General features: G+C 33.8%; 31 protein-coding genes and 1 long non-coding RNA gene across 43 annotated transcripts; 15 read left to right on the forward strand and 17 right to left on the reverse strand.

Annotated features, from left to right (window-relative positions):
- The first annotated feature begins 21,743 nt into the window (after positions 1–21,743).
- Positions 21,744–38,490, forward strand: LOC137932137 (3-hydroxyisobutyrate dehydrogenase, mitochondrial). The gene is made up of 6 exons (XM_068775717.1): positions 21,744–21,936; positions 30,000–30,182; positions 31,124–31,241; positions 34,441–34,651; positions 36,575–36,731; positions 38,321–38,490. Exons 1-6 carry the CDS (start codon positions 21,799–21,801, stop codon positions 38,480–38,482), a joined length of 969 nt encoding a protein of 322 aa, XP_068631818.1. The 5' UTR covers positions 21,744–21,798; the 3' UTR covers positions 38,483–38,490.
- A 16,359-nt stretch (positions 38,491–54,849) lies between these two features.
- tty (tweety) lies at positions 54,850–162,126 on the reverse strand. The gene is given in 15 exon segments (XM_068775997.1): positions 54,850–55,319; positions 57,299–57,537; positions 58,303–58,467; positions 59,395–59,492; positions 60,393–60,538; positions 61,650–61,794; positions 62,569–62,706; positions 63,709–63,837; positions 65,065–65,277; positions 66,334–66,477; positions 70,733–70,861; positions 76,504–76,659; positions 78,849–78,923; positions 122,557–122,581; positions 162,007–162,126. Coding segments are annotated over 11 exon segments (1,641 nt in total). The 5' UTR covers positions 76,639–76,659; positions 78,849–78,923; positions 122,557–122,581; positions 162,007–162,126; the 3' UTR covers positions 54,850–55,319; positions 57,299–57,338.
- A 37,558-nt stretch (positions 162,127–199,684) lies between these two features.
- Nubp2 (NUBP iron-sulfur cluster assembly factor 2) lies at positions 199,685–203,148 on the forward strand. Its single transcript, XM_068775808.1, has 4 exons — positions 199,685–199,839; positions 201,925–202,195; positions 202,319–202,490; positions 202,694–203,148. Exons 1-4 carry the CDS (start codon positions 199,729–199,731, stop codon positions 202,926–202,928), a joined length of 789 nt encoding a protein of 262 aa, XP_068631909.1. The 5' UTR covers positions 199,685–199,728; the 3' UTR covers positions 202,929–203,148.
- Positions 203,149–205,742: 2,594 nt separating this feature from the next.
- cry (cryptochrome) lies at positions 205,743–247,942 on the reverse strand. 4 transcript variants are annotated; one of them, XM_068776151.1, is made up of 14 exons: positions 247,762–247,923; positions 247,169–247,673; positions 216,057–216,203; positions 215,033–215,179; positions 214,226–214,413; positions 213,055–213,171; positions 212,435–212,568; positions 211,978–212,073; positions 211,202–211,275; positions 210,946–211,072; positions 209,724–209,906; positions 207,328–207,495; positions 206,442–206,565; positions 205,743–205,931 (listed from the first exon to the last, which is right to left on the reverse strand). In XM_068776151.1, exons 2-14 carry the CDS (start codon positions 247,305–247,307, stop codon positions 205,815–205,817), a joined length of 1,761 nt encoding a protein of 586 aa, XP_068632252.1. In that variant the 5' UTR covers positions 247,308–247,673; positions 247,762–247,923; the 3' UTR covers positions 205,743–205,814. The 4 variants fall into 4 exon arrangements, with proteins under 4 accessions (XP_068632252.1, XP_068632249.1, XP_068632250.1 ...); XM_068776148.1 differs by lacking the exons at positions 205,743–205,931; positions 206,442–206,565; positions 207,328–207,495; ... (7 more) ...; positions 215,033–215,179; positions 216,057–216,203 and adding exons at positions 240,814–242,493; positions 243,071–243,246; positions 244,389–244,593; positions 244,790–246,225 and having other exon boundaries at positions 247,762–247,942; XM_068776149.1 differs by lacking the exons at positions 205,743–205,931; positions 206,442–206,565; positions 207,328–207,495; ... (7 more) ...; positions 215,033–215,179; positions 216,057–216,203 and adding exons at positions 240,814–242,493; positions 243,071–243,246; positions 244,389–244,593; positions 246,140–246,225 and having other exon boundaries at positions 247,762–247,940.
- On the forward strand, positions 236,286–237,888 carry mRpL12 (mitochondrial ribosomal protein L12). Its single transcript, XM_068775942.1, has 3 exons — positions 236,286–236,453; positions 236,628–236,904; positions 237,637–237,888. The coding sequence occupies exons 1-3, from the start codon at positions 236,392–236,394 to the stop codon at positions 237,838–237,840; spliced, it is 543 nt and encodes a 180-aa protein (XP_068632043.1). The 5' UTR covers positions 236,286–236,391; the 3' UTR covers positions 237,841–237,888.
- Positions 247,943–251,416: 3,474 nt separating the features above from the next.
- Positions 251,417–259,908, reverse strand: LOC137932096 (uncharacterized). The gene is made up of 5 exons (XM_068775664.1): positions 259,707–259,908; positions 255,011–256,443; positions 253,905–254,109; positions 253,184–253,359; positions 251,417–252,378 (listed from the first exon to the last, which is right to left on the reverse strand). Exons 1-5 carry the CDS (start codon positions 259,828–259,830, stop codon positions 251,491–251,493), a joined length of 2,826 nt encoding a protein of 941 aa, XP_068631765.1. The 5' UTR covers positions 259,831–259,908; the 3' UTR covers positions 251,417–251,490.
- A 431-nt stretch (positions 259,909–260,339) lies between these two features.
- Positions 260,340–311,212, forward strand: LOC137932196 (BAG domain-containing protein Samui-like). Of its 3 annotated transcripts, none has more exons than XM_068775795.1 (3): positions 260,340–260,484; positions 308,642–308,786; positions 309,041–311,212. In XM_068775795.1, the coding sequence occupies exons 1-3, from the start codon at positions 260,461–260,463 to the stop codon at positions 310,918–310,920; spliced, it is 2,049 nt and encodes a 682-aa protein (XP_068631896.1). In that variant the 5' UTR covers positions 260,340–260,460; the 3' UTR covers positions 310,921–311,212. The 3 variants fall into 3 exon arrangements, with proteins under 3 accessions (XP_068631896.1, XP_068631897.1, XP_068631895.1); XM_068775796.1 differs by lacking the exon at positions 260,340–260,484 and adding an exon at positions 284,322–284,427; XM_068775794.1 differs by lacking the exon at positions 260,340–260,484 and adding an exon at positions 295,552–295,735.
- Positions 311,213–313,198: 1,986 nt separating this feature from the next.
- Positions 313,199–327,973, reverse strand: dor (vacuolar protein sorting-associated protein 18 dor). The gene is made up of 9 exons (XM_068775609.1): positions 327,567–327,973; positions 325,070–325,401; positions 323,492–323,803; positions 320,940–322,180; positions 320,146–320,315; positions 319,460–319,611; positions 318,890–318,955; positions 317,072–317,237; positions 313,199–313,701 (listed from the first exon to the last, which is right to left on the reverse strand). Exons 1-9 carry the CDS (start codon positions 327,823–327,825, stop codon positions 313,466–313,468), a joined length of 2,934 nt encoding a protein of 977 aa, XP_068631710.1. The 5' UTR covers positions 327,826–327,973; the 3' UTR covers positions 313,199–313,465.
- A 421-nt stretch (positions 327,974–328,394) lies between these two features.
- On the forward strand, positions 328,395–344,659 carry LOC137932142 (short-chain specific acyl-CoA dehydrogenase, mitochondrial-like). 2 transcript variants are annotated; one of them, XM_068775722.1, is made up of 9 exons: positions 328,395–328,716; positions 330,129–330,298; positions 336,274–336,532; positions 338,271–338,432; positions 339,355–339,421; positions 339,948–340,099; positions 340,995–341,086; positions 342,107–342,306; positions 343,444–344,659. In XM_068775722.1, exons 1-9 carry the CDS (start codon positions 328,677–328,679, stop codon positions 343,535–343,537), a joined length of 1,236 nt encoding a protein of 411 aa, XP_068631823.1. In that variant the 5' UTR covers positions 328,395–328,676; the 3' UTR covers positions 343,538–344,659. The 2 variants fall into 2 exon arrangements, with proteins under 2 accessions (XP_068631823.1, XP_068631824.1); XM_068775723.1 differs by having other exon boundaries at positions 339,960–340,099; positions 343,444–344,658.
- Positions 344,660–347,784: 3,125 nt separating this feature from the next.
- On the forward strand, positions 347,785–360,779 carry LOC137932193 (carboxypeptidase N subunit 2-like). Its single transcript, XM_068775792.1, has 7 exons — positions 347,785–348,114; positions 353,281–353,739; positions 353,975–354,242; positions 354,320–354,700; positions 357,359–357,540; positions 358,247–358,361; positions 359,161–360,779. Exons 1-7 carry the CDS (start codon positions 347,819–347,821, stop codon positions 359,398–359,400), a joined length of 1,941 nt encoding a protein of 646 aa, XP_068631893.1. The 5' UTR covers positions 347,785–347,818; the 3' UTR covers positions 359,401–360,779.
- On the reverse strand, positions 360,540–384,650 carry Sqor (Sulfide quinone oxidoreductase). Its single transcript, XM_068775871.1, has 14 exons — positions 384,404–384,650; positions 384,103–384,208; positions 378,226–378,450; positions 377,136–377,336; positions 374,975–375,169; positions 373,725–373,926; positions 372,241–372,418; positions 367,489–367,594; positions 366,710–366,934; positions 365,416–365,616; positions 363,885–364,067; positions 362,850–363,051; positions 362,145–362,317; positions 360,540–360,569 (listed from the first exon to the last, which is right to left on the reverse strand). Exons 1-14 carry the CDS (start codon positions 384,496–384,498, stop codon positions 360,540–360,542), a joined length of 2,322 nt encoding a protein of 773 aa, XP_068631972.1. The 5' UTR covers positions 384,499–384,650.
- A 414-nt stretch (positions 384,651–385,064) lies between these two features.
- LOC137932190 (histone H2A deubiquitinase MYSM1-like) lies at positions 385,065–391,939 on the forward strand. The gene is made up of 10 exons (XM_068775788.1): positions 385,065–385,141; positions 385,347–385,445; positions 385,591–385,705; positions 385,989–386,672; positions 387,293–387,505; positions 387,891–388,031; positions 388,931–389,123; positions 389,976–390,186; positions 390,546–390,765; positions 391,594–391,939. Exons 1-10 carry the CDS (start codon positions 385,065–385,067, stop codon positions 391,693–391,695), a joined length of 2,055 nt encoding a protein of 684 aa, XP_068631889.1. The 3' UTR covers positions 391,696–391,939.
- Positions 391,940–394,394: 2,455 nt separating this feature from the next.
- Positions 394,395–414,463, reverse strand: Axn (protein axin). Its single transcript, XM_068775726.1, has 16 exons — positions 414,397–414,463; positions 412,363–412,444; positions 410,945–411,050; positions 409,828–409,942; positions 409,067–409,215; positions 408,291–408,405; positions 406,739–406,867; positions 405,954–406,078; positions 404,358–404,495; positions 401,969–402,077; positions 400,586–400,729; positions 400,249–400,354; positions 399,730–399,955; positions 397,445–397,666; positions 396,451–396,603; positions 394,395–395,685 (listed from the first exon to the last, which is right to left on the reverse strand). The coding sequence occupies exons 2-16, from the start codon at positions 412,394–412,396 to the stop codon at positions 395,559–395,561; spliced, it is 1,998 nt and encodes a 665-aa protein (XP_068631827.1). The 5' UTR covers positions 412,397–412,444; positions 414,397–414,463; the 3' UTR covers positions 394,395–395,558.
- Positions 414,464–442,287: 27,824 nt separating this feature from the next.
- Positions 442,288–510,604, reverse strand: LOC137932467 (uncharacterized). Of its 2 annotated transcripts, none has more exons than XR_011109086.1 (3): positions 510,392–510,604; positions 450,995–451,039; positions 442,288–442,444 (listed from the first exon to the last, which is right to left on the reverse strand). It is a non-coding gene; the product is annotated as an uncharacterized lncRNA (long non-coding RNA). The 2 variants fall into 2 exon arrangements; XR_011109087.1 differs by lacking the exon at positions 510,392–510,604 and adding an exon at positions 461,369–461,547.
- A 2,161-nt stretch (positions 510,605–512,765) lies between these two features.
- Hel89B (histone acetyltransferase 1) lies at positions 512,766–564,464 on the reverse strand. Its single transcript, XM_068775616.1, has 35 exons — positions 564,277–564,464; positions 554,052–554,104; positions 551,109–551,286; positions 545,707–545,770; positions 539,227–539,367; positions 538,070–538,221; positions 536,470–536,677; positions 535,697–535,905; positions 535,118–535,213; positions 534,572–534,748; positions 533,830–534,092; positions 532,870–533,194; positions 532,151–532,294; positions 531,379–531,538; positions 530,346–530,431; positions 529,364–529,507; positions 528,621–528,748; positions 527,547–527,643; positions 527,041–527,183; positions 526,180–526,398; positions 524,874–524,989; positions 524,350–524,483; positions 523,712–523,859; positions 522,830–523,065; positions 522,023–522,155; positions 520,804–521,039; positions 520,328–520,508; positions 519,311–519,485; positions 518,461–518,581; positions 517,671–517,844; positions 516,942–517,115; positions 516,178–516,326; positions 515,374–515,632; positions 514,467–514,642; positions 512,766–514,063 (listed from the first exon to the last, which is right to left on the reverse strand). Exons 2-35 carry the CDS (start codon positions 554,060–554,062, stop codon positions 513,805–513,807), a joined length of 5,616 nt encoding a protein of 1,871 aa, XP_068631717.1. The 5' UTR covers positions 554,063–554,104; positions 564,277–564,464; the 3' UTR covers positions 512,766–513,804.
- Positions 564,465–565,003: 539 nt separating this feature from the next.
- vito (nucleolar protein viriato) lies at positions 565,004–566,352 on the forward strand. Its single transcript, XM_068775623.1, has 3 exons — positions 565,004–565,122; positions 565,190–565,295; positions 565,749–566,352. The coding sequence occupies exons 1-3, from the start codon at positions 565,052–565,054 to the stop codon at positions 566,259–566,261; spliced, it is 690 nt and encodes a 229-aa protein (XP_068631724.1). The 5' UTR covers positions 565,004–565,051; the 3' UTR covers positions 566,262–566,352.
- A 71-nt stretch (positions 566,353–566,423) lies between these two features.
- Nthl1 (Nth-like DNA glycosylase 1) lies at positions 566,424–571,668 on the reverse strand. 2 transcript variants are annotated; one of them, XM_068775620.1, is made up of 5 exons: positions 571,353–571,668; positions 570,824–570,958; positions 570,165–570,335; positions 567,386–567,545; positions 566,425–567,236 (listed from the first exon to the last, which is right to left on the reverse strand). In XM_068775620.1, exons 1-5 carry the CDS (start codon positions 571,584–571,586, stop codon positions 566,686–566,688), a joined length of 1,251 nt encoding a protein of 416 aa, XP_068631721.1. In that variant the 5' UTR covers positions 571,587–571,668; the 3' UTR covers positions 566,425–566,685. The 2 variants fall into 2 exon arrangements, with proteins under 2 accessions (XP_068631723.1, XP_068631721.1); XM_068775622.1 differs by lacking the exon at positions 570,824–570,958 and having other exon boundaries at positions 566,424–567,236.
- A 447-nt stretch (positions 571,669–572,115) lies between these two features.
- Positions 572,116–575,265, forward strand: EMC3 (ER membrane protein complex subunit 3). The gene is made up of 5 exons (XM_068775789.1): positions 572,116–572,386; positions 572,568–572,706; positions 573,573–573,690; positions 574,309–574,470; positions 574,960–575,265. The coding sequence occupies exons 1-5, from the start codon at positions 572,238–572,240 to the stop codon at positions 575,133–575,135; spliced, it is 744 nt and encodes a 247-aa protein (XP_068631890.1). The 5' UTR covers positions 572,116–572,237; the 3' UTR covers positions 575,136–575,265.
- A 223-nt stretch (positions 575,266–575,488) lies between these two features.
- Positions 575,489–582,540, reverse strand: LOC137932038 (developmentally-regulated GTP-binding protein 2). Its single transcript, XM_068775595.1, has 9 exons — positions 582,314–582,540; positions 581,660–581,820; positions 580,863–581,033; positions 580,074–580,217; positions 579,528–579,635; positions 579,065–579,222; positions 578,416–578,542; positions 577,574–577,742; positions 575,489–576,779 (listed from the first exon to the last, which is right to left on the reverse strand). The coding sequence occupies exons 1-8, from the start codon at positions 582,375–582,377 to the stop codon at positions 577,581–577,583; spliced, it is 1,095 nt and encodes a 364-aa protein (XP_068631696.1). The 5' UTR covers positions 582,378–582,540; the 3' UTR covers positions 575,489–576,779; positions 577,574–577,580.
- Positions 582,541–588,873: 6,333 nt separating this feature from the next.
- Positions 588,874–600,980, forward strand: LOC137932183 (probable RNA-binding protein 46). 3 transcript variants are annotated; one of them, XM_068775779.1, is made up of 7 exons: positions 588,874–589,047; positions 590,605–590,723; positions 590,806–590,897; positions 591,079–591,374; positions 591,735–591,901; positions 592,423–592,674; positions 598,744–598,826. In XM_068775779.1, the coding sequence occupies exons 1-7, from the start codon at positions 588,874–588,876 to the stop codon at positions 598,745–598,747; spliced, it is 1,104 nt and encodes a 367-aa protein (XP_068631880.1). In that variant the 3' UTR covers positions 598,748–598,826. The 3 variants fall into 3 exon arrangements, with proteins under 3 accessions (XP_068631880.1, XP_068631879.1, XP_068631877.1); XM_068775778.1 differs by lacking the exons at positions 588,874–589,047; positions 590,605–590,723; positions 590,806–590,897; positions 591,079–591,374; positions 591,735–591,901 and adding exons at positions 599,701–599,820; positions 599,939–600,980 and having other exon boundaries at positions 592,593–592,674; positions 598,744–598,900; XM_068775776.1 differs by lacking the exons at positions 588,874–589,047; positions 590,605–590,723; positions 590,806–590,897; ... (1 more) ...; positions 591,735–591,901; positions 592,423–592,674 and adding exons at positions 594,015–594,274; positions 599,701–599,820; positions 599,939–600,980 and having other exon boundaries at positions 598,744–598,900.
- Positions 600,981–607,962: 6,982 nt separating this feature from the next.
- On the reverse strand, positions 607,963–721,196 carry Myo10A (Myosin 10A). Its single transcript, XM_068776071.1, has 32 exons — positions 721,023–721,196; positions 686,095–686,245; positions 679,173–679,423; positions 676,096–677,201; positions 675,217–675,380; positions 674,068–674,297; positions 672,915–673,133; positions 672,404–672,492; positions 669,849–669,987; positions 668,993–669,205; positions 667,980–668,109; positions 667,124–667,287; positions 666,327–666,417; positions 665,623–665,786; positions 664,979–665,166; positions 664,196–664,330; positions 663,043–663,224; positions 662,184–662,704; positions 659,311–661,520; positions 659,064–659,215; positions 658,070–658,313; positions 655,907–656,082; positions 625,413–625,780; positions 614,143–614,401; positions 613,376–613,530; positions 612,679–612,817; positions 612,344–612,472; positions 612,043–612,267; positions 611,086–611,364; positions 610,794–610,973; positions 610,099–610,252; positions 607,963–609,147 (listed from the first exon to the last, which is right to left on the reverse strand). The coding sequence occupies exons 2-32, from the start codon at positions 686,242–686,244 to the stop codon at positions 609,134–609,136; spliced, it is 8,820 nt and encodes a 2,939-aa protein (XP_068632172.1). The 5' UTR covers position 686,245; positions 721,023–721,196; the 3' UTR covers positions 607,963–609,133.
- On the reverse strand, positions 687,581–688,426 carry LOC137932271 (uncharacterized). Its single transcript, XM_068775873.1, has one exon. It carries the CDS (start codon positions 688,424–688,426, stop codon positions 687,581–687,583), a length of 846 nt encoding a protein of 281 aa, XP_068631974.1.
- Positions 721,197–724,751: 3,555 nt separating the features above from the next.
- l(1)10Bb (BUD31-like protein) lies at positions 724,752–726,470 on the forward strand. The gene is made up of 3 exons (XM_068775654.1): positions 724,752–724,854; positions 724,938–725,036; positions 725,507–726,470. Exons 2-3 carry the CDS (start codon positions 724,943–724,945, stop codon positions 725,845–725,847), a joined length of 435 nt encoding a protein of 144 aa, XP_068631755.1. The 5' UTR covers positions 724,752–724,854; positions 724,938–724,942; the 3' UTR covers positions 725,848–726,470.
- On the reverse strand, positions 726,444–729,329 carry LOC137932086 (innexin inx2-like). 2 transcript variants are annotated; one of them, XM_068775653.1, is made up of 5 exons: positions 729,202–729,329; positions 728,868–728,953; positions 728,085–728,276; positions 727,796–727,935; positions 726,444–727,276 (listed from the first exon to the last, which is right to left on the reverse strand). In XM_068775653.1, exons 3-5 carry the CDS (start codon positions 728,257–728,259, stop codon positions 726,746–726,748), a joined length of 846 nt encoding a protein of 281 aa, XP_068631754.1. In that variant the 5' UTR covers positions 728,260–728,276; positions 728,868–728,953; positions 729,202–729,329; the 3' UTR covers positions 726,444–726,745. The 2 variants fall into 2 exon arrangements, with proteins under 2 accessions (XP_068631754.1, XP_068631753.1); XM_068775652.1 differs by lacking the exon at positions 729,202–729,329 and having other exon boundaries at positions 728,868–729,178.
- A 4,589-nt stretch (positions 729,330–733,918) lies between these two features.
- Positions 733,919–761,785, reverse strand: Agps (alkyldihydroxyacetonephosphate synthase). Its single transcript, XM_068775725.1, has 11 exons — positions 761,596–761,785; positions 754,525–754,611; positions 750,024–750,315; positions 749,591–749,776; positions 745,272–745,445; positions 744,357–744,473; positions 743,218–743,364; positions 741,901–742,167; positions 738,341–738,498; positions 736,354–736,475; positions 733,919–734,557 (listed from the first exon to the last, which is right to left on the reverse strand). The coding sequence occupies exons 1-11, from the start codon at positions 761,775–761,777 to the stop codon at positions 734,370–734,372; spliced, it is 1,920 nt and encodes a 639-aa protein (XP_068631826.1). The 5' UTR covers positions 761,778–761,785; the 3' UTR covers positions 733,919–734,369.
- A 1,619-nt stretch (positions 761,786–763,404) lies between these two features.
- Positions 763,405–764,374, reverse strand: LOC137932427 (uncharacterized). The gene is made up of 2 exons (XM_068776040.1): positions 764,337–764,374; positions 763,405–764,230 (listed from the first exon to the last, which is right to left on the reverse strand). The coding sequence occupies exons 1-2, from the start codon at positions 764,352–764,354 to the stop codon at positions 763,562–763,564; spliced, it is 687 nt and encodes a 228-aa protein (XP_068632141.1). The 5' UTR covers positions 764,355–764,374; the 3' UTR covers positions 763,405–763,561.
- A 28,100-nt stretch (positions 764,375–792,474) lies between these two features.
- LOC137932396 (uncharacterized) lies at positions 792,475–853,750 on the forward strand. The gene is made up of 2 exons (XM_068776001.1): positions 792,475–792,628; positions 852,944–853,750. Exons 1-2 carry the CDS (start codon positions 792,612–792,614, stop codon positions 853,536–853,538), a joined length of 612 nt encoding a protein of 203 aa, XP_068632102.1. The 5' UTR covers positions 792,475–792,611; the 3' UTR covers positions 853,539–853,750.
- Positions 853,751–857,330: 3,580 nt separating this feature from the next.
- Sce (E3 ubiquitin-protein ligase Sce) lies at positions 857,331–861,360 on the forward strand. The gene is made up of 4 exons (XM_068775698.1): positions 857,331–858,151; positions 858,816–858,988; positions 859,247–859,419; positions 860,028–861,360. Exons 1-4 carry the CDS (start codon positions 857,409–857,411, stop codon positions 860,070–860,072), a joined length of 1,134 nt encoding a protein of 377 aa, XP_068631799.1. The 5' UTR covers positions 857,331–857,408; the 3' UTR covers positions 860,073–861,360.
- Positions 861,361–864,323: 2,963 nt separating this feature from the next.
- Positions 864,324–865,839, forward strand: LOC137932049 (large ribosomal subunit protein eL22-like). The gene is made up of 3 exons (XM_068775607.1): positions 864,324–864,428; positions 864,510–864,798; positions 865,645–865,839. Exons 2-3 carry the CDS (start codon positions 864,519–864,521, stop codon positions 865,806–865,808), a joined length of 444 nt encoding a protein of 147 aa, XP_068631708.1. The 5' UTR covers positions 864,324–864,428; positions 864,510–864,518; the 3' UTR covers positions 865,809–865,839.
- Positions 865,840–868,068: 2,229 nt separating this feature from the next.
- On the reverse strand, positions 868,069–884,559 carry LOC137932009 (probable aconitate hydratase, mitochondrial). The gene is made up of 16 exons (XM_068775549.1): positions 884,344–884,559; positions 883,970–884,050; positions 883,689–883,832; positions 882,480–882,671; positions 881,941–882,127; positions 881,329–881,415; positions 875,247–875,425; positions 873,939–874,061; positions 873,067–873,264; positions 872,360–872,479; positions 871,723–871,903; positions 871,291–871,440; positions 870,640–870,841; positions 869,901–870,119; positions 868,879–869,008; positions 868,069–868,631 (listed from the first exon to the last, which is right to left on the reverse strand). The coding sequence occupies exons 1-16, from the start codon at positions 884,374–884,376 to the stop codon at positions 868,491–868,493; spliced, it is 2,367 nt and encodes a 788-aa protein (XP_068631650.1). The 5' UTR covers positions 884,377–884,559; the 3' UTR covers positions 868,069–868,490.
- A 788-nt stretch (positions 884,560–885,347) lies between these two features.
- Sec15 (exocyst complex component Sec15) lies at positions 885,348–897,945 on the forward strand. Its single transcript, XM_068775638.1, has 16 exons — positions 885,348–885,499; positions 885,799–885,948; positions 886,272–886,377; positions 887,029–887,167; positions 888,503–888,683; positions 889,562–889,637; positions 889,709–889,847; positions 890,451–890,744; positions 891,602–891,737; positions 892,891–892,976; positions 893,616–893,826; positions 894,621–894,713; positions 895,273–895,387; positions 895,565–895,661; positions 897,076–897,276; positions 897,650–897,945. Exons 1-16 carry the CDS (start codon positions 885,479–885,481, stop codon positions 897,888–897,890), a joined length of 2,286 nt encoding a protein of 761 aa, XP_068631739.1. The 5' UTR covers positions 885,348–885,478; the 3' UTR covers positions 897,891–897,945.
- A 37,124-nt stretch (positions 897,946–935,069) lies between these two features.
- On the reverse strand, positions 935,070–947,287 carry LOC137932459 (fatty acid-binding protein-like). Its single transcript, XM_068776079.1, has 4 exons — positions 947,202–947,287; positions 946,839–947,008; positions 942,303–942,416; positions 935,070–935,219 (listed from the first exon to the last, which is right to left on the reverse strand). Exons 1-4 carry the CDS (start codon positions 947,272–947,274, stop codon positions 935,160–935,162), a joined length of 417 nt encoding a protein of 138 aa, XP_068632180.1. The 5' UTR covers positions 947,275–947,287; the 3' UTR covers positions 935,070–935,159.
- Between the last annotated feature and the right edge of the window lie 10,918 nt (positions 947,288–958,205).

The following is a 958,205-nucleotide window of genomic DNA, read 5'->3' on the forward strand; positions in this document are numbered from 1 at the left end:
ATTACAGCCCTTTTAAGTTTTGACATATATCCGATCATTCTGTATATATGCTCATTTATTTATTTATATTTTTTTTCAAACCATTTATAATGTGTACATAAACAGTGTTTACGTTATGTGAATAAATCCACAAGAACCTAATTTGAATTAAACATGATATATATATATATATATATATATATATATATATATGTGTGTGTGTGTGTGTGTGTATATATATATATATGCCAAACATGCCTTGGTCTAAAAAGAGCCTACAATATATCACACAAGACCATATTCTTAACATAGTAATTATACTTTATTAACATATAAATAATTCTTCACTGTCTTTGGATTTTTTACGAATTTCTATATAATAAACGACATGATAATTTATGTAACGATACATGTGAGTCTACTTTTAATTTTCAATTTTATTTATTAAAATTTTCACAAACCAAAAAAGTGCATAGTCATATTATGATTTCATAACAAAAGCACCAAACATCGGTTTCCCTATTCAAATTACCGAACATAGCAAATACTTTTCAAGTTTTTCTTTAAAACGAATAAACAGATATAATTTAGTTCACTTGAATTATAGAAATCGATACAAGTTGTTCTAGTACCAACAACAAACACGTCTTTCTAACTATGTCCAGTACAGAGAACTTAGTTTTTGCAACGGAAACAAGTGTTTTAGTACAACATTTGGAACATGTACAAAACTTTTCCAGTTTACCTCCTTTGTCGAACTGCAGACAAACAATTTTGACATCAATTTAAACTGGCTTAGCTCGGTCTTATATATATCAAAGAGAAAATAGATATCACAGCGTAAACAGAATTTTTTTTTTCATGAAATAGGACACTAGATCTTTGAAATGTGATATCTAACATAATGTCATGAAGGCAGAAAACTTCAATATAGCTGTCACGCACAAAATGTTCAGAAAAGGTTCAAGAAGTTGGTATGAGAAAATCCATTAGAACGAGTATCCAAATTATAGTTTTGTAACTACTACAGAGGTTTTGTATTACAGCTGGCTTGCAAGAAAATTGACATTGTCATAGAAACTTTGAAAAATCTAATCTAATATATAAAATTCTCGTGTCACGGTGTTCGAACTTGAACTCCTCTAAAACGGCTTGACCGATTTTACCAAATTTTATATGCGTATTTAGTAGGTCTGAGAATCGGCTACTATCTATTTTTCTTACCCCTAAGTGATAAGGGTTGTTCACCCTTAAAATTTTTTTTTATGTTTTTGACGAAATTTTTTGTTTTTTTTTATGATACTACATACAAAAATACATACAACCCTAAATTTTCACCCCTCTACGATCAACCCTAATTTTTAAATTGAAAGTTAAAAATATTTTTTTTTGCAAAACAACGTTTGCGGGATCAGCTAGTAATTTTATACTAAAATGTTTGTTGACGACTATAGAAGCAGATACCAGGGGTATTCTAGGACAGTCTACATCCTGAAAAACAAGAAGACTTAATAGTGAGAGCCGTAGAGAAAGTGCAGCTATGAGCATAATTGCTGCCGGTTTCGTTGCCCGAACTCTAGAACATTAAAAGGCGTTTTTGATGAATCTTCGTTTCCCTATCCAAAACCCAATTTTTTACAAATAATGTCCACTAGTATCCAGCGGATTAGCAAGTTTAAGTGATAGTGTGCAGAGTCTGTAAGTTCTGAAGTGGAAACCATAGACCCGCAAGCGCAGAGCAGAACGTTCACCCACGAAGTGAACAGCCAACCTTGTTAAGATCGTAGGAACCTAGGCTAGATGCAGACCACTATCAACCAATCCTCTTGGAAATCTACGGAGAAGATAAGTCACCTAGGCATTGGCGTCAGACAACGAATGTACAACGGTTGAAATGGAGATTATACCACGTTACCACTTGTAATTTAACGCCGACAACCAATTTTATAAAATAAAATTAAATTATATTATTAATATAAAATTAGTAACATAAATATATTAAAAGTCTTTTTGAAAACATTAGTGTTCTGATTATCAATTCTTGGTGTGAAAAGGCAGCCATATGAGACTTTGTATTGCGTTTTTTAATAAAAAGATACTGTAACAAAGCATCGACCACGCCTCGCGATTCCGCCAACCACGAGAGGAGACAGAATTCCCGTCACAAGAACCAATAATTGGCATCACTTGAACCAGATACGCTTTTACAAAATGGCGAAGAAGAAACTATAACTTATCAACAAACAATATAATTTCTAACAGTAACCCGTAATGTCCTTTAGTAATTTCATTCCAGTTCCCTTATTACGCACCTCCCTAACGCTGAACAAGCAGTAAATCAAATTGTACTTTGCAATAATCTCCAAGATAAATCAACCGCTTCCAGACCCGTCTGAGATGAAAGGTTACAAACGTAATTGAATGTTTGTCTGAGACACGTGCGTATGACTTTATTGTTCACTCAAATACTGATAATTGAAAAATTCAATAAGTTAAAAAGATAATAAATTACTACTGTGGCGGTTACATGAGAACGCTCCATTTTATCAGGCGAATACGGCCACAACAACTTAGTTGTAAATTATTTATGCAGATTTGAATTCAGACACCATCAATGTTACACTGGCGGACATCGTATTCATCGTTATTAATAATATACACAACATCGATCACAACTTACACGGAGCAAGATGTGTGAATAGAAAGCAAATTTATGCTTAATTCTCAATTTCAGTACTAATATATAAAAAATACCTTTCATAGTTATATAGCGAATCGTGCGTGATTTCGCTAATATATATACAGCTCGTTAGAAGCTAGCGGCAATCGAATATCATGTGTCGATTGTTTTTTTTATTTTCCCTTATTTTGTTATGACATTCAGTATTATTTTTTATATTCTTTTCTATTTAAATTTGTCGAAAAGGTTTTATTGCAAACCGTGTAGACCAGGTTTGAGCAACATTTTTTATCAACGGGCCAATACAAATACCAATTTTGTGTCGTTCCGCATATAACCTGACACTGATTAACAATTTACAAAACTTTATTTATAATAAACATAATATAAAATTTTAAAAGCGAAACTTTCAATGTACGAATGACAAATTATTTCCGTTTAGTATGTACTATCATTTTATTAGAATTAATTTTATAACAATATATTGATCCAAAAAAGTCAATAAAATAAAGTTGATTGGTTACTTGGTGGGCCGCACAACTATGTTTAACGGATCGCTTGTTGCTCATCCCTGGTGTTAGACTGTTTGGGTTAAAACCACGAAATGTTTAAATAATGATTACTCTTTAGGATGGAGATTTTCCTTTATATCTTCAATCTTTCTTCTCTATATCAATAACTGTATGACTTTTTCATATGGAATGCTTGTATTGATACAAAATTTAATTACATTATAATGGATTTATTTTTACTTATGCCTTAATCAGTTTATTTTTTTCTTCTTTTTCTTTCAGCAGATGGACGCCCTACTGACGCCACATGGTTGCACGAGCAATATGCCACGCAGCAGATGAGCAATTCTTCGAGCTATGTCAGTGATCTTGGTCTTTCTGCTGATTTGGTCGTTTCTGATTCGATCTCGCGGAGGAACTTTTAACGTAACCCTCTTCAGAGCCTTTTTATCAGGCTTGTCGTAAATAACCACGTCTCGGATCTTTGCGTCATCACTAGCAAAACATATTGGTCAAGACCTTCATCTACAAACATTCTGGTACTTTAGTCGAAAAGAGGTTTCTGAACTTTCTGAACGCTGCCCATCCGAGTTGAATTCGGCGAGTGATCTCTTTCTCGTAGTTGGACTTAAGATACCGGACGGTTTATGCCTGGTATATATAGTCGTCTACAACTTCGGGCGTAGTACCTCTGACAACTACTTGAGTTACTTTGTTAAAGAGATATAGTTATAAGAAATTATATTGTTTTTGTGCCTGATATCCTTCTTTACATTTCTGTTTAATATTTGGCCTGTGGTCCTATTACGTATCTTTGGATTAAACATTACAATACGCTCTTAATTACCTTGCCATTACTTTTAAAGCGCATCAAAAGATCACTTTAATGTAAATAATATATATAAGTACCGCTAAATGTACATCAAGAAGCAACTTGGTTTTCATTTATTTACAAGAGCCTTAATGAGTTCAAACGCAGAGCGTTTCTACTTTGAAGTTAATCATAGATAATGTGCCCGGTTAAGGCACGCCGCCATTATTTCTCTTGCTCCTTGTTTTCTTTTATTTCGAAAAGAGCATTCATACAAATCATTTTTTGATGATTGGTTATAGGTGTAATAAATGAAATGAATTTAAGAAGTTAGTTAACACAAATAAACTTATAAAAATTATATTACAGTATGAAGGTTTTTTTACTGATAATAAAACTTGGTAATGAATTCATTTACTATTTTAATAATGATATTCTAAAAGTGGTAAAAAAAAAAGCCGCCTGAGTTTGTTGTGGACTTTTCTCGGATCGAAACGTGCTTGGAACATGAGTGGTCACTATTAATCATAATATGATAATTGATTGAGCAGTGGTAGCTTAAACGTAAAGAACTGAGAATTGGGTTCCTAGGTAACGGGTTTGATTCTCGGAATACAATGTAATATTTTATGTTTGTTGTTTGATGTTTGTTTATTGTATATTAATAAGGTCAACGTCTGTCATATCATACCTTTAAATTTAATTGTTTTTTGTTTACAGGAAATTATTTCACACTTTGTGCAATAATTATAAATAATTGCCAATTTTCACAGATAAATTTTCAGAAAATAGGCAGTAGTGTCCTCTGCGTACCATAATTCCACACTGCGATCGCTAACCCGCCTGGTAAGCGTGGCGATTGAGGTATATCCCCTAAAGATATCTTTGGGAAGGCGGGGTATGGCCGGGGCGTCTATGAGCTCAAACGAAGAGACAATAATTTGAATAAATGCTTAACACGTTCACTGCGGGCCCAATTTTGAAGAACTTTCAGCTGGTGCGGCTGAGGTCGAATCAGCCTCAAGCTGAACTTCCTAGTAGTGCGGTTGAGTCCTTTTCTGGCTCATGTTCATCAATATTTTTTACAGTATTGAGTCAATGCTTCGCAGACATAAAGAAAGCTATATTTGTCTTTGTCATACCTCATACGGTTGAGTGTAAACAGCCGTCGCACTAGAGAGAAAACACGAGTTTTACGCGCCGCACCAGTGCAAAGTTTACCATGAGGCTGAATCGACCTCAAGCCGCAGTGAACGTGTTAAATAAATGTGTCTTCACAGAATAACCCCTATACATTATAGCCTATGCTATTTGAAAATTTACAAAAGCCACTTTCCGTCACTTACTGCTTTAAAAAAAACTTGTAAGTTTCTTGAGACCTCAGGCAATTCCTACCGTGTTCTGACACTTACGCCTACTCCCTTGCCCTCATTGGCCCTCCTCCCACCGTCTGCGTTGTAAATCAAAACTGGCTTTGTAATAATCTTAACGATAAATCACACGAACCCCTGCCGCTCGGATACACGCGCCCCGAGTTGGCAACTTAGTGGAACCGGATACATTTCTTCTTAACTTTTGCATGACCTGTTTTAATTTTTACTTTGCATCGTACAGTAACTTTAGAATCTACAATTTTTATATCGGAATATATTATTCTTGTATTGCTTAATTATCTATGTCCTCGTTGAAGAGAAGATCCTTAGACAAACGAAAGAAAACCGACACAGACAAGCAGATTGGCAACTAGGAGTTTCAGAGGACAGGTCATATAACGCGACAACAATTTCGCCAACAACAATAGATGGCTGAATGTGCGTTAAGACCTGAAAAGGACAGCTTTGGACGGACCTCAAGGTGGGCAAACGACAATTTTAAAGTGGTCAGAAAGAACATCTGTTCTGCGCTATGTAGCTTGCCCACTGCGACTTCAACTTTGCAATTCGCTGGGCTTTGTATGTTCATTTCAGTTCGTCAACGGAACTCACTAGCATTATGAGCTTACGAATGATTGAAATTAGCCACGCTAGACCTTTATCTTTGAGCACAAGATTATTCAACTAAAATTCAAAACGATATTAGCAAATACTAGATAATAAAAACAAGCGGTTTAAATATGGCGTGAACGATTCATTTATGTCTATTATTGAATTGACTTTTTTTTTACTATTTATGATTATTCTTGTTGTCTTTGTTCAGTGCCCCACTGCGGATTATACCAGGTTCATGTATTGTCTTGAGATTGTGATGAAATTATTAATTTATATATAGTTAACTAACAACATAATATATAACGAAAGAAAAGTTTTATTTTATACATTTTTTTTTAATCTGGGATGAATCCTTACGTATATAGTTACTTTTTCTTTTGTATTTATATAGACTGCATAATTGAGAAAAACTCAACATTTTCCTCAGGGGCGGCTCTAGCTCGTGTAGCGCCCGTGTGCAATGAAACCCTGACGCCTCCTAGGCCTGACCACCCCCCCCCCCCCCGTTTTTCCGCTTCTAAACTTCAAATACGTAAATTAAGGTTTATTTCGAGTTAATAGGGCGCTCGCGTTTGATAACTGCCGCCATCGCGCTGGCTGGACGCTTCTGTCATATCATTGTTGTACCAAGTCCAAGACCTTAGCTGTCTCACGGAGCCCCGCAGCGCCTCTTATTGCTGGCTACTACAGCCACAATATTTTGTTTTAAATAATTCCTGTGCGTTCGAATACAAATTCGAGCGAGGATTTAAATTCAGACGCCGCTAGCAATGTTACTGTCGTCTTTGTATTTGGGCTGGTTTTTAAGCGCATACACACGATAGACCCTCAAACCACCAGCTAAACGAGTACATATTTATACTATTTTAACCAATTATGTCACCACGAGAAATTCGCTATATTATAAACAGCGCTATTCTTGGTCCTTCCGTTCTCATTGGCGTCATATCAACGTAAGACGATCATTTCAACTACAATGGTTTCAAATAAATGTCGCCACAAACTCGTAGGAAGAAAAAAAAATTTTGCGCTAATCACTTTGCGTTGAGTATATTCTGTGTGAATAGTAAAAATTAAAAAAAGTTATATCAGATCGTTTATCTTATTTCAAATGAACTGCGAATTCGTGACTAAAATAATGCAGCGTCCAACTTTCGCCGAAAGCTTTGTTAAGTTTAAAAATAAACTCCAACAGTGTTTCTACATTTAAAATGTTTTAATTAAGTATTCTAGTTAAACTGCATTTTAGTTTTTAACACTGAAAGTAAATGTTATCTGTGATCGAAATAACTATTGAAAATTTCTATTATAATAATTTCTCGCAATGAAAACGTCTGCAAGCAATATTATTTTTAATTACTTTTTAAAATAAATTTAAAACTGCAAACGAAATCATGTTAATAATATATATATCATATATCAATATCATCTTTTCAGTGATAGGTGTTTCACAGCTGGGCACGAGCCTTCTTAACGAATTTCCAATAGGTTCGGCCAGTGGTCTCCGCTCCCGAACCTTAAGGTAATTTCGTTAAGAAATCACAAAAATAGACTTCTCCGTGAATAGTTAAGTAACGCTGAACCTACTAAAAATATATACATAGTAAAGAAGATCAAAAGCAACAAATTCATTTCATGCACTATTGCTATTTCTTTTTAACAGGCGCTAACCTATATTTAACGAGGTCAATTACACTACTATACTTATAATATACATTTTCAAGAGAAAACCATTCGTACTCTATAGTTATATTTCAATGACACAATTTTAAAACTAGCACTTATCGTTTCTAATTCTTACTTATTTACTATCAGTAATTATAAATTTTTAAAGACAAAAAACCTAATGTCTATAGCATCTTATTTAATGTTGATAGCGATGAAAATTAAAGAATTAAATTATGTATTTTGTTGCGCCGTAAAAAAATAACATTATATGAAGGTTAACAAAACAGAAAAAGATATTAATACTATTTAAACTTACGCTTGTCGTTGCAAAGTTCATATTTCATAATTTATTTTTAACATTACTTCTTGCTACCGTTTCCCCCGGGATCGGCAGTGAACTGTGTCCATACTTAACCTTGCGGCTTCTATATAAAAAGAAAGTTGTAACAGTAAGAAGTACAAACTCCCCGCGGTTTTGGTCGTCTTAAGTTTTACAAAAGTATATTACCGCACAAAAGAGGGTGAAATACTTCTCGTGCCTCCATAGCTAGTAGGAAATACAAATGTTTTTAAACTACAATTTTGTGCGACAGAAAGAGTTCTAAAATTTTACAGTAGCAATTATAATGCAAATAATGATTATAATTAAATTTCACATTTACGAACAGTAAATCTCTGCTTTTTTATCTTAATTTTCACTCTAGCCTCATTGGCCTTCACTTGAAAACAGAGGGGACCTCAGTTCAGGCTGTTATACCACATGTTCACCAGCTTGGAAGGCCATCGAGCTTTTAGATATCTTAGGCGGGCGTTCCATGGAGTGACCTGTCGTAGAGGCGATCTCGACCTGGGCTGTCACTGAATAAGTGTGAAGCATTCTGACCTTAGAACGCCAGAGAGGATTATTCGACTGGCATCACTTCGAAAAGCATTAACGCTACGATAATTGATGAAGGAATGTATGGACACTTGGAAAATTTGGTAATAAAAACAAATAAAATAAAACAAAGGTTGTCTGGAGGTACAAAAAGATTATATGCAAGCGTCTTTGCAATCTAAATATTCGAAGATTATTCGGTATAAAATTAGCTTTCGAACTATTCTAATATTATAATTTTAAGTGTAGAAATTTTTATGATATTATCAAAATTTAGTTTTTCGATTCTCCTGATAATTTGCCTTTTTCGGAATTATCATTTTATTCGACGCGGGCGAAAATATTATCAATAGTGTTTGAAACATTACTTGACAGCAAATGAGTACATGTACATTCATTTCTTTAAACCATTTATATATGTAACCAATCACCCTGTATTCTCCCAGCGCCAAAAATTAATTTTTTGCAATCATATATTTACAAAATTTATGTTATATACAATAATACATTTTTTTACATTTACGCCATTTTACAACGAAATTATTTTATGTTAAACCTTAAGTGTTTCTTTACTGGAAAAAATTAATATTTGTAAGAGTAAAAACACGAAAAAGTTTAAAATTAATTAAAACTCTAGCTGAAAATAAACACAGTGAAACTAAAGCGTCTATTTAGTTACATGAAACAAAAATTTAATTGAAACTCAACCAGCCACTTTTGATTTAGTGAAAAGAAAAAAGAAATTCTCTTTGAGCTCAGAACAGAGGAACGTTTATATAGAACTGAAGAAACTTATTCGCGATGATATTTAAGTTATATTTAGCGTACAAATTAAGATTCTATTTACCGTTGACTTTTTTAATGAAGAGCCTGTTCCATTAATACATACACAGGGGGCTTGGAAAATTTGCCATAAAGCTAAACAAATTGTGAAAAGTTGTAATAAGTAAAAAAAAAATTCCATAGCCTTTTTATAATTATTTGGATTGTTTAAAAAGATCAAAGCTATAAAATTTAACATTATTTTCATAATAATATTTTTAAGCAGTAATAAAATATTTACCTTATTTTTCTTGGAAACGCGTCGACATGTATTGGAAATTAGGCACAAGAAATTAAAGACCCACAAAATTTCGAGAATTAGCGTACCATGCATACACACACTCACACATACGTACGCAAGTTTTAACCAAAGATATCTATGCCGGGATATAGCAGAGTTGAAACTTTTAGCTTTAATATAAAAAATAATGTACGTTACATAGGGTAATATAAAAATTTTAGAAAGGCAAAGGAGGGGTATGGCACAAAAAAAGGAAAATACTGGTTTAGAACCAGACAAGAAAAAGAAAGAAAAAAATGATAAGCTATCAATGACCTAGAACATCTAGTAAACACTCTCACTTGAATTTTTCCACCTTCCAGCTATCTCGCACATTTTTAGTGAAAACGCAGCTTTAAACATATTCACGAATTATTGGCATAATGTGAAAGTGGGGAAGTACAGAACAATACTGTATATATATATATACTACAGTATACATGTAATACTGTATATAACGTACATTTTTTATTTATTTAAATGAACATTACATTGTACAATTCTTTAAGCAAAATTGTAATTCGTGTTTTATTTAAGGATTTACTGGTTCGTAATTAACGCTTTAATCGAGTGAGACTGAACTTTGGATGGTACTGTCCACTTTCGCCTTATACTTTAATCTCTTATAGACCTACGTGAAAACAACTCTACAGTATTTTTTCAGTTCCCTTAGGACGTATTTACAGAACTTGAAAATTCTTCGCTATGTAGTTTCAACACGTATGATAATATTTAACTTGAACTGGCCGTAATTGTTTTTTTCCAATAATTTTTTGAAGATTTTTATTTGCCTCGTTTCTTATCTGTATAAAACGTATTTAAATATATATTCTACATATATTAACTAAAAAAGTTCGATAAATTATAAATTATTACAATGACTTCGCAGACTGCAATTCTGCACCGAAGAGTCCATTCTACGGAATCTGAAAATCAAAACCATGCTTTCTTTCATCTGCCTGCGCCGAGTATTGAATTCTTTTGGTCAAATACAAAGAAAAAACAGACGTAACCTCGAACAGGTGACAATGACTGGAAGGGTCGATAGCAAACTTCCGAGTGGTCGTTGTACCATCAAATACCCAGACTAAATCCACTCGAAACTTGACCTAACTTCAAGATGCGTTCAATAATGGCAAAGATAAGAACAGGTGTTGATATAATAAAGCAAGAAAAAGGTGATGAAATCAACTACTGAGATATAATGTAATAGCTTCGATGACCCAGAATGACCAAAGGCTGTTGTTGCGGATGAAGTTAGCTGTTGGCCTTATGACCAGCTTCGTTGGAATTAAGCTTAAAATATGCTAAATTTTATATGTGCAATTAGACTTTGTCTATTCTTGAGAATAGGTGGAAAAACCGGTGACGGCCTTCCCTGGACTCCATAGGATGTGATGTGTATATGAGTCTTGTCTTTTAAGTTCACAGACCCTTCCGCTCCTTAAACTCAGTTCCGATGAAGCTGTAAAAGCCCCCGGGCTAAGAAACCAAGCACATGTCTTTGGAGCAGTGTACTCGAGGTAATGAAGCTGGAAGACCAGAGACAAACCCGAAAAAAAAATTTACACCTTCCATTCAGTGTCATCATCATCGGAAATATTTCTTATTTTAAATTTATGACGTTCATGATACAAATTTAAAATACAATACAATTAATTATATCGCGATAACGCTTTCAATACAAAAGTATAACTCGAAATGAAATTATAATATTATTTATCTAACTCGAACCTTATCCATTTACAAAGAAACCTTAATCGAACAAAAGAAGTTCTGAAACAATACGTGTAATTATAAATTCAGGGGGAGCTAATTAGGTGGGCCGGTGTGGAGCGCACCTAATGCTTAACCATCTATAATGGTTAACTTAAAACCGACCGCGGTTCATTGTTAAAACACAATGCAGCCCACATAAATTAAGATAAACCTACACAAAAGTGCTTTTGGGAGTTACGGGATCATCATTAGGTATTCCGCGACTGCCGCCTGAATGGAAACTCGCCATCTTTGTTTTTGGACTGGGTATAAACTGAAAATACTGGTAATTTGATTACAAAGACCTTTAATGCGGACTATAATCCTTTTAACTGATGGACTTGATGAGGAGAGACTTATATTTGTGTAAAGCAGTGATTCCTAAAGTGGCCTATATCGACCCCTAGGAGTCTATGACAACCTGCAAAGGATCTACGTCAGCGAAAAAAAATTTGGGGGTCCATGAAATGAAAATGAAATGAAAATTTGGTGATAGTAAATTATGAAGCTTAAAGGTTATGGAGAAGAATCTACTCAAGGTTAAAACAGACAACAGAGCGAAACTCGCAGCGTAATATGTCTACCCACAAGGTGGAGACGACTTTTTTAAGGTTGTCGAAAGTCGCTAGACGCAAGCTGCCTCCAGCCGGTCTTTCACGAAATCTATGGGGGAGGCTTTTATCCTATATCCTATATAGACGTTTTTCAACTTAACTCATGATAATTAATAAATGAAAGGGCCAATTTAGAAAATTCTATTTCAAATTGTCAATTAATGTTTTCGTATGCTCGCTTGTTCCAAAATATTAATACGATTTGTATATTCCAAAAAAAATGTTAATAGCGTATGGAATAGGGAAACTTTTTACCTTCTAATTTGTTATGGAAGCTTTGCACTGCTTGTTTTTATTTCAAAGCTTCTATAAATCCGTGACTTAAATAACGTGAACGCAACTTCGGCCGCGCATTTCCGAGTTTAAAAAGTTCCCGGGAAGATCAATTGAAAAAGTTTCTATTTCGCGGAAAACAGCTAGGCTCTGGATTAGCGTGTTGTTTAAGAATTAAATTATGGTTCAAAAAATTCATATTTATCAGATGTTATACATGACTGTTATAGGCGTAAAATCTTTAACCCTTAATAGCCTAGAGTTTCAATTTTGATACCAATCTTTTAAACCGAATGTTCACATTACTATCAATTTTTTTATAGGTTGGCTGTACGAGTTTTATTGTTGTATAATATTCTTTCCAATAAATCTATTTTTCCCTTCATCTAGACCCTCAAGCAAACAGTAATATTAAAAAATATCACTTTCGTAAATCAGGCTATTAAGGGTTAAAGAGATGAATTTATTATCTTTTATTGTCAAAATAATATCTAAAAATCTATATTTTCAATAATCATAATTTAATAAAATAATAAATTACTAAAAAATCATTTACAAAATACAGATTACCGAATATTGAAATTAAATATTGTTTACTATTTGTTCTTGCAGTATTTGTACTGCCAGAAGTTACTGGCTTTATGCTTTTTAATTTAAAAAAAAATGAATGTAACATATTTCATCAACATGTTCATATATATAATAGGTTAAAACCTATTTGCTGTCAAGTGACCTAAACATTCACACTTTTAAATCACACATAACCAAACACCTATATAAATAAAGTTTTATACACGTTAACCACCCATTATTTATACTTCTGCCTTTACCATACTATGGGAAGAGATCGCGTTGTGTGATAAGACCGCCCATTGTACAATTACACATTACAGTACATTGTATAAATTTCTAACTCCTTTTTTTAAAGATCAATGTTATGTATCTAAAATTCATTAATACTTTTTAATTTATTATTTTCAATTCCCTTGCTTTACTCTAAGGAAGCCGACCAACAGCACCACGTGATTTTATAATTTTTTATTACTAAAAGATTTGAATAAGTATCCGTCTATCGTGCTATGTTCGTCATACATTTTTAGGTTAGTGAATGACAGATCCAAGTTACTTAATACATTCTTGATAGTCTGTAGTTATTTACAAAGGTTATTACTTGAATAATTGTGCCTGTGTTCCAAACAGTTTTATCACGTCTGTACTTTTTAGATACTTCTCTTGTTATTTATAAATTTGTACAAGTCATCGCCTGAGGTATATAAGTCGTGGGGCATGATTGACAATACGCACACGAGATATTTGATAATAGACGGTTTGACATTTACCAACCTCCTTCATTATGTCGCTCACCTTTTTACACCCACTTTATACAGTAGAAAACTTTTAATTACATTTTGTTATGTTTATATTAAATATTTACTTCTTTATATGTATTCTTCTTAATTGTATACAATATACAATTATTTTGTATATATGCAATATAATTCATTAAGTTTTCTTTATTTGTTTACTGTAGAACCGGTTTAACATTTTTCAGACTGATAGTTTGTCTATCTATTGTTTATGAAGATGTTAATGCTGTTATCCCTAAGGCTTTTACGGCTTCATCGGTACTGAGTTCACGGAGCGGAAGGGTCCGTGAACTAGATTTAAACTAGAAACTAAAAGCTGGGAAGGCGCCTACCAGTTGCACGAGGACGCTCGGACGTTTTTAAAGCTCTTCGCGGTAGAGCTTTGACAGGGTGTGTTGCTGGAGTGTGCTTGCGGGTTAGGACGGCAGCGAGGACCACAGGCGATCCGGATCCAACCACGGTTCGCCCACGCTGTTCGCGATTAGGGAGCTGGCGGCCGCTCACTAAAAACGGGATAGTTTGTCTGTTAGATAAACCTCACAACCAATAAAAAAAGAGGTTGTCATAATTGTTATGGTTAACAATAAATGTAATATAATAAATAATAATAAAATAAATTAACATAAATGAAGTATTGTTTAGTACTGTCTTTCCAAATTTATGACAGCAATTTTTGAAGAGAGACCATAGTTAAACATAAAAGATTCAAACCCACGTAGAATTTCTTCAGTATGGTTGTTTCGTCTTTGTGAACCATAAAATTATACGAAAGTTTCGTATCATTTGTCTTATTTCAAAGGGACCGTGAATCCGTGACTGAAATAACAGACGTCGTTTACCGCTACACCGAATTCCAATTTCGAAAAAAGAATAAGTTTTTTTTTCCATCCATTATTGCTATAATATAGGCAAAGGAATAAAGTTGACGTTTCGAGACAGGAAATTACTTCTTCATTCAAGTTATTTTTCAAGAAATACCCGTGTTATAAAAATTAAACTACGAACGTTGAATAGACGTATAGATTATATAACTGTTATTGTATATATCAACTATGTTCAGCAGTGGGCGTTTTACGGCTGGAAAGATGACGATGTTGATAATAAATACGTAACCAACTTCTTCAATTGATGTTTACGTTCCAAATTACAATATTTACTATTAAACTTAATAGATATTGTTACTGTATCGTAGACATATTGTGAATGCTTAATTTCAGTTATATTTAGTAAATTCAAACATATTTATTTTTAAAATAAGTTTAGATAAATTAAACCAGAAGCTGTTATTTGCATTTTACGGTAAATATATTTATCTTTGAGGTAAATTTCTAAAAAACATACATTATAAGAAAATAACATTCATCACCTTTCATTATCATTATCTGAATAGGAAGCGTCTTCCAACAAACAAACTTGCCAGTTCATCTATCCCCATTGTGGGCAAGCGTCGTACGCAGTTATTAGTCCGTGGTCCACTTCTAAACAAAAATAAGCATGTCCACTTTCACTTCAACTGATAAGTAAATATTAATAATAGTACATTGTTTTAATTAAAAACAAAATCTTAGACGTCACTAATACTAGGTTATTTCCGTGCACAGGTTGGTTGGTATATATCAGTGATTCCCAAAGTGGTCTATATCGACCCCTAGGGGTCTATGACAACCTGCAAGGGTCTACGTCAGCGAAAAAAAATTTGGGGGTCCATGAAATGAAAATGGGGGTCCACGATAGTAGATCTCAACACACACACTGATAGTACCTATTTACTTACATCATACTATCTTATAATATCAAAACGTTTACATTTTTTATAAAAGTACCTATGAAATAAAAAAAATTATTATATATGTTTATAAAATTGTGTAAGTTGTAGGATGTTGGTATTCGCTTTATGGTCGCAATACATTTTGAACATACACTAAACTTCACTACAGTTAGAAATTAACAGGAAATCAATATCAGGTAAGTAGGAACACAAAAAAACATACTACCCAACACGGAAAAACATGGCTAGGGGTCTACAACACAACAAAGTTTGGGGAACTCTGGTATATAATTATCTGTGTGTTTATACGCACACCCACAGCACTTTGTCTCTTCTGTTTCATATATTATACATACTTTTTATTGGTAAACATCACGCCAACGTTTTATATTTCATAGGTGCATTGTACCAAATAACTGCATTATAGAAATGAATTACATGTTTTATTTTATTAGTTTATAATTTATGGGGATAAAAGTTTCTACAAAAATATCTTTGATATTTTTTCTTTATATAATCTTCCAACTAAGCCTTGATTAATTTGTTGATTGTTTAAAATTTTTCGTAAAAATACTCGACACAATTTTTAACATTATGCATCCGAACCAATATATAATTGTTTTTATATTAATTAATAAAACTTTAATAGTGTAAGTATATAAATTTAAATTCTGTAATAATCAATTAATATAAAAATTAATCTCCTAATACTTTGTAGGAGGTTATTATGTGAAAAAATCAGAATATAATGACTATTGCACGTTTGACAGTTCGCTTTGAACTTCGCGCGTTTGACAATTCACGCGCTGCAAATTTATTTTATCGTTTTTTTGCTGCATCGGCCAGTATCTATGAAAAAAATACTTCACTTTTCAATGTTCATTTTTAAATAAGTTACGTTCATTTATTTTTATCAATTTAAATTCGACAAGGAAAATTCTGGCAGTACGAAGCAAAAGATAGTAGTAATTAAATAATACCACAAGCTTTTTTTGACCGGGGCTACACTGCACTGTGACCCAGTATTTTTACCGAACAGTTTTATCAGTAGTACCGGGAGTTTCCATCAATAGACTTATACATAGCAAGAATTCACTGGTATTACATTTTAGGATATTAACTTTTTAACCAAGCTAGTACCCGATTTTTTGGGAGAACTCAAAGATTTTATATATATCTTGGGTACAGATGCCGTATCAATTCATTTGTTTGTTACATTCAAACTTTATATCTATCTCGTTCTGGGCATAATCAAGCGGCATATTGGTAAATGTGATATCGTTTTAAGTTTAGTTTTTAGCTTTTACGATATAAGACTATTCGATAAAATTACTGGGGATCTATTTGCAGATACCGCGGGTGCGTGGGAGCAGGGTGCAGAGGACTCTTACACTAAAACCTCTTTTGTGGTAGCGAAGCCTGAGTGACAGGACCGCTACATACTACAGTTTTCTTCGTGATTAATAAACATATGATTTTCGAACTGGTAGATGACAGATGAGTATATATTTATTTTAAATGTACATAAAGTAACACGAATCTTATTAAGTCATTCCACGCGCGTGTTCTAAGCTTTTTCAATAAAAAAAATTAATTAAAAACTATTCGTTTCACAACGTAGAAAATCAGAGAAGTTTAATCTTTAAGGTTAGCATTTAAAATCACAAATGTACGTGTCACGGCATACCGAGACAAAGGAAATGTATACGTGATCAGAATGGTGGCTTGCGAATCTAATAAGGATTTCCACTCTTTACTGCGGGATAGCGGTGTACTTTAATTATAACGGACCACTTGGATCTTCGACCTAAAATGTTGTTTCATTTTTATATTCTCTGCTTACCCTAGATTAACGTTTAGAAGCGGCCAGGCAGTGCAATGACGGCAGCTTTTAAACGCAAGCGTGTTTTTTTAACATTTTGTTTCATCTGAAAAAATACCTTATTTCACTATATTAACATTAAGAAGCGGCCAGGCAGTGCAATGACGGCAGTTATTAAACGCGAGCGCTATATTGGCGCGTTTTTTAAACATTTTGTTTCATCTGGAAAAATACCTTATTTCACTAGATTAACGTTCAGAAGCGGCCAGGCAGTGCAATGACGGCAGTTATTAAACGCGAGCGCTATATTGGCGCGTTTTTTAAACTTTTTGTTTCATCTGGAAAAATACCTTATTTCACTAGATTAATGTTTAGAAGCGGCCAGGCAGTGCAATGTCGGCAGTTATTAAACGCGAGCGCTATATTGGCGCGTTTTTTAAACATTTTGTCTCATCTGGAAAAATACCTTATTTCACTAGATTAACGTTTAGAAGCGGCCAGGCAGTGCAATGAAGGCAGTTATTAAACGCGAGCGCTATATTGGCGCGTTTTTTTAACATTTTGTTTCATCTGGAAAAATACCTTATTTCACTAGATTAACGTTTAGAAGCGGCCAGGCAGTGCAATAACGGCAGTTATTAAACGCGAGCGCTATTTTGCGCGTTTTTTAAACATTTTGTTTCATCTGGAAAAATAGTTTGCTTGCTTACTTAAATTGTCGTTAACCATCTTATTTTCGTACGTGACTAGGATAAATCACAAGATTAAGTTACTCACATTATTTAAATCCCACAAATACCTCAAAAGTAAATTAAAGAACCTAAGGAGATGAGAAACCTGAATTATTATAGAAAGGAGCATTGCTGGAGTTTCTTCTGTTACCTTTTCTTCCAGCAATTGAATCCCTCAGGGCGCGTTCAAATCAGAATGCTTAACGTGTTCTGAGCGACAACCCATGACGAGGTAGACTTGTTTTGTGATCTTGCTCCATGTTCCTATGGAGGGTCTACCCAAACGATCTAAGAGGTTGAAGACATTCGATAATTAAAATAATTGATGTTAGAATCTTTTGCAAGGTATTTTAATAAGTACTGTAATTGTTTTAAGATATCCAATTTTTATTTTTAATTTTTTTTTTGTAGCATTACTTATGAAATTGTAAACACTATAACACATTTTTAACGCCATAGAATATTGAAAGGAGATAAAAATGATTTATTATTCCCGAAAGTTCTGTCTAAATAAATTAACGAATCAGTATCGTACAAATCTATATATTGAAAACCGCGTCTACGGTATTTACTGAATATTATGTAAGGACTAAGTATATCAATTGAGCATACTGAACGAATCTTCGCAATAAAATAAACCTAATCCAAAATCCAAATGACAAAGCTACTCTTTTCTTTGTATTAAATTACAAAGAAACATTAAAATTAAAATACTTTTGAAAATAACAATAAGTAAGTATTAAACCACATCATCGCCATTTCAGCCATGTGGCTGACAGCAGGTGGTGAACGTGAGCCTCTCTCATACATTTTCAATAGGACGTGATGAAAGCTTACACCCAGCATCTTCTATCAACACGAGCGAGGCTTAGCGAGGTCATCTGACCACCTTATAGGTGAAGATCCAGAAGCTCCAGATAATTTCAATTTCGATCTCGTAGATAAATTTCTAGAATTCAGCATCTTTGATTTTTCAAAAAAGACTTAAAGAGAGAGACCACGCTAATATGCCGTAAGTCATCACTGGCAACACACATCACATGACATCATTAATATTTGAATTAATTCCGTCTGAACAATATTTTCAGTGTTTACGCGCCAATTGATTTTAACGTGGTGTAAATAATTAATAATAACTTCATTGTCAAATAAACATTTGCTATGTGCACTTTTTTTAATAATTTCAAGATTATATCGGTTTAGTTTTCGTGTATAAAGATTGTTGTATGTATATACATATATGTGTGTATGTGTATATATTATATGTAATAATGGTCAATTCAAATTTAAAAAAAATCTTTATACAACCTTCGATTGTTTACATCTTTTGTTCACTCTCTCTCTCTCTCTTTTCAGCTGATGGACGCCTTCGGCAAAGCATAGGCCTCTCCCAAAGATTAGCAACTTCCCGTAACACTAACTAAAACGCCAGTCCATCTACGGCTAGTGGTCACCACTAGAGAATCTTTTTGTTGACTACAAGTGGGATATACCACTTGTTCGGATGAAATGTCTCATACCGGAAAAAGATGGGGTAAATAAAGTCAGCGGGACTGTACATTTATTAAAATAATATTATATTATAACTACGTAATAAACAATGAAATGGCCTAGAGACGAGCCATCGTTCCCAAAGTTTGCTATCTTCTATGAAGACATTTAACCTTCGCACACTAACGTTCTTTAACGTTCGTTTTTTTTTTAAATCTAGCTATGAATATCCTATTGTAAAATCTTATACATAGCCCTTAAAAAGATTTGCTAGCTTGATGATGCCATATCTAAAGTATACATAATTTTATAAATGACATATACAATAAAAATACGAGAATTTTTACTGTATACATCATTTCTCTCTGAGAAACACGGTATTTTTATGGTCATACAACTACAAAATATTATCATACACGCAGTGAATATTTTATATCAGTTATATGTTTAACTTTGTTTTTCGAAAATAATAAGATATACTTTTTGAACATTTTGTGAAACGAATCAACGTAATTCTAAATCAAACACAGTTTCAGTAATTTTAAATATAGACGCCTTCCTCGTCTACACAAGCATTTACCTTGAAACTCCAAAATCTATGTTTAAACAGTCATTCTATTAAAACTATGAATTAATATTACTGTAGAATTGTTTGTACAAAAATAACTCTTATGTATATATGATAGGGTTGATTATTTAATAATTTGTTTAGAAATAAAAAAATAAGCTTCCGTATCAAATTGCGTATCACTGTGTAACGTTCGGAAATGATCATAAGATTATAAGAAAAATATATTTTTTTAAATTTTATGTTTAAAAATAAAATGTGGTAATATCCTGTTCCGAAGATTGATCGACATCCGAGACGAAGACCCTCAAATAATCTGGCCCAATTACGATCTGTCAATGGCAGACATGCCTTTAAATTGTATTCCCTCTTCGGAGGAAATCGGCGATGTCTTTTTTAATACTCATTTCCTTTTTTATGCACAGAATAGGTAAACACCGCGTTCGTTGCTTATAAAAATTTCAAAATTTAAGTTTTATACAGATAATATACAATAGATAAATTATTGTACTTCTTTTTCATCGACTTTTGAATTATTCTTATCTACATTACCTTTGTCAAGACATCATTAACGTACATAATTTACGATAGCAATGCAAAAATGTTAGTAGCTAATATCTTTGAATATAAATTTTACTAACCAATAGATTATATAAAGAATTACCTCAACTCACATTATACTAAAATATGTAATCGCTTTTAAATTTAGAATACATTTACATGCTTCTGGAAAAAAATAGAATAGGAAAAGATAATAAAACTAAATACTAAATTTAAATAAAGTAATATAATATGTCATTATAGTTTAAATAGTGTGAAGTAATGTTAAGGAAAAAAATAACAAATAAGTTATATTATAGTAATACGCAAGGTATATTTACGTGAAATGGGTAGCAATAATTGTGAAAATAAGTTAAGACATCTTGGATAACTAACTTTTATTGGATATCTGTTTCTTGTATTGACATATATAAAAATGTTAAGTAGATCGAAGCAGTACGTTTATGTAATATAAACTTTAAGTACAAGATATATTATCCATTTATGTAAATATTTACATTATTATTCACAAAGGATTATGACACTTGTGTACGTTATAAGAAGAATGCCAGGAGAGCCAAGTTTGATAGAAACTAGACTGAACTCGTCTATAAGGTATATTTCAACTTAAGGCTACAAGGGTTTCATACGCACTGTGTTTTAAAAAGAGTCCTCAACAAACTCAGACAGGTTTAAAGAGCAATTCATTCCAAACTCTAGTATCACTCAAAAATTCCTTCAAACTATAAAAGGTTTTTGTAAAGTCATTGTTTTATGAACTTCTTATATTTATTACAAAATAATTAAGACATTACATGGGAATATACTGTAAATAGTTTCTAATTTTATGAAGACCTAAGAAAGGCTAAACTAGCTTTTCTTTATTTCTGGTACTAACCTAATGTACTCCACTATTTTTATTAAAGTTTTTATTTTATTTATGTAGATAAACCAGATTGTCATATATATTTCGGCTATGTACTATCATAATATTGTTTTCACGAAATTTTAGACATAAATATATTTATTATTTTACATAACTACGCGCAAACATATTGCAACAGTGATCTCAATATTAAAATAAAAACACGAAAAAAATCTACTATTTTTTTTTACTTTTTTTGACGTTTTAAAACGTTATCATTGGAGCGAAAGAATCGAACGTATCTTGTTTACTTCCTTTGACTTCGTCAGTCAGTCGGTCAGCGCGCGCGCTTGTGTCGTACGTGTTTCAAAATAGTTATCCAAAATGGCGGCTGGCGCAGTTACCGCCCGGTGTTTGTTAACAGTATCGAAAAGAGGTTTCAGTTCAAAAGCTGACAAAAATGTCGCGTTCCTGGGCCTCGGAAATATGGGTGGATTTATGGCTGCCAATCTAGTCAAGAAGGTATATTTTACACGATTGATTTAACTTATATTTTCTCGTAAATTCTGAATATCAATGAATGCTTAATGTATGTAAAACTGGCGTGGCCGCATACATAATCTGCGGTAAAAAATGCCAAACCTGTTACCGAAAGTAATAAATAACTACGTGAAGTAATGATTAAGAAAACATTGTTCGCGATTTTTTAGTGATTTTTATAGACTTATTTATTAGAATGATAGTTAATTTTGTTTATTTAAATTATTAACATCCTTAAATAAATTTTAAATTCTTTGACATTTTCAAAAGCGTACATCTAATTATGAATTAAAAATAATTTACATTATAAATATTTTTACTCTAATATCGTGTTTTTATTTATAATATTATTTTATTATTCGACCTTCACATAAAAACAGTTTAACTATTCTATAATGAGATAAATATTAATTGGTTAACTTTATCAACACCAGTCGTGTGACATTGAACGATTAATTTACACTTGTCTCTTTCGATCCGTACTTTATAGAAAGAGAAAGTATGCGATAAAGCGAGATGTAATAAATAGCGACGATTATTAAACAGATTAAATAGTATCATCACAGATTATAATATAAACATCTCATTTTTAACCCAGAATTTTTTTTATAAGTTATATACGTTTATTATATATATGAGCACTTATTATTTTTAATTTTGTTAGCAATACTTATAAAGGTTCCTTAGTTAATGTATATCTGTGTATAGTAATCACTATGGCACATGCTATATTATTTATTTACTATTGTAAAACAACAGAATAACTTCAGACAATATAAAGTCTAGGAACAGATAGTAAATAATAATTTAATTATAATTTGTAGTAATCTGAACATTGCAATTTTTTTTGTTTCTATATTATCATTATATTATTTATTATTCCGGAAACCATTTATTTTTATATAACGGATTATACGGTTATATAAAATTCAAATCTGCAAATAGTTTTTTTTTTAAATGGGTAAAGGGTAACATGACTTAGCATAAACAAAACGTTTAAAGTAAGACTGCTATCATATACTTAGGTACTCCGCAAGGAGGTCAAGGTAAACAAAGTAGGGTCACAGGGCGGACAGATATTGCTTATTCTATTAAATACATAAAAAACTATGACAGTACAGGTTGTCTGCCTGCATATTTATGTTTTAAAATACGATTATTTTAAAAAGTAATAAGCGATGCGGGGAGAGGGTAGTGCTGTTGGAATCACTGACCATGCTGATTTCTCAGTCACATTGTTGCTGTAGTCGAATGAGCATCGCGCGTCCGTCATTGTGGCATTTTTTTTTTTTTGAAAATAATGATGCTTACGTAACTGGACGTCAACAATTTTGTATACACCTTGTGTATTCGACGGATAAACGATGGACCTATATAAATTGAATTTGTTCCTGACCGCAGAGATTACGCACAACTACTTGGGTTAAGAACACTCCAAGGCCATAAACCTGTCGTTCTTCAAAAACTCGCAAATATTGAACAGGTTGAAAGCAATTTACGTGAAAATCCACAACATTCAATATGGAAAAGAGCATTCTCAGTGTGACTTGCAAAACTGGTTATTCATAGAATTTAAAAAAAAAACCTATGAAGTTCCGTCCTTTTAAAATTCAAATTGTTCTAGAACTAAAAGGAAGCAACTATATTTCACGCAAAAAAAATTGTCAATGTTGGAACGTTTGGGCATTTTTTAGAGCCTCGTCGGGTTCGTATGCACTCAAACGGCCACGTCAAGTAACTAAACAGCCCTTACTGATCTCCGAAAACCCGCAAACCTCAACTGAAACATCATAAACCATTACATTACATTACTTTAGGGTAACTATGCCATGGGCCATTACTTTCTGAAATACACCAATCCCTCACTTTGCGTCGTGATGACGTTCCAAAAAAACACGACGCAAATTGAAACGCCGCAAAGTGAAAATTTAAAAAGAAAATTGAACAAAGTAAGCATTTAAAAAGCAAAAATAATATAACTCCGCCAATAAATAAATTGGAATAATATTTACCTTTTTTGTAACCAGAAACAACACAAAAAAATTGATATAAATTTTTTATTCTCTTTTAAAAAAAAGCTATGTTGTGCTTTTTTTAACAACTACATGCTACATTACAACACACTAAGTAATTGAAACTGAACTCTAAAATTAGCAAAACAAAGTGAAAATAAAACTATTAAAATTGCGTTGATTTTTAGTCAGAAAGGGAATCTCCGAGTTTTAATGGCATGGCGCAATTAGAAACTAAAGTGTTGCCATTTTTTATAAAACAAAAGAAAATTAAAAAAAAACGCAAAACGAAACGACGCAAAGCTAGGTATTGGTATACTCGAGGCATAACACATCTTTTTGAGATTTATAATAATAAACGATAATAAAATAACCGACACAAAATACAACTAAAATGAATATAAATATTTTAAAAAAATATTAAAAATAAAACTAAGAATTGTTACAATATTTTGGAGAGAAGGCGAAGGAAGAGAGGCGATATATGATAGGTAAAATGGTATGGAAAGGAATGGAAGAGATGTGAAGGGTAACAGATGAATAAATCAATGATCTTAAGAAAAAAAAGAGGCTTGGAAATAACAAAACAGTTGTGAAAAACTTATAGCGTAATATATTAAAAGGTCCCGAAAATGGGACCAAATACACACGCACACAAATATATATATTTATATACATGTTTGTTTATAAGGAAAATTGTTAGTCTATTGTTGAAATTTGACCTTCCGCTTAGATAAAAACCACACAACTAACGTAAACAAACACTACGATTATGTCAAGGAAATATTTGGAAATAAATTTGTGCTGAATTTGATTGCGGTAGAAGCAGGAGCGAGAGGTATAACAGTGATATCTCTCTATAACATTTTGAAGGGCTTAGACCTGCAAAGAACAATCGACTCATTTGTGGAACATTACATCAACTGTAAACTGTGGGTCTTCTAAAACAGCATCAGGAGAATTATTTAAAATGTGCTATTAAAAAAAATGTGCTTTATATATGGTAGAGAGAAAAGTGTTGGTGAAACTGAACGCCAATACATTGCAAGATCTTAAATATTTAATGGAATCAGGCGTTACCTTGCCGAAGTCCATCCTAAGTAAGAAAAGGACCAATATTTAGCCACTTCCGCACATGCAGTGCCAAACACAGAGTCACAAAGTTTACTCTGTGTTTGGCACTAATCGGTGTAACATCACTCCTGAAGATGCCCCGTGGAGGGGTGAAACACGTGTTGAGTGATTTAACGGTAGCAGTTGTGTAATTCGCATTGTTTGCCGCATACGCATTTATCAGCGGGCTGGCGGACGGTGTACTTTGTTGCACGACTACGACTGCATGTGCAGAAGTGGCTAAATATTCGTCCTTTTCTTAACTGCAAGACACCTATTCTGCGGATCGTCACTAGAGCACCTAACAGAAAGTAATCTATGTATTTCAAAATTAATAAATAAATAAAGATCTCCATGCTAGCGCCTTGGATTTAATAATTCCGCTGCCAACATGACAAAAGAGGAAGAAAAATTATAAGGTCTAGGATAATTTTTTAAATAAAATAAGTCGGTTACATATCGGTACATATTGAACATAATGAACGTGTGTCAGGAAGAAGCGACATCTAAGTATAACAAATTAATATTTCAAATATAAAATATAAATATTCAAATTATTCCGAAGTAAACTCAAAATTTAATATAAAGGATCTATATCTAATGTTTCTGACGAGATTAATGCTGTTAGCCTTGAGGCTTCCACAACTTCATCTGACATGAGTTCACCGAACAGAAGGATCCGTGAATAAAAGATCTCTGCCTTTTCCAAAAAAAAAAATCTACGCTTATATCGTAATATATATTTAGTTCCACTATAACGATATCATTGGACGTAAGACAATGTCCTACAAATTGTTGACAGATAAAAAATACCCAAACTTTTTTTATTATTCCTGATAGCTTGATTTTTTCAGACAGTTACACGACTTTTCAAGTGCACATTAATATTAAGAGTTGCCTGGTATCACTGCTTACTTTGAGAGGCTTTAAATGTCGTGCTATCTCTTATCACTAGGTGACGTGTTTAACTATATTTATTCAAACATTATATACATACATATAAAGTCGAAATTGAAGCAATAAACATTATCTATGAAACAACCTTGTGCGATGCAGAGATAGATAATCATAGGCAAATGTTTACGTTTCATTTATTTAAATGCAAGAATAATTTAGAAGTGATAATGTTATGTCACTGGTAAAAAAATAAATGAAAAAGAACAAAGATTTTCTCCACTACATCAACCTATATTAAGATTTATTTTAACGTAAGTTTTTAGTTCAACACCTTATATATTTTTATGGCCCAATTTCTAGGGCTTCTCGTACCCTCCCTATTTTATGTGGACAACAACTATTTTTACAATAATAATCTTTCACATATATCTTTTATCTTATTGCTCAACTTTTATCCTTATTAATGTCTACCATTTTTTCTTCTGTTGTTCTTGTTATTATCTTTCATTCTTTTCCATACATCGCTTCACTTCGTCATACCTCCAGAACCCTACAGGTGTTACATTTGAACTATTAGTTCTTAAGCATTTTGTATTGAAATTAGGTAGTTTTTGACAAGATTTACGCTATTTATATCCACCAACGCTGTGTAATAATACATTATTTATTTATTTTTATTTAATATTCTTTATTGTACGCGTTAAGATACATTTAATAAGTTTTACAATAATATACAAAAAAGTACAATGGGCTGTCTTATCACACAAGGCAATCTCTTACAGACAACCATAGCATGGAAAAGGTAAAAGTACTAATAAAGGGTAGTTTACGTGTATAAAAATACATATTCGTAAACGAATGAACATAATCATACATAGACATACATACTTAAACATACATACATAAGTATATACCATATATACTTATAATAAATAAGGTTTAATACATGTTATAAATATAATGCAATATCTAATATATAAAATTCTCGTGTCACGGTGTTCGAACTTGAACTCCTCCGAAACGGCTTGACCGATATTTACCAAATTTTACATGCGTATTCAGTATGTCTGAGAATCGGCTACTATCTATTTTCCATACCCCTAAGTGATAAGGGTGGTCCACCCCTAAATTTAATTTTTAATTTTTTAGACAATTTTTTTGGTTTTTATTTTATTATGATACAGGATGCAAAAATACATACAAACCTAAATTTTCACTCCTCTACGATCAACCCTTATCTTACATTTGTTAATTAAAAACTTAACTTTTTTTTGCAAAACAACGTTTGCGGGATCAGCTAGTTATAATATATAATACAATTATTTAAACAATTCTAAGTATCGGAATAATTGCTAGTTTTAAGTGGCAGTGGAGGGGAACACATCGCTCGTGCAATCGAAGGTTTTTGGGTCTGAAAGGTTCTCAATTGGCGACCACGAGCCGGTAGACGCGGAGACAGTAACCCCTCCACTAGGTGGACTGACAGTATATTTAAGGTTGCGAAGTCGCTGAATGCCGGCAACGCAGGACCCTTCATCTTAACTGTGTTGCGGTTCCATCAGTTTACATGATACACAAACAATAAATATTTTTTTTTAAATACAACCTGTTATATTAAATCAAAGCTTTTTATACAAAAGTACATTCAATATAGTATATACACTAATGGTGTACATATATTTATTTGTCGCGTACTTTAAGCAGGCTAAATATTAATAACAACCTTCAGATCGTTTATTCAGAACTTGATCGCCCCTGTTTAAAATTTCAGTATAAATACCCTTCCGTAAAGGGTTTCCTAAATTGGTTATTAAATATTAATAAAAAAAATTAGGTCAAAACGCCATTAAGGGGTCGCTTCGACCGAAAATTTTAATTTGAAATCTTTTCAATTTATGCAGATGGCATGTTAAATTGTGCAGATGGGTCAGGCGCGAAAGGTCGGCTTCCACCACGGTACGCAGTCGAATAGCATGAAATTTTACTTATTTAAGCCGCTTGGTTATATACATACAAGACTGCGTGTATTTGCGATTTATGACCATTTTTACAGAAAAGCTTATCATATCTTAAAAATAGAGAAGCTTTCTTCTGAAGTAGCAGTTGGTGGGTCATATGGCTCGTACAGGCGATGGCCACTAAAGCAAAAGTTTTTCGAGTAGCGACCACCCGCCAGTTGACGCAGCGTGAGTAGGCACCTCACTAAGCAAACACATACATACATAAGTAAGAAAAGGACCAATATTTAGCCACTTTCGCACATGCAGTGGTAGTCGTGCAATGAAATGCACCGCCCGCCAGCCCGCTGATAAATGCGTATGCGGCAAACAATGCGAATCACACAACCGCCACCGCCAAATTACTCAACACGTGTTTCACCCCTCCACGGGGCATCAGGAGTTATGTTACACCGATTAGTGCCAAACACAGAGTCAAACACGTGGGAAGTGGCTAAATATTGGTACTTTTCCTACTTAGGATGGACTTCCGCGAGGTAACGCCTGATTCCATTACATACGTACATAGTTAAGGCTGGAAATTGCTAGATGCAGGCATCGCAGCGATCATTGGAGGCATATGCCATGCTCTAAGCATCTAAAATCTGATATAATGATGATGAGAATAAAGTTTCCCCTGTCCTAAATGAAATATCACACTGTTGTGTGAAGTTAACCAGAAACTGTTGGAATTAAATCAAGTCTTCTCTCTTATTGCAAAGTTTACGATGATTTGGCAAAAATTTAATCCAAAAAATTCGCTTAAACATCTTTTATATTGTTGCATCAGTAATCACTTGGAGTATATGCTATTTACGACTATACTGGCCAATTTTGACTTAACTCCGTGACTCTATAATAGCCTCCTAAAATAAAATGCTTGTATAGACAAAGTTGAGTGGTTGATTTATGACAATTAGTCAAGTAATATTTTTTTTATAATAAGTACCCATTTTTGAAACCTCTTCTGGGGTACACAAAGAACAATTTTAGCTTAATAATTTATCAACGTTATATTTTATTTCTAAGAAAGTGCCAGTGCCAAAGACCGAGTCTGGTCGGTGTAACATTACTCTGAGGATGCCCCGTGGAGGGCTAAAATACATGTTGAGTGAATTAATGGTGGTAGTTGTGTTTCGCATTGTTTCCCGCATGCGCATTTATCAGCGGGCTGGCGGGCGGTGCACTTCATTGCACGACTACTGCTGCATAGCGGAAGTAGCTATATATTAGTTCCTTTTTTACTTAGAATCTACTTCCGCAAAGTAACGCCTTAATCTATTAGATTTTTTATTTGCCCAATATTATATCCATCCTAACATCTTCCTCTTATTCTATTTTTCCTCACAATATCTTTTATTACTTACATTAATTCATTTACCTTTCATACATCGCCTCTCTTCCTTCACCATTACTTCCAGACTGCTACTTTTAAATATTTATGTTTTTAATCCTGTGATAGTTTATAAGCAAATTTTAAGGGCTTCTTAACAGAATCACAGCGAATAAACATTTGTTAGTTTGTATGGATGTCAATACACGTGCGTTAGCTATATGATGATTATATATGTAGCTTCTATTGTGACTGCATATCCAATATGACTATAAAAAGGCTTAATTATTTACCAATTCAAGAGTTTAAAGGCTTGAAATATATTTTATAATCAATCTTTTGATATTTGTTATGATGATTTTGTTTTTAATAAATAAATCAATTCAGCTTATCATATCAGCTAATAGACGCATACTGCAAGGCATAAGGCCTCTCTGATGATCGATCTTTAATTTTCTTTTACCGTAAAATAATACTATGTTTAAGCTTTACAGTGTTTAAGATAGAAAAGTTATAAAGGCGCCTAGATAATTACCTTACTCATCTATTTTTTAATAACAAATATATTTATTATAAATAAGGCAAAACTATACCTTTTAATAATGTAGTTGACAGGTGATTACTATAATAAAGTCATTCTTGCAAGCGATCATTCGGTTTTTGGAATTTAATGTTAAAAATCATTTCATTTAGGGCTTTAATGTCCGAGGCTATGATCCGTCGAAGGAGGCTCTAACAGCGGCTTCCAAGAACGGGATCTCCGGAGCCAATTCCATCGCGGCGGCAGTGGACGGAGTTGACGTGGTGGTGTCCATCCTGCCCAGCAACAAAGTTGTACTCGAAGCCTACTTGGGTAAAGATGGAGTTGTCAAACATGTAAGTACAATTTTTTTACTTACTACATAAATGTATCTTCTAAAATAAGTTATTACTCACCATCTGTTCTTGAAGACTTTATACTCGCAAAAGTAATTGGCCTGTTACATTCCGATAGAAAAAAATAATTAATGTAACGTATTTCAGCATAATTATATTTTACGTGGTAATTGAAAATAGATGTAAAAACTTTGAAGCTGTCTGCTGGTAAAAGCTGTACATTCACCCCTTAAAACCATTACACCTGTAGTTTATCACCCTGTATTTTTTAATATTATATGTAACTGATATCCGCGCATAAACCTGAAACTTCTTTAGATATGTATTATAAAATATTCAATTGATACAGGGTCGATTATTCGAGACCAATAGACGAATGAAAGTAACGTACATAGTCTAAATAATTGTCAAGTAGAATAGTAAGTGAAAAATCCACATAGCGAGCAGAACAGATAACCACTTGACCCATAAGGTTCTGGAGTAGAAGTCAAGCAGTTTCCCACTGGTCTTATTGGAAATATAGAGGTTTCTAACAGTGGTCGTCTTACGACTAAAATTATGAATACTAATGATTCTTTAATGTACCTTCACATTTTACTCTTAAGGACGTTAACACAAAAATACTACTAAGATATATAAACATATATGTTCAGTATTAAGTAATATAAAACAACTTATTAATATATTGCAACATAGAAAAGGCAGCGTGGCTAGGTTCCCCACTAAGTGGAGCGACGTCATAATTAAGATTCGTGGAATTCGCTGGATGCAGGCTGCGCAGGAGCAGCTATCCTGGCGATCTTTGCGGGAGACCTATGCCTTGCAATGGACGTCCATCGGCTAAAAAGAAATTTCTAGAATAATTGCATGTAAAAAATGTTATTACCACGTAACTGGTCGTTGAATTATTTGTAGAAACTGAATAAAAAAAAAACTTTCAGGCAACAAAGGGCGCACTCCTGATTGACTCCAGCACAGTGGACCCTAACGTGCCGAAACAAATATTCCCCGTCGCGACAGATGGTGGAGTAAACTTCATAGATGCACCAGTTTCGGGAGGTACTTACATGGAAACTATACAGACTAATGACACTTAACATATAGGACAAAATAAACTGTTACCGGTTTTAAAATAATGACAACAACAACACAAAACAGCAACATCGGACCAGCACGCCCAGCGTTGGACATCCGCTCTCAGGTTTCCACTCGGAAGGCGCTAGATACAGACCTCTTCCAACCGGTCTTATAGGAAATCTTTGGAGAGGCCTATATCCAGCTGTTAAAGATCTTTGGCTGAAACGATAATGATGGTGTAGCTAAATATTATAAACCTTTAGAAACAATACAACAACTATTAAGTTAAGATCACTTCAATTTTGAAGCCATATACGTAAAAGAAAATTAAATGAAATTCATTGGTCACAGGTGTAAAAATAAAGCTCACTTGCTATTAATTAAAGTACAATACCCGGCGATAAATATTGCACATCGACCTAAATGAAAAAAAGATCTAATTTCGGCTTCGTAGAGCATTATCTCTGTCGCACGACTGACAAAACGTCACATAGGTAGTGTGGGACAGAGATAATGCTCTACTAAATTAGCCGATTGTCTCTTTCCAAAGGTCGATGTGCAATATTTATTGCCGGGTGCTGTATAATATACTATATCTAAAAAACAATAAATTCAAATATAAATAACGGAATTATAATATAGTAAGAAAAATATATTTCAAAACTCGGATTGCTACATATTAAAATTAATTATTGTTTACTATCTGTCATTCATCACAAAAAACATTATTGTAACATTTCAGAGTGATACAGGATTATTACAAATATATGTAAAAGCATTAAATAAATTTTCATACAAATAATATTAAAACATTTCGTCAAAACTGAAAATAACAATTATTTCAAAGCTCAATTCTATACAAAAAGATAAGAAAAATAAAAGAAAGCAACGTTCATACAAATACGAAGCCATTTTGACATCATTCAGAGATACGACCTATTTGCCGACACAAAAGCGTTCTTGTATTGCCACACGCGTTAACAAGATAACGTGTTATCGTTACACCCAATGACAAGGGCATAAGGAGCATAATGACATGGCAACAATAATTAAATCATTAACAGATAACAAGCGTAATTTCAATGCAAACAAAACATATGATTATACTGAAATTAAAAACATAAATTAATTTATTAGTCATCACTTGATATTAAAAAAGTAATTACGTTTCTAATGATATAATTTTTTTTTAAATGGCCCTCGCTATTGGAGGCCTCTCGTACCTCTAATTTGTTGGGATCGGGGTCTTTGTTTATAAATAAGTTTTTCAAATTTTTATGTTTATTCTTCACTCACTTTCATTCTTCTCAATTTCTTTTGTTCTTAGCTTTTTTCCTTCACAATATCTTTCATTTTGTTCTTTCATTCCCTCTTGCTTTCATCGCCTTCCTTCTTATATATACCTTAAAATATATATATCTTGCAGATAAGTACTCTACAATGCAGGGAAAAAAGAAAAAAAAATATTTATAAGAATTCTTATACTTATTTATTAAGAAACCTTATGTTGCAGATGTACAATACTATGCTTTTACTGTACTCTATTGTATTCATAGTGGTATGTTAAAGTTTTTCATCATCATGCATTTAAGGGTTAAGCGCGATTGTTACAACATATCTAGTAACATAAAAACGTACAGTAACAATATGCATAGTTTGTTGTCCAGAAATAAATACGTGGTAGACAGGTGTAACATATTTATAAAAGTGAATGTTAATCTCATTTTCTGTCGATTAATGTAATACTTTGATCATAAAGTAATGCGAATTTGTTTGTAAAATGATTTTCATCCATTTCAAAGTAACCCCTGTCCAATAAAACACACTTTTGGCAACACTTTTCTCCAGTCCTTAGAATAGTCTTTCTCCGGTATAGCCTTCGAGACCTTTGTTTCGGTTTTTATCTCCTCAATCGTGTTTTAAAAACACTCTATTCTTCAATTATTTGTGATACTTAACACTATGCGTGCAATTCTTTGATTCAAACTTTTAAAAAATCTACAAATATCAAGTAATCTTTCATATTACTAAGCCCTTCTCATAAATCGGACAGAATATATAAATATATATATATATAATAATAGTAATTTAATTTATGAACATTGCTCGTGCAACCAATGGCTGTCGAGTCGAAAGTTTATAAGTGGCCAACACGAGCCGGTGGACGCCGCGTGGAAGTCCGCCCACTAGATGGACCCACGACATGGTTAAGATTGCGAAAAGTCGCTGTATGTGGGCAGGGCAGGACACGTCATCGTGGCGATTTTTGGTTGAGGCCTTGCAGTGGACGTCCATCGACTGCAAAGAAGTTATGTAAATACAAACGCACAAAAACCAGAAAAACTACACTTAAAATGAATAAACACTCATAAAAATACTTTTTTTTAAAATTGTTCCGATCGAAACGATATCCCTGAATGTGTAGATTTGTGTGTGTGCGTGTTGCAACTTCAATCATTCTTCATTTTCTAACCAAAGCGTCTTATACGTTCAGAAAGAAAACTCGTGACATACTCCAGAGTCATGAGTACCTGATAGGGTCGAACCTTGTCTGAATGTTTGAAAGTGACTGATAATACAGACTTCCGTTTGTCAACATATAGTAGAACTATTCAGTGGACGTAACTAATATTGTTTCAAATTTATACCGTATTTACTTCAACTAATCACTCCAATACAGTACTTAGTACTCACTGCTTTGGCCATTACAATGTTTCACGTGTTTTTACAAAACATACTATGTAACACAATATCGTTATAGTTTGTAACACTATCTCTACCTACAGCGGTGTTCATATGTTGCTTTGAATTTTAGACTCTTACAATCAATCGTCATCGTTCCACACAGGCACAGGAATCCCCCGAAGATATCTATGTAGGGATATATACTATAATTGCCACGCTTGGCAGACGGGTTGGTGATTGAACTATGGCATTATGGTATGTGAATGACGCTGCTGTTCATCCTCTGGAAACTTATTTTAAAGCAGTGGAAATCCTTTATGATTGTATCGCGGGAATCGTACCCGCTCCTTACAATTACAAATCATTCCTCTACCGCCGAACAGCCACTGCTCATGAAGCCATAGCAAGACTGATAGTGACATTTGATGGCCAATAAGTCTAGAAACTTCTTTTAAATTTTATAATTATAGTATATAGATCTAAAATTATTTAACAGGTGTAATGGGAGCACAGAATGCAACCCTTGCCTTCATGGCCGGTGGTCGAAAAGAGGACTTCACCAGATCTCTACCGCTTCTCGAAGCGATGGGAGCGAAGCAGTTCCATTGTGGACAAATCGGCTCCGGACAAGTGGCGAAGCTCACCAACAACATGCTCATGGGCATCACCGGGATGGCCACTGCTGAATGCATGAATATGGGCATCAAGTAAGTTATTATTTATTTATACTTTTTTGTACACCGTAGATAATAAAAAAGTTGTTTATATAGATATACAAGAGACGTTCTTATCGCTCGAAGCGATCTCTACCAGACAACCTTTGGATGGATATGAGAGACATGAAGGAGAAGGCGGTTTAGGGTATACGTGATACATATATATACAAACATACTATGTACATATATATAAACGAATAAATACAAAATGCTACGTAATATCATATTTTAGAGGAAACTGCTCTTTTACCAAGTTAATAAATCAGATTTATTTTACAATTTTTTCATGGCATATGATCGCTTCATTTTGATCTTTAACATGCTTTATTGATCAAACATGCTTTCACATAAGCTTTGAATTTATTCAACGTTGAATTAAAATTGTTCGTAATACAAATTTAGTGTTTAGCCACGGCGTTGGTAGAACCTCCCCCCCCCCCTCCCCCGCTAGGTAGACCGACGAAATAATTAAGGCCCAGAGAAGTCGCAGGATACAACAGGTCATCGCAGCTATCTTTACGGGGAGGCCTCGCAGAAGGCTTCCATCAACTGAAAAGAAGAAGATATTAAAAACATTATTATTCAACCAGATTATATAATTTCTGAATTTAATTAATCAATACGAAGAACTGAAGAAATCCTGTACTCCATTTCAAGTTTTTCACCCAACCGCGTGATTGTAGCGTAAAAAAAAGTCATAATAAATCTTCAAAGATCCCGCCATTTGCATATAAATATGATTGGAGAGAATCAAGTCGATTGATACTTGGACTCGATGGTATAAAATGGGAATTGGCAATTCCGCAGCGGGTTTTTCCTGCGTTTTACGTCCAAACGTTAGGGAACTCTGAGAATAAATTCTATATGAGATTTACGCGGTGTTATTAATACGCGAAATTTCCAACGCTCTTTTATATGAATTCCGTTATCTTAAACAAAGAGTTTGATTTTACCCGAGTATTCCTTAAATGAGAGCTTTGCGCCTTATTAAGTCGGTACAAATTTAATTACGTCTTAAATTATTAGTAATTGAAGATTAACGGTTGCGTCATAACTTGAAAACGACCAAATCTATTTCAATTATCCTTTTTAAAAATTCTAATTACTTTGGCGAAGGTTCTTATGGAAAAGAAAAATAGAAAATTGTGCAGAAATTTGAAAAATATGCTGCTAACTATACTTGTTTGTATAATATTCGTGTACTTTGAGCAGTGGTAGCCCGGCGGTAGACGACCGTTGCGATCATTGTTCGCGATATATAATCATATAGAGAATTGCTATTTCTCACAAACAAGTTTCCAGAAGATGGGCTGCAGCGTGCTCTGCGTACCAAAATTCACACTGCAATCGCCAACTCGCCTGCCAGACATAGTGATTATAGTATATCCCCCAAATATATCTTTTGAGGAGGCCCATACCATGGGCTGAAAATACAATACTTGTATATGAAATTTCGCGTGTAACAGATTTATACGCTGCAAATTTATCACAGTTGCATTGGTTTTAATGTATGACATAATTTATATATATTTGTTACATTTATTCAATAAGATCGCTCGGAAAATGTACATTTTTTTCCTATCGGAAACTAAAGGAACAAGACAACAGTTGACGGAATTTCGTGTTAATTTTGATGAACTTTTTAACAAAATACACGAACGAGAATGGAGGTCTGCGATCGCAACGACCGCTTAAATAAGTGAACTGAAGTTCCTCCGAGTGTAGCCTAACTCTTAAAACCGTTGCTCGAACATCAGATCTGTATAATAGAAAATATTTTTCTTTTCGGAACGTTCGTTAGAAAAATCATCCTGTGAACATCTGATACAATAGCATTACTACATATATTTTTTGAGTTCATGAACCCTAATGTTAGGATATTTATAATTTAATTTTTAAATTAATTACTTTCAGAATGGGTCTAGATCCCCAAGTGTTATTGGAAGTACTAAACAATTCATCAGCGCGGTCCTGGTCTACGGAGGTATACTGCCCGGTCCCCGGTCTGGTCCCGACTGCGCCATCCAGCAGGAACTATGACGGTGGTTTCAAAAACGAACTTATGGTCAAGGTAAATATTTAATACTATACATAGAAATAAAGGATATTACATACCGGTTGACATAGAAAAATTTCAAAAGCAATATTGTGTTCTAAGCTTAATGGCGTACTGCAAAGGGCATGTAACCAGAATAAATCAACATCTAGCTTAGATTCGTACTCAGTGATACCAGCCGTATAAAATTTAAGAAACTAAAGGAACGCAATTAAAAAAATTCAGATTTCGAAATTCAAAAAATTAACAATGTAATTTCTAATTAAAATCATATTCCTACTAAACTAAATTCGAAATTTAAACGTTAGTTGTTAGTGAGGGTAAAAAAATATTGTTTTTTTACTATTTTCCTCTACATTTTTACAGTTTTGCTTCATGAAAACCTTTCACGTGACTTAACAAAAATAAAAGAAAAAAGTGAATTGTAGAACCGTTTTTAAGTATGTAAATAAGAGAAACAAAATATTGTTCAAATTATTATCAAATCATCAATTTATTCGAAATGGTGGAGTTGATTTAAAATACAAGCTCTCGTGTACCGCACACAACGTTCACGTCTGTATCGGCCGACGCTTTAATTAGAGAAGCTTTGAGAGACACCAAAATTGTATCGAGGTTCAACGCTCGCTTTGTGAACCAAATGTCATACTTCCATATACACGATAAGCCAGTGATGAGTGCTTTCTGTCTGATGAAATGGCTCGCCATTATTTTGGGAAATCCACTGACTCCAATATATTTATTTAAGGTTCCGTTGTTTTTAAGAATTAAGACACAAGGTCATTAGGTTTCCAATATCTTAGGTAGTAAAAACTTGTCATCTTATTCTCTATTCATCTCCTGCAATATAGTCTTTTACACTTCTAATCTGGTCTAGGTCGTCGATCCATCTAAAATGAGCGCGCATTAAACTCCTTGGTTGCCTCTTCTACCATAACTTAAAGAAAACATGTCAATTAAGCTAAACTTCAGACTAGGACAAACCATTCAATTAATGTCATTAGGAGGATCATTATCATTTTATTTATTTAATGTGATTAATGATAAATTTTATATGATTTCGTTTCATAATACTTACTTTCTTCGCGTTCGTAACTATTGATGACTGTACTAAAATTTTTTGTGTAAATAAAAACCTTTTTCACTTTTTCGTCAATTTACCATCCTATCGTTGATATTTAATTACTATTATTGAACTGGTTAATTTTGGAATTTTTTCTTTTTAATTTTTTAAAATTCCACCAAAGCAGACTTTATAATTGTAACTAAAGAAGTCATTGACAACAATGACAGATGTCAAAACTATTGACGTCTGTCAAAAACGTTTAATAGCTTCGGAGGCCAAAGACTTGACTTCGTTCAGTCATCAAATATTTTTATAGGCAGAGTATAGGTTTGACAATAGGATTTCAGAAAATTTTAAAAAAGATTCCAATGCTAGGCTTTAAAAAACACTTTAATTATTAAAAAAAAAGATAGATAGCACAGCTTGAAAATGGTGTATTCGTCTCCAGGCAGTTATAATGTACATTAAATATCTAATTTTACATTATATAAATAACGATCAACTTTTCTAAACTTATACTTTAAAAAAATATTTTAAGGACTTGGAGTTAGCAAGCGGCATGGCGCTAGGCATCCGGTCACCCATCCCACTGGGCGCAGTGGCCACTCAGCTGTACCGTATAGTGCAGTCACGTGGCTACGGACAAAAAGACTTCTCTTTTGTGTTCCAGCTGTTGAAAGACGAGTCCGAAAAAAAGTAAAATAAAGATTTTTTAAACCTACATTCGTTTTATTTTTTTAGTCTTTATTTCCTTAAAAAAAATTACATTTACCATAAACAGCAAGACGCAAAAACTTCTTTCATTTTTTTTAACACAACACGGAGTAAGCAGAGCCTTCTGTAACTGAAAACATTTGCAGAATTAATGCAAAATATTTAAAACGGCCGCCATCCGTTTGGAAGAATGTTCTCGAAAATCTGGAACTCTTTGACGTCATAATGTTAATAAAAATTACATTCATTCTTTTTTTAAATATAAAAACATTTTTGTTAAAGCACGTTTGTTATTTTTTTATATTATTTTCCAAAATTAACTTTATAATGGACTCGCGTTTTTAAAACCAAAAAATTTGATTTAAGTTTGGCGCTACCATCGCTTGCTGCGAGATACAACAATGTATAATACATACAGTAAGCGCCTTCTGGAATCAAACCCACAATCAACAAACGTAAGTCACATTCCTTAACCACAACACTAGCACTGCACAAACTGTTAAAATGAAAAGCACAAAACGTGTTCCATATTGAAATTTTGATAGACGGAAAGTCGAGAGGACAATGAGGGGTCCGGTCTGTGCCGTTTAGTTCTTTTTTACTGAAACGTTCGTTCATTTTTGTAACTGAATAATAAATCACAAACGTTGAGTTTCGAGATAGCTTTATTTTCAGAAAGTTTTAGAATTTTCAAATGGTTATTACGTATCTTAGTGAAGCTTACAGTGCGATTGCATCATTTCCATTATTACTTATTTAATAATTTATTATCATTGCAAATAACGCTTAAAATGATACAAGATAAAGTGCAATTTTATAGATATACAGAGAATTCAAACAATGAAGTAAAATCCTGAAGTAAAGTCTGATAAAAAATAAAACTTAAACAAAAATATTTTCGAAAACAAAATTAAACATTTTTTTAAAGTAATAAAGGTGCAAATGTACCATAAAGCATTATATGCATTAAAATCCATTTTTATGAAAAAAAAAATGTTTCTATTACCAGGCTAAAAAAATATGTAACAAATTCTTCTTCTATTCAACTGATGGACGCCCACTGCAAGGGATAGGCTTCCAGCAAAGATCGTCACGATGACCGATTCTCCGCTGACCGCATCCAAGGACATTCCGCCACCTTAACTATGTGGTCAGTCTACCTAGTGGGGGGCTTACCAGAGCCGCGTCTACCTGGTCGTGGTCGCCACTAACGCACGAGCCATGTACCCCGCTCGCTGCCACTTCAGACAAGTAATTCTTTGAACTACGTCGGTGATCTTGGTTCTTCTGCGGTTCTCCTCATTTTTGATTCGATCTCGAAGCAAAACTCCGAACATAGCCTTCGCCATTCCCCACCGGGTGACCTTGAATCTTAAGAGGAGCGCCGTAAGTGACCACATATCGGAACTGTATGTCATCACCGGCTGTCATATTGGTAAAAGACGATCGTCTCCAAACGAGGTATTTTGGAGAAGAGGTTTCGTAATTTTCCGAACGTTACACGTGCACTTATATTTAAATTAAATTTAAAAGTGCAGATAAACAACATGAATATATATTTTAAATACAAATTATTACATTTAACACAATTCTTTTCGCTTTATATCAAAAGCAAGCTTTAGGGCAGACAGGTTTATCAGTAAAAGATTCACACGCTGCGTTATAGTCCGAAGAGGGCGTATTTGTTGCAGAATAGAAAATGTTTTTTTAAAATTAGTACAGATGTACATGATGACATATCTGTGGGGTAAAAATCTGAAAAACGAGAGGGTAGTTCTATCCCGGAAACATGAAATACCGAGGCCAGAGTTCAAGAGTGTGATTAATGTGATATTCAGCATTTAGACGACATAATTTTTGAAAATAAAATCGTTAATAAAAAAAAACTTGAGTTAAATTTAAAATCCGAATTGTGCTACCACACATGTACACTTACTAATAGGACTATACTTTGAATAGATTAAATACCTATAGAACATATTTATATTCTTAAAACTTTCGGTGCTTCTCAAGTAGTGTTGCAAGCGAAACAATCACTTATTATCAGATGGACGCCTTTTTAATGTTCAGTACTGAACATAGGCCTCCACTATATATTTACACTAGGATTGGACTAGACGTGGCTTGCATCTAGCATCTTCCAATGCCTTTAACAAAGTCATCTGTTAACCTTTTAGGTGGACAAATGCACGTGGTGTTCAAAATCTAGCCCCATTGGCCATCTATTCTACCTAGGAATAAAAAGTATAAGTTACAATTCATTCATTTTGCAGCGAATACACTTTATTAACATTTCAATGATCAATTCCAATTCTATCTCCGATAATTCACTCTTAGATTACTAGCCGTAAAGTTCAGAGAGGTCGATGCTAAATGTTAGACCTTTCTTTAATAAAACGGGCTCCGTGCCTTTAAATTTGCATATAAATTTGATTGGGTTAAATCATCCAGAACGATACTGGGACTGTCCGGAATAAAATATAAATTGCGTGTTACCTTCAATACATTTATCCGGAAATTTTTATATATAATATTGAATTAGGAACAATTATTGATAGTTCAACTCATCTTGGCGCGCGGTGCTATTTGTCAAGGTACAATTGGAATTCTTTTGCATTTTTATTTCTAAATGAGCTTCACGTTTACTTCTTGAAATGTTTTATCTATATTCGAACAACCTGTGTATATGTGATAATAAAATATTGTATAATTAATGAAGTGAGTGTTAGATAATTTTAAGGAACATTAAACATTTTAGGATAAATTTTATTCCAGAGCCATTGTTATAATAGTTTGTGTCCATATCGTGCGTGTTATTGAAACCCCATCAAAGAGGGACGGAAAATTAATTTTGAATTCGCTCGAACAGATATTAATGTAGGCACGCCCGAATATTCTGTTCGGAAATTGTTTTCATATGGATCGTGCGTTCAATAGTTTTGTAATGTTTTCAAATTCTTGATATATTCATAATACATTGTAATAATTTTGCATGTTACAAAGCAATCGTGCCACGAGTCATGGTTTTCAAAACTTAAACCATTTTCACCGTTTTGAAAAAGTATTGATGTTACTTTATACAAAGAAAAAGCGTGACGGATACCTTGAACTAACGATTTTCAATACTATATTAATATATAATACAAAATCAATAACCTACACATATATTTTTATCTATTAATCATTCTTTAAAAAAAATTATTTATTAATAATTTCTTAATTAAAAATGAACCAAAAAATCACTCAACCAGTCGATCGTATCTTCGCTTAATAATAATGTGCAGATAAAAACTACAAAATGTTTTAATAAGATCTTGACTTTCATTATCCAAATTGTCAACTGACTGCAAATGCTTTTCTTACCAATGTTTAAGACATATCTAGAACAACAAGAATGTAGACACAGAACAGGATACAGAATCGAGCGGTGGACAAACCATACTGCGGCGTCGTGGTTTTTAAATGGTTTTATTCAGTTCGACCCGTACGGAATTTATTTGGATCAAAATTAGAAATTGAAGTTTAAGCACCTTCCCGTTGTCAGATTGATCTGAAATTTGGTACACATATTTAATTTAGAAGACAATACAATATAATAAAATCAATAACATTATAAATCTAAGATGGCCGCCGATATAAAATGGCGGATTACGTATTTTTCCTTAACCCCCTCAATATGGGTATCAAATGAAAGGGCTACACTAGTAAAACACGATGATTATGTCAAAATTTAAAATTCAAGATGGACGCCGTTCCAATATGGCGGACTAGGTACATATTTTTCCACAACCACCACAATATGGGTATCAAAAAACCGTTTAACTTAAAAGTTTTTTAAATGTATTTATTTCATCTACGGATCTTTCTATATGCTCTTAGCATTTAGTAAATAACAATCGAAATATATTTTTCACTGTCTCAAAAAATAAGATTAACTTTCTCTTGTCGCAATATACGTAGCTGCAGTAAACTAATTCTAAAACGTATCTTAAAATACCCTTGCCGTTTTGAAAGAGAATTTATAACAGAGATGGATTGGTTAAACAATTACTCTCTTTGTTGCTATAGTCGGTAATTTTGCAGAAATTACAGATTTTCTATTGAATTGTGACTAACTTTATTGGACATTGATACGCGTGATAATGTGTTTCACGACATTATTCGTGAAGAGACGCATTCTGTCTCTGCATAAACTATAGAATTCTATAATTTCAGGAAATCGTCATCGAGTTCGATTTTAAATCTTAATTACTTAATGCCGTTAATTAGCTTCACTAAACTATTAACAATTTAAAATATTAACGTATTACCAACTAAATACATTAGAAACTTAAAACTGATATTTTCTTAAGCAAACTCAAAGTAAACTAGTACACGTCGAAGAAAGATTATAATTTCCCAACATTCGCAAAGCCAAAGTAACCAGCTATGGAAGTTTCACCGAAGTTGGTATAGCTGGGACCAATTATTGTTATATACTGAGTTAGCGCCAACTTACGACAGCCACTTAAAACTATGACGTGAATTGAAGACGAAGTATTTACGAATAGAAGCTTTAGTGATTAGCGCTCGTTTTCACTTAAAAATAACTTAAACTTTGAACAGCTGCCACCGACCGATCGGCGAACTTGGTCAATGCTTTGGCTCCGGTATTTTTAAGGCTGCCAAAAGCACGACTCCACTTCAGTGGGCATTTTGTCTGTAAAGTTTCTTTGCCTAAATAGATTGTAGAAGATTTTAGACGTCTAAAATATTCTGTAACAATTTTCTGTTTTTTATTAAATAAACAAGAGAATACATTTTCATTAATATGACCGAATCAATCATAGTCAATCATATTCTTGTTAGAATCATAATTATAGCTTCCATTACGCGGAAAGTTCTTATGAGAGGAAAATGTGAAGCAAATTTACTAATTTCCAATAAATTTTTTACCACCATTACTTACCACAGAGTTAATTAAAATATTAATTTTCAGAGGTTTCAATTATGGACATTTTCATTGTTTAATTTCCTTTTCAATACTAAAATGAGTGTTGTGTGCATCACTGGTATGTCTTTCTTGCGCCTTGTAATTTACTGTGTACTATAAACACAGCACACAACTTTTATAGATTAATGCTCGAGTTAAGCAAGGGAAGACATGTCCTTTTTAGACTTTTCTTTGACGAGTAAACTGTCTTGAAAATTAAGTAAACATCCGACGTTCTTCCCAAGAGAAACAACTGAACGCGACGAACAACAGATGGTCCAAGATTTAATTTTTATATAGGCTCCCGGGTCACCGCTACTCACCAGATTTCTAGCTTAGACTCATAGAGTCCAAAAAACGACTCGCAGGAAATCTCTCTCCGTTAAAAATAGAGTCCCAAAATGGACTTTTAATAAGTTAAACACATATATTATAAAATAAAAACAGTGTTTAAAACAGTTTTTTTTTTTAAATTAGTCTCCGCTAATTAAACTTGACTATCTGTTATGTATAAATAATAATATCTAAATGTTTTGCTAAAAGCAAACTCTAAACTCTTAATAAAATTGAAAATGGTGAGACTGGACAGTTGTCAAATACATGACGTCATAGCTTAAAAGAAAGTCAATTACATTTGATAGCAATTATTAAAACTATATAATTAAGTGATGGAATTCCTATAAGTAATTGTATTAGGACCTTGAATAAGTTCTCGCTGTTTTTTGAAAGATGGCGTTGCGGCACTCTGTGCCTGGAATTTCGTACGGTAACAAATCACCAAAGTAGTGCTATATGTAACCTCAAATTATAGTAGAATAGAGTTTACCACAGTGTCAACTACATATTTATTTGCCTTTTTTGAAAATGTGTACCTTTGTGCCAAATAAAGTGTTTTTGCGGGAAATATTATTGCACTGCTTTATTCAGAAAAAATCTGCAGCAGAAGCACACAGAATTCTCGTTGAGGAACGTTCTCGTTGAACTCTCGTATGAGGTAAAAGATTTCAGTGTGTTCACCGAGTCTATACGGGTATGGGGGATGGAATGAAAGTTTTTGGAAACAATTTAAATTATATTTAATTAATAGGCGAATATATTACACAAGTACACGCCACGGGCGACACATTGCGTCCGTCGCTAAGTATGCTGGCTCCATAAAATGTATGTCCCAAGAGTCCCAACATTAGAAATCTAGAATAGGAAAAAGTAGTAATAGGTACTTCGCAGATAAAAAAGGCGTTAGTGTCGGTAAGACCTAGTTTTAGTATTAATCGTCGAGCTGAGTGATATGTAAAAGGTTTGACGTATGTAACATAATATGTTAAAAAGATGAATTTCTATGTTTGGATTTGTTACCAAAAAGAGGAAAACCTAGGCGTTATTCAGAAACAAAGATGGATCCGTTATACGCTTTATCACGTCCTTTTTCTTCTGCAAAATACAAAGACATGATGGACTTGTTTAATAATATTTATACCGCCAATATACGTCTGTTATTTTAAAAATTTGAAACAAAACATGATTTCCGAGAACTTAATCACTCCTATTGATGCCGAAAACTAAATTGAGCTGATATATTTTCATATAAATAACTTATACTTACGTAATATGTTTCTAAATGAACTAATTATATTTGTGTTTTATGAATATTAAAATAAACAATACTTAAATCAAACCTTTATATTAAATATGTTGATGGTAGTAATAATTATTATATATGTAATTTATTCAACAATTTTAGTAAATCACTGCCCTTTCAAAACATCACTTAAGTAAAATACGTCAGAGAAAATAATATTATACAGTCATTTTTCTAAACTATTTATTTTGAAAGTGGCTAAAGTCACTTTACCGTAATGAAAAGTGGTGATTTTTTAATGTTTATACGAAACTATTTATACCGAGCAAAATATCATTATCATGAGATAACAAATACAAGTACATCTCGAAAGTTAGCATCCATATTTTTAAACGTGTTAAAATACAAACACTTAAATATCTCGACTTAAAAACAAAGTGACTTATGTATATTTTTGAGTTTGATCTAATAAGTAATGATGCCAAGTTGTTTTTTATAGTTTGTACATTGACATTGAATACTGTGATCAAAGAATTATATGAAATAATTTGCGTAATTTCGAAGTTATTTCCTTGGACAATTTCGTGTCTCGTCGCCGCGTTCAATCCGCCGTCAGCCCCCACGTGCTAAATGATAGATGGTGCAACAACGGGCCTTCATTAGCGCGCGGGAGACGAGATCATTAATCGTCCGTCACGCCGCCTCCCTCTCCTATTAAATACTGTTTTTCAGCAGCACTATTTTATATTAATATTGTTAACGCCAATAACTACGTAATTCGCACACCGAGTCTGTAATAAGTTGAAAAATTAAATTGTACTTAACTGTCAATACCGAAATACGCTTAATACTGAAAGTTTGTTGGACTTGAAAAAGGAAATTTGCAAATATTTATTGGTACTTGTAGACCTAGATATGAAATTAGCGAAAGTATGTTTAGACGACGCAGTAGAAGAGTCGTCAGAAGTAATACGTCTTAGTCGTTATAGTAGAAGAGTCGCCAGACGTAACATATCTTAGCCATCATGCCAGAAGTTACACGTCTTAGTCGTCATGACAGAAGGGTCGCCAGAGGTAGTGCATCTTAGCTGACATAGTAGGAGAGTCGCTAACGTAGTACGTCTTAGTCGTTATAGTAGAAGAGTCGCCAGACGTAACATATCTTAATTATCATGCTAGAAGTCGCACGTCTTAGTCGTCATAACAGAAGGGTCGCCAGTAGTGCATCTTAGCTGACATAGTAGAAGAGTTGTTAGAAGTTGTACGTCTTAGTTGCCATAACAGAAGAGTCGTCGGAGGTAGTACATCTTTGTCAACGGTACCAAAGTTAAAACTTTACGATTGCCAACTGGCCTGCTAAGCATGGCGATTATGCTAAATCCACTTTCAGATATGCTTTGTAGTTGGCTTCTATAGACTGATATTAAAACGACGAAATTGCTCTTAAAATATGGATTCAAACATCATGTGGCATATTTTTTAACATGTGATTTATGTTTAAAAAAGTGTAAAACTAACCGTTTACCAAAACCGCATACAAAGGATTATTTTTGACACAGCAATCATCGATTACATATCGAACTAACAGATCGCCGCGGCCCCGCTGCAACACGGCCGAAACGAAGTTAAATTAAAAAACGGAACGGATATTGCCTCTTAAAATTGGAATATTGCATCGAGATGGAAGAGAATTGGAACGTATTTAATCGCCGCCGGTATCCGCAGATCTGGATATTAAGATCAAATAATAGTTATAGACTTATCTTAAATATATTTATAGTTTACCATGAAAGAAATCATACGAATCTTCAGTAATTTTATGTAATTTTAACAGTCAAATAGCATTTGCCAAAAACAAATTATAGCCGATGTGGAGATGAAGTGAGAGAGCGCAGAAGGCTTGGAGTTAACATCCCGGCGTAAGTCCTTTTTGATATTTCCTAATGTCGTTAAAATAAGTCCACCTGCTTCAGACCTTTTACACCAGTCCGAGGTTCGTTTTTAGATCCTTAAGTTTCCAGCGGAAATTCATGTAATATTTCCCAATGCTTCTTAAACTAGCCTATTCGCTGAACTATCTCGTTCCTTTGGGTAAATTTCGGATAGAGATCCGGTAAGAGTTATTATCTCGCTTGGGTGAATGATCCGCGTCAAGGCGCAAGGACCCATGATAAAGGATCCCGGCTTCGGTTTTCACGCTTGGCATATATACAAGAGTGTCCGAAGTTACCGAACCTCGACTTGGAAAGCCCTTCGGAAAGCTTTAGTGTAGGGAGAAAAGTGCTTAAAAGTACCGAAACTAGTTTTGTTTTTTGCTGTTTTTGAGGTAAAGTGGTTCTTGCGGTAACTTGTTTTCGGCTTCACATGAAATTAAATCCCCTATGTTATCGTAAATCACAGTAATAAATCTACTTCACGTATAGGATATAAGTTTAGTAGAAAATATTTTTATTCTTATCTATGTTAAACAGGCCATTCGGCTACAAACATGTCCAAGTGTGACATCCATTTGATCTGCGGCTTAGGCAACATGGCCGCCGCTGTACCCGCCGTCGCCTGACCTAATCGATTGCTCACGAACCAATGAAGCGGACCTGCTCACCCGGTTCACACTCAGCCGGTTTTCAGGCATGAATTAACGTCACGAGCAATCTCATAACATTGTGGCGGGCGGCTCTGAATGCTTAACTTAGTACACTATGCCTATACCGGTTTCGAACTTGCGATAACTTGATTTAAAACCTGTTTACATTACATTGTTGCGACAAACAGTGTGATATGTATAAAATAAATAACCGTCCTTAGTTTGTTATGCTCTCTTCTTATCAGCACTCATTTTAAACGTGATAACTTTAATTTTTTTTTATTAAAGACTCCCGCTATTGGGGGCCTCTCGTACCCCTATTTGTGGTGGGATAGGGACTTTATAAGCATTTAATTTTGATGACTTTAAATTAAAGAATGCAGGTATGGTAGGAGAAAAGCATAGACTTCCTATTCTGCCCATAAGGTAAAAAGACGACCTTGTTGAGATCGGAAGACGCTTGGAAATCTCTGAGGGAGGCCTATGTTCGCTGAAATGATGATAAGATAAAAATAGGAGAACTAAATCTGAATCATATTTACAGTAAATTGGGTTCTGTATTTCTTCTCGTGACGTTTACTAGTGGAATAATAATATGAATGTTTATACGCCGTATTTTTATACATTTATTGATATCTCTCGATATCTTTGCCTCTGACATTTCATATGTCATTTTCATATTTTATAGTGATAAAAATTTAATAATTTGTTTTAATTTTCACATTATTTTTATTCATAATTGTAATGTTTTAAACATTTAAATGCGATAAGATTTTTGTATGATATATTTTTTAGGTTCCTACAAGGTGTGATCAAAACTACGATGAATAATTTTATTTCGAGCAAAGTTTAAGTAAATTTAAATTAATGTCCTTCAAAGTTATTTTCTTTGGCTAGCGACGCATTTATCCCAAGAATGTTTCCACAATCGGAAGCACTTTTGAAATCTTTCTTTCGCTGTCCATCATCAGCTCTGTCGTAGCTATATTAATGTCGGGAATTGCGTCAAAAAGGTTTCGTTTCAGCACGAGTTTTATTTTTGGGAAGAGCCAGAAGTCGTATGCTGCTAAATCCAGAGAGTAAAGTGGGTGTGATTAGATTTATTATCAAGAACTCGCTAATCAGTAGCGATATATGGTACGGGTCATTGTCGTGATGGAGGAGGAATCCGTTGACTCGTTTTCCTTTAGTTATATGTTTAGTTCCTCGTAAAGATCTCGAATTATATTATTATTCTTTGCACGTTTACGTTGGCTTGTGAGGTCGAAGGTCGATTATTGGGGGTTGCTTTTGTCTGTGTCCTCAACCCACTCCGCCGACAAGACAGCTTGGCTTTGATTGGCTCAGAATTGTAATTGATTTATAAACTGTCTTGTAATCGACTGGTGTGTGTGATTGTCGAATTCGCCCCGCCCTGAATACGACGTTTGAATATCCAAGGAGATATTGTTTTGTAAGAGGCGGCGGTACAAGTAACGATCTTGGATGGACAGAGTAATAGGAATTATTTGTAAAATTACATATATTAAATAAACTATTAGGATCAATAAATTGTCATCTAACATTTCGATTTAGGTATAGGAGTGTACGATGTCTCTTATAAGAAGGCTGTAAGTATGAAAAGGGCTATGTTTGAAGCTTTATTGCGAGATCAAATCAGAAAAGATTCTCGGAAGAACCATGGTCATCCACGTAGCTTAATTCGGAGCTTGAAAATTCTCGAATGGCTATGGCTATCTGGTACACGTGGCTTGTGTAATCCCCCTTAGCAGGACATAAAACACAGTGAAGATCGCGGGGAGTCCCTGGATACGGGTAGCGCTAGACCTGTTACCGTAACGATCTTTGGACCATCCATTGCGAAGCCTATGACTTAATTACCTACATTGATATGTGAAATCAGTCAAACTTTTTATTTCTTCAGTATTGCAAGTAGATCGATTTTCGTAGATTGCTTGCGAATTGTAAACCACCATTTTGTTCTCACGCCGTCGTAAACCCAAGTAGTTACCCGTGAAAGATTTAAGAGGAATTTTCGTTAAAGGATTTTTCAGGTGATACTGAAGCTTGATTATTAACTGATATATTATTGTCTTAAAGATATAGAGTAGTCTCGATGAGCCTGTCCGAGTCTATCGCGAGCTTCTCTCAAATCGATGCATTTGGAACGGTTTTAGCTTTAATGATGCCATCACTGGGAAGCTCAATGTGATTCTAGTTACAATCAAATTGGACTGTTCTTGCATTGTACACAAGTCTTTCTTGTAAATTATCTTAAGTGGACATGCTGAGTTTATTTATTTACTTTTTAAACACCCTTTTATACAGCATAGACAATAAATAGAGAAAAAAAGAAAACAATTCACATGGCACAAGAGGCAGTCTTATCACTGAAGGCGATCTCTACCTAACAACCTTTGGATGGAGATGAGAGACATGAAGGAGATGCAGTTTATAGTGTACGTACATACAATAATATATATATATATATATATATATATATATATATATATATATATATATACATATAAATATTTACGTAGTAAAGTTATGATATAAATACGAATAATTATATAATGCTACACAATATCCTATTTTAGAAGCAAAGGAAGTGCTCTTTTACCCTTTTTTATTCCTGACAGCGACTTAGCGCATTTAATTGGTTCTGGTAGCTCATTCCATAACCTGACAGCGACAACAGTGAAAGATTTTTCCATAAAAATAGTAGAATGTTTGATAGAATGAAACTTACATATGAGTCACGTGAGAAACGTTTAAACCAATCTAGGGAATGGTCAGGGTCAGAAAATAAAACAGTTTCGTTTATTTTAATCCATTTAATATTTTCACCGTAAACTCATACTTGATCTATTCATCAACCGTTTATAATTTATGCACGATCTTAAATCACGAAAGACGCTTACACTAATCCCCCTTCGCACGTCGTGAGGTGTTCACAACGAACGACACGAGGCCGTCACGTGATATAAATAGAACAATCCAAATGATTCAAACAATTCGATGCAAACACCACACGACGACGAGAAACAAGCCACGTTTTAGGATAACATACTCGACCGCACCATAATTGACTTGAAGAAGCGAAAGAAAGTAAGCAAATTAAATAACAAATAATAAACTAATCAATGCGACAAAAAAATAAATTTAATTCCGGAAAATTTTCAAAATAAAATATGGCACTTTTTCCAAACATTTCAACATCATTTATTATAAATAAATGCTTTTTAAAACCGTGTTGCTTGTTTCAACTAATCTCCTTCTCTCTCTAACATGAGCCCACACTGTTTGAAAGAAAAAGATAGCGTATGTTCACGAGGATTACTTATCTTCTTTACACATGAAAAACCTGCTAAATTATCGGCTATCATCCTGTTATTTAATGTGGTAACTATATTTAAGAGTACAATAAAATTAAACATACGTATGATTTACATAAACATATGCGAATAGCTAATTTCACTTGGAACCTAATGCCGGCGCAAATAAAGTTACAAATCTTTCAACTCCTATAATATAACATCTGCCTAATTAATTTATAATACGATTATAAATATTGTGCAATAATTACATGAAAATTCCGTGTAAATCACTATATATGTATAAATCGGTACATAAATTTGTTATTATTGACATTCACAAATTCTTTTTTTTTTTTTACTTATTTAAAGCAATCAGTCAAAAACAACATCCTTAAATATGAAACGTACAAATAAAAAACAAATCAGGAACTATTGTCACAGGCCATATATACTCGTTTACAAAAATAAATAAAAAAAATGTAATCAACTTTTTTAAAAATTAATAAAGCTATGACAGTCGAATTATAGGCATAAAAATCATATCAAAATAAAAATCAATTTGAAAGTAATGTACTTTTTTTAAATCGATTTACTGTAATAATAAATCAAAATTGATTATATATGTTATTTGAGAAGAAATAATTTTATTTCGTTAGCCGTACTATTCATAAGGGCTTCGAGTAAAGTCAGTCCATCCACTTACAAATGTTTATCTGTCTGTTAATCGCATGCATGCCTTTACAAACAGAAAAGCCAACAAAAAAACCAATCCAATTAAATCTATTGACTATCGTCATACAGACAGAGTGCAATGAAGTGATTGTTAAATATTTACAAGATTAATCTCTCATATACTGCACTGTTATTTAATTTTATACCTTATCGTCAGCGTTTAAGGTACAGTTTCGTTTAGCTCCATTGCACAAAGTCTGCAACAGTTTTCAGAGACGAAATCCGTCAGTCAATGAGACGACGCGAGCCTAAGATAAACCCTAAACCTAACTATGCATTACTTAAGTTAAATTATGCATTATCTTTGGCGAATAAACTGCTCACGGTACCGACAGATTTTTTTCGAGATAACTAAACAGTACATCATAAAAAACGTATCAAGTCGTTGTAAAGTCTCACAAAATTCACTATTTTTAATACTGAATATAAACTGGTACCATTCCGCTTAAATCTACGACTATTTTAATATTAAAAAGATTCATTCACTGGAGAAATAATCGTGAAGACCACAATACAGTTTTTATTATTCCATACAGTGTTTTCATAGATCATATTAATGTTGTATCATATCGTCAGACAAAAGTAGACTTAAAGTCTTTACAATTAAGTAGTTTTTTCTCTAGCAAAATATAACCTTCACGATTATTCCACTTTATATTATTATCAAATACATTTGTGGTGTTACAGCGCGAGCGGTACATTGTCTTTTAATTATTACAGCACTAAGATCGTTTAAATGTTTTTCACGTAGAATGGCAGTATCAATTTACACCTTATTACAAAGTGATAAAATCGTTTTTTAAAAAGTTCACCTTAACACCAATTCCACTTTACACCCCATGGAATGCTTAATCTTATATTAACCTTTACATTTACCATACAAATCAATATTAAATATATACCTACTAAAAAAAAAATCTGCAATCGAAAGGAGACTAAATTTATTATATACAATAAAGTACGCTCTAATTCAAGTCGTTTTGAGCAGTAAATATATGATACAATAAGGTAATTTTTCCCAAAGCACTAATTCGATAGGAGATTCCGATTAAAAGAAACATTCCTGTTCAATCATTGGGACGTCTACGTCCGTATTTATTATCTATACAATTTTAAATACACTTAATTATACATCAAAACCGAAATCGGTTTAAATAAATATATTGATAACGATGTTAAGTCTATATACATGATGTATATACCAGATAAATGTAGTCGATCCTACACGAGAGTGTCAACTGCAGCGATATCTCAACTACCCTACGCTAAAGTACGCATCGCATCGCTAATGAACCAACTTCCTACTTTGGCATTCTCAGTTCGCTTAAGAAAGCGCTATTTATAACCTTACATTCCACCATTAACTGCCATTTCATACGCTTTCTTAATCCTACATTGAGCTAAAATATATAAAGAGAAATCGCAGACACCCGTGTCGACACGTTCAAAGTTTTAACAATACAAATAATTGCGTCACGTTATTGGTCATATATGATGCTTACACAGCCATTAGTATGGACATTATAGAAAAAATTGGAATAAAAAATCGCTTATTTTCTATATACGATACCATTGCAAGGAAGGATGTTAATCGATTTTACTAATATAATTAAAATACAACTCCATCTAGACTTCCGATTGTATTTTAATCGAGATATCGATTTTTCAAATAATCGATATCGATCCGCTTCCACTATTTTAAAAATGCCGAATTTCATAAAAACACGTCCAAAAACATTAATAGGCCTTCAATTTCAAAGTAAAAAATATTTTTATAAATGAAATGAGTATAGTAATAAATTAGACCACCTTAAAACACTTGAGCAATTATTTATACAATTCGTACAAAATTTTAAAATAATATCCATTTTTTGAATTACCTTATTTTCGTATTAAAACGTAAAAAGATCTAAATTTGATGTTAGGACAAGTACTTTTATAATTATGGCAACATTGATAGATCCAGAAGAATAAAAAGTGGTTCATTTTTTTTCGGATTCCGTTCTAAAAATTTAATATTTAAAACAATAACTTATTAGAGAATGTCTTTATCCAGGTAATTATTATTATAAATCCTTTAACTAATGATAATTTTTTTAATCAAAAGTTTATTGAATTCGAAAATACAAATCGTATAGTTTTGATTAATGAGTTAAACTGTGATTAGCGACATATAACTGTGATTCTCTGTATCAATTTTAAAATACCTTTTTTATAAGTTATCACACACTGAAAAAAGTTAATATTTTATTTAACTTGTGTGTTCTTAACTGTTTTTGAATAACTCTGAGTTCAATCAGCTATAATTTTAAAGACAACGAATGTCAGATTCATCTGAATAATATAAAGAAAATCGGCAAATTTATCGCAAATATCATTTGTACTTCGTATGTTAACGTACTTTAGTGTTATCAGTAATAATAATTTCAGTCACATTTACAAGCGCATCGACTATATTTTTTCGCTATCATTGCATTACATGTCGTATTGTCTAAGTAATAGAGTTCACATTTCAAGTAATGTGTTCAAAGTGATTTTTACTAGGAGTATATTTTTCTATCGAAGTTTCGAGTAAGTTCATAATATTAGGCGTCGTTCATTAAATACCACTTCGCATTGAATATTATAAAGGCGAGTGATTACCATAAAATCTATTCGAAATTCGAAATAACTGAATGTACTTTCTATATTAAGTGACACGTCAGGAAGTGTTCCCGGTATAGAAATTGTTGACAAAGAACAATTTATAAAAAAAATACGCAAAGTTCGTTACGTCAATAGGTCTGACTAAATTTTAAAACACAGCAACGGTTTTTGTTAAAAATGCCTGCTAATAGGTAATAGTCAAAATGTAGCTCCTATAGCTTCATTTTTACTGCAAATTGTCAATAATTGATTCCGATTTATTTAATTCAAAGGATGTTTGAATATCGTGATTAAAGTTTTTATATTATCGTGGTCAATCAAATATCACTTTGAAACCGTTAGTCTCAAAGTTTACATTTCAATACTTTTACTGATAATACATATTGAAGAAAATTAAATTTGAAAACCATATGGGCGACAATACGTACAATTAAAAGTAACTTTTAAGATGTAAGTTTAAAAGTTTATAATTCGGCGACAGCATAAAAATGCACATTGACACGAATTGTCAATATTTGGTTCAAATTATTTTTGTTTAATTTAGCTGTGATAAAGAATACAGAAAGGTTTACGTGTCGTTGTCGGATTCGATCAAAATTAACTTTTGAAATGTTGTCATTAAGGTTTACAATTCAGTGACGGCGTAGAGGTCGCGCTGGTCGTGGTGTTGTCGATCCGGACGCCTTCGGTGCTGGGTGTTGGTGTTCTGTTGCTGGCGGCGTGGGCGCTGTAGACTCCTGTACTCGAGAGCGGCAGCTGACAGCGGCTGCGGTTCGGTGCGACGCGCAGGTCGGACTGTTGCGTACTTGTCGGGACCGTGGGTAGCGGAGCTGTGGGTAGCAGAGCTATGGGGGGCGGGTGCCGGCTGCGGGGAGGAGAAGGTGGCGAGGGGCGGCGCTGGGGCGGCGGGGCGCGGACGCGGCGCGCGCGGTCCGAACGACGCGTACTTCGGGTCGAAGCGGTTCAAGCTCACTGCGCGCCCGGATTGACCTGCGTGAATAGTTAATACAAAAATTAAAAAAAAAAATTCGTGCAAAATAGAGACTCTTAGAGGAAAGTTTCATAAAAAATACATAAGGACGGTAGATATTCGTCGCCATACTCATTCCAGCCTGTAGGCGCTCACAGCAAGGCTTCTCTTAAGGCCTCTCTTAAAGATATCAATAGGGGATATACCATAATCGCTACGCTTAGTAGACGAGTTGGCAATCGCGATTTGGTATTTGGTACGCAGAGGACGCTGCTGTCGATCCTTTGAAAAGTTGTTTCTGAGCATTATTGATAATCCTATATTATTAATGCAAAAAGTATGAATTTGTAAGATTGTATCCTGGCAATCGAACTCGCGAATCGCAAGTCTCAGTCCTAATCGCCATATGGTCGCATAGCGCTTTACATAGTCAATATTGATAAATTTAAGACCTATAGCACCAGATATAAAGAAAAATTTATTACACATTTTTCTAGATTTCTTAAAATTTGTAACTTTTTTTTGTGACACTATGGACGGTTTTATAATACACTTCTATATGTCTCTAAATTATGCTATAATAAATTCAAGAAGTTTGTATAACAAAAAAACGGAAAAAATATAGTGCGAAGAATTTTAAGTGAATTAAGTGAAGGAATAGAACTTCGGAATGAATCTTAACCCTCAATAGCCTAGAGTTTCAATTTTGATACCAATCTTTTAAACCGAATGTTCACATTACTATTAGTTTTTTTATAGGTTGGCTGTACGAATTTTACTGTTGTATAATATTCTTTCTAACGAAATTAAAAAAGATCTATTTTTCCCTTCATGTAGACCCTCAACCAAACACAGTAATATTAAAAAAATCACTTTCGTAAATCAGGCTATTAAGAGTTAACTTCTATTTTAAGAATAGTTCTTTTAATTAATAGATAAATAAATAAATAAAAATGTAACTCATACAATATGTTATATTTCCAGCGAAATTATACATCAAATTTCATGAACTGGGCATATGATGTTATTATGTGTAAAAAGCGAATGTACAGCTCATTTGTCAGCAAATAACTTCAAAGCTTTTACAACTATTCTAATCACACTGTATATAGTTATTACTTAGAAATATGTAACATTATTTTTTTTATATACACGACTACCTAATTTCTGGCAGTACAACGTCTACAGAGACACAGTAAATAATAATTAATTTTAAAATGTAGTAATCCGAATTTTACAAACATTTTTTCTTAGCATATTATCATCACGTTATTTATTATTACTGAAACAATTTACTTTTGGAGACAGACAACTATATCATACAATAATTGCAAATGAGCTATACATTCGCTGCCTCAAAACTTTTACAATAACTTCTTTTTTAATATTGAAATTTGAAAATATTATATGGCCCCTGGCAAAGTAGACCCTTGAAGAGTCCTCGTGTGGACTTCAAAGGGTCTACTTGGACCAGTTTGGGACATATACAATGCGATTAAAATAAGGATAGGACCGGCCTAGCGCCATGTTGTGACGTCACAACGGGAACTTGGTATAGTGTGCAAAAAAAGCAATGTTGAAAAATAATACCAGTGGCTAGTCACTCGCTCGGTTACCTTCGAAGCAGTTTCCAAATGCTTAATGAAACTTCCAAATACATTACGCGATATATGAATATTGCCATCTGGCCCTGGTACAATTCTTGCTTGTTTTAACTGGTCCAACAACATAATGGTACGTTTTTTCTCTTCCTCGAAGTACTTATCAACATTGCTGATAATCTCTCGAGCTCGCCGATGTAAAACACTACCTCTTTTGCTCATTGTAGAACAAATTAAACAATCAACAAAAACAATTATTATTATTTTTTTATTTTATATATTTAATGCTGACCGTACTTATATGAGTGAAGTTAGCCGAGAGCCCGTCCTATTCTTATTTTAATCGCATTGTAGCTATGAATAAAATGTTGAATAATGTGAATGAATGTTGGACTGACCGGCGCCGGGCTCGGAGGTCGCGCCGCCGCCAGGCCGTTCTCAGTAGAAGTCACTGCTCTCGAGCGTCTTGCACTGCTTGCTGAGCGTCGCGTACTTGCCGTTGTGCGGCGCGCGGCCCAGCGTGTGCGACCCGCCCGCGGCGCCCAGCGCGCCCAGCCCGCCGCCCAACGCGCCCAGCGCGCCCATGCCGCCGCTCGCGCGCCCCAGCGTCGCGCTGCCCGAGATGCGCGATCGCCGCGCGCACGTGCCCTCCGCACTGTTGAGAATCAATTATGATATAGTAATATTCAATACAATTGAAACCTAAGCTCACAGTAGACCGTTATAGCCACAATACGACAAAAATGGCTGTTTGGAGGCCTATCAGTTTATACCTAGGGGTTGTTACGGAAAAAAACAAACAAACAGAGGACATTTTCTTATCTTTTTCATTATTATGTTTATTCTAACCTATCAATAAGTAACAATTATGAAAAAGGTTTCAAGTTTAGGCTTTTAAAGACATAATAGTGGACACACACACGCACATACATACGTGCACACGTGATTGAGTGACTACTGTGATGACCACTATTATGTTATAAAGAAATCGATGTACCCCAGGACCAAAAGACTTATGTACTATTAAGTTTCATCATATCAGGATGCCTTTGTGCCTCCTCCATAGATTTCCAATAGCACTAGTTGGAAGCGGTATAAACTCTCTATGTATATAACTATACAATAGCAAGATTAATATTTGTTTTATTATGTAAGAAAAGGACCAATATTTAGCCACTTCCGCACATGCAGTGGTAGTCGTGCAACAAAGTGCACCGCCCGCCAGCCCACTGATAAATGCGTATGCGGCAAACAATGCGAATCACACAATCGCCACCGCCAATTGTTTTATTATGTTTGTTATAAACCAAAATTCGCACTAATCACGATGGCCTTGTATAACCATGTACAATACCACTTACAAGTTTTCTACGTCATGATAGAGGTAACATAAAGGTTGATGCTTTACCTTGGGCGCTCCCTATCGGCGAGGTCCATAAGCTGCACGGCGGCGCTGTAAGAAGGCGGTTTGCCGTTGGGGTAGGGCGCGGGGCGTGGCAGAGATCGCGTAGCAGCGCTGCTACCACTGGACAGGAATGGAGCCTGTTCCTCACCACTGCCGCTACGTCTGTCAAGCAAATGCTATTATTAGAATCATCGATCATTTATATATCATCATCATCGTATTGATCGACCGTCGGCCACTTCAAGACATAGGGCTCTCCCAAAGATCTTCACATAAGCGACCTTTGTCATTGTCATCTGTCCACCTAGTGCCGCCTAATTCCACCTAGCGCCTATCCATACCGGTTTTACCGACTTGTTATAGCGACTCGAGAATCTTTCTAGGACTTTTTCGGATATACAGTTTCACTGCTTATATGTGTAGTATCCATAAAGGAACGAATTTATAGCTAATTTGTTGGCTTTAGAGATTTTACATACATTTCCCATCACCCGGTATGGAGTGATGCCAATAACTTCTGGAAGCACAAAGGTTGCGTGTAAAGAGTAAGTAGGCTTTCTTATCAGACTTTGCAGAGATAAAGTTATCCTATCGTTACTTTAATATTTGTGATATGTATGTCTGTTAGCAAAGAGCTCTTCAAATCTTTTATATTTCTTTCCTCTATTACATTTTACCTATTCTTTATTTCAGTTGGTGGATGGTATAAGTCTAATTCCAATTTTTATATTGAGCAACGTGTCCAATCAAAGCAATTCAAAATTCAATATTACATTGAGCAATAATTCGCTCACGGCTCAAAATTATATTCCGTAGGACAATTCAAGCCATTCGTTGCGGACCATACGATATTTTTATGTATACCATCGATGATCAAAGATTATTTCTTACAAGTTGTGCCCACGACTTTGTTCGCGTGGAAAATAACTAAAAAAAATTGTTCATAAAAGTTTCGTTTAAGAATTTTTCTAAAATAAATGTAGTCTAGGGTACTCCTTATTACAACAGCTACCGGCTTATATAAATTAAAGTTATCAAAATTATCTTTTGATTAATTTCATTAATACGTTTAAATTATGAAACACAAACTTGGTATTTATGTAGATCCACGCGTGGGAGTCCACCAGCACAATGGCCGTGAAAAGGAACCCAGCTGCGATCGCTGCCAGCAGTTGCAATGACAAGGCCTGGAATAAAAATTCGCAACTGGATAATATAAACATATATACTATGATAAAGTGAAGAATTTTATATTACAATAAAACATTACGTATGTTGCAAAATTGACCACAAAAAGCTCCGTCTGAGTTTCTTGTGGGCACTTGTGAGATCAATGTGTGTTTGAAATCAAAATCAAAATATTTTTTATACGTATAGGCTGTTACAAGCACTTTCGAACAATCAACATAATGTATATATTTTGAGCCCTACACTATGCTACTAACGGATCCGAATAATAATAGCTTGAAGTTGTAAAATGCCATTATAACGGAACAATCTGATTATGGTTCCTTTCAAATTGGGACTTTCTAGCATTCTTCTCATGGCATGTACAAGTTTTCATATCTCATGCTTCTAAAAATGTGTCATCTGTAAAAAGAACCAAATTATGTTTGCCTTTCTGCTAGTCAACGGCTCTGAAATAAAAAAATTGTGAAAGAAAGTTCGTTTACTAAGGGTTAGCACATTGTAAATGACTTCATAGAAGACGGGATTTCCAAGGTAGCACACTTTCCCGTGTTCACCTCCAAGATATTTTAATGTTTATTTTAAATTATTTATAAAAATATATATGTAAAATACACAGCCCCGTTGAGTTTCTCTCAATTGTTCTTTTTATATCTAAGGCTTTTCATCCGAACTAATAGACTCAACTTAAAGTCAACAAAATAAATATCATCATATGTCAAATAAAGAATTTTCGAGTCTAAATAATGACCTGTACTTCAGGAACCGTGTCACGTTTCTTTGTTTTAAGCATATAAACCCAAAACAAAATTTCGGATTTTTTAAATATAAATATCAGAAGACAGGTATATAGACAAGAATATTACGAAGATAAAATATGAATAAAAAAGAGTACGCACTTGCAGTCCGCCATCACAGGCAGCGCGCGCCGCGGCAACAAAGTAGGCACGCGCAGTGCGGCACTCCAAGGCTCCACTTAGCGACACCAGCGCGCGCTCCGCCTCGCCCGTGCCCGCGCCCAGAGCACCCAGTGCTGGCTGCAGTCCTGCCAAAAATTTCATTATCATTTTAAATCCTTGTTGTATTACATTTACTGCTGGACATATACCTCCTCCAGAGACTTCCAATAGGACCGTTTGGAAACTGCCTACATCTAGCGTCTTCCAACGACCCTAACAAAGTCACATTGGCAAATTTTCTGGGTTTAATTTGCCAAAAAATGTTGTTTTGTATAGTTTTGCGAGTTGAGGGCGCTAGTGGCATGTTGAACAGCAACCAGGTTGTTTGCCCATCGCTGCGATTGCCGGTCCGTGATCTTTACCCTAGAATCTTAAAGCCCCAGCGGGCATACATTCTGTGCATGTTGTCTGCCCACTGCCACTTTAACTTGCTAATCCACTTGGCCATGTCGATTACTTTCGTTCCCACGCATAGCCCACTCCATGGCTTGACGCAATATGATATTCTCTCTGTAAGTAATTTTTCCCTAAGATGGAATTAGTCCATTCTCGCATAAATTTTAAAACATTTGTAAATACAAAATTACTTGCTAATAACTTCTGGCAGTACAAAATCTGCAAGGACAGCTAGTAAATATTAATTTATTTTAACATGTTGTCATCGGAATTTTAGCAACGCACTTTCTTACGTTATTTATTGTTTCTGAAACAATTCATTTTTTGATACGGCGCACCGAATATTAGTTGACAGATATTGAACTATAAATTCACCCTTTTAACCTTTTACACTTATTTTTAAATACAACTACTTTGTTTGTCACTTTATGTCAGCCAATAGACGCCCACTGTAAGGCATAGGCCTTTCTCCAACGATCGCCATGATGAGTCTTGCACTGTTCGTCTGCAGTGACTTCCTGCAGCGCCTGCAGCGACCTCAACTATGTCTTCGGTTCACGTAGTGAGGGGTCTAACCTCTTAACGGCCGTTATTTGCACGAGCGATGTACCCCACTCATTTCTATTTCAAAGGGGGAATTTTTAGAGCTATATCGGTGACTTTGGTTCTTGCGACGAAGCTCCGAACATGGTTTTCTAGATGACCTTGAGCATTCTTATAAAATAAATTACTATCAAATCATATGTTCCCTATGACATAAAGTTGGTCCTTTGAGCCAAATCAATGTTTACAGAACTTTACCTGGGTCAGTGAACATTTGCGGCGCGCCACGGGACAGTACGGCCAGCGCCTGTCTCACCGCGACTACCGCTCTCTGGGCGTTCCTAAGCTCAGCCGTGAGCACGTTCTCACGAGACACCTTGCACGACAGATAATAGTACACCATCTGGAATAGATATAATTGACTTTGATTTATATTTTCATTGAGAATATTAAAACCTTTTAATATTCCGCCTGTCCGTACCAACATAGGTCTAGATTCTCCCTTAGAATCCCATAAAAAAACTGCAGTATGTCCATTGATCTTAACGCGAATCTCGAGGCGCTTTATCTCGACATCCCAAGATATCCAAAGTCCAAAAATATTGACCTTTGCTAGATAAAACTTGTATAATTATTTTTTGTTACATAATGTGGTATTTTTATATATAAATATATACATACACAGTGTTACGGACGACAGTAGTGGCATTTCGATTGTCAATGGCATGGAATAGCAACCTCGACGTTCGAGAAATTTCGATGTATACCATTTGCTGATTGATCCAGTCAAAAAAGAGTACAATCTTTCTAGAACTTGATTGAATAGAAAATCTCAGCGTCTGGCGCGGACGGTTAGATACAATTGAAACATGATATGAAGCGATACGAACAGAACATTTTGGAAGCGAGGTTCAACCATCAATAAGAATGGACTTCTGCGAATATTTGTAAATATTAAATAAACAGTTTGAGTACTCTAAAAGCGTCTTTTATCCAGCATCCTATACAGTACATTATGATGTTTCCAGCTGCCAATCTACATACGTTACAATACATACGTGTGTGTGTGTCTGTATTTATATATAAAGGCATACAACCTGAATACTTCTTCATAGTAAATAGTTGGTCTGGAATAGTCTAGAATAAAACTGGATTTTAAAAATAGAATGTAACTGACATCGACAGGCAGACGATGGGGCGCGTAGTGGGCGATGGCACGAGCTGGCTCCTGGCAGGCGTCGGCTGCAGCCACAGCGCCTGCAGTCAGCACCGCGCCCGCTGCCCAGCACGCTACTAGCGCCCCCAACGCACATACCTACAAAAACAACAAATACACAGTAGTTTTTATTTATATATTTAACCTTATAACAATTGATGTAATGACGGACTTAATGCTTTATAAGCATTCTCTACCAGGCAGATATATAAATGAAGTTTTTAGGCTTAAAGAAAAAATAACTTTGTATCAAAAGTATATTTGCGTTTTCAAATGCGGCGGCCCTGAATGCACAATCGGAGACGATTTACTTGCACACAAGTGTAGATAAGTTAATTAATTATATGAACATATATTACATGTTATATATACATGATAAATACTATACTTACTATAAATAATTACCTATAAACATATACTTAAATGAATAGATAAATTACACACATATGCTATAAGTTAGTTATGACGATTCTTCCGCCAATAGATCTCGAACCTTCATGAACATAGTATGGTCCAAAAGTATGGTGAAATTGTCATTTAAAACTCACGGCTGTTAGTAAGGCAGGTCATTTTTTCTAGGTTGTTAGGACTGTCTATATCATTTGTAAAGCGTCTCCATTTCAAAGGTCTTAATATCATTTGGCTCGACCAAAAAAATTTTGAAGAATATTTAATGTCTTAAACGCGTCAAGTCTCTATTGGTGCCAAAATCGCTCAATTTTTTTGAAAACTAAAGGCGGCAAAAACTCAACTCATTCTGCAACTACAGTATTCGCATGATTTTAATCCGTGCGACTTCTCGCTATTCAGAAAACTCAAAAAGCCAATATAATTTTTACACGATTGTGGGGATGAAGACCGAATTTAAAAGATCTATAAAACCCGTAATTTATTTATTTTAAATTATTAATATAATAATATCACAATTTATCCACAAATATTCATAAACTAAAGAGAGTATACTATGTAAAATTTACTTTCTTAATTTAGAAAAATGTTGAATATTGGCGATCAAAGGTCGGTATCAAGAAAAAAAACCGTGAAACAGGTAAGAAAGAGATGAGAATGGTGATGGAGATAAATATGGTGGTATATACTCACGCATAGCAAGAGAAGCGCGCGTCGAGATCGACGTGCAGCCGCGGCCAGGAGTGCCACGCACACGGCACCGCCGCAGCACCAACCCGCCATGCCGCCCGCCCAGCGCGCCGCCTCCCACACCCACGCACGCTGTACGCATACAAAACAACCTTAATTAACATTATACATTAATGACCCTTGCTTTTACAATAGAATTTATCATCACCGTCAAATTGTCGTAGCATCAAGTCTTGTCATAGGATCATGTCCTAGTTTCATTTAGTCGTATCGATAAAGTTTCTTAGCATCATAATATTAGGACATCTAATAGTTATAGCATAAAATTGTTGTAAGGTCATAACATCATAGTGTAATATCTTTATAACTTCACATTGTTGTAGAGACGTATAAGCGTACATAGACGTATTGGAGTTATGGCGCAATGTCGTAGCGACGTATAAGTTTAGCGACATGATAGCGCAATGTCGTAGCGTGTTGTTATCGAAGCACATTACCACATTACCGTACCATCGTAGCAGTGCATTGTAATATCGTAGCAGCGCATTGTAATATCGTAGCAGCGCATTGTAATATCGTAGCAGCGCATTGTAATATCGTAGCAGCGCATTGTAATATCGTAGCAGCGCATTGTAATATCGTAGCAGCGCATTGTAATATCGTAGCAGCGCATTGTAATATCGTAGCAGCGCATTGTAATATCGTAGCAGCGCATTGTAATATCGTAGCAGCGCATTGTAATATCGTAGCAGCGCATTGTAATATCGTAGCAGCGCATTGTAATATCGTAGGTGCGCATTGTTATATCGTAGCAGCGCATTGTAATATCGTAGCAGCGCATTGTAATATCGTAGGTGCGCATTGTTATATCGTAGGTGCGCATTGTTATATCGTAGCAGCGCATTGTTATATCGTAGCAGCGCATTGTAATATCGTAGCAGCGCATTGTAATATCGTAGCAGCACATTGTAATATCGTAGGTGCGCATTGTAATATCGTAGGTGCGCATTGTTATATCGTAGCAGCGCATTGTTATATCGTAGCAGCGCATTGTAATATCGTAGCAGCGCATTGTAATATCGTAGCAGCGCATTGTAATATCGTAGCAGCACATTGTAATATCGTAGGTGCGCATTGTAATATCGTAGCAGCGCATTGTTATATCGTAGCAGCGCATTGTAATATCGTAGCAGCGCATTGTAATATCGTAGCAGCACATTGTAATATCGTAGGTGCGCATTGTTATATCGTAGCAGCGCATTGTAATATCGTAGCAGCGCATTGTAATATCTTAGCGTCATTTTATCGTAGCGGCGTAATGTCGTAGCAACATTTCTCATGTCATGTTTAATGTCGTACCTTCATAACCGCGTCAAGGTTAAGGGCAGCGAGCGGGCGGCGCAGGTTGTCGGCGGCGGAGGCCGCGGCGCTAGCGTTGTTGCGCAGGGCCGAGAGCGCGCGCAGCAGTGTGCCCAGCGCGGTCTGGTTGGCGATGGGCGCGTCCAGCGCGTCCGCCAGGCGCGCCAATGGTGCCCTGGCACGGGAACCCATCGCTTCTTCTAGGATACTCGACTGAAAGTGGAAAGAGAGATGTTTATGTAAAGGTTTCCAAAAAAAAGTTATGGTTCCAACTAATAGCCAAATGCTTTCTATAAATTTAAAACGATTTATTCAAAATTGTTTTTTTAATCTTCTCAGCAGTCCCTTTATTTCTTAAGGTTGTGTTCGCTTTGAAAAGCCTTGACGGAATCGATTACCAACTCTTTCCATACTTTGGTATACTACGTTTTTCTCGGGGCAGTAGTAAGTTCAGTTACTAATTTGAATCGATCAAACCAGCGAATATGTGATCATCCATGTGGCCCTTTGCCTACTTTCCTTACGACCAGTAATTTGTTGAAGTTAACTGGTTACTGGCTGGGCTAAAATAACTTAGGACTCGTTAGCCTATTGTCGAGAACACAAGGTTTACCGCATGCGCATTTATCAGCGGGCTGGCGGGCGGTGCACTTTGTTGCACGGCTACCACTGTATGTGCGGAAGTGGCTAAATTTTGGTCCTTTTCTTACTTAGGATGGACTTCCGCAAAATAACATCTGATTCCATTAAATATGTACTTGATTTTTTATTTATTTAGACTGATTAGCTTTATAACTTATTCAACTTATATCCTTACCATAAAATAATCATTATATAATAACTTTAGTACACATAAATAATTTATTTCTTAAGATTAATTCCTAGTACTTGATTTTGTTTTAAGATCGAAAATCTTAGAAATAGGTAACGGGCCGTGAATTATTTTATTCTATGTACCTCGTACATTTAGTTATAGAACAGTATTTTACAACCTTTTTCACAAATTCTTACGCTCCCCTATATAACATACATATTTTATATATTAAGGCGAAAGGATTTACCTCTCCCCCTCCTAAACAATCAAATTGCCCTCCCCCGGGAGGCGTGGGCCCCGCGTTGGGAACATTGTTCTGGAATTTATCTTATTTTTTCAAGGTGTTTATCTCTACAGTCACAGCCGCTAGTCCGCTGTCTACTATTGAAAGTCTTTTGCAAATACGATAGCATATTGTTGATGATAATGGGCAACTAGCCACTATTATCTCATACCTGATTTTTAACAGTGTTGACGAGGCCGGCGAGCTGGTTTCCGGCTTGGATGCTCTGCAGCATCGCGTTGTGGAGGTCGTCGTTGCCGAACAAACCGACGCCGATGGCGCCGCAGCACAGCACCGACAGGATCATCAAAGTTATCTGAAAACAAACTCGAAACTTTTAATTTTGCATATCGTGTAAATAACTTTTTCAATTGAATTAGCAGTAGATTTCTGGACATAGCGGTCCCTCATCCATTAACTTTAACAAGGTCATCAGTCCCCCCTGTGGAAGATCCTCCTACGAAGCCAGTCCGTGGCCTCCACTCTAAAACCTTAAGGCGTCAGCTGCTGTCAATTCTGCGAAAAATGTGACATGCCCACTGCTACACAGAACTTATATGTCCGCTAAACTATTTCAGTTACTTCCTTTTGATCTCGTAGAGTAATCAGATCACAACCCTCTCCATGGGTTATTGAACAATTATGATCTTTCCAATGAGGGCCAGAGTGACATAACACATTTCAGTAAGCCATGACTGACACTTGGGTCGCAGACTTTCGTTAGAACAATTAGCGTCCTGTTTTATCGGTTATAATTACAGTTTTACCAGCAACTTTGAAATAACAAAGTTCACAGGCCCTTCTCAGGTCCACTGTACGAGACGTTCCGACTAATGTGGATCCATGGAGGATTGAGCTGTAACTTCATACATTTTTAGTAATTTTTAACCCAATCACTTGCTATTATTGGATTAAAAGTGAAAGTGAAAGAAATAGACAAGGCTACGAAAACCTTGTAGGAGAACTATCAAAGAGAACGAATGTAAGAAAAAAAAAGAAAAATTTCTGTAAAAATTTCTTTAATAAATGTTACCATACAAAAAATCATGTGGTTTCATAATTAATAAATAACGTAATGATAATACTGTAAGAAAGTGCGTTATCAAATTTCTAAATATCACATAATAAAATTAATTATTGGTTACAATCTGTCTGTGTAGACGTTCCATAAAAAATAATATAATTATTTTTTTTACTTTAATAAGTATGTTATATTTCAGAGTGATCAATTTTATATCTATAACCAATCGACCTGTATGTCAGCATGCGAGTGAAAACAAGGGCAACGATTGTACCTAGACGTCCTAGTTACACCGGAGACACATCAATAATACTCTACTTGGAAAACCGAGTACATGGTTTTTAATGAATCCGTGTATCGCGCAGTTACCGTGTTATACATTGTAACAAACGCCCGTGCAATCGATGTAGGTCAGTTGCAGTAAATCGTTTGAAGTGATTTATGCAGGGAGAGGAGGCAATCTATAACACATAGTAACACTGATTAATGTATTTGGGACAATTGTGAAGGGTCAAGTGGCGCTGTACACTCGTGAACGATTCGACCTTACCTCCTTTTGATGATCGAATAGGAGAAACATGAAACGTTCGAACATAAAAACACTAAAAAAAACTCTACCAAGACCATTATTATTATAAGCGCCCACTGCAAGGCATAGGTCTCCAACAAAGATCGCTACCATGATCAGTATTGCACTGCCTGCATCCTGCGACTTCCTGCGACTTCCCGCGACTTCCTGCGACTTCCCGCAACGTTAATTACGTCGTCGGTCTACCTAGTGTTGATCCTTCTATTGTGCATATGTGACCCAGCGGTGGACCAGACCGTAGCGCACGTCATCTGCTGTCCCTTATTCAATACTATCGAACAGGTATAGATATTGGCAGCAGCGCCTCCCTGATAGGTGAAACAGGAAGCCACCACCTATTCTTACAATACTGCAAGATCATAAAAAAGGTCAGTTAATCATCACTACGAACAAAACCTAATATCGGGTAACAGTGATACAAAGCTATGAAATAGTATTAAAAAAAGAAGTTTTAACAACTGAGACAAATGTAATAACAAAAATAAAATAAAAAATTGTTAATGAAAAAATAATATTGTGAGAAATGTGGCGATGTGGTAAAGTAAAAGAAATTATGAAGGAAAGAAAAAAGAGAGAATGCGAGATTTTGGGAAGCATGAACGAAGAACAAAATACTGAAAAAAATATATAATAAGCCAATCTCCTATCATAGATTAAGATGGGGGAACGAGAGAAAAAAACTAGAAGGCCTAACCTGTGTCTTCTAAACATCAGTAGCCACTTAAACTCCAATATAAGGTGATTGAAAATAGATATAAAAGCGTTAAAGGAGTAAATGTATGTTACACCTCATTTGCTGTCAATAAATGTATGGCACACCCTATGTAAAAATCAATTGTTTCGGAAATGATAATGACAATATCGCTATAAAAAGCGTGTAAAAATTCGGAATAGTAGATATTAAAATTAATTATATTTACTATATGTCTCTGCAGATTTTTTACAGCTAGAAGTTACTGGCATGTCGCATTACAATAGAAAAATAAATAAATGTAACAATTTTCAGAGTGACGACTATATGCAGGTGATTTGAAATAGATGCAAAAGAGTGAATGTACAGATCATTTGAGCTAAACATTCGCCTCTTTAAAGTTTTTATTACCTATTTCCAATCATTCGTATAACAAATTACGTTTTTTTTTTATCAGAGCAGTCTAATGCGTCATACAAAACAAAAGGTCACCGACGTGCAATAGCAGGGTCACTGACACGGCCTGTACCACATATTAAAAACAAAATATGTAGCGATACATCGGCGCCGCGCTGCAAATGTTCGTCACTAGAGGCACCATCATTCACGCGATATACAAGGACAGTCTCTCCTAGATAAAAGTTTTGTAAACAAAATATTATGACGTGTCTAGTCGATAAATGACTACGAAAATATAAGAAAAATATCAATGTTCGATTAGCACTAAAAACACTGATAAGTTTGGTATACCTTTCTCTAGGTAGCTTCCTCTTTTATGGGCAACTGAGTACGTTATTACAATACACTTCGATTCTCTAAATAATCCTGTGATAAATTTAAGAAGTTCAAAAAAACAAAAACGTGTAAAAAGACTCAAACTTTGACTGTTATGGACATTTAAGTGCCGTGTGAGCCTGACATATAATAAACCGACCCTATGTCCTGCCGTACGAGATAAATGAGGGTCCGTTTTCAGATATGACTACTTGACAAAGGTTGCGGAAAGTTGCTTGATTCGGACAGCGCAAGACAGTTTATCGTGGCGATTTTTAGAGAAGGTATATGCCTATAGAGATATATATGAGATCAGAGGGAATTGTGAAGTGTACAGCCTTTATGATTAAGACGGCCTTGCAGGACTAAACGATTACTGAAGTTCCACTAGGTTTAGTTTGGAATCCGTACTTCAACTAAAAATTAATACAGGAATGTAAGATCTATTCAACATTGTCGTAAAATATTTTTAAAGAGTCCAACTAAATCCAAAAATCATAGTCTCACTAGTTCCAACACGTGTCTATTACATCATTCGTCGAGCCGTGAGAAATGATTTGATTGTATTCACAGTTTTAAATAGGCGAACTGAGTGTAACTCCAATATTGCTCTCGGCACCAACAAACTATTATACGTATGGATGCAATTAAATTGTTTATTGATTTATTGTTATAATAATAAATAAATTAAAGCCAGAGATCTGTTGAGCATATTCTTCTTTTCAGCCAATGTACGCCCACTGCGAGGCATGAGCCTGCTCCAAGGATTACCACGAGGACCGGTCCTGCACTGCCCGCAACCAGCTACTTTAAGTGTCCTTTACAAGGTCATCACTCCAACTAGTGGGGATCCTACTAACGCCGCGTCTACCGGCTCATTGTCGCTATTCGAGAACCTTGCGACCCCAACGTCATGCCCACTGCCACTTGAGACGTGCAATTCTTCGAGCTACGTCAGTGGTCTTTGCTCTTCTGCGGATTACCTTATGTCTGATTCTCTGAAAGTCCGAGTATAGCTCTCTCCATTACTCTCTGGGTGACTCTCCGGGTGACCTTGAGAATTCTAACGAGGCCCGTCATGTCTCAGATCGTTAGTTACGGTAGCCAAGTCTCTGCCGAGGATTCATAGCACCAAGCTGCTATTGCCCGAGCCGCTACCGTAGCCAAGCGAGCATATTAATACCTATTATTTTCGTTTATTTCATATTAGAAGACGCTTCCAACCGGTGCTATAGAAAATGTATGGGATATCGTCTATGTTCAGCAGTCGTCTTATAGCTGAAATGATAATCATGACAATAACAATATCGTTAGACGTAGAAATAACACAAAAATACGTTCCACCCTTGTAAAGCAACGACTCGAAATTTTATGTATTTCCTTTCTAATTGTGAGATATTAAGAGGCTATAAAAATATTATCGATTCTTTATCGTCATAATATTAGCATCCAATCCGGAAACAGAAATATATAAAGTACAGCAAAAGGTCGTTTACCTTGAGTGCTATAATACTTCTGGGAGGCCGCTGCTTCCTGTCGCAGCATCTCGTCAGCAGGTATATGAGCAGGACCGTGAGCGTCAGGATGAGCCAGGCACCGGGTATGGAGCCGAGGATGCCCAAACTCTGTAAAAATGTCACAACACAATGTTTACAATTTGATTATAGTTTCAAAAACATATTAACATCGTTACCAAAATTGTTGAATTTTTACTAATTTTTTATTCAGTAAATCGTTGCAAGTATGTAAACTTTAAGAAAAAAAATAGTTAAATAGTAAAATAACAAAAGAATCATAAATAAATAGAAAGAGTCGGTGATAAAAAAAATTATGTGATAATGTAAAAAACTGTGATCTAGTAATGTTGACGAAGAAAGGAAGGAGATGCAAGAAAGGAGATCTGCAAGCGACGAATGACAGATCGTGTAAAGCGTAAAAGTTATGGATAAAAGATATTGTGAAAGTCGAAAGAGAATGTATCTTAAACAATTAAATTTTAACAAAAAGCCTTATATTGGTTATACGCATTGGAGGCACAGAAATAACTGTCACTTTGAACACCGGAGGGTCCTGATCTCTGAAGACGTTATTAGTCTGTTAGTCGAATATAAAAAGAATGTCTTGGGAGTGGAGTCTGCAAAGCTGACATTAATGGTGCAACGCGTAATTCCATAACGCGAAATTATTGTAGTTTTATTTTTGGAAAAATTTCAACTAGTTGCTCAGTATTTAAATAAAACACTACAATCAATTAAAATTTTATACATAAAACCAAATACGTACTATCTTTTAATGTCAATAATCAATACTGGACCCATTTTCAAATTTTCATTTATTTTTTGACTTTTTTACACATAATTTAATGTCGATCATAGTGCCATATAGGTACCTTATGCCTTTTTTGCGGGAGCAACGAAAGGGTTATGCCGGACTCCTACCGAATAAAACCCCACGGAATTCTTCAACGCTTTTTGTTGAAACAACAGGAACGTTTTCGCATACTACCGTAAGGTACCTTGTACCAAGCCAAGCAAATGCTATATAATAATAATATCTTCTTTATATATTGCCTAAATTTTAATTCCTGCATTTATTTACAATCACATTGTATCGCTTAAATTTTTCCAAACAATTTCAAATTCCTTTAACGAAAACAAAACAGGATCATAGCGAAAGAGTACTACAAGTTCCTCTTGTACAATCAAGTGCTTATTCTGCAAACCCAAGTGCAGGCCCTCGCTTTGTCGACACTTCCTAAGCTTCAATTAAGTGCCGTCAATAGATCCTGTTATTTCAAATATTAAACATTATTGTATAAATATTTCATTGACATATGAAGTCTGACTAATATAAGATAAATCAATGTAATAGTTTCACCGGAAGTGCATCGACTTCTGATATCTAATTGTCCGTAATTTATTACGATTTTTATTTTTAAATATTAAAAAATATTTTACAGTATGAATTATGTTATCTACCTATAATTTATTATAATAATTAAAAATAAAAATTAATAAAGTACTCCTGATACGACTACAGTGTAATAATATCCCGAGCTGAGGTCCCTGAAGGAACCATCTACCTCGAAAAATATAAATAGTTTTATGCTAGGAAACGTGACAAACAAAACAACCCCTCCCGGGAAATTTACACATCGTTCTGCCTTGAGACAGAAAGATTTTTAACTGTTTAAACGAAGCGACGAAAATGATACAAGCGAAAATTCGCCAAACCAATTACCGGCTACGGCAGTAAACTAAAAGAAGAAATCCTCCAATCATAGAAGAGTTGCCGGAGTTTCTTTCAACATTTCTCTTTGCTGCGCAATAGTAACCAACTGAGCCGTAGTTCAGCTGTCTTGGTCACTATTAAGAAAGCTGTTCCGAAATTCCCTCTTGGAGGTCTTTGCGCTATGTCGTTCCATTGAATATATGCCCGACAGCATTAATTAAAGTCGTGTACAGCGTCCCAGGGCGAGATCTCCGAGGGATCCTTGAACTGGTAAACATTCCAGTAATAGAACATCTACGGCATGGATGCACAGACCGCGGCCCGCCGGTCGAATACTGGTGGCCCGCCGACAGCAAAAATAATACTCTCGTACATTCGAAAAATATTGAATTCATTTCCAGAATAAAACCAAAAAAAATTAATTACCTATACTTCTGTCGGCCGGTCCGCCATCAGTTCATGTTTTGCCCGAGTGGCCCCTAGTCTTAATAGGTTTGTGCAACCATGATCTACGGCCACTCATTTCTGATTTGATCGCATAGAGAAAGCCCCGAGTATTGCCCTCTCCATAGCTCGATGACAATGCGAACTTGCTACAGGAAATGAAAGACCGCGCTTCTGTTCTGCAAGTCATCACCGGTAACCCATTGCTCTTTATCTAAGATACTGGATATTAGCCGAGATGATGATTCGATTAACACGATAGTTAACAACTATTAACTATATAACTCAGTTTTATATTCCCTACGAGCAATGTCCTTTTTACGTAATTATTTACAAAATATTTTTAAAAACGTCCATTTCTAAATAACGTGATCACTCTTATATATGTAACATTAATTTATTTTTTCTATTGGCATGAGATAGTTCAATAACTTCTCTCAGTAAAGTCTACAAGGACACATAGTAAACAAAATTTAATTTTAATCTGTAGTAATCTCAATTTTGAAAACGTAATATAACTAAATTATTTATCATTTCTAAAACCGATGATTTTAAATATATATATCCATTCACCCCTTTATAACATTTACATCTATTTTCAATCACTCTGTATAACTTTTAATGCAATAAATACGAATGATAGTATGCAAACTAGTTCACAGCTGACCTGTTAAATGACGATAATATCGAATCGAGACACGAATACGAAATTTGTAAACAATCCAGCGTCCATATCGCGGCGGCCTGGGGACGTGTGCCAAGTCGGGTGGCACGTCATTCTGATTTTGTTTATCTGTATTTATATTACCTGACTCTATTGACGTTAGCTCTTGGGCTACAAAAATATTTTTTTACTTTAGAAATACTATGAAGTTATTCTTATAAATAAAAATGAATTCGTAAATGTGTTGCTAAGCGTTAAACTCAAAACTGCACGAGCTATTCGAGAATTTTTGTATTTCTTTTAAGGCACGACGACATAAGTATTAAAAATAACATTTCTCCAACCTTGCGATAAAAATAGTCAACTAGAAACAGAAATATCAATCCTAATACAAATAACATAGTATATTACAACACCTGTCCCGAGATCTCAAACGTGTGACGTAAAAATTTTACAAGCATTACTAGGAGCATTTAATCACATGACTCAAATCGACGTTTTGCCGTAACAAATATTGCTTTGCAACTATTTGTTGTTTATATATAAGACATTTAATAGAATAATCACTTTGACATAGTCATTAAAAACGATTGGTTAGAAACGACGAATAACATAGCCCAGGCCTAGGTGACCTTGTGAGGCATCTTGAGCCCCGTCACTTCATAGAGAGTCCGTCGAAGTGATTTAAGAGATCAGCGGTCGGCCAAGGAGCCTTCGCGCTGCGCTACCTTGCAAGAGGTGTTAGGCTAGGTACTATCTGCATATATAGTAGAAAATTGATCGTCCTTGCGATCGTAAGTCGCGGATTCGATTACTGGGATAAAATCTTCATAATTGTGTATTAACTATTTATGATTGCCACTGCTTTCAAACAAGTTTGCATGAGATGGACCGCAGCGTCCTCTACGTATTTTAATACCACTCTAACCCCCATAGATATCTTTGGGGAGATCTATGACTTGCAATAGGCGTCTACAGGCTGAAACAACCCTCCGCGCATTACCCTCTCGACCGGAAACGAAATTTGCAAATCTCACTTGATCAGAAAGGTAAATCACGTCAAAAAATAGTTCAGAAACAAAAAAATACGAAATATTGCTATCGGTAAACGATAAGACTCGCAGCAATGAGTGTATCATGTAGTCATTTATTAAAACAGTGTCAGCAGAAAGCGACAGTTTTAATAAAGTTCATGTTCAATTTAATTGGACCGCAGCCGGCGGAACCAATCCAAACTTAAATTAGTTTTGTTATTTCTCGTTTGCGTCACTACGCGAGTGCCGTTGCTCACAAACAACGCCAACATTTGTGCACATAACCTTCATTATATATTACATAAGTTTGTTATTATATATCTCATAACACTTGCTTACGTATAGGCATATATAATAAAAGTTCCCGCAAAAATCATGTTCAAAAACCACGTGGACTATACACGTGCTCTTCAGAACATACTGCTTTTTAAATAATATAATTCGAAACAATATATGCACAACATGTTAAAATGATATCATACATCTTGAGGTATATCGGCAAGTTGATGGAAGGTGTGTCTTTTTACATAGTAAACAATAGTGACACAAAAATAATACTGCAAAAATAAGGTATAAAATCTAAGAGTACACTTATCATTTTAGCATTATCGTTTTTAACATATCATCCAATAGACGGGGACTCCACGACATAGTTTGTTGTGGACATTCCCAGAATACGAACAAAGGGCTTTGCTCCGTTGTGTGTTTTGTACAATAAAGGAATGGAATGATTAATACGAGGTGTTGGAAATTTTACAATTAATTATTTTACTTGTACTTCAACTTCAATTTTCTGTTTAAAAGGGGTAAAGGATCTTCTTTTATTTAATGGAATCAGGCGTTACCTTGCGGAAGTTCATCGTAAGTAAGAAAAGGATCAATATTTAGCCACTTACGCACATGCAGTGGTAGTCGTGCAACAAAGTGCACCGCCCGCCAGCCCGCTGATAAATGCGTATGCGGCAAACGATGCGAGTTACACAAGTGCCACCGTTAAACCACTCAACACGTGTTTCACCCTTCCACGGGGCATCTTCAGGAGTTATGTTACACCGATTAGTGCCAGTTTGACTCTGGGTTTGGCATTAATCGGTGTAAGATAACATAAGTGGCTAAATATTGGTCCTTTTCTTACTTAGGATCTTCTTTTTCATCTTTTCAGCCGTTGGACGCCTACTGCAAGATATACGCCTCCCGTAAACATCTCCACAATGACCGGTCTTGCGTTACCCGCGTGCAGCGACTACCTTTGACTATAACAATGTCGTCGGTCCATCTAGTGTGGGGGCATTTGATGTCTTTGAAGTTAGCTGCTAACCGATTTAGGCTTTATATACTACTTCTACTACTCCGCTAGCTCAGTGACCCAAAGTGGGTCTTGGCCTCCGAAGCGAGAGACTTCCACTTTCCTCTATCTTGCGCCATCGTCTGCCATTGGTTGACATTCAATTCGCGCAAGTCTGCCTCAACGCGATTGATCCAGCGATACCTGGGTCTACCCACAGGTCTTCGACCACTCGGTTTTTCCAGGTACGCTACCTTCACGCTCCGATCCGATCCCATTCGCTCCAAGTGACCAAGCCAGCGGATTCGTATAGCTTTGTCGAAATTGAGTCCGCGGATACAGGAGGTCCGTGGACTAAAAATTTACACTGAGTGATCATACTCTAGTTACATCGAAGTCGTACGCACGAAGAGGGACTATACCGGTGTAGATATATAGTGTAGTGAATGATGTGTAGTGTAAGTTATGCGAGGCGAGGACTACTCGGCGGTCGGGAGCGACACGGGCCTCTCCTGAACGCCCTCGCTTGAACGCTAGTAGTAGTGGGCACAATAAATACAATTATATTGATACAAAAGTACCAGGGCGACATAAATGATGAGCACTTACCTCTAGGTATATGGGCGAGTTGGGCGCGAATGTGTCGTTGACGCGGTGCAGCGTCACGTTGATGTGCGGCAGCGAGTGCAGCAGCCGCGACAGCCGCGGCGGCGAGTACTCGTCCGACACGCCCGGCGCGCCCATCGCCACACTTCACTGGACCACCTGACGACAACTACACCTTTTATACTCCTGTAAACTCTTACATGCCATCAAGAGACCAGAAATATAATAATCAAGACGAATAAATAGCCATATGATACAATTAATCTTTAAAGCCCGTTTTAGGTTGGCGGCGGAATTTAAAAACAAAAACATCTCTAGAACTAAATTGGTCTTGTACTTATGATTACTCTTCATTTCCATATTTCAAAGTTATTAATAATTAGCTTTTGACCCTTTAAATCTTTTACACCTAAAACCAATCATACTGTATATTTAATTAAAATAGGCTTAATTTTATTCTTGCTATGTTCGTCATTGCAAGTACATATGATACTCTGTTAAAACATCTGTTACAATAATGTTTGCAATATTTATTCATGCAATTCAAATGTACCATCGATCAGCTCGGAGCCACCTCGCCGAGTATCACAGAGCGACATATGCTGCATAGAGTAAACACATATTGTGTGCAAATGTCACACTCGAGCCAGAATCAGATGCTAATGACGTTATAGAACGCGATAACATACAATAAGTCGCAGTTTTATTGAACTACACACACACATTGAAATGTAAATACTCAAAACTGCTTTTGTGCGGTCATTTTCTTGTGCGATGTATTTTGTTCGATATATGAATATTTCAATCACAGAATTTATCAATACAAATATATCAATACACATTGAAATATAAATACTGAAAACTGTTTTTACAGGCTTTTTCTCAGCGATTTTTTATGCGATTTTAGTAATAAAAAAAAAGAAAGAAGACAGGATCTTGTTTATTCCGCTACCAAAGAATATACAAATGTGTAACATTGCTCCAAAAACTGATTACTTGGTACATAGTTACAGAAGATACGAGGTAGTATGTCGAAGGCGATTTTGAACCAATTTAACACAAGAAATTTAACGTATTGTCACACCACCAAGGTTAATGTTTATATGATTTAGCAATTTTTGTTTATTTCATAATTATAAATAATATATTTTAGTTACTTTCTTCGTGAGACTTTATTCATGAGGTCCCTATCAGCGCATCATAAATACTTGTTAATTGTTTTGCGAAAATTATTTTGTATCTTTTCTACGTCGCAATTTCTTCAATGAGATCCATGTCTTCTTTAACACGCAAAAACAATTTTAATTTAATTACGGATATCGCTTACCAATACCATTAAGTTGGAAATAATATAGTATCGTTTAATATTCTCAAAAATGCATAAAAATAGGTAATATTTAAAATTGAAGATAATGCATTTCTATGTTCCGTTTGTGATGGACAATTGATAATTATAATTATAATTAATATGAACAATAAGTAATAGGTAAATAAAATTAATAAAAACATTTTAATTATTATTTAACGTATTAACTGTAGTCACAGAGTCCTCAACAAATCATGAGTGGAGTTTGTTTCTGCTTCTTCTCCACGACATTAAAGCCTTGCGTAGCATGGTAGTCAAACATTAAAATATATTAAAAATATACATAAATAATAAGTTTCGATCAATAAAAGTTCGATTAAAAGTTCCAATGTTCAATAACTGAATATTATCTTTATCAATAAAAGTGTTTAAACATCAAAAACATATTATTTTTCTTAAAGAAAATGCACCGTGACAGGTGCTACGCAGTAAATAAATATCGACTTATTAACCTGGCCTCTGATCTTGTTTATCTGTACTTATTCTACCACTTATAGACGATAACTCGTGGGCTAAAAAATATTTTGAGTTTAAAAATACTATGAAATATTATTTTGGGAATAAAAATGAATCTGTAAATGTATTGCTTATCGCTGAATTCAAAAAATGCTCGTACAATTCGAGATAAATATCTAAGATTTTTATATTTTCCTTGAGACACGAGGAAGGTTCTTATTTAAACAAAAAAGTTATGTATTTATTCAAAATTAGAATACAGAGTGTATAATTTATGATTGTCTGCTGTCTATTCTTTACATAAGACTTGGGTGTTGTTCATAACGTGGATTTTTTTAAAGACATGCCATTTATTATAAACATATTAATATTTGAGTGCAAAGATCTTATTGCAATTACAAAGGGTACAGGAGGACATTGGGTTTGTAATGATGCTCATAAAAGTCATCACTTCGTTCAACTGTGAACAGTGTCAGATGTAACAGTAACCGCATGTAAGTAAAATAGATAGTAAACAAGCACTTACCGCAAGTAACAAGGATGACGGCGCCTACGACGCCATGACCCGCGCGACTAATGGGTCATATTACCGGGAACACATCTGCGGGGGAAAAAAGTGTGATATTCATTATTCATTGAAACATCGCGGTCGAAGCTGAATCACGGCGGCTAGATCTAACGCCGAGTGACGTGTCGACGGCCAGTATTGAATAATTTAACAGCAATACGTCACATTGTAATGCGCATCAACATTCCTTTATAGGGCATTGGAAGCTAAGTAGTAATCCGTAACTTGTAATAATAATAACTATCTGTCAGGATAAACGTTGTACTGTCGTTCGTTGCAATTCAATGGAAAAATAAATATATGAAACGTTTTTATAGGCCACAGAAATTCATCAAGATAGCGACCAATGACAAGAGATATTTAAAGCAGTCTGAAGTCTAGAGCAGAGTTCCCCAAACTTTTTGTGACCCCTTGCCATGTTTTTCCGTGTTGGGTAGACCCCCTACTTACCTGATATTGATTTCCTGTAAATTTCTAACTGTAGTGAAGTTAATTAGTTAACTGTAGTTGTACAAAATAACACTGACTCACTATAATTTGTGTGATATACTATCTGTTTATATTTTTTAAAATATTTTCTTAGCACTTTCCTTTTCAAGATTCAGGAAACGAATAAACGTATTTGTCCCACATTCGTATTTATAGAGTGACGAATTGATCAAGTCAGTGCAAGGTAGCGAAGCTCTGAGACTGCGACTCTCAGGTTTTTACGAGTTCCCACAACTTACACAATTTTATAAACATATATAATATTTTTTTACTTCATAGGTACTTTTATAAATAATGTAAATGTTTTGATATTATAAGATAGTATGATGTAAGTAAATAGGTACTACTAGTGAATGTGTTGAGATCCACTATCGTGGACCCCCATTTTCATTTCATGGAGCCTCAAATTTTTTTCGCTGACGTAGACCCCTTGCGGGTTGTCATACACCCCTAGGGGTCGATATAGACCACTTTGGGAATCACTGGTATAGAGGGCCAGTGCTAGTGGATTGCAAATACAAATGCACTTATTATTAATGAAAGAATTATTATTAGTTAAATTGTAATATAAAGTATAATATTAACAATAATGCACAATTGTTCCATGCAAGTTAAATCCATGCATTACTTGAGCGCATGCATACAGACGGAGGTAAAACCAGTAAATTTGGGCCAAAGAACTTACACATGTAAGAGTGTACATTTTATTTATTAATTTAATTTCTTAATAATAAACAACGCTAAAAGATATACATTGCAAGAGTTTAGCCATTTGATAATTTTCTTTATAATTATAGTACAGAATACTCTTTTTGTGCTATTTAATACTAACATACTTTTGGTTAACAGCTAACTGTGCTGTTTGAGTATGTGAAAAATTATTAATGTTTTCTCGCAATCTCTCATTATTTATTTATTTTTTTCATTGACCGTTCCCGTACTATAATAGAAATATAAAATATGAATTGCTGAATTGGTTAAGCCATTATCGAGTTTTACCCTTAGCTACTTATTTGTCAATAATTTTTTATTTATATTGATTTTGTTAAAATTGATACATTAAAATTATTACATTGATCACTCTAACACGTGTTTCATTGCACAGGCTAATAAGTTTTCACAGTGCGAAGTAGACAGCTATTCTAAAATATAACGCAAAGTGCTTGAAATATATATAACAATATATAATAGCCTGTTATTAATACGTACAGCGTAAAATGCTTTGAAATAAATTCACAAAAGAACATCGACCGTTAGCATACGGCCAGGTCGAAAGTTCCACAAAGTAACGAGTGCACGGTTCAGAAACTCGATCCGGGTGTAACGAACCAGAGAAATGATACACACGAAACACAATTAACTACTCATGAACAATATACAAATCTATGTCATTGTCATAAAATTAAAAAATGAATAATCCAATATTGGGATGTCCACGGCTGGACATAAAACTGGTGTCTTCTGGTATTGTTCTCACGACGTACACAAGTGATATATGATCACTGGTGTTTGTCAAATAACATTTAATGGAATCAGGCGTTACCTCGCGGAAGTCCATCCCAAGTAAGAAAAGAAAAGGACCAATATTTAGCCACTTCCGCACATGCAGTGGTAGTCGTGCAATAAAGTGCACCGCCCGCCAGCCCGCTGATAAATGCGTATGCGGCAAACAATGCGAATCACAAAACCGCTACCGCCAAATTACTCAACACGTGTTTCACCCCTCCACGGGGCATCTTCAGGAGTTATGTTACACCGATTAGTGCCAAACACTGAGTCAAATAACATCTTAAATAAATATCTTAATGCTTAATACCCACGAATTAAAAAAGAAGTTTCAGTTGATTCTCACTGCAAGTCAAATGATATGCCAATGATATCTCCGCAAGTTTGTTGACGATCGCAGTGTGGTATTATGGTACGCGGAGGACACTGCTGCCCATCCTCTGGAAACCTGTTTATGAGCGGTGGCAATCGTACATAAAGAATCGAGTCCGCGACTTGCGATCGCATTTCTCAGTCCTCTACTACTGGATTACCACTGCTTAAATGTGCGTCCATAATTTTGAGCAATGATTAAAACGAGGAAATGTAATCATGGATAATAGTTTAGGTTACAAAGGAGCATATTAGTAAATTAATAGTCTAAGAGCAAGTGACCATCAGACTTTTTATAAAACACTCGATTTTTTATATAAAAAAGAACATTTTATAAAAACTGAAAGTTACTTAGCAAATGCTCATGACATAGAAATATGATCAACTATTAAGTCTGACTCATCGCAGCTTTGGCAGAACCCGGGTACCAAAGGTTCATACAACAACAACCTACTTTTGTCAAATTCTAAAGTGTAGTTCTATTTTATTTGGTCTAATATCAAAGATCACGTCATCCCGTACCAAACATCTATAACTTTAACGAATTGTTACTTTACTTATGTCGACGTGCAATATTTAAATTTTATAATGGAACTTAGATAACAATTACCAGATTTCTCAGTAACTCTCATGACATATCTGGCAGTTCCGATCACAAGGTCTTGTCAGCGGGTACTATATATTAGAAGGCTGTACTGAAAGATATACCTATATGCGAAGCATACGCTAGGTAATATTAATTTTTCATAAAATAAAAAAGGTCTGACGCACACGGGCTCTTGGACTATAATTGCCGATTTTTAAAAATGAAAAAGAGTCCAAATTTAAAAATTATTATTTGTAATTGTCTATGGCTACTCTGGATGCTGGCCGCTTCTAACCGGTATTATTTTAAAATTAATTAATTACATGCACGCTTATTTGAATTTGGAATTTCCTAATTGCTCATACATTATCCCCATTAGATTATCACATAGGCCTTTGTCAACACGCAAGTGTAGCGAGAAATATTTGCCCCAATTACTGCACTTGTAAGATAGCTACCGTTATAATCACGTTATCGGTTGTGAATAGTTAATACTAATGGTTAATTGATTATAATTAGTAACTGCCGTAATGTTCCCATAACTACGATATATTCCTTAGATAAAAAATAAGATGTTTAGATTACCCGGCGTGATGGATCTTTATATTCTTATTCGCCAGGCAACAACAACTACTATAACACTGTACATATAACTGTGAACATATAACTGTTCTCATTTGTCATTAGTTACTTTTGTTAGAGATATATAGGCGGCGCCCACTAGGAGAACCGAAATAAGATTAAGATAGCAGGAAGTCGCTTTATGCCTAGCTCTCTATCAACCGATTCGATGATGACGATAATGATGAAATATGTAAAGTTAATGTTAAAATATGTTCTATGTTTCACGTAAGTCAATAAAATTAATTGCTCGAGTTTGGGGGGCAATTGTCAGGCATTATATATATAAGGTAACAAATATTTAGAGTGCAGTATAAAAAATCGGTCATACTTTTTTCATGTTTAAGTTAACACAAGCATAATCATGAAAACAGTCAACATGTTTGGTGTTTTTTGCAAAAAGCCGTAAAGAATTTCCGCTACACCTGGTGCTTCTTGCAAAGATCTGTCACCGGATCATAATACATAGAAAATACGTCCTAAGTATGTCCTTACCGATCCCATGGTCAGCGTTTCCACAACCCATTAACCAAACCACACCCTTCTCGGTTACTCAGAACACACTCTCCTAGAACACTGCTAACGCAGGTCGTAAGAACAACCACTCCTCCACCATTCAAGTCACACACAAACACGCGTACAATGCAAAAGAATCAGGCACTACACCTCACATAATCAGTTCCGATTTATTATGTCGTACAGCGAGGTCGTCCGAGATAGGACCCGTACCCTATCTTCAATCGCCAAGTACTCCTTGCTACCGTGCCAAGTCGCACAGTAACACTCACTACACTTCTGGCTTATTGACAGCTACTTTAGCAATCGCAAGGTGTCTATATACTACGAGAGGGTGGAGTGAGTCAGATAGACCACCAAGGGATCCGTGCAGGGATCCGTAGGCGGCCCAATGTTCTGGACCATGCTTATCAACTCTCTCTTGAAGAAGGTGGACACACTGTCGAAAGTTCGCAGACGAGGCAGTAAAACCCAGGATATTTCAAATAGGGCCTATGTGGTCCTCGACAATGTTCATGAAACCGGTGTCAGAAACTTATTAATGGGTTAAAAATAAACACGCGTTGTTTTCTAATTTTAAAAACTATTAATTTATTAGAAACTTTATTGCTATTATTATGTTATAAATGATTTGTTAACTTTTATATTTATTGTATCATTTGTTTGTTCACAACGATAAAATAAAAAGTAAATAATTCATTTCGTGTGACAGTTTATTGTACAGCAAACAAATAAATAAAAATTTAAATGCACTCGATAAACATTTATGAAATCCGAAGTGAAACCGAAGCAGAGTTTATACTAGATATCGTATAGAGCAACCGAATATGGTAAGCAATGCGTCAAACCCGAGGACCAGTTCCTAAACCCGTTTCAGCCAACTAGACCCGGAGGAAAGTTGACGTTTTTACTTAGGCCCGGTTAACATCGCCCTCTGCTATTGCACGTATCAACAGAGCACCGAACGGGGTCACTTGGAAGTAAGTCGGGTAAAGGGAAATGAAAGTGTTCGCAGATGGAGAAACTCTAACATGGGTAATAAGCGTAAACAAGTAAGTACGATCGTTCAATGAACACGGGGTATTTTTTTGCCATTGTCGCTTGCTATAAAAACTTATGACATGATCTGAGAGCTTCAATTCTCCCTTAACAATTTACTGGACTACTAAGATGTACATCTATTGTCTCAATAAATACATTAAAATTTTTTTTAAGTTAAATGGTTTTTTGATACCCATATTGTGGTAGTTGTGGAAAAATATGTACCTAGTCCGCCATATTGGAACGGCGTTTCATTTGATACCCATATTTAGGGGGTTAAGGAAAATATATAATTCGCCATTTTGTATCGGCGGCCATCTTAGATTTATAATGTTATTGATTTTATTATATTCTATTGTTATCAATAATTTCAGATCAATCTGACAACGGGAAGGTGCTTAAATTTCAATTTCTAATTTTGTTCGGTCAAATAAACAAATAATTCCGTACGGGTCGAACTAAATAAAACCGTTTAAAAATAAGTGTCCCTCATTGTGACATTCGAATCCTTATATTCCTTGGTGAAGCTAATCTCATATCGCAACACTTTTATCAAATTCTGTGTCTCAGATCACTGTCATCACTTACCATCGTAGCTAATAAACGACCACTACATGGCATAGGTGGGACTGCCGTAAAAGATCAGGAGAGGGAGTGAGAGAGACAGATATCTTGGACAACTAAGATATTCTTCCCGGATGTGATTACCGACTAACCCATAGAGAGCATATAAAGCACCCTATAATAGAGCATAAAGTATTAAACACGTTGATATGAAAATATTTTTCGTCTAACGTTTAAATTTTTTTCAATGATAAGCCGCCGCTATCACGTATATCGCTCTTATCTTGTATTTAGTTTCTCAGCTGTATTTGAACACCCCATGAATGCCTCTCTATGAATAACAGACAACCACTTACACTCGTACGAAATACGACCTTATAACCTTCTTTAAAATGACATGTATAATTATCAAGACAATTTGTATGAAATATACGTTTCGACCACTTATTTTTTTTTTTTGGTTTTTACATATTTAATATTTACTATATCTCTGAATTATCACGTAATCATTTTTTTTTAAGTTCACTAATCAAAAATATGAAAATAATCTTATTATAGTGTGAAGGATTATTTAATTGCAAATTTTTTTTATTTTTATTCAGTTTTGTGTTTTTTGTTTGGAACATCGAGATTTATATTAAAGGGTGCACTTAAAAAATAAGTCAAATTGGTCTCTTCTGTCATTCATTGTAAGGCATAAGTAGTCAGTATAATTGAGCCTATCGGATAAAAAACTCTACGATAAAAAAAATCTATATCAATCAATACGGCACTAAATTTTGTCATTAACCCTTAAATGCATGACTTATTTATATTTTCAAGAAATATATATCTCGCAGATAAGTACACTACAATGCAGAGAAAAATAGAAAACAATATGTATGTAATGTTTTTTATGTTTATTTATTTAAAAAAAAAAACCTTATGTTGCAGATATAAAACACTGTGCATATACTGTTCACTATTGTATTCAAAGTGGTAGTGGCAGTTTTTCATCATTATGCATTTAAGGGTTAACATTGTAGTGTTTATAAGAAAAATAAGACTTAAAATAAATGTACTAAAAATGTATCCTTGATAAATAAAGAATGTCAGTATTGACTCCTTACACCGAACGAACTCGACTCCACAATCAATCATATCGGCGGGCCATTCACGCGCCATTGTTTACACGTCATAAAGCTTGCCACACAGTAACGTAACATTATGATTGCGACACACAGTGGCTTATTACATAATTCTGCGCTCCGGGCACATTGACATAAACTCTTTTGTTTAGTCTTCACAGCAGAATATTTTTTATGATAATTTTGCAAACAGACGAAATATTTTCTGTCTTCTAATACTAGATAATCACAATACGTGATTTTTAAAGTCTACATTTTAAATTATATATCAAAATTAATTCAAATTATGTTACTGTATGATTTATTTCGTATTAAAAATATTAACCATACCTATTCCTATTTTGTTTTATTTTATTTTACAAGAACAAGAAGCTATTCAAAACAATTTTCAAACACATACACACACACACACGTGTAAATCATTACAATCAAAAACAGCAATCGATATATTCTTAATTCAAAATAAAAAAGAACACAAAGTATGTCAACGATTATATAACGGGTCAATGTTCTTCGCCGAATAAACTTTACAGTGTACGACGTGCCTACAAAAAAGTCTATCCAGAGAGCTCTCGAGCCTTTCTATACGGAGCCTCGTAAACCGATTCCTAGCCTATACTTACTATCGAGCATTATAACGCCCACGGACACGCTGTCCACGACATTACAGCATCTATTCTTAAGGAATAGAATACATAATCACGTGGCAAGATATATCAAGCGTGCGGTACTAAGTTGCCAATAAATCTCCGATTACATCGCCTGTCTAAATTACACGCCGACTCCGTATTTACTCGTTGGCAATACGGTGATCTTTAACGGTAATAAGGTAATACACCACACTAGCTCATTAACGCGGGTTTGCCTGCACGAAATCTAAGGAATTCGCACGACCACTTGTAGTGTTTTGCCGGCAGAGATAAATAGCTTTATATTCCTGGTAGTTTCGGCAATAAAATGAATGATTATAAAAATAGTTAACATGTATTTCAATTAGTATATCTCAAAAAATAACATATGATGTACATACATAAACATAGAAAGTTTAAACTACAAAAAATGCGATAACATCTTCATTTCAGCCCTATAACGTCCATTACTTGACATAGGCTTCACCTATAGACTTTCAGTAGTAAGCGACATGCTATACATCCAGCTTCTTCATACGCCCTAAAAAGTGGCACCTTTTCGGATGATATCCTACACTGCGCGATCCGGTTCGTGGTCTCAACTTTAGAACCTTAAGGGTAGCTATGTAACCTGCCATTTTGCCAACCCGTTGAGCTATGTCGGTACCATCGTTGCGCCTTCTTATATTTACATTTTATCATTTACTAGTCTACCTTTGATCACCAACTTGTCTGTTAGAAAGCGACGGTGTAGTCGAAGATGTAGATTCAGTATATATGTTCACTCTGACACTGAAGGGACCCTGGTTATATTTCTCAGGGAATAAGGTAACCGGCAGATTGTTCCATACACGGACCTTTATATATAATTTTGTATATAAAGAGGGTTGTATGAAAGATAAGCGATTGGAGATAGTATCTCTCTACATATGACGTCGATATAATGCGGTGCATTTGTCGCAAGCGGCAATGACGACATACCCTACGAAGTCAATGCACATACAGATAGCGGAGCATACAAATCTATGTTATTATTTCAAAAACCACAGCTTAGAGAATTGTTAAAAAAATGAACAGGTAAGTTATGAAGCTATGATGTACAATTAAACCTGTTGTATGACAATACGGGAACTTTCTTGTGGTATACTGGTTCAAAATAGCTTTCATGACATGAAGATACTTCGTAGTTTAAAGTTGATTTTTTTTCTGTTAGCATACAGTCGGTGATCAGTTTTTATGACGACTTGTTTCACTAGACATTATTTTTATCTGACTCACTCTGCTACCCAAATGACATTTGCAGATCCCGCGGGTCCGAAAGGGCGAGGCGCTGAGGACGCTCAGCCTAACACCTCTTTTAAGGTAGCAAAGCTCGAAGGCTCCCTAGGAAGCCTCTGCACGAGCCGCTACATACTACAATTTCAATGGATCGGGTCACTAGACGCTTGTACGTGTTTCGTTAGATAAGATATAAAAGATCCTATCTAATATATTTCTATTTATAACTTCCTCAACAATGTTCGAATTTGAATGAATTTTCATATACCATAAAAAGAGACCGCACGAAAGCAGGTTTCTGTATAATTTAAATATATATTCATAATTATTTTAGACAGTCTATTTTAAACTGTATTTTCGTTCACAATTTTTAAATAAATTATTAAAATATACATTTATCTATTTAAAAATTTATTTTTACTCACATTAATTTCATGTTGTGGAATTTGGATGTCATTGATCTTTAATTAGAATACATTAAAATCTGTTCATTTTTTATTGAAATTAATAAAAAACAATTTGCAGTGTTAAACAAGAAACCTAAACTTAATAAATTTTTGTGTATATCTCCATTCGTCGCCGATTATCTGTTTTACTTTCATAGGTTACTAGCAAATGGTTAAAGTTAGAATTATTGTTAATATTAAAATCTTACCCTCGACCCGTTACATTAACTTAAAAGAAAAATTATTTATGGGTAAGACACAATTTGACTTTTAAAACCTATAAATCTATAAATTACTTGATGAAACTTAAAAAAAATTAAAATAACAACATCTCCTGGCCACACCACGCGAGCAATTGATGTATTTATTTTTAAATCGCCTACACGCGTCAAAACATACGATTTAAAAACTACATCCAGAACTTTCAAAGTTTTAAATATTAATCTTTCACCAAAAAGTACATATATGTCTTCATTGTTTTGCTTTAAATAATCAAAGAACGTCATTAAAAAAAGGAATCAAAGTGTTCATACAAAGGCATCAGCTTGTATGTACGAAGTGATATTAGCTTATGTACGGTAGGCGACACAAAAAGGCACAATAAACTTGAGGCAACAATAGGCGCGGGAATGCGGCGACAATTGCCCGCCTGTAACCGTTTAGCGGCACGCATTGCTCATGAGTGAGCGCTCTTTGTTATGTATCCCTGGTATTCACAGCAGCTCTGCGAAATTCGAAGCAGTCGCGTGGACAATCAATCAGGTTCAAGCAGACATATTTACATATTTTCCACACACCAGTAACTTTCACGATGTCATAACAAATAAAAACACTTCGTGATAGCTTTTACTTATCAAATAAATTTAAAAAGAGATAATTTATGCAAAAAAGATGGTAGTATACAAAACTACAAACATTATGAGCTAAAACATAAGTGCCTATGTAATTAAAATAAACATAAAATAGAACCTTTATATACGAACAGTTTCGAGAAATGAGGTTTTAACTGAGAGCCTTCTGCGCTTTATCATCTCAGCGGAATTTGTATATGCCATTAAGGTAAAAGCTTTGATTCAATCAATACATATGTCTGGAATCGATCGAGAAGAATCGACGACCTGACATAACCTTAAGAGTTTAAATGTATGGTTCATTTATCCGCAAAAACCTTTAAGGCTTCTACACCTATTTCCAATCACCTGTATAAAGTGATCAATCTGTAAAATGTTACATTAATTAATTTATTCCATTGGAATGCAACGGGTCAGTTACTTCTGGTAGAACAAAGTGTACAGGGACAGATAGTAAACGATAATTAATTTTAACATGTACTAATTAAATTTTTAGAAGTGTTTTTTTTACTATATTATAATTGAGTTATTTATTATTTCTAATCCATCGATTAGATTATTAGATTGAGTGCCCCATATATAAATTAACAGCAAATTAACTATATATATATATTTTTTTTGTCCCTTGCTAACAAATTGTGAAACCCCATTATTGTGTCACGCCATAGTAGATTCCTGACAAGTCTCCCGTAGACCTCAAGAAGTGTACTTGGACCACTTTGAAATATATTGGTGTAAATAAAACAGTGAATAATGTGAATGAATTTTGAACTGACCGGCGTCGGGTTCGGTTGTCGCGCCGCGGCCAGGCCGTTTCCAGCAGTAAGTTGCCGCTCTCGGGTGTCTTGCGGTCTGTCTGTCTGTTTTTATGCTATTATATATCCTTATTATTTCACAAGATTCACCAAAACCTACGGGTGTAGTGTAGTTACAATTATACTCCTTGATCGGACGAACTTATTGTCATATTAACTGATCACGATAATTGGCAAGCCTTGTTGTGTATATATATATATATAATTAGCTGCAATCTGCTATATAAAACCTGAAGGATACGAAATTAATAAGGGTATTGTTATACAAGAATTTGTATAATAAAAACTTCGGTGACGTTGTTTAAACAAAGATCAATGAAATGAAAAAACTTGATTTCAACGAAGCACTGATCTATTTACACTCATTACTTGTAATAATAACACTTCAAAGTCAAGATCTAACGATAATGCATATTGCCCATAGCACTTTGCTATTATGAGATAAATGGAACTACATACGTAATTGCGCGACCAATTCCTTTTGTCATTTTATTAGTCATTGGGTAATCCTATGACATAAAAACTTTTCTAAATTATTCATGTAACGCCAACGAATCGTAAGGCAAGCTAACAGCTGGACGCCTCTGACCACCTGCTGTCTTCACCAGAAGACATGTATCAATTGAACATATTGTGACCAAATAAACAAAGGACATAATTTCTTAGTAACGTCGAAACTTAATGGCCTTTATTAATTATAGTAATATTATTGCCAAAACATACCTAACATACGTTATTTACAAGTTATTTGGCCAAGAAAAGTGTTCACCTGAATAAATAATAATTTACATTTACATAAAATGAATTACAATAATTATTACTGGTTTATAAAACTAAGCCAAGCCTGTTTCGTTAAGTGAATAAGGTTAAAATTCGTTTTGGACTTAATTGCCATGTATTGAAGGAAGATGAGATGAAAAAGATCTAGGCACAGATTATTAACCCTTATCGGTCGCAAGTCACCCCTGACGTGACCACGGTAGTTCCTCAGCGGTCGTATGGCACGTGTGAGGTGACAAGTTGGATCATGTTAAAACTCGCTGCCTATCGAATGCACATACGACTGTCTCTTCGGTTTATCATTACCAACAAAGCATTTACCTTATGCAGCATATCAATAATTTTTTTAATGTTTGAACTTTTATTGATAAAAAAATAAAATTTATTAATTTTAATAGTATCTTCAACCTCAGTAATGAGGGGAGATTGGATGGGAAACTACAAATCTTGCAGCCTGATGGTACAGGAAAACATAACAACTACTTAGTATGTTCTAATCGTATATAGCCTGAAGGAAGGAAAACAACACTATACTGTTGTGAAACGTGCAAAAGAAAACCATTCCTTCATGTTGGAGATTGTTTCAAAAATACTATACTTTAAACATATAAATAAATGTATTACTTCTTCAGAAAATAAATATTTTTTTAAGAAAATTGTTAAATTGAAATGAATAATAAAAAAAATCTTTTTCTTTCATATTTATTTAAAATAACTACAATCTGGTAAGAATTAACCATACGAAACGTGGCGTATGATAAGAGTTAAAATGAATGTAAACAAAATTTTCATAAAAAATCCACGGCTACGATATTACTTAATGCTTTCCATAAGCGCCAACTGCAAGGCAAAAGTCTGCCAAAGATATCTATGGGGGATTTACCATAATCGCCACGCGTGACAGGAAGATTGTCGATTGTGTTGTGATATTATGATACACAGAGGACGCTGCTGCCTATCTTCTGGAAACTTGTTTTTGAGTAGTGGTAGTCCTATAAAATTAATCCACAATGTGTGAATTATACAAGACTATTCCGGGGATCGAAATCAAGACCTACTTAACTTATCTTCTAATTTTTTATTAAATTTATTATATTCATAAATGAGCTATATATTTAAGCTTCATTTACAGGCTGAAACATACGATACTCTGCAGAGTCGGACTGGTATACACGACCACCATCATAATTTTAGCCGTCATCCGCTGAACATGGGCTTTTCCCAGAAATTTTCTTTAGTTTCTACTCTAGAACCTTGAGGCAAATATACGCTCGGCCTACATATTCCAAAGCTATAAAATAGTCGAAAGTTATAAAATAGTCCAAAGCTAGAAAATAGTCCAAAGCTATAAAATAGTCCAAAGCTATAAAATAGTCCAAAGCTATGAAATATTCCAAAGCTATGATATATTCCAAAGCTATAAAATAGTCCAAAGCTATAAAATAGTCCAAAGCTATAAAATAGTCCAAAGCTATAAAATAGTCTAAAGCTATAAAATAGTTCAAAGCTATAAAATAATCCAAATATATAAAACAGTCCAAAGTTATAAAATAGGCCAAAGCTATAAAATAGTCCAAAGCTATAAAATAGTCCAAAAGCTATAAAATAGTCCAAAAGCTATAAAATAGTCCAAAGCTATAAAATAGTCCAAAGCTATAAAATAGTCCAAAGCTATAAAATAGTCCAAAGCTATAAAATAGTCCAAAGCTATAAAATAGTCCAAAGCTATAAAATAGTCCAAAGCTATAAAATAGTCCAAAGCTATAAAATAGTTTAAAGCTATAATATTTTGTTATACAGCGGTCATAGAAACAAAAGCTTTATAGATATGAATACATAGCCATAATTTAATGTATGGTACGCCCTATCCATTATTCAATATCTTCATTTCAATTCAATTTCAGAAATAAATTACGCAATGATAATACAGTAATAAAAAAGGTTTTCAATATTCGGATTACTATATATTAAAATTAACTATTATATACTTATTATCTTACTGTGTCTCTGCAAACTTTGTACTGCTAGATATTATTAGCCTGTCGCATTTTAATAGAATAAACAAGTAAATGAAACATATTTTTAATGATTGTAAATAGTACGTGTTAAGCTTTTTTTTTTCTACATATGAACTATACATTCATCCCTGTAAAGCTTTTACATCTATAATCACTCATATAGAATATAAATGTAATATATTGGCTTTTAAAATATAACCAAATTATAAACATAAATAAATCAATGTATATTTTGTTTGTATTTAAGAAATATCGATATATATACACATGTGCAATGAAAATCTAACTTTAATACTAATGGAGTAATGTTTAAAATGAATCTATAGTTAAATTCGTTTAGGGGACAGCGGGTATTCTAGAATAATTGGATATCTAGTATGTAGATCATTCAATTAGGCGCCGCTCCACAGTCTTGACCGCACTCTTGATTGGTTACATCCTTGCCTCGGTATGCACAAATTGCTTTCTGCCCGGCTCACCTGCAAACTGCAGACGGAATCACATGCAAGCTATTCTAGTCCTGATTCGAAACTGCATCGATGTTGCTGTCATTACCATACTTTCGACATAAGATTACTGCCTCTTATTAAACAGTTCAAAGTTAATTAAAAAAAAAAAAACAAAGTATATACATTACGATTGCTTATATGCAGACGTAAAAACTTTAAAGATGTGAAATGTATAACACATTTGTAATCAATTAATGTATAGTACACTCTACCCAGGAATCAATGGTTCCAAAAATAATAAACAACGTAATCATAATATAGTAAGAAAAACCGTTTTCTAAATTCGAATTTATTAGCTGTCCCTAAAACTGTAATGCCAGATATTATTAACCTGTGACATTCCAAGAAAAAAAAATTGACATACTTCAGAGAGATCACTTTATATAAGGTTATTGCAAGGAGGTGTATAAGCTATAAAACTTTTTACTGGTATATGAGCAATTAATTTACACCTATAAGCAATCATCTTGCACACAATCCAATCACCTATAATTAAAAACAGACAATAATGTTTCCTCTTTAATGAAAAACTCACAATATTACTACTAATTTGTTTCGAAATCTTAAAAGTAACCCCAAATTATGTTATAAGTCTATTTAAAATAAAATGTTATATATAGATTCATAAATAACTTAATTCAGCGTAAGTAAAACACTAAACAATAGCTTCTCCTTTATCCTATAAGACTGATTAGAAGCGACCTGTATCTAACGTTTTCGGACCTTAGCAAAGTCATTCTTCCATATTGTGGGTGAACATTCTGTACTGCACCGGACAACGGTCTCTAGTCTAAAGACTAAAGGCCACAGAAGTCTAACTTTATTACCCTAATACAAGGACTAATAAAAATATACCGAAATTTTTTTAATAGTCTTCGTTACTGCCAATAGACGCCCACTGCAAGGCTTAAGCCTCCCCCAGTTTTCAAGGGGGGATATACCATAATCGCCACGCTTGGTTAGCGTGGTGGCGATCGAAGTATGATATCACGGTATACATAGAACGCTGCTGCCTATCCTCTGGAAACTTGTATGTGAGTAGTGGCAATCCTCCGTAATTAATCCACAATGTGTGAATTATATAAAGCTGTATCAAGTAAATCGAACTAGCGACCTACGATCGTAACTCTCATTCCTATACCACTATTCATGACCATTAAAAATTTTTCTTTGTATTTATTTAAAAAAAAGTAACTTAACAAGCGTTTAAATTATTTTTAATGATCAGGAAAATATGACAAATAAAAAAACAGAGATATAAGTAATTAAAAAGGGCGCCGTTACGAAAGAGATTGAAACTCAACCGCTTGAAGTTGTAAAATAAAATATTCATTATCATATTGATTATTCTAGACACGGCGGGATATGGTACGCAGGTACGTGGTACGCCAGTCACGACACCAATTAATTTTATGGTACCATCGCGGCAGAATTGGTATAAACAATTTCATTGTACTTTATTACAACAGATGCACTTGCGATGAAGTTTCAATAATCTCGATACGGGCTCAAAATTGATTCTCAAACCACCGCAACATACCGTATAGCGGTACTAAATAATATGCGGTTATGAAGTAAACCAAAGGCATTGATTGCTTGCAACAACGCATTTCTTATTCGCTTTCTATTTTAAAGAATAAAACGCCCTGTACATGATTATACAGAGAAATAACAATAATAACTGTATAAAATTAAAGCTTTGGGTGAATTTATTTAGACTCGCCATATATATTGTTACATAGAAAAACAACATCAATACAGGCCTTAAAACATTAAGGTTAGTTATCAATAAAAGCACGCACCTACGAGAAAATTCTTCCCTGACAATCGTTTGATTTTTTTTTTCTTTAGGGACTAAAAACTATCATACTTACTGCTTTATTCTCTAAAACTGACCATAAATCATAATCCAGTGGATTAAGATCAAGACCAGATGACGACCAGTCTTCAGCTCTGATGAAGTTCGGAATATCTAATCAAGATTGGGTAAATTGAGCTTTATCACCATGAGCCGAGTCGTGCTGGCAGAATCATTTTTGGTTATTGAACATAGTTTTTTAAAGGGGTTTCACTACCCTTAAAAAATAGTATCTTGACACATTTGTGCCGATGTTTTGATACCTTTTCCACCAAAATTTTGTTCCGTCACTCCTTCATAGATAACACTCAACCAAATCAATACTGAAGTAGAATAATGCCCACGTTGTACTCCGTCGACTAATTAGAAAGCTGTTTATTTATATATTGGTCAATAATAAAAATATATATTAGCGAAAAAATAAGAACGCAATGAATAGTCATACAAAAATGACAGATTCCAAAATAAAAAGTAACATTTTGTTTATTTTTAATTGTAAAAGCATTTATGGGCAGCAAAGTATATGTCATGAGGTGTCAATTAATGTATGGTATTCCTTATCCAAATGTTTAATAACGACATAAAATTATCATACATGCACCCATTTGAAATTTTTACGTGTTTTCATTCACGCTGTATAAAATATCTAATAAAGAAATTATTTGATATGTCTGTCTATGTTCACCGTTTTAGCGGTAGGACGTTCACTGTTGTAGAAAAGCCTCCCCAGTTAATTTTTAAGACCGGCAATAAGTTGCCTGCGTCCAGTGTTGTTCAACGATATAAAATTAACAGTCAAAATAAACTTTTCAAATTAGCTTAATTTCACACTCGACTCAAACATCATTACCGTATCCAACACACCGTTGCTCCATTGTAAGCACAAATCAAACCGAAAAAAAGGGAAAGCCCTTAATTGAAATACAAAGCCGTATTTCACTGCGGCAGTTAGCATTAATACGTCCGGCTGAAGCCCGGTTTTTCCCGGGATGACGCATGCGTACTCGACGTACGAGTTTTCTCTACCCTCATATTTACATTTTTGCTTAGTTATTAACCGCGACTTCGTCTCCAAAATACGAAATAAAAATCATACGATATATAAAAATCTGTTTCTTTCTGAGGCAAGTGCGATCGAACCAATACTGATCGAAGTCAGTTAGATGTTTTTATTTGTTATTGTATTAAATTTATAATATGTATTAAACATTATTTATTATTAGTATATATGTTATATACGTATGTATGTATGTTTAAGTATGTACGTCTATGTATATTTATGTTCGTTAGTTTGTAAATATGTATTTTTTCTACACGTAAACTACCCACTGTACTAATAATGGGTAGTTTTACCTTTTCCATACTATGGTTGTCTGTAAGAGATTGCCTTGTGTGATAAGACCGCCCATTGTACTTTTTGTATATTATTGTAAAACTTATTAAATGTATCTTAACGTGTACAATTAGGAATATTAAGTGAAAAAAAATAAAACCTAGAAATGTTTGTTGAGACATTCGAACCTGTGTCATATGGAATATTTGAAATAGATTATTATCTCATAGTCATATTGACATTATAAGACGCTAGGATGCAGGCCGCTTCCAACCAGTGCCGTTGCAGTTTGATGTAAAAAAATAATATTTCGGGAATGTCACAAAGGATTGAAGGCGATGTGTAAATCTTATATTATGTAAATCCAAGCCGTGAGAGTAATTGATAAAGATAAACTTCGTTTATTCAACATTGAAACTTTTAAAAGAATTCTTATCGATTTCAACTTATTGTCTATTTATTTTTAATCTATTTTATTTTTGATTCTACTCTGCTTTACAAGGTGTTATAGTTGTAGGAAAAGAAGCAAGCATTGCATAGGATTCTGGTCATTTAAATACTATTGAATAAATAATCCTTTTCTGACAATTTACCTTCAATGTTCATAATGTGAAGGATAGGAAAAGAGAGAATATACGAAATTGTGATAGATGAGAAATAGAGAACGTTATTAAAATTATTAATGAAAAAAATATTTAAAAAGAAAATATCCCTGTCGGGCCAAAAGAAACAGGTGTTCCAAATCTACGGGGAAGTTGTCCAGCAGTGAATGTCCTGTGGTTAAAATTATGATGATGATGAACCTCCGTTGTGATTATGGGACAATAATTATCTTAATTGTTATTTTAATTAAACATGTTTTACTGATGTACCAAATCTTATCAGATATTCCAATCCACAAACAGTAGACACCTCCGTTCGTTTGATAAAAGTTATTTTTTACTAAATAAGTTTAAACTTAAAAAACTTAATTAAAACTTATTTTATACTTTTGTTAGTGAATTGAAATGCAAAGGTATTGGATACGTCGGTAATTGATAATAACATACAACGCTAATAAGTGGAATGAGGAAGCTTTCAAAAGAGCCGTGCATTTACCACTCTAAAGTTTTAACATCTATTTTTAATTTCACTGTGTAAAAGATATTTAGTTTCTAATCCTAAAGACTCGCATGTTATAGTTACTACAAGTTAAGTTTCTTCCGTTTAACTCGCGTACCGATAACTCGGTTCAACGAGCCACTCTAATACGGACGGTAAATACGAGATACTTCAGTTAGTTAATCTAGTTTAAACCCCGATTGAAGGTTCACTTTGACTCAAATCTTTTTAAATCATTCTAAATACTGTACCCACATTAGAGGTCTTACGACAACTTTTTATTATAAATAAAAATAATAAAAGATTTTCAATTAAAATCAATTAACTTTTCATATTGAGAAGAATGAAGTTTGACAATGAAAAACTTCCATCAGTTACGACATAAGTGTGTGTATTTTGTTATTAAAATCATTAGTAATAGCCCTGTAAAATTATTCAATCAATGGTGTTATATGCGCTTTAGGTAGGCGCCTGATTTCAGTAGCATTATAACAAATTAATTTTGTTAATATATACCAGGGGTGACCAAGCTCTTTGATAGTGCGAGCCATTTTTAAAAATTTGAAATTATTTTCGAGTCGCAATTTCATTCGCTAAAACAACAAACGAAATTTTTTACAAATATTATATTTTTAAAAATTATTTAAACAAAAGTATAAAATATGTCTATTGAAGTTAGATGTAATGGCACATATATATGACAAAACTTAATAATACTTAAGATACCGGTTTATTAATTATGATCGATATTTGCATTTAGCTAATTTTATGGTGGAATTATAATAATAACTATTCACACCTGTAATTTGTTTCGATTTCCTTGGAGCTGACATAGGTAATATAAATTTAAATATTGAAATAATTCAACAATCAGTCAGAGCGAAAAATAATCGTATAAAGAACCGCAGCTTGGCCACCCCTGATATATACGATTGGGGCGATTTGATCTCACAATTCTGATGTGTAGACCAAAGATTCGCACGCACAACGTAGGATACAAGTCTTTTTAGAGATTTATATAGGAGGACTATTACCAGCTTTGGACGTCTTTTTTAAATGAAATGATGATAATACAATCGAAAAAATCGTTTTGTAAGACATTCATAGGTTGTGGGAAAACGACATTCGAAGTCAAATTGTAATAGCTGGAAAAATAAATTAATATGAAAACTATAATAGACGGCAGACGAAGCGTATCAATAATCGATGCATACGGCGTACTATTCCTTACTACAGCTTATTTTATCAGTACTATGTCGCACGTGGTTGTACGTTGAATGGAACACGTGGCGGGCGCGGCCGCTCGATATCACGGAGGCTGCGCTCTGAGCTCCCGTCCGGAGCCCACGCTGACAAACTCAACAAGACCTCCCCCAAAAGCATCTCAACCATACTTTGATACAAACACCAAAGAGAAGCTAGAGCTCATGTTTAAATGGTCAAACGTGAGCGACATCCGACACGCGGTGAGACGATTTCGCAACAGTCGTCTATTGGTTGGATCGCGAATAAATTTACATCGAACGTATAAGGTTTCAATGGTTCAACTTCAGCTGTTTTTACTTTATTAAATTAAACTGCACATTTATTTGATTTAAGTTAATTATTGTGACTTAATTAACTCTACAAAGTTCCAAGTTTCAGTTTCATAAAACCTTTTGCATTTGAAATTTACAAACAATAATTATGAACAAAGTGGACTTGTAATATACTTTGTCCAATGCTACATAGGAAAAGAATATACGACTTTACTTTAAAATAATAAACTGAATATATTTCTGGTAATGAAAATTTCATCAATATTAATTCAACAAGACGTCCGCTACATATATCGTCTCTTCCGACGATTCTAATCGTGTCGTCTATTCTTGTGGGTAAACGTTCCATGCTTGTCTTGCCGGCCCGTTGTCACCACTCCAGAACCTCAAGGTCCCAGCGCTATATTACCTGCTACTACTTCAACTTACTAATCCGCTGGGCTGTTAGTTACTTTCGTTCGTCTATGAATATTCTCATTCCTGATTAGGTGGAATTTTACGAAAGGGCGGTATTTAAAGCTTGCGCGGGTTTAAGGTACATCACCTACCAATATGCTTTTTTTAATGGTCCATGTTTTAGGGGACCTCTCGTCCTCTCTGCCATTTGTCGGAATGCCTTCCTTTTGTATAATACTTCAAATGTTCTATATTTATAAATGTATATATATATATATATATATATATATGTAATGTATATATTTATATATATAAATGTTGATTAATGCTAAAGGCGGAAACTTGGAATGACCCTTCGATGTATAAATCGCCTGTTAAAATGTAACTAGTTTTTATTTTCATTACTTAAAAATTCATTATTTTTAATTATTTTTATCAACAGTTTTGTTTTTTTTTCTGTGAGGTCTTATCGACCCTTTGTATTCTCAAATTAAACGTAAAAGACAATATATGCATATTATGATATGCATAATGATATGCATATTTCATCAAATGATACGCGGCTTTTAGGTCAATGACCCTGCTCTTCATTGTATTGAGTTAAAATAAACTATATGTCATTTATTTAACTGTAACAAAGGTTCGTAATACAAATATACGTAATACCTTAATCAACTAGACATTTGCACTTTTAATTAACAAAGAAATAACCAGAGATCAACAACCAGCGGTACACCACTATATTTTGCCAAAAAAATTAACTAAATTCTATTTTGTCTAAAACATAGTGTTTTGAGAAATTAGATTAAATTAATTAATTTTATCATATTAAAAAAAAAAACAATTAAAAGTTACCAATATTTTTTACAATTTATTTACGTCCCCCACAAAAAAAACCTATATGCTTGTTTATATATATATATACATATATATATATATATATATATATATAAACAATAGCCATATATATATATATATATATATGGCAAGCTTTCTTTTGCTTCCTCAAATGCTTCATGACTCGCCACACTTTAGTAAATTTCCCATAATCAAAATGTCTCTGCGTAATAATTACAGACACTAATTTTATTTTAAACATATATTCGTGAGCACTGATTTTAAATAGAGGGTAGGTGTAGAACTGGACGAGAGCGCGCGAATTAATTACAAGGTACGCATTTAAAAGTAGCGGTCGCAGCAGCGGAGTCATTGCGCGATTAAAATGCAATTTTAATTTGGCCAAATTAACATTTAACTACGATTTTTAGTTGACTTTTTAATTTAATACAACCATTAACCTATTTAGACCTCGGCTTCATTAAATGTGTAACTTGAATAGTGGAAGTCATTCACAGAACACCACCAATTAACAGTAACAGTTTAATACTGGTGAAAACGGTTTATTTTTAAAATTAATCTCAATGGAAAACTTATTCAACGGTATAAACCAAGCAGGGAAAGCGGCTTGTATGAGATACTCCTCAGCATAACTGTCTGATTTAATCTGCCACTTTAAACAGGTTGATTGGTTATAAAAGCAAAAGCTTTAAAGAACGTGAATGTATAACTCATTGCCTTTCAATCAATGTATAGGACACTATATCCAAAAATCGATGGTTTCAGAAATATTAAATTTAATAACGATAATATAGTAAGAAATAGGGTTTAAAATTATGCTATATATCAAAATTAACTCTTGTTTACTATCCGCTACTGCAGACGTTGTACTGCCAGAAGTTATTAGCCAACGACTCTGTGTTTGGCACTAATCGGTGTAACATAACTCCTGAAGATGCCCCGTGGATGGGTGAAACACGTGTTGAGTGATTTAACGGTGGTAGTTGTGTGATTCGCATTGTTTGCCGCATGCGCAATTATCAGCGGGTTGGCGGGCGGTGAACTTTGTTGCACGACTACCACTGCATGTGCGGAAGTGGCTAAATATTGGTCCTTTTCCTACTTAGGATGAACTTCCGCAAAGTAACGCCTGACTCCATTAAATAGTTATTAGCCAGTCACATTCCAATAGAGATTTAAAGTGATCACTTTATACATGGTGACTGGAAATAGATGTAAAAGTCCTAAATTTTATAATGACAAGAAGGCTTTTTTATTAGTTCTAATTTGTATCGCTGGTGTTTTTTGTACAATTTTTTTTTTCGCTTTTACTATACGCAGAAAGTTGGGAAAGGGTTGCAGCTATTTGATACGGATCTTTCATCTCCCAACTGCGAGGCACGACAGCGTTTTATAAATTTTTACAATTTTTCTTACGAAATTTTCTCTTATGGGTAAATACAGCTAAAATTTATACATATTAACAATACAATTTCTAATTGACAAGTAGGCTATACGAGAGGCTCTGAAGTTGCAACCACGAGCCGGTAGACGCGACGTGGACAGGCCCTCCATTATGTGGACCGATGACATAAGTAAGGGTCCCGGTAAGTAGCTGGATACGGGCAACGTAACACCAATCATCGTGGCTATCTCTAGAGGTGGTCTATGCCTAGCAGTGGGCGTCCATCGGCTATAAAAAGAAGAAAATGCATCCCCCCACTTTCCTCACTTCGCCCCTATAAAGCAGAAAATTGTAGTTTAAATGTAAGTAAAATAATTAATTGTGAAATTTAATTACAATAGCTAGAGATAATTCACTCTGTGTTTGGCACTAATCAGTGTAACATAACTCCTGAAGATGCTCAGTGGAGGGGTGAAACACGTGTTGAGTGATTTGGTGGTGGCAGTTGTGTGATTCGCATTGTTTGCCGCATACGCATTTATCAGCGGGTTGGCGGGCGGTGCACTTTGTTGCACGACTACCACTGCATGTGCGGAAGTGGGTAAATATTGGTCCTTTTCTTACTTAGAATGGACTTCCGCAAGGTAACGTCTGATTCCATTAACTAATTATTCCAGTCCTTTATGTCCAGGAATGTAGACAAAGTTACCGCAATTCGATATTGAATATAAATTTTAATAGAGTTTAGTTAAATCCCGTATTCAAAGGGTGAAGAAGTACTTCTAAGAAAAGAACTAACGTGCCGAACCTTAGCGGTTATTTTGTTTGACCATTATCGCTTCACATCCGTCCGCGTGTTCTACGAAACACGTAGTTACTTCGAAATGGCACCAAAGCATTCAACTGTTCATTATCGACTATTACTTGATATAACAGATAGTGCACTATACCAAATTCCTTGTTAGACAACACCTTATAACAATTATGTAAATCATATACATTTTGAATAAATATTCATAATTACGAGTAACATATTTTAATGGTGTGTGGATACATGTGTGAAAGCTTTAAAGGGGGTGAAGCATAACTCATTTGCCAACAAAAAGCTTAAAAACTTTTACATCGATTTCCGATCACTCTGTATATGATTGTAAAAGATTTAATAAAATTAAATAGAACTGGTCGCTTAAAAAGAAGATTTTATTCATTTATTTATACATATTCTAATCCATGGAAGAGATAGAATCGTCTGTCGTGAGAAAAAGCCAGAGGTGACAACGCCATGCTACTTTTTAAAACTAACAGAGTTTCAAATCACGCTTTATTTATTTACACTTTACTATACACCAAACCTCTAAATGAACGAGGAAATGTAACATAATACAAGGATAAGAATTAAAATAAATATGGTATATAAATAAGGTCTTATCGCGGGGCAATCACAACCATATAACTTTTGGATGGAGATGAGACATGTAGGAGGCGGCAGTTTAGGGAGTTAATAATAAAAAATAAATTAAAATACACTACATATTTCAGAGTATAGTACACTCGTACATATATCTGCACATATGTGTATACATACAATATTAGTAACGCATATATACATACAAATATATGCATTACTATACACACATACATATACGAACATTCTTATATAAATATATACACATTGCTTTCATCTGAGAAGTCCTGGTTTATTTGTGTATACTTTTATTTTTATTTTTGTTACTTAATACACAGGTAGAGCAATTCATTCCAAAACTTCATTATCACTCAGAAGTCCTTTACATAGTAAGAAGCACTTTATGTATATAACTTTTTAAATATATAATTCAGAAGCATTACACTGGATTCTTTTGTAAGAGCGAACACAATTGCCTGCAAAGAAGGTACAACTTCTATGAAGCATAGGAAAATGTACAACAGCGTAATATTTATTTATAATATTTACTTTATATATTAAAATATCTTTCTTATATTTATTAATATTCTTATGCATATATATATATATATATAAATGTATATGTGTGTATTCATAGGCTAGAATGATAGATACATGATAACACACAAAAAAAGACACTATAATGTGTAAAGAAATGTAAAAACCCATCGTAAAGTCTGCCACTTATTTCTTAACTATTTAATTTTACAACAGCCTATATAAATATCTTGAGTAATTACAGTAAATTCACAGCCGGTACGTAATTGTAAAAATCAACGTAAACGAGTTTCCGATCTCGGTCTCTGCTCCATTGTTGTTTTGGTCGCATTCATGCGACGGCTCGCGGACAGATGCAATGTTTCTACGAAATATACTTGCTTTGTATTGACCAACCAAATGACTTTGTTTCATGCAACGAAATTGTCGTTTTACGGGACATCCCCTTTACAAATATTACGTGGTAACAGGGAAAATAAATTTATCGTCTACACAATAGGCCATTTACAAATGTCAAATAAATTGCTTTATCAAATATCGATTGCTGTCGAATTTCAATAGTTTCCGAGTTCATTTTACAAGATGATTAAAAATACGCGTTCGTCAGCAAAAAGGTTTAAAGCTTTTTGCTGAAAACGATCTAAACTTTCCCCCATTTAAGGCTTTTAAATTTATAATCCATAACCCATAGACTACCTTGGTAATAGAGATATAGTGTCAGTACAAGCGTATGAATCAATAGTAAAGGAGTAAAAAATTGCCGTCATATATGAACAGGCATATCCATGTTAAGATATCATTTGTAATAATGTTATAGGCGATCTATGTACGATTGTGAGCGTATCACTGTGCAAATGCGTGGCCAATATCAAAACATGAATCGCGCTGGCTTTACTGCGTCATAGAGTTACAATGTATCTTTGAAGTAGACTTTCCCCTTTTATTCAAACATTGTTTTGCATTATTTCTCTGTAAATGTATCACCTCATTAATGAGTAGTTTTATAAACGAGAGAAAGTAAGGCATCCCATTATATTGCCAAGTTATAGTGAAACCGCTGGAAGCATAAGGTTTAGAAATACCCATCCCTACAAAGTAGACCAGTGTTTCCCAAAGTGCGGCCCATGCCCCATAGGACGGCAATTCGAAAGTGGACTCGACACGAGGTTAACCCCTTCGTTTCAATATAAAAAATATGTTACATAGGGCGGCGTAAGAATTTCAGAAAGGCTTAGTTGGAGCATCGCACATAAAAGGTTTAAAAATACTGAAGTGGACTCAAGCCGCTTGTTATCGATCAAATTAAATCTATAGAGGAGTTTTATATCCAACAATGGACATTCTAAAGCCTTATTATTATTAAAATATTAGAACCAAATTAAAAACACATTAAAATATTATACGAATGCAATATTTATCCTACTCAAGTTCAAGTCGTTAAATTTTCGTTGCAACTTTGTTCAAATTAAGAGCTTCAGCTAAGGAAACTACATATTCTCTGCAATATATGTTTATACAAAGTTCTAGCTTTCAATGACCCAAATAATTTGATTATTAAATGTATTTTTACGCTAAGAACGTTCGAGAAATTTTATGGATCGGGGCAAAAGTTCTTCACGTTTTATACGAAAATTGGAGACACATTTATTGAAGTCTTTTTAAATTTAAATATTCTCACCGTATTCTCTATTATTGGCAGCAGAGATCCAAATCGACAGTTATGCCTAGCGGTAATAGCTCCTAATACTATAGTAGTAAAGGATAAATATAAAAATTGTAAAATTAAGTTTTTTGAAGAGAAGGCGAAGAAAGAGAGGCGATATATAATGGGTAATAAGGTATGGAAAGGAATCGAAGGGAGTGAGAAGGACAACAAAGGAATGAATAAAAGATCTTAAGAAGGACAAAAGAGGAGAGTGGGAATAACAAAAAAACATATTATATACTTTTTTAAATGATGTCCTAACTTACACATGGCGGGGGGAGCACGAAAGGTCCCAAAAAAGAACCTTAGAAAAAGCTTTTTATAAACGCTCTTCAAATACCACCATATACATATAGTATCACCTAATTGCGTGTTAACTCGGGTTTGCCACAATCTGCGAAGCCTCTCCGAACTTTAAAATCAATCTTCTACTAAGTTAAAGCTTATCAATCACAAACACAGTTAAATATGATATCGTGTTCAAAAACCCTGCTGGCATCACATTGTAACAACCAAGGCGTATTGTTTAAATCAGAGGTGTTAAACTAAAAAGCTAATTTAGGACAAATAAACTATAATTAACTTTGGACGGCCCGCAAAACAATCATTGATCAAAGAAATTAATAAACATTTATAGAAATTAATAATTAATAATATATGCGTGTTTCGTTTTGAAAATATTGATCGAATTTGGCACCCCTGGCTTAGATAAATCAACTTACGCGAAGTCATGATTGGTATAAAAAGGATGAACCTCTAAACGGCACCACACCCGAGTTGTTGCAACAAAAAATAATGAAGTAGATTTTTATCAGCGCGCGTGTAACGCAATAATTCTTTACGTCCTCGACTTAAAGATCGACATGACTCATCGATTGAGTCTACAAGGGAACGGTGTGGCATTTAAAAACAACTGACCCCGAAGTAATGTCACAGTTTTATTTATATTTAATATAAAAAGTGAAAGTGTAAGTTTGAGAAGCTGTTTTGTACTTGGCGTTAAGACTCCAATACTCCGTTGTGATATCAAAATGTAGATGACCAGGTTTTATCATTACTCAAAAGAAACCAACCAACTTGAAGCAATATCAAATATAATATTAATACGCCATTTTCGTTTTTTGACAGTGACAGTTCGTACAATAAAAGAAAGTTAATTTTTTTTTCTTTATTAGAGAACTTCAGAGAGAGTCAGATGAATGCTTTTAAAATATATAAGGAATTAAAATCCGTTCACAACTTTTACGCTTAACATTACATTCAGCAATACATTTTTATTTACACAGATAACCAAATTTTCGGTCAATTTTTTTTTTATTTAAACTATTTAAATTTATAAAATGATTATTTTTATTATATTTTATTTATATAAAAATATATATTTTTTTATTATATAAAAATACAGCTCACAAAAAAGTTACTACTAAGCATAGAGAAACATATAAAAGCTCATTTTTGTTTATAATCCTGGCCTGTGTGTGGTTTTCTTTCTTATATCCAATATTACTATGCACATAGATAAGATCACTATATATTAGGGGAGACAGGAAAATAATGTCGCTTTCTTAAGGTAAATTCACACGACTATACTTTAAACAAGTATTTATTTCCAATCATTTGTTAACAACCTTTTGCCATCTAGTACACAAATTTTCAATGCCAGATTGGTAAAAATCAATCGATTTTTCTGTAAATTATGTCGACAGAGACATTACTTTCCGGTCTACCTAATATATGTCGTCTATATATTCTACACTCTGCGGGCAAGCCACATAATATTATCAATTTAAACAAACCCAAAAGGTCGTTAAAGTAGGTTATCTAGCGCCCGTATAATCAAATATTTTCACTTACAGCAATGGCGTTATATTGAAAATACTTTTGACTAAAAATGTCGTCAAATATTTCGTCTGATACCAGTAATGATGGTGTGGTCTATTGGTAAAGGATAGCTGGTGATAGATAGGTCGCAGGGTCGCTTGCCTTATTAATTACATAACATTCCAACTAAACATGCTGTGACATTAAATCGTGATCAAACTAACATGTATTAAGACCAAAAATTCAAAAGAACGCATGTTTGTGCAAAGCATAAACGAAAGACAACGTTTCATAATTTCGTTAATTACTTTAAATTAAAATATCAGGGAATAAAATATGTTATAATGGATTTAAATATTTAAGAAGAGAAAAATTTTGTTCCTTTTTTATTATCAGACAGTAAAACTATTATTTTGTGAGTAGAAAATATAAAAAAACAACTAATAATAAAAACAGGTCAAAAATTTCCCTGAATAGATTTAAATTAAACATATACGATTTACATTTTATAATTGAACGAAATGAGGCTGACACGTCTTTAACAAGGATAAAACACCAAACTAAAAAATATAAATTAAAAAGTGAAAATAATTAATACTACCATCGAAGTAAATACAGCAAACCGAATTTTAATAAAATAAAAGAAAAGTAAAAAAAAGTGATATATATACAAAAAAAAAATAAACTCGTAAGGCATAAAATTCGTAATAAAGTTCCACAAGATATCGCAGACCTTCCGTTTTTCTTAGTTTTAAATATAAAATTAAAAGTTTATTATTAAATAAGTCTTATCATAGCACTCAAGACTTTTTATTTGATCGAATGGTGTAGAACTTCGTATGTTGACTCATTCACATAACTGATATCATAATGTATCGACATTGCTAAATTTTGTTAAAAAGAGCAACTTTTGAGTTCCCGGCCGGCTTTTCTCAACAGATCAGCATTTCGAGCTGGTGGAAGCTTGTTAAATAATGTTAAAAGAATCGATTCAAAAATGCACGTCAATGTCTAACGAAATAAAGATATTTTGAATTTGAGCTCTTCAATTCAAATGAGTTTAGAATATATTAAGCGCAACGCCAACGCTTTTACTGTCAGTTTAGGTTGTAAGCTTAAGCTGCGAGTTGTAAGTGTGCGTCCACACTGAAAGCGCGGTGACTGGAGCCTAGGCGGGCGCGGCGAGCGGTGGCGTGCGGTGGCCACAGTAAAGGCGCGAGCTCTTGTAGCGGTTTGTCGTACATCAGGTGTTGTAAACTATTATGGACGAGGATTTGCTATTTTTACTAGACAGTCCGATTCTGAGATGGGAGGTGTTGAACACTAGAGATGGTGTGCACGAAATAAATAAAAAAAGAGCAATAACTGGTGAATTTGTTAACTTATATGAAGAATTGAGATTATACCCTACAAAATTCTTTCAGTATACTCGAATGCCCATGTCAACCTTTGACTACATACTAAGTAAAATATGGATGTTTGCTTTGCCAAATCGGTGGTTTAGATTGAATTGCACATATAAAAGATTCAGTATCTATCGCCATTTTACGACAAACAAAACAAACAGACGCGCATACGCCGAGCGACAAGACTGAATTGGTTTGTTACCCCCGCCACCCGCGCTTTGGGTCGCTCGCTGACTAGGCCCGTAGTGGGGCCAAAACGCGCGGACAGAAGGGTTTGAAACTTAGGCGCGCTGTCTCGCCCAGTCCCGTCGCACTAGGCTTCCGCCTTAGTCACTACAATATGGACGCAAAGGCGCGTTTCATATGTTTGATACTTCGCGCCCGTCGTCGCAACCGCGCTAGGCTCGTACTATGGACGCACACTAAGAGTGCTGGGCGGCGTGCGTTTTGCGTAGCCCGCCTAACGAACCACTAGAGATAACGAATTCAGCGGCGCGGCTCAAGTCATGTAAACGAGTAATGCACCTGTTTATGTTCCATTGACAGTCATTTTTAAAAGATTAACGTTTACAAACATGACCTGACCAATGACGAACATTCGGTTCTTAGTTGTTAAACCATTATTTCACAATGAAATGTTCCAGTAAAGCTTTTTCAACATACATATCAAGTACGTTAATAGTAGTAGACTAGATCTTATTTACAATACTTTGATAAAGGATTCATTCCAATACGGCTAAAATATCCCCTGCCTGAGGAAGAGGCCACTAAAACAACGTTACGTTCTCGGGTATTGAGAATCGGGGTCTTCCTATCAAAGAGATCCCTAGAAGAGCAGCAATGCAATGTGGACTCGTGATGCCCCGGTCCCATAAAGGTACGAAGAACGAACATCGAGAAAGTGTTAATGTGTAAGAATTCCACACAACCTTGTGAAAAGGATATCTTGTGTCTATACAGAAGATCCCTTCCTTCCTCCCCTAAAATAAAAAAAGAAAATACATCGTGCACAGAAAATTAAACCAAAAAATATTTTATGTCTGCCTCAGCAAATGTTATTATAAAAATGTGCACAGAGGATCATAGTATATTATATAAAAATATAAATCTCTTTGTGAATAGCACGTAGCCTGGTTACCCCAGGCAAATTCGATTATCCAGAGGCTTATGGCCAAAAATACGACATGCGCCGGTCGTATGAACTCTATCGGAGTTAATAATGAAACGAGAATCTGTTATTTATATTTCCATTTCGTAAAGTCTTGTCTAAAAAGTTATAAATTTTAAAATACATCGTTTGTGTTATTAAATAGTGTGTACTATATACAGGATGATTGAATAGAGGTTAAAACCTTCAAAGTGATGAACGTATAAAACGTATGTATAAAGTGATCACTGTAAAATAGGTTCCATTAATTTATTTTTTCGAAAGAATTTTTGAAAACATTACCATTACTCTATCTATTATATCTGAAACGATTGTTATTTGACAGCGTGTGCCCTTCATAAATTGACAGCAAATATGCTATACATACACCCCCTCAAAGCTTTTCGTTTCTTACTAATCATACGGTATATGATAATTTGTTTTTCCAATATAAGATTAATTAGTAATTATTCATGCTGTCGTTGAATTAAATTTAAATTTTTTGTGTTGGCAGATGCAGTAGTATTAGGTTGAAAACATTTGCATTACAAAAAAAATCCCGTAAAACGAACGCAAAAATCTACCTTTGTACAGATAGATATTTCAAAAATAATTCTTTTTATTATTTTTCTATTAAATAGTTAATAAAGTCGCCTCTATATTTTTATAGCCGATTGAACTTTTTTTTATGGCCCCCGCTGTTGGGGATCTCTCCGCCTATTTAATTCGAAACAGGGTTTTGTATATCCTAATAATTTTTTCACTTGAATTTTCATTTTCCTTCTCGTCTTCCATAGTACACAAAATCTTTTTTTCCTTCTTCTATCATTCTACAATTCCATCTTTCTTTCTCAATCATTCCATTCCTTTCGTACATCCTCAAATACTTTAGTTATCCATTTCTAGTACAGTATCACAGTTTTAATTGGTTTAATTATTTTCTCGTGTACATCAATTTTATCACGGATTTATTTAATTTTTTTTTAATATCAATGAATCTTTTTTAATAACTACAATGTTTTATCCACCTATGTTTTGTTACTGTCTAGATTGAACATTTTCGGTTAAATAAGGATGCAGACATGGGATTTCAGATTATTACTGCAGATTAACAGCTGATTGACGAACAGTAAGGTGCGTCAGCTTAATGTGTTAGAAATTGTTCGACAGGACTTCGCCGCTGATCGCGTGCGCCCGTGACAGGTGACAGGTGACAAATAGCGCTGTCAGTTCGAGCTCTTTGTTTCGTTCGGTTATAGACGGGTCGGCTGAAAAAGGTCATTGTACTAAGTCCATTTAACGAGATCGTACATGTGGACGTTTATACATGATATATGTAGAATTTCTATATTGCACATTTATTATATAATAGCTTATATTGTAATATCAAATTATGATTGAAATATTTAATACGTTAAACAACTCGATACGGTTTATAATAGGTATTTTATTAAGTAAGTAAAGGACCAATATTCAGCCACTTCCGCACATGCAGTAGTAGTCGTGCAACAATGTGCACCGCCCGCCAGCCCGATGATAAATGCGTATGCGGCAAACAATGCGAATCACACAACTGCCACCGCCAAATCACTCAACACGTGTTTCACCCCTCCACGGGGCATCTTCAGGAGTTATGTTACACCGATTAGTGCCAAACACAGAGTGACACACTGAGTTCACTCTGTGTTTGGCACTAATATTGGTCCTTTTCTTACTTAGGATGGACTTCCGCAAGGTAACGCCTGATTATATTAAATAGGTATTTTATTATAGTCCATACTGTCCTATCAGCCATATATCGCGTGAAAGGTTATTAGGTAGTCGCAGTCCAATAGAAAAAAAAAATAATTTGATGTAAATAATGAATAGTAATGAACAAATATTACCTACAAAATATCGTCGTCGTATCCGTCCATAGACGACCATTGCAAGGCATAGAGGCTTCATAATTAATGCACAAAGTGTGAATTACATTTTGTATCTCGCGACTTACTTTCGAAAGTATGAGTTTTCACCGCTGCGATACCTCAGTTCAGAATATAAAAAATATCACCCAGTCTCAGTCCAATATTCCTTAAAAATAACTTTTTTATAACCTATATAATGGTTTCGGTTGCCGTAAGTGTTTTAAAGTGATCAGATGTTTTAATTTTAACGAGTTTAATGAGAAAAGCGTTTCCACCATTTTCTAGCATTCCATAAGAGCCTTCTTCGTGCTTTAACGAAAACATGAAAAACAAACCATAGTTTATGAAGTCATATTTTAATTTCGCACTTGGCAACACTTAAATTTATTTCTTATTTACACGGATTCATACCAACATACTTCTTCCCTTTTGACCTTAATGTTCTTTAAGCGGATGCAACACTCTTTTTAGGAAACACTAACGATACTTAAAGTAGGATTTTTTTCCTCTGCACTACCGCATAAGTGCTGCAAAGGATTTTCATAACAAAATCCTGTTTCATAAGCATTATTCAGCAGGACTATGTCCACCACTTCTGGACGTCTGGATGATCACGCTTGGTAGTCTGATTGGCGATCGTAGTGTGGTATTATGGTACGCTGCTGTTCATCCTCTGGAAACTTGTTTACAAAAATTCATCACACGTGAATTATATAAGGCTGTATCACGAAATCGAACCTGCAACCTACGATCGCATTCTCAGTCCTTTACCACTGCACATGACCATTAAAATTTTGCTTTGTATACATTAAAAAAATAACAAAAATTTAATATTTAGAGATGCCTATACAGTCACCTTAATCAAATTGTAAAAAGCATAACAATATGTCTAATACATTCATTTACAATTATGTCACTTACATTAAAAACTGAAGCAGGGAGTAAAAATTAATAGTAATTACTATTAATTATTCCTACTCCTTACATCGTAGCCCTCACTACTGCGGATCTAGATCCTTTTTTGAAAATTTTAATTCAAACATTCTATATGGTGTTTACAGAAAAACACTCGAGGGAAATTCCTCTTCCCAAACTCTCCCTTATAATAATTAATTAATAACATCCTCTTATTAATCTTAAAACACTGAGAAGAATGGAGTGACTATGCAATTTAATGTAAAAAAGAAAAATGAACTTTGACATTTCGACAGAAATTATAAATTACTTTTACTATTGCTATAATTACGATAATAAAATCAAAAAGTTTCGAAACGTTAATATAATAAAAAAATATAACCGTAAGTAAGTACCGTACAAAATATTAAATAAATTCAAGAGAGCCTTAAATATAAAATTCAATTATACGCAAGACCTTTCATAATACGGCTGCTTTAGGAACACGGTCACATTTTAATTTAAAATTAAATTTCGAATTAATCCAATAAACGAAGGTTTCGTTATCGCGTTAAAGAAACTTGACCTTTCGTATCAAGCTGCCTAAAGCAACAATCGAACAAAACATCGCGGGATATATCACACATACGTTCATTTAATGTTATGTTACAGTAATTTTAAAAATTTTGGTAAAATTAAAAATATCTAAATTTAAACTTATAAAAGTTTTAAGGTTACGATGAACGTTAGGTGTGAATATTGTGAGGCGTTATTTCTGTAGCAAGACGTTGGCCGACATCATTAGCGGAACAGGCCAAAGAAGCGAAATCTCTTCAAGCGGTGGCGGCGTCAGCTGGAAACTTTTCACAAACGAGGTTAAGTGCGAACATGAGCCCGTCGCCAGTATATCAAATAAATACGCCTCAGTGTAAACTTAATACGAAAATGACTCGCAACTTTAAATTGACTAAAAAACGCTTTAAAAGTGAGGATATTCTTTTAACGAACTGCTTGTCTGTATTGTTTACAGATTTTACGAATTTGAGATTTTTGAGATGGCAGGGAGCTAAAAGCATCTCCTGGACTTTGTAATTAGTAACTAAGCTATTACCAAACTTAACCCTTAATAACCTAGAGTTTCAATTTTGATGAGTTTCAATTTTTAAACCGAATGTTCACATTACTATTAGTTTTTTTTATAATTTGGCTGTACGTATTTTACTGTTGTATAATATTCTTTCCAACGAAACTCAAAAAAAAATTTTTTTCCCTTCATCTAGACCCTCAAGCAAACACAGTAATATTAAAAAAAATCACTTTCGTAAATCAGGCTACTAAAGGTTAAGACAGCCTAGGTTCAGACCGCAGAACTCTTATCACTTGAGTAACACTCCATGGAGTGATCTAGCTCATTCATTGCAGAAAAACGAAACTAGAAACCTACGCGTATCATTCTATGAAAGATTGGAAAAACCATCAACATGACTGAAAATTTTGAAAAAAGCGAAGAAGAAGGATTTTACACGTCATTTAGTCACATTCTTCTTCAAGTGTACAACTCTTGTAGGTCCAGTCTTTCTATACAACCTTCGTCAAGTTGCTACGAATCATAGGTGCACGATTCGTTAACAATCCGTTGACAAAAACTACCTTCAACTTTTTCCAAAGGTCTTAGATTACTTATGTACTTGTCTATAAACACAGTGTCCTTTATTCTGTCTTATTACTTTAAGATTAAGTTTAAAGTAAGTCTAATTTTACATAGTGAATATATCAATAAATAATTTAAAGGATAAAAAAGTCATTTAAAGATTTCAATTTTGTTTATACCTGGTTCACGTAAATCTAATTTTAAATGTCAACATAATTCTCACAGAAACCATTTCCGTGGAAAATTCGTGGGCGGATGAGTTCGCGTGGGCGATAATTTGTGTGTATTAAGGCATTCCCGGTGTATCCCACTTCGAGCGTTCCCTGTAATTAATCTAAGGAAGCTCAGAACGTTCAGAAATTTTTAACCGTCCTATTTAAAGCATCCAACTATTTTTGGTTAGGTGAGAGAGAGAGAAAGAGAGGTAGGAAGAGAGAGAGAGAGAGAGAGAAAGAGAGAAAGAGAGAGATAGAGATAGAGACGACGGTTGAACGACGAAGTGTGCGGAGTTTTGATTAGGATTCCTTCTTTAAATAAATAAGAAAAGGACCAATATTTAGCCACTTCCGCACATGCAGTAGTAGTCGTGCAATAAAGTGCACCGCCTGCCAGCCCGCTGATAAATGCGTATGCGGCAAACAATGCGAATCACACAACCGCCACCGCCAAATTACTCAACACGTGCTTCACCCCTCCACGGGGCATCTTCAGGAGGGAGTAATGTTACACCGATTAGTGCCAAACACAGAGTCTGGCGTTGGCACTGATCCTTTCTTACTTAGGATGGACTTCCGCGAGGTAACGCCTGATTGAAATGAAAAAGACAAAATTTAATCACAAGATAGCTCTACGAGATTGAATCAAGATTGAGAATATCCGGAGCAAGTATCCAAAATAGGGCAACGTATTTGCAAGTTGAAATGTCAATGGGCAATCCACATAACTTGTAGAACAGATGGCCGCTGGTGCCTTAAGGTTTTAAAGTTAAAACCACGGACCATCAAGCGTAGCGAACCTTGTTAAGTTCGTTAGAAAAAGGTAGATGCAATACACTTCTATCCATTGTTATTGAAAATGTATTGGAGAGGAAATTGGACGTTCACTACTGATGACCATTCTACGGCTAAAATAATGATAATGAATGATGAGTTTAAAAGCAATAAAGTGATCACGTGATTTGTAATTGTTTTCTTACCAAGTACTTTGGAACATTATCAATTGTATGATCAGAAATTTAAACGCTTGCAGTCTAAAAAACCAATGCTTATTTTTTGGTAAAATATTAAAAAAACAACTTAGTCATTCAGAAAATAAATTTTTATTTATATGTATACGACATAAAAATTACTTTTTTCTTTTTTATACATGTTACATGTTAACCAGTATATCAATAGCTTAAATAGCGTGGCGCACATCACACCCGACTTGCAATTGATCGCTGTTGCACTCGCATGCTCGAGTCATTGCGTTTCGAGGCAGTTTTAAATTCGCAGCGTCTCGATACTTGAACGTCTCATTTCTGACTATACTCTAAGCCTCTAAGCCAAAAACTCTGTTTAAATGAAGGCTTTAATTTTTTTACTAAAACACAGATAACAGATGTGCACATGCACACGGATACTACTCTATTTATAATTAGCGTAGTTAATTTTTGTGTGCAATATTTTTATATATATGTTGCAGGATCACTCAATTGCGGATATATATACGACAATTTTTATACATTGTCTATTTTGCTTGGTTAAGCATTTTTTGTGACGGATGATCTTCATTGCCCTATTATTCCATTTGCAGATTTGGCAGGATAAAGGAGAACAGGCACAGGTGGTTGCACAGGGTTCCCTGAGAAGCCTTGGCTCGTGTCGTAAAATGTTATAATATTACCAAATTAGCCAATTTGACGTAAATCGCGAAACGATTTTATTTAAATATTTCACATTAAAATAATTTTAATTGGACTTTGTTGAATATTTAATTTAAATTGGACGTTTTATCATATTTAATACAGAATAAGATCAATTCAGATTCATTAATAATTAAAATTAGTAAATTAAGTTATAACATTCTAGTTAATATTCAATAAAAATATTCATTTCAAATTATTTTTACATACATATTCAATTCTTTGATTCGACGGACAAATTTTGATTTACAGTTTATAATAAAGATCGTTCTCCGTGAGGGCGACCATATCACATATTTTTTAACACGATACGTGATGAACACGAATAAGGTCATTTTAAAAGTAACAAAGACTGGCCCTATACGATTCCGAAACATGGAAAGTAAAAGATAAAAAACGCATGCGCATTGACAGCCGTTCGAAAATCAACCGACCTAGAGCGACGGACTCGGATCAGTTCGTATATAGGCACAGCACTCCTGATCATTCTAAATAGAACCTTCGCTGGAATTCTTTCCAGAGCTTAACTCTTTCCGCAGTAATAGTAATATTAGCTTTGTAATTCCAACCTAACAAGGTTCGGCCACCTCGGTCGTGTTTGAGTCGGAAAAAAAGTCCTAAACGGGTATTATCAACAAGTGACTGCCAAAGCAGAGAATTTCTCGAGAGGTTCTAAAACCTAGTCACTCCGAAGCACATACGCCTTAATGATCACAGAGCCAGCCGGCCTCTCATTCCGATAAAATTGTAATATACTTCTGCCCAACCTAAAACACCGTCAGAATGCCCTCTCACTTCGCTATCTTAAAAGAAATTTTAAGCTAAGAGTCATCAGCATTCTCTGCCTCGTTACCGCAGTATCTGCAAAACTTGGACAGCAAGTCCAAAAAAATACTTTTGGGTTTCACAGTTATATATTTAGACATAGTCGTACAGTAACGTTAGCTCCAGAGTCTAGACCATCTATGATCTTCCAGCCTAACAACAATGCAGTTGGAATTCTACGCTATGGAAGAAAAGGCCATGTATTACAATGCGCATCTATCAGTTGAAGTGGTGATGATGATGAAATGACCACGTGTACAATACTTTGTAAGAAGATTGCTGACAGGTATTACTTAACCCTTTCGTTACCAGCGCCGGAGTTATCCGGCGTCTACTGGACGACCCGTATGTATCAGCGCCGGAGTTATCCGGCATCCACCTTGTAATGTGAGCTTATATAGATCCCTGTTTTAAGATTTATTACAGCCAAATAAACTACTAACAATTATCCTAACTTCCATTTTTGATTAATATATCAGTAAAATCTTTAAATACATAAACGAGAAAATTCCAACATCAGTTTAGCGCCATACAATGCGCACACTTTGCGGCGCACATGCCCGGTTCAGTAGCGTCAATTCGGCAGATCGGACTGCGGTAAGGAAAGGGTAAAGGACTGTCGACCTTCTTACCGTCAACGCAAGACGTTGGATGCATACGGCTTCCAATCGTTTTCTCATTGGAAATAAAGATTTCAAGAGAGAATATTGTGATGTGTTTATGATGATGATTACTATAGTAATTTATTAAAAATAAACTATTTAATAAAAATAATCTTAATCGAAAAAATCAAACAAAATTCTTTTAAAAATTAAAACAATATTCCTCTCAGGACAGAGTTTTACAACTGTGATCAGAACAAGGCGTCGACTTTATAAAGTTTATTCGCTTCGACGGACAGCTTAAGATATTACAGTTCCACCGATCCCGTGCTCTCGGAGCCGCGTGGGCGTGCGACGGCTTTAGATAGAAATCACTTCCGCTGCAAACTTTTATCTTTTACATTAAATACTTTATATTATCTAATACTCTTTATTACTCTCGTAACAAAAAGAAAAACAAGAGTTGTAATAATATAAAAAGTACAACAGACAATTTTATCACTCGAGACAACCTTTCTTTAGACAACCAGAAACAAAAGAGGCACCAAGTAGCTGTATATTCTATGTAATATATAAAGTAAGACAAATATTAGTATGGCGAAATATACTAATATTTGTTTTTTTGTATGTAATAGTTGTTGATACGTCATTGTCGGATTTATTATCTTTACTTGCTTCTTGTTTCATGGAAGCCCACTGCATGGCATAGGCCTGCCCCGAAGATCGCAACGATGACCGGTTTTACGCTGATGATGATATGACATGGGTCGACCTAGTAAGGGGCGTACCCACGTCGCATTTACCAGCCCGTGGTCACCACTCGCATGAGCGAAGTGCACTGCCAACTACCACTATAGACAAGTAATTCATATTTACTTGCTTATTCCTTAGCTGAACACAATTATTTGATGAATTTTTTCTTTACCTTTTCTATTAACATTTCTACGGAGCAAAGAAAACGCTTCTGCTATTTTTATATTAATCTTATTCTTATGTTGTCACATGTCATTACGATTATAACGATAATTAAAGACCAATAATAAAATATAGAAAATAAAGCCGGATATACACGATAGGGAAGCAATGGTTTCGTCAGTCTTGCTCTAGTACATGGTTGCACATACTTATTAAGACTAGGGGCCACTCGGGCAAATCGTGAACTGATGGCGGGCCGGCCGCCAGAAGTTTAGGTAATTGAAGACAATAAAGAATTGATGATAATTTATTAAAATTGAAAAAGAATTTATTAATTTGAAGCGTGGCACTGCATAGTGCTTACAATCTTTTTTATATTTGGCTAATTTTTTTTGGTATTATTCTGGAATAGAATTTAATATTTTTCGAATGTACGAGAGTATTATTTTTGCTGTCGGAGGGCCACCAGTATTCGACCGGGCGCGGTCTGTGCATCCATGCTCTAGTACAGAGTTACCCAAACTTTTTTGTTTTGGGTAGACCCCTACTTATCTGATATTGATTTCCTGTAAATTTCTAACTGTCGTGAAGTTTAGTGTTAAAAACTTAAAGTAAAAACACATGTTAATTTATACATTTATTACTTGAATTTAAATTAAAACTACCTTAAATAAAATTTTGTATCTGTTATATAAAATATACGTAACTTTAAATAAAGATAATTTTTTACTTCATACGTACTTTTATAAATAATGTAAATATTTTGATATTATAAGATAGTATGATATAAGTAAATAGGTACTATCAGTGTATGTGTTGAGATCCAATATCGTGGACCCCCATGTTCATTTCCCCTTGCAGGTTGTTATAGACCCCTAGGGGTCGATATAGACCACTTTGGGAATCACTGCTCTAATATGACGTTAGTAATCTGGTAAGAATTGACGCGTATCAGCTGTGCGCATGTGGTGGGTCAACGACCGGCCGGTGTTGCACCGCGCCGCGACCTTGGGCCGCATTTGGGAGAAATCAAAATTGCCAAACTTCTACTAATTGAACTTCGCCGTGGGATAGGACTTTGGTACTATTGACTTTTGTCTTTTGACCACTAAATTTTAATATCGATATCAGTATTTTTTTTATTTCAAACCACGATTACCAAAGACAAAACTTTCGTACTGACACATTTACAATTTATAAATATAGGGCGAACTGTTATAACTGTTCAAACTTTAAATGGATGTATGTATAGTTCCTTTCTGTCGATAAATGTAAGGTACAGGATGTATCAAAATCTGTATGGATTCATAAACAATAAATAACGTAATTACATTGTCATAAGAAATAGCGTTCTCAAAATCCGAAAAATTAGATATTAAATTATAATTGTTGTTTACTATCCGTATCCCTGTAGGCTTTGTAAAGTCAGTTGTTGACTTAATATAACATAATTCATAGTTATCACTGTATGTATGTTGATTAGAAATATGTGCAAAAACTACTACTTTGAAACAACTTTATCTATAATTATTCATCCTGTATACTGCAGTAATGCCACCATCCTTGACAACTATGTTGATAAATGATACGTTTGACATCCGAATACATAACTACAGCTCACAACGTGAAGAGGAAACGGAAGCGCATCGTTTGGAAGGAAGTGCCTTTAAAAGCATTATATATTATCCTAGCAGCAATTTGTATAATATATTATTCACGCTAATTAACAACGCTGAGACGTTAAAAGAAATTACTTCGGAAGCAATTTGTGTTACCGCTTTCATATAAATATATTTTCCCTTCAGACGATCAGACGAGATTAAATCAAAACTCTTTGCCAGTAAACTGTTTTATCTGCAATATCATAGTACTCATATTTTAAACAAAATTTCTACTTAACATAAACTTGGTTATTCGTATTCATCATATTATAGATGATGATATACTATAGGAATGCTTAAGCATGTGAAAAGTAATTTATGAAATATCAGTAAGTTAAAGTTTGGTTACGTAGGAGAGTCTAATCGAATAAGGTGATGAAAACATGCTGCGCGGGTCATCACCTCCGAGCACCGGACTCGGTTCCTCTCAACAACGCTACGGACCCGGCACCTACACGATAAACCCGTGGGATGCTAAGAATATATGTCTATGTGTACTAAATTGTATTAAATATTCAATCACCTACTTCTACTTCGCTTCTCAGATATAACTTAGGTCGATGTTTTTTTGCGCCTAGCCTGCGACCTCTATTTTTTTTTTTAATGACCCTCGCTATTGGGGGCCTCTCGTACCCCTATCTGATTTTGGGACAGGGACCTTTTGTACAATATATTTTTTCACATTAACTTTTATTTTTATACTCTTCTCTTATTCTTCTTATTATCTTCCATTCTTTTCTATCTATCATGCTACATTTCTATTCTTTCGTACTCTTATGCTCTATTTTCCTCATTCTTTCGCCCTCTTATATTTTTTACAATTCTTAGTTTCTAGGTACATTTATCACATTTTATTTTTCTTTACAATTAATTATTTATTTTACATCACTTTTGTTTTATTTTCTTTTGTTTTATACCTAGCTTTTATTTCTGTTTACTGTTTGGTTTATGACTGTCTTACAATAATCGAGGAACTCATCTCTTGTTTGTTTTCCGCCTATCAGGGAGGCTATTGACTCCTCCCTGATTTGAACCCCAGACCGGCACTCGAAATCGTACCGGAGTCCCCCGAATGCGGGACACCGGGCCCCAAGGTGGATCACGGTCTGGTCCACGCCCGGTTCACAGAAGCACGAGGGGTCCTCCTTGAGCTTAAACCTATGAAGGTATTCAGAGAACCCCCCGTGCCCCGTGAAGAGCTGGGCCGAGACCGCGTCCACCTCGATGCTGCGGAGCACGCGGTAAGCTGAGGCGGCGTCCGGGAAAAACATCCTCGTTACGGAAGCCGTCATACCTTCCACATACCTCCTGTTCCATTCGTCGAGCGACTCCAGTCTCAGTTGTCGCTTGACGAATGAAACGGGGCGTCTCTCGTACTCAGGTCGTCTCTTACTCTTCAGGGCCGCCTCCTTGGCCAGCTGGTCCGCCCTCTCGTTCCCCTCCATCCCCGCGTGCGCTTTCACCCAATATAACCTAACATCCTTCCCTTTTTCTCTCACTTTCATCACATTCTCTCCTTCACTCTTAACGCTAAGGGATGGAGGGTGTCCGATCTTGCGACAGTTTCGAGGGCGGAACGCGAGTCGCTCAGAATGGCGCTGACTTGCGCTGACTCGCCGGCCGCGTACCCTGTTGCCTCAGCTAGAGCCAGCAGCTCTGCCTGGTATACGGTGCAGAAGTTGCCCACCTTGAGTTTCTTTGTGTATAACTCTGCGGCGTTCCGCATGACGCAGAACGCCGCACTCACCTTATCCTCTATGCGGCTGCCGTCGGTATAAATTACCAGATCGACAGCCGCGGTGGCAAGTCGGACTTCCTCCGCACTTTCCCCCAGACAGGAGAACTCCACACCAACTTGACCAGACGGGTGTGGTAGTCTCAGGTAGCTGACCGGTACCTCCAGGTCTCGGTCCCCTACCACCTGCCAGGAATGACCCTTTCTTATCTCAAATAAGTGGGCTGCTTCTTGGACCCGAAGGTCCAGAGGAAGCAACCCGGCAACTATAAGGGCCGAGTGCAGGGACGCGGTCCTGTGGGTCCTCGCGATCTTCTGTGCGAAGCCCCGCTGGACCTCTATTAGCTAGGTACCGAAGCCTGAGGACTTCCGAGAGAGCCTCAGCTCAGGTCGCTACATATTTATGTGATAATCGGGATGCAGGGATTGAACTTCAAAGTCTTTCGTCAGGTCACAAACATTTATTTAAAGAAAGAATCCTAATCAAAACTCCGCACACTCCTTCGTCGTTCAACCGTCGTCTCTCTCTCTCTCTTTCTCTCTCTCCCCCTCTCTATCTCTCTTCCTCTCTCTCTCCCTTTCTCTCTCTCTCTATTTCCCTCTCTCTCACCTACCGCTCGCACAATCTGACGTTCCTCTTCACGCATGCTCTTACGTTACATTCCAAACTTATTTATTTATTAACACTTTTTTGTACACCTTGGACAAGAAATAGAGGAAAAAAAGAAACAATTTATATACAGATACAAGAGGCCTTATCGCACGAGGCGACCTCTACCAGTCAACCTTTAGATGGAGATGAGAGACACGAAGGAGTAGGCACACATATATACTACTATTTTACCGGATTAGATGTCAGTGTACATTTAACATCAATGTATGATCAATCCGAGTCATAGCTTTATAACAAGTAATAAATATTTTATTGACACTTACCACAAAACGGGCACAGCGCATGACCCTGTAACAAAGAAACAATATGTGTTATTATTATTTATTTACTTTATAATCATACATATATTAAAATCTGATTAACTGTATACTAGATGACTGATGGCATTTAAGTTTTCTCTTATAACACTTTTACTTTATTTTTTTAATATTCTTAATTGTACACTCTACGAAATATTCAAATAGTTTCATAATAATAAACAAAAAAGTACAATAGGCGGTCTTATCACACGAGGCAATCTCTTACAGGCAACCATAGATTGAAAAATGTAGAAGTATAAATAATAGTTAATGTGTACAAAACATACATATATATATATATAAACATACATACATGCATACATATGTATATAATATATAATACTTATAACTTATAATAAATAAGGTATAATACATATAACGGTTTCATAAGAAAAGATGCAGAAATTGATTTCAACGAAATATAATTACAAATTACGAGTAGATTATCTCTGTAAATGCAATGACGGCGTGAAACAAAATGATTTGCTTGAGGCATTTATACATAAATATCTTTGCTAATACTTCAGTACAATCAATTTTATTAGAAGTAAATTTTAATACATATCCGCGGCGAATAGCAAGCGAAAACAGATGATATTTACATCTAGGCAGAGATTGCTAAGGCGTTGTCGTGATGCAAGAGGACTCTAACAGCGTGGATGTTCTTAATGTAATTTTTCCAAAACAAAAGGCAAACAGAGCGCAATAAAAAGATATAATACACGTGAAAAGATAATAAGTTCTGTTTTCAAATTTTGATTTTTGTTTTTAATAATACTAAAAGTATCTGGCCAGTCCTAAGTTCTTTCCAGGTTAAAAAGATATCTATAAATATAATTATACAATCAAAAGTAAAGATGTTCATAATGTATTTACAATAATAAATTAATTCAAATGTGCAGCTGTTAAAAAAAAAAACAACCAAAGAACAAAATATTTTCGTCCATCTTGTGCGAATCAAATCAAACAGCGACGGTCCTCAAATTGTGTCTGATCTCGTTACGACTTTGACGTCGTAAAATCTTGTAACACCGACGCCAATTACGACATGTGTAATTGACGGTATCGGTATATCAATAACATATTTTCTCTCATATTAATAAACTCATTTAAATATTCGTTTATTGTAATATAATAATAAACCTTTTCCGTCAATTTACTTTTAATTTTCGTTTTGAATTTTGTAGACGTAAGTCCAATAATGTTTTGCGGAATTTTATTAAATTTTTAATACTAAGCATTTAGCTATCCTCAATTTTCTTTCAATACGTCCGCTCTTATAATAAAACACAAAAGAAAATGTCCCATTTTATATTGAATGCCAACAGAATAATAAGATTCTCTGAACACAGCCAAAGCAGCAGAACGTTTACATAAATATTTTTTTTAATTATTCTGCATTTCGTTCGTATTGAAGTTTAAATAAAATATTTATATTTTTGCTGAAAAAATATCTTTTCTTTAGGATATAATCAGACTTTAGAATCAGTACTTGTACTTATAGAAAGAAAGGGCAAATTAATATTATTGGGAGATACTCCGAGAGATTTCGTAGGATCACTAAGAAAAATTGCTACTTTAATAACTAAGAGAACCAGAAGACGTGGATTTCAATTGCTATCTTGTTCTTTATTTAAAATTTAACATATCACCACAGATAACATACATAAAGGAGAAGTGATCAAATCTCTGAAAGAAATTTGACAACTATCATATTTAGACGTGTGAATTATCAATAGCATATACATAAGGTAATCTTTAATTACGATAATTATTACCGGGCCTGCAATTAAGACTATTCGGTCTAATCTAGACCTTTCTACCCAGTCGCGATCAATATGAAGAAAAATACATTTTTGAAAATCTAGATAAAACTGCTGATGACAAAAGATATATAATGGATAACTCAATATTAATTAAATACATAGTTTTATATTATTCTAAAATAATACGGCTACGTTTGTTTCGCCTGTTCTTCTCGAGTCTGAGATATTTATTTTCAAAACGGGTAGTCAATATTTGCAGGTTGTGAATCTATTTTACGAGGGACGAAGAATTTTTTTAAACCAATTTGAATTATCAATATATGCCCGCAAAAATAGTGTAGAGCCGAATCTCGAGTGTGTGGACACGTTGAATGTAATAAACACTCAAATAATAAGACGCAGCACAGAGTGGCGCATGCATTTTTTATTCAACTGCAGCGCTGACGACGATTTGATATCGATTTGCTTTTCCACGTGTGTGGCCTGTGCGGTTACAATCTGCAACCGACACCTGGCTTATTGACGTCGTTTCATAAACATTGGCTTGCAAATAGATTATTTATTTCAGATAAAATAATACAACACAAACAAACTTCATAAAGACAATTAGGTGATTATAACCCAGGCTATTACTTCACAAAAATTTTAAATATAAAAATCGTAACTACATTAATTTGGTGCAGAAAAAAAATTCCAGGAACTCCAGATAAAACAACGCACTTCAATCAGGATAAGCAGAAGTTAAACGACGAATTAAAAACAGCAAAAAAGGAATGTAATGGCGAAGAATTAAAAAGATGAATAGAACTGGAAAAAGCTCATACCAATTGCGGATTTCCAAAGTTTTATAATTTTTTTATATATATGTTCGAACTATTACACGTGCAAGTGTTTTTAACATAAGATTAAATAGTTATTGGGCTAGTGTTTAAAGTGTTAACATCAACATAACGTCAGTTCCGATCGATGGAGTGGTGTATTAAATAATGATTATAAAAAATCAAAAACGCGTTGTAAATCTTCACGTCCGGCCGCGGCGAGTGGTGCTGTTGAAATGACGCGTAATCGAGCGCGCGGTTAACGCCTTTGAAGTGTTACAACGCTTTGATCTCCTCACACCATTTGATAATTGACGACGTGGGGATTACGGTTTACTAATAGTTTTCGGAATGACGTCATATGACGTGCTTTCACACTATCTTTGTTCGAGTACCAAATTTTAATGGATATTTGGTATCTCTTTGTTGACTAATCATACCAGCCACACTCATAATCAATCATCATCGTCATTTTAACTGATAGACGATAACTGCAGAGCATAGGTCACCCTCAAAGGTCACCATGAAAAGTCTTGTACTGCCCACATCCAACGATTTCTCGTAGCTTATACTAAAACGACGATCCTCCTGATAATCAATCAAGACGTTTTTAAATAAAATAGATCAAGTTCACAGTGACCACTTGAAAATATAAATATGATAGGGCACAGCCATGGCTTTCAAAAAAAAAACCACTAAATTTTATCGCGAACGACCTGTAGATATCTTTCTACCCGGCGTGATAGTATTCACAATTCTCAAAAATTGGAACCTCCTTTAAGAGATAGAGATTGATTCGTAATTCATATAGATCCAGTATGGGTTGTAAAATGTTACATACCTTTTGAATATATTCTACCCTTACCGTTTGTAGTAAACACGTATCAACTCCACCGACAAACTAAACCGAAAAACGCACATCGTTTTGTGTTTAGTTATGAAGAAGACCTTACTAATACAACTAATAATATAGTGTACTATAAAAATTTCAACTTAAAATTAAAGTTCAATATCAACCATACAAACACGACGAGGCATTTAGAAAGTTAAAAACAAATCAGAATTAAAAATATAGTATGTAAAGTTAACCAAACTCCTTTGATCTATTAAATCGTAATGAATTATAAGACTTTGTTCACATTCACTAGTAAAGCGACATTTATCATTTTTAAAAATAGACGTAACATCAATCCAAAAAATACAATTTTCAATTTGTATGTTGTGTAAGCCATGGAATTTCCTCCCGCAGATTCTTAATACAACCGATTCATAGCGGCTTGCATCCAGCGTCTTTCGACAATTTTAGAGTCTTTTGTCCAACTTGTGGGTGTAAGTCATACAATGTACCTGGTCCGTGATCACACCATAAGGACTCTGCCTTAACACCCCGCTGCCCCTTTAATTTGCTATCGCAAACATACTGTAGTAATTTTCTTGTAATTATTTAAAAAGATAACTACCTTTATTTGTGTCATCAACCTATGAGTAACGAACAGGTGAGAGTGCAAAAGCCGGAAAGAATAAAAAAACTCTTTACGTGAAGGCATTATCCAATTAACGGGATCACAAGCTCAACGCAGCTTTCAGGCGTTGCTTTAAAACGTTCCTCCAACGCGTCTATACAAGCGCACAAGTGCCTCCACGGAGTGATACCCATGAAATCAAGAATAAAAGAATCCATTTCTTTTCATGAAACTGGGTTATGCGCTTTTTACTGCTCGCGCCGTCATTACTGGTGGGTCGAGGGATCACGAGCCGCTTTGTGAATCGATACTCCCCGCCCGGCGAGCGTGCGACAGTTAACTGTTATATTAACTGTTTAACGTTACTTTGATAACTTTATCTAGGATTAAAAATGGTTACTGCTCCGAATTATCAGGTAACTGCACCGAGTTTTTAATTGCCATATATTTCGAAGTACACATCAAACAACTTTATACCCTCCATATAATCCACGCGGAATTATTGTATAAATATGAAATGATAAAAACATGGAAAAGAAACAAGTGATTTTTTTTGACAATAACTATATATATACATATATGTGTGAAATTGTCAAACAATAAAGGCGGCTATCACGAACACAAGTCTTTATTTTATTCTTAACAGCGTAACAATCTTTTCACACTATACTTCTCGTGACATTCTAACGACAAAGTGACAAATAAGGTACGTTTATGAAGTTATAAGTAAATAAAGTAATATTTGAAAACGTTTAACGTTCTGCGAGACGCTTTTGCTTAAATATAAAACTAAGTGAATGTGTGAATGAATTAAAATGTATGTCGCAATTCACACTACAAGCAACGCAAAATTTAATGACGCTGTCGTTAACATTTAAAATTACACCAAATCCATTTTCAAAGTGCGCAAAAAGGCTACTTGAATCCTTAATATTTTTTGTTATAATTCTTATTAAAATTGATATTTTTTTTGACAAAGAAAACTGTGTAACCTGTTCTTTATTGTTATTAAATACTAAATCAATGTATTGATAATGAATCAACTTGAACTCATAAAGGCGTTTATTATATAAATTCTACAAACCAATTTAAAATTTGCCATTAGACAAATTTAAAATCAATATTAAAAACGTTTTTTTTTTAAAGTCTTTTACTCTTACAAAGAACACTATACTTTTTTACTTTTATACGATTTTATAGTGCGGAATTAAATGTTATTAAAGCTCAGGAAGCTAATTATTGTCATGGACACTGTAAAACTATACTGTCGAGTTTCTCGCCGATTGTTCTCAACAGAATTGCCTTACGAACCTGTGGTAGGACTAACAAAACTGAAATTATTTTGTTTCACGATTCCAGTGTTCTTTTGTATTAAAAATACTAGAGCCAATAATACATTCACAGTACATCTGTACTGCTATATATAAATACTAGCTCTCCTACCTCAAATAAGTGTGATCCGCGTTGCCTATTGTGGGAGTAATTTTATAATATGCAAAAAAACACTGGCCAACTTTTATACCCATAGGAGCTATTGTAATGCATTTTGGAGCGCCCTAAACCCACTCACGTATTGAACTTTTTAAAATGTTTTTAGACCTCCACTCGGCTTAAATTATATTCCTATGAAATTTTAAGCCTTTCTCTAAGCTTTATGGTTCCAGTAATACGTTAAGTTACGTAGTACGTTAAGTACACGTTGAGTTACGTAGTTGTAAATCACGTACACAACATATATGATTTTAATAAAAACCAAAACATTCACATTACATCTATAAAGTTAAATTTAAAAATTATATCTATCTCGCCATTCGAAAAATTATTTTAATATATTTAATTATTTATTTCAATTTAAAATACTGTAATATAAAAGCCTTCATACAATTGACCTACAAAGGTTTTGTTCGCCGACATTACACAATGACTCCGCACAATGTGGCTTCGTTTTTTGATACTATAATTACGGTAAAACGGAACTGGTTCGATGATTTCACGGAATGCGGTGAGTTCATCGATTTTCATAGAATTTCAAACGTCATATAATTGAAAATAGTCACCAGCTTAATAAGGTTTTTCATTTGGATGAGGCAGATCTTTGGATTTCGTTTAACTTTCTCTTATACTTAGAAAGTCTCCCAGAAGGAAACAGGCTGTGCCTAGTGTTAGGTTATGCAGTAAGTTCTAATGTAGTTTTGATGTGATGGAAGCAAACTTTAATATAATCTCTGCAGGAATCTAGACAATCAATTCATATCACTTTCCATGTATCACTTTTAATTATAAAAGTTTACTGTATCTAATTACAGGATGATTTGAAATAGATGCAAAGGCTTTAAAGGATTGAATATTTAACTCATTAATTAATAAAAACTTAAATTTTTGCACCTATTTCTAATCAACCTGTATAAAGTGATCACTCTGACATAAGTTAAATTTTTTTTTAAATGGAACACAACATGCCAATAACTTACAGCAGTATAAACTCCCCAGAGACAGATAATAAAGAATAATTATTTTGAATATTTTATTATCTGAATTCTGAAAACACCTTTTTACTATATTATCATTATGTTGTTTGTTCTTTCTAAAACCATTGATTTTTGGATAGCGTGTCGACGTTGTTTCAGGCCGTAGACGCCTACTTCAAGGCATGCTCCCTTAGATATCTATAGGGTATATACCGTAATCGACTACCATTGGCAGGCAGATAGGCGATCTAAGTGTGGTATTATAGTACTCAGAGATTGCTACTGCTCATTTCCTGTAAACTTGTTCATGGGCAGAAGCTATAATATCTAATATATATGACTGTATTCCGGGAATCAAACCCACGAACAACGACCACAAGCCGTAGTCCTCTAGTGTTTTGATAGGGTATACCGTACATTAATTGACAGTTAGATATACATTAAACTAATTGGCCCCCGCTATTGGGGACCTCTCGTTCCACCCCCTTTAATTTTTCTTTATTAAATTATTCACTTTCTTTATATTATTTACTTTCTCTTCTTCCATTCCTCACAATGTCTATCTTGCTTCTCTTTCGTTATACAATTCGTTCTCTATTGCTCTTCCACTCCAATCACCTTTCAACCATCCTCAATCACTGCAGTTTGGTTTATTTATACAATTTATGATATATCACAGATTTTTAAACTAATTCAACGTCCTACCTATTTGTAATCATGCTATATAAACCGATTATTACAATTCGAATTGTTTTGCAACCAGAAACATTGTGCGGGAGCGTAGTTTAAAGTACAAAGGTTAATAACAACTGCCACGACGACGGCAGCGCCTCGTAACCTTTTGTTTAATGTTATACGCATTACTTAATAATCATTTAAGAGCTGCGACAGCGCCGCCGGCGGCCCGTGTGATCAATTAGGAGCTGTGCCGCGGAATAATTAACGACCAGAGAGATTATATAAACTAGTGTAATACGCATCATTTTATTTATTTAACCTTCATTGTCACATGAAAATAAATCATATTCGGATAAAAATAAAAAAACAAAAGACTATCTTGTAATGTCCATTTTTTAAAAATACAATCCTTGCGACCACTTCGTCATCCCTACTCCATATTACCAACCTGAATCTTCTCCGTTCAAAAAACTGTATATTACGCATTTTTTTGCATTATAAACTGTTTAATTAATATAAATTTGATTAAATTAATTAAATCATCGCTTTCAGACGTCAGCTGACTAACCCACGCGCTCGTGCTCACGCTCTGCGTGCTCACCCGTGCCGGGGGATTCCCGCGTCGGACATTCACATTTAATGCTCTTATGTCGTCACGAATCTACGAAACATCCCTTGAGATTCTCCCACCGATATATCTTAACAAAACTTTTTATCTATAAATATAACACATGTATTGCTTTTAAAGTCAGTAGGAACTCTCTTGAAATAAGCAGTACCTATTAAAAATACTGAACGATAGTAATTGTCGCATTCTTATCAGATGTGACTTTTAATTTTTAACTTCATCTGTTATAATAAACAATGCCATAATAGCATTCGCTTCAACCATACGACGTCTACGTCTGGGCCGTATATGGCAGAAGGAATAAATAGTACATTCGTATAAATTGTCAAAAGTACCAGTGGCCTGCACCTAGTGTCTTCGGACCACTTTAACTGGGTTGTCTTTCCATTTTATTTGCGGGGGTCATTCGCCTCGCTTTCAGCTTCGTGATCCTGAACCGTAAAGCCTCTGCGGCAAGTTGTTCTGAAATCCCCTGGACAATGTCGCTTACTTTTGTTCGTCTACGGATCTTTCCTAGCAAAGCCTTCTCGATTGCTCGTTCCGCGAACTTACTAATAATGTTCGGTACATATAATCAAAGAGACACCTTGTACACATACCTGATGTTTTCGCCGAGATATTCCATACTCAAAGCAGAGGAAGTCATTAGCAACCGAACCGGCGATTTCAAACGGCTTTAACCAGGGAGTATCGCATCCAAACTAATGCCCGTTATCATTACCAACAGACGGACGATTCACAACCACTTCAAAATTATTACACGCAATTTCCTATACAGCTATAATAACTATAAAATCTAACAGACGCTTCTTTGTACTGAAACAAAGGTCTGTTCAGAAACAATTATTTGTATGAAAGTACCGTTGTAAATTTAACTTGTTTGTAACCGTAACAAACGCGCGGCCAGTTTATATTGACCCCTGCGATTGTTTCAGGGGCATTGTTAACTAATGCTACTACTCCACAGCGCTTGTGGAAGCTTGCAACAAAAGCATTGATGAACTCGAAGTTGAAATATGTTTATACGTAACATTCTGGTTGTGTTAACAAACTTATAGAATTGAACTCGTGTCGTTCAGCTTCGGTGTCATCATCACGCTGGACGTCCACTAGTGCATAGCCCTCTCGCATAAATTTCCAATAGGACTAGTTGAAAGCGGCCTGCATAAAATCTTCAATAATTCCACGACAAATCTAACAAAAATTTTTAAACGTAATTTTGTAAATGATTCTTTATATGTTTGAATAGTCTTTCGCTGCTTTCTAGCACCAATTCATGATGGTTGACTATGGTGGTAGTAGTCAAGACGTGGGTCAAGCATTCGAAAGCTTAATTTTATTTTAAAAATATACATAACGAAGTCCGTGTGGCTCGAGGTAAAGTCCAATCAAGCTGTTCAAAGTTGGCCACTAGTAATAGCTACGAGAGAATCTAATCATAAGTTACATCGTCATTTCTAAAGGCATCGTTACGTTGACATTACATAAGTGAACTTAATTGAGCCAATAACCACAATACTGGAACTGGATTTTGCTAAGGGTCTTCAGAGAAGAGGTTCACGTCTACCTTTGACAACTTAAAAGTTTTTAATCAGTGAATACAATACATCCGGTGTCATATGTGATGTAGTTTTATTTATTTTATCACTCGTGGATTTCAGATCCGCCAGCCCTGAGTTCGTAGAAGCTATTAAATCCAGAAAGACTAACAACACCCAACAACAATCGAATAAAACAGTCAATTGAAACAGTGTTTACATATCTACTACGTAAAATACCAAACGAACAACCCAATAAAAGGTATTACAAGAAAGGACAATTCCCGATTTACTATTCCTTGTAGTGAAATAAGAAATTTATCCAGCGATATAGCGCTGAGAATTGTAGAGATCCAAGTCCCATACACTTGACGTGAAGGCACGCAAGAGATACTGTAAAAAACATTACGTCAAATACTTAACGTCGGTAGGAGCCCTCGTATGGGTCCGTGACAAAAGATCTCAAAAGTACACGTCAGCTTGCGGAGTCGCATTTGCCTACCTCTTGTGTAAATTTTTACAAAGAATTCCCGTTGACACGTGAAAAGAAACCTACGGTTTCAAACCAGTAGGTCGAATTTCATTTGCAAGAGCAAAATTTTGCCCGGCCAAAAAATGGACGCGTCGCAGTCAAAGTTCAAATTCGAGGGCGGCTTGACGTGTTGTCAGATTTTTAGAGAGAAAACTTTTCTATTCATAGTGAATAGAGTACAAATTCGGTTGTAGAAATTTGGGGTTCATTTCAATGTGGGTATTGTTGTCGGTTCGTTTATAGGTGACGGGGTTTTGTTGGCCACTCTACTTTTGCCTTTTACTTGACATACTGGATAAGGCACATGTGCTAGCCAGACGCGGGCATGATTGCTTCATGTAAGTCGATCTGAGCTTTGTTTTACAACAAATCGTCCTGTGCTATCTTCTACATTTAAACTGTATGTTGATTTATAACAGAGAATAAATGAACGTTAAAGAAACTTGAATGAAATATTTAACTTTACAATCTGAAAAAAAAACTACCATACTTATGTACATCATGATAAGAATGGCTAAAGTGCGAATTTGAGAGAATCTAGATTTAAATTGAACAACGTATAACACTTTGTGACGACATATAAAACAATATTGTCAAATATTAAGGAAACTGAAGAGTATTGTCGCATGCTTAAGCTAAATTCACACGACAACATTTTTCAAAAGTTTTACATCTAATCAACAATATAATCACCTTCATTATTAACAACCTTTTGCCATCTAGTATACAAATCAATGCCGGAGCGGTAACAAATCAACCAGTTTTTTTGTAAAATATGTCGACAGAAACGACATTACTTTTCGATCTCCCTAATACTTTGAATCACACATTGAACAAGACCATTTTTTTTACTTAAGTAAGAAAACGACCAATTTTTAGCCACTTCCGCACATGCAATAGTAGTCGTGCAACAAAGTTTCAACAAACTTCAAACACAGAGTGTGTTTGGCACTAATTGGTGTAACATAACTCCTGAAGATGCCCCGTGGAGGGGTGAAACGCGTGTTGAGTGATTTGACGGTGACAGTTGTGTAATTCGCATTGTTTGCCGCATACGCATTTATCAGCGGGCTGGCGGGCGGTGCACTTTGTTGCACGACTACCACTGCATGTGCGGAAGTGGCTAAATATTGGTCCTTTTCTTACTTGGGATGGACTTCCGCAAGGTAACGCCTGATTCCATTAAAATTTTTTTTACTTGTTGGTAAATGGAGGGCTGGTAGGTTAGTCAGGTATAACACAATATCTTAAACCCCCGCGATCATCGGTCTTGCGCTCTGCTCGCATCAAACGACTTCCCGCGAAATTAATTGTGCCGTTGGTCCGCCTAGTCAATAGCCGAAAGCCTACAAAGTCCATGCCTTGCAATGGACATCTATCGGCTGATATGAATATGATTATCTCGAGATATCAGATCAAACTAGCCTAATAATTACGAACTGAGTTATATTGCAAAATACGCAATGTTTTTGCTAACTTGACATCTAACTTCACTAACTATATTAGCTTACTAACTGTGCTTGCAACTTCGTCCACGTGGAACTCAACAAAAAAAAATATTCAATTTTTTTTCGTTAAAGAAATTTTCTAATACTATATAATAAACATCAGCTACCTGCCAGTATAAGTGCCGTCAAGATCGGTCCAGCCATTTCATAGATTAGCCCGAACAAAGAAACAAACAAAAATTTTAAAAAATGTGTTTTAGCTATATGTATAATATACATATGCATGTAGTAGAAAGCGGATATTTTAATGTTACAAACATACACTCCATTATTACTTATATTTAAGTATTAGATCAAGTTAAATTATAACTTAAGAAATGGTTAGTGACATAGTGTTCTTTTGTATTTGGACAACTTTTTTTTGTTTTCTCTGTTGAAAGTTACAAATATATTAAAAGAAAAACATTGACCAACATTTTATTTAAGAATAATAAGGAAAACTTACTAAGTTATCATAACATCAAGAACAATGAATTTAAGTTATTAATAGACAAACAGAACATCAAACTCTACACGCGAGCATTTCTTAAAAAAATATGTAAGTTAAGAAAATAGATGAAAAATCTTGAAACTAGAAACAACGTCGGCTGAAGTAGTGAGGCGGGCACTAATAGCAATGACACAGTTTTCAGACATAGGCTCTATGCTTGTAAAACGTTAAATTATGCTTCAATATCGCACATGGCTTAAAAGCAACGTGCTTTTTTAAATAAGTTATATTTGGACAGATCTACATGGTCATAAGTTAAAAGTATAAAGGCTTTAAAGAGGTGATTGTATATCTGTTTATAAGTTAAAAGATTTTTTTGAACGATTGCATCCTGCATAAAATTATCACTCTGAAATATGATACTAATTATTTTTTTTCTATTAAAATACACGTCAATAACTTCTGGACAGATAATAAACAATAAATAATTTTAAGGTCTAATCATCCGAGCTTATAAAACGCATTTTATTACTTTATTTTGCTTTTATTTATTATTTCTGAAACCTACGATTTTTGGATAGGGTATCCTATACAATTATTAGCAGCAAATGCGCTATACAGCCAATCTTTTGAAACTATTCACCTATAACCAATCATCTTGTGTAATAAGCGATTTATGCTTATTCATAATACAATAACCCGTCAGATGTGTTATAAAGTACAAAACTCGGAACCAGCTTGACCATTGTGGCAATTTTTTTCAAACTTTCACACAAACATAGATAACTGTAAAAACCGACGCACATACCAAAAAAGAAATTTTTATATATACTCGTCATTATCATCTAACGGTTAGAAATTAAAAATACTATACATAAGCATGTGGTTTGTCAATCGAAGCAGTCTTAAACGTTAAAATTCTAGTTTACATGATTAAGATAGTTACGAATTTAATTCGAAAACTGAATTAGAATCAAACTAAATAAAGGGTTGTGTATAATTTATATTCCAGAAAATTAGATTGAAAAACTTAATGTCGTTATAATTAATTAGAACATGACGTCAGAGACGATGCCGTAACGCAGACGTAGTCGGGTTTCTACACTCCTACATTTGTAATGTATCCTTCGAGGTGGGCACTAACACTACACTATAAACAAATATGAATAAAACGTAACAATTCTTCATCACCATTATTAAAGCCGTAAGAGATCTATTGCTGGTTGAAAGCGACACCCAGCGTCTTCCGATGACCTAAATGCTTCTACCCATCCACCTCGTAGATGGAAGTCCTACTCGGATTCTGATCCGTGGTCTCCACTCTGGAACCATAAACCACCAGTGGCCATCATGTTTGCAGTATGCGACCTGGTCACTGCCATTTTGACTCGACACAAACTATCTTCATACAAATATAAATTACACAAGCAAGTTTCCACCAAAAAGCAATTTATATTCTATAGAGTGAACTTCCGGCACGTCCAGGCGCATTATGAAATTAAAAAAAGAACCGGTCAAGTCCAGGACGTAGTAAAAAAAAACAATTTACCGTTCAAAGTTCAGCCGACTCTCTGCTTCTCTCGCGACAAAGCCGACGATGCTCTCCAATTTGCAAATGAAAGCTCAGGCCTCGCGCCATGTTTAAATATTAAAAGCTCCAGCCGCGGTTCAGCCGGGTTGCTTATATGCATAATGAATTATGTTTACTAACTATTCTACAATAGCTTTGAGCAATAAAACGACGGAGGACGTTGAAATGACGGGATAAACACTTCTCAAACTTTAAGAATAATTAAAAAACGGGCTCCGGTTGTCGCCGGGTGACATTTATCTCCTTGGAGGATTGTCTGCTGAAATTGATTTTAACAATTATTTTCTATTGGGAGAAAAGTTAGTCTTTTCTCCCAATAGAAGTTTCCAGACTCAAAATAAGCGCAGCATAAAGTTGGTTACAGAAACAAGCTAACTGCGACAAGACAAAAAACAGAATGTTCTTTTAAAGAATTCAATTCAACTATAATAACTGTTTTTTTTCTCTGCAAAACATTTTTACGACACTTAGGTTACCAATAGTAGAAACTTATCTCTAGAATCTACAGTCAGTAATAATGTTTTCATTATAACAATTTAAATTTATAATTATAAATGTTTATTTAAACAACAACAAAGTAATTATTATATGGTATTTTAATTAATACTTGTTTGTGAAATTTCGACATTTTATTACGGAATAACCCGACGTCGAAATAGGGACAAAATTCGCCTCGCTAACCGTAATCCCGAACAAATTAACCCAGCACAAAGCATTAAGCACTCTACACAACTCTAATTTAAAGTAGTTGTATAACTTCACAAATGGGTTATTCTAGAGCGCTATTACAAAAATTAAATAGCACTACTCGTATAAGCGAAACATCATACATAATGTTACAAAGCACGAGCTACAAAACCCTCTAAACAATAAACACCGAAACCAAGGATCAAGAAGTGCCGTGAACACGCGTGACCTTGAAGTTATTTATAGATTTTTTTGTACGGTTCTCGGAAATTCTAACCGAGTACTATCTCGAACTTACTAGAACCTTCTCCGTAGCATAAATAGGTATACTCCCCATATCGACAGTTCCGTGTTGTTTTTCGAGTTATAAGATGACGATCTACGATTAGTGATACAAAGTGACTATATGGTAAGTTATTTGTCATTCTTAACGGTATGTAGTTGAGATAAAATCGGCCATGTATTCACCTCTGGTCTTTAATACTTATATATAATCATCTTGTATTAAAAGGACAAATTAAAATAACAGAATTATAACATGACTAGCTGTGTACGCGGCTTCGTCCGCGTGAAATTTAACATAAACATTATTTAGTATTTTATCATTTCAGAATTATTCTAAAATAAAAGTAACCAAGTTATTCCTTATTACTTCAGCTACCTGCTAGTGTAAGTCCTGTCAAAATCGGTTCAGTCTTTCCAGAGATTAGCCGGAACAAATAGACAGACAGACAAAAGATTTAAATATCTAACAGATTCAGAGGTTACTTTGCGGAAGTCCATCCTAAGTAAGAAAAGGACTAATATATAGCTTCTTCCGCTATGTAGCAGTAGTCGTGCAATAAAGTGCACCGCCCGCCAGCCCGCTGATCACCGACTCGGTGTTTGGCACTAATCGGTGTAACATCACTCCTGAGGATGCCCCGTGGAGGGGTGAAACACGTGTTGAGTGATTTAACGGTGGTAGTTGTGAAATTCGCATTGTTTGCCGTACGCTCATTTATCAGCAGGCTGGCGGGCGGTGTACTTTATTGCACGCCTACTGCTCCATAGCGGAAGTAGCTAAAAAATTAAAAATGTGATTTTGGTATATGTACTATATATATTAATATAAAACGGTTATTTTAATATTACAAATGAAGTTTCCAATTTTTTACTTATAAAGATTTTATAAAACCATTTCAAACGCGAACTCTTTTAAAAGCTTTAGATCTCGTAACAAATTATCACTCTTATATTTTATAAATAACAATTTGTATAGGAAATGTGTTGATTTCGGATCATGATGCGATGAAAAAGATGAAAGTAGAACAGCCGGTTGAGTCATCCAAATCAAATCTGTAATACGGAAATGCATTACGAAGCTTAATCTATTAACAATCTAAAACTGCTCCAAACTTTTGATAATTTCTCATGAGTATTATTTATCATTGATGAATCACTAATATTAAAACTCTGGTAATGTTAAAAGTTAATTTAAAATATCTAAGAAGTATCCTCTAGCCTCCTTGGCTTGAAATAATGCGTCTGAATTATTGTAACATACGCCCCATCTAAAGCTTCACAAGTAATATATAAATATAACATAATATACATATAACATATATATATATACATAAAATACATATAACATTATGATATATTTCAAAATTTATATTGTTACATATTCAAATTTATTATTATTTAATGTCTGTTCCATGCAAATTTTGTACTGTCAAAAGTTATTGTCACATTCCAAGAAAAAAATTGAAATAAAAAGAGAGCTCACTCTGTATTTAGCACTAATCGGTGTAACATAACTCCTGAAGATACCCCGTGGAGGTGTGAAACACGTGTTGAGTAATTTGGCGGTGGCGGTTGTGTGATTCGCATTGTTTGTCGTATACGCATTTATCAGCGGGCTGGCAGGCGGTGCACTTTGTTGCACGACGGCCACTGCATTTGCGGAAGTAGCTAAATATTGGTCCTTTTCTTGCTTGAAATAAAAATCTTTTTCTTACTAATGAGCAATACATTCGCCTCTTTAAGCCTTTTGCTTCTTTTTCACCCTATATATTGTATACACATCTTAATATTTAGTTTTAAAAGCGCCTAACTAGAATAATGTTCACACGTCACACCACCTTTCTTCAGAGTACTATATTTCCTTCGCCGGAGAGTTAATAAAACGCTTTTACATCGTACTTTTGTAAGCAAGTGAATGGTACGGATTATTAAGAGGCGCAAAACTTGTAAAGAAATTTAAAAGTCCTTTACATGCGGCAACTTTTTTTGTATGGTATTTTAGTAACAATATACATCTTCTTTTTAAGTTCCCACCTGGAGGACGGTGGGACAGAGAGCGCCCACAATGCGTCGCCATTGCGGTCGGTTTTGTGTATTTTAACACGGTTGTCAGAGTAAAAATATAATTACTCTAAAAACACGACAATCTCACCATGCAAACTAAATATATATAAATGCATCGTTACCAATGGACTTTGCTATCTCAGTGCAATGAAATGTTGCAAATTCAAAATAAGGGAATAAAAGAATAATTAGAACAATGATATATTTATTTTAAGTATATTAAAAGCGTTAAAAAACGGGAATTTACGAAAGAACGGGTTATTATGAAAGTTTAAAAACTGTTATTCATCATGATCAAATCAATCGATACACGCTCACTGCAAGCCAAAGTATGTAATGCGATTAAAGTTACTTGCTTGCCGAAGGCGTTGTGAAGCTTCATCTAAATTGATTTCGCCAAAACAGCGATCTGCGAACTAAAAAATAATCCCTACGCATTCCTATTCCAGTTACAACGACGACGTTTGCACATATAATATAGTGAATGAATTTGCAAGGTATAGGCTTCGCCCAAATATCGCTAGTTTGACCGACTTCGGATCGGACATTCGCATCCAGCGAATTAGTAATTTATGATTCACATTTAAAAAAAAATATTACATTAGTTACAATGAATATCAAACTGTGCAAATTGCCACTAAATTTCCCAATTGACCTTACTGCACAGAGATAATGTTTAATTACCAATTTTCAATATGATTTTTTTTTACATTTTCTTGATCCTCCTACGAATACGTCATAATATATCTAATTTTCCTTTCAAGCTATCATAAATTTTCCTTTTCGTACTGTAGCTAAAAATGAAATAATAATAATATTTATTAAAAACCTTTAAAACTTATACGTAAGTTAATTAAATACGTAACGAGCAAATGTTAAGGCGGAACATCTGCCGCTCTGTCGCCGGGCGACCTTAATTTTAAGGGCATGACATGCCTCGAGTAAGTTCCGCGGAACTGGTTTGAGCCTTTTGAGTAATCACAATTCACTCGAGTGCAGACGGTTGCGAAATCGCATCCGCAAAATATCAAATGGCATTACAAAAGCCCGGTACCCCGAAACACAAATCTTTTATGATAATTATTCTGCAAGTTAAATAAGGAAAAATATGAAATAAATTGAATCGTAAAAATATAAAGAAATAATTTAATATGCAAATTTTAGAACAGTAATTTTGTACAAGCCACTGCATTTAATTTTTATTTATTTAAGAATATCGGTATCCACTATGCTATCACAGGTAGCAGATAGTGTAAAATTATAATATGTAATACTTGCTCTGTGTTTGGAGGACTCCACCTTGATTTCGAAGTTAAGATAGGCAAGAAGGTAAAAGAGGAAAGTGTCACCTTCTTCATGGGCGACGACAAATTTCGTCGTTCTGCAGAGAAGTGGTGCAACAGACCATGTGGAACAATAGGTCGAATAAATAAGAAAAGTAAAGACAATTATCCGTGTCATTAAATAAAATAAATAAATAAAAGAAAACATAGAAATATATACTGCGAAATAAGAATCAATGTAATTAGAAATGTAGACGAGTAAAGAAACGCGACGTGTAAAAGAAGATCATAACGTGAAGAATGAAAGTGAAAGATGTGAGGAAAAGAGAGAAAGAATTTGTGAGGTAAGAAAGGAAAAAGAGTAATAAAAATAAAAAATGAGAAATTATTTACACTCGACATTACTTCTCAAAAGCGAGCTGTGGTAGCTCAGCGGTAGAAAACAGAGTTGCGATCGTACCTAGGTCGAATTATATTGTCGGGATGCAATCTTATATAATTCACAATTTGTGCATTAGTTATACAAGACATCCACTACCTACAAACAAGTTTCGAGATGGGCAGCAGCGTCCTTTGCATACCATAATACTACAATGCGAAATTCTTGTATATCCCCTATTAACATCTTTGGCGTCTACAAGCTGATAAGACGTCTCAAAAACTAAAAAATCGGAGCGGGCCAAAGAATCTGAACACGTTTTTTCAACCGAAGGACTGTTAACGCTGTATCCAGGTCTCCCCTATTAATTTTCAAAAAACTTGGTTGAAAGCTGACTACATCTAGCGTCGATAATATGATAGATACATTCACATTTATATAGATAATATTTCATATAGATAATAAGCTAAATACATTCACATTTATCCATTTTCAGATTTTACAATTATAACCAATCACTCTGTATACAAAATTGTATTCAATTACGGCTTTTTTTAATGTACCCGTGTAAAAATCAAGCTGAATATCTTTCCAACCAACGTATTTAAATATTCATTACAATTATACCTATCGACGTATCTGCATCAGTTCACACCGGAGGTCGAAGATGTTCGACATAAATCGTCCGGTCCGACCCTACATCTTTTATCTAATCTAGACAAATAACGCCGTTGAATTGGCATATCGGAAATTCGCATCCCTATGCAGTATGCGCTAGGGAAATTTAAACCCTATCACGTTTGCATTAGATACTAGACTACGTCAGCTAGAAGATAAAATACCATTGGGTAAGGAGTATGCTTTATTGCTAAGACAATAAGGTTGATATTTTTTGATGCGGCGGATCGATTAGATCCCAAGGCGCGAAGTAGATGAGGATTGTTGATGTAAGAGTCGGGCGTTCGAGATAAGGGAGGTCGTTGAACCCCCGGGCTGGATATTTTTTATGCCGATTTCATTTTGATTCAATAAACTTTTATTGTTCAGGGACGATTTTAGTACAGGCCTCGTAATTGTTCGGGGAGACGAAGATTTTATACGCAACCAGTTTATTTGTCTGTGGCGACGTCGTGAATAAATTAAACCAGATTTGATTTGAATCTATATTATCTTAAACAAAATACATAATAATATTGAGACGGATTATAATTTCAATTACTCTGTATAAAGTGATCACTCTGAAACATTATACATTAAATTATTTTTCCTATTGAAATGCAACAAGCCAGTAACTTCTGGTAGTACAGTCTACAGAGACAGATACTAAACAATAATTAATTTAATACGTAGTAATCCGCATTTCAAACATGCCTTTTTTACAATATTATTATTACGTAATTTATTATTTGTAAACGTGGTCACAGGGTGTCGCTGCATGTGTGGCGTTGCAAGACCATTCTAGGCTAACCTATACGAGTACATTCATCCTTATAAAACTTTTACATCTATAACCAATCACCCTGTGTAATAATATTACAGGGTGATTCAAAATGTACATGGTAATCTAAGTGTCAATTTTCAATAAATCTTAATAAAACTCCTGTCATGAGCAACAATAACTAACACCACCTTTAAGGTTCTATAGTTAAATCTATGTAGCTCTACGGACGTCCAAGATATTTACAATTCATTCATCTTTTCATGCGTGAACTATATTTAAGTATAGCGTTTCCACGAAATTTTGTGTTTATTTTAATTTTATAATATACAAGTAGACAGCTTTGTGACTACACTAGGTTACTAAAGGAAGTCTTTTGGATTATTTTTTAATTTTAATTAGCCAAACAATTATGAATTAGTTTCTTATAATTTTTTATTGTAAATATTTACCATAGACCCGCCGGAATCGGTTTACCACGCGGTACAAACTACTACGCCGTACAACAGTCATGTTGATTTATAATTTGTTATATGGCTGTTAACAATATTAAAAATGAGTCCCGTCACCTATTAACTACAGATAATCATGATAACAGATCATTGCGTTTCTTTCTATTACCTTACTTCCTATATATGGGGCCCATTATGCAGAAGTCTGGCCTAAAAACCTCACTACGCTATATATAAGTGACTCAAAACATCTATTACAAAAACTGGTTAAAAAAGTATTAGGGGAACCAGAAAGTAATGTCGCTTTCTTAAGTTAAATTCACGACTATATTTTTAACAAGTTTATATTTCTAATCAACATTATATTAACTTACGTAAGCAACAACCTTTTGCCATCTAGTATACAAATTCTCAATGCCGGAGCAGTAAAAAATCAAACGGTTTTTCTGTAAAATATGTGAACAGAAACGATATACATACATGTATGTTCATTTTAAATTGTGATTAAAATGTAAAAGAAAAATATCTTTATACGAGTATGTATTTACTGCACTTTTAAATAGTCAATTATTTTAACATTATAGTTAACTACTACCATCTCGGAATGTTGATCTGAAAATAAGCGTGTATGTTTTATAATAACAACCCATGTAAACGTATCAATAAACCAAATCCCACATTTTTGGATCAACGTGAAGACGCCTCTAAACTTGACATACGAACAATTCCATTCAAGTATACAGGATGATATAAAACAACATTGTATCGAAACATAAAAGTGATCGGTCTATTTAACGATAAGATTTCTAGACGCAACGCCCACCCTCCTCTCGTTTAAATCACTTCCCATCTCACGGCGGCGACCTATAAATAGAGCAGGACGCCAGACGTTCCACGCTTCCCTATACCGCATGGCTCAGTGACTACTCGCGCATCAGTGTGGTAGATTGGTAGAGTTCAAATCTATTAATAACACTCTTTATTGTAATTAACTAAGCTTTACCAATTAAATAATTTTTTACATTTATTTTCATAATATATACTTACATTATCTACTTTAGATCTCCTATGTACGTCATGGGATATGTCAAAACAGCCCTATTTGATAGATAATGATATCTAAAATTATATATCAATACCAGATTGGTGTTATTATATGGATATACACACACGCATGCACGCACACACACACTTATATAAGAGGAAGCAAAATTTCTATATTATGAATGCCATTAATCAATCATACACACAAATTATTAATAAAGGTGTACGTTAGATTAACTTAACATTAAGTAGTCGACGTGTCTTCGTTTCAGCCCGTAGATGCCCACAGCAGGGCATAGGCCTCCCCCAAACATCTATTAGGAGGGGATACCATAATCGCCACGCCTGGCAGGCGGATTGGCGATCGAAGTGTGGTATTATGTTACGCAGAAGACACTGCTGAACATCATCTGGAAACTTGTTTGTGACCAGTGGCAATATATAATTAAATCACGTGTAATAAGTGTGAAGATTTTATATCCTAGTCCTCTACCGCTGGACTATCCCTGCTAATATTAGGAATCGGTTAACAAATATTCCATTATACAAGTCGCCACTTTGAAATAGATACATATTACCTATTGGTGCTTCTAAAAATATTTAAACTTACATTTGTACACTATACCGTGTGCCCTTGACATTACACTCTGACATTCAACTGTTTTGTTCTTTTCAAAACTTTCTGCTTTTCGAAGCTTGACAAAAATATTTCCCATTGTTTACACATACTGAAATATCTACGGCAAAAGGATTATTTCTACACCTCTTTTTTTTCAGCCTATAGATGCACACTACAAGTCGTAGCCCTTAAGTTATTTATGAGTGGATGTACCATAATCGCCACGCTTGGAAGGCGAGTTGGCGATCAAAGTTTCATATTAAAATACAAAGAGGGCGCTGCTGCATTCTCTGGCATATATCAATATCTAGAAAGTGGCAATTACTTGTATAATAATATGCATCTTAATTGCTAAAATATTACAAATACCAGATAATAATAGGCCTGTACTTATGAATAACTTTTCTGACTACGTACAGACAGAAATTATCGACTTGCCATATGTGAAATAGATAAAAAATATGTAACATATTTCAGAATAATTGCTCTATTTATTAATTAAATGTGGATGTGTAATTAAAGCTTATATTTTAATAATCACCGACGCCACTATTAAACTGCAAAATAAACCTACAGCGCGTTAACTGGCAAACGTGCGAAGTTCACAACGTACTGTCAAATGCACATTTTCAAATGTCATTATAATTTTTAAAATTTTTGTAATGACTGCATAGTTTTCTATCTTCTTCCATAGAAACGATTTCCTTCCTTGAAAGAAGCATAAAAGAAAACTGTGTTACAAAAGATATTTTTCAGAATGTTCACTGTAAAGACATAGGAAAAAAATTGTCAAAAATATTTTAAAAAATATGACAAACCCCACTAAGTTTCTTATTAGTTCATGCCAATACGTGACGCGTTACGAACCAACGTAAACTTAATTTTAAGCTGAAGCTACTTTGACTTCATCAAGTGAATAGAACAAGGCTTCATTTTTATACATAAACAATATTAAGTTATACATTTACCTTTCCGCCCTAAAACAGTCAGTTACAAAAACAATGAGCATCATCCACCAAAAAAAACCTAACATGTCTCTCGGTCTAAGAAGATTGCATTTCTTTAATACAGCATTGTCGTGAAGGGGAGCCAAGAGATTTGTTTAAAAATTAAAATACGGAACGAAGACACGAAAATGGAAGAAACTAAGGAATACGAAGACAAATATAAAAACATCATTTGCAAGTAGCAAGTACGTAATGAAGGCGCGCTATTAAACTTCGGCCGGTTATTGTTCTCGACCGTTTGGTATTGTTGTGCGGAAAGGCTTTTTGATGTTGACGAGGGCTGCCACTCTCATACGAGAACGTTTTATGAAAGCGAACTTGGTGACTTCAATTATATCTAAGTACATTATCTATCTATTATACAAATGCAGGTATTTCAGGACCTGTTCGATTGCCTTCATCCATCGCCTTCCGAAAACCATAACAATATCCTATGTCTTTAATGGAATCAGGCGTTACCTCGCAGAAGTCCATCCTAAGTAAGAAAAGGACCAATATTTAGCCACTTCCACCGATGCTACACCGATTAGTGCCAAACACAGAGTCTCTGTGTTTGGCACTAATCGATGTAACATAACTCCTGAAGATGCCCCGTGGAGGGGTGAAACACGTGTTGAGTTATTTGGTGGTGGCGGTTGTGTGATTCGCATTGTTTGCCGCATACGCATTTATCAGCGGGCTGGCGGGCGGTGCATTTCATTGCACGACTACCACTGCATGTGCGGAAGTGGCTAAATATTGGTCCTTTTCTTACTTAATATCCTATGTCCTCCCTTCTTGGCGGAAGTTTGTGGTCTCCAAAAACTCAAGACCCCAGAAGTCATCTGCTCTGCGTGCTTGACCTACCCCTGCCGTATATTCCTAATCCTTTGAACTATGTCGGTTATTCCACCTCTCATTCTCCTGATTCCTGATTCGATCACCTAGCGACATTCTGAGCATATCTCTCGACTTTATAATTTTAAGAGAACTCTTATTAATCGTCAATAATTTTTTAAATTTATTTTATTTTTGACTCTACTCTGCTTTGCAAGGTGTTGTCGTTGCTCGTTGAACGACTGTGAGTTTCGCAAGGGGGCCCATAGTGAAAAAATACGTTTCGGTGCTGTACGTCATAGTATGGTTGTATATTCTTCCACAAAAACTGATCAATAATGATATATATATATATATATATATGTAATCTACATACTTTAAAAAACATTTGTTCAAAGTACGGTTGTATAATGATCGCTATTTAAACATCACAAGCGAGACAAACGACTATACAATTTGTAACAACTTCAGAATAGTGCGGAGAGCTTCCATACTCACAATAAATTAAACCTTCGAGCACAAGGGTCGAAACATAACATTAACAATTCATTAAAAAATTCAGGAACAATCCTTTACAGTTAATTAAAATAGAAACTTCCATAAATATTAAATAATCAATAAAGGTAGTATACATACTTAAAATTTATATGATATAATTCTAATATTAACTTTTAATACCTAGATGAAAGTTTATTATGACTAAAACGCTTTCACGATATTCTAAATTCTATATTTATAATAAATATATACTAAAGTCATTTAGCTTTCCATTGTTTCAAAAAGCGTAGGAATGATGATAAATATGCATGTCACAACGTCATAAAGAATTTATTTACCAAATATAGGGTCTTCTTTTGATTAATAATCACGTCATAAATTTTAAATACTTTATAGATTCGATTTAATAAATAAAAATACCTGCATAAAAAATTATCTAGTTGTATTAAATGACTTATTAGGACGCTCAATTAACAAATGAATTTCTAGAACATTCTCGATTAGGAAAGTTAAAAGATTTAATGTTTCAGTAAGAGGCAACGTCCTTAAGGAATCACGTGTGACATCGGTTGGATAAAAAAAGTTCTTTCAAAACCCTATATGTTATTCTATAACTTAATTGTGCAACGAGTTGATAAAATATATCTTCTATTATATAAGATACGATTAGAAGTAACACTGAAACAGGAAATATAAACGCGTATTAACTACGACAGCCTTAGCAACCCTACGTGACCAGTTCGACAAGAGCCCCGGCTGCCGGTAGTGTACTCGAGAGGGGGGGTGCGGGAGAGTGGAGGTGAGGGGAGCGGGGAGGTCGCGCTGCCCTGGTCCAAGAGAGTGCTCCGGGCGAGCTCAGGGCGCAGCCTCCGCAGTATCGAACGGCCACGCCCGCAACCACGTGCTTCATTCACCGTACAATCACGTGAGATTGTGTAAATACTTTTGCGAACATAATCACAGCTTTTTAAATTTATTCTCCGGATATTTTTATCACATATGCAATAACGTACTACGATATTTTTATATAAACATACAGTTACAAAATAGATATGTTTAGACAAAAATACACTGACTTACTTATTAAAGCTACTATATACTTAAAGAGCGTATATTTTATGCGACACTTAGCTAAGTAGTTGCCATAAAACAAGGTTTGTATAAATAAAGTGGGGTAGACAGCGAAACACTTTTGACATTCTGTTATATAAAACAGATACAATAAAACGTTTTCTCAATTTCTATGTCTATCATACCTATTATCGTAAACTATTTAAATTTGTATCCTTATTCAAACTATTATTTACGCTTTACATTTTAAATTCTCCTAATAAAAATCATCTTAACCAAAGTGGAACCAACACCACTGCCTAAAATTTTTAAAAAAAAATTTTAGCGAATATTTACACCGCAATTGCTTTATAATTATGAGTAAGTAGTAATTATTATGTATACAGAATTGCAATTAAAACAGAACTATAAGCTCTTTACATTATGAAATTTTAATAGTTAACGGGACATTATGTACGCAGTTATAAAATAACTTTTATAAATATATTTGAATATATATACATACATACACACCCATATTTGCATGTGTATATGTATATATATATATATATAACGCACATGCCTCGGAAAGAATAAAGAAACAGAGAAAGAAACATCTTAACCATTTCCTTAAAAATACTTAGGTATAACATAAATAATCCTGTATATATACTTCTATAATATTTTCCTGGCTTTATCGAAGGGGGAGTCCCCGTACTACACAAGTCTACGAAACCTTACCATAAACAAACGTGATACCATATGTTACCAGTGAAACTGTATTTTCATATCAAAAGCATCCATCGTATTAAACCGGTTTCTTGGCATCGCAACCGAACCGCACCGGATAAAAATTGGCACACACTGCGACCGAGGCATTAGCCTAGTTATACTATAGCACGCAATCCCACTGAGATAGCAACACACATTCATAAAAAAAAGTTCATACAAACGACAAATCCACACATACACTACATGTCCTACATTTTTCTCATTACATCATCTGATATAAATGCCATGAGGAATTTATTACATTCTGATGTATTTAACCCTTAGTAGCCTGATTTACGAAAGTGTTTTTTTTAATATTACTATGTTTGCTCGAGGGTCTCGATGAAGGGAAAAATAGATTTTTTTTTAATTTCGTTGGAAAGAAATACAACAGTAAAATACGTACAGCCAACCTATAACAAAAAACTAATAGTAATGTGAACATTCGGTTTAAAAGATTGGTATCAAAATTTAAACTAGGCTATTAAGGGTTAAATGTTTATATACTATGTGATTCTTATGAATGAATGAATAAATAAATATATATTATTTCAGAATCTAGTGAATCCATATAATATATAATATAAATAGTAAGTTAGTAACAAAATTTACTTAAAGGCTATATTAGTTATGGATTAGTATGTCATACAATTTTACACAACACTAATTTTAAGTCGCTTATTATAAAAACTTACTTAAGATATCTTTTTAATAGTAATGGTTAATTTCTTATTACATAAAACAGTGGTTACTAAAAAAATACATAAAACTTATTTAATAAAACAGTAGTAGCTCAGTGGTACCTTGCGATAGTATATCACGGGTTCGATCTCCGAGATACAGTCTTATATATTGAAAATTTTTGCATTAACTATATAGGATTGCATCTGCTCATAATTTTCCAGAGTATGGGCAGCAGCGTCCACTACGTACCATGTACCACACCGCTATCGCAAATCCACCTACCAAGCGTTGCGATAATGGTATACATATCCCCCTATAAATATCTTTTTAAGCCTTGGAGTAGGCTTCTACGAGTCTGAAACAGTGATGAAATAAGAATATGTTACTGCGCTATAAAAAAATCATTTATCATATTATAGTTGATGTCACCTAAATTACAGACCATTGAACATACGATATCCAAAGATAGAACGTGAGCAATGGATGTACAGGATGATTAGTTATAGGTGTAGAAACTTTGAAACTTTTTAATAATGACTTATATATTCACTTCTTTGAAACCTTTACACGTATAACCAATTTAAAGCCTTTAAGTAAACCTGCGACCAACACAGTAAACTATCATGCTATCACTGTAATATAAATCTTACGCAATTAATTTGAAAATATATAAGCGGTATATCTCTAGGCTTACTGGAAAAATAATAAATTTATTTACACCTTCAAACTGTAAGCGGATTCAATTTTGTTAGCATAGTGCTCAAACGTTTAACAGTCTATCTTCTCATTTACTTATTTTCTACATATAAAAAAATTTAGACTGTTGAATATCTTTAAAACAATAAACTTTAGGTTTTGTCGTAACTTTTCACAGATAAATTTACTAATTGATTTTCTAATTATTTATCAATACGGCTAGAGTATTTCCATTTTTTTTTTTAATTTCATGTAATATAATTTCATAACCTTAATTTTGTACTTTCATATTAATCAGTTGAAGCTTGTACGAAATAGTTTCATTTTATAAGTCCATAAGATTTAATTGAATATAAAATATTAATCTCCATTCCTTACTTATGTCTAACACTTCCCCACAAATCTGACTTTGTTCATTCTTCCTTTCTTATCTAAAGCGTACTGTTTTGGAAGGGACTTCCCCTCAGCATTAGCTCATCTTATATATGTATATATATATATATATATATATATATATATATATATATATATATATATACATATATAAATATATATATTCACCTGGTTAGGTATATATTTGTAAGTAACTATTTATGTAATTATTATAAGTATAGTGTTTATCTAAATACCATATGTTTGTATGACCAATTAACTTTTTTACATTTGGTCACCTGCCCGTTAATTGTCTCTGTATCACCTTGGATTGACTGGTAGAGAAAGCCTATAGGCATTAGGTCCGTCTTAACAAAATTTGAAGAAAGGTAAAATTAATTAGATTAGTGAACAGGTATCTTCTAGGTAAAACATCGCTTAGCATCAGGCGAAGCAGAGGTCAAACGCTTTGCCTATAAGCAACAAAATAATAAACGAGAAGGTCGTTCACCCGATGACCAGACGCAGACATAACAATACGATTGTACACTGGAATAGCAAAACACAATCCTCGGCAACGCTGCATTTAGAATCGACCTTGAGATGTAAAACGTTTAGAACTTATTATATACACCGGAGCTCGAAAAACAACCAAAATTTTATTTTTCTTATGGGAATATACAACCGCAGTAGAAATTTACTATCAATAACATTACATTCCACTACATTCTTTATCTTCCTGTTTGTTATTACAGTAGGAACAGTAATAAATAATAGTAGCCATAGGGATAGACTAATTACTATGTTACACTTTATTGTACACCATACACAAGAACTAAACAAAAACTAGAGGTACAAGATGCGGTCTTGTCGGCCGAGGCGTTCTTTACCAGATAACCTTTGGATGGAGATGAGAGATATGAAGGAGAGGGTAATTTAAGGTGTACACACATACAAATACATACATATACAATAATAATTATAGTAGAAGAAATAATTAGTGATATTAGTACATTAAATAGTAGTTTTGGTACTAGAATATATAACCATAGGCAATCCGTTAATGATCATGTCTCGCCGATTTTGAATCCCACAACAGACGGTCAGTGTTTTTGTAAGAAAACCGACATTGCTGTGCTCTTAAAATTGAATAATATGAAATTAATCAACTTCTTGCAGTAGTGTCCTAGCGTTAGAGGATTTGAGACTAGTGATAGTAGGTCGCGGGTTCGATTTACGTGATACAATCTTATGTAATTCGAATTGTTGCATTAATTATATCAGATTGCCAATGCCTTTCAAACAAGTTTCCAGAGGATGAGCAACAGCGTTCTATGCGTATCATAATACCACACAGCGATAGCCAACCTGCCTGCCAAGCGTGGTGTTTATGGTACATCACTCATGGATATCTCTATGGGAGGCCTATCCCTTGCAGCAGGCGTTTATAGGCTGAAAAGAATGGACGATATCTGAGATAGTAACGTCATTCAGTGAAAACAATGTAATAATAAACGCACCTATATTAATTATCACTATTATAAATTTTAAACCTTTTTATTCATTCAACTGATACTGTCGTCATCGTATCAGTCGATAGACGCCCTCTTCAAGGAATAGGCTTACCCCAATGATCAGTCTAGCGCTCCATCCAGCGAATTCCAGCGACTACTACCCTATAACTAATCCTATCGAACTCTTAAAAATCAAGTTCTTAAACACAATCGAAAACTGACAACTACATATATTCTTCATAAAATTGTAACAATGTCGATACACCGACGTAACTGTAATATCATAAATCTGACTTCCGAATCCGGACAATGAATGGCGGCGGAAACAATGTACATCCGAGCCGCGGCGCTGTCAATCGCGCGGCGTGCGCCACCTGCAGCCGCCGGGGGAGAGGCCGCGGGGGGGGGTCAGTAACACATATCACATATACATTGTTATATGTTTAACAATAAAAATCTAAACTCCATTTAGTAACAATTAACCCTTAAATGCACGACTTTTATTAATACTCTAAAAAAAATTCTTGCAGTTACAGATGTACGCTACGATGCAGGGAAAAAGATATATATATATTTATTTAAAACATTTCTTATACTCATTAATTAAAAAAAACTTATGTTGCAGACATACAACCAAGACATACACCTTAACTGTAGTACTCATTTTACGTTTAAGTGGTATGTTGCAGTTTTACATCATTATGCATTTAAGGGTTAAACGTATTCCAGAGTGTTTTGTATCAAATAAATATACATTTATTGCTTTTCTAATAAATTTCAATCATATATATATGTTCTTTTATTAAATTATTGGAATAACGTAACCTTTTTTTTTCACTTTTTCGATTGGTCACGATAAAGGTTTTATGGAGAAAAAAATAAAAATTCTAAGAAAAATATATTAAATACCACACACGTTTTTCCACATAGAGTAAATTAAAACATTTAAAAAACGTGTAACAAGAATAAATGAAATAGAAAACCAATTTCTGTAATTAATCATTGTTTTTATAAGATCAATAAAAAAATAATGATTTAAGTTTCATTTATTTTAACGCTGCACTGCGACATGTCAATCACTTTTGATAATACGAGCTCTATCGGCGAAGCCAGTTCACGATATAAATAAAATAAATCAAATCCGTCACTTGTTTTTACTTTTTATCTTAAATGAATGTTATCTTAGACACTGGTATTCGTAAGACATTGACATTTAATTTTTTTTATGATAAATCTGGTTATAAACAACAAGTATTGAAGATTATTCACTTACAACCTATATTCTCTTTTACGACACTTATACATATAAAGACAGACATGTGACAATAAGAGACATCATACATCTACCCTAAAACTACACTCTTAACCATGGATGCACAGACCGCGGCCCGCCGGTCGAATACTGGTGGTGGCCCGCCGACAGCAAAAATAATACTCTCGTACATTCGAAAAATATTGAATTCTATTCAAGAATAAGACCAAAAAAATGTAATTACCTATACTTCTGGCGGCCGGCCCGCCATCAGTTCATGATTTGCCCGAGTGGCCCCTAGTCTTAATAAGTCTGTGCAACCATTGCCTAAACGATCGACCGATAGGCCGTGCTTTCGCAGTCCCTATGGGTACTTAACATCTGTATCAAGCCAGCTTTTGCTCTTTTGCTCCACGCGAGGTTTCTGTCCTCGCTGAGCTGGCCTTAGGACACCTGGGTTATTCTTAGATGTACCGCCCCAGGCAAACTCCTCGCCTAGCAGTGTCTTCGAACCGGAACACGCATGAGTTATACGGCGACGGGTGTGGCCGCCACGCCGCCTTTATATTTTATACTACCTCATTTACAATTATTTTTCTATCTCAATTTCTTACTTTCTTTATCAAATTACTTAACTCTAACTTTTATCATACTTTAATATGAATCTTAATTTTAATGTCATAATTACGCATGCTAAAAGCCATTTTAAATAAATGGCTTGTAGCATGTTGGTATAGCTCAGGGTTGGCCAAGCTACGGCTCGCGAGTCATATGCAGCTCTGAACGATTATTTTTGGCCTCGATTGATTGTGGATTTATTTCAATATTTAAATTTATATTACCTACGTCAGCTCCTGGGAATGGCAAATTACTGGTATGAATAATAATAATTATTATTATTACACCATAAAATTAGCGAAATCCAAATACCGATCATAATTAACTAACCGACATCTAACTTCAATACACATATTTTGTACTTTTGTCATATAATTTCAATACACATAATTTTTGTAAAAAAAATATTCGATTGCGTATTTTAATTGCGTTTTAAATTGCGGCACGCGAAAAATTTTAAATTTCGAACAATGGCTCAAACTATCAAAGGAGCTTAACCACCACTGGTACAGCTTGTTTGGTTTTTTTTCACTTATCTGTACCTAATTAATTTACTTCTAATATAACTTAGTGGTTAAGTACTTTGCTACGAGAGCAAATAATAGAATAGATTGGTATAACATCGTCAGGAACTGTAAAAGGAAAACATTGCAATGAAATTGTCGTTCAGTAAAGTATGATTTTTGTATAGGTCATACCTTGCCTCGGATCGAAACTTAAAGCCCTTATAACGAAAACATTATATAAATAAACACAGTACTTTAGTAGGCGTGGCAAGGTTGACAAACGTCAAGCTGTCTGTTCTTAGTATCACATGTGCGTCTTGCCTATCGCGCTCTTACTCGTCTCATTGCACAAATACCTCATACGATTACTAGGGCTTTTACAATAACTATATTTGTGAAGATGAATCCAAAACTAATAATATAGTTAGGCACATTTAAGACGCATAAACAGATCGTTAGATGTTGGCATTAAAATTACAGTTAAAATTAGATTAAAGTAAACGACTGCGAGTACTTAAAGGATTGCGTACATGTCTTTCCGGGTTTAACACTTCCATTGAATTGGGAACTTTGGAATCCGACAGATTAAACCTGCGTACTAATGTATTACACAACGAAATATGGATCACGTACAGGCCACCATATATCAGACGGTGTCATAAGGGTTAAAAGTCGTTTAAAAACAAATTGGAGCATATTAATCAGCGTTTAAAACGGATATATCGACTTTTACTGGATACATTTAACACGGTACCGTGTGCAGGTTAATCAGTGACGTCACATATATACTTCTTATTTTGAACATGATTTTAATTCTGCAGAATAAAGGTGTTAGTGATGTTTATTATTTAAAATAAAATAAAATACATTAAAATATTCACTATTGCTTTTTAATACGTGTATCAAAACTTATCGTATGTCCACAAATATACGTCCAAAAACAAAATATATATACCTAAGACTTGTCTAATTAGTGAATCTTTGTATGAGCTATCTAAACAATTTTACAATAGAATCCTAGAAAGGATCCAATCCACAACCACGTAATGTTCCTTACTCTCTTAATAAGTTACCTGACATGTCTCTACTTATATATCAATAACAAGAAAGTAAAGTCGTAAGGTTTACAATAACTCTTAAACACCAAAAGAAAGTCAGAACAAGTTGTTTTATTTCAAATGCTTATACTCGTCGAATAAATACACATAGCAGCTTCTTGTAAAAAAAGAGAGAAGTAAACTTTGCCGTCATCTATACAAACAAATAAATAAAATTGTAGTATCTGTTGTTAATATTTAAATAATCGTTTTTTACTGCATGCATATTAATTTATATAATTTTTGCTTCCGTCTGTTTGTCCCAACTAATCTCGGAAATGGTTAGATCGATTTTAACGAAACTTATACTGCTGGTAGCTGATGTAATAAGGAGTAACTAAGCTTAAGTTTTATTTTAGAAAAAAATCTTTATTTTTTATAATCTAAATATTTTTTCTTAAATTCCACGCAAAGTCTACGTTGAAGTATATGTAGAAATAACGTCAAATGGTCCGCCACGAATGATCTGCACTGGCCGACGGATTGATTCATTTTGAATAATATTAACTATAAGTTAAGACTACTTTTATTTTATATAAATCTTTAACGAAAAAATAACTCAAGTGGCTGATTATTTTTATTAATTTACACACGGACAAAGTCGCGGGCATAGCAGGTTATTAATATAATTGGTCATTACAATAGACTTTTTAATACAACACTGTACCGAAAAATAACTTGATATATTGAACACTGATGGCGAAGCGATAATTCATTTTTTCATAGGTACTTCATTAATTATGCCTACTACAATAACACTAAGAGATATTCATCGACCCTCAATTTTTATTCTTTAACAATCAAGAGTTTACAAAATGTGTCAACTCTAGAATAATTAATTTTCAAAAATTAACTGATACGTTGTACGTGAGCAATGGTAGTCCTCCGGAGAGTCGTACAGTTGTATATACTGAGTCTAGATTAGTTTTTTTATTATTAAATTGAGCAGTGGTATTCCAACAGGCCGCAGGTTCGACTCCCGAGATACAATTCTGTATATATCAAACTTGTGAAATAATTACATAGGATTGTCACTGTTCACAAAATGTTTCCAGAAGATGGATAACAGCGTCCTCTGCGTACCATTATACCTGCAACCGCCAACCTGCCTGCCAAGCATTTATGGTATATCTCTCCATAGACATCTTGGGGTAAGGTTTATGCCTTATAGTGAGTATCTATAGACTGCGATCATTTCGACATAGTTATAATATTAATAATAATTATATTCATACTTTCAGAAAAGCGCAAGATTTACATAAGATTAGAAAAACTAAGAAAAAAAGTATCAGCACTAAAACAAAACTTTAGTGAGAAACTATTCAAGTCAATTTGTTCGGCGGCAGAATATGAAAGAATGCTGGCCAAAACAAAACACATCGGAAGCTAAAGGGTCGTAGTTTTCTACAACAAAACTTTACCCAAACAACTGCGCCCTGAAAAACAACTGTATACATCATGTTTCAATTATGTTCACCCACTATCTACTCGCTGACCGAAAGTTATCCCTTATTTGTGCGCTCCCAAAAGTTATAACAACTTTTATCAAAACTTTTTTACATACGTATTTTAATAAACTAAAACACACAAAAAACTCGATGTCTAAAATAAGCCAAATGTTTCCTCTTACGAACGAACAGCCACTTTTATGTTTAATCTTTTCTCAATTTTTATTTTTTAATTTTGATGTGGTCTGATCTTACTACAATGTTGTGTATAGTAAATTTTTAATGTCGTATCACCTATAAAGGAACAAATAGCAGAAACAATGTTTATACTGTAAATTTTAATGTATTTTTAATTCATGTGTACAGCTGCTGTACCTAAAAAATACACTATAGACTACCCATCCGACCTATTTTTTTGTCTCGTTATGAAATTTTCTAGAAATGTCCTTTCTTTGCCGTGGTAACGAAAGAGTTGTGCCGGACTCGTATCGGCCTAAATCGCGAGGCCAGAACAGATCTCAGAGGATTCGTCGCCAAGATTTTGTTAAGTGGGTTGTAGGAAGGCTTAGTCACCATCTCATATGTTCACGTGACAGATAACCAGTTATTACATTCTCACTCTCTCCGTTTCCACATCCTTCTAGAACATTAACCTTTCATCAACTTAAGAAGATCTTCAGTTGCTTAAATGGTAACGCTATATTTAGTCTATTATTTTTTGAATCACAAGACATGTACGATCTAAAAATACCAATGAATAAATATTTTATATGACCACAAATTTTTGTGCTTGAAAAATCTAAAATTGTAGATCATCAACCTCCTATAAACATCACCGGTGATGAGTCACTTCTCACCACGGCGTATGCATTTGCTATCGAACTGTTGAGGTACTGGATTACTATGTTTCGCTTTATGGACGCAGTAGACAAGAAAATGGTCTTATCAGCCGATTGACTCTCTCTGGAAGACATGGGCCTCCAGCCAACGAAATAACTGACATAAACGTGTAACATTACAATGTTAGCCACTACCCTAATCTCCATACCATTAGGTGGTCACCCTACTCACTTTGTACTTTTCAACAGTGCATCAAAAAACTATGAAACTTTAAATGGGGAAACATTAACGCAAACTGCTGTATGCTAGCCGAGCAATTTAACTTCGTTCAAGATATCAAAAGATACCTACTTGTTATCAAGTTGTTGTCAAAAACTTTCGAGTTCGAATATCATGAAAGTTCAAGTGCAAAGCTCGCTTCTTACCTAACCAGCATTTCATGAAAGCTACAATATTCTTGAATTTCTACGACCGTTGAGTTGACATCTACAACTAGTTTTTTTTGTTACTGTCTTTAGAATATCTTTTTATTATCTCGAGTTCTACCCCCATGTTATTCCTGCGGAATTATCTTTAGCGTGTTCTTTTATCGTTTCCAGAATATGAAGCTCTGGTTCTGTTCTTCTATACCTCTCACGATATCTAACCGTCTTTTTCAGAATTATAATTGTCACTTCGTCTACTTTCTTAAGCTTTCCGATATTGTTCAGTTTATCATCATATATTACACACAGCATACACGATACAATAGTAACATTATGTATTAAATAATAAATATTAGAAATGTAATTATACTGCGAATCGATCTTCGTATGAAATCGAATTCTAAATTAACTTATATTTACCTAAAATTGTTGAATAGAGGTAAAACTCTATATAGAACATGTTTTTTAACGTAACAATTAACGGCTTATGCATTAACAAGTAACCGTCGCCTGAAAATGTTACTGGCAACTAATATTTCTAAAGCCAGTTATCATCATATTTTTTTGGATTAACTTAACATGGGATGACTATGATATTAGACATGTAAATTAAATGCTATATATAAGAAATTGTTCAAGAAATGTATGAAAGCTATAGAATAAAGAAATAAAAATAAATGTAAAATTGTAGAATCACGGAGGGAATGCGAAGTGAGGCTATGAATGGAATGAAAATATGGAAAGAAATGAGAGATAATTTAAAGGAGATTAGAGGAGAGAATGAAAAACTAGTTGAGATAGGTAAGTGTGGAAAAAAAAATATGTGAAAGAATTATTACGTAAACAAAGACGCTGTCCACCCATGATAGGCGTTGAACAAAAAAAAAACTTAAAACATAGGATGGCCTTTAACATTTTACATTGCATATTAGACGAGTTCTTTATGACGGAGCCCTGACATTATTTATACAATAATCTATATATCATTCAATGTGCGTGTCACGAGAAAAATTCCAGAAGAGTTCAATTTTGAATTAGATTGAACAACCCTTCAATAGTATCTTTCACCTTAAGAGAGGAGAAGAGCTCGCAACAAACTCAGACAGTTTCTTTCGTTGTCAATTCTAATCCTTAAAGTAGACAGTCCGAAAAGTAACGTCGCTTTCTAAAGTTAAATTCACACGACTGCATTACTGACAAGTCTTTATTTCTGACAATATGTTCACCATCGTTAGTACAACCTTTTGCCATCTAGTATACATATTTTCAATGTTGGTGCGATAAAAATCAATCGGTTTTTTTGTAAAATATGTCGACACTAACGGCTTTACTTTCCGGTACCCTACAATATTAAAACAATTTATTCCTAAGCTTTTAGAATTTTTAAACTTTTTGTTTAATGACCTAAAATTTCTTACAAGATAATTACGTTGTAACACCGCACACAGTTACCCCGCAGAAGTTATGAAAACCAAGATAATATTTCCGATTTTGACAATTTCCACCGACGGAATTTCTAGAATTTTCCAATAATCCCGAACACGCATTTCAGTTGAAAAGTTTCGCGTACCGTGGCATATTTATAGTCGGCGTCCGTAGAAAGAATTCGATGCATTTGAAATGTATATATGAATGATTTATGTTGCGCTCGACTCTCCGAAATTGTCTTCTACATTGGAATTTTATTAGGTGAAGTTTTCAACAATTCCTAGGATTTTCCTTTTCCGGAAATAGTGCAAAATGGCATGAATTAAAGAAAAATCTCAAACAATAAGCTAAAACATAACTTGAGAAAAACCTAACGAACAAATACAGTTACTTTAAAAATTTAAATACTAACCTCTGTTGATATTTAAGAGTGAATTTTTAAAGAAACAATTTTACCGTTCCACTTGTTACAATTATGGGTCATAGTAATAAAAATATAGCTTTTACAAAAAAACGCATACTTGTTATGAAATGTAGGACGAGAGTTATAAAAAACAATGTTAATAATCCCCGGACCTTTTTTGATAAATAAACAGGCCACATATAATAAAAATTTATGATTTAAAAAATGCGAGTAACGTTTTAATTATTTCAACCAGAACTAAGCAGGACGAAAGCGTTACATGTTCCAACTGGAAGGCAGTCGCTAATGAACAAACTTACCAGGCTAATAAATTACGTCTTAATTTACGAATTGTTACGCGGAACGGGGTAAAAAGATTTTTTTTTGAAATTTTTTGAAATTTTTTTTGAAATTTGAAAAAAAAATATTTTATTTAAAAACACGTATTGTTGAATGATATGGCGATGGCTGATATTAATTTCGTAATAGATAGACTGCATTGAACTGAACTGCGGACTGGATGAATACTAACTTAGGGTTTTTAAATTGACACCTTTGTAACATTTGCAGAATTCGCGCCTTCCACCATCGCTATGGGCTGACAACCACATGACTCTTGACACCAGTTTTCCTAGCCTCTTTGGCGTCTGGTGATTTACTCAATGATTAATGATACTCATATTTCGCATTAGGTGAAGAAGTTGCTGCTACAGTACATTTCTCGTCGGAGAGAACAGATTTATTTTCTCCCATGCATACATTCTGCGTGATAGATCATTTGGTGTTGGAAAATGGAAAAGAAAGGGAAGGAAAGGGTCTTAAGTTTTGAATGCGAAAGCATTTAAAGAATAACGCGAAAGCATTGTTGGCAAAGCCTTTTGAGACAAGGGCTGGCGAATTTTGCTATAGCAATTTATGACCATTTAGGAGATATGCGACTATCACATATATTCACGGTCGCAGGATATCGCTGGATCAAGGCAGCGCGACTGGTGGTCATCGTGGCAAAATTTGGGGGAGGCATATTCCTTGCAGTGGACGATTATCTGCTGATATGATGATGGTGATGAGATGAACAGATGACCTCGGTGAGATCGTCGGAAACCGCCGGGTGCAGGTTGCTACCACCCGATACAATTTTAAATATCTTGGGGAGGCGTTCAACCCCATCTTAGAAGGTACATGTTTTTTTTTAAAAAAATATTTTTTTGATATCTATTTATTTTTTCTAATTTACTTTACTTTTAATTCAGTCATATATTCCTCTATTTTTCTTCACAATATCTCACATTACTCTGCCTTACTAGTCTTCTTCTTTACGTTAACTTTCTTGCTTCTCCTTGGCTCCCAAAATATCACAATAGGTTTCCTATTATATCACAGTATAATTTAATTATTGTCTTTGGTTATATACCTCTCTGTTTGTCTATTTAATTACATTCTTATATGACTTATCTAATGGATTCAGGCGTTATTTTGTCAATCCTAAGTAAGAAAAAGACCAATATACAGCTACTTCCGCCATGCAGCAGTAGTCGTGCAATAAAGTGCACCGCCCGCCAGCCCGCTGATAAATGCGCGTGCAACAATTTCAACCCTCCACGGAGCATCCTCAGGAATAATGTTACGCCGATTAGTGCCAAACACAGAGTCTGACTCTGATGACTCTGCTCTGCTCTCTTATTATTGCACGACTACTGCTGCATGGCGGAAGTAGATATATATTGGTCCTTTTCTTATTCTTGTATGATTTAATTTTTTTTTTATAATTCTAGTGGTTCAATTATATTTAAAACCAGAAATAAAAAAGCCGGCGCATTGGCAATGATTTAGTATGATAGTGCATAAAGCCGCGCGCAGTCCGCAATGAATCACTGCGAGAGGGCATGGTTCAATTAGCTCAATTCGGGCGGCTCGGCGGATCGTTTGGCGCGCGCTGATAAAAACGCAACGCACGCCGCGCGATCTCTTCACAATTGAAAGCTTCGCAACTGTACGAATGCTTACATCACCAACAAAACTATATTGATTTATTTATCGAACTGACCATATACTCACAATTATGAATCGTTGAGATATGTTATTGCATCACCACTTGTTGTAGCAATTACATCAACTATTTGTGTTGTTCAACATAGTCACAGTCATTGGACGTCCACGGCTGGACATAGGTCTCCACCATAGATTTCTACCAGGACCTTAAAAAACGTCATTTGTCCACCTTCTGAGTGGACAATCTACGTTACGCTTGCCATTAGTTCCAACTCCGGAACCTTAAAGCTCCCGTCATATGCTCTTACTTATTGTGCATTACTTACTTTTATCTCCCTGTCCGGTAATATTGCATGTGATGTAACTCCCCGAGCCGAGGTTCCTCGAGGAGCCCTCGAGGTAAATTACGTAAACGAGGACGTAAATTTCCGGACTCTGCCCACTCAAACTTGTGGAATCTGTAAGTGAAGACAGAAAATAAATATTTTTATTAAAAAAAATACGTAATTATTATTACAAAAGATGTTTCTAAATGGCATCATGTAGGCTTTTGAAAACAAAAGATTGCGAATATATTTACAAATAACCTTTCTCAGTAGTTTGAAACATTGCAGATAATTCCTTAGAAACACGATGTTAAAAACAGAGTCCGTAATAGCATTTTAATTTACTTTTACTATATGTATTAAAATAATTATTATTTTATCACAATTGTAACAATTTTTGTTCATTCGTATCATCATTATATCATCCCGATGGATACCCATGGGCTCCCAAAAAGATCATCACGATGATGGGTCTTGAGAAGCCCACATCCTGCGACTTTCTGCGATCGTAACTATGACATCGTTCCACGGGTTCGTGATCACAACTCGAGAATCGGTTGCGGTCATATGTATACATAGTATGTATGTAAGTGTATAAATTGGCAATTTTCATATACACACATACATACTCCTACAGCTTTTCGCTGACAAGTGAGCTATACATTCTACCCTTTGTACACATGCATTTATGTATATAAAAATGAAGTCATGAAAGAAATCGTTTTTGAGTAATTACTTTCAAATACTTTGCAATTATTCTTTTTTTCTATAGAATTGCGACAAGCCAATAACTTTTAGCAATACTTATTTTGTTGAGACAGCTAGTTATTATATAAATATAAGGAAGTGACCCTTGACTTCTCAAAGACAGAGAGGGTATGCCGAACAGTATACCAATTTCTTTACGTCATACGTTCGCAAACATTGGTAATAATTTTTAACTCATTTAAAATCACATAATCGTTTCGTATTAAATTTTCCTTTAAATATATAGTTACGTATTTTATGACATTGACTTGTTTATTACAACGGATAATGAACAGGAAATATATTCGATTTGACCAATTTACAAATTTACTTGTGTATTTTTTTCTAACAATATTCAAAGGGTCTACTCCATTGCCTTCTAAACTACGTCATCAGCCACCAACTAAAGGTAAAACGGCAATGGATATCATTACTCACTGTTGCGGTCGCTTTTTCGCTTTGTCATACATTTTTATCTCGCCACAAGGCTCCGAAGCTTATTCACCCAATAAAACGGACGATATTTTTGTTATTTATTATACATTTAGTCAATGTCCAACAGACAAATTTAACAAAAGTTGGTGTTAAAGGAATGTGCACAAACAGAATAGCATAGGTATATAAATCTTATATATATAAAAACTAATGTGTGTTTGTCTGTAATCCATAAATTAAAAAATCATACATCCTTACGCCGTTACATATAAACATGGCTACATTTTTAACTTATGCACATTCTAATTGCACACTGTACTTCAAATTTATAGTAAACAAATGCAAAAACTTCCAAAACATTTTTTATTGTCAAGAATAGTATCAATAAATATTTCTGACACAATGGTAACTATTCATGGTGATCTTTCTCTGCCGAACACAGCTGGACATATGCCTTCTCCGTAGATTTCTAAGGATTTCTTCTTCTTTTTAGGACCGACTGGAAGGGGCCTGCATCCAGGGTCTACAGACGAACTTAACAAGCTCGTTTGTCCTCTTATAGATTTTTCTTACGTCGCCCCGTTTTTGGGGCCTCTCGTTCAACCCCTACCGTGAGTGGACAGGGTCTATTTTTACATAGTAATCTTTTTTATTTCCATACTTATCTCTTGTCCTTCTCAATGTCTTTCATTGTTTCCTTTAACTTCCTTCAAAACATCTTTCATCCCTTTCCATACTTTCCTTCCATACATCACCTTACTTCTTTTGCCTACCCCTCCAGGGTTCTACAATTTTACATTTATTTTTTTATTTCTTTATTCTTTAACCTTCATATATTTGTTTAGCAATTTATTTATTTTACATTTCTAATATCACAGCTATTTTCTCACTCGTACAGTTTCGTGATCTCTACTTCAAAACGTTAAGGCTCGAGCGCCCATCTGTTCTGTTCACTGCCACTTCAATTTGCCAACCCTCTGGGCTAAATCTGTTACTTTCGTTTATACTTTTCACGATACGATCTCTTAATAAAATCTCAAGTATAAAGCCTCTTTCCAAGGCTCCTTAAGTCAACGTAAACTTGTAAATAAGGCCTATAATGAGAAACAACGTTTTAATTACGTGTTTTAACTGGTAATACACACAGGTCGTAGACTTTCGTATTTAGACACTGAGTTATATTGGATGGTAAGATGTGTCATAAGTACAGATCCGATTAGTGCCAAACAGTGTTTGATGTAACATAGCTCCTGAAGGTGCCCCGTGGAGGGGTGAAACACGTGTTGAGTGATTTGGCGGTGGCGGTTGTGTGATTCGCATTGTTTGCCGCATACGCATTTATCAGCGGGCTGGCGGGCGGTGCATTTTATTGCACGATTACCACTGCATGTGCGGAAGTGGCTAAATATTGGTCCTTTTCTTACTTAGGATGGACTTCCGCGAGGTAACGCCTGATTCCATTAAAGATGTGTCATAGTTTCTATATCTATATCTATAACCCCGCCGTCAAGATAGATGATATACAATTTTAAAATTCCAAAAAATCTAAATAAGATAAAATTAACAATGTTATTCAAACGACCTAGATTTTTTAATAAACCTAAAAATACCTTTATACACCTAAAACATGTACACATTCGCCACTTGTCCGCCAAATGCTGAAAAACTTATTTTAGTTTTTCACAAACGTCGTGCCCATATTTTTACAACAAAACACTGCGGCACTGCAATCATTCTTCCAGTTTTAAAAAACCGAGGAAATTGTGCCGCATATAACGAAGTGGGGCACACTCTTGCATCTCGACGCAATAAACACTTTGTCATACATAGCGTATGTAAACGGCCACTGTCTGTTATGTCATATTATTTAATTAAATGCTATGGAAGTGAAAACACTCGAAAAAAAGTCGATGGGCTCTCGGAGCGTTCGAATTCGCACGTGTAATGAGCGCATAGTGCTCGAAATTATTTCATAATTGAGGCATTTACTATTGCACCGTTGAACGTATACGTACTAATTGTCCATTCAGAGCAATTACTTCATTTTTTTATTTTAAACTCGTCTATTTTAATCAAGTCTAGACAGTATATTTTATTACGTTTATGACATCATATAACTGTCGAACAATTTAGAATATACAATTTTTACTTTCTATAAACGCCACAAAGTAGATTTACAGCCAGTTTCTCACAGATTAGGATCACGACACCCATTATTCAATGCCAGCATATTTGCCATGTTGATTTCATAGTCATAGTTCCCTGCTCTTTCAGAGGTTTTTATTTTTATTTTGGTAGTATTTCTTCGAACTCATCGCCATAAAGCTTGACGAAAACTTCCATAATCTCATTACCAACTGCAAATTTGATGATAAGAAAACAAGGGAACGTACTTCTCCGCCTGCTAAGCATGGCGATTAAGGTATATCCTCCCATAGATAACATTAAAAAGAGGCCTAGGCCTCGCAGTCGGCGTCTATTGGCTAAAACGACTGAGAAACTTCGTACTATCTAATATGTTCTAAACTATATTCAAAAAGAAACAGATACTTTTTGGTTAGTAACGTGTAATATCAAGCCCAAAATACAACACAACATACATGCAGCGACAACCCAAACGGAAGCATCCATCGTCTTGGTATGTGCAATTAACAAAATATACAATTCCTATTCTTACACGTTTACCATACTAAACATGTTACAATAAGGTGTCCATAAAGTCTAATAACCTGGGATAAATATTAGGGGGGGACCGGAAAGTAATGTCGCTTTCTTAGAATAAATTTGCAGGACCACATTTTTAACAAGTTTTAATTTTCTTTTACCATCTAGTACACATATTTTCAATGCTGGTGCGATAAAAATCAATCAGTTTTTCTGTAAAATATGTCGACAGAAACGACATTACTTTCCGGTCCCCCTAATAATTCGATATTAAAATGTCACTGTAATACCTTCTTTGTCAATTGAAACGTTAAATTATAAAATAATTAATTTCAACAATTTTGTCCATTCACGAGTTTTTATTTCAAATGTTTATAGATCATTCCTTCTACTCGATATATTATTATGAAACACAAATACAAAACAAGCACATTTATATTTCTCAAATAATAGTATTGTGATTTCAAATAAAAAAAATTGTGTGTCAAATTTCAGAAAATTTCGCTGCATGGTTCATATAGGTTTTTTTTTTTGGCTTTTGCAGTTTCATCGAAAATGAGTTCGTGGAATTGTCAACTTATAGAATATAGAGGATTTAATGACTAATTAATAGCCTTAAAATTTTACAGTCCGTGTTTTTTTTTTTTTACAACACTTGTATGATAATTACGTAGTATAAAATCGACAAGGGTCATAGTGACACAGTTTGTATAGTATATATTGGAAAATTTATAAGATCTAGATATATATCTAAAATTAATCTTGTTTCCATTTAGTTAAATACCAAATGCAATGAAGTATAAAATTTTATATGTAGGAATTTAAATTGGGAAAGTGAGAGACACGATATGGTCACCATAGGGTGCTGGTACGACACGTGTCGACGTATTAGGCTAAGTACGAATACGGAAATGCCGCGATACAATGCGACCGGCGTGCGAGTTATATTAGGCTGTTGCTAGAAGTATTGTCTATGATTCGGCAGCGCTCGCCTTCCCGTACAGTTATGGCGCGACGAAGCAGCCAACGGCACAAGACGGCGCAGCGACTGACTTTAATCGCCGGAAGTTTTCGACACTAGCAATACATTGTACAGTTTTATTACTTCGACTTAAAGTTCTTCGTAAAACATTTATAATTAGAATTGTTAGTATTGCTCTCTTGTTACGATTGAGCTGACGCTCTGAAGGACCTCGGTTTGGGTTGTCTTTGAAAACTGACTTTGAAATAATATCTGCATTCCATTTTCAAATTATTAGATCAGTAATTTATAAATCCTTCCATTTATAAATCGAATGTTTTTTTTTATTTAACCCTTTGGAGCACGCTGGTATTAAAATGTCCCACCTTTTTGATGCGTTCTTACGCATGGTGGGACATTTCTCGACCCTCTTGGAAATATTGGAATAGTAAATAGTATTATTTAAAGTAATTGGCAACACCATTAGCAATTGTTAAAAATATACTCGATTGCGCTGGATATATATGACAGGTTCATCAAGTGTTGAAACCGATAATTTTTAGTAGTTAGTAACAGAATTATTTTTTTTATATCATTGTATATCCTTATTAATAATAACACACCAATTTTGTTAAATTTTGAACGAAATGAAATTTCTGTGCAACATGGGTATTTTTATTTTCTAAAATTCCGTGCCACAAAGGGTTAAAAGCAGTAACATTTCCTAATTTAATTACCTTTTAATACAATGTTTTGTTACGTTCTATTTAAGTCGTATGTTATCGACCCGAATAGATATCTTTGTATTGACATAAAAATGAGTACATGCTTTCTCACAGCAACTAATTAAAAAAAACCGGACGTCGAATAACTGTCGCAGGAACCAAAACAAAACTGTGAAGCTATTATCTATCGCTACTAGTTCGTTCACGTATCCTTTTCCTGTTCCGATAATAAACAAATGTTAAGATGATATTATTTGTTAGTAGTGGTAGTTTAGTGGTTATTGCCTGCAACTTCTGATCGGAAGTCGCGAGATCGATTCCCACCACAGTTGCACAATTATGTAAATTATGCTAAATTTTTAGGCTCACTTCAGTATCATTATCTTTCGCTGCGGCATCATATGACTTTCGGCAACCTTTACTCTGTCGTCAGTCCACCTAGTGGGACCTACGCTGCCTCTACCAGCACGTGACCGCCACTTGAGAAACTTTTAATCCCAAGACTCACCTACGGTGAAGAAACCACGTACCAGGAAGCCGCTACCTTAAATCCAAAATCTGTATGAAACAATACTAGGTCTACTACTACTAATACTATGTCTCTCAGGTGTCGCCCCACAGGTGGGAATATAATCTTATATATAAAATTCTCGTGTCGCGGTGTTCGAACTTGAACTCCTCCGAAACGGCTTGACCGATTTTTACCAAATTTTACATGCGTATTTAGTATGTCTGAGAATCGGCTACTATCTATTTTCCATACCCCTAAGCGATAAGGGTGGTCCACCCCTAAATTTTATTTTTAATTTTTTAGACAATTTTTTTGGTTTTTATTTTATTATGATACAGCATACAAAAATACATACAAACCTAAATTTTCACCCCTCTACGATCAACCCTTATCTTACATTTGTTAATTAAAAACTTTTTTTTTTTTTGCAAAACAACGTTTGCGGGATCAGCTAGTTATAGTATAAAATAGTATGAATATTATGACTTTACTATTCATGTTTTATTTATTAAATATCTATATAACTATGTATTTAAAACCAGTTTAGTTTTTCTATATATCATAGATCACTACGGATACAACCTCATAGTTACTTCATCAACGAAGTTGAGTTTACTTCCGTAAATACATTTTTACTTTGTTTTATATTGTTCACATTAAGGTAATAAAGTCAAATGTAAATTTTATTTGCCAAGACGTTATAAAACGTTACTTAGTTGTTTATTGTTTCACCACGTGACATGTTTTAAGATAAAAATTAACTCCAAAAGCGACAACAGTCCATTAGTGTGAAGAAAAGAACTACAACGTTTGAAAATATTTCCTCCTATTTTTTCATATTTCTCTTATTTTAAATCTATGACAAGACCTATTATTTTAAATAATTTTTAGTACATTTTTAATTTTCGTTCTCTTATGTCATCTTTTATAAGTTCTTTTACTACTCTATATCTTCATTCATTCTTTACCTTTTATTGTATACTCTTTTCTATCATTCACAATCCTTTTGTGCTATCCTTCGTATGCCTTTGTTGAACTTGTCACTGGATACGTTTTTGTTGGTTTCGATCTACACTGTTCCGCGGATTTTATTGAGCAGAACGCGGAAGGTGCTTAACCTAAAAGTAAAGTTAAGTAATTGACTCGAAGTATCATTCCGAAACTTCAGCTCAGGCCGTTAAATTACTCCGAATAAAAACTCCGAGGTCTTAAGTCGGGCGCTCCATGGAGTGACCTGGCGCAAGAACTATTACTCCATACGCCGTTGGAATGATAGGACAGAACCTTGACTCAGTCGGTTAATATTGTCTTGCTGATATTACTGCCACTTGGGAAAACTTTGGCGCTGGAACAAGAAAAGGCAAAAGTAACTTCTTCAAATTAGGTTCATTGGAAGTCACAGTGACATTAGAGTTTTTTATTTACATACGATTAGATCAAGACAGGCGACATAGTTAAGCTCGCGCGAAGTTGCTGGATGCGAGCAGCGCGCGACCGGTCGTCGTGACTGCAAGCTATTCAACAACATCATCATTTCAGACGTAAGACATCCGCTTTCCCCAAAATACATTTACAAAATAGGCACCCGTCCACAGATTTCCAATACGACCGGTTGGAATTGGCATACAACGTCTTCTGACCTTAACAAGATTTTTTTTTATGGCCCCCGCTATTGGGGACCTCTCCTTCTACCCCCTATTTTATTGGGAACAGGGTTTTCTATTTCTTAATAATTTTTTTTTCACTATAATTTTTATTTTCGTTCTCGTCTTCCATAGTACACAATATCTTTTTTCCTTCTTCTATCATTCTACAATTCCATCTTCCTATCTCTGTCTGTCCAGTTTGTAGTTAGCTGTTCTACGCCGGGCTTTCCGGTACATGGTCTCCACTCCAGAACATTAAGGCTTCTGCGGCCATCTGATGCGCATGTTATATAGCCAGGCCATTGCCACTTCAAGTTCTCTCTTTATTTATAATTCGACCTCATAAAGAAATCCCAAGCTTCTGGACTGTATTTTACCAAAAATTGTTGTTAAATGATGCAATACACTACACCACTTGATATATGAAAACCGATCTCATGCGGAACAGCTCCTTTAACGTACATTGCGGATTAAGATGCTCAACGTATAAAATGTCTCAAATGAACGCCGCAATGCACGTCAATTTGTAACGATATTCATTCATCGCGCCGACAAACAGAGAATGTATTATACCGAAGATTCGCACTCGCAAGATTTAACGAAGTAACATAACGCCTCGTAATTCGCGACGTAATGCGATCAGGACAATTAATCGCTTGAGGAACTTCGCGTCTTCATTGCGGCGAGGGCCTCGCTAACGAGATGTTTTTGATGAATTGTCGAGACAATCTCGCAGATTGATGGCACAGAAATAGGCTCACGCGCAAAATATTTAGCGGGTAAGGTACGTTCTTGATAATTCAATTATAAAATAAAACGACGAGACAATCGAAAATAACTCAAATGTTAACCTAATAATTTTATAAAATAAATCCTTCCGCATTCATTTTACTAAATACGGTAAACCTGTCAACGCAAACCAAGCATGGCATATTCTTCGCTCCAATAATATCTATAAAGACTGTCTCTTACTTGAAATATAATTTTAAACCAAAGATGAATTTTATGATTGATGATTTGCACAAGAGATAAGTGAAAAAATTGCCAAAAAAATTAATCAAAACAACACTGCTTGCACCCTTAAAAACCAGTTGCTTAAATATACCTCTATATTTCATATTTAAAGAATAACTTTGATAAATATAATTACTAAAGTCTTACTTAGTATACGAAATGTAAGACTTGATTTTGTAATCGTTGGTTGCACTATGAAATACGTTTTTTTTTGTTACACTGCTAAGTGGCCAGCAAGTTTTGTCTGTACGGAGTTTGGTCAAGGCAACATTAAAATCATTAGTTACATTTTCGTTTTGCTATAACATATTCGACGAACACGACTTCACAAGCTATAAATTAGGTACTTTTACGCGCTTTATGCTAATCATTGTAGTGATCTTTGATCCTAGGGCCTATATCTTGAGCCGAACCTATTTTTAATGGTCACCTATTTAGGGGCCACTCGGGCAAATCATGAACTGATGGCGAGACGGCCGCCAGAAGTACAGGTAATTAAAGATAATAAAGAATTGATAATAATTTATTGAAATTGAAAAAGAATAGAATTCAATATTTTTCGAATGTACGAGAGTATTATTTTTGCTGTCGGCGGGCCACCAGTATTCGACCGGCGGGCCGCGGTCTGTGCATCCATGATCTATAACAAGGAATATTTCAGTATTTTGTTCTTCATTTTTCTTCCATTCTTCACACAATCTAGCATTCTCTCTTCTTCCTTCTTTCACAATATCTTTCGGTCTAATAACTTCTATTTACATTCTATTACGGACTTTATCTTGCAGTGGATGTCTATAGGCAAACATGATATTACCCTTAATGCAGGTCGTTTCTAATCGGTCTTAATATAAACCTATGGACGAAGGCTATGTCCAGCAGTGAACATCCCGTGACTATATTTGGAATACAAAAACCATTTTTTTAACAACATAACTAATATATCACGGAAAAACGTTCACTAAAAGTGGCATATTAATAAAAAAAATAGTTTTACATATGAAAGCACTTACAGAACACATTCATGTTATTTATTGCTAAGAAATTTAAATTTCACACTGAATTAATTAACGGTGTCGCTTTTAGAACACTGACAATGTTCTTGCAAAGAACTAAGTCATACGTGAATCAGAAAAAATGGACAAAAAACATTTTTACTTTTGTTTTAAAAAAGTTTAAAAATTAATTACTATACACTATAAAAAGGTCTAGGAGTTAGCACCAATAAGTACAAGTAAACATATTATCTATGTTTTGAGGCCAATTCGTTGTAGGGGCGTCTGTCGGGTTATATAATCATGATGCTCCTAATGCTTAATGCTCACTTGCACATTCACTTGTAAAAAGCGCTTTCCATAGTAAGCTAACACTTAAACTTTAGGTATCTAGTTGTAAATCTCCTTTTTCTCGGCACACGTAATTACATTACATTAATTGTCAGCTCCTGAGCCTCATTAATCTTGTCCTGATGATTACAAGGATCACAAGTGCGACGCAGCATTGATGGTTACTTAAATAAGTTCATCTTAGCATCATAACTTAATACATTAAGTTACAATGTTGTTCAATACTTACCGAAATATATTATCGTGACTGCACATGTTATACCACATGTGAACTTTTAAACGTTACATTATTTAATATATATACACGTACATACAAAGATATTTATACATACATGCATATATAGATATATATTTATATATACATAGATATTTTGGGCTGGACATTCAAATACGGTTAATATGAGGCCAAAACTAGCTCACGGAGAGGACTGACATAAAAAAGAATACAAAAGATCATGTGTGTGATTATTACACACATGATCTTTTGTATCCTTTTTTATGTCAGTCCTCACCGTGAGCTAGTTTAGTTTTGGTCTCATATTAACCGCATTTGAATGTCCAGCCCAAAATATCTATGTATATATGTCCTGCGACTAATCGTACTAATATTTAAAAAAGCTTGCAACTTTAATAAAATTCATTATTAACCCTTTCGTTACTAGCGCCGGAGTTAGCCGGCGTCCACTGGACGACCCGTATGTACCAGCGCCGGAGTTAGACGGCATCCACCTTGTAATGTGAGCTTATGTGTAGATCCGTGTTTTAAGATTTATTACAGCCAAATGAATTACTAACAATTATCCTAACTTCTATTTTTAATTAATATACCAGTAAAATCTTTAAATATGTAACACAAATGATAAAATTTGAACATCAGCTTACCGCTATACAATGTGCGCACTTCGCGTTGCACATGCCCCGGTTCAGTAGCGTCTATTTGGCGGAACGGACTGCCGTAAGGAAAGGGTTAAAACGTCCTTCTATATTTAATTCTTGTTTGACCTTTTCCTATTATTAATTCAGTCTATGTCTCCTTCAACTCTCCCCACGTTTCTATCTTCTGTCTCCATCAGTATAGATACAGTTGCATTCCTAAAACTTCATGTTGACATCCGTCCATCATATTTGTGAGCTTGCACGTGACTTTTTCAAGACACGTGGACCGAACATCTGGAATATTGTTTTATGTCAATTTGCGCAGTCCTACTGCAAATCTAGCCATTCGAAAGCCGATATTTAAGACTATACATTCATTTCTGACCAACTTATTTGTTTTTCGGTTCCTCAACACACGTTACGGTAACCATGAACTTTCATTTTTAGGATTAAAAAGTCAAGTCAAAAAAAGGAATTAAAAAGCAGTACATTCAATAAGTCTTTTACATTGTAGCCTTCGAAATTAGTTGCTTTAACTACTCAATTATGGAGTTTTTAAAAGAATTCACAAAAAAAATTACTGATTCCGTGGAACTGTTGAAAACTTGTTTGGAACCATTTGAAAGTTAAGGCTGTCATTATAAAGGACACCAATGTAATACTAGCTTCCATCAAATTGGATTTTTCTGGCATGCTTACATTTACATACATATTTTAATAAATGAAATAATGCAGGAATAACCATTTCGATTTTTTTTGTTAAAACTACCAGTATCAAGCACAGAATCAACAAATAGGAAAAAAATACGATGGCTCTTATGTTCATTATAAATAGGGATTAGTTGCATTAGCAACAACGAACGATTTATTATTCATATAAACCGACAAAAAGGTTCACGGCATTTAAAAAAGAGTCAAATACGACGGAAGAGTCAAGCGTTCCTGTTTTTCGTTTAAAAGGACGAAATTTTTGAGGTCCGAGAGGTGTTACACGATGATATATAACAAGACAAATCAACCGTGTTATTCATATGGTCAAGAATAAAATTAAAAAGAAAAAATTAGTTACAAGGCAGCGATCGATATGCCGGCCAGTACGAATCGGCATATCGACAATCACCTTGACACGTACTCACGGCTGCCTTTAGAGGCTACCTAACAATGAAACATTCTCTTTAGGCAATAGATCATAATTTACGTGCGAAAAACTGACGCATCATTGACACTTCTATCATATTCGGAGCTTAACATCTAAATCCTTAAGTTTTGTTTATAAAACTGGCTTCATAAAATTGTCTTATTTATAAACAATGTTGTTTACAAAAAATTATTTTAAATTATTGCAAAACGCGTCTCATTCAGAAAAAAAACCACAACGAAGTCAATTTATTTTTAAACGGCTGACAGTTTCCCCGCGCCCTTAGAGGGTGCTATTGAGCCTAGTCCATGAAGCTTTGTCAGCAGAGATCTAAGAGCTCCCAATCCTGTGAAATTTAAGCATATCACTATATAACCCTATATCTATATATATATATATATATATATATATATATATATATATATATATACGAGGGTCAAACTGAAAGTTCTTAGAAAATCAAAAACTAAGCATTCTAGCAAGTTATTAGTTTTATTATAACTTTTCAAAATAGCGTCCATTTACATCAATACATCGCTGCATTCGATGGAACCATTGAGAAAAGCACCTTGCCCACTCGGCCTTAGGGGTCTCTTCGACGGCGTTTTGAAACGCAGCCACTGCTTCTTCGGCGTCCATAAAATGTTTTCCTCGAAGTTTTTCTTTTAATTTCGGGAATAAATAAACATCGCAGGGTGCGAGGTCGAGGCTATACGGCGGGTGACCCAGTAATTCCACGTCTGAGGTCGCCAAATAGTCGATCGTTTGCCTGGCGGTGTGCGACGAGGCATTGTCGTGATGAAGGAGGATCCTGCTGCGAGGTCGTTTCTCTCGAACTTTTTCCAAGACAAGTGGCAAACAATTGTTAGTGTACCACTCTGCATTAACCGTTTTCTGATCCTCTAAGACAACTGTCGCGTAATGACCTGTCTTTCCGAAGAACGAGGCCACCATCTTTTTTCCAACACTTCGACCTCTCTTCACTTTAGTTGGCAACTCTTCGGAAGGAAACACCCACTGAGCAGACTGTCTTTTGGTTTCCGGATCATAACAGTAAATCCAGCTTTCGTCACCCGTTAGTATGTCGAACACAGCATTTGAGTCACCTCCGTTAAATTTTTGGATCATTTCTCGGCACCAATCAACACGGCGGAGTTTTTGAGCCTCGGTCAAATTATGCGGTATCCAGCGGGCACAAAGCTTCCTGACCGCTAAATGTTCATGGAGGATTTTGTGCACTTGACTCATACCTATGCCTAGACTTGTCCGAATCTGCTGATAGGTCACTCTTTTGTCAGTCTCTATCATACGCCGCACAACACTGATATTGTCTTCAGTCGTCGCTGTAGAAGGCCGTCCCTCACGCAAATCATCGGTGAGATTAGTTCGACCACGTTTGAATTCATTAAACCAGTTGTAAACTGTGGCACGAGATGGGGCTTCATCGTGAAAAGCCAATCGAAGTCTATCATAACTTTCTTGTTGACTTATATGACATCGAAAGTCATAAAAAATCTTTGCGCGAAAATTTTCTCGGCTTAAATTCATTCTGACGTGCACAGACAATTTTCAATTTGCCGCCAAATCGTAAAACAAATGATAAATTAATGAAATGTATACTCAATATTATTGGTAAAGAGTTCTATTTTCAAAATTTAAACTTATTTTTTTAATATGATGCTTTTAAGTTGCCAGTTCTAAAAACTTTCAGTTTGGCCCTCGTATATATAGATATAAATATATATATATATATCATCGTATATATTACTATACACATCGTGTATATCACTATATACCTGAAGAATCTCAGCCTGTGAGCTTCGCTACCTTAAAAGAGGTTTAAGACTAAGCGGCGCCATCGGCCTACCCTATTGAACCCGCTGAATCTGCAAATGCCACTTTGACAGCAGTGTAAACCACTCAAAAATCCTTTGCATTGTAATTGAACGATTTACTAATTTTTATTTCATAAACTTATTCATTTCATTAAACAATAATTTTAAGGCATTACATTGAAATATATTAAAGCGTACACACTTAAGTATGAGTTACTTATTTTATGCCTTGAGAAAGGTACAACAAGCTTGTCTACCTGACCTTGTGTCCATTGGCATTTTTCTTACATTTATTATTATTGTTAGAAAAAGAGTTTTAATATATTTCTATCGACGAGTGTGTATGTCATAAACAATTCAATAAACAGCCTTTTCGACCAATGTGTGTTGACACTCCCGTGGAATGTCTTGTGTGGAATTATCATGTAAAACTTAAATTTATTAACAAATATCCTATCATGGTGTAACGGATTTTCAAAGTGATAATCTAGATTGGCCATAAAAACTCATCTGATTTGTTCTGTGGTCTTACGACGTACACGAGTGTTCACTGTTAATGACCCATATATAATAATAGAAATGTATGCCGATATTTAGACGAGGTATTTTAATAAATAAGAAAATAATTGTACGAGTGATGGCTGTCAGGGATAAAAGAAAAATACCCAGAATGAACGAGCAAAGGGCGCACGCAACCGCCGTATCCCGGACATGCGCCGCCTACGCGACTGCATTGATAACGAACGATAAGGAACGGCCCGGAGGGCATAGTTTCGGTTCACGGGGACACAGAACAAGTAACCGCTCGGAATACTAAAATTCGGAGTAATTAGGTAATCATGTAGGATTGCCATTGTTCACAAACTGGCTTCCAGAGGTTGGACAGCAGCGAACTTAACGTGCCATGATACCACACTGCGATCGCCAACCCGCCTGCCAAGCTTGCCTATAATGGTATATCACCTCGTAGATATCTTTGGTGGAGGTCTATGCCTTGCAGTGGGAGTCTATCGGCAGACATGAATGAATGAATAAGTCAATTCATCGTCATTATCGCAACTCTTCACAATACTGGCCAGTACGGTCATCTATACTTTTATTTGTTTAAATATCGCTCATTTGAATTAAAATTCGAACGCCGATTTGAATTAGAACGCCGACTTACTTGAAACACGATGTCAGCTAATAGCTGTCATTGTGTTTCAAGTAAGAAAAGGACCAATATTTAGCTATTTCCGTACATGTAGTGGTAGTCGTGCAACAAAGTGCACCGCCCGCCAGCCCGTTGATAAATGCGTATGCGGCAAACAATGAGAATTACACAACTGCCACCGTCAAATCACTCAACATGTGTTTAACCCCTCCACGGGGCATCTTCAGGAGTTATGTTACACCGATTAGTGCCAAACACAGAGACTCTGTGTTAAATATTGGTCCTTTTCTTACTTAGGATGGACTTCGGCAAGGTAACGCCTGATTCCATTAAATAGGTATTTTAGTAGTCGAGTGACGGTAAGTCGCTTGATGCAGGCAGCGTGAAACATATGCCCTACAGTGGGCGTCTATCAGCTGATATGAAGAAGACGAAGATCATTCTCGGTGACTTAAAATAAAAGGTTTTGACTGTGCAACTTTTAAAGGTTAATCAGATAACTATATTTCATTATGACGAATAAAGCCTTGAGCTGGTAATATGTTCGCCACCTCGATATAAGATGATGCGTCTCTTAGTACTGTACTTTTTTTTATTAATTACGCGACCTTATGTAAAGACTGCGACAAGGTTATATATATCTATAAGAAAATCATTGTAAATATTCATAATGATTAAAAAAACTGAAGTGATGTATTTGATAACTTTTTAACTCTAAGTGAATGTCGTTAGTAAACTTCTTATGGTGCTATCGCGGTTGGGTCCGAAAGTTTCTCGACCACTAACCGGTGAACGCGGCGTGGGCAAGCTTCCCACTAGGTGGACCGACGTTATAGTTAAAATCGTGGGAAGTCGCGTGGATACGGACGTCACAAAACAGGTCATCGTGGCGATCTTTGAGGAGGCACGAGGAAGAAAACTATCGCCTGTGTAGCTTCCACCGCATCTTGTACATATGACTCGTAACAACTACTACTACTCCGCTAGCTCAGTGACCCAAAGTGGGTCTTGGCCTCCGAAGCGAGAGACTTCCACTTTCCTCTATCTTGCGCCATCGTCTGCCATTGGCTGACATTCAATTCGCGCAAGTCTGCAAGTCTGACTCGTAACAAAGTTGCAAAAGATTTAAACTCAACATTGCAGATTCCATAACTGGCTCTAATTTTGATAATCTACTACCAAATACACTACTACTAAATCAGTTTCCACATCAACTTTAATTTCGCATGTTCACGTATCAACGTTATATAGTTTCGAACAAGTAAGGACTGGCAATGTTATGTATCAAAAAGCATTACAATAAAATCTTCTTCTTTTCAGCCTATGGACGCCCACTGCAAGGCACAGGCTTCCCTCAAAGATCGCCACCATGACCGGACCTGCTCTGCACGAGACCAGTGACTCTCCGCAATCTTGAATATATCGTCGGTTCACGGTGGTGGGTCTACCGATGTGTTCACCAATCGAGAACCTTTCAGCCCCAACGGCCATCGGTTGCACGAGCAATGTACCTCGCCGCCTGCCACTTCAGACAGATAATTCTTTGAGCTACGTCAGTGATCTTGATTCTTCTTCTTCTTCTTCTTCGAGTATAGAAAAGAAACTTCTAGCATAACCCTCTCAATTGCTCTCTATATGACTGAGCGTTCTTATGGAGCGCGTCGAAAATCGTACAATAAATACCAAATTGTAAATATATATTTTTAAAATTTCTATTAATTATTCGCAGCAAATACATGACAACGTATATTAGATCATTTATAACTGTCCCGCATTTAATAACAGAACATCGTATTTGTACATTAAATTAATATTAATGCATAATTTTCAATTATAAACTGGTTTTTTCTATTTATTTTGACGTTCTGCGTTTCATTTTCGCTTTTAATTAAATAAATGAAGACGTCGCCGTGGATTACTATACTAAAGCCGAACGATCCCAAAGCGGGCGCACTCGCCAAGATGAGGGGAGCTTGATTGGATTTCCACCCTCTCTGTTTTAACGCATAAATAAACATGAGATGTCAAGGCCACGGAGGGCATCCTTCCCTAAAATACACAGCGAAAATATTTACATTATTATTCTTTGCTTTGCAAAGGTAACGTTATTAATTTTTAATGCAACTATATTATTATTCATGGAAATACTTGTAGTTTTATTTTATATTTTATTACTCGTTCGCACCTAGTGTCATGAATTAAAAAAAAATACCGTTCCTGTTTTCATTTTCTTTCTCTCCTTAAATTCCTTACAATTTCTTTCACTCGTCATCTATCTTTCTTCACAATATCTTACACGCTCCTGGCTTCTACCTTCCTTCTCTTTCACTCCTAAAATATTATAAACTACAATAAATTACTTCTTTATATCATAGTACAGTGTTACTAATTATATTTTTTTTCTCTGTTTTATTAATCTTATCCGTTCTGTTTATATACTTATTAGTTTTTAATTATTTTTCATTACTTTCTAGTCAAACCTTCTAAAATACAAATACAAAACAAATTTTTACAGTCCTACCCGACCCTTTCTAATTTGTTTTATTTTTATATAAGACTTTTTTAATTACTTCACTGCTTGTCTTTAAGAACAGATGGAGACTCTTTTTGTCGTCCAACCAGGAGTCGATATATCCAGCCTCCATCTCCTTTCCTACCTTCATTTCTAGTTTCTTTCTTTGCCATGAAAATGCGTTCTTTTATTTTTTATATTCTTTTTCCTGGTAGTAAAATACATCGCTTTGTAAATTTGATTAACCTACCAGGCAAACTTACAAAGATTGTTCAAAACTTTCCTCTCCTAGTTCGAGTGCCTCTTTAGTCTAGAAGTTGGGCAGCTACCTCTCTAAACATTTCTCTGTTCTTAACGAGTTTAAACAGCTGCTTTTGAATTCTGAACACTTCGACAATTATATTATAAATGCACTCGAAATAAACTTACATTGATGCGGTTTTACTTTGCAACTTGAATGACAAACATATTTGTCACGTATAGAGAATTCCACAACACTCAACTACGTTGCGGTAACGCTTGACCACAGATAAAAAAACCACAGTTAATCAAAGACGTTGTTACTCATATAAATGTGTTAGTAATATATAATAATGTGATTACTTATTACCATCATCATCATCCTACCAGCCGATAGACGCCCGCTGCAAGATTCCCTTTCCTCCGAAGATTATCAACATGGCCAGTCTTGCACCACCCGCATCCAACCACTTCCCACAATTCCATATCGTTGGTTCATCTAGTGAAGGGTCTGTTGTCCACACCGCGTATATTGGCTAATGGTCTCCTCTCCGGTAAATGGCCATCTGTTGTATTAGAGATACGTCGGTAATCTTGTTTCTTTTACGAATGTCATCATTTCGTATTCCGTCTCGTAGCAAATCTCTGAGCATATATCTGTCCATTTCTCTACGGGTAACGTAACTTGAAGCCTTATTATTAAGTCCATCGTAATCGACCACGTTTAAAATCCGTATGTCTTCATTGGCAACACGTGTTTACTATGTAAATAAGAAAAGGACCAATATATAGCTACTTCCGCCAAAAAGTGCACCGTCCGCCAGCCCGCTGATAAATGCGCATGCGGCAAACAATGCGAATTACACAACTACCACCGTTAAATCACTCAACACGTGTTTCACCCCTCCACAGGGCATCAGTAATGTTACACCGATTAGTGCCAAACACAGAATCTGAGAGTTAACTCTGTGGAAATAGCTATATATTGGTCCTTTTCTTACTTAGGATGAACTTCCGCAAAATAACGCCTGAATCCATTAGATACTATGTAAATTTCAAATTGTAAGAAAGAATTGGTTTAAGTGTCGAGTACGAGGTGTTTTTGTATCTGGCACTGGAATGCCATTGCAACCCGACCTGCATACCATGAATCGCAACATTTCGCCTAGTTAGTTTTTATTATGAAACCTCTAAATATACACAATTTCTTTACTTTGTCGTCTGTGCAGTTTTATCTATTAAACTCAATGGTGACAGCCAGTCCCGGTTCATGTTTAAGAACGCTAGGGCAGTGTAATCCCATGAAAATTATAAATATGTCTATATTTCTTTATGATACATACTATCTTTACATTACATTTTTTCTATCATACTATGCCTATACAATAGTGTTTTATTACCTATACATATGATATACTTGACTTTGACTAGTTAAGCGCCAATTGCACTGCTGTGAAATGAAGTTCAGTACGATTTCTAGTACTGAATTCAATAAGTGCGAAAGAGAGATATCGACACAAGCCGCCGAGTGAAACAGAGGATTTTGCATGAGAAATTAGCTTAATCCTGCACGCCACAGGCAGGCCATTGTATCGACAGAAAGATATCGGCATTATCAGTTATTTCACAGTTTACTTTGTCAAAACTTTTACGCAAAACACTATGGCACAAGACTCCTCAATGTATTATCTATTATTCTTATATTAAAACGCTTAATATTTACATATCTATTATGTTATCTGATCATCTATTATACCAAAAAGACCGACGAATGTATTTCCTGTACAAATAAAATATGTATCAGATATATTTTTTTAACAGCCTACGTGTAAAATGCTGCGAGCCACCTTTGATGTCATATAAAAAATATAATTTTCAATTATAACAAATATTTTTTGTATATCAATCTTTATAGACTGCATTTAAACTACGTATTTGCGCTATCTATAAAAAAATTTACGGGTCAGATAAGACCTTATCATATATCGACGCCGTTGCCGGCACTCCCCCTTATGAGTCATCGAAACTTCTCAAAGCGCATTCCCTTTTATTATAGTTCTTATACATAATGATTGGTTACAAGTGTCAACTAAGATATGTTACGTTCGTTTTTGTTTCTGTACGAATGCAACAGACTGATAACTTCTGGCAATAGACAGTAAACAATATTTAAATTTAATATGTATTAATTCGAATTTTGAAATCGCGCTTTCTTACTATTGTATCAATACATTATTAATTATTTCTGAAACCTTTGATATTTTAGCTAAACATTTACCTTTTAAAGGTTTTACATCTACAACCCAATCAACCTGTATATAATGTACCGAAGTCACGTCGCATTAGCTTACTGCATCCAACAGAATAAGCATGCAAGACGAAGGGGAGAGAGAATGCTTCCTCAGCTACTGCAGGAAGGTGGTAATAAATGCAACAGGTAAAAATTAAACAAACACTAAAATATAGAAATAAAAGGAATATAGTAGTAGCTAAAATAGTGTAATAAATAGTATAATATAAGATGATAATTACAAAGAAAATACGTGTTAAATATTTGAACAATAAATAATGTTGCAAAATAAAATATTAAGGAAACCTAGAATGTAGTGGTTGAGGATGGATGTATGGCTAATGGAATGAAAGAGAAAGACTGGGAAAATTGTAGAATGAAAGAAACAGTACGACAGAGATAAGATGATACATGAAAGAGAAGAATGATAATAATAAAAAATATGAATAAATTACTAGAATTAAAAAGTCCCTGTCCCACACGAGATAGAGGAACGAGAGGTCCCGAACAGCGGGAACTATTGTTAAAAAAAAAAAACAGAATAAGCTATCCCTACGACGAAGAGGTCGATAAAATGCAATCGACTCAGAAACAAAATTTTGGCAAATGTTACACCAAATTCGTTAGAAAGCTTGGCACTCTGAACCGCAATCGATATTGATGTAATTATAGGGGCTGCAAGTAATCGCACAGGGACGGCGGCAGGGTACTAGCGTTAAATGCATTTATACGCTGACTCTGTTATAGTAAACCCACTCGGAGGATTATAAAATGAAATTACGTGAAGATCAGCCCTGTATTTGCTGCATGCCCTGTATTCATATACAGTAACACGTAATACACGCTTTGCACACTAAACATATGTACAAACAGAATTAAATAAACTTAAATTATTTTAGTAATAAGATATTTCTATTTAAATGTTGTCATCGTTGCAGCCGTAGGGCGTTCACAGTACATACATCTCCCTTCCCATAGATTTCCAATACAAGTTGGAAGCGATCCACGTCCCAATTTTATAGCTCATTTTTCAGCAATGGGCTGAAAAGCTTTTACATCTATTTATCACCTGTATATCACCTATATAAAGTTGTCACTCTGAAAAAAAAATCTATAAATTCAGAGGGAATTAAGATTTTTTTTTTCAAAATCTGAAGTAACAAGACTTCAAGGACGCATAGTAAATAATAACTAATTCTATATTATCATTACGTTATATACTATTTCTAAAACGTTTGATTTTCGGATAGAGTGTACCATATAATAATCGATAGCTAAAAAGCTATGCACACATCTATTTATATCTTTTGAACAAATATCCATACAACCCGTTATACTTAAATGTTTCGTTTCTTCTCACACAATAAAGAATTTTTTACAGGATATACTTTTCGAACTGATTGAGCCATCTGTAGTCCTTTATCGTACTACTATGCGCAGGCAAAAGTTTCATCCATACATTGTTGACATGTCCAAAAGTTGAACTAAAAGGTTTGACAGCTGGTTTTTGGTGAGAGTCGCCAATATTTGGAACGACCTAAAAGTAGAGTGAACAGATTTCTTCTGGATGGGTCGTGTACCATCTTCGTCTTCATCTACACTTTCCATCAGGTGAGATGGAAGACAACAACACAAAACACCTATTCGTCACATCAAAACTAATATTAATTACATTTACCGACGTTACAAATCATTTATTGGCACGGCACCAAGATGCGCTTCCAGCTTGCATGCACTAGGTAGGTGTATATTTGTATTTCAAGGTATATATTTTCATAACACACAATACAAATGACATTAATGCAACCAGAAATACAGTGAAATTACTACCGTATATCATAGAATATAAGTCTTGCATCTGTATATATTTTTGTGCGTCTTATATTGCTAAAATTTGATGGAGGGAATGACGGCTGCTAGATGAGACCTAATGCTAAATAATATACGTAAACAAAAAATATAAATCAAAAAGTCAATTTGTTCATTTTTGGTTTGACAGAAATGACAGCAAATAAATTACATTCGCCTCCTTAAAGCTTTAGCATTTATAACCGATCATTTTGTATAGAAGAGTATACAGAACAATAGTATTTATAAATAGATATATTTTCCGACGTGCCAAATCATATTCCGGGTACTATAATACGGTATTGAAGTCGGTTCGTGAAGTGACAGTATATCTCTGCGGGATTCGGTATCTCCGCGCCCTTCGCGCGACTGAATGGCTGCATTAACCCAATTTAGAGCTCGTTAGTTAGTCATTAGTGTCGGAGACTGCGCGGCGCTATCTCGACTGTGTGGGAACACGATGAATGCCTTCCCAACCCCTTACCGAAGCCTCGCGTACCCTATACTATAAAAGAGGGCATACCAACAAGACTCGTGTTTTAAAACTTATGTGACTTAACTTACATAAGATGGTTTAAACCACAAGTTTCCAAACCTTTTAAAAATACATACATAGCATTCTTCCAGTGACTTAGACCGTAGTCCGTGGTCTACTTTTATGATAACTGATCGTCTAAATGTTTTCTATTAGAAACAGTTAGACAAACAGTTACCCATTATGGAAGGTTCACTCTGATATATGTTACATTGATTTATCTTTTCTATTGAAATGTCAAAGGTCTGCCAATGCCAATAACTTCTAGAAGTAAAGTCTGTATGCCCACTGCCTTGTGCATTTAAGTACATATAGCATTGATACATTCTCATGTAAATGGGTTGTGTGCAAAAAAAAAACATTTTCTCTCCGACGCTACTGAGGCAACGAATGAAATGACAGAAAAACATGTATAAGAAAACCTTAACATTTATTCTTTCATATTTAATGAGGCGTTACCTTGCGGAAGTCCAACCTAAGTAAGAAAAGGACCAACATTTAGCCACCTCCGCATATGCAGTGGTAGTCGTGCAACAAAGTGCACCGCCCGCCAGCCCGCTGACAAATGCGTATGCGGCAAACAATGCAAATCACACAACCGCCACCGCCATTACTCAACACGTGTTTCACCCCTCCACGGGGCATCTTCAGGAGTTATGTTACACCGATTAGTGCCAGACACAGAGTCCCTGTGACTCTGCACTTTGTTGCACGACTACCACTGCATGTGCGGAGGTGGCTAAATTTTGTTCTTTTTCTTATATATTCTTTCAATGGAAGAAAACTGACAATGCCAAAAAAAACACAAAAAAACTATTATACACCCAACCTTCACTTTATTTTACATTTTATCTTACATATAATGCGTTAGAAATCCTAACATTACGAAAAATGTAAAAATCTCATATTAATTCCAGTATATATCTGGAACGAGCATAAACTAAAAATTGTAATAATCAAATCAAAACATCGACATAAAAACAAATTGTATATAATAGTGTCTTCCGAATTATGGAAGCTGTTTTAGGCGAGACAAAAAAAAACTTCTAGCAGTACAAAGTCTGCATAGATAAATAGTAAACAATAATTAGTTTTAATATTTCCTACTATTTTTATTTTTTAATTGTTATGTTATTAATTATTTCTGAAACATTGACTTTTGCAAAGGGTATACCATACATTAAAGGAATAAAATTAACTAAACATTCACTCCTCTAAAGATTATTTCCTATTTCTAATCATCCTGTGTAATTATTATCTTTAATAAATGATGTCAATCGAAATCGCAATACTCGATATCACTGGCAGGTGAATAGCATCCGCTTCGGATTACAAAAACGAGCCGCACCGAGAGTTCCATCAACCGGAAAATTCAGAAACAAGAAAAAAAAAATGAATAAGGAACTCACAGCTGGAAGTGGGCAATAATGGCGGACACCCAAGTCGTGGGGGAAAAGATTTATGTGCTAGATATTTGTTAACCCTCCGCGCTGACGAGGGGCTTGATGCCAGAGCGTGCCAGGTCACTATCGTGACCCTATCGCTTACCGTAGTAGAGGGTAGGTGTACAATATTTATTATGACTACTCTCTACATTTATTATTCAGTAAATTACAGAGATCGTTAACTAAAAAAAAAACTTTTCCGTCACTAGAATAGTATATGTCGATGAGTTTGCCACAGTTCCTCCAATTTTCACTCCACACTCCACACAAACAACAGCACAGACTCGACCAGGAAAGTCACTTCTTTACTGCCTCAACCTTTATCAGTGTCAAAAATAGGTTCGTAACCCGAATGCTTTAGTTTTTAGCATAGTTTACGGACCCTTCCGTTTCGTGAACTCATTTCCAACTAAGCTGTTAAAGCCTTTAGGAAGCAAAAACATCACAGTAACAGTACAACACAATATTTACCACAGTGGTCTTAAGGTATTCGGCAAGGTATTAAGGCCGCGTCGGACGTCGGCTCATTAGGTAGACAGACGACTTTATCAGTCGTCGGTAGACTAAATGAAAGCCTTTTTAATCGGTTCTTTTGAAAATCTATAGGAGAGGAGTCAAGCAGTGAGCGTTTTACCGTATAAATAATTATGGTAAATAATATCTATCTGGTTTTCCTCACTAATCACAAAAACCACCGAAACACAAATTTAAATTACAAAATCCAATAAAATGCAAATCTTTATTTCACAAACTGCTTACTAGCTAACTGCATGTGTAGTAATTTTTTATTTTACATTAAATTCTGTAGTTTTCCAAATAAATAAAAATAAAAATAATTTTCATGAATTACTTCTGTTTGGTTTCGTTGAAAGAAATCTGTATCCATAGCTGCAACAGCTTGGTATTTTATCCTTTCTTTCTACTATCAGTATGACCTGTTCTACAATATATAATGCCTTCGAAATCCATCAACATAGTATATTAGTTAATTATATGTTAAGAAGTGCTGTCTGCATACTAGCAATTATTTAAAAAAGATATGATAACATAAACGCTACTACTGAAGCAATCGTATAATAAAATCTATAATCAAATCAATACTCAACATTATCTATGAAATATCGACTGTAGACTCAACAGCATACACTTAAATAAATCTCTGGCGCCTGGGCTTAGACATATTGCATACATTTAAATATGATTACGAAAATTTAAATTTAATTTAAATTTTCATGCATAATTTAAGTAATTTTAATGACACTATAAATTTTGTTAAAATCGAACATTGCTTCGCAGCTTTTGGTATAGCCAAATATTTACGAGCTGCTGTAACATATAGGATGGCCAATGCACATAGACAAGTTTCCAGAAGGTGGGCAGCTGTGTTCTCTGTACCATAATACCACACTGCGATCGCCAACCGGCCTGCCAAGAGTGGCGATTATGATATATCCCCCAAATATATCTTTGCCAGAGACCTATGCCTTACAGTAGGCATCTAGGAGTTGAAACGACAATGACGACCATATATATACAGAAAATAATCTCATTTAATTAAATTTAATTTAAATTAATATTAAAGGTAAAGAAGGACATTGAAGTGTTGGCTATTATAGAAAGCACTATTGAAAAGCGTTTATGGAATCATAATATTGTATATATTAGTAGATAATTTTGATTATCTATACCTAGACCTTTATCTTTAACTAATCTTCTAACAATATTGTTCTAACGAGGTGTAGCGTTCACTTGAGAACGTTCATTATTACTGGCCACTATAGTCACAATACTTTTCATATTTAAACTATTATTGAATGTTCAAATTGAAATTCGAACGCCGATTTGAATTTCGTAGCCATCAGTGAGATAGACGCTGCCGCTGCTTTTGGATCAAAATTGTAAATAGTACCCAATTGTGAATAATCTCTTTCAAAATGTAAATACACCACCTCAAACACACATGGCTTTGATTTTTCTCACCATCAAGAAGAAAGAAAAACGTGCATTGGTTTTCACTGCCACCAGCATAGCGCATATAACAGCCTACTAGTCCAAAACATTCATCCTAATTCATTCAATGATACCCAGTGCAGTATTTTGTTAAGCAGTAAGGAGTTAAAAAAGTACGGAATTAAAAATAAAACTATGATTGTTGTCATTCGTATGAAAAATTACATCTACTTGTGCCTGAGTGAGCCTTGAAAAATAATCACTTTATTGAATTTATATGTGAAGCAGCCTTTATAATTTCTTAACAAAAATAACTTTTTTTTCTTTTTTGGCCACCGCTATTTGGCCCGCTATCTAGTTGGGGACAGGGATTTTTAGGGACAAAAATTTTTTCAGTTATCTTTTTACTAAGTCTCTTTTATCTTTTTCAATTATTTAATATTTGCACTATTACATTATATTCATTTGTCTCTATTCCTTTTTCCATTACCTTTCATTCTACTCTCAGTTTCTACAGTCTATTTTATTATTTACAATGCATTACAAATTTTTACAGCTTATTTTATTACATAATATACATTTTTATCTTCGATTCCTCTTGTTTAAGTGTTTTGTTTACATTTTGTTTTATTCTCTTATTTTGTTAATTTATTCATATTTAATTATAAACCTAAGTTTTATTCCTACCTGTAACGTCTTTAATCTCAAAAAAATAACTTTACACAGATACACATAAATTTCACGAGCATATTATGCAAAAACATAAATAAAAGAGTAATACTCGCATATATCATGGATAGCGGATAGCAATATAATTCAATCGCTATCTATATAGGAATCGCAATTTGAATACGCCGCGCTCTATCGCCGTACGAGAGACGTGTGCGACGTGGGAGCGTGAGGGGAATGCATTGAGGACTTCCATTGCGCGTTTGTAATGCAGGGGCACAGGTTCGTGCTTTAGTAAAATATCGACGTAACCGCAAATGTACCACTACTGCGATTATCGTTAACATCTTAATTCAGCTCTTAAAAATATCTTCTTTATAACGTACTTATAGGTTCCGTGTAAAGCAGAGCAGTATTGGAAACTATAATCGTTGTATAGGTCGTCCTAATTACCCGCTTTCTATCTCACCAAGGAACTTTGCACGTTCACACATTCAAAGGTGATCGATCCTGTGTGAGCATTTTTTAAACACGACGTCAAGAACACTTTGACAAATCGATTTCCAAATTTGACAGAGAACAATTGTTAAGAGGTTCTAATGAATAAACAGAGTATACTGATGAAGTGCCTCATTAGTGACAAACCTTTGTAAAAATTGAAAAAAGTAAATATTTAAAAAACAAAAATAATACAACTCTGCCAATACATAAATTGGAAAAATATATAACTTTTTCGTAACCAGAAACAATACGGTTAAAATTAATATAAATTTATTATTCTCTTTTAAAATAAAGCATAACACTTTACATTACAACACACTACGTAATTGAAACTGAACTACAAAATTAGCAAAACAAAGTGAAAATAAATCTGTATTAAAGTTGCATTGATTTTTAGTTATAAAGGGAATCCCCGACTTTTGATAGCATTGCGCAATTAGTAACAAAAGTGTTGCCATCTTTTGGATAAAAAAGAAAATTTAAAAAAAAATAAACACTCAAACCCAAAACAACGCAACCTCTAAGATCTAACGACGCACAGTGAAAATCGGTACTAATTAAGCAGAGACGCAACTTCGAAAAAAACGCAAAACGAAACGACGCAAAGCGAGGTATTGGTGTATATAAATTTCTTTATTTCTATTACTACGCACACAAGATAAGTTTCTCCTAAGCATATATATATATATTGACTACGTAGTATACTGCTTCAAATAAAAATACATATACACATTATATTTCCAATTAGACTATAGATGTAACTTAGAAACGCCATACCGGTCACATATTGAGTACACAAGGGGTGTTTTGACTCGCGGCCCGAACATTTTTTCGGCTAAGTCAAAATATCCATATAGGAATTCTCTCCCGAAATAGAACAGATAGTAGAGAAAAGATGTCAAGTATCATGCACTAGTCAAAATCATTGAATTTTTTGCGTAAAGTTGAGGATTGCGTATTTGGTCCAAGTAAGTCTTAAGTTTGACACCCCTGTATTGCCACAATCAAATACATATTCAAGTATAATTCACATCTCTTTGAGTGATTGACGGTGTTTACGCCTGGAAGAGATAAACTTATTTTGAAGTACCACCGATAACCTTTTAAATGCGTATAAATTTAAGAGCACATAGAATAGTTTACGATAAGACCATGCCAAATTTGTACAAACTTCATCATTGCTGAACTCACTTAAAATTATTTTTTTGGACTGAACTTTTATTGCTGCCCAAATGGTATTTGCAAATTAAGCGGGTTTAAGATGGCAGGGCACGGAAGATACCAAGTCTAAGACCTCTTTCAAACTACAGGCCTTTCGTTATAGACTTCTAAGAGGGCCTATTAATTGCGGCCAGCGTTTTCCGATCTTTAAAAAATGGCAGGATGTTGGTGCACGTCCTGCCCTGCGCTTACTGGCCCTTGACCTCCACTACGGAACCTGCTTTCATTTTTAAGTTACTGATAAATATTGAACCATGTTATATGTTTATAACTCTTCATAAGTACATACAAAATCACGTTATAATGTAACAACAACGTACATGTACGTCCATTATAGAAATAATCAAACTGACCCGTCGTATGCTCACGAAATAGCTGTTTTATTAATAAAAAATAGTTAAAAGCCGCTCCCGTAACCCAATTAGCATCGTATAAAAAGTCGCAAAATAATTCAACATTATTTCACTGCTAGTGTAGTACTACCAAACGAACTGGTTCACAGAGACATTATAATTGACTTCGGTTTAAATGTTGCGTTTGCACTTGATGATATCCGAAACCATCATCTCTATTTCCCACTGTTGGATACGAGCTACCCATTTTCATATCCAATAGAACCCGTAGGAAGCTGGGTGCATCCAGCGTCTTCTGATGTAGGTGGTCTGTCCTCGTTGTGTATATATATATATCGAAGCTATAAGGCTTCATCGACCATCTGTTCTTTGCGCTATGTGACCAATCTGTTGGGCTGTCTGTCATTTCGTTCGTCTACGAATCTCCTAATTTCTGGTTTAATTTCATACATAAATACTGAGCATAGCTCTTTCCATAGCAGGTCGAGAGAAAGACTCTCTTTCTCCAAATCATGCAATACAGACATATATGTATATGTGTGTGTATTACATGCGATATATTTACAGCAGACATTGTGTTTTTTATTACAATGTATGGCATTATGAAATCGTCCTGCCATTATAACAGTCACCTTAGTAGTTATATTTAACTAACGACAACATGTTAATTAATTCACCTAAAATTGACAAAAATATATTTGCTTATGCATTTTTCAATGTATTTATTATACTATTAAGGAATTGCTGTCCTACAAGACCATGCGGCGAATTTACCAAGTTAAAAGTAGGATATAATCTCCCATAAAAGTTCTCCATTTTAGTTTTACGCATGTTTGCGTAACTCCAGTTTCACACATCGGCATTAGTAAAATAGTTTTCATATTGAATAACTCGATAAATTGTTACTTTTATTTCACATACGTAATTAAGTTTATTGCCTAATTATTTTCGTCCTGATTTCTACACACATGTTTATGGGTATCCTACAATAAATGTCCCGGAGCGCTTTTTTTCCGCTGAGCTACATATGCAGTTTATTATTGCGCAGTCCGGCTTTAAAATTTACTCAACTCTGTTTGTTATTACACTGCATAAAGATAATGGCGTACGGGTCAATACGGTCTAACAAGTGTTATTAAATTTTTTTTGCATATTGGCACATTTATTTAAACTGGCCGATAACACCAAACCTTTTAAATAAAAAAAGGTTATATTTATACCAAGAGAAGCAATATTACACATTAGCAGAAATATGTTATTGCCTACTGCCACTTGCTTTTGGGTGGACTTCCTGCGCTTCCCTTGCCTATCCTTGGTCTTAACTCTAGCTCTTTAAGACCCCAGTGGACATCCGTTCTGTGCGCTATGAATCTTGCCCACTGCCACTTACTTTTAGGTGAACTTCCTGTGCTGCCCTTGCCGATTCGTAGTCTTCACTCAAACTCTTAAAGACTCCAGCAGTCATGTGACATCTCTATACGCAGAATAACATAAATCATATAAATTACACATTTTTTCTTTCGAAATTGATAAAAAATTTAAAAGAAATTGCAATTGTTTTTATTATGTTTACGGCATTCTTCCAAACAACTAATTTGGTAAATTGATGATTTAGAACCAACTTCGAGAAAATGCCTGTCAATATAATAAAACGGATCTCTCGGGGCTTTGATTTACAGACGAGTTCAATTTCGATCCCATTGTATAAAAAAGTTCTTTTATACTTTGGAAAATCTGAAGGATTCCAATTTATTACGGATTGTGTAGAAAGTTTCATTGCCATCGAAATTTCGACAAAATAATCCCAGAAAATCCTAATCTTTTTTTCTTTATTTAGTTCATTCGTACGTTTTTCTATCCATGCTATTTATTAAACAAAATAAAAATAAATGAATTTAGGTTAACATAAAGGAAAAAAATTCCTTGTTTTATGTTGCACAGACAGGTATTTGATATTTGATTTGGCACAGAAGAACGAACTTTCACAAATATTATTCTTTTATAAATAGCTGATTTCAAGTACTTTATAAAAGTTTATAGAGTTACGTCATTTCAATTTTTATAGTATAAACATTGAAATATATACAAAAGTGATAATATTTAATACGCATTTCATACTAGAACTATACCAGAACATGGGTAGTATGTTACTAATATAAGGTTATATTTTAACTGATCATAATAGACAGAAGCTAGGATCTTGCAGAAGTTTCTTTCGTCGCTTCTTTTATCAGCGCTAATGCTTTCTTTTCTTAGATTCTCACATTTGCAATAATAAAATGCCAATAGTATTCTTCGTAATGTGCCACGAAAAGGCGGCCGGTCAACCGTCATTAACATTCATCCTAAATAAGAAGCCACTGCAACATAATAAAATTCTTCCATTTCCACTTCCATAATTTAAACCAAAATTTAGTTAAAAATGTTTCATAAGCGTACAACAAGTAACAAGCTATCAAATAATTTGTTTCTAACATAATTTACTTTTGAATAAAGAAGACGAAACCCCAACAATTACCTATATCTAACAATATATAATTCATAAAACATAGCTACCTCAATGTGTTCATAAAAACGTTATAAGGTCATAACGTCTGTGCTGTGTGCATTATATATGTAGAGCATGATGCTTTTATACAAATTAAAAACAACACGAACATCGACTCTAGAAATTTATTAACCTAATTACTTCTATGAGTCAAAGAACGCCGGCTACATGTTTTAGCCATACAAAGCTTCGGTTTTTCTACATATAAAAATAAATTTGCAGAAATTTTGTATCATATATAACAAATAATCTTCGTCAATAGATCCACAAGAACAAATTGAACACCTTTGTTGCCTGAACATCCATTTTCTTATGATTATACGTAATTCTTTTATTTATGTATCAACTACGTCGTAAGAATTAATCAAAGAATGGCATCCTACTACAAACTATTACAGGTTTCAAACACGCCCTGCTAAGAGAAGAGCCGACAACTGTCTTTAATACAATAGTAAAGTAATTCATCTTCAAGCTTTATTATTACTTAAAACAATTTATAATGACGTCATTAACACACTAGCACTGTACAATCAACCACTGTAAGGTATAGACCTCCTTCAGAGATCGCCACGAATGTTGCTGTCTTGCTTTGCCCGCATCCCGTGACTTCCGGTGACCTTGACTATATCGTTGTCATTTTTTTATTTACACTGAAATACAATTTTTTATGTCTTTTTCTTCGAACTAATTAGAGATATTAGACAGTACTTTATTGTGATATTTTACACAGTCACATATGAAAGAGTTATTTTACGGAGCCTGTACTTTTTCGTCGAATTACTTTCGTGCCCACACATTTCTAATTTCAATTCTTTTAGACGCATTCTCAAAGCAAACTACCCATTCGACGCCTACGTTCATTGTTAAGTGTCGATTATGTTACATATATCACGTGGGTGGGATCGGTACAATCTAAAGATGGTCTTCTTTATATTATACCACCAGAAAAATTAACTGATACCATTTTTAGAACAGTCTCTAAGTAATAGACATAAGGCTCCACCCACTAACTTCCAATAGGACCAGACCCTATCTTTTCCTATGCCTAATTTGTTGATTACAATGTCTCCAAAGTTTCCAACGGTTAGATTACACTATATATCACAGCATACCAGACCTCATATATTGCGGTGGATTTTGTCTCCACCGTCTCTGACAATATGACTCTTTTAGGTGAGTTCATCGTGCTCAAACGCACTACACGACTCTCCAAGCTGATGAATTTGTAATGGATTTGTCAAGGTCACAAATTTCCTCTACGTTACCGAGAATGCACTAACGATACCATCCTCCTTTCCAATAGGACCAGTGGGAAGCGGACTGCAATCGATCCCGTAAAAAATCTCGAGCATAGCCTTCTTCATATACTGCATTAGAACGACTCCTCTCACTGGTTTGTCATAATAAGGTAAGGATGCGTTTACAATGTGATTTTTAGCTCTTGTCTTTATTGTCCCTGTTTACCCTAGGGTGTAACTTGTGAGTACAATGTCAATGTGAATAAGACGAAAAAATAGTTTAAATAAAAAAACATCACGAAAATTTCTACCTAACAGACTCAGAAGAGCATATACTTGGTAATCTTGACAGGTAGACACTCGTCAGGTGTTGTGTTATTGGCATTTACCGATTTCACGGGCTTGAGACAGAACGAAGAAACCGCTTATCATATACCTCATTTACGTAGGTTACCTCGTGGCACCCTCTATACCTTGACTCGGACCGTTATATCAATATTTGTTTGGTTTACTGGTAACAAAGCCTCTTCGATTATGTACCTCGGCGATGTTTAAATCTGACTAGTAATAGGTAAGATTATATTTCCTCTATTTATATAATTTTAATCATATTGTACCAACATCACTTCTCGATGTTACAAACAATTATTTACCAAACTTCTGATAATATTTAGGGGAAAAATATTTACGCATTTAGGTAAAGGATATATTAAAATAAACTGTAAAACAACAAAACGAATGCATGCGTTTATCGCGAAGTTATCTTCGTGAGAGAGAAAAGGACGGATATTGGAGAGTTGATACAAATATCAAATTCAATATTTTATTCTTATTATATACACATTTCTTATTGTTTATACATCGCAATAGAAATGGGTGTAACGATTTTTGACAGTAAATCTTAATTTTAGTATGACCTTTTTAATCCATTATTCTTAATTTAACTACAAAAAAAACAGTTTTCATATTACGCGAATTCATAAACCTCGTATAAGAACTGTTTATTAAAACGCGGGTATTTCCCAAGTTACATGTGTGAAATTTTTTGCACATTTCATATGCATTTGCGTAGAAATTTACAGATTGTGTTTATATAAAATTTATCGCTTTTTAAACTAATGTATGTAAATTAATAATATATAATTAAATGATAATTTTCTTAAAGGATAAAGATTGCCTAACTACTTTTTTAATTAGATTAGGGTATATAGATACATATTTTTTAAATTCTTTTTAATTGTTATTTTTTTTTTGGTAAACTAACGCATGTTCTGATTATCTGTCATTAAAATTACAATTAATACTCTATTGTTTTAATTGCTAATTTTTTTTTATATTATTCGATTTAAACGCATTTAAATGAGAGAAATTAAACATGAATCATTTGAACATATCGCGGAACGAATATACTGCGTTATAAGGGGGCCTACAGTACATTTGACGCCATTTTTAAAATCGCTCCATCTATTCCGATTACTGGTAAGATAAGATATTTTATGAACTCACACATATGGCACACAGTCCATATTAAAGCATTTAAATCGCTTTATTTTCGAGTTATATAAAACAACAAAAGTGAACCATATGTGTGACGTACACGTATGTAATGACTCCATTACACATGTGTTCAATGATATTATAATAAAATGTATTATGCGATTTTAATTATAATTACATAGATTTAGGTGGACAAACAACCTATTGGAAATTTCTGGGGTAGGCCTATGTGCAGCAGTGGACTTCCCACGGCTGATGTGATCATAAAGATGACGATACCAAAACGAAGTAGTAATTGAAATATGAAATGGACAGATAAAAAAAATCGATACAACTAAGAGTCTGCAGAACGTCAACTAGACGATCATAACTGTATAAGGAAGACATTTACACAAGACATGTAGTTGAATGGAGGGTAGTCTAATTAGACTGCGGAATTCCCCTCGATAACCAATCTACTTGGGCATAGAGTATATTTTTTCGTGTATTTTACTTTTTTATTTTTCTTCTGTAATGGGGTTACTCTGTTTGTTGTGTTCACATATTAAGGCGACTGAGTAGGAAGATGAAGTATGCCTCCTGCCAGAGATATTCATTCATGTTATTGTAACAACCTATAGTTAAACCAGCGTATCGTACTGAAATCTGTATGTTGTAATTCTTTATATAAAATTACTAAATTTGACATTTGCCGAAAAACAAATGGTCGCTGGGGTCTAAGATTCTGAAGTTGAGACCGCGGACGGGAAAGCGCAGCTTGGGACGTCCAGAAGAGTGCACAAAATAGTTTTTATTAAATTGCAAACAACATTTCAAATGAAAATATGTTTAAAATTAAAACACATATAGTATTTTAATTTATCATCATGTTCTTGTATTCAAGGAAACTAGGCCGAAAAATGTCACGTATTAGTCTTTTATATATATATATATATATATATATATATATATATATATATGTGTATTTGAAAAAAAACATATTTGACCACCCTAACTAAACATACGGCTTCTTTGCGATATTCTACAAACATTGTTTACCAAGAAATCCATTCCCCTTTTCCTTCCTGCGGAAATTACTTCCCTTCTCCAATAAAATTATTATTAATACTTTAGTTATAGAATACATATTGGTAGAAAAAAGAAACCGGAAATTAGCCGTGAAGACGGCTACCAATTTGTTTACTTTTTATGGGAGATCAGTGATAATGTCAAGTGCTGTCGAAATATAGGCGTTTTATCGTGTCGAAACAGAGCCAGAGCGGCACCGACCTCTGACTTACCGCTTCGGGCCAGCTCTTTGCCCCAGGCTGGGTATGTCAGTTCTTCTTAAGTTTATCGTAAGTGACCAAGCCACGGTTACTGCTCGAAGGAGTGAGATACATGTTAAAATCACACTGAATAAGTGGAGTACAGAACTCAAAACTTCTTCTACGAGTCCGGATCATGAATGAGGATATACGGAGATGAAATATAGTAAGAGGTATCGCCCAGCGGATTGGCAAGTGGCTGTGGGCAGAACGCAACGACAAATAGCCTCTGGGGCCTTAAGGTTTTGGAGTAGAGAACATAAACCGGCAAGTGCTGCATGCATGCTGTTTCCTACCAGTCTCAATAGAAATCTATGAGAGGACACCTATATCCAGCAGTGGAGGCTAAAATGATGTTATAAAAAACCTTCAGTAACATATAAATTATACATTACAAATAACTTGGAGAAATGTTTATCTGCCGGAGCTATCTGCAAGAATGTTACGACCTGTTATTATAGGATCTTCAAGACTATCACCATTTTTTTCATCAAAAGGTGCTAAACTGTACAAACAATTTAAATATCGCAGTAAAGAAATATAACGCTTAAAAATATCGCGTTATAAGGGGATGTGAAGCTGTGATATTGACTAACCATACCACATTGGATTAGATTAGATTAATGAAATTATATTAAAATAATTCTTTAGTGAAATTAGTATTTCTTTTATGTATATTGGTAATTTCTGTATAAAAAATATGGACTAAAATTATAAAAACATCAAAATAAGATCCTTATACAGAACAATTTGTGAATATCATATGTTTCAGTTTGCTCATAGCATATGTTAATATATGTTATTAATTATTTTATCTACCAAGCCTCTTTGGCCTTGTTGAAGGATAAGGGTTCCAATATTAATATTAAAAATATTATGATTATGACTGAAAACTATATCATAAAGTCTAAGGTTGTTAGCATTTTGTGTTAAAAGTTCACTGAACATCGGACATATTGTCAAAAATTAAAACACAATCCTAATATAAAACTTAAAATAAAGGGATGGATTTCTCTCATTTATTGTTTGTTATTGCTTAGGAAATAAATACATCAATTACAAACTTCTTTTTTTTTATTATATTGTAAACATTTCATTAAGTGGGTCACTGAAAGGAACCATTTCTACATGTTACTATTTGTTAAAGTATATACTTATTAGTAAAATCCTTCTCAAATAACATTTTTGTGAACTTTTAAAATGCTACATAAATATTATTCTTTACTTACTAATACATTCTATTCAATAAGAATTAAGTGTTCTGTAAGAAAATTAATTTCTTTAATACTAATCAAACAACATTACTATTTATTAGAAATAATTTAAAATATAGCATATAATGTTACTATTTTTACTCCCTTCGTAATATGGTACAATACAAGAATTTTGAAATAGATTAAAGTGGTTTTATAATAGTAGAATTGTATTGATGTTCTAAATGAAAAAAGTAAATGTAGTAATCCGAAAGGGCGATACTAAAGTTTCTTACAGAAAAATAACAAGACAATCTAACGACGTTACTAAATATTTATGGTAACAACAAAAATTAAATTTGCAGTGAAAATGGCAAATTTTAGATGGAATAGATTAAATAATACAAAATTAATGAAAAGAAAACTAGGTAATCTGCTTAACCATCTCCCCTTCGCTAATGTGTAGGGTGGTTCAATGCGCGATCGCGTGAACTATCCTGCCCGCATATGTCTAGTTATGAATCAATTCCAAAAGCCGGTTAAAAGCATAATCTTGAATTAAAATAGTAATATATGTTTATGAATTTAATTAATAAACTTCAAAAGAAAAGCACCAACCTCGGTGTCACCGTTAACCGCGGATAAACCAAAGAAACAGCTTAGGCCGGGGATAAATCCTTGCACAACCACTAAACTCAAATTCTATAAGAAGAAACTACACAAACACGGATAGTACACTAGTCAAAATGTAAAAAATTACAAAGAAATACTATCACGAATAGACGATGTTAAAATATAGGTTAAAATCAGTCATAAAATAGAAAAATTGTAACATTTCTCTATCTAAGTATCCGCACACAGCTGACACGACCTCCACTTGAAAAATCTTTATGAAACTAAAAAACATGTTAGAAGGCGCCACAAGCGAAATTGAATTTTGCGCAAGCGCTGTCAAAAAATGATTTCATTTATGAACATCAAATCTAACAAAGTTAGAAACATCGATTTTAATAATAAATTACATTGATTAATAAGTTTCATTAAAAAAATAATTATTTGATATAAACATCTTTCATCTTTTATTAATTTCCACTACATATTTAGTAAATAAAATGAAAACTAATAATAACTTCGTAAGTAATATCTTAGTTACAAGTAAACTCAGAGCAGATATTATAAAAATGTAATAAAAGAAGATATAATTTGGCAAGATATTAAATGTTTTATCTGTCATATCTTCGGTATAATCTATGTGTATTTTGACATTACTTTGATAAATTTTGAAACTTTTTAAGTATAATAAGTATTAAAAGTATTATTTTAAAATATGTTAGAATTAGCAAAATCTATTATTTTGGTGTTATCGGGGAAAGGAGGTGTCGGAAAGTCAACTGTTAGCACGCAGTTGGCGCTAACGCTTAAAGAAAAGGGTTTTAAAGTAAGATTTTAGATAACAATTACTTATTGCAATAAGTCCTGTATTCTATTTAAAGGACATGATTTATTTGGTTTTTTACATACGGTATAAAAATGTTTTCGTTAGAATTATATTTGAATTTATTTTTAATATCCTTGTATACAACCCGCCATTTGGTTTGGCTGAGTGGTATACATACATTTTTATTGGTTATCGGTGTAAAAGCTTTAAAGGGTATGTTCATCTCATTTGTCAACAAAAATTTTGTTACCTATGTTTGTTAATGGGTGTTAAACATTTAAATCCCTGGAATATATTATGTTTTTTTTTATTAATTCTAATTTGTGTCGCTAGTGTTTTTTAACAATATTTTTTTTTCGCTTAAACTAAACGCAGACAGTTGGGAGAGGATTGCCGCTATTTGATACGATCTTTCTTTTCCCAGCTGCGAGGCACAACAGCGTTTTATATTTTTTTTGTTTTTAGCACAATTTTCTCTTATGGGTAAATACAGCTAAAATTTATACATATTAACAAAACAATTTGGAATACTCAATTATATATTAGTTGCTACATTATTTTATTTAACCCAAGCGCTACAGACCATTAAATGCCTTGAGATTTATAACAATATGCCGGGCCAACTTATCAAATGATTCTACTTTAGATTTTTTCTTAAGAAGGTTCTGTAAGTTGAACGGAGGTATATTAAGTTTTTCACATAAGGTCACATGGTTACGTCTTTTGGATGCAAATTGGGAGCAGTGTCTGAGTAAGTGATCAAAAGTCTGTACTGTGGAGTTGTCACATGGGTAATATATAATATAATCGATTATTTTAAAACAGTGCAGCTACTGCTTGCAATACCCATGCCTGCTTAGTAGTTGTGTGAGATGGAAAGATGTCTGATGAGTTTTCGCAGTTTGTTTATGTCCGTGAGTTTCGAAAGGAATCCTATGGTATGTCAACCCTAAGCCGAGCTCTCATACCTAGCCTGCCTAATGCGGCTGTGTTCAGTGCGGATTGCGCTCATCATGAAACTCATTGGGAAGTAGACATAAGCCGGTGTAGAATGCATTGCGGCAGCACTCTTTGCTGCCAAGTTGCCTTCCTCGTTACCAACGACGCCTGTGTGGCTTTTGACCCAGGTAAAGTGTAATGTAGCTGACGTGCATGTCTGTATCAGAGTGTGAATTTGTGTGAAGATGGGGTGGGTGTTGCTTCTATTCTGCATTGCGGTGATGGCCGATTGTGAGTCCGTGTGAATAATTGTGTATGGGTTCGGGTATGTTGAACTGGCCCACAAGCAGGCTTTCATAATGGCAAGAAGCTCGGTTTGAGCGACCGAGCAAAGCAAGTGAAGTCTGTATTTTTTGGAAGATTTGGCAGCCTTCAAGGAAAGCAACGAATGCTGCTCCCGTGGAGGAGTCCTCCAGCTTGCTCCCATCAGTGTATATATTCAAAGCATGGAGATAGGGTGGAGTGTAATTACGATCTCTAGAGGGGGAAAGGACAGGAATGGATACTCTGGTAGCGGGGTGCAATAATTTGTGTGGTGGTGTAGGGCATTCTAGAGTTATATCACGAGGTAAAAGATGAGAGACGCCAGTAAGTTTTGTGAGTTCCAGTGCCTGCACCTCCTGAACTTTGAGGTCGAGTGGGGTAAGTTCTGCAAGTGCTAGAGCGGCTGTGGTGGATATGGTCTTGAACGCCCGTGTGATCCTGATGGCAAAGCCTAGTTGCATACTTAACAATCGCCTTATTATTCTTTTTTTAAGAGCTGCTTGCCCCCAGAATATGTTATGTTAAAGTAAATTTTGAAGCTAATTAATTGATAGGAAAGGAGCTGTGTTACACCTTTTCAAACTTTTACCTCTATAACTAATGACTGTGTATTGGCAATACAAAAAAAATAAGGATATTTAAAGTAAAATCCCAATTAACTCATTAAATCTCTCATCATTTTTAAAGATAAATTAGGAAATGTGAAGATTAAGGCGAATAGGTGAAATACAATACAGATTTACATGATTTGCTTTTTTTTAGTTCTTTACCAGTTTATTACAAGTTGGTCAAGTTATAGATTAGTTTTATAATTTTTTTCAGGTTGGTTTACTTGATGTAGATCTCTGCGGACCCAGTGTGCCACATATATTAAACATTGAATCAGAGAGTATCCATCAAGGTGCAGAGGGCTGGGTACCCGTTTACTTAGATAAAGAACAAAAACTCGGTGTTATGTCAATTGGATTTCTTTTGAAATCTCGCAATGATGCTGTAGTTTGGAGGGGACCTAAGAAAACAGCAATGATCAAACAGTTCCTTGAAGATGTCTGTTGGCAGGATTTAGATTTCTTAGTAATTGATACTCCTCCAGGTTTGGGATTCCGTTACATAATTTATATCATTGTATCTCAACTCATAATAATGGAAATTAATTTTTATATACACATTTGAACTTTTAATATCTCATTAAAGTTTTTTATTGTTAATATTTCAGGTACATCAGATGAGCATATAACAGTAATGGAAAATCTACGCACAGTGTCACACTGCTCAGCCATACTGGTCACCACACCCCAGGAAGTTTCCATTGAGGATGTCCGGAAAGAGATAACATTCTGTAACAAAACTGGGATACCTATTCTTGGGATAATTGAGAATATGAGTGGGTAAGTTTATTTCTACATTAAATACTTGGAGATATAGTGAAGGGTTTCATACTGTCAATCATCATCATCATATCTGCCATTGCTTACTTTTAATTGTCTAATAATTCTGTGTGCATGGCTATTTAGGGACTTACCATCTCTTTAACAGGGGACTTGGATCCCAATAGTGGAAACAACAAATCTTATTATATAATCTCTTACAGGTTTCAATGTCCAACATGCAATGAATGCACTAACATATTTTCAAGTGGCGGTGGTAAGTCACTAGCAGAAATAGCTAAAGTCAAGTTCCTAGGATGCATACCAATTGACCCTCGGGTGGGTAAACTCGCCGGTCAAGGTCTGGCAGCAGTAAATGAACTCCCAGACTCAGACACCAGCAAAGTTTTTAATCATCTTGTTACAGTTTTGGCTGAATTAATACAAAATGGCTCTTGAAACTTTGATATTAATAATGTATAGGTGTTGACTAGTAGGTGGATGTATAACATAGCATAATGTTAGTATTTTAAGTGTTGCAATATTGTATAAGAAAAGGTAGTTCATGAGCAAATGTTTAAAATCACAAAATGTTTATAATTTACAGTAAATCTTTTCCTTTGTTTTAAATTGTATTTAATTTTAGAATGGACTGATAACAATCATGATATTTTTAATAAATCGAGATGTTTTACCATATAATGTTGCCATTATTTAGTCCAAAAAAAACTTTTTCCATAGATAGAAATAGTCTCACATTTTGGTTAGTCATTTCCAAACATTTCCCAAAGTTAAAAGTACATAAAGTTTTAGGATATGCATTAAATCATCCAATGAATGTTTGATTGAATTTTTTTTAACATTGTTATTAACAATCCTATATTTGGAAGTATATACCATACCATTTTGCTGTGTGATTTTAATGGAAGGCAATTTTGTATGATAAAATTCCTTCCGAGACCTTCTGCAAATGAAGAGATCTTAAATATAAAGTTTGTTTTTTTAATTTATATGTTTGTACTTCATTGAAGCCATTTCCATATATTTTACATTAAATAATATACATGCATCGGTTGTTGAATTCGGATTTTATGCTGTTAAACCTGAAAATTATAAAGGGCATAAAATCTGTGTAATACAAGTGAACAATGCTGATTGGCATAATTGCATTGTAAAATCATAAATTATTGACAGTTGGTAATTGTAGTGTATATAATTTTTTCCTAAATATGTCATTGTTAAAAAGTAAATATTAAGATTGCATAAATATGTGTTTATAAATAAAGACACATTGATAGCAAAAATAAGAACAAAGGTTCAAGCCAAGAGAGAGCTGTCGCAAGCTTTCTTGATTAAAAATTATGGGTATAATATATTTATAAAGAAAAATCGACCAAGATCTGATGTATGAATTTAATTATACATAGAGCAAATGTTACTAATAAATCACAATTGTTGCATTCAAAGTTTAGTTGAAAATAAATTTATTAGGTCACAATATCGGATAAAATAGGAAATATCTAGGAATGAAAAAACTTTTTCACATAGAACATTTATTTTACTTATGGTATACTAAAATATGCACTTAAAACTCGAAACATCGATATAAATTTGGTAAATGTCTTTGATACAGAAAAATATTTATTTAAAATTTTCATTTATATCAATAATTAAAGTACGATTTACATATAAATTGTCTTTTATGAAAAAGTTTTCTTATACAAAAAGGTATGGACTATTTATCAATGACTTTTTTTTTTAATACACAGTTCTAAAAATATAGTTATGAAAAACATTAATTGGCTTTAAACTTGCAATCTATTATAAATACATTAACTACAACATTTCATATAGATGAGACAATTCCTTGAAAACTTCTTTCTTGGTTTTACATTATATTTTAAAAAAATAATTATAACTGCCAGAGATAATAATCAAATTGAGATTCACATTAAGCCAATTCATAATTGTAATATTTAAAAGTTTAATTTATTTAATAAATACATAATAATATCATCATATTCTTAGATTACTATTCAGGCTCGGAGCCCTGAGCCGGCCAGAAACCGCACTGTCACGCTTTTGATAATATAGTTAAAAAAATTTCATGTATACATTATAATATCAATCATGTAAATGACTCAACAAAGCAAGTTCCACACATTTTGATTAACTAAAAACTCTTGTTTATAACTTTATTTCAACAATCAAAATAAAATATAAGAATAAACCTCTACACAATTCCTATGAAAACGATAAAAATGCTTTTATTATTAGAACAGTTCGAGAAATGATGAACAGTTATCATTTTTCAATATATTATAATAATTTCGTTCAACTGTTTTTTTTAAACAGTCTATGGAATAATTCTTATCAATGGAATCTGAAAGTGTACTTTACCATCTGATAAGTTTACATATACAGTGGTACCTCGACATACGAGTGCCCCAACATACGAGTTTTTCGAGATGCGAGCCGACGAGTAAGTGATTTTTTGCTTTGAGTTACGAGCGAAATTCGAGATACGAGTTCGGTTCGGTAGTAACACGCAGTCGCTCCATCACGATTAGTTAGCAGCGTACTTATGCTGTGATAGGTTGTGTAGTTGTGTTATGAACAATTGGAACCCGGTGTTTCAGTAGAGGAGGAGATTGTATCTCTGGGGAAATCGATGGGTCTAGAGGTGGAAGAGAGAGAGACGTGAACGAGCTCATCGAGGAGCACACCCAGGAACTGACGACTGAGGAGATACAAGAGTTACAGTCATAGCAGCATACTGAGGTTATGCAAGAAATTGGTTTCGAGGAGTCAGAGGAGGAAGTTATTTCTACAAGTGAGATAAAGGAGACCTTAGGAATGTGGGAGAGAGTTTCACAGTTCGTGGAAAAAATACATCCAGATAAAGTTGCAACAGGTCGTGCATCTGACCTTTTTAATGACACTTGCCTAACTCATTTCCGGAACATTCTGAGAGGGAGGAAGAAACAAACCTCCTTGGACATGTTTTTTTCTAAACTGACTTGATATTTAATTTGTTTTTTTACATTGTCTTTTTTGTTTTTGTGCAATAAATATTTGATATTTATAAATATGTTTTTATTATTCAAAACCACGTAACAAAAATAACTGGGGTGACATTTTGGAGGTTGGAACGAATTAATGGTAGTTCAATTGTTTTGTATGGGGAAATTTGTTTCGAGATACGAGTAATTCAAGATACGAGCAAGGTTGCGGAACGAATTAAACTCGTATGTCGAGGTACCACTGTAATTGTTTTTATCTAAGTAGTTTATCGTGTTACGTTATTTTCAACCCTCTCATCGTGTAGATAGGGTCTTGTTTGGTTTAATTAGTGCTTATGTCGGACTGCGCATCCTCGTTAAGCCACATGAACTGCCTGATCTCCTCTTCGGATGACGGGCAGCAGTGCGGTGGAGCTTTCTCGAGTATTCTGCGTAATTCCTGAAGAAACATACGATAATATTAGGCGAAGGACTAAAATCTTTCAAATAAGACGTTAAAGAGGTTATCATGTGGTAGTAATAAGCATCAACTATAATATACACTATGATACATACGGCCGTTCTCCCGCTAATAAAACTGCCCCAATGTTATACACTATCATCACTTTCTTACTCATACTCATTCATTCATTAATACTCTCACTAGGTCACTTTCTCATAACTCACTCTCTCGCATCAGAAAGTGAGAGAGTGAGTATGAGAAAAAAAGAGACAGATCTCCCATTCACTCACTCTCAACTATCTATTTTTTCACTCTCTCGCCTTCTCTTACCGACGCCATTGTCTCACATTCATCAACTCACTTTCTCACTCACATTCACACTTTTGCTCACTCTCTCACTCTCAATGTAACTGGTAGCTTGATGCCAGTTTTAAGGAAAGTATTTAAGTTATAATAAAAGTACTAAAATTTCAAAATATTCAAATGGGTTGAATATATCATCGTCACCTTCATAGCATTGCCGTTCTTCTGCGCGGCCTCCAGGTGGTTCACCACAGGAGCGGGGTAATCTTTGCCGATGATACAGTTTGCGCGCTCCTGTACGTCAATGGGCGCTTTCCACGGCTCGTAACTAAAACGAATTTATTTTATATGTATAGCTACAAATTTTTTATGCGATTTGAAATTACATCTAAATAAAATTAAAATTCATTTATTCAACATAGGAACTTTTAATAGAACTATTATTTATCGTAAACATTTTTTTATCTGTTTTATTTTTGACTCTACTCTGCTTCGTAACGTGTTTTAGTTGTGGAGAAGAAGCAGGAAGAAACTCCACAACAAGACATCGTTATATAAAGTTTAAGAATACAGATTTAGACATATACACTCTGTTAGATATTGTCCAAATTACAACAAAATAACAAATAACAAACAAAATAATCAAGAAACATCACTGCCAAAGATTCTAATAATTCTTATATATACATCTCTTATACATACATATATATATATATATATATATACATACATATATATATACAAAATGACGTGAGACGTCGCAAGACGTCCGATTCTAGACATACGCCTTTTCCAGAGTACAGGTTAGATGCGGCCTATACTAACACTTGTGTGTGTATAAAAGGCAGAGATTTTTTTGGTGAAATAGGAAATTCTTCTTTTGTACTTAAGTTAGACTACCCTCTTGAAGAAAAGACAGAGTTATGTTAGATTCCGACTCCTATCCTCGTCCGATTAAAATGACACAAGTCAATGCAATGGTTTTATTTGAAGGCTTCTAAGATTCCTATTGAACGTATCGATGACAGGAAATCTGAAACTCATCGAGCCAACACGCCTACACTTGATGCACGTATATATGAACACTTACATATATTCTCCGGGCATGCGCGCCAGCTCAGGTACGTAGCGGCGAACATACTCGCCGCTGGGCTCGAGACGGCGTCCCAAACGCACCGGACAAGCGCACTCGCTAGAATCCAACAGCGCTTCGAAAGCACTCGACGACACCCACATCCAGTTGCCGGCGCACACCGACCTGCGAGACCCTTGTTATTTCCTGCGTTTCTTTTTTTATTTAAATTGTTGCATATTTTATCTGTATTTGATAATTCGTTATAGACTTAAAAGCTTTAAAGAGAAGAATATATAGCTCATTATTCATGCAAAAAGATTTTACCCCTAAATTAAATCAACGTATATAAGTAAATGATCATTCTGAAATATGTTATTATAATAGTAAACAAAGCATTAATTTTAATATGTAGCAATCCGAATTTTTAAAACGCTTTTTCAAACTATGTTATTATAACGTTATTTATTATTTATGAAACCGTTGTTTTTTGAATAAGTTGCCATATATTAATTGACAGAAAAAGTGAGATATTCACTCTTTTAAACATCCTATATGAGATTTCCACTTAAGTACTGACTCATTACGATATCTCTGGAACAATAATACTTAGGGACTTGTAATTTTGTAGGAATTTTTCTTTAATCAAGTAGAGGTCAGCTAAGAACGCATATTACGAAATTCCGTTAGAAAGGAAAAGGCGTCTATTAAAAATGCATTTTTTAAAATTATAGCACTTTCAGAGACAAAGCTTTGCCCAATTATTATTTTTTGCCACGTTGAAATTTACTTAGGATGTGTTTTATAAAAATACACCTATTAACCCTTAATTAGGCGCATGGGGTCAGGGCCACTTGAAATTCAAAAAATATTGGCTTACAGTCTTCAGAGCGTACTAACGCTCTTTCTAGCTTCCTCACCCCCCTCGAGGTACGCAAATTAGTCGCATCTAGAACATTAACTCTTGCACACACATCGCTGTCCTATAGAGAGCTGACCCCATGCGCCCAGTTACGTTCCATTTTTTGGCGAAGGTAAGTTTTTACTTTTGTGATTTTTTTGTGTTCATATTAGTATATTGTTTACTATTTATCTTTGTATGTGTGTATTTTGATACGGTATGATTTCTTTATGTATTTTTGAGTTTTTTTCTATGCTTTTTCTTTTTTTTGAATTGAAATGCCTAACGACAAACAAGTATTGCAATGACTGGATGAAGTGCTTGATGAAGAGCAAGATATCGCTGGTTCAGATTCGCAAGACGAAACTTTAAACGATGCTGTCATTGATAGTGCTCATAATTCATAAAGCGAAATTGAGGAGTCTGAACATATCCAAGACATCCCTATATCAACGGAAGATAATTATTTTTTATCTCGACATACTCAGAGAAATGACCAGAAAGTGAAATGGTGTAAAGAACCACCATCGAACGCAGTAAGGACCCGAGCACAAAATATTATTTTACATTTACCTGGAGTATAAACATATCAGGCATCAACGCATTTGTCATACAAAAAGCGAATACTGGGAAGACTATGACATATACACGGATTTTCTTGAAGAAAATAGCTGCGGCACTTGTGGAAGATCACCAAAAACGCCGTATACAACTACGTGCTGTACCAGCGACAACAAAAAAACGGCTCCATGAAGTTTATAATGTGAACAAGGCGGTTTATCAATCGACAGCTAAGCGTGGACGCTGTTCATCGTGTCCTAGAAAGGACGACAAAAAAGTGCCAACAAAATGTTTCAAGTGTCGTAAATTTATTTGTCAGCAACACTCAAGGATTTACTGCATCGGATGCAGAACAGAAGATTCCGCTGATGAGGCTGAATAAACTTTATTTTTTAAGTTGATCTCGGCTATGCCAAAAAAATTAGTTTAAAGAGAGGTTTACTGTTTGTGTTTTTTTTTTAATATTTTTAATGTCATAGTAAGTATTTGTTTCTTAAAGTTAAGTATATTAAAGAACTTTATTAATTACTATAGAAATCCATTAAGTTTTATTCCTTTTTGATACTCTTTTCCCAATGTTTTTTTGGGGTCATTTAAGACCCCATGCGCCTAATTGTGTGATTTTCTTAATGCGCCTAATTAAGGGTTAAGAGCGAATCGGGCTGGAGTTACGAAGCTAATTTTTTATTTTAGGATATATTCAAAAAAGACATCAGTAGACACGAAAATAAACGAATTTTTCACAGCATGTTTTCAAGTTAAAGTGGCAATAGGCAGACCAGGGACGAAAGGTTTTTGAATGACGAGCACGATGCGGTAGACGCTAGGTGAATAGACCCCTGATGACATATTAAAAGTCTTGGGAAGTCGCTGACGTCAGGTTGGCCATGTTTGGGCGAGACTTGTGTATTGCAGTGGGTGTCTATCAGCTAAGATGATGAAATAAAGTTACCAGTCAGCGTCAAGAAGATACTTGAGGAAGTGGTTGAGGCCGTGTTCCCATGACAACCAGAGTGTACCGCGCGTGAGGAAAGAGGCCACGGTATTACGGAGTGCGTGATGCAGCCAGCCCTCAGTCCTGAGCTGCCTCATGGCCGCGTCTATAAACGGAAAGCCCGTACGGCCTTCCATCCATCTGAAAAAATATAGATCAAGAACATCTGTAGATGGCCTTGTGGAAACACACATTTAACAATATAAGCAAGTATAAAAACAGTTAAAAGAAAGCATAGAAATAAAATATATATGAACTACATATTTTGTACTTGCTCCGTATATGTGTGTATATATATATATATATATATATATATATATATATATATATATATATATATTAAATTAGAAATACGCTTTCACCTTGTCTAGTTAAAGTGTAACCTTCAGAAAGAACGGACATACTTCTTTTTATTTAATGGAATCAGGCGTTACCTCGCCGGAAGTCCATCCTTAGTAAGAAAAGGACCAATATTTAGCCACTTCCGCATGTTTTTCTTTTTTAAAGTTAATTGAATTGTTATTTTCAAGTTCCAATTTAAACTTAATTTTTGGATGAAATGTATTTAAATTACTTACAAAAATGTCATCATGTCACATACCTATAATAGTAAAGGATGTTACTATTACCCACAATATACCTATTCTCATAGTTGTCCATGAAGATCTCCGCCATCAAAGGAGATAACGGAGATCCCATAGCCAATCCCTCCCTTTGTCTATAATAACTACCGTTGAACCTAAAATAATTTTGTTCCATTGCGAACATAACATGTGCGGAAGTGGCTAAATATTGGTCCTTTTCATACTTCTTTTTGTTTTAAACCGATAGTCGCCCACTGTAAACGTTCCCGCGCTGCCAGCATTCAGCGACTTCCGGCAACCTTAACTGTCTTATCGGTCCACCTTGGGTCCACCGGTGGGGCGCATGACCACGCGGCGTCCATCGACTCGTGGTCGCCGCTCGAGAAACTTCGTGAACACTATTATGATCTAATGTTATAAACTTGTGAATGATAAATCACAATTTCCTTCTCGCGATATTTGACTAAACGGCTTGCCACGTTTCAAACGTATCAATTATTTAATTTTACAATCTCATATAATTATTTTGATATCTATATATACATTTAGAAAGTAACTACGAATATAATGACGACAAAATTGCATTACATAATTACCTTGTTAATTCATCTCCTTCTGGATTTTTCCACGGTATGTCGAGACAGATTGGGTTCTCATTCATCTGTCCGTAATTTGGATTGTTGACGCTCATAGTGTAGAAATATTCGCGCCATATCAGCTGCCCTGCACGAAAACATACAAACAATTTTTTATAAAGCCAGAGGTTGATATTGCCCTGGTCATACAAATGTATTCTATATATTCAAAGTGTAGTGCTGTAAATGTTGAATATTATAAAGACAAAAGACATACCTGTTATAAATTGGGTACCAGAGAGTCGACCTTGATGCACTTGCTGAAACAAGTCTTGAAGGGCCCAGTAGAACCTGAGAATGTTAGAAAACAAATCCTAGGAATAAAATCATTGTTTTATATCGGGCTCTTGCAGAACAAACAAAAACTAGATTTGCCAAAATAACACAGACGACACGAGTAGGCTTCCCACTAACTGTGCAAGGCAAGACCCGTCATCATATTGATCTTTGGGTTGGTGATATATCATTAGATAGTTGAGTTGTTTTTTTGCCAATGATATATGCCGACTTGTCTCATATTTGTTTTGTTTGATCTAACCAATAGGTAGAAGTGTACTTAAAGGGAGCAGAGTTTTTTTATGCCTATCTACTCATCGCGAGTGAATTTCGTAATATTTTTAATTTTCTACGTGAAACCTTCTTATTGCGGGAATTAGAAAATACTTTGTAATTGTTTTTCGAAAATTATTTTTAACAACTACAGGTGAAGTAGTTTTGCGTTTTTTATGCGTTCACAAAAACAGGTTTGAGTGCAATACAAATATGCATTGTGAAGATTTTTTAATTTACTTTTCATTCGTTCAAAACAAGAAGAGTAATCTTGAAACTACTGTAATAAGAGGAAAAATATTAAATATTTATTTTTATGTCACGTCGTACTGTACACGTATCATTAGAGTTGTTGATACCCTAACGTCTAGATAATTTAAAAAAAATGTATTATTTTTTTTATGTTTATGAATAAGTTTAAGATGTATAACGCGTTGAACTTACTTGCGAACAGATAGACACCCGAAGCGCAGCGCTGGGCTCAAAGAAATCGGCGGTCCCAGAAGATCGGGGCTGCCGTGCGTGGGCAGGTAAGAGCCCCTGTAAATTTTACAAATTTATATTAGGTGCCAAAAATATGGTCATATGATAAATATCATAGGTGACTGACATGAAAATTTTCTATCAAAGAAAATCAGTGTAAAGCAATAAGTAAAAAAAATTACTTATTTTTATTCCATCTTTACATCACTAGATCTTTTAACTGATTTTTATTAAAATAAAAACTATGTTTAGGTGAATTGGATATATAACATATTTCAGTACCAGACTATGACTATCACATCGCTGTTATGATCACTTAACGGCGATGTGATGGTTATGTTGGCGATGCTTGATGACGATGTGTGTGATGGTCATTGATTGTAGATAGATGTAGAAATAAATGTAGGGGACTACTGACCTACAGAAGGTCTCGTATTCCACGTTGAGACGCTGCTGCATCTGCTTGAGGGCCGCGGTCTCGCCGCCCACCCAGCGGATCATACGGATGTCTTCGTTCTCCAGGAACACGCCCAGATCCTCGGGCTTCGGCACCTGAAATCAAAGTCAACTTGTTCGACCCGATATGTGATCTTTACATCCCATAAAACTACCTTGATAAAGACATGATTATTGATGAAGGTATAGCTCATTTGCTGTCAATGTTTGGTGCACCCTATCCAAGAATTAAAGGCTTCAGAAATAACAAGTAACGTATGTACAGTACGACAAAGCGTCATTAAAATTCAAATTGTTACATTTGAAAATGAGTTATTGTTTACTATTTGTCTTTGTAGAAATTATACTCTCAGAAATTACTGGCCTGTTATATTTCAAAACAAAATAAATAAATTATTATGACATATTTTGTTGTGATCACTTTATGCAAAGTCATTGGAAATAGGTATAAAATCTTTAATTTTTTTTTAGATAAGTGATTAAAATAACTATTTTAACTAATTATTTCACTAAGTTATAAAATGAAAGACTAGTTACAGAGGTTAAGGAATAGTCTAGAATATGATAATATTTGGATCTCACTTTATCGAAGACGGTAAACTCTTGGTAGAAGCTCTCCGGCAGCACGCCGAAGTTGACGTCGGTCAGGTCGAGATCCGGTACCGGCCGAGGTGGGTCTCCAATAGTGGACACGGTATGCTATTCGAAACACATAAAAGATCACAATAATGATAATGGATAAAATATGTAATATCCCATCACATCACAACCTGTGATTTTTTTGATGCTATGTAGCTTCCCCGAGTAGTCATTTAAATCATCAAAGAGCGTAACTATTTAGTTTCTCACGTGAAAAATATCTATATACGCTCGTTCTTTTGTAAAGACTAATTATAAAGGATTAGCAAGTACTAAAATCATTATGATATTTCGTTGTTATACAACAGGGACATGTCCTAATCCTTCGCTGATATCTATTCGTTTTGTGGGATTATTCCTAGGATCGAAATGTCAAGAAGGTAGTAAAAACAAAAAGTCCAAAGTAGAAATGGGTAGATTCATTTGAGCTTCGCTTGTATTTATGTGGAATGGAACGTAAGAGCATGCGTGAAGTGGAACGTCAGATTGTGCGAGCGAGAGGTGTGTGAGAGGGAGGGAGACAGACGACGGTTGAACGACGGAGTGTGCGAAGTTTTGAGGATTTTTTGTTTAAATAAATATTTGTGACTCGACGAAAGACTAAATGCAATCCCTGCATCCCGATTACCACATTTATACAGACGTAAATGAACAATTTAATTTCTGTGGAATTCCCCTTTTCGAAGCTCCCCTGACGACTACGTAATGTTGCTCCTATAATTATATTCATATTATTATATGATATATCATTGGATCATTTATAGTGACCCCTTGTGAATGTCGTGAGAAGAATGCCAGAAGAGCCCAATTTGATTGAAAATAAAATCAGATTGAACTCCTTTATAATAGCATGCAAGTTACAGGGGTTCCTAACGACCACTGATCTTAAAAGATCCCACGACAAACTCCGACAAGTTTTTTGTGGTCATTTTTACAATATCCTTAATACAGGAAAAGAGTAATTCATTACGAATGGTCTATAATCATTAAAAAAATTCACATTTAAACTTATAACAAGTTTATTTAGATACATTTCACAGACATCCTTACACAGTTGCCCAAATAATAATACTAATTTGGTCTTCGAGATAAATTATAGACGTGAATTACTAACCAAAAACATTTGATATGTAAGCGGGGGAATCCCCCCGTTGACCCTGATTACGGTGTCAGGCTCCCAAAGCGTATGCGAGACGTGTTCCTGGCACACGACGCCGATGTCCCGGCAGGCCACCTTCACGGTGTCGTCACGGAGTCGCCACACCGGCTCGCAGTCCTGCTCGAAGCACAGCTTACGAATACCTGGTAAATAATACCGGGTTATGGACTACTACGTTCATATACCCTCACTGCAAGGCATAGCCCCCCCTTCCCTCCAAAGATCGATATGATGACAGGTCCTGCGCTGCTCGCATTCAGCAATTTCACGCGTCGTTTACTACGTCGTCGGTCCCACTAGGTAGAGGATGGCCTATCCACGTCGCGTCTACCGGCCCGTGCGTTATGACCTGCCTATTGCCACATAACTTGCTAATCCGCTAGGCCAGTGTTTTTTATGCCATGCCCCACTTTACGCCTTTTTAAATTTCTTACGCCCCCCCCCCTCCCCCCCCCGTGTAACATATATCATTTTTATATTAAAGTGAAATGCTTAAGAATCAAATTGCCCCACTGTAGGCATGGGCCTTATGTTGGGAAACACTGCTACTAGGCTACTAGGCTTTTTCGGATAATTTGTTCGTCTACTTATATCCTCATTCTTGAATTCATCTTTTAGTGAAATCCCGAGCTTAGCACTCTCGGTGGATCTTTGAGCAACTTTCCACAGACCACCTTCAGATACAAGTCAATATACGTATAAATATTGATGATTTTTACAAATTATCTCATATAAAGAATTTATAATGAAAAAGACTCTCACCAAACTCTTCCCATAAGCGCCTGAAGATAACATGCGGAGTCCCCTTCAACATGATAAGGCGGCCACCGTACTTCTTGAACTGGTTGTCAAGATCTTCCAGAGCTTCCAGGAGGTACCGCATTCGGTTATAACCGACCAGCTTAGTTCCTAAGTAATTAATTATTATTTATTACGCTGATAACCTTTTAGAGTCCATACGAATACAGTTGCAAATATTCCCGCATAATTTTAAATAATATAAAATAAATGTAAACACAATCGGCAACATCTCTATTTACGTATATACCAGAAACATATGCCATTTGACAAGCCGTTTTGTTTTATCGTGATCGGACTGTACTTAGTTGATTATATTTCATGATCTAAGTTGACGACCTTCAGGTTCGTTGATCCGTAACAACCCTAACCCATCTAGGGGTACTACTCCAGGGCTCGATCGGAACCCTCGTATCTTTAAGTTGAAGGATGTCATCATCTGATGATAGTTTCTATCACATTTTGGCATTCTTGTCATGACGTACGCAAGTGGTCACTCCAGATTTTATGTGATGATAATGATTCGGAGAAATTAAAATTTTGGATTTGTGTGCAGTGTTAAACAATAACAAATAAGATTAGGTAAGATAAAGATTTAGGTACAGACCATTGAAATCAAAGCAATAATAAGGTCCAAAAGAAAAAGAAGAATAGATAAACATTAGAGTGAAAATCAAAATTAAATTATAAATAATATACACAATTTTTAAACGTCTGCGATAATAAAGCTATATTATTATTATAGCTATATTGTTACTGCTATTTTATTAATGCTTATTATTATAGCTATGTTATTATAGCTATATTATTAATGCTATATTATTATAACAGCTATATTATTATAGCTATATTATCGCAGTCGTTTGACGCTCTAATGAAATTCTCAGCGTGTTATTAAGACTAATTTATCGTTTCTTTTTTGATGATTTTTTACATTTTAAATAACTTAGATTGACTTAATAGTAATATGTGAGCATATATGCCATACCTGCGGTTTCTCCATCAAAGATGAAAATAGGGAAGAACGGCAGGGACTTGTCTTCCAACGCGCTGTGTAAAGATGGATTGTCATGAAGCCGAAGGCCGTGTCGAAACCACAAAGCACTGCCTCCCAACATAATTCTTTCTTCGTTATCTGAAAAGTTTTATCTTTAATTAAATTCTTATCCAAAATATGTTTATTCAAGTAGGCACGAACTTTTAAATATTAAATCATTTTAACATTATAAGCAGTAAGCCACCACTGGCTAGGAATGTCGATCTGCTGAGAAGAACCAACCAGGAACTGAACAGTTGCTCTTCTTAAATAAAAAATTAACAATGTTCGATATATATACGTTATAAAAACAATCATGTAAATGAGTCAACGAATCGAGTTTTCAGATTCCGATTTAACTAAAAACCTTGAATGCTATAATAAGATTTAAAATAACATAATTTTAATTTATTAATTTATAACTAAGAAAATGACGGTCAAAGATATCTTGAAGAACTTCATTATGTATGCGCGCACTCAGACCCATGAAGGATTTGTTAAATTTTTGAAGGCGAAACTTAGACGTTACGAGTTTATTCTTATTTATAGTAGTTATTACGTGTCTGTCTTAGAATTTATTTTGTTAAAACCGCCTCATAACATTGTTTTATTGGACACTTTATTTAACTATTACAGTTGAACACTTTATCATCTAAAATTTAGTAATAAACAAAACAAACTAAATGGTATTTACCTGTATTCCTTTCAGATAAATCACTTTTAAAATTTGAAGAATTTATACGTAATTGTTATATATAAATGTCATGGCAGGAAATATCAAAAAAAATCAAGGTGTTCCTCTAACAATAAACGAACAGAACAAGAAGTAAGTCCAATGCGTTTCATGTTTTTCTATTGCATAACGCCGTCCCTCCTTGTCGTACATCAAGACGCAGTTATTGCAGCGTTCATGCATATATGCGCAAAGTATACATGTTGGTGTATATATCGGTAAGTCAGCTTATCGGCCGCATATTGCAATTTATAGGTCGAAGTACCTAAGCAAAATCAATTCCTGTCGCATAGCAAACGCTATGATGTAATACGTTCACATAACGAATAGCGATATCAAAGGTTACATTAAACAATGTATGTTATTGAAAACGATCATTTTACGTAATGTTAAGCGAATGTCGAATCCAATTTAGGTTAAGTAAGTTATTTTTTTTCGTTGAAAAATCCTATCCGGGAAACCATATCGCTGCGAGGGCAAATAATGTGTTAAACCAGACTCTTATCAGCTTAAAATAGTCTTTTGACTACAAAAACAAACGGAACACTTTTTTTTTAATTAACGAAGATGGCATAACATAGTTCGCGAGCGTCGGCATCGCCTACCTGATGAAAGTCGCAAGATACCGATACGTTTTCTTCCAATATGCAAAAATTATAATAATGGAGGTTACGAAAAATAAGTTCGGTTAAATAAACAGGTGAAGAAAAATCACTGTGATATAAAAATAAGATATAATAAAAAAAGAATTGTAAATAAATACTATAAAAATAATCAGATTTTCATAAGAAAATATACAGAAGACAATAAAATAAAATGCATATAATGTGTAATATTGTAACAAATGAAGCGAAGGATGGAAGGTATCTAAATGAAAGCAATAAGAATGAAAGAAAATGGAAAGGAAACGCGTAGTAATGTGATGGAAAGAAATAGAAAATATATATAAATCAAGACTGAAAAAGTTATAAAAATCAAAGGCGCTGTCTCAAAAAATGACAAGGGAACTAATTAAGAAAATGTTTCGCGAAAAACTTTCCAAAAAAAGTGATCATTATAAGTAGTGCAGGTTACAATGCAAGGAGGAGAGTCACATAAACACACTTTTGGTGCTACAACCCTATTTTCTGACATAATTCGGAAGGTATACCAGCAGTCCCATAAATCAGAGTTAGATCGAAATTTAATCTATGTCACATATGGGTACAATGCTCGATGGTCTCAGTGGAGTTTCCAGACAAGTAGGGCTTAAATGTATATAGATAAAACGAAGTTGATGTTGGTCAAAAGTCGTGCCTACTTTAGTAGTTGTCAAAGGTGCTACGTTCGAAGTCGTAGTTGAATATGGCCTAAACACTAACATTTTCATTTAATGATTTTTATATATTCACAAACCAAATTACATTTATCTTCGAAGTTACGATGAGAAAATAAAACACTCACATTTAGACAAAAATCAATCAATTTTAATCTTTCTTTTCGTATTAGTACAAACGATAAGCATAAATGTATTTTTTTGAAAATTAAAATCTTTGTCTATAATGAATTATAATAATGCTATCATCACTACACTACTCCCACGGAACAACAATTACACATTGAAAATTGCTTGTTAATATAAGTGACACGTGATTTCAACGCAATGGTATCACATATTCAACTTATACCGAAACAATAAATTAATTGCAAAATAAATTTCCTAATTGTTAATATAATTTAACAAAATCCCGCTCTGAATTGGCTACCTTCGATCACTCGATTTCTTTTTTATTATTTTTTTTTTCAAACTATTAAAATAATAAACATAAAAGTTTACAGTATACTGAGTCTATAAATGAATGTGTGAAGATTAGTATTTTTTTTGCCAAACTTATGTATGTTTTAAATTATCATTTGTTTGTTTGTTTATTTTTTACAGTAAAGTAAAGAAATAATATAAATTCATTGCTTACTTTCGGAGTGTACAGATTCTATTCGTCAAGCGCTCTAACCTATTACTTATCTTTTTAACTGTTCTTAACCTACTCCGACATATTTGTAAATTAAATATCTAATATATAAAATTCTCGTGTCACGGTTTTCGAACTTGAACTCCTCTGAAACGGCTTGACCGATTTTTACCAAATTTTATATGCGTATTTAGTAGGTCTGAGAATCGGCTACTATCTATTTTTCATACCCCTAAGTGATTAGGGTTGTTCACCCTTGAAATTTTTTTTATTTTTTTGACGAAATTTTTTGTTTTTATTTTTTTATGATACAGCATACAAGAATACATACAACCATAAATTTTCACCCCTCTACGATCATCCCTTATATTTAAATTGAATATTAAAAATATTTTTTTTGCAAAACAACGTTTGCGGGATCAGCTAGTATATATATAGAAATTTCCAAAGTATGAAACATGTTATGTTCGCACGCACGTGTTCACACAATACACAGACGCACGTCGGAGGGTCGCAAATTGGATGGGTCACGTGTTGCGGAAAGTCATGACATCTAAATCTGCGCCTAGATATAGCTGTTTATTAATCCCAGATCTATTACCCATGTGTAGAATATAGGCCGTGAAATGATACGTTTAAACATACATCAACTTATCGTATCGCTTTAAGATCAATAGCTAAATAATGCTGTTTTATACATATATTATAATAAAAAATATATATTTTCTTACATTCACATTTTAGAACATTTGACTAAAAATCATTTACCCAAGTACATGTTTTCAGTCATACTAATGATGCCATGCATGTCAGCCTATATACGACCAGTGCAAGGCATAGGGCTCGATCAACGATTTTCATTGCGACATAGCCATAGGTGCCTACTATTTTTATTTTCGTACCTTTGGGTACTAAAAGCAAACTTTTTCTTTGAATCGAAGTAGTTCAAAGCTATCAATTAAGGCGAATTAAATCGTTGGAGACATTATAACAGTTTTAAACCACAATCTAGATAGATAACGTTTATACGGATTAAAAAACGGTTTATACGGTTAGAAAGCTTGATGTGGATCATAATTGTAAGAAAAATTCTAATTTAATTTAAAATTTCAAATAATTTGTAAAAAAATTCAGTTACCGAAATTATTAATAGAAATTGAAGAGTTTTGAGAAAATTTTAAATTAAATTTCAACTTAAATCAAACCCCGAATGAAGAGTCAAACAACAAAGCTTCATAAGAACAAATAAAAATTAGCTAAATACATTAACGAAACTGAGATATGGTTGTTTTCATAATAAAACTTTAAAATTTTATCATTTCAGTCCATATCTATGTCTATGTGGGAATATACCATAATCGCCACGATTAGCAGACGGTTTGACGATCGCAGTGTGGCATTAAAATACACAGAGGACGCTGCTTTCAAACGTCTGGAACCCTATTTTAAAAGGAGGTGCAATTCTATATAATTAATGCATAAAATGTGAATTAAATAAGACTGTATTCTAGGAATTGAACCCGTGACCGACGGTCGCGACTTTCAGTCCAATACCACTAGACTACCACTGATCTACCAAGAATTAAACAATATTTATAATGTATGTTATAATTACAGAGATATTGCCAAAACATCTTTTAACGACTGTACTGTAATATTATAATTGTTAGTGCGTTTTTGGTGATGTACGGGAAGTGAGCGTGCTTTACAACTCTATCATCTGCTTGGAGAGTCAGGTAGTGCATTCGCGCACCGAGCACGCACCTTACAGAGTACTATAAATAGCTACCTGTTCTCGTGTAGGTTGGCTATTTTGAGGAAAGTATAATCAAATAAATACATTTAAAAAACTTTTAAGTTAAACGGTTTTTTGATACCCATATTGTGGTGGTTGTTAAAAAATATGTACCTAGTCCGCCATATTGGAACGGCGACCATCTTGAATTTTAAATTTTGACATAATCATCGTGTTTTACTAGTGTAGCCCTTTCATTTGATACCCATATTGAGGGGGTTAAGGAAAAATATGTAATCCGCCATTTTGTACCGGCGGCCATCTTAGATTTATAATGTTATTGATTTTGTTATATTATATTGTCATCTAAATTAATTGTGTGTAGCAAATTTCGGATCAATCTGACAACGGGAAGGTGCTTAAATTTCAATTTCTAATATTGACCCAAATAAACAAATTCCGTACGGGTCGAACTAAATAAAACCGTTTAAAAATTAGGAATAGGTTAAAGAAGATATGTCCTAAAGTATCACTATACATAATCGAAACGTTTATATAGTAACAGACTTATATGATTATGGACACTCAGTTACAATTTAAATATACAGAATTTCAATGGCTGTCAAATGCAACACTGTGGAGCTGGCTGCGATATTACGTAAACAGTGAAAATGGATCCCGTTTTAATAAAGGCATGTTGAACATTGCTTACACAAGCACTGCCTGAACTGACAAGGCAATCTCTTAAAGTTTAAATTTTTATTATTTTCTATCTAACTTGAAAACTGTCACAAAACCGAAATCATTGGTTGTTATGGATTAAAACTTATCGGTTCTTTTATTTATTTTTACGGACTGTAATATAACCCTGAAACTTGGTGGCTGTTTCTAATTGGAAGTATTATTTACGATTTGTTTTGTTTTTATTTATTAATTATAATTTGAATCTCTAGATTGTTTTGCATACAATGTTTTTTTTTTTCACGTTTACGATGTGCTAGGAGATTTTCGCTATTTGAAATAGATTTTCTCCCGGCTGCTAGTCATGCAACAGTATTTTATTGTATACTATTTTTCTCAAGAATAACAATAAGTACATATAGTATAAATCTAGAAAAATATCTAACTTATGACTATCACTAAATACGTTCATTTCCAATGTAGAATTGAATGTATAATATCTTATATTTTATTTGAAGTCGCTGCCCAAGCGCTATAGACAATGTGCCGGGCCAGCTAATCAAAAGATTCTGCAGCAGATTCTTTGTCAAGAAAGTCCGATTAGTTGATCCTTGGTATGTCACGGTTCTCGAAAATGGTCAAAATAAATTGTGGGTTGGGTGTATAACACTTTTTATTTATATTTTTTTGGTCTGGCCATTTCTCTTCCATTGGCACAACGTAAAAAATAAAACTAAATATATTTTCAGCTGTTTAATTCATTAGGCTAACGAAATTCATTATTTTCATCATAAACGTGATAAGAACAGAGGCGTTTTCTTTTGAATAACAAATTTTAAATCTAAATTCAAATCTTCATGTACAATGCAAATAAATAAATATAAAATAATAAATTGTGTTTGCGTGTTGCATGATGATATTAAAATTATAATTTTATTTACATTTTTATATTCGGATTTATGATTAAATTATTGTAAAGCAGTATCCACACACAATGATGGTGCTAGAAGTCTTTGGTTTTGTCATTTTTTGCGTTTAATTTAAATATTTTTATAACTGTCACTAGAAGATCTAATTAAATAGTTAACCGTGTTTTAATATTCGTTCTTTGTTGCTCATTATTATACTTATCTCTAAAGAGGATGATTGATTATGTGTAAAATTATTAAAGGAGTGAATATATAGCTTTTTAGTCAGTAAGGTTTTACATCTATGAAATATGTTACATTATTTTATTTTTTCTTTAGGAATACGATAGGCCAGTAACTTCTGGCTGTACAGTCTGTAAGTCTAAAAGAACAGATTTTAAGTTCACGGATCCTTCCGCTCCGTGAACTCAGTTCCGACGAAACTGCAAAATCTCCAGGGCTTACAGCAACAACTTCAACCGAGAATAAGTAAGGTATACCTATATCTTACTTATTCTCGGTTGAATTTTTTTTTAATTAATTATTGTTTACTACCTAGTAAACAATAATTAATTTTAACAAATAGTAAACAAAATTTTATTATAAATCATTAGTCAGTAAAAAGCTTTAAATTTTTTACTCATCTATAATCACTAACAGAAACAGAATAAAATCTGCAGAAACAGATAGTAAAAAAAAAATATTTTTAAAATATAGTAATCCGCATTATGAAAATCCTTTTTATACTATATCATTATTACCTATATTTATTCCTATGAAATGTACATGGATTAATTGAAAGTGTTCTATGCATTATTGACAGCAAATGAACTATACATTCGCCGCGTTAAACTTTTACACAACTTTAAAGTATAACCATATAATAACTCTGATATTTTACTCATCTTGGGATTTTTTTATTTAAGTCCTTTATTTATTTTTTTTTTACAATATGAACGACAGATAAGGTCTTAAAACCGAATAGGTTTATTAAGAAGTACTAAGATAGAATAAAATGTTTGATAAATATTTGACGTGGAAGAAATTATGAGAATTTTCGTTCTCTTAAGTTCATCCTAGAAAATTTTTTGATTACTATCTAATTCGTAGGCACTATGGTTTTATTGTCCAAAAAGTACATAAATAAATACAACAATATTCATTAAATTATTAAAAACAAACGGAAACAATACAATCATTTTCCAAATTTACTTTGCATTAAAGGATGTAAAAAAACCGCATGGTATAATGTAAATAATACACGGTCAAGTCCGAGTTTAGAAAATGTATAAATACGACAATAACTAAAAAGAAATATATTGTAATAAAATAAAAAAATAACTTACTTCAACTGGATTGGTACAAGAATTTACCTAAACGAAAAGCTCGCTTAACAAGTCACCACGGCTCGACCACTGAAAGCGGACTGAACCTGAAAATCCCTCAGCGCTCCCGCCGTCCGTCCCGTTCCTCGACCGCCGCCGTGGAAACTTCTAGAACATCGTTCAAGTAAGACGCACAACGGGCAGCCTTTGAAATTTATGCTGGCGGCCAGTTGACCGAGAATTTGTTTTCAACCCAAAAATTACATAGCAATTTTGTTACTAAGTAAACTAAAACCTATAAACTTGCGAGACCAATCGATAGTTAGTTCTAAAACAAGCCGGATGATATCGGAAATATATTATTTTACGGCATATATACACGAGAAAATTAAATGATAAATTTTACAACAATATTTACCGAAGGAGTTCCTAAATGGACGATTTCGAACAGGCATATTCTTTTTTAAGAATTCTAAAATTAAAAAAAAAACGAAATCACATCTAATACAAATTAAATTCTAGTTTATTTTAAATAGTATTTCCGCCTGATTTGAAATCTGACAAAAGATAAAAACATTTAAAAATGGTTTTATTTAAACAATAACCGTTCGACGTAAAGAAATATCACGATCTATACCAAATAAAATAATGTCAAAATTTATCTTACTGACCCTCAAGTTCCGAGTCCCAGTTTCAGAAACGGTAGTCTAATTGATTCTGTCCGAGTTTAACAGTAAAAAGTGGGGAGCTCAAGTTCTTCCAAAAGCCTTTACCGCTAGTTTGCGTAAGCGTTCTCGTAATTTTGACATAAATGACATGTTAGAATACCCTGGGATTTTATCCTCTAAAGAGTTCAGTGTAAATAATATGTTGCAATTTCTTACAAATAGTTTCCTCTGTTGAATTTTCCACTAAAAAAGGAGCTGTACTTTTTTGCCAAATATAAACTATAAATAAAACAACTAATAACAATAATAAAAATTTAATTAACGAATGATCGAAGCTCGCTTTTTTATATTAGTTTTCATTTATATATGTATACTATATACTATGTACTGTTGTATTCTTTATATAATATAACAATGTGATCAAACAGTAAGGTAAATTTATAAGATGTAAATTCTTTATTTATGCTCCCAAATCAATTTCAACCCCGTCCTATAAAACACACTTTTTCCAGCCAAAACATTTTCCTGTTTTCGAAACAATCGGAATAGTCTTTTTCCGTTATAATATCCATGACCTTCTTCGATTCTAAAAAAAATCTACGTCAGATGCGTCACCTGACGTATTATATTGGCTAATTGTTACCTAGTCGGTTTTCGGAGGTAGGTGTAATACTTTCCTCCGAAGACATTTTATCGGCGTTCCCGCATTGGCCTGTTGAATAGCCAAAGTCATATGGAGCCAAATCAGACGAATACAGTAGTTGCGGAACGATATGAGTTGATTTTTTGATGATTTTTTTTTAATCTAATCGAATTTGGCACCAATTGAAGCATTTGAGACACCAAATGACATTTGAACTTTTGACATACAGACGCTTGGCAAATGTTATAGGCAGTTCTACCAACCTATTTAAAAAATACCTGCCTTCTTAATGACCATTAGTTTTAAATGACAATTTAACCATATTTTTGATCACAGTAAATAACTATTCTGTAATTATTATTCACATACATTCAAAAAACTGTAATAATACCCTATTCTTTGTTTATTTTTTTTCCTTTATACTTACTTAAGTAATTTTATTTAAATTGATAATATGTACTTCGTAGTTGAAGTGGCATATCTATTAATGTTTATATTCTGTTATGTGTGAATAGTCAGCAGTGGAGAACCTCCGAATAAAAAAATAAATTTAATACGTGATAAATAAAGTCATAACGGTGCATACTAGACATCTGCGGGCGTCATTCTGAGTCATTAGCCAGTACATACCATTAAACTAGTAATTTTACAAGCCATCGTTTAATACCGTAGTCAATAAAGATTACTGGTATTTCAGCGACGGATATAACCGCAGTGTTGCCAACCTAACGAGCTAGCAACATCAAAGTAAAAGTTTCGTCGAGTTAAAAGTAAAAACTTTCTGTAATCCCTAGCAAGAAGCCTGTAAAGAGTTTTCAAACGAAATTCTGAGTAATTAATTATTTTTAACCTGTTAGTTTTTGTGTATATACTTATAAATATTGTGTTAATATACATGTATATCTAGATGCCCCTACAGAATTATATTAAAAATTATTGACCTGTCGCAGGCCAGTGTAATCACTTTATTTATTGATTTAATGTCTTAATAATAAACAAAAGATTATTAAAAAAAAAACATTTTCTATGAGACTTTAGTAATAGTAATGTCCTTTTTTGGTTTTTATAAACGTCAATGTTTGACAGCTAGTGACAGATGTTTTTTTTTTTAATAAATTTACACTGTGGTTAATCTCCATATCTGTCGTTTTTACTAATTTACTTTTAATTTTTTTAAATATGGAGAAAAATATTTATTCGATCACTTCCGTGGTCGTGCTGTTGTCAAGCATTAGCTCTTAACAAAACGTTTGTGGATGCATGTTTCTATATAAATACACAATAATTATTCACTACACACCATGACACACTTGAAAATATAAAAAAAAACCGCAAAATTATCAAAATAACATAGACAGATACTTTATTTAGCAATATGAATTGGTATGTATGCACTTTTATTACATTGAACTACATTTACAAAATCCATAGAGCATTGTACTTACTAAATAAAAAATATATAAGCCATTAAACGTATTTAGGCATATCAATATCTTTAACGAAATAATTTTTTATATACCCATGAAACCGACGGTTGTTGGGGCTTAAAGGTTTTGCGGTGCTGAGCAGAGCCTTCCATAGGTGGACAAATGACGTAGTCAAGATCGCAGGCACAGTAATACCTATTGACGTCTATCGTCTGACATGATGACAATTGTTTCAGAGAAAGACTTTCATCACTTCTGTTCATAGATATTGCGACATAATTATAGCGTTATTGCTATAGTACACAAGGATTGGAATCTCCATTGCATTTTATACTAAATAAATTGCATACGGTAATAGTTCGCAATTGTAAAAACAGGAAATCGACCTAAATAACATTGAAGCATATAAAGAATATTATTACGTACTGTCAGCATATATCAATGCATTACTACATCGGTTATATTGGGTTACGACAAATAATAATTTAAAGTTATTATATTTGTGTAATAAATTGCACGGTTGTTATTTCAGCTAAAAACCCTAATAACAAATTATCCAGTAATAAAAAACATTTTTTGTGACGCTTACTTGCTTTTGGTTTTATGGTTTGAAATGGTAGAGCGCTGATGCCGTTAAACCTAAATCTCTTTGCTACAAAATTGTAAAATAGAGAAATAAGAAGGCGATGTATGAATGAGAATTAGAACAAAAGAGAAAGATAGAATGAATTGTGAAAGGAAAGAATGTAACGATAGATTATGTAAAGAATGATAGTAAAGAATAAAAATGAAAAAGACAGTGAAAAAAAATATTAAGACAAAAAACAACCCTGTCCTTACCAAAAATAGGGGAACGAGAATAAAAAAAACCTCTTTGCTGTAAAGCTCAAAGGTTCCCACCAAGGTTCTGATTAGGGGAGAAAGGTTCATGATTCATGGGCGCATGGGTCTCCGAGAGGATACCTTTGCTTTGGCTGTCACTACATCAGTTTTTTTTAATTATTATCTTTTAGAGCATGGTTGCACAGATACATTAAGACTAGAGGCCATTCGGGCAAATCATGAACTGATGGCGGGCCGGCCGCCGGAAGTATAGGTAATTAAATTTTTTTGGTTTTATTTTGGAATAGAATTCAATATTTTTCGAATATACGACAGTATTATTTTTGCTGTTGACGGGCAACCAGTATTCGAGCGGCGGGCCGCGGTCTGTGCATCCATGATTTAGAATTTCATGATTTTGGCCGTAGGACCTTTACAGATTTTCAACGGGACCATTTTGAAGCCTGCATTTAGGCCTGCATTTAGCGTGTGTCGACTACATTCACAGGGTCGACCAAATAATTTTAAGTTTCGTGTTAATTTCTCTCTATGACTATAAATCTGTTTCTTTTTTTTTTGGTCATTATCTGATCGTCATTATATGCCTTGACTTTAATCCTTTCGCTGCGAACAGCGCCTTTTAGCGCCCGCCTATAGACGCTTTCTCACAGCGAACAGCGTACATTTGTACATTGTCGTGTCTATAATTGCATGATCATGTTCATTAATTTGTTGGTTACCAACGCGACAGCTGCAGACGCATTTTTTGAGGATATTTTGTCATATAACCGTGTCGTTCGTGCAGACAATCTACTGTCGGGCCGGCTGCCGAGAGAGTAATTCATTTTTAGGCGCTCCGCAGCGAAAGGGGTAAGTTACGAGACATTCCACATAAGCGGTTATGCACAATACTATACTCTTACAAAGATATATTTTACGTAAGACAATATGACATATGTAACAATATGGAGACATAATATTCATCGTCATCGTTTCAGACCATTGACATCCACTGCATAGGCCTCCCGTAGAGAAATTAATGGGGGAGGAGAGGATACACCATAATCGTCACGCTTGGGGGGAAATTAGCGACCGCAGTGTGGTATCATGGAACGCAGAAGACGTTGCTGCCCATCCTTTGGAAGCTTATTTGTAAGCAGTGGCAGTCCTAAATAATTGATGTACAAAGTGTGAATCACTTGTAAGACTGTATCACAGGGATCGAGCTCGCGACCTTTGATTTCAAGTCTCAATCCTCTACCGCTTGGCTACCGCTCATTATACAATTATATTCCTTATGGTGTCGCATGAGACAATATAAATAACAAATTCATAAAATTCATAAAATTAGTCTACTTAAGGGGGTCTTGACGAAGTTTTAATTTTATTTTATAAATGTAAAGAATACAGAGCACCATAAAACTATCTAACATTTGATAAGTAATAAATACCGTTATGTTAATAATAAATTTTATTGAGAAGCATTGTATATAGCAGTCAATATTAACAAATTAAATTAAAATATTGCAATGCAATTTAAGGGTCGCTACTATTAAATAATTTATTTAATTTGATACATAGAAATAACTATCTAAACTACAGAAATACAAAATACATAATTTATTACAAGCTGTACCCACGATTTCTAAGTCCCGTCAAAGTCGCTCCATTTGTATTTATATATATATACAGAGTGTCCGGTAATGAATGGATAACCTTGAAATGTCTTATAGTACAACTTATGTCCGTTTTGAAAAAAATACGAAACATAATATATCACAAGTAGTACCTTTGATATATTTTTTTAAAGAAAAGTCGATTTTTTTCTATCTTATTTTACTGTCTTGAACACTATGACCAAAAATGAATGATTTGTATTGGTTTTTTGTTATTTTATTATTATACACTAAACATACACTAAACAATATGTTAAATATTATCATACTGTTTACTTTGAATAGCTAGAAAATGTATGAAATAGCTAGAAATGTATGTATAGCTTTTGCAGTTTTTATTTAAAATACTATATAAAAAATTTATTTAACACTAACACTAACTTGTGTGTGTAAATAAAGACTACAAGAATAACAGATAAAACCTACATGTAGTATACATAAAATAATCAGATATTTTCGTTCGTAGTTCCGTAATAACTTAACAGTAAGAGTTTTATACGATATGAAACTTTGAATAAGAAATGTTTTCCTTAGCAAATAATAGCCCGAAAATAACAAAGAGTCATTAATTACTACAATATTTTACGGTTTCGTTCCTATTTCAACTTAAAAACACCTTTACGATATCGATGTTTATATTTATACAGAATACATTGAAGTACATGCATAGTTAATTTAGTTATTACATTCATCGTTCCTTTTAGTGAGTTTTACTACATCAGGGCGCAGACGACGATTTACATAAAACTTCTTTTAAGGTGGCAAAGCTAGAGAGGTTCACATGAAGCTCCAGCTTGGGCCGCTACATACTATAACTTCACCAGATTGGGAGGCCGCCGAGTTAGATAGCTTAAGCGGTCTCTTCATAGAGGGACTAGGCTCGGTTAGTATTTACACTCTAGGGCACCCGAAAAGCTAACACAAAGCTAACACTACACTTGCACTTTGCGATAGCGCTGTGAGAATAAATTCCAGCAACGGTTCTATCTAGAACATGGATGCACAGACCGCGGCCCGCCGGTCGAATACTAGTGGCCCGTCGACAGCAAAAATAATACTCTCGTAACTGATATCCCAGCTCTACGCTCATGTATCAACCTTTCAATGCAAGCTGACACTTTCGAGATCACAATTAAATTCTTGAAATTACAATCCGTTTCCGAAGTATAAGAAAATGGCTAAAAATTCAACGAAACTGCTATTAATTTCAGTTATGTAGAAAACCTTCATATTTTGATTCAATCTTTTCAAGACAGATTGTCGGAGTTTAAAAAAGTGAAACCTCTTTTGGACATATTCAGCAATCCTTTTACGATTTCAGTTGAAAATGCGCCGGAGTCAATGCAGTTAGAAATTATCGACATTCAAAACGACCAAGATTTACACAACAAATTCAACGAAGGAGACTTGCTGAACTTTTACCGCTGCATTGATTAAAAAATACACGAAGAGTTGCGCATAAACGCTCTGAAATATGCCAGCTTATTTGGTTCTACCTATATATCTGAACAAACTTTTTAAATACTTAATAATAATAAAACAAAAAATCGAAACCGCCTTGCAAATGAAAGTTTGGAGGCAGTTTTACGTGTTGCTACAAATATATTTGAGCCAAATATAAAAAAGATTGTAAGCACTATGCAGTGCCACGCTTCAAATTAATAAATTCTTTTTCAATTTTAATAAATTATTATCAATTCTTTATTGTCTTTAATTACCTATACTGGCGGCCGGCCCGCCATCAGTTCATGATTTGCCCGAGTGGCCCCTAGTCTTAATAAGTCTGTGCAACCATGATCTAGAACGATCGAGGGTTGACAAGCCGCGTGATACACGAGTCGACCTCGGTTTCGAAATAGCCGAACACATTACTAAACCTTCTAGAATATTTTCATTCAATTTTTTACAAATTTTTACTAACCTAAAATAAAAAAAAAGATTTTTTAATTTTTATTGGGACACACTGATGAATCAGGGCTGTGAAAATGCTATAGAGACAAAGTTTTAAAACATATGGCAGAGTACGACCACAGCCACCTGCGTGGTTCGTTGAGAGACTGTGTTTGCCAATGAAGCCTATAGTGAGAGAAGTTTGTCAAAAATGACATTAACACAGGATATTGGACGAAAAAATGTTTAGTTATTTCACAAACACTGCCTATTTGATATTAGTAATGTTACTTGGTCAGTTATCTCTGCCATAAAATTCGGGGGACCGGAAAGTAATGACGCTTTCTTAAGTTAAATTCACACGATTACATCTGTTACAAGTTTTCATTTTTAATCAACAATATATTCACCTTCAACAACCTTTTGCCGTCTAGTATATAAATTTTCGATGCCGGAACGGCGAAAATCAATCGGTTTTTCTGTAATATATGTCGACAGAAATGACATTACTTTCCGGTTCCCATAATATGTTACTAGACGACGTAATTCACGGAAGTGACTTCTTGTAAAGCCTAATTAGTATCGCAAAAAAGGTCATATCATTTGTTCTAGTGAAAGCCTCTCTACTAACACTAAATCCTCTCAATACTTTCACCATCATTGCTGATAGATGCCCACTACTGGGCTTAGATTTCCCTTAAAGATCGCTGCAATGACATTCCTTGCGCTGCCTGTATCCAGCGACTCCCCACAACCTTCACCGTATCGTCAGTCCACCAGGAGGTCCAACCACGATTTTACCGTCTCGTGGCCGAGAACCTTTCGCCTATATTAGTCACTTACAATAACGATGGGCAATACATAAAATAAATTGGAGTTTATTCGAAACAAATTATTTTCGTTTACAGATTTCTCAACGTTGATTTCAATTAGCAGTAAGCCCGTAAAAGTGTAAATCAATATACTCATAAATATAGTTACTAATTCTGTACAATAAATCAATTAACAAATAATACTTTGATTGCTTCAGTTCATATTCCTTTGAAACAAACTGAAATCAACTTTGGTAATGAAATTTCTTGTGTTGTTTAAGTTTTATACGTATTCAGTCTTCCTATACCGATGTATAAAACCAATCAAGAGCTTATTTTTAGTATCAATACATACAAATGTGTAACTTAGTGAATATCCGGTAACACCGTGTGATTTTACAACTGCGTTACGAACAACTTTGTATTTCGCTGAGGTATCGCAGTTTAAATATGGTAATACAGATGAACATAAGGTATACATCGCTAATATAGTCCAGTCTTATGTAACTTAGTATTAATTGCTGGTGGCAATACAATAAAGTAAACTGAACTATAAGCTACAAGCAAACTTACTCAAGTTAAACTCTTAAGTGTAGATCATTAAAATGGCTTGTTGAGGTTTGGCAAACGTGTACACGGGGTTTTATCGAATTACTGTAATATGTTGTTACAAAACAAGTGTAATTTTAATATTACAGACATTCCAATTTTATTTATTTGTTTAGATTATTGCCAACCTGTCTAAAGCTGGGATTATTTCCCGGTCTGTCTTTTGCAGCATTACGTCTTCATCAGCCGCGCATTGAAAAAGGGAATTCCACATAAATATAATTATATACATCGGGGGAAAAAAGCGCTCCACATTACTTCTCCCACATGTGATTGGCCGATATTTATTAGTTCAACGTTGTTTTCATAGTTTTAAACCCGTATAAATATGGGCTAAGCTTTTTGGACGTTATTAGCTTGCAGAGAAGCTATTAAAGCCGGAAAGGCTAACATCATTCACCACCAATTGAAGATAGCCTAACCATAGCAACTAGGATACACACTTCTACTTCGGACTTAGTGCTTTTACCTCCTAGACTTGTCGGCCATAGAAAGAATCACACAAGCATAACAATCGATTTATATGCTTACATAATTGTTAACAGAACAAATTCTGTTATTTGCAATTGGGCTATTATAAGTTTAGGTTCTAACTAAAAATAAACAAGGTCCAAAGTTAAACTTGATATATTATGAGGTAATAAGCATTGTATTTTTTAATTAAATTAAAACACACGAGATATAGTTTGTTAGTGAGAGGCAGGGTTTTTATCTTGAGTCACGTTTCTTCTATATATTAAAATGTTTGTCAATAACTTCTGTTAGGAAATTAAGGGTTCTGTTGTCGGCGAGGAACAAGACGTCAAAGTATTGATCCGGCATATACCTAGCTCAGGATCACTGGTTGACAAATAAAAATGGTCTGGCATAAAAAAATTATGAAAAAAAGCAATCAGATAAACTAGTTGAACGAGAAAATTGAACAAACTTGATGAAAAAAAATAAAAAATAAAAATAAAAAATAAAAAGAGACGGAAATTCTTCATCACGGCGTCTGATAAGTCGTCGAAACATAAAAAAATTGTCGAACTAAATTTTATTATCGTGCTACTTCATTTTGTCACTTATTTTTCTCCCTTGAATTTGAGAAAGATTTGTGATACCTGGCAATTTACGTAGTTAATTTATAATAATTCAGGGTTTGCCAAGTTCATTCAAGTTCGGGTTTTTCAAAATTTGTAATATCTGTCGAGCCGCAATCGAATACTAAATTGAATATGTAAAGGTTATACACAACAACGCTTTTTTTTTCAGAAATTACATTTGTTGATATAATACAAATAAAAGTAGAAAATATTTGCATTGGATTTAAATATTAAACACATTTATTTTACTTCTTTTAAAAAAATTAAAGAAAAATTATACATTTTCAATATAATTTAAAGGACATTTGAAAGGCATACATAATGATATCTCTTTTTTAAACACAGGATGGGACAGAAAATTGAGAATTATAATAAAGGTGCCAACAAACAACAATGATGCAGCATTGAGTTTTGGTTTATTCATGAAGAAATGTCTAACATAATATTATATTATTTGGTAGGCACAATATCAATGTGTCAGACAAATGCAAAAAATTTTCATGTTTATTTTTAAAGAACTCTAACATAGTTACACTTATTGATTATGACAGGGGTTGCCAAACTACTAGATAGTCTGAACTATTTTCAAAATTTTAAAATTTCTGCGTGCTACAACATATTTAAAAGGTATGAATAAAATAAATTTTGTTTTTACACAATTTATATATGTAAAAAGTTCAAAATACATGTATTAAATTTTCAACATTGTACATAGCCTTTCATATTTGTATTTAATAATTCAACAGAGATTTGGAAACACATGGAAACCATATTAATTTCTTTTAAATATAACAACATGAAACACAAATATTTAAATGAAATTGGAGAAGAATAAGAAAATATGCTGCCAATAGTCATAGTTTGATTTTTGTTGTATGTATATTGATTGTTATTAAAATGACTTACAAAAATTTCAGTTTTTAAACTTAATTTTAAAACATATCACTGTAACATTACCACAAAGTTATAAATACTTTAATAGGTAGATTTAACAATGGTAACACTAAATTTATTTATCTATTTATCAATATGAATGAACAATTTTTCAAATATTACAGTAGTATATTTGTTCAATAAGTCATAGTTTTACTTATTGCAAATAGCACTGGTGTGACACTGAAAAATGTAAAATTATAACTTAAGTACAAATGCGATTAAAAATATGTTCATTAAATTAGTTCAGGATGGTTTATTTAAGGCCTTAGTTTATATGAATTTATGAATTAAAAATGCCTTAACATATTCTTCTCCAACCATCAGAATACAGAGTAACACTTAATATTTTTTATACTTCTCAAACCATAGCTATTGAAATATTAACAAAACCATTACAGGAAGATAGTGAACAACTAATATAAAATAGAGTTACATATTTGGCTTAGCTAATTAGCTAGTTTAACTTTGTTTAAAATCAAAATAATTACCTTTCTTGAATATCATATTCATAGTAATAAAAGCACTCCTCCCCATACTATAAATAATTACCTTTTAGTTTTGCACTGTTGACAGGAATGTGTTGTGGTTTTAGGATATAACCTTCCATAGACAAATTATGTTTTGAGGCATAGTCAAAAACCAGAACTGCCACTAGTGGCTAATAAAAGGATATGTGAGAACCCCACTCCTTGGTTCTTATGCCTTTAGAGGATGGACAGAAACTTATTACGCATGAATGATTATTACGCATTAAATAAAGATGCTTAATTCTAACACTTCACAAGATAAGTAGCATTGATGTTTTTCAAGGTGAAGAAGTGGAGCTTTATCTCCGCCAGAGAAAGAATGCATGGATAGTTATAACTGGTAAAACTAAGCATGGTGAGCACTTGTAAACATTTTTTATACTTTAAAGTACTATTTTCTGAGCGAGACATACATCAAATGGGTAGTAATTGGGTTTAGTCGGTGGGTAGTGTCTGTGTGCAATAATACAAAGTTTTGGTAATGAAGTACTCAACTCATCAGAATACTGTGACCCTGAATAATTTTTAATTCGCAACCTAATGTGATTGTACAATAAAATCATTTACCATAAGATGATTTAGAATCTCCTTATTTCAAAATAATTCTTGTGGAAAGAACCCCGGCTTAGACTTCCAAACCTGGAATGTTTGAGACGCTCTTAGCTTTTCAATTCGGGGATGACCAAGAACATCAAAACCAAAACTTAGTTGGTTTGTAACAACATATTAAATGATACTGTATTAAGAAAGTCGCACTTACCTTTTGACGATAATTGTTAAGCTTGTTGTAAGTCTCTTAACGAAAATACTATAAAAACATTTATAAATAATAAATGTATGAATTACTGCACTTTTACTAAGCATATAGGTGATGTTGTATGTACGCTAAAGTATAAAAAGTCCTTAAACTAAATATATAGTCTTTTTAAAACAACTTTTTATTGACAAACACAACACCCAATATGACGACATTGACATAACAAAAAACAGATGATCTGACTTATATAAATGTATGTAATTACTACTGACTTAACGACTTGGAGCCATTCATTTCATTTCGCAGAAAATGAAAAAAAAACATGGTTCCCTTATCAAAACCATCTCTGAAAAGAATATTCAATGCAAATAACGACATTATCTTTAGGAAAGAAGGTTTACGTTTATATTATTTGGTTTCTGTAAAATGAAACATTAACATTTTTCTACTCTAAGGGCTGGCTTACTAATCATATTCTTAGTTCTTGGAGTACTTAACTTAACTAGATAAACAATTCAATTACAAACTTACAATACTATAAAAATGAATCGTAAACAATTTTGAATACCGTCTTACTATACAATAGGTCAGAGTCTGATAATATAACAAGTAATAAAAACTGAAAGCAATAATTATTACATTTTATTGAAAAGAATCTGAAGTCTTGATATTTAAAATCCTTAATAAATTCTTTCTGTTTGTAATTTTACTATAATTTCCAGAAAGCTGGTTGATCTAAAAATTGATTTAAAAATCGTAGAAGAAAATAAAAATTTTAACATAATTACATATGGATTTTCACTAGAAAATATTTTTATAAGCTAAAGTTTTATTACAATTAAGATTTGGCAAATGAAAGGCGATTATATTTTTATTAACAACAACTTATAATGTTTTATTTATGCTCACGAATTTCTTTGGATTCTATAAGCTTTAATTTGATATTGTCGTTGTTTATCTAAGGAATTTTAAATTTTAGTCTACAGCTATAGCCGCAACTGTTATAGCCTGTGGTTGATAAAATAACCTCAATACCTGTAAATCGAAGTTTGTAAATTTGATACGAAATTTATATAGACATAACTTAAACGCCCAGTTTACATAATGAATACAGTTAGATTAATAAAAAAAATCTCTTTCCGCCAATGGCGCTCATTTTCTCGATGGTAATTACAATATTTAAATAATTTATTTTTTTAGGTTATGTAAAGTATTAAATCTATTAATATTCCATCTTAAACAAGATGATAAACATTCTAGTCATAACAAGAACATTATAATCATTTAAATAAAAATTAGTGGCACAAAAAACATTTATCATATAATTTATGTATTTTTAGTTCAACATTGCAACAAGAAGTAGCCGAAGTAATAAGCCCTCTTACGGTTCCGCCTCCAGAAGGTGTTGACAAGCCTGTGTCCCCAAAAATAGAGAAGATAGTTGCAGATATAACGAATCTAAACTTACTAGAAGTATCTGAGCTTAGTCAGGTTTTGAAAAAGAGGCTAAATCTACCTGATGCTCCTGCAATGCCTATGGGCGGATTTGCTATGGCTGCCCCCGCATCACAAGAAGAGGAAGAAGTTGCTCCCAAAGCTGTTAAATCTAGCTTCACTGTATGTATTGTTATAAATGACATTTAAAATCAATATTATTATGTGAGGTAGCTAATGCACTAAGGATGATATAATAAGTAAAATTCAAAGTATAAAATAACTGAAACAGCATGTACCATTGAATGATGGCAATCATAATTTTTACTACTACATTCACAGTTATAACTGGCCACTATGGTCATATTAATTTTTCGAGTTAAAATATAATCTAATTCAAAAATGCCTGACACCTTTTTAAATTTGGATGTCAATGCAAGATAGTTGCATGTATTGTATATTTTCAAACACAATAATGCCTTACCATACATTATTATATATAAAAACAGATCATTATTAAGGTTTTTTTTTTTAAAACAGACAATATCTATTATCATTTTTGCCATAAAACATCCACTGACGGGCATAGGTCTCCTTTATAGATTTCTTATAGAATAGCTTAGACCTGCATTCAGTGTCTTCCGAAGACCTTAACCATGTCTATTGTAAATCAATTTTTAAGTCCATTGTAAATGTATTATAATTATTTGATTACAATACAAAATATGTATTGTCTGGATTATGTGGTCACACTAATTGGTATATTGTTACTCACTAATTTAAATGTGATTACAATTATGTTGCTTCAGAACAATAGCCTTCATTTACATTTCTTTATTTGTTGTCATTTTATATTCAGTTAATATTACATATGTATATATATGTCAAAAATATAATGTAATTGTTAAATTTCAGGTTAAAATGATTAAGTTTGATGACAAACAAAAGGTTGCACTGATTAAAGAAGTGAAGAGTCTTCTTGAAGGCTTCAACTTAGTTCAGGCCAAAAAGTTTGTAGAAAGTGTGCCTACAGTTGTTAAGGCAGACATTTCTAAGGATGAAGCAGAGAAGTTAAAAGAAGCACTATCCAAAGTTGGAGCAGTCATAGAAATTGAATAAATGTATATAATAATTTAGTTTTAGTTTGTTTAATATATGTTAATGGTAATTAATGGAGTTTTATTATAAATATTTTATTGGCAATCGGCTTTAACTGCTATTGGTTGTCTAGGTATGTGTTTTAATTCCTTTATCTGCTAAACAACTTGCACTCAGAGTTGATTATTTTGACAGATGCCATGAACTTCATGATGTTTTTTTTAGATATTAATTTTGACAGGGGTTTTTATTGGTAATAGACATGGTAACCCAATATAAATATAAACATCTTTTTGCTGGAATATCAAGGTAAGCTCCTGGTAGACCATAACCACAACATATTAGTCAATGATCAGCTTTGCTGCTACTGTTGTTTTATAAGATTAATTAGGAGCAAGTCATACAACATCCCACAATTTTTTTTCATTGATCAATTGTTCTAACTTGATCAAAATTATATATATATATATATAATGTCATAAATAATCACTTAAATAAAATTAGCACTAAAAAAAACTACACAAAATCTGTCTACTAGTCTTGTTATATAATAGTATTGATGTAAGGAGGAAGAACAGGGCTTAACAGCCCTGCAGTTCTTCCCCCTCCTTTACAACATCAGGGCACAGTCACTCCATGCAGGGTCTGAATAAGCAACCTCAGAAGTCAAGCCTCTCAATACAGTGAAATAAGTTATGACTGAGCCAAGATTCCTAAGGAAGGATTACTTTAATAGGATATTTTGAAGAGACTTATCCATAAAAGCAAGTCTTACTTTTGTGATTGTGAATTTGAATGAGTAGGACAACTAATATATGCTTATCCTCTCACACATTCTTATTGTTTAACTTCTAGTAAAGTTGTTTTGTTTTTTTTATTCAATTTCAACTCTGATATCGCTAATATAAAGACACGGGTTTCCTGTGCTATATACTATCAAAAAGAGAAAGTAATTATTAACATTGTTAGTTACTAGTACAAATTCATTACGTGTACAGTTTCCTTAAAAGAATAACGCTACAACAGTTCGTGCCTCAAACCACTCATTGAATGGTGTTTCTTAGAAATTAACATCTCCGTTTGATTCCTGAATGACTGGAGAATCCATACACCATAGGTGTATAAGCCAAGAATTAAAGTGGGTGGCATTCTTGCGCGCCTTAACTTGGAAGGGGAAAGGGATAATTTTCTTCCCTTATACTATGTGCTTGTCATTATAGCTACGTGGTCAGTAGTTGCTGATGAAGCGAAAATGTGTGAAGGCGTTCGCGTGGCCCTGCCGTATATTAAGGGGGGGGGGGGGGGTTAGCCGTTACTTAGGTATTTTTGTCGTATATACTTACTCTCACGAGTGTGCAAGGTATTTTCACTAAGTAAAACGAATTAAACAACAACTTGGAAATTCTACCATAGTGTGAAAATTTTTTAAATGATGGGATGGGATTGGGAATGAATCACTCTACTGCATAAAGGATAATGCAAATAGATTGTAAACAATGAAATAAACCTAGACTGTAGTGATTGAGGATAGGATGTAAGGTGATGAATAAAAGGAATAAAAGTAAATGAATAATGTAATAGAGTTAATGTTAAAGAGTAAAGGAAATTGTAAAATAAAAAGGGGACTGAAAAAATTATTGCCCCAACAAACCCCTGTTTCCAACTTAATACGAGGTGAAAAGAGAGGTCCCCAATAGGGGGGACCAAAAAAAGATATAATACATCAAGGATACTGTAATTTGACCAAAAAAACACTTCAGAGTTTCTTGTGGGATCTTCGCAGGTCAGGATGCGCTAGGAATCTTCGTAGATTTAGTTTGAATGTTGCCAATAGGGAGACCAGGTTTCAATCAAATTGGCCTATTCTGAAATTCTTATGATGTAAATAAATGGTCACTTTAACCTTCTAACTGCCAAGTTGTTTTGGCCATGACTTCCCTAGGTGTCAAATGGAAATATTAAGTGTAGGCTTTCCTTATGTGAAAATTTGGGATCTTTACATTCTATGAATGAATATAACACATTATGTATATCTATACGTACTGAGAGCGCCGGCGACCTTCATGGCACTTAAAGGCAACAGAGTACTCGGTGTGCCATGAGTTCGCTGCTGCAAATTGTATACCATCCCGTGATCCAGTTGCTAGGTGCCTAATGAAGCTAATAATTAGCGGAGGGTCGGAATAAAATAATATTCCTTAGATGTACAGATGAAAAATTGTGAGGTAGCCGGCGGCCCTCACGTCACCTATTGTTGGGTATCGTGAGGTAGCCGGCGGTCCTCATGGCACTTAAAAGGTTAAATGATCATATGTAAGTATGAATAAATAAATGAAAAGCTCAAACACTTGAAGCTACAAATGTTATGATCCAATTGCTAACCCGCGAGTTTCGACCGATGACATTTCGAAGAATCGTCATGTTGACTAACAACGGACTTCCAGTAACGTTTTAAATTTAGAACATGGATTGACAAATGTCGCTACGCACCACTCATACGCTGCGCGACTCTGGAAACCCTTCATGATATTCTCGCAGGTGTATAAATAGATATGTAACTTTGTTTACTACATACAGTTCACGGACCCTTCCGCTCCGTGAACTCATATCCGACGAAGCTGTAAAAGCGTTAGAGCTAGCAGCAATAACGTCATCAAAACAATAGAATAGTTTACAAGCAGGGGCGGCTCTACCTTGTGAAGCGCCCGTGTGCAATGAAACCCTAGCGCCCCTTAGGCCTGACCCCACCCTGCGGCTATAACTATTAACTTTGCCGTCTCAGGGGGCGTTAGACACTCCTGCACTATAGGTTAAGCCGCCCCTGTTTCCAACCATTCCTTAATAGCGTTCCATATAAAACAGACATGCAGTTTACTTGACACAACAGTTTCTTATTCAATTTAGGATAGGGAACTCTCTGTGTATAAAGTTCTCCAGCTCATTGTTCAATTTGCAACGGATAAGGAATTATTTAAAAAAGTATGGATTATTTATTGTATACATAGAGGAACTATACTAGCGTATTATATATAAATATCACACATTGTAACGTTGCATGTTAACGTTCCTAATGTCTAAATTAATATTTTAACAAAAAATATAAAAACAAGATATGTCACATAAATTGCAATACAGAAAAAAATATTTGCACACTTGGCGGGACACGGTATTTTCAGTGGCGTAGGATCTAGGAAGCGTGCCATCGGCTCAGCGGACCTTTGTTTTAATAATAAACATTCCAATGCGCCCGCGCACCAGCCACAGCAGTTTACATCCATTGCCCGGGAGAAGGACCCTGGCCTCGGTCGCGTTCACTAGCTGGGTGATGTCTCACGCACCGGCGCACACTCTTTGTGTCGGTTGCGTTCACCAGCTATGTGACGTATCACGCGCCGGGGCTAATTCGAATTTATATTATAAATTCTCGTCTCGGTTCTTCAACTTCATTCTCGGAGCATCTTTAAATTCACTCCACAACCTTTATCGCCTCCGATTTTTATTATTAAAATAATCTTTGGTCTTGAAGTTGAATCTATTCATACCTCGCACCGGCACGAACACATCCTATCAACTACCGGCGCTCCCCGTTTCGACCTGCTGCCGCCTGACCAGTCCTGGGAGATCGTGCGGCTGCTTACCACCACCAACAGGGAAGTACCGACCTGCGGTGTAAAATGAGACCAGGCATTGTGCCCACTGCCCTTTTATTATAAATATATTTTTCTTCTGTTGCCGAGTTCGCTTTCTTTTTTTATCTTTCACACCTTGGGCAGGTCATAGACAAAGAACACGTACAACATATCAGTAATAATGTTGTATTTGATTCTGCAGATTGCCGTTGTCTATTTCTTCTATGATGTCATCTAAACTTATGACGTCACAATCCCATTTCTTTTTATTTTCAATAATTGCTTCGTAGTTAGTTGATTTTAATTTCTCCAAAAAATGATATGGTTGTATCAGATCTTTGTATTGTATTTCTGTTTCTATTTCTATTGCCCCTTTCGGTTGGTCTAAACTCTTATCTAGAATATCCGTTACAAGATCAATTTGTTTCGTGTTTATTATTTCGTCTATAATCATGTCACGAATGTCATTACATGTATCATGAGGCGTGGCCATTTCTTTGTCCGTTTCTAATTCATCCTCTAAGTCCATTTCTATACAAGATATGGCTGCTGTGAGTGTTGTTGTGGGAGATTGTACTGCACTAAACTTGTAATGATCTAACATGATTCTTAGATCTGTTACAATCTTTAGAGCTTCTTCCATCACCCCAACATCACGTTCTTCATCTAAACATTTATCTAATACATTCAAGCATCCAATAGAAGACAGTTCATTCATCATAGTGTTTAATTGTTTTTTTATTTCCTCCTCATTGAAAACAATAATTTTTCTTTTCTCTTTGGAAAACGTCACCGAGGGAAATTTCCCGTCAATCATGCCGCGATCAAGGCATTGCTGTTTTATCGCATGTCGCCAGAAGTTCAATGCAGCGACTTGTACCTCCCAGTTGGGATCGTCTAAAGCCACCCCAGCCATGACCGTAAACATACGTCTGCTGAATTCACACGTCACATTTTGATTTAAATAAATTTCAGTTAATAATTTAACCGCTTCCTTTCGTATTGTTTCCTCTTCGTGTTTTTTCGCCATATGCATTAGTTGTACCTGTAACGAAAATCAATTTAATTTTAACAATAATTACTTCCAAAAATCATGGTCGTATATTTGACAGCTAATTTTCTTCATCTTTCATTTCACCCTTAGGACTTCTACTGTTGGATATAGGCCTTCTTCATAGATTTAAGATCGGTTGGAAGTTGCCTGCATATAGCGTTTTCAGACGACGTTAATAAGGATCGTCTGTCCACTTTGTGGGCAGATTCTACCTCTTATAACATGTATCAATTAGTTAACAAATTTAAATTAAAACGAACTAATTTGAAAACTACTTTTATAGTCCTAGTACTGTTGCTTTGAATAAGGTTTTAGATATTAAAATTAAAATAAACTTCTGTACAAAATATTTTTTTTTCGATACAGTAACAACCAACATATTTTTAAACTTATTAAATTTGTTATTACATCATCATCATAATTATATCAGCCGATAGACGCTCACTGATCACAGGCCTTTCTTAAAGATCGTCACCATGACCGATCTTGCAATGGTTCTTCTGCGGAACACTTGATTCTCCTCCGAATAATAAGCTACCATAAATTAAAGGTTTATTTTAATGCATACGTGTAAATCACTGTGAACTTTCGTAACGTTTCGCCAAATTTTATCGATTCTTGTCGCCGCGGCCAGACACCGGAGCGCTGTCGCTTGGACGTAAGCCTCTGGGTCGCACAGCGCGTACTTCGCCGCCAACGTCATTAAATTGTCTCTAAATATTACTTTTTGCAGAGGCATATATTCTAAAATTTAATTAAAAATTATCAAAACATATTACATTTCTAGTTCAAATATAACTTAATCTGAAAACAGACGTTTTGTTTAATAAAAAGCGGGAACGTTAAGTATTTTGGCTTCATTTTGAATATACATGATTATAACATTTAAAGCTAGATTACATTTAGGTAAACTTGACGGTTTTTAATTATCTAAAGAAATGAACCTAGACAGTTTTTTGCAATTAGATAACAAATCAGGTATCAATAATGTACCAACGTACGATAATGATTTTTATTAAATGCACCTATCAGTTTTATTTAAAAAAATGTAGACATTATAGTTTATTAGTTTTTGTTTTTCTTCTTCTTTTTATGTTTGTATATATACACGCTAGGTGCACCGAGGATATATTTAAGGTCGAAGGAAGTCGCTGGATGCTATTAATTATATCGTCCGTCTAGTGGGGCCCTAGCCAGCTCGTGGTCGCCACTTGAAAACCTTACAGCTGCAACAGCCATCGGTTGCATGACCGATGTATCCCACCACTGCAGAGCCAGACGAGCAATTCTTCCAGTTACGTCTGTGAACTTGGTGATTCTACAAATCTTCTCATTTTTAATTTGACCTCGCAGTAAAATTCAGAGTATAGCGCATTCATTGTTATCCTTAGGACTATTATTAGATCCACTTAAAGGGAACTTGTCTCGAATCCATAAATCATCACCGGCAACAGACACTTGTAGAAGACCTCTTCGGGTATTGTTGTATTTTGCGCAAGAAAACGTTTTTGGGGCTTTTCGAACACTGCCCTACTTATTTTCATTAACACTTAATAATTATACGGTTTATCCGCAAATAATAGTATTTGTTGTGATATTTTAAATTTAATTATACTATCTACAAATTACTAATAAAAAGTCATAAGGTTCGGGCGAGGAGACAAAGCACCGGCCAGTGCAACGTAGGATTTTGTTAAATTGGTTGAAAGACGCTTAAGGATGGACAATAGTTGTTAAAGTCGTTTCCTATTGGTTTTATAGTAAATCTATGGGGGAGATCTACGTCTTTTGATTTAAATGGTGATGATAACTACTAACTTTTAGCAAAAAGATTTAAAAATACGGATAACACCTTATGAAAATATCGCGATATAAAATTCACCTACTGACAAATGAAATGTCCGTACAGGTCAATAGTAAACTGAGAGCAGACTCCCGGACCTCCCAGTCTTCATGCTGCACGTATTCTTTGGTCATGGTGCCGATTTCAGTCAGCGAACTCCCACTTTTGCTTTCCACCAACAACGTCATGTCGGGCGATATAAATTTATTTACACTGAGATTTATTAAGTCTATCGTTTGCACCAGTTCCTGTGAATCACAAATTAACAAATGGAATGTCGAAATAGCTATTCATTTATTTAATACTCTTTATTGTACATGGGAGCTATGCTCAGAGCTTCGCTGTGAGATGGAATCATAAATAAGAAAATCCTGACAAGAAACAAGTTTAGGGACTCAAAAAGTTGCTGCTAGCTGTTGTTTATACTTAAACGCAAAAACTAACCTTAGTTGACATGAATTTTTGTTTTAAAAGATTCAATAGAGTCACTTGCAGGCATATAATCTCCACGTTTTCATACCAGTTTATAGTATGTTCTTTTAAAAGCATTTTTATTGCATCAAGCACCAGAGATAACAGTTTACAGTCATCTGGTGACTTCACTGGATTCTCACTTAAAATTAAATGACTTCCCACGTCATCCATTATTACAAACGTTTGCAAAACGTAATACAATCCCTGGTACAGTATTCCAGCTGTTGCTTTATTTAGTTGTTCTCTAAAATGAAACAGATTCTTAACTGTATATATCGTTATCTTTTTAATGTCGGCACTATGTTTTTCTACGACGGTACAAAAGAATTCGGCAGACCGTGCTATGTGCTCCGCGGTTATATTCATTAGCTTGAATGAATAATTATCTATTTCGTCTAACTTAACTTCGCTGGCGCAATTCTGAACGTAATATGTCCACAATGGTACAACTAAATGTAATATAAACTGGTTTTGAAATTCGAATCTTTTTCCATCTATCTCGAATTCTAACGGTTTAGCTGCACCTAGTTTTGATAAAAACAGATTACATTTTACAGCAAAATCGGCAACGGCCTCTGTCATTTGCTTTACGATCAGCTTTTGAACAATATTGTTGTATATTAAAGTGATCTCATTTAAAACCTCATTAACTGTTTTCTTATATTTGAAATACACCTCTCTAACTGCGGCTATGTATATTTTGAACAATAATTCGGAGAGTATTTTCGCAAAGCGGGGATCTCTAGTTAAGTCCAATAGAACTTGTAGTTGCAATTCCAAATTAAACTGTTGTGTGAGCAGTACTATTATTTTGTTTATTGTTTTCGTTTGTTCCTTTGTATCGTTTAGGACTTCCAGTAGTGCGTTCAAATACGTCATCATCGGAGCGTAAGCGCTTTCCTCCTCACCTTCATTTATTACTTTCATTCTGTGATATTCATTATGTGTAATTGGCTTTATTATAAAATCTAAAATTTCTAGTAATAAAACTTCCTCTTCGTATTCATTTAATTTCCACAATAATAGCGTGATAAACTTGTAAGCCGCACGAGAAACATGTACCGGACGGGTATGTATGCAGGAACACAAAATAATTCGCCATATTTTATGCTCCACGAGCCATTTCACACCAGAATAATGTCCTATTGGCGCAGTAAGCACGTTTATAGACTCCAAAAGTAAATTTGAATCCTGCGCACAGCGATCGCGTGTACACATATAAATTGAACAACGATTCAAACCAATGACATCTTTCAATTTACTGAAGTCTAATTCTTGTCTGTAAATTTGAGTTAGGATTTTAGCAATAAATATCTTTACCGAGTTTCTCCTCGTTCCGTATTCTTTGTAAGTCATTAAGATAATATCAGAGAGTAATGACGATTCCAGCAGAGTTTTTTCAATACCTAGAAGTGAAAACTATATTTTATAAGACTGCATATTAATTAGTTTTTATTCTATGCTCATTTTTTGATACCGGATGGTATGTATGATGATAAGTTTTAGTAAAATCTTTAAAAGGGTGAATGTATTGCTTATTTGACAGTAAAAAGTTTTTACACCCTTTTCAATTCACTCTTTAAAGAGATTACTCTAATATGTGACATTAATATTTTTTTTATAATGCGTTAAGGTTCTTACTTTTGGCTGTACAAAGTTTGCAGCGACACGTAGTAAACCAAATTATATTTTAATATGTAGTAACTCGAATTTTCAAAGCGCTTTTTCTAACTCTGCTACCATTACGTTAATAATTTCGTCTGAAATCATTGATTTTTGACTACACTTTCCCCCTTCAAAAGCCTTTAAATTTTAAACCAGTCGGCTTGTATAACGCCTAATAATTCTACAACGTGTAACGATCTTGTAATGAATGTAATATTTATATAATATTTACTTCTTCTCAGCAGTAAAATTTCTCATAATAATTTTCCGGTGCCTTGGTATTATAATTAGTTTATAGGAAATTAATTTAAGAGGAACATATCTGATTTTGAACATATTAAAGGGACAGGAAAATAATGTCGTTTATGTCAACATATTTTACAAAAAAAAAACGATTGGTTTTTACCGCTCCAACATTGATTTTGTATACCAGATTGCAATAGGCTGTTGATAGTCGTGTGAATTTAACTTAAGAAAGCGACGCTACTTTCCGGTCCCTGTATATTATTATCAACATTTAATGGCAAATCAAAAGTTATATAATAATAATTTAAGGTTATGAACATTTGATTTAACATCCCAGTTTAATATGTAAAGAAGGAATATATTATATTAATAAATTGAATAATAAGTACAATGGTTTCGGTATTTGTAAGGCCATGATAAAGTAAACAAACGACTTACCGCAAATAGGCGCCGTCTGCAAATATTTTAAAATTCTATCCGAGTGATAACTGTTCAGTTCATAGTCGTCATCAAAGATCTTGGAAAACAATAGCCTCAGTTTCCTGGTCCATTTACTGATCGACATTTTTTCGTCCATAACTTATGTCTTGCAATTATTACATTATTTAGTATCGCAATTATTGCACGCCTCTTATCACAGTAGGATTATTATTGCTATCATTTCGAATTTCAACCAATAACTAATAAGTATAAAACTTATCATATGTTTAACATGTTAATTTTGTCAACATTTTTAATGAGAAATCTTTGTTAAAATTAATTCCATCGATAACTGTGCATAACTTGAACAATTTTTTTTCACGACACTATAAAAACATGTATATTCGTAATGCGTTATTCACTTCAGTCTTCCTTGATCCGAACTGTAAACGCCACGAACAATTACTTACTGCCACTAAAGTAAAAAAAAGTACCACTAAAGTAAAGTTTCACTCACTTTAAGCTGAAAAACACAAGTTCGTAAACATATATAGAACATATGAAAAACACAGGTAAAAATTAGAATCAACAACGATTTTATTATTTTATACCAGAACATTCGCCATCGCGACAATATAATTTGCTGTGAATTTCCAGTGTCAATACGGACAATGTAAACTAATGAAGACTTAGATAATTCGATGCACACATCACTTATTCTCTGTACTGTTGATAAACAAACTGAGATTTTTAGCTGTCAGAACGTAATTTATCGAATTTTATCGCTGGGGACGTTACATCAAGGTTAATAGAATATTGTTGACGTTAAAATTTCTTGACACTTTAAAGAAGGATTTTAATGGTACACCAATCTAAAATTATATCAAGTTGCATGTTAAGTTTCTCAACTGCATTATTATCACGATCAATATCAGAATTGTCGTAAATTTGCAAGTCATCTGTTTAAGCAGGTACCACTACAGAAAGCAAATATAGTTGATAAATATGGAATTCTTGAGAAGCCTAATTGAATAAAATAAATATAATGAAAATAAATATAAGAATGAAAAAAATGAACGGCACGGAAATAAGAATCATTCCTAGTATTAAACAGTTAAAAATTATAGAGAAAGAGTTAATATACCGCTATTTCGACCGTAATTTGGAAAAAAATAATATTAACAGGTAATTCTAGCAGTCGCATAAAAATTGTACACAAATATAAGGATGTGCTTACACATGCTTCTTTTTTTTAATGGTACGCAAATCAAACTGTATTTTTATAAGGATAAATTGGGGAAATTGTCTTTAAAAAATTTTAAAAGCAATTTTTTTAAGCGATGAAACAGTTTCTTTTCTCGACAGATTAAGACAGGTATAAAAGCATATGTCCTCTGTCCTAATATAGCGAGACTCTTCAACGCAAGAATAAGGTCCCTCGTTCACGGCTGTTTTTTGTAGCGATGCAGTAGCGATGTCGCGCGTCTTTATCAATAAAGTCACGAAGCTCTAGCCTTCGCCCACGTTTCAATCGCGATGTAAAAGCGATACTACTGCGATTCAGTAACTGATGGACTCCGTAGAAGCAGTTGTTAGTCACGTATTCTTCGGTGCTGCTTTTGTGTGAGTAGTCGAAGCGTGAGCAACGAAGGCAGCGTGAATATAGGATGAACCCATTTAAGAGATCACTTAGTGGACATCTTGTAAAAACGATTAAAATACTAAGAAGTTGCACTGATGTTAAGTTCTCAACTCACACGTCACTTTTTCTCGGTTCTCTTCCCGTTGCGATCAAGCAGCGCGTTACAAATGTGACTAACACGCATCGCTACAATAAGTCATGAGCCAGGGGCCTAAAAAGAATAGTCAAACGATATACAATCCACTGTTGATTCACACTGAACCATGTACAAATAAATTAAGGTGTAATTTAAAATGTAATTTATTTAATGACACGGAAGACCTTGGCAGAGAAACGACAAGAAAAATCGTACGCGGGATTAGGTTGTAAACTAACACCCGATGGAACAACGACGTCACGCAATTTTACTTTATCTAACGACCTGTTCTAGAGTGTTCTACGCGAGTTACTATATCGCTTATTTATTCCTTGGTAATTGATATATAATTACTTTGAATACTTCATTGAACTAAAACGAGACTTCCCGACTGTTTTAAACCTTTGAAATAAGATCGAGATTTATCTTCCAGCTTCACTTAAACAATCTGTTGACTATAATAAACACTTTCAAAGTTTATAGTTATGACTTCCTTAAAATCTTTTTTTAACTTGGGCATTTTTGAACAGACTCCTGAGGGAGTTTATATATCCTATGGAGAAACAATTAAATTAACAACAATTAAATTGAACAATTTAATTAAACAGTTAAATTACTCCTTTATTGTTTCTTACGAACATAGTGTACATATTTTTACATGTCACTTTAGCATCTCTAGCAATCGGTTGAATACATCTGTGTCGATATACTGAATGTATTCACTTTTATCATCGTCATCATTTTAGTCGTAGGACGTATAAATTATTTAATAAAAATATGTAACTCACAGTCCACTATAAAAACCAACGCAGAAATTCAAAACAGAATTCCAGAAATTTGAAGTTATCGATAACACGTGATCGCTATTGTAGTTCATGTGTCGATTGTCATTCGCTAAAAAATTGTTATAAATCCGCTGAGGGAAGTCTTTTTTTACACCTGTCAAAGTTTTTAAAATGGCGGAAAAGTAATATAACCACAATGGCGCAATAAATATTGACAAAAACAATAATTTATTTCACGTTCACTCACTAATTTTAATAATTGATCACTTAAATAATTATTATTTATAGAAATAATTCATTTTTTAGAGCAAAAAATTAAAAAAAAAAAACTAATTTCATGTTTTCTGTGCCCGTACCACATTCGCATGATGTAAGACGACAAAAAAAACAAAACATCGCAACGACTCGCGTAATGATTTAATAAGCGGCCGCTGGCTGACCCGGTCGTGATTGAAGGACATCCGCTTTATGTATATATATCGTAAATAGATATTAACCCTTCCAATGCTAATTGGTAATAAGATATCACGAGCAAGTACCTTTGCAGATCTTGTTCTGTTAGTGTGCTATTCAATTAGGGTTATGTTTACACTATTACGTTTTGTGGGTTTACTCACATTATTATCTACTTCGGAACTTTAACAATGGCTACATGTACACGTAAAAAAAGTAATGAGTAAAGAGTAAAGTAAAAGTATACTAGATCAAAATTTGATCGAAATAAGAATCAGATTGTTTTCTTATAACGGAATCCATAAATTTAAAGCTTCGTAGCTTTAAATTCACCTGAAAACCGCCTACAACAAAATCGACAGGTTTTTTGTGATCACAATACTAACTGCAATAAAGCAATTCATGGGCAATTTAAAAATTGTTTACACTACAAAAGATTTTTTTTTAGTTTCTGATTAATAAACTTTATGAATTTTTTTAAATGATAATTGACGATGAGAAGTGGTTGTTCAGGACGAGCCGCATAGACTCAAGGTCAACCAGAAAGCAATGGAGAAGGCTTAGCATAAAACCTCTTTTAAGGTAGCGAAGCTAGAAAGCTGTCGGGGGAATTTAGAATCGGGGTGCTATATACTATTTTATCAGATTTGGAGGCCGCAGAGTTCTTAGATCGCCTCGACACGCTGGAGTGATTAGTCAAAGGTCCCCACAGGGGGATTTCGACTTTGACTGTCATTCGTCGATAGTACCCGCCAAGCATTCCGGCATAAGGCTGCCCGAGAGGACCGAACCTGCGTTTAGTTGGTTGCTATTGCCTGGCTAATATCGTTAGGGAGTTTTTTTTCAATCTCCATCTGATACCTCGAGTCTTTTTATATTGCGCAATAATTTTTCAAATTTTTTTTTCTTAGATATATTCATTTTCGGTCATAATCCATAAATTAGTTTCACAAATTATTATTTTAATGTTGTTCTCGCTCACAATTTCTTATACTGCCTATACTTATATGGGAAGCCTTATTTACTTTACTTCTATTCTCTATTCGGAGAGTATTAGGGCTGGGAGAAGTGGCGAAAAAGAATTCAGCAACTCTTCAAGTAGCTTAACCGGGGGTCGGCGTCCCATGTGATGGGTAACGTGTGCTTATTACCGTGTGGAGTGTACATGGCTTGTCTTCTTGTCGTCGCGCCACCTTCGGCCTCCGCGAACCTCCATAAATTAGAGTTCAATAAAAACACATGAACAACTTGTAATATTTAATATTTTGTTAATCTTAACAATAAATGTTGTATAATATACATGGTATATACAAATAATGTAATCTCAATAACAATCCAGTGAATTGATGTCTTCATTGAGCTCGTATATTCCTAGAACATCGTCCAGAAGGGACGATAAGCTTTTGATGCCTTCTCTCCACGTTTTCTTTTGTGCAATGACTGATTTAAAATCTTTGCTTTTAAGGTAATTAACGAATAGGTATGGGGATGCAAACTTTAGCAGCTTCGGTCTCTCCTGTTGGTTGTTTGTCTGCATTTCATTCTGCAGTCTCATCTGCCGTTCATACATATTTGCCAGGAGGTTCATATCATCAACATTCAGTATACCTTCTATAACGTTATCCACTTTAGTTTCATCAGATTCAGGTGATACATCTGTATCGTTGTTGCTGTAATCTCTAAGCCTTATTTTACAGTTTAATTCGTCTACACTTCTTGTATCACCTTCACTTGGCTTTAGTGTATCTGGTACTTTGTATCGATTTAATATATCATTAAGCTCTGTCGATATTGAAAGAGCAGATTCCATTATGTCGACTTCAGATTCATCCTGTAACAGTTTAACTAAGACAGTTAGACAGCCGATTGCAGCGAGTTCTTCTAGAGTTTTCTGTAGCCTCTTTTGTATTTCTGCTTCATTTAACGTAACGATCTTGCGGGATTCCTTCGAGAATGTTACCGGAGGGAAGGTCCCGTCCAACATGCCTTGAGCATTCAATAATTGTTGGATTACGATCTTCCAAAATTTGAGAGCGCTCAACTGCACCTCCCAGTGGAAATCATTAAGAGCGGTGTACACCATACACTCGTGAAGCATTTGTTTGAAGGTTGAAGTTATTTTTACGTTTTGATATATATCGCAGAGCACATTGCACGCTTCCTTTCTGACAATGCCTTCAGGATTATCGACTATTATTGACAGGATCACATTCTGGAAGTATAAAATGTTGTAATATTTAATACTTTTTATTTTCACACATGTTAAAACAATTTTAATGACTTATTTATTTTATGAAGTCTGCTAACAGCCATTACAATTTTACAAATATGGTTAGTAAAATATATACTGGTTAAGTATAAATTGGACAGCCAATTAGGAGATATATAAAATGAAAACAGTTCAAATACAATTAAAAACAATAACTAAGATTTAAAACGAACAATACAAGTTGTCCAGACTCTCATGTTGAAATTCTTAATGTCAATGCAATAAGAATTAAATTCATACTTTAACATAATAAATATGAATGTTTTTTATGGAATGTTAGAAATATTTGAAGATTAGGTGCAATCATAGAAAACACAACAGAAATATGTAAAGATTGGTATAGAATTAAAAGCTTCTAATATTATTCTAAACTGGCTACTTTTACCATCATAGTTATTTCTTCTATCGGGATATAGAGATGGAAGAGTAATTAAACAAATTTAATATAACAGTTTTAATTAGAAATTTAGGCAAATGCGATAATTAGGTGTGTAGAAATATACCTATTCTTGCATATGTAAGAGGTTAGGATGATTTTTTTTATTTACAAGAAAAATTAGCATCCTTTTTTAAATACCACAGAATTTTCCCTCCAATTAGAATTTAATTGTTAAATATATAATATATCAATAGTTTTGTCAATCTAAATGGCAACACAAACATACAATTTCATTGTCTGATTTCTTTATTACCTAATTATTATCAAATTTTCTTGTCAGAATATTATGGTAGTGTTTTTGCCTGTTACCTGTATGTTTGGGTGTTCTGCTTGCAGTTGCTCCCATATGTTGGTAACTTTGGAGGCTGCCCCGAGGCACTTCAGAGCGGATGCACGCACATAGAACTCGTGGTCGTTCTGCGCGATAGTTGCTGCCACGATGATCAGCTTGTTTGACATTATTTGATTTTGAAACGGTGGGAACTCTGGCAGAATAAAAAAAATCGTAGAAATATTATTTATACAGTACCCGGTGATAAATATTGCATATCGACTTTTGGAAAGAGACAATCAGCTGATTTCGGCTTCGTAGAGCATTATCTCTATCCCACACTAGTTATGTGACGTTTCGTCAATCGTTGTATTACGTGCAACAGAAATAACATTCTACGGAGCCGAAATTAGCCGATTCCCTCTTTCCAAAGGTCGATGTGCAATATTTATCGCCGGGTACTGTAATTATAAACAAATTATTGGTTTATCAATATTGATGTAAATTGTATCTGTACCATATATTATTATTACCATCATGTATTATGTATCATATACAGAGATTGGATATCCGTGATGCTAAAATTTATGAAAACATTTTTAATGACTTACTTATAGATAAATATTTTTTTTAAATGTTCTTTTTTTGAAAATGTTGACGTGGAATCTATGGTGTAGATGGGTTAGTTAGCTTGAAATGTCAAGGTTGTCTGTACACGTTGTGGTTGGCTCATGGAGACTGTGGTAAAAAAAAACTTACTTATGAAAGATATCTCGGTGACCACCAACAGCAGCTCGAGAGCGGAGTCCCGGATCTCCCAGTTGTAGTCATGCAGCTTCATGTATATCAGCTTGCCCAGCCCGTGCATCGCGGAGCCCGGCTTCGACTCCAGCAGCAGCGACAAATTGGGCGGAAGGAACTTCTTGATTGTAATCGCAATTACGTTCAAAGCGGTGACTACGAACTACAACAAATTTGTACGAAAGAATATTTACTAATGTAGACATAAACATTTATTACGGGTTGGCTTAGTGCTGCAGCTTATGCTGTTAGGAAGATAAAACATTGCTCTGATATTAATACTACTAGGATAGTATACTTTAGTTATTTCCAGAGCAATATATCCTATGGATTTATGCTTTGGGGTATAGGTGTGGATATTAAAATGTTTTTTTTTAAACGCAATATTTGGCGGTGTTTCCCGAGACGCACTTTAGAGATGGCACTGCTATACCAATGTAATCTATATCTCCTCGTTTTAAGGTTTATTTTATATTTCAATGTTACAATCGTAAGAGCTGCTTGTAATGTCTTTGTGTGACTTGACACATACAGGATGATTGGTTAGATGTAAAAACTTTAAAGGTCTGAATGTATAGTATGTAGCTCATTTACTGTTAATCAATATATAGTACATCCTTTAGCTACCAATGGTTTCAGAAATAATAAATAACGGAATGATAATACAGTAAGAAGAGTTTTTAAAATTTGAATTGCTATATATATCTACCTTGCAGACTTTATACTGCCAGAAGATATTGACCTATCACATTACAATAGAAAAAATAAATTAGTGTAACGTATTTGGTGATCGCTTAGCTAGCTTTAATGCTTCATGCTAAAAGGTGACTTTTTAATAAAAGTTTTAAAGTAGTGGATGTGTAAAAACACCCATACCCAAATCACCTTGTATAAGAGCGTGAAATGTTATATAAAATATGTATGTGAATGGTTAAAAACCATTTAAAAAGAGCTCCGTTTTACATACGAGCCCAAGGTTGCCAATAAATAATTTATCTTAAAAAATAGCTCTGGTCGCTCTCTCTGAGAGGAGGTGTGTGACTTGATGGTTAATATTTACTCACCTTACATGTCAAGTTCGGTCTTTTCAAAATATGATACACGAGATTGTACAAACAAAGCACCTCGAAGCTCTCGTGCCAGGATATATTGTACATTTTCACCAACGTCAGCAACGTATCCAGCACATACGTCATCACTAGAATCTTATCCTGACTGTCTTCATACGTGGCCTCGCTTGTCATTTCACCGTCTTCATTTATTGGATCGTACTGCTTCAATACGAAGAAAAGCGCTTGGAATACTAAATTAGCTTGTTCATTGCTGAATCTCTTTTTCATGCAGCTCAATCTCTTTATGCTTTGTAACGTTATAGAATGCGTGTCCAGTTGTAAGGTTAGATCTCTCATGGCGTAGGCTGCTCGTGCTGTGTGTTCGCACGTGCAGTCCATCAGTTTTTTTACATATTCGTCAACACTCTCATCCGAAAGCATCGCCATTGACTTACCCAAAGTAGCGTACGCTAATGACGGTACTAAAATAATTGCAACGATCTGATTATCTAATTCCACCTTCTTACCGTCTGCAACCCATAGTGCTGGAGACCTCCCCTGCCACGCGGAGCTCCATATAGCACCACAAGAGTTGCAGAAATCAAAAACTAAAGTCGGACAACGCCTATGTATAAGAAACTGAATAATATTCAAATACGAAACTCCCAATTCCACGTAAATATCTCTGTCGTACGTGTCGTTAACAAGCATGGACTGTGAGCTCACAACTCTCGCTACTGCGACGGAGAAAATTATTTTAACAATTAACAATATTAAATCTTCCCTCCGTAACTTATCTAGTAAAATGTGACAGTGATGTGATATATTTGATTGTTTTATTATGTAGTCGGTTAGTAAGTTGTTCTCTTTCCTCACTTCCTCCATATTGCTGATAATGGACAGCAATATTTGGAGCATCGGTTCAAGGGTTTTACTTATTTCATCTTCGTTTTCGCTCGTCATGGAGTCAATTGATATATAATCAGTTTCTAAAACAGGTTTCATTATGTACTCCAGGACTGTTCTGATTTTATTTGCATCACCAAATTTGTTTAGCTCCCACGCGAAGATTGAAGCAAATTTATAAGTTTTTCTAAGAACGAAGACCGTTCTTTTCTCGTTGCATAGCAAAAGGATCTGCTTCCAGGCGTCACTATCATATAACCAACTAACTCCAGAGTCATGATTTACTAGAGACAGCGCTACATCCATATACGCAACCCTTAGACTGGAGTTAATTGATGAACTGTTGATTTGATTGAACGCTTGTGCTAACACTTCGCTTTTTTTAGAAAATATCTTAGCGAAATTCACTTCCCTGTCGCAGACGACGGCGAGCAATCTTATTAGAAATACTTTGACTGTGTTGTCGTATGCATCGAACCGGTCGAGAGCATTGACTATAAGATCAGGTAGAAACGGCAGTGTTTTGAAGTATGTAGCCTCTGAAATAAAAAAAAAGATCTATATATATTACAATCTACTACATGCATAACAATATCAATCAATATAAGAAAAATAGCGATGTACAAAAAAGTTTTTTTTCAAGGCCTCCCTTTCAACCACTAAAGTGTAGGCAGGGACTTTATTAACTTTTTCAGATACTCTTTTATCTTCTTTTCCCTCTTTTCCGTACTTTATTTAACTTTCATACATCTTCTATACCTCATCACCATTCCTAAAGTTTGTTTTAACTGCCTGACTTAGGCGCTTATTTGAATTCCTAACATTGCGTTATATACAGTAACTTTTAATTATCTTACTTACATATATTTTTGTTCATAAAAACAAAAAATTGTAAAAAATCCAATTTATAGCTTAAACTCAAATAAATCGCTCAACAATCAACAACGGACTTATGGACATTCAGTGCCCGCGACTTCGTTCACATCGAATTTAACAATAAAGTAGTTTATTTAATTTTTTTACAAAACTAATTCTAAAATTAAAGTAAAACTAGTGCCTTCTTATTACATTAGCTACCTGCCATTATCTGCTCCGTCAAAGTCATCATTCCAGACATAAAAAAATTTAAAAACAAATGTTTTGGTACATGTACCATATGTATGTATTCACATGCACACTCCAATTTTATTTATTTGTATAAATAAAAGTTGAGTATTGTTCTTATATGGCCTTTCCAACAAACTAGCTTTTATATTAACAAAAACCCGTTGAATTAAATTAAACAAATTTCAACTTTAATAACCACAAATGCGCTACTAACTTAATATAAAGTCAAAAATATAGTTTTTACACACGAACCTTGAAATGTTCGATAAGTAATTTAGCAATGACCATCCGCGTCACATGTTTTTTCTAACAAGTGGCAATGATTTAGGTGTTTTTCAAGTAGGCCAACTCTTGTGTACAGTACAATTTTTAACTACGTATGTAGGATGATTGATTATAAGTGTATAGCTCATTTGGTAGGCCCTACCAGAAACTCAATGGTTTCCGAAATAATAAATAACACAATGATAATATAGCATGAAAAAGCATATTTGAGATTCGAATTATTACACATTAAAATTAATTATTGTGTATTATCTTATTCACATAATCTTACTTCACATAGTACTGTCATAAGTTATGGACGTCTCATATTTAACAATAAACATATTTCAAAGTTAACACTTTAAACCTTTTTGCTTACAAATAAGCAAAAACCAAAGGCCCTGTACACGTGTGTACACATATATTATAAATGTGTGTGTGGATATGTAATACATGTGTTTACATTTATATGTGTCTATACATATACAGTCCCCTCCATGAATATCAAAAATATTTTATACTCATCAAATATTAAAAAAATATAATAGAAATACTGCTACTTATATCTAAAATATCATACATTATATATCATTACTCTATTAACATAAACAAATTGTTATCATATTCTGACTGATAACATGATAACAAAGATTAAAAAACACTTCACCCAATTACTGTTGATATAGATTTATTTCATAATTCCGGATGATCAAAGTATGTTCCCTAGAATTTCATAATCACTATTTCTTCTAGCTTTGCCTATTAGGTTTTCGACATATACTAACTTATTCACACATTCAATTTGACTTGAAATGTCACTATAAATTGAAATTTCTGCATTAAAAAGACAGTGCCTTGTATTCCATAACATTGCATATCTTAAAAATATTTATAACAAAAGTTTGCTGTTGAACATACCAATTTTATTAAACAACCTATAAATTTTGTCACATTTTCAAATATCACCGCTGACAAACACTATCTAGGTGATTATAATAAAAAATATATAGTGTTTGGCAATAATACATACACAGATAATTATAGATTTGTAATGATGCAACTACATACATAGTTTAAAAGTATTGGCAGTGGTAGCCCAGCAGTAGAGCACTTAGACTTGCAATTGTTGGTTGCGGGTTTAATTCTCAGGATGCCATATTATATAATTTACACTTTGTGCATTAATTACAAAGGATTGCCACTGCCTATAAACAAGTTTCTAGAGGATACACCACTATCAGAAACCTCCCTGCTTAGCATGGCGATTAAGTTATATCGCCTGGTAGATATTTTTGGGGAAGGGTTATGTCTTGCAGTGGGGGCTTTTTAGTTGTGTGTATCAGTATTTTTATGTTTAAATGATGCAAATCCTATTCAAAAATTACTATTAGTTCCAGTAGACAAGATTAACTGGGATGATCGCTAGAAAATTGGATGTAACCGCAAATGAGAAAATAAGGCCAAAACAGATTATCAGTAATCGTTAAATTTAGAAATAATATATTTAAATAATTATGTCACACACAAAAAATAAAGTATTTGCCTCTCTTTCTGCCTTCTTATTTATTACATAAAAAATTGTATCTATCTAAAGTTGCAACTCATCAATGATTGCAACAATTTTTGTAAGCATGAATCTCATTGCACAGGACATTATGAGCAAACAAATTTGTTTTAGAATATGCCATATCATATTACATATTTGATAAGTATGCATGTATTTTCTTTGACTAATAGATACAAGAAGTTTTAAGTCACATTATCCAAAAAATTGCCGGAAAACTTGATCATGTTTAGATATTTATTGTACAAGAAAATAACTTAAGGATACATAAAATTTAAAAAAAAATCATGACATTATAACTTTGAACGCCTTTGTATGCAAAATTAAAAAAATGTAATCATTAAAACATTTTATAATTAATATATACCATAACGCAAAATATTATGAGTGTAGTATTCTAGTAGACAACTATTTTTCTAAATATTCCCATAGTAGGATCCCATAAACTTGAAAATTTATAAGTTAGGTTGAGAAACATGTAAATAAATTTACTAAACAAAATTAATGCGTATTGATAGAAGATAATACTCGGAACACAAAACTGCCCATTTCACGTATAACTACAATATTACACAATAATAAGAGGCGAACACGTGCCTAACTTATCACTTAACTTGTACACACACATTTTCGATAGTAAAAAACCAATGATAAACGTATAATTAATAGAAAATATCTTATATAATAATAAACATTACACATTCCTAAATGAAATTTTCAAATTTAATAATTAAAATAAAAAAAATTAAAAGTAAGTTTTGCAAATCATATTTTGATATAATAAATTAGAAACTAATTATAATAATTGTTTTATATGAGTTAAACCATACAGCTTTTTGAAATATTATGATTTATCCAAATACTTACCATTATCACTGCCGTTTATTTTTATAAATAAATTATCCGCGTAATAATTATCCATGACATAATTCGGTTTGAGAACTTTATCAAACAATAATTTGACTTTACTTTGTATAACAGCATTTTCCATTTTTATTATATTAATATAAATAATATCTATACAATGAAAAACGAAACTAAATGAATTGCATATCACAACAACATCGCATGTTTGCTTTTTCGTATTAAAGATCCAGAGTTTAAATTCGACAAACAATCTATAGTGTTGTTCGTGTTTAGTGTGGAGTCTACTCAATCGATACAATATCGGTTTATCTCATGAAATTGATTTTTTTTTATTATTTGGTGTACTATCGTTAATAGTCACAAAAAAATCTTTAAGATATATCTTTTAAATTTATCAATGAAATGCCATAACTGTATCGGTGTAGTAAAATGGAATTTATGATTGCTTTTATTACTCTTATAACCAACTTTTTTGAACTACTAATGCATAACTGTTTAAACAATTTATTAATTTAACAAATCTATTGCAATTTTTTAATATGCGATAATTGAAAACAGTTTAAGTAAATTTGCGTAAGACGAAATAACATTATGATTGTTCTAGAATAGTGAACTATTCTGTCAATCTCCTAATCGGCTGAGTACAGTACGTAGGAATTTGTTTGAAAATTGTGCTAGTGTAGTGACGAGTGAATTTTTCTATTTATATAATAAATAGTGTATAAACTGTGTGTATTTTGTGCGCGTGAGTGAGATGCCCCTTAGAGGAAGAAGTTTCGTAAGTATTTTGCAATTGTTAATTAGTATTCATTACGATTTTCCGCTGTTTGATTTTTTAATTTTATATATTGTTAATTACTAACTAGATGTTAACTTTATGTCCGTTGTTGGTCGGTGTGAGGCAGATTTATTTACCTACTGCGCTTTTTTGTTCAGTCCACTAACGTGATACTGCATAAATGATTTTCAATTTAGCATGCTTTAGTTGCAGTACATTTTTGGCCCATTTCCAAGTGTAGTATCCTTGACTGTGTTAACCCGAGGCGATTAATTATTATATACTAATCTGGAAGATTTGTTGGTATCGTCATGTGGTCTGATTTGGTGGTCTTCCACAGGATAGTTGATGCCTGCCTGATTTAACACGCGTCGAGTGCCCTCTAATAGCCTGCCTAGTGAGGTTAGTTTAAATCACGATGTTATAATACATAACCAGGAATTAAAATAAATTGAATTAAACTATGTTCAAATACAAGAGAGCAAATATCTTTAAAGAAAAAAAAATCGTGGTGATTAAACTCAAAACAGACATTTAGCGTTTAAAAATTAATATGTTAGCAAATTTAATAAATTTTTAAATCCTGGGTATTTTTAATGTATTGCATTGAATTATTGCTAAATTACTATATTAATAGACAATCAGAAATCAATGATTTATAAAAAATGGTCTGTGGATTAATTATGTAAATCTAATATTTTTAAACTAAAGATATAATTTAAGTAATGGGTCTATAAGATGGTATATACATACAACCATTACATTATTTTATTGTATTAACATGTGGAACATGTTTGAGGTTAATTATTAACAGTCAGATATACTTTCTAATTTAATGTTACCAGATAAAGCATGTGCAAATTAAATTGTTATTAATCTTCATTGTTTAAAGACCACAAAAACTAGAGAGTTTTGAAATGTGAAGAAAAAAAATCTGAAATTCTGTGGATGTATTGTCATAGCTTCTTCTATACTATTGGGTAGACCTTGGTAAACTGGTCTAGCTGTCTAGCAGCTACACAAAAGTTTTAAATAATAAAAATATAGATGAATGCCATCTAAATTCTGGTTTGAGGTCAACTGCAACTACTGAATTTGTTGGGCTGATGAAACATTATAATATAATGTGTAAGTTAAAATCTAGTGAGCTGCAAAACATTTCAGAAGGTGCCATTTGTTTGCCATCACAAGAGATCAGATAATTTGATGCATTTTTGCCTAATAAGTTACATTTACTTCAGAAATTGTTAATATGGCTTCCTCAATGAGAAATTAAAAAATCAAGTGATTTACAACCAATGTAATAGCATGGCATAAAATTTATATTCAAAACATTATATTTAACAATCACATAATCAGTGGATTTTTTAAATTTAATAGTGCTTTGTAGAATAAACCAACACTTCAGCAAAAAAATTGTATCAGGGTATCCTAAAGCTTAACGAATGGACATGGCTTTGTGAAAAAAGGAAGTGACTGTGCTCAAAGTCTATCCTGATGTATGTTCTTTTGGTCATATTGTTACCCACTTAAGATCTTTGAATAAGTATAATAAAACCCTAAATATCCAAAGATCCATTGTGGGCATATATTGCAGTAATATTTGCTCGGATAAAGTATACTGCCAAGTTATTGTCCTTTCATTAGAGAAATTTATATAAAGAACATTGTTCTCAGGCAGTAAGTAGTTTTGTGTTGATCTTAGAGGGAGACCTAGGCCTTGCAGTGGGCTACTATCAACATACATGATGATGATGAAAAGATCAAGTTGTTCAAGTGTTCTCTTTATTGATTAATTTAACTTTGAGATAATTAGTAACAATTACATGTAAGACAAGTTTTCTGTCCATATACTCCATGTTCATAGTTTAATGGTGATTATATTTACTTTTTAATGCATAATGTTTTTGGTTTGATTACATCTTGACATATCTTTTTTTTTTTAGTTTTTTTTTTATTTAGTTACAGATGTTTTAATTTATTCTGTGGTTTTCATAGATTTTTTTGTATTATGTTTGCATAATCTCTTTGTAGAAACCTTCTTTGTCTAATGAAGGTATAAAATAAAAGTTGCCAATTTTTTTTCAGAGAATTTTCTAGTTAGTGCGCATAGCAACATGTTTAGCTATCAATTTTTATTTATGAAGAAATGTTAATTTTATTAGATTTCAACAAATCGCCCCGTTGTTTATTAAAAGATGTCAATAGGCATATTACCATTATCTTATAGTGGATTATCTAAAAGTGCCATAATTTTAGCCGTAATTACCATTTTAGGTAACACAAAACTATCAATCTTTGCAATGTGACATAGTCTTTATAAAACAAAGCTAATGTCACCTCATTTTGAAGTTTTGTTATTTATCGCTCATCTGTCCTTGGTTGGTGTTTTTCTAAGAATAATTGCCGCTGAGGTGATTGTGTCACTCGGATTCCGAAGTCTCATTGTTTGCCGACGGATAATACACTTGGCGGTATGCGTTCGTGACTGTGCAACTGTAGCAAATGATGTTTCCTTATAATTAAATGAAATATTATTTTTTAGGTGGAACATTATTATTTCTCAATTCACGTTATCGGCTGGTGAACGTAAGAATTATCTGATTCTAATTTTTATTATACATAAGAATTGGAACAGATAAAATAACGCAACACTTTTTAATATTCGAATTAAATAATTGTTTTTTTTTACGTAAACGTCAACTTCTTAATAATAGTTTTTAAAAAAAGGGCGTGTGCACAGTATATATATAGAACATTTGCGTTAATAATACGGCGACGTATATGAATGTTTTACTAAACTTAACGCGACAGAACTATAGGTGTTTTCTATGTATGATACATAACGACAAGTGTAATCTTTTTTCGATGTATATTAGCTGTACCGGCGTATTTATTTCCGCTTAATGAATAGATCACGTATTTTTAAATTTACACTAAAGTTTATTTAATATTATATTTTAATAACTTTTATCTTATTTCTTAAAACAAAAATCTTAAGAATTGCTCAAGCAGTTTCAAGTTATAAATGGCGTAACTATCACGTTTTAGTTTTATGTCATACAGATTAGACATTTTTAATGGTGAGATACAAAAGAATTACGATTTTAGAACGTCGTTATGCGTTGTTTTGTAATATGTGAAAATTACTGTAATATTAATTTATGAAAATAGCAAAATATTTCTTATAAATTAATTAAATCTAACGTCCTGTTGATTTCTTGCTTGAAGAGTTAGACATCGGAACCAAGTTCGATGAGTTGATGTAAAGTCTGATGTCACAACAAATTTAACAAAGAAAATATATTGAACGCGCTAGGAAATTTATGAGAAGCTTGGTGTTGCCCTGTCAAGAGTTTTAATAGTTCCGCAGGATATCTTAAACCTTCCTTTTCTTCGTTTTAAATTTAAAATTTGAATTAAAAAAATGTTATTATTGCATTTTAAATGTGTGGAACTTGATTTGTTGACTCATGGTTGATATTATAATGTTTGCATCAAACATTGATAAATTTCATTTGAAAAAAGATACTTGAATTTTTACCGGTTCTTCACAGCATATCAGCTTTCCGCACACATGGGCATATTACTTCTAATGTTAGAATTATTTTGATTTAAAATATATTTTGAATTTATTTTAGACGTTCTGAAAATTTTATGTTTTTAAATATGTATGGTGGTAAGTTTTGAATACCTAATGGATTCAGGCGTTATTTTGCGGAAGTCCATCCTAAGTAAGAAAAGGACGAATATATGGCGGAAGTAGCTATATATTCGTCCTTTTCTCACGTAACAGTCTTGGTTCGATAAAGATGTAAGCTTAGTGTATTATCAAGAAAGTTTTAATATATGAAAACGCTATAGCAGCGCTATTTTACTCTGTAAACGAACTTTATAGGTTACAGAGCTAGGTCCATTAATGATGATAATTAGTTACGATTATTGCTAGTTACCGCGTTGGCTCAAAGGTTGGCAAGTTTTTAATAGAACTACTCGCGTTAGTGGAACTAGGTATCGCTTGAGTATTAAAATACAGAAATTTTTTAAATCTGTTCATATTGACGTGTACCAGTTTTGGATCACGCTTGGATGTTCCATCGGATGGCTTGTTCCACTGTAAGCTGACACTTGAATGTCCTTGGCTCACACTTGAGTGTTATTTGGCATTGTGTAAAACCACTGATTCACACTTAACCCTTAATAGCATGATTTACGAAAGTGATTTTTTTTTAATATTACTGTGTTTGCTTGAGGGTCTAGATGAAGGGAATTTTTTTTTTAATTTCGTTGGAAAGAATATTATACAACAGTAAAATTCGTACAGCCAACCTATAAAAAAAACTAATAGTAATGTGAACATTCGGTTTAAAAGATTGGTATCAAAATTGAAACTCTAGACTATTAAGGGTTAAATGACCTTTCTTTCGGAAGTGTATGACGTATAGTTCATACTTGAATAGCCAATAGAAATTAATAATATGAAAATTGTTTCGATTATGGCAGCGTTGAATTTTTCTTATCGGCAATATGAAGCGCTTTCCCAATTTCTGATATATTAACTGTTTATTTAGTAATAGACCTGTGTTTGATCATTTTTTATATTGAATGCATATTGTCAGACATATAGACCTGCAACTCAATTTTTATATCTACTTGAAAAATTTCGTTTTAAAAAATTTATGTACCGTTATAAATTTAGTACTCGATGTATAGCGTTTGACAATACATGCTTAAAATAATGCTGTATAAATATATTTATTTCTTTCTATATCTATTTTTGCCGTAAAACCGCAATACGCTTCTTAAATTACAGCGCTAATGAGATGTACTATTTTATGCCTCAAGATGGCGCAAAAGGCGGAACGCCCTAACAACGTGGAAAAACATAACAAAGCGTAACGACGCTGTTATTTCCAGAATCCGAGTACAAGCTTGCCTAAGCCGAAAGTTTCTTGATCATTTGTTTAAAATTAAAAAAAATATATTGATTTTTTCAATATCATCTATTATCTGTGGCTATTAACACATTCCATGTCATGGGGGGCGTATACGACCACTGCACTTTCCGTTGAGATCATTTACAGTTCTCTTTAAAAACAAAGGATTCTTAAAAAACGAATTGTAGGGTCGATAGATAACTTCACATCACGTACGTTCGTACGTAATGCATATTAAAATTTATAACTTTTCCCTCTAAGTATAGCTTTGCAATATCAAAAAAGCGTAAAGCGTGCGTCTTAAACGACTTTTTTTTTAAAGTGTGTGTCGTATACGCCCCACGCAGCCTAAATGAAAAATCTTCAAAAATTGCCGCGGCACGGAAGAGTGTTAAACGTACATTTGAATATGGATATCCAGGATGTTATATAAAAAAATTTGGAATTATACGTAATTGGCAACAGTTTACGTTTGAGGGTCAATGAACGCTTCTCTTTATGTGGTGTAAATATGTAATACATACTCCTGTATTTATAAAAAAAAAGATTATTCTGTCGCTTTCTATGTGTAATTACATTTTAGTTTTTTTTTGTTAAAACCAGAGTTATGCGCATCCTAATATGGAAGTAATATGAAATTCATTTAGTATATATTTATATTTAATATCGTTAAGGAGTTTTGTGTTTACATTTTTGTATCGAGGCAATCCTGGTATTGTATGAATATTTTCAGAATTTTGATTTACCGAATTAAATGCAATGAATGTATGTAACTTTAAATTATGTTTACGTGTTCGTCACTGTGGAATGTAATTCTTATTTCAAATACAAATCTATGAAAACGTTTTCTTACTTATCCGATTAAAAGTAAATACTTCAATTTTTCGAAATTGGAATTAACAAGTGTATTTATAAAGCGCTTGTTTTTTTGTCGCACTTTTGTCGGTCAATTTACAGATGAAAGCCTTACCATTAAAGTATGTAGTAAAAAAATAATAAAATATATTAAAATATATCTCCATGTCGATTTTAAAGAATGTCAAAGTCATTCATATTTACTTTTATTATAAAAATATATTATTAAAGTTAGGATTTAGGCTATCGTACATCCGAGTATCTGCCCTCTTATATCCGTTATAACAGGAAAAAACGTTTTCTATTCAAGTGGTATCAAATATGTGTGTGAGAAAAATTATACTTTTCTGTAATCAGTTTGCAATCATATCCGTGACAAAATTCACCAATACATCTTCAATTTTAAATCCTAAGCACAAAGAGGTGTGTTTCTAAGAAGGTTTTATATTTTAACGTGGGCTAACGTTATAAACATGTTTTAGCCTCGCTGCCCGTCACTTTTAATTAAAAAAGATATATTTTTTATATTGGTTATGCTAATTATGTCATTCATTTTAAATATCTAATGATGTTTCTAAGTTTGGTTAATTTGATAGCTTTATAGGTTTCCAATTCAATAAAATAACAATCTAATGGCGCTGTTTAAATATTCTGAACCACTTTTTTTATTCAAGTCATGCTGAAAAGTTATCTATTTGTCTTTATATATGCATAGTTTTGTAAATGTATAATGCTATCTATATGCAGAGTATTGTAAATATATGATCAAGCCTACCGCTTGGGTTGAATACAAATGCATTATCATTTCAGCTATAGGACGTTCTCTACCACACATAGGCCTTCCCCATGGATTTTCAATAGAACCTGTTAGAAGCGGTCTGCATTCAGTATCTTTCGACGACCTAATAAGATCGTCTGTTTTTACAGCGGTCATCTGTTGTGTGCAGCAAGCAGATTGGTGGATTTTAAATGTTATTCGCAGTTTTGATAAATTGGTATGAATTTTTTTTCACCGTGGGCTTTAGTGAAAAGTTTCAAAATTTGCATTGATTTTGTTTCTACTGGGATTTGATTCTCGAACTACATTGTAATATTTAGTACCAATAAGGCTTATGTATGTGTGTGTGTGCGTGCGTGCGTGCGCGCGTGTGTGTGTAATGTTGTGTAATGTGATTTGAAAACAAAATTCTTAGAAAATCTCATTTAAATATTAATTAAATAACCATTCTGAGACACAAACACATGTTATAATGTTCTTAGACTCTTTTACACTTATTGTCATCTTTAATTAAAAGTTACCATAATAAAAAATGTGTTTAATTAGAATAAATCTAAACCGTAATAGATCGTTTTAGCCCCTGGATGGTCCACTGTAAGGCGTAGGCTTTCTCCACAGATTTTTTGCAAGTGTTTGGTATATATATATATATATATATATATATATATTTTTTTTTTTAAATGGATATATATATATATATATCCATTTCAAAAATTACAAAGATTCATTTAATAACATAACATTGACAAACGGCAGTGCAGGCCTCGCAAACCAGGCGGGTTCAACTAGTATCAATGCATAAGTTCCTGATTGGTATGTCTGTTCGTTGCATGTCCATCAGTCATTAGACATTGATCGCTAGTTGATAAAGTTTATTAATTATCGGTTATAAGGTACGTGACTCGGTTGACAATGGTCGGTATAGACTGTAGACGTTTGGCTTTAATATTCAATAAACGTAGGTGTAGTACCCTTGTAATAGTTGTACTATTTGTAACGCTATTCGAAACAACGTTGCGTACGGCACGTAGGTAGTTACATATGTAGCGTATATACTTTAGCTTAACGTAGAGCAGGCAAGGTATAACGTAAGGTCGTAGCACGTTGAATTCTACGAGCTACGTTGCTGACCTTTAGATGACATCACTTCACATGAGCAACTGCTCGTATAATGTGGTAGTGGGGTCGTGCAATCGATTGCCGTTGAAGCCGAAAGGTTCTCGAGTGGCGATCACGAGCTGGTAGACGCGATGCGGCTAGTCCAGTGATTCCCAAAGTGGTCTATATCGACCCCAAGGGGTCTATGACAACCTGCAAGGGGTCTACATCAGCGAAAAAAAATTTGGGGGTCTATGAAATGAAAATGGGGGTCAACAGACTGGACATCATTAGCCGAGGAGATTTAAGATTAACCCTTATAAAAGCCAAATGTTGATAATTTATTATTAAAGCATCAGGTTCATCCTTCTCACTAAAAACATTGGCTTATTGCTTATGTTATTTTATTGATAGTTTATTTTAAGTTTATTTAATGTTACGTATTTTTAACATAACAGATACAAAATTTTATTTTGAGTAGTTTTAATTTAAATTCAATTATTAAATGTATAAATTAACATGTGTTTGTACTTTAAATTTTGAACACTAAACTTTACTACAGTTAGAAATTTACAGGAAATCAATATCAGGTAAGTAGGGGGTCTACCCAACACGGAAAAACATGACAATAAAGTTTGGGGACCTCTGGGCTAGACCAATAGGAAGACCGTCGACACATAGTTAAAGTCGTGGGAAGATGCGCTGGAAGCGAACAGTGTAAAACCGATCATCATGGTGATTTTCATGCGAGGCCTATCCCTTGCAATGGGCGTCTATTGGCTTATATGATGTTTGAACTATTGAGAAAATTAAACTATACTTGGTTACTAGAATTACCATAAGAATATCGGAATTCCTTTCGCGATTAACAAATAATAAATCTTTAGATATCTTACTATGAGTGTAATTATCTATAAAACCAATGCTAAGGCTTTTTAAATAAAATTATTCCAGTGATAAGAACCAATATAGATTACTTTTAGTCGAAAATATATTCAAAATGTCCGCCTCCATTTTTGACACATTCCTTTAGTCTGTGCGGTTTCTCATCGATCTTTTCACTATATTCATGCCTATATAGGTCACTGTTTTTCTCAAGGATTACTTCAGGCTCTCTAGAAATTTCAAAGGTCTAGCACACACTGAAGTCTCCAACGCCATATTTAATTTAAAGGATCTGAACTAGAGGACGGCCAACTTTCATGTCTGATGACGTCAATATTTTGTCACATAGACTTAAATTTATTTTGGTCACTAAAAAGCCAAGCTTTTCGAATATTTTCGATGTATTATCATAGTAGAAGTAAATACACTGTTTTATTGTATTTTTTTTATATTCGCCGTGCATCTCTGAAACGACCTTGTACTACCTCATTAATTTTTTTGTTTAGCTCGTATAATTGCTTTATGTGAATCTTAATTTTAATGGCATAATAATGCATGCATGTCATCTATTACTCTGATAGATGGCAATTGGCATGATGGTAAAGCTATATATATATTAAAGGGACCTGAATGCAATGTCGCTTTCTTAAGTTAAATTCACACGGCTACATTTTTAACGAGTTTTCATCCTAAGCAATATTCACCTTTGTTTCAACAACCTTTTGCCATCTAGTATACAAATTTTCAATGCCGGAGCCGGGTAACAAATCAATCGGTTTTTCTGTAAAATATGCCGCCAGAAACGACATTGCTTCCCGTCCATATTACGGGGAACGGTATAATATTTAATAAGTTTGCTTGTAATTTATTTAGGCCTTATTTTTTTAATAAAGTTATCATTTAATCTTAATGCAATGAAATAAAAATTAAATCATAGTTATATTATTATTTATATCTTTCCTAATGTCATACCGTTATAGACGGCTACGTGGGACAGGCCGATACATATTGCATATATGTATTTCATAACACATCGTACCGCAACGTTCTAGCAAAGGCCTAAACCAAAAACGGTTATGGGTCCCCGATGTATTGGAATTAACGACCATACCATTTTGTTGTGTGATTGATTGCGATCGGAATAACCCACATAGCCTCAGCGCTAATTAGTAACGACCTATAAAAGCGGTAGTGTTGAATAATTTAATAATAATTTGATCGCATATAAAGTTATAACGTATTCAATCCTGCTATTCAACGCTTAGGGAATGGAATTTCATTATTGCAGTCCTGCTGGTTGTTTAGAAGATGGAATTTTTTTTCTCTATAGCTTTATAAAGCTTGTTATTGAGTCTAAAGATGTATAGCTAGCTGAAGCATCTCCGTATCTTTTTGCGCAGTTTCAGCATGGAATGATACAAAATATAATAGCATATTTTAGACGAGAGAGCTCTAAATTATTTGACTCTGTGTTTAGCACTAATCGGTGTAACATAACTCCCGAAGATGCCCCGTGGAGGGGCGAAACACGTGTTGAGTGATTTGACGGTGGCGGTTGTGTGATTCGCATTGTTTGCCGCATACGCATTTATCAGCGGGCTGGCGGGCGGTGCACTTTGTTGCACGACTACCACTGCATGTGCGGAAGTGGCTAAATATTGGTCATTTTCTTACTCTAAATTATTGTAAGTGACGGTACCTAAACATACCGGAGTGGATACATGCGCTATACATCTATTATAACCTAAGTATTAAAAAAAAATAATGCCAGTATATTATACATTTCGTTACATCACATATCGCCATAATCGCCACGCTTGGCCGGCTGGTCGGCGATCGCATTGTGACATTACTGTACGCAGGGAACGCTGCTGTCTATCCTCTGGAAATATTGTTGTAGTGATAATCCTATATACATGCACAAAGTGTGAATTATACAAGATTGTATCCCGGGAATCGAAATCGCGACCTATGATTGGAAGTCCTCTACTGCTGTGCTACCGTTGCTTGATTATATTGATGGAACTAAGTTTGTTGTCTTATTTGCAGAGTTAATATTTTAAGGTATACTTAAAACATTTGAATTTCTTGTCGAATGATCTCAGCAGTTGATTGTAGTTTATTCATACGCTGACAGTATTTTTTTATAATGTCAAAAATAATTTCTGATTCAAGTGCGCCGTAGCACTTTCGAGTAAAGGTATTTTGAATTTTTTTTACTACTAACATTGATATGCAATTTTGTCGAAGAAAAATTTTGCCAATATTTTGTACTAGCGTTTCTTGAGTTTTGTCGCGGTGAGTACTGATGTAAAATTGGACTTGAATATGTGCAGTCTTACTCACATGTTTACTGCATCGCGTCGTTTCATTGATATTCGCTCGACGGACGTAAGAAAATGTTTCGCGTATCTTTTTAAAAACGTTTTAGGCTAATGTACATACGTACTTTTTAATGACACGCCTGTGAGAAACTGTCTTTTATTTCACGTCGTTGGAAAACTTCCAGGGAAGAAATAAAATAAAAATTATGTTTCGCGACGGTTACACAGACGATCTAGTTGGGGTAAATTCAATAAATTAATTTACAGCAAATAGCGTTTTATTATTGATAATATTTTGCCGTTAATAAACGGTCTTTAATTTACAATGACCTCTCCTGTACGTAAAAAGAAAAATGCAAATAAGGCCAATTTTATTGAAAATAGACCCAGATTAAACCTATCTATAAAGGTATGTTCTAACTTAAGGCTTAAATTCCAAACGCAGCCTGATTTGAGAAGAGCAAGCACAACTAACTCAGATGTTTTTTTTTTGTGGTCATTTTACAATATACTTGATACAGTAGTGAGGCTATTAAATGCTCTATTATCATATAAATCCTTCATGCTGTAATAGTATTTTTACAGGTTTTGTTTGATGAGCTTTTTAATTTTTTTACGGTGTTATTTAGACATTATACGGGAATATAACACCGTACACAGTTGCCTACAAAAGAGTTTTTAATTTTATCGAGCCTAGAGAAAGGTATAACAGGATTATCTATATTTCCAGTGCTAACCATATAAATATAAAATACAGCTATGATAATCGCCCGTTATTAAACATTTGCAATCTACGAATCAATTTTTCCATAAATTTCTGGCTAAAAATGGCGGAGATGGCAGTTACCTTTTTTTTCTCTAAAAAAAAAAGAAAGAAGATATAAGTAAAAGACCTAAAAGTAGGTAGCTACCACTGGTTCGTATCGCTGATCTGTTGAGACGAGGCCGGCCAGGAACTCATAAGTTGCTTTTATAAATTTGACATTTTTCTTCCATATGTACATTAAAATATCAACTTAGTCAATGAGTCAACAAACCGAGTTCCACACATTTCTATCAATTTAAACTCTTAAATGCTATCATAAAATTAATTTAATTATATACTTCAAATTTTAGATTTAAAAATAAGAGTAGAGGTCTAAGATATCTTGTGTAACTTTATATATACATACACTCGCTAAAGTAAATATTAACTAAAATAATAATATCAAAATGACTATTACTTTGAATATTTCTTTTTGTATCCTACGGTTTTCGCAACCAAGTGGCATTGCGCTCATTTTACGACAAAAAATAGTGATTATTATATTTATTAAGACATTGCAATTCATAACAAATGCACCACACATTGGTACGTTGAAAACGTGACGTTTTAAAATATTAGTCGTATTAAAATTTATGTGCATGTTTTCCAAGGCGACGAATTCATTTAAAAGGTGGTATTGCGCATCAATAACTATTTTTACATCACTATTACTCATTTTTGTTTTCCGCAATTGTTTTTTTTTCAATATACAACGTATGCTTCGTGCGATAATCGCATCTATATTTATAAGTTTACGATCTATTATTGATTATGCTTTCCAGGGACGCTAGCAACGCATCTATACAACGATTAGCCGCGCGTGCGTGAAGTGACGCGCCGAGTGCATTATCTGTAACGATTTGCATATTATGTAAGGAACGCTTTTGTATACGCTTGGAAGCTACGCAGACATGTAAATAAGAGCGTGTTTATCTAACGTAGAAAATGTCTTGATGCCATTTAACTATCATTAATACCGGGGATTCCCAAGGGGTCGGTTATCCAAGGGTCGACACGAACGAAAATTGATTTTAGGGGTCGTCGATGTTATAAAATCGACCCCTGTTAGCGCAAGTTCTTATTTGATACTCTAAGATACTGTATAAGTTGTGTAACGTGTGCTTTCTTTTTATAAGGCTCACTGTTTTATTTTTAGAAGGTAGTTTTTTTGTAGTACTCTTAAAAATCTGTGGTCTTTTCAAATAATGATACCAGATTTATGTATTTTTGGATTAATATCAAAATAAAATATAGATAATAATGCAGTTCATTTTGTAAATGGGGTGTTTTGGACAAAATTGTTTGGGAATCCCTGATTTGGACTCGTTCATTCATTTACATATGTTATTATCTGAAGCTAAATATTAACGTAATAGTAATTAGATTTAGAAGATTAAGAAAAAATAAAGCATTAAATGAATAAAATTAGCTACTAATTTAACCGATAGATATATCATCATCATCACCATGCCAGCTGATAGACGGGCACTGCACGGCAAAAAGCCTCCCCAAAGTTTGCCACAATGTCACTATCCTGTCATAGCTATGTACAAACAATTCAAATATAAATTACTTAAAAAAAAAAACGTTTCAGTGTTTTGTCTAGCGGCAGAAACTATGTTAAACTTGATCTGACTACAATTTCATAATGGTCTATTAACCATTTATTTCTAAAACTTTACATGAAACAAATTATATATGCCAATGGTACATTAACTTGTCGAATGCCTATGGACATAGCTGTCTCAACTGCCAGGGTACGCACGGGCCAGATCTGTCCGAAATAAAGTAGGCTACATTACATCGTATCACGTTAAAAATACAGTTTAAAATCGCTTGCTCTGAATGTAGTACAGACCACAGGATCATAAACAATAATATTTAATTAATCATTTAAAAAAATAGTTTCTGACACTCACAGGCGCCATGTTGCGGCACACGAAGGGATAAAGATAAATGAGTTCAAAATTATTACCAGGTCCAATAATTATAATTTTCTTTAGAATAAGTGACATTTGTGAAATAGGCTCAGAGGCATATACGATTATCGGTATATCACTGTCAAGCCGAAACATAAAAATCGTTTTCGAAAATCATTCCTTATATATTTAGAAATATTTGGTCATTATTATCATATCGGAATCTATTTAAGGAAACTGCGAATTGAATTGAACAGTAATAATTCTATAACTATGTTCATTAAAATGTATTTTTATGTAAAGGTAAGAAACTCAAATCATTTGTAGCAAAGTTACGAGAGGTAATGCCTTTTATTTATATTTATTAGAATCGCTAAATGGTGACATATTATCTATAAACTCTGGGCTCTAATAAATAGTGTAGTCTCAACACACACTGTCTATAAACTATATATATTACTTCCTTAACATAATAGCTCTAGTACTAGACGCCTCGGCACACTCTACTCTCAACTTTATGTTATATATCATTTTCAATATATTTATAGAAAAAAATTGACTAAAAATTCACTTTTTATTTGACGGTTTTTAATAGTTGTATGTAAAGCTGTGGCGGTACTTCCCCGAATACATATATATATATATATATATATATATATATAATATAAATTAACATTTTAATCAAATAAGGCTAGCGGCGGCAAGGTTACGGGGCATACAAGGACGCAGTAATTACAATTAGACGAAGCCGTGCCGAATGCCGAGCAAATCGATACGCTACGGGTCATGCGACCGGGTTATGTGTATTTACTAACCGAGCGCCGAAGTTGTAATATTTTATATATAGTCTACACTCAACCAAAAGTAAAGAAGTAATTACATAATTATTAAAATTAAACACAGCATTCACTAATTATACTCACATTGTGTACTTAAGGCAAGGAAGTTCAAAAGAGACAGAAGAAATAGTAATAATAGTAGTAATAATAAATAATAAAATATGTTCTAGAGTATCCACGGATTAAAGGATACCAGCACTTTGGTCGCTTAGTATAAGCTGATTATATAGTAACCAAGCTCAAAAGCTTCCTTAAAGAACACAGCTCTTTGGTCGCTTGGGAGAGTGATCCATTGAGTGACAATGCGCAATATACCCGAGTGGATGCCTCCTCTTGAACTGTCATTCAATATGCGTTTAACATACTGTTATGATTCTCCATAAGAAGCCTTTCTATAAAAGATTTCAATAAACAAATTAATTGGTAAAGGCAACCGCTTTGTGCGGAAACTGGATGAAGACTGTCTCGGCGGAGTGATTGTGTTTACGGAACGCAAGGAAAATCAGAGTGAAAGAGAGTGAGAAAGTTAAGTGGATGGGGTTCAGACTGGATGTAACTACAACAAGAAGTCCGAATCTTCTCTTGGCTCGATCAGGTGCTATTGTCGAGTTATTTGACGTTATAAGTAAATAAAAGTTAAAAATTACATTGGTTGGGAAACATCGTTCGTGTAACCAATTAGCCGAAAGGATATCGAGTGGCGACCATGAGCAGGTAGACGCAGCGTGTATAGGTCCCCCCACTAGATACAACGACGATATATGCGGGCAGTGCAAGACCGGTCATCTTCGTGATCTCATTTTTAAGAATATATACAAACTACACTGAAGACGTGTTAAACGTAAGTAATGTACTAAGTGGCAGTGGACGGGCCATCTACCTTGTGCAACCGATTGCCGTTGGGGCCGAAAGATCTCAAGTGGCGCCGAGCCACGATCCGTGGTCGAGACGTAGACCAGGCGTAGGTAGGCTAGAAGTCGCTGCATGCAGGCAACACAGGACCGTTCATCGTGCCGATCTTTGAGGGAGGATTACGCGTTGCAGTGGGCGTCCATCGGCTGAAAAAAAGAAGAAGAGTCAAAAAGTATTTCCTCTGTAATTAGTACCTGAGTTGACAATAATAGGGATATAAAAAGAAACAACCTAAAGTTAACTGTCAATAAAGCTATTTTGTCAACGTATTAGCTAGTCATCAGCCGGAAATTATATGAGACGGCGGTAACAGCTCTCTTTGTGTGCGATGACCAAGCTAAAAAGAGTATTATTCTTAGATAATACATCACGGACACAAAGCGTATTCATATTTTAAGTTGACAGCTGACATTATTTACTAGAACATTCGACCGATTCAAGTCAAGTACATCGGCGTTTGTTTACTGCATGCGATAATTATTTTTGCTCGTTACTTATTACGTTACAACCTAGTTTTTGTGACAAACGACAGTTGGCTGTAAATTCGCATTATATAGTCTCGACCGCATTCGTTGTGCGACGTTTATTTATCAAGACAGCACTGTGGCGGCGACGTTTCGAAACCATTCAATGTAAAGACATTACAAAGTTTTTTTTTATTTTAAGTAAAAAAAAAAATTGATTGTCCATGCCAAAATTCTTCATAGATATGACCTGAAATAACAGCCAGCATTGATATAATAAAAAATGTGTCGTTAATTTTTATGCGGCGTGTAGCAGGCAACACATGTCCGTAGTAAATTATCGTCGACAGCTCTGCAGAGATTTGACAAATTGTGTGAAACGGAGCGCGGAAGCGCTTGCAAATATTAGCAAATATATTCAAGGTTAACTTTAACTTGCATTTTACAGGACATGTAGTAAAACTTTATTATCTGTTTTAGAATAGTTTTATCGTTTTCGCTTCTGAGATGTATAAGTTGAATAGTAAGCCCGTGATTGACTCGTTGCTTGTCAGTGACTTACGTTTCCACAAGAGTCGAATCAGTTAAATCAGTTTGCATTATGTGATTGAATAGAAACTGATCATTGCACACTAGTCTAGCTGTAGATGTCGTACGAAATAATAATGATAAAGCATAGAACCCGACGATCGCTACAATGACCGATCTTGCCCTACTACCCGTATGCATAGACTTAGGTCGTCGTTTCTTTCATTTCAAATATAAGCATTATTAACACGTTCCGTGCCACGGCAATTTTTGAAGATTTTCTATTTAGGCTGCGTGGATCGTACACGATTAACAATTTAAAAATTTTAAAAAGTCGTTTAAGACGTATGCTTTGCGTTTTCAATACTGCAAAGCTATATTTAGTGGGAAAAAGTTATAAATTTTAATACGCATTATGTATGGTCATACGTGATGTGAAGTTATCTATATTCGACCCTACAATTAATTTGTTTAAGAATTAAGAACTGCAAATGACCTGAACGGAAAGTGTAGCTGGGGTCGTATACGCCCCACATGGCATGGAATGTGTTAAAGAATGTAAATATTAACGTTTCATAAATATAATTATTGAGCAACGATTTAAAATATGCACAGGTATGTTAGAAGTAACACAATAATACCCAGCTGTCGTTCTCGTATGACATCATGTCGCGTACACATCATAAAAAAAAAAAACTGCTGCGTACTGTGTTATTAATGTTTATATAAACTCTGAAAGCATGCTATTGGCATGTTATTACAGAAATCAGCTGTCTTTTCGTTACTAAATGTTTTATTTCTCTTTTATTATTCAATGTAATCGTCGACGTGCATATTAAGAGAGACAAGTCTGACATAAATTAATTTAGTAAGTTTCTAGATTTAGTCTAATTCAGTATCATTTGACTAAACAAAAATAAACATTATACGATTGTTTATAAAAGTAGTATTTACTTTACTATGATAAATTACACTGAAGAATTGTATTTGTAATGGAGAAGCTAAAGTAGAACGGTTTATGATTAACCGAATTTCTACACTAATGATGTTATAATAACGTCTTAATTAACATGTGTTTTGATGTGAACCATTAATCATGCTTTTTCAACAGTTTAAAACAAATAAACGTTTTTTAATAACACTAAGGCGGCGCTCACGTTAGGCTATATTCGATTGTTGGTACAGCTTCATCGGACTCAAGGCTCGCGAAACCGAAATCAGCGACTTTTTGTGTAATGATAGGTAGCGTCGCGAAGTACTTACTGAATGTGACATTGTTATTTCCGGTATTTATCAGGCTCTGATATAAGGTATCAGTAGAACATAATTTTCGATCTATTACCTTGTAATATGTTGCTTCCGAAATAGCTTAATCGCCTTAGGAAAGGGCAGAGAGGTAGCGGTTGGCAAAAAATGGGCGCCACTGCTGCCAGTGTTGAAACAGATTTTATTTTTAATATAGACAATTAAGGGATGACTGATGATCCTTACGATGGAAACATTTAAAAATTATTGACTTGTAATATCGATAATAAAATGTTAATGCATCGATTTATATATACATAATAATACGAAGTACCAGCTCGCGTTAGATTACCTCCGCATAGTGCATATCAGGTAACCGTTCCGACCGAATGCGATCATCAAATGAATTGACTTCCTGAATAATATGACCGCTTCATGTTACTCGTGAAACGAGTTTTTATCTAACGCAGGGCCGCACTCGGCTAATATCGATAATGTGAGATATTTTCATTGTTTAATTCGCTTTGTTGTGTACCGGAGTAGGTATAGTCGCACACGATTATTGTTTATGACGAAACAACATCGGCACGTCCGCATCCGACGTAGACTAGTTTTTTGCTGCCAAAGATCAACTGCTTAGTTGTTCACTGATACAAATCTAGCTTCGACATCCCGGTTTAAAATTGTTGATTTAAAAAAAAATAAGGCTATAAATAATAATTCCAAAGAAAAAATACACATGTCGTAAATATAAACTTCTATTTTATTAGGTAAACGGCAAAAATTACCCACTGCGCTTTACTATCATTATCAAAACTTATTTGTGATTTTTTTGTATTATATTGATACGTAAAAATTACTATGAGAGCGTATAACTAGTAAAGATACGCTATTACTGATAACATTCAAACTCATGTCGCTAGTACTGTCAAGTTTCTAAATGTGTAGATTTTTTAGACCTGGCTTGCACTGCTGCCTGGTGTAAAAACCTACACATGTGCCAGTGTCATTAGCAGATTCCGCTGGTGCGAGAGGTTAGGTCGCTGGTGTTTAGACTAAACCTATTTTACCCCTATCGAAGTTCGGGGATTCCCTGGGCAGCTTCGGCACGGGCTTTTACATACTATAGTTTCACCGAAGTACCTAGGCTTCGGCTGTCACTCTTCTATAATAACCGCTTAACATTTCGACACAAGTGCGTTCGAAAAGACCGAACGACGACTTGGTCGGTTGCTATTACCTGGGTAATGTTATACTACCAATTTTAAAATCTTTAACGCTGGGAGAAGAAGTGTATAGGAAGAACCACCAGCAACGCTTCTATCATTTAAGAGTATATATATGATATGATCCGTATTTAAGTAAGAAAAGTACCAATATTTAGCCACTTCCGCACATGCAGTGGTAGTCGTGCAATAAAGTGCACCGCCCGCCAGCCCACTGATAAATGCGTATGCGAATCACACAACCGCCAAATTACTCAACACGTATTTCACCCCTCCACGGGGCATCCTCAGGAGTTATGTTACACCGATTAGTGCCAAACACAGAGTCAAAGAGATTGATTCGCATTGTTTGCCGTATACGCATTTATCAGGGGGTTGGCGGGCGGTGCACTTTATTGCACGACTACCACTGCATGTACGGAAGTGGCTAAATATTGGTCCTTTTCTTACTTAGGATGGACTTCCGCGAGGTAACGCCTGATTCCATTAAAAATGATCCGTATTGTTATGGCCAGACCGCTACTACTAATCAGGTGATAGTCGCGTATCTTTTTTTTGTATCAGTAACAAATAATTCGTAGAATCTATTATCGTAAAAGAAACACTTGTCGTTTGCGGTGCATATATGAAAAAAAAAAATGTCAAAAACTAATCCATTATATTTCGCGTCGTTAGTCGTTGTCAATAGATGGAGTCACCCATGGTTGATAATGAATTTAATAACAATAAAGCAATGGATAGCCAAATGTTTATGGACCTATAATAATAGTCGTATGCAGCAAGTTCAACATTATAATTGCACACGCATTATATGATTTATATTACTACAGTTCAAAACTCTACACGGTAAAAAAATTAGCAAATTCTACGACTAAAAAATTCTTAAGATGTTAGAATAAATATTTTGAAGACATTAATATGATGTGTAACAAGTCTCATAGGATTCGCGAAATGGATTATATAGACTACCTTCTTCGAGTAGTCGAAACATCATGTTAATGCAATAAAGGTACATCTTACCCGGTACTAAGTTCAACATATATTGCCGTGCCGCCAATTATTTAGTTATCGTAACAGGGCAGGTGTATGACGTCACGGTGCTCCTTGTGCTCTCCTTAATACTCTTGTCTAACCTCCATAACACAACGTTAGCGATATATTAAAGGTGATCTGTCGCACTTATATCAAGGCCCTGCGTTGCGCGTAAAGTTTTTAATAAAATTATTTCTATAAAAAACTTATTCTTAGATTATTTAGTTGTACCTGTACAAAGACGGTTAATTGTTTTGTATGAACTTGAAAATAATGTTTTTCACTTGTAATTACGCAAGCACTTCACTATACTGGACATATGAAAATATAATTGTATACAAGAAAAGGCTGCCGCGTGATTATGTTGGTGAAAGAAATACCCGCATCATTCATTCATGTCAGTCTATAAACGCTCGCTGAAAGGCCTAAGTCTTTCCCAAAGATAGCCTCAACCGATCTTGCCCAACCTGGTGGAGGGTCAACGCTATTGCAATTCAAAAGCAATACATTCTAGAGACATAAATTTGAGTAAAAAATTGGTATATCTCGTTGGTTGTTCTCATAACAGGAGGTACATGTATAATTAGCCGACGAGGAAAAAAAAAAGATTTGTTACGGCAACCCTGAAACGGACTACGCTGCAATTGTGCAGTAATTACGTATCTGTCAATAGGTTAGTTGCGATTTGCCGCGGCGGCTTCGCGTGGGCGCTAATGATTCAGCGTACACTGGTGGGCTGACCAAGGACTTACCTTTTACTGCGCGAGCGGACGAAGAAATGGACACGTGTCTCCTCGTGTGATCATAGTCTCACTCGGTCTAGTACCGTATAAGGAACTTGGTTTAAAATTATAGAGTTTATAAATTTTACATAAATGCAATGGTTATGGATGCATGAAGCATATTTATTATACCAGCTGATAGGCGCTCACTGCAAGGCATAGGCCGCGATGATCAGTCTTGCGCTGTCAGCAACTTCCGGCGATCTTTACTAAACCGTTGGTTCATCTAGTCGGTCTACCCACGCCTCGTTTACCGACTCTTAGTCGCATTCCGAGTACATTTTGTTGTTTGCACCTGAGGTATATTTCTGTACACAGACACGAGAACCACCTCATAACATCTCAGGAAGCTAGAATAGTCTGACAACTGGCTCTATTCATAACTACCGTCCCAACCAAGACAAGTAGGACCTACTTTTGTCTTTGTTATACCTCGAATAGAAGAATCTGTTATTATTCGTCGTCGTTTCCGCCTATTGATGTCCAATGTAAGGCATGTCCCCATACACATCTATGAGGGAATATAACGTAATCACTACGTTTGGCAGGCGGTTTGACGGCCGCAGTGTGATATTATGGTAACGCAGAGGATGCTGCTTCCCATCCTCTGGAAACTTATTTGTACGCAGCGATAAGCCTATATAATTAACGCGTACAGCGTGAATTATATAAGCTTGTTTCTCGATTATCGAACCTGCGACTTATGATTACAAGTCAGTCGTCTACCGTTGGGCTACCATTGCTATTGTTGTTATTATTAGTGTAAGGTAGTAAATGGAAAAGGTTTTATTATTCTTATTTCATGCTAAATCGTTTAAGTAATTTCTTTATTTCTTATGCTTCTTATATTTGCTTAAGATTTAGTAGATAAGGAGTCCTACCTGCAATAAATTAATGAAGTTGATATAATTAACAAAAATTATGACTGGTAAATACCACGAGGTTGTTTATAGTCGCTGCAAGCAGTGATATGCGAGCATTACAATATATTTATTATTTTTATTTATTAATAATTTTATTTTAATTTCACGGACCCTTCCGCTCCGTGAACACAGCGCCGATGAAGTTGTAAAAGCCTTCGGACTAACAGCACTAACATCAACAGAGAATAAGTAACAAAGATTTATGGGCAATGTAGGTAGTGCAATAGACAAATCTAACGCGACCATCTATCTTGTGCAAGTGTGTGTGTCCTGTTTGCGCGTGTGTGTAATTTACAATTGTGTAGCAATATATTTGTTATGTACAGATCCTCATTACTACCTACTAGCTTAATGTTCTAGTATAGAATAAACACCTTTAAATGTTAAAAATATTTCTTCAGTAAATTTCGGAATGAAATTGATAGAATCAAAATAATGAAAGTTGACATGTCATAAAGCTTTTTATAGTTATGACCATAAAAATTTTATCATCGTTTTTGTAAACTAGGTGACAGCATTTACCAATCCACGAATTTGTAACGTCAAGTACTGTTATGGTGTAATAAGTTCGATTGATGTTGAAATTTCTGGCTTAATATAATCCCGTTGCCTTGGAAACCGACTTGAAACGTAACGGACAGCCGCCCAATAACTCACTGTCGAATTTGTTAAACCATATTGAAGTTTTATTATCATATTTGCATCACAAAACGATTCCATTTACGGCGCGCTTCGACTGCCGCCCGGCTGTGTTCACGAGCTGAAATTATCCAAACTGGATTTTAATTTGTTTCCTTTACAAAATAAAACCCTTTTTTGTATGCTATTGCTTTATACAGGTCATACGCTCTCTTGTGTACAACTTTATTAAGATATGAAACTTGTTGATTTCGTTTCCTACTGCTCGCATGTCATCACATGCGTCGTGACGTCATGACGCGTTTGGAATCTTCGTGGAAGCTTCTTCTTTTCAGTCGATAGGCGTTCACAGCAAGGTATAGGCTGTCACTAAAGATCGTCACGATGACTGGTCTTGCACTGCTCGCATCCACTGACTTCCCGCGATCTTAACTAACCGGACGGTTTTTCTAGTGGATATACTCTCCGGAACCGGATACCGGAACAATATGACATTGCCACTTCAGACAAACAATTCTTCGAGTAACGACGGTGACCTTGGTTCTTCTACGGTTCACCTCATAGCTTACGAATTTTTAATAATTATTAATTACACTTGATGTCAGGTCTATTTATTTTGTTAAATTTTTAAGAGAATGTGTCTAGTTTCTGCACTTGACCAACTGCCAAGTTTTTTTTTTAAATTTTGTATCAAAGGAAAGATAGATTTTTAAAGTGTGTACGTCTAGATAGATTTAAGGTACTCGTATCAGTTCTTTTGCAAAAAGGAAGATAGTAATCCCTAATTAGAATCATTTAAAATGACATAAAATAAATTCATAAACTGGTTTCAAAAATAGAATTATGCAAGTAGCACCGAGATATATAAGTGATGATGGGTTTCTTTTGCTCTGCGGTTTCTCTTGCCTACTACGCCTTATAAATTGGAATAGGGCTATGTTTACATGCAACTGCTTGGCTGTAGGAATAAATAAAACTTACCCAGTAGAAGTACCCACCAAAAACGTATTCGCTAAGGAGACCATTAAATACTTCGAGTTTATAGCAATAACTAACCAGTTCTATCTGTTACTAATAATTAATATCCTGCCTAGATAATAATTTATGATTTATAAACACGGTCCGGCGCCGATTCTTGTGTTTTCCGCTATTAATGAAACGTTATGGTCTACTATTATAATATTTGCAATTGCTTTCGTAGTGAAGTTAAATTTTATATCAAAAATATTTTATTTAATATGGTTTGGTTTTATCACAGAAGCTCCAATTATGAACAGTTTGGAGTACATTAAAGATCTGCATTTTTTATGATCATGTTATATACAAAAATATGGTAGTTATGAAATTTTAAATTTGGAACTCTTCGTAATGTGTAAGTAAATGTACATGGCTCTTTGTTTTAAGAAATCACGGATGGTCAAGAATATTTTACTTGTCTTAATCTACGCTTAGTGATAAGATAAAGAAAAAAGTAGATAAATTCGGTAGCTATGTAGGAGCATGCATTCCCCGGTATTGATCTTAGCCCCGTCAACGGTGACGCAAGAAATATAATTTGTGTAGAGATTCCAAAAGTTCTATTTCTGTGATACGTCTCACCCACTCACCGTACGTGCGAAAGTACGCGGGGAGCCGTGCTAGTGAGCGCTGGAGTCAAACGACTCGACAAATTCAGTGTCTAAATAACTGCAATACGTACTCGCGTTACAAAGGATCGAAGTGCTACAATGACAGTTTGAAATGAAGAGAAATGTAAGTACAATCCGGACAATGTATCGAACCCGTTACTAATGCACGCTGAAGAAACCCTCCATGCTTTGTTTATCACTAAAAATATTTGATAAAGATATAATAACAAGGATATATATATTTAACATTCTGACATGAAATGCAGCTCGTAGGATATCGTTCGTGAGAGGTTTGTGTTCATTGCACAATACGGGTGCAAGGCGGTGTTGGAAACGGTCGCTTTGCCACCTACGTGTAGTCGGCGCGCCCCAGTTAGTGTGTTTATAGTTTAGCTATTAACCCTGATGTATTTTCAGTTTTGTTTGTGTACGAGGCTACCTTCCTTTCATTTTAATGCAGGCTCAAACGACAATTAGAATGGCGTAACTATTTATCTGCTTTGATATTGTTTGACACTTTTACATAGGGTGGTCGGTTATATGTGTAAACGCTTTAAAGGGGTGAGTGTGGATCTCATTTTTCAGCATCTTTACACCTATCTCAAATCACTCCGTATAGTGTGATATCTGTGAAATAAGTTACATGATTTTTTTTCAATGGGAATACGACAAGCTAATAACTTCAGTACAAAATCTGCAGGGACAGATAGTAAATAATGATTAAATTTAATATGCTGTAATTTTAATTTAAACGCATTATCTTTATTAAGTTATATGCGATTGCCATACACAAATTGACATCAAATGAATAAAAACAAATTCACCCCCGCTTTTACACCTATTTCCAATCACACTGTATATTTATTTGTTTACGTAATCCTTAGTTAATATCGTTGTATAATAAACCTAACAAAGGAAACCATAGCGTTTTTATCTTATTTTATGTTTGTGACATCAGAAGATATGCCCCGATATAACTTTCATAATCGTTTCTTATAATTCCATTCAAATTAGCGAAATTTGGCAAACGGCACCAAAACAAATCGCGAGACCGGCGACGTTACTCGACAGCGTTCGAAGTAGCAATGTTTGAAAATTAAAAACTACGCTGTTACTAGAATTGAAAAAGTATAAAGTGCACATATCTTCGTAAGTAACTAACTTATTGTCGACCACATAATAATGAGAACAATGATTTTAGTAAAAAAAAATTTTTGTTAAAAAAAGTTACTACTTATATCCAATCATCCTGTATAAAGTGATCCTTCGCTATATGTTACATTAATTTATTTCTTCTATTGAACTGCGAGAGGCCAATATCTTTTGGCAGTACAGTCTGCGGGGAAAGATAATAAACAATCATAATTTTGAGACAATTTTACGTATAATATATCATCTCTGAAATTATTGATTTTTGGATATGATGTCCTATACATTATTGACAGCATATGAACTATACTTTCACTTTTCACATTTCTTTACAGCTTTTACACCTATTTATAATCAATTTTTATATTGTATAGATTTGTATACGTTTAAAAAATGACACTATAACTTTGCGTTAGGAATAAATAAGGCTTCTATTAGAGGGAAGGTTCGAGGACGTAATATAACCTTTAAGGTCTTTAAGTAAATCGGTGTTCTTAACAAATTGCCATGTTACGTAGCTAAGTAAAGGCCTGCTGCATATGGAACTCCAGAGTATGGATCATTTAAACACCAGGCTGTGTTGACCACTCTCTTGTGCGGCCATTTTTGTTACGCTTTTGCAGTAATTATACATACATGCATGTTCAACTGCAGAATAGTGCTGCCATGCTGCTTGAGGCGATAATTAGTAATAATTCGATTTCTTCGATGGTATTCCTAGAATATTACTATATAATGAAAGAAATCGACATGTCTTTTAATATCGAAAATCAACTTATATTCATATATTTATGTGACGGAAGAACATAATATTAACGCAGTGCTAATCGTCAGTGAAGTTTCTCTGTAGGTGTATTGAAAATCATAAATCTGTTTAAAATTTACTAAATTGTTTTTTTTGCTTACATGCTTTCATCTTTTACTCAAATTATACTTAGTTATAACAAAAGTCAATTTGAGCCATTATTTATCAAGGATGGTTTTTTCAATAGATTCCCTTGAATGGTAATTGTTATTTTTCTTTCAAAGTTCTTAAATTTTTCAAAAACCAACTTGATATGGGAAACGCTGTAGGGTCACGGGGGTCACTTAATATGAGATTTGGTTTGACAGCACTGCCCAACGGCCCGTAAGAACGAAACGAAAACCCTAATAAAAACTGACCGACACGGCCTAGACAGGAAACTGCTTTTTTATGGGCATAGATCGTGTTAGTAAGATGATTTTTGATACAGGTCAACAAATATAAAATAAAAAATGTTAATGTATTTAGTGAAATTATTCTCAAAATGTGTTTTTTTTTTAATATAAAAAATATGTATTATAGTGTTTGAAAGTGTTATCACTGTCTAAAGTATGTGAGCAGTGAATCGGACGAGGGCGTATTTGCCACAACGCACACTAGATATTACAATAAATAAATCTTGGGACAAAATAATTTAACATTACTTAATAGGTAAATTAAAAATATATATTTCATTATCATCGCTAATAACAGTGTAACACAGTATAAATAACATATTTAATTTATTGGTCGATCTATTTTAGGATATCCATCTCATGTGCGTTTAAAACAAACCAGGAACAACTGTATCGTGTAACGTCGACGGCAGTATGATATAGTTTACTATTTATGTAACTCCGCAGTCATCTTACTACAGACAAGATCACTAGCACTGAACTCTATAACTCACTATTCTTTGGTCCGAATTTTGTTTTTTTTTTTTTTAAATATTGCTATATTTTTTTTAACAAAAAAGTATGTACATATATAAGCCGCTCAGAAGCCAATGCTGTGAAGTCCATTTTTTTATGTCTTCTAATTTTTGAAATTTTTTATGAAATAAATAATGATCTTCTTAGTTACTTTTTTCAGGTTAGACAGACCTTTTTTAAAATCTTTTGAATATATTGTATTATTATAATAATAATTTCAGAAGCCATTATGAATAAGTCCACCTTTTATCAATATTTTTTGACATAAATTACTTATTTTTTCACCTGCCAAAAGGAATGTCCTAAAATTTTTAAAGATGCTTTCATTATTTCAATAAATACTTTCGTTTTTATTTTCACATCCTGTACATATCTTGTTTTTCTGTAGAGTTTATACCTCGAAAAAAGACTTAACACACTTTTCTAATTAAATTAATAAACCAAGAATTTTAAAAACTAACATTTATTTTGTCATTTTTTGTGTTTTGGACTTAACCGCATTGGTTTAAAATCATAACTTTGGTAATAAAAGGATACTATGACTATGCCTCATTGTCATTCTATGCGTGTTCTACAGCCGTTGCGAGCAGTATGGGTCATGTACCTTTATATTATCAATTGTTACCTAATTTGAATTATGAGTCATGAGTTACCCGTTATTTAATAAATCATTCTCGTGTATTATTTTTTTTTTTTAATTATCTTACTGCTACTTTAGTAGTAGGCGTCTTTTTTATAAGGCCGTCTTAGTGACAGGAACCTTAAATATTTACCTTTGTTCATTATTACAGAACTAGTTGTTGAAACTGTTTGCACGTTAAATACACAGTAACATGACAATATAACTATTATTATTCAACACCAAGCTCTTAAGTTCGATTTATCTTTAAAATTTAAAGTTTTCGGGAGCTGCACAAACACAAATTGACCGATGCGAATAAAAATGACAATATTTGGACTAATAGCGATGTTACTTGCCTAAAAAACTTTTTGGGTTGCCAGAATTAAATCTATAATCTACCAAAATGCACAAAATACAGTTCGTGTAACAAAAAATGGTTTTAAGCTAATATTTGTGACCGCGGTCGTCGTAGGTCAAGTTGCCCATAGAAAATAAAGTTGCCACAGTTGACGGTATAGAATCGAAAAAGATCACTAAAGATATACGTAAGAAGTTTGGGTAAAAAAAACGCAAGTCAATTTTTAATATTAACTTGCGCGTTTATCCACTTATTATATATAAATTTATTTTAATTGACTCCTCAATCGTCTATTCATTTCTGAAGGCTGCGTTTGTCTTGAAAGGCCTTGACGGAATCGATGACGAGCTCCTTCCATACTATACTATGTACTACTCTATTGGTAGTACGTATCGTAATAGGAATAGTTTTATTGTTTTGATGTGCGTTAATATTTATTATTTATTGAAAAAAATTCTGATGGTTTAAATGATACAACCGAATAAAATAACACAGCAATACAATGTTCAAATGTCGGTGTTACAAACATATAGCTGTAATTTACATATACTTCAAATAATAAATAGCATTGATTTCAATCAACAGAAAAAAATATTCCATGTATTAGGTAATAACGAATGTACAGTTTTAGCCGTCGAGTGAATTTGACAAATCAAATGACATAGTCGATCCGTGTATAATGTTTTATCGTTTTTAAGAATATACACAAAATTCACTGAAGACGTGTTAAACGTAAGTAATGTACTAAGTGGCAGTAGACGGGGCACTTACCTTGTGCAACCCATTGCCGTTGGGGCCGAAAGATCTTAAGTAGCGCCGAGCCTCGATCCGTAGTCGAGACGTAGACGAGGCATAGGTAGGCTAGAAGAAGGATGCAGGCAACGTAGGACCGGTCATCGTCTCTATATTTGAGGGAGGATTACGACCTGCAGTGGGCCTTCCGTCGGCTGAAAAGAAGAAAAATGTTTGCGATATAGCCCAGCCAAACTGGTAATTGAACGCAGACCTGTACTTAGGTACATGTCTGCCTTTCTTGACGACGCTTAAACACCCGTTGTTCGAGAACTATTAGTTCAGTTAGACCAGAGTTCCCCAAACTTTTTTGTGTCGTAGACCCCTTGCCATGTTTTTCCGTGTTGGGTAGACCCCATACTTACCTAATATTGATTTCCTGTAAATTTCTAACTGTAGTAAAGTTTAATGTTCAAAACTTCTAAGTATAAACACATGTTAATTTATACATTTATTAATTGAATTTAAATTAAAACTACTCAAAATAAAATTTTGTATCTGTTATGTAAAATATACGTAACATTAAATAAACAAATCTTTTACTTCATAGGTACTTTTATAAATAATGTAAATGTTTTGATATTATAAGATAGTATGATGTAAGTAAATAGGTACTATCAGTGTACGTGTTGAGATCCACTAGCGTGGACCCCCATTTTCATTTCATGGACCCCCAAATTTTTTTTCGCTGACGTAGACTCCTTGCAGGTTGTCATAGACCCCTAGGGGTCGATATAGACCACTTTGGGAATCACTGGTCTAGACAATGGAATGCCTATAACAAACAGTAGTTAAAATAAATGTAGTAGTAGAACTATTAATTATTCAAGCTTTCTCTATTAAAAGTAAAAGTAAGTTTAAAGTAGAAATAATCGTTTTAGAGCGGTGAAAATTGTATCAAATTATATTTGTTAGTTTTGCCGATAATGCGTTTCGTGGGAAAATAAAAATTGTTGAAACACGCAACAAAATATTGTTTGTTTTTTTAATTAGGCGTAAGATATACAGATAAAATTCAACATTGAATCTTTTATCAGGAATGTTACCGATCGTCAAATTTTATTTTAACCTACTCTGCTTCGTAAGGTGTTATAGTTGTGAAGAAGCAGGAAGAAACTCCGCAACAACACGTCTTTTAAAAAAGTTTCACAATACAGGTTTGTGGGTGTACACATGTATCACAAATGAAAATAACTATCAAGCGTCATTATTGCCAAGGATTGTCATTTGAAGATTCGTTTATTGAATAATGAAAGCCTTTTCCATCAATTTCCTTTTAATATGCGTTTTGAAGTTTTAAGTTCTGTAATATTTTTCGGAATTAAAAATCCGATTCCGTTTATTACAAATTAATTAGAGATTTTTAGCAATTGAAACTTTGGTGCAACCAATATTTTTTTTGTATTCATAATAATTTTTGTAAACTGATAGACTGAGTAATTTCTTTAAATTTTTTTCTCAAGGAGATCGCGGCCATAAGCTGTACAATGATCGAAACATATATATTTAATTGCGTTTAAAGCAAATGTTGTGGTACTTCACTGTTTCAGTGGTTGATTTTTCATTACGAAATTCTCTTGACTTGTCACAAAGCTTTACAAAATTAATATGTACAATCATGTTCAAAAGGGTTTGAGATAGTTAATAAGAGCTTTAAAGAATTAATTTTTTTTTTTCACTATAAATAGTGTTTTATTTGATTGTAAGAACATGTCACTTAGCAGTACGTTCTATTAGTAATCTAGTATTTAATTTTTGCTATAACTATTAAGTTGGAAACCAAATAAGTTTTACGGATTAGCATCGTTATAAAGGATTAAGTATTGATTTAAGTTATATTATAGAGAACTCAGTGGGGCAGTGATTTTGTATAGATCAGAGTTCCCCAAACTTTTTTGTGTCGTGGACCCCTTGCCATGTATTTCCGTGTTGGGTAGACCCCCAACTTGCCTGATATTAATTTCCTGTAAATTTCTAACTGTAGTGAAGTTTAGTGTTAAAAACTTAAAGTAAAAACACATGTTAATTTATACATTTATTAATTGAATTTAAATTAAAACTACTCAAAATAAAATTTTGTACCTGTTATGTAAAATATACGTAACATTAAATAAACATAAAATAAACTATAAATAAAATAACATAAGCAATAAGTCAATATTTTTAGTGAGAAGGATGAACTTGATGCTTTAATAATAAATTACTAAGAAATAAATAGCACTATCGTGGACCCCCATTTTCACTTCATGGACCCTCAAATTTTTTTTCGCTGACGTAGACCCCTTCCAGGTTGTCATAGACCCCTAGGGGTCGATATAGACCACTTTGGGAATCACTGGTATAGATAATAAATATAGTTTAATGTTATTATAAATATATGTTACATAACGCATACGAAGTGTAGATCGTCTCCTGGTAATCTAATCACCGACGATCTCGCGTATTGTAACCACTAGGTCACCGCTGCTCACGTTTTGGTTTACAATTTATCAAAGCCGTCGATGCGATTGCGCATGTGAAGTGCAAGGCGGAGGTGAAGTGGCGCCTACCCGACGCGCCGCTCGCGCCGCCGGCCGAACTTAAATACTTTACGCTCCTTTAAATATAACGAGCTATGTTATTATTTACACACGAAACTGTTATTGTTTGCAGCTTTGTCCTTTCCATACGTTAAATTATAAATGTCATGTATTTAAATTAGTCACATTTCACTTTATAACTACCTCTTTTTTTATACACAAGGTCTTTAGTATGTTTTAATCCACGGATTTCAGGTATTTTGGAATGCATTCCGTAATACAAAGATATACAGCAATATTAAGCGATTTCATTACATTGCTGTTCATAGCGAACAAAATCGTAATAGCCAAATAAAATTTTAGAAACAAGACAAGTACCTCACGATAGTTTCAGATGATTATATAAAAAAATCGAATGTTTTATTTGTCGTGTAAATATGTAATATTATATATGGAAAGGTTTAATTGCATAAAGTAATAGAATACCGGTACCTAAAATAACTTTCACATTTTAAGCAATTTTATCTACTCTTAAAATGAAAAAAATACGATGAGTTGTACCAGGGCGTGTAAACGGTAAAACAAACGGCAGAGAATTCGATTGTAAATAATTAAATATTCGATGGAAGCGGTGATATAGTCGTTATTGGGAAAAATCTACAAAAACTTAAACCAACGAAGCGTATAAAACGTGTGAATATATAGATAATGGTTAAATTCTAGTTATACGAAGCAGTAAAAATTCCCCATTAAAAATATATTTATTCGAGTAGGTTTACTCACTTTTGAGTCGTCAATTATTTTAACATTATAAGTTAACTGGCAAGCTAAAAGCGGCTTGGCTTGCTGATCTGCCGAGAAAGCCTCCTAAACTCAACAGTTGTTCTTTTTAAATGAAATTTTACTATGTTTGATGTATATATCATAATATCAATCATGCAAATAAGCCGCCAACAAACCAAATTCCACAGATTTCGATCAACGAAAAACTCTTCAATTTTATTAAAAGATTTATTTAATAATATACTTTTGATTTAAGATTTAAAACTAAGAAAGCGAAAGTCTGAGATATCTTTTGGAACTTTATTATATATTCCTATACTTGGACCTTTGAAGAAATTGTTAACTTTTTGATGGCGAAATTAAGGCGTTACGAGTGTTTTTATTTATTATTTTTCTTATGTCTTTTATGTCGATAATGGTTAAATAAAAATACAAGTTGTGCAAAGCGGTAAAAACATGTGGAATCAACGACGCATGCGCGAAAACGTACCGAAGCAACTACTCGGTGGTCAGTAATAAGCAATTCCATTATAATGATTGATATAAGTTGAGAGCTTTGCTCTCATAAACGAAGGCAGATGTCTGCGTCTGGATATTGCTCCTCCGTGCCGCGCTCTTTGTGTTTGATTTGTTGCAAACTTGCAGATGTTTCATGATAAAGCGTAATCATACACTTGTTAGTTCTGCTCCAAATACTCGAAGAGAAGGGTAACTCATTTGAATATATTTATGTAAATGGGTAAATTAAGTTAAACAGTAGGTTATTTTAACCCTTTGAGAGTTCCACTAAAATTATATATTTATCATTTCACAGAGATAACTTAAGTTAAAAGAAAAATGTTTCTTGGTTTTTTATCTTTATTGCTGAAGGTAACCTTCCCGGAAAGCCTCGGTCGAGTTGCCTCCACAGGTCTCTTTGACTTGCCTTTCTGAGCACTTCCCTCACTGCGTGGCCTGCCTCATCAGACAATCTGTCCATCGCGTTGGAGATCGCCCTATTCATTTCTTTTTCTCTAAAATACGAGAAGAACTTAATTTGATACAAATTAAAACCTTAAAATGATTTCCTAGTTTAAAAAAAAACCTTTTGGGATTATTCGTTCTCTGGTCTTTGATCTTTCTCTGATCATAGAGTTATCTGGTCCGTGTCCAAAGTTAACATTGTCATATAAAAAGAATTTATGTCACACACAGAATGAGATATCTAACTAGTTTTGTCATTTTACAAATTCATGTAATATTGCATAAGTTATAAATGTACTACAGTTACATGAGTTCTACAGTTTAATGAAAACTTCAAAGTAATTTAAAAAATATACTTTTTGTATGATTTAACCCCTAATAACCTAGAGTTTCAATTTTGATACCAATCTTTTAAACCGAATGTTCACATTACTATTAGTTTTTTTTATAGGTTGACTGTATGAATTTTACTGTTATATAATATTCTTTCCAACGAAATTGAAAAAAAAACTATTTTTCTCTTCATCTAGACCCTCAAGCAAACACAGTAATATTAAAAAAAAATCATTTTCGTAAATCAGGCTACGTTAGTTAGCAATAAAAAACTGCCATCGATGGTAAGATGTGATTTTACTTGTATTCTTAAACGTACAATTTAGTTTACGACAGCTGCGGTGTGGTATCTATTTTGCAGATGAATTGTGAACTGTATTTATAGTTTCATGACATTATGAAATTTGTTTTTTTTTTTAACATTAATCCGATTGCAGCTCTAGTGATTATTGTCCCAAAGCGCAGGATACCGTGGTGAGCATTGTGTTAGGTATGCAATAGCAACTGTTCAAAAATTCAGTTCTCTCAAGCTTATTAAATGCATTCTGACTGGCAACTTAAGCTGAGGTCATTCAACGGACCGACTGTCAAAGCCAGTGTTTCCCAAAGTGTGGTCCAATATGATTGTTGAGAGAAAGTGGACTCGACACGAGTTTAAATCTTTTCGCATTTATATAAAAATTATATATGTTATATAGGAGAGCGTAAGAACTAAGGTGGGGCATAGCACAAAAAAGGTTGGCAAACACTATCGATTTAAGAGCTCAACAGCTTCCCATCGAGCATATTGCATGATGTAACGATCCAAGCAGGAGTTCCCGAAGTAGGTAATAAGCTGCAACGTAAGCGAAGTTTAGTCTAAGCATTTCGTAAACGCCAACAAGCCAAATGTTTTGATGATCCAGACTTAAAAAAAGTGAAGTGAGTAATTAGAAGCATTTATTATGTTAATACGTAGAACTTACCAATCTCAACCGCGCGACGCCAGCTTACTGCTCTCTCTGAAAAATGTTTAATCCCAACAATGGGAACTTTACAAGGTAAATGCGTACTTCATTTACTTTCTGTCCCTTCGTGGTATTAAAGTGAAGGTTTTCTACCATTGTATGTACCAACGTGATTATCAACATTAATTTAAATGTAACTGCCAGTAACAACTATTCCGGGCAATTTATTCCGATGTTTTTTTTATTTTATGTCAGTCGCTCCCGCACGTAAATTGCTTAATTTCGTGGACACAATGGAAGTATAAATAACATTTACAATTTCTTTGCACTAATAAAAGGGTATGTTTATGATAATGTAAACATGTATAAATGTTACCTTTAACATTGTTTATTTGATGGTTTCTTCCCTATTTATTCGAGACGATGCCTTGAATTATGAAAACTTCGATCTCGCAGCATCGATTATTAGGTTTGTGGTAATTTTTATAAATTAAAGAAATGTGTTAATACCTGAATACTATACAATGGCTTTGTCTTGTCAACAGAGTGAAATGATTCACGCTCGAAGTTCGAAATATTATAATTAGTTTACAGCAAAATTGTTGATGTAATCGATTATTGCTCAGCACTGAACAGCAAAAAATTTACACGAGCGTGGCATTTTTACAAAAACACTTCCGAACGGGTTTTATCAGCGCGCCTTGAATAATAAATAGGCTTTCTTTTTTTACAAACAAATTTATTAATATTAAACTCCATCCCACATGGTCTGTTGAGGGCTGTACCGTTTAGTTTTTTACCTCGAGAATTCTCTCGAAGCTTCGATAAACCTTGTTGCACATGCGCAGTAGTCGAGCGGCGTTTTATTTCGCTTGTTAATTGTCGTACGTTTAAACATTTTTATATGTTTCTAATTAGGAAACCGTCAATGAGTGTATATAATTCGAAACGATCGTTTTTTTTTATATGTAGGTGGTACGTGACGTAGTCGTAGCGCTCTGGAACCGTCCCGATCCTTCTCGAACATTCTCAACGCGCGTATAAATACGGACGCCGTGCCGCGGCCGCGTCAGTATTATTCGAATCAAGCAACAGATCGTGCTATTATTCGTCGATTTTTTTGCGAATACGTCGCATCGAAGTGAAGTGTAATTGTGATAGATTTTTGTGTTAAATATTGAAATATGGAATCGCCGGTCGTTGTGGATAAGCCACCTGAATATCATGGAAGGGCTGCCAAAAATAATCAGGTATGATTTATAAGCAAGTTTATTTATAATAGTGACAGATGTTTACTGACGAATAAATTTTGTTTTCACGCTTCATGTTTATTTTAAAAAAAGTGATCAAATATTATATTATACTCCTTGAAAATGTAAACGTGTTGAGTATAGTTAAATCTTACACTATAATTTAGGTTCATTGGCCTCGGGTAGCGAAAATAATTTGTGAAGGCACATGTACAATATCTCTCTAGGTTGTATTAAAATAACACAAAATCGGTATTATTAACAGAAGAAAAATTCCACGATAAATACGTACCGTATTACGCATACCAAAGTATTGCAGTTTTTGACCTGGAGAGAAATTGCATCGAAACCAGTTACTTTCGCAAGTCAACGTGAACAAACAGTTTTAATGTATTTTTTTTCTCGAGAAGAAATTTTTTATGATGAACAAGGCAAACTTACGGTTTTGCTAATTAATCTGCGTCGTTGAACAATTCCAGTGTCTAGCATGGGAATAACACAAGACGCAAATGAATATTAAAAATAATTATTCTAGTTTCAATAACATGACAACACTTTATGAATCCATCTATATTTAATTTTTTTTGCAATAATGAAGGACATATTGTAAAGATTCACATTTTGAATTATTGTTCGCTACAGTGTTCATTGTTAAACAATAATTCAACTGTATTTTATATAAATAAAGGTAGAACTGTTATAATACTCTTCGGTATCTCACGAATAAAAAACAATTCATAGGAATTTCTCGTAATTAACAAAAGACTGTTGTCAATGCGTCACGCGATTCAGTTGTAGTCGGTGAAATTATTAATCAAATATCCATTTATAGCCGTGCTCTTTAACTTAGTCTGGCAGCGCGACGCCCGGCGCGCGTGGGATGCGTTCGATTTCGAAATAAGAATTAAAAATGTTTGCTTCATTGTTCTCTTATAGACTTAAAACAAAGGATTTTAACTAGTGATAGGTTTGTTTGACAACAGGCTGTTTAAGTTATCTTTTTTGTTGCGAAACGGTACGCGTGTTACTGTAATTTAGTTCGAACGGTGCCCTAGCTTGTAAAATATGTAAGGTCCGTTGGAAAAGCGTTGTATGTGGGTAATTTCAGAAGCTGTCGGAAGCTTGAGCGTCCCTTTGATAAGTGTTTAGAGACAGTAATGAATACCTTTGGTGCGTCGGTACTGAGGCCTCACTTAGAGGAAAGATCACCAACAGACTTAGTAGAAATCTTAAAAAATATTCTCTTGTTTTTAGAGTACGAGAGTGTTTTTGTGCCGGAGTTCACTATTTGCTATAGTGTAATTTACAGTTTGAAGAGGATAGGGCGATAAGGTGAACGTAGCCCTTGTTTTCCCGAGGGGCGGCTGTCTCTGTCCCTCTCTCCGCTCTAAGCGAGGAATATAGGATCCTTACCCCTCCTTAGACTTCCGTGTAGATATCATTTATATGAACATTCACTGTCTCTATTCTTTTATATATACATCACCTTAATCAGTTACAATAGTTTAGTTCACGTCTTAAATCAACGGATATGTATACTGCCCGGTTTGTTATAGTAGTACAGCGGACTCTGGTTCCGCGAGCTTATTTCAAATGAAGCTATAAGAATCATAAGCTGCAACTTGCACGGACAATGTCCGATGTTCAAGCCATGCTTCACGGAATCCGGTAAAAATGTCTACTTCAGAGTGCAAAGTACCTATTGCAGAGAAAATTTCCTCTCTGAGATTAAGGTGTTTTTTACAGTACCCGGCGATAAATATTATACATGGACCTTTAGACAGAGACAATCTTCTATTTTCGGCTTCGTAGAGCACTATCTCTGTCCCCCACTACCTATGTGACATTTTGTCAGTCGTATTTCGTGCAACAGAGATAACGCTCTACGAAGTCGAAATTAGTCGATTGTCTCTTTCCAAAGGTCGATGTGCAATGTTTATCGCCGGGTACTGAAATTTTAATGTACAAAACGTATGTTTTGTTAGTGAATTTTTTTTGATTTGCCTCTCGAAGTTTATTTAATTTTCGTAAAAATTATGTTGCAAGTTGCCATTTCTATATTAGAATCCATAAAGGTGAAATACGCTCCTCAAAGCAATATATCACGGACGGTATCGGAATCCAAAGCCGTACGTTATCGAAGACATCCGCATGCCTGCGTGTAAGCAAACGTTTATAGAGTCTTGCGGGAGATAATGCGCCCGCGTCTGCGTTGTTTTACCGCTGGAGTGGCCGAGTGGCCGCCGGTCTAAATGCGCTGCGCTAATAGCCCGTGCTTGCGTTGCGCAACCGCCGGAGCCACGCGGAACTAACTCCGCTTCAAATAATCTCATACGAACAAATTTGTCTTGGGATTCCTTTATATATAACTTATATGTTCCAAATTATTGATTTTGTTTTTATATTAGGACCATATTTTTTATTCTAAAATTCTTTGCTTGATATGTCCATTTTTCTAACCGCAAAGAGAATTATTTAGGTCGCGGGAAGTCGCCGAGGCGATCTTTATAGGTTCGTTAATGAAGAGTTTGCAATAATTAAAGACAAATACTTGTACAACTAGTTTTTGATTATGGTTATAATTTTTTTTTTAAAGTTTAGATGGTTGCAAATGATTGAAAGCTAGGTAGAGATAGTTTTACTTAATTGTGTGGTTTGTAAGAAAAAAAATATTTTTATTTTTTTACTGTGTTTACTATCATATCTTTACAAAAAGCGATGCATACATAAATATTAAAATACGCTGTACTTATTTGACACATATGAATAACACATAAAGCAGACATTTAGAATACAACATGTACAGTGTACATTCAGTGATAAGGAGATAATAAACGGAATGTATTACAGCGACAAATTGTGAAGTTTACTTGCCTTTAAAAATATTTGAATTTTTTCTAATAAATTTTGATTTCTCAAACCAAGAACATGAAATTCGATTAGTGGAAATTTTCTCTGAGGTACACGTGGTGGCTAGATTCCTTCGACGGCAAAACTTTTCAGTAGAATTTAGACCCTCACGGATATAAAACCTGTACAAGGAGTCCGTATGAAGGTGCGATACTTAATCGTATATCTCCGGATAAACCTCCTTTTTCATCCGAGGTTAGGACTTGCAATGGCGTAGTTAGAAAAACCTTGATATATAATTTCGTATTCGTACATTTCGTTCGTCCTCAGTTTAACCAGAAACATCTATCTATTGTTTAAATTATTTCAAGGTCAACATGTTCATAATATCCTTCCTTTTGACCTTCGCTATATAAAAACATTACTTTTGTTTTCCTCCATTGTTCTGTTTCAGTGCGATCGCTATCAAAGCACTAATCTAGTCAGCTGTATGTTTTTTTCGCAACGGTTCAACGTACATCGCAGCCGACCCGACCGCGTTGCCCGTATCCGTGTTTTCGTAACAAATGTCGCGGATGTTAAAGAAATCCGTAAACTTTCTTTTTAATAGACTTGATTAAATTGTATTATGCATGGCCTTTCACTTATACTAACGGTGATATAATATTTTAGTTAAAGCACTTTCTCAACTCAATTCAGGATTGTATGACATCCTTTTAATTTGATTATGACATAAGACCAAATATAATTGGTACCTCGAAGTTATGGAGCGGAGAACACAGACCGGCAAGCAGCGCAGAACGTCCACCACAAGGTGCAGAGATGATGAGCCCTCTATGACCGGCGGATACTGATCGCTTCCGACTTGTCTTATTGGAAATCTATGGGAGAGCCCCATGTCCAGCAGTGGGAAGTCCTATTGGTGAAATGATAATGATGATGAAGACAAAGTTAAGAGGTTATTGATGATCGTAAAATCTATTTTGGAACCGACACAGCTTATTGAAGTTATATAATTAAAAGCTACTAATATTGAAAATGAAGTAAAAAATTGTGATAAACCGGTACATCTTAGAACTAAAAGTAGAATTGATATTTGATCCACCATCACATAGGTTTGGATATTTATTTATATATTTATCCACATAGAATCATATAGTGACCACTTTTGTACTTTATGATAAGAATATAAGAAGAATCAACTTGATAGTAACCAGCATCAGATTTAATTCCTTTATAAAGGCATCCTTAAAAATACTACGCAAGTTACAAATGCGCCCTGATCTGAGAACACATAACAATGTAAGGCTGTTTTGTTTTTTAGAAGTAAGTAAGTAGTAGTAGTAATTAATTTAGTAGTAGTAAATTTATAGACACATGAAAGTTTATTGTAACACCGTACACATTTCATTGGATTACGACTTCTACTCTCTCATTTAAAAGACTTCAATATCAACAGTGCAAATATCTTAACTAAGTTATCGATTTGTTCGACACGTATAAGTTCATGGATTTGTAAAATCCAAACGGCATCGCCTCTAGAGATCGTCGATACAGTAAATATGCAAGCGAGCGGTGATGTCATCGCTGCCGAGGTTTAGACGGCGACGTAAATGGATACAAAAGCGGTCCCAACCCGCTTCCTTGGATGAGTGCGTCACAACATTCCACCCACGTACAAGGCGCCGATATGATAAAATTTTAAAAAATAGAATAATTAATTTGAAAAAAATAAATTAAATTTTTAGTCTGTAGACGCCCATTGCCAGGCACAGGCCTCTCAAAGATATTTATGGGGGGGATATACGATAATCGCCACGCTTAGAAGGGGGGTTGGCGATCGTAGTGTCGTTTTATGATAAGTAGAAAACGGTGCTGGCCATTCTCTAAAAAACTTTTTGTGATAATAATATACATTAGTACATAAAGTGTGTTAAGACTGTATCTGGGGAATCAAACCCGCGACCTATGTTCGCTTAATACGCAAAATATAAGAAAATTGAAAAATTCTAAATCCAAGTACTTGTTATATAGGGTGGGCCATAAATTTTTGCACTTTTGAAACATGTGTAGAAATAAAAGTACAAATGCTATTTTGTTTATGATTTATTTACCGTAATTATCATTTATTAAAATTTATTTTTTAAAAATTACATCGTCGAGATGTGCTCCGTCTCGCCGTTGGCACTCCTGTAATCGACTATTGTTTGTGTGTCGTGTTGCTATTTGCAAAAATTTTTGGCCCACCCTATATCTTCGCGCGTTCGATGGTTCACGATTTGAATAGTGATTGTTAAGAATAAAAGCGTGTCGGACGATTTAATTAAACAGTATTGAATGAAATACATATATAACATTAATTAGCAAAAAGCGGAGAGAACCAATTTGTTCGATACTAATACTCTATTTGTCAATCGGTAATGACCGGAAGATCGTATTCCATGTACGGATAAACTTATTTCTAGCGCTGAATCACTAGTTATGTGGGTCATTGGTGCAATGCAACGGTACGAGTTTACTTGATTTCTCGCGTCGATCCTGCAGCCTTGTCGGGAGGGCGATAAGATGTTACATCTCATCCCGCAATAACAGTTTTTTTTAGAGCTGATCTCATGTGTTTATCGCGTATCAAATTAACTTCTTTAGTTTAAAGTAAACAGTCCCGGATTATCATTCGTTTTTTTTATTTCAAATAATATTTAGCGGCCAGTATTGTTATTGGCCTTGCAATATTGCTGGGAAACGAATCTGCATTCAAAGACCAACGGCGCATTCTCAAAACAAACACGTAAGCTCAATCCAGATTGAATTCATCTCGGGGATATTTGTTTAAGAACAATATTATGGCTTTCTCTAATTTTATTTTTATTGATATATTTATGTCTAGCATAAGCCATAACTTTCAACGACATTAATGATTTCGTTGACAAGTTCTCTATTCTAATGATTAGTTAAAGATTCTTATGAAAAACATATTTAGAAAATTGGGCAGACTCGATTAATCATGCGTACAAAATCAAATATGGTTATTTAAATTTTGCGCATTTGACAGTTCGTTTTTAATTTGGCGCCTTTGAGAGTTCGTATTAAATTCGGCGCCTTTGAGAGTTCGTTTTTAATTTTGCGCATTTGACAGTTCGTTTTAAATTTTGCTCATATGACAGTTCAGGCTATGCAAATTTGTTTTCATTTAACAGCTGTATCGGTCACTGTTTATCGAGTGCAACATTTAATTCACATTTAATCAATAAAAAAACTAAACAATCTGAAATACAAATTGATCTGAATCTAATTGTTTTTTTTTTTTCAAATGGTATGTGACGGGCCAATAACGGAACAGCTAGTATGATTATTTAAAACGCTAACAGCAGAATACGTTTACATTAGTTTCGTATAACATAGAAAAAAAATGTTTGATTATTGAAGACGTACACAGTCCTAGCTATACTTATGCTAGCTTATATCTAAATTTTAATAAATGAAACATTATATGAAATATCTCTTTAAAAATTAAACAAAAAAACCAGGACAGGCGCATTTTTACTTTTGATTTTAGACAGTATTCTATACTTTCATTACAGTGTGAATATTCATATTGAGTGTATATACATTACAAATATCCGTACGATCTAAATATACTGTTACTCTTAATATAGCGCAGTTGATGCGCAACTCTGGGAATGTAATATTTTACGGATAGAAGATGTGTCTTTAAGGTGTTTAATTTAGATATAATAATATCAAGAATGATGGAACTATATTATTCTCTAAGTAGGAGAGAGTCACAGACGACTGTCTATGGGCGATGCTACAGTTGTCTCTGCCGAGTCACAAACTGTCTCTACAGCACAAATAGCTAACACAACAGCTTATTGTAAGTACGGCAGATTAAACAAGACCGGCAAATAAATCGTATTAATTTAAAAAAAAAACATTTCAGATACGTAACTTACTGTAAAAGTTTTAGGGTGTATATTTTAGGGGGGTGCCCAATACTTTTGGGCAAGGCTGTATTTTAACCATTAATGAACGTCTATTATAAGCCTATTTTAAAAGGTTTTGCAATTAAGCCGTTATTTTCTACAAACATTGTCACCTTATCTATTCGGTTTGTCCGTATTCGGTCAAGTTTTGCGGTCAATGACTTCGTATATCTGTTGTTGGTGATGTTCCGAAACCGCATTGTAACCTATAATTATTGATGAATCAAACCTTTAGCATAAATAAATCATTTTAAATGTTTTAATTGTGATGTTTAAGGCGATGTTATAGAGTTTATTTACGTAACCAATGAGTGGCGTCTAATTGTTGTTGATTTTGTTTCAACACTTTAAGGCTGTGAATGTAAATGAGAATTGCATATAGCGGACTGGGTTTGTTGATCCGTGATATTGAAGTTCGTTACGGATCACCAACTTTATACAGTTTGGCACAAAATTTAAAAAGGGTGAATTCAATATATAATGGTTTCTGAAATAATAAATAAAGTAACAATAATAGAGTAAGAAATTAAAAAAATTCAAAACTGGAGAAATTGTATTCTAAAATTAATTATTGTATTACTATCTATCCTCGCAGACTATTAACTGAATGAAGTTGTAGGCCTGTTATAATACATGATAATAGGAAAAAATAATTAATGTAACTAATTTTAAAGTGATCACTTTATGACTCTAATCTCTTCACTAATCATATCACACCCTGTAGGATTAGACATAGTGTAAAAGTGAATTTTTTTAACGCCTATATCTTGTCTTAGCTTTTTGCTGATATTTGAGCTAAACCAAATTCGATACCCTCTTTAAAGGTTTTGTAACTTATAAACCCTGTATAATATTTTTTTTTGTCACAGGCCTCTTACGATAAAATTCATATTTTTTATTTTATTTTTAAATTATACTCAATCTGTTAATGAAAATTGAGAGTTTTTTGAAATACGCTTTGGCGTCCTTCATAACGTTGGCGGAAAGTAAATTTTCACACCTGAATCTTTTCTTTTCGTCAATTTATATTTTAACGATTTTTTTCTTTATATGTTAAATTACTTTACTTGTAATGTCGTTTTCTTAAGTAAAATTCACACGACTTAACAAGTTTTTATTTCTAATCAACAATGTATTCACGTTTGGTATCAACAACCTTTTGCCATATAGTATACAAATTTTCAATGCCGAAGCGGTAAATATCAATCGGTTTTTCTGTAAAATATGTCGACAGAAACGACATTACTTTCCGATCCCCCTAATATTTAATTCATACTTTTTATAAGAACGAAATACTCTGAATGAATATTATCTTAATTAAATGATTTCATATAAAAGTCACGTATTATGTCTAAGTGTTAAGGTTAAACTGTAAAACATAAATATAAATAATTTTTCATTATCACATACACATTAGTAATTCTGAAGTTTTACATAATTCTGCGGAATATAACTTCAAGTATCGAAAAACATGTTATTTTGCAAAAAAAATTAATGAACAAAAACCTTACTTGGGATATCAGTGTCAATATATTATTTTTATTCTCGACAATCATTTGGATTATAAATCAGTACGATGATGTCACCGGCGTGTGGGCTGAGGTGAGGACAAACAGAGTACAGCCTTGCGTCATGTTGCAAAGAAAACGTGAACAACAAATAATAATACAAAAAAAGCACATGGATCTCAACGTGTGTAGTCACTATGTAATATAAATTCAATAAAAATACATCGCAATCGTCTGTTCGCTCTACAGAGGCGGTCAACCTTTTTCGATGCAAGTGAGAAATAAAAATTGTATACAGCGTGGTAGAGGAACGATCAATATAATTTAATAAAATCTGTATGTATAATAATAATAATAATAAAATGGCTATAGTCACTGTAATACAGTGCTTAGTAGATGATAATATAAAAAGAATTTATTAGTATTTTTTTAAAATGACGTTGGGCTTTCCTATTGGTGTTTGTACTACCTGATAGTAAGTAAGCTTGCGAAAAAAAAAGCTCCATTAGTTAATCCGATCACTTCCGATCCACGCTCGATGTTTCAGTAGCCGAAGCAATAATGAAGATCGGCAAAAATTACGTGACATAGTACGCGAAAAATTTTCCCTACAAACGGTCGCGATCTATAGTGAGGGGTACAACAGAAGGATGAATAGCACTTGATCGAGTTGAGGCCCATCCCTCTCGGATATTCTTGAATCCCAGGCCAGAGTTTTAAAGGGCCCATGAAATCTTATTGGCATTTCAATCGGCCTGAACCAATATTCTTGGGGGAGTTCTGGGGCTTTGTTATTGCAAAGAAGCCGCTACTACGCTTTTCCAATACTGCTTACTTATTATAACATTAAAAAAATTTACTTAAGGGTTATATTTCTTTTAAAGAGAGCAAATGCTGCGTGTCTGGCTGAATCTTGAGACTTTGGTAATCTATTTGTAATGTTAAATAATCGACGATTCAAAAGTGTTCGTAAACCCCTACTTAAATAAAGATACTTAGAATTTAAATATCAAATTCGCAGTTTGTAAAAAAAAACAGCGATTGTCTAAAAAGTTAGTGAACAAGGACGATCACTCTAGTGATTTGGCCTGAATATATTATGCTTCGCGAATTTGTGACAATGTTCTACGGATCGTCAATACTGCGTTAATCACCTTGAAACTTGAGATAGGTTTTATTAACTTGTACCTTCCATTAGTTACGGCGCCTACGAACCGGAACGCAGATGTGATTACTTTGTCACTAATGAGTCTTGTGTAAATGTAAATGTTTCAAGTAATAATTATATTAGCTGAACCTTGACTGTTCAATTTTATTGACGACTTACTGATCCGACAGACGGCCCTTATTACTTATGATTAATTCCTGTTAAAAAGTGAAAAAAATAGTTTTTTTTTCATACACGTTGTATTGTAATGATTTTATATTTATATAAACACAGTGAGTTTTATCTTATGGTGATGTTGTTGTTGTTGAATGTTGATATCTTTTCTAAAACTGAAACAAGCGACGTTCAATTGGTCATATGAATCACTTTGATTTTCAAGATTTGTACCACAAACACACAATGTCAACTCAATTCAAGCGGCACTGCAAGTTGTATTGTTTTTCCATAAAAAGACTTTTACGAAGTAATAGAACAGTCATAAAAATGATTAATGGAGTCGATTTCAAATTAAACGTTTCTAAAATAAAAAAAATGATAAGATTAAGTATGAATTTTGGATTGAGACTTAATTTAGATCGGTGCTGTATATTAAAAACAAATGGTTTAAATGAATAATTTGCATTTTTGGAACTCTGCACCAATCGTAATTAAGTTTAATAATATACTCGAGCCCGTGAGCGTCATTAGCCAATTAATTTTAATCGTCATGTCATCATCTTCGATATGAATCCGTGAACGTACAAGCCCGCTCCTTATTAATTACAGTTGTAATTATATTATTAAAAGTAATACCAAGCTATTAAACATGATTTATGCAATTCAGCTTTCAAGAAAGGCGTGTGTTCATTTAAAACAATATATAGTTTCAAGAGGGTGATAAAAGAGTTAATTAATTTTTTCGAGGAATGTCCTTTTTTAAAATTACAACTGGCCCTGATATTTTATCCGATTTTGAAATTTTATCGATTATTTTATTTCACCAACTTACTCAACTTACAAGATCTGTTATTTCATCTGTTGATTCCTGTTTTTCATCATCAGGTCAGCCGATAGACACCCTCGACATTGGTCTCCTCCAAAGATCGCTATGATGACCCGTCTTGAGCGGCTTCCCACGACCTTGACGTCTATCCACGTAGTGGGGGAGCCTGTCTAAGATTCATTTGTTTCTGACAATGATGAACCTGTATATAAGTTTTTACCATTGTTTTAATGGAAAAGTTTTTGACTTATAGCAAATAAAAGTGTTCGTGCTTGGTTATATTTGATAGTTAAGCTTATTAATGTCGTTTGACTGAATGTTCTGCATCATTTACGTTTAATATTTAGTTAGCAGTGTAACACAATAGCTACGCACTTCTGATTCATGACAAAGGTATGCAACGCCGCCCTGCCCGTCGGCATTTGAATGCAATTAGAGCATGCGATTTGTCTGCAATTTGCCATGCGGAAAACTCGTACCATCTGGCGGAGGAAATTGGTACGCCGCATTGAACGCCCCTGCCTCACCACGTGTTCAATTATAACAATGACGTCCATGTCATGCAGTGTCTTGAATGCATTCGCTTTATTGAGAGCAGGTGTTTTCTTAATCAGACACTTTGAGTTAGATCATAGTTATATCATGGATAAATTATTTATTTGCAGCTGTCCATTGCTGTTTTAAATTAGCAAATATAAACTGCGGTCAGTCTGATATATTTTGTAAACATAAATACAATTATAATAATTTTATTAGCAAATATATATATGCTAGGTTGAAATAATGAATAATATTAATGTTTTTGCAATATTTTGTTTACTGTGATTTGCGTATAATATTAAGACGAAATAATGACGATGTTAGAAAAATATTTGCATGCGCCTGTAAACAATCATGGTATATAAAACAGATGTCTTATATGAACTAAGGTTTTATAGAGACCAATGTTTTACAGTTAAATATAAAAATATTGCCATATGTACATTTTAATTTAATGCGTTTTACCGAAAACCTTAAAAAGAAATACTTATAGTTGAAGTTATTAGCAACAAGTATTTTTTTTAAATAGAAACACGATAATGTAACATGAAGATGTCGGCGCCCGTCGGGGTCCTTTCACATTTCATTGTATTAGGAACGTTGCCAATGTACAATGACGACGCTTTATTACGATGGCGGGACAATTGACAGTTTTATGTTCGTAAAGACTCTCGAAAAATCATTACAAACACTAAGAGTGTCATCATGACTTTATCTGAGAAAGTTTGTCTTAGCAACATCCGGTTTGTTCACGTACTTGTTAATAGATATCTCATTTGTCGAGTACATGTAAATGTTTAATAATATATCTTGTTAATGCGAATTGAGAAATACATGTGGCGCGGTATAAAAACATCTGTAAATTGCGTCTCCGAAATGACTTGGAAACACTGTGATCAGTCACAGGGGCCTTGTGCCGTATTGATGTCTGATCATAATACAATTCTCAAGCACCTTATCTCTTAAAATACGAAAGCTCGTATTAAAGGTCATTACACGACCGTCCTTGCCGTATACGGTCAGATCTTCGTGTCGCAAACACGACTCTAGCACGACACAATACGTGCACGTGCTAGGTCTACACGCGAATATACTCTTTATACACACTCTCGATAAGACTTATAACTAGGTGTACTTCGTCTACGCGCAGCTTTAATTCAGTTTTTATGCCAATACTTTAGAACCCTTCCGGGACATTAATGACATTTATTTTTAATTAATCATTAAACTTTTCTCGGTAGGGGAAATTACTGACGGTAATTGGTATACTGATTTCTTCAGAAGTGCCAACTTTATGAGTCTTTAAGTCTTGAATAATTAAGTTTTCAATACCGTATTGGCTAGGTGTTGATTATCAACTTCGCGGAATTTTAAACTGTCAAATGATTTTTTGCTTTGTATTGAAAGTTTGCTCCGGAGCGTTGCGGGATCGAATCGTAAATGAGGAAATACGCAGCGAAGGTCACCGACGTTGTTTCAAAAATTGCTCACCTAAGTGGCAATGGTCAGGACACATCGCTCGCGCAACCAATTGTAGTAAGGACCAAAATGTCCTCAAGGGTAGATAGGCCCCCACAAGGTGGACTTAAAACATATTCATGTTGGCCGAAAGTACAATTACCTATTGGTCACCATTCCCTGAGGTTTCAGACTAAAGCAAGAGGGTGAATCTCCTCAAGAAAAGATATAAACCAGTCATTGTCGAGAAAACAAATTAAACTTAAACTTTTCGTCGTCATATAAACAGACAGAATGCCAACTGCAGTGCATAGGGCTTACTCCAAAAGATCGCCCCAATGATGCGGGCAGTGCACAACCGGCAAGACGATGCGGCAATACTTGTGATTGATTGTAATTTGAGTTTTGTTTGCGCAGCGCGGCTTTCCGTTTGATGAGGAGGAGGGTTCAGGCGCGTGGAGCGAGCTTGCGGCGCGGCACCCGGACATAGCGGCGCGACTGCGACAGCGCCCTGCCACCTGGGCCAGAAAGCGACGTCCCTCCAGCCAGGACGCCACTGACGGTATCTAATTGATAATTATATTAATTGTCACTTTCTCTCTAACATGGTAAACATTTTTTGTGTCGAATTCGTAGTTTACAGTTTTATAGTAACTTGTTGCATCACAATCAAAGTTGTGCCTTCGCTATATAAATGTCTTTTATAATCGATGCGCAGGGTTGCATTAAAATGAATTACTCTCTTCTTGTATTATACTTTGTAACTAAACTGTAAGGTGGAAAGTATGAATTATAACATTTTTTTTAAAATTTCAGATTTCGACGACAACTTCGGCGGCTTCGACAGATTCCCGTTCGACGATATTCCCACAGAGTTCCGAGAGCATTTCCCGTCACATTGGAACCGCAGGTTCGGTAACCGGGAGGAACCGCATCAGCAACAACCGTCTTCACCACAACCACAGTCTCCCCAACAACAAACTACCGCTACACAGACTGAACAGCCACCAGGGCCGTCGCAGGAGGATCAACATAATAATTTACCGCAGTACGGTCTCAGAAACACAGTAGATCTAGGACAAAAAAGCCCAGCAGACCCCAGTCTAGTTGATGAAGAGGACAGAAACCAAAGGTGTATGTCAGCTCCTCCCGATAATCGCACATCGGGTGGTCTAAATAACGCAAACAAAATGAGTGGACATAACCACCAAGAACAGTCTCACCATCCTCAACAGGAACAGCAATCTTCCAATGTTCGACATATACCCATTTTCGTGGAAGGCAGGGATGAACCAGTGATTAATAAATCCGTAGACCATGGAACGCACTTTGGGGACACTAAGCCTACGTATGTACCTCCACCTCAACCACATATCGATAGGGACCAGTACTTTGCTGATGAGGGCCCGGTCAACTTCCATCACCCCCCTAACTTTTCAAGGGCTTTTGGAACTCCCTTCAACAAAGGATTTAGACAAGGACCACAACCATTTGTACAACAAAAAGCATATCCTCAAGCAGCGTTTGCTCGTGGCGCGTCTCCACAGAGATCTCATTCTCCAAAACCTCAAATGCCCCCAGAAGAGCATTTCGTAAAAGTGCCCGTCCACCATGAACATCCCCAGACTTCGCCGAGAGCTGAGACTCCGTCCAAACCGCAGCAAAAGCAGCCTCCACGCCAGTCTACTCCTCCACGGCAGCCCACTCCTCCACAACAGCCGCCACCACAGCAGCAAGCGCCACCACAGCAGCAAGCGCCACCGCAACCCAAACCCCAGCCGCAAACGAATGATCCAATCACACAAATTCTCAATATACAAACTGATGTTTTGAATCTAATGTCTGAAGTTGAAAACTTTACTGGTTCAAAGAAAGACAAAAAATACCTTTTCTTAGATGAGATGCTTACTAGAAATCTAATAAAATTAGACAACATTGAAACTGATGGTAAAGAAAACATAAGGCAAGCCAGAAAGGAAGCTATTCGATGTATTCAAAAATGCATAGCTGTGTTGGAAGCGAAAGCTGAGAAAGGCAGTAGCGCACTTCAACCACAAGATGTGGAAATGGAAAATCATGAAAGTAACGAAAAGTCGGTAGAAAATGGAGAAGTTGAAATGAAAGATGTTAGCAAGGAACAACCTAATGTTGAAATCCCAACACAACAGGCAAACACAGAAAATCAAAAAGAAGAAATTAAAGAACAGCAGCCACAAGAGGAAAACCTCGAAAAAGTGCCTGTTCCAGAAAACACAGAAGTAGCACAGACACAGGTTGCAGACACGCGACCAGACGTCCGAGTAAAAGAAAAAACTCCGGAGCTGAAGCCAGAAGATAAGAAACAAAACGAAAATACGGAAAAGGAGCAAAAAAGTCCCAAAAAGGGAACTAAAAACGTAAAGAAACGGGATAAAAGTAAGGATAAAAAAGATGCAACTAATGATAGTATTAAGGAAGAACATGTTGAAAAAAAAGATGGAAAATCTGAAGAAAAAAAGGAAAAAGTAGATGAAAAAGAACAAAAGGAGGCAAAAGAAGAGAAAAAAGACGAAACTGCTGAGCAAAAAAAAGATATTGACAACAAAGATGTAGACTCGGAAGGTAAGAAAGACGAAAAAATAGAAGCAATGCAGATCGATGGTAAAGGTGAAAAGATGGAAGCACAGATGGAGGTAGATAGTGCTGCTAGTCAATAAATGTAGTTTGCATTAGTAAATTGTTTTTGTAGATACACGAGCACGGAGCGCGCACAGGGCCTACGATCTCTGCCTTTTCCTTCTTCGCGTTAATTCTTTGTCTAATAACAAGGTGTTGCCATGTATTGCTGTTTATGTTTGTAAATTTAGGGTTATAACACCAAATTTCTTGTACAGGACACTGTCCTTAGGATTTCGAAATGGTCACCTCTATTTAAATCCTAATGTTTAATAATTTATTGTTTATCAATACTTGATAACATGTTTCTCTAAATAAACTATACCAATTCAATGAGGTCTTTTATTATACAAAAATAAACGTCGATTTTCCTCCAAACATTTTTATTCAAGTTATAAAGCACTTTCTTACATAAGATCACAGGATGCACGCTTATTATAGGAACATAATAAAATAATGGTTATTATATATTATTATGGTTAAAAGAGTAATCTATAAGATATTGCATAATTTAAAATAACACTACATCTTAAAACATTATTAAAAATATTCTTAAAGGAAACAAAAGATAAACAAAATTTCTAAATAATGCCATCTTGTATCGAAAGATATAATTCGGCAATAACAAAAAATTACATCGGGTAAAGGACATGGTGGTGATTTCTTAGAGCGATGTGCCCAAGAATTAGGACTGATTTAGTTACAGATCTAATCTTACAATTGCTTGAATTTAATAAACGCATATTTTGAAACATATTTCGACTTATAGGTTTTCAGTAATTAAAAATAAAACTATCTATTTCATGGATTTTAAGCCTATCTGTATGTTTGTTAATCGAACGAACATATATAATATATAACGAATATAACATAATCGCAGAAACACTAATGTTCCTCTGAACAAGCATCATAGTCATTTTGTACAAACTACAGCTCTTGTTAAAGAGACAATCAGTATAAAGCAATGAAAATGTATATGTTCACGGCAGTCCGAAGGAAAATCGATGCTTCGGAAGCTGTAAAGTGGACTACTAGGAGAACCAACAGATCTATCAGTCAGTCTAACTCTTTTTTAACCCTTAAATGCACATTGTTGTTTTTAAACAACATACTAAAAACCACAGATAAAATTGATCTTCTTTTAATTTTTTGTTAATTTTGACAACTAGTTCTTATTTCTGAACTAATTTTGTACATTTTATAATGTTAGCACTATCCAATGTTTATAAGCATTGAAAATAAGTTAATGTCAAATGTCATTTTGAAGAAAACTTTTCTAGTGGCGCGAAACTAAGTTTTGTAGCTGTGTTTGGACTTTGATAAAATATATATTACATGTTCACGTTGTAAAACATTGAAAATCACTTGATGCTACAGTCGAATAGAGCGAAATCTGGTATGTTGTAGGAAAACTACAATGCGCATTGCCTGCTAAATAAATGCATGTTTGGTGAAGGATTTTTCTTTTGGTTTTTACCATGCCACGATTACTAGAAAGCGAAATTACAGAGTATTTAGAAACTCTTGAAAATTCAGAAGATGGCTTAGGCGGGTCAGACTCCGAAGTAGAGGATGAAGGTCACTATTATCAAATCGCTCGAGATGTTCTTCGAGACCTTAAAAATAGTGATGACGGTGTGAATGCCCAGCCTGAAGTGGATGCTGATCCTCTTGTAATCGACAACGATGAAAATATGTCAGACCCTCCTATTTTGGAAGCCGAAAAGCAGCACCCCTGAGTACATCACAAGGGATTCCTAGACGACCTCTGGTTTTGCGAAAACGAAACTCCACGAGGTGGAAGGAAGCGGTTGTCGTGGCTTTCCGGAAGCCCGACAAAAAGGAATACACGCACCCGAAGTCTTATAGGCCAATCGGTCTTATGCCCGTTATGGGGAATGTGCAAAAGGATCATGGTCAAAAGAATCTGGTGGTACACACACACCGAAACAAAAAAAAAAAGGGGGATGCGGCCTTAAGAAGCAAGAAGAGACCGGAGTATGAGCCATGTCCCCACCTCCCGTCTGGCAACGTTGCGGCGGCTGAGAACTGGGGCTTGGGAGATAGGGGTGGTGTCCATCTACCTGGAGCCAAATCGCCAGTCGGACAATACGGATCGGCATAGCTGAGGAGGGCTCGAAGACTGCCAGAGTGGTGCTGAGTGGGGACGTGAACGCATGGAACACCGAGTGGGGCTGCAAAACCGTGGACCGGAAGGAAATATGAAGTTTATTTAAATTCAATTATTATCTTGTGCATATTGTAAAGCAATAAATATAGTAAAATAAATATAATAAATAAATAAAATACAGAAACCGCCCATGTCCTGCTTTGTTTATGTTCAATTTGCAATTTGTAAAATTTTTAATTTAATCCAAAACTAAGTTTTGCATAATCCCCGGCATTTGATTTGGCACGTCGGACATTTTAATCTTATAAACGCATCGATAAAGAAAATGAACACTAGATAAAGGGAATGCTTAATAAAATCCAACTCAGGTGATTTTTGCCTAAAGTCTAAGTGAATGGCCTAGTGTGCCACACCAAATGCCAAGTACATTATAAATGTGATAAATTAAAGCTTAACTATTCCCACTCCTTCATGACTCTATCCCAGTCCTCATCGGCTATGAATGGTTTGTCGATGCAAGCGATCATGTACTCGCCGCAGAATATGCACTCGCTCGCGACGATGTCGTCTATTTCATTCTTCAACACCTCCCGGAGCGGTAGACCGTTGGAGGTGACCACGGACAGCTCGATGTTGGACAGAACCGACAGCTGACGCTGCAGATCGCTTAGCTTGTTTCGACGAGCTGGACCTGCGATTACCGAGGAGCTTAACATTCTAACTCAACAGAAACGGAAGTAATTCATGGTTCATTCAACTTCAATATTGCAAAGTCATCGATTATTGTATATATATGGTGGGCCATAAATTTTTGCACTTTTGAAACATGTGTAGAAATAAAAGTACAAATGCTATTTTGTTTATGATTTATTTACCGTAATTATCATTTATTAAAATTTATTTTTTAAAAATTACATCGTCGAGATGTGCTCCGTCTCGCCGTTGGCCCCTTACTCTCACGGTTTTGGAGAAATCAAGTGTTGCTATTTGCAAAAATTTTTGGCCCACCCTATAGATTAAAAAAACTGCTATTTGCGTGTATTTTCTATTACGGTGCGGTTCTAAATATCTTTTTTTCTGTTAACTTAATTCGTCTATTATTTTAAGATTACATTTAGTAAGTTGACTCCTACTCGGTATGCTGATTTGTTGAGAAGAGACGGACAGAAACTCTTTTAAATGAAATATAACAATGTTTTATGTATACATTATAATATTAAATGTTGAGACAAAATTACCGCACTGCCGTTTGGTTACGGAATTAATAAAATTAATATCTATATACATATATATGTGGAATGGAACGTAAGAGCATGCGTGAATAGAACTGTCAGATGGTACAAGCGAGAGGCGTGTAAGAGGAAGGGAGACAGACGACGTTTGAACGACGAAGGAAGCGTCTGCAGTTTAGGTTAGGAGTTTTTTTTTTTAAATAAATATTTGTGCCCCACGAAGGACTTTAAATTCAAGCCCTGCATCCCGATTACCACATATATATATATATATATATATATATACTTAGTCTTGCCATAAATATTGTTATAAAGAAAAGCACGATTTTTTTTTTATACGTAACATTTATTCCTTTCATAGTGAGTTAGTTTAATACATCAATATATAACTATTAAAAATATACAATGTTTATTCGAAGTGGTCTCCATTGGCTGCAATACAGTCTTTTAAACGTTGAGGCCAGTTATCAATAGCAGCACGAACTCTTTCTAGAGGAAAATTCTTCACTGCCAACCGAATGGATCGTTTTAGGGACTCCAAATTATCATGGCGTTTAGAGCAAGCCTTACTCTCTAAAACTGACCATAAATCATAATCCAATGGATTTAGGTCAGGACTTGACGACGGCCAGTTTTCAGTGCTGATAAAGTCCGGAACGTTAGTTTTCAACCAAGATTGGGTGGATCGAGCTCTATGACCCGGTGCCGAGTCTTGTTGAAAGCACCATTCTTTGTTATTGAACATGGTGTTAGTTAAAGGCTTAACTACCGTCTCAAGAATGGTATTTTGATAAACTTGTGCCGACGTTTTAATACCTTTTTCACAAAAATATGGCTCAGTCACCCCTTCATAGCTAACACCCCACCAAACCATCACTGAAGTGGGATAATGCCCACGTTGTACTCTGTTTACTAATTGCGAAGCTTCTTTAGAGCTTCCAGCATAAATACGGTCATTTTGTTTATTAAAATACTGCTCAATTGTAAAAATTTTCTCATCCGTAAACAAAATTTTTTTGTGACCTCCCTTTGCGTACCGCTTAAGTAGTTGTTTGGATTTTACCACCCTATTCTTCTTTAAATTATCAGTTAAGAAGTGACCAGTACGTCTCTTATAGGCTGCAAGTCCTAAGTCATCTTTTAATATACGCGACATGGTTCTAGGAGCTATCTTCATCTCCCGAGATAAAATCTTTTGCTTACGGACAGGATTTCTTCGAATTCTTTCCCTAACTGCTTTAATCACCTTTTTCACACGAACGGTACGTGGACGGCCAGATCTTTTTCTGTCACAAACAGAGGAGGTATCATTGTACCTATCAATAGCCCGGTAAACAAACATTTGACTGATACCAAGCGGGTGGAGGGTTTTAAAAATTGCACTTTTCTCCATACCTACTTTATGTAAGGCAATCACAGCGATTCGGTTCTCTTTATCACCCCACTCCATTTTAATATAACAAAATATTTAACAATATAATGGCGCGAAAATAAGAAAACACATCAAGCAATCATATAAAAATGACAGATTCCAAATTCAAACGTAATATTTTCTTTTTTTGAATAGTAACAGTATTTATGGCCAGACTAAGTATATATATATATATATATATACATACATACATATACACATATATAAGTAGAAAGTTACCGGCTTGAAATGAATGAAATTGAACATTTATGTATACATTATAATATAAACCATGCAGTAGAGTCAACAAACCAAGTTTCACATTTTTTGATCAACCAAAAACTCTTGAATGCTATATAAATAAGATGTACTTAATATTATTACTATTAATTTATTATTTAAAACTAAAATATTTTTTTCGACTTTGTCGACGAAATTTAGGCGTTACGAGTTTATTTATTTATTATGTTTATTATATGCTTGTCAGTATTGTTTATACAATATTCTAAATTATGGCGCATCGATATGTTATTAAAATGTACTGCGAAGTAAGTACTTATTAGAATATAAATTTCTTTAAAAGCATCTACCAAGGAATATCTAGCTTATAAGTAATAAGTATTCTGTAAAGCTTTTTTCTGTAAAAAAAGAAATTATTATTAAGATTTATTCAATATCTTCAATTTAATTATATATTTAAAACCAAGAAATGGAAGGTCTAAAATTTTGAAGAACTTTATTATATACGATAACATATAGAGACATGCCATGACCCAAGGTTGCTTAGCGTCGTTCTTTGCGAAGTAACTTAAGTCAATGACGACATAAAATAATACATTTCTACAGGTGGCCAGTGGAGCCTTAACCCTTAATAGCCTAGAGTTTCAATTTTGATACCAATCTTTTAAACCGAATGTTCACATTACTATTAGTTTTTTTTATAGGTTGGCTGTACGAATTTTACTATTGTATAATATTCTTTCCAACGAAATTAAAAAAAAATCTATTTTTCCCTTCATCTAGACCCACAAGCAAACACAGTAATATGTAAAAAAAATCGCTTTCGTAAATCAGGCTATTAAGGGTTAAATTTCTAGAATAAAGATCACAAACGGGCAAACGTACTCTGTTCACTTAGGCCGCTTCCAACCAGTTTTAAAGAAAATCTTTGAGTGAAATCTGTATCCAGCGGTGAACATCGTTCGAGTCAAATAATGATGACGAAAGGCTCTGGCATCCAACATTATATATTTTACACTAAGGTTTTGAACAAATTCAATCTCTACCTTCTCATTAGATACTGGGGCACCATTAGTACTTTGCTCCTTCTAACCGATAAAGTTTTAAATGTCAATAACATACGTTATAAAAATAAATACAAAAAATCTACTGATGTACAATAATATTTTTTTTATTACCGAGCGTAGGCTGTATCTCGGTGAGCAAGCAGTCCGAGTGGAAGCGGTGCGCGCAGGGGAACAGATAGAAGGGTCGCAGAAGTAACGCGATGTCGCACAGGCAGCACGCGTCCGACACCGACACGACCACGCTTCGGTTGCGGAACGACTGGATCTCTGCGCGGACCTGTTTTTACATTCCCTGGTATATTCTCGAATCGAACATTTAAAATGCACCTTAACCTTTTAACTGCCAAGCTGTTTTGGCCATGACTTCCCCAGGAGCCAAATGGAAATATCAAGTGTAGGCTTTCCTTATGTGAAAATTTGGGATCTTTACATTCTATGAACGAATATAACACATTATGTATATCATTATGTACTGAAACCGCTGGCGACCTTCATGGAACTTAAAGGCAACAGAGTACTCGGTGTGCCATGAGGTCGCCGGCGGGTCACGTTTTTGTAACACAGAAAACACGATAAGTTTTCAAAGCCAGCTTTAAAATATGAATAAATTGTGAATTTAATACAAAGAAATGTTTCTATATACATATTCTAATGTAAATTTTATATAACAAGTGAGGCCGCCCGCGGTCTCATTGGCACCCATGGTAACCGCTTCCAAAACATGCTGCAAATCGTATACCATCCCGTGATCAAGTTGCTAGGTGCCTAATGAAGCTAATAATTACCGGAGAGTCGGAAAAAATAATATTCCTTAGATGTACAGATGAAAAATTGTGAGGTAGCCGGCGGCCCTCACGGCATCTATTGTTGGGTATCGTGAGGTAGCCGGCGGTCCTCGTGGCACTTAAAAGGTTAAACACCACGCAAAGGTTTCTTTCCAGGGATCATAAGAGCCCAGTTCCTCAATGGAGTATTTTAACCCCTTTATTTTATGCCTTCTAATCTAATAGAATAAGTTATGTAATTTCTTAGTCAAACATTCGAGATAGTTACTACAAAGAAATGTGTTTTTATTAAATTATTTATATCATTTTTGACATTAAATCAATTACTGATTGTGTAAATCATGAGAAAATGGAGGAGCCCAATTTGATACAAACTAGAATCAAATTGAGCTTCCTGATCTAAAAAGAGCCCACGACTACTCTGACAGTTTTTTTTTTCTGGACACTTTTACAATATTGACAGTAAAGAAAATCATCTTATTGCTTTATCATTTAAAATACTTCACACTATATATATCATAATATAGGATTTTTAAAACGTTTTTATTTAATGAACTTCGTTTTTTTACTGTAAGATAATTAAGAGACATTAAATGGAAGTATACAACTACAGTTGGGCACAAAAGTGTTACTAATTTTATGAAGATTACATAAAAGGCTTTCTTATTACTAGTTTATTTACCCAACTATTTTTACTATATTTATTTATAATCTTATATAAACTGTCATATATACAGGGTAATTGGTTATAACCTGTATATCGACTATGCTGTCATAACATTTTTTTTTTCACTAAAATTTTCTCTGAAGAAGTGAATTTTCAGCGTCTTCAGCGCTCTGCCACCACAAAGATAGGACGTTTATATGAGCAGTGGTAGCCCAGGAGTAGTGGACTGAGACTTGAGATCGTAGATCGCGGGTTCGATTCAAACTTTGTGAATTAGAAATATGTAATAGCCCTCAAATAAGTTTCCAGAGTGTAGGCAGCAGCGCCCTCTGTGTACCATAATACCCATCGATTGCCAACCCGTCTGCCAAGCATGGCAATCATGGTATATCCCCCTATAGATATCTTCTGAGGATGACTAAACCTTGCAGTGCGTGTATATCGTTTGAAACGACAAAATTATATATAGCAACTCACGCATTCCGCTGACTTCGTGGCGTCCTCCATCTCGGCTTTTAGTTCTTCGATTTGTGTATTGTACTCCTGCAGTACAAAAAGTTCAATCAGGTTAGTGTATTTGTAGTAGTTAGAAAAGAAACCATCATTTTTGCTGAGTAACAAACTTCGTAGATATAAAATGTTCAGAACGACAACGAATTTTGGATCGAATGAATGAAGAAATATAGATGAATGAATGAATTGAATGGAATTGAATCATCGTCTATGCGTATTTATTTAATTGATAAAAAAATCTTGTATGTTTTACTCTCCATAGGCGTTATGCAATAGACAAGGCTCAAATTGGGAAATATTTTAATAACAAACTAAAACATGTAAGTGTAACATTCTAAAGTTATAAAAAATTCTAAGGAAATAGACCAAGAAGATGATCACCAACCCGATGAAGAGATTCTGTGCTGGTGGCGATGGGACTCACAATAACAGAAACACTCAAAAAGTAGGTCAAAGAAACCTGTGAAGACAACTCATAGATCAAGGCTTTCCAGGAAGGTCGCGGTCCAGCAATAAAGATAAAATATATCATACCTGCAACGACTGACAGATGGGCTCTCTGAAATGATCAATGGTGACCACGTCGCTGAAGAACGGCAGGATGTCTTCGATTTTGATGAGTGGACATTCTTCTAGCAGGCTCATTGCCTCCTTTAAGTCTTGATTTTTAGTGATAACGTGTTCAGCTAAGGGAAAATATAAAATATATATATATACTTAATTTACCATAGCATAGTGAACCCATTATAACATACTCTTGTAATGTTTTTTTGCAAATACAACGGGTATTTCACGTAATATATTGCAGTACCGTGAAGTTTATAATAATTTGTACAGTTTATAATTAGTTTCATAGTCAAAGACGGGGGAAGTCGTTGAATACGGGCAGCACAAAACCAATCATGGTGGTGATCTTTGGGGAAGGCCTATGCATCGATAATGATAATTCATTTCAACGTTGCACATCTTGTATTTTTGCATGTATACTTAAAGTATATACATTTAGATTTTTAAATTGATAATTTTTAAGAGACATTTTTACATTTATACTATTTTCTAATTTGTGCTATTTTTTTATTCTCTTATTTATAACATAATTCACATAGCATCATTTAAAGTAACCACTTGTGTACTTCATGAAAAGAATCTCAGTAGAGTCTAAATTTATGTATAAGGCATCCTTTAATTGAAGCTGGGCCTGATGAAGAATGTACACGTACCGATGGTCAACCAGAGTCGCTGCTGCATTTCAGATTCCTCGGGCAAACTGGCCACGCTCTTCGCCAGGGCTACGTCCACATCCAGCGCCAGCTCCACCGCCGCCTCCCACAGTCCCAGGAGGGCTGACAGCTTCACGCACGCTTCTGATAGACCTTTCTCACGACACAATCTGAAATTCAATAACCACGAATACACTAGATCACAAGTCCAATAATGTAACAGTATTACAGTTCAAGAAAATGAAATGTTAAAATTGTTTATTTTGTAAACATCATAAACAAAATAAAGATTTAAATAAAATATTAATTGTATTAAAATGTACTGTACATATGTCCACGAAAACATTACCGATTGTTCTAGGACGTGTCAAATACATAATGTAAATGCCAGAAAAAAAAAACATATTATGAGTACCTATGACTTTACCGAGCTCACAAATCTTTCTATAGACATGTATATGTTTACACAATATGATCCCATATCATGTTCAAAAAGCTTTCATTGCTAGATTTTTTTTAAAAAAATGTTAAAAACATTCATGTGCTAAAAGTAAACGTAACATGAAAACTGTAAATGAATTTCTATAAGTTATTAATGTTACATAAACATGTAATTTTGCTTAATTAAAAAAAAATGGAGTTTGTTTCGTCTGCTCTCCCTATGTCTGAAACATTTATCATCACAACGGGCGGTAGACTAAATTAGGCGACAATAAGAGATGTAATTTATAATAGGTTGAATAAAAAGTTTTTAAATTTAAATAAAGAATCTTTGAGACTAAATTTAATATTACCTTAACGCGTAATGGACATCAAAGTTCACCATAAGTAAATCCTGGCCCTGTCTAGACAAGTATCTCATTAATGCTGGTTCATCTTTCTCCGCGTATAATGTCAACAGATAATTATGTATCGCATTATCTTTCACGTTAAAATTCTGCAACATGAATTCCAAATATCTTATTATCTCCGAAACATGTTCCATGTCATTCTCACAAGCCAGAAACGCTGGTAATAACTTCGAAGGAATCAATCTCGGTCCTTGTGATATCAGAGCGTTGACTGTATGCTTTGGTGTCTCTTCCATCAGTATTGGCGCGAATTGGTAAAACAAATCCGGCCTCTGTAGACCTTGCAATATCTTTAACGCTTCCAAATAAGATTTCTTAAGTATATTCTGTTCTATAACATTCTCGTAATCTTCATTAATAATGGTCAATTTAATAAGATTCTGCTTATCGCCGTGAGAAGACAAAAGATCATATATAACTGATTTAACGTGTTGCATGCATTTAACTACCTTGGTTTGCAATAAAAACAATTCAAAATCACTCTGTATTTGATGAAATTCTTCGGTATCATCTTTACCAGTACGCCTTAGCATACCTAGCTGGGAAACATACAGTTCGGTCATCCAAATAACTATCATGGAAATTAAAGTCTTATCATCTTCACTTAAAGCGTCTAATCGTCTGGACAAGTAAACTTTTAATGCATTTATTTGATCCACTTCCAAAAACTTCAGACATACAGTTTCGAAACTGCTTTGCGTGTCTGCAAAAATTTGAGCACTTTTCTCGTATTCGCCTTTGGTGAATAGCAATTCGGCTTGTTTAACATTGATAATGTCTATGAAAGCTGGATTATTGTAGCAATATTCTTTCGCTAAATCAAATTCCTCTTTGTCACAGTAAATTCTCCAAACATTTCTTTCCTCACGAATGACTTTGTATCTAAAGACAGCTTTATCAGTAACAGCCCATATTGTCCTCCGAGCTGGATCCTTGACAATATTTTTCAGTTTCCCGTGAGCTTCAGAATAAGTGTCCTGATATACCAGTTCTTGGTTCAGAAGTGAAACTGCTTTGACTTTATCAGAAAACATAAGTATAGCATGGAACTCGGTTAAAACGAATGCCAGAGGCGTTCTTTCTGCAGTCTCAGCCTTTTCAGGATCTATTCTTTCAGGTGGATAACTTATCAGCTCACCTTGAGTAAAGAGAGAGTTAGAATTCTGCTGCGATGTTGGATCAAGCTGTGAAGAAAATTTATACTATTTTTGTCAACCAAATTTAGATAGTATAGTATAGTACCACCGAAATCGCTGTACCACTACGCATTTTAGATATGCACGTAGTTAGACGGAGGAGTATCGGGTGCTCTATTTTCTTTATCTCCCACCTTTCCGCACTTTTCTAAGGCGTGGTATAGTGGTTTCGGTACCACTATAACAAACTTTTATTTATTTACATATAAGCTAAGGAGCCTTTAATAAAATACGTTGACTTAGATGGTCAGTGGGGGGGTCTCTTAGTGTGATAATATGTAACAGGGAGAGGATGGTCTAAAACACCTGTCAATTACAGTTGTAATACTTCAATGCCGATAATAAATTTTTCAGAATATAGAAACGCTTAGAAATCTGCAAAATAAATAAATAATTTATCAGGACCTAGATTTTGTGACGTCATATTTTTAGGGGGGTCGCAAAGTGTATGTGTGCGTCCATAGTGCGAGCCTAGCGCGGTTGCGACGACGGGCGCGAAGTATCATACATATGAAACGCGCCTTTGCGTCTATATTGTAGTGACTAAGGCGGAAGCCTAGTGCGACGGGACTGGGCGAGACAGCGCGCCTAAGTTTCAAACCCTTCTGTCCGCGCGTTTTGGCCCCACTACGGGCCTAGTCAGCGAGCGACCCAAAGAGCGGGTGGCGGGGGTAACAAACCAATTCAGTCTTGTCGCTCGGCGTATGCGCGTCTGTTTGTTTTGTTTGTCGTAAAATGGCGATAGATACTGAATCTTTTATATGTGCAATTCAATCTAAACCACCGACTTGGCATAGCAAACATCCATATTTTACTTAGTATGTAGTCAAAAGTTGACACGGGCATTCGATTATACTGAAAGAATTTTGTAGGGTATATTCTCAATTCTTCATATAAGTTAAGAAATTCACCAGTTATTGCTCTTTTTTATTTATTTCGTGCACACCATCTCTAGTGTTCAACACCTCCCATCTCAGAATCGGACTGTCTAGTAAAAATAGCAAATCCTCGTCCATAATAGTTTACAACACCTGATGTACGTCAAACCGCTACAAGAGCTCGCGCCTTTACTGTGGCCACCGCACGCCCCCGCTCGCCGCGCCCGCCTAGGCTCCAGTCACCGCGCTTTCAGTGTGGACGCACACTAACATACTGTATCAACGAAGGTAGCAGCGGATTAGAAAAGTGAAATTTTAGTTTTCGTATTTTATTAACGGTCCCTAATTATATTAAATATGTTATTAATTCTTTGATTTTAAATTTAAAACTAAATAAAATTCATATTAACAGAACACTAACCTGACCATAAAATATTCCAGGTTCCGTCAACCATGCAAATGTTTTTGGTGTGTTATTTCTATCAAAGTAAAACTGGAGTCTAGAGTACTTTAAACTTGATGGGATTTCTTGAAACCCTGTCTCTGTGTTAGTCAGGTAAGAATAGAAGATCGTCTGCAGCGAAGGTTTATTATCAGTAAAGACTGCATTTCCTATAAACTGGTAAAGCCTAGTTGGTGTGGTGACGAATATAAAATACTTCGTTGTATTGCTGACTCGATGAAACTGGATACCGGTGATCGGTGTATCCGATCCTTTACCAATGTCGAAGATCTGACAAAAAAAGAAATCTTGTCATTGAAAGGAAAAGTACTAAGTCGTTAACTAGGGTGCAAAAATCCTAAATTATGATATCTTTCATGTATTTAAAGAAGATAACATAACTACAAACTAACAGCATTTATACAGGATGATTGTTTATAAATGTAAAATTTTTATATGTGTATAGCTCATTTGTCTAATTATATTTTAAACAGGTTGATAGGAAAAAGGTGAAGAAGCCTTATAGTTTTTATATACTATAACCAAAGTAGAAAAGATGTAGATTAGATAATTCAAAAAATTATATCGCAGGTATAAAAAATGTAATTGAAATAAATTACAAGCAATTAAATGTAAAAATAATATAAATGTAAAATGATAATAAGAAACTGGAAAGAAAAATTACCAATCCATCAACTTCTTTGCCCCCATAAAGAGGCAAGTAATTAGGCAGCTTGAATAAAGAAAGACATACATTTCAATAAATTAAACCTCATTAGATTAAAGTAACATAAATAAAAAATATAAACACTAAGAAATAATAGATTAAAAATGTTTAGAGAAACCACATATTCATTTGTTTTATTTAACTATAGACTTTTCTATATAATTATTCATACACTTAGAATCACTAATAACCTCATAAATATAATGACATATTTTTTAAAATTTAGTGATTGTTTTACCCATTCATTATAACTCATTAAGGAAAATTGATCAATGGAAATTAAGGTAACTAATGCTTGTATAGGGGACCGGAAAGTAAAGTCTTTTCTTGAGTTCTGTTTTCTTGAGTTAAATTCACACAACTACATTTTTGACAAGTTTTTATTTCTAATCAACAATATATCTAATAAACAAAATCAATGCCGGAGGCGTAAAAATCACTTGGTTTTTCTTTAAAATACGTCGAAAGAAACAACATTACTTTCCAGTCTCCCTAATATTATGATAGTGATCAATAGTGCTAACAGGAATGATACATTAATCATCTACAGGATGTTAATCGCTGGACATAGGCTCCTTGATAAATTTACAATAGGACCAGAGGAAATAACAACTTGCGTATCATTATTACTTATATTTTTTACAGTCATTTATAATGAATGGTATGTTAAGGCCAGTACAATTAGGTTGAAGGTTTATGACCTGCTCACCCAAACTCGGTTTCTTGATAGAAGTCGACCACCTCATTTATGATGAATTACTTACATAATCATATCTGAGGCTATTGTTAAAATGAAGTATGTTTAATAATATTTTAAGCATATTATCTACCTGTCTCCAATACTGCTGGCTCCCTGAGAACATTTTTTCATTATCAGCTTCCAATTCAGTTTCCAGCAGATGCCCCTGAGTAGTGCCTAACAGTATGGGTCCAGTAGTTGAACTAGATTTATTTTCATAATTCCACCCCACCTCTGTGACTTCATAATTCTTAGATTTATTAACAGACTTCAGCTTGCTACGACTTCGGTGTAAATACATTAGCTCAGGATTCCCATCCTTGTTCCTTGCAGCAAATGCCAAAAGCAAATGGTATCCAAGAGGGTCCAAAAATATGTTTGAAAGCTTTGTGTTCGGTTGTACGAATTTTGCATAGTGAATTTCTAAAATTTATGTAAAAATTACATTATCACCAAAACATTATCAAAAAATTATATATTACTGTTACCATATGTGTCTAATTAAAAATAGTTAAAAAAAATGATATTTATATATATATATATATAATCTTAATTTATTACTTTAAAAAATGATTAGGTAATTTAAATATTTTCTTATGTTGTTTGTTATTTTCTAATTATTCTTATTATTTTTATTATGGATGCACGCTCTTTTCAGCTGACCTTATTGGAAAGCTATGGAGTAGGCCAATATTCAGCAGTGGATATTCTACAGCAAAATATATGAATTGAAGTGTACAAATAGGATTTTGTAAGGAAATATACTTATAATATTACAGAGAGTACAATATGTAAAAATTGAAATATGCAAATGTAGAACTAAATTTTCTTTCACATATAATATTGATAAGAATAATTGTTGTGTGGATAATGTTAACACACATGTACAATTATAGTTGATAAGTAATCTATACTGTTCAACCATTACAAATGTAATTACTAAAATTATAAAAAAAACCTCTGCTGCTCTTAGTGACGGGCATTATGTTATTACCATGCTGTATATTTAAATCATCATCATATTATATAATTCAGCTGCAGGAAGTCCACTGATGGGCTTAGGCCACCCCCAGTAAATCCAATAAGATCACATGGAAACGGCATCTAACGAGGACTGGAAGGCAACCTTATCAAGGTTATCACTTTGTAGGAGGACATCCTATGCTGTAGTGGACCAAGAGGCAATTAAAATGGTCTATCTTATTTTGATTATAATGCACATAAATTCTGACTTTTATCAATGTTATATTCTAGGTAAGGCAAAGTAAAGTGAACAATCAATCATTGGTTAACACATTGACTGCCACAACAATTTTCAGAAATCTGACTTAAAATGACAATTTGATTTAATAACATTATATTATTAAAAACTCTAATTCTAGTGTATAGTTATCATCAAAAAGCATAAAAATGTGTTTTTAATAAGATTTTATTTTATTTTATGATAATGAACTAATTTTTACATTTTTTCTGTTTGTGCAAGTCATCCATCTATTGATATTAGCACTGATATATTTCGAGTATAATCATAGCTGCACAAAAATGGCAAATCAACAAAGGATGAGATAACTCATAGTTCTTCCTAGAAAAGGACGCAATTTATGAGGTATGTCATAGTTCGTAGTCAATGTGTTAAATAGTCTTGTCTTACAAGTCAGCTCTAACTGTGGTCAAAGTTTTTTTTTTTTCAAAACAGATTGCTTGATATAGAAAAGTATTATATACATAAATGATTCAAGTTTTTAATTGAAAAATAAACTAAACTTTTCTACTTATTCTTACATTTCTTGAGAAATACTTCAGAATTTTCATTTGATAACAGATCTAATTTTTATGTTACTTATTGAAAAGATCTGAATAGAGGAGGTGATTTAAGGGCAGTTTCAACCACTAACCAAACCCCCATGACAATCCAAGGGGTCATAAAACCTGTTCACTCTGAAGAGAATGAGGAGGGTCACTTAGTGTGACAATTGGCAATACAAGGAATAGGAGGTCCCAGAAATCATGAAAATTGTCATATATTTATTAATTTTGTTATTATTACACATTTTAAGTGTTCGTAAGATTGTCTATTATTTTCAAGGAAACCACAAAAAACAACATAGTGTGTGAAGAGGAGAAGGGTTTATTATAGTGAAAATTCAGGTAAAACATTTTTAGGAATGGCCACCAATAAACAACGATCAATGGGTCTCCATGGCTCATCCTGTAAAAATACTTGATCACCTTACAATAAATATTATTGGGAGCAAAAGAAGATCAAAGTAGGTTCTTGGTTTGAACAAAAAGATGCTTATTTATTATAATGGCCCAATGATGAAGCACTGTGGCTATATAAGATAGTAGGTTTGTTTCTCTGGTATATTGTTTGTAATCAGTGAAATCACCAGAGCTTGCTAACAACAAAGAAAACCACAAGGTGATAACTAGTATATCCTAGAATTACAAATATCGATAATATGCCTCCACTACCAGTCTGTAACCATTGAAAGCCAAGGATAGTTAAGTATGCCTGTAATATTTAAACTTACTGTAACTTTTAGAAATAGTATGATGATAATATTACGTAAAAAAAAGTCAGGTACCTTCATGTTGATCAGGCATTTTTAAGTCTAATCTAAAAAGTTTTCCGTTAGCCATAGCTAAAACTAAATAATCGCTGGCAACCGCCACATGTGTTATAAGGTCTGATGGATTAAAATTCATCTTCTGCTTGGAGAACATGGGCGTGTTATCGTCCATTTGCATGTTTATGTATCCAGAAGATGTCATGGGCTCAGAAACGGGAGCAGCTCGTTGAGAAATTTGGGATGCTTGCTCGAATTGATCAAAAATAGACGTCATTTTGTTCTTCGAGAATAAATAATCTATTTATTTTAATTACAAATCGTTACTTTTAAAACGTTTATTAGATTTCTTGTTTAATATCTTTAGTCATGATAGCCACGGAACACTAACAAACAAACGATTAACATTTATTATTAAAAGTTGAAAACACGATATCACTATTTACTTTTTTGACATTTATACGGAACGAAAATAGTGTACCATTGTACTGTACGTCAATAATGATTGTTGTCGATATTGACATACACCCATTATTCAATACAACTTCAACATTTTTTCATAGAATAGTAAAAAAATTAAAAAATATGATTTGTATTGGAAAATGATGTGACAATACCAATTGTTTAACAAAACGAAATCTTTCAAATGTTAATACTAAACAATACGATTTAACTAATGTACAATTTTTTTAATTATACATAAAATGTTTAATATACATAAAATTTACTAGTTTTCGTAATTCCGTAATTGCTGTATGACTTTGTATGCTTTTGTGTGTTGATCTGGCGTTTAGAAAAAGTTAACTTCTGCATTAAATGACGTTCATAAAAATACGTTGACTTCGGCAAGTTTCGACTTCGGCTACTTAAGTTTTGTTTATGTTTTGCAAAAACTTTTAAATGTTCTAATTGAGCAAAAAAGTAATTGTGTTTTAACTATTAGAAAAAAGTGAAATTATCAGATATTTCATAAAAAGTTCCTAAATATTTTTTTTGGAGAAATAAACAAGCTACCGAAATTGTATAATCCCCTTTAACCTTGAAATTGTTTATCATTCGTATTCATTTATAAAATATTATTTAATACAAGTCACCCGTCACTCTTGGGTTAACGTATCTGGCATTATCATGGCAACGGGGGCGCTCCTGAAAACTGCTAAATATTCTTGTAAGTTTTGAAAATAATTAGTATATTTTAGGTGTAAGTAAAAATTTAAATCTAGCTAAAATCTGCATATGTCATTAAAAACGTGCAGCGTTTACGCCCCGAATTATTGTCCCCTACGGTCACATTACTTTTATGTAAAATTATTCTTGGGTGTTCGAATTCAAATTCGATACAGCCTATACTAATAAAATTAGTACGGTAACTAATAAAATCAGTTGTAATTTGTTTATTGAATGCAGAATATCATTTTGCATTCATCATTTAACATACATAATATAATTTTTTAGATTACTCAAAGTATCTATTGGTATTTTTTTACAAATTGTGTGATGGTTGGCTAAATGTCTTATAGGTACTCTGTCTGTCAACCACAACACATATTAACAAACTTTTACTGTGTAGATTTGTCAAGAAAATTATTTACCATATAAGCATATTTAATTTAGATTTTTGTCACAAAAATAAAATACCATGTTATGCAAGAGTTACTATCAAGTGATAAAAATAGAACATTGGATTTTATCAAAACCATTAATACCACAAATGCTAAGACATTTTATCCTTGACTGACCTTATTAATTTAAAACTTAAGTTGAAATATATTGTGAATGTTGGTAGTTAACAAATGAATTTAAAATTTTTGGCTTGAAAGCAAGGTGTGTTATTTACTCTTTTTTTTACACTTCCATGGATATACAGGTTGATCTATAAATTAATATCTAGTTGTAATTAAGTGATAGGGCAACTGGGTACCCTATGATGTTCTTTCTATTCCTGGATACTAATGTTAACTTGCAAATTTTATTAACTTTTATGTTGCTCTGAGTCAGCTTTCTGTAAATGGCATGGAGGCACTGGGAATCAAAATTCATACTGCAAGGGCTTAATTTTTAAAGATAATAGTACTTTTTTCAAGTGCATTTAAACTATATATCTTACATCCCATAATAATTTTTATAGTCACTTGCTCTATCTCTTGATTTAGCTTAGCATTTATTAATAAGACAACTTGTTTGGTTTTTTATTCAAACCAAAGGTAATAAGTAAAATACAATGCATTTTGAAATAGCTCATCGGAAGTGATAGTGGGAAGGGCACATAGCTATTGCAACTGATAGCCTTTGGGGTCGAAATGTTTTGAGTAGCAATTACGAGCCGGCAGACGTTAGTGTGGGTAGCCCTCCACTAGCAGGACTGGCATTGTTAAGGTTGCGGGAAGTTGCTGTACGTTCGTAGTGAAAGATTCGTCAACATGTTGATCTTCAGGGGAGGCCTGTGCCGTTTTTGCCAGCATTTATCATTATATATTAACTAAAATAATAATCACTCTTTTTCTTCTATTAAGTGTTCCGATAAAATTAATTGTAAATCAAAAAATGTCTTCTTTTGTAAAATTTATCTATTATTTACAGTGTCAACATTACAATGTGCAAAGGCTACTGTGACCAAAATAAGGACATTTACGACCATACTGAATGAACAGCAACAAGAAATTAGAGAACTAGCCAAGAACTTTGCTGATGAGAATCTTAAGCCAAATGCTTCCAAACTTGACTTGGAAGGAAGATTTCCATTTGACCAGGTAAGTGAAATAATCATAAAATACTCTTGGTCTGAATGTGAGTTACATATAATATTTGGCTAGTTTTTTAATAATTAAAATGTCCTGGAAAAGTCTTAAGAAATGTAAATGTAAGATGTATACACAAATATATTTTTGTAACTTAATATTTTATATGTATATACAGTAATGATAAATTATTCAATAGACCTTTATAAAAACACATTGCCTAAAAATATCCATTTCATCTAAACTATTTTCTAAAAGATATTAAGTCTGTAAACAATTTTCTATTTCTTAAAACAAACTTAAAAGAGGTTATAGGTCTGTTTAAGAAATACATAGTCTTCAATTAACAATTCAAGGTAATTAATTTAGCATTGAGAACAATGAGGAAAATAACTGTGTTTTTTATCAAGTATTACTAAAGATTTGCATTGAGTAAAAGCTATTTTACATAATTATTTAATTTTAATAACTATTAAAAAACTAGTTATGTTTAAATTAATATTAACTTTTCTTTACAATTATTAAATATTCAAATAGGATTATTTGAAGTATTGGCACATTATTTATTTATTTTATTTATTATTTTTTTTTTTTAAACAAAGCAATTAAAAATACAGGACTAATTTTAATATTAATACACCACAAATTGTGTTAGGTTAGTGAAAACTTAAAACAAAAATGAGGTCAACAACTTTAGACCTATATGCCATAATCTAAATTTAACCATTATTAGATAATTATTATTCTTTAATTAATTCTTTAATCTATTTATTTACCATCTTTTTTGTTTATAATTATTAAAAAAGTTATCTAAATATTATAAAACATTTTATTTGACTGAAACTACCATTGTTTAAACATAGATCTGTACGGTATTCACCTAACAGATTAAATAAAGCGTTTTTCAATTGCAATTTTGTAAGCAAGTGTAAGAGACAGAAGGAAGTAGTGGATGTCAAAAACTGCAGAAAAATTTAAAGATGCATTTACATGTGGGTACTTTTCAAAAATAATTACAGATTATTGTTACTGTAATTATTTATTTCGTCTCGGTCAAAAAAATGTTGACTCAATCTTTATAGTTTTCCAATACACTTTGAGTAAAAAAAACAACATAAGAGAATTAGAGACTGTGTTAACAATAAATTTGTCAAGACCCATCTCTAGCCAATGAGATAAATTGTGAATTTTCTTACAATATTGATTTAATATTGGATAAATATTTAATATATTATTGTTGCTCTTTGCACATCTGGAAGTCCATACTGCTGTTAAGTAAAAAGTAAATATATAATATTTCATTGCACATCTAAATATAAGTATTTATATTTTGGTGATGTTTATATATCATAATTTTCCCAGTTTCCTTGAATATTATTGGATCTACAATTGGAGCAGAAAAAAACTTTTAAATATTAAATGCTAAATGTAAATATATTCAGTTGTATTCACATCAAATCACATAAAATTATCTAAAGTTTATATTACAATTACAAATGCGGTCAGACTTCATTATTTTATTTTTTTAATTGTGATGTAGTCAATACATTTTTTACGTTATTGTTGTCATCTGAAATAGCCATAGAGTGAAACAAAATTGAAAGTGATTTTTTTTTGTAACGACTTTAATGAAATGAATGGTGTTATTGGCACATTCGAGCTTGTCTTCGTCGGTTATGCTCTTAATTAATGATTATTGTTAAACAAAACTTCTATTATATATAAAATATTAGGGGGAGCGGAAATTAGTGTCATTTCTGTCGACATATTTTACATAAAAACCCATTGATTTTTACCGCTCCGTCATTGAAAATTTGTGTACTAGATGGCAAAAGGTTGTTGATAACGAAGGTGAATATATTGTTGATTAGAGATAAAAACTCGTTAAATATGTAGTCGTGTGAATTTAACTTAAGAAAGCGATATTGCATGTTGCACTTTTTAGGTAAATTTATGAATTATTCTTCTAGCCTGCTCATCTGAGCCAGGCATTAAAGAACTCCGCGGGCTTGAGGAGTCAGAGTGCATGAGGGTTAACTTTTGAGAATAGACTCGTCGTTCTCGGTATTATTTTAGTTACCGGCTTGGCCGCCTTGGACGGACGCTCCTAGAAGTGACCTAGCCACCAGAAAGGGACTTTGGGACTGTACTGCCACTCAGTATTGGCTTAGCATTTCGAGTCAACGATTCCAGAATGTCGCGAATATTGACTGCGGAAGAAACTTCAGTAATGTTTCTATTTATGATAATTAGGTGTTGTCACCACAATAAATTAACATTGATATTTAGTTGAGTAACGGACGGCACTGATGCTCGCGGGTTAACTGTACTAATATATCTAATTTAAATAACATATTTCATTCTAATGATAGTGGTTATAAAAAAAAACATAACTCATTAGTTTTTTTTGTTGTTGTTGTGCATTCTTCTCAGATCTGAACGCACTTATAAATTATGCATTTTTATTTTAAGTTTATGAATGATTATTCCAGTTTGTATAAACTTAAACTTTTCTGGCATATTCCTCATGAGTTACCAAAATGATTGCAGTAAATGATGAAATAATATAAGTGGACAATAATGTGAATAATTTCATAAAATTGATGTTATCACATAACTGCTAACCTTACTGGAGGATTTTGAAGGTTATTGCTGGTGATAAATTTAATTGAAATTATTTATTCTTGTTTTTAATGTTTAAATTGGCACTGCACCAACTTTTGACATAGACTGCTAGATATAGGCCTCCCTTATTGATTCTTTCCATTAGGACCTGATGAGCACATCTATAGTTTTCTTATTTAACAAAGTTATCTGTATCTGTGCGTGTCAGTCCGTGGTCATCAATCCATAAAGTGAAGAACCCATTGGTCATATGTTCTGCGGACTATGTGGCCTGTCCAGCGGCATTTCAAATTATTTGAATATATCTTATTTTACTTCAGTTTCTGTAATTGTCAAGTAGTTTTAAATTTTAATCTTATTTATTATTATTAGGAGATTAAGTATAACGTGTGTTGTAATTGTTGGGAGAGTTAACAAAAAAAAACAAATAAATAAATACAATAGAATGAGATGTAAATACATGCATACAGTTGAATACAACGGTGATAAGACATATAAAACCTTCTATATATTTCTTACCTTGGCCCGGTTTGAGAGTGCCGTATATAGTCAATTTACCAGCTTCGTGTGAAAGAAGGCACAATACTTGTCACGGGTATTGCATCACAAAACCTTGGATAACACACTGTTCGCATGTTTTTTATCGCCCCGGGATAATTAAAATTTGGCGCCATTTCTTTAATAAAAAAAAAACAAATTACAAAATAAAGAAGCGTTTAAAAAATTATTTATTTTAAAAATAATACAATAGTTATTAACAGATGATACAACATGTGGGTGTCAAATATTTAATTTTTATATCGGCGCTCAAATTTAGACGCCTTGGGTAGTCGCGGGCATACCTCGCGCCCTATATACATCGATGGTTGTCATAATCAAAAACCTCTCACCAGCTTACGATATAATTGAAGGTAGTTTTAGTGTAGGGTAAGGTATATAAAATAAATTAAACAATAGAGCAACGCTCGCAATGTTTTTATCATGTCTTTATCAGCGGCGTATCATCGCGCTAAGCTTAGATAGCTTTAACAGTTTGAGATGTCAAAAACAGAGAAAGATATAATAAATCATATCTACTGCTATGGGAGTCGGTTGGCAGAACAATAAAGGCGCTTAGCCTAAAACAATTTTCAGTATTCATAGTATTAATTAGTCAGACGTAGATTTATATTTTACTGCCGATGTAAACGCATTCTTATGTTGGTCAGACGAATACACATGGTTCAGAGCCTTGGTTTAAGAATAAAAAAGTTTATACCTATAGCCTTTGACTATATTTACTTACCATTATATATCCCTAAATACAATCAAGTTATGGGACAATTTTTCTACATTTTTTCTGGTATGTATACAATACTAGCTGTGCTCGCGACCTCGCGTGGAATTCGATTAAAAAATTATACAGTTTATTTAGATTATTTTTGATTAGCAATTTCTCTAAAATAAAAGTAAGCTAAGAGTTACTCCTTATAACGTCAGCAAACTGCTATTAAAAATACGGTCTAGTAAATCGGTCCAACTATTTCAGAGATCAGCCGAAACAGACAGAAAAAAAATTGTAATTTGAATATATATATGTACCGTATATGTACAGTAATACTCCGCTTTATGAGAGGGATACGTTTCAAAAAAAAATCGCGTTAACTGAAATTCGCGTATAACGAGGTTTATGATTAAACATAGTCAAAAATTATTACAAAAAAATACAAATCATTTTAATCAATCACTTTAATTCTAGGAACACTTTATGCAATACATACTCTTATTTTTTACGGAAAAATATATCTATTGTCTTTTGGGTAACATTTTGTTTACGTTCTTGTAAAATACGTTCATAACACCCAACACTGTTTTTAATTGTTTGACAGGTGGTCAAGACACCATAAAGAAATTGATGACTACATTATATTTATTCGCATTCTTTCGCGTAATTCGAGGCATTTGAGCGCGAAATTTGCAATTCGCGTTATAGTGAAACCGCGTATAACGGGGTCGCGTAAAGCGGGGTATTACTGTATTCATTTGCATAAAGTAAAACGCTGTTATTGGAATGCTAAAACAGTTTTTTTTTACTTTAAAAAAGTCTTGAATTATCGCGCCTTCAATGATGGCATCATAAACGTTGACATAATTCTTTATATCGCTAACTCGCTCGCACAGTTCACGTTACCTTATCAATGAGAAGCATATCTTAAGTGGACAATGGATAAAGCCATGTTTATGCAACAGATAACAACGTTCACGTTTTATCTAATAAATTTACAACTTACTGTTTTTCCATTCGTAATTTCGGATAATGGGTTTTTTTGTTATGGTCAGGTTGTAAAATATGTATGGCTACATGTGGTGAAGCGGTTATTCAACTTTACTTCAATATATAAGAGAAAGAAGCATTAAAAGATACCAGTATATAATTGTATAAAAAGCAAAATTCCCAACTCATTAAAGATCGTCACAGTGACCGATCTTGCGCTGCCCGTGTCCAGGACTTTCCACGACCTTATTATCTGGTCACTCTACCTAGTGGGGGCATACCCACGCCGCTTTCTCCAAGGTGCTCGAGTGCCGACCACGAGCGTCCATGACAAGCAATTCTTCGAGCTACGTCTGTGACTTTGGTTCTTCTGAAGATTTCATCTCTGATTCCATCTCTCTGCGAAATTCTGAGCATCGCACTTTGCTCTCTAGTTGACTTTGCAAGCTGTAAACTCATTATAAAAAATAAATGGAATGTTTCGGAATCTCCATTTTCGCACAAACTTTTTAGATTTGTAACTTATAGTAGTAGGTAAATATGGAATACACTAGGTAAATATGGAATCGTATATCTAATTCTTGTTTATCAATCTTTTATCATAAGATATTTATTTATTCCATTTTTGTACGGGTAACGCTATGATGGCATACTGTCATTTGAAATAGTTTCATGTATGGAATACAATAGAAATATTTTAATTCAGAAACCTTAAAGAGTACTTCTCTGGCTCAGGCCGGTATGTAAAAGTGACTATAGATCTACTGCTGTATAATAAAATATTCAAAACAATCGATAAAATAAGATTTAGAATAGCGGTATCTGTTACTTTAATAAATATGAGTTTTGAAAATTCATTTTTTGAACTTTCGATACTAAGGTTTGTTCATTGTTGTTTAAAGTTGACACCAATTTTAGTAAATAAATGCCAGTAGTACTATTTGCAAATCAAAAAAATGTATTTTATTTTTAAAATGGTATATACCTGCAGCTGTAATATTCAGCTGAGGACAAGTAAAATAAAGTAAACTTTACCGTTGTTGTTTACAAGAAATCCTTACCGCACACCATTGTTTAATTTCTTATATATTATGGCATTTTTCTTCAGGTCAAACGCCTCACAGATCTGGGCCTGATGGGAGTCACAGTTGACGAAGAGTACGGAGGTCGAGGACTCGACTACCTGTCCCTCGCGGTTGCCGTCGAGGAGCTGTCTCGGGGATGCGCCAGCACCGGCATGATCATGTGTCTGCATAACTTCCTCTACGCCAACCTCGTCAACGAGAAAGGAACACCTGAGCAAAAGGAAATTTTTCTTCGCGAATTCACCAAAGGAGCCATTGGATGCTTCGCATTAAGTGAACCGGGTATGATCTTATTTTGTCTTTTTATTATCATACTTTTAAAAAAGCATGGCCTACTTACAATCCCGCCAGGGTTTTTTGTGATCTAGACCAGAGCGTTAACAATTCACGTATTTATAAGTCGTAGGATATAATTCAAGGTAAGCTCGATCTTTTTCTAGTTTCTATCATATCGGACTCTTCTACCATTATTCTTGCTTCTAATAGAATAATAAAGTAAATAATATGTGTACTAGTTGTACTTTAATAAAGATAAAACAAAAGAAATGGTTTCGCTTTTACTTAGTGAGCCGAAACACTTTGTATTTTAGCAATATATATCAAAAGGTTTGATGAATTTTACGAAAACTATCTCTTTGTCATCAATATAAAAGTCTGAGTCTATTTGACAATGTAAACAAGCAAAAATTGTAACTTTGATGTTTGTTGTTTGCCGACCTGCCCGTTTTGTGCAGAGTTTATTGCGACGTGGTCAATGTTCCGTCTAGTATTCTGTTCACGTAGACCAGACAAGCGTTATCCAGCGACGACCTTGCGTGACGCTCGACGTATTTTTATCGCAAACATTTATTTGCCGATGCCTATTTGATAGTACAACATATAACGTTACCACCCAATTAACATTTACATAATACATTTGCGGTAAACGAACTTGTGTTTCGTGATATATATTCTTATATTGGAATTTCGTTGAAATATAAATAATTCATTTGTATTACGAATTTGTTTTTGATACGACTTAACTTTCTTTATTGGATTAAATTACACAAATGGTCATAAAATACAGGGTGATTGTTTATATGTTTAATAGCTTTGAAGGTGAATGTATATTCTCTATTTACTAATCAATGAATGATAATATAGAAAGAAAAAGCGTTTTCAAAATTTAGGTCTCCTTCATCTTTTCAGCTGACAGACGCTCAAGGCATATATATGCCTTCCGCAAAGATCGTCACGATGTCTGGACTTGCGTTGCCAGCGACTTCCCGCGAATTTCTGAACTATGTCGTCAGTCCACTTAGTGGGGGTGGGGGTATACCCACGTTACATCTACTAGCTCGTGGCCGCCACTCGAGAACCTTTCGGTCTAAGCTCGGATCGTTACATATTAAAATTATTTTTTATTCACTATCTGTCCCTGCAGACTGTAATGTCAGAAATTATTAAACTATTGCATTGCTATAGAGAAACATTGATATTTTAGAGTGATCATTTCATATACAGGGTGATTGAAAGTAAGAAAAGGATCAATATTTAGCCACTTCCGCACATGCAGTGGCAGTCTTGCAATAAAATGCACTGCCCGCCAGCCCGCTGATAAATGCGTATGCGGCAAACAATGCGAATCACACAACCGCCACTGCCAAATTACTCAACACGTGTATCGCCCCTCCACGGGGCATCTTCAGGCGTTATGTTACACCGATTAGTGCCAAACACAGAGTGTTCTCATCATCTCTGACTACCATCACGACTACCACTGCATGCGCGGAAGTGGCTAAATATTGGTCCTTTTCTTACTTAGGATGGACTTCCGCGAGGTAACGCCTGATTCCATTAAATAGGGTGATTGAAGATTAATAAAATAAAAGTTTTGAAGTTGACAAATGACTTTTAGGCCTGTAACAAATCCTGTATATAAAAAAAACTCCTCAAAGGAGTTTAAGACATATCTGGAATACAGACAAATAGAAACATAAAAATGTTCGTAGTATGTCATGTATTACGGTACTGTTTATAGATGCGGGCAGTGATGTAGCTAACATAAAAACAACGGCCACCCTCGACGGTGACCACTGGGTGCTGAACGGTAAGAAGAGCTGGCTTTCGTCTGCCATCGAAGGATCAGCGGTTGCTGTGTTCGCTACCTTCGATCCGGAGTTACGTCACAAAGGACTCGCGTGTGAGTGCATAAACTTTTAAAGCTCCTACAAAGAGATGCCTACTCTTCTTTGTTTTAATGTTTTCCAAAGTGGTCCAGGTATCTGGAGTTGCTAGGGGTCTACTTTGGCGTGCCACTGAACAGAGGGTCCAAATTCGTAAACGGGAGGTTCACGAAAATTTATATGATTTTAACAGCGAAGGACTAAAACGTTATCTTGTCCCTATCAATATAGACAGATAATATTTTAAGAAGCTCACCGACTGTTAATTGTAAAACTATTTCTAGCATATTTCGTATTCAGTACAATATATTGAGTTTTCCGGAGTTAGCTAAATTTTGAAACAGTTTTAAGGGAGAAAAAGTTTAGAACCTCTATTCTAAAGGTATTGAGGTAGTTCTGCTGTTTGTTATAATTTATATTGTCGATTCAATAGTTTAACATCGCCATTGTCGTAAAATTTATTATTTATTTATGAATAATTACAGCTACTCGGTGTTCCAAGCTCGATTCGCGCGCGGTCTTTTATGGGTTTTAATTTGTTAAAATTCATACTTCGTATTTTTAACATGTCCAAAAGTTAACACGTATAACTAAAATTATTCTAGCCAAGTTCAACACCTATAAGAGCTAAAGTTCGTCAACTCTCTGAAAACCAAAAACCGTTGAATTTCGTAAAATCTATTTGTAGCTTACCACTTCTTGGCAAGAAATATTCTACACAAACTATTATATTATTATAATTATATATATATATATATATATATATATATATATATATATATATATATATATATATCTAAACAAACACGTGTGTGTGCCGAAACAACCGTCATCCAAACTTGGAATTTCATAAAATTAATTATAGAAAAAAGTAAATACAATATTTTATTACATGATCACAATAATTAGTTAAAATAATACATAATTTCGTGTTTTTAGGTTTCCTGGTACCAATGGATGCAGAAGGTTTGTTCAGGGGAAAGAAGGAACCTCTGATGGGTGTTAGGTATGAATTCTGACATTACTTTAAACTTATTTATTTTTACTTGAACTTACTTATGGGTATTTTTTACTTGAATATCTGTGATAAGTCAAAATAAGGGTCTGTAAAATTTCACCAGCAATTTTAATTAAAATAATCTTTCTGAAGCTATGACAGTTTTTATCTCAAATGTCTAAATGTAACCTTTTTAGTCACTTATAAGTATAATTTATCAATTTATTTCGCTGTTCCTCAATTTGTTTTTGGTTTTATGTTATTTATGTTGTTACCTTTTTTTAAAGAGGACCTCTTGGTAAACATCTAGACATCTCATTATTATTTTAATTAAAAGGAATAAATTTCATTTCTATATAACGTAATTGTATTAAATTTTAAACCAAAATTCAACTATTATTTTAAAATAAGACAACATACACTTACTTCCATCGGGCAAATGTGGTCTCAAAGAACATTTTGATCATTCGATTCCTTCATCCAAGGCATACACTCCAATAATTAAATAAAGAGAGCCTATAAAGCAGAAGTAAAGAGCTTGTGCCAGGGCTGTGACGGCGTGCGACATGACGCTGGAGGAAGTGAGGATACCGCGCTCCTACATGCTTGGCCAGCAGGGAGATGGGTTCAAGATAGCGATGGAGCAGTTGGACCAGGCGAGGATTGGTGTCGCTGCTCATGCTGTTGGTGAGTTATATATACTACAATTTTTAAATATTAAAGGCAGACGTGACGAGATAAAATGGACGTGATAATTTTAACCTGATACAATTAACAAGATGTAAAAAACTCACCTGAGCTCGTCTGAGATTGGAGCTTCAAATTAAAAAATCTTATTCTAGTTCCAGTCAAGTTGGGCTCTTCGGGCATTATTCTCACGTCGAACACAAGTGTTCACTTTATGATACTATCCGGATAAGAATCTAATTCAATTAACACCTTGAAAGTAATTAATTTTTATGTCGCCTAAACTAGCAGATAATTTTTTAAAAAATTCTTCTTCGTTTATGGCTAAATCTTCTACTAGTACTTGAGTAGCAGTCCTGTTCTTTTCTAAGCACGCTCTGCACAAAGGACTGTCCGTAACGCCTGACATAAATAGACGTTTGTTAAAAATACCATGACTAGTTAAGCCTTCTGCCACCAAGCGCAGACGGGGTCGCGACAGCTGGAGCAGGGAGTTAGAGAGCCGGCAGATTATGGTCGGCATTGCCTCTTTTGCTTGTCCATTGCTGTGTTGACTCTTAGTAGGCCCCGCTACCAGAGATCTGGCCTTACCGATTGGTAGTGGGATAAGAGGCTCTGGGTCGTAAAGGGCCGTGATGGAGCCTCTACGGGCCAGCTCCTCTGCAGTATCGTCGCCTCTGGAGCCACTATGATCTTTTACCCACTGTAGTGTTACAAGGTTCGCTGATGTATTGTCGTATTGACCTTATTTTTTTTTTTAATTTTCAATTGTTTAGTCAAATTACTACTCGCATTATTTACAATGACCACTTGTGGATGCCAAGAGAAAACTCACGGAATCTGACACTGAACGATGTTTTGGAATAAAAATGAAGTGGTTTTATTAATGTTTCAGGCATCGCGCAAGCTGCCTTGGACACGGCGATGAACTATGCAAAACAAAGAGAGGCTTTCGGCAAGAGTTTGACAAGACTGGCTTCTGTCAAGGTGAGATCGCCGGTCGCAGGAAAATTACACATCCTTAATATATCAGTCATATAACAAAGCTTCATAAATTATGTTATGAATTTTACGATTGCATTGTGTTTTTTTACCACAACTGCAATAAATTACAAGATTGCTATTTACTAAAATTATAAAAATAACTCATAAAATAAATGTTCACATCAAGTCGCTCACGTTTCTTGCTAAACCAGTCTGTATATTTAGCAATATATTTACTATAAACCACTATACGAGTATGGTTATTTTTCTTGATTTGAATTAGGATTTTATTATTTGTTACAATTAATAAGAACAATATTGGGGGGGGGGGGGGTGAAGTTTCTGTAAAGTTGCATGTTAGCGTTCCATGTTTAAATTAAAATCTTAACAAAAAAATGTGTAAACTCGAGAAATGTCAGATAAATTGCAATACAGTAAAAATATTTGAACACTGTTACGGAAGTTAGTTGAAACTCAATTTTAAATAAAGATTTATTGGGATACACTGAAGTTAATATATAGATAGTGTTCCTTAAATATTTGATTGATTGCTGAATAGCGTTGGTTGATAGATCTAGGGATAGAGTTGATATACTTGAGAAGGCTGATTAAAAGGCCTTTAAAACTCTATTAAATATATTTCGTTGCCAACATCATTCTATTCTAAATATTTTAATTTTAAATTAATTCTTTATCTTCTATTCTAAATATTTTTTTTCTATTTAGTTCTATTTTCTTAAAAGGAATAAAACACCTTTATAATCGTTCTTAAATGCACCATAGTTATAGATAAAGAATAGACTGTTTTTTTAATTTAATTACACCTTAACCCGTGATCATGTTTTTTTTTATAATGATCATGCGATTTAAGGGTTAAATATAATAAAATGGCTGATGAAGCACGTCGGCGTGGAATGTAAAATAATTTTGCAGATTTACAGACATATTAGCTTATAACAGTTGAAAGTGATATGTAAAATTAGTATAACTTATTAGCTATATTAAAATAATTTGTATTTACAGGACCGTTTGACGGACATGAGCATAATGATCGATTCTGCGCGACTGCTGACATACCGCGCGGCGACGGACGTCAGCACCAAGAACAGCTCCATGGCGAAGTACGTGGCCAGCCGCAACGCAGCCGCCGTGGCCGACCACTGCGTGCAGATACTGGGCGGCCGAGGTCTCTCCACCAACTACGACGCTGAGCGGCATTACAGGTGACCCAAAGCTATTACTTAAAAAAAAGCTATTACTTAAATGCTTTCAAAGCTATTACTTAAACTACAGGATGGGTCATTAAGTTGACCAATTTTAGATAATTACTAACTGACCCCACAAACGATGCTTTGCAAAAAAAAAATAGTTTTTAATTAACAAATAAAAAATTAAAGTTGATCGTAGAGGGGTGAAAATTTATCGTTGTATGTATTTTTGTATGCTGTATCATAAAAAAATAAAAACAAAAAATTTTGTATAAAAAATAAAATAAAAAAAATAGGGGTGGACCACCCTTATCACTTAGGGGTATAGAAATTAGATAGTAGCCGATTCTCAAACCTACTGAATACGCATATAAAATTTGGTAAAAATCGGTCAAGCCGTTTCGGAGGTGTACGGTAACTAACATTGTGACATGGAAATTTGATATATCAGGTATAAAAAAAGTAAACTTAAGGAAGCCCATTTGTTAACTAGATTACAAAATTTTTGTTTATAACTGAATGTGAATGACGTATGAACGAGAAATGTCAGAATGTCTGTATGTGAGTGATGTGTATGAAACGGCGATTGTGTAGCCATAGGCTGGTTTAAAAAAAAAACCTGAAAAAAAATCTTCGAAATTTAAGAAAGAAAATTTGTGTTTATAGTATAGTAAACAGATGGACATTTAATTTTTTAAAATAACATTGCTGAGGTGTGTCCTACTGTGCTCTTGACTACAAATTTGTAAAAACTCGCTGGCACTTGCTCGTGGGAAGCTGAAATTTCTTTGCAAATTTTGTTAAGTTAATTGTCGTTAGTCTGTTAACATAAACACGATTCTTGAAGAGCCCCGCTAAAATATTCATACGTGAGGTCTGGGTTCCGGTTGTTCACGGAATGTCCCCCCGAAGTCCTAACTTTTCCACTAGATATATTAAAACTGTTAAAAACTCTTTAGAATGTCGCGCCATCTTATTGAAACCAGATCCTGCTGTTGTATGCTTCAAAATTAGCGATAACAATTTAAAATTTGTACTTTCTAACCCACCCTCTATTATAGTTACTCATGTAAATATTTGTGTGTTTTTATAGAAAATCAAATATAATTAAATCAAAAATAATAGTATAATATAAATACATTTATGGCGCAGGGATGCGAGGGGAACACAGATATACGGCGGCGTGACGGACATCCAGAAACGGCTCATCGGTCATTTCCTCCTCAAGGAGCACGACGCCCTCTGACGTGCTGACAGCAACTTTCTTTAAAAGAAAATAATTCACTTCGAAACGTTCAGAGGCCAAAATGTTTTAAAACCTATCAACCTTCTATTCTTAATACGTATTCTTAAGAAAAAATATATCTTGTATATATATAATATAAACAATAATTTTTTGACTTATAAGACACGAAATTAACTGAATTTAAAATTAGATTATTTTAAGAATAAATATTTCTACGTTATTTTCGAATCATAGTTTTAAAACATAATCTTATAACTGAGAGTTAATTACAGCAAGCAAACACAAATGCACAACTTATCTATTTAATTAATCATAACTAAAGATGTGTTTATATGATTGAAATATGTCAGTATATATCTGTCGTCTGCACGATGCGGATATGTCATATTAATTGTTCCTGTTTGGTTTGATACATATTATAAAAGCCTAAAACAAATGACACGCTTGCAATTTTATTATTAATGTAAGAAACTCTGCATTGAAAATTTTATATTATTTTTCTATATAAAAATAGCGTCTTATAATAATAAAAAATGTATGTAATCATAATAAATCTAATATAACGTATATTGAATTTACTTATTTTGTCATATGAAATCATTGTTAATTTGATAATGAATTGGTAAATTTAAATCTTTGTCTAAATAAATAATTGCAGTGAATATATTATAAATTATAATCTTATTTTCACCAGTTTCTTTCTAAAAATGTTAGTTGAATAGTAAGGTGTAAGCATACCTTTTCAGTTGATAATATATTCACAACATTTAAAAAAGGTGTATATATGTAAGCGTAATTAATAATCGACTGTAATTTGGTATAACCTTTTATGTCGGTAGTTTGATTTTTATCGATTGTGATGAGTCTTATAAAGGCTGATTAGCATTTAAAAAAAACAGCTTGTACTTAAAATATCATTCCATTGTCTTCCCAGATATAAACTTAGTTTTGTTACCAGTTTTGGTGCTTTTAAAATGTTTATTTTTTGGTGCATATTATAAACTGTTGTATAGCGTAACGGAATGTTTTTTTCTGTTCTACGTCACAAGATTGAGTGGCGCATAAATATGATATAAAATATACGTAATATCGTCTACAGTTTTTGTTTCTATAAAAATGTACAATGATCATGAATATTAAAAAAATTGTACATTTCATGGCTAATTGTTCTTCAATATATACAATAAATATTTTAATATTTTGTTATGTCATATACAAATAAAATATCTTTCCACAGAAAGTTTTTTTTTTTAATAATAAACAGTACAAAGGTGTAGATTTATATCCGATATGTTATCTGTACCCTATATAAATTATGGTATGTGTAATAAGATTTTCGGATGACAGAGAATGATTTGGCCTGTTGAAGAGCAACCGGATGAATAATTCGGTGAAGAAAATATAGGTTTTGCCTTATCTTTTAGTTGTAACTGGACTATAATATATGGTCTATCAATATTCTACTACGGATAACAAATACTGCGACAGATAATATTATAACGGATATATCTTTAAGTATTTGACGTATTCTGATTTTTCAAAAAAATAAGGAGTGTGATTATAACCTCCGTTGTATTTTTTAATGATATGTCCACTCCTGACCATCCTATATAGAAGCGTTGATGAAGATCTTTTTGCCACTCCTAGCGTTTTTCGAAGTGGTAATAGCCACGCAAAAGGAATCGACAAAGACGTTCGGTTCTCTTATGTTCTTGAGACGGGACATTTGATCCTTTTAAAAATTCTCATCACCTATTTTTTATCACGGCGTAAACCCGCTTCGAATCTCTCGTTAAATCTTGGGGGTTCTGTATTAATGATAATTATTGTCCAGTAAAAACATATTGTGATGCAACAAGCGTATTTATGTTTTACCTATTGTGGTATCGTATAACTGCACCATACAGTAATTAACGAATGCCGGAGCGATAAGATATGTGTGTGAAGTGAAATCGGCGGTCGAGTAGCTGCAGTTTATTTAGGTGGGTAGAATTATCTATTTTATTGGCGCCCGCATCGATAAAAACCCTTTCATAATATTATTGATTAATGATAAAAATAATATTTTGTGAATGTACTCTCTAAAATGCCCTTAGAAATAATTTAAAGTCTATCAAAATTTGCTATATATATGCTTTTGTATCAATGATTTTATGGTCCTATACCTGTTCTTCTCATTGATGGAATTTTTACAATAAATATTAAATAATAAATATAAAATATTATCACTTCTTTGATTTTGTTAGCATCCATACTTTTATAATTGTTTTTGTAAAGGCTTTCTCTCAATGCAGTTTTGTGTATGTTATAAATTTATAAAAATTTTGACCTATATGTGTATATCTAATATAGAGTGTATGGTATATATAATCTGTAGATTATGATGTTTTTTATAATTGACACTAAGTCAAAAATTATTGATAAAGCGCGCGAAATTAAAAGCGAATTGTCAAACGCACGGAGGTTATAACAATCTTCCAAATGCGCAGTTTTATATTTATTATATTAAAATTAAATTTTCAACTTTCTGCACAATCTTTTTTATATGGAAACAACGAAGTATTAGAATCTTAAAAAGGAGATTAAAAATATCTGTTATGTTAGGTTATGCCGTGACAAATATATATAAGAAATAGTGTTTCATTCTTAAATAAATAGATTGAAAATTAAAATTTACAATAGATATACGAAACAAGGTATTGCTTAACTTCTATCAAAGGCATCATTTATCTCACCTATCAGACACGTTAATGAAGATGCTACTTAAGCGTCTTTTTAAATGATTAGTAATGTTACAATTTCGTGTTAAATATGTAAGAACTTGTTATTATACATACACTCATATACGAGTATATACATATATTTTATTATGTTAACTTTTACTTTGTAATTTTTATTTCCTTTTTTATTTATCGTTGTAGTTCTTAATTATTCTTATTACTTATTCCTAAGCAATTTACAACAATGTTTTTGTCACTTTTAATTGCGGCACAGTTACCTTAACTGTTGCAGTCAATAACTATGTAAAGTAGCTATTCTCGTGTTTATTTTGTACCTAATTATTTTTTTATTATAGAGACTAGACTACACAGCGGGTATGCTTCCTAGCTGGATGGTCGACATAGTCAAGTTCGCAGGAAGTAGCTATATGGAGGTAGCGTAAGACCTGACATCACGGCGGTTTTTGGGTGGAGTCTATGCCTTGCAATAGGCGTCTAATTAAACAAGAATATTACGAAATTTATTACAAAACTTTAATAGTAGAACAAGAAATGTCACTTTAACCGTCACTGTGAATTATCTAACCTTTTAAACTATTATATGACTTGAAACTACGTATGATTCGGACAATTGCCTAAACGAGCGTTACTAAAGAGCGCGTTCATCGTCCAAAATCGTTTTTGCGACGCCTACGACATATTTTTTTAATAAAACACGAACCGCTAATGCGTGTTGGGTGTTACCGTGACCAGATCTTAGTCATAAGGAACCGAATCTTATGAACGTTTAAAAACATCTCTAATTCAAGAATACGATTTATTTTTAAATAATAATCCTGTCTCTGTAATTCTGTTTACTTATGTATTACATGATTTTGTGTAATATATGTTAAGTGCAAAAAATGTGAACGTATGAAGTGTAGTTTCAAATCTTTACGTACATATACTCGTCTGAAAGAGAATCAGCAAATGCATTACATTGGTCAGTAAGGAGTTACAAGTACATTTAGAGGCCAATATCAATATACATTTATCAAGTAAAAAATACTGCTGATGTTTTATCCGTCAGAAATAAAAAAAAGTATTATTATATAAGAAACTAAAAATTTCTAGCTTGTGAATCTTTAAAAAAAGTAGCTATATGTACGCATCTTTATATTTACAAAAACGTCGTTGAAATTTCGTTCAAAAATATTTCTTTCGAATATAATAGTCTAATGATACGTAACAGGTAAATGACTATTGTCATTGCCAACGTTCATTATAAATCTGATAAAGTTTTCTTTAATGTATAAATCAGATAAATGTTCTTTATGTACACCACTAAAGTGTAACACTAATTCTCTAGTAATGAGTTTATTAATTTAACCATTTTATTGATTGATAATAACACCTGAAAGAAGTTTACAGTTTAATCCGCCACTATCTTCATTCTGCGTCACTTTCAGCAATGTAAACACACATCATCAATGCCGCGATAATACGGTGATAACGTATTTTATCATTCCTTCGCGATTATACGACGAATGTAGTTGTGTCGAGTTGCGCGTACATTTCAAAAATGCGCGCCATAACAGTTTTGACGTTTTACTTTTTAATATTTAATGTTGACGGACAAGACGTAAAGGTGGACGGAGTAACAGAGGAAATGCAAAAGTTGATAAAATTGTGTTCGTTTTGTACGTGCAGTGAAATACCGGATATTGATGGTACTCATTTAGTTTTAAATATACTGTGTTCAGAATTGGATAAGATACAAAATGTCGCCGATTTGGATAAGATTCAATGGCCCGAAAATCCAAATGGATTGAAGATTGCCGCTGCGTTTGAAGGTTTGGGACTCACCACCCTTGGCAAGTAAGTTTCTCATTTAATAACGTTTTGCTTAGTTTTTAATCAAATAATTTTTACATCATAAAATATATTTATGAATAAATGACTTACATAAACATTTTTTATATAATAAGTAATGATTCAGTCTTTGGGTTGGTACTTCATTGTCAATATAGATTAACTAGGAGACCTTGACGTGTTATCAACGTTTATACAAAACCTTAAAACTTCTTAAGCCTTAATTAAAGAGAAAATATCGTCACAGTTATTAATTTTTGAACTGGCACTTTTAAATTGGACTTTATAAATTTTACAAAAATTTAAAAAAAATAGCCCTTCATAAATAAATTTATATACAAGTTTTGTATTTTCCCGTATTGAGAGTTTTCTTGAGAAAAAGCAAAGTCATTCAAATTCAAAATTACTTTATTGAAATAAGCATTTTCATGTCCTTTACATCGTCGATTATTTTAAGAGTACAAGTACAAATCTACCACCGGTTCAGAAAACTGATCTGACATTTTATTTCATGTATACCTTATAACATCAATTATGTAAATGAGTTAACAAATCAAGATGTACACATTTCGAGCAACTAAAAATTCTTGAATGTTATAAATATCAATAAAGATATTGTATTTGAATTTCACGTATATCATATTATATTTTCCTTTTTTTGTTTTTGAGGTTAAATTAAAAATATTATGAGGCATGAACAAAATATAATTTATTATGAAATTTGTAATAAAGTGACGGAATGAGCGGCAAACACACACATTGACGCATTTAAACAAATACTAATATTACCTATATTCACCTGTATAGCTAACTTTAGGTACCTGTTATAATCTGTATATTCTTTAGGTAGTCATTTAATCTGTACAGCAGTCATCTTAGAAAGTTAGGAATAGGCAGATGCTATTTTTTTTCCTTTCTCTATATCTTATTTCTTAGACTAATCGACAACTTTTATTTGCCCCTTCCCTAACATAAAAATATATTTTAGACTTTATTCAATACAATATAAAACTAAAATGTTAGCAAAGTAAGTCGTTACTGTGAAAATGTGAGCAACATTTTTCCTGTAAGCGCTGTTCCAAGTAAATATGATTCAAGTCTACAATCATATCACAGCCCATGCATGCACTTCGATCCAAGATATCACACGTATCAAACAGTTCACGGGAACTTTTATCACTAACAATCAACCGATCCTTTGTTTGTTTACTCCAAAGCAAATATACATGACATTGGAACAATGTATTTTTTTTTAACAAAATGTATAAATTTGTTAAATAAAATGTATAAATTAGACAGGAATAATCACAATTCGCGTTATTAAAATTAAACACAAGTTTTTAACGATCTTTTACACCAATTTGTATATTTCTGCGTTACATAGAGGGATAGCGTATTTGATAAATTGTAAGTAGAATATAAAGCTGATATAAAAACCCGCGTAAAATAATCTGCAAACTAAATATGTGATCAAATCTTCTACGTTAGATTTAATGAACCAGAAATCAACAAAACCTAGTAAGGTTGGCAAGGATTTAGTAATAAAAAAATGCGTAGATTTTTCATCTAATAAAACCAATTTGACGCGACCTACACTCTGCGTCTTCCAAAGATGTCAGATCGTATGTCCATCTTGTAAGAGTCTACTTACCGTGGGATCTCTATCCCACGGTGTGCTTGCCAGTCCCTGGTCCCCATTCTAAAACCTTGAAGCCCCAGCAGCTATCAGCCTACTTTCTGAGCTTTGTTGGTAACTATTATTCCATTGACTTAGAAACACCTGATTAATATAAGTTAATCAATTAGGTTACAGTAAAATCATTCTGCGTAGATCGAATTAACAAAAATAATTAACAAGTTAGAAGGTATTTCTCAATTCTCAGCCCTACCTGTGATCATCGGTTAAGACGTAACTTCTTAGCATTTCATGGTTTCACTGGATGCCGATTCCATCGCGTTGTAAGGAGAAGGGTCCAATGTCCATGCTAGGAGCTGTCGACCCATTAATCTGGTTTATAGAGGCCTTTTTGCAATAAACATTCACTGCCAGATTTATATCCCTATACTACTGAAAATTCTACTAACGCTGGCTTATAAAAACTTTTCAAAAATTAGTTGAAATGTTCTCTATATAGGCCTGTATCTTTCAGCAGAGGATTGACTTTGATGTTATACCTCTCGCTTCTATTTTCACTAAATACATATTTAATATGAATTCACTCGGTAACTTCGTTTGCCATGGTATATTTGTTTCTAAGGAAACATTAAGTAAGTACCTTAATTTAAATAATTAATGAACGTACTTAATGAAAAATCAGACTAAATTAAAAAATCAATGACAATGGTTGAGATCGTCATTTTAACTCGTGTAAGGTGTAAACTTTGTTAGTATACTGGTAACACGGTCATCATGTTTGTGATTTTTCGAACAAGCTCAATTCTTCATCATATAAAAACATCAAGAATAGTTTAAATAAACTAGTTTTTTGTACAGTATTATCTCCTACGGGTTAATTTTAAAGATTAATTCTGCTGAAACTATATCGATACTCCTCGATACCTCGGGACGCTATTCGTGCAATCTTTATTATCCGTAAGAGAAAAGTTTGGTCAATATTGTGGAACTAGAGATAAAAACTAGGTTATTCATAGCATCAAGCCTATATTGTCGTTGCCTTCTTTTATAAGAATAGTACAACAAACTCTACAGGACTTTTTCATGTTGACACTTTTTTATTTTGTAATTCATTCTCCGCCTTTGTTATTACTTACATGTTATGTTTTTACATGTTATGTACAAACTATTTTTTTTATTTATTTATTTAACACTTTATACAATTAATGTACAATGGAGAACTTGATGCTGAAGGCATTTCCTACCAGTTAACCGTTGGGTAGTGCAGACACATTAATGAAGGTCGTTGAAATAAGATAATATCATAAAAAGCCATAACAAAAGTAAAATCAAATTGGAAGGAAAATAATCACTGAAATAAAAACATCTACAAATATAATAATGGCTACTACTTGTTATAATTATACATAAATATACTATAACATATATTTAAATATGTACATATACTATTTATATATATATATAATAAATATAATGAACAATAAAATACAATTATGGTGATGATTCCGTCAGCTTGTAAAGCACCAGCTCTCGAACCTTCGCGTTAAATGCGCAACGATTCCTGATCATCCTAATATAGAGCAGCAGCATGTTCCAGAAAAAAATAGATTGTATTGCGAAGGAGTAAGTAAAATCGGTGCTATAAGAGGGTACATCTAAGTAGACGATTTCTCGAGAAGGGAAGTGTTTTTTTCATATGTACCGGCTACGAACTGAAGTAGAGTTGTTAATTAAGCAGGTTGTCTACTGAAAATTTTTATTTATAGGATATTTTTGAGACATTACACGGAACCCTGATCACATACCGAGGCAAGCCCTAAAATGGAAGCCTCAAGGAAAGCGAAGACGTGGCCGCCCAAAGCAAACCTGGCAGCGGACGATCTCTGCAGAAGTGAAGGCAGTTGGAATGACGTGGAGCGAAGTAAAGCGCGAGGCTTGAGACCTTGGGGACATAGGAATAAATGATATATATATATACGAGTATATATACGTATGCAACAAATATATAATAGCGTACACAGTTGCCTCACAAAAGAAAAAGGGGTATTAGTTACCCTTTTAGAGCATTTAGACCTATAACTAAAGACCCTGTAAATTTTGTACAACAGCTTTTCTTCTAAAAAAAACTTATCGTGTGTAATCTTATCGCTTGCTCTCTGTCTCTAATTGCACTGAAGGTCGATGCCCGTGTTATCACGGTGGCCCGGTCCTGCCATCAATCAAAGCCGCGAACTGTGCCACAGGTGTTTGTGTTGCAAATCCCGACCGCACAGGAAGTGATCTTCTTATCGATCGCAACGTGATGATAACAGCATAATCGTTGTGTTAAAAAAATCTTCACAATAGTCTATTTATCGTCGTCGTTTCAGTCATAGGACGTCCACTGTTGAACGTAGACTTCTCGCAGAGATTCCATAGATATAACGTGACCTGGAGTCGGACTGCATTGCCTTAAGGTCGCCTTGTGGATGAGCGTCTTAAGCTTGAAGATCCGTGGTCTCCTATCCAAAACCTTGATCCCTCAGTAGCCGTGCGTCCTGCCCGCTATGTGATCTGCCTTCCGCCACGTCAATTTGTCAAGTTGCTATTTCGATTATTTTCGTTAGTCCACAGATAATCTATAAACAATAAGAAAATAATGAGTAGTCATCGTTTGAGCATTAAGAAAGCAATGTTCACATTGACCAATTAAATTGAATCCTTTACAAACGTTGCGTCTTAACGCAAAAAGACCTGTCACAATATTGTCACCGCATACGGGACAGAATTTTAATTAAATGATATGAGATTTTTTAATTTTTATATTTTGAAAATATACATTCACCTAAAAAAATAAACATGTTTACAGTAATAGTCACATTTGTCTCATATTAATGTAGAAAATTATAAAATGTTATGCTTGAATTTTGTTAATTACAGGGCGTCTTAAAAAGTAATCAAATGCAATATGTTTACATGCAATGCATTAATTTGCTGTGAATATTTTTCCAAAGACACTAATATTATAATGTACTATACTTTATTATCCTTTAAATTTAATTTAAGTGTTAATTTATTTATAAACAAATATATTTATTAAGCGTTTTACAAGTAGCAATATTTAACAATGCAAACAATAATTTAAGTAATATACCATTAAAACTTATTTTATGATCTATTATTTTGTGTAATTTTTATTGAATTATGATACGAATTTAACTAATTCTAAATAAAAAGATGTACGTGTTTAAAGGCTTTTTTTACAATTAATCTATTTTATCGGTTATAGATCATGGTTGTGATGTTCTATAATAAAGTTATTTTAACTTTGTTTTTAATTATTGTAATACACAATTAAAGTCAAAATAATAAAGAAAATTTTATAAAGTATATAAAAATAAATAATAACAAGCATAATAAAACATTAACTTGAAAATTTTATTAGCATCTAAAGGATATACCAAGATAGTAGCAATGTGTCTTTCTAGAACTTTTCGTTCTAACATAAGGTGAAAATAAATAATGTATAGTAAGAAAGCCTTTCTCGTATCTTTCAGATTGCCACCAAATTCGCAAATCGAAACGCTACGGTTCAGCAATAACGCGATCAAGACTTATTGGCCCGACCCATTCAACGACGTCCCCAATCTAAAGAGGCTGTCCTTTGCACAAAACGAGCTGATTGAAATAACACCGGATTTATTCACGAATATCGACGGTTTGGAGGAACTGGATCTCTCTTATAATAAACTTGCTAATTTAAACGTATTAGATTTTAAGTTTTTGCGTAGCTTGAAGAGGTTGAATTTGCAAAGCAATCTCTTGAAGAAGGTACCGATTGAAGCGTTGAGCCCGATGATGGAGTTAGAGGACTTGGATCTAAGCAAAAATGGAATCTTCGATCTGCTACTGCAGAAGTATGAGAGCGAACCTTTTAAAGTCGTTAAAAGGTTGAGTCTGAGCGGTAATAGAATAAGATCCGTGACAAAGGAGTCTTTTCCTGTTGACAATAGTATGTAAGTGTTCGTTGGTTTTATTATTCCTATTTGCCTTCTTTTTATTTACTCTTTTTAATTGTAATAGTTATTATACAGCTAAATTAAAATTTAAGACATTTGAAGATGATAAAAGTTTCTGTTTAAATTATTATAAAAGAAATTGTTTTGCTATTTCTTTTGCAGATCTATTTTATTACATAAAATAAATGCACATATTTTCAATTAGGATATAATAACATTTGCTCTTCCGCAGCGAACTTCTAGATCTTTCGAACAATGTGATAGAGATCGTAGAAGAGAATTCCTTTTTATCATGTACCAACTTAAGGGAATTAAACCTTGCCCAGAACAACATAACGTTCACTTTTGCACTGCCGCCGACGCTCCAGATTGCCATATTGAGAATAAACACTTTGTATCACTGGCCTACATTCCCTAGTGGCATCACCTACATAGATTTATCATACAACCGACTATCGGATATGTATAAAGAAAATCAAGTTGATTTTGACAATTTAGAGGTAAGTAAACAAATAATATTAATCAATAAATAAAACATTATTTTTATTTCATTTTACACAATTTTACATTATTACAGATTCTTAACGTTGGTGGCAATCAAATAAAAGAAATAAACATGGAAAAAAAACTACCGAAGTTATTTAGTTTAGACATATCGTACAACTTTATAAAAGACGTACCGAAGTGCTTGAACAGTCAAATATTACCAAAGCTGGAGGATTTGAGATTAGATGGCAACCCTGTGGAAGACGTTTACTTTAAAAATATTCTGTCGTTAAAGAATTTATATTTGAACGATATGCACAAGCTGGTCACTGTAAAGGATAAGGCTTTTAGTAATGTTATTGGAAGAAGTGATGATACGAGTGATAAGAACTGTTTTTACTTGTACATGTCCAACTGTGCTTCGTTGAGTGCAATAGAAGACAGCGCTTTCGATGCTACATCTTTATGTATGGTAAGAGTTCTATTATATATAAAAAAATGAAACAAATATTTATATTTTCGTACTCTTACAATTCTACTGAATTTGCTAACCACTTTCTAAAAATCAACACATTGATTTAACGTGCATTTAAATATATATTCCAAACTTCCTTCTATATACGGCCTTCGGTTTGGAATGTTGATTCTGTTGAGAAGAACCTGCGATAGTTACTCTGTAACGCTGATTTTATAATTTTTAATGCATGCAATAACAGTAGCTGATCGGGACCAACAAGTACTGCACTTGCGACACTCCATACAGGACAAGACGCTACACAAGACACCACAATATCCATTTTTTTAAGTGCACGGATCCTTCCACTTCGTGAATTCAGCTCCGATGATGCTGTAAAAGCCCTCGGGCTAACAGCAACAACATCAACAGAGAATAAGTAATATCCATTCTTAGGGGGCGGACGCCTGCTTCCTTACCACGAACAGCGCGGGAGAACCGGTTTTAGATTCAGATTACACCTTGGTTCATCAGTGGTCCACACTGTCCCCGACACTACTCATCTGTTCTCCGGTAGAGCATCTAGTTACGTGCGAACGACATTTTTGAACCGGAAAGCGTCTGTCCAAGTCTTTTAAGTTCACGGACTGTAAAAGCCCCCGGGCTAATAGCAGGAACAATAACTTAGAGTCAATCAAAACTGATCGGCTCTTGGTGATGAAAAACCGTTGCTTACAAGCCAAATGTTAAGTAAGAAAAGGACCAATATTTAGCCACTTCCACACATGCAGTCTTAGTCGTGTATCAAAGTGCATCGCCCGCTAGCCCGCTGATAAATGCGCTTATATACTTTGTTGTACGACTTTGACTGTGGAAGTGGCTAAATATTGGTCCTTTTCTTACTTAGGATGACTTCCGCAAAATAACGCCTGATTCCATTAAATATTAAAGACAAATGTTACTTGGCCAAATATTTATTAATGTTACATTATTTTGGTAACCACAACCCTCTATGATTATAGATAAATGCTGTAGACTTTTCTGCTACTTCTTTACGACTTTGAAATGGTAATGATATTGGCCAGGCAATAGCAACAGACAAAGTCGAGATTCGACTCTTTTGGGTCGTCCTCGGAATACTAAACTCCTATAGAGAAACATCTCAAGCCGAGGTTACTTCATCCGTGGTTGTTACATCGTCACTTCACAAAGCATTCGCTTAAACAATCTGAATGTAATTCACAGCTTATATAGTGAATTATCTAAACTAGTCTCACTGTAAAATAACTTGGCTAAACGTTTCGAACGCTCCGTCACCTCAAACCGAACATTTGTTAATGACAACAAAAAAACAGTTTAAAAGCTAAAGTGAACAGTGAAATTAATCATGGTTCCATTTTGCTGAATACGACCTCAGTCCACCGCTTCCGTGTCTACTGCACAACAGTGGTGTGTGTTCTGTGTTCCGGATTGAGACGCTTGTAAATTTATTGGAAGAAAAAACTTATTATATATTGCTCGATTCGCTAAGGATAAGTAAATTCGCCCAGTTTGATCTAAATTGACGTATATATGCCAACTTAAATCAACTTCGGCGAGTATAAATTACAAATAATTACTCAAAAGGCAACAGTTTAGCTATTATAGTAAGAGGTAAAATGTACGCGCGGCAGACAGTTCCCAATCCGTCAAATCATCATCGTCAAAAATCGTTTTATTAGTCGGCGATATATAAAAAAAGTTCACGACTAGAAGGTCACTCCAAAGAGCGTTTGTCGAAGCTATCTAAGAGATCGGCGGCCTCGAAATTCGGTGAAAATGTAATATATCGAGCTCGTAATTTTAAAAAAAATGTTTAGACTATGCGCTGTCAGTACCAGGCTTCCTCGCACCCACGAAATTTGCAAATGCCACTTAGGCAGCAGAGCAAACCAAGTCCAAAAAAAAGCGAAACAAAAATACATCGATGTTCAACTTTATCGAACAAATGTGTCAATGCTTCTTTTCGGGCTCTGCATAAAACTTACAACGCTTTTGATATGAATCACATGCGGTGAAAATTCCGGCGTAAACGCAATCTGTAATGACCAATTAAAATGGGCTTGTGTCCTCTTCTTAACCAGACGCCTATCAATAACTACTATAATTAAATTACTATAGAACAATAAAATTTTGTTTGTTGTTTGATTCTTCCTAGGACTGGTAAATCTTGAACCTAATAACTACACGAAGTCCGAAGTAGGAGTGTGTATGGCTATGGCTATATTCGAATGTTGATGTGCGCTGTTAGCCATTTTGTGTATATTGATTAAACTTACCCAAATTTATATCAATTTTTTTTACTTTGAAAACAACATTCAAAATTCTCTCTCTCTCTCCTTGACATTTATTATTCCCATCTGATGGTGGGGTGTGCCTTCTTCGTTTCCCGCTTTTACGTCGCTCTATCCGACATTTCCTTTTTGGAAATATTGCAGGACGGCATTTCTTTTTGACCACATCCATCCATCTAGTTTTCGGTCGCCCTCTGGTTCTGGAACCTGGTATGTTGAAATTGGATGCGACATTGCCTACGTACTCTGGGGGTCTCCTCTTTACGCATCCAAACCAACGTAGTTTGCTTAAAAACATAAAATTGTCAAAATGTTAAAATGCTTTTCATATATACTTTTACAGATTGACATAAGTAAGAATAATTTATCCCATCTGTCGAAGAATCTCCTCGATTGGACAGAACTAAGCGAAGGTGCGAATCTGCAGTATAACCCATGGGAGTGCTCGTGCCAGCTGCAGTGGGTTCTAGATGATCTATTACCACTTCTTTACAAGACAAACTCCAGGCTGTTATCTGAACTGCGGTGAGGTATCTTTATGCTTCATTATGAGATCGATTAATTCTTTCAAATAATGATATAAGATGTTTTGATATAATGTAGGCTTTCATAAATAGAAAAAAAATATTGTCAAGCAATATTATAAATAACCTAACTAGCGAATCGGTAAGTCGAAGTGGCCTTGGGCGGGTCAAACAGTTCGCTGAACAGACTGACTGATTGCCATGATTGTTGGAACCTTAAGGTTCTGGACTAGATCATGATAGTACCATGCAATCGCAGCGCAGAACGTCCATCTATAAGGCTGGCAGAACACCTAGACAAGGTCTTCGGAAATCGCTGGACACAGGCTGCTTTCCACCAGTCCTGTTAGAAATGGGCGTGGATTTACTACAGCAGAGAAGATTATAATGGATATTACAACGTAACTTGGGAAATCTTATATGCAGTGCATGATTGCTGTCATAATAGATCTAGTTATTGATTTCATTCCATCTCTTACAATCGACTAGTCTTTATACAAAAAATATAAAGTAAAACAGTGTTACAGCTGACCAATTGAGCCTAGAGGATTACCAAGTTGAAGTGGTGGGCAGACCATAAAGAACACAACAGGTGCCTGGATCTTCAAGTTCTGGCAAAACTTAATTTAGGTCGACGAAATCGGAGGCCAATGATAAATGCCCAGGACGAGCTGCGAGAAATGACAATCATGGTGATATTTTTGCAGATGCGGATCACCGCGAGCTTACGAGGGCTTGCGTTTGGTACACTGGTACAACTGGACTGAGCAGGCCATGTGCAGCGAGATGATGAAGCGCTCCGACTCCCGAGGGACTTACCAAGTAAGCAAAGAGCATTTCAATGACAAATTACGAACGTACTAAGTTACAACGTACTAAGTTGATATTAAAAAAAGTATAGTCTGTCTAATAAACTTTATAAGGGTGAATATATAGCTTTTATTGTTAGCTTAAAAGCTTATAAACTTATTTACAATCGGTAAGAAGTAATCACTCTGAAATATGTGACGTTAATTATTATTTTCTATTGGGATGTGACAGGACAATAAGCTCTGGCAATATAAAGCCTGCAGAGGACACAGTCAACAATTTATTTCATTTTAATATGTAATAATTTAATATTTAATCCGAATTTTGAAAACGATGTTTGTTACTTTATTAAAATTATATTGTTTGTTATTTCTGAAACACAGAATATAAGGTCAATGAAGCTTATCACTCAATATGTAGTAATCATTCTGACATAGACATTAATTTTTAAAATAATAGACATAAATTTTTCCTGTCGTAATGTTACCTCTGGCAGTACAAATATTGCAGGAACAGATAGTAAACAATATTTAATATTTTAATATGTAGTAATCAGAATTTTGAATACGTTTTTCCTCGTTTTATTATCATTAATTTTTTTAATATTGATTTTTATATATGGTGTACCATTGACAGCAAATGAGCCATACATTTAATACTTTAAAGCTTTTACATCTATTTCCGATCAACCTGTATAATGTAACTACTTAACAAATGTTTTCACATTTATAATTTCCTCGTACTCATAATCTATTCCTTTTTCTATGTGATGTATTTTATGTTCGAAATACAAAAAAGTTTTTTTTTTCAGCTGGAGCCTTCAACAGATGCGGATTCGGCTTCCAAGTTTAGCTCTCTCACCCTGATCCTGGCCGGATGCATAATCGTTGCGTTGATCATTGCTATTGCCCTGTCGGTCTACCTTGTAAGGAATAGAAGGAGACATAGAATACGACAAGCAGCGCTGAAACGGAAACGTCAAAGTGCTTCAGATTTCAAAAATAGTAATGGACTCCAGAAAGAACATTTCACATCTTTGAACAAAGTTTAGATTCCGATAAGATAGTCACTAGGTATTTTTCAAAGTCCACACAACCAAAGTAAATATTCACTGATTAATTTTGAAATGTTTTTTTTAATATGCAGTACGATTGTTTAGTATTTAGAGATTTAAGTTTACGTAGAAATTAATAACTAGAATGTATATATATTAAGATATCATCCTGTTTTATATGTGAATAGTAAAAATAGACAGATTAAATAAACACAAAGTATGTAACAGAGGTGGCCAAACTCTTTAAAAGTGCGGGCCATTTTTCGAAATTTGAAATTTTTGCGAGGCGCAATTGCATACTCATTTAAAACACGCAAAAGAATGTTTTTTTTTTTCAATAATCATATGAAATTATATAAACAAAAGTACAAAATATGTGCATTGAAGTTAGATATAATGGCATACGTATATGACAGCACTTTTAATAATACTTCTAATTATGATTTGTGTTTTTACTTCGCTTATTTTATGGTGGAATAATAATAACAATTATTCACACCTGTGATTTCTGTCGATTTCGCAGGGGTTGACATAGGTTATATAAATTTAAATATTTAATTAATTCGACAATCAATCGGAGCCAAAATTAACCGTTCAAAGAGCCGCATATGACTCGCGAGCCGCGGTTTGGCCACCCCTGGTATATAATATATTTTATAGTCGTGTAAAAGTCAATTTTTAATTATAGTTAATTACAACCATCTACACTCATGAAATATTAAATATTTTTATTGTAAAATAAAATTATATTTTCATAAATGCAGGTGCAAAAATAATATTATTAGACATTTTAAAATCATGTTAAACATATTTGAAAGTTTATATTTATAAGTAGTTATTACTTGGTAATTAGTTACGGTGATTATTATTTTATGGCTGGCCTTATAAGAAGGCTCATGTTTACCAAGAGTTCCGGTGCAAAATGGAATCTGATAAGAGGAAATTTATAGTAAAACCAAAGTCACCGACGTAGCTCGAAGTATTGATCGTCTGAAATGGCAGTAGGCGGGGCCCATCGCTCGAGCAAACGTTGGGGACGAAAGGTTCTCAAATGGCGACCACGAGCTGGTGGCCAGGTGGACCGACGACATAGTTAAGATCACGGGATGTCGCTGCTGGTCGCGCGAGACCGATCATCATGGCGACCTTTGGTGGAGACCTAACAGCTAAAAAAAAAATATTACTTAGTAAAAATTGTTTATAGCAATTATTATTAACATATACGAATACGGCAGCTCAATCAATATAATATCGGTTTTAACGGAGAATCTGCTGATGAATCGAACGAATGTACGAAAAATGAATGACGAAATATGATAAATGTTCCAACATTATTTTTAGGTTATGAATATTTTTCTACCGACTATTATTATAATAGCTGCATATCGTTTAGCTTATGTTTTTTGCTAAATAGCGTAATTTGTTTATAAATATATCAACCTTTTGAATAACATTTAATATTTATTTGATATATTTATATCTACGTTACATGTTACGTAAAATGTTAATAATGTGTAAAGTTAATAAATACATTTCTCGACCGACTCAAAATAATGTTAGTGTTAAGATTTAGAGATTGATTATTATTTTGCCTTACCAATAACTATTAAACCAATTATGGAAATGTTGAAACTTTATAATTTTAAAATAGATAAAACTGAACTAAATAAAAAGTGTAAATAATGTACTTTCATAAACTTAAACATTAATTGCTTTATATATAAAAATCGTAATTCTCGCAAAGTATTTTTTTAACATCAATAAAACAGTTTCATGTTATAAGATTGTTTATTTTTTCAAAGGGTTGAAGAGTTTATGGATTTTTCGCGGGCCCATCCATCTTCCTTTTAGTAATTTGTTCCAATACAAATAAGGGAAGTAGTTTTTGGACAAATAGCCCATCAGCTTTTGCTCTTTACACTGCAATTGAAAACTTTTATACTTTTGACATCTACATAAATTAAAAAAAAATTAAAATAAGTCGAATTATTTCTCCGCTAATTTAAATATGTTTCTTATTTAAGGCTGTCAAATTAAATGTTGCGTATGAGGAATAACGAAGGCAGGAAAAAAATTGTCCGGTGAACGATTAAGTATCGATTGTAAATGAAATAAATGTAATTTAACTTAAAACACAATTGAAATTAAAATCAATTATGAGATATTTTATACGCTAATATAACGAATGTTTCTCCAAAATACAAAATAAAACAGTGATAAAAAAGTGAAAGGTAGACTCCGCTAATAGTTTATTATTGAATAGATAATTATCTGTTGTTCAACTTGTTAATAAAATAAAGTCTTCTCCGTGAAAAAACATACTAACGTATAGGTTGACCAGGTGAACGGTAAAGATAACAGTAACAAAAGTGAACTGTAACAGCGCCATCTAGTGGTAGGTTGCAACAACGAAATAGCATATAACTATTCTCCGTGAAAAAATACAGATACATTCTCCTTTTCATGGTGATCGCGGTAAAATGATTGATGATGAAGTGAAACGATTTCATATACATAATGATTGGCTATCAATGTATGTATAGCATTTGATGACAATTAAGTTATATTACACCCTATTCAAAAATCAATTGTTTCAGAAATAATAATGTAATTATAATAAAGAAAGAAAAAGTGTTTTCAAAAGTTTGTAGCATTCAAAAATAATTTGTGTAACATATTTAAGCGTAATCACAGATTAAAATTTTCACACCTTTAAACAGATATAAGTAAAAGTTCGAGACCTGATCAAAAGGAAATGTATTGAAGGGCTTCTTATCATACACAGACTCGGCGAGTATGGCTTTCCTGTATGACGTCATCACGGGACAAGCACCATAGCCTTCGTATCTGGTGACCGGTGTTTTGCCCTCCATACTGCATATTAGATTTCGTTGAACAATATAGCTCTGTCGACCTATAGCAATAAATATTAATGTTGTATTCTGTGGACTTGTTACGTATTTTATACTAAGTTTTTTGTTGACATAGTTTTATATATGTGAGTATGGCACGGGGCAAAACCGCAAGGGGCCTCTGTGGAGAGTGTACTCATCATCACGATTTAAGCCGTAAGACAATCACTCCTAGATAAAGGCTTCGCTAACAGGTTTTGCTATATGATGGGTCGCAAGCGCCTTGAATCTAGCCTCTTTCGATGACCTTGGAGAGTCGTGTTCTCTTTGTGGGTGGACTTCCAATACATCGTTTTCCGGTTCGTACCTGACACTACCCTAGAACCTCAAGGCTCCGGAAACTATGCTCTGCCGAATTTCTTAATTTAAATTTCTGTTACTGAGAAAATTAAATAAGAGAATATTAGTTTTTATGTCATAAAAAGGTTAGACAAAAATGATGGTTTCCAAAAAAGTTTTATATTCATGTTATTTGTAATAGGTTATTTTATAAATTTTAATAAGTTAAAGATATGTTTCTCTGTACATTCTTACCAACAGCAGCGGCGGTCTTGCTGTTCGGCGTACTAGTACAGTCTCCAATTCCGTAAATATTAGGAAACGCACTGTGTTGCAGGGTGTATTTGTCTACGTCCAGAAACCCGTCTTGGTTAACCAGTTCTTTGCATTTCTTGAGACAAGCCGGCGGTGACATTGGCGGGGTCACGTGGAGGAAGTTGTAGGGAATGTTTATAATCTACAAATTAAATATAAGTTTTTATTTTTCATACTATTTTCGTCAGGATTTAATGAGAATTTAATTTGAAATCCCAGAATATACTATATACGAATACATTATGAAGTAAAATAAGACAGAATTTAATTATTATATATGTGTCATATTATTTTGTATTGCAAGGTTCCACAGCGGAACAAAAACCTCCTCTACGATGGACTGTCATCACACCTTTCTATTTCATGAATATTTGGTCCAAAAACTGTTGATCGCTATGACCGCATAAACCATGCCTTTGTGAGAAGACAAGGCTTTGTGGTGCTACACTTAACCCCCTCGGTAATAGCCTTTACCGAGATGTGAAGAGCTCCAGAAACTCTCATGGGTATTTCTTTTGCTACAATCCGTCCTAACCTATCCGTCGTTCGCCTCAGAGTTACTTAAGATAGAGGGAATTTAGGGCCCCCACTCTCAACACCCGCGACTCTGAAGTATCTACCAGAAAGGGTTATTCTGCGGAGGGCCGTCACCAAAGAGAATCTTTAGAGTGACTTACTTCAACTTATACAGAGACTGCTTTTTTATTAACTTTAATCTTATTGGTCAAATAGGCTCAGCTGAGTGATACAAATAATAGAGAGACTACCATTACGTTAATCAAGCTGCCAATGTATTTTCTAGACTGCCACTACTCTATAATATGTTCACTTAAGTAATTCCATATAGTACATAAGAAGTTTAAGTTAAAAAAACCGTAAATAGGGTAGAACAAAGTCTGTGCCGTTTTGGAATATATAATCATATATATCAACTTTTATGAACTTTTACGAATACTGTTTCATAAAATCGTTTACTTTTCCATCTTCTGTAATGAAACTTGCTCCTTTTGAATTCAGCTCGACTAAATCCAAACAGCAGTTCACCGTTATGTCTCTATTCGCGATAACATTGTCTAGAGCGACTGAATACTTCTTCACTCCGAAGAGAACACTTCCACCTGTTAGGAAGGTTATGTTGGCGAGCTCGCGCAACTTTTGCTACAACAATAAAAATAAATGTAGCGTCTGATTGAATTACAAGAGTATAGCAACACAGGAAAACAATTAAAAATTTAAGGAAATTACGTATATCATGAATATTTAATTGAATCAGGCGATATTTTGCGGAAGTCCATCTTAAGTAAGAAAGGGCCAATATTTAGCCACTTCCGGATATGCAGTCGTAGCCGTGCAACAAAGTGCACCGCCCGTCAGCCCGCTGATAAATGCGCATGGGGCAAACAATGCGAATTACTCAACTACCACCGCTAAATCACTCAACACGTGTTTCACCCCTCCACGGGGCATCTTCAGGAGTTATGTTACACCGATTAGTGCAAACACAGAGTCATGAATGAGTCATGAATTATGGAAAAAATGGTCGTCTGAAATGGCAGTGGGCGGAGGCACATCGGAGACGATGAACCGATAGACGCGGCGTGGATAAACCGCCCTATAGGTGCGACCGACGACAGTCAAGGACGCAATAAGACTCTAGATGCGGGCAGCGCAACACTGGTCAAAGTGGCGATATTTGTGGAAGGCCTTGCAGTGGGGATCTATCATGATAGTAATCATAAAAACTATCTAAATCTAATGGTTTTGATACGTGAATGTAGATCGAGTACAGTACGGGTCTTCCCCCGTCTGATCTTGCAAGCGTTATTTATAGAAGTAATCAATATATATCCTTATAAAATTAAAAATATACAAGGTAATTAGTTATAAGTGTACAAGGTTTAAATGACCGTGAAACTTATTTTCTGTAAATTAATGTGTGGTACGCTCTATCCAAAATTAAATAATTGAAATAACAAATATTGTAATGATAATATAGTAAGAGAAAGCTTTCCCAAAATTCTGATTATTGTATATAAAATTTTTATTATAATTTTATATCTGTTCCTACAGATTCTACTGCCAGAAAATTATTGCCCGATGCATTCTAAGTAAGAAAAGGACCAATATTTAGCCACTTCCGCACATGCAGTGGTAGTCGTGCAACAAAGTGCACCGCCCGCCAGCCCGCTGATAAATGCGTATGCAGCAAAACAATGCGAATTACACAACCGCCACCGTCAAATCACTTAACACGTGTTTCACCCCTCCTCGGGGCATCTTCAGGAGTTATGTTGCATCGATTAGTGCCAAACACAGAGACATGCATGATGCATTCTAATAGAAAAAACAAAATTTTGTATAATATTTAAGAGTGTTTCACTTTATATGGGGTGAATGGAAATAGATGTAAAAGCTTTAAAGCTTTTACCAATCACATTGTATTTTATTCATTGTATATACGAGTATATAACATTGATAGGAATTGATATCGGTAATTAAACCTCACTTCTCGCCAATAGTCATCAGCTAGGAGCATGATCTTGAGCGCTGCTCCCGAACACTTGCCAACTTGGCGCGGCGACGTGAACACCGCGTGTCCACCTCTGAATCTCTGCAAGCAGCACCACGTCTTCTCACAATACTGCGGCGCATAAGACGTCGTTACACGGCTGTGTGGATCATCCAATGCGTTTAGAAGTCCTGGTATCTGTTTAGATTTTTAAGGGAACATTAATATGGTATATTTTAAACAGGAGTACATTCTACTAGTACAATACACCACGTATTTGAGTAATAGGACCAGTCAAATATGTCTTACGTCCTACAAATTCGTATATGTAATTACAAGAAATTTAACAGTGAACCGCCCTGAAAATGGGTTTTTATCTTGTTACTGACTGCATCCAGCTACTTCTCGCGGCCTTGATTATTTCATCGGTACACCTGCCCACGACGCTACCAGCTCGAGGCCAATAAAATTACAAGGCTTTTAACCTGCGGGAATAATATGACGGGTTCACATAGTCGCGCGACGTATGTACGACTCGATAATATGTATTATGACCAGCTTACGTTACAGCTTATAAATTGCAATAGCAGATGAGATTATACAGGATTATTGATTATAAGTGTAGAGGATTTTGAAGGGTAGAATATAAAGCAGATTTGTCACAAAAAAGCTTTAAAGATATCTCTTTTAACCCTGTATATATATATATATATATATATATATATATATATATATATTTGTATTGGAATGCGACAGGCCTATAGCGAAGTAATCACTGTTGTCTAAATGCTTTCGCTTATTTGTCAATTCATCGATCTACGCATGCGCACAATGTAAGGACGCGTGGCGTATGATTTGTAGGCGGTTGTCAAAACCGCGTCTCGCGCCAAAAATATTATGAAATATAATAATGGCGAACGGCTTCAAGTGACATATGTGTTGTTGTTAGTGAATTTGTATTAAATCTTTAGTGCTTGATGGAATATTGAATTAAAGACTATCTTATATTAATTTTGAATCAATGTTTAATATGTACAAATAAGTGGTGAAAGTTATATGTAAAAATGATTTCATTCGCGTGACAAATAATTTATTACGGCGCTGGTGTATCTAAAGTTGTAGGCGGATGACTTTAAAAATAAACTGTGTCTATATTTCATCTAAGCGTTTTAATTTTTGTGCTCCAGCTCGTTAGGTGTTGTCTCTAACATTGCCTACCTAACCTGTTAAACTCCACCACAGACCCATTACTTCTAGTCGTACAGAGTTTACAGATAGCTAAAAAGCGAACCTTATCATAATCGTTGTTGAGGCCTATCGCTACCACCATAAAGTCATAGTGAATTTTATGCATGCATTGTGTGTACACGACGTCATTGCACGGATCAAACTCGTCGGCGCGGTCCGCGAGCCACACCACACCACGCGGCAGCAGCGACTTGAAGGGCCTCTGGCACTGATGAAATGGCTTTATTCCTGCTGCTACCAGTGAAAACATTGGCTGGCTATAGTGTACCTTGGCATAAGTAAATGAAAATTTTATTATATCATCTTAGGCACATCAACAACGTCAATACAAACGCCCGCGGAATCCGCAAATGTTTTGGGCAGCAGATAAAGACTGGTCAACTATAAACTACTGCATATGTTAATAAGAGATGTACACAACAACGTCATTTAAATTAGGAACGATTGAATATATAACGTTAAGCCAAAAAAATAATAATGAAGGAGATCCGTTCAAAAAAGATAAAGGTTACAAAGGAATAATTTTGGTAACTTTTCGATTAATTTTTCATAAATGCAGATTATTAACTAATACATTTTTATAAAATAAAAAGCAGAACTATAAATTTCAATTATAAAATTTCAGATAATTTTTAATTTTTATTACTTTCATAAACTATGGCGCCATTGCAAATACGACATTTTTCTTTACTACTGCTCAGCTCACCTCAGTTACTAATTTTACTTAACGTGTTTGGAAATTCTTAGATTTTACGAAAAACCAACTGAATTCATCATAACGCATTACTACATCTACAAAATACAAAGAAAAAAAATACTTACTTCTGATGGCTCCAGTATAATGATATTTTTGCCTTTCATTACTTTGGACAATCTCCATGCTAAACTGCAACCTCCTGCGCCCCCTCCAACGATTAAAACTTTACATCTGCAATAAAAACAGTAGTAGCTGTCATAGTTTAAAAAAGAAAATCATGTTCTTTATTATTATAAGAATAATTTTAGGTTATAAATACACATTAGGAACTTAATGTGTTCACGCTCCGCAATGCTGGCCACTGCGGCCATAATGTTTTAACTTTTTAAATTATTCTTGCGCGTACGGATTCGAAATCCGATTTGAATAAGGAACCCATCAGTGATGTGCACGCTGCCGTTGCGTTAGCGTCGTGTAAATTGAAAATCTTATTTGTACATTTGTAAATACACCTTCTTCGATCACTGCTGGCTTTCATCTTCCTCGCACACGTGCTCGGATGGTAAATTACTTCTTACTGCAGATATATCCTAATGCGTATATTTCATTGAATGAGAATCAGAGAAATGCTCGGGAGTTCACTCCCCTTCGCGCGCTAATCGCGTATAAACTTTATTGTAGCAAAAGAAAATATAGTCATAACTGACGATATTTTCTTTACGTTATCTTTTGAGTCATATTATTTTTCTGTTAAATCAAATTCTAGTTTTTTTGCTAGCTTTTTCTAGTTTCTCTTCTACGAAATCTTGCTTGCTTTTTTGAGACTATTAATAATAATATTTGTGCCATCTTTAATTTTTTGGCATATTAATCTTAAATTACATAGCACAGATAAATTAAGTTTTATGCGATATATAGTACTAAACTATTTTTATTGCCTATTCACGTAAGTTATCATGTATGTTCATTATTCTTGTAAATGACTACATTAACATCAAAAACAAACGTCAGGAAGCGTATTTATAATGCATTGAAACAACTTAAGTTATTGCGAGGATCATTTTACAAGTTTTTGTTTAAACATCATCGTATCGGCTGATAGATACCGACTGTTAGGTCTTCTCGAAAGATCGACATAATGACCGGTCTTGCGTTGCCGGCAATCAGCGAATTTTTGTGATCTCGACCATGTGGTCGATCCAGGGGACCATATACGCCGCGTCTATCGGATCATGGTCGCTATTAGAGAACGTTGCGGTCCCAACGTCGCTCCGCCATTTTGTTTAATGAACTTCATAAATTTATTGCAACATAATTTAGAGGCAACACATGGGCATGACATTTATGTTTATTTTATCTTAATACCACACTTGCTCAGTTTTATTTTATAAAGCCTAGAGAAAGGTATAACAAGCTTATGTTTCTATCCATGCTATTTTTTTTTAATGGCCCTCGCTATTGGGGGCCTCTCGTACCCCCTATCTTTTGTGGGACAGGGACTTTACGGGCAAATTTAATTATTCACATAATTTTTTATTATTTACTTTCTCTTCTTTCATACTTCACATTGTCTTTCGGTCTATTCTTTCATGCCACAATTCTGCTGTCTTTCCCTTTTGCTCTGTATCACCTTTCATTCATTCCTCTTTTCTTTTTACATTTTTATTTTATATCACATTTTTATTACTTAAATTCTATAATTATTTTATATCACAGTACTGTATATTATTTTGCTCCTATTTTGTCTTCATTATCTATTTATTTGCAATATTTACGTTTTATTTCTTCCTATAGCATTTTTTACGATTTTTCTGCAGAGGGTGATGAATGAATGTTTGGTGTTCTTTTCACTTATCAGGGAGGCTATTGACTCCTCCCCAATTTTAACCATGCTATTTACTCTTATACACATAGACCAGATTGTCATATATATATATATCGACTATGTACCGTCATAATATTATCCTTTCGAAACATTTCTCTAAAAGTCTCAACTCTCATATAATAGTATAAACAACTCTTTTTTAAAACTTTTTTTAAACAACATGAAAATTGTATTGATATGAGCAGCAATATCCTGTACACGTAACCCAGAGTAAATAACACTGTGAAAATAAATAAAATATACTGATCTGAGATAGATATCACTGGTAAGACATAAAACATTACCTGTATTCCTGTACGCTGCTTTTTCTTTGTATTGCCGTTTTCTGGACATCCATGAGATCCAATTTACTTTCAGTACAAAATCATAATCAAATTTATTTTAATAATTTTTAATTTAAAATATTAAACATGTATTTTAATATTTTTAATGGATTTATTAATATTTACATGTCGAATTTGTAACATAAACTCTAAACCATCGGGATTTAAAAAAGATATCTCGCTTAAACACGGGAGGTCAAGCTCTTTGATACGCGGAGGCATTTTATGAATTTTTAAAAATTCCTCGTGCCGAGATTAGAAACGTATTTTAATGTATGCAAAAAAAGTATTTAAATTATTATATTTTGATAACAGATAAATAAAAGTGTAATATAATATATATGTACAGAAAATTAAACTCGTTCATTTTAGTATACATGATACTTTTTTTAATTTTGATGAATAAATATTTATTATTAGTAATTTAAAATGTAACACAAAAATGGAAAGTAAACTCTGTTACATTTAACGAGCGCGTTAAAGTCCGCCACACTGTACATAGACTATAATCACTTATTATATCAGTGATTTGATATTCGAATGCCTATTTATATCTAATCTTGATGTGTTGGCTTATTATAAAGTGATTTGAAATTCGAATGCATATTTATATCTTATGTCGATGTGTTGGCTTATTATAAAGAAATTTTTGTGTCAAAAAATATCGGGATAAAAAGCGGCGAGTAAACAACCGCTTCTTTTTTGACGATAGGTCGCTGTTGTATAAGATTGTTGAGCTTGGATATTGGTTCATATAATTTATACATACGAGTACACGCGTACCGCTGGGGCCATTAAGTTCGAGAGTGGAGCACACAGACTAGCAAGCATAGCGTATGACGTCGTAGCTGTTTGATTTTCGAATGGTTGGGAATTATTTTTTCTTTATTTATAGTCTCAGTCGTCGCGTCGTCCAGAGGCTCAAGTACATATCTCAATGTCAGGACGCACATCGTTTACAGGTACAGGCTGAAACTGTTTTGTAGATGACAGTACCTACAATCAAATAATTTGGGTGATTAGCGGCGGAGTCGGACAAATCACCTTGTCATCCACCAGTAAACGTTATATGGTAGAAATAATGATGATAAAGATTGCCTATATTAAATTGAAAATCATTAAATTATTCTCTTTTTCAAATCATTTGTGAATTCGTCTTTATCTAGCTTACTCGGAGCGGTCACTATAGGTCGGCCTCATAGGTCCCTGTTAGCTTTACCGTGGATAACCAGTGTAGTTTAGTGGTACCTACAGTGAATTCAAGGCTCTTGAGCCGCCCAGCCATAATAAGACTGGAACTAGTTTGAAGTGGCCCTTGATCCTAACCTCCAGCAAGACCACAGATAAGATGAAAACAGCAAATAAAACAAAGAGTGTATTTTATGTAGTCCCAGGTTACGTATCATACTAATTATTAATTAGTTATAAAACGTTAACAACAATTAAACAGGGATGGGCTTCTTAATTAAAAAAATAAAGAATTGTTAACACATAAATCCCTACAAACAATAATGTCGTAAATATACTTAAAAATACAATTCACTACAGACTATAAAACAAAGGTAAAATTTCAATTGTATTGCAAATTATTTACAAGTCACTGAAATGTATTGTCACAAAAATAATACATACAAAAACATCGTCTAAATATTTTACACTGTTACGGGCTTCGGACATTTAAAAAAAAATATTTAAAATACAGTACCCGGCGATAAATATTGCACATCAATCTTTGGAAAGGGAAGATTCGGCTAATTTCGGCTTCGTAGAGTCTTTGTTGCACGAAATACAACGACCGTCAAAGCGTCACATAAGTAGTGTGGGAAAGAGACAGTGCTCTACGAAGCCGAAAATAGCCGATTGTCTCTTTCCAAAGGTCGTTACAGCCAACGTTTGTATTTATTTATAGTTATTTGATATCAATATTAGAAAGAATTTATAACAATAATGTCTTTTTTTAAACATCTAAAATATAACTACAGACAACAAATAATTACATAAATAATTTACTTTTATTTTTAATCTGTAGACAAAAGTCGTGTAAATAGATATGCTTTAATAACAAAATAGAATTATTCTTATAATAAAAGAGTTATATAAAAGTTTATCAGCAAGTTTTTCTTGTGATTAGTCCGCGAAGGGATTGATAATTCTTCTCAGAAACTCCGGCCCGTTGTAGTTCCCCTTCAGCATGAAGTTCCAGTACAAAAACGGGAATAAATCTCTTTTCATGTAATACGCCATTCTGCTCTCTCGCGCCTAGGGATAGAAATTGTTTACAACGTAAATATAATCAATAAAGTCTAAAGCTATTCGAAATGAAAAAAGTGTACCCACAGAAAATCAATTATTTCAGATATAATACATAACGTATTGGCGAAATAGTAATAAATGTTTCCAAAATTTTTGATTAATACATGTTAAAACTAATTATTGTGACAACAATAACTAGTTTTAACATGTATTAGCGTCCACCGGTTAGTGGTAACCACTAGAGAACCTTTCATGTCCAACAGTCGTTGATAGCACGAGCGTTCTGCCTAGCTCATTGCACCTTCAGTAAGTTTGTGATTTTACTTGTACAACTTTTTTATATTACAACCCAAAACGTTTTGATTGCACTCATATGTACCTACAAGATAAAACAGCACAAGATACACAGTACAAACCGTACCTGGTTGATTGGCAGCGTTTCCCTGGGTACCCCGTCGTAGATGAACTCCGCAATGATACAAGTTGAGTAGGAAGTGACTAGGGGACACGCACCGTACCCGTTGTACTTCTCCGAGGGGTTGTCTCTCTTCATCGTTCGCAGGAGGTTCTGTTCCAGTACATAGCCTTGTTTCGCTGTAACAGTGTGCCATGGTTACAGAGTTTGTTATGATAACTTTAAAACAGGTGATCATTAGCCACGTCTAGTTTGTTATTTGTAGAAATAAAGTCAGAATAGATAGGCGTGTCTATGTGAAATGGAGACGAGTGAGAAAGAAAAGATTTAGAATTAGAAATAGAGTTAGAAATACAAATATATACAAATTAGTATTACTAACAGTGAAGAAAAGAGTAATGTTTTCTTACAGATTAATAAAATATTCTAATGACGAAGTGAAGGAATTAAGTTATACAAATAAGTGATTTAATGTAAACTGTAACATACTATCGTAAATAAGCAAAGTGAAATTATCATTTAAAACTCTTGGGTATTATGAAGGCAGGTAATTTTTTTTCTAAGGTTGGTAGGATTGTCAAGCGTCTGTCAAAAGTTGGAATACCATTTGCTAAGCCCAAAACCATTTTGAAGGACGTTTTGTATTTTAATCGCGTCAAATGTTCGATAGGTTCCAAAATCGTACAACTTTTTGAAAAACAAAAAACGTTAAAAACGGGATTCAAATCGATCCGCAAACATCCTATTCGCCTGATTTGGCTCCGTGCAACTTCTGGCTATTCAGCAAACTTAAGCGGAGGCACCGTTTGGACACTTTTGGGAAGATAAAAACTGAATCGGAAGTCTTGAAGGTTATACCGAAAAAAAAACTATTTAGACTATTTCGAGGACTGGAAAATGCGTTTTATTGGAAGGAGTTTACTTTAAAGGGGATCAAATTTATTTAGAAGAATAAATAAATAATTTACATTTTATCAGCAAATTTACCTTGCTTTTTGAAGAGCGTGTTATATATGTTAAATGCCTAAGGAGATAAACTGTTAAGAGATCATTAAAATCTTAAAAATTAGATAATTTTAAAAAATGATATGTTCCCTCGAGTTTGTGAGTTTTGAAAAAATCATCATTTCATATCTATTTTACGATTATATACAAACAAAATCAGTCACCGTTGGCTATTTAGTTTATTTCATCGTTCATTATTTTTGTAGCAGCATCTTATTCTCTAGATTCGCGGTGAGGATTTGCTAAAAATGCCACAATATTTACTACCGATATAATGCTACAGAGATATTAATTTATATATATTAAGATATTTACTTTACTATATAAAAATAACTACTAAACTAATTATATGAAATCTAAATCTCACAAAGAAATCTTTGACAATAAATTACAAAGTAGAATATATTCTTAATAATCAATACTGTCAACTGACAGGTATTAAGTCGAAATAAAAAATTAGAATGCAGTATTAGTACTTACCGATGGCGGCAGCAGTCTTGCTGTTAGGTGTGTTGGTACAGTCACCCAGCCCATACATATTGGGGTACTTTGTGTGCTGCAGAGTGTACTTATCGACTGTGAGGTAGCCCGCATCGTCTGTTATATTCGAGCTTTCGTTGAGAAAGTCCGGCGTACGCATCGGCGGGGTCACGTGAAGCATGCTGTAAGGCATCGTAAGCTCCTGTCCAAAGGAAATAGACATATTGAATGTGAAAAATGTGCATATTAATATCAAGTATTGATGTATTTATAGTAAGTAGGTGGCGAGTACAATGCTACGAAGTATGGTCATGGCGAAGGGTCGCTATAAACATTGACCATCTGAACGTGTCGCCTTCATGTCGTCATGTATGGGTCATAAATTTAAATACCAGTAAGTGCTAGGTTATAAACCGGAATTTGTACGTATTAGTGTGTTCCATATTAAGGACACTAGCTACTGAAATTTTAGATCCAGTAACCAGACGTATGTTCTATATTCAAGAATATAATAACAGCCGTTGAAGCCGTTATCCTTCCGTCTAGGCCAATTTTGGAATAATAGCCAGGGCCAATATTATATTATGTAATAAGCATGTCACGTAGTTTATAATATGAACACCTTCCCATTTACTTTTGTTAAATAAAAGTTTTTGTCAATATCGGTTTAAAATTGTAAATTTATAAGTTTTCACAGTACTATAATTTGTATTTAAATGTATTGTTTTTGTATCTCAGCGAAAACTCAGATTATTGCAATATTTTTGTGATTAATTTCAAAATATTCTTGGTACAGTAGTAGAGCAATTCGTTTCAAAACTTTCCCGGTAAAAATTCTTACAGAATATAATAGATTTTTTTGAGAAACGTATAATTAACACCTTATATTTATTACAAAATTACTGTAGAAAGTTGCCCGCAAACGTTACTAATTTTATGAATCCTAGAAAGATTTAATAAGCCTTACCTTTACTTGTAATGTATATGTGCAATTCATATTATTTATACTCATCGGCCAGATTGTTATATATAGATATATATGTATATACATAGGTATACATGGACTATGTACAGTCGTAGAACCTCTAATTGTAATATTATAGTTTGCAAGAAAAGATCTCTTATATAGCACAAAAATCTTATTAATAACAACAGCATTACTCCAAACAAAAACCCGTAGCACATAAGGCTATGATATCATCGTCAATTGTCGGGTTTACGAATCAAAAACTCAATTGAAGCTTTCTTACCTGACTGGAGTCCGCAGTGCAGTAAAATACGGCCTCCTTCTTGTTCAGATCAAGCTGCTTGAGAACAGTTTTGTAGTTGACTTGGATATTCTTCCTGGCAGCCACTTTGAGCAGTGCATCGGCGTATTTCTTTACCCCGAATATCACAGGCAGACAAGTGTTGTACACAATGTTAGCCTTCGGACGCACGTTCGTCTAGAAAATACTTCCTCTATAAATACCATTATTATTATTTTAGTTGTGAGACGTCCACATCTGGACATTGGTCTTCTCTAAATACCTTCACAAGATCGTCTATACATGTCAAATTTTAAAAGAGTATTATCAACCTAAATCTAAGTTTTTAAACAGATATAAATATAAAAAAAATTCATCGGAAACCAAATTTCTAATATACATAATTGTAGAAAATTCTAAAAAATAAATTTACAGAGTTGAACAACGAGAAAAAAGTGCAATAGGCTGTTGTATCACCTCAAGGCAATTACTTACTGACAACTACGGAATGACAACGAAAAAAGCGGGAAGTTAATGTGTAAAATAAATGTGTACACATTTAATAACATATACTAACAACATGCATTAAAATACGTAAATATTAATAGATATACGATTATATTTAGATTAGGAAAACAAAGCCTGTTTGAAAAAAAACCTATATGCATGTAGGTACTACGAAACATCGCATAAGTTTGTATTGGTAGTGTTATTCAATAATCTTTATACGTTTATGCAAACGAAACGTCTCTCAAAGATTTATGTCATAACAGCGGTAACAAACAAAATACGACACCGTACTCTATTATTCTCGAAAGAAAAATAATTTCTTTTCACAGCCGGAATGTTTTCTTTTCCATGATCTCATCTTGTATGCCTTTTCACAGTGCAATTATCATGAAGTGTTTTATAAACATATCTCGCTGTTATAGTCCAGTAAATTTTAACTTAAAACACAGCTTCACATACGTTGCATACTTCACGATTTATTATTTACAGATGTGGTATGCTTATAGAATATGTTTAAATAAACAATCTATTTAAACATCATTTAGAAGCGTTAAGAGACGTATTAAGTGCGAAATTATCTAAAAACCATATGAAATGAAACGTAATGAAGACAGGACAGTGCTCTGTTCAAAAAAAAAACGTGACTTTATTCATTACGTGACAGTAGTCACGGCTACCTAAATGGCATTTGCAGATTCCGCCCCTAGTCTTAGACCTCTTTTAAAGTAGCAAAGCTCACCAGGGAGAACCTCGGCTCGGGCCGCTACACACTACAATTTCACCGAATTTGGAAGCCGCCGAGCTTTTACATCACCCCTGTGGGCACACCATGAGGTGATGGCTTTGGATGGAATTCATCGATAACACCCGCTTAGTACAAAGGCGCCGAAAAGGACAATCATGGATCGCTCATAAAATACCATAAAGGAGGCAAGGGAGGATCGCTTGATTGAAAAGGTAACACCGGGGGGTGGAGGTCCAAAAACACACACACATTAATAGAACAGTTAAAATACTTGAACTTATAAAATATTGAGAATCTGATCCTTCCATCGAAAAACAGGTATGAAAGCATTCGTGTTAAAATAGAATTTAAATAACTAAAGAATCTTACATGATAAACATTAATTTAGCAATTTTTTAGCTTGAAAAACGTGCAAAAAATAAATAGACCATTATAAAAATAAAATTATACTTATTAGGACTTGATTGCAATTTTTGTTTTTCGAAACATGACAAAATCACGAAAGTCCATAGAAAGAGATATGATAGAATATTCAGTGATATCAGCAGTTCTAAATTAAGTTAATCCTAAAAAAGTCCGACTTAGTCAAGCTAAGTTTTATTCGTGTTTTTATCAGAATTAATAAATAACGTTATGATAATAATCACTACACATTAGAATTATTTATTTTTAACTATCTGTCCCTGCAGACTGTATTGCCAGAAGTAACTGACCTATCGCGGTCCAATAAAAAAAAATAACACATTTCACAGTGGTTACTTTAGGTTTATTGCAAATAGATAATAAAAGATTTTAAATTGTTTGCTGATAAATGTGCTATACATTTGTCTCTTTTACACCGATAACAATTCACCCTAAATAGCAGTGAGAGTATTAAAAAGAGAGTGTGAGTTAGATAGGAAGGTTTACCTTAGTGAAATATGAATCTGCGAGATAGGCAATCTTCTGCGGCGCGCCTGGACACTTGATGGGCGAGTTGGGGTACGTGAAGATGGCGTTGCCGCCTTTGAACCGCTGCATGTCACGCCATGTTTTCTCGCAGTATGCGGGGTCGAATATCGTAGAGACACCGCTCTTCTCGTCGTTTAGCGCTTCTGTTAGTCCGGGAACCTAAAAATACAACTTAAATTGTTTAAAGATTTTTTAAAGAAATTTTTTTTTTTAAAAATTCATTCAATTCAATCCATCAACAAATTGACCAGACCATGTAATTATATTCATAACTATATTTACATCGATATCTAACACTAAATCTTTGATTAAAAAAAATATTTTTCAGAGCGGCATAGAATATGTCATAGTAGTGTGATGAATTTAATCGTAATGGAAAAACAATATTTTATTTAAAAATATATAGAATTATATCATGTATATGGCTTTTAAATGATTGAGTTAATCATTAAAAAAAGATTAATATTTTATGCAAAACAATTTTTTTTGTATGTTACTAATCTTCAACTCCAACATTTTTTTGTTTTGATGCTATTTTCGCCTATAATTATGGTAAAATTTAAATTATTATTAAGTTAAAAAATAATAGCAAATTTTAATGTATAGGCTGTCCGATGACAGAATTCGAATTTCAAATTGAATGAAAAAACATTTGTTTTAATAAAAATAATTATGTATGTGTTCAACATGAATATTTTTACTTTAAAAACGATTTATATTAATTTCCATATTATATTTAAATGTTTACATATGACCCGCATAATTTTAATCTCTTTATTTATTAGTGAAAGCGGTACGGCTTTTTGACCGGGCTTTAACGGTATGATATCCTGCGGAAGAAGAACGCACAAAATTCGGGACATTTGAAAAAATATTATGGAGAAAACCCAAGTTGTAACACTAGTACAACGACTAGTAGATAATACCTATGGCCTCAGTCGCCCTAGCGACCATATTCGATAGCGCATTCTTAATATCAGATAGTGCTTTACCAATGCGTCAACAGCTGGCTATATTGTTTACATATCACTCGGCCTCAGGTTCTTACCTTGCTGTAGTCGTTTTTCAAGCCCACGGCGATAACTATGTACTCGTAGTTGATGACGTCACCGCGTGAGGTGGTCACGCGACATTTTTCCGCGTCGATGGACTTGGCGGAGTCCTGGATCCAGGTAGCGGCAGATGGCAACACGCTCCGCTCTGACCGACATGTGACCGACACAGGCTTCACTCCGGCGCCGACCAACGTGAACAGCGGTTGGTAGTAGTGTTTCTAAAATATATACCACCGTTTAAAAATTTAAAAATTATCACGTTTCGGCACATTTCTAAAAAGGGTCAATTTATTTGCAAACGTGGCGTTGGCTTCTACACAAACAATAAAAAGAAAAGAGAACTTCTTTTTGAAATGATTGTAATTGCATATATATATATAACCGAAAATAAAATTAAAATATAGTATATACATGTATACATAGTATTATCGGGAAGTCCCTGGATGCAGACAGCGCAAGGTCGATCATTGTGATGATCTTTTGGCAGGCTTAGGTCTATCGGCTAATATAAATAAATATATACATACATATATCAAATATATATACATACATACCTCAACCGTAGTCACGTCAGCCCAAACAGTGTAATGAAAGTATAAAAAGGAAGGTACAGCATATTGATCATGTTTTAAAAGATATAAGCATTCTATATTAAAACTAGTAATGTAAAATAAGAGGTACCATCTAAGCACAACATCTCCTTTCATGAAGCATCATTCAGAGTAAAAATCATCATTATTATTGTCAACTTTCAAAGCACTCAAATTAATAATTAAATGTATAACATATACTGTACATGCAGATAAATAAATATTACATTTAATTAATTTTATTCTCCTTATTGTACACGGAACAAAATACGTTTACAGTTGCATAATAGTAAATAAAAAAGCAAAAAGCGGACTCATCACACATTTAGTGATACTGTAGGTATTGATATTAAGAATGTTACAATATTTATAAATACGAAATGCGCTAAAGTGCTGAGTCATCGTCTGACGTATGCGTACGTTGGTGGACAAGGCGCGGTCGACAAGACGCACACGAGATATTTGACACAAACGTGTCCTTAAAAGCGTTCAAAGCATAGAAGCGATTGCAATACGCTTGACTTTAAGTATTCATAAATCCTATAATGATAGGATGATAATATAATGGATAAAAATATAATGAAATGATACTTTTTAATGAAAAAGTAAAACAACATATCATTATCATTAAGTTATACCAATTGACATAAATAACTTTAGCGTTAATTTTTAAACGCAAACAAAAACACAGCTCTTTTTCACACAACGAATTAAATCCCTGGTAAATATATCACAGTTAGGGGTACGGAAATTTCGTATTTACGAAATAGATGCGAATAAATGCGAAAATTACACATAAATGCGAATAAATGCGAAATATATGGTAGTGTTCGTATGATGGATTATTAAATTATTATCGTATCGCCAGAGTCGCGACTAGCGTCAATTGAACTTGAGTAAAGTTCGTTTCGGACAAAACGGTCGACGCACTTTTTGGACACGAACTGACTCGACAGAACGAAAGCTTTCGAGTCTCACTTGTTCGTTGCCTATCGCTAGAGTCGGAAACGTTGCATGCGAGCACTCGAGCAGTGTTCATTAGTAACGCTTTAGGCACGCAAGTGTTTTACAAAAAATTTTTGTTATCGTGCTCTTAAAATGGGACGTCCTAAAAAATATTTGGCAGATAGAATATTAGAATTTAAGAAAGATGGTCTGTATGTATCCGACACAAATTTTGTGATGTGCCAATATTTTAACATTCGTTTGGATGGTGACAAAAAAGATACATTGAATTCTGAGTTCTGCCCCAAAACAATGAAATTGATTGATGAGTTAGAAGGGACAAGTTATCCAATTGCACACCTGTTGTGGAATAAATGAGAGGATTTAAAATCATCGCTTAAACGGCAACGTCAAGGTTATTTTGATGAAAAGACGTCACTAACTTAAGACATAAGGACTATGAAGGAATTGATGAGACAATGAAAACTATGTTGAAATCAGCAAGCGACAAAAGTTTCAGTAAGCTTTCTCTTCACATGAAATTAAATAAGACGAACGAGGCTTCCTTTCACATTGGCCAATTGTTTTCCCCATCTGTGGCTGCACGTTCAACCACATTAAATATAAACGTATTGCAGGAAAGCTTTTCGAAAATTCCTTTTTTCCAAGGATTTTCTCAAAATGAGCTAATTGATGGGTATGCGCACTTTCATAGGTAAATTCTTCGGTCTATTAATTTAAATGAAAGCCTCAATGTAAGGGACATATTGTTGGCTGTCAAATGCAACTTTCCGTCCTTTGCAGAAACAGCATTACAGAGTATTTGGCGTCCAACCAACAGCGTGGACGCTGAACGCTTCTTCAGCATATACAATGTCGTCGTAACGGACCGAAGAACGACGCTTAAGGAGTCAAATGTTGAAATTGTTTAATTTGTTATCTTTTAATTTAATAAAATTGTTTAATGTTGAGACTTGTACTTTGAAATTTTGTATTTTGTTAAACTTTACTTTCATATTTAGTAGTATTTTTGTTAGTATTTTTGTTAATTAAATTCCTAATTTACTCAAATTTTATAATTTCAAAAATATAAATGCGAAATTTATGCGAAATTTTTAAATTTAGAAAAATATAAATGCGAAATTGGTGATTTTTTAATGCGAAATTTCCGTACCTCTAATCACAGTCATATATTACGCTCATATGACAATTAAAAATGTGCCTGTGTGTGAGTACGTAATAATAAAGCGTTTACTTATCCTGACCGCAAACGCTACTGAAGACGATCGGCCAGATGGATGTGCTCTAAAGCAGGAGTGAGAAACCTTTTTAATAGACGATCCTATTTAAATTTTATTATCGTTTGCCGGCCGCACATAAAGTAACACTTATAAATAATCTACAAAACTTCATTTATACTAAACCTTAAAATTAAAATGTATAAAAAAAAGTTTTCTTATACATATTTAAAACAAAAAAAATCACTTCACACAGAGGCTCACAAATAAGGACGGACTTAGGACTTTTTTGAATCGATAAACTAAACTAATCGATACACCTAGTAAAGCTTAATCGGAGTTGTTCCATGTAATTTTTTCGTAAACTTGGTAGTTAAGGCAAAAAAAATTTTTAGAAGAGTAAATTACTTCAAGTTAAGATCGAACCTTTGAAGCCTTATATACGTCACTGGGTTTATATTTTCTATTTATATTATTCTATATATATATATATATATATATAACTTGTAGCGTTTGCTCAGTACACTAAAGTGTGTCATCATATAAACATAAATACTCACAGTAGCATCTTGATAATTAACCTTGGCTCTAAGGAGGGAACAATAAGTAAACAGTATTGTTTTCAGAGCTTCACAGTTATTTTTAACACGTTAAACAAAAACACAATAACTATGGCATCACTGCATAGGTAATATTTTAATTTTTTTAAATTACATACAATTAAATATCTACAATCCGTTTGCATTAAGAATCACTGTGAACATCAGGTCACTGTGAACTTTACTTTCTAACGGGACGTGGCTAAGCCGGCGGACATCAATGATTAACAGCATTTTCAAGGCCAACGAGCTGGATATTACGCCTAATCTAATGTGACGAGTCAAGTCGTTAATGCCAATATTTAATGACTCTTTTACAATACACAAAGGAACCAAACCATCAGCGTGAAGATTATAGTAGGTCTGTCTCTTAAAATATATTTTATGTTTAATGTGCATCATAAATAAATACTGTGCCGTTTAAAACCACTACAGAGTGATATTAAACAGCTCGGGAAAGTACCGCGTTATCATCTATAAATTATTCTATTAATGGCAGTTAGCTTACATCAAAATTGTAATAAAAGATTAACTTACAACTAATGACATTACTTTAATCTTAATTTCTAAAAAAAATTAAGTATTGTCAACCTAATAGTTATCAGGATTGTCACCTAAAATAGAAGAAATAGCTTACAAGGTCAAAATCATCAATGGTGCAAACCTGACCCAATGAGAACAATAAGAGAATCTTATTATTATAGATGCTTTAAGAAAGCAAAGTTAATGATAACAATATTATAATCAAGGTCCGAGGAAGTCACTGGATATGGGCAGCGCTGTGTGACATTCACTTGGTCAATCGCCAAATCTCTTATTGGAATTCTATGGGGAGGACTATGGCCAGCGTCTGAAATAATGATGATGATGAATTTCTTCACTTTGTTTAAAACAGCTCTTAGTCAATAGAACATCAAGCAACACCAAAATCAGAAGACTAAAACATGTAATATGTTATACATGTATATAAATGTGTGTGTGTGTATATATATATATATATATACATAACTATTACACTTAAAACCTGTTTTTTGTAAAAATATGTTTTTACTAGTGAGAATTAGTTTTCACCAAAGGCCTTTGTTATAAAACCTATACTCTAGAGTTGAAGATACTTTTGCTTCAATCAAACCTGCTGCAACCAGTTACATGCTGTTTTTGCATAATCTATCCTATCTGCTAAGTTTATTTTATTTAACACATTTTCAAGGTCATGTTCATCTCATATTTCCTCAATCTTGAGACAAAGTTAAAATCATAAACCCTACTTGCAGTTCTAAAACATTCTTTGGTATGGTGCCTGTTTAATACTGGGAAAAAACCCCTGATTTTTCATAAACTACAATACCATTTGTAATATTCTTATTAAGATTTACTTGCTTCAGTAAAAACATTTTTTTAGTAAGAACTACTTTTAACTGATACCTAATTTGAGTTTATTCTAGATTTAACAAAGGCATTAATTAGTTCTAACTGGAGAAAATTGGTTTTAATGAAAAATTAATCATAATTGCAATATATATAACAAAAAACAAAGGTAAGTCCTAGGAATCCAACGTCCACAGTTTATTGATATTCCTAAAGTCACTGCAGCTACATGTTATGCAACTAACAGTATAAGGTACAATAAGTTTTTAAGAGAATTTTTTATTTTTATTTTTGATCTATATTCTATAGACATTAGTATCCTTTCCTTTGTTTTTACAATTATATTAAAACGATTAATACTCCTGTATTTTATTTGTTCGTATTTCTGCAAGTCAGTATTAACTAAGCTAAGTTAATATAGTCTCTTAAACCATTTCCTTACTTAAATCTTAAACTATTTTGGAGTAAAGTATTTTTTTTAAATTAATGGTAGTACCATTAATGGGAGACATGATGCAGAGGCACTTAGCGCACTAGAAAAGCATATAGAACATGCTTTTTAATTTATTACTTGTAGTTACTAAGCAATATCAGTGGGAAAATGAGACAAACTAGAATGCTGCTACTGGCTTTTTATCTGCAATCTTTCTGGAAAAACTAACTAGTGTAATTTTTGAACTGCTGAGACATCATTATAGGCTTGGTTTTATTGAAAACATTCTTGACAATATGCTAAAAAATAGATAATTTTACTCCCATAGAAAATTGTACTCCCCAATAAACAAATTTGGAATAAAAAATACAAAGACAGTTTTTTTTACCACTCAAATATACATTTTATTTTGAATTAAGAGTAAAAATGTACATGAATATGTAGTCAGACATGATATAGCAAATTTCAAAGATTTTGAACAATTTTAATATGTTAAAACTTATGCTCAAAGTAAAATCATTCTTATTTTCTATGTTATTTTTCCAGATTTTAACATATTAAAATTGTTCAAAATCTGGAAAAATAACATAGAAAATAAGAATGATTTTACTTTGAGCACAAGTTTTTATATAAAATATATGCTTACAACTACATGTTTTTTAGAATATATGTTCAAAATATATTAAGGGACACTTACCGAACTAGGTTCTAGAACTATTACAGAGTCCTTTGCAAGTCTTTTGGTTAATTTAGCGGCTACTGTGCAGCCGCCTGACCCACCACCGACTACCAATAGTTTACATCTTTGAAATAAAAGAAAAATAGCGTTTTTATCAAATCTTAAAAAATGAATAGTTTAATAAAAAAATGTGTACTTTAATAATATTGTTTTTTATTTTTAAAGTTTAATATTTAATTTTCTTTAATTTAATTTATTATTAAAGTACAGTTGAATTATGTGTAGACTGATGCTTGTATAAAGAAAAAAAGTCACTTACGAATAATCTTTATTAAGAGTTCCCGATAAACACAAGGTCCTAAACGACGTCGCCGTGATTCTAAAATTGTTTAGACTCAAAAGAAAATTATTCATGGTGAAAAATTGTTTGTATGAACAAATGAATTAATTACAACATCGAGAACACACTTCACTGATTTAAGGGTGCTTAAATAATGTTACGCAAGTGAATAGTTTAGAAGACGCGAAAAGACTGTCTTCTGTGATATTAGGCGAAGATCGGTACCAATGTTTTGTTGATATTAATCTGTCATTGTCAATTTGACTTTGACGTAATATATGTTTGACCAAATATATAAAGAATTAATAATTTTTGGTTCAATGAAACATAATAAAACATATTATTATATTAAATGTGAAAAATTCATTTTAACTTTTGAAAGTGAACTATAAAAAATACCTACTTGTTATACAATAAACAAGAGCTGGTTTCGTCGCGTTAAAAATAATTTTGAATTAACAACGGTATTGAAATATACCGCCATCCTCGTTATTTATGTTTATTATTAAATTATATATTGAATTCGAATCTATACAGAGTAGTGTATTATATCGAATTAATATTTCATTTAAAAGAAATAAGTTGTTAACACTAAAAATCTGTTGTCTGTGCTAAAGGACGATAATAATAAACATTAAATATGGCTGATGACGATGAAATTGACATTCTAGGAGATTTCTCATTTAATTCTTGTTTAGCTCAAAACAGTCAAGGAATGTAAGCATTATTTATTGGTTTTTATACTTGTAACTTAATAAATAAATAATTTTTATCATATTTACCTTAAATAATCATTTATTCTCCATTGAATTTGATTGCATTGATTGATCGTATTTAAATTAAAATGCATTATTTGTCAACATACTTGTAACATTCTAAAATACCTAAAGGAACTCTACATTTTAACATAAATTTGTTTCAGTCCTTCATGCTCAGACAGAGAAGATACTGTACATCCACAGTGGCTGCTAGATTCCACGGCAACGAATTGGTATGATACGCAGAAAAAAAATAGTAATTGGTAAGTCATTTATATAAATGATTACCTCCTGGGCTACTATTATGTAAAGATTTATTTCTAATGTTTATAAAGAAGTCTTACTCCAAATATTTTAGGCTTTTAAGGAATTGGGGTTTCAAATACAAGAATTAAAAGAATTTTTCAGGTCCAAGGATGGTCCTTCAAGGAAGCTATCCGGAAATAACATTACAAAACATCAAAGCACAGAGATCCAAACCATGTGGACTCCAGAAGAAAGAGACCTTCTCAATAAAGAAATGGTATGATTTTTTTTAAGATTTTGATTTTTTTTGCATATCTTTTAGTTTTTACAATTTAAAGTGATAGGGGGCTCTTAATTTTAAATCTTCTATTGCATTTAGTCCATACTTTCCAATCAAGGCATAAAATAGCTTGTTTTGTTAATCCTGTAATTAGCTGTTTCCTTGTGAAATTTCTTTTTAAATCTATTAAAATTAAACTCTTTTAACCACTATTAAAATGTTGCTTGTTATAGATATTTTTTATTTACTTTAGTGTTAATATAAAAATAATTCTCGGTAGGAAAAACATGGCCGAAATGTCAATAAAATTTCACAAACACTGAAAACTAAAACAACTTCCGAAATACAGGCCTTAATTGAAGCGGAGCATGGAGTTAATTTAGATATACCAATCCTTGGAATGTTTAAAAATGAGGAATATGACAGTATACCTGTAGTTGTTCAAGAAGAAGTTGTTATGGATGAGTTAATGACCATTAGGGACACTTTGAACATGGTAACAACAGCTCATCCAACAATACCTGTAGTGAAGAATCCTTTCAAAAAGAAACACTACAATATTAAATCAAATAAAAGTCTATTAAAGCCGAATGTCTTAGATACTAAAGAGACAACATTAGTTGCTATAAATCCTACTGAATTATTCTATGAAGATGATCTCATTATTGGTTCAACTGAATCAATTGGTGCTGAAATGGAAGTTGGTGATGCAATGTTAAAAAATTTAGCTAAACAACACAAGGAGAAAGTTAAAAGTGGAAAGAAAATTGGTAATCATAGGAGAAAAGTGTCCAGAAACTATGACAAGAGTAATATTAAGAGTAGAAATAAGGAATTTATAAAGTCACCGCAGCAAAGACAAAGAAATGATTCAGGCGTATCTGATGACAGTGGGAAGAGCCCGAAAATGCAGATTGTTCTTGGGTCTGGTCAAGCCTTGCCTTTATCGGAAGGAGAACAAGTAGTAAGTCATTAATTGTTCTACTTAGTATTTTTAATCTTTATTTTTATATCAGGTGATACAGTTTTAATAGAGACATAACATGGACCAACATGGCTTTTATTGCGAGGGTATGCAGTTACCCTGAAAGAAATTTTGAAAACAATGAGTTTAAAAAATATTTATGAATTTAAAAATAAAATCTGATCACTTTTACAGAGATGTTATTGATTTTTTTATAATTTGTCAAAATAATTTAATTTAATTTGTTCTCAAAGTGCATTACATTTTTGAACAATGAAGGAATGATTTGCAATGTTCAAAAATTAACTTGCTCCCCCAAAAAATGTATACAATCTCTATAATAGCTTTCAAATTTATTACCATTAACACTGATTTTGAGATTCCAATTCTCCCCCTCTCAAAAACAGTGTGATGTAATTGAACATTTTGACTTATTGATGATAACTGCTGGAATACATGGCTTTCTTATTACTTTCAATATTGTCATTCTCTTCTAACAAAATAGGGATTTTAAAATCATACGCCTTGATACCTGTCCAGGAAATTCCAGACATTAAATCTTCAGAAATCCTAAGATTGTTTTTACTATTTCCACCCATGATTAATTTGTTGGTTTACAGATCAAAATTGAAAAGAAAAAAGACTCAGAGCCTGAGAGTGATATTGAAATAGACATTGATAGTGATAAAGAAGAAAATAGCAATAAGAAGCCTTCAGAAACATTGTGTGCAACCAATTTAAAAGCAATTAATACAGAAAAAGATGAAGCTTTACCAGCGGTATCAATAAGGAAGTTTGAACCAATGCCGAAAAGAAGGAAAAAAATCAATTTGGTTAGTAATTTATTCTTACATACTATAAAGTACCATATTTACCAGACTAAGTTGATACATTGCAGTTTAAACTGCACTTTTGTGTTTGAGTACAAGGGACAGATGATAACAATGAATGTAAAGATGATTTTACACTACTTATTGAAATAGTGCACAAGTAACTATTTAATTCTTTTAGAATCAAAAATTCATTATCTGAAATGCTGTCTGTTCCTGGGTTATCGGATCTCCGGATCTCCTATTCATCACATCATCACATCTATCTTACAGAGAAATCCTGAGCACATAGCCCTCTTCATTGCTTGTTGAGCAACTGTGAGTGGGTCAATGAGGCCAGAGTATTGATGTAGGATTGTAAAATATATGATAAACTATTGTCTTGCAGGATGGTGGCGGTGGTTGCACCATAATGCACACACCGGCAGGAGATTTATATGAAGTGGCGGCAGAACCGAGACGCGAGAGAGCCCCAAAGAAGGCACCCATTCATTTATTGCAATGCCGAGTGTACAATGTTGATAAACCTGTGAGTATAAGCAAGACTTAATGTGGTACCCTCTCCTGTTTATTAGACTTATGGTAAATACAAACCAAGAACCGAAACTCTACATTGTATTTAATATGCAATTAAATTTTTCAAATTTCGACTTTTCGACTTTTTTCCAATTAGTGCTATTTGTAATCTATGACCGAAGCCAGCTGTGGACATCTTAATATATAAAATGATTATGATGATAGTTTTAAATTATTGTTTTTAATAGGGCTATGAGTTAGTATTATTTAAAGGTTTTTATTACAGAGTGGACAAATATCCCAAAACAGCAAATTAATACAGCTTGAAGTAAAATTGTTTTTAATCAGATGATTTAAATCAGGAGCAAGCAACCTTTTTAATCAATGGCCCAATTTATTTATTTTTTTTTAGCGAGCTGCTCGTAGTAATTTATAAAACATTAAAATTAAAATATATAAAATTTAAGAATAAAGATTTAATTTTCATGCAAATTTAATTAAAAAATTTAATAAGAGTTTGTGAGGAATCCATGAGGAAGCTACACCTACGCAGCTTTCTGATCGCGCATCACTCATTCTTGATTGGTGTTCATTTTTGATTAATTTGTGGTTAAAAATAAATTTTGGCAAACATCCATACTCCTGAACAGAGACGTCATTTGCTTTGCATTTTTCCTCAAAAGCGACAATTTCTGAAGGCCGACAAAGATTCATAAAAATATTTGATGTTTTCTGAGAATAATATTTTTTCAATCGGTATTATCCTGCATGTCAATCAGTTTCATATGAAAGTTTTTGGGAGCTAATTAATTTTAGAACTATATTTTGATGGGAGAAAGTCGATAAAACAAATCCAATTTTAGAAATGCATGGCAAGCCTGCTCATCTTCAATTTAAATAAATGTGTTGCAGGCGCCGTGCGAAGTATCGCTGAAGGTATCGGCGCTGGTAGCGATGGACGCGCACGCGCACACGTCGCGCGGCGAGGTGATGGGGCTGCTGGGGGGCGAAGTATCGGACGCAGCACCAGCACCCCGCCTGCTGGTGGCCGCGTACTGCCGTGCAGCAGCTGCCAACGCGCGCACACACTGCGATATGGACCCCGGTAAACACTATATTTATGTTTTCGAAACGCTTTTACTTTTGATGGCTTCGATAGATGGCGCTAGTACTACATTACATAGCGCTTTCGTTTGACGTCGGGTAGTTCCAGACTCGACACAAATTAATAAAAATTGACCAAATATTAAGTGACATTTGCTTTTTTTATTATATTTTATGACAGCAATAAGAGGTTGTCATTTAAGTAGTGAACAGATGAAGGCGACTTTTTTGTTAATAAGTTAGTGACTTTGGAATTTTAGTGGAAGTTTTTGGAAAGTTAGTGGAATTTGAAAACGCAAGAGTCTGCAGGAACAGTCAGTAAATATAATATTAATATGTAATGATTTTTTAATCATCTGTTCTTAGTATATAATTATTGTTATTTGTGATATCTGGAGACTAATTTTAATTTTTTGGAGTTTAACCTTTTAAAATTTTACACCTTTGACAAATGATTCTATCAGAGATTTTGACCTCTGCACTGACTCTCAACAATATATCTTGATCTGTAAGACTTAGAGATTTAAAATCAGGCAGGAATATTTGTTGCGGTGTGTCAGCAAAGGATTTTAAGTAAGTTTAACTGCAAGCGTTATTGAGAGGGCATTTATTATGTTCATGAAGCCAGTGGTGGACAGCTAACTCCTTTGTAGACATGCATACATCCACCTACATAAACCTATGATATCATGGTATCCATTCCAATACCTAAAAGCCTATATAATTATTAGTTAATTATATATAAAATGTAACTCTTGAGCCTCAAAAACTGTTTATTTTGATAACTCCATGGTCTCATTCTTGAACTGGTCTTAACCCTCAATAAGATTAAGCAAATCGATTATTTGTGTAGTGTCTCAAGCACGGGCAGCGGAGGCGCTGCAAGGTCGCGACCTGACCGTGTGCGGTTGGCACCACTCGCACCCGGCGTTCCCGGCAGCGCCGTCGGGCGTGGACCTGCGCTCGCAGCGCGCTCTTCAAGCAGCGCTGGAGCGAGGCGCGCCCTTCCTCGCGTTCATCACCTCACAGCATTGGCCCCCCGGCCGACACGCTTCGCATTACCGGTACCAAACCACCACATCATCTCATATGCTTAAGAGAAACAGACCAAAAATAATATGTAATAAATCTAAAAATATGAAAAATAATTATTAAAATTATGACTTATGATTATATTCTCTTGTTATTCTCATCGATAACCAACTAAGATTAAGTTGGCTGGACTGACTTAATTCGAGAATCATAGTGATAGTTGAAAATATTTGTATGAAAACTTTTATTTTTTATACCAAACCTGCCAGAGACTTTTTCATCGATATGTATAATGTATAAGATATATAGACAAAGAGATATTTAAAAAGAATCAACTTTACCTCTATCCAGCAAATATATTACAATGTACTTTATTTACGCCTCTCCACAGATGCATCCATGTAGAAGAAGATGCCAGTAACAAGGATGTAGACACACCAGTTGGCTACCAGTTGAGTGTTAAATTGATACCAGACCTAACCGAAGATAATTTGGAAGAGTTTCTGCCGGAACTACACGGCATCCTGCTTGAAGATGCCGACAGAAACGAATTAAGTGTTGACATGTCCCAAGATGTATGTCCACAAGCTGGTATCACATACTTAGAAAAGGCAAGTTAAAATAATAAATGTAAAGCTATCATCATTATCGTTTTAAGTCGTAATACTTCAAATGTTGGAGGTAGGCTTCCCCCACATTAGGACTGGTTGTAAGTGGCCTATATTCAGCGTCTTCCAATGACCATAACAAGCTTCTCTGACCACTTTGTGGGTGGACATCCTAAGCTGTAAAGTAATAGAAGACCATAATTATGTAACATGTTTGAATATAACACCAATATGCACCACAGATAATAGATAGATATATTACCATAAGATATTATGGCAACAGACGACTAGTGGACTATGCTTTTACTGCTGATATGAATTTAGAATTTACTTACTATTAATAATAATTTTAATTCAATTAATTGCATTTATTATGTATATTGTCAATGTATTATTGTAGTTATTTACTACTCATTTAAAATGTTAAATATTTGTCGACTAAATGTCTATCTTTGAAATGTCACATTATCTTTATTAAAGTAATTATGTAAAGATAATATTTGTTATAGCCATTTTTTCATATTCTTTATTATTAATCAACTATTGTTTACACTTTAACTATTGTTTGTGTCATATCATTAATCAACTATTGTTTGTACGCTCTTCTCATCAACCGACTTCCATTTGATTATATAAGCTAGCAGCACCTTGAACCTATATGTTCTGTACGAGAATTAATACACTCAAGATTTACAATAATCTATTTTGAATGAATTTTGGTCGTTAAAATAGGTGGAACCTATAAATCTATTTTGGTGAAAGTTATTGGTAACTGTTAGATTATACATGACTTTTAAACATCAAAAACTCATTGGTGATACTTTGTTTCAGCTATTGTCTAGTATATGCCATCATATGCGGTCGGCGGGCTACGAGGAGCGCCACCCGGTGACGATGCGACTTCTGCGCGGCATCCGGGAAGTGTTCAGATAGCGCACTTTGTACACTGGCTACGGGACTGGATTATCTGTGATGATATAAGCTAAGAACGACAAAGATAATTTGATATAGTTATGCATGGCATTGAAATTGCGTGAATTAAAAATTATATACAATTAAAAACTTTTTCAGTGAGTTTGCTTATAATCCAAATTGTCAGCAGCTGTACCTGCTTATTGTACAGCCTTATGTATTGTTCTAATGATTACCTAGTGTATTTCGTAAGATCAGTATTTCTTTCAGTCAATATAAATAATTTAATTGAATGTTTATTTTATTTAGTATTCCCAATTTGTTTAATATGACCCTTTCACTAATGAACCTAATAGATGTTTCTGTCGTAGTTGTAAAAACGTCGAAAAAAGATTACTTTGCTAAGGGAATAGTTATACATGGAAGGTTTGCATATTACTTTGTTGTTAAACTTCATTTTTAACAAATAAAACAGAGTTGAATAGGCTAACATTTTTTTTCGTACAAACTAGTTTTTAAATGATACTATTAATTTTTTAGAGTTAAACAAGGAATGTAAAAAAATATTTTTTTTTCTTGTAATCTATTTACTCAATATTAAAAATATATATATTTTTACGACAAAACATCGTAAAATATTGTTTAGCAATTTTTTTTTTATTCCATTTTAAATATCTAACTTAAATCATGACGACAATCTTTTATAAAATTGTTGATTACTATTAATAAAAGGTGCGTTGTTTTAATATGGTTTTATCCAAAAAGAAGTCATTAAAAACATTACATATTTGCTCATAAGGTGAATAATACACAAGAATGTATGGCACAGTTCCAGTTTATTTTTTTTAATGTTACATGTGCTAGATAAAAAAATAATACAGTCCGATTAGTGAAACTCTTTTACTATAGGACAGGGAACGCATCGAATGACGTGCGACACGTTTTTAGGAAATAAACATTTTGATGCTTAATAGCACGGATAAATATTACAGTAATAGAAGTGAGTTTACTTTATAGATTGTATATAACAAAAGAATACGCATGCGATCGTACAATATTCGAGCCGCAACCTGTCCCGTCGATGGTCACACGGCGTCCAAACGCTGCGCCCGTTCGACATTAGCTGAAGGTAATACTAGTTATTACTTACAACAAATCGATTACTTTTTGCCCACGTACACATTCTAATTTTGTAAAACATTTTACACATTTATTTATTCATTTTCGTTATTTTAACAAGCAATTTCAACTTTGACATATTATTGAGCCCTCTGGGACCTTCTTATTATCGAGATAAGGTACTTTGAGACGCTACTGTGTACTGAAAGTGCCTTATGGTATAATTTAAAAACGATATAGTTCATCTATTTATACACGGCGACACTTGCACTGTCGTTATAACTGGACAAATCGGCACGGCTTAGGCGACGCAATCACACGCGTAATATTTAATTTTGTAACAAAAAAAATCTACCTTACATTTGATTTAAATATTCTGATATGAATACTTTACAGGAATAGTGTCGGGAGTTGACAATATACAAGAGCGCGAGACGCGCGCCTGAGCCGTGCGTACAATTAGGTAATAAATAAAACGTAGAATTAAATAATTAGAATATTAAGAGTTCGAATCGTGGTAGCGTTAAAACTATATTTACACGAGTTACCTTACAACTAGTTAGAAGCATCAACTATGAAATCTTTATTAACATTGAAGGCACATGATTACGCACCCTATTCTCAATATTGTGCATTCGTTGGTGCACTCGTCTCGCTGGCGACATACCTACACTTTACGCTTCGCTGTGGACCGGACACGACAAGCTAATTTAACTCTTACGTTACACGAAATAAGTACTATTATGGACAAATCGCTCTGCGCGTGGCATCAGCGAAACACTTAGTAGATGACATTGTGAGAGGCGAGCTGTTTCGCTGACACCGAGCGTAAGTCGAAATCGGACTAGTCATCATAGCTGAAAGTTGTTTGGGGAACTCAGTCTGACGGTTATATTCTCAATTTGTACGCGTTCCAACGTATTCCACTGCGACACATTGCGACGGGTTGTGACGGCGCCGTCGTGGGTCGTGAATGTAAATGAAATAGAGTAACATCTAACGTACGCCACAGCGTGACGCAGTAAAACAGCTGAAAGCGATCCGACTGAACTATAAAGGTAAAAATTTAACCACAATCTTCTTATCACGCTAAGTAGACCTATTCACAGCTGCAGAACGGAAATTATATTTACTGTCCACTTATAAATACACATTTCATTAGACTATAGCTTTATTGATAGTAATATTTGTTGAGATCCCATCATGCATTGGAAGGCTTACTTATACAATTTTGGGTCAATATATCGGCCATGGAAGATGCTACCGGCTGGGAGGAAATTGTAATTTTGGCACAGAGTCAATAGAGGCTGCCGTGGAAACTTGCAGTAAGAAGGTGTAAACACCGAGTACTTGTCGACATTTTTTATCTTATCAAAGTCAATAATATTCAAAAGCGCGACAATACGAAATAGATATTTACAATTTTTTGAGTTTGATCTTGGTGAAATGAGTGCAAGAGGAATATCAGAGTAAATGTGATGATATTTATATAAAACTATATTGAGTATCTCTAATATCATTCTGAACTCATTTCACAAAGTTTTATCCGGATTATTTCCGGATGGTGTATTATTAGTAAAAAAGATAATTATTAAAAGAGTTGAAATAAAAAGGTAAAAAAGTAAAAGAAATAGCCCCCATCTTCCACATCCGACGCAAGTTCATAAAGGAAAACATCGATTAATATCCAATTCCCGTACTCAACGAAGACGATCATTTGATTCGAACGTAAACACTTTGTTAACACTTAATTTAAAGATGAAACATACAAACTAAGCAGTCATTCATATAACACTAGGAATATTTAAACGAAAGTTGCGTACGAATTCAAAAAAAATATCGTACGGAATAAGCGTACTGAAGTAGCTTCGAATGACAAAAATATTAAAAATCATAAAGGCTAGACCAGACGCCGAGGAACCGATTGTATATTACAATATCCGTTATTTATTATCTATGACAATTAATGCTATCGCAGTTATTCTTTATAATAAATAATTTACAAAATGTCTAGTAACGCCCTGTCTGTGTCTGTGTGCACACTGGCCGACGGGAACCCACCGTCGCTGTTGTATTCAAAATAATTCAAGATCCCGAAGTCAATGTCGTCTAAATCCAATGTTAAATATATAAATTTTATTTATGTATAAAAATACTGCATAAACATTTACTATAATGTCAACACTCGAATAGTCAAAACATCAATAAATAGTAATAAAAAACATAGCTACGGGGAGTCCCGTAAAAAAATATATATACACGTATAAAGTCAAAGATATTTGTTCATTGACATCAATAGAAACAATGAAATAACCACACCGGAAATTGGCAAGATTCAAAACATGATGTAAATAAATATATAAACAATCCATTACGAACGAAGACTGAAAATCACTGGAATTAGTAACACGCAAATTTTAGTAAACCAACTCAGCATCAATTTCAAACCGCCTTACTACTACTCAACAGACAGGGCGACTACGCGAACGCATGCGAACACCGCACATTATTCACTGAACTCCTTCTCCCGTACAAGTGTTTACTTGTAAGGAATGACAGCTGCGGCACTGTTTATAAATTGTCACATAGCATTATACACCTACGATACAGGAAGTTCGCCCTAAACTTTAATATATTATTCACCAACAAGGACGTTTTTTGAATGAACATAACTGGTTCATGAAGCATTCGGTTCGTGCACGCCAAACCCACTGACACGTCATTACGTTGCTTGGCAATAGAGATGGTTTTCGTTTGCGCGGCTCTCACTCGATGTTTTTGACCCGGGCCATCACTTTCCCCTCGTACATGGGCAGCGTGTCGCCGTCGTTGCTGACCTCCTCTTGTATCACGGTGTTGTCCAAGTCCGCGCACTCCGTTTTGAAGAAATATCTGAAACAATTTAGTTTTTACTTGTTTTCATCGCTTTTTTCATACTATAGGTATTTAAGGGGCACTTTTACTAATTTTTTACAATTCATAAATACAATATAAGATCACACTAACAAGTCATCACAAATCAGCAAATATATATATATGATGTGTGTGTATACATTTGTATAAATGTTATATCATATAATTGTTGCACGTACAATAATTAAGCAAGTGCATTAAAATTTTTAATCGTTCCATGTTAATTTACTTGCTTTTGGTATGCTTTTAAAATTAAATCATTAAAACATAGTTATTAGTCGCTAGTTTTTTATATTAGCAATTGACATTTGAAAAAAAGCTTTTTTAATAAAGAAATGTTAATATGCTGAATTACATAACATTATGCAAGTCCTGCGTTTCAATCTAGGCATGAACTAACCATTAAGTTGATAATCATGCAGATGTTTATGTGAGGTCTTAATTTATTTGTGAGCTTAATAGTTACTTAAAGTACGTCTGCTCTGTGTGATCTATGTTGCAACTCAGAGCCTAATGGGCTCTCTCTTCTCGCATTCTTCTCATTAGGTACACTGGAGTCACTGTAAATGGTCCTATGTAGATATTAAAAAGAATAAATGAACTGAAATTGATTGATTACTAAACTCTTGCTTCGTGGCATATATAAATACAGCACTGGTTGCGGGGAATGTGTGCAACTCAAACAGTAATTATTCAATTGTCAATTGAAATCTACCCGCAGAAAATGTGTGAAATTATTCATACCTGTAGTTTCCTTTCCTGGGCAGATACTCTTTGAAGGTCTTAAGCGTGAGAGGCACGGACGGCACCTTGAAGCGGTAAGGTACGTTCTCGTCCAGGAAGTTCACCACCACCACGGTGTGCTCGCCCACCGCGCCGACCGACTTGCCACCGGCACTGTAATTAACACAAACTGGAATTAAATACTCTCCTTGCTTTGAAGGCATAACGGCATAACATTTTGTAATTGACATGGGATGACCACAATAGTCAAATTGCTATTACACATACTGCAATGCGATTCACAATTCAGAACATACAATAATTTGCAGAAATGTTATGTTCCTTGTTTTGAATCATGGATTGGTTTCATCATGGATTGATTGATGGTCTTATATTCTACCCATAGACGCCAGGCATTGGGCCTCCCCCAAAGATGCCTATGGGGGATACGCCATATTCGCCTCTCTTTGTAGGCGGGATGAAGATCGCACTGTGATATTATAGTACGCAAAAGATGAGTTACAATCCTAAATATTTAAAGCAAAAATTGTGAATTATTTAAGGTTGTATACCGGGAATCGAAACTGCGACCTACAATCGCAAGTGTCATTCCTCTACCGCTAAAATAACATAGGCGCCACGAGACCACCAAGACGGCTCATACCAATGAAACCTAGTTTTTATAACAATAACACTCTACCAGTCAAATTTCACAGTTCCTTGCTGTCCGAAAGAAGAGAGATAGGCCTTCGCCATAGATTAATAGACCGGTTGAAAGTTGCCTGCGTCTGGCGTTTGTATCCAACATGTGTTTGTACGTCCTTGACTGTATGGCAATCAAATTGATCTATATATTTAAGTAAAGTTTTTACACCTACAAACAATCATCCTGTATAAAAAAGTAATAGTGTAGTTAAATAGTGCACTTGTCAATGTCTTGTAGTGCAAATTATATAGTTGTATAATGTAACATTTATGTATGTGGAAGTGTGCGTGTAAGAACGGTGAGGTGTACCGTGGGCGTTGGGGGGCGCGGTCCCGGCGGCGCGGCTCGTCGCGCTCGGCGCTGGAGGCGCGCGAGGACAGGTCGCGGTGGCGGCGCTCTAGTCGCTCCAGCCGCTCCGAGCCCTCCGCGATCCACAGCAGGATGCGGGGCTCCACGCCGCTCGCCGTGCCCTCGCTCACCACCGACACGCCGCTGTCCGTCAGCTCCGTCGCCGTCTTCTTGCAAAACGATCTGCACCAACACACCACAAGTCAAAACAAACAACAAATACAACTACACTAATTACAATACAAAACTACACTTTACACCGACACTTTGTAACTTTTTAATTTAATATTTATTCGCACCTAATGTTTGTATTTAGAAGCCAGTTACAAAAGCTAACGTTGAAAACCAAAACTGACTAAAGGAAGAGCGACTCGCAAAGTATTTCTAAAATATACAGATCAAAATGCAACCTAACATAAAATCATTGTAAAAATTTACATAATACGCAAGAAAATTATCTATAAAATAAACAATTTTTTTTTGTAATTCGTGTATGATGTAATTAATAATATGATAGAATTTAATGTGGAATTTTATTTTAAAGCAATTTTTAATACGTAATTTTTTAATATATTACGAAAGTAAAGAAAATTTTAATAATAAAATTTCTGGATAAACCTTTCGAATTTATTTCTTTAAAAGCAAGAATACGGATAAATTAATTTATTTCTAGGTTTGCAGGGGTATGATTAAACTTACGCACAGTTATTACTTTTTCTCATATTCATGAAACAAAATTAATTTTTAACAGATTTTTGTGAAACTAATGTGTTGAATATCATATCTTCCATCCGAGATCACTTCTAACTTTATTATCGTTATTGGTCTTGTAGCTCTAGAAGTCTTGTAGCTTTATTCTTTGTTGGAATTTAAGTTTTTTTTTATTTCAACGGTCCCCTGCGAATATTTATTTTATTAATGTCATGATTTGAAAAAATTGTCGCGAAATGATTCGTTAAAAATTAGTTTGTTTATTCATATTAGTAAATAAATTATTATCATACTGATACTTTGCCAAAGATACTTTGCCAAAGCAAGTTTTCAGTTAATCCAAATACTGTTACAATACTTTGCCAAAGATACTTTGCCAAAGCAAGTTTTCAGTTAATCCAAATACTGTTATAGATAAATATTATTTAGACTAGGATTTTTAGAATTTATGATAAACTTTTCATAAAAAATGTATACGCTTTTAAATATTTTTAATGGATATAAATCCTTTTTGAATTGTATGAACAATGTTAAGAGATGCCATTATATGACATTTTCTAAAAACTTGGCGGCATTTAGTCAACAGCAGCTGTCATAAATCCTGATCGATCACAACACAAACACATAAAGAGACACACACAAATCTACACACAAGACAATGGGCATGCGCGAAGCGATCAACGAAATCAAAACAAACGCATCGCTCTAAGTTAACTCCTCAACGTCATTAAGCTGGAACAAGTTTAAATCTGTACTGCAAATAAACGACGGCGTTTGCGACACTTTGGCGTTTGGTTCACCTATTGGTTACGTTGAAGAACGGCTTAGAGCAGCGTTAGTACATCGTTGCGGTTATAGGCGGCGCATACGACGCTCTACTAATTGAGTGCGCTGGAAAAAAGAACGGAATGCGAACTTTACACGTACGCTCTACACCCCCCATGCAGGCCCGGCCGCTCTGGACCAGACCTCATGTCACGCGGATGATCAAAGCTTTGACATAATCATCTACTGACTCGTACGTACTTTGTTAGAGCGGTTAACACCCAAGCGGTTATTGTTAAAATATCGTAAAATAACATATTGTTAGTAAATGATTAAAGCGCTAAAAGTGAAAAATATTAATTGGCTTTCGGTGTAATATGTAAATATGTACCATTATTTACATCAAAGTGTATAAGTAATAGGTGTTGAAAATTATTTTCAGATAGCGGGCAACCACTGAAGCTTCAGCGCTGTGAGCGACGGGTCACGTGACCACAGCGCCGCCAATACGGTGACATTGTCAAAGATAGAAAAGAAAAGAGACGCCCCTGTTGCTTGCTTAGATTTTATTTTCATTTATTTTCGTAATAATATTTTTTTATTAAGTTCTAGTGTGATCGATGATTGAATCGCATCTGATTGCCAGGGATATGCTGCTTTAGCCCTACCGGCCCAAATTTAACAATATCAACATCTTGTCAAAGGACAACGTTTGAATGTATGTTTGTTTTGTAACACTTAGTTATAACAATCCCAGGATGTTTTCATACCTGCGTGTGAGTGAGTGTGGGTGATGAAGTCCCTCGGGCGCGTCGTAGTGTCCCGAGTCTGCGGAGAGCGCGGAGGCGGCGCGGCGGGCGGGGTGCGTCGCGTGGCCGACGTGTGTCGCGTGCGCGCCGTGCGCCGCGTGCGCAGCGTGGCGGCCGCGTGTCCGTCGCCCGCCTGGTGGCGACGCCCCCGGCGTGCGCTCCGACCAAACGCGCGAAACGTGCTGATCTGTAACACATTATCACACAAATGTTTACCATTTCAGTCTTGTTGTACAGATAGTAGGTTTTACAAGTCAATACTTTAATTTTTTAAGGTTTTACACCTGTAACCGATCATCCTGCATTTGGAAATAAAACTTACTGATGGTTTTTGTGGTTATTATAGGCTATAATGTTCCTGTTACGATAACGTTGCAATAGACTTTAAGAGATGTTGAATCATTGAAAATATCGTAAGGATAACATGTGAATAATGTTTTTGAATAATGTGTTGTAATCATGTGCAGAGAGTGTACTGACCGAGTATATCCTGGTCGTTATCGTCATCCAGTTGGAGCTTCTCGCGGATGGCTGCCGCCACCAGCTGCGGGGGAAGCGCCTGCGTCGACGCGTCTTCTCCGTCACCCTATACACAGTTTTGTTTAAAAATTCGCTTTATTTATTTATTAATTAACAGTTTATTTTAAGTGCTTTTTTTAAATGTCAGTAATAAGTCGAGCTTCTTTATAATGACATCCCTATACTTTAAGACGTGATTATTTCAAATGCCATGTGAGAAGTCGTACATCTTTTAGTAGTTATGCAACAATTTTTTTTTATATTTCAATCAATTCATAATATCTCGGGTGCTAATTACCTCAGCCAGCCTTCGCTCGAGTCGCTCCTTGGCGTCCAGGTCCCGGCGCACGCGCTCCAGCTTCTCGGTGAGCAACGCCGCGAACTCCTGCGGCGGCAGCGCGCGCAACTGCTCCGTCTGCACGCGCTGCGTCCGCGGAATCATCTGCAAAAACACACAAACATTTTTTTTAATCCTGTAAGATACCCAGACGAGCAATCATCATTATTAATGCTGATAGACGCCCATGCAAGACATAGGCCTTCTAAGGATCGCCAAGATGACCGCGAACTTAACTATATCATCTGTTCGCCTAGTGAGGGTCTATCCACGCCATGACTGCCGCCTTTTGGTCACCATACGAATACTTTCAGCTCCCAAGGCCATCGCAAGCACGCAACATAAGTTTGTGATAAAAAAGCACGAATGTCATTGACGAGGTTTCACACTTGAGGCGATACATTCAATTATACTAGTATTGAAACAATTAGATCTTACAAATTGGTACACTATATGCATACATACCATTGTTTATTTATAGATATAAACAAAAGAAACCTATTTGATATAAAATCTACTGAAATCATTTTAGACAATCTTTGTCATGTAATTAAATAAGAATGGAACATGAATAGAAAATAACATGTAATAAAATATGAATTGATACAAAGATAAATTATCCATTGGTTAATTATGGCTTCAACAGGTTTGAGCTACTTGATGAAGGCGTTTAGATCAGACCTCTCTTTGCAACTAAGGTCACACTTGCTCTAGAAGCTTCTGCTATTACATTATTTATTTCACAGGGATAGGAGGTCCCCGATTTTTTATGTCACTTGAGAGTACGCTGCATGAAGTGGTTGGGTGAATCGGCCCGCGGGATCTCACCGTAGTAATAATTGAATTTAAGACTACAATTAAACAAATTTGCGATTTTAATTAAACATTAATATTTTTTTTGAATAATAATTTGGGGTCTGGTCTATTAAACTGTATAGTGTTCGGTATGGTGCTTGGGGCAGGCCACCCATATACCAGGTTCAGAGAGATCGATCATTGCACAAGACTTCTCTTGCCTAACCAAATTTTATACGACATTTTATGCGAGTTTAGACGACATTTTCAGAAATAGGCTGATATTTGATCTTCTAAATCCTTTAACACATTATATAAATATTTCGATATTGTACCTCTCTCTCTTACCTCCAATATCTAAATTGACTAAGAATTTCTTCCTCGTAATTTCGTTGACTAAGTCAGAATACTTCATCACTTTCGCTGTACGGTAAAAGAGGTGCATTTGTTTACCAGGGAATAATATCAGAGTTGAGGTTTCGTACTACCGTCTACATAAATATTATATTTTCAGGTGAGAGAAGGGAGGAGATAGGAAAGACAGTTTACCATGGCCGTATCCTGCTCCTTGTTGATAACAGCGTGCCGATCGAGGCCATGCAAGCGCGGCCGATGACGTGACTCCCGTGGCTCACGGGCACGCCCCGACATGCCGTCGCTGCAAACGTCAAACACTCATATGCAATACACCTTATCCACTCATTATCAATAGTTTTATACAATACTACTCTACAGTTTTTGTTAGTCTTTGTTTTATAATACGTATGTCATGTAAAGTTAAAACCGAAATAAATTTATATTAATTTTAATACATAGTGACAGGGTGATCTGTATCTTAAAATCAATGGTTTTAGGAATAATACATAAAGTAATGACAATATAACACACATTTTGAAAGCTTTTATACCTATTGCTTTTTTATAAATGCGTAAGGCTAACGTAGGCCAACTATAAGGACAGATAATAAAGAATAATTAAAATGTTGTAATTCGAATTTTAAAAACGCTCTTTTTTATTATATTATCATTACGTAATTCATAACATTTGAAACCATTGATTGCAAATAAACTAAAAATTGATTGAAGTTTTTACACCTAGAACCTACTCCCTGTATAGGTTATACAGTTGAAATAATATTAGGGGGACCGGAAGTCATTTTCGTCGACATATTTTACAGAAAAACCGATTGATTTTTTACCGCTCCGGCATTGAAAATTTGTATTCTAGATGGTAAAAGGTTGTTGATAACAAAAGTGAATATATTATTGATTAGAAATAAAAACTTGCTAAAAATGTAGTCGTGTGAATTTAACTAAAGAAAGTGACATTACTTTCCGGTCCAGCCATTTCTTTTGTAATTTTTTAAATTATCAAATGTTCAATTGTTCAATCATATGTATGTTGAAGAATTTTTTTAAATTATCAAATGTTCAATTGTTCAATCAAATGTATGTTGAAATCTTGTTCTAATGTAATAAACTTTATTAAAAGATGTGTTCTTGTGGAATTTCTTCCTGCTTCTCCTTCACAACTATAACACCTTGCGAAGCAGAGCAGAATTAAAAATAAAATAATATAACGATCAAGAGTTCTGTCAAAAGTTCCAATGAATAAACGAATTTATTTTAATGACTATCTTAATGACATGTTACTCAAAATAAGTTTTATAACTTGGATATGTATAAAGGTGTTATGTGATAATGAATTGAACGCAGAAAGCTGTGCGCACAACGGAGTCTAAATGCAACTTAGTGGGATAAAAAAAAAACAAAAATTAACTATGTAAGCTCATTTCTAATATCACGTAAGGTACTCACCACAGTTCTGCTTCGTAGAAATTATCTAATAGGCGAATATAAATAAAAACTCACCTGTTCACATTTGTTGTATTTATATATATTTCCGTTCAAAAATACTGATTAAATGTTCTCAGTCCGCTAAGCCAGATACCATGACCTCATCGTAGTAAATTAGAAAGCCGTGTACACATTGACCAGTTTAAGGAAACCGACATATTTTTAACGTTTCAACAATGAGTCACTATTTATTTTTTAATTCATATAAACTGAATCGATGGAGCACTTAGACAGTAAACACTATTAAGTGTATATGTATTTTTGTAGATTATAATTTTTAAATGGTGAAACTGTGACCATGATATATGAAGCCGTAGATATAGTGTTATATATAGAATATCCTTCTTTAAACCTTATTTGGACTCGTCATCTTATGAATTGAGTTGGAAGATCATATCGGCCCAGTAATGACATCAGCTGCGGCGCCATTACATCTGAAAACGGAAATGTACGCGCAACTGGAGTCTCGATCGATGTTAATGCCCTAGTGTAGTGAAACCTAAACTGCTGTACCGCGCCGTAAGTATGCGCGCCTCGTGACGGGGGGGGGGGGGAGTAGTATCGGCTGCTCCGCCTCTGCTCTTTGTTGTTCACCACCTCGCTCCGCTTTTCTATGGCGCGGTACACCTAAGTGTCGAAAACCGCAATCTATTTTAATACTATATTACTTTTTAATATTTTATAACATTATTATGTTAACTCATCTCTCTCTCTCTCTCTCCGTTAGAGGAGGGTTCCCCATCAACAGTGAGACCCTTAAAAGGCGTAAGAGTATGGCACTGTTCGTTTCTAATATGCATTAAATAATCATTGACAGCTTGCTAATCAGCCGTTGAATTCGAAAGTATGCCTATTTTAACTGGTCACTGTGACTATGGCTTTCTAATTAGTAACAATTTGAATGCTGGCAGGTATGGCTTTTCTGCCTTTACTTTTTTTATTCACTGCATGCTTAATTCGGACTGGTGACGCGTGAGAACCATATGCAATAACTTACTATTAGCTTGAAGTGCACTGATGATGGTGACTACAGTCACGTTCAGGATGTTGCAGGAGGGGCCTGCAAAAGGCGATGTACTTACACACTGCTGCCGGAGAGAGAGACGGCGTCGCTGTCAGTTCGACCGCTGCTCAGGCTGGCACGCTCCGAGTCCTGCCGCGAGGCGGGACAGTACCCGGCGTATGTCACGTGCGCGCTGTACACCGACCGCTTGCGGTGCCTGCTCTTACCACCGGGACGAGGCGAAGGAGTAATGGATTTGACGGTTTGTGTAGGTACAGTAGAGAAGGACATATGTATAAAGTGTCCATGTTTGGTAAGGATTTTCAAGGGATACATTTTAGGTGGTAAAAACAGTGTAGCGTGGTTACAATTTGCGTCGAGTGCAGCGAACATGCAGGCGCAGGGACACAAACATGGGGGCAAAACAATACACGGAAACATCAGTGAAGCCGCTAGGGGTCAAAATATTAAAACAAAAGAAAATATAAGGCATTACACGCGGGGACGTCGCTCATGCATTGCGGGGTCACGCATTAATTATAAACATGTAAATTAATATCAGGGCAGCAATGAAACGTGATATAGCTAATCAATAATTTAAAAAAAAAGTAGTAAAAGAGACGAAAACATTCATAGATCAAAACAATTCGATCGTGTAATGGTTTCGTCTTCGAAATGATTTCTATGATAAAACTAAATTATAAAAAAGCGAACACCAAAATGTGTATGAACATACTGGAAATTATACTAAAGTATATTTCAATTCAAATCTAACAAAAACAGAACTATGCTCAATGCCTTGTCCGCATTGTATGAAGAAATTTAGAAGAAGTGTTTTTAACATTGTTTTCTTTGCAGATGATAATGAGTTGAAAGAAGAAATTTATGTGAAGCGGTAGTTGAAATAAATATCATATACCCGCCGCATATGTGCACAAGTGCTTTTTAACTCGCAAATAAATAATTAATTAATAAATATTGCGCATCATAATAAAAAATACTACTCACTTTTTAAATAAGAATAAGGTAGGTAGGTTAATAGATTTACAAGTGATTTGATATTTTTTTACAGCATGTTGTAGGTGTTTGTCGTTGAAATTGCAATTTCTGTATTTTCTTAATAAATTAACATTTGCATGTAACGTAATTTTTGTTAGCAAAATAAAACAAAAGTGTGCCCATTCACATATATACGAATGCAATCTCATTTGTCCGCGGGCGTGTGCGCATGTGTATTTTTGTACCTGTCTTATCTTCTGCAAAAAAAATACAGGAGGCCTCCGAAAAAAAGAAAAGAGAGAGAATAAAGTAGCTTCTCGTCTACAACAGGAGCACATCAACAGTTGTAGTTTTTTAATGAAATTTAACAATTTTTGATGTATACATTGTAACATCAGCCTAAATGAGTAAAGTGTGCGACTAAGCCATTGTTGATATGTGTGCGTGCGTAGTTGAGCGTGTGTGTGTGTGTACTCGCGGCATCACGGTTGAGTGCCGGCGGTGAGCTGCGTGGGGTGTGCGTGTGAGTGCGTATGTCGAAAGCGAGCGCAATGTTGATGTGTGTGCGTGTATGTTTGTGTGTAATCACAGCGCGACGTCTGAATGCCGGCGGCGAGCTGCGTAGTGCGTGCGTTAGTGTGCGCGCGTGTGTGCGTGTACGTTTGTGTGTACTCACGGCGCGACGTCTGAGTGCAGGCGGCGTGTCTGCGTTGCGAGCAGAGCGTCGTGCGTGAGCCGCGCCGGTGCTCCCGCGCTCAACTCCTGCCCCTCGTGCAGCGTCGCTAGCCCGCTACTCAATGACTGATCACACACACACAAATATTGTTAATAATCCTTATACAAACAAATATCAAACTAATACATGTTGCACAAAAAAAGAAAAACTCCTAAGATATAGCATTACACATAAATCTTTGAAACAGTAGAAATAAATAGCCTTTGTCATATATATACTAATCTAATATATAAAATTCTCGTGTCACGGTGTTCGAACTTGAACTCCTCCGAAACGGCTTGACCGATTTTTACCAAATTATACAAGCGTATTAATTAGGTCTGAGAATCGGCTACTATCTATTTTTCATACCCCTAAGTGATAAGGGTGGTCCACCCCTAAATTTATTTTTAATTTTTTTAGACATTTTTTTTTAGTTTTAATTTTATTATGATACAGCATACAAAAATACATACAACCCTAATTTCACCCCCCTACGATCAACCCTTATTTTTTATTTGTTAATTAAAAACCTTTCTTTTTTTTTGCAAAGTAACGTTTGCGGGATCAGCTAGTTATTATATAAAACAAGTCGTATCGTAGTTTTTGAATCCGATACCTGAATAACTAAGTCAAAATCCTGATGTAAATTAAACTATTTAACTACTTATTATTAAAACATGAGAAATAGAGGCTTAACCAAACAAAATGAAATGTGTGTGTGTGTGCGAGCGAGAGGGACTCACGGAGAGGTCGCGGTGGTGCGGCTCGGCGTCGGGCGAGGACAGCGGCTGCGTGGCCGCTCCCACGTACGACACGTACGCCTCGGAGCGCAGGAACGCCTGGTACGTCGTCTCCGTGATGGCTAGCGTCACCTCAACGGACAATGGTATCGTCAGTTACATTCATTTAATACATTTCACTGCAATAAACATATATATAGCATATAATTTATATACATGCGTTTGAAACACCTGTCGTTTGTAGTAGTGATATTAACCAGGCAATAGCGAACGACCACGTCGACATTTAGCCTTTCCGGTCGTCCATGTCACAATCCAAGTCGAGATCACCTCGTGGGGGCCCTTGAGCCCAGTCAATCGGCAGCCTTCCAATATGAATAATATTATAGCAGTAGTACAACAGCAGTAGCGTATAGCGGCCTGAGTGAAGGCTCGAGCTTCACTACCTTAAAAGAGGTCTTAGCTTAGGCGGCTTCTACACCCACGGAAATAAAACCATCGATCGCTTATTAACTAGCTGCTATAGTTTTCTTTATTAACAAAATCTATCTAATGGCGGTCTGGAAGAAAACGTTTTTTGGAATAAGACCGCCCATCGCTTTATTTCTCAGGGCCTATAACATGTGATTTCTTTTCATGTTTATGATATAGGCTAGAATTAGTATTCTTTAAATGTTTTTTAAAAATCCTTAGTTTTTAAATATAATTTATTTTAAAGTCTGACACCGTATGTTTTTAAGTAAACTGGTCATAACATTTTTATTTCAATAACCTGGTCAAGTATTAAGTTACGTGAGAAATATCAGCTAATTTTTAGATCGAACTTCCAAAGCAACATTGGGACAGTCTTTTAAAATTTTGTTAAGTATGGAGAGGAGTCTGGTCGGTGAAGGTGAACGAACGTCAAATCATTGCAAGGAGCCCTCCTTAACCCTTAATAGCCTAGAGTTTCAATTTTGATACCAATCTTTTCGCCGAATGTTCACATTACTATTAGTTTTTTATAGGTTGGCTGTACGTATTTTACTGTTGTATAATATTCTTTCCAACGAAATTAAAAAATATATATTTTTCCCTTCATCTAGACCCTCAAGCAAACACTAAAAATCAGCAAATATTAAAAAAAATCACTTTCGTAAATCAGGCTATTAAGGGTTAAACCTGATACCGTCAGACCTGAGCACGATACCGGTCGCCTCTCCCTATAACATAGTCCCGGCACCCACACGGAGAATCCATAAAATCAAAAACTATATCTTTAAGATTATGTCCATGATTTTTGACAAGACGTGAGGAATAAGCAGTTTTTGTTGCATTTCTAATAGACCCAAAATTTTGCTTTCAAGTTTTATTGACTCGTAGTTACTAAAGTAAAAATTAGAAATGTATCAAATCTGGTATCATCTTGTGAAATCGTGTAGAAACCATACGTTATTTTGAGATTGATTCGTAACAATCTGTTCAATGCACAAAAATATTTGAGGTATCCTTAATGTATGAAATTGTAATAAATTCCCGGCAGTGTGAACTCACGGAACCTGGTAAAAGTCCTCACCTCCTGCTCCATGTGATCGAAGATGGTCTTCTCGATGTTGGAGCCATCCTTGAGGCTCTGTTTCACTCGCTGCTTGAGCTCCTCCGGCATCGCTAGCTGCGACTTCCGCAGGAATCTGGTAAAACATCTCGTGCTATTATTTCCAAGCGGCATATTGGTATTAGAATATTGTAAAGGATCTAAATAAATTGGACGTCACTGCCAAGAGTTTTGGAAGTTGCGAGCGTAGAAAGTGGATATAGGGTCTGTAGACTTATTAGGAATTGTTATTTAAGTGGCTAAGAATTCTGCAAAATACTTCACAAAATAATATCTTTAATGAATTTCATTCTGCCTAAAACCATCGTTTTTAAGTTTTATTAAAGAGCATTGCGAGGACCTATCATGCCTCAAGACAATTCAATAGAAATCTGTTTCTTATAGAACGGTTAAAAACAATGACAAATTATTTTATGTAAATATCTAAATCATCATATATTCCTGGACTTTTATGTAATAATCTAGGGGCAAATAACAATCCAAAAAATTTTGAAATGCATAAGATTTAGGGTACAGGGAACATCGTCAAACAGAAATTCGTCTTGACCTTATGGTTTTAAGATTTTTTAGACCTGGTTTACACTGCCCAAGTCGCATTTGCAGCCTAATACCTCTTTTAAGGTAGAGAAACTGACGGTCCCTGGGGGAGGCTCGGCTGAAACTGCTATATACAACAGTTTTACCAGACTGAAGGACACGAAACAATTTAAAAAGTAAGTGAAATGCGAAGTACTAACTTGTATATAGCGGAGACGACCTGGCGTATCTTGGCGGACTCGGCCTCCTGGCGCAGGCCCTGCACGGCGAAGTAGAAGTTGAGCCGGTCCACGTGCAGTCCGCCCGCGCCCGACACGAACTTGCGGAACAGCCGCACGCCCTCCGCGTCCTGCGCACACGACACAGACTTGTCAAACCTCAGTACATTAATCTTTAAACTAAGACGCGACCACCAGACATAGAAAACCTATACTATACAACGCTGTCGTTCCTCGCAGCTGAAAGAAGAAAGATCCGTATCAAATAGCGGCAATCCTCTCCCAACTGTCTGCGTTGAGTTTAAGCGAAAAATAAATATTGTAAAAAAAAAACACTAGCGATACAAATTAGAATTAAAAAAAAAAACCTATACTATACGCATGTAACAATGTAACGCATAGGTTGTATTAAAAAGTTTTTAAAATAAAAATTATTTAAATGTAAGTCGAGCGCATATGTTACCTAACGTAAACTCCTCGATATTAGCTACTGGTTACAATTTTTAAATCTGCAATCGATTCAATTAACCCTATAATAGCTTCTATACGGGTAACGTTAAAAAATAACACAGTAGCGTAAATTTATACGATCGCGAAGGCCGGATGCCAACTGAAATAATAAATTAGTTCGGTGATCATGTAGCAAGCACTCTGGCTCTTGTTGGAACAACAAGACAATGATTTCTATATTTTTTTAAAAAACTATAATATCTTATGCCCCCAGGTATAAAAAGCCAAGGCACCTCGAGGAGCTCGTGCAGGCTTCTGGCCCAGCGCATGTAGGGCGGCGAGGCGGGCGAGCGCGGCGAACTGCCCGACGAGCCCTCCGTCTCCTCGCGCCACGCCGCCGCTCCCATCCTGACGAACATACACATACATGTAGCCTGTCCACTTATAGTAATACCATGACCACAGTAGGACCAAGTCAAGATCGTTTAAAAGCACAATATACAGTCCACTAAAACAGAATCGATGTATGCAACACATTACAACAGATTTATTGTATTGAAATGTATGAGACATCGCAACGTAGCTGATCTAAGACTAAAAATTGTCTTCTACATTTTTTGCCGCTCCGTGAAGACAAAAACTGATACCTTTTAATGCGGTCATGGTACCGTACGTTGCAGTGGGCAGACCCAAAACTTGTATATTTGAGTTGTAGTTTAGTGAGAAAGAGCTATAACTTGGAATTATAATTTGCGTTATAGATTTCTGTCCGAATGCATATTTATTTTAAATTATTACTAGAAAATTAAATTAAAATAAACAATATTTGCAATAAACACTCTCCGATCAAGTATACACTATACTTTACAATTAGTTATGAAACAACAGAATCTCTAATCATAACCTCATGGAACCGTGTTTCATCCCAAACATTCAACCTAACACACAAACACAATAATCTTCATACTAACACAAACATAAAAACACACAATTCTTTGCACAACTTTTCTCAGATTATGTGACAATTCACCTCATCAACTCATCTTTGCAATTTGTATTATTTAAAGTACCTCAAGACATTATAACACAAATTAGTTCCTACAATGGACACAGGGCAATTATTAAATAAAATAATTATTAGTCATATAATAAGGTCCACAGTTAATGTGGTCTCTGCCATAAGTTTATTTGAATTTTGAGTCATAAAAATAAATTCATCATTATTAACACATGCACTCATCACCTTAAGACAGGAATGGTTCATTTAGCAAGCCATTTAATAACATAATAAACCACAACCATCTACAACTAACATTATTTTTAAAATTATTAAAACAATATATTCCCCAAATAATGCATCATAAGTTGATATGTTCTTGAAAACGTCATCATCAGAAGCTTAAAGCTTACTTAGACAGGTGTGGGTGTGTGAACACATGTTTGGATTGAGATTTGTTCTTCTCCTCCCCTGAAGCTGGCGGCAGCGACGACCTGTCTGCAAGCTTGTGCTCCCAACCTGCACAGTACAATTACATAGCATAGCCTAACTTACAAAACAAAATTACAATTACAATATATTTATTTTGTGTATTCATTAACAACTTACATAGGTTCACATAGTGTCCACCTATACATGTGTAAGCTATACGAAGAATGCCACAACAAATGTCAAGCTTTTTGCCATCTCTTTTAAGTTATCATTAATACAGTAATCAAGAGTAATGTATCCCAAGCTCTAATATCACTTAAAAATCCTTCACAATATTATAAGATTTTTTTTTAAATAAATTCTTGTTTAATGAATTTATTAAATTTATTACAAGATATTTTACAGACACTTGTTGTGTATTGTAATACCTCACAATTGCCCTCAAAGGTGTTATTAATTTTATGAACCTCAGAGAAGAGTATAAGAAGCTTTTCTTTATTGCTGGTGCTAACCTTATCACTATTTTCATTAAATTTATTAATATCTTTATGTATATAGTTAAAAGTGTGGCCATGTATGTCATATAGTTTAGACTACTTTAACATTGTAGATCACAGAGCCACAATAGCATAAGTATTTTATACCATAGTTTTAGACATAATCCTAAAAAAAAACAATAAAAATCAGGTACATATTAATAAAATTAAAAAAAAATATGCAAAAATTCTTTTCTGGCAACCTTTATTTCACCCTAAGCCGTCCCTATTTTATTGTGTACATTATGTAATTACATGTTTATTGAAATACATTGAATAAGTAAATAAAATTGATAAATACTTGTATAAATCAGTCTAAGGTTATCACACCATTATTAAAATCAGACTTTTTATAACAATTGAAAGTTTGATAAACTAAAGATTGATTAGGCATAAATGGGTCCACAACACCACATAAAACATAAAACATGATTTGTTAGATATAGAAGTGGCAAAGATGTGATTGCATGGTTCTTTTCCCAACAAAAAACTTCAAAGCTTTGCACCTATTTCCAATCACCTCTATAAAGTGATTAGATTACTTTGAAATATGTTATATTAATATTTTTTATATTGAAATGCCACATATTATGGCAGTACAAAGGCTGCAGGAACAGATAATAAATGATAAAAATAATTAATTTTAATGCATAGTAATTCTAATTTTGAGTATGTTTTTCTTTCTACTATGATAATATTAGTATGTAATTATTATTTCTGAAACCATTATTTTCAGATAGTCTATTCTGTCTATTAATTGACATCAAAAGAGCATAATCAATCTTTTCACAAATCTCTTCAAAGGGATGGAAATTTTGTACCAGTCAATTAAAAATTGTATTTTTTGTTAGTCTTTATTTTACCTTGCGGGTGGCCGCCTATAGGAGTGTGGCTCATGGCGCACAGGCCCTGCTCCCACCCGCGCGCTGCATGGCGAGACACCAACTGTAGTAAAAAAAAAGAACTAAAACATCACCTGATCCATTGACTAGACTTCATTAACTGCTAAAAGTAAACCTCAAAATCACTATAAATCACATACATGCCACTGCACTGTATGAAAATCACAAAAAATATTTCATTAAAACAAATCATATTAAATTAATGTAGGCAAACCCTTTTACTTTCATACCATTCTTATAATATCCATTTTAGATAGTTTTTCTTTACATATTATCGAACAGTACTTGCACATTTTGAAAAAAATCAACACCGAATGTATGGGACAAGCGTACCAAGTATTAGAAAAAATCAATAAAGCAAACAAAAAGAGCAAAATACTATCCGTTCATTTTGCACAAGTTGGAAAGAGATAGCATAGAAAAATGAGGCAGCGGTCCAAAGTCAAGAGTCTCCGTCATCGATCGGCATCCAAAACCAAACATCACATTTGAAATCATAATGGAGAATATTGTATAAACCCTATAACAAAACCATTTTAGCAAAAAATCCACTTACACATGGATCATATTACATAAAGTTAAAGCCTAAAATTTAGAAAATAATCGGACAAAATTTTTATTTTCTTTCACTGCGATATCCAAATAACATTACATAAAAAAAGGACAGCCCCTATTAAGAGCATGTCAAAACACATCAAATCATAACTTTACAGTTCAATAAACCATTTATGAAAAAGGGCAAAGTTTTTTTTTATAAAAGACCTTACCATATTCATTGTACTCGAACAAACAAAACTGCAGAAGAATTTTATGAATAAAAAAATCTGTGGTATAATATCACGGGTTATTAATATTTTACTGAATGAAGAAGTTAAATTGAGAAAGCACGACTGCGCAATGCAATGCCAGTGATTCGAGTGAAGGATCCGAGGCTGGAAGTTGAATGTGTAATACAAAGGATTCCGATCGAATGTTGCTCGAGCCCTCGCACATTGTGTGGTGGTTGTGCTTATGATAGGGTTTATTATTACTGCAAAATCAATATTCCACACAAATCTAATGGCTTTAGAGTGGTGTATAACTATATCATGCAAATATTAAGTTTTGTGAGTAATATCTTACATAAAAAGGATATACCCTATAAAGACATTATTAATTTTTTGTGTATTATTATTGTTAAATATAATTTTTCTGGCTATACAAATTATACATATACACAGTTACTTATATTTAATAGGTAATTTTGAAAGTTTTCTGTTTTGTTTCCAATGTAAAATACTTAACATTAAATACTATTACTTAATATGGTCTGCACAGAGTAGGTGGGATGACTAAAAATATTTGTGGGCTATGAAAGTAATGACGGGAAACAAGTTGTAAACAAAGACCGATAGTCGTAAAAAGTTCCCGCTAAATAACGGACAGAAGTAACAAAACCTGAGCGAATGCTGTGTAAATCGAAGCCTCCCAAATGTTCACGAGAGCCTTGCATGCTGAGTATATCTCACAGTTATAAACACAGATTTTTTTACTCGGAAACCCGGAAGAATCGTATTTAGAGCCCATTAATGAGTGAAACAGTGCACAAAAATTGGGAGACTTACTCACTGCAGCAGAACGACGCTCTCTTTCGCAAATGAGGCGAGGACATAAAAACGAAAAGTTTCTTGGAAATAAATAATAGATTAGCTTGGCTCGGTTTGGTTTTGTATACAACAGCGACACGAGTTTGACACTTGTCATTCTTGATGGATTAAGACATGACAGTAGAATTAGTACCGAAACTAGCGCCACCTAGTCCTCCGGCGAGTAACGACAAGTTGATAGCTGCCAAGATAATTTGCATAATGTTAGAATGTGTCACTAGATGTCAGTAGGCGAAATTCCATTCTATGTTTTTCTTGGCGGGAAATAAATCAAAGAAAATTCGACATCATATTATTATGAAAACTTATAAAATTAGTTAATTTAAAAAAGTATTCTTATAATAAATACCTGTGTGGCAGCTTACTGCCGCTGCATTTTCGTTTGTCGATTTACTTTTTCTATTGAAAACGTATCTGAAACAATACAAAAGAAATTACATGAAATTTAAAATAAGTTGATTGCATGTTCTTAAATTAAATTTAACGTATTTTTAACTAAATTAAACTATGTTTATTAGAAAATTCGATTGAAAATACGCATTTTTTTCACTTTGAAGATCACTCACAAAACAACAATTAAAATCAGGAGTCACACACGTTTGGAGATATTTCGTACCAGTTAACCTACTATGATACTATGGCTATGTAGGGGTGATTGAATGAAATACGTACATATGAATTATTATTTACGTGGGAATTATATTACATATAGGACTTTTACATTAAACGAACGTTAATATGCAATAAATGAGACGCTCAGTGGTAGAGAAGCAAATTAGATTGATTCCCTTCCGATTGACAAATGAATGGAATTTATATCAAAGGGCCCGGAGGACTGCGGCATCGGTGTTTGGGTTTTGGCGAAGATCACAGACGGAGGTACGCAATAATGTTAAGCAGATGAAAACAATTAGAACTGATATATGTATTATTGCAAATACGATAACAAAACTGTAATGAAATATCTTTTAAATGATGTAGTATTTAGTAAACAGATTTCTTTAATGATCGACTAGATACTTATTATTTATTGCTATACGTTATATGCGAGTTTTAAATTACAGTTCGTAGCCAGTACATACAAGAAAAACACTTCGTTCTTTGAGAAGCTTTCATGTTAAAAGTCCTTCTCACAGTACTGACTTTATCCACTTCTTCGCAAGGAAATCTATTTTCTCAGGACAGTGTTCTACCCGATGTCAGGACAATCAATTGTTGCGCATTGGAAGCGAGGGTTCGAAAGCAGTTGACAGTTGACAGGCTGGCAGAATCATGACAATAGTGCAATTTATTATACTTGTACATGATAATCTATAGGCCACCCACTAAGTGCACTGACATCATAGTCGTGATAACTCACTTGACGGTAGACTTATGCTTGCGGTGGTTGGCATGATGATGATAGATTATATATATTACAGATTATATATAGATGATAATATATTACATTGAAGTTAATTGTTTATTTATTTTGGTCGTAAAGTTTAATGTGAGATATTTTCGTGAATATATTACTATTTTTTTACAAAACTAAATTATGCGGTGACATATATAAAAACTAATTTACAGTGTGTTTGTAATGGACTCTTTGTTTTCTTAATTAATGAAACAATATGAACAAGAAATAAAAATAAAAATTAGTAAAAAGTAGCCCTTTAATTAAGTTTTAGCTAGCTCTTAACCCTGCGTTGCATGATTTTTTTGTAAAATAAATCAGGCTGGCGTAATTGATGCTCTATGTAAGGGAAAAATGATCTAAAAAATCCTAGTGTAAATAAATAATATGAAAATAGTACAGAACAATATAATGGAAATTTCCATCATCATGCAAAGAAGGGTTAAGATATACGGCAATGAATATAAAAGTATGAAGCGTGTACTCATAAACAGACAAATTATCACGTGTACGTCATGGGACAGGGGATGAAGCGTCTGTTAACAGAATCATCACGTCGTTCGTACAGTTGATTAGCATCGGGACACGAATGACGCTTCGCAGGATGCTATCAACACCGACAAAGAAAGGCATAAAACCTACAGACCTGTCTATCGGCTGGTGTCAATTATTATTTAGTCATGTGTCAGTGAATTAAATTATAAAGCCTATTGCATCATTGATAGATCACATCGTCCTCGCCGACGAATATCTTCATAAAATAATCTTTTGAAATGTGATTATCTTTGATTTCCATAAAAAGGGCATATAAACACAACTCTCTTCAATTAAAAACTTAAAATTGATGCGACGATATCATTATCATCATCACTTCACTTCACCCCATAGATAATATAATCATAATATCAATGCACGATAACGATAGACGAAACAGATTATGTAAGAGAGATTACTTTTTATTTTTAATTGTCATAAGGTAAGACAACAAAAGTTTTTATAAACATTGTAATATATTGTCATAGGTTAAAAAAATATATACTAAAAGTTGACACACAAGAAACAGTCATTCTTTAATGTGCTTTAAAATTTTGGCTACATATGGCTAATTTTATAAAATAAGTTCTAAGTTTAATAACTACACGTCAATTGCAAGCTTTCACTTACATAATATTTTAAATTCAATTTGTTATACATTCATTTTTGGCAATAGGGCTGGCAGTGAATGTAAAATGATAATATTTTTTGTGTAAAAATAAAACAACACTATTGCTGGCTATATTCGATTGGCTCTGGACGCTGACAGCCGTTTTGACTTTTATAGCTTCGTCGGACTAAGAGCTCGCGGATCCGAAATCGGCGAGCTAATAATTTAAAATAAAGGTTATTACCTAATGCTACGGTTTAATTCATTGAATAAAAGCAGAAGCTTTTGTTAAGTAGCTATTGGGCCGAAGCTGTGAGGATCGTGTGAAAGGCTGCTATGGCCTATTGACGTCTGTTTGTGGAGACGATAAATTTAACACGGCTACGAAATTCCACAATTTTTCATTATTTGATGACCAGACGAACGTGTGATTCATTTAATATTTAGTGATGATCCTGAGTCTTTTGCAATATAGTTCTTACCTAGGGATACGAAGTCACTAGGTCCTACTACGGTTGCTCCTTAAGTTTAGTTAATGTAAATTGTGTTATGTTTTCTTCATTCTTATTTTGACGGAACCCGCGATGCATTTAATTTATATATCCTATCGTTATTATATGATATTATTCATATTAATAATACTTCTTATTATCTCTATAATAATATCATTTTTAATTTGTTTTAATGAAGGTTGACATTTACATTTAAGACGAACATATATATAACACGATGTCTGATATTAATATATATCGTAATTCATAAATTAAAGATTCAGAAGAAATAGATATTCTAATAATAAAATAAGCGTTTTCAAACTTTGCAAAAAATTAAATTAATTATTGTTTACTATCTGTCTCTGCAGATTTTTTACTCCCAAAAGTTGGCTTATTGTATATAAATAGAAAAAAATGTAACATATTTTTCGTGCAGCTGATATCCGTTGGGGCCAAAAGGTTTTCGAGTAGGGACCACGAGCGAGACACGGCGTGGGTAGGGCTCCCTAAGTAAACCAACGAAATCAAGGTCTCAGGAAGTCACTGAATCGGTCATGGTGACGATTTTTGGGAGTGGCCAATGTGTTACGGTGGGCGTCTTGGCTGACATGAATTTCAGAGTGATCTGAAAAACAGATGTCAAAAAGCTGAAAGATTAAAAGCATTTACATCTATAACCAATCGGGCTGTATAAATTGGGAGTTGCAAAAAGCGTGACAGTGTTGTGGCATTGGCGCGGGTCGATAGATCGGGTCGCGTCACGCCGGTGTCATTAGCCGGGAGCACGCACTAAGCGACTCTTTGATGTGCGCAAACTTTCCCGTTTTCCTTTGATTGCTATAATGGAACTGTGCTGTTATTACACTAATTGAATTTTCGCAAAGCCCGCGCCGCGTCACAGGCTACGTCGGCCGCTACACCTGCCGCTACTACGGAAACTCGTTCATTCCGCGAACGCAGCGGAACTTTCATTTCGTTTCTGCACTACAAAGTAAAATCGTAATCTTTTGCATCGAACAATTTAATCGATAATAACCGATTAAATAATATTCTCGTTCGTCATTTGCATTACACCACTAGTATCTAGTAATATCCAGACAAATTAAGTGCATATGTACCTAATAAAATCCGACGTTTATCTTTCCTTCATACGTATTATTATCCACATTAAAACATTTACAGTGGCACTTGTGTACGTTATTATAACAATGTCAGAAAAGCCCAATTAGATATGAACTATAATCTGATTGTATTCTCTTATAATGACATCTACTCACAAGGTGAAAAGAAGACCTGTTTAAAATCGGAAGAAGCTGAATGAATCGGTCTTATATCTAGCGGTAGACATCTAAGACTAAAACAATGATGACGATGACGGTGTTAAAATAGGTCCACTTAGTACAAGATATACTGGAATGTTCTGATCTAGGAAGAGTCCACAACAATCACAGCAGCGATTTTTTAGAAGTCAAGTTATTTCCAAGCTATATTGTTATACATTAGATCAGCCGTAACACGTTCATGGCTGGATATATACCTCCTCAATAAAACTGGTAGGACGTGGCCGATATCCTGCGTTTTCCGACAATCTTAACCAGTTTAACTGTCCCCCTTTACACTGTAATTAAGAGATGCATTACATAGCTCACCTCAAATAAACAATTACAGCAACTTTGACGAATTTTGATATGTTTTAAATTCTTCCTAAATATAGATAATAAATAAATACGTCACTATGTATATAATGTGATCTGTAAGCAGTGCCAATCAGCAGCGGAGCAGGGCGGGCGGCCGTGTGGACGCTTTGTGCGCCTCATAATGAAAGGATGCCTGAGCCGTCTCCGACAAACGCCGCCATTATAAGCAGATTAAACTAGGACATCACAAAAATTAGAGTTTAACATGTATCAGTTTCTCCACATAAGGGTTTTGGCTGTAGTGACCTCCGTAAATGAATCTAAGCATCACTTTCTAGCGTTTTATTTAATAACATTAATATTATTACCACGTATACGTTATATTAAGACTGCTAGAAAAGTGAAATTTCATAAAAACGAGATCAGATTATAGATTTATATCCTTATTACAATACTAGTGAATACAATACGAGTAATACCAAAATCGAACTGATCTAAGAAGCGCACAAGAATAACTCTTTTTTTGTGAACACTTTCACAAACATCCTTAATTCAGTAGTTAGAGCATTTAAAACATCGTCATTATTTCAGCCAGAGGACGTAGAGTTGGACCTATCTTCTATATTTCAAATAAGACGTGTTGGAAGCTTGTTGCATCCTGATGTGCAACACTGCGCTTTCCAGTTAGTGGTCCACCTTAAGGTCCAACAGACATCTATTCTGCGCCATACATGACCTGTATACTGCCACTTCTACTAGTCAATTAGTTGGAAATGTCAGTAAATTTCGTTCATCTACAGATCTCTACATTTCTGATTGAATTATTGAAACTCCATGACCCGTTAACCCGTTCATTCTCTTCTACATAAAGTGCTGGTCGGCGACCATTAGAACTATCTTAATCTTTGACATCGCGACTCTGAAGATCGAACGAATACTTTTTCCAAACCACCGGTGTAAATTTTTCAGCCACGAGTTTCGTTTTCTTTGAACAATCCGCTTTCCGTCAACCTTACTCTGTACGACAAGTTATAGTTGCTCTCATCATGTTGCATTCTTGTTTTTATTGTACATAGCAAAAATAATTTTTTCTTCATGCTATTTAACACTGTTTTATTATTAACTTTGTCTTTCCAGCGAAATCAACATTCTCCTGTATAATCATATTTCGAAGGCTTCAACCTTCTTCCACATCGATTATGTACGAGTACACTCTTCAACTCAGTTCAGGAAAACAGAACAGGCAATTCATACCAAAGCCTACATATCAATTAAAAAATCCTTTAGTGAGAGAGGTTTCTTATATTTTTTTTATTTGTGTGATAATTGAGTAATTACATGGCATAGTATATTATAAAACTGTCCACAATCGCCCACAAAAGAGAGTTATTAATTTTATTTACTTTCAAATTCGTGATAAATTCATCATGTACAATGGGCAATGGAAACATTACCAGCTAAATAGAAACAAAACTGCGATAGAAATAATTATAGAATAAGTAATAATGTGTAAAAATAAATGTAAAATAAAAATATAAATCAAAAAATGTAAAAAGAAAAAGGGAAGAATGATAGACGAACAGAGCAAAAGGGTAAGAAAGAAGAAATGTGGTATAAAAGAATGGAATAAAAGATCATATGAATGGAAGCAGAGAACGGAAATAAATAAAAAAAAAACTAAGTGAAAAAAATAAAATGCCCAAAAAAGACCCTGTCCCACCACAAGATAGGGGTACGAGAGGCCCCCAATAGCAGGGGTCAAAAAAAAAAACATTACCAGCTCTAAGCGAAAGTATATCTCTGTAACAAATCGCCTTAAGTGATAAGACAACATATATTTTTGATTATTATGCATCCATGCATATCATCTGACGTGTTCAATAAAGAATATTGAATTAACGAGAGCCAACACGAACATAAGGATCATTAACGCAAATACTCGCAGCACGTGCGGGCGGTGCGGAGATGTGCGCGTTATTGGATACAACTTCCCTCGTCTCCGCCTAGTGATTTAATTAACTATTACAAAGCTTTGTGTCTCACCTGTATTTTGTTAGCACCTCGATACGACAAAGACATTATAAAACTATATTATTCTAGGACTACATTCTTAAATACTTTTATAGAGTAACATGACTTTATATATCTTGACTCCTTTCAGTATTAAACATTTCTTTATTAATTATTTTACATCTACGAATATAAATGAAACTAAGATTTTTTCTTAATAATCTTTTGTAAACAAATGTTACACTTGAACACTTGTAAATTCAATTCAATTTTTTTTATTTTACATAAATAAACTTCTTTATTTTATTATTAAGATCTACCAATGAAAAAAATAAATAAGTGTTGTTATATGAACAAAGAAATGAGGTATGATGTTATTTCAAAGGTTTGTTTCCTTTACAACATTTGTCTGTCTGTGTAAATAACATCGCAGTGCATTATGTTCCATATGCTTCGAAATTAAAATCTTTTTTCGATATATCATATATTTGTCATTCATCATCACTTATATGGTGATGATGAGTATCTAAGTAACAATAATAATATAACAAATAAATGTAATAATGTTGTTACTTATATAATAGACCTGGTTGGAAATACATCTAGTGTTAATTGAAACGCATTATCGCTAACAATATGTCGCTCAAGCCCTGCTGCCCAAGTGGCATCTGCAGATTCCGCAGGTGCAAGGGGTCGCTGAGGGCATTTAGCTTTTAACCTCTTTTGTGGTGGCAAATCTCGAAGGCTTTCTCGAATCGCTACATACTGCAACTTTACCGAATTAGACGACTTCGTGTTAATAAATCTTTCTATGGGAATTGTAAGCCCTTACAATAGTATACCAGGTAATGTTTCGAAACCTTCTATTACTTCATTTTAAAAAATAGTCAAAGAACTTCATAAAAGATAGCACACCTTGGGAATGTTGTATTCACCTCCAGGCTATTGCAATGATAATTAAATGTGTAATTTGAGTTTTTTTTTTAAAATACATAGTCCTGACGAGTTGCTTTCGTCCCTTCTTCGCAAGTCTGATGCCTTTATCATCCGAACTGATGGTAGTGTCACCTTAGCTTCAGTCGGAGATGTAATCTATCTGATGTTAAAAAAGGTTTTTTGAAATGTAATAAAACAATTATCGACTGAAATTACAGTACAACTTTTCCCTTTACGACAGATGAAATTAAAAAATATTTTAAAACAGCGCATTCACAATTTATCTATCATATTAAATTCTAATATACACAGAGGTTATATATAATGCTTTTATAACTTTTATTAAAATTCTAGAAATTCATTTATATTGATTACAAATCTGACAGGTAAAAATAATTTAAAATAAAACTACTTCGGAGATGTATTCCTTTAATAAGTCATATGCGTGAGAATCCAGTGAAATAGAATAGTGAAAAATTATTTTTGGACTGTCTAAAAGGCATCGTACATTACTAGACGATATAAGCGTAGAATCTTAAATTAAAAGCAGCAAAATACTGGCCAGAGGATATCTATTACGCCAAATCCATTGATACATTATAATCATATCGTGGCTGACCGGGGAGGCAGCAATAATTCCAGTAATTCAATATATATACTTTAGCAACAGTTACAGAGGTAATTTAAATTATAAGAATTCTCCAATATTTTTGACAAAATTGTAATATTAATGACGCGAAAAGTTGCGGGATCTCCGTCAGCAACAAGCGTGCGTGCCGCTCGAACAGGAGATCAAAACGATAAGGGTTGTTCAGTTTCACAGATTCGTCGTCAAAAGGAGGAGACTACTTTGATCGGACCGATTCCACGAAAATACCTACGCAGCGTACTAATCAATCGTACGAGGGTATATCGGAAAAGACATTAAAGGCAATAGTTTCAGCTTGCGGTGAACTGTTTGCGAGAGCCGAAGAGGCGGAGGGGGCGTGAGGTAAGCGGCGGGGCGGCCCGAGGGGGGGGACACGTTCTCGGCGCACATCAAAGGCGAGCCGAGACAAAGCCAGAGGAGCCTTTTAACTTTATTTAGCGGAGTGGTAAGTTTAGCCGGTCGCGAATCGCACAGGTTAAAGAGTAACACACTCACTTTGAGCGGCACGCAGGGGGCAGGGCTGCCCCGTGCACTGCGCTCCCGACTCATTCTTCCACCGTGAATTATCGACGAAATATATTACGTAATAACATATAATACATAAGTTAAATATCACACAAACCTACTTTCCAAAGAAAATATATGTATATAATTATGTATAGACAGACGTCGTGGTAAACCACAGCAACTCATGTGTGTAAATCAAACTGGTATACTCGCATGTTTGTCAGTTTTGATTTGTTGTTTTGTAATTTAAATGAATTTATTGTCAATAAATAAAACATCTATAAGGAAGATGTTATATAGTATTGATAAGCCAATTTTATTTTTAATGTTGATTTTGTTGTTAATGTGGACTTTAGACAATTAGTAAGTTTGCGATGTGTAGTTCGGTTTTGCAAAAAATTTTTTAAAAATAGAAAATAAGTAGAGTGGCAGCCCTAGGTAGGGGGTGGAGGTATCAAACCGGGCCGCTAATGCCGGCCGCGCGGCGAGGCTTTGTCGGCGTCCTTTGACGCGCGGACACCGCCTGCGCTTTGGACAATAAACCGTCGCGATTGTCGCACCACCTCGCTACCCGCCCGCGCCTGCCTTCCACCCCCGCCGTCCCGGTCAGGGCTACCCCCTGACATTACTGATATAAAATTAAAACTAAATTATATCCTTAGACTTTTATAAAATAAACACGACTTTGTTATGGACTCTTCCCAGATCAGGTCGCGTTTGGAACTCGTAGATTTCTTGGGGTTAAGCGAGTAATTATCGAATATCTTGCCAGCTTTTTATCCATAAAATCAACATTCCGAATCTGGCAGTAGTCTATGTGTGAATATATATTTAAATGTAAACGTACGTTATAGCAATTAAGTTGATGGATCCTATAACGGTGGAGCGCGAATTGGTCTCTTCCTGCATTATTGTCATGGTGTCATCATCATTATTATTACAGCCCCAGGATGTCCATTGCTGGATATAGGCCTCTCCCGTTAATTTCCAAATGAAACCATATGTATGTACCAATTCTTAACATCTTTTGTAGGCGGTTATGGAATATAGGTTTTATAATACGACGATATATATATAATATGATATATATTAAATTAAAAAATATTAATTATAAACGGAATTAAAATCGTATTTGTTCGTATTTAATCACCGAATTATTCAACTAGTTGCTGAACTAAATTGAGTACACGTGTGCATCGCCTCGCGCAATGCAATAACATAAATGAACGAACAGTTCGTAGAATTATGTGAAACATGCTATTAACCAACTCAATTTTGTAGGAGGAGCTAGTGTCACTTTCGATGGGAAATCAGCCGTGGGTCTGTCCAAGCCGAAATTCAGCCTTCTCGGAATAGTCAGTCTGATCTAAGTGACCTCGTGGATCTATGGGCGATCTAAGAGCTTGGCGGCCTCCCAATCCAGTGAAATAGTATGTAGCGGTACAAGCCGAGTATCTGAAGTCCTTGAGCTTAACGGTAAAAGATACCTTAGAAGAGTAGGCTAAACGCCATGCTCACTGTTGCTATGAACGTGCGGAATATGCAAATGCCACATAGCCAGCAGTAAAAGTCTGGTCTAAAAAAAAATCTTAATGTGTTTGCTTGCTGGTCTAAAGTAAACCAATCCATTCCCATGTTTCAGTCACTTCTATGCAGCAGTGGCGTGTAACAAAACCTGCGATAGAGCTGGTACGGGCGGCGACCCGAGCCATCCATTAATCGATGACTTCGCAACAGCCGTCACGGGCGGAGGGCGAAATGTAAATTATCACACAATTCTCCGAGCCGTTTGTCCATTTCGTTATTGACTTTGTGTACGCTCTGTCGCGACACAGCAAGCGCCGACAGAGTTTATCTTGTGGAGTCTGTAATCTTTTTGCTCAATCTCTTTATTACTACACAGTTCATGTAAATCTTAAACCTTTTTAAAAAGGATCATTGATTATTATTTTTAAAGCTTTGCAGAGGTGAATGTAGCTCGATTCCTGTCAATGCATTTTACACGCTATTCAAAAATCAACGATTTATGAAATAACAAATAACGTAATGATAACATATTTACATAAAACCTTAAAAACATATTTACATAAAAAATCGAATTATTACAAATTAAAATTAATTATTATTAAACATATGTTCATGCAGACTTCATACTGCGCGAAGTTATTAAGCCTGTTGTATTCCAATAGAAAATATATTTAATGTAATATATTTCAGAGTGATCACACTTTATACTGATTGTAAAAAGGCGTAAGTGTTTTAAAACTTTTCGCTAAGAAATGAGCTAAACTCACCCCTTGAAAACTTTTACACCTACAACTAAACACTGTATATATAACATAATGTACTATTCGGATACTTTTGAGTTTGCATAATTTCTGCAATTATCTGGACTTGTTAACTAACCAAATCCTTCTTACAGATGATATTGATATTTTTTCTTACCTACAATTATTGAAATTTTAATAAATAAAACTTGAATATTGTCCAAAAAGGTTTCACAAAATATGAAAGTAGACAATCATTCTTTCAAACGCCGGATGAAGCTGGATGCAAGCCGCTTCCGATGCTAGTGGAAATCTATGTCCGGCGGTGGATGTTCGAAGAATATACCGTAGATGGCAAACTAAGTTAACGTTGTCATAAATCTTATAGGTTATGTAAAACAGATAACAAAAGACAAATAATAAATAAGCTTTAATTATCATACATTCTCTTTTCAAATTATTTCTTGTAAAAACATAATTCAGTCACGAATTTCGGCCACAAAATAATAATATAATGCGCCATTACTATCTACATTTACAGCGCATAAAATAGGCAATATTTAATTATAAAAACATTACTTATTGCATAAAAAGGGAGATATAAATCACTAGATATCCAAATACAGAAAATAAAAGAGATCAAACCCATCCGATAGAATCAATAACTACTTACACTGATTACTCTGAATTCATAGCGGCGTTTGGGCTGTGACAACCAAAATAAATAGTCATATTGAGATTGAAAGCACATAAATAAACCTATGTACTGCGCAATAAACATCGATAACCCGCGCCGTAGCGCGCCTTTCACGGCAAAACCTTTCATTGCGAATTCTAATAAATAACTGTTACGATTGTCATTAAATGTTAAACTTATATATTTTATTAACATACTCTTAACAAGCACATACAATGTATGTTTAAGTGAGTATGTCGCTTCATTACGAAGTCAAACCATGACGATGGTGTTTTATTACCATCGGCAGTTATTATATAAATTTATATTTGGACAAATTAAAATATAAAAAAAAATATAACCATTTCTCAGTCACCATCATCATTTCTATAGTAGAACATTTATTATTGGAAATAGGTTTCCCTTATATTCCCTTCAAGACCAGTTTAAAGCCTCTTCCTTACGATTCCCTAGCATTGGTGAAGTTTCAGTAATGGCAACAATATAATATAGTAATACATTTACTAATTTAACAGGCGTACATTTGTTTTCAATGTGATTTATGAGTAAAAAATGTTATTATACAAAGTGACATGAAACCAATAAGTTTTCACTGCAGTTCTAATATAGGTGATGGGTCAAAACCACCAACTCAATGTTTCTCGGGCCAAAATAATTCAAACAGTGTCGGGTCGTGAAAAAAGAAACGATAATATGCTTGAAAGTTTTTCCTTTTATTGCCGAGTAAAGTAAATAATTTTTTGAAGCGCTTATTAACAAGGTATGTATGCTTGTACTAAAAAAAGTTCAATGACTTGGGAGTGATCGGATCAAAGCGATCTATAGATCCTAGATTAGGATTAAACATAATCGCAAGTCATTTAAGTGAGTCGAGCGAGCTGTATGAGGATCGTTTAGTTTGTGACAAAATTACCTTAGAGACTCATAGTTGTTAAATCTCATCATTAAATTGAAAGCGCCCGCCCGCCCGCGCTGATTACCATAAGCCGGCACAAAGGGCCGCGTTGCCTTTGACGAATTAGCCCCACTAACATTACCTATCTCTGACGTGGATAAAACGCGCTCCCGTTTGCCGCCACTTGTTCGGGAGTCTTTGCTCATTGGCGATTTCAGCCACGGGGCACAAAGAGATCCTCGCCGTTTGAACCGGGGCAATTAACTGCGTATTTAGTTTAATGCGCGGCTGCATCCCACATAAAAAAAGCATCCGGAAGCCCCGAGCGACGAGGTCCCGCGCGCGCGGTGCCTAATCGCCAGATTAAACATATTTAGCATTAAACAAAACCCAAGTCCGCGGCCCCGCGAACGAGATTCCACTCCGCGTCCGCTGAATGACTTCATTTGCTCATTCAAACTACCTTTGTGAACTTATGCTGCAATTTTTTACTTAAACTTACTCATGACTCCGCCAACGGTCGAGTTAAAACAAAGCAAATACATTTGTTTTTGAACTGAAACGTTCTTTGTCTTCTGAATATAAATTTATTTATTCATTTATTCGTATTGTACGCCGTATTCACTATTTAGTATCAGCACTATTTAGTATCATTTATAATGACAATCATATTGTGCTCATCTAAAATTGTTCTACACGAAAAAAATTAAAAATGATCTCGTAGTTCAATAAACTTAAGTGTTTTTTCATTTTCACCATATCCTATTCATATTATTGTAGCAGAGCAATTCATTTCCAAGCTCTATTATCACGTATTCCTTCACACTGTAATAAGTTTCAGTTAAATGAATTTTCCAAATTAATTCTTGGTAATTCATAGATATTATCTGGAAATTATTGTAATAAGACACATAGTTTCCAGTAAAAGAGTATACAAGAATAATACACGCATATCTTCATTTCTAGTGCTAACATCGTATGTTTCCTACAACACTAGTTTTCTTACATTTGATGATATTTTTGTTTGATGCGCATAGAGCAGATTCTCACATATTTATATATATGTATATGATGTACGGTCACATAACGATTTTTTGATGAAATTTCTCTATTAAAATTTTTAGCCTTCTTTTGTTATATTATTTTTATGTGTATATGTAAGTGTGTTATATAAAAAAAATTGGTATTTATTTTTTCGAATCTTTAAACTGGTTTATGTAGATGACATTTTCTACACGAACGTCAGTTGTGTGAGCTGTAATTTTAATTAACTTAGTGACTTAATTCGAACTATAAATCAATTACAAAACAAACTAACGGTGAATAATTACACAGTCGATTTAAAAAGGATCAAAAGAAGCAAATTCTAAAATTGTCCAACAGAAAACTCGACAATATATTTTGGGCAAGGGCCGCGACAACGTTTAACGCGTACGTAACTTTTATTAAAGACATAGAGACAAGCGAAAGCTAATCAACGGATAAAGTGTTTATTTTCTTTTAATATATTATTATTTCCTAATGACAAAAAGCAAAATAAATATGAGAAAACTTTTTTAATTAATTCAACAGGATAATTTAACTTTGTCAGCTTGTAAACCGTGATTCTCTGCCGTATCTGTATTTTTGTTAAAATTTGAAACATCAATAAAAATAGCCAGACTATCAACAAAAAAAATTGTATGTATGTAATGTTGATTCGATTTTTAAAAATCATTTCAATACTTCAAAACGGTCTAAAAGAGTAAATTAGTAGTATTATTTATTAAAAATGTCAGAGAACATTTATTAGAAGATATCCTCAGCAGTGATCTTTTCCAGGCTATTTTTATGTTTATTTAATTTGTATTACTATATTCTTTCATGCGTTGGTATCAGGTCTGAAGCGTCTATTATCTGAACTGGAAGAGTAAACATCAATAAGGCATGTAACCCATCGTACGTTGTTGAATAAAAAATCTTTGAATTCGACTTAAAGAATGGCCGCCAGCCCTAGCGAATCGAGACATGAATGAGTCGAAAAATTCTAAGAGTCGAGCAATTAAAACGACGACTCCGTAAGTAACCGCTTCCCGAGCAGACGAAACAAAACTATTAGCATGCCGCATCCGAGTGAGTAATTGGTGAATGGTCAATAGTGATTGGTTTGCGGGGCTCATTCATTCATCAAAGTCAAACGGGACGTCAAATGCGCACGAATTTTAAGGAATGCAGATAGCTGTGAAAACGCGTACGTACGATCTGTTACGCGCTTGTCATTCGGCGCACGGCGGGCGGGCCGGCGGCCGTGCTCCGCGCCTGCTAATTCGCCTCATCTTTAATCGATTACTTAAATAATGGATTACTACTGATTAGAATCTCGTCGACTCCGTGAAAATGTGTGAGTGGGAATTCAATTCATTCATTCATGTCTTTTCTATTCTTACGCGTTCTTCTCCTTGGCAACGATTGTTTTGTTGTGCGTTTTGTAAAAACATAACTAAACTTGTTATTTTTCCGAACGCATATTTGTATACATCTAAAAAAAATCTTTCTTGCTACTCGAGATTTTTTTACAATCGCAATATTTTATAAGCCCTCTTTCAGCCAGATAGTACATTTTTATTTTTATTATTTTATTTCTTCGAAGCTTTAATTCTCTTTTTAGATTTTCACAAAATGCTACCTCCCGTAATGTTTGCGTGACATCGATTTTTCAGTGTACATCTATCGAATCTTGCAACCTATATTGTTGTAATAAATCTTAGTAAATATTTCATATACTAGACTATGATATATCAAAAATATTATTTATTTATTTTAGAATAGATGTACCAAAATATTTTTTTTTCATAAATTTGATTTTCAAGAGTGTAATAATAATCAAATAGTCCTGAAATTTCCTTTACGCATAATGGTGACAACACTAGGGTGTAATATTATTATGAATACAGGTAAACAAACGATGCATCGACATTTTGCGTGACACGCTAGCGGTACATAAAGGTAATTAGCTTCGTTCACCGGCACTAACCCTATTATCGTATCGTTCCGTGAATATATAAATGTTGAATACAAAACGGGTGCAATATTGTGAAACGGGCTGACGTCGCTGGGAAGGCATTAGACAGCAATATATGTCATTAAGAGTTTCATGGTTTGGTACGAACTTTTTTTTGTATTAATACGTTCCGTGCCGCGGCAATTTTTGAAGATTTACCATTAAGGCCGCGTGGGCGTATACGACCCACACTTTAAAAATTAACAAAAGTCGTTTAAGACGCACGCTTCACATTTTCAACATTGAAAAGCTATAATTAGCGGGAAAAAATTATAAATTTTAATATGCAATACGTACGCGCATACGAGATGTGAAGTTATCTATATTCGACCCCAAAATCCATTTTTAAGTATTTTTCTTTTTCAATGAGAACTGCAATCGGCCTGAACAGAAAGTGCAGGTCGTATACGCCACACATGGCATGGAATGTGTTAAAAAAAGCTATAATATATAAGATGTATCTATAGCTCATTTACTTTGAACTAATGTATGGTACGTCTTATTAAAAACAAATATTTTCTGAAAAAAAAAAACTCAATCATAATTTGGTAAAACGAGCGTTTTTAAAATTCTGATTACTACATATAAAAATAAATAAATAAATTGTTTTTATTTCAGGAAGCTTCCTGTATTTGTGGTACAATTGAGATGCATATTAATATTTAAATTATTATCAGAAATTATAATTGTAATTAAAATAAAAATAAATCTAGGTCTAGTTGAAACTAAATACAAAATTTTGCCACATCATTAAATAAATGAATAACAAATACATTGTATTAAAATGAAAATAATCACAATAAGGTTATTAGCATTTTTCCCATTGAATATAAGTAACAAATAAAATGATATGCATCTATATTCCGTTACGCTAACCGTAAGTAAATCGTTAACCGTTAAATCATTATTAACGCAAACAATAGACCGCCGTGAACACTTCACTTACGAACACCAAACAACACTCTAGGATCCCTTGTTGCCTTCATAGCGTCGTTATTGTATCGCATGAAGTAACAGTTGCATAAGAGTCTTTAGCTTTAGTTTTGTTTTATTTAATGTGACAAGTACATATATATATTTTTATTTAAAAGTCTTTATCTACACTAAAAAGTGTTACAAGGGGCACTATCTACCAATTAACCTAATGACTGTAGAAGCTAAAACAAAAAAAATATATACGCACAGATTAGCAGATATAAGTTTTAAAAAAAAAATAAAAATCGTTCTATATTTAAAACAGTGAGCCATGTATACTCCGAAACAATTTAATACGAAGCGTGAAATGCCCGGCATTCGGCGTTCGGGGTGCATTAGAGCGTTCACGCGGGATTTTTGCTTGCGAGCATCTTGACCGAGGAGTGCGGTCCGCGGAGTTCTATTCCTGGGGAATGTTCTGCATAGCTGACAACTGGGAATTTTTCATGGAAGCCCTGAATTTCATAATCGGAAAATGTTACTCATCTCCTGCAACGGAACTAACATATCGGCGGAAACGGATTAGACATAACATAACATTTTTCGTTGTGACATTCTTTCATTCTTTATTATCAACCACAGCTAAATTATTTAGGAATATATAAATTTTAATAATAAATATGTAAACCTAGGAATTGTGTATCTAATATATTTACAATATACATTTTAAAGAATTTAATTTATTTCAAATCAAAAAGTTTCGTTGAAAACATGATTTGTTATGAAAAGACTTCTTCAACGTATCTAAGTTAAAACGGTACTAATAATTTTCTTTTTAGTAAGCAGCTTTCTAATTTAATAAACAATGTACATAAAAAGTTACATAAGCGTATTTAACTATTACACCTTTTCACAGTTAAAAAAGTGTACATATGTCGGCGTAACCGCCTTGTTAAATCTGGTAAATATTTAATGGAATCAGGCGTTATCTTGCGGAAGTCCATCCTAAGTAAGAAAAGGACCAATATTTAGCCACTTCTGCACATGCAGTGATAGTTGTGCAATAAAGTGCACCGCCCGCCAGCCCGCTGGCAAATGCGTATGCGGCAAACAATGCCAATTTCACAATTACCACCGTTAAATCACTCAACACGTGTTTCACTCCTCCACGGGGCGTCTTCAGGAGTCATGCTACACCGATTAGTGCCAAAACACAGAGTATAGAACGCAGAATATTGAAAAATTTATAATTGTAGAATGGACAGATAATTTGTAAATACTTGATTGTTACAAAGTAATTATGGAGTATGGACATATTTGTTTTGTTGGTTGGTAAATAACAACGCACTGATCGAGTTGAGAACAGGAAGAGCGAGTTGACGCTTGAACCGTCGATGTGTTCGGAAATCCCAAAACGTTGTTATTCTTTTAGTTAGTCAAATATTTAGATTTTCTGATAACTGTTTTTTATTGAAAGCGTGTTGTGTTCACCGAAGTTACATTAATGATGTCGGTGCACCACGATTAAAATATCTACTAAGTCAATTTGTCCGATATGGTGATTGGTTATAGATGTAAAAGGTACAGCTCATTTGCTGCCAATCAATGTACGGTAATGTATGAGAGGATGTACCTCTCAAAAATCAAATGCTTCAGAAATAATAACGAACCCAATGTTAATATAGTACGGAAAATACATTTGGAAAACTATTAGAGGGACCTGAAAGTAACGTCGTTTCTGTCGACATATTTTACAGAAAAACCGATTGATTTTTACCGCTCCGGCATTGGAAATTTGTACACTAGATGGCAGGGGCGGCTTTATCGTGTAGCGCCCGTGTGCAATGAAACCCTGGTGCCCCCTAGGCTCGAAACCCCGCGCGGCTATAACTATTAACATTGCAGTAGTAACAAGAAAGTTTTTTCATATTCCAACAAGCTACTTTAAAAGTAGATATAGCTTAAAGTGTGGTATTAGTTACGGCTTTTCTTCTCATGACGGCAGAATACTCGTAACACTCATTGTTTTTATGCCTGTAGCATATCTCTGTTGCAAAATTAAGCGGCGAATCGCGATAGTTCATTTTTCGTCTTGTATTTTAAGTTTTATGGACAGCGAAATGTATCGAATTTCCGTTTCGCTGTCCATAGAACTTACAACACAAGGCGTAACGGAAGAAGAAAATAAAACATGTGATAAATTTTAATAATTAGATCTTTTTATTAAAGTCTTATTTATTTTATATACAATACATTACAAAACCCTGTTATATGCTGATAGTTATATAAACTGTTATTTATATTATCTACATTACAGTACCACCCTATGTACCTGCGTAAGTATATAAATTACAAACAAATTATTAAAGAAATAATCACTTTTCGTGCTTTTGCATGAGCGAAACCTTTAATGATGTCATCGATCTCTATTTCTACGTCATATTCAATACTTATTAATGACAAATTTGTTAACCTGCTTTGCGCCAATGTTGTTCTAAGGTAGTTTTTATTTATTTTAAGTTTAGAAAAGGATCTTTCACTTTAAGCGACAGTAACTGGTAATGTAAGGTAAATCCTAAGTGTCATGTACAGATTCGGGAACACTGAAGTTAAATTATTCTTAAACAAATAGTTTAAAATATCCAATGGCGAAGTTGAATCAGTATCAAACATCGGTAATAATTCTATTTCAATGAAAAGCTCTATCTTATCTATATCGGAAGAGCCAGCATGGTGCAGTTCTTGTTCCAAATTAGTACAAAGTGCATTTTTAGAATCTAAGTCCGAATCCTTCCAATATTGTAACTAGCGAAGAAATGAAAAACTTTCGTTTTATTGGTTTAAAAGTTCAAAACTTTGATTGGTTTTTATTAATTGCGATGTCTAATGATAAATAATATAAATTTACTTTAAAATGTATTTTTGGGCCTTTTATCTGTTCATCTTTTGACCCATAATCAAAAAACCTCCTACGTGCGCGTGGACGCCCAGGTCTGGCAAATTCGACTACTGCCTCCAATTCTTCTGCTAAGTAAGTTTTGGCTTTGTTAATTAACTCTTCAAAAGCGGAAACGTTACGATTGTCAGTTAAACTTATTTGTACTTGATATCCGATTTTTTAATAACCTTGCTAACAATACTAATTCTGCTTAAAATTTCAAACCACATAATCAGAGAGCAGATGAATTTGAAGTTTTTAATTTTTGTCAGTAATGAATTTGCCACATTCCTTGGCTCTGCATCTTTGCTCCTATCGGAATATATCGATAATAAGGCATACACTTTTCCCAGATTAAAAAGTAGAGCTTTTACTGCTTCTACCCTGCTCTCCCATCCTGTATTTGTGAGTGATTTTAGACTTAATGTTGGCACTTCTTTAGCAAGTATTCACCAGCACGATATTGTCGCAGAAAAGAAAACATAAATTTCTCGACAATTGAAAAGAAATTGACAATTTCTAAAGAACTTTCAGCAGCGTCATTTACTACTTCATTTAGGCTGTGTGCTGCACAAGGTACAAAATTTATATATGTATTCGTTTTTGTAAACCTATATGTTTTCTTCCATAATCATAACCTTGGCCACACATGTCTTGTATTTCAATTTCGTTTGTGTCTAAAAATCTTGATTAAAATTAAAAAAATATTAATGAAGTAGTGTAAGGCCTTAGGCCTTTTACCAATAAAAATAGCTGATGTTATTGAAACATTTACACAATTAATATTGGTATCCCCTTTGTCTAAATTCAGATTTTTAAAATACCTAGGTATAACCATAAAATTAAATAATGCCTATGTACTAAGCACTTTGACTTGACGTTTTTTATTTCGTTCTGCAGAATCAACTGATAAAAAATACGTAGTAGCGTAGGTTACGTAGCGTAAATATCTTCAATATCACAACTGTTGGGTATTTTCAAAATAGTTAACTCTTTTTTATGGGATCTTGACTGGGTGAAAGTCGCAGTTATTGTGATAGCTGAAGTTTTGTTGTATTGCTTCTGAAGATGTTAAAGCTGTTGTATCCCTAAGGCTTTAACAGCTTCATCGGTACTGAGTTCACGGAGCGGAAGGGTCCATGAACCAGATTTAAAACTATAAACTAAAAGCTGGGGAGGCGCCTACCAGTTGCACGGGGACGCTCGCACGTTGTTAAGGCTCTTCGCGGTAGAGCTTTGACGGGGTGTGTTGCTGGAGTGTGCTTGCGGGTTAGGACGACAGCGTGGACCACAGGCGAGACGAAGAGGGATCCGGATCCAACCACGGTTCGCCCACGCTGTTCGAGGTTAGGGAGCGGGCGACCGCTCACTAAAAACGGGTGTTGTGGGATAGCTGAAGCTAATCACCTAATCCTTTTATATCAATTGGACCAGAAGAAAAGTCGACTTACAAAATATTATTTTGAAAATTTGCCACATGTGTCAATTGCAATTGCAATTTTTAACATTATTGTCTTTTAATAAAGCCGAATTCGCAATGATTGTTGGTTTGTTGATCAAACGCGTGCCGGCGGGCGTCGGCACGTGCTTTTGATAGCAATGCCGCCTTACGCAAGTATAAACATTAATCACGTGAAATAAGGTTAATTTTAAGTTGAACAAAATGGTCGAAAAAGGAGCCGCTTGCGTTTAACACCGCCGCACTACCGGCGCCACGCTGTCTGACCGCTTCTAAACTTTAAACACTTGAAATAAGGTTTATTTCAAGTTGAAGCAAAATGTTCGAAAAAGATGCTGCCCATAGGGCGCTCGCGTTTGGTAACTGCCGCAACCGCGCTGGCTGGACGCTTCTGTCATATCATTGTTTTACTATGATGGTTCAAGACTATGCTCTTAGATGTCTCACGGCGGCGTCCGTGTGCATTGCACACCCTGCACTATAGTCTATGCCGCCCCTGCTAGATGGCAAAAGATTGTTAACGAAGATAAATATATTGTTGATAAGAAATAAAATCTCGTTAAAAATTAGTCGCGTGAATTTAACTTAAGATAGCGATACTACATAGGTCCTTTTAATATAATTACAACAAATAAAAATTAATTATTTTTCACTATCGTCCTTGCAACCTTCGCACTGGCAGAAGTTATTAACACGTATCATTCCAATAGTTTCAAAGTGATCACTATGCATATATTTGGTTTAATGAGCTAAATATTCACCATTTTAAAGCTTTTACACCAATAACTAATCACCATGTATATAAAATAAAAATATCGAACGCATCCTTTGATAATAATGAACGAACGGGCACGGTAACAGGCAAACAACGTAAAAATAGTTAAAATTATTATAAATATCATCTAACACATTGTTTTAATTTTTTAAAGTATATCTTCTTAACACCGTATTGTCAATTATTGTTCTGAAAGAAAATAAGGAATCAATTAGGATCGTGTCCCAGGAGATTGAATTCGATGGTTACCCGAGCGTTAAAGAGATCGCGTGTGCCGTTTTCAGAGTTGAATGGGATGAGACGCACGGTTGCGTTTTCGAAAGGACCAATTGTCGTCGCCATTGAATGTTAAATACTTTGGCACTCGCGAGACAACCCGTTCACGACACGTTAGTAAAAATATACGTTTCTTCTTTGTTGAAAAGTTCCAAATCATCTTCCATACAAAATGGCTCCGAAAAGCATTTCTATTTATAACAATAATTATAATAATAAAAAAAACTTAAAAAATATTTTTGTATTAACAAACTGCATATCGTCGTTAAAACTAAGGCCATCTTTGTTGGATTTTCGGGAATGTGACAAATTTTTCATAATTTTTTTTATCACAAATTGTTAAAATAATACTGAAGAATTTTAATAAAAAGTCTCTGAATTACATAATATTTTTTGCACACAGTAAACATTATTGGCCTGACGACGAAGATACACAAACTAATAATTTCACTAATATTATGACCTAAGCACTGAATGAACCTAAGAAAGGTTTAAATCGAATAATATTCATTGAAATAAAATATCGTCGTCATCGTTACAGCATATTGACGCCCAGTGCAAGGCAAAAGCCTCATTCAAAGATATCTATATGGGATATACCATAATCACCACGTTTGGCAGGTGCTGTGTTATTGTACGCAGAGAATGCTGCTGTCCATCCTCTGGTTATTGCACAAATTATGAATTAGACAACATTGTATCCTGGGAATCGAACTCGCGACTTACTGCTCGATATATAAAATATACAAATAAAAAACAACAAATTATGAATCAAATAAAGTATGTTATTAACAAATTACTCGTATATTACGGTTTATATTATTTCCATGTTCCTGATGTTAGGAGTGCTTTGCAATATCTGTTGTCATACAGTGGAGAGAGGTCCTGGTAGCCCATATGCAAATATAGAAGATATATAGGAATAACCGTGACATCAAACATCTTTTTTTATAAAGGCACAATAAGCTCAGAATTTCGAAGTACACCGGAAACGGGCATGCATCATTATAATACTCCGAAGGATAATGTAAACAGTGCATATACTATACATTGGCTGTTAAAAAAAGGAAATCATTTTTATTTAAAGAATTCAAAACAAAAAAGCTAAGGCGGGCAGTCATCAGCCGTCACCAAGCGAAGTGGTTCAAAGCAAACAACCGGCGGGCACGCGGGCCGCCAATCCGCGTCACCGGGCCATTGTTTTTTTTCATTTCAGGGCTGATTAAACGTCGCAGCTCACGTACAGGTAGACGGGAACGAATCCAAAGCAAATCAGGCGTAGAATAGGATCTGGCGAGCGGGCCCGGGGTGCCCTGAATAATGGATCCCCGCCTTAATCTTGGGGAACAATAAACCCGTCTGCTCGCGACGTTTTGCATACAATGACCCGCCGCGAATGAGCCGGAAAGGGGAAAATGCGAATTCGCTCCGACGGGAAAGCCTTTTGAATATACTCCGCGGGCGCACTGACGTACCATCCGCATGGAATTAAAATAAACGAATTGCGGACACTACGGCATTACGTAAGCATTTCAATTACTTGTAAATCATCATTATCATTCTAGCCATAAGACGTCCATTTCTTCAACATGGCCTGCCCCATAGAGTTCCAAGATTATTTGGTAAAATCACCATACCTAAAACTACCAATTTAATGTTCCTTAAGAAATATATTACCTTACGCAGTACACTCATAGTAGCTTAGCACTGTTCCCCATTCATCGTTATGCGCAACAGTGACACAACGAAGATTGTTTCTCAGTAAAAGCACTTTTGTCTATCGTAATATATTAACCATTTACTTTAAGTAATATATAATTACCCGTAATAAATTTAAGCCCACGTACATATTATTAGAATTTCATTATAAGAAATAGGTTTAATTCAAAATAAAATGTGAACAGCAACAGTAAACGGTCTAAATGACCATGAACCATTTTAAAAAAATAACTACACTCACACCTCATATAGTTCAAATAAGTGGCAGACTGAGATTTTTTAAATGTAACCATTATGTATGGGCGTCTGGAATAATGAAGCGCGAAAGATTTATTTATTTGTTCATTAGTAAAGCGCATTTTGACCTAATGACAACTGGATTATTAAGCTTCTCCTTTAAGCATATACTAATTATAAGCAATCATTTTGAAGCCATTGGAAATTAAATAACATTTAACTCAAATAAGGCTATTTCTATCTTTACGGGTACAAGAGTATTCGAATAGAGAACTAGATAGGTTAACCACGAGACGTCGATCAAATATCGCAATATGTTGCGGTAAAAACTGATTTAGTTTTCGGAGCACAAAAACGTCCCATCGACAGGTTCGACGTGTGGCCACCGCACGGGACAGCAGTCTGCGCCGCCCGACCGAACCACTCGCAGTCGGATATTAAAAAAACTGATTGCTTTTTTGACACCACACTTTGAGAGATGGGTTTTATAATCGTAAGTACGTATATTACTGCCACTATGTCCGCTGATCAAATTAAAAATAAATCAAGAATGTGAACAAAAACGTACTCGTGAATTATCCCAATTCAACTTGAGAAGCAGTGGCAGACAATACAAGTACACAGTTCTAGACAGTTCTAGAATTAAACATTATCTTAGCAGCTTTAAACGTAAATTTAATAATTTTACGTTAAATTAAAGCCTTGGTTTTGATTGATAAACATAATCTCGAATTACTAACAAAACTCAACTCTTCTGTTTTACCTTTCATCTATCATAAACAAAGAAAATTTCATCAAGAAAGTTTCCCAAGACACGTACTTATCACTAGCATGCGATTTCAACAGGATGTTGCCACATGTCACACAGCAATTATTCTATAGCAAACAAAATTCTAGATCTGTTTCCTTAAGCTTTTCTTAAAATTCAAATTACAACAAGCCTCCTCGATCAAACTATACAATACCAGAAATTTTTTGGAGCCCGTGGTACAGGTAGTCTGTACTGGACCAATCGACTAACTTGCTCTTATTGTAACTAAAAAAATAGATCCTCGATACGCGATTCAAAATGTCCGACAACTATCTGATATGATTTTTCATAATGACCAGTGTCTTTTCAATAATGGTTATATTCCGACCGGAACAGCTGAACCGCGCGTCAGGTATGCGCCTTTTCCTAACGCCTTGTACATCGGGTTCCAGTGTAGTAACTCCGAGGTATGTCGAAGCGATCTAAGAGCACGGCGGCTAGATCTATAGATCTGATAAAATAGTATGTAGCCGCTAGAGCTGAGGTCCTCATGGCAGCTCTTGAATTTCGCTAACTTAAAGAGGTCTTCGGCTAGGTAACCACTACAGGCTGCCACCTCACACCTGCGGAATCTCCTAATGCCACTAGGGCTGCAGTGGAAGCCATAATCTTATTATTCCTCCTTATAACATGATTTTTGACAATGCGTATTAAGCGATTGCATGCCACTCGAATGGCAAGTATTTTCTCCCTTTTAACGCGGGGATTTCCCACGTCTCATTGAATGCAGATACGGACAAGTTCATAAACGCGATGGAGGGATGTTATCATGACGATTGCGAGCAACTAAACCTTCACTGACCTAAACAGGAAGCCAAAAAAATGTAGTAATGAAGGCAGCTTACACTAAGCTTTATAGCCCAGAAAGGCGGTAAAAACAGAGCCTGTTCGTTCATAGTTTTATCTTAATTAAAACATGTATTTCGTTCATATAATATTATTAATACTTTTGAGATAGTTAAACTTGAATCATATGTACATAACACGTTGTATGGCGACATAGGATTGCCAATATTTTGTTTTTCTATATCGCGAAACTAATCGATCATGTTATAGAAGGAATCAATATATTATGACCTAAAAAGTTTTTATAATGAAAAAACTAAATTATTGATGTTTTAACCAGCACGAACTCGTCAGTATTGCTGGGCAGATTATTATTGACGTTATGCAAAGCATTCGACCGTAGTGGCGTAATTGGGTGTTTGTTTATTCTGGGAAATAAGTCCGCGTCGGTTTTGGTTGTTTGATCGAGTTTATCAACGTTCCATCATCGTGGATGTTGACAGTATATCGCGCTGTCATCGCCTGCTGCTCGCACCTCGGCCGCTTACAAAGGCCCGCGGCTCCAATTAATTTATTTACGTCATTACGGATGAAGGTAATTATTTAAGTAAACGCAACTGCGCATTATAAAACCATAAACAGATATTTTTAAATATTCAGAAACAAACACTTTAGATTGCAGATGAATTCGCGGGCCCTGTAACTAACCAAGCTGTAACAGCCTTTTAACCTAAACCACGTAATCATTATCGGCGAGTGACAGCCCGAGGACCCTTCGAAGGGCCCTTATAAAGCGTCAGCCGAAACGATCCAAGAGCTTGGCGGTCACAAAGTACGGTGAAATAGTAGTTATATACCGGCCAGAGCCGAGGCTCCTGCGATAGCCCTCAAAAGTATTCTCCGGGCAGAGGTGAAAATCCAGTCCAAAATAATAAAACATAAAAAACAGCGATGCTTACTTGAACAAAAGGAAAGTTAATACCAAAATGCACAACTTACCTCATTGGTGTGTGGTAATGAGTTAAGGATTCGTTTACATGCATCTTTCGTTAGTGTGGCTTTTCCTTTTTAACGAGATGATAGCAAAAAATACAGAGACATAAATTAGAAAAATAATTAAAGTCGTCTTTTCAGCCAGTACTCTGCAAAGTACCAAAGATATCTACGGGGGATATACCACGCTAATCGCCACGCTAGTAGGAGATCGTAGTGTGGTATTATGGTACGCGGAGGACGCGACTGCCCATCTTCTAGAAACTTGTTTGTGAGTAGTGGCAATCTTATAAAATTAATGCTCAAAGTGTCAATTATGTATACCGTTGGATTACCACTGCTCTTTAAAAAGTTAATAGGCAGCTTAGTTTCTAAATTAAACAGGTGTAAATAAATAGAGTTCACAATTTAATATTTAATGGAATCAGGCTTTACCTCGCGGAAGTCCATCCTAAGTAAGAAAAGGACCAATATTTAGCCAACACAGAGTCAAGTTTGGCACTAATCGGTGTAACATAACTCCTGAAGATGCCCCGTAGAGGGGTGAAACACGTGTTGAGTAATTTGGTGGTGGCGGTTGTGTGATTCGCATTGTTTGCCGCATACGCATTTATCAGCGGGCTGGCGGGCGGTGCATTTCATTGCACGTCTACCACTGCATGTGCGGAAGTGGCTAAATATTGGTCCTTTTTTTACTCACAATTTAATAAACACGCTAAAAAAAATTGTAAATTATCATACACTTAATTAGATGCACCGCCCAAGAAATATTTCTAAGTGGAATTTGGCTGCTCAATATATTTTTTCCGTAGCGTTATTTAAAAAAAGTTAATGTAATACGAATATGCGTATGAATTAACATAATTTGTTTCATCATTCCGCCGGTAAGCGCGATAAAGATCCACTTATAATAGAGTTACTTTTTAGTCCAAAAATATTAAGCATAAAAAATATTACTAAATAGAGAATGTAAGAAATATGAATTTCCAATAGAATGTTAAAAAATGATTAACTTGAAATGTATATGTTTAAGACTTTTATCGTGATAGTAAAAAAAATAAATAAACACGCTTAGCAATATTTTCAAAGAATTGGTTAACAAAAACAGAAGGTATTTACTTTCTTCTACCGTAATACGTTCATAGAGTCATTTTAGATATTAGTACAAAGCAATGCACCTTTGAGAAGTGCGTACTCTATTTAACAGATATATGGTAAATAAAAGAAGCCCTGTTTAGTGAGCAAGCCTCGAACTATCACTTTATTGGTAACTAAAATAAAACCCTCAGTTAAAAACTTCTTAGTGATAGAGATTGACATGAAGAAAAATGACAACGAATTGCCTTTTTTGGGATTGTAGAACAGTGTCGAGTCAAAGTGGTAATAGACCATAGGCGTCTGTCATTTTTAATGTTTAAGAGAGATGATTTCACGTTTCTTTTAACGCTTGTTTATTTTTAAGAAATGTCTCTACTATTGATATTATCGCTTCTGAAATCTCAGCGTTAAAAATGACTGAATATTAATCTGCAAAATAAAAGTAACAATATCTGTCGCGACGACATTGTCGCAAATTTGGAGACAGTCCGTCCGGCGTTGCGGAAGCGTCCCGTCAATTCCAAATGAAATGGAAACAACACTGGTTAACTAAGCCAATAATTTGCGGTCTAATTGTAATTTCACGTCACTCAGTCTCGCTCGAGACGAGAGACTGCGAGTAAGAGGGACGGAGTACAAATTGGTGCGTCCTGCAGGTTCGGTTCGAGTTACCACTCAGGCGCCTTTCGACGACCACCCGCGGCACGGATGATTGGATCTATGAATAAAAGATACAATTCAATTTGTGTAACGTAAGGCGTGCGGACAATTATGCGATATTCAATTATTTTCGCAGCGGAGCCGATTTGGCTGTTTTAATAATAAAACAAGTATTAGACATTCAAATAACGAGGTACGCCAACATTTCCATAGCTCGCGATCTGAGGTTGCACGTAACACAACAAAATTATGTATTTTATTTACCACGAACCAAAAGTTAATTTTATTGTTTTCGAAAGCTACTTTTATCTTTAAACAAGAATAATGGAATATGAAAAAACTTAAAAATTTAAGTGTCAATAAAAATAAATGAACCTTTGGATGAATTGCAAAGCGCTATACTAGGAGATACATTGTACGCGCTATACTGCCTTGATCAATTTTTAGTTCAACATTTTCTTTAACATACAAGGAAGTTACTTATAGCAAAAATTAAAACAATTACAGGGCAAAGAATAAAAACCTGTTTATTTACAAGACTTGTCCTAGGTAGTTAAATTTTTGATGTCAATGAAGTTCCAAAAAAGATATTTTGGGATGAAAATAAACCAAAAATATCATTTACATTCAAATACCAATGGATTTTAGACTCTATTACTACTGTTCTGAGGAAAGCTGAGGATAGGATGGCATGAAAACAGTTCTTCGTAGATACCCTCAGGGTTTTTGGAGACGTACTCGACCCTCAGTGATATAGAAAACAATTATGAAATGTGCTTTTTATAGGGAAGATGTGAATCCAAGCAGGCGATTCGTGTGATTTTTTATCAAAAAAATATTTACTAGTGACTGAAAAAAAATCAAATATGGCAGAAAAATTATACAACTATTTATACCTAAAACTAGCCAAAGTAGCGTTCATTGCAAGATATGTTGCTTACTAAAATCAAAAGAATATTATACAGAGTGATTTATTATAGGTAATAACGCTTTAAACTGTTTAATGTATAGCTCATTTGGAGTCATTGGATGTATGGTACACCATAAATAAAAATCAATGGTTTCAGATATAAAAACAAGATTTTCGTTTTCTTAATTTGGATTAATATGAATTAAAATTTATTTACCATCTGTCCTGTCTGACTTTGTACTACCAGAAATTATTGGCCTATATTCTGAGTTTCACAGTGATCGTCTTATACAGGTTGGAAACGCATACAGATATAAATTATGAGGAACTTGCGTAGAAAATAAACACAAACAAAACTTCAAACTCCATTTAGCTCTATGTATAAACCAGACGGTTAAGTTTTAAAGAATTTAATGCCGGCAAATGAAATAATGTCCATAATAAAGAGTTGCGCTCGTAGCGGGCGGCCGGGGCCCCGCTGCGACCCGCCAGACACGCTTCTGCATTTGACATGAACGACGGCCATTGCCGAGGAATGAATATTTATTGTAATAGACAAATGAGGGGCTTCCCCTGTCAACAGCAACCCCTTCACGTAATGAGTAATAAATGTCGAATAAAATGAGATTATTATAAAAAAATATACCTTTGTTCTACGATGGAAACAATGGTTGTGTTATTTTAATATCTTTTCCTATAATACGTTTAGCTTAGATTCTCACTTATTCAATTATTATTTCAATTCGCGTTCAATTTGAAAACCTGTTTTCCCTAATTTAAAAAAGTATTTCAGTCCGATCGAGTTGAACAAAGTATTCCTTTTACAATTTTTTCCCTGTAATGCCAATCTTGAGGCAGCTGCGTTTTCTATTAAAGACAATTCCTTTTGCAAAATTTCTCAATTTCTTTTGAAAAATTTACATTCAAACGTTTATATATAGTATAAAATAGAACACTATATATTAACTAATAAAAAACGGCTCCAATAATTAAAAATATTTGAAATTGTAATACCATAAAAACTACTGTATACAAATTGGTCACAGATGTAAAAGTGTATATTATATAAATTTTAACATTTGCGACAAATATTAATAATAGGTATAATATAGGTCGAAATAGTTCAGAAATCGGATTACTTCTGCAAACTTTGTATTGCCAGAGTACAGTACATTTACTTGTCCTATTCCAATCAAAAATAATGAATTAATATAACATATTTCAGGGTGATAACTTTATATCGGGTTATTAGAAGCAGATGTGAAAGCTTTAAAGACTTTCGCCGACGCATATACATAAGTGCAGCCGACATCCGATGGGGTCGAAAGGTTTTCGTGTTGCGATCAAGAGACGTAGGCACCCTGAGTGGACCAATGACATCAAGGTCGCAGAAAGTTTCTATCGCGGCGATTTTTGGGAGAGACCTGTCCTACGGTGAGCGTCTATTGGTTGACATGAACGAATGAATGATGAATTACAGAGTGAACTGAAAATAGGTGTTAGAAAGCTGAAAGCTTTAAAATTTTTAATCCTATAACTTGTCATCCTGTATATTGTAACATTGTATATGTATTAATAAAAAAGGTGTTAAAAATTAAAAACACTTCAATTTGTTTTAACATAAAGACTACAGTGTATATGCATGATAGCGATGTTGGTTATCTAATATCATACAAATTAGATGGCAATGTATATTTTGCCTTGGTGATAAAAAATGAAACGGCACTACAATCGTTGCTCCTCGTGTAAAATGAATGCATACAATTAGCCGGTGCATTGATGCGAAGCATTTAAATAACCTAATCAGCATACGCTTTGCACACTTAGCCGCGCATTGGGATTCCCTGCGCCGCGGCCGCCGTTATCATTGCAAATCCCTTGCACGAAAACCTTAACTGATGACAAATTCTATTAGATCAGCTTATCGCGTGAGTAACGCTTGCAATTGACGATCGTACCTTGCAATATTTATTTACATTCGACGTCTGATTGGTGTGGTGATTGCTTTGTGAATGGACGGAAAAACCGACAATCACTTTTAATACGGTCTTAAAATATGATCTTGTACCATAAATCGACAACTAGGCTTCTACTAGATGATAAATATTCGTCGAGCCGGTAAACGCAGCGTGGGTAAATTCCCACAAGGTAGACTGATGACAAAGTCAAAGGCGCGGGAAGTCCATAGATACAGGCAACACCAGATCGTGATCCGTGGCTTCTGTATCTTTGGAAAGGCCCACGTCTTGCAGTAACGCATATCGGCCTGACATGATGATGAACATATACGCTAACCCCGTCCATTACAACGCTGCAACCATTTTTTTTAAATTAAATTTCATGAAGCATGGCTTATGCTGCAAATTATATAATTATCCGGACGCTATCAAAGTATATTCAATAATTAATAAATGTCAATAGTTTAATATTAAAACAATTACCTGCCTTCGGATATTGGACATAGTTATAACTTGGCCAGAGAAGTGTGTTTTGAAAGTTTACTGTTTTTAGATGGTTATGTCTTACTGAAATAAGTCTGTAAGATTTGAAATTGACGTATAAGGGCATGGTCAAGGGCTTAATACTTTAAAATTGATGTGGTCAATAAATTTATGGTGGATAGCTAATAGTGACATTATTTACAGACGGTTATTGTTTACCTTAATAGCATTTACAGATTTCCGCAGGATGGAGGTGACAAGAGACTAAAGGCGTCTAGCTTAAAGCCATTATGTTGATCGGGAGGCCACCGTATCTTTGTCTGGTTGGGCGGACGCTGCATAGAGTAACAAGGCGGACAAGGCCAGGGCTACTAAAAGGATCGAAATAATGAGTTTCTCTAGCTAGGCTACCAAGTAGAAACGCGTTGGCGCTGTTAGAAAACGTGGCGCAATTCGTCTGACGTTTCTCTCTATCGTTGGGGACAACCTGTCTGGTACATGGTAGTATTCCTTGTGAAATGCGTGAATAGTTTTAACTGTTGTAGTACTAGCATTTTAATAATTAATGGCTAATAAACCTCAGGTAACAGGTAGTAACTACAAGTTTACGTGTTATTATAAGACTGGTGTGATTTCATTATATTGTTTTATATTTTTTAATAATTTGAGATTCAACAGTTTCCTTCTTCCAATATTGGTCTGGTTATTCGCCACCGCCATAATCGTTGTAAAGTTTCGTTGTTATGCAATTATTTCGGCCCCCAATAAAAAATCACAACTGCTGATCTCGTAATCCCATTAGTTCTACGCGTTTACTCTTAAAAGAGGCAACAGTATAACGTTATTCACGTGACGGGGAAAAAACGAGCGAATTTTTATATTAAACCAGCTCTTGTAGGCTGCATTCACCTGAGGAGGCCCTAGACGGTAAATTAAGTGACATTAGAGGCATAATGCCGGTCGAGGGAGACGTGAAAGCCGAGTGCCGTGGAGCACGGCGCGCGCGGATATATTAAATCCGGCGGCGAGGCGCGCGGGAATTCAATCCTTTTCACGGGAATGAATAGGGCACATAATGGCGGTTGCAGCACGAGGCGCACGTGTGCACGCGACGCAACGCTAGTCGCAGTAGTGGCGCAACAGACGCCCAGCAGCCGCTGCCGATTAAACGCCGCGGAACACTGCAGCCGGTGCGGAGCCAGTCAAAAGCGCTTTGTTGGTGATGAGTGTCGTTTGCAAATACAAATAAAAACATTTTCTCTTTACCTTCCTACGGCTCCCGCTTGTTTTGAATAAGGCGCCGTACTCTTCTTCAGTTTCACGATGAATGGATTCCGCTGACATTTGCGTTCGTTTAGTTCCTAAGGAACGCGTTCAAATGATTTTTACCAGCTCCTACACTTTCATTTTAGCCCTGTTAAAAATTTAATTGCAAATAGTGTTGTACAAAAATATTACTTTAATTTCATATCTTTCTAAAAAAAATACCGTATCTATGAATAAATTAACTGAAGATTGTATAACTTTAAAACGTCATCATCCATATAATACTCTACCGGCGCGCTAATATCATAACTGAAACAGAGATTACCATGATAGGAAGCAATTACATATACCTCATATTGTTTCTTACTAAGAGAAATTTTGCAGTATGTTAATTTAACAACCTCATTATTTCATTTATTCCTATTATTTCATTTATTCCCCAACATGGGGCCGAGGGCGTCCACAGTACGTCGCCATCCCGATCGGTTTTGATGAGCCTCGCGCTTTACTTCGCTCCACGTCATTCCAACTGCCTTCACTTCTGCAATGATCGCCAGCCGCCAGGTTTGCTTTGGGCGGCCACATCTTCGCTTTCCTTGAGGATTCCGTTCTAGAGCTTGCCTCGGTATGTGATCAGGGTCCTTAGTAACATAAATACGATAAAACCACTTCAGCAAACCGAACTTCATTGATAACAGATTGATTTGAAAATGTCCATCACAATTTAAGCAACTACTTTTTAAAGTATAAATTACAAACCTATCATTAGATTTTGAACAACATTGCAAAGTTGATAAGTAATAAGAGTGTTCGCTATAAGCATTTAAAAAAAACGGTAAAAGACTCCAGAAACTTCCTCGGCCTCTAAAATAAAGGATATTGTATGGTATTAATTATTTATTCGTATTTATCTAATACATTATATATATGTATATAGTAATGTATGTACGTAAGATTACGTAAACTGCCCTCTCTTTCACGTGCATCCAAAAATTGTGTGGTAGAGATCGCCTCGAGCGATAAGTCCGCCTCTTGTACCACATGAATAGTTTCTTTTTTATAATTATTGTCTATGGTGTACAAAAAAGTGTGAATAAATAAATAAGAGTTCCATGACACATAACATATGATATTAAAAGAACCCCGTAGTACAGCAGATCTAATTTGTTACGCAGCATTCGAAGAGACGTCTCGTATAATCATATTGTGGATGAGTGAGATATGGGAGTGCATATTTCTTTCGCTAACTAGATAGGTTCTCTATCTGCGGCGCTCATTTCGCTCCCGCAGTCTCTCTTACTTTATGCTTCGTAAGTTGCAATAACTCGCATATCACATCCTACTTTACTGTGTGTAGTGTTCTATTCCATTAAATTTTCTTTGTAGAGAGTACCTATCGTCGCTGAAAAGCTATTTATTATCTGATCATAAAAGTCCTGCGTCCACTCTGCGACGACACAATACCTTAATCTCTCGTACTGTTATTGGACTAGGGTCTCGCGGTGCATTGTAAGCTTTTTCTTTACCTTTATACCTGGTTATAATTAATGCGATTACAAAAGGCGACTCCTTTAAGCATATTCGTTTTATTTAAATAAAAAGTTTATAGATACTTATGATCTCGATATTTATTTTATGCAATGAATTGGGAAGTAACAATCGCTAATACAGCCTCTTAATATCGGCTTTGCAGTAATCCTATCTTTTATATCTAAACAATAAGGTAAGGTTCACCCGTAGATATGCACTGCTGAACATAGGCCTCTCCTATAGATTGATAATATGAGTGGTTGGTAACGCAAGCGGCTTTTTCCGCATCTATATTAATTTGTGAGCCTGGTAGATGAAAGTCCTAAGCTGCGCTTGCCGATCCGCAATTTCCACTCAAAAATCTTAGGAGCCTAAAAGACGCCTGTTCTGCGTGGTATATGCCCTACCTATTGCTTTTGCCTATCTGCTCGATATTGGCTTCATATATAAACATTTATATAGAACCTGTTATAAGCGGAATGCACCCAACGTCTTTTGATGTCTTTTTACAATTAGACAATTACCGGTAAATTATTGAAGCAGAATCCTTAGTGATCTTACATCTGCATCTTTGTCACCTGAGAACCGGATTCTGAGATGCAGATATCTCTAGACGTATTACCGTACGTGAATATTTGACAATTTGTATACAGTATGATTAAAGACTTCTTAAAGCGGACCTAACTCATGAGTGACTTGTTGCATTTGTCAACTAGTTACCCCTTTTCAATTATTAATTACATCATGTTTGCAATCATTGTCATCCAAGTAGGGTTTTCTTGGAAGTAAATTTAAACGTATGTATTATCTTACCACAACTCGTTTCATTTTTAGATTAAACAATTTTTATATATAGTAACACCGACTATTACTAAGACTTCGACCCTTAAGGTGGAAAGGCTTTTTATTAAAATCGTTGGATGACGCGGGATACAGGACGCTACCACTTAGTCTTATTACAAATATATGCCAGAGGCCTGTATCCAGCAGGACGTCTATCCTACCTCTGAAATTATACTTAATATTCCTCCATTTGTATACATAATAATTAAAATAACAAAAATTCTCTTTTAGTTATTTCTTTAAAAGCGACTACACGCTGTGAATTCGATATATGTTGTATTCCGTAAACATTATGACAATCTTTATACTAAACCAACTAATAAATTTGTAGAGAAAAGGTACAGTTATAAAAACACGATAACAAATAGTTACAAACGGACTTAAGTACAAATTAATCCGCAGCCCCTCGCTGAGCCAGCACCGGAAACGACCAGGAAAACGGAATCACCCGGTCGTTATTACGGGGTTGACGGAAAACTCGCCCACGACCACGCAGCTCGCCGACGACTCAACAGTTCGGAATTCTGCGTTTAATTTGGACAAAAAAAAAACGCTGACGTGTAAAGATATTTACGGACGGACTTGCGGAAAGCGTAAACGTGCGTCACTCATTGTTACGATGGCAAATGGATTGTATTGTTGACGGCTTTATTACGCGGAGACTTTCGTGGCGAACTATTTCGAACATCATCGTAATATTAGGATATATCGTATATATAAACGAATTAAATATCGAATTATCTATCTTTTTTTATCTGGCTCTTATTGCTGTTCAAGAGGCGCTTAACCTTAAAACTCTTTACAAAAAACACGAGGGTTCCATGGGGAACCTGGGTTCAAAATAACTTCACAGAGTTTGTTAGACCACCGAGCAGTGATAGCCCAGCGGTAGAGGACTGTGACTTGCGATCTTAGATTGTGGGTTCGATTCCCGGGATATAGTTTTACATAATTCACATTTTGTGCATTAATTATATAGGATTTCCCCCATTGCTCACGAACAACTTTAAAGAGAACGCTACTGTACCGTAAAACCTAGCTGCGATGGCCAACACGCCAGCTAAGCGTGGCGATTATGGTATATCCCCCATAGATATCTTTGAGGGATGCTTTACAGTGGATAAAGGAAGACCGTCAATCTCTTAAATCGCTTAGGCGGACGGACGCCCCATGGAGGGCCTTGGCTCTGGCTTTGGCTGTCACTCGTCGATGACATCATCAGCATGCCCCGAAAGGGCGGAACCTCCACTTGATCAGTTATTATTGCATTGCTAATACCGCTTAGAAAAGAGTTAACGCTGGGAGAAAAAGTAACTGAAGAAATATCAGTAACGCTACTATCGGGGTTTGGCGACTCGTATCTCTCTATTCTAATTTACAGGGTGTTTGGTTATAAGTGTTAAATCTTTTAAAAGGTGAATGTGAATATTAGACACCTATAAACAATTACCCTGTGTAACGCGAAGCTTATTCCTATTTTTACTGCTCACGACTGCATTTAATGTTACATCGTAATTTTAATAATAAACCAAATTAACAAAACAACAGCGAAGACACGTCGCGGCCCACCATAAGCCCACTTCTTACTGGTAGTACTTATTTGTTATAAATAACTTACGTAGAGAGTCAGCTAAACGGTGCCGTATATGAGGATATTGACATCCTGAAACAAAACAAAAAACAAATATTAAAAACAGTTTTTGTAATTTCGAAGCAAGTGTCTAGTCTTAATTGATATTTTATAAATATTGTGGTTTCTTAAACAATAATTTTAAGAGAATGCTTAGAATACCTCAAATTCTACAAATTCACGTGGTTTGATATATAACACTATATCAGTTTTTACAAGGTCCCACGCTTATGAAACCCATCATTTAAATTAATGTTAAATTGTCTAAGACTGTCTACGTGCGTGGTGCTTTCTTCCCATCCCATTCGACAGCGTCGTCCGGAAACATAATTTTCACTTCAACACTTCATCATCTCGGTTGCAGAGAGTAACTTGTAAGTCAGAGGAGAACAACATGCCTTCATCTTATTTACGTAACATGGTTTTGGTGGCGGACTCGAAGCTGAATTGCCTCATTTATTTTAAGACTGGATAACTGTCTTAAATCAAGACACAAGACCAGCACTGTTGGAATGTTCTAGAGCATCCACGCAGGTCTGACAGAAGTCGCCAAAAAATCCCGTGTCGAATATAACCTATGTTGTCCCGGCTCTGAATGACTGCCTATGTCACATAAGATTATGTCACTCTGTGTTTAGCACTAATCGGTATAACATAACTCCTGAAGATGCCTCGTGGAGGGATGAAACACATGTTGAGTGATTTGGCGGTGGCAGTTGTGTGATTCACATTGTTTGCCGCATACACATTTATCAGCGGGCTGGCGGGCGGTGCACTTTGGTGCACGAATACTACTGCATGTGAAGTGGCTAAATATTGGTCCTTTTCTTATTTAGGATGGACTTCCGCAAGGTGACGCCTGATTCCATTAAATACATAAGATTTCTTAAAGGATGTATGTATACACATGGTACAGGATATTGTAAATAATATAGCGAGCTCACCCTGATCAACAAAGATGAAGAATTTTAGCGAAATATTTTTAGTGAGCACGATTCCTATGTAACGCATTTTCTTACTTAAAGCGGTAAATAGCGGGATACCTATGTTTGGAATGAGAATCTTTAGCAAAGTTTCCGACGGTCGGTGGACCGATAACCGTAATCCATTCGTGTTATAGCTGGAGCGGCGTGCGCCGCGCGCAATCCAGCTGCAATAAACAAACAGCGCGTCGCGGCCGCAATAAGCTAATGGCGTCAGATAACGGCGCCGTATTTGCGGAGCCCTCTGCCCTCTGCCTTCGCCCGCGCCTCTCAGCGACAACAGGTTTGTTTTGAGACGGAGATTATACGGACGTTTGCTTTGATAGCAACGATCTAATCAGGACCTACCCGGTTACTTTATCTTAATTACTTTTAAGTTTTATAATATCCCGCGAGAGTGAAGTACTCTCTGGAACATCACCGTCATAATGAATTAAAAATATTATACAAAGAATTGTCAAGAGGTCTAGTTGTATTTAGGCTTAAGGAAGAAAGGTAAGCAATCATCATAATTTCAGCCACGGGACAGCTGGACATGGGCTTATCCCATAAATTTTCAATAGGACCGGTTGGAAGCGGTTTGCATCTAGGGTCTTCCAACGTTCAGGTACTTCCTACTTGCCGGTCTGTGGTTTCCACTCTAGAACCTTAAGGTCCCAGCGACCATATGCTCTGCGCACTATATTAAGAATTTTAAAAGAAATTATAAAAGCCCAAAATATGTAAAATATTTCGGTTTAAAATCTAGTCACAACCATCATTAGTCACGAGGTTAACAATTAATATTTCATTATTAGTTATTGATTATGTTCTTCAAATATCTCTTTCCTTTCATCTCTTTTCTCTTTTTTTAACTTTACGGTAAAATTTTACGTATTTAAAGTATTCAGTATTTAATAAATGGACATTATATTCGTTAAGTTTTTATGTAAAAAACTAAATTTATATTATTTTATCATATATAGTATCTAAACTAGGCCTAACCTGTGGTTTAGACTTGCTATCTATACACGACAGATGATAGTTGCAACAAAAAAGAAAGAATAGTGATGAAGAAGATATAATATGTAATAATATATTTTCATACAATATAGTAACTTCAAATCACAAGAGTGTTAAAAAGCACATGTTGATAGTGGGCTGCAGTTTTATAAATCAATGGTTGTGAAACTAAAATAGTAATACAACAATAATGTAAGTGTAACAAAGTTCAATGTTTGACCGTGCTGCGGACGAGATAAACAAGTTCGTAAGCTACCTGCTCGCGTAGCTTGAGCCACGATAAACCGAAACGGAAGCTCGGCAACTGTTACGCATTAAACTCTCAGAGATAAAACGCATCGCGGAGCACTCGGCCGCCGGTGTCGAAGCACGCAAGGCTGCGTCTAAACTATGAAATTACATCAAATATTTGCGAGTTGTCCTTTATCGGGGCATCGGGCACAGAGGCGGGAAGCGCTGGCGCCGACGGGCCGAGCGCCCGCGCCGGCCGCGTGGGCCGACCAGCGCCAAACAGCGGCCGGAGCAAAAAGCCGCTCGCACTGCGGCATTCCTCCACGAAACCGGTTCCCGCTCAATGGAAGCCGATGCCTCGCTCCAACCAACACATCTTCGACGCAAAATAAACTTTAACCATTTACAATTACAGTATAAATTTACTGGGCACGCGACAACTGCAAGGCAGATGCGAGAAAATTATAATCATATTATGAGAGTAATACAGGACAAAAAGTTGAATGATGGCAACGAAGCGGAATATCAAATGGTAGGAGCGCGACGACCAAACGGCCGAGATATGATTGATGGATTGTTAATGAAAGTGAAACGGCCGGCCACGGCACTGCGCCGCCACATGCACTGTGTTTTTATACTACGCAAAAAACTGGAGGTTACATAGAAAGCGAATAGTGTTTGTTCCATTCCAATACTTTATTACACATATTTTTCAATCTATAAAGCGCTTTTAGAAATAGTCCTACGCTTATTTTTCGAGTGAATCTGATATTAATTTCCACCTATACCATACATTCTAAAAATTTCGAAACCTATTTGACCGGATTTTATAAATCAATCAAGTTTTTATCAGTTAGATTTTCTTTAAAGCACGCATTATCATTTGAGAATATTCTGGACACACATGCATTGTTTTATTAATGCTGTAAGGTAATCTTTGTGGGAATACTGGAGGAGGCGTTCCTTCATCAGATTTATAAACTACTAATTTTAAATAGCGCAAATCCATATAGTCAAGGACGAAAGATTATTCTAGCGCAATCTCAAATTAAATAAAAATCTTATTCTACGTTTTATCTCTTATTAAAGATTTTCGCGACGGTTTTTATACTTCCAGCTAAATGACGCTAGTACCTTCAAGACAATAGTGAATATGTTATTACTAGGGTAAACCGATTTACAATCAAGCCTACTTACTTAACATTATGTGAGATCGCTGTACAATGAACATTGGATATAAAATATTAATATAATTTAAGTCAACTATCTTTTCTTATTAACAATTCTAAGAATGTTAAACATTTATTTATATTTTATTCATATAGGATCATTTATAATATCCACTTGTATAAGTCATGGTTATGGTTGCTTTCTTGACTAATTTCAACAGGACATTTACCTAAGAAAAACGAAAATATATGTATCACTTATAAGCAAACATTTTACTATTTCATATTTAAACATTGCAAGCAGCGAAATCATTATTATTTACACCATACCATTAACATATATTTGATGCCATCGAACCTTATAATTTTTATTATATAGACTAGTTTCGTTTAAACAAATTATTACTCGAAAGAAACGAATGCATCTCGCGTTAGAGAATTCACACTGACATTCCTGTCGGCCGGCTTGTGACGTCACGGAAGGACACCCGCGTAGGTAGGCCGCACCGCCATCCCTTCCAGGAATAAGGGGCTCGTAAACTCTCGGTACAATGGCAAGCCGCCTCGCTTCGAACGCCGTCCGATAGCGGGACCCATCAGATTCCACGAGCTGGCGTTTTTTGGTTAGCACGCTCGCTCAGATCGCGGCAATCGATATTCAAAAATGGTTTTAATATTCACAGGTAATATTACAACTTTAAATTAACAATCACAAGTACAATAATATTACTATTATATTATTATTAGATAATATATTTGTAAAAATACATACAAGTTTTATAAATTCAAATTCCAAAAAAACTACTTATATCAAAACCCATGCCTATAGATGTATTTGCTTATTCATGTACAAAATATCTAAATAAATTTTATAAGTTTTAAATAATTACTTGTAATATTACTCAATTTAAAAAAACACCTCATACAAGTTTTTATAAATAATTATTAAAACTACTTTTCTGTTTTTTTTTTTAATGAATCGTTTACGTTCTATGTTTTCAAAATATAAAGTATATATATAGTTTGTATCTCTTGCTCTGCGTCTGAGAGACATAAGGATTGTATCTAATGCAACTATTTCACTGGTCATCCTTGTAAATTTCGGGGTGCATTGGGTTTTGTTACGCAGCGTACAGGAATACCATCTAATCTTTTAATACAACGCATAAAAAGAAAAATAAGCTCCCGCACCATGGATACTGTTTGAAACTGACACGTCATTTGATATTCAATTCAGGGCTATTGACGTATAAATTAAATACAAAACTTAGGGATGGCAATTGTTTGTTGTAGCGTTTGAAAGAGCGAATGCTAGCCGGGACAGTCGTTAGAGGCGCGCGGTGCAGTCGCGCACAATGGCCTCTCCGCAGCCTTCGCGACGATAGCTTACAGCATTAAATAGTAATACACGTGTTTCGTTAAATATTCAGACGTGAAAATGCGTGCTCCCGGAGAGCCGAGCGTGTTCTCTCGCTTCTATTCATACGTTGGATTTAGTTGAGAAAAATCGCTGTAATTTTTTTGAAACGGATATAAAAACGTATAATCTCATCTATGTATAGTTATGGTTAGTTCTTTACTTATTTCTTCATTAATATTTATTTCTATGACTCTGTGTTTGGCACTAGACGGTGTAACATAACTCATGAAGATGCCCCGTGGAGGGGTGAAACACGTGTTGAGTAATTTTTTGGTGGCGGTTGTGTGATTCGCATTGTTTGCCGCATACGCATTTATCAGCGGGCTGGCGGGCGGTGCATTTCATTGCACGACTACCACTGCATGTGCAGAAGTGGCTAAATATTGGTCCTTTTCTTACTTAGGATGGACTTCCGCGAGGTAACGCCTGATTCCATTAAGTATTTATGTCTATTACACTATTATTTTATTTTTATATTTTCCACTAGGCGGGCTGACGATATAGTTAAGGTTGCTATAAATCGCTGAATGCAGGCAGCGCTATACTGGTCACTGTGATTACTTGCTTACCGTTTAATTCCTTATAAGTTGTGTTAAATTTTCTTATATAGATATAAAAAATTTATTGCAAAATGTGTTGCAAAGCTCAAAAGTCGAGAACGGTTCAGAAGTTTCTCACCCGTAAAATATTAAAAAAAAACTTTCCCATACAATAAGTAAATTTAGGCAAAAAAATAAACTCAAATAAAATTATCGTGCAACATAAACTACAATGAAAATTTTATCCACAATATTACCTATTTTCGCAGTGTAAGAAATATTAAGACTTCAATTCAATGAATAAAGTTATTACTCTGAAATGTCTTCCATTTATTTTTTTATGTCGGATTGCGACGAACTTTTGAAAGTACGAAGTCTGTTGCAGCTGCTAGTTACTTATAAAGATGAAGTGGGCACACGACTCGCAGGAAATTATTTTGTTACAGTTTGCACCTGCAGCGAGATATTTATCTTTAATAATAAAACATTATTAAGCCTATTTATTATATGACATGGACCTCCGCCCATAAGGTACGCAGATGTCCTATGAGGAAACTGGATGCGGGTCAAAACCAATTGGTCTTATTGGTAATCTATGGGGCAACCATATCCAGCAGTAAACAATAACGTTGTTCTTAAAACACTTTTTTAAGCGTAAAAATATGAATAAATTATGTATGTAGTATATATTAATGGTATTTAATACCATTAGAATAAAGTACGTTTTTAATTTAGATATCAAAATGAAAGAGATTTAAATGGGGTGGGTAAGCCTACATCAGAAACAAATTATTATTGTTATTGTGATTTTCATGTAATTTTTCACGGGTACTGATATTCGCCCCTTCCTATTTACAGCTTTACGGGGCTTGAGGTGCCATAGCGATAAAGCTGCTTAGTCTAAACTTATTTACAATAATTTTGATTCAGGGCTTCCTTAGGAACCTTTGCTTGCGCCGTTACATTATTTATTTATTGGGAGACCCTCTTAAGTTGTCTAGGTAGACGATCTATGGAGAGACTGGAAGCAACAGCCCGAAGAGTGTTCCGCGATGGCTGTCACTCGAATCGCGTTAAGTATTCCTTTTCAAGGATGCCCGAGAGAGCCGGTGCTACTCTCTACCGGGTGCTAAAATTTGATTATTGAAAAACGTTACAGTGTATTTGTTTACACATCTTTGGGTCAAGTCGGGTATAGGAGTAGTCGACAGTTAAATTGCTTGTACTGAAAGTCGTAGGTCAGTTTCGTGTATAATTTATGTGGTTCGACAAATCCGGTGATTTGTGATTGTTGAAGATGTAAATTCGGAAGTCCGCCGACGTACGTAATTAAGGAGCGGGAGGGCGAGGCATGGGATTAAAGTTTCTTTGCAGCGGAGCCGTGTGAGCGCCGCGAGTTGGGACAGGGCATTCCGTATTAATTAACTAAATAACTCCGGCAAGGCGCGCTCCCGTAGCACGGAGCGGCGACTTGCGAGTTGTCAGTCGCGTGTCAATAAGACAGCGCGGCGCGGCGGGCGCGCGGAGGTGGTAGGGGGCGCCACCCCGGTGTGTGGTTTCCTTTTGATGTCATCTTCGCGCAAACTTTGCTACGGATCGGCTTTGAGATAGAGAGACGGAGAGTGACTAATTTGGCCCAGCATTTGATCTCGACGACTGCGATGTAGGCGTCCCACTCGCACCGCCTGCCGGGCCGCCGCCGCCGGGAAGCTCTTTGCGAAATTTCGCTTTGATCGTAAAGTTAAATTATATGGGAATTGAGCATAAAATGGATACACATGCGAGCCGCGGCGCTCGGACCGAGCGGCGAGCATTGTCAAAAACAAATCCCGTGGCGCCGCTTGCCGATTCCGTCGTCTTGCATAAATGATGAGCGCCGAGCGAGTTCGCGGCCGCCATTAACTCCGCCTAATTTGCCGCGAGTACGCAGCACCTTTGTGAGCCCGTTTTTACTACTCGTAGTTTACGAAACAGATATTTGCGCCCGCCTTCCCCTTTGATACGGCACTTTGTGAAGCATTTTACACGAGTTTCTTTTGAGGCCATTCAGACGGTGAGCAACGAAAGGCTGTCTTTGATAAACACGTGCGAGGAGTCTTCAGTACTTATTAGAGGGGGCTCTCTTTGAAAGTGCTTCTTGTGAAATCTATTCGAAGCGTTCAACTCAAAGAGAGGCCGATGAAAGCCGCGCTAATTAAACTGTCACTAATACAATTATGTAAAAAATTAAATCAGTGTACCGTGTTCGCCTGGGCGGGCGTGGAGGCTTAAGTGCGAACAAATTACTCCGGGAGAAAGAATATCGAGCACGTGCCCGATATTAAAATCGAGTACGCAAGTACGCGATCGATACGCAGGCCCGATGTGCCCGCACGTCGGCAACGAGGAGAGCTATTAGTAGGTTATTAATGTTAGGTTACACACTCCCGAGACACAAAGTCAAAGACGACTCCGCAAAGTGGCGCCTTTGTGAACGCCGCCGCGACAAACTCTTTGTCTCGCGACGCCTTCACAATGCGCCGCAAATAAAGTACCGCACGGCGGCCTCCGAACCCAAATTAATACTCGTATAGCCTTACCCGCCTCGCCACATTATGAAGGAGCAATACTCTACCGACTCCGACGCTTTGATACGCGAAATGTGAAACAATAAACTTATTACAAACAAAAACATAATTTGTAGCAAATTGGTTCGACGACGTCTCTCGGTACAATATTGCGAACCGGCCAATTGGTTTACATTGATGTTTTACTCGAGATCAAAGGACACGTCGCTTTGATGTTTTAAAGTATAAAGAGGAGGACCGTGTCTTTGTGGCGCGGGTGCGCTTTGGAGGCGAGCCGCGGCCGCCTCTTAACACTGCGAAACTTGGGACAAAGGGGCCGCCCCGACCTCACAAACAACTGTTGAAAAACTAAAGGACGAAACACTTGCATAATCAACTTGCTCATTACAGAGCGAGCTACACGACACGACAGACCTGCATACATAGTACACCGTGCCGCTTGTCCTAATTACGTTAATAACGATACTTTAAGAATTTCTTCATTTTTATTCTATAAAAAAAAAAAAGTTTTAATACGGTCGATCACGAAATGAACTACATCCAAAGACAGATCAAAACGGCACAATAATACAGTTACGCGTCGAAGAAAATAAAATGAAAGAGGGGCCTAATTTGTAAATTGCAATTACACCGGCAGCAGGCGGACTTTAAGTGAAGGTGGATAAAAAAATACGAAACGGACAGATTACGAACACTAAATTTAATTACAAAGCGAACTCGAATATAACAAATTGAAGAGGATAAACGCGACAAAGTAAAAGAGAAAACACACCCAAAAGGAAACTCGCAGCATTGATATAAACGAAATTTAAATTAAGTACAAAGGGAAAGAAGATGAAAAAAATCCTTTCATTGAAAGCTCTCATCCCCGGAGTCAGAGTGCCGGGCGGCTACATCAAAGACACCTCCCGACTCTATCCTTATCTGTGCGAAACCGAGTTTGGAAATTAGCACAGCGGATCCTTTTTCTCAAAGACACCGCGTGCGCACCCTTTCAGCAGCTTTCACCTTCCAAATTACGCTCCCCACTCAGCGTGTCCCGCGGACAGGCGACGTACTTAACGAACATGTATGCAGCTTTAAAGCGCTTTGCGCGTGGGTCTGTAACGGAGCTAATGTGACGGTATAAATCAACGCACGCTTATGAATTTTCGGATTACTTAATCATGCGAAGGTTTCCGTGGTGGACCGTATTTTTTTTTAACAACCGTTTCCCTTTACAAACTGTTTTGACAGTTTATTTAAACATTCGACGATGCCCAATGACTTGCGATCATGTAATTCAAATTAATGATATACATCAGTTAATAATAAGTTAAACTTAGAGCTTTGAAAATATGGCGTGACTTGATCCACTGAAGTTTCAAGTTTTGTTTAATAAAGTCGATAAGATGAAGAACGACGTGGTGACGAATCCTTTAATTTCAAACGTATAAAATTTCATATTTCGCTTCTTTTGTATGATTTCTATATTTTTAGTGTTTTGATATGCAATAAAGAATATATAATAAATATTATATACTATGCAACGGTTCCATACAGCAAAAAAATTTGTATAAATTTTGTATTATGTATTATTTGTAAAGTATATATAATTACTATGTAAATTAATTAGTAAATGAAATGAAGTGCGTTGTAGAATACATTGTTTTTAATATTTCAAATCGTCTAGTTAAACTTATACTCTTCTCGGTACCTACGTTTTAAATACCATATTTATTTTATTTCTTTAATATCAATATCGTAAAATTGTACTTAAATTATTAAATATTCACCCTTTTTAAAACGTTACGTAAAGCGCACATAATAGTTAATTATTTTTTTGTTTATTGTTGCCAAAATTTTTTAATAATCTGTGTTTTATTCCTTAAACATGACATTAAAAAACTTCATTAACAAACGGTTTACATACGAAAACTTTACGCGCGCGTTGAAGTCTTTTCTTTTACCATACAAAATTTTCTTGTTGAAAGTTTTCAAACATTAATATTTATTTGCCCACTCTAAGAACTTTTAACATAAGCAACTACAATAAATACTTAAACAACAATATAACTTATTAATGTAAAATAAAAATAATATGAAAGCCATTGAATAACAAACACGTACAAAGCTCTAGAAATCGCTAATGTCACAAGGGCTGCACTTCTAAAAGACCGGCGACGAAATCAAACAATCTCGAAGCGGTAAACAAAAACAACAAAAGCTTCGTAAAATAACAGAAACAATATATCCTTACACAGAAATTTAACTAGCAAACTAACACGAGAACAATGGGGAATAAGTGTACGGGCCAAAACAATAGGGGGCTTTCTAATAAACATTAGAGGCAAGGACTCTAAGAGTCCGTCTAGACAATGCGTACCGTCAGGGATGTCACCACTGTCGTCGAATTAACTTTTATCGCTAAAGCCGACCCGAGGAAAAAGTTGTTCAAAGTTCAAACTCTACCTGAATGATTGTCAATGCAATCCGAATCAAATCACAATCCATTAATCACCAATAATTCACTTGAACTTTATTACAACGACCGCACCAACACAAACAAAATTTTAATATCGAAGTTTTTATTCACAATATCGATAGAATTACGTAAATTTGCGACCAAGCGCGCCAGAGCCCCATCTGCCGCGAAGGTTGACGAGAGACTGTCAGATTTTAGAGTTCCGCGTGCGCGCGACGCACGTGGCCGTGAAGATGGGCGGGGCGATGCGGAACCACGGGTCGCGATTGGTCGGCGGGAGGCTTTGATCGGGCGCCGACAAGTAACAACATCGCCGTGCGCCTTAATCTCGGTAGTAACGTCCTTTTAAAACAGGTAATTTTATTACAAAAATGCGGATACAGTTTCTGGTCAGGCGGGCGCACTTGGGCCGGGGGATGATATTTTCCACGTGTGCGACGCGCCGAATGCAATCCCGATCGCGCCGCGGTCAAAGGATAAAGGGGCCGGAGCTTTTTTGAAGCCGAATTAAAACCTTTTTTAACAAACCTCTGTTATGCGGACGTCAAAAGCAGCTAAATATGGATGGCGCGGTTCAACTGAAAAACGGAAATTAACAAACCGATCAAAGCCGCTCCTCATTTGTTCACTTTTACTTCAATGCCCGTAGATTATTAACTCATCTCATGTCTTCTATACAGGATGATTGGTTATAGGTGTAAGCGATTTACAGGGTTGAGCGTATAAGCTCATTTTCTATCAATCAGTGTATGGTACAGACTATCTAAAAAACAATGCTTTCAGGAATGATAAGAAACTGCGTTTACAAGTCTGTTTTAAAATATACTAGTATTAATTATTATTTGTCTCTGTAGACGTTGGAATGCTAGAAATTATTGGCTAATAGCATTTGACAAATCACTTTATACAGGTGTTTGGAAATACGTTTAAAAACATAAACTAATTACACCTGTAACTAATCATCCTGTATAACTTTTAAATTGCCCATTATACTACTACTATACATTACTACAGTGCTGCCTAGGATTTTAATATTAAATTAAAGGCTGCCTTGTGGTTACCGCAAACAACTCAGAGTAAATCACCTGTTAGTTCATTAACAACATACGTCACTTTTGACCAGAATTATATTTACATTTTTACGAAGGAAGAAAAGAGAAATAACATTTTTTTGCGAAAAAAGATAGATGTTAGATCATGTTAGAAGATAGAAAAAAAAATGCCATGACGTTGATAATTTTTAGAAGGCGTAAAGAGTTTGCAATAACGTGAGATTTTTATATTTTTTAACCAAAGGTACAACAATATATTGCCTGACGATGGGATTCTTTTTAACTAAAACGCCTGAAAACGCTTGTCACTTTGAATCAGAGGATTCTACTATAATGCTGCTGAAACCTCTTAAAAAAGAGCACATGCAACGCCGCTGCGAGCGTTGACGGCGGACTGACGGAACGGAGCGGCCAATACTTCCCCCTGTGTCACCGCACGCATACCCAAGGCGCAGTACAGCAGTTTCGGTAGCTCATTAATACTCTTAGTTTTCTCGGAAATTATAGTACCTACAATTCGGTCAAATTGAAACGCAATGATGCTTACATAATACTATTTGGGAGCATATATTTGAGACTTGTGACCATAAGGGACTTTTTATTTATGAGCGACAGACGATAGACGCCTATTGCACGACTTAGGCCTTTCGTAAAGATTGTGACGAAGACCGATCTTGCTGCTCTAAATGAAACACACCATAACAATGAGAAGTCGAAATTAAATTAGAACTATGATATGAATAGCATGAATTGTTTTGAAAGAAAAAAAAGAAGAGCCCATCGGAATATAAAAATACGCTTTATTGCAAGTCATATCCGTGCATCTCGTAAACAATATTGCAGCAATAAAGAGACGTCGATATGTATTGCGCGCTCGCAAACAGCGTGCATTGCAGACATGGAGATGAGCGCGAGTTGATATTTGCTGGATGCTCATTGCGGCCGACATCTCGACCCGTGTCGACATTAATAAGACGGCGCCGACTCGGCTCGCGATATTGCGGGCCGCACACACGCGCGCCACGCCAAAGGGTGAGCCCGCCGCCTCACAAAGCGTAAGTGCAACCACTAAAAGCCAATCCTAAGTTTTTATTGATACACATTGTATTGCGACAAAGTCCCGGGCGGGCCGCCCACCCCACGCGCCGCACAAAGACAATATCGCGACGTCAAAGGAGCGCAGCGACCGAGCGCCCGCCGCCCGCCGCCCCGGAGGAAATGAAAAATTAAATTGTCAACACATTTAATATCAGCGAAAACGTGCACGGCGTCGCCTTTGAACGCGCCTCCTTTGCGGTCTCTCCGCGGCGAAGGCTTTGCGTATTAAAATTTTCAGTCGTAAAATTGAAATTCTGTTTAAGTTTAATTAGACGTCGCCGGCCGAGTTCGAAGTTGCATTAGATCGGCGGCGCTAATGAGGCCCGCGGTGAGCACACGTCACAGGTGGCGCGGCGGGGGCGTGGGGGCGCCGGCGGAGGGCGGGGGAGCGAGCGGCGCGTTTGATCGGCGCCGCCGCTTTGACAATTATTAAAATTCGCCTCGTACCGGGTCTCATCTTTTTCCGTCGCCTCGATTACGCTACGGGTTTGTCTCATTAGGGCTTTTGTATATCGCGAGCTCCCCTTTGATGTGGAGGGGAGCGGGGTGGGGGCTGGGTGGGCGCGGTCCACCTGCACTTTTATTGTTCCCGCTCGGCCTCGAATTTGCACGCTTCACTTTGACTCGTCTCTTTGAGATTAGTGTCCGCCCGTCCGCGCTCTTCGCTCTCTGACCATCCAGACGTTAACGCGACCGTTGGGAAATAAAAATCCTCTCTGTCGTCGGCCGGAGGACGATTGCGGGCTTCGTGCAAGTGGTTCAAACTTTGGCAAAATATGATATTCGCAAGTAGTGCGGCGGGGCGACGGGGCGGCGGGGCAGCGGGGCGGAGCGGGGCGGGCGCGTCGCGAGCACTCGACACCCCTTTATTACTTTTGTGCCCTTTGTGCGCGCCATCATCATCAAGCACGCGACTCGAATTAAAACTTCATACGGGCGGCTACGATTTGCCGCTTCATACGTTTTATTGGCGCGCAGAGCGGCCCGGAGCGGCGCGCGATCAAATGATCGCGTGACGTAACTTTAGCGCCGCGTAACAAAAACTGTTTTGTTTTAAAAACAATTAGCGCCCGCGCGACCGCTTTACCTTTCGCATCAAATTAATTGGACAGACAGTTTTCCGCACGTGACACTAGGTCCTTTGAAACGGTTTGTTTTCATACTGTTCTATCATACATATATGCCTCTACCCTGTATATACATTCGTCCATAATAAAGGATAGAAATTATTGATAAAGCTAAAGCCTGTACGTATTAAAAATGTCCTCAAAAAGCATCACTACACAACTGTTCACTGTAGACTTGCCTTTCCAATAGGGAAAAGTTTACTGGTTAGGAGGCAAAATAATTTACTGCATCCCTTACGAGGACTGTAAATTTTTTTGTGCGACGTGGACGATTTCAGTATAATATCTATGAAATATGGAATGATGCTTACTCCTGCCAATAACCAGATACAACATATTTCTTATTATTTTTTTAGTATAACTATTGTTGGGACTCGTCCCAATAGTGAGCCCATAGAGATAATACGAGCAAGAGTTATGCAACGTAAAAGGCATACCTTGTACGGGTTGATAAAAATGATATGTAGGGGCCTTAGCTCAGGCCGTTATATAAACTTTTCAGAACTTGAGCCAGGACACTCCTTGGACTGACCAAGCGCAAGAGCTCCTGATGGGAAAACTAGCCTCGACTGTCAATCATTATGCGTTTAGCATTCATTAAGAGATCCTTAAGGTTTTGGAGAGGAGACATAAGACGTTCACCCATAAGGTTAACAGTCGATCTTTTGAGGTCGTCGGAAGACGGTTGATGCAGCCTGCTTAAAACCAGTCTTAAAGCAAAGATACCCAAGAGAGTCTAGACATGATTGGTTGTTTTTGTCGAGTTACCATTACTAGTTAGAGATATATCAAGGTAAAGATAAAAGTGTTTTATGACGAATTATACCCGTGACTGTTATAAGATGACAGTTAACTTTTTACTTCTACTTAAGCGATTACTAATTTTAATTGGCATAAAGTTCGTGACAATAGATCTTTGTACACATAATCGTAAATCATTGTCCTTTCCATCAAAGAAACAAAACCTGTAATTAAAACTTTTTAGCGATTTACTTTCGCGTTGCGTTTGCGTTACTCACGTTAAACTTTAATACAATCAAGTCCTTAAACAATACAACCTCACGTGCCTCACAAAGGACTGCAGAGAAATATACTTGTTACAGTTTCCTGCAATAAGAAGTCTTCGTTTTTCCAAGAAGCTTAACGTAAGCATCCAGCTAAAGCTTACTTTCTGGTGCAATAAACTTTGCAGGGTGATTTAAATTTATTGGTGGATATTTATTATAGCTTTATTATACAAGTCTACTGATATATTTGTTCGTTGTTGTGCATTGAAAAGGTGTACTCTCATCTTTAACAGACCACATCATCATGCCGATAACGCAGCGTTTCCCAATGTAGAGCCGACCCCTCACAAAGAGTGATTTGGTTGTTCCCTTTGATATAAAATATATATATGTTACAAGGGGTGCCCCCCCCCCTCCGTAGGAGTTTTATAAAGGTTAAGGTGGGGCATGGAACATAAAAGGTTGAAAAACACTGCGATGGACCGATCACCACAATGTCCGACCTTACGCTACCTGCATCTAGCGACTTTCCGCAACCTTGACGGTGTTCGGTCTACCTAATGAGGGCCCTCTTCCTACGCCGCGTCTACTTACTCGTGGTCTTCACTCGAAAACCTTCCAGCTCAAACAACTGTTGACCGCACGAGCGACGTGCCTCGCCTATTACCACTTCAGACTAGTAATTTAATTGAGCTACGTTGGTGACCTTTGTTCTTTGCGGACTCTCACAATTCTGAATAGATATAGCAGCGAAGCTCCAAGCATAACCATCTCTATTGCTCTCTAAGTGACATAGAGCGTTGTTGTCGTAAACGACCACGTCTCAGATGTCATCCTCGGCAAAACACACTAATCAAAGACCAGCAGACCAAATACAATTATTTAAAAAAAATAAGTTAGTGTCGTTTTAATAACACCGTTGCCACTTTGAAGTGGCACAAAATGATGTACAGCCTGAATTTCACTATATAGAATCGCCGGGTGCTATTTATACTTAGATTTCAAAATTTGTAACATTCTCTGAAGCATAACTTAATATGTGTCTTTGACACCGATACCTCTAGAGTGGTGCACATATTAACTTAAATAACCTACAAGGCTTCGGTGACAAAGAGGCTACTTATTTAACTTTCTTGTACAAAAAAAGTTTTAAGTACAAAAATAATTTTGAGCATATAGGGTGATCGAGGTGTAAAAGCTGAGCATAGCTTACACATAGCTCATTTGCTGTCAATTAAAGCATGGTATACACTATCTAAAAATCAATGGATGCAGAAATATTAAATAACGCCATTAAAATACAGTTAGAAAGTGTTTTCGAAATTCGAACTACTATAACATACACTTAAATTTATTTATTATTTACTACCCCTGTCTGTAAGCTTTGTATTGCCAGAACTTATTGTGCTATCGCATTCCAAGAGAAAAAAATTAATGAATGTAACAAATTCAAAGTGATCTCTCTCTATACAGGTGATTGAAAATTGGTATAAAAGCTTAAAGGTTTTTGCTTATAAATGAGCTATACATTCGCCCCTTTAAAACTTTTACTAATCTTTCTGCATATTGATTTATCTTCTAAATAATTTAGTATTAAGTTTGAATTGAGCCCGTAAAGTTACTTTACTAACGTGGACTTAGACTGTAATTACATATAGATAGAGTTGTAACAACATCCAGTCCGCCCATGGAAGCTGCAGTTAGCTTCGCCCCTGACGTCGAAGCCGTCTTCCCCGGCAGTCCACCGGGAGCTGTTATTTATTCAGGGCGCGCAACGGGTCGAACAAGTCGGCTGACTCCATTAAATTTTATTTATATATTTACACATATAGTTCTAAATCACTATCTGCCCCCGCTTGATTCGCTTGGTCTGCACTACCTTTTGTTGGTATATTTTCATAAAATCATCCAGGTATTTTCTAACATTTCACAAAAAATATTCAGACCATGTTTTAAATACCAGCTAGAAGAAAGTTACTTTGTAAATATCAATGATGGATGATATTTCACAAAATACTATCGAAAGGAATATTTCCACCAAATTTCAAGTCTAAGCCTCAAGGTTCCAGAGATATCGTGATGAGCCCATAAATAGATGGAATTCTCTTATATACAGGTTAGTAGCAGATCTCTCGCCAATTAAAGAACCACGAACTAGACAAAATAGAACGCAAATAAATCCAACAAAGCCGAAGAATAAAGCCACAATATGTTTGACCAAGTGGATGATGCACCAAAAGAAACGTACAGTAGGAAAATACAAAGAAGCGATGAATTGTATGGAGGAAGGCCTGAGAAAGATTTAAAGTGGAAACTTACAGCATGAATTGTAGGCACATTTCTGAAGGTAAGAAGACACCTAAATAATAACAACACGAAAGATCTTAATGAATAATATGTTAAAGTCGGAATGCCATCTCCTCAATTTTCACCTTCTTCAACTACAAACGTCGGACATCTACTGCTACACAGGCCTCCTCCATAATAAGAATCGTCTTCTGAACGAGTCTTTAACGAGATTTTTATCATATTGTTGGAACACAGACCTTACATATTCAGATTTTTAAGAAGCAATGGAGACTAACAATAATTTTAAATATATTAACAATTACATGAATATTTTTATATGCATTAACTACTCAATGGATTCTTGTTATTTTATTAAACGAAAGGAGCTTTCTTAAGACACAATTAACGCCAGCAATAAGAACAGAGTTTTAAAAGGAAATTTTTAAAAAAAATTTGCTTATTAAAAATTCAACAGATTAATTAAATGGATTGCATTAAACAATGTCTGGGCATTACAATAAGTGGCAGGTGAATTTTTAAAATCTTATGATTTCCCATCTCTCGTCGTAATAAAACATTAGTTAGTGTTATACCGGAGCGACTGGTCGGCGGACCGATCTAGCGATCTATCCTTATGTTTTATCCTTTAAAACATTTAGTCTTGCATTTCCCTCCCTCGGGTTTTGAGCCGCGATTCTTCTCCACTACGAGTGAACCATTCATATCCAAGAATGTAGATTTTTTTATGTCGGCGGAAATGAGAGGCAATGAATGGGAGTAAGTGTTCGCGGAGTTGTACGGCGCGAGTGAAGCGAGGAGGTTTTTTAAGTTGTATTGTGCGGCTCCCAAGTTCAGAGTTACTCTAGGAGGTGTAGCTCATCCTATCAAAGGGTGCAATGAGTATTTACTACAGCCGGCTTTCGCTCTGTTGTTCCTACATCAAAGACTAAAATGGGGTTGTAAGTGAAGAAATCTGACATTGCTTTATTGACAATCTAATGTTACGCAGTGAACTGGTCATGGGACGGGGCGGCTCTGAGCCATCAACATCTGTATATGTCGTCTTCAAGTCTTCAAGTATGAGTCATAATGAAATGTACAAATCATTATATCAACCTATAGATACTTTCTACAAGACAGGCCTCTCCCAAAATTCGTAACCGCCGACGTCCCGCTACCTCTCTAATCAAAAACCTCTTGACCCCAACAGTCGTCAGTTACAAAGGCTATGTGCGCCGCACACTTCCTCTACAGCAATTATTATTCTTACAAATATGACTTACCGTTATTTTAAAAGTCCATAATGTATGGTAAGTGAATAGCGATATACTTAAGAAAACTGTGCACGTTGTGAGCGGTCCCGAAGGTAACCCTTGACCGTGGCCGGTGAGGGCTCGACACGAGGGGCGTCAGGAGACAGCTTTGTAGTGCCGGCGAGGGCCTTTCATCTCGCCGCGCGCCCTTACAACACGCCAGGGGTGAAGCGTCGCGAGAAATTCATAAAACGGAGCTATTTTTACGAACCATGTGATTTGCACCCGCGCCTCATTGGTCATATTTATAGAGACTTGAGCAGGTGAGGGCGCACGTGGGCGTGTCTGCCTCTTCGAGCAAAGTATTGTTCGCTTCTGAGATTCGTCTTCGACTTAAAGATCAATTGTTTGACGCAGACAGTACGTTGAGACGCAAATACTGAGGTCGCAGACGAAGGCAACAAACAAAAATAGATATTCATAAGAATTTTTGACATTTATCTGAATGTGTATACCTCAAACCAACTTCAAATAAAATCAACACCAATTCTTATTCAGCAAACTACATCTCCTTTTTCAAGAATACTTGGAACTTAGCTTTATAGAAATATAATTCTACGAATTTTGATACATTGATATCAAGAAATCAATTTGTATTTCGTCTGATGTAGAAATTGAACAAGCGAAGACCTCTGTAAAGTATCGTCAATTCCAAAAGAATACAGAACGAGGTATGTACAACGTGCCCATAATAAATCGTTAATTATCATTATATTAAAGCAGTGTTTCTAATTAATAATACTGCAAACCTCCCCCAGTGATTTCCAATAGGTCTGATTGAAAAAAAAACTAAGTCTTCCAACGATCTTAAGAAAGTCTACCTACAAGATGGACAGAGACTTTGTAGGTAGACGTTCCAGGCTTCAGGCTCCAGCGGCCATCTATGGGGGAGGTCTATATCCGGTAGTGCATGTCCAATATGAATGATGATGAAAATACTTTTGTACTGGCTGCTTTCCCGTGCTAAAGTTAGTTTAATGTTTTCACACGCGATGAAATTAGAATAAAAATGTTTTTTAAATTTTGTTATCGCTTTTTATATACATTAGAAAAGATAACGATTAAAAAGGTTTTTTCCTATATAAATTACAGTCCCTTGTAGCTAGCTTAACAAAAGTTTCGGAATAAAGGGAACAAAAAAAACCGAAAAAATTCTCTCGAGACAACCCTACTCCACTGCATTGGCTTTGATGTTAAGCGTCGTGCAGACACAAGGCACTTTTCTTTTTGCCAAAAAGTTCCATACAACTCGACTATTCATGTGATTTTACATTTACATGCCCCAGCCGGCGCGAGGTGCTGTGGCGCGTGACGGATTAACTTAAAAGCAAATCGGTAAGAGAACCAAAAATTTCCGCGAACACAAGCCGCTCGCTGTAAGACTACGCCGAATGAACGAAACGCGCAGCCTACTCGGAAAATCAACTTCAACGTAACTCTAGATGTTTCATTATTGTTTTATATTGTACACCGTGCGACAATAGCACAGATGACATAGAGGTTATATGACATTAAGTTATATAATGTAAAAATATACAGGGTCATTTGGTTATACTTGTGGAATTAAAAGAGGAAAATGTATAGCACATTTGCTGTCAATTAATGTACCACATCTCTACTCAAAATCAACAGTTTCGGAAATAATATGTACGTCATGTTAATAAAGAAAAAAGCATTTTCAAAATTGGAATCACTAAGTTTAAAAAAATATTTTTGGTTACTATCTATACCTGCAGTCTTTATTCTGCCAGAAAGCTTGTCGTATTCCAATAAAAAAAAGGAAACATTTGAGAGTGATCACATTATGTAGGTTTGTAAATAGGTTTAAAAGCTTTAAAGCTTTTAGCTGTCAAATGAGCTATACATACACTTCTTCAAATTAGAGACTTCTGTACTATAAGTAGTATAAACTATTATTCCAGACTTTACCCAAATATAAGGTCAAAATATTGCCCTGTTTCTATACCAGGCAGTGATGAATCGAGTCAAGTGTTTATCTGATACGGTGATGAACAAATTAAAACTAATATAACAACGCTACTATTAAGAATAACATAGAAGCAGTCACACAAGAAGCTACATACCTATAGCACAACTGTTAACCCTCGGGCACGCTTTGAGCGAAGTTGACTCCCTTTGAACGGCCGTCTTGTTTGACACGCGACTCGCCTTCAACAACGCCGCCGCAACGGACCACGCGCTTCGAGAAACGCCGCCGCAACTGACACCGCGCTTTGACGAACGTCGCCACAACAAACGGCGTGCCATTTGATACGCCGCGGGACTATCAGAACCATTTATTATGTTATAAGCGGGGTTATTTAAGTAGTCTTGTAGTTTTGTCAATACTAACTTTCCGTAATAAATAAATGAAAGTAATCCGTACAAGAACCGTATCCGAAATAGCCTAGCGGATTGGCAATTTAAAATGGCTAACACCAACGAACTAAGGCAAAAAATAAGGCACATAATACGTAAAACAGATGACTACTGCGACCTTATGATTCCGGTGTTTAGCCTTCGAACCAGTTCGCGCCCCATAACGTCGTTTATCTCAAACACTACAGTATTCTATTCATTTAGAATTAAGAACATATCTACTCTCAAAATATGTGACATTAGCACTATTGTGTTGTATACAATGTCATTTGCGTAATGGTAAGTTTTAATGCCTGTAGTACAGTACGGCAGAAATGGTAGAAGACGTATAAGTTATTGAGCAGTAGGACTACGAACAATAGATTTATTTGACATCTAGACTTCTGGAGCACTCTTAAATCGGAAAGCGAGAAGATGTCCCATCTCAAGACCTATATACTAAGACAACATAGAGTGTTTGTCTAAGCGAGCTTTTTGCTGACTGGGCATCTTTTTCTGCTTAAAAATAATTAAATAGTCCGAGCTGGGACTACTAAAGAAACATCTTACTTAGTTTCTGTAAACAGATAATCACGATGAAGCTGGCAATTACAGTAACATAAGAAAAAAAAATTGGTTCTAAAATTCAAACACGGGCGGCCTAGAGAATACCGATAAACTCCCTCTTTTAAAAAAACACTTTTTCTTACTATATTATTATTACGTTATTTATTACTTCTAAAACCTTTTAATTTTTATTTAGCTCTTTTAAGCTTATGCACCTATAACTAATCACCCTGTTTATTAAGCGCCTTCAATGTTCTGCCGCTTCAAGCCAAATGATTCTCTAAATACCAAATAGAAAACAGCATTTGTAAATGACACCAAATGAAGCATGTGAAAAAGTGTGTTTCATCGCGCTCCAAATGAGTATATATGTTTAATAATTAATAAATACATATATTATATATATAGCTTTTCATCCACGTTACAGAACTGTACTTGTGTCGATGTATGAAAATAAATATCAATGGCACGTGCTGTTTTCACTCAATAAATTTCACGACAGGCGTTATGTTAATGCACGAATTTCCTCCCATGCTAACAAGAGCCCTTACCTGGTTTTCCACTAGGTAATTCAATATTAAAAAGTTCATTTATTTTGCTTTCATTCAACTTAATTACCTTGTTGAACATAAATGAATAGATACATATTTCAAAAAATTCATTCATTTTACGTCATGTAGACTGTAATTAGCTGTTACTGTCGGTAAAAATCATATTTAAATATTAATTTAAATTTTCAATAATATTTACTGTTATTTGCATGTACATCAAACCGTCATTTATTTTGACGAATTGACTGCAACTTACAAATTACATTTAACGTCATGGATCCATAACGTCTCGTGAAAATCTAGCCTATGTCATAGATACCAGAAAGTTCCTATGTATTACATGGAAACGATATTCACTTGAATTATCTATATGATATATAAGCATGCAAATTATAGGTTTTTATTCAGTTAATATTTGAGAACTTTCAAGATAGTCATAGGATTTATTTATTATACACTAAATATACCATAAAGGGTCAAAATGACCCATTTGAGTTCATCTTATTGATTTTGCAAATTTTTATATCATGACTTTTTGTTACTAATCAATCTACAGCTATTTACACTTATTAAATTTAATTTTTATTTCCTTCCTAAGAAACTTATTTCATACATTCAAGCAGGGAACAAAGTCGGGTCATTTGACCTATTATGGTAGGAATAAGTACTTACACCCAAATAAAAAAAACCGTCAGTTTAACAAGAACAACGTGTTATAAATTAATAGTAAAGTTTATTTGTAATGTCATATTTTGTAAGGAAAGTAAATAATTGCGAACAAGTACTTGTAATACAGTCTAAATGGAATCGCGAAGCAATAGTGATTTGGGCGGGCGGCAAGACGCTAAGCAAATTCTGTTCGGGCGGGGATGGAGCCGGGAAAATATTTTCCCTCCGTTATATCATATGTTTATTCGCGGCACACAATAATATTTTTATTCGCATTGGGATACATTGGCAAGATTGTTTCCTGGTAAACTAGTTCAGATTTTCTTTAAAATGTTTTTTAATATGCATATTATTTATTTAGTGACTTTCAACAGAGGGTACCGCAACATGCAATGTAACATACAATATACACAGTAACGTGTTCTTCACTCATAGGAAACTTCATAAAGAAAATTAAATTAAATTACAAAAAAAAATGTTTCTTTGTAATATTATATTTACGGAGGCGCAGCGTAGGATGTTCACAAGGTTCTATTTGGGGCAAGCTTATATCCAGCTTTGAAGGTCCAACAGCTTAAATGATAATGACAATAATTATTTATACTTTTTTATGAAATACAGTAGATTTAGTACATATATCAAACTAAACAGAATATCATAGTCATGTGCGGTAGATTTCATTATATTTTTATATAAATATTATCGTAGTTAATGAAGAACGACGAAATATATGAGTACCAAACAGTAAACATAACAGCGGCAGAAGATATCGAGCGTTATTAGCAACAACATATCAAACGTTTCTATCATCGCCCCAATCAGCTTCCTTTTATATTGCTTAACAACGTCAACTTTAAAACATTGTTCTTGTTCGATTAAAACTCACGTCTACCTAATCCATCTGATTATAGCTTTGCAATTGATTGCAGATGTCATGAATAAAATTATTAATGTACCTCATAGTAATGGCTACATAACGACTCCCAAATTATGTCATTAATATATTTCATATTTGCACTTGGAAGTAGTGAATATTAATTTAACAATTTGTGTGAATATATGTTCTTGTTTATGTTCTTCTTTTAAAATCTGCAAAGTGTTTCTTCATATTTGCGAAAATTTATTTGAATAATTTCATGTTTTCTAAACAAGGGTTATAAATTAAAGGAGACATTTATAAAATATTAATATTTATTTCAATACGAACTTACTAATAGGTAATTTGAGCGTATATTATATTTGTGTTTTTCCAAATGTATAAATCACTCCGTGTAATTTTTTTATTTCGTATTGTCAAATGGATTTACTGAAAGAAAACTCAGAGTTAAGCTTGCTCATGCACGGTAATTTTACTGTCTGCATCTTTTCAGCCGATAGATGCCACTGCAAGGCATACTTTGGCCTTCGCCAAAGATCACTACGATGATGATGTATAACACTGCCTGCATCCTGCCTTAACTAAGCGGTCAGTCCACCTAGTGGACTTAGGCGTGGTGGTATCACCCACGCCGTGTGGGAACCTAGTGTCTCGAGGTAAGTCAGTTCATCTTAACTGATCTAAATTGGCTACAGTAGGATACTAGCGTCACCATTATTAAGTTGGTATTTAATGGGTTAATATATATGACCCATGCCTTAACCAAGAACAATAGCAGAACAGAGACTTCCAAGTCATGATAGTTTAATTTCTAGTGGTCGTCGCTCTAGAACCTTTTGGCCCCAATGGCAGTAGGTTTCACGAGCGATATGTCCCGTCTGACATCTCAGACAAGTAATTCTTAGACAATCATCGGTGACCTTGGTTCTTCTGCTTCTGTTTATGAGTCCGTAAACTATAAAGGAGAAAGAATCAAACAGAAGATTGTTGAGACTTGCAAAAAGTCGTAGATGGTATGGTGCCAAATGTAGTTAGGTTTCTGGTCTTTTTATCACGTCTTGTTAAACTAAAAAATCACGATAGGTCAATGAAATCTTACATTTTTAAAAGTTCCAGTCTCATCGCTATTTATAAACATTACAGATGATAACAATCAACACATAGACATTTACATATTATAATGAATTGCTACAATCTCACCACTTTATCCAACATTGAATTATTTAACCTCGGCCGAATTGTGACTATGACTCACTGAAATCATTTTTCTTTCCGTCCAAACAGAATAATAAAATTAGCGATAATATTATAACATATGATTATTGCCGCGAAATGATTCAGACATATAATTTTTTATCATTCATCATCTCACTGGCCGCAATGACATCAGCTAGAGTTTAAAAAAATTATTAAAAATAAACCGAGCGTTATTGGCAATGGGTTGGTTGGCGCGAGGCAGATGTCTCTCGCGGATTGAATTCTGAATGCGATAAATTCGGTTTGGATGGGGCCTACAATCTACATAATGCATCGGCCGACTCAGGTTGCGCCTCGCGAATTGCATTGTCGTGTTACATTTTGCTATTTTCTCTGATTTAAAAGGAAAGAGCTGGAATAGGTAGGGAAGAGATTGCCGCTTGCGGATAGGTAATCCGATAAGATTTCCCCCATTTAACTTTAAAGCAAACGTAAATCTTATCAACTTTTATAATACAAGCAATCAGCCTAACCGTTATTGCATTATATTGATTTTTTTACAATATATTTCTTTGAGTACATTCCCAGTGTGACAAAAGCTCACCGCATTGGAGCTTTTTCGGGGAAGTTTCGACTTTTTGAAACACTCCTATTTTCGAAAGATGTTTTGTAAGTAGTTGTAATATATCTAATAAAAGTTAGTCGGATTCGAATGTACGTTTTCATTATTTTTATGGTGAGTTAAAATATTACGAAGCGAAGGTTACACAGAAAAAATTAAACATCACATACACAATAAAATATATTTTCCGTATTAAAAAGCATTGTTCGTCATTACGGAGGTTAAACCGCTTGAGCACAAACTTCACAGCTTTAAAAAATAAATAAAAAAAATACCGTGTTCGCGCCATTTTTCTGGCGAGCTTCCAAATATTGATTTACCTAAACCGAACCCAATATTGTAAGCGTTGAGTTGTATAAAGTTCGTTTTTAAAATCGACGGATATAATCGTCTATCATGTTAATGTGTAAATGTAAATTTAATTAAACTGTGAATTCATTTTCAAAACCGATGTTGAACCGTTAGTTGGAAGGTTGAAATGACAATGACATAAATTACGTACATACATATGTCGAGGAAATAGTATCAGTAGTGTTCTTAAAAATAGTCATGTCAGCGATTTCGACATGTATAACATAATTTTGTTGTCTACAAGACTCTTCCAATACAACACTATTTTGTAGAATCTCCTTGACTAACAGAGTAACAGCGCATGCGATCCGAACATTCCAGCGGTTCAACCGACCACTTATTACTAATACTTTTTAACAATTAGATGTTAACAAAATGTATATCTTTAACATTAACGAGGCTTTGCAATACAAGGTAATTAGTTATACTCGTAGGTGTAAAGAGTTTAAAAGGGTAAATGACTCGCTGGCTTGCAATTGATATTAGTTACACAACATCCAAAAATAGTTTCAGAATTAATAAACAATAGTTAATATCGTAAAAAAAGCGTTTTCAAAATTCAGATTGGTATATATTAAAATTAATTATTGTTAACCACCAGTCCCTGCTGACGAAGTACTACTAGAAGTTACTGTCCTTCAGGGTTTCCTAGGGGATCTAATCTCGGCTAGTTCGGTTGCTATGATCGAATTGTCTTCAAAATTTATGGGCCTAAAATTACAACACTTAAAAAATGCTGAAAACTGATTCGTTAATTTTCTTTCGAAAATGAATACGGTTGAATTAAATTCGTACGTCGTTCAGCGGCGAAGGCAGTTAGTAAACACGAATGCAAAAAGAAGCAGTCATTGAAGCCGTCGAAGGCATAGATCAGCGGTTTGTTTTTGATTCGGCGACGAGTTCGTGAGTTCACTTTTTTCCACATTTAGTCGGTCGTGATCAGCGCGCGGGTGTAAGTGCTCTCCGCGAATTCAAAGGTAACACAATATGCAGGTAATTTGCTGATACCGGGAGTCATATGGAGCGGAAGCCGACACCGCCTCACACCGCCGTCACTTCATAGCGGAGCGAGTCAAAAGGCTCACTTAGCCTTAGCGAAACTCAATAACTTTCACTTTAAATAATAAATTTTCCTTTGAAACACGCCGAACACAACTGCTGTAGGGTTGCCAATTACTAGTTTATTACGAATTTTTTTTCGCAAAATTAATTTCTGTTTGTTGTGTTCTATTTATAGGTGTAGTATTAACATATTTAATGGGACCAGGCGTTACCTTGCGTAAGTTCGTCCTAAGTAAGAAAAAGACCAATATTTAGCCTGCCAGCCCGCTGATAAATGCGTATGCGGCAAACAATGCGAATTACACAACTGCCACCGTCAAATCACTCAACACGTGTTTCACCCCTCCACGGAGCATCTTCAGGAGTTATGTTACATCGATTAATACCAATAATGAATAATGGCACTCTGTGTTTGGCGGTGCACTTTGTTGCACGACTACCACTGCATGTACGGAAGTGACTAAATATTGGTCCTTTTCTTACTTAGTATTAACAAACAAATAAACATTCATAGCCACCTTAAATAGCCCAATATATATTTCAGCAGTTTTCTTAATACCTGTCTCAAAACTCGGATAAAATATTCACAAAGGATTCGTTGTATACCTTCCTTGGATTGCTTTTTGTGTCATTGCAACATAATATGAACATAATTTGAAGTTTAAAAAGATAATTTAAGTATTACATGACTATATATTTATTTGTATCGAGTTATATGTTATTGAAATTCAGTATGTGAATGAAAAAATTATTATATTACACCTGAACAATAATATATACAGAGAGATCGTCAGTCAATTCTTTTTATTAATTCAGGAATGCGTATCTTTTACTTAATATATCAGATTATATAATGTTAGTGAATAATTTGTCGATATTTTTCAGGAGCACCTACTAGCAGGAAAAGATACTTAAGATGTCAGGCAACCCTACCCGTGCGAAAATTGGCACGATCGAAGTGGGCGGCGGAATTCGCGCAATATAAAGAACTGATTGAGAAGAAATGGCGAAAGTACCATCGAGCCTTTATTAATTCTGTCTACTCCATGATATTAAGCTGAGAGCAAAGTTTTGTACTCGAAAAGCTTTACAGATAAAAAAATCACAAACACAAATAACCCCTCCTCCTTACCTCCCTCACAAGTTTTCAATCAATTCGATTGATACCTTTCAATTCTTATAATCGTCTTCGTTACTAAATCTTATAAGAAACCTAATTCTAAGAGTAATAAATTCAAAGCAGAAAGTGAAATCCAGTATTTTTTCTCTGTAAGAAAATTTTACCCATTTCTAAGCTCTTTTTGGCATTTGCCTCCTCGAAAAATATTTTAGCGGATGTAAATAACAGACGTATGCAGTTAATATAATAAAGCTTGTTTTCACTACCACCTCATATTTATACATTTTACATTATATCGAGTTCTAGCATTTCACCGCTTCCAATTCGTAGCTCGGAACAATGCCTTAGCTAGAGTCGCCGCGGTGTCGATTGGTATATGATCCGAGCAATACCCTAACCCTTTCGCTGCGGAGCGCCTGAAAACAAATACTCTCTCAGCCATTTATCCATGATATGGAAAAAATTGATGATTATTTATATTTGGTTGTGACAATGTATGCAGCTATCGCGCTGGTAACAAACAAATTCATGACCATGATCATGCAACTATTGACACAATAATGTAAAACAAATGTGCGTTGTTCGCTGAGAAAGTGTGTATAGTCGAGCGCCAAAAGGCGCTGTTCGCAGCGAAAGGGTTAAAGAGGACCGCCGTGCTATTTGTGCGTTTATGTTACAATATCTATGGAGAGAATTGAAATAACTGCCACGCTTAACAGGCGGGTTGGCGATCGCTGTTTGACGATTTTTGTGAAGCGTACTGCTATAGTGTTATTTGTATTACAAAGTATATTGAGTGTATATTCAGTTAATCTAATAATTAAGTGTCGTGTCAGCAATGAGCGTTCGGTTCATAAATACGTAACACAGGTTAGAAGCCGGACGGGCCGCGCTCTAACTGACGCAAAGCAAATTAAACAACGGGCATTAGCAGGGCCGATCGGGCTCGGGGCGCATCGGCGGACGTGGCCCGGCAAAGTTTAGAAGCGCAGTTAAACGCGGCGGATGGAGTGGAGCGGTTAATTCGCGTCGCAGGCCGCCTCGGTTTGCACGTAATTGGTTTAATGCACGGCACTCGGGCGGCCGCGACGCTCGCCATTGAATTAACTAAAATTGCATTGTCAGCGGGCAGAGTGCGGCCCCACTGGATACTCACAACTCACCGCGACCAACTATCGCAGATTAATAAGTTAAAACAACTAGCATCTCAACGTACATCTAGATTTTTATTGATTAATTAGCGATGCTTCAGTTCAAAAATGCTGTTTGTATATTAACATGTACAGCGTCAACAAGTACAAGTCAGCGTCGGGTTTGTATTACTTTCGTAATAAAGTATAAAAATGTTATAAGATCACAAAATAATCTGATATTTTCAAAAGTCGTCGTCACATTAAAGCGAGACTCTTTTTCAATCCATTTCGAAAGTCCATGTTAGAATTACATATCGTGAAAAAAATTAATGAAAATAGTATAACTTTTTTGATCGACCACTGTTAACTATACTATGCTTGTGGTTGCGTAGACTAAGAAAAATTTAAAACTAATTTATGCGTAATTAGTTAAAATATCAAAATTTTGAGCACATAAAAATATCAACATAATTTAAATACTAAATACTGGTATGTGAAAGGTTTTAACGGATAGGTATGTATGTCCGTTAGTGCACAACGTATTGAATTTTTCGCAGCGGATTTCACATATCTCATTGAATTATTTCTCCAAAGATGTACTGGCCGGTCAGATTTATTGAGATATATTTTGTTATTGTTTACAATTAACGATGATGTAATTTTTGACATACATTTATAAAAACAGGCTTCCTATGAATCAGTTACGTTACAAATCTAAAACAGTAGCACTATACTTTAAAGATCAAAAAGTATGTAGCATTAATTTGATATTTCGATGGAACAGCCTCCTCTAGATAATGATACTATACTTTCTGTTCACTCGTTTACACATAAGTTTTATAATTTGAAGGTATGTTATTTTCGGATTTATTTGGGTCAGATAGTCAGGTGTCACTAATGTGGTTAGCAGTAAGATACCATCTTACCGCCCATTACGGATCAGTAAAATTCAAAGACGAGCTTTTCATAGTCAGATTACAACCACAGTACCTAAATACATTCTCTACTATATTTAATCTATTATATTTTATGTAGGAAAGACACCTATTTGTATTACACGAATATTAACAATCTATGAAATCAAAACTAGTTGCCACCAAATGCATGTGTTACGTCCTTAAACATTTTTGGCATCTTTACTTGAAATAATATAAAATAACTGCTCTAATTTACAGCGTGCTTGGTCATAAGTGAAAAAGTCTTAATAGATTGAACGTATAGCAAAATTGATGTCAATAATGTATGGTGTAATTGATATCTATCCAAAAATTAATGATTTTAGATAAATATCGTAATGAATTTGGTTGAATGGTAGAGAATACCTAAAGGCATTAAAGTCTGCCTTTACGAAAATTGTAAAAAGAGTTATTAATTAAATGAATAATATAGGAAGAAAATTTGTTTTTAAAATTCCGACTTCTACTTATTAAAATAATTATTATTTACTATCTATCCCTGTAGACTTTGTTTTGCTAGGAGTTATTAGACTGTCGCATTCCAATAGAAAAAAATAATTAATGTATCATGTTTCAGAGTGATTACTTTAAACATGGAATAGTGTGTGTTTAAGTGTGTGTTAAACCAAACCAAAGTTTGTAAATCTTTCTGATCGCAAATGAGCTATACATTCACTAATTTAAATCCTGTATACGATTCGTTCAAAAATCATAAAATTCACTCGGCATAGCAGTGTATCGCTTAAACGTGTTACGTAATCAATTTAAAATGAACCTCAAAGTTTTTAACGTATCCGACTCCCCCTGTAGAGCGGCAAGTGAGACAAAATAAAAATGGCCCGTATTCCTTTACAAGAAAGTATAAGAGAATCGATTTGAACAGCCGCAAATGGAAGGCGCGCGTTGGTTCAGGGCCGGAGTCTCATTCTGATCTTCTGGCAAACAAAGCTCCGGCGTCAAAGGCTCTGTGTAAAAAGGAATCCAGTGATAGAGGCAGTCAACAATGGGCCAGATAAGATGTCTGGTCTAAACGAAAGTGACAAGAGGTACGGCCTGCGGTAAAAGTGTAACGATGTCGTATTTATTTTTAAAATTGAATCTTTCTAATATAACTATATAAAGTATGTTTTGATAGTTCACCTTTTTTGTAAACGATACATTATTATATCACCGTGTTTATGGAGGCTTTAAACTACAGCGCTACCGAAACCGCTGTACCGCGCCTTTGGTTCGTAGGCAGTTGAATACGTCGATATTCATGCTCCTTCTATCTCGGCCCCGCCTCACTGCAGTTTCATTAAGCAGGGTACAGCGTTTTCAATAGTTCTTTAGTAAATTAATCAAGGTTATGAGATGTATCTTTTTTCATATCAAAGTGATGTAAGTTGACACATTTTACGCTGGATATTGTATTTTAAAATCATAGATAAATCCGCAATTGCCTCCAGTCTCCGCGAGATCAAGCAACAACTCTCGGCATTCATTCACTCTCAAATATTAAAGTACTGAACCGTTACACGGATGAGACGATGCTATGGGAACACTTGTTGTAAAGGGTGATTCATTCAAGAGTTGGACCAGTTTTGTGATGGATCAAGTAAAAGTCCCGACGGAATCGCTCCTAAATCTGTGCAATTATGTAATTAATAACAGCAAATGATAGCATTATTATTGCTGTGGCAAGTACAGACTGTTAAGATGAAGAAGAAAATAAAGGAAATGCTTGCGCTCACGCTTCCGCTTATGAGTTGAGCCGTGGCGGGCGGCGGTGCGGCGGGCGAGGTGCGCTTCCGGAGTCGCTTTGTGCCGCATCGATACAGAGCTGCCGATAAATATTGTGGCGAGCTTTGACTGCCGATATTATTGCACTACTGCCAACACCCTACCCTACTCGCCCTCCTGCTCTAACGACAACGCCACACTTGAACACGCGTCGCTCGGCTTCTTGCCACTGAATGGGCACGCCTAAAGGAATGTAGCTGGTTAACACGGTTTCTGATTAAACGAAACTTTTAATCGTTAACGTTCTAAATTAGATACGAATATAACTACATAATTAATTTAATGTATCTCTATCTTGCTTTATATTAGTCCATCGTATAACACGCTTGTTTAAATTTCTCCTTGTCACGCGATCGTGGTTCAATGTACTCACTAGCAAATGGGGTAAATATACTGCAACTGAATTATCCATATCACGAAAACCCTCTTAATTTGAACACAAAAGTATTCTCAAATTCCAATATATATCTATTGCAGACAATATTCTACCTTTTTACTAATTAACGTATTTACATTCAGAAATTACTTCTTTTTTATATAAAATAGTTAACTAAAATTTTGAATAACACGTTCGCGATTAAAAATCCTTAAGGACAGATTAATCACGTAAAGCTAGATTCAAATTCATAATATCTGTATTCAAGTGAGCATTTACATACGCTTTTGAATTGTCGATTATTTTAACTTCAAAAGTACTAAGCTACCACCGACTCGGAATGATGACTTGTTGAAGAAAGCTAAACAGAAACTAAAATGTTGCTCTATTAAATGAAACTTAACAATTTTCATGAGTCATCAAACCAAATTTCACACATTTCAATCACCTAAAAACTCCCTAAGAATATACTCTAAATTTTAGATTTTAAAACTAAGAAAACGAAGCCTAGCGATCTTATCCAACTGTATTATTTATACATACGCACACAGACCCATGAAAGATTCGTTAACTTTTTAAACTACTAGACTAAATTTAGGCGATACGAGTTTAATTATATTTATTATGTCTATCATATTATGTCTCTCAATCTTATCTATAAAGGATTTTAAATTATGGCACGTAAATAATATGTGATTAGAAATGTAACACAAACCAACTGTCGGAATAGCATTTATTTAAAAACATCTCTAAGGGAATCTAGGTTTTAGGTTATAAATATAGCCCGTAAACCTGTTGCTGTAAAAATTAAAAATTAAATTAAAATCATAATAAAAGGACATAAATATGAGGCCATTAAAATGTTTTCACAAATATATAAAATAAACAATGTTCCCCTATCGCTATTATAAATGTATAAGTCTGTTTTTTTATTATTTATTTAGCAAACGCACTAGAAACAGATGAATTAAATTGTTAAAATAAAGTTTTATAACAGTATCACAACAATGTAACCATAATCAAATTAAAAAAGAGATTAAAGAGTAAAATATTTCAACATGTTATTTGATTCGGTGTATATTAATCTTCTGAAGGTTGTCAGGGCTTACGCCTTAGCCTGCAGTTAGTTTACAGATACCATATAAACATCGGAGTGACAGGAAGTGAAGCTAAAACTGCTCCAACACGGCAAACAGGTGCGCGCGGCACAAACAGCGCCCGCCGGAGTGAGAGGCTTCCCGGGTAAGTCAAACATCATAAGTCGCGCCCGCAAGCACCCTTCGGACCGATGTTTGCCTTGTAAGGCTTTCCTTGTTCCTATTTTGTTTAATTTCGTGTGTTTAAAGTAAAAACACAGACACACACACACACACACACACAGTCAGATTATAATATTAAGTCAATCACGTGTGTTAAACACAGTGCGTCAACTTTTAACAGTCTATTACGCAATTGAAGCGATTGGACCTTGAAGAAAATTTGGAGTATTCACACGAATTTATTTATAAATACAATCAATAGAAAAAAGAAATGGTCGTTATTTCAGCCATAGGTCATTTACAACTGGACATAAAACTCTCTTATAGATTTCCAAAGGGAACGTTTGTAAGCTTTGCTTCCAGGGTCTGATGACTTTAACAAAATCCTCTGCCCACTATTTCAGAACCTGAAGACTTTGCGCCACGTATCCTACGCAGTCACTTTACCTTGTCAATTTGTTGAGAAATATAAAAAAAAATTACTGCTAAAAATATATATGGAGCGTGTCGCGTGTATCGGCGCGGCGTGTGCATACAGAGCCAGCGGGATCGAATATATGCGACTCACTTTCTGGCCGCAAATCCAAAGCACAGGGTTGTCCAAACGTAAAAACAATTTTTAATTATTACTAATATATGGAGCTCCGTAGATCAGGGCTATGAATTCAAATTTCGGTGACATTTTTAAAATCTGTGCAAGGACCACGTGGTGATGGTGCAACTCTTACTTTCTCTTTGTATTATTTATTTATATTAACTATATATTATTATTTATGTAACTATTGTAACAATCTAGTCATATACTTATATAAACTTAGTAGCTTTATGTTAACTGTTAAAAGGCTCAGGTATTCTATATGATTATCATATTCTGCATCTCTATGCAGGTCCAGAGCAAAGTCGAAGGAGAGAGTGGAATTTTTTTCTTCATTTATAAGCATTTAAAAAACTATATTATTCTCACAAAATATGCGCGTTTTGAATTGTGTTAACTTTGAACTATATACTATAATAAATTGCATTTGTTATAAAAAAACATACACAAAATAAATAATTGAAAATAAATCAAAAAATAAAACTAATATAAGGCTGGAACACGAAACGAAAAACATTTCTATATTCTATATTATATTCTAGGAAAAGTATTGTCACACAAAGGTAAAATATACTCCTTTCCTTTATGTAGTTTAGGGTATAACGTATGGAACATGCAGTGTTTTAGTTAATGTATTTTAAGAATACAGTTAGCAAGGATTCGAAATTAATATTTTTAACCCTTAATAGCCTGATTTACGAAAGTGATTTTTTTTTAATATTACTGTGTTTGCTTGAGGGTCTAGATGAAAAGAAAAATAGATTTTTTTTTAATTTCCTTGAAAAGAATATTATACAACAGTAAAATTCGTACAGCCAACCTATAAAAAAAACTAATAGTAATGTGAACATTCGGTTTAAAAGATTGGTATCAAAATTGAAACTCTAGGCTATTAAGGGTTAATCGAATTTAGATACAAATTAAAAACATAGTGTGCCTTTGCGAACACAAAATTCATACGATTACTGTATAACTAACTTTATTATAAAAATATTTACTGTGTAAGTTACTGTAGTAAAATTAAAGTTATAAAAGGTGAAAGGTGGCAGCCCTAGGCGGGCGCCGGCGGGTCTCGTTTGATCTCCGCGCGCTCTCACGCCCCGCCGGCGGCGCGATTGATTTCACACCGATAGTTCATTACTGCTCTAAACAAACAATCATCTTGTTGCGCTAAACTTATTACATTCCCATCACTTTGATCTCCATTCAAAAGAAATAGCAAAGAGATTGCTTACCGCATTATCATTCGTATCGAGTCCTTTGCATTCACGTCGCTAAATTATTTCTTCGTTTGATGTCATAAGCTCATCGCATTTTCAAAGAAACCTTTCGGATGTTTACTATTCTACTATTAGCTTAATAAGAAAATTTAAATGTATTTTCGTCGCTCTGCATCATTGAACGAGATGTTCTCTTTGGTAAAATTATTTATACTACAAATAACTTTTGCGATTCTTTCTAGTACAATATTAAACTATAATTTAATAATACTATTCCATTATTATATTGCTTTCTATTATTATTATACTGCCGATCCTAACAAAATTTGATATTTTTAGCAATACAGTGCTGTCAATTTGGTTTGAGAGATAAATACTATCACACGTACTATATTCGGCAGCGGCAGTGGTAGCTCGGCGGTATAGACTAATAACCGTAGGTCGCGGGTTCGATTCTTGTGATACAACCTTACACAATTCGCACTTTGTGCATTAATTGTACTAGATTACTACTGCTCGCAAACATGTTTCCAGAGAATAGGCGACTGCAATTTCTGTGAACCATAATATCTCACTATGATAGCCAACCCGCTTTCCAAACGTGGCGATTATAGTGTATCCCCCATAGGTGTTTAGGAAGATTTATAGCACACAATGGGAGTCTATGGTTATCCGTATTAATTAACATGATGAACCCTAGCTACTTGCACAGGCCAGGTTATTCGTTGTACATTTCAAGTTATTATGTATCTATGTATATCTTTTCTGACATGTACAATATACAGTATACCATCATGGGCGTCGATAAATGTCGCCCTGTGTTCCCAAAGTTCTGTAGAAAGGTGGTACAGCGCACGATAAACATAAATAAGACTCAGCTATAAAACAAAAGCATCGGATAAGATACACGGTAAGCAATAGCTGCAACCAAAAACAGGTACATAAATAAAGTCAATAAGATTAGATATAAAAATTGGTTATACCGGAAAGAAAATTGTTATTAGAAATAAAAAATTTAATACATTATGTAGTTAAGTTAGTTGAAAGAAAATGATGTGTTAAAGAAGATATGAAAGAGAAAGATATAAAATAGATTTTAAAGAACAGAAGGAAAGTATATAACAAATTGAGAATAATGAAAATATAAAGGAAATAATAAATAAAATTAATATAATGTAAATTCCCTGTCCCACACACGGTAGGAGGAACGAGAGGCCTGCAAAGCGAGGGCCTTTAAAACAATATAAATTAACACAATTAACACTAGCTATTTGTAAGGGAAAAGTACGCCGCGTACCCATAGGCGACGAACAGGACGAGTATCTTAAACCCAGAACACTATTCGCTTGCAGGACAGTTGGCAGGCCTGTGCCTCTCCTTAGAGTAGACCATGGATGCACAGACCGCGGCCTGCGGGTCGTATACTGGTGGCTGGCCGACAGCAAAAATAATACTCGCGTACATTCGAAAAATATTTAATTCTATTATTTTTCAATTTTAATAAATTATTATCAATTCTTTAATGTCTTTTATTACCTATACTTCTGGCGGCCGGCCCGCCATCAGTTCATGATTTGCCCGAGTGGCCCCTAGTCCTCATAAGTCTTGCAACCATGGAGTAGGCGACCTGGTAGTCAACCATACCCATCGACATCAGTATCGCGACTCTAATTCGACTTGACTCTGGTTCAACATCGCCTGACCTTCGTGGTTCTGAACTTACGACCCGAGCCGGGCCGATGAAAACGTTAAATACTTAGAGCTTGCGAATTCTACATGCCGTTTGATGATGCTATGTTAAGACTTATTGTCAAGGGTAGAGTAAATATCTTGAAATCCAAAATTTGTCTAGATTTGCAATTAACGAATCGAGTAAGGGTTCCTACGTAATGCCCCCAATACAAGGCGTGAAAGTTGACGGATACTAACATTACGAATATGAATGAACAACATGAAAGTATTGTCATAAAATTATATAATGCCGTAAAATATAAGTATTAGAAAACATTTCAATTAATTATTTCATTCGACAAATGTGTTGCTAGGCGCAAAACTACTACATTTATGCTACAGGAAAAGTAATGAAGAGAAAAAAATTTTTTTTTTAAGTAAAATAATAAAAACACCACACAGCTATCTCCATACAAACCATTGGGTAAATTAAAACACCCGTCTATAGCTGTCAAGCATTTAACTTAAATCAAAGCCAAACAGTGTTAACATATAATAAAAAATATAATCAAATAAAAGTCTGGCATTTTACGAAACAGAAAGCTAAGTTTTGTAAGAAAATTTTGTTTATTATTAAGTATATGTTACATTTATTTATTTTCTATTGGAATTCGCCTTGACGTCTCAACGGGACGTGTCGTACACAATAACTAATTTTATTAAGTTCTTTTTGTTTCCTATTGAAATGTAACAGGCATATATCTTTTGACAGTAAGTCTGTAGGGGTTGCAAAGTAAAAATTGTCCATCGTAAATCGGATTTCATTTAAAAAAAAAAACTCCTCAGTAATTGGTATCAATATAACTTGACAAAGAAAACATCTGGTTGAAGAGACATGGGGCACTAATGCGAGAAACATGCGAAGGCGATTGTTACGGCAGATGGCAGACGCTCCTGCGCATGCGCATATCAAACTCTGGCGTTGCGTTAATAATAAATCATTATTATTGTACGGCCGCTGATCGACCACGCCGGCGGCTAATGCGTTCATTATTTATGAACACAATCCAAAATAGCAATTGTTAAGGAGTATAGTCGAATCAATTCTAATTTTTAAACGATCTTCCAATGATTTTTTTTATCCTGATAGTCCAGGAAATAGCTTTAAATTATACTACATTTCCTGATTAGACAACTCAGTTAAGCTACATATTTATTACATGCTTAAATGAGGGTATTCTTGAAGTGGTTATTTGAAATTGAGGATATTCTAAGTAGTGGTGTGGATATCGCTTATAAAAGCGCTCGTTTGATGTCGCAGAGACAGTTTTAATATTAGTTGGTGAGACCTACACTACAATAGAGTAACATGTGAAAGGTTTCACGTATATAACGCTGTATTGTCGTTTTACTACATAGATGACAACTGTAAGGCATAGGTCACAACCAAAAATATCTATAAAGTATAGATATACCATAAGGGTCATGCTAGGCGGGTTGGCGATCACAGTATGGTATTATGGTATTCAGAGGACGCTGCTGCCTATCTTCTGGAAACTTGTTTGTGATCAGTAGCAATCCCAGATAATTAATGCACAAAGTGTGAATTATATAAGATTATATTCCAGGAATCTAACATGTAGCCTGCAACCGCTAGTCTTAGTTATCTACCGCCGGACCAATGACGTTGTCGATATGAAAAAAACATGACCAATTAAATTAACGGAGTATTTTCATACGTTTATTTAACATTTTTTGTAATACATACAGCGAACTTTATGCCAAAGAGGTTTGCTACCAGCTTGAGAGGTGGGGAGATAATCGTAAAGTAATGACGCCAGTTGTAATAAATGAGCACAAATAATGTTTTAAAAGAAAAATGGTATCCGCAAAAAAAACATCATAAAAATTCTGATGATTTAAAAAATAATGTTTGTGATTTAAATTTAACACAAACAAAAAAATATGGGGATAAACTAAATGTAAAAAAAAATATCGGCACACATTTTCTTTTATTAAAATTACACCCATGTACGCAAGCCATGCCAATAAATAAAATGGAAGTATACAAAGTGCTTGGTTATAAGTGTAAAAGGTTTAAAGCTTTGAATACATGTGCTAAATTGCCGTTAAATAATGCTGTAATGTATACTAGACCTTATTAAAACAAATTGTTTGAGAAGCTATAGAAAACGTAATGATAATACAATAAGAAAAATCGTTTTCATAAAGGTTCCTTGTTCTATTCAATAATCAAAAGTTTAAGAAGTAGTAAACAGTGTATTGAATATAAAGAAAAAATAAACGTTTCCAAAATTCGTATTACTATATATTAAAATTAATTATAGTTGTCTGTTTGTTCCTACATGCTTTGTACTACCAGATATCTGTAACATTCCAATAGAAAAAAAAATTAAAAATTTGCATTGATCTTTTTTCAGAGTATTGTATTGGGAAATATGTGAAGCTTCTAATCCTTTTGCTTTAACATCTATAACCAATTACAATGTATGGTATTAGGAGCAAAAGCGTAAATTTAATTAAAATTTTAATTAAAACGTATAGTTCCACGCAGTGATTTAAGTCCGAAGTCCAGACGCTAGCCGCGCGGGGTTTGACTGACATCGCGTAACTTAGCTAACCGTGAAATCGTACAAATAAATAGCGGTAAAGATAACAAATTACAGGGAAATTGCTAATGATGAGCGAGCGCCCCGCGGGCGGTGCATTAAGCCGCCGGCAAACATCAAAGGGCCCTTTGACCGCGCCGCCACGCCCACACCCTCCCGCGCCGACCCGCGAGCTACTAATACACCGATGTTTGATAATAACGGTGAATAAACGCTATTAGCGCCCATTGTTAGCCCGCTATACGCTAATTGTGTTAATTTACAACAATAACGTAATAAGCTGCCGTTCACACTCCGACCGCTTAATTAAATTTTGAATAAAGAATGAGAAACGAGTTGTGCAATCTACAACAAAACCCGTTAATAAAGAAAACGCGAGGCAAAAAATATATTTTCACATTAATATTTATTAACGGGACTGCCTACCTAAGTTATTAAACATTAATTATAAATCACGTGCTTCCGTGCTTTTGCTCAAAAATACATTAATTAGATATTTATTAGCCAATTAATTTTATTTAATTCATGCAATACGGTAGTTAATAGCTGGTTGTACAATAATTATGTTTTATAACAGTTGAATAGCACTATTATACCCAAATCTATTTCGTCTTTATAAAGGCAGATTGGTTAAAAAAGCTTGAAAAAGAAGAAACTATAAACGGGTGTATGGCTCATTGGTCAGCAAACAGCTTATACACCTATTTCAAATCTCCCTGTATAAAGTATCACTCCGATACATGCTACACTAATTATATTTTTCTTTTGGAATGTGACAGATTAATAACTTCTGGCAGTACAAAGTCTGCAGGACACAGATAAACAATAATTCGAATTTTCGGAACACTTTTTCTTTTATTATCATAAACTTTATTTATTATCTCTGTAACCACTGCTTTTTGGATAGAGTGTCACATACATTAATTGACAACAACTGAGGTATACATTCATCTATTTCAAGCTTTTACATCTAAAACAATCTCCCTACTTGTACAATTTTTTTTTGGTTATTTAGAATTCGAAATATCAAAATGTAAGGTATTACTACGGTACTATTTATTTCTTTGTTTGTTACACCATACTGCACAATTAATTTAAATTTTCGTTCGAAAGAGGTTATATACTTTTAAAAGAAAGGTTATCAAAAAGTTTTATTTTTAATAAGGCGATAACACATCGCTACACTCAGCCAGTGACGGCAATTAATCAACGGGCACCGATTTCTGGCGCGCGTCGCCTTCCGGTCTTGCTCTTTGTGGTTGTTTTTTTTTGTCATGTCAAGTGATTTAGTGAGTTAATAATAAAGTCAACCGGCTAACGCGGTCGGTAAACAAATGTCCCGTATTTTATCTGCATCGGTTTGTTTGAGAGTACTGCTTGTTGATCTTGTGGGCATATCTTCACTGATAGCAGTCAAACAACTTAGGTTACTAAATTGTAATGCACTTATTATTGTGAAAAGAAGATATTAATGCCTCACAATACAAACAAAGTAACAAACGGATTATATAAAATCAAGTAAAAGTTTTAAGTTGACACCCTTTAAAAGGATATTCACGAATATATTATTTGAGATTGCTCGAAAGAAACTATATATCTTCAAAATTTTCACACTGTTAATCACCCGATAATCAACTAATCGTTTTAGCTCTTAACATTAAGAATTTGTTGGTTTTTTTCAAAGCTTACAATGTCCAGTTTAAATGTGAAATATTTAAAAATTTCATAAACATGATACATAAATAATATATATACATATATATAACATGCGATATGCAAATTGTCCCATAACTAAATGCAATAATCGGTTGATAGAGCAGTTATTGACAACTCAATTATAAAAAACCATTACTTACAATTTTGTATACTATTTTCACTTTTATGTGATCGTAAGTGACAAATAAAATTTAAAACGCGGCCTGATTTTATAAAAAATTAGCATTTTAAGCCATTTACTTAAAATTACTTTACTTAACTTAACTTACATATGACTTTACTCGAGCTGTATAATTGTAATATTTTAAATATGTTTTCGGGGTTAAGTTGACTTACGTCACAGTCTGTGTGTATGACAATTTTATTACTAACAATAAATATATTTATTAACTTAATCTGTTATTCACACAATCGAATAAAACTACGAGAAGATTTTTCAAACAAAAATTGCGTAAGATTAAATATGATGCGAAAAGGAGCGTCCATTTTGATTCGTAGCTCCGCGTAGCACGTAGCGGTTGAAAGCCGAAATGTGCACGAAAATTCGGCGCGAGCATTGCGTCCTCTCCGCGGAGTTTCAATAGCAACCGTTCCCGCCTGACTATATATCAAATTTTTATACAACGTAACGGCACAAATTGAATTTTATTTATTGGACGTTCTACGAACGATTCTTTTATCTTCACATATAAAATTATATACCTCTATACTTATTAAAGACTATGTAATATAAACATTTTAATTATAATATAAAAAATTAACAACACCGTAATGCTGGGGTTACAAGTTTTAAATGTTACTTGACTAATTCCTCCTTATTGAGACAAAGGTTTATTTGTTCACTATAATTTTCGTAGTCTTTGCGATATATCTCATTTAATCGCAATAATCTAAACTTTAATCTAAATTATCTTGACTTAACCGTTATACGATATCTCTAGAGTTCATTTTTAATGTTAGAAATTAGTTAACGATTTCCGATTGATTGTTTTAATATTTTGTACCGCAATTAATCTTTTTATACCTCTAACTCTTTATTATTTCTTAACTCCGGTCCGTTCTATAATGCTTTAAGTTTTTGTCCTGTAATAATTTCGAGCCGGTAGAGGCATGGGCAGGCTTCGAACTAGGTGGACCGACAACATACTTAAAGGAAGTAGCTGGATTCCGGACACGCAAGACGGATGACCTGTCGGCATCTTTGGGTGAGGCCTAGGCCTTGCAGACGGCGTCTATCAACTGAAAAGAAGAATATGAATAATATTTTCTAAACTTAATGCTGAACCATAATGCAAAGTATATGTACAGCTAATTGCCCATGATTCATAATTGTCGTTATATCTTAATGTTTGTAACCACTACTGTTGGTAATAAAATTAAATGTAGCAAAATTATGATGTTGTGCTTACCATATGCACTTGCTGCAGTGCTTTACTATAAAGAAAACGTCTACCTCGTCTTTTACCTTATTTTATTTATTTAATATTTTTTATTGCACACGATAAGATACATTTAATAAGTTTTCCAATTATATACAAAAAAGTACAATGGGTGGGCTTATCACACAAGGCAATCTCTTATAGACAACCGTAGTATGGAAAAAGTAAAAGAACTAATAATTAATAGTTGACGTGTACAAAAAATACATGTTTACAAACAAATGAACATAAACATACATAGACATACATACTTAGACCTTGAAGTTTCCTTAGACAGAACTCTTTCAAGATGACTCGAAAAGAAATCAATCACAAGTTATTTGGATTTTAATGAATAACAAGCAATATACGTAATTGGTTATAGACGTGAAAGTTTTAAATGGATGAATATACAGCTCATTCGCTGTCAAATAATGGTTTCAGAAACACTAAATAACGTAAACATAATATAGTAAGTAAAAGCATTTTCAAAATTCGAATTAGTATAAAAAGTTTACAGGCTTTGTTCCGCTTGAGTGATTGAAAATTGTGAAAGCTTTTTGCTGACAAATGAGCTGTACATTCATCACTTTAAAGCTTTTACACCTATAACCAATCGCCCCGTTAACATTGTTGTAATAAATACCTTATACATACATACAAAAAATAATTCGGTGTATACCTAAAAAGTTGTGATTAAGTTTAGCTAGCGTAATCTAATAAAAGTAATTAATATTTACGACATATGTAAACAGGAACGAATATATCAGAGGTTCGTTTAAGGTAGCTCCGATCCTCAGCAAATTACAGGAAAGAAGATTACGATGGTATGGCCACATTCAACGAAAACCAGATGACCACGTGGTAAAAACTGCCTTAAGCCTCCCAAAATTTCCAAGAGGGAGAGGGCGTCCAAAAGCTACGTGGTGGTCTAATATCAGAAAGGAAGTGGAAACCCTTCAACTTGATGCAGGGACAACCCAGGATAGAGTGGCCTGGCGCAAATTGATAAGGAGACCCGACCCCAAATAAAGGGAAAAGGGAAGGAAGAAGAAGAAGATATGTAAACAGGTATAAATTTTAAAAATGTTTATTACGTAGATAAATGTTAAAGTTAATAAAGTGATTAAATAGATATTAAGAGAATAAAAGTAATAGGTGCGGGCTTCCTTCCGCGTGTCGTTATACGTCGCCGATACGTACGTTCACGTGAGCGGGGTCGCGACGCCCGGCCGGCACTCGACGGTGTCGTTACGTGGTGTCGGAGAGGCCGCTGGAGGGCCCGATAACGAGCCACTCCAGCCGGCGCCACCGCAACGCCTGTCGCGGGTGTCAGCCGCTGCGGCTATTCAAGCCGAGCACATCTAAAATACTATTTTTAACCAATCCATCGATTTTCGCTGTATCTTAAAATTTTCACTTTGTAATATTATTCTATTTCCGCTTTTTCAAGACCATATTTACTTATTTATTTAAGAGCCTGGAAGGCTTAATTATACATAAATATCCACAATTGCACACTGTTTAAATCTTATATACGACAATCACGCATAAATACACTTTCATTACAAGAATCAGTATAACATAATATATGAAAGAAACTAACAGAGAAATCACAGAAAAGGACCAAATTCAAAAACCCAGGAAAAGCAATCTTTTACCACTTTCGGAATGATTTTGAAGATCGTTGAACTAAAAAGTGCATCGTGACGCAAATCGATGATCTGCATGAGAAGTACCGAACGAATAATGACGACGACTTCACAATGAAATTACGCAAATACGCTTAGTGTGAAGACAGAATTAGCAGGACTGGTTATAAAAGAAATATAATGTAAAAGCACGGATGAACATTAATAATATTATTTTAAAAATTCTTGGTTCAGATGTAAAATTTTTGTTTAATAATAATTTTATTACATATACAAGTTACTTCGAATCATTATTTAACTTAATTAGAATACGTTATTTATATTTAAATTAAAAAAAAAATAATGTAAGAACGAACGAAACCGCTTCAGCGTATGCCCATTCGCCGCGCCGTAACCTATTGAGATCAGACAAAACACGTCGGACTCCTCAAAGTCTGCCGGAGCTCCGCAGAGATTAATTAATATTCATTATGTGGATAAAAAATGTAGAAAGACATAAAAATCTTTTGATGACACGGTCTACATGTATTGAAAACTTTTTCAATAACGCTGTTATCAACTCTTCACGTACTGACAGCGAGAAGGGAGGGAGCGGAGTTAGATGCCCTATGTATACAACTATACCAAAGAGAAACTTTTTACTTTAATGTTCTAATGATCCATCCTTTCACTGATATTTTTTTATAATTAAGATTTCCGTAACGTATTATACTTGAACAATTTAATTACCTTTATATGCAAACTATTCTACTCTATATATAATACTTTTTTAATCGTATAAACACGAAGAAAACACGTAGAAATTTTTAATAAAAAATATTATAGCGATTGTTATGGAATGATGCATTAGCCGTGATGGAATAACTGTTTGCAAATATATATAAGTATAAACGACCTTATTACAGTCGACGGAAGACGTTGGATGCAGGTTGCTGACAATAGGTCCTATTGGAAGTCTGGGAGAGGTATGTATATTGCTACAACAGTCTTACGGCTGAAATGATGAACATTATGATGACATCCATACGCCTAAATACTTTTATTTAAAGAGTTACTAATAGTAATAGGTCTGGTTTATCGATCTCTAGGCATTTTACATGCGAAAAGTTTTTTTCCAAAAAGCAACACTAACTTATGGTAAATATACTTGAACAGCAGGTGGAAGTGAATTACCACACGTGTATGTATTTGTTCCTCAAAATCAACTCAAATACAATGTCAGCGGTCACATCACTGTCAAAGTACGAATTCAAATCGGCGAAAGAATGATTTAAAAAAAAAGTATTGTTGCCGTAATGGCCAGTAATTGAAAGCTTTCGTACGTGAACGCTACATTTATTTTTTTATTCCGTACTTATCTACAATCAAACTGTAAACGTATTAGTCCTTTTCCTTTATCACGTTTAAGAAGCATCTCAGTAAGTGATACCTCATCTTTCGCCATCTGTCACTAAGTTTTACGTATATCATGGCGTTTCAGTCCTTTAGTGTATCTGATAGCTACTTGTGCGGTAACATCTTAGTTACCGTAGGGTGATTTTCTGTCGCTGTATATATTTATTGCCTGGTACTTTTAACTCCTTTACGGTTTTATCTTCAGTGCTTCGAGGATCTCTGTAATGAACGCTACATATGCATCCAAATATATGATCCTTATGTCTTGTATTATTATCGATAAGAGGCCACGCTACAGGCCGCCTGACCTGCATAGCGAGTGCGGTGTAAAATTATTAAGATATGTCGGTTCCGTCATGATATTCCAATCAATAATGATTGAAGGTTTTATGGAATTTATGACAGTTAGTCATACGAATAATAATGGTGCTAAACGACTGCAATTTTTTCCAAAAGACATTGGTTGGTTTTCACAAATTGAATCATGGAAAATAAATATATCACAGAGGTAACAGTACCTTATCAGGAAATTCCGTGTTGTATCTTGGAAATAAATATTATTTTAAAAAATTTTTGGAACAACAAATTCATATTTTCTAAAAAAAAATTTTACTACTATTTGCAAGTTTTACTACTATACACAGTCATATTCCGGACCCTATTAACATTCATAAGAGGACAATTGATTCTATAATAAACATTACAGCGGTTTTAGATATATAATCGATAGTGAATCGATTTAATAATAATAAATACAAATATTGTAGTACGTATAGGTAATATTTATTATTGGTAATATAAACGCGTATCAAACGTAAAATCAAATCCTTTCTGCTTACAGGCAAGATACATTTTTTCATTGTTTTAAACTGTTGTTAGTAGAGGATTTCAAAAATTACATTTGACCCTATACCTGCTTTGTGTTTAGCTATCACGGCAATCCGGTTCTCCTTACAACCCCTCTCAATTTTAATATCACAAGAATATTTAACAAAGATTGGCGCGAAAATGAGAAAACGCAATGAATATTCATGTAAGAATGACAAATTCCAAATTCAAATGTAATATAGTCTTTCTTCGCCGTTAACAGTAATTTTGGTCAAATGTACAATTTTTTTAAATGTCAACTAAAGGTTAATAGACATTTTAAAAAAGGCCAAAGACCTAAATCAAGTAACGAATTTCTTTTACAGTACTTTAAGTTCGTAATGAGTAACTTTTAATTTTTATGATATTTATTTGTGAAAATGTTTTTTTATTTTGTAGTATCTTTTATTCCAGAATTTATATCACAATTTTAGGTCATGGAAAACTCAAAATTAGCTTAGATTTTGCGGTAGGTGTTTGTGTACTGGGTAATTGGTTAAAGATGGAAATGCTTTTAAAAAGAACACCCTCTGCTGAAAATAGGCTTCCTACATAGATTTTTTATAACATGTGATGGAAGATGCTTGTATTCAGCGTCTTCCTATGACCTTAATAAGCCGTATCTACATAATTATGTCAACTGAATCCGCAGTAAGAAAAGGACCAATATTTAGCCACTTCCGCACATGCAGGGGTAGTCGTGCAACAAAGTGCACCGTCAAATCACTCAACACGTGTTTTACCCCTCCACGGGGCATCTTCAAGAGTTATGTTACACCGATTAGTGCCAAACACAGAGACTCTGTGGCAGTTGTGTAATTCGCATTTTGCCGCATACGCATTTATCAGCAGGCTGACGGGCGGTGCACTTTGTTGCACGACTACCACTGCATGTACGGAAGTGGCTAAATATTGGCCCTTTTCTTACTTAGGACGGACTTCCGCAAGGTAACCCCTGATTTCATTGAACTGAATCCTCTACAAGACACAGGCCTCTCACAACGGTCGCCACGATGACGCGGTCGTACGCCCGCATGCAACGACTTTCCGCGACCTTGACTATGTCGACGGTCCACCTAGTGGCCGGCTTACCCACGCGAGTGTCAGATATACAGACATTGTTTTTACTTCTAAAATAAACTCGATGAGCACCCCTACTATGAAAGTCGTGAATAATAAATTGCCTGTCGTTACATAAAATCCGTTTGAGCGCGCCGCGTGCACAGCACTAACTAGAGAAATCGTAACGACAAATAAACTAAACGACAGAGTCCTCAAAGTGAAATCTTTCAGACGCCACTCACCCTTTGTAAGTCGCAACAACTCCTCGAGTTTCCCGCCGAAATGTGAATTAGGGTGCAGTGCACCGAAAGGGGGTCAGAGCGTGGCGCGAGCGCTGCATTTGGGCGGCGAGCGGGCAGGAGCAACAAAACGGCCGGAAGCCCGTGTCAAGATGCGGCACGATCGCAATCTACTTTTTGTCGCGGCTCGTCGGAAGCGTCTCAATAGAGGCCCGGCCGTCATGCGATTACGGCAGCTTTGTGGACAAAAACGCGTAAAGGGCCACGGGCGCAATGCGAACTTTCAGCTGACAATTTTTCAAGGCCACTTTTATTTGCACTACTGACGTTTAAAACCATCCAGTTGACACAAACTAAGAAATTTAATTACTTGAACTCTTCTACCTGATTTCACAAAGGTTTAATCTTCAATAACTTAAGACTAACAAAAGGTGTGCCTCATGCCCTAAAACCTACGTAATTCATGATGAACACCGGAGCGTTCAGAGCTGCAGTGTCCAAGATCAAGGTAGTAAAAATGGTTTTTTTTGTTCTGTCATAAACACCACTAAGAAAATTAAAATAACTGTTCCTATTTGTCACACATTCAATGTCAAGAAAGTCTCTATGCGGAAGTATAAAACTATTTAATTTAATTTTTTCTTTTCATTACAAGAAACAAAAATATGTTTTGTAAAAAAATTACTCTAAATTACGTTATAATATATTAACTTTTATATAAAAAACAGGTACTTCTAATATTATTATTATAAAGGAACAGCATTTCCTTCAATTATTAATAAATTTCCAATACCACAACGTATAGAATTTAGGTAAACAGAAGCGAATTAAACTATGGGCAATCGACAATAATGGCGGACGACAGCGCAAGAGCAATTTGGTGCGGGCCCTGAGCGGGACAAGACAAGATGTTAGTGCAGAAACAGCTGGTTACGGTGTAATGGATGGGACAGAACTAATTGGCGCAGACGGACTTCAAGACGCGCAGGGCTGCCATCTCTATAAGCGATTTATTTGTTTAAAGTACAGACAATGCGATCATTAGTTATTATTTGTAGTGCTTTCACTACAAAGCTCCCTTTATATATACTGTATATGTATTCAGTTACCACTTATCAAATTAAAAATTAAAAAAAAAAACTAACGAAAGAGGACATATATTACCGATATAAATAATTAGATTAGTTTATCAAATAACCTGTTTAACAGTTAATATAAAAGCTCAATGTGAATAAATTAAATAACAGAGTTAGGCTCAGCCCTGCGGTAGTGGCGCACAAGGTAACAGGACGCTGCAATATTAAGACAGAGGCCGTACAGACGGACAAACATCCGAAGCATCGCTCGCCACCAATACACACGACGACAGCGCTCGGAGCATCAGATCGCGCTCTACCGGGTCGCAGCCCCACGCCTCGAGTGACACTAGACGTACGGCTCAAAGGCGAGTGTTTGCCCCTTTGTCTTGCCGGGCAATTAGTGCGGTCCGCTCATTTAATTCTATCGGTCGATTAGCCGTAGAGTCAGGTGGCCATTAATTGTGACGTCGATTCTACGGGTCCCGGCGGACGGACCGCGCGTTATTCCGAATACCGCCCCTGTTATGTACGATTTAGATTCAAATTGCATCGACCACGGCGGCTGCTTAATTCGTACAGCCTCCTTGCTACGTGTTACGAGAAATGATGTATCGAATTACGGGTCGAAATTTGAATTATTTAGTTTGTAGCGGATTATTTCATAAATTACAAAATGTATTCACGGCGTATTTATAATCAAATTCGAGACGCGTTGTTTAATATAATTATCTTTAATTACACGCGTTAGTTTGTATGTTATTGTACAGAGTAATAAAAAATAAAATATAATCCGAACAATTTTTAGTAAAGTCTTCGTATAAGAGTTAAACGGTAATCGTTTTTTATTTACCACTCTTCTGAAAATGATTCAATGAAAGCGGATTTTGTAAACTAATTTGTACCCGCCATTTCATTACCGGCTCACAGAGTACGGCGTCGATGTCGTATTGAGTACAGCGAGCATTGAATTCACGCAGCACAGTATCGCATTGAAGCTATATTTCTTTCAACTTACGGCGAGCAAAGAACCGGAGGAGCGCTGAAAGGCGGCTTTTGAAACGCGTTTACATGTGACGCGCCGCTGCCAATAAACAAGATGGTGCGCTTGTGCTGCACAGCGACTCGCTTATGTAACGAACGCGTTAAACGAGTTCACGTGGCACTTTGACATAGTTCCACCGTATCCACCGATGCACGGTTTCGGACCGGGACACAAGCATTTCTACTGCCGCAAAATGCCTACCACCAGATTATTGTTTTTACATACTGTAGGTAGATTTCGATCGCAAAAGTAGTGAGCAGATATGAACATTGGTTTCTCATATAAGATTACCATAAACATCTTCCGTGTCTCATCATCACCCATCATCAACACGTAGACCTTCCGAAATACCGGCCTTGAACTACTACTACACCCGTATATATTAAAAAAAAATTAACAGTAATTTTTAATATTACCGCGTAAATATATTTTTAAATTAAACAGCTTTAAATGGCATACTAATTACATAGACCGTTGTTAGAACATAGCTACACATCTAACTCAAACTGATTAAAACTAGACATCGCCTGCAAAAATCATTCGCCTCGTTACATCATAAAATTCATCGCCTAAAGTTGTTATGTACAATTCTCATTAGATATGAAAAGATATTTTCAAATCAATTTGTGCGAAAGGGTGGCAAATAAAAAATACGAAAATATTAAATTTATTTTAATTAAGAACTAATTAAATTTCGTAGCTGTGCAATCACAAAATTATGTTTGGCGTCACCGTCACCATTTCAAGATCATAGGGCGTTCACAACAAGACGAAGCCCTCCGTTTTGAATTCCCACAATTTGCAAACGCAAACGTTTATATTACCCACCTTTTATTTATTACCCACCACTGAACGTTTGTTCAATAAACGTTTGGTAATATAGATAAATATCGTGTTAATTAGTAACAGTAATTTTAAAATTTGCTCTATCCTCAATATTTATATTATAGTTCTTCCGGAACCGCTTTATCGCGCTTTAGATACAGCTCTTCCTAACATGCGGTAAAGATATACCTAGCTAGCGGTACAGCGGTTCCGGTCGGACTATATTGCACAGAATCAGTCGTTATAAGTGCAAGAGCTTTAAAGGGTTGAATGTATAGCCCTGTCGCTGTAAATTAGTGATCTATTCTTATAAAATTCAAAGCTTTTAGAAATAATAACGTAATGAATATAATAAGATGAGAGTTTAAAAAGAAAAAGCGTAACAAAATTCGGATTAGTACATATTAAAATAGCTTCATACTACATGTCTGCAGACTTTATACTGCCAGATATTATTGGCCTGTCGCAATGGAATAAAAATAATAAATTAATGTAACATATTTTAGTGATCACTTTATAAAAGTTTATCGTAAATATGCGTAAAATCTTAAAAGCTTACTTAGCTTCTGCTGATAATTGAGCTTTACCTTAACCCATTTAAACCTTTTTCACCTATAACCGCAGAAATGTCACCAGTTTTTTCTAATTTGTATGAAAGAGATAATATATTTAAAAAAATTTCATTCCCTTAAAACTAGACCATTTCGTAGGTGAGCGGTTCCGTTCAAGTTGGGACGGCCCGCATCGTCTCGGAACCAAATCCGCGGTTCTTAAACGCATCAAGCAGCATTACCAACTTAAGGAAATTTCTCTGTTTACCTTCCGAGACGCGGAACTGGAAAAACTTGGACGGGCCGAGGCGAGCGCCCGCATATCGCAGCGCCGCCAACTTTACGCCAAGTTTTATATTAAAGGATTGAATGGGGAACAAAACTTATCGGATACAGTATTGATGCACGCTCCTAAAACTTTACACGCTTAATCTATTAGACGTTTGATCTTCGGCCCTTTGACAGATCATTGATTGGAGTGAAGGGGATACGAAAAGCGGCTTTTAAAACTGGCTGAATGAATGGAGATACAAATATTTACATAATTTACTTTATTATAAATACATTTTTGTATTTTATTCGGATACTGAGATTTAATTGTTATATTATTATAAAATATATAGTTTAACCTCTTTATATGTACATCTAAGGATATACCTTTAATAAGTTTATGGAAAGTTGTTAATTTTTCTGAAATATGCTTATTTTGTGCACATTTATCCATCACTATCCTAAAAAAGGATTTTTTTAAATTACCTTCAGAGCATTTATATTCACACTGAATATACCATTACGGGTCAAATGACCCATTTTAAACTTTTGCATTGGAAATGTAAACAATATGATGAGCAATGGATCAAAAATTCATATTTTTTGCATTTGTAAAAGAAATAGTCAAGTCAGTTAAATGATAATAAATTTATTTGTCATTTCCTTCCTAACTACAATATTTCATACACTACTATATACGCTATGGTAAAATTAGGTACCCAATAATTGTTGGTTTAATTAGAATTAAGGCGTAATTTGTTTCTAAACGATTGAGAAAGTCCTAATGCATGAAAATTGATTTGCAAAATATGATAATAATTTAAAAATAACTTAAAGACTTAAAATGTGATCGAAATCTTAACTTTCCGTAATTGGCTAGGAATGCCTATTGACAGATCTCTCTCTCTCTCTTCTCTCTTTTAAGCTAATGAACGCCCACTGCAAAACATAGATCTCCCTCAAAGATCGCCACCATGACTGTTCTTACGCCTGCGCACATCCAGCAGCTTCCCATGAACTTAACTATGTCGGAGACATATACGACTACATAAGTTAATATAATAAACTAAGTAAAAAATTATTACTAAAATTATCATTATACAAAGTATCATCTCAAAGTGAAAACTCGATTTTTTTTTCAAATATTTTAAGCGAGTATTAATTGGTAAAATTATATTTGTGTACAGAAAAATGATATAAATCTGCAAACAGAAATCAGTGGACCGAGATAAAAATGGAACGCATTTTATAAAAAGCAGAGGTATAATCTTCCAGGCGTTATTGTTGTCTTTTTTTAGCACGGCTTAGCACCTGCAACTGCAGAATCAAGTGAACTTCACACGTACTTTAGCGGAGACAAAGGGAGCCTTTAGAGCCGTCTAGGACAGCGCCCGGTTACACCTATTGAATGTTATATTTTACAGAAACGTAGAAAGCAAGTGGGTTACGATTTCAGCATTAATGTAATGAGAATAATAAATTCAATATTTAAACCTATTTTGCTAAAGGACGTATCTTAGTGAGTAATTAAAAATAATATAAAACGTGTAAAAAATAACTTCCTTTCTGGTGGGAATCTTTTAGGCGATACTTCCGCGAACGTATTCCCAAACAATTGTTTAAAATCTGTTTCCTGGTTTATGCAGGTGAGAAACCCAAATGGGCAGGTCATAATTTTTTAATAGGTAAAACACTAGTTATGTTTTACTTCGATTTATGATATTAAAATATCTTTTCAATATGAACTCGTATAGCACGCATGCATAATTATAACATAAAAATTAAGATTCACCTAAAACAATCACAAGAGCTAGAGTTAATAATTTGATGTTGTAAATAAGAAATTAATTAAAAAATACTGTAAATGAGCACCTCATTACCAGTTTTTTTAAAAAAAAAAACTGTAAATGAGGTGCTACATGGTCTCGGCCATTTTAGGATAAAGGAGTATAGCGACTATATATAAGTAAAAAAAACTTTCCGAAAAAAAAAGTTAACCATGTCTCTCGATTTCTACCCTGTAATAATATTTATACTGTTACATATTACAGAATGCCTACAGTGTAAATGTTTTTGAAAGTGATCACCAGCAGTTTCAGCTTATTATGGGCTCACTGCAGATCAGGACGCGTTGACCCACTTAGTTTTAACTTGTGGGTAATCATTATAGAGGTACCCGGAGGAAAGATTGTAACCTCTTCGGTGTGGCGTCATTTCAATTTAATATGAAAGAAGTTTCTAAAAAACTTTTCAATTCAGATTGAAGTTAATTATGGACTTTCAATTCGTTTTTCTTTCATTACCTTATAATTATTTTGAATATGTAATTTATATTAAAAGTTAATAATTAGATAACTGGAGCATCATTAGTTTATTAGTTACAAACAATTCCTATGTTTACTCGTATGTAATATTTGAATTTTTTAAATTGAGATCTTTTGACATTCTATTGAAGCTCACGATTGGTAATAATAAAAAAATATATTGTTATTAAATGTTTAATGATAGTATAGCCAAACTGCATGAAGTCTTAAAGCGAGTATTCTTTCTCTAGTCCGCCGTAAGTCCGCACGTCGGGAGCGCCCGGGGGACCGCCGCGTGTGTGCACAGCGGACAGTCTCGAGGGCAGGGCAGCGAGTCCCACTTGAGTGGCTAAGCTTCAAATCGACTCCCACCGACCCCTTTCACGGGCTTTGCCGTTGAAACGGTTCATTGTTACTCCGCATCTAAAAGAGACTTAATAATAACTTCCTAGAATTTTTAATGAACAACCGAGTTCTTTCGAGTTCCGCCAAAGGGTTATACTGGAAGGAAGCGAGTGACCCGAGCGTTACACGTTATTCTGGATGTATAGAGAGCGGTTGATTATATCCTTTCAAAGCGTTCAACTAACAAAACGAAATTCACCTATCATTTTATATTTTTAACACTAGATTACTAAAGGAAGTCATTACAATTCTAATATATAATAATTAGATATCCATCGGCGATTGGTAACAGGTGTTAAAGATTTGAAGGAGTTAATATGTATAGCTGTTAACGATTTAGCTTTGTCAGCAATTTTAAAAGTCTTACGCCTACTTCCAATTACCTTGTATAAAACGATCTCTCTGACCTGAGTTACATTTACGAACTTTTTCTATTGGTATGGCTAATAATTCCAGACAGTACAAAGTCTGTAACGATAGACAATAAATAATTTTATTATGTAGTAATCCAAATTTTCCGAACGCTTTTTTTAGTAAATTATAATTATGTTATTCACTATTTCTAAAACCATTGTTTTTTACATAGAGTGTACTATAAAATAATTGAAAGAAAATAAGCTATTCATTCACTCCTTCGCCTGGTGTTAAGCGATGACGAGGTCCACGATGCTATATGCTCGCTCTTCAGTTGAAGACTCCCAACTTATAGTTAGCTGAACACAACGAAGGTAAGTAGGTTGTTCTATTTCTTAGCTGTTTGCACTGTAAGTAGTAGCAAGACGCTTTGTGCGGGTTGAAAAGATTTCAACCCTGTATGGATGTTGGGAAACCGTGCATCTTAATGTCCGATAGAAGAAAGAAAACGATGGAATTAATTCATGTAACTCCGACGCACATTCTTTAAAATGCAGTCTAAGGACCACCGTAATCCTGGCAACTGTTTGCCGATGTTCCAAGCTCTGAAGTTTAGCGTTCATCAAAAAATCACTAATAATAAGCCTTTTTTTACATTTATAACCAATCACCTTATATAGTCGTGTATATGATCCTCGTCTATATGTCACTGCATGACATAGGCTTCCTCAAAAGATATCTACGAAGGGATATATCATTATCACCGCGTTTGCCGGGCTGGTTGGAGGTCAGTGCGGTGTTATGGAGCGCAGAGGATGCTCCTGACCATTCTCTGAGAACTCGTTTGTGAGCAATGACAATCCTATGTAATTCATACATAAAGTGTGAATTATTTAAAATTGTATCCAATCGAACCAAGTCTCAATCCCAAATATATATCATTAATTATAGAACGTAGTTAACAATTATCCTTGTCGTTTGACATCGTCGTACTGTCTTTGAACCTGACGAAGCCAGGAGTCCCTTCAAATCGACTTAGGGAATCCATCTCCATTAAGGGCAGAAGCCTACAAAGGATTTGAAACACGTGTTTGGCTTTGTGAAATCGCGCGCCTCCCGAGGGTCTCGTACAGAAACCTCGCATGGGAATTAAAAGGACGCGCCGGACAGAGACAAAACGTCGTGCGGTTTACTTACCTTATTACGTAGCCTAAGGCGATGTGCATACGCGGCGTTTTTTAGCCGTCATGTTTGAAGGTTAAGACGAACAACTATATTTAAAATAAATAAGTTTAAATAGTAATGTATTAAAGAATGACTTGGAGAAAGCGTTTTAATTAATACATAAAAATAAATTTCTTAGAAGACCTAAATTGCTGAATTAGGCCTCCCCTCGTTGAATTTCAGTTGGATCCGAAAGGAAAAAGACTACATTCCAACGTCTTCCGACGACTTTACCAAGGTCTGACAGTGCGCGTGTCAATCTGTGGTCTCCACTATTGAACCTTGACGCCCCAGAGATCACCTGTAATGCGCGTTATGTGGCTTGCAGAGTTTAATAGGCAACATTTGATATTCACATATTTATCTTTTAATAAAAAAAAAATATTATTGTTTTAACGTGACAGTGTTTTATTTAAATATAATAAAAAAAATATTTTTTGCTAAATTTTTCGCCGGCCTAGAGCCGTAACTACTCAGTTTGTACTTAGACGGTCAAATTCACAATGACCACTAGAAGACATACTTTCGAACACAACTTTTATTTCGGAACGTTTTCATTGATGGTTCACATTGTCCATGGACATAATTTTATAAAATATAATCATCATTCACTGTATTCTTAACGCGATTTGACTGTTATATGCTCGGTAGCCTGATTCTTCAATTAATAAATGTCCGGAATATTATTAAATTATATATTATATAAAATTATTCTGTTTGATATGACATAAACAAGTTTTACTCCATCTTTCGCACTTATTATTTAAAAGCTATTTAGTATTTGTTATTAATAAAGATGACCCACGATCACGCCCACAGTCGCTCAGCGCGTCATGGAGAAGGATATGCCAGAGATTTCCTTACGAGATCGAATTAGAAATGAGATCTATAGATGAAAGAAAGTAGAAAATAGCAGATTATTAAGTTGAAGTGGCACTGATCATGCAAAATAGCGCACTGAAAAGATTGCTGGAATCTTGAGGTTCTAAATAGGAGACCGGGGACAGGCATGCGCAGCGTAGCTAGACAAGGTAGACAGGTGACCTTCAATGTCATCTTAAAACTCTGTGTTTTGCACTAATCGGTGTAACATAACTCCTGAAGATGCCCCGTGGAGGGGTGAAACACGTGTTGAGTAATTTGGCGGTGGCGGTTGTGTGATTCGCATTGTTTGCCGCATACGTATTTATCAGAGGGCTGGCGGGCGGTGCATTTCATTGCACGACTACCACCACATGTGCGAAAGTAGCTAGATATTGGGCCTTTTCTTACTTAGGATGGACTTCCGCGAGGTAACGCCTGATTCCATTAAATATATCATCTTAAAACGCTGGATGCAGACAGCTTCCGATAGGACTTATAATAAATTTATAGTGGACGCTGATGAAATCGTTCTATAAGATATGATATAAAAAAAGTCTTACTACACCATTTCTTCAGTTTTAGTCAACTATTAATTAAAAGCAATTTAATGTTCGTAATTACCAAAGCGCTATAAAAAAATTTTTACTAGCTATACCAACGACTTCGTTCGCATGGAATATAATTATATTACAAGAATTTTACTAAAATAAAAGTGACCTTAATTACTTCTTATAATATCAACTACCTGCTAGATAAGTTCCGTCAAAAACGGTTCAGCTATTTCAAACAGACAGACGGACAAAAATTTAAAATATGCGTATTTTTTATATATGTACCTTTAATATACTCACAGGTTATTTAAATATTACAAACAGACGCTCCAATTTTATTTATTTGTACAGATGTATAGATATTTTATCTTCTTTAAGTGGTGTATATTCACAACCAATTTTAATGTTCGAATTATAAATTTATAAATGCGACAAAAAGAAAATAAACGCGTTGTAAAACTAGAGTATGAATGCGCTGAAGCTCAGCCGTGTCTCCGAGCACAAAGCGCGATCGTTCTCGTATCGCTAAGATAGTGATGAAGAGCAGCGGGTGGGTAATTATAAAAGCCCTCTAAAACGCTTCACACTTGAAAACAAATCCTAAAAGGCGCTTACGACGTTACGCCCCGCGCTGCCGGCATTAGCGCAATGTCGCATCTTCAGAGCGCGGCGAGATCAAAGGATAGGTACACAGCAACCGCTCCCATTGATGTCGCGCACAAAGGGAATTGATTGTTGCAAACCTCTTTTTCACAAAAAAAAAATCGAAGAGATAAAACGACGGCTTGATCATACATCTGCCACTTTTATTACGCTTCGGTTTTCGATATTGTGTCGAAAAACCACACTGTTTGTGAATGTTTCTATGATACGTTATTATTGATTTTACGCGCCTAACGAGATCAGACATACGAACATCAATGAGTTTAAGCGCTATTTAATTGATACCTCTAATTATTGGATCGAAGCTCAAACAATTACGTACGTATATCATCATATTTTGTAAAGGCGCTCTAACAAAACTACGTACTAATTAAAAAAAGTTCATAACTTTGTTTGGCGTTAGAAGTTCTATAAGACAGATGGTAAAACAAAACAAGTGAAAGCTATTTTATACATCTTCGTAAAAGTATTTAAATTTTTTTTCATTTAACTAATTATTCTAATATTTACCAACACTCATAAAGTTGTAAATTTTTAAATTTTGATTAATCAATGGTTTCAAGGGTTATAATATTAATAATTTCAATGTAAAAGTCAATTATAAAATTTTGATTGAGTACAATTGGTAAAACAAGATTATTTAAAAATAGTGTTAATAATTATTATATTTCCAAGAGGCCAGGATTGAAGTTCTCACACCTATAGGATTGATGTAAAGAATACAATTTAATTTTAGAAATTTACAAGAAATGTCATTGTTTTCTATTTTAATTATTAAAAGTTTGATGATTATGTAAAATATGTTTATAAATCTCTTAACAATAATTACGGTTATAACAATAATTATTTTTATGCCATTTTCATATATTTAAAAAAGAACATTTTAAAAATGTTTAATTAGAATGTAGCAATTTAATAAATAAATAATAAATTAAAAATTTACTAAAATTTTTTTCTGAATTCTGCTGTTAAATATTAAACTACAATATAAAAAAGGCTCATAATAAATAATAATGAAAGAATTAAAATGGTTTCAAACAACTAATCTATATACTATTGAGAACTAAATATCTTTATTGAATGCCATTACAAGGATTTTTAACAAAAACTATTATTTTATAAAATTAAACTAACTTTGATTAAAGTTTTATAAATTAGAAAAAATTAAAACAAGACATTTAACACGTTTAAAACTTTTAATTGAATAATTTAAAAAATTGTAAAATAACTTTAATTCTGTTCTATTTGGAAGTGAGATTAATGTAAAAAAAAAATAGGATAAAATTTCATTCATTTCATTCAAATAAGGTCCAAAATACTTTGATAGAAAATAGTAGGTCAATAGGTAAACAATATACCAAAAGTTTGTAAACAAATGCAAACTTCATTGCAGTGGACTGAAATGCGTTCAGAACGCGATGAAAAATTCTAAGAAGCAAAACATCTTAAGTGTCGGAGATCTGTTTAAAATTCGTGTAGAGAGACATAACCTTTTTAAGAATTATTAATAACTATTACTTCAAATGTGTACGTCGACGGCTTGAATGCGATGGGCTAATTACAAATTTTAAGAATATTCAAATATCGTTTTAGAGGTAAAGCGTTAATTTTAGAAGTCATAATCTTGAAATAAGCTTCGGTACCTTACCTCGTTGACACCTGAATACTCAACTGATCCCAGAGTTCGTTACAACTTTACACATAAAACTTTTAACTTCCAACTGTAAACTGATGCACTTGATAACGGATAAACACTTAAAAAAACTTCTCAATCAGTCTTTTAACTTATAAACAAACAAGAAACAGCAGTTCGTTGAAGAAAACAAAAATTTACCTACACACAGTTGACGTCGCTTTCGCCATGGTGTTGATGCACTTAAGCGCTATCTTGCGGACTTTTTGTACTTTTAACTTTATGTTCCTTTCCACGCAGGATAAAATAGATATGTTTATAAGTTGATAAAAGAAGTTTGCATTCGTGTTTATTGACTAGAGAAATATACATTATTCTTGATCGTTTCAAGTTTTATCGATTCAGTGATAATATTCTTAAAGAAATTAAACAATTGTCTGGATTATTTTTACTAACTAGCTATACCCGTGACTTTGTCCGCGTGAAATTTAACAAAAAAATTATTGTTTTTTTTTCGTTAAAGAATTTTTTCTAAAATAAAAGTAGCCTAATTTACTCCTTGTTGCATCAGCTAGCTGCAAGTATAAGTGCCGTCAAAATCGGTTCAGCAAATTTAGATATTAGCCGGAACAAACAGATCGACAAAATTTAAAAAAATATCATCTCCATATACATGTAGAAAAAACGAGTATTTTTAATATTACAAACAGACTCTGCAATTGTATTTATTTGTATAAATTATTCCTGACATTCGATATTTTACATGTTTGTCGAAAAGTTGGAAAAACTTAATAATAATTTGCGGATTAAAATTTTAATTGCTTTGAATGATGAAATTAGTGAAATTTAATGCCTTTTTTTTAAATATACAATACGTATGTAGTTGTGATGCGCTAATGTATTAACAGACATTTCGCCAGGGCATTTTTGCAAATACACAATCTTTTTCAGTGATAATAACCACAAGACGTCCCGCCGCAAGGCGAGTGGTCTTTGTTAAGATCGCCAGAAGTTATATATCTACGAGAGAGGCCTATGTCCAACAGGGTGGGTACTTCTCAGGGCTCAAAATGATGATGGTTAAACAATAACTTTTTACAATATAATCGAAAGTATATATAAAATGTATTAAATATTATTGTTTCTTTTTCAATTTGCATTTATCTTTATTGTGTTTACCTGTTAAATCTTTTCTCGGTTATATAAATCATTTCATGACTTAATACTTATTTGCAACTCTGGAAAAAATGATGATAATTATTTACATTAGTTATTGGAGACCTATCATGTAGTTCAAACTTTTAATCTATCAGGTTTCAGAGATGAAATAGCTTGGGTACATAAAACACAAATAGTCCCTTCAAACATGATGGTTCAAGTTAAATGATAAGTTATAAGGTGGTTTCTAATTTGTTTTGTGATTTGGCTTATAGCTTTTAATTTATTACCAAAAAATGACGCTAAACCAATTACTTGAGGAGCATTTAGCAAACCCAATTAGATCATTCGATTTCACCTCGTCTTAATTCTTTCGTAATGTCTTATTAATACAATAGTAATATCATTATTTATTAAAAATATGAAACAATTTATAAAAAATAAACACAGATTATGATGCTACAAGTTTATTACAATAAAAATGTACAGGCGAGAAAGAACACGTTTTACACTGTCATAACAAAATAAATTTAACATAACTAATCACTGTCAAACAATAAGGTTATGTGAAACACACAACACATCACATAAATCATAACAATGACAGTAACATTACAAAGTCAAATAACCATTAGTTTATCCTAATAACCAGTTTGATATCGTAGCAGGACTTCTTATCAAGAAAAAAATAATAACACATATCTAATAGTAATTATAACTTAATTTTTACATTCAACTGCTAAATCATTTTAAAAGCCCCTTCCATTCTTTGGACACAATTTATATTTGCATTGCATCATCCTTGGTAAAGTATGACGAGGGTGTTAAACCATTTCAAAAGAATATTTTTCGTCATTCCCTCTTGAGCAGGTACTATATAGCAAATAAAACTCAACGTAACATAGCAACGCCGCTGTGTGCGTTCTAAAACTACAAAAATGACTAAGCAATATGACTGTCTTCCTTAACTTGCTACAAAATAAATTACAATCGTAAGAAAAATCTATAATTGAGGTATTTCTCACCAAAGGAACTTACATTAGAAATTTTAGAACGTAAATGTAAGCGAATCACCTAATATCAAGTCATAGTCAAAATTTAATATAATAGAACATAAATTATACACAGTAAGTCGTCCAATAATTAATACAAGAAGTCTGTTATTTTGGTATGATTACCCTAATTTATAATCTTAAAATGTCAATAAAATTGAAGACATTTTATACTCTCTTGAATATTTTTTTAATTACTTTATAATTTTTAAAGGTGCAAGACGAAACATACATAATTAAAGGTGTTTTATAAAACATTCACACCAATTGTAGAGAATTGTTAAGATTGTTCACACGTATATATTCAATACCACAAACAAGGCAATTTTTAAAGCCCTCAAAGTTAGCCATATGACATTTCTACACTATTGTTAAAAACAATTCAGCCTCTAATTCAATCTTAAAGATAACAGCCGTTGAATAGGCTAAAACCTCATTTCCACTTCATTATTCTTATAAAGTTATCAACTAGAGTAGTACATTACTATTAGCCTATAATGTCACATTCAAACGCACTGGGCTAATCGCTTTGTAAACTTCGTTTATCTCTAGATTAACATATTATAAAGCTCGATTTTCGTAAATATAGCTTTAAATTATTTACTTAACATCAAGGCTTTACGCAAATTGACACTTATGTATCATCACAAGAGATGTAAAACTACTACTTTCATCTAATCTTCACCAGTCTCCAATAAGACAGAAGTTATACCAAAAGAATTTACTACACATATTCTATGATATTTTATGATTATTGCACATAACTTGAAGTTTCACATACAATAACACAAACAGTAAATATTAAGATTTAACCGAACAAATTTTTCATAACAAAATGTAACGTGATAGAGCAACGCCACTCGGAAATGATTTTAAGACTTCAATTTGGTGTCAGCTGTTTATAACTAAAATAGGCTGATAATAATAATAATTCATTACAAATTTTTCATAATATTCTCAATTAATAGAAAATTTTTGAGGGCTTAAACAGATAGTTGAATGTCAGTCAAAAACTGCAAATGTGTCAGATATAAATCACTACACAATAGTATATTAATACATGTTAAATTATTCAGCATAAGATTTACTTTGGATTTGTTGTTGCTGGTGGCTATATAGAAACCACTGAATTAAAAAAGTTTACTGTTTGTTGTTGATGTTAACAAGACCTTGAGTTCATTAATATGATTAGTAGCTTCTACGAAATCTTGGCGATCACTAAGTCTTAATGTTGTTCAAGCTCTTAATAAAATTGGTCATGTCATATTCCTCTTCGTACTGCTTATCGTCCCACAGGTCGGGTAGCGTTTCTAGCACAGACTTGGCTCCGACATTGCCTGATTGTGCTTGAGACTGGCTGGTGCTCTGCCCGGACAGCTGGAACAGATCCAGCAATTGATCGGTGCCCATGGTTTCCATCGCTGCATTCTCGCTGCTGATCACTGTGTTTGCTGTCATCAGCTTGAATTTTTGGAGTCTGTAATGAAAATTTAATATCGGTAAACATATGCATATTTAAATTCATAATTTTTAATTTACATGGGGTATAATAAAAGCTTCAATATACTGGTTTGTATTTGCTGGTATAAATTTAAATCCAAGTAAAGATATGGATAATCGAAAGCGAGGAAATTGGCAGACGAACCAAAGTTACTGACATTGCTAGACGATTTACTTGTCTGAAATTGTTATAAGTGGGGGCATATTGCTCATGCAACTATAAATTCAAGGTCGCGGGATGCGGACAGCGCAAGACCGGTCATGGCAGCGATCTTTGGGAGGAGATCTATGCAGTGGGCGACTGACGGCTGACATGATGAAGATATAGATGTATAGTTAAAATTATAGCAAGTTTTTAATAAAAAAAAAGTAATCTTAACCCCATAATCTTTTCCTCGAGCGTGTCCCTGGTTACAAGACGGTAGACGTTGACGACTTTGCGCTGTCCGATGCGGTGCGCGCGGTCCATGGCCTGCAGGTCCTTCATCGGGTTCCAGTCGTGCTCCACAAAGATCACCGTATCCGCGCCCGTCAGATTTAGACCAAGGCCTCCCACCTACAAATTTATTAAATATATTAATAAAAGTATATCGCCTAAACTTTCGCTCAACGCAAACCTCAAGAACGGCCTGTTAATCGGCTATTTTATTCTCACACAGACAGAACAATTGTAATGTTTACCAGTAAAATAACGAAAATATCTTTTTTATTTTTCAAACAAAGAAAATAAAAACAAAGCACTAAAACCTTAACCTTCCCCCAACTGTCAAAAACATGACGTAATTTAAAATCATTTGAATAATGATAAATAATATTGTATAACATTTAATAAATAATATATAATTTTATGATATATTAGCATAAAGCACTGTATGAAAACTTATTTCTAAGTAATCATTGTTTATTATTAAATAAATAAAGAAAGTAGTTACTGAAATAGGCACATCATGTATTATACTTTAAGAGAGTAAAATATCTGATGTTTGATCTGCTGATGTAAGATCTAGTAGTCAAGGTCGTGGGAAGTCGCTGTACATGGGCAGCGTAAGACTGGTTATCATGACCACCTTCGGGTTAGGTCTATGTCTTGCAGTGGGCGTTTGTCGGCTGACATGGTATTACGCAGCTAAGGCTTTCTTTGTCATAATATCGCGTGTATTCTACATCGCTCCGAAGTTCCTTCCAGCCTGCATCCAGCGACTTCCCGCAACATTAACTATGTTCTCGGTCCACTTAGTATGGGCCTACCCACTGGCTTAGTTACAGTTTTAATGTTCACAAACTTACTGCTGTAGTGAGTAGGAGTAAATCGATGGACACGTCGGTGTTGAAGCGTGTAACAATGGCGTGTCGCTGGTGCGGAGGCACGCTTCCGTCGAGCCGCAGGTGCGTGACTCCCGGTAGGTGCCGACGGAGGAGGTCGTTCTCCACGATGTCCAGCATTTTCTTCAATTGACAGAAAATTAGCGCGCGGTGCTGGGATACCACCGCTCCATTTTCCGCGTCGCTTGAACTGCTTCCAATGCCGCAGTCCAGAAGAAGTTGTCTACGAAAAAAAAATTATTTTATTTACATATTTTTTCTTCACTGCCACTAATTTGACAGCGACATCTTTAACAAATCCAAAAAGCATGCGGCCTACCTGGCCTAAAGCAATGACCTAAGTAAAAACCTAGCTAGTATATATTGTACTTAATCATGATTACTTCAGCCGTATTAGGTCTATTAGTAAGCACTATAACGATATACACAAATTGAGGAAAATATTATATCACATAAGTATTATATTTGTGACTTAAGTGGTCACTTTTTTAATATCATTATCATTTCAGGCATGGTATGTCCACAGCTGGACAAAGGTATTCACATAGATTTGCATATTGATCTCATCAGATTGTCTTTCTTAGACCTTAACAAGGTATATGTCCACTTTGTGGATGGACATCCTTCGTCTGTTTTCACTCAAGGCCCCAGCGGTCTGAATTTCTGCACGGAACCTGCCCACTTCCACCTTCAACTGGCCAAATTACAGAATTATAAAAACAAAATACAAATGGATCAGTGTGAGCGTGTTTGTAGAGTGAAACTCACTTGAGTGCTGGCAGCTTGGCAGAGTGCTGAATGTCGTCAAGCGAGGAGCGCTGCACGGCTAACTCCGCCGCAATGCGTTCCGCCTCCGGGTGTTCCGGAGTCAGCACCAGTTTGGGGTGATTGCATACATTTTGGAGATAGTGTAGTGCCTGCAAATAATAACGACGCATGTTAAATATAACTGACCTCACAGAAAGAGAGTTCGTAAAATAATTCTCGGAAAAAATGACATTTATTTTCATTACAAAAATCAAAATTTTCAGAGGTCCTAGGGATATACAAACATTTAAAATAGTGAAATAATAAGATTATAGATTTTAAGGACAGTCGACCTTACGAAGGTTGTGAAGGGTTGACGTCTTTCGTCTACGAATCCCATTCCAGAACATGCATTATGCATGCACTATGAAAATAGATTTTATTTCAATTGTGTTTAGCTACTCTTTGGACTCTATGTACACATATCTGGGTTTGACGAAAGTCTCCGCTTTAAAAGAAGGACGCATATGAGTCTGTAAATTATTAATGATCAAAATATACTTTCATTACATCATTGTATTTTTTTTAATATTATATTTATATATAAAGTTATATTGTTTTATTAAAAACAGTTTTAATATTTAAAAATAAATACTTTGCACTTTAACTACTCCGTTCCATGCATAAAGGTATTCCGTCCCATTGACCGACAATGCTCGGGGCCGTTTCAGCCGCGAGTATTAAGAACCCAAAAAGGTAATTTGTAACTAGTAAAGAGCACGTACCTGGAACACATGCGTGTGTGAGCTGCCGATATCATGAGGCACGTGTTCACGCGAGAAGTGCTCGTACAGTCGGCGCTGCATGGGGCTTAGCTCGCAGTAGTAGTCCTGCGTGATCTTGGGCGGTAGCTCGCGTAGCACGTCCTCTTTCACACGCCGCAGCAGGAACGGCAGCACCTATCGCAATACAAATAAGTATATTTAAACTTAATAACAGTTTCTATATGCTTAAAGGCATATGCCTTTACAGTGCGCGTCTATAGGCTGACGTCATTATCATGAAGCCTATTTTGAGAGATCATAGTCTCATCTGTTGATCAGACCAAACAGACAAACTTACTTATTATTTCTTTATTGTACGGATAATTTGTTACGAACTTAAAAGTTTTACAAGGGTGAAAGTATAACTTATTAGTCAACAAATTTTAAAGCTTTTGAGCCTATTTACACTCGCACTGTATGAAAAATTAATTCTGAAATATATTACATTTCTTAAATTGAACACGACAGGTTAACATCCTGTGGCATATATAGTGACAGATAGTGAACGATATTTAATTTCATATACAGTAATCCGAATTTTGTAAACAAATTTTTCTTACCACATATCTTTGGACACGATGTACTATAATACATTATACATTGTTTTATATCTATAACCAATCATCCTGTGGACTAAACTACAGCTTTTTCGCGGTAAGAATATATTTTATCTGTATTTGGTTTGGCCACCTGTCGGTGCAGCGCCTCGCAGGCTAGAGCGCCTGCCTGCAGCTGGTGGGGCGTGGCCTTGGCGTCGCGTGCTGCTAGGATTGGCCGCGAATAACGCGCCGTGAACTGTCGCTCGGTGCCCAGCAGCCCTGGCATCAGGAAGTCGAACAACGACCACAGCTCCAGCACGTTGTTCTGTAATTTTAGTTCGTCCACATTACTTATCGCCACTCATTCGTAAATTCACAAATCGTCATGACTTATCATCACCATAACAGCCCACTTCTGAACAAAGGGCTTCCTTAGAATAAGACCGATATGAAGCGGCCTGTCTCCAGCGTTTACAGACGCCTTGAAGAAGATCATCTGTCCACCACATGGCCTGCGTCTTGAGTATGCCAATGACTATTAATCACTTATAATCTAAATTGTTTTGGTGTCAAGATGGAGAGCATTGTCAATATTTAAATATCGATGCTTTTACTACATTATTATGAGCAATCTCATAATTGTATAATTGATCATAATTTTTAAAATGAAAATCACTTCTTTTGTTTCCTTTTGTTCATTTTTGTATAATTAATAGCAATTAAAATTTTCACCATTAATAATCGCGTGGAAGACATTACACTATTCTATAGCTATTTCGTAGCCTAAAATGTAAATTCTACTGGGCAAAAATGAGAAGCAGGACCAGCATTACATTTGATACTAGTTTCTCGAGGGCAAAGCTTTAGTATTTTTGTAATATTGTATAATATTCTTAAAAGTATTTGAGTAAAATCATAGTACAAATGATATTAGTTCTGACCTGTATTGGTGTTCCTGAGAGTATCAGCCTATGATTTGCGATGAGTTGTTTAATTGCTTTAAATGCTTTTGTTTTTCCGTTCTTAATCACATGGCCTTCATCCAGTACGCAGTAGTTCCACCTTAAAACAGAAAGCGAGAAATTATAAATTACGACAACATGCCAACATTTCTATTATTTTTTTATATTTTACTTGATATTAACATTAAATCACCATCGTTTTTATGTATTTAATGTACACCGCCTCCAGTTTTGTTGAGGCAAAGTACTCTTTGCGAGACAGGATTTAAGATGTAATGTAGAAATTAAGAAAAACGGTTTTGAATTTTGCGATGGATAAGGATCATAGTTGTATTATAAGAAAAAGCATAAAAATCGATAAATACGAGAGCCATAAAAATAGTTTTAGCATAAAACAACATTAAAAAAGTGTTTTTTTTTTTATGTGGTTAATGGGGACCGCAAAAATAAGCTCTGACGTATAAAATAACTCAAAGTCTTACAAAATAATTAGATATTGCTAAAATGTATAACCACTATCTTTTACTCTGACAATAAGCAAACCTGTGCTAAAACACGATCAAAATTGCTTACGTCACTTGTATATATCTGTAGCCAAATATACAATGACAGAACCTTAATTTTATATATTTCATTACTACGCAAATTTTCTTCTTATTTAATTAATCTCATACAACACAACAAAATCGCATTAAAAACGTTTCAGTACATAACTCGTATTTGTTAATTTCCTAATATTTTCACTGTTAAATTAGTCCATAAAACTGTAATTTACTGTGAAGGCCTGACCAAATAGTTTTTATTTAATTTTCGTACATTAATCACTTACTTGATGCTGCTGAAGAAATCGATGTCTTTCCTCACGATGTCATAGGAGGCGACGATCAAGTTGTAGTACTTGACATGCGCACGCAGCCGCTCGCGCTCCGACGGCGGCCCCACGTACTGCAGCGGCTTGAGGAACTTTGAAGGGATGAACTTGTTCACTTCGAACACCCAGTGGCCTGTTAACGAAGAAATAACGAGAAATTAATAACATCATTTTACATCATTGATCATTTTATACAAGAAAGTGACCAAGAGATGACAAGTGCTTTGCTATGATATGCAAAAATACCCGCCACACTTGGTAGGCCGAAACATCACCGAAGTGATATTTTGACGACGGGCATAGGCCCAGTTAAACCTTTTTAACAAAATTTTTAGTATGAATCATTTCCATATTTATTTAAAAAATAAATCATTATTTTATTAATATCGCCAAGTCAGTTCGGTCTTATCAGCTAACCATATATTCGTTGATATAAAGTCAAGGTACCAAGCTCGTGACGAATTATTCAGATTCTCACGATTGACCTGTGAATTAAATTGCTACCAAAATCTTTGTAAACTATCTCGCCGCAATTTCTTAGAGCAGAGAGGAAAAAACAGCTCATTCCTCCTACCTAGATGCGGTGACATAGTGCAGTAGATTCGATAGCGCAATAAATTGATAACGGTATCCCTGAACCAAAACAGTAATGCCTATACTACTGTAAGAAAACAGACACAGAACGCTATGCCTATATCTCCAATTAAAACCCATCACGTAGTTACTAATTATTGGACAAAAAATATTCGGTAAATAAAACTGTACAATTAAAGTCTATTCAAATAAAAATTTCAAGTTAAATTCTAAACTTGTTTTGTAAAGTGTAATCATATTATTAATGAATAAATAATTTTACATGGCAATGTGTACTATGTACTATTTACCCAAGTGTGTATTCATTATCACTTATGTATACATGTGCATAAGTGTACAGTGTTCGTTCAGTACAGTCAAGTACAGCGGTGCGAGACGTACCGGTGAGCGTGGGCGGGCAGACGACGAGCGAGGGCAGTGCGTCGCGCTTCTGCTGGGCGCGCTCCCAGTGCGAGCCCGCCACCACCACGATCGACTGCAGCGTCTTACCCAGCCCCATGTCGTCGCACAGCACGCCGTGAAGACCGTACTCGTACAAGAAACGCAACCAGTTCACCCCGGCCTGTTAACAAGTAAAATATTAAAGAACATACAATGATGTACAGGATGTTAGATTATTGGCCTATCGAATTATAAGACGTATATTTTATATTTCAGACTTAATTTTATAAAAGGTGGTCGTAAATAAATGTAAAAGTTTTTGTTGACAAATCTGCCTTACATTTACACCATTTTACAGCCAATTTACACAAAAACTAATCATCCAGTATAAATAAATGGACATTAAAAAGATTTCACATATTATAACTGAACGGAAATTTCTGTTTTAAATATAATAGTTTTAAGACAATGATGACCTGTTGATAACTTCTCAGTTCAGCAGACACTGGTACCGGTATCTTGTAATCCTTGATTGATTTAGGATTAAAGAGTTGCTCGAGGAACTGTTTGTCACGCTGTCTGCGCGCGCGCATTTCTGAGGAGAGACCCTCAGGCTCTGGTATGGCACCGTCCAATGGCATCAGCTGGATGAGTGTCGCAAAACAACGGGTGGACATGGTGCGAACCGCCTCGCAGTGGTCGCTCATTCGACCTGATAACAAAACAAAGCATATACACTTAAACCTGTTTACGTGCGATGGATAAGTACACAAAAAAATGTATACAAAATTCATAAAAAAAAAACATTTTCCTTGAATAAAGAGCGGACAAAAAAGTCTATCGTAGAAATTAACCTACAACCTCACAGACTTTTCACTCGCGCAGATCAAAGAACAATTAAGAAACTTTTTTTTTTATTTCAAGTAAACTTATTTATCTACCCATACTACTCAAAGCAAACAAAACAAATATGAAACTAGTCTGCAAATATCTCACTAGCTTGAAATCAACTCGGCGACCTAAGTGACGCGCTTATGTAATGTATGCTTATGTAGTGTATATAATGTATACATATGTCACGAATAAAAACCAAAATGTCAGATTAAATGTACTATAATTTCGTTAAAACCTTCGTCAATTATGTTCTAATAAGATTGCAATTTTCATATGCCGCACTAAAGCCTAAGTGTGCAATTAATTACACACATAAAATTTTGTATTATATCCTGTGCACAAAAAACCAACACTAAAAAGGATCAGATTAGAAAACATGAATCACTATTTATGAAGATTTACCGTATAAAATAACATCCACATCATATATTAATTAAAATTCATGTAATGTTTCTAAATAAAAACTACTGACATCAACGCAAAACAAACAAGCAATTACAAACAATAGATAGTGTTGTCTTTTCGCGGTATTTTAATTTGTCACGTTTAACTTTTTTTCGCACTTAATGACTTAATATCACATATATTTGATTTGCACGAACCTGATTAATTTAGCTTATGGATCGATTTAATTTACCATTTTTTTCCTTTATAATAATTTAAATTAGAAACTGATGAATAAAAATACAAAATTTATAATGAATTTATAAAACAATTTACATATTTTTTTAGAATAAAATACAGAATTATTAACATATGTTGCCCTGGTATGCCCTTCTACATAGATAGACCCTTACTGACCGAGTAAAGGTATGACGAGCAGCACAACGTATGGCACCACGTGCAACTGCAGCGCGTCCACGAGCCGTGCAAGCGCCTCTGCGGCGCCGCAGCGAACGCGCTCGCTGCGAACGTCTTCCAGAGAACCGATCAGCTGCAACGCAAATAATACTCTTTTTTTATTTGGACCATACTTGCTGACCAAATGGCATTTGCAACTTCCGCTTGTTGTTCTAAGAGGCAAAAACCTCTATAGAGAAGCCCAAGGATTTTCCCTAGAGCATAGGTTCGGGATGCTACATAATACAGTTTTACTATATTGGGAGACCACAGAGCTCTTAAATCGCATAAGTGGGTACTACGTGACGCGTGAATCCCTAAGAATTCATTCCGACATTATATATATAATGAATTCAATATGTTATATACTAAAGTGTGCGTTTAATAAATCATTCTAATTAACCTGCATTGAAGCGTATGCTTTATACTAGGACACTGACTTATATTTTTAATTACAAATGATTGCTAGCATCATTCTTAACGAGACTATATTGATTATCAAATAATCAAAACCTGTGTTATGTGAACACAAGTTTACTATCATAGTAAAAATTATGCTACTTCTTTTTTGGCATTTACTTTAAATACCATAATAAAATGGGAAAGTGATCACAAAAGATACCATTTCTCAAATTAGGATATCTTGCATCTCTCGTAGCTCGTTTTGATACTAGTTTCAATTGAACAAGGCTCTTCTGGTATTTTTAGCACCTACACTGATTTAAAGTAGAAAAATAAAATTAATAAATGAGTAATGAAGGGTTGTACCTCGTTGACAAGATCATGCATGACGGCATGAGGGTCTCGTGCCGCGAGCGAGGCGAGCGCGCGGGCTCCCATGTGCCGCAGCGCTGTGTATAGACCGCGGCAGAGCGCTGCGCATGCGCGCACGCCGCCCAGTAACTGCGGCCACAACTCCGCGCCCACGTGCCCGCTCACCGCCTCCACCACCTGCAGCCGCGAGATCAGCTCCTCAGCCGCCTCCGGTTCTTGTGCAACCAATTCTGTCAACAATAAATCTCAGTTAATTTATGTTACTAGATATTTATATACAAACCAAACTTATATCCATAATTTATAAAACACAATACATTCGTACAATATACATAGTGATTTGTTATAGATGTAAAAGCTTTCTGGTATATGTTCAGCTTATTTGCTGCCTTTTAATGTAAGGTACAATCAAACCAAAAATCAAATGCTTCAGAAATAATAAATAGCGTAATATTAATATAGTAAAAAAAGTTTTCAGAGTTTGGATTACTATGTATTAAAATTATTTACTATATGTACCTGCCTTTTTTTAAAAGAAAAAATAAATTAATGTAAACTATTTGAAAGCGATCATTTTATAAAGGAGTTTGGAAATCGGTCAGCGAACAATATTGATTAATAATGCGAAAGGACTAAGGTTTTATCATTCTTGAAAACTCTTCAGTAACAAGTTTTAAAGAGTTGAAAGTATTTTATCTTTAAGGGTTACAGGAGTTAGAGAATGTTTTACATAATATTGTAAATTTTACTACAATTTAATTGAGATTAAATTTATTTATATATTAACTACGGCTTTTTATAACAATTGCATTTATTCAGTGCAATTTCCGCAGAATGTGATTTTTTTTAAATTAATGATTATCTATGGTTGCTTACCTCCGTCGGACAAAACTTTTGCAAATGGTTCAGTAATAAATTCCCACAGCTTTGGCAACTTCTCTGGCAGCTCGTTACCAAAGTGTTTCGTGAGGCTCGTCAACGCAAGAGTAGCCCCTCTTCGTTGGATCCTCAAAAGTTTTCGAGCCTGAACAGAAAGTGAAATTGAAGTTAATACACAATAGTTCAAATATCACAGAAATTCGTTATTAAAAGGTTTTCTGTTGAATTAACTATACATTTTTGATTAGTTTGGTGATTGAATATTATGAAGTTAGTCATGGTTTAGGTTTTGATTGGTTATAGATGTAATAAACTTTGAAGAGGTGAATGTATATGACTGTGACTAAAGTATGTTTCATTAATTTTTTTTGCGATTGAAATGCACCTAGCCAGTATATTCTGGCAGTAGAGGATCTGCAGCGACAGATAGTAAACAATAATTAATATTAATATGTAGTAATCAGCATTTTTTAAAACGTTTTTTTCTTTCAACATTTTCATTATGTTATTTATTACTTCCGAGATCATTGATTGCAGGATGGGGTATAACATTTATAATTGCACTAAATAAGGTATACATGCACAGCTTTTACACCTATAGTTCTTAAAATTAATCACTATGTATATGCACCTACCTCATCCTCGTGCGGGAAGAGCGCCTCGAGTGCGAGGTCTTGGGCGGCGGCGGGCGGGCGGCCTCTGCGTGGCGCCGTGCGTTCTGCAGACTGCTGCTGTTCTCGCAATGTTAAAATTCCTTTGTATTTGTCCACTGTAAATCGAAAAAAAAAATACTGTCACCGTTTTTACCATCGGGGTATGCAGTGGGAGTCTATCTGCTGACATTTGAATAAAAATGATAAAATGTTATATACTTAAAAAAATAAGTTCTCAACTGTAAAATGAACGGTATCAACTGCCCAACTTTACATAAAAAAGGTATATTTTTCTTAAATTCCAAATCGGAAATCGCGTATTATTTTCTTATGAACTGGACTGGACTTTACTTATCTAACATAGAATTGCTTTAGATGAAAGAGTATGTCAAAGTAGTTTTTAAATTTACGAGGCATTTTAGAGGTTCCACGAACATGGGACCTACACAGGTAACCTAGAATGATGAGATGGAATGATGAGTTATAAATAAAAAAAATAAACGCACATGTCAGCGTGGGGGACTGATGTTCTCTTTTGCTCTCTGAACTGCTGTCGCCGCTGCCAGAGTCGCCTTCCTCTGCAATCTCCAGCGATACGCGCGGAGTAAATTCCGGATCACATCTGAAGTAATAAAACTAACCTATATAAATATATTTATTTTTTAAATTGTTATTCTCAAGATAACAAGGTCCGCTCAAGATAGTATGGTGCTACACAAAATTTTAATACACAAATTCTTGAGCACTTTTACCTAATGTTACTAATGATACGCAGGTGATCACGTACATACGCGGTTATTTTCGTTTTTCTAAAATATCTAGATAAAATTTTATACATGCCTTAGATATAGAAAATAATAATTAGTTATTAAAATTTCATAATTATAGTTATAACACGCTGCAGCAGATGCGAAAATTTGCGTTTTCTAATATAGAGCTACAAACATATTTGAATGACGTTGCTACTACTTTAGAAATTGGTCAAGATGTTATAAGGCTATGAAATGGCTAAGAACACTATCTAGTGTACAAAACAGTTATAGAACGCCCTTCTCTGGACATGCGACTCGCAACTAAGATCCGATAGGACTTGTTAAAAGCGTCTATCTTAGATCGTCTGTGCACCTTATAGAAGTCTTTAGTTGTCCTTGCATGTAATTGGGGTACAATTTTAAACCAATAACTTATTTAAGAAAAGGACCAATATTTAGACTCTTCTGTATACGCAGTGATAATCGTGCAACAAAGTGCACCGCCCGCCAATCCGCTGATAAATTCGCATGCGGCAAACAATGTGAATTACACAACTACCACTGTTAAATCACTCAACACGTGTTTCGCCCCTCCACGGGGCTTCTTCAAGAGTTATGTTGCACCAATTAGTACCAAACACAGAGTCACTGTCTGTGTTTTTTGCGGTGCACTTCGTTGCGAGACTACCACTGCATGTGCGGAAGTGGCTAAATATATCCCTTTCTTACTTAGGATGGACTTCCGCAAAATAACGCCCGATTCCATGAAATAATAACTTATTTTTTGGGATTAAATGCCAAAAACCAATCGTCAGAGTGAGTGTAAGTGAGAAGCCTTTCCCCTCCCCCAAGAGGCGGACCTACAATAAGTCGTGGATAGTCGCTGGGAGCGGACAGCGAAAGACCCGATGGCCGATGTCTTGCAGTGAGTGTCTATCAGCTGACATGATGATGAAGCTCATGGAAGATTTGTAAAAAAAATATATGAATTTATTGAATAAATACAATGAGGCGAAAAGGTAATAATAATACAGAAATATTAAAATCATCTAAACTGTACCTGAGAAAAGCTTTGAGGTTGACTAGGACTTTATTGTTAGGGCAGGGGTCCCTCGCGACCAGCTGCGCCAGCAAGGCGGCAAGCGTGTCCGCGGAGTGCGCCTGCAGTTCCTCCGACGATTCCTTCTTTACACTCTCCATCAAGGGACGCACGACTGGGTTCAAGCGCTCGGGAAGGCAGTGTAGGTTCGCGCACGCGCCCGCCAATGCCGCTTGCACTCTGCAAATATTTAATCACACAAATTTAAAAACAAACCTTTGTGACCATTTACATCCAATACTAAAATTATTTAAAAGATTGCTATAATTTTCATTTGAGTATCAAATAAAAATGAAATGGATTGTCAAATGTTATAAATAGTCTTAGTTTGTGATTTGATCTTCTCAGATAAGGGAAGCTTTTGGAACCATAGTAGCTTTGAGTTCAGGTATACCATATGGAAGCTCAATCTTATTCTAGCCCAATCTATTTCTGCAAAATTTGGCTCTTTGGGCATTCTTCTCATGCCGTTCACAAGTGATAGATGGATAACCATTTATTTCATACTAAAATTAAAACAAGACAAAAAAAATACACTAAAACCAAACGTTACAACAATATTAATAATTAACTATAACATGTGTGCAGGTGTAATTGATATGTGTTAATTGTAACATTACCTTGTGTAAAATAATACATGTATCAATACCCCAGTGGACCAAACACAAATAATCACTATACATCATAAATGGATAGCAAAATACGAATAAATATACACCTCTGTAAATTGAGTTTGTAAGATTTTTAATTTTTAAAACATTTCATATGCAACATAATGTAATGCCAGAATGCAATGTCTTTAAAAATAGTCATGTTTCTTACGAGACGTTCAAGGTGCTCTGTTCAACTGAGCACTGGTTGACGGCGGTGTGCAAATTCTTTCGTCGCTCCTCCAGGGTCTGCAGCACACGTTTCGACTTCATCGCTGCCACCATCGGCTGCGTCACATTGGTCATGTGGACCACCTGAAGTGCATTCAAGTATTTAATCGTTATTTGATGCGTAAAATTAGTAGCTTTTATACCATTATTTTCGACCTAGAAAGTCCACGGTCTCACATATAGATTATCAATAGGAATATTAAGAAACGTCTAACATTCAGTCTTCAGACGACGCTTAACAAAGCCGTCAGACCAACTTCCGTGTAGATGTCTTTATTCCTGCCTGGCTACGGTCTCCGTTCAAAATGACATATATTTATATAACGAATTCATATCAATAATTTAATTAAATAGTACAATAAGTGTGAATTATTTAGAATACTATCAAAGTGACTATGTATAAGATCATAAACATATGAGATAAATTTAAGAGAAACATGTGTCAACCTGCTCCAACCGCAGTATATTGTTAAACTCCTCGCCGTCCACCGCCAGCTTGTAATGCTTCATCATCGCGAGCAAATCACGCGCCTCTTGTAGTATACTGAAAGTAAAACGAGATCATATTAATTGTGCCATTTTAAATTTCATATTGAGTAGCTTCTAAAGTATATATATCAAGCAGTATAAAGAGCCAGAAACATTAGCAAAAAAGAATGTACTGAATGGATTGAATTAGATATGTTACCTGATTATAAAGAAATTTTACACAGATTTAAAATTTTTAAAATTGAACAGAATGTTTAAATGAGTTATCGAGTTAAGGGAATTTGGTATAAGACATTACAAACAGAGCCTCTTCGTATGACGCGGTTAACAGATTAAGAAAGACATTTAATAACTTTTATTTTAAGGCTGTTATCTAGACACATTCCATCAAATAGATTTTAAAATCGAACTCTCCTAATTGCAGTGTACACATTGACACTGTATTATATTCAATGTGGCAAGAATCGAAGTAAGGGAAGTTAATAAGAAATATTGTTCAGGCAACTGAAATTTACTCCGTAAGATGTTGGCATCGCGGAATCAATTTTTTCAAAGTCTAAGACCAAAGCAGCTAAACCATTTTGCAGATAGACTTCTCGTCTTCATAATCATTTTTAAATGTTTATCATTGTCATGATGTGGTTGGCATATCCAAATAAGGATAAATGCCTAAAATAAGATTAAACATTAAAAAAGATAATATACATAGAACATATTTTTGGCAAGGTTTTAAAATGATTTGTAAACAATTGGGTTATTTGTAATGTTATATAAAATAATTTATTGGTTGTGAAAAAATATTTTATTGATGAATACAAATTATTTGATGCACGCTTAAATATACCTACCAACTTAATAACTAATAATCAATTCTTAAACAAAAATTTAAAAAAAAATTAAAGTAAAAAACGATTCAATTCATCACAGAAATAAAAAAACATTTATTAAATATAAATTTAATTTATAAGTGAGGTTGAAATGTTATTAATTTTTCAAAAGGCTAAAAATAAAATGAAATGTTTATTTTATTACCGGTTACAGTTTAGTGCCACTTCGTCATAATACAGGGCCTGATTAAGCGCCATGTGCAGTGTGCTGGTGAGGAGAGGAGGTGCTAGCTTGGATATATCCTTGATCTTCTCATACACAGCTGGAGAATCCTGTAAAAGTATAACACACACAATAATTTTTTTTAAATGATAATTTCTCGATATGCTAAACATTGTTACGCTCTTCTTGAAGGTATATATTATAACCTTATCGGTGCGGTAAAACGAAATTGTTAGTTAAATCTGCAATTTGTAAACGCGCTATAAGACGGCAAGACATATTTCATTCTTTTTTTATATTTACTGTATTTATTATGAGTTATGTATACGTATATGTATTGTCGTAACATTCGACATTTAACACATATTTACTAGGCACAACAATATTACTTAATACAAAATTCTACGCAAAACGACATGTACGCTTATTGCATTATTAATAAGACAGAAACTCTCATAAATATCTCGTTTGTATAGTATTGTTTCTGATGATGTCAATGCTGTTAGCCCTAAGGCTTTCACAGCTTCGTCGGTACTGAGTTCACGGAGCGGAAGGGTCCGTGAACTAGATACATCTAGTTTGTTATAATTGTAACATTATTGTTAAGCAGGTTTTAAAATTTCTTGGTTACCTGAAGGCACACTGTCTCCATAGTAATAAAAAAACTGCTCTATACACTTGGACATAATTAAAATAAAACTTATAGAATAATAAAAAAAATTCACCTTGTCTCCATTGGTGGTGTTAGTAGTATATATAGTCGGCGGGAACAGGTTATGTTTGAGCGTGTAGCGGGCCCAGGCAGAGACTACGAGACTGGCCACGAGCCTCTGCAACGCGCTACCGGACCGCAGGTACACTATCATTACCTGAAAACAAGTGTAGGTTGAAAAATAATTTACATAAAAAAATCATTATATACTTAAAGATATAAAACATTTGATATTTTTTTCACATAGTTTCTCAGTGACATGTCTTTAGGATTTCTACTAAAGGATAGAAGCTGTTGCAGAAAACAGCAGTTGTAGTAGTGTCTAAAAGAAAAAAAAATATAGTCTGTTTGTTACTTCTCAACCTGTGTATAGAAATGTATGCCCATGAAAACATTATATATTTGATATATAAAATGTAAAAATGGAAATAAATTTTGTAGATCTAAGACTACTTCGTCGAGTTAGCAAATCTTTCTGTGGGCAATGTACAATAGGATCCTAGATCATGATCATCAATTCAGAAGATTGAAAAATTTAAAAAAAAAAGTATGTATGTGGGCTAACAGTCACTAAATTGAAAAACATTTCAAATACATCATCTTGGAAATTATGTGTTCGCCTTCAGACTAATTGAATGTTAATTAAAGTTGTAATTTTAAATTCTTATTATTCTATATAAAAATATAGTCTCGCTGAATTTCTTACGCCTGTTCTAAGGCCTGGATCATTTTTTATCCAAACAGGTGGTTAACTCGTCTTGACATTAAAAGATATAAAAAAAATGGCCTGTACATAACTATATCCTTATATGTATAATTCAGTAATATAGAAAATTCTGTACAACACATCTGCATTTATCACTTATGTGCTTAAAATATATGTATCTTTAACCAGTATGTTTATGAAAAAATAGATAAATACATCACAAAATGTTTTTCTATAAATTAATTACAGATAAGACCTCTCAACCTAATTTTTAACATTAAAATCTCACCTTAACGTAACAATCAATTGGACTTTCGTCCTCTGCTTTGTATTGTATACCGGGCGCTGGCTGCACAAGATAACACGATAGGTGCCCTGCACAAACCGAAACAAATTAAGTTATACTATTAGATATTTTAATACAACACAGTATATTCCATAAACTTAATATAGAGGGTAATTGGTGCACAATTTAAAAGGGGTGAAAGCTTTGACAAATAAGCTATACATTATTTGTTAAAGCTTTAAGGATTTTCTACTTATTTCCAATCATTCTGTATAAAATGTACGCACAAGAAAAAATGTTACAGTTTGAAGGGATGGATAGTAAACAATAATTAAATATATGGTAATACTAATTTTTAAAACTATATTATTGTTACAAAGCACGAGTTACAGAACCCTCTAAGCAATAAACACGGAACCCAAGGATCAAGAAGTGCCGTAAATACGCGTGTCCTCGAAGTTATTTATAGACTTTTGTGTACGGTTCTCGGAAATTCTAATAGAGCACTATCGCGAACTTACTAGAACCTTTTCTATAGTATAATTACGTGTACTCTCCATGTCGACAGTTCAGTGTTGTTTTGTGAGTTATAAGATTAAGAATTACAATCAGTGATACAAAGTGACTATTCAATAATTTATTTGGACAGTGATTTCTTGAGCGATTTGGAAGCTAAGTTTAGACTAAGCGAAAGTATACTGTGCTAAAGTAGGGCGACCATCTGATTTGTGAATAAAGGACTCCTTGTGATCTAGTGGTGTTTCATTCAGAGTCAGAACCACCAGTACCTAACATTATCATTACCTTATTATTTCCAAAACCGTTTTTTGGATACGGTTGTACTAAAAAATAGTTAACAGAAAATGAGCTGAACAGTTGTTAACAAGTGGCGATTCGAAGTGATGCCATGAGCCGGTAAACGCGGCAAGGTAGGCTCCACACTAGATAGAGTGACAACAAAGTTAAAGTCGCTGGATACGGGCAACCCAAGACTAAGAGAAGAGTAGAAGAATATTTTGAAATAATCGTTAATAACCGAGTATGTCTGCGGCGAGGCAGCGCGCGCGTGTGACGTTGCGGTCGCGCGTGACGGCGGGCTGCGACTCGCTGCCGCCGATGAACCACTTCTGTATGGGCCGCGCCTCCGGCGGCGGTCCGACCTCTTGCTGCTGTGACGTGGTTCGCGTACGCCTTTCCTGAACCAAACAATTATTACTATGTGAAATATTTATAAATAAAAAATAATAGCAAAGATACTGTATATGACTGTAGATGTAGCGGTGTTCATTTTTAGTTATTACTGATTTTAAAATTATAAATAATAAAAGGTGTACTGGTGCTAATAACATAAGTTTACATATCGAATATGTAAAAAAAGTCGAGAAGTGGAGAAGACGTTACAGTAAAAGTAAGTTTAAAGTAAGCCCAGAACTTTAATCGAATAAATAAAGTTTATGTAATACATTTATTATATTTCTACTAGTCTATTAGTCAACATGTATAAAAATGAAAATGTAACAAAACTATAAAATTGTATTATTTTGATTAAATTTACAATAAAGAAGTTTTCAAAATGCCGTTATTATAGGCTAGAGCTACCGAAACCCCTATACCGCGCGTTAGGGATGCGCAGCAAGGAGGGCGCTGGAGAAAAATGCAAGAGCACCGCGGCCGTGAACTTCCACGACGGACTGACGGAATGGAGAGGCCGATACTACCCCGTCTGCCGCAAGTATACCTAAGGCGCGGTAGAGCTATTTCGATGGAACCATTATTTTAAAAGTATTATATTTAAAATACGGTATTACCTTATGCGGTGTATAAAGCAAGAGAGCAGGATCTACGGGCAGCCTCGCGGGCTGCATAGCGAGACACATCCACGTCGCCAGCATGGGGCACGCGGCCACAAGGATCACGTCCAGAGCCGCGTGTTTTAGTAGATTACTCCATACCTGGAGAATTTTTTACAGTTACTGCTACTGACACATATTTGGGTTTGGTTTTAACCCACCATGTTAGACCCGGCGTAGCCAGGCCTCTACTGGGTGGATCGTCGACATGCAGATTCGGACAACGTTAGATCATCATAGCAATATTTGGGGGAGGCCTATCTCTTGCAGGGGACTTTTATCGACTGACATGAAGATGTAACTTCAAGTGAAAGATTATAGTACCATAATTTCATAGCAGAAATGTTATTGTTTATATTCATAGAAAGGTAACCCCGTATATCACAAATAATGATAACCAATCTGACACAGCTCGCATACCACTAACTTTATTTACATCTAACTGCATAGCATCTGTCTAGTTTCCGTCTATGTATAAAACACTATCTGAAATATTTCGTTAATTTTATTGTCTGTGATTTATTTACTGAAGTCAATTGCCATAGACTATAATTTTTTTATAAAAATGTGCTTAATTTTTTTATTTTAAAAAGAACAATTTTTTAATTATTTATTCCATTGTTTGATTTAAAAAATCTCTTAAACATGGCCCATTTAACTATAAAACATTTTTTTACCTGTAAGGCTACTTCTTGTATATCGTGGACATGTTCAAACAAGACCCTTTGATAAATGTGCCTCATTGCTTCTTGTAGCAATTCCGGTGTCCACATCAGCAAGTGTCCAGGCACATCAACAACTCCATTCATAGCTTTAGCATCTTCTAATTTATCTTCAGACGCTTTCTCTCCACTGCCGTTTGTGGTCTTTGTGGCTTCTGTCGTGGTGACTAGCGGGCGAGTGAGGGTTCGAAGCGTCTGCAGGGTAGCTTTGCGAACTGAACTCGTCGAATGATCAAGGTACGGCCAGAGACGCGGCAGCACGTCGGCCAAATCTATCGGGCTGAAATAACAAAGGTTTTTTTTTTAAATATATAATATTTTACATGATAATCACATTGTTACTAGATTGTCAAGGAGAAATCGTCTTACAATTATACATATGTGTAATATGTAAAATAAAAATTTAGTGTCATTCAAACTGAAACTGGGTCTAAATTTTGTTTCATGCACAAAATAAACAAATATATATGCTGCCTAATGTATCTAGTTATTGACTATAGGTAATTAAAGCTTTAAAGCAACAAATAGCTCATTTATTGTCAAGTAATGTATGATACAGTACAGATACAGAAAAGAAATATTAAATTATTTCAGAATTAATAAAAAACATAAGAAAAAAAGAGCTTTCAAATTTGAAAACTATATAGTGAAATTAATCATTGTATTCTATCTGTCCCAGCAAATTTTTACTGCCACAAGTTATTTGTCTGTCACATACCAATAGAAGAAAAAAGTTTTGTTAAAAAAAATGATAATCCTGAAAAGATGATTAGAAACAAATGTAAAAGCTTTAAAACTTTTAGATGACAAATTAACTACACATTCAACATTTCCAATTCAAGCTTTTACACATATTTCCACAATCAATGTCCTTCTCTTCTTCAATTTACTTGAAGTGAAATAGATATTACTCACTGCAAATGCTTGGCCGCTTGTGGAAGTGCGCATAATGCTGCGAGTAGTGCCATGTACGCGTTGGCAGGCGCCGCCAGGTCGTCCTGGTCCCGAAGCAGTTGCCACAGCCGCGCCGCGACCGCCGGCAGCACGTGCGGTCGCGCGGATGCCAGCGCCCCTGCAGCGGGGGCCAGTGCCCCAGCTGCCACGCCTGCCACATCTTCCGCCACATCACCGAGCGCTGCCACCAAGTGCTCTAAAGCACCCGCTTCGCATGCTACCTCCTGAGAAATTACAACAACAAAATTGACATTTTTTTTTATTAAATCCTTCTTGGTAAAAATAAGAATCGTCAAATTAGTAATCATTAATTTAATATATTGATTGTAGTAATTGAATATTACAATTTTAAGTTTAATTAAAACTAAAATTAGTTTTGTCTTTATACTAAATAGTAAAATTATATAAAAACGGAGCAGTAGTGTTAACTTTAAACTACTTTAGTTTTACATTTTTACAGTGTTTGGTACTTGATACTTTTATTCTAAAGTATGGCGTATGACGACCGATCTTGCTCTGTCCGCTTCTAGCCTACATTAGGCAAGAATATTGAATTTTATAGTTTGTTAAATAAAATTGATATGAAATTTTGTATTGCTGTTGACGTGCCTTTTTGATTAATAAATAAATAAAAATATAAATATATTGATTATCTCATATCTATCAGGACTATGCCTACATGCCAATGCCTATTAGTACAGACCGGTCTTGCAGCAAGCAGGTATTTGAAGGCTAGCAAGGCGCCGTGACGTGCCTCCCATTGGGGCTGACGTGCTAGTGTAGCAAGTGCTCCGGCCACCAAACGCACTCGCTCCTCGCGCATCTGCGCTAGCGCTACACCCAGCGTTTGTGCGCAAGTCTCGCGGACTGGCGCCACCACCTACGGAAAATTAACAAAAAACATACAAATAAAATGGTGTTAAAATCACACTTCGGTTTACAATCTAAAAATTTTAAATCAAATTGACAAAATACAAGCGAGATATATAAAAAACACTATAAATTATCATATAATATTAGACAACAAATGTAAATGAATAAGAGCTAGAAACAACACATTGTAACATTTTCAACTTATCAAAAATTGAAACTAATGATATAAACGAGAAATACAAGCAATAATTCGGAGCTGTAGATATAATAATTCCTTATTACTATCAGGGCTAATTTAATTAGCTATAATTAGCAATCGTATAGCTTTTATTTGTTCATACCTTGTATAAGTTTAACGCTATACTATACAACATACCTGGTCGGAAACAAAGTCTCCAAACCGGTCCAACGCCAACACGCAGAGTAATCTAAGGGCCATGTCCTCAAGCCACTCTTGATGGGCGTCTTCCATCTGAGAAAAATATCATTACTATTATATATCACACAATAAAAGTATGCAAAAGGTTCCCGCGGTTTAGACAATAAATGTCAAGTGTTATTTAAATTATTAATAATTTCATTTTAAATGATTAAAAGGATTGTAAAAAGAAGTGACCTAGTTGCTAAAACACAGTTTTGTTTTCTCAAATGAAAAAATTAGTGTGAGACGTATTAGTATTATATGTCACACACTAATTTTTAGTATATAGAATAAGTAGCGTATAGTATTTTTTCCTTAATTATAATTTTAAAGAGTGTATAATGTATCTAGTACTTAATTTGTAAACAAGAATACCACACTACCTTGCGCTGGTAAAAAAATATATGTCCAGTATAACACTGTCTTTATACACTCCGTTGCTTAAATGGCGCCTAGCCTAAAACCTCTTATAAGATAGCAAAGTTCGTGGGCCCTCTGAGTGCATATCTATACGAGAGATAACCAAGTAAAGACCTGTTCTTCGGACACCGCATAATGCAGAGCAGCGCTATTAGCGATGCGCGCGCGCAGAAGCTCTCTCAACGCGCTGGCAGCACCGTGCCGTGCCTCCCACGCGCCGTGAAACAGCTGCGCCTTCAGCGCTGCATACCAGCCCTCTAGAGGCCAGCGCGTTGACGCACCCCACACACCAAGACCGTCCGGTACCGCTGCTTCACTGTCCACTGCGTTAAACATATATTCCTCATCATTATATCATCCAATAGATACCCACATAAAAGCAAGGCACAGGCAATGCCTACCTACCCAATGGTTCGCCAGGATGACCTGTCCATAAATATACATTATACCAATTATATGATACGACATCCAATTCTAACCGGTATGTGAAAATTCATTACATGCGGAAATACCGATGGGTTCTAGCCAGTTACTTACACAGGGCTGTCCCATAAATCAACGTCAAGACGATACAGGATGATCGGACAAGTGAAATCTAACCCATTAAATTAATTAAAGAAATATTTTAGGTTGGAGTGAAAACCATATAGTTAAGTGCAGCGTAGGTCGTCCACTTGCGAAATGAGTTGATGACATTTTTAAAGCCGCCAAAGAAAAGAAAATCGGTTTAACTCGGTTCTCTAGGAAATCTATGATGAAGGCCAAGGTCCAACAATAACCGTCTACGACTGTGGTAATGATGTATCTTTCAGTTAGCCGTGCCGTTTTAGCAGAGTAAGTGTAATTACGTGGACAGTCAAATGTACTTTTTCTCGGTAAATACAAACCAATGAATTCGTCGAATGGCTCCAATTTGATCTTCTTTCGGTCGGGCTCAAGGGAAGGTGCGGGTTGCGCGGGCGTCGCAGAGGTCCCCTCCTCGCAGTCACGTGACTTCTGCTTGCTGAAGGCAGCTCTAGCGCGCCTCTTCGCCACGTTCATCTCGCGGGAGCTGAGCTGCTTCGACGCGTTCGGGACTAGCTCTTGTACTGGCCGCTGGAATTACACGAAAATGGACAAATAGTTTCATTTGTAAAAATAAACGTATAGTATAACAAAAAATTGAGATAACTTATCACGTGTCATGAGAAGAATGCCTTTAGAACACCGAGAAGAGCCTACAATTAACTCTGACGGTTGTTATTTTTGTTATTATAATAAAGAAATAAATAAAACATAATACGCAAAATATTTAGTATTTCAGAGATAGCGATTTACGAGGCCGAAATTAGGCGATTGTCTCTTTTCAAAGGTCGATATACAATATTTATCGCCGGGTGTTGTACTTGACAGTTTGAAGTCTGTCAAACTAACTAGTATTCAATAAAATTTAACAATATTTATTGTTTTAATAATGAAATGCGAAACATCGACTATATTATATCCGGATCCATTGTGCTAACTCGTAAAATATGTGTGGTTCATGTGACTAAAATGTAAGTTTGCACTGCACTGTGTTAACACTGCATTACTATGTACGAGTAGGTATAGTACCCGGCGATAAATATTGCACATCGATCTTTGGAAAGAGACAATCGGCTAATTTCGTTATCTCTGTCGAACGAAATGCAACGACTGACAAAACGTCACATAGGTAGTGTGGGACAGAGATAGTTCTCTAAGAAGACAATATTAGCAGATTGTCTCTTTCCAAAGGTCGATGTTCAATATTTATCGCTGGGTACTGTAGTTTTGAGTTTCAAATTTCTAGGTAATAAAGTATTACCGCCCATCCATTGACGTAACTACACGTCCCTGGTATCGATAGCTATGACGGCATTGTATCTTTACGCAATAATAATGGTTTTTGGCACGGTGATCTACAGTACTCTTTTGCAATAATTATGTTTTACTCTAGTCCATTCTCGTCAGTAGTATTATTCGTAATTAGAATGTTAATGTTAACTGGAATTAGTGAGTTACTTGAAGGCATATTTTGTAATGCAATTTCTGGTAATTAATATTTGATTCACGATTCAAAGTCACTCAACTAGCCATGAAAAGAGCTATGCACGTTTCTCTGCAAGATCCAATCAGGAATAAGATCTATAGACTATCGAAACTAACATTCCGGCGAAGTGTATACAGTATACAGACCACATAGCACGCAGAGCTGAAGGCTTTTGGAGTAGAAGTGCACTGCATGACGTTCACCCAAAAGGAAATAATTTACCTTGTTAAGGTCATTGGAAAACGCTGCAGACAAACCTTTGAGGAAAACCTATATAAAGTAGTTCCTACAGCTGAAGTAATGATAAATTTTCAATTAGATTGGTACGGGGCGTGGACAACCTAAATTCGCTGCATTCTTAACGCAAATGGACTATATATATCTATCGTCCATTCATCACAAATGACACGAGACATTATTCAAGTCAAAACACTTACTCTGATCGCTTCAGTTTTAATCTCTATCTTGGCGGGATAGAGGTCTTCGTTGGTGTATACGGAAGTCAAATCCAATCCTAATTTAGAGGCGACGTCCAGTCCCAATCTGGCGTTTAGTTGTTGTTTTTGTTTCGCCAAGCGTTCTTTTAATTCTGCGGAAGGACAAATTAGCAATTTTGTAAATTCTATATATTAACACATTCCATGCCATGCGGGGGGTATACGACCGACGCTGTTCTTTCCTTTCAGGACATTTGCAGTTCTCATTAAAAAACTAAGATTCTTAAACAAATGAATCGAAGAGTCGAATAAAGATAACTAACACATCACGTATGCGCGTACGTAATGCATATTAAAATTTATAACATTTCCCCCTAATTATAGGTTTGCAGTATATAAACAATGTAAAGCATACGTCTTGACTTTTTTTAATTTTTAAAGTGCGGGTCATATACGTCCTCAATGGAAAATCTTCAAAAATTTCCTTGGCACGAAACGTGTTAAAATTGAAATAATGGTTATGTAGAAATTTTAAGAAAATATCGTTACGTTTTCCTTAATTTAATAGGTTCAAATTACGTTAACATGGATTATTAGAACGACTTACATAAATCCAAGTGTTACTACTCAAAACTGTTAAAAGTTAATAACGCAGAACAACTTAAAATTAACGTAACAATGAAATACTTAAATGAGTTCCGATGGTTATAAGAAATATTTATTATTCGTACTAATAAAACCCGTTCACAGATTTCCTGGTAGAACATAACTACTGCATATGTCCGATGAATGGAAATTTTTCAAATTAGTATATATTAATATCGAGAAATATGTATTCTCATAAAATCTACTTAGGTATGAGTAAATATTTTCTTTAATAGAAAAAAAAATAAATTCCTTTTCAGCCGAAATAATAAAACATTAACTAAAAAAAAAAACTTAAAAACGAAAAAGTATCAACCGATAAATATGCAATTGTTTACTAAGGCTGTGAACTTATCTTTCTATTTATTTACAAGTTGATTTTCAAAAAGCTTTCATACCAACTTCAGGCCAATAACTTCTGGCAGTACAAATTCGATTTAAAAGTGAGTGTAAATACTTACTTAAATAAATATTTTTTTTTCAATTAATTTGAATAAATAAATAGAACTAACCAGTAGCTGACATGGTCGCTTCGTCGAAATCGTACTCATAGCCCTCGGAACCCATGAGGTGAGCACCATGCTTCAACACTCGCTCTATATCGAAAGTCTCGCAGCGCAGCAAGCCACTCTCGTCTACCTCCATCTTGTCCTCTGCAAGGAACAACAAAAAATGTACAGTAAAAATTTCGACAGAAGTTTTTTGACGACGTTATTTTTCTTAAAATAAATTGTTTGTAAATATACTTGTTTACAAACTTTTCAAGTTTCGACTGCAGGGCTTCATCTTTCGAAACCACCGCACGCACGGGCCACGTGAGGATTAGGAAATTTCACTTATTTTTATCCTGTATCGGTTTCGATTATTAATTAAACGTGACAAATATATTTACGCAATGTAGTAACAATCGCATGTACACATATTAACACAAAAAAGACAAAATTCGGGGCATACTATATACATAAGTAATTTAACGATAAACAAATAAAATTTTGATAAGTTTTATATATTTAAAATAATTGATATATATTAATAAGATTAATGTTTGTTCAATTTTGCCACATTTAATTTTTAAAATGAAGACGAAGGTCTGGACCAGTGTGTGTTGCCAGTGATGATGATGATCTGGGAAGTTGCCGTTTACATCGGGGTTTTTAATACGGCTCATGGTCATCCAGAGAACAGGGGAGACGGCTATGTTCGGTATTTCGCTTCTTCGCTGCGAGAATGAGCCAACGTAAGTCGGAAATCACTCGTCTGGAGTTGCAGTAGACAGAGCATTTTGCTCGAATGGCAGACGGCTGTTGCCAATAGACGCGGCATCATTACGCCCTCGTGAAAGTCGCATGAAGTCTCTGGATGGTAGTTGCGGAAGACTGGTAATCGTGGCGATCTTTGGTGGGGTCTGCATTGCCAATAGAGTTATATTGGCTGACATAATGTTGAAATTTTAAAATCGTAGTGAGTTATTTTTTATTTCCTATATGAGGAAACAAGGCTATAAAGATATTTATATTGCCCCAATCAAGATAAAATTAGACACGTCGTTTACTTTGCATTGAGAAGCAATGTTTCATCAGCAATGTAACTTCTAAATTTAATTATAATTAACAGTATATTACTTTTGCAACATCTGCAATAACTCTGTTTTAGTTATTTTCTTTTATAAAAAAAACCTGCATGTTACAATTTTAGTATTATAAAATAGATCATATATTGGGAGATAAAATATAAATACACAAGTTTAGCAGTATAAAGGAAACACAAGAAAGCTTATTAAGCCATACTCCATAAAATTAGGATCTATTTATTAGCAACTGTATACGCTTTTACAATGAAAAAGATATATTTAAAAAAAACTCACAAAAAATCACAGGACAATGTGAAATAACTTCAATTTTTATTAAGAATATTTATTCTAGAGGTCACAAGAAAACCTCTACTGAGTTTGCTGTGAGCACTTCTCTGATCAAGGCACGTTCAGAACCCTCCTGACCGTGTATTTTAAATTGAATGATACCATTAGAGGGGTGATCAAATTGGACTCTTAAGACATTATTCTCACAACGTACTCAAGTGATGACTACGAATAATCCAAAGTCGGTAATAAAATGTATATGTATGTATAAATGTATTGTAGCAAATAATACAACTTTTATATTAGACAAATACAATTTGGAACAATTTAATCAAACTCAATTAATGAGAGGTATATACAGTATATGATTCGTTATAGATGGGGTGAATGTATAGCTTATTTGGTGTCAATTTATGCTACACCATATAAATTAATAGATTCAGAAATATTAAATAACGTTATGATAACATAGTATAAAAAAGCGTTTATTATCTGTCCCTGTAGACTATACTTTTACAATTTATAGTCTGTCACAGTAACATATTTCAGAGTGAACACTTTATACAGGGGTTTGTGTAAAATAGGTGTAAAGTTTTAAAACTTTCACACCTCTAACACATCACCCTATATAATAAAGACGTTAAACTGTATATAATTAAGTATGATTTAATAGCAATGACATTGTGTTTGGCAATAATCGGTATAACATCACTCCTGAAGATGCCCTGTGGAGGGGTGAGACACGTGTTGAGTGATATAGCGGTGGTAGTTATGTAATTCGCATCGTTTGCCGCATGCGCATTAATCAGCGGGCTGGTGGGAGGTGCACTTTATTGCACGACTACGACTGCATGCGCGGAGAGGTAGCTAAATATTGGTACTTTTCTTGCTTAGGATGGACTTCCGAAAAATAACGCCTGATTCCATTAAATATGTTTTAATAGATTCACATAACAATATACAATAGATAGTCCGTGTAAAGCATGCTTGCACAGACTTATTAAGACTAGGGGCCACTCGGGCAAATCATGAACTGATGGCGGGCCGGCCGCCAGAAGTATAGGTAATTAAAAAATTTTTTCTGGAATAGAATTCAATATTTTTCGAATGTACGAGAGTATTATTTTTGCTGTCGGCTGGCCACCAGTATTCGACCGGCGGGCCGCGGTCTGTGCATCCATGGTGTAAAGGAAGCGGACGGTAGTACAATCAACGTACACGTTCAATCATTACATAACTTTACGACAACAAGATCATTACAATAAAGATAAATCAAAATGGCTGACGTATATAATGTGATATTAAAGCCATTGAAATACACTATTACATTTGAATGTAACGACTGCGCAGTTTATTAACACAGAAGATTCTCCTTTCCTATACTACCGACATGAGTCCGCCGTGTATCATGTCACAAAACATATACGAGGATAATAATTTTTTTATATATATACATATATATGTATGTATAACACTTATTTCTACGATATCAAATAATTTAATTTATTGAATATATTTCTTGTTCAGACCAGCGGTAGAGGGCGAGATTGCGATAGGTCGCGGGTTCGTTTCTCGGGATACAATCTTGCATAATTCACACTTTGTGATTTCAATATATAAGATTGCCACTGTACACGAACATGTTTTGAGGGGATGGGAAGCAGAGTACTCTGCGTATCATAATATCATACTACGATCGCTAATCCGCCCGCCTAGCGTGACTTATGGTATATATCCCCATTTATATCTTTGGAGAAGGCCTATTGCCTAACAGTGGGCGTCTATAGATTACAACCTCGACGTATTTATTTCTTTATGAAATAAATACATTTAAAAAACTTTTAAGTTAAACGGTTTTTTGATACCCATATTGTGGTGGTTGTGGAAAAATATGTACCTAGTCCGCCACATTGGAACGGCGTCCATCTTGAATTTTAAATTTTGACATAATCATCGTGTTTTACTAGTGTAGCTCTTTCATTTGATATCCATATTGAGGGGGTTAAGGAAAAATACGTAATCCGACATTTTGTATCGGCGGCCATCTTAGATTTATAATGTTATTGATTTTATTATATTGTATTGTAATCTAAATTAAATGTGTGTACCAAATTTCAGATCAATCTGACAACGGGAAGGTGCCTAAATTTCAATTTCTAATTTTGATCCAAATAAATTCCGTACGGGTCGAACTAAATAAAACCGTTTAAAAAAAAAGTAAATTTAAGCAAAAAAGCTTATGTATATGATATTAATTAATAAACATTTTAACATAGCAATTTTATTTTATTTACATTCACAGCATTCGTTTTTTTTTAATCAAATATTCCAAAATCAAAGAATTGTATTTTTCGTAAAAAACTGCTTGGTCATCCGCTAGATGAAAATGGCCGTGCAGCTATCCTAGCTAATGATAAATCGTTGGACGTGATATATTCGAGTATATCTTGTCACTTCCCTTACGATGTTACTTATAACATATACACATTTTACAAGTCAATTTTCCTCTTATCGTTTTCCTTTTAAACCAACAGATCGTGTCTTTAATAATAATATAACATGAATATTTGTGAAAGAAACACTCGTAGACACATATTTTAGACGTAAGATATTGGAGAGAAGCTTTGTATTCTATTTTTAATCAATTTGGGTTCTTCTGAAATTTCTCACGGCGCTGATTAAAAACACTATTACGATTATCTTCTGCGGTTTATAAACTAATAGTGCGTATTGAAGAAAACCAGAAATATAGCAACGGAACCGACATCATAATTGCAGGCAGTGAATTAAAATTGTCCATCACCACCTACGCCATGTAACAAATCAAATCAAAAATTCATCACAAACATCATTTTTTCAGCTACAGAACTGTAACGTTCTCAGTGCGGCTACTCTCAAAGATTTCCAATAGGACCGGTTGGAAGCGGATCTACATTCAGCGCCTTCCGACGACCCAGGTCATCAGTCCAACATCAGACAGCTTATGCCTTATATACATTGGATAAACGAAAGTTACTTATCTCTGTTTATCGTATGACTACTATTTTTAAAAATATATAAACTGTTCATCTCCATCATCATGCCAGTGTCAAATTAAAAAAAAGCCTAGATGAGAATTAAACATTATATCTATTGCTTTGTTAAAAACACAATTTTTTCTTGTGTTAACTTAAGAATTTTAGTGCAATGATTTCGATATCGCTGCGAAAGAGCGGTTCCACTAGCCGCGAGCGATGACTGACTTAAGACACGGAGCGCCTGAAACTACCTCCCGTCTCGCCGTGTATACACGTAATGTGCGGTACTGATATTTCCATAAAGATGAAATAGCAAAAAATAACTCACCACATTTTACTGGTATGATCAACAAGTGTAAATCAAATTTACTAGATATATTGGCAACCGGAGGCTGGATACCAATTTATTTCGTACATATAAAATATTGACTTTCTCATGACTGTCGTAAAACACTCTTGCTTTAATAGCAGCAATGACGTCACTGGGCACTTAGTTTCATTGGGTATATTGAACGGTAAAAGCAACGACGAAGTTTTGCTTGCTAATTAGATCGTTCGAAGCTCTTAGTTAATGGAAGCTTTCGAGACTTGATTACTAATAAAACTTAATAATATTTACTGACACAGATTTACTTTAGTGCAGTACACAGACGGTGATCCCAGCGTGGGTGTTTCCCCCCCTAGGTGAAATGATGACATAGTCAAGGTCACGGGAAGTCGCTGAATATAGAGAAAGCAAGGCCGGTCATCGTGGCGATCTTCAAAGGAAGCCTACGCTTTGCCGTAGACGTCAATCGGCTGAAGTGATGCCGATGACGACAACACAGATGAGACGGCCTCAACTAAAGTTGTTCCTTTAGACTTACTAGATAATTAACGCAGGGATGATAGCGGCACGAGGGTGCCAGGAGAATTAGGACTCCGCAGGCTGCGTTCATTTAATATTATATACATTCTGATGTGCCGTCATTGGTGATTTTCTTATAAGAAACAAATACATATGAGTTTCATAACTAGCAAAGAATCTGTCATTCCTCAGGATGTAAGGAATCTTTAAAAGATATTAGTGAATGTCATCATTGATGGATTTAGGTCTCCCCTTAGAATTCTACTAGGACCAATTGGAAGCGTTGCGTCCTGTGTTTTCCAACGACCTTTATATGATCATCTGTTAACCTTGAGAGATAACTCACGCTGCGCTTGCCGGAGGTTGTCTATAGTCCAGAACCTGAAGACCCCGGCTGATTTACTAGATGTGCCTTCTCATAACTATATGTCACTATATATATTTTATATATCTAACGGATTTTGGAATATCCTCCTAACTTAACGAAATACCTATTTGAGAAAAAAGTACCAAACTTTTCGCTATACCGTTATTTAAACATTGAATTGAGCTTAACTATAAACCAGTGTTTCCCAACGTGGGGCCCACGCCTCTCAGGGGCGCAATTTAATTGTTAATGAGAACAATTAGAAAACAGAATCTACACGAGTTTAACTCTTTCGCTTTAATAGAAACTTATTTATGTTACATAGGGAAGTGTAAGAGTTTTAGAAAGGCCATGATGGGGCATGGCATAAAAAAGGTTGAGACATAGTGCTATAAACCATAAATGCCTAGTTAAAGACGGAAGTCCTATTAAGAATCTGTGGGAGGGGAGAAATGTGTCCATCGGTTGACGTCTTTTGTCTGAAATGGTATAATCACGAAGACAATAATAAAGCAGCAGGATATGTAAATGTAAAACTCGTTTTAATCTCGTGGCAGCTTGTTTTGTATTGTAACCATCTATTATTGTTTGTATATGTAAATTGTGCTTACATAAGATCGTCGTAGTATCAGTTATAAGATGAACATGTGAGACATATATGTTATTTCCACAATTCGTAGTCGCCTTCATCTATGTTAACTTGTTTCTGCGTGTGACATTATATATATCGATATTGATTCTATGTAGGTGCAACAAAATATTCAAAATGTAATAATATTTAAAACAAAACACTGTTATGACTCTTATATTAACAACGTGTACGTGACAACGATAATATAGCAGTAAGTAATCTTAAACATTCGTCATTCTTGAGCACAGGCTACATATAAATTAAGAAAATACCTTTTTTCACAGCGCTCGTCGGCGGATGCCATTCTGGAACATTCGAGAGTATCGCCTCAACAGCCTGCGTAAGAAAATGTTATTTTAGTTCGTATCACAAAATTGAATTAGTTAACACTTTTGACAAGTGTTAAAATAGAGAATTCCAAAAATAAAAAAAATAAAAAACTGCAGAACTATTTCTAGTAGCGTTAGTTCTGCCACGTTAAGAAAGCAATGAATCATTTTTGTCTGACGGCCTTCTGACGCAACGTATCCAATGAATTCGTTATTATTTAGAATGTCAATATCAATTTCAAGTTGAAGGCAAACATTGAAAAGCAACTGATATGTCATTGTCCTTCGTTATAACTAAACCGGCAAACAATAACGATTATTAACGCGGACCGACTAGTTTTTTTAGTATCGAGAATACTTCGGTGTATACAGGGTGATCGATTATAGACGTGAAAGCTTTAAAGCTCTTTGCTAAAAATCAGCTATATATATTCACCTCAAGCTTTTACACCGTAGAAGACAGACTGTATCGTCATATCAGCCCATAGGACCCCGATACAAAGCATAGGTCGCCTCCAAAGATATATATGGAGGGATATACCATAATAGCCACGCTTGGCAGGCGGGTTGGCGATCGCAATGTGATGTTATGATACGCAAAGTACGCTACCGCCCATTCTCTGGAAACTTGTGACCAGAGCTAATCCTATATAATTAATGCAATTCTTTTGCTCTTTTTCTAATGTCGATTCAGCATATTTATAACTAATCGTAACAAACGTTATATAGGGATTACATTTTTACTATTAGGGGGTCAGAAAAATATATTCGATTTTCTGCACTTGTTACGGGATATTTTATTAATGTATAAACTTAGTAATCCATAGTTTGCTTCATGAGTAAATATTTATATAACTGCATATACATAGCTCCAGCGGCATTTCATAAACAAATATTTACTTTTGCGAACAACATACATTTTTAAATCTCCTATCTTAATATAAGCAGATACTTAATATCTTACCAACTAATAAAACCCCTATCGACACAAATAGTCGTATCATGGATTGATTTCTATTCGCGATGTACTTCAATGCGTGTTGTATATACAAATTTTCCTCATAATCTTTCCTCAATTCTCTTTCAACCGCAGCTTTAAGATAACAAAAATGTAGTCAATCGGTATTTCACATATATCTCCATAGACAGGTTTACAATCGACAATAATGCCTGTATTTGTTCGGAAATTGACACGAGCTGGTTGCAGCGCGTAATATTTATTTTATCGATGTTTTCTCTTGCAAGAGGCCCTCTAGGTAAATGATGCCAGCGGGCGGCTGAGCTTTCGTGATTGGCCTATTGAATGTTACTTTAAAAAATTTCAATTCTCTTGTCTATTTGAAGAAATTAAATCATGTAAATATCTCCTACATAACATTAATACTTCGCGTGTATATTATTAATGCTGTAATTTATTGTGATACGCAGAAATTGAGACGACATTCACACACTCATTCTAAAAAAAAACCCTATAGGACCATATTGACTGTCCAATCAGCTGACTCTTGACAAATTTATAAACCTTTTAATACGCCTTTTTAAAAATATATACAAAAATAAAACTCTGACGTTTTATATTATTCATCATTCTACTTTAAATAATTAAAAATTTGCATTCATTTCTACAAACCAATAACGTGTGAAATATTAATGTAAAATAAATGATAGCGCGGATACGCCCGTCACCAGGTGAACTACTGGCATAAATAAGATCGTGGGAAGACGCTGGATAAGAACAGCAGAAGGCATTTCATCGTGGTTATCTTTAGATAAGGCCTATGTATATACTAGCAAAGGGGGTATATCGGCTGAAAATATGTGTTAAAATGCGAAGGAAAACAACTGGGTCTATTCATAGCTGTTTAATTGAATTTCCGACAATTTCAAAAATCTGCAAGAGCATTACTCAGCCTTTGTTAATTTATTTATTTTTGTTTATGGCCCCTGTGAATAAAATGTTGAGCCACTCATTTATGCTGAAGCAGTAGTGCGAATATCGTACATGTTTTGTTTTCAATGCTGTTGAATTTACTGGGCTGGTGATACCCTAGCCTTTAACATTCAAAGATATTATAAAAACCTCATTGAGTAACTATTTCATATTGTTTTCGTTCTGTACTTTAATTTTACAATAATTTTATATTAAATAAATAATTACGGAGTCTGTAGTAAACTCTGTGTTACTTATTGATATGTTATATTGCCATATGACAATATGTCTAATACCATTAAATATAATATGTGAGACGTTGTTTTTTAAGTCTGTGGCAATAGCCCCGTACCTGCACTCGATTGCCAGTCTGACTTGGCCCCGCGTATACAATATTAAATGAATATAAACTGCATTACAATTTTGTGTATATTACTAAGAAACCCATCACAATATAAACGCAGTTTCGTGGACATAGTTTGGGTAGGTTTATTCGTTAGTCATCATGTAGTGTTTCCAATGTTTAAAAATAAATGTAAAATCATTATATTAACTACCACAAATAAGTTAAGTCTTTTAAGTGTAAAAAGATCCAATTCGACGTGAGCGAGGGACCTAAAATTGTTATAAGACTATGCAAATATAATAAAAGTATATGTAATTTAGGTTATATTAACTTGTAAATGACTTATTTTACGACATCATCATCTTGGCTATAAATAAATTAACATAAAATTTTCGTGTCTTGTTTTAATATTAATAAGAAGCCGTGGGAGTATGAACACAACTCATCACACCACAGCACCTGTTTATAGAAGGCAGCCGCTCGCTCCTTAACATCGAACAGCGTAGACGAACAGAGGTTGGATCCGGATCCATCCTTGGCTCGCCTGTGGACCACTACACAGCTCTACTTGGGTAAAGTGGCTTACTACGTGCGAAAGTCATCATACAATTTGGAATCCATGTGTCCAACTTCTATTTTATTTTTAAGTTCACGGACGCTTCCGCTCCGTGAACTCAGTTCCGATGAAAAAAGCCTCTGGGCTAACAGCATCAACTTCAACCATGTCTAGAGTTTTTTATGCCTACAACAAGCAAACATATTTTATTTTGTACTATGTTATACGAAGATAATGTAAACTTATATTACGTTTTGATGTATGCGTGCTCCTAATTTTGAATAAAATAATGTACAAAAGTCAAGGCTTTACTGTTATTAAAATAAATGGAAACCAAAACGCAACTGCGATATCATTTATTTTAATTATATGTATCAGTAAAAAAAACTGTAGGCAGTTTTATTAACTAAGGGAATTAGTGTTATCGAAGAACAAAACAATGACTTGTGTTTTTCTAACAGGTTATTAAAGCGACGAGTGCAAATTTTATAAAGCTTTTACTACGATATGATAAACAACATTTACAGTGTTATTTTAATACAGACTAATAAATGCATACACATTTGCATATAAATACATCCTGAATTGTGTAACAAAACAAAACAATTATTATGATGACAGGTTAGAATTGTTGTAAGAATCTATTAACAATAAGGTAACTTACAATTATCGAAAACTGCAAATCAAACGAGACCATAAATTACTGAAGAATTTTTTTGTCAGAATTTCACTATGTGCCCCTGTATAGTATACAAATTCTGATGATTGGATTTGGGGAAGGCGCTGAATGCCTATACTATTTTTAGCAAGCTAGAGTACTCCTTAGAAAACATCAACTCTGGACTGTTGCAAAGATTTTTCAATGTATTAAACAGTCGCGGAGTTCTTACGTCTGTAGCAATTTAAAAAACCTCCTATAGATTTTTTCCCAACCAATTCCCGTTAATTGTAAATAACAAGGTAAATAATGACAAAATAACGAAAAAAAAAATTGTTCTAAATATAAATGAGGGTACTTCGAATACTTCACAAATACGGCGACGAATGACAATCTGTATTTATCGCAGTCTGTGTATGTGTGTGACATTGCTCGTTGAACGTCTCAAAATTAATATTTGAATTTGGAACAAAAAAGTTAAATGTTATATGTGTAGTAATTAACATAGGATAAAATGCAATTACTAATAAAAAAGTATAATACACAATTGTTCCTCGTCCGTTGATCAGTCTATTAGACAAAAAGCCTACATATGCAAAAAAAATTACCTAGCGAAAATAATTTATATTCAAAAATTAACAAATAAAATAGTGAGCATCGAATGTAAAATCGCTAAATTACAAATTCAGTCACGTTTTTAGACTGATAACATAATATGGCGACAGTAAACGTAAATACACGTGGAAGTCGTGAATAAAAATATTCAATGTTTTATCGTGTATATCCGATTCGGTCCATGAGCCAGTTTCACAAATATACGAGACCGCATTCTTAACGCTTAATTAACATTTAAAAATCACAATATGAGGCTCTAAACAACCCATTGATATTAACACATACCATGCCATGTGGGGCCTGTACGACCCCCGCTGCACTTTCCGTTCAGGTCATTTGCAATTCTCTTTGAAAAACAAATGAATTGTAAGGTCGAATATACTTTACACTACGTATGCGTACGTAATGCATATTAAAATTCATAACTTTTCCCCTAATTATATCTTTGCTGTATTGAAACATTGTAAAGCATACATCTTAACGTAGAACAACTTTTTTAATTTTTAGAGTGTGGGTCGTATACGCCCCACGCAGCCTAAATGAAAAATCTACAAAAATTGCTGCGCGCAGAACGTGTTAAAAGTTGGTAAACAATTGTTCGTTACCATAACGTTTATACGCATGATCAGAAAATTCATTACTGCCCGCTTAGCAACGCATGTTTTTTTTGATACTCCACTACCGCTTGTAATTGTACCTTGTTTTTACAGCTTCGAGTATGAGCAGCAATGGATGTAAAACTAGAAAACCTACTCGTGCGATAAATAATTTTATAGATTTCGCATACGTAATGGTTTCGGCGCGTTCTTTATTCAAAACGATCTTTTTGCTCATATGGCTTCTTACAAAATGGTAAATGAAAGGCACATTGTAGTGAAAGTATTAAACAAACGATTCATACATTTTTTTTACAAGAAAGCGCAAATTTTTTTTTTAATAAATATAATGTTATCTTTCTATTTAATACAACCTAAACTATCGACTCAAAAAGTAGACATCGACATTTAAAACTCGGAGTTTGATTTGGCAAGTCGAATGTTTAATTAACAAACAATCTTTTACAGACAATCGGCTTAATTACTACCGACTCAAACCCGTGCCAATTCACAAATGTCACTTGGGTAGCAGTGACAGTTAAGTGCCAAAACTACTAGAGAGTGGGAGAGAGAGAGAGAGGAAGATAGAGATAAATGTAACTATATCTTTCTCACAGGTTTTAAAAACTTCTTCGGAATCTCACCTGAGCAGCAGCGATTCTTGTCTCCCAAGCGGGAGAGCGAAGGTACTTCATGAGCCTGCCCAGTAGACGATGCAGTTCCTCGGGATGAGCCTTCTGGACCTCGCCCAGCTGACGCGCGGCCGCCCGACGGGTCGCGGCGCCGGCACCAGCCTCCAGCAGGACAAACAGACGGTCTAGCCTGCATCACGAAACTTATTAATACGCATGGCATTATACACAAGTATAATACATCAAGTTAGTATTCACGTGACTAGCACGAGATAATATTCATCTTTTTATCGAAGTGGCGAAATCGACCCCCCCCGAGCGAAAAAAAAAACCGAGCGAATCGAACATTGCTAGGCGTTGTTTATGTAATTAGAGCACTATTTTTTTTTTAAAAAAAGTTAAAAAAATTATAATCCCGAATCTATAGAAGAAAAAAATAAAGCGCAGTAAAAAAAATAATTCCGTTTATTATAGTTTAAAAATATAAGATTTAGGTCACTAAATAGTTTAAGTAGGGACTTGGGTAAACACTAATAAATACCATCAAGTAAACAATTGTGACACTCAAAAACTAAAACAAAAAAGGGAAATAATAAATGAAGATTGACATAACAAAACATGATTATTCCGCGACGTTTAACTTTTCACAAAAGGTCAAAAACAGTCAACTTCTTTGCCTTTATACAATTAAAATAATAGCTCTAATGAATTGATAGTATAATTATTTTGTTATTAGAAATTATGTTACTATTCTTATGTAAAAAGTGGATAGATCACTTTCTGGTCGGATGTGACGAAAATATCAATGTACTAAACTGTTAGGAATTATCACGTTTTGAAAAAGTACTGCGTATCAGAAATGTGTGACGTCGCGTTTTGTTCCGATTTTGTTTATTAATGTTTTTAAAAATGGAAATATCTTAATTTGTTACCGTGCATGTTTAACATACAAAGGGATTACTAAATACCCATCAGTTCCCGCTAAATACTTTCCTTACTTTTATACTATTTAACAACTATTTTATCATTTTAACTATCTCTCAGACTGTTCGGCCTTTTAACTCTGTAAGTTATGGGTGTATTTTGTTGGGCTATAAGTCGAAAGAGGAGAAGACAAACTACTTTTCTATGTTTCTAAACTAAATTTTAATCGGTTTTTAATAGCACGTTTTTTTGTAAAGATGCACTGAAGTTTATAAAACGTAAAAAGTCTTTTTTGTATCGTTTCTTTTGGTTAAACACGATTGTTTTTAAGATTAGAAAAGTTAAATCACTTAGATTCTATTACTGGTCATAACCTTATCTTAAAAATAATAAAAAAGAATATATTGTAATCTTATATTACGTTTTTAATTTAACAAACAACTCGAATAAAAACAATTTTACTGGTAGACAATTTAATCACTATTAATAAAAAAACTGAAACATATCAGACCATGGTGCCCGTACTAAAAATTTTTCATCCACCTACACTCTTCTACATAACATCCTGTATAAATCCATGTACTACATTAACTCTTCCTTTAATCAGTCATCGAACAAGTAAACAGAGCTGATGTAAAAATTGATACGCAAATCCCACCAGTGTTGACTTAGCGTTTTATACATAGTTTTGAAATACAAAATCATGCGCAACACCGCATTGCGTTTATCTTGTATATCATTGGCGTATTACTTCCACTAGCTACACCAAATTTTTTGTGCACTAATTTTAGGCGACGAAAGTTGGCTTGGACATGGTACTTCTCTGAAATCTTTGAAGCTTTACAAGTGTTATTTTGCAATTTAAAAATCATTAATTCATCCACAGCAATGAAATTCTTTCAAACTGAATAAAAAATGTTTTAAACAGTCACAAATATAATAAGCCTATTTGATTTGATGATCGCTTTTATTATTTTAATTTGATCGATTAAATTTCAAAAACTTCATATTAAGATACCATATATATATATATGTATATACACATTCATGTACACATACTCATACAAGCATACATATCTTGTGTAAATATTGGAGTCTTAAAACATTTCGTTTGGTCTACAGATAGGTTTTTTATTTAGACAAAAAAGCTCAAAGTAAATGTAAATGCAGAAAGCCTGTTAATTCATTAACTACATTGTACTGTATTAACACTGTGATATAATTGCTGGTGACGTGGTGTTGTCGACATCCGTTGGCAAATGGATTCTTATAATGGAATGTCCGGCGTTAAGGGTGATCTCACACTGCAGCGCATCACTCTACAGTCGACAGAGTGAGGCAGCGTTCGCTATATCTACTGTACCGAACGACGAGCAATCGGTATTAAACAAACGCATGTTTATATTCGTACAAACCATTGATCGCGCCGTGCGATCTAGTGTGAGATCAGCCTAACATCACGAGTTGCGTTTAAAATTCCTGGCAGAAAATAAAATCTAAAAATACTGGCAGTCGATTACCGATGGACAGATCTAATGGCAACAAAAGGGGATGATTTATACTATTAATTACAATACATTACAATTACATTACTCATAATTTATATTCTAATCTTCAAAAATAAAGGCATGTTTACATATTTTTATTACAATTAAGAATAATGTCAGCCAGCAATAAAACCACGTCCTCGGTTTAGCCCATGGATGCCGCTGCTAGTCATAGGCCGCCTCCAAAGATATCTATGAGGATATATTCCATAATCGAGTAGCTTGGCAGGCGGGTTGGCGGCAATCTGTGTGATATTATGGTACGCATAGGAATATGCTGCCCATCCTTTAGCAACTTGTGAGCAGTGGCAAACATAAATCATTAGTGCACAAAATGTGAATTATATAAGGTTGTATACTGGGAGTCGGACCCTCGATTTACGATCGCAGGCAGTTTTAGTCCTTACCTCTGAGCTGCTCGTACCATAAAATCTGATTAATTATTAAATATTTTTACTTAGATTTAAAAAAAATTGATACTTGCCTTGACGTCATATTGCTGTAGTGGCAACCTCTTTTTCTTGTTGATTATGAGCCCTGAAACAAAATAAATTAAATTCATTAAAAATCATATTTTTGACGCAATATTAGGAATAATACCGAAAAGGAGAAAGAAGAAGATAGAAATAAATAGAACACATTGTAAGCGCCATCTAACTAATGGAGCAGACTATGAATGGAATTGGTGATGGATTTTCTTTGCTTGTAACGGTAAGCATCTTCGTGACGTCAATGCTTATCGCCAAAAAGTTCTGTCAAAGCATTTCTTTTACAGGCGTTGTTGCAGGAAAGGTACCGTCAACTATGGCGATAAGAAATATATATTTTTGAAAAGATATTTGATCTATACGTCTTAAATTTTAATATTACATAAATAAACATTTAAATACGCATAAGCATAAACTAATTGATTCGGTTTAGGAATTTCGGTAACAAGTTTATGCCTGTTAGTGAGCCAAGCCATTATTTACGCAAACAAGCTTCTCTTGGTTGTGATTATAATTAGATTATTAAAAGACATACGTTGAATTTTTTTTCTTGTAAAGAGGGAGGTAGTTCGTAAATAATTCACCGCATCACTACAAGTATAAAAACTATGTCGACGTATCTACATTCACTAATGGCAGGAAGTAAGACAAAGTTGTTTTAATATAAACATTGCGTCACCAAAGTTTCATTACATCTTCATTTGTACCCCGCCTACGTTAAAGACAGATCGTCTAATCGAGTAACGCACACCGTAATTCTGCTGCCATTAAAAAACAATTAAAATTTAATGTAGGGGGATGACGGTCACGTCCGCGGAACAGCATGAAAATATTCGACGAACATAAACTTTAATATTCTTCATAACAATTGGTTTCTAGGGATTTTTTTTTATTAAAATATTATGATGAAATCATAACAAGTACACGTGTACGTATTCACGTAATCTACATATGTATATAAATAAAAATGAATCACACAATGTGTTGCTAAGCTGAAAACACGAGAACGGCTGACTTATTCATATTTTCGACACGAAAAATGTTTTTTATGCAGAAAAAAGAGAAGATTGGGTGGAAAATTGTAAAATAACTATTATAATTAAGGCACCTGTCCACCTAAGCAAATATAACGCCTAGCATAAAACCACATGATGGATGGAAATTATATTTGCCTATGTATGTAAAATAAAGAACTTATCTTTGTATAATCGTTGTTTATTATTAAAACGTTAAATCAATAAATAAAGCGAGTACTCGAAAATATATTTCTATTGGCCATTTACCATTCGTTTGCCTTAGCCATGATCTGCTCAGGCTGCCCTTCTGTCTTAGGACAGTTATGTCCGGATACGACACAAGTTATATTATTTTTTATATATTAAAATACACTTCAAAATTAAAATGCAAAGTATTTTCTCTGAATTTACTGCAGATTATAGACAACAACGTTGCGTTAAAAAATTTCAAGGATTTGTTCCCGAACGAAAAATACAGTGTATCCAAACTCCAACGCGTCGCGCGTACAGTGGTGGAACTATAGGGTGTGCGCCTGGAAAACCTTTGGCATATGGGAGGTTAAGTTTTGATAGTACGATTCTTAGTAAGAACACCTATTTTTTAGTAATAAAATTACAAAGAATTTAACAATTAAAATTTCGAGGCCAGAAACACAATTAAATGATATGAACAAAAACTTTTTTGTTTCGATGCAATCATTGCGTTTCGAAACTAATAAAAAAAATGATCAAGGTCTTCAAAAAAGTAATTGATCGTAGATTCTAATCACTAGATAAAAATATTGTCCCCCTAGTTACTGGTTCTAAAGAACCAACTCTGAAACCTACTAATCTGAAGATTATTCTGGATGCGACAGTTATTCAAAACCAATCACGAATGTCTGCAGTTGAGTCAGCAGACGAGATAGCACGAACGTTATCGTGATTACATAGCACTTCGTTTCCGAGTATTCCAGGAAGTGGGATTTCCTCATCAGAAAATATAACGTGACACTTTATTAGAAATACATTATGATGATATCTCAAGTATTTCAAAATATTGTCGTAGATCGACAAAAACCGGCTAAATAGGCTTCACAGAGTCTGTAGTCTATATTTTTCGTTTCGACACAATTATGACATCATTTCAAGTAATATGATGTCATAATTGTGGGTATATGAACAGAGGATACATCCGTTGCCACAATTCAGTGCAAATATTTTATGTTTCGTTCTAAAATAATTCCACCAATTATTCTTCAATTTCAATTCATCTAAAAACTGTCTAGAGACAAAGAACTGACAGACGACAATAACATTTACTATAATATCGTGTAATTATTAAATTAAATGCCGATATGGTATGTATCATATATTTACTTATATAATATCCTATCTTGAGTCTATATTTGTAAGAACACATATTTTTTCAGTCGAAGGCACCATAACGCAGGTAGAGTGTTGTTTTTAAGACTACCGCCATCCAGGTTTGGATTTTACCATCTATTTCTTTCTATTTGGCTGTTTGACCATTATGACGGGGTTTGAACGTTGAATACTCTTAGCCTAGACGCTTACATCGACATTATGTCAGCATTTAATCTACCCACAGCAAGACAGGTCTCACCGAAAGATCGCTACGATGACCGGTCATGCGCTAATCACATGCAGTGACTTCCAGCTACTTTTACTATCTTCGTTAGGTGTCACTACGTGGTGGTGAAGCTCCGCCTACTGCCATTTTGAAGAGGTACAAGTCGCCATGATGACCGGTCCATCCAGCGATTTCTCTTGAATAAGTCGTCGGCCTACCAAATCAGAAGCCTACTCACACCGCGTCTGCCGGCACATGGTCTAGATACTTTACAGGAAATAAACGCTTATATCACCAGCTTCAGGCAGCTAAGGTCCATGGTGTAAGTGGGCGCAAATAGGGAACCTGGACTTTGGCTGTCACTCAAAAATCATTTGTCAATATTACATTATACAACGCATTTATACTCACCGTTGTATAAGATGCAATAAATTCCTATATTGTTTTGTGTAACCTCTTTTAATTTATACTTTTTTATTAAAACAAAAATTTAATGACTGCGCTTGTGTAGTTTTCTGTTTATTTTACAAACGCACGTTTTCTCAATTTGCCCTCTAAATTTTGAAAAACACAAATGGTTGACGACACAAAATTTTACACGGTTATATCTTAAAACATTTATAAACTTTACAGAATTAAAATAATAAGTATTTAAATTTGAAGTTTTAAAGTGCATTCTCGCACTGGTTTAGGAAACGTATTGTGTAACAAATGAATTCCCGCTCGTAAAGTAAACATGATACCTACGACAGTTATGCGATTGGTCGCGACAACGGATAGCACTGACACTGTCCATCTATTTATATTATAAAAAATATGTTACATATGAGTGAAGCTCTTCAAGTCTATTTTAAACTTTAGCCGATTATGGTTAAGATTCATAATTAATTTGCTTCTAAAATTTCTTAGGGATATTTTTTTGCAATAATCTGTGGAAAGTTCTAGAGTGGACATCTGGTGAATTGAAGATGATTCCCATGTTTAAAATTAGAACACAAATTTAAATTTAGTTTGAATTTACGTGTAAAATGTTCATGTGCGGTGAATTGCAAATAAATACACATTTCATTTATTTAATTTACATAATAATCGACATATTACATCAAAGGCATTGTGACCAATACTTGTTATGGAACGTGAACGGAAAATACCAAGATAAACTGAAATTAGAATTTAAAATCTGTTTATCCTTTGGAGTTGAAACACGGATTGTTACTTTTTATGAATTTAAACTTTTGTATACGTTGTTTAGACATAGCAAAAAATGTCAGATATTTTTAGCGACGCATGTCAAATCAAGTAATAAAAGAAGTTAAATTTGAAAAACTGTTTGATAAATATCGACGAATACACCGCACATCACTGGTCATCCTTTCAGCCTATAGACCGCCCACTGCAAAGCATAGTCTTTCCTCGAAGATGATGAGGAAAGAAGAGGGGATATATCATATTCGCCACACTTAGCAAGTGTTCGCAGTGTGATATTATGATTCGCAGAGGACGCTGTTGACCATCCTCTGGTAACTTTTTTGTGAGCAGTAGCAATCCTATATAATTAATGCACAAAGTATGATTTATACTTCTTCTTCAAGTATTAAGGTATGTCTACATTTTTTTATCAAAATTAAGAATAATACGCATGGGTCTCTGCTGTCCATCCTTTAGGAACTTCTTCTATTTAATTGAACAAAGTGTGGATTATACAAGATTGATGAAATATCGCCGGAATCGAACTCGCGACTTTCGCTAGTCTCAGCCTTTTTCAATATAAACGTAACACGGTGTGGACATGTTACGATTTGTGAAAAAAACCTTTAAAATATTTATTATTTAAATAATTACATACATACACAATAAAAACCACAATTTATGTAGGCACCGCCACTTGTCCAAAAATATGTCCACACGTACACACTACGTTTGCAAGTTGATGAGCTACATCATGTTTTGAGAATAACAACGAGTTCTTTATTTTTACCTTATTCATATTTTCAAGCGCCTTTGCGCCAACTTTGTTTTTTGCTAAAGAGCAATATCTTTAGACAAGACCATAGATAAGATACTAAGTAAAAAAAAATTATGTGTTAATCGTATACTTGAACGACGTTAAAAGCTGCGCGGCTTTTCGATCCGGTGAAGTAGAGTGAAGGCTGAAGTAGCAGTCTTCAAAGTTCTGGTGTGGAGGAGACGGATTGACATGCACAAAGTCGGACGGTGACCCAAAAGGCGTATTCCAACCGATCCTATTCCTAATCCAATCCCTATTGAAAATGATGCTATGTCAGGATTAGTTTACCATAGTTTGTACATATCCTACCCGCTTTTTATGTATATATATCGTCAACCCGCCTGCATTAAGGAAGACATACCTCGCATTGGGTGTCAATGAACCTTAACGACGATATATATATATATATTCGTTTGTGTATGTATGTATATTTGTAATGATTACACGCCTGTACCAGATTCTTATTATTAATAAGAGTATTCTTGAATAATTCGTTAGTTTTTATATTTACAGACCAGATTTTTGTAATGATAAAGGTTATCAATGTCTAACAACAATCGAGTCATTACAACATACTGGTTTGTAATTATGACTAAACTACTCTCAACTTTAGCAAAACGCTTTGACGAACAGCTGGAAAAAAACCAATATGCACCATGATGCTGTGCGATTCTGCGTACATAATTTGATTATTATACGACCTTACTACGACTTACCGGAAGAAGGCTCACTCCTTTACTTAATCCTGTGCTTAAACAATAACTTTTTTTTAAATATTTTTAAATATTTGTTATGAAGTTATATACCAATAATTTTGAAGTACATATCCCGATTTTACTGCAAACTGACGAGAAGATAACAAAATATATATATTCACGGTAGTGCAAGTCAGAATAGTATAAAACTGATGGTAATTTCCTGAGTAATTAGTAGCAAGTATATAATAGTAAATAATATATTTATCAGGCTGAAAAAAGATTGAATGCTTTTAACGTTTTTCTAAAGTAATCGTGGGAAGTGTCGTGGCAGTTTCGATTATATTCACGTGACGATATTCAGAAAAGAAGAAAAAAGTCTGGTGAAGGAGAGCAACTTATGGTAATAGTAGAAAATTTTTGTCTCCCAATCGATATTAGAATATAGAAAATAGGCTTAAAATAATTCACACAAAAATCACGTGCGAATCATGCCCTGCATTTATTGCAACAGATTAATAATATTTACGTTGATAGCCTAGTCCAAATACGTCAGATTTATTTTTAGGGTCAGCACGATGCGTTATCGCAGCATCCGTTCAATACAGCAGACGCACTCGGCGTGTGGGCGATAATAAACCTTAAGGAGGTAAATAAAATAAGTCAAGGTTTCTGAAATCTTTTTTTGGTGCTTTATTTTTAAGCGTAACATAAATATGCGTCTATTATTTATTATTGACGAATAATGATGTAAATTTTCTGTCGGTAGTCACAGTTCTTTAGCCATGTAATGTTTTAACGAAAAATACTATTTTCTGCAGTTAATAAAACAGGGTAAAATCTGAGTAATAATATTGCAGGAGGCTGCAGAGATGGAGAAAGAATATCGGAGCTCCTCATCCGTAACGAGCTGAACATTCTTGACATTAGCACGCTCTCCAATAATCTCCTAGATAACTCCTCGGTGGCGGGTTCTACGTGATAAGCCGTACTTATGTGCTAGCAGTGAGGTAATTCTTCTCTAGCTCTGTCCAAAGACTGAAGCACTATTCCACCGCTGTTGAAACTACGGTAGTAGTGTTTTAAAAAGGCTTCAAATAAGAGTTTGACATATCTCCATGTCCCCTCAACGGAATACAAAAATGCAGGGAGACCAAAAACCAGAGAGAAGACGCACCACATATCTGAAAACCCTCAAGTTCAAGAATACCAGAGCAGTGTTATGAATTGGAGCATCGAGTATCAAGATAGACTTAAAAATACCCAACCTCCAATAGAAGAACACACAATAAGCCAGAACAAGATACAAATAACAGTCCTTCGAAATACCTACAATTAATTTCTACTGTAACATTGCATTTCGAATTGAAGTAGCTAGGATATATATAGTATAAGTATTGACCTATATGTCTAAGTGTTGCCCACCATTTTATTTAATCGTGTAATACATACACCCATATTCCATGATATACAGTACTTTTTCTTATGACTTTAACAATTTAGAACACAAGGTTCGCGATTTTTAATTCCGCGAGTTATGTCTCAAGGTGCAGCGCGAACACAGCATGTGGGCTTTGTATTTAATTAGTATAGCGTAAGGAAGGGCATATTATTTAATATTAGTTAAACCAGATATTTTTATATAAAAGGTGTATTAATTTTATATAAAAATATACGGAAATAGTAGTTTGCCTAGCGGTTTATTGAATTTTAAACTTTTGCTTGTTAAAAAATCTACCCTTACATATAAAAATTAATTGCTTGTAGAATAAAATTGAGTTGTTATTGAAAATAATACCAATTTTCTTTTTGTCGATATACTATATTAAATGTGCACTTATCGGCCGTCTCCACAATCTCGATTTCCGGTCGGTTTCTACTGTTACTTTCCATTCAGTAGAGACATTTATTTTATTTATATAGACATATTTTTGCACATGTTCATGTTGCGAATGTGAATAATAAACTATTTTTATTAATACCAGGCGTTTTTGACATATTCAAGTTGTCTCCCGGAACCTTTTAATGGCTTGTCAAGTGACATCTAATTTCAAAATAGTATCATTTCAAACAACTTATCTTTAGTAGGGGTAGTTGGCAGTAAGTGACTGTGGTGGGTAGTGGGTAGTAAGTGACTACTTTGTTTAAGGTTGAAATAGCTAATTAAATTTTTAAGCTAATTTAAAGATCATTTCATTTGGATAAAGTGTAACATATATAAGCATATGTATAGAGCTATGAAATTTTCTTCATTATGTGTTTATTGACTCTTGCATAATACCTTTCAATAGAATAGGGGTCTGCAAATGGTTTCTTAATATTTTTATAGTACTATTAACTTGTTCGGAATAAACTTTAAAAATAATGTAGAAACTTATTGTAAAAGAGCACAATCATATTATGCAATAATTTATAGATGTTCTTTATGGTTGTAAATTATCAAATAAATATTAATTAGTTATTCTCCATGACAATGAATTTTTTTAAATTTGTCATTGTGAAAGACAAAAAAATTGTCAGCATTTAGCAAAAATGTCATAGTAAGGTACCTATAACCCCATTTAACTGTCGTAAAAATGAAAGCTTGCATTTAAAAAATGACTCTTTTAATCAATATCAATGGATGACAAACAAATTTGCCGAACATGATTACTATGATTTAGCAACTGGATTATGGGTACTATACTGAGCAGATACATAGATAAAAAACTTATATCTTCATCATTCACCAGATTAAATATATATGTCATGATTATTAACTAAAATTTATATTTTATTTCAAAACTATGTTCCCACACAAAATAATAGACTCTTTATATTACATGAACAGAAATCTAATGACTATAAGAGGCAATTATATGTCATCTCTGAATAGATTACAATGAGTAATCTTTTTGTCTTCATTAAAACTTAAGCCACAAATATTTAAACATCTTAACTTATACTGCTATATATGTTTGTCTCAAAAACTACTATTTCAAGGCCTCCAATGAGTACAATAAAAATAGTTAACCATACTTATATTTAGTTAAACCATAAATAAGTTGTTGTTTAAGCTAGCTCAAGTGATTCTAGGACTCCTTAACCTCGAGCAATAATGGATCCTGTAGGTGGTACCAAGTTCAATAGTGTCAACTGTGATGCAGATACAGACCACTATGCACAATAAAATAGCGGTCAGTGAATGAACAAGACAAATGTACCATCACTCAGTTCTTTTCTTAACAATGGTGAGGTTATAGAACCTTATAATGTAACATTTTAAATTTTAAATTTATAATTTTAAGCACCTATTATTTCTGTATTTATTTTAATTCGACCTTTATAAAAACAATGATATTAAAGCTAGCAGTGATTTCTGTGAACATTTAACAAAATTTTTGACAATGTTTACATGAAACAAATGAATGTTGATACTCATTTTGTGTTTGCGGAATTATGCAAGATGACTATGTAATAATGAAAGTAACAAGGTGAAGATACAACATATGTGAAGTAAAAGACAATTTACTGGATATCAAATTGACCTATTTACAAAGAACAGAATAGCTACTCAAGTATTCATATATAGGATCTGTTAATACAAGTATTTTAATTTATAACACAGGTAAACACAAAAATATTTTTTTTTTGTAAATCACCAGAATCCACGTTTAATAACTTAGTTCATTAAATTATACTTTTTACACTAAAGTTCATTATATAACAAAATATCTAAACCACAAATACATACTTAACCATAAAACACAAAAGTACAAAATATATACATGCTTTTTTGAATAACAAATAAGATTGTAATCAATAAAACCATTACAAAGTTATTTTTTTTAAGATCAGAAGCAGTGCTATCTAAATTTTAAAAAGGTACAAAAAATTATTACTCAAGCTGATTAATACTTTCACATAAAAATATTCAATAACAGAACACTTAAAGAAAATTTAATACTAAAAACAAACACATTATGCAAAAAATGAGTTGAAACTGTAACAACATAAAGCTGACATAACAATTATCTTTATAGCAACAGAGAAATGCTATTTTTTGTATGCCCTATAAATTCATTTAATATAATAAAGAACTATAATATTCAACTGCTTTAAAAAAATATTGAAAACCCAAGAAAAACAGGTAATACTCGAAAAATAATTCCTTGTGAGTAACAATACATTCTTGACATTACCAAATGACACTGGCCAAAACTCAAATATAATGATACCTGAACAAAATCGATTAAAGGGCTTAGTTATGTGTGTATGTGATTCAGTAATGGAAGGTAAAGTAAAAATTTTGGAAACATTCTCTTACACTAATTCTTTATCGCAAAAAATCATAGGTGTCAATGCAATATAACATGATGAGTTGTACCAAGTAACATTCTATACTCACGTAAAATTGATTATCCATTTCAAATTTCAACACCACCATCATCAATGAATCAACAATAGCTATATAATATTTAAATATATTCAGGTATAATAAATAAAGACTGTTTCGTTTTTAAGGAGTGGGCGTGAATTTTTAACAAATATTTTTGACACAATTGACAAAGCGGATTATTTACCTTAGCCGTAATTATAAACTACACATTAGCATGATATATTTACGATTTCATATTGAATACGGTCATGGAAATAAAAATGGTAACGGTAATATGTAACACGGACCGTTCACTCATGTTAACATATGGCCGTGCGACATGATAGTATTGATTATTTCAATTAAATGCATTGCCACTCGCTGCTGCGCTAGGACCTCTAAATACGACCTTGTATCGGTTAATTAAAGACAACGAAAGGTTGCCCCTCACACGTAGATAGTTTTAAATTGATTTTTTCGGTGTCATGACACTAGTACAGATTTATCTTAACAGTATATCACTATTTTTTACTTATACTTAAAATGGTTTTATTAATCATACTAATTCTTACCTTGCGTAACAAGGTACTTATCACGTTACTGCGCCAAAATCGATCCATTTTTTGAGACACACAAAATCACACACGATAACATATTCGTCAATTTGCACAAACAAAAAAAACCAACGTGACGAAAGGAAGCGCATCGTTCAAGCTTCAAATTTATACTGACAGCCATGCTGCCGATGAGTCCGTCTTTATTGTGCACTTGCGTGCTGATTGGGCGGACAATGCCGCATAAGAAATAATAATCACACGACTCCACCAATCAAATGTGAGTATTCAAAAACATTTGGAACTTAGCCAGAAATATCAAGCAACTCTCTTAAATGTTCGTACATATACTATATCAAACATATATTAAAAGTAAAAATTAAAAGTTAATTCATCACATTGATGATATATCAAATTTATAATGTAATATGAAATTTGTAAACATATAAGTAAATAAAACTTATTAACACGTATTACGAAAATTACATGGTATGGATGGACAGAAAACGTTCCAATTAAGTTTTTACCTAATTTTCTATTAGATTTAATAATATAATTTAAAGGAGGTCATTTCATTTTATTAACTGAGAATAAAATATTATTATTAATAAAAAAAGTTTTATAAATAAATTACAAATGTTTAGAATTGTCACTTAAATTTAAAACTTCCAAATTATTGTTAAATGTCAAAATGTAAAACAAGGTTAGCTGTCAATGTCATTGTGTTGTTTTTCTTAGAGGTTATCTGCGATTGAACTGTTTCAAATTTACATTTAATTTATAAAAAATAATAATGGGTAAACGGAAAAATAAAAACAGCGATAAGAAGAAGATTAGTCTGGTTTTTGATGAGAATAAAAGAAAGTAAGATCAAAACTAATCAATCGCGTTGAAGTAAAATATTACTATACTTAGCTTTTTTTTGTTTTAGAGAATTTTTATGCGGTTTTCGTAAACGTAAACTGGAACGAAAGAAGAAAGCAAAAGAACAAATGGAACGTATGTTAAAAGAAGAAAAAAAACGTATTAAACAGGAGGTAAAGACTACTATCAGTATGTGTACTTTGCTTATAGCATTAAACAAACTTGTTTTTGTTATGTTAAGTCATACATATAAATTTTTCATTGTAATGTTTCTTTCTTTTCTGAAGATCAATATTTCAATATAACATAAAGACATAGTTTAACATGGGTAGATATAGACAATATTTTTGTAATTTTTATGTATGCTATGAGAATTGCTGTTAGTGCATATGACATAAGCATTGATGTGTGTAAAATGTAAGGCAATATAAAACACTTAAAATACTATTTACCGTGCTTATATTTAAACATATTTATGTATTATATGTGTATACATTTGTCCACCTATGTTCTTTAAGTGTACAAGGCTGGAAAAACTTATGTTCAGATTTAAATTTATAGAGTTATTATTCTGTATAACAAGAATATTACAATAAAGTTATTATTTGCTTATGTATTTTTTACAGAATAAAGAATCCTATAAAAGACTGGTGGTGTCCCACCGGCCTATTCCTGATATTGAACAACTATTACAAGAAGAATATGAAGATGAGGATGTTAATGTAAAAATAGTTGAACTTTCTTCAGATACTCTCCAGAAAAAAGACATAGTTATAGGTGAAAACAGGCCAAAACAAAATGTAGATGTAACTATCAAAAAAAAGGAACAGAAAGTGGATCTACCTCCAAAACTTCCTGGAATGGGATCTGATGAGGAAGAAAATAGCAATGAATCTGAGGCAGAGAATCTTAATAATGATACAAATGATACTAATGTAAAAACTAAGAAGGAGCTCAAACAAATGCTTAAAAAACAAGCTACTAAAAAGATACAAAAGAGTAAAGTGTTTCAAATGAAGAGTAAGTTGGATAGGATTCAAAATAAGAAAAAGTCACTTAAAAAGAAGGGTCACATCATCAAAGCGAAATCGGATATGAAGAAAAATAAATCAAAGAAAAAAGTTCACAAGAAAAAATAAGCCAAATATAATTGTTACAAAATGCACTTTAATAGTTTAATTTCTAAAGTAAACAAAAACAAATTAGCATAAACTCAATTGGATACATCAAAGAACTTATACCACAATAAAATTATATAATCATACAAAATTATATGAAGTTAGTTTAAAAATTATTACCAAATGAATTATAAGAATTTTTTATCTAATGCTAAAATCCTGTTCACTTATATTATCCTAATGAGATAAATGCCTTGAACATTTACATGATTTTATAACAACAATAATACACATTAATTCAAAATTGTTATTTATAGTAAAGTAAAAAAATTGCTTTAGATCAGTTAAATGACATATTTTTATAAGCATTTTATGCATTTTATTCACTCATATCTAAAACACCTATTTAATGAAAAAAATCAGGTTAGATAACACATTAATTGCTTCAAGATTTCTTTCTCTTATGTCTCAAGTTCATTTTGGATTCCTTATGGATCATGGTTTCTTCATTAACTTTTTTATTTCTTGGTGATTTTCTTTTCATCTGCTCTTTTTGTGTTGAAATCTCATCACAGCTCTTTTTGTCCTGAACTTGACTTTCATTACATTGAACAGTTATTTCTTTGACTTCTGAGATATTTTCTGTCAAATTGTTAATGTTGGCTTTTTCTGGAGACTGTAATGGCTCCTCTTTAATTTTAATTTTCAAGTTATCATTCATTTCCTCTACCGTTTTCTTTATTGGTGATTTTTTGTTTGGAGATCTTTTTAATTTTCCAGATGATGGACAAATACCATTATTTAAACATTTCTCACAAGAAGGTCCAACAGGCAAGCAAATTGTTTGACCAAATCCTACCATAAGATGATTGACTTCACTCCACAAATCAAAAGGAAGCCAAGATTCCAGAGCTTTTCGAGTATCTTCTGGAGTGTTTGTTGTTTTTTTGACCCATCCAATTCTGTTGCTGATTCGGTGAACATGGGTATCAACACCTAAAAGTATTTATTACATGAGTAAATAAGTAATGCATATCTTTAAAAAGGTTCTATGCAATGAAATTTTACTCTGAAAATTCTATGAATATCATGCAGAAATACATTTTTGAGTTCATACTATTTCATAATATAAATAAAATACAAACCAATTCCCGTAACTTTATCCCAGGCTACTTTCATACAAATATGTGCCATTTTAGGTCCAACACCAGTGAGTTTACAAAGTTTTTCTACCGAGTCAGGTATATCACCATCATATTGTTCCTTTAAAGTTTGTGTAGTTTTCTTAATATATTTAACTTTTGTCTGTCAAAGATTCCAGCAAGACAAATGATTATGGCAATATATTATAACAAAATAGTCTATATTATATTAATGTAATATATATACAAAACTGAAGACTCATTAGTATGGGATATTAGAAAACATTTCACTCAGAAATTATGGAAATACAAGTTACAATTGTTACAACAAGTAACAATTAATTAATTAAGAAATAGACATTTTGTACCTATTATCATTTATCTGTAGTGGCAGTGGGTAAGGCACATCCCTCTTGCAAGAACAGCTGCTAGGCAGTGGCGTAGCTAGAATATTTGGGGCCCCTGGCAAAATTATGGTCAGGTGCCCCCCCCCCCCCATTTTTATACTGAGTTTAAAAAATTTTAGATTTCAGAAACCAATGGCCTTATCTTTTCACGCACATAAGACCATATGGTGTTCTCTTGGGGTGTTTTTTTAAAACTTCATATGGTGTTTTCTTCAAATGAATCTTTTTTTCTGAAAACGCCATATGGTGCTATCTTGAAGGTCAAAATTTACAAACAAATATAAGGTGCTATCTCGAAGGAAAAACTTTTAACAAACACATATTTAGTTATCTTAAAGAATTAAAAAAACGGGCGTGACGCGAAATAATTATCTTGTAAAAAGAAATTAGCCGAAATTTTAAAAATAACATACACCGATCAGGATGCATTTGAACCTGATGACCAACTCCGACTAGTAAATGTTTCTGTAAAATATTGTGAATGCGGCTGACCCACGCATATTGAAAAGAAAAGATTCGCCACGCTATTGACGGACGAATGAGGTGTTCACAGAAAACATGTAGAAAAAGACTTCTCTATTTTATAACACAATTTCGAAAATTAACATACGGCGATTTCGGCCACTATGCGCATTTTATATATAAATTGTTTAGGCATGAAAATGAAGTATATTTCGGATGAAACAGATGTTAGCAGGTCTGCGATTTATGATATAATTCATGGCTTCTCAAATTATTTAACTCGCGATACCCTTTCGGTTTATAAGTTATTCGCGACCCCATTCAATAAAAGATTCCTTAGCGACCCCCCCCCCCCAAAAATAAAAAAGGAAAAAGTCTTATAGAAATTCTTATTTTCGAAATCTCGCGACCCCCTAAAATTTTCAGGAGACACGCTAGAGGGTCCGAAACTCAGTTTTAGAAGCCTTGGTATAATCTATATATTCTTTAATTAATTCGATTATGGTTTTTTTAATACTTATTTCTATAAATTTGGGCCGTTTGATACGATTGTGGAGGTGGACCAACCCCTACATGCAAAAAATAAATGAACATAAACGAATTTTACAAAACGAGAAAATATGGATAATTTGGGCAATTTGCATATACACTGAGAATAGTGCTCTGAAAGTAACACATAGACATCGTACTGTAGATTGTGTATATTTTGTTAAAGTACATGTTAATTCGGTATCCAAATAGTGACTTATTATTAGAGGTGATACAACCAATTAAGTTCAAACGTTTACGTCGCGAAATAGTCACCACAATCTACACTTTGTTGACCCTAACGATTTAATAATTCATACACAAAATATCGAATGTTTATAGAAATTTTCATGACTTTTTGTGTTAAAACAAATGATTTAGGTCTATTGATATAGCTGCAAACCGTTTCGTTTTCAATAAAAATGTGCGGCTAGTTTCCTATTTTAATAAATTATTTCATTAAATTCTTGATTTTTAATTTTGGGGCCACAAAAGATACCAACTCCCAAAAAAAATTAAATAATAAAAATCTCTGACTAACGAACCAAACCAGTTTCGGCATATATTAAATTTGTAAATGTTCTTAGGGCCCCACTAATCTGTTGAATATGTCATTTTTGGAAAAAAAGGCCCCACTGGAGATCTGAACTCTGACATCGCTAGTTAAAATCGTGGTGTTCATTCTTCTTTTAACATTTTTTTGTTCATCAAAAAAAATATTTACAATTTGGGTGCCCGCCTTGCCCGTGGTGCCCTAGGGCGACCGCCCCTCTTGCCACCCCCTAGCTACGCCACTGCTGCTAGGCACAAAAACTTCCAAAAGGTGACCACAAACGAGTAGACTTAGTTTGAGTAGGCCCCTACTAGGATGACCGGCGACAGTGAAGGTCACAGAAAGTCGATGAATGCAAGCAGCACAAGACTAGTCTTTGGGTTGATATTTAGACAAAGCCAATGCCTTATAGTGGGCATCTTTTATGGGACATGATGATAATAATTATCTACCTATATTTGCAGTTTGTCACTTTGCTTTCATAAACAACCATCATAATATGTTTCACTTGTCTCATCACATCATGGAATTTCCAGTAAAAGTCATTTTTCATTACGACATTTTAGAAATTATTTATAACTAGATAAATATGTATATAACAGTGTCATATAAGCAAAAAAGCTTAAAGATTTAAAGCTTTTACACCTATTTCCAATCACCCTGTACAGATCACTTTAAACTATGAATGTGATAAGCCAATTACTTTTGGCAATAGAACAGAGGCAGTGGGCTGCAGAGACATAATAGTTTTGGCAATCTTTATACCATAAATATTATACAATATAAGTAAGGTGTATCAGCGCTTGAAAAAAAAGATTTGAAAGAAACATACTTTCCAAAAGCCAACAGGATATATCAATTGACCCAACTCCTCATCACTCATTGCAAGTATGTTATCTACAGTAAGGCCTCTTTCTTTTAGTCGCTCCATTGCTGCAAAAGTCACCTGATCCTTCGTTTGACTTGATAGCATTAGAGAAATCAATGTTTGATACCGTATTACCTAGAAGTTGCAAAGTTTTTAGACATATATTAGTATGTTTTTAACAAAATTCTCTACTAAATGGCTTTTAATTAAATCATTCATAGAAATTTCTGAATTCTCTTTTTTTCTACTTTACACATTCGGTGCTAAAATTACAAGTAGTATGGTGATTCAGTTGTTAGGATGCCCATCTAGATAGCCCATAAAAATAGGTGTCTTATGTTTTACATTTCAGCTTCATATGTTTTGTAGGAAGATATTCAAATATAGTTCATCATATTATAGGCAATAAATATTAATAATGATTGCATGAATGCTCATCTGGAACCTATATATTTTTTATATATATAAATAAACAAGAGAAATATCTTATATATGAAACTATTTTACGAAATTCCACCTGCATGAAGGGTTGAGAGGGTGTTCATTATATTTGCTTAGTGGGCATAGGGTAGCTAGTATATAAAAATATATATAATATTTAACTTATTTTTGTAAGTTATTACTTTAGGTGGTGCATTTTCATCCATGGTCATATGACAGCCCATTGAGTCCACTGGTGCATCATTGTTTGAACGCATTGCTCGAAGATTCTCTAAAAACTCCTTCCAATGTGGAGGTTCCCATAAACCTTCAGGTTCCTGCGATGTTTCATAGTTTGTATAACGACTATATTGATATTTATGAAAAAAAATGTGCGCATTTAAATACATGCACAGTTAAAAAATATTTATATATAAGGATTTTTATAGTCAAACTAAACATAAAAATATGGAACCATAGGATAGATTTTAGATAAAATAGATACTGGCTATGTAGAAAAATGTCTTCAAAATGATCTAAAAGTTTATGAAACAATTTTTGAAAAACGTAAAGTAAATAAGAGATGAAACGAAAAAAAAATTACTATGAGACCGTAATTTTCAAAAATTTGTAATAGGTATCATCATACTAGCTTCTATTACTTATTTAATGTAACGTTTAGATATTTGTTTATTAATATTGATTAGATATGTATTGTTTAGATATAATTACCATTTTAATAAGAGGTTTTTCTTCAGTTTCATACTCAATTTTTATAATTGGCTTCTTTTGATATTTAAATTTATTAAAATCTAATTTTGCGTTTTCTTCTTGATCCTGTACTTTGGCTTCCACTTTTATATTTTCAATTACAACATTTTGTTCATTCTCTAGAATCGTTTTAGTGTTAGGTTTTACTTTCCCGCGCGACATTTTGTAACTTACACAATTAATAACCTTTCGCATAAAAGAAAATTTGTAGTTGTAATTTTATTTAAAGAAATATAAACTATTTAGCAATATAACATTGCGCACTTATACTATACATGTAAACATTTTCTAAACAAACACACTGAGAACAAAATGTTTAAGTTCGTTATTACTGTTTTTATAGCTTGTTTAAGGTAAAGGCATAATAGTTAAACAGCTTAAGTTCTAGAGTAATAATAAAATTATTGATAATAAAAATGTAAAATCATAAAACAGTTTCTTTTCTGTAATTATTGTAAATTATTAACTTCATTTTAAATCTTTATTTATCTCTTAACTAAGTGTATATTTTTTACTTTGAATTATAATTATTGTAACCGACATCTACTTATGTCATCTAACAAAGCAGACTGTTGTTAATAAATATGCAATAGTATTAAAAATCATTTATTAATAATGGGACAAAAACTCCTTTTTTGTATTTAAAGTTTGAATTAGTTGTAATTATATTTTATTTTAAGCTCATATTCTTATATGGTCTATATCACATGTTATCATAGTGAAGTTGTCAAAATTTTATTGAACGTCTTTAATTAAAGACTGAAAGCTGCATTTTCATCAATTTCTTGTAAAAAAAACACGTAAAAACTCACTTAAGGTTACATTTATTTTTAATTAGCTAACACGATGACTGAGCTACTTCTTGATCCTAACATACGAGTTTGGGTTTTTCTACCTATCGTGATCATCACTTTCCTAGTAGGAATTGTAAGGCATTATGTTTCGATTATTTTATCGTCGCAGAAAAAAATCGAACTATTGCAAGTTCAAGACAGGTAAGAAAATATATTCCTATTATGAAAATATAGGTCTCTATTAAGTTCACACCATTTTCGAATCTCACATAGTAAAGCAGATAGATAGATAATATTAGTAGTAAAACAAGAGAAAAGCTTTTTCTTAATTGATGCTATGCAAAATTTTTTACAAATATTCTATACCAAATAACGTTTTCAGTCAGGTGATGATACGAGCCCGTTTGCTGCGCGAGAATGGCAAATACCTGCCTAGACAATCTTTCGCGATGCGTCGCTACTGGTTTAACAACGAGGAGACTGGTTATTTCAAAGTTCAAAAGCGAGCAGCTACTTCACAGGTATATTCCCTAGTACTATGAAGCAGTTTTATATATTGTAAATATCGCAAGTTACTAGCAACTCTAACCACAGCCTACTTTCAATTAAGACCTTACTACCTAATCTTTAGAATATAAAAGTTACTAAGAATGTGAATTATCATTAAAAACTATTTACATAATAATAATGTAGAACACTAAGCATGTACAATGTCTTCCCTACTGGTGGCTTCCATTATTTATAGCCCGAGATGATGTACAGAAATATATATACAAGTAAGTAAACATATATGCACACACTACACAATCAGTGAGTGAGTATTGTAGCCTGTTTGCACAGACACTACAGTATTTTTTCCCCAAATAATGATAACCCTCCTGTTGGTATATGTATATAGACTGTATATAACAGATTATATACATGAAAATGATGCTGGTAATTCAATTATAATTTTACAAAATTTGGTAACAGTAAATTAATATCTAACAGTAGTCTGACAAAATAAATGCACAATTGCACAGTGACACAAATTGTCAATATATAAAGTATAAAAAATATAAAAAGGTTTTAAATGATCCAGTCAGTCACCAATATCTCCATTTTATTATGTAAGATGAAATCAAAATAACCCACAAATTTTATAATTGATTGAAAGATTGCTGCACATAAATTTGGTTTATTAAACTTAAATGAAACAGATTTTTAAAATAACAACACAGAACAAATTTTTAATTTTTGAAAGGTGACCATTCTGTTAATAAAGAATTATTATCTTCGGTAACCCCATTGGTGGATCTTGAGACACACAATGATTTCCCGGAGGTGCAGAGAGTATCAGTGTGACAGTGATAATGATAAACTTTTTTAAGAAATGTTCTGTTTACAGAACCCCATGACTGACCCCGGTATGATGACTGATATGCTGAAAGGAAATGTCACTAATGTACTTCCAATGATTGTCATTGGAGGCTGGATTAACTGGATGTTCAGTGGATTTCTAACAAGTCAGTATTATATTTATAATAGGAAGAATCACTTTAAATTTTTATCACATTTTTTTAATTCCTTGACTTAAAAAGGCGGGGCTCTCACCTGGTATTTTATTACTCTTACTATAATATTGCTATCTATGGAGAATAGAATGACGAATTGGTCTACAATCTGCAACATAAAAATGTTGCTTTTGTTGCTGTATTTTAACAAGAATAATATGATAAAATCCTATTTTCTATTCATCTGAAAACAGACAAATCATGTTACTTTACATTTGAAAATTATTTTTCTATTTATGATATAAATATTGTGTATTTATATCTGAAAAATGTCTTTTACTAATTTTTTTTTTTAATTCCCAAGGTGGCTTTTCAACACTGAAGCATTTCATTTATGTGCTTATTATTATTATTTCCCTTACAACAGTGCAAATACATTACCAATTGACAACCAAATTAGAAATGCATAGTTAGTTATTCCTTAGGATATTCTCTTCCAGTATACATAGCTCATTAAACATACTTGCTATTTAAGCAATTTATAATTGCAAGTATCATATAGTAAGTTCACATCTACAAACATGATATTATGGACCTCAAGTTATTATGAAATCTTTTATATATTTACAGCAAAGGTACCATTTCCCTTGACTCTACGATTTAAGCCAATGCTTCAGCGTGGTGTTGAACTGGCATACCTGGACGCGTCATGGGTGTCATCTGCTTCGTGGTACTTCCTTAACGTCTTTGGTCTACGCACTATCTATGCACTTGTACTTGGAGAAAATAACGGTATGTACAAGAATGAAAAGAAAAAGTTTTAATTTATGACAAGGGGCAGAGTTGAAATGGGATGGGCAGGCCATAGCATGCAGGACAGATGATTACTGGGGCCTTAAGATTCTGCAGTGAATACCAAGGACCTGCAAACCCAACATAGAACCTACTAGGATGTATAACCATGTTATGGTCATTGGAAAATGCTAGTCACTGTCTTACTGGAAATCTCTGGCCAGTTGTAAACATCCTTCAGTTGAAATATTGAATTTGGAGCTCATGCCTAATCTTAAAAAGGAACATTTACACTATATATCATGGTAGAAATGACACATTTGATTTTTTGCTTTTAGAATATGCAGCTTTTCTTTATATGTTCTGCCCTACATACAGCTTGCACAAACTGAAGGATGATTTTGTAATACAATTTAATGCTACCTGGTAACCGCTCACCAGGTGCATCAACATAGTCAAGGTCTCATTGTCACTTTTTATGATTTTTAGCTGCTGATCAGTCAAAAATAATGCAAGAGCAAATGTCGGGTGCTGCTATGGCAATGCCTCCAGATCCAAAAGCCGCTTTCAAGGCTGAATGGGAAGCACTGGAGATCACTGAACATCGTTGGGCCCTTGCCAATGTGGAATCTGAATTATTAGCTGCAGATAGTAGTATCTTGTAAACAAAAGCTTGTCAGGTACACACAGTAGGAAGGTAATAATTTTATGTCTGTTGAATGGTTCTATTACCAAGGCTGCAACAGACAGGTTAATCTTAGTTAAATTTGGGTAATAAAGTTAATTTATATTCAAAACAGTTCTTTCATTTTCTATTAATAAATACTCTAGCAAAGTCTATAACATTTTGGTGAAAACCTATATACTAAACCTATACATATACCACTATATACATATTTCTATGAGTGTTAATTTTTTATTTTCAATTTCTAATAAATACAAACAATAATTTATACAGTTTATTAATAATTTTTTTACATATATTTAAAATTGTACATTATGTATAATGCACTTATGGAATATTGCTAAAAATACATAAAGCGGTGAAAATTAGCACTTGATTTTTTTGTCCATTTAGAAAAGGTTCATAATTGTTAACATAATATAAATAAATTAAATTGTGATTGCATTCAAAAAATATTTATTATAACGCAAAATTGTAAATCATGTTATATACAAAATGGTGTAGCTTCCAATACAGAAGCTAACAAGGGTTGCAAGCATAACACACCACAAAACTTTTGTCTTTTTTTTTGTTTAGAAATTTTGTATAATTTGTCACAGTAATGATAGGGACCAATAACAAATTTTTTCTATCTGCTTTTGCATTATATTGCATGAAATCTTCATAATAATTCAAATATTTTTGATATTTATATCGAAATCATCAAGTAGTTGATGATACAAAACACCTGTGATAATAAAAATTAGTATTAGTCACCACAACAATAGATATTACATAATATTATAATCTGTATTATAATCCAGCAGAGAATGCACAACTCATGTTAAGGATACCTTAGTTCACAAAATATCTGTTTACATGTATTGAGAAAAAAATATACATCTTATTATTTCAGTGCCTAAAAAGTAAAAACCAGCCACTGCTGTACTCATCTCAATCTACAATTTTCCGAATTGTGTTTGAGGAATATTATGAAATTGAACAAGTATAGCGTGGAAAAATTTTATCAAACTTGTTACATAACATAGAAATAACAAGTAGAAACTTTAATTATAATGTAGGACATCTAGAAACTACAATATACCAGATAACGATAAGTTTCGGATTATATTAGAAAAAAACACAGTCAACTATGCCTTTCAGTAGCTTATAAAAGTACAGTTGAAAGAGTTATTATAACTTTGCCTGAATACATCATAGCCTTTTAAAAAAATGCTTTAAGAATCAAAAATTGACCAACCCAAATGAATTGTGCATTCTCTTATAGGTTTTACTTCAATTAGTAGTTTCCTGTTGAAATTGACCCTTGAATAAACAATTGTGTTATATATAAATCATCAAAATATGTCAATGATTACATTGAATGCTCAGCAATATAGATTTAAGCATACACATTTATTTGGTAAGTTCATATTATAACGAAATATACAAACTGTTGTGAAATATAACAAAAAAATCTTAATTAAAATTTCATTTAATAATAAAAGTATACAAGAGGAATTGTATTGTTTATTATCAAGAAACAGAAATTTAAATTAAAAAAATTGTAAGTTTTGTCAAGTTAATCTTCAGATACCTTGAACTGTGAATAATGTGGCAGTGTTGATATTCAATGCCCAGCATCCTGGAATTGTTTGATAATTAATTTTAATACACAATGAATTTAATGTTATCGCATAAGTAGAAACTACAAGAATATTGGGCCTGATCAAACATTGTTTCATTTTATTAAACTATCATCACCTGTATGTATTGTGAATAAATGCAAGCGATGATGAAAAAGCTTGCTACTCAATAACTGAAACTTGGCAATTGGTCTAATTCACTGATTTTTCAGAATACCAACTCTGTCGAAGATTGCACTAAACACAGTTGCTCAGTTAAAAGAGTTGCAACTGGAAAGTTTAAATATACTCTCCAGACCTTGGTATACCTGATTACTATCATTTTGGGTAAAGGAGCCACTAAACCTCCTTTAAATAATACATTGCATCTTGTACTTTTTAGGATTTACATAGCAAAGGAATGAAGTGTATTTTTAACATTGATGCTGCCTAAAGTATACATTTTATTTTTCATTATAATGTTGAATTTTTTTTTAAATCTTGTTACTTTATTATTTTGATATAAAACAGTTGTTTTTAATATAATGATTGGTGTATACTGTGTGTGGAGTATGTATATTAATACTAACTGGCTCCCGCCTGCTTTGCAAATGACCCTTAAATTATTAAATTTCAAAGTTGATCACTACTCAGCAAAAGAAATACTTCTATTGAAAGGTTTGCAAGCCTTACAGTTCTAGATATTGTAAAAGTCAGTACATAAGCGGAAATCTCATAAATACAAGACTTTTTTGTTCATCCTCTCAAACTATTTCTAGACATGGGGGAAGTTATTAGGTAGATAGGCACAAACCTGCGCGTTACTTCTTGATGAGCTGAACTACGTCCTCGTCGTGTACCACGTGAGCCACGCCCACGCGCTGCGGGGAGTATTTGGTGCTGGTGCCCCACACCAGCGCGTACTTCAGCTGTGCGGCTAGAGACCGATGGATCGAGTGACACACATGCTCAATGCTCACACCCTGAAAATGCAAAACATTTGTTAATAGCATTTTATAATAAATTTGTGTTTTTTTTAGAACATGTAGTAACATAAATCGCGATTGGTTATAGGTGTAAAAGCTTTAAAGGGTTGAATGTATAGCCTATTTGCTGATTAATGTACAATAAACCCTGTACGAGAATTAATGGTTTGAGAAAAATTATACAACTTAATGAAGTTTTAACATTTTAATCTTGGTTACTATTTACATTATCCCAACAGACTTTATTATGTCAGAAGCTATAGGCCCATAGCGTTTTAATGTAAAAGAAATAATGTAACATATAATTCAGATTGAATGGGAATAGGTTGAATAAATTTTCTGCCCTGTGAACAGATTTTGACACAATATTGGTTTATGGGACACTTGTATATTTATTATTATTGAATATAAAGACAATCCCTTGAAAATTAACACTAAATTAAAACTTATTTATTAATCTCAACAAATCCATTTCCTAATCTAAACTTAACTTCTCATGAACTATATTTGCAATGACTTCTGTGATATGATTTTTATAATGCATCAAAAGAAATTCCAGTTTTTTTGTTGAAATAGAATGCAATCTCTGTATCTTTTTAGTGTAAACCAAAACTAAGTAATGAAAATAAAAAAGATAATGTATAAAGATTATCAATAAAAAGTAAAAAACCTTTCTCAATATGAGTCCTTCATCGAAGTCCGGCGGCTGTCCGGGTTTCTTGGTGTAAACGCGGATGAGAGACAAGTACTCCCACAGTATCTCCAACAGGTAGTCCAAGTTCAGCTTCATGTTGCAACTGAAAAAAATGCAAGAGATTTTATAAACAAATTGTATATATTAAAAAAAAAACTCTTAAATATTGCCCCAGGTACACTACCTGTTCTGATGATATCCTTCTAACAAAGATTTATTACTAACTAGGTGCAGACTACACACTTGACTGTTAATGGTTATTTTACGTAGTCCAATAGTACATAGTCCAATAGAATTTTTTTAAACAAAATGTATTTTAAAATGATCACTTTATTTAATTACATTGTCTTATTAAACAACTATGTACATACTACTATATTCATCGTCTTAGTAAATAACACTTTTTGTTTAATACCCTAATTTAATTGCTGGCAGGGTTTTTATTTACTGCTTAGTTTTGTTTTATTTATTTCTTGCAATTTCTCCATGCTTTCTCATCACACAACATTGTAATAAATGGTATTTGTAAATTTTGGTACGCATTTTTAGCATTTATAATTACATCATCTGACCAAATGCTGAGTGCTTAATTTTAACTCATAACAATTAACATTACTATACTAACCTAACGACGACTGAGTGTGGCTCACGAGCAATCCTATCCACCTCCTGTATGGAGATCTGATCAATCTTGTTGTAAACGTAGATGCAGGGCAGATACACGCGGTTGGCCAGAATCACGTCAATCAAGTCATCTGCAGTGCAATCTTCTCGGAACAGCACCTATACAAAGGTTTGAAGATATCTATTACATAACCTAGGAATCAAACCCGTGTTCAATTATTCTTAAACACTTGTAGTAAATATGCACATAAGGGGGCTACCTACTAATAAAGTATGTCTGGCCTCAAGCCTCATGTATGTTACTAATTCTGATATGATATGATAAAAGTAAGAATGGGAATTTTACCCACAAAAAAAAATGGAAACAGGATGTTCTATTCTTAAAATCTGTTATCTATTTCAAATGTCGTGTAATATTTATAATTTAAATATTCAAACAGAAAAACTTTATATAACATATGTACCTCGGCATTGAATATTTTATATTCATGGAGTATCATTTGCACCATTTTCTCGTCGACTTTTGTAAGTTGACATGTTGAATTAAAAGACAGACCACCACCTTTTTTCACCTGTTGACAAAAAAAGACAATTATTAAAATAAAAGTAAATTCAGTATTTAAAATGGAAGATCATTTCAAACAGAGCATAAACTTCTTTTATCTTTGTTTGCTATATAAAACTACGAAATTTAATAATTTAACCACAAAATTCCTTTATTATATCCCCTGACTTCTGTGCTAGGTGAAGACCTGTTTTAAACTAGGCTTCTACATGTTATGAGGATAGCCTTCTATTCTTCTTTGCATGGTTAATATTATGATGTTTATATCAAACATTATTAAATTTCATTTAATTAGAGTAACTGTTCAGATTCTGGCCGGCTCTTCTCAGCAGATCACCACTATGAGATGGTGGTAGCTAACTACTTGTAATGTTAAAATGGCTGACAATTTTAAAGTGTATGATGCAAAGGCTAAAATGATACATCAGCAATAATTATTATTTACCTTAAAATAAATATTAGGCTTAGCCTTATTAAGCCTGATGCCAACACTCTCCAACTCCCTCTCTAGCAGCTGGCGATGTACATATGGCTTTGTGGCATCCAGCATCATGAGCACCAAGTCAGCTGTCCTTGCTACAGCTATAACCTAAAGTAATTATTGTTTAAAGTATTTGTAAAGGAAAATCTTTTGCACAAAAGCAGAAATAGGTAGAAATTACATACAGCAATAGTAACCAAATAAGTTATTGTTCAACCATCTCAAGTACCCCAAAATTTGTATGCTTAATGCATTTCAAGTGACATTTCAAGATAAGATCCCTTTTAGGTTTCTACATTGCAGCCACTCCATGGATCATTTACCTTAACAGCCTTGGCGGCCTATCAACCTTAATGGAATTTGAAAAGAGAGCTCGCCAGATATTAAAGCAGCTGCAGATATCTTCATTCTATAAGATCAAATTAAAATGCGAGACTTAGCAAATGTAAATTAGTGATTGTTTAGCTCATTGATCAATTAATGTATGGTGCACTCTATTAAAATATAAATGGTTTCAAAAATAATAGATAACATTTTCAATGGAAATTTAGGCAATTTAGATTGTTACATATTAAAATTAATTATTGTTTAGTGTCTGTTAAGGCAGACGTCATATTCTCAAAAGCTCTCTAAAATCAATGACCTTGTAAAAATAGCCTTGATATATATAGACATGTTTTACTTTAATTGATTTATATGAAAATTTATGCATCTACTTCATAATAGCAGCAAGTTCACTAAAAAACACATTACCTGTCTTCCTCTACCCTTTCCCTGAGCTGCACCTTCAATAATTCCTGGTAAGTCAAGCAACTGTATATTGGCCCCTCTATATTCAATCACACCAGGGATACAGGTAAGTGTTGTGAACTCATAGCTTGCGGCCTCTGAATGTGTATGAGTGAGGGTGGACAGTAGAGTTGACTGAAACGAATAATAAAATTAATTATTCACTATGAAACCTTGTGTTTCCCAAAGGGGTCCAGTTGGACAACCAGAGATATGCCGGAGACTCCAGAAGGTCTATGATGACATGACAAATATTGCAATTCATTAGCAAGGATTCACAAAAATTTATCTGCTTTCAGTAGTTAAGATCATATTGTAAGAAGCCCAGCAAATTTTACTTGAAAAAACATGCATATTCCATGGTTAATACAATATGACAAGTTAAATTGAAAATTTGATTCATGGCTGAATCTCGGCCGCAATGCAAATTTGATAGTTAAATCTAATCTAATAAAATGTTTATGAAGAATATAAAAAATTTGAAAGTGATCTATAATAGATGTTAATGAACCTCTGTTTTAGATTAATAAGGGCTTTGATTTAAGCATTTCAATCAATTAATGATGTACATGTTTTTGCTACAAATTTCATTACTTTTCTCAACATTTTCTATTGCCACAGTTTTACTTTTAATAATATATAAAAGTCTTTTTAGTTATGCCTGCATTTAACGATTTCAATTTATGAATTTGGACCCAAAAGTATCAAGTTTGTATAGAAGTAAAGCAGCTGCTTTCAATGATCAGTTTTTAGTTACTTACTTTACCAACAGATGGAAAGCCAATGAGAGCCACCCGGGCATCTCCAGATTTCAGCACATCAAAGCCTTCACCTTTATCACCACCTTTTTTGGAAGGCTCCAATAACTGGGAACGATATTTAGCTAGCTTTGCTTTCAATAGGCCCAAGTGATATTCAGTAGCTGCAAGAGAAATGAGGATACAAATTTTATTTCCATTAATGGTTTAATATCAAATATTTATTCTTATAAAATATTATTTGAAGTTATAAAAAACATTAGGCAGTATATGTATATAACACAACAAACATATTTTTTGCTATTATGTTATTAACATTCCCAGGTCAAAATTTGCAGACGTTCGAAAAACTTGGCATTATTGCTATTTCATAAAATCTAGATAACTATTTTACAATTTCGTAATGTGAATGTATGTTTTAAAAAACATTTAACTCTATATTATTTGTGTTTATGTGATAAAAAAACAAGATACAAACAGTTTTGTGAAGGCAAACTTTATCACAATTTTTTGTGAAAACATATATAAACCATTCTTTAAGACATTAAATCTGAGACATAGTAAAAGTTTTATAACATTTTCAAATAATATGAAAAATCTATCCATAATTTAAAATAATTATAATATTTTAAGTTATATACTGGGCAATGAAATTACCTTTATTCTTCTGTGTTCGTGCTATTTCTTTTTCAATTTCTGATATTTTCTCTAAAATCCCCATCTTTTATAAAATACTTTGGGAACAATATAAGTAACAAGGGCAATAAAACATGAACTATTCTTAATTACAAAATCATTTCTTTCCTAAATAGTAAATTTATATTTAAAATAGTAAATAATCAGCGTATCGTAAAATTTTGCGGAGCTCACAATAAGTTACAGCTTATAGGTTATTTACTAGTGATGTCAACATGTCAAATTAACATTGACACCATTAAATTTTTGCTAACTCCTTTATGTTAATATATTATTTTTACTACGCTTAAAAATATAGTTGAATCCGTGTCATATAAAAGATAATTTATAAACAAAAGACACTTTTAATAATTTTTAAATTTATTATTCCTTAAAATATTTGCAAATATATTGGACCGTTACAGAAAAAGCTATAATTCTAGAAAAAAATTAGAATAATTTTTTTAATATAATTTATTCCAATTTTTATGTTAAAAAGAATGCTATGTAGTAAAAGTTTATTCATTTATTCAATTATCAAAAAAATTATTGCTAAATTTTCTTTACCCAATTTTTGGACCTTGTCCTCCAGTCATCAAGAAGTCGGATTGGAATTAAAAAAAATATATTCTTCAGAAATTAGTCTTCAAAAATTTTAGTCTAATCGCTTCTATTTATACTTTAATTGGCAACGAGTGCCCGTAAACGTTACTAACAGGCTTTTCAAATCTAGCGCTACTAGATTATTACAAAATAAAAACAATTGTAAACAATTTGAAAATTATTTAAAATCGGATGCGATGATTAAATGTATTTTAATTCTAATATTTCATTCCGGTAAATATCTACTTTTGCAGATTTAACCGAACCACCAGAATTGAAATTAAGGCAATTAAAATAATCACGCAGACTTTATCATATACTGTTCCTAAATATCATAACTTAAATATAGATGCCTATAAATCTTCCACAGCTTGATGGTGCCTTCTTATATTTCTTTTAATAGAAAGGCTATACGATGAGCAAAAATATTTATATAATTTTAAAGATGTGTATTTGCAGTATTTACAGAGTGATGTTATTAATAAAAATACTTTTAAGCTATAGGTCAACAATCGAGGAGTTATCTGCGAAAGACTATAGAAGATATGGAGTTAGAATACGAAGATGAAAAGAATTCAATGATAGCTATTGCCGAAACTGGTATTTTAAACTTTGACAGTTGATGTCGTATATTGTAGTTTTCATATCATATCTGCTTCCACGTGTTGCCATATTAATTCCATTTTAAATATCTTTATATCAAATCCATCGTATATAATTAAATCTTGATTTTTATTTTAAAAGAACCTTTTCATATTTAAATCAATAGAACGACTTCTTCATGTCGACATATATCAAGGAAATTTCTATTGAAATAATATTAACCTTAAGTTTTTTAAATATTAGTAGTAATTTATTATCGTAATATTTTACTAGGTATTTTAAACACGTAGTTAAACTATTAAATTCTCGTTTGTAATCATTCAGATACAGAGTTGTATGAAGATTTTTATGAAGAAATGGACAATCGTATAAGAATACAAAATTCGATGGACATGATTTTTTTTGGACCACCGAGTTCGTTCCTGAGACTTGACCCGGAAACTATTTTACATATATTAATACACACGAAAAAACATTTGATACCAATTACAAGGGCACTGTTAGCCTGGGATATGATAACAGGTAGATTCAATTTATGAAAAGATATATGTATTATATTTTATTCAGTGGCTTCTTTCGATAATCGTAAATTTAAAGTCCAATTACAAAAACATTGATTAAAAAACACCTCAACCAACATTATCAAAGATATCGTAGACTTCCGGCTCCGTGGTTAAGGTTTGGGCTCAATAATGCTAACTTATTTAAAGTTAACTTAACTTAATGACGATATGACTTAAGCTTAGCTATAAAAAATCAGCAAGCTACTAACCAATAAATAAAACATGTGCTTAATAATATGTGTACGAAATTTTCATTGTGATAACCTTTTCAGATGGAAAAACTGCGGCATTTTTACAAGGTCGTGAATTTCTGGCCTTCGGTAGTCTTCTAAATGTTATACCGGAGGAGGATTTGTACTATGTTAATTTTGGAGAATACTCAGTATACAAATATTTCACAAATCACTATGTTAATTTAGAGAATAGAAAGGTAATGTTTGTTTGTAATGTAACTGTCAAAATTCTACGACTGATGTGGGTTATCTGTGATGACTTATAGTTACAAAATGTGGTGTCTTGCTCTGGGCCTCATTGGCCTACGGTCGCTTAATAAGCCGTGGATTATGGTTGGTATTGCTCTACGAGATCGAATCAGGAGAGGAAATTCGTAGATCAACGAAAGTAACAGACAGTTCAGCGAATTAGCAAGTTGAAGTTGCAGCCGGCACTCTACATAGCTCGCAGAACAGATAGCCGCTAAGGCTTTAAGTTTCTGAAATGGAGACCACGGGTCGGTAAGCGCAGCGTAGGAGGTCCACTTAAAAAGTGGACAGACGACTTTAACAAGGTTATTGAAAGTCACTGCGGGATGCTCTTGTCCACTTGTGTATATATTGCAGCTGAAATGAAGAACTTAACTGTATCTGTGCAATTTCGAATCAGTCCGTTGCCTTGTTGTCATTGATAAATGCTATTTGCACGTAATCTCACTGGTTTTGCGCTAAAACCGCTTATCTTCGATATCTTTACAGTTATTAATGACTTGACTTATTTCACGGTCTTTGGAGGACACTAAGTTCTAAGTGCAGACACTAAGTTGAAACAGACGCTGACGCTGGTTTAAAAGGGAGCGTTGGCTGCCTAAATAAGTTAGACTCGGGCTGTCACTTGAAACGCGTTCATCATTCTGTTTCAAGGATGCCCGAGGGTTGAACCTCTGCTGTATCGCTCAATATTGTAAAACATTAAGTGGTCAAGTTAGGGTACTATGCAATTGTTAATGTGTTTATGAAAATGTAGGGTAATATTGCAAAAACAAGTATTGGGAACATCGCTAACAAAGGCGAGCGTTAGTGTCGCAGATTGATAGCGTCTCAATGGACGTTATGACGTTTGCGTTACTAAAGTCTTATTCTGTTAAGAAAGTGAATGTGTCAGTAATTAGTTTCTTAAGCTGTTATCGGATTTTAACCTGTTTCCCAATTATTAAGATGTCTTACGAGAATTAGACGATACCGCCTTGAATTCATATTAATACGACTAGTTTTCTCCCGAGTCCCGCGGGACAGAGATTAATTTTTGTTTTCAGTTTGGGGTATTGGTGGCTGCCTACCGAAGATATTTTGGCGGTGACTGGTACAAGAACGGTTCACGAATCAACGAGTTGGGTTATTTGCTGTGCGGTTTTCCTGATTTCGAATTACAAAGAATCACTCCGAATACTTTTAAGAAACTTAACATTGACGTTTTGGGCAAACTTGAAAGATGTAGTGTACAGCAAAAAAAGGTTAATATAATTTCATAACCTAACCAATTTCACGAAACCAGTTTAGTCTAGTCAATATAAATATAGATCTTTTAAATGTCAAAAGTAAAATTTTTAAAACATGTTTTTGTAGGCGGAATCAATATAATCGCTACCGAATATATAAAATAATAAATTAAAACAAACATTATCGGCAAGGGTAATATCAAAATATTCCACAATTTTCATCTTTATTAATAATAAAAGTGAGGTTATCTTTGCGAGTTGCAAATGGAACTGTTTTCGACATTTAAAATAAGAAATTCACGTGTTTAATAAAAATAATTACAGTATCCGGCGATAAATATTGCACATCGTCCTCACCTTTGGAAAGAGAATCATCTAATTTTAGCTTCGTAGAGCATTATCTCTGTCCCATACTACCTATGTGATGTTTTGTCAGTCGTGCGACAGAGATAACGCTCTACGAAGCCGAAAAAAGCCGATTGTCTCTTTCCGCCGGGCATTGTAATCATCATCATGGCAGGTATCGACTGCCGTCACCAAGATCACCACTATGACCGGTATTGTGCTGTCCGCATCAAGCGATTTCCGGTGACATTGACTACGTCGTCCACCTGGTGAAAAGCCTATCCTCGTTGCATCTACCGGTCGAAACTCGTAATCCTTTCAGCACAACGGCTGCCGGTTGAATGAGCTATTTGCACGACCCGCTGCCATTTCAGACGAGTAATTATAATAATTGCTATAAATTATTCCGCCTTACATATTACTGTCAAATTAATTGCATAATTTTTAGACTCTTTACAACATTGCCATTCACCCTAATGCTTATGGAGACCCCTATAAATGGTCTTCACATGAAATCAGTCGACTCAACGAACTGTTTATATGTAAGTATATGTAAAGTAATAAAATAAAAATATTGCATAAACTTTTTAAAATATCTGTGTAAATTTGAAACAAGGTTATATGTTGTTTGAAAAATAATAAGTTAAAAATAATTACTCATAAGGTATAATAAAATAAAAAAATATATAAAATGAAATAATGAAAGAACCGTATTCTATATTTAAAAATTTCTATCAATTGTGCTAGTGTATTTTTCGTAAGAACTTAACAGCTCAATATTATATAACAGCCCCTTTTGGAATAAAATATTATAATTAACGCTTTTTATTGTTTCCTTCATAAGCATGTTTTGTGTATAGGTATACCAAAAGAGCACATCAGTGTCTTAGAATTAGAAGCAGTACCGGCTATAAGTCCAAAGGTCATGAAGCTTTTAGATCAGAAGAAATTGGAATATTTCACTAAACCTCAAATACTTCGGATGAATCCTGTAACGCGAAGAATTTACATACTGAGAATGCAATTGAGAAATAGTTTAGATATGAGTCAGATTGCAAGGAAAAAAGTGGCGCATGTAAAGCCGTATTTAACAGTTGTCTACATTAATTGGATGCTCATATGCACATTAACTTAAACATATCGTCAACTAATATGAATTAGGATTTTATAAATAATTTCAAATAAATTTGTAATAAAATTGTTAAATGTGATGTCTTTTTTAATACTTGAAAATGTGTGGATTATTCGTATATTTATTCGGTACTCTTCATATATTACAATATATCATTCCTTTTCCATAATTTATATATCAATTCTTAATTAAGTAGCATTCCATACTTATATATCTACATTAGTCGTCTCGTGCTCGCTTCGGGAACTTAATGCAGAAAAATGCTACTATGGCCAACTTCTGTCGGAATATTGTATTATTTATTATTGTATTATTCATAATTGTCATAATATTTTTTATTGAAGGGGAACCACGTCTGCTTAGGTGCTTGCGTATGAACTGCTATTCTCATTTATAACAAATGAACTTCTTTCTGTAGTTAATTTATTCAAGATTTCAATCGCCGCTTATTTAAGTTAAAATTTATGAAATAGTAATCGAAAATTGTTATTATAGATGGAGCTGTACAGGTAACGATTTAACTAAGCATAAAAATCATCATTAAAACAAGTAATTATTAAGCTTTGAAATATTAGTTATATAATATTATCTTGAAGGATCGTTTTATGCGATTGGATAATAATAGAACTTCCTGTATTAGTTAAGTAAATTAACCTAATTAATCAACAAAAATCTAAATTAATTTTAATCCGATCAATATTAATTGTAATATAAAATAACGTCAAGGTTTTTAATAATATATGATTAATTAAAGTTTTAAAGATTATAACGAAATTTTATGTTTCAACATTCAACCATTTTTTAGTCAAATATATTACGTATACTTCTAGGTAGAAACGAAAATTTATAGTCCATTGAACAAAATGTTGAATAAAGACTATAATAGGAAAATAAATAAATAAAGAATAATTTACCGACATTCTAATTTTTCAAAGTCCTATAGATTTTATTGGAAAGTACATATACGAAGTTCACGGTAGATATAGGAAATAGATCTTGATGTTTGCGAATATTTTCACTTCCATATCAATGACTAGTTCATGACAGTTATTTAGTTAATCAAATATTCAAATATATTCGACGAAGGATGCAATGTATTCAAAAGCTTACTTGTGACACAAATACGCAAACAATTTTGATAAATATTTTCTAATAAATATTTAGTAAATATTATGACATTTAATAATAAAATTGTGCAACATCACTAACAGAATAGTATTTTTTTCGAAAATCGAATTTGAATTACTGCGCCTGTTATTTCCGTAAAAATAGTTAATTTTCTACTTTTAACCAAAACTATTGCTTAATGTAATATGATAAAAGCATATATAGTATTTTGTTTATTAAATTATAGTCTAATAAAATGCAACTACGTTTTTAGTTTAGTGAACATTTTATAATTGAGTTGAAATTTTGATTATTAGTTCAAGGTCAAAATTTCAGACCACCATTTTGTTAATTGATCGACCATTTCATATAGCAGTCAAATTTTCATTTCTTTTTTTGGGCTCACCCGAGGTGTGCATACGTCTACAGTAATATATTTAAAATATTTTATAAGTATAAAATTATATATTAGATAAAAATGCCTCCTCTTAAGCATTATGCATCTAGTGAAGTGAATCAATATGAATTATCATCGAGATTATTGTCGTTAACTGAAAACACATCCTACACCTTAACACAAATCAACGGTCAGAGAATTTATAGAAAAGCTCCTCATGCTTGGAATGGACCCGAACCTTCTAGAAATTGTGAGGTAAGTGTAATAAATTGGTTTAATTGTGAGAAAAAAATACTATATTGAAATTTAAAATGCCCGCCAATTTTATTTATTATCGTTGAATGCGGGGAATATCTTAAGTAAATTGGTTTAATATATTTTTTAAAATTGCTTGGTAATATTCCTACGACTGTAGACAGTCCTCTATTATGCAAGTTCTTAAACACTGCAGTTACTGTGCGAATTGATAAATTTGGATTCGAGTATTTTAATAAATATGAGTCTTTAAACCCTTTGCGGTCGGAAGGCGCCTCCGGCGCCACGGCTACTAGTGCCGTAGTTCGGATGGCGCTCGATCGGCGACAATGGTGTTTGTTACATTACGATAGCTCCAGGCGATAGGAATGCGTTACGGGTACTTGAGAAGGTTCCGAAACTTTTGATGTCCTTTCTAAATTTTATTGTACCTAAAAATTTCCCGATACTTTCGCGAAAATCGCGTCGATTTGCTACTTAATCGGGTCGAAAATGTCGAGCGCAGAGTCTAGTATAACAAAGTTTTTTAATAACATATTTATGTGTATGTATTTCGTCTCATAGGACTTTGGCAAAGACGAGTCGAAGTCCCCACGGCGAGCTTGAGCTTCTTAGGTACTTGGCGCACTGCGATCTGTCTAAAAATCGATCTTTCAAAAAAACAGAGCCTAGACCGAGACTGCTCAGAGCCCTGGAGCTGTTACTATATAGATGTTCAGATATATGTATCTGTCTCGTTTGGTTCAAAACCAATACACTCCATGTTTAGGATATGAAAGAGACATGAAATTCTTAAATATTACCCCTTTATATAATTATTTTTGCTCATCCCCCGTGTAGATGATTTTGAAAATTAAAAGTTTAACATTTCAAATTTACGAAAACTTGTGCATGTAATGTAGATGTATATGCTTACAGACGATTACTGCCGTATTAGATATATATTATGTAAATTGAATTTTTAGGACAGCAATATTTTTTTTGGCCCCCATACGTATTTTTATTGTGTACTTAAAGAGAGCTCATTATAAAATTGTATAATTACGCCGGCGCCATTTTGTTTATGCACTTGCGTTTTCCTAAGTATTACGCGCTAAATGGCGGAATCCCTTATTTTGAATTAATTTATTGGAAAAATTGGGGATCTTAACGGTTTTTTGTGTCGAAAATATTAAACAATAGCATTGTATTAAGTAAACGTGTCTGGGCCCAATGTTCTATTATAAAGTTTTTGATTTACCTGGATCATGTTATGATTTTTATGTAAAATGATCCATACCGCTAAGCGGGGGGGGGGGGGACACATCGCTTTATAATATTATTATGACAACATTTTACATTTGTTACTCGTTAATCGGAATTGATAATTTTAAAATACTGAGTTATCGTATGTTAATGCAAATCTTAAAGCGAAATTATTTGCACAAATTAGCAGGAATAACACTTCGGTACATTTGCTTTTTTTAATTTCTGGTGCATATTTTCCACAAGAAGAATGCGGATTCCCTAATATGGAAATAAATTTCGATTACTCAGTAACAATATTCTTTGATGTAGGTATTCATTGGACGCATTCCTCACGACTGCTTTGAGGATACGCTGGTACCTTTGTTCCGACAAGCTGGCGAATTATTCGAGTTTCGCCTCATGATTAACTTTTCCGGGTGGAACAGGGGGTAAGTTTTGGTTATCAGCATTGGTATTATGAATAATCTTGTTACATGCTATCATTCATTAATTACGTCGTTTTACATACAGATATGCCTTCGCTATGTACACCACGGATGTCGAGGCGAGCAACGCTATTAGAATGTTCAATAACTATATGATTAGACCATCTTGGCAATTAGGTATGTATCTGTTTACTTGCCTTCGTGACATGTTTAAATGATGAATATCATAAGTTTGTGCGACAGTTTATCTAAAAGGGGTGAACAGAATTACATTGTTTACTTTGTTTCAAATTTCTTTTGATGTTAATGTGTTTAATTTGTTGATATCTATTGTATGCTTGCTATTGTAACTTTCAAGGCGTCTGCCCTTCGATCAATAACTGCCGCATCTTCATCTCTCGCATTCCACCTACTACGCCATCCGCCGAAATTGTGCGGTTACTGTACGCGTTGACTGATGAGGTGCAGGAAGTGAGGATTCGGCGCTCGGTGGCGTCTTGCGCTGCTATTGTGGAATACAAGTCTCACCGCGGTGCCGCAATGGCGCGCAAAGCTCTGGTGGCAGCAGCCGCGGCTGCATGGGGCGGAGGCGCCCGCCCAGCCGTTGACTGGTCACTGCCGCAGTCACCGCAGCTGCTTCGCCAATATCGCGAGGTTTGAACTTTTGTCATATTTACATTACACCTCTCTCTAGCTTTTGTGCATTCTTGACACGTGATAATAATCTTATCGATAGATGATGGCAGGTACAGTACTAATGCAAAGATCGCCACGATGCCCGGTCTTGCTATGTTTGCATCCAATTTGCATACATAAGACTTAAAACCCAGTTGATCCCAAATTCGCCCTGTGTTAGCGTCTTCATTGCACCGGATTAATATGTACCATTAATTTTCATTGGTCATAAATAAGTTAGAAAAGTGACTCCAGTCCTCTGCTGTTTGCTATCTTAATAAAAATTGTATACAGTGTAAAGTGGTTGTCAAAATCAAATCCATCTGCTTAATACTCTAGATCGGACGCTGGAGCCCCGAGCGCGGCGTGGAATTGATTCGTGTGCCGGAGGAGGGCACGGGGTCTCCGCCGCCCGCCGCGCCGTCCTACACGCTGGAGCCCTGGTCGCAGGTGCGCCGTCTACGCATGATACAGGAGGCTCAGCGCAATGCAGCCGCCCATAATGAGTAAGTCTTGCACACAGTGTTCAATCATCTTACTACTCCATTGAAAGCATGATTAATTATGCTTTCAATAAAGCTTCAGCTTAATCTTTCACCTACATAAGTTATTGCATAATTGCTTATTCACAGATCCCATATAATGTCACACACACTTCAAGCAGAGGGATAATCATCTTGTTTGAAGATGATAGACTAAGATACAAAGTGCAATAGGGATTAAAACTCATGCACCCAGCCCCACTGTGGAAAACCCTTTTAATATAGGGTTTATATTTTATTGGGCAAAGTAACATTATCCACTAAATTTTGTAATAGTGTTCCTTGACGAACAGCCATGCAAACAACTTCCTTAAGTTTTTTTATTTCATTTAGTATTGAGAATCTCACTATTTTTAAGGTTCTTATTTCTAGGTATTCTTTTGATCTTACAATATCTAACATACACAGTTTTAGTAACTGGAGATGGGATTATCAGTTTTATTTTAAAAATATGCAAATAACTTCAAAATATTTAATTTTACTAGGTGGTCCTGGAACCGTGGATCCAACGGTTTAGACTCGATGACGACGTCAATGGATTCGCTAAACCTCAGCACAGGGCTAGGTTTTGAGGGCAGCGAACGTGCTGTATGGTCACCTGTTGCGTCTGCAGCACAGAATTTAGGTATGCCTCCTGCGGCCACTATGCCTCCGTCGGACGCACCACCTACGCAGGACTTTAATCCGTGGACCACACGCCATCCTCTGCAGGAATTCATCACTTACAAGAAACCCGAGTAAGTCTGTATTGTCTTGCTTAGTAACTGTGCATGTAACAAATGTGATTTCTTAGGGGCAATTGTAGAAGATTAAAATAGCTGTTCTTTCAAAATTACTAACGGCTTGTCTTAATATAATAGATAATTATTAACAGCATATAGATGGTAACAGAATAATAAAATAAGTAGATGTCTTTCACTGGAACAACTCTAAGGACCAGCACTAATTTTTTTAATTTTGATATGTAGTAAATATATTGCAGATTGTCCTTATTTTTTTCAAAAGATGTCGTAAGGAAATTTTTAGGTGGAAGTACATTAATAGATACATAAAAATATATCTTATTAAATATATATATTTTCTATGTAACACAATTGCCCACTGCACAGTTATTTAGTATTTAATTCACTAATCATTTTATTTTTGTTGATTAATTTATTGCATGAATTAAAATGCCTATGTTTATTGTTAGCTCTTGCATGGTGGGGGGATTTTGATGATTTGAAGCATAAGAAGGGATAGTTTTGTCCAATGAATTTCAGAATTAATGTTGTAATTAGCTACATATACTGATGTTTAAATTATAAGAACGAATTGATTTATCTTGGCAAAGCTGTCCCATGTTCTATGAGTTGGAATTAGGAATAGGGTTGTTGTCAAATGTGATGACGAGTTTTAAGGTTTTATGGAAGGGATGGAGACTGATTATTTTGCCTCTTCATAATTCCAAAAAATCACGTCATGTATCTGAATCTACTGAGGTCTTTTGGCTTGCTATAAAAAAAGCACAAGAGGGGTAAAAAACTTTTTAAATTTTAGAATCTTTTATTCTTTTCTGTTTTAATTAAGAATGCAATTGAGATTCAATTACAAATGTATCAAATTCTCCGCTTTTTGGGAGGCGCTCTCGATATATGTAAGCACATGTCTCTAATGTTTTATTGTTTAGAATATGAAGTAAGCGCAACCGCGGAGGCAAGGATTTCTATTCTCCCATTCGCGTAGGATTTCCGCAAAACTGGCGATGTCTACATTTTTTTGAAGTTTTTTCAACGAAAATATTCATGTTATTGTAGTTTACTATTTCTGTTTATCAATAAGTCTATTTTAAAATCAGGTTTTAAGTACGTAAATCAATTTGGAACTGTTTTCTCAGCAAATATGGCGCAGCATTATGAAATTATCTAAACATTAGCTAAATCTAAAACATTTTCTAATGTGACATGAATTTATCTCTCAATGTTTTATGAGCTTTTAAAATGATAATATTGCATGCCAGTATTGATTAATAAATTTAAGTATAATGTTTTAATGTGTGCTTTTGTGTTTTATTTCTCATACCTGTTTTGCTTGACTAACGTTGCACGCTTGTGGTGGTATTGTGTGATTTTTGTTCAATGTCACATGGCGATGCGGCATGTTAATGGTGGTGGGTTTCAAACGTAGCGCTGCGTTTGTGTCGCGCAGCCGTGTCTGTGCGTGGAGAGCATGTTGGGATTTTGACGGGCTCGGGTAGTCGCTGGGTAGTCGGCAGTGCTGTGTTGTGCAACGGCGACCGCTTTATCTGCCGCCATGGCGGTCTGCGACAAGTGGGTCGCGCTTAAGATAGTCGAGTTTGTAAGTATACCCGCAAGACGCACCTGTCACATACACCGACCGGTAAAGAATCCGAAATATAATATGTTCATGCAGCTACTAGTTTTAACTTACCGTTAAATTTAACTTTAAACTGTAATTCAGTTCAAAGTAATATCAGATATTAATCTACAAATATATCTTTACATACTATTTTTTTGGGAACGATTAACAATTGGTTGTGGCGTAAAATAGTCTCTGACAAAGAAACCTGCTATTAGAATTCAATTATTACTATTGCTTATACTTAAATAATCGATCTTAGGGTCTTAACAAATTATCGAGCATTGTTTGGAAATTAAGTGGAGACATACCTTCGGTATATATAAAATACTCGATCCTGTGCACACAGGAACAACATTCAATATAATAACAATATTCTGTTTTTATAATTATAAGTAAAAAAAGAACTTAAGTTCTAAATTGTAAGCTGATAACGTAGTCTATATTTGTTATCGACTCTTATCTATTGCGAGTAACGACTAACGCTTTTTCTTGCAAAGGTCCACACTATAGTTACAATCTATGGTTGTAGCACTATTATATTCAGTTATATTGATTGCTGATGGATACTCGAAACTCTCGAAGCTCTAACAGCTTCAGTGAAGATCTTAAATCGGCCAGGTAATCTTTTATTGTGGGAAAATCTATCTTTTCTAACATCTGCTAGAATTGGATTTTTTATTATAAGTCGCAAACTAAATAACTACTATTTCAGTACATACTAGATTCCTTTTCAGTCACGGAGTCAATCTTAAAAATAGATTATTTACCTCACCTAAGATATTTGATACTCTAGCTAATGTAGCGATTTACCTGCCTTGATTGTAATTATCAATGTGAACAGAATTCACACGTTTTATTAGATGTCTTATTGAACCGATGTTATTATCTGTGACTCATTAAGTACTCTGTAACTATGTTAAACTTTAATTACACTAGCTATGTTGAGACGAACTCTAATGAGTCAATTAGGGTTATTACAATGTCGACTTCGTGCTATATGGAGCAGAGAGATAGAACATTACCATACCAGGATTGCGTTTCAAATTAAGAACAATAATTCTTTAAAAAATACGTCACCGCATGAAATTTGAATTTGGAATTTAAACTTTTAAAATATTTATTGCAAGTTGTAAAATATTTTTGTTTATTGGTAAAAAAAAGTTGAGGTGTATTTCGTTATAGCTAAATGACCGAATATTGTCCTTCCAGAGGAGAGTTGGACGAGTATAAATGAAAAGGCTTTTGGAGCTACCATAAACAGAGATAGTTTTTTATTTCCTTAAGTCTTAAACATGTGTGAGTAGCGTCATGTCTATGACGTAGTTATACGACAATTTATTATACAGATATTTAATACATCTAAAGAGCTATGACAAGAGGTTCGGTGCGAAGTCGAATTTGAAAGGAAATGCGACGCAGATTTGGTGGTCAGAAGTGAACACCGGGCGGGGCACATCGCTCGTGGAACCATTTTCTGTTTGTGCTGGAAGGTTCTTGACCACTAGTCTGTAGATGCGGTGAGGGCCTACCCTCGAAAGGCACCATAAGAACCTATTCCTCACTAGGTGTATCGCAGGAAGTCGCAGATAGCGCAACACCGGTCGTGGTGATCTTTGGGGGAGGCATAAGCTTCGGAAGTGGGTGTCTAAATGTCGATATGATAATGATTTATAAAGTTAGATAAATTGTAAGTGACGTAAACCTGACATTTTGTTGTTTGTATTTAAGTGCATCTAGAATTTACACGTATTAGGCCTTTATTTTGTTTGCCCTATCAGAAAAGTGTCATCTAGTGATTAAACTTCGAAATTGTGAATTGAGATTGCTCTCTTGAATAAAAACAAACCTATATGATGATACTTATTTTTTTATCATGTAATTAATAGAAGGGCGTGTCATCTATGTTTTGAGGCTAATGTAACTAAACAATAGTCGAGTGACCCTCTTAACCCATCGGCATCCGAGCTTTCAATTAATCTGTACCTAAGTCAAATATTAAAACTATTAAAAAATATTTGAGAGTTGTTTCTTTAGAACTCTACAATTTAAATTTATACTGCCCAGTGAGAGTCAGTGTTGAAATGCCTAAAGTAGTGATATTACATAACTTTACGCAGTTTCTTGCGATGCGTGGGCACGTGTTTACCATTATGACATACCAATAGGTGACATAATGCGATTAGCTTAGGTTACCGCCGTAATCTTAAGTTTTGGTAACTTAATCTATAACATTGTGATGTTCTAATTTTAATAAAATTGTAGATATACAGTAATACTTTATATTTTTACCTATTAAAAAATTATTGCAATAAATATCTTAAAGCATGGTTTTAGGTATTTTAATTTGAACACAGTACGATTTTACAACCAAAAACAATTGCAAGTTAAAGAATTAATACAAAAAACTTTGTGTTCTTTGAGTATTAGGTCGAGTACTTCGTCTGTTGAAACATACCAGGTAAATAAAGAGACGATTAATGATTTATTCAAAGCCGTTCTCACGGTGGACACTCGCTCCATGAGACGATAGACACGTCCAAAGGTTTGGAGGACTTTGCAGCCATGGCTGCAGGTCGTTGTACCATAACTACGCATTGTCCACAGGTAAATCTGATATGTTATCGACTTGTTGGTATAGTACCTTCTATATCTGTTTATAATAAAGACCTTTAATTCATACGTGCTGACAGATGTTATATATATATATACTAAATTAAAAGTGAAGAAAGTACATTACGGAAGTATAATTAATATAGAAAGGAGAAACAAATTTTATATACGCTTTGTACTGGTTATATTTTGATCTAGGAGCGGATGCATAAATAGGCAGAATTAAAAATATGGTTATTTCTTTGGAATTTTGTTTCAAATTGTATTATTATAAAAATTCAGTCTTGGTTCGTGAGAATCTGTTAAAAATGTTTTTTTATAATTTAATTTTATGGCAGGATGAACTATTAGGAACGCGATTGTACAAACTGAGTATTCATTGTGATTATAGTTTTAAAGATATATAGATATCCACATCGTTGTTTAAGTGTGTTGTAAAAACGCTAATTATCATCGCAATTAAATAAGTAATTTTGGATTGTGTTTGCAGGAAAGAATTATTTAAATTTATATCTACTAACCGATTATTGCTACTAAGTTTGTTAAAAAAAGATCCAAGCACTGAGAACGTTGATTTTTTAATATTTATTAAAAAAATTATAATACTTTTTATTTGTTTATAATTGTGTTGGGATAATCGTAGATGAACAATTTTTAAACTGTATGAATTTGTAATTATCTGTATACTTATTTCCATATAAATTAATACGTTTCGTGTCAAGATAATTTTTGAAGATTTTCCATTCAGGCCGCGTGGGGCGCATACAACTCACACTTTAAAAATTAAAAAAAGTCGTTCAAGACGCATGCATTGCACTTTTTCAATACTGCAAAGCTATAATTAGAGAGAAAAGATTATGAATTTCATTACGCATTACGTATGCGCGTATGTAATGTGAAGTCATCTTTATTCGGCCCTACAATTCATTTGTTTAAGAATCCTATGTTTCGAAATATATTTAGAAGGATAAGTAAACTAAGCGAACAAATTACTCAGTTATTAGAGGACAGACAAACGACGAATTGCAAAACGCATGTTTACAGTGACAGTCCATGCCTGGTGCCATATAGGCGGCATTTTTTATATTTAACACATTTTCACTGATAACATTTTATCATCTAATGCCTAATTTTTGTAGCAATTCTATCACATTTGTAATACAAAACTATAGTTAGTTTAGCTACTAAATATTAGGTTTAAGCTCGGCGCCTTCTTTATTTGGTTCGTCAAACGCGGGAAACTAAATAAACCTAGGGAAAACTTTTCGACACTAAGAAGAATCTTATTGAAAATGAACTAATTTATTGCTTTTATTGTTTTTTAGCCATATTTATTGAAACTTTTAATTAACATTCTTACGAGGATTAAAGAAAATGATTTTTTTTACCAAAACATAAGCTGACAGTCTTTTAAGTGTTAAGAGTAAATAACTCGTAAATAAACTAACCTAACAAATATTTTTAACCACAGACAAAATTTAATGTACGAAGCAAGCAATAACTTGTGTTTGTAAGCTGCATGACATCGACCTTTTTCAACCATCTTCGGCGAGTTGTTTGAGTCTTTAAATGTTCTAAACAAAGCCTTAAAATTAGCTATGTGTTTGGATATGATTTTACTGTTTTTTACTCTGGGCCAAATATTATAGATGAGCATTTTTAAACCAAAACTTCACCTAAAACAATATGTGAAAACGTACGAGTAATTGAGCCTTAAACATTATTGCTATGTGCAATTACCTCCAGTTGGGAGTTTTAAATATATATATATATATACATATATATAAAAATCTATCTTATTATTAATAAATATATTATCGTATGTTCCAAATTAGTTAATGTGCGTGGCGTGCCTGATAATGAAGAGGATTTCCACAGACGATGAGGCCCGCTTGGCGCTCCTTTTGCAGAAATTTTCGAGAGAATGGTCTCTGCTCACATCCGTCACATGGGATTCTGTTGGCGGTGCCTTCGCTGATGCCGTGTATGGAGGTTGTAATTCCTTAATGTTTATATCGGTGGCTGTTGGATTAAATGAATTGTTAGCTTAATAACGATTAACCTCTTGCACGGATGCATATTGTACATATATTTACATATACGTTTAATGAATTGTATTTGTTGTGCATCTAAAGTGTAATAATAATGTCTAACAATAGATATCTTACGCGTCTGTAATTGCATGTTAATTTCTTTATTAGCTATTACTTGTATAACTACAGGTGATTGTATATAGGTGTGAAAGTACTAAAGAGGTGAGTATAATTCATTTGCTGTCAAATAATGTATACACCTTACCCGAAAATTTTAAGCAAGGTTTTAGAAAGTGTTCAAAATCGGATTTACTACATAATAAAATTAATTAATAATAAATAATTATTTATATTTTACTGAAATTACTATCCAAGTAAAGAAATTGTATTGCCGGAAGTTATTGGCCTGTCGCATTTCAACAGATAAAAAATCATGTTACTTATTTTGTGGTGATCACTTAATACAGAGTGAATAGAAATAGGTGTAAAAGTTTTGAAGCTTTTTGCTACTAAAAAAGTTTAGCTTTGACCCCTTGAGATCTTTTACCTTTAATACCAAACTGCAAAAGACAGAAGTGAACGTGTTTATGTAGATATCTGCTAGGTGACGTACAGAGGCGGAGTATATGACATTGCGTGATATTGAACTTTTTTAGTTTGTATGGTGCGCTAATAATGATAATTTGTTAGTGTTACGAGTCCCATAGTTATAATACATCGAATTATTAACATTTTGACGGCATTTTACTTTGTTTTAAGGTTACGTGATAATAACTTTTGGCTTGATATTAGCAAGAGTTTTTCGCGAGATTCCACGAGGTCGTCGAATATTGGAAGGAATTTTTCTCGGGTTTGGTTTGCTGTTTTTCCTTATTTTAGGTAAATATGTTATGTTAATTATATTTCGTAAACTTAAAAATTTACATTTGTGCCGTTTTTAGAAATTGAGCTTACTGACATAATGATGTTAGTGACAAAATATTCTTTTGTTTTTAAGGGGGACTCGAGCTAGCTTCTTTGGATTCTATTCCAAGGAACTTGATTGTGAATGCATCGGTTTTGGGATCTTTCTCCCTTGTAGTCGCCGCGCTCTTCCTTCTAGATCTCATGGGACCGAGGTCTTACTACGCAACTCACCATTCCCAGACCGATCCAATCACTTCACCAAAACCCGAAAAAAAGGTTTCTATTGTAACACCACCAACTGTAAATGGTAATTTAGCAAATGGTAAATCGAACGGCCATGTTCCCGAACGGCCGAAAGATTTGGATTTAGAAAAAGGAAAGAAAGAAGAACAGACTAAAAGAGAAGAGCTGTCCAATAAAGATGAGACTGATCTCTTTGATGAACCTAAGATAGATTTTATAAAATATAACGACGGAATTGAGAAAGAATTAGAGAAATCTAAATTTGGTTCTGTTCGCAACGGCGTAGGTAACGGAAATTATATCAAAATGTCGGATCCACTAACAGAACCTGAGCGTTTGCATTATGAGAAAGAACTTGCAAAGTTTAATGAAAGATACTTCAGGGAATTTTTGGACAAAATGGAGGGAAAACTATCTGTCAAAGAGGATTACTTGCCGGAGCTACAGACTCCTGTCTTCTCAAAAGTGAAGACAGGTAGGTTGAAGAGTTTGTACGACGATGTTTCGTCGACGTACGAACAGAAACGGCAATCAACTTCGCCCTCTCGAGCAAAGATAGTTACAACACCAACGTTGCAGCAATTGGAAGATTATCTTCGTGGATCGACGAGGTCTAGGAGATCGGAGACACCGGCTTTGTTTCCCATGGAGCCTATAGAGGAAAGGGATAGGGAAGGTCCGGAATTGGAAGGTCGAGCGTCTGGCACTCCCACCGACCCCGGCTACGTCCAGTACACGGCTGGCAGATGGCCAGACACCAGACAAGTTAGGACACCGAGACACAGTCCTACATAACTTTTGTCTACATGTATTCGGTTTAATTTTATATATCTATAGGACGATATTTATAGTAAATTTTATACAAGCGACAAGATTTAAATAATAAAACATTGTGCTGAATAAATTGTTTCATTTTATGTCCTTAACAATAATCAATATCGGGAAACATCAAAATATTAAAAAGCGCGAGAATCGAATGGAGCGACAGCCGAAATGATTTAAGCGACCCGAGACGACCACCTCCCGGGAGCCCTTTAACTTGGCTACTTTAAAAGAGATTTTGGCTTAAGCCGCCTTTGCACCCTGCCGCCTCCGACCCAAGGAATTTCCAAATGCCATTTACATTGCCATTGCAGCAGTGTGGTTCAAAAAGTCTTACAGAAGTACCACGTAAAATTAATGCCTATATAACGCGGAAAATATTTACATTATTATTTGAAGCTAATTGCTAGGTAATGAATATACAGTTTACGGATTTAAACACAAATTTTCCCACTTCCCAAAACACAAAGAATCTTCCCACGATCTAACGTATTAATAAAAACTTTTGTGTCCATGACCGCATCCTAAGAGGAAAGGGTAAGAAATAATTATACTATGTTAAACTTTGATGTTAACCTTATGTTATATGATATTATTGAACTTTTGTCAGTAGAACTAGGTGTAGGGAAAGGTCTGTATCTGTACATTACCATGTGGAATATTTTCACGGAAAGCTTGTATCATCAAAGTGACCTGCGAGAATACTATCATGTACGTCCCTGGCCTGTCAATAACACGATTATATAAAAAGATACAAGAAGAGATCTTTATATGAAGTGTGACGTCAGTCGTGACGTGCGGTATAAGAATTTGGAATTAAAAAGTTAAGTTTCAAGTGTGGCTGCAACAAATCGTTTTACTTAAATTATTTTAGAAAAAAAATGTGGCAATGGTTCAAATAAAAAGAAATATGTTGATAAAAAATTTTAATTTTTAATTCAGGTTTGAATTCGGAACGTTCGTTTCATTATATAGTAATAATTCAACCCGTTTGTCGACTGGGAGCGTGGCGTCTCCTGTAATCCGGCTACTCGGAGGTCGGGTTTGGTGAATGGTTTGAGGTCGGGAATCCTGTTGCTGAGTAGCCCATGTTGACTGGACGTCCACACTAAGCCTGGTATTAATATGGAACCGCCGGAGGAGTCTGGAAGTTGCAGGTTAACTAAGGAGGGGCAAACCGGGCCAGGGGGGAAACCCAGCAGCCAAAAGTCCCCGTATCGGGCAGTAGTGGGATAGCGACCGAGAGTGGGTGCTCAGTAATAGCCCGATTAACACAATCAGACCCTTTCCTTTTGCATTATTTTTTAAAATGAACGATACCAGTTTAAAATTCTTATCGCTTTTTTTTGTCAAAAATGTATGCTAAGGTTTTCTTCGTACAATGTAGTTAAATATTTTTAATAGCAACTAAAATGTTTCTAAAGCCCACGCAACTTCGTAATCTTCCCACAATGTTGCTAAAATGTGGACCTTCCTCACAGTATAATGTTAATGAAATAGTCCGCCAATACATCTCAATGAACGCTCCAGTCTTGGATGTTGCAATCCCGTACACATTTGAATTCATATTAGCGTAGTATTGACCTCCCTTAGAAGGAACTATTACTCACAATTCTTCCATCTGTTAACCTTTACACGAGCTTCTAATTTCAGTTATTTTTTTTATTTCGTAACAATAGTTTTTTAATTGTTATGTTCATATTATAAAAATGCTTTATTGACTCTGATATCCAAATAAGAAAATACATGCCAAACTGCAATCGAAAAGGAAGACATGGACACATATTTTAAAATTTAAAAAAGGAATTCCGGAATTTCTTAGTTATTATAGTGAGACGTAATTACTGAACTTTTCTAGTTTTTGTAAATTTTATCTTCAAAAATCGGTATTAAGATTTCCCTAATTGTATTAATCTATTTTTATTATATGGCCGTAATTTTAAAGCATGTTCGTGACTACGATGCAAGTAACAAAAAATCACGCTTTTTTTACTTAGAAATTTATAAGAAAATTTTTGAAACATTGGCCGGTCGAAAGTTGTGTATAAATGTAAAAATGTGATTGTTCGAAATTTAAATTTCCGTCTAAATTTCTATACCAGCTTTATGAATCTGCATTGTGCCATAAAAATGAATCAGAATCATCTTTTGACCAAAGTTAATAAAACTTACAAAAATTGAAAGAACTATTCAAAACTAGGCAATCAAAGAAGAGAATTACATATTCTGCAGTTTAATCGGTAAGTGTTCTTGATATTCTTTGCAAACAATTGTGAATATGGAAGATTGTTTTATGATTGATATCATGCAATCTTCAATTTGAATACTCGTCTGCTCACAACGCTATTAAAAGGGATTTTTTAAACGCTATATGGGTAAAATAATCGGATCATTTGCCTTACAGCACTGATTAGGCAGAGTGACTAATTTTTGTTTTCTATAATTAAAAACCAGCTCACGAGGTATTGTTAACATTCCCTGAAGCAAACTATTTCTTCAGCTGCATTTGAGAAGCGCTTAACTTCGTAAAGTGTGATGGTAAGTTTTTTTGTAAAATTTAGTACACTTGTCAATAAATTAAATATTGCCTATAAATTAAATATTTTTCCTAAATAGATTCCCATTTTTTTTTTACTTTTCTACGTAGCGATATATAATAAAGAAATAATTTGTTATCAGCGTTCGTAAGGTATTGAATGATTTATTTTAGATCGCTAAGTCGAAAAGCTTCTTATTTTAATTTACCTGAAGTTCGTTTTATTATATAGATGATTAGTTACAGGTGTAAAAAACTTTAAAGGGGTTAATGTATAGTTTATTTGTTTTAATGTATGGTACACTCCATCAAAAAAACAGTAATTTTGGAAATAATAAAACACATATAATACAATAAAAAAGCGTCTTCAACATTTTTATCACAATATATTTATATATATAAATTAATTATTATTTACTATCTGTCTCTGCAGACTTTGTGGTCAGAAGTTCTGTCGCATTCCATGCATAATATTTCAGAGCATAGTGTTTTGCTGCAAACGAACTATAAATATCAAACTTTTGAGCTTACAACGAATCGTCAGGTACACTTAATTTTTTTATTCATAAAACATTGTGCAAGACAAATATTTTAGTAATTAACTCTGTGCATGAATGGACAAGGAACTCTGTCATTATACGACTTGGCGCGGGACAGATTTCGTGAGATGTAATTATTTAACAAGTTAGCTCGGTTCCGTGTGACACCGCGTGTAGTGACGATGACGAAGTGTTTTGCTCTTGACAAATTGTTAAAATTGTTATAACACATGGTACCTCTCATTATTTATTTTCGTGTGAATCATTTATATTAACTGTATACTTGTTTATATTTTTTAAGAGTAACTTTAACTATATTTTACACGGGTGTACATGTTGACGACAAGTGATGGACACTGGCTTATTCCTTGTTGATATATATTTCGTGTCAATGAATTACATAAAATCGAACTGGAATGTTATTATGTTAATAATAGACTAAAGCTTCAGACGCTGTGTTAAAACATTTACAATAATGATTAAGTTATTTTTTGTCGAATTTATATACTTTACGAAGATCATCATCATTTTAACTTTAGGAGAGCCACTGCTAGATACAGATCATTCTTATAGATTACCAATAAGATTGGTTAGAAGACTGTATCCAGCTTCTTCAGTTAACGACAAAGTCGTCTGTCCAACTTGTGGGGGAACGTCTTACACTGCTCTCGCCATTCAGTAGTGTCCACTGCAGACCTCTAGGTCACCAGGGATCATCCGTTCTACGCGCTACGTGTGCAGCAAGCATTACCACTCCAAATTACTTCAGATTTAGTTAGTCTGTTTCGCTTACTTTCATTTCTTCTACCGTATCCTTTGATTTTGTCTATGCATATGCGCAATGTTTTACGCATAGTCATTTAAATAATTGTACCTCAAAACGCAAACTTAACAACAATACACGAAGTGTGCGGACAGTCGTCGACCGGCGATTCTCACGCCCAATAATTTGTTGGCCTCACATTCGTTACATTGCGCGCACAACTTTAATATACAATTAAACATTGCGAATTTTTTTATATTAAAAATCTCAGAAATAATAAAGGAAATTGAGTCATCGTCTGCAATACGGACAAAATAATTAGCGGAACGTGTTTTGTATCTGTCATTGTACTACTAAGTAATTTTTTTTATAACAATCGTCATTTTAAAAATATTGTATAGACAACTGAAAAACGACGCCAGCAGTAACACGTAAAAGTCTGCTCCCCCAACAGCACCCGGAGGTATGAAAAAACATTATATGCGATGTAGACCACACAAAAGTGCCACATATCGCATTTAAAATTCAGATAAATATTCTTCAAAAAAATTAGTTTTTTATTAGGTACGTAATGGTAAATTCTGGTTTTTCTATATGAGATGGGGGACTGGTTTTTTTGACAGACAGTCACTAATGCTTATTGACATATACGAACTCTGCTGGCTTGAGGTCGCAAAGCACAAAGGACACTTATTCTAGACTTTCTCATTTTAGACAGCAAGTGTCGAAAGCTCCTTTGAAAGACGAGGTCTTGGACTGCCATATTATTTTCATTACCGTATTGGAAGGCCGCTCAGCTCTTGGTTCTTCTGGCCAGAGACGAAATCTCAATTTGGACTGTCATTCAATATGCGTTTAATATTCCGACTTAATGGCCACATTTAAATGCCTGGTTAACAGCTGTTTCAGATCAAAATGCTATTAACTAGCCATGCTGCTATAAAGCAATTATTGACTGCTTATCGTATTATTATTCCAGACATGATGATTTAAAAGGATAATATATTGTTGGCATATAATGAGATGTCTGATATATTTTTAAATAATAATAATTTAAATTTTGCAATGATAATAATAATTAAATTTTGTGTATTTGCTGTTACGGCTAAAGTAATTCAAGAGCTAAAAATTTGACAATTTTTGTTTTAAAGGAACATTTTTTTTTGTTTGACAGTAATATGGTGCGTTCCATATACGGATCTGACAATATATTGTAATTGTGAATGTAAAAATTACGTAAGCTATTTTTTTTAGAAAAAAAATATAGCACGTTAGCTGCTTACATTTATTAAATATATTCTTTCAGTCTAAAAACTGTCTGATTCGATAATTATATCTCTATTAATATTTCAAAATTTTTTTGAAAAATGTTTCTTCAATCTTTTACTTTCAATACAACAATATTTTTTGTACACGAGCTAGCTATTTATTACTTAGTTTAACTTGCTCTTTTCTATTCATTCCATCAGTTACCGTTATCACAGAGGGGCTTTTATTTAACCGCAATAATAATATTATATAATCAATATTTATTAAAACAAAACAAATTTGTCACAAACTCTAAAAAAAATATAGCAGACTAATAGCAAATAGCAATCAATTTATTAAATAGTCGGATACACAGTAGTTCGCGCTACACGCTGCGACACACGGGGTCACTGCATAATGCGCAGCCTTGGCTAAGTTAGGGACGCAGCCGTCGCGTAACAAATCAAAGGACACTTTTTACGGCGTGAGAAACGCCGCCAACCTTCGAACTCTACAGACCGGTGATCAGGCAGTTGATGTTTGAAATTATACATTACTTTTATTTTTACCAGAATAACAGATACATACATAGATAGAAATGCATTAAATGAAGTAATAATAATAATAACTTTTAAATTTTTATAGCATCCGAAGTTATAATAAAACCCAATGCTTAACAAAAACCACAGATTACGCCTAAATAGCCTGTCTTGTAAAATGAATTAGGTTAGGTTAGAATTAGGTTTTGAACTGGCATGGAGCGTTACTACAACAGTACTGAATATTTTAAAAAATGGAAGAAAATTTATCCCTAGTTGTTATAGTTTACCGTATATTTTTGACGCTTTTAATAAAGTGTGCTTGAAATATTTAGTTGTGTATATTCTGCACTACTAATTAAAAAAATACATTTGAGAATCACATAATCATTTATAAATAATATTGGCAAGGATATATTGTGATTGTAAAACGTGAACTTCGTGGAGTTTTCATCAAATGCTTGTGGTAAGATCAATAATATTTTCCTAATTATTAAAAATAATCATTTATTATGTATATATGTATATGTACATACGTGTATACATTTATTGATATATAAATATTATTAGAAGAAACAAGCAGCGCGTTCTCAGGTGGTGACGGCCTGGCCTATAACTACAAAAATATATAGTGTTGTAAAACATAAAATCATTTTTAATTTGGTTTGTACTCTTTAATTAGTACTGGTGCTTAAACATAGATGTCAGCAGTGCAGTTACTTGGTAGCAACAATTTCTGGCGTGTGACTTTATTAGACAATATCGAAAAAAATTTTATACATTTCAAATATGTTTTTTTTTCAAATGTGGCATAGATTATTGTTATTATAATCTTAATGTCATCCACATTACGGAAACTACTGTCATCTGAACATAAACAATTCCACTGTGATGACTGAGAATAAAAGAGTAAAATTATTTTTAGTATGAATCAAAGTTATTTTTGAACCTCTGAAATTTTAGTAATTTATCCAAAGTAGTTTTGAGGGATTTTGTGGAGAAGGCATCAATGAGTTAATGTTAGAAAGTTAACAAAAGGAATTGTTTTCGGTGTCCTACCGCAGCAGACCACCTCTTTTACTCGCCCATTCCGAGATATTTACGATTCAGTGAAGCTATTTAAAATGAGCTAATTTTTTGTATTGAAGAGGCAAGTGTTTGAGGAGTCACCATCATAATTTTAGCTGCACTGCATCCATCTGTATACCTGTTTCATTGATTTTCAATAGAACCAGGAAGCGGCCTGATTCATAGTCTCCACTTTAGATCTTTAAGGTCCCAGCGACCATCTGTTGTGTGCGCAATGTAGACTGCCCACCAGCACTTCAACATGCCAATCCGTTAAGCGATGCGATTAATTTCTATTGTCTATACATCAATCTAGTATATACATTTTTTCCAAGGAGTAATTAAAACGAATTATTAAAAAATATAATCTTTATTGATATCTACAATATTATCTCATTATACATCGATTAATTTAAATATATTACATGATAACGAATAACTCCCTATAAAGTACAATAAACATGACTCCGACCACAGCGGTCTTTGGACGCGTAGATTAAATATATTAAACATTTTTTATATACGAAAATAGACTTTCCAGAGACCGAACAAACGCAGAAAGTAAGATAGATTTATAATAGTGAATAAAAATTTGAGAAATTGTTTTTCAATATTATAAAAACTTGTTTAAAACAATCCTCCTCATTACATTTTTTATAATACTGACAAATGTTGAGCAATTTCATTGATATATATATAATTAAAATTTTGTCTAGTATTGTCTCTGGTAAATACAGAAGTTATTCTAAAACTTAGCACCTTTATAAAAATTCGAGAAATAATATAATTTTTATATATTTTGGAATGTCTACAATTTTTTTATAATAAATATTCGCGTGTCGTATTTTCATTTTTGTTCATGGAAATAGCGATACTATAGAACATAATACGAATTCCACAGACAACGAAATGTATCGATTAACTATAAAAACTAAATTAATTTTATATATTTATAATAATAATTAATTGTGATGCTATAATTAGCTGTTATTATAATATGGAATGTTTATAAATACTTCATGTATATATAAAATTATTTGAATAGAGAATTGTTTGTTAGCAGTGTTTTTTTTATTAGTATTATTTGGTGGATCTAATTGTGATTGATTGTTGCATTAATAATTATTTACTATGGAAGTAGTCCATGTTTGATATATATAGTTATAACGATTGTATAATAAAAGATAATGACTAAAATGAAAATAGAAGTATCTAAATAACTAAATAATAGTGACAACGAAACACGTGTAAGTTTGAGTCTAAAATCCTATTCTCATTTTAATCACGCGAGCAAAACCGGGTTTCTGGAGATTTAAAAGTTTCATAACACTCCTTCCGACTTTTGCCCGATCCCATAAGTAAAAATTAAAAACTTATGATATTAAATTTATATTGGGACGAAGTAACAATATTCATTTCAATTCCTTAAAATTCAATTTTCATAACGCAATATAACGAATATATTTCCTCTGTCATAACGACATTATTCAAGGTTCCGTTTTCTCCGCTCAGCAATATGTTATTGTTCTCACGTGTTGAAACCTGAAAAATAAATGAAATATACAGTTTAATAAAAAATGTTTTTTGAAATTATTATATTTACAAAGTATTTGGCGCTAAAGAGAGCGGGTTCAATTTATACCGTTTGCCGACAAATTTAAAACCTTCGTAGATAACTTATCTAGAGAAATGCATTAAAGTAATTATTTAAAAGTTCATTTCAATTTTCAACGTATATTTAAAAGTGAATTTTGGATTAACAAATGTATATATTAAATGCAATATTGTATAGCATTCTTCTTAGTTCAAATATTATATGATTTTTCATAGATATATATCACATCACTTGGCACATACTTATTTATTAATATACTAAATTCTTTTTTTATCATGTAAAATCATAAATTTTAATTTGTGAACATTTGTTTAATATTACGATTAACATAAGTATTCAGGCGTTATAAATTGGTTCCACGTGGCATATATATAATGACAATTATTCAAAAGTACCATAAAATGTAGATACTTGTAGAGGTTTCATAACACATTATATTTTTATTGTTTGTGTATGCATTTTTTCGCATAGTATGCGTATTCAAAAGTACAAATTTACATTAAAATAAACTCTTTAATTGTACCAAAAAATATGTTTCAACGAAAAAAAGAAGTTTAACTTTCATATTAAATAAATTAAACTTCTATTTTAAAGCAGTGTAAAGAGCACAGTCCATCAGTGTGAAAGGGATGGATTTTTGCATTGATCATCGTCACCATATAAGCCTATAGAAGCCCACTGTAATGTGTGTGCATAGGCACACCAAAACTTTTCTTCATTGACTTGCCTCTAGTGGGGGACATTGACCATTATCCTATATATTCGTTTTATTTTTAAATTTTGTATCTTGGGATTTTGTTGGAAATAATTGAACAGGTCCTAACCCTAGGTGGTTAGCCTAGTGGTTGCCTAAATTGATAAAATGAATAAATATTTACCGGGCGAGTGCCTTTGCTCCCTCTGCAGTGCCACGTATTGTCGTACGAGGCGCGCCACTTCATGTGCCTGCTCCGCCTGCAGCCTAGTCACCCTCTGCTGCAGCAGCGACCCGCATTTCACATCCAGAAACAGCGTCCCGTCCTCCGATCGAACCTAAGCAAACGCATATTTTAGGTTATATATTTATTAAATTTCATATGATATTTACAAGTGCGTATTAATTTATTATCAGTTATAAATAGGAGCTAATTAGATATTTTAGCACATCTTTAATAGTCAAATGGTAACCATATGCCATAGTTCCGTGTGTATCGTTATTCGTATAAAGCTTTTAAATATTTGAAAAAGGTAATAATGAATTATTTTATTTTTAGTTTTTAATTTCAGAAATATTATTCTGTAGTTAAGAAATCATGGTCGTTACAAGTTAATGTGTACGTTTAATATAATTTTTCATAAATGATTTCACATATTCCTATCACTTGTATTATACTATTTTATATAACGATTAATGTTTTAAAAAAATATATTTTTTATGTCTCATAGCAATTACTTCATCAACTAGTTATTGTTGTTTACTAATTTTAAGGTATCGTAAATAAATAAGGTAAGCTACTTTCAGAGAGATATGTGATATGACGAAACCACTGGGCGTCAGTGTTTCCAGATAAATCCTTCTGTGCTCTATACAGACCTTGCGTGTAGAGATGAGCTCTGCGTAGGGCCAGTGCGTGTCGGTCTCGTGCGTGGCGGGGTGCAGCAGGTGCACGCCGCGGCGGTTGAGCGCCAGCACGTGCTCGCGCCACTCGCCCGCGCCCGCCACGCGACGCACCGCGAAGAACGACGACCCGAACAGTGGCCAGCGCGACAGCACCTGCACACGGCAACAACATTACAGAATAGTTACTATTATTATGATTACCTTATTAGCGTGTTAATCGTCTTCTTACTCCTCTCGAAATATAAGGAAGATTTGAGACTCGTACCTGTAGAACCTTCGACTTGGCAGCGGGCGGTGCCATGCTCCTGACTGCAGGCCACTCGGCCGCGACCCAGCTTGCCCACTTGTTGGGCCTGGGCTCGCGTAGTGCAAGCAGTGGCTTAGGCAGCAGGAAGCGCAGATCACGCGGCTGCGGTGCGTCTGGCAGTCCGGCCGCGCGGTGTAGCAGGGCTGCCACCAGCGCGGCGTCGCGCACCACCGCTGACGGTGGGGCACCTCCATTTGGCAACACGAGGAGCAGACCTTCAAGATAGTCTGGAGCGACCTGGTAAATAGACGTGTTACAGGGTTAATAAAATCGTCAATATTAAAAAAAGAAAAATAATAATAATATTGATTGATCGTAAAATTTAAGGGTGACTATCTTTCGAGGTCTATGCCTTGCAGTAAAAGTATGTCAGCTGACATGATGACGATGAAAATACAAAAGTGGATTATTAGGTTTTTAATGTTTCCGTCCAAGTTATGCCTTTTATAGAAGAGTGAATAGGCTGATAAAATAAAAACAAGGCGAGGTTACATTAAAACATAAATTTATAAATTGAAATACATACTATCAGTCTTTAAAATATTAGTCTTCAAATTATACAAAAATAATGCTTTATTTTTAGAGTCATAATCATGTGTTTTTCAATTTAATATGTTTCGGTCACATATCGCGAGGTACACTATGTAAATTTATCTGTTCTCTACTGACAGAAACTAAATGCACGTACATACAGGCATGTACACTGCACATATTTGATAGTAGGTGTCTGCCGATTTGGATAATATGAAGGAAAATTCGAAAAACTGGCAGTGGAAAATGAGGCTACGAATAAAAATCCGAATAAAATGTTGAGACTAATTCGTTCAACAAAAGACAAAGCATATTTTTAAAAGCCATGGTGGTTATGGGTTGGCGAGATGGTGAATTGGCGAGTTGGTGTGGAGGAACATTTACCTGGTTGAAGAGCACCTCGGTGTAGAGCGGCGGCGCGTCTGCGCGCAGCGGGTGGTGCCACACAGAGCGGCAGAAGATGAGGTAGAAGGGGTGGTGTGCGCGCTGCAGCTCCGTGGTCACGTCCAGCACGTACTCGTCGCCCGCCAGCGGCATTGTCAGCGCGTCGCCCGCCACGATGCAGTACAGCGAGAACTCCGCGCGCTCCGCCTCGCTCGTCACGCCAATCTACACACAAGTTATCATAGAGTAAACGCTTCTGGTCTCAGCTATGTGATGAGTAGGTATTGGAGCTGGTACGTACTAGTTCGCAGAGTTCATTGACGATGTCCTGCACGACAGTAGCGCAGCGTGTGTTGACAACGCGCTCGGATCCACCTGGAAGCCGATACAGCTGGCGGCGGGCTGACCGTCCGGCGGAAACTGCGGTCACCTGTAATTATGGTAATTGTTTGAACAACGAACTTATGGATCTAAGACAAGCTCTTTTACGATGGGTTTTAAAAAAGTCTCAAGGTTACCCAGATGAGCAATGCAGAACAGAAATGAGGCGATCCGTAGAACAACTATGGTCACCGATGTAGTTCGAGGAATTCCTCGTCTAGGTGACATTGAGCCTTATCTAAGATTTCTACGTACCTCTTCGACACTAGGCACGTTCTTACGTCCACCGCACCTAAGCGTCTTCCTTAAGTTCGCGAGACAGACCGAAGCGGTGCCCTGACACGGTCTGCGCCTATCTGCCGCAGCTGCTGATAAATACTCCACCAGGAAAGGCCTGAAACACATTGATCTTATTGATATAAAATCTTTCATAAAATTCGTCTACATATGTTTATAAGAAATGTATTGTTTAAGTACGGAAACTTGTAATTTTAGGTGATGTTCAGCTGCCCTTAAGGAAACTTATTTATTAATGCTCGTATTTTATTTAACACTCTCTTTTACAAGGTACGTAAAAGAAAATACATTGAATAAAATAGGCAAAAGAAGAACAAATTGCGATCTTGAAGAACTAAGAGCCTTGGTAGGCTCTCAAACGTCAAGATTTGTCTATAGCGGATCTTCGAGTTTTTCAGACACATCGCTCGAAAGCCTGGCGATAACCTCCAAAAACTCACTGTCCCCGTCAAAGTCGACGGTAAGAGATTAAGGGAGCGTAGTCCTGTTGGCTGGTGTGATCTTATCTTTACCATTCTTAACATGAATATTTCTGTGGCCACACATGTCGCGGACAACCGAAACAGTTGGAGGAACATCAGCGTGAAATGGGTTTAGGTCATTGAAGAAACGACATAAAGAGTTTTACTAAACTTGTTAGTCATCGTTGACTGACCTGAGTGTATCAGAGCATGTGAAGTAGGCAGCGAGTATGGACATCAGCCGCCAAGCCCGCTGACAGGAGTCCGGAGCCGTGGAGCGGTTGGACGTGGTCTGCTTCATCAGCTGGCAGTACACCTCGTCGCGCAGCTCCGGTACCGAGTGGCAATGCTGTGGACATATGATAATTGCAAATCTGTGTGTTATACTGTAGTAGGAATTTGTGTACAAAATTATTATAAGTTTTTCATATCATATTTTAGCTGCAATTGCGTATGTATATTTATTTTAACAGTGTTAGCGAAGGATTTAACCCATAAATATTGTTGCAAGTTATCTACATTCCGTTCGACCCTCTAAAATAGATTTAAAATTAATTCTTTATAAAATTAATTGCAATGAAACCACGCAAAGGAGTTAAATCTCTTATATTCCGAATTAATTTTACTCTTCTATTATGATTTCGAAATAAAAGATTATATTTAGCTTTGCGTGTAAGACACGACCTTTTTTTTAAAAAAAAAAGTTTCATTTCCAATAACAAACGCATATTATACACCTTTATAATTTATTTCTTACGTCTTAACTCGCGACTAAGTTTTTTTTTATTATTATCGTGTTTTTACCATAAAATCATTCTTTTTAAGTTCGTATACTGCGTGTTTAATTTTGGGCACCTGCGTCTTTGTTTTGACAAAAACATCCGTTAGAACTGGAGGGCCTGTTATAAAGAGGGCATATCTATCTACCAACCTATCATTTGAAATATTTTTTGTGACTTACCATGAGAACGGTGTACACGCATTTGACTTCTGTAAGGTCTGCATGCACTGCTCTTTCGGGGGGCTGCAGGTCTCCACAGTAGGCGCGCACGCAGGTGAAACACTCGAGAGCTGGGGGCGCTAGTGCTGCAGGAAGACGCAGCAAAGGCGCGCGTAAGGGCGTCGCCTGCCATTTGACGACGTCCGTCTGCGCCTTCCATGTCCATTCGTTCCGTTTCGCTTTACTCTTTAGCGAAGAATCGGCTTTCAGTATTTCTAATCTGCGATCATTAAAATAAATTGTTAACTAATCTGTTGACCGATATATTTAAAGCATTAGTATTAGTTATGTATTCGGTTCACTATTGCAATATCGATTTACTATTTCATAAACATATACACGAAAAAAAACGTGTTCTACTTTTAAAATTCGTAGACGTGATTACATTCGATTATTGAATTTGTCGTAAGGATTTTTGTTGTATAAGCATCAGTTGCTACTTTAAACTAGTAATCTATTGATATCTATTTGGAAATATAAAATGCTAAAGCATTATGACATTCCAAAAATAGACCTCATTAATTCATAATAAATCATTTATAATTCAAACCTTATCTAAGTTTAGAAGCAGAATAGATATCATTGTAATATATTTAAAACATTTATGAATCTAATTCGAATCACGTAAATATGACAATTTATAAGTACTTGAACAGCATAGCAAATGACTGCTTTGCATATTGTGACCTTTATTAATTTTGCTTTATTTAGAACTGTATTTTTATATCGCAGTTCTATACGCAAATATAGAGTAATTGGTTAAAGATGTAAAAGGTTTAAAGGGGTGAATGTATAACACATTTGCTGTCAATGGATTGATACAGCATGTCCAAAAATCAATAATTACATCATTAATAAATAATTTAATTATAACATTGTAAATAGAAATAAAGGATTTCAAATATCACATATTGAAAATAATTTTTGTTTACTATCTGTTCTTGCAAGTTTGTGCTGCCAGAAGCTAATGATTTGTCGCATTCTAAAAGAAACTATAAATTAATGTAAAATATTTCAGAGTGATCACTTCATACAGGATGTTTGAAAATAGGTGTAAAAGCTTTAAAAATTTTTGTTAAAAATGGGCGATACATTCATCCTTCTTTAACACGTATAATCACCCTGTATAAGAGGATGTATGCAATAATCTTAACCGTTTCCCATATCAATAAACTGGAGTAGTGGAAAGTCGTTATGAAACACAAGAGGTAACTATCTGTTATTCGAAAAAAAAAAAACGAAATGACGGCTCGAGTATAAAATTATTCAACGAAGAAACACAATTAAATAACTAACTTTCCAAAGTTATAACTTCGCGTTTACGTATAACATGGCAACATTGAATCGATGCGTTAAAAATTTAATTACATTTTTTTTATCTATTAGTAAACGTTTTTTTTACATTATGTTGAGAACGAATTAATTAGAACTAATATAATCATTATAACAAAACACCGGAACTTAAAATGAATTGTGTCTGTGTGTCTGTGTGTTGTGTCTTGTTTTTATTGAAAAAATTCTGCCAGTTATAATTAAGACGTATATACCTATAAATAGTATAGTTTTTTTCATGTAAATACCGGAAGAGCACAACATGATAGAAAGAGTATAATGACACCTCTATTAAAGCTATAGCATTTTATCTAAAGCTATTAATTTTAGCATTGGTATCCAATTAACGCTTGACTGTATTTAATGTAAGCGCCTTTTTAGAAACTCCGATCGATATTCTTATTGACTAGTTGCAATAAATTTAATTACCTTTGTAATAAAAACCGCGCTGACCCGCAAAATAAAACCGGTTAGGCACTGTTTTACATACAGAAACTTTTTTCGGTAATTTATTAAATAGATTTTAAACAAACAGTAATTAGAATTAAACACTTCGCGAAATTGTTTGGCAATCTAAGCTGGCGGACAATTTTGACGGAATTTAAAATGATTGATATAAATATGATCAGAAACCCTATTTCGCAATGGTACATCACAGGTCACATCAGAGGTCGCCAAGCTCTTTGCTAGTACGAGCCGTAACTAAATACACATTTAAAACACGCAAATGAATGTTTTTTTTACGAAGATCATATTTATTGAAATAGTTTAAACAAAACTACAAAATATGTGTATTGAAGTTAGATATGATGGCACGTATATGAGAGCACTCCCAATAATACTTCAGATGCCGGCAAATAAATTATGATCCGTATTTGGATTTCAGTAATTTAGTGGTGGAATAATAATATAATTATTCACACCAGTAATTTGTTTCTATTTCCCAGTAGCTGACATATGCAATATAAATTAAAATATTTAAATAATTCGACAATCAATCGGAGCGAAAAATAATCATTCAAAGAACCGCATGTGACTCGCGACCCGCAGTTTGGCCACCCCTATTATATTTTATTATCATCATTTCAGCAGCAAGACGGTCATAGCTGGACATGTCTCCCCCTTAGATTTCTAATAGTATCGGTATGGAGCGTCTAGCGTTTTCTGGTGACTGCAAGACGTCCCACGGTGGGTTTGACGGTCTGAAGTCTCATATCTAGAGCGTTAAGACCCCGGCAACTTATCTACGCGCTTTATTGCGTGCCTATTTTAACTTGCCAATCATGTGTCATCAATATCAAACTGTTTTATAATACATTAACAAGAACCATGTGACGGTCGATACATGATCAGAAACATGCTCTTTTAATACGCCTTTTTCATTGTGATACTATCTAGAAATTTCGTAACCCCATAATTGCAACTCGAACGAATCGACTTTCGGTGGTATGGGACGCCCTCAAAACTGATTGTTAAACGTGTCTCCAATGGCAGCCCAAGATGAAGGTGCGTCCAGTTACTATATAGAAAAACAGCCCAAGCCTGACTAGAGAACCCTTAACCTTAGATACTGCGAAGAGGGTTAGGTAACAGCCGTATACGTTTTGCATGGTATAGCGGTTTCGGTCGTACTGTAAAACGAAGTAAATAAAAGTCACCGACATATCTATTATCTTGTTTGTTCTACACATTATTAAAACTAAATTTCTTTTTGTAAATATATGCCAAAACTTGTAACCTTAAACAGATATTTCATTTACAGTTTATTTTATAAATTCGTAACATCCCAAAAAAAAATACGAATATTTGTTACAACACAAGTGATCACTTTTAACAAAATCCCAGTCCCAAATAATATATATAAACAAACATGTTACGTCCCTGTAGTTCAATAATTTAACTAAGTTAATAAAAATCATATAAGAACAAAGTAGGTGTACTGGATTAGCTCTAAATTGCTTCAAATGCTTTAATTTATTAAACTACTTAGCGAAGTTTATTTAAAACGGCATTTCCAGTAATAAATTACAATATCCTTTCTAAATTGCAATTCCGAAGGTTATTGTTTCCAGTGTAACTTTTCAAAGTCAGATCCGGTTAGCTCCCAGTCTAGCTTCGTGAGTGCGTGCTGCTTGCATTTGATGTAAATATTACTTTGGCGTGAGCTAAAGCAGCCATTTGCACAGAGCGTGTGCCCGACGTCGTTCATATTTATACACCGTGACTGATCCATGTTTATGTACAATTAAAATAAAGGAAGCGATAAACGCGCCTTTCTATCCGTATACAATATGTAATGTCTAACTTTAAGCCATGCACGGTCTGCTACCGACCGTTGAAAACAAAAACATTTCTGTTCCCGTAATTTCGACGCTGAATTCAAAACAGGACTTTCATATTATTTTTATATAAGTGACTCACATCTACGAGAAATAATATTAAAAACTATGGAGTCCATTACTATATAACTTTAGTAAGTGTAAAACATTAATGTAAATATAACCTATGCTATTACTAAAATATTTTCCCTAGCATAGCAACTTTGTCATCCAAGAACCAATATTTTAAAACAATTTAAGGATATAATTAATATTTTAAATACTTTTATCAGTACCTAGTCTGATTTGTCTTTTGCGATAAACGTTTAATTTTAAATAACGATACATCTAATAAAACTTTTACCTATAATTTTATAAAGACAACATAAAAAGATTCTGAAGGCGCTCTTTAGAAATTCAGAATCTTATCATATATAGACAATTTCCTGGCTATCAATGAAGTAGTCAAAGAGTAACGGTTTGCCGACACTTGTTCTTGTAGAACTGGGTCTGCAGTAAGCTGGGCTAAATATCTCTTCTACGCACTGGCACAAAACAATCAACAATTAGTGCACTACATCAAAAAAAGAATCTCACAGAATATAAGAATCTTCGTCGTCGGCGTCGCCGTCAACCGACAAACTGTCACATGACATATCCGCGCGCTCGCCGGCCAATTCAGCCGACACCGACACCGCCATGTTTGACCGCCGATCGAGCACTGAACGCCGAACGTATTTCGCGCCTTCGGCGAAAGTGTTCAATCGCCGACGCAATTACAGAATTTGAATTATTTTACATATCATCTGCTTTCGTCGATTTGTTTATTTACACCTATGTTAAGGACTGAACCTGTCACGTCATTCAAGAAACGCTTTTTGTAATGACGATGCTAATATATATGCAATTCCATAACATGAATAACGATGTATTACCATAATATTACATTACAAATAAAATTTTGTGTAAATTAAAGAGATTGTGGTGTAATGTTTCTTAATACAAAATTTAGGAATAACCGTTTTTCGACATTCTAGGATGTGTTAATCTGAACGTCTTACTTTCGCAAAATTTACTCAATTTTAAATAATGATATATCCTTATCATCAATCAATAGTATCAAGAATTACCCACATATATATATATAAAATGCGAATCTGTTATATTGTAGCTTACTTTTTAAGATCTAGGTCACGCCCTCAATTAAAAATAACCTCTAATACACATCGGAAATGGTAATTGTTAAATAAGTAATTTTGTTAAGATTACTTAATCTCTTGATCAAAAGAAATAAGTATGTAATTAATACTCACGAACAATAATGGCGCTATAAACTACAATCACTACTAAAACTTGATTAAATATTTACTTATTAAAGTCCGCATTTTACAAATTCTTAGCAATTAATAATAATGCATTAGTATTAAAATTAAATGAAAAAAAATTGAAATTATTATTATAGTAGAGCAAGTAAGAAAGTAAATAGAAACCTTTGAGTATATTTTTAAACATTAATATGTTCATTGTAGTTGCTAAAAGATTTCTCGCACTCAAAACATATTTAAACAAAAACCACATTGCCTCTGTTCATTTTTAAAATTCTGGCAACTTTAAAAATATTAGGATACTTGCATTCGGCGTTTGAGGCGCGCGAACGTGAGACACGGCATGGCCGCCGACTGCCGCGCCAGAGTCCCACGGTCGCCAGCTCTCCGATGTGTTCCCAACGATGCTCCACACACAACTAACTAGGGCTGCTCGTATTTTTTCCGAAACATTTTTAATGTTTCATTGTTTTTAACATCTGACAAAGGTGTTGCCTAATACCAATTGTTATTACGTTATACTTTTTTTTTTATTTTAATGAGGGCATATCATATGTCAAAAGTTACGAAATTTTGATGTCTTGTATTCCGAATCATTTATTTCTCAAAATTGCAGATTATAAAAGATTTTTTTTATTGATTCTTTATCCCATAGACATTAGCATGCATGCTGTTATGTATTTTAAAATAGAAATATTATTTTTCTTTTTTGGGCGCATTTACATGTACTTATTAATGTAACTTAAGTGGCTTCCATAATACTTAATTATGTAATGTAGTGATATAGCTTCTTATGTTATTTTAATAAATTATTATACCCATTTGCTTTAATTATATTCTTTATTATAAAAAAATTTAAATATTATGGTTTATTTATATCTGTGTATATCGTTAAATTCTTAAAGTAAACAAAGAAAAGGTGTACGGTTTTTGATATCTTTCATGAGTAAAATTTAAAGATAAGTAATGTCTTAGTGATAATAATGTATCACTTTTGCTTTTTATCAAACATTTTTTTCTAATATCCACTGTATTTATTTTTATTAAAGCTATGAGGAAAGATGATCGAGAATTTGAGATTAACCTTGATCATTTTATATCATATCATGGTTTGATATATGACATTGCCGGAATTAAAGAACAGAAAGCAAGATTTGCTAACCCTATTAATAATTAAAAAAGTATGCAAACATCGATTCTTGGAACGCGTTACTCTACATTGTGTGTAAAACATTGCTCCCTCTTTTTACGGACAGTCGCCAACAATGCGAAAAGTTAACAGCACTAGATGTAATTATAACCGTGTAGTGCTTTGTTAGTGTTACCCTATAAAATATTAACATAGATAATTAAGTGGGGTAGCTTTTTCACACTTATTTTAACAAAAATCGGAACAACGTTATACGCAATTTAATTTACTATGCTAAATTAAATATCGCAATAACCTTACTACTGGTTTTGTTATCATTCTTGCTGTCATCTCTGATTCGATGCAATATCAATGCAACAGCGAGAGTCGTAAGCGTGACGAAATGTCAGGGACGTAATAAAAGTGGTGTTTTTTTTTCTGTGAATCATGTAGTAACAGTAAAAAAATATTTATAAAAAAAATGAAATATGACCTTCGCCGTTATTGTTTTTATCAGGTTTTTAAATATTTGCAATCTACGAGTTCCTATACACATTGACAATTTTTTTTAATATATTACTAGACATAATTTCCTGACTAAAAATGGCGGAGATAATTTCTCATCTTTTTCTCTCTTAATAAACAAGAATAAAAAGATTAAGCGATATAAGTAAAAACCATTATTTAGTATGCTAAGAATAGATACAATTATGTTCTTATAAATACTTTCACTGCATTATGTTGCCAAAATTTTTGAGATATAACCAATATTTAGTTTTTGTCTCTCCTGAAAAGTTCTATTTTCGGACTTATGTTGTATGGTGAAGTTCGCACGTAATAAACCGCCCTACCAGAGTATAGCTGTATAGTGTTTTATATAGTGTATGCGGCTTGGGACGGCAGCGTGGACCACAGGCGGGACAAGGAGATATCCGAATTCCACCTCGGTTCGCCCACGCTGTTCGCGGTTAAGGAGCGAATGGACGCCCTGGACGTACTGCCGTGGAGCTGCAGACGCTCATGAAAATGGTCCTGACGGAAGAACAACGCTATCGCAGTGTTTTGTTTGACGCTCGACAGCATATGCTAAGACGTCGCCTTTTTGGTTGACGTAGTGTTGCCAATTGTAAAAATTCGATATCTACTATTTGATTTTATTACTTTTGTTACACTTGTTACTTTTACAAGAAACGTATTAAAATTACCCCTAAATTTATTACATTAGTAATAAAAAAAATGAAAGTAATACTGAAAATAATCTAGTGGAAAGGCTTCGGGCCTTATTCACTAGCTGACAGTTGCTCAACGAACGTACAAGGGGGGGGGGGGGGGGGGGGTTGGGGGTTAGATTTTTCTACGAGATTGAATACTAATTCAACGACATTCAAACGAACTATGTCTATTACTAAATAGACATAGTTCGTCGGATGAGCAAATTAAAGTCGCATTGGGAAGACGGCATAGTGCGCAAAAAGCCGGTGCGCCAGTTCGGGTATTCCCCTTCTGGACGATAGACGTATGGTTTTGTCGTGTGTCATGTTACGGAAAAACGCTGAATGCAGGCTGCTTCCTATCGTTCTTATTGGTCTGTGTACAGCAGTGGGCGTCCCATAGCCTAAATGATGATGATATATATAGATAATATGATATTTAAAAATGTAAATAAAGCCAAATACATCCATGAACTTGCGAGAATTATGTCTTAAAACATAAAGTGTAACAGTGAGTGAATCTTGTGTAAATTCTGTTTATTCGGATACGAGTGATTTCGTGTCGGCTCCCGCAATGCCACCGCACAATACAATTATGTGTGATCGTAACACAATGGATTACGTAAAACGGGTCGAATGACCGACATCGCTTCTTTCCTCCTCTTGGGCAATGACTTTAATTCATGTTCGTTCAAAAACATAGCATACGTAATGTTTATAATTAAGTCCGGAAAACATCACAAACGACGGCTGATTTGGAACTGTTGTGACTGAATGGAAATAATTCATTATAGAGGATGATTTGTTATAGGTGTAAAACTTTAAAGGATATATTCCTATGCATAGCTCATTTGTCATCACAAAACGTGATCGCTTTAATAAAGTTATTACTCTGAAACTCTTTTGAGATGCGACTGGCCAATAATTACTAGCAGCACAAAGTCTGCAAGGACATATAGTAAACAATAATTAATTTTTATATGTAGTAATGCGATGTTTGAAAAAAAATCATTATTTTGTTATTAATGAAACAATAGATTCTTTGTTTAGCGTGTACCATTCTACAAATGAGATATACATTCACGTGTTTAAAGCCTTTACACCAATCGTCTTGTATATTTATATATTACATATTTTAACATATGCACGCAAAATACAATCTTTAATGTAAATATTATACAAATATTTTAAAAGATATAGATATATTTAATTTAATGACGTGTGATACTTTTTACAAAGTTAAACAATTACGGTACTTATTTAAAAATAAGTGACACGATTCAGAAAATAATGTTGCTACTAAGGATTTAAAATGCAAGTCTATATGTCTATAGGGAAACGTCGTCTTTGCCATCATGGGATATAAAAAGGTATGATATTTGACACATTTCGATGTGATGAAAAAAAAATAATGATCTATATAAAAGTTGATTCCGCACTACTTTTATTTAAAATCAATATTTTTCACTACCCTATATTTATATAAAGCTGTGACGCTGCGAACTGTATGACAATGCTCTACAAAACAGTCTTCGGTGTGCCAAATCAAATGCCATGTACTTTACGTATTTATAACCCAGTTATTAGTAGTAAGGTGCAACGTCTTTTCAACTTACAAAATAATTTTAAACGACGTGTTAAAGAAACTTACGGACCAAGCAAATGCTTATTAAGTACTTTATAAAACATAATAATACTGCTTCATCATCACTAAAAAGACAGTCGATTATAATTCAAAGTGAAAATACATTACGATTCATACAATAAGCACAACTTGCACTTTCATTGTGCTGAATAAAGCGATTCGAAAATTGTCGAGTTCATTCATTACAAGAATAATTTCGTTAGAGCGCGCGTTTCGTAGATTTTTTTTGACCTGACATACACTGCTGCCCAAGTGGCTTAAAAAGATTCCGCGGGTTCATTGAAGCTGGCTGCAAACAGCGCTTAATCTCTATTAACGTTGCAAACATCGAGAGCTCCCTGAAAAGCGTAGCTCTGGTCGCTACATGGTACAGTGTCATCAAATTATTTAAAAATATATTTATTGAAAGCAATCTTTAATTATACGCACTTTTCAGGCTTTACAGTACCCGGCGATAAATATTGCACATCGACCTTTGAAAAGAGACGATCGGCAAATTTCGACTTCGTAAAGCGTTATCTCTGTCGCACGAAAAATAAACAGTCCGATAGCTAATAGGAGCTGTAAAAACAAGTATAATTTGCCTCTTTTGATAATTATTTTTATTTTTTTGTATAAAATTACCGATTTTTCTATAAGTAGTGGCTTTATTATATTATATTTTGGTGTATAATGGTATTTATTATTCACAATTGTAATTTTCCTGAATAATTAAATACGTAAACATAGTGTAAACATGTTTTTTATTTTATTTTTCCCATTCTAAATCCACCAATTATGTGCAATTATTATTTTAACACTATAAGTAGAAATCTACCATTCACTTTAAATGATGTAAATTAGTCTACAAACAAAACAAATTCCATACATCTCGATTAACTAAAAACTTTTGAATGATATAATACCGAATTGAAATGTCGCTGGGCTTTTAGATGGCTTAGACGAATGCTAAATGCTGTGACTAGGGTCAAGGCCCCCCCTCCCCCGAAGGACCTCGGTTTATACTGTCACTCGTTGATTATCAACACAGCATTTCCACACAAGGGTGCTGGAGAGAACCGAACTTCAACTTGGTTGCTATACCTGGCATAACTACCACTGTTTCCTTTGACTAGATTAAAAATGAAAACGTTTGAATATAGAATCTTTTTGTCCTTACGCATTCGTATCTTCCGCTATGATGCATTAAAAGTTAATTAATTCGAGGAAACAGTGATTGATTACTGATAGAGATACATAAAACTGTATGTATTAAATAGAAACAAAAAAAAACAGTTATTCAAGAATCAATAAATCATGCAATTTTTATGTTTCCGATCCGTGATTTATACTTCATTACGATCAATAACTTTGATATTAGTATTCAAATTCGGATTCAATAACGACTCATCATTATTTTAGTCATAGAACGTCCTCTGCTAGACATAGGCCTCCTATATAAGTTTCCAATAGGACCTCGCACAATATCCTTAATAAACTAGAGTTATGTATTGCTAAGCTTTATTATCACTTAAAATCCTTCAGATTACAGTAGAATTTTTCACAAGTTTTGTTTAATAATTTTTTCAAACTTGATAATTTTGAGATTTCACACAGATGTACTGTAAAAATGTACACAGTCGGACACAAATGAGTTACTAATATATAATAATAAGCTTAGGAAAAGTATAACAAGGTTATTTTTGTTTTCATTGTTAATCTTATAAACATTGCTATTTTAGCCATATTTACTGGTTGTTAAATTGAGTTACTAATAGCCAAATTAAAAAATAAACTATTCTGTCTATATCTGTTTCACTCTACAAAATTCATTTTCATAATAACAATTTTAGGTAATGCCTCTCAATATTTAACTATATTAAAATTATCATTCAAAATTAAAATTAATTAAAATTATTAATAAAATTATAAGCGTTTATTTCTTGAATGTTTAACTATAATTTTACGGTTGCGATACTTACGTAGCTAATGGCTTGACAAATTGCCTTATGTACACGAAATTATATTGAGACGAACTACGAAAAACATTGGTTCGAACTAAGTACTAAAAAAATATTAAATAATACAAACGTTTATAAATCTATGAAACTAATAAATCCTTAACAAGTAAAAGTTTCATATATTGAAACTAGATGGCGCTGAACATAGAAACTTTTCAAAGCGACTAACACCTGTTTTCTAAGGAAAAGCATAATTAAATAAAACTAGGAGAGCGGCATTCTACGTTTGAAAATAATAGAAAATGATATGCAAATATTTATTATTACTTACTCTGGGCTCTGTCTGAAGTGGTCGACTGCAAATTGGAGCAGAGGATGTCTTCCGTCGTGTTGTGGCGTCGATTGATCTCTTCTCTCGTCTCTTATTTCTCTATCCCTTTCCCTATCCCTTTCTCTTTCTCTTTCCCTGTCTCTGTCCCGGTCTCTTTCACGTGGAATAGGTGAATTTGTCTGCGCTCTCCTTTCTACGTGTTCAGTCTCGTCCCTCGACTCCCGGATTTCTCGTACTTCTCTTGACTCCCTCGATTCCCTGGATTTACGCGATTCTCTTATTTCCCTCGTTTCTCTAGTTTCTCTGTTTTCACGTTCCGATGTTCGCTCCTTGGTGGAGATACCATTTGTAGTCGGCTTTGGTTGTATCTGAAACAATTAAAATGATTATTGAGATTTTGTCATTATCATGTTAGTGGATAGACACCCACTGCAAGGCTTTGGCCTCCTACAAAGATCGCTATGATGACGGGTAGCATAAACCCGTATCCAATGAATTCTTGCAACCTTGACCCAGTCGCTGTGTTTATCGGCTCGTGGTCGCCAACAGAAACCGTTATAGCCCTAATGTTCATCAGTTGCACGAGTGATTTGCCGCACCTACTTCAGAGGTGCAACTATTCGATCGAAGCTACGATTCTTAACATAGGTTTTCACTACAGGGAAAATGTACAAGTACGTGATATTATTAAGTGAAATATACCTTCACGTTTGACAGTAAACATGACGGGTTCACTGCGTGTAGTAATGGCATGGTTGTGTGGATGATTTATGCACGTCATTAAATTTCTCAATAAACAATTAAAAGAGTATTGAAGAGCTGGCCGGCGGCGAGTTCAGGAAAGCGTGACGCGTACACTAAGAAGCATTTCGATACATACGGCGATTTTCGTTCTGACCATTCTATTACTTAAGTTTGACTTCCACTAAAAAAGTTTATTTTTATTATCTGCAACCTGCCAGATATTGCTGTAGGCTTAATAATATAAAAAAAGAAAAGGAAGAAATTTTTTATTTATCGTTTCTAATCGTGAATGCGTTACTTTCTTTACGAATATTGAGTGATAGGTTAACATATATTTTTTATTGTATTTTAACATGCGCTATTCCGAAATCCCGTTTTTAAACACTAGAAACAACTCAGCACACATATCAACCAATTTTTTGACAGCTGACGTCTTTCGACTTGTCTTTTGTTTTATACGTCATCTTAATTATTAAAAAAATTATTTAGTAATCTTGACGCTTTTAAAATAAGCTATATTAATAAGATGAAGAGAAGTTTTTAAACATACAGATTTTCAGTAGTTTTTCTTCTTAATGTTTCAGGTTTTCCTTTATCTTTAATCTGTAGATATCATGGTTTTGGCCCCCATTGATATTGAGTTTAGTCTACTCCATAATTCATGTAATGAATAGTGTTTTTAATGTTCGTACTGTAGTTAATTTAAATAGGAAGTGGTCAGCTAATCTAGAATCTTACGTTTACTGCCGACATGATATTTATTTTTAATATCATAGATGAAGATAGCACGGTGCATGCCTGCATTGACCAACAATTAATTGTTTTATAGACTTTTACTTTAGAATTACAGTGTTTTTAATTATAAATATACCTCTCGTATTACCAAAATCAAATATTACATGGAAACAATATTAATTATATTGTATACGCTATAATTTAATACAATTATGACATGGAATATATAACTGGTGTTCCATTTTAGTGTCCGTCTATTGTTTTACTGTTAAGGATGCTAAATTTAAATACAACTAACAATGTATTCGTAACAGCAGCGCGGACTTACGGGTCAGTACCCACCTTGTTCAATGCAACCAATGAATATAATTTATAATCGATCATTATTTTTTTGTTTATTTCGAAGATTAAATTTTTCCTTATTATTCAATTTAAAATAAAAATCATCACCATCATTTAAATCATACGTGATGTATGGTTTTACATAGACCTCTCTTAAAGGTTTCCAACAAGATAGCCTACAGGCAGGTAACATCCAGCATTCTAACGAACTTGTAATGGACGTAACATCCTGGGTTATGTAGCCTGTCCACTACTACTTTAATTCGTTAATCCTCTGCGCTATGTCGGGTACTTTCGTTGGTATACGGATCTCATTCTTGATTTGATCTCGTAGAGAAATCTCGAGCACAGCTTGCCCAAAACGTGCGAAGTAAACGTGTCCATTTTGCCTGTCGTCGTATGGATAGGACCCTCCATCCTATGGTGGATGGTGGATTGTATGGGCTATGGTACATCGTCGTCTTTGCCCTCCGGGAGAGGAACTCATCTTAGATTATCGCCTTAGCATACTTTTTTTTTGGAGTCATATATTAATTTAACGTTTAGTTGTATAGATGTTAATAAATATTTTTTATAATTAATAGATGTAATAAAAAAAACAGTTTTTAGTCAAAAATTAAACCTATTTTCATGTAATAAATAGCTCATGTAACGTTTTAAATTATACCGATCGTTATTTAATTTATATTTTTAGCGATTTTAAAAAGTGTTGTACCTTTGGTTTACGTTTCAACGTTTTCCTGCTCAACGTCCTGATAATGCCGTAGATGTTCTCCATGTTTACGTTTCACGGCGTTTAATTAACACTATCAATTGATTTATAAAAAAAATCAAAGGGTGAACCTTAATAAACACTTTTACCACTTTCACTATATAAAAAACTGTCCGTCTATATGCATGCGGGGAGCGGTTTCCGTGAAGTGCAGCTGCAGTATGCAGTTTGCGCGACCGAATGCACACCGCACAGCTCGCCGCACATCTTTATGAATATGCAATCTCGATGCACTATTTGTTATTAACCGGTAATAAGCTTTTTTAGCTTCCTTTTTACATCCACTGTCTTAATTATTTTTACATATTCCTACCTAGAAACATTTATACTTATTGTATTTGCAGGTTTTCCCATAAATCAAAGACAAGCTGAAATAATTCGACAGAGCTACAGATACAATAAAATTAAAAATAGAATAAAGAAAAACATAAATAAATAATGCGCTATTTTTTAATACTTTTCATGAAAATTTTCTTGACAATTTGCCATAGTTGAATGTAATAATATTTTTTAAATACATGCTATGACAAAAAAATCTTTTAAAAGAAATTTGCTGTTTATATTTTTGTCTTTTAATTCGTCTTCGTTTTAACCCATAGACACACACAATTTTACAGGATTGCTACAGCTTACAACTTTTCAAAGAATGGGCAGTAACGTCCTCTTCGTCAGCGATTGCCAACATTTTGTGCCAGATTGTGGTATTTCCCCCATAGATATCTTTGGAGAGGCATATTGCCTTGCAACAGGCGTCTATGGACTGAAAGATGACAGCCTTTAACGTAAAAATCAAGGTAAGAGGAAAAACTAAGCAGTGTTAGATTAGTAAAACACCAAAGTTATGTTTGTGTCTATAATAATGTCTATTATTAATAGTGAAATATTTTGCTAAGCGTGCATTTATATACACAAAAGAATTATCATTGATGTTAGCAAAAAGCACAAATTTGTTTTTTTTTTTTAATAATCAATGATTTGTAAAGGAAACATGTCAAATTTTTTATTTATATGTGACTATCTATATATACGAAAATCACTTTAATAATTGATGTAGTTTATGTATGTCTAAATATATGAAATGACTGCCCAGTATCAGTAGGTAGTTTCCCTCATTTCAGATAGATGGCGCTGGCATTAAGTCGCTGAGTAAAAGTTTTAAAGAAGTTTCTAGTCATGTTTTTTCGGTGATTTGGATTATATAAATATATTCATATGCTTTTAAAGTTATATAATAATTTATCACAATGTTGGTATTGGCATCAACGAATTATCTATCGTTCGTAAACTAATTAATAAACTATTCAAAGCCTTTCTTCGAAGCCACGCACTTTATTCTTGGGCAAAAACACAGAGCTTATTATATCACTGCTTTATTCTAAAATAAGAAAAGATCATATGCACGACCCGTCAACTTAAAAATCAAATCCTACTGACACAAGTTCTCATTTGAAACTTTCAGAATGTTTTACATGTACCCACTTTTAATAAAAAGTACTAATATATATTTTTAGGGAATATTATTGTTTTGTTTTTTACAGCTTGTGTAATGGCGAACTTAATGCCTTTACCGTTATTTACCAGTCAACCTAAGTTAATGCAGAGATAACTAGTAGACAGGTGTGTAAATGTTATTAAAAAATATTATGTAGTATTTTATTCTATATATAGATGATAAATACTGTAATTATTTTTTTAATTACTAATTACAGGAATGTCTCCTGATATATATACATACTTAAACAATAGAATACAATGTAAGTATATTATATAATACGACATTAGAGAGAAAAAATTAATAATTTATACAATCGCAAAGATTTTAAAACTGTAATTACTTTATAGCAATAGAAAAGTAACCAGAGATTGTCTTTACGGACCTGCGCTCAGGGTATTTACTACCTGTGCTCGGCAACCCGAAATTGATTAGATTGTGCAATTGAGTTGCATAATCTGAAATATTATCTTCTTCCAGCTTATTATTCCTCACTACCGAGGATCATGACAGTTTTTGGACCTTTGAGACAATGTAGATGCATCAGGTTGGTAAAAAACGCCAATTCTCGGTTGGGTGAAACTGGGTTGACAGGAAAATCTCCATTAAAATTAAAAAAAAAGGCTTACCACAAGGGTGATGTCATCGAATGTCTTATATGGGACTTAGACCTTAAGAAAAGCGAACGGATTACACATCAACACGTTTGAGTTGCGGTGCTAGAAGCAAATGTTACGAATTCCTAAACATTATTGGTAATATTAAATCGAAAAAAGTACTAGTCATTGACTGGATTTTCTGTCTCTTCCCCGAAGTGATTATATGTTTCAGTACAATTTACTTTTATGTAGACATCACCGTATCGCAAATAGGCAATGTAATAAAATTAAATACAGTGTTTAACTCTTCGTGTCTCGCGTGCAACAAATTCTAGAGCGCAGTGCAAAAAAGAATATCGTACGTGCTTGGAAACATAGTTGTTAGCGGATATCATATAGAACCCCGGCGACTGTTCTCGTTCTAAGAAATACAGCCTTCTCTCCGAGAAGCGAGGGCCGGTTGTGGATGTGCCGTTGACACGCTTTGGAACTTTATTGACATGGATCAAATGACGCAAGATTCACGCGCTTATAATAAATATATAACTAATTTTAATTTATTAAAACAAAGTACAGTTATCATTGATTTTAACACATTGCTTATTAAAGGTATATTTATTGTAATTGATTACAGCAACTTTTACAAAAAAGTAGTAACGTCATAATCACTTCACGAGTCATATCAAAGTCCTAATTAGTTTGTTATTTTAAATAGCTCGACATCTAAGACAAATTATTGTCTTCAGGAAAAAAATCTGCAATTTTATTAGTTTTTTACTTATTAGAAATGTTATTTAATAAGAGAAACCAATAATCTGGTATGATTGCTAACAATCAAAAATGTAATCAAGAGAGGTATTGGAAGTAAAAATATTTTCGTAACAACAAATTTTAAAATTTGAAATAAATAAATACAAAATAAAAATAGCTTTTTTTTAGAAAATATCGCAAGTACTTTAATTTATTACATTTAAACAAAGAGTTTCTATTAGAATTATATTTTATAACACTTAAGATGTTATTTATTCTATCATTATATTTAGGTTACCCATGTGTCAAGTTAATGATTAAATGTTTAAAAACTTTTTCTCTCAACGCATATATTATATAAATTATTTATATTCGTATACATATATGAATAAATTAATTGACAAATAGGTATATCATTATATAGTAGATATAATTTATATAATAATATATTTGTAGTGGTAACACAGTGAAAATATCATTCCAAGTAGGTCGTGTAACAGAGATTGCACCGCATCTTGAATGTCATCGTACGTCGAACCGTTCTAAACGATTTCAAGTACAAGTTGACAGTATCTGTTAGACACGAACTGTGGGTTGGTTAGTGTTAAATACTCTAACTATATCCTGTGCGTCGACTTATTTATTCTAGCGTAGTTCAAATTGAAAATATATTTATTAAAATAGACTTGTGACTCGTGAATTAACATTATTAGTAATAAGTTACCACTGTCTCCAAATACTAATTTGCTGTCAAGAGCCGGAAATTCAACAACTGTTATTTTCCTATAAAATTTAAAAATCTTTGATGTTTACATATAATATACTACATATAATATTAAGCATGCAAATGAGTCATCAGACCAAGTACAACACATTTCAATCGACTAAAAACTAAATAAAATTTATTTAATAATTTACTTTTGACTTAAAATAAAAAAAATGAAGGTCTTAAATATCTTGTGAAACTCTAGTACGGTGTTTTGTACGTTTTGAGAATTATGCAATAATACTAAAGAAATAATTATACACAATTGTATATAATAAAATCTAATGTTAATTCTACTCAACAACAACCATAACATGTTTTTAGATAGAATTTAATATAGTGGAAGAAAAAAAACAATGATTTTTATTTTTAATTAATTAATTGGTCATAGCTGAAAAAAAAGCTCCACAGAGGTAAATGAATAGCTCATTTGTAAGAGAAAAAGTTTAATACCTATTTCTAAGCATCCTGTAGTAAATGATAACTCTATTTTCTATTGGAATGCGACAAGCCAATTACTTCTAGCAGTACAATTTGTAGAAACATAGTAAACAATAGTTAATTTCAGTACATATTAATCTGAAATTTGAAAACTTTTTGTACTCTATTATAATTATTTTATTTATTTCTGAAACTACTGTTTTTGAATTACGCGTACTATACATAAGTTAAGCAAATAAGCTATATATTCACCATTTTAAACAATTTACATTTATATCCAACCATTCTGTATAATAAAAGATTCGACAACAACTTGTTTTGTTGTGGTATCGAATAATTTTGTTTATAGCAAACATTGTTTGCTTATACGTGTTAGGTATGATATCCAAATTGACGTAATAATGAGTGGTGCTATCTATCCAGTCTTCATGAGCATTCCTATTAGCAGTTTTCGTTCCAAACGTTAATTCTTTCATAAATTTCACTATACACTGTCACACTTTCACATCTCTGCCAACTGTATATACAATTATAATTTATTTTTATTAATTTCATACATCCTTACCTAACTTACATTATTTGACGTTTTCAATTCTTTAATGGAATATTCTGGAATATTCGAAATGGTGTTAATAGGTAATGATTACAAATCCAAATATAAGAATTGAGCAACAACATAAGACGATAAAAGCAAGTAATCAAAGTGCGTTTCGATTGAAATAAATAATGTAACGGCTTGAAACGAGGTTCCTGAGGAAAAGCTTAGCTACTGTAAAAAGGTCTAGGTTGACTGTAATCTGCGGAGTATAACTTATACATTAATTAATGATTGTAAAGTTTGTGGCAATGTTTTAACATATTTTGGTATTTTTCCGGAAAATATTAGAAACACACAGATAAATTAATATTTCTGGGGATTGAGCTTTACGTAAGAATATTTTATAAACAGAATTAAAAGTCTTTGATTAATTTGAGTAAGAAGGGTATGCCTGCCACTAGGTGGAACAACGACATATTCAAGGTCGTAAATAGCTGGATGTGGCCTGTGCAAGACTGGTCGTCGTGGTGTTCTTTGGTGGAAGCTTTTGCTTCATAGTGGGCGCCTATCGGCTATGATGATGACTAAATTTGTATTTTTTATTAAATTTTCCGTTACTCGTGAATTTGAACTTGCATATTGATACGCTACTGTCATCTTTAACCGCGCCTACTGTAACAATACCGAGTACTTTTTTGTGATGTTATGAGAAAAAATATTATAGTATTAGTCCTTCTTAGTTTAGGGTGTTTTACTTATTTTTATATCAACATTTAATAATTCATACGAGGCTTAACTAAAAACGAGAGAACGTTTCTAGTTTACATGCGGAATAGATTCCTTTACAAAGACTTTTTACAAAGGTTTTTTGCCTTTTTCTCATATGAGTTTATATTTACGTTTGCGTGATTAGCAAAGAAAATAATACACGGTGCTGTATATGAGCTTCTTGTTTTCCACGAGATTACAAAAACTGACCATTATACGATGCAACTATATCATCCATAATGTTAGTCGTTCCCTAACGAGTAAGTATAGAAAGAATATATTATTATCATAATTGTAACTATATTAATTTAGCTTTTGTTTCGTTGCGAGATCGAATCAGAAATGAGGAGATCGGCAGTAGAACCAAGATCGATAGCTATAAGATAGCTAGAAGAATAGCTCATCTGACTGGCAGTGGGCAACGTACATCGTTCGAGCAATCGAGGTTGAAGGTTGCTAGTGGCGACTACGAACCGGTAGATGGAGCGTGGGTAGGTCCTCCACTAGGTGGATCGACTATACAGCTATTTAAGATTGAAAAAAAAAATATGAGTATTGTTTACTCTTATATGTTGTACACGCGGCGTGGTGAATCAACGACATAGTTAAAGTTGCGGGAAGACGTTGAATGCGGGCAGCGCAAGACCGGTCACCGTGAAGATCTTTTGGGGAGGCATATGCCTTGCAGTGGATGTGTATCGGCTGATATAATAATGATGAAAGGAAACTTCATCACTCATACGTCAGTACAGCTTTTACGATTTGTAAATATTTTTAGTAAACATGGAAGCGGGGTTAAGTTAACATGTAATTTTTACCCGTAATAGTATTTTCGGTGTTTTTTAAATTATCTAATATATAAAATTCTCGTGTCACGGTGTTCGAACTTGAACTCCTCTGAAACGGCTTGACTGATTTTTACCAAATTTAATATGCGTATTCAGTAGGTCTGAGAATCGGCTACTATCTATTTTCTATACCCCTAAGTGATAAAGGTTGTTCACACTTAAATTTTTTTTTTATTTTTTTAACGAAATTTTTTGTTTTTATTTTTTTATGATACATCATATAAGAATACATACAACCATAAATTTTTACCCCTCAACGATCAACCCTTATTTTTTTTTTGTAAATTAAAATATCAATTTTTTTGCAAAACAACGTTTGCGGAATCAGCTAGTATTTATATATAAATGAACGTATAATAATATTAATTTTGAAAAACAAGACAGGCAAATGTTGCTGTATATTTTTAATTATATAAATTATAATTAAAGTAAGTTAATAAGTAGTTTAAAACTTTTGTATATTTTAAGATTTTGTTATAAAAAACGTTTGCGTAATTATAATAATAATGCAGTGTCACTAACAAACTGCAGTATGTATGTATCCATTTTATCGCTAATTCATAATGATTTTAGAATAACATACAGTGAATCACAACGAAACAATCGTGCTATGGTCACGGAACGCAGTAATTTCATTGTATTTATACTCGTCATGAAAGGAAATCGTGTATTATAATGATTTCGTGGTTGCATGGATTTTGTTAATCATGTCAATTAATGTTTTTACAAATTGTTTACATCGTAACTAGTTTTTTTTTATATAATTCAACTAATAATTCTGAGATTTGTAAGTTGTTTGTTTAGGCTACCAGATGTGGAGTAATATAGGAACGCTATTCTTTAAAGAACAGGTGTCGATTCCTTAAGGGTCGCTAAGAAATGCAGCCTTGTACTTGGTCATATTTGATTGCTGTTGTGACTCGGCCCCGCGTACCAGAAACATTACTTATTTTTCACTGCTACACATCACAGTATAGTTTTGTGTTTTTTTGTAAAACCAATAGCCTAATATACGTTTCCTTTACATTGTCGTCCTGGTGTTTTATTTACTATTCAAACGTGAGGAACTACAATTTTATTTATCAATTAAAGAGATATAATCCTATATATAGTATAATCCCTAGCATTAACTCAGAGCGTAACAGAAAAGATAATATCCAATTATCTTAAATAGAAGCGTTGCTGGAGTATTTTATTTTGGACCCGATAATTAAGGACCTCTTGTACCCCCATCTATTTTGGAACAGGGTTTCCATAATTACAATAAACCCACTGCTCAACAAAACTCTCTAGGTACAACCTATCTCGTAAAGTAAATTATATTTGAATTAACTCTTTGTACTGAAAACCTTCTCAGACTGAACTTCCCTATTACGTCTGTTTAGATAATTAAAACCGCTACTGTAGCTCTGACGCCGTTTGCCTTGCAAACAAAGCACAGTACACGCGCAATTATCATTAAAAGGTTGTCTCCTTTTATTCAAGATACACTTCGCTTGAATACCTTGATAGTAAATAATTCATGCTACATCATCTGTTCGTATTCCTTATTACGCTGTGAGGTTGTTCGATCTAAACATCATTTATTATCTAAATTATCGTGCTCGAAGACAATATAATAATGTTACGTACAATGGGTTCTGGCATAGATTGAAACACCACTGGTTCACAAGGAGTTCTTTATTAACAAATCAGATGGTCACCCGACTTTAACACAAAGTATACTTTCGCTTAGTCCAAACTTCGCTTCCAAATCGCTCAACAAGTATACTGATCGTAGATCTCAACCTTATAACTCAAAAAACAACACTGAACTGTTGACATGAAGAGTACACCTATTTATACTCCGGAGAAGGTTCTAGTAAGTTCGAGATAATACTCATTTAGAATTTCCGAGAACCGTACATAAAAATCTATAAATAACTTCAAGGGTGTTTACGGCACTTCTTGATCCTAGGGTTCCGTGTTTATTTTTACAGGGTTCTGTATTTCGTGCTTTGTAGCAATAATAATAAAACACGACTAATTGCCATATGTCTAACAGTTTTAGTTTTTATACAAATAAATTGATATCAACAAAAAATATTATTTCTATCATGACGGTTTTCGTCTGTCATGACATCGGCGAACTTCACCTCATCTATTTAGATTATTAATTACTATAATTATATAACTTAAAAATACAAACCTAACTAATAGTTAGTAAGGTTTGTATTTTTTTATATTAATTAACCGCGATTTCATAAAATATTGTAATAAATGTAATGAGTATGGGGGATCATTTTTCATAACATTTCTTCTTTTTAGCCGATAGGTGCGCACTGCAAGGCATAGGTCTCCTATAAAGTTCTCCAAGATGACTGGTCTGGAGCTGCCAGCATCTAACGACTTTCTGTGACCTTAACAATGTTGTCGGTACACCCCTATGATGTACCTAACCTAACCTAACCCAACCATTGCCTCTTCAGACGAGAAATTCTTCGAGATACATTGGTACGCTTGGTTGTTCTGCTTATCTTATACTATATATTATTTATAAAAATAACAATACGTAAAATGTATCTATATGTATAAGTTATTTAAGTTTAAAGTTCACTTAAATCGAATAATTCGTAATTAAATACATAAGATTTGGAGATAGCCATCCTGATTTCAACGAGACGTGAGGGGTTTTGATTGCAAAATCTTGGACAAAAGCGTTGCTATGAAAAGGGCTTGACACTTATCTCTAGGTGAACGATTTATGTGTTCCACTATTGTATATATGTTTTTGGACAATGACTATCAAAGAAACATTTAAAAATACTCTGAACTGCATTATCATTATTTACTATTCACCGAAATTAATGTCACAATATTATTTAATAGCAAACAATGCGAGGAACAGTTCATGCATTTTTCACACGTTATTATTTTACGCTTACTGAAATCATGGACAATTGCAGAGTTTCTTTATAATTATTAGAACGCGGTAGTCTATGCGTGCCACAGATAATATCTAAGTGGGCGATGGAACATTGAAAGCGGTAATAGGCTTAAGAAATATTTTGTAATATTATTAAATCGTGAGAGCTTTTTGTGTTACTTATTTTATATTTTGTCCTAAACAAAAAAAAAAAACTTCTAGTTTTCAGTCGGTAGCGATTTAATTCATTTACAAAACAATTTTAGTACTATATATATAATAGAAATTCTGGAATTTTTGGTGAGGTTAAAGAAACCGACTCTGTAGAAATTTCTTTTGGGAAGATTGACTGGCAGCCAAAGCCGAGGTCCCAACCCGATAAAACAACCAATATGGGCGTGATTTAAAAAAAAATCGCACAAAGAAAACTAATTTAACGAAAGAAAAAACGATAGAAAATTTTATTTATAATGTAGGAATGTTATTTTTTAATAATAACATCACTGAGTTTTGTACCATCTCGAATTTACTACACAAATTAGTAAAAATTAGCTGGTACATCGATCGTGGAGTAGCAGACATTTAAATGGGTACTTTTATACTTTTTTTATTCGTAGTTTTTGTCAATTGTCAATTGGTCATATATGGTTTGTTGAATTGTTGATTTTTGCATTTATTTACGTAATATATATTTGTTTTAAAAGATACATCTGTTACATATTGCATATAATAAACTTACATAGAGTGGTAGAAATTGGAAAAATTTTGATCCTGTAGGCTTCATAATATAATTATTGTATTTTAATTGAATTATCAATCTCTTTAAAGGCGAAACGCGAGCGCCTAATTAAGTACATTGGTGTTTCGGATTATGTCGGGCGATGGAAAGTGAAAGAGCTGTCACGCTCTCTTTCCAACCATGCCAATTAGTTGTGCCGAAATTGTCAATTACGGCACCCATGAACATTACAATAATTTTAAAGATGGGTCTAATATACATCTCTACTAAATGAAGTACTTTTTAAGATAATTAAGAGATTCAAATAGAACTAGCAATGTATCTATTGCTTCCTTCAATGTGTAGCACATTATAAATAGTGTTTAAAATATAATTTTGGTTTGGCTTTTTGTAAAAGTCTAAAAGAATATATCTCGTAACTTCGTTTCAATAATACAAAAAAGAAATATAACAAATCTTTAATCCCACATTAATAGGAGCAAAAACCATGAGTAGAAAAAAGATATGACTTGCCCATAACTTATAGGTCACGTTTACGAAACAGACGTAAAAAATATTAATTAAGCCCAATAATTGAAGATTTTTCATATTTTAGTATTGGTGAAACCTGGTTTAACATTTAAAATGTCGAATCGAGATCAGTTTTGTGCAAGGCGAAGGAATACAAGCATTTGAGACGTAGTGTTAGCGCCGAATATTATGAATCGCTTGGACAGTGCGCCGCACTATTTCTATGATCCTCCAAGAGCACAAATTAGGAAATCCTTGCGTCCCTCAGCCATATAAAAAGCAGAAGAAAAATGGTGTCGGAGACTAACATGTTTGGTCATATATAATATATATCATCACATATAAAGAAAAAACTAAAAAAAAAGAAAAACTCTACACATTATATCAAAAAACGCTAATGTCCGAACAATTAAAGTTAAATTTTAGAACGTTACCAAAATACTGGTCATTCACACAGAGGTTTGGTATGTGGGGAGAATAACAGGTGGACAGGAACTACGCACCAGTGCCCGCGTCGTGTTTATATTCAAATAGAAACATGTTAACGTCACAAATACCACGTTTTCACACAGTTATGGCACCAACCAATTTTTTCTGTTGCCTTCATTTAGATCAATACGTAAAAATATAATAAACTATGTCATTATTTACTGATGATCTGTACGGTCTGATTGGTTATAGGTGTAAAAGCATTAAAGTGGTTAATATAAAGCTCTTTTGTTAAATAATGTATGGTATATTTTATTTTAAAATCAATCGTTTCAGCACGAATGAAAAACCTTATAATAATATAGCAAAAAGAGATTTCAAATTTCGAATTATAACACATTAAAATTATTTTTATTTCACTGTCTGTTTCGGCAGACTTTATACTGCCAAAATAATTAATGTCACAAATTTCAAAGTAGATAATATATGTATATAGGTTTATTGTAAATAGGTATAAAAGATTTGAAGCTTTTTGATGAGAAATAAGCTATAGATTCACTTATTTAAAGCTTTCACACCTATCACCAATTTTAATATGTAAGCTTTATCTGTTTGAAAAAAAAAAGAGGAAAAAAATTTGTCTTCATAATATTGGGCAAAGGCATCATAGTTATGGAGCCACGGTTATTAGTTAATAAAAACATATATACCATTCTTTTACATACATAGATATTTGTAAATGACCGTAAACGATTTTTAAAAAGATATTATATATAATTTATATATAGAGTTTTTTAATATATTAATTACTTATTACCTTTCAAAATGTTAAAGCAAATTTTAATGAAACATATTTATACTCTCGAATAGGCTTTGCAAAGCACCTTCTAAAAGTGAAGACATTTATAGAACGTACATTTAAACTTGTTTATATTTACAGACTGTGGTATATAATTTTAAATTTAATAAAAATGTGGTATTAAAATCAATCAGCATGTTCATGTTCATGTTAATAGAAAAAAAACATGTACAGTTCTTTGATTTTAAATTGACAAGAAAGATATTTTTGAGGTTATGGAATTAAAGCAGATTCAAACAATCGTGTCTCCGTATTTTACGAAAGAATTTAACATCGCAAGCGCAAATAGACTTGTAAACGCATACTCATCCGTTATCTCGATCATGGCTAACACATACCGGACCATTCTGCGAAGTGTCCGCAACTATCATTACATGACAGTCTCAAATGAAAAATGTAGTTAGTGTGTAACAAATATTGCGCTCATTTAAATATGTACATATAGTTCATCTTTTTGTACATTGTGCACCAAAACTTGCAACAAAATTGTATTGAATTTATTCTTAATTTACAGTATATAAAAAGAAATGAAGTTTTTTCACGACTATTTATTTGAAATTAAATCTCTAAAAGTACAAAGCCAAATATATAATCTAAAATATAAATAACAGAAACGTCTTTGATCCAATATATGAGATAATAAGTATAAGTTAACAAAATACATTTTAAAAATTAAAAAGAATATCCTAAATTGTGGAAGGAATTACATACATATATAATTAAATTCGCAGTGTGGTATTATGGTACGCAGAGGACGCTGCTACATAATCGATATATACATTGAAACCAATCATCCTGTATATATGACAATATTAATGAACATAATAAAAATATCTATAAACATGTGTATTAAAGGAATCAAACACGCGACTGACAATCGCACGTCTCTGCCCTTACCTGCTGGGCTATCACTGCACGTATAAATAATTAAGAAAGGAATAATTAAGTTAGAATATTTCGCACATTTAAAATACACTCTGTGTAGTACGGACGTATTAACACTATACGTATGTATATTATATATATGAGTGTGTGTGTAACTTTTAACAAAACACACGAAAATAATTAATAGTTCAAACATTTATTTACATTCACAGGTATTGATGATGTTGACAAATGAAATGGACGAAAGGCGATACTAACAAAGAAAGCGAACGTGTGTGAATGAGTAATTATGACTTAGTCAAGGAAAAGTGAATGTCGTGAGTCGTACAGATGGTATTAATGAAAAATGTAAATTTTGCTTCAATCATAAGGGTGTATTTTCATTGTTTTTATTTTTATTATAATTTCTAGCGTAGTACTTCGTCAATTAAGTCCATAGAGGCCTACTGCAAGTCATAGATCTTCCCTAAAGATATTTATGAGAGTATATACCGTCATTGCTAACACTTTTCAGGTAGATTGGCGATCGTAGTGGTATTATTGTACGCAGAGGACGCTGCAGAGCAGTGGTAATTCCATATAATTATTGCATAAAGTGTTGTTTATCATAATTAACCCGGAGATCGAACAAGCTACCTAGGATCGCAAATCTTTTAGTTCTCTACAACTGCGCTATCATTCCTCAGCTTAAAAAAATGGAAAATTTTTATTTATAATTTGTGAAATAAAACATTAGAGAAAGTAATTGTTATTTAATATTAATATACGTAAAAATAAAATTAATAATTATGTTACCATAACAAATAAGTTTGTTTCTCGATAAAAGTAAAATAAATATATATTTGTAATTTTTACGTTCCACGAACTTGCTTATCGACACCGCTTTAGATTTTAACATTTGAATATATGATAATAAATGTTACGTATAAGAATAAAATTATTTCGTATTACATAATGTTATTTTAAATTATAATATTCTTTGTATGAATAAAACATACGAATGAGCAGATTGGCATGTTTCCGCGAACTTTTCATAGTATAAAAAATAAAGAGAGAGTCTCTGGTTAAAATTGCATTTTTAATAACATCACCGTCTAATTTATTTACCAATTATTCTAAGAATATAACGAAGCATCAATTTTCAAGTTTATACACAAGCGTACAATAAGATATATAGACAACTGTTCCTAAATATTATTTCATATTGATTGAAAAACATAATTATATATTAGTAAGACGTTTCGATGACGTAACGTAAGTTGAAGTAAAGTCAAGTTATAAAAATAATTGTGTAACTTGGAGTTTCATCATTTTTTTATATCGCATATTATAATGTCAAATAAAAACTATTCGTTTAGAAATTTAAAATATCGCTTTACTTTGTATAATGAGTTTAAGGAATAATAAAACGCGATCGTAAATAAGTTATAAATTTAACTGTGGTTAGAGTCTTAACTTTTGAACTTTTGAACAGGAAAATATAATTTAAAATGCTATTACGAAAGAAACCTTGGTTTTGTCGACCTATTATATACTTTACGATCATAATATAGAATTACGATTTAAAATACGCAAGTAGTTGTAAATGATAACTATGTGAATTTAAATATAAATATGATTTTATCGATTAGGTCACTGTATTATTATCTACAAATATTTTAGCTTATCTAAAAGAGTTTAAGTTAACTATGCTGAAACTAAAACATAACTGTTGTATGGATGAACCGGTTTTACTTTCGCAGCATCTTTAAGAATGCACAGTAAATTATGGTACTCATTGATTTAACATTTGTTCTATTTTTGCAAGAGTTAACATCACATTCATTTTAATTTGTCATAGAATGTCCTTTGCCCCACATTTACCTATTATGTAGAATTCCGATTGGACCGGTAAGAAATTGCTTGCATAATAATAAAGCTTAATTTCCACCATACTTAAAATTGGTAATTTTCAATTATAGATAATATTTTTGTACTAAGTTTATGTGGACCCCTAAGGGTAAAACCCTTTCCAAAGCATTTTTCACTATCTTTGACAACTTATAGCTCCCCGTGACCTGCTGTAGCCACGATCTCGTCAGCCCATCTGGCATTAGGTCTGCCTCTCGCTCGGGTACCTCTTGTGGTCCCGTCCATTTTATATATTTCTTGCATACAATCATTTATTTAAATAAAAAATTGTGAATATTATATCGCAGAAAATGAAAATCCATAGATGAAAACAAAAATGTTTTATTTCATTTAAAAATATACGCGTAAACCTAAGAAGCTCTCTTAAGTTTAATTAAATATAAATTTATTGATAATATTTTTACTATGTATGGATGACGATATGTTGAAATATCAGTGCATAGAATTAACTATAGTTGTTGGTTCAATAAAAGCGCGAAACTAATGGAAATTCGTCGCAAATCGGACGGAGGCCGTGCGACAATGGTTGCCAGTGAAACGAAGCGTACTTCCGTTTCCTATATAGGACATGCGCTTCCCTGTGAATTTGCAAACGTCGACACGAGTTAGATGTTATTCATGCATTTATTGTGATACTTTGTGAGTCACTGGTTACTACAAAAAGAATTTATACCAAAATACGTAAAGCTTATTTTATTGATAACAAGCTAAGGATGTGTTCACATGGGCTCAAAATGTACAACATTCTGCGTGTTATTTTGCTCTTATGTTGATTGATTATAATTATTTTAAGACTGCAATTTGAGCATAAATTTCTGATATTCCATAACTTGGTTTGTTTTCAGGACAACAATCGAAATGCAGTAAGAACCAGAACTTTTGATTAAAATAATTGACGGATAGTCAATGTGGCTCTTACAGTTTTGGCGGTTTTGATTAAACAGTATGCAGATGGCGCTTACCCTAAAACTCGTTTTAAGTTCCAAAACTCGAAGTAGTTGTTTATTTTTCTCTTTTCCCTTATTGGTTGTCTTTCTATATTGATCTTATACGGTAAAGTTAACTAAATAATTAATATTTGAAAATAATGTCTATAAGCGATATAGATATAAGTAGGGATTGTGGTACATTTTCAATTAAAAGTATTATTGTACAAGAGTAATGGTATGGCACGATTAAAAAGAGTTAAAATGTTATATCTCTTAGCAAATACAAGATATTTATTATGCACAGGATCTGCCGAATGGTATATTACTTCAGAACATGTTCATGATAAAGATGTTTGAAAATGAATTGTTCTATTTTTATGACTTTTTTTAAAACAATTATTAAAAATTGACAAACAGAATCCTCTTCAGTCTTTGGCGCGTTACGAACTATATCATTGCAATGATACTATGTAATAAAGTTATTTTGGACTGATATTTGCAGTTCCGCGCCATCTGCTTTAAACTTGAACCGAGTTTTAAGTAGCAAAGGTCTTCACGCTCCTTCGGGAGCTCCTCGGGCCGCTACATACTATGTACTTTATTACTGCATTGAGCTTTATAGTTGTTAATACTCATAAAAATCATCTGTCTTTTTCACATACATAATAAAGTTTGATCGAAAGAGCGTTTTATATTTTAGTATCAAAATACAGTCCAGAAATTTATAGAAAATATGTATGTATGTAAGATATCTATTAAATAAGTAATCAAGTACATAAAGTTTGTTATAAATAACCTTATTAACAGAAGATAGAACATACGACTGGATGGATTGAAATTATACGAAAAGGCCAGCAATTGTGTAAATAACACAGCGGTGACCGGCGGTTGAGCGGGGCCATTACACAGCGAACATCGTTGGATGCTCAGTTATAAGTTATTAGTATGCATATTTAGTACCGTCGACTTTCCCTACAATTCGCTTCCATGAGCACGCGTCTATTATAATTTTTTCACTTTTGTCCGTGTGTAATGGATTTACTGTTGAATGTTAAGTAACGGGTAATTAAAAATATTTAAAAAGGTTTCTATGTTCATTTGAATTTTCAAAACAGGAATGATAGTGATATTGTACTGTTTTTAAGCAGCGGTAGTCTAGTGGTTAAGGATTGGATTACGTGATCTTAGGTCCGGACCATAACTAACCTAGGTCAATCCTATTCTATAAGACTCGAAAGTATACTATTTGCAAATGAGTCGTAAATTCAAAGATTTCAATTTTCCCGCTAATGATTTTGTCAAGAAATACTTTTGTATTACCATTATATACTAACTATGTGTAAATTTATATTCCTAAACATATTTTTATTATTAAAAATCAACTTTTCAGATTATTTATATTAAGATTTATTTTCATTTTAAATTATTTCTTGTCAATAAATACACGGTTTTATTAAAACAATACATAATAATCCGTCTGTACCTTTTGCTATGCTTAATGTTGTAAAAGCCTATTTATAATTTTTTTTATTTCATATTTGGAACAAAAAAGGAAAATGTATAGATAAATGTTTAAATTTCAAGTGTAGATATTAAAAGAATGTGTTTTATAATCTACAGCGGTTCCTACTTTTAAATATTGCAGGTATGTAAAAGTAAGTTATAATAATATTAAATTAACAACAAAATAAATGTAATTAAAAATTACACAATCATGTATAATTGTGTATAATATACACGCTGTCTCTTTTTTTTAAATTAAAGTATTACACTCACCTCAAAATTTACAATAATACGCGGTAAAATAAAATATACTAGTAATCGATTTATTGCAATTTGAATAACGGACAACTGAGGGTTTTAAAAAAAGGAATCAAATACGTAAATCTCAATAAAAATATACTAAAAAAATATATTTCATTTATAGTGATAACAAAATAAGTTAGTCATCATTTTTTATATATTATTGTTATAAGCATTGATAGTTAATATTTTGAGTTTTTTTTTTAAATAATAAATAAACGCATGTATATGTACATATATTGTTAAGGTCATCGGAAGACGTTGAGTACAGGCTGCTTTCAATCGATCCTATTGGAAATCTAAGTCCAGCAGTCTGCGTACTATCACTGAAATGATGATGATGATATGTATTAGGATCAAAAAGACATCTATCATGCCGCAATAAATGTACTTCGTGCTCTACGTAATTCATGCAATTTGTGTTCCAGCACTGGCAACATTACAACTTAATTTAAAATATCGCATAGTTTATATGTTTACAGGCAACACAAAAATAGAACGTCACCATTTTGTTCATCTTATTGCAAGTTAGATGCAAAGTAATTTGTCAAACATGATTACGCGCATACTTGTAAATAAGTAATTGTGAGCGAAGTACAGCAACACTGGTTCTCCTTGACCGGGAAAGGGTCATGTTCACGCCTGGGATCGGATACCTGTCTCATGCGATAATCGACGTAATATAAATATTTGCACTGTTCAATAATGATCATGAGATTTTCGGATGCGCATTTATTTAGTTTATGGGTTGGCTTAATATGGAAAGCATATTTGTATCGGGTAACATGTATGTGCTTGTAAACAATAGATGTAAGATTATTTATACATTCAGATCTTGTCACTTCGTTTTTGAGGGCATGCTAATTCCTGAAAGTTGTCAGTTTATACATATAAACTTTTGTACCCCGTCCCAATTCCTTGCCACTGTATTTTGAGGAAAATTGGTATAGCAAAAATGAATATTTTTTATCGTTTAAGAACATATTGTCTTTTTAAATAAAATAAAATTGTAATCACGTGATAAAAAAGACTGTTTTGTAATGATTACTAACATAGCTTTTTTTTTAGTTTATTGCAATTTTTCAGTTTTTTTTTAAAGATTATCTTAGAGAGCATTGCGCGCGTCCTTTAAAAAACTCCCTGAATTTAGTTGTAGACAGCCGAAAGTTGAAATGTTACCTTATTGTTAAAATCGCTTGAAAGAGCACACACTACACCTGCTTGTACACAGATAGAAACATTGGAACTCCCTCTATAACTTCATATCGAAAATAGCATTAGATATACATTTGAATATCGAATCTTAGATAATTATGTACTAAATTGGTATTAAACAATTTCTTGCGCCGAACATAGTTTTGTTTCGCTAGTTTATTTTACAAAATTAATTACAATGTCTTGCTATTATCGAGTACTAAAGATAACAAGTGAATAAATTGTAACATGTTTATTATAACACTTTTGTTTTAGCTAACGGATCACAAATATCAGTAGAACACCTGGTTTAGTACAGTAATAAGCAAGTCATGCTATTCAGAGTAAATATATTGAGTTAATATACATTACGGTTCGTCATAATTTATGAAGTTATATGGTTTACTTGTGAAAGTTGAAATAAACTAATTTCACATACTTGCAACATAAATTTATTAATTATCTGTTTCAAACTTAAGTGCAATTATTTTTATTCATTATATATAACAAAATTAGTATGAGATTGAGATTTTACATCGTCATGGGATTCTCGTTTTAATTTTTTTTTTTAAATTATGTACAAATATCTCAGAGCTGTGTAATGTTATTTATGTATACTTACATAAGCTTTTTTTTATATAAAAAATCATTAACTAAAATTAATTAACCCATTTTGGTTTATGTATTAAGTTTTTTTTCAAATAATTGTGAAAAACTTGAAGTCTTAGATATTTAATTTCTTTACTTTTCTAAAAACAATATTACAAGTTGTCTACAGATAAAATAGAGTAGAACAATTGATAAATGTCAAAAGTTTTACAATGCAGTGTAGCCGGATTGTTTAATTTTTCCCAGCAGATGTGTAGAAACAAAAGAGGCAAAAATAATTGTTCCCGGTTCATTTCAGACGAAGTGATGAATAGATCGATTACAGTCAAGATGATAGAGCTATTCGAAAGCGCTCACGCACACGACCACGTAAAAAATAAATATATGTTTTGTAATCGACACGTCGCTTACGTTCATATTAATGTTCCTAATACAGTTAATTTGCAGCATATATTTTGCGATAGGTCATGAGATAATATGATGTTTCTACACATAATTTATCCACATAATGTTATGAAACAGAATTTGTCTTAAAATTAAATTTTACACAAGATTATTTATAAATAACATTATATCCGCTTCGTCAAAGTTAATTACTTAAATCATACTGTGTAAATAATAATATAACCAAGTACTGTGCATAGATAACATAAAATAAAATAATGTTTGTCTATGAAAGAATATATATTGGATATTATATATATTATGTATACAAGTGCAGGAAACAAGTTGAACAATAAACAATTTAAACATTAATGAGTAATAATTGTTTTGATATTTGGGCGTCTTATATAGGAATAAAAGTTTATTTCGATTGGAAATTAAAAATTATAATAGAAATAGAAAATTGAAAACTAAAAATGTAAGAAGTTAAATCGTCAATATTGCTTAAATATTTGTTATTAACGTGTCAAAGAAAACAAATGTAAAAGTGGAAGACATTAAATCTTATGTAAATGAGTTAAATCTGCAAAGAATCTGCCGGCAGACTCTCACGCGCGACCCGCCGCTGCGGAAGAAAGTAAAGCCACTCATTTATCGGCGATAACAAGCGATTGTTTTATGACGCCAGTCGAACGAAACACGGGCCATGTCCCAATATTTATTTACTAATACGGTTGCGTTAACTGTTCCTGCATTGGAAACAGAAAATGTCGTCTTAATCACGATTCGATACGTTCCACGTTATTTGTAACCAACCGTCCACAAACTCACCGGGTTCATGATCATAGAATTGCAAAGCACAAACAAACCTGCGCAACATCTGTTTTTTCTGTCAGGTTCTCGAATCTGGCGAGAATTTCTTTTACAGACACTTTAGGTTCGGATGATTCCTCATGGATCGTCTCCATGTGACCGCTAGACGACGATGAGAAACTTTGTGGACATTTTTTGGAAGCACTTTTCCTGTTACGTGATGGTTCAGAATCGCGAGTGTCGGCGCCTGAGTCGGAATCCTCAGGGTTGGAGGCATCCGCGCTTGATGGGGCGCCTTCGGAGGAATTGATGAGAGAATCGAGGCTGGGTGCGCGAAGTGGGGGCGAGTACTCCTCATCATGTTCGAGGCCGTACATGCGCTGCAGGTGGCGCCAGTTGTCGCGCATCGCGAACGATAGTCGCGGGCGCTGCATGGTGCGCGCGAGAGCGCGGTCGAGCTAAGACTGACGCGCGTCGACCATTACCTAACCGACTCGAAGCACACACTTTTTTTTAATTTTGTCGCCTTTTTATAAAGGTCATATTCGGTAATATCGTATCGTTCATATCGTATCTCATTAGAAGCCGGTAGACGCGGCGTGTGTAGCCCCTTGGGGGAATCGATGACATAGTGGAGGTCGCGGGAGATCGCTGGGTGCGGGCAGCGCAAGATCGGTCATCGATTTGCAGTGGGCGTGGGGCCGATATGATGATGATATCATTACATATAAGAATTGTTATTCTGCATGATTTCTCGGCAGGACAAAAACCGTCGGAACGTGATGCGCTAATGTTCTCGATTCGAGTGCGATTTTCCACGCGGCATACGGTGAACGCACGGCGACCGCTCACCGCAATTTTCTTTAATATGCTCCCTTTATAATTCTGTCGCTCTTGCCCGAGAGCCTTAAGCACTATAATCAAGGCGGCAATATTGAAACTGCCGGCTAGAGAAGGCACTAACTACGTGGACTGTTATACTATAAGTGAGATAAACACTACGCATTCTACAATTCCGCACGCGCGGGCAATCTTTAGTTCAATGCCATGGATGTTTCTAATGAATTTTATACTTTTAAAATGAGAACCAGATACTAATATACTACTACTAATTATAAAGATTAATCTTATTAATGGTAATGTTTCTTAGTATACTACGAGTAATTATTTATGTGACGATCAGAATCCCCTCTTCCATTACCTATAAAATTTATATTTACCGTGCATAAATATCAATTGCTTTATATGTCCGTGAACAATTCATGCCACAATTGTACAAAAGCCAATTGAGATACCATACCAGCTAGGCCATGCTACACGAAACTATGGTCGGTGAAATAACCTAAATTGGTATAAACCAAAGGTTAATGAAACGAGTACTTGGATAGCAGGTAAGTAATGCAAAAGAGATTACCCCATCTTATTTTAGAAAAACCTAGCTTTATTATGTTAGTTATATTGGTAGAAAGAATGGCACTTAAAATTTCATAAGCAAATTAATATGAATAATTTTGATTGAAACATAGTAATGCAAACTTTTTGCTGGGAAATATAAACGTCAAACACGGCAGTTCAGGGGTAGTAATCTGCTTTTGAAATAACACATACACCCATTATATATTACATTGGATTTATATCGAGTAACTAAAACTAATTGTGTAAAATTGGCGAAAGATAAGTGTCAAATTAAAAGCTAGGTTTTATTTAAGCCCGACGGCAATTCTTGTCTACGACTCTGAATTGAGGTTCCTGGAATGTCACCAACTTTCTTACGCACTGCTGTAATATTGAAATTGGTGGATTGTTTTTCGACAATCAGTACTTTTAGCGTGTCCAACGAATCCAGTCTCCCATATTTTTTCAATTAGTCTCTTCACAGTTGAAAAAAAGAAAACAAGATTCCGACAACATTTTGTTTGAAATTTGAACGGACACAATTTTCCGTCGCGTAACGTTTTTTGCCATTTTTACTAACCGTAAACTGACAGCTGTCAAATTATTTTTTTAGGGCTGTCAACACTACTACAAAAAATGGCGACAAGTTCAAACTTTGCGATTATATTGGTATACCCTTTATAAGGATTTATACCGCCTCGTGTTTTTTTTTAGAAACTATGTCCTACACTAGGTAACGCTATTTGTGTCGGTCTTTTAGTTTCGGCTAGTGTTGGACGTTCTTACCAACCATCGGCGCCATTCAGTTTTCGGGCTGAATGATGTGAAATATATATTTATATAAAATTACGTATTTTTAGCGACACAAGGACATAATAAAGTTGGTAGACTTTATCTTTACGAGGCGAAATTAAGTAAATTGGTAAAGCTATAAAATAGGATAAAACAGGAAGTGTTAATACACGCTGGTCATTTGCGCGGCCGAGTGTAGCGGAGCCGAGCGCCGGGCGTCTAACGGCACCCTCGTCTCATAGCTTTAACGGGAGCTATATTGGTGTTCACGCACCACTCGGGGTTGACTGATCTAATGCGCTGCTGACAAAGTTAATCTAGCTACAATGTGTTATACGCAGTGATATAAAGAAGCATGTTTATCTGAAGCAATAAAACCTAAGAAATTACCGAGACGGCCGTAATGACGTACTAATACATAAACATGAATAAGATTTTTTAGTGCATAGTTTGTTGTATAATTATCCGTTCGTATTAGTCCGTAGACTACTACTATGTATCCGTCTTACCAGATCATTAAATAAATATTTTTAAAAGTGTATTCCATATTAAGCTTGCGGAGATATGTTATGAGTTCGCTGAAATTCTACTGAAGTCGTGTCGTGAGGCATGTACACTGTTTCATATAGAATCTAGACATTTAATTAAAATTCAAACAGATCACTGTCATCACCATGATTGGGTTAATTTTGATGATGAGTTGCCAGCTTTTCGGTTTTTTTTAGGATACACTTTGGAGAGTGCTCGAAGGCTCTTTTCGAACTGCTACCCAGTACCTGATTTTATCTACGAATATTTATTTAATTACACCCGGGATTCCTCAAATAAGAGATGAGGTGATCATTAGATGAACACAATAACAGACATGGCCTTGCGAACTGGCAAGTTGGCGTGGTAATTGGCAGGTCACATTGCAGGCAGACCGAATAACCTCTGGGGCGTTAAAGTTTCGGACTTCCGGACTGGAGACCACGAACCGGCAAGCGCAGTCAAGGACGTCCACCCACAAGGTAGATCGTCGACCTATTTCAAATCTATGGAGAGTGCTGAACAGTGGACTCCGTGAAGTAATGACGATGACAATCTATTGTTTCTGAAGATGTTAATGCTGTTAGCCCTAAGGCTTTTACAGCTTCTTCGGTACTGAGTTCAAGGAGCGGAAGGGTCCGTGAACTAGATGATGACAATGCAAATATAGCAAAATATCAAAATAATGACCGATTTAAAACCTCCCAAGTAGACTTATTCGAAATAATTATAGCTGTGATCTTTTAATTACCATATTTTACAGTTTCTGCCACATCAATAGACAATTCTTTTTAATCTCTGACATTTTTCAAAAAAGGCGATAATAAGAAAGGTATAATATAAAATAATAATGAAGGTTCCAACACTATATTAAAACTTATAAAATAATTGTATCAAAGGATGATCAGAAACTTTCTAAATTGCGTAAATATGCATAACAGATTCAAATTTGAGCCACACGACATATATTCACCGATTCGTAAAAGCATCGATCATCAAATTTTAATCATATAAGAACAAGCCGTCTCTCGCCCGAAATTAATGATCGCTTCCTCACCTCTCTTGCGAATAGAATTTCGTTAAATTCGTGCTCACCTGATGTCGACTTGCGAAAGGAAAATCTATACCTAATTTCAAGTCTCCAAGCCTTAGAGTTCCAGAGATACCGTGATGTCCGTACATATGTGACAATCTCGTTTGGGTGATTGAAAATAAGTAGTTAAAAACTTTAAACGGATCAGGATATAATTCAAATGTTGTCAATTAATATATGGGACATCCCTATCTAAAAATCAAGGCCTTAGAAATCAAAAATTTAGTTTTCTTTTAAAGAAAACCCCATTTAAACCTTTAGCAAAGATATGTAGGCGGAAATATATCATAGTCGTCAGCTTAGCAAGCTAGTTGGTATTCCCAGTTGAGTATTATGGTACGCAAAGGACGCGGTTGCCTATGCATTAGACACTTATTCATTAGCAATAAAAATCTTATATAATTATCAATATCAGTCCTCTACCGAATGGCTAACGCTGTTTAAGAAATAAACTTATTTATATGTATAAACCACAAAAATTAATTCCTCATTTTAATACCTTTTTGTAAAAGTAAAAAAAGTCCCCTGAAGTTAGCATTATATGTTCTAAAAATAGCATTTGTTTTGTGCTCTCTATTTTAAAGTTGATTATATAAATAACTTCGTAATTATTAAATTATTAACGATACGTAATTATAATTTGAGTAAGTGAGGTCGTAAAGACAATAGATTTTCTATCCACGTGTTTTAAATGAATAGATTAATATTTATTTTGTGTAAATTAGAGACAGATGCATAAAAAAAACGAATTAATTATTTATTGTGATATAAATAAACTTGCCTACAAATCTTTAAGATTATTTAACACGTTACGTTCACCTGATGTTGTCGCATCTGCACAGTGCCCCTGACACTTAGTGACAACATGAAACGTCGTTAGTTATGTAATTTATAAACCATTGTTTACCAAATTAATACGCAGTAATATTTTAGCGCAAGTTCATCGTGGCGATCTTTGATCTTTTTTAACAGAAAGAGAAGTGAAACAATAAATTTTCTATGTTAAAATTGAGGTTTTGGTATATTATTCGCACTTGATTCACATTCACTCTTGACGACGAAGTACCTGTCATAGAATTGAGAATTTAGTGTTCCCTCTCCTTGAAAAATGACTTTATCTTGAAAGAGAAAGAGTTTACCGACTGTAACGAGGCTCATAGTAGATTAACAGATTTTTAAATTTTTGATGAAATGAAATACTTAGATATCGTTTTCTAATAATTAATATATAATTAAAATATATTTTTCTTCATTTATTGTAATCAGCGCGTCATATATTCACGCAGTATATAGCCTTCAATAAACTTTTTTTGCTTCAAAATACCCCGCTTGGGGAGGACAGGATTTATGTGGGATTCCTGACCCACTATAACTTCACCGGTGATCGCCCACTGCGCGATATGAGGGACGGCGGTATCTTTAGTTCACGGATCACCACGCAATCTTTCCCCGCGTTTTGTTATATACGTAGTCCACGGTACTCCTTGTACTACTATAAAGATGGTTCGAGACCACATCGATCCATCGCCCGCCTCAGAGTCGCTGAAGCTAGTGGGAGTTTAGGGCCTATACTCTAAATATCCGAGACTCCCGCCTTCAATAACTTACCTTTATATGTAAATAGACTTTCCTCTGATCTGATGAAACACGTGTTGAGTAATTTGGCGGTGGCGGTTGTGTGATTCGCATTGTTTGCAGCATACGCATTTATCAGCGGGCTGGCGGGCGGTGCACTTTATTGCACGACTACCACTGCATGTGCGGAAGTGGCTAAATATTTGTCCTTTTCTTACTTAGGATGGACTTCCGCGAGGTAACGTCTGATTCCATTAAATATTTTCTCTTAATATATGCTTAACAGAGATAAGTCTGATATTCTAGATTAAGTTAACGTTAAGCTTTTAGATTTAGTTTAATTCATCATCATTGAGAGATCATTGACAAAGCTGACTTGTCACAGTTCACTACGTCACCACTCACGGCTTGCATACTGGTTAACTTTAAATTAGTCGTTCAAAACCCCGATTTAGACGTCCGGTTTTTACAATCAAAAGGTAAAAAGTGAAAACGAGTGTAAAAAATTTTCGCTCAAACATATTTTGTGTTCATTTAATCGAAAGCGCTATAAAATTTTATTTTATCAAGTTGTGTTAACATAAAATTGTACGAAATACACGAATTAACATCCGATTGCGAGTCATATATACTTAAGTTACGATTATTATAAAAATGCTGCGCGGGAAAGTACTCCTTTACGTACTAAATTTAAAGACGAACATTGTTTCAGTTACATCGGCTGATAAGATGTGATATGCAGTATTGTTGGCGCCTTTATTTAAAAAAAAATAGTCAGGATTTTATAACACAAAATTAGTTCAGTACCGAGAAATGATGTAGACAATGCACCTCATAATCATCATGTCTCCCGTAGTGTCAACTGGTGATAGATGATTATATATTTATATATAGATTTCTAATAAGAACGGCTGAAAGCAGCTTGTGTTCAGCGTCTTCTGATAACCTTAAAAAAGACATTTTAGCAGCTTCTAGGTGGACGTTCTACATTGCGTTTACCGGTTCGTATTATAAACAAAATAAAATGAATATCAACGAGAGTTGTAAGAAGTAAAAAGTAGATGGAATACGTACTAATGTTCAAGGTAATTAATTTTTCGTAAAAATGCGAAGAAAAAAAACCATTTCGTACGCAGATGCTGTGACAAAAAAATTGATGTACATACATATTGCATAATATGACAAAAACTTAAAACGCACGAGTTATAACAAAAATACTATACAATGTCCACGAATCGGACTCAAATTAATAGTGATCGGCGTTACATAAATCAGTACAAAACGTTTATTGTATAACTACGGATGACGGAACAGCTTTTTGTTTATGTGTAAAAAAAGGTTTTACTTTTTAATATATCGTATCGCTGAATCATGTATGCCATTGGAAAATAATTAAACGCAAACGAAAAAAGCCATTAACAGCAACGGTTTAGATGCCAAATTTGCAAAAAAACAAATTCACTTTAAAGAAGCGTCGTCGGATATAGAAATGTATTGGCTTTCAAAAGTCGTAATAACACGCGTATCAATGGCAGTTTCCGCTTTGATATTCATAATTTAAAAATTCGGTAAAGTGGGACGCCATATTTCTTATTCTAAACGTTGTTTTACATAACATATTTAACGATGTTGATTGATTGCTTCTTATAAACCGTAGTTTAAAAATATGTATGTACAATATACGTACGTTTGTATTGTATAATTAATGTATCCTTTATTATTTTAATGTATTCTTCTTTAACCTCTTGATAAATGGAACCGATCAAATCATGGTTCGTCACTCTCGGGCATATTTTATTAAGAATGCTGAAAGCCCTTGAAGTAACAGCCTTAAATCGATATCTCTTTTTACAGGAGCCTTTGTTATTTATTTATGTATTCATATTATAAGCGACGTAGAATTATCTCCCTTGACCATTCATGTACATCACTAGAAGAATGCCATTCGAGCCCAATTTGATAGGAACTAGAAGTTTTTATTTAATAATTTTCTTAAAAACTCTTTATCATAAGTTAATTTAGATACATTACATGGGCATTTATTATAATACCGTACGCATCAAACAAAAAGATCACAGAAGTGTTACTAGTTTTATAAATTCTAGAGGAAGGTATAACAAAGTTTATTTCCCGTGCTAACTTAAGGTACATCGCTATTTCTTTAAATAGCACAAAAATTATACTGATATCAGTAGAATTACTCCATACAAACAACCCGTAGGATATAATGCTGTGAAAATAACTAAAATTATAAAGCTATTGTGATAAAATTTAACTTTGTGTTATTTCTTCTTCTTCTCTCTGTCGTTATTAGTCCAATTTGTGGTGTAAGGTGAAAGTACATACCTGTGAGTACTGTAGTGTGAATTCGGAGATGAGTGCATGCGCGTGATGAGCCAGCGGTGCGTGCAGTGTGAGGGGTGCTTCATGGGCGGGCGTCAGCTGCAAGGTGCCCGGTGCGGGCGCTGATGCCCGCAAGCCGCTTAGCGACAGTGTCCGTCGAACTGTCAACCCGGCAGGTCCTAGCAACAAATTTCTTGTAAAAACATACATATACATACATAAATACATCCATATACAGTACTCAGCGATAAATATTGCACATCGACCTTTGGAAAGAGGCAATCGGCTAATTTCGGCTTCGTAGAGCGTTATCTCTGTCGCACGACTGACAAAACGTCACATAGGTAGTGTAAAACCTACCTTTGATCTAATAACAAAGATTGCAGTGTCAACAAAATTTTTTTACGGTAGTAAATTGGAAAAATTAAATTATATTTAAACTCATTTACTGTTCCTTACTCTACACATGTATACAAAGCAATATTATATTACACTCTCACAATAAAGCTGCTATTATCTTATATCTTATACCACCTACTTTACTTATTCCTAACTTATACTATCTTACAAGTGTTATAGTTATTGCATATTTACATTATAATTAAAATCAGGTCACTTTAATTATTTTTATTTTTTTACATATTCAACTTTCATCGCTCTCCAAAGCGTCAGAAAAGCATTGTACAGGGTGGGCCTCGGAGTTTTGCGAATTTGAAAAATTCATAAAAAACAAAACAAAAGTAATACTAAAATAAATTTATTTTTAAATTAAAGTAAACATTTGGGAAAATCATTTTTTGAAAATAACATCATCCAGATGCGCACCATCCCGCTGCAAACATTTTTCCAATCTCGTCTTCAAATTGCCGAAAACTCGTTCGCACATGGCGCGCGGAATTGCGGCCATTTCTCCGTGGATATTGGCCTTCAACTGGGCAATTGAGGTCGGATTATTACTGTAGACTCTACTTTTCATGTAACCCCACAGAAAAAAGTCTAGTGGGGTTAAATCCGGACTCCTAGGTGGCCATGGAATGTCACCTCCGCGCGAAACGTTGTTTTGACGAAATCACGTCGTAAATTGTGATCATTCGGCTTCAAATCTTGCACTAGTTGAAGTTTATAGGGGTGCAATTTTAAATCTTTCTTCAAGATTCGACGCGAAGTTGTTCTTGATACAGAGAGCTCTGCTGATCGCTTGCGAGTTGATTGCCCAGGATTGCGAAGTACGGAAGCTCCGACTTCGTTTATGTTTTCCTCTGACCTTGTTGTCCTTTTGGGCCCCTTAGGTTTCTGATTGAGAGTCGAACCGGTAGCCTCGAACTTTCTGACCCACGCCCTAATCAAACTTTTACTCGGACACTGTTTTAAGTCGTGCAATCCATAGTGAGAGCGAAATAAACGTCGAACAATAACGCCCGAATCGGCATTTTTGTAATAATTTTTAACACAGAACGCACGCTGTTCACCCGGGAAGTGCTCCATCGCGACAAAATTTCCGAGAACCAAGCTACAGATCCCCACCTCCCGCACTCCGCTCCCTTACCCCGTTCCAACGCTATAGCGATTTTAAATTCGTACGCATCCGTGGCCCACCCTGTATTACTAGCCCTCGGTACAGCCTTAAATGCGCCAATTTTATGATTTTTTTTATCGACTATAGGCAAAGCATTTGACCTTTGTCTCGCCTGATATTAAATGACGACGAGATTTACAAAGCTACATGCTTGCGTAGAAGAAACCTATTAACTTATGAATGCAAGACTTCAAAGATATAGTTAGCTGAAAACAACGACACACTTCGCACAATGAAAGTAGTATTAAAAGGTTATTTTTTTTTTCTTTTTTACCCTCGTTCCCTGTGCTTTGTTTATGGTAGGCAAGTTACAACGCGGGTGTAAATGATTTTTTTTAATTTTTATTTTTATTACTCTTTCTGCTTTCTTTCTTTACAAATTCTTTCCCTCTTTTGTTTACATCGTTCAGAAAATCTTTCTATTAAACCGCTTAGTACGAGTTGAAGGGATTTCAATCGAGTATGGATGACTTGAATCTGATGTAATTACGATGCAAACTCTGAATTTTTTTCCCTAAGATTTAAAATTTCTTTAAGTACCTTCATATTTTTTCCCCCAAATACCTATACATATATATATGTTTTCTCACCTTTGACTCCAACAACGACGGCTGCGTGTGAGACGGCGAGGACAGCGGTTTCTCCTGGAGGCAATCGTGCAGAGAACAGTCTTGCGAAATAGAAAGGCCAACCGCGCGCCATGTCCACGCATGCACGTTTGGTGTGCACGCGCGCCGGACCACCGCCCTGCGACCGTAGCCAGGCCTGGCCCGAGCGACGTTCCGACGCACTGATCCGGAGGGACGGCATGTTCGACGTTATATCGCTGACAATCTATTAGACATAGACATTTTTTATCGATAACTACTATTTTTACATAAATAAGAACAAGAAGCCTGTTATCAGCAACCCCGTTGTGTAATTAACTTCAAGTATTAAATATTTACAAGTAATCAGTAAGATTACATAAAATATAAATTTAATTGAAAAACATTGAAAGTAAAATATAATAAATCATGACTGACAAAAGTTTCACGACATTTGATTGGTTATAAATGTAAAAGCTTTAAAAGGTTGAATGTATAGATTATTTCACATTAAAATTAATTGTCGTGTTTAACCTGTTCCTGAAGACTTTGTGCTGCTGGGAGTTATTGTATTATCTGTTGCATTTATCAATAAATTTTTTCAGAGCTTTTACACCAATTTACGATCACTTTACATAAAGTGATCATTCACCAACAACTTCTGGCAGTACAAAGTCAGCAGGGACAGATAATAAATTATAATTATTTTAATACTTATTAATCTAAATTTTCATGTGTTTTTACAATATTACTTTTGTTATTGTTATTAATTACTTCAGAAACTAAAATTTTTGGATAGGGTGTACACATTAATTGACAGGTAATGAACTACCTTATTACGTCTTTAAAGCGTTTAAACAATCACCATATAAATATGTATACTATATTACGGGAAAACTCACCGAGTCTGTGATTGCATTCTATAGATAATACAAACACTTTTCAACATTTTTTTGGTAATACTGATGGTAAAGAAAAAAATATTAAAAGTACTTACTTGCGCGTAAAGTAAATCCAAGATGGCGGGTTCGTTATATGTTTCGAGGGGAGTAAACACTTCCTTGCGGACGCGCAGTTTCCACGGTACGCGAGTGTAAGTTAGGAATACGCGATCAGATGGCAGGAACGCTGCTGGTGCGGGTACATCGCCTGCAATCGGTATTTAATTGTAAAACGCGTGACAATTTTTATAATGACTTTAATTGTTTTCAAATATTTGACAAGCCAATGCAATAATCACTTACGTTCAAGATGTTCAGTTCTATCAGTAGCATGAGTTGAAACAGAATTCCTTCTTTCTGCTTCGAGCTTTCTATCTCTTTCTTTCTGCGCCATGTGTGTTTTGAACGTAGCTCTTTCTGTTCTCTTAGACATATCATTATTTTCTGGTGGAAAGACGATGTCAGATCGTGGGCTTTCCCTTACCCGTCCTACTAGCATATCTCGGGAATTCTTTCGTCCGTCAAAACGCTCGAAGTCGTCGAAGTAAGAGGATGAGCGCTTACGTTCAAACGTCGCTGCCATGTCGTTATCATCTTTTCTTCTTTCTGCTCTAGTTGGATGCATCTCATATATCTCAGATGCCTCACGGCCTGAATAATTATCGCGTAAGTCGTGTCTATCGTGAGTGTCTAAACCAGATTCTGAGTCCCATTCGTCGCGACCATGCTGTTGTCTCTCTTCGCTAAATCCACGAATCTCTGACTCATCTCCCCATTCATTCATGCGCCTCTCTCTCCGATCGGCTGTCAAAAAGCGAGATGCCAAATCATCACCCTGAGACGACTCCGTCTCCTCTTTTCGCCGTGAGCTCCAATTTGCTAAGAAAGCATTCCGATCGTCAGCTTCTCTATTTTGATGCACTCCAAACGTATCTCTATCGCGGCGTAATTGTGCGAAAGAGGTGTCAGGAACTGGCGGTGGAGGTGCAGGTCTGTCAGGAGGAGTAGGTGGAGATTTTGGTGGTGGCGGTGCTGGACCGGGAGGTGCAGGGGGTAATGGAGGTGGTGGCGCATCCCATCTTCCACCTCCCAACTGACGTTCTAACATTAATTTTCTAGTATCTTCCAACTTGTTTATGGTTCGGGGAGTTTCAGCTGCGGAAGAAGTGCTTCGCACAGAGTGGTTGGCTGTGACACGTTCGAGTCTTTGTCTCATTTCGGAACTGAGTTTCAATTTCCCTACACTGCCCGGCGAAGGTCTTTGCGCACCTATTTCAAAACTACGTCTTGCCGTTCTCTGTGATGGAGGTTCCCTACTTGGTGATATATTTTGACCATCTACTTCAAACTCTTCCCATTCTATGTTTGGCGACGCTTCCGAGCGTGACCTACCGCGAGGCGGTTCATGTTCGAGACCATTCGTCTGCGCTTGAGGCGTATGGCGTCTTTGAATTTGTCGCAACTTGAATTTTGTAAAATCTTGGGGAGATTCTGGATTTACTGCATCTTTTGGCGGAGGCCATCTCCATTTTCCAATTCGCACGGTTTTCGCGCGACCGTATGGGTCCAAAAATGGTCTAGCTTCCGAAGGATCGCCTTCATGTAGCGGTGGAGGCATGGGTGGAGGAGGAGGAGGAGGAGGTGGTACTCCAGCGGACGAGCTCTCATTGGACTCGCGTCTCGTTTTAACAGTATTTCTAGGCGGAGAATGTACTTGAGCATGGACAACGGTTGATGATCGAACCGGAGAAGTGGGTACAGAGTCAGAAGGCTCCGCTACCTGGCCAGCGAGTAGGGTTTGTAAAGCCTGGTTTTGGGCTAGTAATTGTTGTTGAATTTGTAAATTTTGTGCCATGGCGTTTTGAAGAAATGCGCGTTGTAGATTTTGATGGTAGGCATTTATATCGACGGTGCCTGGTGGAGGCAAATGTAAGCCTAAAGCTGCTGCCAAAGCTTCAGGTGTTGCTGGCATTGTTGGCATGGCGGGCATGGTAGGCATCGATGGTGGTAACGATAACGCTCCAAAGCTTAAAGCGGACGTTGACGCTGATGCCGCTCTAGGTGTTGATCCTCCGCCCTTTATGGCACCAGAAAGACCTTCTCCATCGGTTAGTCGTTTCAGACTATCGTTCATGAATATCGGGTCGAAGAGATTTGTGATGTAATCGTCAACTGAATCTACGCTGGATTCCTTTCTGCTCGTTTTCCGTTTCTCTTCTTTTCCTCCACCTTTGATCAGGCGACCAATGTCAGTCACGTTATTAAGAGTTTCAATTTGTTCGCTGTATTCACAGCTTAGTATGTTATCTATAAAATCGTTGTATTTCCTGCCACCTTTGATGCTGGCGGCTAATGAGCGAGCATCTGACATTTCATCAATGTTAGGGTCGAGAACAGGTGAAAATAAATCGTCCAGAAACTGGTCCACGTCGGAGGCCTGGCTCGGCACGCGGACTCGACGCACATGAGAAGCCAAACTCGGGGCTTCGGAAGTATCGGACATCGCCGAAGACCTATCAACGAAAAATTATAATGTCTTTATTGTACTGTAATTAGATATAATGTAAGAAAATTCGCTAATTATTTTTATTCGTTGAGACAATTTTAGTTAATCGCAACAATAAAAAGAATCGATCGACACTTTACGTCAATGTAGAAGATCACAAAATAAGTATATTGTAAATTGCACATCTGTTGAAAAGTAGCCTAATGTAAACATATCTTTAAATTTATTTACAATCGTTGATGCCCATTATAATAATCTTCCAATCACTCCTTCTTCATTTGATAAAAATGTAGTTGAAAGAGCACTTATTTAACTTGGTTCTTCAAATAAAGTATAACTTTGATTTGTGACTGAGAATTGGTCATCTGAAGTGGCAATCGCACATCTCTTGTGCAACTGATGGTCGACCAGGAGTTGGTAGACGCAGAGTGGATAAGCTCCCAAGTAAGGGGACCGACGACATAGTTAAGGTCACGGGAAATCGCTGACGACGGGTATCGTGGCGATCTTTGAGGGAGGTCTATGGCTTGCAGTGGAAGTCTATTGGCTGAAAAGAAGAAAAATAAACAACAAATCATTGTTTAATAATAGGTTTACTTACACTTACGGCACAATTTGTAACATATGTTTAAGTATAATTGAAATTTAAATAAGTTACTTGTTAGCTTACCTGACTCCTCCAAATTCAGAACTCTTCTCAATGTATGCACGACTAGACTGCGAGCCGGCTGGTGCCCGCTTACCAGCATACTGCGATTTGATATACCGGGAAGGTACTGCCCTCGACCCAGTTCCGTATTCCATTTCCATTGCTCCCTTACTACTGATAACGCTCGGGGCACCGACTAATCTCTCCACCGAGTGATAACGATCATTTAATCGCGATTGAGATAGTCCCAAATCTGCTAATTTAGACGGCGGTGGTGCAGGGTTGTCACCTAGAAGATTGTCTAAGGATCTGCTACGGACTTTGTCGGACGTTTGCTCGAAATATCGCTCATTGAGTGCAGACTCTCGCGACAATATATCGTGGGAAATTTTTCTAGAATAATCATTAGAATGTTTGTTGATAGTGTGGGAATCTTCTTGTTCCATTTTCCAATTATATTCAGACGATCCCTCGTCTATAGAATCTTCTAGCATGCGTTGTATACTCGGAGAGCGTGATTTCGGAGGTTCTGGTGGTGGAACCTGTTTATATAATAAATATTCAAAAGTTAATTCAAAATATCGATTAATTTTAGACTATTGTGTAAGCGTAATAATTATGGACTATTCGAGGCAAATAAATCATAAATTAAGTAATGAAAAAGTACACATACGAAAATTAAATTCTTTTTCCCTTTCTCACTGTAAAACGTTATTTATCGATATCATTGATCTTCATTTCTAAAAGTTTCCCATACTTTTCTAAAGTATAAGAAACTTATTAACATTGCTTTTAATGAATTTCAATGGTACAGTTTTTTTCTCCTCCTGAAGTCGATGGAAATAGCTAGGTTAAGAGTTATTTCTCTAACTTCAGGTACCTGAGGTCGCACAGCCCTCTCCCTTTCCCTCTCGGTGTCGACGGAAGACGCTCGCGGCGGCGGGGCGGGAGGTACGAGGCGTGAAGCGGAGGCCCTCAGAGGCTCGTTGCGACCGCTACTAAGCGCTGACCAGGTCTCCACTTCACCAACAGCATCCAAGGCGTACTCGCAGCCCGCCCACTCTGTTTCAGGAAATACATGAAAATAAATCGTAATAAGCCATCTGAATATGTCATGGAGCTACCATAATAGCGGGTGGAGGTGAGTTTTCACCCAAGCACGTATCTGTACATTAATTTGAAAAATGAACGTCATCGAGTCGAGATGGTGTATTATATTAGCAGAGATTATTTACATTTTCATTCTCTTCAATGATTTGCACCGAATTCAAAACCGCATTCGAATTTGAATTCGAACATGTAAAAATAATTTAGCATAGTAAAGAATTATGGCCATAGCGGCCAGCAATATTGCGTTTACGAAACGTTTATGAAGTTTACAATTACATAAATGTAAATAGTGTGCGCGGAAGTGCACTGTCATCGCCTAAGATGATGACGAATGGTGGAACGAGCGACAATACTATTGAGAAAATGCACACGAGGTATTTCAGAACAAACAAGGTAAAAAGCACTTGCGCGCACATTATAAACATTTAAGTATTTTTTATTATAAGTATCCATTTATTTAGCAAACAAAATGTTATTATTTATTTTGCGTTTCAACGTACTTTAAAAATTGAGATTATTTATTATTAACTGAAATTACTGTATTCAACTAAAAATATATTAAACATAAACCAAAAATTATCTATTTATTTTTTGATCGCGGTATTTAAAATTACGAGCTGTAGTCTCCCATAATTTATTAATTTTTCGTTTATTCATAATATTTTTACTCTCTTATTTCTCTTATATATTATTAACTGTAACCGCTTCTGTACGTTATACGAAGAATTCCAGAAGATTCCAAATTGATAGAAACTCCATATTAAGGTAACATCATATTAAGTTCTCCTATAACTTATTCAACTTAAAGCGTTAATTAAAGAACACATTACAATGTAAATTATAAAAAACGTTACTTTGTTGAACTTATTACACATAGTGTAACTTACATTAGGAGTTCTTACGTAATAAAAAAAACAAATCACCTGTAAGTTGTCCATTATGCTCCATAGTGAGTGACCAGCCAGTAAGCCCGCGCTGGTATCCAGCTGCCGCCAAGGCCGCGGCAGCAGCACGTTCGCACGTCGTCCACGCGTCCACGCACACGTGTTTCACCGTGTCTGCATGTTTGTTAATTAAGTACATTAATCAAACAATGACATTAATTCTTCTCAAGCAGAATCGGAGGAGGAGCCCTGAACCACAAATTCACTTTTACATCACTAATTAAGGGCAGGCTAAACCACTGTAATAACTTTCCGAAGAAATCCATTATGAAAATGCTTGGAAATACGACACCAATACAAGAAAAAAAATGTAGAACAAATATTTCGTCATATTAATTTATATTAACTTTCTTTATGACAAGGACAGTCATACAAATGGTTGTAGTCTCTGGTATGAAGCCACGTAAGCATGAAGTTTGTGTAAATAAAATAATTTCAGATACATAGAGGGCGAAGGAAAACAACCGGTTTATCATTATTATGTCATTCGCAGGACGCCGTCATTTCGAATAGAACTGGATTAATGTGGACAGCATACAGCGTCATCTAACAACTTTACTAAGATCGTCTGTCCACGTTAATAAATAACGATATACGACTTCCCCCAATCCGCTTTAAGACGCTTCAACAAATGACTGTGCTATCACTCGAAAAAGGCTTCACGTGAAAAGACACAAATGTAGTACATAAGGCGCCTCAAATTTTCTTAAAAGGAGCCACGATCCTTAGAAGTGAGGGATATGAGGAGGAGGAGGTAAGTACCGTCGTAAAGTCGTAGTGGCAAAGCGGGTCTCGCGTTGTCTCCCGCGCGCCACTCGAGGCTGGTGGGCGGAGCCCGACGCGCCACGCCCGATGCGCGTGCGCTGCTTGCTTCACTGCCGCAAGCTAACCGTAGTAGCCGACTGCGCTGTCGTCCAGTCGTCGACTCCGATATCAAACGAAGTAAATACCTAAAAAAAAACTGTATATTAACAAAAGCACAATAAATAAATATCTATTTTCGAATAGGCTTTGCTAAGCACCTTCGAAACATCTCAACATTAATATAATGTTCATACTACTGTTCGTTTTGAATTGTTGAGTGAACACGATAAAAACTCCACAGTTACCCTTTTACAAGTTTCGGAACTCTTTTAAAACTATTTATTACTTTTCTTTTCAGCAAGATACTAATTCTCGGCATGTTTTTCTCTTATATACATTTCTATTTTTTAGGGAACATCCCCAAAATATATTATCATAATGTTGTACAATAATGAATATTCATGAAATAATTATAATAAAAAAAACTTCTTACTAATTAATTTTACTTCATGATTAAAGTTCGTCAAATAATAATTATAATTTATAACATGAAGAAGTAGTGTTTTTTTAAATAATTAAATAAAAAAAATGTTTAGACTAACTTGTGCAGTGCGGGGCCAGGCTGGAAAGAGGCCAAGCAATGTGCGACCAACTTCCAAACCCTCTCTGCAGACTCCCCGCTAGCTTGGTTGCACAGCTGCACCAGGATCTCGTCTCGCAATCCCCTAGAGGATAATCCTCGGGATGCTATGTAATCAGCAAGGACCTGCAAATCAAGTTTTAAAATTTTTAAAGATATTATTAGATACATAGATTTAAAACTATGGCAATAAAATTACATGATTTTTCTGTCTGTATCTGGCTGGATTTGATATCAATAAAAAGACGAACGGTTTAAATTTAATTTTTAATAACTTTTACATGATTTCCTACCATTTTTATATAATATTTCTGTCTTGAAATTTGAAATTTCATATAATGTATAATGTATGGAGTTAAAATCAATATGCGCCGCGTAAAATTGGTTATTTTTATAAAAAAAGTGTAGGTTAGAAAAAGTACTTTCGCATTTAATATGATTCATTCAGTTTGACAGAAAGATAAAAAAAATAACTAAAAAAGTTGGATACAAAATTTTCCTATCTCATTTATATTTTAAAAATTTACCCTTCTTCATAATGTCATCAAAACCAGCCAGATACAAAAGTACAGGTAAAGAGATTTTATTCCAATTTTTTGGATACTATTTGCGAAAAGACTGTTTCAACGATCTATATGCCAATAAATTTCGTAATATTCCTTTTACCTTTTGCCTGGCTTCGTCTCCTGCGGCAGATTCGTCACACCATCGCAATATTAGCTTAAATATAGCAACCGCGTCGTTGAAGTCTTGATCCCTGACAAGTAAAAGAGCAGGTATATTTTGAGCATCTAAAAATAATGCTTATCATTCCGACACAAGGGCGCTCAAAATGGCCAAACCTCGATTTGGTCAGTTGCTATTGTTGGCGTTAGCGTTAGGAAGAAAAATGGCGGAAGAAACTGGTGTCCTCCGTGACGTACCATCCAACATAACATTTTTACTTCTATAATACCAGTTGGTTCTATAATACCAGTATTACAAATATCTGACTATTATAGATTATATCTTCTGTATTATACATATACTCTTAGTAAAATACAAATTAGTAAATAGAAACATAACCTAAATATAGCGTGGCCAGTTCATGCTATAAAAGTCAACAAAATACAAAGAAAAAGCAATAAAAACAAATTGCCTTAGTACTTGAAGCGGAGAAACTAAGCAAGTATATTTACACATGTAGTACGGGAATGATCAGCTACAATGTCCAATCAAAACCAATAAAAGTTTCCTCCGATCGGAACCACAAATAAAAACAAAAAATAATGAAGCAGCTTTAACTAAATGCACCTTTCTGCTCAATGTAGAGGAAGTTGACTTCCATAAGACTCGTTACAGAAGGATATTGCCACATAGCAAACACACAGGAGAAATGGAGAAACAAATCGTTAATTGAAACTGTAACGGTTAGAAGAACCGTTACAAATAAAGTGCTAAATTAATGTTAAATAAAAACTTACCTGACAGCAGCCTTGGATAGGAATGGTTTGGTGATCGGGTGCTTCTTGGGACTGAGTTGGCCGCCGTCGGCGAAGTATACGGAGCTGAACTTGGAAAATGCGAACTGTTGCAGGTCTTTCGGCAGCTGCACACGTTCTTCCTCAGCATATACATCCCCTGAGACCTGCAAGCGTAAACCTTTTTAGTGAACGCTCCTAAGTGATTTTATTTATTGGATATGCAAATATTTATCTTTTCTTTTTCTTTCTTTTTTAACCTATTTTTTGTGTTTTGTTATCACGCAAAAAAGATAATTTTATTTATTATTTGGTTTTCTATTGTTTTCATTATTGTTAAAAAAAAACATCTTCTCTAAAAGAGGATTCTCATTTCTTTAATTATTATGCATTTCCTCATAATCTGAAGAATGTTCTTGTGTGAAATTTTCACACAAGACACAAAATTAATACACTTATTTTAAAATTAATCAATACATAAAATAATCACTCTGAAAATGTTACATTAATTGATTTTTTCCATTGGGATGCGACAGGCCAATACCTTTTGGCAGGATATAGAACGTCGGAGCAGCTTGCTAAAAAAATATACAAAAAGTGAAGAGAATTTAAATACCGTTTTTTTTTTGGTGAAAATCACAAACATTATGTTTAGTTCTTTGGAATATTATGTAGTTGTTTTTCTCAGTTTTATACTTACCGTACTGTAAAATGGCTTTTTATGTTGAAAAGACGGCGGTTTTGTTTCGTCAATTATTAGAACAAAAAAGGTTTTGTGATTTAACAGTTCTTAATTCTAAAACTATATGAATAATAATGACACAGATAATATATGTCACTTAATTATAAAATTATATACCTTGGTAATGTTTTTTTCGGTGTGAGGTGGCTGCCATTCGTCAATTTTGGACATTATGAAGGCCAGTTCCGCGGGTACTTCTAGCACTTGCAGGCTTTCTGCTTTCGCTTTTTGTTCTGCTGCACGTCTCCTGTAAAAAAAAATTATATATTTTTTTTCTGAAGGGAACACAAAAGCAAAGGTAGTGCTACGCAGGTTTTTACTTTTAAAAGTCAGCTTTGCTTTGTCTTGTGTTATAAATGTACGTTTATTACAAATTGTCGAGATATATACTCGTACGTACTTTTTGTTTACAATAAATAAATATCGATTATTGGGATACTTGAAGTAACTTTCCCCAGAAATTGTGTAGACGGCTTTGATGTGTTATTAATACATAAATAAATAAATGGAACTCTTCGGAAACTACATAACTGCTGGTAGAGTCATGCTCAAATGAATAAGATATATAATCCATCATATTTTGAATAAAGAATTCTTGAATTTGAATTTTAATAGAATTAGAAATAAAAAGTAGGTCGGCGCACAACACTAAACGTTCTTAACGCGAATGGACTATAATTTACTGGGTTCAGCTCTCTCGGTCACCCTCGTGTCAGAATCCTAGAAAAGGTATTATCGACGAGTGATAGCCCATGGTCAAGTTTGTGGTTTGCGAATACTAGATATGGGCAGCACAAGACCGGTCATCGAAGCGATTTTTAGAGAAGGCGTGTTACTTGCAGTTGGTTGCTAACGTCTAACATGATGCTAATGTCGACAGGTCAAGCTGAGATCCACTTGTGGCGGCCCTCGAGTCTATTTACTATATAGAGCCTGCCGAAGTGGTGTAAGAGCTGGTGTGGTGTAGCAGCCCCAGTCGAGGTTTTCCAGGGAATCATCGAACTTCGCTACATTAAGAGTTCTTATGGTAGGCGCGCGCTCTTTGCACTCAAACACCTTGAAGTCGCGGAATCTGTAAATAAAATTTTGGCCGCAAGTACGATCTAAAAAAAAAAAAAATTTTTGCTCACTTGGCAGCAGCTTGCTGGGCTTCTTGTCTGCGCCGCTGGGCATTTCTCTGTTCCCGTAGCGCCGCTACACGCCGCCTTGCTCTACGGCCGCGGACCAGCGCCTGTGCCCGGACCACGCCACGGCGCATGCGCAAATACCGCTGCCGATCGCAGGACCCCCGCCACCACGACTGGATTCGAACGGCGGACTCGCGCAGTTGACTGTATTGCTTCCTGTTGATTAGTTGCTACCGCTATTAGTTAAACGAATATAATTTAGTGTTTCGTTTGCTCTACAGTAAGGTATTTCTTTAATTTAAATAATTTATTTTACATCATTACTTTTTTAAATTTTTAAGTTATTAAAAAAATAATTAAAATTAACAACATTGAGATTACAATATAAGTAATACAATGTGTACATATTAATAATATTACGAAATATTAATGTACAAAATAAGCAAAAAACTACATTTTCGTCCTGTTATCATGAATTGTTTAAATTTAGATAAAGTGTTGCTGAAAACATCAATTTCTGATGAGACTCGTGTTTATAGTCGTGTGAAATTTTGGCTATCAGTGAGTTTCTATGTTGGTTCAAGTTCAGGATGCTTTCAATAATGGACAAGGGAAACGAAGAATCCTACTAGGAAAGTTGATGCAGATCTTATTCAGCGGGTCCAGATTTAAAAATACTATATTAATCGCCTCCACTCCAAAACCCTATGGCCAAACATCTATCTGTTCTACACGCTATGTAGCCTATTCAATGTTACTTCAACTAGCCAATCCGCTGAGCTATGCCGGTAAATTTAGTCCGTCCAAAACTCCAAAGCCCTCACTCTTATATATAAAAAATCTAGACATAAGATCTTGCCTGGCTAGATAGCCCCTGATATGCGCTTGTAGCGCTGTAGCAGCTGCACGTAGTTTATCAGCTCGAGCCCGTTCCAGCGCTCTGTGCAGCGCTTCACGCACGAACACACGTGCCGCACCCAGCTGGAAGTCTGCTCCGGCTGAAAATTAAAGTCATAATCAATATTAAAATTAAGAAATTAGCTTCTCGCATTCCAATAGAAAAATACATATTTGGAAATGATCACTTAATACAGAGTGATTTGAAATAGGTATAAAATCTTTAAAGCCTTTTGCTTAAAAATGAGCTATATCCTTCAAAATATTTAAACCTTCATTTATACACCCTGTAATCAATCACGCACATCTTCTAGAAATATTATTCATAAGACCTTTTATCTAAGATATTCACTAGCAACGAGGCCTTTCAAACCGGTACACAATAACATCTTGATTACTGGAATAATAAGATATAGCTAATTTGAAAATATGCTACAATAAACTTGTTAAGATATTTAAAAAGGTTGCGTATAATTAAATAATAAAAAAAACATTCACATGTGCTATTTAAAAAAATATTGTTAAACACAGAATATTTATAATGCATTGATTTATGAAGGTAATTAAAATAACAACGGAGTATATTTTTAAAAATTAATTTTAATTTTAAGCCTAATGTCGTATTAATAAATATTCAACATTATATTACATTTAAAGTAACATCTGATAAAAATAGCGTTAGCATCGTGAAAATTCGAAGTGAACATCTTTATAGCATGTTATGCGGTTTCTCGACAAGTAATTTCACACATAACAACATCTGTAACACTTTCACCGCAACGTCACGAGTGCGTAAGACTTGTTATGTATATAAGCAGTTATAAAAATACATAAGAACTTTTTGGTGTTACTTTGATAACGAGTTTAGCATTCACCTGTTGGTTTTGCGTGTACGCACGCTAGATTCAAATATAGAACAACTAAATTATTTTAATAAATTACAGATCTGTGAATTTACTTCAAGATGATGATAAACATTCATCTAGTGCGGTACTAAACAAAATTTAATAACACTAATGAGCAAAATAATATTGCTTCCGTAGTAATGATTGTCTATACAAGACGAAGAACAGTTGTAGGTATAAAAGCTTTACCTTTAATTTCATAAATGTAAAGTAAAAATAGTATTTATTAAAAAAATAACTCATTTCTTTAAAAAAAACTGCTAGGCATAGACAAGAATAGACACTTATTAGAAAACTTTAACGAATTTAAAAGTGAATTGTAGTTTACTTCAAATACAAGAGAGAAAAATTAATACAAAACAGGTATTTTTAGAACATAGAATAGATGTAGATCTATAGCAACACCGTGCATTTATTTGTTAAAAGGGTTAATTCATAGCTTATTGGCAGTAAGAAGATTTAAAGTTTTTAAATCTATCTGCTATCACCCTTATAAAGTTATCACTCTGAAATATATATATTACATTAATTTATTTTTTATATTGGAATGCGATAGGCCAATGGCTTCCGGCAGTACAGTCTAGGGACTTTTTTGAAAACGTTTGAATGTTGAAAACGTTTTTCTTACTAAATTATGATTACGTTATTTATTGTTTCTGTAACCATTGATTTATGGATATGGTATACATTAATTGACAACAAAATAGATATACATTCAACACTTTAACGCTTTTACACCTATGACCAATCAACCAGTAAGTCTTATTTAATTCTTTGCCGAGAAATAAACTTGTATGTTTTAATGCGTTTTGATGCGTTAAACCCTTCGAATTCCTCACCCGAGTATGAATCCCGTCGCGAACACAATGCACGTAAATCCCGCTTAACAGAGCTCGTGCAAATCGGACGCATGCAAATTAACCCCGACTTACACGGCCGCTGCATTATGCATACAATAAATCGTAATTCTTCTAACAATGACGACGTGGGCGTGATTGATTTGAATCGTACGCGTTATAATGCTTTCTTGTTTTTATTTGAGTGTTCCACAAACACATTTAAGTGTCGAATATTTTTTTGTATCCTAAACCGGTCGGAACTGTTTTTTTGATATGAAAGACAGTTCCTCATTTATTCATATATATAGAAAGTTCTTTTGTCCTGGCGATTTTTATCATACCACTCCACAAACAGCATTCTTTGTAAATAAAAACCCGACCTAGTTTATTAAGAGCTTTTCTCAGATCAGCGTCCATTTGGATCCTAAGTAGCTATGTTTTTAAATTGAATGCTATTAAAAGGGATGTCCAATTTGATTCTAGATTCTATTAAATTGAACTCTTTTAGTATTCTCGCGATGAGTAAAAGTGATCAACACCAATCTAATGTAGAAAAAAAAGAATAAATCAGTAAAAATTAATCTGAAAAACTTAGGGTTTTATATATTTATGTGATCAGAATATTATCTCTAGGATAATGTTAAATGTTATTGTATTTTTTAAAGCAAATAATTAATTTTTTTAAGCACATATTTTAAAAAAATATTAAATTAAAAGTGATATTTTTATTTTTAAATAAAGAATATCAAATGTCAAGAAAGGCTCACACTCACCAGCACCGGTAGGTGGCATCTCAGCAAGAATTGAGTTGCATATCTCTCGGTAGGGCGTTGAGCGTGGTGGATTTGACTTCAGTAAGTACCTGATGTACACAAACGTTTAATTAAAATTCATAACAGTACCATAGTTACTTTTTAAATTTAAAAATAAAAAGGATGGCTAATTAATAACTGCGCAGTTAAAAAAGCGTGCAACACCAACGTACACGGCTCCTTAAAATTGAAAAAAAAACCGAAAATCCTCTAGAAAAATCGATAGACGGGCAAAGAGATCCTCCTCCAGAGATCGCCACGATGACCAGTCTCGCACTGCCCGCCACCAGCGACCTTAATAATATCGTCAGTCTTTACAGTCCAACTAAGTGGTGTCGCGCTGTCAGTTAAAGAAAGCTCCCTTTAAATTAAAACGCAGTAATGTGTAAAGTGATCTCTAGCAAAAGAAAACAAGAAAAGTACACATAGCCTTTAAACTTAATACCTAATCGTCGATTTTTAGAACACTTACCGGTAACGTTCCACGAAGTTCTGGAAGGGTATACGTATTGGGTATCCAGTCTGACGAATCTTGATGGTATCCAACATGCCAGTATAACGCAACTGCGCCAACACACACGGCAGTTCAAACTTCATGGGCGACTTGTCCGTGTTCGGCTTGATGCAGCGTACGAACCAAGGGTTGCACCGTGTCATCGATTCCAGCAGCTGTTGCAGACTATCAGAGAACCTGGGAAACATAAAGTCAATGGAGACTGAATAATTAAGAGAATAAAAAAAACATATTAAAATGTTAACTGTCGTTTTGAGAAGCTTGTATAAAAATGTATTGTACAAAATCATTACGTATTTTCATTGGAGGTGTGATACGCACAATGTAAATACCAGAAACAAAATCAAATTTTGTACATCTATGGCTTGACTAATTTATCTGCCAGAAAAGGAGGGAATTATCTGCCAGAATAGGAGAATATGTACGTCCGAAAAGTTACTATATTGTAAATTATTTCATAGAATTGATTGTATGTCTACACACCTTGGGAATGATTTGTTTGGCTCTAGGCTGTTTCGACGTAAAGTAAATATAAAATTCTAATAGAGACATTAGAGTCTGAGACATTTATTATTCGGTCAGATGGTAAACTTTTCTCGGCATCATATGTTGAAAAAAAAATTAAATTCGAATTTAAACATAAGCGACAACTCGAAGTATAAGAAATTCATAAGTACATTATTAAAGCCGTACCTATATTCAATTTATCACTGTGAATTTGACTCTAATTTTTATCGCAGAGTATTCCAAATTGTTTTGTTAATACGTATAAATTTTAGCTGTGTTTACCAGTAAGTGAAAATTGTGTAAAAAAAATGTAAAAAAATTATAGAACGCTGTCATGCCTCGCAGCAGGGAGAAGAAAGATCAGTATCAAATAGCGGCAACCCTCTCCCAACTGTCTGCGTTTAGTTAAAGCGAAAGATAAATATTGTAAAAAAAAAACACTAGCGATATAAATTATAATTAATAAAAAATAAATTCTTAACGCAATTGGGCTATAGTTTAAAAGAGGTAGAATGAAAGCCGAATCATTAGCGGTAACCTATGTCCGACAGTCGGCGTTCTACGCCTGAAATGATAACAATGACGGTATAGATAAGGGTGTAACCTGGCAGCGACAGTGGGCGTCCTGGGCTTCATAGTCACAAATCGACCGTTAGCTCCTCGAGGCAGAGTCTTGTTGGCGTCGTGCTGAGCTCGCAGCTGTGCCGACATCTCCGCGACCAGGGGCACGTCACTGCTGCACAGCAACTCCAGCACATCTCCACGTAAAGCGTCGCGGTTCTTGTCTAAGAAACCCTCCACATTGTACCATACTTGGCCCGCGTAGTGCTTGATCTGTGACAAAAAAAATCAGTAAATATCAATAGAAATCTTTTATTTATTACTCTTTATTTCAGCTGTGAGAAAAAAAATACATACATTTATTATAACTAAAAACGAACAACCAGTGGTCTCATCACTTGGTGCAATTTTATACAGACAACAATGGAAATAGAAGGAAAAGTAATGAATAGTTGATAAGGTTGTACAGAAAAACATATATTTATTTGTATACTTATACATTTGTTTACTAGTCACCGGTAAAACCTTATTGGACAGAGAAATATTATATAAGGATTATAATTAGTTTTAAATTGGATTTTATTTTATTTACAATATTTTTTTATGTCGAATCGCCTGGTTCATATTTTTGTTGTTTGCATATTAATTGGATTCCTACACTTATTATCATCATTTAATCTACTTTATTATTTAAAATGACAACTTTTCTTTATGTCTTTTGCTTCAATTTGATATGTGCTATCCATTATTTAAATAGAAGGCGTTTAAGCACATTTTAACATGTTACATCATTCTATTTTAATCTCTTTCTATTTTGTACACTTTTGGATAAATATTCAATCGTCCAAAAACACTTCTTAAATATTTTATTAAAATTGGTAACCAAGGTCAAAGAATTGCTAGTCTGAATTAGCAGTGGATGGAGCACAGCGCTGGTGCCCCGCACGAGATGGACCGATGACTTAGTCAAGATCTTAGGAAGTCGTTGGATACAGACAGCGTAAGTCATGGCGACCTTTGTGATCTTGTAGTGGACGTCTGTCTGTTGATATGCTTATGATGGCAACGATTTCGCTCGTCTTATATATGGTAATACATCAAACAACCAAACAGACTGCAAGATAAAGAAATTAGTCAGGCACGATATAGAATTTACTGGTATTTTTAATCACAAATGAAATTTTAAACTCACCCCAAATTCGTTAGCTCCTAACCTAGGCCTTGAGTATAGCTCGTTCAGAGCATGGTTGTAATGGCACTTCTCTAGGAACGAGGCGTCTGAAGCTCGTGGGAAGTTGCTCTCGTCGTCCAACAGGTGGAGTATACCCACTGGCTTCTTGCTGAGTAGTTGGATTACTGCAAAGACAAACATACTTAAAGAATTTACAGTTAAGTATACAAAATATTTATATGTTAAATTAAGCATAATCAATCAAACCACCGGTTTGTATAGGGTGTTAAAATTTTGAATGTTACATACAGCCCATGTGCTGTTAATTAATACATGGTATGGTACAACTTATCGAAATATCTATAAATTCAGAAATAATAAACGACGTAATAAAAATGTAGCAAGAAAAAAGGACGATTACATATAAAAAAAAATGTTTACTTTCTGTCCCTGTAGACTTTGTACAGCTAGAAGTTGTTTATTTATCTCATTGCAAAGGAGAATATAAATACTTTTGATAGAAAATAGCTTATTATATATAAGCTTGAAAGTTTTTTGCTGACGAACTCTATACATTGTCTCTTTTAAAGCTTTTACTTCCGAAACTAATCATCCTGTATATAAAATCTTAAAGCTTACAAATAATGTTATCGATTATAATGAGATATGTCTATACATTATTTCACAGAGATGATTTATGTACTATCGTCACTGTCGGATTTCGCAGCCAGACGGCACTGCGTTATGTCAATTTATATAACATTCAACCAATCACAATGTAAATAGGTATGTATATGTAGCGTTAAAATTAAAAAAGGTTCAGGAAAGTAACCTATGGAAGTAGCCAGCAGAAGACCTTTTGCAAGGTTCAGCTAGTAAACTGTAAGTGTGATAACATACCTGGAGAATTATCGTTCCACGTCAGGTTTGACCACTCCAACCGCTCTTTCTGATACTCTTGCTGTTCGAGCTTAAATATGTGCTTATTGAAATAATGCTGCAGAGTTTCGTTCGCATAGTTAATACAAAGTTGCTCGAAGGAATTCTCTTCCAAGTCTTCGAAACCGAATATATCGAGGAGAGAAATGCGATGAGCGTCGTGTAGACCTGCTCTGTGAACTATCGAATTGATGCGTAAGACAAGCCAGTTGAAGAGAGAAGAATATAGAGCCTTTGCGAACGCATCTCTGGCATCCAAAGCCTGGTCTATTGGCAAAGGAGATCGCATACGCTCAGCCCTAGCAGCTGTCACTCTTGTAGTCAATGCCCGAGCTAGTGCCTCTGCTGGAACCTTCAATAAATGCGCCGCCCAGCGGATTTCAGCTCCTCCTCCTAGCTGAACACCTTCTTGACCGTGACGTAGCTGTCTTCTATGAAAATATACATTCCCTAGATGAAGAACTGCCGCTAAAACTCTTATGATGTCTTCTCGTTCAGCATCCCCTATGCCTAGTACTTGCATAGCGCCGCACAATGCTGACCAATCAGCTCCGGCACCAGCTCCTCCGGAGTCCCCGCCTTGGTTTAGGTAGAAGTAATGTTCAGCCGTCAACAGCCCTCTTGATCTTCTTTGTTCCTCATCGAGACCGGCTAATAATTCATAAAATACATGATAGTTTCTTTCGCCTGGCGACTGAGTAACTATTCTTGACTTTTCGAGAAGATAGTGCGCTACCCTGGCACCGGCTAGAGCGCCATCTTTGAAATAAAGTTCTAAAAGTTTTCCGAAACGACTAGAATTGTGATTTTTTGGTGTTCTTGCATTCCCGAATGCTTCCAGCAAAGGCGCGGCCTCCAATATTTGTTCGGAGACAGGCGCCCTGCCCGGCGGCGCCGGGGCGACGGCAGCGAGAAACTGGACCGCTAGTTTGGTGGACTCGGTCTTGCCCGCGCCCGACTCGCCGGAGATAAGTATGGCTTGAGGCTGCGGTAACGATGAGCGAGCAGCAGCTGCTATAGCGAACAGATGCGGTGGTAGATCACCTAACGCCTCCGCCGCGTGGTATCTGCAGTAAAACAGACAGACTTTTAAGTATCCAATAAATAAATCTTATTATACCATTCGATGGTTTTTAGATTGTGAAAATATTTGGTTTGATTGGTTGACATGTTTACTTTACTGTTATTATAAGTCGTACATCAAATATTGTTACATTTCATTTGAAAAGTGCTACAGTTGTGTTTCTGGTCGAAACTTCTCAGCAGATCGACATTCCGAGCCGGTGATAGCTTGCTACTTATAATGTTAAAATAATCTTCGATCAAAAGTGCTTCTAAATGTATATTCGAACAAAGATATTTTAAATTCGTTTTCTATCAAACTTTAGTCGCTAGTTGTCCCCTGATAATATCTGGTTTCGGTATGATACAGTATGCAGTATAAAACGTATCATCACTAACCAAACAACCAGGCGGTAAGCGACGTCTAATATATATAATCATCATTATTTCAGCAGCTTCTCCCAAAGATAGCTACCATGACCAATCTTGCACTGCCTGCATTTAGCGACATCTTTCGACTTTAACTATGTCGTATATTCTCGCAGTGGGTTACCACGCCTACCCACTTCGCAAGAGTAAACAACACTCATTTTTTCAATATTAAATAGCTATATCAAACTGTTGTGTAAGTGTCCTTAAAGTTTTGATTAAGTCTCCGTAACATTGCCCCCACGTGAAACATTTTAGACAATACGTTAAAGAGATTACATTAAAAGTGTCAAGGCTATGTACCGTACTTGATGTCTAACGACATTATAATTGTTCAACGCACAGGTACAATGGCGGAGGCCTTCCATTCATATTAATTCTTTAGATTTATTCCAATGTTAACTGTGATTCTTGTTAACGCCTTGTAGGTTGGATTTTATCGGGTGTTTCGTGTACAATAGGTACAGAAGCTATATGTAAAATGGTTTGACTTTACAACAAGCAAGTCTAATGCATTAGTTATGTCATTACGTCACACACGCCATTTGAATATTTATACCAAGAACGCTGGAAAAACCAAAGTTTCACTCTTAAAATAACTTATCTTTGTTTTAGTCTTTTAGGTGACGAATTAGTCAACCTAGGATAAGCAAGTGAATCTTGAGAATACGTCTAAATAATCTAATATTTTCAATACCCATATTGCCCTAAAAATAAAATATTTGGCCGTAAATACAGTGATGAATTACGACACAGAAAAGAGGTCTTTCATTTCGAACCTCATTGGCAATCTCGTAGCCATGAAGAGAGCTGTGCTCGGGACTTCTATACAAAATTTTATTATACAAAAAAAGCTAGTTGAAGTGAACAGGCCACAAAACGCGCAGAACAATTGGCCGCTGAGGCTTAAAGTTATTGTTTTATAAAGATCGCTGGCAATCGCTTGAGACAGGCCGCTTACAACTGGTCTTATTGTAAATCTGTGAAGAAGGCATCTCCAGCAGTGGACATTGTAAAGTTGAAACGGTGATGATTAAACAATCGCTTCACCGATTCGGAGGCTGATGAACCCAGAGATTTAAGCTATAATTAGTCATTATGCATATGTGTAATAAATATTAAACTTTGCACAAATACATAAGTTTGAATTTAACTTAAAAGTTGTATGCCTACATAAAAACTATGTAGATTGTAAGTTTTAACCCTTTCCACTCCAATGTCGAGTGTCACTCGACACTGATTTTGTTTCACAAGCTCCACTGTCGAGTGATACTCGACATGGTGTGATACTTCTTTTTGCGGAAAATTTTAAAACAGGAAAGATTTTTGTTACTAAAATGTTTTAATCGCGAATGAATGAAACATATTCTAGAATCGCAAGATATATATATATATAATTCAATTAAATTTTATCGATGTTACATAACAGCCTTAGAGTGGAAAGGGTTAAGTAAATCCAGATGCATCATGGACGTTCAGTTAAAAATTAAGTTAACATGTTATCTCGTCACATTTATAAATAAATAAAAAAACAGTTGAAGTCCCACCTTCTTGCAGTCTGCAGGCCATATAGCGCGTCAACAGGCCGATAGGGATTGACAGCAACCAATATGGAGCCCGCGTATGTATAAATGAGTCCCTGTTCATAACGTAATTTTAGATTCCAGAGTAAAGCGGCTTCGTGTAGATCGTGGAGGCGGGTCATGTCTTCCACGCCAGTCGGTCCCAACTCCTCGCGCGGCCATACAGGGTCTCCTTCTTCTTCGCCATTGCCCATTTGGAGGGCAAATGTTTGTGGCTATAAACAAATAGATAATAAACATTCAAATTATATTACCTTACTATTACTATAAGAAGCACTTTAAATATATTGTACGATAGCTCGTGGTTAAAAAAGGTTGTAGACGCTTTGCATTTTCTTATTTTTAAAACACAATTATTAGTTTGTCTGCCTTGTGGGTCTGTGGTCTACATTACCACTTCAACCTGACAGTCCATTGGCTTTTATCGGTTACTATCGCTCAATTACGGATCTATGGAGGGTCGCAATGAGATTGGTATTACTTTGTTGAGTTTTTAAATAGTTGTTATTAATTAAACTACATATAACGCAAACAAGATAATTAAAATCGATTATTCTCGAATTTTGACATGCTAGGTATGTAATAAGAACGACGACGCTGTGGATTTGTTCCTAGAGTGGACTGAATGAAGCAAGATCCAGATGACGATGGACGGATCAAAAGCCCTCATGAACTAACCACTAAATTTGTGAACGCAAACGCTTCTGTTAAAGAGAAATGGCATGAGCGCGTAAAAGAATTTTAAGATCAATTTGTGACATCGAGGCCTCTAATTACATGTATGTGTTAACGTAGACGAAGGCAAGCACAAGTCAAGGTCATCAAAAGTTATTTATTCGATGGCGTAACGTCAGCGAGCTGTGATTTCCCACTGACTTACTTTTGTTAGGTACGGCTACAACGTAACCAAGAAACAGCATAAAACCGCACTCAGTCGGAAAATTACTGCTTCCCGCCACGACAGTGACGTAACGCGCTGAACACAATTCTATCACATCATCTTCGCTGACCTGAACCGAACAATTTCGCTGTCGTGAGCATTAATAATCTTTATTTATAACCAAACGAATTTTATGGAAACATTTGGTTCTAATCAATTTATGTATCGTGTTAAAGTAACCTTCGTGCATAGAATATTTATACCCACATTATTTATAATCAAAACATATACTGTTTAAAGATTCTATACATAGGGGGTAGGTCCCCTACTATTTAGACCAGTGTTTCCCAACCTTTTTTATACCATGACCCACCTTAGCTTTTTGAAAATTCTTATGCCCAGCATTTCAAATTTATTTTGTATGCATTCATATTTATTTAAGAATTTGCTTTTAACTTTAAACTTGACATCTGACATCACATTGATTCCATTTTTGAATTGCCCCCCTAAAAAATCAAATTACCCCTTTGTGGGGCGTGGGCCCCACGTTGGGAAACACTGATTTAGACACTAGTTAAGCTCGCGGGAGGTCGCTGAATGCAGACAACGCAAGAGTGGTCTTCGTGACAACCTTTGGGGGAGAAAGACCTTTCAGTGGATGTGTATTGGCTGAAAAGAAGATGTGATTGATTATAGGTGTAAAAGCCTTTCAATAAACTATAAAAAGTGATGTCTCTGAAAAATGTCACATTTATTTTTTTTCTTTTGGAATGTAACAGGCCAATAACTTCTTGCAGTACAGTCTATAAGGACACATAATGAACAATAATTTATTTTAACTTTTTTTACTATAATATCCCTATGTTTTTTGTTAATTTTGAATTCATCGGTATTGGATAAGGTTTACCGTACATTAATTGACTGCAAATAAGCTATACATTCACCACTTTACCAACTTAAAACGGCTTCTTTAGTTTCCGAATAATCAACCTTTTCCATAAACATTCAAATTTAAAATTAAAGAAATTGAATAATAAAAACTACGTGACTAATAATTTATTAATAGACAAATATAAATATATTTATTGGAATGAAAAATATAAATAAAAAATTAATAAAACCAGATCCGTATTATTGCATAGATTTACTCTTATGAATTTTTATAAAAAAAAATTATATCTGCATACATATATGTCTCGCTCTAGCATCCAAGATTAAATGGTAACAAAGGATACAAAACAGATCAAAGTAGTCACAAGCTAATTGCGTATGTATTTCGAATCTTTAATTTTATTAGCAATTTATTTATTATATCTGATAAACTGTAGAAGTTAAACATTAAAATCATTTTAATTTTAATGGATTCGATATGATTTTTAAGACTTTTCGATGAAAGGAATTTGAATTGCAGACGAAAGTTTCTTTTGCATTTTGTTCGTGTCAGATGATGACATTTGACATTTATTTTTAATTAACATATATTATAAACATAAAGACGATTTAAAAAAATATATTATACTTAAAACATATCGTACATTGTTCAATAATACATCTAAACACAGCTCCTTTAACTGTCGTACGGATATCGGTCTCCGTCTTCTAATTTTTACATCGGACCTTTTTGAATTTGTCATTTTTAAAATAGGCGATTTCGGCAGCTTCCGAGTTTTTCTTCGTATCTTCTGTCTATGATACAGATTGTGACGCGTCCATGTTGAGTTTTGAGAATCTGTGCTTTCAGAAAGTTTACATGCCTCGCAGGACTCGGGCGAACTGCGAGGTGTTGGCGCGAATCGAACATGCATAGACTATAAATATATTATAATTATTAATTGTTATATAATACATAAATAACTAAAACTATACTATAATATTTATTTAATTTATTATTAAATTTTAACATCTGTTTTATCATAAAATTATCATATATTACATAAATAATAATATGTTTATAATTTTTAAAGATGATGTTTATTTCCTTTTAATGTAAAATTATTATAAGAAATATGAATATAAATGCTAATATATTTGTGTTACGTAATATAAGCATATATATTTGGTCAATTAGTTTTATCGTTTCACATAGTTTTGCCACGAGACGTCGGCCCCGTTTGCCACAATTCACACATTAACCAGTATTATATCACATGAGCATAACCACATTCACTTTCATGAATAATGCGAAATGTTTAAATCGTCCACTTTCTCGTGTTCACTGAATTGTAAGTGATTAAATATATTATGTCACAATATTTGAAGAGCGTAGAGAATCGTTGCGTACGTGGTACACCAGCGAGCTAACTGAATTGGACACATACCAGTAAGTTTAAATAAATGGTCATAACCAAGCACTGTTAGGAACCGTGCTTGTGGGATAACGGAGTTAAGAACAAGTCAGGTAGCTACAAATGAAGTCCTATTTTAAATCTTACAGTACATTGTAATAGAGACCTGATGTATGTTAAAATAAAAACACCTTTTCTTTCATAAGATGAATAAAGGCGCCGTATACGCTACAAATGTTTAAGGCAAACTATGCAATACATTTAAAAGCATACATAAATTACGTATATGATTGTAAACCCTGAAGCATAATATTCTGCACGATTTTAAAAGAGACGTGTTCTGTAACTGACACAGCATTTTCAATTCTCCTTGAATAGCGGTGACGTCATGTAATCGTATCAAAAATGAGTAACAAATAAAAAATAAATTAAACTGTTTTATAAAACATGTATTAATATCACATAATACCTCTGTATTGACATTACTGCTTACTTTTAATAAATAATATAATTTAAAAAAGTGATCAGTCAGTAAGTTACAAAATATACTAACATTCTACAAAAGTGTATGACGTCATCTAATTTTAAATATGCAATCACTATAATGCATGCTTAGAGTTTTCTTTTATTTTAAATGCAAAGTGGCTCATAACGCATTTTTAATTTTACAAAAATTAAGTTATAAAGATATAGACATAGGTTGTTAATTTTTAGAAACCATTTTTAAATGCGAGCATCATAAACATTTTGTCTATAAATAGCTATTTTATTGAAGAAATAAATTAGAATTCTAAAATTGAATTGAAATTGTCGTTTCGATGCTGGCAGATTTAATTATAGATAAATAATTAAAAACAAGAATTAGAAACTGCCACACGTCACGTCACGGCGGGAAAAGGCACGCGGGGCCGCGTACGAGGAATGTCGATAGAGAGCCACTGGCATTCTTATCTGTCATTTCTGTTGTGACTAATCAAGGGCATTCAGTGCTTTTACATACAGCTTTCTGTGACTACACACCAAAATTTAAAGTAACACAAACATTCTTTAAAATTAGAATTATGTTAACTTATATATCTATACATAAATCATTACTGATTATTAGTTTTAACTTGTCTTAAACCTTTTTACTATTGTACAATGCACGTGGTAGCCTGTCTATTAATTGATATATTCATGATAAATTTGATATGATTAAAACAATATTTAAATAGCATATATAGGTGAATAGCTCATTTACTGTGTTATAATATAAGGTACACCATATCAAAGTATCAATGGTTTAGAAATGATAAATCACATAATGATACTATAGTAAGAAAATATATGTTCGAATTGCAACATGCTAAAATTAATCACAGTTTATTATCTACCCACGAAGAGCTTGTGCAGACAGAGTTTATTGATCTGTCGTATTCCAATAGAAAAATTTAACTGATAAAATTTATTTCAGAGCGATCGCTATAAAATAGGGGTAAACGACTTCTCAACTCTTTATATAGCCTTTTATAAAGTTTCATAAGTTGTGTAACAGTGAAAATCTTCAAAAAGTGCAATTCGTGCAAATTACAATTTGATAATCATTATACTGTATTCTGTTTAAGTATCAAACTTGAACAGAAAAATATAATAATATTTATACAAATTTGTTCGAAATAAGAGTGAATTAATTTAAATCAATTAAACAAAGGTTAGCAACAAAACAGTATCTTATAAATCTATATAATTTATTACATCAGGATATAGAATACCTATGTTGATGAACAACATAATTTAAAATATTAGAATATATTAACCTATATACATTTTAAAATAATGATGTCATTCTCATTATACTCTATATATTTTAACACGGAAATAACTTATAGCAGAGGATTCTGTTGTATGTTGTTTGCATTTAAAATGATCAAATATTAATATATCGTAATAACATTTAACAAATTATTTTTTACAGTAGCCATTAAAGTACTTTAACATTTCTCAGACTCAGGAATAACTAGAATTGTGGTTACCATAAATGGATTTCTATCACTTTTACAAATTTTTTAAAAAAAAATTTTATAGATCATCTTTGCCTTATGAAAGAGATTTATAAATAAGAATTTAATCAATAACCTCAATTATTTTTATAGGTAGAAATACACCAACAGTACGATGGAGTCATGATGTCCCTATGTGGGAAACGAGTTGAAAACTCAACCATTCCTGAGAAATGCAACGCAAATGTGTTAGGCACCGTCGCGATTGACAGAACGCAGGTGAAATATTTGAGAACAGATAAATCTTCGGATAACCATATTAATCTGCCTTAACTAATGTAACTGGTAAAAAGTAATTTACCAGTTCAAATTCAAAAATATATTATAGTAATAATATATTTTTGAATTTCACACACCTATAAAGCCAACCATCGTCTCCAAATGCATATGAACGTGACAAGAGACACACGAGATATTTAAGAACAGATGTCTTCAGGTTTGTCTACCTTCCCTATCCTGCCGTTGACGTTCCTCAAGTGTTGATTGGGACTTACGAGTACACTACAGCTTTGTGAATTTGCCACAGTTAAGATACAAACTCCCTCTCAAAGTAAGAAAGAGCCATCAAGCAAACCCATTGCAGAATAGCATTAGCTTTTTACTTCTCCATTTGTGAGCAAGTGTGATAATAATATGGAATCAGTGTTGGAGAGATCTATAGATAAACGAAAATTATCGACGTACACAGCAGATTAGCAAGTTGAAGTAGAAGTAGGGATGCCACATAGCGCACAGAGCAGATGGTCGCCGGAGCCCTATGGTTCAGGAGTGAAAACAAGAGCGTTGATTAGTACGTCCACACAATGAAGACAGACAAGGCGACCTTGTTAAGTTCGTCGGAACATGCTGAATGCAGGACGTTTCCAACAGGTTTTACTGGAAATCTGTATGAGATATGTAGGTTCAGCAGGACGTTCCTCTGATGAAATAATGATAATGGTGATGTTATGTAATTCACAAAGTTTACGTCGGAATCGGAACTAAATGGGATCGATTATCAAGCAAACACATGTAATCGATATTTCATTTTGTAATTTAAGCTTAAGAGATATACCTGAATAAACAATGTAATATGCGACCTCAATTCCTTTACTTAGTTTACAAACATTTAGTACGTGCTTTAGCAAATTTACGCAATACTTGAATAGTCATGTTAACACACGAACGTGATAATTGCGGTACAGTTTTGCTAAACATTGCCCGTGAATACATTATTGAAATTGATAAATAAATAACTATGTTTATTTATAATTTATGTAAGACTAATGTCTTCATGTGTTGTAAAAAATTGACGCCATTTTTTATTACAGATAGATTTAATATTTTAACATATAAATAATAAATAGATCTTGACAGTAAATAACCGTTCATCACGACAGGTCGCCATAAACTACCTTTATTGAAATATTAACTGAATCTAATATTAAATTATACATATACATGTAATTGTAGCTGAAAGTAACTTTTATATAAATGAACATCAAATGTCAAACATTTACTACCTTATTTATAACAGTGCTACCGAAATCTGTAACGCGCCTTCAAAATGTGTAGACGCACGCTCCGGACGATCGTCGGAAGACATTGGACCCTGCACGCTTCCAATCGATCATATTGGAAATCTATTGGGGAGGCCTGTGTCCAAGACGTCCTATGGATAAAATGATAAAAAAAATATTTACCTGTCCATTGACGACGGCACTGACCAGAAGTACCCTCGCAGCCCGATGCACCTCCACCAGGTCGCCGGGCAACGGAGCGGGAGCTCCCGGTGGCTGGAACCACACCGCAGCCCCCTCCGACCACTCCGCGAGCCCCCCCGACCCCGCCATGCTGTCAACAATAAAATACACATAACTTTTTATTTGTTTTCTTATAAATACGTGGCACACTATTGATTATGCTACGGTCACATCGTTCCAAAACTCTCCCGGTAATTTAGGACAAAGTAATTACGAAACAAGGGTAAAGTGGACAACCGTGCTATGCAGCGGTCTTCGGAAGATTCTGTAAGTATTGGAAATCTGTGAAGGAGACCTATGTCCAGCAGTGGATATCATTCAGCTAAATGAAGATTATGATGAATTAGAAGTAGATAATTTTGAGAATTCATTCTTAATAGAAAACGAAATGGAAAAAAAGCTGGTGAAGATATATATAAGCGGTAAATAAATCAAGTTCTTGCTCTTCTAGACAATTTGCAGTCATCAGAAAAGAATCTTGCCTTGAGACATTTGGATATGTGAGAATTTTACCTGTGAAGGATCGAACAAAAACATGAGCTATATTTCTTTTTTAAAGTATCTTTTTCATTTTATCTCACATCTTTTTCGAATATAGAACACAAGCAATTGTGTTCGTATACCATGATCTATTTTTTGTCATAAACAACAAAAGGATAGAAGCAAAGTTACCATAGGCAATTGAAGAAATTTCTCTTTCACTGACCAAAACAACAGTGTTCAATATCACAACACGCTATCAAATATTTACACTTATCATTTCGAGATGTATGTTAGCACGTTTGAGAAACATAACCTTTACCGGTGGTTACCTTTGAACTGTAAACACGTAATGAAGAGGCATACTGTTGTATCGAACAAGAAAGGAAACACCTGTATTTGCTAATACAAACTTGTTGCCCGTTAACAGAGAGTCACAATGCCTAATAGGAAGACATAATGAAAACATTGTTTACAGTTCAGAACCGTCATTGTCTTTCAGGGGCGGTGTTATCAACATAACTTTCTGCACTGAGTAAGTAAGATCATCTATGTTGCGTCACTAGAAAAACTTTTTAATGTGGAAACTAGCAAAGATATGTATGTATACGTGTTCATACGTAAGAATGTTTCGTGTTTTTTATTTTTATTTACCGACCATGTTTTGTTTTTCATGGAAACTTATACAGTACTGGGTCAGTCCTGTAATAACTTACCAGTCCCAGAACTTGGGATGTAGAGTATGTATCCAGAACTGACCATGAATATTCTCATGAATAATACGAAGTATCTTTTTTTAACTTATTCCTGCAGTAATTATGATGAGGGTAGTTTTGTTAATGAAGATTTGTACGAACAGTGAAACACTAAATATTTGTAACGTCTTTAATTAATTAAATTTTCTTAATACAATACTTAAAGACTACATAACAATAGAAAAGTCGTGTTATAAATATATCGGAGATGGTAAAGCTGTGGATAGTAATGAGCATGGAGGCGCGGCGAGGCAATCGCAAGGGGGTGACGCCAAACAGCATATCGGTGGGGGAGGTGGTGGTTGGAAGCACACCGGGGATGGCGCAGGGGGTTGAATGCAAAACGGTTCAGGAGCTGGTGGTTGTATGCACATGGAAGGAGGAGGTGGTGGCTGAACGCATATAGGCGGCAAAGGCGGCGGCTGTATAGTCATAGGACATGGCGGAGGTGGCTGGACAAACATAGCCTCCGGGCACGGTGGTTGAACCGTAACTGGACCAGGTGCTGGCGGCTGAATGCACATAGGAGGCGGGGGCGGCGGTTGAACCATCATAGGAGGTGGACACGGTGGTTGAACTGACATCGGTGGCAGAGGCGGTGGCTGAACCATCACCCTTGGCAGCGGTGGTGGTTGAACTACAATAGGTGGAGGCGCTGGTAACTCTATCACTATCGGCGGCGGTAGTGGAAGTTCTAGAATCAATGGCGGCGGCAACGGAGGGCTGACACTCATCGGTGGTAAGGGAGGCGGTGTGACACACATAGGAGGTAACGGTGGAGGTGCCACTGTCATCGGAGGTGGTGGTGGTAATGCAATGGTCATCGGTGGTAGCTGAGGAGGTGTGATACACATAGGAGGTGATGGAGGAGGAGTAACAGTAATTGGAGGAGGTAAAGGTAATTCAATATACATGGGCGGCAAAGGGGGTGGTGTTACACAAAGGGGCGGAGGCGTAGGAAGTGTGACGTATATGGGAGCAGGTGCGGCAGGGCAGCCGCAGGGCGAAGGCGCATACGCGGGCGCTGGTGGAGCCATCATCAGCGATTGAGGGCATGATGACAACGCGTAGTACTGTCCATTCGCTGGGTACTGCAGAGTAACATAACAATGATAAAGTCAGTCTTTATATCCAATTATTATACAGAATGATTCCTTCAACGATAGAATATACCATCTTATTTGCCAGCAAAAATTTTAACTTTTAGCAGTAGCAAGTCTGCAGGGAGAGGTAGTAAACAAAAACTAATTTTAATATATATTAATCCGAACTTTCTGTCTTTTTTTACAGAGCTTTCTCTTCTGATTTTTAAATAGTGTACCATACATTATTTGACATTATATTAAAACTTTTACAATTTTAACCAATCGCTCAGTAGACAGGATACTACACCATTGGACCGTCTTTAAAAGTTATTAAAAATTTTAAAATACAGTGTAATGGTATATTTAAATTGAGCAATAATGTAATGGTTAAAGCTTTTTAGTTTAAAAAATGTAATATTCTTTTCTATTTTTGGCTCAAAATTGAAAAAAATCTCTTTAGTATTCTTATTCTTCTTTTGAGCCAATAGACGCTCACAGTAAGGCATAGGCCTCCCCCAAAGACAGCTATGACGTCCACTCTTGCGCAGCTCGAATCACGCAACTCGGGACCTCAATTATGTATCTACCCGCTCCCGCTGACCACTCAAGAATATTTCGGACCCAAAGACTATGGGTGGCACGAGCGATATTCCCCGTCAACTGACACTTTAATATTAAATCTCATAAACAAATGTTTTAAAAAGTTTAGAAATTGGATAAATTCATCAAAGCCGTAAAAGTTATCAGAAATGAACATCACCGTATGTACGCACGTAACATTTGTACGATTAATAGTCAAATTTACTTTTGCTAAAACACAAAACTGTAATTATATTATTGAAAAAATTATTTTATTTTTTAAAAAGTTTTTTTTTATTAACGGATGCAATACTCACTTGAGTTACCGCAGTCAATACGAGTAAAACGGCTGCGAAGTTCATCGCCTTCGATGTTCACTTTATAAATTGCTAAGTGTACATTAATATTCGAATTATATACTTAACATATTGCCCTATGTATTACACGACATTTATCGAAATAGTTTACCAACAAGTTATCAACAATGAATTTCTCCGCTTACAAAAGTTAACGTATCTGATCCATATACGTAATAAAGGTGTTTGTCGATAAAACACGTATTTAAAACGCTAGGAATGCAATAATTGATAGTATGTATTAATATACACAGCAGGTTCATAAAGCAATTTTTTGAATAAAATATAAAGACAGTCTTTCATTTACAGGTGGTTATAGATGTAAAAGCTATAGAGGGGTGAATGTACAGCTCATTTGTAAGCAAAAAAAATTAAAACTTTTACACTTTTTTCCAATAATTCTGTATAAAGTGCCTACTTTGAAATAAGTTATATAACTATTTTTTATTTCGGAATGAGACATGCCATAAATTTATGGTAGTTAAAATTTTGCGGGAGCAGATAGTAAATAAAAAAAAAATAATTTAACTATATGGTAATCCGAATTTTAACGTCTTTTTTCATACTATTCTATCGTTACATTGTTCATAATTTTTAAAATAGAATTGATTTTTGAATAGAATGTGCCATATATTCAGCCTCCATGCATTAAATTTTAATAATTACGTCATTTGCAACAATTGCCCACATGCTAGATTCCCAGGCCTATCCACTTTTAGAAGAATTTTATGTCTAAATAGATGAAATAGTAACTTGAAAACGTATTCTTGTATTTTTATTTTGACGCTCATGTTTTTGTTCATTACGTTAATTTAAGTAACATGTGGCAGCGGGCTATATGACTTTAACGAACGGAATAGATAGCAGCATAGCACGTCTACCCAAGGATTGCCAGACTAATTTGTTAATGTCAGATGTCCCACGGTTAAAGTGATTATGTCCGAAAATACTGCAAACTCCAACAAGACAGCGTAGTAAAAGTCGCATAAAATATTCTAAATAAACATTAACAAATAAAAGTCAATTCCACGAAAGTGTTATTATATAATTACTTCACTCAGCGGTTGATATTCGAGGCATTTACAACAACTTAATTGCAGAAAGTGAAATGCGTTAGATGAGAAATGTTCAAGTTAATACGATTTTACTTTTGAACATTTGTTACACGCAATGCGTTGTCACACATTTTTGATTTGTACGTATATCACTTGAATTGGTTTTTTTAGAGACAGCTGACGATGTCGTAATAACTGCGAAACGACAACTTTTACTATTTATTTCTACTAAACAAAGCATAATTTAGAATTATACTTAAATATGAAATTAGTAATTATATATTTCTTAATATTTTGAAAATAAATAAGCTGTTTAGGTACTATTTCGCTCAGCAGTAGTGTATTTATCGGACAAAGTTAAACAACACGGACAAGAAAACTTATCGTATTGGTTTGTAAGACAAGTTAAGGATGCGTTCACATACAGAGTGATTGGTTATAGGTGAAAGAGCATTAAAATAGTGTGAATGTATTGTTCATTTGCTATAATTTAATTTATGGTACACTTGAAGACTGGGCTCCCCGCCGCCATCCAAAGAATCTAGATAAGTTTTTTGTCATTTAAAAATTATAGTGTCGTAGAGAAAGAGAGCGATCACTAACCCGATGGGAGGACTCAGTGCGGGCGGAGACGGGCCTCACAGTGGCAGAAGTTCTCAGGAAAGTAGATCATAGAGACCTGTCGATGTAACTCCTCGAATCATAGAGTTAGGCTTTCCAGGAAGGTTGCGATCTTTAGCAATTAAGAGAAACTACCAAGAAGAAGACATCCTAACCAGAAATCAATGAATTTAGAAATAAATGCAAATATATAAAATTGGTATATCTGTTTATTAAGCGGTTATTTATTAACTTAAAATATCTGCTTATTCTTACCTTTAATGTAAATTTGGCATAAACAACCAAAATTACATTTTTAAATTTTCGTCTATCTGTCTGAATCGTAAATAAAAGCCACCAACAATAACATGGGAAATGACAGTATTATTTTATTTTTAATCGACAGATAATACTCAGAAAGTAAAATTGTAGCGCACTACTTTTAATCCCCTGTACATGGTTACAGGGGATTAAAAGTTGTGCGCTACAATTTTACTTTCTGAGTATTATATGTCGATTAAAAATAAATAAATACTAGTAGTCTTGAGTTATTCGTGTCATTAACCATTAGATAAACGTTCGAGACCTAAACGGAACATGTTTGCTTGCTTGTCTACGGCATTAAAATTATTCTATGCCCAACCGGTTAGCGGATATCGTAAAATAAATTAATCAGTGAAAAATAGGACAAATTATCGCGTCGCGGTCAATTCAACATGCCCTTGAATAAATAAACGTCCATCATTCCGCCGTTGGCCGTAAATCGATTAACATTTAAAGAGCTCACGTTTCACGACTGCATATTATTATAGACGCGCCTCTGTCGACCCAAAAAAAGTTCATTGAATCCGGTAAACAATCGCGACAGTAGACGCTTCCGTCCGGGGAAGATGTGGGCCTGATGCCGCCCATCATGAATACCAATTGCCAGCAACGGGGGCATTAGACGAGCATCAGTTTCGATACAACGCTACTAGGGTTGTCCCATATTACACTAAATATATCGATAAATGTATTCTAATCTTTAAGTAATTTTTCTTAAAACACTCAGTAAAACATGTAGCTTACGATAAAAAACAATTAAAGTTAACTAATGCCTAATACAGTTTCAAATTATTTTGAAGCATCTACATCACCTAATCGTCATCACTATCACCATTTTAACAACTAGACGTCAACTGTTGCATCCGACGTTGTACTATACACTTTAACTCAATTACCTTTGTGTACATTAAAACAAATAAAACAATTAAACGAGAGCGCATCAAACGCACTCAGATTTGAGAACAGGCTATAATAATTCGTCGGGATTTTGTGTGATTTCTTTCACAAACGCCTTCAACGGTATATTTATTCAAATCACTATCTACATAGGATCCTTTGCCACATGTGTATGTTATGAGAATGACAGAAACCCCTAATTTTATACAAACTAGAGTCAGACGTAGCTTGAAGAATTGCTCGTCTGAAGACTTAGCTTAGCCAGTAGGTCGGGCACACAGCTCTTGCAACTGAAGGCTGTTGGAGCCGAAAGTATCTCGAGCTGTGATCACGAGCCAGCAGACGCGTGGATATGCCGCCGTTTGGCGGAATGAAAACATAGTTAAGTAAAATAAGTTGTTAGATGCGGGCAGCGCTATACCGGTCATTGTAGCGACCTATGAGAGCCTTGCAGTGGTCATATATCGGCTGAAAAGAAGAGTAATTAGAGAGAGCTCCATTATAATGGCAACTTTCATCTTATTCGAGAAATCTAAATGCGACCCGATCTGATGAAAGCACACAATAAACTGAGATGGATTTTTTTGTGGTCACAATACTCGATTAGAGTAATTCATCCTCAAATTTTGTAAACTTTAACCAAACTAAAATGTAGTTTGAGCAATTTACCAACAGTATTATTACTAATAATTCATTGATACTAGCTGACTTCTTTCTTATTTGGAAACATGATTTTTTAATTTTTACTTTCTAAAAACTTTGCGCACATGTGCATTATAATTGTACTATTCATGTTTACGTAATAAACAGCAAAAACGAAAGGGAATTTAGTCGATAACCTTTTAATTATTGTATATTTTCAACGTATTGTGTATGCGGCGTGTGTTGTGGCCTCGAGAGGTTCGGCTTTCTAAAGAGGCGTTGGCTGCCATTGCAATGGGCCCCAAATCTACGTGTACGGAGAAATTAGAAGAGAAAGAAAGTCTCAATGATTCTCTAGATAATTTAACTATCGTATATTTTATTTTCTAAACGTTATTTTATAAATACTAATAATATTACTTCTATAGATAAGTAATGATTTTTTAAATTTTATTATTCATCAATTAATTAAAATACGTTCTGTAATTTTAATATAAAGATGATTTTATGGACCCACAGCGAAAGTTTAACGTTGTTAAATAAATAAGAATATAGTGTACATGAATAGCTGCACAAAGCGGAAGAAACGTTAGTCAACTTCGAAGAATGAAGAACAAAGGGAAACCATAATCTAGTGCCAAGAAATATCTTACATAAAACAAAATAAAAACTTGTGTTACATTAATATTTCGCAAGCCTATTACGATGAAGGTAGTTTATGTAAACAGGTTGTAAGATAAGTGTAAAAGCATTAAATAGGTGAATGTATAGCGTATTTGTTATCGAAAGCCTTGCACTTACTCATATTTAGAATAACCGTGTATAAACTGATTATTCTGAAATAATAATATCTGAAACATTTATTTATTTTTTCTATTGAAATGTGACAAGCTAATAATTTCTGACAGTGACAGTTTGCAGAGACAGATAAACAATAATACATTTTAATATGCAGTCATTCGAATTTTGAAAACTCTTTTTCTTACAATGTTTTTATTACTAATTATTTTTGAAAATTTAGGTTTTGTGATAGGTTGCATAATAAATTAATTGACAGCAAATGACCTATAAATTTACGTATTTAAAACTTTTCCATCTCTAACCAAACATCCGACATATTATAATCAAATGTTTCGTAAAGATGTGTTTTATTTGCTCACATAAAAAGCCATATGCTATGGTGAAAATCTTGTCACCGTAATCTGTCTTTTATCAACTATACATTTTAGACGTTTTACGGAATTTATCAATATAATTAAATCGCAGTATTGCAGTGAAAGTAAATAAAAGCTTCTATGTGTGTTAAAAGAATTATTAATGTTCTATGTGAAAGTTGATTTGACTAATTCATAATACGAATATATTTGTGAAATTTTAATCATAACGAGAAGCGAAATTAAAAATTTCGTCAAAGTGCGATTTAGATAAAAATTTGGTTTTATATTTACTTGTCTTTCTTAATGGTAGCAAACATAAAAAGGTTTATTTTGACCAATGGTCACTTTTCTATTTGGCATAAAAGATTCCAAAGGTTTAAAGAGCCATGGTGCAGTTGGCTTAGTCTAAAAACCTCGTTGAAAGCTCAATGGCTCTCTCCGGACCCTCGGCTCGTTTTGATACATATTATTTAATTTTTAATTAAACATAATTAACGATTCAAAAGTGCGTATAAATGTCTAATTGAATATAGATATTTTAAATTTTAATTACTGGATTGGGTAGCCGTAGCTGACCAATGCTAACGTGGAGATAACAGCTGACAAAGTGAAGGTTCTCACGGACGCCATTAAATTGAAATAATAAACGCGTAATAAGTGACAGTTCATGCCAAAGTACCCTCTCGGGGGACCCCCTGGTTCTTGGAGTAGCCCTTGAGACAAGTTACATACACGAGGTTTAGGCTGAGTACCTTCCGAGCTCTGCTCTCCCAAGCCCGCGGAATGTGTAAATCACAAACAACAGTGTAGACCTAAAGCGAAATATCACAGTTGTCAAAATGCTTTCTCTTATCTCTCTATCGGTCTACGCATGCGCAAATTTTAAAGACGCGCGACGCACGATCTGTAGGCAGTTGTCAAAACCGCCGTCTCACGCCTCATAATATAAAAATGACATAGAAGTGCATACGGCATCAAGTGACGTATGTGTAGTTGTTTATAAATTTGTATTAAATCTTTAGTGCTGTGATTGTATAAGGAATTAAAGATTATCTTATATCTATTTTGAACCAATGTTTAATACGGTACAATTGAGTGTTTTTTGTTTTATGTGAAAATGATTTCATTCGCATGACTAATAATATATTACGGCGTCAGAGTATCTGAAGTGTAAGCGGTTAAGTGTTGTTTTTAACATTGCCTAGTAAAATTATTACACTCCCCACATATCCAAACCAAAAAGAAATATTATTAATTTATATTCATTACGTGAATTCATTGTATTTAACTAAAAACAATCCATGTAAACAGTAAGGGCAAGCATCGGACTTCCTTCTTTGGAAGACAGTGAAACATATTGCGCTTCGTCGCCCAGCTTTCTAAACTAACCGTTTAACAGCGGATGTTGCGAAATGGCTGTTGAAATTAGTTTTAATTGAATTTTAAGCATAAATTTGTTTCATGGTAATTCGCCATTTATTATGTATTTAAATATAAATTATTTCCTGTTTTCTTATTGTAGTATTTGCAATCACTTTCTTTATAATACATATCATAACTTAGTGTTTCTAAATAATGTACACAGGAATTATTAGAATATTATGAACATCTATTTTTCATTAATCGTGGATACTTCTTTCTTGTACATTAAAAATGATTTTTATAATAAAGATAAGTTTTATCATTCAGTCAATTAGGCCTTATTCGTCGTACATATTTTAAAGGTCATAACACGACAAATGTTAACATATGTTTAAAAACATATATTTGGTACTGAACAATTAAATTTTAACATCGTTAATTTCACCTCTTTAAAGCTTTTACAGTTTTAATTAAACGTTACAATTTTATAACACCAATATCGCTGTTAAGTCAAAGTGTTTTCGACATAAATAATCAAGGAGATTTGAGAGGAATAATTACTCCGTCGCCGTCATAAAGTGTAGTTCGTAGCTTCCTAGATTGTTATAAATAGTTTACGTAAACTTGCTGCCCCCGTGAGAAATGTGCCAAAACATAATAGCGAATGGCAAACATTAAATGTCAAAATTGCTAAGTACAAACAATGACCCTATGCGAGAGATTGTTTCTACTTGCATCTTGATGCTGTTCACGTAACAATCTACAGAAATTCTTATGAATATACGCAATTTATGTATCGGTAAATTGTAAATCAAATAAGGTATATAAATATGCCAAACGTCGTCCTGGAATATAGATGGCACGCATACGCAATAAATTTTAAGTTACCTAACTTTAGTAAATAAAATAGAATAAAACTTAATTAAGTTAAGATAGATGAGAATGGTAGTGATTTTAAACTATATAATTGCTTAAATTTAAAAGTTAAAATAGACACAAGCCAGATGGAAAATGCCGTAAATAATAAATAAATGAAAATGTAAAAATGGAAATAAAAATAAAAAGCGTAGCGTTAAGTGTCTTTAAAATAATGGTCAATCAAACTACATGCAAGTTGAAAGGTCACTGCTGATCAATGGTAGAAGTATAAACAAGATACACTAATAAATATACATTAATAAATATATATTGTAGACGGTTCTTATATATAAAAGTAGTAAATTGTAATGACACGAATAAGCAAAGAATCCTTTTGCAAAAAAGAGTTGGACGAAAAAGTGATGAATTTGTATCTAATTTAATGAAAGGACTTGAAGGCACGACTAACCTATGTGTGAAGAGAGCGGGATACTAGGGTCATACATTATAAAAAAAAGTATTTTATTTTCTAGTCACCGACAAAAGCTGATTGTCACTGCATTTCGGAGATTAAGATATTAGAGTGCTAAATCAATCAAAATCTTAAATGGCAACTATATACTGTAGGTCGTTTCAGCCCATATACGCCCTCTGCAAGTCTTAGGCCTGCTCTAAAGATAGCTATGTGGGAAACATACCATAACCGCCTCGCCTGGCAGGCGTGTTGACGATCGCAATGTGGTATTATGGTATGCAGAGGGCGCTGCTGTCGATTCTCTGGAAACTTGTTTATGATCAATTGCGATCAATAATGCGCAGTGTGTGAATTGTAAAACATTGCCACCACTGCTCATTATATGGATGCAACTTGTTATTAACAATTCAGTTTTCTAACTTGTCCAACTAGGCTAAGCATGTATCGATAGACGTCTTGTATTACAATCAATTAACTGTTTATTCGCAAATTAATGTAATAAATGCAGTGTGGCGGGTACAAGTTGTAATTAAGCGTGTGCAACGGTTGTGGAATGCGGCGTGTCGGTTGCATAAGAAGCGTTCGCGGTGGGATCGGTGCCAGAGAGCATGCACATCTGTGTCATTAGGTCATCGCTTGCGAGCAGCCGGTAACCCGCAATGTTAGTACATAGACTTCTAGACGACAGATAACTTACATTCATTCATATATTCTAAGTTGAAACGGAAAAACTTAATACTTTATATCACACTATATGCATAAAATCTTTAAAAACATGAATTTATTGCAGAGATTTGCTATGTAATATAATAAGAATACATAGTTATACGTAGCAGATCTGTTGCTTGAAATTGATAGCATAAACTAAATAAGACATGACGTACGAAATAATTGTATTAACCGTTGACCCTAGTCAGAGTCCTGACAATTATAAGTTGACAACAGAAGAACATCAGCTGAAGGTTTAATTACTTCTAATATATAGACTCGTGTGGGAATTACTCCTCACAAATAGTTACAAAATCCACCCGGGAAATCATTGTCCAAACCCAAAGACAACAAAAATTAGCCTTCGGGGTATCACAACTCTATTTAATGACATTTAGTTCATTGTAAAAGTCACTAGTGTTTTAAAAAACGAAGTTTGACGATCTTTAAAATACTACTACATACCAATATAATTAAATATGTTTTGTAAACACCCGAATAAATATTAGGGCGACCGGAAAGTGATGTCGCTTTCCTAAGTTTAATTCACACGACTATATTTTTAACAAATTTTTATTTCTAATCAACAATAAATTCACCTTCGTTATCAACAACTTTTTGCCATCTAGTATAGAAATATTCAATGCCGGAGCGGTAAAAATCAATCGATTTTTCTGTAAAAAAATATCGAGAGATACGACATTACATTCAGGTCCCCTTATTAAATTTTTAATTCAGTACCAGACTAGAAATGACAATTTGAAATAACTTTAGATCTTTTAACAAACGCATTGTTATGGCTTTTAAAATTATAAATCGTGTATCAAAACAGCTGTTGGTAATGATAATAAAACAATTGAGACACAATTGACGGGGGTAAGCAGCGTGAAAACGTCCTAATAAATATAATACAACAACAACAATGGGCCGACCGAGGGGAAGTGGCGTGTTTCCGTACCAACGAGTAACCAGATAGTTCTGTTTAGTTAAGCGTTAATTGTCGTGACTTCCCATTTGTACATTGTCATGATTTAAAACATACAAGTGCTTTTAATAATAATGTTATCCTTAGATCCTTTTTTAGATGTCTTAGATCTTCCGGTAGGTGTTGGAGATAATGACAACACGAAATCCAAAGTAGTAGTGTGTATATTTTAGGTCTATATTCGATTGGTGCTGGACGCTGTTAGCCGTTTTGGCTTTTACAGCTTTATCGGACTCAGGGCTCGCAGAACTTGGCTAATTGTCATCTACTCGGTCTTCGGAGAAACGTGTGATCTATTTCTCCGAAAACATTTTAGCTGAATAGATATCAGAGCTGGGAGAGGATCGGATAGAATCGCCGGTATATTCATTAAGGTTAGCTCATATTTATAATACTCATATTTATAAAACTTTGAAAACAGTATTAAACCAATAAAAGACGTCAGCTAATCAAGTTGAGAAGTATTGTAGAGCGCTCTGTTTCGCTCTGTGTATATAAAGAATTATATTTCTGTGGAATTCCCCTTTTCGATGCGCCGCTGACGATGACGTCATGCAGCTCCTACAATCCTATTATTATCATTCATCTACTTCTCGCGATCTTGATGATGTCATCCGTCCATAGTGCGGGGCTTACCCATGCTGCGTCTACCAGCTTGCAACCTTTAAGCCCCATCTATATGGCCAACGGTTGCACCTGCACATTGCCATTTCAAACGAGAAATTCTTTGAGCTACGTAAATAATTTTAGTTCTTTTGCGTATCTATTCATATTTAACTCAGTCTCGCTGCGAAGTTCCGATTATAGCCCCTCTATTACTCTCTAGGTGACCTTAAGCTCTCTTATGATGCCCCCAGGTAATTTTTTGTTACCACTATTTAATAAGTTAAATTTCTACCAGTTATCGAAAGTAAGAATGAATCTTATTGAAGTATGATCTTTCATCACGCGTCGTTGAAGTTGTGAAGGCTAGGAAGATACAAATAAACATAATTTAAAAGAATAACAATGAAAACATAATATGTAAACTAGATAATTATATTTAGAAAAAATTGATAATAATTAAGTAAAAAAATACTGTCAGATATTATGTTACTTCTTTGAATCTTCCTACAATATCGAATCTATCAACATTGGACACAGACGAATGTAAAAATGATTTGCAATACTGCAAGTACTAACTGGTGTCTAAAAGTAAGCAAGTACCATAACCAGCTTGTTCCGTTAGTAATATATAACCAGCTTATTATGTAAATGACGTAATGCTACAATAATAATCAGCGAAAAACAAATTACTTCATTTAAAATTCTTTTTAGGTATGCAATGCGTTTAATTAACCCAAAATAGCGGATGGCATAACAACTTTTTACGTTATGGTTATTTTTAAAATATTTCTTTGTAAATCTTATGCCAAATAAACTTGAACAATAGATCAAATTAAAACTAAAAACTTATTACATTTTTTTCTTAGATTTATTTTGTAACTGTCTATAAAACACTAAATTGTTGACAGTTAATAAATTGATTGATTGTTGTTAATTAAAAAAAATACTAAGCAATTGATGCTGGTATATTCGAAGGATAAATTTGCGCTTCAATATTATGTTTCAGAGAAGAAAACACAGTTCCTTGTTTCCAATAGAGTGTGCGTGCGGTAAGGGACCGCGTCTTTTATGTTGCCCTAGTAGTGTCAATGCGACCAGACCAGTTATACAACGCGTATCAACCGGGCATCGGTTGCGAAACAGCATTGCGAAACGAACCCGCAATTATTATGACTTTATAATGAATTGCCGTTAACATTGCCACAGAGGCGTACAAAATTTTAATTGCAATTTAAAAACTTGTGTCACAATTAACATGGTAAGCATATGCGTGCAAAAAGACAAGACGTAAGTCTTCTTTTATTTACCATAGTAACCATTAGTCTGTCATCGACATAATCCAGTAAGCAAAAATTCAGCGAACATTTAGCTCCATCAGGTTCCTACAAATCGGGATGCTAAAAGCAAAGCTACTTGTCAGATGACCCTGAAATTTGTCAAACAAATGAAGATCTGCCTGAGAACCCTAACAGATTGGCCGCAAGGATATCTAATTCTTAAGAATATGTTAAGTAAAGTCGATAGCAGAAATTCTCGAAGAAGCTTCTGCTTGCTATAATGTAAGGTAAAAATTGGTATTTAGCGCTCCAATAACTTAAAAATGATGTTAATGCCAAAGACAAAACAAATATAACAAAAAAAAAATTCAAGTGTCATGTTTTAAATGTAGATGGCGCTGTATAACATTTCTCACTTTCATTATTTACCATGTAATTATTAATAAAGTTTCTTATTAAATACATCGCTTATAATAATTATGTTCACGTTAATGAGAAAATTATTTCGCTTTCTTACAAAACCATAACATTATTTAGAGTACCCGGCGATAAATATTGCACATCGAACTTTGAAAAGAGACAATCGGCTAATTTCGGCCTCGTAGCGCATTATCTCTGTTGCACGAAATACGATTGGCAAAACGTCACAAAGGTAGTGTGGGACAGAGACAGTGCTCCACGAAGCCGGAATTAGCCGATTGTCTCTTTCCAAAGGTCGATGTGCAATATTTATCGCCGGATACTGTACACACATTTCTTATGGTACGTATGGTTTTACAAGTTTCAATACGGGTATTTATACAAGAAATTGCAGAAAGAGGTCGTCGTTAAACGCAATAGAGTAAACTAAAGTGTATGTATTATCTGTTAAAAAAAATTGCATATGTACTAATGGTCCATGCCCGATAAACCGTTTAGCGTGCAACAAACATCACATATTAGCAACGCTATGCGGTACAGGGTCAGGCTCAAGTGTGAGAGCGATTGTGATAGACTTAAGGCCAGTCGTGATTTCTCATTTGAGCCGCCTTTGATTGACATCAATAAAATGCAAAATCTACGAAAATGAAAGTTTAAATGTCCCTGACAATACTTATTCTTCCTTGTAAAAAAAACATTACTTATGGATAGCGGCAAACCACAAACAACAGTAATTAATAGTAACATTTTTTTAATTAATGTATATAAATATAAAACAAAATTTACTGTAAATAAAAGAAGCTTTTTTATTTACTGTGAAAAAGCTATATTTTTTACATAACCTCTACAATAAATAAGATTTTGCTAGGCCGAAAATTAGAAGTGTCATAGAAATATTAAAATTTAAAAATAGAAGTGACCAATTCTTTCTTCAATTTTAAATTAATATAGAACTAATACAAAGTAAAAATGGGAATACAAGGTATTCTAATCATAGTGTTAAGATCATTTATATTTTTTTGTTTGAAGTGGCTCGCATTGCCATTTTAAACAAAAAAATATAAATGCATTCATTTTATAAAATCAATTGTCGGTAATGTATATTAGAGCTACAATTTGAAAAAATGAATCTTTTGAATGAAAGCAAAGGATGCAGAGGGCCTTTGTGGGTGAGATTTTGTAAATCCATTCTTAGTTGACCACTCTTCGACGAAATGTTTCTACCAACTTTTAAGTCACTAAACCTTATAGTTCCAGATTTCGTAATGAGTCAGTACATAGTTGTAAATATCTATATTATGGTCAAGCATATCCCCGTTACAAATTTATATTTGATTTTTTGCATCTTACTTTAATTTTTTTCTATGTATTTTAACAATTTCCATTAATATATCTTTGCTCTACCCAAATAGTTGACTGGTAGCGAACGCCTTTGCCATTACGTTCACCTTATACATATATAAGAGTAAGCAGTGCGTAAATAATGAAATAATATTATTCATGGTACCCAGACTGTACGGTTATGCATTTATATACAATATGGTCCCAAATTGTAAAACTAAAAGATGCTAGATTATGGTATGTTGAACAACAAAACATTCAAAATATTAAGAAAATGTACAAAATTAGACCAACGTATGTGATAAAAATATTACCTACCGTGTCTTTACTAAACAAATGAAGACACGGAAACCCTGTACCAAGCGATAAAAAGCAACAAACGACATTGTCGTTATTCGTTGTCGGTTGGAAAGTACCTTAAAAGAAAGTGTTGACACACGTGAACGGTGCGAGCCTCGGACTTTTTGTTTAACTAAAATAAACGTCGACGATTCTCCACGGATACATGAATACGAAGATTTGTACAACTGGTAACATATCTGTACTAATAGTATATTGAATATTTAAATTGTTAAAGAAAGCTGTCTTTTCTTTGAGAAATATGATGAATGACATGAATCGTCTACGTCCAAATGTATTGTATTGTTACGAAGATAATGCTGTTAGCCTTAAGGCTTTTACAGCTTCGTCTGACATAAGTTCGCGGAGCGAAATAGTTCGGAAACTATACAAAGTCTAAATTCATATACAAGCTGTTCCACAAATCAACGTCAATTCAACATTCGATGAAAAAGCAGATAGTGGCTAACCTTAGAAAATTTAATAAAAAAAAAACTGATGTTTGATTCTAATATTTTTACCATTTAGAAATGGAATTGAATTTTATACACACTGGTGTTATTTTTATAACTATGACTATAAATCTTTGCTGACCAAAATTTTAACTATTCTCTTTCTTTTTAATATTTTGCGTGATTATCCATCACCTGTTCCATCATCCTAAATTAGATTTTTATTGATTTGTAAGATAATTTTTATATAAATAGCATACGAAAAGTAATACTACATAAAAAGGATGGATCGTGAAACATTACAGCTACAATTCTCTTTGTAGCCGTCTTTTCTCAGTATCACAATTGCGTGCCGGTGGTATCTTACTACTACAATGTTAAAATTTTTGACGTATCAAAAGTACATGTAAATAAATGCCTGCTTCAATAAACGTATTTTGAATTTAAAAAAATATTGTAGCGCACTTAAATATTAGTAGAACTATTTCCTGGTACGTTCATTGCGATTGTATAGACGATGCAGGCTTGAACTCGCGCAGTTATTAATGAAAGATGTTACGTCTCGAAGAAAGTTGCCGGCGCGCCCTCTCGTCTCGAGAGGCCGCCGATTGCCTCACCTCAATTCGCCGCAGTTGACAAACAGCTGTCCAATGTTTATATTTACACCATCAAAACTTTTGAGTTTGTTTAAGGTATTTTAATCCTACCTTATCGTATTGTATTAAAATGTAAATTGTACTAATGCTACACACTTTAAAACATTCCGATACTGTGAGTGTTCTTTTACTTGTGGGTTTTCTAAACATTTTTTTCTACAACATATCATATTTTCATAGTTTTTATATAACTTATTATAATAATAAATGTTTGCGTCTACAGCCTTGGCCACGATTATGCTCGCAACAGCTGTAAACATATGTACTAATAAAAAAAAAGTTACTATTAATCGAAATATAATTAATTCTAAACAAGATAATAGAAGACAATAGAGCGATGAACATTTTAATATTATTAAAAAGTATAAATATATTTTACCGGTATATCGGTAATAGTATTTCTTGTAATATAGAATTATCTAGAACTTGAAAGATCGAAATCCATCTCTAACTGTACGAATCAAGTTTGAGAATAATAAAAAGAAACATATTTACCTATAGATTATAAACGTGAATCGATTTCTGTAAAGTTTAACTTAGACGGAATGACGGAGGTCATTATGACGTCATGGGGTCTATTATTTTTCTTTGTTGCCGTATTTACATCCGGGAAACGATCATTTTTAACTGCTTAATAAGATGTTTTAAAATTGAATTAGTTGATAAATGCTATTTTTATTTGACCTCTGTCTCGATGCATGTTAATCGATAGCCAGTTCTACAATGTAATAATCTAAGAGTATCTTCTAGGCAAGCATGTACGCTTGCCTAGAAGATACTTATTTACTATTATATTATTTACTGTTGATATGAAGACTTAGAAATTGTAGCTAGCTGGAAAATTTGTTCTATTCCTTTTGCCGTTCGCACTATAAAGGTAGAAAAAATACTTTTAGAGTGAGTTAAATAGATTTCAACCGTGTATGGATGTTGTGAATCCTAATGTCTTAATGTCCGATGGAATAAAGAAGATGGAAGCATTAATTCACATAGCTACGACGCAGATGCTTCTAAATGCAGTCTATAGTATACAGATAAACTTGCAACTTTTCCCCGATGCTCCAAGCTCTGAAATCTAGCGCTCTACAAAGCATCGTTACAAATAACCTTCTTGGTACGCATGGAGTCCAAAGCTTCGAGCACATCCCCGATCCATCTCACAGATAGCTACAGTATTATACACACGACCGGACTAGTACTACATACTATTTTTATATACAATTAAAATAGATTAAACATCATTAAAATTATTTTCGAAAAAAAATCTAATGTTGAAAGCAGAAATAACGCTTTACCGATATCTAGACAGAATTCAACAAGAGTGGTCCGTAATAAAATGGGATCATCATTAATTATCATAGCGAAAAATGTCCACTTCTGGACACAGGACTCCCACAAAGACTTCCAATAGGATTGATTGAAAGCGACTTGTACCCAGAATTCTGCATCAAAGTTATAAAGGTCGTATTTTTAAACTAAAATTTTAACAAAAGTATAGTAAAGATAAAAATGAAACTAACTTCAAATGTATTTATTTTTAAATATTTATTTGACAATTAGCTTGTAAAGTGCATGAATATTTTTATATAAACACATATATAAATGCAGTGTGCCTTGCCTTGGCTATTACCCAGGGTGTAGCGTTTCAAAACCTGTCATAAGACAAAATTTCGCCTTGACCGCTCACAGTCCGGTCTGTCAGGGTTGCCAGCATTAAAATTGCTATATCAAGCAATAATTGTTGCCATATAACAGAATTTTTAATCAACTTTAAATACATCAATTTACTGACAATCCATCATTTACAAATTGAAGAAAATACAAAAAAAGAATTATCATTTTCCGCAAGCCTCCCGGACAAAATAAGCGTATGGAGGATGATTAATTATAGATGTAAAAGCTTTAAAGGCATGAATCTACGCTTTATTTGCTGTCAATTAATGTATTGTAAACCTTATACAAGAGTCAAAGTTTTTAGAAATACTAAATAACGTAATTATATAGAAAAGTGAGAAATGGCGTTTTTAAAATATAGATTACTATATATTAAGATTAATTATTGTTTACTAAGTGGGTCTGCAGACGTTGAACTGCCAGACGTTATTGGCCATTTCAATAGAAAAAATAAAGTAATATAACATATTTAACAGTTTGTACAGATTGAGCACCTTATATTGGTGATTGAAAAGAATTGTAAAAGGTTTAAACTTTTTTGGTGACAAATGAGTTATACATTCACCCCTTTTAAGATTATAAATTTAAAACCAATCAACCTGTGTATAATGTTTACACACTTAAATATTACTAAGTAATTTCTTTTATGTTCAACCCTAAAACTTGTCTAAAAAAGCAGTCAGCGGTGAAATAGAAAAATACGTGAGAACTATAATGAAGTTGAAACCTGAACATCTTTCCCTAGGAAGTAATTTGACGACCCTGCCACATAAGCTGACCGTCGCAAGCGACTGCACGGCCCCCTGCTAAGCAAGTGTAACGTGTGAAACCACCGCGGCCAACTACCAACCTAATGAAACAGTTATAGAACAATCCCATTCTCATAATTAATACCACGGTCATACTTTGTGAGTAACACAGGAGGCATTAGAAAATTTAATTGTCTTATTTAGTTTATTTAAGTGTAAGAATAAGTTGTTTTGAGTTCAAATCCATATGTAGAGAATAAATGTCACCTTATTTAAAAAAAAAAACTAGTAAAAAAAAGATGTCAATGATATAGTGATTCTACGTGATGTGCGTATTTCTATGTTCACTATGTCACAATAATATGTAATAATTTTATTCAAATAATACACCACCTCGTGTACAAAAGTTATAATTAAATATAAAAGGTTAAGGTTATTCTGTACAATTGAAGTTTACGGAGACATTGTTACGTAAACACAAAAAGTAATTTCTCACTTGTCAAATGTAAATGTGTATTTCGTAGAAATCGGAAACGCGAGACAACTTTTTTCTCCACAAACATGGTGCAAGTGAAAATTTCTCGTAAGGGCCTAAAAACACGACGGACGGGTCAACAAGCTGCTAAGTGTGTCGCGCATTGTGAATGGAAGCTGCGTACGAGAAAGCCGTCACTGATGCTTTCGTTTGACATTTCGCCGATAATGGCGGACGGGTGACATTTCGCGCCACTTTTTTGTCGGTTCGAGTAAAAAGAGACGTTAAGTGTAAATTTGGATTTTATTATACATTAAAGTATCACATTAACGTATTAATGAAGATAATTTATATAAAACGATAGCACATAAAATAAAACGTTACTATTACGAAGTATAGCGTATGAATGTTTCTAAATGTAAAAGCTTTAAAGGTATGAATGTATACTTAATTTTCTCCCAATTAAAACATGGTACACCCTATCCGAAATCAATGGTTTCAGAAATAATTAACAAAGTAATGAAAATTGTAAAAAAAATCGTTTTCAAAATTCCGATTAATACATATTAAAATTAATTATTATTTATAATCTGTCCCTGCAGACTTTGTTCTGCCAGAAGATCATGGGCTGTCGCATTCCAATAGCAAAAATAAATTTATGTAACATATGTCAGAGTGATCGCTTTATACAGAAAGATTGGAAAGAGATATAAAATTTTAAACTTTTTTGATAAATAAGCTACATTATGTTAGTTTTTACACCTATAGCCAATCGACGTATATATTGCCGAAATTAAAGGATTGGTTTATTCTTTTTATGTTATTAATTGTCTATAATGATTGTAATTATGTATTTTCAACTTGTATGTGCGACGTAGAATCTTATCGACTGGATGTTGTAAATTTTAGTTTGAATACGAAATAACAATGTTTATTTCCAACCCACTAGTTAAAATATGCGCAAGTCCGGTTTTACTTTCCACGATATTCTATTTATACAGAAATCTGTTGGGCATGGTGATCGACCCTAAGGCGAATGCCGTCACGTATGAATGTAAATTTTGTTTTACTTTCGAGACCTTCGATACGAGCGGACACGGTTTCGTCTTGACTAACCACGACTTTGATTTTAATTTTAAATTAGGTTAAAAATTAAAAAAATATATATAATCTGTTACTTTTATGATTAAAAATCAATTAGTTAAAAATCTACATACACTAACTACTAATAATAATAAAGTCACCCCGATAATATATCATGCTTAGTTATTATAAAACAAAAAAAAATTGTTATTACTTTTTTATTTGTTTATTATTATAAAAAGTTACAATTTTGAATATGAGATAACACAAGAAATCACCAAGGCTTATATTTATACAACCAATAATGAAATTGTATAAAACGAAGTAAAGTAATTTAAAATGAAGTTAGCCGTAGGAAGGTAGCGAAAGATCGATAATGGTGATCATCTTTGGGAGAGGCCTATGCCTGCAGTGGGCGTGTTTCGGCTAAAATGAAGGTGATGAAATAAAAAATGATGAAAAGATGAAAAAGCGCTAGTTAGTAATGGAAATAAGTGAAGGAGGACAAGCCTCTGTTTGGAGAGGCATTAGGAGTTATATGTACTTATAGGCATTTAAGTTCTTCATTACATAGAACATTTACGAAATTATACTTAAGTTTTTGTTTAACGTTGTTTGGTGTTTATATCAACAAAAGGGTTATAATATGGGATAAATAGTTCATTATCTATACTCATTGTCATTTACGAAAAACTTACTTTAGCAAAAATATTTACACTTTATCCACTGTCGCACAAATCTATGGTCTCATATAAAAAAAAAACAAATTTTAAGAAGATTATAAACTATAACTGTACAGATATTTTTTAAAATCGTTGACTTTTCTACATTTTAATTATAAGCATCAAGGCAACACTCGCAAAAATAAGGTCACTCAATAAAAACTAAGATTTAATTAAAACATCTAAGCAAAATAACATTTCTATATTTTGAAAATGGAACACGTTAATATTCACACGTTTCCTTCGCGACAGGAAGAGACGCCTTATAAGTGCCAACATGGCTTCCGGAAAGTGTGCCGTCAATATTTTAAATCGTTGAGCATCGATAAAGTTAGTGAATATTTTTTAAGACTTAAAAAAATAATAATTATAAAGGTTTACTATAATAGCGAATATAGATATATTTCGATTCATAGATCCAATAGATTAATATTGTAAAAATGGATCATGATTCCGATTGTGTACAGTTCATTGACGGTGCGTGATGAATCTTTAATGGAGGCATAGTTAGTGGGCGTCCGCTGTCTAAATGATTCATGACATACATATATATATTCTGCAATAGATACAGTTTATCTTACTGTTAGATATAACATCATCTATACGGAGTAACTGATTATAGATATAAAAAATTCAAAGTGATCAATACATTGCAGTAAATTAATGTATGGTACACCCTATGCAAAAATCAATGTTTTCCGACGGAATAATTAATAACATAATTGCATAACATATTTTTTTTTAAAAGAAAGATTATTGCGTATTAAAATATAACTATTGTTTACTATCTGTTCCCGCAAATTTTGCACTGCTGGAACTTTTTGGCCTGTTGTATTCCAATAGGTCCACTTTATACAGGCTGAGGAAATAGGTATAAAAACATAAAAAACTTTTTTGTCAAATGGGCTTTACATTCACCTCTTTAAAGATTTCTCACATATATTCAATCACCTCGTATAATCAATACGTAAATGTTATTTTAAAAAAAAATTCTCATATTATTTCCCATAACGGTGTGGTTCTACGCTTATTATTATGAAATCAGTAGAGCTTCCTTTATATATAGAGAGATATTATAGAGAGAGAGAGAGAGAGCTTCATATATATATACGAGTAGATGAAGCTCTAGGATTGTGAAAATATAAATTATCTTTCAAACTTGAACCTTAACAGATTTACGGAAAGTAAACTTATTAAAATAACAGAAGAGTTAAAATTATGTATATGAATAAGTACAATGGTCAAACAAAACAACATTTCTGTTTATATCTACGCAAAATATGTTTTTTGAATTATAAATTTAAATGTACGAGACGAATAAAAATAATGTCTGAAATGATGTATTTATTTACTTCACGGACATTTCCATTCTAGCGTATATTAACTTTTTATATGAACTTGAATTAACTAAGAGAACATTTACAAATAGGCTTCCGTATTTTAATTATTATAATTTCATGTAATAAAAGTTAAGGTGTATTATTTTATTTCAATAAATTAAATATTCAATTAAAGAAATATTTGCTTGTTTAATAAACAATAAATCATGATATTATCCAGGTTTTTCGTATAATTAATTTTAAGATCGTTTTGATAATTATGTTACTCAGTGTACGCAGAAGTGTTGTCTCGACGAGTGACAGTCCGAGCAGAGGGTTCTGCTGAATGTAGTCATTCCACGGAGTGACTCCTCTCCTAACCAGTGAAGTGGTACGTACCTAGGCCTGAGCCGAGGCTTCCCCGGGAGTCTTTGACCTTCGCCACTTTCTACACTACAACACTGCCAACTCGAACCAGGGAATCTGCAAATTCCACTTGGGTAGAAGTAAAAGTCCGGGCTAATAAAATATAATAAAAGTTGTCTGCCCGTCACATTTAACATACTTCAGGAAGTGACTAGCGCACACAACAGTAGATACTTTAACTAAATGAAATATTTTCGGAGTCTCCTTCTATCTGCGCACAGGCTAGTTGAAGTTTGTTGTTTAATCCAGTCACTACTAAAATGTTTTGCTCAAGTACTTCTCCAACTCTTCAATTTACAGGATTGTACAGGTGATATAGGCGAAGGATTTTTAGGTCTAAAAGCTTTTAAGAGATGAACGTATGGCTCATTTGTCAGCAAAAAATCGAAAGGTTTTATTCTAATATATATAGCCAATGATCTGTTGAAAATGATCGCTCTGAAATCCGTTTCATGTTTTTTTTTTGCTGATGTAAATGGTCAATAACTTCCGGCAAAATAAAGCCTATAGACTCTGGAGTCTGCAGACTTTTTCAAAAACTTTTTTCATACAACAATATCGTTACTTTGTTAATTATTTCCGAAACAAATGATATATAAATAGAATACACCTAAACATTCACCACTTTCAAGATTTAACATCTATAACTAATAACCTTGTAAATAAGCGATTGCTTACCGATTTCCGATCATGAATCATGATCAGACATTTAATATTTTGGATACTGTGCGGTCGAATATTTACATATCATAGTTTTTAAACAAAAATAACGGATACAAATTTATAATCAATTTATATTTTACGTGTTTTTTATAAACCTGTATTTACTACCAAGTGAGTCAACTGGTATCTTTTTAAAAATGCCAGTACATATAGTGACAGGCAGGCGATGACGACATGAACATAGGTGCATTAGAACTTCGGAAAGCGGTTTTGTAATTGCATGCGCTAAAAATCGCTTATATGCAGTGGCGTAGCTATAGTATTTGGGGCCTGGGGCAGATTGGGGCTTGGTGCCCCCCCCCCCCCCTCCTAAAGAGTCTAAATAATTTCAAAATTCAGAACAGAATGTAGTTAATAAATATTTTTTTGATTCAAAATAATAATAAATGTATATAAAATAACATTAGATCTTAATAAAATTTATTGGGAAAAATATTAAAAACGAACATTCGCTTTTTGGCCTGCAAAGTCATTAATCACATTTTCAAAATTAATAGTGTCGACTAGTTTGAAACACAGATATGTGTTTTTGTGATTTAGGGCCCTTTTAAAAAACACTATGTGTTTTGCGAATGAAAGGCTTAAACACTGTGTATATTATAATTTGTAACCGTTTACTTTTTTTAATAATCATATTATTTAACAACTTTTTTAGCAAAAAAATAGTATAATTCGATATTCTTTTTATGTTATTTACTTTAAATTATGGTTTTCTTTTAACATTTCATTATTCATCATTCAAAAAAAAACAATACAAAAAAATTATTTTCAACTTTGGTGCCCCCCCTGCTTGTGGTGCCTGGTGCGGCCGCCCCGCTCGCCACCCCCTAGCTACGCCACTGCTTATATGTAGCTTTGTTTCACGCAATTTAGCTTTTAACGTGAATACGTTGTTATTTTTAAAGACTGCACAAAAAATAATATACTTTATTCATCAAATCGATAATTATGAAAACAATTATTTATGATTTTGAGCTAAACATGTTTGCTGTACTGTTTTTTATTTTGATATAATTTTATAATTTATTTAGCATATCACAGTAAAATATCTCCTCGTATAATTACACCTCGTACTTTTTGGGTAATTTATATTAAATGTAATCGTTTTTAGATTAAACATAATTTTGTAAGTTATGCGATATAAATTATGAATATAAATAAAACATATCTGATAATACAACAAAACTACCTTTATTCAAAGAAAATGAGTCATTCCATAACACTGCCTCAACAGGGTAAGGGATTACGCTTTCACAGAATACCATTCTAAAGTAAAAGTTACCGTTATGTTGTACAACAGTTGAACTGTTTTCTTATCTGTTATGCCCTCTATCCGCAAAAATAAATGTAACCGGCAATGTATTTATTAAAATTAACTTCGTTCTAGAATTTATGAGACAAACCGTAGAGACTTTCTTTACATTAAAATAAAACATACTTAAATATATCAACACATAACTAAAGATGTAAAAATGGTAGCCCGGTTGTAGAAGACTGAAAATTGTAATCGTAGCTTGCGGATTCGTTTCTTGGAATACAATCTTATACAATTCAGGCTATATTTATTGGATTGCAACTGCTCACAAATAAGTTTCAAGAAGTTATCCTTAGCAGGAGCATCCTCTGCGTACCATACCACGCTGTGATCGCCAACCTGCCTTCTAAGCGTGGCGATTTTATTATATTCCCCATAAACATCTTTGGGGGTGTCTTATGCCTTGCAGAAGGTGTCTTTGGACTGAAACGACGACAAATAACTAAAAGTTACTTCCAATACAATTTTTGTTACCGTGTATAGTCCTAATCCGATATTGTGACATTTTTTCCTTCAGAATCTTAATGATACCACATTACTATTATTTTTTTGGTAATCATCACCATCATTAATCATAGAAGGTTCACCGCTAGGCATAGACTATCCCTAAAGATTTCCAATACCAACCTGCTTTCAGCATCTTTCAAAGATCTTAACAAGGTGTGGTAATGTATAATGCATTTAAAATAAGATGTAAATACACACGAGATAACTGACAACCAATAACATCGCTTGTCAAATAACTTATACAATGTTAAACAAAAAAAATGTCTCTAGTCCGCGCCAATACCAATGATTTCAAGGTGAAGTATAATCTGTACTTAACCTACTTAGAATAGACCTCGATTTTATTCGCTTATGAAGTATGTTATTGCAGTCAAATTATATACGTTACAGCATATGCGGTTTCCGATCATAAAATGATATAAAAGTTACTTTCACATTTGAAATTATATTATAACTAGCTATAATGTGTGCAAAAATCATTATTAAATTTCAACTCTTATACAAACTACCGTATTATATTTGTAAAACTGTAAAAAAATTCAAAATTTATAAAAGTTATTCTACTATAATTGAAACATTATTATTAAATTTAAAAAGATATGGATTCTAACATACCCCAAGAAAACTTTAGTTAAATACACATAATTAAACAAATATGTCTTGACCACATCATTACTATGTACCAGTGTAAATATAAAAATAAAAACGAATAAAAACATGACATAAAAAGAAAAATTGAAGACAGATTATAAATGTCTTCTGTCATATTGTAATAAAAAAACTTAGCCGCAGTTATCAACCTTCAACCGGGTTAAAGAACAGTTATTTTTTTCCCGAATTTATACTTTTGTTGTCAAAAACTTGCAGCGCTTTATCAAGCGTTTAATTTAATAATTGACTGTGCGACACTTAACGCTTGTAAGTTGGGCAATTGGCTAAAATTATTTATTCGGTTTGTAATTGCGTCATAAGTACACGCAATCGAAATTATTGACGGTTGCGAAATTCGCAATATCGGTCGATGAAGCTAGGCGTGCGTAAAATGGGTATCGGAATATTTACAACAATAATTAGGTAAGTAGGTAATAAAATTAGATAATGAAGATGTTTAATAATTATTTTTGTAAATTGAGAAAAAATTACGTTTTACATTATAGATATGAGATGACTTTAAGAGTACAATTAATTTGGCTTTTACTAGCCGAGCGACTTTTGACCACGAAGGGTTCTCGCTGTATAATAAAAAACAGTTGAAATTACGGCTTTACTCTTACTCTTACTCTTTTGGAAATTTCTAACAGAATTAAAGCTGTCTTTTTTGAAAAATACAGACATAAAAAAATTTAATAAAATTGTAGGAATACTAAAGGAATTGACCATTACAGTAACAAATATATTAACAACTTTCAATAATAGGGCTGATATCATATTGGCCATCTGTAAAGGTCGAAATTGTCATTTATTCCTAATTTTCAATGCATTGTCTGAACAAAGTCACAACATGACTGTCAACGACGTGTGTAACAGCCAATCGATTATTTACGACACTACCATGACCCAGTAATAAAATAACTATGGGTACTTGGTTCGTTTTTTAATCTCTATATAGGAGAATAAGGCTAATACTTGTTGTATTAGCCTTATTCAGAATTTTCTTAGGTTAAATTATAATTGTTATAATTTCCTTATATTTTTTAAAAAAATTCCTTAGTACACTTTGGCTTTGTTTATTTAAATTTCGAAGTCATCAAAAATATGTGAAATGTAATACGGAACGTATCTTACGAAATAAAAAGAAATAAATCTATGTCGCATCGAAACAATGACGGAAGAATAGTTAACGGAATTATTTTTTATCTGTGGACTGAAATAATACAAGTGCTATACAATTGATGATTTTCCCGCGCAAAGGTTTTTTTCCGTGTCACAGAAATGATTAATACAGTTGATTGCACATCAACTTTGGAATAAGTATTTGATTCAGAAAAAATAGGTACATAATATTTATAATAAATTTTTAATCAAAAATAAGAATTAAAATTCAATTTGACGGAAACCAACGCTGTAGAGAGACTATTTTGTTTTTTGTATTAAACTCAACCTTTGAAACAAGCTTAAATTAAAATTTGTTGCAATATCTGCAATTATTTAGTCATTAGAAGTTCCTGCCAATTCTTATAGCTTGATTTCGACTTTAATTGCAGTGAGCGAATAACCTTAGTTTAATATCAACAATTTATTATGTATAAAATATTTTTAATAACGTGACATTTACGGCATATGCATAACATCGAATATTTTACATAGTACAAATATATAGGTTAGACTTCGAAACACATATACATAGTACTGTATGCATTGTAATGTATTGTACTGCAGTCTTATGAAAACTTATTGTTTATTGCGGTGCTATGCTATCAATTATAAAAACAAAATGTTTTGTAAATTGGTTAATGTTGCAACCAATTTGGAATGTGCGTTCATTATCACGAAAATAGGTTTTTAATGGTCAAATTAATTGCGTTTTGTCGTAATGGCTCAAAGAAAAACGTATATTATGGAATAAAGCAATTTATGTACATATTATTTCCGCCTATTTAAGTATATATTTATTCCTAATTTGATAAAAGGCATAATATTTATGTATGTACATATTATATATTATTATACAACATTCATATTTCTTTTCTATAGCGACATTTACCCACGTATATATTATGTCTACACCACTATTGGGAGAATGCCTTTAAGACATTGTGTCTGCCGCAATTACACAAAGTGTAAAATAAAAAATAAACTGGGAAAAAATAAAAAACACTTCTCATTGCGTCGTTATCCTCGATTAACCTCGTCCCTCTATATAGTGAGGAAGTTTTTACGGAGTAAAAGTAATACCGTGGACTCCCACGTCCGTTTGAATAAGTACACTTCTAGCAATGTGTTAATTCTATTATTATTCCTCATAATACAAGTTTAATCTTACTTTGGATACCAGTGTTAAAAACACTACTAAATTCTTTTATGTCATATTGGATTGTATCAATAAACGTCCTTCTTTTTTAGTGTATGTACAAACTATAACAAACAAAGATCTTATAATTATAGCGTATATATAACAAGAATTGTCTTGACTTACGCTTGACTGCAATCAGATGTAAATTGCTAGTATTAGGTGGTAAAATGCAGAAACAAAAGACAAGAAGCATTTTGAAATACCTCTAATTATATTTTATTGTACTATCACGACATAAATAACCAATAAAACAGTTACCAATAAGTTGGTAAGCAGATGCATTTTTGTTTTTCGTAAAAGGGGCAGTAGTCCATGAAAAGTTTATTGAAACCTCTACAACAATATATCAAAGTTATAATTTAGAGGAAAACAACAGAAGATACTGTACTGTGTGTTTCTATACTTCTTTATTGAAACAAATATTTAATCTTTCGAATAGGCTTTACTAAGAGCCTTTTCGAAACTCAAAACATTAATATCATATTTATTTAAACGTATATTTGTAAATAGTATTATTTGTCCCAATTTTCTTAATATATGACTTATATGGTGCGGAATGTTTATTCTACTGAAACGTATTTATCTGCTATAATATAGTGGGAAGGACCTATCATGGGATAGTAAGACGAACTCGAAGTGAACACGTTTGTATCCGATGAGCCAATAGGTAACCATAATGTAATTGGCGTGCGTGCAGATATCCAATTCAGGAGCTGCGAGAGACCGGTCAGCCTCGGACGGTACGGCGCAGGTGAAATCCGTTAAAACCGTCTCACGTCCATTATTGGCATGATCGTAGCTTTCTACCAAATTATCCGGCGTAACCGATCATATCGAATAGATATTGACACCCATATAAAACGAAGCGGTTACAATGTCATAAGCGATATCTAAAAATAATAAATTTATAATCTGGTAACATTAGTTCCATAGATTATAGAATACTTCAAACGCTGTCTATACTCTGTTCTTTTTATTATACTGAACATACTTTAAAAGACAAATTGACATGTTTAGGTTTCTAATAAAGTAAGACAGATAAGCTCATTTGATATTAAGCAATTACTTTGAATTACTTCCTAAATTATTCCTTAAATGCATTACGTTGCTAATGATCTAAATATATAGATTTATGTTTATTTAAATTTTTAAAAACCTATGTGTATTCATTTTCATACGAATTTTGATAACCATAGACAAAATTTAAGTGTGAATATTAGACACTTAAAGGTTATTTATTACGTTGGTTGTTTTTTTATTATGTAATTGTGCATTTTAAGGTTAAAGAAGTTTTCTGTTATTTTATGTAGAGCTCTTACATACAATTTAAAAAAGAACCCATTCTTTATTTATAGTATAATAATTAACACAGCGCGTTTTGCGAACAATGTTCCATCATAATAAATAATGGAATGACTCCCACAAACAAATGCATCATCGCCTTGACCTTAAATATTAATGTAATACAGACATACTAATGTACATTCCATAACATCTTATGAAACGTCTGCGAATACGCATTGCTTGAAAATGCTTCTTGTGCACAATGTAACAGTTTCACATTCCAAAACAGTGAAGCTGTTTAAAATACTTTGTTCGTTTCGTATATTAATCATTTTAATAAATCTTTTAACGTACTTTTTAAACTATACCAACCTATTGGGGTGTAAATTAGTAGCATTTTGTTTTATGTTAAAATTTAGTTTTTAATATCTAAAGATAATTACGATATTTGGATTTTATTATCTATTATATTTATATAAATAGGATATGTAGATATCGATACACATATAAATATATTTGTGTGTTTATAATATAGTTTCTAAGTAGTAGTTTTTAGTATATTTGTTTATGGCTTATTTATCTTTGTTATATTTTTCCTTGACGTATTTTTTCTCTTTTATGAATTTATTCATTGCATCTTCCACCAGTTATTTGTTTGTTTAATTTCACCTCAATTTACTCGTATTTCTGCACCGTCCAAATCGTTAACGGGAAAAAATGCCTCCTGCGTAAGTTATCACCGTTGCCATCATTATTTTTTAAGTAATTCATTTTGTTTCTTTAGATTTAAGATATACATTGTTTTATACTGTATTTTTAATGTTAACATGTAATTATTCCTTGTTTTATCTTTTTTAAAGAGCCAAATACAGGATTAAGAGAATGATTTACGTGAAAATTCTATAGTTGTAAATAGATTATTATTGTTAATGATATATTTTTAGCATATCACGGTATCAAATTTTTATATGCTATGTGTAAACTATATAACGTAGATATTATATGAAATTTTCTCCTAAACATTTAAAACATCGAATGTCTATTTTCTTAACAAACAAAGATGGTAGGCTGATTAGAGTCCGTAGCAGTCTTTTACGAAAAAAAAAACTTAGTTACCTAGTCCAACAATAACCATTACAACAACAAATTTGTAAATTATATGTATTGTTGGATATAAAATATTCCATAGAACGTTTGTATGCTAAGGATATACTGTTAATGATTTCATATAAGCTAGACCTTGAGAATGACGTGTTGGCCAGGTTATTTCAATGTGGAATTTTTAATCCTTAAAAAATCTACCTAAATGAGTTTCTTTCGCCTATTAGATCGTAGGCATTTATTATGCGAATAGGTGTGCATTCATCCTATGGTAAATAAAAAAAATGAATATTTATTGGATTAAAATTTTGTAAATATTAAACAGATAACGGTTTGAAGATGATATATTATATGAAAAATATTCAAAAATTTAGCGTACGTTAGTGACACGACAGTTACAGTCAACTTTCGACTCGCCTATAAAGTTCACGGCAACCTCGTTCAACATATCACAAGCGAAAATAAATTGTGTATAATTATAATTTTGACAATCTATTACTCATTGACGATAATTATTTACTTTTTTTCATATATAATTGATATGCCAAGATAAGAGAAAAAGAAACAATTATAAATATAATTCATAAAATATGCAACGAGCTTCTATTACAAACTTTTCTATTAGTTTAGTAGTTAGTATTATGGACCACAGCTTCAAAATTTATCTCTTAGTCTGAACTGACAACGCTAAAATTAATTAAAACAATCAGAGGACGAGCATAAAACTATTTGAACGAAATCAAAAATTTCTCTAAACTGCGTACATAAAAATAGCAATTTTTTATGTTCACTGTATTAATAAAATAATAAATTATTTTATCTATTTAGGTACAAAATGACTCAGCTGCGAAATACGGCTTAAGAAACGACGTATAAAGCGATTGGTTATATGTGTAAAAGCTTTAAAGTGAGTATATATGCATATATCTAACTAGTCATTTCGAGCTATAAAGATTTTACACCTATTTCTAATCACCCTGTGTAAAGTCATCACTGCGAAATAGATAACATTATTTTTTACTAAAATTAGATGTCAATAACATATTTACTACAGTCTGCAGAGACTGATATTAAAAACAATTATAACATGTCGTAATCCGAATTTTGTCGCTTTCCGCTTTGTTGAATCCGCTTTTTTTCCCTACTGTCATAATATTATTTATTATTTCTGTAACTATTGGTTTTTGTGTTTGCCATACATTAAATAACGGCTTTAAATCCACCCAAGCTTTTATATAATACCTACGACTAATAACTCTGTATTCACTCTATTTATTAAACAATAAAATAATTTTAGCCATATATGTAAATAGTCTCGGCTGCGAAATACAGATTAAGAGAAAATATGTATTGAGATTTTAAAAGACTAATCTCAATTATGAACAATATAGTACTCAAGACACTTCGTTTAATTGCATGTTTTTTACGACAGAATTTGAATGAGGGAACGTGACTCGCCGGTCACGTTGCGCCATCACCAGTCAACGCCGACATTGGAATTATAGTCTAATATTATTATTATATAGTCACTAATAACTAACGTCACTAGTTAGTAATAGCGTTTAAAGAAAAAGCTATCTTTAACATAACCTGCCAACTTTTCAATGTTTGTCATAACGCTCGTAAAGTAACGACTGTCTTCTGATTTTTTGGGTACTTACAATTAAAAAATGTGTAAAAATAACTATTATTACTTCAAACTAATAAAATAATTATTAGATATGACAAGTAATATTACTGTTATATATTTAATTTAATTTTTTTCGCTAACAATTATTCTTTTCGATTGAAATATGAAGTTAAATAAATCGATATTTAATTGTCAATTCAAATGCCTATATGTTGTTAATAAACTGTTAGCAATATTAAAAGAAAACGTGAAGATGATTTAATTCCTAAAGTCAAATATGTGTTTGTATATACTGAATAATAAGTTATAAATGTAAAAGCTTTACAAAAATGAACTGATAACTCATTTGTCAGTTTTTAAAACGCTTTTCACGCATTACGTTATTTATTATTTCTAAAACCATTGATTTGTATAGGGTGTAGTGTTTATTAATTGACAGTAGATGACCACCCCCTGTAAACATGTACATTTACCCATTTAAAGCTTTTCCATCTACAAACAATCAAGTATTATTACTTACAAGAATCTTGTAGGTACAGATTACACGGGATCACATAATTTTTCGGTTTAAATTATCTACGAATAAGATTTGATGTTACGTATTAAAAGCTATTAAATAATCCATTCATAGTTTTTTGTTATCTTTTTTATACTAGAGGTACAGTCAGAGATATTCACAGAACAGTTTATAGAAAAGCAAGTTTTTACGCGACACCATTTAATTTAGCCGCTGTGCAACGGTAGATCTGAAAATGGCAGTCGTATAAATTGTTTTGTTTTTAAACCGCGACTGGGTGGTGATTGGCGGTCAAGTATTATTTTTAATATCGATGCACGTTTACGTCAGTTGTAATAAAATAATGTCATACGGAAAGATATCTATTCCAGTAGTCAATTTAAAAAGTTGCCTTTAATTGGAAGTTTTAAAAAAATAATGCACGTTAAACCTAAACAACATCAAAAGTAAGTCCACTAAAAAGTATAAAGGTGGTTAGTGAAAATTAAAATAAAACTAAGAAATATTTATCATTTTGGAATATTTAAGGTTGAATAAGTATAATTTTCTTTAGTGTGAAACATCGCTTCTTTTTTATTTTTAAATGTTGGCTGAAATGGTTGTTGTTGTTCAGTATGGTACAAACGAAAAAAAAATATAATTGCAATTTTGACATTAATAGAATGTCAAAATTGCAATTATATTTTTATTATTTATAATCATTGACGATAGTTATTTACTGTTTTCTGTATCTCATTCAAACTCTACCAAAGGTGAAATAATGTTTAGGACATTTTATACAATTGTTCTGAATAATACAGCAAAAAATATGATGTGGCTGTTTATATGCGTCAGGTCCTTCACTTATATATCTCTCACAAGACAAGGAGCGGCAGGAGTGTAAAAACCTCGACGTCACGTCGACACGTACGCTTTACTTACAGGTAAATAAGCGATACAGCCGAAGTTGTCTCGTGCCCGCCGTCAACTCAACTTCATAACACAGATTTTCGTCACTTTATTACACTACAACACAAATAACAACAAACACATTTATCGGCGTCAAACACACATTTTACGTTAAAGTTTGCAGAGTTCCGAGGCTGTCGCAGTCAACTTGCGAAGGTATGAAATGACTGGCTGGTTGAGGTGCGCGAACGCAACACCACATTCCAAAGTGGTAAACGAGTCGCGGAAGCTATCCCCGTCTCGCTCGTGCGCAGCCTCGAAAGTATTGGTAGGAGTGCGAGGGGAATTTAGCTTGTGTACCGCATAGGTAGGTAAGCCCGTTATTCACACACTCCTCGGGTAAAATGTGAAGAGTTGTAAAAAAAACGATTATTAGCGCATATGTATTAAAAAATACGCAAATCTTTTTATAGATTACGATATGTCTATATATATAACATTATGTATATGGTGCTTTGAGTAGCATTATAATAATGGCTGTTTTGTATTAAATGCATACATAGCTTTTATGAATTATACAGCTTATACGCCATGAGATATTAATATTTTATAGCATTTGAAACATAAACCTAACCGTCCCTAAACCCTAGTCTTAGTTTGTGATAATCGTAGTTATTTGGTCTAGTCTTAGTTAATTTTGATTTACTTTTACTTTATTCCTTATATTTTATGTAATAAATATTTTATTACTAACATTAATTTATGTAGTAATTAATTAAAATTATGTAAAAACAGTTTACTCGTTTTATTAAGTATTACCACTGTTTTAATAATTTTTCATACAAGATTACTGCAACGTCATAATGTCGGAAATATTGTAATTATATCTCGGAAAATCCTCGATAATGTTGTTTGCAGATTGTCGTTTTCAAATCAGTGGTTTCTGTATCTGATATTAGATGGTAATATTCTAAATTTGTGTTAAACTATATGAACTGTCTGAGTATTATTTAATGCTTTGTAACACCACAAAAAATAATTATTATCATGATCATTTCGACTCATAGCCGCCTTTTGCATAGCATCATCTCATCACGCGGTGATGTTCTTCCCTCTGTTCCAATGCTCCACGGCGTGTGCGACCTCAGGGACGTCCATGTTGATAGTTATTCGGATTTAGACCAGCGCATAGAACTACATCCCTTTGGTCTATTGCTATGAACTTTGCCGGTAACAGTGAGTTTCTGAAGGTCGTGGCTAGGTTTTCGGGCGATGTGTCTGAAGAACTCGAAGATCGGTTTCTTATTTAATTTCAGTTTTTCTTGTATCAATTCGTTAGTTCTGCCATAACCATGGAACGCGTTGTAGTTTCCGCCAGCACTACGTCTCAAATACGTGGATGCGTTTGCGATCTGCGGCAGCAGTTGGACGTTTTTGTTAGGCTGTCCAAATAAACCTATCCAAATTTCTGATGTTTTTGAAATATATACTCGGATCTATTGATAAGTGACGATACCCAATTTACTGGGTTAACAAGAAAATTTAGTTAAAAAGGCCACAAGTGCAACATAGTTTGACGTTTCAAAAGCGAGAGATTTTACAATGGCGAAATTTTAACAACAGACAAATGTTTGGAAATATTAGTCTATAAGCAATCGAATGTTGCAGTTCTTTATTATTATCGATAGAATAGGGTTTTCAATGATATAAATTGCAATTCAAGTATAGATGAATAAAAGACAAAATCTGATAGAAAAATGCTTCCTGGTTAAAGATCTTTCTGGAAGAAGGCGTATAATAAGAAGTTTTAATAACTCAGGTCTTATTATATTGTTACTGGGTAGGAACTGTTACTATACTACATTTGCCGGATTAAGTTAAAAGCAGACACTAACTCTGTATTTCATCACATAGGAGAAAACAAATTTTGAGGTTCTGGAGTGGTCTGTGGTTCGGCAAGCGAAGCGGAAAGACGTTTACTAATAAGGTGAAAAGACAATCTTGTTAGGGTGGTCGGATGACGCTGGATACAGGCCGCTTCCAAAAAATGTTATTAGAAATATACTTCAATTGTAATAATAATGATAATGAACTGAACTTAAGATGCTTGGTGATAGTAATTCGTTACGGACCCGTTAGACTCCTATGTTGATTATTCCCATTTGCCTTGACCCGATGTACTTGTGAAATGATGCCCGTATTTTGAACAACGATGTCAACTACATCTGATAACCCAATTTCATGACGAGACATTTTTCGTTGATCGAGAAGACGATGACAATAAAAAAAATCGTAAATTTTTATCGTACATCAATAACATGTTTATACCGCCAGTGGGGTACAAATTACTTTGTAGTTGTTGACGCTTGCTACACTCGTCGGTCTTTTTTACTTGCAAAATGCTGATGTAGCGCTAAGTGTTATGAAGTATATATAAATGACTGGGAATTAGTTGATTGCTTTTATCGTCTTTTTATAAAACGGTTTACACTTTTTTTGTTGTTTAATTTCTAAAATATTTTAGATATTTTTAAACAGTTTTTCGGCATTTGACGGAAGATAAAAATGTTCGATGAGAATGTTTTGAAATTTAGCTTACATTTTATTTATAGCCTAATAACTATAACAATACAAGAAGACATAACTGGCTTCTAGTTTAACTATACCATTATTAATTTAATTTAATTACATATATAAAAAATGGAAATTCAACAATGGACGTGCGGGTTTAGAAATTATTAAGCGGTGACATTATGAATAATGAAGACTAAGTAAACATTTAAACGACAATACACATTATTCAATTTATTATTTAAGTTGTGTAAGAAAGGAAATTGTGGTTTAACTATTAATATTCCGTTACACTTTTTTTCAAGAGTTCAGAGCAAATGTGTGTAAAAGCTCATAGAACGAAAATATTAACTATCAGGTAAAATGAGTTTCAATTAAAATGGAAATGGTATTAAAATGTAATGGCCGCATGGTTGACACTATTGACCCTAATGGTAACATGGTTAAATACAGTAATTATTTTTTATCATAAGTAATTTTTCAGACAGTTAGTGTTGTAATTAATTATAATTTTATTAATACTTGTACCATGGCTTTCTCTCGTTCGTTGTAAAATAATTAATTAAAATTTATAAACTGGAAACCAGATTCAAAACTAAATTAATTTTAATACAATTTACAGTTATCTAAAAGACCAATTGTCATATACAATTATCTTTATAGTTCATACAAATCGGGATTCCTCATAGTAAAATTCATTTTAAAGATAATAATAAAATCTATCGAACAGATATCATATGTAAATATGGTATAATTTACAAGTTTTTCAAATTTTTGCAACGATAAAATCTCAACATCTTTATTTCCGTCCGCAAAAGCGCTTTAAAGAAAATTAACTTTTCATTGATATTATTTCATGACGATGACCTTGTTTAACTATGAAAACATAATTTTAAAACAGAGTATAAAAATCAATAAGGTTTTCGTTTTTAATTTCAGATTTTAGTCTAAACTTAAGTATATAAAAGTATTTTTCCCCTTTTTTAATATAGGTATGTTGCCAGAAATAAAAGGTATTTAAGAAATTAATAGTAAAAGAAAAATATTTTAAAAAACATTTATGCACTTTTTTCTGTTATTTACCTTAGATAATTATAAAAAATTAAAACTAGCTTAAAGATAAATTTAATTCTTACCTGTAGTCATTAACCGCGTCCAAGCTGTGAATCTGTCAAATTTGACAAGCTAAAAACAAATTGTGTTGTGTTTTTTAGTTTTAAATATTGCATTTAAAGACAATACTTATTTTTTACAATACTTATTGATTGTACTGATATAACTTAATTTTTGTAAAGTAAGTAAATCTTAAATGACTATTGTCGTTTTTAAACATTATAGGTTATTCAAAATATATAACGCTATTACTACCATTTTTAGTTGAAATGCCGAAAGTTCGTCGCAGTCGCAAATCACCACCTGAAGGATGGGAATTAATAGAACCCACTCTTGAAGAACTTGAGCAAAAGATGCGCGAAGGTAAGCCATATAATTTTTTTTTTCATCAATTAATCCTCATAATAAACCTAAGAAAATCCTGCACCGTGCTCTTAGAAACTACATTATGAATATATGAAAAAGTAATTTGCCTCCTAATACAAGTTACAATAAATTGTGGATCATTAATAGGAATAGGTTAGATTTATTACATTGTCTGTAATCATATAATAGTTAAGATCACTTTTGCACATAAATACATTAGATAAGTGATTTACATAAGTATTATATACTTCATAAGTTTTAGATAAACCTGAAAATTGTTACATTGGCAGTTTGGTAGTAGATATAAAAAATCAATGTTAATCATCTAACCACCTGATGGAGTAGACCTATGTATTCAAGCGAACAATGCAAATTATTGACAGAAATTTGGATATACTTGATTCTGGTTATATTCATCTTCCTAGCTGTGTTTTAAGTGTTCTGATTTATTTTTGTTATTATTCCAGCTGAAACAGAGCCTCATGAAGGGAAAAGGAAACAAGAATCACTGTGGCCAATATTCAAGATTCATCACCAGAAGTCCCGATACATCTATGATCTTTTTTATAGACGTAAAGCAATAAGCAGAGAATTGTATCAATACTGTTTGGATGAAAAAATAGCAGATGCTAACCTTATAGCAAAATGGAAGAAGACTGGTTATGAGAATTTGTGTTGTTTACGGTGCATACAAACAAGAGACACTAATTTTGCAACTAATTGTATTTGTAGAGTGCCTAAAAGTAAGTTGGAGGAAGGAAGAATTGTGGAATGTGTTCATTGTGGTTGTAGAGGTTGTTCTGGATAATATTATTCCATATGTAACAGTTTAGTAGTATGTGCTAGCCTGTTCATCTTATTATAAGTAAATTTAATAGGTACATTAAAATTAACTTCTTTACTTTTTTATACCTAAAATCCATCTTTATAATAATTACTATCCCATTATTTTTCTGGTATGCTTTTGATCAGAGATTTTAATGAAATTGGTAATAAAAAAATTACATAAAAATTGTTTTTATCTTTAAATTTGGAGGATAGGGTTTATGGGGAAAAAGGGATAAAGGGAAATGAAAATCCATTATAATCAAAATGAAATAAGATTTAATCAAAACTAAACGTAAATAAAGACAATTTCTTCACATGGTCATAAGACATTTTTTTTAAATTTACAACTGATAAAGGAACAATATACAAGTATATTGCTTATTACCTTAATAAAAGAAAAATGGAATTTGAAATTTTAAGATTAATTCTGAATATTTTCAAACAATGAAATTATCAACTTTATGCAAATGTTTCTTGCAATTTTTAAGTAAATAAATTCTATAATAAAAACTTACGTTTTAAAAAAAAATGAAAAATTGAGAAACAAACATACATTAATTTTAACCAAATTTTTAAATACTTATTCACAAATATAGATTATAATCATGAGTAAACTAATCAATTATTTCAGTTTTTCAGATTTTAATCAGATTCATTTAAATTTTACTTTTGCAAACTTAGTGACTAATGTATTCTTATCATCTTTAGTACAAGTACTTTATTATGTTCTAAATAAGTGGTTCCTTAAAGTTATGCTTACTTTATACCCTGACTTTCTTGTCTATATAATAGTAATTGACTTCAACAATTATTTCTTAAAAATATTGGTAAACTTTGTTACTGGTGTAATAAAAATATATTTTTGTATTAAGAAAATATTAAATGGTTATAGCTTTGTGCTCCATGTCTACTGACAGCTCTTTTATTAAATCCAGATAGACAATCTGATTTATATTTTTGCTCAGCAAGTAAAGTACAAACCAATCGCCAAAGGTGAAATGTTTTATAAGTTTTGACACTGATCTCCTATTGACTTGTCTTAAACGACCCATTAGCATTACAGCACGTAATGGGGGAAGGCAGAAAACTAGAACTCGAAACAACATAGCCAGTGTTGACATTAGAGCTAAGATAACCAGCCAAAACCAAAGTATGAGAAAGATTTTTTCATTAATTACATTCAGCGGCAAAACACACAAATGGTCTTTCAATTGTATTGATCCTGAAGGTCCATATGATCTAAACCAGCATTTTGTTAACTTTGGAAAATACTGATCCATAGGATTGACAGAAGCGAAATCTAACATATCGGCAGGGACTCGTGGTGAGTGGGTGAATGCTGCTACAGCGGTGCCATAATTTCGGAATGACCCACCCAAGAATAAGTCCAAAAGAAAAATCTGACCCACCTGTTAAATATAATATTTTATTACATGACTTAGATACTAATATTTCAAAAAATATAAAGTCTATTGAGAATGAGAAAATTGACAGTATGGTTTATTTGAATGCTTTTAGGTGATTTATCTTAACAGTATTGTTATCAAATTATTAAAATACTATTGGATTAATTCTTTATATTTTGGAATAGTAGCAAAGGGAATGAAAATAAAAAATATTCAATAAGTTAAAAAAAATTATGGGAAATATCATAGCATAAAGGTACAAACAAATAGTCCTTGTATGAATTTCTTTTTTATTAATATAAGCAATATCATTAATGAATGTATTATTATTCATAAGATTTTTTTTAAATTAAATAGTTTTATGTACACAAACATCTAAATAAACTGAAATTAATTTTAAGTACCAAAAGATTAAATTTTAGTTTCTGCATTGTTGATACCTATGAGTTGTCTGGATAGCAAGGTTTAAGCACTTTATCAAACATAACAAGGTCAAGAATTTTTTTAAAGAAGTATGCTTACCACATTGCAAAGATTCAGGAACTCACAAAAGGCAAACCGAAGTGCATACATGTTGTGTGCATAAGCATTCAGATCATTGAAGTAACACACCAATTGCTCACAACGTTCCTTTGCCAATGATATTGGCACTATGGGATTAGCTAAAAATTAAGTAAATTTGCTAATTTAAAATACATTTTAAATATTTAAATAATTCTCTTGGCATACATTACAAAAATCTTTTTAATCCTGTGGAGTAAAAATTGGTAACAAGCATGTTTAAATATTTTATGAATAATGAGTAACTTACACAAACTAGCTGTCAGATCTCTCAGCCTTCCACCTTCCCATGACTTCCAAAGGTAATGTGGAATGTAGAACATGACGGCCTGACCAAGAAGAACAAAGCAAACCCATTGGTAGTATGTATGCTTGATTTGATCATCATTACCTTTTTTACCTGGACCTACTCCAGCATATGCCATGTGTTTTCCTTCTACACCTGTTAAGAAATAATTTAATGTTTATTTAACCTAAACTATATTTAAATTTATAAAAAAACTGCCTTTATAAAAAGAAAAATATGCTACAGTTAAATTTAATAAGAAAATCATATTTTTATATACTGGCAAACTTCAAAATATTTTTAGAATTAACAAACAAAAAAAACGTAGACATTAAATTACAGATACGATAGTAGTTTCAAAATGTTAATTTCTCAAGAGTCCGATGGTTTATTCAAGATAATGACCCTCTCCAATCAACTTAGACATTACGTACACGTATATCTCGTATTAATTTACAAAATGGTATCAATAGTTCGTTGTTTTAGGATATAAAGAATTTAAATGGATTCTAAAATAATACAATGCTGTCTATAGTGGACACCATTTTACGTATAAGCGGGTGCCGAAATTTTCTCAAAATTCCACCTGTACAGAGTACTAACTGAAAATTAAAAAAAAAAACAAAAGATTTTCTATATTCTTATCAAGTAGTAGACGGATAAACATCAAAATATGTTTATCTATTGATATATCAAACAAACAAAAAAGAGTTATTACAATATTTATGTTACACGAAAAGTACTCACCCGCTAACTGGCTTTTTAAAGTGTAGGTCCCGTAAATCCAACAATAATTGTTAATAGCTTCTTTGTCGCTTTCTTTATTTGATCCGCTAATACAGTGTATTGGTTCACCGAAAAATTGTTTTGAGGTAACAATTAATGTAAACATTAGTAACATTATTACCGTAATTTTATAATGTAAGCGAAATACATTATTGTCGGTGCATACATTTTTACATTTTAGAAAAGAACGAAAAGGCGTTAACAAATCTATCATTTTAATTTACTTTACAAAAATTACAACGAAAGAATGTGAAAAAATGAAGACTGAAAGATTCACACCTCCTATATTATTTACCTGTTACCCGCTAATTCGTTATAACAATTTGACAGGAAACCAATTCCAAACGTAATTATGACTTTTATTTTTTAAAAGTTATTTGATTCTTTTCTTAAAATTAATTTGGCAATTGTTTACTAAGTAGTTTTTATGTGAATTGGCTCGTACATGTAATTTATAGAGTAACGCTTATAGAAAATAGTGTTCAGTTTACAGGAAACTGTTTCAAATGTATTAGGACTTGATCATTTCCGTTGATGAGATAAAGTAGAATAATACGAACAGGTATTTATAAATTAATTCAATAAAAAAATATTTAACTTTTTTCTATAGTAATTTTTATTCTAGGAAACTATATTTAAAAATTTGAATAGTTATTGGATATTTTTGGTAGGATGTCTGTAATTAAATTATATTTTAGTTAGTACAAATTATAAAAGACTTAAAACTTGCAGAAACAAATAGGCACACATTAATGGCATATTAAATTTATTATGTGATAAGGTAAATGCAGGAAAATAATTAATTTAAGTCTTTTTTGTGTTCAAATGTATGCATTCTATTTATAACAGAGAGGCCGCCAAGCGCGCTTGATCTGGGGAGTGGCCACGATGGTCGAACCCTGGTTTTGCCATTGTCGAGGAAATGTTTTTAAAAACGGTTAATAACAATGTTAATTATTTTTTCTAGTAGAATTATGTAATATTTTCATAGATTCATAATTAATTATGGGTTTCATAAAAAAACTAGTAAAAAAAATCTTGTTTAATTTTAGGCAAATTTCCATTGTTTCTCTTGAATAATTTCACGAATTCTAATTTACACATAGCTTTCACACATAACATAAGAATTAGGAATGTTTGGTGTACAACAAATTGAGGAAATAATTAATATTTTTTAAATAATAAAACTATTTGACCTACTTCTTTATACCATTGAGCAATAATTTTTATAAGTTTGAAGATGAATGGTACAATTATTCATGTGTTTACATCATAATACAAACTTAGCATAAAAATTCGAGAATTATTTTGTTCCGTTATTTTTCTATGAGTTTATTTATTTTAACCGTGTGCTAAAATTGCTGAATACATAATACCAAAATAAAACGATATAATTTTTTGTTTATAAAAAACCCAACCTACTCAAACATTCTCATTATTAAGGTTTTTGTTTCAATTGTGAGAATATTAAAAGACTGATGAATTATAAAATGAACAAAAACTTTTATTGACGAGATTATATGATGGGTAAATTGTATTAGTTATACCAGTAGAATTAAAATCGTATTCTAAAATCAATTGCATAAAGAGATTGGATATCCAATTGCGTTTACGTATAGTTGAAGCGTTATGGAAAGCGTGTTTTTTCATATAGGAGATATAAAAAATTATTCAGAAGAATTCGGAATTCAAGAATAATAAAAATAATTTAAATGTATAATTATGTCTATGTATTATACGTTTAGAATTACGCTATTGCGGAATACATTTTCGTATTCGATAATAGCACAACGTATTGGCTAGTTGAAGTGATAGCGGGTAGTTAGAGCGCACAACTGACGGCCAATGGGGTCTTATGTTTCTGGATTGACGACACAGACTGACATGCGCAGTATGACGTCCACTCACAAAATGGACAGACGACCTTAATAAGATCAGTAGGCTAAATCTGTGTGGGAGGATTTTGTCCAGCAGGACGCTCTGCGGCTGAAATAACAATGATTGATAAAACCGTGATTTTTAAATATAAAAAAAATTTAAATGTTATTTAAGCATAACATTATCCTTTATCTTACTCATTACATATCATGTTTGATGAAAATATTTATATCATCTCGATATCCCGATGGGAACCATATAAGCCGCCTCCCACATTTATAAGCTATTACGTTATTAGGGACAACATTACGTCATCAGCGGCTCATCGACAGGGGGAATTCCACACAAATAAAATTGTTCACTTTCGTCGACATAAGTTCGAGCGAAGCCTAAAAGATTATGATAACCCACTCACACCAAGTCACTCACACACTTCAAGCGCAAACTCATCCTCTACATCAACCACTTTACTGTCGACCGCTCACCTCACGAAAACACTACCCACCGTCCGTTACGTAAACGGTGTCGGGCTCTTGACGCCGCCGCCGTGAACAGCGTGGGCGATCCGAGGTAGGATCAGTACCCTCCCTTAGATTGTCAAGTGGTCCACGCTGCCCTCCATACTTTCAGTCCACACTCAGTACATGTACAACAACACTGACTCGACCAAGAAAGCCCCGCTTCTACTGCCTCACCCTCCATCTGAGTGTCTAATGCAGATTCGGAAAACCGAATGCTTTAATTTAGTATAAGTTTAAGAACCCCTCCGTTCCGTGAACTCATTTCCGATAAAGCTGTAAAAGCCGTAGGGCTAACAGCAAAAACTTTACAGATACAATACAAATGAATATGCACACTTCTACTTCGGGCTTCGTGTTATTAATACCTCAACCTACAGGCCCTAGGAACAATCCCACAAGTTTAATATGCTTCTGATTTCTGGTTCTAGCATCTTGGCGTATGTCAACAAAATTTAAAATCTTTAAACTATTTATTAGTTTTACTACAGATTTTGTGTTCAGTATATATATTTTACATTATAGTAATAATGTTTATTTTTATAAGTATCGGTACAAAAATTAGCCGACTGCATTAAAGAAGGAGGCAGTAACTACAATTATGCGACAGGCAATAATGGACCTTCTATTTTATTTTAATACATGTTTTTAATAGTAATCTCATGAGGCCCTCAAATTTATTACAGCGCCATCTATATCTCAGTCGGTAAATGTACTTATGCACTCTTGTGTACCGACCTGAAGGCAAGTAATTAAAATTATACTCTCTGATGTCCCTGGCAAATAAAAAAAAAACTAAATTTGATATGAGCATTTCTCAGGTCAGGGTTGGAGAACAATCTGATTCTAGTTTCTAGCAAATTCATCACTCTGGCATGATTCTCATGATTTAAACAAATAATTGTTTTAAATGATTGTAGATATTATTATCGATGAATAAAATCAATGCAAATAAGGTTGAGTATGAAATAGACACAACTTGTGGATCCTCATATATCTGGGGTGACCACATGGCTTAATCGCTCTAATCTTTAGAACTTTTGTGTTTAGAATACAATATGATTCAAACAAAAATTATAAAACCAAAATAAAGAAGACAACTGTTGGATGTGAACAGATTTTATAATCTATAAAAAACCACAGAAATAAATATGGCAGCTGATCGCTTGAATGAATACCTTGGTCTAAGTATAGACGTAGTAGACTTGGACCGAGAATCTCGTTAGAAAAATGAATTCTACAACCAATAGATACTGAAGTTAAAAACTGCTAGATAACCTAAGCGATCTTAGTCCTAATAGAATAAAAATAAATAGCAGTATTAATTATTTTAAGTTTTTTGCATTTAATTTTTGTTTAAGATGTCCGATTTCCGTGTTCTACTATCAAAAACAAGCGAAAATTATATTATTTTTAAACAATAAATAAGAAAGAAATGGTGTTAAACATGAATAAGCAGGTAGAAATTACGACTCTTGTTTTACAAAATGCTTTGCAAACAAAATGGTTGAGGCAAAACAATATTGATCAGATAATCCTTTCGACACGTAATATCTTTGTACGTAATATAATTCCCATAGAGTATACCTAATAGACATGATAGATACAACAAACTTTATTCTTCGACCTGTGTTAATAGTGCTTTTTCAAGACATATAACTTTAATGGGCGTTAACAATTGTGGAAATTATAAATCTGTGTTTACATGCGGATACTTTTTAAATAGTATACAGGTACCAATTACTTTTACATTTTTTACTATAGTCATCTCGCTCAATGTCATTACAATATATTTATTCATGTGTTATCTGTTGTGTCTGAGAAACAGACCATGCCAAAAATCATTTAGAAATCAATGCAAGAAACACGACAAATAACAGACCAAACAGAGTTAAACCAAAAATACTTTATATCGTAGGTTAATAGAATTTATTGACATACAAGAGAGTCTGCACCATGTAAACTACAGGTGCATGTAAACGCATTCTTAGTTTCTTATAACAAATCGGTGAGTCAAGTTATGGGTTTTCTGGTATTAAATCTGAACGGTGAAAACTGCATAACAGTAGTAACATAACACATTGTTTTTCAGTATGCGTGAAGATAAACAGGTCGATAAAACTTAAAATAACTTAGGATTTAATAAATTATATAACAACATAATATTTCGTAAAGATAAACCAACTTATACTTTTGAACAATATAAAATTTTAGAACATAAAATAAATTGTCTTTGGTGTTTGGTAAACTTGGTTAGGGATTAGGTAATACATACATAAATTCGTTATTTTAGTGAAAAAATGTGGTAACAGACTAAACTTCTAATAAAACTTAGGATTTATGAAATACTTAAAATTAATTGAGTGCTGTAATTCATTATTTCAGACAAGATTATGGGTTTTTTTCCGGAAAAACTTCATAACTTTTTATTTAAAAAATACCAGCTAAATAGAAAAGTTAAAACTGTAACGATGTAATAACAATGAAGTACGTCATAATTAACTATATATAAAGAACAAAGAAGATTACAGATACATATTAAAATAATCGAAGTGATTTTATTTGCAGACTAATAAACCAATGTTTAAAACTATCATTAAGATAATATCCCAAAACATTCACACAATTAGTTGCAAATCTTATTTCATAACAGCTACAATTGTTTGGAAAATTACATAAAAAGATAATACTACAGCCCGTTCGCGTTAAGAATGGGCGAACTATTGTCCGCCGAACGAGCCACGTTCAAATCGTTCCACATTCAAAAGTCAACCTTATGCAGACTAGTTGAAGGTATAATTTCCAATGGTAGGATTAATAAGTCCGACAGATAATAGTGTCTCTCTACATTTTTAACGCGAACGAATTGTATATTTTACTTTTTGTTATGACATTTTTAAATTTTTATTCGATGCAAACATATCGTCACCAGGTTTTATATCATAGCACTAAAATTACCCAATTTAATATCAATGGATACAACACCTTTTTAATTTAAACTTGCCCTTAGTTTTAATTACACCTATGCCGTATTTTTAAGTAAAAAATAGTCTTAATGCGTCTGACATTACAGTTTACTCTTTATCGTCTCCTCGGCTGTGTATTCGTTGAAAGCCATATTGCCAAGAGCAAAGATGTTATCCGGGTCTAAGGCTTTCTTAGCGGACAGTAAGAGCCTTTGTCCCGGTTCGCTGACCGTCTGCTTGTACCATTTCTTACGGAGCTTTCCCACGCCGTGGTGGTGAGATATTGAACCTGAAATTCCATTCATATAAAGTTCAATAAATCTCCCTTGGTTATTATGATATCGACGTAAGAAAACTCAATAACTAAGTTCTACTAAGCTTTACTAAGTTCTCAGTTATGTTGTCTGTATTGCACTGTTAAAATCAACGACTTTTTTATGTAGAAAGTTCCATTACTTTATTATGAAGTATTAACAATTTTAGATAATCGCGAGTATAGTCATATTTTTATGACTATAAAGTGTTGTTACTAAGAAAATGGTAATTTCATGTTGTTCTAAATTAAGCCAAATATATTAGCGCTACGGTGAATCCCCCTGGGCGCATATCTCTGACGTGGTACAGCGGTGCGACCGAATAGCATCATAGCAAAAATCATTAAACGTGGTGTGTATTGCTTTTACATAAATCATTCCTATTATATATTAAGCCCACGTTGGGTTGGAATATTCTTACTGCATTACATTGCCACGCATCTTTATAAATAATAAATATGCAATGGTATTTATTATTGTATGTTTAAAAAAATATCATTCATTAATTAGTTAGTTTACATACATTTTTGAAAATTGAGGAAAAAGGAATGCTTTTCGGATTTTGAAAAGTCTAATTTTTCTTTTGATTGTTTTTTGATAGTTGAAAAAGCCCAACACATAACCCTGCGAAGTAACAAGATAAAGTGGCACAATGAAATGGCCAACATATCGCACAGAACAGACGGCAACTGGGGCATTGAGGTTCCGGTTTGAAGACCACGGACCGAAAAGCGCAATGTAGGGAATCCACTCAAAAGTTGGACAGGCGATTCAGTGTGCAGGTTACCTAGCGCTTCTATTAGAAATTTCTAGAGGCCTAGGTCCAGCAGTGGGACGGGTAAAATGATGATGATGTAAAAATTGAACAATAACATGTTAACATTGTACACGATCTTCTTTTGTATTATAATTTTCTGTCTTTCAAGGTGTAAGAATCTAATAAAGAAATCTTTTTTTACAGTCAGTAATTTATTATACACAATAATGTTTTTTAACGAAAAGCCGGGCTAAGCGGAATAATTATATAATAGTAGCTAAGACGTTATTCAACTCTGTCGGGAACCTTCAATTGGCAATACTATCGTGTGTGACAGTTTTTAATGATAGTTCCTTTTAAGTGGACCTTGCGTCCGAACATATCATTCATCAGCATTAAAGATCTGAGTTCTTGGCGGTCGATTAAACCGGTGGAATATCTAATGTAGCGGACCGACCCAAGTCTGCCGAAGAAGCCTTATTTATCGTGACATGGTCTAGACCAGAATCCATTTTTAAAATGTTGCAGTTTCCCGCAAAAAACGCGACGAAAAATGGGTAGATGAATTCCAACTACGAATGAATATTTAGTTTAAATAAAAAATGAGAGTTGATTGGTTTATTAAATTAAGGTGTTGTAAGTGGATGTCAAAAAATTAAAGTTAGCTGATCAAAGAGTAAATGTGTCCATCCGGACCTTTTATGAAAACAATAATCTATCAATCACCAGACTATCGTTCTATCGCCTTAGGCCCGGTAAAGCTGTTCGCCTAACGGTATGTTCTATCGACTACAGGCAAAGTATTTGATCAGTGTCGCTTTTGATGTTAAGCGATGACGAGAAATCTATTTACTGTTGACTTGAAGACTCCCTAGTTATAGTTAGCTGGAAAGAACGCCAGTAGGCTGTTCCTGCAGAACAATTACGATCTGCTCGTTATTGTTCTATTGCGTATTTGTACTAACAGTTATATTGCGGTCGGAAGATTAATTGGTAATTAAGTTGGTAACTCACCACCGTTGGCGATAATCTCGTCGCGCGCCGCTTCCTCAATGTGTTCATATACCGCCACCGCGTCGCTGCATCCCGAACTGTTAAAAGCGAAGTAGAAGTAGATGCAGCATCCCGCGTCATACCTGCAAATTATGTCATCACCCGTTACCACTCATCACAGATTCGGAGACAAATTTATATTTAAAAATTTATGACGCAAACAGGATATTTTTTAACTCAGTTTACCATTTAATACCAAGAATTAACCAACTTCCGTATTATAGGTTTTAATTTGGTTAGATAATATAAACAGTCATAAAATCAGCTGTAAATCGTCCTATGTAGGACATAAGCTTCTTCCTTATATTTCCAATTAGACCTGTTGGAAGCGGCTTAGCACACAGCCTGTTACGATCGAAACTAGATCGTTTGTCCTGATGACCTCAGTCTTGTCTCTCATGCTACATCCCGTCCGGGCGCCGTAGGGTCTTAAGTTTTGTAATGAAATTCAAATATGCAATGTTGTACAGTGCCATTTACATTGATGATACATGAGAGCTGGGAAATGATTTTTTATTCTAAGCAAATGACTACAACGTTTCTCTTGTCACTATCATCATCACCGGAAATCGCATCGTAGGATGCCCATAAGGCTGATCAAACGACCTTACTAAGGTCGTTGAAAAACGTTGAATGCAGTCTGCTTCCACCCAGTCCTACTGGAAATTTATGGGGAAAGCTTATACCCTAAGTAGGAAAAGGACCAATATTTAGCCACTTCCGCACATGCAGTGGTAGTCGTGCAACAAAGTGCACCGCCCGCCAGCCCGCTGATAAATGCGCATGCGGCAAACAATGCGAATTACACAACTTCCACCGTTAAATCACTCAACTAACAAACAATGAATAACTACAGACTGTGTGACCTCCATAATTCATATATTAGCGATATTGATATATTCTCGTGCTCTCTTGTATCTTTTAAAAGACAATTTCGTTCGAAATTATTGGGTACACACATTACAATTTAAACCATAAAATAAATATATGATATAGATATATAAACAAACATAATATAAGTTTATAAACCATAGTCTTTGACCCCTGTTTATTAATGTTTTTACTTGTTCTGTCATTGTTTGACCATAAATCATTAAATGTTTTCAGTGAGATAGTTATAAGGTAGCAATTGTGACTAGTTTTATATGTCTTTGCTCCTAGTTTGTACTTTTTTACTACTTTTTGTTATTGTTTATCTCCAATAAAGTAAATAAATAAATAAATAAACTCAAATGCGGAAGTGGCTACATATTGGACCTTTTCTTACTTAGGATGGACTTCCGCAAAATAACGCCTGATTCCACTTATATCCAGTAGTTTATATCCTATAGCTGCGTGTGATGATGATGATGGTGTTAGATGAAAAGAGAAACATTGTTGTTCTTTGATAATAATTAAAAACCATTGCCTAATTTTCATGTCCTGAATGTATACAATTGACATATAACATAGGATATTTGACTTTCATTGCAAAACTTTAGTCGCTGCGGTGGTGATAGTAAGAGAGTATCCTTATTATATTCATCATCATGTTAGCCGATAGACGGCCACTGCAAGGTATAGAGGCATCTCCAAAGATCGTAACGATAACCAGCCTTGCTTTGCCCGTATCCAGCGATTTCCCGTGACCTGGATTATGCAGTCGATCGACTTGGTTTTGCCCACTAGGTGGACCGACAGCCAATGTCGCGTCAACTGGCTCGCTGTCGCCACTCCTTTTACTCCCAACGGCTGTTAATTGCACGAGGGATATGGACACTGCAAGTCCAGAGTACCAATTTGTGTATACTTTAGTTCTTCTACGGATCTTCATATATCTGATTCATCTTGCAGCGAAGATCCGAGTATAGCCTTTCTTTGTTGCTCACTGAGTGACTTTTAGCTTTCTCATAAGGTTAGGTAAATATAGCACCAGGATGTTGGTACCAAATAGGAGTTTGATACTAACGTCTGAGTAAGCCGGCAGGAGATAAAGTGCCGTATACCACGCGCTGCGCATTCCTCGCCCACACGCCGCTTGGTGTTACGGCACAATGCCAAGGTGCGGTCCCAGGGTACCGACGTCTCGAAAGATTCTGCTACAATGTCGTATTCCAGTGCCAGGTCCTGAAATTTAGGATAAGGTGACGTTAGTATAGATACATATATTTTCTTATTAAAAAAATAGGCAGGGGAGACTTCCTTTTGTGACGTAATATGTTATTTTCGGAGGAAATCCCAGACAACGAAAGTAACATTTCACATTTTTTTTAATAAAAATGTTTTGTTTAGAGTTTATTAATATTTGTTTAAAACCTTACCATATTACATTCTTTGCAGATAAAATTTATCTTTAAAAAAACTGACATCTTTTTTAAATCTAGGTAAATCCAATAATTTTTATCTTCCTTTAAAAAAAGGCATCCTTTAACTTATGTATTATTTATATTGCCTATAAAGTAGTTACTAATTTTAGGAATTTATTTATTTCGCCTAAAGTTCTCTAAATCTATTTCTAAAAACATATCGAATGTGATCAAATAAAGTGATATAAACTAAAACTGTTTAAAATTCAGATGGACTTGTGAAATAGGTCTGCATTTTTCCATTAGCCGGTTTATAATAATTCTTCATTCTTTTTGGGTGAAACTGTTTCGTTCAGAATCCATCGATATTTGTTTACAACATAACGTATACATAACGATTTTTATTGCTTCTTGCACTTTATGTATAGACATACAGTGCTGCAATCAAAATCCGTTTATCTTGGAAAAAAATATGGCATTTTTCAGTTCTGATTAAAACCCAAATTTTAACCTTTGTTTGACAACAATTACGGCGTTTTGTAATACGAAAAATAAACTTCGTTTTAAATTAATTAAACATATTTAGCAAATCCTCATAAAAATATTGTCTTTATGATTGTAACAAACTTGGAAATTACTTTTTTTTTGCTTGCGTCCGGCTAACTGAAAAGTATTAAAGTTTATGTTATTAATAAAATATGTTATATGTACATACAAATTAACTTGAGTATTGTTTTGAAGTAAATTTTACGTTATATATGGACTTCAATTGATCACAGTCAGTATATATGTACAAAACCTGTATCATACAAAACCAATATAATAATAATTCGATTTACATTTTTTAAACAGACATTAATAAAACCGAATATTCTTGTAACAATCCTAATTAAAAAAAAAAACATGGCCAAATTTCAGAACGCACCATTCACTCGATGGCTGTGATTTCGTTCTCCAGGCACACCTTATTTATGCTATATTGACGTCACTTGCATTTTTGTATCCGCAGGCGATAGTGCATCGTGTTACTTAGTAGCGTCTTACGGCGTAATTGCATAAAAAACATTTAATTTAATTTAAGTTCACTTGAAAATTTGTTTGGCGCGCACCTTCAGCTATGGGCTGCGTATCGTGTTACGACAAGTAAGTAACTTACGAAATTTCCGACGGTAGTCTGTGATTCTTTTTTCAGTCGTTATCATCGTATCAACCAACAAACAACCACTGCTGGGCATAGGTCTCCCATAAAGAAAGGGGTGTACTGCCCCTAGTAGTAAGTACATAAAAACCTAATAACAATGAATATTTATTTATATATTGTGCATCATTTAGCAGCAATTATTAAGTAGGTATCTAGGTAGGCAATATACATCATGTTTTAATTTTATTTATTCTTATTTATGTTTGTAAAGAATTATATTCTTATCTCATTTACTTGAACAGGAATGGACCATTTTATTATACGATCGTATAGGTTGTTACAATGACGTAACTTCAGTGCTTTTATAAGTAATGTATGTGCATAAATATCTCTTGAATTGGTAATATTTTACAAAAGTGTACCTGTTTGTAAAACACTGTATTTTCTCAGGAACTATTGTTTTTAACATCGCAGTAGTAGATTTTGAATATTATCCGTAAGTGATCAAATGTCCACCTATAACTGGTGAAGCTATCTGCTATAATGAACTGACCTAGTGCGATATTTAGATATATCATACGGCATTTTACATTTTATTACTTTAAATATAGCAAGTAACTTGTTAATTTGTTATAAGTGTTAGTAAGAATCGCTTTTCAATTTATATAACTATTAATTACAAATCTGATGCGGTTATTTTCAATATATGTACTGTAATATTTCATTTAAGCACCAAAATTAAGATTCAATATAAAAAAATGACCCACCTAAACTTCGTCTGAAAAAAGTTAACAAATCCTTCTCCTTAGTAAGATCTTATTTTACCAAAACCATGTATATCATAAAACTTAAAAGGCAACATGCATTACGTAAAAAAAATTAGTCATCAAATATATCTATGGGGGTATACCATAATCGCCACGCTTGGATGGATTGGCGAACGTTTTGCAGTATTATCGTATGTAGAGGACGCTGTTGCCCGACCTCTGAAAACTTGCTTGTGAACAGTGGCACAATCTATATAATTAATGCACAGTGTGAGAATTATAAGATTGTCTCTTGGGAAATTATCAGTTCCCAACCGCTTTAGATATTAATGACTATGAAATAATAAAACATGACGTTACTAAAAACAAAAATTAAAAATTATCAAAAACAATTTTGTAACACAAAAAAAAACGAAAATATCACTTAACTATTTATACCTTCCATAAAGAGATGTTTAAATTATGACAAACTTTTATGCTAATCTGTTATTCTCAGATATCCGATAGCGTAAGTTGATACAATTTCCATAGTGCTTACTCAACGCGTTAATGTCTGAGAACTGCCTGTAACTGTTTGCTTATACGACGCATTAATTTCTAGAAACTGATCTGCTTCATTTATTACTATCTATATATACATTAATATAATTATATTCAGAAGCCCTTTTTAATCGCATTTCTATAATAGGTTCCGTATATTATGATTTACTAATAAACATATGATTTTATTTTGTCCTTTTTTAATTAGAATTGCCAATAAAATTACATACAAATGCAAAGTAATAAAAAATACAAGACTTATTGTAATTTGAATGACAGGCAACTTCAACAGACAATCTTTCGTTGATGATAAGAGATGAAGATTTATATATACACAAAATATTAACACAAGTTAGAATTTTAGTAACGAACAAAATTTTGTCGTTTCTCTATCAGTTTTTAGAGTTAACTGAAATATAAATCACTACCTACAGACACAGATTAAAAAAACATGATCAATTAAATTTAATTATGACACTGCACACTCTTTAAGTCATATGACATCACCATTTCAGCCATAGGAAATCCACAGCTGGACACAAGCCTCGCTCTTAGATTTCCAATGTCGAAATGTTGCCAGTTTATCGGTATTCTTCAGAGTGCATTTTAAAGAGTGTGCAGCGGAATTACACCAAATAATTCTTACAAAAATAAGAGATGAAGATTGACAACACCCGTACCCGTGGTGCATAGGAATAAATGATGATATACCTGGTTTTCAATGTTATTATACGAAAGGCACCTATTGTAGACTAGAAGTAAACAATAAACTTACCCTTATGTAAGCGATGACGAAGGTCAGAGTGTACCCGACCTCGCCGTTGGTGGCGCCACCGGGGACTCCCCCGTAAGTTGCTGCTATTTCGTTGAGGCGCTTCTCTCTGTCGGCGACCTGCTCGCACGTGCCTTCCATGAGTAGCGTCACAACGCACAGCTTGGTCGGGTCGAAGCCTCTGATGCAAGTTATATAGAACTTCTTGAGCCCGTCGAGAATCACGCCGCCCCAGGATGCTTCCGTTTTCACCGCGTGTCCGAATCTGAACTGTAGTGTGATAAACATGAATATGTTTTTATCCTCTCTTTTTAGAGAAAAAAGCTTAGGTTAGGACATTAAGCAGTATATACATGCAATCGTATATTCCCTACTTGCCAAATCAAATGTGTGTGCAGTAAAAGCATTTTATAATTTAAGCAATTTTTTTAATTGGAGAAGCACTGTTGTAATTTGCGCATTGGTATTTAAAGCTTCATCGAGTTTGTGATGGAAAACAACTTAATGTGTAGGAAGTTAGTCGCCCAACAGTTAACTAATAGAGAATGTCTTTGGCATTAAGTTCGCCGTCATACATAAAATATGTAAAAAGTATTTTAAATAAATACTTTTTACACAAGTAAAAATACTTGACTCAATTGAAGGTTACTTTTAAATTCTAAAATTTTAGACATTTAATCATATCTATAAATGTGTATTAAATATATGATCGTAGTCTGAAATAGAAAGTATATATTATCATATTTATTTAATTTATGTATACGTGATATTGTGGTAAATAGGAGACAAATGGACATGAAAACTCTTTTCCGGCATGCGTTATTTATTATTCCTGAAAATATTGATTTTTGGTTAGGGTTTACCATAAGTTACTTCACAGCAAATATGCTACATATACACACATATCTTTAAACGTTTTTAAACTGTAAACCAATCACGCTATATTTAGTGTTTCATTATAATATTCTTGTAATTGTCGCTGGTGTATCTAAATCAGTATTTTTAAATATATAATATCTATTGTTGTGTGCCATGCCTATCTTAGTCATTCTTCGATTCTGTGGTCCCCATAGTAACACATGTATTTTTTAATATTAAAGCGAAAGGTCTAAGGTCGTTCGGGGTTCATTTTCGAATTGGCCCCCCTGGGGGGCGTGGACTGCGGCGTGGTTAGGAAACACGGATTTTAATCGTGATCATTGATACACCGATATACACGCATTGCAAGGCGCCCAAATTCAATAATTTCCCGCTACCTTGATTTAGTTGTTGGTACACTTAGCAGGGGGCCTAGATACGCCTAAATATAAAAATAATTACTTGTTCATTATCCATAAGACGTATGCTAGACGGTTGCAGGCGCTGTCGTGCAACCTCCCTCTCGAACTGGAAGCCGGCCTCCCAGTCGGGGAACACAAGCGACCCGTATCGTACCAGCGGCGGTAGTGGACGGATTTTTAACGTCACCTGAAATATTCAATTATAATCAACCGTTAAGGAATACTTTAACAAGACCCCAATCGAATAGTAGAACAAACGTCTGGAATGGAGTTATATAGACCACACTCTCGGAAGGAATCCCTGGCATATGCCGTGTCAAGCCTTAAACTAGAAACCCCAAAGAAGTCAAAGTGAAAAAATGTTCATCTTAAGCAGCCCTGGGTGAGATGAAACAATTAAGGAAGGCGTGGACCTAGTTTGAACTCAAGGCATGTCACTAACCTATTTCTAGTTTTTAATGGAATCAGGCGTTACCTCGCGGAAGTCCATCCTAAGTAAAAAAAGGACCAATATTTAGCCACTTCCGCACATGCAGTGGTAGTCGTGCAATGAAATGCACCGCCCGCTAGCCAGCTGATAAATGCGTATGCGGCAAAGAATGCGAATCACACAACCGCCACCACCAAATTACTCAACACGTGTTTCACCCCTCCACGGGGCATCTTCAGGAGTTATGTTACACCGATTAGTGCCAAACACAGAGTCCTAGTTTGTCCAATATACTGTCCCCAAAGTACACCCGCCCGATAGCAGTGACCTATTTGCGAGAGGTCTTCCTCAGTCTCCGACAGTAGTACTCTTAAAGGTGAGAGCACCGTGCTGCACTACCTGGCTTCCTCTTGTAAATTTTCTTCAAATTTATCCAATTCTATATTATTCAAATTAGAAAATTTCTTCTCAAAAAGTAGCAGTCAGGACAACGATTATAAAAGCGTCATACAGTAGAATGTGTCGTTTTCAAACTTTGAGACCTATAAAAAGAGGTTTTAGCTCATGGCGCCATCTATGCCTCAAACTGACTAAAACGGCAAATGCCATTTGGGCTGTGATGTGGTCCAGATAAAAATCAGAGAGACACTGTTCTTTGTTTTATTAAACAAAGGAAGGAATATAATTTATTATGACATGCATTCGGTATTTAAATGATTTGATAGAATAGTAGAATGTTATGAACGCACCTCAGTTACGACACCCAGGCAACCTTCGGATCCCATCACCACGTGCTCCCACTCGGGCCCGCACGAGATTCGCGGTACGCGGCAGCTTTTCTCTATAACTCCAACTGGTGTAACCATCTGCAATAGGATGCCATTGCAAGGATATTTTTTTTTTGGTTTTTGTAGAAATAAAAATTTCAAATATCATATTTATATTTTATTATGCACTTTTGAATAGTCGATTATTTTAAAATTATACGTAGTAGCCACCACCGGCCCGGAATACTAATTTGCCGAGAAGTTTGCTGTTTTTAAATAAAATTTAACAATATTTGATCTAAACATTATAAAAATCAACCATTCAAATGAATCAACAAACCAAGTTCCATACATTTCGATCAACTGAAAACTGCTTATTAAATAAATAAGATTTAATCAATAATTCTAATTTTAGATTAAAGCTAAGAAAAGGAAGTGCTTAGATTTTTTTGTCAAACCTCATTATAAATATGTACACCTTGAAGGTGAAATTTCAGTGTCACCCATTTTATTTTCATTTCTTGTATTTGTCACGTGTTCGTTACTATACGAAGCTCAGTTATAAATGCAACAGACTTCACATATTCATGATCATATCAGTCGATAGACCCCACTGCAAGGCGTGGGCCTCCCCCAAATACCGTCACAATGATCGGTCTTTCGCTGCTCACTTGCAAACTAGCAACTTTTTACGATCTTGACTACGTCGTCAGTTCACTTAGTGGGCGGCCTACCCACGCTGTACTGGCTCATGGTCGTATACCCGAAAACCTTTCGACCCTATAATTAGTAATTTTTGAGCTACGCCGGTGACCTACGCCAAATATTAAAATGCATAATATGTATCAATTTTAAACTCTACGACTTCTATCAGTTAGTTTATAAAGTAAAAAGTACCTTTGTTTGTACTACCAATTCCTCGATGTTTCCATACGTGTTCTTCTTCATACCGCTGGCCCGTGTGGCAACCCATCCACCGAGCGTGGAGAACTCGTAGGAGTCAGGCTCGTGGCCGACGGTGAAGCCACGAGAACGCATCTCACGCTCTAAATCCTGTCCAACTATCCCGGCCTGGGGAAAAAATATGACAATATAAGCAATTAACAAACATACACACATACATACGCCTTTACACACACTGTAACGAAAACTCTATGGCTTTATGTGCCTGTATACAGGTGATTAGAAGTTGTGAATGTATATCTAAATATCCTCAAATTATCTCATTTGTCATCAAGAAACTGTAAAGTTTTAACACCGATTTCCAATCACCTTGTATAACGTGATCACTATAAAATAAGTCCCGTTAATGTTTTTTTTTTCTATTGGAATGCGGCAGGTCAGTAAATTATTTAACTACAAAGTCTACAGGGATCCATATTAAAAAGGATAATTATTTTTAATACGTGGTAACTCGAATTTTAAAAATGATTTTTCTTTGCTGTAATATCATTTCGTTATTTATAATTTTTGAAACCATTGCTTTTTGGCTAGGATGTACCGTATATTAATTAGTAGCAAATGAACTACGTCTCCAAAGCTTTAACACATATAATCAATCATCCTGTATATATAGTAATTTTCTTCCATATTTATCGTCTATTCAGTCTTAATACTTAGCATACAACATATTGTATTTACACGAATGATTGTACCAATACACGTTTATGATACGAGAAATAACAATTTAGAAACACATGTTTATAGATATCAATATTGACTAATGGGAAACAAAATATTGACACGCTCGAGTATGGAAGAAATACTGCGAAACGTCCAACGTACAATAATGTATGATTTATTTTTTAAATATATGCAAAATTATGCAGGGTGATGACAGGACTGAGACTTGAGATCGTAAGGTCGCGGGTTCGATTCTAGATACAATCTTATATAATTCACACATTGTGCATTCATTATATCGTTTGGTTGAGATCGCGTCGAGTGATAAGGCCGCCTCTTGAACCTATATACAGGTTTCAATTGTTTTTTATTTTTTATTTACTATGTCAGAGAGTTTAGCTATTATGTTAGAGTTTTCAATATATAGTATGACTGTTCCATATCGAACGAAGTCCGATGTCAACTAGACAATTATTCTGACGTCGGTCAGGACTCGCGGGTCCGCAATTGGTCGATGACACATGAAGGCTCTATTGCGGCTGCTACAAAATGGTTTAGCAGCTTGCTGTGCTCAAATACGTGCCACGTTTCAAAGTGCTATAACATTTTTTAACAAAATTAAATAACGGACATTTGCGCATTAGGAAGCTATAACATTAGCTAGCGGGTTATACACACATGTCACTTTCTATATATATAAATGAATGTGGGTCTGTCTGTCCGTCTTTACTCGATATATTTAATTTCCTAAACCTTGGGATATTAGTTATATCCCCGGGAAGATTTTTTAAAAATATTTTATAACATTTAATGGAATCAAACGTTGTTTTGCGGAAGTCCATCCTAAGTTAGAAAAGGACCAATATTTAGCCAACAGAGTATGCACTCTGGGTTTGGCACTAATCGGTGTAACAGATGATGATGCCCCGTGGAGGGGTGAAACACGTATTGAGTGATTTAACAGTGGTAGTTGTGTAATTCGCATTGCATGCGCATTTATCAGCGGGCTGGCGGGCGGTGCACTTTGTTGCACGACTACCACTGCATGTGCGGAAGTGGTTAAATGTTCTCCAATACAGAAACGTGTGAACGGGTACAACCAGTAAAATATAATGATGATGAGGAATATGTAACGAAGATATAATTAATTTCATTCATTCACTTCAAGGCATAAGCCTCTCCCAAAATTCTCCACAACAAACTGCTTTGTGCTCCCGGCATCCAGTGATTTCCCGCGACCTAAATTAAGTCGTCGTTCCACCACTAGGTGCCTGCTCACGTTACGTCTACCTGCTCGTGGTCGCCACTCAAGAATTTTAAGGTGTGCCCCGCCCATTTAACACGTTCACTGCGGGCCCAATTTTGAAGAACTTTCAGCTGGTGCGGCTGAGGTGGAATCAGCCTCAAGCTGAACTTCCTAGTAGTGCGGTTGAGGCCTTTTCTGCCTCATGTTCATCAATATTTTTTTACAATATTGAGTCAATGCTTCGCAGACATAAAGAAAGCTATATTTGTCTTTGTCATACCTCATACGGTTGAGTGTAAACAGCCGCCGCACTAGAGAGAAAACACGAGCTTTACGCGCCGCACCAGTGCAAAGTCTACCATGAGGCTGAATCGACCTCAAGCCGCAGTGAACGTGTTAATAATATTTTTTATCTGTATTTAATTTATTATGATCGCTTTTTTCAGTACACCAATGCAGATCTTCGTAAAAAACCTTAGCGGAAAAACTGTTACGTTGGACGTGAAAGATTCTGATACTATCGCAATGGTCAAGATTAAACTTCAAGAGAAAGTTTGCGTCCCTGCATATATGCAACGTTTGATTTTACTCGAGACCCTGGAAGATCACCACACCGTACGTTATTATAACATTAAAAAGGAAACAACACTTCACTTGGTGATGAGACATCTTACAGGAATACAACGTACACTCTGCATTTTGGTAATGAAATACACTAGCTATGAGATGGCTGGCCGCGACGACTATCCGCGTCCGCGTCTATATGATCAAGATCAACAACTTGCGCCTTAAGAAAAAGTTTACGTAACAAACATTTTTTTACTATTTTTTTTCTTCAAAATGTTGAACATTTAAAAATTTAAAATGTATATGATTTTTAGAAAATATATGTAGAATGTTAAGCTGCGGCGTTTTTATTTTTTTAATGTATATTATTAAACTTAACAGGTCTAAGCGTTTTAATACACCAAACCCTCGTTTAAGCGATGGGGGTAAGGAGATGCCCGTGTTGGTCCCGACCGCCGTGTAGTCCTCGCTTCGCAATTCTTAAACTACAATACCGGCACAGCACTATACACCTACACGGGTATAGTCTATTATATATATTGACAGCAAATGAGCTATACCTTTACTCCTTTAAAGCTTTTACTTCTAGGAATCACCCTTTACCACTTTTACAATACCACTCATGAATTACTTTAGAATTTAATTAAACTGTTTCAAAAACGTACTTTAAACACTATATTTACCAGTTTAAAGTTTTTTCACTTATATTCAATCATCCTTGTGTAAGTATTTTTCACAATCTTGTGAATACTGATATGTACATTTTAAAATAAAAATATTCTGGCCTAACAAGAAGGCTTAGAATAACAACTTTACTTTAAAATTCAAAAAGACAGATTAAAATTAAAATAATTTCTAAGCAGCGACTTTGTTGTACATCTATTTACTTTGTCAATCTACGACCCTAAGCCATCGTTTCAACTACTAAAATATCACTGCCCTGTTTTATAACCGTATGTTATAAATTACGGTCAAACGTTTCCTAGTCCAATTTCGAGAAAGAAGTCAATTGTCCAACTCAGCTGCGTTCAGTAAACTACGTAACATCTTCTCGTCCGATATGCCTTCAGTACCTTTAGATGTTTTTTTTAATAGCCTCCGTTTTTGGTGACCTTTCGTTCCATCCTTATTTATGACAAGGTTTGAACTAGAAAGTTCACGACCAATATGTGTTACCAGTGATGACTTCAAGCCGTAGTACGTTCTCTGTTGGACATGGGCTTCCTCTATAAATTTGATATGGAAGCGTCATCCAGCGTCTTTCAACGATACCCACGAAAACATTTTAATTCTTCCCTACAGAAAGCAGAGAATTTTGGAGAACAACCGCTATTGGATTTTATACACCCATATTTTGTCATGCATACGTCGAACCTCGTCAACCTGGGGCACATTGGGAACTTAGGGTCTTGATGAAAGATTAATATTTCCGACTAAATGTTTTTGACAAATTAAACACTGAATATTATACCAAAACAATTTCAAAATAGCTTTACCAATAAGAACAATACAATCACTTATAGTCGTCAAGTTAAAATTAAGTTTACGTTAGTACGTAACCCGCCACCTACAGAGAAAAAGTAATAACAAATTCGGAAGTATTTGTAATTTTTTGATGATTGTATTAACATTTTTTTCTTAAAGATAGAATAATTAATTTACAAACATCTTTATTGTGAACATAACTTGAAATAGATTAATATGCCCTTTGGCAGAACTTGAATTTTTTTTGTATTTACTGAGTAATAAATTATTTCCTTTAAGGTAAATGTTTTTATACCTGCACTCTTGCCAGCAGCTGTTCCTTATCTATCCAGAGTATAGAGTTCATGTCGCTGGTGTCCAGGATGACAATCGGCCGAGCCTCGTCCGCAGGACACGTCACTGCACCTGACACTGACGTGCCACCACCAAAAGGTATGATCACGAAACGATTATGAGACGCGCATTCCACTATTTGTACCACCTGAAATTATAACCGAGTGTTTACAATCTTGTCTAATATTATAAGAACGGTGATGAACATTTAGGGCTTTCAGAGGAGGTTGTATCTTATTGTACCTGTACTGATTTCTACATAAGGACAGCCCAGCGTGCATATGCGACCCGAAAGGGAGGAAGGCGCACAGTACCTTTTACACCGCTGTTAGAAATGCAGCCGGTGTAAACATGAGCGAGATTGATGATTGATTATACGTTTAAAAGAAGCTTACCTGTTCGTGATTCTCTGGCCAAATGACAGCATCAGGTATCCTCTTAAAGCTGTTACTCCTTAACTGCGATATATCTTTAAGAGTCTGCCCGTGAGCTCTTATTAATCTATCCAGCCCTTCCACGCTCACTAAGGCGATTTTCTCCAATTCTTCCCTCACATTCTTTGGCAGTCTGCTTGAGGTGAAAGACGTTGGTAAAGGGGGTATCTTGGGAGATTTAGTTATGTCCAAATCGAAGGTCTCTTTCACCCATTTGATAAAGTAAGGCAATGTCTTTCCTCCGATTAAGTATCTGGAAAAAATGGTCAACTTTAGATATATGGAGTTCAATTTTGTGATAATTTATGATTCTGAGACGTGGTCGTTCACGATGGACCTCGTAAGAAGTCTCAAGGTTAACTAAAGAGTAATGGGGAGGGTTATGCTCGGAGTATCTCTGCCAAATCGAATCATAAGTAAAGAGATCTCTAGATGAACCAAATCCACAGACGTAGTTGGAGAGAAGTTGCGGACCACGGTAGTTGATGGACGCAGCTTGGGTAGATGGCACGCCACTCGGTGGACCGAAGACTTAGTCAAGGTCGTAGGAAGTCGTTGGTTGCGAGCAGCACCAGACCCATCACCGTGGCGATGGTTTGGTGGATCCTATTTCTTGCAGCGGACGTCTATCAGCAACCATGATAGTGATGATGATGTGTAGATTTTTGACGTACCCTGCTATCCGAACTTGATTTTGGTCACAATTTGTCAGTTTAAAAACATATTAAGTCTCACACAAGAGTCTTTTACATCTATTTCAAATCACCTTCATAAAGTGATTACTCTGAAGCATGTTAAATTATATTATTGTTTTATTTTTTTTCTATTGGAATGCGACAAATCAATAATTTATGGCAGCACAAAGCCTACAGGGATATAAAAGATAAAAACGATAATCATATTTTTGGCTACAACTTTTTTTATCTATTTTAGCTTTGACTCTACTCTGCCTTGCAAGGTGTTATAGTTGTGAAACAGAAGCAAGAAGAAATTCCGAAATACAAATTAATATTTTAAATACAACTATATTAATAGATATAGGCTAAATGAAATCAAAATAATCAAGCGACATCATGGCCAAGGATTCTTGACATTTAAATATTCCTTTATTAAATGAACATTTTCCGTCAATTTACTTTTAACACGCACTTTGAATTTTGCAAGTAATAGTCCAATAATGTTTTACTTTATTATCATTTGGTTTATTATTATTTGGTTTATTATTATTTTTAAAGCTTATGTTGTGTGGAAAGGGGCTCCATACATTACTCGACAGCAGTTGAACTATATATTTACCCTTTCAAAGCTTTTACTCCCATAACCAAACGCTCTGTATAATACACATGAGCTCACGAGTATCGTAGCTGCTTTGTGCAAATAAGTCTAACTGGATATCCACTGATTGTACTAACTAGCATATCGACGACATAACATGTGGTTTAGACATACGCCGGACCATATTCATAAGGAAAAGTAAGTGAAGAGTAAATCCGTCATTAACACATAGCTCTGTTCTATATCTGTTTATTCTGAATAGTTGTATATTTTACGCTCGTGTATTTACCGTGGAACTCTCTAGTATTTGCAAACAAACGTGTGCTTCAACTCAAAGCCGATGACGCACCGAGGAAACGTTCAATTTATAAAGGTGAATAAATAAGGCGCCTTGTATGAATGTTATTTTGTGGAAATATAAGTTAACAGATATAAAAAAAACATCAATAGGGACAAGATTTAGGTGATGGTGATCGACCATTGATTATGTAGCTTATTTTCTGTCAATTAATATATCGCAACCTTTTGGATATGGTTTCCATTATTTTAATGGATGCAGAACTAATAATCAACGTAATGACAATAAATAAGGTGTTCAAAATTTGGTTTACTACTTATTTATATATCGTATATTAATTACATAATTAATTATTGTTTACCAACTATCTATCTATATACTACTAGAAGATATTGGCTTGTCGCAATCTAATAGAGTTTCAGAGTGATCACTGTATATAGTGATATTGGAATTTGAAATAAATAATTTAATTGCTGAGAGTTGGCTTCATTAAGTAAAATACATAAAACCAGTATATTCGCCTTCACCGGTTTGGTTGGTAATTTTTAAAATGTTGTGATCCATCCACATCTCTGATTGGCTCATAGCACCTTTTGATATTCCTATACTTCCTCTTTGGAACTACTGTAGCTTTTATTCGCGATGTGAAGGCTAATTATACAAAATAATTGTAAAAGCTGTAAAGGTGTGAATTTCACAGCCATAACACTTAGTTTCCAATCACCCTGTATAAAGTGATCACTCTGAGTTGTGTAACGTTGAAATATTTTTTATTGAAATGCGACAAGTCAATAAATTCTGGCAGTACAAAGTCAGATAGCAAACAATTAATATTAATATGTAGTAATTTGAATTTTGAAACTTTTTTTACTGCATTACCATTACTTTGGTTATTATGTCTGAAACTATTAATTTTTGGATAAGGTGTACCACACATGAATTGACAACAAATGAATGATACACTCCTTTAAAACTTTTATACCTGTAACTAATCGCCATATGAATGTGTTATACATTATTGTGTATTAAAATGCACTAAAGAGTTCTCGTTTAAAAAGGTTTTACTCAGAAAAGAACGAGGTAAGTATGTAAGTAATGTACGTGAACTCATGTATGACATAATCCCAATTGACGGGTCAACGACGCGAATCCTGGCGCATAGTACATAACATTCTTGGCCATTTTGCGAATGAAAGTCATTAACTTGAGTTATCTTCGTTTTCTGGGATTTTTTTGAATTCATTCCATTTATAATCAACTTTTTTTTTTAAATTTTGATTGTTTAAAGGCAACTGTGTACGGTTTTACCATACACTCTAGTGTAACACCTCTGAATTATATTAATTATAACATGCATTTAAAAAAGTAGGACTTTTGTAAAAAGACAACCTTGGTCTACAAAGGATGTTGAATAGTGGTTGGTTCAAACAGATACTATTATAAATCAAGAGAACAAAGGCCTCTGTCCAGTTGTGGACATGTTACGACTGAAATAATGATGATAACTTTTAGTTCTGTTAAAAAAATCTCGTTAAAAATCATATAAGTGATGATTAAGCTTCCGAAAGAATGGCTTAATAATAAATTATTTAGTAATTAGAGTGAGTGATCACAAAAAAATGTTTTTACGCTGTTTTTTAGATGAGTGCATTTGCAAACCTCAAAGTAAGCGTAAAAATAAAATATATCGCAATATTACAATATAAAATTTTAATATGATTCCTGAACAGTGACAAATAGTGCTTTATGATATATAATATTTTGAGTTGAATGACACTTCTCTTTCGAAGGGATACGTTAAATTTTAGATCGACTATTATAGCTCCCAAAGCCGATCAAAATAATGACGCAAAATATGAAAATTAATCCATAATATAAACATATTCGATCTGCAAAAGAGGTCCTAGGTCCTAGGTCACCGAGGTAGCTCGAAAAATTGCTCCTGTGAAGTGACAACGGGTCGGTAGGTTTTCGAGTGGCGACCGGGAACAGGTAGACGCAGTGCAGGTAGGCACTTACTAGATCACCGACAGCGCGAAGCTGATCAACGTGGCGATCTTTGGGTTAGGCTTATACCTTGCAGGGAGCGCCTATTGGCTAATGTTATGAAGATGATGAACATACTGTTAACAAGTATCTTCCTTACATTGTATCCCTCATTATTGAGGATTGTGAACCTTTTTGTAAAGTTTTTCGCGCAATATGTTACGCCATCTACTGTGGTATCTAACGTGGTACGGACCAATGCATGAGGCTGTCTCGTAATCATCGTCCAGCCACCAAACACAAGCATAGATGAATCGAAAGAAATTTCATTTATTTATGCAAACTTATTCAATTAAAAGGTCAAAGGCTAGCAAAATTCTAACGAGTTCCAATGACAGCTGGCGCGTGCCGGTCGACCGGAAGCTTTTCATTTAAGAGCGCCGACGAGCGACGGTCTGAGTTCGTGCGCCGGCAGACCGTACTACTACGATTGTGAGATTTTCGAGATAAGATAAACATCAACTCGACTTATTTTATTAAGGCTTATTGATTACAAAATTGCATATAAAAACAAATCTAAACATAACATGTTCCAAAAAAAAGTATATTCGAAATCAAGTAAGACTTATATATAGCACAGATATTTGCTACAACGCTGATTCTTGCGAAAAAAAGCTTTCTCACTTTTTTTTACCATCACAGCGTCTAAATTTTTAAACAGTAACGTATGAGAACTATTTCTAGAGTTCATATCGGTCATTACTGGAGTCGCGAATCAACTTTGTATACGTGCTAAAATTTAAAACAATAACAACATGTCTCGTTTCATTTTGAAAAAATAGCTATTTACTATTACAATCAGACACTGCAATTTTATTTATTTGTATAGATACACATGCTCACCTGTCCCCCAAGAACATAGCTTTGCCGTCTTTTAGTTTGAACATGGAGTCCTTGTATCCCCAGCCATACCATTTTAGAAGATCTTGTCTGAAAAAAAAAACTTATTAATAAAAATTATGATGCCGATAAAAGCTTATGAAATTTTCCGCGAGTATTTATTTTTATACAAAATATAGGCCGATGTTTTATTAGACAGATCCTTTCACAATGGAATTGCCATATCAATATTAAATAAAATAAAAATTTTGTTATATCTTGATGCGTCGGTGTTGCATTACCGTCGTCACAGCCCATAGACGCCCGCTGCAAAGCATAGGCCTTCCCCAAATATATCTAAGAAGATATACCATAATCACCACGCTTGGCAGCCGAGTTGGCGATTGCAGTAATATGGCACGCAGAGGACGCTGCTCCGCATCCTCTGGGAACTTGTTTGTAAACAGTGGCAGTCTTATATAATTGATGCACAAAGTGTAAATTTTATAAGATTGTATCTCGGGAACCCAATTCGCGACCTACGATCGCAAGTCACAGTACTTTACCGCCTAGCTATATATATACAGGGAGACCGGAAAGTAATGTAGCTTCCTTAAGTTAAATTCACAAGACTACATTTTTAACAAGTTTTTATTTCTACTCAACTATGTACTTACATATACATAACTATATACCTTCGTTATCACAACCTTTTACCGTCTAGTATAATAATTTTCAACGTCAGAGCGGTAAAAATCAATAGGTTTTTCTTTAAAATATGTCGACAGAAATGACATTACTTTCTAGTCCCTCTTATATATATTCAGACAGAGTATCTTGTGTTCATTCAGAAGATTTATTCCCTCTGATATAAAAAAAAACTATGGCGGCGAAGACTTTTTGGCAATTTAAGCTAACTCGGATCGCGTTCGCTAAGCGCTATTTGAGAGTGTGGGCGCCACCGAAAAAGAATCGGAATTACGAACAAATAAATCGTAATTAACTGCGAAATTACATGATTATGTTTTTGGTATGATTTCTCTGTTATTACATCACTAATTTAAGAGTTAGATGTATTAAAATATATTTAACTCGCTGAAATGATGTCGATAAAAATGTCCATGTTTTTTGGTTTATAAATGTAATAAATATAGTATATCTGATTATAAAATACGTCTATTTTGTGAACAAACAGGACTATTAACGGCCTATTACGTTGCCACTATAGTAATTAGCACATTACAGCCACGCTCAATGTACAGATAGCACGTTAGTTACTCTCTAATTGCTCTAAATCTTAAAACTTCGCTTACAGTACCCGCCGATAAATATTGCACATCGACCTTTGGAAAGAGATAATCGGCTAATTTCGGCTTCGTAGAGCGTTATCTTTGTCCCACGAAATACGACTGAAAAAACGTCACACAGGTAGTGTGGGACAGAGATAGTGCTCTACGAGGCCGAAATTAGCCGATTGTGTCTTTCCAAAGTTGGATGTGTAATATTTATCGCCAGGTACTGTAAGAGATTTTTTGAAGATTGTTTGTTTGTTGATTGATTGTTTACTATCTGTATCTGCACAATTTTTACCGCCAGAAGTTAATATAGGATCACAGGAAGTAGGTGCAAAAGATTTAAAAGTATTTTTCTGAGAAACGAGTTATAAATTTACTTTAAAGCTTTTATATTGATAATCATTCTAGTTATATATATTTGTTATTAATACAGGGTTTTTCTTCCAAAAACGCGGAATCTGCAATATGTAGCCAAAGTACATTTGAAGAAAAGGAAATTTCTACAGTTTTGTTCCAATAGATGTATTATGTTAAAAATGGACTTTGTTTGATCGTTGGGAAAGAAAGAACAAAAACAAATAGACACCACGACATATAAATAGTATATAGATTCATAATATATATATATATATATATATATATATATCACTGCCACAGAGTTTCAACTCAATGGTGCAACATGTATGACGATGTCAGTTTGTAGGGTTAGTTTAATTAACCAAGTACATCTGTTATTATGCCAAAATGTAATTGAATGTTTTGATAAAAGAATTGAAATTAGTGTTGTCATAACAAACATTTGTCAGACATGAATATTTTCGATAAATTTTAAACTTTTATTTGTTAACATTAGATTTTTCCATATATTTGCATAGTAATCATCTACTCATTAAATTAAATTTAATTCTCTTTATTATACACGCCAGAAAATATACACAGAGTTGCATAAAGGTGAAGAAAAAAGTATAATGGGTGGTCTTATCACTTGAGGCAATCTCTTACAGACAACCATAGTATCTAAACAGTAGAGGGATAAATAACGGGTGATTAACTTGTACATATAGACAAAACACTCGTATATACACACATACATACCTATAATAAATACAGTATAATACATAATTATAAATATCATTATAAATTAACACATCGAAGTGAGTTGGAACGCACTTGCCTCAGAAAGAATAAAGAAACACAGAAAGAAAAAAATCTATTTATTAATGGTCAAGTAAATATTTATTAACCATTTTCTTAAAAATAATTATTATTTTGATAAAATTATTATATATTCTAATCTGACATTTTTATAATATTGTCATAAATTACACTCAAAATGAAAAATAAATAATTTTCGCGAAAACTTTCCCGATGAAAGACGAAGTTGTTATTGAAAAACTCCTAACTAAAAATTTATCACTAAACTTTAAGTTAAGTTTTTTTGTGTTTTTGAATGTTATATTAAGAGCAGGCAAGCAAGGATGATGACGATGAAGCATTATGATTATATAAAATATTTTAAAGATCAACTCCTACAAATTTACAGTAAGAGGCGATCAGTCATCATTGTGGTGAATGCAATACGCTGCGATTGCCGTTCTTTTAGTCTCCTCATGTCAGCTGATAGACGCCCACTGCAAAGTATAAGGCTTTTCCGAAGATATACATCTGAAGCGCTCTTTTGCTGCCCGTATCCAACGACTTCGACCCACGCCACGACCACCGGCTCGTGGTCGTGGTTTCACCAGCGATGTGACCCGCCCACTGTTACTTCACAAGAGCAACTCTTCGAGTTACGTCGATGAATTTAGTTGCTACAATAATAGTTAAAATATATTGCAAGTCGTATTACAATGGTTATTATTCTTATAATTCTTCCACTGTTGGGCAAGAGCCTTCATATCGATAGAGAGTTCTGACCATAAAGCCTTGGTTGCTGAGTGAGTATTTTGGTGTATACTATTTTTTCTAGACTTAGAATAATAAAAATAATATGTATTTCATGCATTTTATTACAATACATCCCCATTTGGGGATGTATTGTAATAAAATGCAAAAGACGCGTAACATGAACTAAAAAATGTTTCTTTCTTTACTTTCTAAATATTATCATTCATTGTCCATTATGTTACTATGTTATTGAAGTGTGTTGGACATGTTTTCGTTTAACTTAAAACGCAATATAGCCAACTGTTAGTGCTAAGGTGCGTATGTAAACACAGTCCTTCAAAGGGTTCTTGAACTTTGCAAATACGTTAGGATGTACATATTGATATACTACAGCATTGCATAAATTTTATAGTAAACACATAGGTTCGGTTTGACTTTAACATCTAGACATATTCTGTTATCTAGGCGAGAATCCAGTTAGCACACTGCTTATTAAACTAACGACGTCTCATTCTTGTGCCATTCTATTTAATTTATTGGTAGGAACACATTATATTTTTTTACATATTTGCTACATAAACAACACTTGTAGATATACTCGATATATATATATCTTCTACCTATTCTTACATCCTATCTTTAACTTACTAGTCTTTTCCAACTCGTTCTATCAAAAGATAAGAGCCTTTTGCAGTCCAGTAGAAAAAATATTTATTTCAGAGACATAACTTTATACAAAATACAAGCGATTGGAAAGAGATGTAAAAGCTTTCAAATGATGAATGAATAAGTCATCTGTCAGTGAAAAGCTTTCTAGCTTTTACACCAATAACTAATCACTCTGTATATAAAAGTGAATCCTTATTTTTTTGGTCACACGAAAACCTGAGAACGACTATACCGATTTCTTTCGTTCTTTTTGCTATTAATTCTAAAGGATTTTTTATTTATTTTAAACTTTTAACAATCGACTGTTGACTATGAACTTCGCGCGATTGATTGGTCGGTAAAAACAAAACAGCGATGCACTAAATAAATTGACTCTTACCTATTCGCGAAATATCAATTTTGGCGTGGCACAATGTCAACGACCTATATTTTTATATTTGCCAAATTTAAGTGAGCAATGTGTAAGATAGCGAGATAAGATAAGCGAGCTGCGTGTCAGTTTGTCTAAATTTTAAGTATGATAAGAATAGACTTGCTACTTAGCCTGAAAACAAATGAACCTATAATTCCTGTGCTGTATTCGTTATTTAAATCGATGTCTCGATTGGTTGGGTAAAAAGGGTTAAACTTTTTACATAAACACTTGAAAACAACCTAGACTAATGATGCATTCATCTTCATTGTTTTAGCTATAAGACGTCCACGGGCTCGCCCAATAGATTTTTTACAAGACCGAGTACAGTGTTTTCCGACGATCTTCAGTTTTTTGTCTATTACCCGCAAGGTCTTAAGCTGTGCTTGTTTATCTGTGCCGTCTGGCCATAGAGGCTATCTGCACTGCCATTTATAATTTCCAATTTCCTGGGCTATGTCGGTTACTTTCGTTCGTCTATTGTCTATCTCCTCATTCGTGATTCGACCTCGCAGAGGGCGTTAAGATTTTTTCAGATTTTCATTTTGTCAGAATTTTCACGAAATTTTAACTTATAGTAATATCTAAATGTATTTAAGAATATTCTTAAATACATTTAGATATTACGAAAAAAAATTAATATTGTTATATAACAATATTAATAAAAAAAATTAAAAAAAATTAATATTGTTATATAACAATATTAATTATTTTTCGTAATATCATTATTAATTATTTTTTCGTTTGTTCCATGACAAGGAGTTCGAATTTTAAAATTTAAAGGTTTTTTTTTAAATATGCATTATTGTCGAGCCGCCCTTATTTTGATGATACAGTTCTTTCAGCCATATATGTTAACCCGTACTTTTAATATATTTTATAACAGTTATTTTCGTATTTAACAGTAAATTTATTCAATTACATTATTTTATATTTCATTATATAAAATAACAATATAATAAAACGTATAAATATAGCAAAGTGAGAGTTCCTTTGCATCATTTATATACTTTTAATTTTGTACTATCTGTGATATGTACGCAAAGTGCACAAACGTTTTGATAGCATTTTTAATTAAAATAATTTACAAAATATATATTCGTGATTTTTTTCATTTAGTTGATTTATATTTATTTTGCATTTTCAGCGCCATGTTTTCGTCTATCTCTATTCAATATAGAAAATTGTAGACATTTAAAAAAATTGTTTTGTATTGTTTATTTATTAAACTTTCACTAGTTAGAATGACCACTAAAACATGAACGCTCCGCCTGGATAATGAACGACCAGATGTTCATTGAATTTTTTATAAAAATCGATCCGGGCGAACTATGTATAAATATCAGGGTAACAGATATACACAACCTTATTCATAAAGTAAACTACATTTTTTTTATTTAAATTCAGATATCAACATGTGATCCTACAATACAAACAAACATGCATCAATACAAAGTTGTGTGTTTCTCATAATTACTCAATTAAAGATTACTTAAGAGTAAAAATTCTAGGCTTTATGTTTACAGGAGTAATTTCAAAAATTATGAAACTGACAGACATGCCCAATAAGTTTGGCTATTAATAACGACAGTGGGAAGCCATATAGCGTACACAACAGATGGTCGCTAGAACTGTAGGGTTTTGGAACGGAGGCAACAGACCGTAGCGTGGGATGTCCACCCACAAGGTGGACAATCATCCTTGTTAAGACCATCGTAAAAAGTAATAAATACAGCTATTTGATAACCCTCGCTATTTGTAGTTGGACCTGCAGTCACCTCCATGAAATTCATTGAAAAACTTAGTCAATTCTGCTGATCCAATAAATATGTGTTTTTTAACTAAGAAAATTCATTCACACATGAATTTTTTGTATAGAGGTGCAGACAAAACAATAAAAAAATATTTTCAAAATATTATATATACATAGATGACACATATTCTACTATATAATATACAATTGGAGGGAAATTACAACGATAGTTCCGCCAATAGACAACGAAATTCTTTATGGAAAATTTAATGGTTTGCAGACACTGCTTAATTACGAAAAGTTTGTTACCGAGTGTTACTGTGGACTAGAAAAGAAGAGAGAATAAAAATTATTGGACTGACATGGTAGAAAGGCGCAAAGTACTGTGATTTTTTATAATTTACTAAAATTTTGGTTTTTGTATATAAGCCCGAGTAGCGTGCCATTCAAATGAGCGTGGGCCAACTTGATAGTGTAGTAAAATAATGCTTTAAATTTTTTTTCTTGTTAGTAGCTGAAGGTATAGAGATCCATATTCATAAGATTTATCATTAGAGATTCTTTTAATAGTAAATACCTTATTATCAGTAATTCGGAAGTAAGCTGTATTTGTAAACTGTTATGGAAAGGCAAGGAAGTAATTTTTATACGAATTTCGCTAACAGATATGATAAACGAAATTAAAATAGATAGAGCAAGAAATGGAATAACTATAGAAATAAATAATTCGTTACGAGAGATTTGTTTACCTATTCCAAGAACCGTTGTCGTTTACAATAAAATTTGTGAATAAAAACATACAAACAATATCGAACGAATGTGTTGGCGGGAAAATATATTCGTTCATAAATATGTGTTAGCAATGAAATGGTTTTAGTGTAACAGTATTTTTAGATCCTCGCCTAGTTAATTATATCAAGGAAACTGGAACAGGTCACTTATCCGCCCGGTAATTATACAGGATTTTTTAAATGACGCTTTTTACTCATTTCCGAATAAGAGAAATAATCACGGACTTGAACATCGACTATTAGATCTAAAAATATTTGACAATATGTATAAACAAGAAAATAACTCACCTTTTTCTAGGTATAACACTTTTAACTTTGATAATTGTATCACCACCAATTACTCTTTTCTTATTGTTTTTATCTATAGCAATTTTTCCCTTATCACTTTGAACCGTTCTTCTTGATTTGTCATTTTCCAATGCAACATTAGCCGGCATATTTTTTTCATTTATTCCAGACCAAGCTGACATTTATAAGGGGCGACGATTATAGATTTGTGTCGGATAACATTTGGTGCGATTTTTATAAATCGCGCAGACTGCCGCGCATGTGCTGACTTACTGTGTAAGTAAAACAGTCTTTGTAGAGTACAGCGCCATCTCTATTATATGTATTGTACTATTTTAGCTTTCTTTACTGTACGTAAATCAATAGTCGCAGTGTTTTCATAATAATCCGCTGGGTGTTGGTTGGTAAATTAAGCTCGACTTTGTCCAATACATAGTTTTTCGTTTATTCTTTAATTATGTACTTTGTTTCAACAATAGTATTTGAAATTGTTATTATCATTAACTAATAAATTATTTTATTGTTCTTCAATTTATTTTTTAAAATAACATCCACATAAAATAGCTCCATGTATTCTATATAAGATTAAAGATGGGTCGCATCAATTTTCCTGCTTTTACTGTTTCTTTTGTGAACTATGGGCCCACTTTTCATACTATTAACATATGAAAAGTTTCATAAAATTTAGTCATAAAGATTTTTGTTTTACTATTTCGTTATCATTGTGCTAATAGTTGATAATAATATGAATATTTAACGATTATTTGGGATTTCATTTCAGTGATCAACAGATTTCATGATTTTCTCTTAAACATATGTTTCTTTAACAATTTTTATATATTAATCCAAAAATTTTTACGGGTAACGTAAACATAGCTTAACGATATGCCTATAACATTCTGTACGGTTATGGTCGCTAATCCAGAACCAGAACATAGCTTTGGGCTAATGAAATGTTAAATTTTTGTACAAAATTATTCTTACCAACTAGTGTCCGTAGCGTCCGGGCACCGGATTGCTGACCAGTACAGCTTCAATTCTTTTTAGGACTAAAATATTCTTGGGTGGGATCACTCTTGGCAATCATTTTGGCCCGCCATTTTAAATAAACTAACACGTGTTTGAGTGGTAACTCATCTCCACCCGTTAAGGTGTATATTAACGCTACACGTCTTTTTAACAAACACCTCTTTGCTTTAGGTGTTATTGACAGTTCTCTGAGCAGGGCATGCCTGGAAGAGGATACTGCTGCTCACTTACTACTCTGTTGTACGGGGGGAACATTCTTCAGGGCTATTCATCTCGATAGGATACGATATCAATGGTCTGTTGGGGTTTAATGAAGGGTTCGGTATGCTTGATTAAAGTCAATCCCGACGCAAGAGTGCCGATTGGTTGCAGAAACCAACACGTTGAGACAAATAAACTAACAAGTAGTTTATTTGTCTCAACTTGTCGCAGTCATAAAAAAATAATGTAAAAATGTATAGTGTATACAAATTTATACAAATAAATGAAATTTGTGTCTCTGTAATATTACAATAGTTGCTTTTTTACGCATTTTTACTGCAAGCGTATTAATGTATATCTGGTACAAATATCAAATTTACATTTTTTTTTAATCTTTGTCTGTCTGTTTGTTTCGGCTAATCACTGAAATGGTTAGACTGATCTTGACGGTACTAACGTAATAAGGAGTAACGTAGGCTACTTTTATTTTAATAAAAACTGTATGAACTCAACATTTTTCGGTCAATTGCATGCATCAATTGCAGTCGCGGGCACAGCTAGTTGAATAAAAGATGCATATTTCAAAATTATTGTTTTTATTTACAAAATATTTAATACACAATATCACGAAAGTTTCTATAACAAACTTTTGCTATTTATTTAAATAACTTGATTGATTTATCTTACATTTTATATTATTATATTAATTTAATTAAAGTATTGGTATTGATATATGTTATTGAGGAAAAAAGTAAGACGGTACCACACCACCGTACCATGAATATGGTTGATTCTGCTCTGGTATCGCAAACTTTGGCGGATATCTTTTGCTATGATCTATTTTTATTTTAGATGGACGTGGTTTTTGCATAAAATACACGGGAGCACCTGAGTCTTGCGTCCCGTCTTCTAGGACTGGATCTCTATTATGGGGCATCGTTATTGGATTCCAAGGACTCAATTGCTGAAACTTGATCGGATCGGATGGAAAAGGCATAGTGAATGTATTTTGATCAAACTTGAACGTATGTTGCGTAGGGAACCACTGGAAATTGTTCGGAAAAATATTAAACGGTTGTTTTGGTTTTAACTTCGGTGCGGGTTTATGTGGTGCTGGTATCATGTAATACATTTGGTTATCGCCATCGTCAATTTCAGGTTCGACTGACATATTGTCTGTTTGTGTTTCCTCTAGATCTTCTACTGCTTCTTCTTTCTTTGGTTTAGTCGTTGATTTTGTTTTGCTTTCGACTTTACTATCCGGTTTAACTTCGTCAGGTTTCTTTGAAGATATTTCTGCTGTTGAATTATTTTCTTTATTAGAAATATTTTTGATCGTAGCATTCTCTTTTTCTGGTATTGAAAGTCCATTTGGTATTAATATCAATAATCCTAGTACAATTATCTGTAATTAATCAAATGAAATAAAGTTAGTTATTTTGTACAATAAATCACATGCAAAATATATAAATAAAGTATCGTAAAATAATAAAGTGAATAATTAATCTTACCGACGATGAGAACTTCATGGTGTCGTCTTAAAAACAAGTGTATCAATGAACTACACAATTATTGTCCCCAATTTATATACGAATGATTAATATGCAATTAAGTAAAGACGTCATTTGCAATATTAACGATTATCTAATGAAATGTAATGTTCCGATGAGTAAATTTCTTGTTTAAAATCGATTTAAGATTAAAAAGGAGAGATTGCATATGTGCTAAACAAAAAAAAAATCAAAACTGTTATTATAGCTTTGTAAATATTAGTACTTTGTTATTTTTATAATGATCACAGACTAAATATTTGTAATGTTATTTAATGGAATCAGGCGTTACCTTGCGGAAGTCCATCCTAAGTAAGAAAAGGACCAATATTTAGCCACTTCCGCACATGCAGTGGTAGTCGTGCAACAAAGTGCACCGCCCACCAGCCCGCTGATAATTTTTTTACTTTCGCATTGTTTGCCGCATACGCATTTATCAGCGGGCTTTTTGCACTTTGTTGCACGACTACCACTGCATGTACGGAAGTGGCTAAATATTGGTCCTTTTCTCATTTGCAATGCTGCTACATGTTAATAGGTGATGCAGTTTAAGTTAATAAAACGCACTAGTCTAGAAACAATGTAACAATTTTTGATTATCTTCTATTTCATATTTGCAAGACAGTTATAGAGACTAATTGTAATTTTTGTAACACGGTAATTTTTTGCTAATAAAAATATAAATTGTTAATATGCTGGACACCTTGTATATCTTGCGAAATTGAAAAGTTTCTTGGTAGGATACTCCTTTTGTCTTATGTTATCTTTATAATATACAATATTATTTTTTTTAAGAAGAAGAAGTATTTAATAATCATTAAATAGATTCCATTAGATATGACTAATAAAATTATAAAACAATTTAAATAAGACAGCTTTGACGCTATCTATCCGGAAATAAACTGCAATTTCTTTATTTTTATTACCAAATATATATATATTTTAAATAATTAATATGAAACTTAATTATTATAAAAAATTCTTTAATTTTGGTGATTAAAAAAACATTTTAGACTTCAGGTGAAATTTTGTGAAATAATGCTGTACAATAAGAAAGTAAAATAATTCTGAAGTACTTTATTGTACAGAATTCGATTCTCAGTTATTAGTCACAGCCGTGATTGGTAATTAGATGATTTGTGCCATTAATAGAAAATGAAGCATTGCTTCATAGAAGTCATTGATAATTTGTTTAATGTAATATCTCTTAATGCTTTGGGTGGACATACTTTCGAAGCGTTGAGTTTTAGTAGAGAAAAGCATTTAAATTTTATTTTATATTTAATAATCATTAATAGATACATATATTTTAATGTGTTAAATTTAATATATATTAGTTTTATTACCTAAATATATTTGTGTTTTTAATATTTTGCAATTATGTTCCTATCCACAGATACTAGTTTTAATCCGAGATGTAGTAACGTAACATTTTATTCAACATTTCATTATGTGATTTAAGAAAGAAATCTATGTTTAGAACTTTCATATTTTAAAACAAGCTACGAAAAGGAATATCTGAATATGAAACGCTTATTTTGTCAAGAAAATAATTAAATTTATTGCAATAATTTGAAATTGTAAATTGCTACTTCCATAATTTCAGGCGTTTGATTATTAAATTTTTTGACTGATTTTTTATGAAGCATTTGTGTGCAATAACAGTTTTGGAATTGAAGTATGTTTTATTTAATAAAAAATTATGTGATAATATTAAATAATTATGAAATATTTATAAACATAAGCAAAGGGGTATAACATTTACGCTCTGTATTGCTGACCACTACGGCCACTATAGTTTTATGTAAAATCATCCATGGCGGCGGTGTAGAGCGGTCAGGACCAAAGGCTATTAGATGGTCTAGCTGTTCCAATTTCAAACATTTGCTCGAACTTCTTTTGCGCAATGGCTCATTATTGTGGAGCAAATCTACAGACGACTAGTGACAGGTAGGTCGTTGGTTAGTATATAGTGCACAGTGAAGTGCTTTGCAATTCTCAGCAGACTAGGAGGTCTAGTAATGTCGAGGAATTTCGCTAGAATTTATGAAAATTGTGATTGAATGTCATCAATGGCAACAGTTTTAACGCTGGTGTGGTTGACATTAGCAACCGAGGCTGGAGTTCGCAAATTGGCCATTAATAAGGCACCGGTCAGTCTGGTAGAAGTTTCTAGTGAACCAAAAAATCGGAGCCGATAAGAGGTGAACTTACATCTGATCAAAGATAATCATAATAGCTTAACATATCAACAAGCTAGAATACTACGATAATATTATAGGCAGAGCAAGTTATTTACTATAAATTAAACTCCTTGTGAGGAATATCAACTTATGTTTACAAAAACAAAACAAAACATAAAGAAATGTGCAGTATCTCAGTAGTGGAAATGTATTGATTTAAGAAAGAAACGTCTTAATTTGTATTTTCAGTACTATTAAAACAATTATAAAGTCAATGGATAAAATAAACTAACAGTAACTATACTTTTTTGCGAAGCTGCACATAACGCTTCCTTTAGGTTGAAAAGGTGCAGTCATAGGTTTGTACTCATATGGTGTAATTTTAAGTGTTTGCTATAGGCAAAAAGCTATTTGCTATTTGAAAGTTTTCTGTAGCATACAGAATAATTTTAGTGACAAGCTCACACCGTATAATGCCATAGCTATAAATAAATTATTTCATATCAAAATTATTATTAATTATTATCGTTATAATATGACGACAGTGATAGCTTACGGCACTAAAACGTGGTTTTTTAGTCTGGGCTTCATCAGTAAAATTACAATTTCTCAATGGGCCATGTAGAGGGCGATACTTATTTGAAAGTTATTGAGGCAGCGGACAGGCCACATAGCGCATAGAAGTGATGACCGCTGGAATAAGAAGGTTCTGGAGCGCTGGTCATCGATCGGGAAGCGCATTGAAGGCTATCCACGTGAACAACGCCGACAGTTGACCTTGTTGAGGTCGCAGAAGGTGGTAGATGACCAATTTCAACTGTTGTTATTACAAATACGTAATGGAGACCTATGTCCAGCGGTAAACGTATTTTGGTTGAAATGATGATTACATCGTTATGTTAAACTATTTTTTTCTTTATTATAGAAATCAGTGGTTTCCGAACCTTTCACTCTTTGCCCATAAGTACGTCTGTCATCCATCAAAAAATGCCGTCAACACGTCTTAATTTATCTAATTACGACATGACTTCACTCAAGTACAGTAATTGTGCTATTTCAAAGTGCTATACGCTTATGAACGTGAAAGCAGGTAAATGCTAAGTATATGACGTGCAAGTTACTGTAATTAGTTCCGATGGACCAACATAAGGTTTTAGGGCATGATTGCATCTTAAAAGCAATACTGACCATTACAAACTTTCTATTTGGATCGATTGGAGATTAATTCTATTTATTTTTTCATTTGTAGTATTTTCTTTAAAAATCTTGTGAAAGTAAAATGTCAAGCTTCACATTACGTTTCGGGTCAAATATGTGTTTTTTATAATCATTATGCAAGGCGTTCATCCGATACAAATAAATATTCATCACAATAACAAATTTCTGCACAGCTTCGTGTATACAGTTTGGACAGTACATTAATTAGTACGTTGCTTTACATTTTAATTAAAAAAAAAAAATTAGTAACGTTGATGTTTATCTATAGAACACATTACAGAAAAACTACAAATATGTTAGTTTTTTTTAATTTACTAACTCTTATAGGCGTACATAAAGTAATTAAAATAAAAAATATCACGCACCGGCGAGAGAGCGAATTCTCTCTATCAGTATCGGGTCTCTCGTTTTCGGCGCGTGGCAGACCCTTTTTAGTATTGCAGGCGCAATTAAAAATTATAAAAGATAACTACAAACCGGGAGTTCCCCAACGAAGTTCGTTCAAGCGCAATGCAGATATGTTAGAATGTTACCGACTCATAGAAGTTTGTCAGTAGGCATCTCGCGCCGGCGCGAGATCGGCTACTCACCGTACACCACGTCTCGCGCCGGCGCGATACCGGCAGCAAAGTTGTTAATATATGTAATATTATTTATGTTACTTCTGAGCACCGAACTGACAACCTAACTTAGATCATCGGGATGCGCCTGGTCCTATTGAAAATCTATGGGGAAGGCCTGTGTTCAGTGAACGTTCTATGGCTGAAATAATGATGATAAAAGATAAATGATGAACATATCTGTATTCATTTTCTGCATTACTATAGTTTAATGTCATTATTTTACGTCCGTAGACAGTTTGCACAGTAACAAAAGTGTATAAAACACTTTTTACTAGGTACATCTTCCTAGAAAAAGTTATTTAAGACGTACTTTTCGACTAGTTTTGATTACATACTGGCATTGTGAATTTCAAGGTTTAACGAAATTTTGTACGGTGGTTAGGTTATAATTAGGTAAAAGCATATCCATCTATTGTTTGACAGGTTGTACCTACTAGAAACCAATACAGTGTTCACTGGTTTGAATAATTACCGTGGCTAAGTGAAATTGTTGATGACTTGCGGCTTTACTTCAGAAAGTTTTGTTAATTGTGTGCTTTATGCAACCGGATACATTCTAGCTTTTTACCTGACTTTTATTGTGTATTCGCTTAATACATAGTGTTGATTCCTGTTGATGAAGACCTATGTAAAAATCTCCAAATATATATCTAAGAACATCATTGTTTTTATTATTGCATTAGATTCTTTCGATCGTCAAATCTAAATTTGCAGCTTATGATAAACAACGAAATTTATCCACAGTGGCTTTAAAATAAAGTCTAAAACCTATCTAATTTACCAGTATTAACTTAAGGCACCGAGAGGTCTTACTAAACGAGCCATGAAGAGGTCTTGTTCCGACGACGCTTGATGCAAGTTGCCGCTACCAATCAGTCTTTTTGTAAACCTGAGGGGGAGGCCTATATCCAGAAATACACGTCCAATGGCTGCAGATGGTTGAGGGTCCTTTATATTCTTATTTTAATGTGATTTTGTTAACTATTGATAAATACTGTTTGTCTGTAAGCATATTGCTTCATCGAATTGTATCGAATGGCGCTGAAGGTGATTTACGTAAACCTTTATGCATTACCCATAGCTTGATCGAGTAACTTTGAAAAATATAGTAAGGGTTAATAATTTCATTACTACTAAATACCACATATGTAAGAATATAAAATAAAAAGATTCAAGTAAAATTTTTATTATTGAACAAATATTTTGAACACATGTTATTCATATGTATGTATGTATGTATATATATATATATATATATATATATATATATATTAAACAACAACGCATTGTAGTTGAAGATTGTATTAATAGAAGTCTAAAAGTTGCAAATAATAAACACGAGATATACTTGTCTTTATTTTATATATTATATAACTTGTACATATGACTTTATTGTATAATATGTATAATGTATATACAACACATAATAAATTTTATATTTTTTATTTTGAGACATATTTCGTATAACGAAGTTTTACGCTTTTTAATTTTTTTTTTAACCATAAAATAAGTAAGCCAGAAAGGGTGTAAGTATATATATTTATACAGTATTATCCATGTTCAATTAGGTACATGTTATCTTTTTCGATTGTATTTTCATATCCTTGCACTTAAGTTTGTCTTGGCGATACATTTCATAGATTGCCGTGTAGCGATATTTATTATTAATAATTCCGTTCGATCAGCCGTTTATTCTTTAATGTCAGCCATTTTTCATTACTATCCTTGCCGCCCCTTTCGATATCTTTGCAGCGATATAATGAATCGATTTATAACGTGAGTCTCAATGCGTGCAATGCATGCATGCAAAATGGATCTCATGTGTTTATACGTGAACGTTGTCATCGTTTTCACTGTTAAGCATTAAAATAATGATTTACTGCCAATAACCTCGCTATAAATTCATTAAAATGTATTTAGATAGTTCTAAAATATAAAATTTGTGGTGAAAACGCAAGCTCACGGGTACAACATCATAAACATGATAAGTAGTTGTAAAAACGCGCAGAGAGAATAAATGTAGATGTTATCACAAATGTGTCTGTTTTTTTTTTAAAAAAAATACTCTTTCGTACATCTTGTTTTCGGGACAGGGATATACACTCTTTCCTTCTCTCTCTCGTCCTTTACAATATCTCTCTTTATTCCCTTTTCCATCCTTCATATTTTCTATGATTCAGCATACATTCACATTATATTTACGCATCGCCTCCCATCCCTCGCCAAACTTCCTGTTACATGTGTCTATGTTCCACTTGTGAGTTGTACGGATATTTTAAAACGACAGGATTTACACGATTCCGAGTAAAATCTCGTCAAGCTAAAATCAAGAAAACAATTATTTTAAAATAAAAATAAATTAATTTGCTGTCTAGTTCTGACGATATATTAAAAGGCTTGTATTAAAAATTGTTATAAAATTTGAAAACCCCGCCGTCCAGATCTACGCGGGTTATTTTTATGTGCGTTTTGTTTTGTAGCTGCCATATGTAGTTTGACGGGTTCCAATGATCTTTGTACGCAGTACACGGGTAACGCCTATGGCTTAAATGGTTCAGGTAGTGATGGTTTACCGGTGAACCTCGTGGTCTACAGAGAAATACACGATCATTCACATAGCGATCTTCCTCTTTTTTAGCTGATAGACGCCTCCCAAATATGGCCACGATGACCGAATCCGCACTGCCTCCATTCAGCGCATTCTGTCGACTTTAAATATATCGTCGGTCCACATGTTAATTAGCGTTCAATATGTCGATTAAAATTGGTATATGAAGCTATTAGACCAACTCTATTATAAAGTTTACTAGTAAAATATATAGATTAAGTTCATGAAAACTAATTTACAAGAAACTCTCAAGTCAAGAGATCCTCCACGGAACATTACTAAAGGTCTAGACAATCGTCTCAAATGCTCTCATCTCACGTCAAAGCCTTTAGAGGTGTATAATTTGATAAAATGTTGATAAATCTAAAATATAACTTTCTTTATATTTTGTAGCGTAAATACATAAAATTTGGTCATTCTAATCACGTAAATCTCGAAAATTGCTATGATTACACGTATTTCGGATGTTTATTTTGCATGATTAGTCCACGTTAAAACGAGCGCTGTTTCCAGGGTTGCTACGATGAAAGATCAATGGAATATAATTACTGGTAGGTCGTTTTCTCTTTTTGCAAGAACCTGCTTAAACTACATAGTACCACTCTGGTGCCATTATTTACCACCAGTATTAAGTAAACGGGTTTAAAGGGCCCTGTAAGTAATATTATTTATTATTAACTAAAAATACAGGTTACTACCAACATTTTCTATAGGAATTCTATAGAGCAGGCCCATGTAGAGTAGTGGAGAAAAACTATTGCTACTAAATATTGCTGAGTTTATAAATGCTTGTCCTAGATGACCAAACAAAACAACAAATTTGAACAATAAATATTTTCTTAGGTGGAAATAGATTAAAAATATATAAAGTGCCAACCCTAAGGTAAGACAGAAAATTGGCGCCTCGCCATTGTTTCAGCACAGAGGAGCTTGGCAGAGAGTTTGGCAAGCGCAGGTCGTAACAGAGTATTTATTTTGGCGTAATTAGGGAACTTAATGTTTTAACTATTACAAGTACGGATAAAAAGCAGAGAATAGCAGGATTTAGCTAGAACATAGCTTTTATGTTAATCGGCTATTAACACGATATTCCAGCTAAAGCCTGCTATTCTTTCGTTAATATTTGGATTTTACTACATCTCTATGATTATATATTTTAAATGTCTAACTTGGTTACCATATATCCTGCAAAAGGACGCGTCTAAAATGATAGGCTGGATGAATAACGTTGCAAAAGAATAAAATTAGTATAAATATTTAAATATTGTAATTAAAACTACAAATCATCATAGTGTGAGAGGTTTGTAAGTATTGTATTCAACCGTAAAATGAAAAATGTTTAGGAATAAACAAAATTATATTAAAATAATCACTCCAGGTGACATTCGAAAAATAAACTTTTTGTTCGGAAATCAAAACTGACAAGTTCCTTAAGTTTGAGTTTTATCCTATTTTATAGAGGTTTATCTTAACGAAATTATTGCATATGAAATGTAATTCTATTGTACATTATATATTTCTATAAGTACTTGTTGTACAAAAAATAGAAACGTATATAAATATTACAAAAGAATAAACTCTACTTATCAGTTTAATTCTAAATTGTAAACATTTTTTTAGTTATTTTAAACATCATTAAGTTATATACTCATAAAGTATTATTTAAACACAAAACCGGCAAGCTACCACAGAGTATAAAAAATCATAAGCCTTTCTAAATTGTCTATTAAGTTGTTAAGCTAAAATTATGATCATCTGTGGTTGCGTTAAATGGGCAATTTCGTCGCCTTAGCCGCCACATGTTTTTCGTGATAGGTAACAGAGGTGTAATTTTCTTACAGCTTCATTATTAACATCCAACGCTATCATAAAAAGCTTTCAATTTTACTCATACACAGGCAGAGATAAACGTTTCTTTTTTTATTTTACTACGTATCTTTTTAAAAGTGTCCTTTCAAAATACCTTTTTAGAAATATAATATTTAAGCGCCATTAAAATATTACATGAAAAATAGTAATAAGCACAAGATAAATACAAGAAATAAAAATAAGCTCGTAATGTCCAAATTTCGCCTTCAAAAATTAATAATCCTTCATGAGTTTGGGTTTATGCATTTATAATAAATTTCTAAGGTGAAAAAGAAGGGTCTAAGATATCAAGTTCTAAAATATTTTGATATCTCAGACCTACCTTTTTTAATTTTAAATCTAAAATAAAAAGATATTATTATAAATATGTTTTAATAGCATTCAAGAGTTTTAAGTTGATCAAAATGTGTGGGAACTTGGTTAGTTGATGATGATGCTTTGGTGGCAAGAAAAGGTTAGTTATTTGAACTTGCGTTGATTCATATCTTAATGACGTTCCTCCGTTATCTTTGAAGGTCTTTTTCTCATTTAAAAATAAATCACAACTTCTTCTCTTGTGAAATTTCTTAGCCTCTCAAGTAACGCGGACAACGTACTTCCCATAGTCTACCTAGAGGACCAAGAAATTAAGTACATGCAAATTTTTTTCTTAGCCCGTGTGAAGGATCTGACCTTTGGTTACGCCGCTAACAAATCACAATGTTTAAAAGATTATTATATCTTACAAGCCCCATCACCGTCGCATCTGCTGTGACCATGCTTTGTTGCAGAGGGCAGAAAGAGCTATGCATCGCAACACTGATATTTGTGCGCTAACGCAAGTAGCCCCAGCTGCCCATATGCAGTGAGTGCTTATAGCGTCCGCCTCGGGCCGGCTGTATTACATAGGCTTGTCACGTATGCTCCTCTTAGCTTTACTTCAGGTGTCCAGGCTTCGGATATTGAGGCTGCCGCCAGAAAGCGGGGACCAGTTCGAATGTCTCTTTTGTCAAGTAAAAATAAAGAACCTTGTTGACAAAAACGCGTATTCGATCCGTTAAAAATATGGTAATCATTATGCCCCGACTTAACCGATCAGATATTATTATTTTTTAGTTCGTAAACTAAAACCTATTATGTTACGGTAAATCTTCACGATTGGCTAAAAAGTAGTATTACTAACGTAATTAAAAATTTTATATTTTGTATGCAGTAAATAGAGACCACATAAAAAAGTTTTCAAGTAAAAAATAACTATACCATACAAAATATGAATTGCTAAAACCTATATCCATTCTTCGTAATCAAACAATACGCGATCTTTTTTGTGGTAAACTGGTTCAAAATCGATCTCGTCACTTGAACGTAATCCTTTAGAGTTGTCTGACTTCTTTTCTGTTACCATGTAGTTGGCAATATGTTGTTTTAATAGTTGCTCTCATATATCTCGTTCGCCCGATATACAAGACCCTAATTAGTAATAAATTTGTCAGTTATGTTATATTTTAAACGTATTTTTTATATACAGAATAAATAAAAAAATCACATAAAAACACCGCACATAAACAATTTTGAGTGTTTTTATTTCTAACTGCGGGAACAATGTGAGGTAAAAAGGCCTATAGTACAGTAAGTATCAGCGTATGCTACCTCATATGCGTTAAGGTCTACGAAAGCAACCCCGGTTCATTATCTTTCACGGTTCAACGGGTCTAGTGAACGCAACGTCACCATTGAATTAACCAAACGTAATGTAACGCGTAAGTACACTTGTACAATAAAGTAGCAACATTTTTTTTATGATAATAAACGTGAGGAACGCTGGCAACACACCATGAAAGTAATGGTCTTTGTACCAAGTTAAAATAAGTCATTTTAATGTCATAGTTGACAATAGTTTGTCATGGCTTATTTATTATCTCTGGTAGAACACTAACAGTCTGTTAGAGTGGGCGTTTATCAGGTGACATGACGATGACGATGATGTTAATGAAGACGATGTTAGACTCTGTGTTTTGGCACTAATCGGTGTAACATTGTTCCTGAGGATGCCCCGTGGAGGGGTGAAATACGTGTTGAGTGATTTAACGGCGGTAGTTGGGTAATTCGCATTGTTTGCCGCATGCGCATTTGTCGGCGGGCTGGCGGGCGGTGCACTTAATTGCACGACTACTACTGCATTGGCGGAAGTAGCTATATATTGGTCCTTTTCTTACTTAATAATACTAGAAATTTTCTTTGCTTAATAAATCTTGCCATATATCCTACAAAAAGACGCGTCTAAAACTATTAATGATAGGCTGGATGAATTACGTTGCAAAAGAATAAAATTAGTATAAATATTTAAATAGTGTAACTAAAACTACAAATCATCATAGCATGAGAGGTTTGTAAGTATTGAACTCAACTATAAAATGAAACATTTCTTTGTTAAGAATAAACAAAATAATTTAAGAAATATTACTCCAGAAGACATTCGAAAAATTAACTTTTCGTTCAAAAATCAAAACTGATAGTTTCTAATGTTTGAGTTTTCGGTTTATCTTAACGAAATTTTTAAATAGAAGAATTTAATTCGAATTTGATGTATTTAATGCACGGAAAATATAAACGTATATGAATATAAAAAATAATAAAATTCAATTATTCAATTTATTTCTAAATTATAAACAATTTTTGAATAACTTAAAACATTATTAAGATATATACTCATAAGGGATTATTTAAACATAAAACCGGCAAGCTACCACAGAGTATAAAAAATCATAAGCCTTTCTAAATTGTCTATTAAGTTGTTAAGTTAAAATTATGATCATCTGTGGTTGCGTTAAATGGGCAATTTCGTCGCCTTAGCCGCCACATGTTTTTCGTGATAGGTAACAGAGGTGTAATTTCCTTACAGCTTCATTATTAACATCCAACGCTATCATAAAAAGCTTTCAATTTTACTCATACACAGGCAGAGATAAACGTTTCTTTATTTATTTTACTACGTATGTTTTTAAGTGTCCTTTCAAAATACCTTTTTATAAATATATAATTAAAAATAGTGATAAGCACATGATAAATACAAGAAATAAAAATAAGCTCGTAATATCTAAATTTCGCCTACAAAAATTAATAATCCTTCATTAGTTTGGGTGTACGCATTTATAATAATCTTCCAAGGTAAAAGAAAGGTCTAAGATATCAAGTTCTAAGATATTTTGATATCTCAGACCTACCTTTTCTTAATTTAAAATCTAAAATAAAAGGATATTATTATATATATGTTTTAATAGCATTCAAGAGTTTTTAGTTGATCAAAATGTGTGGGAACTTGGTTAGTTCATTCAATTATATGATTGACAATATACACATATACAATTGTTAAATTTTATTTAAAAGAGCATGTGTTGAGTTTCAGACCAACTCTTCTTAGCATATCAACATTCCGAACCGTCTTCTTTTTTTACCTTATAAGGTACACCGTCTATAAAGTTAAAATATTTGACTATTTAAAAGCGCAAGTGAATGCCTACTTGCGTTTTTTTTAGGGGAAAAAGTCCAAAGACGAGTTAGTTATTTGAACTTGTGTTGATTCATATCTTTACGACGTTCCTCCGTTATCTTTCAATGTCTTTTTTCTCATCTAAAAATAAATTACCCCTTCTTCTCTTGTGAAATTTCTTGGCCTCTCAAGTAACGCGGACAACGGACTTCCCTTAGTCCACCTAGAGGACCTAGAGATTAAGTACATGCAAAAAATTTTCTTAGCCCGTGTGAAGGATCTGATCTTTGGTTACGCCGCTAACAAATCACAAATTGCAAGATTTTGTGAAGGATAAACGGAAAGAATAAAAGAAATTGAGAAGAATGAAAGTGAGTGTAGAATAAAGATAAAACCCTGAAAAAAATATTTGTAAATAAAGTCTCTGTCCCAAACAAAATAGGGGTACGAGAGGCTCCCAATAGCGGGGGCCATTAAAAAAAAAATCACAATGTTTGAAAAGTTATTATATCCTACAAGCCCCATCACCGTCGCAACTGCTGTGACCATGCTTTGTTGCAGAGGACAGAAAGAGTTGTGCATCGCAACACTGATATTTGTCCGCTGTCGCAAGCCAGCCGCAGCTGCCCACCTGCACAGGAGTGTTTATAGCATCCGCCTCAGGCCGGCTGTATTACATAGGCTTGTCATGTATGCTCCTCTTAGCTTTACTTTAGGTGCCTAGGATTCAGATATTGAGGCTGCCGCCAGAAGGCAGGAACCAGTTCGAATGTCTCTTTTGTCGAGTAAAAATAAAGAACCTTGTCAACAAAAACGTGTATTCAATCCGTTAAAAATATAGTAATAATAATGTCTCGACTTAACCTATCAAATATTATTATTTTTTAGTCTGTAAACTAAAACCTATTATGTTACGGTAAAGCTTCACGACTGGCTAAAAAAGTAGTATTACCAACTTAATTAAAAAGTATTATATTTTGTATGCAGGGAATAGAGACCATATAAAAAGTTTTCAAGTAGAAAATAACTATACCATACAAAATTTGAATTGCTAAAACCTATATCCATTCTTCGTAATCAAACAATACGCGATCTTTTTTTGTAGTGAACTGGTTCAAAATCGACCTCGTCACTTGAAGGTAATCCTTTAGAGTTGACTGACTTCTTTTCAGTTACCATGTAGTTGGCAATATGTTGTTTCAATAGACGCTCTCATATATCTCGTTCGCCTGATATACAAGACCCTAATTAGTAATAAATTTGTCAGTTGTTGTTATATTTTGATTGTATTTTTATATATACAGAATAAATCACATAAAAACACCGCACATAAACAATTTGGAGTGTTTTTATTTCTAACTTCGGGAACAATGTGAGGTAAAAAGGCCTATAGTACAGTAAGTATCAGCGTATGCCACCTCATATGCGTTAAGGTCGACGAAAGCAACCCCGGTTCATTATCTTTCACGGTTCAACGGGTCTAGTGAACGCAACGCCACCATTGAATTAACCAAACGTAATGTAACGCGTAAGTACACTTGTACAATAAAGTAGCAACATTTTTTTATGATAATAAACGTGAGGAACGCTGGCAACACATCATGAAAGTAATGGTCTTTGTATCAAGTTAAAATAAGTCATTTTAATGTCATAGTTGACAATAGTTTGTCATGGCTTATTTTTTATCTGTGGTAGAACACTAACAGTCTGTTAGAGTGGGCGTTTATCAGGTGACATGATGATGACGATAATGTTAATGAAGACGATGTTAGACTCTGTGTTTGGCACTATTCGGTGTAACATTGCTCCTGAGGATGCCCCGTGGAGGGGTGAAATACGTGTTGAGTGATTTAACGGTGGTAGATGGGTAATTCGCATTGTTTGCCGCATGCGCATTTGTCGGCGGGCTGGCAAGCGGTGCACTTTATTGCACGATTACTACTGCATTGGCGAAGTAACTATATATTGGACCTTTTCTTACTTAATAATACTAGAAATTTTCTTTGCTTAAAGTTCTTATTGCGATTCTGATTATCCCGATCAGTTTATTTATTTTTTAGAACTACATAATTTAAAAAAAATTTTATACTTCAGCATTTATACTTCAGCAAATATTAGTAATGATTTGTTGGAAACAAAAATAAGAAATACCATTTATTCTTTTTTTAAACTAATTTAAAAAGTTTACAAAAATAGAGCAGACATAGAAAAAAATTAGGCTGAGAGTTGTGTCTATAACACAAACATATACACGTAATAAGATATCATTAAAAACGGTTGATGTTAACCGTCTACTGATCAACTGGCAGGAATGTTACAAAGATAAAAAAATAATACGGACTGCTTTTCTTATTAACAGTACTGATGACAGATCATTCATGTGCGAGGACCGAATGAGATTAAAATGCTGATGGTGTTACAGAAAAAAAAAGTTATAAATCGATATCGCATCGATTCATAATGATTTCGAATAACGGTGACATTTTATTTAAAAGATTAATACTGGCTTTGTTTTCATAACCACTTGCGAATTACAAAAATAGTTTGGTTGTGGATTTATCCTCAATTAAATGACGACATTAAATATCTTCTATGGACAGATATACAGTCTCCGATAGACGTTTTATACAAAAAATATTATTGTTATGATTATTATTGAATAAGGTATTAAATATTAATATCTTTAACACTAACTACTTCTCCTAATCTGCAAACATCGATCGATGTAATTCATAAAGTAAGATTCACATAGAATATTAGAACGTAAAAGTTTACCTTTGATATTTCATAAATGGGGTTTAATTACCGGCCATCTTCTTCGGCTCCTCTCTGGGTGGATCGATGTCATAGTTAAATTTACGAAAAGTCGCAGGATGCAGACAGCGTTAAATCAGTATAAAACACAGATTTACTTACCAGGTATATACAAAAAAACATATTTTTTAAGACGTCCAAAAAAAAACTAACTTTGTATACATTTTGCCTATATTTCAGGTAATTCATAGTTATGATACGGTGGCGGTTGTGTGATTCGCATTGTTTGCCGCATACGCATTTGTCAGCGGGCTTTGTTGCACGATACCACTGCATGTGCGGAAGTGGCTAAATATTGGTCCTTTTCTTACTTAATTCATAATTACCATATCAGAAAACTGCTTGCATCTTTTGCAGCAAAACATTTATAGTGCCATTTTCCAATATTTAATATTTGCTGTATTGCTCTGCGCTTGTCCCATTGAAACTAAGGGATTAGACAGCGAGCCTAAGTATGTAACAAAATCACATTAACATGCTTTTTGGCTCAATCATCGGTCGACTATCTTTTTATGCAACGTTGCAGCCCACAGACACCCACTGAAAGTCATAGGTCTTCCACAAACATTTCAATCGCCCATAGATATAACATAATCGTCACATTCGGCAGGCAGATTGGCGATCGCGGTAACCATACCGCGATCGCCAATCTGCCTGCCGATCTTATAATTGTTTTAGTACATAGTCTAAGTTTTTTATGATTATTAAATTTGTAATACTTCCTTCAACTTTATAAAATTTAATCCATAGACTAAAAAGAGAATCAATGCTTTTTAACTAAAGTTATTTGATCTTCACCGTTTCTCACAATATCCCTGGTTTCCGTGTAAATAAGTGCAGTGCAGGGTTGACAAAAAACTATTTTTAACATGAGATATTATTATGAAATGCTTGAAGGTTTTGCAAATGGTCGTTGTTAAATATAGCGCAAAAGCATATTCTAAGTTATGGGTAACTTAGCAACTCCTATCCTGTGCAGTATATATGGTAATACAGATGTATTAAAAGTATTTAAAATCTTACATTCTTACTAACGAAAACGATTACATTGCTTGGTTACCGTACACGCGATATAGCATTTATACCAGAAATTTAAAATATGTATAATATAATGATATTTATAAATAATATTGTAAAATTGTTTTTAATAGTAATAATTAAAATACATTTATATTTAAATTTTAATATCCATGTATATGAGAAGCAAGATAATATTATATAGAATATATTAGTATTAAAATAATGTGGCAAAGAAAGGTTATGATCAAGGATATGAAGAAGGAGAAGTGTAAAGAAGGAAAAAGAGAGTTCAGTTTATGTAGCTTAAGTCGGAAGAGGAAACACAAATCGCTTAAATATAAAACTGATTTAGATTCATCGCACGTGTTTTAAGGACACGCGTTGTTTTGCCAGGTAATTCTGCATGCATTTATTATGAATGATTATTCACACGTCCACCGGTCAGGACAGGTTTGCACCGACTGGATGTCCTATGACTATCACTAAATAGCGAAGGCTCTGAAGCGTTATGACACATTTGCAGCGCTGCTAACGACAACAGCTCATGTTGATGATATAATGATGGAACAGATGGTGAGGCTTTAAGGTTGAGGAGTTTAGAACCTAGATCAACCAAGGTCATTAAATGCCTAATTCATGCCGCTTCCAACCGGTATTCCAATGGTGATGATGCCATGGTCAAACTATGTTTTTGTGTGCGCAACTTTTTTTTCGCAGCCACAGAGTGATGAGTACATCCCTAGTGAGGAACGAGAAGAGTTGATTTACGAGGCGCGGGATTGCATCCGCGAATCAATTTATGCACGTCAGTGTACATCGAGCGCGTTATCGATAACTGATTATGTAGCTGGGTTGCGGCGCGACTGGTAGGTCATCGAGAAAATTACTGTGGGAGAATGTATGAGAGGGGATTATTATTATAACATTTTTCTCATTTTATGACCGGATCACATGCGGCCTATTTTTATATTAAAGTAATTTTGATAGTTTTGTTGCAGATCTTTTTTTTTCCACAGCAAGACATAGACCTCCTCCGAGGATCTTTCTTGATGATAACTAAATCCACCCACGTCGTATCAACCGGATTGTGGTCGTCAGCGGTTACAGAAGCGATGTACCCTGCCCAACACCACTTTAGAAGAGATATTTACGTGAGTGACCTTAGTTCTGGACCACATTTCTGATTCGATATCGCAGCGAAGCTCCGAGCCTAGCCCTCTCCATTGCTCCCTGGGTGACCTTGAGTCTTTTTATAAGTTCTTTCGTAAGACACCATGTTCCAGATCACCGGCAACACGTAAAGTCCTTGGTATTCATACATTGTAACTTAAAATAGCAATATTTTCGCATGATGGATACAGCAAAAAAAATGTCTGAATTTCTCGTTGTATTTCCACGTTTACATACGTTGCTAGAATTAAACTAAACATTGTATTTACTTTGTATTCAGTACCGTTGTTTAAATGATGGAATAAAGGCGGTGTATTTAATAGTCTAATAAATTTTAAGCACACACGTGCATTTTATTTATTTATCTACTAAAACACAATAATTATTCACCGGTACACAAAGTAAACATTAAACACGGATAATAAATGATGTCGGCATTTTAAGATGCGCTATAACTTAAACTTAACGAGGAATTTACTCTATTCCTGTTTACGGTTGAGTTATGTTTTAATTACGAGCATGTCTAATCCCATATTGTATCGTAAATATGGATCTATGCTTTCCTACCGCCAAAGAAAATATATTTTATATTTAGAGTTCTCTTTACCGTACGTCCTGAGATTAAACATTTTTAAAATGTATGTCATAATAAATAGAACTTAATATTTTAATTACATTCATTTGTATGTATGATATAATAATGTTTTGATTAAATAACAAATATTATTATTAAAATATTGCTAGGCACTTCATTAATTAATTTATGTATAATATAAAATATAGAAAAAATATATAGTTAATTTTATTCATTTATTTATTTATTTAATATATATTTATAAGAAGTAATCTGTAATTATATTATTTTTCGGGTTTATTATGTGATTTTCTGCGTCTAGAGTTTGTAAAGCATATGGTCAATTTTTTTTTCAGAATATCTCTATGCATATTTATGAAAATATAAGTAATAATGCGTTTATTTCATGACAAAGCATCCTTACAGTAAAGAAGAAAAAAGTTTTTTTTTTTAAATTTATTGTGACACTAAATAATTCCGGGATGGCGTCAATATTATTTATTATTTATAAACGAGTCATTGCAATGCCTACTTGAATAATACTTTAAATTCGAATTTCAAGTTCAATCAAAAAAAAATTAAAAATTGTATTAATATAATAAAAATAACAGTCTTTAAATTTTTATATTTATAAAAATCGGGACAGAGTATAGTAAACCCAATATATCTCGGTGTGAACATATAGAGCCTATTTCGTTAGGGCCGTTTGTAGAATTTAAATTGAACATTCGTTCTGGTCAATTTTTGCATACGTGTCAATACACTTTTAATCGAGCTTGAATAATACACTGATTGGTTTTGATCAGAATATATACACATAATGAATGGGTAGACCTGTCTTGTTTTTTCATTTTGAATAAAGCAATAATGAACATATACCTAAATCATTTGTATCTGCTGGACTTATTGAGTAAAACATTATAATGATTATTAATATTTACACGTATGTTACTCATGAGAATAAATATATGGATTCGAGATTTGGTCTTTTATATTTGGTTTTATAAGAAGACTTAAGGTTACCCAGAACGCAAAGGGGATAGTCCTGGACGTTTTGCTGCGGGATCGAAATATAAAAGCGGTGATAGAAAGAGGAATGAGGCAGAAGAATCATAGTCCACGAAGTAGCTCGAGGAATTGTTCGTAAGTGGCAATAGCTGGGGCGCATCGCTCGTGAAACCGATGAGGGCGAAAGGTTCTCGACTACTGACCACGAGCTGATAGATGCGGCGTGGTTAGGCCCCTCACCACGTTACTGGATGCGGGCAGCGCAAAACTGATTTTCGTGACGATCTTTGTAGGAAGCCTATACCTTGCTGTGGGCATCTATCGGATAATATGACGACGATGAATAAAATGTGTAATGTATTACGCCCCCGTTCTTTTTTTCAACGGTTTTGACAGATAGCACCGATTTTTGGTCCTCCATAAGACACTGTTATTCCGAAGTATCAGCGAAATTGTTGATTATTATTATCCATTCCAATCTAAACAGAATCGATACGAAACGTGGTCTCTCACTTTGGGCCACATTGAGAAGCAAAGAATCACATCACGAGCTATGGTCGGGATATCTCTACGAGATCGTTAGGAATCAGCAGATTCGAAGAAGAATGGAAGTAACCGACAAAACGCAGCGGATTGGTATATTGAAGTGATAGCGGGGACAGCATGCTAAGCTTATGGTCACTAGGGTCTTAACGTTCTGAAGTGGCGATCACGGACTAATAGGCGCAGGGTCGGACGAAGCATATACCCACAAAATTTAAAGATTGATTTTAAATCTGTCTTTTAGGAAATCTATGGGGGGAGGCCTATATCGTGCAACAAGATTCTAATAATATCGTGTTATTACAGCACGTACATATTAGAGCTTCAACGTTTCAACAAAAAGGTAGCCATTTTTTTACAATAACAAATATAATACAGACAGCGCCACCGGCTATTGATAGTAAAGAAATATGATTATAACAAACGTCTAATACATAATACGTATGCATAAAGCGGCGAACACAAGTTCACGTACAAATTGGTTAACAGCCGGTTTCCGAGTCATTTGTGATGTAAATCATAGAACATAGCGGTACCCACGCCCACTCACCAAAAACTACGGTATTATGAATTATAAGAACTATACGTTGTAACTTTAATTCGATCACCTACTTATTTACATAATTAAAAAAACTTAAAATATAATTTCATTTATGATTAATTACGAAAGATGTATGGAGCGTAAAAATTTTATTAAAAAAAATTATATCAATTCCCGTAATAATTCGTAGACACAGTCGTAATATTAGATGGCTGCGTTTACATTATAAAAAGAAAATAAGAAATCCAAAACAACAACATGAATAATTAAAAAAAAATTGAAATTGGCACCCACATAAACTGCTTTGGCGGGAAAAAAATATTTCGCTTTGATACTGTCCCCCAAAGCAATTAGTGCCTAAGGCCATTACCTTTTATATTTACCTTTTACATGTAAGGGATCAAAAAGAACTAAAGTAAAAGACCGTAAGTACAAAGGGTCGATAGACTGCAACTTACCACTAAATCCGATTTTATGAGAGTTAAAAGAATACACGTACTCTCTAGGTTTTTAGTTGTTAATAAGGAGTTCTGATGTTCTCTCTCTTCCCTTTTCCACAGCCGCTTTATGAAACATTTGTTTTGTAGAAGGGACCTTAGAGACCTAGACTACGCCTTCATGTCTTCTCGTTCTGCTCCATTTCTGTAACAAAGACTAATAGGAAGATATTATTTCCCCACCACAACACAACTTGCTTGCTATCTATTCTCCTCGAGAATTTGCTACAATGTGTCATCGTCACCATCACAATGGTGGCGCATTGTTCTGGTTTTCCTTTTTACTTACGATACAGGAATCTATTGAGGCATTAATTTCCTGGATCTGCACACAGTAGGATGGAGTACAGAACACCGTGTATAAAGAGGAATATGGCCCATATGTTAAGAAATAAAAACCTTTATGCGATATCACATTGGAACATAACTAATTCCGACATCTACGAGAACTTAAAGTTGGCTGTTGTCAAATAAGAGGTCAGAACTATTTGTCTAAATAAGTTCTACCAACGACGGCTAGTTAGTCATCTTTACAAGTTAGTTAGCTTTTTACACCGGCAAATAATGCCAAACGTATGAAGTTGCATGAACGGATGTCGTTCTGTATCTAAAGGATTTGCTAGAAGTCAACCATATCCTGACATACTCCACACATACGAACCACTTATAGTTAGTAGACTGATAGTAGATTAACAAAGAAGGAATAAAATGCTATTTCTTAACAATTGAACTGTGCTATAATTTTACGTAATAACGTTAAATTAAAAGCTATTTATAATTCAGAACGTTAAAATTATTTAATCCGCTTCAAATGTGTATAATTGTATAACTGAAAGTAAAAATTACTCTACGACTTATTTTGAACGCAGTGTTGCATGTCCAAAAAATATACGTACAATGTATGCTTTCCCTCTCAAAAGTGCGACTGCACTTAAAACTGTGCTAATGTTGAAATAATACGACATTAAATCGTTTAAACAAAAGTGGCCATGATTGTTCCTAATTGTGTATCATTTGTAGCAGTTATAATAAATTACGGTAAGTTTATAATACTAACTTCGATAAATGCATGGCAGTTACTGGGAACATTAGTTTAGAAAATTATACTCGAAAGAAGATTTCAAATTTGGAACGTTCCAACTTTAAAGATGTTTACACTGACTTTCTAATGTACGTGAACAAGACGAATGGAGAGCATTATGTGTGACGCAGTGTAATAAAACTGACGGGGAAATATTGTAATTAAAGATAAAGCCCATGCAGCATCAAGCCCATGTCCCATATTTTCTCATAGAATCTCCTGCGGCTACACCATGTCTCGACACGTTTTAATGATTATGGAATATGGAAATTTATGTAAGTAATAAATACTGAGCATCTTAAAATATTTTCTGCCTACATATCTATATATCTGATTCAAGCCATCATTTTGTTGTTTACTATCGAAAGTAGATAATTTCCGAAGGCATCTGCTTACGTATTATCGATCCCCATTCTTTTACCAAACTAACGTAGACTTGGGAGTCTTCTGGGGATACTAGGAACTAAAGTTTCGGAAGATCAACCATGACCGGGTGATCGCATTTGTTTATAAATAAATTTTTTTTTTGCTTACACTCCTGCCCAATTACATTTGCGAGATTTAGTAGGGTGAAGAGAGCGTTTAGCCTTAAACAACTTTTAAGTTAGCGAAATTCGAGGAGTCCTTGAGGAGGCTCGGGTTGCTACAGTTTCATCATCTTGCAAGGCAAGCTCTTAGATCACTTAAGAGGAAACTCTATGGAGCAATCTATGCTTAAGAGCTTCCTCGGAGAGTCTCCGGATTTGTCACTAATAGATAATGCCCGTGTAGAAAGGACGAACCTCAACTTGTTCTGTTGCTCAAAAGACTATTGTGCGAAATGAACCGAATGGCTGTTCCAGACGATGTGCTTTTATTTGACAAAGTTTCATAGCTATTTTTAAACTTCTCAGAATAATATATAGCGCCTAATTTATAATTCTCTTGCACTTCTACCATTGCCCAAACTCTGTTGTCTTTCAACAAGACGATTATTTTGGCGATGGTCAAGACTCTCGGATTAGAAAGCTATCAATAAATTATGAAGGTTCAATTAACAGCTACACCTGGATGTAATGTTAGCCAGGTGTAGCTGCTACCACTTCGAAAAGCTGACAGAAGTAGTGGCTGAAGAAATTATCTAGAATGATCAGGGGTAAGCGACCCCTGTGATACACGAGCTGACCTCAATTCCGACAAGGCTAATAGTTTTTCGAACGGTTGTGTTCAATTAAACATGCAACTGCCTTTACTTAGAATCTTCTAATACAATTTAAAAATTCTTTACTCGTACATGTTGCATATAGAAAGATCCGCCTCTCCTTAGCCGGCTATTTTCTTACGTAATCTTACACAAATCGTGATTCTGTTTAACTTAATTTAAAATAACACTAAAAGTTAAACAGTCAAAATACTTTGATTTCTTTAGTGCCATATAAGTCAAGATTGTGTAAAGTCTGCCTTTGACTAATAAAACTTCCTCTCTATCTTTTTCAAATTGACTATCAGTATATAAATATGCTGAAGTGTTTGTATAATAACGCCAACATGTTTGTTTGAATACAGGAGCATTTATGATATAGAAGTGGACGTCTTATCGCTGAAATTATGATAAAATGAAAATACATAGATTTATATCTATCCGATCATTTAAAACTTTAGACATTGTACACAAAGAATGTGTAACATATGCATATTATATAAGTATAATTAAAAGTGAAAAAAAATTGTTTGCTGCATCGGTCGTGCGCGTGAGTAAATCAAAATCCGATCTATACGTTATGTCTGTTCGTGACGACCAGGACGTTGTATCTAGAATCGACTAACTGTCATTGGCACTAACATCTTATTATGTTGTCACTAAACTCAAATAAGGACAATTCCAATCTAATTCGCAAATGGATGCAGGAGGTGACAGTCTAGCGAACTTTAACAAGTGTTACCACAAAATAGTGTTATTTATCAAGGACATTCTGAGAAAACGATAACTTTAGAAATAATAAATAGCTTAATGACAATATAGCAAGAAAAAGCGTTTTCAAAAATCCAATGAGTACATATATTTGAAATCAATTATTGGTTAATATTCGTCCCTGCTGACGTTTTACTGACAGAAGTAATTGCCGTATCGCAAAAAAAATTAATATAACTTATTTCAAAGAGCTCAACTTTACAACAGGATGAATTAAAATAGGTTTAAATACTAAAGGTAACAAATGAGCAATACATTCGTTTCCATAACCAATCATCCTTCATGTTTAGATATTTGTATATGTAGTGTGTAAATGCCGACGTTCACAATCAAGATTAATAATGTATAAATATTGTTTGATAAATATGTGTATATATTATATGTATATATATATATATATATATATATATATATATATATATAATTTTTCAGGAAAGTCCTTTCAAATCAACAAATATGGATATTATCATTCGCCCATAAATATTAATAGCCAACGGTCGGACACGATGTAACATCCGTCACGTATCCTCTTTCCTATGTCGCGACCAAACAACTTAATTCTGCGACGTACAGTCAGATACTAAAATGATTCCTTCGCTCGCGACTGTACCTATGGTATGCATGGTACAAATCAATTACCGTATGACTGTGAGATTCCATAACAATGTATTCCATATACAGTGCATATCTTAAAAGGTGGATAAACAGATTTCTTGTAACAATGTTTCAGCTGACAATTGTATTCACATTTATTCATAACGGAGGATAAATTTCACACGTGTGCTATTTATGCATAGAGTGTTTCTGGTGGGAATTAAAAACTCTTCGATGATGTAAACATTTATTTCTACATGATTGTACATGTTGTAACTGCATCCATAATTCAGTGCTAAATGAATTTCATTTCTTTAAAATAATTACCCAATATTAACACCAGGCTGTTCACAATATATTACCAGTTAGTCCTAAGCTACTTTATTCAGTTCGTACGCAGACTATCAGGTAATTTCGACAAACTTCTGTTTGTAGGTAAAGCAGACGGTAATAACGATCACATACCCCTGGTCTAATCAATAAACGCTTATTGATTAGTTATAAATAATCCAGATTGTTAATAACTACTCAAATTCAAATTAAAAAATATCTTTATATGTTTATCGCTTCTAGAATGTCGATTATTTTAACATTATAAGTAGTAAGCCACCGACTAGTACTGCTAATAAGTCGAGAAGAGCCGGCCACCAACTCAACAGTAAGCATCTGTTTTAAATAAAATTAACATTTTTTTCATGTGTACATTATGATATAAATCATGTAAACTGTTATACCTTGTGGTAAGCTAAGGATACCATCCTGTCCTGTGGAAAGAGCTTGTCCGCTATTCTAAAAAGACGTTTGAAATTCAGAAATAAAAAAAGTAAGTAAAAAAAACTGAGGAAAGAAGTTTAAAGTAAAGAAGTTTGTTTTTAAGAGAGCAACGTGACATGACACGGGAAATGTCTAATTTTATATATAACTCGTCTTTTTCGAGATATAAACGAGATTTTTAATAAATTTATTAATAAATTTTAAAATGTTCGAAATTATTAAATAGATGCAAGTTAAAAAATATGATTCTTTTTATAGTGAATTATGAAATACATCTACAACGGAAATGCGACGTTTTTGTAAGTTCAAAGTAATATTTTTGTCATTTATTTAAGTACTTAAAACACTTTTTAAACAGATTATTATGGCGGAGATACGTTGACAAATGAAGCTAATTAGCAAATTGGAGTCGCAGAAGTCAAGCTACATTTTTTACTTGTGGCTCCCTTATTTGGGGGCCTATCGTTCCCCATCTTATTGTTGGGTCACTTCTGGACATTTTATTTATTATACATCCTCTTCACTCGTTTATCTTTACAAATTCATACATTTTCTTTCTTTCTTTCAAAGTCCTTTCACACATCGCTTTCTTTCATCGCCTCATTCTTTGTTTACAGTCATGATTTGTTTTTATACTTTTTACTATTTTTTTCTATTACCTTTCTTAGCGTTTCGCCCTACCAAACTTATACTTCCATTAATCACCTCCTTTCTGTTTCTATGACAATATCTTAAGATGATAAGACTACGTTCTCTTTCTTCCATCAGGAAGGCGACGGTGGCACTTGTAACCCTGTCTTCTAGTTCCATTTCGCATTTGATTCTTTCTGACAACTTGCTATTGCGTGCATCACGATCTGGTCTACCGCTAGGTCCGAGGGGCTCGAGGGATTCACTCCTATTCAATTCGTCAAGTGAATCCAGCCTCAGTTGTCGCTTGAAGAACGCAACAGAGCACTTCTCGTATTCAAGTCTTCTTTGAATCTTTAGGGCCGCGTCTTTGGCCAATTGATCCGCCCTCTCATTGCCCTCCTACCCCGCGTGCGCTTCCGCCAGTAAAATCTTATATCCTTTTCTCTCTTGCTTTCAAAATGTTCTTCTTCTCTCTCAACGCCTGGAGGTAGAGGGTGGTCTTGCGACAGTTTAAAGGCCGGATCGCGAATCGCCCATCACAGCAACAGAAGTTGCTCAACTAGAGTTTTTTATAGTGCAACTGTTCAGCGCCCTGATTAAGCTACATTGCATGCAGAACAGAAAGCCGCTCGTGCCCTAAGGTTCTGATGTGGAAACCATAAACCGGCAAGCGCTGCGCTGATCGTAAGTTAGGTAGACAGACGGCTTTGTCAATGTCGTATAGGTCGAATTCCATCGAAATCTATGAGGGAGGCCAATGTTCAGCAGTAGACGTCATACAGCTGAAATGTTGATGATAATGAATGAAATAATGAAATCCCAAAATTGTAAAATTAGCGTTCAAAGATTGACTATCAAGTTTCTTGCTAAATTTTTCTTAATAGAATCAACATTCTGGGTTTAGAATGACTATATATATATATGTGTGTGTGTATATAGGTACATATAAAATTAGGGCCATTAATACATATATAAAGATATATTTAAATGTACACTATGTCAATGTGTTGAGTTTTTGGAGATGCAAAATCTATTCAAAAAATAAATATTTGCTTTATTGTTTGTTTTATGTGTAAACTGCGTTTTGACAATAGTTTTCATCTTTAAAATATATTTCAAAAATTATAACAAAAATATATGTGTTGGAACAGGACACGTTTGTTGTCATGTACGAGTATTACAGATTAAAAAGTAGTTTGATCGAAATCAATTTATAAAGTTACAAAGTATATTAAAGATTCCTCACGCGAAAGATATCGCTAGACTGTCTGTTCCCTCATAAAACTTCATACGAGCACATTCCACTAGGTGTTAAGATAAGGATCTAGAGTTTTTTATTTTTAAAAGTCAGCTAATTACGCGCTCCGTACGTAATCCGCATCGCTCTACTGACGCTATAGCGATTATTATAAAAGATAACAGGATGTAGTCTAACCATTTAAAAGTTTCTGACGGAATATTTTCACATTTCAAGTCCTGTATATGACAGGTACACAAGGACATTTTTTTAAAAATTTTAATTATTTTTAGAGTCACTTCTATTTCGTAGAGTACTGTTTCACAGAAAGATTAAGATAGAATAATTTGTAATCACCATCGTCATATTATTGCCTCTCTCTTCTTCCTTCCCTTTTCCTTTTATTTGAGGTCGGGTCTCCTTATCAATTTGCGCCAGGCCACTCTATCCTGGGTTGTCTCTGCATCAAGTTGAAGGGTTTCCAGTTCCTTTCCGATATTAGACCACCACGTAGCTTTTGGACGCCCTCTCCCTCTTGGGAATTCTGGGAGGCTTAAGGCAGTTTTTTTTCTATTCGTCATATTATTACCATATAATTAAATATTAGATATTCGTCTTAATTAATTACTATTTTTTTCTAAATGCGCATTAAATTTGATAATATAGTAGGTGATTTATTGTAGATTTGAAAGCTCTTAAAGCTTGAATTTATAGCTCATTTATTGACAAATAATTTTTTTATATGGTGTACCATACAAAAATCAATGATTTAAAAAATAATAAATAACCTAATGATTATATATCAAGGAAAAATGTTTACAAAATTCGGATTCGTACATATTAAAACTAATCGATATTTACTTTCTGTCCCTAGATACTACCATATTTGAAAGTGATTATATAGGGTGATTATAAATAGGTATAAGATCTTTAAAGCTTTTTGCTTAAAAATGAGCATATATGTAGATATATATATATACTTTAAAGCTTATACACCATTCAACCAAGCAACTTATAAACGACACTTTTTTTTTCATGACGGTTAAGTAACTCTGCTAGAATAAATTAATTGACTAGACAACTGTGACTGATAAATTTAGCGCCTTTTGTAAATATAACATTGTATGATCTTTAACATTCGTACTACAATCACTCACTTCTCACGTAATAAAATTTCTGCCGGCATTTCTATTTCAATTTCGAACTCAATTAATCAGTTCACACAATAAAATCGAATTTGGACCATAAAAGACATCAAACGGTATACGATCCATTCATGTAGCAGCTATTAATGAAAAGTGATTTGACGAAACAGATTGTCAACGTAAAAATAAAATGAGACGTTCTTAAAAAAAAAGAAGTAGACATTACTTTCGTCTCGTCGGACCTAATGCGCTAATTACCGCTCGCTTAATTGGTTCGCAAATAAAAGCTACCATCAGTGATTTCCAGCTATTGTAAACGTGACAATGTAAACGCTTTCCCCGTGCGTGTTGACCGGCTCGCTTGACACACCGCGGTCCCCTCGCTACGTCGGCCCGCGGGCGTTGGAGGGGAGCTTGCTCCCATCCGCGGAGACGTCGGAGACGGTTCACAAACAAAAATGCAACGGTCTGCAGGCCAGTGCAACCTGCTCGAGTCACAAGTTCAAGAGCAGGCACGCAGGCGGCCGAGCGCCAGAAACGTCTCAACCTTCACGCGGGCCGCACGTACTGACATTTTCCGACTACAAACCGCGTGTTTTCGTATTCCATACGATTTGAATTCAGAAGTCGAAGTGTTTTTTTTAAACTATAGAGCTTTGCTGCCAGGTCGTCGGCCAGTCAACGATGCAGAACCTCATACGGTGAGTTTATTGAACTAATTTAAAAATATACAATAGACAATAATTAATAAATAAACTATACATATTTTTTAAAATGGACTATTATTAGTTTTAAAAAAAATATTCATATACTAGTTAATACATAATTTTATTTTATGTTATTCAATAACATTGGTTGTGTTTTGCTTCGGCTGCTATGGTCACCATGGACTTTAAACAATAGGTAACACCCGCATAAAGTCGTTCATTCTTAACAGATTGAGATTCTTAAAGGCATAATATGCAGTTTTTAAAAACATAATTTAATGGTATTTTTTTTAAACTTACAAAAAACGCATATAAAGTATTAGGCGTTAATTTGCAACGATTACTATTTCACGCAAGTTTAATTTGAAATTAAAATTAATTGAGTAGATTTTTGCATAGATTCAAATTTACGAGGTGTGAGAAAATTAGCACAGTATTTTATTAATGTGTATTGTAGAAATTTCGTACGAATATCGTAAATAAAAATTTGCATATTTTCACTGACCGTGACCGAAATTTTCGCTAAATCGCAATGGGCTTTCTCAATGTGATGTACTGAAGGAGTTTTATCTTACTCCTAGTATCGAAGCTTCAGTATATCTCATCAAAAATACTAGGATAAATTCTGTAAATACGTTGACAATATCTATGAATTAATTATATTTACTACTAGACCCAGCAAACTTTATACTTTTAAAACTTACTAGGCGAATTGTAGTCAAACAAATAAAAGAACTTATTTGAGGGCGATCCCTTTATTTTTTAATATATAATGTCATACATATTTATCCAAAAACATCATTGTTATACAAAACCTTTTAAAAAAATTATTTCATACTCAAGACTGTAGTAATAATTATCTTTACATTGTAATACTAACACACAGCTATGGAAAGTTTTTTTATTTATTCTGTGACTTTTGTCATGTAGAATTATGTTTGTTATTATAAAAAGAAAATAGGTTTAACTATTTTTCTCGCAATTTTTTATTTTTCTCTCCGTAACACCATTCCTTGTGACTTAATAAAAATAAAAAATACCAAATTAGTTAGGCTGTCTTCTAGTTTTGCGCTTAGATGATTGACGATACATTTTTTGTTTATTTATATTGTTATTTATTCTTGAAAGTCGTAAAAAGTAGATTTAACATTAATCGCTGTTTACCGGAGTGGTGGTAAAAAAGCCATTTTACATAACTTGCAAACTTATTAGGGATAATTTTAAAATATATTATATGAATATGCAAGCGGTAGTTACCGGTACGTTACGAGTACTTTTATGCGCAACCATATACAGGATACACTCTGAATTATACTGTTATAAATATAAAAACTTAATTAAGCAATATCTTGTTAAAAATCCTATAACAGTGTGAAATATTTTTAAGTTAATAAAGGTTTTAATGACTTACTCTACCATTATTTATAAAATATATAAGTAAATATGACCACAAAAAACCCGTCTGTGTTTATTGTGGCCTCTTCAGAGATCGAAGCGCGTTTGGAACCCTCAGAGCTTTAAGTTGAAGTACGCCGTTATAGGAGAGTTCAATCTGATTATAATTTCTATTAAATTGGGCTTTTCTGGCGTTCTTCTCGTTACGTAAATCATTTGGTCATTGTAAATGATCGTATGTGAATAGCAAAATAAATAAATGAACACCATGAGTGACAACTAAATGTACTTTTCCGAACGAAACTGTCGTAAATAGCGAAGGAATCACGTTCCTTATTTGATTAGATCTCGAGTCGTGGTGGCCCTAATCGATGCGCATCGTTGACGGCTTGGCATTCACGGGCAAACACACCGGAAAACGAACCTATATGGGCTTTTGGGCCTATGACCATTTGTAGATTTCAATATAAAATTCTTATGAAAAAGATTACTTGATTGGAAATCTATGGAAAAACTTGTGTCAAACAAAGGACTTTCTATGGCACAAATGTTTTTTTTTTAATCTGGCTTACATTATAGGCCAAATGTTATATCTAGTTTCCGCAAGTTCTAGGGGCAGAGAGTGTAAGGTGCTTAAAATAGAACCTCTTTTAAGGTAACCAAGCTCAAGAATTCCTTGGTAAACTTGGGCTGCTACATTATACTATTTTTTCGGATCGATTGGCAAAATAACCAGTGTAGAGTAAGAAGAAGGCGCTTCTAACAAAAACTAAAGAAAAAATAAAAGAAAAAGTTTAAAAATTATCTCACAAATTCTTTTTACGAATCAAAAAAGAACTTCAAAAACGATATGTTCTGATTTCTATAATTGTTGCAAAAGATTAATTATGACTAAATAACAGCCTCTGTCGTAAAAAGTTTGCATAAATGTATGGCAGAGCACGAACTCACGTCATGTCCATTAATTAAATGTATTGTTATGCACTTCATTACACTATTCGTGAATTATTGGTGTAATTACTTTGTGGTATGTCTGTATATCTTATTGATTTTATTTTTTGAAGCAAAAACATATATCCTTTATAAAATAGGTCACATTGAATTTTTTAATGTAAATTAATTTATAATTGTACGAATCGATTCTTCGAACACTATTGTGTAGCGATTTATATCATCCTACCAATCCAGGAAGAAGTTTGCACATTATCAAATAAAAGCAGCACATATTGTCATATAAAAGGTGTATGTTAAAAAAGAATTCCAAAATGTCAGTCTTTACTAATCATAATGGAACATTAACGTTCAATATTATTCCTGATTAGAAGACATAGCAACGTATCTTGAATAATTGCTCATCTGAAGTATGCAATGGGTGGGGCATATCGCTTGTGCAGCCAATGGTCGTTTTGACGAAAGGTTTTTGAGTGAAGAGCCGATGGAAATGACGTGGATAGGCCTCACTTAACATGGACCGATAACATAGTGAAGATCGCGGGAGATCGCTAGATGCGGAGAGCGCAAGACAAGGTCGTCGTGGCGACATGAGAGAGTTAGATCTCTCTCATTGGCCTTGTAGTGGACGTCTATCTGCTGGAAAGAAGAAGAAAGAGAGGATATCATACGTGTAAATGTTGGGTTAGATATTATATAATAATAACTAATTTAGTTGGATTTATTTCTAATCTGTGGTTACAACAATACTATTATTTAGCACCATGTAGCAGTCTAGTACTTGGAATAAATAGATATATTGTCATCAATACTAAAGGAGTGAAGTCAATAAACACACACATATAGCAATAAAACATCAGTAACTGATCGAGTAATACTGAAGTTTATTTATCATATTTTAATTAAGATACGAGAATAATTAATCATTTTTGTTATATATTCAGATATTAATCAGAGAACGAGACTTGCAATTGTACGTCGCGGGTTTGATTCCCGGGATCTTATATAAATCCCGCTCTTTGCACTCATTATTTAGGATTGCCATTGCTCACAAATAAATTCTCAAAGGATGGAGAGCCGCGTCCTCTGCGTACCATAGTAGCACAATGCGATCACCAACTCGCCTGCCAAGCTTGGTAATTATACTATATTCCCCCATAGATATCTTTGGAGAAGGCCAAAGCCTTGCAGTGGGCGTCTACGGGCTGAAACGATGATTCAGACATTAAATTAATATATTTAAGTAAAGATCACTGATCACTGTTCACTCTGAAATGTTTACTTTTTTCTATAGGAATGCGATAGGTCAATAACTTCTAGGAGTAGTTTAGTAAGTGTGCAGGGACAGATAATAAATGAAAATTAATTTAAATATGTAATAATCCGCATTTTGAAAACTCTTTTTCTTACTATATTAAAATTACGTAATTTATTATTTCTAAAACCATTGAATATTTTATAGAGTATTTTATATATTAAGACACCGCACATAAGCTATACATTCGTACATTCACCTCTTTATAGCTTTTACACATAACTGATCACGCTGTATTTTGACAGTACAAAATTTATCGGGACAGCTAGACCATAAATAAAGCGATATCGTCTTAAATAAATTAGCAATAAATTAACAAACAAAATGCATGAAAGTACAAAAATTTTTACGTTAGAAGAAAATGTATATCTGATACAGCTAAAATAATTTTCTGAATGTATAAAAACTTCAATGGAAATAATATATCATTTCTTACATATGGATTACACGTGGCTACATTTTATATTGGCAGTAGTCGGACGTTATTGATTTTAACATATGAGCTACCCTATCCGGTAAAGATCTTATCAGTACTCAGAACCCTTTTACTAGATTGAATTTGTAGTAACGCAACTTGCGACTGGCGCGTGTTTCGTAATTATTAAATTAATATTTAATGCACGTCGGAGTTGATATTTGTAAATGTAAAGCGTTGTTATTGCTATTAAATATTCTTGATAATTTTCCTTTACGATTGAGATTATATAAACATATAAAAGAAATTATCAAAAATATCCTGGTGTTGTAATCCTCATTGCCTCTGCGTGTGCTTCCACGGGGTGTTTTTTTTTTGGATTTTGTTAGGTGGTGGATTCCCACGTTTTTCAACTTTCAGATTTTTGGGACCATTTAGCTCCTCTGGACTCCTTAGCCGTTTCGTGATTTCAATAGCGACGCAGATGTCGGGTTAGACTGTTTTACGATTGGGTTAGTCCAGGCTATCTTTATTATATCTTTAGTCTTTCTCTGACCAACTATCATCCTTTAACATTCAGACATGGGTTTGGCATAGCGTAGGATATTCTGCTATTATTATATCAACATCCCAGGATCAGCGGGAGTCGTGTTATTCTTTAAAGTAGACGATACATTGAACCTAAAATATAAACAAATATTTTAATTAAAAAAAAATGGAATCTGTAATCGTAACAATATAATAAAAGCATATCTAATTTCATAACAAACAGCCTGCGCAGTTGCTCGTAATTCTCCTAATAATTCTTAATGAGAATTAGAAGCTCATCCAGTGACTACAGCGGCATGAATCTCAATTTAAAGCTGTATACTATAATAAAATACCAAAATAAGACTATTTATATTAAAATAATAGGTAATAATTATTCATCCATGATTTTAAAGTAATCATAAATGTAACAACTGGAGAAAAATAATAATACATATAATTCGTCATCATCAACATGTTTACCGATATACACTCACTGCAAGTCTTATGCCTCACCCAAAGATCGTCATGATGAACGGTCATGCAATGCCTGCATCCAGTGTTTATTCGCGACTTTGACTACATCGTCTGTCCACTCAGAAGAGAGCATGTCCACCCTGATATGAAATTAGAGGAAGGTATCTTATTCCTAAATCAAAACATGGCAATCTAGCTTTTCTAGTTCTTTTTTTAAATTATCTATACATATGCTGTTTAATTTTACAACTAAAAGCTTAAACTTAACACGCTTTATTACTTAAAGCGTGTTAAGTTTAAACTAATAAGTAAAGTAAAGATAAAAGTGCCATTATGTAGTAATTTTAGTCAATCGAAGATTTACATCTAGGCTATGAACAATTACGAATGGCATGAAAAGTTCGTGTGCAACGGGTTTTTAAGACAATATTTATTTTTAAATAATGTTTTTAGGTTATTTGCACGTTATGCACTAAACACTCTTACGCTTTCTCTAAAGTATCTGTATAATTTCTCACGCCTATATATGTTTTATTTATAAATGTAAGAATACTTAAAATTCATAAAAATCTTATATTAAGAATGTAATGTATTTTTTAATTACTTAGGCATATTGAAAATATATTATTTCATCGGCATCATCAAATAAGTTTCTTTGATTTTTTATTAAAAAAAAAACATGCGAATCCCACGTGGCCGCGTATTCCCGGAAGGCGGGATCTAATCGCGTGTCCTAGGGAAGACACACGTCGACGGATATCAAGATATTAATCTCACATAAAAGCATTAAACTCGTTTCTGTTTTTAGTTACATTTGTTCGTATTTGTTGTACATACACAGCAGTTTAGTCTGTTTATTACTGTTGATTTACGTATGTTTTTAGATAAATCAGTATGTACTTGTAAAACATTAAGACCCTAGCGGCAATCTGTTCTGCACACTATGTGAATTTTCAAGTCACTATTCTCAAACGGTATATTCAAATAAAATGATGTATACTTGAAATAATTCAATTCGGAAAACGACTTCGAGCTTGAATTTAACTATGATTGCACGTCAGTCCATCGCACAAAGTCGCTGAGTTATCGCTAGGGGCGCAGTAAAATCGTGGAAAAGCTGACTGTGGGTACAATGAGGTGTTTCGTTTTGAGCGACGACAAATAGACGTAAGCATACGACAACCGTTAGATGAGTTTCTCGAGCCCTAACAGAGATTGCTTCGCCTCTTTAAGACCTTATTGCATCCATACGCGGATGTAACAGGTTTTGAGGTTAGATGTTTATTAATACTCTTGGCAAAGTTCAAATTCTATAAAAGATATTTCTGCCATTGGGGCCTATTGGTTCTCGAGTGACGACAGCGCGGTGTAGGCAGTCCTTCCACTTGGTAGACCGACGAAATAATTTAATCTATAGTGTGTACCATACTTTATTTGATAGCAAATGAAATTTACATTTGCCCCTTTAAATCTGTTACATCTATTCAGTCCAACAATAAAGCAATATTTTAAGGAATTAGTCATATATTCTCGTATGGAATAAAAATTATACGCAGTAATATTGTAAATGTTACTTTCGCAATATGATTTGATAACGGTTTGCCGAGTAACGACACAAAAGATCAACTTATATCGCTTGTACATAAGGGTAGAAAAGGTCTTTGTGACGCCTACTGAAACTCTGTATAATACTATCATTGTATTCCGGTTCTAGTAACATGAACATACGATGTAATAAATTACAATAATTTATATGGAAAAGTATCGCTGCACGAGATTATATATTTTAAATAACTACATAAGTTCGTATATTTTTTTGTCGCCTTCAATCTCCTGCCGCCGTATGCTAGAGACCTTTCATATTGGGGGAAAAACAGTTTTTTAGCATCCTAAATAATAAAAATCAATTTACTTACATTATCTTTATGGTTATATTTACCATTCTATATATTACTCCTGTTCACACCGATTTTTTATTTATGATCATTTTAATTTCAGTTACTTTAATCATACATTTCGAGTTCGTTTTTTTATTATTTCTTCTTCATTAAATTTCTAATTCCTAATTTATTTTATTATGATTTATATGTACGACACATCTATTCATGAATAGATGCCTTTGATTACACTTTTCGTCTATTCTTCGAACTTGCTATTATTTTGCAGTGCAGGTTGTTCACAAAATTCTTGTTATTATTAACTTACAAATGGAAAAGGACATAAAGGACATGGAAGGGTAAGACGGTTGCAACAAAAGAGGCTTGGTCAAAGATACTGTATACTGTATACACATACTGTCTTTTAATTTTACAGCAAATGTAAAAATATAACAAATGCGTTATGTTATGGCGGAAGTAGCTATATATTGGTCCTTATCTTACTTACAAATAAGTTATTTAAATTTTAAGTAACAAACAATTAAAATAACTTATATGTAATTTTTTGTTAATGACGACGAAAAGCGGCATCATTAGGAAATGTTAAAAATAAACAGCGCAGCATTAATATCGTCTAGAAATATCTTTACCCGGGTGAATATCATCATCTCGTTCTTCATCATTACTTCCATCATAAGATGTCCACAGCTGGACACAGGCTTACCCCATACCTAACCGGTCCTACGAGAAATCTTTACAAAAGGACATACTAGGTCGTCTGTCCTCCTCGTATTTTATTCAAGTTGCATATTATACTTATTTGATTAATTGGCTTGGATCGATTGGATCCAGTATCCGGACAAATCTGAACTAGGTTTTTGAGATATTGTAATACTACTACTACTACTCCGCTAGCTCAGTGACCCAAAGTGAGTCTTGGTCTCCGAAGCGAGAGACTTCCACTTTCCTCTATCTTGCGCCATCGTCTGCCATTGGCTGACATTCAATTCGCGCAAGTCTGCCTCAACGCGATCGATCCAGCGATACCTGGGTCTACCCACTGGTCTTCGACCTCTCGGTTTTTCCAGGTACGCTACCTTCACGCTCCGATCCGATCCCATTCGCTCCAAGTGACCAAGCCAGCGGATTCGTTGAGCTTTATATTCGCCAATGATATTTGGCTGTGCTACTATAGTCTCAATTTCGGCATTCTTTCGGAGCCTCCAAGATCCGTCTTGATTTCTCGCTGGTCCCAAGATCTTCCGCATGATTTTGCATTCCGTCACTAGCAGTTTTTGTTCTTCTTTCAAAGTTAGCGTCCAAGCTTCACAGCCATACATCAATATTGGTCGTATTACGGTTTTGTAGATACGGACTTTTGTACTTCTGCTTAGGATATTGTAATATCAAATAAAAATATTTATCACATGTTTCATAAACATTCATAAAATGTACACCTGTACCATGCACATGTACGTCTTTATAAAACTAGCTATGAGGACGCATCTTTATATCTCTTTACTATTGCCGACGCCTACTAAAACTATATATATATATATATCCTAAATTTGCTTATAAAAATGTGGTTGACGACGCTACCGAGATCTGCTTCCATTAAGTATTTTATTTATCTTTCGTTCGTCAAACACGACTTGTGTAAACACAAAAAATCTACTTTTCGCCGCCGTCAGCTAAATTACCTCAAATGAAGTAATTATCATTAAAGCTACGCTTATCTGTGTGAATTAACTATGTATTTTCACTTCGTGCATTGTTTCCTCGTATACCGACGATTAATTCGCTTATCTTGCAAGATCAGCGTCGACGGTTATCATCGAATTGTGCTCTCAATTAGCTCTGCATCCGCTCTGAAAGAAAATGAGATAGATATTGTAAAGTTTGTCATTAATGTTTACTGAAATAATTTCCTGCATTTTATTTATATACTGTTATTTAAAGATACATGCACAATGTAAACAATGTCATTCTATCTAATGGTAAATTTGTCCTGAAACGAGTTAGATGATGCTGGAATAATTATTTGGAGTATGTATTGGGAGTGTATGTAGTACATATAATAAAATATTCGCTATCGATTTCGTAACAAAATTACCAGTACACCTTATTCAAAATTGAAGTGTAGACACTCCAATAGGATTCAGCCCCAGGTCATAAGGCGCGCACTACCCAAATTTGGCTACAGCAAAATGTTCCAAAATTTATAAAGGCTGATGATTCGTCTTCCGCTAGTCCGGAATTAATCTCTTTGGACTATAAATTGTGGTCTGTGCAAGAGGATATGGCCTGCACTAAGCGTCATTTAAATATTGAGTCGCTCAAGAAATCTTTGGAGGCAGCAGTGACCAGGTTTCTAATGTAAACCGTTCGTAAATCCATCGACGAATGGTCCAACCGTTTAAAAGCGAACGTTAAGGCTAAGGGTGGACACCTTGAATAACTAGTTAGGTACGTTAACATATCTTTTTCACTCTACATAATCACATATAAAACTTTAAAATAATTTTAAAATAAAATAAAGGTTATAGCTAGACTAAATACAATTAATGCAATCGTAATAATATTAACAACAACCTCAATTGAATTTCCTGATTTGAAACTGTAACAATTTTAATCAAGGCGATTTTTTTTAAATTACTAAAAAAATTAATGTGTTGTGTGTGTGAAATTTCTAAATCACGAAATACGATTATTATTACATAGAAGCTTCCTTTTTTTACTCGTATGTTCTTGACACAAAAGAAAAATAACGGTTGTTTTACAATTCTGCCATATTTTTCTCTCCATGAGAACCTCCTTCGTGCTTTAACGAACATTAGTAAAAATAAATTAGCTGGATTTAAAACTGCCAGGCAGTTCTAGATTTTTACGCTGAGTAACATCTTTGGCAAGTTGGTCAAACCCTTTCCCACACTGCGATGTTACCGACAAAAGTTTTTAATTGAAAGTAAAAAAGCGAAATCGGTGAGGCATAATTAAGAAAACACTTCACAATTTCAAATGAACACAATAGTTTTTATGAATACTTGAAACTGGCCGCTAAGAGCGAGGAATTTAAAAACTCTTTCGATGTTTATTCGACTCCAATATTTTAGCACGCGTAGAAGCGAAAGTCCTGAATGGTTTGCATTTTACAAAGTCATTTCTTTCATTGCATGATTTATTTCATTCAAACTTTCTTTTTATCTTTTATGTTAAAATATTATTGTCATAAATTTTTGTCAATAGTAATAGAGCTGCTAGATTATTATTCATTTTTGTAATAAACTTTGATATAACTTCGAAGCGCCAGAAATGGTCTATACTATGACAAAAACCCAAATAAATAAAAGACTTTCGAAAGAGATAAATTTATAATAATGACATTATTTACGACCAATCTATTCAAATAAGGAATTTATGAATAAAATGTCATAAAACAAAGATTTTTTACCATAACCTACAATTTAAAGTTATAGATAATTACACGAAACGTCGTCTAGCCTAAAGGTTGAATAATTGAATAGTATTTCGACTGTCGACGTCTTCAAGCGATTGTCAGCATTAGGAATGAAGCCACTCCCACCAAACTTAATAGCAAAACTTTACATTGTTGCCTGCTTTACATCTTCCTCTATTCCCCTATCACTAGTATAGTAAGTAATAAACTTTATATTGTACTCATATATACGTTGATTGTTTATAATTACTTGTGTTGTGTTGTTGTTAATTACCTAATATCAATTAATTACCTATCTAAAAATAAATGTTTTACAATAAGAATTGACGATATAATAATATAGTAAAACCACCGTTTTCAAAATTCAAATGCATAAAAGTGATTATTGTTTGTTATTTTTGTTTGCTAGTACAAAGTCTGTCAATGATAGATATTATTGACTTAGTTATTGGTCTGTTGCATTCTTATAAAAAGGTAACATATTTAAATATAGAGGGGACCGGAAAGTAATGTCGCTACTGCGCATGTCGATATTTAATTGTCTTTTGGTAGCTTCTTGAAAGAAATTATATAATATACAGACCGGCAAAATTAAAGGAACACAAAACATAGATTTTTTTTAAAAAAATTAATTCGTAAAGTGTGATTTATATAAGATTGTATCACGGAGATAGAACCCGCGATCTACGACCGCAAGTCTAGGTCTTCTACAGCTGGGCTACCACTGCTCTTTTATTTCACGAAAGGTAAAAGATAAAGTACTGTTTGCCTTACTGGCTGTTACAATTTTCATGTTAAAGTTAGTAAAGTGGTTAGGAATCGAACCCGCGACCTACGATCGTGTCTCAGTGCTCTACTGCTAAGTTACCACTGCTTTAACCCTTTCCTTACCGCGGTCTGTTACGCCGAAGTGACGCTACTGAACCGGGCATATGCGCCGCGAAGTGTGCACACTGCATGGCTGTAAGCTATTGTTTGATTTTTTTTCATTTGTGTTACATATTTAAAGTTATTACTGATATATAAATTAAAAATAGAAGTTAGGATAATTCTTAGTAATTTATTTGGTTGTGATAAATCTTAAAATAGGGATCTACACGTAGGCCCACATTACAAGGTGAATGCCGGCATACCCGTCGCTAGTACACACGGGTCGTCCAGTGGATGCCGACTAACTCCGGTGCTGGTATCGAAAGGGTTAAGCGAAATTGTTTTTTATCAATAAGTCAGAGTAATAAGTTGTAATGAAGGAAAGAGAATATAATTTTTGGTGTTAATTTTTTTAACAATGTGTATATGTCATTGTGGCGACAAAATGTAAACATTTATCTCACTTGCAAAAAATATATATTATATACATGTTAAAATCTTATCCATATCTCGCAAGACATGACTTGGTAGTAAGATGTTAACCGTGTACCATATGAAGTGCGTGTTATAAATGTTCCTTCTTGTAACTGTAAATTACTACATGTCAACTAAAGATATGAATGGCGTCTTCATAAATTTGCGCAATAACATGTTATTTATGTGTGATAAATTCATTTTATGATGTATAGCTTAAGATCATTATAACATTTATAAATAAATGATCGATAAATCATTAAAACCTTATGTTTATTAGTAATTGAAATCCAATTACGAGTATTTAATTAATTATCTTTAATATCAAAACATAAATCAAAAAAATGATGATAGGTTTCTTGGGAAATATAGGCCTTATTGTTGGGTTTAGACCTCAATTACTGCTATAAATTATTATTCACTAGATTCAAAATAATCTCTAAGAAAATTAGTGTTCTATGGGGTTACTACGCTGTAATTGACTTCATAGAAGAAAGCACATCTCAGTAATGATATATTCTCCTCCAAGCTATTTCAATTTTTGTTAAATAAGTAATTATATATTATTTTAAAAATTACAAAGTTCCGCTCAAGTTCTTCTGCCTTTTCTTTTCAGATTTAAGCTAATTAGCATTAGGACAGGTGGTAAATCCAAATGAGGCCTTTGATAAAATGTAAAAGCTATAAAAGGCTGAATTCACAAAGCTTAAAATCTTTTATACCTATTCCGAATCATCTTGCATAAAATGACTAATAAATAAGTAATGTAAAAATTTGTTTCCCATTGGATTGTGACGCGCCAATAAGTTTTGGCAGTACGAATTTTACAGGGATAGATATTAAAAAATGATTCATTTTAATATGTAGTAATGTGAACTTTGAAAACGCTTTTTATTACTATTTTGTCATTCCGTTATGTATCACTTCTGAAACTAATTATTTTTGAATAGGTCGTACCATAAATGACAGTAAATGCACTGTATATTTACCCATTTACAGCTTTTATACCTATATCCAATCACCGTATAGAGTTACGATAGGTAGTCTCGATTTATAGACGTTAATTCGTATAAGCTATACAGATGAGCGAACACCACCGTATGAGTGACCCTTGAGGCATATAAAGATTTATATCGGACGTTACGAGCTTTAAAATACACCGTTACGTCAGCGATGTAAGTAATTTTCAAATGTAATATGATGGAATAAGAGTTATATACGTTTTAAAACTGGTCGACCAAAGTAAGTCTCATTTTGCAAAAGAGGTCAACCGTCGACTCCAACCCAGCTGGACAGCCTGGGAAACAACAAAACATTTTCTCATGCTATAACCTTCAATATCTTAAGACAATGGTCTGCGACAAATTTCTGTGTGATGTATACATTCATGCCATAATGCACCGCATGGGCACAACCTCGATTAGTATTTATTTGTCGTTACACCGAACTATACCACTATATTCAATTTTTTACGACAATAGATAAATATAACAGTAATAATACTGGGGAGATAAAGTTCATGCTGTGACTTACTAGGGAAATAATATTATGAGAGTCTAAAGTCTAATACGGGCTCCCCAATTCGATTATAAGTGGTATTTAGCTGCCTCGGCCGAGGGTTTCAAGGGAGCCCTAGGACTTTGCTACTAAAATCGACGTTTAGGCTAAGAGCCATTTGCGCTCTGACTTGCAGAATCTGCAAATTACTACGTATCACTAAAAATATAAAATAATAATACAGCCTTACTAATAATTGATAGGAGGCTTCGGTGACAAGCTATTAAAAACATTTAGGTCTAAAACTAATCATAAATGAAACATCCTATTTTTTCCCTCAATATGGTTTAAAAATGCAACAACCAACAACTGTTATGAGTTGTAATTCATTTATTTGTTTAAAGGTTTGTGTAATTGCGGACTTAATACTTTGTATGCATTCTCTACCAGTCAACCAAAATATTGAAATATAGAAATTGCCTTCGTGGTATTTTTAACGGTGCAACATTTATGCTTGCTGACATCATTAATATAATTCTGATGATACCAACACACTTACAAAAGAACAGAGAAACTCTTCTTATATTCAACTAAGAGCGTAACGTCTTTAGTGACCAGCTATACAAAGAAGGCAAAGACAACTGGAATAATCATCCACGTCGGTCAATGCCTTCGAAACAAAATGCAACAAAACTATCGACAGACTGATTGATTAACTCACATGCGTTCAAAGATGAACATCGATAAAATGCCGACGTAAGTGCCAGCGCTGATAAAGCTGTTGTAGCCGAGGAACGTGTGACTGGCAACACATCGAGTACGCTGTTAATTGGCGCGCTTTCGTCATCTTATATGACGGAACCAGATTAGCTCTACGCAGAGTTACGATGAACATTCAACATAGCGGTAAATGGACCTTTAGTTTGTCTTACTCACATAACTTTTAATCAGAATCACTTATTGTGTTTCGTTCGCAGTGTTAGCGTTTATTTTTAGCCAATGCTAGGCGTGCCCAAATTTAATAGAAACTAGGTTTTTGGCTCACCTATTATGGGACCACTGAGTGGTTAGTTATTAGCTAGGATCTTAAAGTTGAGTGGAGACCATGAACCAGTAAGTTCAGCGTAGGGCGCCAGCTAAACGTGGACAGAGGACAATGTTTAGATCGTCGGAGGGCGGTAAACGCAATTTCCTTCAAATCTGTTGTATTAGAAATCTATGTGGAGACCTTTTCCAGCATTAGCCAGTGGCACGAGTGTTAATGATGTCGGTATCTTTTAACCAAAGAATATTACGCGATGCTTACTATCTTCCACCAGTTGAAATCCACGGACCCTTCCGTTCCTTGAATTCAGCTACGATGATGCTGGAAAAGCCTTCGTGCTTACAGCAACAACATCAAACGAGAATAATAATAAGTAATAATGTTAAAACCATGTCCGTCAATTGCAGAGGAAGTGAACAAAAGCTTTCAATTCTAACAAAAAAAGATTCTCTAGTTTTTTAGGTAGTAAATCCTTTACAAATGTTTATTTTTTGCGCTATTCAACCCGATGCAACAAAATATTATGGTGTCATATCGTTGTTATGAATATGAGCGTAACTTTGAAAATATTTTACAACAGTCGTACGTATAAATGTCAAGAACATATATATTCAAAGACTGAACAAAAGACAAATTAAGATAAATTTTATATCTTTTGTTTTACTTTCGTCATCGTCATCATTTCAGCCCATAGACGCCCACTGCAAGATATATGCCTACTCCAAAGACATCTATGGGGTATATACCATTATCGCATGTTAAAAGTAGTAACTTGGTTGAGACGCTGAGCTTCGTTTTACTAAGCTTATAGGGTCCCTCAGGGGTCTCGTCTTGTGCTATTTTTTTTGTCTGATATGGAGGCTGAGTTCGTAGATTACTTAGGCAGATTCTCCATAAAGTGATCAGACGCAAAGGCGCTCATCTAAGTACCTCAGCTTGTGCTGTCATTTACGCATTTAACATTCCGAATAATATGTTGCTAAGTTTCTTTCGCTTGTTATTCTCAGGTCTGCGGTGGTAGACTCAACTTGACTTCAATAAGTTGAATTTAGTTGTAATCCATGGTATGATGAATTAAACATTTTTGAATTTCAATTTGAGTTGAAAGGTGCCCGAGCGAGCCAATCCTCGATTTCATTGGCTAAAATCACTTGTTTTAACTTATTTTGAGCAATGAACAGATCTCAGAAACCAATAACGATACACAAATATTGATAATACTACGCGCTTTCCGCATACTTTGACTTCCCATTAACGTATAAAGGTAAACACTGTTTGACCCAGATGAAGAGGCTAGCAGAGCAAACACTGACATGTCTAACGGTCGATTCGTATTGTGGGAAAGGTGAGTCATATTCTACAGTTGTCGACGTTGACAAAAACCCACCGGTGCCAATGGGAACTGGTTTCTTTATTGGTCACGTCAGGAGGCAAAGGTAACAACTGATACGGTTCACCTATACCGCTATGCACAATAAAAAATATCCATGATTTTGTTGTAATAAGTGTTATACGAATCATAAACAAATAGAGACCATAGATTAAAAATAATATTATATTAAGTTTAAAGTTTTAAATTAGTTTCATAATATATTTCACCCAATAGGTTTACACGACTTTCTTCTATTTATTATGTTTGTAGTGGAGTATCTTCTGGAAAAATGATAAGATCCTTATCAACAGCCATTTCATTCACGAATACAGGATGATTAGTTATATGTGTAAAAGTTTTGGAGGTGAATATATAGCTCATGTGTCAACAAAAACCAATAAGGCTTTTATACCTATTAATAATCAGCTTGATATAAAGTGAAGAGCCCAAACTGAATTCGTACTGCCAAAATTGATTTATTGTAATCTACGTGAAGCCATACCAGAGATAATTTTAACAGATTCTCTATATGTTTTGATAGTAATAGAATCAAATATTTGACGACTACATACAGGTGGATAACTTACGAGTAAAAAAATTTGTAATGTCCTAGTGCCTTAACAATAATATGAAAATTTGCTAAATTGGTTGATTCGTTCTTAAGTTTGTATTAATTAGACAACCTTTAATAATATTTCTAACCAATACTTTTTATCGATAGCCTTACTGGCGAGCTTTACATATTGAACTCCCATGGTTGTTTAAAATAACTTGTTAAAGCATTCGCCGTCATTCTAGACATCTCGAATTACGAATCAGTCGCTCATAAACCTACGAGTATCATGACTTCCGGTGGATGGTTATACAAGATGATGAACAGATAACATAAAATAAATATTACACATTTTATAACGTTATTTAACAGTTTAATATTTACGACCAGTGTCTGAATGGTCAATCAAAGCAGCAATTACCTAGCATTATATTAGACGTCAGCTGTAAGCTCTTTTAACTCCTTTTGGTTTTTAAAAATTAAAAAAAATATATATTAATCACTGTTTAACTTATAATAAAATATTAAGGTCTCGTTTTACGTAGACGAATATTATTAGTAAATTAATAAAAACGACATCTCTGTTATGCTAATTTCGGCGTAAAAAATCCAAGTGAGAATTAAGTCGTCACTGTTGTTTAGAATAATTTTAATGTTAAACGGAGTGAAAAAATTACAAATAACATGTAATAAAGAGCTTGTATCAAAAGTAAAGAGGAATTAATAATAATCACTATACTTTCAAATAAAAGCTTTAGTATTTGATAACGTTAACGCCGTAATTAACAATTGATGTAAGACACTATGACATCCACACAGAAAGATCTTTCGCTAAAATTAATTTAAGAAAGAAAAGAAATTTATTATAATAATTACAGTAATAATATAGGCAAACAAATTTCTAGTTAAAGTGACAAATAAAACAAAAATGGCTGCGACTATGAATTGTTGGTAGCACTAATTTTAAATGACCGAATAGATTTAAAAAATCTCAATTTTATATATTTGTTTTACCTGCGAAAATTTCTGCTGTGTAAATTTTTTTTTCATTGCCTACCATTGGAAAAGGCATTGATTTTATCGTGTAAAAGCATGTCTAATGGAGCTAATCATTTATGCTTCGATATCTCTCACACGGAAAGCATACACAGGGGCCCAGTACGCTCGATCGACTCGAAGCCCCGGCATAATCCTAGATTAGCCGTGCAATAGACACTCTGAGTAGGTACATTGAATAGGCGTTACATATTTGTTGATTTTCTCATTATATTTACTTCGATTTGTCTGTCTGTACTGTCTTCTCGTTTTAAATATGTAAGTGCTTGGTAAACTAATTACAAATAAGGTAGAGAAAAAAAGCAGATATATGAATATAATTACTAGTAGTAATTATACAGGATGGTTAGAAATATGATAAGTGTAAAAAGTGTAAAGGGGTGAATTCATAGCATATTTGCCATCAATTAATGTAAAGTACACGCATCCCAAAATTCGATAGTATTCAAAATATTAACGTAATGATATTGTGTACAAACATTATAGTTAATGCACAACTCGCAGAGAAATTTAAAAAAATAAATTTTATAAATTATAGCTCCAATATTCTAAAAGAAAAAACTTTTCAAAACTTCCTTCATATGTGAAAAAATATTCATCACTAGATTGCTCAATGAAGCCATTATGTTTTCTTTTTAATTCCAATAAAACAATTGTATTAAAAAAATAACAAATTTATTTACACAGTGTGATTTTTACATTTGTTATGTTTCGTACTTTCTTATGTAAATATAGTTTATACATAAAAATTAAGAATAATAGAAATTAGCAAATTAAAAAAATAATTATTTTAAATATAGCCGATTATTATTTAATTATTAACTTTGGAAGTAACAAATCACTTTTTAACATACTGCTCGTGTACCACATGAGTAGTGGTAAAGGTGCGAGACGTGCGATCGTAGGTTGCAGGTTTGATTTCCAAGATGCAATCTTATGTAATTGACACTGTACATTAATTGTATAGGATTGCCACTGCTCAGAAACAAGTTTGCAGAGGTTGGGTAATAGCGTCTTCTACGTACCATAATACCATGCTGCGATCGCCAATCCGCATGCCAAGTGGCCATTATGGTATATTCCTCCTTAATGTCTTTGAGGGAGATATACGCCTTGTAGTAGTTCTCTATGGGCTAAAACGACGACGACGAAATAGTGTTCGACAATCATTTAAATCTATCGAACAAAATCGTTCAAACATTGCAATTTTAAATTGAAAAACTAATGAAATAGTTGAAATTTTGTATTTTGCAACTCCTATAATACATATAAATCAACATAACATAGTCTGCACAAAAGTTTAAGGAAAGAATCATGCATTGTTATCACGTCCAACTTCATGTCATTTTTAAGCAAATAAGAATAACGTTTATAAAAATAAATACTCGATATCCTTACAATGGACGTCTAGCATTTAATGCGTACTAGTACAGTAAACAAAAAAGTAATTTTCCGTTTTAATTTTTCCTCGTCTCGTAGGAGTATTTGATTGATGAACGCGACTGTTCTGCTATCCGTACAACAATAGACGCGAAATGAAGCACGTATTCCAAGCTTTCGTTCATTTGCAGTAAAACTTTAACGAGTTATTAAAACACCGTAGAAATATTGTTTTTTAGCAATGAAGTTGTATAAACGCCCTTTTTATTATTTACCGAGATCATAAAATATAGAAATTCATTGCTGTATATGTGAGTAGAATAGCACTTCATACATAAGTTCTATGTATTTTTAACGATATAAGGACTGATGTATATTTTCGCCAACAAACTATGAGCGATTTGGTATGTTTATTGATTTTTATTATATATATTTAAAAAACAAAAAAAAATATTAAACGAGTTATTAAAGCCAAAAAAGCATGACAGTGGTAATATATATATATATATATATATATATATATATATATATAAATGATAAATCTTTTGTTTTAAAAGTGCCGTTATCAAAAGCGTAACCTAACAATACAAATGAAAATTAACTTTTACTATATATAATGAAGTGAACGAAAAACTACCATACCATGTATAATATTGGATTAGATCGTATACAGTTTTACTTATAATAGATCAAATTTATTATTTCGCAAGAGGCAAAAACAAAACAAAATATTTCATTTCTCTACCGGAGAGAATGACGTCGTTATACAATATGATTATTTAAAAATGTAAAAACTTTAAATGGGTGAAAAGTATTGTACACTCTGGCTAATCTATTGTTTCATAAATAACGTAATGATAACACAGTAAAAAAAAAAACGTTTTCAAAATTTGGATTACTATACATTAAAATTAATTATTGTTGTTTACTCTCTGTCCCAGCAAACTGGCCTGTAAATTACAAATACTGCCAGAACTTATTTAGCCAATCACGTTTACTGAAAAATTAAATTTAATAGTTATACTTTAGAGTGATTTAAATATTTTTCCCCGGCAAATGAGCTATACATTCAACCCTTTACAGCTTTAACACCTTTAACCAATCAACCTCTATACTTAGTTGTTTTAAAACCAGTCCATTCTTATAACTCGTTGGTTCTATTTTTATCCGTGATGCAGATAAAAACTATTGATAAACAGTATATTTATAGACTACGTAACGAACTATCAAAGACATTATGATTAAACGCATAATCTAAAACTGTATTTATCTGTAAGAACATCTGTTTCTAATACAACGCTTGTCGTTTCAATTACTTACGCATTTCAGATTATTGTAAGCAATAATAGACGTTATACACCAGATATTCTCGTCTATAATCGCGTAATGTGTAAATAAAACATTGATTCGCATCCAATTGTAGATATTGAATCGCAAACGGATTATTTGAATCTATAACGAGAAGGTTTGTTTGTTTTGTTGCGTAATTTCGCAAGTAGTTATTTACGGTTGAATATTATAAAGATAGTTTTGTTTGTTCGCGTTTACATTTAACTGTGTTTTTGCCGTTACCTTATTATTTACAAGCAAAACTTGTTCGTTTAAACACTTCACTTATTTTTAAACGGTTTTATTTGGTTAGACCCGTACGGAATTTATTTGTTTGGGTCAAAATTAGAAATTGAAATTTAAGCACCGTCCCGTTGTCAGATTGATCTGAAATTTGGTACACACATTTAATTTAGATGACAATACAATATAATAAAATCAATAACATTATAAATCTAAGATGGCTGCCGATACAAAATGGCGAATTACATATTTTTCCTTAACCCCCTCAATATGGGTATCAAATGAAAGGGCTACACTAGTAAAACACGATGATTATGTCAAAATTTAAAATTCAAGATGGACGCCGTTCCAATATGGCGGACTAGGTACATATTTTTCCACAACCACCACAATATGGGTATCAAAAAACCGTTTAACTTAAATTTTTTTTAAATATATTTATTATCGATGAATGTTTTATTTCACATTTATTAAGAACAAAAATTTCGAAGGGGTGGATATATAACTCATTTATTGCTTATTAATATATGATACATCCTATCAAAAAATTATTGGTTTCAGAAATAATAAATAAAGTAACAATAATATATCAAGAAAAAGCATTTTTAATTAACTTGGTTACTAATTATTAAAATTAATTATCGTTTACTATTTGTTCTTACAGACTTTATACTGCCTAAGTTCAAATATTTAATGTAACATATTCCAGAATGATCATAGGTTATTTAGAAATAGCTTCACAACTTGCAGATAAAAATGTTATAATAAATGATATATAAAAACAAATACATAAAAATAAAATAATCAATCACCCCGTGTGTGAATAAATTATTCATCATTGTCTTAAAATGTTCCAATTGCCATGCATAAATTATTAATTCGTAATGAAGTAAACATATAAAGTATCTTGCCTTCTTCATACACTTCATCTTTGAAGCTACAAAAAAGTTATTGAAATTTTAATTTGAAATTAAACTAGAGAGTGTATTGTATCGATTGTTAACAAAATGATCATCGTCATGTCAACCGATAGACGCCCACTAGAAGGCATAGGCTTTCCCGGAAGATGACCACGATGACTTGAGACTTAGTATGTCATGGTCATGTAGCATAAGGCGACAGCCCAAACTGTTTCTACCGACTCTTGGTCGCCACATGAGAACCTTTTAGTTCTACTACCTACTACCAATTCAATCAAGTAACGCTTCGAGCTACACCGGCGACCTAGGTTACTTTATAGAACCTCTCATTTCTAATTACAGAAAAAAAAACATTTTCAGGAAAAAGCTAAGATGGTTATAGCATTTGAATATTTTAAAAATCTCATTAGCAAACGTCAATGTCACTATCAAGTAGTTCACAGGGTTAGGTACAAAATTTATTGCATTTCATGCAAAAGTGGTCACCCTATTATAAGCTAGACGAGGAACACTGTGATTTGACAAAGCGTGTAATTGTCGGGCACCGACTGAGCTTGCTTTGCGGGCGTAATTGTATATCGGTGAGGAGAAATTATTATTTACTGCGCAAATGATTTTCCATCCATTTAATTTTTTAATGAACTTGATTTTCTATGTACTACGAGATATAAGATAAATAAATACTACCAAGTTTTATATAGGGTGATTAGTTATGGTTTTAAAGTAGTAGATGAATCGCTCATTTGTTATCAATTAATTTATTCTTCAGTAAAAGCCCCTTATTCCTTCATTAGCGTCACTACCAAGCAAGATAAAATAACAAAATTGTACAAATCATTGTTTAAGCCTTAAGATAATTATTCAAAATATTCGAAAACCATAATTAAATTATTTTTTTTCTATGTTTGTTTTTTTATTCTATCACCAAGGAACGTATCCTCTATAATCCCATATAAATTACCATATCGTATTCACTGTTTCTATATTCGCGTCATATTTATGGAACATATACTCCGCGAATAAACAGCTTTTACTGTATCTAAAAATAAATGTTTTAGAAAAAAATAATAACAGTAATAATAATATAGTAAGAGTAAACTATTTCAAAATACAGATTATTGCACATTAAAATTAATGTTGATTAACATCTGTCCTTGCAGACTACTACGGCCAGTAAATATTGGCATTCTAATTGAAAATCTAAATGTAACATATTTCAAGGTGATCATTTTATACAGAATGATTGGAAATATTTACAATTTAAGCCATCAGACATCTTTTGCCTTATTAAATGACATTTCGTTTTTGGCAACAAAGCTGTGGACCTCCCTGAAGAACCTCAGCAGGGATTGAACAAATTACTTTATTGCCAGATTGGATCACCGCAAAGCTTTAAGATCACTTGAGCGGACACTTCATGGAGTCACGCGAGACATGGATGCTAAGATGGGACCTCGGCATGGGCTGACAGTCAGAATGCGTTTGGCATTCCAAGTCAGGCGGCGCTCGGGAGAGGAGAAACACATCATGGTCGTTTTCCGTTACCTGCCTAACATTACTGCAAATTGGTTGCGTTATTTGAAAGCTCGAAAACGTGTCGCCAATAATTAATTATAAATAATATTATAAAATATTTCGTAGTTAATTAAAGTATATAATGATCCGATAGTCATTAGCCTAAATGTACATTTTATTTATTAATGTTTTTCTATAAATATTCAATATTTATAATGTTCTCGAATGTGAACGATACCCTCCTAAAACTGTTATCATTTCCCTTTTATGACTGCGTCTAAATATAAAGTTAAATAAAGCAAAAAAAAATGTACTTTATAGCTACGAGTATTCTGTAATACTGCGCTTTTATTTCGATGCCGCGGCTAAATCGTGATTTCGTATGAATAGAAATCGTGCAGTTGCAATACGTCCGGGGAATATGCTCCGAACGTTTTGAGAAGACGTTCTTCCCTGAGTAATACTTCGACGTAATTTCGAAACGACCAGTCAGTTTCTTGCTGCAATAGTGCGCTAGCCTGACGGAGAAAAATTATTAGCGGTATACCATTAAGCGATTAAAAAAAGTTTTACTCACATATATCTTATGGTATCAATTATATTCCATAGTTTTTCTTTACCAATATAAATTAAGGAAAAAGAAAATCTACTCTTACTGTTCAATACTTAGAGTATTAAAAATAAAAAAATAGTTAAAATTGATAACCGGAAAAATACGACGTTGGACTCTATCGACGTTATTTTAGCCGCAGGGCATCCATAGCTGGACATAGGCCTCCTCCATAAATTTTCAATAACAAGGTCATCTGTTCCTCTTGTGTTTGTCACTGTAGAACCACAGCGCCCATTTGTTCTGGTAATCCGCTTGACTGTGCCAGTCTATATCGATGACTGTATATAATATGTTTAGGCATATAACATCTGACCATATGTAATATATAATTGAAATACAAAAATCTTATTTCTATCATAAATTAAATATCAACATCAGAGAAGTAATAACATTCATTAAATTCATTTTATAAATAACAAAAGCTTACGTAATTGTGTAATAAAAGTGTTATTGACCTCAGAAAACTGTAAATTCGCACAGATTATAAAGCAACTATCAAGTAATTTTAAAAACAAGTTTCTTCTTATGCGAATTGTTCACAATGCTATACATTAAAATTAATAATTGAATAATAAAAAAATTAAATAATACGTTATAACCGTTTTTATTGCATAATAAAAACGGTAAAAATATAAAAAAAATTTTGGCTTGTGTTTGATTAACTAACGTTACTCGTGACTTTTTTAATATAACAAAATTAGCCGTTACTTCAATTTACATTCGCAAACTAGTATTCTGAAATTAAAATTATATATGAATTAAAAGATTTATTGTAATGCGATTAATTTTAACATAAATCGCTAATTTTTTATACTTAAAAAGCTTTTTCGTATCGAATTTGTAATTTTATCGCAAACATAACAAATAACACCGTTATTTTTATATTTATTAGAAATGAGCTTATCATGTTTTGTAATTATGTTTTATATTTCCAACATCACTCCGAAGCCATACCAATGTAACAAAATATTAATAAAGATTTTTTAACATAATAAATGTTGTAAAGATGTAATAAACATGTTATAATATTTTTTTATTATAAATATAACTACTAAACTGAAACATTTATACTGCAATTTAAAAAAAGAAGTATTTTTATTGTAAGTTTCCGGGGGAGCTCTATGTCCAACAATGGACGTCCCAAGGCAGAAATGATGAAGACAATGATAATAAAAGGATATTGTTGTGGTTACACTTAATTTTCTAAGGATATAATATATCAACAGTTAAAATTACTTTTTACTTTTAATAGAGAAATTCGAAAACTTGTTTGTAGAGCTATTTGGGGCATAGGCTAACGACCAGATTAGGTATAATGGTGTAAGTGCGCATTTTTATTTATAGTCTGTGACTGGAACCGGCCGTTGCATGTTTCGCGCCAAAAAAAAAACAAGTCGGCATTATTTTGTGATCAATCACTATTAATACGACATAATTGATTATACCTTACATCTTTCTATGCAATAATGTGTAGGTAATCAGTTTTCCATTTGATACGGACTACTTCGGGTTCATATTTAAAATAACTTCGTATTCCAATGTATTTAATAAGTATTTACAAAGGCCATAACTATATTTACGAGTATCATTAAATTTTACATTCCACAGTTTTACATTTATTTGTTTACAGTCTATATTCAGCTTCTTTCATTATTTCAGCCCATTGCAACGCTTAGGTCTCCTTTAAAATTATTTATGTTTGGATATGCTATAATCGCCACGTTTGGCAGGCGAGTAGGCGATCGCAATGTGGTATTATGGTACGCAGAGGACGCTGTTGACCATCATCTGGAAACTTGTTTGTGAACAGTAGCAATCCTTTATAATTTATTTTTATATAATTCGCACAAAGTGTGAATTATATGAGACTGTACCCTGGGAATCAACCATAGACACATTTGGTATTGATTGACATCAAATACTTGAATAGTGAAGGAGAGGTTGTATAATTTATTATGCGGTTTATATGGGACAAAAGTGTTGTTTTTACTATTTACATTTATTTACACACACATTTATTTATACAAAATTATATCCTGGTATACGAACTCGCGACCTTCAATCGCAAGTCTCAGTGATCTACCGCTAGGTTACCACTGCTTGACACATTACAGTTATCATATAATAATAAATACATTTAAAAAACTTTTAATTTAAACGGTTTTTTGATATGCATATTGTGGTGTTGTGGAAAAATAAGTACCTAGTCCGCCATATTGAAACGGCGTCCACCTTGAATTTTAAATTTTGACATAATCATCGTGTTTTACTAGTGTAGCCCTTTCATTTAATACTCATATTAAGGGGGTTAAGGAAAAATACGTAATCCGCCATTTTGTATCGGCGGCCACCTTAGATTTATAATGTTATTGATTTTATTATACTGTATTGTCATCTAAATTAAATGTATACCAAATTTCAGATCAATCTGACAACGGGACGGTGCTTAAATTTCAATTTCTAATTTTGACCCAAACAAATAAATTCCGTACGGGTCTAACCAAATAAAACCGTTTAATAATCAAGGTGATCATGAAAAATACCACGTATGGAGATCGTATGTATAGAAAATATTGTAACATATCGTCGTATTTTGTCTACTAAATAAATAACGAATGGACGCATTTCGTCTTGTGGGCAGATTTAAACAATTTTTTAATTCTAAATTTTTAACTGAAATATAAAGATAAAATTAATTTATTTAACATTGGAACTTTTAACAGAACTCTTATTGATCGTCCACTTGTTGTTTATTAATTTCATAATCTATTTTATTTTTTAACTCTACACTGCTTCGCATGGTTTTATAGCTGTGCAGAAGAAGCAGCAAGGAACTCCACGACTTAACTAAAATTAACTACAATAGGATTTCCCTATATAAGTACATAGTTCACATTTTTGCTTATTTCAGTTTGTAATTATATTAAAAACGAAAATATCAAAAAGTTTCTTAATATTTTTTAAACCTTATAAATGGCTTCTAAGTGATTTTAGTTTATGATTGCTCCACCAAAAGCATAAATTAAGAGAAGAAATTCGTCTAAACAGAGTTCTTGAAATACTAGTAATAAATACTTTGACAACATCCTGCATGTTCGAATCCGTGTCATGATGGATTCGTCGAAGTACCGTCGCTGATTTACAGTGAAATGCAAAGTTCAATTCAAATTCGATGGTCGTATGTATCGAAGCGGGTGTCGGCGTTCATTCGTATGTGTTGTCGACAGCGCTGGCTTTGAATTTTAACACCTCGTTCTCACGTACTTTCTGTGTCCACATTTATATTTACAAAGAACTTAAAAAAGGTAAATGTACGGATTCAGTGAATTCCCCGTGTTTTTTATAATGTTCTTTTATTTATTGGTTTATTAAATTGATTATTTGCTGGCCTTTCACAAATATGATCACAATTAAAAAATATTACAAATTATATTCATGGTAAAATAAAAATATTTTTTACGATTTCTATCACATAGCAATGATAGCCCAACTGTATAGGAGTTCGCGAGTTCGATTCCCAAGATACAGTCTTATACAATTCACACCTTCGTGCATTAATTATATGGGATTGCCACTGCTCTCAAACAAGTTTCACGAGGATGAGCAGTAACGTCCTATGTATACTATAATACAAACTGTGATCGCAAACCCGATTTCCAAGCTTGGCGATTATGGTATATCCCCCTTAGATAACTTTAAGAAAGGCCTATGCCTCGGAATAAGCGTCAACGATATCACGGTTTTTTTATCATTTCGTCGTCAAAAATTCATAGCTTAGCCTTAGTTATTGGTAGGACTGAGGTATTGGACGTCCATATATCATAGTTATTCCGAAATATATTGTTACAAATTATGGTAATAGTATAATAAAACTATTTTTATTATATTATAGCACAGTTTGTTTTTGTTCCCATCGTTTTTAGTGCTTTGCAACAATCAATCACGGATAAGATTTAGGTGTCGAAGATCCATATGTCATAAATATTGCGAGGCATATATTTGTAGCAGGTTGGAACCACGCATAATAAGCTTACGGTTTCTTTAGGTGTTGTAACGTTATGTACAGTTTTATGTATAATTGTATTAAATGTAGTTTTCCATGTCGATAAAAGCATCCAGTTATTTTATCTATTTAAATTTTACGTGTTTTTAATTTCAACAGTGTCGCCAACCATATTTAGTACGAATCAATGTTTTTTCACGAGAACGTTGATTTATCAAATCTAATATATCAAAAATAAACCAACATGCTATTTATCATAAATTTTATTTATTTATCAGCAATATTCGCGTAAAAATTAGTCATTTCATGATTGTTTTATTTATATTTTTGTTGTTTTCATTAAAAAGTTACGTTAGTTAGTTACGTTTAGTTAATACAGTGCTATTGGTTATAAGTGCCAAAGCTTTGATGGTGTGAACGTAAATTTTATTCATATCAATGCTTTCGTGCCAAATAAATAAGGTAGTAATCTTTATATTGCGATTTTTTTTAATTCCTTTCCAAAATTCGGCTGATTTACATTAAAATTAATTATTGTTTTCTGTCCACTCCTGTTCAAGTTATTAACTTATCTCGTTTCAATTAAAAAAAAATAATTAATTTAAAATATATCAATATGGTCACTTTATATAGTGTGGTCACCAATGGGTGTAAAACTATTTTGCTGACAAATGAGCAAACTCCTTTAAAGCTTTATATCTATAATCAATCAGACGTGCACGTAATCCACTTGCATATTTTCTCTTTAATAATGTTATTAAAGTACAGTAATCAATTCATAAGCTATACTAAAATAAAAATAAAAGGAATAGGCATTCGCACGAACGTTCAAGAGGTTCGTATCGCGTGTACTGGTACTATTTCACTTAAGAACTGGAAGCTCCGTGTACACGAAGATAAATATATTTAATTTATTCTAACTAGTACCTTTGGCGTGCATTTATACGCTAGTGTGAAGATTGCTTTATATTTTCCTATACGCTATAGCAGAGGTCGGTAAACTTATCTTCCAAAAGGGTCAAATATAATATAAACTTATTTTAAATTACTTCTAATTTACAGGTTTTGTCATATTGTGATTAAGATTAATTTTACGTTCCATTTATGATTATGATAATGTTGATTGATTATTTTGATTTCTGATGTATTTTTTTATTTATTTTGTTAAAATTATTGCTTGATCATCATCGCCCCATCATAGACGCCCACTGCAAAACGTGGGCCTCCCCAAAAAGTTCGTCAAGATGATTGATCTTTTGCTGAACTCATCCAGCGACGTCGCGCAACTTTGACTATATCGTCGGACCACTTGGAATCCCACCAGATCATGGTCGCCACTAGAGAACTTCTCAGTCCCAACGATCGCTGCACTAGTAGTGTGCCTTGCCTACTACTACTTCAAACGATCAATTATTTGAGTTACGTTGGTGACCTTAGTTCAACAGATCTCCTCATTCTTCGCAATCATCTCCCGCAATGTAGTTGTTAATTTATGTATCTGTTATTCTTAACTTCAGACATTATATGTGTTTGCAACTTTTAATTTACTTCACCCTTTTAATAATCAGATTTATCTTAATATTATTTTCATAACGAAATTCTTGATATCCACTTATAATGATGGTACTTACACGCATTGGGTTTGTTATATTATGTGTTTGATTATAATATTTTTATTACTGTCGGTGGTGGAGGTAAATAAATAAAAAAGTTCCGTTTAAGTTTTTAAAACGTATGCTTTTTCTTAAAACCTATTTATTAATATATTTGGATATACAGGAATATTTTTTTTAATAAAACTAACATTTTATCGTTATTAAATATATTTAAAAAAAAAAAGTTCTTCTACAAAGTGTATAATGATGTCGCTTTTATTTCCACGAAAAAAATATTTTCAAAACTCCATGTATTCATTTGAATTACAAGATAATTTTTTAATTATTTTAGGAGCATGCTCGAAACATTTAAGCTTCAAAAAATAGCCAAAGAAAGACATGTTACATCCGAGCCACGTTTTCACGACCCCTGGTCTAAATACTTAAAGTTAATTAAGCTTTAATGATATTCAATTATAACCATGTGAAATGGCCTATAAAAATTAATAACTTGTTATTGGCGTTCATTATTTTTACTATAAATATTTATAATAATTATCGAATAATAGTCATATTTTATGGACATATATTCGAGTAACAGGATTTCGTTTGTAATTTATTTTAATTCGTTCGTTTTTATTGTCTATAAAGATATAAAGTCTAATGGCCGGGAAAAGCTAATGGGTAATATGTGGGCAGTAGATTAATTAAACAAAATGCATAACACATCTAGAAAATACCTTTGATTTGACAGCAGTAAAAATTTAATTATTAAACCACCATTATTTATTCATATAATGAGAATATATTTAACAGAAATTATAATAAATAATTTGATTTTTGACAATGCCTATCCTTTTAAAACACGATTGAAATTGTTCTCTATTGTATAATCTATGGAGGTATTTAATTAATTAATCTAAATATTTATTAATTCATAAAATTCATTAAAATTAAAAAATATATTTTAATTATATGAGTTTGAAAGTAGAATATGATTTTGAAAACGCCTGTCCCTTAACATTGGAATATTAGTAGATTATATAATCTGTAAAAAAATTTATTACTTTTTTTTTCTACTTCATTTGTTTCTACATTTTTTTTATTCCTGTATTAAATAGCTATTTTATAAATTCATTAAAGGAGCAATTCTCACGGTCCTTAAAAAGTTGATAAAAAAATGTTACTAAACCAGAACCCTTGAGAAACTCATTGAGGCAGAATGGTTGCCTTTGTTTGAGCGAGCTATCTAACCAGAAAAACAAAGTTGAGTGACCACACAAGATGGCGACCGCGTGGGTGATCCCACCCTGGTTGTTACTATTCCACGTTTCTTTTCTAATCACATAAGTAAAGAATAAATGCTTTATTATAAAAACTAATTTATTTATACGAGCATAGTAACGGCATGGAAATTATTCATTCTACAAGCAGTTAGTAAAAAACGATAATGCATTAGTTTTTTAAATAACACTAAGCGTTAACTATAAAAGGTTTCACATTAAATATGGAACTTCTTTTTGGGCAACTGTGTACGATACTATAATACATTACACTCTTATGTAATGTCTCTAAATTGTCTTGTAATTAATTTGAGAAGTTCATTAAACAAAAATCAAATCGTGTAAAGAAATTTTTAAATAAAAAAAAGTTTGGGAATCAATAGCTCTACTAACTGAAGAAAGTTATTCTAAAAGTTACTACAAAATAAAACCTGTGAAAATTTGTTTAGGGTTCTTCTTAGATAAGAAAGCGTTAGGAACCTACAGGTTTAAAATAAAGGATGATCAAATAAGACTCTTCTAGCATTTTGGTGACGTATATATGCGGTCACAATAAATGATCTCATGTGGATGAAAATATGAATATAAGTTTCAATCAGTACAGTATATTAAAAAGTATTTTTTTTGTCTTTAATATTTTTGAGAACAGATTAAAAATATGTGTGATGAAAATGAAGTAAAGATTCGAATGATGTGTTCACTGTGCTGTAAGAATATAAGAAAATGGTATTAAGTAAACATTGAACGCCTTGTTCAATTGTAACTTAAAAAAACTAAACATCGTCCGCCGGAGTAAGAAAATCGATTTCACGGTACTACATCACGCTTCTGTCTTTTTGTGATGTTTCTACATAACACTTTCCTCTCTTTTTTTTTAATTAGCTCACAATGTTATTGTGTTTATGCAAAATCTAAAGGAATAAGCGATTTCGCCTCACTTTTATATTTCTAAGATATGCAGGGTAATTTATTATTGGTGTAACAACTTGGACGGCGTGAATATATAACTTATTTGTCCTTTAAAGCTTTTTCACCTATTTCTTAGGATTCTGTAAAAAGTTCACCTAAAATAGGTCATATTAATTAATTTTCTTTTTTGAAATACGATAGGCCAAAAACTTCTGGCTGTACAAAGTCTATAGGGATAGCTAGTAAACAATAATTAATTCGAATATGAAGTAATCCGAATTTTGAAAATCATTTTTATTATTATATTATCATTGTTTATTATTTCTGAAACTATTGATTTTTAATAGCAAAGTAAACAAAATTAAAAAGACGATTGACAAACATGACGATTGACGGATACACAACCAACTCTCTTTTTACAGAACTGCGCTATTTCAACACAATGTAAAAGTCATCTTTGACACTATGTTGAAGTAACGCGGTTCACCGATACGAATAAATTGCTTTTTTCACGAATGTATTGTTCTAGCTTGAATTTCTAATATTTTTTTTATTCTTATTTTGAAAGTCTTAAAGAAACTTATTTATACAGCAACAAAATACAATTAAGGGAATACCGTAACCCTCCCAGCATATATAAGTAAACATACCATCGATCACTTTATGCCCATAGATAATGACATGGTCTACTTTTAACAAAAAAAAACTAACAAAGGCCGCTAATAAGGAACGAAATTTTTCATTTGAATCAAACCCGACAGTTATGTTAGTTATATCTGCTGATAATAACATTTTTGGTCCATTCCGTAATAGTACCAATGAATGGTTGCTAAATTTATTTTTAATTCTAATTTCAATTTGAATTTATATGTTTTGTATTTACGCAATGAATTTTCATTGTAAACTGATTTAACTTTTTTTGTACTAAAAATAAATTGCTTTTGTTTTATAAATACTTAAGTTATTTGGATTTCATCATTACCTCTTTTACACGTATTTTTTCTTGAAAATATTTACAGTTTTTTTTCTTACACGATTATTTTACACACTTTTACCAAGGATTGTATCTACCGTGTAAAATAAATGATGGGCGTAATGTGTTCGATCTGCGGTCATGAAGAGTAAACGTATGTCTATGGCTGTAACTAAAAATGTCAGTAATTAGTCTGCTGATTTTTACTTTTCGAAACCAATTTTACTGCTTCAATAACGATTGCAGTAGAATGCAGCTAGCACTAAATTACCAATGTTTTCAACTAACAAGACAAATGCAATATAGCGCTAACCGATCGGATACACGCAACAGCACGTAAATCAATTCGTGATAAACTGGTGAAAGTCTAATCTAAATAGGTGAGACAACACGAAACCCTCGTTACAATAGTACAAGCCATATCACAAAAATAATCTCATTCATTCGTTCTGCTCAACAGCCAACGTGCAATAAAACACGGAAGCCGAACTAATCAACTTAATTCGTATAATAACTAAAAAGATCTTTTTTATGATAATAAAGTACCGTTAATACTGAAGTAGAAGGTGGTGCAGATAAACCTATTAATGTGGACTAGATCACACTATATTTGTACATACACTATTATTGTTAAATGATAGAAATATGACGAATAAAATAAAAATATCTGTTTGAGTAAAAGGCCTAACTAAAAGTCATAACATACATGTAATATTGTAGCCCACTTCATACCTAATACGCGGGGATTCCCCTTTTCATATTATATTTCTGCTCAATGAGATTTATAGTAATTTTTATACACTGCAAATAACTCGGGAATTACTGCGAAATTTATAACGATTTACGTACACTTTATTTTCAATTAAGTGAATGTGTGTTTGATATTGTGCTAGTTTTAAATAAAAAAAATAAATACAATTTAAACTCCCTTTAATGACGAAAGGTAAACGTGAATCATTTGTGTTTAACTCGTTATAGGAGGTCATGTAAGTCTCACTTGTTATTCGGGATTGCTCGAACAAAGGTTTTTCCAACAACTAATTTACCATGTTATGAGGGATTACCATTCTTTTGTGCATTTTACTGAGTGTTCGTAGGGATATTTCACCTGTAACAATAACACAGTGAGCTCTAGAAAACTATGCTTTGTATTCCTGTAATCGGAAACAAAGGTATTAAACTAATTGCTAAAACGACATAACATTCAAAATCTGTAACAGAAATTGCAGTAGACTAGCCATGTATTATTTCTAATTATATATGTAAAGAACCAGGTTTTTCAGAAAATAATTTAATTTATTAGAACATTCTTAATATACCACAAATAATAAAACTAATTAATTTTCGATCGAATAACTGAATTTCCAAACAATGAAAAATGTCCAATAGTTTCTTGGAAGAAATCTTGGATAAATCCCATCTTTTGTGTTATGATCAGCATTATTAATACAAATACAATGTCTCACATTTTAAAACTGTAAGTCATCACAGGTAACACAGATTGGTCCTTTGTCCTTAGACCTTTGTCTTTTCGCAATGATATTGGTAGAGTTTTTTATATTTTCCCGAACGTTGCACAATTTGGGAGTTGGATTCCATAATTAAACTGATTCTCTTTAGACTTATCTATTTGTCCCAAATACATTTACCAGGCAACAATTTCAATAACCGAACCTGAAATAAAAAATAAAAATAAATAAATAGATAAATCATTCTTCTTCGTTTATGGCCAAATCTTATACCACACCGTTCAATCGTGTAATTGTTTACAGCTGAATATAAGACGTACTAACTCACTACCTATTATTTCAAAAATGGTTAAGAACTATTTAGTAGATCTATGATTACTTATCCGTTAATTCATTTCTTTTTCTTCCTCTGTTTCTTTATTGTTTCTGATACAAGTTATTGTATCATATTTATAATCCGTTTAACTTTATTTATTATAAGTATAAATGCTACATACCTACGTATGTATGTTTGTATATACGTATATTTTGTACACGTTAACCACTCATTAGTAATATTTCTACCTTTTCCATACTATGGTTGTCTGTAAGAGATTGCCGTATGTGATAAGACCGGCCATTTTACTTTTTTGTTTATTATTATGAAACTATTTAAATGTTTCCTATCGTGTATAAAGAATATTAAATTAAATTAATTAAATCTATATTATCCCCCTGAACTTGTGCGTGTTTCATTGCACACATGTGCAAAGGCAGCATTCTTTGAATGCTTGATTAAAAAATTAAATGGAAATGCTTAGTCTTAATGCAAAAAAATACTAATGGGCCCACGCGACCGTGCAAATTATCACATTTTATACAAACTGTTCAATACTATGCGGCAGGTTTTCTCCATTAATAAAGACGATATTCCCGTCGAACTGGACTGAGAACCGGCTGCGACAAGCCCATAGGCACAAATTACTAAGCGTTTTACAATCATATGCCATTATTTACACCAGTTTTTTTAATGTCAAATATTAATAGTTTTCAAATTAGCGTGGAAGAAAGTCGATATAGCAATACAATAATGGAATAAGAGATAGGAGAGGAGTGGGAAGTCCCCACGCTTGGCGGACAGACAAGATAGTCGCAAAACAGGTCATCCTGGAGGAAAGCTACGCCTTGAAGCAGGCGTCTATTGGCTGCCACGATGATTGTGATAGTTTTATTAATCCTTCCACTCCCATTCCAAATTCAAATGAACTAAAGCGAATTAGATACATTTTTGAACAAATCATAATGTGAAATACGAAACAAATGAAACATAATTTAAAGGTATTAAGCGTGAATTTCACTAAATATTAAACATAACATTTAACAATAACATTTAAATAGACAATAATGATTTACACAGAGGAATTCATAAATAATAGAGCTAAATATATTGCCATGTTAGAAATTAATTTACAACCTCTCAGTCGTCATTTACTAATTTATAATGGTATATTATTCCTTTATATGCCGTGTATTCGAAATATGAATTACCTTATGTATGCGGGAACGTAAACGTCCATAACAAATATTATCTTTGACGTAATTTCAGGTCTTTACCGTCTATTGTTAGGCTACTGTTATTTGAAATAAAATAGCCCTATCTTCAGTATGATTGATTATAGATGTAAAATATTTAAAAGGGTAGATGTATAGTTCATTTAATATCAATTAATGTTGACTGTGTATATATATATATATATATATCCAAAAAGCTATAAATAATGTAATGATAATACACTAACAAAAACTCGTTTTCAAAATTCGGATGAGTACATAATAAGGAAATTATTAAATAAATAATTTACCATATTTCAGAGTCATCACTATGTACAGGGTAATTGTAAATAAAGAGAAAAGCTAAAAATTTTGCCGACTCATAGTTTATTTTCACCACTTAATATTTTTACACCTATAACCTATAATCATTCAGTATAATAACATTCTCCTTGCTGGAAAATTAAAAAGTTAAAGAATGAATACATGAGTCATGGCCGTGATATTATCTATAAAGGGCTAAATAATTAAATGCGGTTGTTTTGTCTGGTCTCCGCATATCCGTTGTTTTTTCATACCTTCGTATTCCAAGTTCGAATAAAATAGAATTTTATTTTTTAACAATGCGGATCGATTATGTGGACAGGATAATGATTATAAAATATGTCTTCGCAGATATAAGCACACTTTTAAATATGGAAGCATTTTGAAATTAAATACAGTGCTTTTGGTATTTATTTAGTTTTTTATTCATTCTAACGGCTATTGTAAAGAAGTATTTTCAATATTTTACACTTTCTTGTTATTATATATTCTATATGCTACATACACGATTAATTTCGGTATGACATTAAAAACATTCTCTGTGTTTATCCGATCAGTCTGGTGCATATATATAAATATATGTATTTGAATCGTATAGTTTAGATTTTAATATGTTTTAATCTGCTCCGCTTAGATAAGGTCGCGGGTAACCGCAGGACGCGAACAGCGCAAGACTGGACATCGTGGCGATATTCCACGGCGGCCTATGGACATCTATTGGCTGACATGATAATGATGATGTTTAGGTACTTGATTATAAACTGTTTAGCTAATTTAACATGTACATAAGTTAATTTTAATCATAACTGAAACTCAAAATTAAAATTTATACGAAGACAAGTTGTATAAAATGTCAACATTTATTTTGCAGTATTTGTACAAAACATATTACAAAATGAGGGCTCACCATCGATTCAGAAGTAGAAAAATATAGTAAATTGTTATGTTTAAGCATCGAATAAAGATATGTTAACATACATTTTGTCGTCCTTATTTATAAGAGATTTCCACTTACGTACTGACTCATCATGACATCTCTGAAATCATAAGGTTAAGAGATTTGAAATTTAGTAAAATATTGCTTATAGTAACTAGAGATCAGCTAAGAACAGATTTTACAAAATTCCATCCATAAGAGAGATTGTATTATTTTGGCATATTAAAAATACTGAAAATGGACAGCTATTATTAGTTCAAAGTGCTTTATTTAATTTTCTTTATAGTACCTGTATGGTGTAATATAAACAGTGACTACTGATAAATTAAAAAAAACTATTAATAATAGAAATGGCGTTAAAACGCCTACATCTGCTGTGTTAGAATCACCGTTGCTTGTACGCTATTGGCTTTACACATTCAACAACAACTTGGTCACTCAAAGTGAGTCACGTTATATGGGGTCTTTGCCACCAACTGCGCTTATATATCACCCTGATATCCATAAGAATATTCGATGCTAACAAGGAATAATGTTACCAGAATATTAATTCGTGCAATACTTCGCACAGTCGACGACCGCTACGCGAAATGACCATATATTTGCATACAACATTTCGTGTTACAACGTAGAGCCGATTTGGAGCGAGCACGTGTACGAATTCCCACGAGACTTGGAACGTATAAATTTAGCGAATTTAAAACTGGTCGCTGTATTCCTTGTGAATAATGACATTAAATAATTGGGCATACAGTTATAGCATTTTTTTATATTGTCACTCACACACATAACATATTGAGGATCTTTTTATATTACATATAAGAAAACTTAATATAATATTTTTAAATGATTAAACCGATGTCTCGTAACTCGTAAAGACATTTTTAGAAAGAAATCGATTTTAGTAAAAAAAAAGTAAAAACAGCTTATCATGTCAGCTGATAGATGCCCATTCCAAAACATTCCTCCACAAAGATTGCCCCAATAACTGGTATTACAATTCCCGCATCCAAAAACTTCTAGATCTTGGCTATGTTGACCACACGAAAACCTTCCAGTTTCTTAAATGTCAGTTATATGTACAGATTATAAGACTTAACGACATAATTTCCTTTATCTGATTCGTCACAAACCGTAAATTACGCTTGAAAATAATTTTATTGCCATCCTGTATTCGTTATAAGTGGTCAATTTCCTTTTTACTTAACAAGAAATTTATTATTCGCTACAAATTTAATGCTCATTTCTATACACGTTCCGTAACATTAAACAAACAAAGATATTAAAAAAAATTCTAATTCGTGATAAAGACAGCGCGTTAGGTAAAAGCGGGATTTTTAAATTGCTTTCTAGAATTCTTTTTGCAATAAATATGGTCGAGTGGTGATAATGGAATCTAAAACTAGCAAATTCCGTTTTCCAAATGCCATCAACCTATAAAAACAGTTAACTCGTGCGCAAAACAAAGCTCTCTATGATGTGAAACACAATGCGTTATTTCTTTTTTTTTTTTTGGTATATTTTATTATCTGTGATACCTGTGACACTAGACTAAACTAATATTTTGACGTTATTTTAATAATCATTTATTGTAACATTAATGTAACATATTTTTCACTATATATTTAATATTATATTGGTAACTTTTTAGAGGATTAAGTAACCTTTTTTATAAAATTTAATAAAAAAAGTCTGTCGATTAAATGTCACTTCCATATTTATCATGTCCGAACACGATTTTCTGCATTTCTATTGCTTTATTTTTAATACTAACAGTGTATATATACTGTGCTGTATATACTACGGTAATTTTAAATACAAGAGATTTTACCCACGTACTGACTCATCACGATATCTCTGGATTCATAAGGTTTGTATTTTTTTTAATTTAGAAGAATTATTTCTTTTGTTAACCTAAAATCAGCTAAGAACGCATTTTATGAAATTCATCCTACAATGTTGTCGAAAGGCGTTGCGAAGTGATCGGTGAACAGCTAGTATCTATTGTTACCAAACACCTGTTATAAATACCTATTTATTACCTATATTATTATAGGTATCAACCTATTTTTATATTAGGTATCAACCTATGATTACCAGAACATATATTTTTAGTATACTCTTCCAATTGGAAGAGTATACTAAAAATATTTGTTACAGTATAATTACAGTATTTTTTTATATTCATGTATTAATAGCAAGTTTTAAAAATATTTTCGTTATTTTTCAGGTAAGATATTGCGATATCGCACGGGAAGAAAACGGTCAAACTTATAAAGTAAGACAAAATTAATTTAAACTATTTATCCGGATCTGTGCTGCTCAGCTGAAAGGTTATTATTTATTCCAACGTATAATGTTTTCGTGTAACTTTTCAACTGGAAATTAAAAATTTATTTGCGCTCAAGACTTTGTACACATTGATGTGTTTTAAAAAAAGTTTACCTTTAAGAAACCACAGTAGTATAACTCAATGAAATACATCATTATTTCTGTCGTAAGACACCCACAGGTGGACATAAGGCTCCCTCATGTATTTACAATAGAACTAGTAGGAAGCAGCTTGCATCCAAAGACTTCCGACGTCTTTAACAAGGTCGTCTATCTACCTTATGGGTGGACGTCCAGCGCTTGCCGGTCTGTGATATCCACTCCAGAACTTTAAGGCTACAACGACCATCTGTTGAGCGCGTTTCAAGACCTGCCTTATGACATATCAACTTGCCAATCCGCTGAGCTATGCCAGTTACTTTGGTTCTAATGAAAAAAAATTACGAATATTTACTGAAACTTTTTATAAAATCGATATTAAAAAGTACAGCAGTCTTACGTATGAATCGATCACAAAATACTCTCCTTCGAACAAATGACAAAAATTTTAAAGGTTTGAATAAATTTTAGAGTATTTAAATTACACTCTTTTACAATTCATTATCTGTTTAAAATTTACGCTCTGTTACGAGAAACCATCTGCAACACAAATAGCTCCGCTAGTTTTCTGAAAGATCGCGTCTTTACGGAATAATGCATTTTTAATCCATTGGTTGCTTGTAATCGAAAGAGGTTAAACAAATAAATTAATTAAATTAAAATTACATTATTATTAAATGGGATTCAAGAAAATAACTTTTTTATATATATAATTATTTATTTCAAATAAAATCGCATCAACAATATATATAATAAGTTTACATCATTTTAAAAAAGTATAAAATAATTAATGTTATAATTTCGATAGCTTTATTTATATATTATTGAGTAAATCAGAAAAAAAAATCGATTCTCTTAATAGCAATAAACAAAGCCAACAACAATCCATTGTCGTTGTCGTTTCAATCCATAAACGCAAACTGCAAGGCATAAACCTATTAACCTAATGTGTATGTTAAACATGCAATATATAAAATTATATGAGTACAACAACATATGAACATAATAACTAATAACTAATACATTTACGTAATGCATTTAGTAATGCACCATGTCATCAAGGCTGTCACGGTGTTTAAAAGTAAAATGAAAGAAAAAAGAAATAAGTGAAACTGGTAAATTATGTTCTATTTTTAAATTCAACTAAACATGATACGCATTAATTGACAAGACACGTATGAAGTGCAGCCTTATCAACTACACATGTTCTTAGAACTTGTTTTGAAATGATCTGAGGTTTACTGCAAAAACTTATTATAACGAAAGAAAAGCACAAATCGAGCGCGTATAAACTAGATAGGAGAAATTCGAGCCTTAAGTGGAACATCCACCCAGCAAAACGTAATAATTTATTATAAAGTAAATAGAAGTGGAAAAAAACACAACATATTTTCATTTTTTAGTCATCAATAACAATAAAAATAGAACCTAATAATTTAAAAGAAGGAGGGCGCAGTGAAACTACTAACTTAATATTTTAACACAAGTTTTTATTACACAATTTAAGGGTATCATGTCTTATATGAGCGTAAAAATTATATTTATATATTACATGTGTACAGCCTTCCTTGACTTTAGTATTAACCTATTTTTCTTTATTTTTCCGTATTACGGGCAATTGTTTGTTCCGTTCATGCAACCTTTTTGACGTCATTTCTCTGACGCATTTGTGGTTTTCCCTGTAAACTTTTCTGTTTCCATATTCAATATTCTAAAAGATACACATACTTGGAATCTTTTTTTCTGGTAATTTTTCCTTCTTATTTTCATTTGAGTTTTTTCATGCTTAAGTCTGGTGTTTTGACCTGTTATCTATTTCAATATTGTAGAGTGATACCCATCTTCCTCAACATTACTTTTTAAGCCATCGTCAGCTTATTTATGAGTTCTTTAGCGGTCACCCAATAATTTTATTTAAAGTACATCAATCATTGCATAATATAAAAACAACCAATGTAAGCGTATAACGTAATAGATACATTAGTCACATAACAACCGATAGAAAATAACCATTAACTGCAATACGTGGAATATTAATTTTCTCAGTCCGTAGGAGTGTGTAAGCTGATAAATCCCATGAAACGGTATTGTAACTTTTTATCACACACCTTCCTTAAGTGTGGAATTTAATGGTATTCATGCATTTGTAATGACGTTACCTTTATATACTTCTTGTTGAATCATGTTTTGTTTAATGAATTTTGAGTTGTTTTGACCTGGCTTACACTGCTGCTTTATTTTCATTTCCAAATTCCGTCTATTAGAGAGGTCGAAACGGAAACGGCGCATAGCCTAAAACCACTTTTAAGGAAACGAAGCTCGAAGCCTCTCCAGGGAGCTTCGATTCTGGCCGCTGCGTGCTACAATTTTACCAGACTGGGTTGAATCAAAGACGAAACTTAAAATGGTCATTTAGAAAGTGGTGGCGGAAGAAACTCCAGCAATGTTATCTTATATGATCAGGAATAACTTACTCTATTGTATATAAGCCAAGCACGTCATTCGTGTGACGTGATTTTATTTCACTATTGTATTATTTCTTTTAAGGCGATAATAACAAAAATAAAATTAATTCTCTTTTTAGCTCTTTGAAAAATTCGTAGACACAAACCTGGAAGTTCAAAGCTGAATTGTAGATGAAAGCGCGTGTATGATCAACTTTACATCGCATGTTTACATATAGATTGGTTAGTTTTGAGGTCTTGTGTGTATTTTGAGTCAAATAGACATAGCACGCGCTAAGTGGGTGCTTGGGTTAAGGTGCGTATTCCGCTAGCCGCGGTCGCCGACCTCGGGGTCGCCGGTTCCGTGCCTTGTCCCATTCTAAATTAACAGCGCTCCCTTTTGCGGCTTCTTACATGCGACGATTAAGGAGTGACCCACATTGTCTTCAGACGCGTGGTATGATTAATATACCTGGTGATGATTTCTAGACGCCTGTGTTTAAACTGCCGTCTAGAAAATTCCTGTACAATCCCGGCCTCAAATTAAAATCCAAGAAAAAGTATAACCCAATTCTAGATCATATATTCCCAATCCTTATAATACCTTCTTTGTAAGAAAAAAAAACAATTTAAATCACCCGTTTTACTAAATATTCATTTATACAAAAGTCAAATGCATTAAATCTATTCATCATCACCGGTATCAAATTAGCCGCAGGATGTTCACAGATGGACATATGCGTGTTCCATAGATTTCCAATAGGACCAGATGTAAGTGGAATACATCCAGCGTCTTCCTATGACTAACAAGGTCTGTTGTCCTCCTTGTGGATAGACGACCATTTATTCGGTCCTATGGAATATCTATAAGGAAAATCTATGTCCAGCGGTGGACTTCATACGACTGAATTAATGACGATGAATAACATTAACATTTCAGAGGACTACAATTTTTTTGCCTATAGACTTGCTATCACTTTTATGAAAAACTTCAGCGTACTCTAGGAGGCGGTACTTTGGTTTTAAGAGATACAAGCCTTAATTTTTAGATGAAAAAAATTTTCCATGTTATTTTATATAATTAAAATTATATTTATTTATACCTATCCCTATTTTATTTATTTGCGTTTTAGTAAAAAAAAATACAAACGAAGACAGTCGTTCGTGGATTGTACCTTACTTCTATTACATTAGGTCATTTGCGCGATTTACAGCTGTTACATGTGCATCTAGTACGGCCGTCAAGCATCATTGTATTCCAGTTCTGAGGCCGTAACCAATGCCATTACTCTACTAGGGAGACGTGACATTTTATATCAAGGTAACAAGTACTAACCCAACTGCAATTACAGCTGTAATCTACATTAGACTGGTTAACATATTGCTTATGGTACTCATAAATTATCTTCAATTAAGTTAGGAGTTTATTCCTGTTTCGAATCCATATCTATCACACCTTGCGAAGCAGAATTAACAATATTATAGGTTTAAAAAAGTTCATGATCAATAAGAGTTCTATTAAAAGTTCATTTGTTGAATAAATGAGTTCTATCTTTTATCTTGTATAAACGTATTTGTATATAAGAGTTTGAATGTGCTGAACATTTTAAATTATTTTAAAATTATTTATTAATCTACTTTCGTTATATAAAGTGACAAATTACTGTATCACTGCAATATAATCGCAGATTATAAATAATGCATTTACGTTTCGTGATTCGTAGGTTCAACCGACCAAACCGTTTGTGAAATCGTATATAGAACCTATTTACTGAAGTTGAAACTTCTTTACCATTAAATGTCGCGTGTAGTATATACCGTGTTTCTATACATTGCGTTTTATAATGCTTACTAATAATAGTTCATGCTATGTAAATTTACAATGTATGCTGTCAGAATGGTTAAGAAAGCATGCGACACGCATAAACATGGTACTGAAATTACTCCGCGAATAGATTTCATTAAAAGTTTTCGTTGAACCAAAAAAGTAATTCATTTTAATATGTAGTATATCATACTAAATTCTTACTACATCATTACGTTATTTATTACTTCTGTAATCTTAATTTTTAAATAGGGAATAACATACAATAAGTGACAGTGAAAGAACTATGCCTTGACTCGTTTATAGCTTTGACACATATAACCTTATATAAAGTAACCTTAACAGTTACCGAGACACTCATTCAAAGTGAACTGCATCTAATCTTTATAAATGTGATGCAAACGCATTGGTTACGGTTTTTCACTGACTGACCATGCAAAACGACTTGACAATTTACGCTGGTATATTGTTCAAATGTAGTCCATAGATCGGTTTTACATTTATGTAAGTTTAGTCTACAAAAGATCTTTACCTTTTTTTAAGTTCTTTACTTTTCTTTAACAAAAACAATGGCCAGTATCACTAAAATTCTCAGGGGATAGGCGTACAGGGTAATTGTTTATTAAAGCAATATCGTTATAAAAGCTTTAGACAAGTGAATGTATATTTCATTGGTCAATTAATGTACGATGAATGTGTAGCTTATCTTTAGAAAAAAGATCAAAAAATTTACACCTAGTTCCAAGCACCCTATATAATGATCACATTGAAATATCTCTAGCTGCACAAAGTCTGCAAGGACAGATAGTAAATTTGAATATGGAGTAATCCAAATTTCTGGAATCATTAATTTTTTGATAGGATGTACCATACGCTAATTGACAGCGAAGGAGCTGTTCACTCCTTTAAAGCCTTAACACCTATAACCAATCACTCTGGTGATAAAAAGGTAGCTATTATATGCTCAAAATATACGAATGAATTATTACAACGACTCATAGACTGCCTATGGTTTTCTGACCGTAAAAGGAGGTTATACGTGATAGCTGGTAAGAGTGTGAATTGTCTCTGACAGCATAAATGAGTGCAATGAACTGAGGCCACATGAAGACGTAATATATAATAACCAAACACAATAACACCTTGGTAATGCTGCTGGTAATGCATTCCTGTGGTTTTCCGCACTAGTTTTTGTTTCAAGTAATTTACCTTAATAATTTAACAAAAAAATATAGTGTATAAAAGGTTTTGATTGCCAATCTTTATCTCAGGAAAACTACTAGGTCATTTGCTAGCAGATTTAACTTGTAGGTCATATTTAAGAAAATATTTGTACTGCAGAAGAGTTGTTCGCACATTTGTACGAAATGTTCTTATATAACATTTTTATTTTTCCATACAAACCACAGAGTATATTAACACACCTGCTCTCACCTATCGAACATTTGTAGTCAACCAAAACCAGAAACGTTTGTTACGATATAATGGAAAAGTAAATATCGTGTTCCTTAAAAACATTAAAAAATGGAATCATTTTGTCACTAAAATCTTGTAGTGTTGAATGATTATTTTAGTAAATAGCTGTTAGAACATTAAGTCTATAAAAAAGTGATCATCCTAAAATACGTTATATTTATTTATTTGTGAACACACTGGCAGCTAGTTAATCTTAAAACATTTTTTGAATATGAAATTCCTCTAATAATCCGATAAATGTAGTACGTATTTTAGGTTTCTAATGAATTAACGTCTTAAGAAAACATTGCGGTTTATTGTGTACGGATTTCACTGAGGTAGTGACTAACACGTGCAAATCGAATACGCGTGACTCACACGTGCGAATTTTAATTTAAAACCTTTCTAACGGGTTGAGGATATTACGAGCATTCAATCTTTGTTAACATCTCCATTAATAGCCTGAATTGTGTGAAATATTTGCTAAATTTCGGTCAAGTTGTACATATAGTAGATATGACGTCTGATTATTGGGTTACAGGTTATTCATTTTTAAAATTAATTTTCATGTTAATCGGAATGTGTCGAGGAATAAGTATTTTTAGAGCACATTTATCAATTTTTTTTTAGCTAATAATTATATTTTTTTCTTGTAAACTTTCATTAATAATATATAACATAGAGATATTTACATAATGTTTTAAAAAAAATTAATATTATATTTGAGAAAAATTAATATTATATTTGAGATATTTTATTACGTTTTTATAAACAAGACACTGAATAATAAACTGAAAACTACACACTCAAATACCAAAATTTTTTCATTGTCTTTTTTTTAGAAACAAATTTTAAAAACGTTAAATTCCGTGGTCCCATAATTGAAAAAAAGCACTATGTAATCATAAAAATGATTCTTTATTATACTTATTACATGCCATGTACCCCGCGTTGGAAATCCTTAAGTAATTAAAAGAAATAAATATATCCGCATCATAAAAATAGCACCGCTAAAATGCTATTTTTATAGCTAAATAAGCTGAAATTCGTTTACCTTTTTTGTATTCCTTATTTGAAATCGTTCAATGGTTTGTTCCAGTTTAAATAAAAATAAAAATATTATAGCATTCTAGAAAGTAAAATATGTTGTCATAATCGTGAAATTGGATTAAAACTCGAAAGAATTTTGATAATAATGACATAAATAGACCGATCTTGCATTGCATTAAACATATTAAATTATTTAATAGTAGTTACAAATTGTTTCGTCGATGTCACATTATCAGTCGATATAATTTCGTTGGCGTACACGCAGCTATAACTCCTGGCCGCCCGATGAGAGGATAGCGCTTGTTAATTGCTACGCAGGGCTATTGAATTGCAGATTTTAACACAACAGGATTCATGTTAAAAGCTATATATTTAAAGCCGTTATTACTTCCATAATTCTTGCGAGTTTTCAACGTTCGATCACCGGTTTTATCATGCTGATAGATTTATTGCTTTCATTGACTTGTTATGTAATAATAAACGTATATATACGTACGTATATTTCATTACATGCCAACTTTGTTGCATTTATTAATAATAATTATGTCTTTATTGCACACAATACAATTATCATTATTTAACTAATCAAAGTTGACACAAAAAACTAAACATACTATATTTTTAAAAAGATCGAAAATTCATGTAAACATTTCTTAGTTGTTCTAATATCATATTTATTTACAAATAAGAAGCCAGAAATAATATTTTCCATTCATAATATTTGATTTTAAAATTATATAGTGTTCACTTCTAGAAAGTTGTACCTCTGGTTTAGTTTCTAATGTATACGTTATTTATATATAGTTTATATAAACAACCAGTTCAGAAAACCTAATAATAAAATAACTAATAAAATTACCGAACAGTTAATTGAAACGTTACACATACCAATTCGATTTCCGAACACGCTTTGTGTTAATTACTCACAGACAGTGAAGGAAAATGTCGTGAGGAAATCAATATGTCTTAGAATGAAAACCTGATGATATAGGAGGTCCTCTAATAGTGACTACAGTGCATTGGCGTTTAGAATATAGTGGAACATCATCGTCCGTCGACCGCTGTTTTTGCTGTCTGTACCTGTCCTATTTATACATAAAGCAACAATTATAATGTTAAGTTACTTTTATCTAAACTAACTTATAACTTTACATTATTTATTTACTATAAAATAAAAAAATATAAAGATTATGTTAATTTATTAATAAGTTACGTTTACAGAGTAATATATTAATAAATATGTTTTCGTAAGTAATGATACTTAGCTATAGTCCAACTTGAAAGGTTGAACCGTGCGTTCGATGTTTATGTATGTTCGATTTTCTAACACGCGGTACAGCGGTTCCGGTCGGACTACAATTATAAACTTTGACATATTATTTTTGAACGTTTAACAAAAAAAAATAAACGCATAACATGATATTTAATGTGACTATAATTAGTAATGTTTTTAATTATATTTTAAGAAAAATTGTTAGCAAAGTCTCCGTCTCATTATAGAACTGGTCGCGCACAATGAATCTATATCCAAATTAGATGGAATCTTATTAAATTTTCTGATGGCGTATTAAAAAAACATTGCGCCTATAATGAGTTTATAATTAGTTTCAGCAGTAAATACGTCATATAAAATATTTAATACACAAGGAAGGCACTCCTTATATCTCGTTTCAATTAACTGGAAAGCTTTTAAAGTTACTCTATCGAAGAAACCTCATAAAATCCGAGACTGAGATAACGAAAGATGGGACGGCGGTCGGCGGTTTGAATTAACTAAAACAATAGGGTATCTTTCCTATCAAGTTTCTCCTCGACTGCAGACGGGAATAAACGGTATTATGTTTCCAAATTTGTACCTTTAAAAGCAGGCTCTCTCAAATATTAAAGCAGACAATCTCTGAACAAATGAAAAGGGAGATAGACGTTTTAAAATGTTTGAGTTTAATGTGCTTCAATAAGTCTGTACTACCGACTATTAGTATTAAAAAAGTTTTTAATCAACATTTATAGTGTATTTAGATTATCATTACGCTATTTATAAGAAGTTCCTTTAAACGTTATAACTGCTACATTCTCGTTAGAGACTTTTCAAGTTTGATATTTAAATGTATATTTTACATTTATTGTTTATTTCAGGATTATGTAATTTGTGATAATCCAAAAAACGGACGTTTTTGTACATAACAATAAATAAAAGTACATATAAAAACAATACTCCATTATTTGGACGTCAGAGAGATTATTAATCATTTACTATGTTTTTGGATATGTTATAAATTGTACTTGAAGAGTACAATTTCTACTTTTATACTTTCATTTTAAACATTTCACTCAAATACTCACCTATAAAGTTGTAGATAGTTCTTTATACTTAATCCTGCCGTAATTATTGCCCCCGCTATTGGAGGCCTCTCGTACCCCTAATTTGTTGGGATCAGGGAAGAACCTACTTATCTATACGGTTTTATTCCTTTTAACAGCATCACTCACCACCCTGCGAGCAAACGATAGGAATGAAGGGCAAAGGTTGTCGTCGCTCATCATTAAGGCGATACTCTCCAAATCTACTTTTAGCTTTACTTCCGTTTCCAGGGCACTGCGCATCCCTGCATGTGCGGGACAATAGCCCACAAGGTGGGCCACAGTCTGGCCCACGCCCGGTTCGCAGTAGCACGAGAGGTCCTCTTTAAGCTTGAACCTGTGAAGGTACTCAGAGAACCCACCGTGGCCATTATTGTTATATTAATATAAAGCAACCATTGGCATATACGGTCCTTAAAATATTGAGGCCAGGCATTAATAGCACTCTTTCTATGGGAAAATTATTCACTGCCAATCGTTTGGATTGTCTGAGGGACTCCAAATTATTATGACGTTTAGAGCATGCCTTATTCCCTAAATCTGTCCATAAATCCTAATCCAGTGTATTAATATTAGGCCTAATGACGGCCAGTCTTCGGCTCAGATGAAGTCCGATACGTTGGTTTCTTAGCAAGATTGGGAGGATCAAGTTTTATGACCCTGGGCGGAGTTTTGCTGAAAGGACCATTCTTTGTTATCGAAAATGGAGTTGTTGAGAAGGTTAACTTCCTAAATGGTATGATCCTAAATATAATGTTTTGATACCTTCTTTACAAAAATATGGCATAGTCACTCCTTCATAGCTAACACCCCACCAAACCATTACTGAAGTCGGATAATATTCGCATTGTACTTTGTTGTATTTATTAGGAAGCCTCTTTAGAGCTTATCACAGAAATACGGTGATTTTGTTTGTTAAAATATTGCAAAATTATAAAAATTTTCTCATCCGTATACAATTTTTTGTGTTATATCTTTGCGTGCCGTTTAAGTAATTGTTTTGATTTTACCAACCTATTCTTTTTTAAATTATCGATTTAAAAATGACGAGTGCCTCTCTTAGAAGCTACAAGTATGTCATCTCTTAAAATACTATATGTGCAATCTTCATCATCGTTTATTTTAATTCTAATCCAAACAATTCAGATCATGTTTAATTAACACTGAAATGATATTAAAAACAGAATGTGTTTCGCTTAACTTGAGACTGCATTAGCGCAACAGGCGGTCTCGTATGAAAATAGTCTTTTTGTAAACGCCAACCTTTGGTCTTAATTCCCTCTAATAGAGGCAGACCTCGCATAGCAATTGTCTAGAGCAGAATTTAAACACTTAATGATACAGCGGCACTACTTGTCGCGTTTACTTTTTTAAATGTCTCCTCGTTTATGTCTAGCCGTGTTTTTGCGACATTCTTATAATATTCTCACAAAGCAAAATGGATTACTTCGAAGACTATATTACATCGTTTTTAATTTTATTTTCTACTCTTGACACATCCACTTTTTTATTGTATCCGAGTTGACATAGTATGTAATAAAACAATATTAGTAACATTTTGCCATAAAAACGTCCGTTGATTATTGCAAAAGACTTATATTAATAAATACTGGTTAATAGAGCGACTTGTTTAATATCGACGAGTATATAAGAAAAAACACAATTACTGGTTTATTAGTATTACAAATTTAAAATAATTATATTTAAGTGATTATTTTCGTGAATCTATTCGAATTTTTTCATATCGTTCAAATTATTGTTTTTAAATTGAACATATTACGTGATTTATACCATACGTTTGATTATAAGTATTAAAGCTTTATAAGCGTGAATGTATAACTCATTTTTCAGCTCAAGTCTTCAAAGTTTTTATACCTTTTTCAAATCTCTCTGTATAAAGTAATCAATGTGTTATTTGTCATATTTTTTTATAGAAATTCGGCAAGTGAATTAATAACTTCCGACAGTTTAAAATTTGCAGGACATGAATTAAACAATAATTAATTTTAATCTGTAGTAATCCGAATTTTGAAAACACGTTTACTTACTACATTATCTTTACGTTACTACCATACATTCAATGATATCGAATGAGTCATACATTCACCCCTTTAAAGCTTTTGCTCCTATATCTAACTTTTATAAAAAAATAAAGCATGTTTAACTTAAAAAACGATACTTTGTAGGTTATAAAAAATGCTAAAAGAGTTGCGAAAACAATCAGTTTCGTTAGCCTGGTTGAGCTAGAAACAATAGTTAAATATAATCAGGCGACCTGAGTCCGTTAAACGATTATTTTGCTCTAAATAGCATGATAACGAGGCAAATAGCATCTTAGTGACAATTGTATGCGTGCCGGCTGTTGCCGCGTGCGATCGACAAAAACGACCTAAAAACTGTTTCGCAGAATAATATTCAAGTGATTATCATGATTCAGAACGCAAAAGAAATGCTGCAGGAGAAACGCCATATTTCACACTAGGGATGTTCTTTCATAAATTTAAAAACTACGTTATTGTTATTTTTTTAATTGTTGTTTTATAATTCAAAACTAAACAAATTGTAATGTACAACTTTCACTTAAATTATTTGAAATTTCCATTAAAAAAAATTGATTAAAAAGTGGTCTTCTCAATTTTTGACCGTAAAAGATAATCTATTTCAAATAATTACTAGTAAATTTCTTTTATTTTATTTGCGAATTGTAGATACTTGTATTATTAAATGTGCTGATATTTCTTTTAACTTATTAATTATAGCATAGTGAGACATTTACCTTTTAATAGATCATTAGGCGTTATGTATTACACCACTGTTTTATTTTATTTATTATATATTACCGTTTAGATACGCCTGCATAAGGCAAATATATTTAATTTTGTAATATGTTATACGAAACTAATATAAAATTATATTACGTTTTGCTTTTGGGGTGCTAATTTGAAATTAATTAAATACAATAAATTAAATAAAAACGACTTTTATTACATCTAACTATAACATTATTTTTTATCTTGCGTCACAAATAAACGCGCATCACTAATGGTGCTGAGTAATCCGATCCTCATGGGCTGTCCATCATCTCAGGATGTCCCGCGTTTAAGTTTCGTTTGACACGCTCTGATCCTCTTTAATATCTATAATTATTGTGTAAAATAATTTATGTTTATTAATATTATTTTACTTTTTATTTAATGCACGTTGCGTCTGTATATTAATAACATAATTATGAACACAGATAATAACAATTACAAAAGAACTATATACCTTTTGCAACAAATATATTTTTTTATTTTCATTTATATATTATTAAGAAAGCTTTCGGACTTATAATAAAATTAGTTAATTTATTAGGACTTATAATAATAAATATATATAACAGACTGCTAATAGCATGCTCCCACAGCTATATTATTCACGCAATAATTTTACAGTGTATAACTATATAAACAGATAATCACACTGGCCAGCAATTTTTGAGTCCATTACTTTTTTGACGCCTTTAGACAAAACGAAATTCGAATGTCGATCAAATGTCGGCAGCCAGACACGGAAGTACGACATTATGTAGTTAGTCATACGTGTGTCATCCTGAACCTCCCGTGTTCTTTAAGAAAGTCGTAATTTAGAACATGATTGTATAAATTCCATTTTGGTATTTAAATTGTGCAAAAATAATTCGACAGAACCACATAAATTTAGATGAACGTTTCTCATTTGTATTATAAATGTCTGTAAATATTTTAACTTACTTTGAATTTCGATAAATTGCAAAGGAAAGACACACACTTTTATTTCCACTTGTTGCGCCCATAATCTAGTGGATGTTTTTATGTGCACATAAACTATGTAAAATTACCAATAAAATCTTATATTTAAAAATAAAAAAATACTAAATTTAAAATATGTGGTGGACATAACTCGTTATATTTATGTTTTTTTTTTTAAAATATCACAAGATAATATGTAAGTACATTCATAGAATAGTAGTTTACACAAAAAATCAAATAAAGAACTGTATCGTGTTAATTCTTCGCCATTAACAAACGGTGAAATTATCGCCAGCCAGGCCACTGTGGTATACAACCTCATATCCTCTCTATGACAGAAAACTTGCTCGATCGATCAAAACCATTTTTTTATTTAATCTTTTTATGTGTTTAACCACAGATTATCATACTTTACCTTTTTATTTACAACAGTAAAAAACTTAATATAGGTCCGTTTTAAATACAAAACATGAACCATAACCAACTAAACGTATGCTAGTTTCTTGAATTATAAAATCATAATAAATTTATTTATCTGTACATCTAATACAGAATGATTAATTATAGGCGTAAAATCTATAAAGATATGAAAATATAGCTATTGTCAATTAATGTAAATGACATTATGATAATATAGTAAGAAAAACTATTTTAAAAATTTAATACTTTGTACTACCAGAAGTTATTTAAGTGTCGCATTATAGAAAAAATAAGTTTATGTAGCTTATTTTATAGTGATCACTTTAGACAAGGTGATTGGGAACAGGACCAAAAACTTTAAAGATTTTTGCCTTCAAAAGAGCTATACATTCACACTTAGATCTTGTACAACTATAACAATCACTCTATATATTTCAATATCTTCATTCCTAATATTTTATATGGAAAATTGAAATTGGTGGTTGGATAAAAAAATTGTAAAGTATAAATAACTTTATTTTATAACTTAAATATGGTCATTTTTTTGTTAGTTCGAATTTAATAAAGGATTTGTGAAACTATAGATTTTTGCGACAAATCGATATGGTCAAGTTATTTACGCGATGCTACAAGGAATGTGGCAAATGAAGAGTTTGCGGTTAACAGAGAACGTCGACCGACGTGCGGTTGCCAGCACAAAAAAATAACAAAACGAAACGCTCTCTGTAATGAAATACTCAATATGTTCCCCTTGACGTAACTTTTGAACAGAACTGTATATGGCGCCACGAACAAAAAAAACGAATCCCATAATTCAAACAAAAAAAAAGTTTATAAAGAACTGAATTAAAACAGATTATATTTTTTTTAAACATAAAACGAGTCCAAAGTAATTAAAATTTGCAAGACTGTATGTCTCAATTGCCACATGTATGTATTTAAATTTAAATTTCAAACTCACATTTATAGAACTCATATATAGCACTATGCCGTACTTGCGTTTTTGTAAAATTCTTTCTTAACTTACCTTTATTTGGTAAAAGGAATATTCCTTGCTAATTGATGACTGCCTTGTTGTTCGAGAGATACAATTGTCAATACATAGGTAGAAATATCTTAGTATAAATAATAAAAGGATTTGCTCACTGTAATAAAATTCGCAATAATTTTGCTTCTTGACATAATTTTTGCCTGTATTCTAATGCCATATGATAAACCGCTGATGATTTGTAACCAAAAACTATTTTGTTAATTTTAAAAATTATAAATAATAGATTTGTTAGATACAGAACTAATATAGTTAATCGATAGTTTTATTCATACCCATGTTTATTTTTAACGGTACATTATAAAGTTTCATTTTTTGTTTATAACTCACATAATCAAAACTATTAACATATAAAATAAAACAAAATGGAGTCCATTGAAAAATGACAAGCTGGTAAGTAAGAATTATAATGAGCGTGTAATGCCTAGGAATTTAAGTACGGCTTTATAAAAATAAGTCCTCTGACAAGAAGTGAGGCGACTGAGAAGCTATTTATTTCTAGACGTCTCTGTAACAATAACCCTGTTCACAGTAGCCGTAGGACATTCCGGCTATATAAAGAACATGAAAACATGCCGTTTATTTTTTCTTGTAGTCGCAATAAACTTTAACTTCATAATCGTTTAACGCATATTGCAGATAATGCAAGTTGATTAATTTTTAAAATGCGCCTTACGAATAAAATAAATTCTACCATTTAAAAAAGAATTGTGATTCTTTTGGATCACAGTAGCGTATTTTAAATATGTATTTCTGTAATAAGAGATTCAAATGGCTTCTTTTCATTTATTTAAACAAATTTTTCGCGCGGGCATCTTTTATTTTTCAATTATCTGTGATAGGCTTTACATGTTTTTTTTATTTTCGATTAAAAATGTTTCCATTATGTTTATCACTTTAAATACACTAGAATTCTTAAATAACAAATTATTATAGAAGTGACGTAAGTGAGTAAATAGTCTCTGCAATAATCAATATTTACTATATTAAGATTGGTTTTTATAATCGAATTCCTAATACAACGATAAAATAGGTTGTATGCAAGCTTTTGAAGAGAATTTAATTATTTACGATGATATATTTGCTCTTTCTAATATATCTATTAAAAAACCCCCAACATTTACTAGGAATTTACATCAATGGTGGAATGGTAGTTAGCGATTTAATATTTAACCGCCTTTTTAAAAAAAAAATGCTATGCCTTCCGCCCTTTAAGACTTTCGAATTAAAAATTAAAGGAATGACCTAACGAGTGTCAGGAAAAGTAAAGAAGAGGCACCTTGGATTTTCTTTCTATTATTATTTTTTGTATTTACTATAGTTAGTATCTTTTACTACTGGCATATTTTTGGCTTATACGTTTTAAAATATATTTTGATAATATTTGTAACGTAACCAGGCAATCAAAACGTTTTCAATAAGGACAGAATTACTAAAATAAAAAATCAAAGCTTATTCTAGAACTCAAAATTTAAAATCGTCGCAAACGTCAAAGGTTTAAGAATGCATGCGACACTGCCTTGCACACTGCAGTGCGTTGACCGCCGTGCTGTGACCCGCGAGTCGAGGTCAAGCGGTCACCGAGGTTAGGACCCGCCTACACTGCTGCTAACTGCACAAGTGTGCACAAGACCTAATTTTACACAAATTAAACGTATTACTCCCGAAAATCAATTTGAATCGAATAAATAAATCGAAAAGACGCCTATTCTAATCATGGTTTAATAAATCAGATTTATGTTTCTATGTCAAAAATAGAGCCAATCGTATCGAGCGCGATTTTAAAATACAAACTTTATTAAATCATTAACCAAAAAATGCCGCCATTTTTAAAAATTGCAATGGAAAAAGAAGCAACATCTCTACGTGACAGTGGTCGACATTTGTCTGACATCTGTCATTTTTTACAAGCCTTTCTTTTTCGAATACAATAAAAGGTATATTATCATCTTGTCACCTGATAGACGTCCATTTCTTAGCTCAGTTCAGCCACTTCACGCAACCTTGGCTACACCTAGGATGGGCCTTCTCACGCTGCGTCTACCGGCACGTGATCACCACTTCAAAAGCTTCCACCTCCAACGGACCATGAAAATACGTTACATATATCATCAAAATTACATACTATTCCGTACCAAAGACATCGCCTTTCATTTCCATGCAACCAGATGATATTTATTTTTTTGAACTAAATACCTACTGGTTGATTTACAATTCTTAGAAACTCCATATTTCTGAACGTAATAATAAGGTTTTTTTAAGTATGTAAATACATCTGCGTAAGTTTAAAATAAGGTCAAAGACTATTATTTATATATCGTAGATAACCACAGTCGTTAGTGGCCCGTGCATGATGATCATTAGAGCGGTGTGAGAAATTGACCCAAAACGTGAAAAACACCCAAAACACTAATTACTAAAAATCAATTCTCATGAAATATCATGTCACATTATTAAGAAACAAATTTATTCCCACAGTTAATATTAAAATAGAACCGGGAAAATAATTGGAGTTGACTTTTGATATATCTGTCCTTCGTACGTAGGCGACAATACATCGATAAATTCAGTACTAATCGACTGGTTACCGGAGATTTACATAAAATACTTAAGAGAAACGAGAAATCCAGTGTGACAAGATTCTTTTTGTATTTTACGTAGACCGGACACGCGGCTTCCAGTTTATGGGCCTTGATTGTATCGTCTTAGCTCTTCATCCGTAACTGGCCTTCCTATTAAAAAGAAAAAAGCACGTCTCTCTCTCTAATGCGACATATCCAATTATTTTCCATTCATTTTTAATTATTATATTCAAGCTATTTAATTAAAAATGACACTTGCGTTGATTTTAAAAAACTTTACATTTGAAAAACTCAACGGAAATACTGTAACTCAGGCTTGTCAAACTCGCGGCCCGTAAGATGAACCTTTTTGTGACCCAGTCTAAACATCCATCGGTTCAATTTTAAGAGCAGATATTATTAAAGAATGAGATGTCAATTAAAAAACATATTTTTCAAAATAATTCACTATTAGAACACGAACGCTTAAAAATTAAACTGCCGATGATTTATAAACGAAACAAATAGATCTTGTTAAAAATAATTAATACAATTTTTACTGTAATATTTTTTTTCAAATCCCCACATATCTATTATCCATCCCATCATAAATACCATAGCCACTTTTTATCACAGTCTTCACATTGGCAACATTCTACAACAGTCATTTGAAAGTAGAGCAGCATGCCGGCAATGTCCGGGAATTGCCATGTGTGATACATTACAAAGATTTATGCCACTAATCATCCGGGAGATCCCGCGCAACTAGTTTCCATTACACAGTAATTCCAATTCCGGTGCTGATATGTTATGCGTTGTATAATTTAAAAGTTTTTGGTAAGCATAAGACACGCATGTTAAAGTGTATTAATAAATATGAATATACATTGCGACTTGATAATGCTATGTATTTGTTTAGGAATATGTACAGAACGATTGGTAATAGATGTTTGAAGTGCTTAAAAGTAAAAGGCCCGTCACTAGGTAGATCGACAACATAGTTGATGACGCGGGAAATCCCTACTTATGGGCAGTGCAAGACAGTCATCTTTGGGGTAGGCCTACGGCTTTAAGTGAGCATCAATTGCTGAAAAGATGAAGAACTCTGTGTAAAGTAATCAATATGAAATATGTTACAACAATTTTTTGGAATGAGACAAGAAAATAATATCTTTCAGTACAAATTATGCAGGGACAGATAATATATTTAATTTTAATATGAAGTAATTCGAATTTCGAAATCAGTTTTTTTTCTTTATATAACGTAATTCATTTTTGTAGAAGTCAATAATTTTTGGCATATATCATGTATATCATATATTAATTGACAGAAAATGTGCTATACATTCAACACTAAAGCTTTTACATTTTTTACCAATCAAATCAAATTTTTACAAATCAAATTGTATTACGACGTCATTCCCAGCGATTGAAAAAGCAAATCTGTTGTTTCTACATTTGCCTCTTGCGAAATATAGTACTAATACGATCAATTATTAACTGAATACATTTATGTACAATTACTTAAAATGTATATTATTTTGTTTTCTTTATTTAAATAATTAGTTAAACTTTATATTTCTCCGTATTCCATATTTAAATTATTTTAATAAAATATTTCTATTATGGAATTCTAATTATAGTTAATTTACGTTTTTAACGGCGACACCTTTGTAAAAAAATAGATAAGGTATATTTCCGCTGTCATGCTATTTTTTTTAGTCTTTATTTTTTTTCTCCATTATCATCACATTATTCATTATTGTTAAAATCAAAAAAATTTGAATAAGGTATGCCATGCCAAATATTTATTAATAATATATGTATACAAGATTTTTTTTTAAATGCTATTAAACTTTTTTTTAAACTTATTACGATAATAACGGCAGCCTTCGACAAAAAAACTGGGCGGAAATAAATCCATTGTAATTATCATTGTTTATTATTGAAACCTCTTTATTCTAAATAGCACCGATTTAGAGGATTGTCAAAGATTTTAAAACAGTAAAGTTATGAAAAACACTTATAACATTATGTTTATATGTATATACACCTTCGTTTCATTGAAAAAGCGTCAGAAAGCATGTTTCTAAGAAATCACTCACAAAAAGCAGGTTTTAAAGTAAATATTTACACACAACGCTATTTATGAATGAGCAGTTATTCGCTGGCATATCTTTAACGTTTTGTATATTCTTGTTCTTTACCTAACACTCTTCCTTATGAATAATAAATATCACTGATTATGACTAATACCTCAATTTTTAGATCCACTCTATTCGAGTGATGTGTCTAATATTCCGTTCTATAAATGACAGCGAGCACTGGTCGCAAATTTTTAAGGGCCAGGTGCTCGCTAATAACCTTCAACTTTCACACACTCAACAGTCTCAGCTTTCTTTTATTCTAATTACTGTGTTAATATTTAGTCTCTTATTGAAAGCTAAGAGATTATAAGGGTTGTATGTACAGTGTATAGTAATATAACACAATTTAAAAAATACAATTGGCGTTGACAAATATAAACAATATAATAAAAAATGTAATAAATAAAAAAATCTGTTGAAAAGAAATCAAACATAACAGTTCCTAGAGTTTCATGGGTATGACCCTAACATGCCTGAAAAACCCCTGAAAAAATATTGTATGAAAAAAAAATCCTTAACCCGATTTTGCCGCCACACGTCCAAATTCTGTAAAAGATGTAAAAGACTATAAATTATTTGTAAATTTAAGGTTTAATTAACAATTTTTAAGTTTTTTCTTTTAATTATTCAGCTTTTGCGCTAGCAGTGTGGGCGGTGGTACCCCAGCGGTGGAGTACTGAGACTTGCTATCGTAGGTCGCAGAATCGATTCCCGGGATACAGTCTTATATATAATTTCACTTTGAGCATTATCTATATGAAATTGCCACTTCTTAAAAACAAGTTTTCAGAGGATAGTCCAACGAGAATCGCAAGTGAGGCGATTATGGTATACCCCCCCCTCCTCCATAGATATCTTTAGGTTTTCCCATCTATGCGTTATAGCGGTAGTCTATTGGCTGAAACGACGACTATTGATATAAATTACTGCGCAAATGGGTTCTAAGAAACCGGGCACCACAGTAAATATCCTATATATTTATAGATTTATATATTATTTCGCTAAAAATTAAAATAAATTGCACCATCATTCGTTGACGGTTTTAAAAATAATTAATGCACAAAATCTTCATATGTACCACTGATTATTTAATTTGTGTCATTCTGAAACTGTGTGTGGCCTACGACATTAATTCGATTCAGATATTTATTCAATATCATTCGCTCATCGTTCATTCATTTGACATAAAGCCGCCATTACTGGAAGCGCATTGTAATGAGGGGATAGATTTCAAATACAACGCACAACGGCACATTGTCTCGGTTTCCTAGTAACGAATAAAGTTCACAAACGCTTTGAGTTATGCGATTTGCGTTATGACAAGTCAAGCAACGTACGCCAGCGAACATACGCCATGTTGTATCAGGACGGTTGTATACCGGGAACTGTAAAATAATATGAATTCATAATGTAACATTAATATTAGTAAATATTAAAACAATGCTAACAGCTAACCAAAATAACTTTAAAGTTATAAATGTATTAACTTATTTTCTGTTAATTAATGTACGATAAACCCTATTAAAAATCAATAGTTTCGAAAATATTAAATAACGTAAGGTATATTACAAGTTTTTTCAAAATACAGGTTATTACATGTTAAAATTAATTTTTTTTTCTGTCCCTGCAGACTGTTCTACCAGAATTTATATAGCCTGTCGCATTCTTTAAAAATAATAAGAAATGAATGTGTCATATTTGTGAAGAATTACTTCATACTGGGTGACGGCAAATAAGTATAAACGCTTGAAAGCTTATTGCTGGCCGATGAGCTATAATCACCCCATTAAAAATTTTACCCCTACAACCTATAATTCTGTATAATGTATTAGTTGCACTACAATATTTGTTGTAACATCCTTCTATTTCGTCTTACGGTTTTAATTTATTCTATGCTAGAATAATTAATGTGTAGTAAAATGTTACCTACTATTCTATTTTAACTATGACCAGTTTTTACCGTTACTATGTAAAAATTAAGTCCATTAAATGAGTCTCTCTTTGTATCTCACGCATGCAAACCGCAACAGACTATGCTAATTGCTTTTAAAACAAGGCAACGGCTTCACAGAACAACTGCGGCCTGTGGCGACGATTTTATTTGACTTTTCGAGTGCCATCGTCGAACTGCGCAAACAACTCAGCCAATGTCAATGTACCGCCGCTTTCTAAGATGAATGTAGTCTTAAGAAACCTATCAACTTTTATGTCTGGTTCTGTTAAGGATGCACTTCGACGCCATTTTGTTGTCGCCTGTCATATAAAACCGCTTTTGCTGGTTTTACAACCCGTAATAATTTTATTAGCCATAAAGTCAAAACAAAAAAGATGTTTAAATGCACAGAGCAATTAAAATAGATATACATGTCAGTTATTATGTCTTTGATCGTAATTATAGAAAGTATTTTATATCAATAATTCGTTACAATGATTTTCTTTTAAAAATGACAATATTTATCGTAAGTCTTAACAAGTTCTTTTTTTATTTTACAGAACATTGACGTTGATTGTGGTCGCTACAGCCGTTGCCTGCGCGACACATGCATCGCATTCAAATGACAACAACCTGACTAACGACAAGAAAGAGCCCACTACCCACGAGCTCCTCAGCTCACTTGGCCTCAAAAAACTGCGAGTTCCAGCAGCCCATCACAGAAAACGACTTGCCGAACAGGGTAGAAGACACGGTACAGGAGATTCCAGAATGTACGTGATCAAGCTACCGCCAAACACGAGCTACTACAGTCATGCAGAACCCGCACCGGCAGCTGCAAGAACGCTACCCTTACAAATGACTAGTAACGGGAAACCAGCTCGAGTATACCATTGGAACTTGCCCGTACTACATAAGATTGCCAAAACTAGACCACAAGCAAGATTTGACGACGATGTTATCGACGTAGAAAGCACGCCTACCTGGCCAAAAGGCGCAAACAACCACCCGAATTCCATAGAAGCTTTGGCCTATTACGTCCCAGCAAAGAAACCTTCTCTTAGGAAATATTACTCAGGAAACGGAAAGCCAAAGTCCTTTTACGTTCTTGAAAAGAATAAGCATTCCGCGCAATATCATAAATTGTTGCCATAATCGAACAATTTAAAAATCACAGCATGGAATAATGTCCGTGTGTTTATTTATATTTAGAGAGGATGTATGTCGACATTAGATTTCAATATGTGCATAGCTTCTCTATATAATTTAGAGAAAAATATGTAGTAACAGACTGTAAGCAAATAATTTAGTATCTAAATACTAATAAAAATACCGGCAGTTGAAGTAATAACTCCGAGTCAAATAAATAAGCAACCAAAAAAGTAAAAAAAAATTAATTTTTACTTTGTAACTTTTGAAGCAGTAACTTATGACTTATGTTTCAAATTTATATGTTTTCTACATAATGCCATGGGTGTTTTAAACTTTAATAAGATCATTAAAGATAACTAAAACACTTAAATGTTTTGATAACTGTTTATTACATTATTGTATATTTTTCAATTTTTGACAATATTTACAAAGGATAATAATTTCATTTCCGTCAACGATATTTGACGTTTCTCTATTAAGCCATCATTAAAAACTATTATCAACAAGTAGAGTATTAATTAGTGATGTATTATAGTTGGTCAGCTAACATGTACATAATCGCTTATCATTTTAGGTTTAGTTGATGAATAGGTGCTTAGATATTTTATTAAGACTGCAAAACGAATTTAAATTATTATCGTTTAGACATTAGTATACGACGCTGCATTTTAGTTGAAACAACGAATGCTAGTTATAACGTATTTAAAATAAAATATTATCAAAATGAAAGAAAAATATCAGACTTAATAAGTAGGAATACTCAAAAAGTTTTATTGATAAAACAAAATGGTATTTTTCTTTCATGTTGAAATATTTATAATGCTGCCAATTGCATTTACACGTTTTTTCTTACTGTAAGAATTATCTACTTAAAATGATTACTAGATATACATTAAAATAAGCGGCATCTGCATTGTTCACGCTATATTAAAGATTTGTATCTATATTAAGGATATGTATTGTGAAAGTGTAGGTCATATGTAAAATATTTGATCCAATAAAGGTCTTTGAACGAAATAATAAATAAAAATAAATAGCAGTTATGTATTTTTTTAGTTATTTCTTTAAAAATCATCCCATACTCCCTAATCTACTATAGTGTAGTATCAATAACGAGTTAATATAATTCAAGCATAAAAATGTATATAAAATTATCATTTTGTATACACTCGAAATAAATAAAATACGTTTGTGCTTACACGACAGGACATGTACCATAGGCAAAAATCTCTTTTGATAAGTGATTAACGGGTTTATTATTAAATTGACTGATAGAGACTGTCTATACGGTATTTAGTTCGCCATAACGCGTGTATAGAAAGGCCTAAGAATATATTTTTAAATTGACAAAATATTTATTTTTATTTTCACTTAGTCTTAAACTCATACTTAACGTATAAGCATCTAATAGCCCACATAAAAAGAACAATTAAAAAGAATAAAAAGTAGAAATAATTGATCAATTTGATATCTCGATTTCGCACACATTCGCTTCGGTTTCTTTAAATGTTTTCACCCATACTGGTCAATTTCATACATTAGTCATTGTGACGCTTTTGAAAAATGTTGCCATTATTGGGACACGGTGGATTTCAGTATTTTATTTTTCAACGAAAGTAAACAATTGAAACAAAAACAGCAACTTGAAATACTTATCGACAAAAGTAACAAGACAAATACACACCTAAGCGGAAAATTATATAATTAAATATGTATACAAAGTTTTTTAAATTTTATTATTTGAACTGTATGCCTTTGCCCTTTAATACTTACATTGATTAGAATTTGTATAACATTTATTGACACTGCAATTTTTTTTTTGAAATTTGTAATTTTCAGTTTTTTATTACTACCAAACATTACATTTTATTATTGAAAAAATCTTATACTATTAAGGCAACTAACAACTGAATACGAAATTAGTATACTAGTATAGAATACATAAATAATATTTATTACAAGAAAACCAAAAAAGCTTTTGACTCAAAAACCTAGCATTGAATCACTGAGAATCTAAACGGTCGTCATGCATCCCACAAAATAGTTTTTTGCTAAGGAAGTAGAATAACGAGATTGAAAATTAATATATCAAGGTTTCTGAAATAAGTATTAACTCTGAATTTAAACGCACTATATGTTATATATCCAGATTAAACTACCAAATCATTTAATATTCGTTATGAGTAAAATTGGTTACTAAAACGTTGAGTAAAATCATGAATAAAACGTTGTAAAATTCCTTTATTCAAAAATCTCTTTGGTTATATTATGTAGTCTGACTGGTTTCGATATCATTATAGGAGTATTTTTTTTAAAAAAAAACGCTTAAAGGGATAAAATCCGCCATTACACCCTGCATGTAAAATTATAAATTAAAACGTAATATATGTAATTCTAAAAACAGAAAAATTAAACTTTAAATAATTAGCAACGACATAGAGAGTTTGGAGTTAGCCGCAAAACAAAAATGATGACCGAAATAACGAGATTTTTATTCAAAATTCTAATTCTCTATACTTGTGGTGCCTTAATACATATTAATTATTCATGGAGTAATACACTATGACAGTAGGATTGAAAAGGAATAGATCATTATGAACTTTTACTGCCGCGTATCATTGACTTTGATCCTAGCTGTCACAATCAGTTGAACACAAAAGCCTGAAGTGATTTCGAATAGGTGTGTTTTTCATAATGATTTTGTAGGATATACACATTTTTATTCATCAAATATTTACGAATACGGTTAGGAAGTTTGGATGCATCCTTCAGTATGTTTTGATTTTTTCAGATCGATTAATTCATCAAACGATGACAGTAAAACAAATTGGTGTCGTTAATTAATCAGAACTCCTAATTTTCAACAAGATGAAAATTATGTTAACCAAACGCAATTAAACTATAATGCATCAATAAAATTACTTGAATTTGAAGATTAAAATACCTTTATTTTCTATCCATTATTTAAATATAAAATGAATATAACCGTGTAGTAAATTAAAAAAAAAAACATAATACAATGTCGCTCTATAAGCAAGACTAATGGTAGATTATTGAATCATCGAAAATTATAGGCCCAGGAAAGTTTTAAAGAATCAAACTTAAATTAGACCAACTAATTATAACACAGGCTTCTAATAACAGTCCTAAGCCGTAAGGTTTAGATTTTTTTTAAATAATTGCTAAACATTCTTTTTCTTTTACAATTATAAGTTAAAGAAAGTTAATTTTGATCAAAAATAATGTTAACTACAATTCGAATTGAAAGGCTTTTAAATTTCAAAAATTTTTTTTAACTCTTCTTAATAGACTAGTTTGGAAATAATTGAAATAAATTAAAACTATAACATAATATTTGTAAGTATCTTTGCTTGTACCATACGAAAAACAGTAAAGCGGTGTTCATGTAAAACGGTTTGTCATTGTTGTGTTTACACGCTCAGATTTTATCAAATTATTTATCTACATCTAGTCTAAAATAATACATTTCACTGTTGTGTAACATGTTTACATTGACAACAGCGAGTTTATTAAAAAAATGTTTGTCCAATAATGGCGAACTAGTTTATAAGTTGAGATGCAAATGTATTAATTTAGTTTAAAAAGTGCTACTAATTTTTAACAAAACTATTTAATGTCATTTTCTAGATCAGATTAAGCAATATTCGGTTTTTTGTACGTGTCTAAGTTTTATTTTACCTGATATAACATTTTTTCCATGCTGATTTAATAATTTGTAAAGTTTATTTTTCTTTCCAGATTTTCTAGTAATAGCAATACTATTTGCGCGTAACAACATGGTGGAGGCGGCAGTAATTGTCAATTTTCTAAAAATGTTTATGTTTATGGAATAAAAGTTATCATTTCGTAAAAATGTCTTCAACGGAACCTTCACAAAACAAAACATGGGAACTATCCCTTTACGAACTCCATCGTACACCTCAGGAAGTGATAACAGATGCGACCGAAATCGCGGTATCCCCAAGAAGCTTACACAGCGAACTTATGTGTCCTATTTGTTTAGATATGTTAAAGAAAACAATGACAACGAAGGAATGTCTCCATAGATTTTGTTCTGATTGTATTATTACTGCTCTTCGGTCAGGCAATAAAGAATGCCCAACTTGTCGCAAGAAGTTAGTATCAAAGCGTTCCCTAAGACCAGATCCAAACTTTGATCTTTTAATTTCCAAGATCTATCCTAGCAGAGATGAATATGAAGCTCATCAAGAGCGGGTGCTAGCAAAACTGAACATGTCTCATTCACAGGCGTCGTTAGTAAATTCTATTACGGAAGGAATAAAGCTTCAGTCGCAAAATCGACCGCAGCGTTCAAGAAAAAATCAGGAGGAGAGCAGCAATCCGTCAAACTCAAACGGTACATCTGAAACGACGCCAAACGGGAACAGTTCCACAGTGCCCAAAGATGGGACATCCTCAACTGGTAACCCAACACCACCCGGACAGTCTACATCCAACCCGGCGTCGGTGCGAAGTACGCCGTCTCCGGTTCCTTCAAACGTAAGCTCTGTGTCAAAAAACACAAGCACAACTAAAAGGGCAAAGTCTGTTCTTACATCGGAACGCAGTGAGGAAAGTGAATCTAGTGATGGCAGGTCTGTTCATTATAAACATATATAAATATACCAAAATAATCGATTTGGAAAGAAGTAACATGCTTCAGGATTTTCCAACCATTTCTAGAAATGCTTTCTTTGCCTGTAAGGGAGGTTTTTTAATGATTTAATATATTCACATTCCAACATAAACTTCATTCATTTTGATAAACTTTACAAATTATTTTTTTCTAGTTTAATTATTGTTTAAAAACCTAAGAGTTATTCCTAATTTGATTATTACTCTCTTTAGTTTTTTTACTGTTGTGAGAAAAAAACAATAAATATATATTACATTAATTAAAAGTTTTACAATGATCCTTTAATGACCTATGGTATAACAAGAAAAATAATATTGTTTGTCATAATCTTTATATTATCAATTCATATTTTATACATGTTTGTGACATAATTATACATAAATATATGAAATATCTATCTGACACATTTTACAGTGTCATTTCAAGTTTTATGTTATTAAAATTCATTTGAACTTAAGGCGGAGAAAGCAAGAAAATCCAGATTACCTTTACATTTTATTTCGGATTATCTTTTTTTTAATTTTATGTTTGTTCATTTGAATCCACTAATATACATACAAAAGCTATCAGCAGAAAATCACATGTTTTTGTTTTTAATCCCATTTAATGTGTAATTTTTTCAGAACTGAAGGTGAAAACTCAATGGATACTGAGGGAGAAGGTGAACCACTAAACCCAAACGAAATAGAGTTAGTATTTAAACCTCATCCTACTGAAATGACTGGAGATAACCAGCTTATGAGAGCTCTGCGAGATAGTTCTGTGAGATATCTCAAAACCACAGCTAATGCATCAGGTAAAATGCATAAATTAATATATATTTTTATATCATGTTATATCCAGTATAAATTTTGGAACAGAAACTAGTTACATGTAATCAAAAACTTTTTAAGCATAAACATAATAATTATTATTCAATGTACAAGTTCCCTAAAACCAATATTATCATGTCAGCTGATGGATGCAAAGCTCAGGCCTCTACAAAATATAACCATGATGAATGAGTTCCATGTATATAATTCAATTATTAAAAGATATTAATTTTGTGTTTCAGTGGACCATCTAAGTAAATACTTAGCTATGCGCCTCACATTAGATCTAGATGCAGAGTTACCAGAAGCTTATCGTCTTCTTAACTTCTGTATATATGTAGCACCATCACCTGGCCAGTATGTACCATTGGCCGGCTCACAGACACTGAGGCAGATTAATGATAAGTTTTGGAAGGTATGTATGCTTTTTAATAGATATTATGTCACAATTAACTTTATAATGATTAAGCTCTGCATTGTCCATTACATTTTTTATTGTAATTTGGTCTTCATCATAGTATACACATGGTATGCTAGTTTTTTTTGGTACTGGCAGTCACAGCAGACTTCATACTTTTAACAATTATTGGTCTGTTGCCGTCTGACAAAAACATTACCTAATGTGTTTCACTGTGTACACTTTATTTAATCATTTATATTTTAAAACAATTATTATGTCCAAAAAAAAAACTATTTCATACAAGACAATACATAGGTGATTAACCAAAGCCTTTTTTGTTCTGACTATGTCAAATATTTGTCAGCTAGAGGCCAGTATTTTAAATTATTCTGTTTCTCTGTATGAACCTACTTCTCATACCTTAACCATAAATTTACCATACATTTTCCATATTTTATCTCCAAAACAAAGCATTTTAAGGCAAATATTAAATATCTTACACTAGTCCTCAAATAAAAGCAAATTGATTGAAAGATCAATATTTATTTTATGCCAATAAAATTGGCATAAAATAAATATTAATAATATTAAATTTATTAACATTAACTCTAATATTTTTTTAGGTTAACAAACCACTGGAGATGTACTATTCATGGAAGAAGACTTAGAAAATGAATTTCATTTTAGTTATGCTTACAAAACGTAACTGAAATGTCAATGAGGTGATATTTAAGTGTAACAAAAGCATTTTGTCTTTACCCATAATATATTTTTAATCTGTGAGACATGGACTCTTATGGTTATTAAAAAAAGATGGCATTTATGCAGTAATTCAATGGAATTTGATGTTTTGAAAATGTTTGATGTATCATCAGAGTATATGTATGTATTATCACTAAAAATAAATGGCGTTTGTAAATTTATGTTGGAAAAATATTGAAGTAATGCAATGTACATGTCACACACTATATTTAATAAAATCAAGAATATGTCTGTACCTTGTGTGAATAGGATGATAAATCATTGTGTATGTGTGTATATATATTTATATATAAATATATATATTGATTTAAATCAGAGGCTCTGGTGGCCTGCAAGTACATTCCCAAAACTCAACTAAAAATGACTCCTTACAAATTGTATTGTACTAAATACAGATTATGCATGTTTTATTTTAAAATAATATTGGCTTACACTGTAGGTGAAGTCAAGCTAACATTGTAGTTCTTCATTATCAAAAACAGACAAATTTCATGGACCCTTGATTCTAACTTGTGATGAAAGTGTCAACACTAGATGAATATCCTGTGGACTCTGTGAGTCCACCAAGGACCAATGATTTAAATCATAATAGACATTAAAATTGCTGTATTTACATGGTGAATAGATGAATAGAGAAAGGTAATGTTGCAAGGGGTATATTTCACCACACATACTAAACTTGAGAATTTTCAAAATCAAACCAAAAAATAAAATGTTCCATCTTGTGACAAAAACTATTTTTGATCTGTTATCTTATTTACACCTGGTACAGAAGTGTTTTAAATACAAGTTTTGTGTTTTTTATATGGACTGCACTTGAATAAAAATGACTATTGAAGAATTTTACTTTGAATTTGTAGCATGTTATTCTATTTCTTATAAATTATATGTATACAGAATATGAGTTCATTACTTTGTATAAACATAGTTTGTTTGTCGAAGAAATGAACACCAATCATCATTTTTGCATCTTGGATGTCAAAAAATATAACTTTCAAAAACTGTGTACAATTTTACAACTTTTAAAATTAATTGTATAATGCCTTGTGATTTACAGAAATCACTACAATCAATTTATTAATTTTATTACTTAGTTTTTATCTACAGAATTTTAACATGTGAACAATTTTATTCTGTGAGCAAATATTTAATCTGAAATATTTTTTGTGCATGCAAATGGATTAACTTACAACTTTTTACAACCTAAATACAATTTATAATCTTTATAATCCAAATTATTGTAAGTATTTCAAATAACTTTGGTACATGAATGTGAAATGTTATGAATTATTATTTACATTTATATTAATATTTTTTGGTGTACAATGATTTTGTGCAATTTATTATATGTTAATAACATTTGTTATAATTTGAATATTGATATATATTCAACTCCACTATTGATATAGTAATACCAGTGTAATAACATAAAACTTAAGTTTTATGAGCATTATTAAAGGGATATCATAAAAATTTGTTTGTTTAAATAATTCAACTAAAATAAGTTGCATCTACATGCCTAGTGCCAGTGTTTCATAATAAAACAATCTAAAATATACACAAATTTTTATCACCTATAAAAATAAAAAATCTTCATCTTTCAATATTTGAAGAGAAAAATTTACTAGTATAATTTTAATGTATTGTTACTTACCAAGAAATTTTGTAATAGAAAATTCCAAAGTATTATGAATGCTGGAATACTTCAGTGAGTAATGTAAATTTATCCAATACTAATATTTGAGTTAGTCATACTGTCCTAAAGTCCATTAAATAAAATATATGAAATTATTTATTATTCTGTTAAATTAAAAGTAAAATGTATAAACTGAAGTTTACCTTTCTAATAAAAAAAGTTATAGTTTTAATAAATAATCTTTGAGTAACAACACTACTTAAAAATGTTATGCTTTCTGGTAATAAATACTTAGGTATTTAAACAGTTTCAAATATTGATTATTAAAGATAATACATCTTAATTTCTTTAAATATAATTTTGGTTTGAACTTTCTTCCTAAACAAAAGCTGGGGGGAAAGATTTAAATAAAACTATTAAATGATTTCAATTCAATAAATACATTATATTTACATAATATTAACAACATATGTATCAGAAAATTATGAGAAATGTCTGTTTCAAAGTTTTATATAAATAAGAATCACAATATTAAAATGCAATTAGCATATTCTTCAACATAGCTTGTTTCACCATATACATATCAAAGAAATTTTTATTTTGTTGTGTAGTTCAGTCTTATAAAAAAAAGGTAAGTACTGTCACAACAATGGCGCGAAATTTTAAACGATTTAAAAGCAAGGCACTGTATGTAACAATATTAAATCTTATCAGTTGGTATAAAGTGTCTTCTAAAAGCGTTATATTCTCGTCGAAGTGCTTTAGTGGTTTCGACTTTTAATAACTTCAATACGGCTGCCATATCATCTTTGTTTCCAGAATCCCTAGCAATAGCTAACTTTTCCATTGTTGCAAAATCCAAATCTTCTATACGCTCCGCTTCGTCTAACAAGCGATCATAATCTCTGAGGTAACTTCGGTAGGATGTACTTTCAGCATCTTCAGTATAACAAAGCAATCTTTCGATATGTTCTAAAAAATCTAAAGTTCTTCGCCCATCTTTCATTTTTGTAGTGAACATAAAATTTCTGAAAAGCCGCCGTCCTTTTTCATCATTAAGAACGTTTTCAATTTTGTCAGTAAAACGATCTAAATCTCCTTTTGTTATTTCTTCTTGATCGTCACATCCACAAGCGACAAAACATTTATCCATTTTATTATCATTTGGACGTCGTCACTTTGGTCGTCTCCATAAGGTTATCGATTAAATAACTTGAATGACAGAATAAGAGTCAAAATATTTCATTTTTAAAATATTTAAATTTATATTCGACATAACACTAATATATATTTCAAAATTATTTTAAGTTCACACCGCTTAATTTTACACATAGGTTAACAACGAAAACATAAATACTCAATATCACATCCTTCTCACGGAAGGAAACATTGCTATTTTAAATTGAGTTAAATGCGCAGCCGCGATTTATTAATATCACAGAGTACTATCACCAATATTGAGCTGTCAGTGCAAATGAATAAATTCCCAGGACAAGATACTGAGAAAAACGTTTAATTTTTATAAATGTGATTCAAAACATTAGGTGAGACATGACTGACGGTACAAAACTTGTCAAAATCTCATAGCATTACATCACGTCACGTAAAAAAATGTCATGACCTCGAAAGTAATATATTCATGGGAAATATCGCAAGTTGAAACAATGGGCATTTTGTACTCGAACTCAAGCTTTTCTCTATGCTGGTCATTCTACACACTTGTTATGAATCAAAGTTTATTTTTTTTAAATTACAAAAAGTTTTGTTTATTTTTTTAAATTACAAAAAGACTTTAATTTGGTTATTTGATGTTATTTTATAACATTTTTCTAGGGTTGTCTTTTATATCTTTTTAACTAGAAGTAATTACGTGTACTAAACGTGTTACTAAAAAAATACCTAATCTCTGGATTATAACAGAATATATTTAATATAATATAATATTTTCTTAACATTATTTTATTATTTATATATTTTTGTAATATGCATAAAAAAATATTAATAAAAAAACTATTTGCATTTTTAATTACTACTTTTAAGATCCTTCGCGCGATTGACGTCGTGCAAGCTGAAATACTACGGCCTATTTTAAATAGTTCATGAACCTTTCAGTTCCGTGAATGCTGTCCTGATGAAGCTGTAAACACCTCCAGGGCTATTAGCACTAATTTCATCCAATACAATATACTTTTTGTAAATGTTCAACTATGTTTCAATTAAATTAATTAAATTTTTGTTGCTATTAAATAACAATTCACCAATTTCAAATTTGGCAACAAAAATACAAGGAAAAAGGAAATTTGTTTATTTCTATGCATATAATTTTTTTACATTTGAATAAAAATTTTTTATTCAATATAAATCTTTTACATCTTGTTTTGTTCTTATTTCAGAATTTTATTCAAAAATTTAGATTTATACTTTGATAAACATTATATAAGGGTTCATTAAAATATACTTACTTTTCTTGTTTTTTTTTTCAATATTATTTTATTTAAAAGTCTATACCATGGATTCATAGAGATAACCTTACTTTTATTTTCGATATCTGAAGTGTTGTAGTTTACGGTAATTGTCAAAAGTTCGGCCATTTTGCTAGTTTTACGGGAACTGCTACACGTGTTCTGTAGGTTAAACTTTAAAATTGTGTTTAAACTGAGATAGATATCTTATAAAAGAAAAAGCTATAGTTAGTTTTATATTTCAGGTCATAGCAATGGCAGTTACTAAGAAACCCGCGCCTAAAAAGGCACAATTGCACCAAAAGGCTGGTAAGAAAGGAGTCAAAGGTGGCAAAATCCGCGGCAAGGGAATGAAAAGGAAAATCAACTTGAAGTTCACGATTGATTGCACGCACCCAGCCGAGGACAGCATCCTGGACGTCGGCAACTTTGAAAAATACCTTAAAGAACATGTTAAAGTTGAGGGAAAAACAAATAACCTAGGAAATCACGTTGTCGTCGCCAGGGACAAGACTAAAGTTGCTATCAATGCAGGTTCGTGCATTTGAATAATAATGAATGTTTATTGATTCTTCTAATTATTAGTTACGAAATTTAATTGTATATTTGACATGGTTAAGTACTGAATAATTGTGGTTGCTAGCTTGCGGCGAGTAAAACGAACTCACCTTTTCAATCTCTAAAGTACAAATCATACCTTTTTATTATAATACTTTGTATATTCGTCTTATAAATTTTTATTATGGTTGGAATGTTAATTCACTTGTGGACTTATGGGAATTAGGTAGAACTTTCGTGTAAATATACCTGATGCTATCATTAGAATGTGCCACTTAATAATGCGGTAGTGATGAATGTGGTACTTCATATAATTTTGTATTTCATATTCTTTTGGCATCAACTTTATAAATTTTGAGACTTAAGATAGAGGTCTTTCTCTTTAGGGACCCATGTTTAAATACTATAATTGACATCTAAGTATCTTATTAACTTGTTGGTTTCTGTGTAATAAACAATGCAAAAGCTCTAGTTGATGTAATTGTGCAAGATCTCAATATGACACTAACCAGCTGGATTAATGGACCTATAAGAAAGGGCTTTTAAGTAGTTGATTGTAAAAATATTGTAAGCTGAGCTCTGTGCTGTTTCAAATCTAGTGAAGTTGCAAATTCCGATGCACAAATATAATATATCAATATTCCAAAATATGTTTTTAATATATTTCCATATTATTACATATCATTAACTGTATTAAAATTTTTGGTTCTGGTATTTTTTATCTTACCTTTGATATCAAATATAGTCTGGATCTGACTGTACCTCTAGTTTTAACTTATTTTTAAATAAAAATGCATATAAAGAACATTGTTGTGGTTTCAGACATTCCCTTCTCCAAGAGATACCTTAAATACCTTACCAAGCGGTATCTTAAAAAGAACAACCTGCGAGACTGGCTTCGTGTGGTTGCATCTGCACATGATGCATACGAGCTGCGCTACTTCAACATCAATGCTGACAGCGACAATGAAGACAATGAAGATTAAACTGTTGATAAATAAAATAGTTTTACACTAACACAGTGTTTTTAACTTTATCTCCCATTTATTAGTTCAGAACATCTACATGTTCCCTTAATAATTCTTTGGAAGTTTCTTATAATTTTTGTATGAAGTATGTAGGTTAAAAATCTAATATTTTATTTTATAGCTGCAAGTTTAGAATGTAGATATTAATGACTTATAACATATCTATTTAGATCAAATAGTATCTGCTTTATAATTAAACAATGGAAATATCAACTTTAATTTAAATTTCTTTAAAATTATAATAATTAAAATAAATAAATGCATCTAGCATTAGAAATGAAACAGTGCAGAAAACTTAGAATCAAATTCCAATATTTAATTTTCTTGTATTTGTTTAACACTCAATAATGAATGATAGAGGAAATTTTTAACATTTCAATGGTATTGTTTAGTTAATATCTGATTTATTGAAATGTGGTTACTAATGTCCTTTCCAAATATAGTATTGAACATTGTTCTACTCAATATTAAGAATTATACATATGTAAATATTATTGCAGCTTGCTTATGACCATAATATAAAAAAAAAACGTTTTTGTTGTTGATTCTTATGTGATATATTATAAGATATTATCACTAAAGATTTTGTTATTGATGTTTTGAAAAGATGTCTGTTATGTGCACTTATTTCCATCTTATACTAACTAGGTTTTGATCATGCAGTTCTCATTTTGCTATTTTCTACCACTCTTTTAATAATATATCATTAATCTATTAATTCTATCACAAAAGTAACCATCTATCAGCATTGTGAAATATTGATATTCTGTTTTTTATAATTACATCTAGTATCATCTATCCAAAGGATAATAATTAATAAAATATACAGGAGGATTGTATATAGACGTAAAAGCTTTTAAAGGGGTGAATGTATTACGCATTTGTCAGCAAAAAACATTAAAGCTTCTACCAGTGGCGTAGCTATGGTATTTGCGGCTTGGGGCAGATTGAGGCTTGGTGCCCCCCCCCCACCCCCCTAAAGAGTAAATAATTTCAAAATTCAGAACAGAATGTAGTTAATATAATTTTTTTTTGGTTCAAAATAATGATAAATGTATATAAAATAACATTAGATCTTAATAAAATTTATTGGGAAAATTTAAAAACGAACGTTCCGCGCTTTTTGGCCTGCAAAGTCATTAATCACATTTTCAAAATCAATAGTGTCGACTAGTTTGAAACACAGATAAGTGTTTTTGTGATTTAGGGCCCTTTTAAAAAACACTTTTTGTGTTTTTTAAAACACTGTGTACATTATAATTTGTAACCGTTTACTTTTTTAATAATCATATTATTTAACAACTTTTTTAGTAAAAAAATAGTATAATTCGATATTCTTTTTATGTTATTTACTTTAAATTATACATCATTAAAAAAAAACAATTCAAAAAAATTATTTTCAACTTTGGTGCCCCCCCTGCTTGTGGTGCCTGGTGCTTCCGCCCCGCTCGCCACCCCCTAGCTACGCCACTGGCTTCTACACACATTTCCAATCACCCTGTTTAAAGTGATCACTATGAAATATATTGCCTTAATGAATTTTTCTGTTCGATAGCAAAAGGCCAATGGTTTCTGACAGTAGTAATATGCAAGGAGACACAGTAAACAATATGAAATTTTAATATGTAGTAATTCCAATATTAAAAACACTGCTATCATTATGTTATTTATTATTTCTGAAACCATTGATTTTTGAATAGGGCCTACTATACATTATTTGACAGTAAATAGCTATACATTCACCCTTTTAAAGGTTTTACACCTATAATCAACCATAAATAAGCGAAGTGTTATTGTTATGTGGATCGTTTAGTAAAATTACAGGAAATATTGGAAAGGTAGAGTGCTGTCTAACTTGAACTAGAAACAATTGTTTTACTATAGACAAATAAGAATCCTTATGACATATTCAAGTTGCTTATAATTTTATTGAGATTATTGGTTAGGGTTTTATGATTAATAATATGTTTCAAATTATTTTTTATTATAATTATCATGACAGATGAACTGAACAGGCTGTATTCGAATGTTGAAGCGCGCTGTTAACTGTTTTGGCTTTTACAGCTTCATCGAACTCAGAGGCCAACTGCAAGGCATAGGCCTCCCTCAAAGTTCACCACGATGACGGATCTTGCGCTGCCCGCATTCGTCTTGTTGCACACCTTGTCCACTTAAGTGGGGGCCTATTAATTTTAATTGTAATAAATAAAAAACGTGAAACATTTAATAATTTTATTACTCAGTAAATATTGTTATTTACATAAATAATTAAAATACAGAACTTAAAATATTTGATTTTAAAAATTGGTAAAATTGACGAAAGAATAAAATGTTCAAACTTATTTGACTAATTTCATCTAAGTATCTTTTGTACTTCCTACAGCTAAGATAAGATTCATCACCGCCGCGACGCGCTCTCCGAACTTTGATTAACGAAATGCGTACAGGATTAACATTCTACTAAATATTAGAACTTGCACTGGCTTCCATTCAATTCTATTCTAGCTACCATTTCTAAGTTATTGTTTTATGAAGGCTGGTGATTATTAAATTTTATATTGTCTATGGCTCATACAAGATGCTACATTAAAAATACTCCATATGAATCCAGTGCAAGGTTTATTGTTTCTCTGCAAGTTTTTATTTGCCAGAGGCGATTTCCTTCATCCTGTTGAGGGCGGATCCCGCACGGAACCACGAGATTTGCTGTTCGTTCATTGAGTGGTTCAACTTGATGCGGTCAACGCTGCCGTCCTTGTGCTTGATTTCGCAGTCCACGGGCTGTAACATTATTAATACACCTTAATATCATTTGCATCTAAAATGGACAGTTTAATATCAAAAATTGGGCTTACGTAGTCCACTAAAAAAAAAACAAAGTAGTATATTTAATAGTAATCACGTTCTTCAGGGAGATTGGAAATAGGTAAAAAAAAAGCATTTTGCTGACAAATGAGATATAAATTCTCCCCTTTAATGTATTTTAAAGTTATGGTTACTTTTTATGGAGATTTAGAAAATTGGTTACCTTGCCAGGTGCAAGATTTTTAAGGCCAAGCAGGGAGATTTTGTCGGTTGGCTGTATCTTGTCGTAGTCGGCAGGGTTCGAGAATGTGAGTGGGAGCAGACCTTGTTTCTTCAGGTTCGTCTCGTGAATTCTGTGAAACAAACTCATATTTAGGGCATATTTTATTACATTATCATTACTGGGCTTAGGCCTTCACCATAGATTTCCAGTACGACCTTCTAGACTAGGTCTTTCGTCCACCTTTAGAAAGGACATCCTATGTTGGACTTGCTAGTCTATGGTCTCCACTCCAGAACCTTGAGACCCACTGGGTTGGATTGACAGAACACATGATCACAGGATCATCTGTTCTGTCTGCTATGTGTGCTATGAGGCCACTACCACTTCAACTAACCGAGTCTCTAGGCCATGACCATTACTTTCGTTCGTCTACTATTCTACTCATTTCTGATACATTCTCATAGAACTCCCTAGGATAGCTAAAGAACTTGTTGAGCAACTTTGAACTTGCCAATAAAACCCCGAGCGACAGACTGCGTTTTTGGGTCGAAAATCAGACATACATAGGCTATATTTATGCCAGTCCGTGAAAGGTATAACTGGTGTAGCCAAGTTTCTGATCTTATAGAGTTATACAATCTTTTTCCTCAAAGACAAAGTAGACCATGCTTCTACACCATAAGTCAACTTTGGTAACATGCATCGGTCGCAAGCTTTCCTCTTAAGGAAAATAATTGACACATCTTCCATAACCCACTGTGGTTATGAAAGATGTTTTAATTTCCTAAACGCTATCTATCCGAAATTAATTCGATGATTGAACTTTTACTCAAATTTATACTTGTCAGGTTTGACTGTTTTGCCAAGGTATATGTATGTACTATTTCATATCGCCCAAGGACCCTATGTAGCACACTCTAGTACAAATCAACAACTTTAAGTATCAAGCCTGCAGCAGATATTGGGTTAGACACAATGTGAACATTTGATATAAAGAGATAGTAATAAAGTTGATTCCTGACCTGGCAAATGACTTGACGATGATAGCCCTGCCACCCAGGTGGCGTGGTTCCAGCGCTGCGTGTTCCCTGGAAGAACCTTCGCCGTAGTTCTCGTCGCCCACAACACACCAGCGAGTTCCAGCCGCTTTGTATGCACGAGCGGTCGCTGGCACTGGTCCCCATTCACCGCTGATCTGATTGCGCACTTTGTTCAGCTCACCATTCTCCGCGTTTGTTGCACTGTTAACAAATAGTATATCAATTAACAAATCTCATCAAAATCATTTCAGTCTTTTCATCCATAGGATGTCTAATGCTCTTTGTGCCACCCTCAAAAATTTTCAAAAGAACCAGTTGGAAGGTACTTTAACAAGATTGTCTGTCCATTATGTGGGTAAATATTCCATAGTCTCCATTCCAGAACCTTAACGCCCCAGGGGCCATCTGTTCTTAATAAAAATAACACCTGTCTTTAGCTACCAAAAATTTGTCGACGATCAAAACCCTAAAAGTTGTGTTAGAATATCGTCAAACAATAACTCACAACTTTTATTTTGTTATTTATTATTGACATAAAATCAATAATATAGTGGTCACTGAGATATATTTCGTTTATGTAATTTTTCTATTGTTCAGCTATGGGTTTGTTGGGCGACCAGTAGTATATAATTAAGATGATAATGTAGAAATTGTTTATATACATAGACATCAATCATACTTGAATTATAATACTAATTACTAAAAATCATATACAACTCACGTGATGAACATGTTGTTGGAGATGTTATCGAGATGTCCTCTGTATTTTAGCCAGGGTCCAGCAGCTGAGATGTGGTCAGTGGTACATTTGCCTTTAACCTTGATGAGGATGGTCATTTCGGATAAGTCCTTGCCATCCCACTTGTCGAAGGGTTCCAACAGTTGAAGACGGTCCGAGGATGGGGATACATCCACCTGGACCTCTGTATGTATAAAAAAAATATTAGATTTCTCTAGCAAATTTGGGCTAGCTAAGTGAGAAATTCGAGACCTTAAAGGCACTTTAGGAGGAGTTGTTGACTGAAGAAGTTTACTTTGTTATTAAGAAATATTCATCCTATGCAGCAATGATGCACTGCAATAGTATGATACAGAAGGAATTCAGAAAATGACGCAAGAAATCATAAACATAATAAAATTGTTCTATAAGTTTCCTGCAAGAATTGGGCATTTACAAAATTTTCACAAATTCTTAAATCAGTTAAACCATTAAAATTGCTGAACATACATGATAGTCAAATAGGTCCCCTGAGCTATGTTTGATTCACCGCTCGTATTACTCCTTGTTATAATTAATTTGAAGCGTTTTGGATCGAGTATTCTCATTTACAAGGTCACACCTGGTTGGTATAGAATAGACGGTAGAACTTACTAGTGCCGTCGGCTGGTGGGTGCTGGTAGGTGTCCTGACCAGGGTCGAAGCCTTTAGCGGGCAATTCGTCGGCGAAGGGATCTGATAGCTTGAACTTCTTGCCGTCTTTGCCAGTCAGCTCGTCCGCTATCGGATTAAAGTCCAGACGTCCTGTTGAACACATAGTATTTAAAATAAAAAATTGTTTATTCTATGTTTAATAAATAATAATAAATAGTCTAGGAGTGAACACAGTATTCCTGTGCTATCCTTCTATGAAGTGGTTTTTGCTAAACCGGTAATTTTACATAAATTTACTTATCAATAATACATTATAAAAGAGGAGGAATTCACCCTTTTAATCATCATTTTATTCATAGGTCTTCCACAGCTGGTCGTAGATCTTCCCCGTTTATATATTTGTATTTATATTTCACTATTAAAAAATCTCACCGGCAATAGACAGGGCGGTGACGAGCTCGGGGCTGGTAACGAAGCAGTGGGTGGCGGGGTTGGCATCGTTGCGGCCGGTGAAGTTGCGGTTGTATGACGTCACGATCGTGTTCTTCTCACCCTTCTTCACATCCTTGCGGTCCCATTGACCAATACAGGGTCCACAGGCGTTGGCTAACACCTAAACAGTAACAAAAGAAGTTATAATAGAGACTTGTATTATGAGATGAGATACCAAACATTCTTTAAGTGTCCATTTATTCAGAGACAATCATATTTGAATTGCATTAGCCCTATACTAGCCATACATTTCCCATATGAACTAACTGCAGATTTTTGACTTGTTTTAGATTGTTTTTTATAGTTTTTTTTAAATTGAATGTTACATAGCCATCACTAAAAGTATAATGAGATTTATAAAAAACGCTTAAAGCAATCATTGATCTTTTACACATTTGCTACAAACTCTATTTATTTAAGTTTTATTAGAATTTTTTTTAAAATTACTTCTATATGTGTAAATCTGATTGAGTTTAGCAATTCAGACAGCATCTAGAGACCAAATTGTGGCGTATAATATATTCAGAAAATGTTATGTATCTTATATTTTAATAATTATTAATAACCATAGACTTACAGTGCCTCCAAAGTCCCTCAGTGTCTGTGCAATGCCGTCTCTCTCGATGGTGGCGCGAACTTGCTCCGAGCCGGGCGTCACGTTGAAGGGAATCTTTGATTTCAGACCATGTCCCAAGGCCTGAAAAATTTATATTTATTTATAGGATTTATTCTTTAGGTGATTTTGTTTAATTTCTATGCTTCAAGAAACTACTTCACAGGTGTTTACATTCTGTACAATATATTGTTAATATTATGCTTAATTTTTATCATGTATTCTGTCCAGATTATTAATGAACTCATGTACTAACATTTTATTTATATTATTTTACATCAATAAACATAAAAGAAAATCACATGTAATAGACGAAAAAAATAGAACAAGTGTCTAATAGCAAAACAAGATTTCTTTGAAAAACCATTCTTTATTGCAAATTAAATAAAATAATTCATATAAGAATAGCCAAAAATTATGTACAATATATATTTGAAAATCTATTCCTTCACACTGATAGCATAATTTAAATAGAAAAAATTAAAATAATATGTTTACATCGAATGTTTATTGCCTATTGTTGCTAAAACCTTCAAATGTACACTCAGATTTTTAAAATAGAATTGAGTCCGAACCTAATCCCTACATTCAAGTTCAACCGCCTCAATGTGCATTTAAGATTAATCTTGACTTGATTAAATTATTTATAAATATTTCATTACATATCTTACCTCTTTAACAATGCTGGCACAGCGACCCATGTCTTCGTATGACGAGTTGGTGCAAGATCCAATGAGGCCGACCTTGATGTCCATCGGCCAGTCGTTCTTCTTGGCGGCTTCTCCCAGCTTCGAGATAGGATTGGCAAGATCCGGGGTGAATGGACCATTGACGTGTGGCTCCAGGGTTGATAGGTCGATTTCAATCAGCTGTTATGATAAAGTGGGGTTTAAATCGCGATTAAATACAACTTTATTAAAAGCTTATATTTAAAGACATTTTATCATTTAAGTGGTTTTTGTTATTAATACTGTTTTTCATTAATACTTCAAACTTGAAAGAGCAGAAAATAACATCACAAATATAATATATACACATATAACACAGGATGATTAGTTACATGTGTAAAGGCTTTAAAGATGTATATATATAAATAAACTGTAGTATACATAAAGAATAATGTAGAGTATAATCTTTCTTAAAATCAATGGTATACTTATGGACAGTTATTATGTGATATCAACAAATATAAATGTAATTATAATATTTCCTAGTATCACATTTTATTTTAGATTAGTATCATATTAAAAATTTTTTGGTTTAAAGTTATAACTCGATATTAATTTTTGAATGTGAAGCCTATAATCCACCACACAGGTCCAGTAAGTGAGACAAGTTTTTTTATAATAGATAACATAATGTTCTCCGAGCAGTGGCAATGTATATTAATTATTAAACCTTAAGTACTAGATTACCACAGCTGTTCCACCTGCTACTGTTCGGTTCCTTTATCTTATGTTGTCTTAACTGGTTGTTTCCCGCAACCAAGCGACATTGACTTAAATTTTCGTCAGGGTACTGTACTATTTATGAAAGATTTTACCTGATCATAAGGAGCTTTAGAGTCTGGTGTCAGGAGGTGCTTGTAGGAGTTTGCTGACGCAGCAATATCATGACGGCCTGTGGACTTAAGGTACGCTTCCATTCGGGAGTTGTAAGGGAACACCTGCAACAAAGTTATCGATAAGAAAAACTTGAAACCAAAATTTCTTTAAAAATAATATTACGTAATTCCTTGAACCAGTGCAAATACGGTACCAAGTGTAATATTGCATTAAAAAAATTACATTTACCTTAAAAATATTATAAATTGATATACAACTTTTTACATGATTTTGAAACAACGCGGTTCAGTATTAAGAATATTTTTTTTGATTCCAACTGTGACAGTGCTTAGAGGAACTTATCAAGTATATAGCAATAAATTACAGTTCGAGGATCACGAAGTTCTTCAAACCCAACAGTTGTGCAAGACATTTGTATATCTGACTTACAATATACATATATATACACACACATTTATATAGTGTTACAATATATATTATACATATGTATATATTGCAACTCAGATATACATGTACATATTTTTTTTGTCCATTTCACAATAACCGTGCATGCTTGTTATCAAGTAAGAAAGGAATAGTTACAAAATTTATTTTTATTCTTGATTAAATTTTTATGTATTTTGTATCTATGGTAATCTAATATTTTAAAAACTTGTGTAACATTTTTTTACATTTTCATTTTATTCCATTTGTTCTATTTTATTTAAACAGTGTGTCCCTGAATCACTATATGTTACACGTATTTTTAACTCGATTTTTGTACGCTTTTCAAAGGAAGGTGTTTAAAGTGTAAAAAAGAGTTGTTTGTTCTTTTATTTCTTTGTTTCGTCAGTACAGGCTTAATATACAGATGATATGAGAGATAGATATTTTCTTATTTTTTATCATAGTCCTTTTTTTTTAATATAGCTGATTATATGGACCCACTACAGCTAACTATGGAAATTTGCGTTATGAATGAATTCCAATTAATGATCGATTGAAGTAATTCAAGTATTGATTCAAGTCACGGGACGTGTTTCCCACGGATCACCGGTGGTCCACTTGAGTTACATTGGGAATTAAGGATGTAAATCAAAAAGAGACGTGTCAACACTGACGTACATACATGTAAACAAAAATAATAAATATTATGAACAGATAAGATGTTTCTTAAACTTTCTGTTTGTAATTAGTGACCGTTTTAATTTTGGAATTGTTTTTTCCACTAATTAAACCAATAAGTTAAAGTTATTTATGGTATATTTGGAATAATTATCTTAGAAGAGAAAACTTAAAAAACTTACACTGGTGGTGGCGCCAATTTCAGCACCCATGTTGCAGATGGTAGCCATTCCGGTGCAGGAGATTGAGTCGACTCCCGGACCGTGGTATTCAACAATGGCTCCGGTACCACCCTTAACAGTCAAGATTCCAGCAACCTTCAGGATCACATCCTTTGGACTCGTCCATCCCTTCAATTTACCTGCGAGAAAAAATTTAAATCTATTTCGATAATACGTAGGGTATATATCTTAAAATCATGGCTTGGTTAACTTCAGACTTTAACCCATATGGAAACATAGGAAAAGCCTCCGTGCACCGTACACCGTCCATACTTCTAAAAGTCCTCTTTGCCATGGTGAATCTTCGACATGCTAGTAAATTTACGTCTACTTGTGATAGGTATCATTCAGGAAATTTATATGGACAACACTACATCTTCATTTCTGCCCCTATGCAATAACAAAATGTCATTATTATTTGAGATGCAGCACTTCCACAAGTGGACATAGGCCTGCCCCATAGATTTCTTATAGGACAGGAAGGAAGGAAAGCAGGAAGAAGCAGGCTGCATCAAGCTTTCAACGGGTTAAGGTCGTCTGTCCACCTTGTGGGGTGGGTGTTCTACGATGCGCGTGCCGCGAAGCCTTCATTACGTATATAAGTACATTATAAAAATAATTATTTACATCTGTCATCATGTCAGCCGATAGACATTTACTGCAAGACATAGACACTCCCCAAATATCGAAACAATGACCGGTCTTGCCATGCCCGTATCTGGCGACTTCCCCAAACCTTGACCTTGTTGTCAGTCTACCTAGTGGGTAGGTCAAGGTGACCTGAGCCGTTTACCATCTCTCGATAGCCTTTTGAAAGTATTTCGGCTCGCATATATTAATTATAAATAACCGCGTTGTTTTTATAAAAACGTAATTCTCTATTTCGTTTTGATAAATGTATCATTGTGCTGCAACATATTTAGGTGGCAAAATGATAACATTATCAAGTGTACAGTGTTATTGACATTTCGTTTACGTCAATTAACGCGCCTTGGGTACGGCACCACCTGTTTTGATTGTATAAAAGTTATGTAACTTCTCAGAATCAAATGAGCTATAAATATCTAGCTACAATATATAACCAAGAGATTTTAATCTTTGTTTATGTTAATGAATCATGAAAAATTTGGATCCGGACTGCCATTCATTTCGTTTGCGTTCTCTTTTGCAGTATATTTACTATTTTAATTCAAGAAGATCGCTTGTAAAGTAGTCTTTAAATATATGCCACTAGATGGCATTGGCCACCTTCAGAGACCGCCACGATTACCGGTCTTGCGCTGCCCGCATTCATCGAATTCCCTCGACCTTGACTATGTCATCGGTCCATTTAAAAAGGGCTTCTATCAGGCAGCATCAACCAGCTCGTGGTCACCATCAGACATAGAAACATTCCCAAATTACTTGAAAAATTCTTTTTAGATATTAAGAAGTACCTGATGTAAAAAAAATATAAAGGAAACACCTAAAACCGTAAATAACATTCTTAATATTAATAACACGGTGCTTATTATTACGTGTTTCAAGCCCCACGCTACAACTCGTGGATTTCCCACTTTATATTTTTGTAATTTATAATAAATTTTGTGTACGTATACCTATTTTGCATAGTGTTTTCAAGAAATTAAATGTTTTCGACTATTATTACAACAGTTAAACAAGAGTAGCTTGTACAAAACGCGTTGTACGAGGCCACAAGAGCACAACATTTTAGGAGAATCTTTGTGTCATTAGAATTCGTAATGTCGTTTCTGTTGACATATTTAAAAAAAAATCGATTGATTTTTACTACTTCGGCATTTAAAAATTGTGTACTAGATGGCAAAAGGTTGTTGATAACGTAGGTGAATATATTGTTGATTAGAAATAACAACTTGTTAAAAATGTAGTCGTGTGAATTTAACTCAAGAAAGCGCCATTACTTCCCGGTCATCCTGATATTTTATAAATACACATATTAAAAATGTATTTAGTATTATTTCTTAATCTTTAGGTAACAAACCAGTAACAACCAGATTGTACCCTCAAGGTCATAATCCTGCGGGGTCAAGTTATCTCTGTCTACACAATGATTTATTACTCACAATCACACTTCAATTCTGCGATAAGATATTATTTTAAAAAAAAATTCGCACTTATAAGCGTGCCACATAGCCAGGTCCAATTGGACGGCGTGATTTTTAATTCTAATACAAACTATTTGGTTCTTTCAGAAACTAGAATATCCGCATTTTATACACTTAGATGTCAATTAAAATGTCAAACCAAAATCTAGAAATTAAAAACATTTTATTTCTTGATTTTGGTTTGACAGGAATAGAGTAGCATAATACGTTTCAACGTTCATATTTTTGGTCTAATTAATGCATTATGCGTTATCTAATATATAAAATTCTCGTGTCACGGTGTTCGGACTTGAACTCCTCCGAAACGGCTTGACCGATTTTTACCAAATTTCATATGCGTATTCAGTATGTCTGAGAATCGGCTACTATCTATTTTCCATACCCCTTAGTGATAAGGGTGGTCCACCCCTAAATTTTTTTTAAAATTTTTAGACAAAATTTTTTGTTTTTATTTTTTTATGATACAACATACAAAAATACACACAACCTTAAATTTTTACCCCTCTACGATCAACCCTTATTTTTAATGTGTTAATTAAAAAACTTTAGTTTTTGTTTGCAAAACAACGTTTGCGGGATCAGCTAGTAAAAATATATAATTTACATGTTAATTCATTATATCTATCGATCAAAGTATGAAGAGCACGTGCCGTTATCTTATATGTACGAAGCTCGCTGCATAATCTAGACGGTCATGTGACCTGTCGCCGGTACAGCGTCGTAAATTAGTCAACTGCGCATTTTGCATATCAACGACTGGAACGCAATCGTTTAAACTCAAAATTAAACACCATTATTTAATAGTTAACACATTTCATGCCATGTGGGGCGTATACGATCCCCGCTGCACTTTCCGTTCGGGCCATTTGCAGTTCTCATTGAAAAACAAAGGATCAAAGAAACGAATTGTAGGGTTGAATATAGATAACATCACGTTTGCGTACGTAATGCATATTAAATATTTATAACTTTTTTTTACAGCTTTGCAATATTGAAAGTGTAAAACATGCGTATTAAAGGACAAATTTTTATTTTTAAAGTGTGAGTCGTATACGCCCTACGCGGCCTGAATGGTAAATCTTCAAAATTGGCCGTGCACGGAACGTGTTAAGGACTATATTTTAACTTTATATCTCTATATGAAATTATATTGTATGTTATATAATGACAAACTACTGGCTGAAATATTTTTCTTTTTAATTTAGTTTCGAGACAGCATGAAGATGGCGCTTAACTTAACAGAGCCTCGTCTCGGTCAGCTACATACTAGTATCACAGGATTGGAACATCGCAAAGGTCTTAGATCGCTTAGGCGGATGTTCCATGATGTGACTCGGCTCAAAGGGCCTGGAAAAGTGACCACAGCTTGGGCTGTCACTCATCGATAATATCTGTTTAGTCAAGAAAGGGCGGAACCTCGACTTGATCGACTGCTACCAGTTCGGAAAACGTTAGCATTTAAAGCACTTCTTTAAAGCGGTAGAAACTCTAACAACGCTTCAGCACATAAACTACCCATTATTAGTACTTTTACCTTTTCCACTACTATGGTTGTCTGTAAGAGATTGCCTTGTATGATAAGACCGCCCATTGTACTTTTTTGTAGATTATTGTAAAACTTATTAAATGTATCTTAACGTGTACAACAAAGAATATTAAATAAATAAATAAACAACGCTTCTATTCTAGAATGTTCGAAAGTTGTATTATAGTAATTTGTATGAAAAAAATCTTGGGATATCAAAGGGGGAGTGAGCCAGCTTATGTGCAGGTCGATCCGAAAATAATTTATTTAATTAATTTATCTATTATTAACTCATTATAGTCTGTATTTAGAAAATATAACTTTATTTTAGTTTTTTCAATTTCTGAACTTAACATAGAAAAGAAATTCCTGTGTTAATTGTACTTAAGAGTTTGTGTTGAAAGTCTCATTCATAAATAATAGAAACAGAATCGCCACATATGAAGATATTTCTTAATAAATGCATTGCCTGACTAGCATATAATTTGTAGTCTGTTACTACATATTAAGCATGAATTCGTATTTTTATTACAAGTTTAATTAAATATACAGACTGATTAAGCTTACCAAAGCTTTAAAGATCATTTCGAAATCTATTAAATTATTTTTTTTTTATATCGGAATGCCACCGGCTAATTACTTCTGGCAACTGTGTGCATGGACAGATAATAAACGATAATTAATATAAATAAGTAGTAATTGTAATTTTGATAACACGTTACATATTATTTCTGATAGTTGATTTTTAGACAGCGTGTATCATACATTATATAATGTTTATTCCACACAGATACATTCACTCCCTTAACCAATCATCCTGTATATAACAACGTTGAAATTTGTTCTATGAAAGTAAAATGAGATATCGTATTTAAAAGAGTTGGCCCGCTTTTGCGTTTCACGTTTTTGGCGCCAGTCCATTCGAATCTTTCTTTCTATTTATAATCTGTGAAAGACGTTCAAGATACATGTTGCACATGATAACAAATGCCTGCGTTTAATTTTGGACTCTTTGCATAAGACATGAGGTATATATTTGTAGAAACACGTCCGAATAAAAATGTAAATTGCGTTCACGATTGTACTAGTATTCTCATTACTAATGCTCTTAAATTACGTATCAATTTAGACTATTTAAATCTATAAATATAAGGCGCATTCGCTTCTTCGAGAGCGACATTTTATCGTTGGGTAAAAGACGCTTATCATTGTAATGTTATTTGAACTAAATTATAAATAACTCAGCAGATTGAAAAGACAATAGGCTGTCCCATTTGCAGTAGAACTATAGCAGAACTGATGGCGCCCTAAAAATGGAGATCACGGGCGAACAAATGCAACGAGACCATTTGGAACCGGTTGTATTGGAAATCTTTGGGGAAGAACTATGTCCAGCAGTGGATGCCCCCCAGACGAAATGGTGATGATGAACCAGAAGAATAAGATATTCACTTGATGAGAAATATTAAAAAAACCTTCGCAACAATATTCTCTTTACCTCATTTTCTTTCATATTACTGGGTATCTATTCCTATGAATTGTTTGCAGTAAATTTCACTTCTTTTAACTTAGGTTAGGTGATCTCCAAGAGGCGAAAAGATCATTAATAATTATATGGTTTATTAGTAAAATTAAATAAAAAACCGAAAAGATTGATTAGTAAATTAAAGTATGATGAATACAGATACAAATATGTACATATATATTTTATTACACCTTCATATTTTAATGGTATAACAGTTGCAATGCCCGGTAATGTACAGGACTGACTACCCACATTGCATCTACAGGCTTGAGGTCACCACTCGAGAACCTTTCGGTTCCAATGCCCTTAGTCACTTACATGAGCAACGTGGCCCACCCACTGTCATTTCAGACGAGCAATTATTTGAGCTATTCTCTACTTGCACACTAATAAAATGCATACTTTGAGGTGAGGTACATGTTGGTCAGCTAACAAACCGTGACATATACACTAATAGTGCCAAAATTAATATAATCATAAATTTTACTGAAAGTTCTTAGTTGATGACACCAAAAATCAATTGTTTTATAATAAAAAACACATTGGTATATAATTTCGTGTAAGAATATTGTTTGTATTGTATGAAAGACTAGCTAGGAAAAAATAGCATTGTACATTTTATATAAATGTATATATGCACAATACATGACATGTTTGTATTTTGTCTTATGAGCAAAGGTAACATGAGGCGCAATTAATGGCAATGAAGATCTAGTTCTCAGGTCAAACAACACCAGCATACTGATCTTATAATACTGTATCTGTTACATTATAATCTTTATTGTCAATTGACACTTTTAAATTTACGTAACTTTGTTTTCAAGATTAAAATAGATAATAAACAAGATTAAATTAAAAACAACTTACCAGTCAGTTTAACACCAATGACTTTAGGGCATTTCAGTTCCCAAGGAATGTCTGCCATTACATCCACAGCATCAGCACCTCCAACACCTACAATGGAATTATTATTAATAATAATGAAAGCTGACTATCTTGTTTAGCTCATTGGAAAATATTAGATGTAGACAATTTCAATTGGGACACAATTCATGTGGCCTATGTCCAGCAGTGGAAGTCTTATGGTTGAAATAACGATTGACTTCCACTACAAGGCACTAGCACCCTACAAAGATCTTTACAATGACCGGTCTCGAGCTGTCCGTGTTCAGCAACTTCTTGCAACCTTGACTATATCATTATACAACGATGATGAATAATAAAAGAAAAATTAAGTCAACATTTTTCAAATAACAATTTTTGAAACTTCGAACATTGAAGGACACTTTTCAAATTAACTTTGAACTCTTTATAAAAAGTCAAGTAATTTTTATACAAAAATAAAAGATTTTATTTATTCTAGATCAAAAATATTTAAGAGTCATAAACAAAAAATATAATATATGCTATAATATCTGCTAAGCGTAGTTTGATGAGAGAAATATGACATCAAATAGAGTTTCAATTAAACTATCTTACCAATGCAAAGTCCACCAAGACCTCCACCGTTAGGCGTGTGTGAGTCTGTGCCAATCATGAGTAGTCCAGGAAAAGCGTAGTTCTCAAGAATGATCTGATGGATAATACCAGAGCCTGGTTTCCAGAACCCAACTCCATATTTAGCTCCGGCAGTTTCCAAAAACTTGTATACTTCTTTGTTGATGTCCTGATAAGTTTGTGACAAGTTTTAATGATTATTATTAGACATTCAATGAAAGGTAAAACTCACTTATTGCCAGTATATAGGGTGCAATGAATTTTGTTTATCATTATGTTTCCTTCCATTAATGAATAAATATGGTAATGGGATATGTAACATATTTCATTAATATAAAAAAAAACACTGCTAATATTATGTATGTAATAATAAAATATGCTTTAAGAATGATGTTTAAAATTTTTCTCAAACCATTATCTTATAAGATGTAATCATATAAATAGATAAGACATAATCATATAAATTTACCAAAACAAATAATACAGATTTTAATTGTTTTATCAACAATATACATAATTACCTTTGCCCTAGCCAAATCTTTTACACCTCCAACTTGAGCTTCGATTAAGTGATCACAGTGAATAGTCGATGGTACAGCCACACGGGGTAATCCAGAAGATATGAATTGTAACATAGCCATTTGAGCAGTGGCATCTTGCATAGCCACTCTATCTGGTCTTAAGCGTAGATAGCTTGTACCACGTTCAATTTCCTAGAAGTTAAAGTTAGAGTAATAATTTATCTTCCAATTTAAAATTACAATTAAGAAAGTTGATTAGCCATATTTACAGATTCCATTAGTGAAAACATTACTTGCTATGTATGTATAAATGTGTACTGTTCACATTTACATACAATCATGTAAATTTAATATGCTAAACAAAGTGATGGCAGTAACATTTAAATAAATGCTGAGATAAAATAAGCATAGAAACCAACATGTTAATAAATAAGACTCAATAAACACCCTAAATTTATTCATAGGCTTATTTACATATGTTACTTGACTTGGTACTTTAAAGTATGTGCATTAATTTTTATTTTTCTTGCTTGTTTTAATATAATAAAAAACATGTTAAAGTTTTTCTGTTCACAATTAATAAAAAATTACTGTTTTTTCATTAATAATAAACATTTATATTAGTATTAGATTCTTCTAAATGACTACTATAAAATACTAATAATTACTTGCTAAGCTCAGAAATTAAGATATTTAAACATAAAATAATAATTAATAATAATATAATAAAACAATGAAAATTAATCATAATATGATAATTTTAACATTATTACCAACATTATTAATTCATACAAGTATTTATTTATAAATATGTGTAAACATATTTCCTCCAAATACACTCAACACTCAAACATTCATAAAAGATATATGATAATATTGTATTAATATCAAAGAGGAAATTTTTAAATAAGAAAAAATTAAAAATTATAATGTAATGGTGTTAGTAATTTCAATAGATACTTGCCATGCTGAAACATTGTTTTTAAATTGAGTATTGGTAAGTAAACATACAATTTTAGAGAAAATAAGTATATATTAAGTAGAAAATGATGGCATAAAAAATATGTTAATTCAGTATTTTGTGTAATAAATTATTTTAAAATTATTATATACATTATTAATTTGAAAAAATACAGAAGAGCAATTGGAAAATAATTTTTATTAATAAAACTTATAAAAACACTATAAAAAATTAAAAATCTCACTAACCTGTCCTTTGGGATCATCTAAATGGGAGTAAAGAACTTTCTCAGACAAGGTCATATCCCGACCTAACCGTTTCTTTACCACTTCTAAATTCTTCGTTAATTTCTCGTATGGCAGCGGTGCTTTGTCGAACTTCGACATAGCAACCTAGAATTCATTATAATCATTACAGAAACTTTAAATCAAAGCCGAATTCAAATTTCTGTCACTTAGAGTGATTACATAACAATGTCTTAGTATCACTGTAAAACACTGAAAAAACTCATTTTTGGAGGTAAATTTACCTGAGCGGCTGCCGCAGTGAGGGGTGAAACGCTGAAGCATCTTTGTTGAATCTCCAAGAGAACAGTTCTGGTCCTGCCACCCTGCAAGAGATATCAATGAAATTTATATCGAAAATAGCTCTTCTTCCCTTATATCAGTAACAAACAGATGAATTAACTCATGGTGACTCGAATGATGACCTGGCTGACCGCAGACAATTTTATTTTACGCAACTTGACCTGTCCAATCAATCATAGTATAGTAAATTTAATACTATTGATAACGCTGTAAACAAACTTGCGTTGATAATTATAGACACTATTTACATTAACCCGAGTAATTTATATAATAATTATTAAGATTGCACGTGGATATAATAAATTTAAAAATTTACCTGGCCATGCAAAACTCTCATACAGTGAGCCATGGTTGCTGGACTTGTCTATATCAGAAATTTGAATTATTTACAAATCTTAGTTAATTAATTAAGGCACCATCGATCACAAAAATTTTGGGCCGTTTTATATTCTCCGTAATTTAAATTTATGAAAATTCAAATATCGTATCTCTCGGCGATCCACTATTAAAGCGGAATAAATTTGGCAGATTGATTTGGCATACGTCTATGACAGTGATGGAAAGTACCCGAACATTGTTGGTATAACAACATTAGCTGTTGGTATTTTTAATAATTAAAGAATTATTCTTGTCAAATAATATTTTTAAGCAGACTGATAAAGAAATTATTATTATTGTGTTCCGCTTTTGTATTAAAACATTAGTGCAACTGTTTCAATAGTTTATTTTATAGCTGTAAATTTCTGTGTAAGTACATTATTCGGGGAAAACATTGAAACCATTTTAACCAGGTTAAATAACTAATGCAACGTTTATTATTTTAAAATAAATTATGTATTTGTTATAGTTTACAAATAAAAATTATGGGGGACGGATATATAAAGTGCCATACTAGCGATGTCCATTACACGTACCAATACCATGTACTGTACATCGCTACTCAGTAACAACATTGGCCTCGTGATATGTTCACAACCTATTCGTTTAACAAGATTTCATAGATTTTAAATAACATTTAAATATAGTATTATTTTTGAAGAACTAATCTTGTCAAGTCACAATATGAATATTTTTTTTTTATTGCCCGTAAATCTGAAGAAAGTTATAATACATAGCTTTATATCACATTTTATATATGAGAGCTCAATGAAAATTAAACACTACTAATATAGGCAAAAGGTTTAGAGAGAAGTAAATAAGTGGTAGTTTTAAAATAATTTTATATATTGACAAAACGATATGTGACATTTGTGGAATAAATGTCATATTGTATATTCTTATCTACATAAAATCTGACAGTAGCTGCCAATGACAGTTACATGGTACTGTATCTGAACCAAAATAACTTTACACATAACAAATTTTTACTTAATTATTCGATCGTCATGTAAATATTGAAGTAGTAAATCTACCAACAAATCATTCTAGTTCTGAAAAGAAAAGTGTTCGCTATGACTAACGCTACCATTCAGGTATTATTTACTCATATTTTTTTTATATATTGCATACAGATACACCTACAATAATTGAAGTTAATTTATAATTTATTACAATAACAAAAATATATAAACGTTGTATTACCTTAACGATATTAATAGTTATTATTGTGTTCCAATTTAAGAATATCTAATAGATGACATAAAAAATGTACAAAAATCATTTTCTATAAATACTTGCAATAAGCATTTTTACTATATTATACTTGGGACTTATTAAAAGATGTAAATGATAATATTGGTTAAATAAGGGATATGAATTTTTACATTATCAGGAGATTGAAGGTATTGATGACTACTGGGGACCAGCTTTTCGGTCGGTGTATGAAGGAGAAGGTGGTCATGAAGCGTTTGTTCAACAATTGGATGAAAGGATTAAGCAACATGACAGAGAGATTGAGAAACTGTGTAATTTTTATTACCAGGTGAGTTTCATAGAGTAGTAGTTCCAACAACACTAGAACTACTATAAGCATCATTAAAAACGAAACCATAAATAACTCTATGTTTTTTATAAGATAAGCAATGATTGTATAAGGTCATGAAAATGAGATATTAATTGTCTAATAAGTGTATAACAGATGTTTAAATTTATGGCTGCTTTTAAAAAACAATTATTTAATATTTTACTTGCTAAAATTTCATTAATTATATATTTTAGTTAAACATATCATTCATCATAGTCAAAGTTATGTCTATATTAACATATCTAAAATATTTTACTGAGCAAAATTACTGTAATTTTCAGGGTTTCATAGATTCAATTCGAGAGTTGTTACAAGTCCGTTCCCATGCTGAGGAATTGCATGCTGAGATATCAAATGTCGATGCCAATGTTAAAGAGACTACTGAAAGTAAGTATAGGATAAACTTTTTTGTCATATATCCATGGGTTACCCTTACCTGCATTGTAACCCTATGTTACACATTAGGGGATTCCCCACTGGAAATATGGTACAAAAGTTATATCCCCACCTAAAAGTCATGGATAATTAAAAAAAATAGATTCTTTAGTAAAAACATAGTATAAATAAGTAATAAAATATCTGAAATAGTTTTTTTTCTGTGCTAATCCACAATCAGTTGAATTGATTTAATTAAAAATAGATCAATAATTTATTACTTGTTCATGTCCAAGAGTTATATATTTCATATATCTATAAATGTTTAGGTAAATTCATTAATTAATTGTGGTATTGTCTCAAAAGGGTTTGCCCCATCATTTTTGTTATTTTTAGAACCCTTCACAGCTTCTGCCTAATTTGGTGGCATCTGGGAAGTTTTATGTTTGTCTTACACATTAATTTTAATAAAGATGTATTATAGAATACTTTTGATAATAGCATTGGTATTATATTAACTTTATGTTACCCATACTGTATGTTTGAAAATAAATAATGTAAATTTAATTCAGTACTGATCTGATCAGGCCAATGACTTTAATATCAGACAGAACAATGAAAAATGAAAAAGGATAATTCGAAATATACATTTTATCTTTTCAGGCCTTTGTACCAGAGCAGAAGAGCTAATACAAGCGAGACGGGTAGAACTGAATATTGCAGCAACTATTGAAAAAATGGAGCTCTGCTTACCACTTCTAACTACATACTCCAAGTTGAAGACTCAAGTAGATGCTAAGAGGTTATTCTTATTCACATTTCATTTGTTTAATATCTCTGATAAGAAAATTAAAAAAATATAAATATAACACTTTTGGAACATATTAAGAGTTACTTTTTTTCTATATGTATTATTTATTAATACTGTAAAATGTAGTATATTGTCATAGAGGTGGACTACAACGAAATTGTAAGCATATACTTGATCTCTATCACAAGGTTGAGGTCAACTGTAAGATTTTGTTTTGTTACCTGGCCTTCTTTGCTGCAATATGGCATTTGCAAATTATGTAGATTTGTGGTTACATTGCGAAGAGAGTGCCTAGCCTTAAACCTCTGTTGTTGCAGCAAGGTTAATTAAGGTTACATGCTTGAGAGGATTGGAAGTATCAGAACAAAGGAAATAGTGCAACATGCCTTTCCTCATTATTGAAACATTCAAATTATAATAATAGTAATGGATAGTGGTTTGGGTTACAATGTTAAAAAGGATACCTTTTTTTGAGTTTTCAAGTTAAAAGAAAAAAAAAAAGATATTGCTTATATTGCTAAGAAAATTCGTCTTGTTATAGTTCAACAAAGAACAGAACCTTATAAGCATTTCCAATAGAGTCCTTGAACTGATGTAGTTTGGTGAGTAGAGACAACAGCTCTTTTGTATGGCCCCGTTCTTTGGCATCTCACTCTCCCATCTAATTGTTTGACAGGAACATTTAATTGAGTAATAGTTCATTGTTTTGGAATTTCTTGATAAGTATATTGAGCTTTTAGAGGTCCCCTGTTCATAGCCCTAGTGTCTGGTCCTCGGCCTCCCAACTTGGTAATTAAAGTAATAAATAGCGGCTGGTGCCTTGGCTCCTGAGGGAAGCCGTTGAGCTCTGTTACTAAAAATGTTGCTGAATTTTTGTAGCCTTTGGCTAATGTTATTTATAAAACTTTGCTTTGTTATCTTATTATGCTATCCTTATATTTAAAAGCTTTTAACCTATTTTAATTTAAATATAATTTATATTATTTTTTAGGCTCTTAAGCTTGGTTAAATAGAATTATGTCTTGTTTGTTGTTTTATGTAATGATATAACATTTTGTATGTTAGTCAAAAAAAGACTTTTTAAAAACAAAACTATAATACATCCAATAATGTGATATAGACTATGCGCTGTCAGCACCCTGTCTCTTAAAACCTACGCTCGATGTAAATGTTACCAATACTGCAAAAAATTATTATTCCTCAGTTCTTATGGTGGATTATGACTGTGTAACCTCTTGGGTGGGTGGCAGTAGATATTTTACAAGAAAAATAAGTTAGTAGCATTTGTGTGAGTTAATAACAAAAGCTTTTTGTGGAATTATTCAGGTACTACCCAGCTCTGAAAACTCTGGAACAGTTGGAGCATGTGCTGCTGCCTCGAGTTGGTCCATATAAATGGTGTGCTCAGATCTCGGCAGATGTTCCACGACTCCGGCAAGCAATACAGGATGCTTCCATGGCTGATTTGAGAGACTTCCTGGAGAATATTCGTGAGCTCAGTCCACAGGTTTATAAATATCTATTTTTGTATTCTAATGGCATATTTATGTAGTTTAATACTTTACTAGTGTAGTACTGTAGTAGCTATTATTATAATATTACAAACAGACACTCTTATGTATTAGTGTAGGTTTCATAGAACTAGCTACGTTATAACATTTTTTGTTGTTGTAATGGGTGTTACAGTCAGTGTGTGAGAGACCACATTTCAGTGCCACAAGTCAACACTAATCTTTGGTGATTTCTCACTTCTGGCCTTATTGGCAAACTCACCTTCGGCTCTTAACGAGAGTGGAGAGGGTTATCTGTTCTGTTGCTTCGAGGTTTGGAATGGAGAGTACAGACCAGTTAGCATAACATAAGAGAGTCACTCATAAGTTGGATAAGTGATGCATGCCCTGGATGCAGAAGGACAGTCCTCTTTGAAATCTATGAGGGTGATAATGATGTTTTTTGTGTTATTTAAAATATTATTGGCTTTTGTGATAAACAGGGCATTTATTTGATGGTATGTGATTAGGCTAGTTGTAGTGTTAAAGGTTTATTTTAAATTAATCCTTACAACCGCAATCTGTTAATGCCTAACCATTACTTTTTGGCTGAAGATTTATATGTCGTGGTAGGACACTGATATCACTCTATGAATAAAAACCGAACAACTCAACCTATGATAAAATTTCTTGTTAAAATTTTAAAACATTATATATATTATTCTTAATATTTTTAGCTACATATATATTCTGCTCCATATAATTATCAAGTTTATACTAAAATAAAAATTATATGATCTTATCGCAAGAGATAGAAATATCAGATTCCATATTATTTAAAAGTATTATTTCCATTATTTTAATTATGTAATTAAATTTGATATATCATTTTTAGGTTGGTGCTATGGCACTAAAACAAACGCAAGATATGCTTGGAAGAAGTCTCGCTAATATTGTTAAGAACAAAAAAGGTATGTACAATGGATATTTTTTTAAAAACGTTAAAAATAATTGTGTGTAAATTATTTTATGTTTTTTATAGAATCAATGCTGGGAGGTTTAGGAAAAGAGAACAGCGGCCCTCAATGCCCTCACGAGCTGGTTGACTTCAGTCCTCTTCACAGATGTCTTCATATACACAGTGTACTTGGTGCAAAGAATGATTTTATCCAATATTACAGGTAACCATTTTTCTTAAATCCAATTTATTTATTTTAAGCAGATCTGGCGTACAGGCGCTATTGAAATATTAAATTTGTTCAAAAGGCATATATGCGCCGAGAAGAAGCTGCCAAAACCTTGGCATATGCTCTTTTTAAGTTCCAAGAACAATATGTTATTTTTATTACAAGATATATTGTGATCAGATAGTAGCGGAGCTAATTGTTACCAAGAATAATTAAGGCTGAATATCTACTTTACCGAGGAATTGTTTCTTTGATATGAAGCCATTTGTATACCCACTATACTTCACAGCCCATCTTGAAAAGCTTTGACTGAATCAGTGACAGGCTCTTTCCATATCATCCTATGCCTTTCTTTCCTCAGGGCAGTAACAATAAACAGTCCAATTTTTTATTTGACTAGCCCAGCGGGTAGGTGATTGTTCAAGAGTTCTTTTACTTTTTAATTTTCTGACAACTAGGAGTTTGTCAAAGTTATCTGGTTGTCTGGGAGCAATGTAGCCAAAATAACTTAGTACTTATTGTGCAGTCTGTTCTTATTCTTGAGTTGATCTATTATTTACTTGTTAGTGGTGCTTATATTGAATTTTTTTATTTCAGATCACAACGCAAACAACAGGCCAGACTTGTCCTAATCCCAGCAACTGGAAATCTCCATGACTCAATCCAGGGCATGAAGAGTTACTTAAGCGCAGTCCTAGGGTTCTTCATTTTAGAGGAGCATCTGCTAACGACTGGCGCTGGTTTGGTCTCGAAGGATTGGCTGTTGGACACATGGAGCATGTCTGTTACGAAAGTGGCCTCCACGCTAAGGACTAACACATCTCTTATCACAGACCCAACTCTCATGCTGAGCATTAAACATCAGATTATGCTATTTATTAACACACTCAAGTAAGTTAAATATCTGTTACTGTTCATTGTCTATCTTACGTTTAATTTAATTCAAAATTTTTCTTTTTACTTTCATTGGTCATCATATGTTCATTTTTGTTTTAACTTTTATTTGTTATTTTCATTGGTTATCTTACGTTTTTTTATCTTTACTTTTATTTTTTTATGACGGATGTCAGTCATGTCAGTGTCGATAGAATTTTTTAAAGATATATAGATATCAGAATTATATACTTATGGTACCTATAGTATGGCTATGGATTGTTTTTTTTATATTTTTGAAAACTTTAAAATTGCTATTTGATATTTATGTTCTCTTATTAAGATTCACGCTAGCTGTAAGCTTTCCAAAAAAATTAAAAAGGTTTTATTTTTGTAAGTAATAACACCTTGATGAAAATCTAAAGAGAAATTAGGCATTATTCCTTATTTCTGTAGCAAATACATTGATTTTCATTTTACTACACAGCTCACAATACCGTTATCAGAAATTGTAAGATAAAATAAATGCATCTTTGGTTCAGTGTTCGAAGCAAATTCAAAGATTGGTAAATTTTTTTAAATTATTAAAATTTAAAATATTTTACTTCTCTATCAAAGTATTTTTTTTTTCGCAAGAAATACTTTCTTGTCATATGATATACTATAAAAAACATTTACATAGAGTAAATGCAAGCTAAAAGCCTTGATATATTTCCCAAAAATATGTAAGATATTGGGCTTGATAATTTATTTCATTACAGTATGTCGTTAGGCATCAAACCCGTGACCTATAGCTATGAATAGTTCTTAAGACACTAGTTAAGTACTACTTAAGTAGACTAGTGAAACCTAAAATAATATTTACTCATTTGTAGGTGCTATGGTTTACCAACGGATCCACTGCCTCTGCTTCTTCAAGAAATGGCTGAGCATTACACGGAAGTGTTGATGCAGCGATGGGTGGGCGTCTTCAGGGATATATTGGATAACGCTTCATTTTTGCCGATCGAGGTCATTACACTTTTTATAGCCACATGTGCGCCATCTTTCACCGCCATACCAAGCTATAAAGTTTTTTTTTTGTTTTATGGCCCCCGCTATTGGGGGCCTCTCGTACCCCTATCTTTGGTGGGACAGGGACTTTACGGGCAATTTATTTTTTCACATAGTTATTTATTATTTCCATTCTCTCCTTTCGTTCTTCACATATTCTTTCAATCTATTCTTTCATGCCACATTTCTGCTATCTTTCCCTTTTACTCTGTGACCTTTCATTCCTCCCTCATTACATGTTACATTTTATCTTTATTTCTTTTCGTTTACATTTTTATCACATTTTGAGTTACATTTTATCACATTTTTTCTTATTGTCTATTTAAAATTTCTCTTATTTTCTCTTTAATTTTTATTTTTTTGTATCACTTTTTTAATTATTTCCTTGCAGTATGAGAGGAATTCTTCCCTAGTATTCTCTCCGCCTATCAGGGAGGCTATTGACTGCTCCCTGATTTTAACGCCAGACCGGCACTCGAATTCGAGCCGGAGTCCCCCGAATGCGGGACACTGGGCCACAAGGTGGATCACGGTCTGGTCCACGCCCGGTTCACAGAAGCACGAGGGGTCCTCCTTGAGCTTGAACCTGTGGAGGTACTCAGAGAACCTCCCGTGCCCCGTGAAGAGCTGGGCCGAGACCGCGTCCACCTTGATACTGCGGAGCTATAAAGTTATAGCCATTCATACTCCTATATACCTTTGATGATTTTTACAAAAGGTCTTTATACACAGAGTAAATATATACCTTAATAGCTGAGTTCGTTATATAAGGGGTCCATTCCTAAACATGAAGGTAGGGGACAAGAAAAAAAACCTGTTCCAACAGTAGCAATAGTATATCTACTATACTATTTAGATATAGATTATCTAAATAATAACTATTTGGTTACTATTACTTTTTATTAATTTTTTCACATAACAGACTCCACTGATTTTTTAAATAGTTATATATTATAGTATTATAGTTGATTATGTAGGTTGTTTGTAATGTATCAAGTGTGAATTTTGCTAATATTAAGATGAGTACCTACATCTATGAAGTAAAGACACGTTTCTAGACAATTTTGTATATACATTGAATGTTAAAGTTGCTCTATAATATATGTTAAAGGTAGAGACGCAAGAGCAGTATGATGGCGTAATGGATACCTTTCCGTACGACGGCGACGAGTTGGAAACACAGCCGTTTCCAAGAAAGTTAGTAATAAGTAACCATTCTTTTGTAATTTAACCAAATCGTTAACTTTTACTATAGTTTACTTGAAACAGTTTTTATACTGTACAACATTGCTTTTACAAGTAGTCGTGGTCAACGTTTCAGCCCGTGGACACCCACTGCAAGGTACAGGCCTCCCCCAAAGATATAAATAAGGAAATATACCATAATCGCCATGCTTGGCTAGTGGGTTAGCGATCGCAGTGTATTATGGTACACAGGGGACGCTGCTGCTCTTTCTCTGGCACTTTGTGAGCATTAATAATCCTAAATAATTAATGCACAAAGTTTTGCACCGGAAATCGAACCCGCGACCTACGATCGCAATTGAGACTTGCGTTTAGTGTTGCATTATAAGTACAGAAATCTGTTACTTGTACAAAAAAGCAGTTATTTTAATATAACAAACAGACGCTCAAAATACAATGTTTGTTTTTTTTTGGCGGTATACATAAAATATACTCTATCCATCGCCCTAATTAATACTGAATTGTATGTTGTACGCGCCCGATTTTTTGTCACGCTCTTACATTAAATTGTTCTGGAGAATTCCGAACTTTTAAAGCGTTCGCATAACTGTAATAAATACTTGTGAATACATTTTGAAAATTCATCTCCAGGTTTCCGTTCTCAACTATAGTCCCAGCAGTATACGTGCAAGTGAAGGAATTTATATACGCGTGGTTAAAGTATTCGGCGGGCCTGGGATTGGGCGGTGGGAGGAGGGCAGCTGCAGCACGGCACTCTGCTTCTCTCCTACTCAGCCGCTCCTTCACCGGTTGCCTCTCAGCTCTGTTTCGGAATCCGCTGCCCCTCATGCAGCTCGTTCAGGTTTTTACCCATATTCACTCTATTTAATTAATTATTCATTTACCCATTTATTTAATTATCCATGTATACACCTTATTTTTATTTATAATCATTTAAAGTGATAAGTTGTATCTATCAAGAAAAGAATGCTGGAAGAGTGCATTTTGATAGAAAACTAAATCAAATTGAGCTCCTTCACAATGGCATGCTATAACTTCTTATTCTACACTATTGTTAGTGCTTTACTGTGGGGGCACACAGTGAGTGGCCTCAAAACAGTTTCGGAAATATCAAAAAACTGCTATAAAATCTGAAAATATTAACTAATTTAAATAAATAATATTTGTTAAACTTTCCAAAAAGTTTTGGAGTTTTTAATATGGTAACATTATATCTTATATTTATTATTATATTTAATTTTATTTTAGAAGAAAGTATTAAAAATATGAAACTAAACTGAAGAATGTGTTACAAAAATGTCTAACTATTGATAATAGATTTATTTTTATTACACAATTGTTATTTGTTATAAATAAAATAAAAATAGTAAAATGAAATTAAAACAAAATAAGTTGGAGGATTACATATCCTAATATGCTCAAAATAAACTCTGACTAGTTTTTTTGATACCTTTTTCACGAATGTCTTTCTTAATTATATAAGTTAAAATAAATCATTTGTAATCTGTATTACCAGATTAAAAAAAAATGATATTCATCACATGATAATTTTAAACAAAGGAGTTTATAATGAAAGTGTTAATCCTTTAAAAAGTTACTAGTTTTGGATGATTAATATTGAGTTTATTTTTATAGATAATCGTTGATACGCAGTACTTGGAAGATGCGACATTGTTTCTCTACGAGTTCATAAGCAATATCACAGGCTCCGAACTAGTGACCACACAGGTGAGAGTACATTCAACTAACAAGCATATTTGATTTTTGATGAACATTGGAATCTAAACGTTACGTAGCCCGTAAAGCAATATCTTCATTCCGTGCTACCGAAACTGCTATACCCTAGTGGGGGACTAGGAAAAAATGATGGAACGGAGCGGCCGTTACCTTCTCTCATTTTACACTTATCTAAGGCGAGGTACACCTGCTTCGGTAGTACTATAACGCAAATCCCTCTTGCTATATTTAATTAAAGACTTCATTATATTCTTTCGAAATTAAAAGAAAATAACAGCTAACCTCTATAAAGAAAATAACAGATAAAATATTTTATTTTAATAAATTATTAGATAGTGGTGAGAAAGTACCTAGATTAAAAAAAAACACAGGTACTTAGTTTGGAACTTTTACCTTTATATACTATGCTGTATATATTTAAAAAAAATTAAATAATCGATAAATTACTCTACCTTCTTAGTCCTAGTACTGTAATGGCAAAAACAGGTTTTTCTATTTAAAGATATTTAAATATTTCATACTAGTTATAAAAATTCTTGTTGTATCACAGCCAGCTGGAAGTATGTTCCAAGCGGCGCGCGATGACGCCGAACAGCAGATCTGCAATAACCTGGAAAAGAAGGTCGACGAGTTCCTCGACCTGGAAAACTATGATTGGTTACTAGGTATGTATGGGGTTCTCATATTATCATCCCCGAATCATAAAGCCTCGTGCTTCTTGTGACGTCACTAGGCAGTTGTGCGATAAATTGAAATTGAAAATGGAACATGTAGTTATCTCTCTTTAATGATTTGACTATGAAAGTGATAGATATATCTATGGTTTCGTTTGTCTCTTACAGTCGAGCCAACGGGACAGGCGTCTGCCTTTGTGACGGACATGCTGAGCTATCTCTCCGGCGTTTTGACATCACTGGAGCAACTGCCGGAGCGGGCGCGGTGAGTTTTGTGGAAAGCTTACTTTTAAAAAACTTCCGCATGTAGAAGACTGTACAATGCGATTAAAATAAGAATAGGACCGGCCTAGCGCCATGTTGTGACGTCACAACGGGAACTTGGTATAGTGTGCAAAAAAAGCAATGTTAAAAAATATTGGCTTGTTTTATATTGTAATAGCATGTACTTTTTTATCTGATAGGTAGAGAAAAAAATAGTCTAAAAACGAATCATAGGTAGGTAAACTAAAGTAAACACAGAAACACATTGAACTGTCTTTATTTAGTGAATGTACGTATTTTAATTTTAATCGCTCAGCTCTTCAATTCCACTCATGTCCTGATGCCCAACTGAATCAGACTCCTCGTAATCGTCGTCATCATCACTGCTGCTGCTACTACTGTCACCTATGTTTATAATGAAACTGAATGGGCCATTGTCATCGTCTTCAAGTAATTCCCTTTCGAAGTAGTCTTTCTCAATCCTTTTTACATGGTTTACTTCTTTCTTCCAGTCATCTTTCGTGATTGATGCGATCGACTCAAGTGTCAGACGTTCGATTGCGCTTTCTAATTGCTCAACATTTTTGTCTGCCACTCTACGTTTTACCAAATGCCAGATGTATTCTATCGGATTTAAATCGCAATTATAGGGTGGCAGTCTTAACACTTCATGGCCATGCGATCTAAATATGTTATCTATTGTGTAATCTTTCGGTGGCCTGTTTTTTGCTGACCGTACTTATATGTGTGAAGTTAGCCGAGAGCCCGTCCTATTCTTATTTTAATCGCATTGTACTGTACTGATCGAGTATGAGAGGATCCGCAGAAGAACTAAGGTCACGGAAGTAGTTCGAGGAATTGGTACACGAGTAGCGATTATGACCCAGTAGACGTGGCGCAGGTAGTCCTTCCACATAGAATCATTTATAGTGACCACTTGTGTACGGCATGAAAGGAGTGTCAGAGAAAATCCAATTGATAGAAGAAAGAATCACATTAAATTCTTCTATAATGGCATCGTTCAACTTAAAGCTGAGATTTTCCATTGCGCCTGTCTAAAAAGAGGTTTCAGACAGGCATTTCAGACTTTTTCTTTATGTTGACTGCCACAATATCTTTAACCTCAAAGTTATGCGGATTCATTCTCGGTATTTAGAATGAACATTTATACCTCGAAAAGATATTTATATATCTTCTATGTATATATATATATATATATATATGTGTGTATATATATTTATGTATATATATATGTATATATATATATATATATATATATTAGCTAGTAGCTTTTCAATAACCACGGTACATTTTGGTGCGTGGAAATCTCTTCAACTCCTAATGAAATGCGTTGCAAGGGATACCTTAGCATTAGATAATGAATGTTTAAGAAACAAAGCCTTTTATTCCCACAGGGTGGCAGCTGTGCGCGCAGCGACCAATAGGATAGCAACCAGACTCCGTAACCTACTGCTGGACCCTGGTGTAAAGCAGATCTCCTCCGGCGCCCTGTACCAGCTGGACCTAGACGTGATTCAGTGCGAACAGTTCGCAGCCGGCGAACCTGTGCCTGGTTTGAGAGAAGGAGAGCTATTGGAGCACTTTGCCAGTTTAAGGTAGGGCTGACAAAAATAAAAGAGAGAAAGAATTTAATTTTAAGAAGATAGTGTCTCTAAATTAATAGAAAGTTATATGTTTCTCCTAAATATTCAAATTTATGATCGCTTAGTATTTTATCTATAATTTAAACCTATAGAGTATGTCCAGGAGCCGTTTCATATTAGATTTATCACTGTATGGAACCTATGAAATTATCATAATTATTTTAGCCATAAGACGACTACTGCTGAACATAATCCTCCCCCATAAATTTCCGATGGAACCGGTTATAAGCGGCTGGTCATCAGGAACAAAGAGATTTTTCTCGAGGATATAATATAATATATACATATATAAGCACATGAATCCATTATCTTTATTTATTTGCAGACAACTCCTGGATTTAATAACTGGCTGGGACTGGTCATCTTATCTTCACGATGTCGGAATAGAAGGAGGTAAATACGCGTTAGTTACACCACGTGATGCAGCAACTTTGTTGGAGAAGCTTAAAGAGGCGGAGCAGAAGTCTTCGGTCTTCTCTGTTCTGAAGAAGAATGAGAGAGACAGAAGAAAGCTTTTGGATACGGTGCTCAAACAATTGAAACAATTGCAAAATCAAGATGGTTAATTTTATGCATTATATTATACACGATTAGTGGTAGTCTAGTGTACTCGGCCCTACGACGGTTATATATATAGGCTTAGTCCCAGGACCTTGTCCCAGGACTAAGCCTCTTGAAAACCGCGTGTTGGAATATAGCTTAGACCCTCTCTTTTAGAAGAGAATTGGATGCTAATGATAGAAATATCATTGTACTTTATTCGCCGTACAGAGTTAATAGCGCTCTTTTAATCGCACATTTGTAAGCAAGTGAATGGGATAGAAGATAAAGATGCTTTTACACGTGGTTAGTTTTGGTGGGCATGTAAAAATTTTTTTGATGTAAGTCTGTTTATTTTTATATTTACAATAAAATTTTATTAATTTTTTATACGATCAAAAAACATTTGTAATTTCTTTTTCTATAGATATACACGGCCATTTGCATTTATATGTTCTTGTAACTATAACGTCATCGAAACCGCTGTATGTCGCCTTAGGAAAGCGCGGTGAGGGGGGGGGGGCTTAGGAAAAAAGAGTATAAGAAGAGAAAGAACGTTAACGGCGGACTGAAGTAATGGCGTGGCCGATATTCCACCTTGTTCGCCCCGCGCGCATACTTAAGGCGCGGTACAGAAGTTTCGGATGCACTGTATCTAATGTTATAAGCATTAACTGGTATTAGCTCTGTTCAGCGAATATAGTTTAATTATAATATTAAATCATAATACCTTTAGATATACATTCATTCTTTGATATTTATATCGGTGCACGTTTATTCTCTTCTCATATTCAGTGTTTGACAGACTTATTTACAGTCACAGAATATATCACCCGGCATTTGATATGGCACATTGGTCAATATTTAGATATGCTGGTAGTTTTTTTTACAAAACCAAACAGAGTAAAATTTTGGTCTATTTGCTCGACGTGCCAAATCAAATGCCGAAATTAATGTTTCCAGTGCAATAATTTTAAGAAAATCATGAGATAGAATTACACCAATCGAAAGTGTTTATTTATTTATTTTTATATATTAGAAGTGTAATCGATTGTAATGATATTAAAGCATTTAGAATTTGTTAGAGATCATAGTTATTTATTTACGAAATAAAAATATAGCGACATAAAATTTTGTTTTTATGACACCTATGTCCAGCCGTGGATATCCTAAGCCATAAATGATGTTTATGATTCCTTTATATATATTATTGATATCAAACTTATATTTGCCATTGGGGACAAAATACTATTTCATATGACATAAAGCATATGTGCTATTAGAAACCAAATTGTGGGCAACTATTGACGTATTATATTACACTCGCATGTCTTCTTTTCAGCCGTTAGACGCCCTCTGCGGGGCATAGATAATGACTTATTTTAACATTTTCGCTGCGGAGCGCCTAAAAATGAATTACTCTCTCAGCCATTGATCATATTTGGAAGCTAATTATTGTCATGGTCTCTTTAAAAAACTATATTTGAAAACAGCAACTGTTGAGTTTCTCACCGGATTTCCTCAGCAGAACTGCCTTCCGAACCGGTGGTAGCTTAGCTAGACTGATAATACCGACATTTCATGTTGGTTGACGATTCGGAAGTGTGTGTGATAGCCTATTTGAATAAAGATTATTTATTAATATTATTAAAATTTATAATAATATTGATTTTAAGAAAAATATTTTGAAAATTCGGATTACTACAAATTAAAATTATTGTTTACCATCAGTCCTGTAGAGTTTATACTGCCAGGAGTTACTGACCTGTTCTATTCTAACAGAAAAAATAAATTGATGTAAGATATGGAATAGTGATCGCTTTATACAGGCCGATTGGAAATACGTGCAAAAGGTTTTAAGTTTTTACTTACAAATGGAAGCTTTACAACAACCTTTTAGTTGACACAAAATAATAGAATTTTAAATATCGAACTAATAATAAATTAGATATTTTTTACACATAACAAGCAGTTTTACAGCTGACTACATGTAATCTCAAAAATTCGTTCAATTATTGCTCAACGTGATTATATGGATCAGTACGTCCGATCGTTGAGGCTTATACGGTCGTGTCGTGCGTTCGGAGGCAAGGTCGACATTTGTGACCTTAGCTTAGGGTCAAACTGTCCGTCAATTCCACCGCACGTGTGCTTACGTTTCAAAGACCGTGGACTGTAAATTTTGCGAAGCCTAGACAAGACATAGGTACCGGTTGACCTAGACCGCTATAAGATATTTCAAATTTCGCTGGAAAGGTAAAACGTAACAAAAAAATAATTGCGTCGTAAAATGGTTTTTCGTATTTAGATAACTGTTCATCTACAGTGAAGTTTATATGTAAAATGCCATTCTCTACTGTTAATCGAAATTTTCAAATAGTAAGGCGGTTTGAAAACGGTCTGCGATCGACATATTTTGATGGCCTTACCAAAGCCGTCAATCTACCTTGGTCATCCTAAGTTGTGCTTAACGGGATGTGGAGATCACTTCATTTCAGAAAACTTAGCAACAGATAAAATTTTAAAATCATGACAAACTTAATCTGTGATATAGCCTGTAAGGAATAGAAAAAAGTATGCAGAATTAAAAGATAACAAATAAAAATTAAGATAGTTGTGAAAACTAAAGAAGTGAAATAATAAAACGAATAAACCTAAATGTAGAGTCCAGGAGAGAAGGCGATGAATGTATGGATAGGAATGGAGAGAAATGAACGATAATGTGAAGTGAAGAAAGGAACACGAATGTTAACTATTAAGAAGGATGTAATTGGAAATATAAATTTAAGATTATCTGTAAAAATATTATTGTAAAAAAGATCCCTGCTCACACGCGGTAAAGAAGTAAGGAGGTACGGGATGCCTCAAAAACGGCGCCATAAAAAAATCTCAGCAGCTATCTGTTCTGTGTATTATGTAACCTGTTTACTGCCACTATAACAGCTGTCAACTGCTCCCAACTGCTTTAAACTGCCAGTATTTATATATACTCCTCATTCCTTATTCGATCTCGAGAAAAGTCCTGAATATAACCTTTTGCATCTAGAACAATATTAAAGATAGAATATTAACATTGGCAGATGATTTGTCACTTGCCTATTTAGACCTACGACTATGATCATATTAGCCGTAGAGGTCAACAGCTGGATAGGCCTCCAACGTAGATTTCTAATTACGGTTGGAAGCTGCTTGTACCTAGCATATTCTAACGACCGTAATAAGGTTGTCTGTCTTGTGCGTGAATGTTTTTCGCCTATAGTTTCGTGGAATTTTACTATTATGCTATTTATTTCTTCTAGGCAAGCATATGCCATTGTAGACCTTGTCATCACTTAACATCAGGCGAGGCGGAGGTCAAAGCTTTGCCTATAAAAAAATAAATGTACAAGAATATAAATGATTTTTAAATAGTTTTCAAATAATTGTGCACGTGACATAAAATTATTGGACTTAAATTATTTGTCAGTTATTAATAACCTATTTTATATTATATTAAACACCTATGTTTCTAAATGGCTATAAAATATGAAAATCTCCAAAGAGGTGCACTTATTTGACGCTATCTGTATGTATATTAGTTTGACGATATCCTTTTAATTCAAATCTTGCTACATCAACCGATAAGTTATATAGACATGTGATATTCACGGCTTGTTATTTAATGGCTGTCAGAGTTGGTCTTATGAAAAGACTAGATATGTGCGGTTTTGCAACACTTAATCTAGTTTGAATTTCGCAACTATCACATACGGTGTTACGTTTATTTGCGACCGGGTTGCCTATGCGTTGAGAAATTCTTAATGTTATCGTTCATACTGCAGACAATCTTATCCAGGCTTCATGCAATTATATCTGACGTCGTCTAGGCTAGTTTGTATAATTACGCACTATTTTTGAAAATTTCGTAAATAGAATAATTTATTTTTCTTGTGACATTTATACTGCCAGTCATGCGACATGTAGTGACATGTAGCCGTGGCTTTTGTCACGTGTAGTTATTATGATCATATTAATATATAATACTGGAAAACAAATATGTTTTCTATTTCAGTCTTAAACGCCTGCGCTAATGTAATTACTGGTATATTTAAATATTTCGTATTTTTAGGTAAGGAAGATTTAATATTTCGATTTAGCATAGTGATTTGGAATTTATCAGCTTTTATAGTTTCCGTGGATTTGAGGTTCGGTATAGTATTTTTTTAGTAAATAAACTCGAGGGTTCTCTTAAGAAACTCGGTTCGTGCAAATGTTTGATATCTCACCGGTATAAGACGCTGTCGATTCGGTAGACCAATAATTAATAGTCGTTGTATGTTATTAAATTTATTTATTTAGGTATACAAGCGGTACACATAAATTAAAATTACTTTGAAAGTTAATATGTAAATAGTGGTTCTGTTTTGTGTTTTTTTATAGGTTACACAATATATAAATTGAATTTATGAAATATTGCAGAAAGATCAGACTACATCAAATCGAAATAAATTGAATGAATAAAGGTAGAATAGAAAAATAATCGAACCTAATAGAAAATATCTAGCTTACGATTTTAGACACAAAAATAGCTTTCAATTTGAAAATGTTTTCTCCGGCGCGCTATCATTTTCATTTTTAATTGAGTATTTTTACGCATGTGTGCCAGCACTCAAAAAACTAAAATTAAAAATGTGCTATAGATACAGAGCATAATTAAGGTGGTTTCAAAAGACTCCATAATAGTCACAAAAGATATCGATTATACAAACAATAGTAAATTTCTATGAATTCAAATTGTAAAACTTCATTTTAAAAAAGTTCTAAAGTAAAAGAAATTCTCGTACGATGTACACTTTATTAGTAGTCAATTACACCTTTAAATCACAGAAGTTCGAATAAATACGTATAAGCTACACGACACATTAATATCGCTGTTTTTCGCATTAAGTCCAGAAACTGTTTAACATAAACATCTACTTCTAAATATTTTGTGCAATTATACGTCATTTTACCTTTGATATACTTCCACTGGGAATTTGTGGCGAGGAATATAAAAGTTAAACGCACATTTTTCTATCTTTGATTTCTTTACAGTATAAGCTCGCGGGTTCTTTCAGACCTTTACTCATGCCTTTTGGAAGATGCACTATGGAGTGATTTAGACCAGGGCAAGGTACCAAGGTTTAAAATGGCATTCTATTCACATTTAGCATTTCAATTTTTATGTTCCAGCGGGGGAATTTTCTAATTCAGTATTTTTCAGCCTTTTTAGCGCCATGTTCCTTCTTAGTTTTCTATAATCCTTACGCACCCCCATGTAACATACATAATTTTTATATTAAAGCGAAAGAGTAAAACCCGTGTCGAGTCCGCTTTCGAATTGTACCCCTTAACAATCAAATTGCCCCTCTGTGGGCCGTGGGCAAATCGTTGGTAAACACTGTTCTAATTGCAGGTTTTAATTGATTATTAACATGTCTTCAATGGGAGATGAACTTAATCATCATTTCAGCTATAGAACGTTCACAGCTGGACATATGACTCCATAGATTTACAATAGGACTGGTTAGAAGCGGCATGCATCCATCGTATTTCGATGACTTCAACGACGATATCTCTCCACCGTGTGGATGGAAGTCCATCGTCCATAGTTTCATAGAATTTGAAATATAGCATGATGAAGTAATTAAAATATAGCAAAAGCATTTACTTTATTTAATCAGTTGATCTTTATAAAAAGATAAACAATTATTGATAGATGATCGTAAAATACCACCCGGGTTTATATTTGAAGTAACAAAATTGTCATTGAATAAAAAACGTAAAATGAAGTAATTAAAATTTAGGTTAAACTATTGCAATGAGTAAAAGTAGACAAGTCTCTGTTTACGCAAATGTATTAAGTATTTTCATATTTTAATACTTGCTTTACTGCATTGGAGGTCCAGTTTAATATTAAATAATTGTGCACATGACATTGCTGTCAACAACTATCATTTAAATATAGATAAGATAATAATGACAAATTAAGGAAAATATGATTTGTATTAATTGTTTATTCAAAGTTCAAACAATGCAATTGCGAATTCAATTTAGACATGCAGCTGCTTTTAAAGGCCGGCCCACCTGGCGGTAATAGAGGTTTAAATCATGTACTTTATCTAAATAACATATGAATTAAATCGTATGTAGGTCTTGGCAGTGGTTTGCTGTTTCTACACACACGATCTAGAAAGTTCGACGTAAACATTAAAAGTACTTAACAGATATAATCAATCCATTACATTATTATTAAATTGTCCTTAATATGGATAAAGTTTGTTATTCCGATGTACGTACATAAATGACCTGAATTTTAATTATTTTAAAAACGAGCAATAAATATCTTAGTATAGTTAGTCAAAACAATAAATAATTGTCTTCTTTGTGACATTTTATATACGTAAAACCCATTTTTTTAAATGAATGATCACATTCTTATGTTAATTCGAAGCAGTTGGTTGGTCACTAGTCATCACGTTGTTATAATTATGTGATTCATATATTTGCCGCCATAATTGCCGCCTCTGAAGTTTAGATTTATGTTTTTTTAATTTTTATTTAATCATGAAGTATATATTTGAGGTTATATATATGTAAACGTAATTTATTATTAAAATGATATGAATTAAATAATTTAAATTTAATTGAAATTTAATTAAAATGATAAAAATATTAAATAATGAAATGAATCTTTCTAGCAGAGTCCAAGTACCGTAAAGTTAAGAGTTTGACTTTCTGCAAGTCAAATCATATTTCGACATCTGCATTCAGGCGAAATTATTGATATACTATGGAGCAGCGAATAAAAATACTGATATTTTTTTTTTTATTAATTTCGGCCTATAGACGCCCAGTGCAAGGCATAGACATTCCCAAAAGACAGGCATAAAAACTAAACCTACCGAACTTTACCGAAGTCTACCGAATTTTTTTAAATAAAATTTTATTGATTATTCTTAAAACATAATATAAGTAAGCTTTGGATCGATTAAATTTCCTGATTTCACACCGCTTAATACTATTAGAAGTATAGGGTTTTCATCACATTTATTTTTATTATTAATGTTTTTAATACATAAATATAACATAGATATAGAGTAATTTAAGAATTCTGGAGTTTCTTCCATAGAATAACGCAAGACATACCAAGTTTTCAATACTATTTTTAAGTTTCTAAGGTTCATGCGAATTTTATTGAATTTAAATAACTTTTTAAAATATATTATTAATTTGTGTTTATTAAACACAGCAGAAAAAATTATACACAGATGTATAAACAAAGTATAAGAAAAAATGTACAATAGGCGGTCTACACAAATCAATTTTTTACGGACAACCATAGTATGGAAATAGAGGAAGAAATCATCATAATCATCAGTTAGTCAATGTATACATATAAATATACATATATTTACATATGCACACAAAGGAGCAATGTGAAATTGTTATTTAAAACGCTCGGGCATTAAGCTGTTATAGACACATTAGCCAAGCGTCTGTTTGTCAAAAGTTGGAATATCATTTGCATCAGCCCAAACCATTTTGGAGGATGTCTCAAACATGTCAAGTCTCGAATGGTGAAAAAGTCACACAATTTTTTGGAAAAATGCGGTATAAACTCGACCTATGTCGTTCAGCAACCACCGTATTCGTGTACTCCGTGCGACTCCAACTTCTGGTTTTTTAGCAAACTCAAAGGGTAAGTGCAGGGACGCTCTCTTGGTACGATTGAGGAGGTAAAAACTGAATCGAAAGTCATTAAGGCTATACCAGAAAAGACTACTCCGAATGTTTTGAGGACTGAAACAGGTGTGGGCAAAAGTGTGTTTTATAGAACGGAACTTTGTAGTGGATGTAATTAATTTGGAAGAATAAATAAAGATTTTATATAGTTCACCTTACTTTTTGGTCACGGTATTACATACTTACATTCACTTACATATACCAATAATAAATACATTATTACAAATAATTACATAATTACAAACGCAACAATTATTAAGAATATTAAATCAACATGAATCAGTTCACCCGAGAAAGAAAAAAGAGGACTAAATAAATAATTAATTGTCGAGAAAATACTTCGCAATCATTTTCTCAAAAATAGGTAACGCACGTTTTATATTTACTGGTAACGCATTCCACAACCGAACGGTTTGTATAATAAAAGATTTGGCCATATACATTATTGATTTTATTTAATTTACTACAAATTTTGTGAATTATATCGTGGTTTATTTAATTGTTATGTTCCCGATTGGGTTGAGGTAGCCTAAATTTTAATTTTGATTAATATTTATTTATCATAGAGCTTAAAGCTTAATCTCTGTGGCCTGTTCTATCTAAGTCTGAAGCACTGGTCATAATCTTCGTTTTAATTAAAATAATAAATAAAATACAAGTAATTACTTTCAAAAAGTGATTGATGGAACCTAGTTGCATGCTAGTGGAAAACCAAGCTAAGTTTCTCTTATTGCCTTGCCCATAACAGAACGTTAGTTATTTATACACAGTTACAGTGGTAATAGTTTTAAATTGATAATTTTGAAATTATTTGATTTTTATATAGGATTGTGATAGATCATAATTCCTCCAAAGATCGCCATGACTGCGACAGATAGTAAACGATTTATTTCAATAGGTAGGCGTTCGAATTTTGAAAAGGCTTTTTACGAATTAAGTTATCTATTATATCTGAATCAATTAATTTTGAAATAGAGTATAATAATTGAGCGTAAATGAACTCTACATTCACCCCTTAAAGTTTTTACACCTTTAATCAATCAGCCTGTATATCGTCTGTATGGCATTAAATTAAATATATGCAGTAATCGGTAAATAAAACGTTACATTCCACATCCGCTGTGACAAATGGAGGCGCCGGCTGAAACCGAAGCACAGCGTTATCAGATGTGGCCTTCGAGTTCCGTGACTTGCCTACATCCATTTGGTATTACCAAACCCACAACAAGTTAGCCCACTCGTTGACCTATGGACCTAATGCTAGAGCCTTAAGCCTGCATTACGTACGTGGATTACCATACATTGGCCAAAAAGTTGCCGGACACAACTTTTGTTTGTTTGCACTTTACTACTTACAATTTTGCTGACGAATTTTTCACCTTTTTAAAGCTCTTGCACCTATAACAAATCACTCTGTATAAATTACAAAGTGGTGTTACCATAAAAAAACGTATTATGACTTTATCACATTAGTCAGTAATTTTATGAGCCACTCTTCCACCTAATAGACAAACTATGAAAATCAAAAATAAGTATTGTGCCGGTATCCGCCAAAGAGGTTTCTTTGGAAAAGGATTTGTAATCAAAATTCCTGACTGACACTAATTCAGTCAACGGATGTTAGTACTAGATTTATGTCTAATTCTTTTGCCTTAATTATTTAATTTATATTGCAATTTTTTACCATTTGACTGAGGATTTTACGATGACTAATTCCTGAGATATATCTAGATTTATTAATTTCTAAATATTGTATACTAAAAACAATGTATTTTTCTGTTCTGCCTGGCCCTGCCCGAGTCGTTAAATTTTATGACGCGTAAATTTTAAATTTCGCGCTTTTTCATGGTTTCATCTTTAAATGCGTTCGTAATTCTATTTCATATGTTTTATCCCCTTTAGGTGAATAGTTATTGTACTATTTTTTAAGTAAATTATTTTTCCACACTTTCTTCTAGTGTTAATTTGATTTTATGCCGTTTTCCATTTTTTCTTAAATTTGCAGTATTCTTGTAAGTTATTATATGAAAGAGCGTCAAATTTAGTTTTATCTACATATAGCAACTTTAGTTAAGTTTTGTTTGGTGCTATATATTTTTATATTATAATAACGTCTCCGTTCGCGTCCATTTTTAACACAATTAAATGGCGCTTTCAAACTGGTCAGGTGCTCCAGTTTTGCTTTATTGAGCGACAACCGTTGACCTTCGTACGGCGTGTGTACCTTTTTATTTTATTTCTTTACCGAAATGTCAACTTTAAAACGTGTGCAAATTTTAGGTTTAATAATTTATTCTTATGTTGACACTGATGTAGACATATTGACGAATAGACAAGTTAAGGGTATATACACACAATGACGATTGGACTACCGTTACATACACCGTTACATATTTTTAAATTGAAAATTATCATCACCTGATGTTACTAAGACGAGTGTAGATGTAGTGTAAAACAAGGTTTCGTCACACATAAACCAAGCTGTTAAAGATGGCGGAAAGTTAACTTGATTAGAACAGTAGAACATCAGAATGAAACAGAAGAAAAATGTAAAAGTACAAAACGAAGAGAGGTTCGTTCGTTTATTCACATGCACAGATATGTGCGTGTTCGTTTGTTATATGAACTTTTTATATACACATTATTCAATGGTTAAAAGAGAGACAGACCAGTTTTGATACTTGAAGAATATTTCAATATTTGTGTTAAAAAAATAAAATTGAGATCTTTTCAATCCAAGTTTACTTTTTAATAATAATATTCACTTTATTACAAAACAACATAAGTAGAAACCTTGTATTACAGTTGAGTAATGACAGTAAAATATATATAGTAAAAGTAAATGTAAGGAAGTTATGAACAGGACATAATATGTGAATGTTAAAAAGTAAAGAAATCGAAGGTAACTATATTCCACCGGGAACAACAACGATTTAACTGTAATTTAAGAAATAAACAAACTCTGAACTAATTAATGCCCGAGTTTATTATGTAAATAAATATATTGTTTCAAGGAGAACTGTTGTACAAAAGTTTAACTAATAACTTGAAGTAATGTAAAATATTATTAATTATATCTGAATTACTCAATGTACGAATGAAAATGACGATAAGTGCAGAGCTGGAATATTTATAGTGGCGCTTCCTTGCCTTCCTGCACTGGACCCCAATTTAAATACTATAGTTATTAATTTTTTTAACATGTGTACATAAAATGCTTTTTGTACAATGTAAACATAATTTATTTAATTTTAATCAAATTTAGTGTAAGTTTTACGTGAATAAATTATTTAATCCCGTAGCAATAAAATTTTATAAAAGCCATATATATTATAACATCAAATGGTATGATAAAATTTCATGTATAAATCGTAAACATTTTATTGAAGGCCTTTTTCCCCCTTTTTTGATTTTTTTTACAGTTACGTTTCATTTTTTTTAATTTTAATTAATGCGTTTGTTTTTTAATCTTTTATAGATGCCGCTCCTACATGCGAAGACTGACTGACAGTTCCATATTAAGTAATATTTTTTGCGTGGATGCTGAAGTACCACAGTCACGAATTTCAATTGTGGTTTCTCCATTATATTGCCAATAAGTTTAAGTGTATTGCGCGTACAGGCACAAACAGTGTTAAGTATTGCAGCGATTATTGGTAGCGTTGTATTCACACTTTGTGCATTCATTATAAAGTATTGCAACTGCTCACAAACAAGTTTTCAGAGGATGAGCAACAGCATCTTCTGCGTATCATAACACCACACTGCGATCTTCACAACGCCTGCCAAGCGTGGCGATTACGGTATATTCCCAATAGTTATCTTTAGAGAAGGCCTGGGCCTTGTGATGGTCAATGGAAGTCTTCAAGTCAAAAGTGAATAGGTACCTTCTAGGCAAGCATTACCATCGAAGACTTCGTCGTCAGTTAACATCAGGTAAGGTAGAAATCGAATGCTGTGCCTATAACCGGTAAAAAAATGTTTGTCAAACCTTATATAAGTAGGAGGATAAGAGTTTTCAATTGTTATTATATATATATATATATATATATATATATATATATATATATATATATATATATATATATATATCCTTATAGGCTCCATTTGGTATTGTGTAAGTTGAACATACACTACTGTATTCTTTCAAATGAAATAACCCGTAAAACTTTGAGAACTTATTGATGTTACCAAAGTTACAAACGGATCTTCGTATAATCCTTTGTCCTGTTCTATTTACATAGAATGTGTATATGTATATTATATAGAATAAATACAATGACATTTAAATGTTTCTTTTTTTCAAATTATTTATTGTTTCTAAACTAGAATTGCAGTGTCCAAATATATTGTTGATTAGTTGAGAGAAAAAAGACTAAAGGTTACTTGAATCAAACGATGTCATAAATTCTGAAATAAATATCTCTTAATCAGGTGAGAAGACGAATCGTCAAGACGAATGTGGCGTTCGTAAAAGAAAAACAAATAAACACGTTCAAACACATTTATCAAATTTAAAATACGGCTAGACCAAAACTAGCTTCTGTACTAGGTATGCCATGAATGTCACTTACATTCCTATTATAGAAGCCAGTTTCGTTATGACACAAAGAATCTTTAATTTGTCCATAAAAGGATTTAAATTTTTAAAGACTAAAACTGTTTAATTATACTTGTGCAAAAATATTAGAAATAGAGACAAAAATTAATAAAAAGAAACAAATTTAATAATGAAACTTAGGATATATAAATAGGAATTTGAATAAGAAAATAAGCTTTGTGTTATTTCTCGTTATTATAGACCTTGTACTTGCAAAAGTCATTGGCCAAAGTAAAGTAACATATTTCAGAGTGAACACTTTGTACATGGTGAAATATTTTATGAGGATCCAAATAGGCATACATATTTAATAACTTTTTGCTACATATCTATCTTTTTAAAGTTTATACAGCTATAAACAATCATTCTGTATGTGTGCCAGTATACAAATATGGTGCGCGTGTATAGGTATTTTGACGTAATATAATATGTTCACATTATAGTTTATAATTTATCTGTAACCTTCTAATTTTCTAATCTAACCTTTTCAAAATGTTATAGTTCAAAATCCATCACAGCATTAATTTTTTTTTCACTTCTTTGAGACATAAGACGGGTCTTTTAAACTCAAAAATGTCTTTTCCGAAACATACTAAACTGTGTCAAAACTAACGAGGACACTCAGAAGTCTTTATCTAAAAACATCCACAAAAAAGACCAAATATCTAGAAATAAAATATAGTATCGAGTGATTTTTTACCCAGGGAAGATTGAGTTGGAAAGAGTTAGGATATTTCTATGAGGATCGACATCTAATAGTCTTAATTAAACATTTAAAACATAAAGATGATAGAGAGAAAATCGTTGATTCAACATTGGAATTTTTAACAGAACATTTATTGATTGTGAAAGCGGTTTTTATCTATTTTATTTTTGACTTACATTGTTTTATTTAAGAATCAGAAAAGAAAACCAAACTTATTTAGAAAATTTTCAAGTGAAATTAAAAGAAAAATTAACGTTTTAAATCGAGTAAACGTTTGTAATATTTTACAGCTTGTTAGGTTTAAAAATAATTGCATTACGACATACACTAATATCTATACTATATACTATATACTATACACTAATATAAATAGGATGTTTGAAACAACTATGTAAAATAAATATTTTTAATAATAAAAGTTATATTTTCAAGGCTGGACTAGTTTTGATGTCTTAGTGATATGCTATTGACGTCCTCTGTGATAAAGCATACATTTAAAACATTCATTCATTATATTTTATAATAAACTTACGAAGATTATTGCATTCTTATTAATATATATTGTACATAATACTAAATTATTATTTTCTATGTTTACTCTTCATTTTTACATCAATAAACATGAAAAGACATCACATGAATAGGCCTAAAAAATGAAACTGGATTATTTTCAGAAAATCATTGAATGGACAGGATTAGTAAGCAAAAATAGTGCGAGCTGTCAATAAGTACTTTATTTATTTCAAAGTCCTTTACAGCTGGTTCGTACATGACAAAGTATAAACATTAATAGGTAAACTACGAGAATTAAGAAGTACATATTATTATGAATAAAAAAATACGAACAAAAACTAAACAGAGGAAAGTGTATATTGATAGTGTGCACAGAGTGTATGTTTAGTGTGTGTGGTGTGCGTTTGATTAATGATTCACTATATGTATAGTATAAAGCATATAGTAAATATTATGTAATATATAATGTATATAACTAAAGGGAGGCATATAAAATAAATATTTCTTTTACATTCATTTCTATAATTATATTTTGACATATTAAATATTGTTTTTACAATGAATAAAATCTTCTAGTTTAATTTTTCTGATGATTATAAAAAAATACCACATTGTACAAGCTAAAAGAAGTAGGTAAATAATTCGAATAGATTTTCTAAATACAATAGGTAACACGGATGTAGATCGACCTTACCGATAAACCGTAGTTTATTGAATTCAACTCGTGTGTGTATTGCACCTCTCGTTCTTAAAACTTGAATAGTCTATTGTGATCCGGGCTTCGTTTAACGTGAAGTGCTAAATAAAAACATTTATATATCCATGGGAATTCGTTTAATTGTTCGGAGCTGGTTAATAAAACCGACATAGTATGTTGCGTAAATATATAATTGAAAGTACGTCGTTCACGGCTGAATTGTGGTAATATGACGTAACTATAGATTGGACCCAGGAAGGACCAGGGATGAATTCATATGGAGTTAAGACAAGTTTGTATTCATAAATGTTCGTTTTTTTGGATCTCTTGGTATTTAGGTGGAGACAAGAAACTCAATTCATCAGGAGGTTAAAGAGAGAGCACTCAGCCTTTCGGCGTACTTGGCAGATACATATATGGAAGAAGTCAACGTTTGTGAAGGCAGCAGATGCAAATGAAAGCGTTTCCGCGGAACTTATAAAACAAAGATGATATAATATGGGGTTTTTAGTCGAGCAGACGTTAAACCTATTTTCCTTGGGAATGGCGTGTATGTAAATGTATAAAAAACAATTTTCCTTATTGACAGTTTGATATATTAAAATGAATGTATGTAATTACATAGTTGCTCAACCATGGAGAGGATTGTACTTTTTTTTAAGTAACTAGCAGGATACATAGAAGAGATAGCCGTTAAAACCTTAGAGTTTTGTAATGGAGAACACAGCCCGGCAATCGCAGCATCGAACGTTCATCCGCAAAGCATACAGACGACCTTGTTAAAAAAGAAGGTGAAGGCACGCCGCTTCCTTCTGGTTCTAATGGAATTCTATGGGGAAAGCTTAAGTCAAGTAATAGAAGTTCTACAGCTGAAATAATGATGATGATTTAACAATACACACAGAGGCGTCTCTAGCTGTATGTATAACCTTTACGCAGTCTAGTATGTGCGTTGTAATAATGGAATAAATACAATTATTAGCATATGTATGTATTAGGGGGACCGGAAAGTAATATCGCTTTGTTAAATAGTACTTTGTTAATAAATTTTAACAAGTTTTTATTTCTTATCAACAATATATTCACCTTCATTATCAACATTCTTTTATCATTTAGTATATAACATCTTCCAAGTACGTAATGACAATGAAATATTGACATGCACAGAAACAACATTACGTTACTGATTTAATGTTAATAAAAATTCAAAAAATGACAAAAAATCGATTCTTACAAAACAACATTACTTTACAGTCTCCCTAATATATAAATATTACGTTAATAAAAATTGAAACAATGGCAAAAAATCGATTTGTTTTAACTTTTAAACAAAAGTTAATACAAATTTAAACGTTTTGAATTCGGAAGCCATTAATGAGATAATCGCTGCCATTGTGCTAAACTGAAAGTCATAATCTGTAAGTATGTATGTAAATACACTTTGAGTCGTATCTTAAGTCCCATTTTCTTCGCCGTAGATGAAGGAAAAAATAAATAAACGGGTGGTATCGCAACGCCATAGCACATAGTCACTACTGCAAGAGCCGTTCGTGGCGCGCTTCGCTTTTTGTAATTCAACATATAAGAAGAGTAAGAAAAGGACCAATATATAGTTACTTCCGCCAATGCAGCAGTAGTCTTGCAATAAAGTGCACCGCCCGCAAGCCAGCTAATAAATGCGCATGCGGCAAACAATGCGAATTACACAACTACCACCGTTAAATCACTCAACACGTGTTTCACCCCTCCACGGGGCATCCTCAGGAGTAATGTTACACCGATTAGTGCCAAACACAGAGAATAAGAAGAGGTCCAGATATAATACAACATGTATGTGAACAGGATTAATTTTACGTATGGTTAAGTCATGATGCCTCGCGTCATAACTATGTAGAAGATTTTCAGCTAGGCACCTCTTGCAGAACATTGCAAGAATTCCGTCAACTTCGATATCTCAACATGTATTTGCCTACAACCCTATGCAGTTACAAAAATATAAGCGTCGCCTCTAAAACTTGAGTACTAATGATGCGACAACAGAAGCACAATATCAAATTGAAAAGCTTTCATATTACATGCCGTCCTTATCGAGTACATACGATATATTTATTTATGCATATTTTTATCCACTAAGGATTATTGAGCACTTGTGTACGTCAAGATACGGATGTAGAAGAAACTAGAATCAGATTGAGCGTTTTGCGATGTGCCGATATTAGAATTCTTTTCTCCTAGTAATCCAATAATAAAATACTAGCAGAGATAATGTTGGCCCTGTTGGGTGCTCTAGAATCTCTATCTAATAATCACTTTAGTATTTAATGGAATCAGGCATTACCTTGCGGAAGTCCATCCTAAGTAAGAAAAGGACCAATATTTAGCCACTTCCGCACATGCAGTGGTAGTCGTGCAACAAATGCACCGCTCGCCAGCCCGCTAATAAATACGTATGCCGCAAACAACGCAAATCACACAACCGCCACCGTCAAATTACTCAACACGTTTTTCACCCCTCCACGGGGCATCTTCAGGAGTTATGTTACACCGATTAGTGCCAAACACACACAGTGCCTAACACTTTAGTATTCCTAAACGTGTTTCGTTCCATTTAGTGACCTTGCCGGTCAAATACTGAACTGCAAAGAGCGTCTGCCTAAGCAATCTAAGAAGTTCGCGGTTTACCAGTCCGTTCCTCGGGAATTTGCGATCTTGGTTACTAATGAGTCTAAGTTATATGCTGTAATTTTTCCGTCCTTTCAAGCCTGGTAAAACTTTCCGTTCGAAAACTAACTCACTTCGTCGGAATAGAGGTTGGCTCGTACATCGCAAGGGTCGGCAATTTCCGATCATTCTAGATAAAAGTACTGCTAAAGTTTGTTCTTAACTTCTTCTTGCAGCGCTGACGTTTTCCCAAGTGGTAGCTAGGTACAACCAAATCGAGGTTTAGCCTTCTCGTTCGCTTTTGAATTGGAATGCTAAACGGATATTATCGAAGAATAACAAATGTCTCAACAAATGCTAAGCCAAGGTCTCTTCATGGGAGCGTTTACCTTAGCGATCTAAGGGATCGGCGATCTTCCGGCTGCCCCTTAAAAAAAAGGTTGTAGGTTAGGCGCCCTCAGCGACATACACCCACGTATCAGCGAAATCTGTAAATGCGTCTTAGGCAGAATTGTAACTAAAATAAAGCTGCAAATACCAACAAAAGAACATATTTGTACTTTTTTTAAAAAAGTTGTATCCTTTTCACTACTAATAAAGTGCTCAATGTATTTTATTTCGTGCTGAATCATTATTGTTATTTAAATTGACATCACAATATTTTTAATATATCCTTCACGAGGCTGAGACATTGGACATTTACCAACGTTAAGGTTCTCCTGCCATATGTCGCGGATCGGCAATAAAATAGTCTTTTTATCGACACATATTACAACTAACTTATGCTGAAGTCCGGCGCATTGACTCGTTTAAACTTAAATAGGATTAACCCAGGTTATGAACCGCATACTTGTGTAATAACAAAGTATTTAATAAATTAATAAATTATATTGCTATTTAGAACTTTGCCATGGCTTCGTGTACGATATGCTAATGTTTATTTGAATATACTAAACATTCCTTAAATATTAATAATTTTTTACACTTAAATATGGCGGATCTTCGGAATTTATAATTATGACAGCGAATGTCAAGTTGTCATAAACGTCATTCGAAGGGAAACATACAGGATAATTGGTTACAGATGCAAAAGATTTAAAGAGGTGAACGTATAACACATAATTTAGCAAAAAGTTTTAAAGCATTTATACCTCTAATTATTTTATATAAAGATGTTTTTTTCATATATATTACATAAATTTATTTTTACTATTGAAAAGTCTGCAAGTACAGATAGTAAACATTATTTAACTTTAACATGAAGCAATTTGAATTATAAAACGCTCTTTTGCTTCTTACTACATTCACTCCTTCAAAGCCTGTACACCAATAACCATTCACCTGTATTAAACAGAGTTTTGGAATGCAAATAGCAAAATCCGACATCGCGATTTGTTTGACGTATTTTTAAGACAATACGAAGAGAGAGCAGAATATTTATTTATAGTGATTTTAAATAATTTGAAACACAAAACTCTGTATGGCACCTGTGCAATGACATTACCGATAATGTCCACGCAAGATTAGATAAACTATTTGTATAAAATAAAACAGTGCTCTTTTTTTAATTAACATTTTATTATGGAAGTTAATTAAAATATATATACTTAAACTGGCTGTTTGACTGCTTTACGAACGCCTCCAGAAGTTCTCCTACAGGTAGATTTGCATAAAATCCATTATCATATAACCTTTACTCAGCGTAAAGAACATTCCTAACAAATTTTAGGTCTCTTACCTTTGTGGTTCCAGAGATATTGTGAGGAGTCAATACGTAATAGGAAACCGTAAGGAATAGGCCTCCTACAAAGATTGCTACAATGGTCTAGCGCTGCACGCATCAAGCGCTTTCCTGCGACCTAGACTATGCTTTGGGTCCACCTTTTGTGACGCCACTTCCCGATGCCTAATCTCTAACGTCTAGACTTGTTGGTGGACGATACTGAAAAGTAATATAGATAAATATAAAGAGCGGAGTAACCCAGTGGTAAATGTATATACGTATGTATGTATGTCTATGTATGTTTATGTATGTCTATGTTCGTTTGTTTGTAAATATGTATTTTTTGTACACGTTAACTACCCATTATTAGTACTGTTACCTTTTCCATACTATGATTGTCTGGAAGAGATTGCCTTGTGTGATAATACCGCTCATTGTACTTTTTTGTATGTTATTGTAAAACTTATTAAATGTATCTTAAAGTGTACAATAAAGAATATTAAATTAAATATATGACTAAGACTTTCGATTGTAGATCGCGGGTTCGATTCCTGGGATACAACCTTATATAACTACATAAATTACTTAGATAAATTATATAGGATTGCCACTACCCACAAACAATTTTTCAGAGGATAGGCGGCGGTGTTTTCTGCGTACCATAATACTATACTGCGATCCCTAACTCTCCTGTCAAGCGTGTTGATTATGGTATATAGCAATAACACAATTTTTTCAAAATTTTTAAAGATTAGTGGGTATACTTTTATGAGAAAGAATTATTATAGAAAAAAAATTATAGCTGATTTTAAAACAGCCATTCGTTAAATTTTCTAACTAGTGAATATTTACATTTTAATTTATATAGATAAGTTATAATAACGAATTTATATGAAATCAATATTCATAAATTGACAAATTGCTTGACGTCAATACATCACAGATACCCCTTTGCTTATTTTATTTAAATATATTTATATATATGCTACTATACGATCTGTTTAAAAAACATTAATTGCTAAACGTGTAAATTCGATAAGCGGATTAGATTCAACATTTCATTTTGATAAATTAAATAGTTACGTAATTTCCGGTTTTGTTTTTTTTATTTAGTGCTATTTGTATATAAATAGTTATTTTGCAATTCTGGTATATCTTTTCAAATGCTTTTTATTGATATTTGCCGGCGAAAAGGTCAGATATATTTTAAAAAAGGTAATAAAGTTGAAGTTTAAAATAAAAAGTGTTACTTTGGCGATCTATACCAAACGCAATTTCGATTGTCTATCAATTTGTGATAACGAGGTAAAGATTTGTTTACCTGGTTGCAAAATCTCACTCTAGATTTGATATTTACACGGTGCGAACACGTTTTTCTTCTCTTATTTCTATTGTTCCTGTTTATCCTGCTACTAGACGTACTTTTAATTTCTATTTAACTTGTATATTCCTAAGTCCAGCATTGATTCCTGTTTAATCTATGTCTAGATTTGTTTCTCGGACAAAGAATGCATGTACATCAAACAATTCAGTGATTAAAAAAAGTTGGACAGCATTATTCGTCAACCGCGAAGACGATAATAAACAAATGAAACAAATAATACATAAAAATAATCCTACTAATGTTGTTGGGTTGTTCTTTGCGTACCTTTTAGCGTTTTTTTCAACTATTATTGTTATTTGATGGCTCATGTTGATTCTCTATAAAAAGCATTAAAAGAGCGCTCAGTATTTGACCCCTGTTAATATCTACTTGAATTGTGAGTACTAATATCAATTGAGTCGAGTATTCACGTTTCCATTTTTTATTTTTTTTTTCTTATCGTCAGTTGTTTCAGAATCGTTACACTATCGACCTTACTCTTTGTTTGATATTTCAAGAGTTCCTGTAGCCGTCAGTGAGTCATGATTTTTGCGGGTTGCACTTGCCAAGACCCTTTTAATATGAAATCACAGATAATATAGGTTTGATAATATCTCAGAAGATTACGTCTGACGTATATATCTTGATGCGTATATCAAAAAATCCTTATTTTCAATATTTACAGCCTATAATGACACATAAAATAGAGCAGTATACTGCAGCTTGTATGTTGAAAAGTATAAATTATTATACATTACGTAAAAATCCCTAAATAGCTAAAAAGTATTACAAAAATAACGATATAGCTCTTTTCTCTCGGAGAAATAGCCACAGTTCCAAAACAACACGGCAAAATGGCTAGATTGATTAAAATGATTAAATTAATAAATGTTGTGGATAGGTAAATGTAAGTAAGTCACGTTTTTGTAATAAGGCATATAAACTTAACAAATCCTTTGTGTGTCTGAGTGTACACATGTAATAAAGTTCCACAAGATACCATAGACTTTCTTTTTCTTAGTTTTATATCTAAAATTAAAAGTTTATTATTTAATAAACTTTTTTATAGCATTCTAGATGGTAGAAATATGTGGAACTTGGTTTGTTGATTCGATTAAATGGTGTATATAATATGTACTTCAACCGTTGTTTTTTTTTAATTTCTTTTGAAAAGACCAACTAGAGTTTCTGGCCAACTTTTTTCAGCAGATCATCATTCTGAGCCGGTGGTAGCTCACTATCTTTAATATTAAAATAATTCATGATTTAAATGTGTACGTAAATCAATCGTAAATCTTTTTGGAATATAGTTATTTTAAAAATTTAAATTTGAATTTATCAGACCAACGCTTTACTTTTTCGACTGCCGATGGTATAAATAATCCCAAACAGATTCGTGAACGTACGAATCATGATTTTTGGACGAGTTTATATCTGAACAATAGATGCTAAATATCACATGCGTAAAGTACAAAATGTAATATTTCAAACATTTAAAATTTAGGCGCGTGATTCATTCCGATGACGCCATATTTGCTCCGCATAGACAAGGCGTATCCAATATCGCCTTAATTGATTTTCAATAATCACTGGTTGCAGCTTAATATCAGGGGCTTGCGGCTTTAATAACTTCATTGGAGGATTTGATCTTGATCTAGATATGTGGATGAATACATTACTTTTTAAATTACTTGTTTCGCTTGAGAGATAAAAGTTTTGTCAAATGTTGCCGATTTCTGTATATATTTTTAAATTGTGTCATATGGATATAAAAAATATAACCCAGTTTTGGTTTTTTTAAATCTTTATTTTTGGTAAATTTTTGTTTACGTACAAATATTTGTTCATATTTATACAAAAATGTCGTCATGAGTGATATTTTAAGTACATTTTGCTTATTTGTTTTTGTTTCTCTTGATTATCGCAATTTACCAAGTTGTTTAACCAGTAATGTAAACGAAATTAAGAGTTTCTATACATCAATATAGATACTTATCGATCACCTGTTTTTCTTATATAATAAGGTTACAATTAGTACATAGGATTAAGCACAATTATTAATACTACTAAAACCCTACCCACATACCTCCTATCAATAATTAACTATTTGCTCTGCATTACTTACCAATTATTTATTATTTAATTTAATAATTTTATAATAATTTTTACAAAGATACTCGTATAATACAGAGGCCGAAATTTCCTGTTTATCAATAAGAAGATTATTGAAACAGTTTAAGACTGCAAAGTAAGCCTAGTCTAATAAATCTTAATAAAATAACCTTAGTCTTGTCAAAATCTGTTTACAATCACATTTATTAAGTGTTGTGCCTTGTTTATGCTCTAATAAATTATATTTATATTAATTATCTATCACGATAGTCAAGGTTAGTTTTAAAATATAATCGACGTTTAAAAATCAAATGGAATTTTTGTTTAAATATATTTGCTTACGCAAAATCGTGAGTTGATTTTGATTTACATTTTGTGGAGATCAGAAATTTAGGTCACCTCTTGTTTTCGAAAGTAGTCCATCCAGATTCCGCTGCAGAAAAAAGAAGTAAAGGCCAGTATTGTTGCTGGAGGCAGCGTGGAACAGATCCTATTGTGACAAGCGGAGCGGACGCTTACGCGGCAAATTTAATTGAGTGAGATAATTATAATACAAGATATTTATAAAAAAAGTAATGGCTATATTTTAAGATAGTTTGCTGTTAAAAAAGATTGAAATGTTGTATATTTTATGTTTGGTTTGTTCAATATCTTTCACACGAAAGATTCAAACGTCATAAGTAAATTAGTATAATAAAACTGAAAATTGAATTACTCTGTCTTCATCTGTTATAATAAATCTCATCTTTATATTTATCACATTAGCCGATAGACTGCTAGACATAGACCTCTCCCGAAGGTCGTCACGATGAATGGCCTTATTCTACCCGCATTCAGCGGCTTTTCGCGACCCTGACCATGTCGACAGGCCAGCTAGTGGCAGGCCTGCTCACGACGCGTCTCGTGGTCGTGGTCGCCACTCGAGAACCTTTCGGCTCTAATAGCCGTAGGTTACATGACCAAAACAAATTATTTATTTGTTTTAATACTAAACACTAATACTATTAATAATTTTCAGACATATCATAAGTATGTTAAACTAACTGAACATTAATATTAGCTTTTCTGTTGTGTTTAATTTTAATTGTAATAGTTTTGAAAATTATATTTAAAGTTAAATATTTCGTTTAATTATTAAAATAACTTTTTATTATTACAATCGTACTTAATTGTAAGCATACGCTTTCGCTAGACCACTATAAGCCGACTCTAATGCTGGACTACATATCACATGTGAATTGGCGGTCACGTGTCATTTTTATTTGTATAGTTTAATTTCAAGAGACCTTTTTTATTGTTCGCGAAAACACAATAATAAATTTAAGGTGTCGTTGGCACTTGAGTGTCAGATTATCCAACTGACAATTATCCTTTTGAGCGTAGGCTGTATTTTTAAATGATCTTGCAATTTATGTGTTTATCAAAATAAACTTTTTAAGCGTACCACTGACTACATTTTTATTGATAGAAAATATATGTAATATATATTGCTTAGAGCGTATAAACTACAACCTCCTGTAAAATAACGAGTGCATGAAATGGTTGACGTCCTAAATTCGGAGTCTTCTTCCACTAGACAATTTTAAATAGTGTAACCATAAAAAAGGCTGTCCGGTTTTATTGTGTGCCACTCTCAAATAAGGGCGCGTTTAGAACCTTTCAGCTTTATGTTGGAGGAAATTATTAAAGTGGTGCTTAACTTGGGCAATAAAATTGTGCTCCTCTAACATTCTCCTGATGACGTATACTAGTTATCCATGTCAAGAATTCAAAGTGTATAACAATATGTTTTAGTTAAAAAAAAACGGTTTACTTCATTTAAATTTCAAAATATAAACAGAAGTTACGACATGATCAATAAAATTTTAATTTATTACTTATTCGCAATTTAAAATATTTGAATATAGATCAATTGCTAAAATTTATCGTTATCAAAAGCTGCCGATATACAAAAGGATTTTGATCCGGTTTAGTGAATCAAATTTGTTAACTATATTGAATACTCAACGAAAATAAAGCTGAATATGTTACCAGGAATGTAGGTATAGCAGCATCTATATCCTAGAGACGATACCATAAAATATTTTTATTTTTTATCTGTAATATACTTTATTACTGTCAGCTTAAAATAATAACATCCGTCCGTAGTATTTCATCTGTATACATTTCAGTTTTGTATGATAGTAATGTTTGTGCAAAATTTTAATAAGTATTTATATTATATTAATGTTAGGTTCAAAACAAAAGTATAAAAAATATCACCATAGTTTACATCTGTATGATTATATAAATGAATTACGATGGTGAATATTTGTATATCTACAGTGATAATGGCGGCTTAGGAACATTTGAGAGGCGGCCATTTTCCAAACATAATAAGTGTGACAAAATAAAACGCAGAAAGGCTTAATTAGCAAATCTTCAACTTCAGTTACTATAAATAAATTTTATTAATGAAATTAAATAAATTTTAGAGTAAAAATGACAACCATTCGAAATGCCAAAAACACAAAATTAAATTAAACTATAATATTATGCGATGAAAATAAGTTTTATTTTTCAATATAATAGGACTAGGTTAATCGTTTTTAGTGCTTTACCATCTTTAATCCGTTAAAGGTGTAAATATCGTAAATAAAATAAGGGTTGAAATTCTAAAGCCTTACGTTTATATACTAAAGCAATGTAAAACGACTAAATTAATTCGTTTTTTAAAAGATTAATGAACAAGCGTTTTTTTTTCAATTTATAGACAGTATATTTCGTTTTTATAATTACTGCCACGAAATAAGAAATACGTTTTTTTTCTTACATTTATATTGAATGGCATGTTTTCTGATGAGTTCCATTATAGTATGTCATAAGTTATTGTCAGTATAGTGATTGTATTATAGATTATTCTTTAGAGTCGATAGATGATCAGATAGATGTTAAAGTCACCTGAAGACGTTGGCTACTTACAGTCGGTCTTATTGATAATCTGTGGGGGAGAGTTATGTCCAGCGGTGGACGTTTTACAGATGGAATAATGTTGGTATTGATGAATTACTTATATATAATAGTAAAACTATGAAATAATTTTGAGATGTGATTTTATATTTTTGTTGCTGGCTGGAAAATCAAGATCACATTTTTGAATTAAACAGATTTAAAAAAAATTAAATTTATGCGTTCTTCTGTCATATGTAGTGCAGTTATAGTTTGCTCAATGCCGTAACCATATCAGGTCTGGTCTAACATTTAAATGATAAACATGTTTGACCTCTATTACCATAGATAAAACTAAATGCTTTATCATGCAAATACTGTATTTTAGGTGACAGAAGCGATTTAATTATATTATTAGGTGCTAATGTATAATTGATAAATGCTATTGAATTTGAATTTTGTAGATTTTTCTCAGCACTTTTGAATAAAATTTAAAATAATTTTCATTCAACGCAGTGATTCCACAAATTTATAATTCTATATTGAAATACAACTGTTTTGGCATAAATGTGTTAATATTATATAGAAATAATTATAATTATTGTACGTATCTATCGGACAGTACACGTGTAATCAGATTTGCTATATTAATATCTTCAGTCAGAACAGTATTAGCCTGACGCATTAGTTTCTACAGAATGATTTGTAATGGGTTTAAAAGATTTACAGCTTTTTACTGAAAAATAAACTACACCTTCACTTTTTAAACTTTTTACACCTGTAATAAATCTAACAATATATATTAGTACGTGTATTAAATTATATCTTATATATGTATATATATTATTAGTGTTCAATTTATTCAAAACAGTGCGTCTATACGACATATTTAAAATGGATATGGGAATTTGATTTTCCATTTTAAGCAGCAATATTTATAAAAACAAAACATAGGATGTTTTTGAAAATTAATTGTGCAACATTATCTCTATCAGCCTTATCACCCGATTTTGGCTTTAAGTTGGTTTAATTAATGCTATTATTTTCTTTCATTGATACGAGTAACAGTGTAACGAGATAAGGAACATGAAGGTGAGTGTTGAACAGTGAGCAATAATATAATGTTTTGGTTTAGTGCAATATGAAATTTGTTAATTATGAAAAGTAGCCATTTTTAACACGTTTATGTTAAGAAGTAACGAGTTATTGTTAAGTCAGTTATTAATTTGTCGTAACTCGACTTCTGTTCTGTTTTATATTTTGGCCCATATTTTTAACAAATTTTTACCGCAGGTTTGGTTAGGAGGTCAAAACTCGAGTAAAAATGCATTGTGAAAAAAAAACCCATGAAGTAAGCGGAGAAGAGAGTAGGTCCATGATAATGCCTCGGGGAACACAAAGCATATTGATGGTACGCACTGAGCGAAGACTCAATCTGTCTATCTACAACTCCGAGGTATTTAGTTCGGTTAGGACCCAAGAAGGATATAGTTAGAAATAATAATTAATATCTAAGGTCGCCGCCATTTATGTCGATGGGGTGTATGTTGTATTTATATTGCAGTTGTATCAAATTCAGGATAAGGTGACATTGCAACATAAAATCTTAGTGCATTTACAATGTGTGCAGGTATAAATAATGAGATATGTATGAATTTGAACTGAAGTAGACGTGTCCGGGCGTGGCCCATACAATGGTAGTTTCACCATCGCAAGTGCAACCTTCTATTGTGACCCCGATACAGTATCAACTGGACGTGTGTATATCGGCTAAAATATATATTTTTAAATTCTTATCTATCAGTGTGACACTAAGTGAAATCTAGATTAATTACGAAAGCCATTAATTATTGCGGACAATTTATACGTACAGGAAATATCATGCGCTATGCAAAAAAAATTATACTGATCTTATTGAAAACCACTAATTAATCGTTTTTATAATTATGTTATGATTTCAAGTCTTTTTACTTGGGAAACTAAAGAAAATATAAATTACATGAATTAAAAATATTTAATAAATACATTTTTCACAAATTACGAACTCACGTAAATAAAGGTGACGATATATGTATGTACGCACCTGTTTCGAAAGGTATCTATCTTAATTATTTTTTTTTCTTCTGGTATAATTAATGATTATAGCACGCAGACCAGATGCTCGCTAGGGCCCAAAGTTTCTGGAGTAGACACCAAGAACTGGCAAGCGCAGCGTATGACATCATGTATGAATCTTTGGACGAAGTGCATATCAAAAAATGTGCCCAGCTATAGCCAATGGCTGAAGTGGTGATGATAATAACATCGCGGTTTAAGTATAATTTTTTAAGTTATGGATATCGTAAGTATTTTGCAGCAGCATTGTCCTGAACAATAACACGGTGTAATCCTTTATAAACAGTTTTATTTTTTAACTATTAGTTTAAATTTACTTGACTTCTTTTCACCCGATAGACGTTGTCTGCAAGGATAAGGCTTCCCCTAAGTTCGCCTCGATGAGCGATCCTGCGCTACCCGCATCCAGCGATTTCCTGCTACCTTGACGAAGTCGTCGATCCTCCTAAAGCCTACTCACGCGGAATCTACCAGCTCCTGAACACCACTTGTGAACCTTGGTTTCAACCGACACCTATAACAGAAATACACAGTGGAGATATTTAGCTCAACGATAACCTACAATCTTTAAAATACACGTGCTACATAAAACTAATGTGTTAAAAAATGAGTCATTAAAGACGATCAAATGCTTTACTTTTAACCATTAATTATCTTTATAATATGGATTGTTTAAAACTAACCGGACAAGGTAAGCTATGCGGTTGAATTTCTAAGAAATATTTGCATGCGTGTATTAAAATACATACGTTATTGTCTATCTCGTTCAGTATAATTTAATGCCATTACATTTGTAGTGTATTCATTTATTATAATACATAGTTGCGTTAATTTAATTCTTACCTTGAGGTTTTTCATTTTTCTTATTTGTTTATTCTCTACTTTAGAAGGTATTGTTTATTTAGTTATTTGATCTGTTCAGACCGGCAGGCGGGTGAAGCTCCACGTGGACTTTTCATGTCATCGAGTTACTAAAAAATATTTATTTAAAAAAAAAACTATTAATTTTGTTTCTACCTGCATATAACAATCATCAGTATACTTATAACTATATATACTTATAACCAGGGCAGGCACTGCCGGGTACAGGCCGTCCTAGTTTTCCAGTAAGACCCGAAAGAAGGAGCACCCTTCATCTCCATCAAGCACCCTCCTATGAACTTAACAAGATCATCTATCCAGCTTTTGTATGATCGTCTTACGCTGCGCTTGCTGGCCCGTAGTATCCACTCCAGAATCTCAAGGCCGCAGTGGCCGTCTGTTCTGCTAGCGATATACCGAGAGATAGCAAGGTCCAACTCGCGCTCTCCACGGACGACACCGCACTCTACACCACCAGTGGAGCACGTGCATTAATTTCTCGTCATCTTCTAGCCGCGGCCACCCGCCTAGGCAAGTGGTTTAGGAAATGGAGAATAGACGTTAACCCTGACAAAAGCCAGGCGATTATATTCTCTCGTCGACTCTCGACCCCCCCCCCCCCCCTCCCAGACATGCAAGCGCAAGCGCCTCGTCGACCGGGGCAACCTCTTCCTTGGAAGGATTCGGACAAATGCCTCGGGGCCACCTTTGACTCCAAACTAACACTTAAACAACATATCCGCCAAGTTGGGAATAAAGCCTCCCACATCCTCAGTAGGATTTACCCAATCATTTGCTCTTCAAGCAAATTGTCCCTTAGGCACAAGCTGCACTTGTACAAGGCTTGCGTAAGACCTGTTTTCTCTAACGTGAGCGTTGTATTCGCACACGCCGCATCCACCAACATCAACGATATACAGACGCTCCAAATCCGCTTCACCCGGATAGCAACGGGGGCGGATTGGTTCCAGCGCAACGTAGAACTCCATAGCGACCTCAAACTCCTCACGGTCCAAGAGTTCTCACTGGCTTGCTCAAAAACTTATTTTGAGTAGGTCTCCGCACATCCCAACACTCTAATAGCTAGCGCCTCATGCAACTCCCCTCGCACCTCAGTAAAGACCAAGAGACGTCCTAAAGACGTTCTCCTCACGCCCATCAGAGGGTCCCCACAGAACACTCGCCACACCGCACCCCCTGCAGACACTCACAACACTGCGAGCGCAAACCACTCAGCATCATCAGCAACAACTGCACCTGCAACAGTTTACACAGGTCGTCGCGTTCTACATAACAATACAAAACATCACCCACCACTCCACAACACCCGTTATTAGTGAGCCCTGGTTGGATCCGGATCCCTCTTCGAGTCGCCTGTGGTCCACGCTGCCGTCCCAACCCGCAAGCACACTTCAGCAGCACACCCCGTCAAAGCTCTACCGCGAAGAGCCTCAGCAACGTGCGAGCGTCCCCGTGCAAAAGGTCAAAAAAAATCTAGTTTACAGACCCTTCCGCTCTGTAAACTCAGTACCGACGAAGCTGTAAAAGCCTTAGGGCTAACAGCACTAACATCATCAGAAACAAAAAAGCTGTACTGCTCTAGGGGCTTCTCCATTGCCACTTCAAATTGCCAACCCAATGGGCTTTTAATTCGATTTATTTATTTATTGTAATATGGATTTGGCACACTTAATAAAATTTAAATTATGTCTTTGTACAACAAATGTAAAATTGAAATAGCTATTGCGATTGTAATAGAAATGAAGTTGTTATTAAATTAAATGAGTTTTTTGACGATCTTTACGTAATCCCAAAAATCTGAATTAGAGCGACTTTCAAATATTTGTATCAAAGGTCGATCAAGGTCAGGCGAGAAAAAGAATAACACTAGATCAGTGTAATCGATTAGTCATATAAACAAACGAAGGCTTGATATGTCGCCCACGCACTCCACTAATGGCTCCGGGTAACAATGGACAGTCGAGATTTGGTAATCACTAAGTTAATGTTACAGATATATTATAGTGTCGGAATTCTTGGACAAGACTACCTTGATATTGTGGCGAATTAGGTGATATTTATATTCCACATCCGGAAACAAGAATTCACGAAAAAAAAAACGGAATGTAAAGTAATAACGATAGACGCCACGAGCATAGCTGTTAAGTGTACACTGCTAGCGCCATCTACATTTTCACAATGACAATTTGTGCTATTTTTTTGCAAGATTTTTCTATATCGGAGATAGTTATTTAAATCTAATAATTAAAATCCGTTAAGCCTACTCACTGTCTTTTTAATTTGACAAACCGCTCGGCTATATCGGTTACTTTCTCCGTATACGGAACTCCTCATTCCCCATTCGATCTCGTAGAGAAATCCCTAGCATAGCCCTCTGTATGGTACCTCAAGCGACTGTAATCCAATGGGAGCCGAAGTGAGAATCCACGTTTCTGACCTAAAAGTCATCATTGGTAACACATATTGGTTGGAGATCGTCTTTAGGCGTTGATGGATATTGAGTGGGAGGATGCTTCGTAGTTATCTGAACCTTGCTCAGCCGAGTTGGATCTGATGATTGATCTATTGCTCGATGTTAGACCTTAGCTTGACTGTTTGCTCCCAGGTATGAGTCAACAACTTTAAGAATTGTGTCTGCAACTGATATTGGAGTGGGCTCGAAATAGGCATCTGTCATAGTTTTTATTCGTTCATGTTCATTTGAATGCTTGCCTGTTATGAAAGCTCGATTAAGTTCTTCAGGCATCGTGCTGAGTTTCTCTATGGATGTTCCCATGGATTTGGTAGGTACAATGTTTTCCTAATAATTCATAATACTAATGTATGCAATAAAATGGCAAACACAAATTTAATGCTGATAATGTAACCGTATATAAACACAGTGCTCGTTTCTATACATTATTTTTAAAAAGACAGACATATTCAAATTTCTTATATTTATGAGATACAGATTAAAAATGCTATTCTATTTTTCTTTAAAGACAATTAATATATACAGATAAAGAAGATGATAGAAGGAACAGGTGTAACGGTAATCTTTAGCAGCACTATAATCCACAGCTGGATACAGGTGTCGACAGGGTGGAAGGGCGAGCATCAAGCGTCTTCCGGCGACATTGTCAAGGTCATCTGTCGACCTCGTGGGAGGACGTCCTAATGCTGAAAAAGAAAAAATGAAAAAAGAATCGTTATTAATTTCAGTTTAAAAATAGAAACGTTTTATTTGTGTTCATTTAATAAATCCTTCCTATATTTATTTCTGAATTATATATATTATATTACGGATAGAAATTATATTCATGGTAAGCTTAAATTATCAATGATATGAATAGTGAATTTTCTGTGTTTTATAATTCAACTGCTAGTATATAGTTTCAGAAACAAAATATGTACAAAAAAAGTGATAACAGCCACAAATGACGGAATTTGATGTTGTAGAATTTGCATTTTCATCGATCGACATTATTTTGGTAGTAATTTATTTGCGACGGATAATAAAACTGCCAAGGCTCTACCACCTATTTCATATACATTTAAACCTATTAAAACTAACCTAACTCGATAGTGTTAACGACTGTTTCACAACGTGTTGCTCCATATAAATCAATATCACAGGTAAATTATTATAAATACAATTTATGACGACATTTTTAGATGCGTTTAGCGTTAATTAAAAAACATAACGCAGTTTTCAATTATTAATATAGAACGTTTTTGAAATATTTTTATAACATCTCACACGAACGTTCTCTAGCCTTTTCCTCGCTTTAAGATGTATTGAAATTTAACTTTTAATAATAATTTTAATGATATCGAATAATGATTATATTTCATATAATTTATATATTTTAACTTAATTGATTATTCCTGTTCGTAGAGTTGGCAAAGGTAATGGAGAGTTAGTAAAAATCGCCCAGATGGACCAAAACACAAACAGGTGGCACAGAAATTGGAACAAAATTACCGATATCGGCCACAGAGTGATGACTCAAATGAGTACACAGCTACATAAGAGACAACATGAAAGTTGGTAATAAATGGACTCGTCTTGCCCAAAATAGAAAACTGGAAAGAAATGAAGGAGGTCTACTTTCAATTTATACGCTAAGAATATTATAATAGAAAAAAACTAATCATTATTAACTTCGGTTCGAATACATAAAAGGTTTTTTTGTCTTCAATAAATAAATCCTTCTCTCATCTCAGTGTGCGTTTTGAACTTTGTCATGTTCAGGATATAGAAAGGAATTTTACGTCTGTAATTTTTCTTTATTTAATTCTTAAGTATTACTATAAGTTTTACTTAGATATATTGTTATAAAATATATAGACTATAAATATATATATATATATAGACCTAGTTCTACAAATAATGTGTGTTACTAGTGATGACTGATGGCGCATAAACGTGGTAGTCGCTTATAAGCCATTGAGAGCGCTCGAGATGTCTCTATGAGATTGAACAAGGAGTCAGAAGATTCGTAGACGAACTAAAAACAAAATAACTCAGCAGATTGGGAATTTGAAGTGACATAGGGCAGGCTACAGAGCGTGCAGAGCCGACTTAAGGTTTTGGAGTTGAGGAGTGTGGCACGGCAAGCGTAGCGTATGATGTCCATGTGTAAGGCGGATAGCCGACCTTCCTACAGGTTTTATTGAAAATCTATGGAGGAGGTCTGGCTCCAGTCGTGGAGGCGTTACGGCTATAATGTGAATGACGATTTATTTATTTTAATCTTACTGAGACAATTTTATATACATACAAAAGTAATTAAACTTTGCAATTTAGCAAAAAAAAAAAAAAATAGATAAATTTAATTAAAAAATTCAAGAATTTAAATTAAACGATAAACAAAATGTTAACGTATTCCATTAATTTAATAAACATGATGTGTTATGTTGTGACAGAAACGTAGATAAAATCCGAACTGGTCATAAAAGCGGGCAACACCGCCCCAAGCGTTGCAAAAGGTTTTAACATTGTATGTGTAACTTGCATTTGTAATATGTGACTTAAACTATTATGCTATCCGTAGAATGCTCTCTGTACTGTATTATTACATACAGGTGATTTAAAATAGGTATAAAAGCTACTAAGCGTTGAATGTATAGCTCACTTACTGTTAATTAATGTATGGTACGCTCTACCCAAAAATCAGAGGTTTTAGATATTATAAATAACGTAATTGTAATTTAGTAATAAAAACGGTTTCAAAATTAGGATTACTACATACTTTTCTCTGCCAGAAGTCATTGGCCTGTTGCAACCTATCAAAAAATTCAATTAATTTTACATATTTCATACTGTACGAGTTAATTGCAAATAAATGTAAAAACTTAAAAGGAGCAAACGATTATGCATAAATATGTAAAAAATAATGGAATTTGTAAGAATTTGATGAATTCGTGACTGAACTGACTATTTATAATTAAGATATTATAATTAGCTGATAATGAAAACTTAATTAAAGTTTTAATTATTTTTTTACGTTTCGTTTAAATAAATTTGCACGTTAAAAAAGTTTTCTAAAATACAAATGCTGTATTAGTAGGATATTTTTATTTCCTAACCAATTTTGAATTAATCCTCTCAATGAAAGATATCGCTGTTATACCTGTTGCTCTTACCACCACCTCATACAACTACACTACTAGGCTTATCTCGAACAGTGTCAAATGAGATGTAATATAATCAAGTTAACCATCTAAATAACTTACTAAGTTATAACTGTGCAGAAAATCCCAGTGGTATAAGTAGATAAGGTATTTTTACTCACAGGACTACTTTTCTTACGGGGCTTACTATTATCTCTATTTTTTTGGGAGCCACGCGTGTGACAACTACTACGTTACTGCGGATATTAAAAGTAACTTCACATTTTTTTATATTTTATAGATCCTTACTGTCGATTCAGACAACAGACGTCCACTGCAAGCTTCCCCCAAAAGATAGCTATGGCGGGATATACCATAATAGTTAGGCAGGTGAGATAATGATCGCAGTATAGTATTTTGGTAAGCAAAGGAGGCTGTTGCCCATTTTCTGGAAATTTGTTTGTGAGCTGTGGAAATCCTATATAATTATTGCAAAAAGTGTAAATTGCATAAGATTGTATCTGAGAAATCGAACCATAGACCTACGGTCGCAAGTCTCAGTTCTCTACTTTTCCACATCTATTATATATAGTTAACATGCTTATTTTTAAATAGGTTTAACATTTACTCTCATCTTAATTTGATCTAAATAAATCTAACATTTCACCTTTATACTTAACTATACCTTGCAATTCCTTGACTCAAATCATGAAAAAAATTTGAGATTGTCAAATGAACTTCTACTAATTTGTTCTTCTTACAAATCGGACGTCGTTCATTCTTATTTTCTCGTCCAAACCGTTCTACTTTGGAATAAACTCTCTCTAGGAAGTCAACAAATCTTGATTTTCAAAAAGAAGGATGGAGATTTATTGGCGAAAGATTTGATGTAATTTTCTTCACTCTACTTGTACTTGTATATCATATGGTACATATACATGGGTATGGGTAGTTTATGTATATATTAGCTTTAAATTATTGCCCATATGTTTTTAAAAATGAATTGTGAAGCAACAGTTAGAATTTCAATTTCTTTAAAAACATCTCTTAGGGAATCTTTAGCTTTTATGTTATAAATGGTGTAGCATATACTATGTATCTATATTACATAGTATGTTATGTGTTCTGTATTATTTTTATATAAGGACAATTACAACATTCATACAACCAATCTAGTTTGTCTGGTAGAAAAGACTGGTTTCTATAAGGAATAAAATCCGATATTACACAGTGTAAAAAATGTACATAAAACTAATCAAAAACTTCGTATTCTTAAAGCAATATAATATACTCCAATATTATAGTTATAATTTAAGGCAGACTAATTATTCCTATATCACTAAACATACAATTACTACGCAGATAATAACAGCTCAGTACTTACGATATGACTTCAATAATAACCGAGCAGAAAATATAAAGCGGTGTTGGTTAGGTTTAATGCCTTTCGTTACGGTACGAAGGCTCCACGGGCTGATGTGTCACTCATTAAGTTGGAACGCCTCGGTCCCCAAAAGGTAAAGCGGTGGTGACCTACTTTGATCTTTTTACTGCGCTGTACGATAACGTGGTAACTGACATATGAACACTTTTATTTTAAATTATTATTGGAGATTTTTTAAAATAAGTTACGGTTTAAGAATCTTTTATTTTTAATTGTAAGGAGAATAATTGAAAATAGTATAAGTAACTACACCAATACCTCACTTTGCATCGTGGTTACGTTACAAAAAAACACGACGCAAATTGAAACGCCGCAAAGTGAATTAAGATTTTCTATAGCAAACCATGTAAAGATGGAAGATAGGTTCCGGGGTCACGAAGATACTACTTTTTAAAAAGAAAATAAATATAATAAGTAAACATTTAAAAAATAAAACTTTAATATTTTACTTTACTTAATTTTTATAATTAATCTTCTGAAGACTGTGAATCATAGCAACGTCGAAGCCTCTTAAACGTTGTTCTGCCATTCTAGTCTTCTGTAATGTGTTGATCATCGTAAAATTGTTGTTTTGATCACCTCCTTTATTTCGCCATTCCACCTTCTGGCGGGTGTACTGCGGCCTGCCATACGATCCACGTGAGTGAAGCATTCAAGTTTTCTGATCTTGTTTTACTGCTAATATCGTATCAATTATTAAACTACAAAATTTTTAACATCTTTCTTCAGCACCACATTTCACCGATATTTGTTTTACGCAAATGAGAAGCCTTTCATTACGAAAAATAAATTAATTTAACACATTTTTTTTTCATTACTTCAGTCGTAAGACATCGACTACCTGCCTCTGATTTCCAATGGGATCGATTGCAAACGGCCTATATCCAGCGTCTTCCGACGACCTGAACAAGGTACTTTATCCGGCGTGATCTTCTCTCCAGATCTTAAGGTCACAGTGGCCATCTGTTCTGGCTGTTATGTGGCCCACCAATCCGCTGGGCTATGTATTTATGATTTGATGTCATAGATAAAACCAAAGCATATCCTTCTCTATGATTGAGTAACTATGAGCGTGCCCATGACGCTCATGGTGACCACGTTTCTGTGCCATAACTCATCAATGGGGTAAATGACGGACAATGTTTACCTCTGTAAGGAAACTTGAGTAATTGTTAATTAATAATATTCTTTATTCTTATAAACCGGTGTAATAATTTGTGACTTCCTAGTTTCTGAACTAGTTTTCACTATATTGTAGAAGTAAATGTGTTCCCAATTTAAATTTAAAACAAGGTTTACAATATAAAAAATAATACATAAAAATCTTTATATAAATTAAGGATATTAAAAAGAATTCGTAAAATAAACAGGAAAAGGCAGTAGCCAATAATAAGAAAATAAAAAAGTAAAATAAAACATAGCTCGCTCGCTTTTAATGATTGTGCTGTTAGTCTATGTTTGCATGTATGTGTGTGCGTGTGTATAAATATTTGTTTGCAATAATTGCACGTAACAACAACGACAATAAATTTGTCATTTACAATATAGAACATGACAAATTTTAAATTCTCAATCAAATGTCATATCCATTGACATTGACAGATACCCTGTTATGAATTAAAGTTATGCGTGATGTGAGTAGCATTTTGTTGTAATGCGTGTAATACGGTCGGCTATTTGGCCTCTTTGTCACAGCTTTAGATATTAAGATACGACCGTAGATAAATATTCAAAGACAATAGAACTGGGCGGGTCTAAGTTAAGTCATTCATAAATATGCACGTCACTGTATGGTAATAATGTGTTAGTTCATTTGCTTCTATTAAACGGTAATGTGTCAATAATCTTTTAATTTTTGTTATGCAATATATTCCTTTTTAAAATTTTTGTTTTGAATATTTAAGGAGGAATTTCATAGCAGACAATGCAGAAATCTTTACTAAAGACATATCACAGAGTAGCTTCAATAGAAAATAAAAGATGAACACACACGCGCGCACGCACTAGTGTGATAAAAAAACAACACTACAGTGTTTCATTATTTTATTATTTAAATCTTACACTATAATAAGTAATTTGTATAAAAGTTATATTAACTTGCATTGTATATTAGTAAAAATAAATTAAATTAGTTAAAAATTTTCTTTCTCTTTTCATCTTGTAAATACTGAAAAAATCACTTGTTCACTTCTTTATTCAACCACTTCGTAGTAGATCGTGGCGATTACATCGGAGCCTTCTAACTGCACTGTCTGAAATAGAGAAAGAGAAAGATAGACTTTTGTTACACTGGAACGGAGAGAGATAGTTTAAATGTTTATTTTACTCAAGTTATACATACAGGTTTCTGGATTAATAGAATAGATATTGATCACTAGTACAAGTTATAAGAATGTTATCAGAAGAACCCACTTTGATGAAATTTGAATCCAATTGACCTCCCCTTTTTAGAACCGATCAAATCAAAACATTGGGCTCCGATCGAATCAATCAATCGGATCTGAGAAGAGTCAACATAATCAGTCGCTTTTTTATGATCACTTATATATATTCTTTACCTATATATTAGAGAAATCTCTGTTATAAATAAAAAATTCTATACACTGTAATATGATTTTTTTAGCTTAGTCGTTAGTTGTTACAGCTCGTAAAGGCCCACTGGAGGATATACCGTAATCGCCGCTCATGGCAGGCGGGGTGGCGATCGCAGTTTTTATGGTATGCAGAGGATGCTGCTGCCCATCCTCTGAAAAAATTGTAAGTGAACAGTGGCAATCCTATATAATTACTGTGCAAAGTGCGGAATATATAAGATTGTATCTCAGTAATCGAACCTGTGACCTAGGATCGCGAGCCTCAGTCCTCCACCGTTGGGCTACCACAGTTCAAATTGATAATATTATGCATGATAAATAATGCATGATAATTCAGAGGCACATTGGGGTCTGCGTTACGCAAGACGTACATCCGCAAGGTGGACAGATTATATTGTTAAGGTAGTCGGACGACGCTGTGGTAGTCCTGTTGGTAATCTTTGGCCGATTTATCTATCTATTTTATTTAACTGTGGACTTTCTTCGGCTGGAGTCTAAAAACAAATAAATTCGTACGTGAAAAAACTAGTTTCTCTAATAATTCTATTTTGAATTATGCTGCTCTTATTTAATGTCGGTAAAGCAGTGACTGTTTAACCTTGACACTTCATAGATGGCGCTGTTAATAATGGTGTTAAGATGACGTCCATTGCGGGCGCAGGTCGGTAAAGCAGTTGGTATTTGAGATGTTAAAGTGATAAATCAAAATATTGCAGAATGAATTTTTAAAAGGAATGTACATTTTAGATTATAACTTTAAATGTCTTTCCTTTGTTTTCAGAACAACGCATTATTGTTTCTTTTGAACCATATAAAGACATATCAAGAGAAATTATCTTATGTATATTCTTTATTTTATTTATTGTTGAGGTTTCTACACTTAACTTCAACTAAAGACCTAAATTTGACCAGAAATCGTTAGTGCGTTTGTAAGTCCAATTTAATATAATTGTAAAGTCATAATTATTGTATGTATTTCATACGCTAAATAAATTAAAATTAATTGATTGTTGCAAGAACGTTGATATCTATACGATGTTTCAGCTTGGAAATAAACAAGGACGAGTGCCGGCCATTTATGGCTTACATCAATGACGAATGTAGTCCGCAATAAATACTTGAACTATAACATTTGCGCTTGTTTTATTTATAGCGAAAACGCCTTTGAATTATGTAAATGTTTATAACAATGTTGACGGCTCGGGTGAACAATAGGATGTTTTTATTATTCTTGTAAGATCAAGAAAATATTAAACGACAACCCCAAAAAATAAACACACTCAACAAAGTTACTTTTTATGAAATATTAATTCTTTATTTTTTCTTCCAAATCAATTTAATGTCCTTTTAGGTAATTCCCTATATAAATGTATTTAACATTGTGTAGTAGTAAATGTCAGATCGTTTTGTCCAAAAAATAGAACACAGATAAAAATAATCAATGATAATAAAATATCTTATACTCATTGTTTATTTTGTTTCTTTTGCAATATCGTTATTTGTTATATATTAAACCATATTTTTCTTAATAATTCTTCTTCTTTTTAGCTGATAGATGCCCTACAAAAGATAGGCTTCCACCGCAGAACGCCACGATGAATTTTCTTGCGCTGACCGCATGCAGCGATTTCACGCGATTTTAATAACGTCCATCTACCACGCCGTGTTTACCGACTCTTGTTCGCGACTCGAGAACCTTTCAGTATCAAAGTTTAAACGTTGTACGTTAAGGGATTGTATTGCAGCCAATGGAGACCACTTCAAATAAGTTTTGTCGACGAAGGGGAGAGAGAATGCTTCCTCAGCTACTGCACGAAGGTGGTAATAAATGCAATAAGTAAAAATAAAACGAACACTAAAATATAGAAATAAAAGGAATAATACGTGTTGTTAATATTTGAACAATAAATAATGTTGCAAAATAAAATAGTAAGGAAACCTAGAATGTAGTGGTTGAGGATGAATGTATGGCTAATGGAATGAAAGAGAAAGACTGGGAAAATTGTAGAATGAAAGAAACAGTATGACAGATAAGATGATATATGAAAGAGAAGAATGATAATAATAAAAAAAAATATGTTTAAATTACTAGCATTAAAAAGTCTCTGTCCTACACGAGATAGGGGAACGAGAGGTCCCCAACAGCGGGGACCATAAAAAAATAAATAAATAAATAAGTTTTGTCTATTTTTAATGGTTTTATACTAATGTATTAAACTGACACACTGTAACTAAATGCATACAATAAAAAATGATGTTTTTTATAACATCCCTGTATCTTGTAGAAATATAACTAATCACCTTGTAGATAAAACTGTAGATGCCGAAAAGGCATATTCGGCGCTTAACCGCAAATAAACATAATTAATAATGTTTTAAAAGTCAACAGAACAAGCGTTAAAGGGCTTGTATTTTATAAAAAACGATAAACCGGATGTAATGGGTAGTCATTATACGGATAGGATTGTAATAAAAAAAATAAATAGCTTAATACAAAAGCTTCAAGATCAGGAAGCTCTGACATTTTAAACAAGGCTGAAGGCATAACAAAATATTTGTAGCAAGGTTTCTCTTTCAAACTGAACGGGGTACATTGAATGTTGGATAAGGTGCCCATAAACTAATGTTAAAAGTGGATAAGTCTTTTAATTATATTCCTTTTTTATTTAATCTGTATAATAAACTGTAGTAAATATTTTAGGTTAAAATTTATTTCCAAATTAAAATGTCTATAAATTATTATTAATTTATGCTCGAAAAAAAATCGACATTTTTTACAGTTTTTCATATCAATTACTAATTAAAAGGTAATTTGCTACAATCATCATTTCAGTCGAAGGACATCTACTGCTGAACTAAGGCTTTCCCCTAAAGAATTCTAATAAGGCCGGTTGCATCCAGCGCTTTCTAACGACTTTAACAAGGTCATCTGTCCTCATCATGTCCTCTTATAACTCCTTCGCTGCGTTTGTCGGTTCTTTGTTTCCGCTATTGAACCTTAAAGTTTCAGCAGCCTTCTGCTCTGCGTGCTTTATGGCCTCACTACAGCCTCTTCTCCTTGCCCATCCGCTGAACTATGTTGGTTACTTTCGTTTCTTTACTGATTTTCTCATTCCTGATTTAATCTCGAAAAGTAATCCCGAGCATAACCTCCATGGTCCATTACGCGACTGTAAGTTCGCCGATGACGCGAAAAGTGAGAGACCACGTTTCTGTACCATCAATATTAACAAAAAAAATATTGTGTATATTTGTCGATTAATTATCCCTTGTTTATTCATAAGTCATGGAGCGCCTAGTTATTTTTTTATTTTTTATTGTATGCAATATGGTTACTGCCGTCAATTTGTCGGTGGCGTGCATGGCTTGATATTGCAGTTTCTTTATAATTTATTTAAGTGGATTATGTAAGCCGTAAAGTTGCACCGTTGTGCAAAGCTCTGACACGTATGTGATCGTAAAAATCGAATGCAGTTGCATATTAAGACAGCTCTTGTTGCATTTAAAAAGGTTCAGTTAAAAAAAGTTCCATTGGTTCAAGGACACTGCGAAGTAAACATGTTACATACGTTATGAACAAAGATTGATGGAGTGAGGAGAAAGATTTATTTTATCGTCAATTTAAACTAAGTACCTGTTAATCATTTTAAGTATGATAAAGAAGTAAATATTACTTCTTTATTAATTTATATGCTCCATATACTTGTTACATATTTTAACGTATTTAAAGTAATTTAGTTAAATATCAGTAAATACTTATAAATATTTCTTGTATTTATTATCATCATCATTTATTCTTATGTCTACAAGATGAAGCAGAGGGCGTCCACAGTACGACGCCATCCCGACCGGTTTTGAGCTTTGCGCTTTACTTCGCTCCACGTCATTCCAATTGCCTTCACTTCTGCAGTGATCGTCCGTCGCCAGGTTTGCTTTGGGCGGCCACGTCTTTTTTTTTCTGAGGATTCCATTCTAGGACTTTTCTCGGTATGTGATCACGATCCCTTCGGAGCGTGTGGCCTATCCAGTTCCACTTGCGGCGTTTTGATCTGCTGGTCGATCGGCATCTCTCAGCAGCGTTTCCAGAGATCTTCGTTGGAGATTTTCTCAGGCCAGTATATACCGAGAATACGTCGAAGACAGTTGTTAACGAAGACTTGGAGGCGATGCCTGATATCCTTGGTAACCTTCCACGTCTCGCATTCATATAGCAACACGGTTTTTATTTTTATTATTATTAGTCAGCTTCCGTGATTGCCATACAGAACGGAGTCGTGCGAAGGCTGCCTTTCCTTTGGAGATTCTCGAAGTGGTGTCCTCTTCGGTCCCTCCTGATTCCGATACTACGCTACTGAGGTAAGAGAATGTGTGGACTCTCTCCTATCACTCCTGTGGCTCAATAGGCATAGGTCATCGGCATAGTCCAAATCTTCCAAGACATTGGACAGTCCCCACTCTTTGCCACAGCGCTTGCCGTTGTTGGTGGTGTTCATGATGCCATCCAGAACGATAAGGGAAAGAAGAAGTGACAGGAGGCACCTCTATCACACACCTGCCTGGGCCCTTATACCTTCCGAGACTAGGCCGTCATGAGTCACTCTATAAGAATATTTCCCGTAGATGGCGTTGATTATGTTGGTGATTTTTTCGGGTACACCAATTTCACGCAGACGGTTCCAGATACAACCCCATCTGAGCGTGTCGAAGGCATTTTCAAAGTCCACAAAGGTCAAATACATTTCCCTTTGCCATTCTGATGCCCGTTCGAGGATTATGCGTAAGATCTGGTCCGTTTGCGAAGAAGAGGCTCTACAGCCCTCGTATTTATTGTACTCTAAAGAATTTCTTAAAATGTATGTTCCATGTTCTTCTTTTTCAATACAATACTTACTGTTGAAATAACTTCTAGCGATAAGACCGCCCCTTGCATTGTTCTTCTTTTATGCCATATAGAGATAAAGAGTATTATAGTGTTACCGAAACCGCTGTGCCTTGCCTTAGGAAAGCGCGGCGAGGTGGGGACTGAGGATAAAAGATCATTAACGCCGCCACGAGCGTTACGGTGGCCGGAACGAATGGCGATTACCCCCCAATGTCTCGCCAGGCGCATAGCTAAGGCAGGAAAAAGTTTCGGTAGTACTAGTTCTCAACACTTCAATCCCTCGTAGATCTTTAAATCATGAATCCTTGTACATAGAGCATCAGGCATTAAGGCATCTTCGAATCGGTATGATAAGCGCGAGACAGATAGAAAAAGTGAGGTGGAGAACGTCTTCACGCTGTCCTAAGGGACGGTACAGCGGTTTCAGTATCATTGTAAGCAGTGTTATTTTTTTTACAAATTTCACTATCAATCGAACTGAGGACAGTTTGTACTCGTGTGATTCTTATACAGCATAAAACTAAGCTCCATATAAATAATCCTATCGATTAAAATAATCTATGTAATATTATTAAACATTGTCAGTTTTACACTAGTCAGTATAACTTGCTAATATTATTATCAATAGCTCATAAATCATTTCGACGAGTTGGGAATTATATGTATACATGTATAAACATATATTTAAAACAATTTTCATTAATAAATTCATAAATTAAATTAAATTCATGTTTATATTAACTTTATTGTAAGAGGTAGCCACAGGAAGGGAACAAGGGAACCAACATCGTATATTTCTTGTATGAATTATTTTAAATAAATAAATGACTTTGCTATATTATTTTAAACTTTTAATAAAATTAAAAATGATCTGATATCTGTTAATTACAATAAAATGTTAATTAGAATAAGTATTTATAGAATGTTTTTATTGGGCTAACATTATTATAAAAGCAGTTTCAATTATATTATACTGGATATATTACCAAGTGTCGATATTTTAGGAGTTTCTACCAACGTATTAAGAAGAAATGGAATTAGACGATCAAAAGAGGAATGAATAGATCACATTAAGATGGAAGGAGGAAGAGTATAAAAGTAAGAGAATTTCAAACTAAGAATAGGGAAAGTACGAGAGACCGCAAGCAGCACGGCCATTAAAAAAAATGAAATATGAAGTCTGTGGTATGCGCAATGTTTTAAAGCTAAACAAATGTGGGACCTTATTGTTTAAGGTACAGATAATGGTCTCGTTAGTGACATGAAGTCACCCCTGTACCCGCATTAGATTGTCAGTACGACTTATTCATGTGTCTGATTTATTCATTAGAGCCATTGTATGTGAGGACACAAGCTGTAGTTTGTCGTCTCACTTACACAGGCAGAGATTGTCCGTCTCTCATCAGCATTATCATTACTGCTACTATAGATGTCCAATGATATACATAGACATAGATGTCATCTGAAGGTTTCCAAAATGACCGGTTGAAAGCAGCTTTCGTTCACCGTTTTTCGTCAACTTTAACAAAGCCGTCTGTCCACTTTACGGGTGGACATCATACACTACACTCGTCGGATCGTGGTCGCTCCAGAACGTTAAGGCCATCTGTTTCCGTCATATCTGTTCGTCTTAGCCGCCCATTCGCATCTTGTAATTTAATTCACATAAAAGAGATTTTAAAAACCGAACATCTCTGGTAATTAAACACAGTTTTGAATATTGACTTTCTTTTAGAAAAATGGTGGGGGAGGAGATATAGTTTTTCCTATTTGATACCATGATCTGTCCAATGAACGTATCAAATACGATAATGGTTTCTGTAAAGGTGTGGAAATGAAATTAAAAAAAAAATGCTTACCATTTTCGTTTCCTTCTCAGTGAACTCTCTCGTGAAGTACGCTGTCTTTCCGTCCGGCATCTTAATTGTTTGTTTCATTACGCTATCGTTTACCAGTTGATAGATGACTTTTATCTAGAAATTGATATACATTTGATTCACTTTTGATTGATCTTCTTTGATTTGAAATTTGCTGAAACAGGTTGATTTGTATAACTTTGTAATCAGAGCTCTGTAATCAGATTATGCTCCGGAATAATAAATATGACCACCTATATAATAGTCTAGTAGTTACAAAAAATAAGGAACGTTCTCAGTGACCTACAGCAGGTGTTGGTTTTAGCGATCAATAGATGAAAAACGAAATAAATTTGGAAAAAAAAACAAATGATTATATTCACTATCAACCATCATCATTTTAGTCGTCGGGTGTTCTCTGCAGGACATAAGCGCCTTCCATAGATTTCCTATAGGACCAGTAGGTAGTGGCCCGCATGAAAGAAATAGACGATCTTGTCAAGACTTTGTGGATGGACGTCCTTCTCTACACTTACTGGTCTGCTGTCACTACTTCAGAATCTTAAGGTCCCACCGACCATCTGATCTCTGCGCTATGTAGCCTGCCCACTACCACTCAATATGTTGGTCTGCTTGGCTATGTTAGTTACTTTCTTTCGACAATAGTCTATAACTTCGATCATAGTCCTCTTCGTGGCTTATTGAGCGACTGTGACCTTACTGATGAAGTATTGGGTGAGAAACAACGTTTTAGTGTCGTAAAAGAAATGATTTCGTTAATTAAAACCTCTACTTTTTAATCTGAACTCATTTTCGCTAACCAATGATCTATTATGGAAATTCTACTTTCGTAAATAGCGATCCAAGGATTTGGTCCTTTTACTTACAACTTTATAACGAACCGGATAGCCTTGTCAATGACTATGGCCCGTGAAAACATTGAAGTAAAAACAATATGGTAATATATAAAATTTAGCTTCCTCGCTTCTGGATTTTTCGATGCTTTCCCACGGTTTATTTACTTTTAAACAATTAATTATTTAAGATTCGTAAAATACTTTAAATTATGTATTAAATTTAAGTAACCGATACTCATGTTCAGTCAGTCTCCTACAGGAAATTTACCGAGAAGGCTTGTGTCCAGCTGTGGACGTGATACAGCTGAAATGACTTAGTCACAAAAGTTTAGTAGCCTCTGTGTAAAAAACAATCACTATGCTAATTAAACCATCGCCAGAAATATTTATGTGAGAAAGAACATATTACACATATTTATTGGATATGTACTTAAGCAATAGATTTTTTTTTATTATAAGTGAAATAATTCTAAAGACAGCAATCATTCCTTAAATCCACATGCGGTATAAGTTAACATTTTATAACGTAAAGATAGTACCAACAAAGATTATTTTAGAACTAGAAATACATTCGGTTCAGTCGTCAAATAAACTATTGCATGAAGTAAAAAAGGGTAATTTATAAAATTTCGTCCGTGGACTTTTATGAATCCCGTTTAAATATAAAATTAATATCTTAATTAGTTCCATGATGACTCATCTACAAAGATGACGGCAGTCAAAATGACGCATTACTATGAAATCAGCTATCGTGTACTTGAGGGTACATAGAAAACATTTGTTTATATATGTATATGTTTTACATACATACATATATTTGTGTATATATATATGTATATATATATATTGTATAAGCTGGATAATTGTATTCGTTTTAAATAATCTATTTAGGTTTAAGATAAACAATATCAGAGCAAAACACGAACTTAAAAAAGAAAAAGAGGCGAAATTCTCGAGATCTACTTTATTCACTGTATGAATGATATGAAAAGGTAGACAAAAAAGTGGAAATGTTGTTGAAAATTCAACAAATTAAGACCGTGACAAAAATAGTATAAATTCATTAATCAAAACTTTATACATCTTTATTCAATTAGGCATTTACTTACGCTTTTAAATCGTCGATTATTTTAACATTATAAGAAGTACGCTACAACCGGCTTGGTACCCTCATCTATTTAGAAGAGCCGGTTAGAAACTAAACAGTTGCTACCTTAAATTAAATTTAAGAATTTTAATGTGTACATTATAATATCATTAATGTAAATGCTGTAAATGTAAATCCCAAACATTTCAATTATATTAAAAACTCTTGAATATTACAATATGATTTATTTAACAAAATAGTTTTAAATTTAGATTTAAAACTAAGAAGAGGTAGATTTTGTGATATCTTTTGAAACTTGATTATATATGCGTGACACACACCCATAAAGTAATTGTTAACTTTTTGGAGACGAAATTTAGGCGTTACGAGTTTATTTTTATTTCTTGTATTTATCATACCAATCATTATTTTAAATAATGGCGCGTACATAATATAATATGTTATGTAAACCGTTAAAATGCCAATCACTTTTAAAAACGTCTCTAAGGGAATTTCTAGCTTTTAAGTTATAAACACCCTTCTATTTTTAAAAAATAAATATAGAATTAATAATGGCAGCACTGCCCTATAATAAAGTACAGTAAAACAGAAGGCTATGATTACGAATTACCCGATCACGTCATTCTGATACTGATATAATTTATATAAGATACAATTATTTAATTATCAATAATATTTACAACCTATGTATAGAGAATCGAAATAATTGACCAGGCCCGAACAACCCCGAGAATATAAATTGAATAAGAGACGAAATCAAATATAAAAAGAACTTTCCACGTATAAACAAAATTCAAAAGAAATAAAACACCTTGTTTTTCTGATAATCGTAAGAAAACCAGTTTGTGGGAATTTTATTAGATATACAAACAAGTGTAACATGTACTAAATATTTCTATAATAAAAAAAAAACAAAAGAAGTCGAAACACGCTGTATGCGTCGGGGTAGCCAGCAGTGGATGTCGATTGTAATGGTGATGATAAAATATTAACGGATAGCTTCGCGTTACGCGTTTGACTTTTTAGGTAGAAATAATTGCTAGTATTCTCTCGCTAAGACAATGATATTGGTCTTTTTAGGTAGAAACAAATGCCGATCCAGTGTTAACTTCTTTGAACGATACTGGTCTTAACATCTGTCTCTTTAATATATGATCACTTTCTATTTATTTTACGATATATTTATATATATTTTACGATTTTTATAATCACTTTCCTATTTTTTTAGCTGTTATGGTAAACTTGCAATACATTGTATAGTAGGTATAGTATTTTTAATACATTTTTCTGGTTTTTTTATATAATTGTCAAAAATCTGTGAATATTTTTATGTCACTATCGTTAATTAATCTGAATAAATATGTTTAATTTTATTATATTTTAACGAAGCACAGAAAACATCACATATTTTTTTTCTTATTATAATTTTCTGTATTAGCTGTTTCCAACACAGCTAATTCAAATACAGCTACAAATTTCGTTGGCAGAAAAGTAGTAGCTATTTATCTATCACCTTCATTGAAAGATGAAGATGAATCATCTGTTATTGTTTGATATTCAGTGGCCTTAAATTAATAAAGACAAAGGTAATATATTCTTCCTAAACAAAGGATCTATCTGCTCTCCTGCACCTTAACTTTTTTTTAAATATTCTTGTTAAAAATCTTTACCTATTCATTTTGTTCTGGGATATAATAATATTGTTAAAACACTTATTGTGACATTTGCAGGCTTATATATTTTTTTTTATTAAACTTAAAGTTGTAGCTTCATTACATGAGATCATTATAGTCATTTGTAAAACACGGCCTAAAATTAAGTTTACGGTATTTTGTAACGTGCCATTAGCTAAGAAGAACTAACAAGAAAATCGGTGGAGTAATTTTTGTGTAATGATTACTTTAACAATGTTTCCTTAAAATTAGAATTATTCATTTCCAAAAATCTTTAACGTGAATCTTTAAAGTGAAGACTCTGTGCTTAATAAATTTCAAAGAGATAGAATCGTATACATTGAACTAGGAATGAGAAATTTTATGGAACTTAATACCGGGACAGCAAGTTTATATTTATTTCTTACATTGCGTTGATGGACTTCACTATTTGTCTTACTTACTTAACTATTTACTTCTTTCTATTTTCTTACTGTTTACTTTATTTACGATTTTTATCAGCATGTATTAGGTTTTCGTAAAGATATTTTGAGTGTAGTGCGAGTATGTGAGTGTATTGAATTTAATTTTTAGTATCACTCATGGTCCCATCATATAGTTGGCTCGAATAGCCCTAATAATGTCGTCGGTCTATCTAGTGGGGACCTACTAACGTCGTCATGAATAATGAACCTTATTCCGATATTACTTAACAAATTTTAAGTCTCTGCAGAGGCTTTTAATTTTGTATTGTGAATTAACTAATGTAAAGACTTAATTAATGTGAGGAGAATAACAAATATTTGTTTAATGTACCGTTTCAATACAACGTCATTGAGATGAATTTTCGAGCGATCGTCAATTTTTTTGTCTGTAGATAAGGTAAAAAAGGCGAATAATTTTAGTTTATTAAACACAATACCTTACTTCCATCTCGCCTTTCAAATTCTTGCTCTTGTCCCAATTTAAATACACATGAGAAATATTTATCATTTGTCTGTAAAATGAAATTGAAAGTCGTTTCATCAAGTCTTCTAAACGAAAGAATTGGTGGACTCTCTTTCAATATTCGTCTCACTTGTTCGTTAGCATCTGCAATCGATTTGAATTAACTATAAAAATATCGATTAAATTACTAAAACGAAATTGCTGAAATACGTTAGCAGATAGATTATGAAAAATATGCATCGATACACGCACATAAACACTGGCACAAAAAACATCACGATTGAGCGTTCCAAAATCAAATTGCGTAAACATTTTTATCGATGAGAGTACCACTCACTTGTAGAATTAAGCAATTCGTCAACATTTTCACTTCGTATTCTTCTAAACCTTTTCCCGGAGTGCCACGACATGTTTTATAAACGAGTTGTTCCAAATTAGAATAAAAAAGTATGTACAAATTGTGCTTGCTATCTACTTGTTACGTTCGCTGAGCCTGATAAGGATGCGAGAAACGCATAGTCATGCTCCGCAAATATTGTGACTTTTTTAATATCACATTTGTGTCTAGCGATGCCGGGCGTGTTGTGATGTGGCCATTTCGCAGTATCATCGGCAAAGTATCTAATTTGATTTTTATTTATGAACTTCACTTAATATTCACTAAGTAAACTTAGGTTTTTAACAATATATTCTAAACCAAAACTTTAAATAATATATATTTGAAAACCAGTCGAAAATATCTTATTGTTAAAAGTATTTAAAACGATCGATTGAAATTAAAATTAATTGTAGGCAAAGAGTAACGTGTAATTACGTGTATTTTGACTAGTTGATCAAAATTATTTAACTTGAATAGGTATAATAAGCATGGCAGCCAGCGGTAGAGAACTGAGACTTGCAGTCGCGGGTTTGATTCCTGAAATACAATCTTATGTAAAACATGCGTTAAGTACTTAGGATTGCCACTGCTAACAAACAAGTTTCCAGAGGATGGGCAGCAGTGTCCTTTACGTACCATAATAGAACAATTCGATCGCTAACCCGCCAATCGTGGTGATTATGGTATACCCTTCATAGATGTCTTTATGGGACGCATATATCTTACATTACCTTAGGTAATATATAAGTCGTCACTATAAAATAACCTATAATTCTAATTATACTCTATGTATGTTATGAGGAGACCAATAAATTACGTAATAAGTTTGGTTCAAAACTTTAATTAGAATTATTAATAAAATTAGAATAGTTGTGTGAGATTAAATATTAGCAGGTAATACGAACGGGACAATTGGAAATGATATATAATATATATAGGTTAGGTTATGATAAAGTTCACTATTGAAAATAATGAAATATTACAAAAAAATGTAGTCCTTTTAATTTTTTTTTAATTAAAAAGTAAAGAAAGAAATTGCAACCGCCACCGTTTCTTTCCGAATGTTTCGCTTTAATAGAAACTAATTTCAGAGAGAAGAGCAGTATTCTGATACTGTGATACTTGAGATGTAACATCTGATAACTGACTGGCTGGCGGCTTAAAGATGAGATACTAAAAATAAAAAATAAAGTTTAGAACAAACGCCAGGTTATATTCAATTGGAAAATCCCTATCCGGATCAACTTCTCAGTCATCTTTTGATTTCTAAAGATCGTGTCCATCTTGAAACTCTTTTACGGAAATTATGACAAGTTTTTTCTATAATCTCATATTCTATGATTTTCACTGGGTAGTAGAAATGTAAAGTCCAGTTATTTGATTTGATTTGATTGACACGCACCGGTAGTCCACTTGATCTTTTTTACCGTCTTCTTTTTCTACAATCAAATGTTTGTCAAAAGTTATCTGGTTGTCAAAATTGGCCAAAATAATTTAGGACCCTTTGGTAGTAAATTATGAAGAGCATCTTAATCTCAAATTAGTCGCGGATAGACTAATTGGTATTGGACAATTTGAAACTTTTTTCCGGAACATACTATTAATTATGAACAAAAACACAACGGGAAACATTTAATGTTTACAAACTTACTCCGCTATCTTCTGGAATTAATTCCCACGGAATTGAATTTAGTAGAGTGCAGCGTTGTTTTAATGCAAAATGCAATGTAATGATGAACGTACAAATTACTTTGCAGTGTCATGATTAGATTACATTGCCAAAACAGTTCTGTCATTTTTACGTAGTGTCTAAAAATGCACATATATATTTTTTAATAGAACACCAAACAACAACAACATCATCATTATTCCAGCAGTGGGACGTCTACTGCTGGATTATGACCTCTTCCATAGATTTTCAATAAGACCAGTAACAAGCACTTGAGTAGTGCCGATCCGTGGTCTCCGCTCCACAACGTTAAGACTCCAGCGGCCATATCGCTGCGAACTATGTGGCCTGCTAATTGTCTCTCCAACTTGCTAATCCATTAGGTTATACCGGATACTTACGTTCTTATACTAATTACTTTATAATTCTATTTCGTAGAGAAATACCGGGGATATCCCTCTCCATGGTTCGTTGAGATACCGTGAACTTGCCAATGATGCCAGAAGTGAGAGATCACGTTCCTGTATCGTATATCATCACTTGTAACACACATTGTAAAACTTTTGTCTAGAGGTACGAGGTATAATATATGAAATGTAAATTAAATCATTTTAACATAATGTCAGAATTGTCATTTTTGAGAAATTATGCCTTGGTTATTTTAGACGGAGATTTACAAAAGTTTACTACTAGGACATAGATATAGACGGTTTTAAACTATCTATAATTCATTGGCTACTTTTATGACATATATTTCTTTGATACATATATTGGGATCATAACAAAAAAAAATACGAATATACTATCGCGTTCTCAAGAAATGATAAATTTTTACATAAAATTGATTACTGTCATTATTATGGATAATACACAAGAATTTGAAATATAATAATTCTGCAAGTAACCGTGAATGCGTTATATTAGAGATTAGAAGATTGTTACTAGCTGCCTCGACAAATTTCGTACTTTTAAAAGTCATTAGCAGTCCAATAGAACAAATAAAACATATTTCAGAGTGATCCCTTAATTGACTTATTGACTTTTTAGAAGTAGATAAAGTTCTCTATTCTAATTGCATTCAAACTACTACTAAGTTGAAGTAAATCACGTGCCTTTTTCGAAGTGACGCTATTACGGAATTTTTTGTATTATACACCTGCAGGAATGATATCGTGAAGCGTTTCCACAGTCGCACGGCGTATATACGTGTCGTTGTGACGTTTCCCATTTTTTTATTAGGTTTAATTTGTATCGGTAGACTGCTTTATTTACAATGTTTTTTTCAAGCAGTTGCGAGAGGGTTGCTGCTATTTCATACGCATCTTTCTTCTCCCAGCTGCAAGCCACGGCAGCGTTTTATTATTATTTACAATTTTTATAGGTAAATACAGCTAAATTTATACATATACTGTATAGTTTAAGACTTCTACTTGATTACACATTAATTTTCGCATTATTTCAAGCCACTCTCCAAGCGCAACAGACAGTTGAATGTCTTAAGGTGTAAAACAATGTGTTGGGCCAACTTATCAAAAGATTCTGTACTAGATTTTTTTCCTGAGGAGGTTTGGTAAATTGAACGGAGGTATATCAAGGTTATCGCAAAGGGTCGTGCGGTAATGTCTTTTAGATTCGAATGGGGAATAGTGTCAGGCGTTACTCGAAGTACATCGAATTATTCTATCTTCACTTATTACGTCGTCAATCAGAAATTTTGGGTTAGCAGTTTGATCAATAACAAATCCAGCTTTGAGTGTAGCTACAACTGCTTAATAAATCATGATTAGTAAAAGAAATATATAGTATTAAAATAACATTTTATTATACCACCTACGTTTTTTTAACTCGAGTGATAAATAAATAAATCTTTAACAGCAAGGGACAAATGATTTATTCCTTGGTTGGTACAGAAAAAAGGTGCTGTCAATTATTTTCCCAGCAATCGTTTTATTTCTCCATAAGAAAATTTCTCGTGATTAAACGAAAACATAAGAGCCCATTCGTCCAGTTATCTAATTTTTCACTTAGTACAACATTTTACGATATTTTTTTTAAAGAACATGTGACCACATTCATACTAATATTTCTAACACTCTTCACGGGTCACGGGGGGTTCTCTGAGTACCTTCACAGGTTCAAGCTCAAGGAGGACCCCTCGTGCTTCTGTGAACCGGGCGTGGGCCAGACCGTGGTCCACCTTGTGGCCCACTGTCCGGCGTTCGGAAGACTGCGCGCAGATTCCGAATGCCGGATGGGCAAAAAGATAGAGGAAAGGAATGTCTCGGCCATCATGCAAGACGAAGGGGAGAGAGAATGCTTCCTCAGCTACTGCAGGAAGGTGGTAATAAATGCAATAAGTAAAAATAAAACGAACACTTTGAACAATAAATAATGTTGCAAAATAAAATAAATTACTAGAATTAAAAAGTCCCTGTCCCACACGAGATAGGGGAACGAGAGGTCCCCAACAGCGGGGACCATAAATAAAAAAAAAAAAATTTCTAACAGAACGACGGTACTACATTACAATACGCAGTGTACTGTATTTAGTGACTAGACGACTTCTATTTGTGAAATCTAGAATTTGTAGAATCACATCAAATTTTCTTATCTGTTCACATACAACGATATTTCAATATCAATAACCTGATTTTATGTTATCTATTTAGACAAATAAATTAATAAGTCATGTACATCACTGGATGACGTGAGTATAAAGTACGATACTTGCATGATGTTGCATAAATTGTTTTAAATGCCACCCCAATATCAGACGGCGGCTTAGTATTCTTTTATGCAAACTATATGTAAAGACTGCATTATCGCAAGGGTCTTTATGTCCCCTAAAAGTTTTGCCAGAGACGATATTCGATCCACACCTTCCTCCAACCCTAAGCAGATTGTCTGTCTACCTTATGGGGAACGCATGATGCGCCCGTTATCCGAGGATTCTACTCCAGAATCTTAAGACTAGCTAGTCCTCTGTTCAGCGCTATGGTTTATGCATTGCCACTTAAACTTGGCAATCGCAACAAAAAATGTAAATGTTCAAAAATGAAGCAAGTACATAATTATCTTATTTAATTAATTGTATTTACATTAATATTTTATTTTAATATATGCTTTGAGAGTAAGAAATGATATTCAAGGCCTTGTGCGAATTATTATATTTGTGTAATTTTGGTTTCCTGTTGTTTATTAATAAAAATCGAAGTAAAAATAAAAATCTTAGATTTATTTTACTAACAATGCCACAATTTATCACTTCCTATTAAAATTGTGAAAGTATTTCACAATGAAAAGGACTTACTTATAATTATTATCTATACAGCAATATTATTCAACTATTACTTATTTCTTAGTCTCGTAATAAATATTGTTACAAATGAAAACAACTTTTTTTATTGTACATAACAATTATTAATATTACAGTGTATTTTAATACTTCAATGTAAAACCATTAAAATAGATAAATTTTATTCGAAGTGGTCTCTACTGGCTGCAATACAGTCCTTTAAACATTAAAGCCAGTAATAATAACAGTACGCACTCTTTCTATGGAAAATTCTTCACTCTCAATTTCATGGATTGTTTTAAGAAGTCCAAATCATGGCGTTTAAAGCAAGCCTTACTCTCTGTAAGTGATCATAAACCATAATCTAGTGGACCAAAATCAGGACTAAATAACGGCCGGTCTTTGGCTCTAATGAAGTCTGTAAAGTTCGTTTCTTACCAAGATTGGGTGGATTGAGCTTTATGACTCGGCGCCGAAACTTACTGAAAAGACCATTCTTGGTTATTTAAAATGGTGTTGTTAAAGAGCTAAACTACCTTCTCAAGAATGGTATCTTGATACGCCCTTGCCGATATTTTGATACCTTTTTCACAAAAATATCGCTCAGTCATTCCTTCATAGCTAAGACTCTACTACACCATCACTGAAGTCTGATAATGCCTTCGTTGTACTCTGTTGACGAACTGGGATGCTTCTTCAGAGCTTTCAGCATAAATACGGTCATTTTGTTTGTTAAAATATTACTCAATTATAAATGTTTATTCATGTGTAAATAAATTTTTTCTGTGATCTCCTTTTGCGAACCGCTTCAATAATTGTTTTGATTTTAATACAATTTATTTTGTACTTGGTTATTGCGCTTCTTCCTCATCAGCCTGCTTAGGTGTGAAGGGCAAATCGTAATACCGATGTTCTCCTTTCTAAGAAAATCCACCGTCGATGATAAACTCGAGACAATAGCATTCGCCTTTCCTCTATTGCAACAAGCTTACTTTCAAAGTAGACTTATACAAGTTTTGCGGGTGACGGCGAAAAACCACCCGCCCACGTATTTCTTTCCTCTTTGTTGGCAAGTAAAATAGAAGCCATTTGTGATTTTGTACAATACAGCGACAATTTGATATCATTAACCTAAATACTCGTACAATGTGCTATTATCTCACTGCTAGAATCCGAATTCAAATTGACGTTCGAATTTTAACTTGAAGAAAAAGTAATAAATCAACAGTAAAAAGTATTGTAACCTTAGTGGCCAGTAATATAAGGCATTCTCTTCTCGCGTGAATGCTACAGACTAATTAAATTAACTTGGAAAGGTCTTCAAGGCCGACTCCTCGCTTTAGGACGATCCTGCATTTTTTTCGCTACACCATGATAAGACTAAGACGGCTTAATTCTTCTGCCACGGTATTCTTCAAACAACAATGTTATGTAAGTATTGGGAAACACTCAAAGATATTTTATGTTTGCTTTATAAGAACTATCATGCATTTAATGAAATATAATATTGTGCTATACAAAGTTTTGACAACGCGCTCATCATCTCAACTTTAAATGTATATGTTATAGGCGTAGTATTTTGTAAATACGACACTTATAGTTGCAGAGCTATCTTGGAAATCATTCTAGTTTCTTGCAAAAAGTCTATCTTTGTCTTAGTCTATCATCATAATTTTAGCCATAGAACGTACACTGGACATAAGCCTACCCTATAGTCCAATAGGACCGGATGGAAATGGCCTGCATCTAACGTTTTCCACTTATCTCAATACAGTATTTTTTTTGTTTACGAGGGGAAAATCTTAAGGGAGAGGCCTTTATGTATCTTGAACATCCGGAATATGTGGGGGGTAGTGGGACATGAGATTTATGTGTGATTACTTCCCATTAAAATCCACTCGATGGCTACCCTCTGCACTGTGTGAGAGACTCCGGTACCTCCCAGCCAAGGAACTGTTCTTTGCGCTATGAAATACTGGACAGTACATACCGCGGTATCGGTATGCGTTGTACACAGTACCCTAACAAGGTAACTTTCTTAGTATAAGCAATCAATAGGATACATATTACGGTGACCACAAAACTACGAAAAATCCTGCCGTTTCTGCTCTTAAGGTACATCGTGATGTCAGAGCATGTCATATATTTGGAATTTTAAATTGACTATATTACTACTTCGATTTTAACGGATGTTCGACAAATTAAAATAGTCATTACGTATGATTACATAGTTTTAAGCTGAAAAATAGATTTATCAATACCTTTAGTGGTTGTTAAACTTAATGTCATGGACGAACTGAACAGCTAGTTTAAGGCGGAACTGATTTTTAAGAAATGTGTGTAATATTGAGTGTGGGACAGTTTGCGGAATATTTATAGTGCTATATGGAAACGATATGACGCCAAATTTGGATAAGATTGGCGATTTTGAATGATCAAATGCTGTTTAGGTATTTAAGTTACGTTTCCTGAATTATTATTTATGAATAATGTTTTATTATTGCGAAATGTCATTCTGTCATTTATTTAAACATGCTGATTAGTTAAAGCTTTGAAGAAGTGCATGTATAAATTAAATGAGTGCTTTTACACATATTTTCATTCGTCTTGTATAAAGTCATATCCCTAAAATATGCTACATTAATTTTTTTTCTATTGGAATGTGACTGGCCAATAACTTCTGGCATAAGAAAGTGTGCAGCGACAAATAATAAACAATAATTAATTTAAATTTTTATTAATCTTGTTATTATTATAGCATCATTTTGTTATTTATTATTAAACAAACAATTGATTTTTGAATAGGGTGAAAGGGGGTTTTGAATACATAAAGTGACAGCCAATAAGCTTTACTACTCTAAAGCTTTGACATCTATAACTGATCACCCTTTATGTCGTTTAGCCTGGAAAGAATTACCTTTAGTAATGATTTTACAGCGTGATGTCAGGAACTCTGACTTCAACAATATAACTTCAGTGATGGATAAGACTTACAAATCAAATGTTTACAAAATGTATGTCTATCATACAATAATCAATTTTTAATGATTACGCTGTTTTACATGGTACGTTCAACCGAGATGAGGTCAGACGATATAATTGTTTTTTTTAAAAGATTCTATCGATTTTTTTTTATTCTTATCAACCAGCTATGTCAATTTTTCCATAGATGATATTACCGTCTCTAAATATAAACTCTGTATATTCATTATCATAATCCAGTGCAATTAAGGCAATTCGCATGAATTTATTTAGGCTTATAATTCACTTTAAACTTAATAACTTTGTGACAGATTAATTTATTTAATTTTTCCACATATGACTTATACGACGCATTAATTTTAAATTAATTTCCGCCAATTACTTTAATTAAAAAAATTGCTGAGAATTTTAAGAACTCGGAGCTTATAATGGTTTCTTGCTGACAAGAATAAATGTGCATATTTTGTGATTTACAACTAGTATCACCCTTTCATCGAATCCTTGGATAAGAATTCTGGGTGATTCTGTTGGTCAATGCCCTGCAGTAACGCAAAAATCAATTGTATTCACATTTATTTAATCGTGTTATTATACACATATAGAATCATTAACAATGGTTATTCGTGTTCGTCATGGTAAGAATGCCAGAAGAGCTTAATTTGACAGAAAATAGAGAGTTCCCAACGCGCCGTGATCTGAGAAGAGTCCACAACAAACTCAAGGGTTTTGTGGTCACTTTTACAACATCCTTAATATACTAGCAGAGCAATTCATTATCAAAACTTTATTATCGATTCTCTTATGGAAGACAACGTGAGCCTATCTCCTTGCGATCTGGCACTAAAGTCAAAAGCGACATGATAAAGCGTAATAAAATAGGAGTAGAGTTAAAACAGAAGAACAGAAAGCATTTAAACTGTGATAAATAGAAAATAAGAGAAATTTAGAAAATTAACAATTATAAGAGAATAGTATTGTAATATATTTAACTGACCGAAGAAATTTTGAATAGGTAGAAAAAAACCAAAAAGAAAATCAAAAAATGTAAACAACTGAAAACCGAAAACTGCAAACAAAATGAAATGTCAATATTGTGACAATTATAGAAAATATGAAGGATGTAAAAAGAAAGAAAAGAAGAAATTGACATAGCCGAGAGAAAGTAATAAAAGACAAAAACGAAAAAAAATATTACATAAATGTCTTTCCCAAAAATGTGATACTATAATAGGAGTTACTAGTTTCTGTTTGATAATCTTTTTAAATTTATTAAATAATTATTTATGGTATAATATAAGGTAGTGTATTGTAATAACCTATACAGTTGCTCACAAGAGTCACTGCTTTTGAAACGTAAAGAAAGATGTGTCAATATGTATAGTGTCTACCTTAAGAACATCGCTTTTTGTTTAAATTAATATATATTATATATCCTCCAATCATCGTGGCGATAAAAAATTTCGGTAGAGTTCGATAAAATTCGGTAGGTTTGGTTTTTGTGCCTGTCTTTTGGAGAAGGCCTATGCCTTGCAGTGGGCGTCCATCGGCTGAAAAAGAAGAAGAAAATATAACTGGTGGGTATCACCAGCTTTACCTTCTTCCTACCTTACGTCCTTGAGAAAGAAAAGAAACTTTGGTAGTGTACTAAAACATTCCCACAGTTTTGTTCCGCCAATAGAAGATCGAAGAATAAAAGCCTGTAGGAGTTCAGCATTACCTCTTGTCTCCGCAGCAAAAGCGTATCCCATAAAGGTTTTTCCCCGCAATAAAAGAAGATGGGATAGAATTTACAACTTTTTGTACCGGGTCCCACGTAAGCCTTTGAAAAATTCTTAACCCCCCCCCCCCCCCCTATGTAATATACATATTTTTTTTATTACAGCGAAAGGTTTAAACTCGTCTCCACTCAATTTCTGAATTGCCCACCCGTGGGGCGTGAACTCCTTGTTGGGAAACCCTGATCTAGAACGTTCAACCTCTATTCATAACGTATCTATCTATACTTGCCCATAAATATAGTTGTATAAATGTAAATGACATAAATAAAGTGTAAATAAATGTTTCGAATGATTGTTAAAAAAATGTAATTTGATGTTTTCAAAATACTGCTAAGACTCTTTTTTCTCTGATATCAGGAATGGGGTCTGATTAGATAAGTTTATAAATAAAATTATATTAAAAACACTACCGAGGCATATATAATCTTTATTAATATACAACGTACGCTTATCTATACGTATAGATAGGTATACGGAAATTTAAGATAACATAGCAGTCTAGATTAAGAGTATGTCATTGCGAATAATTTAAATTTGCAGTTATGCAAAGTAATGCAAAAATTTTGAAGTTTTTATAATTAACCAGCGTACGATTTTTTTTGTTTAAACAGCTTATATTCTGATATTGACTCAATATAAAATTTTGTTAACCTAATAGACATCTAATGGATTCAGGCGTTATTTTGCGGAAGTCCATCCTATGTAAGAAAAGGACGACATAGTTAAGAATGCAGGTAGTCGCTGGTTTTGGGGGAGCGAATTTATCTAGTGCTAGTATATCTTCGGAGAAAAGGATCACACTCCTCTCAGAAAACCGAATAGATAACAATTAGTTAATACAATATGACAAGGGACGCACCTGACGTAGATTTTTTTAAATTTATTAGTTCGCGGATTTCGGATCGGCTAACAGCGTCTAACACCAATCGAACAAAGACAAGGGGGAGCACGTGGCCGGTCATAGTGAAGATCTTTAAGGGATGCATGTACCTTGCAGAAGGCAGTAAAAGAAGAAGAAGGTTCTCCTCCTAGGCGGAGTTTATCAAAATCTCTAGATAACTCGTTGATTTTATTACATGTTACAAAAAAATATTACAAGAATGACACCTTTAGACTTTAAGGAGACAGCAAAAACGAAGCAAAATACATCATGTAAATATATAATAAAATTTTGTTAATTATTTCAGTGCCTCAGAAAAAGGTCTAAAAAATTCTTAGTTTACAGAGTACCAAATTGC

Source organism: Battus philenor, unplaced genomic scaffold, assembly GCF_028537555.1.
Source record: "Battus philenor isolate CCGP_79_NKW_IND1 unplaced genomic scaffold, ilBatPhil1.0.hap1 SCAF_9, whole genome shotgun sequence".
Classification (NCBI taxonomy): Eukaryota; Metazoa; Arthropoda; class Insecta; order Lepidoptera; family Papilionidae; genus Battus; species Battus philenor.

Excerpts from the sequence above, each read along its gene's own strand:
- LOC137932137 (XM_068775717.1), top strand. The coding sequence starts at position 21,799 with ATGGCGGCTGGCGCAGTTACCGCCCGGTGTTTGTTAACAGTATCGAAA. Across the intron at positions 31,242-34,440 it reads AGATGCACCAGTTTCGGGAG|GTGTAATGGGAGCACAGAAT; the intron begins GTACTTACATGG and ends ATTATTTAACAG. Across the intron at positions 36,732-38,320 it reads AAAACGAACTTATGGTCAAG|GACTTGGAGTTAGCAAGCGG; the intron begins GTAAATATTTAA and ends AAATATTTTAAG.
- Nubp2 (XM_068775808.1), top strand. The coding sequence starts at position 199,729 with ATGTTAGAATTAGCAAAATCTATTATTTTGGTGTTATCGGGGAAAGGA. Across the intron at positions 199,840-201,924 it reads TTAAAGAAAAGGGTTTTAAA|GTTGGTTTACTTGATGTAGA; the intron begins GTAAGATTTTAG and ends AATTTTTTTCAG. Across the intron at positions 202,196-202,318 it reads AGTAATTGATACTCCTCCAG|GTACATCAGATGAGCATATA; the intron begins GTTTGGGATTCC and ends TTAATATTTCAG.
- mRpL12 (XM_068775942.1), top strand. The coding sequence starts at position 236,392 with ATGAATACAGTTAGATTAATAAAAAAAATCTCTTTCCGCCAATGGCGC. Across the intron at positions 236,454-236,627 it reads TGGCGCTCATTTTCTCGATG|TTCAACATTGCAACAAGAAG; the intron begins GTAATTACAATA and ends ATGTATTTTTAG. Across the intron at positions 236,905-237,636 it reads CTGTTAAATCTAGCTTCACT|GTTAAAATGATTAAGTTTGA; the intron begins GTATGTATTGTT and ends GTTAAATTTCAG.
- cry (XM_068776148.1), bottom strand. The coding sequence starts at position 247,307 with ATGGACGAAAAAATGTCGATCAGTAAATGGACCAGGAAACTGAGGCTA. Across the intron at positions 246,226-247,168 it reads GCAGACGGCGCCTATTTGCG|GTATTGAAAAAACTCTGCTG; the intron begins GTAAGTCGTTTG and ends TTTCACTTCTAG. Across the intron at positions 242,494-243,070 it reads AAGTTCACAGTGATTTACAC|GTACAACTAATGCATATGGC; the intron begins GTATGCATTAAA and ends TTTTCGTTACAG.
- LOC137932096 (XM_068775664.1), bottom strand. The coding sequence starts at position 259,830 with ATGGAAAATGCTGTTATACAAAGTAAAGTCAAATTATTGTTTGATAAA. Across the intron at positions 256,444-259,706 it reads AATAAACGGCAGTGATAATG|AGGCTACATACTTCAAAACA; the intron begins GTAAGTATTTGG and ends TTTTTATTTCAG. Across the intron at positions 252,379-253,183 it reads CAGAACACCCAAACATACAG|AATGTGATCCTGTCAATAAT; the intron begins GTAACAGGCAAA and ends TTATACTTCCAG.
- LOC137932196 (XM_068775794.1), top strand. The coding sequence starts at position 295,670 with ATGGAATCGCCGGTCGTTGTGGATAAGCCACCTGAATATCATGGAAGG. Across the intron at positions 295,736-308,641 it reads GGGCTGCCAAAAATAATCAG|CGCGGCTTTCCGTTTGATGA; the intron begins GTATGATTTATA and ends TTGTTTGCGCAG. Across the intron at positions 308,787-309,040 it reads CAGCCAGGACGCCACTGACG|ATTTCGACGACAACTTCGGC; the intron begins GTATCTAATTGA and ends TTAAAATTTCAG.
- dor (XM_068775609.1), bottom strand. The coding sequence starts at position 327,825 with ATGACGTCTATTTTTGATCAATTCGAGCAAGCATCCCAAATTTCTCAA. Across the intron at positions 319,612-320,145 it reads GCGACTCTGGTTGACCATCG|CTGAACACGTTATCACTAAA; the intron begins GTACGTGTACAT and ends ATTTTCCCTTAG. Across the intron at positions 313,702-317,071 it reads CGAGATACAGCCTACGCTCG|GTCCAGCTCGTCGAAACAAG; the intron begins GTAATAAAAAAA and ends CGGTAATCGCAG.
- LOC137932142 (XM_068775722.1), top strand. The coding sequence starts at position 328,677 with ATGGCAACGGGGGCGCTCCTGAAAACTGCTAAATATTCTT. Across the intron at positions 338,433-339,354 it reads ACGTCACAAAGGACTCGCGT|GTTTCCTGGTACCAATGGAT; the intron begins GTGAGTGCATAA and ends TCGTGTTTTTAG. Across the intron at positions 339,422-339,947 it reads GAACCTCTGATGGGTGTTAG|AGCTTGTGCCAGGGCTGTGA; the intron begins GTATGAATTCTG and ends GCAGAAGTAAAG.
- LOC137932193 (XM_068775792.1), top strand. The coding sequence starts at position 347,819 with ATGCGCGCCATAACAGTTTTGACGTTTTACTTTTTAATATTTAATGTT. Across the intron at positions 357,541-358,246 it reads AGGCTGTTATCTGAACTGCG|ATGCGGATCACCGCGAGCTT; the intron begins GTGAGGTATCTT and ends ATATTTTTGCAG. Across the intron at positions 358,362-359,160 it reads ACTCCCGAGGGACTTACCAA|CTGGAGCCTTCAACAGATGC; the intron begins GTAAGCAAAGAG and ends TTTTTTTTTCAG.
- Sqor (XM_068775871.1), bottom strand. The coding sequence starts at position 384,498 with ATGAATAATTTTCTTTTGAGTCTAAACAATTTTAGAATCACGGCGACG. Across the intron at positions 377,337-378,225 it reads TGAAAAACGACTACAGCAAG|GTTCCCGGACTAACAGAAGC; the intron begins GTAAGAACCTGA and ends TTGTATTTTTAG. Across the intron at positions 375,170-377,135 it reads CAGATTCATATTTCACTAAG|ACGAACGTGCGTCCGAAGGC; the intron begins GTAAACCTTCCT and ends AGTATTTTCTAG.
- LOC137932190 (XM_068775788.1), top strand. The coding sequence starts at position 385,065 with ATGGCTGATGACGATGAAATTGACATTCTAGGAGATTTCTCATTTAAT. Across the intron at positions 388,032-388,930 it reads TGTACAATGTTGATAAACCT|GCGCCGTGCGAAGTATCGCT; the intron begins GTGAGTATAAGC and ends AATGTGTTGCAG. Across the intron at positions 390,766-391,593 it reads GTATCACATACTTAGAAAAG|CTATTGTCTAGTATATGCCA; the intron begins GCAAGTTAAAAT and ends ACTTTGTTTCAG.
- Axn (XM_068775726.1), bottom strand. The coding sequence starts at position 412,396 with ATGAGCCACACTCCTATAGGCGGCCACCCGCAAG. Across the intron at positions 400,730-401,968 it reads AGGAGCAGGATACGGCCATG|ATGATTCCGCGGACGCAGCG; the intron begins GTAAACTGTCTT and ends GTGTTTTTGCAG. Across the intron at positions 399,956-400,248 it reads TAACGACCAGGATATACTCG|ATCAGCACGTTTCGCGCGTT; the intron begins GTCAGTACACTC and ends AATGTGTTACAG.
- Hel89B (XM_068775616.1), bottom strand. Across the intron at positions 524,484-524,873 it reads TCAGTCCCCCACGCTGACAT|TGGACAAATACAAAGGAATT; the intron begins GTGCGTTTATTT and ends TTCGATTTACAG. Across the intron at positions 519,486-520,327 it reads CTGCCCGCCCACGCTCACCG|GCCACTGGGTGTTCGAAGTG; the intron begins GTACGTCTCGCA and ends CTTCGTTAACAG.
- vito (XM_068775623.1), top strand. The coding sequence starts at position 565,052 with ATGGGTAAACGGAAAAATAAAAACAGCGATAAGAAGAAGATTAGTCTG. Across the intron at positions 565,123-565,189 it reads TTTGATGAGAATAAAAGAAA|AGAATTTTTATGCGGTTTTC; the intron begins GTAAGATCAAAA and ends TTTTTGTTTTAG. Across the intron at positions 565,296-565,748 it reads AAAAACGTATTAAACAGGAG|AATAAAGAATCCTATAAAAG; the intron begins GTAAAGACTACT and ends TATTTTTTACAG.
- Nthl1 (XM_068775620.1), bottom strand. The coding sequence starts at position 571,586 with ATGCGAAAGGTTATTAATTGTGTAAGTTACAAAATGTCGCGCGGGAAA. Across the intron at positions 570,959-571,352 it reads AAAAACCTCTTATTAAAATG|GAACCTGAAGGTTTATGGGA; the intron begins GTAATTATATCT and ends GAAACATCGCAG. Across the intron at positions 567,237-567,385 it reads GGATAAAGTTACGGGAATTG|GTGTTGATACCCATGTTCAC; the intron begins GTTTGTATTTTA and ends AAATACTTTTAG.
- EMC3 (XM_068775789.1), top strand. The coding sequence starts at position 572,238 with ATGACTGAGCTACTTCTTGATCCTAACATACGAGTTTGGGTTTTTCTA. Across the intron at positions 572,707-573,572 it reads AGCGAGCAGCTACTTCACAG|AACCCCATGACTGACCCCGG; the intron begins GTATATTCCCTA and ends TTCTGTTTACAG. Across the intron at positions 573,691-574,308 it reads GTTCAGTGGATTTCTAACAA|CAAAGGTACCATTTCCCTTG; the intron begins GTCAGTATTATA and ends ATATATTTACAG.
- LOC137932038 (XM_068775595.1), bottom strand. The coding sequence starts at position 582,377 with ATGGGGATTTTAGAGAAAATATCAGAAATTGAAAAAGAAATAGCACGA. Across the intron at positions 581,821-582,313 it reads ACGAACACAGAAGAATAAAG|CTACTGAATATCACTTGGGC; the intron begins GTAATTTCATTG and ends TTTCTCTTGCAG. Across the intron at positions 578,543-579,064 it reads CCACACTCAGTCGTCGTTAG|TTGCAACATGAAGCTGAACT; the intron begins GTTAGTATAGTA and ends CATTTTTTTCAG.
- LOC137932183 (XM_068775776.1), top strand. The coding sequence starts at position 594,230 with ATGGCGGTCTGCGACAAGTGGGTCGCGCTTAAGATAGTCGAGTTT. Across the intron at positions 594,275-598,743 it reads CGCTTAAGATAGTCGAGTTT|TTAATGTGCGTGGCGTGCCT; the intron begins GTAAGTATACCC and ends GTTCCAAATTAG. Across the intron at positions 598,901-599,700 it reads CGCTGATGCCGTGTATGGAG|GTTACGTGATAATAACTTTT; the intron begins GTTGTAATTCCT and ends CTTTGTTTTAAG.
- Myo10A (XM_068776071.1), bottom strand. The coding sequence starts at position 686,244 with ATGGCGGGGTCGGGGGGGCTCGCGGAGTGGTCGGAGGGGGCTGCGGTG. Across the intron at positions 659,216-659,310 it reads TAGAACTGAACATCTTGAAC|GCGATGTACCCGCACCAGCA; the intron begins GTAAGTGATTAT and ends TACCGATTGCAG. Across the intron at positions 610,253-610,793 it reads AGCTCATCTCTACACGCAAG|GTTCGATCGGAGGACGGGAC; the intron begins GTCTGTATAGAG and ends GCGTTTGCTTAG.
- LOC137932271 (XM_068775873.1), bottom strand. The coding sequence starts at position 688,426 with ATGGCTCCACCAGCGCCCGCGTATGCGCCTTCGCCCTGCGGCTGCCCT.
- LOC137932086 (XM_068775652.1), bottom strand. The coding sequence starts at position 729,120 with ATGATAGATTTGTTAACGCCTTTTCGTTCTTTTCTAAAATGTAAAAAT. Across the intron at positions 727,936-728,084 it reads AGATCTGACAGCTAGTTTGT|CTAATCCCATAGTGCCAATA; the intron begins GTAAGTTACTCA and ends CTTAATTTTTAG. Across the intron at positions 727,277-727,795 it reads TCCTGAATCTTTGCAATGTG|GTGGGTCAGATTTTTCTTTT; the intron begins GTAAGCATACTT and ends TATATTTAACAG.
- Agps (XM_068775725.1), bottom strand. The coding sequence starts at position 761,777 with ATGTCAGCTTGGTCTGGAATAAATGAAAAAAATATGCCGGCTAATGTT. Across the intron at positions 743,365-744,356 it reads GCCTGGGTGTCGTAACTGAG|GTGACGTTAAAAATCCGTCC; the intron begins GTGCGTTCATAA and ends TGAATATTTCAG. Across the intron at positions 734,558-736,353 it reads CGAGATTATCGCCAACGGTG|GTTCAATATCTCACCACCAC; the intron begins GTGAGTTACCAA and ends ATGGAATTTCAG.
- Sce (XM_068775698.1), top strand. The coding sequence starts at position 857,409 with ATGTCTTCAACGGAACCTTCACAAAACAAAACATGGGAACTATCCCTT. Across the intron at positions 858,152-858,815 it reads AGTGAATCTAGTGATGGCAG|AACTGAAGGTGAAAACTCAA; the intron begins GTCTGTTCATTA and ends TAATTTTTTCAG. Across the intron at positions 858,989-859,246 it reads AACCACAGCTAATGCATCAG|TGGACCATCTAAGTAAATAC; the intron begins GTAAAATGCATA and ends TTTGTGTTTCAG.
- LOC137932049 (XM_068775607.1), top strand. The coding sequence starts at position 864,519 with ATGGCAGTTACTAAGAAACCCGCGCCTAAAAAGGCACAATTGCACCAA. Across the intron at positions 864,799-865,644 it reads TAAAGTTGCTATCAATGCAG|ACATTCCCTTCTCCAAGAGA; the intron begins GTTCGTGCATTT and ends TTGTGGTTTCAG.
- LOC137932009 (XM_068775549.1), bottom strand. The coding sequence starts at position 884,376 with ATGGCTCACTGTATGAGAGTTTTGCATGGCCAG. Across the intron at positions 882,672-883,688 it reads TAGATGATCCCAAAGGACAG|GAAATTGAACGTGGTACAAG; the intron begins GTTAGTGAGATT and ends TTTAACTTCTAG. Across the intron at positions 881,416-881,940 it reads TCTTGGTGGACTTTGCATTG|GTGTTGGAGGTGCTGATGCT; the intron begins GTAAGATAGTTT and ends ATTCCATTGTAG.
- Sec15 (XM_068775638.1), top strand. The coding sequence starts at position 885,479 with ATGACTAACGCTACCATTCAG. Across the intron at positions 889,638-889,708 it reads TATTGTTAAGAACAAAAAAG|AATCAATGCTGGGAGGTTTA; the intron begins GTATGTACAATG and ends TGTTTTTTATAG. Across the intron at positions 895,388-895,564 it reads AAACTATGATTGGTTACTAG|TCGAGCCAACGGGACAGGCG; the intron begins GTATGTATGGGG and ends TGTCTCTTACAG.
- LOC137932459 (XM_068776079.1), bottom strand. The coding sequence starts at position 947,274 with ATGTCGTGGCACTCCGGGAAAAGGTTTAGAAGAATACGAAGTGAAAAT. Across the intron at positions 947,009-947,201 it reads CGAATTGCTTAATTCTACAA|ATGCTAACGAACAAGTGAGA; the intron begins GTGAGTGGTACT and ends AATCGATTGCAG. Across the intron at positions 935,220-942,302 it reads CTGAGAAGGAAACGAAAATG|ACAGTGCAGTTAGAAGGCTC; the intron begins GTAAGCATTTTT and ends TCTCTATTTCAG.